A 1,153,433-nucleotide genomic window follows, 5' to 3' on the forward strand; every position below is an offset into this window, starting at 1 on the left:
CTTGGAGCCCAATGCACTTGTCGCAAAGTTGACTACAAGCATATGCATTTGCAAAAGTATGCGGTACACAGGGGTTTGGTTATTGCAGCCCTATAAAGGATTGTGACCTCAAACTTGGTGAGAGAGCAGCTCAAGCCTCGAGAGATGTAAATTACCACCACCTGTGCTGTTGAACCCTTCAAAGTCCGCAGGAGCTTGGGATCAGCAGACCGGTAAGCAGTGTTGAGGTGTCTACAAATGTAGGGGAGTGACTCCTTCACTCCAAGGGAGATTACTTCCGTTGTCTTTGATGCTTCACAGGCCATGGAAGGTTGCTGTATGATGCTCAGGCACATACGATGCAGCAGAGTGGAATGGAGACAAAGTCAGGCCCAAACGAAGTCCAGAGTGTCCACACGTTAGAGGTGGAGTGGATTCAGTTCTAAATCTTATCTCACAACAAATCTAGGGTCCTACACTCAGGTAAGCCCTTGAGTACCCTAGGAAAAGGATTGGGAAGATTCACGGGACCCTCCCAGGTGAGGGTCGGGACTGGGGGATTGATACTTCAATGTCAGGGTTCAGAGCCAACTTTAGTACGGAGACAGCCTTATTGAAAGTCTCAGACACCATTAAAACCACTCTTGATAGAGGTGGAAAAGCGGTAATGATATTACTTGACCTCTCGCCGGCTTTCAATACTGTGCCCCACAATTTACTACAGCACCGACTCCAGGTCTGAGGCATCGGGGGCACAGTCCTTAGATGGTTCTCCTCCTTTTAGGAAAGACGTCAGCAAACAGTATGGTCCCCCCCCCCCCTTTCTCTGCCCCTATCCTCTCAATGAGGGTTGAAGTGCCACAAGTCTCGGTTCTGAGCCCAACTTTGTTCAATTTATATATGGCACCATTGGCACTCCTGGCAGAGCAACATGGGGCAAAAGTTATATCCTATGCCGACAACATGAAGCTGTTGTTTACCTGCGAGAGGAGGTGAAATAAACAATTTCCTGAATTAGGTGTTTACCTGATTCAGGCAAAATCAACTGTTATGTAATACATTTTTTTCAGCCATAGCCCGGGCGAGGAATGGCGCCAATGGTGGCCCCAGGATATGTCCCCCCTGGCTTTCCCAGTCACCACCATAAACTATCTTGGGGTAAAATTGGATGCGGACATGTCCATGAAGTTCCAAGTGCAATCTGTGTCCGGCACCTGTTTTGGCCTACTGAAAATGATGAGGAACTTCCCCCCTCTACTTACAGTCCCGCACAGAAAAACCGTGGTCCAAGCCCGGATAACGTCAAGGCTGGCCTACGCTAATGTTCTGTACTTAGGCCTCCCTGATTACCTATTTGGTCGCCTGCAGGTGGTCTAAACATGGCAGATAGGGCCGTCCTTATGGTTGATCATAGACACACATGACGCCTCTTTTGAGGTCCTTGCACTGACTCCCAGTGCGAAAGAGGGTGAACTTTAATGCCCTGGTGCTGGCCTTTAAGGCCTTCCACAACATAGGGGCTCCCTACATCAGGAGCATAATTCAGTCATATGCTCCATCTAGAACCCTGCAGTCCTCAACTCAGAGGTTTTCGACCGTGCCAAAGTTCGCTTGTTTGCGTATGGGTGGACGTTCATTCCAGGTGGCTGCCTCAAAGCTATGGAACAGCCTGCAGCCTCCTTTGAGACAGATGCAAGATCTCCTTAGCTTTAGGAGAAATGTAAAAACTTGGCTCTTTCAACAATGAACGAGGCACCCAATGTTGCATTCCCACTATTCTGTCAATAGGGTAAAGTCAGCACCGGGACACTCTTGAGAGTAGCCGCTCACTTTACAAATACCCTGTAACATAACATAACATGTCCTTTGTCCAGTTTTGCGCCAGAGTGGGAGCCAACGGCTCCCAGGACTAGTTTGAACTGGACTATGCACAGGGACACCAAATATGGCTCTCATGCAGACTTTCAGGCACTGCAAACGCACCCACCCACTCATAATACACTAAATCCTGTCTGGGAGGTGGTCACACATCCCTGTGACAGGATGCCTATTGTTTTGCCTTCCCCTGCTTGAGCTTAGCTCAGCAGTAGGAGGGAAGAAAGTTGTTTCTGGTCGGCAGCAACCATTTTGTGCTGCTCAGGACTAGAAGGCTGGTACCAGGAACACTGAGAGCCTAACAAAGGACTCTTCCAGTGCTTGGAATCATACCTCCCACACCGTTTACGGTGTGGTGTAGGGGTATGTTTCCAACATATTTGATACCAAACATGATATTTTTAGTTGCAGCTGTTTTCGAGATGGTCTTTGTGCGGTCCCGCAATGACCCTCTATATAGTGTATGGCTGCTTCACTGACAACCTGGGTGAATGGACTCCGTAGGCTGCAGGGGTGTCCTGCTCATGCAGGGGCTCCCTCTCACTTAGAGCCAAGCACCTGCCCTCTGGTTTGTAAAGGCCTGCTATAGGGGTGACTTATAGGTTTTAAGTGCAGTGACCCTTAGATATAGTAAACCTATATCTTTAGTAAGTGGTGCATGCATCAATTTACACAGGCTCAATGGTAGACCTGTAGTTCCATTTTGAATGGTCTCTCATGGGTGGCATAATACATGCTGCAACCCATGAGAGACCTCTGGGGTACCTATGCCCTGGATACATGGGTATCATATACTAGGGACTGACAAGGGAACCCCAGTATCCAATCTGGTGTGTACCTAAGTAAGTAGCACAACAGTTTAGGGAGAAAGCGGATAGACTGGGTACCTGATTAGCAGGCTCCCAGTCAGACAAGTGAAAAACAGCATCACATCAAGCAAAAAGTGGGGGTAACCATAACTAGCAGATCCTACTTGGAGTGGTGTGGCTCACTGGTTAAAGGCGGCAGACCCGGGAGCAGAGGACGGCCTGGGACCAGGGTTCAATTCCCGACGCGGCAGGGTCATGGACCAAGGTCAGCGGACTCGATAATTCTCACCTCGGTGCCTACTCTAACCAGGGATCACACTCGGCAACTCTGGGCATTAGCTTGCCTCATCTCCACAACGGCCCCCCACATACGCCGGGGATGCCTGGTTTCACCTTGGAGATACCCAGTAGGGACCATCTCACAGGGAAAGCCAGGACGGGTTCCCCAGCGGGCTATTGCGCAGAGATACTCCTTCGGGAGTCGATTCTAGCGCGTTAGAAACCTGCAATTAAATTAATTACTTGCCTACAATGTGTTTTCTTGCTCTTTCCCTCGTGTTGTGCTTTAGCCCTCAATACACAGGCCATGCTGCTACCCTCATCCCTCCAAGTTTTTATGTTTCTTCCACAGTTCTCCCCTTCCGCCTTTGTATAATTTTACTTTTAAAGACCCTTAGCTCCTCCTTTGTTCTCCTGTACCCCACTCCCAGTCCCTACGACCACTCAGGTGTTGTTGACTAGCTCACCCTACCTGCTCCGCCTTTCCTCCCCCTCACCCACCCTGCTTTGTCATGTATTTTGAGGAACTTTTTTTAATTGACATGATACGGGCAAATATTTGTATGCAATTAAAGCATTGTGTGGTATTGCATTGTCATTTACAAACAGCACATTTTCATTTTAAATAGCCATTACATTTGCACAGCCATACAGTTTTACTGATAAAACTATAGTGCACACAAGCAATAATCAGTGGAAATTGGATTTCAGTGAATATTGATCATTTGTGCATCATCAAGTAACGTGTTGTAATTCATTTTGATCATATTAAAATCTTAGTTTCCATCACACTACATAATTACAAAAAACTTTGCTTTAATTTTTCTCTCCTAACTGCTTAATGTGTACAGTTAATTTACAAGTGTTTACATTGTGTTGTGTGTTACAAAAATGTAATTCTATAGCCTTTCCTTTCCTGTACCCCAGCAAGATTGCCACATAATTCACTTTACTTATTTTTCTCTGGCTACAAAGTGGGAGGAATTTGTAAACACCAATCCTCATATTAAACAAATAAGCAGGAATTTGTCAGAAGACATAGCATGATATTTGACCTAAGTCTTTGAAGCACAGAAAATTGATTAGATAAATACTGAATTTAAAAGCATCTTTATTTATTGTTTTAACTTTCACGACCCACCAAAAACCGGCTGATGACCCACCAATGGTACCCAGGCCACAGTTTGGAATGCACAGCTTTAGAATCCAACCTCAATAGAAGGTCATTCCTCTCATCACATCCCTCTTTAGATTAACCACAAGATAACATCAGAATTATTTGTGGAAATATATCCAACATCCTGGTGATTAACCAAATCAACTGGATAGTTTTTCAAAGCCTAATTTATAAACAGCCTGAGACGGTACTGACCTTGTTAACTGAATTAAGGCACCAGGTTTTTAGAATTTACAGGAAATGACCATTTAAAAGTAGATAGACCAACACTAAAGATAGACAGATCTGTAAACTAAATTGATCAGGGGGCATTAGTTTGACCAAGGGGACAAACAGTTAATTTATGGGTAGTGTAGTATGCCTACTAAACATCTAATTTTAGCCCAGCTTTAAGGTAACAAGGGACTGTTGGAAAAGACAATACAGTAAACAAGGATTACTATTTGAATGACAGCATAAAACTATTGTTTCAGAATGCAAGTAAGAGGGTGTTCCACTTTTGAAAGCAGAGGAATTCCGATGAAAATACACCTAAGGCCAGTCTCACCTTATATCTAAAGGACTTAAGGGAAAGGAGAGAGGGAGAAAGAAAACACGCCATCTGGTGGTTTCACTACTGGCTTACGTCAAGTGTCTTATGAAGTGCTTTGGGCAAATGATGGATAGAAGCCTGAGCTCTCTAGATCCCACACTGGAGATAAGACATACAGCTCAACAGCTAAGGAAACAGCACCTTTATTGCAAGTAGATACACCTAAACTGACTGGTGTTTCAATGAGTAGGGCTGTAACACCTTGGCACCTTTTGCAGGGTCAGCCCCAAACTTTCTTCCTTCAACCTCCTGTTTTCTGAACCTGTTTTGTGGGCTAAAATGCTTGTGCTCTGTCCTCTAAGCATGGTCAAGTTGACTTGCACCTAAAAAGGACATTTAATTTGCCTTCAATTCCCTAGTAAGAGGGTACTACATGTACCTAGGGCCTGTAAATTAAATGGTACTAGGGAGCCTGCAGCACTAATTATGCCACCCACTTAAGTAGCCCTTTTAATCATGTCTCAGGCCTGCCTTTGCAACCTGAATGGGCAGCTATAAACTGCCATTTCGACTTGGCAAAATAAAGCTTTTGCCAGGACTAAACCTTCCTTTTTAATAGATATGTCACTCCTAATATAGGCCCTAAATATCCCATAGGGCAGGGTGCAGTGTATTTTAAAAGTGTACTTTAAACGTTTATAATGCCTGGTAGGGAAAAACTCTTAAATTAGTTTTTCACTGCAGCAATGCCTGCTTATCCCAGAGGACAACATTGGGTTAACTTATTGCATGTAATAAGTGATAACTATCAATTGGGAGCAGGTACGAATGTCTAGTTTTGTGTCTAAAGAATATTAATTTAAAGCCCTCTTTAATAGTGATTTGGGATTTTAAGTTGCAATTCTGAAAATGCAAATTATTTTAAGTTGCCATTTTCTTGTCCCCGGCATTTGGTGCCTGCAGCCTGTGCCCTGGGCCACATGACTAGGTGTAGCTGGCTGTTGGTCTTTCTGTATTGCTCCCAGACAGTGACACAAAAGGGGATCGGTGTTGGCACGATGAGCCATCTCTGACTTGATGAGGGGGAGGAGCTGTCACCTACCACACTTACACATAACAAAGGCTCTGCCTGAGCACTCTTACAAAGGGTTTAACTCTAGTCTTTTGTGACCCCAGAGAACGGAGGAAATTCCATACACCTCTGGGGGTGGCAGCCGCTAGAAACTTCTCGTACTTCAAAGTGGGTACTTGGTACTATAAATACTGGGCCCTCGAAACCAACTCTTCAGTACACTTCTGGACCTATGGAAGACTCCGAAGGACTGTTGTGATGCTCTACAAAAAGGACAGTCACTCTGCTGCCCTGCGACCTGAGTGGAAAAGACTGGACCTTCATCTGGAACCCAGGACTATCAGAGTGACTCCGCAGGCTAGTTGGCTGATCTCCTGATCAGAGCTTCTGGGACAGAAAAGGCTCTAACCATCTTGAACCCTGAATCCTGGACTCTGCCCGCTGCGAATTCTACTCCCCAAGTGACGTCACCCCAGGCCTGCACCCTGCCCAGCTGTGGCCCTGTGGGCATTATCAACGCAACACAATGCATCTCCTTGCATCTCCGCTTCCAAACCATCGCTGCGTGACCCATCCTCGACACAGAACCCCCACACCACAGCCTCAACCTCCTCGGAACAGCCACAGCGCGATGTATCCTTGGCACAGGCCTTCACATCTCAAGCCCCTCAGCAAGAGCATTCTTGACGATAACAGAGGACTTTGCATGTCAATAATGCTTAATTGTAGCCTGTGATTTCCAGTGTTCTGTACTTAATTTTCAGCACAGGCACTTATAACAGTCTGACACATGGTGGTGCTGTTTGTTTCAGTTTGAGACAAGAACAATAGCAACTATTTGTTAATTAAATATACAATATGAATAACTAATACCTGCTGCCAAAGCCATTCTGCTTGCTTTGGGAGCCTGGAATTGTCAGAATTGTCTCACTTGTAAGAGTGTGATTAGTTGGGTTTTTACTGAAGTCACAGTGAACTGGGATGATTCCAGAGTTAGGGAACTACTGGCATCGAAAGGGCTTTAATTGTAGTAGGTCTCTCAGGATCTTGGACCTGGTAGTAATTAAAAACTGACATTGAAACGGGTCAGTATCGGGCTCTCCGTTTGTCCTTAACTTTTTTGCCTTCAAAATAATTGATTGATTTCTGAACAATGAATGTAAGAAACTTTATGGTAATCCACATCAGCGAATTATTTCCTGCTTATATTTGACATGTTTTACTTTATTTTGTATTCCCTAAAAGTGTTAGCTATTTCCAGGAGGTTTGGTGTCGGTATTCTGTTAGTGCAGCATACTACTCTCAGGTAGTGCATACTTTGAACTGAGTTGACTCCAGGATGTTTATAACCCCTTCCACGCTGTGCTGGGGAAAGGGGCGGCGCATGCAGCGCCGCGGTGCTCATGATGAGCTCGGCTCGTTATGCAGCACGGTGGCGCTGTGCTCATGACGAGCTGAGCTCGTCACGATCACGCCCGTTCCAAAGGAACGCCCAGCACAGCAGCAGGGGAATTATCCCCGCATGGGCGCGGCGCAACGGTCATGATGAGCTCAGCTCGTCATTAGCACAGCGTGACCGTGCCTCATGATGAGCTGAGCTTGTCATGATCACGGAACTCAACCTGAACGCAGTGTGAGGTTCTCACAGTGCCTGTCAGTGGGTGAAAAGGGTGTTGAATACATGGTCAGTCTGTCCTTGGCCTCTCTGCAGAGCGCACAGACAGTGCTAGCTCTAGGGCAGTGCAACTGGTGGGCGCTGACGTCGGGTGGCACCTTTTTTCCAATATATTATGGAGTTAAAAGCTCCTACTGCAGTGTTCCTTGTCTACAGAAATCTTTCAGCAACAATAAAAATGTCAAGATAACTCTGGTGATTTATGGACCTGCTGGAGAAGGATGGAGTTTTGGCTAATGGAAGTTTTGACTCATCATAAAGTAGTGCAGTGGGCTAATGCACCGTCCCCTTTACCATGCAGGTCATAGAAGTGCATATAATGAAAAACCTTCAGTTAGTTATTGCTTTTGTCAGAGAGATCCTTTTGTTACTTGCAGTTTCCAAGTTAAAATCCGAATATAGAACAATGAGCCATCACCTGTCATTGAATAGCTGCTTGCAGAAATGCATGTGGGAGCGTGGTTATGGAGACTCGAGGGACACTGTTAAAGGGTGGTCGTGATGGAATCTGTGGAGAAGGTGGCCACTAGGGGTGCCAACAAACATTGTTGCATCAGCTGCTGCAAGCACTAAAGCCGGCCCTGTCCACAGAACAATGGTCTATTCCAGTTGCAACTGTGATTCGGTGCAAATGTGTGTGAAGGAGGTACACAGTTGCCAAAACTTTCACTAGGCAAAAGTAAAAGCAAATGCAGTGCTTACAGATGAGTAGGTGCATTGGGTGTTCGGAGGGTGGTGAAATGAAGGGTACATTAGAAGAATTTTGTCCATCGCTGTGTTCAAAAATGAAGTAAAAATCTTTTTATATGAGCAAGTTTCTTCCAGAATCTCAGCATTATAGACATTATCACACATCCTTCTTGATCATACATATGCTACCTCTCATTGAACATTAACCTCATTTTTGTCTTGTATATATGATTGTTAAAACTCTAATGTTGCTCTCACATAACAATGTACATTTACTTATGACTGGTTGCATAACTATCTCTTGAAATTTGCTGGACTTTGTGTATAGTTACGAAACCTACATGACATGGGTGTTTGTTCTAAGTTAAAGATATGTAATATAAAGTGCTCTGATACCCTACTACTCAGGGTCATGTTCGCACTATATAAAACACCAAATAAATACTGTAACTGGCAGCACTTACAGTAGCAATGGGCTGTGCACATGGAAGTGGCCTCCTAACTAGGACCCGGCCACTTAATTTATTGATTAAGCACTGCATGGTAGCCCTACATCTTTTTCAGAACTACCAGTGCATCCTCGACGCCGGACTTCACATCACAGGCCCCTGTTTGAAGTGCGTCATATATACCTAACACATTGTTCCCAAGTTAAGCCTGACTGCTTTTGTGCCAGTCTACCAGCGGGTTAACCACAGGTTAATATGGGGTTTGCTTGTGTTTCACCCAGACAGAGATTATGGTGGCTGCTTGAGTAGGGTTTCACCCTCCTCAACCAGTACCCAATTTCCTACACTAGGCACGCCAGGGTACCTGCCCAAGAACTTGAGAAGCAAGTCTTGGTACCGGCCCTGATGTGGCTAGTGCAGTATCACCCAAAAGAGTATTTTTCTCTGTGAAATCTACTTATTCTCCTAGCCTCGACCAGTAACTTCCATTGTCTCATGTGCGATGATTGTTTCTATCTCCTTGGTCTGTGATTTATAAGGACTTTTGAAATGTATGAATGAATGTTCGTTGTCGTGAATTTGAGTCTTGCCTCTTGTTCTTTAATGCAGTTTATAGGTGTCTTGATTCTGGACATGTCATGGTACAAGGGCCTGGAAGCATCAGTAATTTACAGATTCATACAAAGTAATGCAACTTCCAGTCTGAGAGTCTGCACAAAAAACAAGGGGAAACTTGCAGATCACAGTGTAAAGGCAGCATCAGCGAGCCACAGTCCACTAAAATTAACATTGAAAACAAGCATTTTCAGCAGAGCCAGGAATTAAGCACATTATTTCTTAGAGCTGTTTTGGTCATGTATCAGACACACCAATAACATTTTTCAAGAGTTTAAGGATCTACTTAAGCAGTCAACACAAAGATACCACGACTAAGATCAGAACTGGACTTTTCCCCCCATAACTGCCAAAAGGCGCGTTCATGCTGAGCACTTTCCCACCCCTCCCCCGATGGACGAGTCTACTTCAACAGGCTGCTAAGGGTGGACGCAATCAAGAACAATGATACAATGTTTATCGCGGTTTACTTCACTTCGAAGTAGTCTCATATATGTGCACCGTCAAGGATAGTAGATTTAAAGTGATTTAGGGGAAATAACGGCCAGTGTAACATATATTATGTAGGTGCGATGATGTGGCAAAACGGCCAGAGCTGCGGACTTTGGAACAGGGGAACCAAATTTGAGTTTTGGCGCAATATCCTGTGAATGTGGGCAAATGACTTAATCTCCCCATTTTTTTTTTTTTTAAATAATTTTTATTGTAGACATACCTGTACAGGCCAATACACGCATAGCAGTAGCATCATAAGTGTCAGCAGATATATAATACATTTCTTCAATCAGTACACAGCCGTCCGGCCCACAACCCGGGGGTTGGGCGGCGTTGAAGCCTCTGCACATCCATGCCTGACGTTCCATACAGAGGAGTGGTTAGTGTCCGGATTAAGTGTATGTCTACTTTTATAGTCCTACTAAACTACGCGCTAGTCCCCAACTCCCCTTCCCTGCGCTAACCCATAAACTCCCCCCCCCCCATCCCATCCCGCACACCATCACCCGCCTAAGGCCACGCTATTACCATCCCTGGGTTGCTAGCTTCATGCTCCCCATATTCCTGCTGTTCCTGGGGCCTCAACTCGCCTCCTCCGTGCCCTCCACCCCGGGAGTCTCCTCCTCTGCGTCAGCTTCGCTATCCCTGAGTGCCTGCACCATTACTTCCCATGCGGTCGCAGTGTCAGCCGCTGTCTGGTTAGGGGTCCTGCGCGCAAGTTGGTATCTATGTGTGCTGTCAGCCGTGGCCCATTTCAGAAACTCCTGCCGCCACCTCCGTGGAGTAGGCCCCAGCCTCACCTTCCAGTTCTTGGTGATCTCTCTCTTAGCTACCATCAGTCCCATGTCGATGAACTTACTCGTGAGCATATTTTTGGGGGTATGGGGAAACCAGTGCAAAAGACATTCGGCCGGTCCGTACTCTATCGATCGTTCAGTCACCTCATTCAGTACCTCCCCTACTTCCTGCCAAAAGTCCCGAAGGGCCGGGCACGCCCATAGCATGTGTACTAACTCAGCCCCCTCCTCCGGGCACCGGGGGCAGGCTGCTGTGTCATCGCCAAAATACCGCCTGATTCTACCTGGGGTCATGTACGCCCTATGCAATACATAGTAGTGGATCAGCTGGAACCTGGCGTTCCTTGTGCTGTTGCGAGCCCTACGGACAAGTTGTGCCCAGGTCGTGTCCGGTATGTCCCTATTCAGATCCGCCTCCCATTTGGTTTTTAGGGATGTGAGAGGAGGGATATTCTCCCTAACCATTCGATTATACAGGCATGTAACCGCCTTAATCGTGCCCGCCGCCATCATGGTGTACTGGCACGCCGCTGCCGTCTCGGGTTCCCCAAGCCCCGTGCCCCAGTGGGCGTGCATCGCCCTGGTTACCGCTGCGTGCAGCAGAAATCCCCCTCTCGGGATACCGAAGCGTTCTATTAACTCCTGGAACGGGAGCAGTGCTCCACTTTCAAAGAGGTCCCCAACTACCTGTATTCCCGCTTCCTCCCATTCCTGCAGGCTCGACCAGTCGCCGCCATGTGGTAGTGCCGTCAGCATGGCCAGTGGTATCTCAGGCGCGTAAGGGCGCTGGGTACCCGCTCTCTTCTGGGTCCGGTTCCAGCATTGACGGTACGTGCGCTGTTCCAGCGACAAATCCCGACTGTCCAGCCGCTGCTGGAGGGTTATGTACGCCAGGACGTGCCTGGGCGTTCCCCGCGAACTTTCGTCCTCTGGGCCCCGAAATACCCTCGCTACCTCCTGCGTGAAGACCTGTAATTGGGCCGCTAGGTAATAGAGCTCAAAGTCTGGCACCGCCAAACCCCCCTCATCTTTCGGGCGAAAGAGCGTGGCCAGCGCTACTCTGCACCGTCCCGCTCCCCAAATGAACGATGTGATTTGAGATTTAAGGAGCTTAAAGAAGGAGCCAGGTATCCAGATTGGGAGCGTCCGGAAATAGTACAGTAATCTCGGTAGGGCTACCATCTTTAGTAGGGAAATCCGGCCCGCTACTGATAGTGGTAATGTGGACCAGAAGGACATACAGCCCTTCAGTCCACGCACACATCGTCCCAGGTTGCCCTCAAGTAAGTCTTCCGGCTTATGGTAGATGTGGACCCCCAGGTATTTCATGCAGGTAGGGTTCCAAGTCGCCTCCGACTGGCGTTGCGGCTGGGCAGTGCCCTCCAGCAGCGGGAACAAGCTTGTCTTGGGCCAGTTGACCCGCAGGCCTGATATCTCTCCGAAGCTCTCAAGTAGAGCTTCCGCCCTCCGTAGGTCCTCACCACCGTCGCAGAGGAATAGTAATAAGTCATCGGCATACAGCGAGATGAAATGATGTCCGTCACGGGTCCGTACTCCGCGGGTGTGCCGCCCCGTTCGGGCCGCAGCCGCTAGCGGCTCAATAGCCAGTGCAAAAAGGAGCGGTGATAGGGAGCAGCCCTGTCGAGTGCCCCGCTCCACCGGGTATCGGAGGGACACCGCCGGTCCTACCCTTACTCTCGCAATCGCTTCCGCGTAAAGGACCTTAGTCCAGTGGATATAGCCAGCTCCCAGGCCGAAACGCTCCATGACAGCATAGAGGTAGTCCCACTCGAGGCTGTCGAAGGCCTTTTCAATATCAACCGATAGGACCAGCTCCGTCCCTGTCCCCTCGGTCAGCCCGTCCATGATACGGATGAGCCGTCTGATATTAGCCGTGGTGTTGCGTTTCGGTATAAAACCGTTTTGGTCGTCATGTACAAGCCCCGCCATGTGAGGCAGGATGACTTAATCTCCCCATGCCAATGCTCAGGTTAAGCGCCCTCATACCTTCTGGTCGAGTTCCCGCTATATAAAACTGCAAAAAAAAGGTATATTGTAGGGTAGAATTACAGAAGTGGGCAGTATGGCAGAGGAGAGTCCCCGCCTCCAGCAGCGTAATTAGAAAGAAAAAAAAAAAAACACATTTATTATAGTTTTATTTTGTTTACAGGAGTCTTGGGAGAGGGGCCATGGAGATAACAGGCACTCATGTGCATTGGTATGCAGTGTTATCAATGCTCATGATGGTTTGGCCCGCCGTCTCAAGCCGGCCAAACCATCATGTGCATTGATGCTCTCTACAACCCAGCTATATTGCTGGATTGGACACAGCAAAGCATAGGCTCCCCGTCTCCCTGGAGCGCACATCACCGGCACGCTGAAAACGTTCTCAGGGTGAGAGCAGTTTCTGGATTGGCTGCAAGGGAGTCTGGGAGTCTTTGCCTGCAGTAGAGCCACGAGAGGAGCAGAAGACGGCAATGCGGCGGGCGGCAGGCATCAGTTAAATTATTTTTTGTAATCCTACTTTTCACTATTCGTCGTCATCTCTCCTCCCCCCGGCACTCCCCTCTGACATCGGCTGCTACTGGAAGTGGGGAGTTCAATCAGAAATTGACATTTATACAGACATTTGGAGCCAATGCTAAACGAATATTTTAAACACAGACTCAAACTTCACACACCCTTAAGGAGCCAATTAAGCGCATCTGTGTGCTCGGCTTACTGGCAGATGTCCATCTTGCAGAGCGAGTCTGATCAGGTGCTGCCTGTGCTATACAGTGGGAAGGATCCAGTATGTAGGCCTTGGAGTCTCAGAGACCCCTCTGAGAGAGTCCACTGTGTAAAGGGAGCCTCCCGCAACAGAGATATGGAAGTGATACCACTTCCCCTGGGATCACAGCTTACTGGACTTTGGACGTTGCTTTGACGCGTCTACAGGTTTGCGTCCCCGTCGCCCTTCCCCTCCTCTTTCCATGCGGTGTCCTTCACCCTCCCCTCCTCTTTCCCGCCTTCATTACCTGTCTACTTCCTCAGCTCCTTCCCCCTCCCCTGAATCTTTCCCTTTGCTTGCTTTTCCCCTTACGTATTTGTGCTTATTGTTTATCTCGACCTTACAAGGAACTATGTTGCTACTGTGTAACATTTGTAACAATGTAACCTATAACTATGATCTGATGCTCATGTAAAGCGCTCCGATACATCCGGGTCTAGCCAGCGCTATATAAAACCTTTAAAATAAATAAATAAATCATTAGAAGTTTGAAAGATGCAGATCAATTGCTGATGTTTCTAGTAGATCACTGCTGTTTGTCGTGGGAGTTATTTCTCACTGCAGTGGGTGCATTTTCTGATTCCAATTGTTTCTGACTGCAGTGGTTGCAGGTTCTGATTCCAGCCTTTCTGAAAGGTGCACTACAGGACATGTAGTTCTTCTGTGTCGTATAATTGAAAAGGATTTCGCAGGCGCACTGCCAATGACTTCTCAAGTATTGGTAAGCCCCAAATCCCTCTTTTGTACAAGACACTAAAGACGGGTGGCTGCACAAATGTAGGATCCCATTGGCACCAGACTACATTTTCAAGTTTCTTCATATAATGACCAGAAATAATGATGATTTTAAAGCTATTTCGTGAAACCCAGGTCAGTGAGAGTATTCATAGCAAAATGCTTCTTAAATCTACAGTTTCAATTTCAATTAATTTTTATTTATTTGATTTGGTACTCGACTGAGAACCACAAATATTAAATACATCATATTCTATTTTTTACACCATTTTGTTAACATTTTCAAACTAATACAAAGTTAAGAATGATTTTAAAAATTTATAAAAATTGTAAGAAACAAATTCATTTGGCGGAGTTTTACATACAATAATCAATTCCTTTGCTGAGTTAATACTACACTTGGTGTAAACTGTTAGTAAAAACCTCTTTCTTACCATTACCACTTTCACATTTGGGCAAATAAACATCAAGTGATCCAAATCCTGCTCCCCGCCGTTACACAAATTACACATAGAGGTTTCTTTTGAGTGCCATTTGGATGCTACGGTTTTTACAGGTAGAATCCCGAATCGGAGCAGAACAATCGATCTCCTAACTCCATGATTTAGATTAAAAGTGATATATTGCTGAGGTTTCTTAAATGCTAAATTTTCAGTAAAATTCTTATATAAAGACAGTTTAGAGCAATACAGAGAGTCAAGGTTGTAACTGAGTCTTGGGGTGAAATGCTTTAAAAATAGTTTCAACTGGGCTGGTGTCCAAGCTAGTAACAGGTTGATGTTAGTCTCTGATAACTTAAAAGCAGCTAATGGCGTTTTTTGAAAATACATGTTTGGAAGAATCGCAGTCAAATGTTTCTATTTTGAGCAGACATCAAAGTGTTCCTTCTTCCGCGTGAAGGAGATTATACGCCCACCTGATGATATTAGCGATTCCTCGGGAATAGGAACTGGTTAGTGAATACTCAAGGCGAAGAGCTTGTACTGGTACAGCCTGAGGCACCTTAGTTAACTTCCGTAGAATTTTTCCTTCTTTCAAATCCAAGAAACTCCATTGAATCTACAGAATTTCCTCCAACGCAAAAATACTGTCTCTTTAGTTGAGAAAATATTATTCACAGCTCTGCCGCTCAACAATGTGTTGCAAATCTGACCCTTCCTTTGTTAATCTGATCATAGGGTAGTGGTTAGATGAGTATGCCTGCCACTGAGATAGTCACAAAGTTATAGAGAAAGAATTCGGATGACTACACCTCGCTTACGATCTCTTCTTGTGTGAAACGAGCAATATGATAAATTGTTATAACTTTGGTTAGGTCCATAATTTAAATATTTCAACATTTAATTTAACATGAATTTGAATCAGAATAGTCTAGTTGATGGCGCGGGTTTTACCAGCTTGGGTTCTTTCTAAACACCATATTCACCTGGGCCCATAAACACACATACAATAATCTGATATTCACCCATAGCCAATCAGGAATTAATTTTCTTTAAACTTGTTCACCATTTTCTTACCAATACCTTTATTCTTTAGCTCTCTATTTCCTCTGGTCAATAGATCAGGTTGTTAGCATAATAGGCATTAAATGACATTTACTTTAAATTCTTTGAATGACCACAGACGCAGGAGAGTTTTAAAGCTTTTATCTATGCAATCATTTTGTGAGTCAATTACCAATACATGTCAAACACCAACTTTAAGGAGAACAGTATTCAAAGAAAAATTAAAAAAGACTTAGTAAAATCTCATGACGTCGGTACCTGGGAAGGGTGGATAAGGAAATGGTACAAGGACATACCACACAGATTTATATTTACCTAGAATGGTGTGAGGACCAAACTCTGGCTAAGGGCTGGGAGAAGGGTGGCTCCCGAATAGTCAGGAGCAAGCAGTTCAGGACAGTTGCAGGATAGGACAGGTAACCTCTTGCAACACCAGTGTTACACCCCTCTCTGTTGCTACTCTCTTACCCCTTCTAGATAGACAGATTCTTCTCCTTCAGCAATCTCCCGATCCTTCTTTCTTTCGACCAGCCCTTTGATCTCAGTGGCATCTGCCATCTTCTTCCGTAATGTTGGGTCAGTGACCGGTCTGTGACAAATCGGACAATCTAACTGACTGGGCCTACCTTAATAATACTATTCATACTGTTTGTATCCCCCCCAAATGTTCCAATATTCATGTAATCCTTATATTCGATTGGTCAATGGGATGGGGAGAGGTCATCACACCATACTAATATGAAGTCATCTTCTTTGGTTTAATTGTTCTATGTTCCTGCACTTAACTTTACTTTCCCATGCTTTATTCAACCCTGTATTTCATATTAATTCATGACAATGGTCCATTTCTTCTGCCCTTCTCTGGGTCATGAGGTGAAGTTCTCAGGCGCATCGCTGGTAAGATGGGATTTGGCAGTGCTTCAATGTCACCGCTCGGAGTTTGACAGTGCCCAGGCACATGCGTTCACTCATTCAAGATGGAGATTTCAGTCACCCTCCAGGCCCAAATATGAACTAATAATAAAGTCAAAGAAAAACATGTTAGAATATGAAAATAAATGAATGCACGGTATACCACTTATTCCTTCACTTATTCCTTCTCTAATCCCATTATTGTATTTTAACTATTGCATTAGCAGTTTAGCAAGACATGCAAAGTTTAGTTTAAGCATAGCCATATGCATTAGCATGTGAGATTCAAAGCGGCCATCTTTAATACTACTGTGCAGCGGCAAAGAATTCCCACCAAAGCAAAGGTTGTCATACTACGTAGATGCACTAGACGCATGCGCAGAAGAGTACCCACGTTTTCAGCAGCCATTATAAGACACTCTGGTTACATTTCAGTAAAGCACATTTAAAAGCTTCCTCTAGATAAAATAAACGTTGTGTGGTGCACTTATTAGTATTCACAAACATATTGGTTACGTTATTACATATTATTCGAGAGGGTTGAATTCGAGCAAGTTTCTTTACGTACGAAACCTTGCTCCATCATAGTTACCCTGGATTCCACATTACAAGTGGAATATGACAGGCTTGTTGCAAGCAGTAAACTCAGTCGAATAAGCCCCCCTAGTCACCCTTCTCTTTAAAGCAAAGCTAGGCAGAATTGTAGCACTGAAAAAATATTTGCCCTTGAAAGTGATTTGATTAGCTCTAGATTTAGATCAAGACGTTAGAAGTCTTTACAAGGAAACTTCTGAAAAAGTTAGAATGAATAAAAGGAATACTCTTAACTGGTTATAAAGTGGGGCCATGCCAGTGACCATTAGTACTACAGTACATTCCTTGGTTGGACTCCCATCCAAGTGGATCCCGTCAAAAATAAAATATCCTAGTTAGCGGAGACCTTCAATGTATGTTACAAGACAACTTTGCAATACTAATCAACCGCATGCAAAGAGAATTCAGCAAGTGGGAGGGTTTTCAGCACTCCCTCTGGGGGCAAGTCCAGACTGTTCAGATGACAGTCACTTGACGATACGAGCAGTGGCGCAGCTGCAGGGTCTAATGTTACGCCGCGTAACATTAGACCCTGCAGCTCCTGTGATGCAGGTGGGCATCTTAGCTCCAGGGGGCCCCCTCCAACACTGTGCACTGGCGGCGGGCATCTGGCCTGAGAGCTCCTGACTTGGTACTTTGCAGGGGGTCCCCTCGAGTTTTGTTAAGCCACTAGATACAAATATGTGTTTGGCATGCTCCCTTTACCTACTCCTAGTGCAACTTTACTCTCCTTTAATCAACAAATTAGGACCTACATACGGGACGATATGGAACCCAGACTGGCAAGGCCCACATTATATGTTGATACTGCTTCAGGCAGTGGCAACTAGTGAATTTTGAAAGTGATGGGGTGCCTTCATCATCAAATTTATGAAAGAGTCTGCTACTTTAAATAAAAATGGGGGCAAATGGTGCATTTTGAATCATACTCTGTGCATAATGTAATAGACAGTTAAGAAAACCTGATTATCCAAGGTCACTTGGCTATTGTTTTTCAAAACGCACATCACATAGCTTCATTTATGTTTTCTATTCAACTCATTTATAGAAAATGCATGTTATCATCAAACTCACATTACTGTCACATGGACAGTTTCTGTCTTTCATGTACATTTATCATCATCTAATAAGAAGGATGTCTATCATATGGCAAGAATAGCCAGAATTATGTAACAAATAGCCATAATATGTCGAGGATGGACCACTATTATTCAAGGGATAGCCAGAATTTTTCAAGAGCGCCCACTGTAATTCATGGATGGACCACGTGCACGCAGGGATATCAAGCATGTTGCCATGAAGCCTACATATATGTCACTGAACACACACACACACACAGTTGAGTGATCGCAGGATCTCAGAGAGTTCCCTCAAGTAGCTCAGTGGGGTGCCTAAAGATGTCAAGTGGGGTTCCTGAGATTCTCAGTGGTGATTGAAGAGGTCCGCTGAGTGCACCAGAAGCTCAGTTGGTTGACTGCGCCAGTCTTATTACGATTGTGCAAAAGCCCCTTCGAACGTCTACTCGGCAGGTAAGTCACAGCAGGATATTAATTTAGGCACTACAACAGCTCAGGGTTTTCTGGCAAAAATATGTAGGCCCTCCACTTGGGTGATCTCAAATCAGTACCTGCATGAACTCAGTTGGGTCCAGACATGAGCTCCATGGTTTGCCTGCATGAGCTGTGAGGAGCCTGCATCAATTGATTTGGTGGCCTGCATCAACACAGTGATTTGCCTGCATGAGCTCAGTGGAGTAACTGCACGAGCTCAGTAGAGTGCTGCGATGACCTCAAAGGAACAAGCACTTTAATTGTTTTCTTTTTCTTTGTTTTAGCTCAGCTGATGTGTTATATGCTACGGTGAATTAACATATCCCTCAACCCATTTAAGAGTAACAAGCTGCAGAAACCTCTATTGAAAATATAGGAGAAGACATATTTGTCCTTTTTTAGCCTGGGCTCGGTTCTTCTTTGAACGGTGGTTGTGGTTACAGAGCAATGAACCCAGACAGGGGCATCGTGAAAAGAAAGAATAGATAGCAGAAGGCGCCAGTGACGAATGGTCACAAAAAAGAATGTACCCAGTACTAACAAAGTAAACTATAGGTCCAAATAAAGTATACAACACAGCTGCCCTGTTTTAATAGTGACCATTGCATCTTTTAATAGGGGGGCATGTAACAGTTTGGGAATGCTCTTAGCTAGATGTCTTTCACTGTTCCCAGGTGGATCACATTTGCACCGTTAATTGGCGTGATAACAGCTGCTGTTGAAGTGCCTAATTGCATATCAGATAGTGGTATGCAGTATGCAAATAAGCATTGTTATCATTACTCAGCTGCATTCATATACCTGATCACAGCGCGTTCTTCCATTAACACCAAAACAAACTGTGTCAAAAACACATAACAAGCATATTGAAACAGTGCCCATAATAGTGTTTTTGAGAGCTTGCAATTTACATCTGAGGCCACTGGTAAATCAGACTTTTTGCTCAAGATCACTCATTAATAGGTCTCAACGCAAACGTAGCAACTCCCAACAGCTTGTGAAACACTGCACTGTGCTGCTAAAGCGCCATCCAAACCAATTCCCTGCCCACATGCAGTATTAACTTATGGATTTTGTACTCACTTTTACAGAACATTCTATTCAGGCCTCTGATGCCACTTCGATGGTCCCAAACACGCTGTCAGCTAAAATACGGATTGGATTTATTGACATTTAAGGGCACTTCCTTTAAAAATGAGAATGTCTCCCATCAGACTGGTGTGCTCGGATCTAATATCATTAACGTGGAAGGAATGATGCAACGATAAAGCTAGGGTTCGAGTGAAAAACTGCAGTTTTCACTTATCGTGTCTGGTTTCTGGTGGTGAGTCGGTTTATCTGTTCGAGTGCACCTCACTGTTTGGAAACAGCAGGGCACACGCAGCCTTTGGTCTGTCTCCAGATGATACCCTGCGAACCCTCTCTATAGGATGCACTGATGGTCGTGGTCTGAGCGCCAGAAGACATTACACATGTCGAGAGGCACACTATGGGCAGCATTATTCGAACAGAGATGAGGATTCGCACTAAGTTAAAACTATTTGAAGATGCACCAAACTGTAAGAGAGAAAGTTGAGTAGGATTGGTTACTTGCGAGGAAAGAGGAATTGCTGCAGATGTGCTCAGTAACAGGAAACCGAATAGCATATACTTGAAGTTGTATTTGTTAGATAACACCCTGTGTGCATTAAAACAAAACTAGAAAGCTGCCACAGCGTGTACAGTATCCAGTGTCACTAACTTTTACAAGCCATCAGAGGGCACGAGGAGACACTCCAGGGTTCCAATACATCTAGAAAGTAAGAATGAGCGCTATTTCTGGTCAAGGTGAGGAGCCAGATTGTTGGTACCATCTGGTCTATGGACAAAATTATTGTCTTTTACTTGAGGGTCATTGAGGAATGCCTTCAATGAACAGCAAAGTATGACTGGATTTTTGGTGGCCTGGGTTTAATCGTGAGGCAGAGAGGTATATCAGAGGCTATGCAGCTTGTTAGGTGTTGGAGGGATCTTCGGACAGTGAGAGGATGAGCTGTGTGTCATTGGCGTAGGAGATGATGTTGAGTCCATGTGATCTGATGGTGTCGGGCAGTGGAGTCCTCTAGGTGCTGAAGAGGGTTGGGCTGAGGTACGAGCCTTGGGGATTCCACAGATGATTTGCTTGGGTTTTGAGGTGAACAGTGGGAGATGGACCCTTTGGGTTCCACTGGTGAAGTAGAGGTACGAGGTGATCCAGTTGATGTTTCCTTGAATACCAATGTGGTGGAGTCTGTTGATCAGGATGTGGTGGGTAACAGTGTCAAACGAAGTGGACAGGTCCAGGACAGGGCCGGCCTTAGGCATGTGCAAGCTGTGCACCTGCACAGGGCCGCCAAACCCCAGGAGCCGCCACACCAATATATATCCTTAATATAATAATCCTCTGAGGATGGATATATATTTGCGTGGCGGCCCCAGTGGCAGGGATTTGGCAGACTCTGGCTCTGTTCCACTTCCAAACACCCTGACCCCCTTCCTGAGCTCCGGGGGGCTCCGCCCCACCCGGTGCCCCTCTTCCGGGACCCCCTACCTACACTCCCTGCCCAGGGCCGCCATGAGCCTAGAGCCGCCCCTGTCCAGGAGGATGAAGTCTGCAGTTCTCCAGCAGTCGAAGAGGGCTCTGATGACATCAGTGACTGCAAACAGGGCTGTAACGTTGCTGTGGTTAGCTCAGAATCCGGATTTGGAGGGGTTCAAGAGGTTGTGGTCTTCTAGGTGTTGTGTGAGATGCTGGTTGATTACTTTCTCAAGGCCTTTTGCTGGGTGGGGGAGCCGTGAGGAGGGTTGGTGGTTCTTCAAATTGGCAGGGTCAGCAGATGTTTTTTCAGGAGGGGACTCACTTTGACGTATTTCCAGTCCTCAGCGAAGGAGGCCGCGTTGATGGAGGTATTCAGGACCTTCCTGAGCTCATTGCCTATTGTCTTGCTTCTGAGTTTGAAGATGTGGTGGGGGCATGGCTCTGTGGGGCCTCAAAGTGCACAGAGTTCATGATGGAGATGGTGTCTTGCGTGGTGAGGAGTTCCCAGTGGGTGAGGAGGTGTTAGGCATTTTTGTTCGTGGATGTGAGCTGATTGATGCTGTTTACAGCAGAGAGTTGGCGTTCAAAGTATTTGTAGATGGTCAAGTTCTAGTTGTGGAATAAGTCTGCGAAGTTGTCCCACAGTTCTTGGAAGGGAGTGATATCGTACTCTATGGTTATGGGATTGGTAAACTCCTTCAAGTTTGCGGTACTATAGGTGGTGCAGTCTTCTGCATTTTTGCTGATGGGCCACTTCCTTTTGAGTTTACAGCAGTTGCATTTGGTGGAGTGAGGTCCATGGTGAACCAGCTTGGTCTTTTGCTATGTTCTTTAGTATTGGTTGTCTTGGCAGGGGCAATGACGCTGGCACATTATGTAATCCACCGGGTGAAGTTCTTTGCTGCTTCTTCAGGGTCATGTGTGGAGTCCGGGAGGTGGGAGCCGAGTGTTTCATTCCTCTGGTCTTCTGATATCTGTTTCCAATGTCTATGTGTGGATCTGAGGGGCCCAGCGCTAGGATAGTTGGGTCCTGTGATGGAGAAGTGCACTCTCTGGTGGTTGAACTAGGTGAGTGGTGTGGTGTGGGTGTATCTGATTCTGTCGCTGGAGTTGAAGATGGGATTGAGCATGTCTCCTGCGATGTGGGTTGAGTCAGTGACAAACTGCTTGAGTCCGATGTTGCTCATGCATTCCAGGAGGTTGGCGGAGTTGCTGTCGCTGAGGTCATCGATATGGAAGTTAAGTCCCGTAGGAAGATGTATTGCTTGGAGTCTTCCGATGGTGCTTTTACCATCTGCCTGGAGTTGGAAGTTGAGGTGTTACATTACCGGTGTTGGGTTGTCAATGCATGTTGTGCAGTGGATGGTGTCCCTTTAGATGATGCAATTCCGCCTCTCTGCATGTTGGTCTGGTCCCATTGTGTTATCTTGTAACCTTCGGGATGGTGATGGTAATGGCTGGGGTGGACGTGTGGTGGAACCAGGTTTCAATGAGGAAGATGATGGCCGGGGTGAGGGAAGAGATTGTGTCCCAGACCTCTGTGGCGTGTTTCCTGAGAGTACGTGCGTTGAGTAGGATGCACTGAAATGTCGTCCTGGGGTCTCATTTAATGTTGCTAGTCCAGCCGTGTTAGCTGTGTTGCTGGTGATGTTGCTTGCTTTAGTGCTGAAGGTGAGGCAGTAGTGTTGGCATGAGAATGATCCTTTGGTGGTTCGTGGGATGGTGCAGCAGCAGAGGTTGTTGGTGCATCTGGGGGTCCAGGGTATGGGGGTCAGTGGCAGTGTATCTTGTTGGGGTGGAAGAGCCAGGTGTCCTGGGGCTGGGCATGACCTAGGCACGGATGGGCGCAGATAGGCTTGCCTTTGGCGCACCAGTGGTTTTCTCGCTGCGCACGTCTACTGTGCGGCCATGCATCAGCCTCCATAAGTAGTCGTGGGAGGCGTTGGCAGGTAGGGGGGAGGGCACAGAGCAAAAATAAACTGTGGGAGTGGGAAACGGCAGGAATAGGCAATGACTACCAACAATGGAATAGTTGTGAGACCATTACAACCCGCTTGCCGCATGCCCTAATGAACTGGGATCACTGCCTAAAGTATCGAAGGAAGTAAGAAACCTCTGAATGACTATGGACTCCAAGCTGTCGATGAATGCCCAAGTAGATAAACTAGCAAGATCAAGTGGATAAACTAGCAAGATCGAGCTTTGCTACTCAAAAAAACGCTGCAACGAATTTTCCCTCATTTGTGATTTCCACACAATGTCCAAGCTACCATCTGCCTTGTTCTGTCCAAACTCGATTACGCCAATAGCCTCTACCACGGATCACCTTTAACGACCATGAAAGGATTTAGGAAAACAGAGACCCAACGGTGGAACCCTCCTCTAAACAGCACCTAATCAACAATAACCCCACATATATATTGACCCCTAATCATCAGATGGGGAGTCGTGTGCACAGTGATAGGCACCCACCGCAACAATGCCTATTCCCTAAGGAACTCAATGCATAATCACAACAGCAAAGGTGCACCAACACATATAGTATACAATGTATAGGATTCAATGAATCGCAGAAGATGATATTCCTCAATTTGTAATCCTTTATTTCAAGAGCATAAGTGAAGCACTATACAGCCGACGCGTTTCGTCCCAAACAGGGGACTTCTTCAGGGCTGTTAAATACAAACATATAAAAAGGCAAATATAAAAACATGTTTGACAAACACTTACATACATCTATATATACAATACAATTTATATACACTTAAAAAATGCCTTGAAACAACACAAGGCATGTGAATAAGATTGCTTCTGTTTGAGATTATAGAACAGTATGTCTGGTTTGAGTGATTACATACAGAATCAGACATAAGTAGGCAGACAACATAGAGTATAATTAACAGAGGGGTATAATATACATACTGTTTCCATCTAGATAGCACAGTTAACATTTCTAGTAATGTCGCTCGTGTTAACAGAGGATAACTTAAGATTTCATTGACTAAGTCGGAGGGAAAAGTAAAACTCAGAATAGAGTGATTTGGTCTTAGTCAGAGGAAAAGGAGTCTAGATTCACAGCAAGGGTGAGGTTGAGAGTGAGGTGGATGATAAGAAAAAGTAAATGGACAAGGATTAAGATAAAGAGAAAGAGATGAGAAAGAAAGAGAATGTATTAAGGTCTAAAATATATACCTTGTGTTGAAAGTGATAGCTTCAAAGATGATAACTACTCGATGGTCAGCGAAATAGTGGCACCTTATGTGGCGAAAAGTATATTTCCTTTATTCTATGAAAGAGAGGAAAGTTATAGCAGATAATGAGTAACGTATGTCTATACCATAATCTGGCTTGATTATCAGGAAGGTGATAGTTGAGGGAAAATAGGAAGATGAACTTACAACTGATATATGATCCAACTGATTCCGTAAGTGATTCCGCTAAACCTCAAAAATGAAGAGCAATAAATTCCGATGATTCCAAACAATAATGGGTTGGGTTAGCAATGGGTAAGGTGGTCTGTGGGGATAAAGGCTGGATCAATAAAAAGTTCCAGGCTATATATTAGAAAGTATCCCGCATGCGCTAAGGTACTTAAACCACCCCAATCATTCAAAGTGTCTAATCGAGTACAGATGCCAATGACTCGTAATACCTTAGATATCTTGGATATTGATGCGTATGAGTAATAAAGATGCCCACACATCGAGTAAATGCGTAGTGTATTTCTATTATGGGGAGACCTTCATAATCAATAAGGTCAAAATACTCGTAAGTGGAAAATCCCTGTGTGACTAGAGGCATAACTCCTATATGAGTGGTGGAGGCCCAAAGTAGCAAGTATTCATCCAACTCTTGAGTCACGAATCAGGGTCTAGTGCATGACATCAAGACCATCTGTAACTATCCAATAGAGAGGCAACATTCCAGAATAACATCTTCTAATGAGAACGTATGCTTACATATATGTAGTCCAAAAATTGCTTGGACATCCAAATAACCGCAAAATCCGGGATATACAAACATATAAATATGATACCACAGTCTGTGTAAGTAAAAAAAAATATATAAAAATATGTACATGGAAGGTTTGAGAACATGTCTAGTATCCAAGTGAGTATTAAACGCCCAATATGCAATGGGGTATATACACTATACAATAGCATCAATAGAAAAAGGAACCAGTTTTTTCGCGATTGGGGCGGCTATTAATATTACTTATCACGGGGCAGGCATACACCGCTTTGTTAAATTCTTTTTTTATTTTGGGGCGTATATGTATTATGGACGGATGTCATCATTTCTACTTTTAAGGTGTAATTGCTTTGGATGGATGTCACCATTTGGAGGTCTCAGAGGCCACGGTCTCTGATGACTGAAACATGGGGCATGGGCCCATTTCTTAGCGGACCGTAGCTCCTATAATGATTTAAGTTCGACAAACTGGTTCCTTTTTCTATCGATGCTATTGTATAGTGTATAAACCCCATTGCATATTGGGGGTTTAATACTCACTTGGATACTGGACATGTTCTCAAATCTTCCATGTACATATTTTTATATATATTTTTTTTACTTACATAGACTGTGGTATCATATTTATATGTTTGTATATCCCGGATCTTGCGGTTATTTGGATGTCCAAGCAATTTTTGGACTACATATAGGTAAGCATATGTTCTCATTAGAAGATGTTATTGGGGAATGTTGCCTCTCTATTGGATAGTTACAGATGGTCTTGATGTCATGCACTAGACCCTGATTCTTGACTCAAGAGTAGGATGAATACTTGCTACTTTGGGCCTCCACCACTCATATAGGAGTTATGCATCTAGTCACACAGGGATTTTCCACTTACGAGTATTTTGACCTTATTGATTATGAAGGTCTCCCCGTAATAGAAATACACTATGCATTTACTCGATGTGTGGGCATCTTTATTACTCATACGCATCAATATCCAAGATAGCCAATGTATTATGAGTCATTGGCATCTGCACTCGATTAGACACTTTGAATGATTGGGGTGGTTTAAGTACCTTAGCGCATGCGGGATACTTTCTAATATATAGCCTGGAACTTTTTATTGATCCAGCCTTTATCCCCACAGACCACCTTACCCATTGCTAATCCAACCCATTATTGTTTGGAAGCATCGGAATGTACTGCTCTTCATTTTTGAGGTTAAGCGGAATCACTTACGGAATCAGTTGGATCATATATCCGTTGTAAGTTCGTCTTCCTATTTTCCCTCGACTATCACCTTCCTGATAATCGAGCCAGATTAAGGTATAGACATACGTAACTCATTATTTGCTATAAACTTTTCTCTCTTTCATAGAATAAAGGAAATATACTTTTCACCATATAAGGTGCCACTATTTCGCTGACCATCGAGTAGTTATCATCTTTGAAGCTATCACTTTCAACACAAGGTATATATTTTAGACCTTTATACATTCTCTTTCTTTCTCATCTCTCTTTCTCTTTATCTTAATCCTTGTCCATTTACTTTTTCTTATCATCCCCCTCATCTCAACCTCACCCTTACTGTGAATCTAGACTCCTTTCCCTCTGACTAAGACCAAATCACTCTATTCTGAGTTTTACTTTTCCTCCGACTTATAGTCAATGAAATCTTAAGTTATCCTCTGTTAACACGAGCGACATTACTAGAAATGTTAACTGTGCTATCTAGATGGAGCCAGTATGTATATTATACCCCTCTGTTAATTATACTCTACGCTGTCTGTCTACTTATGTCTGATTCTGTATGTAATCACTCGAACCAGACATACTATTCTATAATCTCAAACAGAAGCAATCTTATTCACATGCCTTGTGTTGTTTCAAGGCATTTTTTAAATGTATATAAATTGTATTGTATATATAGATGTATGTAAGTGTTTGTCAAACATGTTTTTATATTTGTCTTTTTATATGTTTGTATTTAACAGCCCTGAAGAAGCCCCCTGTTTGAGACGAAACGCGTCGGCTGTATAGTGCTTCACCCATGCTCTTGAAATAAAGGATTACAAATTGAGGAATATCATCTTCCGCAATTCATTGAATCTTATACATTGTATACTATATGTTGTGGTGCAACTTTGCTGTTGTGATTAGACCATGAAAAGACTACAATGGATTCAGAAGTCGGTTGCCCGACTACTCTTGCATATCAAACCGAGAGACCACATCTCCCCTGCCTTGAAAGCCCTGCATTGGTTACCAGTTGCCAGAAGATCCACGTTCAAGCTGCTTTTTATCACCCACAAAGCAATACACAGAATGGGACCCCTCTTCATCAGGAATAAAATCACCAAACACATTCAACAAAGGAACCTCCACTCTAAAGGAGCATCTCGCCTCAAAATCCCACCATACAAGTAAAAAACCATGGGTGGCACATCCTTCTCTGTTCATCAGCCAAACTATGGAACTCTTTAACCCCCAACATAAGGTCCACCGAAAACCACCTTATCTCCAGAAAACGACTCAAGATTTGGCTCTTCCCCACATAAGCACCATACGCAAACAGAAATTCACAGCATATCCCTCTGTATACAAGAATTTGTTTTCACTATAGATATGTGCCTATCTTTGTGTACTACTTTGTATAAACATGTAAAATAATTATGTTGTTAAGAGAAAAAATAATAATAATAATAAATAAATAAAAATCATCTTTGGTCTACATGTACTTACTTCCATTGTGCATCTTTGTACCTTCCATGTACTTGGATCTGTGGGTCTGTTACTTTTCTCCTGAAAAAGCATATCCAATGCACTACCCTATTTCTCATCCTGTGCCTCTATCAATATCTTTAATCTACATATACTTACCTCCCTAATGTATCTATATACTTTCAATGTAATTATGGATCTATATATTTATCACTTTCTTCGAACTTAGCATTTCCAATGCACTAGCCTATTTCTTAGCCTATGCTTCGCTCAAAATATCTTCTAGCCCAACCTTCTGACTCATCTCAAACTTCTTCTACTACTCCTTCCAAAACCAACCCTATCTCTCATCCTCTACATCCACTCTATCATTTATCCCAAATCCCATACCACTACTATGATTGCCAAAATAACCGTTTCTAGACTCTCTCCTACTCTACCCCTCCTTGCATCATCTGATACCTCTTTTACTATACCGATCCCCCAAAACAACCTTTCTAAACTCTTCCCTCTGAGTCCTCTCCTCCAAAACTCTCTTTTACTCACCCAAAAGCCTCCTCCTACTGCTAAGACCTAAAAAAATAAGAAAAAAAATCCTTCACTCTTTTATCCCTCCACTATCCTTTTCAATCAAAATTAACAGACTAACAGGTTCCCTTCTCAAATTCCATATTAAACTATACTAATATACTACCCAAATAACTGAATAACATATCCACTACTCAAATTACTTCATATTTTTTACTATATTTATTTTCTACAGTAATCCTTTATGGGTTCCGGAGTGGCGTGCTACTCGCCAGAAAAGCGCTTCAACACCCATCAGGGGTAACAAGTGCTATATGAATGCAAATCTTTCTTCCCCTGTTATCTCTCCGCTATCCTTCTGACTCCAAATAACTGACTAATACTCACCACTGAAATTACTTCATATTTCACCATATTAATCCAAGACTAATCCTTTGTAGGCTTCCTGAAATACAAACCTTTGTCCTCCTCTATTCTTCGGCTATCATTCCAAATCCAAATAACTGACTAACCCATCCACCACTTAAAATGTACTTGCATGTTTCACTATACTAGTTCAACACTAATCCTCTACGGGTCCCAGAGTCCGTGCTACTTGCCGAAAAAGTGCTTTGACGCCTCGTCAGGGGTAGTAAGCGCTATATAAATGCAATTACAATACAATACAATACAATATCCAAAGGAACTGATCACAGATAATGGTCCCCAAGTTGTTTCAAAGGAGTTTGGGAAGTTTATGGAGACATGTGGCGTGTGTCATAAGAGAAAAGCTGCATATTATCCACATGAACATGGTCTTGTTGAGGAGAGAATATTCAACCTTCAGTACAGAATGGACTGGATTGGAATGAAAACGTCAAGGAAATGGTGTGGAATTAAAGAACAACTCTACACTCAGTAATTGAAGAGACACCTTTTATGGTATTAAACGGTTGGAAACCATATACAATAGCTGTGTCAGCGTAGATGCATAAAGGGAATGATCAAAAAATGGATGATAGTTATATAAGGAAAATAGTATGTGATAAACAGAACAAATATGGAGTTGGACAAGAAATCAATGTATCCAATGCAATGAATTTGACAGTGGGTAATTTTGCATGGGTGAGAAGGTTCAAAGGGGTTAAAAAGGAGAGCAGAAATGGTCTGAGCCAAATAGGATTCAAGAAATGATAAAATATTATGTTATATTAGAAAATGGTAAGCACTGGAATTTGAGAAATGTAACACGTTGTTGAAGAATGGCCTTATGAAATCAGGAAGAAGAAATAAGAGAGGAAATGATTATTGAACTATTTCCTCTGCACAGAAGTTATCAGCATATGATTACTCATCAATTGTTATTCCGCAGAAGCAATCGGCATATGATTACAGATCAAGTGACACTACGCAGAAGCATTCAGCAGAAGAATCCTCCATTGAAATTCAGAGGCTATGTATAATAGTTTAGAGACGTCCTTATTCTGGTGTTCCTTGACAAATGTACGTAGGTTGTTAATATGTTGTTTGAATGTTCACAAGTATAGCTATATTTATTTATCAATAAGCATTATAAGTAAGTTAATATACAATACATTTTTCTTTTACATTAGATAATGGAGTTACATGTTTAAATAATTTTTTGTTAAGAATTTATTTAGGGTGGGGATGTGTTGCATTTAGTATTAATGTATTCATGAGGGAAGCAGCCAGTAATGGAATATAGAATCTGTTTAGCATGTGGTGAGGGAAATCTAAGTGGCAGTTGCTGTTGTGCTGATTCCGGGTTGATCGTGTTCCTTATTACCTAATAAACTTCATGATTTATTAAGTTCATTTTATCAATTATATTTATAAAGAAAATACATCAAGTTTGGGGTCAGTAACAAAGTAAAATATCAAAATGCCCCTGTAAGATTTCGAATACCAGTCTCTAATTCGGGATATTGAGGGTGAAGTTGACAAGGCTTTGAGTAATTAATAAAGATGATCTAGGTTATTGAGGAGGATTCTTTGTTCAGGCAAAATTGTAAACTAAGGCGGATACATTTAACGGACAAATTGCAAGCCAAGGAGATAGAGAATCATAGTGATGTGGAAAATTGGGGAATAACTTGTCAGATCAAAGTCTAAAACAGTCAGGGACAAGATGCCGTTCAGGTTCATGCCCAAGTTGGAACTAGAAGGGTACTGAGATAGAGAGAAGCTAGTCATGGCCAGGCAGAGCCATATTTCTTATAGTGACACGTCCACATTTCAAAACAATAACAAGCATTTACAATACAAAAGGTCTCACAATTGTTTGATTTTGAGTGATTGACATTGTAAATGGAAATGCCTTTTATAATATTAAAAGGCATTGCCATTTACAATACTGTTCGACTTGTCCCTAAAGTGCCCTAAACTTGTTGCCTTCCCCCTAGACCTTTTTTCTGACATGGTGTTGTCAACTTAGATGCTTTGGGCACTTTGCCACTGATGATCAGTGTCAAAGTATAAGGGCTCCCTGTAAAAAGTGTAATGGTAATTGGCTGTCCATAAAATGGTATATTTGTTTTACTAGTAAAGTGCACTATGTGTGCCAGGGCTGGTAAAACAAATGCTACTAGTGGGCCTGCAGCACTAATTGTACCACCCACACCAGTAGCCTTAAAGAGAGAACTCAGGCCTGCCACTGCAGTGCCTGCGCGCAGTGTGTTAAACTGCCATGTTGGCCTTACCCTTCCCTATTTATGCACATCAGACACCCCTATGGTAGATCCAGGGTACTCCCCTGGGCAGGGTGCAGTGTATGTGAAAGGTAGGACATGTACTGAGGTGTGTACCATGTCTTGACAGTGAAATACTCTCCATTTCGTTTTTCACTGTTGAAAGGCCATCTTGCCCATAGGACAGACTGGGGAGGCTGTGTAATCTGTTTCCAGCCTATCTTCCCATAGGCTTAAGATGGAAAGGTAAAGTTTAGTATTCCTGAACTCACAATTTAATAACACATCTTTCTTGTGAAGGTGATTTGTTTTCTCTTTTTTGTCCTCATTATACCATGGTTACTGCAATCTGGGCCAGTTTGAAAAATTAAGCACCCTCGATCCTTCTATGGTCCAAGCAGTTTCATACAGCACCTTCCATGGCACCCAACTGTCCTTCTTAAAAGAAGGCGGGGGAAGCGGCATAACCTACTTACCCCCCCCAACCCATGGCTTGATGTAATCATTGGACTAGGTTCTAAATTAGATATCCGAATTTGTTATGAATGGTTACCTTTTAATCCAGCAAATTCAGAAAGGGGTCCCACATGTCAGCTGGAGTACTGTTAACCCTTTTTATGCCCAATCTACATGTCCATTTAACCACATTCACCCAAGTTATTACATTGGGAGGTTGATGGTCTAGCCAATATTTACAAATTTCCCTTCTAGCCAGGAGGATAAAATAAAACAATAAACACCTCTGTTTAAATCACTCCTAAGAGTACCAAAGTTTCTGTTAAGGTTATATTTTCTCCTATAATCTCCCTTATATTGTTTTCCACTGAGCTCCAGTAGTCCTTTAATCATGGGCACGTAAAAAAGACATGTAGGTCATTTGCCTTGAGATAGTTACGTCTTTTACATCTTGGAACCGGCTGTTGCACAAATTTTAATAATCTATGTGGCGTCCAATATAACCTATGGATGACTAAGAAGTGATGTCTTTTAAGATTAGATGGAGTGACAATGTTATAAAGGAGTTTAACTGAGTCAGACCATAAAACCTTCATACTTCCCTCCTGCAACACACCTGTCCAGACCTCAAATGGGTCTTGTATTTTCGCCTCCTCCGCCTCCAGGAAGTATCAATACCATAGTGCTACTTCCTTAGCTTTCTGTGAGGGGTACTGTATTAAAGTCTCAAATTCCAGTTGCCACCGACTTCATTTCCTGCAATCATGGCCCATGAAGTAAGCTGTAGGTACTTGTACCTTGAGAGCCTGCAGCCTGTCTTAATGTACAAAACTTCCCATTGGACCACTGCGCCTTCTAATGTTAGGTTGCCGCATTGTTTAACTCCTACCTGCTTCAAGGGTAGGCTCAGGGCATCCTTGAGGCATTCCGGTGTCCCCGGGGAATTCCATACTGGAGTAAACTCTGAGAAATAGCCAATCTTAAGAATTCTTCTCACTGCCAGCCATAGACTTAATTCTGCTTTTAGCACTTTTGTAATTTCCTCTTTTGGGACGCTGAGTGGAATACAGTTGAAAATGTAAGTTAATTTTGGTAGGACTGACATTTTAATCAAATTGTGAAGGTGATTTTTGCATTGTGTGTTTAGAAACCACACTTTTAGAAGTGGCAACTTAGTTGAGTTCTTACATTTCAGTGCGTCTCTGCCTGGTTGTGTATTGACTGTATGGATTTGAAAGTGATAGGATCTGGGGAATGTCTTGACCCAGGGGAGGAGGTGAGAGAGCAACAGGCTGACCTGCATCTGGAGTGTAGGAGGGAGGAGTAGTCCCTGGAGGGGAAGAGGCCTGGGCTGCCGCCATAAAACAATGGCTCCATCCATGGATCCAGACCCCCACTATCAAAGGAAGAAGGTGTCACTGGCAGGGAGGCACTCAGAACTGGTTTAGACAGGGGTCAGTGCCTCCCTGAACAAAAAGACTTTAAGTACATTTAGGGGTATAACTATGAGAGCCGAAACACCTGAACTTTGGAATGGAACTGATCAAGACTGAAAAGGATTGAAACTACTGTGTGGTCAAGAGGAACCTCTGCCACGGAAGAAATAGCTGAAGAGACTGAAGGAAAGGACTGACCCTTGCTGTGTGTTCTGGAGCTGGCCTGCAGTTTGCTGATTTAACCAATGAGAGGCTAAGGGGATTTGCTGTGTGCTGTGTCCCCCTGCTTGAAAGGACTTTGCTGTGTGCTGGGTCCTGAAGTTTCTTGGTCCCAAAGGCCAGAGGAGAGCTGGCTCCTTGTTGTGGAAGCTCAGGAACATAAACGTTTTCAGCGGTGTGTCAGCGACGCTGTGTGCATGTGCTTTTTGAAGTCTGAGACCTTCGTAAGAACTGCCCCATGATCGTGTGCAGCCGGAGTCCAAGTGAGTCTCAGCGATGCTGTGTGCGTGTGCTTCGTGCAGCCAGAGACTTTCGTGAGGGTTGCCCTGTGATCATGGGCGCCTGGAGTCCAAGTGAGTCTCAGTGACGCTGTGTGCGTGTGCTTCATGCAGCCTGAAACCTTTGTGAGGATTGCCCTGTGATTGTGTACACCCGATGCTCAAGTGAATCTCAGCAATGCTGTATGCTTTGTGCAGCCTGAGACCTTCATGAGGATTGCCCTGTGATCGTGGGCACCCAGAGCTAAAGTGAAGTCTCAGCGATGCTTAGTGCATGTGCCCTGTTGCAGCCTGAGACCTTTGTCATTGCCATCGGCCAGGACCGGCATCCCCAGAGGAGCTGTGCCGAGCCTGCCTTTGCCAAGGAGGACCCATATTCCACAACCCAAGATCAACGAAGTCGTATTGGAGGCCAGAGTCGCGAGGAGGGGAGAGGAGAGTGAGATCGCACCCCCTCAGGTAATGCTCAGCGAGCATGCGCGTGTCGCACCTGGGGCAGGGTGCAGGCTACGAGAGAAACGCTCTCTGCCTTTCCTCACTTTGCAGCGCGAGCCTCCGCTGAAGTCCGTATTGCAGCCCGTACTTGCCGAGGAGTGGTAGTACAGGGGCTGGATTGTGGAGCTACACTTTCTTTTACACCATACCCATGCTGGGGGCATATTTTGGCTGTAGCTGACCAGGAGTGGCATAGAGACTGTCCAGAGCACCGTGATTGGTGCCGGAGTACATTATTTTGGCATGACGAACGACCTGATTGTTGCATTACGCATTGCATTATTTTTGCATAACGGACTGCCTGATTGTTGCATTACGCGTTGCATTATTTTGCATAACAAACTACCTGATTGTTGCATTCCGAATTGCATTATTTTGGCATTACAAACTGCCAAATTGTTGCATAACGAACTGCATTCTTTCTACATTATGAAGTGCCTGATTCTTGCAATACCAACTGCATAGCATTGTATTAGGACTGCATTGAATCATCTAGAATTGCTCATTAATACTGCAAGAACCTACAAGGCTGGCAGCCCTAATAACCGTCCAGGTGAAGTATTACAAATATGCATATGTTGGATTTTTATTGTGTGGTCTCATCATATATCTTTTTATATAAACATATTCTTGTTTTTTTATGAAACTTATGTGCAGTCCATTTGCGGTGTCATCATTGGGTTGGTGAGAGCAGGGTTGCAAATACTTTTCACATTTGCCTTGGAGATAAGCCTAGCTGATCGTGCCAAGCTACTGAGGGGGTGTCAGGTTCTCCACAAGTTACCTGCTTTTTGCGGAGAGCTCTCGCAGAGACGACATAAGCTATCGCCCCCACACCCACCTTACCCTACCATAGATATGACAATAACCAGGATGAAGATGGGAGTGAGGATGATAGCTAAAAGGATCAGGAAGATATTAGGAAGGTAGTGGTGGATTTCTCTCTGTTCTGATAGACTGTGGGCACCAGCTGGACAGGAAGACAAGGGAACACTTATTACTATAAATACAACAACCCAGTGACCACTCATAAACATACACTCATGCGGGAACAACGATTATCTTCCTTCTCAGTGGACAACAGAAGGCCTGCTATCAATCACAGTATTTATATAGCGCACTACTCACCCAGAGGGTCTCAAGGCGCTAGGGGGGGGGGGTCCGCTACTGCTCGAACAGCCAGGTCTTGAGTTGCTTCCTGAAGGCGAGGTGGTCCTGGGTCAGGCGGAGGTGGGTCGGGAGGGAGTTCCATGTCTTGGCGGCGAGGTAGGAGAAGGACCGTCCCCCTGTGGTGGCTGTTCGGATGCGGGGGACGGTGGCGAGGGCGTGGCCGGTCGATCGAAGCTGGCGTTTGGGAGCGTAGAAGTTGAGGCGGCTGTTGAGGTATCCTGGTCCTTGGTTGTGTAGGGCTTTGTGTGCGTGGGTGAGGAGTCGGAAGGTGATTCTCTTGGAGACCGGGAGCCAGTGCAGGTCTCTCAGGTGTCCGGAGATGTGGCTGCAGCGGGGGATGTCCAGGATGAGTCGTGCTGAGGCGTTCTGGATCCGCTGAAGTCTTTTCTGGAGTTTGGCGGTGGTGCCGGCGTAGAGGGAGTTGCCGTAGTCCAGAAGGCTGGTGACGAGGGCCTGGGTGACCGTCTTCCTGGTCTCGGTGGGGATCCACTGGAAGATCTTTCGTAGCATGCGCAGGATGTTGAAGCACGACGAGGAGACGGCGTTGACTTGTCTGGTCATAGAGAGGGTGGAGTCCAGGATGAAGCCCAGGTTGCGTGCGTGGTCTGTTGGTTTGGGTGCGCTGCCCAGGGCTGGGGGCCACCAGGAGTCGTCCCAGGCGGAGGGTGAGGATCCTAGGATGAGGACTTCCGTCTTGTCCGAGTTCAGTTTCAGGCGGCTGTTCTTCATCCATTCGGCTACCTCTTTCATCCCTTCGTGGAGGTTGGCTCTGGCGGTGGCGGGGTCGTTGGTGAGGGAGAGAATCATCTGGGTGTCGTCGGCGTAGGAGATGATGTTGAGGTTGTGCTGGTGTGCGATGTCTGCGAGGGGGCTCATGTACACGTTGAAGAGGGTTGGGCTGAGCCAGGAGCCTTGAGGAACGCCGCAGATGACTTCGGTGGCTTCAGATCTGAACGGGGGGAGGCGGACTCTCTGTGTCCTACCGGCGAGGAAGGAGATGATCCACTCCAGAGCCTTCCCCTGGATTCCAAAGTTGCTGAGTCGCTGCACTAGTGTACGGTGGCAGACAGTGTCGAAGGCCGCGGAGAGGTCTAGGAGGATGAGGGCCGCTGTTTCTCCATTGTCAAGCAGAGCTCGGATGTCATCGGTGGCTGCGATCAGGGCGGTCTCGGTGCTGTGGTTGGCCCGGAAGCCAGACTGCGAGATGTCGAGGGATCCGTTCGTCTCGAGGAAGGCGGCCAGCTGCTTGTTGACTGTCTTCTCGATGACTTTTGCAGGAAACGGGAGCAGCGAGATGGGGCGGTAGTTCTTGAGTTCGGTGAGGTCGGCTGATGGCTTCTTTAGTAGAGCGCTGAGTTTGGCGTGCTTCCAGCTCTCCGGGAAGGTAGCGGTGTCGAAAGAGGTATTGATGATGTCCCGCAGGTGGGGTGCGATGACAGCGCCGGCCTTGTTGAAGACGTGGTGAGGGCAGGCGTCGGTCGGAGATCCGGAGTCGATGGAGTTCATTGTGCGGACGGTGTCTTCGGTGCTGATCGGGGTCCAGGCGCGGAGGGTGGTGGTGGGGGGCGGTGGTTCGGTCGTGGCGTGCGTCGGTTGAGTGCTGAAGCTGTTGTGTATGTCCGCGATCTTGTTGTGGAAGTAGGAGGCGAGGGAGTTGCAGAGGTCTTGCGAAGGGGTGATGTCGTTGTTTCCGGCGTTGGGGTTGGAGAGCTCTTTGACGATGTTGAAGAGTTCCTTGCTGTTGTGTGCGTTGTTGTCCAGTCGTTCCTTGAATGCGGTTTTCTTGGTGGCGTGGATGAGTTGGTGGTGTTTTCGGGTGGCGAGCTTGAGGGCAGTCATGTTGTCCGATGTTGGGTCTCTGTGCCAGGTTCTCTCGAGGGCTCGGCAGTTCTTCTTGGAGCTCTTGAGTTCGTCGGTGAACCATGGGGCTTTCTTGCTACCGGGTCTGCTAGGCGGGGTCTTCAGAGGGGCGAGGTCGTCTGCGCAGTCGCTGATCCACTTCGTGAGGTTGGTGGCCGCTTGGATGGGGTTCGTTGCGCTGGTGGGTGGGTTCTTGCTCAGGGCGGTCGCGAGCTGGTCGGCTGTGATCTTGTTCCAGCTTCTGCGTGCAACCTGTTGCTGGTGGTGGTGGATCGTGGTCCTTCTGAAGTTGAAGTGGACGCAGCTGTGGTCCATCCATTGGAGTCCGGTGGCGTGGCTGAAGGCGATGTCCTTGCTGGATGAGAAGACGGGGTTGAGTGTGTGTCCGGCGTAGTGGGTGGGGGTGGTGACCAGCTGCTTGAGTCCGAGGTTGGCGAGGTTGTCCAGCAGGGTGGTGGTGTTGCGGTCGTTGTTGTTCTCCAGGTGGAAGTTGAGGTCCCCGAGGAGGATGTAGTCAGCGGAGGGGAGGGCGTGCGTGCTGATGAAGTCGGCGATGTCTTCGCTGAATTGTGTGCGTGGTCCCGGGGGTCTGTAGATGAGGGTGCCTCTGAGGGTGGTCTTGGGGTTGATGTGGACCTGGAAGTGCAGGTGCTCGGCGGGTGCGAGGGTGTCGTCGGTGTTGGTCGTGATGCGGATGGTGTTCCTGTGGACGATGGCGATGCCTCCTCCGGTGTTGTTGATGCGATCCCTTCGGACGATCTTGTAGCCGTCTGGGATGGCGATGGCGATGTCGGGCGCTGAAGAGGCGTTCATCCAGGTTTCCGTGAGGAAGGCGACGTCTGGTGAAGTTGTGTCGAGCAGGTTCCAGAGCTCGACGGCGTGTCTGTGGACCAGTGGCGTAACGAAACTTCAGGGGGCCCCCCCAGCGGCCCGGACCACCACCTACCACTTTGCCTCACCGACAAAAATAAGCAGTCACCTAAAGCTGAATTTTCAGCACTGTGCATACTTCGAACAGCAAATATAAATAGAAAGTACTTTTATTGTGTTCTAGGGCTGCCTGAATGATGAGATCCATGACTGATAATTAAAGACAACAAAGACAGAAAAGTCACATTACAAATGAATACCTACTTTTTTTTAATTTATAACCCCATTTAGTGCCAAGACAAGGTCTTTCCAGGCTCCTTAAAAACATGGCTGGCATTTTTCTTTTGGCAACCCTACTTTATATTTCTTTTCATGTAATGGAGTCTCACAATACAGCAGTAAATGTAAATTTCAAATGCAAGGAATAGACAGAGTGGGGGCCCAAGGGGTACTGGAACCAGAAAAACCTAAGCCTTGGTAACCAGTTTACAAAGGTATGTTGACTGTGCACCTCAGTTAAAGTGTACAGCTGACTGTGGTGTGCACTGTAGCACCCAACACGTTTCGATAATGTACATCACACGCAGACATGAAATAGTGCACAATGGGTAGAGCTTATATAGCACATAGCTCAGAAATACCATATAGCTGGATGGCACACAGCTCCCAAGAGAATTGCAAGTCCGTCCTGTGCCGCACGGTCCCTCTCAGCCACCTCACACCTTAAGCGCATTTTAAATTGCGCAAAGTGGCATGCGCATGAAAATGACCAGCCCCACCATAGTATGGGCCACCCTAAGGGTGAAGACTGCGGAGACGCGGCGCGCACCAGCCACCCCCAGTGGAAATCGCACATCTAATTATCACTGTTTCCTGAATTATGCGCCGTCAATTTTTACAAAGTGCCCTGCTAAAATACAGTATAATCATAGCTGCCAAGTTTTCAGATTGCTTAAGTGTGACATTTTCATAATTTTAGTGAAATTATGAGTGACATTCAACCACTATAAGTGACACTCTCACGCGAGCAAAATCAGGCAATGAAGACGAGGGAAACATATAAGTATCAGCAATTACACCTATTTGAGCAGCGAGAAACTAAAATCCTAACATTGATGCAAAGTACCAGTGCACAACATAGTTTTCTTGAATTTCATGGTTCTTATTTATACAACAGCACACATTCCTTTCTGAGGCACTGCACAATGTTCAGCCTCTTCATTTCTGATGCGCACAGTCTGTCCTAGCTGCCAAGTTTTGCGATTGCTTAGGTGTAACATTTCAATGGTTTCAATATACTTAGGAGTAACATTCAGCTGCCAAATGTATGACACTTAGAGTGACACTTTCTCTCTATTAAAAGAATGGAAAGATATGCATTGAAAGAGCTAAATATCAGAAATTACAATATTTTGAAGAATGAGAAGCTGTAAAGATATCTTGAAACTAATAGAAAACTCCTGAAATGAAATCTCACTAACCTATAACCTCATTATAAGATGACCATACTGTAAAATAATTGCGGCAAAGTCTTTAATGGCAATGAAGACACATTAGAAGGAAGTTTGCAGGGGGTTGTGAGCCACTAGCTTAGCCTGACAAGACATCAATAGTGGATCAACACTATGTAGCAGGCACCAAGTAGTGCAGTCCGTCTGAAAATATACTGAGATTAAGAAAAGCATGCCTCTGGCTCTCAGTACAATAAGGCTAAAAAATGGAATGGTGGCGTAGTAGGGTAATGTAGGATGAAGAGCTGCAGACAGTCCAGTCCTGAGCTGTCAGAGAGCTCACTTATGTCTGCCAGCCAGACTTGAAAAGAAACACCTCCCACTCCAGGGCGTCACTGCGACAGAAAATTAACCTGGGCAGCAGACTAAAAGTGCCCACCCTTTAACAAACTAGAAAATTAAAATTGGCCCACATTTGCAAATAAAAGCAGTTTTGAACATGCTCTATAGTTTTTGCAATGTATAGAAAAGACTGCATGCAGCTAGGCAAGTAATCTTTGTTACATTATGAGGGAAATCAACAGTATTACATGTTGCACTAGCCACAAACAGCCAAATGAAATTAACCCACACACTGACTGGTCATATGATCTATACTTCGGGGCATGGGAGATGTTGGTGCCTCAAGGAAAAAGAAAGGTGCTGCCCGCTAACTCCACTGTTTTCCAAGATAGAGAGTCCCTCATTTAAGCTGCGGGCAAGGTTTGGTAATTATATGAGGGAGATAACATTACACTGCACAGCAAAGCCAACACTATAAAATCTTCCTTTCAAGAAAACCTCCTCCCCTCTTTTAATTGTGTGCGGCCAACACTTGGCAATGTATGTAATTGTGCCTAACTAACATGACGTTTAACTAAAAATGACATTGTCATGAAGTAAGTGGTAAATGAGACATAATAGCTGCAGCCCTCTGGCACTACGATACAAGCCAGCAAACAGGAGGTGTGCACTGCTTGGCTAATGTGTTCACACTATAGATAAAATACCATTAAATCTAAGATGACTGAAGCTTACCTGACCTTGATGGGCCGAGTCTTCCGGAGACAGACTTTGTTTGTGTGCCAGCTATTCCAAATTAATGTGGCTGGCATCCTTTTCTGAACACACCCCTTTGAAGGGTGGCTGACTGAATGGCAGTGTGGTTGCTGACCTTTGTATTTCACAAGTGCTTTGGCTGTGTATGAGTGTCCTAGAAACCGTCCGTTTAATTTACCTTTGCAGCATAATAGTTTCCCTGCTGCCTCAACGTGTGATCAATGTTGTCCCCTATGCCAGACAGTGCTTGTTCCGTTGCTCCGATTATTTGTTTAGGTTTTGCCTCGCCAAAGATGCGCTCTGCGCATCTTTTCGGCGCAGGCGAAAACCTGATGAGAACTGTAGTGTGGCTTGGTTCGGCCCTCGTCATTGATTGGCTGGCTCCGTAAACGGAGCCTTGCCATTGGACGAGGGGCCTGTCCGTCAATGCCGGACCAGACACGGGGGCGTTCCCGACATTCTTTGGCTTTTGCCGACGTCACGGGACGCCGGGTATGCCCCCGTGTCTGGTCCGGCATTGCCGGCACTCGAACGGGAAGGCGGCAATTAGCGGCTCCGGCGGGCGGCGGTGTTAAAAGTAGCAGCGCCCGAGAGCCGGCCGGCTCCGGGCGGAGGCTGCCAGCGGGAGCGGCAGGTAATTGGAATGATTCCGAGCACGGACTGCCTGCGCAGGAGTGAGGGGAGCCCCGCGCCCCCTCCCACCGACTCTCACAGAGTGCTATTTAAGGAAGCAACATCGGACATCTCGTGTGCCAGGCAGGAGGCTGGCATCCAGCCTTTTGATGCCACAGCGTGGAATGTACCCCGGCCATTGACTCCCGCCATTCCAAGTCATTCATAAACCGAGTCGGTAGTGACTTTCTGTGCTCTCGGGCAAAGTCCAGAATGTAATTCTTTACCTTGACCAACTCGAGCTAAAGGCCAGCGCACCAACCCGCACTACTCGTTCTCATCCTGTCCCAGGATCCCAACGGGATTTGCTGATCCCAGCACTGCCTCCCCCGGAAGCATCGGCGATCCGAAGCCTCTGCTGCGGGCACTGCAGACCCCAGCAGTGCCCCCCACGCCAGGCAATGCAGACAGGTCCAAGCAGTGCTTTCTTAGCAAGCACTGCTAGCATTCCACTGGTGCCTGCACTGCAATCCCAGCACATTCCATTACTTACCTTAACGGTAAGCGCTGCCGTTCCAAACAGTGCCTTTACTAAAAGCAATACAGGTCCCTGCAGCGCATCCACTGCAAACGCTGCAGACAGATCGCAGCGCTGCAGCCAACGTTAACGACACGAGTTGTTCTGTAACAGCAGACATCCTTTGCGAGGGGGCACCGGAAACATTAATACCGAGTCCTGGAGGGCCCCTCTGGGTTCTTGTGTCCAGATTATTTCCGGAAGCAGCGCCAGGGTCCCTATTTCACTATATGATGTCCATTCTCGAAGTTTCACCATAAATGTTGCGCCCCGTTTTTTTTTGGCCTCGTGTAGAGAGTACTGCGCTCATTTCTGGAAACACCTCATTTTAGGTGCGTGTACAACACTGGGGCCACGTCCCCGGAAGCAAAGGGTCCCTAAGCAGAAGTGCCAATATACGACAAGCTCTGCCCCGGAAGTGGTACACAGAGACCCCTACGAGGCTTCCTCATTCAGAGGGGGGAGGCATACCTGAGCTGCACGAATACCGAGGGAGAGGGAAGTACGTACGTCCACAGCAGCTCCATGTTAGAAGGGGGTGATATGACACGCGTAAAGACTGCAACTGCCGCTGTACAGTAGAAGAGAGATCACAGAGGTCTGAGAGGGAGACTGGAGGCGAGAGAGGGATTTAAACCTCCTAGTGGTATCAATACAGTAGAGAAGATCCCACATCCCCACTCAGATCACTGCAAATAAACCCCACATATTCACAAGATCATGCTCCTTTGGGTCCAAAGTGCCAAAAAGACATGCAAGTATCAACATAGAAATTGGTAAATGACCCAAACTGCATTTAGGCTGGGAGTGTACGGGCAGAAAGTAACGGGATTAGTTTAAAAATGCTGGGCAGACTCGGAGCAGTAATGTGAGAAGAGTCTGAAATGAGGCAAAACATTTGGTGGTATACTCCAGTGAGGCTTGGCATATAGGGATTCTTCAACATGTTTTTTTTCTCGGTCTTGCTGGACAGCGCGATTAATATACCTACACAGCAAATGGGCTTATGAGGAGAAATTATCTCTCACCTCGTTCTGTAGGCTGTTGGGTGCATAATTCTATCTCATTAGGAGTGCTTCCATTGTAGTGCACAAGAGACTCTTTTACATGTCAAATATGCAAAAATCATTATATATATATGTATATATATATATATATAGAGAGAGAGAGAGAGCGAGAGAGAGAGAGAGAGAGAGAGAGAGAGAGAGAGAGAGAGAGAGAGAGAGAGAGAGAGAGAGAGAGAGAGAGAGAGAGCGAGAGATTGATTTTAGAACAAGCAAACCTAACCAAAAGGCAGCAGAATGCCTTGCAGAGCCTAAGAAAATGATAAACTCAATAGGTGAATTGAGGGATAGCTATTTTCCTAGGGTCAAAGTGGATAGTACTACATCTTGATGTGTTTTTTAAAGAGGTGGGTCTTCAGCATCTTCCTAAATTGGAGCTGGGTTGGGGCAGGTCTGCTGGGATGTCATTCCAAACCCTGAATGCATGGAGTAAGAAGGCCTGCTCCTTCTTTTTTTCTTTTATGCACTTCTTTTTTTAGAGAAAGAGGACAGCCTTGCTATGGGTGTGCTGTAAGCCACAAACACACACACACGCACACACTGGGCCGCTGTGTAGCTGCGCCGCCATGCCTCGAGTGTGGCCGGGCCCTCGGCGGACGCTCCCTGCGGGTTGCGCACACACTGCTGATGTCACTTCTGCACTAGTCCCTTGTTCTAAACTCGTTCTGTTGTTCCAGATTTCTTCTTTTATTCCCCGTCACTCTCTCATGTTGTGGGCTCCTTCCTGCGGTTTTGCAAGCCTTGTTTCCCGTCGCTCCCCGTCTGCGCCGCTCCAGAGTGTGCAGTCCAACTCTCTTCTGTGCCCTGTAATGTGCACTCTAGTGTGTGCTATACTGGGGCCTCTTTCGTGTGATCTGACTCACTCACTCCCTTCCTCTCTCGGTGGGCCTCTCTCTTTCTATCTCTCTCGGTGGGCCTCTCTCTCTCCCTTTCTCTCTCTTGGTGGGCCTCTCTCTCTCTCAGTGGGCCTCTCTCTCTCTCTCTCTCTCTCTCTCTCTCTCTCGGTGGGTCTCTCTCTCTCTCTCTCTCTGTGGGTCTCTCTCTCTCTCTCTCTCTCTCTCTCTCGGTGGGTCTCTCTCTTTCTCTCTCTCGGTGGGTCTCTCTCTCTCTCTCTCTCTCCCTCTCTCTCTCCCTCTCTCTCTCTCTCTCTCGGTGGGTCTATCTCTCTCTCTCTCTCGGTGGGTCTCTCTCTCTCTCTCTCTCTCTCTCTCTCTCTCTCTCGCTGGGTCTCTCTCTCTCTCCCTCTCTCTCTCTCTCGGTGGGCCTCTCTCTCTCTCTCTGTGGGTCTCTCTCTCTCTCTCTCTCTCTCTCTCTGTGGGTCTCTCTCTCTCTCTCTCTGTGGGTCTCTCTCTCTCTTTCGGTGGGTCTCTCTCTCTCGGTGGCTCTCTCTCTCTCTCTCTCTCTCTCTCTCTCGGTGGGTCTCTCTCTCTCTCTCTCGGTGGGTCTCTCTCTCTCTCTCTCTCTCTCTCTCTCTCTCTCTCTCTGGGTCTCTCTCTCTCTCTCTCTCTCGGTGGGTCTCTCTCTCTCTCTCTCTCGGTGGGTCTCTCTCTCTCTCTCTCTCTCTCTCTCCCTCTCTCTCTTTCTCTCGGTGGGTCTCTCTCTCTCTCTCTCTCTCTCTCTCTCTCTCTCGGTGGGTCTCTCTCTCTCGCTCTCGGTGGACCTCTATCTCTCTCTCTCTGGGCCTCTTTCTTTCTCTCTCTTTCTCAAAGAGTGCAAAATGCAATGAAGGGGCATCGGGGAGGACAGCAAAAATCCCATGGACTTAAAACAAAGTAAGACGTACTAACCGAGCGTCACTTTGTATCACATCTTAATGTCAAACAATACCAGGCGCACACATGGTGCATGCGTAATAACACATTATAATCTTACACATGACGTGTCATTTTGACAAAATTACTCATTTTAAGTACCTTATAATTGGGGGGCTGTGTGTGTGGGGGGCTCTGTGTGGCTGTGTGTGTGGGGGGCTCTGTGTGGCTGTGTGTGTGGGGGGCTCGGTGTGTGTTTGGGGGGGCTCTCTGTGGGTGTTTGTGTGTGTCATTTGCGAGAGATAAAGCAAGTGGCATTGTAAATGGCAATGCCATTTATTTATGTTAAAAAAAAACATAAATAAAAATAATGTCAAGAGCAATGCCAATGGCTCTAACTTTAACAAAGGCAAAACCATTGCATTGTAAATGCTTGTTTTCCTTGTGCCGATGGCCCGGCATTTTTTTGTGCTTACAGATTACCGTGTAAACAGAAGTTTACCCGCAGCCCCTACCAGAGGCACTATTCCACTGAATGTTTTCCTTGTCCCGCACCACTGCTTGTCTTTCCTGTCCGCTGTTTTTCCCCTGCCTGTGTCAGGGCTTGCCTACCAGTCCTGTTTCCTACCTGCCCCCTTGCTTGTATTTCTGCTCCCTGCGCTTGTTTGTCGTTCGGAGAAATTGGTGGAAAGGTGGTTTGAAACTCGCAAATCACGCCAGTGCAGAGAGAGCATCGGATTGTCTGCCAACAGGTCACAGAATAGAGGCCAGGGAAAGGGAGGGGGCGTACATCCAGGATCAGACTCAGAATCAGCACAACGTGGGGCTGGGGTGATTGTCGGGTCAGCGGACCATCAAAGAGGGAATGATTTAATTACACCCATCTTAGAAAATAGCACAGCCCAGGCCATCAGCACAGAAGTGAGAAACAGTCCGTTTAATTTGCCTTTGCAGCATAGCAGCTGCAGCGGCTTCACGGGCAGGTGGACATCGGTATCAGAGTGACTTTAGACCAAAGGCCGCGATGAGGAGCCTCCAAGTAGCCTGGTCCGGTCAGTTACAGCAGGACACCAAGATGAGAGGCACAGGCGGCGGTGCGAGTATTGGCGGCTTCAAAATCGAAACTTTCAAACATAACTTCCGCCCGCTCGCACCGCCCAGGTTATGACTTTATTTTCTGGCTCGGGCGGGAAATGAACATTGTTGCATTGCGCCAGTGAGAGCACAACAGAGGCAGCCTGGCCGGTCGGAGCGCCGGAACCACCTGCTGGCAGATGATGTATATTAAACTGTTCAAACACCAGAGCAGTGCATTAAGTGGTTGCTCACTGTGTTGCTGCGAAGGGGGCCCCGTGCTGGGGGCCCCTCGAGCACGGGGCCCCCCCGCAGTGTGTGGTCTGCGGGGGCCTGTGTTACGCCCCTGCTGTGGACGGAGCGGGTGTTGAGCAGGATGCATTTCAGGTGGCTGCTGCTGTTGCTCGTCTTGGTCTTGGTTGGTGCTGGACTAGTGCAGGTCCGGATGCAGGTGAACTTGCAGGAGTTGCAGCAGAAGGGTCCGTGGGTGCGTCTCGGGGTGGCTCGGTAGCATCCTGGGATTCGGCCGGCGTTGAGTGCGCTGAGGGTGGCGGCGTCGTACGTCCGGCGGGTGGGCTGGGGTCTGCGGGAACCAGGGGTCCTGGCACTGGACGCGGTCCAGGCGCGGACGGGCGCAGACGGGCTTACCTTTGGAGCTCAATCGGTGCTCCCACTGCGCGCGTCCGCTGCGCGGTCGCTCTGGGGACGTCATAGTAAGGGAGCCGGTCGGGAGGGTCTGCGGGGGGGCGGGAGCCAATCGGCTGGCGGGGGGGCGGGGCCTCGGGCTAGGGCGGCGGGAAAATCTGGCGCGGACTCGGCGGCCCTCGGGTGGCTGGGGTGGCGTGAGGCTCGGCGGCCCTCGGGTGGCTTGGGTGTCGGGAGGCTGGTGGGCTCGGCGGCCCTCGGGTGGCTGGGGTGGCGGGAGGCTGGTGTGCTCGGCGGCCCTCGGGTGGCTGGGGCTGAGAGCAGGAAAGGCACAGGAGCGTGGGGGTGACCAGGCCAGGAGGCGCAGTGGTCAATCAAGGAAATGGAACTGAAAATCTTGCCAAGTAGCTAGCGCCCTGCACTAAGTAAAGGAAATCAAGAAGCGCTCCTGCGCTGAATAAGGAAATCAAGAAGCCCTCCTGCGCTGAATAAGGAAATTAAGAAGCGCTCCTGCTCTGAATAAGTAAATCAAGAAGCTCTCCTGCTCTGAATAAGTAATAGTGCTCCTATGCACAGAGGCAAGGTATGGCAGATAACCTAACAAGGTCACAGTACTTCAGGTAAGACAGATAGGAAAATGCTACTTGGCAATAATAAAGTCACCGGCCTCTTCACAGACGCACCAGCGCAGTGAGGCAGGCGAAAGGACTAGCGCTACAGCACAGGCAAACACAGTCACGACAATACCACGCAGCGCAGGAGTACAACCGTAATGCAAGTGCTGCAGCGATACTTAAAGTCACGAACAGGCACCAAGAAGCGCTCCAGCACGGGCGTGCAAGATTATAGCAAGCGCTCCAGCGCGGTAAGCAGAACAAACAGGGCTCAAGCGCTCCACCGAGGAACGCAGTACAAACAGGGTTCAAGCGCTCCAGCACAAAATGCAGTACTAATAGGGCTCGAGCGCTGAACACCGTACAACAGGGCTCAAGTGCTCCACAGCGGAACACAGCACAAACAGAGTTCAAGCGCTCCTGCGCGGCCAACATGAATTACCTTGAGGCAGCAGCTGAGGCCATGGGCAGCAGCTGAGGCCATGACCAGCATCCGACATCGGGGCAGACGTTAATCCGAGGCGCCAAACCGGGGGAGACCGCATCTGATAAGCGCATTACCCCGGAAGTGCTAATGACACCACTGTGGTTCTGGCAGAAGGCCAAACCGCTAACCGGCAGACCCGTAAGTGAGGGGATCGTGTCCCGCATAGGCAGACACAACGTACACAGGCAACCAGGTGACAGGGTATGTGTGGCAACAGACGAACCATGACAGGGGGTGAGCAGGGGCTATCTGAGAAGGTGTGCTTCCTTTCCCTGAATTAGATCTCCCTATTTGGCCTAAGGTACCTACCTCAGCCAACTAGAGACCCCACCAGTTCTAACAAATACCAATTGGTCAAAGTTTGGCAAAAGCATATCCTAGGCAGTGCGGACGTTGCTCTTGGATGGTGGCAACCCCAGGATTGCGTTACGCAAGCAGACAAGAGGAGTGTATGATGGGGGGTTGACCATCCCATACATACAATTGTACTATTGGGCCTCCCAGCTACAGGTGGTCAAAGACTCGGTGTATGCGGCTAGGTCATAACCGGCTTACAGAGTCGACCGGTTGGTAATGCCAGATGGAAACTATGAGCCATTGCTCTATGCCCGTAGGCCAGGGAAGGACTGGTTCAGTGTTTGAGGGAGGCAAACAAATCCCTGGAGTGGATGGGCTCCCTGACGGGCAAAACCCCTCTATGGCACGATGCACAATTAGCAGAAGTGACCCGACTCAATGGCTTCAGGGGTTGGAAACTAATAGGCATCGAGTACTTGGGAGACGTATGGAAAGGGGATGCCCCCCGCTCCTTTGAATATCTGAAAAAGAGTACGATGTTCATGACTCGCAACATTACCATTACATACGTCTCACTCAAGCCCTATGCTCACACATACGGTGCTGCAAGTCTATCCCGGAGTATTCTCCCATGGAGGATAGGCTGCTTCTTGATCCCATCTTAGAGAAACCCACTTCCACTATCTATCGCAAACTCATAAATAACATGCCTGACCCATTGGTGTCATTGCGAGAGAGATGGGTGAGTGACATAGGTGCCCTGGAGGATGTTCAAGTTCAAGTTCAAGTTCGAGCATTTATATAGCGCACTGCGCACCCAGAGGGTCTCAAGGCGCTAGAGGGAGGGGTTAATTATTTGTCGAATAGCCAGGTTTTCAGTTCTTTTCTGAAGGAGATGTGGTTCTGAGTAAGGCGGAGTTGGGTGGGGAGTGAGTTCCAGGTTTTGGCAGCCAGGAAGGAGAAGGATCTGCCAACCATGGTGGATTTTCGGATGCGCGGGACTGCGGCGAGGGCTTGATTGGATGATCTTAGTTGGCGGGTGGGTTTGTAGAAGGACAGTCGAGTGTTGAGGCATTCGGGTCCTAGATTATGAAGGGCCTTGTGTGCGTGGGTGAGAAGACGGAAAGTGATTCTTTTGTTGACGGGAAGCCAGTGGAGGTCTTTTAGGTGTCCGGTGATGTGATCTTGGCGCGGGATGTCTAATATGAGTCTCGCTGACGCGTTTTGGATGCGCTGGAGTTTTTTCTGTAATTTTGTTGTAATTCCGGCGTAAAGTGTGTTGCCATAATCCAGACGACTCGTGATCAGTGCATGGGTGACAGTCTTTCTTGTCTCGAGGGGGATCCAGCGGAAGACCTTTTTGAGAGTGCGAAGGACGTTGAAGCAGGAGGACGAGACGGCGTTGACTTGTCTGGACATTGAGAGAGAGGAGTCTAGAATGAAGCCAAGGTTACGTGCATGGTCTGTGGGTGTGGGTGCTGTGCCTAGAGCGGGAGGCCACCAAGAGTCGTCCCAAGCTGAGGGGGAGGATCCTAGGATGAGCACCTCCGTTTTGTCTGAGTTGAGTTTTAGGCGGCTCTGTTTCATCCATTCGGCTACTTCTTTCATGCCTTCGTGAAGATTGGTTTTGGCGGTGTTGGGGTCTTTGGTGAGGGAAAGGATTAGCTGGGTGTCGTCAGCGTAAGAGATGATGTTGAGGTTGTGTTGACGCGCGATAGAGGCGAGAGGACTCATGTAGACGTTGAAGAGGGTGGGACTGAGTGAGGATCCTTGAGGTACTCCGCAGATGACTTCGGTGGCCTTTGAGTAGAATGGGGGAAGTCGGACTCTCTGAGTTCTTCCAGCTAGGAACGAGATGATCCAGTTCAAGGCTTTTCCTTGTATGCCGATGTTGCTGAGGCGTTGTATAAGGGTGCTGTGGCAGACTGTGTCGAAAGCGGCGGAAAGGTCGAGTAGGATGAGGGCCACTGTTTCTCCGTTGTCCAGGAGTGCTCGGATGTCGCCGGTCGCTGCAATGAGGGCGGTTTTAGTGCTGTGTTTGGCTCTAAATCCGGATTGAGATGGATCAAGGGAATTGTTGGATTCAAGAAAGGCGGCGAGCTGGCTGTTGACGGCTTTCTTGACTTTGGTCGGGAAAGGGAGGAGGGATATGGGTCGGTAGTTTTTCAGTTCTGAGGGGTCTGCTGTGGGTTTTTTCAGAATGGCGCTGAGTTCGGCGTGTTTCCAGATTTCTGGGAAGGTGGCAGAGTTGAAAGAGCAGTTGATGACATCGCGGAGATGGGGTGCGATGATGGAGTCAGCTTTGTTGAAGATGTGGTGGGGGCAGGGGTCAGAAGGCGAGCCAGAGTGGATAGAGTTCATTAGGCGAATGGTGTCTTCGGTGGTTATTGGGTTCCAGGCACTGAGGTTGTTAGTTGGAGGAGTGGAATCTGAAGGGGGTGGGTCGGGTTGATCACTGGGAGTATTCTTGAAGCTGTTGTGGATGTCGGCAATTTTGTTGTAGAAGAAGGAGGATAGTGCGTCGCAGAGGTCTTGGGAGGGAGTGATGTCGTTGGATGCTGCGGTGGGGTTAGTGAATTCTTTGACTATATTGAAGAGTTCCTTGCTGTTATGAGAATTGTTGTCGAGACGGTCTTTGAATGCTGATTTCTTGGCGGATCGAATCAGTTGGTGGTGATTGCGGGTGGCTGTCTTGAGGGAGGCCATGTTGTCTGAGGTTGGGTTTTTTCTCCAATTCTTCTCCATGGCGCGGCATAGCTTCTTGGATTTTTTAAGTTCATCATTGAACCAGGGAGCCTTTTTGCTGGCTGATTTCAGCTGGTGCTTTTTTAGGGGTGCTAATTCGTCCGCACTGTGGGTAATCCATTGCCTGAGGGTGGTGGTTGCTTGGTTAGGGTCCATTGAGGGGGTGGGAGGGTTTTGGTTGAGTGATGTTAGGAGTTGGTCCAGTTTCTCCGGGGAATGGGTTGTGGACGGTTGTGGGTCAGGGTAGTTATATAGCTGAAGTGAACACAGCTCTGATCCGTCCAGTGGAGAGCTGTAGTGCGATCGAAGGAGATGTGCTTGCTGGAGGTGAAGATAGGGTCGAGCGTGTGTCCGGCTGTGTGAGTGGGGGTGTCAACAAGTTGTTTGAGACCGAGATTGGCCATGTTGTCCAGAAGGGTGGTGGTGTTGCTGTCGAGTATGCTTTCAAGGTGGTAGTTGAGATCTCCTAGAAGAATGTAGTTCTCGGAGGCGAGGGCGTGCGGGGTGATGTCGTCGCTGAATTGAGTGCGGGAGCCTGGAGGCCTGTAGATGAGGGTGCCTCTAAGGGTGGTCCTGGGGTCGGTGTGGATCTGGAAGTGGAGGTGTTCGGCGGTTGCAAGGTTGTCGTCGGAGCTGGTTGTGATTTTGATGGTGTTTCTGTGGACGATGGCGATGCCTCCTCCAGTTTGATTGGTGCGGTCTTTTCGAATAATCTTGTAAGTGTCCGGTAAGGCTATGGCGATGTCGGGGGCAGAGGATGCGTTCATCCATGTTTCGGTAAGGAAGGCGATGTCAGGTGACGCGGTGTCGATTAGGTCCCAGAGTTCTGTAGCATGTCTGTGGACCGAGCGGGTGTTCAGTAGGATGCATTTCAGGCGGTTGGTTTCGGAGGTGTGTGTGGAGGAAGTGGGTTTGGTGAGAGTCCTGATGCAGTTGAACTTGCAGGAGAGGCAGGCGAATGGGCCGTGGGTGAGTCCTGGGGTGGCTTCGCAGCATTGTGGTGTGCGTCCGGAGTTGAGGGCGAGGAGAGTTGTGGCATCATATGTGAGTCTAGTGGGTTGGGAGTGGCGGGGACCAGGGGGACAGGCGCTGGGCGCGGTCCAGGCGCGGACGGGCGTAGACGGGCTTACCTTTGGCGCACCTTCGGCGCGCATGGGGCGCAACCGCTGCGCGTGGACGCTGCGCGAGAATGCATCTGTCATATGTGGATGGAGGAGGGGGAGGGGCGAGGGAGGGTCAGCAGGGAGGCGGGGCGGGCTGTGGGGGCCGGGCTCTGAAGCACCAACAACAACAAACTGAAGATGGCGGCAGCATAGGGAAAAACGAAACTGGAGGTAGGCTGGGGCTCAGGTAATTGACTACGCTTGCTGCAGATTCGCGCTAGTGAAATCAGGGTTAAAAATTAAAGCGCCGTAAACACAATGCCCCCAGAGCGTTCCAAAGCACAGATCTCGTAGCGCCGTGTCAACAGAAGCTATTTTAAAAGTCCCAGTTATGTCGCAATGGCACTCGTGCTGCAGCGCTATGCAGAGTAGTTAGGCGGTAGTGAGGCAAATCAGAAACACAATGCAGATAAGGAATATATTGGTAACGATACCGCGAGAGATAGCAATTCGCGCCAGGTTTCGATCAGTGCAGATAAAAATTCTACATCGAGTATATTAACCTCGCACTCACTTGTATACCTGGGGAAGAAGTCAGTCAGCCCTCTGCGCACGGGGATGTTGAGGTGATGGCTCTTTCTATCATATATTATGGAAGTGCTCCGAGATAGTGTCCTTCTGGACTAAGGTCACGGACATGAGGGCAACGGTAGTGAGGGCAACGGTAGTGGGTTCACCGGTTCTGCTAGAGCCCAGGTGGTTATTGCTAATGATCAAGGGGGCCACTGACTGGTCCAGATATAATGAGATCTGACTGGCACTGGCAGCGGGGGTTGCAAAAAGAAATATAGGTAGTGGCTGGGGGGCGCAGGCTCCTCCGCAATGGGACCAGTGGTTGCGTGATCTGGATTGGTGCCAGAGAGCTGAGGAGACTATCTACAAAAGTAGAGGTTGGACTAAGAAATGGAAAAAGATCTGGGGGCTTTGGTGGAAATTCAGGGCGATGGGGGGTGGGGGAGGACCAGGTTGTTTAACAGTTGAAGACCCTGCTTGTGTCTATGCCAGCCTTACATTATACAGTGAAATGTTATTCTATCACATGCTATATGAACAATGTTCTGTATTGTCTGATAATATGAGCACAGTTAATAAAAAGATTTTTTTTTTTAAAGTTTGGCAAACGCGAGATCTATTGTATTGCAGAGCGCGTTGTCTGTGAAGCAGGTGCCACTCTCACCATTAAAGTAACAAATATAAAAATAAAGCATTGAGTGGTGTCCCTAAAGCAGGCGCCGTTTTCAACATTCAAGTTTACAAAATAAAAAAAGCTGAACCTGAAGCGGACGTCGAATTGAGGAAATATAAATTTTATGGTCAAGTTGTGTTCCCTAGCGCGTACCCCACCGTCTCCATGTACCAGCTTAAAGTGCATGAACTTCCCTCCTGTGCCAGCTATGAAGACGCAAATACATTTGCGTCCAACGTTAACATGTCCTCTTTCAGATCCACCCTGAATGGATTGAATAGTCCGTTCCTAAGTATGCTATGCCAACGTCTTTTTGTAGTGTACCTTATACGTTTTTCAGCTCTGGCAAAGTAGGCCCTGAATTTCTGCCATTGAGCCTTTTCTTTTGTTTCTGACTCTGAAAGCCTCAGCCCAGGCTGCCTCTGTACCCGTGAACTCTGACTTACTTCCAGCGCGACCCACCGCGCTCAGCTCAGCCTGCTGCCTGCCAAGACTGACTATAACCTTCGAATTATCTGTTCCGCTCCTCGAAAATACATTCCTGCCTACTAGCTTCAGTAAACATCCCCCTCAGCTGTAGAGCCAAAGGGCCGGCCTGTCTCCGTGCAAGTAATTCATAACCTCTGTTACCATGCTCCCATGGAAGGCCCCTTGCCCCCACGCTTCTCATGCAGACACTTAGACGCTTATACACGCACTCACAGTCAGTATAGAATAGCTTCTGCCCCAGAGACCTTTTCCGTCCAGATAATATGGTTCCCAAACATCAGATATCAGATATGATAGAAGTACAAGTTGATCTGACATGCCAGACTTCTGTCTCTTTCCGTCAGTGTAAATGTCAAGTCCCCTGCACCCTCCAGCCTCACGTCAATCACACGTCATGCAGCTGCGCGCGCATCCAAGCTTCCGGTTTCTGCTGACATTGCAACTTTCTGCTTAGTACCACCCCTTTGTGACACTTATCTGTGACGTTTCTAGCACACACCTCCAGTTCACGCCTAGTCCACGCCTTCTGATTACGTACTAGTAACACGTGGATATTGTTATCTTGTCTTCTCTCAGCTGTTACGCCTACTATATTGCTTTCTATGATGTAAATTAAGTATATAAGCTATGTACTGTCAATAAAATGTAGCGCTCTATCCCTTCTTCCACCCCTGTGGTGGGAAGAACATGATATCCTGGTCTTGACCATTCCTTTTTAAGGAATAAAACCCCTAAGAACTCTAACACCACGGACTCTGATTCTTTCTTTCCGATTTGAGTTATTATTGATTAAGTACTTACCTGCATAGAAATTAAGACGGTAAATTATATATTTACATCATTTTGGCGCCCGAACAGGGACCCCTCCCCCACCTCACGCGCCGGTAGGTGCGTTGCAAGCTCTGTCCCCTGCCATCAGCTAGAAGGAACTTACGCGTACCGGCAGGATTTCCTGCATCTCCCTCTGGCCCACGGAGGTGACGAAGACTGCGATCAGTACCCAGACGAGGCGGTGAGGAGTGCGGAGGATCCCGACCAGAGCCTAGCCGAAAGAAGCAAGGTCCGAGGTGTCAAGAGGCCCACCAGTTTTCCGAAGTTTTCCGAAGTTTTCCGAAGTGTCGGGTCGAGTCCAGTCGAGTTTTCCGAGGCCTTCTGTTTCCGTGCTTCCCGGTGAGTACCATTGCTGGGACGTATCTAGACGGGTTTGGGTACACAAGTCCGGTCTGCACTGTTTTTAGACAGTGTATCTGTACTGTTTAGCAGTACATCCGTTATTTCAAGTTTCTGCACCGTTTTTAACAGTGCATCTGTGCTGTTTAGCAGTACGTCTGTTATAGGGGGTAGTCATATATGTCTTAAACGTCTTTTCATGCGATTAATGTCGTGGTATGAATGTGACCGTTTTTAATGTGCCTTATTGTGTTCTTGTATAAACTTGCTGTATCCAGTATTAAGTAGTTAGGATTGAGCATTCAGTACCAAGTAAACAAGATGCCGTTTTTCAACAAGTTAAAGCAGATAGGAACTAGGAAAGGGATACTAGAGGAAGCAATTCCTATCCCCCCTAGGGACACTCCAGGAAACTTTATGTACCACAAGCATGGCATAGATGCCATATTATATCTAGATTTATGGGCCGAGTATACTAAACATCTAGACGAAAGACACAGATGGCCTGTTACCGGAACATGGGATGCCGAGTGCATCATGAAGGTAGAGGAAGCATTATGGAAAAAGAAAGCCAGACAATCTCAGAAAGACGCCATAGAGTTTTGGCGTAAGGAATCGCATAAGCGTACTGAAAAAGAATTACGTAGAGAAGACAGACTTAGAGAATCCGATAAAGATCAAGAAAACGAATTAGTTACTGAAGGGATTCGAGTAAAAACAGAGCAAGTAGACCACACACGAAACAATCTCGTAAACGGTATGTATTTCGTGGCCGAGGGTTCGCCTGAGGCCATTTCAGAAATACCGAAAAATCTGCCGACACCATTAGTGCCAACTAAAGTAATACATAAGACTACTAAAGACATATTCCTGAATTCCTATCTAGAGGATGTAGCACCCGCTTACACCAATCTGCCTGTCCGCGCCCTGCCTAACGACAGGGACGGGGGTGGTAACCCGCCCCGAGATCATATTCCGCCAGTACCACAACAGACGTCTCCTGTTCCACCACCTCCACCACTTCCCGTACCCAAAGTTGATTTACCGAAACCACGTCTACCTGATCCTACTAAAAGACAAATTCAAGCTCAGATGCCGACTCCACAGAGAGATGATGTTCAAGCTTCCGCCTCAGGGGGTGCGACCGGGGGTCTTCACACCCCGCCCTTAACACGCAGGTTACAGCTTAGGGACTTGCAGAGTCCTTTCGCGTTCAAATCACCCCGCCTTGACATACTCAAAGAAAACCTTTCAGTTTGCAGATATGATCCAGTACCCGGTAAAGACGATAGAATGATGATGGCATCATTACGGTTAAGATCTGCTACTGATTTCTTGCTGTTATTTGTAGGAATGAAGGAGCACCTCGATAGAATATATCAGTTTATTCAGACCGGGAAAGACCCCGACAGTATTAAGGATGTCATGGAGCATCAGAAAGTTGATGTTCAAGCACAGATACTACGTTTTTTCATAAATTGCCTAATAAGAGAACGAGACAGGCCTGAGACAGCTCAGAGTGAATTAGATGCACTGAACAGGTGGGGTCAAAATATATCTGAAGGAAAGCACGACAAGGGGACTTGCATAGCCAGTATGTACAAGAAAATTAGAAAGGCAGTGATAGACGTACACAAAGAAGAAAAAGAAAGGGCTTCCTCCGAGGAGGAAGAAGAACTTGAAGAACAAGAAAAGACTACAGATACTATAGCGTATGTAGGTAAGGGAGCTTACCTTAGGAAAGGTGTTCGTCCGGAAAGCAAGAGAGTTTTCCTCTCTGCCCTAACAAACCCGAATTCTTCTGAACATCAGTTCCAGGAGACTGATAAAAGACTACGAGAAAGAATGGGATACCATGTACTCAATTCGATGGACGAACAAGAACTAGCCCGGTCAGCCATACTATGGGCTGAAAATCCGGATATGTATAATGATGACACCGTAGCGCAGACATTCCTGAACCTTTCCCCAGACGAGCAGAAATTAGCAGGTGTATACATGATTCAGCACCTCCTCACGAAATACAGAAATAAACATTCTGATCCAGGTCCCTTACCTGAAACATTAGAAGAACTACTCATGGATAGATGGAGAGGTTTCAGTACCAAGTTAATACAAATAATTCTAGAACAACGACATAGATATAACACTTTCCTAAACTCTGAATATGTTCCCGCCCCGCCCCCAGAAAGAAAAATGTATCACATGGAACGCCTTAGTGGCATTGAAAGTTAGAACCCCTTACGAGAAGTGCACCCAGTTATGGGTGAGGATCATATCTTGAAACGCGTGTATGTGCACACACCACTGACTAAGTTAGAACTGTTAGAAATGAAGAAACTAGTTCCGTGCCATGATAAAGACCCTGCAGGTTTTCACAGAGAACTTAAAGACATGTTACTGATGGGGGATTACACATATGAAGATATCATGAAAATGTTAAAAGTACTGCTGCCCACGGGCATCTACGAGAAACTGAAGGAAAAGGAATGGGAGGTGGGAGAGAAAAAGATAGTATGGGCAGAAATAGAAGACGAAGAGAACAAACGTATCCCAGGGGTAGGCCTTGGGGACAAAACTAAAGCATTACCAGGTTTGATAGTACAGGTTCTGCCAAGATTATTGACAACTAGAAAAGAAGACTGGGATGCAATCTGAGCTTGTAAACAGAAACCCGACGAAGATACTAGTGATTTCTATTCGAGATTCGAGAAATGTTTTATTATTAATAGTGGTCTTAAACCAAGTAGCGAGTCGTACCCGCATCTTTTTGTATCCAAGTTAGTTGAGGATTCCCTGTTAGCAGTCAAGAATCGAGTATACAAGGTTGAAAGTACATGGCAAGCAAACACGCCATCACAGATGTTACAAATGTTACAATACCATCAGAACAGAATTAGAGAAGAACAAGATCAGGAACAGAAACGTATGAAAGACACGAAAATGAAAATGTTAGTAGCCCAGTCAGTCCACACCGACGGAAATAGAAAGGGTACGACCCAGACAGGTCACGCCGCAGCTCCCGTTAAAGGGACATGCAATTATTGCAAGCAGCCAGGTCACTACGTACATGAATGTCCAGTTCTGAAGCATAACATAGCAACAGGTAAGACTAAAGAGAGACCGCATCCACCAAGACAAGATCAGGTCCAGCAACAGACCTCACAGAATGTACAGCCCATACAGAACACGCAGCCTATGCATGCTTCATCCCATACAGCACAGACAGTAGCGGTATCACAGCCACAGCCTCTTGCCGCAACTCAGCAAGTTTCTCAGCAGATGTACCAATATGCTCAATCCGCTTACCCCGATTACCAACGATACGCATGAAACAGCCTAGAGAGGGAAATGGGTTTGCCTCTTATTGAAATTCCTGTAGATCAAGAAGGTCCTTATGTACACAGTCAAGTATTGGGAAAAGACAGAAAGTTTTTAATTGACACAGGGGCAAGCCGCACTACAATCAGCCATGACGAAGTCCCAGGGGCACCCCTCTCAGGCTCACAAAATGTTTCCCTTGGTTTTTCAGGACAGCCCATTGTAAATGAAGTATCTGAACCAGTACCCTTGGCTGTGGGTCCATTATCACGAGTTACAGACTTGTTACTTACGAAATCATGTCCAGAAAATCTGTTAGGAATTAAAACGTTGAAGGCTCTAGGAGCCATAATTTGCTGTTCCCCGGAGGGAGTTAGACTCTTTCTGCGGGATTTCAAGGGTCATTATGTGTTGCGTGAATTTGATGTCAGATTGAAAAAGGTACCAGATCACTTGTGGGCAAAAGGCCCAACTGATGTAGGTTGTATGCATATCACACCATACCGTGTTACACTCAAGACAGGAGTTGTTTTACCACGAATCAGACAATACAAGTTACCACCCGATGCTGTAGTGGCTTTACTGGAAATCATTGAAGAGCTCATTGCCCAAGGAGTGGTCGTAGAGACCGACTCCAATATCTGTAATTCACCCATCATTCCAATTCTTAAACGTACTGATCCCAATGCACCGCCAGTATATCGGCTGGTGATTGATCTTCGAGAACTGAATAAATGTATTGTACCACAGTACCCTGTGGTCCCTGATATCTCTTCCCTATTGACTGCTATTGATTCAGAAGCAACGTTCTTTACTGTAATTGATCTCAAGAACGCCTTCTTTAGTGTACCTATTGATCCAGAGAGCCAATATCTCTTCGGATTCAGTTTAAATGGACGAAGTTTCAAATTTTCCCGAGCACCTCAAGGATTCACAGAAAGCCCCAGCATCTATAGTCAAGCACTGAAAAGACAACTCGATTGTATTCAAATGCCAGTTAACACCGCTTTACTGCAATACGTCGATGATCTGCTGATCACCGCACGAAGTGAGCCCGAATGTGAACAAGCCTCACTGACAGTTTTACATTTCCTGGCAGACAAGGGGCACAAGGTGTCCCCTTCAAAGCTACAATTCTGTGTTCAGCAAGTTGTGTACTTGGGTCACTTGCTGTCCAAAGTGGGGAGACAGCTCACTCCCGATCGCATTCAGTTAATTGTAAATATGCCGCAACCCCAGACACAAAAGGAAGTGCGGGCCTTTATAGGCCTCACCTCATACTGCAGACAATGGATTCCTCAATATGCATTTCTAGCTAAGCCACTCATCCAGTTAACGACACAGGAGGCAGCGACTTCGACTGTCCTCCCTTGGACTCAAGAACACACACAAGCCTTTGAGGAATTAAAGAAAGCATTATGCCGAGCACCAGTTTTAGCAACACCATGTTACAGCAAACCGTTTACACTTTTTGTTACAGAACGTGATGGCACAGCATTGTCTGTCCTCACTCAAGATCAAGCAGGTTCGCATAAGCCTTGCGCTTATTTTTCAAGTACATTGGATTCAGTAGCCCAGGCACTCCCTGCGTGCTTAAAGTCAGTAGCAGCAACAGCACTAGCAATTAGACAGAGTGATTCAATTGTTTTAGGCCATCAGTTAACAGTACAAGTTCCACATTCTGTAGAGGTTCTTTTAAACAGAACCCAGACTCAGCACTTGACCATAGCACGACTGACAGGTTACGAATTAACGCTATTCCAGCCACACATAGAAATAAGACGCTGCAGCATTTTGAACCCAGCAACACTGTTACCTTCCATTATGACAGATCCAGCCCCGCATGATTGTATAGAAATCATTAATGCAGTAACAAAGCCCCGACGAGACTTAACAGATGTTCCATTGACAAATCCAGACCTGACACTTTATGTGGATGGTTCATGTATGCAAACAAGTACAGGAGAATTAGTGGCCGCATATGCAGTGACCACTGAAACCGAAGTAAAAGAAACACATCGTATTGACACACTGTCTGCTCAAGCGGCAGAGCTTATTGCTCTGACCCGAGCCTGTATACTAGCCAAGAACAGAAATGTCAACATATACACTGATTCCCGTTATGCGTTCGGAGTTGTACACGACTTCGGAATGTTATGGCAAGAACGAGGTTTTCTGACCTCTCATGGTGCCAAGATCCAACACGGTCCCCTCATTCAAGCACTGTTAGAAGCAATACATCTGCCTTCAGGCATATCCGTCATGAAGTGTAAAGCACATACTAAAGTCACAGATTCTGTTTCCCAGGGTAACGACCTGGCAGACCAGACAGAAAAACATACAGCATTGACTCACACTCAGACAACTGACATGACAAAGACAATAGGACCGACAAATTGTATGACAGTTAGGGATCCCACACTAGATGTTATCGATATTCAGACACATGCTACCCCAGAAGAAATAAAGAAATGGATTGAACTAGGAGGGATCCAGACAGATCAAGGTTGGATGACGAAGGGAAAATCTACATGGTTTCTTCCTGACTCTATGGTTCAAGTTATGATCAATACAGCACATAGTCCAGCACACTTAGGAGAAAAAGCGATGTTAGACAGTTTACAAAATCTTTGGAGCAATAAACACTTACGAGCAGCAGCAAAACAGAAAGTGCGTACTTGCATGATCTGTTGTCAGTTCAATCCAGGTAAAAGCGTCCCTGTAGAGCAAGGTGGATTTCATCCTCCCGATCACCCTTTTGAGGTCCTCCAAATGGATTATATCCAGATGGACCGTTGTCGAGGATTCAAATATGTCCTCGTAATTGTTTGTGCACTATCCCGTTGGACCGAAGCATATCCAGTCCCAGATTATACTGCTCCGACCACTGCCAGGCAGTTGGTTCGTGAATTCTTCCCACGATACGGCATGCCTCGTGTCGTGTATTCAGACAACGGCCAGCCATTCTCCTCCGAATTAATGAAGCAGGTTTCCTTACTGCTAGGATATCAATGGAAATTCCATTGTGTCCGACATCCCGAAGCCGCAGGTCTTGTAGAGAGGCATAACCAGACACTAAAGACACGCCTTGCTAAAATATGTCAAGAAAAAGGGGTCGACTGGATAGTCGCCCTGCCAGTGGCACTGTTCTATATGAGAATGGTTGCCCATTCAAGATCAGGACTATCTCCGTACGAAGTGATCTTTGGTAGACCACCGAATATGTGGGGGACGCCCATTCCTAAGAAAATTACTGATGTTGATTGCAATATGCTGACAGATTACCTTGCCTCCTTGATGTCTGCACTCCAATCATGTCGTTCACAGGTTGCCGCAGCCTTCCCTGACAACACTGATGTAAAGCCGCATGATGTCCGTCCAGGCGACCTGATTCTCATAAGGAACTTTGACCGGAAAAGTCCGCTGGAGCCCCGCTGGAAAGCGCCGAAGACCGTTCTACTTACTACAAGGACAGCGGTGAAAGTTGAGGGCAGGAAGGGGTGGATCCACATGAGCCATGTTAAACTGTGTAATGAACTGAAATCCGACCCAGGCTCATCCACCCCTTCCAAAGACTGTATCGAGCCCAGTGACTTTAAAGTTTCCGAACGAGAGAAAACTCCACAAGAACAGTATCGATTAAAGCTCCGATCTAGCAAGTCAGACAGTTTAATTGTTTAAGTCCTCCCCTAGGTGAATCGGTTAAATAGTTTCTGACATGTATCCCCTAGATCGAGATAGAGAGAGAGAGAGACAATTCAAGAAACGTACATACTGCAAGTCACTGCGTAGTCACTGTATAGTGACATTGTTAATAATGTTTTTTCTAAGTCTTCTGATAATAGTTGCAAGTATACTTCTTCCTATCTATTACCCTATTTTCAAGCGTGAACAATCTGCTTACAATGTCTCTGCTGAACACACTTTTAGCGAGTTACCTCCACATGAACGCTCTTACAGACTTGCGCTGCGCAACAACACTTTCATTAGTATGCTTCATCATTCCCATCAGACTAATAATGCTACAAACTGTTGGATATGTGGCCGACTCCCTCCCTACCAGAATTATAAGGGAGCTCTGCCCCTCTTTCCGTACCCGTTCACTCACAATGGTTCCTGTGGTGCATGGTTAAAAATAATTAATTCCTTAGATCCTGATATTGCTGTCTTCGATGGGGGCTGGGTTTGGGGAAACTTGAACTTGGTCCTGCTCGACGTCTGTTACCCTGATAAGGAGGGACTCCCCATTAGAATAGGAACTGATCTAGAAAATGAAGTTTATGGATTAGGTAATTACACAATTAACCTTATGATTCTCACTGTTGAAGCCGAAACTGCACCAGTTCTGCCCGCTATGTCAGTGTTACCCGTCACTGGTGAATTATGTATCAGGAAGAAAGGTTCAGTACACTTAGGTCATAGTAAATGTACTACTGTGGTCGAATTCAGTGATCATGGTAAATCGTCCTTTAAAGCTATCCGTCATTCCTATTTTGTTTGTGGTCATACCGCATACATACGCCTACCTCCCGACTGGGATGGTACCTGTTATATTGCATTCCTTCTGCCCCCTGTTTTTCTAGCCCCTCCTGATTATCACAGAAATACAAATCTAGTAAAGAATAGACTCAGAAGAGATATCCCACTTGTCGACTACACAGAAACGGCATGGGAACAGTACACCGATTTTAATAAAGGATTCTTTTTCTTTTTAGGACCTGTTCAAAATAGTAAACTAATACGCAGATTAACTAGAACACTTGAAGCAGTAGTGAATGAAACTGCCTCCGCCCTAGGTAACTTAACCGAAGAGCAGTCCGCCATGCGGGTTGTTGTCCTTCAGAATCGTCTTGTTATTGACGTCATCTTGGCAGATAGAGGTGGAGCCTGTAAGGTCATCGGGTCAAGTTGCTGTGTTTTCATTCCAGAAAACGCGCCATCTGTATACAAAGCTATTACACGTCTTCATAAAATTGCTAATCTGATACATCAGAATCCAGGCACCTGGACTTGGTCCGGTTGGTTCTGGACAACGTTAACCGCTTGGGGATGGAAGATCCTATCCTTCCTAGGCATTGGCCTAGTTCTAGTATTCAGTTGCTGCCTGTGCCTGCAGTGTGGGCCAGCGATTTGTGGACTGTGTGCCACATCATGCATTGAACATTCCAGTTTTCTGTCAAAACGTAAAAGAAAGAAAGAAGAGCAAATGATGTTACAAGAACAAACTGATCGATTCATGAGGATCGATATATCATGAAGGGTCCGTAGGGAACAAGGAGGGAATGAGGAAATATAAATTTTATGGTCAAGTTGTGTTCCCTAGCGCGTACCCCACCGTCTCCATGTACCAGCTTAAAGTGCATGAACTTCCCTCCTGTGCCAGCTATGAAGACGCAAATACATTTGCGTCCAACGTTAACATGTCCTCTTTCAGATCCACCCTGAATGGATTGAATAGTCCGTTCCTAAGTATGCTATGCCAACGTCTTTTTGTAGTGTACCTTATACGTTTTTCAGCTCTGGCAAAGTAGGCCCTGAATTTCTGCCATTGAGCCTTTTCTTTTGTTTCTGACTCTGAAAGCCTCAGCCCAGGCTGCCTCTGTACCCGTGAACTCTGACTTACTTCCAGCGCGACCCACCGCGCTCAGCTCAGCCTGCTGCCTGCCAAGACTGACTATAACCTTCGAATTATCTGTTCTGCTCCTCGAAAATACATTCCTGCCTACTAGCTTCAGTAAACATCCCCCTCAGCTGTAGAGCCAAAGGGCCGGCCTGTCTCCGTGCAAGTAATTCATAACCTCTGTTACCATGCTCCCATGGAAGGCCCCTTGCCCCCACGCTTCTCATGCAGACACTTAGACGCTTATACACGCACTCACAGTCAGTATAGAATAGCTTCTGCCCCAGAGACCTTTTCCGTCCAGATAATATGGTTCCCAAACATCAGATATCAGATATGATAGAAGTATAAGTTGATCTGACATGCCAGACTTCTGTCTCTTTCCGTCAGTGTAAATGTCAAGTCCCCTGCACCCTCCAGCCTCACGTCAATCACACGTCATGCAGCTGCGCGCGCATCCAAGCTTCCGGTTTCTGCTGACGTTGCAACTTTCTGCTTAGTACCACCCCTTTGTGACACTTATCTGTGACGTTTCTAGCACACACCTCCAGTTCACGCCTAGTCCACGCCTTCTGATTACGTACTAGTAACACGTGGATATTGTTATCTTGTCTTCTCTCAGCTGTTACGCCTACTATATTGCTTTCTATGATGTAAATTAAGTATATAAGCTATGTACTGTCAATAAAATGTAGCGCTCTATCCCTTCTTCCACCCCTGTGGTGGGAAGAACATGATATCCTGGTCTTGACCATTCCTTTTTAAGGAATAAAACCCCTAAGAACTCTAACACCACGGACTCTGATTCTTTCTTTCCGATTTGAGTTATTATTGATTAAGTACTTACCTGCATAGAAATTAAGACGGTAAATTATATATTTACATCAGAATTTATCTTAAAAGTAATAAAACTTTTTTTTAAAGCGTCACCATTGTACTGTGAGTGCTGTGGGGGTAAGGGTGAACCACTTTTAAAGTTAGAGGGGCATAGCGCTCCATATGAAAAGCAGACGCCATTGTCCTGTGTGGGCGCTCTAAATACAAGAAGCAGCTGCCATAATCCCGATTAGTCAAGAAACAATATAGTGCTTACCGACTTATAAGCAGACCATGTAACAAACCAAGTAAAGGGTCAAATCCTTATTGGAGGTAAGAAATGCAGACAAGGCGGTACCAAGGAGAGACTAAAAAGCCTATTTATGAATCAGAAGTTAGCATTTATTGAAGGACAATGACACAAGCCAATGACATATTTGGGCGGAGAGTGGGCGGGGCTTACGGTGCAACCCCCAATACAGCAAGCCTCACAGAGCAGCGCATGTGCGCTGCCTCTAGGCTCGACCTAATAGGTCAGAAACAGGAATGGTCAAAATTCAAGTATCCAAAAGGAGTGGGAGGTAACATCTGGCACTGGCAGGAAGAGAGTTGTGGAGCCTGTAGTTAAGAGCTAACAACCCTGGATTTGTCAGCATAGACCTTTGCTGTTTGTGCTGTCTCTCCTCCAGATTTGTCAAAATGATCCCCAGCTACTGTGAAATGTAGGTTCAAGGTGGCTAAACCCAAATGTCGACACCTGTGTTGATTGTTGCGAGCATCTGGACAGGATCTACATTTAAGTTACACATTAAGACCCGACACCCATAATCATGAACACGTCAGGGCATATCAATGGGAAAAAAATACCATCACAATGGAAAACTAATCCAATCATCTGTGCTAAAACTCTGCTTAACACAGTGCCAGTGGTAAATGATGTGACACTGTATAACACTGCAGCACAATGTTTGGTATTAAGCCCACAGGGTTTGCAAAACTTGCATACATACCACATTACATTACCTGTATTTTGGTGATAAAGCAATTCAACAGTAAAGCCATTGTTTCCATCTGTTACCCCCTACTGGAGACACCGGATAACAACTGCTGCCATTGTTGAGGACCTATTTTCATGGTCAATCAATCATTTAATGGTTTGTAGAGTGCTGCTTATCACCCATGAGGGCATCTGGGGGGTGGGGGTTGCTTCTGCTGGGTGTTGTCAGTTGAACATCCAGGTTTTTAGGCCATCTCTGAACTTATTTAGGGTGGGTGCAGTCCATAGGTGGAGTGGGAGGCCATTTCAGGTCTTGGCAGCCAGGTAAGAAAAGATTTGGCTGCTGCTTTTGTGGAAGCGAGGCATGTGGGCGAGGGAAAGGCAGGCGGAGTGTATTTGTCTGCAGGGTTGATGGAAGTTCAGTCTTTGGTTGAGGTTGGCTGGTCCTTTGTTGTCCAGGGACTTGTATGTGTGGGTCAGCAGTTTGAACTAGCACCTTTTTTGGACGGGGAGCAAATAGAGGCCTCTGAGTTGGAGAGTGATGTTGGCTCTTCCCGGAAATTGAAGGATGAGACTGGCTGCATTGTGTTGGATGGTTTGCAGTCTTCTCAGTAGTTATGAGGTGATGCCCGCAAAGAGGTAGTTTCTATAGTGCAGGCTGCTGGTGATGAAGGCTTGGGTTATGGTGCGTCTGGTGCTGATGGGTAGTCATTTTAATATTTTCCAGAGCATGCCAAGGGTGAGGAAGCAGGCTGAGGAGACAGTGTCTATCTACTTCTTCATAGTGAGCTTCTTGTTGAGTGTGGCCAAGGTTTATGGCATAGTCTGTGGGAGTGGGCGAGGTGCCCAGTTCCGCTGGCCACCAGGAGTCATCCCATGGGGAGGTGTTACTCCCGAAAATAAGTACCTCTGCTTTGGCGGTGTTGAGTTTGAGGCCTTTGTTCTTCATCCAGCTGGCTACTCTGGCCATGCATCTGTGAAAATTGGTTTTGGTGTTAGTGGGGTTTGAGGACAGGGAGTGGATGAGCTGAGTGTTGTCAACGTATGATATGAATTTCATACCATAGTATTTGACCAGCGTGGCCAGGGGGCCATGTATATGTTGAACAGGGATGGACTCAGTGGGAACGCTGCAGATGATGTTTTTTGCGCCTGAGGTGGAAGGCAGGAGGTGGATCCTTTGGGCCTTTCCGGTGAGGACCAAAGCAATCCATTTAAGGGCATTTACTTGGATCCCCATCTGATGGAGTCTGTTTAGGAGGGATTAGTGGGACATGGTGTCGAAGGCTGCAGAGAGGTCGAGGACAATCAGGGCTGCGGACTTTCCCTGGTCTAGGAGAAATCAGATGTCATCCGTGGCTGTGATTAAGGCGGTTTCTATGCTGTGATTAGCACGGAATTCCAATTGGGATGGATCTAGAAGGTTATTGATGTCTAGGTGGTTGGAGAGTTGGCTGTGTATTGCTTTCTCCAGGACTCTAGCCGGGAACGGTAGCAGGGAGAAGGGCCAGTAGTTCTTGAGTTCTTCTAGGTCAGCTGTAGTTTTACTTTAGCAGAGGTTTTGCTTCTGCATGTTTCCATCCTTCTGGGAAGGAGGCAGAGTTGATGGATGAATTGAAGATGATGGTGAGTTGCTTACTGATGGAGTTACTCCCAGGGTTAAGCATGTGGTTGGGGAAGGGGTCTCCGGGTGATCCTGATTGGAAGGAGCTCTTGGTGGCAGCAGTGATTTGTGTGGTTAGTTGATCCCACGTAGTGAATATATTGTTTGATATGGAGTTGCTGCTGTTGTGGAGTTCATTGAATGCTAATCAGTGCAGATGATTGTTGGGCTATTTGAAGTTGTAGTTCCAAAGCTACAAATTTAGAATGGCTCAAAGGGGTAAATCCTATCTGAATGGAGCCATATATCATGAAAATTAATGAATGCCGAAAATGTCTTCATTTACCAAAAAGTGGCAATGTAACAAGCTTCGCTGGCATCTATTACATATTTAATGTGCTGTATTCAATTGAGGTGAATAGGAGTACCAGAACACACAAATATAATTGAGAACACCATAGTTCAAATGCTGAGTCAAAGAGATTGATGCATTATAGCATGAAAACATAAAGTTGCAATTAAATTAATCACATTCATGTAAGAAGTTAGTGCCTACATGCAAAAAGAGAACCACAATTAAACAAAAACGCATTTTGCATATAGTTTGTTAATTCAAAGTGGACAGTGTTGTGGGCAGATACACTGGTTTAGGTTAAAGAACAAGTTATATAAACAATTCTTGGGCAATTATAATCGTTATGAAACAAAATGTGGACAATAGTTTGACAAACTTTAACATAATGTGTATAAAGATATTACATAATGTTGCTGTGGAAACCCACAATTGTTGTTGTGAGGACCTATACGGAATTACAATATGCATGTCAGGGGGTTAGAGGAAAGGAAAGAAAGAACAAGCTGAGCCCAGCCAAATTGTGATAGATTCATCCCCTTCCTAAAAGACCCAGTTATCTGCTTGTCTCCTCCAGTTCGTTGAGACCATGACTGACAGTGTCCAAGGTATATATCCACCTACATTCCTTCAGGTTGAGGGATGATGCGATATCACCTTTTCGAGAATGGCTTGGTCTTGTGGAATGCTGGTATATAAAGAGGCCACGTCCAGAGTAACTAAGAACTGTGTTGATCTATCACAAGGCTGGTTCACCATTATCTGGATAATGTGCATTGTGTCTCGTGCATAAGCCTTCTTGGTTTCTGATGCCCAGGGTTGCAAGAAGCTGTCAATGAATTGGTTCAAAGGTTCTAGGATGGATCCACAGCCTGATATAATTGGTCTTCCTGGTGGATGGGTCAAATTTTTGTAAATTTAGAGAGTACCCCACCGGGAGCACCAGACCCTCATTCTTGTCCTCCAGTTCCTAACTTCCATCCACACTGTGGTGGCTGCTACTGATAAGTGTGGTTCAAGTTAAACAGCATGCTGCGGCTTCTTCCAAGCCTTTCCTGTTAATAAAGAAGGCTTGCAAGTAAATTATTTGGAACATCATTTTCCAGGTTTTTGTGTAGTGCAGAATATGTGGTCCTGTCTGAATACACTTTGCTATCTCCTCTTCTACAAGGTAACATTTTGTGCAGCCTTCGCACCAATCTTTTTTCACACTGCTCCATTTGAACCAGGGCATGCTTTACCTTTCCACATCTGCGGATTAAAAAGTTTGATTTTATTTATTTTCTGTGGAGTTTCGTAGAGCGCTGCACATTGTCTTTCCGTAAAAGCACAAGCAGGTGCAAGGTACAGCCTGGTCGTTGGAAGGGAAAGTTAGTGTCACTTTTGATTAATTCGATGAAAGAGTGGAACACATGGTCTAGGCAAAAGGGAATGTTATTTGGCATCTCTGGTCCATTAACAAGGAGAAAGTCAATTTCAGTATCATGTACGTACATTTGGAAGTTCACTCTCCTCCGAATTTCCCTTGCTTTATGGGAAAATATGGATCTTGACCACTCAAGCATGGACTAAGGAAATAGTACTGCAACGAGTTGGTCGATCTTTTTCCAGAGAAGTCTGATCTGCCTACAGGCAGGGTTTATGTATATTAACATATTACCAGAATCCAATCATTCTTAAAATTATGTAAACAGTAACATGTTAAAAATGTATGCATTTGCTAGCGGATCATCCTACAGGAAAGAAGATTATTTTCCATTGTGTCCAGTATTAATCTTGTGAATCCTGCTAACCTGATTGGATGTTAAAGAGAAATGTTAGTGTTACAAAATGCTGCCCACCTCCCTGAACAAGAGTTTCCGGAATCACTCGACTTTTAAGCAGAGGTACCTGATCAATTATTAATTGTTTTTGTCTCATTGTCATTAAACACAGTTGTTACATTTTTCAGCTGTCTTAGTATACATGTGTTGTTTCTGTAAACTTTCAAAGATGATGAAATGCACCAAATCCAATGTATATAAATGAAATTCATAGATCAATCGTCAGATTGACTTTCAAAGTAGTTTTCTGTCGCCCAAGGCTTCCTCTTTATTTCTTGCAACTGTTTCAATCGCTTACGTATGCTCTTCTTTCGGAAGAAGTAATGCTGCCCCCATCACTGAGCAACCAATAATGACAATTCCTCCCACAGACATTTGATGGCTAATCTCATAAATCAAATATAAATAATAAAGCAAAATCTGACACATGCTCAATTAAATCAAAAAAGAAATAGATAGGGAGTTCTCTCTGGTTCAGAAAATGATCCATAAATACACTTTCTATAAATGATGAGACCCACACTGTTCTTTAAGAATGAGTGTATTCCATGTAATTATTACCCGGAGAGTTTTGGATAGACCAGAACAGTGTAATTATTGGAAATCTGCAAAATCCACATTAGATAAAACAACCACTTAAGAGTATGTTTGGGCACAATATTTAGACCAGGGGTCTAATGCTCCTGGACTACTAATATTATTAGACATATAGTAATAACTACATCAGACAAAATTACATTAGTGGTTACCATATGCAAGATTGCTAGCAGTGATTACCTCTGCGTATATCAGGCACATTCGCAAGCATTTATGGTCAAATTGCTTTGTCAATATGTAATGCCTCTACATGGTTTAAACATAGCAGCCATAGCTGCAGTGACCCATGCACCAAGTTAATATTATAAGTAATAGTCTCTTCAAACACTGTTTGAAATTTATCACTCAAATATCATCTTTAAATATATTTTGGATATTCAACCATTTTTCTTCAAACACCAGCTTGTAAAGTCCCACTGGGCGGTACTTTACTACTATAATTGCACTCAACTTGACGCTGCTGCTCCTCGAGATGCCTGCCCGTGAACAAAGGCGGATGGCCGCCAGAAACGCGTAGGGGATGAAAGGCGAATTAAGTCCTGTACACAGAGCTGTTCTCCATGTCGCCTTGCAAAATAAAGAAATATGCACTTTGAATGTGGGCCTCTACTTGTGGGTTCTTTGCTTTTGGAATATTAGTGGCCAGGCCCGGGTCGCGGAGGGCCCCTACCGCAGAAGAGCGGTTTCAGCGCTGACACAAGTTAAGTACGAAAGGATCTTTGTGCGATTTTGCTTGGGAGAAATACGACATGGCAGCAACTTGGAGTGTAGAAGGGCAACCCACTGTGGTATATGAACTATATAAATGGAGAATTGGCAGTGTCATCTACTACAGTTTTTAATAATCCAAACTGCAAGTAACATCATGCTCGTCTTTACTACTATAATTGCACTCACCTTGAGACTGCTGCTCCTCGAGACGCCTTCCCGTGAAAAAGGGCGGATGGCCGCCAGAAACGCGTAGGGGATGAAAGGCGAATTGAGTCCTGTACACAGAGGTGTTCTCCACGTCGCCTTGCAAAATGAAGAAATATGCACTTTGAATGTGGGCCTCTACATGTGGGTTCTTTGCTTTTGATATTGAGATATATATATATATATATATATATATATATATATATATATATATATATATATATTAAAACACAGGTTGCCCCAATGAGAACATCACACCAGCAGAGGTAACTGCACACAGCCACCGGTAGCAGAATCATCCAGTCAGCCGTCCAAGGTACGTGTGTGACTGCCAAACGCGTTTCGAGCGGGTAACGCTCTTGATCACTGGCTCTCTTCAATTATGCAGGAAAAGCGGTTTAGAGTGGAACACACCTTTTATTTGAATATTAGTCCCACCTCCGTGGGCGTCAGCACAGCAAGGCATCATGGTCTTTGTAGTATTGCCCGTCACTACTTAGACCAGTTCCATAAACAAACCATTTGGGCACCGCAATTCAACTTAAAAAGTTCACTCAAATGTCAACCCCAGTGGGCACGGGCTCTCAGAGGGCTGGTGGTGGTCCCGCCAATGGATATCCGGTGGTTAGGCCCCCTGCTCTCCTCACAGCACTCGATGTCAAATGCCAAGGACCCGCAACACAGCGGTGGGACATCCTCACGGCTAGGCTTGCCGCTATACATAGAAAAACACAGGTTGCCCCAATGAGAACATCACACCAGCAGAGGTAACTGCACACAGCCACCGGTAGCAGAATCATCCAGTCAGCCGTCCAAGGTACGTGTGTCACTGCCAAACGCGTTTCGAGCGAGTATAGCTCTTGATCACTGGCTCTCTTCAATTATGCAAGAAAAGCGGTTTAGAGTGGAACACACCTTTTATTTGAATATTAGTCCCGCCTCCGTGGGCGTCAGCACAGCAAGGCATCATGGTCTTTGTAGTATTGCCCATCACTGCTTAGACCAGTTCCATAAACAACCCGGTTAGGCACCGCAATTCAACTTGAAAAGTTCACTAAAATGTCAACCCCAGTGGGCACGGGCTCTCAGAGGGCTGCTGGTGGTCCCGCCAATGGATATCCGTCGGTTAGGCCCCCTGCTCTCCTCACAGCACTCGGTGTCAAATGCCGGGGCATTGACAAATGAGGGGAGCAGGTTGAATTGCGGTGCCCAACCGGGTTGTTTATGGAACTGGTCTAAGCAGTGATGGGCAATACTACAAAGACCATGATGCCTTGCTGTGCTGACGCCCACGGAGGCGGGACTAATATTCAAATAAAAGGTGTGTTCCACTCTAAACCGCTTTTCTTGCATAATTGAAGAGAGTCAGTGATCAAGAGCGTTACTCGGTCGAAACGCGTTTGGCAGTCACACACGTACCTTGGACGGCTGACTGGATGATTCTGCTACCGGTGGCTGTGTGCAGTTACCTCTGCTGGTGTGATGTTCTCATTGGGGCAACCTGTGTTTTTCTATGTATAGAGGCAAGCCTAGCCGCGAGGATGTCCCACGCTGTGTTGCGGGTCCTTGGCATTTGACATCGAGTGCTGTGAGGAGAGCAGGGGGCTTAACCGCCGGATATCCATTGGCTGGACCACCAGCAGCCCTCTGAGAGCCCTGCCCACTGGGGTTGACATTTTAGTGAACTTTTCAAGTTGAATTGCGGTGCCCAACCGGGTTGTTTATGGAACTGGTCTAAGCAGTGATGGGCAATACTACAAAGACCATGATGCCTTGCTGTGCTGACGCCCACGGAGGCGGGATTAATATTAAAATAAAAGGTGTGTTCCACTCTAAACCGCTTTTCTTGCATAATTGAAGAGAGCCAGTGATCAAGAGGGTTACTCGCTCGAAACGCGTTTGGCAGTCACACACGTAACTTGGACGGCTGACTGGATGATTCTGCTACCGGTGGCTGTGTGCAGTTACCTCTGCTGGTGTGATGTTCTCATTGGGGCATCCTGTGTTTTTCTATGTATAGCGGCAAGCCTAGCCGCGAGGATGTCCCACCGCTGTGTTGCGGGTCCTTGGCATTTGACATTGAGTGCTGTGAGGAGAGCAGGGGGCCTAACGGCCGGATATCCATTGGCGGGACCACCAGCAGCCCTCTGTGTCACGGTCCAACGGCTCCTCGGGATCGAGATGATGCTAAATGGGGTCCACCTCCAGCTTTCTCCGTGCTCTAGGAATTTATACCATCAAGTACGATAGTAAGCAGGCGAGGGAAAAAAGGTCCGGGACGGGAACTGCTGTAGAAGGGATATCTGAAATGACACAAAACAAGGCTATAAGTGGAGAGTCCTACCCTTCATACACTGAACCTGATTCCCCTATGATCTCCCTTCATACCTGATTCATCTCAGACACCTCTCCCTTCTAATTGTAATTCTGAATGAGATAACTTCTCTCACCACCTGGGAGTGTTCCCTGAAAGACAGGTAATGGGTATTAGATACTATAAATTCCCTCCCCTTAAAAGCGACTACTGTCCCCTGTGCCTATTTTCATACATACCATGCACTCTCCGTCCCTTATTTATGAATAAGTTCTACCCATATTTCTTCTGAGTGTTATGTCACTGTGTATTCATAAAATAACCAAAAAGTTAAAAGGCAGTAATAGCAATAGTTCGTACTAATGTTCCTTCTTCCCAGAACTGAGATTCTATCAAAAAGCAACGTCACATTAGAAACGACTGTCCTTACCATTCGTTTATTCGAGCGTATGGATCTAATGGCATACCAGGATTACTTCTCTTTCTCCCAGCACGGGGTTCTTACAGGTTTCGAATCTTCTTCCTTCTAACCCCGTTCTGTCTGTTGAGGGTACAACCCGGCGTTTCTCCGAGCAGGGGTAAGAATACTCAAAATGTTTCCGAACACGAGAGGGGGCAAATCCAGCGTCTCTTGCGTCGGAAAAAACAACAAAACAACCCAACCAGTTGCCGTACTCGAGAGGGTGAAATCCGGCGTCTCTCCGAGCACTGGAAAGAGTACTCAAAATGTTTCCGCACACGAGAGGGGGCAAATCCAGCGTCTCTCGCGTCGGGCAAAAACAACAACCAACCCTACCAGATGCCGTACTCGAGAGGGTGAAATCCGGCGTCTCTCCGAGCAAGGCAAACTACTTCCAATCCTGACTCACCGGCGTAGTCACCCGGTAATGGAGCACTTCTCCACGGACTCGATCGGATTGCCAAATCCCTTGAAAGTAACCCCGCAGCCACGGGTTCCGGAAATCGTACACGATTTTTCTGGAACGCCTTCACTGGATGAGATACCCTCTCCAAACCTACAACTGTCCACGGACAAAATCACGTGCATCGCACTCAAAGTCTCGCGGGATTAAATGTCCTCTTCCCTGGCCTTTAGCACTCAAGGCTTTCTGGGACATGTAGTCGGTAGTCCATTATTGGGTAGGCACAGGTCTAATCCAGACACTCTGAGAGCCCGTGCCCATGGAGGCGGGACTAATATTCAAATAAAAGGTGTGTTCCACTCTAAACCGCTTTTCTTGTATAATTGAAGAGAGCCAGTGATCAAGAGCGTTACTCGCTCGAAACGCGTTTGGCAGTCACACACGTACCTTGGACGACTGACTGGATGATTCTGCTACCGGTGGCTGTGTGCAGTTACCTCTGCTGGTGTGATGTTCTCATTGGGGCAACCTGTGTTTTCTATGTATAGCGACAAGCCTAGCCGCGAGGATGTCCCACCGCTGTGTTGCGGGTCCCTGGCATTTGACATCGAGTGCTGTGAGGAGAGCAGGGGGCCTAACCGCCGGATATCCATTGGCGGGACCACCAGCAGCCCTCTGAGAGCCCGTGCCCACTGGGGTTGACATTTTAGTGAACTTTTCAAGTTGAATTGCTGTGCCCAACTGGGTTGTTTATGGAACTGGTCTAAGCAGTGATGGGCAATACTACAAAGACCATGATGCCTTGCTGTGCTGACGCCCACGGAGGCGGGACTAATATTCCAATAAAAGGTGTGCTCCACTCTAAACCGCTTTTCTTGCATAATTGAAGAGAGCCAGTGGTCAAGAGCGTTACTCGCTCAAAACGCGTTTGGCAGTCACACACGTACCTTGGATGATTCTGCTACCGGTGGCTGTGTGCAGTTACCTCTGCTGGTGAGATGTTCTCATATTATATATATATATATATATATATATATATATATATATATATATATATATACACTCCTCCAAAAGAAAGAGCAGTTACCCAAGGGGGAGGTTGAAGAAGCACTTTAATGAAGTACAGTCCCAGGCAAATGCATTTCGGCGGTTCAGCCTTCTGCAGCGCCCCCCTCTGTGTGCTTCTTCTGCTGCGGCATAGGCAGTCTTGCCTCGCTGTTGATATATACACCTTGCTCCACCCCCTGTTGTCATTGGGCACTCCTGTGCAGTTCCACGTGGAAGGACTGCAAGTCCCAGAATGCCGCTGTGTGGTGCATTCAGGACAGGAGATGCCAGGCGGGGTGACACTTAAGGAGCGGGGATCGAGGACAGGCACAGCATCAGAATCGGTATGGGAGGTGGGGCAGTCCAACAGTCCGGTGCCTCCTCAGTTTCCCCTTATGACCGCCGCAACCCAGCCGCCAGGAATCCAGAGCGGGGGCCGGCACAGGAATCCATGTCGCCCAAATAAGGAGGTTTGAATACCTCCTAACCGCCGTCTCCTCCTGGCGTTGTGGTGGGAACTGGGCGTAATTGCTACTGCAATTCAGAAATGATGCTCGTCAAGAGCGAGCCAGTGCGTCCAGACCTCTTGTGCGACGGGGGTACACTGTAATGCGCTCTGGCAAGGCGCATAAATTTATGACCACGACCTCCTCCAAAAGAAAGAGCAGTGACCCAAGGGGAAGGTTGAAGAAGCACTTTAATGAAGTACAGTCCCAGGCGAATGCATTTCGGCGTGTCAGCCTTCTTCAGCGCCCCTCTCCGTGTGCTTCTTCTGCTGCGGCGTAGGCAGTCTTACCTCGCTGTTGATATATACACCTTGCTCCACCCCCTGTTGTCATTGGGCACTCCTGTACATTTCCACATGAAGGACTGCAAGTCCCAGAATGCCGCTGTGTGGTGCATTCAGGCCTGGAGATGCCAGGCGGGGTGACACTTAAGGAGTAGCGATCGAGGACAGGCACAGCATCAGTATCGGTATGGGAGGTTTCAGGGACTGAAAAAAAACATAGGTTTCAGGGACTTTATAGTCAGTTGGACATGTCACTCATACAAAACAATAGAAATTCCCGTTATAGTTAGTTCAGCTAACTATAAGTCGCACCCCCGCAATGCACTGCTGATGACGTCACATATTACATCATTCAAACCTACGTTTTTTTCAGTGAATTTCTAACGTTTTTTTAAATGCTAATTCCTAAGTATAACATCTATAAAACCTATGTTTTTTCAGTGAATTTCAAAGGTTTTTCGAATGTCAATTTCATATTTTAATATTTTTAAAACCTATAATTTTTCTACTTTTTTTTTACAATATTTTGCAACTCTATTATCCTTTTTTTAACTTTTAAAATTCTGTAATATTTTATATCTTCCAAATAAGATATTTATATCATTTTTTCTTTATTTTGTTGAGAAAACTAAAGTCCCATACAGTCTTCCAAGCTCTATCAGCATGCAAATCCTATCCACCATATTGAAATGATGCGCATTTCGTATCCGATGAGCTTATGGCATTGTGTCCTGCGTAACAACATATACGTATGAGGTTGCACCAGCTGCTATATATAAAGAACTTTAAAGTGTATAAGAGACCAAGCGATTATCTAAAATAGTTGAAACATTTATATATTTCTTACTGTAATGAACTTATTGTAAATATATTGCCTCAAAATCGCGTAGGGTGGGGTCTCCTTGTGCGCCGAGTACACGATTGTCATGTGACCTTAAAAAAAAGCATTTCATTAGTTCATAACATTTCCCATTGTAGCAGTTGTAAAACGCCACCCATTTTAGTCATTCTCTCTACCGCATTTAATGAGACACACCTCTTCTGCTTAGAGAATTTTTTTGAAACTTTTTGCTATGTACACATATCTTACACTACACACAACATGCAACCACCATCTTCATCAATATTCATCGTCTGTAAAGTAGCCTTCCACCTGTGATAGCCATACACCTAAAATTTACATAACAGAAGTTTTCCCCACTACCAGAGGTAACATGGTTGCATACGCTGTCCACGGCACAATGTAATGTAGTACGGCCCAGGGGCTGTATCATGCATAGATAATGATCACACGGACACAGATAGATAGTGGAAGTCGGTCCGGGCATGTGCGCTCGACACCTTTTTATTACCAGGGTCACATATCCAGTGAAGTCTGTGGTGGATGCGTGTGAAGTGAGTGTAAACCAGCCCTCAGGGAATGGTTGCTGCTACCATCAACTACAACAGTAATCATTGGATCACAAACAGACATTCAATAATAAAAGAATCAATACTTTATGCTGCACTAAGTTAGGGACAGTAGATGCGAATAATATAGAAAAATATTCTATTGTGAAAGAACCACAACTTATGGTGTACTGAGACAATCAATAGATCTGAAGTAATACACAAAAAGATTGTATCATAAAGGGTCCATCAGTTCTAGTGCACTCAGCCACATCAAAAGCATTCAGCATGTGCACAGCCAGCGATGATGCGTGCTGCGGGCGGGCCGTACTAGGAGTAATATCTATTGCCATCAACACAGCATCATCTGCAATAGCGACTCGATCTGAATTGTGAACACTGCTGTCTGCAGTGTAGGCCAGAGAGAACAGTCAGCAAAGGCCCACGGCTATGTAAGGTGAACTCTACATAGTTTGCCATAGGAGAAGCAACAAAAAGCGTATGAGGAGCCTGCGATGATGCGTATGCGTGGTGCGGACAGAGCGCACTGCAGCAATGTCTTTTCCTACAGGACTACCTCAGCTACAATACCGACTCGATCTGAATTGTCAACACTGCTGTCTGCAGTGTTAATTGAAGGCAGTACTCACACAGACATCCATGAATACTTTTCTCACTTCCTCTTCACAAAATACACCATAAATTACAGAAAACTCTGCAATAAATAAATCATAACAGGGTGAGGAGCCGCGCCAGCGACCAAGATGGCCACTTGAGCATCGGCTCCGCCGGCCACCACATCCTGACTTGCCATCCGGCACAATATCCTGTGCCCAGTCCCTACCATCTGGTGGGGGACCCACTCCTGAGCCACTGGGCGAAATTCTGAAAGATTTGGACGCTCGGATGACTTGAATCTATCGTCTGGAACTTTTGGGGCCTACTGGGTGCGCCACCAGGACCCAGCGTGTGGCACTGCCCGCTTTGGAGTTCAACAACAACGGCGAGAGAGACCGAAAGTGTGCGGCGCAACTCGTTCTGTGGAAGTCGCATCCCACTTGAGTGGCTCTCGGACCCCCATCTCATGCCAATTGACTCCGCACATCTACGTCACCACGGAACAACCTGTAGCTGTGCCGATTGCCCTTGCGATATAGGGGTTCATTCGGCCGGCGGAGTTGGTAGTCCCACAGAAACTGAAAATGGCGGCGAGGGGGGATCCTGAGAAGCTACCTCCAAAAACGCTGAGGAACACCAAACCGGTCCAGTCCAATAGACTGGAAAAGTACAGTTTCTCCAAGGGGTCCCCGGTGGACGAGAAACGCACGCAAGTGAGCGGCCATGAGGAGACCCCGTCTGGGGCGGACCCAACATTGAAAGACCTGATGGCGGCGATCACCGAGATTCAGTCATTCCTTGGTAAGATGGATACCAAGTTGGACACTGTCCACATCAAGGTGGGCCTAATCCGAGCAGACCTAAATAAAACCTCGGAAAAAGTCAAATCACTTGAGATTAAAACATCGAGTCTCACGGACGATGTGTTGGCCTCCAGCAAGAAGTGAGAGAGTTGAAGGAGTCTCGGACCCAATTTGCTCGCAAGCTGGATGAGTACGAAGGACGGGCGAGGCGCAATAACGTCCGTATCCTGGGCATACCGGAGAGATCAGAGGAGCAGACCGGACCTGTTCGTGGAAGACCTTATACTGAACCATTTAAAACCCAAGGGTCTCAGCAACTTTTTCACCATTGAGGGGGTCACAGAGTACCCGGTGGCCGCCCAAAGATAGAGGCGCCCCCTCGCTGGATGATTGTCTGCATTTTGAACTTATGGGACAGAGACACTATCCTGCAGACTGCGAGATCCTCTGGACCTCTGGCTTATGAAAACGCGTCTCTCCTCTTTTTCCCTGACTTCGCCCAGGCTGTGCAGAAACAAAGGCAGGGTTTCATAAACATCAAAAGACGGCTGCGTGCCTCGGAACTCAAATACTCCATGTTGTTCCCTGCCCGCCTCCGGATAGAACGCGACGGTAAAGCCTGGTTCTTTGATCACCCAGATGCAGCATCGGACTGGTTGGACCGAATCCAGGGGCCTGATACCGAAGGCGACACCCCGATGGACAATGAGGAACAATAATCCCGTGTTGGTTGTTGTAGTTGGACAGGGTGGAGAGGGAGCTGGTTTAATGGGGGAGATCTCTTAATCCCCGCTGACTTTGGTAATATTCTGGGGGTTTTATTAGCACTGATGGGGGTTCATATGCGGGTTGGGTTGGGGTGAGCTGGTGGCCTGTTTTAAGGTCCTCCTCCGTTTTCTACGTTTAGATATTGTAGTTAGTTTTGGGGTGACAGGCACACTGCTGGTTGGGGATGTGCACAAGTTGCATGCAGGGGTGTAGGGTGGGGGGTTGGGGGGTTGGGTTGTGGGGACTTTTGTTCGTTGATTTGTGTTTTGTTTATGACCTATGCTTGCAATGGATGTTGCGTAGCGCTTTAGGATTTTCCGGGGACGAATATGGCGTCAGCTAGGCGGGGTTTGGGTGTGTCGGTCCTCAGCTGGAATGTGAATGGCCTGGGAGATAAGATCAAACGTGCAATGGTGGGACAGCTGATCAGGCGCCGGTTGCCGGATGTGGTCCTACTCCAAGGGACTCATCTCATGGGAAAGAGATGTATAGCGCTACACAGGGGTGGGTATAAATTGGTTGACCACGCCGGTTTCACCTCAGGCTCTAGAGGGGTGGGGATATTGGTCAAGAATTCCTTCCCGCTCACCATACAGGCTACCTGGTCTGATAACCGTGGCCGGTATATCGGGGTCTCGGGGCTGTGGGAGGGCAGAACAATTACGTTCCTTTCAGTTTATGTACCACCCACATTGCAGACAGACACCTTCCGTGACCTGAGTAGGATGTTCTTGTCGCTACCCATTGGCATCATGGTGATTGGGGTTGATTTTAATGCAGTCATGGATGGCGAATTAGATAGATACCCCTCCCGTGTGTTACCTCCCTCTAGTAGGTGGTTGTCCGAGTTTGTTACTGGTACGGGTATGGTGGATGGGTGGAGGCTTCGGCATCCCGTAGACTTGGAATACACACACATCTGCGGCACACCACTCTTTCTCTAGAATTGACTATCTGCTATTGCCTGCTTCTCAGGCGGCGTTCGTCCAGGAAGTGCGCCATCTGGCCAGGGGAGTGTCTGATCACTCTCCGATATGGCTGCAGTTGAAAATCAGACCGGACAATGTTGCCAGGGTTGCACCAATTAAGTGCTTGGCAGTTGAGAGATACCGCCACCAAAAAGGAGCTGGTACGTGTCACCGATAACTAGTTTAGCGAGAACTCGGGGAATGTCGAATCTGACTGCTCTATCTGGGAGGCCTACAAAACAGTTGTCAGGGGGAGGCCCTCTCCCTAATCTCTGGGCAGAAGAAAAAGAGCAGGGTGGAAATTGACAGGGTCGAGGCGGAGCTATTGGCGACGGAAAAGGAGGTCTCCACCACCAGGGACCCGGACGGTGAACATCGCCTCAATCTCCTCCGGGACGAGTTTAAACACCTATCGCGAGAGGGGGCGAGGGAACAACACGCTAACACACAAAGTAGAGTCTATGAACACGGAGACAAGGCAAGGAAACTGATAGCGTGGTTGGAGAGGGGAGATTGGGGGTCTCGACTGGTCCCGGAGCTGCAGATTGCGGGCTCGGGGATCACGGCGGATCTGCAGCACATAGCGGACGTGTTTGCCAGATACTACGAGGAGGTTTATACCTCAACAGGGCTGCACACGGTGGAAGAGAATGCGGAGGTCATCCGGGATATCCGAATGCCCGCTATATCGACCGAGGATCGGGAGTTTATGGATTCCGATATAACAAATGACGAGGTCGCGATGGCCATCCGCGGGGTACGCTCCGGGAAAGCCTCGGGCCCGAATGGTATTCCTGTTGAACTCTATAAACTTCATGCTGACCGTATAGCTTCTTTTATGAAGGCCATGTATCTTGAGAGCAGGGAAAATTGCATGCTTCCCTATGACCAGCGTATTGCCAACATTGTTGTTATATATAAGGATGGTAAGCCTCGTCTGGAATGTTCTTCTTATCGCCCAATCTCTCTCTTAAATGCGGAGCCTAAAATTCTGGCCAAACTACTCGCGAACCGGCTAGTGAAAATTATAACTGAACTGGTACACCCGGATCAGTCCGGTTTTATGCCGCGCCGAAATACCGACCTTAATCTTCGTAGACTCCATGGGGTGGTGGCAGGTTCGGCTCGCATCCAGGAGCCAGCGGCGCTCTTGTCGTTGGACGCTACTATGGCGTTTGACAGAGTGGAATGGCCATATTTATTTGCGGTGCTGGAGAAATTCGGGTTCGGCCCGGAATTCATACGATGGATCCGTCTCCTGTATTCTGCGCCACTGGCCCGGGTAGTGGTAAACAATCACAAGTCCCGCGATTTTCAGCTTGGAAGGGGCACCAGACAAGGATGTCCCCTCTCGCCACTTTTATTTGCTCTGGCACTGGAGCCGCTAGCGGCCTGGGTACGATGGGACAGATTGATCAAAGGGTTACGCTGGACTTCGGAGTGGGAGGACAAAATCTCGCTATACGCGGACGATATCCTGATGTATCTGACCTCCCCCCGACAGTCCATCATTGTCTTCATGGATATCCTGGCGATATACGGTAGTTATTCGGGGTTTGCCATTAATTGGAAGAAATCGGTCTTATTTGTGTTGAGCAGCGACCCCCCCAGAGTGCCAGAAACCTGCCCGGTAAGGGTGGAGCAGGTGGGCTTTGGCTATCTTGGTATTTACATCTTCCGGGACCCTAAACAGCGTTTTGATGCTAACCTGGTTCCCGCCTTGGCCAGACTCCGCCGGGATATCGCAAAATGGAAGGAACTGCCACTCTCCCTACTGGGTCGTGCGGTTCTGTTCAAAATGATGGCGCTACTGCGGTTCTTATACGCTTTACAGAACTTCTTTGATCCCGTGCCTTCCTCTTACTTCAATGAGATAGAATCGCTACAGCGTCAGCTTCTTTGGGCGGGGAGGCCGCGGATTGCATGTTATCCTGGTATGACGGTGGGATTGGACTACCCAGCATTAGGTAATACTACTGGGCCTCCCAACTGGCCCCCATTAATCACGCGATCTATGGCTCCCCGGCTGACCCCGGGTTCGCAATGGATCGAGCTCAGTTGCCGGGGGGTGAGTATACCCGGGTATTGTATGCCAAGCGAGGTAGGTTCCCACTGATGGGTCCTGTGTCGGCATCGGCATGGGTGTGGCATGATGCCACCGTGCCCTCCAATGGGAGGGTAGGATAACTATGGCCAACCCACTATGGAACTCCGAAGCCCTGGGCAGCCTGTTGAAGTCGAAGGGTTTCGATTGTTGGGACCTAATAGGTATCTCCCAGATTAGAGACATATGGGGCAAGAAGGGTATATTGACCTTTGAGGAACTGCAGGCAAAACACCATTTGAATGAGAGTGAGCGATTCCGATATCTGCAAGTCAAACATGCCCTGGCGGCAGCTGTCCCTCGTGATGTGACGCCGCCGGAGGCCTCCCCACTGGAAGATCGACTCCTGGATGGGTTTCTCCCCACCAGAGCGATCTCTCTAGTTTACAAAAAGTTGGTCAACCACACAGAATATCCCCTGGTGAGAGTCCGTGAGCAATGGGTGGCAGATGGTTTGATTTTGGATGATGAGAACTGGGTGGAAGCTGTGTCATCCCCTCGAGAAGTGGCGATCTCCATGAGACTTCGGTTGGTGCAACTTAAGATTCTCCACCGGTCCTACACCACGGGCCCGGGGTTGTGCCGAATGGGGCTCGCAACAAACGCAAACTGTCGACGGGGTTGTGGTATGTTAGGTACCTTCATGCACATTCTGTGGGAGTGCCCTGATATCCAGAAATTCTGGGCCAAGATTCATGAGAAAATGAGTGAGGTGTGGGGGGGTACAGGTTCCATTGGAGGCACACTGCTGTTTGTTGAATGTATGGGAGCATTCCGATCTTTCGACTCATGGCAGGCTCTGGGTAACACTTGCCTGTATGATTGCCAAGCGAAACATTGCACAACTTTGGGGAGCCGGTCGAGCACCCTGGGTTCGTAAATGGATGGATGACCTCGATTGGTGTATGTTTCGAGAGAGAGCTGTGTATGTGGCCATAGGGAGACCCCGCAAATGGGGAAAGAAATGGGATGCCTGGAATGTATACCGAGGAGATATTTGCACACCACCAGAGCCCGATTCAGTAAATGAGGACACTGAGGCACCTTGAACCCAACTGTGATATTCCTACATGATACTGTACAGCTGGAACGCTGATTTGCCGGAACTGTATTGCAGATGTCCGTTGCATGATGGTCTTGTTTGTTGTAATTGTCTATTATTTTCAATAAAAAAACAATTAAAAAAATCATAATTCGAATTGCGATTTCTGCTGTCCACAGTGTAGACTATTCCGTGTTCATTTGCACTAGCAAGATAAATTTGGTCATTGTAGTAAACCTACAAGTCATCTAAAAAAATGTCTTCAAGCAAGTATTCTAAAAGGATAATGTGTATATTTCAAAAGACGTTGTAGTTACTTGACTACTGGATTCTGTAATTAAACAATCACCACTCGATCCCAATTGTGAACACTTTTGTCTTGAGTGTAGGCCAGAGAGAGTGGTCAGCAAGGGACCACAGCTCCGTAAGGTGGACTTGAGCTGCCCAGTTTGTCATACGCGATGCAAAAAAAGTGTGTGCGGAGCCTGTAATGATACGTATGCATGGTGCAGAGAGAGCGCACTGGGGCAATGTCTTTTCCTACAGGAGTGCGTCATCTACAATAGCAACTCGATCTCAATTGTGAACACTGCTGTCTGCAGTGTTAATTGAAGGCAGTACTCGCAGACATCCACGAATACTTTTTCTCAGTTCCTCTTCACAAAATACAACAACATAAATTACAGAGAACTCTGAAATAAATAAATCAAAACAATTCGAATTGCGATTTCTGCTGTCCACTGTATAGACTATTCAGTGTTCCTTTGCACTTGCAAGATAATTTTGGTAATTGTAGTAAACCTATGTCATCTAAAAAAAATTCTTCGACAAGTATACTAAAAGGATATTGTGTATATTTCAATTAAGCATGAGCGAATTTTGCGGATCTCGCGTTCGCGAATTTTGCGGATTTGCGGATTCGCAATCCGCAAAATCCGCGAATTCCCGCGAATTTTTTTTTTTTTTGTGTTCGCCCGTGTTTCTGCCAGTTCGCGAGGGTTTTTACAATTTCGCAATTTGCGAACTTACCTGTCGGGTCGCAAGTTTTGCGAACTTGTTGTTTCTACGTGTCCAGCCTGTTTGGGACACTCTTCTTCATCACTGCCACTCTCTGTCACCACTGCCACTCTCTGACTACTCATGCCACCCTCTGGCCCACCCATGCCACCCTCTGTTTCATCACCACACCCTCTGGTTGTCCAGTGTACATTATTTTCGGCAAAGCAAAGCACACCTTCCCTGCCTCAAGTGACCTGAATTAATTTGGGGCTGATTAATGTGTCACAGAATATTTTTTTAGCTGGCACCTGCTTCCTTAGTGCGCCCTGATTAGTGATCTTTTGCACTTGCTAAGTGCTTTCATTGTTGCAAAATTAGTTACAACACCTGCCCTGCCCCAACTGACAATAATGAATTAGGGGCTGATTAATGGATTTTAACTTCCAGCCTGGCTCCTGCTTGTCTCCCTTAGCTGTAATTCAGGACCCTTGTGGCATATGTGTAACTATTCTGAGGTTCAGAGCAGGGTCACATAATAGTTTCAACTGGCAACTGAACTCTGGAGGGGCCCCTCAGGAAGCACTACAGGAAATGGCTACTAATGATGAGCCTGAACTTTTGAACCTGGTAAGTAGTTACTTTCAGTTTTGCTAAGATCGTATTTCTGCAATTTTGCACTTATTCGCGGGGCGCGAACTCACGCGAACAGTGCGAGCAAAATCCGCTGCTCGCGGATTTGCGGATTTTGCGGGAGATTCGCGAATCTCGCGGATTGCGGATTTCCCGAAAATCCGCAAAATCCGCGAGCGGAACGGATTTTCCGCCCATGCCTAATTTCAATAGACATTCTATTTACTTGACTACAGGATTATGTAATTTAACAAGCACCACTTGATTTGAATTGTAAGTCCTGCTGATCACAGTGTAGGCCAGAGGCACTATTTATTAACGCCTCACAGCCACGTACCATTGGATTCGAAAGCATGGAGTTAGTTGCACCAGATTGGAGGGGGTACACCGAAATAATCACAGACTTTAACTTCTGACATCCTCAATCATAGAATTAAGACCCTTTTTCACTGTTCGGACCTGCTGTACCGCAGTGTACTCCACCGACTGGTATCAACCAAGCACAATAATCATGTGCAACAGTTAGCTATGAAAGCACTGAGTCTGATGCACCTCAATGGAGGAAGTTCTATGAAAACCAAGCAGCAAGTAATATCGGACATCTTCCATTGTGGAATCAAGACACCGTTCCACTGTTGGGACCTAGAGTTGGTTGCACCTGATCGGAGGTGGTACACAGAAATAATCACAGACTTTAACTTCTGACATCCTCAATCATAGAATCAAGACCTCGTTTCATTGTTCGGACCCGCTGTACCGTGGTGTAGTCCAGCGACTACAGACAACCAAGCCCAATAATCATGTGCAGTAGTTAGCTACGGAAGCACAGAGTGTGATGCACCTCAACGGAGGGAATCCTGTGAAAAGCAAGCAACAGGTAATATCGGAGTTTGTCCATTGTTGGATCAAGACACCATTCCACTGTTGGGACCTAGAGTTGGTTGCACCTGATTGGAGGTGGTACACAGAAATTTTCACAGACTAACTTCTGACATCCTCAATCATAGAATCAAGACTCCGTTTCACTGTTCGGACCTGCTGTACCGCGGTGTACAGCAGGTACAGTATCCTACAGCGTCCACAGCACATCACTTTACATCAGTCACCTCACGGCTTAGGCTCACGGTTTCATCCCCGAGTCTTCAGACCGGTACCAGTGAGTAGTTTGCTTCCCACTCCCGCTATACTCTAAACGCATCCTAACACCACCTGCACAGCTATGCTACAGCGCCCAGTATGCCACAGCACCCAGAGCACATCAGTTTACAGCACTCAGCTCACGGTTTAGGCGCATGCTTTCATCCTAGAGTGTACCAGCCCCTCACCTCAGCGCCATCTCAGAGTGGGCAAAACTGCACTTTCACACCGGTAGGGATAGAAACGTTGCTTCCGCCAGTACGCTACAGCGCCCAGAGCACATCAGCTTACAGCACTCATCTCATGGTTTAGACGCATAGACTGTACAAACACCTCACCTCAGCACCATCTCACTGTGGGCAAAACAGCACTTTCACAACTTTAGGGGTAAATACTTCACTTCACACTCCCTGTATAGCACACCCTAAACACCCCACAGTGCTCCTACCCTTCTTGTTCCTACTTTTTGTGCACTTTTTCCCCCTTACTCCCTTCAACGGAAACCCAAAATGGCGGCCAACACTTCCTAGTTGCAACCAAGTGCCCAGAGCACATGATTTTACAGCACTCAACTCACGGTTTACGCCCACGCTTTCATCCCTGAGTGTACCAGAACCTAACCTCAGCACCATCTCACTGTGGGCAAAACAGCACTTTCACACTGGTAGGGGTAAATACTTCACTTTACACTCCCTGTATAGCAAACCCTAAACACCCCACAGACGTTACAGTGCTCCTACTCTCCGCTTTCCTACTCCCCCCCCCTTTTTTCCCCTTACTCGCTTCAACAAAAACGCTAAATGGCGGCCAACACTTCCTAGTTGCAACTGTTTGTAGCCAATAAGCAGCAAGCTCGTGCTCATAACGCCTCAGCGAATCAGATGACAGAATTCCCAAATATCGATAACTGTAAATTTCGATATTTCTCCAAAACGAATCAACGGATTGACACCAAATAAACAAAGAATAGGAAAAATCTCAAAATGGCACTTATTTTCTCAGTGAAATACTTTCATTCTATCAAGGACATCAATGTTGCTCAACAAACGAAAAACAAGTCAATATATTCGGTGCATATTTATTTAGCACATCTTATATTTGTGAACTGCATAAATTTCAACCCAAATGGTAGATGATATTGCAATTAATGCATTGGCAATATAAGCTTAGAATCAACACATTTCTATATATTAAGTGAATTCAAAAACGTGTCAATGCGCTCAAGGTGCATAGAGAAAGGGTATTTAGAGGGGATGGGTAAGTGGGGGTGAAGGTGGGGACCGGGTAAAGGTGGTGTGACTGAGTTAAAATCACAGTGAGAAATGAAAAGCCTTTACAGCCTATGTACAGATCTAAAGGTTCCAAAAGCAATCTCAAACATAGGTTCCGTAGTTATCCATTATTTAGTCCTATGTTTGGAACAGTGAAAAGTAACGATAGTCGACGTTTCGACCCCTGACAGGTACGGGTGATTCAGAACCTCAGGATGGGGTCTTCATCAGGACGTGGGGGTATAACAGGAGCGCTTCGCATGAGGCCCGTTTGGGCCTACAGCCTGGGGACCTTCCAAGGTTCCTTTGTGGTACGAGAGGTTGGGAGCTTTTCATAAAATCGTTCAAATGCGTGGGATTCTGTTGTCCACTGGACCAGCCGGTCCGTGGTGGAACGCCGTATGTCTCTGATTATTCGCAGCGCTAGTCTGTCTCTTTCCTCTCCTCTGGCTGTCAGCAGTCAGAGGAGAGGAAAGAGACAGACTAGCGCTGCGAATAATCAGAGACATACGGCGTTCCACCACGGACCGGCTGGTCCAGTGGACAACAGAATCCCACGCATTTGAACGATTTTATGAAAAGCTCCCAACCTCTCGTACCACAAAGGAACCTTGGAAGGTCCCCAGGCTGTAGGCCCAAACGGGCCTCATGCGAAGCGCTCCTGTTATACCCCCACGTCCTGATGAAGACCCCATCCTGAGGTTCTGAATCACCCGTACCTGTCAGGGGTCGAAACGTCGACTATCGTTACTTTTCACTGTTCCAAACATAGGACTAAATAATGGATAACTACGGAACCTATGTTTGAGATTGCTTTTGGAACCTTTAGATCTGTACATAGGCTGTAAAGGCTTTTCATTTCTCACTGTGATTTTAACTCAGTCACACCACCTTTACCCGGTCCCCACCTTCACCCCCACTTACCCATCCCCTCTAAATACCCTTTCTCTATGCACCTTGAGCGCATTGACACGTTTTTGAATTCACTTAATATATAGAAATGTGTTGATTCTAAGCTTATATTGCCAATGCATTAATTGCAATATCATCTACCATTTGGGTTGAAATTTATGCAGTTCACAAATATAAGATGTGCTAAATAAATATGCACCGAATATATTGACTTGTTTTTCGTTTGTTGAGCAACATTGATGTCCTTGATAGAATGAAAGTATTTCACTGAGAAAATAAGTGCCATTTTGAGATTTTTCCTATTGTTTATATCAGACTCCGACCATTTATACATGTACCTGTTTAATTGACCTAGGTCAAGGAGTTCTCAGGGTCTACCCCGTTGTAACTCACTACCAAATAAACAAAAGCATGCTTTCTAGACCAAGACCCTTCTCCTTGCCAAATTTGGGGTAATTCTGTTCACCCATTAGACCTGTAGCCTTGTCTAAAGAGGCCCATGGAAATTAACATGGAGAAAAAACGATTTGGGACCCCCTTTTACCTCGGCCCTCCTTGACGGATCACCCTCAAACTTTCAACATAGGAGCCGATATGAACAAAGAATTAGTTTGGAAAATTCCATTAAGATTCATCAAACGACGTCAAAGTTATAAGCAAAACAAAGAAATTTCTTCCTATGGAAACTTGGTCCTAACTATAACTACCTACTGGCAACCGCCAGTAGGTAATATAAATTTATATATATATATCTAAAACCTAATGGTGGTCAGCAGTAGGTAGATATAGTTAGAATGTAGTTTCCATAGGAAGAGCGTTTTTTCACTTCCCAATAACTTTGGTGTCGTTTGACTAATCATCGTGAAATATTCAAAACTAGTGTGACGCTCACTCCAGCTACTGTCCTGAAATTTTCGGGGTGATCCGTCAAGCGGAGGCCGAGAACAAATTGGGGTCCAAACATGCATTTTCCCCATGTTAATTTCTATAGGAACTTTAGACAAGGCTACAGCCCAAACTACTGAATGGAATTACACCAAATTTGGCAGAAAGGTAGCGGTTGGTTTAGAAAGCAACCTTTTTGTGAATTGATGTAAAAACGTTCAGTAGTTTCGTAGTTATTTAAAAAAAAATTCAGATATACACTGGGTACGCAAAAGGATCGCGATTTCAATACGAGGCTACGCAAACGCACGCCGCAGGAGAGTGCTGCAATTGGCTTGTCGCAAGCTGAGGAAAATGTTGCTCCATCACTTTAATTATGTGGAGCCAGCCTGGGGATTATCAAAAGGAATAAAAAAAGCAAAAAGGGGTCAGGGTAGGAGTACCTTGACCCCAGGGGTGTATTGTGGGGGCTTGTTATTTGTTCTTTATTAGTTTTACAAATGAGAGTACCTTTTTTTCCCACGCGGTTAGGGTTAGCGACCCAGTCGCGTCACTCAGTGCGGCCTGTGTAATCCAGCCAAAGATTGGGCTGCCATTTTATGAAGCCAGAGCCGGTCTCTGGGAATGTTTGTAAAATGGAAATAGTATAGAAGGGGTCAGGGTAGGGGTACCCTGGCCCCAGTAAATATGTTTCTGGTTTACAAAATGTTGTAAACTGTTCTTGATTTCCCCATGAGCGAGGAGTTGCGGCGCTCAGCGCGCCTCCGTGTGACACCGCGATGCAGTCGCAAACCTCGGTGAAAAAATATCTTCCACACAGTAATGCATGCACTCACAGTCACAGTGAAATTCACAAATCCAGACACAGACCCACTCATAGATATATGCACCCACTCACAGACCCACTCACACACCCACTTACAGAATCACTTAGTCACTCACTGTGAGAAGCTGGCTTGGCATATGATGCACACTTAATAATAATAATAATTCAGACACTTGTAAAATGCGACAGCTACCTCAAACAGAGGTGTCCCGGCACTAATCAATCGACAGTATGCAGATGGAAAACCAAGTAGCAAAGCCACAGACCCATTATTCTGCCCAAAAGAGCCAGGTCTTAACTTTTTTCCTAAAAAGAGGCTCTGCCTCTATGTTGAGTAGGTCACCTGGCAAGGAATTCCACAACTTAGCTGCCCCAACCGTGAAGGATCTACCTCCTAGGCAGGCCTTGTTGAAGCAGGGTGTTGAGAGTAGCCTTTGTGAGTTAGACCTAAAAGATCTTGTCTGCTTATAGCCACGTAGCCTTAGTTTCAAGTAGCTGGGGCAGTTGCCCTGGGTGGCTTGGAATACCAACGTCAGCGCCTTAAACTCAATCCTTTTAGCCATGGGTTAACAGTGGAGTTCTTTTAAATGCAGAGACATGATGTCGGAAAGGGACCCCCCTAGTCAGTCTTGCAGCTGCATTTTGGACCATCTAAAGGTGTCTAATTATTGTACTAAATTTAGGCTATTGGCATAGTCCAGCCTGGATGTCACCATGGCATGGACTGTGATTTTCTGGCAGGCGGTGCAGAAATGTACGCAGATTTCTGAGTTTACTGAAGCAGGTGGCAGTCACCTGCAGTAGCAGAGCCGAGAATGACAGATCAGACTCCCACTTCACACCAAGATTTTTTATATTGTCTGCAGGGGACGGGGACCATTTCCCCAGGCCACCAAAAATCTGGTGCTGGAGGTGACTCTTTCACGAAAAATATCACCTCTATCTTTCCTGCTTTGAGTGTCAATTTGTTGTTATTCATCCACAATACAATATCTTTTAGGCAGCCATTGAAGCTCCTGAAGGAGTCCTCAGACTGCTCTTTAAAAGAAAAGACCAGCTGGGTGTCATCAGCTTATGAAATCGCTTTTAACCCCCAACTGGCTATCAGAGAGAACAGCGGAGGTATAGATTAAACAGGAGAGGGCTCAACGCTTACCCCTGAGGGACTCCACACCATAGCAGTTTCGGCTTCAACACACATGGGAGTGATTGTTTAAGTAGCAGTTCAGCCAGGCCACTACCGCGCCCCCTATGCCCATCTCCTGCAGTCTCTGACACAGCATGGTATGGTCAACAGTATTGAATGCTGCCGATAGATCCAGGAGCGTCAACATAGCGGATGCCCCTGAATCCACCGCCAGGCTCACCGACTCAGCCACCTCCACTTATGTAAGTGGGCACCCTGCATCCAGACAACCCTTATGGTGATGTTAGTGGTGTTAGACAACCTTAGAGAGCTCTCTAAGTGATAGCTGTGTAGAGTAGCCTACAGGCTTAGTCCAAAATTTGTGTAACGCAGCTTGTTTTACCGGAACATAATCTTATTGATATAGATGAAGTGAAAAAGAACCACACAGTGTATTTATAAAAATATGTATTTATTCTCTAACACTCACTAACACATACAGGTAACTCCTAGCCATAGATGCACACAATACTTTAATAGACACTGTTAAGTAGCACAAAATACACAGTGGTCACTAGGGGGGAACCAAACAATATACTAAAATAGTGAAATGCGAACCACGACTCGAGTCAAGACTATACCCAGAAGACGTACAAGTTTTGAGGACCCAAGGAACCACCCATGGTAAGTAACTAGGAGCCCAACGGAGGCCGTGTGCAGAGTGGGAACACGACCGCGTGATCAATGCAAATTAATGGGTAAGTCGCGGTTGCAATTTTAAAGAAGGACCCTTCCCAGTGGACCCTGAAGAAACCCTGTGGAAGACAGAAAGTTGAAGAGCGACCCCACAGGTGGATACCCTAGGAACCAGGATACCTACACCAGGGAAACCGGGTGCATAGGTGTGAATTGGTGCGGGAAACTGCAGTCTAACCCAATGGAGGACTTCAGGAGGATACCACTGCTGGAGAAGGAGAAAGTGTCCGATGGAACCCAAAGGTGAATTCAAGTCGCGAAGTACCTGAAAGCAGAGGGGACATAGTCTATGTCTCTAGGAAATGACCAGGAGGCACGGAAGACGAATGCCCACCAATGCCAGGTGCTGCAGGAGAGCTGCAGCCGTGTGGACCAGGCGACGCTGTGGAAGACATAGCTGTACATGAGCTGTCCCACGTCAGATCGAGAGTTGAGGGGTAAGTGTCTGGCGGGAGCACCAACAAGCCTTGGCAACTGCAACCAATGTGGAAGTGGAGAAAGGTACAATGTCGGGACCAGCAAGGTCCAGGGGACTCACCACAAACAGGGGAGTCAGTGCAGGTCCTGAGCATCCAGGGAGCCCAATGAATACAAAGATGACCCTCAAGGGAACCCACAGGCCAGAGGCACTGGAGTTCCAAGAGGACCTCGAGCAGCTCACCAGGATGTAAGCCCACAATGCAAGACGATGCAGTGAGGATGAAGATCTTGGTCACTGGGCTAATTGGAGCCTGAAGACGTTGGTGGAAGGAAGCCAACAAGCCTTTGCGACTGCAAGTCGACGCAGTGCGCAGGGGTTCAGATCCTGCGGCTCCGACGAGGGATACTGACCTCAAACTTGGTGAGAGGACAGGGCAGGCCTCGAGGGACGTGAAGAACCATGGCCTGAGTTGCTAAGCCTTTCGGAGTCCGTGGGAGCCAAGGATCAGCAGACCGTCAGCTTAGTTGCGGTGCCAGCAGATTCAGGGAGGTGATTCCTTCACTTCAAGGGAGATTCCTGCAGGTGTCTTGGATGCCAACAGGCCTTGGAAGGTTCCTGTATGGTGCACAGGCATGGACGTTGCAGCAGACCAGCAGGTTGATGAGATCAGGAGCAGCAGGAGTTTTCCTAGTTGCAGCCTTGATGCCCAGAGCAAAGGGCACAGTGCCCAGTCGGTTGAAGCAGTAATGTCAGAAATGTATCATGTCCCACGATCAATCTAGGGACCCACCCACAGGTAAACCCTTAAATACCCTAGGGAAAGGGTTGGGACGATACAGGGGTTCCTCCCTAAGGAGGGGCTGTACAAGGGAGAGGATACTCCCCTGTCCTTTGACCAGGTTTGCGCCAGAGCGGGAGCCAACGGCTCCCTGAACTGTTTTGCACTGGAATATGCATGGAGGGCACCAAGTGTGCCATGCACGCAGACTATGTGGCGCTGGAAAGCGCTCCCACCCTGCCCCAATACACTAAATCCTGTGACAGGATACCTATTATTCTAACTTCCTCTGCCCAAGCTTGTCTCAGCAGTAAGAGGGCAGAAACGGGTCTCTGGCCGGCAGCAGCCCTAGCTTGCTGTTCAAGTCTGGAATACTGGTACCGGGAGCAGCGAGGACCTCTCAGAGAAGCTTTACAGTGCATGGAATCATACCTCCCACACCGTTTACAGTGTGGGGGTGTGCTCCCAACATGTTTGATACTAAAAACCATAGGATTTGTTTCAGCCAATTTCAAGATGGTCACAGTGTAATGATGCAATGCCCCTCTATATGTCATATGGCTGCCTCACAACCTGGGAGAATGGACTCCGTAGGTCATAGGGGTGTCCTGGTCAAGCAGGGGCACACTCACACTTAGAACTCAGCACCCTGTGTTCAGGATTGTAAAGACCTGCTGTAGGAGGGACCTTTAAGTGTAGTGACCTTAGATATAGGGAAAACTATATCTTTCACAAGTGGTACCAGTACAGCTTACACAGGCTGCAATGGCAGGCCTGTAGTTACAATTTGAGTGGTCTACCATGGGTGGCATAATATATGCTTCAGCCAATGCTGGCCCCCTGGTGTACGTATGCCCTGGGTACCTTAGTAGCATATGCTAGAGACTGATAAGGCTGCACAAGTGTCCAATCTGGGATGTACCCAAGTACTTACCAAACCAATTTATGGGAGAAAGCTCAGAGACTGGGGTCCTGATTAGAAGGATCCCAGTCAGGCTAGTCAGAAACCGCATTACATCAAGCAAAGAGTGGAGTTAACCATAAACGCAGTTCCTACTTTCCTACACTCACCCACTCAGACTCACTCACAGACGTATCCATCCACTTACAGACCCAGTGAGACACTTAAGCACTCACTCAGAGACTCATGCACCCACTCAGAGACTCATAAACACTAACAGAACCACTCAGTCACTCACCCAGTCAGAGACCCGACAGAGACTCACACACCCACTCACAGACCCAATCAGACACTCATGCACCCACTCACAGATTCACTGAGGCTCACACACCCACCTATGAACCCAGTCAGACAGCCATACACCCACTCAAGACCTATTTAAACACTGACGCATGCACTAATAGACCCTCTCAAAGACTCATTCACACACTCATGGTCTCAGTCAGACACCCATACACCCACTGAAGCCCCATTTAGACACTCATGCCTCCGCTCGCACACCAACCCAGAAAGTCACACACCTATTCATAGACTCACTCAGACAGGCATACACTCACCGAAGACCCATTTAGAGACTTACCCACCCACTCACTCATAGGCCCATTCAGACAGTTATGCACCCACTCACAGTCTCAGACAGTCTTGCACCCACTCAAGACCCATCTAGACACACACACCCATTCAGAGACTACATTCCCACTCACAGTTGCACTTAGACACTTACACAGCCACTCACAGACCTACTCAGACACTAATGCACCCTTTCACAAACCCACGGAGACACTGATGGACTTACGGCCACATGCATCAACCTATTTAGGAAGTGCAAACGGTGCGAATCGGTAAATTCGGCCGTTTGCGATTCCTAAATAGGTTTTTGGGATGCATGAAACAGTTTTGGGAAAATCGCTTTTTTTAGCGAATTCCTAAAATGCAATTGCTTTTAAGGAATCGCAAATTTGCGATTCCTTAAAAGCAATGCATGATTGCTTTTAAAATTGCGAATTCGCAATTAGGGGGTGCAAATTACCACGAGGGTGAACCTCGTGGTAATTTGCGAAAAATTATTAAAATGCTCAAATTAGTATTTTAAACACTGTCATGTTACAGACACACATGTCCTTAGGACATGTGTGTGTGAAACATGCACTATAAAATAGATTTCAGGGGCGCAGGCGGGGGTCCTTTGGACCCCAACCTGCACCCCTGGAATGCATTAACATTTTGCGAATCGCTAATTGCAATTTGCAAAATGTCAATGCCTTCCCATTGATTCCTATGGGCCCTTTGGCCCATAGGAATCAATGGGAATTGCGAAATCGTAAATTAGAACTCGCATAATATTTGCGATTCGGTAAAAATTTCATTTCAATTTAATTCTCTGTTGCCTCCCCTCATTCCAACAGGAATACTTTCCACCCCATGGAACGAGAATCCTTTGTTCTGACACAGAGAAGCGTGCACGCCCACTGGGTGTTTAACATCCATATTTTTATATGCCCGATAGTGCTCTGAAATTCGATCTTTCATACATCTTATAGTGCTACCTACATATATTTTAGAGCATTTGCATACTATTGCATATACTACACATTTTGTCATGCAATCTATATGTTGCTTAATCTGATATTTTCTAGATCCATTATACTTAAATTCTTTAATTTCTTTAAATGCAAATCTGCACATGCTGCAATTATTACACCTAAAAGAACCTGGTATATGTAGCCATGTAGGTTTAGCTAATGGGTCTTTATAGTAGCTAGGGCTAATAATATTACCCAAAGTTTTGCCCTTCCTGTAGGTAACACTTGGATGTTTCTGAATGAATCTTTCAATTTGTCTATCAGTGGTCAACAGGTGCCAATGTTTCTTTAGGATGTTAAACATTTTGTGCGACCAGGGGTAAAATTCGGTTATCATTCTAACTGTTGTTAGTTTGGATGTATCCTTATTTTTATGTTTGAGAGTGTCTAATCTTTTTAGGTTCATGGATCGATGTTTTGCCTTAAAGAGGACTTTCTGATCATATCCTCTACTTATGAATCTACTCTCCATGTTTTGCATTTCCGCTTTAAAATCTTCCTCTTTGGTGCAGTTTCTACGAGCTCTGGAGAATTCGCCGTAAGGAATGGCGTTAATTTGTGCTTTAGGATGAGCACTATCTGCATGTAGCAGTGAATTACACGATGTTTCCTTCCTATACATTCTACTTTTCAAGGTACCTTCTTCTACAAATAATTCTACATCAAGAAAGACCAAGGACTCTGAGCTGTGCTGCATGGTAAATTTCAAGTTATACGAGTTGTGATTCAGGAAGTCGAAAAACTCCCTAAGTCTATCAACCCCTCCTGTCCATATTAGAAGACAATCATCTATGTATCTGCCTAGATACATTATGGAATCATGCCATTCAGCACCTTGGTTACCCCAGATATGAACCGCCTCAAACCTACCCATATAAAGGCAGGCAAAGGACGGTGCAAATCTGGAGCCCATAGCCGAACCACATGTTTGCTGGTACCAATCACTTTTAAACAGGAAGACATTTTGTTCAAGAATAAGTCTTGCCATATCTATCAGCATGTTGGAGTGGTCAAGTAATTCAACTGGTCTTTTGTATAAAAAGTGTCTCAATGCTTCCAACCCTTGTTCATGTGGTATGTTGGTATACAAAGAGACCACATCTATTGTGACCATGATCATTGTGTCGTCCCAGGGTATATCTACTATGATGTTCAGGATATGTTTGGTGTCTTGTATCGTTGAGGGGAGGTTAGCCACATAAGGTTGTAAATATGTATCTACAAATTTAGACATTTTTTCAGTTGGTCCTCCCACTCCTGATACTATTGGCCTTCCTGGTGGTCTAGTGGCGTTCTTATGGATCTTAGGTAAACAATAAATACAAGGGTAGCTGGGCTTATCAACTAGTAGGTATTTATATTCATCCTCATTCAGTAAACCTGAAGAGTACCAGGATTTAACATGATCATTTAGTTTCTTGGTTATCCTAAAGATTGGATTATTAGGTAACTTGGAATAGAAGTCTTCATTACTTAATTGATCTTTGATTTCTCCTTCATAGTATTCTCTGTCCATAATAACTATGTTTGCCCCTTTATCAGCTATTTTAATGAGTTAATTATTAGTATTGGGTACAAGGGGGATTCTGAAGAGAAACCTTGTATTCCCTGTGAGTATGTCTCAGCTACAAATAGGAGCCTTCAGAAATACTGTATCTAGAATCCCTTTTCTAACCTGGTCCACTCTAGCAGAAGGACGTCCTACTATGTTGAAACAGTCGGAGGTACGTTGTCTAACCAGCACTGTTTTAGTGCGATTACTAGATCTGTGACACAACAGGTGGGGAGAAACATAAATGAATATGACATAATAATATGAATTTAAATAGAAGTGTGGCATTGTATAAACTATGAAACTGATCTAATTTTATATTTCCCATACGAGGCAACAATACCTGTGAATGGAGGATGGTGTTCACTACAAAATTGCCGCAATAGTTGTTGCACTGATATGAGTCCTCCTTTTTTGTTTATTGAAACCAATGACTTACACAATGTATAAAAAATTACTGTGGAAACAGTCAGCGTTGTGACCAAGGTGCATGCTTTGCACCGAAATGCGTTGGTGCTTGTGCCACTGCCGCAGCATGGAATAAACTCATTTACAACTGCATCGGAGTGCTGTGGGGTCCATTTATTGCTGCTTGGAGCCTTTCTTCGATCTTCAACAGCGCACGGCGAAGAGCTGTTTTACACAGCACCACCAGCATTCTGGCAGCCGAGAGGGAAACTTGCAGAAACTAGGATGATATATATATATATATATAAATTCAATCAAGCAAAAGCTTCTAATTTAGTTTACTGCGCTACACACAGGGGAGCTACTTACAGGTAGCCGGAGAACTACCAGTAGCTCACGAGCTACTTCTCGGAGAAGCCTGATCTAGACCATTTACAGGACATCTCGCAGGTTCTCCTTAGGTGGCAAACTTGAATATGTTCTAGATTTCCTCTAAATTTCAACTGTATGTTTAGCAATTGATAAATATATATTTTTTTACAGAATCACTTCGTTTCCACAAGGCACTAACACAAGGTCACTAGATTGCTCCACCTTTTGAAACCAGGGAGGATGACCACTATATACAGCCTCTTGCAAGAAAAACAAATCCAAATAGGGGTTCGTAATGGCATGCATTTCTTGTCATTGGTCTCCTCTATGAACTGTGTGTGTATGGGTACCTTTTTATTCTACTTCACAGCAGACAAAGATGTTGTGTTTGGTGAGAGTACGAGTGCTTTTGCTTTGGTTGCAGGGTTCATGACTAAGTTCCATATAAAATATATTTGTACAAGATTAGATCAAAGTGTGGGCAATTGCAGTGCTATCATAGTTGTTGTTAATTTGTTACTGGATGTTACCATGTAGGTGCACCTCTGCCCCTCTTTAATATTAAGTGGAACGATATGCTGCTGAAAAATATACTCAGAGAAGAGTTTTAAGGTGTATCATTTTTAAGGACTTTGCTAGTGGTGTGCATTTCACCTGAATAGCGAATGTGTTGACCAGGCCAAAATGTAAGTTTTTGTTTTGTGAAGGTCTTTTTACTCATGATTTTACATTAGTTTGGATTTTAAACCTTGTTCAATCACCATATTAAACGTCACAGCACTTAAATCATATCTACAAAAATATGTTAACACACTATAACACACAGTAACCCATAGCTTCAGCTCCCAGACGAAACATAAAGATAAGAATTAAAAGGCAACATACAAGTGAGATTGTGTGACTCCATCCCTGCATGAGTCGCAACTGTGATATCTGTAGTCTGGTGTATGTGGAATCCACGCTGTTCATAACACAAGCTTCTGTCCTTATTGGGCCACTGACCACTATCATGCCCACGGTCTTATTCTGTGCCTGCCGGATCCCCTGTACCAACTGTGGTTATTTCTGCATACAGCAGGAGCAATGTCCTCAGCATCCATTAAATTGGTGCTTACAAGTTCCCACAAGCTGCGACTCCTCTTGAAACCAGTGGTATCTGCTACCACAAGCCATGGTATTGTGTTTTTGAGGCACTCAGTGCCTCTCAGCAGCGCTACTTTCTCCCACTAGCTTCTTGGAATTCTATGCCCAATATCCAAGCTGTGAGTTCTTCCACAGCGCCGTCTCAGGAACCCAAGCCAGTGGACAATTGTACTGTTTTTTGTTGGTGACTGTGTTGCTCTTTTCAGCGGTAACTATCTATTTCTTTTGCTGTGCTCCGCCATCTCAAATTTTGATATGAGCTTCTCTACATCGTCTTTTCATTGGATTAATAATCCAGTTCCAGGTATTACTTTGGAAAACAATTCTAATGTGTCACCCTGATTCAGTACTTGTTTTACATTTAACCCAAATATTATGTGTCAAATTTAGGATTTCAGGGTAGCGGAATAAAACAAGTTTATTTGCATAACAACTCAAAAGTCATTATATGACCAGGCTATCATAGATTGGGCACTAGGCATCCAAATTGTCAACAACACTGTGTAGAACTAAGAGTCACAGAAAAAAAGATTTCCAGAATAAAATAGCATTAGAAAAGCCAAAGAGTATCGGGACTGCGGGTGGCTACAGACGGTCTGAAGTATCTGGGGGTGTTCCTCTCGGAATCGGCAAACACTGCCTGGGTACGCAACGTGGTGCCCGTTTGGGAGCGAGTTCAGACAGACGTGAAAACTTGGTCACGGATGCCCCTTTCTATATTCGGCAGATCTGCGATTTTCAAAATGGTTGCGCTCCCGCGCCTCCTATACCAATTACATAATCATCCTTACCCGATCACACCCCAGTGGTTTCGACAGGTCAATTCGGTCTTGGGCCGCTTTCTATGGGCTGGGGGAGCAGCCAGGGTAGCGCTACGTTCGTGCTTCCTATCCACCTACTGCAGTTCCGACACGCACTGACGCCCAGTATTGCCGACCTAGACTCGCTTCCTGAATTTAGTCCGATTGAGGCGAAGGTCTTTATGGGTGACCTGGGGGATAAAAAGGTCTCTCGTATCTACCAGACTATGGTCACTCACTGCTCCTCCACCCTTCTTCCCTTGAAGGCAGCTTGGGAAGCCGATATCGGTCCCCTGGATGAGGATGATTGGAGGGAGGCCCTGGAATCCCCTAGGGGGCAGCCATTGCAATACGGTTTAGACTAATCCAATTCAAAATTCTCCACAGGGACTACTACGCCCGAGAGCGTCTGTGGAAAGCGGGCTTGATTGGGTCCCCGGAATGTTTGCTCTGTGGGATTGCGGTGGGCACATTGCTCCATACGGTATGGTCGTGCCCAAGGCTGGTTGGTTTCTGGAGGGGTGTGTGGGGCTGCCTGTCAGAGGTGCTCGGATGGACCCTTCCTCGCACTCATCGCCTGGGCCTTCTCCACATCCTGGAGGGGGTTGTTGGAAACATATACAAACAACATTTGTTGCTCCTGGGGCTGGTGGTTGCCAAAAGGGACTTGGCCCGAGCTTGGAAGGATGTGAACGCCCCCCCCCTGAGTGCGTGGAGAGCTGGACTGGACTTTTGTATGGGTCTAGAGCGACCGATCTTTGAAGCACGAGGGTGCCCCCGCAAACACTACAAGGTATGGAAGAGATGGGCAGACTATAGGGGTTTGACACTGGACCCCCCGGCGGACCATGAGGAAGATCTTTAGCCCCCTAATGTCCAGCGAGCCAGTAGAATTACGCCTTGACTGCCATGTCACGACCAAGCACCAACACTATTCGTACGCACGTGCACAGGGTTAGGGTGAGTCACAGGGAGGGGTGTGGGGGAGGTGGGTAGTTGGGGTTGGAAGGGATAGGGGCGGGGGTAACTGTTTTCTATTATTGCTGCTTTTTATTGGTTCCTTAATTGGACGCTTGGTCCTGTACTGTACCTGTACCACAAATGCCTGGTGGTGTTCTCCTGACTGTGGGGAGCCACACTTTTTACTTTGCCCGCTTCTATCAATAAAACCTTGTTGTGAAAAAAAAAGAAAAGCCAAAGAGTCTCTCTTTTATAATGGGAGTGCTAAGCTAGAATAGAGCAAACACAAAAAGTAAAGTATCTTGAAACAGAACAAGTAATTCATTATTTTCAATCATTATGAACAGCAGGGTTTATTTGTCAAATTCCATCATGCAGGAAAATGAACACAATTTAAAAAGCCTGTTGCACATGATTCAGCTTAAAACATCACAGAGGATTGTTGCAGATTCTCAAAATAACATACAGCCCTCTGAAGGATTTTCAGAATTTGAAGACTTATGCTTCCTATTTACTTTCCACAGGAGTCAGAACTGGAATAAATTATTTAACCATTTGGTGCTGTACGGTGGCTGCTCTATAGTGGTTGGGGAGAAGATGTATGGGAATGCTGGAGAAGAGACATATTTCCAGTCACTCTAAGTGCACGTTCTGCTTTAAGCACAGGCTAAATGAGTACATCAGCCTTATCCTCCTTCAGCTCCATAAATACTGCCTTTGTGTGTCAAACCTGCGTCTTCATGAAACATGTGGAAATAGGAGACAAAAGAAAAACAACCTGATAAAGTCTGGTCTTTAGTCAAACCTGGAACAAGTATACCACTTGGCTATTCTTTTACACATTAGATGGGAGGGGTGGGAAGCAACACGAGCTTGCACGAGGGAAGGGATTTAGGTAACGAGGGAGAAGCACATGGGGTAAGAGCAAGAAAGCACATGCACAACCAATGAGTGCTTAATGAAAAGGAAAAAAGGTATTTCCCTGATGTGAGCTGTGTAAGCATACAAGTCACAAGAAGAGGAAGGAAAGCTGTTAAATAGGAAGCATATAAAATTGACAAGAAATCCATCAAATGATAAGCAATGAGTTGACCCAAATGCTTCTGTAAGTATTGGTATTGTACACAATAAATCTTCAACAACAGATAACTAAAAGCTGTTCCTAGGCAAGACCTAAAATCTAAAGTTAAGGCAGATACTTCTCGGCACTTTAATGATAAATAATTGGTTAAGATGATGCTGTTGAGAATGGAGCACAAGAATAACACTTTTGTTACTATGGTCCATCCCGCACGCCTGAAAGAAATCAAGATGTTTGATAAATCAAAAAAAAGATGTAATGTAACATATCTAGGTTTCTTTTTTTTTTGCAAAAAGGATGATACAAAAATATACATAGAACAATAGCAGCATTTTAAAGTGCATTACACTGAGTGCTTAATCATGGTCCCAAAAAAACCTTGTAAGTTTACTGGATTGTGTCATCAGTTGGTAGTAAAGTTCTCCTGCAATAATTGATTACCATATTTGTTGTAGTTGCCCCCAATCTGGGGTATCAATCTTGGGGAACAATGGGAGGTTAATATCAGCACAGACAAATGACAGGGCACTCTCAAACCGCAAGTTCCAAAAGTAGATGATTAAATGTATAGCAATCAACTTCGTTGGGTGCGTATAGTAGCATATAGTGAAACATCAGTGGCCTTTACCTGATGCTAATGTTCAATGACAAGTCTTCTCGATTTTAATATTATGGTATACTCAGGTCTGGGATCTAACCAAATGCATAACTCCTCTAACTGGGATTTCTTGTTCTGTGCCCCCAAGCATTCTAAGGCCAAGGCTATGTTATTTATTGTAGTTTCCCTTTGATAAGTGTGTTTCTTTGAGGGATGCTATTGATATGTGGGATAATTCTTCTCTGACTTTGACTAATTTGAAAACCAATCAAAGCCTACTCACATTCCATGTCATAATATTGACGTCCGAGGGGGCGTGGTTTGGACGCCGATCGGGATGGCGGCGTGAGCCTGCAGCTCCGTGCCAGATCCCGCATTTATCCTGTAAACCCTCGCTTTTGAGCCGGCTGAAAAGCGGAAATTCTCCCTACAGCACCAGACTGGCCGTGGGATACTATTGTGGGCTGGCGGGTGGTCGGCGGCTATGATGGGACCCGGCGCTGGAGCCTCGATGAGCCGCGAACGAGGACTAAAGATGGCGGCCGCCCCGAGCGGCGGAGACTAATCGGCAGGACACGGCGATCTGCGGCTGCGGCATAGAGGAGGCTGCTACCTGGCGGACACTGTGGAGCAGGGTCCTAGCTGAACGGAGACGAACAGCGGTGGAAGCGGGACGGAGCGCTGTCTGCCGCGCCAGAGACTTACGATCGGGGAGCCCATCCCCCCACCGCTGGTCTCGGCGGCCATCTGAGAGAGGTGTTGATCCGCGGCTGTTCGTGGAGCTCCCGTGGCGGATGGAACAAAGGCGGAGCCGTGACTCCAGCAGGCGGTGAGGAGGCGGATGTAACCGGGGGAATGGCTCCGCAGATTGGAGGTCCCGGCACCCGAAATCGGGACTGACCTGCCACCCAGCGCGGATCCATGGGGAAGCCCCGTACCCGGAGGGGAGTGGGAGCGGTGGTGAGGAGCGCATCCAGGTGAGCGCTGTCAGCCCGTCGGGGCGGACGGAGATCGGCGGCTGCCGCCAGTGCAGAACTGATACTGCACCGGACGGAGGGCTTAGACACGAGTACCGGGTGGCACCGGCAACCACCGCGCTTGGCTGTTGGGGAGCGGTGCCTCTGCACAGATCGGATGTCAGGTCCGGGCCGGGACCTTCCCGCTTGACGGGGAACGCGCGTTCAGTTCCCCCCCCACGCTCCTCTCTTTGACATTGGGCCTGCATGTGACCTGGGCGTTTCCTGCATTTGGCATGGGGAAGCGGTGAATCTGATCCGGGGGACGACCGGCGCAGGACTACGGGGGGGCCCCCAGGGCCGTGTGGTGGACCACTCCCAGAGGGAACAAACTGTGGTCGGACATTTTGGGCGCAGGAGTGGGGCCCTTGAGAAGCGGACGACTTGAACCCTGGAGGTGGGGGCCACTGCCCGGGAAGAACGCATTGAGTGGTGTGAGGGTACGGGGGATATCCCCGCCTGGCGATTGAAAACTGGGGCCGGGCCGTCCCCCCGGAGGCAGTCTTCAGACGGCGCACGCGGTGACCAAGATGGCCGCTACTGGCGGAGCAGCGAATGCGAAGCAGGGGCATGGCCAGACGACTATGCCGGACACGGATGGCGAGCTCCAAGCGGCCCCGGATACATCGGCACAAGAACGCAGATTGAATGCACGGCTAGATGGCATACTGGAGGCGATTACTGCGACCAAGGAGTCTCTACACCAAGATATAGCGCGGGTGGCTACAGGACTGGGCCTCCTGAGGGCGGATCACGCCAATCTTTCCGATAGAGTGAAGGAAAACGAGCAGCTGCTCCAAGAGTTAAAACCGGCGGTGGTCACCGCAGAGCATAAACTGTCCGATATTCTCACCCGACTGGCGACGTTGGAGAAACGCGCGGAGGATTCCGAAACCACAACCGAAGGAACAAAGTAAGGGTAGTGGGCCTGCCGGAAAAAGTCCAGGGGGACGATGCAGTGGCCTACATGGAAAACTGGTTCAAAACGGTCGTTGCTCCGGAGGGTTTATCTCCATTCTTCTCAATAGAGAGGGCACATAGGGTCCCGGCCCGCCCACCCATGCAGGGCCGACCTCCCAGACCAATGGTGGCCAGACTCCTGCATTTCAAAGACCGTGACTTATTGATACAAAGGGCGCGCTCAACGGGCCCCTTCCAGGTGGACAATAGCTCGGTTACGGTTTTCCCGGACTACACACAAGAAGTCCAGAGGAACAGGGCATCTTTCCTGGCAGTGAAAAAGGAACTGAGAGATGAGGGTATACAATACTCCCTACTCTTTCTGGCTAAATTACGAGTGATCTTAGATGGAACGACCCAATTCTTCCAGACCCCTGACGAGGTGTGGTCGTGGCTTGAGTTATACCGAGCTGGTACGGATCGCCAGAACAAAGGTCGAAAGGAGAAACAAAGGCCAGTCCAGGTCCGAAAGTCCCAACGCACCTGCAAGCGTAACAAACTTAAAAGCTCAATGAGGGCCGACCTGATGGCGGCGGACAGGAAGGGAGCGCTGGCTGCAACGGCGATCATCATGGGGTCACAGCAGGAGAAGTTGTCGGAGGACTCAGACTCGGAAGAGGGGGAGAACTTTCGGAAGCTGATAGCTCGGCGGGGCCGACGGTCACACCACAGACAGCGGATGGACTATTTAACGAATAGTATTTGGAGTAGGAGGCATACTGGCAGCTCCTTGTTGGAGCAGCTTATTCCTGATGCTTGGCGAACTAGCAGGTACTCTGTTGTAACTATCATATGGGATCATGGGCTTGGGGCAAGGGCTTGGCCTGCCCCAGGTCGGCTCTGAGGTACCCCCTCACTGCCCTTAAGGCTATCTGTGGTGACGACTACAGAGTAGTGGACTGTGTGTGATGTTACAGGTTTGGATGGGGGCTGAAGTTGTGTTATTAGGTCCTGTCCTGGGGAGAGGGGTTGGGGTAGTTTATTGGGGTGTTTTGAAGGGGGGAACTGCTGCAATGATGTGGGGGGTCGTCTGACACTGTCGGAATGGTGGGGTGATGGCTGCAATGGGGACGTTACCTGATTTGAAATGCCTCACATGGAATGTCCGTGGACTCAGAACTATGTCAAAGAGATACAAGGTGCACGCCTATTTGGTGAGAAGAGGCGTCCAAATCGCACTGTTGCAAGAAACTCATTTAACCAAGCCAGAGTGTAATGCATTGCAGAAGAGATGGCGTGGCCAAGTGTTTGGCACCTCGTATTCGGCGTTTGCCAGGGGGGTGCTGATATGGGTAAGAGCGGGGGTCCCGTTCCAGGCCACGAATCAATTGGTGGACCCCGAGGGTTGGTTTGTGGCGGTGGAGAGGAGGCTTTATGGCCGTGAGGTGGTCCTGTGTAGTGTATACGCCCCCAATGTTGACCAAGCCCGATATTTTGATAGTCTCACAGGCTCGCTGGCCCACTTCCTGGCGGGCTCCATTATACTGGGTGGGGACTTTAATTCAATCATTGACGTGACGTGGGATAGATCGCACCCGCCATTGGCCGACTCCCCGGTGCGTAGACTAGCAGCACACAGGAAAGATTGGCACGAGAGGTGGGGCCTTGTAGACGTGTGGAGGGAACAGCATCCTGATGTTAGGGACTACTCCTTCTTCTCAGCACTACATGCACTACATGTCAGAATAGATTCCATCCTGTGTAGCGGCCCCCTAGCTGCCATGGTAACGCACACGGAGTACCTTGCCAGAACCATCTCGGACCACAATCCCTTACTGGTGGCAGTGCGATGGCAGAGGGCGAGGTCTGCGGTCCCGACATGGAGGTTACGGCCTGATACACTAGAGGACTTGGTGTTTAGTGACACGGTCCAACAGGGCATAGAGCATTACTTTGGTGAGAACGAGGGGTCAGCCGCCACGAGATCGATTGAATGGTATGCGATGAAGGTGGTGGTGAGAGGTATCTGTATGGGCAGCTTTTCGAATGCAAGGACGACTGTCTTGGCCGATTTGGGGAAGGCGGAATGTGTGCTGAGAGAACTCGAGCAGCGTAGGCCTGAACGACCGGACCTGCAGGGCCAGCTACTGGAGGCGAAAGAATTGGTGGCGAAGGAAACAGAGAGATTGCGATGCTATGATTACAAGCTATACCTCACTAAGGTGCATGTGGAAAGAGACAAGGTGGGCACACTACTTGCGAAACTTGCTAACCCGGAGCCTAGGGGTTGCCCGATTATGAGCATTAGAACGGAATCAGGGGAGGTGGTCTACTCACAAACTGCAGTATTGACACGCTTTCAGACGTATTATACGAGCCTTTATGAGACTCAGTTGGAAGCGGAAACCTCTGCAATAGGCGACTACCTACACACTGTTTGGCTCCCGGCACTAGATGATGAAACGGCGAAGGTCCTGGGCGGCCCCATAACGTTATCGGAGATTCGGGTGGCCATTAAGCAGATGGCTAGAAACAAGACGCCAGGGGTGGATGGCCTACCAATTGAATTTTATGTGAAGTACATTGATGTTTTGGCACCAAAACTATTAGTGGTGTACTCCGAAGCCATGACCCTAGGGCACCTGCCCAGCTCAATGAGGGAAGCGCTAGTGGTGCCGCTGCTGAAACCTGGTAAGGAGGCCTAAAATGTGACGTCGTATAGACCCCTCTCTATGCTGACGGTGGACTACAAGATCTTGAGCCGTATTCTGGCCACTAGACTACTGCCACACATGACCACGCTGGTACACGAAGACCAGGCAGGGTTCATTCCTACTAGGAACACATCCATTAACACCCGTCGGCTGATCCGTATACTACACGGCGCCTTAGGCTCGGACCATACATCAGCAGTACTATCGGTGGATATTGAGAAGGCTTTTGACAGCCTTGCGTGGCATTATCTCGATGGGGTTCTAAAGTTCGGCCTCTCTATTCCTCTGCCACTGGCAGGGTGCGATTGGGGTCTGTTATATCATCTGATTACCCGGGGCGTAGAGGGACGAGGCAGGGATGCTCGCTATCTCCCCTTCTGTTCGCTCTCGCGATGGAACCACTGGCGGCGCAGGCTAGAACGGGAGAACTGTAAAATGGAGTTGGATGTGGTGAGGATACTCATTATATCTCACTGTATGCGGATGATCTGTTGCTGTATTTGGAGGATACGGAAGTGGCTCTTAGGGGGGCCGTAGAGATGCTATCATGCTTTGGTAAATTGTCAGGACTCAAGGTAAACTGGAATAAAACTTGTGTTTTTCCATTGCCGACAGATATGCCGTATCCTCCTCTTACAGTGGACGTGGTCTGGGAAGACAAGTGCGTCACATATCTAGGAGTACGAGTTTACCACAACGCTGCGAGCCTGCTAGAAGATAATATAGGTCGCTGTGTAAGGGGGCTGCGGGGATGTATGTCCTTCTGGGCCTCCCTTCCTCTATCGGTGCAGGGCCGAGTGGCATTGTTAAAAATGGTAGCTCTACCACGGCTGCTATATTATTTCCGAACTTTGCCAATATGGATCCCTTAGCGGATCTTCAAAGACTTGAGGTCGATGATTATTGGTTTCCTTTGGGGACATGGCAGACGCAGAGTGGCGTTGCACACTATGACCAGACCCAAACTCGAGGGAGGGATGGCGTTTCCTGATTTTGAATTGTATTACCTGGCGGCCCAGCTCCAGGTTTTGACACAGAACTTCGCAAGAGAATTTAGAGGCCCAGACCAGGTACGCGGGAAAGGTATACAGAGGCACGTCCTATCCTACGTAGTTATGCAACAGAAATTGGAATTGAGTGAGCTCACCCTTGAAGAGAAAACCCTCCGGTTGTGCTGGCACAGGAGCCTGAAGAGAGCACGGGCCACACAACCATATGCGCCGGAGATCCCTCTCGGGATGTTGACGGCGCAGCCGCACGGAGGCGACTGGTCTCCGTTGTTGGAATAGGAGGAGTTGGGTCTGCAAGTGGTAGGGGATCTGTATGTGGAAGGGTTGTTGGCTCTATTTGGGGTGCTGCAAGACCAATTTGGTCTCCCAGACGGGGGCTACCTCATGCATGCGGCGGTCTCCGCGGCAATACAAAAACACTGGAGGGTAGGACTGGTGGAACCGGACACGACTATGGCATGCCAATATGTGGTGATGGCTGCGGGCACGGTCAAGGCGGTGACTTGTCTCCACTCGAGAATGTTGAATGAGCGGCTAGAACCGCTCACTGCGCTGAAGATAAAGTGGGAGGAAAGTATTGGCAAACGTATTCCAGATACGGTTTGGTGCCACATTTTGAAACGGACGTGGAAGGGTAGTAGGATCGTCCGGTTCCAGCAGGTGCATTTTTTCATACTGCACAGAGCTTATCTGACCCCGGGGAAACTCCGATGGTACTTTCAGGTACAGGATGCGGCGTGCCCGAGGTGCTCAGCACTCGAGGTTGAGCTGGATCATATGTTATGGGGTTGCCCAAGGTTGGGAACATACTGGCCCGAGGTGGGCGAGCTTCGGAACGCAATTACGGATAGAGAGGTGGAGTTCGACATGGCGGCGTGCCTGCTGCTTTGGTTCCCCCACACAGCGAAAACGAAAATTACGAGCAAGTTTATTGATCTGGGACTCATGCTGGCCCAAAGAGAGATTACGTGGCGCTGGAAATCCAAGGAGGGCCCCTCAGTTAGGAGATGGACAAATGAGTTGTTGAAATGGTCTAGATGTGAGAGTGTGATACGAATGCGGCAGACCACCAGAACGGGTAATGAGAAGAGCCTGGAGATGGCTAGGGCTTGGGAGATGATTGTGCAGGCTTTGTGTGACTATTTGGCAGAAGATGAGGAAGAGGGGCATCTAGAGAATGAGGTTCCATGAGGCTTAGAGGAACGAAGGCATAATTTCGATTGATAGCGAGCCATTCTGTCCAAAACCCACAGTCACAACGCACATCAGCAGCAGTTGGGGGGAGGGTGGGGAGCAGGGGCGTTACTGGGTCACCCAATAGGAATAGGAGGGATGCCGGCGACGGGATCTATAGCTGGTAATTACAGGAGAGGGGCGCAGGGCACTACACATGGTCTCCTGTGGTGTAGATGTTGTTAAGCACTAACAGATGGTCGACATAGGAGAGTACTAGCGGAGACCTGATAACATAGATCCTGTAGGGCCTAGCGTTGCCCGCACGGAGGGAATGATTCCACCAGGTGGTGACAGGGAGGGGGGGGGGGGGGAGTTGGTGGGGATAAAAGCAGATACTTAATTGTGTTGTTGACCAGAAACCCAGCACATGGCGACCTTTTGCTGGAACTTGTTGTTGCGCCGCCCGGCCTCCGGGATGTGGGCTGAAGGCCTGTGTACTACTTTGAGAACGCATAGTGCCTCGTAAGGTGGTGGATATGATGGTTGATTTATCCCGATGTTTTGTCAATAATTCTGCAATAAAAACATTTTTAAAAAAAATAATAATATTGACGTCCGCTTTTTCCTCCATCTTTCATTACTTAATGGATCGAAGTCCTTATTAAACTCTTGATTACTTCCATAGGTACACTACAGCTCTATTTTTTCTCTGCACCTCACTCTCCCTTACCCTGTATCCAACCGTCCCAAACACTCCCAAACCCGACTACCCATCCCCTTTGTTGCGCACTCCTCGAGAGCTACTCAAACTCTCTTCAACCCTTCCACCTCCCAACTGGGAAGGTCATGTGGATTTTAAGCATCAGTGGTGGATCAGCACGGTCCCAATTTCTCTATCATGGCTTAGAGAGGAAAAAGATCACTCAACATACAAATATAAGGATATTTATGTTAAATCATGGTCTGAGGTTCTGTTTAGTTTTCACAAGTCTAGAAAGCCTTTGGCTTTCTCTTCTGTATTAGATACCCTGTTTGACTACCCCTGATGATTTCTAATTTAGCTGGTTCTTGTAGGAAAACAAGTGGCCCAGCTGCCTAGAGAGAGGTGATCATTTGTTGCAGTCTGCAGCACCTCTCTACTGTAGCATGACAAACATCTCAGTGAACAAAAAAGAACCCTTTTATCAAGATTAGAGGGGTGTATGTCTTGGAACAATATGTGTTAAAAAATAAAGTTACCCACATTTATGAGGATTGCCCCTCACTCTTAGTGAACTTGGGTTACTGGAATTGGCACCTTCTAGATTTGCCAATCGACGTCCTAATCTTCCAGAGTTGAGAAGGCTCTCTGAAGCAGTTGAACAATGAAAGTCATAGGGTCATCTCTTTCAACCCCTCATTTATACCAAAGACTCTGAGGTTATTGTGTCTCATTCTATTTTCTAGTGCTTTGAGCTGCCAAGCAACATCGCCCATCTTCTGCTCCTGTTCTGTTATTTGCCTCTGCATGGTTGCTGCATTATCTTCCAGGGTGTTAGTACATTCCTTCAATTCTCAAATACGAGCACCTTGAGTTGAGACCACCTTGGGAATTTTTCAAACCTTCACCTAGGTTTTGAGGTTTCCTGGTTTAATCACAGGAACACATTCTGATACTGCTTCCTGTGGGTACACACAGCTCATATACTGAGGGCAGGGAGAGTTGTGGATCCAATCCTGCTATAAATGAATTGCTACCTCTCATATTAGATTTTATTGAAGAGGAGGCATTGGCTACCTAGTGTACGTCTGTCATTTAGTCAAATGGGGTCTGTTTCTCTATTAAATGGGCCTAACTCTATTGACTCTTTCACCTCACTTTAACTCCCAGAATCATTAAAGGGCCTGTTGTGTTGTTTGGTCCATGATCTCCCCCTTCAATGAAGATGGCTAATAAGTTTAACTGAGGGTACCAAATATGGGTGCATGTTAAGGATCAGATACATTTCTGGTCCAGAGTCAGAGCCAAAGTCAAAGACATCAGCTAGAGAAAAATTGCCTATCGCAATTCTTGCCCTTCTAGCCCCACTTACTCAAATAATGCCACCAGAACCCCCTTCATTGTCACTCATTATATCTGGCTCTGTCTAAACGGATTGTAAAGTGTTATTAACAGATTTACCCTCTGGTTTGAGGGTCTTTTTAGGTTTTTGTACCCAGTCTCCAGTATTTTGATTGTCTGTCCTTGGAGATCTTAGGAGGTAAGGAGGAATGGTAAGTACCTGTGTGGTTACGGGTATACAAGCTTCTAGATTACTAGTGCTCCTAATCTTGAGTTAAAGGCGCTGGGCAGGTACCTGGTTATTTCCATGATCATTTGCCTGCCACTCTTGTACTTGATTGTGTTGGCTGTAAAGCCAATATCTATCCAACACCCTGCTCCCTTCTTTTGAGGAGTGAATTTGGGCAACAACGTCCATAATCAGAGGAAAGAAGCCCCTTTTGTTGAGATGCTGGGAAAATATTATGTGAGAATGCGGCCATCAGAGGAGCACCTTTCTGTAGTGCATGCAGGTTTGCTATATTTTTCTTCACCGTAGTCATCTCACATGTATGAATGATGTTGTTTCCTTTAGCTGGGTGGGACTGTGCTCTTGTTGTTACTATCGTCATCTTTGCCTTGATCTGGGCTCCCGCTGCGAAATATTGCCCAGGTCCCTCCACTTCTGGCTGCTGGCATCCCATTTGAACCAGTGAGTGTAAGCACTACACTAGCACCACTAGCAGCACCACAGGGACTAGCACTGTGCGAAGGTAAATGGCCTTTACAACGGGTAGCTGAGCCACGTGTGCCATTTCCCCGCAAGCGTAACCATGCTTGCCTGAAGCACGCATCTGCGTGGTTAAGGCAGATAGCAGTCTAGTGTTCAGATGAGCGGGCAGAAGAAGAGGAAGCGTTGGAACAGGAAGCTCCGAATGTGGACAGGTAAGTGGGGGTTGGAGCTGGGTTGGAGGTGTCAGTTTTAGGGCTCATGGCAGGGGGGTCAGGTACGTTTTTAGGCTCAGGGTGTGGGGAGAAGGTAGGGGTAGTTTTAAGGGCTGAGGCAGTGTTTGGGAGGAGTTTTTTGGGGGTGGAGTAGGTTTTAGGGCAGAGGGCGGGGTAGTTTTAAGGGCGGAGGCTGAGTTTGGGGGAGTTTTAGGGGTGGGGTCAGTTTTAGAGCTCAAGGTGGGAGGAGTCGGGTAGTTTATTTATTGGGGGCAGGGTTTCAGACCTCAGGGCAGTGGAAGGGGTAGGGGTAGTTTTAAGGTCAGGGCGGGGTAGGTTTTAGGGCTCAGGGCTGGGGAAGGGAAGGTAGGAGGATTGTATTTTAGGGCTTAGGCGGGGGGGTGGGGTCAGGGTAGTGGTAATCTTTACCATGCATATCCCTTTACCAATCATGCCTTTATCACGAAATTGCGTGGTAAAGTAATGCGTGATCTAGACGCATTCATGGTTAGGACGGCGTAGTAGAGACATGCATGGTTCAGCCATGAGTGCCTCTGTAATACAACCTTATGACAAACCTGACCTGGGAGCTGATTTGGTGCATGCACCCCAAGTATGCAGTCACCAGTTTATGCTGTCAATATCAGTCTGTCAGAATTATTTTGAGGATCAGTGTGCCTCATACAGGCATCTATAAAGGTCAGGAATAGCTGGGTGGAGAGATGCCATACTGGTTAGTCGAAGTTGAAAATCAACCTTCCTCCACCTTTGTTAGCCCTTCTGTACTGTTCTATAACACACCTATGATTTGAAACCGGGCCTCAACATCCTTTTAATTGTCTCAACTACAGCACTGATTTTAATACTGCACGACACATGACTCTTATTTTCAGCCAGCACTGTCCTATGATGTCTGCTATTTTGTTTGTGTGACAGTTTTCAGCATCAAAGAGTACATGATAGTCAATAGGATATTGCAGTAGTTCTGGAGGGGTGAAGGTGTCTGTCCGTCATTCTGGAATGTGGCAGGCCGGAATCCAGCAACGCTATTACAAACTTTCAACCTTTCAGGCTAAATAAGTACCACTATAATTTACTCTTTAATACGTTTTGGAATTGTAAAACGTTAGTAGAAAGCACTCCAAGAACATATGACATTGTAAACTTACGTTTGATGCCGTTCCTGAATTTTACTGCCAAAAATAAGTAAAATAAAGCGGTCTGATAAATTTACCTTGAAAAAAAGAAGCCACACACCAAACTACAGAACTTTCTTTTGTAATTCAAAACTTCAAATTGGAACCAAGGAATTCCACATGATATTTATACTTTCAAAAGTACAATATTAACACAGGGTTTGTCAGTTAGAAATAATAGCACTTTCATAGGTCCTCATGTTTTTATGGTCGTGTCTTCACAATTTCAGCCCCTTCCCAATTTACAATTGCTGAAAAGTACCAGTGGTCCAGTGTTGAATCTCACACCTGAATATGTGTCTGCTATCAAAATATATAATTCCCAAATCAGTTTAGCGGTATTATATAAACATCCTGAAACATGCCACAATCACTAGTCACAAATCAGTTAAAAATGAAATATACAAAAATCACTTAATACTGTTAAATAACAAGAAACGAACACAGTCCTCTAAACAGAAATTGTAGGACCCTGAATGCTTTACAGTGACTGACAGGGAAAGATTATTAAGGTGTTCCCAGCTATTCATGGCATTCAAGTATAAACTTTACATGACAATCTTAAAATATAGCGATACGGAGTTGCTGTCACTTGAAATGCACAAAACAAATATTTCATACAGGTTGCATACAAAGGTTTACAAAATACTTTTGCCACCACCATGTGGTATTTGCTCACTGGGCTTCAAAACCGTATTAGTGATATGTTTGCTATCTCCATAGAAACAAAAATTTCAATTGCTTTACAAAGTTTTCACACAGTACTCCTGCATGCAGCTCTAGAATTAATTATAACCAATGTTAGCAAATGGTGTACAAATATCCAAATTTGTTCTCAGTTTCCTAAAACAGCAGTCCACATAGAGAAATTATAACAAAATAAAGTAAAAACAATCTGCAGTGATATGTGTCTAAGGAAGCATTTGAAACGTGGATAATATGAGCACCCAACTCTTAAAGAGTTTAAAGCACAGTTCTTCCTAATGATTACTCTTTGCAGGGTGAACCGAACATTAGTACAGAAAACATCCAGAAAACTGGACCTTCTGAGTCCTGTTCCTCCAGACAAATTCTGCAATGGCATGATCCTGCATAATAAATGTGAACTACTTTAATCTGCGATTGTTCACATGCTAATAATTTATCAAAATTTGATAAGGTAATCAAAATCAGGAAAACTAAAAAATGTGGCTTCTGCAGAACAGGCAAAAATATAATTTCCACATTACATACATTTGATATATTTTGAACAATATGGAAAACTTCTATGTTTAACAGTTTGGGGTGAAAGGTGAATCTTATCAAGGTTGATAAAAAAACTCTCCAAGCTACTGGTATGTTTTGTATTTCGCTTGTCATTGAATTACATTTGTGATGGGAGCAACTAGAGAAAGTTTCAAAATATGTGCACTTTCTCAAACATTTTTACAGTAAAACTATAATCTTTTTGAGTTCTGTCTTTTGTCCATTGCAAGTTTTGCAATAGTTCCTTTTCTATACATTTTCTGTAAAACAACTTAAACAGTGTAATTGGAATAAAGCGACTGGCTGATTTGAGAGTCCTTTGAATAGAGCCCTCCATGACATACTCGGATCAGATCAGAGAGATAAGTGGTTTTAGTGTTTTACTGCCAAATGACTATTTAAACAACTCGTTTCTTGTTAATGAATTAGAGCTACAAATGTAATTAAAACAATATTTGTATTAAATTTTTTTATAAACGACCCTATATTGAGTATGTGGAAAGTGTTGAAAGAATTCTGGGACGAGTCCAGCAAGAGATATCTATATCTGGAAAATCAAGTGGATGCTAGGTTGACAGAAAGCCAGTTGGAAGCATTCTCAAATCCCTTTGATGACAATTGTGCTAGCAAAAGGAGCAATAACAAATAGAAATAACAAATAGAAATAACAAAGGATTTGAGGGAAACATCCTGACGGAATCTAGCCAACTGCGGGAAAAAGTATCCTACAGTAACAAAGAAGAAACATCTCTCGATGCTTGAATGTGGCCAGATCTAACAATGTGTCAATACGGAACGGTAATTCATATAAGTTTGAGAAAGCTAATAATGTGATTAAAGGTATCCAAATTGTGCTTGGGAAACTTTATTTAAAATCAAAAACAATTTGGTTGCACTAAATAAGAGAGGACAAACAAAGAAGCCTCTATGATGAGTAACAGGCAAGATAGGCTAAGCACCTTAGAGTCTGTTCAAAAGTGTCTGGTAAGGTCTGATGGGTAGCAACACTGGTCACTGCATTAAAGATCGCAGACCCACCTGTAATACTACTGGGTATTACTTGTTGTAACTACCCCTAACTTTTGCGACATTAAAACAAGCTGTCCTTAAGCTGCTAAAAATATCTGAAAGTAAAATACATCAGTCTTGAACTAGCAGTTTAAGTGTAGGTCTGGTAGAATGTTTCAGTGCAAATGTCCCAGAAACAGTACACAGTAGGTCAGCATCAGTGCAATGTATGTACTGGGGCCACCAAGAAATTCACCAATTCCCCTAGCTGGACACCTACATTCTTACACTGGTCATAAACAAAGGTACTTGGTAACTCTGAAAACGTGTGATCTTTGGCATCTCAGTATGAAGGTCTAAAGCCTAGTCTGATTGTTCAAGGTATTAATACACTGAAGAATGATATCCTTTCTGAGACAAGGGACAAATGACCAAAGCCATCACTGATGCAAACACGCTAGCCATTACTCGAGGAGTTCTTTATCAGTATGACTTGGCAGAAGGGCCTGCAGAAACAGACTCCCACAAGCAGGGGTGCATTTCATATCTAATAGTTTAAAGAACAGGGAATCTCTAGAATGTGAATACTCTTAAAATGATTCACAAAGTATCTCTCTCTGGGTCCATATAAACTTCAGAAAATGAACTTTCCAAACCGATTAGTAGCATCACCAATGAAAAAAACTGTCAAGAAACGAAATCGGAGGGGGGTGAGGGGGTGGCAAAGAGAGTTGTGGTTAGCACTGTTGTTCTGATTAAGGTACGCTGAACAATAAAGAATGGTGACTATTATTGACAAGTTGCCTAATAAGACAATAAGTCTGAATTGTGCTTCAGGGGCAGGGCTGCCCTCTTTGAATGAGACACCTTATTTTTTTAAACTTCTAAGCATGAAAATATATATCTTCTCTGATGGGCAGCCAAAACTAGAATGTTCGATCAAAACACACGACTATGTACAAGTTAGACCTCATATGCATTCCGGAGTGAGCCCCTTTAAATTTTAGAAGTCTAAACCAGTCTTACTGTCATGAGGCTTTATGAAATGGGGTAGGAGAACTCTATTGACAAATTCCAGTGTTCTTTACCTGACCTAAGAAATGCTTACGTTACCTTAGCAAACATGTACATGAATAAAGTCAGAAAGGCAAAAAATCATACTTTTCTGAGCGTGTTGGGAAGGTCTCTAATCTGTTAAAGGAACACCCAGATTACTTCTGTACTTCAGTGCCCCAAGATTACTCAATCTGCATTGTTGCACTCGAGTGGGAAATTAAACTACATATTCATGTTTCTTCCCTGATTTTGCAATTACCCACTTTATCTACACAAACCTCCTGTATTTGAAAATATGGTACAAATTCATGCAGACATTAGCCGTGAAATTGTACCCCCTAAAAACAATTACAGAATGATACAAGTTCCAAAGTCGCTTATACTTGACTGGAAACCTTTGATCTGGTCACTGAATCCCCATTTAAGAAGTCAAACTTATTTCTTTCCAAATTATCTGCGTCCTGCTAGAATGAAGGAACTACTTTGCCCATTTAAATTCAAATGAGTTTTTTTGTAACTGTTTAACAACCCTCACAGCCACGGTACTATCCCTGCAACTTGGAAACACCCGCTTAAGAAATCCTCCTTGACCTCAGAGTAATTTTCATACAAAATTATAATTTTACCTCCTGGACAAATCGCTAGAAATGCTCCGCCTTTCCCAAGAAATTTGCTGAGGAGATGAGGAGAACAAGCTCCTGGACCCATTTAAAGCATGTGTTCTACCTGACTGCAGCACCAAATTAGAGGAGCTCTCTGTCCTAGATGATTAGCAGAGGCTTGGTTAAAGCGCTGGTGTTAGAGCACTGGTCTATTTAGCTGCCTTTTACACACTATCACCACATCACTTTGGATGAGGCAGGGTTTGTAGGCATTAACCTGAACTGTCTCTAACCGTACCTGGAGTAATACAGTCAGATGGTGTCTCTCCCATCCTTTTCTTCAGAAACCAGATAACCAGGCTATAGTGTCCCGCTATGGTCGATTTTATTTCCTTAGCTATTTAATCTGTAGATGCTTTCCCTGATTACACCGGTACACCCGGTAGGCGTCCACTTCCACACGCACAAGGACAGCACCCAGATTGACTTAGGGTTTTCTTACCACAAGCACTCTCTTAAATATCAAGTAGGCCCTTTAGACATGATCACATTCCTGGCAATCACATGAAGGCAATAGCAGAAGTCTTCAAACTTCATGAGGCTAACGGAGCTCCTCCTTACTTATCACAGATAGGTGCAACATCTGAGCACTCAGTCATGGTGTCTGCACCATAAGCAACCAAAACAGTTCAAAATCTGAGCATTCTCAATGATCCCTAGTTGTCATTAGATAGGCGAGAGACCAAGGTTGCTAAAACCTATTTTGTACAGCTGGGGATCCTGAAAGAGTTCCTATTTAGAGACACTAAATATCACATTCCTGCCATTGACTCACTGATCATGCCCAGACCAGACTACCCCAACTTAATCTGTCTGGCGTCACCACAGAAAATTCTAAAATAACTAACTAGTGGAAGATGCTACTTCCTAACTGGTTTTCAGGCTTTCATTGAACATATATCCCCAGTGCTTAGAGCGTTACACTTTTTAAACATCCTCAGGAGTCTGTTTTAAAGCCCTGTCAATTGTCTATCACATGCCATATTTGAATACACCTGAATCAAATAATTACTACATCCCAACTGTATACTACAGCCTCAGAATCAGAGTCTCCTGCTGCAGCCTCTTCTCTAGATAAACCCTATTTTGTTTATAGTCAAAGATGTTTAGAAATGTTGCTGTTGTCCATCGGTATCAGCAACTGGTTAAACATTGGAGAATCTACAATGCGCCAATCAAAGTTTAGCAACCTTGCTGCGCTTCCTATCTCAGGTTAGAAACGTTCAGCTGGGAATCTCTATGATGAGGGCGCCTTTTTACACCTATGAGCAGAATGTTCAGTAGCAAATGAGATCCAGGAATTTGACATATCTTCCAGGACAATGTTGTGTAGATTCTTTCCAATAGTTTTAAAATATCGAAGGTCATTGATCATACATGTAGATTAAGGTTGTCAACAAATTAACGATTTGCAACTAAATGAACCTTTGGAGTAACATGTTAATCTCTACACTCAAAGTCAGACTCACTGGAAACTGCATTGGCTAGGGTGCAGTAGCAGTACAAGAAGACTGATCTCACTGATTTGTTTTTGTCAAGCAAGACATTCTTGAGGAACACTCTTTTTGTAATGACATTTAAACATACATGTTCTCTGGAGCCAATGATCCCTTGTGTAATTACAGAGTCAATGCCAATTTCACTATTCTGTTTCTGTGACTTGGACTGATGCAACTAACCCCTCCCCACCCTCACAACTATTAATTTGTTGCGGTGGTTCTAGTCATAAATGCACCACTCACACATTTCTTAGTTGCATTTTGATCTGAGCAGGCCAATCCGAAAATTTAAGAAATAATGATCACAGGCAAATAATTCCTTTGATCAGAGCTCATGCATAACAACACAATCATCGGATCTGCACATGTCTCTACTCTCCAGTTTAGAGTAGGGGGTAAAAATGAATGTCCTCTTAGCAAAGAATACCCAGAACAACTGCCTCACAGGTATCATTCACGATCATGAGTTAAATATCCGTATGCCCCCCACCCACCACTTCTACAATACAGGCTACAGTAGAGACAATCTGAATATCTGCTAATCTTAGCAATGGTTTCAGCACTATGTCACAAAGTGGGTATGGCACAAAGGATTTGGTCCTCTAAATAAATCTTTAAAAAGATACAATTATGTGGGGCTAAGGCTTTTAGGATTCCAAATCCACTGTATTACTCTAGGGCTAAGTAGACGTTTGTAGCATCCTAGTCAAATACAACATATTTGACGTGTTTAACAACCTAGTGGGGGTGATCACAACACTGGATAGCCACCTATTCTGTCTGAAAACTGGATTGCTCATAAAGCCCTCAGTGTTTTTCTCTTAACATTAGGGTATTATAGAACCATGGAGGGGCATTCGGATGTTCAATAATGATGGCTGGTAATAGTCAATGTGCTGGTAACACGCGAACAGAAAGCATGGAGAACATTTAATCTTGATTACGTTTCATAATGCTGCATAGCAAAGACATATACACATCACTGCAGATGTTTTTTGTTGGTGGGCTGCTGCTTTGAAGGAGACACTTCTCTTCCTTATAAACGACCAATGGCATGCTAACACTAAGGAAAAACAAAACAGAACTACGTTTCTCTAAATGATTTGTTTGGAACATGAACAATACAAAATGTCATTTAACATGTGTCATTTATATTTCAAGAAACAACCACAAATGTATGATACCCACACCAATAGTTTACTGTCAATGTTTTTACAGTAAGTGATCATTTAATTATCACCACCATACTTGATACAAGGGGAGTTCATATCTCGCTTTCGACCGACTTTGACCCATAAGTCTTGCTTCTCTGTTCAAGACTTGTACTCGCAATTCTGTCTCTGACATCTATGACTGCAACCAGGTACCTCTAATTTAACCACCCTCTATCTCTTCTGTTCAGTGGCAACTGTCCAGCTCATGGACTTTTAGTTTATACAACAAAATAATACAAGATAGGATATATTAATGTAGGCCTTATTCACAGAAAAATAATAAACCTTTATGAAATCCAAAATACAAGTTGTAATAATCCGAGACCTACACTAAATGGCAGGAGAGTGCACAGCTGGTTAGTCTACAACAGAATAAACTCAAAACCGAAGGCTACAGTTAAACAAGACTTTCCATACCGCACATGTTTTGGTCAGTCAATTAATGGATCGAATGCATAACGACAGTGCTGTAGCTGAGCTAGTATCATAACACCCCCCAGCGTAGTCCAAGAATTAAGGACTCAACAAGCCACTGCACAAATAAAAATGCAAACACTATATTAGAAGGTGTAGAAGACAAAACAACCACATACACCAGCATGCTCGTATACAGCAGCTTCCAAGTGGACCCAATAAATACAATTCACTAAACCGCGATTTAACATAGCTGACGAAATATTTGACACATTTTCATAACCTGTGTGTTAAAATATGCCACTATTACATGTGCCATGTACCTCCGAGAATTGACTATAAGTTGTTTTAATTTACCCAATTCACAAAGATTCATGTACAATGTATGTTTCACTGACTGCCTTTAAGGGGGAAAATACATGTTTCGAACATACAATGTGCTGTTTCTATATTGATATTTTAACTTTTGAGGCACTTCCCTTTCAAGAGCAGCTTCAATCTACCTCATTTTTAGCTTTTCTGCAAAAAATGTTCTTACTTAGTTTGTCCTTCGTTTTGAATCTCTCTATTTTCAAATTTTGACACAGGAAGTGAGCACAGGAAAGGCAAACTGCAAATCCACTACTTCAAAGGTGTAAAGAAAATTGTAGCATTTTCTTGTTGGTGGAAACTAAAACCAAAATAAACCTTTGACTTTTCAAAGTTGCTACTGCAGCAAGTCAGAAAGCTGAACGGTCTCACTTTTTTTTGCCACGTTCGGTTTGAAAGGTTGATTACTTTTCATAACAATGCATGCAAAAAAGGCAACAATAAGCATAAACTAAATGGAAACAGTTGTAGATTGGTACATCCGACAGAAATTAAAATCGTATTGGACATTTATTTTAAGAATGGATGAATGGCATTTTGAAAACACTTTGTATCCCTTTTAAACACTTCCTGTACAGATGTAGACAGATCCAAAAAGCATGTGGTTAAGAGAAATAGAGAACAGCAGAGGGTAGTTTTTTTTTAGTTAAAGGTTCCGGATGTCTTATCTGACCTCAGTATCCTCTCGTGATGTCACAACCTGTATTATACCAAGGACTTGAAAAGAAACGCAGGTCAAGAACCTCCTCGGAATACGACTTAGGCAAACCAACAGAATCCAGGGAACAGAAACAATGTGTTTTTAACTGCTACCTCTCCCCGAAAACTCCCCAAGATTATACAACGCCTGTAAAACGACATTGGAACTGGTGCGGACTTGCAGCCCTCTTGCTTTCCACTATGCAGGATTCTGCCTAAACCACTAACCGAGCCATCGGTCTTTCTACACCAGATCGTGCAACATGCACACAATTTCCAATTCGAAGATTAACTTTGTATTTTTAACTAACGCAAGGGCTGGGGACAGCGTAAAGCAAGCCTTGGCAGCAGATGTAAGATGTAAAGTGCCGCCTGCGCTGGACAGTCGAAGTTGCAGCGGAGAGCTCCTTGCAGCCCTTCTGACTAATATCATTACAAATGGTCCATCTGCTTGGACTGTTGACACAACAGGGTGGGTTTATGTTCTGGAAAACATTTCAATTTAATTGAGGAAAATAATTACAAAAACAGTTCCTGTGAGAAACAGATGCATTCACATATTACAAAGTCACTGCAACGTCTTCAGGCTTTCAACAGGGTGCTGTGTTAAATATACAAACAGTAGTCATTTAGCAGCAATGATTCCACAATAAATAATGCTCTGTGTTTCTCAGTCAGCCCTGCACAAAATAATGCAGCTACAAAAACATCTGCAGCCCATAACCTAGTGGACCTAGAGACGGGACAGACCGTAAAACCAACTGTACAGAGGGTGTCACACTGTGACAACAAGTAAAAAATCTGCAGGTCTTAGATGCGAAGACTCCGCTTGGAATTAGAGAGTGCAGGCGCACAGGCAGTCCAAGCGCACTATCAGGAGTAGGTGCCTGTAGGTCATAGTTCATGGCTGGAAAATGGATGCTCGCTGTAACGGTATTACAGAGTCCTAAAACAGCATACTCTGTCTTCTGTTCTTCCCATGCCCTGCAATGAAAATAATAGGTTTAAGGAGAAGTGTTGTTGCATTGCTGGCCACTGTAGCTAAGATGATTTACATAGGGTGCTCATACCATCAAGTGACCACTGCTAAGCTCAACGGGTATTTTAGTAGGTAAGGAAAGTCAGATGTGACAATCTAAACAACTTCAACTATCACTGGCAAAGTTAACCAGTGGCGGCTGGTGGCACATATTCAGATAAGACAGCAGTTACTGTAAGAGGGACCTGGTCCTGAAGAAAGCCAGTGACACCTTCTGAGGATTTCGTATTGGCTGAAACATGATGATCTACGGACTCAATTGCTAATTACTAACCTCAGTGTCTTACCTGTTTAAACTTTACCTTATTATTGAGGGTTGGATAAAACAATATTGTGTACCACTGGTTAATTTTATGTCAGTTTTTCTTGTTCAAAATACGCAATATTCTCTCCAAATTGTCTCCACACTCTCACGAGCAGATTATCCATCAACTTGTATTCATTTCTTTCTAAAAAAAACACAGTGTCTCTCTATCTATCTATCTATCTATCTATCTATCTATCTATCTATCTATCTATCTATCTATCTATCTATCTATATATCCATCTATCCATCTATCCATCTATCCATCCCAGCAGCAGTCGCCACTGGGTATTTATAGTTAGGTCAGCTGTTCCATAGGAAAAGTGTTTGTTTTGGTGCTAATATTTTTGGCACCGTGTGACTAATCTTCACAAAACTATCCAAATGGTGCTGCTTCTTGATTCGTTGTGCAGGGAAAGTTTCAGGATAATCGGTCAAGTGTAAACCGAGTAAAAAAGGGGGGCCCCAAAATGTAAATTCCCCATGAAGTTCAATAGACTTCTTTAAACAAGGCTACAGCAAAAACTGCTAAACAGAATTACACTAAATTTGGCTAGAAGTTTGACATTGGTCCACAGATTGTGCTTTTTGTGATTCACATTCAATAAGGGGGGAGGGATGAATGGTCCCACTCCCGGAGTCATAAAAGGCCCGGGGAGCCCACTCCCAGGGCTGAAATTTGCATATAAGGAGAGGGTGGCACGTGCCCCCCACCCAAGCCTTAAGAATCCCCGGGCCCAATCTCCCAGGGCCAATTTCAATAATGAATGGGAGGCGCATCCCCTGCACGAACCATGACAGGCCCCGGGAAGCCCACCCCAGGGCTGAAATTAATGTATATGGGGAGAAAGGCTGTAGCATAATCTACAGGTATACAGCCATATTGAATGGCATTTAGAAACTGCCCAGGAGTTATAATTCCGCAAACCGCACGCATGCACTAGTAAGATAAAAGGGTAAAGTGCCTTCAAGGGAATTCGTTTGAATGATGTTTGTTGATTTTAAATTGATTTAGAGGGATGATATACTAATCCCTATGTGTAATTAATACACCACATACGGTATTTTGAATGACTTTAACAGGGTCTTTAACATATAAACAACATATAAACAACAAGCACAAGGGTGTTTTTTAGAAAAATAGAATTTATCAAGAAAATTTAAGTGGTAAATAATGTCATATACAGATGAAAACAATTCAAATAACAATTAGGCCTGCAGGTACATAGAAAAATAAAATTGGTAAGTGACACAACAGAACCTAAAGAAACAGCTATCCCAGGTCAAAATTAATAAGACAATAAAGGGATAAGATGAATGTCCACGTTTCAGGCTCCTATTTTCGAGACCGAAACGTCGACATTCATCTTATCCCTTTATTGTCTTATTAATTTTGACCTGGGATAGCTGTTTCTTTAGGTTCTGTTGTGTCACTTACCAATTTAATTTTTCTATGTACCTGCAGGCCTAATTGTTATTTGAATTGTTTTCATCTGTATATGACATTATTTACCACTTAAATTTTCTTGATAAATTCTATTTTTCTAAAAAAACACCCTTGTGCTTGTTGTTTATATGTTGTTTATATGTTAAAGACCCTGTTAAAGTCATTCAAAATACCGTATGTGGTGTATTAATTACACATAGGGATTAGTATATCATCCCTCTAAATCAATTTAAAATCAACAAACATCATTCAAACGAATTCCCTTGAAGGCACTTTACCCTTTTATCTAATTACCCAAGCCCTCAAGGGTATTTTGGGTCGCTCACTGTTTCTTGATCATGCACTAGTAAGAGGCAGTCAGGCCACAATGCCACAGTTGGACATATAGGCCCACCAATAATCTAGATATGAGATTAACAAGTGTAGCTAGGTACAAATAAAGAGGTATACGGCCTAATGCCACACTCAAAAAAGCAGCAATGACCTCCGTGGAGTCAAACAAGGAGCACTGGAAGCGTGAGTCTAGGACCCATTGGTGTCATAGCAGTAGGTTTTTGAAGTCCTCCCAGATGTAGGGACAGGAAGACAAAATAGTTAGCAAATGTATCTCACTAGAGGTGGTGCTGGTGCAAACCAAGAAGAATAACATACACTTCAGCAGAGGGTATAGGAGTCCCCTCAAAAGAGGTGGAGGCTAAAGGGGCCCACCAGAAGCATGGACACATCAGCCTACATACCAATTCCATCGTACAGAAAACAAGTACATTATCTGGAACTCCAAATTCAAATTTAATTACTGGGCGTAAAGTTAAATATGTACTTGACATATGTCATCAAGTGCAGTTTAACAATCACACTAGAAAAGTTATTGTGCAATTCTGCTTCAGTGAGGATGTACTTTGTATAAATGCAAGAGTATGATATGGAGCTGGTCACGCTCTAACTGCAATGATTGAGGTTTATAAACAGCATAATGTAATTTAGATAATAACTTTAAAAATGTTCATAAATTTTCATAGACTCAAAGTTTTAAACTTTGATTAAGTATAAGTCGTTAGGCACTCAAATACGCTCTGGAAGTAAGTAAAGGTAGCATACCTGATTCTGGATATGAAGAGTTCCGAAATCCAGGATCTTTTTGTAGTTGGAGCTCTTTCAGACTAAATATTGAGACATCTAGAAAAGCATAAAGTATTTAATAAGAAATATTAACAATTTGGTCTGTAAATGATATTGCTGCTTTGTAGAAAATGCACGGGTGTAATATTCTATGCAGCCTGTAACATCTTGAGTTAAGTATGTTGGAGCTGAATCGAAATCTGTATGCCAGTGACCCAAATTTCAGTCTCAGATCTATGCATTTCAAAACTATGTGCACCCCCTCTTGAGGGTGTCTACCACTTCACACTAACTCCCCAACAACATATATAGGAATTATTATATGTATATCATGCATCATGAAACCCATAATAAAAGAGCCCCGTTTTAACGTTTCAATATTTGTAAGTGCCTCATGAACCAGGTGAGAACTACAGTAAACACTCCATTCCCAATTCTTCTGACAGCAACATTATCATGTAAAGGGTGACAATTCCCCTTTAAAATTAATGGGTCATGATGCTACAGTAAATACACTGCAGTATTTATCTAGCAAAAGATAGAGATGGTATGAAAAACACTACCTTTATTTTGTGTAATGTTTAAATGATATTACAGAACAATGCAACTTCTGTGTTCAGTTCAGTTCAGTAAATCTTTATTTCGAAGAATAAAAATTCCTCATAAAAGCACATTACATAAAATGTCATTAGATTTCATTACATTTCATTCCTGAACTTTTCATGTTAAAAACAACAATAGAGAAGAGAGGATTTGATTCACGGGGCAAATATGATTTTACAACACTAATTCATTTCTTCTATTCCTCAATCTTACGGCTACTTTTAAAAAGCTTAAAATGGCACAGTGGCTTTCTGTAAAAACAACAATGCAGTTCTTGCTTGGCGGAATTTCTGTTTCTTTAAAATGTCTACCAAAAACAATCGTCTGGGGTTACTATAAAATAAACATAAAAGTACAAAATGAAGGGTATCCTGCGGAGAACTATTGTCGCAGCCGCAGGCACCCTTCTGCTCAATTGATACGGTAAAACCAGCAGGGTAAGCTAAAATATTTGGTAACCAATTGAGCCTAAAACGGCATATTAAAAGCCGATCATTTTGGCTATACATAAGAAACAGATAGGATTCCATTCCCCCTCCATTTCTTACAAGGTCATTGGCTGCTAGTGATTTCTTTGCCAGGCCACAACTTCTTCTGTCAGCGACAAATTTTTCTAAAAGCTATTTTTTTACCTTAATTTTACTACTATTTACAATCAAGGAGGGATCATTAAAAAGCTGGCCCTGGTCAATACTTGTTAAAGAGTCTTTCACATATTTCAACCAGGGGATTTGTAGGGCCTTGTCTCTTTGTAAGCAGTCTGTAATTATTTCCCTGGTCAGAGCTGCCTCCGGGTTAGTCCAAGTTCTCATCCATGCCATAATTGGCCTTAGTTTAACAATATCAGAAATATATGGCATCCCCAATTCATCATGGGCAATTTCAGCAGGGATGGCTTGCGGGACTTTTAAGATTCTCCGAAATAATTTATCTTCATGCTGTTGAAGTTGCTTACAGTCCCTAAAGCCCCATATCTCAGCACCATACAGGGCCTTAGCTGTACTGATTGAGGCATATAATGCCATTATCTGTTCTGGGCACCAGCGTCCCAATCTGCGGGCAAAGCTCAAAATAGCCCCATTTGAGGACACAAGCTTGGTGCAATGGGCCTCAAGCAGGTGATTAAATAGCATGTCCCCGTCCTTTAGCAGCCCTAAGTAGGGGAAGGTCTTTACTTTGCCCAGAGTCTGTGACCCAATTTTGAACACGCTCTTGTTAGTAGGTTTTTTACCGGCCACCATGACAAAGGATTTTGTTAGGTTGACAGACAAGTCCAAGTCCCCCATGAACTTAACAAATCCATCCACCAGAAGTTGCAAAGCCCTTGGGGTCCTGGCCAGCAGGACCACGTCATCCGCATACAATAGTACTGGGACGTGACGCGGTCCTACTTTGGGGGAATCAACTTCTAGGGCGATGAGGGCACTCTCTAGGGCCTTAATGTAAAGGGAGAAAAGAAAAGGGGCTAATATGCACCCTTGTCTTACTCCCCCTGAACATAAAAATTGATCAGTTCGCCCCCCCCCTCTGGACTGAAACGAACCTTGGCCGTGGTGTTCCAGTGCAGCTTTTTCAGGATATTGATCAGCCCCTCTTCTATCTCTAGGTTATGCATCATGGTCCATAGTTTAGACCTATTGACATTGTCAAAGGCCGCGGCTAGGTCCATGAATGCCATATAGACTGTGCCCCTGCCTGCTTTCGTGTACTTGGCTGTCAAAAGATACAAATTTAGGCACTGGTCACTTGTCGATCTACCCTCCCTAAACCCGTATTGTATTTCTGCCAAAATATGATGTTCCACCGTCCACTCCATAAGCCTGTTCAAAATCACTCGCCCCATAATTTTAGCAGAAACATCAATGAGCGAGATCGGCCTATAGCACTTAGGGTCATCCCTGGACCCTTTTTTAAATATGGGTACAATCAGTGCCGTGGACCAAGAGCTTGGTAGGCCACATTTGATGGCTGCATTTAGCACCCTTGTTAAAATTGGTGCCCATAGATCTATATTACTTCTATATAGATCCGGTGGGGTACCATCCGGACCAGGGGCCTTGTTTGGGGTCAACCCACTAATTGCATTTGTTATCTCCCCTAGCGAGAAGGTTATTTTATCACTCCGTGTACCCTGCCATTCGCCCTCCTGAATTGCTAGGTGTGATTTGTTGTATAACCCTTGGAAGTGGTTGACCCATTCCTCTGGGAGGATGTTATTACTAATCACCGGGGCAGAATTCTCGTTAAAACAGGGCCGATTTACAATTTTCCAGAATCCTGCAAAATCCCTGTTTTCTCCCGCCTCTCTAAGGTCTGCCCACACTTCTGCTTGAAGCAGCTTCTTCCGCTCTTTTACTTTGGTTCTGTATTTTAATCTACAAGTGGCCACGTCTGTCTTATTCCTTGGTTTAACTTTAAGACAGGCTTTTAGATCCCTTAATGCTTTGGAGCAGCTTTATCGAACCAGCGTGGGTTCTTCTGCTCTTTCCTCAGGCCTTTGACTTCCAGCATTTTATACACTATGCTTGTAAGGGTTATGAAGGATTCCGTTAATTCTGGACCTTCTTTTAAGGGGTCCAGACAGTCTCCTATCTCTTTTCTTCCATTTTGGACCAGAGATTTATAAAACTCTTGAGAGTCTACCCTTGCCCACTTAAGTCGCCTTCCCTGATCTGTTGTTTGGAGGCTAATTTCCCCCCCCCCTTTTGGGTTTGCCCGCCCCACAGGTGTGTCTTATTTCCAGAATGAGAGGGTTATGGTCACTAAAGGGGCTCCATTTAGTTTTAGCCATCACAATTCTATTTTTAGCAAAGGAGGATATTAGTATGTAGTCTATTATGGTAGAACTCCCTCTGCCTTTGAAGGTTGGTACGTATATCCCTCTACCTCTGGGGTTATTAGGTCCATCGTATGTGCTAATGAGTGGGCTTCTATCATTGCATTTAATTGTGTGCCCTCCTGATTATGTTCCCAATGAGGCCCCTCATTAAAGGGGCAAGCGTCCCAATATGGATGGTCCTGAAATAGAACTGGGCAGAGGTGACAATTAAAGTCGCCCAGTACTATTGTCATTGGAACCCCCCCCTTCTTTAGCTCAGCCTCATGTGTAAGTTTTTCGTCTAATTCACTGAGAGCGCCATTTTTTCCATCTATGGGTCCAGGATTATAAAAGTTGAAAAACTGCACCCTCAACTCTCTACTCTGGAATATAGCAGATTGCAGGGTGAATGATGTCCAGGATGGTACAGTCCATTTACCTTCTAATGTTAGATCGACATAGAGCGCCAACCCTCCTCTCTCTACCCGCCTGTCTTTTTGTGCGGGCACAAAAAAGCACTTATAGCCCTCTATTTGGTATGAAGCCGCACTGACTGCCCATGTCTCCTGAAATGCCAGGATATGAAATCCCTGGATCTCATTCCTCCATTCAGGGTTATCAAATTTACCTGCTAAACCCGCTACATTCCATGTCATAATATTCACTTTTCGTGTCTGTGCTTCCCCACTATTCGCAATCCCTATGACATGATTTGGATCAATTATCGTTTCGTTGCCAGCCCTCCCTATTTCTATTGCTTCATTGTTTGGGGTTTCTGCCATGTTTAGGGTGGCTTCATTTTCCTCCACCCCCTCCCCTCTTACCAGTGTTACAATCTTTTCTCCCTTAACCTTCTCTACTTCCCTCAGTCATTCATTTTCATCCATGTATTGTAAGGAGCTGTATCTATTTGTCCATTGGGGACCTCCCTGGTATGCTATATTTTGCATGCCGTACTCCATGGGCCTAGGATCGTATCCCTCTATGAATCTATTTCTCCCCATGAAGTGAAAGTTTGGTTGGCGTGTCATCAATTTCCTCGGGTAAAAATATGCTAAAGGCATGGTCCTTATAGTGCTAGTGGTGTTTCTGTTGTCATTGGTTAGTATATACTCCACAAGATTCGGATCCCTGAAGTTGGCGATGACACAATTCCCCTCTATTTCTTTCTTTCTGGTTCCCACCCACTGTGCTCTCCTTAAGTTTAAAATCTCCCCCCCTCTTCCTCCCTTTAAGGGTCTATGAATATTTAACCAGGTTGAAATCTTTTGTTTTAATTCTGTGAAAGTTTCTCTCTGCCCTCGTCCTAGCCCTGGGACCCCTGTGAAGATAACGACAAAAGGGCTTGCTTCCGGGGGTAGGTTTACACATGGGAGTGGGCCTTGTGCTCTAGTATTTTGCTCGGTAAAATGATGTTGATTTTTTGCCTGATATGAGGTGCCGATGTTGTCTGTCTGCCTTGGCCCTCCCACGCCCTGTCTTTGAAGGTTATTTCTGTCCGAGTTTCCAAGTGTATTAGCACTCCCACCCCGTTCTGCTATTGCCCCATCAGTCGCAGCATGCACCTGAGCAATGGTGCATTGATCATAGCTAACACAGTTATTGGATGGTGCTGGTCGTTGGGCTGGGATGTTATTTGTTGAAGTCCCTTTACCATTTTTATTTGTTGTTGGGGCTTCCCTTGCCTTGCCCTGTCTTTGCAATTCGCTAGCTATTTTGTCTATCTTACTCACTAGTGGTTTGATTAAACTAGTTATAAATGTCTCCAGATGCTTTTGTAGCTCTAGAATTATAGGGTCAAGCCAACTCGGAGGAAGTGGGGCGGCTTTAGATTCTATTATTAGGACTTCCTCCTCTATATCTTTCGACTGGTTGCATTTGTTGTTCTTTTTCTTAGCCCTTGTTTGTCTGATTTTGTGTTGACGTTTTTTGGAGGGTGGTTTAGGTGTTATGCTTGTATCTATATTTATAGGTGCTTGGTCCTCCGCTACTAGTTGTGCACATGGGATAGTGTCTAGTGAGTTTTCACGGGTCCCTTCAGGTGATCTATCACCTTGGATTGCATCCTCAGTTTGAGTTGGTGTCAATGGCAGGGAAGTTAAAGTCATTGATATACGTCTCTCCGCGCGCTCAATATCCCCTGCGACCTTTCGTAGCATTAGGTCAATGATCCGTTGGAGTGGCTTTATGGGTGGGTGCTTCACCAGGCCCTACGTCGGGATTTTTTGGTTTAAGAGGTGTTCCAGCTTTACTCTTCGCCGAGCGAGTTTTGGGTTTAGTCGCCATAGTTTTACAAATAGCTATATTGGTAATTTAAGCCCTCTTGCTATTTTGTGTTGCACAGTTCGAAGCAGGGTAATTAGAACAAATGCAATGTTCTGTCCGTTTTCCCAGAATGCAATTATTACAATTCCATATCCAGTCTGTTACAGTACCTTTCAGCAAAGCCACGGGGGGTGGCCCGTCCCGTCCCTGGACCACAGACGGCCTGCCCTCTGCCCGGGCTCAGCCCGGCGACGCCCGCGCGCGGGTAGTCTCTCGCGCTTTTAGCGCCACCAGGCGTGCAGTGGGCGTGCTACCGTCTGGCTTCCTGGTGCCGGGAATGCTGGGAAACGTAGTCTTTTCCCCTGCTCGGTGGCCGCGCACAGGTCCCAAGTGCAGCGGCGGCGAGGGGAAGATGCTGGCAAAGTGTTCCTGGGTAGAGCGAGGTGAGGACCCCCCAAACACCAAGGCCTCGCTGTGGTAACTGCTGAGAGGCCAAGCCCAGAATGGGAACGGAGGGCTTCACATAAAGTTCCACTTAGAAGCCTTTGCAGCGTCCGCAACACGTGCACATATGTGCCCTATGCACTGGTGGGTGAACATGTCTGGGCCCCACGGGATCTCCCCTCCACCGGACCCGGCATTCCCGAAGCAACAACCTGAAGAGCCGACGTGGATACTCAGCGGGGCAGGCTCTAGAGAGGCTGAGCAGTCCCTTCCCGATTCACTATGCTTGGTTCACCTCCCGCTCACCTCACCTGCGGGCCTACTGTGTGCTTCGGTGGCTGGGTGATGGTCGAGATCGCAAGAGCCTCTGGGCTACTTCCTGCTTGCGGCCTCTCGACTCTGCAGGGGGACTTTCGCTGATCCTTCTGCTCTATGATGTTTTTTGATATCCTTTTGCGGCTCCTTGCCACCGCCGGGCTCCTGCTGCTGCCGGCCTGTTCCCGCGGCTCCTGCCTCCTAGAGGTCTCTTTGCGGTTCCTGTCACTGCCGCTGCCGGCCTATTCCCGCCTATTCCTGCGGCTCCTGCCGCTGCGGGGGGTCTCTTTGCGGCTTTGCGCCGCTGTCGGCAGCTCCCGCGGCTCCTGCCGCTGCGGGGAGTATCGTTGAGGCTTCTGCCGGGATGTTCTGTGGCTGAGTTGCGGTTATGGCGGTAAGACAGCCTGACTTCTGTGTTAATAAAGGCATAATAGATCACAATTTCTACTGGAGACAACTAATATTATGCATCAAATAAATTGGTTGACTAGATTTAGCTAGTTGCTAAATGTGGTTGCAGTCTCTGTATCTAAATTCATGGACACAAAGGACATAAAATGCAATCCAAAGGAGAAAAGAAGAGCAGAACAAGGAGACCAGGGCACCCGGAAAATGGTAAGTTTTAAAAAAAGAGCCATGAAATACTTTGCAAAACAGTCAAAGATACTAGAAACTTGTGCTACCTCTCTGCTAGTTTCTTTAGGAATATAGGCGCTATTAATCATGCTCATTATACACATGACAATCAGTGGAGGGACCTTGCAATGGATTATCTATTTTGTATATGGCAGGATTGAATTGGAACAAAGGGATCTCTTTATTTCAGTTGTCTTGAACATTGGTGTGGTGTGTCCCTGAGATGAATTTTATGAACAGCAAAGATAATCCCATACTTCATGGTGGTGACTGCATTAGCAAGAAACAACATTAATACTGCTTCAATGGCCACAAAATGTCAATGTACTATCGCTTCCTTAATGGTAGTCATACCAGAAAAGACTCAGAAATGATGAACATCATTCAAGGTTAAGAATGTGCACTGACGAATTTACTATGAAGATTTCATGGGGATAGAACATACTAGACTGGAAAGGCCATGCTGGCATTTATTTATTTGAAAGGTTTTATATAGCGCTGACTACACCCGGAGGTATCAGAGCACTTTACATGAACATAAGCAATCAAGAAAATCAGATATTTTAGGGTAAACAAAAACAGGTGAGTACATCTCACAGTAAGTAAAGAGGGGGCAAAAATAAGTTAAAGCAGTTTTTCAGGGTAACAAAACAAGCAGGTACATCTTTAATTAAGCAAAGGGGAAAGAATTCTAGGCGGTTAGTGGGTAACAAACTTATACATAATATAAATGGGTGTAACAGTTTAGGGCTGAGAAGAGAGGATGGTATGTAAGGAGGGAGAGTGAAGACAGGGTCAGGAAAAAGATAACCAATGCAGGGGACAACAGAGAGGCGAGGTCAAAAGATGAGATTAAGGACCCCAATATATGTTAAGAAGGTAATAGTTAAGGTCTTTTTTTAAAGCTGAGGTAGTAGGGGTTACACCACAGGTCTTTTGGGAGGGCATTCCAGATGTTTAGTGAATTACCGGAAAAGGAGCGAGATTCGGTGGATTTCTTTTTTAATAGCAGGGGGGCTAGAAGGAGCGTATTGGAGAGTCTCATAATTCTGGTGCTGCCCGCTATATTGAGTTTGTTAGTTAGGTATGCCGGGGTTTGTTGGTGAAGAGCTTTGTGTGTGATGCATGCAGTTTTATAAAAACATCTTCCTTCAACGGGTAACCATTGGAGGGCTTTAAGGGCAGGGGAGATGTGGTTAAATCATTTACAGTCAGTGATGAGCCTGGCCGCCAAGTTATGCACAGCTCTAAGGGGGCCAGGTGTATTTGGGGGTTCTGGTGAGGATAGCGTTGCGATAGTCAAGTTTAGATAGGACTAGTGATTGGACAGCCCCTTTAAAGTCATCTAAGGGGATGAAGGGTTTGATTTTCTTAAGGTGTCGGAGAGTGAAAAGTGCTTCTTTAGACGAGTTTTTTATGTGGTCCTTATGTGGTTTTTGTCAAGAGTGAAACTTAGGGATTTCACCGAGTTGGATAAGGAGAGGGATCAATTGAGGTCAGTGATCCAGCCTTGGATGGGGAGTCAATTGTTTTTTGGAGAAAAGAGAATAATTTCAGTTTTTTTAGGGTTCAGTTTAAGGTGGTTGGAGTAAAACCAGGATTGTATCTTACTCAGGTATTGTTTAAGTGAAGCATATCTGAGTGGGATTTAATCTTATAGTAGAGTTGGGTGTCATCAGCATAAAGGTGATAGTTGATTCCAGCTTGCCATGGCTATGCATCATAAAATCATCCCAAACCTTTTTGCTATGCAATCATAAATGATTCAAGAAAAGACAAGCATGGATTAGAATTCTCACAGTGAAATACACCATGGTGACCAATGTTGGGAAATTTGCTTGGACACTGAAAAGACGTGTATGTTTAACTAGAAACAGACAAAATATGATATTAAAATATCTATAAACAATGAATGACTTACTTTCAGGCAGAGCATGTATTCTTGTTCCCAGGCTTCTGAAGTATGCATGCTTCATGGCATCTTCTGCAGAAATTCTTTTCTTAGAGTCATACTGTTAAATCAAAATATTTGAACTGTTATTCATATTTGGATTTTCAGAGTATATTCTCTGTGATAAATAGTTTTTTCTTAGTGCTTCCACTTTTACTTACCAATCACATAAAATAATGCTCACACCTATTACAAAACCACACCTACAAGATTCAATGTATAACAATCAAGCTAAAATGTAGATTTATCTTCAATTAATTAATGAGAGGATAAGGCCACCATCAGATGAGAATTGTTTCTGTCAGATGCTCTTTTCTTCTTCCAGATCAAATACCCTCATGGCTCAGACTAGGACATAAAAAACATTAGGTACTCAAGACTGGGTACCAGTAGTACGACAGATAGTGGTTCTTGTTAAGGCACAATTAGCTACTTTGTTGTCTTTTTCGTATAGTTTTTTACATTTACTTCATAGCACAGAGTCTAGCAACGTCTTCAGAGATCACCAAGAATAACTATTATTATTAATATTGTTGTTGTTGTAGTGAGATGACAATGAACAGCTATGATAATAACAATATTCATAATACTATTAACAATGCAGTGCTTAATATCACAAGCTTACAAAACTGTCAATAACAAACTGGAACATTAACAGCAACTGCACTGAGTCCCATAGAAGCGAACATCTTTGCAGTGAAATCAAGATAGTCAATTAATTGATGGGCTCCTCATGGCATGACTGTATTGCGAGATGAGAGGCCTGAAAAGGCACTTTCTTGGCATGTGCAGAGGATCATATAGAGTGAGGTGAAGCAGTGATGACAGATGCTATGGTTACCCATGATCATATGGGCATTTTTGCTGCTTTGAGGACTTTCTATATTGCATTTTATAGTCCGACGGGAGCAACTGATCCTGAGGCTGTTCTGTGCTGGATAGATCGGGATGACGGGCAACCAATTACAAATGAATAAAGGACCCAGAAGCCCCTATCTAAGCACCTGAGCTGATGTATGGTATTAAAGACCAGCAGAGTTAAATAGCTCATGCACCAGCTTGCCTTGAGATGGAACTCTAAAAAGAATATGGCACGATAGTGGTCTTGTCATGTTAAAGACCTGCAACGATGCTTGGGAACTGTGTAAGCTACTAATGTGCTGAAGGAAAACAACCATATTTGCAACCCATGAGATAAGTAAGGCTCACACTAGGTGCGAACAAACACCTCTTTCACATAGAACTGTATAACAAAATACACCCAAAATATTTGGTGGTACACTAAATGGTATCCTGAAGTTTTAATACATTCCAATGAATGCTGCTTTTTGCCTGGAAGACCTATAACACAAGACTTCCAACGGTTCTCTTTGTACTTGACAAGGCTGTATTAGATGCTGCAGCATTGGTGGGATCTCTTGGTGTGGAAAAGACCTTGACGGTCTGTCATGTCACTTTTAAGCAGAGATATCCTATTAGGGCTAGATTATACCATATTTCAGTAAAGTGGATACTCCTATACACTGTACCTGGGGAAAGGGCACTTGTACTGACATAGGGCTTGATTTAGATCTTGGAGGACGGGTTAGTCGGTTACAACGGTGATGGGTCCCATCACCGAAATATACATCCCATGGGATATAATGAGATTTAGATTTCAGCAGAAGGAATATCTGTCACCGTTGTGATGGAGTAACCCGTCCATCAAGATCTAAATCAGGCCCAAATTTATCAAAGTCTGTAAAAATATGCAGGGTATTCTCAATTGTATTTCTCCCCCCCCCCCCCCCCCTCCCCTACCCCTTCCAAATGTATGTCCTGCCAGTGGGAGCCTTTTGCAAATCTAGTGAGAACAACATAGGCACATCATGCTATCTAGGATTGGGAGGGGATTTCAATAATACACGTCTTTATTGTGGATGATGCCCTTATATTTTTAAGAAAATCAGGGTTAATATCTGGCCCATATTGGATGATCGAATTGTTAGCAACCTACTTTCAAATTAAATAAATTTGGTCAAATCAGAAGGCCCGTCAGTCTATGACAACTGCAAAGCAAAAGCAGATTACAATACATGAGAAAAGCTCTAAATATATCTAGAGTGGACTATAATTTTCACAGTAACATGGAAAGGCAAAATCACTTTGCTGAAAATTATATATATGACTACAGGTTGCCACTATTATCAGAACCATCAAATCGTTATTGCTAATGAATACAACAGCCAGATGCAGGGGTTATTTTCAGAGTACTATCGTATTACAGAGGGAACTGCAGACGCTTGCATGGTCCTTTCTGAAATATGGATCACACCAGAGCTAAATGTGCATCAGTGTAACCTAAAATGGCATGTCCTTATTTGTAAGGGTATGTAGCCCCACGCAAAGGAAAAAATCCTTTGCGCACTTTTAAAGAAGTGGGCAAAGAGGGCATCAGGAGGGACACTGATTGTGCCCCACAGAGACGGTGCACCTGTTGTGAGGGGGTAAGGAATTCCAAGGAACCTTCCAGCTACCCCAGGCATCAAGTGTAGTCACTTACTGAACCTGTCTACGTGGGATCCCTGCCACACTTTGAATCAAAGGTCTTAATCGCCACCGCCAGTAAAAGGCTCACTGGCAGCTTGAAACAGCTTCGCTGCCTTTCACTAATGCACTGTTCCAAGTGTAGGTGCAGTTCATGCCTGCACTGAGTACAGCTCACTGCCAGTGATATTGCACATGACCCGTGCTTCACCCAGTGTATACACTTAAGGGTGTCCCACAGCGCAAAGTGGGTCAGCACCTTGGACCTGTATAGCACCCCATATGTTGGGTTACTGAAGATACAGAAGATAGGAAGAAGGGTTTAACAGTAATTTTTTTGATAAGCAACTTTGTTTTGACAATAAACAACACCAGCAAATCAGCATAGGACATTAAATACGGCAGCTCACAATCAACGGCACAAACTTTCATGATTTCGGAACCCTCGAGGCACAAATAGATATGCATAGAAACATCATCTGCTTGACTATCACAAAGACCCCAAGCACTTACCCCATGCCCTGCGATACTTTTTGGGACAATCTCGTGCTTCGTACATGGTTTTCTCTTGCGTAGCACACCAATCCACCCCCCTCCGCCATCTCCCCGAGCAAGGTGGATCAGGACACTTCCAGGATGCAGCTATGTCCCACTTAGCCACCACCATTGCTGTAATGAAAAATTGTTTTTCATTTCTAGACCCATCCAACCCATCAGTAATGCCAGGGAGAGAGTGCCGTGGGTTGCCAGGGACCTCCCACTCCAATATTTCTGTAAGCTGCTCCTCAATGTTGCCCCAGAACTGTGCCAGACGGGGGCAAGTCCATAACACGTGGCCACATCTGGCGCAGGAAGCACTGAGGTAAAAGCCTGCCCAGTGGAGGCGTATTGAGGTCAAGTAGTACAGTTGGACCAGAGGGAGTCTGTCTGACGCGGTAACCGTCTTCGGTGCCATGAGAGCGTCGCTCCAGTCCTCCTCCTCCAGAGTACCCACCCATTCCTCCCATTGGCTTCAAAGCCAGTCTAGCGAGGCGGGGTGTTGTTAACCAGTGTCAGGTAGATGCAGGAGATACCCCCCTTCCCCAGATCCCCCAGCATGGTCTCTGCCTCTGGAGGGCTGTATTCAGGGATCCTTGTTTCTCCTGAGATTTGTACGTGGAGGGCGTGCCATAGCTACAAATATTTGTAGAATTGTGTCGGGTGCAGGGAATACCGGGTGAGGAGGTCTTGGAAGGAGCCCACATTGAAGCTTGCCCACACATCTCCCAATTGCAAAATTTCGATAAGGTCCCACGATCTAAAGCCCTGCAACCCACTAACCTCTCGGAGCCAAGTGCCATGCCAGAGAGGCGTGCACTGAGTCAGCTTGTGCGACCAATGAGTATGGCGTAGTGCTGCCCGCCAAACCAACAGCGCCGAGCGCGTCACTTCTGGTAAGCAAGATGGAATGGACTCCCCGTACAGCAGAGATTGGATTTTGGACAATCCTAACTCGCTCAATTCAAGCCTGTAGGCCGGGTCTACAGGCTTGAATTGGGCGAGTTAGGCTTGTCCAAAATCCATCTCTGCTGTACGGGGAGTACAGCCCCCATTAAATCAGTTGTGTACAGAGAATAAGCACGTAGCCAAATAGTATAGATATAAGTGAGTCATTCCCATGCCCCCATCGAATGCAGGGAACCGATATTTCATGGCCAGACGAACTATCCCCTTCACCCAGAGGAACTTGGGAGGCCATACGGTCCAATTACTGGAACCAGGCCCTCAGAAAACAAAAGGGGGTGTTCTGAAGGACATAAAGGAACCTGGGGAGAATCATCATTTCAAACAGGGCGACTCTGCCCAGGGGATTCAGAGGTAACGTTTGCCACTTCTGAAGGTCAGCCTTGGCCTTCTTCACCAGTGGGGTAACATTATGGGACCAGCCCAGCTCAGGGAGAAGCGTCACCCATATCCCCAAGTATTTGAAGGACTGGCATCGGAGCGGTATGTTAGATTGCCAGTCGTAGCAATCTCTAGACAGGTGGAGAGGGACCTGGACTGACTTGTCGTGATTCAGCCTGAGGCCGAATGCCAGCTCAAAGGAGTGCAGAATCCGGAGGCACTGAGGGCCGGATTGGGTGGGGTCTGCCAGATAAATTAGGACATCGTCCGCATAAAAGGTGATCTTTTCAACCTCTGCGTTGGGCCACTCCCATCCTCGCATGCGTCCCTCAGACCGTATCAGGGCCGCCAGGGGTTCCATCGCCAGGGTGAAGAGCAGGGGCGAAAGGCGACAGCCCAGTCTCGTTCCCCAATGAATAGAGAAGGGTTCCAACAACACCACATTGATTAGAACTCGTGCCCGTGGATGGGCATACAGGAAGCGTACCAGATCTCGAAAATGGGAACCAAAACCCATCTCCGCGAGGACATCGACCAGATACCTACAGTTCACCGAGTCGAAGGCCTTCTTGAAGTCTACGAGGAGGATCGCAAAGTAGGGGGTGAGCAAATGACGGTGGGCCAGGGCCAGATGCAGCCTCCGGAGACAATGCCGGGTACCGCGCGTGGCATGAACCCGCATTGGTCTGGGTGAACCAACATGGATAAGTAGGGTTTCAGCAGCAGGGCGAGAATCGTGGCATACATTTTAACCTCTGTGTTGATAAGGTAAATGGGACGGTATTTTACACAACGCGGAGAGGGCTTTTGCGATTTGGGGAGAACAACGATGCTGGCCATGTCTGTCTCGGGTGGGAAGGAACCCTTTTCAATGGCCTCATCGAAAAGGTCAGCGAGGTGCGGGACGAGGATCTCACGATATAGAGCGTAATATTCCGGAGGGAGGCTATCAGGAGCCCGGGCGTTGCCCAAAGAGGTAAGGGTTATCGCCTCGACAATTAACAGTACTTTTAATTCAAAATTCAATGCATTCTCCCGGGATAGACATTGACAAACATGAATGACACATAAAAATGGAATGCATAGGTACACCCTCCTGTGCCATAAGAACAACAATAATGACTGCTCAGCTGGGAGTTAACATGAGATATTATTCAGTAGTTGCATGCAGTATAATTGGTATGGAACACATGAAATGAAGGATATACTGAAACTAAATAATGAGACATAAGGAATATGCTACTTACCAGTATGCATCTGTTCTTGGCATAGAGGGCTGCAGAGTGGTACATTATGAATAGATCGCCATCTGGTGTTGGGCTCGGATGATTGCACTTTGTTTTTCTCTTGGAGAGTCTTTTGTAGCTTGGTGACTCCTCCTTTGGTCGGTAGTGCGCATGGGCATCGGCTCCATCCTTAGATTGTTTTGCCATAGTAGGGTTAGATGGAGTAGTATGATAGAATACAGATAGGAATGCCCATGTAAGTGTATCTAAATAAGATAATGTTGGAACAGACACAGGTTTCCGGGGAGGCTGGGAGGGCATGTACCACTCTGCAGCCCTCTATGCCAAGAACAGATGCATACTGGTAAGTAGCATATTCCGTTCGAGGCATATGGGCTGCAGATGGTACATTATGAATAGACTATACAGCAGTTCTCTCCCTAGCGGTGGTCACCCGTGTCTGTTGCAACTGTCTGAAATAAAGTCTTTAATACAGCTTGTCCCACTCTAGCTTGTTGTGTTGTGTGCACATCTACACAATAGTGCTTTGTGAAGGTGTGCGGTGTAACCCAGGTAGCTGCTTTGCATATGTCATCTAGTGGAATGTTTCCCAAGAATGCCATAGATGCTCCTAGTTTACGTGTAGAGTGAGCTCTAGGAGGAACAGTTAATGTTCTCTTTGCTTTTAAGTAGCATATTTGAATACATTTTACAATCCATCTGGCAATGCCCGCTTTAGAGATGGGATTGCCCTTATGTGTAGGAGAAAACACAATAAATAGCTGTTTTGTCTTTCTGAAAGTTTGTGTTCTTTCTATATAATACAATATTGCCCTTCTGACATCCAATGTATGTAGGGCCCTTTCCGCTACCGTCTGTGGTTTTGGAAAGAAGACCGGTAATTCCACTGACTGATTGATGTGGAATGCAGAAATTACTTTTGGTAAGAATTTTGGGTTTGTTCTAAGAACCACTTTGTTTTGGTGTAACTGCATGAATGGTTCTTGAATCGTAAAAGCTTGTAACTCACTTACTCTTCTAAGTGACGTGATAGCTATGAGGAAGGCCACCTTCCATGTGAGGAATTGTATTTCACACCTATGCATAGGTTCAAATGGTGGTCCCATTAGTCTGGTAAGTACTATGTTGAGATTCCAGACTGGGGAAGGTGGTCGTCTTGGTGGAATGACTCTTTTGAGTCCCTCCATGAAAGCTTTAATTGCTGGTACTTTAAACAGGGAAAGATGTTGCCTGTTTTGTAGGTACGCCGCTATAGCTGCGAGATGAACCCTGATAGAGGTATATGCTAAGTTACATTGCTGCAAGTGTAGTAAATAGCAAATGATTTGTTTAGTGGATGCGTCCAGAGGGTTGATGTGCTTACTGTTACAGTGTATAGCAAACCTCTTCCATGTTGCTGCATAGCATGCTCTGGTGGTAGGACGTCTTGCTTGTTTAATGATTTCCATACATTCTGGTGGTAAATCTAAATATCCAAACTCTATGACCTCAGGAGCCAGATCGCTAGGTTCAATTGTTTGGGATCTGGGTGCATTATTTCTCCATGGTTCTGTGTAAGGTGCATGGGTAATAATCTTAGCTTTTGATGTGGCACCTGTGAGAGTTGTAGTAGCGTGGTGAACCACGGCTGTCTTGCCCACGTGGGTGCCACTAGTATCATTGTCATTGAGTGCTGCTGCAGTCCGAACCACTAACGGGATTAGTGGGAGAGGGGGAAAAGCGTAAGCAAATCTGTTGGACCAATTTATCCATAGTGAATTGCCCTGGGACCGGTGGTGTGGGTACCTGGATGCGATGTTTTGGCATTTTGCGTTCTGATGATTGGCAAACAGATCTATCTCTGGTTGCCCCCATCTTTGGAAGAATGGCTGCAGTATTTGGTCGTGCAGCTCCCATTCGTGTACTTATTCTGACTCTCTGCTTAGGATGTCTGCGATCTGATTTTGAACTCCTGGTAGGTGTTCTGCTAACAGATAGATCTTTTGAGGAATGGCCCATCTCCAAATGTCCTGTGCTAGTTTGGATAGTTGGAGAGAGTGTGTCCCCCCCTGTTTTTGAATATAATACATTGCAGTCATGTTGTCTGTTCTGATCAGGACTGCCTTGTTCGTTATTTGCATTTGGAAAGCTTTTAGTGCTAGAAATACTGCTAATAGTTCCAAGTAGTTGATGTGCAGTTTCTTTTGCTGCACACTCCACTTCCCCTGCACTGTGTATTTGTCCATATGCGCTCCCCATCCGGAGAGCGATGCGTCCGCTGTTAGTATCACTTGTGGAATCGGTTCTAGGAACGACCGTCCCTTGGAAATGTTTGTTGTGTTCCACCACTTCAGAGGGTGATGCGTGCGGTCGTCTACCAACACCAGATCTGTAATCTGACCTTGAGCCTGATTCCACTGTGTCGCTAGACACTCCTGTAGTGGACGCATTTGTAGTCTGGCATGTGGTATTCGCAGTATGCAGGAGGACATCATGCCTAACAGCTGCATGAACACTCGTGCTGGTAGTGAGTGTTGTGGTTGAAATCTTTGTATTAACCTGACCATTGTCTGTATCCTGATTGGATTGGGGTATGCTATGGCTCTTTCTGTGTCTATAGTAGCCCCCAGGTATTGCTGAATTTTGTTTGGTTGCAGGTGTGATTTTTTGTAGTTCACCGTAAACCCTAGGTGGTGCAGCAATTGAATCGTCTTCTGTGTGTTGTGAAGACATTCTTCTTGTGACTTGGCCTTTATTAACCAATCGTCCAAGTAGGGGAAGACATGTATTTGTTGTCTTCTTAGGTGTGCTGCCACCACAGCTAGGCATTTTGTGAACACTCTTGGTGCCGTTGTGACCCCGAACGGAAGGACTTTGAATTGATAATGTTGTCCTTCCACTACAAACCTTAGGTATTTCCTGTGGGCTTTGTGAATTGGGATATGAAAGTAAGGGTCTTTTAGATCCAGTGTAGAAAGAAAGTCCCCTTTCTTCAGTAAAGGAAGTACCTGTTGGAGCGTGACCATGTGGAAATGTTCCGAATTTATGTATGCATTGAGAGGTCTGAGGTCTAAGATTGGTCTTAGAGACCCATCTTTTTTGGGGATTAGGAAGTATAGAGAGTATACTCCTGTCCCTTGTTGATCTTTTGGAACCTTCTCTATGGCATGCTTTTGAAGCAGTGATAGTACTTCTTCTTTTAACAATGTCAGATGATCTTGACTCATTGGACGCTGTTTGGGGGGGATGTTTGGTGGGGTAGCTGTGAGTTCTAGGCAATAACCATGTTGGATAATTTGTCTCACCCACTTGTCTGATGTGATGTTTTCCCAGACAGGTAGGAACTGTGATAGATGTCCCCCGACCGGTGTTATGTGGTCTGGGGGAAGTTGTATTAAGTCACTGTTTTGGGGTTGGGGAGTTGCGGTTGTTATTATTTCCGCGGCCTCAACCCTTGTTGTTGTTACCTCTGTAACTACCTCTTGAATTACCTTTGGGTGACGTAGGTGTGAAAGAGGTGGATTGCTGATTTGTTCCTGTATTTTTTGAGCCTCCTCTATAGGTGGATCTACGAAAGGAACCCTTTTGTGTTGGCTGTTGCAATGCTCCCATTGACTTAGTCGTTTCTGTATCTTTCTTCATCTTTTCTAAGGTCTCATCTGTGCTTGAGCCAAAAAGTGTTTTCTGATCAAAGAGTTGGTTCAATAAGGATGTTTGTACTTCTTGTTTGAACCCTGAGACTCTAAGCCATGCATGTCTCCTTAACATGACACTGGTGTTGATGGATCTTGCTGCAGTGTCTGCTGCGTCTAGGGCGCACTTAATGGAAGTGTTAGTTATTATCTTTCCTTCCTGTATTAGCTGATCTGCCCTCTTCTGATGTTCTTTGGGGAGATGTGTGATGAGTTTTTCTAATTCATCCTAATGTGCCCTGTCATAACGTGCAAGTAGCGCCTGTGTATTGGCTATACGCCAGCTATTTGCCGCTTGTGATGCTACTCTCTTGCCTGATGCATCTATTAATTTTGACTCTTTATCAGGTGGAGGGGCCTCTCCTGTAGATAATGAGTTCGCTCTTTTGCGAGCGTTTGAAACTACAAGCGAGTCCAGAGGTACCTGCCCTTTGATAAATATTGGATCCTTTGGAGCCGCCTTATATTTTTTATCAATTCTGGGGTTTAACACCCTAGCCCTCACTGGGTCTTTGAATATTTCTCCTGTGTGAATGAGAAGACCCTTCAGCATAGGTAGAGTACCTGATGTTCTTTGTGCAGTAGGTAGTGTCTCTAATAGGAAGTCCTCTATTTGAGGTTCTGTATGTAGATCTACCTTATGATATTTTGCTGCCCTATTAATGAGCTGTACAAACCCTGTGTTATCATCAGGTGGTGACGGCTTTGAGGGATATAACTCTGGGTCGTTGTCATCATCTGACCCTACGTTATAATTTTCCCATGGGTCATCCTCATCTGGGATAGTGTCATCATCCCCTTGAGGTTCTCCCTCCCCTGTATCACTGTCTACATCAGACTGAGGTGTAGATGATCTTGGTGTAGAAGGTGCAGGAATATTTGGCATAGTGTGAGGAATAGGAGAAGAGGGTGTGACTTTAGGTCGAGGAGAAGTAGGAGGAGTTGTATTTGTCCCCAGTGTTCTCTTTTTTGAAGGAAGAAGTTTGTCTTCTGTCTGTTCATTCTTCCTCTTCTTCGTCACTACTTTGCCAGTTTGTGGATCGATAAACAAAATCTTTTGTTTGGGATCTGTCTGCTGCTCCTGTGTCGGTACCGAAGCCTTCGGTTCCGAAAGGTGCCTTTGTTTTCGATCGTCAATGTTCGGTGTTTTCGGCACCGAGTGTTTGCTCGATTCCGATTTTTTCGGTGTCGAGTGAGTCTTCGACGTCGAATAATGTTTCTGTTTCGACATGGAATGTTTCGATGCCGAGCTTTCCCTTGCATGGAGCTTCGGCGTCGAAGTCGATGTCGACCTCTTCTCAGATCCGACATGGTGGGAGACCGAGAGTTTCGGTTTCAGTTTCGGTTTTGTTGCCGGGCCCGAAGGCGGGTCGTCGGAAACTTTTTTATGCGGTTTGACCGGGCTCGAAGGCGGGGTCGTTACCACACGGGGTCTGTTTTTTGGTAAGGGGACGTCGTCACTCACGTTTGTTGCACGTTGAGTTCTTCGACATCCGACTCTTCCCCTTCCGACCCCGACTGATCCTCATGATCCTCTTCTTCATCGAGGTGCTGGTCTTCGAACAGCTCCGGGATCGCCTCCGACTGCATTCTGGAAACCTCGTGTCTTCGAGCTCGACGATTTCTAATCGTCGACTTGGAGGAGAATGCTGCGCAGGCTTCGCAGTCCCTGGATTCGTGTTCAGGCGATAGGCAGAGGTTGCACACCTCGTGTAGGTCCTTGTGTGGGAACTTAGCACCACACGTTGGACATTTCTTGAATGGAGTCCTTTCCATGGACTCCGGGCTTGACTACGTCGAGAAAGGCCTCCTGTTCGTCGACGTAGATCAAAGTTTTTTCTTCGATGTTGGATTCGAAACGCGCCGGAATGGAAATGAAATTGCGTTCGATAACAATACCGTCGAATTGGAAAGGGAATACGCGCCGATAAGTCACTTCTTTTCGAAGTCGATCTGGAGCGTCTCAATCCTCATCCGAACCCGATGGCGGAAAAAAACAATCTAAGGATGGAGCCGATGCCCATGCGCACTACCGACCAAAGGAGGAGTCACCAAGCTACAAAAGACTCTCCGAGAGAAAAACAAAGTGCAATCATCCGAGCCCAACACCAGATGGCGATCTATTCATAATGTACCATCTGCAGCCCACTAATTACCTCTGCATGCTTGGATGCGTAGGACTCCACTAAAGAGAACAGCAGACTTTGTTTCAATGGTGTTGTGATTAACCAAATGGTCTGCAATACTCCCCACAACAGATTTATCGACAAACAATTTTGCAATTAAATAAATGCCATTGTTGGGGATCTGCCATCCTCTGCTCTGACCACTGTCTATATTTGGCAATGGGGTTACTCCAGTGATTATTGTTATTAGTATTGTATTCACAACAACAACATTTCATTCATTTACTCCATGTTCTTTGTGGTAGATTACATTAATATGAGGTAAGTATAATCGTTAGTGTGAGTTCATGCACACAGTTGGTGGGATAAACAGATAGTATAGAGCAGTGCTTAATTTGTGCCTGTAGTTTCTGGTGCTTAGCACCAGCACTTATTTATCAGGGCTGCGTCTAGAGAAATGAGTGCCAACTAATTTCAACCACGACTACACAATGTATGTCTGTGTCACACAATAATATGTGTTCACAATCACAGTCACTCACTCTGTCTCCGTCTCTCCGAGTGCCCGCTGAGAGGCAATAATAAATCTGTGCCACTTCAGTCAGTGTTGCCTGTGGGCAGGCCACTGATTGGACTGGATTTGGTACTCTGGAGCAGCTGCAGCCATGGCAGTGTGTGTGCTGTAACCATTTTAAAACTCCATGCGGAAGGCCTGACTTTACCGTCATGAGGTACACGCGTACGAAGCACAGGCACTGGCAGTCGCATCAGACCGGCACTATTATTTGAATCAGCATATCGTGCAGTGTGTGCCGTTTACAGCAGCAGGCCTCTTATAATAAAGGCAGCAACCTTAATGTTACGTGATGTGACCCAGTAAGTAACACTGCTTTTTCTTAATCGTGGTGGTGGTTAGTACTGGATATGTTACTGTTACGTGTGTAACTGGGTTTTGTATCGCGCCAACTCACCGACAGGTCTCAAAGCGCTACTGACCAAGTACAGCAACAAAGATGGAATAAGGATATAGAGGTGTCTGATCTAGTAACCGACTATTGAGATGGGAATGCGTCTTTAAAGAGTAAGGTTTTCAAGGACTTCCTAAAGTGGAGAAGATTGGGTTCTCTGCGAAGCGCCTCCGGTAGCTTATTCCAGATGGTAGGAGCCTGAACTGAAAAAGATCTGCCTCCTTTTGTTGTTAGCTTGAAACGTGGACAGGATAGCAGAAAAGATCCGGACGATCGCAGGGCGCGCTTAGGTTCGTATATTTCGAGCCTTTCTTTTATGTAGGCTGGCGCCTGTCCGTGGATTGCTTTGTGGCAGATACACATACTCTTAAATTCGTGTGTGATGACTGACTCAGAGCCATATTGCTACCCGGGCACCATGTGCAATCCCCCAGGCCGGGAGGATGGAAGGGTGGGTGCTGGGCCAGTTTTGAAACGGGGACTGGCCTGGTTTTGTAAGATCTTTCTTACCCAGTGATGCAGAAAATCCAGATCACTGTCACTTGAAGTCTGGGTCTCTGAATAAATACCTATGGTCAAAATGAGGTTCACAGAGCGCCATTCTGTGGTAGTCACTGATCGCCTCTTGGGCACCAAAAGTGAGACATTTAAATTCTCAGAGGGAAGGGTTTGGAGCTGCTTTCCCTTCTGCATTTTTACCACTATAAATTTCCCTGGATGGTTTCCTAGACTGAGCCACCCGCTTTCCATGTCTGCCTGGCTAGGCCAGCCTCAACCTTGTGGCAAATCCTAGCTTGCCGCACGCTGGCAGCTTAGCATCAACCAAGCCCTCCCTTGCTTTCCTGTGCACATCTTGCTGCTCTGTGCTTAGTTGTCGAGTTGCTTCAATTATGCTCTTAACTGCCCCTTCTCAAATTGGGTTTCCTACAGTAGTTGTGACCCCCTCAAAAATATTCTTCCCCATACTGCACTCCCGCCAAAATAAATGCAGCAAGTGAACCCCTCTCTGAACTCTAAGCCAGTTTCATCAAGTCAACAGAATGTGACAGAAGCTGTCAGCACACTAATGAATAGCTGTCTCAGAGCAAGGTGGCCCATTGTTTCTTTCCACAGCCCTTGAGAACGTGTGCCGATAGCTGTCCATCGTATTTATTGCTCTACCATGTGCCTTGTTTTCACAAGTGTAATGTTTAAAGCTCATTGTAATTTTTAAGTTAACACATGCCGCTATATACCGACATGTCGTGTAAGCAATATTTTCATTTGTGAGCGTCATTGGTGCTTAATCATCAACACTGGCACTTTTCCTTAAGGACACATTCATTATGGTAGGCAGAAGGAGATTAAGTGATTTGCCGAGAATAATAGGATGTTGGGACGCCAAGACTTGAACCTGGTTCACAAGCTCCGAAGTAGTCAGCTCCTTGCCATTAGCTACACCCTCTCCCCTAACCATTAGTAGTTGGTTCTGTTTTAGGCAGCACTAACTGGAGAAATTGGCTGGTGCAGGACTGACTCCTGAGGAGAGCACGGCACGTTTTTTTTTTTTTTACAAATCAACCAGTGGGGTAGAGGAGATTAGTTATTGTTAGGTTGCAGGAATATCATTTCAAAGAAGGAGAGGTTGTGGTCTATGAAATGAGGTATGGTTTATTTGCAGACAGGCATGCAACACGGATTGGGCTACACTGCTAGAGAGGAGGCATGCAGAATACAAAAGTATATGAGAAGTTCTTTCTAAGATACCAAGCCATCTAAGCATGTAACAATACTGATTTTTGGTCCGTCACATGCCTTATTATGCTTTGCATGTTATCTAGCAGACAAAAAAAAATGTCAGCATATAATAAAACCAAAACGTTATCTTACACAAAATTACTCCACTTCCAAAATTAATGGTCTTCCCCTTATATGGTTCCTCTGAGAAACTATAATATAATTTAAGTGGCAAAGCAGGAAGTAAATAGTGCAAATACTTGAAACATTAAAGTATAAATCAGGGCTGGTTACGTAAAAGACATTTTATTCCAAGCTCAGCTTTTAGGCCATGACTGAAAAACAATAAAATGTAATAAAACTAAACAAACAAAAAATACGTAGACATTTTTGATACAGCTGTGTAGCACTCAAGGGCCAATATATGAACTGAAAGGTCACATAAATAGTGGTCGCAAATTGTGCAGCAACTTTTTTGAAATCTGCCTTTAATTTAGCAATGCAACCTATGCACTAATAGGCCACGTCACAACACCTTGATTCCCAAGGTCACAGAATGACCTGTGTATTGAGCATTAAAGGAGCCACTGCTACTTAAAAAATATGTTTCCTATTTCTGAACACATCATGGAGGCTGCCCAATTTCCAAGGGGTTAGACATCCTGCATGGATAGCTTCCCCTTTGTGAATGTTATCACCTCCTTTGAGTCAATAGGTGATCAATGATTTTCGACTACAACTACGGTCACAAACCATTCAAACATATTATTGAAATTAGTCTCTTCATAACGGCGATTCAGAATCTGTTTGTAAATTTATTTTGTGATTTGGAAAGGGCGTTACAAATTGTAAAAAGGGTTTAGTACTTAGTAAAATGTCATTTTGTGGTCTCACACTGCGGTTTTGCTAATCACAGGATTTGCAACCTCTAAAAACATGTCCTTAGTTTTAACTTGCAGTGATAATATGCTTTCCTCTGATTTCTATTCAAAAAGGGGGTGGTGATGAACAGAGTGTCTGAATTAAGCAGACCACTCTTACCCAGTCAAGAGATCAGGGCTTGATCCATCACCGTTATTTAGCTCACTGCATCACCCCAGTTCAGAACCTGGCTACATGCAAATTAGTCTGACCCAGTGCCTCATGGGAACAGGGCAGACCAAACTACCAAGCCAATTATTCACCGGAAAGGAGACAAGCTTCCGGGGACCAGTTTCTGGCATTTCAGCCGTCGTCGGCCCGGGTTGCTTGAATCCTGGTGGTGCAGTGAGCAAGGGACTCATGTCTGAGTATACCCTGCCACACTTGTGGTGGCCAAAAACGATTCAAAAAGGGGGTGGTGATGAACAGAGTGTCTGAATTAAGCAGACCACTCTTACCCAGTCAAGAGATCAGGGCTTGATCCATCACCGTTTTTTAGCTCACTGCATCACCCCAGTTCAGAACCTGGCTACATGCAAATTAGTCTGACCCAGTGCCTCATGGGAACAGGGCAGACCAAACTACCAAGCCAATTCTTCACCGGAAAGGAGACAAGCTTCCGGGGACCAGTTTCTGGCATTTCAGCCGTCGTCGGCCCGGCTTGCTTGAATCCTGGTGGTGCAGTGAGCAAGGGACTCATGTCTGAGTATACCCTGCCACACTTGTGGTGGCCAAAAACGATTCAAAAAGGAGGTGGTGATGAACAGAGTGTCTGAATTAAGCAGACCACTCTTACCCAGTCAAGAGATCAGGGCTTGATCCATCACTGTTATTTAGCTCACTGCATCACCACAGTTCAGAACCTGGCTACATGCAAATTAGTCTGACCCAGTGCCTCATGGGAACAGGGCAGACCAACCTACCAAGCCAATTCTTCACCGGAAAGGAGACAAGCTTCCGGGGACCAGTTTCTGGCATTTCAGCCGTCGTCGGCCCGGCTTGCTTGAATCCTGGTGGTGCAGTGAGCAAGGGACTCATGTCTGAGTATACCCTGCCACACTTGTGGTGGCCAAAAACGATTCAAAAAGGGGGTGGTGATGAACAGAGTGTCTGAATTAAGCAGACCACTCTTACCCAGTCAAGAGATCAGGGCTTGATCCATCACCGTTATTTAGCTCACTGCATCACCCCAGTTCAGAACCTGGCTACATGCAAATTAGTCTGACCCAGTGCCTCATGGGAACAGGGCAGACCAAACTACCAAGCCAATTCTTAACCGGAAAGGAGACAAGCTTCCGGGGACCAGTTTCTGGCATTTCAGCCGTCGTCGGCCCGGCTTGCTTGAATCCTGGTGGTGCAGTGAGCAAGGAACTCATGTCTGAGTATACCCTGCCACACTTGTGGTGGCCAAAAACGATTCAAAAAGGGGGGGGATACTCAGATGTGAGTCCCTTGCTCATTGCACCATCAGGATTCAAGCAAGCCAGGCCGAAGACGGTTGAAATGCCAGAAACCGGTCCCCGGAAGCATGTTTCCTTCCCAGTATAAGAATTGGCTTGGTAGTTTGGTCTGCCCTGTTCCCATGATGCACTGGGCCAGGGTCAGACTGATTTGCATATAGCCAAGTTCTGAGCTGGGATGGTGCAGTGAGCTAAAAAACGGTGATGGATCAAGCCCTGATCCTTGGACTGGGTAAGAGTGGTCTGCCTAATTCAGACACTCTGTTCATCACCACCCCCTTTTCTGAATCATTCCTCTGATTTCTGGCATCAAACTTTATTACAGAAATTTTCATTTAATAATTATGATTTATGATTCAGAATTAGAAGCAAATCATACAAACATATTCCTTTTTGTGATCATCAGTGACCAAACATTAGATAATGTATTATGGCAGACATTTATACACAAGGTTATGCAGATTCCCCAGCATGACATGAAATTAATACATATTAAGTCATAGCAAATGATGAAAATATTTCTGAGGCTATTAAAACCATTCTGCATTACTGCCCTCAGTTTTATTTTGGGAGATTTTAGAAGTCACAATGAAGAACATTTAGCAGTAATAATAGGAAGGGAAGACTCACTTGAAGAAACCTAGTCAGCAATTCAATTCCTTCGGAGTCCAACCTATAAAACAAAGGATGAATATTTAGCGACAATTAAACATTATGGGAATACAGGTGAATATTCAACATTATCGATCTTGCTCTCTTTGTCAACACCAATAGTCTTGATCATTAGCATGTTGGATGAAATGAGGTAACATTGCCTTGCAGTACCATTTGTAAAATGGCTTCCTGGGGCAATTAGTCTTCCAAGGTGGTGGCTATTATTATCTGATTGATATTCTTTTTTATCCAATTCCATAAGAACTGTGACTTAACATTAACAGTATTTTGTTTTATTTCAGGGTTTTTTTCCCCCAGCTGTATGCTTGGGATTTGTCATCAGTTAGCACCATGGTCCTTATCTTTGACATGTGGTAGGATGGAATCCTGGAAGGATTTGTTTTCAGTGACGACAAATTGTACTGGCTATTTGACAGTTGTATATCACCTCTTTGCCACTTGTCTGGCTCATGGAACTCACCCTTCTTTTCTATGTTTCAAACTCGAGAACATACATAAGGTTGAAAAACGGTAATGTTTGTGTGTATCCAAGGTGCCCTATGAGAAAGGAGAAAGTTGATGTCATGTATGAGGTTTTGAGTGTTGCTCCCGATCGTGAATATTGAAACTATGCTTGAGCATGTGTTGGGAGGAGTAATTTGAGAAGAGTCTCATTATAGGCCCCTGCATGGTCCCAATCAGTGTGCCCCAAGGCTTGTCTTTCCATAAACTATACTGTAAGACATTGTGTTGACCAGTTCAGGTACCTACATTGGTGTCTCAGCTGGGTTCCATGGACGACTAGTCTCGGGACTAAGTAAAGGTAGCAAAGAACAAAGCAGAGCACAACGGAAAACTGAAGTATCTTATGTTGAAGATAACCAGTCCAACGGTAACAAGCAGAGTATTGAGGAAAAAGTTGACACGGAAAACGCTCCAGCAGGTCTGTAACTTGAGGGTGCTCTGGACCTGTGCAGCTGGAGCAGTAGCTTCACACAGTTTTAGGCAGGAATAGTTTAACGTGTGTCAGCAGTTCGAGAGTTTGCTGTTAATTCCAACTGTTGTGTCTGCACACTTCAGGGTGAAATGAGCAGCCTGGTGTAAACAATTTACGGTCTGTAGATGCTAAGACAAGGTGTAGGGTTGTAGTTGGTCAGTAACGCTAGGGAGGATGCTTAGGCCCAAAGACGCAGTGGCACTCGCGCAGTCTTACGGAGGAATGCTTTAAACATATGATAAGTGACTTGAGAGAAAGTTGTAGATTCAGCCGATTGTGGAGTAGTGGACACATGATATCTGGTGAATTTCAGCTCTGGATGGGTACGCACGAGTCTGTAGTCACAGGTACACTGAAACCTACATCAGGATCCATAGTTGATGTTCTGGATGATTAAGAAAGTAAATGAAAAATCAATCCCAAGACTGGTATGGAGATCGAAGATAGGAAACAACAAATGTTTAGTCGCTGGAATGTTTGCGGTGTCTGAACTTCAGTTTTTGCTTAGTTCTGAATTAGGATAAGAATCTATCTGCCATATAGGCCATTATATTTCAACTCTCCCCTTCTGAGAAAACATTGAGTGATCAGGTAAACAAAACGAGAGTTATGGAGCTTTGTGGAAAATCTGAATTCTGAGTACGCCCTGACTTGTGTTCACTAGCCGCAAAATCAAAACATTTTATAAGCCCATGAGCTCCTGAATGCTGACCGTTAAGAGAAACATGAAGAGGCATGTCATGTCCCCACAACACCTAATACATTGGCAGCTGTACTCCACTGCATAGAGAAAACGTCTGGAGATGCCAAGTGCTGTGGTGTGATTAGACAGATGAAGCATGTTGGTGCCCTACTTGAAGGGACACTACTGTTAGCAGGAATTCCTAAGACAACAGCATAACATCTGTGACTAGTGGGCACTAGGAGTTATGAGTGATTAACCTGCTTCGCCACTCTTTAGAACATGCATATATAAAGATAGTAGGTTGGCTTGCATTTCGAGTCCTGATTAAAACACTGTTTGGTGCAGTGAAAAACAAGACATAAAAGAATGTTTCCTTCATACAATGCAACCATGAGAGAAAGATTTCAAAGTGCTATGATTCATTAAACTTTTGAGATCTAAAATAGTCCTTCATGCACTGAAATGCCAACAATCCAAAGGAGGAGAGGTAATACACCAAAAAGCCAATAGCATGAGATGAGAAATAACTGTCTGAGCAGAGCCACTTTGTATATTCGTCAAGCTGGACCTAAAAAGGCAGCACAATGTAGCTTTAGCAGTAAACATTAGGTAAATCATGGAATTTACTCTACTCTGACCCAATTGTTGGTCAACCTCTCTCCTACTCAGTGTAATGTGCACAGAGGACATACTGTTCATCCAAAAGCAGGGACACAAAGAAGCAAAGAAGACTGATTTAAAGCTGATGCATAAGGTAGTTTTTCCCAGCTAAGTCTAGGTATTGTTTTGATTTCCCTGCCCAGGACCACCACCATGCCTCCAATTATGTTTCCAGGCAGGGAAATGTAGTGATGGGCACACTAACACAAAATAGGCGGGGCTGCCATCACTAGGACCCTGTGGCAGAGGGGCTGTGTGGTCAGAAGTTTCTGACAATAATTAAAGTTGTTTTTTCAATTAAGGTAACTGTGATAGAAGCAGCAGAGATTTCACACTCACCTTGACATTAGCAAGCACCATGAAATCACGTTAAGGAGATGAGGTGTTAATGGAGTCTTGAAACAGAGCATGCCGAAGTATGCAATGGTGCTTCTCAGTGTGCAAACACCTACATATAGTTGAGGTAAGTGGATTTCTGAAACAACTCATATGCAGAGTTTTGGAAATATGTCAAGCATTATAGCATCTTGCTTCACTGTGTTTTCAGTTGTTTATTTTGCAGCATTGATTATAAAATTGTGAACTCTCCTTATGAAATACCGACAGTGGTATGAAATGCCTTGAGACCGACATTTCAACAATTCTAAATATATAATAGTTTTTATGCAATCAACATTCAAATAGCACAGGAGACTATTCATTTGACGGATAAACTCATACTGAACGACTGTATTAAAGAACACTGAAGTACGCAATTGATGATAACAAAAATCCGTGAGGCGGTTTTGCTGAGCCGTTTTTCTCGGTTTTGCTGTGAGGTTTTTCTCACCAGCAATGATTAACTTGAACGGCCAGAAGGAGGAAACTTCTTGTCTGTAACATATATACTATGAACCTAGTGCCGAACCCCACTAAGTGCCATACTTAGAGGCATCGTGCCGATAAGAATATGTTTGCCTTTTCAGAACTAATACTCGCAGTGTGACCTACTCCAGCAGCTCCTGTAAATAAGAGTCTAGGTTCGATTTTGAAATCATTATTTCATCTTTCCTTCTGTTCTTACGTTGTTTAACTTAACAGCCTTCATTTACACTATATAGGGCCATATGTAGGTGGGCTAATACCGGTCAGTAACGTCCGAAAATCGGTAAATTTCCTGTTACCGACCGGTATTTAGCCCATTACGATGTAGGAGGCTGGATCTAAGGATTCGGTAATTTACCAATTCATTATTTTAAGGAATCGGTAAAAATACTGATTCCTTAAAATTACCGAATCCTTAAATCCTATGTAGGGAGCACTCAAGTGAGTGCATTTTTGGTTTAAGGATTCGTTATTTACCACCAACTACAAGTTGGTGGTAAATACCGAATACCTTTAAAAAAGCAATTTTGCGCTTTTTTATAAGTGCCATGTGCCAGACATACATGCCCTTATGACATATATGTGCGCCACATGTGCATACATGCACGATTCAGGGGTGCAACAGGGTGTCAATGTGACACCCTGCCACCCTTGAATATGCTCCCCCTATTACTGATTCGGTATTTACTGAATCGGTAATAGTGACTGGCTTCCCATTCATAGGAATGAATGGGAAGGTATTCCTTATTACCGACTCGGTAAATACCGAATTGGTAATAACTAACATTACCGAATCGGTAAAATTTACCTATTTTTTACCTATATTATATTTACCGATTCTCAAATACCGAATCGGTAAAATTCAGTATTTAAGAATCAGTAAATAGATATTACCTACATCTGGCCCATAGTCTCTATTTTCCCTTCTTTTAATGTAAAGAACCGACACAGCGTAGGGTGCATGAGCACTATATAAATCTCTTAAATAAATTAACTGTCAGAAGCCTCAACAATGTCATCCAGAGGATGTGCATATCACCTTTTTCAAGTAAGATTATTGTCTGACAGGGGAAACGGCCACTACAACGTGGCACTTTCCATGAATAACCTTAACCACGCATGCATTACAACACATGCATGGTTAACACGAATAGCCTGTACCTCGCATACCTTTACTACGAGATACGTAGTAAAGGCATGTGTGGTAAAGGTTACAATTAAAAAAGGGGGCTTAGGGGGACTACCCCCCCCCCCAAAAAAATGGGTGCGAAACGATAAGGGGGTTTGGGGGGTCTCCCCCCCAAAAAAACACCTGATAAAGTCGAGATGTGGAGGCAATCAGGAGGCAATCGGCATTGTTAGAGGAAACTGCACTTCAGTGTCCTCTTTAGGACGGGCAACGTGAACTCCGGAGATCATAGAGAATAGACGATAGACAAGACGACGTGGAGAGGTGAGGAGAATTTTAGAATAAAAAAAAAAAAAAGAAGAGGGGTGCAATTTTATGGTTAAGGGGAGGGGTATTTGTAAGAAGGGTTTAGGGGTGGGTGGAATAACCTTTACCAAGAATATGCCCTTACAATGCATAAATTTACAACACAAATTGTTGTAAAAGTATGCGTGGTAAAGGAATATTCGTGGTAAAGGTTATGTGTGGGAATGGCATTCGCGTTGTAACACATGCGTGGTAAAGGCATGCGTTGCAACGGAATGCGGTGTAAAATCATACAACCGTCTGACAGATAGAGAGTTGCTACTTAAACTATACTTGGAATACAAGTTATGTAATAAGATGATCCCATATATTTACAAAGAGAGTCCTCAGAACTGTCAGCTTTTTTCTGCTCAGTGATACAATGACTGATAAAGGGAGGTCTGGGTCAATGTGCAAGGGGCTATTGCAATATTTGTGGAGAAGTCAAATTCCTCGAGCACGAACACATTTGGATTAAGTAACAAATTTATATGTATATTGCACAAAGGTCCAATTTTGACTGGCAGGCACCAATGGAACAGCGCATCACCTTTCCTTGGGTCCAGGGATATATATATATATATATATATATATATATATATATATATATATATATACACACACACAAGTTACTTACCTTTGGTAACGATATATCTGGAAGAAACAGTAGTTAGTGTTAGATTCCGTACCTTAGAATATCCCCAGGCGTCAGACTGGGTCCGGAAAAATTTTCGTAGCAGTACCCCTGCGCGTCGGTAGGCGTCGACTGGGGCTCCGCGTCCTTCGTCGGCGCCAGGATGACATCGTCGGAGTACTTAGACGCCGCCCTTACGCGCTGACGTCAGTTCTTATACATAGCTTTTCCACGCCAGAAACGCAGAGCCATGATAAAAAACAACACTGGTGCCATGAAACTAGGGCCCTGAAAGGGGATGACCTTAACCCTAGATATCGGTTTGCAGAACGGGGAGGATGGGTGGGGCGGTAAGGAATCTAATATTAACTACTGTTTCTTACAGATATATCGTTACCGAAGGTAAGTAATTTGTACATCTGAAAGAAACAGGTTAGTATTAGATTCCTTACCTTAGAATAGATAACCCAGCAATACCAACCCCATTGGTGGGTCTGCGAACCAATGATTACACCAGAAAGTCCTGGAGAACGGAACGGCCGAAAAAGCCATCGTTCCGGACTTGGCTGTCCAGGCAGTAGTGTCTTGCAAACGTGTGCAGTGAGGCCCACGTAGCTGCCTGTCAGATGTCCCGCAAGGGGACACCCCGACTCAGGGCAGTAGTAGCCGCCGTGGCCCGAGTGGAATGGGCCCTCAGCCCAACAGGAGGCCAAGGAGTAGCATACCTTGATGCACAACACGACCCACCGAGAGATGGTCCGCTTGTGCACCGCCCGACCTTTCTTAGCGCCCACGTAACCAACAAAGAGTTGGTCATCCACCCGGAACTGGCGTGTACGATCCAAATAGAATGAGAGCGCACGTTTTGGGTCCAGACGGTGGAGCCTCTCTTTCTCTTTCAAGGGATGCGGAGGCGGAAAGAAGGTGGGCAAGGTAATGGACTGCCCGATGTGGAAGGCTGAGACTACCTTGGGCAGGAAAGAGGGTCGCGTCCGCAACACAACTTTGTCAGGATGGACAGAAAGTAAAGGAGGTTTAGAGGAAAGAGCCTGGAGCTCACTCACCCTCCTGGCAGAGGTGATGGCAACCAGGAATGCAGTCTTGAGAGTAAGGAGACGGAGAGGACAGTTATGAAGTGGCTCGAAAGTCAGAACAAGGTTCAAGTCCCACTTAGGCATCACGAAAGGAACAGGAGGAAACATATGAGTGATGCCCTTCAAAAACCTATTTACAACTGGGGACTTGAACAAAGAGGGCTGATCAGGGAGCTTTAAGAAGGCTGAAATAGCAGAGAGGTAGCCCTTGATAGTGCCCAGAGCAGAGCCCTGATGGGCAAGAGAGAGAAGAAAGAGGAGAACCTCTGAAAGAGGGGCAGAAAGAGGATCCACAGCCTTTGTTCCACCTGCAGGCATATGCAGATTTTGTGGAGGGACGCCTGGCTGCCAGAATCACATTACAGACTTCAGGAGGCAAGTCAAATGGCCTCAACTGCCGCTGCTCAATCTCCACGCATGTAAGTGGAGACTGGACAGGTTCGGGTTGAGGACCGTCCCCTGTTGCTGCGACAGAAGGTCCTCCTGAAGAGGCAGACGAATCGGGGTTCGACAGACATGCTGAGTAGCTCGGGATACCAGTATCTTCGTGCCCAGTCCGGAGCCACCAGGATAACTTGGGACCAGTCGCGTCTGATCTTCTTCAGCACTCTGGGCAGAAGTGGTATAGGTGGAAAGGCGTACAACAGACCGCAGCTCCACTCGCGACTAAAAACGTCTCAGAGCGAGTGCCGCCTTGGAAATTCCAACGCGCAGAACTGATGACATTGCGCGTTCTCTTCTGTGGCGAATAAATCTAACCAAGGCTCTCCCCACTGCTGAAAGAGGCCTTGCGCCACGTCCGAGTTCAGACGCCATTCGTGATCCATCATGCACCGACGGCTGAGTTTGTCCGCCCTGGCGTTCAGGGAACCTGCCAGGTGTTGAACCACCAGGGTCACGCCCTGATGTTCCAGCCACTGCCAGAGGCACAGAGCCTCGTGGCACAGGGTCCACGACCCTACCCCGCTCTGTTTGTTGCAGTACCACATGGCGGTGGTGTTGTCCGTGAACACCTGCGCTACGCTCCCCCGGACAGAGGGGAGGAATGCCTTCAGTGCAAGCCGGATCGCCCGCAGCTCCAGAAGGTTGATGTGGAGCCGGGACTCCGCCGGAGTCCAGAGGCCTCTGATCTCCGCCTCCCCCATGTGGCCCCCCCTACAGCCCTGGAGGGACGCGTCCATCACAACTACGTGCTCCGGTTGGGGTAGTGAGAGGGATCTGCCGCTGACCCAATCGCGGTCCGTGAGCCACCACTGCAACTGTCTTTCAGTGCCCTCCGAGATCAAGACATGGTCGGACAAGTTGCCCCGATGCTGGGCCCACTGAAACTTCAGGTCCTACTGCAGAGCCCGCATCCCCCAACTGGCGTGATGCACCAGAAGGATGCAGGAGGCCATCAGCCATAGGAGCCGCAGCGTCAACCTGACCGAGAGTCGGTATAACAGCTGAAAGATCGGATTCAGAGCCTAAATATCCCGAACCCGCTGTTCGGGAGGATACACCAGAAACTGCGCCGAGTTTAGAACCGCTCCGATGAAGAGGAGCTTCTGAGAGGGACACAGGTGCGACTTCAGCACATTGATGGAGAACCTCAGCAGGTGCAGGAGCTCGGCCGTAGTCTGGAAGTGGCTGACGACTGTCTGCGGTGAGAACGCCTTCAACAACCAGTCGTTGAGGTAGGGGAAGACTGAAACCCCTAACCTGTGCAGATGAGCTGCGACCACCGCCATCACTTTCGTGAACACCCGTGGGACGCTGGTAAGGCCGAAGGGGAGCACGGTAAACTGAAAGTGCTCGTGGCCTACTGTGAACCGCAGGTAACGCCGGTGTGCCGGCATGACGGGGATGTGAAAATAAGCGTCCTGCAAGTCCAATGCTACCATCATGTCTCCCGGGTCCAGGGCAGCTAAGACCTGAGCCAAAGTCAGCATCTTGAACTTCTCCTTCCGGAGGAAGCCGTTGACGTTCAGCAGTTCAAAGATAGGGCGCACGCCCCCTTTGCCCTTCTTGGGAACCAGAAAATAGTGGGAGTAACAACCACACCCTACTTCTGGCCCAGGAACGCGCTTGATGGCCCCCTTGGCCAAGAGGGCGGTAACTTCCTCTCGCAGAACATTCAAGTGATACCCCGACACGCAGTGGTACTGCGGTGGAATGGCTGGAGGGGTCGCCTCGAAGGGGAGGGAGTAGCCCCTTCGGACGATTTGCAGCACTCACCTGTCCGAAGAGATGTTGCGCCAGTGAAGGAGGTGATGGTGAATCCTGCCCCCAACTGGCGTCATGTGGGCCTGAAAGCTAGGACTAGGAAGACTTTGAGGCGGATGCTGCGGGCGTGGATGAGGACTGGCCTCTCCGTTGTCCCCAGGCACCGCCACGGAGGTTACCACGTCCGCCACCGTGCTGAATGTTAGTCTGCGGCATGTGGCTAGCAGGACATGTGGGGGTACCCCTTCCTTGGCCACGAAAGGAGCGAAAGGCAGCAGGTTGCTGGCGCGGGGTCGACAGGCCCAAAGACTTGGCCATAGCCCTGGAGTCCTTAAAGCGCTCAAGTGCACTGTCTGCCATGTCGCCAAAGAGGCGACGGCCATCAAACGGCATGTCCATAAGGGTGTTTTGGACATCAGCCGAAAAGCTGGCAGACCTCAGCCAGGCGTGGCGCCGAATCGCCACCGTCGTTGCCATTGCTCTACCTAGCGAGTCCGTTGTATCCAGTCCACGCCGGATAGAATACCGTGCCGCATCTCGACCCTCCGCTAGGGCTTGCGCCAGTTTAGTCCGGGCCTCCTCCGGACATTGTGGCAGCACGGCTGTGACCATGTCCCACAGAGAGTGGGTATAACGCCCAAGAGGCACGCGGTGTTAACAAACCGCAACCCCAAACTCAGTGAGGAGAACATTTTCTTGCCATACTGTTCGTACCTTTCGGATTCCCGATAGGGGGAGCCGTCGGGAATGCGGTCTGGGAGTTAGAGGCCTGGATGACCAGGCTCTCGGGGGTGGGGTGGGTGGACAGGAAGCAAGGGTTGCCCGGAGCCGGGTGGTGGCGTCTGGCCACGTTCCTATCTACAGGCGGACCTGTAGCGGGCCTGGACCAGGTGCCCAGAAGAACGTCAGATAAGGCCTCATTAAACGGCAGCAGAGGCTCCGAGGAGCTTGCCTGCGGTTTAAGGACCTCAGTGAGGAGGTTAGTCCTCACAGACGCGACGGGGTGTTTGAGGGATAAGGCCTTGGCCGCCCGCGTCAACACCACACTATAGGCAGCCCCCTCCTCCGTAGCCACGGTAGTGGGGGAGACAAAACCAGTGTCTAGCGAAGTGTCCAGACCACTGGCATCCCCAAGCTCACCTGCCCAGTCTTGGTAAGGCTGGCACTCATGTGCCAGAGGGTCCTCAGACCCCTCCCAATCCTCCTCGCCACCCATCTCCTGATACTCCGGGTCAAAGGATGGGGCCGGGTCATAGAAGTAAAAATCTCCTAGCGGCGTTGAATACGGCGCCGAACGTCGCAGCTCCGGCGCCGGACCCGAATCGAGGTAAGGACCGGGGACGGTGTCGTCCTGGGACGGCGCCGGGGGCGATACCCTGGGGGCCGACGCCGGCGAGGTCATAAGGTCGACCGGCAATGACCCGGATGCGGAGCCGGATCCGGCGGGGCCCTGCGGCGCCGGGGCCGAAGCACCCGACTGCGCCGGGGCCGAAGCACCCGGCCCGCTTGGGGACCCAGTCGGGCCGCTGGGCCCGAAGGCGCCGTGGAACCCGACGGAGGAGCGAGCGACATCATGGCCATGAGGAAGGCCTCGATCTCCTCCGGCGTCGTGCTCTGCCGAGGGACCGGCGGGTATGGAGCAGGCCGCGACGCCTGCGGCTCTGGCGGAGCCACGTGGGTGGTGTCATCTGAACCCCCGGTCGCGCGAGCGTCGGGGGGAGTCAGAAGAGCGATGTCGCCTCTTCGACTTCTTGTGCCTCTCACCTGAGGACTTGGAGCCCGAGGAATGATGTCGACTCCCGGAGCTATGACGACTATGGCCCTGCGACCGGTCCCTCGACCTCCTTCAGAACCGGGACCTCGAACGGCGCGGGCCGACTGCCGGAGCTCGAGGCGCTTGCAGGACCGCTCCTGCCTAGCCTTGAACGTCAAGGCCCGGCAGTCGGGGCACAACTTGTAGTTGTGGTCGGGCCCCAGGCAATGAAGGCACCGGCGATGGGGGTCGGTAACCGACATCAGTCGGCTGCAGTCGACGCAGGGTTTGAACCCAGGCATCCCTACCGGCACCGTCTGAGTCGGTCGACTCGAAAAACAGATCAAAAAGATCCAGAAGGTTTAGTCAAAAATTGACTTAAGGGTTCCACTTTCTCCGGACCTGCGCTTGCTGGCGCGGAAAAAAGAAGAACTGACGTCAGCGCGCGAGGGCGGCATCTAAGTACTCGGACGACGTCATCCCGGCGCCAACGAAGCAGACGATGGACGCGGAGCCGCAGACGACGCCTACCGACGAGCAGGGGTACTGCTACGTAAAATTTTCCAGATCCAGTCTGACGCCTGGGGATATTCTAAGGTAAGGAATCTAATACTAACCTGTTTCTTTCAGATATATAAATATATATACACACACGCACACATACATATATATGTATAGACACACACACATATATATATATATATATATATATACACAGACACATACATATATACACAGACACACATACATATATACACAGACACAAATACATATACACACACTATATATATACACACACACACATACAAATACACACACACACATACAAATACACACACACACATTTCGACAGCAGCCTTACTAAGGAAACCCATTACACCCAAGAGTAATAGGTCTGTCTATACAATTCACAAAAAGTGTAAAATGTTGGTGGGCTGTGAGGAAGGTTTTCAAGGGAATGGTAAATCTTTAACGTGTTTTTTCCCAATGCTACAGATTCACTTTTCAAATTCTGACGGAGTGATCTGTTAGATGATATCTACAAGAGGCTGGGTGTGACATTGAAGCCTCCTCACCGAGTGAATGGACTAATGTCTTATAGGTAGTGGAATTACTATATATTTGTGCAAAGCATGTATTTTGATTGGAAGGAGTTTACATATTTGTATTGTTTGTGATTAATTATAAAATCTGATTGGTATAAACCAGAGTAATATAAAATTATACTACAGCTACTGAAAAATGTATTGTACTGAAGGAAATCCTCTCACCTTTACAATATATATTTGCTACTAATAAACACTTAAAGTGGAACACGAAGACATGCATAAAGGCACACACAAACAATGAAACTACAATAGCCAATACATATTTGTATAGTTATTAACATTACCTTGGTGCATGATTGACAAGTGGCTGTGGTTTATATTTCGGAAAATTGTAGTTTTTAAATTCATCATTTGAAGTAATTCCCGTCCAGGTTTCTTCAGATGGAGTTCCTGAAAGAAATAAACAAACATAAATTTAAAAAATCTGAAGTTGGAAAAACTGCACAAAAACACAGCATATTCAACGAACGCGTGGAAAAGTGAAAAACTGATTACATAAACTACTCCTGACTAAAAAAATATTACTATAATTGTTGTTCATCTTATCACTTTGTGACTAATCTTATTTGGATATATCATTGATTCCTTATTAATCATTTAATATTATCATCACTAGAACTACACTCTTATCTTAAAAATGTAACAGTTTCACTTTGCAAGTTAAAAGTGACATTTCATTGTATAAGTCCGCAGTCTGTGAAATCTCTTTCTTGTTTCAGCATTAGTGTCAGTGTGGTGGATTACTTTAACAGTATGCTGAATCATCTCCAAAAACCTGGGTATTTTGTTTCAATATATATATTTTTTTTGCGGAGTAACAACAAACACGCTATACAGCCCTACCTACTGTATGTTGGAGCTGAAGCAACTCAGAGGCGGTATGTTGCCCCTCTGTTGCTTCATTATGTGGGAGGCTCCACCTCTACGATTTGTAGAGCTCTCAGGGTCCTTGGGCATCTAAGTTCTCAAAAAGTCTAATGAGAGATGATCCATGACTGTGCAACATATGGACGAGAAGGCCGTCTAAGCTCCCCAAAATGACTATGAACGCTTTAACTTAACACAGATGCACCACACCCTACCATACAAGTCTTGCATGTTGGAATCAAGGCATAGTCAACACAGCCTGTTTGGTCTCATAATAGAGATGTCAAGGAAGTACTGAGCTTCCTATGTTCCCATATTACTTCTGGCATCCACATGGAATTAATACTCTGGGCAGTCCTTCGAATATTAGTTTTAACAACAGCTTCAAAGTCCTGGGCTATCCCCTCCAAGTACTTACCGCAGGTGAGGGCAGACTCACTGTATATGAATCAGCATGCTCAAGAGTCCACCAACTAACCAGCTCCGGTCTGTTCTTTTGGGATCTTTCGGCATTGACTGCCATCTGAGTTGCTGTCTCCAAGTCATCAGTGTGGAGATTTTCCTGTACGTATTGCACTGAATTGCCTCCCACTGCCTGTCAGCGAATGAGTGCCCTAGTTTGCCTTACATTTACATTGGTGGTACCCTCATGTCTGGTTCACACTTTTGAAGCAATATACAACCGAGTCACCTCCCACCGTAGCATATCCACCAAGGTCTCGTCCAAAAAGCAATGATGGCTCTCAATCTTACCCTTGAACCATTCCAGCAGGTAGCAGAGGTCGGGTGCTTTGTAATTAAGTCCCTCCTTGCAGACATTCAAGATCTCCTAGACCCCCTCAATGAAGTTGTAACAGGTATTTTGAATTTTACCCAAATGTTTGTGCTTAATTGTCAGGGGAATAACATTAAATAAAAACACTTTTCTAACACTTTTGGCTCAAAGACTGCAGGAGATGGGCATTCGGGGCATGGCCCTGGCCTGGCTGAAGTCTTTCCTCAATAATCGTTCACAGAAGAGAGTTTTGCAACCCTATCAGTCTGAACCTAAACATCTTTGGTGCGGAGTCCCTCAGGGTTCAGCATTGAGTCCACTTCTATTCAATCTTTATCTGGCTCCGCTGTTCTCGTTGCTAGCTAACTAGGGGGGTGTGAAGGCGGTTTCATATGCCAACAACTCCCAGCTGTTTTTTTTCTTTAAAAGGGCAGACTGACGATATCTTCAAGATCTTCAAGGGCTGTTTGAAAGACATTGCGTTGTGGATGAACAATAATAAACTCAAACTCAACGCTGGAAAAACGGAGGTGATGTTTTTCGGGAAGGAGCCGCCTCCAGCCCCAGATATCTGGTGGCTGTCGGAAATGGGACCACCCCCTGTCCCAGCAGCTACTATAAAAAATCCAGGCGTGAAGTAGGAGGTAGATCTCTCATTATCGGCTTAAATACGGCAGGTGACAGCCACCTGTTTCAGCAAATTGAGAAAGTTGAGGACATTTCTGCACCTGCTACCAGAAGATACAGCAAAATCATAGTCCACGCCACAGCGACATCTAGGCTTGACTATGAAAATGGCCTCTATATGGGTTTGCCAAAGTACCTAATTAGACGACTGTACATGGTCCAAAATGCGGCTGCGAGACTGATTAGACGTGTTCCATTCAGTTATCATGTCTCTCCGCATAAAAAAGAGCTCAATTGGCTACCGGTGGCAAAAATAATTGAATTCACGGCTCTGACTATAGCATTCGAGCTATGCATGGTACCTGCCCCAGCTACCTAAAACAAAGGTTACGCTGCTATAAGCAAACTCGCTCACTTAGGTCCAATTCACAAAAGCTGCTCTGTACCCTGTGCTTTACGAAGGCTCGCCTAAGAGGCAGGTCCTTTACGGTCGGGGCAGCCAAATTGTGGAACTACCTGCCAAGCAACCTCTTTCATTTGGATTCAGAGCCTCTCTTTAAGAAATAAGTTAAGACCTGGCTCTTTAGGGCAGAAAAGTGGTTTAGGGTTTTTGCTCTGAGCTTTTTGTCGGCTAACTGCCTACTGCTAGAGTGCCGGGACACCTCTGATTGAGGTACCGGTTTGTTCTTTATAAATTTCGGTATTTTAAATATCATTATCTTAATTGTGGCTAACTGTCCAAAGTAAGAAAGGCCAACATATGAGGTCTGGTTCTTGTATGAGTGGGTGAAATCTGTCCTGCTACAAGTCTGGTTACAAGGATGCTAACTGGACTCCCATGTATGCAATAGAGAATAAGTCGATCTAAAAAGGAAGGGTTGACAGGAGCCAAGCCAATATGTTGAGACCAAGTGCTTGTTCAATTTGAATCCCTAAACCACACAAAAACAGTGAAGCTTGTTTAGTGTGGGTTGCAGGGAGATAACTGGGCCCAACAGTGAGATCATAATGTTATCCACAAAGAGGGAGAGTATAAACACATCAATTCCTAACTTTACTACTGTGATCCCTCTCTTTGAGAGGATGTTTTGTGCCAAGGCCTCCAAGTATAGAACAAACCTTAGGAAGAGGTGGAGGAGAAGCTGGGGAGGGTCAACAGCATTCCTGTGGAATTCCCTTTGTTCTAAGCCCTTAGGGAGTATCTCCCACTTATACAGATGTGGGGCATCAGGTGACAAATATCTCACCAGTGCCAGGTCAATGAAACATGGCTCAGAGCCTCTCAAGGTCACTTTGGGAAAGTTCTAGTCCACCCTGAAAAAGGCCTTCAATGCATCTAGAGTTAGTAGTATCTCACTTCTAACCTGCTTGTTGCACAGGTCAATTAGGTGTGCTCCCTTCTTGATATTTTCTTTCATCTGTCCCTTTTGTATAAAGCCTGACTGACTGGGATGCACTCATTTGATCATTAAGTCACTCAAGCTAGTGGCCGGTATTTGCATTCATCAGGATCTTCACATTGATGTTTAGAAGATTAATAGGACAATATGAGCCACAGTTCTATGGGTCTCACTTGAGTGTGAGTATAAATGAAGTCCACCATGGGTGAGTGATGATTCCACGCTCATAACTGTAAAGTTCTGTCAAGATACTGAGCTGGCCAGACCAAAGGGTTTTGCACAAAGCTGGGAGGTCCCACCCGGCACATGACCTTTATGTGGATGAAAGCTTTAATAACTTTGTTTTGCATATTGGGGAAATCTAGAGTTTCCCTATCTGCAGATGAGGCCTGTATAGGTCTGCTTTGGCTACTTAGTCTGCCATGTCAGTTTGGTCCAATACCCTTTTCTAATATAACGTCTAGTAATATTGATGCAAATCCCTGCCTAAATTGGCCCCCCACACTCACATAAAAGTGTGCCTGCCTGCCCCTTTACTCTGCTGATGGAAGTAGCCCCCCTTTGATACATCCTGTCTTGTACTTCTGCTTATTTTTTGCCAGGGAATATTCTGCTTTATTAAGTTTTATGAGTTGGACTTGACCCCTAATTGCCAACAATTTAAAAAAAAATATTTATTAGGTTGCACAGTAAGAAAAAACATGTCATGCATTACAAGTAAACAATAAATACCAACCCTTTCAATGTGTATGTCTCTAAGCATCCACGTGCAACTGTTCACTTGAAGTAAATATGGCAAAATCTTTTTTTTTGCTTTTTATAACAAACAGTGGTCACAGCAGATTATACAATGCGAGCTTCAGACACAATTCTGATCTCCTCTAAGACAATTAATTTGCCAGGCTAGTCAGTGAGAACCAACACTGATATCCGCGCAACCTTTAATTAGATTACCTAACATTACCCTGAGTCCTCCACATCAGCAGGAAGCGGACTTGCATTCAGAAGAGCCTGCCCAGCTAGGTACGTTTGGTACAGACCCCAGAAGTTCTTAAGTTGGCTAAGAGGGGGAAGCAGTTCACTATACAGTTCCGAGTGCGTGTTACAATACAGCATGTCACGCGACCACTCTTACATTGTAGGAGTAGGACCTTGCGCCCAGAACATGGCTAATCTACGCTTAGCAATAAGCATACCCATTTCAACTAATCGCCTAAGTCCCTTCTTAATTCTCTTAGAGTACCCCAGCAGAGCTATAATCGGGTCAGGGTGCAGCGGCGCCTCTATAATTTCGCAAACCGTCTGAAACACCTTTTCCCAGAACTTAGCAATTAACGGACAAGTCCAAGCCACAAGCCAAAGTCCGCCGGACACGCCCTGCATCTTTCACATCAGCTGACTCGCGCAGCTCATATTTAAATAGCCGCTCTGGGGTGTAGTAGACTCTCTGCAAGTTTTTCAAATGAATTAGGCGGTGCTGACCATTTAGGGACACATGAGGTGTTGCCTCGCAGCAGTACTTCCAAGTGTTGTCGTCAATATTTATACCCAGGTCCTTTTGCCACTCCAGTCTAGACTTTGTGTAGAAGTGTTTACGATAAACCTGTGCTATTCCATAGAATCTAGACACTAACTTGACAGGTGTTTCTGCCTGAAGTATAAGTGTAAGCGGGGTAACCTCAGGGGGTCCCTTCGATGTCTTCGCCAATAATCCTGCACAGGGCGTGTCTCACCCGGTGATACTGAAACTGTACTAATGGAGTGGGAGAAGCACCCTCCGGTATTGCCTCATTCCACGCTCTCCCATCCAAAAAGAGGTTGCATACCACTTCGATATTCAAAGCCTGCAATGCCCTTGTCACTGCTCGGTCTCCACTCACCTGGAGCCAGGAGCACCATTCCAATGGAGTAAGTGGGGAGAACAGAAGGTTACAGTCCTGTATTTTAACCAAGGCCCGCCATACGTGGATCATAGAACTTATGGAATCAAAAATTCCCGTTCGGCGATCTGGGGGATGAAACAAACTAGTAGGTAGGTCAGAAGGAGTGACTGCCACCCTCTCAATGTGTAAATTTGGTGGGTCTTGTGTCTGGTGTATCCAGTGGAGCGCATGTGTGCTCTGTGCAACCCGGTTATACAAGTCGAAATCCGGGACTCCCAGCCCTCCCAAATAGTAAGGAAGAGTAAAGACCTTCCACTGCACCCTTGGTTGTTTGCCCGCCCAAGCCAGTTTAGTTAGAATAGTAGTGATAGTTTTAAAAAAGTGAGCTGGGAGAACCATCAGAATGTTTAAAAATAAGAATAGAAACCTCGGAGGTATCACCATCTTCATTAACTGGAGCAGTAATCATATCCCCGTGTGGATTCTATCAGTGGGCGGATCATAGAGAACGGCGATCAACTTTAAAAAGACCCCGCCCACCCCCATCCTTTCCAATACAGTTTGCATAAGTGACCATTCGAATGCTTTTTCAGCGTCTAAAAATACCGTCATGGCCCTAACTTCAGGGTTAACATGTTGGAGTGCCCCCCAAAAAATACGCAAGTTGTACGTTAGGTTGCAGCCCGGGACAAACTCTGCCTGCCCTGTACTAGCCAAATGTGGAACCAAAGGAGCTAAATGATTAGCCAGTATTTTCGATTAAAATTTTGATATTGACGTTGAGCAGGGACAAAGAACGGTAAGAGGAACATTCCTCAAGGGGTTTACCAGGCTTGGGTATGGTGACTATCATGGCTTCGCACATTGTAGGGGAAAATCGCCCTGTTTTGTAAAGTTCTTCAAAGAGTGTGACTAAGTGTGGGGTCAGGAGGTCCTTGAACTCTTTATAGAAGGTTACTGTTAAGCCATCTTGCCCCGGAGCGCTGCCGGAACGCATATGGCGCAATGTATTTCCTAGGCTTCTAGCGATCGTATCAGGTATTTCTGTTGATCATTTGTAAGCCAGGGTAACTTAATATGTTCTCAATAATTATGAATATCGCTATTGTTTGCCTGAGAGCAGTAGCGATATAGGTTTTCATAGTACTGCCTAAACCGTTTGGCAATGTCTACAGGCTCCATTAGTAGCTCACCCTCCTCTGACTATAGCGGCAATCATAGATGCCTCCCTCTTCCTCCTCAACAAATATGCAAGCGTGGTTCCTGGCTGTTCTCCCTCCCAGACACTTGTAGCTGTAGCATATTTCCCAATGTTCTGGACCTCGCTGTCAGCTGCTTCCTGATAGTCAGCAAGTGTTTTCTGCAGTTCTTCATTCCCTGCTATGGCCCCATCCCAACACAATGTTGTCTCTAGTTCAATCAAGCGTTTTTCTAAATATTCAAGTCTACTCCTAATGGCTCGAAGCACCCCAGAATGTTTGGATATGGTAATACCTCTAATATATACCTTGAATGCTTCCCAGAATGTAGAAAAATGTGCAATCGATTCTATATTATGTGCGAAAAATTCTTCAATGGCCTCAGCCATCTCAGCTTCGAAAGCGGAAACTACCAACCAGTATGGGGGGAAACTTCTAAGTAAACGGAGCAGGTTGTTTCTGTGGGCTCCACAGATCTAAGAGTATAGGAGCATGATCGAACAGGGTACCTTACAATCTCTAACATCAGCATACATTGCCCGAGACAGTAACCAATAATCAGTTTGCGTGTGTAAAGCATGTGAAGCTGAATAGTATGTGTAACCACCCACCCCTGGGAACCTTGTCCTACACACATCCACCACATTGAGTCTTACTGTTGTGTCCCTAATGAGTTTGGCAGTGGCAGAAAGTCGGCCCTCAGGTCCCCCCGACTGGTCCAAAGCTGGGTCTAGGAAACAGTTGAAATCGCCCCCAACTAACAACTAAATAGCTGTGTCAACACCTGGGACTGTAAATAGGGAACGGTGGAACAGTGGATTATTGTAATTGGGACCATTTATATTGATAACCAGTAAATCTAGTCTCTTCCCCCTACACTTGGAAATAGTGTATCTCTCCTCAACATTCGTCGTAACCGGATCAAGTTTAAATCCTGATCTAGGGTTTACCCACGTGAGCACCCCTCTAGCATGGGAAGTAAACCTGATGCGTGAAACAGACCTTGAAACACTTTCTGCGACAACATTGGGCTATCGTGGGCAGATGACTTTCTTGCAGCAGGGTTATATCAACTGAGTGTCGTTTAAGATTGGCAATGACCTTTCGTACCTTGCGGTGATTGTTTAAGCCTAGGACATTCTGTAGGAGAGTAGGGTCTGCAATCCTATGATCACCCAGATTTTTTGCTTTTGTTTCACTGGTTTACGACTTTCTCTGGCTGTGGGCCTGCTAATCAGACCCACAGCCTGGCTGTTCTCTTTCTAAATTACGACATGTACCCTAGGTGCATTTACCAATTGGTACTGGGCCACCTTATCAGACACTGTAACTCAGGGCATAGGTGTACCCAGGGCCGCCAGGGGCTGCAGCATGTATTATGCCACCCCTGGCTGGCCTCCTAAATTTGACACAACTGGCTGCATGACAGCTGGGGCGAAGTCGTGTAATCACACTTTGCTTTAGATATAGTAGCCCTATATCTAACCATACAATGGACACCCGAGTTCCTATCAGTCACTCCTATGGCAGGCCTTGACAATCCTGAAGGCAGAGTGCATGGGCTCGTGTGAACTAGGCTCTGGCCCGAGCCGAGCCCGGTTGCAGCTTGCGGAACCAAGACCCAATGGCTGTTCCATGGTAACGCGTACCACATCGGTAACTTCGGTGTCGCGTTATCAAAACATGTCGAGTAAGGTGTCATACGAATCGGGATGCTGCCCTCTCACCAACTCTGGCGACGAGGTTAGCATTCCGCCCTTCTAGAGGGACACGACATGTACGTAACTGTGAACCCCGGTTAAAGTTAACTAAAGCCTCAGCTCCACAAAATGGATGCTGCCACCACAGACACGAGTCTGACCTCCTGCTGCTGGGAGTCCTTCCAGCGAGGAGCACTTGGACAAAGGGTTTCCTGTCGAGGGCGGTGTTCGCACCGTCCCAGACAGGGTTTGTGTATTCTGGGTAGGTAGGGCTTTTGCGAGAAGGTGACTGCGGAGTGGCACCCCGGTGCTCACTACGCATCTGCCGGTCAGAACAAGTTCCAGGGGCGCCAGCCCTGGCCTGGGGAAAGTCCGGCAGGGGAGAGGGGTGTAACTACCCCCCTTCCTGGTCCCACCCTTAGGGCAGGACCTAGTCATGTACCCACCCCTTTCTTTAGAATAAAGGCCGGAGCGGGGACCCTTCCAAATTAGATCATCTTTGAATCAAGAACTACTTTCTACGAAAGGACACTCAAGACTCTTCTCAAGATTTCTCCCTTGTGTCTAAGGAGTAGTCACCCTGCATCAGCGGGCACCATCTAAGAACTCTGCGGTTTGCTGCAAGTCCTTCCTCAAGGATCCGACGGCCCAGCTCGACGAGAACCGGCTTCCCTGGCACCTCTGACCTCTACCCACGTCATCAGCTCAGCTGTGATCTGTGGGTGCGACGAGACCTCGAGGGACCGGCCATCATCAGAACCTGCACGCTCTTAACCAGCACGACCATCGAAGCAATTCTCTGGTGAGTGCTCTGGGGTCCGAGAAGCCCCGACCCTGAGCCGCTCCAGCACCGAAGTGCAGTCTCCCAGCATCTCCACGATCTGCGTGGGGCCCTTCTGCTCGCTGCTCAGCACGTTGTCTGGTCACTAGCCGCTGGCTTGTGCCCTTCTGTGACGACATCCGACAATCAACACTGCTGGTCTGGTTGCTCCAGACTGGCCCTTGCTTCAATCTTTGCGAGAAGCACCCCGGGCCCTCCTGGTCCACTCAAGACGCCATCTTAGGCCCACCACGTGGCCCTGAGATCTGCCAAGGCTTGTTGCCCCATCCTGGGCCCAGCGACGCCGACAGCATCATCCTTCGTGGGACAGCTCGCACCTCCACCGTGGTCGCCGACAACGCCTCCTGGTCCGTGAGACTGCAGAGCCTAGCGTCGCCCACTCGCCTGGTCGAGGTGACGGCCAACCGGTGCCCTCCTGGTACCCTCTGACTACTGGCTAGTAGTACGAACTTGGTCCCCTCTGCTTTCAGGTATCAACGATCTCTGATCCAGGCTTGGATCTCTACGAACTATTCATCACTGGTCGCCGGCCAGCAACTCTTTTTCTTCCGGCTCCTGGCTCGTCAGCGAAGACCCCGACGCCTGTAAGACTTGTGCAGCCGCAGCCCTCGTGGCTAGGTAACTCGGCATTTCGGTGCCTGCATAGCCTCTTTACTCTAGGGTCCTGAGTCCCTCGCTTCCGACTTGCCTTATCGGGTCCGCCCGAGACCTTAAACTTACCGTGTCCCCGGACACTTGTTTTAATTGTGCACTTGAAGTATTTTCCTAAGAGATTTGGTTTGTGCTTAGTACCCTGTCCTCATAAAGAGCACAGGGCTGTTGTGATTCTTAATAAATATCCTGTTTATTTTCATAACACTTGTGTGGTGTCCTTTCACTTGGTGTTCAAGGGGTACATGTGTGGTAAACAGCTGGCTTAACACGCCCTCTCGAGTCTTTAGCCTTAGACTGCTCGTATCCACGCTACTAGGATAGCTGGTCTTTAGGTTGACTTACAACCAATCATCATAAGGGTCGTTTGGAACGATACATAGCGGTCGCTAGAATAGCGAAAGCTGCATATCGGGCCAACTTCTCACACATTCCATGTTAAGAATCTACTAATCTGACCTAGCTGCTGTGTCACCCCAGGGAAAAATAAGAAGCGATTTGGAGCAAAATAGAATTTACACGTTCCTCCCTAGCAAACTGGTTAAAGTAATTGAAGCGCACCTCATATACCTTTCTTCCACTGTGACTTAACGAAAAATACCCAACAAGCCCCCTCCACCCCTACCCATGTTGTGCCAACCCCCACTTGACGCAATCGGTTGTCCCCCTCCCACACAACTCAAACAAAAATGGCATAACGCCATCTGGTGGAACACACACAGGGGCAGATGTTGCCTCTCCACTAGCGTACTCCCGGTCGCGGCCAAGAGTACAAAACCGCATTGTGGAAACTATTATGGCAGTTTGTTGTAGCACCCTAATTAAGCACACCCTCCCAGGTCACATGGGAATAAGAAGCTAAAGGGCCTCCTTGCACGGCTCTACGTCTGTATTTTGGCCTTAAGGCCACTGAGCATCATCAACATCCAACTAATGCTTTGCGAAGCTCTCTCAGATCACAAGGTGTTAAGCTGTACTTCAAGGTCTGAAGCGCTACCCTCTGCTTCTAGGCCGAAGTTCTACAATGATCTCGTTGCCAGAATATACCCTCCTTCGGCCCAGCTAGTGTTCGCCCTAAGGGGGTACTCAGACATCGTGCACCTAACCATACCTTTTGACAGAATAATGTAGACTAATAGAGAGAGTCTGGCTTTTGAGCAATAACAAAGGACAGTGCACTAGAACACCTAAATTGAGTTATACTCTACAGTTAGAGCTGCAACATTCACATATAAAAAAACCCTAATCCTAATCGCACAGCTCTTGCATTTACATGTGGTGTTACTGAAAGCCAGGCCTGTGGCGTACATTTAGTCGTTTTCATCTAGAGTCCCTCCCTCTGCCCCCTGCAAACTATTCGGAGCAGCCCCAAATTGCTGTTCATTGGTATAGTCCTTGAGCGCTTTCCGCAGAGACTTAGGGTCCTGATAGATCTTGCATACACCATTCACAGTAACTTGCAGACGTGCCGGATAAAGCATAGCATAGTCTAGGTCTCGGGCCCGTGGCACCCGCTTCAGTGGTGCAAACTGTCTAGGAGCCTCCTGAAACTTAGCAGTACAATCAGGGAACAGTGAAAAGTGGAACCCTCAAATTGTAATGTCCCTAGTTCCCTGGCTTTCCTCAGTGCTGCATCCCTGTCCCTGTAATTCAAAAATTTAGCAATGATCAGGCACGGAGGAGCCCCCAGAGGTGGCCTCGGACCCAACGAGCAATGCGCCCGCTCTATAACAAACATTGCAGAAAAAGTGTCACGGCCCAGCAATGAGACCAATAAGGTTTCAGTGAATGTTTCCATATTTCCAGTTGATGTCGACTCCGGCACGCCCGTAAGGTGTATGTTACTCCTTCGTGATGATAATGTGGATGCTCTGCTGACTCTGCTTTACCTGCCGGGACCCTGCCTGTGATTCCTGTTTTTCTACCAGCGCCTCGCGGTACCCGCTCCGCGGGTCCCGCTTCGTGGGGTGTGCTTGAGCGGAACGTGGTCTGAGGAAGTGTTGGCCCTTGAACCGGGTGTCTCAGTTGTGGGTGCGCGAGTTGGCGGCAGGGCTGCGAGCAGCGGGACCGGGACTACATATCCCAGGAGTCCCCGCCAGTCCGAATCACCATCACCTGGGCCGCTCTCCCTGCCTGCCCCGCCCCACCAACAAACTTTAAAAACCCCAGCTTGTGGAGATCATTTGGGACGCTCTGCTGACTCTGCTTTACCTGCCGGGACCCTGCCTGTGATTCCTGTTTTTCTACCAGCGCCTCGCGGTACCTACTCCGCGGGTCCCGCTTCGTGGGGTGTGCTTGAGCGGGACGTGGTCTGAGGAAGTGTTGGCCCTTGGACCGAGTGTCTCAGTTGTGGGTGCGTGAGTTGGCGGCAGGGCTGCGAGCAGCGGGACCGGGACTACATATCCCAGGAGTCCCCGCCAGCCCGAATTACCATCACCTGGGCCGCTCTCCCTGCCTGCCCCGCCCCACCAACGAACTTTAAAAACCCCAGCTTGTGGAGATCATTTGGGACGCTCTGCTGACTCTGCTTTACCTTCCGGGACCCTGCCTGTGATTCCTGTTTTTCTACCAGCGCCTCGCGGTACCCGCTCCGCGGGTCCCGCTTCTTGGGGTGTGCTTGAGCGGGACGTGGTCTGAAAAAGTGTTGGCCCTTGGACCGAGTGTCTCAGTTGTGGGTGCGCGAGTTGGCAGCAGGGCTGCGAGCAGCGGGACCAGGACTACATATCCCAGGAGTCCCCGCCAGCCCGAATCACCATCACCTGGGCCGCTCTCCCTGCCTGCCCCGCCCCACTAACTCCAGGCCCTATAGAAACAATCGGACAATCCCGCTGCGCGGGAGAAGCCCGGGACAAGGGCGGGCCGTCTGTGGCCGTCAGGGGCTGCAGGAGGCTGGGCTGGGCCCACTCTCTGACTCCCTGTGTGTTATATATTGGCTCCATTAGTGTTGATGTGTTGATGTAGCGAGCTATCATTCTCTTTGTGAAGTGATTTTGTTGTGCCTTTCTAATGCCCTGCCCAATCCTTGTGTTGTTAATACCGTTAAACATGTCCTCATCCCCTACTACCCCCATAGTGAATCCCCTTCCACCTACGGTAGGGGTTGCTATTCTGGGTCCTTTAAATAAATACTTCACTAGGGCTACACGTGATATTGATAGAGAGATCGCCCTAGCTGAGCGTAGGCAATCTATTGAACTTCTCAAACTTCCCATAGAGAAGCGAGCAACCTTGGGTTCCTTGGTACCGGTCCCTCCTTCTCCGCTTATAACGGAGTTAAGACTCCTCTGTTGGCTTACCCTTGGTAAAGCCCCTTGAAATATCCCTGTCGCCTAGCCCAGTTTTGGCGGGAAGTGTGTTGGGCCTAGACTTGCAGACCAGAAACGAGTTACCGGCCTCAGTCTCTACAAACACACTTCCACCTACGCCTATTGATAATACCACTTCTGTTAACGAGGGCCCCATTGTTTTACTAGGTATGCCACCCCCCGGTAGCTTCTAAGATTCCTCATAATAAAAGGAAAAGGACTACTAGTCCTCGAAAAAGTTGTCACTCTAAACCCAATAAGAAAACTAGGAAACTAGGAAACGGTACAGGAGCGGGAGCTTCTCATAAGGTTAAAGGGACCGGTTTGGGAGGGGTTGAGTCTGATAAGGGCGGGGTGTCCTCTGAAAAATCACTAGGTATCCCAAATGATACTTCGACGACAGCATCTGCTGAGATCATCTCCCCAGACATTCCTTTACTTATGCAGATTGAGAAATTGATGAAATCTCTATTGACCCCCATAGTAGAACGAGTGAAAAGGTTAGGGGAACGCCTGGATAGCTTTGAACAAGCAACCCTAGACAATTTCTTTTCAACCAAATCTCTTATTAAATTACATTCTAGGACTCGGGATAGTGATAATGGGGGGATTCAAGTGGTTAGGATGAGTTCTACCATTCCACAAGACTCCTCTAATATAAGTGGAACGGCTAGTGGGGTAGCCAGTCCAGAATCCTCCTGTTGTTACCACTAAAGGGGGGCCTCATCCGTCAGTCCAAAATCAAAAGAATAATCCCCACCCATCAGACCAATCGAGGGCGAATAAATCCCAACCTAAGAAGAAATTGCCATCCGAGGTAATGGGCACTATTAATACTTCTAAATCAAGGCACCCCGGAACCACCAATTGCCATGACCCAGCCCAAATTACAATGACTTGTTCTGCTCCGCTTGCAATCAGACAGCCTGATGTTTCCCCTACTAAAGTTGCCCGTAGAATACCTCCTATGAATCTGCCCCCAGAATGTCATCCCTTTGTTGCCATTCTTACCAACGTTCCACCATTGTTGGCCGGGCAGCAAGAATCCTTCCAGACGCTAAAAAATAAAACTATGCACTGGTTAAGGATAAATAGACCACTGCCAAGGGAACTTGATGGGCTGATTCTGGGTAGAAGGGTAGGTTGGGTAGGTAGGGGTCATAAGAGTTTTGAGGGGGACTGCATAGTAGTTAACTTCAAGGATCCTAGGGTAGCCTTGCAAATTTCTAATCAGAACTTGGGTGCTAGCAACCCAGGTGGCGGTCCAAATCTATTCCCTAACCCTGGAATTTGATCTTCGGGCAACGAATGGTAGGACGCCTCTGGATTCTTCTGGAGCGCATACCTACAACAGGGTGGATCACACGTCTAGAATAGATTACATCCTTCTTGACGCCAAATTCTGGGCTTATTTGTTGGACATGGAGGTACTCCCCTCAGTAGAGAGCAACCACAACTTGCTCTCACTTGCTCTTCGCCCCTTTTGGTCGGAGAACTTGGTACCCTATGTGTCCTCCATAACTCCTGCTCACCTGGAGCTTTACCCCTCCAACTGTGGCAGGCGCCTAAAATGGAGTAATTTAATTATGGACAAAAATAAAGTCCTATCCATTTAAAAACTTTTGGTCTCTGCCCAGTCTAGGCTAGATGATTCCACGTTAAGTCCTGAGGAAGTATCATCACTTTTTTGTGCCACTACTAAGGCTCTGATCGAACTTTTTTATCTTCCCAACACGACCTCTAGAGTGTCAAAGTCCAAACCTAGGCAGAACCCTTATGAATGGTACACTAAAAAATGTAGGGAGATGAAAAGCTCCTTGATTAATGCTGTGAAGAGCAAGTCACTGCCAGATATACGCTTGGCAAGGAAAAATTATTCTTTGACGGTGATTGCAGCCAAGATGGAATGAGAGGATCGTTTCTGGGTGGACTTGCGGAAAGCTAGTCTGGACAGGGATGCTAGAGGTTTCTGGGCCCTCATACGATCCAGGGACAGACCAGACAGTTAACTGTTGACGTGTAACATCACCCCCCAGAGTTGGTTCAATCACTTCTCATCCCTCTATGTAGCAAATGACCTACTCATCAGCAATACCCCCTGCTAGGACTTTCTATAACTGGATTAGAGCATGCCCCTTTCACTGTGAGAGAGGTGTTGGACGCAATCAAAATCTTGGTACCACTGAAAGCAGCAGGGCCCGACGGGTTACCCGGTGACCTAATACGGGCAAGCCCGGGGGAGTGGGGGATTCTTGTATCTTCACTGTTAAACGCCATTATTGAGGGTGCGCCCATTCCGGAACCCTGGAAGGGGGCAGAGGTTGTCCCGATATTCAAGAAGGGGTGTCGGGACAGCCCTGCCAACTACAGGCCAATAAGCCTAATTGACTCTACACAAAAATTAGCAGGGAAGGTGATCCTGCGAAGGATGTTAGAATGGATGGACGACAATAACATTCTGTCGGACCTCCAAGCCGTGTTCCGCACTGGTACTGGGACCATTGAGCAGGCCTTTAGATTAACTCTTCTCCATTGGAAGGTGGTGGTACTGGGAGGGGGCAGTGTTTATCTAGCTTTTATAGATCTGAAGACTGCCTTCGACCTGGTTCCCAGAGAGAAGTTATGGAAGGTACTGCTAGATCTTGGATTGCCCCCGTATATTCTTTCTTTATTGTTAAAATTTCATGATGGTAACTTTACTCAAGTGCGATGGGGCACGAAGGGCGAAAAAACAGAAAGAATTCCTGTGGGAAGGGGCGTCTGCCAGGGATGTGTCTTAGCGCCCACTCTGTTTTCGCTTTATGTAAACGGAGTGGTTGACTATCTACTTGGAACTCCTTCGGACGCTCCTTCACTGGCGGGCAAACGGATTCCCACACTGCTCTTTGCAGACGACACTCTCCTTATTTCTAAGTCCCCATGGGTCTGCAGAGCCTCTTAAATAGTTTTCAGGAGTTTTGTTTGTCGAGAGGCTTGGTAATAAACACAGACAAAACTAAGTTCCTGGTCATGAACCCCCTTAGGAAATTTGGCAGGCTTCCAACCTTGAACTCCGAGCCACTAGAGAGAGTTTCCGAATTTGACTATCTGGGTATCTGCCTCAATGACTCCCTTTCCTGGAATCCACATATTTACAAAATGCTACTGGGACATAAAAGGGTAGGAGGAGCACTACTTAAGAAACATCGCTCCTCATCCAGTAAACCTCTTGCCCCAGTAGTGGAAATATATAAAGCGAGAGGTGTCAGTGCCACCCTATATGGGGCGGAGTTGTGGGGCACATGCAACCTAGACCCAATAGTCAAATTGGAGACCAAGTTTTTGAAAGAACTGATGGCCTTGCCACGGAGTACTCCAAATGTGCCAGTATTACTGGATCTAGGTTGTAGACCCATCGGGGACCAAGCGCAGCTTCGCCCTGTGCTTCTTTGGGCGAGGTTGTGGCGAGTGCCCGAATTGGTCTCCTACGCTGAAGCTCTGTCTGAGGTCATGGATATGGCAGGGTGGTCCAGGATCAAGTGGCTGAGGGATGTCAAAAGACTGTTAATGGAAATAGGGTTACCCGATGCTTGGGCTACGAAATCTGCCCCACCAAAGGCTACAGTTAAAAAGCTGTACTGGAACTGGGTCTCTGCAAAATTACATTTAGACTCACGCCATTGTAACGCAACAGTAGCTTTTGTGAGAATTAAGGATGTGGTGGCTTACGAAACCTATTTAGACATTATTTCTATCCCTTTTGACCGCACCCTGTATTTTAAGTTTCGTGTGGGAACCCTACCTGTAGGGGAGGTAGTTGCGTGCTGGAAGCACCCTCACCAACTTTCCCCTTTTTGTGCATCCTGTCCTACCCGCATAGAGTCAGTGGCCCACATCTTCTTTGAATGCCCGGACTATTGTGCCCCGCGGTCTAGTTGGCTTAAACCACTCTGTAGACTTTTGGGTATTCGCCAGTGTTCAGCGATGATGCGTATTTTAATGACTGACACATCCTCTGTGATTGTATGCGCCATCGCTAAATTTTTGAAATGCACTTGGTTGATTCGTAACAGAAGGCTTTCACTATCCATTTAATCCTTTTAAACCTTTTAAATCAATTCTTGTATCCATTTTTAACAATTATGTGTAACAGAGTGTATATGATATCATTATGAATTGTGCTTTTGTATTGCTTTTATGGTACTTGCATACCGAAATAAAGCCTATCAATCAATCAATCAATCGATAATGTCTGCGCAGGGTGGCTTCCCTCACAGCAATGCAGACTCAGCAGGGATGTCCCCAATCGTTAAGGTCCGGAAGCAGGACAGCCAAGAATGCCAATGTATCCTGCGCCACCATGTCAGCAAACTCTCCACTTACAGTAAAGCTGCCTCACGCGACCCCACAAGACCCAGCCGCTCCACCAGCTCTATTCTCAGGGGGAAGAATTGGGAGATCAACAGCGTGCAATGTAAGCAGCCTCCGCCACACACCACACATGCAGCGAAGCATGCAGGCACCACCAGGCACAGTTTGAGGAGATCACCAGCGGAAGTAGGTCAATGCTCTGTTCAAGAACCAAACAAAATCTTTCGTAGTTGGTGCGAGTAGGAAGGGGCTCCGATCAAGCAAAAATGTCTTGTGCAGGTACAGTGCAGTCCTCTGGCACTGGCGCGGCCACCTGTACCTCGGTAGATAGGCCCAGCGGCACCACCAGAGCCGTGAGCGGGGAATAGGAAGGAGACCCGCAGCCTGCTGTGTGTGCCGTCCTTGCTACTCACTGTGCATACATCGGGGCTAACGGGCACCATGAGGCAAAGTCCGGAGCAATCGCCAGTTGGGGTGAGGCAGTGCGTCGACGGAGGCCAAGGCCCAGGCGTTAGTGCCACAGCAATCTTTAGGCGAACGGGCGCCTCAAGAGCAACAGAGTTCCATCCCAGGCTCCATCCTCACAGCTCCGCAGCCCATGGCAAGGCGCCGGGGGTGCGTAGTGTCGCTAAGCTATTTCGTTGCGGCTGATCGTCGCAGCTGCCCCAAACCAGCGATGATCACTGCCGGAGGGGTTCCAACACCCCCGGCGCCCAGGTGCATGCAGTTTAATCAGCTGATACTGCCAGGATATTGAAGGATCAAGTTATGGCACAGCGGAGCTCAACTAGCAAGTGGCCATCTTGTTGAGCCAGCATGCCCCCCCGCCCAATTATCAAGAAATGTCACCAGGTTTTTTATAAGCGGGTCCATTTGTGCTCAAGATCCAGCTTATCCAATCGGTCCTGGAGGTCCATCTCTGCAATTGCTCTGGTGCTGTGCAGTCTAGGTGATTCTGCTATATATACTCTTCCATTCACTGCTTTCAGTGCTTAGGTTACAGTCCTCATTATTGTTAAAAAGGAGGCATTCTTTAATTGCAGAAGAGATGGCTACATTAGTGACAGTTTCTCTCAAGAGACACCAGTACTGACAGATAGTCAGAAATTACCATGACCCTGTGTTCCACGCTATCAAAATATGTGAACAGTGTATGGCATACAGAAAACATATCCATATGTTTGTGTACTAAGGAATTGTCTGTTTAATCAAGCTTCTGGTTTATACTATGGTATGTAGCATAGGTTTATACACCAGAGATATTGTACACCATTCCTGTGCTTGTGGAGACTGGAGTTTCTGCCAATAATACAATCCTTCACCAGAAGTCACTGGACAAGAATATTTTAAGGTTGGGTCCAAGTACAAGTTGGAAAACATACCTCACAGGAACAATTAGTGGGTTTGGATTAGTAGAATTCTTCTTAGGGAATTGTTTGTGATTGGCTTGATGTTAAGGTGACACATTTGAGTGTGCCCCCCCACCCCCGACACTCTTATAGTAAACCTCACAATATTCCAGTTAAAACAGTTCGTAAACACAGGAGAACATCGAACATCAGTAACGCCAAGGAAGGAAACAATTCATGGGCCAATACCTGGGCTCAAACTCTACCAGCAGCACCACACAGAAGTGCACTGGGAATTTCGTGGTGCTGCTACACCTACTTTAGGCGCGCTTTGGGCTCCTAGTTTCAAATCTATACATTTCCAGGATCGTCCAGGGCTACTGTTTTTGCAATTATCCAGAATGTTACCTATCTCTATTTGTATAACTTTACACTATATTGTAAAAACATGTAGTTTGCACTATTTTCCCACGGCACATTGCTAATTGCTAGTCGATTACAGCCTTGAGGACACACGTTTCTCATGCTGTGGGGAAAAACGCAATTAATGTCGATATTAATGACGATTCTAGAGAATATGTATTATTAATGATATTTACCTATAAGTCTGAAAATCAAGTGAAGTTCATCTTCTACCGTTGAACCGGGAAACAGAGGTCTTCCAGACGCCATTTCAAAAAATATACAACCCACACCCCTTGATAAACGAAGGGGAAAGAGAGAAAACAATCATTAAAACATTTTCACAACTCTTCGTGCAAATTAGCAGCATTTAAATGTATTTATTTGGCTGCAAAATAGCTTTAGAAAATACCAAAAAAGAAATCGAAAACATTATTTTAAAAATAGAAGAGAAAAACATATCAGAAAAAGCGCATAAATAGTGGAATCATCTCTAAATCAGACTTATTTGAGCTCACATTCAGAACGAGCTTTAATAGTGATCTCTGCGGCATTAACGTGTTAATGCAAGTCGCAGCTGTTTAAGGAAACTTACTTGAGCATAATTAGCGTCAGTCAACAAATAACTAAAGAAACTAACATTTCTTTGCCTAATTCATCTTTCTTTAACAAGTGGTAATAAATTAAAAAATACTGATATATAAAGAATCCAACTAAATAAACGTGCGCCTACAAAATAATGCAAGCATTTTTTTTTCGTTTTGCTTGCCGATTCGAGCTGGATAAGTCAATTTATCAAGCTAAGTGTTTTAAACAATGATAATGTTAACCATAAGTAATTAAATGTTCACATATAAGTATAGGAAAGGTCCCTAGATTAAATGGTTCGAAACTGATAGTGCACAGGAGAGCAAGAGGAAGAGTTAATCTATATCAAACTGTAAACGCACTCAGAGGCGCGAAGGAAAAAAGTATTGAAAGCTCAACTTTTTTAATGGTATGAAAGGAAATGTGCACGAGAAGTGGGAAAACACACAGAACAGGGGAACACATCTCATGGACTGATTTGAGAAAAAGAAAGACACATTTTCCGAAAAGCAGACGCTGTGGAAGAATAAAAGAAGCCATTTGGAGAGATGGTAAACAGGCTAGCTCCACAGGAGGAAGAAAGACTAGATGGACAGGCTAAAACAAATAAAATCACTCAATAGAAAACAAGTGTGACAAAACAAATAGCCAATGGAAAGTATTGGCGGAGTTGCTTTCTAAGTCAGCTATTAGCATGTCCCCCATAAGTCTTTCACAACCAGTTGTGTTGTCTGTCAGACTTCGATCTAAAAAGAAGTACCTTGCAGAGGCAGTTAGCAAACAAAGGCATAGACTGACTATAAATGAAAACACATCATCAAATGAAGCATGAAACACACTACTACTCATTCCATAAAAAAATATAGTCATTGAAAAATAAAATACTAGGAAGGCAGATTTACATAGTGAAGGAAACAGTGCAAAGATAACTAACCTTTGGAATGAATAACAGGGAAACAGGTGCAGAACACTTTGAGGTTTCCCTCTGAAAATATGTTGCTAACATTTTGTCTACACTGTTTACATTTTAACTTTGAAAACTTTCGCCATTACCCTTTTTATTGTATTTATGCCCTAATATTGCTACGTATTTCTCATATTATTTTTCTTTATTCAAAGTTTAGAGATTGTTGAAAGCCACAATGACATTTACAAACTTTTCTCCAATCTCTTACAGCGCTTAATTTGTAAATGATTAAGTGCTAGGGCCCAAAGTCCCGTTGGAGCACGGACTGTCGAATGCCAAGGCTTTGTAGCCTTGATTGCAACCCATGCCTCTTTCATATCCCATTAGACACTGTGTGTCCCTTTCGCTCACTCTTGCAGATTCCTTCTTATCTCTGCTTTCATTGTCTGTTATTGTTTTTCCATCTGTCTCTTTCTCCTTGTTCTCCTCGGTTTTGTTTTTCTCTCTCTTGTACAAAGTCTGATGGGGAAAAATAAGTGCCAGTCCCCAAAACAGATGTGGTCCCCAATTGTAATATCAGGCTCATATTAAGCACTGCTTTTATGAAGGGAACTGCCACAGTGTGGGGCAGAGGGCGGAGTTACTTATGTTGACACCACAAAAGTGCTTTCCCTCTCGAGGAAAGATTTAATGATGTTCGCTCACCAGCAAACAACAAATAATCTCAGTATAGACCCATAGCTCTGTGGCATACCGGTTGTTAAAGGTTCTGAATCCTAGTTATAGGCTCAAAACAGTCACAAGGGCCTAAAATGAAGGTAATGGCCTTTAATCAATAGAGCCCACGGAAGAAAGGATACAGTTTTTTCAGAACACCCAGCCACTAAGGATAGAATGTTCTACTTTAAACAGAGAGGAACAGAAAGACAAACATTTGAATGTTGAAAGGCATATACAAGTCATTATTGGTTCTGAGCTACTCCAGTGTCTTTAGTGCAGCTCTCAACATTCTAGTGCTGCAATTCTTCTTTGTGAATTTTGTTTTTAAAATTGGGGGTATGGTACTTTGCTGGATACTCTGCTCTAATGTCAGACCATTGGAAAGAATATATCGCAAATGAGCTTCAAGCCTCTGTAAAACATGAACAGAGATGTTCTCATTGCTGCTTAAACCCACTTACCACATGTCGATTTGTGTGGAATACTCTGAAGATCCAAGTAGGACATCTGGCGGCCTGTACCATAACGTGACAACTTCATTTGAGTAGGTTTTTGTGGGAACCGACTTCGCTCTAGCCAAACCTTCATTGGAGAAAACACATTGATAATCAGTTTCAAAAGTAGAAGTGATGGTTCTTGCTGATATCTGCATTTTTGTCTTAATTCCTAAGCATGTTAGGATGAACAGTGCAGATCTCCTTGATGATTAGCCATAACCTATCACAGTTATACACAGTTTAAAGTAACAAATGATTTTACTTACTCAGGCGTCACAATACAGCTTCTGTTATTGACAAGACAATATAGATTGAAAATGGTGGCTTGAAGTTCAATTAGGAAAAATAACAAAACGAAGGCGTTGTTCACAAAATTCTCAATTTGCAGCATTGTTTTTAATTTGCATACATATAGACAACGTGTAATACAAATTTTAATAAAATGGGGTAAAGCAGAACACTAGATTGCACAGATTTGTTGTGAGATGCTCCGTTTCAGCTGTAGGACCCTGCCAACTGTGATTCCTGCCCTGCCATAACGTGCTAATCCAGTCCTGTGCCTTGAAAGTGCGTTCTGCAGACGTTTTTCTACAAAACTCGATGCAGTGATGACTTTGTACCAATTGGAACTGACGCAGTGCCACTTCGAGGACATCCCTGTGTGGCTCGACAACGACAAGCGATGGGTACGCAGCATCTCCATTGTAAGGGGTTTGAAGACGATGCATCACCTCCATAGTAAGGAATCCAACGTCAACGCATCTACCAGACTGCATGGATCGGAATAGACGCATCGAGTCTTCATCGCCGATGCTTGCTCTATTGAAAGATACTTTTTCAGCTGGACCTGCATGGGTCCTCTAGCTGGCCTGCCCTCCATTGTGGCCATATTCTTTAAGAATTATTATCTCAAGTTCTACTTATTGGATTTTTGTCATTTTGGTCTCGTTTTACTCATAAAAATATTCTTTATTTTTTCAAAACTGGTGTGGAATCTTTTCACTGTGTTACTGTAATTAAGGTGTGGCACAAATACATTACAAATTGCCTCTTGAGTTAAGCCTGACTGCTATGTGCCAAGCTACCAGAGGGTGAGCACTGGTTAATTTAGGTTGTGTATTTGTCTTTCCCTGGCTAGGATTGTGTTCCCTACTTGGACAGGGTGCAAATCTCCATTAACTAGAGAGTCAATTTTTCACCACTTGGAGTTTTTCCACTGGCCTGTTTTATGTGTGTGCTTGGTAATGTTATACGCTCAATCAAATATATTTAAAGCATCTTTGCTTCTAGCCAAGTACCTGATGTGAACAGATATCTACAATTCGGTGGTCCCCAAATAATTTGCCTTTTCATCACTAAACGCAATCAGGACTGCTCAATAATTTAAGCAAGGCCACAAAATGTTCTATGTCATTCTCACTTCTCTCGGAAAACAAAAGGTTGATGTAAGAGATCTTTTCTGACATAGGCTACTACGAGGGTTGACTTTGTTGTCAAATGTCAGGAAAGCTGCCTTTAGGGACCTACTTTCCTTACATCTGAAAAATAATATCTTGAGTGACATTAAGTATGACTTTTGTCCTTGTGATGGTGCTGAAATATCCCTTCTGATTATTACAGAAGCAGAATTGACTTTTCTGGATCAAGGTCAGGCTTGAGCACTACTACTAATGGACCTATCTTGAGCATTCAATGCCACAGACCATAATATGCTACTGCCTTGGTAATGGCTTCCGGAATCAATGAAACAACTCACTCATAATTCATGTCTTTCGAGAAAAGGAGTACACCCCATGTTAAAATCCACAACTATCCACAACTACCACTACTTGTTGAGTTACACAGGAATACCAATTATTTTTATCTTCTTTCACAGCTACATGTTCAAAGTGGTCTACCTACAAAAATGGTTACCATGATTCCCAGGTTCACCTAACACTATATTAGAGATCTGGTGATACGCATTAGGTAGCGTAGCAGTCTGCTTATCATATGCTCAGAAACAGTGTTATAATTCCCCATTAGGGCCTTCTGTGGTTCTCCCTTATTTCAACATCACTACATGTTGGAGTCCACGTTTGCTTTGCACAGCTACATGTAACATTTATTTTTGTGCCACAATATTATTTTGGAAATAGGCTGCACGTGTTCTTGTTTTTCTGTGCTCGGTTAAGCAACATCTCCTACCACTTAAGACACAACAAAAAGAGCAGCTACTGTTTTCCAACACAGCACTTATCATATAAACCGAAAAGTGCTCTTTGCAAAACTGAGAGGATTCTAGCATAGGGGAAAGATCTTGGAATGGGTGCACTTTCCCTACACAACCTGAGATGCAAATCACCTAACTATGAATGCCAGGAATGGGCTCCGATTCTAATCCCAGAGATCACTGATATAGCACTGTGCTCACGTAGAAGCTATATCATTTACCATGGTAGGGCTCTTCTTTGTTTACAGCTTGCTCGTAAAGCGGATTACTCTGCTCAGTTATATATGTTTTCTAATCGCAGCACACTTGCTTCATAATAGAGCACACAGTTTCAATAAATATTATCTTTTGTTAAGAAAACATGAGTGAGAAAACAAAAGGTGACGATGTGTTTCCATGGTACTCCTCGGGACTAGAGAGTTGTGTTTTAGGATGCCAGTTTACCTGGTAATCTGGAAAGGTTAGGAGGGAAGGTAAGGCACAGTGAGCTAGTCCGGTTTTTGTCCAGAGGTACTGATATGGTATAGTGACTTAGTCCATACATTCTGACATCCTGTGGTCCCAGGCACAGTTCTGTTTCCAAACAGAATTTGTTCAACAACAGATTAATTAAAATGGACTATGCTTCAATGCTGTCATCAATGGGGATATTAATCTTGGGCCTCGTGAGCCCCTCTTCTCTTCCATTCAAACAGCCCACATCACTGGATGTGGGTACCAGAATATCGTAGTCAGAATATGGTCTAACATAAATGTATTTTTAATATGGTTTACAAAAATATCCCTCCTTAACGTTAATGATGGAAAATCTACATCGGATATACTACGGGATTACATTTTTGTATATATTATTTAGATCATAATATTTAAAACTGCCAAAATCTCTAAAAAGACAATCTGGCATACAACCACATCAATGGAATCTCCTCATGTGCCTTCTCAGACTGTGTGCAGCAAGTGAGCACACTTTGATATTGTCCTCTCCTCTTTGCTGCTCAAAACAATGTATTTCATCTCCTATGCCTCATATGCCTGCTGTAGGCAATTCATGAACTAATGATCCAACATCAGATATGCCATATTCTAAGCAGTGGTAATGTCTCTGTAGCGAAAAGGCCAGAGGAAGCAGGCACTCCAACAGGGCCTGCTGCACCCGAACCAGAAGACAGGGAGTTGTGTGTTCAAGTCTGGGGGGATGACGTCATCAGGGAAGTGGCTCAAATGGTGGCCGGGAGAGAACGAATGGAGAAAGGAGAGGAGGCAAGCGTGGAGACAATGAACAGTGTAGAGAAGCCAATGGAACCAGCCAAAGAAGCACCCAGGGAGCGGGACAAGCAGACTAGATTAGGGCTACACACTCTATGCAGAAGTCACAAAAAAAGTTCTGAACTGGCTACAGACCATCCAAAACACTTTGGTAAGACTCTTTCTCAACCTACCTCATCACACCCAGAGCACCTCCCAACTAAGAGAACTGCACCGGCTCCCAATCCACAAACGCACATAGTTCAAACTGCTCACACAGACATTCAAAGCATTGAACAACACCAGCTCAGAGTACCTCAACAGCTGCATACACTTCTACACATCCCCCCAGGCAACTCCACTCAGCTGGACACTCCCTGTGAGGCTTACCCCATATACGTAAAACCACAGTCAGAGGCCGCACCTTTCCATACCCTCCCCCTAAAGCATGGAACGACTCCCCCCACCATATGAGAGCCTCATTATCACTTCTCAAGTTCTGCAAAAAGCTGAAGATCTAACTCTTTGTCGAATCCTACTATAGGAGCCAGGATACCCTCATGGGTGATTAGTGTGCTATAGAAATACTCATAACTTAACATGGTAAACTCAGGAAACTGAAAATGTCTGAAGGCCGCGGGGAATTCTGTAGACTTGATTACATCCATAAAGGGATTGCATGCCAGGTGTCTCAGGCAACCACACTTAAAGAAATTATAGTGAGTCTGCTGTGAGGATGCCAAACGTGATTCAACTGGATCTCATGTGGTCGAATATCTTAGTACACAATGTGAGAGGAGGAGGGAGCTATTTTGGGGCCTGTTTAAATTTAGTTTTTGGGGAGGGTGACAGGCCAAGATATAAATTCTCCGTTCATAGTGTTGTTCATTTGTCATCATAAAGACACTGTGGCAGGTAAGTCTTGCTGTCTTACAGTGTGCAACATCCGCACGTAACTAAAAGTTACTTAGTGGCACAGAGTAGACTTACACTGACTGTAACCTGATAAGGCGTGTGCAGGTGAAGAGTAAGTGACTGCTTTATTCACTTTATACTCGATTTAATATTTAAAGCAAGGTAATAACTTATGGTGTTAAAGTCTGTAGAATTATTTTGATTACAATATTACCAACTTTCGTTTTATTGTTTTAACACACGCGTATACATATCTAAGACTCGAAATGAAAAATATGCACACAAGCTATATCCTACAATGGTGCGTTACTTGTACCCCTACCGATGATGTCTGGAATTTAGTTTCTTTAACAATTTTCAAACACATGTAAACAACGCATAACCACGTACCAAAATCTGCTAATTTTAATTCTCCTTTCTCATTGATGAGCAGGTTTTGTGGCTTAAGGTCTCGATGAAGCACTTTCCTTTTATGACAATAGGCCAAGCCTCGTAAAATCTGATACAAGAAGATCTGTGAAAGGAAATAGAGTAAACAGACTAAATATTCAACTATAAACTAAAACGAAGCAAAACATATAAGGTGCATAAATTATATTACACCAAAGGCATCAACAAATTTAAGATGCCAACCCAAAAAATAACCCACATTCACACATTTACTACTACAGCACAAATGTAAAATACCTCTATATTTATATGGTACAGTAAAACTTCCAGACTGTATGGTATAATGAATTTGCAAGGGGAACAGCTCTTGAGGCCTCTTTAATGTGTTTTACATCAGTGAACAAATGTAAACCCTTGTATCCCTAGTGTTGGCCAAACAATTTGTAAAACTGATACATATGAAAGAAAGTCATGGCATTAACCATATATGCAAATAGATTACAATTGCTGAGGCAGGAGTAGTATGACTCCCCTTAAGGCTTCACAACTATTAGAGCCGTGCCTCCCTTACGACAGCCTGCACATCTGTCTTTATACTAATATGAAAACAAAGGTTAAAGTGACGCTATAGTTAGGTGAATAAGTCAGTGACAACATTAATGTTTTGAACTAAAAAACGCACAGAAATTCACTAATTATAGTTAGCAGAGCTAACTAACCTCAACTTGTGTCCCCGCCATGCACTGCTTATCACCTCACATATTACGTCCCTCATGACATGTTCTATGACATCACTCATGGCATCATCCACTGAGTGCGTTTGTTTGTTTTATAGTTCACATAGTGGTGGGTAACCTCCATATTACTTTTCAACCTCACTTTGTACAGCCTGTGTCCAGCTAATGGGTGTAAGTGTTTACAAAATGCATGTGCTCCTAATGCATCATAGGTGTATAGAGGTATGGAACAAGTTATAAATCTTTGAATTGAAGAGTAACCCTGTGTCCAGGTGACAGCTGCCAACTTGTGAATGACTGACTGAAGTATTTATTAAGCGCACTTATGCCGTGGCGTCTTGGTGCTGCGAGGAAGGTAAGGCTACTACTGGGTGACTAGGCAGGTCTTTAATGCCTTTCTGAAACAGCTCTTATTCGTTTCTAGGCGAAGCTTGATGGGCGTGGTGTTCCATAGCTTAGCTGCCTGGTATGAGAAAGACTTGCCTCCCCAGCATGCTTTCTTTATTCTCGTGGTGGTGATCAGGCCAAGGCCGCCAGATCTTAGTGTTCGGCTTGGGACATAGCGCGGAAAGAGAGCTTTCATGTCCTCGGCTCCTCCTTCAACTAAGGTTTTGTGAACTAGACAGTGGGCCATGAACTGAACTCTTTGACGGACTGGAAGCCAATGGAGTTGGCTGTGGCTTTAGATGTTGGGTGGCGTTTGGGAGGGTCCAGCAGTACTCTTGCCGCAGCATTTTGCAGTGACTGTAGTTTGGAGAGCTGCCTTTCACCGATTCCCAGGTACATAGCATTACAGTAGTCGATGCGGGAGAGAACTAGAGCACCGACCACCGTTTTCCTTAATGTGGGTGGGATCAGGGGCAGTATTTTATTTTAGAGTTTTGGTGGTAAAGAAGCATGCTGATGTCACTTGATTGACTTGTGAGGTGAGAGTAAGATCTTTATCTATCCAGGTACCTGCCTCTAGAGGCCACCAGAGTTGGCTCCAGATGAGGTCTTATGTCCAAACTCAATCATCTCTGTTTTTTCGGTGTTTAGTTTTAAGAAGTTTTTGTTCATCCAACTCTTTATGCTTAGGAGGCAGTTTCTGAACTGTTCCCCAGTGATTTCTATTGTTTGCGTGAGTGATACCATCAGTTGTGTGTCGTCAGAGTAAGACACCAATTGCAGGCCAAGTGCTTTTATTAGTGAGGCTAATGGGGTCACGTAAAGGTTAAAAAGGGTAGGGGAGAGTGCCGAGCCCTGTGGGACCCCACACGTAAGAGAGAATTCTTCTGACTGCAGGCCATCCCAATAGATTTGTTGGATTCTAGTATCCAGGAATGATTTGAGTAGGGTCAGGGCAGTGTCTCTGACTCCTACTGATTCTAGCCTATCAATCAGGACCCCATGGTTGACGGTATCAAACGCTGCCGTAAGATCCAGCACTATTAGCACAGCTCTGCCTCCCTTGTCCATGGTCCTACGGGCTTCCTCTGTGGCTATTATTAGAGCTGTCTCGGTGGAGTGACAGGACCTAAAGCCATGTTGGGTATTGTCGAGGATATTGTTGAGACTGACAAACTCCATTAGTTCCTGGTTTAAGGCTTTTTCTAATATTTTGGTTGGTAGAGGGAGACAGGATATAGGACGATAGCTTTTTGTCTCCAGTGATTCAAGGGAGTCCTTCTTCAGGATAGGTCTCATGCTGGCCTTTTTCCACCTTTGAGGGAAGACACCGGATTTAATAATCTCGTTGAGGAGCAGGGTTAGGGTCTTGCTAATTGTTTCAGGGGCCAAATGAAATATGTAGGGGGGCAGGGATCTAGAGGTGATCCCGATTTGGCTTGTGTTAACATCTTAGAGATCTGGTCTGCTTCAAGGTATGAAAATAGGGATAAACAGTTTTGGGGGGCTTCTGTTGGTTCCCTGTTGACGTTTCTCCCTGAGTCAGATACCTCATGAAGTTCATTGTAGACAGCATGGACTTTTCGTTGTAAAAACTAGGCCATCTTGAATACAAAGTGTTGATCTGGGGCAAATATTATGTCCCTCGGACATTTAAGTAAACTTGACACCGTTTTAAATAGTTCATTGGAGGAGTTTGCGGCCTCATGAATTTTATGAGTAAAGTAGGTCGATTTGGCTTGTTGTATCATTATTTTATACTCATTTAGGGCTTTCGTGTACTCCTTTCTATGGAGTAGACCGTAATCAGATCTCCAGATCCGTTCTTTGTGCCGGTAATTAATTTTTAGTCGCTTGACCTCTGGAGTGTACCAAAGTAAGGTGGCCGATTGTCTCATAGGTTTCTTACTCTCTTCAGGGGCTAGTTCATTTACTGCCTTATTTATCCATAAGTCGAGTTTGTTTGCCCCGTCATTACTATCATTGAATGAGGGGGGATTGCTCAACAGGGTTTTGGTTAGTTCTTCCCCCTGAATGCGTTTCCAAGGCCTGGTTGTGGCTAGTATGGGGCGTTCTCAACGGCCGCAGGTTTGTGTTGTGTATTTAATTATAAAATGAATGACCACATGGTCTGACCATGGAACTGGTAGGACCTAAGTCACTTTAATATTGTCATTATTCGTAAAAATGCCGTCCAGGGTATGGCCGGCTTGATGGGTGGATTTGGCGATTATCTGTTTCATCCCAAAACTATGGAAGTTGTCAGCCAGAGAAGAGGTGTCTGAGTCCCTGCTGTATTCCAAATGGAAGTTAAAGTCACCTAGGACTGTGTATGTGGGGGTGTCTAGGCACGATTCCAGGAAAGTTTGAATTGCTCTGGTGAAAGGACCTTTCGTTCCAGGTGGCCTGTATATTAATAAGCCTGTGATGAGGGCTTGGTTATTGCTTTTGATGTTAGAAGGACATTGCCTCTGCCTCCAGTGCTGATTCTGATGAACAGTACATTAGTGCAATCCCCCCTACCACTGCTCCTATCCTATCTACCTGTGCCACTGAGTATCCTGTGGGAACAGCCGTGTTCCAATCTGGCCCAGAGGTGGTAGAGGTCCAAGTTTCTGTGAGGAATACTAGGTCTAAGTTGTTATCCGATATTAGGGATTCTAATTTGTATTTGTACATGGGCATGGATCTTGTGTTTAACAAGACACATTTCATTACGTTGCCACTCTTGTTTGTCTCCCCTGCCTGGGTGGTTCTCATGATCAGGGTTGTTTGTAGTTCTCTGGCCATCGGGATGGAGGCCGTTTTGGTGGCTGTTTGCTTAATGTGCCGGTAGAAAGGAAATACTCAGATCACAAGATGTACATACGTTAGAGTTAGTGGTGTTATGGTCTAGTAGTGTGGTAGGAGTAAGGCATTCCCGCGTGTTTAGGGCCTGAAGTTTAACACGGGCTAACCAGATTTTGTGAGATCGGGCAAGGGTTCTGGCGCTGGGCGAGTCATAGGCGCGAACGGGCGCAGACGGGCTTGCCTTTGGCGCGTGTGTAGTATGTTCCTTGCAGGCTTTTTGCTTTGGTAGAAAAAGTTTCCAGCAGGACAAAGATTCTATGTACTACATACTAAGTACTGTAAGTAGCCTTCAGTTATTAGACAGAATCAGTACAGCATGACAATTTCTACATAATATAGAAAACTGTGTGCACCCGGTACTAACCTATGTACATGTGCTTGAATTGCTTCGAAAGATAGCTATATGAAAGGTTTTCATCACAGTATAAAGGCAGTATGATTTTAGCACCTGCAGACCTTGGTCATTTTAAGTGAATAGTCTCTATTTGGACAAGGTTTGCATTGAGTGTACACTGTTTTTAGTAGCTCATTATTTTCATAACACTTTTTATTAGATTTTGTTTTTACATTACATGATGGCCAACATGGAGTCTATCAAGCAAAGGCTGCCTTGCATCTCGCCCCATAGGCAAAGGAAACTCTCAGTAAAGATGGCCCCCAGTGGAGGGAGAGCATAGACACTCAACAGTGTGATCTGTTCCCCATAAAGGTCGCCTGTCCCTGCAACATAGCGACCATAAGTCTCCATCCACACCCTTTTGGTGGTAAAAGGGACCCCACGATGGATTAGAACGGCTGTGCCCCTGGAGCCCTGTGTGAATCCGGAATGAAAGACCTGGGTATAGCCAAGACGGGCCAGGCAGGTGTTTTTTGACCCCATAAGATGAGTCTCTTGTAGGAAGAGAACGTCTGCCCCTGAATGTTTGTCCTGCCGGATGACTGCCTCTCGTTTCATTTTATCCAGTTCCCCCTCACGTTCCATGTTACTATGCGGAATTGACTGCGACTGTTAAATAACCAGAACAACATAAATGAACAAACCCCCCATACTTCACAGTACAGGAAGCATCTGTCGCGGTATGTGCCCCTACCGAACCCCAACTGAGAGAAAGGGATGGGACACCACCAAAGAATCCCATGGACCCAACACCCAAAAAACATGACCTCTAGAAAGGATTCCTAGGAACGTCTCTCTGGGGTGGGAGTTTTGAAGCAGATATGCCACTTGGCTCAGCCCATGGCTAGTAATCATGTCAAGCTCCCTCCACATGTTTATCCCACCCAATGTACACTGCATGCACATGCAATATTTATATACAAAGAAGGAGTTTGTAATCCCAGTACGAGATTGGAAATGGGGAAAAGAGAGTTAAAAAGGGATACAGTAAACATTTTATCAGTCTCACAGGGGACGACAGTCCCTCTGTAGCTTCAATGATCGTCATCTGTGCGCAAACTCCTCCAAGATGATTGAGATCTGTTGCAGCGCTTGGAAGTGGACTTCTTGGTATGGTTGCACTAGTCACTTTGTGATGAATTGGAGTCCAGTCCGGGTAGGGTATCTGGTTTGATCACCACTGATTCATCTATCCACTGGAAGGCAGCCTCTTGTGTATCAAAAAAAGTCTAAGAATTTTACACTAACTCCACCGTGCTGGGTATAACAACATATACTGTATCTTAAGATTTCTTAGGTTTAGTTTGGCCGCAGCAGTGTCTCTGCTGCTGTACCATTCTTGTAAAGTTGGGGAAGATCATGATGTGGGCTGAGTCAAACAATTTTTTCTTGACTCCTGGTGTATCGCTGAATTGCATCCCAATCTAAATATTTTAGGAGTTTCGCTATGATTGGTCGGGGTCACGCACCAGGTGAGGGCTTCTTCACCGGGGCCAGGTGAGCTTGTTCCACCACAAAACATGATGACAGAGTCTCTGGTAGAACCACGGATTACAGCCACTGCATCAAGAACTGTTCCCCCGAGGAGACTTCGCATCTCTCCAGGAAGCACACAAATCATACGTTATTGTATCGCATGTGACCCTCTGCGGCTTCCACACTTATGGCCAGCTCCTTGGTCATTGCAGTTAGAGTTGTGACCTTCTACTGTAGGGTTGCTAATGAATCCTTGGCCTCTGAGACTCTTGTCTCTGCTTCAGTAATGCAGATGACCGCTTTTCTCAGGTCTTGGCTCAATAAATTCACATCCCTTGGCCTCAGCCTCGGTCTCCAGACCTTCCCACGATTGGGTAATGGCAGCAAGTAGCGCGGCGTTGTCGGGATAGCCAGAGAGAGATTTTGCTCGGTCCAGTTGGTCTCAGCCACGCCAGTGCAGGTAAGAGCGGTGGAGCGGTTTGGGAGGTCTGGGGGATTCGAAATCCCCACTTACCCAGTCCCACCACTCTTACCTGCAAGGGCCGCAGCTGCTACACCCGCGTAAACTGGTTTATCGCGCTCTGCTTTGCCGAGGTCAGTGGTGGTTTGTCTTCAGACATCTTGATGGCCTGTGTGTTATTCTGGTCTAGTGGTAGATGTCTGATCTCTTTCCACGCTCAGGACTGACTAACCGTAAATGCAGCAGGTCTTTAGGTTAAAGGTTTACTCGGGCCAGCTCAGTCACAAACTGCACCATAACCTGACCTTGCCCATTATGCAGCTACGGGCTACCCGCGATGCTGTAACACCTAATGCAGCGCAGCACCGTCTCAACAGTATGGGTGAGTATTTTGACCCGCTATCCCACGGAGATGGCCGAGGGTGGAGGACGAAGATCTCAGCAACCCACGTGTCGTGGCCATCTTCCGCAGGCGACCACCGGCTTCCCACAGCATCATTCATGCCTAAGCCGTCTCAGCTTGCTGTTTTATCTCATAGAGGAGAGAGAGCAGGGACTGTATTGAGGCTGCTGAGACCCACGCCGCCCTTAACATTATTCCGGAATTGTTGGGGAATTCCTCATCCAGGGCTCACCAATTATACCCAAAAAAGTGGGGCCATGGGAGAATGCCAGCTGGCCACATCAACCAGCGCAGCCGAGCAGGCTGGAGCACTGCGGCCGCAATCTCACTCTGCTGCTACCTTCTCCTCCAACAGGGGCTGCAGCTCGCTTGCGCCTGTTAATTTAGGCCCGGCTAGCGCATCTGTTCACAGCCGGCCCAGGTCAAAAGTTCTACATTTGCCACATCCCCTCACCGGGTGTTCGCTCCGTCTCACAGGACACGAGGAGTCAAGACCAGCCCAATCAGGCGACCCTCACAGTGGCCTTTATGGCATCTCTCGGGCTGCAACCCAGCTCCAGGCCCCACTCACTGCGCCTCCCATTCTGTAGTGCAGAGGAATGTGCTTGACGGCAGCCGCAGGTCAGGCCGGACCCAAACGCTGCTGTGGTATCGTTTGACAAGTGGGCCCGGGGAGCCGAAACAGGCCGCTTCACCCCATGCCGTGCCCCCGTAGAGCTGCATCCCCCCTCCAACTTTCAAGGGACTTTCGTCACCAGGTTAGAGGAGTCGCAATAGGGAGGACTGTCGTCCCGATGAGCCAGGCAGGTAGGATTACTGTTAGATATTGATAAGTCTGCCGGGAGCTCACCCAGTGCACATCTGCCATCTTGCGCACCTGGCCACGACCCCCCTGCCCCCCCACCCCTTAGTAGATACTTTTTAATACTCTGTGGTGTATTTCTCATGAGAGTTTCACTGTCTGCAAACAGTGTGGTAGAATTAAACTCTCCATACAGAAAACACTGTTTACAGTATCCACTATTTTACTCATAATAACTTAATTTCACAATGACGGTTTGGTGACTATTAGGGGTTTGATACAGGCTGTCCGTAGTAGGTCTTTAGTTATGTAACAGAAGTTGAGTAACTGGAGGAACTTGGTTTTGTCTGATTGAACACCATGTGCAGTAGCAGTTCTGTGGATGATAATCAACATGAACTCGGTTACCAACGAAGTGTATGGTTTAGGGTCTATGTTGTACATTACACAAGCTTGGTTCATCTAAGGAAGCTGTTTCTTTGATGGCATTAATGATGCTTCATACTATTATGATGTATTTTGTACTTATTTTCAGACCTCTTAAGCCATACTCGATTACAAAGCAATATGTGCAAAAGAAGCTTGGTCATGGGTGATAACAGTTGAGATGTCATGAGTGATGTCATATGTGAAGTCATAAGCATTAACTCCCCACCCTGAGCCCTAATAGTCCCCGAGGTTCGCATCTCCCGCCTTCCCTGGCCCTTATAGGCCTGAGGACCTCATCCATAGGTAAAATATAATTTAAAAAAGGGGAGGGGGCCACATGGCTTCCCACCCAAAGTCTACTTTGGCCACAGCGACCCCCACCCAGGGAACCTACCAAGCACATGTTGGGGGCTGCAAGGGGAGCAGGCATTAATCCCATTCGGAGGAAGCTGTTGTTGTTTGCATGCTCCCTCCAGGCGGGAGCAATATGTGCTCTGTTTCCCTACCCGCACTTACAGAACACAAGTTTGTTCCCAGTCAGTAGGAGCATTTTTAGGTCGAGCATTCGAGACCTCTTGCATATATGTTAATATATACTTATATGTGTACGTACTTTGTGGGCTCTGGAGATCAGCCCTAGGACTTGTCTGCTTCCGCTTAGGGACTTTTTTTCTTCTTCAACTGCCTCTATTTAACTGCCTTGATAGAAAATGACCAGTAGAGGTCAGTAAAATACCAGAAATGCTTTCTGCTTGTTCAACTGCCTCTTTTTAACTGTCTTGATAGAAAACGACCAGTAGAGCTCAGTAAAATACCAGAATTACTTTTTACTGAGGGACTTTCTTTTTTTTTAATTTTTTGACAACTTCCTCTATTTAACTTTCTTGATAGAAAATGACCAGCAGAGGTTAGCAAAATACCAGAATCACTTTAGCATTCTCTAGATTCCAGTCCATAAAAATTGTCTTCCACGAACATCACTAGACCATAATATTTATTTTGAATCTTGTATTTTTATTGATATCACCACTGAAGGCCCTGATTTTATATTAAAAACAGAGCTTCGGACTATATCATTTGCTGCTGAAAGGTGATCTTTCTCTCCATGTGTTCCCATATCTGGCGTGTCACGCAGTTTGGTGCTTTCTTGCCTCCATGTTAAAAAACAGTAGATGTTTCAGCACCCAGGCTAATGTGCTGCATAGCTAAATACATATAAGCTCCCAAAGGCGAGACCGATTGCACGACAAATGCTTGTTAAATTTCCTGCCGGCTGGGGGCAGGCCTAGTGTTTGCTCCTGTTTGGTGGGAGATTTAAAAATGCTCCAGCCAGATGGGAGTAAACACATGTTTCGCTAACCGCGCTTATTTTTAAATACGGCCTCGGTGGATGTGGCCCCCGAGGCCTCCTAAAGGCTAGGGATGGAGTGTGCGCAGCTCCTCTCCTCTTTCACTTTGACTCTGACCCCAGGGGATTGGATAGGGATGGTTAGGTTGGATTGGATAGTTATAGTTAGGTCAGCGTTTCTGTAGAAATGCCTTTTTTGCTTTGCTTATAACTTTGGTACCGTTTGACAAATCTCCATGAAACCTTCTAAAGAAGCGCTTTTTCCTACCTAGTTTGGCACTGAACAGTTTTGGGGTGATCCATCAAGTATGGGCTGAGAAAAAAGGGTCCCCATGCATTTTCCATAGGCTAGTTAGAAGGGTTTTCCCAAAAACTGCTGAACGGAATCACACCAAATTTGGCATAAACCTGGATCTTGGTTTGCAGATTGTGTTTTGGTATAAATCTGTTCACTAATTTTTGATAAATTAAGGTTTCAAAATATTTGTTTAGATGGTTGGTTGGGTCTGAAGGACTCCCATGAGAGCTTTGCGGAAACACCAGTACACAAATAGAGCATTGTGATTGGCCCAGGAAGCTTTTCTTTTTTTACCTTAGGTCATCTCGGTCCTACGTTAGTCAGACTCCAGCGGGAGCGAGCACTCTGACTGACTGCCCGCAACTGGAGAAAAAAAAACGCTGCTAGCAGCCATTACAGGCCACAGGACTTAGTGCAGCCCCACCATCCCTGAGCCGATGGTGGCCCCAGGGTAGATTTTGTTAAAAGGGGGAAGGGACAGCGTGGTCCCCTCCCCAAACCTGTGATGGCCCTTGGGACCCCATCCTCTGGGGCCGATTTTTTAAGGGAGGGGCCCATGCAGTCCCCCTCACTGAACCTTTAATGGCCACGAGGACCCCATCACCAGGGGCCGGCTCACTTATTGTGTCATGGTGAGTCCAACCCCACGACAAAGTAGTTTTGTTGCCGGAATAGTGTGGGCAGGAAAACATGTGTTTGCTCCTGCCTGGTGGGAGCATTTTTAAATCCTCTGTCAAACGGGAGCAAACACTAAGCCTGCTCCCAGCCAGTGGGAGATTTAAAAATGCTCCTGCCAGCTGGGAGCAGAATGGTGATTTGTTTTGTTTCTCTGCCCGCACTGAAGCAGAAAGGGAAATAGAACAGGTATTGCCCCCGTTGAGAAGGAGCATGCAAAAAGCAGCTGCACCCTCCGTGAGGGAGTAGTGCTGGCTCTCGCACCATATGTGGTGAAGCTGGGGCTGCGGGTTCCCTGGGGCTCTCCCCGCAGCCCACATGTTGTATGTGGTGGCCCAAGGTGGGCACTGGGGCACCAAACTGCATTGCAGGAAGGCTCTGAGGGATGGGGTCCTCAGGGCAATAATAGGCTCAGGGAGGAGTGAGGTTCCGTGACAATCGTAAGTGGTGTTTTCGACTCGCACGAATATGGTCGAGTCTGGTATCTATGAACCGCAAATGACGAGTTTAGTGGGTGTACGCGTTTTCGCTGTACTAGCCTGAACCGTTCGTTTGTTCCGTGGGTTTCTTCATCTGAACTCACGGGTTCCATCTTAAATACGGCATCCATTTTGTTTCTTGCCCTCAAGTAGCCAGCGAACGGACGCTGTCCGCTTCGCGACCCTGGGATTCCCAAACTCTTGTGGAAGACACATGTTCCTTTGAGGATGTCTTTATGACGAGGGGGATGATACTGTAAGGCAGATGGCCCCGCTCGAGGCTCATCTTGCCGTGCCGGTCTATTGTCTTAGTTGTGCATTTCATTAGGCACGTCCTTTTGATCCCTGTAATCGTGTTTCCTGATACCACCCCCCTTTTTTCACTTTCTTCGATCTGTTCGCTATCCTCGTCTTCCTCTGCACCTGTTTCTGACTCTTCCTTGATTCGTTTACAGCCGAACGGAATGCACTAATGGTGGGAAGATGTACTTTTACAGTTGGGAACTGCCAAATGCTACTGTAATCATGTTCCGGGCCCTGTATACATAAAAGCGACCCCCTATGATATTTACTGTGGGAACCGGGTTGTCAACCTTTGTCTGTTATGTTATCCTATGATAGGGAACTGTATAAGAGGAGCGATCCACAGATACAATTTGAAGCAGTCTCCGTGAACTTACATGCTATGTACTTCTCGTGACTTCTGTGTTCCCTGCAATAAATAAACCTTGAATCTTTGACGCCGAAGGAAGTGTCCCGTGTCTCTGTCATTTGTACGCCGGAACAGGTAACCCACGAAGGTTTCAGGTGTTATCCCTGGCACCGCTGGGTCTTAGAATAACCCAGTCCTTCAGGAGGGCTGTGCGGCCCCTCTCCCCTCTTAAATGAGGCACAGCCCAGGGATTACGTCCCCAGTGCGTATGAAGGCTCAAGGAGGGGGTTGGCTACCTGCTGGGGGTCGGTCTAACACCCATATGCAAATTCACATGGCTAGGGGCAAAGCAGGTGTCCAGCGCTGTACCTCTAATTTGTTGATACAATTCATTATTAAACTAGAAGTTGTTCTCTAAATCCCTTCGAATCAGGCATAATAGCATTTTTGTATACTTTCTTAAGTTTATTGGTCTTGAACTCAGAAAGTGTTCTACTGCCCTTAGTCCATCTTCATGTTGTATGATTGTATACAAGGTTACAATATCAATGGTCATTAATGTTTAGTCATTGTCTCATGGGATATAAAAATATTTTTTTCAAAAAGTCTCCTGTTTCCTGTAATAAGAAGGGAGGTTTCTTATGAATTCTCTTAAGTAGTAATCCAGATATTTTGAAGTATTTTCAAAAGTACTTCCTAATGCTGATATTAGAAGGCATTATTGTTGATTACATTTATTTTTGTGGATTCTAGGAATAAGACATATGTATTCCTCTTGGTTCAAAAGCCCCTGGTTACACCATTCTAAGAGTTCCTCATTATATGAAGTTTTTATCGCAGAAAGCGTAATAATTGAAATTTTAAGATAACATGATTCATTGTTCAACATCTTACATGCTTCTTGAATATACATCTCCATAGGCCATGCCTTTGTAGGACTTTCTAATCACATAGTCTGTTTTATTGGATAATTGTGTCATCAGATTGTGATAGTCCCTTTGATGGGTATTAACTTTCTTTTGTTGTTTGCCCTCCCTAATGAATTTTAGAAGAGCTGGATCCATGAAGGTTGTCCTAGTAAAATGCAGCACTAAAAATGTAGCTAAAGGGAATTGGCTAGGAGAAAGTTAAGGCTTGAAGAAATGCAAAAAATGTAAAGCCTGCCAGTATGGAATAAACACAAGTAAATATAGGCCATCATTTCAGAATACTCCAAATAAAATAAAAGGAAAATGTCATTGTAAAAGCGAGTATGTTGTGTACAGTTTGAAGTGCCCCTGCAATATAATGTATGCAGGGAGCACAATTCTATAAGTGCATAAAAGAGTCTTGCCGCATGTATTGACAAAAAGAAATAAGGATAGGAACTGCCCAATAGCCCGCAATCTTGAAGAGAGACACAATAGTGATGTGAAATCATTGATATACTTGGTAATTGATAGTGTACAGAGGTGCAACAGAGGAGGTGATCGGGAGCAAAGTCTGAGAAGACTTGAGTAGTGATACAATATTGAATGTAATACTAAGTCCCATATGGGATTAAACATGGAGGAAGATCTATTCACACACCTATAGGCGGTCTCCTAATTTCTTTCAATTTAGAGGAGCAGTGTCTATCTACCAATTGAGCAATAAAGTGATTTTATCTGTAATTAGTTAGGTAGACCTTTTTGTTAATTGAAATAAGATGCAATTAGTATGTGAAAATCAGGGAGTAGGCATGCCATATCAAAAACTAAACAATGTAGATATTTACTGTGATGATGCTTTAATATCTAGCAACAATGTTGGCACTTTGATTTTACACTTAGTCACTTTATGTACTGACCCCTTGCAGATATGTAAATATAAATGGTTGGATACAATGTTACAGCATGTTGAGAAAGATAGTAATGTTGTAGAGGACGAATTGAGGTAGGAAGGTATGTACACAAGGGAATGTTACATTAGCATGCATGCAGTATGTACCATGGTACTTTGTTTCATTATTTAATATATAAAGAATATAGAGCATCTGAGGTGGCACCTCTGTGTAAAGAAATTTAGTTACAGTGTGCCATGAGGCATCCAGAAAACATAGAAATTGGTTTGCTAACAGAGCACACTAGGGCGCGAGAGGCCATTTGAGTAAATGTGTATGTGAACAGACTGGAAATAGTATTATTATATAGTGTTGCCCAGTTTTATGAATTTAGTGTACATAATTAGGTAGCGTATGTATTAGTATTAGTACTAGGACTTTATAAGTATTTTGTATTTGTGCACGAGTGTCTTTTAAATCACACTTCCAAAATGGCGCTCCTGGTTTTGATCAAGGCTGGAGGGCAGCCAAAAGGCAATAATGAAGAGATTTCAGACTCCGTGTCGGCATCCTTTGCGGAACGAATGGAGTGGGAAGGACTTGGTGAAATTGCTGTAGAGATTGCCGACTCCACTCACATGTCAACATGCCCTTCGATTTTGAGCATGATGGTGTCCAGCAGCCCAATGGAACGTATGTTGCCAGTAGGTAGTTATAGATAGGACCATGTTTCCATAGGGAAAGCATTTAACTTGCCTATATCTATGGCGCTGTTTGACAAATCTTCACAAACTTTTCCCACAAAAGTGTGCTGCTGATCTTAGTTGTGCTTGGAAAGTTTTAGGGGTGATCTGTTAAGTGGGGTGTGAGAAAAAGGGGATAAAAAAGTGTGTTTCCAGTGCTAATTCTCATGGGAGTTTTGAACACAACCACATCTCAAACTGCTGAACGCAATTACACCAAATTTGGTAGAAAGCTAGCTTTTGGTACGCAGATTGTGCTTTTTGTTCTTCATTGTAAATCAGTTTAGTAGTTTTCAAAAAATGTAAAGAAACCCACATTTGTATATCTATGATCGCGGCTAATTCATGAATACTTACGAGCTTGTGCAAGGAAATGCTGAGTTCTTACTGGCTGCCAACACTTCAACCAGGAAAGGTTGGCAGAGATTTTGGGATTCAGCTTCAGCCGAGTCGCACAAAAAAAGTGAAAAAAAAGATAAGGTGGCAGGGTAGGAACACCCTAACCCCCAAACCTTGGTCTTGTGGCATGGCAAAAAAGCCTTTTTTGTGGCATAGCAAAAAAGCCTTTTTTTAAAAACAAATTGCTGGGAATTCCTAAAATATGCAGCAAAAAAAAAGTGTGGGTTCCCGCACTTGTTTTGTAAAGGGCCTCTCGGTGGGCCAGGTCCTGGCGCAGTTCATAAAAAAAGGAGGGGGAGCTGGAAAAATAAAATGGTAATTAAAGGATTTTATTACCATTTTTTTTGGCTTTCTGTCAAATGGAGAGGGCAGGGCGGGGCCATTGTATCATTGCTGCTGACTGGCAGCAATGATTCCCCTACAGCATGAATTGCACATGTCAGTTTGGCCAGACACCTTGCTACGTCCAAACCAACATGTCCAATTCAACCTCTCCAACTCAACTATCTTAGACAGCTGCGTTGGAAAGCAGGCAAAGGCCTTTAGTGCTCTTCAGAGCGTTAAGGCAGCCTGCACTAGGGAATCCAGATGCTTCACTCATGCAGCGTGAGAGCAGTGTCTGGAATGGATAAGGACCTGTGGAAGCTGTGGGACTTTGTGCTTAGAGGAGTCTTGAGCAGGGGACTGGAGAACACCAAGGGCATGCTGCAGGCTAAGGTAAGTGATAATTTTTGAAATGTTTAAATGTTTATTTGTATATTTTTTAATTGAATTTATATCAACCCGCCATTTGTTTGGGTCACCAGCCACCACTATGAGCAGAAAGAGGTCAAATAAAGGTGAGAATTTAGCAGAAAGTGGTAAAATAAACATCAGCAACGAGCAGAAAGAGGCAAAACAGAGGCCATACAGCAGCAGCAAGAGGAAAAATAAAGGTAAGAAACTAGCAGAAAGAGGCAGAATAAATGTCAGAAGGGATCAGAAAGAGGCGAAATAAAGGTCAGAAAAAAACAGAAAGAGGCAAAATATAAGTGAGAAATGAGCAGAAAAGCAAAATGAAGGTGAGGAACGAGCAGAAAGAGGCAAAATAATGGTTGGAAATAAGCAGCAAGAGGCAGAAGAAAGTTCTGAAGGGAGCAGAAAGAGGCAGAATAAAGTTTAGAAACTAGCAGAAAGAGGCTAACTAGAGGTCAGAAACCGGCAGCAAGAAGCAATATTAAGATAAGACACAAGCAGAAAGAGGTAAAATACAGCTCAGAAATCAACAGTAAAAAAGCAGGCTCCTGCACTTGTTTTGCAAAGGGCCACTGGATGAGCCAAGGCCAGGGGCAGTTTCTAAAAAAAAGTAGGGGGGCACATGGGGGCCCCCCTCCTGAGACTTTTTGAGCTCTGACCACCACCTCCCCTGGCCTTTTTAGTAATATAGGAGAGGCCACACGGACCACCCCTTCCATGGGCTCAAATAAGGACCACTACCATCTCCGCTTTACTTAAAAAAAAATGTGCAGGGCGTGTGGACCACCCTGGGCCCCGGCGACCACCACTTTCCCGTGGTTTCTGTTAATGTGGTGTAGGGGCGCGCAGACCCACTCAGAGGCCCACGCACTCACCTACTGACCCACTCAGATAATAACTCACACAACCACTCACAGACCTACACTCTCACACCCACTCAGACTCGCCTATCCACTCACAGACCTTCAAAGACACTCATGCACCACTTTGACCAAGCTCAAGTTGAGATTGGATTGGCTTCCACCACATCAACAACAATGTGGCGGTAGCCATCTTAGGACTTGGGACTCAGTCCTGAGTTCTGAAAAAAGGTACAACATAACAAAAGATACAATGGGGAAGGGTAGGGTGGACTTTTTAACTCTAATAAGTTAACATATGAGTTATGAGTCCACCATGTGTCAAATCTCTGGCCCTAAGTTTTGGGAATACCATTGTAGCAAGCACAGACAGCGCATTCATTACCTGCAGGAAACTAAATTATAAACAAGATTCGGTCACTAAAAAGAAACGGGGATTAAATTACACAGATGAAGGCAAAGTGTGCCTTAGAAACAAGAAACTGTGCATTTCTGGTTCTTGAGAAATGTTGGCTCTTTTCTGTTGCGACATGTTCCGGTAGAACACCTACAAAAGGTGCCATGTTTTAAAAGTGATGCATGCATCAATGTTTAAAAAAAAACTAGAGTTGCATATTTTTTTTTGTCAGAAATAAACAAGTTCATTCTGGAAATAATCCAGCATTTATAATGATGCCGTTAAATTAAGAAACGCCTGCTCTGTTCCCCTCTAGGAATGCAACAGTAGCACTGTTGTGGCTATACCCCTGCGTTTGCATGCCTAACGATCAATAAAAAAAAAAACGATGACTTCGAAAGTTTTTCTTGGATATCCACTTTTCTACTTGATTGCCATTGCTGCCATCTTGTGGTTACTAATTATTGTACTAGAAAGCACTCGTCTATGTATATAGGTAAAAAGAAATCAAAACAACCGAAGCAAGGTATGTATTACTTCCTTCAGATGGAGTGTGCTTCAACCGAATGAAGTAATCAGTTGAATGAATAGAGCTTAATGGGAGGAGGCGTTGAACAATGATGTGATAAACGAAACTGGAGTGTGCTCATCTGTGTAAAGAACACCTGCCCTGCGTGCTCCCTCGGTGCGCTACCTTCAAACGTCATCCGCTGATGTGGAAATCGTAGATCATGGGCGGGCCCAGAAAAGAACTGCAGACACGGAGGGGATGGAGACTGAAATAGTCGAGCATTCAGGAATATCCCTTAAAATCTCCTAGACGAACTATTGGTACGTTCCACGTAGGCCTGGACCCTTTGAAAATGTGATCCTTATCCTCAAATAACGCTGTCCGAGTGATCCCCGAGCCAGCCCAAGCCTTCTAGTTCTTTTACAAGATGGCAAGTGCTTTCTGAAGTTCAACTGTTTGCCCACAACCAACAGTCGACCTTTCAGCAGAATGGTAACTAAACTTACTCAGTTCCGAATTATCAACGTTACAGTGAATTTATTTTGCCAAAAAGTAAAAAATTATGTTAACAGGTTTACTATGAATGGGCTCCCAAAAATGCCCAAATACGCTGTCTCCGAAAACATAGACCTCGATCTGCCTCTTTAGCATGGTTTAAGCGGCTAAAATCTCCCTGGACGGTTTCACTAGGTACAGTTAGGGATCCTGCGCCAGGCTTATTTTACTAGAACTAGGCTATAAAAGATCGGAAGGAGGGACAACGACAGATGCCTGTGAGGGTGTGCTCAGCAAGGACCATTAACACACACTTTGTGGAAGCTTTCACAGTTACAACAGTTTTGGAAGAAGGGATAAGTTATATTTCAAGGGTCTCAGAAATTAAGTTTTGACATATCACCACAATTAGGCTTCTAGGAGTTCCGAAAAGATCAAACAATACCCATATACACTGTAGTTCTGTAACATGGCACTAATGGCAGCAAACCTGGATACTGGCAAATTGGGAGGTAGTAAAGAGCCTCCAACAGTTGATCAGTCGGTAAAAAACATGGATTGGTGGTATATGCTGGCCGAGGACTTTGTCTACCAGGAGAGGGAATACCCAAAAAAGTTTATCCAGTTGTAGGGTCCCTGGCAAGAATCCAAAGAGGTGGAAGAGAAAGCCTACATCATACAATGAGAAAAAGCATAACAGAAAAAACTAAAGCCAGGTCACAGTCGTTCAGAATAATTTTGAAGAAAAGATAAATATTCAGATCTAGGGATGTGTAATGGAGGGCAAGAGACAGGGTTGAATATCTGATACCCCAATTTACTACGTATATACTATATTTGAAATACTGTGTTCTAGTGGTCACATATCTTGAGAATGTCATGAAAGTTGGATTGGTTTGGTATGTTATCAAAAACATTTTCAATACGCTTTTTCAAAAAAAGTCTTTTCTTACGGCAAGTACCTATAAATACATGTGCAACAACACCGAAAGAACTAATCAAAACGGAATAAAAACACTTAAAGTGTCCAGCAGTTAGGAAATCAACACAGCTGAATTGTGGGTAAAAGGTGGCAGCTTGTTCCAGTCAAACATTTGCTTTTAGCGTTAGAAACTTTTCTGCTTGTTTGAAAAATTTAATCGGGCAAGGCTGGAGCCTGCAGCTGAGATGGGCTCTACAGGGGAGAATACCTATTTTGAGCAATCAAAGTGTGGCCTTGAATTTCTCCCAGAAATGAATAAGGTGGGAAAAGGGGCTAAGATGAAATTGCCACGGTGGAGACTTTTTTGGGATACTACAGGCACACTGTCCCAGTCCTCCACAGACTACATTTTTTCAAGCGTTCCAACTCTATAAAACAAACTTTAACTTATTTTTCTATACTTCAGAACTATCCATACCTTCTGCAAATGTTCCTCAGACATCAAGTTCAAGTTTTAGGAGGGCTCCTCATGTATTTGTAAAAAGTATGTTCACCCTTGAAGCATGCTGCCCTTGAATAACAAATCTTTATTTTACCAAACTGAATTTTCCTTATTTTAAGTACCTCCGGAGGTAGAAAGGCTGAATAAATCTGCTTGGATTCAAACAAGTGCCCATGAGATCTGATAGAGACTTTTAGACGCATATACCTTACCTTAGATGTATCCCTAGGAGTTCGACTGGATCTGGGAATTTTTCATGAACAGTACTCCTACACACCAGTAGGTGGCGCCGTTCAACTCGAGTGGTATTGTCCGAACTGGAAGTGACATTTGCGCCTGCCCGAGGCCACGCAGTGGCCATCAGGAGGGCGGGCTCCTAGTCACGGAGGGCTGTCCCGCCCCCGCATGACGCAGTAGTTCCTCTCCTGAGGCAGTCTCCCCTGGTTGGTGGAGACTGGTAGTGATGCACGTCCGGGGCGGTTGGGAGGAGCCGTCTGGAGTACATCAGACCTCTGCCCTGCTGGGGAGCCCTCTTTGCCGCCCCGGACGTCGCAGTTCCATGTTGGGACACTCTTTTCCCGCCCTTCCTCGAACCCAGAGTGTCGGCTTGAGGGGGCTCCGGGGGGAGCTTGTAATATGTTTCTTTTTTCGTTGCAGGCGGAGTTACTGGGCGATCCGGAAGAAGAGAGGTGCAAACGCTGGACGTCAGCGGGCACATAGGGGTGCCAGAGCATAACCTCAGAGCCTAACCTGTAACCTCATGGGAGGTGCAGGAATCCGTGTCGGCGCCCCAGTAGTCCTTCGGGCGGTTGTGGGCCTGCGCAACCGGGGGTTTGCCTAGTCACGCCCCGCAATGGGCGTGTCATTATAATTATGGTAATTGTACAACAGTTGGGTGGTTCGCCACTGTGTTGTTTGGCTCAACAGGCGGGCAGGTGGCGAGAATGCGGCCTGCCCTAGGATCGCCCGTAAGCTAACCCACCGTCATTACATATGTTGTATGTAATAAACCTGCAGCAATTTTTACCCAAACCTAACACTTGTGTCTTTGTGTTATTTGCGGGTTTGGGCATGTGGGGCGGGGGTTCATGTGGCCCTGATGTGACTATGTGGTGTCTATATAGGTGCCACCAGGCGTATTGGCGCCAATTTATTTCTTTCTGCGCCAGTTAACGCAGACCCAGGAAGAGCTACCCCTTAGTCATTTTTTGACTACGTTTTTTCCTGACATTTTGTCATCTCCTTTTGAGGTTATCCTCCTGGTGTGGCAGGGTGGTCATTGAGGAAGGCCAACTTAAAGCCATGCGGCGTTGCATCTTGTTTGCCTTTGGTTCCTCAAGTGGGACCATGACATAAAGGTGTGTCCCGACTGCCGCACCATGCACCTGAAGGCCTTTTGGCAGCGATTCCTCGAGCTCCTAGTGGATCGTTTTAGGAATGATCAAGGTCCCAGACGAGCGGAAGTCCCAAGAGCGGAGCTCCATGGTCATCACCACAGTCCAAGTCGCCAAGCCACTTGGGTAAGTCCAAACACAAGATGAAGAAGTGTAAGCATGCTCTGACTTCTCATGCGCTGGCCGAATAAATGACGGAGTGTCATTACTCGAGGCCTGGCTCCATGGGTGAGCCAGAGCCTGGGTCGGCTTCGTACCTCCCCGAGTTTCCAGGAGGCAGAGCGACACGCGCCCAGCTCTGAGAATTGTATTTCGCTATGCACCTCATATTTGGGTGGCCTGTTCCCATCATCGCACCTTCGGGACCTGCAGGTCCGAAAAGGGCCCCATCTGAATCCATGCAAGCAGCTCTGGCCTCAGCGCCAGTCGGGCCCCAAGGATGCCCATATGGATCTGGACTGGTGCCAGTCGTACCATCCCAACCTTCCCTGATGCCAGTCTGAGGCCAATGCTCCCGGCAGCACTGGCACCGCTATTGCCATTCTCATACCCGACTCCGACACAGAGCTGGAGGGGCATCATCAGGCGTAGACTCCAGTGTAGATTGGTGCCATGTTGGCCAGGCCGGAGGTTGAGCACAATTCTTAAGGGCTGCGACTCAGGGAGGAATGGGAGGGGTCGCTGGACCCGGAAGCATACCAGCCTTATGAAGACTCTATGCACTGGTGTGAGGAACTGGGTGAAGCCAGCGGACTGGACACATGTCCAGATGCTGGTATGCTTTCACCCCCTACCTTGGCTACAGAGGAGAGAGCTTCATTTACAATGTGTGTTATCCTGCTCTCATTTATGTCTAGTCCTTTCTCTGTGTTCTGTACTCTGCTGCTCAGCCAGTGTAGGTGATGTCTTATAATGTAACCTGTGTGTATGTTTGAGTGGAATTGTCAGTTGCTGTATGGGGAGGGTTGCTGCTCCTGGTGGGGCTGATTTTCCTGATACTACTTTCAATACTACTACAACCATCTTATCCTAAAAATGTTCCTGTCCTGACTGAACTAAAGAATAAATCTACCATTTGGATACAACTACATCTCAGTCTACCTCATTTCTTGAACTTCACACAATAGTGTTTCAGAGGGCTGCAGAGTTCCTAGACCTTAGTTTGCCCTTGGTAGCAGGCTTGACATAAGTGCTTCAGCCAGGACTATCCCAGTCAGAACTGCTCCTTTCTTCCAAAGAGGCACTTACTGATGTCCTGCTTGGGGCTTGGCTCAAGCCCAGAACAGGGGCTCCTGTGAACAGGACTATTGCCCGCCCCACTGCTCTACTCAAAGGAACCCAAACTTCTTAACCCAACACCTCATTCCGAAGAGCTTGGTTGTCAAAGCCTCTACCTCACAAGTAAATCCTGGCGCATTCCCTATGGCCTCGCCGGACCAGGAATACAAACAGCTGGACATTTTCGGCAGGAAGATGTTTTCTTCTGCCAGCTTGGTATTTAGATTGTTGAACAGAGCAGGTCTTTTAGGCAGCTACTCCCATGCTCTTTGGGACATGGTTGTGCAGATGCTGCCACCACTTCCAAAGGAGGCACTGGCTGTCCTCTCCCATCAGCAGACGCAGCTATGTTCACCATCCACTGTGGACCACACACCTCTGCCTCACTAGGCAGAGTGGTTTTGACGACAGTGGCTCCGAGATGCCACGCCTGATTGAGGACTAAGGGCTTTTCAGGGGATGTTCAGTCATCACTCATGAACATGCTTTTTGATGACTCCCATCTCTTCGGCGACAAGGCGGATTCAGTGCTGAAGCACTCCAAGGACAGCAGGGTGCTTCAGCCAGATCCTTGGGCCTTTCCATGGCCCCTCCATCCACCTTTTGCGGCCAAGGAAGGGTGGTACAGCGCGTCCTTACCCGTCCAGCCACAGCGAAACGCAAGCTTACCAGTCTCTTCATGGCCTAATGCGCAGCTCCTACCGGCCCAGAGGGCTGGGTGGCCTGGATCAGGTTAGTCCACCAACTCCCTTTCAGCCGCTGCCTCTGCAGATTGTCCGAAGGGGTTACTCCCTCTCATTCAAGACTGTCCACCCCCCTCCATGCCTCCTACTTACAACAGGCTGATGGACGACCAACTATCTCTTCTCTGCTAAGAAATGCTGGCTAATTTGGCAAAAGGAGCCATAGAGTGGGTGCAGAGGCCAGAAGTGGGATTTGGTTACTATTCTCGCTACTGATACCCGAGAAGGACGGTGGCCTTCGTCCTACCTTAGACATGCACTCTCTCAACTTTTTTCTCAATAAGGAGAAGTTCAAATTGCTCAGTCCTGTTCAGGTCTTGTCATCCCTCGACCCAGGAGACTGGATGGTAGCATTGGACTGGCAGGGCACATATTTCCACATTCCTGTCCTGCCTACCCACAGACATTATCTGCCGTTCATGGTGAGCCATGAGTACTTTCAGTGTCTGTGCTCCCCTATGGCTTCACCAGTACCCCTTGGGTGTTCACCAAGGTGATGGCAGTAGTTCAAGCTCATCAGTGGAGATCAGGGGTGACAATCTTTCCCTATCTTGATGACAGGCTGTCGAACCTAGGCTCGCCCCAGGCTGGTGTCTCCCAACTCTAGACTACAGCAGGCCTCCTGCATTCGGCGGGGTTCACTATCAACGTGAGGAAGTCACACCTGACTCCCTATCAGACACTCACTTTCATTGGAGCTGTTCTGTACACAGTGCAGTTTCGGGCCTATCCTCCCGAACAGCGAGTACAGGCTATTCAGGCTATGATACTAATGTTTCAGCCTCTGTTCTGGATTTTGGTGAGACTGACTCAGAGGTTGCTGGGCCTCATGGCCTCCTGTATCCTGCTGGTGACACATTCCTGTTGGTATGTGCAGGCCCTGCAGTGGGACCTGAAGTTCCAGTCGGTGCACGGCCAGAGGAATATCTCCGACATGGTCCAGTTCTCAGATGGAACTGTGAAGGATCTGCAAGGTCAGAGGCAGACCCCTCTCCCTTCCCTAACCAGATCTCACAGTAGTGACAGATGCTTCACTTCTGGGATGGGGGGCCATCTGGAACAGTTGGAGAACAGAGGACTAAGGTCTCTGGTGGAACCCAGACTCTACATCAACCTGTTGGTGCTCTGAGTGATCAGATTGGCATTAAAAGCCTTTCTACCCTCCATCCAGGGAAGGCCAGTGCAGGAGTTCAAACACAATATCACCGCCATGTGGTACTGCAATAAACAAATCAGTTTGGAGTCGTGGACCCCTTGTAAAGAGGCCCTGCATATCTGGACATGGCTGGAACAGCAGGGCATATGCCTGGTGGTCCAAAAACTGGTGGGTTCTCCGAACGCCAGAGCGGATGAAACTCAGCGGAAGATGCCTAGCAGATCACAAATCATGTCTCCATTTGTGCAAGGCCTCTTTCAGCAGTGCGGACAGCCTTGGCTAGATCTGTTCGCCACGGACGAGAATGTGCAATGTCAGCAGATCTGCACACTGGAGTTTCCAGGGTGGCTCTCACTCAGACGCTTTTCACCTCGAGTGGGGTCCAGCCCTCTTGTACATCTTTCCGCCCATACCACTCCTGCCCAGAATTCTCAAGACAATCAGGAAAGACCAGCCCCAAGTCATCCTTGGAACGCCAGATTTGGCACAGAGTCATGGCCATCGGTTCTCCGATCAGGCAGCTCCTTTGGGGGAATCCTGTGTCACAGCAGCAGGGGAGAGTTCTCCAACCCAACCCGTCAACCCTCTGCCTTCTTGTGTGGAGATGGAGAAGCAACAGATGACAGCTTTCGACGTTCTGCCCAAAGTCTACAATGCTCTTCTGGCAGCCAGGTGTCCCTCCATCAAGACGGTGAACACCTGCCGTTGAGGGAAATTTGTGACACGATGTGCAGCGAAATCAGTTGACCCTCTTTCTGCTCCCCTATCTAAGAGTCTTACATTTGTTTTTTCCCTTGCCAAGCAGAGCTCTGCTCTGGGCATTGTTAAGGGATATCTTTCTGCAATATCTGCTTTTCAGCTGTTGCCTGACCAAACATCCCTTTTCCAATCCCCTACTGTACATAGGTTTTTGAAAGGTTTGCAATATAGGTTTCCTCCTTCTCCGTGTAATGCCTCAGTGGAAGCTGGTCCTCATATTCCTGATGTCCGCTCCGCTTGAGCCCTTACAAAATTGTCCTTTCAGGCTTTTTACCATCAAGATAGCCCTAATGGTTGCAATGACATCTGCCTGAAAGGTCAGTGAGCCTCAGGCCTGGTCATACAAGCCTCCTTACCTGAATATCTACCCATACAAACTGGTGCTTCGTACGAGAGCTTCCTTTTTTCCCAAGTGGTCACTCCATTTTACGTAGGCCAAACCACCTACTTTTTATGCTTTGCCTCATCCCTCCAAGAAAGAGGAGTGACTTCACCCTCTGAACCCAAAAAGAGTATTGTCACTCTACCCTGACTGCACATGAGAGTTACGGGTGAATGACCAATTTTTCATGGGGTATGTCCAAGGGAAGAAAGGTTGGGCTATGCAGAAGCGGACCATCTCCCTGATGGAGCAAAGATTCAGATATTCCGAAACATGCTTGTATTCAGCCCTCTCTAAATAACTTATAAAATATTAATTAACATGTTTTGTTTACTAATATTTACATTTCATGACATTTCAAGTATCTAGGGGAAGCTTTTCAATGTGCTTTTACTAACAGTAACTCTAGTGCATTAAAAAGGCTGCCGAAAACGCGGGAAACCTTCTGCGCATGCGTCTGCCACACTCGTGTGGTGTGACATACCTCTCTGCTTGGGGGGAAAACTTTGCTTCTGTGCACTAATGCCAGAAATGGCTGCTTAAGATTTCACATGCTAATGCTTATGCTGCAGCTTGTGCTAAACTTGCTCATTCTGCTTAATCATTAATGCTCAAGTTAAAATAAAGTAATGGGAATAGAGTAGAGATAAGTGGTACGCAGTGCATTAATTTATTTCTGTATTCTAATATGTTTCTTTTTGACTTTGCTACTAGCTCGTACTTTGGGCCTGACTACTGTCACATCTTCCATCTTGAACAATACCGAGCATGTACACACAGACTCTGAAATTGCTGAAGCATTGGCAGTGAATTGTTGCCAACACCCTTCTTAACCACGATGCCAATATTGTTGGGCGGAATAAAGTCATGGGAAAGTAAAATTGTGGGCGGGGATTCAATCAATATGAATCAAATTGAAATTACATCATCTTAGTATGGTGTGATGACCTCTCCTCGTCTTTCGAACCAATCACTGAAGGGGAACTCATAGATTTGCAACATTTAGGGGTGGTACATTGCCCACGAAATGGTATAACTAAGGTAGGCTTAGATAGAGAAATTGTCCGACTTGTCCGAATAGCGGACCTGCCACTGACCCAACGCACTCAATAGGCTATCGAGAGCAGAGGTGCTGGCGGAGAAATCTGACAGAAGAATCGATTACCCAATTGGGGTATTAATTGGCTTTCCTAGAGAGAGTGGAGTGACGCTGGCGTAGCACTTAGCTGAGTTCACCTGTCCGGATCTGCATCCCGTCTTTTCGCGTGGGCACCTGATTAGTCGGGAACCTGGTCCTGGTCCGTATTTTGCCCCAGCCCGTGGCCAGGATTGGTCATTACACCATTCTAGGTAAATATAATCAATGTGAGATGTCCTTGTGCTATTTCCCTTTCTCACCATTCCCAGGTACCAATGTCTAAAGGTGTTACTGTGATTTCATACAAACTTTGTCCTGCTGGTTATATTTTTGCTTGTAAAATGTATGGTCATGAGATTGTGGCCCTTTTCATTTGACTCAGAAAATCTATCATCGATCGAGGTTTTAAAACTTTTCCAGAGACTTTGGTTATTATAAGAAAATTAAATGTGTTTAAAATACTATCTGTTTATGCTAACTCTCTGATCCACAGGACTTATAGTAAAGTGACAAGGATTGGTAAGTCATGGTCTACAGGTATAAGTCCTAAATCGGACCTCTGGGAAACCTGATAGAGTGATTAAATTAGTAAATTAGTTAGGCAGGAGTACTAGTTCAATGTTTGAATGTTGTATGGGCCTAAGGTGAGTATGATAAAACTGAGCTAGTTGGTCCCTGCACGCTCTATCATCCCCATGGATCGTGCTCTGTATAAAGATCGGCTACACATGGCTAAGAAACAACCCTCAGAGGGTTTACGTGCTCATTCCACTACTGCGTTAGGACACAGAGTTCCAGTCCTGGACATCTGTCAGGCAGCAACGTGGGCTTCCTTGCCCACATTTACTAAACACTATTGCCTGGACAGTCAGGTCTGTAAGGATGGGAATTTTGCCTGTTCTGTCCTGCAGGACATCCTTGTGTGAAATTGGTCCGCAGACCCACCTCCGGGGAGGTATTGCTTGGGTATTTATTATAACATAAGGAATCTGCGGCTAGAAGTCTCTATCAGATTAACAAGTTTGTCTCTATCAGATTAACAAGTTACTTACCTTCGGTAAGGTCTTGTGTGGTAGAGACTATCTAGCCGCAGATTCCTTACTGACCCACCCATCATTCCCGCTCTGCGAATGGATTTCTAGGGACAGGTCTTTCCCCTTTCAGGGCCCTAGTTTTCCACACCAGTGGTCAGTGTATGTCATGGCGACACACTTCTCTCAGGGAAAGTCTCGAAAATTAATCTGACACCTATGCACCTAGGTGCCGCTTATGTACGTAAGACAAGCCTCACTTCAGGTGCGGACAACGCCAACGATGCCACATGGACCTGAGCTGCTCCACCTACCGGCAAGCAGGGATACTACTTTTCATGGGAAATTTCCAGATCAAGTCTGACACCTGGGGATAATTCTAAGGTATGGAATCTGCAGCTAGATAGAGTCTCTAAGGCGTTACAGAAGGCAATTATTTTGTCAAACACAGACCTACAAAGTGGGCATATTAGTCCACTGAGCCACCACCAGACCGGTTTTAGAAGATTTCTCAGCAGCAGCAGATTCTTTTGTTTACAGGACCTTCCGCACTCCTCTGGCATGGAGAAAACATTTCAAAGGAGTACAAAGGAGAAATGTCCAATTGTAACTGGTCCACTAATTGTCTTTCAGGCAGGCCATAGATTATTTCTGTTAAAAGTCTTTCTTCACATTCCTGTCACAGAAGAAACTTTCTATAGAGACAAGCAGGCTTGGTACCTTGAAGCCTAAGTACTCGTAGCGAGGAAGCCAAAAGTCATCATAACTAGCTCATGGACCAGCCTTCTGGTCTCACAGATTCAAGTAAGAGCTGGTGATAAATCTCTCTAAATGTGCTGGAAAGTGAAATCCTTCAACTGGACTGCACTCACTTCTGTTCCAGTCAGCATTCTGCTGGTAGTGTGAGGTGAGAAAGACCGGCCAATTAAAAAAAATAAAACAAGCAAATTATTGCTGATGAGTGCATATCACAGCAGGAGCTCCTATTCCATGGATATGATTCTTGGAAAAAAGCTACTATAAAGTCACATTCAAGACAGAAATACAAAATTGTTCCCATGCTTCTTTCCCTATACCACTTGCCAGACATGTTTGGGCACTCCCAACTAAGGATCAACGAAAATCTCCACCTCCAAGTCCCCATCTGAGCTTGCTAACCTGCTGATTTTGGCTCCTAAAATCTGAGGGTGGTCCTGCAGAGCAAATGAAACGTTTACAGCAAGTTATATAAGAAGGCAGATGTGACTTGGAAGCTTTTGGGACTATTTACCCTACCTCCATGAGACTTTTTTGCAGGCTTCCTTTCTTTTGTTGAGCCTCCTGGTGACTGCGGAGATTGTCTGTAAATGCAAGTAGGCCAGACAGGAAAACAACAGTCGAGCTTCAAGCACACTGAATTAACAATGAGTATTATTATTAATACACTACCTTGTTTTTATACAGTACTTGAAAATGCAGTTTGACACTGCCATTAACCGCAACTCGAATTTTATTAAGCTGAGATTGACAATCCAATGACTTTGAATAACATGAACTGTGGTAACAAGGGGGCTCAGGTGTACTTTCACAGGAATTAGATTTTGAGCTATGTATCAAAGTAGAGAATGCATACATTAGATATGGAAAGTCAGAAGTGTAATCCCATGAAAGGTTTACCACAATGAATATAAATAGATGCCGGGTTGGGGGGAAAACATTATCATTTTACTTAAAGTAAACACATTTTCACCGACCATGTGTGAATTTTTATTTTTTATAAAATGCGTAATTGTGACCTACTTTTTATAAACATCTATATAAAGAGCTTACTCAAACAGCAAGCAAGCAGAAGCGCTTTCTTGCATGCTAAGTTCCACTGTAGATTTAAAGCTAATGTTCCTCTTACACCAGCAACAGGAACATTGGGACCTCTTGTCTGTTGCTGGAAACCTGGAACACTGTTGTTTTGGTGCCAGACACCAATAGGCCTTGGATAAGGAGAGCCTGTAGTGCTCTGCCCTTCTGGTTCAGTAATGAGGGTCTTTTTGGAAGTCTAGAACCTCTGCCTCAAAGCACAAAGGCAGACCCATAAAGTACCTGGATGTTATTACTAAGAGCACTGGCCATAAGATAAGTACTGGGCAGAAAGCGGTCATCTGGCAAAATGCAAACAATCTGGGTGCAAGATATGTCAACTGATCTGATTGGCAAAGCCCTCAGAGTCGATATGAGAAAATCTCCTCAGACTACGACAGTGTACGTCCAGACGATTTTTATATCTGCAAAGACATCACAAACGTCCCCCAATAAGGTATGAAGCTGTGGACCCATCTTTAGACTTTGAAAATGACTGGCATCACTTAGATACACTGGCATTTTGAGAATAATACATGTGATGAAATAACTCACAAGAATAAATGGAGTTATATGTAAGCAACATATCTAGCTTGTACCTCCAGAGGCACTCCTGGAATACATTTGTTAGCTCTATCTTCTTCCCTGAAGGCTTTTATCAAGGTTTAAAAAAGGGCATATTTTATAACTATTTAAGTAACAACATAATTTGGAAGGTTAAATTATACAGAAAATCAAACTGAGATAAAATTATAAATAGGAAATCATGTCTAAAAGACATGCACGGCTAGATTAGCTTTCAGTTCTAAATTTAAACAGCTCTATTTGCTACAGAATGTGCACAAGCACAGATCTCAACCCAAGGTCAATGAGGAAGGACATTTTTTCATAAGTGATAAAGCAACGTCACTGCAAGCGATGCAGGGCATTTCACTTTATTTTAAGAAGAAACATTAGACGGCGGAGTTACAGAATACTCTTCAAAGACTGCTTCAGTCCAGAGAAGCTACGAATAAATATAAATGTTATTTAAAAACAAGATTTAAGATGACGTACCTTCACATTGTGTATACTCATGATGTTTCCGCAGTCGTCCATGTATTGCTTTAGGTCTTTGTCCTGTCAGAACAAAATGCAACTATTTTGTGAAATGCTGAATAACTTTAGGCATGAGTTCAACCACAGAGCTCCCGAGAACGCCACCACACAAACAGTAGGCACAGTTGCAAGCGTAAAATGTTTTATTAATTTATTTTATACGTTATCACTACATGCTGCCGAATGTTGCAATTCAGCACACATCACCTGCTGCTGTAAAACGTGAATGTCATACTAGCAAATTAAAACCTGATTAAAATAGAGGCAGACTGCACAGCCTGGATTTACATACAGGCGCGAACATCTATCACCTATATCTATCACCTATAACTATTTTTTGTAGATGTGAAAAACATAGTATTAGATAAAAGTTAAAGTTTGTAGATTTATATAGCGCTGCTTATTACCCATAAGGGTATCCAGGCACTGTTGATGGGCACATGGAGATTTGGTGATTTGTCATGTCACCTTTGGGTAGGTGTTAGAGCACATGGACAATGAATGGTGGGCGGGCGAGCGCACAGCCAAATGAGGGTGGGATGGCAGTTGTACACATGGGCAATGAAGGGTGGACGGGGAGCACATGGACAACACAAGGTGGACGGGCAGGCCGGCGAGGAGGAACAGGGATAACAGAGTGGGTGGAGAAGCACAGATAATGCGGGGCGGGAAGGCGGTCGGCTAAGCACAGTGACATTGGAGGGCAGATGGGCGTCGAAGCAGAGGGACAATGGGGGGTAGGTGGGCTATGAGGGACCACAAAGATAATGTAGGGTGGGCCTTGCAAGGATGGGGAAGCACATGTAAAGGTGAGCAGGCAGGGATGGGGAAATACATTGACAATGGAGGGTGGTTAGGCAGGGATGGCAAAGCAAACGGAGAGGTGAGGAGGCAGGGATAGGGTTGGGTTGGGGGAAGCAAGAATGACTGCAGAAGGTGGGTGGGCATGTAGGAAACAAGATGGCAACAGAGTGGAAGGGCGAGGGGAGAAACATGCAGGTGAGAAAGAGGAACACAAAGCACAAAAGGGACACAGCCAGAAAACACATACATTCTTGTAGACTGCTTAAGCTAAAAGAAAAAACAAGTAATGAGTTTATGCTCTAGGGGAGGGCCAAACACCAGAAGAGAAAGGGAAGGCCATGGAAGCTGACAAATAAGATGCAAACAAATAAGAGGGACAATAAAGCCAGCCAATGGTTAGCAATGGGTGGGTCCACTACAAGCTAACAATATATATATATATCACATTATACTGTGCATGGACGCCATGTCTTTGGGGAGACTTAAAAGACTGTGTCAGTTCCTATTTGTGCTGAAAATGTGAGGTGCCGTTTTGTTTGTGAGTGTTGCTATAGTATTGTATTAATTTGATGTTGTGTTATGACCTAGACATGTGAAAATCAGTCAGTAGAAACAGTTCAGCCTAACTGCAAGCTAGGTCATCTCTGAACCGGACACAAGCAACACAAGACAGGTTCTAGCCTAATTAGGCCTCGACAATCGGGTTCAGGTTGGTTCCAGTGGCTGGGGACCCCATCCTAAGCAACTGATACAATCTGAACCCGAAAACAATACACCTAAATACAGAAACAGCTATACCTTATAAAGAAACCAATTATGAAATATTTTATTTTGCAAAGACAAAATATACACAAATCGAAATATTAAGGGGAATTGTGAAGCTCTTCAAATTTTGGTTGTATTAAAAAAAGTTGAGCAATATGTTAGACTGTAGCACATCACTTTGTCTTTTTCGTCGCTTGTGCATGCATCTTTTGTCAGTGCATACCAATGCTTTAATACAGCCTACTAGGGGTACATACTAAATTCTGTTTGCTGGTTCCACAAAAGGATAAGAACCTAATGTTTAGCCCTGGTTCAAATTGCTTTACATTTCCAATGCATTTTTTTAATTTTTGATTTTACATCTTGCTGTTTTTGTATGTGTGTGTGTGTATATATATATATAACGTTTTTTTCTGCTAACATCATTGAATTTTCTCAACTGTCTTCGTCTTTTCGAAAACCCACCATATCACGTTATGCTTTTATTCCAGGCTATATTTAACTCCAGAAACTCCTTAAAAGCTACCTGTAATTATCTTAACTTGCCACTTTGTAGTGTAGTGGATTAAGGAATTCAATATAGTGCACTAGAAAGCTAATACTGGCAAGATGTAGAACAGTTGCATGATTGTGGGTGGGATTGCTACTGTCCGTGTTCCAGCAGAGAAAAACTATTTTATCCCCACCTAACTGGAAGGTCTTAGATTTCTATAACTTGTTGGTGCACAAAAACAGCTGCACAGTTGGTGGTGTCATAGGCAACAAAATTATGTAGAAAGGTAAGGGACCTGCAAATTCCTCTATTAATCTCCAGTAAAAGGTTGTTTACTATTTTTAGTAGCATCCCTTTTTTACCACGTGAGAAGCAAATCTTGCTAGACCCAGGTCCAAATTGTCTTTTGCCTTTCTTATAGTTTTCATTGCTCAACCATGTGTTATTCAATACGTTTTGATCAATTAGCGAATGTTTTTTTAAAAAATACTTTAATTTCAAGAATTTCACATATATAAACAAAATATACTTAATGGTACACCGTAATGTGTCACATCGCAATATGAATAACAAAATTGAGCAGAGTCAGCACGTGTTAGCAATTAACGTCAGGAATATGCAAGCATCAGCATTGCACAAATTGAAAGAAACGTTACCCCTCTTCAGCCTCAATAGATTAAGCAATTACAATATCTTTGAGGTTCATCGTCTGGGCCGGCAAGATTTCGTATATGTTCCAGCAAACTTAGGGTGTAGTGTTGTCTAGGGATTGATGACTAGTGTGAAGCATTAACATGACAGAAGATTATACCCCCATCAACCCACTCCCTACGGGACAATGCGGTTTTCCACTTGCAAATCTGAAGCCTGTCTCAGTGTTGTCACATAATCCTTGTACGGTCCTCATATGTCTTTAGGAAGTGAAGAGCTGGGCCTAATGCTGCTATAAATTTCACTATTCACGTTGCAATATGCCAGGCTACGTAACCACCTCTACAGCGTGGGGCATGCTTACTTCCCAACAGTAAGGCTTTCTCCCTTTTGGCCAGCAATTACCCAAGGGATGCAAATCTTCTCATGTTAAGGGGGAAATTGACCGTATAGCCTAGTAGGGCCACTGTTAAACCAATCATGTTACCTAGTGTTGTGTGTATCTGCACCCAATGTGGTTGTAATTTAGGGCAAGTCCATGTAAGGTGATCAAAGTCAGCATATGGAGCGGAGCATTTCGGAGAGGCGTGGGGTCTGTTAGGGTCTATTCTATCAGTCATTGCAGGGGTGTAATAAATAAGGCGTAGAAATTTAAAATGTAACAGCTTGGGTCTACTATTAAAGGACACAACCCTAGTAACCGTGCAGCATTTTGCCCATTGTTCGTCTGTTATTGTGTGGCCCAGATCGTGTTCCCACGCGATCCAAACCTTGTCATCTTTGACCTGTCGAGCTCTGGCACAGAGTTTATATAGTTTAGAAATGAGATGTGTGCCGGTCTAATTTTCGATGGTCAACATTAGTGGGGCGAAGGAGCCTGGCTCTACTGGGTAAGTGGGCAGCGCGGCTCACCCCAACACAAAGGAATCCATAAATGTGCGTGGGTGAAATTGAATATCTTCAGTGATCGAAAAAATGTGTCCTGTTGGGTGGAGATCTCCTACTTTCGTAATGTTGAATTTGTCACATGGGTACTACACCAGTTTTTCCAGTGTGATTGGAAACCAAGTGGGGTTGGAGAGGGGTAATGCAGAAGAATACAATGTGGTAGCGCCCACTAGACTCTGTAATTTATGCCATGCCCAGCTTGTTGCAGAGACCGTCTGTATGTTGTGCGGGCCTCTAGGCACGCCTTTGGGCAGTACGGTGGCCAGTTTTTCAGGCAATACAAAATCTGCCTCAGGCCGCAGAAATGGTATTCTTGCGTCGGGGTGGAACTATGCAAATGCATAGCAACATTGGGCCACTAAATAGTATAACTGGGGGTCTGGAACCCCATATCCCCCTCTTTGGTATGGCGGACACATGCTCTCTTGTCCCCCCCCATACCAGTCTTATGAGTAGTGTGCGTAATGTCAAAAAGAAACTGTTGGTGAGGGGTACGGGGATATTATTAAAAAGGTATACAAATTTAGGTAGAATCACCATTTTAAGAATTGCGACCCTGCCGGCTATCGATAACGGCAGACGGAGCCAGTGCTCTAAACTGGCTTCTAAAGCGTCCATAGTTCAGGCTAAGGATTTGTGCAGTGTCTAGGTGGATATGAACGCCCAAATATTTTACAGAGTCCATGCACCATTCCGGAGGAAAGCCACAGTCCCAGTGTGCCGTGCTCGTCGTTAATGGAATAATCACAGATTTATGCCAATTAATACCCAATCCGAAAAAGCAACTAAATCTGAGTATTTCTTGGATGAGTGGCACTAGATTGGTCTGGGGGTCTCGGACATAGAGGATAGTGCCATCCGCATATAGTGAGACTAGTAAGGGGCCTGTGTTAAATTGTAAGTCTCTGTGTAAATGGCGTTCTTGAAAATGGCGAATTAACGGGTCCATGGCAAAAATAAACAAAAGAGGGGAAAGGGGACAGCCCTGCCGGGTGCCTCAAGACAGTGAAAAGAGCTGGGAAAGCATGCCATTTAATCGAAGTCTGGCCAATGATCGTTGGTATAATCCGTGCTGTAGTGGCTATGAAGCCCATAGGCAGGTCCATGTGGTGCATGATCGAAATAGAGAACTGCATTCTAGGAAATCGAAGACCTTTTCCGCATCCAAGAGGATAGCGGCAGCCGGGACGCTTGGGTCAATTCTATGTATTACAGCGAATAATGTTCTGAGGTTCAAAGAGGTAGAGCGATGAGGGACGAAGCCTCAATGCTCCAGGGATATAATGAATTCCATTAATTGGGAGAAACGATTAACGATAATCTTAGCCAGTATTTTGTAATCTAAGTTGAACAGTGAAAGGGGCAGATACGAGCTACAAAGGGATGTGTCTTTGACCGGTTTGGGGATAAGAATAATGACCGCCTCTCGTAAAGTGGGGGGGCAACACCTACCTCTCAAGTGCTTCAGCGTATACCTCGATCAACTGTGGTGCTAGTAAGTCTTTATAAGCCTTATAAAAGTCCCCTGTAAAACCGTCTAGGCTGGGGGCTGATGTACTCATCAATTAGCTAATTCAGTGGTAGGTATTAGTTCTGCACCTTGGAATTGAACATAATGTAGTAATACTATGTGTTTCACCCTGTTCTGTGGTGCAAAACTCATTTGATTTGCTTGCATGAATTCCACACATCTTGGAGTCCTGATTCGGGTGCAAACTACTCTTTGCGTCTGAATTCAGATTCCCACAGGGCTTTGAATGATCCATTTAGATGGAAAATCAAGAGTGTGTGAAACCTGGCAACTTTCAAATGGAAGGGTATGAATACATTCATAAAACACATTCAACAATCTATAAAGCACATCTCTTGGCCTACTTTTACATTAATAATGGATTGGACAAGAAATGTTAACTTTGTTTCACGAGTCACAAACTTGAAAGCATGAGACTTTCCTTGATAAATACTCCATTGATGTGCAGAGCGATTACAAAGGCAGTGCAATTATTGCTATTACAGTAATTGATCAGTGACTGAAAGACTATATAAATGCACCCAGAGCACCACAAAGTCTTTTGAAGGTCTGCTAAGGTAAGCAGGTCTGTTTTTATTGGTGAGAGTTCAATGATCCAGCATTGCCTGCATTTTGTACATTAGAAGACAGCCAACACATGTTTCGTCTTAGGCGACTTTTCAAGGCTGAATAAAGTAAGACTAGCTGAATAGTTTTTTCTTGTGGAAGAGTCAAAAGAGACCTCATGGCCCAGTAAAGTAAACCGAAACCCGAATGCCAAGATAAGTTACCACACTTAAAAGTATTAGTTAAAATACCATGATAAGCCCATATTGTCTCCACTACGGAGTAGAGTAGCAACCAAACGTATGTGTCCTGAAGCAGGGACCCACAGACATTAACTATGTGTTTACATAGAAGAATAGGTTCATACTTGAAGTTCTTCCTGTCTCAACCCGCTGTTATAACCATGCTATTTCAAGGTCATTGCAAGTGGCCCAGAACCACTAATTTAACATCTCTGTTCCTAAAATATTTTGTAGTATTGATTTGAACTGTGGTAAACGTACTCATTCCTGTCAAAAGAGCTTAATAAACATCAGTGAGAGCATTAAGCACCTGGATATCACTTTTGCATATGGGGGCGTCATTATGCAGAGGGTCAGAGAATATGTAATTGGTTCTTGGCAGGGCTCAAGAAACAATTATTTGACCTGTGACATCTGCTTAGTTGTTTGGCCATTTTGATGTTATTTATGTTTTTTATAAAGCGGTCAAATATTGACACTTCATGGCTTAAACAAATTCATCACGCATATTTTTCCTTTTGCGTCAATGTTTTAACACTTTCCAGAAGTCCAGAAATGAAGGAAGAAGTGCAATCTGACAGAGCGAAATCCAAACTTCTCAAAGAAAAGGTTGTACCTCAGATTCTCACATACTTTCACAAAGTTATAGAAAGAAACCTCAAATGTGATGATCTAAGTGAATATGTGGGATTGTATCCCTAACAGTTGGATGCCTAGAAGGGACATGCATGAGCGAAGAAAGCATATTAACTAGGGGTGTGTGAAATTTGCATATTTTCCTCTGTGTCATCACATGAGATTTCAGTAAGATTAAGCAAAATTACATAAAATGTATAGCTGGCATTTAATGCTAGAACTCAGCGTGAAATTAGTCTTTTTGTCCATTCTAAACAAGAGGACACATTTCACATTTAAAAAGCGAAAAAATACAAGTGCTATGATCAGCAGCTGCTCGTGTTCTGTTGATTTGTGTACCTGTGCTCCTGCAGTAGATTTTTTCAACAAACAGACTTTAAAATAGGCAATGTGGTGTAATTTTGGTAATTTCGTGCATAAGTGTAATGCAAAAATCCAGAAGTTACACTGGTGTAATAAAAAGGTCACATTTTCCTAGTATTACCACAATGGATTTGAACAGAATTCCCTTAAATATGGAAAACCATTATAAGGCATTCAAACTAGATAATACACAATCAAATGTATGCAAGTCTTCTAACAACGGGGCTGTCATGAAGAACAAGATAGATGCTGTTTCCATGGTCTAGTCAAGAGAGGGCTACGGCATTTACTAAGCTAACATGGATATGTGGAGTTAAAAAAAGATAAAACAATAAGGTAGCATTTTAAGAAGGAAACACAGTAACAATCTATTTTTGAAGATACAATTTTCCATTAAACAACCAAATTTCCTACCTCTTTCCCGGAGGTAGTACACAGGCCCGTAAACACCATTTAGAGGGTCTAGTTCCATAATTGTGACTGTATTTTTCAAGAGCTGCTCAGATTTTTTGAGATTCACTTTTAATAAGTGGGTCGATACCTACAACCTGATGATATTAAGGCAAAGAGCTAACTTTCTCAACTCTGACCCTCCTGCCGGATCGTGATGAGTTCTGAACATTTTGAAGATCAGCCATGTTTCATTTCGTACATACTGAATTTGATTACACTTTCATGTACACCTCAGCTGATCTTTGCAAATCGAAGCGGTGTGGGTGGACAGAGAAAAATATAAGGGCCAGTAAGGAAGGACTAAAACTATTTGACTAGCTTTTCTGAAACCCCAAACTGGGACAGCCTATGCAGGACGAGGTGTACTTAATTGTATCTAAGGCAACTGAAAGATCCAACAGGACAAGTACTCCACTGCCACAGCCTCCACCTCCTGTGTAACGTCATCAAGCACTGAGAGTTCCACTCCATGCTTAAGACCACCGAAAAGCTATCTTGGAAACATTCACTAACCGATTGCCTTATTAGGGATATTGAACTATGAATGGGAGTATGACAAAGGGCCATAACACCACGAATTAGGATCTAAACAACTTAAAGTAAAATTGAGAAGAAAAGTAACGAAATTAAAGTGGACAGCAAAAATTAGTTTAAATTTAAAAGATTCAACCCGTGTATAAATGCAATGGAGGAAATGTCAAGGTTCCAACCTCTATTTAATCGTTCAAAAATTCTTTATTCGATCAAATAATGACCATTAAAGCGCACACAAAATATACGTACATCATACAAAAATTAATCATCAATACACAATTAAAAGTGAAAGCTTAAAAAGTCAATACAAAACGTAAGTCACCCAAAAATCCCACAAATAACAGAGAAACACAGTAACGTTATCCAAAAACCTCTATTGTAGCACATCTATTTGTATATGTTTAAAAAGGAAATTTAATTATTGTACTAAAACTTATTTGTATAAAAAGTAAGACTCCGTCATGGTAAATTAGCGTAAATCTTCCTTAATTTTAAACCAGAAACAATAAAATTTAAAACCGCAAGGCATGAAACAGGGGAGTCTAGGAGCTGAATATATTGCAGCCCTTCCTTATGAGATCTAAAATTCCTTGCACATAAAAAGCTAGTGAAAAATGGGCTCTAAAAGTGTGAAACAGTGTGCAAAAAAGCATAAAGTTGAGGCAGATTGAGTCGAAATGCCATCACATAGGCAACACAGGAGTGAATTTAACCAATACCCTGTTTGAGGAAGATCCACTAGGTAATGAATTGTACATAATCTTAAAAGGTAAGGTAAAATCTTAACTCCGGGTTCTCTATCCAGATAAGATAGGGCTCACTATCCAAGGTTGTAGAGAGTGAGACATATCGAGAGATGGTGACTATAATTAAAGATACATATAATTCTCTCTCTCTCCCCATATGCAAAAAAAACATCTTCTTAATCTTACTTTATCACATATGTTCGTGTTTAATGGGGCATCAAAACATTTTCTTAACCAAAGACCTTTAAGAGAGTTCTTCACGTATGCCAACAATGGAATAGATGCTGAATTGCTCAAGTTAAGGCAATCCTTCACTATTTTGCGGGATAACCTTGGTTCAGGGTTAATGAATAATTTATGCCATGAGAGAATATGTGCCAAGCTTGCCTTGTCTCATATGAAGCGTAGGCCAAATTCATTGTGAGAAATGAGGCTGGGGTAGATTTGGAGTTTTATAACAATCTGTATCAGAATGTATTTTCTACAATTTTAAGGAGGCTTAATTTTGCATTACACCACACACAACAACTATTAAATACAATAACCAATTGCCTAGTTATCATAAAGTATTGGAAAAAAAGAAATCATGGGACTTGATCAACTGTTACCAAGCATTTTACCATTCCATGACTGGACTCACAGAACCAGTAGCCACATATGAAATACTGGAGTTAAATTTCGACAATCATGTAAATCCATACACTAAATAAAACAAGTTAATCAGCAGAGTCCCAGATCATTTTTACTTTGTAAACACCATAAAAGTCTCTTATTTGGACCATTTTACATCCGGAAACAACAGCCTAATTAACTATAACGTCTGTACTAATCTCCAGGATCATTTTAAAGTCCCATCGTTTGCAAAATAATTCTGCTCACACCCAATGCTCAGGTGCATCAAATTGAGGATTTTCTGATGGAAACGCGGGTGCATAATGGATTGGGAACTATTCAACTCCCACATCAAGCAATCCCTTTCAACCCCAGAAGATATTTACAAATACAACATGCTGTTATATTATATACTGTTGAGTATTTAAATTAAGAGCAATTTGGGTGTGATATTTTCTTTAACCAAGTTGCTTCTCTTTGGAATATTTGGGCACAATCAAAACACAATTTTTAATCACATAACATTTTAAAATTCTTTAAAACTGATACCCTTAAACTGATTAAAGATACAACCATATTCAACTGTTAACCCTTCTTCCTTGGTTAGGACCTTAATCTACTGCCTACATTGCTCCATTGAACACACTCACCAACGGAAACCTCACAATAACATACGTAACCTGCGAATCTTGTAACTGCTGTACAAAGCTATACAATATGGCAGGATATCGACTGGTCAATTGCTGCTGCATTCCATAAGAATGAGTATCACAAGTTTGCTTGTAATTATAAATGGAGCATAGGAGATTTTTAAACCAGGTGGAGGTTAAAGACTTCATTGAAATTACATAATAATTGCTTTATTTGATTCATCACATGCTTAGAAACCGTAACTTGGCATAAATGCAATTAAATGAATATATAAATTAAGTACTTACCAAATATTCAAATACCAGAGTCAACGATTTCTCTGTGTGAATAATGTCATGCAATGTAACAATATTTGCATGTTTCAGATCCTTTAGCAACGACACTGCAAAGCAGAAAAGTAACTTTAAACAGATAGTTTGAAATTAAAATGGCACATCACAAATTTAGGAAACATTCAAAACGCAGATTTATCATTCTCATGGGGATGTACAAGGTATGATTTAACCTTAATTAAAGCAGTGTTGATATATGGTACCCTTTAACACAGTAAGGTTTTATTATGAGCTTCCTGGATTGTGCTAAGGGAACTCGGTGTCCCAGAGTTGCCACTATGGTGGGTGCCAGTAATCCTGGGGGGGGAAACAGAATTATAGGAGGACCCCTGAGATTCTCCTGAGAAATGAGGGACTACTGGAAGAATTGGTAAATACTGGTCATATTCACTGGGTTAGTTTTCATTCTCCCAAAGAGTTCACCGTGTGATTTGGATTGCTTTTAGCAGCCAGATGCTTCTGGTGAAACTTACTGGCCCTGAGGTAAACAAGCAGACTTCGTCATTCCACTGGAGCTGATAACGGGACATACTGGCCCAACAGGAATCACTGTAAAATGAGTGATGGGGCCTTAAGCCATTTCTTACAGTTTTTTTGCAATTACAGCTACATGCATTCATAGGAAATTCCTACTTTCTAAAGCGGGCCTATGAGCTCTGTGGGCTAATGTGACCAAATAATTACCACACAGTACTGCCCAATTTGTACATACATTAAGAACCTTCCATTTACAGCCTCAAACATCGTACCCCTCGGCCCCCAAGACGAACTATTCAGCTCCAGACCATAGAGTACATACGGCAAATGAATTCAGTGCCTAAAATGTGTGCAGCATCAATAGAAACGAGATAAGTGCTATAGCAGAAATACGGAACAAAAGAGCAACCGCACGGTATGGTGATGGTATGACGGGGATGCAAACTGAAACTGAAAGCCTCTAATAAAACGGTGCCACTCATAATGGACATAACACTGTAAGGGGACCTCCCCCATCGTCCAACCTCGCACACAAGCCATGGACAGAACACTCAAGCCTTGCGCACGAACATACACTACCTACTGTTTTTTTAGCATTGGTATGCAAACAAAGCGATTTTGTCTTTGTTGCATACATACGCACAGGTATGAAACTGTCAAAAGAATTAGCCAAACAAAGAGAGAGCACCTTAGCAAGCCAGCAACACATGGCGTCATCTTGGGTGCAAAGAGGCATCACATAGACAACTTGCATGCAGCATAACAGTCTACCTTCCTCTGCAGGATACATATTCTAGCCACACTTGCCACCAAATTATCAAAAATCTCTTAAGCAGTTAGAAGAATGTGCTTACGACTGGACAATAAACCAGCACTTTGTCTCCTTGCGGGGCTAGTAATAATTTGGATAAAACTTGGATGCTTATGAAACAGTGAGCAGGTATGGTTCTATTAAATTTTTTTAAATGTTTTAAAGTGGGTTCATGTTTTGGACCTTAACACGCAAAAAAGCTTTTGGACATTAGCAGTGTCCGAAAGTTATCCTGGGTGAGGCCTTGCGGGGATGCAAGATGGCCACACTGCTTTGGAGTTATGTAAGGAATTTGACATTTCATCTCAAACATCAGATCTTTGAACCTCGATGGGAATCTTGTTCCAGAAGTCGATTGATATACAGAACCCAGGTACCACTAGAGCCTGGATCCTAGAAACAACGATTGGAGGGCAGCAGGAGGGGCGGTTAACAGTGACAGAAGCTGCTTATTCCTCTGCTGGGCCAATGTCGGAAGAGGGCCAGTAGGCAGCAGGTGCACAAAGAACTGACAGCCACATGTTGTGCTTGAGGGCATAGTAACCACTGGAGCCGCACAGCGCAGGGAAGGCCGCCAAGTTTGAGTCATTCAGTAGAACAGCTATAAATCAAGTAGTAGATAGAGTGAAACGTTAATGAATCTGTTCACGAGAGGACACACCGGTTTGCTTTGGAAGAGGGAGATACACGTAGCTGCTTAGTGATGTGAAGAGTGGAGAAGGGGTAAGAGAAGCTGCCTGTCTGTACTGTTAAGAGCGACTTTAAAAATGAGCTTGCAGAAATATGCACCTCCTCGAAGTTTTACTCTGTCACTCAAAGATGTCTCGAGGCTTTAAGAAAACAATGGTGATGGGCAGATGGGGGATTTCATAAAGAAACCTCTAAGAATTGCAGCAAAGGGAGACTTTTTTTCAGCTCCGCCATCAGAAAGCATCTTTATATTAAATCCTAAAACCAATCATGTAGTGGTAACCAGGGCTATGCCAAATTCCCAGCAAACCAGAGGTCATTTGAAGAAATGCAGTGTTTTCCAAAAGGTATGGAACACCCCCAGGTATGTAGTCAACAAGGTTAAATGATATGCGCTCAGATAGCCAACTTAAGGGTTCTAAAAGCCTACTCATTGCATAAAGCTCTGATAGACTAAAGAGGATCCCGTGTAGAAGAGCCCATCACTTGGAATCAACTCATTTTCAGAAGCGGACAATATCACACTACATTTAGACATAATAGTCTAGAAACCCCCATCTTCTCAAACACCCAACATCCTTTCAGAAATCTGGCGTTTTAAGAAAAAGGTGGCTAATGTTATAGTAACACACTGTATGAAACCCTTCACTCATTCTCTTTAATCAAACAAATGTACTTGGTCATGATGTAAATGTAAATGTAAATGTACAGGAATTTATATAGCTCAAATCACCAACCGGTCTCTAAGCGCTTGCTTAGGGAACCCGTCCTGGTATTCCCCTATGAGATAACCCAGGCAGGGTATCCGCAAGGTGAAAGCCAGGCATCCCGCCGCGAGGGGCCTTTGTGGAGATTAAGCAAGCTATTGCCCAGAGTCGCAGAGTGTGAACCCGTGAATCGAGTAGGCACCGGAGGGGGAATTGTCGAGTCCATGGACATTTTAGGACTCAAGACCCCGCCGAGCCGGGAATTGAACCCTGGTCCCGGGCTGACCTCTGCTTCCAGGTCTGCCTCCTCTAACCAGTGAGCCACACTTCTCCACTTGATCTGATACGTGACTCTTACAGACTCCTCCATTCAAACTTCTGGCCTGCTAATAAAGACCTGCCACATGTTTCGCTCATACCCTCTTGGTTCCTCTTTGTCACTCCACGTTGTTCATCCTACCCTAGTGCTTTGACGTTCCATACCCGCAAAATGGTGCTTTTAGATGATTTGGAAATTGGGTCAGCATATCAATCTTCATATTGATATGCTAACAATTTCTTAAACGCGATTCGGAGATAAGTAAAATGTTTTTATTTAGTATTTATGAATTTATATTCATTGTATTACTTCGTAGTGCTGAAAACAAATGTAAATAAGGAGGAGGAGTTTGATTCCCATCTGATAGATTAGTAACAATATTTTTCACTTGGGACTGCCGATCCTGCATGGAATTCATGTGAAAGCCATGTATAAATGTGTACGTTTTGTGAACCTACTAGGTTAAGATCGCGGGTTACGGCTGTGATACAGTACCTCCAATTAGGCCCTTGAAAGCTCAGGGACAGGATGCCATGTGCCAGTCTCTTGGTTGATCAGGTGGGCAGTTCTGTTTGCTAAGGTTCTTGGCAGATATGTAGTACGGTGACAGTTTCAGGAGGTATTGGGGACCTTTGCTTGAGTATGCTTTGTGGGTAGGGAAAAGGAACTTGCATTTTAACCTGATTTCAACTGTGAGCCTATGAAGGGGTTCTGGTTGATGCGGTTCCATTGTGAAAGCTTAAGCATGTTATGAGGGCCAACTAGTGTTTTTTGGAATGCCATGAAATGGAGGAAGCACGATTCTGCTGAACTCTCAATTTCCTCATTCAATTTCCATTTGAAGGTGGGAGAATGCAGGGTTTCTGACAGTAAAGTTTTAGATGGAATCGCCATCAGAAACATTTGACCTGATGAACCCTCTGCCATTGGCCGCCAGGTCAATGGGATTTTAACACCATACTATTCACAGTGGTTGACAAAATTATTTTGCTCAATTCTCATGCTGTGCAAAGGATCAGTGCCTTCGGGAGAGCGGCTTCAGTGGTGGTTGTACTTACAGCTTTAGAAGATCCCTGGTAGACAGTTGGGGTCTCTAAATTTGTCAGGCTGTTCTCCACCAGAGGAACATAGGGTGTGGTCTCTGCTGACCTGTTGGGCCACTAGCCAGGATCTAAATAAAGTATGTCTGTCTAATTCTGCCGTCTTTAGGCTGGCACCAACTTTCTTTTGAATAACAGTATGACATGACGGAGGCTCCGGTCAGCTTCGCTATGTGATTGGTTGGAAGATTTCATGGAATTTTCTGCATTAAGAGCAGGCAGAGATTAACATCCTTAAATACACCACTGACCTAAGAGAAAATAAATGGAAATTCACAATCAAAGAAATCCACAAGTTTCTTTCATGGATGCTGGAGGATGGTTTCCAAAGCATGTTCAAGAGTGTCAGACTTGGTGTCTCCCCTGACAAGAATCTCAATTTTGACTCTTTTATGTAGAGAACCCTCTCTTTCATTCAGTAGAGTACATTGCAATCGGAGAGGTAATATTAGTTAAATTGCATGTTTGTTATATAGCTAGAGGTGGTTCTGCTTGTCATCTGGTTATATTGGAAGGTTCATGTGGTACTGATCTAGTACTTGGGCTAAGGGTTGTATGTAGATATTGAACTGAAGACACGAGAGGGATTATCCTTGCAACATGTCCGAGTACACAAGGCATGTGGATGGGTTTGATAACAATGTTTTTTGGCTGCGCTTGATCAGAAACAAATGGATAGAAGAGAGAGCATGCCCAGCTGTGCCAGCCCATTCATCCAGTCTTTCCAGAAGGATTTTGGAATTGGAATAACCAAAAGCTGTTGACAGACCAAGGAGTTTTAAGGCTCTTTTTTCCTCTGCCAAGGAATGAAGAGCTCCTACATGGTACAGGCTAGAGCTTAATCAATCTTCCGCACCGTTTGACGCCAGACAGATGTTCATGCAGTAGACAACTGAGCTCAGCTCTGAGTATTGTTGCCATTGTCTCAACATCTCTTTTTCATGGTCTTATTGTGGATGGGCAGTATGGAGATAGGCTGGCGACTTGCTAAAATCTTCATATTTGCAGATTTTCTTTTAAGCAGCGGTGTGATGATGGTGTGTTTCCGTGCACCAGGACCCAATGACCAAAGGGAGAAGTTTATCACATTTACTGCATCCAACAAGATGGCGCGAATAAGTTGTTTGAAGGATTTGCCTAAGCAATGCTTTGTTGGTCTACTGGATGCATTTACCTTGTTGGCCAAGTTCATCCACTCATCAGGCTCCAAAGGAGCAACTGAGGTGAAAGCAGACTGCAGCATTAGTGACTGAAAGGAATGCAGGGAGAGAGATCCTGTCAACTGAAGACAAATCAAAGATTTTGGCAACTTTTGATTAAAAGAAATTGAAATTTTTACAGAGTTGTGGAGTTCCACCTGCGCTGCAGGTGGATTCAACTGTTCGTAACAGATGTCAAAGATTTCCTTAATATGATTGGATATTTGGAGGATATGTTCGGCATAAGAGGCCTTTTTAGTTAGTTTTGTTGTATTCTTTCCTGTGTAGGTTGCAGTTTTTATTTTGCCGTCTGCAGCTTGTAACGTATATAATTTCCTTTCCATTCTGCAGTTCATAAATGTTTTGCTCTGCTTATTCTCAACTGAACCACATTTTGGTTAGATAAATACCCACCTTGGGGACTTTGGATTGGGCTGGAGCTAAGATAGAGATCAAAATATTCTAGCTCATGGTTCTCTGCACACAAGTTTCTGATGTGCCTAATAAGCACTTGGGTGTCATTGCTGTTATGAGAAGTGGGTCTGTGTATTAGATTGGTCTGGGTAATGGAGATGAAAGTGGTTTGAAAGTATTTGCGATTAATTGTTTTGAGGTTGTGGGTGAAAGAAAGACCAACAGCGATCAGACCTATGTGTTGGGTCACACACCCCTTGTTGGAAGCTGAATGCCTGTGTGTTCCTAAGGAGGTCATCATGCGTATTGAATCGAGCCTATTAACCCACAAATTACATTCTTCCATGATCAGGGATGTTATTTGCTTTGAATGCATATAGAACATCAGTTTAAATGATTACTCCACAAAGATTGGGCAGTAGCGTCTCCTCAAGGGAGTGCTGCGGGAGGTGGGGCGGGGCAGTGTAGGTGGTAGTAAACTCCGGCATACGGCCGAACCGAGTTAAGTTTAAGTTGAAATGAGTTTGAGTCTTGGCAATGACGCTGAACATCCTTACGTGGGCAAATCACGTAATCTCCCCGTGCCTAACAAAAATGAATGTGTTCTTATGTAATGCAACAACTGATGCTATGTAAAGCGATCTGATACCCGATTCGGGTCATGTTTGCACTATATAAAACTCTCTTAAAAAAGTACATAAATAAATAAATAAAACAAATTACATTCCGCGCGCTGCAACGCAATCGGTGGTGCAGCGTGCGCAATGTAATTTGTTTTATTTATTTATTTATGTACTTAACTCTGTTCGGCCGTATGCAGGAGTTTACTAACCGTACCATGCCCCTCCCCGCCCCTCCCCGCCCCACCCCACAGCACTCCCTTGAGGAGCCGCGACTGAGATTGGGTTGTGACCTTTAGTAAACAACAGTGGAATGATGGAGCAGTTTGGGCTAACCTCTCTGTCCTCAAGCTTATTTTAAGGCAAGGCAGAAGTAGGTCATCAAGACAGAGAGGATGGAGTTATCCCTAAACCATACCTCCATACACTCAACTATGTGGAATTTAAAACAAGACAGATAAGAGAGAATGTTGTGAAGGCCTAAGCTGTAGCAAAGAACACTATTGATAAGGTCAATATTAGCAAAAGTGTTACGAGGTGTAACACTGGCTGGTATCAAAGAAGGTAGGTTGTGGGTGTCGAGGTGTGATGTGGCCAGAAGAAAATAATGCATCTGGGACGGAATTGGGAGGAATTTAAAACAGGATAATGGAATGAAACTTTGGGTGGCTGGGAAGGTATTGAAGGGGATAACTGACAGGCTTGTGGTTGAGATTTGGTATTCAGTGATGTTGTGGACAGAAAGCAACAGGTGACGTTCTTAGGTGATGGGAGTGTTTTTCAGTGCTTACGATTTGAGTATGTTTATTGGTTTTAAGAATATGCAGTTTTGCCTTTTTAAGGTGATGGAATGTTTCCTCAAAAGCCATGGAGATACTTGTTGGTCAGAACCATGATGCTGTCACTGATTTACACGCTGTTTGTAAGTTCTTCTGAGAAGCCTGCATCATCAAGACAGTGGCCACCTTGACTTTCAAAAACCTTTTTTAAGATGGATTTTGACTGCAATGAAAGCTGACAAGCTTCTGCACTGTTAGTGTCTTGGTGCAATTTGTCTTTGGTCTACTTTAAAGTCTGTTATGAGGGTTTCCGGATCTAGGCTCATGGTGGTGTTTTTCAGTCACTTTCTTGCTTGATTTGGATACAATGGCACTTGGTTAAATAATGGCAACACTCTCTGGACCTGCATATTGCAGCTGAGTACTTGGACGTACGTGGTTAATAGTATTCATTGCAATCTTTATCCCATTCTAAGGACAGTGAGCATTTTCGGTGGGCACAGGATGATGTATGTTGGTGTGAGGGGTATGTTTTGTAGGTGAGGCGTTGGGGGTGCTGTAGTCCCATTTTTGCTGTCTTGACCTGCTGTGAGACAGTAAAATGAAATTAATACTCAAAGCATGGATGGAGTGTTAGCGCATGATGGCTGGGTGTGGCTACTTTGAGATCTCACAATTGACTAGTGCATAGTAGGTGGTTTTCAATGTGGTGTGAGCCTTTGACTCATTTTACACTTATTGTGACTCACTGAGCAAGATATCAGGACATGCAGAGTGAGTAAATAATGTAGGTGTTGCCACCCGGGGAAACAACGTTTCTTTCAGAACCTTCACAATTCTCCCCACTTTATCATACAGCGGCTGTTGGGGTTAGAATTGTGTTATAAAATGTAATGTTTCTGGCTGCTTCAACATTTTGTTTCTTAATATTGAGAGCATCTTTAGATTTTGCTTTCTAACACAAAGGAATCAAATACTCTTTCATTTCAAATTAAAAATTGTGTAACAACTATTTATTTTTATATTAATAGAGTGAAGTAGCAAAGAAACAGCTTTAGTCCACTCACCTTCCCTAATGGCTGTGCAAGGTGCCCCTTCTTCATGTTCCAATCGTATTTCTTTCAAAGCTACTAAATTCTCTGTCAGTTTACTTCTTCCTTTAAATACTGTTGCATATGTTCCCTGTAAAAAAAGATCAGTGTTTCAAAATAGTTCATTCTGTAAGCGCTCCTATAACAATTCCTGGAAGAGAAACATGTATATAAGAGGTAGGCACTTACTGAACTAGTGCTGAATATTTCTGTACAGTAAGACTCCTTGAAACAGGACTACTTCACCATGCTGTAACAGCACACACCTGCTCAATTAACCTCGCTACCGCTCCTATCACTTGTTGAAGGCATGTTTGCCTTTGAACTCCACTGTCTTTTGGCTAGGTTTGTGCTATACAAAAGCCACACACACAAATATACAAGACCTCTGAAATACAAAGACATCAGAGATATCTACTAGAACCAACTATCAACAATGCTGATACATTTAGAGGGTTTCCCATTGGTTATGCACCCAGGTAACAAACGTATGGGTCTTCTATCGGTTACCTTATTTATCTTAGCCAATGCTGCAAGGTTATAAGACAACTCTTAGCCCCGGTGTCAAGCTACCGGACTTAAGAGAAATAGCTGCAAGATTTTTACATCAATGGGACGTCATGATGGTTTGCTTTTTGACTAATGTTCTAATTGTGCAAGAGGAGCCCACTGGCATATACTTCCCTACATGTAGCTGCCGCTTTAGGGCAACATTACATGATGGCCATCAGAATAAGTGACAAAAGTTGACCATTATTCCAGGTAACGTTTTCCCTTACATTTTATGCACCACTCGCAACCATATTAAATGACAAACTAATTGTAAGCTACCCCCATAAATGGAAATGGAAATGGAAAAATAGTAAACGGCACTAACACAATCTCCCTATACATCATGATCCTGACATTGCTGAGTATATATGTGCTAGCTTCTGTCACTTGAGCAGCAAATACAATTGTGATTGGACCAGACTGATAGCAAATTAAATGTAGATAATCCAATGGTGTAGCAGGGGTGCCAGGATCCCTAATGCAAGCAAAGAAACAAAAAGAAATCCTGAGGATCCCGGTTGGCCAGTAAGATAAAGCTTTAATAGGAGTGCAATGGACCACCTGCTCTTCCTGCACTAATGATAGCCATGCCGCAAATATATTCGATATAATATTTACTCACCTCGCCAAGCTTTTCCAACTTTACATACGTTTCCATTTTTCCAAACCCAATTTCTGACTGTGAAAGCAAGGTAATGGAAATCGAAAGAATAAATATGTTAGCATTCAAGTGATAACATCTAATTTCAACAATGCATTTTCAGAACTTGATCATGAATTGCATTATGGCACAAATAGCAACAGCCCTTAAAGAAGACTTCCATTTGTGATAATGGTCCTTAAAGGCGTTCCTCTTAAAATGAAAGGCTGCATATTACTTGGATTCTCTCTCGAATTACCTTTTCACACTTCACATTACTCATCTGACTGACTATAATGGACAATATGCTCAGACCGCAGCAGGAGGATTTGAGTAACAAGCACTGGTAAGGCAACTGTTCTCACTTCCATTTTGAGTCTTAATCAAACATTAAAGCCCTGCTTCAGTCTTAGGGAGCTTTTCTCAACCCAAAGCTCAGACGGAAGGCACTAGATTTTTATATGTGGCCCTTGCATTAGCTAGTCGTGGACAGGACCGGTGGTGGAAGCATGGGCAAGAGACGTCAACACATGGGCTAGGGATGGAGAAAGTATACTCTGCCGGGAGGATGTCTAGGGGAATCTGGAGACGTCCTACAGCAGGACTGGGGAGCTGGTAACAACCAGACGGGGACACGGGTACTGACCAGAATGAATCAGAGGACGATGAAGTAGAGAGAGGAGGGCGGGGTGCGAGGTCAGGCAGAGTCAGGGAAGGTACCCCACATGACCAGGACTAATTATCAATGAGGCTAACTCACTTAACCTCATGTACGGGTATGTTACCTGCACAATGGTCCCCTGACAGACCAGAGATTATTGTATTGGATGCATCATCACTCAAAACCCTTAGACCTGAAACATGGACACCTGAGCTTGCCCGGCATGCTACAGATGCAGAGGTTTGCCGGCTCCTTTCTCTCTTCGTCCCTAGGTACTAAGCCATCTGAGGTCTAGCTCCCAGAGTCTTTTTGATCGGTATATATGTTTACGATAATTTATTAGTCATTGATCATTTCTCCCTGAAATGCTCCTATCCTTGGCGCTAACCCAGAGTCTCCTACAGTTGGGAAACTTGTATCTGGTTGAGAAACCACATAGCCAAAAATCTGCGTCCAAACTGACTTAGCCCAAAATGGTACACTCACTCATATTTGCGCCCAGTCTACCCCAGTAAGATGGCTGCTAGAGGTTCGGGTATATGAGTTGACTAGAGAGTAGGCAGCAACTAAAAAGGAACTACGTGTGAATGATTCCCAAATACTGTTGATTTTCGCATGGGTGTATATGTTCTGATATTGGGACAATCAATACTGTGAAAAAATGTTGAAATGTTTAAATACTAATAAAGATGAACAAAACAAAAATAACTTTGCTTTAGTGAATGAAACAAGTTAAACAAGTACGGGCAACGCCAATAGGTCTGGACTTAAAGAAATGTATGGAAAAGTGAAGAATTACAAGTAATTTGCATGGGAATAGATATGTATTTGTGTGGAAGGAAAGAACATTTGACTAAAATTGATATAGGTTAGAAGGTCAGGTGACAGTTGCACTATCAAGCCAGACCTAAAACTCCATGTAGGTTATTGACTGCCCTCCTCCAAAATCTGTGCTGCAGCCAGTGAAAAACTACATACTTTATCTAGTTATTTAAGACACATAAATAATACTCCAGTGTCGTGTGTGTGCTTCTGAAAGTTCAAGATGAGCAGCTGGAAAAATAAACAAAATGATTACAGCTCTGTCAGGCACACACTTTTTTTGTGAAAGTACACACAACTTTTGCCCAATAAAAACATGTACTCCTGGCTCCCAACATGTTGGGCAGAGCCAAAGCCCCTCTCTAGTGGTGATCACATAATTGTCTGGGGACAGCTGCACTATCAAACCAGCCCATAAAAACAAATGTGTTCTGTAAACAATGTATCTATGAGATAAAGAATATGAGGTGTTTTCAGATGTAAAACAGCCCCCATGCATCAAAATGCAAGCACTCCATAGGAGGCTGAATGATACACCAAACAGCCAATATCTTGAGTTCAGAAAAACATACTTCTCTAGAAAGGGCTAAAGCCTACTCTATCTACATTTTAAGGAATTGGTAACAATAGGTCATGCAGACAGCAGTGCTATCAAACAAGGCTTAACAATGTACATTAAGTTCACAGCAAGGCAATACTTCAAGACAATTTGTGACCTTAATTTTTGACAGTCTGTCTGTCCCCTGGAGAGTCAATATGACACGAGGGCAGAGAGGCAGACTATGTTATATAATGAGTCACCATGTTGTAGATTTGAAGTGTTTAAGTATCTCTCTCACATTCAAATACGCATGGCTTTCACCTCACTCTATCGCACTCAAGTAATTTTAAATGTGTTTCCAATTTTGAATACACAACTCTGTTGTTTGCTTTATGGGTACTTGTAACTTACCAAGTTCCACCAAAACACAGACTCAAGATGCACGGGGAATTAATACATACAAATACTAATGGCAGCATTTTACTTTGTAGGTTGAATAAATTAAAACAAGAGAAGATTTTTAAAACCAGCTGAAGGAAGACCATGTACCAAGTGCAAAATAATTAGAATATTAACTGTTCAACCATCGCTTCAAAACACAGATATGCTTTTGATCCTATGGAATTTGAGTGTACATATTGGCTTTTTTCCCGGGCAGAATCGTACAATCAATCAGAAAAAAGAAACAATCCGAAGCAAAGGGAACAGAGCACAGGCACTGCAAATCAAAAGTAAATAAATACAATAAAGAACAATTCCAGCAATTTGAATGGTTGAATGGTTCTGCTAAAAAGTCTGATTTACCAAGTAATTTGGAAACGTCAGAAATATATAAATGTAAGGATAAAGACACTTTTTAACACGGCTCCATGCTTATCAAAAACAAAATCAAGCAACTCTTGCGATACAAAACGACCTGGTACTTACAGCTATTATTCCAGCAGTCAATTTGATTAGAAATGGGCAAGATAGTTTCAACAAAATACAAGGGCAAATGATGAGATAAAAGGGGAAAATAAAGGGCTCAGCGGTTAATTGTGTGCTTATATTTTTTGTAACTTCCTTTTATTCAAATTATGAACGATTTGGGCCTAAAATCCGCTCCACCCAACAATTTACATCGTGGTAGGCATTCTGACTTACCCATGTGGATTTCTGCAACAATTCTAGATGCGAGCCTACTGAAAAGTATTCCTATTCAGTCAATGCTTTGTTACTGTGGAGCCGCCTACTACCAATATATTAATTTCCCTTCTTTAGCTAGATCTTGATTTGTGCAACCAGGGATTAGTAGAGCTAGTCAGCAACAGACACCAGAAAGCATTAGATGCCATGGTTGCCACAGTAATGACATGACAAGCACAGACGTCCAGTGTACATCTGCTGGAAAGAGGGAAATTCAAACAGCAATGCATCCTACACTGCAAGCTAAACATGTTTGCACACTATAAAGTTCGATTAATTTCCACAAGTTTGTACATCTTACTGACAAAAGAATTGTATTCAGGAAAGGTACCTGGCTTACAGTTGGGAGGGTTTTCTTTAAGGAAGGATGTGCCGTCACACATCACCATACCTCCAAGTGCTGGCAGGTCCTAGCGTGTCCTGAAGTTTATACCAAGAGTTCGACACAGTCAACTGTATTGCCTTTGCTTTGAAGGTATTTAACAAACGGTTGGTAGTAGCTGCTGTTGAACTCATCAGATATATATGTCTTGTATAACCTTACACAGAGAATTAGTCCAATCATGATTACTTAAACAGAAAAATGTTCAGAGTGATTCACTAATCTAATCAACTCCTGCACATGAGAGGGTTTTCTAGCAGAAAAATGAAATCTAGAGCCTTGCGATTACTACTTTGAGTCACAACTGCGAGGATTCCTCATTTGAAACATTTCATACCCTCTCATGGATGATGCCATTTGGTGTTCTTCTAGTACAAACCTTGGCTGGGGCTCAAGCAGAAATAATTAAAAAATCTTAGACATCAGGATGATGACAAGAGCTTCTGGGCTCACTAGGGTGAAACTGTGGGCTACCTGTGGCAAGTTGTTCACCGTTTCTTTAATCCTTAGAATGTTTTTATGGAATTCCCATTATGTCATTCTATGTTCCACCCTGGCTGGCTCTGGCAGTTGCTTCTTGGTCCCTGGCCGTGCAGTTGCTCTGCCGTGGGCTCCTATCTTTACCGCTACTTGCTTTATTCCAATAAAGCCTACTTGGATTAAAAGTGACACTTCTGTGAGTTTCATGCCTCCAACCCAACTACATTTTGGGACCAGGAGTGGCGTTGGCCTCACTATTTGTATCCCGTGCCACTTGGCAAATTTACAGGAGCCCACCGGCCTTCCCCCTGCATCTATATTCATTGAGCGGCCTGCCATGGAAATTTGGAGCCGTTTATACGAGGTGGGTCATTTTCTTCCCATTTGCTGCTGCTTTGGACCCCCTCCTGCAGTTGGTCACCCGCGTGCGCCATTTTCAAATAACCACACGCTGCCTGCTTGTGCGCTTGCCCTCACCTTCGTCATCTTCAATTCATGTGTCTTTAGAATTTTGAGTCTTTCATGCGCATTCTTCTGCTTCTTTGAACGTACCCACGAAGGAAGTCTCACACATTTATTGCATATTTCATTGCAACACGTACAAGTGTGTATTACCTTCATACTTCGTTGATTCACACACCATTTATTTCATATTTTATTTTGAAGGAATTTACCTGCATATTCTCTGGTTTTCATGTCAATAGTGCATACTATTCAAGACCTTTTCTCAGCATTACTGTTTTAAGGGCGATTTGTTTTTGGTTTATATACATTTTATTATGGCCAGCAGTCAAGGTGTCATTCAGCCTGCACCTTTCTTACTGAAACCAGGCAAACCTGATATGACGTGGTCAGAGTGGCTAACAGATTTTGAAAACTATCACACCGCCATTGATGCTGATGTTTACTCTGCCTCAAGAAAATTAGCTTTGCTTATTAATCATCTAGGAGCAGCGGCCACAGAGTTTTCGATAATCTTCCACGTTATCCTGATCCTACATCTGAAGATGCTTTATGGAACTGTTATTTTGAAGCTAAACTACGCATGGGAAAGCAATATTCCGATTCTTCAAGTGTTCTTTTAGAGAGATTTAATTTCGCCATGTGTAAACAGTCCTCTGAAGAGTCAGTTGAAGATTATGTGGCAACTTTAGGAGTTTCAGCTGAAAAATTTGAATTTGGTCATAATGTCGATACTTATATTAGAGACCGATTTGTTTTCTATTGTTACTCTAAAAAGATTCAAATGCGTCTTCTTACTTCTTGCAATCCCACTTTAGCTGAAACGATTGACATTGCCAAAAGCATCGAAAGATCAATTGTTACTTCTAATGTTTTGTCCAATCACTCCAACCAAGCCATGATTATTCCTGCTCAAGCCACGATTCATCCGGCACTACTTCCTACTGTGAATGTCATTTCTGATGAGAATGTTGTATGTGACATTAACTTGAAGCAAACTTCTGAAAAAAGTATTCTAGGTATCAATCCTTTATGAATCAGTTAATTTGCTTTAGTTGTGGTTCCAGGAACCATAATGAAAACAACTCTAACTGTCCAGCTTTAGGTAAGAAATGTGTTAAGTGTCACAAATTCGACCTTTTTGGTGGCCTCTCACATGTGCAAGCATTTCAAGACGATATCTGGATCCACACAGAAATCAAGGAGGAACACTTGCAGATTCTAGAGAAGGTTTTAAAAATCAAAATAAAGGAATGGCTGTCAAAGCTAACAAATGCAAGCTACTGGTTAGTGAGGTGGAGTATCTTGGACATCTAATTTCAAGTGAAGGTATTAAACCTAAATTTTGCAATGTAGAAACAATTCGCAATGCCGCCCCTCTAGTTGACAAAGATGCTTTACACTCATTCCTTGGACTCTGTGAATACTATGCTAGGTTTGTTCCTGGCTATGCACATTTAGTTCAACCTCTGAGGTGTCTTAAAATAGGAACAACATTTTTATGGACTGGTACACTACGTAATATCTTTGAGAAGGTGACACTTTTGGTTATAAACGAACCTGCATTACATCCATTTGTTTCCAACGGCAGTTCCTTTATTACTGTGGATGCCAGTCAAAAAGGTCTTGGTGCAGTTTTTGCACAGTGGGTGGATGGTAAGGAGAACACTATTGCTTTTGCATCTCATGCCATAACACCTATTATTATATGAAATTTGTAACGCGCTCAGCTTACCCGGGGGCATCCCGGCGCAAACAGACCAGAAGGAGAGACTCAACTAATCACTACTGTGGAAACAGATATGTCTTAAGAAGTTTCCTAAATAGTAGGATCTTGGGCTCTGAGCGAATCTTGAGTGGCAAAGAGTTCCAAAGAGTCGCCACCTGCACAGAGAAACGCCTGCCCCCAGAACGAGCTTTCCTTACTCTCGCTGACTGCAGAAGATGTTTTTGGTCCGAGCGCAAAAGGCGTGGGGGCTTATAAGGACGGGCCATGTTAGAAAGGATGGGGGGGCCTTTGCCATGCAGGATTTTGTGGGAGGTGCATAGCGCTTTAAATTTCACCCGCTCCTTCACGGGGAGCCAGTGAAGCGTTTTGAGGGCCGGGGCGGCAGACTGCCTTCTGGGAACATCCATAAGGACTCTCGCAGCTGCGTTTTGCACCTGTTGGAGGGTTTTAAAGGTCGCTTCGGGAGCACCGAGAAACAGCGCATTCCCATAGTCGAGCCTCGATAGGATTAACCACGTATCAAAAGCTTCTTTGCTGGATCAGGAAGCAGTGGTAACACCTTTCGGGCTGACCTCAGCAGACCAAAGCAAACCCCCGCGGTCTTCCTGGCGTGGGTCCTGAAGGACAGATCTTCCTCCAACCATACTCCCAAGTACTTGATCTCCTTCTTGGGAGATGGTGGATCACCAAGAGACCGGGGCCAACAGCTAGCAATAATGGAGGGACTGGAATTACCCAGGAGCATCAGCTCGGTTTTTCCTCCATTAAGCTTTAGGGCAGAGTTAGACATCCAACGATAGACATTGGCAAGGCAGTCGTGTAACACCTCAGGTTGTTCCGCCAACTGAGTGAGGCCCACCACCAGCTGAGTATCATCAGCGTAGCTGATGATCTTCACCCCTGAAGGGGCGACCACTCTTTCAAGTGGAGTCATGTATATATTAAATAAGGTAGGGCTCAGCGATGAGCCCTGCGGGACTCCACATTGAAGAGGGAATAGGGCAGACTGCTCTGCTCCTTCCCAGACTTGGTAGAAACGGTTGGAGAGAAAAGATCCCAACCATTTCAGGGCCGTCCCTGAGACACCTACCTCTGACAGACGTTGGAGGAGCACCTGATGACTCACGGTGTCAAAGGCAGCACTCAAGTCCAGGAGGATCACTGCCACTGACCCTCCTGTATCTAGAGTGCTCCTTGCTTCCTCCACTACTGCCAGCAAGGCTGTGTCCGTTCCCTGGCCGGGGCGGAAACCAGTCTGGGAGTCTCCCAACAGGTGGTTGGACTCTAGATGGTAAGAGAGCTGACGGTTAACCAGCTTCTCTGCAACTTTTGAGAACCCAGGCAGAAGTGAAATTGGCCTGAAGTTGGTCAAGTTGGATGGATCCAATCCTGTTTTTTTCAATAAGGCTTTTACCACTGCCTTTTTCCATCTCTGGGGCACTGTGCCATGAGAGAGTGAAAGATTCATGAGGTCGGTCAGCGGGGTTGACAAAGTGTTAGCCACAAACTTAAGGTATTTTATGGGCACTGGGTCACTCGGAGATCCACTCTTCATCTCTAACAGGACTTTTATAACCTCGTCTTCCGAGAAGGGGCCAAAGGAGGCTAGCTCAATCGGGCATCTTATTGGACTAGCAGCCGGCTCAGGGATTTGAGGGATAGCGGGCAAGGAGGATAATATTTTCTCTATTTTAGAATGGAAGAAACTAGCCAGTTCCTCACATTTTTCTTTAGGATTATCATGCACGACTGGCGGGACCGGGGCTTTCAGAAGTTCCTTAAAAATTTTGAACGATTCTCCTGAAGAATTACTTGCCCTCTCAATCCTATCGCTAAAGAAGTTCTTTTTAGCATCCTTCAGTGCACTTTTATATTTCCTCATCTCTCTTTTATAGTTGGCCCGGCTTTCTTCCGTCTGCTCTCTCCTCCAAGCACGTTCAAGCCTTTTACAAGAGATTCTGAAACTCCTAAGTTCGGGGTATACCAGGGGGCAGAGCCAATTCTTCTCTCCCTGACAAGCCTCCTTTTATTAGGAATCAGTAAGTCCAGAGAGTTAGTTAGCCATTCGCCCAAATGCTGATCAGCGATATTGGTGTCATCTACAGGGTAAGGACAAGTTCTGAATGTAATTGGAGCACAATTGAACGGGAGGCCCTTGCCATTGTTTGGGCAGTTCAGATGTTTAAAACAAACATTTGGGGTTCTCGTTGTGACGTCTTCACCGATCACAAACCTTTGGTGTTTTTGTTGTTCGGGAATGGATTAGGGAAATAGTCTGCAAGGCTTGTGAGATTACTTTCCAAGTTACAATATATAATCTTGCTATGAAATATATCCAAGGAGGTAAAAACGTCTAAGCAGATTGTCTTTATCGTATTCCCCTTCCTTACTTTAGCGAAGGCGAAGATGATTTTCTCAAGGATTGTGCTGTTGGTTTGGTAGATGCAATTTCTATGTGCAATGGTAGTATCTCACAAGATGAATGGTCATCTGCCATGGCACGGGATGAGACTTTAAAAGAAGTAGAGCTGTTCATCAGGAGCAAATGGCCTATTAGCAAGACTCTTAGTCATGATTTAAGAAGTTTTGCACACATCAGTGAAGAGTTATTCTTTGAAAATGGAGTTTGTGTGAGGAATGGTCTTTTTGTTCCTCCTGTTTCCTTGAGAGAAAAGATTACCAAAAATTGCTCATGAAGGTGATTTAGGGTTTCTGTTGCTTGCACAAAATTAAAAGAAATGTACTTGTGGCCAGGCATGGACAAACAGGTATCGCTTTGTTTTGATATTTGTCCAAGTTGTGTTGTGAAACCTTTGTTCCCAGTTCCGTTTCCAGATTCTCCCTGGGATAAGAATGCTTTGGATTTTTCAGGCCTTACACATTGTTGCCTTCAGAAAGGAAATATTGCTTGGTTGCTATCGATTACCACTCTAAATGGATTTCTTATTCTTTTGTGCAAGCCGCCAATTCCTCTACTGTTATTTCTTTTCTTCAAATTCTTTTCAGGATTGAGGGTGCTCCGAATTGTGTTGTCACAGATAATGGTCAACCTTTTCTTGCTCATCAAGTTACTAACTTTCTAGAAACTTTTGAGGTCAAACACTGTCAAGTTGCTTTGTATAGTCCAGCCTCCAATGGACTTGTGGAGAGAGCTAATCATTTTCTCAAGGAAGGGGTTCACTGCCATTGCAGGTAATGTTGATTTTTTTTTAAACAAATATTATTATCATTCCATAAAAGTATCACAATATGACATAACAATTAGTAGTAAGGGCATACAGAATCTCTTGTTATATTTCAATAATGCTATTACAAAGCATCACATCGACCTGTTATTGTCATGTCCTACATCAAACATTAAATACCTCTATTTTGCCCCCTATGTCGCCTTATTAGAAATCCTGTGAGACACTTACATCTTAGTGTTGGACCAGCTATTGTTTGCAGTACAAGTTCCGACAATATATCGATTCATTGTGAAGATAATAAGATAAACAATAATACCAAAAAACTTTGAAATAACAGTCCCTCCCTAACCCACCCACCATCTCAGCTATGCAATATTATTCACACGTATGTTTAGATCAGAAGCACTCCCACACAATTTCATGTGTTTCCTGCTCCAGCAAAAAAAATGTAATGTAAATGTACCAATAGTGAGAAAAAAAACAACCATTGTCTCCCTTCACATCAACAGAACGCCTACTAACATCTAGGAATGCAACTAGTGTTCAGCTCCATAGCGGCAAACTCTTTCATCAGTACATTCCAGTCTAGGGTTATCAGCCTTTTACGCAGCTCCTTTTGTTCTTCCCGTTTGATCTCCGTACCCTCTGCCCTACCCCATCTCATAATTTCTTTGTGCCAGTCTGTAATATTAGGTGGCTTTGCCGCTTTCCATGGCCTTGTAATAGTATTTTTTGGCAATATAAGCGCAAGGTTCATGAATTTGTGTACTGGGCCTGGCTTCTTGCCTGTAGGACCTAACCCCAATATACAGTACTCTGGCGAGTCGTCATTTCATATCGGTGCAATTGCGTGTAATATTTTGTGCACTTCAGACAAATAATGTACTATTCTAGGGCAGCTCCACAGTGAATGGAATAATTTCGCTTGTGGAGCATGGCATCTTGGGCAGCAGTCCGATACTGCGCGGTACATTACATGTAATCTATCCGATTACACATAATGTATATTCTCTATCTACAATATGCTCTATCTACAATCATCAATTGTATGAACTTGAATTTCTCTATATAACTATCTTGTGATATGACTGCAATTTCCCATTAGATATGCAGCTAATGTTGATGTGAGTGATTTTTTGCAAAAAAAGGTATGGGCATTCTGACAGCACCTCATTCCAACACTGGTGTTACACCCTTTAAGGAAGCTAAATCCAAGATGATGCCGAAGTGGTTTAGTGACTTAGCAGTGGGTTCTGATTTGTCTCAAAGAAGAAATTATTTGGAAGATCTTCAATTAGTTAAGAACAGGGTCGCTGCCAAGCAGTTATTGCAGAAGAAAACTTTTGATAGTGTTTCTAAACCAAATGTGTTGATGTAACAATGAATGATTGGGTTCTTATCTAGAAGCTCTACAAAGTTTGCAAAGGCCAGTCTAAGTACACTCTTCCAGTCCACGTTGTCAAAGTCACCAAAAAACGTACCTGTACACTATGGTTCTCCAGTATTATCTTTCATAGATTCACATGCTTGTATCTTCCCAGTCGTCATGGTGGGAGTCTCACGGTAACAGAATGACTATAGAAGTATCATAGAGTAAAACGCTGCATAGAAAGTCCCATAGGGGACCATAATATTTGGTTGCCAAAACCTCCTCATTATTTGAACCAAAACTCAGCCAATCAGCTACCAGCCGTGACATCCCACTCCCCAGCAGAGCCATCATACCTCAGATTTCCAGACCCGTGTGAGAGCCAAGGATATATCCAGAGATAAGAGGTCTACCTGAGTAACGGGGAGGTGGGAGGGCCACATGTGAATCTATGAACGATAATACTGGAGAACCATAGTGTACAGGTAAGTAACTAGTTTTTTTCTCCAGTATTGAATCTTTCATAGATTCACCTGCTTGTATCAGAATAGCGAGCAGTACTTATTACAAGGAGCGTTGCTCAGGATAGAACCTCACAGCCTTTGTGGGCTCTGCTCCTATTTTCATATATTCACAATCAAAAATATATAATATTTTCAAAATGTTACACAAAGCATGTCCATTGACCAGACAGAATGTAAATATATATATATCCAACAACGAGCACCCCACGGAGAGAGGCCACTACACAAACAAAAGTAGTTCAATATATATATATCCAACAACGAGCACCCCACGGAGAGAGGCCACTACACAAACAAAAGTAGTTCAAATATCTTTAATTGCAGCTTGCCAGCAGGGATTTTCAAACAGGCACACAGCAAAATAAATCAGGCCAGACGCGTTTCAGGACATAGGTGTCCTTTCTTCAGTGGCAAGTGTAGAAAACAACAGATTATTATTTGTGGTATGGGGAAACAACTAGGTGCGGACTCACTAGAGGAATAATGTCACTTCAAGATCCAGGAGGCCATGTGGTTGGCCACGCCCACCGGGGCAGGACTGTGAATATTTAAGTGCCGACTTTTGCCGCTTCTGTTGTTTTCTACACTTGCCACTGAAGAAAGGACACCTATGTCCTGAAACGCATCTGGCCTGATTCACAGCGAGATGTTGTAGAGTAGCAACCACCTCCAAATTTCTTGCGCTTGTTTTGAGAGAAGTTCCGACCTTGTACCCCCTTGTTTTAGTAGTTAAAACATGGTAGTCGTACTGTCGGTCCTGACCAGAATCGTGGAACCTCTGATCCTGGGTAGAAACGCCTGTAATCCCAAGAACACTGCCATTAACTCTAGTAGGTTGATATGAAGATGAGTTTCTTCTTCTGACCAATGACCTTGTATTTCTAATTCTTGGAGATGTGCCACCAACCTTGCAGAGATGCGTCTGTCATCATTACATAATTGTAACGCTGAGGTTTGAATAGCAGGCCTTTTGTTAAGTGTTTTCTGAATGTCCACCATGACAAGGCTTTTTTTTATCTGAGGAGAGATAGACACTCGGTCTTCGAAGGATCCTTGAGATTGAATCCACTGTTTGTCCAGAAGCTCTTGAAGAGGCCTCATGTGCAGCCTGCAATTGGGAAGCAAGGGGATACAAGAAGACATCATCCCCAATAGTGACTTGTAGATTCTCGCCGAAGTAAACTTTCTTGTTTGAAGATGAGAAGCCAGATTTATTATTTTTTGCACGCGTTCCTCTGATGGATAAGCTTTCGCTTCTCTTGTGCGGAGCATGGCTCCCAGAAACTGAAGAGATTGCGACGGGATACGACATGACTTTTCCAGATTGACTCTTAGACCCAGACGACTGAAGAGATCCATGCAACACTGCAGAGAGAGCTGTTTTTCCTGAAGCGAAGCACCTGTTATGAGCCAGTCGTCTAGGTACGGGAAGACTTGGAGACCTTGAAGCCTTAAGTGAGCTGCCACTGGCGCCATACACTTTGTAAAAACCCTTGGGGCCGATTTCAGACCGAATGGCAAGACATTTTCTGTGTTTTATGTGGATCGGAATGTGAAAATAAGCATCTAAAAGGTCCAGGGATGCCAAGTAGTCCCCTCTGCAAAGAAGTCGTATTATTTCTTGAAGGGATAACATTCGAAAAATAAATCTTTTTGATGAATTTGTTCAAACTTCTCAGGTCCATTACCGGTCTCCATTTTCCTGTAAGCTTCTTCTTTATTAGAAAGAAATGCAAATAAAAGCCTTTCCCTCGTTGAAGACGTGGCACTTCCTCTATTGCCTCCTTTTGTAAGAGCGATAAAATTTCCGTTTTAAGAGCGGACAGGTGCTGTTGTTTTCTGAGAATAGGAGGCTGATTTGGAGGCTTCTGTATAAATTCCAGGGTATGCCCTGATGAATAATGTCCAAAACCCATTTGTTCGTTGTAATTGACCTCCATGCTTGGTAAAACAGAGTCAGATAATGGTTGTTAGAGCTTGAACCAGTGGCGGGCGCTGTGAGGAAGCCACTGTCTTCTATTATGTTACCAAGGGGGGTTTTACCCAAAGAGTCACTGGGACCTGGGTGCTAGGCAATACATATATAGAGGGGTCCCAGGAGGAAAACGTAACACAGAAGTACGCAAATTACTTTATCAAATCAATGCAAAAAAATAGTAGTAGAATTCATCATATTTAATGAAGCCAACATTGTCATTGCATCACAATGTGCTGTCTGTTCAATTCAATTTTTGCAGTATAAAAACATTAAAGCCCCAAACACAGGGAAGAGGGAAAAGAAGTGTGAAGTGTGAGATGAAAAGGGTAAAGTGAATTGAAAAAGAAGAAACCAAATTATATATTCAAATACAAAACATTCATTGTGAATTATAAAAGGCTGTAACTTATTCAGGCCAATATAATGAAACAAATAAACAAATCATTCTGCGGTCACAGTCATGAGTAATCTAATCTTGGATAGTGCCGGATGATAGGGTAGGTAGAGCCGTCGACGTTTCGACCCCTACATGGAAGGTTGATTTGAACCCTTACAACGGGGTCTTCATCACGACGAGAGGGATGGTGGGGCAAGATAATTCATGGATATTCAGGCCCACCGGCGTCTAATATAAAGAATCTGAAGGAACAACTTTCGTGTAGTCAGCAGTTAATTGGAGCCGAATATTTCCTTTCTTTGTTTAAGGTTAATGCCAGTCCTTCCTAATTGGTGGACTTGTAGGGCGAAGTAAGCACCCTCAGTTATCGATCAGTCAGGCGGTTGGTGTAGGTATCGTGGCCTTTCGCGGTGAGAGTTCGTCCGCGTTAATGTCGAAACCCTGCAAGATGAATCAGGCCGTCAACGTGACATAATTCAAAAGCCCTTTGCGGAGAGAATTCATCCGCGTTGGTTCACTGCAAATTGTAAGCGTAGCCGCAACCGCGGTCTCTCGCTCCAACGCTTAGCGTTCTTAGCGCCTGATTCAACGCTTAGCGTTGGAGCGAGAGACCGCGGTTGCGGAGGTATGATGGCTCTGCTGGGGAGCATGATGTCAGGGCTGGCAGCTGATTGGCTGAGTTTTGGTCCAAATAATGAGGCGGTTGGCAACCAAATATTATGGTCCCCTATGGGACTTTCTATGCAGTGTTTTACTCTATGATACCGCTATAGTCATTCTGTTCCCGTGAGACTCCCACCATGACGACGGGGAAGATACAAGCATGTGAATCTATGAAAGTTTCAATACTGGAGAAAGTTACTGACACACAAGTTGAGATTTAAAAAAAAGTTTATGCCAATAGGTCTGATGATGATTCCGATTTTAATTTTGGTCCTGGTTTTGATACTATAAATTTCAAGAATGAACCTAGTGAGAATTCTGGGGAAGCTATGCTTTCTTTATCTCTAAACTGTTCAAGCTCCGTTTCACCTCTTCATTCTTCATTTGAGAGTGGAGAGGGTTTGTAGGTTACCTATCAAATTGCATGACTATGTTTTGTATTAATCGTCCTGTTTTTATTGTTTTTTTATGTTTATGGGGTATGTGATAAGTTGTTCACTGTTTCTTTAATCCTGTTTTCATGGAATTCCCATTAAGTCATGCTGTGTTCCACCCTGGCTCTGGCAGTTGCTTCTTGGTGCCTCGCCATGCAGCTGCCTCTGCCATTGGCTCCTATCTGTACCGCTACTTGCTTTATTCCAATAAAGCCTACTTGGATAAAAAAAAAAGTGACGCTTCTGTGAGTTTCCTGCCTCCAACCCCACTACACTACCTTCAAAGAAGGAGCTCCGAAAAAAATAGGACCGATAGACTCTTCCAGGTTGGTCAGAAAAATATTCAAAACATCTATGTACACATAGTCATTTGTCTAGTATAGAGCTCCTAAACTGTTTTAACAGAGTGAGATGTGCCCTGAAATACTCTTATGTAGTGTTCATAAACAAGATATGATTGGTCCATATCAATGTGTCCTTCATTCTGAAGCAAAGGGGGGTAGGGGGAATCCTAGGACATTCCACGCCCCTGACAATTTTCAACCAGATGATTTGCAACAAATCTTCAAAGCTCTACAAAAATTTACCAGTACAATAAAACTAACACTTTTCTAACTCTTTGCGTAACGCAAATATTGAAATATGATGAATGTAGATAAGTTCCTTCTCAGATAAACTCCTTTCAATGCAAAGATAATTGAAAAACGCTGAAAACATTTGAAGAAGGATGTGGACAAGTGTCAGCCAAGCTAGGCAGATACAGAAGTCAGAGACAGCCAGAAAGAAAACACACACTGATCAACAACTCTACATGGGATAAGGATATTCGCCTTCTTCAGCGAATACACCCCAGCTATGGCTTGGCTGGTATTGATGAGAGAGCTTGAAGGGAGGGCTTGAGACCTTCATCTCCCCAAGTCCTCAAGTGGTGAGAATTACTTCTTGTGTTTAGAATAGGCAACTCCAAGCCTGATCCCTGACAACTGTGCTACAATGTCAGGTGGAAGCAACAATAACCTGTCTAACTGATTTCAAGTGAAGAGCAATATCCGAGCCAATTTCCGGGAATATAAGGGGTGGGTAGGTGTGTGTGTTCCCCATCTCTATGTTGTGAAGAAGCTGCCCTCTGATTGTCCTTGTGAGTAAAAGTGAAAGCAAGGCAGTGTGGCAGAGATGGCTATCTCTGCTCCCTTTAGGAAAAACATAATATGGCACAGCCCAGCTCTACCACTCACACTACAGAACCGGTAACTGGGTAGGTTATTAGGAATGCAGCCTCTCTCTAGACTACATTTTTACTCAAGGAGACTCAACGGCATCTGGAGAGGAGGGCAACACCGAACATAAACTGGGCCTTGATGGTTTCAACAAGTTGTATTTCAAGCGTTCTTCCTGCCAGGAGTTACTCTGACAATTTCAAAGGGAACTGCAAAAATATAGCTTTAGGGAGTTTTCTTGTTTCTTCCATAATCAGCACCAGAGGACAAAAGGGTCTAAAGATGTGGCAAAAACTGGATGTTTCCAGCTCAAGTTATTGAAAGTCTTGCCTAGTAGGGATCAGCAAGCTGTAACCTTTTTTTCTGGCTTACTACAGATCATGGATTCAAAAAAATAAATTTTAAGCCAATGTAAAGTGCATTTCAACGGTCATCAAACCGAAACACAGTGGAAACAACATTAACAACTATTGTACAAGTTTACAGCCTTCATCAGTCCCTCACATTCACCACTGACTCGAACTAAGGTATGTTGAAGGAGCAAAAGCAATGATGTTACTAATCGTTGGCGGATTGGTCCTTATCCCAGCAATGTAAACGGTTAGCGAGAGAAAAATATAACTTACTAAGGATGCTCTTCGAGACCGCCGACTCAGTGGCTGATCAAATGGTGGGCTGTTTATCTGCAGCTTTTCTAGGTACCCGTCAGGTATCCGGATATCAGCAGGTAACGACAAGCGTTTATTCAAATCCTAAAAAAAAGAAAAACAAATGACGGTGTCAAAACTTTGTCGCTGAATAGAAAGTGTCTTAATTCTCATGGACTCAAAACAAGTGGGCTTGGAAAAGGTCAGACGTCGTGCATGTTCACCTGTGCAGGAATCTCATTTATAGTATCAGAAGTACAAAATAACATACAACAAGAATTGTTGCACATATTTTATGGCAAGTTATACTGAAACCACCACATTTTCTTAGGAACATTTTAATTGTGTTTGAATACCAAAGTATCATTTGAAGTAGACTAATGAAATGTTAAATGCCTTAACAATGCCTTAACAACACTCCCTCCAGGCAAGGATCAGATATGTCTGAAGTATTTACACGTTCTAGAAGCTGTACCGAATTTGCTTCTTTATTTTGCCTTTCTGTCAAATTGGCATTACTTAATTGAACACTTATTCTTCGGGTTTGTGCGTGTGTGTGAGAGAACATGTATCTGGTCAGTGTAACAGCTCTCCTCCCGTGCAGCTCCACCACTAAGTGCTACCCTCTGAGTCCCTCAATTCACCGTTTGCTGGGTGTTTGAGGCCCTCCTCCACCTGCAGGCTCCTGCCTGCGCCTTATCCCTGAAGGTCCAGTGGGAGAGCACTCAGCTCTTCTGCTCTTCAACCTCTCTTGGCTTTTTTTCTCTGTTCCATCTTTTCTCTCTCTGCTCTCTTCTTTTTCTATCTCACACTTTTTCTCCACCACTCCTGCGGCCCGTCCCCACTCCAGTGTGTCCTTCCAGCTGACCGCCATCCCCGACCCCTACTTAATGGCAGCCACTCTGCGGCCGCGCCGCTAGCCACCAAAGGCAAGCCCGTCCACACGCATTTGCAACCCGACCGCGACCAGCGCCAGGTACACTGGTCCTCCAACCCGTCTCCGCTACGATTCCAGCACTCTCCATGCTCTCAACCCCGGATGCAGCAACAGCTGCTAGCTTGCGACGCCAAGCAACACCCAAGGCCCGCTCATCTGTCAACACTGCTACTGCACCTTCACACACCTCCAGACCCAAGCACCAGCCCCCAGACTACCGAAAATCACCGCCCACAGCAGAACACACACTCGACCGTCTTCGCATAAGCAAACAGCGTCGCCTACAGCCACACCATGGAACTCCTCTGGACAAACCACCACTGCATCCACTTCTCCTTCAGAAAACCAACCATACACAAGCATGCCCACCGCCTCCCTCTTGGAGGGTGGAACAAAGTCATCAAAGCTTAAACTCACCTCCGCCCTAATCAGCACCCCATCACTATCGATACCAGATGCTAACACCTGGCCTTGCAACCTACACAGCTGGATCACGAACTGCGTCGACACACCGGCCCCGCTCAAGAAAGACACAGGACAACACATCAAGAAAGCATGCAAGCCCTGCAATCCAAGAATCCAAGCCCTCATGCCAATGGCTCGAAAAGAAATGGAGGAACAAAAGAACCCCAGAAACATGCACCGCCTACAGAGGAGCCACCATAGCACACCACCAACTCATCAAATCCACAAAGAAGAACTTCCTCCAAGAAAGAATCCTCACCACCGCCCGCAACACCAAAGAACTCTTCTCCATCATAAAGGACTTTGCCAAACCCAACAGCGAAATGTCCCACCCTCCCAAGACCTCTGCAACAGACTCAACACCTTTTTTTACCTCAAGATTAAGATGATCTACAACATCTTCGACAATCAAGACCTCAGCACCTCTCCAGCTACCACCCCCAGCAATGCCACACAATAGACCCTGCTCACATGGACCCCGCTCATGACAGAAGACACCCTAAAGACCATGAAGAACATCCACTCCGGAGCACAATCAGACCCCTGCCCACCCCACATCTTCCAGAAGCCACCACGCCCATCACACCCGAACAAAGCCAGACAATAAACTGCTCCCTCGAAACCGCCACATTCTCTGACGACTGGAAACACGCCGAAGTCAACCCCCTTCTGAAGAAACCCTCCGCAGACACGACAGACCCTCAGAATTTCTTGTCCATCTCCCTACTTCGATTCGCAGCCAAGGTCATCGAAAAAGGCCGTCAACACCCAGCTAGCAAACTTCTCTGAAGCCAACAACGTCCTGGACACCTCCCAATACGGATTCAGAAACAACCACAGGATTGAGACTGCTCTACTCGCCGCCACAGACAACATACGCAGCCCTAATCCTCCTGGACCTCTCAGTTGCCTTAGACACTATCTGCCACCAGACTCCATGATGCCAGCATCCGCGGAAAGGACCTTGACTGGATATGCTCATTTCTCACAGGCAGAACCCAGAGAGTCAGACTGCCGCCCTACCTTTCAGAACCAACAGAGACCAGATGTGGAGTGCCCCAGGGATCCTCCCTCAGCCCCACCCTCATCAACATCTACATGGCCCCCCTCAATCAATCAATCAGGGTAATTAGAAGCGCGCTACTCACACTTGAGGGCCTCAAGGCGTGGGGGTGGTTGGTGGGGGAGCAACTCCGGTCAGTCTAAGAGCCAGGTCTTGAGGGGCTTACTGAAAATGTGTAGGGTCATCTGATGTTGGTTGGCAGCCCGTTCCAGGTCTTGGCTGCAATGTAGGAGAAGATTCTTCCACCTTTTCTTGCTCTGCAGATGCGTGGGGTTTCGTCGAGAGAGAGGTGAGCGGATCGGAGGTTTCTCTTGGGTACATAGAAGGAGATTCTGTTGTTGAGGTATTAGGGTCCGGTGTTGTTGAGGCATTTGTAGGTGTGGGTGAATATCTTGTAAGTTACTCTTTTCTCGACGGGGAGCTAGTGGAGGTGAGGCAGGTGCTGGGTGATGTGCTCCCGTCGAGGAATGTAGAGGATGAGTCTGGCTGCGGTGTTCTGCATGGTTTGGAGTTTGCGGAGCAGAGACCTGTTGAGCCCGGCGTGGAGGGCATTTCCGTACTCCTGTCTGCTGGTTATGAGTGCATGGGTGATGGTCTTCCTTGATTGAGGGGGATCCATTTGAAGGTCTTTCGGCAGAGGGTGTTGAAGCAGGTGGAGGTGATGGTGTTGACCTATCGGGTCATGGAGAGGGAGGAGTCGAGTACAATGACGAGGTTTCGGGCGTGGTCTGTAGAAGTGGAGGGGCTGCCGAGGGCGGTGGGCCACCAAGAATTGTCCCATGCAGAGGGGGAGGGTCCGAGGACGAGGACTTCTGTCTTTTCCGAGTTGAGCTTCAGGCATCTGCTGCTCATCCAGGATGTGACGTCTTTCATTCCTTCCTGGAAGTTGAGTCTGGTGGTGATGGGGTCCTTGTTGAGGGAGAGGATGAGCTGTGTGTTGTCGGTGTAGGATACTATGCTGAGTCCGTGTTGTCTGACGATAGCGGCGAGAGGGGCCATGTAGATGTTGAAGAGCGTGGGGTTGAGCAACGATCCTTTAGGTAATCCGCAGTTGATTTCCGTGGGTTCGGAGAGGAAGGGTGGAAGTCTGATTATTTGGGTTCTGCAGGTGAGAAAGGAGCAGAGCAGTCGATAGTGGATCCCTGTATGCCGGCTTCATGGAGTCTGGCGGTGAGAGTGTGGTGGGAGACAGTGTCGAAGGCTGCAGAGAGACTGAGTAGGATCAGGGTTCCAGTGTATCCTTGGTCGAGGAGGGTGCAGATGTCTTCTGTGGCGGTGAGTAGAGCAGTCTCAGTGCTGTGGTTGCTGCGGAATCAGGATTGGGAGGGGTGGAGGATGGAGTTTTCTCCAATGAATTTCATTAGTTGGACATTGACAATCGTCTCTGTGACTTTAGCCGCAGAGGGAGGAGGAGGGAGATGGGTCGGTAGTTCTTGAAGTCCGTGGTATCTGCTGAGGGCTTCTTGAGTAGGGGTCTGACTTAAGCGTGTCGTCGGGAAAGATGCTAGTTTCGAAGGTGGCGTTGATGGTGCATCGTAGTCTGGAGCGATGGTGGCGGCGGCTATGTGGAAGATGTGCAGGGGTCAGTGGGGGCTCCTGAGTGGATACCTTTCTTGGTCGATGTGATGTCTTCGGTGTTGACTGGGGCCTAGGAGGAGATGGTGGGCTGGCTGGAGTTGCTGGAGAATGGAGTGGTTTCGGTGTCAGGTGTCTGGTCATTGAAGTTATCGTAGAGGCCCTTGATCTTCAGATGGAAGTAGGAGCTGAGCTTGTTGCAGAGGTCCTGGGACCTCACAACCATTGCCAAAAACCACTGGCTCACATCGCCTCCTTCACCGACAACCAGCTCATCCTCTCCCTCACCAAAGAACCCAACATCACCTGACACAACTTCCAAGATGGGATGAAATTCGTCACCACCTGGATGAAGAAGAGCTGCCTGAAACTCAATGCCAAGAAAACAGAAGTCCTCATCCTTGGCTCCACCCACTCCGGGTGGGACAACAACTGGCGACCCCTTGCCCTCGGAAACCACCCACCCAGACGGGCCACGTACGAAACCTCATTGTTGTAAAAATTACAGAGCCATCCAATTATCCCTCGAGGACTCCGTACGAAACCTCAGCATCATACTTGACTCATCACTCATGATGAACCCCCAGATCAACGCCTTAACCTCGGCCTACTTCAACACGCCACGTATACTCTGAAAAACGTTCAGATGGATCCCATTTGAATCCAGAAAAACAGTCATGCACGCTTTCATCACTAGCAAACTGGACTACAGCAACACCCTCTACGTCGGAATCAACAAGAAACTACTTCACAAACTCTAGATCGTCCAGAACGCCACAGCCGGATTGATCCTAGACATCCCCCGTCACCAACACATCACCCAACACCTCCCGACCTCCACTGGCTCGCCATCAAAAGAATAACTTTTAATCACCTACTCATGCATTCAAGGCCCTCCACAATATCGGACCTGTATACCTAAACACTTCCCACTCCTTTCACAAACCCAAAATACACCTCCGAACATCTGACCTCTCTCTAGCTCCCATCCCACGCCATCTACAAGACCAGAAGGGGAGGAAAGTCATTCTACCTCGCAGCCAAGGCCAAAAACGACCTCCTCCTCAACCTAGTCCCAACATTGCTCCAGTTCAGGAAGGACCTCAAGACCTGGCTCTTCGGATGACCCCACCCCCCCATACCCTCTAGTGCCATGAGACTCTCGCGGGTGAGTAGCTGCAATTTACCAACCCTGACTGATTGATTGATGTACAGAATTATGGTTCACGCTATTATACAAGTGAAAGCATTGCTAACAACAATAAAAGCAACTCGCTGAATGTTTAAAGAATGTTCAATATTGATCGCCCAGCTTAATAAATAATCTATATTGGTAGAGCAAACAGCCTGATTGTCGAAAATATACCTATGAGATATTTGTTAACGATTTTGCATCTCCACTGGAACGTTTTCCGGACACTTTTTTTAAAATTATGTTTGTGCTGTGGATTTCAATTCAACCTGCTGGCTTTGAAACCGTATTTCTATTTGTTATTTTTAATCAGGCCACTAGGTGGCACAAACATACTTAATATTACAAATACCTGGGCCTCGAACACAGGCGAAAGTGAATGTTGGGGAAATTACGGCTTTCAGGCCCATGAAGAAACAAGCACTGGCAATCCCAATAGGCCTCACCTTCGTGACTTCCCGTCTTTGCCAATGTTTAGGCACGCTGCAAAGCATCCTCGCTGCAGTGCAGGATGGCTAAAGTAAAACAACAACACAACTTTTATTCGGCCACCTATGTCATTTTGTAGGCGCAAGTACCACGCATGGGTGCATCTACAAAATGATAAAGCCGCTTTCTATCGTTTTTATTAGTTACTGTTGTGAGTGGGATAGGTAACTAAAAACAAAGCAAAATGCAAAAAAGAAGACGGCATCACTCACAGGTTAGGATTTAGGGAAGCTTGTTTATTAACCTATGATCTCAAGGAGTGGCGCCAGCGTGTAGCATAACATGTTCTGCCACCAACCGAGCTCTCTAGAACCCTGGTCCTATAGTTCCATGTTCTTCTACTTTCTCCCTATGCCAACATTCTACTTCTACATGTATTACCTACCTATTTCTAATCCACATAAAATGTGCAAAAGTGTTTTTTCATTTTTTTTAAACAGGGATCAGGGGAGTGGAAGCAAGGGGGCGAAGCAACACAGGGGACGATAGGTAAAATGAAGCAACAAGAGAAGGCCAGGGGTAACGGAAGCAATAAGGGGAGGGTGGAGGACACATAGTCTTGTCTTAAGGATTTTAGGGCACCAGGAAAGACATATTTTAGGGCCCTCTCTTTGTAATTTTCCTGAAGATTTTCTGCTACTTGCAGCCCACATACTGCCAAACCAACTTTCAAAAATAAGGTTCACACAAAAATAACAGAAATATGTGTTTCCAGGGCCACCAAATGTCCTTGAGATGATAATGGGAAAAGAGACTCAGATGGACATAGGCATAGAGGCTGAAATATGGAATTAGAGAGAGGCAAAATGGATAAAATGAAAGTTGACTTTTCCAGGGGCCCCCTGGAAGGTAGGGGTCCTGGGCAATTTTCCACTTTGGCCATGCCTTAACACGGAAGCAACGCAGGGAAGGGCAGAGGATAAAAGGAGCAATACCAAGAAGGGCCGGGGATGGAAGCAACATGGGGGAGAGCAGAGAGGCAGATGCAACACAGAGAAGTACAGAGGGGAGTGTAACAGGGAGGGGGTAGGAGGAACACTATGGGACTAGGAGGCATGAGAGGAGAAATAAGGATATGACGGAGACAGCTCGAAAACACATGCAATCTCTATGACTTCTTAAATAAAAAATAAAAAAGTAGTTCCTTAACATTGAGCACAGATGCCAGGCAATCGCATTCATGGTAAAGAGGAAGTGCTCTATGTGAGGGACAAACAAAAGGTTGAGAAGCTGGGGCACGAATAAGAAGCAGGAAATGAGAGTGACAAGGAATGCCAACAAATGGGAAGCAAAGGGCCGGTTCCAAGCCTCTCTAAGTTCATGGTAAGCCACAATATGCCCCGTAACAGACAGTGGATGCGCAGTCTAGTAGGCTGAAACTAAAAATGAGCAAAAATATTAAAGTTCAAGATTAGCATAGGAGGGCATGCTAAACACAGGGCTGTCACTGAGGTTGAACTAGCAAAGGGGAATTACTTACTTCATGGCTTTTGCCATAAAAGGAATTCGGTACCAAGGTACATTTAAAACACTTCTATGACATTGGTCAAATGAGATATGAAGGCAAGCTGTTTTACGTCTCTAACAATATTATTTTGAAAACAAAAACACACAGAACTTATTGCCTAATGGAATGGTTGTGATTTAGCAGACTTTTAAGTTTATTTGAATGTTTAATTTAGAAAAGGGGGTGGTGATGAACAGAGTGTCTGAGTTAAACAGACCACTCTTACCCAGTCCAAAGATCAGGGCTTGATCCATCACCGTTATTTATCTCACTGCCCCATCCCAGCTCAGAACCTGGCTATATGCAAATCAGTCTGTCCCTGGCCCAGTGCATCATGGGAACAGGGCAGACTAAACTACCAAGCCAATTCTTCACCAGAAAGGAGACAAGCTACCGGGGACCGGTTTCTGCCATTTCAGCCTTCTTCGGCCCGGCTTGCTTGAATCCTGATGGAGCAGTGAGAAAGGGACTCATGTCTGAGTATACCCTGCCACACCTATAGTGGCCAAAATCGATTTAGAAAAGGGGGTGGTGACGAACAGAGTGTCTGAGTTAAACAGACCACTCTTACCCAGTCCAAAGATCAGGACTTGATCCATCACCGTTATTTATCTCACTGCCCCATCCCAGCTCAGAACCTGGCTATATGCAAATCAGTCTGTCCCTGGCCCAGTGCATCATGGGAACAGGGCAGACTAAACTACCAAGCCAATTCTTCACCAGAAAGGAGACAAGCTACCGGGGACCGGTTTCTGGCATTTCAGCCTTCTTCGGCCCGGCTTGCTTGAATCCTGATGGAGCAGTGAGAAAGGGACTCATGTCTGAGTATACCCTGCCACACCTATAGTGGCCAAAATCGATTTAGAAAAGGGGGTGGTGACGAACAGAGTGTCTGAGTTAAACAGACCACTGTTACCCAGTCCAAAGATCAGGACTTGATCCATCACCGTTATTTATCTCACTGCCCCATCCCAGCTCAGAACCTGGCTATATGCAAATCAGTCTGTCCCTGGCCCAGTGCATCATGGGAACAGGGCAGACTAAACTACCAAGCCAATTCTTCACCAGAAAGGAGACAAGCTACCGGGGACCGGTTTCTGGCATTTCAGCCTTCTTCGGCCCGGCTTGCTTGAATCCTGATGGAGCAGTGAGAAAGGGACTCATGTCTGAGTATACCCTGCCACACCTATAGTGGCCAAAATCGATTTAGAAAAGGGGGTGGTGATGAACAGAGTGTCTGAGTTAAACAGACCACTCTTACCCAGTCCAAAGATCAGGGCTTGATCCATCACCGTTATTTATCTCACTGCCCCATCCCAGCTCAGAACCTGGCTATATGCAAATCAGTCTGTCCCTGGCCCAGTGCATCATGGGAACAGGGCAGACTAAACTACCAAGCCAATTCTTCACCAGAAAGGAGACAAGCTACCGGGGACCGGTTTCTGGCATTTCAGCCTTCTTCGGCCCGGCTTGCTTGAATCCTGATGGAGCAGTGAGAAAGGGACTCATGTCTGAGTATACCCTGCCACACCTATAGTGGCCAAAATCGATTTAGAAAAGGGGGTGGTGATGAACAGAGTGTCTGAGTTAAACAAAAATTCAGAGACTCTGTCCCTCACCACCCCTTGTTGTAAATATTTTTGTCCACCCTAAGCGTGGAAGGGTATTCTCAGATGTGAGACCCTTGCTCATTGCACCATCAGGATTCAAGCAAACCGGGCCGAAGACGGCTGTAATGCCAGAAACCGGTCCCCGGGAGCTTGTTTCCTTCCCAGTGTAAGAATTGGCTTTTGTAGTTTGGTTTGCCCTGTTCCCATCATGCACTGGGACAGGAACAGACTAATTTGCATACAGCCAGGTTCTGAAACTGGGATGGTGCAGTGAGCTAAAAAACGGTGTTGGATCTAGCCCTGATCTCTTGACTGGGTGAGAGCTTTCTGCTTAATTCAGAGACTCTGTCCCTCACCACCCCTTGTTGTAAATATTTTTGTCCACCCTAAGCGTGGAAGGGTATTCTCAGATGTGAGACCCTTGCTCATTGCACCATCAGGATTCAAGCAAACCGGGCCGAAGACGGCTGTAATGCCAGAAACCGGTCCCCGGGAGCTTGTTTCCTTCCCAGTGTAAGAATTGGCTTTTGTAGTTTGGTTTGCCCTGTTCCCATCATGCACTGGGACAGGAACAGACTAATTTGCATCCAGCCAGGTTCTGAAACTGGGATGGTGCAGTGAGCTAAAAAACGGTGTTGGATCTAGCCCTGATCTCTTGACTGGGTGAGAGCTTTCTGCTTAATTCAGAGACTCTGTCCCTCACCACCCCTTGTTGTAAATATTTTTGTCCACCCTAAGCGTGGAAGGGTATTCTCAGATGTGAGACCCTTGCTCATTGCACCATCAGGATTCAAGCAAACCGGGCCGAAGACGGCTGTAATGCCAGAAACCGGTCCCCGGGAGCTTGTTTCCTTCCCAGTGTAAGAATTGGCTTTTGTAGTTTGGTTTGCCCTGTTCCCATCATGCACTGGGACAGGAACAGACTAATTTGCATACAGCCAGGTTCTGAAACTGGGATGGTGCAGTGAGCTAAAAAACGGTGTTGGATCTAGCCCTGATCTCTTGACTGGGTGAGAGCTTTCTGCTTAATTCAGAGACTCTGTCCCTTACCACCCCTTGTTGTAAATATTTTTGTCCACCCTAAGCGTGGAAGGGTATTCTCAGATGTGAGACCCTTGCTCATTGCACCATCAGGATTCAAGCAAACCGGGCCGAAGACGGCTGTAATGCCAGAAACCGGTCCCCGGGAGCTTGTTTCCTTCCCAGTGTAAGAATTGGCTTTTGTAGTTTGGTTTGCCCTGTTCCCATCATGCACTGGGACAGGAACAGACTAATTTGCATACAGCCAGGTTCTGAAACTGGGATGGTGCAGTGAGCTAAAAAACGGTGTTGGATCTAGCCCTGATCTCTTGACTGGGTGAGAGCTTTCTGCTTAATTCAGAGACTCTGTCCCTCACCACCCCTTGTTGTAAATATTTGAATGTTTAGACATAAAATGTGTGAGCGATTATAAACAAATGCACCTAAATAATCACTTAAAAAACAATCTGGAATTCACACTAATTTGTGAAAACTGATTTTCTTTTAATGTGTACTCAGGTGGCCTATGTGCAAGTACTCATTCACAAACAACACCTACATGGCGGGAGAGGATTAGGTTGGCAGCTCAAGTACTATGAAGCCAGACAAGCCTTCCTTCAATGAGCACTGGCAAAGCCAATAGGTCTGGCTTTAATGAGCTACACCAGTAAACTGCATTTGTTAATATTGGTTGGTTCTTGTGTTAGCACATTAAAAACAGACCTGTGGTGGCAATGGTGGTAGTTGTAATGGTAACTCACATTCAAGTCCTGACAAAAGCATTTAAAGAAAGCTGAATGCAGTAAAAACAAAAAGCAGAAAGCATTCAAAAATGATTATTATCTGAATAGATTGCATTTGTGAGATAAGTGAATTTGGGAGGGTTGAGTGTATTTTTCAGATGTACAATAGTGTTTCAGGCACTGCAACCATAGCACACCGTATGAAAGGAATATGATACACCAACGGTCATGAGACAGGTGAGAGTGCAACAATCCTTTGCGCAAAGCAAAACCCACTCTATGTATATTTTAAAGTACTGGTAATAACATGTCTTACAACCAACTATGCTGTGAAGCCAGACCTAAAAAAAAAAGCAGCAGGAGCAAATACTGCTCGAGTTCACATTTGGTGCCAAGGGTCCCGTTCCTGAAGGTACTGAGGCCTACTGATGTCACTGACACTGGAACTCCACCTATGTGGATCTGGGAGTGAATTTTACTGGCTTGAACCATTAGACCATCCAGTAAGTATGTGACCATTTTGCTTATATCCCAGCATTAAGAGTGCAGATTAGTTGATATTAACATATTCTCATACGCTTTGTAAATTTAGGTATGGGGAAGCACACAGCAATGAGGGGGAAATGACTGACCCCTGTCTTCCTATGCGCTAGTCCAGCATTTCGCCTAGATTCACTCAGGTGAAGGAAAAGTGCAGGAGTGTGCAGTGCTAAGCCCATACTACTGTTAATCTGGGATGCAGCTGGCTCTGTGCCTGGCGGGTCTGTGATCTACCTTGGTTGGACACATGCCCAAGTTTACTTTGTTAATGCGCATGTGCACAAAACTCATTGGAAAATACCACATATTTTTTATGTGGCTTACTGATTTGCCCAGAATGAATCAAACTGAATCAATTTGAAGCATTACTAATAGCTCCCAATCTGGGAGAAGAGATTCATCCAATATTACAGCACTATATCATCGAAACCTGAAACCAGTGACGCTGTAAATAGCTAACCAAGATCATTAATGTTCTGTACCTTTGACCTCAGTTGATATTATTAATACCATTACCATGATTTCATGTCATTAGAACACCAAGTCTAAGTGTTTCTATTACAAATCATTGTTATCCTGTGTAGATGGATTGTAGCTAAACGAAGGCAACCCATAACTGCAACACACAGAACTTACTAAGATGTCAGCTCAAACATGGGTGACCTGGTAACATAAAATACCCATTACAGATACAAATACTGATTACAGATTGTTAAGACATTTAACCACAAGGAGCTCGTTTTGAAAGTTGTATTCTTCTAGAAAGCAATTCATATAAGTAGGGGCCAACATGTCCACTCCTATTGGTAGGCAATCTTCAACTGCCTTATTGTTAACATTCTAAATGACTCTACTAGTGACGCTATCAATGCATTCTACACTTCGTCGTGAGGAGATTACGTTAAGTAGACACAACACATCTCCTTCCTTAAATCATTAATATCTAGACTTTAACAAAATAACATTAATAAAGATGAACTATTGCCAAGTTATACATGGTAAACTCTAACTTTAAATATAAATTCCTAAACATAAAATATAATGACAACAATATCTATTCAAGCAGCATAATCCTGCAAATATGCAGGGAGTTTGATTCCTACTCCAGGCCTACTCTTAGACTGTGGTCCTACGTTTGTTTGATCTAACCATCTTCCTCAATTAGGCACACACGAACTATATACACCGTCACCCTAACATCCGAAGTACTACCCCTCATTAGTCACATTGTTGTTTCTCCACTTTTCCTCATTCACACTATCAAAATGATGTGCATTTAACCAATTGTAATCGCTCTCTTTAGCCTCGATCATTTTCCTCTTATTATTTTTACACCTCACAAATCGACTTCTGCCACACACACCATCACTCAGACCTGCAGAATTAGTACATATCTTTAACACCTCCAATGGATCAGAATATTTACTCTCTCCTTTTTTCACTTTAAATGGTAATTTAACACGCACCACCACTCCTGAAAATCTTTTTCACCACTTTTTTTATTCTTATATTCTCTGTACCTCTCCTGTGCCTTCCGAATGTTCATTTTCACCACTTTAGGTGACCACTGCTGTAATCTAGAATTTACCATCCAACTCAGATTAACCTTCGTGAAAGGCACCCTCCCTCTCATTTTGGTAAAAAGCCTAAACCCTGATACTGTAGGAGTAGTGCGATACATCCACACCATTTTCTTCATGCTCACCATCCAATTTAAATTCCTGCACTAAGTCAATTACATAGATTCCTTCACCACACAGTTGAATCTTTCCACTTCACCATTCCCAGAGGGAAGATAAATTGAAGTCAGTTTATGTTCTATGCTGTTACGTTTGAGAAAGTTTTCATGTTCCCCACTCTTAAACTGCACTCCACTGTCAATGATGATTCTTTTAAGTAATTATTCTCTCTGACAGATTTCATCCAAAAACAATACTACTTGGCACTATACACAAATTTCAACTCTGACCATTTTGAAAAATAATCTAGGGCAACCAGTACATACCACACCTCACCTTTGTTCTCACTTATAGGCCCCATAATATCAACCCCTATGGATTCCCATGCCATCACAGAATACGGTATTGGACACAGACGTGGTTTTAGTAAAATGTGGGATATGTCTGCACCCTCAAACAGTTCACACTGTTTAATACGTCTCTCCACTTCAACATCTTGACCTGGCCAACACTAATTCGCTTTGATCTTCTTTTTGCTTTTGACGATACCTAGAAGTCCTTTATGACTCAATTGAATAGTGGTCTCTCTCAAACCCTTAGGTGGTATAATTCTAGATCCTCTAAAATATTCTAACCTATCACAGATAATTCATTGCTTATCTCCCAGAAATATTTGAACTCCTGTGCCAGAGTTTTCTTTCTGGCCATCCTTCTAAAATGAAATTCTTAGGTTTCTCCTCCATTTCATCCTTTATACTGGCATCCTTCCATTCTTTGTCAGTAATAGGACTCATCATTTCTCCCCAGTCCATGCTACACTCAACTCTTCCCAATTTTCATCAGGATCATCTTCCAAAAGGAATGGCAATCTATTTAAACAATCCACTACCTTATTTCTGACCCCAGGAAGATAAATCAATTTATACCAGTAGTCTAACAGTCTTAAGGTTTTGCAATCATAGGAGTTGCCTTGAGTAGCTCTTCTGTATGTAATACTTTTAAAAGTGGTCTATGGTCACACCTTATCTCCATTTGAAAACCCCACACAAAATATCTAAAGTATTCTAATTCCCACACTACAGTAAACGTTTTCTTTTCCATTATAGAATAACATTCTTCTGCTGGTGTCAATACCCAAGTTGCAAATGCAATGGAGAACTCGTCACCTTTAATATCTCTTTGACTTAACATGGACCCAATTCCTTTATTGTTTGCTAGCATCGGTTTTCAATGGATATACAAGTTTGTGATCAAAATCATGTAGCTCCTATTATGTGCAAATACTTTCTTTTATATTCTCAAAATCAGTCTGCAATGTGGCATTTCATACACAGTTACGTTTATTTTTTTTATAGTTGGTGTAAGTTGATTGTTTTCTCTGAAAAATTCAGGACAAATTGTGCATAAAACTCCACCAACCCTAAAAATGACCTCAGCTAATTAGGCCAATCCACAAGAAAGGGAGCAAAGAGGCGCCACAAAACTATCGGCTTATTAATCTCCTAGATATAGGTGAGAAAGTGTTTTCTAAAATAGTACTGAAGCAATTGAATGCATGGGTAGACGAGTTTCAAATAATACCCACAGAACAGGGTGGTTTTAGAGCAGGCCACTCTACAATAGACCACGGATTTGCTCTATGGGCGATGGCGATGAAGTCGACGGAACAGAACGGCAAGTTATGCTGCTGTTTTGTCGACTTCAGAGCAGCCTTTGACTCTGTGGATAGGGCCTGCCTATGGGATTTATTAGAGAGGTTGAATATTCCTAAAGATCTCCTTACAATAATAAAAGAACTCCACAGGGAAAACTGGGGGCAAGTTATTAAGGATAAGGTGGGGTCTTTGACCCCAAAAATACCCATTGCCAATGGATTAAGACAGGGCTGTGTGCTGGCCCCACAGCTTTTTTCGATCTTCCTGTCAGATCTCCCGGCACATTTAGAGGTGGAGGGCAGTGCCAGTCCTAAAATGGATGGCAATAAAATACCCTGCTTACTGTACGCAGACGATCTGGTAATAGTAGACCAGACCGAGAGGGGCCTCCAAAGGAAGCTTAACGCCTTCAATACATACTGTGCCAGTAAACTCCTAACAATCAATTTGGATAAAACTAAAACCCTATGCTTCGGGAAAAAGATAAGCAAATTCACTTGGTATATAGGTGAGCTTAAACTGGAGACAGTTAATGAATATCGATAGCTGGGTTTATGGTTCGATAGGGCTTTAAATTGGAACTCCCACCTGGAAACTCAAAAAGCAAAGGCACTCTCTTCCATATGTGGTCTAAAAAGGTTTAATGGAGACTATGGAGAGATGTCACACCGACCCATGCTGAGAGCTTTTGAAGCAATGATACCTTCACAAGTTTTATATGGCGTTGAGATCCTTTATTTGAGCGGTAAGGGATCCTGGGACGTGATAGAGGGGAATTGCTTAAAAAGGCTCCTATCTCTTCCTCAATCTTCGATGATACAAGCCATCAGGACAGAAATAGGCACAAAATCCTGGAAAATACAAACCCAGATGGCTGTGATTAGATTCTGGAAGAGACAGGAAGACCCCGAAAGCCAAAAAGTAGCACACTGGTGTCGCAATGAAATACTGAGAAGCGAGCTAAAATGGGCAAAGGTCAGTATGGATAAACTGAAAGGAATCTGTAACTCATTAGAGATCGACTGGGTCCAGGAAACATTTCAAGTCCTTAGTACCAAAGGGGAGCTAAAGCAAAGGGGGAAAGAAGTCTCTAAATCGACCGATATAGGCTATCTAGCAAAGAAAAAATCAGTGGCGCATATGCTAAATGCTTGGTCCAACAAAAATTGGTTCCCCTACCTTGATAGATTACCTAACCGCGGGTTCAGGCAAGAGATCCTGAGGTACCGAATTGGGATTAACCCGTGGATAGTAAACAAAGATCTCAAAACTAAAATGCTAGATCAAGAAGGCCGGTGCAGGTGTAAGTTGGGAACTAAGGGAGACTTGCAGCATATCCTGTTGGACTGTCTGTCACTCCTAGAGCAGAGAAAACTGTGGCTGCGCCCGGTGTTCCTAAAATATGGAATAAAAACAAGGTTGCAGGCAGCCAGACTTCTAATATAAATACCCTTCATTGATATTGTAATTGCTCTCTGGAAATTTTTAAAGGTGGCCCTGAGTGCACTGAGAACCAAGGAATAATATGTAGTATTGTATGAATTTTAACTGACTGAAATTGTTACGGTGGTAAGAAAGTGAATAGGTTTTAACTTTTATACATATGTTTTAAGGTATTTGTAATTTTTATTGGTAGTTTGTATTCTGTGGTTTGGACTTGTACTTTTGAAAATGAAATGTAGGATTGCTTTTTAACGGACAAAATTTAAAAAAAATAAGTATATGAATTTAATGTATACACTCCATATTGCATTATGCTCACTGCTTGTTTGTTTAAAGACTACGGTCATAATAAACATACATTTTGACTTGACTTGACTTGACCTCAGCTCATCTTTATTTCTGGGAGCTGGAGCTTCCCTCACAGCCATCATTAACTCTTTTATAGATTTGATGCCATCAGCTGTAATTTCATGTCCTAGGTAACCTAAAGATTGCACCCTAAATATACATTTAAAAATTCAGCTGTTAAACCACTTTCTCTCAACTTTTTCAACACCTCTTCCACTCTGATGATACTCTCCCCATGATCAGTATGTCACCTTGAAAGAAAACAGTGCCAGGCGTATGAGCGAACAACTTGTGCATCAATTTTTGGAAGGCTACTGCCGCAAAGGTGAGTCCAAACGGCATGCATACATATTGATAACATCCCCTAGGAGTAATGATGGTGGTTAAATTTTTTGCTATTAATGTGTAATTTCACCAAGTGGTTTACAAACCATAAGATTACAGATTTACAACACTCAATCCCTTCAGTCACCGACAACATTTCATTCATTTTAGTTAATGGGAATTTCTCTACAACTATATTCTTATTGAGTTCCCTCAAATCTACACATAGCCAAATATTTCCATTAGCTCGCCTAGCAACTAACAATAGTGCAATCAATTCTGCAGCATTCACTTCCTCAATAATGTGTCCCTTGAGTAAATGATCAAGTTCTTAATGACCTCTACTCTCAAAACCCAAGGAATAGCTCTTGATTTGTGTATCTTAGGAATAGCATCTCATTTTAAAATGCTTTTATGGGAATAACCATCCATAAAACCAATGTTCTCTGAAAACACCTCAGGGAACAAATCTTTAAATCTCACACCATGACGTTTGCTTTTACTCATTACCAACACTTGTTCAGTACTAGCTGGGTCCAATATAATGTCCAGTAGTTCTCTTTGATTGATCCAGCCTAAGACAGATGGGCCCTCTTATGCCACATATTTTCCCCATGGCTTTCCATCCTCTAAACTCAAACGTAACATTCATGTATCCTACCATCGGTATCGGCACTCCTGTAAAACTTTCAGGGGCCACATGAGAGGGTTTCAAATATGTCCCCAGTACCACAACACATTTTTCGACCCACACTTTATCAACTATAATGAAGGGGGGCAGAATCAGCCACTATGAGCATCTCTACAACTCCTAGTCTAATGTTGCAATCAGGTTTGTTTCTAGATAGTCTAGAGAGATGATTCACACCATCACCATTAGTTTAATAAGTATTATTAGGTTCATTAATTACCAAGACAAAATCAGTATCTTTGGATGTACCCTCTCCAACAGGCACTTCGGCGATAGAATCTGTACTGGACTCATCTTGTATCACCGCTACTTTTTTGTTGCCTTTGCCCTTCCTACAAGCCTTAGAGAAGTGTCCTTGGACCCCACACTTTTGATTACGTACAAGACATTTTTTGCTATACGTCAAATGATCCATGCTTCCGCATCTTTAACATTTTCTTTCAGAGGGCTTTACACTACTTTTCTTTATTGTTCTTCCTTTTCTTTTTTCTATCTCTCTTTCACCCTACCAACAACATCCTTCTGAATATCTTTCACTTTAATCTCTACAGCTTTGGCACGCTTATTAGAAATCTCCGCTTTCTTAACCACTGCTATTACATCACCCAGTGGTGACTCGCCATACACCCATAATCTTTCTTGTATATGCTCATTGTTAACATGCATTATGATTTAGTCCCTAATAAGTTCATTTAACACATCAAATCTACACGCTAATGCACGTTTCTTAACTTTAGACACAAACTCCTCAATTGGGTCCATCTTACTTTGTTTTCTCCTCAAAAAATGATGGTTTTCAATAGCTATGCAAACTGAAGTAGAATAGTATCTATCTGAATCTTCTAAAGGATTTTGAAACACCTCTGAACCTTCTGCTGTACAAGGTTTCTTTTCCATAGAGTTTTAGACTTTGAGGCCTTGTAGCCCCATTGAGTCTAACAGGATTTTCTTTTTCCTGTGTTGAGACAATTCTTCATCCTCAATGGTGTCAATATAATTAAGAAAATATTCCTTCCACTCTTGCTACTTGATGGGTGGTCACCCCTTGTTTGAGGGTGCATGAGGTCGACTCACTAAGACACCAATGTAGCATTTGTTGCGCTGTTGTTTAAACTCTTATATTGATTCGTATCTCTTGTATATTCTTTGTTGCAGTGCTCCTTGAGAAAGGACTTTCAGTCCGAAATGCATTGGAGCTTTCTCAGTCTTTTGATGTTGCTAAAATCGATTGTCTGACGACTCATATGAAGTAAATATGAAACACATCCTAATGGAAAATATCAAATAAACCTTGAAACTTTGATACTTCAAACTTTTGGAACTTTATTTAAACTTTATTTGGAATCTACTGTGTTGTTTTCCACACACAGAACCACACAAGTGTGCCCACCACAGGGATGCGCCTACACCTCTGTAGCGCACTCAACCCCTCTGGTCACCAGACATTGTCATATAAAGATTATGGAGGAGTGAGGGAGAATGTTTGCGAAGCACACATATCGTTGTACCAGGAAACAGTCAACAAGGGTTATTGCATTATATAAAAACCCAACAAAGAATGTAATAAATACTATTCAACTCGTGAAATATAGCTAGAAAATACTTTTCCACATGTGGATGGGACCAGCAACAAATTCAGGAGCTATTTTCATTAAAATAATACTTTTGGTTGTCCATAATTGCTTCAGAGAGCTTTGTTAGCAGCCCTCATACAGGGAGTGCACATGGCTGTAAAGAGCTGAAAGACAATCAGATTCCTTTTCCAAAATGGCTCTGCATCGCGATGCAAGGACAAGGCCACAGCATGCTGGTTGGCCAACAGGAAATCTCCCTATCCAAAATGCCTCCGTTCTGATGCGCTGACATGTATTTATTTCCTTTTGCTTCCTCAGCCTGCTAAGGAAATGGTTCGGGCACTTATATTGTCCCGTTTAGACTATGCAAATGCTCTTTTCATTGGCATTCCGGGATATTTAATGAACAAACTCCAACTGATCCAAAATGCGGTGGCCAGACTCTTATTTAACATCTCGAAAAGAACCAGCATAAGGGCATACGTCCGAGACCTTCACTGACTGCCGGTGTCTTAGAGAGTGCAGTTCAAGGCCCTCACATTAGCACATAGAGCCCTGCATGACTCTGGTCCCTCTTATATTAAGGAACTTTTATACTCCTCAACGCTCTTTGCGCTCTGCCTCTCAATGTCTGATGGCCACCCCCCGCTTTCGACGCTCTAGATTGGGGGGTCAGTCACTCTCGGTCACAACAGCTTTGCTCTGGAAAAGCCTTCCAGTCGCCTTACGTCACACGCAGGATCTCGGTGCCTTTAAGAGACTTCTCAAAACACACCTTTTTAATCAAGCTTTCTTTTAATCTTCTCTTTCCACACGCCTGAGTCCGTATCGCGCCAGGATACTCCAGAGTAGTTGTGCGCGTTATAAGTCTCTTATAACATAACATAACATGTAAGGTCCTTTGCGAACGTTCCTCCAGTGCGCATTCCTGTGTGATTGCTCGTGAAGGCTCTGCCTGTGGGCACGAGTTCAACCAACAGTAATCGCAGTGCAAAGTGCTTGGGCGAACTAAAAGTATGTTGCTGCACAAAACCCGTGTTGACCCCCTTAAGTTTGCAGTACTTCCAGTACCTAGCACTGTCTAGGAAGACACTGCGCTACCTTTCAGTTCTCCGTAACACAACTGTGTCTCCTCACAAATCTTTCATGGTGCCTTGCGTCTTCTTGTGGAATATGGGTCGAAATAATGTTCAAGCCAGCTCATCGCCAATATTGCTACCATTCTAAATGACTGGAACAATTCTACTAGTGACGCTTTGTCATGAGGAGATTAAATCAAGTAAATACAACAGAGATATTCAGTGTTACTCAACACGGAATGATGATGCTAGGATTCGAAACTGTGATCATGAGTTCAAACACTGATTACTAAACTGAGCCATCCGACCCACCATGATGGCATAAAGGGATGGGGCAGTCCTAGCAGGGCCATAGATCCTACACATGATGGGCACAGAGACAATCTAATTGATGTCAAATCTAGTGCTGACATTTGTGTTTTTGAGACTGGAGCACCCCATGACTTTCTGAAACTTCAGGTTACATGAATTGCATCGTAGTCCAGTTTCCAACTCACATGTCCGACTTCACAGCTCAACTGCAATGTACAATACATTTTTTTACGCTCATGTTTTCTGACACAATAAGAGGATTCGGCGAAAGTTCTATGACTAGACATCCCTCTGAAAATTCTATCTTTAAAGCAAATGTAAAATAGTTTTTTTAAATGATAAAGGAAGAGCATGGAAACCAGTACTGTCTAGAGAAAGACATCATCTCTTAGAAAGAAGGAAAAAACGAACTATGACGAACCCCTTTAATGAAACAAACATTTTACCATTTTAGCAGGTGCACTCCATTAATAAATGAAGGGAAACTGGTTATACGTTTATTTCAACCTTTCATGCTGAAGGTGTTAACGCTAACAGGGTAAAGTAATATTAACGTTGATGTAATACTTAACGTAATTTTGGCAAAGTTCGAGGGGGGCGTTGAGGGTCATTCTCTAGGATAACCACAGCATCATTGCCTTTGAGACCTCTTTTCCCTTGCTTCCTGCAATGGGTTACCCGTATCTAGTAGCAAAATACAGACGCTTGGCAACAAGGCATCATAACCATGTTAGTAAACCACACGAGAGACCTAATTACCTCCATTGAGATGCGTCTGTGTATCCGGTTTCTCAAACAAACTCCGGTTGGAGATTGGACTTCATCAGATGATGTCCCGGAAGCTTGGTCACTTTCACCATCTGATCCCATTTTGAGGTTTTCATGTACAATGTCTGCAACATAACAATTGTGCTAATGTCAGCCAAAGTTCATCCACAGTAGAATACAACAAGCACAAAGGCACTAAAAACAAAGGTGAACATTAATTCTATTGTTCTACATGTGAATATATAGAGAAAAACGTTTAAAAACCATCAAAGGGGAAACATGTAGGTGTGTCCTGATGAGTATCGCCAAGTTAATCATGCTACGGCCCTCACACACATGCTAAGAAAGCATACATCAGCTTGCCTAAGAAGGATTACATCACAACAGCTGTTCTGTGACATGTTCTAGAAAGGTGCTGTCATAACGCAGTACTTGTTCAAAGGTTTAAAACACTTTTGCAGTAGATATGAGAAACAAAACAACAAGCATTTGCAATGCAATAGATCTCGCATTTAGCAGAGTTAGAGCTATTGGCAATGTAAATATGACAATGTCTTTTAACTATGTGTTTTGGTTTGGAGTGTAGTGGATTTATGAACAAAGACACAGCTGCAGCACTACTTAGAGGACTCAGAATGAGGAATTACCACTGGGACCAGAGAAGCAGCTGCAGCACTGTCTATAGGACTTAGAATGAGGAATTACAGATGAGACCAGAGAAGCAGGTAGCGACACAGTGAAGAGCACTTCGAATGAGGAATTACTGATGGGACGAGAGAAGCAGCCAGCAGCACTCTCTGGAGAACTTATAATGAGGAATTACTGACAGGACCAAAGATGCAGCTGTAGTAGAACTTTATCTATGTAATTTATCTGTCATTATGTAAGGGATTCTAGAATGCGGAGAGCTCAGGACACTTCTTGCCTAGTTCCTACTTGAAGCTGTCGTGGGTCCTATTAATCGAAAAAACAACTAGTTTATTGGATATAATACTAATTGTCTTCAATTCTTTCACCACATATGCTAGCAGCACTGTCTAGAGGACTTACAATGAGGAATTACTGACAGGACCAAAGATGCAGCTGCAGCACTGACTAGAGGACTTAGAATGAGGAATTACCAATGAGGCCAGAGCAGCTGGTAGCAGCACTGTCTAGAGGACTTAGAATGAGGAATTGCTTACAGGACCAAAGGTGCAGCTGCAGCACCGACTAGAGGACTTGGAAGGAGGAATTATTTACAGAACCAAAGATGCAGCTGCAGCACTGACTAGAGGACTTAAAATGAGGAATTACCGATAAGGCCACGCAACTGCTAGCAGCACTGTCTAGAGGACTTAGAATGAGGAATTACCGATGGGGCCAGAGAAGCAGCTAGCAGCACTGCCTAGAGGACTAAGAATTAGAAATTACCACTGGGAACAGAGGCACAGCTACAGCACCGCACTTAAGACTTAAAATGTGAGAGTTACCATCAGACCAGAGAAGCAGCTGCAGCACGGTGTACAGGACTTAGAAGGAGGAATTACAGATGAGAGCAGAGAAGCAGCTAGCAACACCATTTAGAGGACTTTGAATTAGGAATTACCAACGGGACCAGAGTAGCAGCTAGCAGCACTGTCTTGAAGACTTAGAACGAGGAATTAACAACAGGACCAGCATAGTAGCTAGCAGCCCTGTCTAAAAGGCTTAGAATGAGGAATTACCACTGGGACCAGAGAAGCAGCTGCAGCACTGTCTAGACAACTAAGAATGACTTATTACCACTAGGATCAGAGAAGCAGATAGCAGCATTGTATAGAGGACTAAGAATGAGGAATTACCACTGGGACCAGAGAAGCAGATGCAGCACTATCTAGAAGACTAAGAATGAGAACTTACCACTGGGACCAGAGAAGCAGCTGCAGCACTATCTAGAGGACTAAGAATGAGAAATTATCACTGGGAGCAGCAGGCAGCACTGCCTAGAGGACTTAGAATGAGGAATTAATGATGGGACCAGAGTAGCAGCTAGTCCTTCCTAGAGGACTTAACATGAGGAATTACCAACAGGACCAGAGAAGCAGCTAGCAGCACTGCCTAGAGAATTAAGAATGAGGAATTACCACTGGGACCAGAGAAGCAGCTGTAGCACTACCTATAAGATTTAGACTACAGATTTTCCACTGGGACCGGAGAAGATGCGAACAGCACTGGCTAGAGGACTAAGAATGAGCAATTACCTCTCTGAACAGAGGCAGCTGTAGCACTGATTAGAGGACTGAGGATGAGGAATTGCCCTGGGACCAGAGAAGCATCTGCAGCACTGTCTAGACGACTAAGAATGACTAACTACCACTAGGATCAGAAAAGCACCTAGCAGCACTGGCTAGAGGACTAAGAATATGGAATAACCATTGTGGCCAGAGACACAGCTGCAGCACTGCCTAGAGGAATTAGAATGGGGAATTGCCGAGGGGATCAGAGAAGCAGCTAGTAGCACTGTATAGAGGACTAAGAATGAGGAATGTACCGCTGGGACCAGAGAAGCAGCAGAAGGACTGTCTAGAGGACTTAGAATGATAAATTACCACTGGGAAGCAGCTGTAGCACTATCTGGAGGACTAAGCAAGAGGAATTACCACTAAGACCATAGAAGCAGAATGAGGAATTACTACAGGAACCAGAAAAGCAGCTGCAGCACTGCCTGGACAACTAATAATGACTGATTACCACTGGGACCACAGGAGCAGCTAGCAGCACTGGTTAGAGGACTAAGAAAGGGAAATTACCACAAGGGACAGAGACGCAGCTGCAGCACTGCCTAGAGGACTAAAAAGGGGAATTACCACTGGGAACAGAGACGCAGCTGCCACATCTGTGATCAGGTAAAGAACAAGATTTACAGCCGTTTACAGAAACAGAGCGAGTGAAAAATGATTAATGCTAAAAACGAAAGATTGGGTGAAAGGGAGCTAGCGACTAAAGACAAATTTCTAACATTCTAACTGTGTGAGTGCTCAACTCCATCTTCAGTGACCCTGACTCTGTAGATCATAAGTGAAAGCTAAGGTGCGAAGTGGAGAACACACTGAGAAAAGGAGGGTGGAGGGGAAAGCAGTAACACTAGTCAGCTACTCACATTGGCAACACTTTCAGAACATGAGGCACGCAATCGGAGAAAATAGTGTGCAAAATGAACTGAAATGGACAGAAGCAAAATGAGCCCTGAAACAGGGCCAGTTGCTATGGGAGGGAACAACAGACCAAAGGGAGAGACAAATGGGCACGATTTACTATTCAATAGTGAAGAATTTAGAAAGGTACCCGGAACAACCAATGACAAGCAATGGGTCAGCTTTAACATATGTACTGAATACACCATGCCTTGCAGAGCAATGTGTGTGCGCTGCTAGGCCCTACCTAAAAAGTTAAGGTAATTTAATATCCTAAGTCAATGGGTTTGCACACAGTTGTATTGAAATTACCTTCAGCCTGAAGTTGCGATCGAAACTTAACCACTTTGCTGGTTCCTGAGTTGGTTAGCAGGTCTAGCCCTTCTAAATGACCTATGACCTGCACGCTGCACGTTTTTAGGCTCACTAAATTCCAGTTACTAAAACTCAAGACTGCCAAAATCAACAGCTCCGGAAGTGAGCTGGGAAGCAAAAGAGGAAGTAGGTCATTTGAAACATTTTGAAAATTAAAGACTCTTGCAAACACTGTGTTTATATCTGGCTTATGTTATGCTGCCTTTTTAGCTCTCGTACAGAAGAACACGTGGCTCTAGGGGGAGCTTTACCTAATGTGGAACATTGGAAGTGGATGCATAGAAACACTACACACACACACACCTTTCCCTACAAGAACCATGAGTAAAATATTACAATGATAGCTAAAGCAAACTTTTTTTTTTATTTCAAAAACCTTTATTGTCAAATTATGCACAGTTTTACAATGCAGTGAGATAATAAGGCACATTACGAATACAGTCTTTATTGCTGGTATTAGTACAAAATCTCTCTGAATCAAAGAACCCAAACAAGCTTATCCTTACACCAACTTTCTAAGAAGCACAGTTCAACTTATAAAGAGCGGACATTACTAGTTTACGAGATCATTACACATGGTCATAATTAAAGGCTGAAGTATACATTATAGCTTGCAGAAAAAAAACTTAGCCATCTCAGAAACCAGTGCGCCATGCATAGTTACCCGACACCATCCCGTCGTCTTCCCATCCCCCCGCGAAAGACACTCATGAGGTTCTTGCCATTACTAGCAACGAAGCCAACCACCATAGTGACCAGTTATACAAAGTGATATCCTCTATGCTCACTCTAATGTTCTAAAACTCTAATGTGCCTTCCCCTTCGTCCTGATTCGCTTCCTGTGCCAGGAGGTATGAGGTGAATGAACCCCAAATGTCTTTAGGGCGAGATTTAATGGGAAGCATGTCTGCATATTGATGCATGTTGTCCTGCCATTTTGTCATGGTCTGGATCCAATCCTTGAACTTGGGAGCACGACCCCTTCCCCATCCAACATGCCACCTGACGTTTCGCCAAAAATAACCCCATCGCTAGAAATTTAGTGTATACCGTGCGGGCCCTGGAAGCAGGCCCAAGAGGGCCACGAGCGGGAGAGGGGCTAACTGGACACCTACCATAGCCGATAGCTCTTGAAATGTCTGTGCCAAGTGTGTCATCACCTGGGGGCACTCCCATGCAAGATGGAGGAATCTCGCTCCCTCCCGCCGGCAAGGCGCACATCCATCGCTATCGCGTAGGTGGATCCTGTACAGCTTGGCCGGGGTATGGTATAGGCGATGAAGAAACTTAAAATGGATAAGGCGCAGCCTATTATTACCAGTCACTGCTTCTATTTGCCCACTGTTCGTCAGTTAAAGTAATGTGTAGGTTTGTGTCCCACTTCCGTCTAGTATGTAGCGGGCCAGGGGAGGGCGTGTTACGCGCCTGCTGATAAAGGAGGGATATGAGGTGGCGAGGGCTGTCTGTTTGTAAGTAGGCATGCAGTGGGGCTAATGTGACAGGGTCCAACGGAAAGTCAGGAGCCAGGGCTCTCACACTCTGCCTAAGATGGGTATAGATAAACGTGTCCATTATTGTCGGTTCGCAGGTGTCAAAAAACTGTTCCTTAGATCGAAATTATCCCTCCACATAGAGGTCTCTCCAAGTGCTGTATTTCAATTTCTCCATCATCTTCCGGCAAACCCTAGCAAGAGTGACTGGCAGCAGCGGGTTCCGCAAAAGTGGCACCTTAGGGGAGTACAGCAGGAGTGTCTCTAGCCGTCGTGCTATATGCTGCCATGCCCTTATAGTGCAGTCTACAATGGATGGATCTCGTTCTCATTCCTTCACTGCAGTGAAGAGGTAGCACGCCAGGGGTGTTGGGGCCATATATCCATCTTCCACCGCTAGGTGGGGCATGAAAGGAGGTGGGTGAAGCCAATACATAGCAAAGTGAGCCTGTGCACAGTAATAATACAACTCGAATTTGGGACTTCATAACCTCCTTGACGATACGGTAGCATCAATACAGTCAGTGTAAGCCTCGCTTGCTTCCCGCCCCATATGAGCCTTGTAAGCTGTGAGTTAAGTGTCTTAAAGAGAAAAAGGCCCCGGGTGGTATGGTATGTTGATGAAAAGGTACAGTAATTTGGGCAATAAGACCATTTTGATTAAAGATATCCTTCCCGCCATGGAAAGTGGGAGACGTAGCCACTTAGTAGTGATGGTGTCCGTGATTTTGTCTACTGCTGTGCCATAATTGAGCCACATGAGTGCGTCAAGATCTCTAGTAACAGGAATACCTAAATATTTCACATCCTCCTGTTCCCAGACCAAGGGATAGTCCAGTTGGTGCTGAGGGGTATTATCAGTGAGAGGGAAAACTGCCGATTTGGACTCGTTAATTTGCACACCCGATATTGCCCCAAATATAGTAATTTCACGAAGGACAGGATTAAGGTTATCCTGGGGTTTCTGTATATACAGCGTCATGTCGTCCGCATATAATGAGAAAAGTAGCTGCCTAGCTGGATAGATTAATGCTCTGTGATTATGGTGTTAACGAAGCTTAGCAGCTAAGGGCTCGATGGCCAGGGCGAAGAGGATGGGGGACAGCCCTGCCGGGTGCCCCTGGATATGGTGAAGGGAGAGGACTTGGCCCCATTCAGAAGCACAGAGGCCACCGGGCGGGTATACAGTAGCTGAATCCACTGGAGAAAAGTGACAGGCATTCCCATGTACTCCAGCGTACCACGCAAGTAGTCCCATTCTCGGGCACCACAGCCAGGGTGCGGAGATTATGCGATGTGGCTCTGTTCAGGATAAAGCCCGCCTGGTGGGGGAGTGGCTAAGGCGCTGATGTAGGTGGAAGCGGGACTCCGGAGCTCCTCCGTGCCCGCCTCGCACCACCACATATCCTGCGCCCCGACTCACATCCCGACCCCTCAAAAGTGCCCAGGAGGGCATCGGGGCACGCAGGGTGATTCTGGAGGACTGGGGGCCCCTGTAACTACCCCCGCTGGACTCTGAGAGACGAGCGCGGCACCCGGAGGAGAGAGTGCCCAAAATGGCGGCCGCCGTCCTGCTCTGACGCGCCTGGCGGTGGAGCTTGGAAGGCGAAGAGGAACCCCCTAACGTTGTGGCGGCTGACCGCTGGCCGGCGGGGACCCCCGGAGAGCGGGCAGAGGTGAGGGGAACTGGCTGGCACCCTCGCAGGCGGATCCGGAGGACGGGAGACGACCGCCCTGCCTGACCCTAAAATGGCGCCGGCGGGGACCCAGTGACCGCCTTGGCGGCCGATTGCGGAGCTGCTAGAGCCACGTGGAGCGCTGGATCTGCGTGAGGCACCCGACCCGCCCTTCTAGTGGTGACATTGCTGGGGAGCCTGCACCACAGGTGGTTGGGGGGCGCTCGAGTGCAGAGGGCGGCGGGGAGAGCGGGGGATGTGGGGCTGGCTACCCTCCCCCACGAAGCACTGACGTTGCAGGCGGGAAGAGGCGCCTACCTGGCCTCGGCGACCGTCCACGGAGCCGCAGGGACCGCGTGAAGAACTGGGTCTGCGGGGAGCACCTGTCCCGCCCTCCTGGCGGTGGAATTGCCAGGGAGCCTGCGCCACTGGTGGTTGGCGGCGCACGGGCAAAGAGGACGACGAGGGGTGCAGGGGATGTGGTGCTGGCTCCCCACCCCACGAGGCACTGAATTTCCGGGCGGGAAGAGGCGCCTACCTGGCCGGGGACGCCCGAGTACAGCGGGCCACATCGAGACTGGTGCTCATAGGTGCACACCCTGCCTGAGCCTTCTAAGCGCCCGGACCCGGGGCACTGGTGCCCCACGGCCCTGGTGAAGAGAGACCTGGCCCTTGGACAGCTCCACGAACTGGACCCCACGAGGCGCGGGCCCAGAGGTCGGAGGGAACGACAGGCCTGAGGCGGACCAAGGGCGGAGAGCGGGAGCATCGGCGACCACCGCAGGGGCACTTGTCGGTCGCTGCCCGACAGGATGGTACGTGGCAGCAGGAAGAAAGGCTTCGAGGCCCTGAGGCTGGACGACCCGGGGCACCTCGTCGACGACGTCCCGCCGGGGGAGGGGGCCGGGAGCTCGTCCCGCCCGCGGGATCCCTCCCTGGGGGACATAATGCAGGCGATTGTGGCGTCGCAGGAGGCTCTTGAGAAGCGCATAGACACCATTGGATCGGACCTGACCCTGCTGAAGGACGACCACAGGAAGCTGAAGGAGCGGGTGGCGACCTCCGAGGTTACCCTGAAAAGTTTGCCAGGGGACGTGGCGGAGCTAAAAACGACACTGGCGGAAATGGCGCAGAAGGTACGGGTGCTAGAGCTCCGAGCTGAGGACAGTGAAGGGCGCTCTCGGCGCAATAACCTCCGCCTCGTGGGGGTCCCTGAAAACACGGAGGGGCGAGACGCGGTCACCTACCTGGAGGGCTGGCTACGATCTGAGGTGGCCCCGGAGGGACTCTCGCCGTTCTTTGCCATTGAACGCGCACACAGGGTCCCTGCGCGTCCCCCCAAGCCGGGGGCGCCTCCGCGCCCGATTGTACTGCGGCTCCTGCACTTCAGGGACAGAGACCATATACTGTGGAGGGTGAGGGACATCCCGGACCTGAGAATCGACAACAGCAGGGTCATGGTCTTTCCGGACTTCACCAGAGATGTGCAAAAGCAACGGGCCTCCTTCCTGGCGGTCAAGCGGAAATTGAGATCGCTGCAACTGCCCTACGCTATGCTGTTCCCGGCGCGGCTGCGAGTGGTCGATGGGGAGCGCACCCACTTTTTCCTGACGCCGCAGGAAGCTTGGAGCTGGTTGGACACGAGGGGGGAGCCGGGCACAGGCCCCACGCCACGGACCCCTCCCAGGAGGCACTCCACGGAAGCGACGCCGACGCGACGATCTGGTTCCCCATCGGGCTGGCAGCAGGAGCGAGCCAAGGCGGTGCAAGCAGTGGCGGCCATCAGCCAGGGGGACGCCAGCCCCTCCAGCAGCTCGTCGGAGCAGTCGAAGGCCAGTACTCCCAGCCCTGGCTCCAGCAGTGGGCACGAACTTTCAGAGACGGACCTGCCAGTGGAGACTCCCCAGACGGCGGATGGTATCCTTGGCTGAGACGGTTCGTGAGACATTGGCCGCACGAATAAGGTACTGGGGTACGCAGGCGGGGGGGCGCTTCTGGACGCTATGCAGTGGGGTGCGGATGCCCCCCGGGACTTCTTACTGAAACTTTGGGGACGGGGAGAGTCGGGGGACCTCTCCTGATTGTTGTTAGAGGAGGTGGGGCGGGGGCGGGGGGCGGGGGGCGGGGGGCTTCGGGCCTGTCTGGGGCCGGCATCGCTGCCACTCCAGCCCTATTTTGTAGTGATACGCTTTTTGATACTTGAGTTTGGATGGGGTTTCCGCGTTGGTTGTCTGTCCGGGGGTGTGGGAGTTGGGGTAGTTTGATTATGCAAGTTGGGGGGGGGGGGGCCGGGGGGGGGCCTAGGCGTGCTGGGAGGGTTGCCGAGAGAGTGGATGGGGCTTGGCGGACTCTACCATGGGATCCGACTTAGGCTACAAATGTCTCACATGGAACGTAAGGGGGATGCACTCGATGCATAGGCGTCATAAGATCCACTCCTATCTGGTCAGGCGGGGCATACACATTGCCTTCCTTCAGGAGACTCATCTGCTGGATAAAGAAGGGAGGGCACTGCAGCGGCGCTGGAGGGGGCTGGTCTTTCACACTGGTTACTCTGCTTATGCTAGGGGGGTGGCCATCTGGATACGGGCGGGGGTACCCTACCAGTGCACACAACAGGTAATTGACCCAGAGGGGAGATACATAATGGTGCGTGGCAAGCTGGACGGGAGGGACCTTAACCTGGGTTGCTTGTACGCCCCAAATGTGGACCAACCTGCATTCCTCTCACTACTGTCCAAAAAACTAGCTCAGTTCCTGGTGGAGCCCTTGCTCCTGGGCCGCAACTTTAACAGCGTGGCCGACGTTGCTCTGGATAGATCCCACCCCCCCCTTCCGAACGCACCAGCTGGTAGACTTGCACTCGCGCGCTCGGCCTGGTAACGCCAGTGGGGACTGGTCGACTCCTGGAGGGCTAACCACCCGTCGGACAGGGACTACTCATTCTTCTCCGCTCTCCACGAATTACATGTCCGTATTGACGCCTTCCTGTGCTCGCAAGACGTGCACGCGGAAGTGTGCCACAGTGAGTATCTCACGCGCTCGATCTCGGACCACAACCCGCTTCTCGTGCGGCTGCGCTGGTCGCAGATCCGCCCGAGGATTCCGGCTTGGAAACTCCGCCACGATCAGCTCTTCCGTACCACGATTGCCTCGGGCATCGAGGCATATTTCCAGGTGAACGCGGGCACGGCGGGTTCGGCCGCAACGGAATGGGACGCCTTTAAATCGGTACTACGGGGCCAGTGTATTGCGACGTCATCGGGAGTGCGGAGAACGCTACTGGAAGAAATTGAGAAAGAGGACGAGACCCTACGGAGGCTGGAGAGGGCGAGGCCTGAGCGGCCGGACACTCACGAGGCCCTGCTGGGGGCGCGGGAGGCGGTGGTGGCGACGGTGGAGCGTCTCCGATGCTTTGATTACAAGGCCTACCTCACGCGAGCGCACTCGGAACGCGACAAATCGGGGGCTCTCCTGGCCTGGCTGGCCAACCCGACCCGCCGGAGCTCGGTCATCCTTGAGCTCAGAGACCATGCGGGGGCGGCGAGATTTGATCAACAGGGGATTAACGCGTTGTTTTACGACTACTACACAGAGCTCTACCGCAGCAGGGTTCTCCCTTCGGTGGAGGAGTTCCGGGCCTTTCTGGAGGGTCTTGACCTGCCGGAACTGGAAGAGGAGGTCGCGAAACGACTCGGGGACAAGATCGAGGAGAGAGAGGTGCGGGTCGCCATCAAGAGCATGGCGAGGAATAAGACGCCGGGCACCGATGGATTCCCTACGGAATTCTATCTCACCTACGCGGATCTCCTAGCGCCCCGGCTGACATGGCTGTACAACGAGTCGAAGCGGCTGGGCTGTCTCCCTGCGACCACGAGAGAGGCGCTGATTGTCCCCCTACTGAAGCCGGGTAAGCAGCCCTGGGACAGATCGGCGTACCGCCCACTGTCCATGCTCAACCTGGACTACAAGATTCTGAGCAAGATCTTGGCGACGCGTTTGCTCCCTCACATGCCCATGCTGGTACATGCGGACCAATCGGGTTTCATTCCGGCCCGCAATACGGCGCTTAATGTGCGGCGACTCCTGCATATACTAGAGGCCGACACCTATGACGCCGACGAGGCAGTGGTGTTTGCTGTCGACATGGAGAAGGCCTTGGACAGCCTGGAATGGCCTTATCTCTTCCATGTTCTACGAGCGCTGGGCCTTGGCGAAGGCTTCGTAGATTGGACAAGGCTGCTCTATACGAACGCGACGGCGAGGGTTAGGACAGGGAGGGTTATCTCTGAGATGTGCGGGGTGGGCAGGGGCACCCGTCAGGGGTGCCCTCTTTCCCCCTTGCTGTTTGCCTTGGCCGTCGAGCCCCTAGCGGCGCGGGCCCGGCTGGGCCGGGCGTATCGGGGCCTGGACGTCTATGGCCAAGTACACCACATCGCACTATACGCAGATGATCTGCTGATGTTCCTGGCGGACTCGGCGGACTCCCTGCGTGGAGCTAAGACTCTCCTGCAATCGCTGAGTAGAATCTCGGGCCTCCGAGTGAACTGGGCGAAGTCCCACCTGTTCCCGGCCCGCCCACGGAGAGCATGCCCGCAAACTACGGAGGGCGTGACTTGGGAAGAGAGGAGCCTACGATACCTTGGCACCTCGATCTTCCATGACAGAGCCGCTATCCTTGAGGGGAATATCGGCACGGCGATCAGGCACACTAAAGGGAACTTCGACTTTTGGGGCACGCTCCCATTGTCACTCATGGGAAGGGTGGCGCTACTCAAGATGGTAACCCTGCCGCGGCTGCTTTACTTCTTCGGGACCCTCCCGATCTGGATCCCGGCGAGCTACTTTCGACGGCTGCGATCGATGGTCATCGGCTTCCTGTGGGGGGCGGGCAGGCGCAGGGTGGCCCATGCCACACTTCTCCTCCCAAGGGCGGACGGAGGTCTAGCAGTGCCGGACTATGAGCTCTACTACTTGGCGGCGCAGCTGCAGTGGCTGACACAGTGGGTAGCGCGGGCCAGGAGAGGGGCGGACGGATCGGGAGAGCCGGCGGGTCCGGTCCAGGTGTTGTCCCGGATTGTCCTGGGACTTCCGATGGGGGATTTCCACCTCACGCAGGAGTTTGCGACGGCCCGGAAATGCTGGAACAGATATCGCCGGAGATGCGGTATTACGGTTCCGTACGCACCTAAGATCCCACTTAGACTCTGCGGGGCGCTTCCGCACGGGGGCTCGTGGCACGGGCTGGACGGTTGGGATCAGCAGGGGCTGTCATCCATGGGTGATCTGTACGAAAACGGGGTGATGTTGCCCTTCGACCTCCTGCAGGACTGTTTTGAGCTGGCGGGTGGGGACTTCCTCCTTCATGCGGCTTTAACGGCGGCGATCCGCAAACACTGGGGAGCGGGCATGTCGGAGCCGCCATTGTCCCTGGGCTGTCAGTACGTCGTGATGATGGCGGGGACGGTCAAGGCTGTCACGTGCCTGTCTCGACGCATGGTCTCGGAATCCACCGCTCCCCTGCTGGCCTTGAAGGCGAAATGGGAAGCCGATTTGGCGACTGAGATCCCTGAGGAGGCCTGGAATGGCATACTGGAGGGGGCCCGGAATGGCACGCGCAACACAAGGTTCCAGCTGGTGCACTTTTATGTCCTACATAGGGCATACCTGACCCCTGATAAATTACATAAGTACTTCCCGGCACACCCGGCGTCCTGTCCGCGTTGCCCGGCGGATCCCGCCGACTTCCAACACATGTTCTGGTCCTGTCCTGAGCTGGGGCCCTTTTGGAAGGAAGTAGTGGAGGTTCCGAGGGAGGTGACTGAGAGGGACCTGCAACTCACCATGGCACATTGCATACTACACTGGTTCCCACACACATCAAAGAATAAAGTCACTAGCAAGTTTCTGGACTTGGGGCTCCTCCTGGCGAAGCGGGCCATCACGTCCCAATGGAAGGCGTCCCGGGGCCCCGGGGTAGAGCGCTGGAAGGCTGAGCTGCTTAAATGGGCCAGATGTGAGGGTGAGCTTCGCATGCAGGCCGCGCTCAGGATCGACAATGACATGGCACTGGAGAGAGCCAGGGCGTGGGAGGGGCTGGTCCTGGATCTCACGCTCCTGGACGTGGAAGAGGAGGACTCCCCGGTGCATAGTCCGGCTCCGGCGGGGCGCCCGCCTGACGGGGGGACGGATTGGGCCCACTTTGCTGCTTCACTACCTTTGCGTTCCAATGTGACGATTTACGAATGGTTGCTGATAAATCCTGGTACCATGCTTCGGATCTGATCTTGGTGGAGGGGTTGAGAGCTCGGTTAGGTGATACTCTGGCACGCCTGGGGGGGTGGGGGGTCTGGGCAGGGGCAGGGGGTGGTCAGGGGGGATCCTAGACGAGGGTGGCGGGGTTGGTGGGGATGAGGGTGTTACGGGGGAAGAGGGGGGGGGTTTGTTCAAGGAGGGTGTACAGTGACTCTTGGTTCATTCTGGACTTGGGACATGGGAGAGGGAGTGTTAGGACCCAAAAGCAGCTCTGCCATTTCCCACCCACCTGGTGGCTACAGCCGTATACAGAACGTTTCTTTGTACCTGTGACTTTGCCGCTCGACCTCCGGGGTGTGAGCTGAATGGCTGTGTGATACAGGCGTAAGGGAGCGGCGCTTTCACTGAGCACCAAGGGGAATGGATTATATACTGTATGCATTTCTGATTTTGCTGCAATAAAAAGATATTTACAAAAAAAAAAAAAAAAAGCCCGCCTGGTCAGGAAGTGCCAAGCTCTGCATCAATAGGTTAAGCTGGGTCGCCAAAACCTTAGCCAGGATTTTAGTATCGCAGTTCAAAAGGGAGAGGGGGCGGTATGAGTCACAGCCATGGGAGGGCTTTCCCGGTTTTAACAAGGAAGTAATAAACGCTTCCGTCATTGTCAGAGGAAAGCTACCTTCCTCCAGCACTACGTAGAATACTTCCTTCAGGATAGGGGCTAGAATGGAAGCGTATGTTTTATAAAAATCAATAGGCAATCTGTCGGACCCAGGGGCCCGACCAGATTGCATCTGCATAATGGCTTCAGTGATCTCATCCAGTTCCAGATCTAGGTTGAGAAATTTCAGTTGAATGTCCCCACACCAGGCTAGGGCAGTGTCCTCGAAGTAGGACGGCAAGTCAAGGGGGGTGCCTCTGTAAGAGGAATATAGTGTGCTCTAATAATCTCTAAGCGTGCGCAGTTGGTCTGGGAGGTTTCTGTGCATTTCTCCTTGAGCATCTAGCAGTTCCGTCACATAGTTGGAGAACCGAGGTGACCTGACCGCAGCAGCAAGGGCCTTCCCTGGGCGATCCCCCTTACCATATATCCTTGCTACGTGATGTTTCCCCCTAAACTTGCACCCCCTTCCAGCTAGATCCTCATATTCCGAAAGCTTACTACGCATAGTGGCTCTGAGATCGTTCCCTGCAGCATCAGAGGTTAGCTCCCCTTCCAGATGCTTGAGTTCCCTCTCTAATGTGGATAGGCCATTATGCAGTGACTTAAGGATGCCCCCGCCCTTACATATACACCAACCCCGTTACCTTGAACGCCTCCCAAACCGTTGTGATACTGGGAACTGAGTCAAGGTTGCGATCAAAAGTCTTTTATGTCCTGCTCCAGCTCAGTCCGGAACGCTGCATCTTGTAAGTGTAGCGGATTACGGCGCCAATTGTTATATGGGGAGTGATTGAGGGGTGCGTGTAATTCGATGACGACTGGAGAGTGATCTGAATAAGTCCGAGCCAAGTGCATTGCTCGTCCTAACCAGTGAGCCATCCCAGTGGAAATAAATAAATAATCCAATCTGGCCCAGGATGAGTGGAATGCTGAGAAGTGTGTACCCTCCCGTTGTGTAGGATGTTTATGTCTCTAGGAATCCAGCAAGTAATTCTCGTCAATAATATCTTTAAGTGTCCGCTGTGTGGTTGTGTAATGTGCAGGGGAGTCACAGGAGCGATCCATGTGGGGATGCAGAACAGTATTAAAATCCCCACCCCAAATAATGTAGGTGATTCCTATCTCTAGTCTTCTGCCCCAAAGGCGAAGAAGGCTCTGTGTTTGGCCCATAGTAGTTGACAAAGATTACATCGTGGGAGTAGAACCTGCCCCAGAGCAGGCAATACCTGCCTTCTACATCAGTTTCCGATCCACCAGGGACAAAAGCTACTCCTGTCTTCACTAAGATAGCCACTCCCCGAGAGTATGTAGAATACGATGCAAAGCTGCGATGCGAGGCCCATCGCGAGGCAAAGTGGGGGGTGGGGCCGGGACCCAGGTGCGTCTCCTGTAACATAGCTACTGTGATGCGATGCCGGTCAAGATAACCCTGGATCTGTCGCTTCTTTTTAGGGTCGTTAAGACCTCGGACATTCCATGAAGCTACAATAATACAATTAATGTCCTGTGCGCCTTCAGCCATTTAACCGTATGTAACAATTATAACAAGACCATGCAATGATGCCTCCAAAAAACTGAACAAGTCACTGTGCAATCAAACTCAATAAACCCCCCACCGCCCACACCAGCTTCCCCAACCTGCCGGGTACAAAATCCTCTCCCTTCGGAGAAACTAACATAGTATAATTATCTATACTCCCTTTAAAAAAAAGGGGGAAAAAAGAAAGAAAAAAATATATAGCTTCAGGGGTTTTGCCCACTCGGGGACACGCTAGGGGCTCACGACCCGCCCACTTCCCTCCATACTCTCACCCACCCACCACTCCGCCAGCCGGCGGGTACTTACAGTGGGACGGAGGCAAGTAGCTAAACCAAACATCTACCAAATTACAAATCCTCATATACATCACCAGTGTGATTCCTGACATCGGGAGCAGTTCAGTAGTAATAAAGACCCTCTGCAGTCAATGTGAAGCATACATGTCAGTTAGGACCCGGCTTGGGCGATGAGGATCTGGACTGGTCGCAAGCCTCAGATTCCGCAGTGGCCGAACACCGGTGGCGAGGAAGATAGTCCTCAGCCTGCTGCGGGTCAAGAAAAAAATGTTGTGATCCATGATGCGTTATTTTCAACTTCACCGGATACAGCATTGCATAGGGAATCTGCTGCGCCTGTAACTTCTTTTTGACTGTGGAAAATTTCCTTCTAGCATCCTGCACCGTTTGTGTAAAGTCTGGGAAAAAGGACAACGTCGTATTCTCATAGCGAACTTGCTGCTTTTCGCGAGCCAGGCGTAGGAGCGTGTCCCTATCTCGGTAATTTAAAAACCGGGCATTTACTGGTTGTGGTGGCGTACCTGGTGGCGGGCGTGTCGCCAAAGTTCTATGTGCTCTCTCCACTGTGAGGTGCGCCTAAAAGGTGTCTTTACCAAATAGATCTATGACCAGACGCTCTATAAAATCTTCCATATGCCCCGTCTGCGTGGATTCCGCCAGGCCTAGGATTCGGACGTTATTCCTCTGGGAACGCACCTTCAAATCCTCGTTTTTATTGGCTATCACCTTCAGCAATTTTTTCATTTGTGACATGTGAGCCTTGTTCGCTGTGGCTCCGTCCTCCAGGTCAGATATTCTGGTCTCGGCTTCCTTCAGACGGTGTTCATGTTGGCTAAGTTTGGTAACCACAGAGTCCATGCGCATATTCATTGTGTCTATTTTAGCGTCTATAGAGGTGAGGCTCTGTTTCATGCCCAGTAGAATGGCCTTTCAGTCTTCTTCAGGCGCACCGTTGCGTCGGAGTCTTCGTGCTCCTCAGCGCGCGATTTGGGCGGTTTGCACGCCTCAAATGGGGGTTTGGTCTGCTTAGCATCGGTGCACCCCATGGTACGAGGATACAAACAGGATGGGAGGAGGGGCGATGAAATGGGCTGCAGTCCTTGCCCTAAGAGAAGGTAGTCCGGCAATACCGTGCCACAGGTCACTGGGATTGAAGGGCAGGCAGCGCTCCTTGTAGTGGATACTGCGTCTAGGCGGAGTAGCCCGCAGTGTCGCGTTGCTCAGGCCCATCAGGGGGCGGACGTCCTCTAGGCTTAGATAGCGCGCCAAAGGAGGGGGGAGCGCAGTGTCAGGGCGTCGATGGTCCTGGCACCCCAAGCAATGTCAACAGTAAATCACGAAGACGGCCGGGGGGAGGGTCTCTCACGTCCCGCTCCGGCAACCTCCACGTGTCTCCACCTTAGTGCCTTCTCAGTCAGTGTTATGCCCAGTTGTCAAGAGGTCTGGTGTGGTGTGGGCAAGGCAGCACAAGCGATGCGAATGCGTGCAGTGCCTATGAACCCGGGGGGGGAGCACTGGATAGCAGATTATCGCAGGAGAGCCCGGGGGGCCGCGTTCGTTAGTCCACCCAGGTTGTGCGAAGCACACCTCACCTCAGCAGGTCCGACAGTGAATCCACGGTAGCAGCTACAAAATGGCGGCCAGTCCGGCGGTGACTAGAGCTGAGCAGCTGGGAGCCGCAAGAACAATCCGCTGAGCGCTCCAGGCCCGGTAGCGTTTCGGAGCCGGGAGGGTGTCAGGTGGGTGCGTGCAGCGCGGACCTTCAGGCAGCCTCAGGCGTTAGATTGACGCACCGATCAGGCTGAATGGGTTTCGGTGCCTCCGTGCGCCAGCAGCATTCACGCACCACAGGTCAATGGGGTCTGCTGCAGTGTGCAAGCGATACACGGCGTGCAGTGTCGACCCCTCCCGCACTCCAATATGATGCGCTCCTCCCCCCGTGTGCCAGGCCTCAGGCCCACCAATCCACGGCGTTTCCTGCCCAGGCGGGCCGCAATGCAGGTCCAGACGCAGTTCTGTGCCCTCCGTTCCCTACCGAATCATGAAGTTCTCCTCTGTACTGCAGGGTAGAGTCATAAAAGCGATGTCTTTTGATTCAGCACGAATTCCAGAATCACGTAGTGTAGATTAGAAAGCTGGATGTCATTACAGGTTAGGCAGGATGAATGTTGTTTGGTTAGGCACGGCTGGAGCCTCACAGGCGTGCGGCCATCTTGGTTGTGCGCCACCTGGCGCCCCAACTAAAGCAAACTTCAAATATACAATTTGTAGATGATGAAGCACGTGTGCACAATATAAAGAATACTAAGGAGAAATGTACACACTGTACCTACAAGAATACAAAATCACCTCAATTAACCACATACAGCCTGATCATACAGCCTGATTTAGGCCCGCCGTCCACCACGGAAATAGAGGCAATATCCTCCACTGCCAAATACTAACTTCGGCCTGCTTTGTGAAGATCTTTCGCTATGCCTTCAGAGGAGCTGCCACCATGGCATTTAAAGTTTGCTGAGCAAACTCAATGTTTCATGCGGTCACTCCACAAACGTATTTTGTTTTTCATGAGTTTGTTTTTATAAAACAAAAAAAAGTGCCTTGAAGCGTGGGATTTTTCTTCCAGCTCATGGGAGCCATTTTTTTTTTTGTTTTTCTCTTTGGGCTGCCTGTCTTTTCTCGGCAGTCCGCAAGAGAAAAAAGAAGTACATCAGACCATTTGCTTTAAATAGGGCAGGAGATCTGATATACTAAGATTGATGGATCCAAGTCCATCAGGTGGAGAACCCTGTAAATCAAACTGACGGTCCACCTGCTCTATTTAGAAACAGGTGGGCCATCATATCTCACCAAACACTGTCCACCAAAAACTCCAAATAAGGCCTGTGGTCTTCTTAAATGTAATGATGGTTTGTCCATATCTTTCTTTAAGGGATCTCAGTCATTGTTCATTATTGGGTTTCCTCCTATTCCACACAAGTCCCAGACTCTCAACAAATGGAAGGGAAATCTAGTTGCCCACCAAATACTCCAGCGTCCGGGTGCCCCAATGGTACATCACTCACCACATTATCAGGGGCTTGTGACAAAATATGTTGTGTATCTTCAATATCATGTTACTCTTAAAAATGCACATCCTACTCCTCTTGCCATGCACATTGCATTCCTTGCCTGTGCTCTTCCTCTAACCAACACAATGTACTACTCTTTTTAAATTCTCTGATGACCTTGGTACTAATTCCCTCTTTACATTTTGCTAACCGGTTCATGTGCCATACCTTCCTATTGCTGAGTTCAGTAGCATCTACCAAAACCCTAATAACTTTTGAAGATATAAAAAGACACACTGACCCTTGCTCACTTTTGTACCTCTTATGTCGCGCAATTATTCTCCTTCCTTCAAATTAGCATTCCTAATACCATGTTGACAGTAACAATAATCCTTAAATATTGATTTTACTGTCTTAATGTTTTCTCTAACCATCTCAGGTGACCTCGCTGTAAGTCTAGCCCTTGACAGTCAACCTAAAATGTCTTTAGTAAATGGTGTTCTATTACTCATGTTGACAAACAGGCTGTATTTGGTCTCACTTTATGACCATACCATCTTGTTCACCTCACTCTCCCATCAGTTTTTGCTACTTTTAACCAAATGGATAACCCCCTTTATTTGTCTATTAAATCTCACTATGGCTCTATTACTACTAGGGCAGTGGTATATAATTGGTGCTTTGGATTACACCCTTAGCCCAGAGAAAATTCTCAATGCAGGCTCACTTAAACTGCACCCCATTATCGTTTACTATCATCTCAGGTAACCCCTATCTTGGGAATGCCTCACCAAAAACCCTCAACACGGTCCCTGTTTTTTCCATAACTTTCAACTCCAGTAGTTTAGAAAAGTAGTATAACTCACAATAATATATATCAACATGCCTTAGGCTTCTGGGATAGGTCCCATTAGGTCCCCCCTCTAATGTATCCCACAGCATACTTCGGCAACTAATTTGGGAAAAAAGGTGGTTTACTTGTGACCTGTGAATTATCAGATCTTTCACACTTCATACAACCTCTCACACATCGTTCAATTTCTGTATCCATATCAGGCCACTAGTCTGTGTCTTTCATCCTATTTTTCCTTTTGTCAGTGCTGATGTGCTATTCCCAACATAATTGCAACATCATGTTCTTAAATGCCCCCGATAGCATCACCTTGCCATTTCTCAAAGTTATCATCTTCTTCGGTCAACTAGTTTCTAACATCCCAGTAAACTGACTTCCTGCCATTTATTACTCTTTTGACGGACCATCCTTCTCATAAATGTTTTATTGCATTCTGAAGCTTCGTCCTTCAATGTCCCATTTTTTGTTTTGCTTATAGCTTCTATCTCCTTGTTTCCAAATCATACGTCTTGGATATTTTACCCATCTCAAAGGTAACTGTTCTATGTCCTAGCATAGAAATACGTTCACCAGTCATGCTATCACAGTAAATATCTGGTAGTTGCAAAGTTTCACTGACACAAATGCATTCCTCAGAGCCTCTTTAGCTACAATTGTGTGTGCCGATCCAGAGTATTCCACAATAAGCACATTCACCCCAACTATACTTATTCCACATACAGACTTCTTCCCCAAACCTTAAGTCAGACTACACATGCCTCCTTTACCTTCGATCCTGAGTGCACAATCTTTACTATCAGTATCAGCAGTGTCAGCTACATACTTCACCATGGAACCATTATTTGTTTTCTTGCATACCCACACAAAATGCCAACACCGCAACCTGAACATTGGGAATGTTTTTGCTATATGCCAAGTGCTCAGTACTTCCATTCCTGTAGCAGCTGGTGCAACTGTATGTACTCTTCCACTGTTCCTTGCTGTGGCCCTTCTGTGACCAACTTTCCAAACCACCTTTTAGTTACCTATGTTCAGTGTGGTTGTATTTTTCTGGTCTACCGTTTACCTGTTGTGGGTAATTCGCCCAACAACATCCTTACACCAGGACTGCCGTTACCTACTACTGCCGTAGGGCATTGTAGTAACGACGTATTCGAATGTTAGGTTCAAAGTAGTTCATTTCATGTATCTATGTACAAGGATGTACACAGCTTTCTCGGCTACGCTCCAACCTCATACTACCACTATCATTTACCAAAATTGACGCAAACTGGTTCTAGAAAATAGTTTGAGCGAGACAATATTTTCAGAGAAAACCTACTTCATGATAATAAACCTATTTGGGAAATGTAATGCTTAATCACAAAGATGATCAAGACAGCAACTCCCAGCCCATCAGAGAGTGATGCTTCTGGAACGCATGAGGAGCAGTCTGCGGGGCTGGTACACAGCCCTGTGTTTATATATGTCTTAATTCAGCTGCCACAAAACAAGAAATGACTTGCCAAGGGAAAATGTCATTAAAGATTACAACAAATCAGTAAGATGTATTAATTATTTTTACTAAGTGCTGGAACTATTGAGAAACCCTAAATTATCAGATAAGCAGGCCTCAAGCTCAACCTCCCTCAAGTCTAAGGGCATTAAGAGTGTATTAAAGTAACTAAATTTACATCACAATGTTTAGAAAGTCTCGCTTTTATTTTATTAAATCTCACTATTGGGAGTGGATTGCTACAAATACCGTTGGATAATAAGTATACATCAATGACAAGATATGTTTCTAACTTTAACTCTATCATTCACCAAAGTTTAACATGCTTGAAGACCAGTGCCACGGATTATGCTCGGAGTAATGCTAATGTAGACATGGTGACTTTTCCTTTGGCTGTAGGACAAAAGGTGGTTTAAGAGAAGTGTGGATAAAAGTAGGACGTGTACAATGACCTTTCTTTGGAGACAGGAAATCCTTTTAGCGTCATTTGGCCATTGTAGGAGTAAATTAGCAAACAATGGCTACACCACTTCTTCATGCTATAAGATGTACTGTAAAACTTCTGCTGTCATACTGACATTTTCAACTAATGTTTACAAGCACAGAAGACAACTGCATCTGGCGCATACTAGAAATACTAAAGAATTCAGAGTAGAGCTGGAATTTAGAAAAATTACCCTATGCAGTAAAGTTACTCAGAAGGTGTCACACCATCTGGAGACTAAGCCTACTTGCTGCACACTTTACAACTATCAGCTGTACTTATGTTTCCCCTGCAATGAAACAGCAGCGATATTTACGCCTACATTGAATACAGCTTCTGCAAAATGTTGCTTATGCCTTCTTACGTAAATAATGACAGTAAGTAAGTAAAGTTTTTATTTGTACAATTAATTAAAATCATTGCAATATATACACTCAAGGATGACCGTTAAAGAAAAAATGATATTTAAGTCTGTTAAAAAAAGTATTTATTCATTTTTTTTTAAAAAAGAGACATAAAGGGCAAGGAAAAGTCACTAAGAGGGAATGGAGCTCAGACTTGGTCCGATGATAGGTTCAGGGAATTGATTTCCGTAAATAATGACACATAAGAATGGTGAACAGCGTTTAACAGCACTTGAGGTACTATTTATGAATTATAGAGTTAGTGATGATTATGCTATACTCATGGTTAAATCCAGACTTCCATATTAAAATTTTCAGATTAGCTAATAATAGCTTTGTGACAAATTTGGCGCCTATCAGTCAAGAGGGCAAAAAGTTAACAAAGCTATGTGGGGTTTCCTATTTTAAATCCCATTTTTTTTTCTCTCTGCTACAGGAAAAATTGTTTAAATGAACTGCACCAAACGTATTTTTACAGAGGCAAATTTGTGGCTGCTAGTAAATCTGTTCAGTAGTTTGAGATATTTGCATTAGAAAAAGGTACTGGCAGGCTTTGAAAGGCAGTTAAGGGTTCATTTGTTGTTTATTTGGCCCATGTCGCTGCAAATTAGAAACTCATTTTTAGGAAGGTTTTTAAGAAAACAGGTAGAGGAGCATGCGGTGTAGGCAAGCCATATCATACATTCTGAGTGCTGCCTTCGTCACTCTGCCACGCGTCCAGACAAAAAAAAGATGTGGTTCAAAAAAAGTAACATGGGTGTATGTGTATGAAACAAAACCTACACACGGAAAGAGGGATTATGGTAGAATTGGGGAGGTGAGCAGATTTTTTAAAAAGGAAAAAAAACAACTTTGAATGCATCACTGGTTGGGGTCGGTGATGTTCCCACGCTCAATTCATTCAGAACTTTATTACTTCAGTGATGGAGCAAGGATTCGCACGTAACGGGACTTGCTTGTATTCAGTACTCTCGACATAACGTTAATATACTAATCACCATGTTTTGTCCTATTAATATTGCATTACATGACATCTAAGTGAAGCTTGCATATGTGCTTTTACTAACGATAATCTGCGTGCATTAATACGGCTGCTGCTACGCGGGATTTCTTACTGTGCATGCATCTGTCGCACGCACGTGACATGACGTACTTTCTGCTTTGGAGGGAATCTTTTGCTTCTGCGCACTAGAATTAAGATGGCTGCTTTATGTCCTCAAATGCAAGCAGCTTGTTCCACTGCTTTTGCCAAGCTGTTCGTTCTGCTTAACTCTAACGCAATAGTTAAATATAAAGTAATGGGAATAGAGTAGAGATAATTGGTATACAATGCATTCATTTGGTCTTGTTCTAAAAAGGTTTCTTTTCTATTCTTTAATGTAATCATGCTTCTGCGCCTGAAATGTACCCGATACTCCATATTGAAACCTTTGAGCCTGCGCACCAGAGTCTGAAAACCATCGAGTCATGGCATTGAATGAGTGCCAGGGACAGTCTTGACCAAGATGCGCCTGGGAACTTCAACTCCTGACCCATGTGAAGGAAGCTGATCTAAAATATGAACTAAAATGTAACCAATATAGGAACATTCATTGCTGGGTGGACTAAAACATACATGGGAAAATAAATTGATGGGCAGGAACGCAAACATTAATATTCACTCTAAAAGTTTCATTTTGGTATGGTGTGATGACCTCTCCTCATCCTTTTGTCCAATCGAAATTGGGGATCCTTACACTTGCAAAATTGGGGGGTGGTACACTGACCTGGAAAATAGTATAACTAGGGTAGGCGTAGCTAGTTAATTTGTCCGACTTGTCCGAATAGCTGACTTGTCACTGACCCAACGCACTCAATAGGTGATCGGGAGCAGAGGTGCTGGCGGAGCCCTCGGTCAGAAGGTTCGAAACCCAGATTGGGGTTTGAGAGCTTCACTTTGTCGGAGAAATCGATAACTCTTACCGGGTTCTGGCTGTTAGCTGCAGAGAGGGAGTAACGCAGGCGTTGCAACTTTGTGTTGTGGTTATTATATGAGTGCAAATGTTATTATTCTACCTAATATTCTAAATCCTTTGATCCCTTAGGACTTTAGGTACCGATGACTAGGATTGGTAAGTCAATGGTATAGGTCCTAAATTAAATTCATAAATCACTGATTAGTGCACAGGTTACCTGATTAAATCTCATCATATGTTGTTTATGGGCCCAGGTGAGTATGGTAAACTGAGTCGGGTGACCTGCGCGCTCTATCATCAGCGGCGCCCAGAATGGTCAGCAGTGCCTCAATTTCACTGCTGGATCTTTGCCTGATTACAGCTCCAACTCCTCAAAGTGCCCAATGCTTTTAGACAATCAATCGATTGGGACCAGTTTGAATCCCAAAGACTTGATTTTGCTGTTAGCCCTTTGTCTTCCTGCATGCGGACTCTCGACATGTTGAATTGCCTGGAAACTGCCTGCATATTAGCTGTTTTCAACAACCAATACTACATGAGGACTGTCTTCCTTGGTCACTTTCAAGAGAGAGTCGACCTAGAGTCATCTAGGGTGGGTCCACTGAAAACAGGGGAAAGACTTTTTCTTAAAGGAACTCTCACTCACCGAATGCGATCCACTGACATGCTTCATCATCAAGTTCTTTCTTACCTTCTGAGGTTAAGGGCATGCTGGGACCTCTTTCCTTACAAGGGAGCGCTTTCTAAGGAAAAGGGTGTGGGTTCTATATGAGGTGATCTTTAAAATTGCCTAGGAGTCGCCCGAATCAGTATTTATTCAAGGTTAAAAACAGAGGAAAACAGGCTAGTTGAAGTTACTATCACTCCTTGGTCCTTCAGATTGATCAACTAGTTTCTGCCACGTACCCCAACAATTGGAAAACAGTAGCAACTCAGAGAGTATCCTCTTTGAAAGAGAACAATGTTGGGTGTATAGACCAGACACATAAAATGGGTCTCAATGATGAGATCCTATGGAGTTCCTTTAGTTAGTGGGACCAATTATTTATTTTGCCTCCCCAGATTATAAACATTTGCACATCAATGTTTTAATTCATTTTAAAATGTTTCACTTCATTTTCAGCCTTTACTTAACAAAACTCATCTGTTGTGGGTAAAAGGAGGGTTTTTCCCATATATTCAGTGGGCCCACCCTAGATGACTCGAGGTGGACTCTCTCTTGATTGTGACACTGTATATGAGGAGGGTGAGCCTCGACCTCTGTTTCCCTCTTCCCGTTTCCTTCTTTATCTTTGCATTTTAGACTATCGTCCTTTGGCACACTGACACAGAATGACCGATGCCAGTTTTCAAAATTCTTCCATCCTCTTGAAAGAAACGCACAAAGCAGTTGCATGTGGAAGTGCATGCACTTAATGACTCTTGCTGAGCTCTCAACTCTGTGATGGTAACATTGCAACAGTAGTTCTGTTGTTGAATCTTTGAACACAAGAACTAGGGATATTAATGTTTCTGCTGAGCAACTATGTACAGATAACCTTAAAAATAAAACAACTTACCAAGTCTGCTACCATTTCTTGGCATTGCCATGAAAGAGCCGAGGCTGCCACCAATAACACTGTGTGGTCTCCGCAGAGGGGGCTTCTTGAATGATCCAGCATATTGATGGAGGAACGAGTGCATACTGTGGGAAGTTGGAGGCCTTCCATTCTTGACAATCGGTTCTGCAGCATGGTCATACCCACGAAGGAGTCAAGAGGGAGCATAGAAAACAAAGAGAAAGCAAACAGTTGCATTTAGATTTATTTTGTCACCTATATTTCACATGCAAACATAAATGGGATCATACAATACTAACCTAAATTCTTGAATGAAAATTAAATACAAGTCTTGTGAATATGTGTAATGAGTTGAGACCTGCAAGGCATGTTCTACCTTGTACCAGTTTAAAATAGTCATAGCAATAAATCCGGTTTTGAGACGGTGCTATCCTGATGTGCAAGTAATCTATAGGACATTAACAGTTAAAAAGTACTTTGAGGCAAGCAAAAGCCGATCAGCAAACATCAATAATCAAATAGTACTTTTTAGCTACTTTCTGTTTGGGTCAGCAAGAGCATTAAGTACATATTAATGGAGTCTACTTTATTTTAGGAACTAACCATGTACATTTATTATTTTAGGTCGATACAAGCATGTACAAGGCTGCCCAACATAGGGCGGGGAGGACTATAGCCATGTCACATTTTCAGGATAACCATGCAAGTACATTCTATTTGATTCAGTATATAATATATATATATATATATATATATATATATATATATATATATATATATATATATATATATATATATATATATATATAATTATTTTCTGTTTATATCCTGAAAATCGTGCATTATGCCCTTCAGGACTACATAGGACAACTCTAACAACTCAGAAAATAATGTTGGGGTTGTCCTGGTGACTTGACCTCCAAGGGAAAAATAGTTGTTACACCATAGTATACACACTGTACATTCCAGGACTGAAACGCTACTGTAGAAGACAACTGTTAATAGCTATACATATTTAATATAATGGTTGAAATGATGAATTCTTGTGGCAAACCAGAGGCTGGCACGCTGTATAAAGCTGGACAGGAAAAACGCAGCCAATCAAGGGATTTCTTCTAATCTTATGGAGAGTCCAATTGCCAATAATAACAGATATACACGAAAAGGCTACTAAAAGCATTTCAGACTGAGGCAAACTACATGGAAATTGTTGAAAAAGTTCGAATCCACAGTTTGCTTGCCATGTCTTTAATACAAACAAGTGTGTACAGACCATTATCTTTACTGCTGTTTTCTTCGATAGTCATTTGTTCGGCCAGTTCTGACAATGACTCGTCGATGGTCTGGCTTCCTCGCAAAGTCAGGGAAAGTCTTCTTTTAAACTTTTTCATTTTCTTTCTAGTTAGGGCTCGTGGATGAGACAGGCCTACAAAGAAAAGTTAACATTTGTTATCCAATATGTACTTCAGTTAACTTGTACAGTTATAACAAATCTTCATTGAAAAGCAAACATTTGTTTTATTTCTGTTCGAAATTCCACAAGATTTTTCTAAAGGTACATCAGTCCAAATATAATTTACTAAGACATGTCATGAAGTAAAGCCTATCAGGCCGATGTGGAGCTGTTTCCAACCACAAAACGATATCACAAACACAATAAGGTCTGACTTTTTCCTCAAATGTCCACATTGTCTTACTCATCTTTAAGTTCATTATCTTTTCAGACCTCATTCACATTGACGAAGAAGGTTTTTGCGAATAATACAGAGACAAAAAGTTCTTGAAATTATGCCTTTTACCACCTTCAGCAGCGGCAGTGCAACTCCGTGGCTATTTTCCCACGGAAAGCACAATTCATCAAAAAGCTGTGGAATAGCCCTAAAAGCTGTGGGATAACCCTATGCTGCAGATATCTACAACAGTGCAAGTGATTTACAAAGTTTAGGTTACAGAACTGCAATTTGTTTGCAGTTGAAGTGTTCTTAAATCTACAAAACATAGTTTCTTGAGCTTGGTCAAAGTTTCTTCCGACATTTTCAGATGCTACTGTCTTTGGGTTGAAGCGACTATTGCAAATTTAAATTAATGCTTGCGTGATAAGATCTTAGGTAGCAGTAAAAAAATGTTTTAAGAGAAAGGTGATAATTCTCCACATACCAAAGTTTGTGAAAGTGGTGTCACATTCTCTTTGACCCCGCCCCTGTGATGTCATAAGGGTGACCTCTTGTTCCACTCTCAAAAGCCTCCTGTTTGCAGCTGCTAGATGGAACAAGCATTTGCAATGCAATAGGTCTCACTTTGCTGAAAGTTAGAGCTATTAGTGTGGTTCAGATATTTAGGCACTTTATAACCTTAGCACGAAAAAAAGTAAAGCACAATTGCTTAATCTATGTGGAAGAAAACTAAAATGTTATAGCAAATTTAGTGTAGTTGCGCTGACAGCCCCGAGATAGCTGTGGTGTTTACGTGATTATCAACAACAGACTAGAACACTTGAAGTCTTCGTCTTCAACTGTGCTGTTGTTACAGAAAAGAGAAAGCCTTTGTTAGCATGTCAGCAGCAGTATCTGGGAAGTAACAACTTTTTTTGTTTCAAACTAGCTTAAAACATATCTATATTTTCTCTGAAGGCATCCCTTTATTTAACTTTAATTAGTTAGAGTTTACTGATAAGTGTACACTTGCTTTCTTGAAAATAAGGTAGCGTAAATTAACCATTGTGTAAATATTAAAAAGATGATTTAGTCTATTGGTGGGGTTCTCGTCTCAGCTCCTGACGATTTCAAGTGAATGGAGAAGTAGTTCTGTTATGCCAACATTCAGGGAAGGGCTTTAAGTTTAGTTCCTACAAACTAGCATGAAACAAGCAGTGTTGTGAGGGTGCAGTACCACAGGCTGTCACTAGGTGGGTGTCCTGTGGGATCTCTTTTGGCCACATATGGTACTGGACCCAGCAACAATGCCATGGAAAGGATATAGCGCAGCGGTGAGAGCTGCCGACTGGGGAGCTGGGGATGTCAGTTCGAGGCTGGTGTTAGGCTGCTTGTTTAATCCCCCCCCCCCCCAACGTATTTATAGTTGCGCTATATAAATAAAAGCTAGAAATGTGAAATGCAAAATAACACAACAATTCAATGGGGGCCGGCAAGCAGTGTTGTGAGGGGCTGGAGCAGTGATATGGGAGGTAGGGTGGGGGAGCATAGTGAGATCAAGGGACTAATCAAATGAACGGATGGGACAGCAAATAAAGCAATAGAACTTTCATTGCACAAGTAAATAGAACACTTAACGAGCAAAAATGCAGCCCAACCAAAAAAAGAGTTCTCTCCGAGTATAAATAACATGAACAGTAAGAACACATGTAAGAGGGCCAGTCCTCATTGGAGAACATGTTGGTGCTCTTGCAACGAGCAAAGCAAATGCTGGCTCAAACATTGTTTCCGTCAGATTGAAGGCAGAAAAAATAGTGATTTTTATGTTTCAAATGGCAACAAATTCTGGATTACCAATGGGCTTGGATTAACAATGAGCCGGAAGCTTATGTTCTGACTGTTTATGGAGGCCCCGACCGTGGAGACCTAGCTTTTTGGCAGATGCCTGGTGGAGCTACTTGATAGCTAAAGAGGAGCTGGGCTGTGGACTACCCCTTCAGCCGTCACCTACCCAGCCGGACTTTGGGCAGACCTCACTTTGTCTCTCCGTCGTATTCTTCCTCCTACTCCTTTACTCCACCCACTTTCTCCCTTACGATTCATTTATCCCTCCTCTTTGCTCTTTGATTGTTTTCCTGTCGAGACCTTGCAATTTGGCTGATGCCCGGTGGAGCTACCTGATAGCTATAGAGGAGATGGGCTGTGGACTTCCTCCCTCAGCCATCACCTACCCAGCCGGACTTTGGGCAGACTCTCCTTCGTCTCTCCATCCTATCTCCCTCCTACCCCTCTACCCCACTCACCTTACCCTTCTAAGCTCCATTTTTTTCGTCTTCTAAGCTCTTTAAATATTTTACTAGTAACTGTTGTAACTTGTTAACTGATGTAATTTTGTAGAATCTTATGTAAAGCGCTCGGATACCTTAGGGTCTAGCCAGCGCTATATAAAACTCAAATAAATAAATAAAATAAACATTTCAAACGAAGTTTATTCACCAATGAAAAGCTAGCATTCCTAAAGAACAACAACAGGAACCAATGAAAAAGATGGGAGTTTTTTCAAGCCCATATCCTAGATACAGCAGGTTTTTAAGAGAGTAAGGCACCTACATAACGTAAACAAAATACTCCAAGGTCTGGTGCCGTTGACTTAATGCCCCTGAGAACAAGGGTAGCAACATGCCACTTACTGTCATCCATACAGAGCAGGAAAAATGCTATTTCAGACTCCGCTTTGTTTTTGAGACTTAATCTGAGCTGTCGTCTTTTCTCACAATTTTCATCTAGCTTTATAGACAGTAATGGTATGTGAACAGGTTTTAGGTATCTGACTATGTCGAAATATTCACGTCTCCAGGTTTGTTTTGGCTATTACATTGTTAAGTTCACTTTTGCTGTTACGTAAGACATACAGTGTCAGTGCCAGAACAGGAGTTTGCACTGCTTGGTACACAAAACGGATTTAAATCTGACCACCCCTTTTCCCCAACCCCCAGCATCACAATGCACAGAGCACTGGCATGCGGGGGATCTTGCAGCCCACGGAGCCGTCACCTTGTGCCATGAGGGAAGCTGAAACACCAGCACTTGCACTGTTAGGGTGGTGTATATAAAAGTGAGGCAATCATTTCAGATGACAGGGTCGAAGGGACAGGCCTGCAAGAGGTGCTGCGCCACAGTGAAACCTGCTGAGAAAGGCACTGCTGTCAGGGGCGAGCGGTGAATACGTAACGTGCAGATTTTCCACTTGCTGTAGGCTTCTGCCAAAGTATGCACATTTCTGAATCTATCCTATTCTTAAATAGCTAAGCAATCCCGATATAGGTTTGTAATATACGGATAGAGTATGCGTGATTTTCGGAGCTCTGAGAGTGACGAAAAGGGTAATAATAGTAGATGAAGATTACATTAACAAAATAGGAGCACAAAGGCCAACATGAATTTAACGTGGGTGAATGACCCAACACAATAGGCGGTTTGGCCAGCCTGACAACTCTGCATTTTGAGGTTGGGTGATGAATATATATGTTCTTAACTCCAGGTCTACTTACCTAGACTTACTGTGCAATGTAGCGCTTAAGGCAATGTTATGATTGTGAAACTAATAGTGACCCTGTACAGCAAATCTCACCAATTTCTAATTTAATTTTTCCAACATCCTCCATTTGGGGGCCACAGGCAGGCCCAGGTTTGCCCGTTCTTTTCATCTACCATTTTCCCGGTGGGCTAGAGCCTTAGGAGGCTGGTTTTTAGGAAGGGGGTGCCTTTGTTACCTTCTCCAGCTTCCCCAGTTAATTACAGAAGCCACAGGGCTTTAGGACAGAGAAGGAGAAAAGAGAGAGAAGGTAGAGATGAGTGAGTGAGGAGGAAGGGAGCAGGGCTGATTTGAACAATTTTTGCAAGGGTTACATTTGGTTCTCTGTCTGGCCTTGGCCACAAGGTAGACAGGGGTTACTGGTCCCAAACTGTGGTGGTTGAAGATGTTTACCACTGGTGTGCGCTGGGTTCAACCTCCTACAGTTCTGCTGCAAGCTGAGCCACGTACACACTTTTGTCAATTGACTATCAGGATAGCTTTGGTAAGCAGTGGAAGGAATTTCAGGGACACAGTGTAGGGAACAAGAGATCAGTACCCAACAGGCACAATAATGTATTGTGCATACCAGTATTTATCTATTGATTTAGAAGAAAGCACTATAATCACACAGCATTATATAATAGCGCATCGCACAATTAGGGGAATCAGCCACAGGGCTGTTACCCTGCATGTCTTCTTCCTTGAGGCACTTATACCCTTCAGAAGTATTCTCAAATCAGCCCCAAGGTGTAGATGCCCCCAACAGTTCAGTTCAAGTTCACTTTGTAGTTACTCAAAGTCTTAGGCTAGCTTGACAGGCATTAGTCTGCGGCTTAGTTGGTCACCGTTTCCCAATTCTCGAGCCCAGTGTTTAACAGTGTGCTTTAGTCCACAGATATGCAGGACAGACATGTGCAGTGGTCCTGCACCTGTGGCAGCTCTTTAAGGTTTGCTACCGTGACTGCAGCCTCACTTAGAACTTGACATTCTCAGGCCTGAGCTTCTGCTGCTGTTCTGGTCTTGGCAGTTGTGGCCTCCCTAGAATAGATACAGAAGGGATGCTGGTACGATAGGTTTGCCCTGATCTGTATCTAGTGGAGTTACACTGCAGTTGCAGCCTCATGGCCGATCAGCGCTCCATCTCGGCACTGACTGAGCACTTGGTCTCAGACATTGGCAGCAGCACCAGTGTCTCAATCATGACTTGAACTCTGCAGAAGTCTTGATGTGATTCACAACAAGTAAAGGTTTAAGGAGCCTGATGCAGCTCTTTCACATTTGTGTTGCTCCTGGCTCTGTTTGGCTTATTCCCCTCATTGAGAATACTTTGTGCTTCCTCTTCTGGACAGTCTCTCCTTTTGTAGGGCCAGATATATGCATTCTCCCTCAGCAGGCAGACTTTTAAGGTCTAGGCAGGACCTCAGCTCCTCCAACAGAAAGTGCAGACTACAGGTGATGTTCCCTCAGCTCCGCGAGACAGGCTGTCAAGTAGACACAGAACTTGTCACAAAGCAGTCCTTCAATATTCTAAGAAACACTCTTTTCATTAGTTATGAAAATCTTGGAACTGTAACAAAGCAGAAAGGCCTGGATCCCACTTTTAAATAGGTTTTCCAGACAGGGGATGTGAATCCACTGTCCAATGTTTCAGAACCAGTTTGGGTTGGTACCCTTTCAAATGTTATTTTCTGCCTACTCTTCACATTCAGCCTTTGCACAAGGGGATGGCTCTCACAGCAGATAGCAATAATGCTGGCGCTACAAAGTAGCAGTTAAAATAAGAGCATCATGAAGTTTGAGCTCTCTCCACCTGGCTAATATCAGCCTTCCTGAAGCAGTAATCAGCAACAGACAAAAAGGGAGTCCTACCTGGAAAATTCCTCAACAGAAACTGCATCCCTACCCCTTACCCCAACCACCTACCAAATGGTTGTGGTCAGGAAGAATTAATCAGCATCACTTTGCTAACATTGTGAACACTGAATTTCTAAGAGGAGCCCAATCTCAATCTACCCTAATTTCAGTAAGAAAGGTGGCCACTGGAATGCAGTCAATACACTTTCACTTTTTAAAGAAGTTATATCCACCCTCCAATAGGTGTCATGCTAAATTATGAGGCATCCAAATTGGATCCCATTGGTCTCCTTACTAAGACGATCTCCTCAGACAGGGTCCTACTACCATACATGTGCTACAGACGCGCAACACCTTTTGGACTGAAAGGGCTTTAGACCTCCCTGCCTCTGGCGTGTGCCTTAGCCAGGGCTGCAGCAGCTGATCTGTACTGGACTACGTTGAAGATGGGGCCCTCATGACTGCCTCATACAAAGTATTTCATAGGTCATCCAGCAGTTGAGGTGCATAAAGAATATGTGAAATCTGATCCTGAGTGCAATGTAGGGGACATGGCAAAAAAAAAGAAAGAACAGTGTGCATGCAACGCAGTGCAGCAGCCAAAGGTGCTGAACTGTGTTGCGTGAAAGTGAGAGAGCAGAGCAGTGCCGTATCTACTAAGAAATGGTGCGGTATTCTCTTCTCCCTGCACTTGCCCACTTTATGCTGTTATGTGCCATTGCGTGCTCCCGCACACACACACGCACACACACACACGCATCAAAGTGCAAACATGTGCATGTGTTGTCAAGCATAGGTTTTGTACTGGATGGTTATTCTTGCAGTAAAACTGACCCATGCTTAGAAACAGTTTAATCCAAAAAGTTGTGCTTCCCACTGACAAAGTGGAAGCATCCCCTGGCGCACAGCCGTTAAATCCTACTGGGAATCACCCAGAGTTCCTCAAAAGTTCAAAACAAATTTTTGAATGTTTGTATGTTTCTTTATTTTTCAAGAAATGTCATATTTGATTGAATTCATCAATTTTTTACTTATGGATGCATTTTAGTAGTACTTAAGTCCAATGCATTTCGGTCATTTAGACCTTCATCTGGGACCACATGAGCTGAAACAAGGTATAACAAAAGACGTGTCACAAAAATAACACTACATAAAAAATAACATGATACATATTCATTAATCATAGTGACTAATTGTGAGATACACCCCAGTGCATGAACCAGCTTCTGTGTTATGGTGACAATTTATCACAAAAAACGCCCGTGTGGGCACTCACATCTGTAGTATTAGCCAGCGTCTCGTATCTTATGCTTGTGGTCGCATGGATAAAACTGTTAAGGAGAATATGTGGATAACTTCAATACAAAGCCTACGTTCGTAATTCTAAATGCTCGAAAACCGAATTTAAACTCGTGTGTAATTGGCAAGTTATTCACTTACTTTCTCGACGCAAAAATCAGCGTCTCCTCTCTCCTAGTCTCGATTAAACAGCACGGTCAATCTTCCGGCATCCATTAGACGCCGGACCAATCGGTATCCATATAGCTCTCACTGCGCTAATAGTAATTCACACAGTTGCTGTGATTGGACGATTCCCGGTCATGTGATCGGGATAACGTCCAATCCTAATCTGTTTTTAGTTCAAAGGCGTGTTGATAAAACATTTCAAAACGTAAATACAAACCTAGACAATATGTGAATTCATCGAACAGTGAACGCTTTGATAGTATATGAACAATGTTAAATAAACAGTGGAAATGACAGTAAAATGAATCATTTAGAATATTAAACAAAAATCAGAAATGGATGGCTATTGCATCCTCCAGTATGGGTAAGGCAAAGCACAGAATGTGCTTGATTCTACATATTATCAAGTTCATAGATAGCACATGAATTCTACCCGATCATTGAGTCCACAGGGCTTATGGGTATTCAACAGGTACATCCAGCTATTCTCCCTCTGAAGGAGAAATCTGTTATTATCACGACCTTCTCTTTTTTCAATTACTTCCAGGATCGTAAATTGGAGTTGGGAGACATTATGTTTGGCTTCATTGAAATGTACTGCTATTGTAGACTTGACATTGGCCGTTCTTATATTTGATTTATGTTCGTTTAGTCGTGTTTTGATTTTTCTAGTTGTTTTTCCCACATATGCCTTTCCGCATGGGCATTTAAGCATGTAGATAGCGTTGCTCGTGTCACAGGTGGCATTGACATGTAACTTTATATTGTGTCCCTTCATAGGATGTGTGATCGTGTTTCCTCTTATAATGTTATTACAGTGGCCACACTGTAAACATGGTCTTGTTCCTCGGTACATCTCGTCTTTAGAAGTCTTCTGTTTCAATAGTTCTCCTAGATTTTTGCTGCGGGTAAAGGCAAAGATTGGCTGTTGTTCGAAACTGGGTTTAAAGTCAATTTCCGCTCTAAGGATACTCCAATGTGTTCTTATAATTTTTTTGAATCTATGACTCATGGTTGAGTATTTCGATACCACTGTCATTCTTTCCTGTTTGTTCTTAGTTTGTGTTTTCAATAGTTCTGTCCTCGGTATCTTCTTCACTTTCTCAATGGATTGTTCAATAAGAGTATTAGGATATCCTCTTTTTCGAAATCTGTCACCCATCGTTTTCAAGGTAAGGTCAACTTTGCTCTCCTCCGAAGTGATTCTTTTGGCTCTCATCATTTGAGATATTGGTAGATTCTTTTTTAGTGATTCTTGATGAAAGCTTTGAAAGTGAACTGTGTTATTTCTATCGGTTGATTTTCTGTGCATTTCCGTTTTGATTTTTCTTTCTTTTAGATTAACTCGCACATCCAGAAATGTTATTGTGGATTTGGAAGTTTCCCATGTCAATTGAATTCTGTCGTTTTTCTGGTTTAATTCCGTTAAGGCATGTTGTAATGTGTCTTCTGTATTCTTCCATATTAAAAATATGTCATCTATGTATCGGACAAATATTATCAAATTGTTTGTCCATGTTGGGTTGTTTAGTATGTGCTCTTCTTCATAAGCCTTCATGTATAGATTCGCATATACAGGGGCCGCACAATTGCCCATCGATGTTCCGACTAGTTGTTGGTACCAATCATCATTAACCTTAAAGTAACTGTGGTATAACGTAAAGATTATCAGTTCTAGAAGAAAGATTTGCATGGATTTATCATGATCAGTTGCCAGGATAGCTTGTTCCATTGCTTCGATGCCACTTCCGTGGGGTATCGAAGTATATAAAGACTTCACATCCGCTGTACAAAGAATCAGTTCCTCATCATCTTTAAGTTCCAACTGGTTTAGCTTGGTCAAGAAGTCGGTGGAATCTCTGATGTATGTCGTCATGTTTTGAACTGAAGGTTGCATGTATTTATCTATGAATTTCCCTGTGGCTTCATGTATGCTGTTTTTTGTAGATACAATGGGACGCAGTGGAGGGTCCAATAGGTTTTTATGCACCTTAGGCATCATGTAGAACGTCGGGCTGTTAGGATTTTCTTTCAACAGAAATTTCTTCGTTTTGTCATTTATAGTACCATTCTCCCTTGCTTTGTTGATTATTTCAGTCAGTTTTTTGGTATATTCTTTTGTAGGATTTGAGTTCAATTTAGAATAGGTATTAGAATCAGCTAAATGTTCTTCGACTTTTTGTTGGTACATAGTAGCTTGCATTATAACAAGGGCTCCGCCTTTATCAGCCTTGGTGCATATTATCTCTTTGTTCTCAGCAAGTTTTTTCAAAGTGTCCAAATCTTTATTGGTCAGGTTTCTGCGGGGTCTTCTTTCAAACTTTATCTTGTTCAAGTCTTGCTTCACCATGGTTTCAAATAAGTCAAGGGTTTTATGACTTGATGGTGCCATAAAAGTGCTTCTGGTTCGTAATCCTTTTAGTTGATCCTGTTCAGTTGCCAAGGGTTTATCCACTACATGGTCAAAAAAGTATCGTAACCTTAGTTTCCGCATTAGTCGATGGGCAATTGTGCGGCCCCTGTATATGCGAATCTATACATGAAGGCTTATGAAGAAGAGCACATACTAAACAACCCAACATGGACAAACAATTTGATAATATTTGTCCGATACATAGATGACATATTTTTAATATGGAAGAATACAGAAGACACATTACAACATGCCTTAACGGAATTAAACCAGAAAAACGACAGAATTCAATTGACATGGGAAACTTCCAAATCCACAATAACATTTCTGGATGTGCGAGTTAATCTAAAAGAAAGAAAAATCGAAAAGGAAATGCACAGAAAATCAACCGATAGAAATAACACAGTTCACTTTCAAAGCTTTCATCAAGAATCACTAAAAAAGAATCTACCAATATCTCAAATGATGAGAGCCAAAAGAATCACTTCGGAGGAGAGCAAAGTTGACCTTACCTTGAAAACGATGGGTGACAGATTTCGAAAAAGAGGATATCCTAATACTCTTATTGAACAATCCATTGAGAAAGTGAAGAAGATACCGAGGACAGAACTATTGAAAACACAAACTAAGAACAAACAGGAAAGAATGACAGTCGTATCGAAATACTCAACCATGAGTCATAGATTCAAAAAAATTATAAGAACACATTGGAGTATCCTTAGAGCGGAAATTGACTTTAAACCCAGTTTCGAACAACAGCCAATCTTTGCCTTTACCCGCAGCAAAAATCTAGGAGAACTATTGAAACAGAAGACTTCTAAAGACGAGATGTACCGAGGAACAAGACCATGTTTACAGTGTGGCCACTGTAATAACATTATAAGAGGAAACACGATCACACATCCTATGAAGGGACACAATATAAAGTTACATGTCAATGCCACCTGTGACACGAGCAACGCTATCTACATGCTTAAATGCCCATGCGGAAAGGCATATGTGGGAAAAACAACTAGAAAAATCAAAACACGACTAAATGAACATAAATCAAATATAAGAACGGCCAATGTCAAGTCTACAATAGCAGTACATTTCAATGAAGCCAAACATAATGTCTCCCAACTCCAATTTACGATCCTGGAAGTAATTGAAAAAAGAGAAGGTCGTGATAATAACAGATTTCTCCTTCAGAGGGAGAATAGCTGGATGTACCTGTTGAATACCCATAAGCCCTGTGGACTCAATGATCGGGTAGAATTCATGTGCTATCTATGAACTTGATAATATGTAGAATCAAGCACATTCTGTGCTTTGCCTTACCCATACTGGAGGATGCAATAGCCATCCATTTCTGATTTTTGTTTAATATTCTAAATGATTCATTTTACTGTCATTTCCACTGTTTATTTAACATTGTTCATATACTATCAAAGCGTTCACTGTTCGATGAATTCACATATTGTCTAGGTTTGTATTTACGTTTTGAAATGTTTTATCAACACGCCTTTGAACTAAAAACAGATTAGGATTGGACGTTATCCCGATCACATGACCGGGAATCGTCCAATCACAGCAACTGTGTGAATTACTATTAGCGCAGTGAGAGCTATATGGATACCGATTGGTCCGGCGTCTAATGGATGCCGGAAGATTGACCGTGCTGTTTAATCGAGACTAGGAGAGAGGAGACGCTGATTTTTGCGTCGAGAAAGTAAGTGAATAACTTGCCAATTACACACCGAGTTTAAATTCGGTTTTCGAGCATTTAGAATTACGAACGTAGGCTTTGTATTGAAGTTATCCACATATTCTCCTTAACAGTTTTATCCATGCGACCACAAGCATAAGATACGAGACGCTGGCTAATACTACAGATGTGAGTGCCCACACGGGCGTTTTTTGTGATAAATTGTCACCATAACACAGAAGCTGGTTCATGCACTGGGGTGTATCTCACAATTAGTCACTATGATTAATGAATATGTATCATGTTATTTTTTATGTAGTGTTATTTTTGTGACACGTCTTTTGTTATACCTTGTTTCAGCTCATGTGGTCCCAGATGAAGGTCTAAATGACCGAAATGCATTGGACTTAAGTACTACTAAAATGCATCCATAAGTAAAAAATTGATGAATTCAATCAAATATGACATTTCTTGAAAAATAAAGAAACATACAAACATTCAAAAATTTGTTTTGAACTTTTGAGGAACTCTGGGTGATTCCCAGTAGGATTTAACGGCTGTGCGCCAGGGGATGCTTCCACTTTGTCAGTGGGAAGCACAACTTTTTGGATTATTCAGTGGGTGTCCGAAGGCAAGAGACGCCGCCCTGACTGCACGCAAAAATTGATAAAAGCTACAAACCACAAGGTAGAATACAACACACCAATAAAGGAGCAGTGCGCTCAAAAACCTCATTTTTCTTTCAGTTTAGACACAGTTTAACACATTACCCACTTTGTAAGTGTGCTGTACAGCAGAGTTTATGAAACTGTGGTCCGCGGACCTCCAGGGGTCCGTGAGACATTCCCAGGGGGTCCGCATGACTCGAGTGCCTGTCGTCGTAGTAAAAAATGAAACACCCTTGCGTCCTCACAGCACACAAGAGCTGTGAATGTTGGTACAGGGGCGGCGAGACCACAACAATACAATGGGGAGGCAGGCAGTGAATGGGCAGTGGGCAGTCAGGGGGGCTGGGCCGCAGGGGGCACAGCGGCTGGGGAAACTAGTGGAACAGAAGGCAAAAGGGGCACAAAAACAAGGGGGAAAAACTGAGTGACACAGAAGGCAGAAGGGCACAAAAAACGAGGGAAAAACGAGTGGAACAGAGGGCAGAAAGGCACAAAAAACGAGAGGAACAGAGGGCAGAAAGGCACAAAAAACGAGTGGAACAGAAAGGCACAAAAAACGAGTGGAACAGATGGCAGAAGGGCACTAAAAACGAGGGGAAAACGAGTGTAACAGAAGGCAAAAGGGGCACAAAAACTAGGAAAAACAAGTGGCACAGAGGGCAGACGGGCACAAAAAATGAGTGGCACAGAGGCAAAATACAGAATAAAGAAATATAGGGGCAGCTAAGAACAGAAGGCAGAATGGGCAGAGAGGCACGGGGGCAGCGAGGGGAACAGAAGGGAAAACCGGGCAGAAACACGGGGCAGCGAGGGGTACAGAAGGAAAGCATAGGGAGTAAGGGGACAGCGAGGGGAACAGAGGGAAGAAAAAGGGGCACGGACCACGTAGAGACAGCGGGGGAAGACAGACAACAGCAGTCAAAGACACAACAATGAAAATACAGGCAATACAATAAAAGCAATAAAGCGTTGAATGGCACATGTGTATAGGTTACCGTTACTTGCCAGGCAGGTAAAAATAGATGCAGCCAGGATCAGCAGTAGGATTTTCGTGCTGCCTCTGATTGCTCACTTTCCACAAGCCCTGGGGTGAATTATGTGTGCTGTCAGGCTTTCATATTCAGACATATCAAGCTCTTATTCTGTGTAGCCTTTGCAGTTTGTTGTTGGCAAGGGACGGGGCAGTGGGTATCCTAACAGGAGAGGGTCATGTCCGTTGCCACCCAAGGCCTCTCTGAAATATGCCTTAACTGCACTGCTTACCCCTTGGTGGTAAAATGGTGTTCTGCTGTCTGTGACTAAAGATTATGTCTTACAGGGGTTTATGGTAATTGGCAGAGCATTGTTCCATGATCTTGCTGAAACAATATGCCTCCTGTGCAGATACCTTCCTGCCATTTCTTACACTTCCATGGTGAACTCCTAATATAGACCTAGAATTTGCTCTGTACACTGGACTCATCGTTTTGTGCACTATCATGTTAGAATTTTCACAATATAATATTTTAGACCTTCTTAAACTGTGAATAGGTAAAAATGCTAATAATTCACAATCATTCAACCTGTTGCTGTAAGGAAGGGTCACCACTCCAAGGCTCTGGAATGAGAATGTAGAGGTGCTGCTATGGCTGAGAGCAGGAGACTTGTACCACTAAATAATACACTGCTGTATGCATACATGTCCATGCCAATAGACCCAATTCAGGCTGTCTCTCTCCTGAAATTGTCTTCTTCAAAAGGCGTTTTTAAAAAGATATTTAAATTGTACAAATTGCTTGGGGGTCCCCGGCTTCCAGTAGTGATTCAGTGGGGGTCCTCAAGAGTCAAAAGTTTGGGAACCACTGCTGTACAGTGCAGCACACACATAAAAGTTGAAAGTTTTGGACAAATATTAATAGTTCTCAAAATTCTTGGCAGCCAATCAACAATTTGCACAGGTCTGTTCGTAAATCTGCCTCTACATTTGTTAAAGATATATTTTTATGTATACGCAATGAGACTGTTCTGAGTGCAAACCTTTTTTAACAAGTTTCCACTTGTAAGGACTCAGAAGAGAGCTCATAACACCTTTACAATACTTCTCCAAAAGAATAAATCCTTGTCACCTTGCTGGCTCTAATGACTTACTCAATTAAAGACATATACTAATTCTCGGCAGCCTTTAGATTTGCTGATTAACCAACTGCACACATATACATTACTTTAAGGTAGCAAGCACCCTGGCAAGAAAGATTGCTTCTTCTTTTGCTGTCTGCCTCCCCCTTGGCTTAACAAAACAGGAGACCTCTTCGCTGCCTTTTAGCCTGAGCAACCTGAAGGTTTTCATCAGTCATTCTGGAGTGTTATGGAAACTGTTACTGTAAAAAATTAAAAAATAATTGGATGTCGTTCGCAATAGTGTCTACCATCTTCAGCCGCTGAGGTCATCCAAAACCCATTTACTGGCAGAGGAGGTTTCGTTTATTTTTTAATTGCTTTCTCTGCCTACTCAACCCACCTGCAAGGTACCCATAAAAAGGCATGAGCCTCGAATTCCCACTAGGAATTTCATTCTACACAATTATAGGAGGTCCAGTGTTCCTGCACCCAGAGTTACTGAGTGCATGAACAATGAAACCGATTTTACCAACCAGCCAATCCATCTGGTAAAATAACTATGTGAAAGGGCTACATTGTAGCTCAGACCCCTTCCATGACCCCTACCTAAACATCAGACAAGGCCCGGTGGATTCTATGTTCCCCACCCTGCCCGCCAACATTCTCCACTCCTTCATTTGCCCTCCCCAACAACCCTCTGTACACTTGTACCACAGACCCCTGCATACTTTTACCACCTGTTTAAAGCAGGTGATAAATGTGCATGTTGAATGCCACAGAAAAGTGGAATACCACCAGGTAAATCTGAGTCTCCACAGTACATCCCCATTCCATGGGGTTTAACTTGCAATTAATACGGGCGGATTGTTACCTCACAGTAATGGAAATAACTGATGCAGAGGTTGCCCCCCGCCAGTACTGGGCAATTTGTAAAGGTGGCCCTGGAGGCCTGGGAAGAGGTCAACAGAGACGAAAGACCTAGTGATCACATCCCACCACATCTACAAATACACAGGAGTGCACTGCATCACACTTTAATTTCAATAAAAAACAGAAAATGCAAGATTCAATCAGAATGGATCTTAAAGAAAAACCTTATTTGTACTTCGTGTCACTGAAAGTTGTGTTATCATCATCATCATCTCTAGATTCAACTATGCCAATGCTGGATATGCTGGTCCTCCTGAGGTAGCTATGTCAGAGCTTTAAGGGGTTTAGAATATATTAGCATGACTTGTCATGAGTTTTCATACAGTGTGACAGGATTTCCAAGACTCACCATAAGTTGCACTGGCTGCCAGTTTCAAGAATGATCCATAATACAGTGTTCTTCTTTGTCCACAGAACCCATTATGAAACTGAAGCATACTACTTATGTGGTTGCTTCTAAGTTTAAGCGATCCCTTCATTTCAGCTCCTTCTTCCTACTATCAGTCCCCCAACTTAATGGGTGGGCAAAGGGGGATGTTTCTTCTCGTTTGTTCCTTCCTTTATTTGGAATATATTCAGCCTTAGTCTGCACAGAATAGAGGACCCTTCTATGTTACTTTTCAGATGGCTCTCAAAAGCAATTTCTTTCATTGATTATCTTCATATCTTTTCTGATGTTCTTATTTCAGCACCAAGATGTTTTAGGGCATTTGATGCATTTTAAAAGCAATAATTCAGCTCAGTTCCTATCTTGCAAGTATAGGTTTTCACTATATTTAGTGGATGTCCTGAGGTTTTAAAAGCAGGGCTGATAGCACATTTTAGAGGACATAGAGCAGAAATGAGGGGTTCTGATTCTTGTCCTCTGGAGAAGGAGCATTGTAAATTGACAGATAGCTAAGGTGTCTGTTGTCTCATCTATGGGAAGTCTAAGAGACATCTCAGCTATGTGAAGCCTGAACATATATTTTATGTCTAACCACAGGCATACCTCTCCTACCGAAATATACACTTATATGATCAGTTGCTCACAGTGCACTGTAAGGTAGATGTAGATTTTGGTTGAACGTATGCCTTCTATTTTTTTACGGAATGTTGTCTACGCAGAAGCAATATATCAGCACTACCCTGGTGTAGGCATTTCGTTGCTGTGTACTGCCTCTCCAAAGTAGCGTAGTTAGGCAGACAAATGGTTATGAAATATTATTCTGTTGTGAAGCTAAGCATGGCCTGTCAAAAACAGCATAACTCTGGTTACCAATGCGAAACCACTGCACAATAAAAACACTACTTGGAGAACTACTTATTCCAGTGCTACAATGACAAACTGGTCACCGTGGTCTGTGTTGTTTCTCTCGTGTCCGTTCAAGGTTTTCCATTGCAACACCCTGACCCTGCCAGTTGCTATAATTAGTATTGACATTTAGGTTAGGAACAACCAGTATAGAGAATATGGTAATTCTTGTCAAGGGAATTCTGGAGAAATTCGTAACAAATGTTGTATTGTATAATACAATTGCAACTGTAGAATTTAAAAACAACATTGATATTTTAGTGTCTTTCAAACAATATGAGTTGGGACTTCAGAACAACATTGAAAGCATGGCTGTTGCTATAATAACTTATTCTATTAATTGGACCTATTTCTGCTTCTGTCAAAGTGAATTGTTTGACAACAGTGCACATCAGCCACACACTCAATGTGCTCTGGCGCTTGAAGGAATATGTATATCCTCTGCATGCTAAAATTCCATTTGTTGCAAAGTTATTTCAATGCAACTACCTTTTTGACATTTCTTTAGGCATGGTGGCTACTCCATGGATGTAGCTTGGTCATCTCATATGAGAACTGCTCAATGTCATGTGCGTGCAAGGACAATTTTAGTTTTTTTTTGTCAAAGTTATTTTTATTGATTTAAAGACAGAGAGAAAACCAATCAAACATAGCGACAAAAATCAACGGGTCCCACAGGGGGGACTCCGGGAATGCCCACCCGCCAAAGCACTGAAATGCAAGGAGGATAATCCACATAGTCACTTCCAAGTCAGTATCCAATCGTAATAGTGGCTCTTATCAGACCTCCATCAGTTGCAATGAGCGATAAGCCCCGCCTCCATCTAAGTACATCTCAGTGCCGGAGTCCTCTATAGTTCGGCACCAATTGCCGGCAGTCGCTTAAACAAAAGAATCAACAGTCCCCAACCCAAACCCACCCCCCCACCCCCCCTCACCCGTGGTGGCAGCTCATCACTCATTCATACTCAGACACATACGTTCCCAAATCAAATCTGAAACAGGTGGAGTGCTCGCAGTGCTGATGGGCAAACTGCTGATGGAAGGCCCCGGGATAGAAACCTGACCAAGGGGCCCCATGTAAACATAAAGTTCTTAAACTTGCCCAGAAAGATATCGAACACTCTTTCCAAACTCAGTAGTCGCCACAACCGCGCATGCCATAGTGAGGTCGCCGGCGGCTTCTTCCATGCCGCCGCCAGTGTCAATTTAGCCGCACCTAGGCACAACCATATAATCCTTTTGTCAGCTCTAGTCTGGTGCGTCAGCATCGGGTCACGGAGCCCCAATAGGACATAGTCCATGGATTCCGGGATCGGATATCCGACCACTTCTTTAATGTGAGCCAGTATCTCCGACCAGAAAGGCTTGATGGTTGGGCAATCCCACCATATGTGGCGGAAATCTCCCAGCAAACCGCACCCCCTCCAGCACTTGTCGGAGGTCGACGGGAAAATGCGGTGCAGCTTGGACGGGTAAAGGTACCAGTCATACATAAGTTTCAAATGAGCCTCCCTAAGGCCAAGCAAATGGTTGTGGGCCTTGATGTCTCTCCATAGCCCCTCCCACTCGGCTGTCGAAATGTCCCGCTCAAGACAGTTCTCCCAGTGTTCCATATATCGAGGCCTCGGGAACATCACCGTGTCCAAGAGCAGTTTATATATGAAGGAAATCGTACCCTTCATACAGGAAGTGTGGATGATAAACGTCTCGAAGGACGTCAGCTGTCTCGTAGCAGCATCTCTCACTGCGGGTGAAGTAGCCCAATGTAGGAGTTGGGTGTGATGGAATCTTTCAGTGGGCGGCACCCCATAGTCCCTCATGCAGTTGTGGAAGGTAAGGGGTTCCGTCCCATGGAACAGGTGGGTAAGCGCTCTGCAGCACCCCTCACTCCACTGTGTAAACGGACCATCGCGTTCTGCCGGCGGGAAGGACGGATTCCTATGGATAGGGGTAAACGGTGACGGAAAGGTGGTCCATCGGTCATCTCCAGTGACCGTGTCCCACACTTTCAGGACAGTACCAGTAGGAGTGCATATATAGGCATTCTTGGGCCGGTCCACCTTGGGTTTCCAGGCCAAATCCCATATGGATCTCCCAGCCACACTACGCTCCATATGTAGCCAATGCTTCTCCGAAAGGGGTTGCGACCATTCCACCAGCACTCGTAATTGCGCCGCTTTATAGTATAAATGCAAGTCGGGAAACCCCACCCCTCCCTCTCCCCGTGGCCGACGAAGTACTGCATACGGAAGCCGAGCCCGGCCCCCCTGCCACACAAATTTCAACATCAGGGTTTTCAAGCGCCGGAAGAAGTTCAAGTCCATAGGTATGGGGAGGGCCTGGAAAAGGTACAAGAATTTAGGCAGTAGCACCATCTTAATCGCATGAATGCGACCAAGCCACGAAATGAACTTTGGCTTCCACTTCTCCAGTTCCCCACGGGTCGCCGCTAATGCTGGGGGAAAGTTGGCGGCAAACAACCCACCCAAGGTGGGGGTCAAGTTAATACCCAGATAGAGCAAGGAGGAGGATGACCACGAAAGAGGCGTAAGTGTCCGCACCTGTTCTACTACGTCAGGGGGCAGTGTCAAATTCAAGATGTACGATTTACCCATGTTAACTTTAAAACCCGCCACCTTCTCAAACTCAGACAGGACCTCATGTACCTGAGGCAGCGAGCGAACAGGGTCTCCTAACGATAAGAGAACATCATCCGCGAACAGGGAAATCTTATGCTGTTCACCAGTGAAGGGGATGCCTGTAATCTGTTCCCTTTCCCTGATCGCAAGCGCCAGTGGCTCTATACTGAGCGCGAAGAGGAGCGGGGAGAGCGGGCATCCCTGCCGCGTACCGCGGGAATGGGGAAAGCAGGCAGACCGATGTCCATTAACCAACACCCTAGATACAGGCCGATCATAATTAGCTCGAATCATTCGCACAAAGTGGGGGGAGAACCCAAAGGCTTCCAGTGTTAAATTTAAAAATCCCCAGTCAACATGGTCAAACGCTTTTTCCGCGTCTAGACCCACCAGCACGGCAGGTAAGCGAAATCTGTCAGCTTTTTCGATCAAATGCGCCACTCGCCGCAAATTGTCATGGGTTTGTCGCCCTTTGATAAATCCAGATTGATCTGGATGGATAATGGCCGGCATCAGATCTTGAAGCCGCTTCGCAAGAATCCAGGAGTATAGTTTGGCGTCCAGGTTAAGAAGCGCTATCGGACGGTAGGAGGCGCATTGGGTGGGGTCTTTCCCAGGCTTGGGGATAATGGTGACTAAGGCCTCCGCCATTGACCTTGAGGTCCGCCCCTCTGTAGCCATGGAGTTGAAGAGGGCAACCAAAATCTCACATATTTCACCCGCGAACGTCTTATAAAACGAGGCCGTGTACCCGTCAGGCCCAGGAGCCTTGTGGAGTTTAAGAGCTTTTATAGCGTCCATCACTTCTTCCCTCAAGATAGGGGCCGATAGGAGCTCATTCCATTCCCTGGAAACTTGGGGTATGGGGAGGCTGGCCAGGAAGGCGGACTGAGCTGTCCGATCTAGGTCCTCCCCTCTGTATAGAGTCGCGTAGAAACGGCTAAAAATAGCAGCCTTGTCCCCATCCCTGTGTTGGTCCCTGCCAGTCTCATCTTTAATCCCTCCAATATATTCCCGCTCCCGTTTGTCTCGAAGCTGCCTCGCTAGGTGCCTACCCACCTTGTTCCCCATCGAATAGGAGGTCCGTCGCAGCCGCAGGAGTGTGAATTCCGCTCTGTTATTATAGTGAGCCCGGAGCTTCCCCCGAACCGCAGTCAAAGGCCGCAGGGTCACCCGGGATGGGTTGGCTTTATGTGCTTGTTCCAGAGCCACTAATTCGGATTCAAGAGCCTCTCGCTCCTTCCTCCTTTGCCTATTAAGAGTAGCATTGAGGCTAAGGCAGGTGCCCCTTATAGAGGCCTTGCATGCATCCCAAGTAGTATACACTGAGGTATCTGAAGGCGGGTTAAGCTCCAGGAAATCTCGAATGGCTCCCCTCAGCTCCTTACATGCAACGTCATCTCGAGTCAATGCCTCAGGGAAATACCATTTCCTCCAACCATCCCCTCCCATTGACCACTGCAACCCGAGCACAACTAAGCTGTGGTCCGACACTGAGAGTGGGAAGATGCTGGACATCTGGACATCCCCCCTTAATGCTTGGCTTATGAAAATGTGGTCAATTCGAGAATAGGACAAATGTACATGTGAAAAATAGGTGTAGTCCCTAGATTGGGGGTAAAGGAAGCGCCAACTATCAACCAGCCCCAGGTCACCAACCCGCCTCTGCGTCTCAGTGGTAAAGACTCCCGCCCCTGACCTCTGTGTGCATGAGCTATCCAGGGCCCTATCCCACACCATGTTGAAGTCCCCCATGAAGAACAACTGGCCCTCCACGAATTCCCCCACTTTATCCAGCAAGGACTGCAAAAAGCCATTCTGCGAGGCATTAGGCCCATACATCACCACAAATGTGCACATACGTCCATACAGCAACCCCTTCACCATCAGCCACCTTCCCTCCTTGTCCCCGCTCACCCCCCCCGGTAGGAAATGGAGGGACGCTCGAAACATTAGGGCAACCCCCCTGTGTTTAGTGGATGCAGATGCCCTGTATATAAGTGGGAAGTGCCAATGGCGGAGCCTAAGCTCATCTTTCCTGGCTAAGTGAGTTTCTTGAAGGCCAACCACATCCAGGTGGTGGTCTGTCAGGTACTTCCACACCTTCTGCCGCTTCTGCGGGGAGTTGAGTCCCTTCACGTTCCAAGTGCCTATACTAATAGTCATAATGAGTCAAGGGACGCACCTGCGCCATGTCACAAATAGACGAGGAAAACCATGACACCCTTCCCCATACCTCTACCAACTCCTCGTCCGTCTCCAACCACCCCGCGCACCCGTCTCCCCTCCCCCAGCCCGCCCCCCACTGTGAAATGCAAAGCAAGGTTGACACCCAAAATTTGAAGAACAGACAGGAATTGCAAAACACACATCCATCCCCATACACATCTCCCCTCTTACACAGCCACCAGCCGCCACCACCGGCCCCCCAAACCCCCTTCAAGCCCCTGCCCCCCCAACTGAACTCCCAACCCCCCCCAAGAACAAAGAGCAACAAAATGCAACTCAAGGCACTGAACCTGAACTTCGTAGTCTTCAGTTCCAGCAGGTCATGGATCGAAAGATCCCCACTGGACTGGGATCGGGGTAGGGGTGTCAACTCGGTGACCCCCAGGTCCAAGGTCCGGGGCGTCTTCTCCAAAAGTACCATTACACCCCGGGGACCTCAGGCCAAGAGCCCCTCCGACGCCATTCCATGATGCCGGGGTCACGCTGCTCCAGAACTCGTCTGGGAATCCGCCATGGTGGCGGAGGCCACCGAAGCCACCGCGGCCCCTCTCTCCTGTACAGTAGTCGCAGGGTCCGGTCGTCGCCGCTCCGGGGATGAGCCCACCCTGTGCCAGGAGGAAGAGCGACGCCGCCTCCGGAATGGCGAGCCACGAGCCGCCTGAGATGGTTCCGTGTCCTCAATGCCTAGTAGATCCTTCGCCTCGCGCAGGGAGTTGATCTGCCTCAGCCTGTTCTCCCATCGAAAGATAATCCGGAAAGGATGGCCCCAGGAGTAGGAAACCCCGCGTTCCCGGAGGAAGGCGGTCACAGGTCGAAAGTCCCTCCGCTTCTGCAAGGTTGTCGCCGCCAGGTCCTGGTAAAGCTGGGGGCGATGGCCCCTAAATTGCAACGACGTGATGGTCCTAGCTTTCCTCAATATCTGTTCCTTTACCTGAAAGTCATGCACACATACGAGGATATCCGGCGGCGGGCCCCTGCCCCTCCTGGGCAGCCCCACTCTATGCACTCTGTCCATCTGGATGTCACGCACCTCTTCATCCCCTAGGATCTGGAGAAACAAGGCTTGAACGTATCCACGCAGGTCCCCCGCTTCACCGTCCCATGGCACCGCCTTGATACGAATGTTATTTCTCCTGGAGCGGTTCTCCAAGTCCTCTGCGTGGGTCTGCAAGTCCAGATTCTGCTCCGTGAGGCGTATGATGTCCTGTTGGAGCTGGTGCACATCATTCGCCATGCTAAGGTCATGGTCCTCCAGTACCGCCACCCTCTCGCCAATCCCATCCACGTCCCTCCGCACCTCCCTGAGGTCCGAGGCTAACTGCGTACGGAGTTCGGAGATGTCCTCCTTAATGGTGGCGAAGAGCTCCTTCATGAACGCTTTAGTCGCTGGCGCCTCGTCGTCTGATTGTTTTAAGGACCCGCTGGCTCCCGGCGACGCCGGTTGCTGCGACGACTTGAAGGCCCCCTCCTTCACCGTTTTCCCCCCCCTGCGCTGCGAGTTGGACATGGCTGTGAGTGGTCGCTGCACTCCTACCACCAGGCTCCAGTGATCCGCAGCTGGGAGGACAAGTCTCAGATCGGCGACCTTCCTTTCCGGGACGTCCCTTCAGCAGTGCTGCCTCACCGCCCACAGAATGACCGCAAATCTGCCAGTGCCGCCAGCACCCGGAGACCCCTCCACTCCAGGAGGTAGATAGCTGGTGGCGCGATCCACACCCCGGGGTTGGCTCTCAGACACAAATCGGGCGTGATCCCTCCGCAGCCAGCGCCCCCGCCAGGTCCAGGGACAATTAGGGTTGGGTCTCCAATGGCCGCATCGTAAGGCCCCTTCAGGACGGCATCTCGTGCGTCGTAGCCAGAGGAGTTCGCCACTCGTGCAGGTGATTGCCCCCAATCCGGTCCCCTTGCTCTCCAGTTGCAGTCCCTCCACCACTTCGGGACGGGAGGACCACCACTACGGTCTCAATGCTCAGCTTACTGATGCTATGCTAAGGCTGTGCTTGGTGCCCCCCAGGCAGCAATCAGTTCCAGAGTAAGCGTCCGTTCGAACCCCCCAGCGCCCTCCACGGATTCTTCAAAATGGCGCCGCTGTTTTCACCGCCGAAACGGCCCCTCCGTGGCCAGGTGGCAAGTGCCCTGATCGCCTGGGCCGTTCTATGCGCTCCCCCGCTGAAGTTCCAGCGCCATTCACGGGGAACCAACCCCGGTCGCAGAACGCGAAGAGGCCGAGAGAGCTCCCCGGCGACGCTCCTCCACAAATTCAGTGTCCAGCTCGCAGGATGTGCTCGAGGGCCTCAGGCCAGGGCCCCCCCCAGCAGCTTACTCCGGGAATAAGTAGGGCCGGACCGCAGAGCTCCACGAAGAAGTCTCCCCCAAAATGGCGCCACAGACGTAACTGGCGGTCGTGCCTCTCTCTCCGGCAGCGGCCGCATCCAGCCCAGGTATGCCGGCCTCTGTATCTCCCTTGTGCCAATCCGCCTCCACACAGATGCCAATGTCCGGGTCCAGAGAGGCAGGGCAGCTCACAAAGTCCCCCGGGAGGCGCAGGCCAGCTCTGCATCAAACTCTAGGGCAGGTCCGCCCCTAGGACAGGCCAGCACAGGCAGCGGCCCACATTACCGCCACTGCAGGGTTCACTCTCTCCCCCACTGTTCTGGCACCCTCTGCATCTGGTAGCTCGGGAACTGTGCCCCCACGGGCTCCCAGGCACTGTGGCCCTGCCAGGTCCGGACCGCGTGCGCTCCGGTACCCCCAGCAGACTCAGCCGGGCACCTGCCTCTGGTCCGCTCCGCTGTCTGCTCTCCGCAGGCCAGATGCTCCAGTCGTCACCCCTCGTTGGCCGGTCGTCCTGTAATCCGGACCCGGCTCCGAACAATCAGGGTTCCCGCCACCAAGGCCCTGCCCAGCTCTGCTCTGAACGATTCTGGGGGTTCCCAATTTCCCCTGACCTGCGCTGCCGATGTCTCCTCCTGGGCGCTCCGATGAGGCCCGCCCCCTGCTGTCGCCGGGCGCAGTGCACGGACCCAGGCTCTATCGGTAGCCACCGGGACCGGAGGCCGCCCCGTCTCGGACGGGCTCCGCAGGTACGCAACTCCGCGGCTGCACAGGCCGCGACTCGGCTCCTCTGTACCGGCCTCCACAGACTTCGGAGCTCTCCGCTAACGGCACCGGAGCATTCCGCCTGACATCTGCGGTCTCCGCCGTCGATGAAACTCCGGGCAGCACCCCCGGGACCCCGCTATCCGTTGCTTTGTTGGTCAGGCGTCGGAGAGGCTCGAAGAAGCGTCCTACTCCGACGCCATCTTGGCCACGCCCCCGACAATTTTAGTTTTAATTAAAATAGTGCAGATTCCTGGAAGAGTAATTAACAGGTGGTAATGTTATCAACGGAGTAGCATTCACTTATTCAATCTCAGGTGGAAAGAAAACCAATACATACCAGTCAAACATCCCAAAATTAGGTGTGTTAGCTCACTAAGCTCTATATTAGGAGACCTGTAACAACTGTGCGGCCTCAATCAATCAAGGGTTTGTAAAGCGCTCTACTCACCCGTGAGGGTCTCAAGGCGCTTGGGGGGTGGAGGAGGGGAGTGGGGAGGGGGAGGCTCTGGACCAGTCGAACAGCCAGGTCTTGAGGTCCTTCCTTAACAAGTGCAGGGTCGGGGAGCGTCTGATGTTCACAGGTTTTGGCTGCGATGTAGGAGAAGGTTCTCCCGCCTGTTCTGTGTCTGCGGATGCAGGGGACCTCTGCCAGGGCGAGGTCGGTGGAGAGGAGGTTCCTCTTGGGTACATGAAAGTATACTCTTACGTTGAGGTATTTGGGTCCGATGTTGTGAACGGATTTGTAGGCCTGAGTAAGGAGTTTGAAGGTGACCCTCTTCTGGATGGTGAGCCAGTGGAGGCCTCGTAGGTGTTGGGTCATGTGCTTATGGCGCGGTGTCTCGAGGACGGGTCTGGCTGCAGTTTTCTGGATGGGCTGAAGTCTATGCTGGAGAGTTTTGTTGATTCCGGCGTAGAGGGCATCTCCATAGTCTAGTCTACTGGTGATGAGTGCGTGGGTGACAGTCTTTCTGCAGTTGGAGGGGATCCACTTGAAGGTCTTACGGAGAATGTAGAGGCAGTTGAAACTAGTAGAGGCGACGACGTTGATCTGGTGGTTCATGGAGAGGGAGGAGTTGAGGATGATGCCAAGATTCTGAGCGTGGTCTGTAGGGGTGGGTGGGCTCCCAAGGACTGAGGGCCACCAGGTGCTGTCCCAGGCGGAGTTGCAGGGTGCGAGGATGAGGACCTCAGTCTTCTCGGAGTTTAGCTTCAGGCAGCTGTCCTTCATCCAGGCTGCCACGTTCTTCATACCTTCCTGGAAAAGGAGTCTGGTGTCTTCGGGATTCTTTGTGAGCAAGAGGATGAGCTGTGTGTCATCGGCGTAGGATACAACGCTGAGCCGGTACTGTCTGACGATGGCCGCGAGGGGGGCCATGTAGATGTTGAAAAGAGTGGGGCTGAATGAGGATCGCTGGGGCACTCCACTGTTGATCTCCGAGGGTTCGGAGAGGAAGGTCGGGAGTCGGATGCTCTGGGTTCTGCCGGAGAGGAAAGGCGGCTCCTTGGATTCTTGCGTCCTGCAGTCTGGCTGCAAGGGTGCGGTTTGAAATGGTGTTGAAGGTGTGGAGAGGTCTTGAAGGATGAGGGCCGCGGTGTGTCCCTGGTCGAGTAGCATTCGGATGTCGTGAGTGGTGGCAAAGAGGGCGGTCTCGGTGCTGTGGTTGCTGCGGAATCCCGACTGGGAGGCGTCCACGATGGAGTTCTCTTCTATGAAGGTGGTCAGCTGGGTGTTTACGAGTCTTTCGGTGACTTTGGCCGCAAAGGTGAGGAGAGATATAGGCCGGTCGTTTTTCAGGTCCGTTGGGTCGGCTGAGGGTTTCTTGAGGAGGGGTTTTACTTCCGCTTGTTTCCAGTCGTCTGGGCAGATGCCGGATCTGAGGGAGGCATTGATGATGCGCCCTAGTTCGGCTGCGATGACGGTTGCGGCTCTGTGGAAGATGTGCAGTGGGCAGGGGTCAATAGGGGCTCCAGATTGGGTTTTCTTCATGGTCACTGTGATGTGTTCGACAGTCATGGGGTCCCAGGACGTGATGGTCGGCTTATCTGAGGCGGTGGGTAGGGGAGTGTTGCTCGTCGTTGGTTTGCTGAAGTTGTTCTAGAGGGCCTTTATCTTCAGATGGAATTAGGTGCTGAGCTTGTCGCAGAGTTCCTGGGAAGGTGTGGCGTCCGTGGTTTCGCAGGTGGGTTTTGCTAGCTGCTGTATGAAGTTTAACAGTTCCTTGGCGTTGGTCGGGTTGGTCTGTTCCTTGTCTCTTATGAAGGTCCGTTTGGGGTCTCTTATGAGCTGGTGGTATTCCTTCAGGGCGCTCTTGTGGTCATTCCGAGCTTCCGTAGTTTTCAGGTTTAGCCTGGTTTTCCCTAGGGGCCTGAAGTAGCATCTGGCTTCTTGAAGTTCTGAGTTGAACCAGGCACCTTTAGGCGGGCGTTGTTTGGCGGGGTGGCGCAGGAGTTCGAGCTTGTGGGTGCTGCAAGCGATCCAGCTGTGGAATTCCTTGGCTCTGGAGTTGGTCTCAGTGGTTGCGACGGGGGGGGGGGGGGTCTTGGAGGAGGGTGGTGTTTAGGAGTTCTTCTGTGACCTTGCTCCAGTTTTGTGGTGGGTGTAGGGCGGGTTTGGGTGCGGTGGTGGTGTTGAAGGTGAAATAGACGCGTTGGTCGTCGGTCGGGTGGGGTGGTGAGGCAGAAGCGGATGTTAGTTCCTCCCGCGAAGATGGGGTCGAGGGGGTGGCCTCACACTACCATATGTTGCAATGTCCTGATAGGAAGACTGAAAATACACCATTGGTCAACAATCAGGCAGCAACGTCTTTGTCCCCCCTACTTGCAAAGCCAGACATTATAGGCAGACTGAAAATACACCATTGGTCAACAATCAGGCAGCAGCGTCTTTGTCCCCCCTACTTGCAAAGCCAGACATTATAGGCAGACTGAAAATACACCATTGGTCAACAATCAGGCAGCAGCGTCTTTGTCTCCCCTACTTGCAAAGTCAGACATTATTTATGTCAGGTTCTTTAAAACTAAATGGAATTTCTGTTTGTTAAAAGAAAGATTGCTGTACAATAATCCCTGCACCATGACTAGGTGTCTTGTAGCTATGGAATAAGCATTCACTCTAAGTCAGTTCTAACACTTTTGTCTGGTTTCTTGAGCCTCTAAAATTACCACTGACGGGGTTTGGTGTTTTTTAATTGTTTTCTCGATCACAAATACATTAACACTTAAGGTTTTATTAAATCGCTTGAAATGTATGGCGGAAATGCATACAAAGTTAAACTAACTGACTTGCATGTTCAACCTATTACCAGATTTGAGTATCTTGAAAGTCATTCACAAAGGGGCTGGAAAGTAGTTCTACAGAACAACACTTTGAAGTGCTGTTACATTATTTTGTGAATCTCCCCCAAAGTGTCCAGCTCTCTATTAGCAAAAGTGCTAAGAGGGCAAGTTTTTACTATTTGTAACAAATGTATGTAAATATTTCCTGAACATTCCCTTTTTAGATGTTAAGGGCTAATTCACAAAGGCAAATGAGAGTAGGTAAGTGTACTAAAGGATTACTACATTACATCAAAAAGCGTTTGTGCATATCCCCCTAAGAGCTGAGCATTTAACCATATATCTGGGTGTGACACCTCGGCATAACACTGTGTGAAGCAAAAAGCTATATACTTGCTTAGTAGGTAGGTTAATATTGCAGAAAACGGTGCAAGATTTAATAACAGTTGTGATTCGCCATTCAGGAATCATTCCTTCAAGAGCAAAGATGGATGTAACACATAGCACTCGACTCAGTTAGACTAAAATCCTCTATTTTGCTCTAATTCCATAGCATATAAAGTGCATAAAATATGTACTACAATATGTTTGAACTAAAAAAACTGAATTAACACTTTATAAAAGAAATAAAAATAATAAATGATTAATAAAACATTAAATGCTCTCCAGCATTATATAAAAAGTTTAAGGCGCATAATGTCATGTCAATAGAATTCATAACCACAATACATCATTGAGACGGATCTTTATTATAATGATCTATTTGGGATTTCCTGATCTTCAAAAAAGACCCAAGGAATGACACTAGATAATAGCATACAAGAGGATCAGCAAGCTTTTGAAATATAAAGCTGGTCGACATGGTCTAATGCTATATTTATGCAAGAGCAGGAAGATATATATTTTTCTTTGAGCATTATAAAGACTACAGAAAAATAGTATATGTAAATCTGTTTGAGGTGACATCCCTTCGCAGGGGAAAACAGTGAGGTCTCCTGCAGACTGAGCATTACTGGGATAACCTAATATTAGTAGGATATCATTTAAACGGAACCTCACTAGCAAAAAACGATGTTGGAGATTCGGCACATAGGTTGAATAAAAATATAAATCCTATGTGATTGGGGGGGGGGGGGAGCATATGGTATCTCACCATAGATTTAGTGCAATTTATCTCCATTCGCTCTCTCACAGCATTTACTAAGAAAATGTCCTTAATTTTCAGCTTGGAAATTAGCGCACAGCTGTATGGGGTCTCGTATAACTCCTGTAATCCGAGAGACCTCTATAAGCACTTTACATATTGCAACCACAATCTTATGTGAGAGGTCCAAGTTTAAATAATCCCCCAGAATGCTCAGATTCGAGTTAACAGTCTCCCTTCTTCATATCGAATGCGACAATCAAATAGGCGCTGGGTGAACAATATCCGAGAGTTATGGAGCGTCAAGTTCAGTGTGAGAGTTATAATTTGAACAGCTTCTAGGGAGGGCTAACATCCTTTTATAAAAACCATTCTCTATACGCTACAGGGAGTCTCTTTTCACCATTCCCCAGCCCCATAGGTAACAATGGAAAATCGCTTTAGCCCCAAACACCTTTTTTTATTACCTCGATGGGTTTGGATCCAAGCTTCTTAATGAAATTAAAGATGGCCTTGATATTTTTTCCAATAAATGAGCTCTGTTAACTACCATATTGTTCCATGTGTGCTTTCTGTGAAGAGAACCCCTGAATAAGAAAATCTATCCACCACCTCTCCCCTACGTGTATCTGTATGGAATATTGGTATGAGGATGAACCCCTGCCACGAGTACAAAAGTTTTTGCTTCATTATAGGAAGATCCAGACTTTTCAGAAACGTGGTATATACCCCTATGAGTTTCTACTGCGCCTTCCCAGTTCTTGCTATTAGCATAGCAACATCTCCATATCGGGGTATTGGGAGGTGGACTGAATTAAAAAACGGCACTTCTTTAGTGAATCCAGTCAGGGAAGCCTCTATTCTATTGATATAAATTGAAAATAAAAAGGGGGCAAAGACACATCACTGTGTGACGTCCTGCTGAATCTGAAAAGGCCTAGTACACTCCCCATCTCTTCCATAGGGAACACAGTGAGTGTGAGTACATCTGGCGTATAAAAGCTGCTATAGTCTCTTCTATAACCATACCTTTCATGATTGACCATAGCTTGGAATGGGGAACACAATCTAAGGCAGCCGACAGGTCCATAAAAGCCATATATATTTGGTCATTCTTGGCCGCCATATATTTGGCAATTATCAAACTCAGGTTGAGACATTGATCTAGGTCCCTGAGTCAAATTAAGAAATCTGCATGCAAATTTACAAACATACTATATTATGTTGTATGATTGCTTGTTATGTCTTCAAAAAAGATGTTAGTTAATTGACAAGGAGAATGGTTCAGTGGGTTTCAAGATGGCTGCTAACAAATGCGGCGATCTGAAGGACACCAGTTTGAATCCTGGCTAAGCCTAGTCAGTCTTTCATCCTTTTGACGGTCGGTAAATCAATTACCAAATGCAGGGTAATAATAACATTCCAGTCTTTGGAAACTGCCAAAATGTAGCATGTAGCACTACATGAAATACAAGATTTCAATATTATTGGACATAGTTTGTGCTATAATACCTTGTACTGCTAAGAAGAGAAACTGATTATCAGTCTAAGTAGAATCATTTTCCTGTGCATGCATCCTAAGCTTCATTTATTGCCTGTATTTTGCACCTTGTCATTGCGTTTATTAATTATGACTTCAAGGATGGATTGAGAGATTCCCAAGACAATGCTAAACTGAGATGCATGAACTGACTGTTTTGATTTTGAAACAAGACTTGACACCCCACTGGTGTCAATTATCAGGAACCACACGAATATGGGTGTATGCAGAAGTTAATTTGTTAAAATAAATAAGGGTATCTGCAAAGTTTTTACTAAAAGCCCTCTGCTGGTGCTTCTTACTGCCAGGTTCTCGAGTGCCAAAGTTGCTTACTTCTGATTCCATCTTATGCCTTTTTCTTTCACCATCCTACACTTTGTCTTTTTATCCCACTTGTCAGGGCTCCTTTTTCATCCTGGACTTCTCCTTTTGCCCCTGTTTTCCAATCTTTCTCTTTCTCCCTTTTTTGCCCTTTCTCTGGGTTAAAGACTGATCATGAAAAATAAGTCCTGATCCATACAAATTAGTACTGGTGCCCACTACCAGCACTTTTAGGCCTTTTACTATATGTAGACCCAATGGTTTCATCATCTTGGCTAGATATTAGTAGATACAGACTTCATTTTGAACCAACACGGATTACTGTTCAAGGTAAAGATTAGCCTGAATGCTAGTACGTGGGTGTACACACAAAGTAATTTAGGTAGATCCAAGTGTGGGTTTATAACGTAACAGAATCATTGACAAGTGTTTTACAGTGTATTTATGGGGATGGTTTCCATTGGCTGGATATTCCTGATAAAGTGCATTCAAAGTTCTTCATATCATTCACAAATCTCTTTCCAGCTCTGCTTAATTCTCCCTAAAACACCACCTCATGTGCTTCGTTCCCAGAATTTCAACATGTTTGTGTTCTGTTTCTGAGGCTTGAGATTTGTGGGAAGCACTTTCTCTGTATGACACTCTACTTATCTTAAATGTATTCAAGAAATACTTTCTTTCTATACGGCCATACAACATGGCTATTCTCTAAATTCTAGGATCAATGTGTCGCTCTCCTCAGCTGTTTTCCACACCCATTTACATTACTAAATCTGTGCTTGTGCTTTAGAAGACTTAAATTAGTCTCTCAATAATATGGAGTCTGGCATTATGTGCGTTTGCTTCTAAAACTGAATTGAAATTGCATGTCGTTGGAATAAAAGCAGAAAGATGGTTTTAAGGGCTGCAATGGCCAATGAGCTTTAGCAGGACATACAAGAAGGTCTCAAAGAAAGGACAGAAAAACAAACTTACAGGAACACAATTGATAGCATGCTTCAAAGTATGAGCCTCTGGCGAAGACTGGCTCAAAAAGAGACAACCCGAATTAAAAAGCAATCCCAGCTACCGGAAATGCAGCACTACAAAGGCCAGACTGAGGTCACTTGCCAGTATAACACACATCCACTACTACATAATCTTGTATTCACATCAGCCCATGTATCTATGGCATTGAAGATCATTTGTTACTTTTCTGGTTTTCTCTAAAAAGCTCGATAGGTAAGTTGTTTTATTTCAAAGATTGCCTATCAAAAAATACCCCAGCCCAACCCAGAATACAACACAATCTGGCATCTTCTTCAATATTCAGCCCCACCGCAAATCAACACAACTCAATCCAGATAGTTATAAAATAAAAATGGAAATAGGTGTCAAAGCAAAGATTATATTTTAGACATCTACGTTTTGATCTGAAGGTTTTACTCTGCAGAGTTTTGTTTAAAAGGTCTTAAAAATTATATTGCTAAACCACCTTTATCCAGTTTTTGGTCAAACCCCATTAGCTATAGACTATTAAGCTATGGGGAGTCGGGGGTGGCCCCCCAAAAACTGTCTACAACACAGCGAGTGGAACATAGCAAATTTTAAAGCATATTTGACATTACAGTCTTTGAAAACAGAATTCCCACACCGTTCCATAAAGTACCCATCAATGAAAGGGTGCCCAACACAAATCTAATCAGGGCTGATCCAAGCCAGACTCAGGATAATGCATTTTAGTGCATTTCAATACCCCGCCATGCATGGACATTATTACGCATATCACTTTATCTAATATCTAGTAGTACTGAACTTCATGAAATACCTCCCAGTATATAAATTCTTGAATAATCTTCAATGAACAAATGTATCAAAATGTACACAAAATGCATTAAATCATTTTCTGCACTCTACACATAATCGAATGAACGAGTCCTCAGTATATGAAATATATTACAGAACAAACACTCGTCGGTAAAATTATCAAATACTTCTTGTGAATCCTCTTACTCATTGCACTCTTAATATACCTTGATAATTGAAAGTCACCTCATTATAACAGATATGCTTTAGAGGACTTGACATCAACCAGGGCATCAAATTGCCTCATTGAATCCAATGGTGCTTATCGAATTACCCCAAAGTGCAGCACATTGCACTTTGGACATTATTTTCTCTCCGATTCATTTCTGTTCTTTCCTACTTCTTGCTTCTACTTTATTTCCTTTCCAAATAAAGTGTTGTATTTATAAATCTGTGTTTTCTTCTCTCCTCTTGTCATCTTTCTAGTATCTGTACTCTCCTCAAGTCCTCCCTCATTCACATCTCATCCTTCAATTATTTTCTTTGACTGTTGCACAATAACTCACCTCTATCTCCATTTTTAGGTCTCACCTGAGACAGCACATGCTCTATCGCTTGTGAGCAAATGGGTTTACTTATGGGGAGCTTAGTGCCCACCCATTGCTTACCATTAGTTAGCTTCATCGTCACTCTGCTCCTTCTTGGTCAGGACATGCCAGCTTCACTTCCCCTGTTTATGTTTGCCCCTCCCCTGGAGCATGGCCCAAGTACTGCTTCCATGGCCAGTGTCCCTCCACTGGGTCTAACTGGAATGGTGTGGTGTGTAGTAAAACGATAGATTTAATCCAGATCTGTGACAGAGGGTGAATGTTTGATTAATTAAGAATACCGTCTATCATCTGTTCTTTTTGCATTTATCACCCTAAGTGGGAAGGGTATGCCCAGACATGGGTTCCGTGCTCCTAAGCCACAAGAGTCAAGCGAGCCTGGCTGATGAGGAGAGCTGGGTCTAAACTGGAATGGTGTGGCGTGCAAAAAACGATGGATTTAACCCAGATCTGTCACTGGCGGTGAATGCTTGATTAATTCAGCATTCCGTCCATCATCTATTCTTTTCGCAGTGTCCCTCCACAGCTCACGCTTTCACAGGTATTTGTTTTCTTTTACTTGCACCCCCTTCTTCCAGTCCCCCGCCTGCATCCTTTGCCCTGTCCCTCCCACATTGTTGCTTGCCCTGTTGCCTCCACATTATTTGTCCTGGCCCCCCCGGGGCTTCTTGCACCGTCCCCAAAGCCCCTGTACCATTGATGTTTTTCTTATTCAACCCTCCCTCCTTCATTGTTGCATTCATCATCCCATCCAAAATAAAACCCTGCTGGCTGAGTCACAGAGCTCCTTTTTAGGTCTCAGCTAGAAACGCGCAAAGCGCGTACTCGCCAGAGAACTATAGCGATCGTTTCAGGCGACAAAATCCGACAAAACGAGACAAGAGCTGTGCACGCGCGCAGCATTGTGAATGGGAGAGGGAGCGACAGGAGCTGGCCACGCGCAGATTTGGTCGGGCGCACGCTCACTGCGCCAGCGTCTCCGCCGCACGCCGATATCTGCTCTCTTCCTGGCCGGCTTCACGGAAGGCAGCATGGCGTGCGGTGCCACTCTGAAGTGTATGCGCCATGGGTGTTTCAAACAATGGAAATTATATACTTTTTGTTATGTATGCATGCATGCATGCATAGGTAGCTCGCCGGAAGGCTCATGCAGTTGTGAACTTGCCCTCAGCAACATTTTTTGCCCGTGATGTCAGACGGGGGCAGTGCCCTCAGGCCGCCTCTCCACGTCATATAATCATAAACAGATACCTCCATATGCCCAGTCGGGGTTGTAGCCCCTTCAGAAATTCAAAGCAGCAGGATACAAAATCAATCAGAAGAGAGCCCACTCCCATACCCCCCCTCCCTCGCCCTGCCCCCAACCCTCCCCTTCAAAGGCAGATTCCCTGCTTGATAAGTCGGCATAACAGAGCAGCATTGTCCGCGGCCCCCGCTGCCGGCTGTGGTGGTTATGGGGCTGAAGACAGCCGGGCCACATACCGGCCGCCAATGTGCCCCCCCGTGCTGGGGAGCAGATGAACAAAGGGCGGGCAAAATCACTCTTTAATGAACCCCTCGGCCTGGGCAGTATATCACCGTCTTCAATGACTTTCAGCTCTGCAGTCTGTACTCCCACTGCTGTCTGCTCCGTCCCTTGTGCCTGACCAGGCGGGGCCTTTCATTATGCAGCTCTGTGGAGTCCAAGCCTCAGTCAAAATATGCATCACTCATAACTCCAAAAATGGAAGAATAAAAAGAACACTCATATTAAGCTATTGCCTTCAGAATGAATGCACGCTGACAGAAAACAACAGAGAAGATTGCACGAAGAAAGCCAAGGGGGAACATGTATTTTATTTGTCAATCATAAATTAAGATCTGGAAATACCACCATACTCTCTGACACTGACCGCTCCTGAGGCGGAAGCCGGGAGACACGAGCAAAAGAAATCTAAGCACTGTAACTTTTTAAAAACTGCTTTTACCTGTGTGATTCACCTTTGCCCAGAGCACTCCCCCTCCTCGAAAAACGTCGAAATAGCACCGCGCAGCCGACTTGAACGCTGCCGCGACGCGCTGAAAAGTATCTGCCGCCATTACAGAGGGAACTGAGGCCACGCCCACATTCCTGAGGCCACGCCCCCTCTTAAAATGTGCTTCAACCGGACGCACGGTGGACGCGCTCAGCGGGCGCGCCGTCAGCATGCCGAAGGCGCGCCAAAGGTAAGCCCGTCTGTGCCCGTCCGGGCCCAGCCGGCCCCAGGCTTAGAACCCATGCCCGATTCAACATGGGATCGCTATAGCTATACTCAAAGGGACCTTCTGTCCCTCAAACCCACGAAAAATGCTAACTGCCACTATATACATAAAGGGGAAAAGACCTACATCAACTGCGACTTATGCAGCCCACGCCACACCACTATCGGACACCACACCCTTCAACTAGGTCTCCTTAACTGTAGATCCCTCCAGAAACACTCCCTAGAGACTAACCTCCTAATCCAGGACCATAAGATAGATATGCTGTTCCTTACAGAAACGTGGTTGACACTCAATTCGGAAGCGGACATCTTAAGTGCCCTCCCCCAAGGATTCCTAATCCATTTCCAAAACAGACCCCTCGGTAGAGGAGGTAGCCTTGCCATAATATACAGAGAAAAATTTGTATGTAGAGCAAAAGATAGTGGCATTGAAGACTGTGAGAGCTGCCACTTCGCTATACAGATTTCCCCCACAGTCTCCCTCTCCGGCCTACTCATATACCGTCCACCGGGATGCCCAAATCGGTTCTCCAGCGCCCTAATAGAAGCCGCTACTACACTTGCAGCCTCCACCCCCAACTTCACGATCCTGGGAGATCTCAATCTCCACTTTAATGACCCCCTGGACTCGGTGGCGTCTGATCTCCTCCTCGACCTTACGTCCTATGAATTGAAACTAGTCAACTCTGAGGCGACGCACAATAAAGGTCATTTGCTGGACCCCATCTTCACCAACATTCACGCGCTGAAATCAACCCCTCCCCACCCTCTCCCATGGACGGACCACTTTTTGGTCCCCCTAGCCTGGCAAATTAGTGTACTGCCACCTCTACCCCTCAAAACACGCTTCATGGACAGAACCTGGTCCAAACTATCGGTTGGAGACTGGACCTCCTTACTAGAACAATCCTACCCCCCCGGCACTCGACCCAGTGATTGCAGATACGAAATTTGAAAAATGGCTTACCCAATCACTGGATTCTATTCTTCCCAAAAAAAGCATCCAGAAAAAGGAGAAGAGAGCTAACCCCACCCCATGGTACACACCAGAGCTAAAAATATTACGGAAATAATGCAAAAAACTGGAACGTTCCTGGAGGAAAGACGGGACAAAATCCAGAAAAGATGAATATCGCACCGCCATGAGAACATACAAAATGGCCCTGCGTAATACTAAGAGGCAGTTCTACGACGAAAGAATCAAAAAGTCCTCCAACTCCGCCAGAGAAACCTTCCTTATAATGAAGGAACTGCTCAAAGTACCGGACCCTCCTGCAGCTCAAGACACCTCGGAGGACAAATGTAACAAATTAGCCAACTATTTTGACGAAAAAATTCAAAATATTCTAACTACCCTGCCCCAAATCAACCACAGAACAGACCTCATCCATCAACCAGCCATCCACCTGAATATTTTTGGTCCGGTGTCAGTGGACGAAGTGCTCAAAACCTTGGCCATCATTAAAAGTGGCTCCCCTAGCGACCCGGTACCCATGCGTATCCTAAAAATTATCGCACCCACCATCGCCGCACCGGTCACCGACCTTATTAACACCTTGCTGCTTCAGGGAGTGGTTCCCCCTGGATGGAAGAGAGTCATTGTCAAAGCCCTTCTCAAAAAGCCACTCCTAGACCCAGCGGACTTGGCCAACTACAGGCCAAAATCCCTACTTCCCGGTATCAGCAAGGTCACGGAAAGGCTAGTTAATATAAAACTCTCCCACTTCCTGGAAAGCAACGGCCTGCTCCGGAATTCACAGACTGGTTTTCGCCCTGGACAGGGTACGGACACCGCCCTCTTGGCAGTAGTGGAGGAGGCCAGATGCATTCTGGATTCAGGAGGATCAGTGGCAGTGATCCTCCTGGACCTCAGTGCGGCCTTCAACACTGTCAACCACCAGGTCCTCATTCAGCGACTGACTGATAGGGGTAGTATGAACGGCCCTGTCCTGGCTCACATAATTTTTGAGCAATCGCACATTCCAGGTCTGGGAGAATAACACCCGATCAGCAGCAATTCCCCTCCAGTGTGGGGTACCACAGGGCTCCTCCCTTAGCCCCACATTATTCAATGTGTATATGTCCCCACTGGAGCAGGTGGTCGCCTAATTCGGAGTCAAAATCGTGAGCTACGCCGAAGACACCCAACTCGTCGTTTCCCTATCCCAATCTGACCACGAGCCGGGCTCTCTCCATCCCTGCCTATCTAGGATATTCACTTGGATGGCCGAATCCTCCCTAAAACTAAATGGGTCTAAGACCGAGATCATGTTCCTAGGGCACAAAGTAACCACCCTCCCTCCGAACATCTGGCCTACCTGTCTGGGGGAGCTACCATCTCCAAAAAAGGAGATTAAAAGTCTGGGGGTCTGGATGGAAAAGGACCTATCCTTTAAGACCCAAGCCAAAAAAATAGCAGGAGCCTGCTTCGGCCTCCTCCGATCGGCTCGGAAAGTCTTGCCCCTCCTCCCGCAGACCTCCCGCAAGCTGCTCATCCAAGGACTGATACTGTCCAGACTGGATCATAGCAACGCCATCTTCCTTGGAGCGCCGGAATCCACTCTCAACATGCTCCAACGGATCCAGAACGCTGCAGCACGGCTTCTCACGGATACCCCAGCCCGAATGTCAGCCAAACCAGCACTCAAACTGCTGCACTGGCTCCCAATATGAGAAAGGATAAAGTTTAAATCCCTCTGTCTGGCACACAAACTACTACAGGACAAGGCCCCCCCCCCATCCTAAAAAACCTAGTCGTGCCCTACAAAGCCAACAGACCTCTGCGCTCAGATCACGAACGCCTAGTCGCTGTGCCCAGAGTTAAAAAAAAACGCACAGGAGGACGGCGATTCTCGGTCACCACAGCCAAACTGTGGAATTCCCTTCCTTTTAAACTCAGGAGCGAACCTTGCCATCTCCGATTTAGGAAACTCCTGAAAACCCACCTTTTTCCTTGACCCCTTCGTAATCCTTGTCCTTTGGCACTATACCTCTACTTGATGGAGACACTACTACGCTACTTTCTTACAATATATGATACACGTTGGGTCACTGATTCACCCTCCCGGTTGCCCCCACTCAGTGCTCTCTCTATACTAAAACACTGGTATAAGCCTTCCACACACCCAAAGTGTACCTGAACACCTCTGTAGTGGGATCAATGACTTGTGCCGTCTTATACTACCTGTTTACCTGACTGTATATTGATATGTTTTATGTATGTTATTATTATCCTTTCATGTTAGTGACTACTACATTGCTCCCATTACCCCTGTTCATTCCTACTGCCCCTACCATGTCATTGTGAAGCGCTCTGATATCTGTAAGGATCTTGTTCGCGCTATATAAAACTTCGAATAAATAAATAAATAAATAAATAAATCTCCCCGTCCCCCCCCCCCCCCCTCTGAATTCGCTGTCTTGGTTTTTAGCGCTGGGATGCTTCCGGGTTACTATGCGCGCTACAAAACCCACATTCAATTCAATTCAATTCTTGTGGCAGATCATATAGCTAGGGCTAGGCCATGGATCTGTGCAATAACGAGTTTAGGGACAGATGTTCTAACCCCTTTTGTAGTTGCAACTACACAATGTCGCAAAATGGGAGCATTTGAGAATGCACAATAAGTTTTTCTAATGAAGGAATCACCTAAAAAGCTTGCGAATGGACATTGATTTGCAATTTGCAAGGGTTTTGTTGTAGGCGTCCCTACCAAACTGCAAATCGGTGTCCTAAACACAGCTCTGATGATGCACCTCGGGCACGGGGCTGACGCAGTTATTCACACAGCTCTGATGATGCACCTCAGGCACAGGGCTGACGCAGTTATTCACACAGATCTGATGATGCACCTCGGGCACGGGCTGATGCAGTTATTCACACAGCTCTGATGATGCACCTCGGGCACGGGGCTGACGCAGTTATTCACACAGCTCTGATGATGCACCTCGGGCACAGGGCTGACTCAGTTATTCACACAGCTCTGATGATGCACCTCAGGCACAGGGCTGACGCAGTTATTCACACAGCTCTGATGATGCACCTTGGGCACGGGGCTGACAGTTATTCACACAGCTCTGATGATGCACCTCGGGCACGGGGGTGACGCAGTTATTCACACAGCTCTGATGATGCACCTCGGGCACAGGACTGACGTAGTTAGTCACACAGCTCTGATGATGCACCTCAGGCACGGGGCTGACGCAGTTATTCACACAGCTCTGATGATGCACCTTGGGCACAGGGCTGACTTAGTTATTCACACAGCTCTGATGATGCACCTCGGGCACAGGGCTGATGTAGTTATTCACACAGCTCTGATGATGCACCTCGGGCATGGGGCTGACGCAGTTATTCACACAGCTCTGATGATGCACCTCGGGCACAGGGCTGACGCAGTTATTCACACAGCTCTGATGATGCACCTCGGGCACGGGCTCACAGCTGTTAATATTCACACAGCTCTGATGATGCACCTCTGGCACGGGCTCACAGCTGTTATTATTCACACAGCTCTGATGATGCACCTCAGGCACGGGCTCACAGCTGTTATTATTCACATAGCTCAGATGATGCACCTCAGGCACGGGGCTCACAGCTGTTATTATTCACATAGCTCTGTTGCGCTCTCTAATACTCTTTACTAATAACTCTCTCCTACTCACTATCGACTTCTCACTCTACTACTTACTGTGTGTGTGTGGGTGCTAATGCAATAGGTCTTGCATATGCACGTGATGAAGCTATTGACAATGTAAATGACAATGCATTTATTTATGATTTTTAAAAAAAATGAGCAATGCCAATAGCTCTACATTTAATGCTGCCGAGACCATTTCATTGTAAATGCTTGTTCTAATATGTAGCTGAGCTGCTGTACAACATGGCTAAAAGACATTGACAAAGCCAATAACTTTCTCATTTAGAAGACCTACTGGCTTTGACAATGCTTGTTTAATTCGCTGTCTCTTAACAATTCCCAAGGGTCATTCATACTCTCCTCTATCCCTCTTACTTTCCTCTGCCACTTTTTCCTCCATGACCCTCTTTCTCCAAAGACTCTTTCAGTACTAACTTTTTGTTGTCCTTCCATTACCTTCATCTGCCTTTCCCTACCATGCCCCATTCATCTGTATGCTCAACCTGACATTCTTTTTCTCCTTAGTCCCTTTCTTTGTGCCTTCTTTTCAGTCTTGTGTATTACTTTCTCTCTATTAATGATCCTCCTTAATTCTCATCGTGCCTGTTTTGCCTTATTTCACAGTCTCTTCTTGAATTGCTATATTTACCCTCCTTTTTATTAAAACATCCTTAAGATGCTTTGGAAATCACCGCGGTCTCATTTTCCTCTCTTGTGTTTTTTTATCAATAGCCTTGTATGGGGGTTCAGATGCTCCCCTACTTCTACAACTCTTTGCCTGACACACGTTTAGATCGGCTAATACTTTTGTGTCGGAATTATGAACTTGAAGTAGGAACCATATCTTATGCATCTCATAGTAGTTGGGTCACCCATACAGCGCACGGCGGAATTCCAGTATCTGGCGTCTCAAACAGTGACTGTTTCTGCGATTTATCATTTTCAGCCAGGCAGAGCCCTCCCCTACCGACAAGCTTGGTGCATTGCTACTCGTCTGAGCTTGTTTTTGTCGCGCAAAAAAATGTAAGCATCAATTAGGAAGCCCAAGGGTTCTCAAGGAAAATGAGTAATTATATAGATTTCCTCCTGAAACGGGTTCCTGCTGCGTATTCTCTAAAGGAATGCAGCGGCAGATGTTCAAAGGGATTTTTTCTTGTTTTTGTTTAATGGCCACCAAGCACGATGGCATACTTGTACGTGTGAACTCCCAAACGTCAAACTTGAACCATGACAATGCAAATTACAAATGGCTTACACCATAGCTGCCAAGGTTTCAGATTGCTTATGTATGACATTTTCACAATTTCAGTGTAATTATGAGTGACATTCGACAACTATGAGGGACACTTTCTCACAAGGAAAAATCAAGCAATGAAGACTCAGGAAACATATAAATATCAGAAATTACATCCATTTGAGCAACAATCTCCTCACATCCTATATCATTTTACACCTCTTTTGACCACTGCAGCTGACGTGACTCATTAGGTCTAAGCACCCGATAAAGGATAAGGCTGGAGTTCAGTGGATAATCAGGCTGGCAGGCAGCTCGGTTCCAACCATTGCAAGCTACCCATGGATCGTTGGCAAGATAACACGTTACTTGTGCCTAAGTTTAAATACAATTATGCCAATGTTTCTCCAACAACAAGGTGCTGTCCCAGTTCGTGTTCTTGTGCTTCTTTATATGGGTTTGTGTATATATATCTGACTGGGAATACAAGTGTGGCCCAGGCTACGAGGTGGCAGACCAGGAGTCTCCACTGGCAGATGTCTGCATTTGATACCTTGAAATGTGTTAATCTAACTCATGATGAGTGGTACATGGCGGGGCTGCAAAGTCCACAAAGCAGCAACAGGCACATTTAAGTAGTAACAGACGGGTAAAACAGCAGATTATAAGTCACAAAGCCCACAAGGCAACAGGTAATTTTAAGCAGTCGCATGCAGAGGAAAAGCGCTTTTAAAGATACAGGAATAACAAGCATTTACAATGCAATGGTTTCGCCTTTGGAAAAGTTCGAGTTATTGGCATTGCTCATGACATTTCTTTTTTTTTTTTTACTTATAAATAAATGGCATTGTTATTTACATTGCCAACAGCTCTCACAGCCCACACAGCTCTCCGCCCACACAGCCCACACAGCTCTCTCAGCCCACACAGCCCACACAGCTCTCACAGCCCGCACAGCCCACACAGCTCTCACAGCCCACACAGCTCTCACAGCCCACACAGCTCTCACAGCTCTCACAGGCCTCACAGCTCTCACAGGCCTCACAGCCCTCACACCCCACACAGCCCACACAGCTCTCACAGCCCACACAGCCATCCGCCCACACAGCTCTCACAGCCCACACAGCCCTCCCAGCCCACACAGCCCTCACAGCTCTCACAGCCCACACAGCTCTCACAGCCCACACAGCTCTCACAGCCATCCGCCCACACAGCTCTCACAGCACAGCAGTTGCTCTCAGTGCAAGTGTGCACTGAAGCAGGTACTGTAGTAGAATTGGCCTATACCATGTACTGCACTGTGACATTTACACAGCGCTTCATCCCCGGGCTGTGGAGCGCTCTGGTTTGCACGGAGACCCTAGGTGCAAAGGTTTAAGATGGCGTGGGTTCGAGCGTGACCAGTGCCTGTGATGCTGGGTGACGCGTGTGAGGTCTGGAGATGGGGACTCTGCGCAAGCGCAGATCGGCCCTCTTACGTGGCTGGTTATAATATACTACTTTGGCTGCACAGCCAAGTTTTAATGTGCTCCAGTTTTTTTTGCTGTTTGCAAAGTCCTCTTATTCCTGCTGGCACGGAGTGGCGCATCTTCGGCGTTTCACCCTGTGCGAGATTTGTTGAAGGAAGGAACAGAACCTAAAAAGGGGATTATTTAAAAGAGAAGCAATTACGTGTCTTGGAAACTGTAATACTGTATATGGCTTGCAGAAGCGCCTCATAGTCGCAGGCTCTGCTCTGCTTCTAAGCACTGTACTGCAGCCGAATACTCGGGTACATGTTGAACAGAGCCTGTGCACACAACGGTCCTGGGCGCTGTCCTGCAGAGCTACTGTACTGCAGCCGAATACTCGGGTACATGTTGAACAGAGCCTGTGCACACAACGGTCCTGGGCGCTGTCCTGCAGAGCTGCGGGTTTCTTCGTTGTCCACACTCATCTTCGCCGACCATCTTGTCTCCTAAGTGGTGCACAGTGGCACGGATGACAAATTACACTATGGACTGAGCCGTCCCACACGGTGACTCAGGTCGCTATTTCTGCAAAGTTGCAGGCTTTATTCAGAACTGAGCTGTGCGGACCGCTGTTGTCCTGGTTTGCTTCTAAGCGCTGTACAGTTTATGACAGGTGTACCTAAGCGCACTGTGCACAGGTGCCCGCGGGAGTGATTGATGTAGCTGTTTGAGCAGTTCTCCTCCTCACAGCGCACCCGGAACTCAAAATATTTAGTGAAAGGGGGAGGGGATTCACTTACCCCTTCTAAAGAAGGAAGAGAGGAGAAGGGGTAAGACCAGCACGGGGACGTCTGATAAAACCCCGGCCCCCTCCTCCACCTCCCAGCTGAACCGCCGGTCAATGCTAGCTCCCTGGCAGGGGGCCTTGGCCATGGAAAAGGTCCGGCCTGGAAGGACCCCACCCGCAGCCACTCGAGGTGCGAACATCTGCATATGAAGGGCTCGAGGAAATGGCCCCTGAGCGCGGGGTGTCAGAGTCCTGGGGGTGGAGGGACTGGGAAAGGATAACAATAACAGAACCCCTGCACCGGGCCTTTGAGAGTGGAGCTCAACGCCATGGGCTTTAATTACAGACCATAGCACAGGAAGAGGACCCTGGGATTGATGGGGGGCATCTACAGGGGGGCCCAAGGCCGTACGTTTCTCGCATCCCTGGGCGGGGCTTTGCTGGGCGGATTACAAGGGCCTGCATTAAGGTCATGAGCATTTAGAAGTGTCTACCACAAAAGGCTGTTTGTGTGCAGTGGAAAAACAACAATAAACACAAGCGCTTAAGCTCAGTTTTGCCGTTAAAGCGCTGCAAACTGGTGGAACTACTACCACCGGTTTATCGACTCTGACGGCGTAAGTGCGGAGTTACCCTTCGTGAGATTCAAACGTCTGTCACGTTGGTCACAGCTTGTCAACCTCGCGCTCATTCCTTGCCGAAAAATCTGGTCGTAACAAAGAAAGTTCTAATACCGATAAAACACCACCTGCAAGCAGCCAGTAAACATGACTAGACATCATAACCGCTCAAGATGCGAAGGGGTCTTCCGGAAATTACCTCATTTCCGAAGAGCAATTTTCTGTCCACAGCATCCAGCGAAGGCCATTTCTAACTGGTGAAGGGGATGAGCCTCATAATATGGAGAAAATACAACGTGCATCCAGTATCTGCGCTGTACAGATATACTTTGAATCATATATGGAGTCGGATGCTGCCCAAGGAGGGATTATTGATTAGGAAAAAAAAAACTGTGGCTGTCTTTTTTCTTGAACACGTACAGTGTTTGAGTTGCCAGATTGGAATTATCAGGGGGAGACTGGTATCGTCAATAGGCACGGTTTATTTCGTTTCTAGTTTCTGTCATCCTGCATTTATAGGTAGAAAACACGTCTGCGGGGTTCCAGATGGTGCAACGAGGAAATAAAACAACAGGGCTGCGCGAGCTTCTCACGCCTGGCGTAGAACCGGCCCTTTTGTCCGGCACTCGGCGGTACAAGGAGATCGTGTCTCATATGTCTCATAACATAGGTATATATTTCCGGTGAAGATTAGTGCCCTCCACAGAGTGCCTTCATATTCTCTCAGTGGTGCATGTCCGAAGGGCGAGTGACCCTGTCCGGGTGGCACCGGCCTGACCTCCGTAGCCGGAAGTTGTCGGGTGCAGGACACTGCAACAACCGAGACACCTAGATTGGTGACAGTTGCGTGATTTCGTGATGCTTTAAAACCGGCACTAGAACTCCGCTCTCTCGCACCAAGAGCAAATTTGTCCCTCTCAAAATTATTCCACAGGCTGGCACCCAATATTACACCAATTAGAGTAATTTCGCTGCGCTTATTTTAAATAACATTTCTGTGGGTTATTAAAATAACAATAGCTTTTACTTCACAAGGTTTGTGGGCGAACGCATCACACACTCCATCATTTCAACTTTTATTTTCTCTCATACACACGACAGTGCTTTGTCCGAGATGCGCATGCGCTACAGTCTGTAAATATGACATTCCCGGGTCGTAGACGCAGAGGCAGTTTGAGACAACGGCTCTGTATGTCGCCTTTCACCTCCTTATTCGAACGGGTTAAACATTCCCTAAATGGGTTGTGCACTATGTGCGCCACTGTATGAAACTGAGTTGGTCTTGCTTACAGTTTCACCTAGCTAGATAGTTTTCACTGCACCCGTTTCACGTGTCTGCGTTATGGGAAACGCGGAATCAACGTGCAGCTGAGTTTTCAAGGGGAATACTACTGGTGAAATGACATTTCAAAATTTCGTTGTTAGTCACAAATGCCAAATCCAAAATATTACATGAATCAATTGTAATTTTCGCCATAGTAAATTATTAGATGTCCCCAATGTTCTATGCAGACAGTTACTTACATCGACACCAATGGGGAACCCTCTACTCTGACCCTCGACTTCGTGCCACTCCACTCTGCTCCACAACAGTCTATGCTCCTCTACTCAACTCCACTCTACGCCCCTCCACGCCAATCTATGTACCTCTACTCTACGCCTCTCCATTCTACACGCCCTCACTCTACATTACTCCCCTCTACACCATTCCACTGTAATCCACGACACTCTGCTATAATCCACAACACTCCACTCTACGATACTTCAGGCCCCTCCGCAACACTACATTCCATGCCATGTACATCAGTGCACTCGCCACTCTCCTCTCCACCACTAACTTTTAGCCATGCTGAACAGCAGCCACGCTGCTGGACAACATGGCTGAAGTACATTGCCAAAGACAATAGCTCTTCCGCTGGCAAGACCTATTGGCTTTTGCCAATGATTGTTGTTTACTAGATCTTACTCAGAACCCCATGGTAAAAAAACATGTATTCACTGTTATCCATATATAATTCTGTATCTTATCGTTGCTAGACCCATTTGGAGTTCAATTCCCTATGATGGCAGTCTGGGATGGGGTTTAATAAATAAAGAGGCACTGGCACCTGTCAGAGCTTGGTGTGCTGCTGGGTCTGTTTACCTTCATCCCGTTTCACTGACGTCCTTAGACACAGCAGCCTGCAGTTGTGCAGGGTCTCAGCGGGGCAGGCTGAGGTCAGAGGCCCATTATCCTCGCGCTGACACACTAATGCCGAGAGACGCGCATTGTCTGCTGGGTCAGAATGTGCTGAATGCAGGGTTTTCCCAGAGAGTGATGCCAGGCCCGGGGCTGATAATGCGGGGGAACGATATTGTGCCAATATTTTATATTAATAGAAGCGCCGATGAAGGCCGCGTCGCCCTGCAGAATCAGGACGGAGCGCAGCTGTTGCGCTGTAAAGCATCAGGATTCAAGCAAGCCGGGCCGAAGAGGCTGAAATGCCAGAAACCGGTCCCCGGTAGCTTGTTTCCTTCCCAGTGTAAGAATTGGCTTTGTAGTTTGGTTTGCCCTGTTCCCATCATGCACTGGGACAGGAACAGACTAATTTGCATACAGCCAGGTTCTGAAACTGGGATGGTGCAGTGAGCTAAAAAACGGTGTTGGATCTAGCCCTGATCTCTTGACTGGGTGAGAGTATTCTGTTTAATTCAGAGACTCTGTCCCTCACCACCCCTTGTTGTAAATATGTAAAGCATTAGGACGGCGGCAGGAATTAGAATATATCGCCGCGCGCTGCTGCCGGCTGGTGAATTATTCACCGAGGGGCCGGTCCTCGCGCGCTTTAGCTGGTCTATTTCAGGTGGCCTCGCGCTTCCTTCCCGTGGCTAAATATGGTCGATCGATCGCCTTTATGGATCCCATCAATACAGCTGTCTGTTAATTTAGGAGGCTTATGCTTCCAGTCTGGAAACAGAGTACTCGGATATTGTCTCGTCTTCCAATCCTCGTGAGCTCCAGGTTGTTTACTTTTTACAGCAGGATCTCTTAAGGCCGCGGCCGCCGTCTTCCTTCTTCCCCTGGGCGGCGGGGGGGCGGGCACTTCCGGCCGGCCGCGCTAGGATTGGCCGGTCGGCCGGCTGAAGAAAAAACCTCGGAGAGGACGAGGGGGGCGGGCGGGAGAGGACGAGGGGGGCGGGAGAGGACGAGGGGGGCGGGAAAGGACACGGACGTCGGGAGGGAGGAGGGAAACGTGGGGACGGCGGGAGGAGGGACACAAGGCAGGACAGCAGCAAACACGGCCCGGCCGGACCAGACACGGGGGCGTTCCCGGCGTCGCGTGACGTCGGCAAAAGCCAAAGAATCTCGGGAACGCCCCCGTGTCTGGTCCGGCATTGACGGACGCCTCTCTGTTCCAATGGCTAGCCTCCATTTATGGAGCTAGCCAATGAAGCAGAGAGGCGGGTTAAAGTCACCCATACTAGAAACTACAGATTTCTCTGGAGGAGGAGCCTAACGGCTCCGCCCCCCAGCGAAACCTAAAAAGCACAAAGTCTGTCTTCTTACCACCTCCTTGTCTTTGTTCACTGGGATGTTGGGTACAAGGAAGCTGTGGCTCACAAAATGGAGGATTTATACAAGTACACCAGTTTACTGTATTAAAAGGAGGAGCACAAGCACTTTACCACTGGCTAGCAGGGCTAAAGTGCACATAGTTCTATACCCTTCAAAAACAAGGTTCGGCAAAAAGGGCAAAAATGTGGGGTGGCTCTGCATAAAGGGCAAATTTCCAACACATACCTGTCCCAGGGGTAGGGGGCAGTGATAGGTGTCTGTATGGGTGAGCCTTACAGGTGTCTCTAGGATTCAGCCTTATCTATGTCTCTTTCTATACTTACTCCTTGGTCAGGAGACATTGATACAGTGACAGTGGCAGGTGACAGGTAGGTTTACCAGTTGGTGAGTGTTGGGAATCCGTTTATTTAAGTAAGACTTCTTATTTGAATAGGACTTTTTATTACAGTGGCGCACACATTAAGATTTGTTCTCAGAGTTTATAGTGCTAAGAACATTATTATTTTAGACCCTTGGATACTTGTGGTATATAAGTGTTGTGGATTGAGGCAAGGTATCCAGGCAGGTCTCAAAAGATTGCCTCAGACCCTATCTAAAAGTGTATATTTTTTTAAAGGTAGGTTTAACCTTACCTGTGTCTCTATGTACTTTAAGAGTGTTTGAGCCTTATCTGTCTCTCTTTCTATACTTACTCCTGGGTCAGGAGACAGTAATAGGTCTCCCTAAGTTTTAGCCTTACCTGGGTCTCTTTCCATATGTACTCCAAGGGTGTTTGAGTTATAGCTGTGCCTACAGAAGGCAGTGGTAGGTTTGCCGAGAGTGAAGCCATTACCTGTGTCACAATGGAAGGTATGCCTAGGTTGGAATCCCTACCTGTGTCACTCTCATGGCCACCTCAAGGGTGTGCACACAATGGTTCAGGTGATCAAAGTGCATGGCACACAGGACGCAGAGGGCCCTCTGGTCCTCCATGCATAAGAGGCTCAGCTGCTCATGATGGGTCGGGCACCTGCCTTGGGCAGCCCGCTTCTCGCAGTTCCTGTGCAGCTGCCGGACCAGTTCAACAATTCTCTGGAGCCAGAGGTTAGGCCGCATAGGAGTGTTCTGGCTCAACGCCCGAAACTGTGGGTAGAGGCCCATGGTCAGGCCTCCCCATGTCCGAGAGATACACGCCCGACAGAAGTTGTGTCCACAATCAGTCAATACTGAGTCGCTAAGTACTCCAAGCAGATGACTGCATGATGCCCTCTGCTGCAGTCTTCTCCCAGACACTGACTCTTCCCCCACCTGGGCGCACCACTTTGTGCCCGCGATCATCACCACTACTATGCAGTTGATGCCTCAGATGCGCGGCGGCCATGTCGAGTGTTCTGTCGGTGATCGACAGAAATGAATCAGTCACTGGTCTCGATCTGGCCGCCCTCCCCGCCAGCGGTCCGGCAACGCCGGGGGTCTTTTATGTGCAGACAGTCAGCAGCGCTGCACCGAGGACTAGACTCTCAGATTCCCCGCCGCTTCTGAGCTTACCTCACTTCCTCTTCTTCCAGGACGTGACAAGGCACTATGGTCACATCCGTATTATAATCCCGGGCCCCCCATGATGTGCCACGGCCAGTAGCAACCACTGGACAGGCCCCAGCCCCTGGTCTTGTTAATTGGCAATGACTAGTCAGGTGGCGCAGCAAGAAAATATGCAGCCAGGCACGACAGGCTGCCGGGAAGGTTAGTAACATTGTAGCACCCTGCATAGCCAGTCAGTTTCAGAGTGGCATAAATGCGTGACAATGCATGCGGAACACCACACTGAAGTGCGTAAGCGTCACACCTGATGCGTGATACTTGGCAGGACTGTTAGACGCTTACAATACCTACGATCCCTTCTACAGCAAGCAAGCAAAAGTATCAACGTCAAAAGTCACAGAGGAGCAATGAGAGCACTTCACTATTCGCAGAGAGGAATTTGTCCAAATGAGACAACTTCCACTGTGCAAGGGACTATTGGGGGCATCTTTCACACTGACCCATTTATTTTAGAGTTTGCAACCCTGTTAGACCTGGCACCTTGGCGTGAGTCTCCCTTCCACTTTTTGCTGATGTGCCTCATGTGTTTTGCTGGTGATTTACTGGTGTTAGCTGCTCAGGGCAATGTGCCACTGCCAATCAGTGCCACAGTGCAAGTGCTCCCTATGAAAAGTGTATCCATTGATTGGTGTCCATGAATGGCTTATTTGGTTTACTGTCAGTCCCCAGTAAAGGGCACCAGGAGTGCCAGGGCTTGTAAATACAAATGCTGCTGGTTGGCTTGCAGCACTGGTTGTGCCTCCCACGGAAGCGGCCTAGTAAAATGTGTCTACGGTCTTCCATTGCAGAACCGGCGTGCAGTCTGGTACTGTCATGCTGGCTGGGCAAGTGCACCCACTTGCCCGCCCCTAAACCTTCCCTTTTCTTCATATCAGTCACCCCTATGGTAGGCCCAAGGGCAGGGTGCATTGTAAGCATAAGGTAGGACAAGCCCTGATGTGTATGGCATGTCCTAATAGTGAATTACAGCCATTTTCGTTTTTCACTATTGTAAGGCTACCTGTTCTCATAGGCCAGAATGGGCTGCTGGAATTATTACACTATAATCCCAGCAGGCTCAGGGAACATGGTAGAAAGTCAAGTTTAGTATGCCTGAACTCAGAATAATAAAATACTTCTTTTAGTAAAGTTTATTTTAATATCCTGTGTTTGCAAATGCTACTTTTAGAAAGTTTGGTTGCCTAACTATTTCAGCCCGTCTCTGCTAGGATGTATATCTGCTGTCTGGTTTCAGTGAGTGACAGGGCTGGGGGATTCCAGGAGACAGTCTGGGCTGCCAGGTGGTGAATAGAGAGATTACACCAGGATGGGTGGGAGGAGTGTCCCTTGACTCTGAATAGGGCTGTGCTCTGCCACCAGAATGCTGGCTCCACCTCCTGCGGAGCGTCTGATATCTCTGCCCTGCTCACTTAGAAGAAGTCAGAGTCACCACAAGAAAGTGCTCCAAAACCGGGTTGAACTAGGCACAGGCCCCCCTGGCCTGCAAAGACAAAATAAATGGTGTATAAAACTAGGAGCCCTGCTCCCAAGAAATCAGATCCTGTTTACGCCAAGAAGAAACTCTTGCCGAAGAGAAGGACCTGGGAAAGCTGCATGTAGGACTACTGTCTCTAGCCTGAGAGACTGGCCTGTGGTGGGTGCCTTGCTGCAAGAAGGAGAGAAGAAAAAGACTGAGAAAGACTTTTATTTCAACTTGTGCAATCTCTGACAAAGATCTCCAAGGGCTTGCGTGTGAGCCTGCCCCATGAACTGTGCCCCAGGAACATTGGGCGCTACCCCCTGAAGGAAAAGCTGCTACGGGTGCTGCCTGTCCCTGCAGCGCTGACCAAGGAAAGCTGAGTGTGCTCTGCACCGTCATTGCACACTCTGAAGAGGCTGGGCACCCCTGTCCCGCCGAGCAACGCGACTCCTGCCTGATCGTGCCGCAGTTTGCAAAGTAATGACCAGCCCCGCGTGGCCCAAGCACCGTGACTGTTGCCCCTCCGAGCCGTAGCTCGCAACGTGAGAAAGGACCTGTCTGGTCAGAGCATTGCGACCCTGTGGCCCCCGAGCCGTAGCTCGCAAAGTAAAGTCTCACTTTTTGCCCTTGCTCGCTTCCCCCGTGTGGCGTCCTGCTGAACGCGCCCCGCTGCTGTGACTGAGCAGCTGCGGCGCGTAGTGCGGTTGGTGTCCGTCCCGTACATGGGATCGCACTGCCCCCTTTCATCACCGTCCGCCCCTTCCCCCCTTCAGGATCGGAGCAGACTCTGCATCCACGAGCCGGCGCCCCACAACACATCGCTGCCCAACGTACCGGAGCTACTGCCGAGCAGTTGCGCCACAACAAGGAAGGCACCGTGACGTAGGACGCCTGGCCCCGGCATCGTCCGCCCTGAACTCTCCCCAAGAATCCAAGGTACTGTGAAAAGCTCTGCATCGTGTGGCAGACCAGGAGTCTCCACTGGCAGATGTCTGCATTTGATACCTTGAAATGTGTTAATCTAACTCATGATGAGTGGTACATGGCGGGGCTGCAAAGTCCACAAAGCAGCAACAGGCACATTTAAGTAGTAACAGACGGGTAAAACAGCAGATTATAAGTCACAAAGCCCACAAGGCAACAGGTAATTTTAAGCAGTCGCATGCAGAGGAAAAGCGCTTTTAAAGATACAGGAATAACAAGCATTTACAATGCAATGGTTTCGCCTTTGGAAAAGTTCGAGTTATTGGCATTGCTCATGACATTTCTTTTTTTTTTTTTACTTATAAATAAATGGCATTGTTATTTACATTGCCAACAGCTCTCACAGCCCACACAGCTCTCCGCCCGCCCATTGCTCATTTCCGAAGAGCAATTTTCTGTCCACAGCATCCAGCGAAGGCCATTTCTAACTGGTGAAGGGGATGAGCCTCATAATATGGAGAAAATACAACGTGCATCCAGTATCTGCGCTGTACAGATATACTTTGAATCATATATGGAGTCGGATGCTGCCCAAGGAGGGATTATTGATTAGGAAAAAAAAAACTGTGGCTGTCTTTTTTCTTGAACACGTACAGTGTTTGAGTTGCCAGATTGGAATTATCAGGGGGAGACTGGTATCGTCAATAGGCACGGTTTATTTCGTTTCTAGTTTCTGTCATCCTGCATTTATAGGTAGAAAACACGTCTGCGGGGTTCCAGATGGTGCAACGAGGAAATAAAACAACAGGGCTGCGCGAGCTTCTCACGCCTGGCGTAGAACCGGCCCTTTTGTCCGGCACTCGGCGGTACAAGGAGATCGTGTCTCATATGTCTCATAACATAGGTATATATTTCCGGTGAAGATTAGTGCCCTCCACAGAGTGCCTTCATATTCTCTCAGTGGTGCATGTCCGAAGGGCGAGTGACCCTGTCCGGGTGGCACCGGCCTGACCTCCGTAGCCGGAAGTTGTCGGGTGCAGGACACTGCAACAACCGAGACACCTAGATTGGTGACAGTTGCGTGATTTCGTGATGCTTTAAAACCGGCACTAGAACTCCGCTCTCTCGCACCAAGAGCAAATTTGTCCCTCTCAAAATTATTCCACAGGCTGGCACCCAATATTACACCAATTAGAGTAATTTCGCTGCGCTTATTTTAAATAACATTTCTGTGGGTTATTAAAATAACAATAGCTTTTACTTCACAAGGTTTGTGGGCGAACGCATCACACACTCCATCATTTCAACTTTTATTTTCTCTCATACACACGACAGTGCTTTGTCCGAGATGCGCATGCGCTACAGTCTGTAAATATGACATTCCCGGGTCGTAGACGCAGAGGCAGTTTGAGACAACGGCTCTGTATGTCGCCTTTCACCTCCTTATTCGAACGGGTTAAACATTCCCTAAATGGGTTGTGCACTATGTGCGCCACTGTATGAAACTGAGTTGGTCTTGCTTACAGTTTCACCTAGCTAGATAGTTTTCACTGCACCCGTTTCACGTGTCTGCGTTATGGGAAACGCGGAATCAACGTGCAGCTGAGTTTTCAAGGGGAATACTACTGGTGAAATGACATTTCAAAATTTCGTTGTTAGTCACAAATGCCAAATCCAAAATATTACATGAATCAATTGTAATTTTCGCCATAGTAAATTATTAGATGTCCCCAATGTTCTATGCAGACAGTTACTTACATCGACACCAATGGGGAACCCTCTACTCTGACCCTCGACTTCGTGCCACTCCACTCTGCTCCACAACAGTCTATGCTCCTCTACTCAACTCCACTCTACGCCCCTCCACGCCAATCTATGTACCTCTACTCTACGCCTCTCCATTCTACACGCCCTCACTCTACATTACTCCCCTCTACACCATTCCACTGTAATCCACGACACTCTGCTATAATCCACAACACTCCACTCTACGATACTTCAGGCCCCTCCGCAACACTACATTCCATGCCATGTACATCAGTGCACTCGCCACTCTCCTCTCCACCACTAACTTTTAGCCATGCTGAACAGCAGCCACGCTGCTGGACAACATGGCTGAAGTACATTGCCAAAGACAATAGCTCTTCCGCTGGCAAGACCTATTGGCTTTTGCCAATGATTGTTGTTTACTAGATCTTACTCAGAACCCCATGGTAAAAAAACATGTATTCACTGTTATCCATATATAATTCTGTATCTTATCGTTGCTAGACCCATTTGGAGTTCAATTCCCTATGATGGCAGTCTGGGATGGGGTTTAATAAATAAAGAGGCACTGGCACCTGTCAGAGCTTGGTGTGCTGCTGGGTCTGTTTACCTTCATCCCGTTTCACTGACGTCCTTAGACACAGCAGCCTGCAGTTGTGCAGGGTCTCAGCGGGGCAGGCTGAGGTCAGAGGCCCATTATCCTCGCGCTGACACACTAATGCCGAGAGACGCGCATTGTCTGCTGGGTCAGAATGTGCTGAATGCAGGGTTTTCCCAGAGAGTGATGCCAGGCCCGGGGCTGATAATGCGGGGGAACGATATTGTGCCAATATTTTATATTAATAGAAGCGCCGATGAAGGCCGCGTCGCCCTGCAGAATCAGGACGGAGCGCAGCTGTTGCGCTGTAAAGCATCAGGATTCAAGCAAGCCGGGCCGAAGAGGCTGAAATGCCAGAAACCGGTCCCCGGTAGCTTGTTTCCTTCCCAGTGTAAGAATTGGCTTTGTAGTTTGGTTTGCCCTGTTCCCATCATGCACTGGGACAGGAACAGACTAATTTGCATACAGCCAGGTTCTGAAACTGGGATGGTGCAGTGAGCTAAAAAACGGTGTTGGATCTAGCCCTGATCTCTTGACTGGGTGAGAGTATTCTGTTTAATTCAGAGACTCTGTCCCTCACCACCCCTTGTTGTAAATATGTAAAGCATTAGGACGGCGGCAGGAATTAGAATATATCGCCGCGCGCTGCTGCCGGCTGGTGAATTATTCACCGAGGGGCCGGTCCTCGCGCGCTTTAGCTGGTCTATTTCAGGTGGCCTCGCGCTTCCTTCCCGTGGCTAAATATGGTCGATCGATCGCCTTTATGGATCCCATCAATACAGCTGTCTGTTAATTTAGGAGGCTTATGCTTCCAGTCTGGAAACAGAGTACTCGGATATTGTCTCGTCTTCCAATCCTCGTGAGCTCCAGGTTGTTTACTTTTTACAGCAGGATCTCTTAAGGCCGCGGCCGCCGTCTTCCTTCTTCCCCTGGGCGGCGGGGGGGCGGGCACTTCCGGCCGGCCGCGCTAGGATTGGCCGGTCGGCCGGCTGAAGAAAAAACCTCGGAGAGGACGAGGGGGGCGGGCGGGAGAGGACGAGGGGGGCGGGAGAGGACGAGGGGGGCGGGAAAGGACACGGACGTCGGGAGGGAGGAGGGAAACGTGGGGACGGCGGGAGGAGGGACACAAGGCAGGACAGCAGCAAACACGGCCCGGCCGGACCAGACACGGGGGCGTTCCCGGCGTCGCGTGACGTCGGCAAAAGCCAAAGAATCTCGGGAACGCCCCCGTGTCTGGTCCGGCATTGACGGACGCCTCTCTGTTCCAATGGCTAGCCTCCATTTATGGAGCTAGCCAATGAAGCAGAGAGGCGGGTTAAAGTCACCCATACTAGAAACTACAGATTTCTCTGGAGGAGGAGCCTAACGGCTCCGCCCCCCAGCGAAACCTAAAAAGCACAAAGTCTGTCTTCTTACCACCTCCTTGTCTTTGTTCACTGGGATGTTGGGTACAAGGAAGCTGTGGCTCACAAAATGGAGGATTTATACAAGTACACCAGTTTACTGTATTAAAAGGAGGAGCACAAGCACTTTACCACTGGCTAGCAGGGCTAAAGTGCACATAGTTCTATACCCTTCAAAAACAAGGTTCGGCAAAAAGGGCAAAAATGTGGGGTGGCTCTGCATAAAGGGCAAATTTCCAACACATACCTGTCCCAGGGGTAGGGGGCAGTGATAGGTGTCTGTATGGGTGAGCCTTACAGGTGTCTCTAGGATTCAGCCTTATCTATGTCTCTTTCTATACTTACTCCTTGGTCAGGAGACATTGATACAGTGACAGTGGCAGGTGACAGGTAGGTTTACCAGTTGGTGAGTGTTGGGAATCCGTTTATTTAAGTAAGACTTCTTATTTGAATAGGACTTTTTATTACAGTGGCGCACACATTAAGATTTGTTCTCAGAGTTTATAGTGCTAAGAACATTATTATTTTAGACCCTTGGATACTTGTGGTATATAAGTGTTGTGGATTGAGGCAAGGTATCCAGGCAGGTCTCAAAAGATTGCCTCAGACCCTATCTAAAAGTGTATATTTTTTTAAAGGTAGGTTTAACCTTACCTGTGTCTCTATGTACTTTAAGAGTGTTTGAGCCTTATCTGTCTCTCTTTCTATACTTACTCCTGGGTCAGGAGACAGTAATAGGTCTCCCTAAGTTTTAGCCTTACCTGGGTCTCTTTCCATATGTACTCCAAGGGTGTTTGAGTTATAGCTGTGCCTACAGAAGGCAGTGGTAGGTTTGCCGAGAGTGAAGCCATTACCTGTGTCACAATGGAAGGTATGCCTAGGTTGGAATCCCTACCTGTGTCACTCTCATGGCCACCTCAAGGGTGTGCACACAATGGTTCAGGTGATCAAAGTGCATGGCACACAGGACGCAGAGGGCCCTCTGGTCCTCCATGCATAAGAGGCTCAGCTGCTCATGATGGGTCGGGCACCTGCCTTGGGCAGCCCGCTTCTCGCAGTTCCTGTGCAGCTGCCGGACCAGTTCAACAATTCTCTGGAGCCAGAGGTTAGGCCGCATAGGAGTGTTCTGGCTCAACGCCCGAAACTGTGGGTAGAGGCCCATGGTCAGGCCTCCCCATGTCCGAGAGATACACGCCCGACAGAAGTTGTGTCCACAATCAGTCAATACTGAGTCGCTAAGTACTCCAAGCAGATGACTGCATGATGCCCTCTGCTGCAGTCTTCTCCCAGACACTGACTCTTCCCCCACCTGGGCGCACCACTTTGTGCCCGCGATCATCACCACTACTATGCAGTTGATGCCTCAGATGCGCGGCGGCCATGTCGAGTGTTCTGTCGGTGATCGACAGAAATGAATCAGTCACTGGTCTCGATCTGGCCGCCCTCCCCGCCGGCGGTCCGGCAACGCCGGGGGTCTTTTATGTGCAGACAGTCAGCAGCGCTGCACCGAGGACTAGACTCTCAGATTCCCCGCCGCTTCTGAGCTTACCTCACTTCCTCTTCTTCCAGGACGTGACAAGGCACTATGGTCACATCCGTATTATAATCCCGGGCCCCCCATGATGTGCCACGGCCAGTAGCAACCACTGGACAGGCCCCAGCCCCTGGTCTTGTTAATTGGCAATGACTAGTCAGGTGGCGCAGCAAGAAAATATGCAGCCAGGCACGACAGGCTGCCGGGAAGGTTAGTAACATTGTAGCACCCTGCATAGCCAGTCAGTTTCAGAGTGGCATAAATGCGTGACAATGCATGCGGAACACCACACTGAAGTGCGTAAGCGTCACACCTGATGCGTGATACTTGGCAGGACTGTTAGACGCTTACAATACCTACGATCCCTTCTACAGCAAGCAAGCAAAAGTATCAACGTCAAAAGTCACAGAGGAGCAATGAGAGCACTTCACTATTCGCAGAGAGGAATTTGTCCAAATGAGACAACTTCCACTGTGCAAGGGACTATTGGGGGCATCTTTCACACTGACCCATTTATTTTAGAGTTTGCAACCCTGTTAGACCTGGCACCTTGGCGTGAGTCTCCCTTCCACTTTTTGCTGATGTGCCTCATGTGTTTTGCTGGTGATTTACTGGTGTTAGCTGCTCAGGGCAATGTGCCACTGCCAATCAGTGCCACAGTGCAAGTGCTCCCTATGAAAAGTGTATCCATTGATTGGTGTCCATGAATGGCTTATTTGGTTTACTGTCAGTCCCCAGTAAAGGGCACCAGGAGTGCCAGGGCTTGTAAATACAAATGCTGCTGGTTGGCTTGCAGCACTGGTTGTGCCTCCCACGGAAGCGGCCTAGTAAAATGTGTCTACGGTCTTCCATTGCAGAACCGGCGTGCAGTCTGGTACTGTCATGCTGGCTGGGCAAGTGCACCCACTTGCCCGCCCCTAAACCTTCCCTTTTCTTCATATCAGTCACCCCTATGGTAGGCCCAAGGGCAGGGTGCATTGTAAGCATAAGGTAGGACAAGCCCTGATGTGTATGGCATGTCCTAATAGTGAATTACAGCCATTTTCGTTTTTCACTATTGTAAGGCTACCTGTTCTCATAGGCCAGAATGGGCTGCTGGAATTATTACACTATAATCCCAGCAGGCTCAGGGAACATGGTAGAAAGTCAAGTTTAGTATGCCTGAACTCAGAATAATAAAATACTTCTTTTAGTAAAGTTTATTTTAATATCCTGTGTTTGCAAATGCTACTTTTAGAAAGTTTGGTTGCCTAACTATTTCAGCCCGTCTCTGCTAGGATGTATATCTGCTGTCTGGTTTCAGTGAGTGACAGGGCTGGGGGATTCCAGGAGACAGTCTGGGCTGCCAGGTGGTGAATAGAGAGATTACACCAGGATGGGTGGGAGGAGTGTCCCTTGACTCTGAATAGGGCTGTGCTCTGCCACCAGAATGCTGGCTCCACCTCCTGCGGAGCGTCTGATATCTCTGCCCTGCTCACTTAGAAGAAGTCAGAGTCACCACAAGAAAGTGCTCCAAAACCGGGTTGAACTAGGCACAGGCCCCCCTGGCCTGCAAAGACAAAATAAATGGTGTATAAAACTAGGAGCCCTGCTCCCAAGAAATCAGATCCTGTTTACGCCAAGAAGAAACTCTTGCCGAAGAGAAGGACCTGGGAAAGCTGCATGTAGGACTACTGTCTCTAGCCTGAGAGACTGGCCTGTGGTGGGTGCCTTGCTGCAAGAAGGAGAGAAGAAAAAGACTGAGAAAGACTTTTATTTCAACTTGTGCAATCTCTGACAAAGATCTCCAAGGGCTTGCGTGTGAGCCTGCCCCATGAACTGTGCCCCAGGAACATTGGGCGCTACCCCCTGAAGGAAAAGCTGCTACGGGTGCTGCCTGTCCCTGCAGCGCTGACCAAGGAAAGCTGAGTGTGCTCTGCACCGTCATTGCACACTCTGAAGAGGCTGGGCACCCCTGTCCCGCCGAGCAACGCGACTCCTGCCTGATCGTGCCGCAGTTTGCAAAGTAATGACCAGCCCCGCGTGGCCCAAGCACCGTGACTGTTGCCCCTCCGAGCCGTAGCTCGCAACGTGAGAAAGGACCTGTCTGGTCAGAGCATTGCGACCCTGTGGCCCCCGAGCCGTAGCTCGCAAAGTAAAGTCTCACTTTTTGCCCTTGCTCGCTTCCCCCGTGTGGCGTCCTGCTGAACGCGCCCCGCTGCTGTGACTGAGCAGCTGCGGCGCGTAGTGCGGTTGGTGTCCGTCCCGTACATGGGATCGCACTGCCCCCTTTCATCACCGTCCGCCCCTTCCCCCCTTCAGGATCGGAGCAGACTCTGCATCCACGAGCCGGCGCCCCACAACACATCGCTGCCCAACGTACCGGAGCTACTGCCGAGCAGTTGCGCCACAACAAGGAAGGCACCGTGACGTAGGACGCCTGGCCCCGGCATCGTCCGCCCTGAACTCTCCCCAAGAATCCAAGGTACTGTGAAAAGCTCTGCATCGTGTGCCGCGCCCCATACTGAAGTGTCCGCGAGGTGCGTACTATTTGGGAAGCCGCGTGTGTTTTGTCCTCGAAACGAAGCGCACAGGAGGGTTACAACCCGCACAACCTTGCTAAAAGACATTTATAAAGAACTGAACTTTGCACCTAAGTATTGTAGCATAATTTTTTTAAGTTACTGGAACCGTTTGAAGTCATTAAGTCTGTAATCTAAAGCCTACTTGAACGTCTAAATATAAAGAGTATATTTTTAATAACAGCCTTGTATCTCTGTGTGGTGGGTTGATAAATTACTAAGTGTGTTATTACAAATGCTTAACCATATATGCTCTGGGGATTAGCCTTGTCTGCTCGCGCCACGCCGCCTAGAGGGTGAGCAGGGGTTATTTCTAGGAGTAGTCCTTTGCCCTGACTAGAGGAGTGGGTCCCTGCTTGTCACAAGTGCATACCTGTGCCAACCAAAGACCCCCAATTCTAACAAACCCTTTACCTTTAAAGGACACATACTGCAATGTCCACAGAATACAAGCTGCTGGAACAATGGCCAGAGTGGGAGGGCTTCCATCAATGTTTTTTTAAATATTTACTTATTGGAATTTCAAAATTGCATCAACATATGCAACATATAACTCAATGCATGGAGGAAGTTACGGGGTGGAAAATAGAACCCGGTCCGGGGACCTAAATAGCAAAGAGAGAATAAGGGTGACGTTGGGAATGTGTATAGTAAAACGTAACATCGCCAGACTGTGGGGGGCGCAGGAGGCACTAACAATCACTGCATGGAAGAGGGACATGGACTGGTGCAAGCTAATGGAACAGTCAATATACAAATCACGGGGCTGTCCCAGAAAGTGGTCACAAATATGGGGAAAATTGAATGATTATAGAGGGGGTATTTGTGAGCCTCCTAGGGGGGGAACAACACCATATCACTTCACAACAAGAGTAAACTGGGCTGGTATTGTATTAACAACATAAAATGTCAGATCTGAATAGGATGCTGCATGTCTCATGTAATAACACGCAATGTACTGACTTGCAATATGTTTGTAAAGTGCTGAATTTGTCATCAATAAAAATAATTTATTTTAAAAACCCTATGCGAGTCCGTCGGGCAGGGAGGGGGTGGGGGGGTGCATTCAGTTTCCTTGGTTTTGTACGTTTCTAGTTGTAGTTCACAGCAGCGGTTTCAGGTTTGCAACATGCCCACATATTGACCGATGTGCACAGTATACAAGTATGTTGGTGTCTGTCCCCCAGAGTTTTCCAAGACATGACGTCACAAGTCCTAGCTGATCACGGTTCGGAGTCACTCCCAGGACTCAGGTAACCCCTCTGACACTACTCACGTGGAATGTGCACAGACTGGGGGATAAGATAAAGAGAGCCCTGGTTCTGCAAAGTCTGAAGCGTTGCGCCCCGATGCTAGCTCTGCTGCAGGAAACGCACCTCACTGGCACTGCATGTAAGGCAATGGATAGGATGGCGGTACACTCGGAGTTCTCCTCTGGCTCCAGAGGGGTTGGTATTCTGGTGAAGGAGAAATCCCCTTTCAGTATAAATAAGACAAAATAAGATGATCAGGGTCGATTTGCAGCCCTTATCGGTCAATGGGAGGGTAGATCGGTCAATGTAGTATCAGTTTATATTCCTCGTGCTCTACACGCGATAGCGCTCCCTGCCCTCAGCAAATTTTTGCTTAAACTACCGGAAGGGGAAACTTCTGATAGGAGGGGACTTCAATGCCACCATAGATGGGACCCTAGTCAGATACCTGGTGAAGACACTAGTACCTGGTGTGTCTCGCCTGCAGAGTTTTATGGAAGCCCTTGGACTTACTGATGTGTGGAGACAGCACCACCCCACGACACAACACTATACCTTTCATTCAGGAGTACATAATAGTTTATCTAGAATAGACTGTTTCTTGGCCTCAATGACCAGTCTTAAAAGCGTGGAGGATGTGGTGATAAAACCTAATGGCATATCGGATCACTCCCCGATACTATTAACTTTTTCATATAATCACGAGACTCGCAAGGGGGTCTATCCCATCTACCCTGGCTACTTGCAAGTACCTAAAGTCAGGAAAGAGGTTGTTAAAGCGACAAGACACTACTTTGCTGAAAATGCTTCCTCAGTCAGCTCACAGACTATCCTATGGGAGGCTTATAAGGCAGTGGTCAGGGGGCAGGCCATAGTATCTATTGTAGGACACAAGCGGGAGAAACAGAGTGAATTGCAGGACCTTGAACTAAACTTGCACGAGGCTGAAATGCAACATTCAAATTACCCCACGCCAGATACCTCCCAGACGCTACACATCAGGCAGCAACAATATAGAGAACATCTTAGGGAGGAAGCCAGATCGAGGCTCGCAGCCACTAGGCATAAAATATATGAACTAGGAGATAAAGCTGGAAGGCTTCTGGCGTGGTTGGATAAGAAGCAGCGGGGAAACGTAGGGATAGTAAAGATACGGACGAAGGAAGGGCAGACAACGGCGGATCCACGATTGATAGTCCACACACTGGTACGACACTTCCAGGAGGTATACACCTCATCCTCTACGTTGACAATGGAGGAGGCATTGGCCTTCATTAAAGACGTAGTAATACCCAGGCTCACCTCTGACAAGGCCCTAGAGTTAGAGGAGGACCTTACGGTGAAAGAACTACAAACTGCGATCCTGTCATTACAGTCTGGTAAAGCGGTACGATCGAATGGGGTGCCTATTGATCTATACAAGAAGATGGCGGGAACGATTGCCCCACACCTTCTAAACATGTACATTGATAGTCTGGAAAAGGGTGAATTATCGATAGACCAACGATTGGCTACAATAGTGGCCATTCCTAAGCCAGGGAAGCCTACAATAGAATGTACCTCATATCGCCCGATATCATTGATAAACGCAGAAGCCAAAATCCTCGCGAAGGTATTGGCGACTAGACTAACTTACGAACATCATACATCCGGATCAGTCCTGGTTCATGCCGGGTAGATTACTGCGCTGATATCTTAGGCGCCTACATGGGTACTGGCTAGAGCTTCGTGCCTACTAGAACCAGCTGTAGTGATAGCTTTTGATATGGTGGAGTGGACATACCTGTTCGCAGTGCGTCACCACCTGGGCTTTGGCCCTAAATTTTGTGCGTGGGTTCGCCTCTTGTACACTAAACCTCTGGCGCACGTTACAGCCAACGGACACATTTCTGACGACTTTCCGCTTGGGAGGGGGACACGCCAGGGTTGTCCCCTGTCGCCGCTGCTTTTCGCTCTGGCACTGGAGCCATTGGCAGCATGGACCAAATGGGAGCCAATGATCAGGGGCCTCAAATGGACGGAAGGGTGGGAGGACCGCATCTCCTTGTATGCGGACGATATACTAGTGTACTTGGCCGCCCCCAGACGCTCAATATTGGTTCTCCTTAATGTCTGCGAGAATTTTGGGAAGGTATCGGGATATACCATCAACTGGTCCAAGTCTGTTATGTATATATATTACACGGCCTCTCACCGCAACTCCCACCTGGGTGCCCGCTTCAGATTGCGAGCGACTCGTTTAAATATTTAGGCATACATGCTACAGCTAACCCAGATTAATTCTTTCCTAGAAATTTGGCACCCGCACTTGAGTGTCTGAAGAGAGATGTTGTGCACTGGGAGTCGTTACCACTGACATTGTTGGGAAAAGCGGCATTGTTTAAAATTATGGCACTGCCCCGGTTTCTGTATGCACTAGAGAACACACCATTCCTCGTACCTCTGGGATATTTTAAGACAATTGCTGCCCAGGTGTCTACACTGTTATGGGGCTACAAGCCGGCGCGTATAGCACAGAATAAGCTGACCCGAGGGTGGTACGATGGAGGGATAGTACTTCCTAACATACAGTTGTATTATTGGGCAGCGCACTTAAAGGTCATTAACCAATGGATTCACACTCCACAGATATACCCTGCATACAGGGCGGACAGGTTCCTCTTGGGGCCAGGAAATATGCTTTCTGCACTCTATAATAAGGGACGGATCTGAGCACTAATAGGGCCCACAAAACACACAGTTACAATATGGCATGCAGCACAGACACGTCTGGGTTGGCAGGGGGTCCTTACCCAACTTACTCCGCTCTGGAATGTTAAAAGGCTAGGGCGACTTAGAAACAGTAAGGGATTTGAGCAATGGGACACCATAGGCATCTCCACGATAGGTGACATGTGGGCCAAAGGGAATGTGACCACGTTTGAGCAGCCCCAGCAACACTATAAGCTTGCACCGACAAAAGTCTTTCACTACACACAGATTAGGCACGTACTGCTCGCGGCTATACCACGTGGTACGGAGGTGCTTGAGGCCTCCCCCATGGAGGACAGGCTGCTAACGGACTACATGCAAAAGCGAGCTACGTCCTTCACCTATCGTAAATTATTTAATGTAAATGTAATTTGTACTTGTAAAGCGCACTTATACCCCAACTGGGGTGTCCTGGCGCTGTAACGCATACCGCTGTGGAACCCTTCCTGGCTTTTCCCTGTGAAATGTCCACTCCTGGGCACCCCCAAGGTGCAGCTAGGCATCCCAGCGCTGTTGTGGCCGTTGTGGAGATTAAGCAAGCTATTGCCCAGAGTTGCAGAGTGGGACCCATGATTAAAAAAGGCACCAAGGCGAGAATTATCAGGTCCGAGGAAATTGAGCCCAAGACCTGCCGGACCCCACAGCGCCTCTTAGGGATAAATGGACCCGGGACGTAGGCGACCTGGACGATACGGAATGGCAGGAGGCGTTGGCCTCGCCGAGGGAGGTGGGTATACCCTCACGACTCAGGCTAATACAGCTTAAAATCTTGCACCGCACCTACCACACTAGATACACTCTATGCAAGATGGGCAGAACACTGCATACATATTGCCTTCGAGGTTGCGGGGAGGATGGGACCCTCTGTCATACAATATGGCATTGCCCCAAGTTAGCGGATTATTTGAAAAAAATACTTAGAACGATCTCGCAGACTGTGGGAGTATCATTGGTTCCGAAGCCGCAGAGGTGTCTGCTAAATATATGGAAAACGAATGATCTTACTCACCAGGCGCAAACGTGGGCCACACTGGGGTTAATGATGGCCAAGCGAAATATAGCGCAAAAATAGGGGGCGCGGGAAGTTCCGTCATTAGCAGCCTGGTGTGCAGATATGGACATGGCGATGGTGGCGGAAAGGACAGTATTTATCAATCGGGACAACCCCCAGAAATGGAACAAGATATGGGGCGCATGGAATGGGTTCAGAGGAGACATATGCGAGCCACCACTGAATAGCAGTGGAGACAGTTCAGAGGGGGAGCAGCAGGGAGAGAGACAGGCGACGCCTAGAGAGGCTGCCTGGGGAACCGCATGAGATAAAAATATGCAGATTGTAATGATGTGTTGCTGAAATGGGAATGTACATTGACAGTAAAATGTGATTGTGTTCAATCTGAATTTGTACCAAAGCTAACTCGAAAAACAATAAGAATTAAAAAAAACCATATGCAATATAGAGACCAAGTCGTTCCAAGTCATATAAAATACAGGTATTATATTCCCCCATAAAATTCCTCCCGGCCATCACAACACAATTTTACAAAGCATATCATAGAATCAAATTAAATCTGTATGTGCACATGAACACAAATATGATGTAAAAGTACTCCATATATTTCTAGGTCTAGAGGATTGTGGCAATTCTTATGCATAGCTAGCTAGCTGTTCTTTACAATATATCATGTCCTTCTTCCACATTTGACCTTCGATGGCATCTACCGCCCAAATGAATGGGAACCCGACTCTTTACCAAGAGCAATGCTACCGCCACAAGCCTGCGGTTGGCAGGACGTAGGTTTTTAACCATGCCCAACAGGCACATCTGTAGGGTGCGGTCTAACCTTTCCAGTACTACTTCAGATAGTGGCTGTGTAATATGCATCCAGTAACGATAAACACATCTGCATTTCCAAGCAAAGTGCATAAGTCTGCGTTGGGGTTTTGGCATCCATCACATTTTGCGTCTGCCCGCAATCCATATTGTTTTACTCAAGCTGGAGAATAATACATCTGTTGTAGCAGTGCTTAATTTGAGCTGGTGGTTTCCGGTGCTCAGCCCCAGCACTTAATCAATACCGCTTTTCAGGAGCACCAATTAAGGACACATTCATTTATGTAAGTGATTTGCCCAGAATCAAACCTGGTTCCCTAGCTGCAAGTCAGCAGTTGAGGCCATGACGCAACATTCTCTCACCACTTTCATAGTTAGTAGTTGATTTTGTTTTAGAAGACGCTAACAGGAGAAATGGGCTGGTGCAAGCTACCTCCTGACAAGAGTCCCAGCACTTACTTTAAAAAAATAAATAAATGTATACAAATGAACCGGTGGTTGTAGGTACTTAAAATGAATGAACCTCAGATCGCAGTTTGATGTATGTTTATCCAGCGACGCACAGCAAGACTCCCATTCAGCCAGGGTTAGAGGTTGTACCAAGATAGCATTCCATCTATTCAATGCAGGCTGAGTAGTTTCGGGATTTTCGAGCTGGGAGCCATTATTATACAGTTGAATAGCATGTTTCTTTCACCCTGTGTCAGTGAAAAGTGCCTGCAGTGATTGTAATGTCTGTGGCTCCTGCGGAAAGGAGGGAGATAGGGTTCCAATAGCTGCTTCGAATCGGTCGTATGTGAACATGAAGATCAGGGTATATGTCACCCATTGTCTGCTAACCCACTTTGCACTATATAGATGCTGCCTTGGGCTCTTGGATGACCCATATATCTGTGTAATAGGATATCATAGTGGCAGCGCTGGGGCATATGGAGGAGTCTTGCATGCTCTTATACTGAGCATCCGCCAGGCATTTGTTGTGCTATGGATGGCGTATATTCCTGTGATTATTAGGTTATGAAGCGTATGTGGCAGGATTGCTCGTGGGGGGGTTGGGGTGGTGCATCATCACTTTCAGTGGGGGGGTTGGGGTGGTGCATCATCACTTTCAACTGCTATGTGCAGGAGGGTAATACCTATAATTTTCTAAATGCTCTTGTGCGCATAAATAATATAGATATAGATCTGGGGCACCGAATCACCCCTTAGCGTATGATATAGTAAGCTTTTGCCAGCTCGTTCTAGGCTTCTGCCCAGCCCATGACAATGTGATCATGCAGGAATGTAGTGTTTTAAAGTAGACCTGGGTCAGAAGAATAGAGATATTAATTATCCGACAGAGAAATCTGGGGAGTATGACCATTTTCCTAAGTGCTAGTCTATCTGTCAGCGATAAGGGAAGCATTATCCACCTAGATACCTGATCTTTAAATTTTGAGAAAGCAGTACCATAGTTCTGCCGGATTTCTATTTTGGGGTCTTGATGCACCCAGATACCCAGATATTTTACCGGTTCTACACACCAATCTAAGAGGTATTCCAAAGTGAGGGTATGTGTGTCCGGGGTCAAGGGAAAGATAGTCAATTTGGACCAGTTGATACTTAGTCCCGAGTATCTGTTATTTTTATGTATTCTAGGATAGCTGGCGCTAAATATGTGGCAGGCTCTCGAATATATACCACCATGTCATCTGGGTATAGCAAGATGGATAGCAGACATTGTCGGAACCAAAGAGCAGCTATAACATGCTTTTGTCTAATTATGCAGGCTAGAGGCTCTAGGGCCATGGCAAATAGGGTCAGTGATAATAGGAAACCTTGCTGCATGCCCCTGTGAATATAGAATATCTCTAAAGTAACGTCTTTGACTCGAATACGAGAAACTGTCAATATATAATAAGCAAATCCATCCTAGAAAGGTTTGTAGCATACCGATGTGAGATACAATATTGAACACCCATTGGTTCATTGAATAGAATCGAATGCTTTGGCAGCATAGAGTAACACTGCCTCTGCCTGTATTGATGGATTTAACTGGTGGAGAACAGCAAACATTGTGCACAAGTTGTGCGTGGTGGATCTAGTAGGGACAAAGCCCGACTGGTCTGGTAATAGTGGCTGGAGGCGTGTTGCTATTATCTTTGCTAGAATTTTGACATCTTTTGAGTCGCACCTCTCAGGCGGTTTACCTGGTTTCAAAAGTGTCTCTATTAACACATCTCATAGCGTAGGCGGTAAAGTCTGTATTTCATAAGCTTCCTGGTATAACTCCCAGAGGCGAGGAAGTAGATATATATATATACTTTATAACATTCACTAGGGAGTCAATGGTTCCCAGATGCTTTCCCATTTGGGAGTATTCTAATTGCATCCCTAATTTCGTCTTCACTGATGGGCTGTACAATAAATTCCCTCTGCCCCCGAGATAGCCAAGCGAGCACAACATCATCTAGGTATGATGTGATCTCCTGTTCCGTGGCAGATTCCTGAGTGCCGTAGAGGCCAAAGTAGAATTATGTGAATCTGGCCAAAATAGAGTGAGTGTCATAATAAGTGTTCCCATCTTGTGAAACTATGCTCATCACATGCGCAGCATCCCAGGGTGTTCGTATTTTAGCAGCTAAACTGTGCCCCACCCACCCCATAGGCTCTTGCCACCCATCATCTGGACATGTGTGTTATTTCCTGATCAGCTATATCATGATACTCAGTCATTCGCTCTCTATTCTACTAGCTTCGATAGTTCGGTGTCAAGTGTCTGAAGGCGAAATCTGATGGACCTCAACACACCAACCTGGAGTCCAATAAAGACCCCCTTATCATTGCTTTGAATGCCTCCCAGAGTGTACCTACTTTTGGCACAGAGCCCTCGCTATCTATGAAACTTTGTAGAATTGGCGCACATATTCCATCTCGGAACACTATATCTAGGAAAGAGGAGGCTTGAAGCCACCATTGAAACGGTCTTGGTGTGTGAGTGGGGAGCATCAGCGATAGTTTTACTGGGGAGTGGTCAGAAAGTGTATTTGATAAGTGGCATAAATCAGTGGCCCAAGTACAGAGTTCCTGCGATATCAGCCAATAATCTAGACAAGACCACATATTGTGTACAGATGAGATAAAAATGTCCTCTTGGTTGCATCAATTTTACTTCACTGAAGTTACAGGGATTGTGAAAAATCGAGGCATCAGACAAAGAACAAGTGTAGTAAATGAGCTATTCAGCAAGAGAGTGGTATGGGTGTAGTATGTAGTTGGTGTTACATTTCGGAGCATACTGTCGCAAACATACTACTAAAGGATGGTGTGGTAGCACACTGCCGTTTGCAGATTTCACATTTTCTGTTGAAATAACCTTTAAATTTGCACATGGAGTTGTACGGATAGATATATATATAACACACAAAAAATACTGTGTGGAAATTGGGTTTCAGTGAAAATTTATCATTTGGGCATCACTGTGTAAAGTGACTATATTTGTTTTGATCGTGTTAAAATCGTCGTTTCCATCACACTTCAGAATTACAAAAGAAGTGCTTCATTTGTGCTTTCCTTACTGATGATATATTTTGAACTATTTGCTGAGTTCATTTACAGATATCAAACTTTTGTTGTGTTTAAAAGAATTGTCATTTTACAGCTTTCCCTTAACACTCCCTGTGCCCCAGTAAGATTGTCTCATACTTAAGCTTACATAAGCCTCTCAATTTGCAATTCAGAGAAAGATAATTAAACACCAATTTACATGCAAAAAACATAAACAGCAATTTGTCAGAATACATAGCTCGACATTTGACCTCTATCTTTCAACGCACAGGAAATGAGACAAGATAAACAAATGCATCTTTATTGCTCACTCATCTTCTAAACCTCAGCAAGTTTCTTCTGGGGGTGCCGTGCTACCCACCTCCTCTTCACTTCCACTTCCAATGCCTTATGGCGAAATACAACAAAACAAAAAAAAGCAAATGTGACGGGCCTCCTGCTCCACATAGGTCTCTATCTATGCATTCACGGCTTTTGGCAATAAGATGCAGATGAAAATCCCACCTCATAAACATTATTGAGGCACGACTTATAATTCCAAACAGCTCTGATGCACGTTCCAATCCTGTTATGCAGGACTGAGACATCCAGGGCAGTGCAGAGCTATGTCCCAGCAGACCGGTATAAACCGACGTAATTTATAGAGGCTTCTCTTGGTGCAGGATTCTCAGAATCAAATTCCAGAACTCGGCATGATCTGTGGCATATTTACAAAGTTTCATAGATACATGGAACTCATTCAAGGGTGTGAGGGTTGATTGAAGGAGGGACATGTCACCCATATGTTAAGGGTAGGTTGTAGGTACATTTTTTATAATGTTCTCTGTTAGGTTTCTCCTCTTTATTTGGTGTATCGTGTCGTCTTGTCTGAGCGCTTGGATCATAGGAATGCCACGTGGAATGCACTGCTGTGTTCTGGTTTCTAACTGTGCCACTTTTGGCGTTTTCCAATCTTAAGACATACCCAAGTGTAGCAGACTCATGCTAAAATATAGAAAGGGGAGAACTAGGTACATAGGTCCAGGTGTTCTTTTCTGTCATGGTAATGTAAGAATGTAACAAATATAACAACTAGTGTTAATAACCTGAGGATGGCTCTTTGTTTGAGAAACAGACTCGATTTAGAGATGTATCAATGTTCTTGAAGCCATTATATTCTATAGCTAAGAATGTCTCTGGAGCAGATAATCTGTTTAACCGCCCACAGCAACTCTCCTGATTTTCACCATGGAAAACTGTTCCCATGAGGCACAGGGTCAGACTGATTTGCATATGGCCATGTCTGAACTGGGGTGGCGGAGTGAGCTAAAGAACGGTGATTGATTAAACCCAGATCAGTTGACTGGGGGTGAGTGTTTGTATTGTCAACGCTCCGTCCATCATCACCTTTGGTTTTTCTTTGTTCGCCCTAAGTTCGCAGGGTATGCTCAGACGTGAGTCCCTTGCTCACTTTGCCGCTGGAGTCAAGCAAGCCTGGCTAAAGATGGCTATAATGCCTGAAACCGGTCCTGGGAAGCTAGATTCCGGTGCAGGGGAAGACATGGCTTGGCAATTCGGGCTGGACTGTTTCCATAAGGTTCAGGGTCAGACTGATTTGCATATGGCCATGTCTGAACCATAAGGCACAGGGTCAGACTGATTTGCATATGGCCATGTCTGAACTGGGGTGGCGGAGTGAGCTAAAGAACAATGATGGATTAAACCCAGATCAGTTGACTGGGGGTGAGTGCTTGTATTGTCAACGCTCCATCCATCATCACCTTTGGTTTTTCCCCGAGTTTCACCATGACCAGCGCTTCCTTAAGTCGTCCTATAGGGTTTTGTAAGAAAGCAGCAATAAGTCGCCACCTACTGGCAGTGCAAAATTACTACAAGCAAGAAAGAAAGAAAATTTCCCTGTGTGGGGTGCCCCTTGGGGCAACCTACTACTGTGACTCGAGTGCTTAAAATTCGTACTTTTCCTAACTGCCAGATTCCCCAAGTCTTTCCTTTCACCTCATTCCAAGGATTCATGTGGAAAGCAGGATACCATCCTGTGTTCAATATTAAAGCATGAAGGCAATGGATGCACAGAGGTATAATGCTGAATTGCCATCAAGAGTAGCTGTGATCACCAGTGCGCTGCGGGAGCTCACGACCGGGCTTACTGTATGGTCCTTGAGCTAAAATACTTAATAATCATCTCATCGCACCAACGGTGAACACTCTTCTTTATCAGTCACAAACAAGGAACATAAATGCAGTGTACAGCAATTTAATTTCTACTTTTTCAGTCATGCTGACATTTTAAATTGCAAGTCGAATATTTTTAGCAATGGCGACAACACATTATAATTATGTTGCAGCAGTCAGATTTGCCACTGCATTGCAACCTTTCTAGAAATAGACTTCACAACATGGAAACATATGCTTCTGTTACCATGGAAAATGTTTTTTTTCCTTTTACCTTTATTTCAAAATGTTCCTGAATGAAAAAAACACACATGCTGTTATGTCCAACTTTTGGAAAGGGTTTCAACTTGGATATGGATGCTGCAAGAAGGGGTGGACATGAGACTGTGGTTTCAAGGGACAGATGCTGAATTGTCTTTTTATTCTGGGATAGTGAATTCAGAATAACCCAACAGTTCGATAATGAAATAGGCACTCCTTAGAGCCTTGCTTGAAAGAGGATCGCCAGTCGGAGACATCTGGTCTGGTTACCCTCGAAGCATGAAACAAAGATATAGATTAGGATTCAACCTGTTTAAGAGTAAGTGGTGATGTCATCCATGTGGTAGTCAAAGTGCTAATAATACAGCTGGTTGTGCTTCCCAGCCCCCACTTCTAGGCGCTCAAGGTGACATCTGAAACGTACAGCTTTTCTCGGCCCTGCTTCCAATTTGTTGCTGGACTTCCCTTCTAGGCTTTGACTCTATCTCTGTGCCACTTGCCTGATACTGTGTTCCAGGCTCAGGGTCGCGGCATGAGGGGACACAGAGCCTGGCTTTCCCTGGCAAATAGTCTTGGAGCGCAGTTTCCTGGTGAGACTCCTGAGTTGATGTCTTCTTTCAGGTTTGGGGAGCTCTGAGACTAGGGCTTAGTGGAGTCCCTGGTGGAGTCCGTGTTGGTAATGCCTTCATCTATGTCCTTTCATTCTCTTCTGTGTCCTGGACTGCTTCTCTCTCTCACTCCTTTTGAAAGGGGTCACAAGTTGATTCCATGCATGTGACGTTTACAAAGTCGTCAAAATCGCCACGGACAAATGTTCTAAGAATACCAATCTTCGATGCGGGAGAGAAATGACTGATGATTTGCCAATTCGAAAGAAGGGAAACGGGACAGAATGGAAAAGAGGTACAGCAGGTTCCATTGGGTGCTAATGATGGCTCTGGTAACTAGACAACTAATCTCCCTTGAAACATATAAGATTATTGTTCTCAGACACTGAAGTGGCTCCAATTTAAAGGAGCCACTGAACCTCTGTCACCTATGTCAGGTGCCGATGCAGACAGGTCACAATCTTTTGCTTCATTGCTGCAGCGGTTATCCGGATATTTACATATCCTTAGGCCCTACATACAGTATTAGCACTACATTTGTGTCCCTTGTCTGACTACAAACATTCAAGTCTAAAACACCTACCCTAGTGACAAGTTCACCTTTTATAACAAGAGTGTGCAACCATGGCTGATCCAGGCTAGATTTTTAGGAGAATCGCTGACTACGTAGATGATTTCCATTCAGATCTATAGCACGCAAAATTATACCATCTGGAAAATATGGCACAGAACCTCAAGAACTAAGATGAGACACCCTTGCATTGCATAATAGTGGAGAAGAATCTCAACGACTGCAGAAGGCCTGTGGAGGTCAGCGCATTAATCAATTTGCACCAATAAAAAATAAGGTTTCCATTAGCTCTTAAAACATGGTTGTTCTTAAAAGAATAAGAACCCCTGTGGCCTTTTTCTGCTCAGAGAGGAGAAGGAAGCCCTATCGGTTGCAGAACTGCAGCTAAGAAAACTCTGACGACAGACACAACATCTTGGGCAAAAGCAGTCCTTAAGACGCATGCTTCTAGGCTTGAATGAACACTGAGCACTCTAAGGCAGTCAGCCGAGAGAGTAGGAATAATAGCTTGTGGGCCTTTATTTGTCTTGTAAACTTGAGAAATGCACCCACTAAAAACACAGCAGTTCCCCTGACAGTGAGAGTTTATTTTGCACCGACATTTTCCAAAAGTAGAGATTCACAAGTAAGGGCTTCTAACTATTCAAATCTGTCTTTCAGCATAGCTGTCAGATTGTTTACATTCCAATATCAGCAGCTGAATTTCAACAATTATCTCTCCATGGCATCACAAGACGGGCTGTCACTTGCTCAGAATTTTACGAACACAGGTTGAATTGTTAAATGGTCAAATGCAACTTCTACCACTTGTGTAAAAGTAACCTGAAATGTTATAGCTTCCTAGATTCTCCAAAACATACGTCACAAAAGTCACCAAAATGTAAGTAGGATTGTTTTACCTGGTCCAAGCAATGGAACTTGGACCATTTGGTAACACAGAAAGAAACCATCAATATATTTCTCTCAAAAGGTTACAATGCCAACCAACGCCAAAATGTAATTGACGGTGGCATTGGAATGGGGAGGAAGACAGTTTGACAGCACAAACTGGGCCCTTGTTTACTGCCAAAGGAACTACTGCCCTTATCCTGGGCAGTACTCTGGAACGCTAGAGTGTGCTGTTCAAATAATGCGTGGCACATGAGTCAGACAAATTAAGGTGCAATCAGATATTACGTCCATACCTGCAATAAAGTAACTATGATTGGGGATTCCGTTCATAAAGGACACCAACTGATGTGGAGCTACATAATGTTTTTTACCTACAACTTACATTTGAGGAAATTACCTGCACAGTTAATGACATTGCTCTTACTTGCTATTAATGGCAAGAGAAGGTGACTGCCGGTAACACCAGATTCTCGTCCTGGGTATCTTATTAAATTAATTTTGGGTAACGTTATGAAATCCATTAACAGCAGAATATCACTGCATGTGAGCAGGATTTTCATTTGCCTCCTCTTGGGGCACTTCAATCACTACCTCTAACTCTCTTCACAGAAACTAACCCAACTCCCTCACACACACATTCACAGGGAGCCCAGTGATAAGGGTTATCCTGTGCTGTGAACTGAGCTTCGGGACGCTTTACAGCGATACGGCAGCAACCTTTGGACGGCGTTTTCTACAGAAAAGTAAAACCAGCAAATCCAGCCCACCTCTTGCGGAACCCGCTCCGCGGGTCCCGCTGCGTTAGGGGTGCTCTGAGGAAGATTTCCAGCTGTGTCCCTGTAGGCGAGTGACAGGCGGGGCTGCGAGCGAGTGCAAGCGCCTGACCGGGACTACTGTTCCCAGGAGCGCTTGCCAGCCCCAAGCAAGAACACCTGGGCCGCTCTCCCTGTCTACTCCTCCCCTTCCCTTGTGCAGTTAAAACTCCTGTGCTGTGAACTGAGCTTCGGGACGCTTTACAGCGATACGGCAGCAACCTTTGGACGGCGTTTTCTACAGAAAAGTAAAACCAGCAAATCCAGCCCACCTCTTGCGGAACCCGCTCCGCGGGTCCCGCTGCGTTAGGGGTGCTCTGAGGAAGATTTCCAGCTGTGTCCCTGAAGGCGAGTGACAGGCGGGGCTGCGAGCGAGTGCAAGCGCCTGACCGGGACTACTGTTCCCAGGAGCGCTTGCCAGCCCCAAGCAAGAACACCTGGGCCGCTCTCCCTGTCTACTCCTCCCCTTCCCTTGTGCAGTTAAAACTCCTGTGCTGTGAACTGAGCTTCGGGACGCTTTACCGCGATACGGCAGCAACCTTTGCACGGCGTTTTCTACAGAAAAGTAAAACCAGCAAATCCAGCCCACCTCTTGCGGAACCCGCTCCGCGGGTCCCGCTGCGTTAGGGGTGCTCTGAGGAAGATTTCCAGCTGTGTCCCTGAAGGCGAGTGACAGGCGGGGCTGCGAGCGAGTGCAAGCGCCTGACCGGGACTACTGTTCCCAGGAGCGCTTGCCAGCCCCAAGCAAGAACACCTGGGCCGCTCTCCCTGTCTACTCCTCCCCTTCCCTTGTGCAGTTAAAACTCCTGTGCTGTGAACTGAGCTTCGGGACGCTTTACCGCGATACGGCAGCAACCTTTGGACGGCGTTTTCTACAGAAAAGTAAAACCAGCAAATCCAGCCCACCTCTTGCGGAACCCGCTCCGCGGGTCCCGCTGCGTTAGGGGTGCTCTGAGGAAGATTTCCAGCTGTGTCCCTGAAGGCGAGTGACAGGCGGGGCTGCGAGCGAGTGCAAGCGCCTGACCGGGACTACTGTTCCCAGGAGCGCTTGCCAGCCCCAAGCAAGAACACCTGGGCCGCTCTCCCTGTCTACTCCTCCCCTTCCCTTGTGCAGTTAAAACTCCTGTGCTGTGAACTGAGCTTCGGGACGCTTTACCGCGATACGGCAGCAACCTTTGGACGGCGTTTTCTACAGAAAAGTAAAACCAGCAAATCCAGCCCACCTCTTGCGGAACCCGCTCCGCGGGTCCCGCTGCGTTAGGGGTGCTCTGAGGAAGATTTCCAGCTGTGTCCCTGAAGGCGAGTGACAGGCGGGGCTGCGAGCGAGTGCAAGCACCTGACCGGGACTACTGTTCCCAGGAGCGCTTGCCAGCCCCAAGCAAGAACACCTGGGCCGCTCTCCCTGTCTACTCCTCCCCTTCCCTTGTGCAGTTAAAACTCCTGTGCTGTGAACTGAGCTTCGGGACGCTTTACCGCGATACGGCAGCAACCTTTGGACGGCGTTTTCTACAGAAAAGTAAAACCAGCAAATCCAGCCCACCTCTTGCGGAACCGGCTCCGCGGGTCCCGCTGCGTTAGGGGTGCTCTGAGGAAGATTTCCAGCTGTGTCCCTGAAGGCGAGTGACAGGCGGGGCTGCGAGCGAGTGCAAGCACCTGACCGGGACTACTGTTCCCAGGAGCGCTTGCCAGCCCCAAGCAAGAACACCTGGGCCGCTCTCCCTGTCTACTCCTCCCCTTCCCTTGTGCAGTTAAAACTCCTGTGCTGTGAACTGAGCTTCGGGACGCTTTACCGCGATACGGCAGCAACCTTTGGACGGCGTTTTCTACAGAAAAGTAAAACCAGCAAATCCAGCCCACCTCTTGCGGAACCGGCTCCGCGGGTCCCGCTGCGTTAGGGGTGCTCTGAGGAAGATTTCCAGCTGTGTCCCTGAAGGCGAGTGACAGGCGGGGCTGCGAGCGAGTGCAAGCGCCTGACCGGGACTACTGTTCCCAGGAGCGCTTGCCAGCCCCAAGCAAGAACACCTGGGCCGCTCTCCCTGTCTACTCCTCCCCTTCCCTTGTGCAGTTAAAACTCCTGTGCTGTGAACTGAGCTTCGGGACGCTTTACCGCGATACGGCAGCAACCTTTGCACGGCGTTTTCTACAGAAAAGTAAAACCAGCAAATCCAGCCCACCTCTTGCGGAACCCGCTCCGCGGGTCCCGCTGCGTTAGGGGTGCTCTGAGGAAGATTTCCAGCTGTGTCCCTGAAGGCGAGTGACAGGCGGGGCTGCGAGCGAGTGCAAGCGCCTGACCGGGACTACTGTTCCCAGGAGCGCTTGCCAGCCCCAAGCAAGAACACCTGGGCCGCTCTCCCTGTCTACTCCTACCCTCCCCTTCCCTTGTCAACGTATTAATTGACACTGTCAGCACCGCGGGACAAGGGCGGGGCCGTCTGTGGCCGTCCGGGGCCGAAGGAGGTCGGGCTGGGCCCACTCCCTAACACCCTACATCACGGATTTGCCATGGTACTGTTATTAATGAGATAAAAGTCGTGGACTTCTGATATTGTTTGCCCCTGATCACTGTCGCCCGGCCCATTATCTGTAGTGTACCTCCACTCTTCTCCTTGTTGCCAGACGGGGGTCAGCAGGGTTTTTGAGCCCTTACTGAATCGCCCAGGTACTAGGTCTAGTAGGGGGGGTTAAACGCTACAGAATAGGACTAGATTTAGAATATATGGTCTTTACTAGATGTTTTAGTTGATTGATCTTGCCTCACAGGTGGCTCATTGAGACCGTTTGGGATTGATTTTTAGGAAGCACATCACACATTTGAACCCTAGCATTTTTTGTAATCGACCCAGGATCTGAGTTTTTTTAATTTATAAACTGTATATGTTGTATGATACTGTCTTATCTTTTGCCTTGCTAGAACTGTAGCCTGTTGCTATCACCCTATATCATTTACCTGTGTAGTTTGTGACCTCTTAACCTATTCTCGCTCACTTGTAATTATGTCTAAAAAATCGGCCTCTGTCACCCCAGCACCACTTAAAACCCTCGACTCTTTCCTAGTACAAGTGGTTAAAAAAATAAATAATGACAGAAGGGAATCCCTAGGTTTGAGTCAATCGCCAATTTTGCTCTCACTGAGCCCTGACCCCAGTACACAAACTCCTGATACCCCAATGCCCGACCCCTCAATCCTCACAACTGATGCTAACTTAATCAATTTGGAGGCAGATGACGGAAACTCTGATTTGTTAGCTGATCAGTCAACAAACGTCGCGTCTGACTCTGAGCAGCAGCAAAATACTGTTGCGGAGATTCCCTCATCCTCTTCCCCTGTTACGCGTCCTGTGAGAAATTGTAGAAAAGCTCAAGCCAAAAGGGGGGGTAAACAGTCAGGAAAGAAAAAGATTAACTCACCTCCCAGACATAAAGGAAACAACGTGGAGCGTGAAGACGTTGATGAGCTCAAACAAATCATCGATGATTATCTATTTAACAGGATTTCAGATATGATAGACATCAAAATTAAAACCATCATCAAGCCCCTTATTGGGAAGATTGATAAATTAACATCCGAAATAAAAAAGATGGGAGGGTTGCAAAGTAAGTTGGTGAATGACTTAGAGAACCTAGCCAGCGAAGTTAGCAAATCTGTAGTTGTCGTGGAGGAAGACCAGGGTGTTGTCCCAGGTCCTACAGATATTCAACAACAGGCCATTCCGGAAGGCGACTTACTACCACCTGCACCCACCCATGATGTACCTAGTGAGCCCCCTACGCCACATCCTATGGCACCAACCCCATTGCACTTAGGGGAAGATTCCTCGCAATTTATTTTGGAAGCCTCACCATTAGTTCTGGTATTGGCAAATGTCCCTGTTTTATCTCAGGAGCAAAAGGAATCCGCCCAAGGTCTCAAGGACAAAGCTTTATATTGGCTTACCAATAATATGCGCATGGCAGACCAGGGTGCCGACCAGCTAGCTGGGGAAATTGTCATGGCAAGGAGGGTACCATGGATTGGGAACAAGACCAAGAAATTCAATGGGGACTGTGTTATATTAAATTTTGCTAGCGCAGAAGTACTCCCTAACATTCTTGCTAACATCCTCCCACCGCAACGCAAAACTGGATCCATAATTCCCCTTACCCTGAAATTCTTTTACACTGAGACCCAGATGGCGAGTTTTTCCAATATCCCCAGACCTAGAAGGAACGCTAGAATTGCTCACTGGGGTGGGGAAACTAGGCCTAGATTTAATAACAACCATTCTCGCCCCATGATCTGGTTGCTCCAGACTGGCCCTTTGCGAGAAGCACCCCGGACCCTCCTGGTCCACTCACGACGCCATCTTAGGCCCACCACGTGGTCCTGAGATCTGCCAAGGCTTGTTGCCCCATCCTGGGCCCAGCGACGCCGACAGCATCATCCTTCGTGGGACAGCTCGCACCTCCACCGTGGTCGCCGACAACGCCTCCTGGTCCGTGAGACTGCAGAGCCTAGCGTCGCCCACTCACCTGGCCGAGGTGACGGCCAACCGGTGCCTTCCTGGTACCCTCTGACTACTGGCTAGTAGTACGAACTTGGTCCCCTCTGCTTTCAGGTATCATCAATCTCTGATCCAGGCTTGGATCTCTACGAACTATTCATCACTGGTCGCCGGCCAGCAACTCCTTTTCTTCCGGCTCCTGGCTCGTCAGCGAAGACCCCGACGCCTGTAAGACTTGTGCAGCCGCAGCCCTCGTGGCTAGGTAACTCGGCATTTCGGTGCCTGCATAGCCTCTTTACTCTAGGGTCCCGAGTCCCTCGCTTCCGACTTGCCTTATCGGGTCCGCCCGAGACCTTAAACTTTCCGTGTCCTCGGACACTTGTTTTAATTGTGCACTTGAAGTATTTTCCTAAGAGATTTGGTTTGTGCTTAGTACCCTGTCCTCATAAAGAGTACAGGGCTGTTGTGATTCTTAATAAATATACTGTTTATTTTCATAACACTTGTGTGGTGTCCTTTCACTTGGTGTTCAAGGGGTACATGTGTGGTAAACAGCTGGCTTAACGCGCCCTCTCGAGTCTTTAGCCTTAGACTGCTCGTATCCACGCTACTAGGATAGCTGGTCTATAGGTTGACTTACAACCAATCACCATAAGGGTCGTTTGGAACGATACATAGCGGTCGCTAGAATAGCGAACGCTGCATATCGGGCCAACTTCTCACATTGGTGGCAGCGGTGGGATTTGAGCTTGCTGTTGTTTTACCACACGTATCCTAAGAATATCTTGTTGAAAGATCACATAAGTACTGTTAGTACATATAACTAAAGCTTAGAATACTCTGAGTTCTACTGAACCAGCTGTTGCAGCTCCTCAAGGCTTAGCACACCTTGGCTGCAACTCTTAGCAAGGGAACAGTAGGTAAACACATAGTGTAGGTAGGTGCATCACTTACACCACACTAGAAACAGTATGTCGGACAAAGGAGGAAACTCTGAGTCTCCCCTTGTGTCAGTTGACCCTCCACAGGTCATCCCTTCGAGATATACTGTGCTGAGCTTCAAGGAGTTAAGACAAGTGTGTCACTCCAGGAAGATCAAGCAGGGGTCTAACCCCACAACGTCCTTTCTGATTGGTCTCTTGGAGACTTATGATGCCAGAAAAGCTGAGATCCTTCCCAGCTCTTCTAATCCAGAAGGAGACATGCCTCCCCTCCAGAGACGATCCTGACCTCATCCACCTCGCAACTGAGAACGAAGATGTGGAGGATGATGAGGATGAGGATCCCTCTGGGGATGAGGCAGATGAGGGACAGGTAGAAGTCGTCAGACTAACCCGGTCCAACTTAAGCAAACATGATAGTGGTACTGGGGGACCCCCAGCGCTACTGTCAGGTCAGCTTAACATTGGGAATGGACGAGCCCGATCTCTGTCGAGAGACTCTGGCAGATCCCTTCAAACCAATGGCTCTCACAACTCTTCTCAAAGAGGGATGACGTCCCCTCAGAGGAGAGTGTACGAAGCTAAGGAAAGGGCAGCTAATCTGAGGATTGAAAGGGAAGAACTTGCCCTGGCCAAAGAAAGGCTTGCCTTTGCTAGAGAGCAACAGTTAAGTGGGGTAGTCCCCACTGGTGGCAGCATTGTACCTAGTAATAGGGAAAGGAGTTTTGATACAAAACACCTTGGTAAGATAGTGCCCCCCTTTAAACAAGGGGACGACATCCACAAATGGATTACTGCTTTGGAGAGGGCCTGCACTGTGCAAGGTGTTCCCCAGAGTCAGTGGGCAGCTATCTTGTGGCTCTCCTTTGAAGGTAAAGGAAGAGACAAACTCCTCACCACAAGGGTAGAGGATGCTAATAATTACCACGTCTTGAAGAATACACTCGTTGAAGGGTTCGGCCTAACCACGAGCAGTACAGGGTGCTGTTCAGGGATACCCAGAAAACGCAGTCTCAAGATTGGTCTGACTTTGTCGATTGTGCCACTAAGGCTTTTGAAGGCTGGCTACTGGGTAGTAAGGTTACTGATTTTAAAGGATTGTATAATCTAATTATGAGGGAGCAAATCTTAAATAATTGTCAGAACCAGTTATTACATCAGCACCTGGTAGACTCTGATCTGACCTCTCCACAGGAATTGGGTAAGAGGGCAGACAAATGGGTCAGAACCAGGGTTAGGCCTAAAAACCAGGGTGGTGACCAGAAAAAGGAATCAACCAAGCCTCAAGAGAAGGGTGGGGATAAATCCACAGAGAAGACTTCCCAAGGGCCCCAAAACTCCAACAAGGGTGGTGGGTCCCAGAACACTCCTTCAGAACAGAAGAAACCTTATTGCCATACCTGTAAACAGGTGGGCCATTACAAAAGTGATGCCAAGTGCCCTAAAAATAGCAATAAGGAAAACATACCCCCAAGTAACACTCCCAGACCTCCTGTTACCACTAGTGGTAATCCCCCAGGTGGTGGGAGTGCCCCCAAGAATGTGGTGGGCATTACTTTGGGCAATCAGGAGGACTATGGCCTAGCCAGGTTCCCTGACCACACTCTTGTCTGTGAGACTGGCATGGGGTTTGCCAACTTCACTACTGGACCCCACATTTTGGGAAAGTATAGACAAGAAGTTTTATTGAATGGTCAGAAAGTTGAGGCATTCAGAGACACAGGAGCCAGCCTCACCATGGTGAGTGACCATCTGGTCCCCTCTGCTCAACTGACCCCTGGTTTTACTTATCAGGTGACAGACATTCATGGAGTGAAGAGAAGGCATCCCATGGCAGTAGTCAAGCTCAGTTGGGGTAATGTCACAGGGCCCATGAGAGTGGCAGTGACAGATAACCTACCTGTAGATTGCTTACTGGGGAATGACCTGGAACTCTCAGCATGGGCTGAGGTGGAGCAAGAAACTCATTCCAGAATGATAGGCCTATCCAGACAGGTTAGTGGGGCAGTAATAGCTACAGCCCCAGTCCAAGCACCATTCCTCCCTGAAAAGGTTGGAAGGGCAGTGGTAGCCACTGCCCAGGCTCAGACAGACTTTCCAGAGCAGGATAGGAGGGCTGTGACAGTCACAGCCCAAACACAGACTGAGTGCCCTCCTGAAAAGGTTGGCAAGGTTGAAATGGTCTCAGCCTCTACTCAAACAGATAGTGAGGTTGTGAAGCCTGAAACAATGGATCACTCCACTCAAACAGAGAGCATTGAGGAGGAAGAAGAGTCTTCCCCCTCCCAGACACTAGGTGAGAGCCAGCCTCCTCAGGGAACTGACTCTACCCCTGTTGAAGGAACCGCCCCAGAGGTAGTCAGGCCTAGCCTGGCAGAGCCCCTGATGGCAGTGGACCCTTCCCAGGTGGGACCCAGTCTGGAGCAGGTAACCTGCACCTCTCTACCCTGCCTCAGTCAGCCCAGGGCTGAAGAGACCAGGGAGGCCAGTGGTGGACCCAAAAGGGCCCCCTGTCCAAAAGAACCCCTTAATCAGCAGATTAGGATCACTGAAGCTGGTAAACCTAGCCAAGTGAAAATAGAACAGACTCCTGAGGGATCCCCCTTAAAAGTAGTTAGGGAACTCCCACAGCTGGACACTGTTGGGCACAGCCAAACATGGGGCCTAAAAACCCCAGACCTGACCTGTCCCTCCAGTAAGCCAAACAGAGGGACTCAGCCTCCAGCTTTAGGTAGCCAGAGGCTGACCCTGAGAGCTCAGTGCATCTCAGCTAAAGAAAGAAAGGCACACATGATGGATGGTGATTGGAGGAAGTTGAGCCCAAAGGTAGAGGAGCCTCACTTCAGTACTCCATCCCAGCATCAGCCTTCTTCTTTCCCAAGACACACCAGAGACAGAGATTCCCTATGGCGGAGACCCTCCGATACCCTTAGGGTGAGGGGTTGCCTAGTGGACCATGACACAGGGGGAAACCAAGCCAGAGCTGGTCCTTCCTTATATGGCCACTTAGGTAATAGAGGCTTACCTGGACAAGGATAGCCTTATCTCCTTTCGTTTGGGGGGGGGGGGGTTGTGTAGGAAGGTACCTCCTGACTATGGTTGCCCCCAACTTTTTGCCCTGTGTTTTAGCTGGTTTTGGACATAGTCGACCTGGGATCCTGCCAATCAGGACCCCAGGCCTACTGCTCTCTCTGTAAAATGGATTCCATGTACCCTAGGTACATTTCCAATTGGTACTGGGCCACCCTATCAGACCCCGTAACGCAGGGCATAGGTGTACCCAGGGCCGCCAGGGGCTGCAGCATGTATTATGCCACCCCTGGCTGGCCTCCTAAATTTGACACAACTGGCTGCATGACAGCTGGGGCAAAGTCGTGTAATCACCCTTTGCTTTAGGTATAGTAGCCCTGTATCTAACCGTACAATGGACGCCCGAGTTCCTATCAGTCACTCCTATGGCAGGCCTTGACAATCCTGAAGGCAGAGTGCGTGGGCTCGTGTGAACTAGGTTCTGGCCCGAGCCGAGCCCGGTTGCAGCTTGCGGAATCAAGACCCAATGGCTGTTCCATGATAACGCGTACCACATCGGTAACTTCGGTGTCGCGTTATCAAGACATGTCGAGTAAGGTGTCATACGAATCGGGATGCTGCCCTCTCACCAACTCTGGCGACGAGGTTAGCATTCCGCCCTTCTAGAGGGACACGACATGTACGTAACTGTGAACCCCGGTTAAAGTTAACTAAAGCCTCAGCTCCACAAAATGGATGCTGCCACCACAGACACGAGTCTGACCTCCTGCTGCTGGGAGTCCTTCCAGCGAGGAGAGCTTGGACAAAGGGTTTCCTGTCGAGGGCGGTGTTCGCACCGTCCCAGACAGGGTTTGTGTATTCTGGGTAGGTAGGGCTTTTGCGAGAAGGTGACTGCGGAGTGGCACCCCGGTGCTCACTACGCATCTGCCGGTTAGAACCAGTTCCAGGGGCACCAGCCCTGGCCTGGGGAAAGTCCGGCAGGGGAGAGGGGTGTAACTACCCCCCTTCCTGGTCCCACCCTTAGGGCAGGACCTAGTCATGTACCCACCCCTTTCTTTAGAATAAAGGCCGGAGCGGGGACCCTTCCAAATTAGATCATCTTTGAATCAAGAATACTTTCTACGAAAGGACTTCGAGACTCTTCTCAAGATTTCTCCCTTGTGACTAAGGAGTAGTCACCCTGCATCAGCGGGCACCATCTAAGAACTCTGCGGTTTGCTGCAAGTCCTTCCTCAAGGAATCCGACGGCCCAGCTCGACGAGAACCGGCTTCCCTGGCACCTCTGACCTCTACCCACGTCATCAGCTCAGCTGTGATCTGTGGGTGCGACGAGACCTCGAGGGACCGGCCATCATCAAAACCTGCACGCTTTCTTAACCAGCACGACCATCGAAGTAATTCTCTGGTGAGTGCTCTGGGGTCCGAGAAGCCCCGACCCTGAGCCGCTCCAGCACCGAAGTGCAGTCTCCCAGCATCTCCACGATCTGCGTGGGGCCCTTCTGCTCGCTGCTCAGCACGTTGTCTGGTCACTAGCCGCTGGCTTGTGCCCTTCTGTGACGACATCCGACAATCAACACTGCTGGTCTGGTTGCTCCAGACTGGCCCTTGCTTCCATCTTTGCGAGAAGCACCCCGGACCCTCCTGGTCCACTCACGACGCCATCTTAGGCCCACCACGTGGTCCTGAGATCTGCCAAGGCTTGTTGCCCCATCCTGGGCCCAGCGACGCCGACAGCATCATCCTTCGTGGGACAGCTCGCACCTCCACCGTGGTCGCCGACAACGCCTCCTGGTCCGTGAGACTGCAGAGCCTAGCGTCCCCCACTCACCTGGCCGAGGTGACGGCCAACCGGTGCCTTCCTGGTACCCTCTGACTACTGGCTAGTAGTACGAACTTGGTCCCCTCTGCTTTCAGGTATCATCAATCTCTGATCCAGGCTTGGATCTCTACGAACTATTCATCACTGGTCGCCGGCCAGCAACTCCTTTTCTTCCGGCTCCTGGCTCGTCAGCGAAGACCCCGACGCCTGTAAGACTTGTGCAGCCGCAGCCCTCGTGGCTAGGTAACTCGGCATTTCGGTGCCTGCATAGCCTCTTTACTCTAGGGTCCCGAGTCCCTCGCTTCCGACTTGCCTTATCGGGTCCGCCCGAGACCTTAAACTTTCCGTGTCCTCGGACACTTGTTTTAATTGTGCACTTGAAGTATTTTCCTAAGAGATTTGGTTTGTGCTTAGTACCCTGTCCTCATAAAGAGTACAGGGCTGTTGTGATTCTTAATAAATATACTGTTTATTTTCATAACACTTGTGTGGTGTCCTTTCACTTGGTGTTCAAGGGGTACATGTGTGGTAAACAGCTGGCTTAACGCGCCCTCTCGAGTCTTTAGCCTTAGACTGCTCGTATCCACGCTACTAGGATAGCTGGTCTATAGGTTGACTTACAACCAATCACCATAAGGGTCGTTTGGAACGATACATAGCGGTCGCTAGAATAGCGAACGCTGCATATCGGGCCAACTTCTCACATTGGTGGCAGCGGTGGGATTTGAGCTTGCTGTTGTTTTACCACACCTATCCTAAGAATATCTTGTTGAAAGATCACATAAGTACTGTTAGTACATATAACTAAAGCTTAGAATACTCTGAGTTCTACTGAACCAGCTGTTGCAGCTCCTCAAGGCTTAGCACACCTTGGCTGCAACTCTTAGCAAGGGAACAGTAGGTAAACACATAGTGTAGGTAGGTGCATCACTTACACCACACTAGAAACAGTATGTCGGACAAAGGAGGAAACTCTGAGTCTCCCCTTGTGTCAGTTGACCCTCCACAGGTCATCCCTTCGAGATATACTGTGCTGAGCTTCAAGGAGTTAAGACAAGTGTGTCACTCCAGGAAGATCAAGCAGGGGTCTAACCCCACAACGTCCTTTCTGATTGGTCTCTTGGAGACTTATGATGCCAGAAAAGCTGAGATCCTTCCCAGCTCTTCTAATCCAGAAGGAGACATGCCTCCCCTCGAGGGAACCAGAGACGATCCTGACCTCATCCACCTCGCAACTGAGAACGAAGATGTGGAGGATGATGAGGATGAGGATCCCTCTGGGGATGAGGCAGATGAGGGACAGGTAGAAGTCGTCAGACTAACCCGGTCCAACTTAAGCAAACATGATAGTGGTACTGGGGGACCCCCAGCGCTACTGTCAGGTCAGCTTAACATTGGGAATGGACGAGCCCGATCTCTGTTGAGAGACTCTGGCAGATCCCTTCAAACCAATGGCTCTCACAACTCTTCTCAAAGAGGGATGACGTCCCCTCAGAGGAGAGTGTACGAAGCTAAGGAAAGGGCAGCTAATCTGAGGATTGAAAGGGAAGAACTTGCCCTGGCCAAAGAAAGGCTTGCCTTTGCTAGAGAGCAACAGTTAAGTGGGGTAGTCCCCACTGGTGGCAGCATTGTACCTAGTAATAGGGAAAGGAGTTTTGATACAAAACACCTTGGTAAGATAGTGCCCCCCTTTAAACAAGGGGACGACATCCACAAATGGATTACTGCTTTGGAGAGGGCCTGCACTGTGCAAGGTGTTCCCCAGAGTCAGTGGGCAGCTATCTTGTGGCTCTCCTTTGAAGGTAAAGGAAGAGACAAACTCCTCACCACAAGGGTAGAGGATGCTAATAATTACCACGTCTTGAAGAATACACTCGTTGAAGGGTTCGGCCTAACCACTGAGCAGTACAGGGTGCTGTTCAGGGATACCCAGAAAACGCAGTCTCAAGATTGGTCTGACTTTGTCGATTGTGCCACTAAGGCTTTTGAAGGCTGGCTACTGGGTAGTAAGGTTACTGATTTTAAAGGATTGTATAATCTAATTATGAGGGAGCAAATCTTAAATAATTGTCAGAACCAGTTATTACATCAGCACCTGGTAGACTCTGATCTGACCTCTCCACAGGAATTGGGTAAGAGGGCAGACAAATGGGTCAGAACCAGGGTTAGGCCTAAAAACCAGGGTGGTGACCAGAAAAAGGAATCAACCAAGCCTCAAGAGAAGGGTGGGGATAAATCCACAGAGAAGACTTCCCAAGGGCCCCAAAACTCCAACAAGGGTGGTGGGTCCCAGAACACTCCTTCAGAACAGAAGAAACCTTATTGCCATACCTGTAAACAGGTGGGCCATTACAAAAGTGATGCCAAGTGCCCTAAAAATAGCAATAAGGAAAACATACCCCCAAGTAACACTCCCAGACCTCCTGTTACCACTAGTGGTAATCCCCCAGGTGGTGGGAGTGCCCCCAAGAATGTGGTGGGCATTACTTTGGGCAATCGGGAGGACTATGGCCTAGCCAGGTTCCCTGACCACACTCTTGTCTGTGAGACTGGCATGGGGTTTGCCAACTTCACTACTGGACCCCACATTTTGGGAAAGTATAGACAAGAAGTTTTATTGAATGGTCAGAAAGTTGAGGCATTCAGAGACACAGGAGCCAGCCTCACCATGGTGAGTGACCATCTGGTCCCCTCTGCTCAACTGACCCCTGGTTTTACTTATCAGGTGACAGACATTCATGGAGTGAAGAGAAGGCATCCCATGGCAGTAGTCAAGCTCAGTTGGGGTAATGTCACAGGGCCCATGAGAGTGGCAGTGACAGATAACCTACCTGTAGATTGCTTACTGGGGAATGACCTGGAACTCTCAGCATGGGCTGAGGTGGAGCAAGAAACTCATTCCAGAATGATAGGCCTATCCAGACAGGTTAGTGGGGCAGTAATAGCTACAGCCCCAGTCCAAGCACCATTCCTCCCTGAAAAGGTTGGAAGGGCAGTGGTAGTCACTGCCCAGGCTCAGACAGACTTTCCAGAGCAGGATAGGAGGGCTGTGACAGTCACAGCCCAAACACAGACCGAGTGCCCTCCTGAAAAGGTTGGCAAGGTTGAAATGGTCTCAGCCTCTACTCAAACAGATAGTGAGGTTGTGAAGCCTGAAACAATGGATCACTCCACTCAAACAGAGAGCATTGAGGAGGAAGAAGAGTCTTCCCCCTCCCAGACACTAGGTGAGAGCCAGCCTCCTCAGGGAACTGACTCTACCCCTGTTGAAGGAACCGCCCCAGAGGTAGTCAGGCCTAGCCTGGCAGAGCCCCTGATGGCAGTGGACCCTTCCCAGGTGGGACCCAGTCTGGAGCAGGTAACCTGCACCTCTCTACCCTGCCCCAGGGCTGAAGAGACCAGGGAGGCCAGTGGTGGACCCAAAAGGGCCCCCTGTCCAAAAGAACCCCTTAATCAGCAGATTAGGATCACTGAAGCTGGTAAGCCTAGCCAAGTGAAAATAGAACAGACTCCTGAGGGATCCCCCTTAAAAGTAGTTAGGGAACTCCCACAGCTGGACACTGTTGGGCACAGCCAAACATGGGGCCTAAAAACCCCAGACCTGACCTGTCCCTCCAGTAAGCCAAACAGAGGGACTCAGCCTCCAGCTTTAGGTAGCCAGAGGCTGACCCTGAGAGCTCAGTGCATCTCAGCTCAGGATGGTGATTGGAGGAAGTTGAGCCCAAAGGTAGAGGAGCCTCACTTCAGTACTCCATCCCAGCATCAGCCTTCTTCTTTCCCAAGACACACCAGAGACAGAGATTCCCTATGGCGGAGACCCTCCGATACCCTTAGGGTGAGGGGTTGCCTAGTGGACCATGACACAGGGGGAAACCAAGCCAGAGCTGGTCCTTCCTTATATGGCCACTTAGGTAATAGAGGCTTACCTGGACAAGGATAGCCTTATCTCCTTTCGTTTGGGGGGGGGGGGGTTGTGTAGGAAGGTACCTCCTGACTATGGTTGCCCCCAACTTTTTGCCCTGTGTTTTAGCTGGTTTTGGACATAGTCGACCTGGGATCCTGCCAATCAGGACCCCAGGCCTACTGCTCTCTCTGTAAAATGGATTCCATGTACCCTAGGTACATTTCCAATTGGTACTGGGCCACCCTATCAGACCCCGTAACGCAGGGCATAGGTGTACCCAGGGCCGCCAGGGGCTGCAGCATGTATTATGCCACCCCTGGCTGGCCTCCTAAATTTGACACAACTGGCTGCATGACAGCTGGGGCAAAGTCGTGTAATCACCCTTTGCTTTAGGTATAGTAGCCCTGTATCTAACCGTACAATGGACGCCCGAGTTCCTATCAGTCACTCCTATGGCAGGCCTTGACAATCCTGAAGGCAGAGTGCGTGGGCTCGTGTGAACTAGGTTCTGGCCCGAGCCGAGCCCGGTTGCAGCTTGCGGAATCAAGACCCAATGGCTGTTCCATGATAACGCGTACCACATCGGTAACTTCGGTGTCGCGTTATCAAGACATGTCGAGTAAGGTGTCATACGAATCGGGATGCTGCCCTCTCACCAACTCTGGCGACGAGGTTAGCATTCCGCCCTTCTAGAGGGACACGACATGTACGTAACTGTGAACCCCGGTTAAAGTTAACTAAAGCCTCAGCTCCACAAAATGGATGCTGCCACCACAGACACGAGTCTGACCTCCTGCTGCTGGGAGTCCTTCCAGCGAGGAGAGCTTGGACAAAGGGTTTCCTGTCGAGGGCGGTGTTCGCACCGTCCCAGACAGGGTTTGTGTATTCTGGGTAGGTAGGGCTTTTGCGAGAAGGTGACTGCGGAGTGGCACCCCGGTGCTCACTACGCATCTGCCGGTTAGAACCAGTTCCAGGGGCACCAGCCCTGGCCTGGGGAAAGTCCGGCAGGGGAGAGGGGTGTAACTACCCCCCTTCCTGGTCCCACCCTTAGGGCAGGACCTAGTCATGTACCCACCCCTTTCTTTAGAATAAAGGCCGGAGCGGGGACCCTTCCAAATTAGATCATCTTTGAATCAAGATTACTTTCTACGAAAGGACTTCGAGACTCTTCTCAAGATTTCTCCCTTGTGACTAAGGAGTAGTCACCCTGCATCAGCGGGCACCATCTAAGAACTCTGCGGTTTGCTGCAAGTCCTTCCTCAAGGAATCCGACGGCCCAGCTCGACGAGAACCGGCTTCCCTGGCACCTCTGACCTCTACCCACGTCATCAGCTCAGCTGTGATCTGTGGGTGCGACGAGACCTCGAGGGACCGGCCATCATCAAAACCTGCACGCTTTCTTAACCAGCACGACCATCGAAGTAATTCTCTGGTGAGTGCTCTGGGGTCCGAGAAGCCCCGACCCTGAGCCGCTCCAGCACCGAAGTGCAGTCTCCCAGCAGCTCCACGATCTGCGTGGGGCCCTTCTGCTCGCTGCTCAGCACGTTGTCTGGTCACTAGCCGCTGGCTTGTGCCCTTCTGTGACGACATCCGACAATCAACACTGCTGGTCTGGTTGCTCCAGACTGGCCCTTGCTTCCATCTTTGCGAGAAGCACCCCGGACCCTCCTGGTCCACTCACGACGCCATCTTAGGCCCACCACGTGGTCCTGAGATCTGCCAAGGCTTGTTGCCCCATCCTGGGCCCAGCGACGCCGACAGCATCATCCTTCATGGGACAGCTCGCACCTCCACCGTGGTCGCCGACAACGCCTCCTGGTCCGTGAGACTGCAGAGCCTAGCGTCGCCCACTCACCTGGCCGAGGTGACGGCCAACCGGTGCCTTCCTGGTACCCTCTGACTACTGGCTAGTAGTACGAACTTGGTCCCCTCTGCTTTCAGGTATCATCAATCTCTGATCCAGGCTTGGATCTCTACGAACTATTCATCACTGGTCGCCGGCCAGCAACTCCTTTTCTTCCGGCTCCTGGCTCGTCAGCGAAGACCCCGACGCCTGTAAGACTTGTGCAGCCGCAGCCCTCGTGGCTAGGTAACTCGGCATTTCGGTGCCTGCATAGCCTCTTTACTCTAGGGTCCCGAGTCCCTCGCTTCCGACTTGCCTTATCGGGTCCGCCCGAGACCTTAAACTTTCCGTGTCCTCGGACACTTGTTTTAATTGTGCACTTGAAGTATTTTCCTAAGAGATTTGGTTTGTGCTTAGTACCCTGTCCTCATAAAGAGTACAGGGCTGTTGTGATTCTTAATAAATATACTGTTTATTTTCATAACACTTGTGTGGTGTCCTTTCACTTGGTGTTCAAGGGGTACATGTGTGGTAAACAGCTGGCTTAACGCGCCCTCTCGAGTCTTTAGCCTTAGACTGCTCGTATCCACGCTACTAGGATAGCTGGTCTATAGGTTGACTTACAACTAATCACCATAAGGGTCGTTTGGAACGATACATAGCGGTCGCTAGAATAGCGAACGCTGCATATCGGGCCAACTTCTCACAGGGAACAAGACCAAGAAATTCAATGGGGACTGTGTTATATTAAATTTTGCTAGCGCAGAAGTACTCCCTAACATTCTTGCTAACATCCTCCCACCGCAACGCAGAACTGGATCCATAATTCCCCTTACCCTGAAATTCTTTTACACTGAGACCCAGATGGCGAGTTTTTCCAATATCCCCAGACCTAGAAGGAACGCTAGAATTGCTCACTGGGGTGGGGAAACTAGGCCTAGATTTAATAACAACCATTCTCGCCCCATGAGTAGTCGTGGTTTTGGGCAACACAACTTCCCGTATGGGCCAATGGCAAGAACACCAGGGCCACTTTGGCCCAATACAAATAGGTGGGGACCAAATACTCCAGGCTATGATAACAGAGGCCAGGGGAATGGGTTTATGTTTAGGCAAGGGAATGAACATTTTTTAATGCAACCTAACACTCCCCAGCCTATGTGGAATCCATCAGCAAACGGATGGGGTCAGGTGCCTACTCCATTTGATTGGGGACTGGGTATGGGAAATAGATACGGGGTTCTGTCGGGCCTAAACGACTGTGACTGACATATAGAGGACACGAACCAGGGGTTAGACGTCACAGCCCAACAACTGGATCAGACTTACCCCCAGTCAGTGCACGAAGGTCATTACACGATTTTGAACGATTACCCAATACCCATGTTTCATCTGCCCGACCACAGTCCGACCCTGGGTTGGGGTAGTGTGAACCTGCATAGTTCTTTTGACGTAGGATTTAATGAACCAAACCGAACACCCCGAGAGCCTGGAGTGGCATCAGCTCCGCGCCTAGCACCTGGGACATCCATGGATTCCTGTAGGCTAATGAGCTGGAATATAGCGGGGCTAAATGGTAAACGTCAGGATAAATCCTGGTTAAGCTTTGTCCTAGGCCACCACATTATAGCGCTTCAGGAAACGTGGGACACTTCTGACAATTTGTGGTGGGACGGTTTTATCACCTTTACCAAAGCTGCTGTCCATAGTCGCACGGGGAGGGCCAAGGGAGGCCTTTTATTTCTGTTTTCTTTAGATTTAAAGGGTAGCTGCAGGCAGATCGACACTGACTCTCCCAATATCATGTTGGTCGAAAGAGTGATCACAAACACTAGTAGGACTATTTTCATAAATTTTTATAATTCAGGGAACAGTGATTACAGAGGCCGTAATATCAGTGATTTGGATACTATTTTAAACACGGTCAGTCAGAATAATACGTTTGATACAGACTATATTTTATTAGGCGATTTTAACATTCATCCGTGCAACCTAAATTGCAGGAGTAGTAGTCTCGATGGGGATGATGGGCCTGAGGGACCCCACTTTGAACATTCTATTGAGGGAGAGGAGTTGGAGGATTTTCTAGCCAATTTCGACCTCTACGAACCAGATGGAGGCATTAGACAGCCAACCTTCACTGGTATCCCTCATGGTACTATTATTGACTATATATTTGTATCCCTAAGCACTCTTACTCGGGTCAACGCCTACCGCACCACACAATCACACTTTAGTGACCATAACCCTGTAGAGTTAATAGTGGCTTGGGGAGGCAATATAGGACCATCCCCATTGAAAGTAACCACCCACCCCTTAAGGACAACTGGCCAAGGAAGACGCCTGAAATGGGCAAAGGTGGTTCCAGAAAAATGTTATGCTGAAATTTTTTTAAAGATTAAGGGGCAGGTGGAGGTCTGTAAAAACCCTGGCGCACAGGGTCAAGAAGTTGTAGAGGCCTTTGAAGCCATATATGTCCAGGTGTCACAGGACCTCTTGGTTAAGACTAAAAACGTAATTCCAGGAAATAAGCGTTGGTTCGATTCAGAATGTTCTAAAGCGCATAGATCATTACTGGTAGCTTTAAAAAGTATCCCAAGGGCAAACGATGAGATCACCAGACTCAGGAAAATTTACAAATTAGCACTAAAAAAACGAAAGGATACCATTAAACAAGAAGCATGGGAGGACCTCCTTTCGGCGGCAGTCCTGAAGAATAGTAAAAAATTCTGGGAAATTATTAAACAGCCCTTCTTCTCAGATGATGATAATGACATCATGGACTGCGTTATCCCTGATGAAAAATGGTTATCTCACTTTAAAAACGTTTACGGGGATACTGCTGACGCAACTACAGACGCCGTGCTGACAAGATCAGCCACGTGCTCCATTATCCTTAACCAAGATGAGGTGGAGAAAGCCATTATGTCCACCACAAAGCATAAGGCACCTGGCCCTGACGGCGTGCCTGCCGACTTTTTTATATATTCCCCAAAACTGTGGGCTGAGGTTTTGGCAAATGTGTTTAATGCAGTGAATGACAATTTTGTACCTGCATCATGGAACACCTCTACCATTGTCCCCATTTTTAAAAAAGGCCAGCGGGACGATCCAGGCTGTTATAGGCCTATATCCCTCCTGGATTCCTCGGTAAAAATTTTAGGCAGAGTCCTCCTATCTAGGCTGAGGGAGAACGTTGAGGGCTGTGGTGGATTGTCCGAAATCCAATATGGATTTAGGGAAAAAAAGGGTACTATCGAACAGTGCATTAATTTACATCTGCTCATTTCCAAATACACTATAGCCAAGGAGGGGTCTTTGTATCTTGCATTCATGGACCTCTCCTCGGCTTTTGACTTAGTCAATAGAACTAAGTTGTGGTCCATCTTGTTGGATATAGGCATAGATGAGGCATTGGTCACCTTTATGTCCTCCCTGCACCAAGAACTCTTCTCGAGTGTACGCGTGACCAATGAGGGCAGGTGTACCGCTCTCTTTAGATCCTTAAGGGGCATGCGGCAGGGCTGCTTTTTGGCCCCCTTACTCTTTACCATTTACATCAATGGCCTGGGTGCGCACCTAGAGGGGCAGGAAGCCGACGTCCCGCGTGTAGGAGCAACAAAGATCCCGGCACTCCTATACGCGGATGACGCCGTGCTGATCGCCCGCACGGGAGTTGGCCTCCAGTGCCTATTGAATGCTTTTGGCACGTTTATGGACCAACTAGATCTTAAAATAAACGTAGCCAAGTCACACACTATGGTGGTGGGCCTAGAGAGTCGTAGGAAGAGAACTAAAACATTCACTTGTAGGGGGGACTTGGTCTCTAGGGTATCCACATTTCCCTACCTAGGCATACTGTTCGATCAGAAAGGGACTTGGGGACCACAGGTTAGAGCTAAGAGATTGGCCGTCACACGATCATCCTCAGCAATCCTGAGCTTTGCTGGTAGGTTAGGAGCCAGGCCTATGGAAGCCATCTTAAAAATTTACAACAGCAAATCTGTGGCCATCGCACTATATGGCTCCGCACTGTGGGGATACGCAAATGTGGAACCAATACAGAAAGCAGAGAATGGATTCATCAGAGCCCTGCTCTCTGTACCTCAGTCCACCCCAACGTATTCCATACATAAAGAAGTTGGCCTCCAGTTCCTCTCAGATAAGTTGAGCATGGCCCCTCTGATTCTTTGGTTAAAAATATGGATGAACGAAGAACTCCCATTAAACCACAAGATCCTGACCGATGTCTTGTCCCTTGACAAATCTAACAGAATCCCCTGGCTGGCCTATCTGGCAAAGGCTTTTTCTGATCTAGGTCGCCCGGAGCTTTTTACTTCTCCGGAGTCCATTAGGATCCAAGACCTTGACTCAGTTAAAAAGTCTTTTATGGGGAGGAGGGAGATGTGCCGCGAAGAGAGTGAACTAGCAAAGCCGGCAGTGAGGGATCATTGCCTGCTGCTTACTTCACCTTCACTTGCACCATACCTGGGGTATGTTACACCCCCTTTCCACAGGTTTCTTTTAACCAAATTTAGATTTAATTTGCTGCATTATTATTTAGGTTCCTTTAATAACTGGCAGAAACCAGAATCAGCCCCGCCCTGCAGCTGTGACCAGTTCTCAGTGCAAGACACAATGCATTTTGTTATGTTTTGTGGTTTATATTTAGAGCCTAGGAAAAAATTCCTGTTGCCAACTCTCAAGAAGGCCGGCTTCACACAGGTGAGACCGGCTTTGCTCTACTTACAACTACTACCTAACCCTCACATTACTTTTTGCGTTGCTAAATTTCTGGTTGCCGCCTCAAGGGCGAAAGCTGCCTGCCAAGATTAGATTAGTTATTAATGTTTAACATGTTTTTCTTAAACTGTTTATCATTAATCTTAAAACTGTTGCTAAATTTCTGTATCATGTGTATTATGATAAATCTTGTATGAAATGTATTTTATTGTTCATCTCTTTGTATGGTTTTTTTATAAGCCGAATAAAGATATTTTGACTGACTGACTGACTGGCTATTCTCCATAAAATGTGCAAAAGATATACGGGTATGTTGAAAATCGAAAAAAATTATTTTGTTGAGTGAAAAATTAAAATATATTGTTCAGTCCAGTAAAAAATTGTGAAAATCCTTTGCTTATTTGCGTCATCACCAAATAATAGGATTTCTACAAAATAAGGAGGGGAAACTCAGGCAGAGCAGAACAATCATGTTCCATTCCGGTTTACTGGAATGGGTAAAAAGAAATTGAAACCAGGAAATGAATCAGATAGGATGTAGATTGGTGGTAGAATGTCAAATGTTTAACACTGGCAGCTTGTTTTCACAAAATGGCTGTTAGCAAGTCAGTGAAACAATAGGCTGGTTATCAAAACTACCTCATATTCAAAGTTTAAATGCTGGACGCTGGAGGTCAGAGGAGAATAAATGCAAACCAGACACGGATCATAAAGCCATTTTGTAAGCTATGCATGGTGGAATTTTACAAAGGAGTCAGAATTGAAGATTCTCCATCTTATTATAGAAAATTACATTATTTTTTCTAACTTTTAGGTGGTGTGGCAAAAAAACATACAACTCAAGTGCCGATAATTGGGAAAATGCCATGATCCAGAAAAATGAATTCCATGAGTTGTGTTTGTAAGACAACTTATTCACCAAAACTAAAAGACTTCAAATTCAATTAGTATCTACTATTCTTACAGTGCGTCAGATACAGAATCTAAAAACGTCAGATTTCTGTAGCAAACAGAATTCTAAAAACATGTTTTTCACTTTGCATTGTGCAGAAATGAGTTCCCATGGCACCGACTTTCCTCTCCTTATAAAGGCTGCATAGCGCATTCACCCACACAAGACGTAGGACGTCCTTTTACCTATAATCTGTGGGAGTTAATCATGAGGTGTCAACCGGAATTCAATCATGGCACTGCAGATGCGCACATAAAAATGCGCAATGTGGATTACTCAATTCCACTGTGATTCCCACCTCCGTTAAACGCAAAATTGTTCACAAAAATTAGGTTCGTTATCAAACAATACATACAATTAGAATTTAATGGCACGTAAGCACAGCAGCTTACTTCAACGTTGCCATTGGCCTTTTTTACTTGAACTAAGACTTTCTCAGCTAACACACCATTGCCAGCAGCCCCCAAAAAAGAAGGGGCTCGTAGTATTCACTCACAAGGGACCGGAAAACATCATAGGAGTAGACTTCCATCTGCTTCAAGTCAACTTCCTCCTGGCACATCAGCTGAGCAAGGAAGTAAGGGGGCATACCTCCTTTGTTTCCCCCATGACAACTGCAGGAGAGTTGTAAAGGGAGGGAATATCCCAATAAAGATCATTACTAGCTAGCAGCATTTCACAATACTATATTCGGTCAATGAACCAGTTTACAATGCGTTTCATCACGCCATCTGGCTTCAGATCCCACTGGAGCACGAAGACCGTACACGTCATAGGAAGCACCCTCTTGGCCACCAATGACGAGGACCCCCACCTCCTGATATTGCCTAACTTTTAAGTTGCCTTCAAGACAGTCGACCATCTCACCTTCATCCACACCCTGTAGTCTCGAATGGGAATCACTTGAAATGTCCTTCACTGGTTTCCCTGCTCCCTTTTCAACTAACACCAGTTTGTTTACACGGGCACCTCCAGGTACCAAAAGATCTGTCACCTGAGGAGGTTTTCATACTGTCCCGTTCCTTAAACCTTTTCATGGGTCCATGTGGAGCCCTATTGGTACATAACTGCATCAAGATTCACCATTATGCCATTGATGGACAGCTCTACTGGAAAGTCTCCTCTGCTTCAAACATCCAATCCCTCAAACACTGCCTGTACCTCATCCAGATATGGCTGACCTGCGACTACCTAAAACTCAACTCTTCCGAGATAGAATTCCTGCAATTTGCAGGGAACAACAACCAAGGAATAGTAAAAACCTGACTAGATAACATGCAACTTAATGGGTTTGAACTCCTACTTTCACTGTATGCCAACTCACTTGGATTTGCCTTCTTCCAAAAAGCTACTTCAGAATTGCAGTTCAAGCCCTCGAACTTTGGCATCGGAATGGTGGTAAAACTACTCCATGGCCTCCAAAGCTTCACGTTCGCTCTCTATAAGAGCATCCTTGATATGCTGCTGCAAGTCTCATCCTGGACTTGAAGAAATATGATCAAGTAAACCCCCATACTGATGGAACTCCATTGCAGACGCCAAGCTCAACATTAAAGTTTTTTTTAAAAATTGAAACTGAGCATGGTGTCCCTAAAGCGGGCACCGCGCTCAGCATGCAAGTTTATTAAACGGGTATGCCCAGCCCTAGTTCCTGTGCTCACTGTGCCACTGGATTCAAGCTATGGCTGGCTGATGAACCCATATTAAGGAAGAAACCAGTCCTGGGTTGCTTGTATTCCAGTTCAGGAAGGACCTGGCCTGGCAGGTCGGACTGGACTGTTCCCATGAGGAGCAGGGTCAAGGCTGATTTGCAAATGGCTGGGCCTAAACTGAGCTGGCATGGTGGGCGAAAAACAATGGATTGGGATGCGGCCTGGAGTGATCGCCCTTGTCTAAGAATAATTCAAGTATTCATCCATCACTTTGTTTTTTGATGTGCTAGGTGTGACAGGTATGCCCAGACCTGGGTCATGTGCTCACTGCCACTAGAATCAAGCTATATCTGACTGGTGAGCCCATAATAAGGGCAACTGCATTACTGGTATTCCGGTTCAGGAAGGACCTAGTCTGGCAGTTTGGGCTGGACTGTTCCCATGAGGAGCAGGGTCAAGGCTGACTAGCACATGGCTGAGTCCAAAGTGAGGTGGCATGGTGGGCAAAAAACGATGGACTGGGATGCGGCACAGAGCGATCACCAGTAGCTGACATTAATTCCGTCCATCATCTTGTGTGTTTTGCTGTTCACCCTATGTGGGAAGGGTATGCCCAGACGTGGGTCCCTTGCTCACTACGCCACTGGAGTCCAGCTATCCTGGCTGAAGACGGCTGATAGACAGAAACCGGTCCTAGGATTCTTGATTCCGATCCAGGGAAGACATGGCTTGGCAGTTCGGGCTGGACTGTTCCCATGAGGCACAGGGACAAGACTGATTTGCATATGGCCATGTCTGAACTGGGGTAGCTTGGTGAGCAAAATAACGATGGATTAAACCCAGATCTGTGACTGGGGGTGAATGTTTTGCCATTGTGCAATATTCCGTCCATCATCCTGTGTGTTTTGCTGTTCACCCTATGTGGGAAGGGTATTCCCAGACGTGGGTCCCTTGCTCACTACGCCACTTGAGTCAAGCTATCCTGGCTGAAGACGGCTGATAGCCCGAAACCGGTCCTAGGATGCTTGATTCCGGTCCATGGAAGACATGGCTTGGCAGTTCGGGCTGAACTGTTTCCATGAGGCACAGGGTCAAGACTGATTTGCATATGGCCATGTCTGAACTGGGGTGGCTTGGTGAGCAAAATAACGATGGATTAAACCCAGATCAGTGACTGGGGGTGAATGTTTTGCCATTGTGCAACATTCCGTCCATCATCTTGTGTCTTTTACTGCTCTCCATTGTAAGTGGCCAACAGTCTTCCCTCAGTATTTGTAATGACTGCAGCCATCCAATTTGACCCATGTAGAGGCCCAAGCAATGGAAGCTGACACGTTGAAATTGAGCAATGCGCACAGTAAACAGGAAGATCGAAGAGGACAAGAATAAGCACAACAGCTTTGCTGCTCTCATCTGAAGGGTGCAGACAAATCCTAAGCATATTTGATGGTTAAGGAGAAAGGTGCAGTCTAAAATGCTCCCAGTGATTTTCACATTGACTTCTGCAATGCTATGAATTCCCTTTTAATTTTGATTGTTAATATTTTGATTGCTTCAGTTTTTCAAGCATTAAGCACAATGTTTAACTGCACTATCCAGTTTCTGGCTATAGAAATGTATTCACTCAAAATGTTGAAGTAGGCTATTTGGATGAGTGAGACACCTAGCCAGATCTTTGTGTGGAGATCAAGGCACCTCTATTAGCATAGAATATTCTGTTTAACAGCTGGGTGCCAAATCTGTTTGCTGTGTTTTGTAGGATCAAGGTTTCTGCAGACTTGCAAAACCACAATTTTGACATTAGTCTTCTATTAACGAAGTACTATGTTATGTTATGTTATGTTATGCATTTTTATTTGGCGCACAGATGCTCCAGCTAAGGAGCGTCCTGGCGCCCGACAAGGCAGCAGCACAACACAACGAAACAATAATCAAACAGTGTACAAACTAAGGAAATAAGAAAGTTTTCACCGCACGGCGAAAGGAGAGCAGGTCCCTCTCAGCACGAATCGCCGGGGGCAGGGAGTTCCACAGAACCGCAGCGCGAACTTGAAACGAACGCCCTCCTGCCCTACTTCGTTTAAAGCGTGGCACAACAGCCAGTTCCAAGTCCGCAGATCTTAAGGCTCGGGTTGGGGTGTAATGGGCTAGAAGAGCCATAAGAATCGTTGCTGTGGACCCCTTCAGAATCTTGTAAGCGACACAGAGGACCTTAAACTGGATCCGCTGGGCCACCGGGAGCCAGTGCAGTGAACGCAAAGTGCTAGAGGTAGGGCAGAATCTTGGTAAGCCTACCACCGATCTTGCTGCGGCGTTCTGGATCCGTTGTAAACGCCCAATCTCTGCCTGATTCAGTCCAACCAGTAGGGAACTCGCATAATCCAGCCTAGAGATGACAGTGGCTTGGATCATGAGCTGCCTCGTGGGGGCATCGAAAAACTTAAGCACTGGACGAAGCCCGCGCAGGATACCAAAGCAACAGGCCGCCGTACGTTTGGTATGACACACAAACGTAAGGGTAGGGTCCAGCCAGACCCCGAGGTTCTTAAGCTCGGCGACTGGGATGGGAGCAGGACCCAGGTCCCCTGGCCACCATCTCTCTCCTCAAAGTTCCGGTTGTTTGCCAAAGACCATGACCTCGGTCTTACTAGCGTTCAGCTAGAGACAGTTGGACGTCATCCAGCTGGCGACCGCCCGCAGTCCTTGTTGAAACCTGGGGGCATCGACTTCGGCATCCCCGCTGATCGTAACCGCTAGCTGGGTGTCATCGGCGTATGACACCATCGTCATACCCCATTGCCTGACAACCTCAGCCAGCGGCCTTACGTAAAGATTGAACAACGTAGGACTCAGCGAGGAGCCTTGGGGGACCCCAGGTTCAACGGATGGAATTTGGACTGGTAAGGTGGGACGGTCACGCTAAAGGCCCGATTGGCTAAAAACGACCGGAACCACTGGAGAGCAATGCCGGTGACACCAGCCTCCTCTAAGCGCCGCAGAAGGATCGGGTGCGAGACGGTGTCAAAAGCAGCGCTCAGGTCTAATAGCACCAGCGCTGCCGTTTGTCCCGCGTCAAGCACGGAGCGAAGATGCTCCACCATATAAAGCAGAGCCGTCTCCGTGCTATGACCGGCCCTAAACCCATTCTGCGTAGCATCGAGGATATCTGCATGGCGGAGATGTTCCGAGAGGACTGCGTTGACATGCGCCTCAGTCACCTTGGCCGGCCACGGCAGGAGTGAAATTGGCCGATAGCTCTCAGGCTTGCTACCGTCCAAGCTAGGTTTCTTGAGGATAGGACGAACCATGGCTCGCTTCCACTTCAGTGGGACCTCGCCTGATGTGAGTGACGAGTTGATCAGAGAGCATAGCGGCGAGATATCATGTACCGCTAGGTCTTTGAACACAGCTGGGCAAAGCGGGTCCTCTGGGGACCCAGACTTCACCTGACGAGCCAAAACGTCGAGACTATCAGGTGTTAGGATAGGAAAGGAATGCAACCCCTCAGATGATAACGGCTTAAGAGGTGGATTAGCCGAGGGGGTGGCCACCGGAAAGGCTCGATAAATGGCATTAACCTTTTCCAGAAAGAACTCTGCAAATTTTTCGCAGTGCTCCACCGAGCTCTGGTGCGTCGAAGTTACCTTTTTGGCCGTGAGGTCTTTCAGCACCTTGAAAATAGCCTTAGACGGGTTCGAACTTGTCCTAAATTGTGCAGCATAGAAGGCGGCACGGGTTCTACACACTGCCCGGTGATACAGTTTCACCGTAGACAGGTAGAGAACCTTCTTCATGCTGTTATAAGACTTGCGCCAAGCCCGCTCTGCACGCCTACAAGAAACCTTCAGTGCCCGTAGCGAGTCATCGTACCAAGGGCTGGCTTTGCTGGTTCCAGTTTTACAGCATACCATGGGAATGAGTGTGTCTAAAGCCCTAGATACCCAATTACAAAACCTGTCATAGACCTGATCAGCCGACCCCGTGATGTCAAATGAGTCGGCTGATAGGAGGTGGAAAAACTCGTCCAGCTTGAGTTTATTCCAACGACGTCTTGGAATAGAACACACCACTGGCTTAGTTTGTATAGCCGGTGTAGGGCAATGGATCTGTATCAAATAATGATCAGTCCATGCTAGAGGTGTGTAGCTGGAAATGCAGGCTTCCGTAAGATTGGTAAAAAACGGATCGAGGGTATGACCCCCTGAATGGGTGGGCTGTGCCACCAGCTGAATCAGCTGGAGCGCCTCAAGATCGGCCACAAAACTGGACACCGTGGGGCTAGCTATGTTATCAAAGTGCAGATTTAAATCTCCAATGATGGAGAAATTGGAGCACCCCGCAGCCAGTTCACTAATGGCGTCAGGTAGCGCCGCTCTAAAAGCCACTTCACTCCCTGGGGGCCGATATATCAGTAGCCCCGACAGGGTGAAATTAGGTGTAATAGCTACCTTAAACATTGCACTTTCGCAACCCGGGATTTTTTGACCATGCCACGTACATGAATAGCAGGACTTAACCGCAAGGGCTATTCCTCTGCCTCTAGAAGCTCGGTTCAAAGTGAATACCGAGTATTCCGGCGGGAAGGCCAGATTGACAACGGCCGAATCGGCATCCTGCAGCCAGGTCTCCGTCAGGCAAAATAAGTCAGGAGAATCCTTATCTAGCAGGTCGAAAATATCTAGATGGTGCCTGACAAGCGACCTAGCGTTTAAGTTCCAGATGCTGATGCAAGACTGTGGGCTGATGGCCACAGCGATATCATCCCTACAGTCCCTACTTACGGGGGCAGAAAGTGTGAAACATCCGCATCCACACGTAAAAGGGCCGCATAAGGTATCCACACGAGGCGCAGTACAAGTCACCCAGGACCGGTTGATGGCAGCCAGACTGTCTCTGGTGTAACACAGCATGATAAACAGGAGAACGGCCAGGAGAGGGGTCAGAGTCCAGCCACGTCCAGCGCGTCCTGTCGCGGACGGGCGCAGACGGGCAGGACTCTGGCACGACTCCGGCCACGCGAGGACGCGCCCGCTCCGCGATCCCGCTACGCTGGGGGGGAGCATTAAGTAGGCGTCCCCTCTCTGGCTCATGCGCAGTCAAGCGCTGGCGGAAGGAAGCTGCTCTGCCCCTCTCTAAGATGGCGCCCACCCCAGGAACCAAGCCCGCCAAGCGGCGGTGAGGGACACAATTTACGGTGCAGGTGAGGGGGAATTTTAAAAAGCCCAGCAGTCTGCTAAGCGCTAACGCGCAACACAAATCACACACAAAAAATGCAAATTTTAAAACGCGGTAAACACGCCACGCGCTCCTGCAGCAAAGCGCTCCGCTAACTTGTCTGATGGAAAGAGCCGGGACTCGCCTTAAGTAGGCGTCCCCTCTCTGGCTCATGCGCAGTCAAGCGCTGGCGGAAGGAAGCTGCTCTGCCCCTCTCTAAGATGGCGCCCACCCCAGGAACCAAGCCCGCCAAGCGGCGGTGAGGGACACAATTTACGGTGCAGGTGAGGGGGAATTTTAAAAAGCCCAGCAGTCTGCTAAGCGCTAACGCGCAACACAAATCACACACAAAAAATGCAACTTTTAAAACGCGGTAAACACGCCACGCGCTCCTGCAGCAAAGCGCTCCGCTACCTTCTGGTCAACATTGGACATTATTATGCTTGAAGCCTCTCAGGCAAGGTCTATGGTCCAGGGGCCGTATAATCGAAAGTGCCCCAGAGGCGCAATGGCCATGTGCGCCCGCTTTGCATAACTCGGGGGACTCTGGTGTAACAGAAAGGGGCTCAGAGGCTTGAGCAGCCCCTTCTGTAATACAGAGCGCAGGCACACATTTAGCACCAGTGCTATCACTAGAGTGTGTTCCCTCATTTGCATGGGAGCGTGGCCCAATGCAAATGAGGGAATCCCTTTGCCTCTGCGCCTCCGCCGTAGTATAGACGTGGGCGCAGAGGCAAAGAAGTGGTCACCTAAAAGGTGGTGCACTGTCAATGCGCCCCCTGACTGCAGCCCTCTGGAAGGGGGGGAAAAGGGGTCCTATGGACCCCCCAGACATCCCCTTCCAGGCAAGTGCAGTCACTCACTGTACCTGCCTGCAAGAGTTGCCGCCTGCACAGAGAAACAGAGCGGCTGCTTGAAAACCGCTTCATTTAAAAAATATGCCCTACCCCCAGGGCAGCATGACTTTACAGCTGGCTGCCCTAGGGGCAGCTCATTCAATGTATTAGGGTGCAATTTTCCTGTTTGTGCCTGGTGCACCTGTTTTAAGTTGTGCCGTGGCACAAACAGGGAAAGTGCGCCTTATGTGTAATAGATATATGCAAAAGACAATATCCCAACTGGTATTATTTATGGACATTAGATAGGATATCTATACAGTATTATCCAACGAGAAAACAAGGAGACTCAAAGTGATTATCATATGTGCTCAAGGCATCATTTATATCAGCATATCAAAACATTTTGAAGTGGACAAACACAATTACAGTTAGTATCAGTACTGCAATTAATTGATAACAGGTAGCAGCCCAAATTGGTACTAGGTGCACGAGTGCAAAGGTGAGTGGCACTACGGCGACACAAGTGACAGTGAAGACAGCGTGGACGGCGCAAAGTGTAATGTGAAGAATTATATACAGTGCATAAAAACAGTTCAATTTTCCAATGTTCTATTGTTTGACAGCCAATGGATAAAGGGCGCCTAAATTATCGCCTGGGGTGTCGACGGCGTTTCGATCCATAGTAATCAGGATCATCATCAGGACTGTGGGGCTGGAGGCAGTGCGACTGGAAGCAGGAAAAAAAAACGTAAAACCTGGCTGCTTTCTACCTAGGCCTCTCTGCGCGCTCCCCACCTCTCTTGATGCAGAATACCGGTCTACTGTGGTTAGCACTGGGAAGCCCCGCCGCTAGGGCAGCCATGCGCTTTACAAATCATATTGGTTTTATAGTCGTTCACACAGCTGTTTCTAAGAAGGCAAAGGAGTATGACTGATAGGGATAGTCAAGGCTTCATATGCCATTACGTGTGGAATTGTAATTTGTGCACCATGCAATTCATGAATTTGTTAAACAGCAAAATAATGCAGACTTGTCTCAGGGGCATAACACACTCCCCTGTGGCACGGGGGGGGGGCAATTCTTTAGGGACCGCTGAAAGGCTAGGGCCCCTTATTCAGCCCAAGGCTATTGAATAACTAAGAGATTGGATGCACTTCGTCCCTTCCTCAAATTATGCAGGGAGGGCCCATCATTTTGTAATGCGCCACTGACTTGTCTCTATTTTGCAGCCGTGATAATTTCCATGAAAAAAAAGTTATTACTATTAGAGCGCACTTCAAACACTGTACCACAACACTGCAACTCTATTGTGTGGCTCTGTTCAACTTCATCCTAGTGCCACAGCCACAAATGTGCAAGCCTCTTTCCAAAGGAGCCCCTCTCAGAAGCCTGCGCTTTTGAGAGGGGAGAGAGATCCCCTTGCAGGCAGGTGAATTGAGTGACTGTATTCGCCTGCAGGGGGTCCCATAGGACCCTCTTTCTCCCCCCTAAGAGGGCTGCCTTTGGGAGGCGCAATAAAAGTGCACCACCTTTTTGTGGCGCACTTTCAGTGCACCACTTAAAGGCATGTTTGCCTCTGTGCCCGTGTCGGTAATACGGCGCAGAGGCTAGGTGATTCCCTCATTTGCATGGGGCATGCAGTGAAGGCTCCTCCGATAAGGCGGAGGCAGTGGAAAAAATTTAAAAATAAAATGATAATAACTTGTGTTATTATCATTTTACTTGTTCCTGCTACGGCGTCTCGGTGGGGAGGATCTGTTCTGCTCTCAGAGCAGGGGGAGGAGTGGTGGGCACTATGTAAGTGCACATTAATGTTTGACCAACCTTCTTGGACCGGCCACACATTCATTCACATTTTGCAAGAGAACACGCCCAGGCCGGGCCCCCATTCACTGGCTGAGCGCCGAACCATGGCGCTCATACCAATCACAACGCTGCTTTGAAACGTTGTGATTGGCTTTTGGGATTCTGGGAGCCCGGGTGCTTCCTGTTTCCACAGAAGAAGCAAGGAAGAGGACAGATGAGATGCGGAGGTGGCCGGGCAGGTGGCAGGGCAGCTGGCCGGCTAACAGGTAAGTGATTTTTTTTTAACCGTCCTCCCACTCTTCCCTTCTTCCCGCCCTACTGCTGCTTCCCGGGAGCAACCGCCACTGGGGGCATGCCCCATGCAAATGAGGGAACATCCTCTCATGACCGTGCAGGCGTTACTTGTGCGCCAGCCCTATCAGCATTACAGAAAGGGAGGCACAAGCATCTGCGGCCCCTTCTGTATACCATTGTGCCCCAGCTGCGCACACGCAAGTTGCTACTCCGGGGCAAAATGTATACTAGGGGGCAGATTTATGTTAACTGGCGCATCCCGAGGGATGCGCCAGTTAACATGCGCCACAGTGCGCCACAGCTACGCCACCCATGGTGCGCCGCATTTATGATGCGGCGCACCATGGGGCAAAAACGGCACAGATGCGTCACGCATCTGTGCCGTAAAAGTGACGCATTGCTGGAGTTGCGGCGCAAGCGTGACGCAGCTCCAGCAATGCTCTGGGGGGGCCTATTCTTTCAATGCTGCCTCAAGCCTTACGCCTGCTTCAAGCAGGCGCAGGGTTTTGACGCAGCATTGCCCTGAAAGTGACTGAGTGAAATCTCATAGATTTCACTCAGCCACTTTCAGGAGGCGTTCCTGCGCAGGAATCCCCCCCCCTGCGCAGGAACGCCTCCTCATGGCGCAGTGCTGTACAACGTGACGCATCTCCTAGATGCGTCACGTTGTAAATAGGGTGCAGGGATGCGCCACGTTTCCGCGCCGTTGCGTCACGCAACGGCGGCGTAAACGTGGCGCAAGCCCTTCATAAATCTGCCCCATAATACGGCCACTCGATGGAAATAAGGTCTCTGATAGTTGCAGTCAGAAATTACTTGCGTCTGCTCCCTTGAATCTGCAATAGTCTCTCAGGGGCGGTATCAGGTTTCAATTTTTGACAAGTGTTCCATTTCTACCTGGTACAGCAAAAATTAGTTCTTCGAAATTAAGTCATGTTAAAAGTTTAAGATAGTGACAGGCAGGCGCGCAACAACCATTGGAATCAGACAGATCCCGGGCACACACACAGCCGCACCTGATCGTTTAACAGGTCTTTAAAAGACCATTTGAATGCTAATTAGGCCTGGCTGTTGTTTCACCCCTTGTTGGAGGCCCTGCAGCTCCACTCTGCCTACTGATTAATGGTTCAGCCACCCCCCCCCCCCCCGAAATTTTTCCTTAGCGCCCCGCTCCCCCCCCCCCCCCCCCCCCCTCGAAATTCGGCTCTAGTCGCGCCTCTGGTGACAGCCGACATAGGTTAGATTCTAAGCGCCTTTACTTTAGTCTACAGTCGCATGGGCCTCCAGCTGCAATGAATGCACTAACCGAACAGCATTCTTCTCTGGCAGCCGCACGTGTGCGCCCGCACTGCCCTCACAGCTGCAGTGACAACGCATTTATCACAGTTCCAGAATAAATTAAGGCCTCACTGGTTTGGTTTGAATATTGTACTGTGGAACCACTGCCTTTCTATTCTGTTTGCTTTACCACAGTGTTTTATTGTGTTGAATGCACTCGATTTTCTATATAAAATACTGAGAGAAGTATTGTGCATAGTAAAGTTTTTAATACGTGGACTGAAAAAAATGGGAGGCCTCGTTAGAGGAGTCGAGCCGCTGCGGCAAGAGCACTCTGCAAGGCTCTCATGTTGCAAAGCCGATGAGGCATGACTTGTACCCAGATTATAAAATGCCATTTAATCAACCACACTCACATTACAAACAGTAGTCTTCCAATTTTAAACATGGAATCTTGAATTCAATTACTGTGTATCGTTCTGCACAAAAATACCTCTCGGCTACTCATACAAGACAAGGGAATTCTCAGAGTCGTGACCTTTATGCAATCAAACGTTGCTGTGACAGAGAGCCTTGTTGGTGCAAGAGCCAGCGGGCCAGATAAAGATGTTGGTAAACATCCATGTATCTACCGCAGACTGAGATCAAAAGCAGGGAACCACACTTGGTGAAAGCACCTAGACCTCGCTAGACACAATAGGAAAATAAACAACTGGAACAAAACACGCATATTTTTTATGTAGAAGTCAAACTCGTTCAGAGTTTTACAGGCAGGGGCTCTACTGACATCAATCCGTGGGCTGGGATTGCTATTTGGTGTGACAGAATTATGACAAGTTCTGGTAAATTCTTCTGCTTTAAATGAGATATGTATTTTAGTTGTAGTTGTTTCGAAACATTGGTTTTGAACATGGGTGAGCGTAGTGGTGCTAGGAGGCCAACAACCCCCAAAACTCAATTTGGAATTCTGCAGAAAATTTGGAATGAAAGTTAAAAATAAGAGTTGAGCAGATACACGCCATCACACAAATCTTGTAATTTTCCTTTAAAAAAACACATCTTTCACAAGAATGATTTGCAACAACTGTACAAGATGCGCTTCACATTATTTATGCGTTGACAGATATGATGATTGTTGTAAGGCTTCACAATCTCACCCCAACAGAATTATTAAGCTGCTCATAAGAATATCTATTGTCGAGTTTGGTACTATCAGTATGTTGTAAATATGGTGGGACTTACCAGGGTGGATGTCTTGTCTTCTTTTAAGTTTCAAAGTTTCTCTAATTTTTCTTAAAGTTCTTTTAACACACAGGCTCTTGTACTTTAATTAGTTCCTTAGTTCCACGCTGTAAATCCGCTCCAAATTGTTCCAAAGTCGCCAAAAATGTTGTAAATAGGGGCCTGGAGCCTGGTATCATTTATGTTGCTTTATTCAAGTTAGTTAAGTCTTCAAGATGTTAATAATAAGATGCAGAGAAGACCCACCAGGAGTGACCAGCTTGCCACTCAACTCAACTGCCAGTTGTCACCAGGCTACGCCCCAAACACTCCATGATGTCACCAAAGGTTCTAGTGGTGACATCATGTGAATGACAGTGAAATCCACAGGCAGAAAAGAGACAGGCTAAATACAACACAGTAGAAGACCCTTGTGTAAGTTTAAGTGGAATTAAACTTGAACTCCTGCAAGCACTCAAGGTAACACAGTGTTTGCCATTGCTGAAGGACGATTATCCCTGGTGTTCGAGGCAATAGTGGAGTGGTAAAGCAGAAAGAAGAGCAACACCATAGCGAATCCAGCTCTGGTTCAAGAGCAGGTGTGGCCAAATTGGAATGGAAGGTAGGTTATTTCACTGAAATGTACAATATTCGCTCTGTACCGCTTAGAATAAACCAAACACGTACATCAAACTAGTCAGAAAGGCACCCCTACCCAATGATACCTTGATGACCATTACCTGCTCCTTCCATAAACACTGAAAAAGGAAGACAGCATGCAAGGTTACCAGTTACCAAACTGAAGCCTTTTTATTTTTCCAGCTATATCCAGGAGCCTGGCAACAAGAAGCTGTCTGGAACCGGTACGGTTCAGGGAATGTATTACAGAGCTTTTAGGGTTATGAGAATTGGACTGACAGCAGAAGTGTGACCGAGGGAAGCATGGAGGGAAGAAAGGTAAGCACAGTTGTTGAAGTTAACAGGGATCATGTACGCAATGGCAGAATACGCTCCAGTACAAACTATATTTCAAAATTAACCACAAGAGCCCAGAGGTAGCAGAATGTCCAGTACATGTCCAGTCCAGTACATGTGCAAGACGAGGAGGGAATGTCCTAAAACGAATCTGGAAAGAAGCACCAAGGATTTCTGAAATAAACGGTATAACTTAGACTATGTGGGGTATAAACTACCCACCAGAGAATCACTAAAATAGAAACATACCAACATTATATATATGCAAAGAATGCATGTAAACAAAACCATTATTTAGATACTGGTGATGCCCATCCTTTGCCCCCAATTAACATCAAATAACTAAGTACTCTGCCTACCAATACCCAATGTGTTATTAAGCCTTCTTACTACATGAAGATACGATTGGTAGATTTATAATTAAGTAGTGAGATCTGATATACATAAAAAGAAACTTTGTTGTGCAAATATCCACAGTTTCATAGCTCATGGAAACAAAAGCATGGCTATTATAATTACACAAGGACGACAATATTGTTGCAGAGTATATTTTAACCACATCATTCATCATGGGCAGTTCCAAAATGACACATGAGATTGATTAGAAGTCTATTGTGTTCCACTCCTAGGTAAATACCGTAGTCTTCTCTAAAACCCTAGCATCAAGGCTGGCAAGAATTATAGATAAAATCGTTAGCAGCTGTCAACACGGTTTCATACCAGGCGGAGGAACCACCCACCATATACGGAAAGCAATAACTCTATTTGACGTTTCGGCAGTCACAGGGGACCCGATAGCAGTGATGTTACTAGATGCAGAAAAGGCATTCGATCGGGTCTCCTGGACTTACCTTTGGTATGCACTAGCTAGAACAGGAATCAAACAAGGTTTTATTAAAGCCATACAAACTCTTTACTTAGAACCAGTAGCGACACTAAGAGTGAACAGTGGAAACACAGGAAAATTTCATATAAAAAGAGGTACCAGACAAGGGTGCCCCTGCTCACCCTTATTGTTCGCTATATATCTGGACCCGCTTATACGTAAAATAGAGGCATCAGCGATGATAACACCAGTTATAACGCTTATGGGGCAATGTAAAATCTTAGCCTACGCAGATGACATCGCTGTTATCTCTCCAAACCCATCTGAAGCTATACAACACCTTGAGCTTGAGGCGATGAAATTTGGCAGAATCTCGGGATACAAATTAAATACAACAAAAACACAGATAATTAAGAACTCGTATACTACATGCTCAGACAACCGAGTAATCCAAGAAGGTACATATCTAGGGGTTACCATAATGGCAGACCTGGATAACTTGGTGGAAAGGAACATTTCCCCCTTAATTAAGAAGGTGGAGAAAGACCTGGATAGATGGGATAACTTACACCTCTCAATAGTGGGAAGATCTAATATAGTAAAAATGATTATCCTTCCAAAATTTCTATATCTATTTAGGGCAATACCGCTTTTCTTCGATAATAAAATATTAAAAAAATTAGAGATTATGTTAAATAGATTTCTTTGGGCGAAAGGGAAAACGAGAAGGGCTCTTAGATACATGACACTGCCAAGAGAAAGGGGAGGTTGGGGAGTCCCAGATTTAAAATCCTATTACTGGGCGGCGGCTTTACAGAATATGGTTGGTTTAATGGGAGGCGAACAGGGTAGTGTAGGAGAGGAGTGGAGTAAATACGGATCATTAGCAATATATGGCCTAACTTTGGGAACGGAAGCAAAGGATGTTCTCCTGAAATTCACAGAGGCTAGTTATTACAAGAGGACAAAGTTCAAGATAATAATAGCTGCATTCGAAATTTGGAAAAGTTTTGCTAAAAAAATTGGCTTGGGAAAATTTAATTCTTATACGAGCTTATTACATAATCCAACTCTCCCACAAGATATTTTTTCGGGACCTATAATGGCAGAGTGGGAAAGAAGGGGAATCAGAAACATTGGAGATATTAGGGGGGAACATTGTTTTCTACAATTTAAAGATCTGCAAGATAGATACAACCTAGAAGCAAGGCAATTTTTTAAATTTCTGCAGATTAGGAGTTTCCTCCTGCCAAAGAAAGGTGGTGCACTGGGATTCAGGCGTAATGCTATAATGGAAATTATTCAGAAAGGAGTGAATTGCACAATTAAAAGATTGTATGCTGAATTGATGAAAGTAAAGCAAGATGACCATCAAAAGTGGAGTGAAAAATGGAGGGATAATCTTACAATTAGTTCTGAAAGCTTTGGTATCTCTCTAGAAATGGGGAAATCATTACTATGTGCTGCATCACTACAGGCTCAACACTATAAAACACTTTACCACCTGTATTATACACCGGCTAAAATAGCTCAATGGGGAGGGTTAGTGGGTATTACATGCTATAGGTGTGGAAGCTCGGATGCCGACTTGGAACATGTATTTGCTTTATGCCCCCGTTTAGATCTACTGAAAAAGGAAATCGAATGTTTTATAAGTAAAATTATAGAAAGCGAAATTGTTTTAACCCCAGGAACCATCCTACTAGGAGTAAATGCTGAGGATACACGTTCTTTTCGTGGGAGGGAATTTTTGTTTGTTGCTATGTCTATCATGAGATTATGTATAGCCTCTGCATGGATAGATCCTGTACCACCTACTTTCCATAAATGGCTGGCTAAATTACTAATAATATATAAAATGGAGAAAGTGATATACGCAAGGAAGGGAAAAAAGGGCAGGAAGTTGGGGGATACAATATGGGATCCTATAACTCGATGGAAGGAGGAAGAATAATGAGAAATGCTGGACTGCCTACAGACAAGAAATATTAACTTGGTGCAAATACAATATTGATGTTGTTCAATATGAAAATTTATGTTGCATTTGTTAATGGTATTTGTTAATGGTATTTTTTATGACCTAATTTGTGTTCTATTGTATCTTTGGAAACTTCACCCTCACCTGCTGATGATCTAGTCATTGTTTCTTATTCTGATATATGAATTATTGGTATATACTCTTCCTCCTCTAATTTTTGGTTTGTATCAATGATGCCGTGCTTTGTATATTAATGCAAAAGACGTCAATAAAAATATTTAAAAAAAAAAAAAAGGTAAATACCGTACACAAAAGAATAGATCCACTATTTACAAGAAAGGAAATGGCTAAAATCAATGCCACAGGGAACTGATGAAGAGGACTATCCTTAAATCTTCACCCAAAGCATGAGCATCAGTGAAAATTGACTAGTAATTGACTGCCACAGTAAAATTGAAATTAAAGTCATTGACATTGTTCACTCAGGCATTTATTGACTATGAGAAAAATCAAATGGTTCAAGAGTTTAAAAATAGTTTGGGATTGGCTAGGTTATTTCCCCGAAATGGCAAACTGAAATAGATAAATGAGGCCGATACTTGCATAGTTAACTAGATGTGTTTATTCAAGATCAGAGCTGCAGCAAACCCGACCAGCACAGCCAGGGAAACCTTCTCTCACTAACGACTATCAAGGCGGGACTGGGAACCACAACCGGCCCAGGCAAATTGCTCGGCCGGCCCCCTCCCCACTCGGGAGGGGTTTGGAGGGGCAGCCAAGCACTTTGCCGGGGCCGGTTTTTGGTCGATTTTGGTACAGGGTCGATTTTGCAGCTATGCTGCAAAACCAGCCGTGTACCAAAAACGGCCCCCAGGGGCCCAAAGCCGGCCCCCACCCATGCGGCGCACCGGGGGATTGCCCGGTGCCCGCTATGGCCAGTCCGGCCCTAACGACTATGCCCGAATCGCTGGGATCAGGAACAAGGAGCACAGCCCGTCCACGAGCCCAGACAGCCCCGCGAGCCCCAATGGAGAGAGCGAAGACACGTAAGTATAACACAAACCTATTCAATTTAGAAGCGGCCATCTCCATTAGGATGCCCGGCTGCCTGGCAAGTGGGTATTATGGCCGATATGATAGGCAGCATGAGGCAAAGAAAGCCATTTTAAGTCATACTCTAGGGGGTAGAAGCACATTGGGAACTCGGATAATATTTAACAGTAATCACACTCAAAAAGCTCAAAGTCCAATCGGACATATTATTTTTAAAAGAAACTGTCATTAGTTGCAGGAAAGTGAATTAAGGATGTTCAAATTAAGCGTAAGACATAGGTCAGAAAAGAGGACATGATTTCATTCCCAAAGTTATTTTATAGCTCTAACCCATTAACGTGAACTAATCAGATTAACATGGTGGTCTATATATTATGTTCTTGTGTGGCCAATTTCCCCAATAACTAAACGTGGACAATAGAACGTTACACTATTCTAAAATATCTTTGTCCTTTGCTCTAGTTTTTCCAGTGACTCTGGGTTCAGGCAAGGTCAGCGCAGGCAGCCATGACCCTTCAATCAATCTGAAAATGCTGACCCTTCCCCCACACTCAAAAGGAGTTCAGGAATGATTACAAACTCATAAAAAGAACCAGAGTCTGAAGGCAATTGACAGTGTACCTTAAACATGGGTCACCGAGGACCAGGTGGGATGTGATGCAGTTCAGTGGGGAGACCAGTTTCAATAACAAGTGGTCTCCAAGTTCAAATTTCCATTACCTAAACTACTAATTGTGGGAACACAGATAGCTGCAGTCAATCTTTTTCGGTCATGGAAGCATCAATGGGCCTGAACAATCTCCACGCAGCTCCACACTGGGATGAAGGGTATAGGTTCCATCACACCTTAAAACTGTGATATTTCCAGAACTACATGTTACAGACAGAATTGTTGTACAGCATTTAATGATTAACCAGTTTGTGTGGCACATCCCAAGTACCCGTATGTATAGAACACTCCCTGTGTCCCTTTTGGAAACAGAGTATTTCAAGATTCCACAAGATAAGGTATCATCAAGGGACAGTGCAGCTTCATCACCAGGTGCTGTCTTTCGATGGCCCGAGCACAACTGCGAGCCTGAGATGATGTAGGTCCTCACAAATGCTTTTTGGGCTGTTGACAAGTTCGCTCGGCTGGAAACAGTGGCTCTAGAGCCTCCTCTTGAATTGAGTGATCCTCCATACAGGCTTCGGTCAGCAGGGTCTTGCTCTTTCTCTCACAGACAGACAGCACATTGCTTTACAGGGTAATACATCTCTGATTATACCAGAAAGAAACAACAGCAACGCTTCTTATTATCTCATTTTTGGTCCTTGTCTTTGGAGGAGGAAGAGAAGCACCAGCGTGTATGTTCTGATCAGATGGTGGTCTGGGCTGGAGCTGCAGAACATCCTCAGAAATGTCTATGGATAGTTCTAATTTAAGGCAGAGAGCACAGATTGGAAACCAGGCGCAAAGTGGAGGGGGGTGGGGCAGGGCTCGAGAAATGTACTCGCCCGCTCGCAAATGCGAGTCAGTTTCTTTCAGGGCGACACACTTTTCAGGCCTACTTGACCGGCCTGGCGAGTGAGCTTTGTCGCTGTGCTAAAGCGCAGTACCGGTAGAAGGCTCTAGAGGGCAGCTGGGTGAAATGTTCAGGAACTGCCGTGATAAAATGCGGGAAAAGCAAAGGTGTTAATTGGCTGATTGCAACGCGGGTTCGGTCTGCTGAGGCCTAGTTGCAATCAGCCAATCAGATGGTAGCTAATCATCTGCAAAGTAAAGTTTACATGCTTCTCATTGGCTGATTACAATGAGCCACAGCAGGATATACTGTCTGAAAAGCGTGTAAACTGCCTTTGGCAGCCCCAAAGGCAGACCCTGAACGAGACTGGTGCCCTAGCGAAGCAGAATTTCTCCTGCACCTTGGTGTTTAACCATGATCCTGGGAGCCCTGCGAGTGGAGCTCTGGCTGTGATGTAAGCCTGCGCCTGCCGAGGACGGCTCGATCTCTCTGCGGGGGACCCTACGGTAAGTGAGCTTAAATGGGAACACCAGGGGTTCTTGCTCCGATTGTTGGGGAGAGTGGCTTTGAAGGGGATTGACGCACAGCCGGGGCTATTGTCATGCTTGTTATTGTTTGAGTCTTCTATCCTGGAAAAGCACAAATTTACCGGCAACGTAAATAAACCTAGTTGACTAGAAATTAGGCATTAGACATCATTATAATTAACGTGTGCGATCACATTAGCACTGCGAACTGCCTGTGATCAGAGGGTTGATATGAAATAGCGAGCGACACAGGCAGCCAGAGGGCACTCACTGCTTGTGCCTTGTCAAATGGTAGCTCGTGAAGTGCCAACAAGCTGCCTGCAGTGCCCATCAAGGCGCCAGATATCAGCGCAGGACATTTTGTGTTTTGAATTACCCAGCTCTATAAAGGGGGTGCAGTTGAGGGTGCACAGTCTGGATGCAGAGGGTAAACAGCGCCCCAAGATTCCCTTTGTTATTTTAAGTACAAAAATATTTAGCTGTATAATACGAACTATAGTAAGGAAGGAGTGAATGGGTGGGTTGGCAAAGATAAAAGTGGTATAAATATAAGGAGGCTGGAGGAAAGTGGACAAGAACAAAAATATATGTCCACTCCAAATTGTACAACCAATCACGTTAAACAAAACACATATCTTTTTATTTCCCGGGGTGATTTGCAATTAACTGTATATGAAGCACGGCCGTTCACAAGGAGGACCTGGCTGGCGCCGACTTCTTTAAGTTGAAAGGCCAAGCCGTGGAGCCCACCAGGAAGGGAAACAGGTGTATGGGCAGGTTATAATCCCAATCTATGGTGTGAAATTGCACTGAAAGGCTTCACCGTCGCTTGACAGACAGGTCCCCACGTCAGCAACCTGGAAAGTAGAGTGATGGAAAATGACGATATCATGTCACGAGCAAGCAGGGCAGTAATGTTTATGTGGCCTACTTGTGCTTACACAGCATGCCTGGTCTGCTAGCTGGGACATAAAATACAAATGCAAGTAAATAAATTCCAGTCATACAGTTACTTCTGTCCCAAGCCATGGTGCGAGCTGCCCTTTCCTAGGCTCTGCTCTAGTATGTTTAAGGTACAGCAGTGTACCGAGTACTGGGAAGAGTGTTTATCCGGGGCCGTACTCTAAAATGTTTAAGTTACACCGGTGTACCCGAGTACTGCTAAAAGTTTTTTGTTGTTGCAGATTTATATAGCGCTTACCCGACCTGAAGGTATTGCAGTGCTTTACATGAGCACCAGTTAGGTTACACACGGACACACTAATTTTTGTTAGGCACAAGGAGATTAAGTGATTTTCCCAGAATCACTGGATGCTGAGCCACCGGAGCCGTACTCTAGTATGTTTAAGGTACAGCTGTGAACCTGAGTTCTGCTAAGAGTATTCATCCAGGGCCACACTCTAGTATGTGCAAGGTTTAGTGGTGTACCTTATTACTGCTGAGAGTGTTTATCCAAGGCAGTGCTCATAACTTTCAAAACATTGCAGTGAGAATAGTAATGAGGCTAAAAATTTCGATCATGTCTTACTGGTCATAGATCAACTGCGCTGCATATGTTTTGAAGTAAATTTGTATTCAACCAATTTGAGGGTCGAGTGCCTTGACGTTAGGTCGAGCAGAAAATTCTAGTCACTAGACCTGCAGGTCAAGTACGATTTTTAAGATTTGTCGAGCCCTGTGGGGGGGGGGCGCTAGGAGTGGAGATAGGTAGAAGCGGCAGTAATCAAATGCTCAACAAGAGTGAAATTCCAGGAAGGAAAGCCCAGACTTACTGAGCAGAGTTCCTCTAAGTTTAAGACCGGTCCCAGACCTGGACATATTAAGAGGCAATTTGCATGCAATTTTGGCAAGGCAGACTTCTCTGTCGAGTCCTTTGTTCTCTCGTAGTGCTATAGCCGTACATGATATAAATATTAATTATCCCAACCCTCCCACATAGGTTACAAGACACTGCAAGAAATAGCAATAGAGGGAAACTTGCATCTTGTGCTGCAGTTAAAGTGCACTTGTGGAGTACACCCTCCACAAAGCATGAGAACATCAAGCATGTAACACTTTAATTCAACATGCATCACATCATACATTAATTCAACAAGAATCACATAAGTGCTGCATATATCTGTCCTTCACATTCGAGTGAAGGAGCACCGATGTGGTGGCTAAACAGATTTTCTATGAGGTATCATTAGTCAAAGAGTACAGGTAATAAGACCTGTGCCCATGCACTGCAAAATAAGACACTATCACTTCCGCAGGAGTCTGGCAAAGATGCAGAAGCCACTCTACATTATGCATGTGGGTGCACTTTAGGCACATGATGGACCACTAGAGCTCTGTGCATCGCTGTATATATGAATTGGAGCACATCTGGTAGTTTAAAAGCGGGTCTATCCACAGAAAGAACAACATAACGTCAATCAGGTAAAAAGAACAAAACGACTTAGATGCCTCCACAGTGGGGAAGTTTAATCTATACAAATAATTTATGAGGGTTACAGTTGTAAACATGTTAATTATACTCTAGATCACCAGTCCCTAAACGTTTAACTGCTGTGGATCCTCAATGAATAACTAGAAAGCATGGGACCACTGACCAAACACATTTCTACAATATGAACCTCAAAACAATACACAAAAATACAGAAACAAGTATGAATGCCACAAATACACACATTCTGAAACATTTTATTAAATTCAAAAACTTAAAAAACACAAATACCTTAATTTTAAAGTTAATGGGAACATTTTAATTTTAATGGGGGTTCTGCAAAATGTGTTTTCTGTTCACGAGTGTGCTTTTGTAGTGGTTTGAGGTGAATATGACGTTTCTATGCACAGCGAGCACACAAGTTCATTATGAGCTACTGAAGATGCTGCCTTGTGTGTCATCCCATCAGTTACTTTGAGCTCTGCTAGGATCTTACAATAGAGGATCCACAAAATGCAAGTAAAACACACCTATTCTTAAAGGATGAAGAATGATGTTAAACATGGGAACAAAATGATCTTCTTAGTAGACCACTAATGATATGTTAACAATGCCATGCCAAAGGATAATTTATCCTGTGGTTTGGAGTTGACTGCATAATTTCAGCCCTATATAGAAAGGGAAGGAGAGCTAGCAGTAGATGCTTGGTTGTACATTTCCGAACTATAATTTACCATCCAACAATCCTAACATTTTCTGAGGAGCATTCACTTATTACGAGTCAAAGGTGCATGTAGCGGGCGGGAGGAATGTTTTACTCACAACAGGTTGAATCTTGTGAGGGATGATGAGAGTTCAGCGAATTAAAGTCATCCAAGGTAATTCATTGACTGTGCAAAAGGTATAAATCTGAAATAATGTCCCCTGGAGTAAAGGACTGAAACAAATCTCTCCAACAAAAATGTTTTTGAAAAGAAGAATGCAATCATCTCCTCTACACCTTAAAAATAAATATACAAATGCCAATTTAGAAATAAAAGTCATTCTGTGGATTGCTTTCAATAAAATGGTAAATGCTATTCACCCTGAAAATTGCCATTAAACAGTTTAGATGAAATGGCTTCTCAGTAATGTAGTCCAATGAATCGTTTTTCTGTGAAATCACGTACAAACCATTTTTTGTCTATTCAGTGTGAATTTCATATGTGCCTCTGTTTTGTGAGGTTTTGGCAACGTTTATGTTGAATATTTTCATTATTGTACTCGAGTCATCTCTTGTGGTGGCTTCAGTGACAAAGGTCATGTGGCACGTAGTTCTGTGATGTCATCAATGTGTCATTGCGTTCCCACTCTCCTTGGATTTTGCAAACTGGACATTACCCGAATATGGGACACGTATAGCTCTGAGCCATTGCAGTTCAGGAAAGTAGAGGGTTGATGAAACGGAAGGAAACTGGCAGTTTGCAGATTGGTTCTTCCTGTAGGGACTGCTCCTTAGGTCCCTTGAGGCCCGCTGCACTGTTGCTAAGCGCACCGGTCAATTAGATCAACCAGACTGTACACAAAGCGCTTCTACTTACGGCCTCGTGCGCCCAATTCCAATCCGCAAACCGGATATATTTTCAAAACGGACTGATCATTTTGCATTCCATCATTTTCAATCTCAGCAAGAGAACAGTAATTTTAATATATTTGCACCTATCAAACACACACTTTTGATGTGAGGTGCAAAAACCAGCAACTTTCCGTCTTGCACTCCCATCCAGACAGAACAAGCATTAGAAATGCAATCGGGCTCGGATTTATTTGAGTTTGAGCTAATGGCATTCTAAATGCCAATGTATTGTTGCTATGTGTTATGGAGTGTGTTCATGTGGTGTGTACTGCCAGTGATCTCCTTGTGAGTGTGAGAATATTGCACCGTTACTGCCTGTGATGTCCTTCTTGTGAGTGTGAGGAGCTTGCACCTCTGCTGCCTGTGGTCTCCTTGTGAGTGCAAGAAGATTGCACTGCTGCTGCCTGTGATGTCGTTCTTGTGAGTGTGAGAAGCTTGCACCACTGCTGCTTGTGATGTCCTTGTGAGTGGGAGAAGCTTGCACCTCAGCTGCCTGAGTCTCCTTTTGAGTGTAAGAAGCTTGCACTGCTGCTGCCTGTGATGTCCTTCTTGTGAGTGTAAGAAGCTTGCACTGCTGCTGCCTGTGATGTCCTTCGTGCGAGTGTGAGAAGCTTGCACCGCTGCTGCCTGTGAGTATGAGAAGATTGCATTGAGCATCTCTGTGCTGTGCCTGTTCTTTGTAAGGGACTCTTGCTCTGTTGCTGCTGCTGCCTTGGCACAGTACCTGCTGTGAGTGTGTAAGGGAAGCTTGCACCACTGCTGCTTGTGATGTCGTTCTTGCGAGTGTGAGAAGCTTGCACCTCTGCTGCCTGTGGTCTCCTTGTGAGTGTAAGAAGCTTGCACTGCTGCTGCCTGTGATGTTGTTCTTGTGAGTGTGAGAAGCTTGCACCGCTGCTGCTTGTGATGTCCTTCTTGTGAGTGGGAGAAGCTTGCACCTCAGCTGCCTGTGGTCTCCTTGTGAGTGTAAGAAGCTTGCACAGCTGCTGCCTGTGATGTCCTTCTTGTGAGTGTGAGAAACTTGCACCGCTTGCACTGCTGCTGCCTGTGATGTCGTTCTTGTGAGTGTGAGAAGCTTGCACCGCTGCTGCTTGTGATGTCCTTCTTGTGAGTGGGAGAAGCTTGCACCTCAGCTGCCTGTGGTCTCCTTGTGAGTGTAAGAAGCTTGCACAGCTGCTGCCTGTGATGTCCTTCTTGTGAGTGTGAGAAACTTGCACCGCTGCTGCCTGTGAGTATGAGAAGATTGCATTGTGCATCTCTGTGCTGTTCCTGTTCTTTGTAAGGGACTCTTGCTCTGTTGCTGCTGCTGCCTTGGCACAGTACCTGCTGTCAGTGTGTAAGGGAAGCTTGCACCACTGCTGCTTGTGATGTATTTCTTGCGAGTGTGAGAAGCTTGTACCTCTGCTGCTTGTGGTCTCCTTGTGAGTGTAAGAAGCTTGCACTGCTGCTGCCTGTGATGTTGTTCTTGTGAGTGTGAGAAGCTTGCACCGCTGCTGCTTGTGATGTCCTTCTTGTGAGTGGGAGAAGCTTGCACCTCAGCTGCCTGTGGTCTCCTTGTGAGTGTAAGATGCTTGCACAGCTGCTGCCTGTGATGTACTACTCACTACTCTACTCTACTCACTACTCTGCACTCACTACTCACTACTCTGCACTCACTACTCACTACTCTACTCACTACTCTAGTCACTACTCTGCACTCACTACTCTACTCACTACTCTACTCACTACTCTACTCACTACTCTACTGACTACTCTACTCACTAGTCTACTCACTACTCACTACTCTGCACTCACTACTCACTACTCTCCACTCACTACTCTACTCACTACTCTACTCACTACTTTCTACTCACTACTCTACTCACTACTCATTACTCTGCACTCACTACTTTACTCACTACTCTACTCTACTCACCTCACTACTCTACTCACTACTCTACTCACTACTAACTACTCAACTCACTACTCTACTCACTACTCTGCACTCACTACTCACTACTCACCTCACTACACTACTCACTACTCTCTTCTCACTACTCACTACTCTGCACTCACTACTTTACTCACTACTCTACTCTACTCACCTCACTACTCTACTCACTACTCACTACTCTGCACTCACTACTCACTACTCACCTCACTACTCTATTCACTACTCACTACTCTACTCACTACTCTACTCACTACTCACTACTCTACTCACTACTCTGCACTCACAACGCACTACTCTAGTCACTACTCTGCACTCACTACTCTACTCACTTCTCACTACCCTACTCACTACTCTGCACTCACTACTCACTACTCTACTCACTACTCACTACTCTACTCTCTACTCACTACTCTACTACTCTACTCACTACTCTACTCTCTACTCTACTCACTACTCTACTCACTACTCTACTCACTACTCTACTCACTACTCTACTCACTACTCTACTCACTACTCACTACTCTACACACTACTCTGCACTCACATCTCTGCACTCACATCTCTGCACTCACTACTCACTACTCTACTCACTACTCTACTCACTACTCTACTCACTACTCTGCACTCACTACTCTGCACTAACTACTTTGAACTCACTACTCTGCACTCACTACTCACTACTCTGCACTCACTACTCACTACTCTGCACTCACTACTAGCTACTCTACTCACTACTCACTACTCTACTACTCTACTCACTACTCTACTCACTACTCTACTCACTACTCTACTCACTACTCACTACTCTGCACTCACATCTCTGCACTCACTAATTAAAACTTAAACGGGCAGAGCTTCAGCGAATGACTTCTCCTCGTGGAGAACTAGGACACCCCTGTCTTTGTGAATGTGCTCTGGATTTGTGCACCGTTTTCCACGTTTCCTGCACGTTAAGTGTGACTTAGGCAAATACACTTGTGTGTGAAACAGGGCTAGACGACATGAAATTGGGGGGGAGGGGGGAGGGGGGGGGGGGGGGGATAGGTGTAGCCACCCACTTCAACATTCCTGAGAAGAGAACGCTATTCATCATAAGACAAGAGTGCTCCAGGCAGGACGCGTGATTGACTGCCGAGTCAATGACATCATTTAAAATGTTACAGTGCTGGCCAACTGTACCATATTTCTTTTCTCACCTGTCTTACGAGTCCCTTCTAACAAGGAGGCTGGCGCGTGACTAGTCCTCTGACATGAAGTGTGGGGATAATTTATTCCATTATTACTGCTCTCAGCTGAAAGCAATTAATTATCTCCAACAGGATTCGGGAGTGAAAATTCAGCCACAGAAAGTGATGAAAACCGCACACCCTGCTTTAAAATAATAGGTGCTTAATGGCTTTTTGTTTGCCGGCTCATCTGTGGCGGCTAATAAACAACTCAAGGGTAGTTATGAGCTTTGAATTGTGAGTTTGTGTCTCCCTCTGCTTTGATCATTCAAGCATCCATTATCTGCTGGAAAGGGATGTAAAAGATTTGTATGTTCAGCCTCTCCTGCACTGCATCACAAAACCGGATAATACAACGTTTGCATAATCGCGCAGCCGATTACCAAGTACACGTCCGTCACTTGAGGACTCCGCGCTCTTTTTATTCTGACTGATAGCACCCCTGATCCACGGGGAAGGGATGGCGTTATGCCTTCTGCAGGAAAAACACGGGGCCCTGGAGCACTAAGGTCGTTGCACAAAATCCCCCGACCCATTCCTCCACAGATTCTTCAGCTTCCGTTGAAAAAGCAAGGACACGTGTGCCCGATGTCTAAATCAGGCGGGGAGACGGGGGGGTGAGCCAGAGAGCGGCAGAGCAGCTCCCCGGGCCGGCAGGAAGGAGCCGCACACGGCGTCTATGCCTGTGTGCACGTGAGGAGGACGCGCGCCAGACAAACACACTGCTAGATGGTGAACGCGCGCACATCTGGAATGCATTACACGGCCACCCTGACAGCTCCTAATTATAATTAATGTACTTCTTTGCGCGAGCACGAACGAAAAATGCCCAAGATGGCGGAACAAAACTACATTTACCCTATCACTTCAAGCCTATTAAAACGACAACACAACGAAGACGAATCACTGGCCAGATGACACAACACGCTAAGGAATGTGTGGAATTTGTCTCGCCAAAGCCCTAGGAGATACTTCTTTTTTCTCTTCTTTAACATTAGGATCTCGAAACTCCTCCCACTTTCAGTGGGGAGGAGTCCGAGCCCTAAAAAGTGACAAAAACTATGAAAACGTTATTCCCTAATTTTATGGCAAGTACCGAGGCTTAGTATTTAGATTCTAATTTTTGTTCCTTGTTTTCCAATTATATTGTTCCCATGGATGCAAAAGGTACGAGCAAGCAACGATACGTAATTGAAGTGCATAGGAAACTCAAAGTAATTAATAGCAAAAAAATATAAGCCAGTTCTTCATTTTAATTTGCAAACCACTTTTAATTGTATTTTTCCAAACTCCAAATTATTTACATGACATAAAATTAGAGGAGTAAAAGAGTACGTGTTCAAAAAGGCAGAGAGTAACGCTTCTCTTTGGGAAGGTGCCATATCTAGTGCTTTATAAAATCGTATACTGTGCTATGAGGTTAGAGGGAATTTCAGTTCAGTCTCAACTTCTTGGGAATCAAACTGAATATTTGAGCTACTTCCCCAGAGAGCCTCTGAAGATCCTCCCATTTTAATGGCTCTTGAAAGAAAAGAAAATGCAGTCAATGACGCAATCGACATACAATAACACAAAGAATATCTACACCCTTGTGGAGTACTGAAGCGGTAGTGGAGAGGCTGGGCCCTTCACCGGTTTGGAGTACGTCTCAGCAGACCTCCTACGTAGTAAGTCTAGGTAAGCAGCTTTGTGGGTCAAATGCTGGTAGTGCGGTACTTCTCCATCGTGGTGGAATCTCTGATTGTTTGGGAGCTACATCGTTTTTATTAACCCTGCAGGCCTGAATGACAATATTCCCTGGGGTCAGTTAACGTAGATGTTCTCCTGCTGTATTACCTCTCCCACGAGGTGTATGTAATAAATCAATCTAGATGAAATGAGCATCCCATGTAGATTCCCTACTTTCCCCACATGGAACATCTACCTGACAACAAAGACATGCCCCAGGATTTGGTTCTCCACTCAACCACTTCCTCCTCTTGCAAAGTAAAAATGATCCGCGGAATAAATAAACGTACACGCTATTAAAAATGCAATACGAAGGTCAAAATGTGCAAGTATTCCATAAAAAACGCCATCCACAGTGCCTTTGTATGTAAAATGATAAGCAATTACATTGCCATAAATAACCATCATGAGGAATAATGTACGGACAGGAGAGCGCATGCGTTTGACAAAAAACAGAGACGCCTAAAACAGCGCTTGCGCTAAAGAAGGACCGACGCGCAAATTGGCGCATGCGCGAAGAGAAGACGCTCCTACACAGCGATCACGAGCTGAAACTAAAACAGCACATGCGCAACATGAAGGACCAACGCACACATAGACGTATGCGCGGAGAGAAGACGCTGAGCTAAAACCGACAAAGACCTTATATGGCCATAAGGAAACCTCAATTACTCAATCAAGTAATTAACTTTACCCGGGAAAAGGTATAAAACCCCGACTTCGAGAAACCTTCTGGCATTACCATCGGAGCCACGAAGGGATCGATCGGGAGGTATTTCCTTGCAGAAATCGTGAGTAGTAAGGTCTGATGACCGCGAGCAGTGTCACCACTACGTTACTGTAAGTAAAACTAGGACCTGAATATGCCTTTCTTTCCTAAACAGGTGCTAGTTAGCACAGCAGATCCTGACGTTTGGCTCATGAGGCTTTTTCTTCAACTCCAAAACAGTATGTTGTGAATATGTAATGGCATGATATTTTTCCTCTTCGCTTTACAGGGACATAACACAACTTTGTCTTTTCATGTTTACCAACAATGGTGTAACGGCCAGAAAATGATTTTAAAACACCTGAACTAAATTTTCTTTATTAAGTGTGTGTTCTATGTTGTGTGTCAGTATGTCTAGTGTGTTTTTTTGTAAAACTTTTATCCCACTATAAACACTGAAATACAGCTATAGTATATCACCTGTAACCACTGGACATTTTACCTATGGATATGGAGAGGTAGACTACCAGAAACATTTTTTTGTCTTCTTTCCTTTACAGGTTGATCAACAGCCAACGTCTTTTTTGCTAGGCACATTGTTCTACCTGCACTGTAATTTTTTCCTCACTTTTATTAGAAAATTCTAGTATTAGTTAGAGAAACGTGAGTAAGGTGGGGATTTGTGCACCGCGTCCTGAAGAAGGTGTTTTTTGCACCGAAACATGTCGACGCACACCAAAAGGAGGTAACGCACATTACCAGCGTAACAACCTCCCACCCGTATTTTAGCAGTACCAGCCCGGGGGCGTATTAAATATTTTTTAGTCACCCCACGAACCAGGTCCCTTTTAAACTTTCACTATTTCCCAAACCCCACAATACACTCACATATAAAAAAAACCCTCGCTAACACCACACATAGTCTATCAAGTGCTCCCGCGTATCCGTAGGTCGCAGCACGCCATACCCCGTAGAGGGGTACGATGACCCCGATGATGAAGCATGACACCAAGGGGCTTGTTGGTGTGTGAGGGGACCTAAAAACAAGAAAGGTGTTCCCCACTGCGGTGGACACACCCAAAATCTAAAAGATTGGATTCTATTTGTTTATGTATCTATGCCCAGGGAGAATGAATCCATTCCGATTTCCTTTTCTCTCTCTCCCCCTTCTGTTTGTTAATTATACTTGATAGGGATCTCCTGGCTGGGGGATCTCTGGAAAGAGGGAAAGGTCGTCACCTTTGCCTACCTAAAGGGAACACTACGAAATGGTTCCTGGTGAAAAGTTTCGATATATGCAGATTAAACATGCACTAGACGCAGCTATTCCAGTAGCGAAGGTACTCCCTGAATCGTTCCCCTTAGAGGACCGACTATTAACAGACTACTTAGACAAGAAAGCAATTTCTCTTACCCACTGGAAAATTGTCAATAATCAAACGGACCCCCTGGTACGACTCCGGGCAGTCTGGCAGGCAGAAGTTGGGGACTTAGATGACACCGACTGGCAGGACGCGATTGCATCGCCTAGAGAGGTAGCGTTCTCCTCTAGACTGCGTTGAGACAGCTAAAAATACTGCATAGAACCTATTACATACGGGTAACAATGCATAAGATAGGTAGAGCCACTGACCCGCGCTGTATGCACCAATGTGACGAATTAGGCATATTTTATCACACTTTGTGGGAGTGTCCGCTGATTACACTATACATGGCTTGGTAGTTCGGACTGGACTGTTCCCATGACACACAGGGTCAGAGCTGATTTGCATATAGCCAGTGTCTAACCCAGGGTGGTGTGGAGTGCAAAAAAACGATGGATTTAGGCCCAGATCCTTGTACTGGGGTGAATGTATGACATTGTTCTACATTCTGTCCATCAACTGTGTTTTTGCACTATATTGGACTGCAGTGATGGATACTATCAGAGAGGTTAGCGAGAACACAGTCACCCTTGATCCCAGGTGTTGCATATTGAACATATGGGAGCCAACGGACCTCAACCACGCAGATCGACAGAGGGCAACAAAGGGGTTGATGATCGCTAAGCAGAATATAGCTCAGAAATGGTGGGCGGCGCAAGCCCCAACCCTGACAGAGTGGTGCAGGGATATGGATATGGTCATGGTGGCTGAGAACTCTACGTATATTCACAGAAGGTGCCTAAAGAAATGGGGGAGAGTATGAGGCAAATGGAATGCCTATTGAGGCCGTATATGTAACCCTCTTGTTGTAGATCTAGACTCGGATGACGAGGTATAATGATTGTAACTGTAGAACTAATGTATCACTATGTACGATGTTGACTGGTGTGACTTTGTCAAAGTATTATCTCCTTCACAAGAAATGTAATTGCAGATCGTGTTTGCTATATAATAAAACGTTTAAAAAAAACATGTACTCCAAAATACACATGGAAGCATCTCAGCAGCACCAAGGTGGGCTACTAGAAGAAGAAGCCTGGTGGCACACAGAGTACAAATTCTGAGTAATCAGACCTAAAATGCTAGATTAGAATCAATACGGTCGGAATACTTTAGGGAGGAAATTTCAGACAAGGAGTGGAGGATGGTTTTGTGATAAAATACAGTCTCACACCAAGCCACAGAGGGTGGATTCCATTGTAGATTCAAGTCCGAGCCAGGCCTCTTTATTGAAAAGCTAGAGTAAAATAGGACCACTTCAGGAGGATTCAATCTATCTGAATCTAACGATTCATCTCAATAAACAGACTCCTCTGATCTCCTTACAAAAGTACCCATACCTACCAATTGTATAGGATGGTGGCAAACCAGGCCATAGATTACAGGGTGCAAATATCCTGTGCAAATACTGATAATGCAGCCTCTAGAGCACTGTCTGTGCAGTGGCACCTGTTGCTCCTCGTTAGAACTAGGCCACTTGTTGGGAGGGCAGTGTCTGTTTGCACGGCCAATGGAAGAGGATCCCTGATAATCCCTGGGACAGTGTTTGCCCACTTTCAAAGGGCTCTCTATGGAAATATACATTATGCACCACCTACTAGGTGCTCTAAAAATGTCATGTCACTTTAAGGCATTTTGCCTTTGTGTCTGCTTCTGTAATATGTTGCAGGTGCTTATGTAAATTAATCTACTGATATTCATGGGACCAAACCCTCAGGCGAAGGAGAAACATCAACATTTCACTGCATGAATGCTAACTGTGAGTCTGCAAAACATGTATAACAAAGGGTCCTGCACAAAACACAGCAGCCAAGCTTAGCCAGGAAGGTTGTAGGTGGCTGGTTTAGTATATGGTGCACATTTATTTAAGTGAAGCACCTTGCACTAATCAAGACAACCCTTATGGTGACTGTGGGGCGCAGCCTTCAGGCTTAGTCCAGAAGGAGTGTTAAGAAGCGTGTTTTACCATCTCTAATCATGTAGTGTAGGTAAAACGAAAAAGAACCACACAGTGTATTTATAAACATAGGTCTATTTATTACACACTCACTAACACATTAGTCGTTCTCCTACCCGGAGATATCAACACAAATACACACAATACTTCAATTGTAAACAGGGAAGTAAGTATAATACACAATTGGAAGAGTCTAACAAAGAGTTAGAATCTTTAGCCACTTATCTCAACAAAAGTAAAAATGATAAATTGATGAAGGACAAAAGATACTACTCATTGGAGAACACTTATCCCTATTTAGGAGAGCACTTTTATCAACAAAATCACTATATGGATGAAAATAGATCCAAACAACATAGGGTAAATACTTTCTCTGATACCTCGGATTCGGAAGGAGAAGGAGGATCTACATACTATGAGCCTGAACACAATTTTATTTCATTCCAAAAAAAAAAGTAATGTGCAACAGCCTTTTTTAGCCAACCGAGGGACACGCAGGGGACGTCCAAGAGTCAGATTTTAGGCCCAGAACAGAGGGAATTTCCAAACTCAGTACCAGCATCAACATCAACAGCTGGATCCCCAATATGTGTTGGAAACGCGCAACAAACAATTCTGGAAACAGGGGACATAATTCCCATTTTTAACCTATCTTCCTGCAATTTAGACAGTCATACCATTCATTTGTTATCTAAAGGTCTATCTTATGTCTCTCATGCATATCCTAATAAGTTTGAAATTTACCAGTAACATTATCTCTTTCTTCCGTAAGGTTAGATTGAAAAAACATTTTGAAGAAGATATAGATCAGGCTGCCCAATCTTTAGTTACCAAACAACTAGCTCTTCCATCCACTTTCTGCCCCTCTTTGGATCAATTGGGACCTGAAGTGGCTGCCTCTGAATTGGTAGTTCTACAAAGGTTATAAAAAACCTTCCTCTTCTGACCCAAACCTCTGTATAATTTAGACAGAGATGAATTTACAGCCTTCCATTCGTTAGCTGAAAACAAACATTTGATAATAAAAGGAAGTGATACAGGAGGAGGCATAGTGCTTATAAACACTGAAGATTACGAGCAGAAAATGACCATCAAGCTCAGTGACACCACGTTTTAGTCCAAAATACAATCTAACCCTTCTGCTAAAATATCTAAAAAGATCCATGTTTTGACTCACCAAGCATTAGTTGCAGGAAATATCACCAGTAAAGAATATGACTTTTTAAATAACAACTCAGGAAAAACAGCCTGTATTTATGGTATGCCTAAAATTCATAAGAACACTCAAGACCCACCTTACAGTCCAATAGCGTCCACCATTGGTACCATTACTGAACCGTTTTTTAAGTTCATTGATCACTGTTTACGTCCTCATATTCCTAAGATCACTTCTTACATTTAAGATACTTGGAGATTATAAAAAAAGTTGAAAACATGAACTTTAACCCCAATCAGAACAGAACATCTTAGTGACCCTAGACATAGAGTCCTTATACAGTAACATACCGTTGGAGGGAGCTATGTTAGGTACTGACTGGTTCATTGTTACATATAACATACCTTGTTCCAAACCATTCATTTTGACATGCCTCAACATAGTATTAACTTAAAACATCTTGAATTTAATTAGACCTTGTTTCATCAAATTGTCAAATCAAAGGCGTAAGTATGGGTGCATCCGTTGCACCCTCCATAGCAAATATCTACATGGCGGCCTTTGAAACGATCAGCCTGATTCATGAAAACCGGAATCTGCGATTCTCAAATTGCGATTAACTACGAATCGCAATTTAGAAATCGCGGATCGGTATTCATGAATTATTGCGAGAAAAAAATGCGATTCGCACGCGGCCGCAAAAAGCGTTTGCGATTATCGAAAATCGCAGCTATTTTCGGCAACATCCAAGTAGGATTTGCGATATCGTAAATAGCGATATCGCTAATTGCGAGATCGCAAAATGCGAGATCGCAAAATCGCGAGATCGGGAAAACGGGAAGTTGCATTTCGAGCACAGTGATGACATCACAACCAGGAAGCAGCCAGTTCCCACCCCCATTCACCACAGTGAGGCAGACCTCGAAGCAGCTACAGAGTCAGCTCCTGCAAGGACACCTGCAAACTTTGAATACCACTTCCAATTCCACTGCAGCAATGGCTGAGGAGGCAGTACCTGGGCCCAGCAACACCGGGTGCAAGAGAAAACTGAAGTTCTCCGAACAGGAGTTGGAGCACCTCATCGAAGGTGTGGTGGAGAACCACTCCAAACTGTTTGGGAGAGAGTCAAGGAGGGTGCCCGAGCAGGAGAAGCGCAGGATCTGGGTCGGTATAGCGGCCACATTGAACTCCGTGGGCGTGGCCGATAGATCACTGGAAGAACTAAAGAAGAGGTGGTACGACCTCCGAGGTCGTGCCAAGGAGAAGGTTGCCAAGAGGCTGGGAGAGTCCCTGGCCACTGGAGGGGGAGGACCTACAGTCCCTCCAAACACCCCCATGGAGGATCGCGTCGAAGACACGTTGGAGGCCGAGGCGTGCATTGGAGTCACCAGATTGGACTCATCCAGCCCCACCCAAGAGAGCCAAGGTAAGTGGCATGCGACTGCGACCCTGTCCCCTATGAATGGCCATGACCCTATAGCCTCCCATAATGTTCCAAAGTCATGCCATCGGTGCACATTAGGTAATGCCCTAAAGCATTGTGGGACATGTAGTGTGGCCACAATGTACAAGTACCCCAATGCAGCCAGACAGGTTCCAAAGTACGCAATGCCACAGCCAGTCAGGGAATGTCATCCAGCATGCATGTAGCAACTGCACGTGTGACAGATACATGCAACTAATGAACGTCCACTTCCCCTCACAGGTGGCGCAGACAGCAGCGACAGTGACAGGCTGCTCATCGATGAGCAAGCACTGGATGATGAGGAGGTGCCGTTACCAACACAGCCTGCACCAACAGGCGCAGCACCAACCCCTGCAGCCAGGCCCACGACATCTGTGCCTCCACCGTCTGGCGCAGCACCAACCCCTGCAGCCAGGCCCACGACATCTGTGCCTCCACCGTCTGGTGCAGCACCAACCCCTGCAGCCAGGACCACGACATCTGTGCCTCCACCGTCTGGCGCAGCACCAACCCCTGCAGCCAGGCCCACGACATCTGTGCCTCCACCGTCTGGCGCACCATCTACGCCTAGCTCAACTCCACCAGCAGCTGGAGCATCCACATCTCGTCCAGCGACAGCGGTGACACAGCGGCCACCCACTGTGGCCAGCCAGCAGAGCAGGCGTGGCAAGGCTCGCCTGCAGAACAATGTGCGCTTGCCGAGAATGAGTATAGAGCGTAGAATGCTACGCATTCACCAGCTGCAGGCACGCCTGCAAGGGGCCATACAGATGCAGCTGTATACTATTGGCCGCAATGTGGCAGGTGTGGGGGAGAGGATGGACCGCATGACGGCAGCCATGGAGGCCAACACAGCTGCTCTGATATCCCAGCGCAACACGGCCCGCCGTCGCCACCGGCAGCTACTGACGCGGCTGTCGGCTTACACTCGATCGAACTACGTGATCAGGAATGCCACGTCGCAGCTATCGCAACGGTCCCTGGCGCAGCAGCAGCAGCTAATTCAATGCTGCGAGGATGTGGCCAGGGTATTAGAGCACCTCACCACTGCCTTTATGGCACTTCATCCTGCTCTACCTGCCAATGTTGGGGTGGGACGATGGCAGCGAGGGCACCTCAAGTGTGAGCAGCCACTCTGCCTCACAGGTAGGGGTGTTGAGAAGTAGCACCAGGCCCACTGCAGGGTCACGTGCGGTGGCTGAGGAGGAGCCGGAGAGGCGCTTGGGTGCTTTGCGCCGGAGGCGCACCTGACTGACATGTACTTTTACAGGCACAGGCTGAAGACAATAAGCCTGCCCTGTGTATTGGACGCAGCAGTATGGGGCAATACTGTTTGCATAGGAAGGATGGCAACTTGCACTATTATTGTGAATCAAACAATAATATTTATTATAGCATCACACATTGGCGTTCTGTCATTATTTCATTTTGCATGCATTTGTGATTTGTTGGGTGAGGGGAGAGGGTGCACTAGAAACTGTTCATTGTGATGTGGTTGAGGCGTCTGTGGCCTTCAGCTGGGTTCTCCCCGCGTGCATGGCGCACATGTGCAGGTGGCCGGTCGTCCCCTTCCGATTCACTGCCAGAGATGTCTACAGGTATCCGGCGCTTGGTAGCAATGTTGTGTAGTATTGCACACACAGCCACAATGCGGCAGCACACATCAGGACTGTAGTACATGGCCCCACCTGTCTTGTATGCGGAATCTGCTCTTCAGTAGGCCAAAAGTCCTCTCAATGCAATTCCTTGTGCGTATGTGTGATACGTTGTAACGCCGTTGCTGTGGTGTAGCAGGGTTGAGGTATGGGGTGAGGAGGTATTCACGCAGGGTGTAGCCACTGTCACCTGAATGAGAGGAGCAGAGGGTGAGTGCCTGTGCAGCGCAGCTACTTCATCGCAGTGTGACATTGTGGGTAAAGTGTACTTACCAAGTAGGTGTCCTTCCCCGAAGTCTCCCCTGGCCAGTCGTGTGTGGAGGCCGCTGTGCCGGAATATGAATGAGTCATGTGTACTCCCCGGGTACTGTGCCACTATGTCTGTGATGTATGTCTTAGCACTGCAGACCATCTGGATGTTGAGGGAGTGGTAGGGCTTGCGATTGCGGTACATGTACTCCGTTGCAGCTGGTGGGCAGATGTGGGTACAGTCAATGCATCCTATCACGTGTGGGAAATGCGCGACATTGTAGAATTGAAGCTTGGTCTCATCCAATTCCTGTTGGCTTGTTGGAAATTTGATGTGGTGGTGTAGCTGTGTCAGCATTGCGTCAAGGAAACTCCCTAGGCAGCGGGACATGGTGGGCTGGGATATCCCCCCAGCAGCCGCAACTATCCCCTGGAAGCTCCCGGAGGCCAGGAGGTGCAGGCTACACAATACCTGGACATGTGTTGGCACGGCATTGGTCCGCCTTGTTGGGTGCTGCATCAGGGGGTCAAGGTCCTGAATTAGCTTGATGATCATTGCCCCATTCAGGCGGTACTTTGCGTATATTTGCTCTCTGGTTTGGCCCAGCAGGGTGACCCGCTGGCGGAATATCCTGGCCTGTATTCTGCGTCTCCTCCGTGCTGCTCGCTGTAGCCTTTGCCGCCTGACCACCATGTACATTCCTGGCATTGTGACACTCCTTATGCTGATGCTGATTCTCCTTAAGTGTGTTTGGTCAGGCCAGCACCAGTTGCTGATTGGCCAACGGTTTTTCAAAATATTTTTTAATATGGGTTTGATGGTTACCACCTGCTTTGGGTTGTCCTTAAATTGCGCCTCGCAAAATGCGATTTTGGTGTTTTTCGCTAATTGCGATTTTTCATGAATCTCGATTGCGAGGAAATTGCGATTTCGCTATTTTTTTTAGCACAATCCGTGATTACTCGCTATTTCCGATTCGCAACTGGTCTACTGCCGGGATTCTGCAAATCTTTTTGCGATTTCGCAATTCTGTGTTAGCGAATTCGCTATTTTCGTGGTGAATACCGATTAGGGAAATTGCGCCCACGACAGCATTTTCGCAGCTATTGCGAGCGCAATTTAGCTTCATGAATCAGGCTGTAAATTCATATATAATGAAATTGCACCATTTTTCGAATCTATCTCCCATTGGTCCAGATATATAGATGATATATTTTTTGTCTGGACTGGTGGGAGAGATTCTCTTATAGAATTTTTGGAATGGCTGAATGTTACAGATTAAAATTTAAAGTTCACAGCGCACATAGATACTGAGAAAGTAGAAATTCTTGATATCATAATTAGGCACTTCTTAGGTAAGTTAGAAGTAGATCTTTTTGTGAAGCCAACAGCAAGGAACACACTGTTGCATTTCAACAGTTATCATCCTCGCAACCAGAAGCAGAGTATTCCGTTTTCCCAATTTCTAAGGGTGCGAAGAAACTGTACCAACCTGAAAGATTTCGACAAACAAGCTATCACAATGAGGAAGACATTTTTAGATAGAGGATACCCTCACCGGCTGGTGAGGGATTCCTATAAACGTGCTAGGTTTGACGATCGGGATCATATACTGAAATCCAAAATTGACAATGGAAATATTTAATTGGTATGTGTCACTAGACACTTCACGTTAGACACCAAAGTAAAACAAATTATCAACAGTAATTGGCACATCCTTAATAGTAACCTAGATAGTCGCAAATTGACCAAACCTTTATTCGCTCATCGGCGAAATAAGAACATCAAAGTTTTCATTGTTCGTTCACGGTTTACCAATAAGATCAATAGACCAATGTTCATTCAGAAATCCATTAATGGCAATTTGCCCATTAAGGGTACTATCAAATGCTCTTCTTGCAAATCTTGCGAGTCGATCATTGAAGGAGAAAGTTTTGTCCATAATGGGGTGTCCATTGAAGCCACTGATATGTGGAACTGTAAATCACAAAATACTGTATATTTCAATCGGTATCCCTGCAATCTTGGCTATTTAGGTGAGACCTCCAGAGCCATTCAAACCCGCATCACTGAACATCGTTCTGCTGTGAGAACAGCCAAACTTACAGCACCTTTAGTAAACACTTTATTGAAATGAAACACAAACCTAAAGACATCCATTGGAGAATCATGAAGAAAATTAGGACCCCCGATAATAAAGGGGGCCTTAAAATACAAAAACAACAAGAGGTTTTCTGGATCTTTTCTCTTAATACACTCAGGAACGGTCTCAACAGTCAAATACCTTGGGAGAACGCTATAATTTGATTTTATGGCTCATTTCCTACTAAGTTATTATTCATAGCTGGACCCATGGTAGATCATTTAGGCACTTTACACTTTTATCCAATATGTGTACCACACAGAGATATCAACAGAGTCACACACTTTGATATCTTAAATTAGAGCCTGACACTAGATAGAATAGCTGATGTTTATCCCATTTGGTCCTTTTACCATGGATAGTTTATTTGTTATTACCATTTAAGTTTTCTACAATCCGAAGATTATACATCAGCTACAATTTATTTTGGTATCTGTTAGTTACTACAACATAGGACCATTATTGTACTTGTTATCTTTATGATAAACCATCTTTAAATGTCATGGAAAACTTGTTGTTCATAGCAATAAAGTTTTCGGTGATTTGGAGAACAGTCCGTTTTCTTTGTCAATCATTAGACTTTCCCGCGACAACAGTCTATCAATGATTGTGTGTATCTACGAAAGAGAAGTATGCTATTCTCCACTCTCTTATCATTTGTTTTTTTAATATAATTTACCGTTTTTGTACCATAATGGCAGGTACGCTCCAGTAATAGTAAGTTTTGATTCAAATACAATATAGCACACAATCGAGAGTGAAATACAGAGGGGCAACAGAGAGCCGTTTAGACGCAATCCACAGAGAACTAAGCCCAGAAAGATCTTAGTAAATTTCCTCCCTTATAAAATCAAGGAGGAAATACTAAGTAGCGCTTTAAAAACTGGCCCATATGTGATCAATTGTTTTTCTTTTCTGGCTAGGTCTGATGTGTGCAAGGTTACAGCGCAAAATCAGTGGGAGCTAGGTGGAAAGATAGAGGAGCTCCGAAGATTAGGAGCGAGAGTGCAGTTGAAATTCCCCGCTATGCTCCGTATTATGTGGAACAATAAAATGTATAACTACCGCTCAGTGGAGGATGTCGAGGCACTTATAAGTAGAATGAGTAATGAGAGTCAGTCAAAGTAAAAAAGAGCTCTCCAGCACTTTTGTAATGTATAAATAAGCTGTGTGTAAGTAAACTGCCCCCACGGACTACACGCCTTTTTGCATTATTATGCCTAACAACGTAGGGAGGGTTCCTCAGGGGGGGCACTGTAGTGGAGGGGAGGATGGTGGGGGAGCAGTGGGGAAAAAAATCAAAAAAAGTCCTTAACACTGTTATTGAAGGAAGACCTTCCCAGTGCAGAATCATCATCAAAAGAGAATTTATTAAAGATGACTTTGACTAACATTCCAAGTATGAAAATTTTGACTTGGAATGTGAATGGTATGAGGTCTAAACTCAGACAGAGGAGAATACTTGAGTACTTAAAAAAGAGTCAGGCACAGGTAATGCTATTACAGGAGACGCACCTTATGGCAAGTGAGAGCAAAGAGTTGTTTAGGAGATATGGTTGGGTGCAAAATTTTATTGTGTCAGATCAACCATTGTGCTGGAAGGGAGTGGAGATTCTGATCCGGAGCGGCTGTGGTCTAGAAATGAAAGAGTCAAGTACATATAACTCAGGCAGGTGGGCGGTAGCTCGGGTAAGGTGGGCTGACATGGATTTCCTATGTATCGGATATTACGGCCCCAATGAGGATAACCCTCAATATGTTATAGATTTAGAATTGAGGATGGCAGCATTATCAGTCCCTGTAATCATAGGTGGCGATTTTAATGTTTTGTTAGACCCTGTGTTAGATCGATCTCCAAAAAGAGAGTATACCTATGTCCCAAGGATGAGGAAGGCTTTGAAAAGTATGATACGTGATTTTTAATTTAGTGGAGGTATGGAGACATCTGAAGGGTAAGATAAGGGGATACACATATCATAGCAAAAACATCATTATTTTTTAAGACTTGACTATTTCTTGGTTGAAAAATCCTTTTTGACAAATATTAAGAAGATTTAGCATCTCCCTGCCCATATTTCAGACCACTCACCTGTAGTGATAACCATACAAGCTTTGATGACACAACCACCCAGGAGATGGACTTTAAGGCGTGCATTGCTCTTAGAAGAGGGGGTGGATATGGCCTTTAAGGAAGCAACAACTGAATACTTTGATATTAACCAAGGTACCGCCTCCATGGGTTTTGTTTGGGACGCCTTTAAGGCATATATTCGAGGAATCCTAAAAAGTTTAAACTCATTAGAAAATCGGAAAGTACGTATAGAACTAGAGAATAGTGAAAAAGAGATTGGGATCCTAGAGGAGGCCTTACATACTGTGAGTACAGGAGAAGAAAAAGTGAGGTTGGAAGAGAGGTTACATGAGGCAAAACTAGAATTTAAAATGAAAATAGACCAAAAGTGTTAAGCCAGATGGCAAGCGGCGAATATAAAGGAATTTGAATACGGCGAAAAAGCTTGTGCTTTGCTTGCCTAGAAAACGAGAGTGGAAAGATCAAGAAATTACATAAAAGAGTTAAAATGGGAAACAGGAGAAAAGCTGGATAGCTGGGATTCTATGCAGGAGCATATAGTTACAATATTCTCACAGCTCCATACGGAAAATATTACTGCTGACATTATAAAGACTAGATGTTGGCTTGGTACACTCGATCTTCCGGCATTAAGTGAAGAAGAAAAAGATGTTTTAGAAGCCCCAATCACAACAGAAGAAATAAAAGGAGCAATCAAAAAATCTAAAAAAATGGGAAGGCGGCAGGGCTCGATGCCCTCCCGTCAGAAGTATATAAACATATGGCAGATGAAATACTACCTATCTGGGAGACGCTGTTTAACTTGATATATATAGAGGGGAAGTGCAGACCCCAGAATCATGGCATGAAGCTTCCTTGTAGCGAAGGACCCAGCTAAAGTAGAATCATACAGGCCAACCTCCCTGCTAAATGCGGACTATAAGATCTTTGTCAGCATTTTGGCAGGGAGATTATCCAGAATAATACCTCAATTGATACATGAGGATCAAAAGGGGTTTATTCCCGGAAGGCAAATGTGTGAGTTAACCCAACAACTAATAGGGTGTATTGATATAGCAACAGAAAGATCTGTCCCCTTGGCGGTGGTCACTTTGGACGCCGCTAAGGCATTTGATCAAGTTTGTTGGGAGTACTTATGGGTAGTTCTAGAACATATGGGGTTTGGGCCTTATTTTATAACCACACTAAAAACATTATATAATAGTTCTACAGCTAGGATCCTTTTAAATGGAGCCCTCACTAAAAGTTTCATGATCACGAGAGGGACACGACAGGGATGTCCAATCTCACCCCTGTTATTCAATCTATACATCGAGCCATTTGCACAAGCGCTCCGCCAAGGCAATCAGGTGAAGGCTCTTAGTATAGGAATGCTCGAAAAAAGAATCTCACTCTATGCAGATGACCTAATCATTTTAACAACAGACCCGTCTATTACGATCCCAAGGGTCAAGCAATTGGCGGATGATTATGGGGCTCTGTCAGAATACTTGATTAATAGAGAAAAAAACTGGATTATGTGCTGGAATATCCCGGATTGGAGGTGGAAGTCGCAGAGAAAGATTAGATATCTAGGGATCAACATTCTCAATGCTATACAGGATGTCCCAAAGTATAATTTGCAGAGAGTCATAAAGGAAATTGAGAAAACCCTAGATAGGTGGACGAATCTCCCATTGACGATATACATAAGGGTTAACCTGATCAAATTAGTTATTCTGCCGAAACTCACATTACTTTTTAATTGCATACCTTTACAGTTTCCAAGTAGGCTAATAGATAAATTACAGGGTAAATTGGGTAGTTTTGTTTGGGCAGATAGGGGAGCAGGTATGTCTTGGAAGAAACTTAGGCGAAGATTGGCAGAAGGAGGGCTTGCTCTACCAGATATGAGATTGTATTGCATGTAATTCCAGTTCAAAAATTGTAGGATGTTATTTCATACAACAGGGCCTGAGGTGTGGGGAGAATTGTGTGAGGAGATGATAAAAGAGTGGCGAGGGAGAGGTTTTTTGTTTAAGTTTGGCGGCAAGAAATTTAAAAAAAAGTAAAATTAAAGATATTGAAGGCAGCTTTGATTCTGTGGGTAAAGATTAGGAACATATTAGGAATTGGATATTATTCAGGAGAGGCCCCAATATGGGATTCACCTGGCACCCCCGAATGCCTGCAGGACCAATTGAGCGTTTCACTCAGGAGGGCTGGTATAGTGGTCTGGGGGGACTTGATAGTGATGGATGAAGTGGTCCCATGAGAAGTATTATGGAGCAAGACAGGGCTATCTCTGTCTCGATTTAAATTTCTCCAGTTAAAATCTTGGAGGAAAGCAAATAGATGTGAGATAAAGAGTCTCAGGAGTTTGAAAAAAGTTAAAGAACGAAACAATGGTAAAGAAGGAAAGAAGTGGTTGGTATCATACACTATTTACTTCTGAGGAGGAAAAATTTAAAGCACCCTATGAAATATGGGAAGAGGTGATGCAGATTTCTGACCCACCAAACGTATGGCAGCTTTCGTTTAAGTTATCGCGTGCGCCTGGTCTTGCTGCGGACAACTTCAGAGCATGTTTGCAGGAGCTTGCCTCTTGGATGTTGACCAACTGCCTGAGGCTGAATTGCAGCAAGACAGAGGTGCTCGTGGTGGTGGGGGGGGGGGGGGCGTCTGTATGGTCATCGGCATGGTGGCCCTCCTGTCTGGGTCCGGTTCCCACACCGTGTCAGCAAGCAAAAAATCTGGGTGTATGGCTCGATGCGGAATTAACATTTGTGCCCCAGATTAGTCGGGTGGTGGGGATGTGTTTTGGGGTCCTGAAAGGCCTACGGAAGGTGTTGGAACTCCTCCCAATGGAGGCTAGACGGACACTGGTGCATGCCCTGGTTACCGCCCGACTGGATTATGGCAATCTCCTATATCTGGGTGCTACGGTGAGGAGCCTTGACCGCCTTCAGGTGATACAAAATGCTGCGGCCCGGCTGGTCCTGAGGCTGCCTAGAAGATCTGCCTCAAAGGCCGCGCTGCAGACACTTCACTGGCTCCCGGTGAGGAGCAGAATTGAGGTCAAGGCTCTATGTACGTGCCACCGTATTATTGGCAAAAACCACAGTTGATGGACAGAATGCAGATCAATGTCATACACTCACCCCAGTACAGAGATCTGGGCCTAAATCCATTGTTTTTTTGCACTCCACACCACCCCAGTATTATTGGCGGCAAGGCGACTGAGCCGTTACAGAGCCTTATCACTCTTTATAAGCCGGCTCGAGCCCTCAGGTCCTCTGGCTCTGGTCTACTGGTGATTCCCAAGGTTAAAAAGGCACGTATGGAGGGCAGATCCTTCCGGCTTCTTGCAGCCAGGAGCTGGAATAAGCTCCCGCTGGACTACGACTGGAACAGTCAGAGGCAAGGTTTAGCGGAAAACTTAAAACCCATTTATTTGTGCAGTAGACTGGCTCTGTGAGCTTTGCTGAGGGCTTGCTGTTTCCACTTACTACAGCGCGGGGACACGCCGGTGCGCGTAACCAGGCGCTTTATAAGCTTCCGTATTATTATTATTAAAGTACAAAGTAGAAGTATAAAGTAGTCAAACCATCGAATTTGAAGAGAAACCATTTTTTCACAGCGAATAGATAATATTGGACTCCACAAAAACTGGCAACATTCACAACAGGTGTCCAACCCAAATGCCACAGGTGTGGTGAAGTCGGTGCTAATGATAAGCATATGTTTTTGGTATGCCCTCAATTGGAGAAGTATTGGTCTGAGGTTGAAAAGATAATTAATGAAATTCTTGAGACAAATATCAAAGTTAGCCTTTTACCATAGTGCTTGGGGTAGCAGATCAGTTATCCAACAACATTACTGGGGATAAACCGGGCTTGCTATTTTATTTAATCCTACTCGCTAGGCGGGAGATTTGTAAAAAATGGACTGAACCTTCTCCACCACAAGTGATGGACTGGCTACGAGCAGTAAGAAGAACAGCAAAAATAGATATTGAACTGGAATCCAATATACAATCTAAGATATGGGTGGCCTTCAAAAATTGGGATAGGACATGAGTGTACAACCCCTTTATGTCCAATGATTACACCTGTGTGGTCAGTGCAGCCAGGATACTGGAAGGGCACAAGCGCAGGAACTATGGAAGTATCGCAAAAGCCTGGGGAGGTACAGATCGGCTGACAGGCTACTATTTGCTTATAATGGTGGTATGAGGACAAAAAAAAAAGATATAGCACACAATCGCATCTTGTGCTATACAATAGGGGGTTTGTACCACAACTATATGAGTAGCGAAGTGATCGATTGCCCCTTTGAACCACGTGATCATCATGTGATGGGCCATAGTGTATTTAATCAGAGGACCTCTACCACAACACTGATACACTTTTTTATTGAAGACGACGCTGGTAGCCATTTCCAGCCCGGTCACATTAAAAGCCTTGTTTTATCAGGTAAACGTTAGAGTTAGGAATAGAGACCTTGTCACATACTTAACCACTTGTTCTTTCTGTACAGATTCTTAAAACAGTATTTTATTTTATTTTACTTTTTTAGAAAGTTCGTTAATGTGTAAGCCCATCGAGCTATACTTTTGGGACATCATCGTATGTCGATCGTATTCTCCCCAATCTCCTTTTTACATCAGGTAACTATGGGGCTATGATTCTTTGCGATACAGTATATCAACTAACGCATCCCTTTTTGTAAGGTTTCTACACTGATAATCATTTACTAATTGTTTTTCAGAGGTCCTACTGTTTTGTGAGGCCATTGATTTTAGCATTAGCGGGACATTTTTGCTTGTCCAACATATCTATATGAGGCATCATTCATCTCAGGTACTTGTTACAATGTAGATTTTATTATGTTCGTTATACTTTTTATGAATGAAAACAGACTGACGTAAGGGATTCCTAAATAGAATTTGTATCATTCTTCTCCGTAGAAATCCTATCACTTTATGAAACCTTTGATTTTAAAGTTATTGAGACATCGTCGTGCATTTAATGCTCCGGATTTATATCAGGTAATTCTTTTCTTCATTGAGGCATTCCTTGTGAGACGTTTTTCGTACCACATGAGGTACATAATAATTAGCGATGGATCTCAGGTATACACGTTAACATCAATAAGATATCACAGTGCCATTCTTTCACATATATTGTTCTATGCCGTGGAGAATTGGAATTATACACATAAAACTAATATTCAACAGGGTTTTATTTGTCCTTACTTTGAGGATATTTTAATCGATTCATATAAATTGAAGTACTGGCCTAAGCAAGATCCACTTTAACACAAAATAATTTTTTAGAACGCTCCCTCATTGAAGAAATAAGATTAATACATGGGTTTAAATAGATAGAAGCCATCATAAATACTAAGTATGACCACATCTCAACACACAGTTCAGCAATAATGGTGATAATTTTGTTTCAGCTAACTATGAGAATCAAGACTGATCAACTATGGAGTTGCAGTTTTTTATCTTTAGGCTATAACCGCATTCGAGTAGCACCTGTGAGTTATTGGTCAATTATTTTTTATTTCTATTCCTTTTTTCTATATCCTTGAATGTGTCGCTATTTTCCTTTCCTTGTTATATATTGATAAGAACTAAATGTCGCTATGAGCACTCAGATATAGCACCATAGAGAATTATGAACTGTAATGTTTTTCACATAGGAAGATCTCTGGATTACGAATAGGTGCTGTTGTTACGAATAGATATTGTTATTTGCTATATATTGAAAACAGAAGTCAATGGTTTTATATATAAATTCAACAAGGGGGAGAGGGGAGGGGCGATTTCCACTTGTTAAGAGCGGGAGGTCCAGCACCAGCGTGAGCCCCCAGAGTCAAGACAAAAAGGTTGCTGTGCTGTTCCTCTGAAGGAGAAATGTATGAGTCAAAAAGGTGTAGTGGTGCCACTGGTTTCACTGAGGTCACAGTTGGGCATCCCTTTTGTTGGATGTAATGCCCTCACACACCTTTGCAGGTGTCATTTATTTATTTGTAAGTTTTGTATAGCGCGAACATGACCCAAGTGGGTATCAGAGCGCTTTACATAAGGGTGACGAAGAAATAATAACATAGTTCAATAAACATCAAGAACAAAAGGGACATTATGGCAGGCAAAGAATAGGTTGAGACAGATGGCATGTTATAGGTAGGATATCCAAAAAGTCTTGAGGTAAGAGGAGCAAAGTTTCTAGATCAGCGCATTGATCATTAGTAGTGCTTTCACTTCCCTTTTGAACGCAAAGGTGGATGGAATAAGCATGGTCTCCACTGGTAGGGCGTTCCAGATTCTCGAGGCAATGCCTGAGAATGTACAGTTGTAAGTTTTAAGCTTATTTAATTTCTTTGGCTTGAGCAGTAAGGTGCTGGTGCTCCTTGTGGGCCGGGAGCCCCCAGAAAGTTCTGGCTTAGTTGCCAGGTAGAGTGGGCTATTGAAGTGAAGAGCTCTGTGGGTCATACAAGCAATCTTTAATTGGATCCTTGCCTCAAAGGGAAGCCAGTTGAGTGATTTCAGGTCCGGCGAGATGTGGTAGGTTTTCTTAGAACCCGTGATGAGTCTCGTAGCCGCATTTAGCGAAGCTCTGACAGGAGCTAAACTGAGTTTCGGCAGTCCGCATAAAGTAGCACTGCCATATTCTAGTCTGGAGATGACCAGTAATAGCACTGCCGATTTGAGGTCCTTACGGGGCAGGTATGGTTTGAGTTTTCTTAGGATGCACAGCTGAAAATTTGCTCCTTTGGTACATGCTCTGATGTGCTCTTGCATGTTTAGGTTTTTATCAAGCAGAATTCCAAGAGATTTTGTGGAGTCAATAAGGTGAGGTGTGCAGTTGAGCGCGGTGAGATTGGAGAGATATTTCACAACAGTGGGGTTTGCCTAGCCCGTGCAATGAGGAGGAATTCAGTCTTGAGGGTGTTTAGTTTGAGGTGGTTTGAGGCAAGCCAGTTTAGGGTTTTGAGCAGGCTTCTGTTGAGAGCAATGATGTCTTCGGGTGAGGAATTTTTCATGTATAGTTGGGTGCCATCGGCGTACATGTGATGATATTGGATGTTGGAGGCTTTAAGATTTACTGTCAGTGGTTCCAGGAAGAGGTTAAAGAGTGTGGGGGAGAGTGAGGACCCTTGGGAAACACCCAGCATGCAGGGACTGGGGTTGGATAGAGACTGATTGGATTTGATTCTTTGAGTTTTATTGTTGAGGAAAGAGGCAAACCATTTCAGGACCGTGCCAGATAGCCCCATTCTGGATATATGATGTTACAACGCGGACTATTACAACGCATACCGTTACAACGCGGATTTTACAACGCGGATACTGTAACAACGCATGTATTTACAACGCATTTTTTTACAACGCAGGTACCTTTACAACGCAGACCATTACAACGTAAGTATTGGTAAGTATATATTAATATTAATATTATAATAGTAACTTAATTTTTAAAAATATAATTTAATGTAATTTTAAATAATTTAATATCCGTTAATAAATTTAAATTTAAATTAATATTACTTTATTTTTACCCTGTACCCCTGTACCCCAGAAACTCAAAACTGACCCTAAACCCCAAAAATAAATTAAAGTAATTTTATTAAATATAATTTAAATAAATTATTGTAAATTAAAAAAATTATAACTTTATTTTTACCCTGTACCCCTGTACCCCAAAAACTCAAAACTGACCCTCCACCCCAAAAATAATGCAATGTAATATAATTTAATTTATTTTCTATTAAATAATATAATTTAAAAATAATATTATTTTATTTTTACTCTGTACCCCAAAAACTGAAAACTGACCCTGAACCCTAAAAATACCCCTTTACCCAAAAACTAAAAACTGACCCTGAACCCTAAAAATACCCCTTTACCCAAAAACTGAAAACTGACCCTGAACCCTAAAAATACCCCTTTACCCAAAAACTAAAAACTGACCCTGAACCCTAAAAATACCCCTTTACCCAAAAACTGAAAACTGACCCTGAACCCTAAAAATACCCCTTTACCCAAAAACTAAAAACTGACCCTGAACCCTAAAAATACCCCTTTACCCAAAAACTAAAAACTGACCCTGAACCCTAAAAATACCCCTTTACCCAAAAACTGAAAACTGACCCTGAACCCTAAAAATACCCCTTTACCCAAAAACTAAAAACTGACCCTGAACCCTAAAAATACCCCTTAACCCAAAAACTGAAAACTGACCCTGAACCCTAAAAATACCCCTTTACCCAAAAACTGAAAACTGACCCTGAACCCTAAAAATACCCCTTTACCCAAAAACTGAAAACTGACCCTGAACCCTAAAAATACCCCTTTACCCAAAAACTGAAAACTGACCCTGAACCCTAAAAATACCCCTTTACCCAAAAACTGAAAACTGACCCTGAACCCTATAAATACCCCTTTACCCTAAAACCCAAAACTGACCCTGAACCCTAAAAATACCCCTTTACCCCAAACATATAACATTTAAAATATAACTATATACTTACCAATACTTGCGTTGTAATGGTATGCGTTGTAAAGGTACCTGCGTTGTAAAAAAATGCGTAAAATGCGTTGTAAAAACATGAGTTGTAACAGTATCTGCGTTGTAATAGATGCGTTGTAACAGTAGTGCGTTGTAAAAAATGCGTTGTAACAGGTGCACACCCCCCATTCTGCATTCAAGGAGGTGGAGAAGATTGTCATGCTTGACAGTGTCGAATGCAGACGAGAGATCGAGAGGAATTAGTAGGCAGGCTTGATTCTGGTCCAGTAAAGTGAGAGCGTCATCGACTATATGAGTGATGGCTGTTTCGGTGCTGTGGCCAGATCGGAAACCCGATTGGAATTGGTGGAGGAGCTGGAATTGTTCAATGTGTCTACTCAGTTACTCATTAACACATTTCTCCAGTAGTTTAGCCAGGGTAGGAATGTTTGTGTGGGGCCAGGGTTGTGTATACAAAAAAAGTGTGAAGTTAAAATAAGGCTGGGAGTACCTATGAGAAACTTTTATTCTAAGGGTCTCCTGTCTTAGTTAAAAAGTATAATGACAAGCACTAGGTGAAATGTAATGTCCCTTTTCCAGTGCCTGTCAGTGTGTGTTTGTACTGGTCAACATGTTTCTCGCGTCTATGTTTGATTAAACACGCGATTCTTCAGGACCTTGAGTATTAATGTATCTACACTAGAGGACCTAGTCAGTATCCAATAGGTTACTCTTAATATCACAAGAAGGAGGAACTTCCTATGTCCACGTAATTGTGAACCTCTGGATCTACCTGTATTGATGAGAAAAAGGGGTATAAAAAGCAGATGTTGGTTTCCAGGCTGTTTAAAGTAGTGACATGATACATTTCTCCCGAACACGCTACATGTGTGCTGCTAGCGCATTCAGTGATAAAAAGGTGGTTTAAAAACATTTAAGAAAACATATCACCAGTGAGCAAGTGGTGTACAGCATGCACCTGTGGATAAAGAAGCAGAGGAAAAAAATATGTTAAATGTTAGAATATATGTTGATTTATGGATAACAAGATTTGGAAAACTTTATTATTTTCAGATACTTGTGTGGCTTTTCCTGAAGAAGGCGTTGTATACGCCGAAACGTGTGTCGAGTTAACAAAGATATTGCCACTTTTTAACCCTTTTTTATATATATTGATTAAATGTGATATGTTATATGATGTCTTTTTAATGTGTTTTTATGAACATAATTTGTGTAGAAAATATGATAAGGAATTATTAAAATAGTAACAACTTTGAACATATTTGCCCAGTTTTCCTTTGGTGGTTCTTATGTTACACATATTATGTATATTGCTTGCCTTATCTACATTGCCTAGGAGTTATAGTCACTACTAATACACAGTGGTCTTCAGGGGGAGACCAAACCCTATAATAAGAAAGTGGAACGCGAACTGCGACCAAAGTTGGGACTTAGATCAGGAGACTCAGAAGTCCTGGGTACCCAGGAACCCCACGGAGGCTGTGTGCAGAGTGGAAACACAGCTGCGTACTCAACAGAAGTCAATGGGGAAGTCACAGTTGCAGTTTTGAAGAAGGACCCTTCCCAGTGGACCCTGTGGACCCTGAAGAAACCCAGTGTTACACAGAAGGTTGGATAGCCACCCCACCATGGATACCCCAGGAACCAGGATGCCTACACCAGGGAAGCAGGGTGCCTAGGTGCAAAGTGATGTCGGAAACCGCAATAGACCACAAAGGAGGACTTCACAAAAGATGCTGCTGGCGAAGGCTGTGCAAGAGTCTGGTGGTATCCAAGGGTGGATTCTTGAAAAAAAGAACCTGTAAGCAGAGGGGAGAGTCGATGCCACTCAGAGGTGACCAGGAGGCACGGAACAGCAATGACCGCTGATGACGGAAGATGCAGGAGTGAGGACGGTGGCCTTGTCGCTGCAGCTATGAGGACCAGGTGATGCTGTGGAAGACCAGGAGCCTGTGGAAGTCGAGAACCAGGGAGTTGGTGTCCGGCAGGAGCACCAACAAACCTTGGCAGCAGCAACAGACATGGAAAACAAAGGAGCAACGTTGAGATCAGCACGGTCCAAAAAACTCAATAAGTGCAGGAGCATCAGAGCAAGCCCCAGCAAGCAGGAGAGCCCACTGAAGCAAATTAAACACTTGAGAGGACACACAGATCGAAGGCATAGGAGTCGCAAGAGGACCTCAAGCAGATCACCATAGATGAAAGCCCACAGTGCAGAGGATGCGGTAAGGAGGAAGATCTTGGCAGGAGAGATCCTGGAGGCAGGAGCTTCTTGTAGCGCGAAGATCTCTGGAGTGCAGAGCCAACAAGCCTTAGCAACTGCAAGTCGACACGGTGCACAGGGGTTCGGTCCCAGCGGTTCCAACGAAGAATATTGGCCTCAAAATTGCAGGGAGGACAGGTCAGGCCTGAGGCAGTTGGAGAACCATCACCTGTGTTGCTGAGCCTTTCGAAGTCTGTGGGACATTAGGAGCAACAGACTGGTCAGCTTCAATGTGGTGCCTGCAGATGCAGGGGAGGGACTCCTTCACTCCAAGGAAGATTACTTTGGGTGTCCCTGATGCCCACAAGTCTGTTGAAGATCCTGGATGAAGCACAGACAACGAAGAAAACTTGCAGAACAGCAAGACCATGAGCAGCAGAAGTCTTCCTTGATGCAGTCTCGGTTCCAGTTGTCCAGACGGTCGAAGAGTGACGTCGTTTCAGTCTTGAGTCTTGTCCCACGACAAATCTGAGGACCCACCACACATAAGCCCTTTTATTCCCTAGGAAAGGGGTTAGGACGACTCAGGTGTCCCTCCCAGAGGAGGGCTAGACAAAGGGGAGGATACTTCCTTGTCCGTTTGTCCAGTTTCGCACCAGAGCGGGAGCCAAGGGTTCCCAAAACTGGTTCTAACTAGAGTATGCAAGGAGGGCACCAAATGTGCCCTTCAAAGCACTCTAGTGGTGCTGGCAAGTGCCCCCGCCCCAGCTCAATACATTGAGTCCTGCCTGGGAGTGGACACACCTCAATGTGACAGGAAACCTATTGTTCTACCTTCCCTTGCTAGAGCTCAGTTCAGCAGCAGGAGGGTAGAATCATGTCTGGGGTCTGCAGCAGGCACTAGCATGCTGGCAGACCCTGGAAGGCTGTTACCGGGAGTACTGGAACTTCCTGGAGGAGCACCCTAGTACATGGAATCATACCTCCAACACTGGTAACGGTGTTGGGGTATGATACCAAATATGCCCAGTTTTGGCACAGTCAATATATAGCTAGCCCTCGTGTAGTGATGCATGGTATCTATATGTATGAAAATAGCTGACCGCACTTACAAAGCCTGGAGAATCTACTCCGGGGTTTGTAGGGGTGTCCTGCTCAAGCAGGGCACCCTCACACTTATAACCTAGCACACTGTCTTCAGGATTGAAAGGTCTGCCTTAGGGGTGACTTATAGGTTTTAAGCGCTGTGACTTCAGATAGAAGGAAACTTATATCTGTCGTAAGAGGTGCTAGCATCAGCTTACACAGGCTACCAAGGCAGGCCTATAGTCAAAGTTTGAGTGTTCTCTCATCGGTGGCATAATACCTGCTGTAGCCCATGGGAGACGCCTGGTGTACCTATGCCCTGGGTACCTTAGTCCCATATACTATGGACTTACAAGGGGACACCAGTAGCCAATTGTGGTGGTACCCAACTACTTACAATGTCAAATTTAGGGAGGAAGCACAGTGGCTGGGGTACGGATTAGCAGGATCCCAGCCAGACTAGTCAAATAACATACTGACACAAGCAAAAAAATGGGAGTAACCATGAAAGCAGATCCTACTTCCCTACAAGACTATAAACAGAAACACCAATTACACTCCTGGGACAATCATGTAATGTGGTGGATGCTAAATATTTGCAAGTTTGTCAGATCTTTCTCAAGTGGACCCGATTTAAGTTATCAAACTGTTGAGCCTGGATAACTTAATAATGTTCAGGTTAAAGACAATATGTTTGTTTTGACAGTGAATTTTAATGACTGCCCATCTTAGAATGCTATGCTCCTGTGTTTCATTGTATCTGAATAGTGTAGATGCAGAATGTTGTTGATGTGAAAAGACAGCCTCAACCTGTTCTGCCTAATATTTGAATGTTAATAGTCACAAGAAAGAGAATGGTATACTGTAAACTACAGAATAATGGCCTTTTTAGCCTAACAATAATACTTTGCCCTACTCAAAGCCAAGGACCATTCTCTCAATGAAATTCATATGGCTGAGAGAAAACCTTGACACCAAAATACAGGTAATAAATATATCAAGCTATACAAGTAAGCCAATATAATTGCACAACTAGCCTGACCCTAAGTGAATGAGAAAGGACACCCTGCTTACTTAGGTTTGCACAACAGTCTATTGTTGCCCTGCTCCTTTTACCTCCCGCCATCAGATATCTAGAATAGAATGCACTGGTTGCTGAAGTAAACTCCTGCTATTAATGGCAGTATTGTGGCGGTTTCAGGTAATATGTTCACTTCCTTCTCATGGCTAACAAAAGGGTGAATTCCATTTGAATTAAAAATGTTGAGCAATGCTTCCAATATTATGTAACCCTTGAAGTGAAACAAAATGTTAACAAAAATAAAATTAGCTGTAGATTTATCTTCAATTGGGACTGTGCTTTAAGGTTGTAACAACAATGTTAACCGCACACCTCTCGTAAGCTATTTCGGAACTTTCTAGTCTCAAGAACAGAAATAACTTGAGTCGCGGAGACTGTCACACTGGGCAGGGGCTCTCAGCCTTACTGATGTATGGCAACAAGATCATAACAGCACTCAGCATTACACATTCTATTCTCTCTCCTGGTACCTATTCCCGCCTTGACTATGGTTTCTACTCAGCCATAGACACTGGGGCCATCTCCCAGATACGAATGACTCCCAGAGGAATTTTAGGCCACTTCCCCATACGGTGACGGTAAGGAAACTGGCTGGTAGCACAGAGAGGTCTGCCCCAATTAAATGTTGGTTGGCTCATTCACCCTTACTGAATACTTTGATCGCAATAACGGTACAGTCCCTTCCCCAACTATGTTATAGGAAGCCTGTAAGGCCACTGTCCAGGGAGAGGCCCTAGCAAATATTGGAGGAAGGAAAAGGGCATAAGAGGAGACATTGCTGACTGTCGAACAGGACATCACTCAAGCTCATTGTTGCAGCCCACTCTGACCCCTCAGCCAGAGATGAGCTGAGCCAGGCCAGATGGGCCTTCGGAAAGGCACTCATGGACTCAGCCGTTTGGGGTGGTTTTATTCTCTGGGAAGGGGTATATGAAATGGGGGGCAAGGCCAGGAAGCTACTCCACTGGCTGGTGAGGTGCTCCGTGTGGCGATATCTATTGCTGCAGCAGTCACCTCTCATTTTGGCACCCATTATGCTACCCTGAGTACCCACCCAGCCCCACCCACTGAGAGGAACCACCTCATTGTGATGGACATGTCAGTGAGAACCCTCTCTGGAGAGGAGAGGGACGACTGGACCTTCCTAAAAAGGTGAAAGAGGAGCATCAGGCCATTGTCTCAATGCAATGGGGCAAGACATCAGGCCATAATGACTTCTCCCCGGGTTTTTTTTTAAAGAAGTACTCCGCCATGCTTGCCCCACATCTGTAGGCCTTATTCGAAAATGCTATGGTAAGGCATAGGGGGTCTCCAACCTTTTCTGTGGTGAGAGCTACTTCTGAACCAGGAAAATCATTGTGAGCTACTGAAGGCTAAGCAAATTGTGCATGGTTACCAGACATCCCCATGCCCCGTTTCATTAACTTAAAGTCTAATGTCCACAGAGCCAGATACTATGGTTTGAAACAAATACTTTGACTAGCGGCACAATGACATGGCTGCCCTATGTGTCAGTGAGAGCGAATCCTTTGGGAATGTATGAACATGTGTACATCTGACTGGGATATATTTGTATGGGCTACTGAGAGCCTGTGTCGTATGTACTTGCAGCACAGGACATATGTGACACCATACATGTATACACAAACATTTAATCATTTTTTTATGCGAGAAATTTAAAGTGCAGATAAATGTTCTGCAAAATTGTTCATAATTTGGAATTTTTCTCTGCACTTTAAATGTTTCTAATTTAAAAACAGTGGCTGTATTTTTCAGTTGTACTTGAGACAAAGTGTCTACTGGCCACTGGGAGAAAGAGGCCTGCTGTTTGTTAATGCTACACTTTGAAATGGGAGAAAAATTAAAATAAAGAGTTAATTTAATCATTAAGTTAACTTTTCATTTTCTCCCATTTAAAAGCATTCAGAAATATCATTTAATTCAGAACTCTAATACTGAGTTGACAAGAGATTTTATTTAAGAGTTAAATACCTCAGTTATTCACCTCTGTGCCCCAGCCCGGACCATAACCTGACTGAGCAGTGCTAATTATCAGGACCTGCAATCAGCAGCCTGATGATAACCATGCAAATTAAACACAGACTACCCATACCTTTGTAAGTGTCTGGGAGCTACTGGGAGCTCGTGATCGACTGGTTGGAGACATTACTCACCCCAGATCTCAGGGGAGCCACCATAATGGTCACCTCCAAGCTCTGAGAACCTCCAAAATACTATGCCTTGTTTTGCCCTATATTCCAAATAAATGTTGAAGTGCAAATACTTACCAAAATATTTGCAACAAGACTTGCGACTGTGATCCGCTTGTGGGTTCACCTGCACCAGAACAGCTTTATGCTTTGCTGGAGCACCATTTCTCTGCACTTTAAAATGTCTTTGCCACCTTCACCTGAGTTTGGCATGAAAAGTTTGACTACAGGCTAGTGCTTTGCTGCTGATTGATGTGGAGTGTGCATTTGACTTGGTTCATTGGCCCTTCTTGCTAGTGGTCCTTCGTAGAATGCAACTGAGCTCCCGATTCAAGGGTTGGGTGGAAACCCTTTATAAGACTTATGGGTGTAATTCAGAGTCAAAGGAAAACTCTACCCCTCCCAATCAATCAGCATTTGTATAGCGCAGCACTGTCACCCCTAGGGGTGTCTGGGCGCTGTGGATGCTACATCACCATTGAAGAGCCGGCCTTGAGTTTCTTCCAGAAGCTCGTCAGGGAGGGTTCTGTTTGAAGATGGAGGGGTAGGTCATTCCAGGTCTAGGTGGCGATGTACAAGAACGAGAGAACCGTACTACGGCTGCGACGGATGCGGGGGTGTGCACAGGGTCTTAAGCAGGAGTGTAGGAGTCTTGTGGGTAGGTGGAAGTTCAGGGGATGGTTGATGTAGGCCAGTCCTTGACTGTGTAGAGCTTTGTAGCCATGTGCGAGGATCTTGAACTAGCATCTCTTCGGAATGGGGAGCCAGTGGAGGTTTCTGAGTTGGATGGGTGATGTGGGTCCATTTGGGGAGGTCCAGGATGAGTCTGACTGCATCATTCTGCGTGGTCAGGAGTCTTTTGAGAAGCTGGGTAGAGATGCCAGTGTAGAGATGATTGCCGTTATGAGAGTGGTGGTAACTAGCGCCTGAGAGATGGTCTTTCTGGTATTGACTGGGATCTATCTGAAGATTCTGTGGAGCTTGCATAGGGTGTGAAAGCAGGAGGAGGTGACTGGGGTTGACGTGTTGCTTTATGGTCCGTTTGCTCTCGAGGATGATGTCTAGGTTGCATGTATGGTCTGTAGGGGTGGGTGTTTGCCAGAGTTCTGCTGGCCCCCAGTTGTGGCCCCTATACTGAATTATTCTTCCCCAAGATCAGTACTTCTGCATTGTCAGAGTTGAGCTTAAGGCAGATGTTTCTCATCCAGTTGGCTACATTGGTCATGTCATTGCAGAAGTTGGTTCTGGTGATGGAGGGGTCTTCGGGGAGTGAGAGGATGAGTTGAGTGTAATCTGCATAGGAAACTATGTTGAGGTCATGAATATGACTATGACAGTGAGGGGGGTCATGTAGGTGATGTACAACGAGGGGCTGAGGGATGATCCTTGGGGTACGCTGCATAAGATGTGCTTGGGTTCGGAGGTGGAGGGAGGCAGTCGGATGCTCTTTGTGTGTCCTGTAAAGAAGGAATCGGTCCACTTGAGGATGTTTGCTGAATGCCAATGTTATAAAGTCTGTTTATGAGGGTGTGGTGGGAAACAGTGTTGGAAGCAGCAGAGAGATCAAGGAGGTTCAAAGTCACAGTCTCTTTGCGGTTGGGAAGGGTTCTGATGTCTTCGGCAATGATCAAAGTGGTCTCAGTTCTGTAGTTGGCAAGGAATCCTGACTGGGAGGTGTCAAGTAGGTGGTTTTGTTCCAGGTATTCAGTAAGCAGTTTTTTGATGGCCTTCTCAAGTACTTTAGTCGGGTAACGGAGCAGGGAGATCAGTCGATAATGTTTCCGTTCACTGGGGTAGGCGGAGGGTTTCTTTAGGATGGGTCTGGCCTCTGCGTGTTTCCATCTATCCAGGAAGGCTGCAGTGGTGATGGAGGTGATGATGATGCTGATCAGTTCTGTGCTGATGGGGCCAGTTCCAAGGTTGAAAAGACAGTGAGATCAAGGGTCTGTGTTGCCCCGGAGTGAATGAACGACATGATGTCCGAGGTGGTCTAGGTTGGGCGTGGAGGCCAAATGGTGATCATTCAGCTGGCGTGTACTGGTTGGTTGTGGCTGTTGAGAGCTGTGAGTTGGGGGTCAACGTTGTTGTAGATGGTGGCAATCTGCTGTAGAAGTTGTCTGAGAGGGTGTCGCAGAGTTCTTGAGAGGGGTGGATTTTGTTCTCTGTATTTGCTGAGTTGTAGAATTCCTAGATTATTTTGAAGAGTTTTTTTTGTGTGGGTTGCCGCTGTATCGAGGCGAGCTATGATGGCTGCTCTCTTGGCTTCCTTGATACGCCGGTGGTAGTTGCGGAGGGGAGCTTTGTGAGCGACTTTGTAGGAGGAGTTCCTTGTGGCTCGCCAATGTTTCTCAAGTCAGTAACGGTGGTGCTTGGTGGTTCTGAGCTGTGAGGTGTACCAGCTGGCTTGTTTTGAGGTTTTGTTGGTTTTTGCTTGGGGATAGTGTGCTGAGCGTCGGAGATGGTGAAGTGAACAACAGCCTGGTCGGTCCAGGTGAGAATTGTGACGTGGCTGAAATTGATTTTGGCGCTGGAGGTAAAAATGGAGTCTGGCTTTGTGCGTAGGTTTGGTAACCAGTTGGGTTAAGCCAATGTTGTTCAGATTCTCCAGGAGATAGGTGGGTTTGACATCATTGATGTGGAAACTTAGGTCACGGTGTAGGACATAGTGGTAGGGGTCGATAGCAAGGGGAGCAATGAGGCTGGAATTGGTGTCGCAGAAAGCCGGTCGAAGTCCTGTGGGTTTGTAATGAGGATGCCTCTTATCGTGGTCTTAGCATCGGTCTGTAATTTTGGAAGTTGAGATATTCCATGAGAGGCGTAGGGCCGTCATTGGTGGTGGTGATGCATCAGATGGTATCCTTGAAGATGAGGGGGATGCGGATGCACCTACAGTGTATAGTCTTGGTATATCATTTTGCATCCTTCGGGTGTTGCGGTGGTTATGTCGGGGTTCGAGGATGGGTTGAGCCATGTTTCGGTGATGAAGGCGACATCAGGTGAAAGGGTGGTGACAGTGTCCCAAATTTCTGTGGCATGCTTGCAGAGGGAACTAGCGAGATGCATTGGCGCCTTTCGTTTGGCTTCTGGGCGGAATTGGGCGAGAGATCCAGTGCAGGCTGGCAGGCCAGTGTTGCAGGAGAAGCTGCAGTGGTGGCAGGTGAAAGGTCCTTGATTAATTATGGGGAGTAAGTGCAGCACATGGGGTTTTGGTGTCCAGGGTCCAGAGCTAGGAGCTCTTTGAGAATGTAAGAGTCGGTGGCAAGTGGGCCAGGGGTCCTTGCACTGGGTGCAGTGCAGGCGTGATCAGGCACAGAGAGGCTTGCCTTTGGTGCACCTTTAGTGCACCGGCGCAGCACCCATTACGTAAGTCCTGGGGAAAGGGCGGGGCGCTGGGTGGTGGAAAGGTAGAAATGGCGGGAAGAAATGAGCAGAGAAGCAAAATAAAGGTAAAAAAGAGGCAAAATAAAGGTCAGAAAAGAGTGGAAAGAGGCAAAATAGAGGATTTCCAATAGAGTATTGCACTCAACAGGGGTGCTTTCTCCATTACTCTTTGCCCTCGTAGTGGAGCCCCTGGTGGAGCTAATCAGGGTAGATGCAGGGATTCTAATGGCGAGGTGGATTGGAGGACAGGGCCTCCCTCTACGCAGATTATATGCTCGTATATGTTCAGCACAGTGAAACCACAGACCTGCACCTGATGGTAATCCTTCAGCTCTACAGTGATGCATCAGACCTTAGTGTGAATTAGGCGAAGTGAGCGTTGATGCTAAGGGGTGGTGGACCAATACTGACCTCCAGTTGAAGGGGGACGACTTCGGCTATCTGGGTATTATAGTGGCCTTCACTCAACAGAGATATTGCGATTCAAATGAGACACCTCTGCCTCGTAAGATTAAGCTCGACTTCAACACATGAGCACCGGTGCTGCTGACAATGGCGGGCCGGGGAGCGCTATTTAAAATGATTACCCTCCCACGATTCATTTAAATCCTTCAACATTATCCATAAACTTTCCCCATCCTTTTTCTCGCACCTCCATCAGAAATCAGGGCCTTCCTATGAGACAGCAAAACTCCATGAGTCATTTGATAAGTGTCAAATGTCCCTGTATGAGGCGGGGCTGGGGTGGGTGGATGATGAACTGTAATATTGGGCATCCCACCTGGCGCCAGTGGAAGACTAGCACCGGGGAGAAAGGAGCGACGAGGCTTGTCGACTACAACACAAACCCCTCGATTCCTACGGAATCCTTAACTTATTCTATGGAAAGTCACCGCTCCCATTCCCTTCCTCCTGTTATTCACCTCGCCCTCCTCTGTTGGCAGGCAGAACTAAAACATGCACTGACATGGAAAGTTGAGTGGTGACCACACTGTGGCAGGGCACTTGGTTGTACAAAACAGTGACCACACTGTAGCAGGGCACTTGGTTGTACAAAACAGCGGGACTTAATAGGACTCTCCATACTGGGGATGTGTGGAAGGGCATTGCAATCAGGTTGTTCCGAGACCTTGCAATGGACTTCCACCTCCATAGGTCGCAATTGTATTATTACTTACACCTTCAACACATTCTCAAAGTATATTGTAATAAACTTGCATCCCTATCAGGTTAATACCTTAGAATGTTCCCTCATGCTCGATACACTTGGGAAAGGGGGCATCTTCAGACTATATAAATCACTCATCAATAATTCCCCTGACCACTTTTTCCCACTCGGGGAACAATCGGAGGCAGAGTTGGGAGCTCTTGAAGCCAAGGAGTGAGTTGACGCCAAGATGGCACCCTGTCAGCTAGAGAAAGACACACTTTTGTCTATCACAATTTAAGAATTTTCATAAATTCTACTAATCCCTGCACAGACTATGGCAAACTGGAAAAACACTTGTCCTGGGTGCTCCTCCTCCCCTGGGACCTTCTTCAACACTGTTTGGGAGAGTCCAAGTGGTTGTACAGGACTGGAAAGCAGTTAATGAAGTGTTGAAAGACGTGCTAAAAAGACCCTTAGGCTTACACCTGAAGATAGCCCTCTGGGGGCGATTGGGGACCCAGGGACAAACGCACATTGATGGCCATGGGATGCTTGGTGGCCAAAAGAGACATAGCCCACCATTGTTGGGAGGCTGGTGCCTCCTCAATCTCGGAATTGACCAACAGAATTGAATGAATCATTGTACAGCCCCTTGAGGAACAGTTCCATAAAGCCCAGGCGTACACAATAAATACTACAGAATATGGTCTCCCTGGACTCGGGTGGAGATGGGTTTGGGACAGGCTGCAAGCTCTCAACTTAGTGATTATTTTGAACTATGGAAGACCGTCTTGGGTGAGTCACGAGGCTAGATATGTACATTGTACTGCTTGGTTTAGTGGAGACGAGTGTATGTGTAAATGTACATGTTCTTATACGCAGAAAATCAATAGAAAGTTATATACAAAAAAAAGAACGGAAGAACTTTGTGCACATAAAAATCATGCAATCTTAATCCTAAAGAAAATTCCCAAAAGGAGAGGTAATGCCAAAATTCCAATTATCTTTCGGCTAATTGATTTCTTTAGACCGATGGAAGTAAGGCCTGTCCTCAATGAGGGTTTTAGGGTCTTGGATTCTAAACTAGACTGCAATGGAAAATCTTTCACACGGTGTACTAGTGCCCCTCACAGTTAAAATCTCTTATTTATCACTGTAGTCTTTCTTAAAGGCCAGATCAGTCTGCATGAGTTAATAATTATCCCTTGTGATTTGGTATTCTCCTTCATCTCTGTATTTTTCAAGACTCTCTTCCAAGAGATATGTTCAATGTCATCAGGTTAAATACAAAAACAAGACCTTTATTGCATCTTGAAGATCTATCTTAAGAACAAAGCTAATGAAAAAAAAATTGCATTGATTCGCTGTATTATGCTACATAACAGGAAATCACACAGAGCAAATCTGAAAACTGGGTGAGTTAACAATGCAAACATTTGTTTTTGGCAAAATATGGATCGTGGACAGCAGAGCTCCCGCATACTTCTATTTTTAAAGACTTTGCCGATCAGTGAAATCAGGTGCATAGTCCCTAAGAGTAAGGAAATAAATGCAAACATCTGTCAAGCAAACAAGATAATCCACATTGCTAAAATCGACGAACATTTTATTATAATTTTTGTTGGGCTAGGCGGAGTAGGTTTGGGACTATTATTCCACACTTTTACAATAAAATATATGATAAACTAGGCATAGGTATGACCAACTTTAGTAGGGAACGTAGGAAACATTACATTAGTCTGTAAGAAACATTAAGTGGCTCTTGTATGGCTGGTATGACTGAAAAAAGACTCGATGTAGCAGCTTAGTTATTTCTTTTAACACGGACCAACTACAGTTTCAGTATTATTCTTAAAATATGCAAATAATAGAACCCAAATAGCAAATCGCATGTTACAACAGTTCACATTTCCTCCTGGAAAAGATATGTTTTCCGATCTAAGATATTCTTTCCGCATAATTTATTTTGTATTGAAAAAGCCAAACCATGCGCGCGGAGCCTCCGGTGCAGAAGATCTTAATTGGGAGACAGTGCTGACGTCAGCAGTTGTGCCTTTGGGGGATTGGCTTTAGCTCTTGAGCGCTGCCAGATGAATCGAAGTAATGGGCTGTGAAAATGCGGAGGAAATACTGTAGGATTCACAAAGGCCCAGGCCACATTTTGCTCAGGATGGGCATGACCTACATACCCAAAGCAACACAACTTCACAATTCATGAGAGCTTCTCTCCTGCACACTACTTGTGCTTTCGGAAAAGTATAAGGACATGCATTTGTGATCCACATTAGTTGCTACAAGACTTATTTTTATCCGGTACTAGCATGAACAATTACTTCCCCGCATTTAAAGCCTGAATTTTATCCAAACAGTAAACACAAAATATTTTGGACCTCAGTGGCTTCGTTAACGAGGCTACAAATTAGGCACACTGGGAATATGGTGATAGAAGATGTAGCCCAGTAGGGGCATATTATTTGGGCTATACGTATTTCATGTGGAATAACTGTTCCCTCACAAAAGCAATGCAAGATAAAAGGGATAGAGTGAAAAGGCCTGGTAGAGTCATGTCTAAGAGAACATAAGAGCCAGAATCTAGGTATAAATTGCATGAATACCACTGAATTTGGAAATAAGCGGATGGCGCAAATCTCCCAAACGTTATGCTCAATCGTGTTATCTATAGCACAAGTAGAAAGTTCCCACATTAGCCGACCAGTTTACTCTCAGTGCGTGGTATTTTTCCTGCGCTGAAGTGAGTGCTTGCCTTAATTTGAGCACAGTGCTCCCGTTTTTAGGGAGGGGTGCTGCGTTGACCATCATGTTTCCCTGTCTGTCAGTGTCTATAAATGTCCTATGTCATTAAAAAAAAATCACGAACTTGCCATGCTGCATTTGGTCTGTGAAAATATTGCGGGGCAAGCCTTTTTCTTGTGGCTTGCAAGCAGTGACTCACTAGCCATACCTCTAGGCTACTGCTGGATTCCTACAAGAGGAGGGTAACGTGAGATGCAATGCCTAACCAAGGGTTGCCCAGCCGTCCACCTTGTGGCCTACTTACTTCTCCCTCCTGCCAGGCTCTACAAGTAGACATCGCAGGTGGGGACAGTTAAAACACCATTTATTCTAATTGAAAGGCAGACCATCTGTGGGAGGTGGACTTCCAGATTCCGACTGTGGTTGCTACTATTAAATCAAAAAGAACACGTCTGTCTCTCTTTTCATGTGGGAGGCCTGCAGTTCTTCGACCTGCCCTCCCTCCACTGTAACTTGCAAACCACAGTTTCCACAGCTGAGCGTGCACGGGGCGCCCACGCCTTCAAAATAAAGCCTGAATCAAAGCCACAAATAACAATGGCGATAGGTGGCAATTGAACGAACCAGAGTTACACAGACAGCTCACAGACAGCTCACAGTCAACAACTAAAATATAAACATCTACAACTCTTCCCAAATAGACTTTTATATCAAAAGCAGTACGTTAGAACAATAAAAATAATATCTCTCTCTCACGATAAACCACTTAATATGGTGATGAAAATTCTGCATCTTAGGGGTGGTGCTGAGATATTTTTTATGAGTGCAACTGCTGAAATGATGGGTTTCAACTTTGAAATATAAACCTGTGTTCTATCTATCAATTACTAAGCATATGCAACCCAGCTCCTAACCACCCCCCAGGAATACACTGCTGTTTGGAAAGAAAGAGCACATACTGCTAAGGAGGAGTCTAAAATACAAAAATAATTAAAAACTGTTTTCCGGATGGAGATGCAACTGGAAAGTAAGGCAGGGTTCCTGTCGCTGGGTCCACAACATACATTTAGGTTCTTCAATTAGTTGCACGCGTGCCAGCATTCTGTTTTTTATCAGTTTGTTACAAGTGCTCAATCGGAAAAAATTGGCAACTTAGTCTAAACTCTCAAACGGATGTAGTGTCAAAGACAGTCTTCATCCAACTGTGGGATTTCATAATCATTTTATACAGCCCAAAATCTTCAGTTAGTGTAAAGCTGGTTCCCGGATACACAGGATGTGTGACCTTTCTCTCTCCCCTAAAATCCATGCAACCATCCAATCCTCCTCCTTCCGGGCATAGCTCCCACCCCATGGCCTGTACAACCCCTCCCGGTCTCTGAATATGTAGTCCCAATCCCAAACCCTTGTTGCCCCTTCCGCCCATGCTGTAATCCCCTCTCCTATGATGACAACCTATTCATTATACTTTTAATTATCTCTGAGCCCCCGTTTTGTACTGAGCTTGATTGCTTGATATGCATTACAAGGTCGATCACCCCACGTTCATACAACACAGGTCAGGTCGGGCGATTACCATGCTCCATCACCCTTAACCAAATTATGCCACAAATCATCCAATCATTACAAAATATATAGACCTCATACAGGGACCCAGCATATTCCCATAAGTAGCTACCATCTACCATCCAATAGCATTTTACATCCAATAACTATATGACGTTTTAAATTATAATTTATAATTTCATTTACCAAACAAAACACACAACACAAAGCCACATACATTCATGTACACAGCACTGCAATTTTGTTGGTAAAAAGCTGCCAACTCAACAGAACGTTTTCCTGAACAACAAAATACATCTTAGAAATATCCAGATAAAGTTAACTCAAAAATATCACTTGCCCATGCGTATAACACTGCATTATAACTACATACCAGCTTTGTAGAAGGCAATCTGTACAGACTGGGCAACAGACAATTGGCCACTCGGTTCAGGTTTAACTAAAGAAATGTTAAGTTCTCCGGCGCTCCCATCCAAACACACAACACACAACAAAATTGTTTATCTGGAACAAACGTATTTCATATAAACCATGATGAAGTATTAATAAACTAGACATTTAGCACATGTGCACAATCACACAACGATTGATGAAAATACCAAAACCAGTTGAAAAGGGCACCCAGATCAGGAGAGTGCTACAATATCATACTAATGGTACAGAATGCTATACAGATGCTGAGAACATAAAGCCTAGATGCACGTGTCTATCTATAACTGGGTCTCTGTTCAATTCCAGACTAAGCAACGCCAATAAGCTATGATCCTCAGAGGCAAAACTACTGTAGGCACCCAAGACAACGGCTACAAGTCCCCATGGGAGCGACGCTCTCCCTAAAACTCCTTGTTGGATGAACAAGCTGTGGAAGCAATAGACTGAAGGGACTAGGCAAACATAACTAAGCAAAATCAAAATATAGAATACCCGCAAATAAACACAGTCATCCTTTTCAGAAGCAAAATGTGGGAAGCAAGGTCGTCAGGAGCCGGATTCGGTGGTTCCCAAATGCCCTCAAAGCAGCCAAACTGGGAAAGAACGTTTTATGGGAAAGAAGGGGCATTCAAAAACACTCAAGGTAACCAAGTATGAAGTACTTGAAGTAAGTACAGTTTCCATTGGAAACTGTACATACTTGAAGAATACATTTTTGGATTTGTGAACTAAAGGCTGCAGTGGAAACTGTACATATTTGAAGAATAAATGGTAGGATTTGTGAACAAAAAATGAATCTATGGCTGCATTGGAAACTACATATTTGAAGAATTAATTTGTGGATTTGTGAACATAATAAGAATCTACGGCTGTACAGACAGAGGAACATTTGGATTTTTTTCAAGATTAAGGAATATATTACTGAATGTTGAACTTTGTATTTGCAAAATCCTTAATAATAGGAGATATAGCTGATGCTTTGTGCTCAGGGAGGAATTGAATTTTGTAGAAAGAAAGGGCATACTTGTAAAAGACATAACCAGCAGAAAAGTAGTCCGTTTAACATGTAATGCAGTACTGAGGCTGTCTCAATGATGAGAACTTATCTAGCACATTGTAAACAGTTTTGAATTTCATTATCCCTAGAAGGATAAAGAAACGGTCAATTCAATTTTTTTTGTATGGAATAAAATACACTGAGGAGACTTCATCAGGTTATTCAAGCACAGGGTTTACAGCGCTGATAGAACAAGGGGTCCCCCCAAAAACCACAGAGGTTCATCCTCAGTTAACACCTTGATGCACGAAACAAACACCATCAGGATAGAAAGACACTGGTGAAGAAAAAACCTAGTTACCCCATGTGATAAATGCTAGTGTAAGTGAACAACGAACTAGAGAGAAACATCTAGAAACATTCAGCCAGGAATCTATTTATTTTCTATGTATTTATTTTTGGATTGCTTAGAGCAGACGTAACACATGTGGTTGTTAGGCAACCTGTTACAATTTGCAGTAACCAAGATGCCACAGGTCGTGCAACCCTCTGCAGAACAATTTACAATTTTACCTATGCATGTTAGCATCAACCTTCATACACTTACGTCCAGTTTCCAATGTAGTTCACCATAAAAATTTACTATTTCAGTTTGTTTCCTTTTACTTACAATATCATCACGTTTATTATATCCCAACACAGTTAGGGTAATAACAGCTCTAGGCTAAATAAGAGGTCAATTGCGGATCGAGTGTTCAGATATTTGCTGGAAAATATTTCGTGGCAGGCTCCAAGGCCACCCCCACCTGAAGCTGGGGTGTCAGTCATAGAGACAGATCCGTACCAGATGCTCAGGCTATCCACCTAAGGTACATTTAGATATAATGAATCTCCATGGAAATAATTCATATAGTCAGTCGCTATTCTGAAAATCTGGCATGGATATGGCCCACATTGGACAATCACGATATAGAGGGGTCTCGAAGTGTCAAAACAATCTGAATGTCAAGGGAGGAAAGCGACAATATACCTCTCTGCCTAGGGCATCAGAACTCTAGGTTAGGTTTCTTTAGGAAATGCAAATCTAGAGTGTTTCTGTCAAGTAGCCGCGGTACTGGCATGTATGATCTCTAAGAAGTTTCTACCTACCGCTTGGCCTTAACACGGCTGGCATCCCAGGTATTGGGTACAAAGAAAGCCTTATATGCATGTGAAAAGTAAATGTTGCTGTCAGTGCTCGCACGTGCAGCTCGTGCACTTGTTCAAGGCAGGCCACATCACAATTGTGATGCAAACATTACAACTAACCCAACGGACTAAAGACACCGGCACCCACAACTAGATAAACATTAGGGAAGTCATTCCACCCGTCACAAAGCACAAATACTGTTATGACCGCTCATCAGAAGGATGCAGGAGATGCAGGGGGATATGCCTGCTGGCAGACCACTAAGCCCGATCTGCCAGAACCGATTGGGTAAAAATGTTTGATAAAAGAAAGCAAATACACCGATGTGAGGCTTCACTTAAACCCACAGCAAATCATTATCCAGTTATTGCAGAACCCCAGGAGATACTGTTGGATATTCCTAACTTGTATTCAAATTGCATATAGGGCACCGAAGAGGATCTCACTGATCTGTTGTCCCTTAAATAGAGATCAAAAGGCGCAGGCTTAATGGAGGAGTATCTAGGTGCCATCTTGAAACTTTCAAGGTTGCCCTGAACAAAGAGAAAAATGGACACCTATATAATATTTGGACACCACTGCAGAACCCTCATACAGGACAACATTTATTATACTATTCAACTAACACGCATAGGTGTTTAGCATTGACTGAGGAACATCCAAAAAATCAAGTATACGAGTCAGGACCTATTTGTTGTTCTGATTGTTTTTACTTGGAAGAATTATTTTCGAAATATTTATGTATATATGTTTTGTATCTATGTCTTTGATTAATCCATAAGGCTGTTGTTTTGTTGACTGTTGAATGTTTATAATCATTCCTACCTGACGACTTGCAAAGATAAATTCAAGCATCACTTTGTGATTATTTTTTTTCATAAAGTCCGCATGTTGAGCACACACTAAACAAGCATTTGCAATGCAATAGGTCTCGCATTTACGCTTGTTTAAGCTATTGGCATTGTAATGACAATGCCTTTTATTTATACTTTAAAAACGAAAACAAAAATAAAAGGCTTTGTAATTTGCAATGTCAATAACAAACTCGCGTAAATGCGAGACCTATTGCATTGCAAATGTTTGTTATTTATTGCTAACAACTTGTATTTGTAAGTGGCGATTTACAAACACTGCCATTTCTGAGCATTGCAAATTATAGGTTAATAATCATTTTGACAGAACTGAGTTTACTAGTTACAGGAGGATATTAAGCGGCGTTAGTTGTTTTGGGATTCGAAGTCTAAGACCAGAGGTCGCAGTAGTGAGAGGAGGGAGTCTAATTCTTTCCCTATCCAAACTCTTCTAAACACAAAAAATGAAAACCACAATCCTTAAACAATACACCAGTAACACACAAGAAAAAACAACACAAAAAATATACTAATCACTAATCTTGAGTTCTGGAGTAGCGGCCTACTCGCCGCAAAACAAGCGCTTCCATTCCTCGCAAGAGGTTGTAAGCGCTATGTGAACACGAATACAACCTTAAGACAACGGTATGTAGGTGGAAAGCTCGGGACTTGGAACAGCGACCCTAAAGACCTAGGGGGAGGCGGGGGGCATGAGACCCTGAAAGTATTAAACTTCACATTCTCAAGTAAGGCAGATCCCAGCCACTCACCCTTCCTCTGCGATGTGTGCTTCCCGGGCACCCCGTTGTTGTAAGGCATCCATATTTTCTTCAGCGGGTTCTGAGTGAGCTCCCGTGGTGACATCGCCATCCTCGCCTATGCAGTGAAGCTCCTACGACACTCCTGGCTGCCACGCTCCCTTCTGTGCAGCTGCAGAGACTGTTTACTACTAGCTCCTAGGCCAGCCCACTTCAGCGGCGCGGAGGCAGGCGGTCGAGGCGGAGAGAGGGCTGGCTGAGCAAAGCAGCGTCAGTGGCGTAGACCCTCCTGGCTGAGATGAAATAAGCGGCACTGCTTAAGGAGTCGTCTTCAAATGAGAATTTCTCTCATCGTTTTGACGTATACGTACTAGATCTAGATCTGAATTTATTTTATAGTATACAGTTTTGTTTTCAAAATAATAAATGGAGAAAAAAACATGGTATTATTTTTACTAGGTTATCCAAAGAAGGACATTGATCACTAATTTTGCTATTCCTACATTTGTGTCAACAAAACTTCTCACTGAACACAACAAACGACTTTTAGACATGGCCGCGCCTTCGTAGACCTGAAACGTTCTGGTCCCATAAGGGGCGTTACCAACCGTCGTCCCTTTTCTGTGTCTTTACCCGAACAGCGAGCGAGATATGAAGCGCTGCGAGAGCCGTTGCAGTTATTGCTTAACAGGCAAATACATTGTGCTTTTAGAACATTACTCGCTGGAGTTTCGCGGACAGTTTGACAGTCATAGCGTCTTTTTTTCCCCAACCTTAACAAGGATATAGCCACTGAAAGAACCAGAAGGAGGCGTGCTCGCGACAGGCTGGGGAGCACGCGCACACGTTCCAGGCAGCGAGGGAGGCGTGGCGCGCACCGCCTCCCTGTGCCGTGTCGCGCGCCATGGATCTCGTCCCCTTTTGCTATTCCCAGTGTGCGCACCGCGGGGGCCTGTTTCTTACGCTGGGGGCCTGCAACCGCCGCTCTCTGCGATGTTGGTGGAGATGCGCCCCCGGTCTGGGGAAGATGCCGGTTTTGCAGCCACTCTCGGTCCTTCCCCTGAAGGTATGGCAGCTCTCCCAATGCATGGGGCGGGGGGGGGTGTGTCTGTGCAGGGGTGGGGGGGTAGGGAGCAGCGGCGTGTGTATGCGTGCGTGTCTGTATGTGTGTGTGTGTGTGTGTGGTGGGGGGCTGCAACGTGTGCCTGTGTAATCCGGGGGCTGGCTGTGTGCGCACGGAAATAACGTGTGCGCCCACGAGGTCAAATCTCTGCCTGAAAAAGCGCGTGGCACTCTGCTGTCCACATTCCCCCAAAAGTAACAACATTAGTTGTCTCGCCCTAGACAGCAAAGCTTCGCTTTGCTTTCGTCTAGGCTCGACCTAAAAAGCGTAATCAATTTATAGTTAGTGAGGGTTCTGCATATTAGGACAGACCCTTCACCAGGGCGGGAAGATCAGTGCCAGCATATTGTTCTTCCCTCGCTTCTCTTCAGACACATCAATGCTCTGTTTAGTAACACCTTTTTACCATGCCTATTTTCCAATGAGTGTTAATGTTAGCCTAAGGATGTGCTCCTATTTGCATCTAAAATGCTAGTGTTGCTCTCAAAGCCACTGAGCTGTTTAATCAGAGATTGCCTACAAGATAGAAAGGCATACCATCAGGAGCTAAAGTGTGAGTCTGCCAAGTGTCACTATGGCATGCACTATCAACCAATCCTGGCTTTTTAGCAAACAACATGCTGCATTGTGGCGTTTGTAGTATTACTTTTTAACATGTTGATTTTGTCCTTAAATTCCCAGCATCCAAAGTGCTATTGGCTAAAATGCCAGAACTGGCAAGTGCGTTACATGACATGGATCCACTTTTCAGCTATTCAGCTATGTTTACAAAGTCATCTAGTTAAGCCCTTCCATGCGGCCGCGATTCCCCCGGTGTGCTGTAAACAGAACGAACAGGGGCGGGCCGTGACAAACCCTAGGCGTCATCAGCACACGAGCACCGTAGTGCATGACGGCTGGGGTTCGTCATCAGCATGGAAGGGGTTAAAGTAAAAAAATGCTTGTTTCAATGTAAAACCAAATGTAACTTATGCGCACATATTCTGTGCATGTTCATTCAAATCATGCATTAAAAGAAGCACTGGAAATGAAAATGGTTTGGTCTTTTTTGTAGAGGAAAGATTTACAAAAGAAAAGTATAATGTACAGCAGCAGCACAAAGAACAAGTGAAAGGTGGCAGAAGGAACATCACACGACTTTCACACATACAGTACACGGATAGCACAGGTAGCTAACACACAAAAGAGGGAGTAAGCGGCGCTAAAAGACTGTTTTATGATTACTGTAAACAGACAAACATACAAGAAGTAAAAGCTGCTGGAAGTAAAAGCCAAACCTCTGGTGAAAATATACATTCATTTACGTACATAAGATGATGAACCCTCACCTACCTAGTGTACAGTGTGGAATGTTTCATCAGAGGGTTACACATCTAGCACTGGGAAGTAACCAAGTGACTGCATAATCTTAGTTTTGAGGTCCCTATTTTGAGTGAGTCCCTTAAATCGATATTCTCCCTTGTTAAACAGTCGGATCATTTGTCAGTGAGTTAAACATGGTTTTTACTGATAAAAAACAATCAAAAAGTTAAGTAAACCCTGCTTCCCTTTTATGTCAATATGTTTCCGTGCTCCAATAGTGAGGTGGGATAAGGCATCTTACTCAGGACTAAAAGTATATCACATAAAATATTATGAAACTGCATCTAAAGGGGGACAGGTGAAGCATCATTCTCTATGCCCCACTCCTTGAAGAGCCCTCGTGGTGTGCTATTGGTGCAGCATGCTTCACAGGGCGGGACACTGTAATCATTGTGTGTGCCATGAAACAGGCCATACCCGGGCGACGCCTGCCTCTTTTAATAGCTGAGATACGAAAATTATTTTGGATGTATTCACTTAAGCCCATTAGATTATATCACTACACTGAGTGGCCTTTATTAGAATTAACAAACCACACCTTTTCTGCCCTGACAGGTTTGTGAATGACATAAGAGGCAAGTCAGCTGTTTTCTTTCTTCTAAGCAAGCCTGTGGAGCACCATTACAGTATATTAGGACATATGGAAGAAGGATTTGTGACTGTGTGCATCAAGGTACTCTCATATCTGATGATCACAGAAAGGTAAGGCAAAGTGAAGAAAATGAATTGCCTAGTGCCACACAGCTCGGTCTACCTTAGTAGCGGGGCCTGAAACCAATTTTCCTTATCAGACATTGTAAAATTCAGATCCTGGATGAGTATCATATTCTTGCCCCCTTCAGCCCTGATGATAATTTTATTAGTGACCAAAGCGTCACGTTGGTTGTCTTGTGCCTTTCAAACAAGACCTTTATTGCTACTGGAGTGGAGATATAATATGTTCCATTAAACCATATATAAGAGAGGTTTGTGTACAGTGTGCATCCAGATTGGGCAGCAGCAGTGCAAGCTTTATTGTCTCAAAGAATAGATGACGCTTGGTGGTAACTTCCCTGTCGTGTAGAAAGCACCAAGTCTATCTCTATCTATCTCCCTCACTCTAGCTGTCGCCCTCAATCTATCTGTCTTTCGCCCTCACTCTATCCTACCTTTGCCTCAAATTGTAAAGCGCTCTGATATCCTCCGGGATCAAGTTTGCGCTATATAAAACTGTATAAATAAATTTAAAAAATAAGTGCAACCTTCCATTCCCTTCAGACCAAATTCAGCAGGTCCGACTAGTACAAGCTTTCATCACACACAGACCTATATTGAAAGCAAAATGACATATAGGTTACAGTCATATCTCTGGAGAGGGTGTTTAACTCACTGAGGCGAATGTAGAGATGGATAAGTGAGTGAATATGCAAGTTCTGACATATTTCTCATGTATGTGATATTCCACATCAGAATTCTGATGCTGTCCCTCCGACTACTATATGTGTGAATTCTTTGGTTTTTTCACATATTGAGTAGTAGACTTAACCTAGTATGCTACTATTATTTGCCACATTCAAACCACAACCTAAGTAACTGCACTACAGAGGCACACAGGTATTAGAGCACAGGTTCAAAGGTCTTGAATGCGCACATCAAAGGCTGTCGCAATCTCTGCCCTGGTGCAGCACCTGTTCAAAATGTTGAGGGCAGCCAGTGATAAGTACTGAAATATATTAGGTAATGCCTTCCATTTCGAAATCTCTGCTAACAAGCCTGAAATCAAACCCTAGTCTGAATAAATAGTGCTTGGTTGAGGAGCAGTGTGCTGCTAGCAGACCTCTGCTGAATGCCCGTCTGTTAGAGGCTCAAGCACTGGCGGCCTTTTTTTATCTGCACGTTTTGGGCCTGTACAAGCCGAGCTGCAGACAGTCTCCGATTCTTGGGGTTAATCCCCTGAGAAACCTACGCCACAGAAATATTGATTCAGCCGAACAAATGAAGAATAAAAGCTGTGTGTGCAGAGGAGTTTCAGAAAATGCAACACAGGCCCAACACTAGACCCATTGTATAGGCATTCCTTGTTTGATTCAGGGCATTTTCAGCAGTTTTTGTAGCTGAGGTCTTGCTGATGACAACACATGCATGATTCCCACACTGCTGAGCTAGCGTCCTGTTCAAATTGTCAATTCAGATGTTTGTTTCTGTCAATGGAGTTGCTTAGATACAATTTAGTCTCAATGCACATAAGCCTTTCTTGAAGGGGGGTTAAAAAAAAAGCCAGGCTCCAGCGGAGACTGGCTTGGAAAAACTGCCCTTAAACAGTATGCAAAATAAGTGAGCGAAAACAAACTGTTATGTTTCTGTGTGGAGTATACAGGCAGAGGGATTATGGATTAGCAGAATATTCAACAAAACAAAAGGGAGCAATAACAGCTCCTAAAACATGGACGTTTCAGCAGTCACTCAAGTATGCTACTGCATTAGAAATAGAAATGAAAAGCTGAAATTTCAGTTTAAGTAAAAAATAAAACAATTGCAGGGAAAATAAGAAAGACACCCCTCCCCCTGCCCCCCATCGACGTCTGTGAGACGTGCATGAAATTGTACTAACGAGCTATGAAACGGGGACCGACCCTTTACTAACGAGGGACTAATGTTCCAACAGTAAATGTAAACAGTAGAGCGGGGCTGGGGCTAAATAAAACTGGCCACCACAGCCATTCCCACTCCTCTTGTTTTCGCTATCAAAATCGTTTGGCAGCTTCAAGTGCATTGCACTTTGAACCGGTCATCTTTGCTACAGTGATAACACCAAGGCTCCAGAGGCAATGGTGGCAATGGTGTAGCATTTCACTCTCCACAGATGCCTTAAAACGTTGTGATTCAGTCCCAACAATCCGCTGTGCCCAAGCGCCCCTCAGAACCGAGACTGCCTTTCATACACAAGACACCATGTTTAGTTATCCTGTGTGTACCCGCCTTCTTGTGCTGCTAACGGCTCCAAAGCTCCAACATTTGGAAGAGTAAACTCAATAAAATAAAGGCAGACCTAACGAATAAAGTGCTGCTCTCAAACGTAGTTGATTTACTATTGCGTTACTTTTTTGTGGCGCATAGGACAGGGGTTGGTTAATCACATGATTTTTATTTTTTTTACTTCTGAGAGCCATGTGTGTTTACGTCTGTGCCAGGCAATAACATTTCCTAAGGAATGTTGCATATTGTAATATTAATCTATGCAATGAGGTTTGTTATTTGGTTACGCAGAATGACTGTATTATCACCCAATACCTGGAATACTGGATCTCAGTACCTATAAATCGACGGCATCACCAAGTTAAGTGCATAAACTCAGTGGCCGCTAAAACACGCCTTGGAAAAGTGTCTTAGAAATCAGGGTAGAACATGAGTAGCTGACATGGAGGGGTGTCTTAAAACTGATAAGTGTATTCAAAATATATTAACTGCTATTTCTAAGATAATGGCAGTTACTGGTCTGACCGTATAGGAGGGCAGATTCGTCTTCAATTTGAACATTTACAGCTCCTTGTTACCCAGACCCTGCCACTTAAGTTCTTTGGCAATACTCAGATGATGAGGTTGCATGTATAATCAACACAAGTCTCTTTGCTTCTCAGCAGTAGCGAATTGTGGTAGTTCTTTAAGTGGGCTTGGGGCAGAAGAAATGACCACATATCAAATATATGGATATGTTTGATTATAAAATGGAGAAAGAGATATACAGCATTCCATGGACCTCATTCCTCAAAAACAGTCAAGCAAATACTCTTGTTCCTCAGGAAATCAATCTCTAGAAATTCCCATTATTAGGTTTTGTACCATCCTATGAAAACATGTTTATGATGTTACTGGAAGGCAAGGTATTTCCTTCAAAGAGAATAGAGAACATTCATTACATTTAAGATTTATGTTTGGTGTCATGGCATCTTTATGTATTTGTCAAGTGAAAAAGCAACAGAAAATGGTGAACGTTCCTTTGTCGGGGAGTGCTCTGTTCATTTAGCATGCTGCCATGATGCACATTAGTAAACTAAAGACTGACACCCTAAATGATGGTGGTACTGTGAAACAGAAGGAATAATCTAGATCTCAGGAGGATACTATTGTCAAGAATGAACTGATCAGACCTACTGGAAACAAGCACTGCAGCATTAGCAATACTAGAAACCTCAGTTCAATTGGATGAGTATATTCAGGGAAACATGAGGCCAACAACGATGAGCATGGGCAGAGGAGGCCCCTACGACAAGACTTCCTAATTCTATCCTTAAAGTTACCCAATCAGGTATTTGGAAGCATTGTAGATTACCCGGTAGTGTGGTAATAAATGACCAAAGAAAAATGTATATTCTCTGATGCAAGAAGTGACTACAGTCTAAGCGTCATAACTCCACTTTTCAGAGTAATCCCTCCTCCCCAAGAACTCCAAGCGACGTCATTTCAGTAAACTGATGCACTGGTTCACAAGAACAAAGGCAACTACATAAGGTACATCATGATATGCACAAAGAGCCAGGATACAATAACACGAGACAAATGTGGACCTAAGAATAGCAATCATGTGTATTTAAAAAACAAACATTCAGAATGCTGATACATCACCAGATTTACGATAAATCCCAACACATACTGGAAATGTGGTACAGACCTGTAAGTTACGTACTTCCCAGTTACCAAAAGACATAACATTTCTAAAGATCACAGTGAATCAACAGTGCTCACAATTAAACGTCATACACTTTGGCCTAAATGTCTGTCCAGTATCCTCTCCAATTCCATAGCAGTAGTTTTAGTTGTGTCCTACCTCTGATGGAAAGGAATGTTTATCTACCCTTGTGGCAATGATTGGTTGCTTAAAATCAGTCAATGCAACACAGTCTTACAGGACCTCAACAACAAGAACCACAAAAAGCCTCAGATTACATATTCATTTTAACAAGTGAAGTCCTATTTGATGCGGAGAATTCACTACATTTGAGCCTTAATACATACAAACCAAGCAAAAGTGTATCCTTTGGAAGAGGGGTGGATTTCCATTCAGAGGAAGTGTCAATCCCTACGAGTAACACCTCTGATCTTGTCTCCTCGGCTCAACTTCCTTATGAATAGTCATAGTAGAGAAGTCAAGCCTTCATATGAGAAGAATCTGTAGGACGTGTAACTGCCCAGTGAGTCGCTGCTTCAGGAAGTGTGACAACCGATTGAAATCCTGCAGGAAATTCGTGGATATTGCATTGCTGTTGGCGAGGCGTCGAGTGGCGTGTCGTTGGGGCAGGGGCAGAGCACCAAAATTCAAGGACTGGGTGGCGGAAATGATTTATTGTCAGGAACAACACATCACCTTTACTGAAATGGTACCGATCCCTAGCCGACCTAAAGATATCTGGGGCCCGCTGGTCGACTATTTACTTGCTCGAACAGACGATGATAACGCTCCGGAGGGAGGTCCTGCTAGCGGTTGACTGAGTTAAGTAAACTTGGCGCCGCAGACAGATTCCTGTCGCTGCCCACACCACCACCCTGACACATTGCTCCGCATATTGCCCTATTACTCACAAATCTGCACAGCACTCTCCCGTATATTATTCACGAACCCTACATAGGCAGACGCGGCCTTTAGACCCTTGCCCGTCCTGCGATCCCCGCTGCCCTGCTGCTTCCATACATCCACATTGTTGGACTAGGCACTGTCCTGTGGTACTGCACGGAGCCCGCACCCTCCAGTTTCCTATGTACAATCGAGACTGTTGATATATTGAAGCGTAGTAATCAAAGACTATGGACACATAATGCTATCCTGGTGTCCCTGAACCCCATTCCCCAGTGTGTTTGTGAGATTTCACAGTTTTGTTAATTGTTGGAAACTAAACGAAACAACAGAAAAAACATGGTTCTACTGCACTGCATCCTCAGGTTTATTTTATTTTTTGCACTAGATACCGGACTCGCATGATATGCTTCTACTTAACGCTGCCGAGCCTCCGGGATGTCGGTTCTAAGGCTGTGTTATACTCAGTGCATCTTCCTCGTGGCTGTCCACGTAGTGCTGCTGGCCTCCGGGTTGTAGGCGTACAAAGCAGTGTAATATCTCTGACATTCAATAAAGCAGTTTGAACGCCAAAAAAAAAAAGTGTGACAATAGATTGAAACGAAAGAACACAAACATGATGAGAAGTTAATTTGCCTTAACCACTACTGCTCTCTCAAACAACTGTGATGGATGCTTTTTTTACTAGGGTAAGGATCCCACACCGGTGTGCAGGTAAATGAACAGCATGTTCTCAACATAGTTTGTTGTATTATAGAAACATGCTGCAATAAAGGGAAGTTCATCTTGCTTTAAAGTACTTTTTTGCCAACATTAAACGAGAAAGTGTTAATCCAAAAGCAAACCATTAACATATGAGCACAAAAATACTGAGCCTGGAGACCTTTTAGAAGGAAGCTCATTCCATGGGAGACAGGCACGACTGCCAGAAACCTCTTCATCACAGCAGACCATCTGCTGGGTAAACTAAATGAATAAGCAGAAACTCTAAGAATAATCAAGCCAGAAAGTCAAATTAGTCATCTGTAATGAAGGTGCTTGGTTAGAAATTCCCTCACTCTGGAAAACCTTAGATAGACCATTATGCAATAGGCAATACGGCAAAAATTCTTTACAGGGCGGCACCAGAAGGTCAGATCTAAAAGAACTGCACCTTTGATAAACTGGTTTGAGAAATGTCTGTATGCTTTTCTTCTGGACAGAAAAAGCGATCACCAAGTTGAAGAATGCCACTACAAGAAGGACCTTAACTGGTGGCTCTAAAATTGCCTTCGGCTGTGACAGTAAACAAATATTAGACTACTTATAGACCAGACATTCTATCTTGAGCAAAATGCAGAATCCTTCATCACAACTTACAGTCAGTGAACTGGACTGACTGCCTCTTGTATTCTGTTAAAACTGACATTTGAACCAGCCACCAAACTGTATGAACATTTTACTTTTCATGGATTTTTGTTACATTTTCACTCTTACCGCTGTAAGATGGACATTACTAACGGGCTAATTAAGGAAGATAGAGTGAAAGTGAACGTTGAGGCACAAACGTTGAAAGTGAAAAAGAAACTTGTAACAGCAACAAGTCCCTTCTTCATTCAACCCTCAAACTGTCCACCCAACCTGATTCGCACATCCTAGATCAGGAAGATCATGGTCTCTGAACTGAAGCCCAATATGTCAGGGTGAGGTGCTGCTGTTGCTGCTACTTATGGCAACCAGCTAATTCCTAATCCATAATAAAATTACTTACATTACAAAAATGATATCTTGAATTCAGCCACTTTATAATATCATCAAACTACACGATTCATGAAGATATACAGATATGAAATATCAAAAATATAGCTATTTCTTAAACAACTATTTTCTACCCAGTTACCATTAAGGGAATGTGGTCACCGTTTTCTAAGCATCCTTTGATATCTTTAAGTTTCCTGGAATTTCAGTTATATTAGTCACAAATTCTCAGTTACATTACGCCACACAGCATTTTAGTTCATTAAGAATACAGAGCAAAACTGTAGCTTGGAGATGCAGTGATGATCTTAGCAGAGAATGGCTAACTTCAGTGCTAGAGCTTTGTTTAGATACATAGATCGCAGGCAGAAGAGACAATAAATAGGGAGGATTTTGACTTTGTGCTGTTTACAAATGGCACTGGAGGGAGAGGGGAATCGCTCACATATAAGCAGGTCTCCTCGATTGTGCTCAGATTTAAAGGAATATATTTCGTTGTAGTAATTTTGTTTAAAGGTTTAGAGAAAAGTCACACCTCGATGTTAGACCCTTTCTAATTTATCTGCTGCAAACTATATATATGTTTTATTATCTGATGGCAAACATTTCACAGTTTCTACACAAAAACAAATATAACAATGCAAATAAAGAGCACTTGAAGTTTCAAACTTGAAAAGTTTTATATATTTGTTTGAGTCGGTTATGAAATGCAACCATTCACGTTTCTACACCCACAAGCTAAACATCATGGCAGTTCTCTAGATCATACCTTTGCTGCCCTTTTATAGATCACAAATTGGAAATATAATATCTATCTGACAACTGAAATACAATAGTGAGTTAATTATATTCGGCTCGGTTCACCCGGTATTCGAATTTACTCTCATGTAACCAAATCACCTCTTCACACATGCTGAAAACTCCACAATGCATTGAGATGACTGAAAGGCAACGCAATAGTGTTTATATAAAACTAACAAAAAGAGAAATCAATTAGTGTATAATAAAAGGATTCACTTTAAATCATGAAACTAAAATATTTCTTCAGAGGATGAGCCAGAGTACAAGAAGATCTGTAGCGCTTTACCTGTTTCTTGGAAAAGGTAATTTTTATAATAGCAGTTTTTTTTAACCAAATCATGTTTATTGAAATGTAGTGGGTCAGTAATAGCACACATTCAATGGTATATCAGCTAATGTGTATTGTCATGATCAGCACAATGCACTTAAAAAATGTTCTTAATATTTCTCCTTCAACAAGGCTCGCCCCACAGCCCACCTGGTAAGGTATCAACACTGTAGCATCGTGCTACAAATAAACACAGACACTTCTTGATGCTTTCTATGGAGCTTTATTATCTGCTTCCAATACCTTCCCTGTCCCTACTCTAACTGCCTCTTCCTCTGTCCGTCCCCTCCTCTTCCTGTCCTCCCCTGGGCTCCACCCACAACCACTAGCCTGCTAACTTCATAACATCTCCCCCCTTTGTAACAAAACAGACAAACATACTGACTTCTCAGTCCATATCTTCAATAAGTCGTTTGGGTGGACGTGTGTCTCGATGAGGTCGTGGCGACCTGGCTCTTGGAATAGTATTGCTCAGTGTCTCATTGACCGGACCAGTGTTCTCGTGACTAACTGAATGTGGTTCTTCCGAACTGGGAGTGTCCATTTCACTCGTCATGGCTCTGGTGGTATCTCGTGACAATTTCTTAAAGTGCAAGATATTTCTCGTGACTCGCCGCTGCTCTGATTCCGCTGTCAGCATAGTTCCTTTCCTCTTCGTGATCAGCAATGGTTCATCCTTGAACAGACAGTCGGTCTTTCTCTGCTGCTCTTGCTTGACGAGAACATGGTCCCCTTCATGTAATGACAGTGACCTCGCTCTTCTCCGGTGATCTGCATATGACTTCATTTTAGCTTTATTGCGCTTGTCGGTTGCCATCATTTCTTGATGATCTCGTGCGGATGATGATGCTCGCAAGTCCCCATCCCATGTTGGAATGCGATTCCTCATGGGACGTCCCAGCATGAGTGTCGCCGGGCACTGTCCAGTCGTTGCGTGAGGAGTTGTACGGTAAGCTCGGAGGACCTCATTGAGTGCCACTTGCAAATCTCTTCCTTCCACGGTAGCATGTTGAAAGGTCTTTTTGAGCGTGGCCATGAATCTTTCGATTGTCCCATTTGCCTGTGGCCAGAGGGGTGTAATCCTACGATGATGAAAATCTAGGTGTTTCGCAAACGCTGCAAAGTCTTGCCTATTGAAAGGGGGCCCATTGTCTGTTTTCACCGTTGTGGGAACTCCCCACGTTGCAAAGACTTCATCAAGTACTTTGAGAGTACTAGAGGCATTTGTAGACGGTACGAAGTATGCAATGGGATATCGAGAATGCTCATCAATGATGGCCAGCACATATTTGCCCGATGACAGGGGTCCATAGAAGTCAATGGCGATCTCTTGCCACACTCCAAGTGGCAGGGTGGTCATGTGCAATGGTGCTGGAGGATCACTTTTGCTGGTGAGCTGACAGAGGTGACAATCTTTCAAGGTGGCTTCCACCAGTTGATCGAGATACGGAAACCATACTCGTTCCCTTAGCGCACGTTTAGTTGACACAATCCCCCGATGCCCTTCATGTGCAAGAGCAACCACTCCTTGTCTCAGTTGAGTGGGGATCACGATCCTCTGGTCTCGCAGTAGTATGCCATCAGTGGTGGCTGACAGTTCACCACATACATGCCGGAAGGCTTGCATTTCTCGTTTAACAATGGGATCAGTATCTTCATCCTGAGGATCATGTCTCCACCGATTGTTTCGAACCCTGCGAAGGACTTTCTGCAGGATGACGTCTTGGGCCGTACTCTCTCGAATGGTATCCATGGGGATAGCTGGAGGTAAGGCTTGGTCGGTCACAAAATGTATGTACTCTTCCGCAATGGATGAATTAGAGACTGACGATGAGAGTGGGTGCCGGGACATGTAGTCAGCCGGGTTTTCAGACTTCCCAGGTTTGTGGATAATGGTGAATGTATATTCCTGTAGCCTTAGGCCCCACCTTTCAATCCTCGGGGGCATCTTGGATCGTGGGTTTCCATAAATGGTGACGAGAGCTTGATGGTCTGTGATTAAAGTGAAGTGTTTACCGTATATGAAAACATGAAAATGTTCACATGCCCACACTACGGCAAGGCTCTCTTTCTCGGGCTGCGAGTAGGCCCGTTCCGGGTCAGTCAGGCTACGACTCGCATATGCAATGATACGGCGTTGATCTGAGTCATTCTCATACTGTGCTAGGATGGCTCCAAGCCCAATGGGGCTGGCATCCACCGTTATCTCAGTCTTTCGTTTTGGGTTAAAATATGACAGGTGATCCGCAGATTCTACCGCTCTCTTGATCTCCTTGAATGATTGCTCGAATTGGGGAGTCCATTCAAATGGTTGACCTTGTTTGGTCAAGATGCGGAGGGGATGACTGATTGTCGCGGAGTCCCTGATATAGCGAGCGCAGTAACTGGCCATTCCGAGGAACGACCTGAGCTCACTGACATCCTGGGGACTCTTGGTGTTGTTTAGAGTCACAATTTTGTCAGGATCAGGCTTCATGCCAGCGCCAGAGAAAATATGGCCAAAGAACTTCAGTGTGGCCTGGTGGAATTCGCACTTCTCTTTGTTTAGAGTCAGGTTCGCCTCCAATAAGGCATGGCAGACACGATTGAGTGCGATATCGTGTTCTCGTAGATCGGAACCATATATAAGGATGTCATCGCTATAGTTGAGCGTGTTGGAAATGTTTTGAATGACTTGCCGAATTGCTTCCTGAAATATTTCGGCCGCTGAGGAAACTCCAAAGCTCAGTCTCTTATATCTGAACAACCCAAGATGAGTTGCAAAGGTGGTGATATATCTTGACCCTACATCCAGTTCCAGCTGGTGGTATCCTTTATTTAAATCCAACTTGGAAAACACTGTTGCCCCATTGAGAGCTGAGAGCATATCGCTTAGATGTGGTCCCGGATGTCGTTCTCTTTCGATTGCAGTGTTGGGCAGGGGCATGTCCACACAGAGTCTGACTTTGTTGGCCGTGCCCTTCTTCGGGACAATAACTACTGGTGATACCCACGGTGTTGGGCCATCGGTGCGCTCGATGATATCTGCAGCTAGCAGATCCTGGAGCTCCTCCTCACAGCTGTCTGGAGATGGAACGGTACCCGTCGAGGATGTTGAGCGACGGGTCTGACTTGTTCATTAATATGCAATCGCACTTGACAGTCTTTCAATTTGCCTAATCCTTGAAATAGTCTGGGAAACTGACGGGTCACATCTTGGTTGTCGCCGACCTTGAAAAGGATTTCCACTAGGTGAAGACGTTCAGCTGTCGGTAAGCTCAGTAGGCAATCTGCTTCTGGGCACTTGATAACATGGATGACTGCTGATATGGTTGTGTTGTCATGTTTAAGGGTCGTCGAGAACTTCCCAAGGCAGGGAAGTGGCTTCTTAGCCATCCACGTGAAGACTCTAACGGGTGCAAATGTCAGAGAAGGCCGCGGACTCATTCTTTCATATTCAGCGACCGGAATATAGTTCAGGGATGCACCGGAGTCTAATACGAACTTTGTGTCATGATTGCCAACTTTGATATCCAGCCAAGGATATTTCTTAAGCTGGTCCGGATCTGCCGCTAGGTTCAAGTATTCAATGGTGTATGCTGAGTCTCTGGATGACGGTCTGGATTCCTTGGATGGTGACCTCCGTTCCCACCTGGACCGACGTGACTCTCGGCTAGAGTGTGACGACCCAGAGGACTGCTCAGTCTGGTCTTGGACAGCTCGCGCATGATGTCTTCGGGTGTCGGACCGGGACATTCTTGGGGCACTGCTTCGTGTGGCAGGCTGGGATGTCCTTGTGGCACCACTTCGTTTCTCCTTGTTGTAATCCCCACACATCACTTCGAAGTGATTAGTTCGACCGCACTTCCGACATCTCTGACCCATGGCAGGGCAGCTGTCCACATGGGGGTAATCATACCCACATCGGTAAAATTTCCTCACTCTCTCAGGTTTTCTCTCTTTCTTCCACGGCTCTCGCCGCTGATATTTTGATTGTTCTTGACGAGAGGACGTGCGTGACCTCCATTGTCTGTCTCTCGAACTCCTTCGACTGTCACTTTTAGCGTGCACACGTCGCACTTGTTCATGACTTCCTTTGTGTCCTGTTTCAAAATCAGCTGCATACTCCTCCGCTTGATCATAGACTCGTGTTATCTCCTCTATGTCATCTAGTTCATGTACTTTTCTCAATAGTCGCCTCCTAAGTTGGTAGGAGTAACATCCATCTATTATTTGTGACTTTATTGCAGCATCGGTTGAGAAATTATCAAATTCACAATGTTTGGCTAGTCTCCGCAGGCACATCATGAAGGCACTCATGGGTTCATCCTTCCCTTGACGAGCCGAGTGGAACGTATGGCGTTCGTAGTCTACATTCTTTTTGTGAAGAAATCTTTTATTCAATGCGTCATGCACTTTGTCATAAGTATCCGCCTCAGCAGCAGGAAGGTCCTTGATTATTTTAACTATCCCTCGCCCCGCCAGGTTGCGCAGGGCAATCAACTTCTTTTTGTCCACAATCACTTCCGATCCTTGGATGTAATCTTCAAACTCTTCCAGCCATTCTTGCCATCTGGGACCCATGCTTCCCCCAGTGGTCCCTTTGAGAGGCTAGGGTGCTCGCAGGTGCGACCCACCTGTAGCCTTGGGACTGGCGTCATTCAGTTGAGGCGGATTACCTTCGTCGTCGGACACCATCTTGCAGTAGGTGTCACCCGCCTCCTATTTGCTTCTACGTAATGCTTGCTTAGACATTGAGGCCAGTGCTTGTTTGTGTCTTTATCAATCTCACTTGGTCTCACAAATGCGTGTTTCTTTTGCCAATGCTTGTTTGTTTGCCAATGCTGTTTGCTTGCCAATGCTGGTTTGGTCTTCGCCAATGCTTGTTTGGTCTTCACCAATGCTTGTTTCTATTATGTTCGCCAATGCTTGTTGCTAAACTCAGCTCGCCTGACCTCAAAATGGCCGCCTACGGTTTGCACAGGGAAATTGTCCCAGAAGTTGCCTGACTCAAAGATGGCCGCCGTGGTTATCTGCAGGCACTACTTTCTCTCTCTTCATTCAACCCCGTTTATTCCCACAGGACTCACCGGCAGCTGTTTACAGGAGCAGCACCCTCCAGATTCAGCTCCTTCTGGTTGCTGCTACAGTCAGGTGAGGTTGGGGTGGGCTCCTGCCTTACTTTGCAGGTTCCCGCTCTTCAGCGCCGACAACGTGCCAAAGCTCACGCATCGGGCGTGAGGTTTTCCGACGGCACACAGGCTGCGGTTCCAGGGCGCTCAGCCGCGCTTGACAGCAGGCTCTCGGGGACAGCGTCCTCTTTACCAGGACACCTTTTCTTCACTTTGGGGTGCTGGACAGGGTCGGAGTGGGCTCCCGACTCCTGTTTCTTCAAGGATGCTGGGCGACACGCATCCGGCGGGACTCGCGCTTTCGGCGCAAAATGGGTTTCGTTGCTGAGCGTTTCAGTGCTCGCTATCGTGGCTCTCTCGGGGTTCCCCAGCGTCTCTGAGGATCGGGGTCACTCACTGCTGACCTTTTTCGCCCGCCATCAGCTTCACTCGGCAACGGAGCTCTTCTCTCGACGTTGCAGGGGACAGGGTGCCTTCACACGATCTTGTGGGCTGCATTCATGCTCATCCCACCCTCGTCGCCAGTTGTAGCTTCGTGCTACAAATAAACACAGACACTTCTTGATGCTTTCTATGGAGCTTTATTATCTGCTTCCAATACCTTCCCTGTCCCTACTCTAACTGCCTCTTCCTCTGTCCGTCCCCTCCTCTTCCTGTCCTCCCCTGGGCTCCACCCACAACCACTAGCCTGCTAACTTCATAACAAACACCAGATTCGTAGTCTTCTGGGACACAGCAAAACTGTCAGAATGCTCCCAGTGTGTTGGCCTATTCGACAACCAGGGAAGAATTACCTCACATTTTCAGGGTCCATCTAAGAGACAACATCATCCCAGTTCTCCAATGTGTCCCATATCAATATCCCTCATAAATAATGAGAGATTCAAGTTCCTGAGCCATGTTAGGCAGCTGATTCTCGGGGATACTATGAGACAGAAAATAAAGCAATGGACCCCGAATCACTTCTAAGTCTTTGAGCAACACCATTAAGGAAAGCACAATCTTTCCATTGACAACAGGTTTTATAGGCAAAGGTACCACACAAAACAATTAGTGGAGTTTTATTAGCTGCTCCCAGACAGCAGCACATTATCATTTTAGCGGCTTTAGTTTGATATTGAAGCCTCTGAAAATTAATGTCTAAAATTACAGTGGAAATGCTAGCTGGTATGGGAATTTACCAACATCGACTTTATTGCAGCAAGTATCTCAGTCCATAATGGCTGAAGCAACAGGCAGTACCATCTAACAGCTTCACTTGAACAGATTTCATCTGGTTCATAGCACAGCTATGGCAGACCTAAATTAACGCTACTGGTGAGGTCTAGATGAGAAGATACACAAGCATTTAGACTGATATGCTGTGTGGAAAAGGAAGAAAACATGAACATTGTCTGAACTGCCCAACTAAAACCCCCCACAAATTATCTACTGCGCCCATCTAAGGACAAAGAAAAAGCTCAACATCCACGAGATACCTAGAGGTCTGCGCCTTTCATAGGAATGGGACAGTATCAACAATTAAGAGTCCACTTTCATCAGTAAGTTTCTGGCTTGGCAGGATTATGTTTGAAACAATTCCTAAACATCCATCAACTGATGGCTGAGAGTACAGACATCAAGGTATTTGTTTTATTTAAATAGTTTATTTTGCATTTGTTAATAAACATTGATAATCATAGACAATTAAGACGATATGAACAATCCATTAAAACGATATAAAAAAAGGAACCTTTAAAGTGATGCGTTTGTTTCAGAAAACTAGTAAAAATACACTCAAAATGTACACATACATGTTTGTCATCAGTGCTCAGTATTACTTCATAAACCATAAACGAGTCCTTACTTCAGGCTAGAAGAGTCAAACAAGAATTGAAAGTAACCTTAAATAATAAGTGTAGAAAAACAAAATATGTTTCTGAGACACAAGGTCAACAAGTAAGTCACAAAAAGCTTATTCTTTGGTCTTCAGAACTACCAAGCAAAGCACTCATCCTTTCATGGATTGTAAACAACCATTAGTGGATCCTCATAAAATTAAATCTTATATTAAGTCGAAGTCAGTTACAAATAAGCATGGAAAATACTAGTACAGGCTAATTTATAGTACTGAATGTACCCACGTTTAGAACCAACTCACTCAAAACCAGTTTCTTTTCACGGGGCAACAAATCTACATTTAACCTATGGCTATTTATATCCTGATCACTGAAATGTGCATCACAGTCGAAAAATGTCAACCAGCTTTTATAAATAAAGATACAAAACACATTGGTATTTGCTTATTATATCTCTGTATCCTTAAGAGGAAAGACCAGTTGAATGGTAGCCACATAATTAAAACTCTTCACCCCATGAAAATCGAGCAGTTTAGTCATAGGTTGTTGATGCAAATAAAAGAATAACTAAAGTTGGCCCTGAATACCCCAACACAGTTGTCAGGAGTCACCTCAAAGTTAAAAGTGTCATTGACTAATATCTGGCAGACGTAAAAGATGCAATCCAACGAAGGACACCGTCTTTGGTACCAACCTCAGAGAAACACTGCAGCAGTTGACTTGCCATATGTCACAGAAATATCCAGTCACCCACTTCCTTTCTAAAGTCAGTCAACACAGACAACTGCATCAACTAAGAGTTCTGACTAGGAGGCCACCATTACAGAGTGGTTCAGGGAGATCACTTAGTGCATTACAGTTCTACAATTCAGTAGATGCTTTCATCTCCAACAATTTGGACATGTATGAAAGAAACAAAACCGGGCTGAAATTAAGCCTTTTTTGTTTTGAAGCACCGTAACTACTACAATTGCAAAGTCTGCAGGGGACTTCTACTGATGTGACAGGAACAGACAAAGTGATTTGAAACAAGTCTAGTGACCTACTCCAGGTTCTTTCACCCTCTGGCTAAGCAGGGATGTCTAAGGGAAGGAAGAAGAGGTTTTCTGGCTATGAAAGGTTTAGTCAAAGCAGCCTTCGCCATTAAAACCCAATTAACAGCGGCAAGTCCAACTATTTGATGAATGAGAAGTGTTGAATTCCAATGTTGACAGATTTTTCCCACCTTTTGTGGAGAAAGCAGATAGATCACTGCACAAACAAAGAGTGACTAGCGATTTTTATCTCAGGAAGAAAGGGCACCTTTCTGAAAATCCTAAATAGCTCTCATTGCACGTTTGGAACAGAAGAAATCTTTTAGGCGAAATAATGCATTGGTTATAGGACCATTGCAGCTTCTAAGTTGCTGTTTAAGACTCCTATTGGATATATTTTAAGTACGTCTTCATTGACGCTCATCTTGACAGAACTTGGCCATATTAAGTCACGGTTCTACTAAAACAACTCGCAAGAAAGTTGCAGTTCTTTAGATTTCTTGGTGTTGATTAGGGCAACTGCATTAACAGCTTGAATAATGGAGGCAGCCGAATAGCAGATCGGCCAATGAAACAGCTGCTTGCTTGCAGGGTCCAGTGTTCTCTCCTAGGGCTAGATTTGCTAAAACATGCTTTTATACAGGTGTTAGGAATATTTAAATCTCCATACTACAAATATTGAATATGGTTTCCCAAATCATAGGTTTCTCAGTATTATTAAACACAAGTATAGTTTAATCTCAACACTTCTTGTATACTATTACAGCTCCCCAGCTTCAACCGAGCAGCCACCATCACTTCCTGCATCTGCTTCCCAGCTATTCAAGAATAGATTACATTTGTTTTCCAAATTTTATAGAAAGTTAAAACTTTGTATATCTCCAATTTAGTAAAATGAAGGAGTAAATTGATAATGGTGCGAGTGAAATTCGCTATTTTTAGAACTATAAGCACAGTGAGAACCACCACCTTCTAGCAATGCTGTGTGGGCATCAGAAAAAATGCAATGCATGGTAATTCCAAATGTGCACAAAAAGGGGGAATGCAGGTAAACGACACAAACTTTTGCCTGCTACTTATCTGACATTCATTCTAATTACTCTGTAGAATAAATGACAATTGTGGATATCTGATTCTCCGGCTACTGGATCTGCAATAGAATGGAAGTGGATCAAAATCTATTATCCTGTCACTAAATGCAAATTTCTAGAAGAATGAAAATCTTATACAAAGTAGATTTTAGTCGATAAAGCGAACTATTTCATGGAGAAAATACTAAAAGACAGGAACACTATTAAAAGAGGTTTTTGGGATAGTTAGATTTTTTGCTACACCTGACTGCACAGCTCAGATTTTATAGCACTCACAGTCTTTCTGCGATAATTTGTCAAAATATTTTAAAGAAAAGTATCTCTTAAAATTGTTGCTTTGCTGAACACAGCTGTTGGGGCTACTCTTGATGCTAAGACAGTGGAGCATGGCTCTGACTTTTCTAAGCTGATAACATTTACTCCAGTGGCATTTGAGGAATTTGTAAACATCACTAATCATTCAAACTGATCTTATATAGCGTGGCATTTTACCCATAAGGGTATCCAGGCCCTGAGCTGTGGGTCTCAGTCGTAAAGTCAGGTCTTGAGAGTCTATTCCTGAAGTCTACCAATGAGGGTGCTGTTTGGAGGTGGAAGGGCGTTCCAGGATTTGGCCGCGAGGTGGGAGAAGGATCGTCCTCCAGCGTGGCATTGGCAGATGCGCATTGTCTGGGTGAGGTGAGACGAGCATAGGTTTCTGGGTGTCCGTTGGAACTTTAGGAAGTGGTTAATGTATGGTGGTCCTTGATTATGGACGGCTTTGTAGGCATGGGTCAGGAGCTTGAAATGGCATCTCTTTTAGATGTGGACTCAATTGAGGTCTCTCAGGTGCTGGGAGATGTGAGTCCTTTTGTGCAGGTTGAGGATAAGTTTGGCTGCAGCGTTCTGGATTGTATGGTGTCTTCTCATGAGTTCGCCGGTGGTGCCTGTATATAGTGCATTGCCGTAGTGCAGACGTATGGTGGTGAGGGCCTGCGTCACTGTTTTGCGAGTGGGTAGTCATTTGAAAATTCTGCGTAACATGCAGAGTGTGTGGAAGCAGGCTGAGTAGACGGCGTTGACCTGCTGTTTCATGGAGAGTTTGCTGTCCAGTATGATGCTGAGGTTGCGGGCGGGATCTTACGGAGTGGGGAGACAGAGTTCCGATGAACACCAGGAGTCATTCCAGAGGGAGGTGTGGCTGCCGAAAATCAGTACTTCGGTGTTGTTCGTGTTGAGTTTCAGGCAGTTGTCCTTCATCAAGGCTGAGACGTTCTTCAAGCAATTGTGAAAGATGGTTTTCGTAATAGTGGGGTCTGCTGAGTGAGAGAGTGAGCTAGGTGTCGTCAGTGTAGGAGACAATATTGATGCTGTGGGCTCTGACGATGTCTGCTAGCAGCGTGATGTAGATGTTGAAGAGAGTGGGAATGATGGACAAGCCTCGCAGGGCAGATGATGTGTTTGGGCTGTGAGGTGAAGGGAGGGAGGGAGGGAAATTAATATTCTCTGCACACCCTGAGAGGAAAGATGCCATCCATTTGAGGGCAGTGTCTTTGAATCCGATCTGGTGCATTCGGTTGATGCATGTGTGGTGGGAGACGGTGTAAAAGGCCGGGGAGAGGTTGAGAAGGATCAGGGTGTCTAATTCTCCTCTGTTGAGTAGGTTCTCCCCTTGAGGCAATCACTCGAAACATTTCTCATCAGCATTACTCAGTAGTTGCATGCACTTTACATTGGATCCGCACTGTATCTCTAGCCCAAGCAGTTGTTCTTCAGGCTTGGAAAAAAGACATGGTAGTTCCACTAACAAAAAAATGCTACAGAAGATTCGACTATACTGAGTAATTATTAATCAATTTAATTTCCTCCCATATCCTGTGTAAGACCTTGGAGAAATGGGTGAACATGCAATTGCCACAGTATGTGGAGAACAATATTATTCTGGATGAATCACAATCTGGCTTCAGACCAGGTCACAGTACGGAGACAGTGTTGGTCTCTTTGCCAGATGACCTGAGCACTTTAGCTAACCATGGTAATTCCTCTCCTTCAGTTATTTGATTAGTCTGTGGTATTTGATACTATCTCCTATGAGGAACTGTTTCTCAGGCTGAGAGAGATTGGACTACAAGGTAGGGCACTGGAGTGGATTAACTCTTATCTGTCTCAATGTCAGCAAGCAGACTCTCTAAAGTCATTTGTATCCCAGTATAATGTTTTAAAACAGGGAGTTCCACGGGCTCTTCTTTAAGCCTCATGCTTTTTACCCTATATGTCCGACCCAATGGACCCATTTATTTAATCATTTGGTCTTAGTCATATGAGCTATGTAGACAATAAACAGTTGCTCCTTTTGTTGAAACAGTCAAAGTCTTTCCCTTATGCCCCTCTGAGAATTTCCCAAATTGCATTGAGGCGGTGGTGAGCTGGCTTGCAAACAACTGCTTAAAATGTAATCTAGGTAACACAGAGATTCTTCTCATCTCCAGTAAGCCTACAGTTACTTACTCCATTTCCAGCTTTTGGCTTGAGGAACTTGGCACACCACCGGTTCTGCTCCAGCAGTTTGTAACCTAGGTAATTTTCAAGATTATAAAATGACACACACTAGTTATGTGAACCTTCTGTTTTCCTCTTAGTTTTTACTAATGAAGCTATTACGTAAGGTTTTGCCAGTTTTACCAGCACACACTTGGCCTTTAATAGTTCAATCAGTTATTTTAAGTAGACCCGGCCATTGTAATTCACTATTTCTGGGCTTGTCTGCCTTTGTACTCGTCAGATTACAAATAATTCAGAATAAGGTAGCAAATTAACTCATCAAAAGGAGGGAAACAGAGGTGTTCCCTGTGAATCCGTCTCACCTTTCACAGACAATTAGTGTAAACTACAACAAAGGAGAGCGAATCCCACCTCCCAGTATGCATTTATGGTCCTTATTTCCACCTTCACATTAAATGATGATACCCTTTTGTTTAAAAGGACTCAAAAAGGAACAGACTTGGGATTTACAGACTATTTGTCAATGTTAGGGGCCCAAATGATTAAATATCTTGGACAACTATTGACAGTTGGAATTGAGACCCCGCCTATCACACACTATGGGAACCCTATATCTGAATGTGACAAATTTGCAACACCAAACTGATTGACTAGAACATCGTTTGAAAACCAATTCATGAGAATGTATTTATGAGTTAGATCAATGGGAGAAAAACAGCAAATCCCACAATACCTTGGGTTGGAGGGATATACTCAATCCTGCATATGCTTCCCTTCCCACGGCACATCAGACATAATGCCTACAAGTGATGTCATAGATAATATGCATGAACAAATGGGGAATATCAGGGATGGCTGGTATGTCAGCATACTATACACAAATAACCTAAAACAATCCTTCAGTTAAAGTTTTAAAAAGACTTCAACTCATTGCCTCCCAATTGAGAGGTCAGCACTAGTTCACAATGAATATCAAGATACGCATCACGATTATGTGCCTGACATAGTGTTCAGAAGACCAGCACCCACATACTGACAAGCCCCAAAGCCTACCCACTCTGCACTTCCCAAACACTCTGGAGGTTTAAACAACTAAATGGAAGAACAGAAAAGAGAGCTACCCCAAGTAGAAAAGACAGGCACTTCTCTGCCACCACCTCCTGCCTGTGGAATAGTGTGAGCATTAACACCGTCAGTGTCCTACTCATTAGAACAAAACTGATCTCCTTATTCACTAGACCCATACCTCTGAACAAGTGGGGCTATGCAATCTACCACCAAGTGATTTGTGACAGCTATGAAACATACCAATGTATCTCAATCTACGGCTTAACCTGCCCACAACTGAAGCCTACGACTCAGCAATGTATTATGTTACATTAGTCACAGTACAATATAGCCCATGTAAAGTAGATTGCCTGTGTTCAAAATGCCATCTTCGACAAGGCGACAAAAAGAGCTTAATGTTACCTCACCATCCTTTTCTCAAGAGTGCCTAGTACCCATTAAGTTATGAAGTGTATACTATATTAACAAATAAATGTAAACTTAAGACCATGGCTAGCGTACTTTTCCAAACCTCTGTTGAATCAGAAAAAGCCTAAGGACTACACATGGAAATTGTATTTATTTATGTACAATGAACATACCACTATTCAAACTGTATCTTAGAGCCATAATGATCAAGGTGTTCAGGCTAGAATCAACGAAACAATGTTTTTTGTCTTTGCTTTCCCGGAAGACAGCATTGCCTGTGCCTATGGAATATGAACTGGTAGGAGTGTACGCATTCCCTATTCTTGTTTGCACTTTGTACAAGAAACCACCAGTCAAAATTAATCTACTGAACATATGAACCAACTAGGTTAATACCACAACAATTTATCTGCCAGGTGATGTAGTCCCATATCTTAAAAGCAAAGGCATAGAATGTTACGGTCAACGTGACATTAATTGGAGGCAGTGACTAGAATGACTAAGGTTTGACACATTCCTGTTTTTTTAAATTTAAAGTCTAAGAATGACGCTGTATTCAGTGCAACCAATGCTACTCCACCTCAAAAGAGACCCAGGTTAAAGAGATGGCAGTAGTCCAGTACGCAACTGATCACTTCCCCTTGTAAACATCCAAGGGCAGACAAAGAAGAACTCTATGAAATTGTTGTACGATGAAACAGAAGTCTCAGATAAATTTGTGGATCTCTGGTTTTGGATTCAGGTCAGCATTCCAGACAAAAGCTAAATGCTTGAACCCATCATTGATGTTTGAGAACTTCAAAAGGGCAGGAAGTTCAGTGTAAAGCGAGGGAGTCAAGAACATATGTGACCTTGTAACATCAACTTGATTGTAGTAGCTTTGACCCTCAAACCACTTTGGTACTTAATTCAAGTGCAAAATGACTCACTAAAGTCATCACTTGGTCCACTGACAAGCAGATAAATCTATGTGCCACTTGTCTTAGAATATAAAATTTAGGCCCTGCCATCTTTGAATTTCCAGGAGAGGCATGTGGCTTTGTATTTTCTTCCTCCTCAACAATTACTCTTGCAAATTTTCCACAGGGCAAGTCCATCGGAGTAAACTTTGAGAAAATGTGCATAACACCAAACATGATTTTCAATTTTCTCCACCAGGAAAATATGTATGTTGTTGGAGAAATGGTTGAGAAACTCTGCTCTACCCTCACAGAAGATCTAGGTGCATGGTCTGAAATAGACAGAGAGCTAGAGATACTGCCAGAATGACATGCAAGGAAGACACTATTGCAGTAAGAGTGGGTGGAGAACAGTAATGGTCATGGTGAGGCACTAATAAGCCAGCAGCAGACAGCTGCTCGTGTATATTTAAAGAGGCGAGAGGATAGGGTGATCTACAGAAGAAGATTGCCTTTGTTCTAACCTAACACAATAGTGGTGGCCAGCCTCTACCCAGCAACATTTTCCAGATTAGATGATCAATAAAGACCCCAAAGGAAAAACACGAATATAAATTCAAAATGAAGGAAACCCTCAGACCAGCCTTTGCTAGAGCCTCAGAGTTCTACCCACCTTATCCCATTCCTACAGATGTTGGGATCGAAAACATCCAAGGGGTACCAGCAATGGTCAATCCATCACATAAGCTGCACAAAACACTTTCCTACCGAACCAGCAAATAAGTCACAAGGAGCACAATTGTTAGTAAAAAATAAAACTAGTCTATGGTTGGGGGAATGGGTCTAGGCAGGATGAAATGGTTACCTTAAGGCTTTCAATGAGAGATGTTGATTTCTTAAAGTGACAGTTTTCAGAATGGAAATCCTGAGTAATCCTGTTCATCTTTTTAATTCCTCTCATGAAATATAGCCGGAATAGAGAGCACATTCTGAATAAGAAAGAAAATCCAACTACAGTTGTAGGTGCGAGCAATGGTGTGATAATCCGCTGAACTAGGACTTCATTACATGGGGGTCAAGTTAATAGTTTCTGGTTACAACCAAATGTGCGGCTAGGTCCGGCTAGGTCTTGTGGAGAGGGTTTTCAACATTAATGTAAAGTTTTAATTATACAAACACATTTGGGAATGTTCTTCATACACAAGAAAGTATGTGTGTTTAAGAGTGACAACTTCTCATAAGGAGATTGAAACAAAAAAACATAACTGGTTTCTTACCCGACAATGCTAGTTCTCCCCATGAGTTGTTCTCTCCATGGATCCACTCTGGCTGAATGGTCTGACCTCAGGTAGTGATTACTGGAACCCTAAGGAAGGTAAAAAAGTAAACATATTAGTTGTACTTTCCCAACCACTCCAAGCACACCACATTGATTGAACCTTTGCACCAATACCTTAGTTCAGAAAGACACACACATAACAATAACTCTACATTTTTGTATACTGCAAAAAAAACCAAAAAAACTCCTGAACCCATTCCCCTATCAACTGCTGTGCGCAATATAGGTCAATATTCGTTCACCCGCAATGATCTGAGAGCTGAATCGCAGCTTTATTAATAATAGAGTTTTTTATTGACTCTGGAAAGCATATATTCAGCCATCAGTGAGGTGGATATACATTCTATGTTAAATATGCCTTTGATACTCTTAATTGTGAAAATCATATTTTGACCCAAAACCAATATAATTATAATTGTTATAATCTGATTTACTATGAGTAAGTGGACAGTTAGAATTAAGGAGCATACCAGATGTGCTTTAACTTTCGTCACAATAAAAAACACTGGTACAGAAAAAGAGAAAATATTAAAAAGGGGAAACATTAAGCGAGAAATCTCAATCCTTGTTCCAATATGATCAAATAAAAGAATCCTATTTTTAAATGTCGTGAGGCAGTGTGCTCCTTTGTGTACTGTTTGACGTACGTGATGCATTGGTGTGAGCTTGTATGCACCTGAGGGGTCTCCAAGCAATGAATAATTTATAGTTCTGCCTGTCAGGCTGCAGTGTGATGTTATGTACTTAGCATTGTAGCTGGTAATCTGTGGTCTCCATGAGTTTTAATCAGCCGTAGAGCTCATAAGAAGGATAGCCTGTCACAAAGGATCAAACTGTTGGAGATAGTCATAACATAATATTACTTAAGCCGATGTAATACTGGTATCGAAAACCTGTACATCAGATCCTTACTGCATAACAATTCTGCTATAATACTTCATAAGTAAATGGACTTGCAATAACCTCTTTTCAAATCACATTTCATTGTGTCACAATCCATTGCCAAATCCAATCCCAGCTCAGAAGAAACCCTCCCACCACGCTCGGTGTTTACGAATAATTTTAACTGGACAGGTTAAACATCAAGAATGTTCAAAAGTGTAGGGTTTGTATGCAATCGGTGAAGCAGAATAAAGTACCAACAATCTTCAACATGAAACTACAGACAAACAGTCATTGTAGATTGGGGATAAAACTGTTTGGGTACCTTGCTATGTGCTGATTATGGGTGCTTGAGTCCATGTTTACTGATGTTAAAAATTGGATTTATTGCAGAGGGTAACTACACAGCCATTGTAGTCAACTAAATTAACCTGAGCTCAAACCCATGGCTGCTGTGGCACAGGGCAGACAGGCTTACCTTGGGGCAATGTGTAAAGTACTATGCAGTACCAAAATAGTAATAAAGTAAAAACACCAAATATTAAAAGTCCCACACCAAGTTAGAATAACAAAGTAAAATCTAATAAAGGAAATGACACCAAAATGACAAAAATTCATTACAGGGGTACCGGAGATGTGAATTTTTAAATGTCTGAAGGGGAAATAGCACCAAGAAGCATGGAGTACCAATAATAGGCAATGGTCGTATTAGATAGAGACCTAAGCACAATTTGAGGTTGACTATGATGAAGTGTTGGTTGGATACACTAAACAGGTTCATACTTGCTAAAGATTTTACCTTCTGACTTATTCCTTTAAATCCCAATCCACCACAGAAGTAAACCTCTAAAGCCCCCAGGACCTCAGAGGAGGCACATAGAGACTCACAGGGTTTTAGACCAACAGCAAGGTCCAGTCCAGAGCCGGTTGCCACTGGTCATCTGGTCAGTTGCGGGAAAAGCCTCTAGTAACATGTTGCATCTTCAACAGGAGGTGAGCCCTATAACACTTGGAGTCGACTTCTTAGTCCCTGCCACGAGAAAGGGCAGGTCCAGTCGTTCAGGGATGCTCGTAGGTTACAGACAGCAGGTCCAATCCTCTTCTAATCTTCCTCAGGTGCAGGAGTGTTCTGAAGTAGGTGCAGGAATGTTCTGAAGTAGGTGCAGGAGTATTCTGAAGTGGGTGCCTTGCGACACCACATTTATGCCTGGCACGAGCTACTGAGTGTGAATGACTCCTGGGCACACACTAGTTAATAGGGGTAAATGTTCCCGGAGCAACCCTTGAGCATCTTCAAGATTGTGAAAGTGTTTGGACACAGTGAACTTGGACTCCAAGTCCTCAGGACGAGTATGGGGAGTGCTCTATGGTAATCCTAATGTTCCCCTAAATCTAACACTAGAGTCCAGTTTGGGCTAGCTACTGTACCCACAATAAATTCAGAGACAGAAGTCTGGTAGAGCAAAAGTAGGGTTTTCCAGCATCCAGAAAGTGGATACACAATATTTGTTTTGGCATCCTGTTTCCTTTTCTTTCAAATATGTCCTCAATGTTAAATGTAAACTCTGGAGACAGAAGCCTGGTAGGAGAAGGCAGAGTGCACATATAGCCAGACAGTAGATACACAAGAACTGTCTTGCCATACCGTTCACTGCCTTTCAAGTGCACCCTAAAGTGTTGCATGTAAACCAAGCAGACCTGTTCAGCAAGATTTGGCACTTAAAAATTCTGTTCTTATCTCAAATTCACCCCCAGTCGTTTCAAAGGTATGTTCATTCACTCTATGATGTTGTGCATTTTAACATAAGGGGTAGCTGAAATTTCTGACCTACTGAACATGGTGATCTTCAGTACTTTTTCCTAAACGTTTGAGGGTTTTTAGGTGATAGATCATCCCAGTCCTGAATTCTGACATGTGCTACATATATAGACATTTAGAGCAAGAACAGGTGTATGCTGGTTTTTGACTGCAACTCCACTATGTCACACAACTAGTTTGTAAGGTGTTTCTGAATGACGATGGTGGGAGGTACTAATGAGCCCTGCTGTCAGAACACATAAAGCCTGCCTTTGGAGTTAGACCATACTCTTCCTCACAATAGGAGTGAAATGGATAAAAAGCACTGGGAGACAGTTGGAATGTGTGCTGCAGATGTAGCAGCATCTGATGAAAAAATTAAAGTGCATGGTGTAAAATGGTCTGACTGACAAGTGTTTGGTTGTAACCTGAAGAGGCTAAAGACTGAATACCAGTCTCCCCTACTAAATCAAAAGATGTAACTTCCTCACGTTCCTAATGCCTATTTGGGGGCTGTAGATCTCTTATGCACCACACTTTCCAAGGAGTGTGCTGGGCCTAAAGGGCGTATCCAAGAGAGGGAGGATGGAATCAGGTGCGGCATAAACTCTGATGGTCATTCCATTAGGCTTTACCCGGCCTATACTATTCTCCGAGATTACTGAAAAATGCACCACTGTATAGTGAAGAGACAGAGCTAACCCAAATTGGTGGAACACTAAGTGGTCACTGTCTGCAGACCAATGAAGGTTCATGGACTGATAAAAGAAAATCACACTGCAGCAAAGACACAGCTACCTTACAAATTAAAGAGAAAGCCCTCCTGACCACAGATAAAGATGATTCCTTTCCTCCTGATACCTCATCAAGGGCCTGAAAAAATATGACCACAAAATCCTCTCTGTGATGGAACTTAACTGTCAGCCCTTGCTAACCTGCAACATCTTCAAAATCACCTGCAAAGCCATTGTCACTTTAATCCCTGCCCATCTCGCTGACAAGTTCGCCATCTCTTGGACCAACTGCAGCTAGGACACCATCAGCCAGAGAACAAATAGTGCAAAACAGCAAAACAAGCATTAGCAACCCCAATAAATATCACCTCTGGGATGTACTATGTGAGAAATTGGGGTGTTGGTTGACGGGAATGTCTTTAAATTAACCTGTGCTTATCCATCTGGTAGCTTGGCACAAAAGCATTTGGGCTTAACCTGGAGAAGCAATGTATAAAGTATTTATGAGCAGTTAAGCAGTAATAAAGTGAAAACACAACATAAGAAAAATCTCACACCAATTTAGAAAAACGGTCAATTTTAATATATTATTCAACACCAAAATGACAAAAACTCAATTAGTAGAACGGTAGTTATGAATTTTCGAAGGGAACAATACAGCCTAAGAGATCAAAGATAATATTTCAAAGTGTCAACCTTGGACATTTAGTTGCGTGAGATAGCAGCAAAGTTGAAAGTTATGGCCGACCGTGATGGATCTCGGTATGGTTACATGCACAGGTTTGGGGCCGGTCATTGCTTACCTTTGGACATAGAAGTTTTGTGAAAAGGATGTCTCAGATGGTAAAGGTCAGCGAGGCAAGGCAGCAGGCAGTGTCAATGTAGGCATCGTCGTCAGTGATCCGCTGAATGAAGTGGCAGTCAATATTTCCAAGTTCAGACTTTTACAGAAGTCGAAAATCTCCAGCAGGATGAAGCTGCAGGATGTAGCTGAAAAGGGTTCCTTGTGAGCAGATAGCCATTCTGTGGGGAGCAGCTGAGCACAATTTGCAGTTGTAGAGATCAATGTAGTGGGAGCTACCGCAAAGTCAGGCCAACCAGCGATGTTCCCTTGGCAGATCGGCGAGCAGGTAGGACCTGGTCTCCTCTCGATTCTCAGGGCACTTTTTGGCTGAAAAGTTTTTTAAGTCCATAGTTTTGGATTTGGGTTATCTGGGTACCTGTACCACCAATTTCAAAGGTTCAAGACTGGAGGGGCACCACTTGAAAGGTCAGGACTCACTTGGCCTGATTCCATGTGTCAGTTCAAGATGGTGGAACCTTTTCTGTCCTTGAGACTCCGATTAGGACGCAAGACAACTAGCCTTTGGAGTTACCCTGCAAGTGTTGGGTCCAAGCAGAGAAGCAGGTTTCAAGCAGTAGGGCAGTCCTCTGAGAGGCCTTCCGCAGGTCCAGAAGTGAACTGAAGAGTGGGTCTGAGGGTCCTAATTTTGTGCCTGGTGCCATCTTTAAATTGGAAGAAACTTTTGGACCTTCCCTCACAGAGGTATCTGGAATTTCCTGCCCTGATGCCAGTCTGCCTGCCGTCACACACGGTTAGTGTGAAGGTTTGTGTGTCTGAGCTGAGGTAGTGTCTTTGAAGTGCAAGTGGGGCTGTGCATGCCTCAGAAATATCATCCTGCCAAGACGGCCCATTCTGCCAACACCCAGTGTGTGGCTGTCAGGGAGAAATACACAAAGGCCAACTGCACCTAGTCATGTGACCCAAGAAACTGGCTGCAAGCACCATATGGTTAGGACAAGAAAATAAATATTTTCTAAAAGGACACTTTCAGAATTGTGGTTTAAAATTTGACTACCATTACTAGGATTTTAAATTACAATTCCTTAGACACCAAGTTTGACATTTCTACCCGCTACCAAAAAAATAGTGTAGGAAAGTGCCCCTTTTTAACATAAGTCACAACCAATTTTTGCTGGTATTTGATGTGAATTTGACTGGAAGTGCACTGGGTTCCTGCTAACCAGGTTCCCATTCCCAGATCTCTTCCCAAAACTGTACCATTGTTTCCGCAATTGGATATACCTTTAGCAATCCCTGTAAGTCTCTAGGGCAAGGATGCTAAAGAGGTTCCTTAAGGGCTGCTGCACAAATTGTGCCACCCTAAGGGACCCCCTCACCAAATACATAAGACTGCCACTGCAGTGAAAACCCAACATGGCACGCATCCCTGTATGCCACGCTCTCAGACCCTTCATGCAGTACAGGTAAGTCACCCCTAAAGAAGGCCTTGCAGCCCTAAGGCAGGGTGCACTATACTACATGCCTAGATATATCTGCATGAGAAGATATGCCCCAATGCTGGTCAGTTCCATTACTGACAGTACAAGTGACCAGGGAAGCCATTTTTAGATCATGTCCTGGATACTGTTGAAAACGAGTTCCCCGGATACATGATGGCTCACTGAAACCGGAGATGTTTGGCATCAAACAACTCATATTAATAAGCCCACACTGATTCCAGTGTTGGATTTATTAACACATTTACCCACAGGGCACCTTAGAGGAGCCCCTGGAAACCTACTAACTATTGGTGTGCTCACGGACTGGTCTGAGCCAGCCTGCCACCCGAGATGAGTTTCTGACCCCCAAGGGTGTGGGCCTTTGCTTTCAAGAGGTAAGGAACGAAGCCTGCTCAGGAAGATGGTGTTTACACCCTCTCCCACTTGATGACCTGCAAATTAGCATTCCAAGGCAGGGGGCAACAAAGAGCGCAACACCTTTGGAATGTTAATCTGGCTTCCCTCACAGGAGAGGATGCCAACCAACCTTCACCAGTGCCATTTGGTGCCTGGACAAGGTGGGATAATTACTAGTCTGACAGGGGTGTTCACCTTCAGGCAAGTTCCACCCCTTAAGTGGGCTACGTGAAGTGAAGATGAAAATTCAGAGTCTGACATTTTGGTGATGGCAAACTTAGGAACTCTGGGACAGGGTTATGCCCACTTCCCACAAGCAGAGGTCATTTAGGGGGCGTAGTGACCACAGGGGTAAGTAGCCCATTGGCTACTACCCTAAACTCCCCTAACACCCTTAAATCTAGCATTTAGGGGAGTCCCTGGTACCAGGAAATCAGATCCTGCTGCCCAAAAGAAGAAGGATGACTGAAGAGCTGCGAAAAGCAGGAACTGAATATGATAACATTGCAGCTTTTGAAAATTTCACTAAGTGTAGAATTTAAAAAACGCAAAGAATTTTTCTATTGAAACATACTCATCAGATCATATTGAGTCTGGTGCCTAAGTACATATTAAGATAAGTGTTATTTTTTATAAATTATTGTGAATCGCCTTATTGAATCATGTGTCGCATTGTAATTGACTGTGGGAGTATTTGCAAATGTTTGACCCTCCTCTTTGAGAGGTCTAAAGGTGCTCGACCACACTCGTAACGGAATACCTGGACTCTTTGCACATATACCTCTTTTTGGTATATCATATAAAGAGCCAGCTTCCTACATACATTATCACTTATTAAATGTAATAAGGCAACCAATATTTCCTATGGGAGGGGTAGGCCGTATCATAGCGAAAAATAATTTTCCATAAATATACATATCCAACTTTTTAAATCTGATGCACCCTGCCCTATGGTCTATATAGGGGCTACCCTAGGGGTTACATATGGGCGGGACCTCAGCCGGTGGGCCCTGGGGAGCAGAATCAAGACAGGGTTGTGGGGGGGAGGGGACGTAACTGGGCCATGGTACCCTGATTTCCACTCACATGTCGTGCTCTCTGAACAAGACACAAAGGTGTGGCAAGCAAGACTGGGACCCAGACCATCTCCGTAGCGAGAGTGGAAGTGGCAAGGAAGTCGGCAGCAGCAGGGGAGGGGGGAGGGGTGGTACTGTTAGACTGTTAATAGTGTTGAGAATCCAATGTGGCAACCATCGCCAAATGTGATGGTCAGTCGAAGGATAAGTGGAAGCTGGGAAGGGCAGCACCTGAACACATTGCGACTAATCCTGCAGGGGAATTGTGGATGTTTACTGCCCGAGAGGATAATGTAATTGTATTGTGCTGAATGATAAATGCCAATAAAATCTGTTTAAAAAAAAACAAAAAAAACAAGGGGAAATGGCAAAACATTTGGGGAAGACCACCCGAAGGTTGACAGATCTAAAATACTGGCTTTCCCAATGTTTGTTTTGTGGTGCTGTACAGCATTGAGGGCCAGGGGTAAAAGTAAAATGCTTCACTCCTCCCTCGACGCTGTGCAACATTGTTAAAAAATAATAGTTAATCACAATGCATAGGAGCGCCAGCAGGGGGAGGGGCAAGTAGGAGTGGAGGAGAAAAGGAGTATGTAAGAGAAATAACAAAACAGGGGAGTAAAGAGCAACACACAAGGGGGAAGAAGTATTTCAGAGTGAAATATGGAGTACACTAGAGAGAGGGAGAGAACTGACAAACACTTGCATTCTCATGGAGGATGACACAAGTTGAATAAGTCAAGAGGACGGTAAAGAGGCTATGTTCCAGGTAAGGATTAAACACAGGACGGAACAAGTTGGACAAGGCAAGCTATAGAATAAAAGGCAAAGAAAATGAGTGACAATAAACCAATAGTAAGCAATGGGCAGGACTTAATCTAAGTTCATGGGAACTCCACAATAAGTCTTTTTAGGCTGAACCTAAAAAACAAGACAACATGTCTTATCCATCTACGCACCCAAGTTCTAGAATATCCTAGCATTCATCAGGATTGCATCACCACTGATACCTCTAGACCCTTTTCAATTACTAGGGGGACCAGACAGGGCTGCCCCAGCTCCCCGCTTTTATTTGCTCTTTACTTAGAACCCTATTTGGACAGACTAATTATGGAACCTGATATTCCACCAGTTCAACTCCACGAGGTAGATCATAAAGTTCTCGCGTACGCAGATGATGTGGCCATTGTAACTTCTGATGCTACCACTGCGCTACCTAAAATAATTGAAGTAGCTCGAGAATATGGCAAATTTTCCGGTTACAAACTTAATATTTCAAAAACCCAGATTATACATTCTGAGACTGGTACACCTACTGATATCCCATTAAACTCTACTGGCACATATCTTGGCGTAACTATTTCTCCTAAAATTGATGACATTGTTGGATTAAATCTGGATCCTTTGCTTATATCAACTAATAGAACTTTAGAAAGGGTAAATAATTTACACTTATCTTTACACGGACGTACGAATGTCATCAAGATGATGATTTTCCCAAAATTTCTTTATTTTTTCCGATCTATTCCCTTATTTTTTTCGATGTCTCTTTTTAACAAGATTGACAGGATGCTGTCCAGATTCTTGTGGGGGTACCGCCGCTCAAGAAGATCTTTAAAGTGGTGTACTCTTCCGCAAGAACGTGCTGGGTTGGGATTTCCGAACTTCAGACTGTATTATTGGGCTATTACTCTTAAAGCAATCAGGGTGCTATTATTCCATGACCATGTTACCGAAACGTCTATGGCACCCTCTATCTTTGAAATGCTAATGGGCGCTGAAGTGCGTCAATGTCTACTGAAGTTCACGGAACCAAGCTACTATAAGAACAAAATTCAAGGTGTTTTTGTCTGCTTTTTTAGTCTGGGGACAAATCAATAAAACCCTGCAGATAATCTCAAAGTTCAATTTTTATACACCTATTTCTAGTAATACGTCATTATCGGGGGTTTTTCAAGATACGGTAATATATCGGTGGCAAATGAGACAGATCCATCTACTGGGGCAACTATCAAAATGGGATTTTTGTGTCATTTTCTGAACTCCAAGAAACATTTGGCCTTTCTAGGAATGAATTCTTTAAATATTTACAGATCCGTAGCTTTTTGGAGAAAAAAAAATCTGTTATATAATGATGCTATGGAGACTATTGATATTCTAGAGAGTTGCAGGAAGAACAGCCGTATTGGTACGATTTATCAACTAATGGTTAATAGGTTGCATGATGATCTAGATCAGCAGGCCCAGAAATGGCAAAGAAAATTGAGCATAGAAAGAATAGACTTGGCAAGGGCCTTTGAGATGAGTAATAAAATACTAATTAATAGTTCTCTTAAAAGTCAACACTATATGTCTACCCTGGACCTCTACTACACACCCGCGAAACTAGATAAATGGAAGGCCACGAAGGGTATTAATTGTAGCCCTTGTGGAATCCTAGCAGCGGACTCATGCCATATGTTTTACAGTTGTCTCAAATTGGCGTTATATATAGATAAGATTGAAACATTTTTGACTAACTTGCTCAATGTCAATATTAAGCTATGCCCTTCTTTGATAATTTTTGGTATTTATTTTCCTTCTGAAAACCTATCTGCTGATCAGGAATATTTTCTGTTTATTGGAAGGGCTGTATATCGTTTCTGCATTACTTCTAGATGGCTGGATATAGATCCGCCTACATTTGAACAATGGCTGGGAAAGTTGCTAAATATCTATAGAATGGACAAAGCAGTTTATAAACTGAAAGGACAGAAAAAGAAGATCTTCGCTTGGAATTTATGGTCCCCTATTGAAAATTGGATTTAAACCTAATAATTACTGTTTATTGCAATGATATTTCTTTATGCCTATAATGTACTAGAAATTATGTGAATGATGGTTGCTGATCAGATGCTGCTTTGTTCTTGTATGTTTTATGCCTCTGCCACAAAATAAAAAAAATTAAAAAAACATCAGGATTGCATCACCTTTGCTCCAATTTAGGACAGAGTATTTAACTATATGATGCTCTTAAAACTCAAATGTTCGCCTAATCAAAGTTTGACTGTGACTTTGAACCTGTACAGTGCTCCCTGTCTTGTGGAAAGGTTCAAGCTAAATACCACATATACAAAGAGAAAGGTAGGTCTCCTAGTACCAGAGCACAAGGTGTGACAAGGTGTGCCAAGGAGCATACCCTTGTAGTCCAACAGACTACCCACCACATGGAATGTACCATAGCTTTCCCAGCCAGAAATAAGGAAGATGTTGTCTTGTCTAAGGAGATACACACATTTATTCACATCTCCATGCCTTTATCTCAACAGGACGTGCAGTGGTCAGGTTTGAGAGCCACTAGGGAGAGCTAACACATGATTGACAGAAACCACTACAGCAGATTGGTATGGGTAAGGGATCTTGGTAATACAGACACAAGTATGTAAAGCTGAGAGTTCTTCAGTCCCTTGTGGTATGTGTCAACTGTCTTCTGGAGGAGTGGGGCAATGTTTATTGCAGAAATGTACTCACCTAATAGCGTAAAGTAGTGAGTAACTTCGATGTTGTTAGCAATTAAATATACTAGTATTCCATGCTTAGAGCCAGGGGTATTGTAACGTAAAATAGTGTTTTATCTTAGCTTGAAAACTAGGTGGAGGCACCAAAATATGCGTTTAACTGGTCTAACAAGTCTAACTTTGGACGGACTGGAAAATGGATAGGGATCAAGCAGTATGGTACTCAAACACTGAGCCCATAGCAGGAACAAGAACAAGCATTTGCAATGCAATAGGTCTCACATTTGCGAGAGTTTAACCTATTGGCATTGTAAATGACAATGCCTTTTATTTATCTGTTTTGATAATTAACACATAAGTAAAAGTCTTTGTCATTTACAATGCCAATAGCTCAAACTCTTCAAAATGTGAGACCTGTTTCATTTCAAATAAGTTGACCCGGGCTGTTCGGAAAGTGAAAGCATGCGTGGCGCGCTGAATGTTGCAGGAAAGCATGTTGTGCCTGCAGTAGGAGAAACTCATTAAAAAAAATAGGCTTTACAGACTAACAAACCTATTAACGAATCAGAAGCCAGCCTTTACAAAGGACAGTGACGAAAGCCAATGAAAAATATGGGCGGAGAGTGAGCGCAGCTTCAAGTCCATACTTGAATATAGCATGCCACGCAGAGCAGCACAGGAGCTGCCCATTTTTGACCTAAACATGGGCTTTCCATGCTATGAAGTTTGCATTCTTCATGCAACTTGACAAGCAAATGCACAGCTTATGGGATGAACACCTCCAACAAGATAACTAGTATCCCCACTTCCTAGGACAGGTAGATTGTAAAACAAATTCAGAAAAACACAGCAGTTCCTCAGGCTGCACTCAATATCAGAACAAAAGTAATAGTAGTATCATATAAAAATTCATTGGCGATTCACAGAGGAAACACTGTGTTCCATGATTGCTAAGGGCTTCTTTTAACAGACTTGTTGGTAGACATTGGTACCCTCTGAGATACAATGACTGTTTTCAGAATCACTAAAGATTTTGCAGTCAATCACCTGCACCTGCATAGTATCCCAAACAAACACAGCTTCAGAATGAAGAAAAGCTGATAAGGGAACACTAATAATAATTTGCTAGTCTACTCTGCACGTTTATAAATAGAGAACCCCGTGGACAAAGTATGGACAGAGTAGATATGAGACAATTCTCTCTGCCCGTGCTAAATACGGGGTTGGTTTTATCCTTGCAGAGCGGGGTCTCACATATCCTGAGCCAGGTCCAGGAAGAGGTGAGGTCCATTCCCCGGACACTCTGGGTGAGTAATTAATTTAGAAATTGATGCAAGAGAAGCGTTAAACCTATAGACCATGGTAGCTGAATGTGGGCTCACCTTTGTGTTTGTCTTTAACAGATACTAGCAAGATACCAGGTGTCAAAGAGGATTTGAGACAGTTGAAGGAACATTATATCCTTTATTGGTATTGTGTCATGAGTGTGTTTTTTTGAATTATTTTTTCACACATTAAGTCACTCATAGGCAGTAGCATTTTGTAGAACAGCGGCCCTGAAGAAAGCCTTGGTCATTTTCCGTTATAGGCTGAAACATGTTGGCCATCTCGCAGCTATTTGTTTACACTGCGATCAGTGAGTTGCACTGTTCTTGGTTTTAAACAGGAAGGGGCTTACGCCCAATAAATAACTGTTGTTAAGTTCCCTATCCCTTTTTAATCACCACTTATGTTTTTTTGCACTGCACTTCCCCATCATGTCAACACCATGTGGTAATACTGAGTGATTGTGGGTGATTACCCCATGCCAACCAGTAGGGTATGCTATCAGTCTCAGTGATCAAGAGACACAATACCCTGGTAGGATTACCAGATGAGAACATTGATCAACACAAGATTTTGATGGGAATCCACATGGAGGTTTACTGACAATCACGGGTGTTGCACATTTTGGTGATTTGGTCTTTTGGTATAATTTGTTCATTCCGATGTACTCTAAGAGACATTAGGATAATTCCAAGAAATCACTAAAGGATTTCTTTCCTAGACCCCTAAGTTTTTCTGTTGTAAACACTAATAAAGACACAACATAAGTAACATACCACATAAGACCAACTTCGCTTTCAGGTACATGAAATGAGACTGCACTTGAATTATTATGGCGAAGAGCTGGCCCATCTTCAGTTTCTAATTACAGCTGCCATTCCCGGCAAGGATTTCTGCTGGTTCCAGAGCAGGACATGATTATGATGCAGTTTCCCACACATACCCTAACTGCATGAGGAAACAGCAGGAGATCATGATAGTAGGGGAAGACCAAAGAGGGACCTGAACAAACATATGAATGTAAGGAGTTGAGTTGAGCCCAGTGTCCTATAAAAAGATGAGCAATGCTAAGAAATACACAATAGGCAGGAAGAACCAGCTGATGCACAAGGTAACCAATAACTACATCTCAAAGCTTAAAGGACACAGAAATGGGAGGCGTACACATGGAAAATTAAGACAATTGGGCTGGCATATGTGGCTCTCTTGCACTGGACAGGACTCTTGTGCACCAGAAACCAAAAATAAATGGGGTTCCCAGACTGATGCCATCCAAACACGGCCAGCTGAGATTATACTTAAATGCTATCCCACAGATACTTGAAAACAAACATGCGCCATTATGTTGTCGTTTCATGTAAAAGTGCTATAGAAATGCTTAAAGTCCTGGCCAAATTAAATATAAGCATAACTGCATAAATGAGATGCATACTGGCTTTCACCCAGAATGCAGTTTTAGACGGTTGGTGTCTGCATTTTAGTTCCACCTAAGGTTTGATTTGGAAATCAGACAAATTAGTGCATTGATTCTACTTGATATGTCTGCAGTTTTTGACAATCAACCATAACATCCATTTAGACCGTATCAAGGAGGCTGTTCTGAGAAGGAGGAAAGAACTTTGATGTATGTAACTTCCTATTTACAATACCCATAGTGGGTTCAGATAACTTATCAGGTATATCTGTTTCAATACAGTCACAGCCTCTGCTGATTCCTTCACGCACCTTGAGTTCCTTATCTCCTGCTGAAATCTCCCTAACTGTATTGAGCCGTTCCTTGTGAGAACTAACGGTGTAGCCCACAACTAGCAAAGTTGTTATGTTTCTTTTCTCCTATCTAACACTCTTTTTCTCTGGCACTGTGGAATACAGTAACGCTGTGCTATTCAGGTCAAATACTGAAGTGTTGCTCCTAAATATAACTTGTGCCAGAGAAAACATGCACAAATAACCTTTTGTCTGGAAGGGTCTCTCAGATCACTCAGCAAATATACTAGTACTCCTCCGTTGCCATGGAAATCTACAAACAAGCCGTGGGCACTCGAAGAGTTCATCTGTATCGAGGAGGTGCCTTAGATCTTCAGTCGGGAATTTTGACAAGACGCCTGTCCTCCTTACAACAGTTCTAAGATTCATGTAAAGTTATAGAAACTATTTAAGGAAATAAATACATTGTGAAATAAAAGTGCTCTATTACAAACGTAAATGGTGACGCAAAAATTGCTTCAGTTCAGCATAAAAAAAAACAAGCTGTCGCCGTTGCGCAAAGGCAGCCGCTTGTTTATATTTGCATTGCACTTTCACTTTAACAATAGCTGCAGCCCCACATAGCACTCGCGGGGTTGGCCAGCAGCAATTGTTAAAGTGAAAGTACCATGCAAAAGCCGCCATTGCCAAAGTCGAATGAAAAAAATAGTGCTTACCGACTAATGAAGGAGACCGTGTAACGCCACAAGTAAAAGATCCAGTCCTCATGGGAGGTACCAAATGGAGACAGGACGGTAACAAGGAGGGACTAACAAGCCTCATTATCAATCGGAAGCCAGCATTTACCATGGACAATGACACCAGCCAACGAAAAATATGGGTAGAAAGAAGGCGAGGCTTACACACCATACTCTACTACTGCATGCCTCGCAGAGTAAGCAGCGCATGTGCGCGGCAACGCTAGGCTCGACCTAAAAATTAATTCTTACAGCTACACAGCAGCATGTAAAAATGACTGCAGTGATGGTATACAAAAAAATATGATGACTGAGAGTGTTTAGCAGGTGGATACTTTGTTACAAGCGAGCTATCCCGTCTGCCTTAGTACAAGTGCCATAGGAAATAATCGACTAGTAATAGGGTGGATATCTGTTGAGTTTGTGATGGAATAGGAAGTCTTCCAAACTCTAAATCAGGCTCCGTGTCTTGGGGGATGGGGGATGGGGAAACCCATTGGGAGAGAGGAGGTATATTGAACTTAAAGGTGTTACATTTGACTGATACCAGAACTCCTATCTTACTGAGTTAAGGGAATTAGATGAATGGTCACCTGAGTACAGATACAAAATAAAAGACAGAAGCAAGCAAAAGGTCTCTTCCATGGTGTTAAAAAGAAGGGCATTACAGAGAGACAGAAAAAAGAGAGAGAGAAACAGAGAAGTTTGAGTGGGAGGGAAGGTGGAAAAGTCCAAGAGAGGGAAAGCAAGAGATGCAGAGAGTGATTCAGAGACTGGGATTGAAAGGCCGATTGGGAGAGGGGGATGTGAGAGAGGATGTATCTTAAATTTGAAGGATGACAATGCAAACAAAGATGGAGAGATTGGTGGCTGGAGAGAGCGAGAGAGAGAGAGAGAGAGAGAGAGAGAGAGAGAGAGAGAGAGAGAGAGAGAGCGCGCAAGCTAGGGAGAGAGAACGTCGCAATGGAAAATGTGGGATCAAGGGGCTTGGGTCTGAGTCTGCAGTTTGCCTTCCTCTCAAGAGGGGGGAAAGAGCTCAGAAAACACTGTGAACTCATTAAAAAAAAAAAAAAACAGAAATCTGCGGCTGCCCCATAGTCATAAGTTTGGCTCAGGCACCTCTGGTGAAACGAAGCATGCACGATTGACTGAGCTTCACTTGTGCCTGAATTCTGCCGGAAATTCTGCCGCTAGAGGGAGCCAGAGAGCCGTTGGTCGCCAGAACGCCGAGCAGGGAGCAAGGAGCAAGGAGCTGCATATACGGCCTGCCACTGACCGCCGTAAACGCCGTAAACCCGTGTCTGACCTGCTTGGGCCCCCGCTTGGACCCCCGCTGCAATTGCCGGGCAGTACACGATACAGGACAGGCTGCATTTGAGGCGCGCTGTGCCGCGCTGGAGGGGAGTGAACTCCCGTGCAGGACACAGGAAATACTGTCCCAGGCACGGTTCCAGGCAGCCTGAGCAGCCCGTGCTTTCAAGGCTCCCGGCATCCAGAGGCAGACCACACCGCAACTCCGCCCCGCTCCGCAATATACAGCATCACATAACAGGGAGTGAGAGAGAGGAGAGGCGGCAAGAAGCTGTGAGTCGGGTGACGGGTGCTGGGAGCGGGTGCGGGTCGGGCGGGGGGGCGGGCTGCCAGCTCTAGCCCGAGCCCCTGAGGCCCCAAAGCCATACCCCGCCAGCACCTTAGTCTCGAGGGTCTTTGGCCAAAAGGGCGAGTCGAAGGCAGCAGCAGAAGTAGCAGCGAGCAGCACCCTTGCAGGAAACCAAACACAGCAGAGTTACTGGGGGACCAAATGCACTACTTCAATTCTAAGCTCCAAATTAAACATTTTTAAACTACAAGCGACTATACAAGCACCAGCACTCAGCAGGCAACAGCAAAACCACGGCGGACTGCCTGATAAAAACTGTTAAACAGCTACAATAATATAGCTTGAGAACTTGTGTCCTGAGGCCCCAACAGAGGAATCCAAGTAGGCACCTTATATTTTGACGGGACTGATTGTAAGTGACTAAGACACGTCAGAGAAAGCCATCACATTGCCAGATATTACCAGACACTACAACGCAGTCCCTCCCAGACGGCAGCTGTGCCCCAAGCCACCCCTCAGTACCTTACGCCACACCCAGCGTAAGGGTCGGCAGCCGAGAAGGTAACACGGTGGGGGAGTTGTCACGTAGCAGGACGCAGAAGGAGCTGACAGGCTCGGGAGGAGGCGCCGGAAGTTGTGAGTGAGGCGAGAGTCTGGAGGAGAGGCGTGGTGAAGCGAAGCAGTGCCCCCAGCATCCCTGACTGGAGAGATAAGAACACCCTGGCAGCGGGGGGGACAGCCGCAATAGTGGAAGCCACAAAGAACAGCACCGGGGTCAGAACAAGTCACCGGGATCAGTCTTATCACCAATCGGAGTAGAGAATTGGGGATATGCGGTCAGGAAAAGTTCACCAAGCCCCCATTTATAAAAACAAGAAAAGAGCGATAAAACGGGAACAAAAGCGGCTAATAAATCTGGAAACAAGAGCAAGCTAAAAGAGGATTCCAACCCACAAGAGAAGAGTGTGATCCTTACTAGCTACAGAGCCATTTAAGTTCGGTGGGAAAAACCTAAAGCACAAATTCCAATTTCTAAAAGACCCGATGACGGCAATATATGCAAACACAGAAGAGGCTCAAAGCCTACAAACTCCCATAAAACCGATACAAGCGACAACACCAAAAACAGCCGGAGACAAATGCCTAGAAGCAACGTCGAGACAACCAGAAGAGTGTCAACAAAAAGAAGGGAGAGCACCAGAAGAAAAGAATGAAAGACAGGTTCGAGAGAAATCTGCTTTAAAAAAATGGCTTCTAAAGAAGACAGCACAAATACATGTCCCGGCACCCAAACATACATCTCCACCAACATCCCAACATACAGCCATTCATGAAAGAAGCAAGGAAGAAATAAACGCACAAAGGTATATGTTAAGGGAACAAAGTGAAGGTGGAGATCAAGTTATACAACAAGGAAATATCCAAAAGACAAACTGATCAAGATCTTTTTCAATAACAGAGGAAGAAGACCTCATAAAGATGCTGGAATTTAAGACTCAAAATGAGGGGGAATTAGGGACAACTAACCAGGGAAAACGTAGAGACACAAACCAGCAAGAAAAAAAGGAAATGGGAGCTGAAATGGGAACAGTATCAACTCCCGTCAAATTCACCCCTAGCCCCATTCTCTGGAAAGAAGAAAACACGGGGCGAAGTGGTTCGCCACTAGGAGGCAAAAAAACACAGTCACCAATCACCGTTTCATCGGTAAGCGGGTTCGATTCCATATCAGGGATCTTAATACAACCAACTAACAAAGAAACAACCACTTGGAGTGATTCGTTACTAAAAAGCCTACAGCAAGCAATCACGGTATTAAATTTTCAATCGGACAAATTGGATGTCCAGGTAGATTTAATGAACCTGATAGCAACCCACATTGCAGGAATCAATAACAAGCTGGATAAAATCGCAGATCAAATAACTAATGGAACAAACAAAGACAGACAAAACAAAAACAACGTTTTGGACCAAAGCTGCGGGTGCGGCAAAATAATAGATAAACTGGCATGTCTACCAGATATTTTGACAGAGATCCTACGTGCAGCACAAGCAAGTAAACAAACAGAAGAAACATCGTGTTTAGAAAATAAAGGTAAAATTATAATGATCGAAAAACAAAGAAATAGGAGGCAAAGCACGGAATCTGCAGAACACTCCATGGAAGGTGAGGTAAATATAACAAATGAGAAGGGCAATAGGCACGGCGAAAACAATACATCTGTCGCTCCAAGTGTACTGGAAAATCAAACCAAAAGACAACGCAAAAGAGCACGGAAAGCCAGGAAGAACGCCAACTCAAAAACCAAGTAGGGAAAAAAACAAAATTATGCCATTTTCGCACAAAACGCTAACAACAGTGCACAAGAGCAAGCAGTCGATGGACAAACAACACAGCAAAACACCGAAGAAACAAATACACCAGTCAATTTGAGGGAGGGCAAAACATTCATGCAAAGCAACCAGTGTGTATCAGACCCTGCTGACAGCAAAGTAATAAAAGGGTGGAAAGCAATCGAAAAAACAAAAACAAACACTAACACAGAGGTGGTGACGGAAAACGTGATAAGAAGGGATAAAAACAAACAAACAACAAGTCTACAAGAAATAGAAGACATGTCTAAGAAAGCAGCACCTGAAGCAAAAAGCGATGATGGCTCAAAAACCAAGCATCAGGAGGCAATAACCAAATGGATAACCAATGAAGATAAAACAAATTGGTCAAAAAGGGAAAAAAGTCCAGGACTGTACATAGAAAGAGCCACAAGTACAGATTTCCATCTATCAATTACCCTGGACAAAAAAGGCAGGACATGTAAAACATTATCGGAGGAAAAACAAATGGAAAAGACTAGGACAGTAAAAACACTCAGCATAAAGGAGGACAATAGAAGTCAAAATGAAGAAGAAGCCACAACACCGAAAACAAGCTCAAAAGGACTGCCCACCATCGAGCCCACGATCTATGCTAAGGCGGGGTAAAGGACAAGGGAAAAAAGGGAACAAAATGGAAATCAGGTTCCCCAACAAAACCCAGCAGAAACAGGCCGTAAACTAATCTTTAAGCCCGAATATCAAACGAAGGGAAAAAACGACATACTAAATAGGGGTAACATAATGAGATTATTCAGAGAAATCCCAAAATTAAGGCAAATTCCATCGTCCGATCTCTTGGCACTAGAATTTGTCCAAACAAACATGGAGATGGATTCGGAAGAAAGTAGAACAACATGGGCATCGATTGAGACAACGGAACTGATCTTCTCCACCAGGGAGACCTTTGCAACCTGGGGCATAATAATATCATATCCACCGTTAATCAAATACCCATACCCGCTAATAAATGACGAGGCATTCGGGTTTCCGAAAATAAAGGGAAATTCCCCTACGGTACTAAAAGGAGCCAGAAGTACGTCACCCAATCAAGAGACTTGCAGGGGAGCCGGCGTGCAAAGTATTACGGATAGGAAATCAGCCACCCAGTCGGAAGGAAATTAAGACTGGTCCTGGTTAGCCCTCACCTTGAATTCACATCGATCCTGAAGAACACAGCACAGCAAGGGGGGAACAAAACAATAAGGCTGTAATTCAAAATGAGAAAAAAACCATGATCTGCTCCTGGAACGTTCACGGTTTTAACGAAATGCAACAAGACCAAGAAACCCTCACCTATTTAAGTAACTTTAAAGTAATATTGCTACAAGAAACTTGGAACACTTCTCCAAAGCATTTGGAAGGCTACGAAGAATTCCACATAATGGCGGAAAAAACCTCCAAGTATGGGGATCCAAGAGGGGGGTTGTCCACATATATTGCAATAGAAAATGACTGGAAAACTGAGAAAATGTATTCCGGAGAAAACTGGATCCAAATAGTAAAAGTGGAAGAAAATCTCCCCGCACAAGGAGAAGGCGGGGGAGATAAGCTAATAATTCTCAACATATATATTCATCCGGCAAAGAACAAAAAAGAGGAAAAAACGGTCATCCTTAATAGACTTAATAAAAACATTACAAGTCATACATCAATATCACAATATGATTATATCATGGGATTTCAACTATAATCTGACAGGAGGAAAGACGATTAAGAATAAGAATAAAAGACAAAATATACTAAACGAGCTGAAAAAACTAGGCCTAGTCATCCTAAATGGAAACATGAAGGGAGATCAACCGGCCGGTATTACCTTTTCCTGTGGAAAAAAACAATCAATTATTGATTATACGATAATTAGTAAAGAGTTAACGCCCCGGGTAGACAATTTCTACATCTCAACACGACCTTAGAGCGAACATTTCCCCTAGGAGACAGTATTATACTTAAACATTAAGCAAAAGGAGTATGTAGCATCATTAGCTGTATGGCCTGACATATATAATTTATGGAAGCTTAAATGGAGAGGAAACATCATGGAAGACATAATGAACATGGTGAACGAACACATAGAGAATGCTGAGGAGTCAGCAGGACAATTATTAGATAACTGGGAAAATCTATGTGAAGCACTCCTGGACAAATTTCCGGCAAAACCAATAAGCAAAGGTAATCACGGGGCTATTAAAGTGCCATGGTACACAACACAGCTGAGAAACAAAAAAAGAAATATTGCCAAAGAGGTAAGACAAAAAGCGCAAGCAATTAAAATGGGGGAAAAAACAGACAGCTGAATGATTCAAAAAATGAGAAAAGACAATAAGGTTGAATGCAGAGTGGAAAAAAGGAAATACAGAGAAAAGTTATGGGAAGATCTGCTGTGGGAAAGTAAATTACCAAACAGTAAAGAATTTTGGGGCATAATCAATAAATTAATGAAAGGATTCGGAAAGCAAAACAACATCGGAATAAGTGAAAACACTTGGTTAGAATACATTGAAAATTTGTACAACCCCGAACTAGGAACAGAAAAGGCAGATGCAGCAAGGTCACTGAATGTAAAGGAAAAAGAAACGCACCCCGAGACAACCAGTACTACTATCGAAAGTGGAAAAACCCAGTTTAGCTGGGAAGCAGATGATCAAACTGACAACCGTTAAACGCATAAAAACATTGATAAAAAATATGAAAGCGGAAGGAGCAGCAGGCCCAAACGGGCTACCTAATGCCCTGTTCAAACGAGACCCGGACGTTTGGGCAAAATATCTAATACCTCTTTTTAACCAGGTTTTCAGAGATAACAATTTCCCACAGTCCTGGAGCGGTAACCTGTTCCACCCAATTTATAGGAGCGGCACCAGAACAGAACCCGGGAATTACAGGTTGATTGCCCTGATCGACGTAGAGACCAAACTCTATGCCTCATGTATCCTGGAACATCTACAAGAGTGGACAGAGGAAAATAACATCATCCCAAAATTCCAAACAGGCTTCAGACGGGGTATGGGCACCATTACTAACTTAACAGCCTTGACAATTCTTACGGAAAAAGCTGAAAGGAAAAAGGGAGTATTAGTGGCTTGCTACATTGACCTAAAAGCGGCATTCGATAGAGTGCCGCGGGACCGTTTGTGGAAGAAACTTAAAGCATGGGGATTGCCACAGCCACTGATAAATGCAATACAATCACTATACAGTGAAACATGGGCCACTGTTAAACTTGGGGACGGACAAAGAGTCTCTTCAAAAATAAACATAACAAACGGACTAAAACAGGGCTGCGTCTTTTCACCATGCTTATTTAATTTACACTTAGCAGACTTGAACAGTCATTTAGAACAAATAAATGGACACCCTCCAATTTTGGCAAAGGAGCCGGTTCAATACTTACAGTATGCAGATGATATTGTCCTGGTAAGTCAAACTCCGATAGGGCTGCAAAAGTCAATAAACAAACTTATAGACTACCTGGATGCTCAAGGTTTAGAATTGAATAAATCTAAAACCATGGTGGTAAGATTAGCGGGCCCAAGACAAGGAAACTATAAATGGTACGCAAAGAACTGTCAAATAGAGGAAACAAGAGTTTATAAATACTTGGGCATCAAAATGACAAGAAATCTGTCAACGGTGGAGCAGAAAAAGGAGATCACAGCAAAAGCCCAATCCTTAATATTTGCCTACAAACAATTATCCAAGAAACTGGAAAGCCTTTCACACGAGCATCTTTTAAAAATCATGGCAGCCCAATTGCTACCAACCTTGTCCTACGGTCTGGAAACCTGGCATGGCCAAGAATGTAAAATCTTAAACAAATTACAAACCAAGGTTTATAAAACGGTATTCAACCTCTTTAAAGGTTCATCGCCAGCACAAATTAGTTTGGAATTCGGATTACAGAACCAGGAATTCCAAAGGAAGGCAACCATGGTAAATCTATGCTGGAAACTCAGAGCAGCAGAGTTGGGAACTTTAAACAACTTATGCTGGTTGGAAATAAAACAACAAATGGAGCAAAGAACCCCAAATACGTGGGGGGCCCAACTGCGGATAGCACTGGATGAATTAGAGATCAATGGGCTTTGGAACAGCAAGATGGAAAAGTCCACATTTAAAAAAGCTTGCAATAACAAAGCAAAAGCATTATCCTTCGTGGAGGATAAAAAGGGATTACTAAGACGCCGCCACGCATGGGTCATAATAAATTCATACACACGGCTATGACCACAACCCTATCTAGCAGCTCATTTCCGATTGTCTTTAAAAAGGAGATTCATGGCATACAGATTTGGAGATCTTTTTTCATTAGACTTGGCGCCCACCTGGAAAAACAAGCATCAAACAAAGGCATGTCGCGTATGTGGCTATCACACTGAAACTCTGAGCCACTTGCTGTATGTCTGTGAAACTGTGAAATCAGAAAGAAGGAAACTGCTGAGAACAGTTTTTAATGATTTAAATATCCGCACCTGCAGAAAGGCGGCGACAAGTTGGCTGGGTGCCGCATCAAACATTTTAATATGCAGGGGGATCAAATTTATGATAGCGGTAGAAAGCTTACTTATAAATGTGGGCAAAGACTGAAGGTTTGGTGCCACAAAGGAACTAAGTGGAATTTTAAGAACTGAAAGTTTTTTTTAATGAAATGTATTTTATATGCTTTATGGTTTGTGAAAACCAAATAAAGTTATTTTTGACTGACTGACTGACATTAAAAAAAAATCAGAATGAGAGCTGATCTAATACAAACACTATAAGGACTAAGGTATGGCATAACATTTGGGACAAAAAAGAAAAACAATGGAGGCCGAATGGGTTGTGAAGGTTCTAACTGTTGTTCTCCCATTGGCAATAATGATAGTTTTCATGGTCTTTAATCCTCTTCATTTTCTAACCATTGGATCCTGGGTGAATTTTAACAAGAATGTTCCTTTTTTTTCATTTTGTACACCTTTAAGATAGGGCAAGGTTGACGAGATGACAGTTATATGGGGAGGCACCATTTCTTCGATTAATGTTCTGTACCAGAACCCTTAGAGCGTTTATTCAGTAATTTGTGGACCCATGGTTCCACACCTTTCCATTCACCACAAAGCTCTAAAGTAAACAGTGATAAACGCACATTTGAGCTAGGATTCATGAAAGGAAAGCAAAGGCAGCCCAGCAAACACAATCCATAGACAACATGGGCCATCCAGTACACAAAAGCAGGGAGAAGAAGAAAACTGCAAGAACAGGGCCGCCTAGTGCACAAAAGTAGGCCTGACCTTGGCATAGCAGGGTTAGGAGGGGAAGAAGAGCCAAAGAACCTTCCTAGTCAAGGCCCTACCTCACTGCGTACTCCACTTTAACCAAGCAGGGTTCATTCACTAGTTCTGGACTACCACTTGGCTGCACACCATACATAAGTTCAGTGTGCTTTTTCTTTTCTGGGTATTTCCCTATTTGCTTACACAGGATAATCATTTAAAAGTGAAAGCGTGTGACTGATCTGCAATGCTGGTTTGTTTAATGTCCCTTTTTCTTTGCATAATGTTAATCAAACCTGCTCGAATATATTCACAGTATTTAATCTGAGCTTGCTATTTCACTCTAAATTATTATTATTAACTCGTAAATTAAGTTCACTGAATGTTGATAACTAGGTTTCTCCTTTTGATTATTCAAAGAACACAGTCTCACAGAATGAAAATAAGTTAAAGGATACCAGGTAATTTTCCGTTGTTTTTCTTGAAAGGTTGAATAATTATCAAATAATCCTATATAAACTCGGCACAGAGTATGAAGGGTTCCAAAGCGGACAGAGTAGAAGGTGCCACAAACTGGACAGGCCCAATTGAATCACAACACCCACCCTTTCTGAAGAGTACATTGAGGCATTCCGTCTTCATTTGCTGAGCTATCAGTCAGCTTGACTGCTGAATAGAATAGTAGATGTTGCTATTTAACTGAATTTAAAGACTTATTGTTCAAATAGTATTGGGGTGTGAACCATCTGAGAATCATATTAGGCCTTGCTTTAGTGCTACAATTGTTATGTTATGTTATGTTTAGGTCTCTTTTATAGCGCACGGCTACCCCTGGGGGTGTCCCAGCGCTTTGGCAAAGAGAACTGTAGAGGAGAGAACACAACACAGCAGCTCACAGAGGGCCAACAAAAAGATCATACTGAATAGAGCCAACTTTTCAGCTCCTTTCTGAAAGCAAGAAGACTATTTGACTTTCTTAAGGAGACAGGTAGCTCATTCCAGCAGCGCGAGGCCCAGTATCGGAAGGAACGCCCTCCGATCCGGGCAAGTTTAACCGGGGGAACAATGGCTTTGGCCAACAAGGCCGATCGGAGCGTCCTCCTCGGGACATAGAAAGCCAAGCGCTTCTCCATATACTTTGGGTCAATTGAGTGGAGGGCCTTAGAAGCCAAGGTCAACACCTTAAAGGTGATTCTTTTAGCAATAGGCAGCCAATGCAATCTCTTTAGTAGTTCCGAGGCTTTTGCCCTGCGTGGGAGACCAAAAATGGCTCTTGCAGCCGAGTTCTGCACAATCTGCAACCGGGCCAACAGATATTTAGGCAGCCCGATATACAGGGCATTCGCGTAATCCAGACGCGAGCCAATTAGAGACTGCACTATGATTTTTTTGTGCTGCAGACACAGCAAAGGAAGACTTGTCCGAAGCATTTTCAGAATGCCAAAGCATTTCCCAGACAGACCGATGATCTGGGGTCTGAAAGAGAGGCTGTCATCACATTGCACACCAAGGTTTTTGGCCTTCACAGAGGCCACATCAGGCGGAAACATGTCCTGGGGCCACCAGGTCTTCCAATTGGGATCCGGCGGACAACCGAAAAAAAAGCAGCTCCAACTTATCGGAGTTGCACTTCAGACTGTGCCGCCGAAACCAGTCGAAGACTGCCCCCAGGCATTCCTTGATCAGACCACCATCAAAAGCCTCTCCCTTTTTAAATGTAAAAAGGAGCTGGGTGTCATCAGCATAGGATATGATCCGGGCACCAAAGGACTCCGCTACCGCCGCCAGAGGGGCCATATAGATATTAAAAAGGGTGGGGCTCAGGATGGAACCCTGAGGGACCCCCACCTCTAGCGGCGGCATTTCCGCGGAGAACGGCGGTGCCCAGACCACTTGTCGACGGCCGGTCAGAAAGGATTTAAACCAGTTCCACACCGTCCCACGAAAACCGATCTCCCAGAGTCTAGAAAGGAGACCGGCATGGGGGACGGTGTCAAACGCCGCCGACAAGTCCAGCATAACCAGAATAGCCTTCCCCCCCAGATCAAGCACCTCTCTGATGGCATCGGTGATCTCGAGCAAAGCTGTCTCCGTGCTGTAGTTAGCAAGGAAGCCCGATTGGGAATCATGTAAGATGTTATTGCTCTCTATATAGTTGGAGATAAAGAGCTATACATGTTTCTCGATCACTTTTGCCAGAGCAGGGAGGGAGAGGAGGGAGATCGGCCTGTAGTTAGCGTGGACAAGAGGATCCAGAGTGGGCTTTTTGAGTAGTGGCATGTTTCCAGGCCGAGGGGACTTTGCCCGTGGTCAAGGAGAGATTGAGCAGCGGATTAAGCAAGCTGTTAATTGCAGGCGCTATTTTTCCTAGACATTTCGCTGGGCAAGGATCCAACGGCGAGCCAGATTGCAGCCGGGAGAGAAGGTCAAGGGAGGAGGTTACAGATAGGGAAGGAAACGCCGAAAGGACTGTACTCCTCTCATCCGATGGCGAGGGGAGGATAGCCTGTTGACTAGCAGATGAACCAATGCCGGCGCCTGGGAAAGTGTCCTGAATGGACTTAATTTTATTTATGAAAAAGTCCCCCAGCTGACTAATCCAGAGCTCGGAATGAGAATGGGAGGGCGAACTCGAGGGAGGGGAAGTGAACTCGTTTACAATCCTAAGGGAGTTCTTTACTCCTATTTTCCGCCTCGTCAATTCTGCGCTCCAGGTAAACTTTTTTACCCTCGGAGATATGTTTATGATAGCTCCTAATTACTTCCCGATATTTAAATTTATCTTCCGGGTCATACTTGCGTCGCCATAATCTCTCTGCTTACTTACAGTCCTGACGCATTTTTCGCAAAGAGGGAGTAAACCACGGGGCCGAGAGATGTCTGGCCACCGATTTAGCTGGTTTCCCCAGGGCAAGCTCATCAAATCTAGCGGCCAGCCACTTCTGGACAAGATCTAGATTTTCCTCCAGATTGCCGAGAGTCGACACGGATGGCAGCGCAAAGCATCGGACAGCATTTCCACAGTGACTTGATGGAAGGGCCTCCCCTTCTGAGTCACCTCTTTCAACACTCTGGGACCAGTCGTGGCGGAAGAGAGAATCCAAAAATCTATTAAGAAATGGTCAGTCCAAGGCACAGGACGCGGCAAGGACACTTCAATCATCTTGGTCGAGAAAATCTGGTCGATAGTATGGCCTTTGATATGCGTGGGGCTAGTAATATAAGAAATCAGCCCCAACGGAGTCACAGTATCCTGCAATTTAATGGTATCAGGATCCGCTACATTATCCATATGGAAATTCATATCCCCCAGCAGGATGCAGTGCTCCGATCTAAGGCAAGGCACCGATAGTGCCGCCTGCAGATCATCAAAGAACGAACCCAGAGGCCCAGGAGCTCTGTAGACAAGGATCCCAGGGCACGTTTGACAGGGAGAGCCCTAGGGTAAAACCTAAGGCTTCACACCCAAAGATATTCTCAACGGCAAATATCGGGGACGCTGATAGCAGGCTATTAAAAGCTCGCCTCCTAGCGCGCATCGGTGACGCGCAGCGGAAGCGCTTTCTCTGCGCCTGAGTCGCGCCAGAGTCCTTAGTAAGTAAAGAAATGAGGGTGGGATTGTTAAAGACTACACTGCCAGAATGATAGAATATTTATTGCTGTTGGTACTTTTAGTAAACGTTGTAGTTACTATTCTGTTTATTTTACTGTAGTAACAATTCATATCGACTGCACTACAATAGGATTTTGATTTTAAAAATAAACTTTAAAATTTATTCATGGTTTCCTAGTGTTTTTGAGCGCTCTTCCTTAATAAAAGAGGGTCTGGGATTCCACAAATCTATTCCTGTGATTTCTCATAGGATTACTATTACCTGAAACACATCTCACTCACATTTTTCTCAGTGGGTTGTGGGGTGGTTGTAGTGTAGTCAAACTGGTTTTCTCTCACAGGCTAGCACACTGACTAGGTCCTTAGTGCCAGAGGGTCTGGACAACCAAATCCTGGTCCATATTCTAGACGTAAAGATCTAGAAAGCATATCATACTAATCCCTCAATTGTATTACCTTGTTTGAGTTTTACTTTGTAATTTCAACCTCAAAAGTACTTTTACCTCATTTGCCATTATATTGGGTATCATTATGTCATACAAGGGTGTAGGTTAATGGGGACACCTAATGGGTGAAGACAGGGTGCTGCCCTTGGTTCTGCTGAAGGTTGTGGGTCATATAAGCGCATGTACGGTTTTGGACCAACTCGGTCTTCGGAAAATTCTGTAGCAACAAAGTATTTATATCTGTTGAGTCATCTCAAGAGGCCATGTGTGTAAGGTTTGAGACCAGCATATTCTGGGGTGTATTTCAGAACCAATCTGTGAAGGCTGGTATCGTGGAAATTAAATAATATTTCCTTTCTCTTAAGAACGAGTCCCGCTGAAAAACCCACTTTAAGCAGTGTCCAACTTAGGTCCAGGAGGGCAAGATCCAAGGCAGATTTTAATATTATCCATTATTACAGTGGTTCAGTCTTTATAACCGTGCTATATGTTCATATTTTGAAAACATTGCATTGGCTTGCTGTATTATCCTGTATTGGATACCCCGGCTTCTGAAGGCCAGTAAGGAGGATCAACGACAGTCACACCTAAGGCTGGTGTTTCTTAAAGGCCAGTAAGATTGATGCGAGGTTTGACAGGTTAGGCTGCTGCCCTGAAACATAATTTGTGCTGACGCAGAGTCTGTCACTTGTTAGGCCGATGCTCTGGCAGCGCAGGGCAAAAATAAATAGCCCATGTGTGTTTGGTTCCTCTGAGAGTCTGACAGACAGGTGCCAAAGCTAGTGTCTTTGAATGGCCACACGGGTTGGAGAGAGTCACTAGTAAGACAGATTTGTCAGAACAAATACGCCTTAGTTACCAATTAGTCTTGTGACACATGATGGAGAGTGAGTCATGTGTAAGCTTACTAGATGTCATTATATGTTGTCCCTCCTTGTTTTCAATGGTACACTTTCACAGGGGGTTTATTAATTCTCCGGTTGCCGCTGTACATCAGATGCAGTCCTCCTTAAGATAGCGCTTTCTTCTGCTGATCAGGGCAGTGGCACATTTAATTGCCAAATCTCACCTTCCCTTTGAAGGGTACCTTTGTAAATGTTATCTTTTCGCAAGCCGTTGCAACCTCCCTCTGTAAAGGATGCATTTTCTTAGTTGATTTCTTTTTGGTGCTCTTGAGTACGTAAAACTGGTTTGGGGTTGATTCCCTTTTTAAGCACCTCTCTAGGATGTTCTGCAGCCTTTGTGAAGAGAGATGCACCTCTGAGCAGGATAATCTACACACTGTAGCACCAACAACAGAGGTACAAAGAGGTAAGGCTATCTGCTCCCAGCTATGAACAGCTAGGAAAGTAATCAGTAAAGAGGCAAAAGGCTGTTCTTACTTAAAGGATCCTCATACTCTGAACAACAGAGGCTGCAGCCTTCATATATCTACCAATTGGCAGCGCCAGAAGAAGATTATTGAGGCACTCTTCTGAGCAAAATGACCTAATTTAGCACAGCAACAGGCCAGGGGCTTTCAAGTGGAACCCACAGGGCTCCGTTCCTCTGCTTCCCCAATTCATACAATGCTTATACTACACTGGCCACCACAAACACACATGTACAACATACACTTGGGATGGTGGCTGTAAGTTCCTTTTATATCAGCAGTTACTCTCATGTGCCGTAGAAACAACCTAGAATGGGAGTAGGTAACAAAACAAGTGTAATGTCTGTTTGCTCACTGACGAGAGGGTCTCAGCCAATGTCAAATAATACATCTTAATGAGTGAGTACAAAAATAAAACCTTTAATACAGAATAGTGAGGGAAAAATCATTAAATGAGTACTTTCCTTTTTTTCTGCACCAACTCCTCTTGTGAAGCATACAGACCCTGCACCAAGGGTCGCATACGCCAGACTATGTTTACAAAAACTATCCTAGGGTTGTCACACAGCAGGCTAGAATCTTAATGTTTAAGTGACGTCTATACTCTAACTCAAATGTTTTAAGCTGTCTGCCCCGGATACGGAACACTATGTGTAATGTTTTTTTTACAGTTTACATCCTCAGATTGCTTTCTGCAGCTTATATCCTTACACTGCTTGCTATCTTTGAAAGCCGTCTCCCACTATATTCCTAAAACTCTGCATGAAATCTGAACTTGACTTACTTCTGCTTGATTCCTTTTAGCTTGATTCCCCTCCGTTCTTTCTTCAATTCCTCTTCTTACCTTCCATCCGCTGCATGCTTTCTATTTTTTAGTATAGCCTCCTCTCAGTCACATGCATGTCTGCCTTAATCTCTCTTATTGTAAATCTGCCAAAGGCTGACACCTCATTTCATAGATGACAACCTCTCCTGCTTTAAGACTATCTCTGCAACCTAACATTAACTAATCTCCACTAGCCTATCTTGCTCACCAACCATTTACCTGAAACAATGGAGCCCCCATTAATGACACGGCTAATTGGTATTAATATAATTGATCATAAAGTAACTGGAAACGATCTTAGTTGACCCAGAGAAAGCAGAAGGCCGGCTGCGGGACGCGGAGAAAGACGGACCTAGAAATCCAGGGGCGCAGGCAGAGGTCTCAAAAGCTAGAGAGGCAGTAGCTGTTCAGGTGGAGAGACTGCACTCCTTTGATTTGAAGAGTTACAAAGCAGGGATGCACGCTGAGGGGGACAAATTGAGTGCTCTGCTGGCGTGGTTGGCTAACCCGATCGCCAGGGGAGTACCGATATTGGGCCTAATAGCTCCCACAGGGGAGACGGTGAACAAGCAATCAGGGATAAATAGCTTGTTTCTGGAGTATTATACCGGGCTCTACAGTAGCCAACTGGCTCAGGGTGCCGAGGGTAAAAGGGAGTATTTAGAGGAGGTGGCTATACCGAGCTGCAGGGAGAACTGCTGGGAGGTGAGATCACGATGTGAGATATCAGGAGTGCGATTAAGCATATGGCCCATATCAAGACGCCTGGGGTGGAAGTCCTCCCTATAGAATTTTACACCAAATATGCGGATTACTTAGCTCCTCGCTTGCAAGTGATATATCAGGAGGCGCATAAAGCAGGGAGGCTGCCTGACACCACTAGGGAGGATATTATCATCCCCCTTCTGAAACCTGAAAGGGAAGCCACAGATATGAAGGCATATCGCCTGCTCTCAATGTTGACAACAGACTACAAAATCCTAAGCAGGATACTGGCATCCTGCCTACTCCCATACATGTCGCAATTAGTACATCGGGATCAGTCGGGCTTTATACCTAAGCGTAACACATCCATCAATGTGAGACAGCTACTCCGAAATCTAGAGAGCTGCCAAAACCTGACGTCGACTGCCTTGATTCTCTCAGTGGACATAGAGAAGGCATTTGGCTGCCTGGAATGGTCATTTCTCTTCCAGGTTATGCGCAAGCTGGGATTGGGGGAGGCGTTCAGGAGATGGACTCAAATACTGTATGAATCACCGACGGCTCAGGTAAGAACGAGGGGCCGTGTCGCCACCAGGGCCGGACTGAGAATTAAAACCGGCCCTGGCAAAGTGCTCGGCCGGCCCCCTGGGGGTGCTACTGAGCTCTTTGGCGGGGCTGGTTTTTGGCCGATTTTGTTACAGGGCCGCAAAACGGCCCTGTAACAAAAACGGCCCCCTGGACCCAAAAACGGCCCGCACCCTTGCGGCGCACCGGGGCATTGCCCGGTGCCCACAACGGCCAGTCCGGGCCAGGTCGCCACCCTGCTCAGTGAGACGAGGGACTTGACAGGGCTGTTCGCTTTCTCCGCTGCTGTTCGCATTGGCGATTGAGCCACTGGCGGTACGAGCTAGATCTGGGAGACACTATGCTTAGATGGAGATGCGTGGAGACGTGCATTTTATATTGCTTTACGCAGATGATCTGCTGATGTTTTTAGCTGCCCCCGGCGAGGTTTTAACGGGGGCGACGGCGCTGCTGCGGGGGTTGGGATGGTATCGGGCTGCGTGTGAACTGGGAGAAGACTAGCCTGTTCCCGGTGCATTGGGGACCCCTGTCAGACTGGATGGATTACGGTGGGAGCCCTGCTGTCTGCCATATTTGGGAACTAACATTTATCATGAGCAGGCGGATCTTCTAAAGAGCAATGTGAACAGAGCAGTGCAAGAAATCAAAGGGAGCATGGCGTTTTGGAGTACTTTGCCAATCTCAGTGGCAGGAAGAGTAGCGCTTCTGAAAACGGTAGCCATGCCTACACTGTTATTTCAGGACGCTGCCGTTTTGGATCCCAGCGGTAAACCCTGGTGGCAATTCTGAAGTTGCCAGAACCGGACTAGGACACCGACTCTCTAGAGTCTCCTCAGGAAATTGTCGGAACACATAGACTACAGATAGGCTTGATTTGGCTGAGGGGGAAAGGAAGCGGGGTCGGAATTGGCAGGAACCGGAAAGCAACTCAAACACAATAGGAGACCTGCACACCCTAGCAGGATGATGATTGAAAATTCTGGTTTAGCTTACTTGGAGCGCACCGGTGAAAGGGGTTAGGGGGGGATGACGGAGGGAGTGGCAAGTAACTGCAGAGGCACTAAGCTAAGATCCTATAAATATGTTGTGGGGCATATTGAATACATGTAATGATGTTGATATTGATAGAAGGAGAGGATGTTGGGAAGCTTATTGTGATACTGATTAAGATATGAATAGTGCTCAACTGAGGAAAGAGACTTCATGCAATGTATCAAGTAAAGTGCCCTATCGACAATGTGCCTATATAGGGGGGTTTTGTGTGTAGAAAATCAATAAAATACTTTTTTTTTTTAAATCATAAAGTAACTCGAGTAAATGCATGCAATGTTTTTTTCTTAAAAGCATGTGACTAATCGCAATAACCATATTTTAACCACTGGACTAACTACTAACCTTAGGTTCCGGAGAAGCGTGCTACATGCCGTAAAGCGTTTTAATGCCTCTTCAGGGATAGTAAAGGCTATATGAATACAATTATAATATAAGGGATAATTTAATTTAAACTAATAAAAGTGATTAAATAACTAACAATGGTTAGCATTAGAACTGGGTTAACAGTTCTTTACTTTTCCAATTAACAATCAAATATTTAACATTGTTTGGGATTAGGGTCAGCATTTGGAGTTAATGATGGGTTCATTATTTAATTTCGTAAAATGTAATTAACATAATTAAATACTTAACATTCTGTAAGGTTATTTTTACATTATTGTTCATGTGTGGCATGTCTAGTACATTAAATTATCTTTAATTAATATACATAAATATTTAATGTTGGTTAACGTTAGGATTTGGGAATGGGTAATCCTTAATTTAATACAATAAAATACTTTACTACATTGGATGGAGTTAGATATAGAATATGGATTTAATTATGTGTTTGCTTACAACTGAATTAAAATAATGTTAATAAGAATATATTTAACCTGAGTTAGGTAGAGGGCGAGGGTATGGTTAACGGTATTTTGAGATAAAGGTTATATGGATGTGTTGGTGACAAGTAATGGCATTTTACTGTTTTCTGTACACTGACTTGATAACGGTAAAAGAAAGAGATATAAGTGACAAGGATGTATGTTAAAATAGTGTCAGTAGAGGCACTGATAGGTGTACCAATTTTTGATTAACAATTCGAGGTTCAAAAGCCAGCTTTTCTTGCAGTCAACTTATTTATTAGTCCTATGGAAAATAATTGTTAAAATGCTTTAATCACAAATTATTCTTGAATCCCGCCTAACGCCAATATGCGTGAATTTGCCACAATAACCAGTTTCAGGAGAAAATGTCTTGTGGTTCAAGGAGAATGTGTCTCATTAAAGACGTTTTCTTCTCCAACCAGTCTGCTGCCGGTACCTCATGACTTCTTGTGCAAGGTATGCATTTATTGAGACCAATAACAAGAGACACAGGCAAAATGTATTCCATGTAAGACACATAATTTAGTGAAAATTACAAGGATTGGGGGGAAAAAAATAGTACATTTTGCACACGCTAACATTTTGCTTGGCCATTTCTGCAGACTACTGCAGGGGCGTAACAGATCCCTGTGTTGCTGGGAGGCCCCCACTCACCTGGTGGCCCACATTCACCCTAGGGACTATGCACTTTTGTGAGGTCATATGTGCCCCTCTTGATGGACACTACAAAAGGATATTTCTTTCTGTTTTGCAAGGATGGCAGTGAATAGAGGTGTAGCAAGGTCCACATGATTAAGAAGGACTGGGTTGCAAGCAGAGGGTTGTAGACGTGGGATGTCAGTCTATCAATCCTTTCATCTTCCCAATTCACAGAATTTCACTGATGGCTGCTGCTTTTCACACGCCGTTGACTGTGACTCACAAAAAGCAGACCTACACCCAGCTTCCTTGTTTGCTGGAGTGATCTAGGAATTTTGTGAAATGCAGCCACCAATCTCCCGCCCCAAGTTGCCACACTTGGCTCCATGAAGCTAGTTGTCTCTCTTTTCACACTATGAGGCTATAACACATGCACACTGACATGTCAGGTTTTTTAGGTCTCGCCTGTCGATGCGCATCGAGCTTGCCAGACTATGGGGGCTTAACCACTCTTTAACTATCTTGCAAGGAATCGTGGCGATTCCTTGCAGTGCCCGTGACTTTTAAGCTCAATGCGCATGCACATTGAGCTTAAAAGCGCGTGCACATCAGTTCCCTCAGCCGCACTCCAGGCCCCTGCTGCTTTCACACCCTCTCCCCGCTCCGCCCCCTCCCCTGCCCGCCGTGTCACATTTCTCCTCCCCCTCCCCTTATCTGCCTTCCCTCCGTCTTGTTTGTGTCGCATTTCTCCTCCCCCCTCCCCTTATCTGCCTTCCCTCCGTCTTATTTTTTTTACCCGCTCCGCCCCATCCCCTGCCCGCCGTGTCGCATTTCTTTTCTCCTCTTTGCTCCTCCAGCAGTTCTGTCACCTTTCTTTCTCTCCTCCCTTGTTTTTTTACTTGTTTCTCAAGCCGCCCGGCATCCCGCGCTTCAGCAGTGGCGGCCGCACACACCATTTGCGGGACACTGCTTGAGCAATTGTACCACTTCTTGTTTAACATTTCAGGTGAGCATTTCTCTCTTAGCACCCATCTCACGGCCACCGCACTGTCAGTAACTTTTAAAAACATTTTGCTTTCAGCAAGGCACTCATCTAACGACCGTCGCACTGTTCAGTAACTTCTAAGGATGGCGCCATGTGGAGCCACATCAGCAGTCATGCTTTAAAAGAAAATAAAGTGTGTGTACGTTTAACATACATACCAATATAAATTGTGCGTGTTTAAAATACATAACGCAACTAAGTAGTGCAACTGATCTCTGATGCTGCTGACTACACTCCTGTCTGTAGACGCTGCAGAAGGTCTTACTCTGGTGTGGTTCTTCTAAAGTGAATGTTATGAACATCCCTTTTCACGCAATTTCCCGTAAACAGCCTGCAAGCTCCTCTGCTGCTGGCATTTCCCCCTCCCTTCTCGCCCAGTCCTTTGCGCGCAGACACCATCTGCCTTAAACAGCCTGCAGGCTCCTCTGCTGCTGGCATTTCCCCCTCCCTTCTCGCAGAGTCCTTCACCTCGGCGTGCACTCGCACCTCCTTTATCCCCTTTTGGCCGCTTAGATGTTCTCAATTAGCCATGCGCTCTCAGCCTCCTCTATGCCTTTTAACTCCATATTTCTACCAGTGCTTTTGTGCAATAAGAAGCATTTCGCCTGCTGGACATGCTCACCTTTTATTGTCACAGAGGTAGTTACTAGATCGCTAATATAAACGTGAAGGTCCACTATCGGGAATTAATGTCCTCTGTGCACCTTAGGTATGTCCTTCCCTCTCACAGTCAGGGAGAGTCGCTTGCTCTCTATTTGGCACTGGATTTCCTTGGCAGTCGTGCCGCTGGGCACTGTCATCTCGATGAACACCTCCTCCATGGTCTGGTACCAAAACCCACATGGGGTGTAGCAAGGAACCACACCACTGCGCTCATCGAAATCCACTGACATAGCTGAAGCAGACAGTGACTCTCTACTGCTCCTGACAGGCAACAGAAGCGGCTGCATCTTTTAATTGACATAGAGAGAGGACACTTAGGAGGCGCTAAATCCACCCGCCCCTTAGTGAAAGGCGCACGTTATTGCTATGGTACAAATCGCAAAGTACAAGAGTGAGTCCGTTTTGATTATAATATACATTTTCAAAACATTTGCCAAATTAAAGAACTCTGGGTCATAATTGCCATGTTTCATAAACAAACTCTGAACAGTCGCCACACATTATATTACGGTCATTGGTTGTATTTTGAGTAGTTACAAATAAAACATTATATCGTCAAGATGGCCGCCATAATTCCTTCTACGGACGACGAGGGGCTAGCACCGAGCATTGCAGTGCCTCATTAAAACAGTAAATCTTCCATGTTAGAACGTAAGTGTTCACTTTTCACTCAACATTATTTTTGATTCTGGCTATTCCCAAACGTAGATTTTTGAAGGCGTGCATAAACGGTCAATTTGATATGTGGTCTTTCTTTCCTGTTCAAGCTGTCTCCAATTCCAAGTCCCGTAAATACAAAACATGTTGCATTACAAATGCTATAGGTGTCACATTCGCAAAAGTTATAACTATTGCCATTGTAAATGACAAAGCTATCAATTTAGCTATTTTAAAAACCAACACATAAATAACATATTTGTCATTTACAAGACCAATAGCTCCAACTTTTCTAATGCGAGACCTATTGCATTTCCAATGCTTGTTTTCTTTGACTTGATGCATGTATGTGGTATATCTATAGTGTGAAAAATCTGCAGTTCATTTGTGTTCTCTCTCCTGCTGAGCTGAGAACCATAAGAGATTGTGAGCTTCACTGCAAGATGAACGCGGGGGGCTTGGTGTTATGGCTTTGTAAATGATGAAGCTGGTTTTAAAACACAGGGTGGTCCGGCAAGGGGAGACAGAGGGGTTCTAACAGGATGGGGCCATATCAGGATGGGGTAATGTGATCAAATTTCCTAGTCCTGTATGAGAAATGCTATTGCATGCAGGATGCCCTTAAGGTGTGCCAGTGTGGAGTTTTACTCTCCCCTTTACTCTGGACGTATGGCAAGGCTTACAACACTGTCCCCATAGAGTTTAAATGGCAAATCATCCTCAACACAAAAATTCAGGAGGATTTCTATGCCTCTCTCCGAGTTTCAGAGGAAGCTTAGAAATGCAGACAATACTGGGAGGCGTGGACAGAAAGGGGTGCTTGGATGGTTATAACACCGGCTGAGATGCCATATCATGGTGTAATTGTAGCTCTTACATGTATGCTGACCAAAAGGGGTGTGGGAAGTGTCACTAGTTGTACTCTTTTTTTGGGAATATCTTTGTGACAAGTTCTATGGCTACAACTTGCTCCAGAACAACCTGAGGGTATCACACTATACATGTTCACATGCTACTCTTGACGAGTTCAGGTCACTTTCATTTAAAACAAGCATTAGCATGGCCAATACGTTTGAGAGATTGTTTTGCAAATATATGCATTAAGTATTACAGTGTTAAATGTAAACAAAAGTCAAAATTGTGCCATCTAAAATGCTTTTACCATGTTTGAAAAAAACAATATGTAAAAATTACCCTTTACAAAAGTAAATGTAACAAATATGAAATGAGAAGAAACCCAGGCAGAAATAAGTCTACAGATGCCGACACTGAAGTGGACGTCATTTTAAGTGGATGTGCGCATATGGAGAAGAAAAATGCCATCACTCCTAGTTAACAGCGCCGGTGGCTGGGGTGGGCTGACCATTAGCCCAATGATGTATGGTGTGGTGGAAGATTGCAAAATATAATGGCACATGAGCAGAAAAATTTAAGAGGAGTGTTGACCGAATGCCCCTCACTACATATGCGTCAAAAATATACTTGTACATATGTATATATTATGAATTTTAATTATGAAAACAGGAGGCTGGTATACAACTAATGATGTCCGTAGGCCAGACCATAAAATTAACCTTTTGCAGTGATCTATAACAGATTGTGATCTTCTATGACAGAAACACCCTATAATCACTACAGTGAGGCATACAACCAGGGGCAAAATTAATATAAAGGGTTACATACCACATCACAACCTAGCAACTCCGCCCCTCTAAAAGGAACTTTAGAACATTTGAACCGTTCACATTCCAACATAAACATCCTTAAAGCTGCCACCAGAAAGGAATCTCCTTATGCAAACATTGATAACATTTTACTAGTGGTGCTTACAAAGAAAAGCTATCCATGGGTCTTGCTCCCTTGGTGTCATGTTATTCAATTCATATTTGACCAACAAGCACAATCGTGATGCAAAAATGATTCAGCAGACAGAGGCGTGAAGAAACAAACGCCCAGGGATTTTTCATGTCCAGCAAGCCTGTAACTGAGTTTTAAAAATTCTATTTTTTTGGTGATGAAGATAACTTATTTGACGCTGAAGCATGTGGGGATCTTAAATCCTCAGTAGGAACCCGCACTCCTCACAGTTCTATGCACTTAGTGCGTGCGCCTGTGATAGAGGGTAGGCGATAGTTCGAGAGATAGGTTTCATGTCACAAAAGGTTAGGTTGCAGCTTAAGTCAGCGGCTGTGTCTGCTCGAGTCATTTTCAGTAGTGAAACCTAATCAGGAAATGCCAGACCGGGTACGTTGCATGGTCTGATAGGAGCAGAAGGCCCCTGCTGCCGGTAAAGTTCATCCATCTGCCTGGCAGTTTCCCAATCTGGCCAAAATATGCCCTGGAGGGATGATGGTGACAGTATGACAAAGAGAAGAAAAGGCAAGATGAGAGCACCGAGGCAACGAAGGAGAGAAAAGCTTGGTTGATGGGAAATCGGGAATTGCAGAAGAGGCGGCTCAAAAGCTATCTTCCGTTTGAGATGATGAAGAGCAGTGCACGCACCATCATAGCGAGAATCCCAATCAGAGGTGCCCTTTTCGATTATACTCACAGTTGATAGAAAATGTTGGTGTCAAAATTACATTATTTGAACAGATTGCAAGGTTGCAAATTTGAACTGGCCATAGGACTGAGTAAACAGAGCAAAATTCGAACGACCAGTGTATAATAGCCAACACAAACGCTGATCTAAAATTGGTAGAAATTCCAGTTGATTGTATGACAATCCATCGCAAACACTCGCATCGCATGCCCTTACATCGCAATTAGAACACCGCATGTGCCCTTACATCGTGATTAATCACATCGCATACCATTACCTCGCATTGGTATAGACATGTATGTGAAAGAACGTTAACATCGCATACAGACACCCCGCATGGTATTACATAGCAATTTATGCGCATTTCCCTTACCCGACCCTAAACCTTGTACCCTACAATATGGCACGCTAACCCTTCCCTAACCCCTAAGCCCTAAACAATAATACAAGCCTACACTCCGACCTCAACCCTTAAGCCTAAATCAGCCCCTATACTTAAAGTAGCCCTAAGCCCTAATGCAACCCCAAAAACAGCACCCATTCTTTAAGTAGCCCTAGTAGCCGTAACGCCACCCCAAATCAGCACCCATTTTTAAAGTAGCCCTAATGCCACCCCAAAACAGCACCCATTTCCTAAGTAGCCCTAGCAGCCCTAACGCCACCCCAAAACAGCACCCATTTCCTAAGTAGCCTTAGTAGCCCTATCGCCACCCCAAAACAGCACCCATTTCCTAAGTAGCCCCAGTAGCCCTAACGCAACCCCAAAACAGCACCTCCTTACTCGTTTCGTTGTTGTTCCCGCGTTGTCTCCCTGTCGTCTGTGTTCCCCGGAGGCCGCCATTACATCCCATCCCATGCGTTGTGAATGCATGCGTTCTAAATGCGAATGCGACCTAATGGCGTGCGTAGACAACGCACGCGATGTACCGTCGCGTGCGTTGTAGGTGCATGCGATGTAAACGCATGCGCTGTAATGCATGCGCTGAGCTGGTTGTTTCCCACAAGGGTGCACAGAGGACTGCAGTAGAGTAGTAATCTTGTATGCAATTCAATGCAAGCACTGGAGTGGCGGGGGAAAGACACATCCAAACAGTCAATAACATTAGGTGAGAGATGAATACTCCACTGGGCTGAGCAAGTTGTGATTGACAAACCTTCAAGCCAATGGCTAAAAGAGGCAGGTCGAAGAAAGCTTCTTTGAAAGTAGGCAAAGCCCTCTCTATGTAGAGTAAGCAAATGTCAACAGTCAATACACAGGTCTTAATGCAAAGGATAAACTAATACAATTAATGACGGAGGCTTGGGTGTGTTTTGCAATGTTGAAATCATTTTCGTTACTTTTAAATGGATTCTAGAATTGCAGATTGTAATAGAATGTTATTGAATTGATATGTAGTTATTACTAAACTATGTTTCTATAAGAGTCTGTATTCCGAACCTGTATTCTTTGAATGTCTCAGAGTGTTCCTGGCTCGAGGTTTGCTCAGTGACTGCAGTTACTGAGTGAACTCCGGCCTGTGAAGACACGCTGATCGTGGGTGAATTACTTGGAATACACTTCTCTTCTTTAACTTCAAGAAGTCTCCAGACTTTCCTGTATTATACACAGATACTCACTATAGCAGAGTAACTGGTTGTTCTAGAAAAGTGCCAGAATGCTCTCTATAAAGGTAGTGTACCTCTGCTAAGAAGTACTGGCACCTCCCTTTCGAAATTAAGAATGGCAGGTACTCAGTAACTGAAAGTATCTCCCTGGTTATATATAACCCCGGTTGCCAGGAGTTTGCACCTAGGTATGGGAAGATACAAAGGATAAAAGGTTGAATTATTCATGTTGATCACTGGGTTCATCCTAATATCCCCACCACTAAAGGGGGAAGTACAGAGTTATGAAACACAGTTAAAACAGGTTGACACCAATGGGGAGTGACACATATATAGATTATGCATCCATTACAAGGGTACTCTATTCCCCTTCGCATGTCTCCATCTAATCCACCCCACTTCTTGCTCTCCATAAACTACTCAGAAATGGATGATAATCACCATCACCACTTATTCCTAAAGAGTAATAAACAACATGCATACCTAAGCAATACTGTTCAGAAAAGGTACTTAAAGGTACTGTGATAAGAGTAAATCTCCAGGGTGCCGGCTGGACCTAGACAACACCGGCAGAGAATAGACATGGAACCTGAGAGTTGAGCCCATTTGGAAGAAAATGGGCCGCCCAGGTAAGTATTGAAGCTAACTTTACAAAACCCACTAATTCCAAGTATAGCCTAATGTATTGCAGAGGTAAACACGTCTCCTCTTTAACTATTCTATAGCATAGGAGTGAAGGTTACACTGGGGTATGAAATAGAACAGACACTAAAGCAACAGTGGTTTGGGAGTAGGTCACGTCCCTGCTTACATTTACAATGTAGGTACAAGAAACAATGGGATGCGTGTCTGGATTTTTTCCCCCTCAATAGGGATCCGGGGAAACCTCTGTCACATCTGCAATGATAAATCAGGCTACACATTGCCATCAGTTTACAGATGTTCAGTTCTTATGAATTAAATGCTCTCTGCGGTGACAGATACAATGACTCCGAAAATACTAAAGGAGAGCGACAAAGCAAAATGATGGTGCCCCCCCCCCCTTCAGAATTTAAGGAGAGGCCTCCGATTTTCCCATATCTCATTGTTTTCATTGACCTTGTGCTGAATGGGGCCCCGTTAAAGGGTTGGCTCCCCTTCCCTTGCTAAAGGACCCTTGATTTACATAAAGCTGACCCTTTGAAAACACTCCTTGTCAAACATTTCATCATACTCTAGCCTCGTCATTCTTTATTACGTGGTAATTATCTTTGCTAAACTGACATTCAAACATTTATCATTACTGCTGTTCACTGTAACTAAAAGCCCGCCTCAATGAGTCTATGGCTGCATTATGCATCCACCTCTTTACAAAGTGACAAGCAAGGGTACCTTAATTTCCCACCCGCCCACTATTATTATAAGTGTTTATAGTAAGGCATAGTTAAGTTCTGTAACTTTGTTTAACGTGTCATGTGTGCCTCCCTTCCTCTTAAATGTCCAGTGACATCCAATACTCTGGTACTTGTATGCTTGGAGTTACTTTACCGCACATACTGGTGGCCTCTGTGAGAGGTACTTGGAGTGTCTCTTGCTGCTCGTTGATACCACACATTCAGAACAGTATAAAGGAAATGCCTGGAACGAGTATTTACAAGGCAATTGGTGTTATGTAAATGTGGACCATCTGCTGGACTACTATAGAAAGAAGCCTGCATCCAGGGTAGGACTGGGACAGAAAATAGTCCTGGGAACCAAAATAAAAGTAACTGCCCCTATCAGCAAATAAGATAGCTAAAAAAAGGCCCCATGTTTGCGAATTGTGACATTTTGAACTTGTAAAAACCCAATGTATAAGCGTTTAGCTAGTTATGGACGACTCCAAGGATTTCAGCTTGCTGCAGGCAATGTTTATTTTAATATCAGGGAAATCAACAGTAAATACTGGCACAGCAGACTATAAAACAGACCCACAAAAGGCAGAAAAACTAGGCCCACACACTGACCTGTCAGATCAGCCCATTGGACACTACCTGGTTGCCCTATATGCCATTCTGACTCTGCCTGCACGTGGTTGCCTTACCTAATGAAAACAAATTCAGTACGCTCACAAAATTGTGGAATGCTGGTCCCCTTTCTTGCTCTACAGTTTACGTCGTAAACGTTGGCCACAAGATTCTTCGGGTGGGAACCATTAACTAATTTAGGGATTCTGAGAATTCCTACATTATTTGCTCATGAGGTGCAGTCAAGTATCTCACAATTTTTTTAATGCCTGGTGGAGCATGGAACAGTTGTCTTGTGTTTAGATCCAGGACTTACAAAGGCTCTGAAACAGCCACATGTATGTGGTGTTTAATCACAGTTCCCGTCGGGTCAACCCAGGTCCCAACAGCCTTTCTTTCTTACTAGCAACAAATGCTTGAATTCTGCCCCTGCTTTCTAGGTCTGTCTTTTTTTTTACAGCAATGATGTAAAAATACCTTTTGCTAATAACATACAAAGAGAGAGCTTTGAGTCCACTACTTTCAAAATCTGGCTTTAGCCACTAGAGTGAGCGTTTGCCGATTATGAGTCGGCTGAATGCATTGGAATATTCGCCTCTCACCTAATGCTATTGGCTTTAGCATCCAGTTAAGTTAAGTTGTATAAAGGAGTGGATTACAAGTACAGCCCTTTAAGGTCATTTCTGCTGGCCCAGGTGGCTAGCACATTAATCTTAAATCTATTGGCTTTTCCAATACGTGTTGCTATCTTTGAGAGATTTCCTTAAGAGCCTACTTCAAGTTTTATGTAATATGGGATGATTAGGGAAGGATGGTTCTATGCAGGTTTATTTTCCTTTTAAGTTACCTATCACAGGATTTGTATTTCCATCGGTATTTATTGAACAAGCATTTGCAATGCAATAGGTCTCGCATTAGGAAAGTTTGAGCTATTGGTATTGTAAATGGCAAAGTTTTTATTTATGTTTTTTTTTTTAAATACCTAAATTAATAGCTTTGTCATTTACAATGCCAATAGTTATAACTTTCGCAAATGTGATACCTATAGCATTTGTAATGCAATATGTTTTGTATTTACATGACTTAGATGTATTGATATTACAAATAACAATGGCATCCACGTCAGCTTTTCACATCATCATCATTATATAAATCTCGACACAACGATTGTAAATGGATCTCTTTTTACCTGGCCAAAGGTTACTCGAAAATTCTAACGCTTACAGCAGATCAGTAAAGCAGCAAGTTCTTGGGGATCGTTCTAATGAAAGTCAAGAAGAATCATGGAGTGATGGGAAAGTGATGGTGAGGGGTTAAAGGGGAGGGTTGAAGCATCGGCAGGGATTATGAAAAGTAAATTAGATTTTGTGAATCCTTAGTAATGAGTGGTTTTGTCCTGGGCCCATGGGATTACATTTTAGGTCTTTGGAGCTCCTAAGCAGGCCACAACGAGACATTTCCTCCCTCAGCAGAAATCAGCAGGCTCTGGAAATAATTAATTCCACTGACAGCTTTCAACAAACCTTAAAGTGTTGAGTCTATGCAATATTCCCAATAGTACATCACCTGCATCTTATCTAGGAAGAGATCGAAAAAAATGCAGATTAGACCAAGCAGTCGAGAGAGTACTGAGAAAATAAACAAGGGCTGGGGTCTAACGCGCCGTTAGGGGGTTTAGTTCAGATTTGAATATTGAACAATATAAGTAAACCGACCTCCACTAGGCGCTATTATAACATATTTTTGTCCCTTTTAAAAACAAGGCTGGGACTTACATACGGGGCAGAGGTCCAAGCTGCAGTTCTGGTTTGAAATTAAATTGTATATATTGAATAGCATTAGAAAACCAACCTCCTTCGGGCGCTGTAGGAAAATGTTTCCTGTGAGACTCGGACATACATACGGGGCTGCGGGGGATGTTGGGGGGGGGGGGGGGGGCGACGCTCCGGTTCTGGGATTTAACTATAAAACATATTCAATAATATAAGCACAGCAGCGTCTGTAAGGCGCTATACCAATATTTTGGGCTTTAGTAAACACAATCTTCGGACATACACACGGGGCGACGGGTCTAGCGCTGAAAGGCTGGAATATAATTACAATTAAAATATTCTGTAACACGTGCAGGCTAGCCTCGACCAGGCGCTATTAAATACAGTTTTTGTGCCTAATAAACGCGGAGCTGGGGTCTCACGCTGCAATTCTGCTATGACATTATTATGTATATATTTTCAGTAATATAACTACACCAATCGCCGAACAGTACTAGGAAAAAAAACGTAAACAGAAGGTTAGAACGCAAACACAAAAGGCCGGGATCTAACCTTTCCGTTTTGGAAAGTAATTATAACTTAAATATTCAATAATGTAAGAACACCGACCTTCAGAAGGCGCTAAAATATTACACGTTTTGGGGCTCTTGATAACTCAAGGCGCACAGAGACATACACACAGGGCTGTGGGTCAACGCACTAGTTCTGATATTAAACAACAAATGAATAATCTAAGCACATCTGCCGCCTTAAGGCGCTATTAAAAACATGTTTTTGGACTCTTGTATATATCAGTTTCAAACATACACACCGGGAGGGGGCCCAGCGCTTCGGTTCGGAAATGAATGATAACTTAAATATGTAGTAATAGAAGCGCTCCAACACCCCTCGGGTGCTACAAAAACACAGCCCACAGACACAAATACAGTAATATAAGCACACACACAAGGCGCTATGAAAAACATTCATATTTCTGGCTTCTTGTGCACATGGGTGTTACATATAGATACAGAGCTGGGGTGAATTTAGTAAACATTCAGTAATATAAGCACACCACTTTCATAAAGCGCTATAAAACATGTTTCTTCGCTCTGGTAACACAAGCATCGGAAGGATACAAACGGGCCCAGGGGTCCAGATTTTCGATTCTTAGATGAAGTTACAATTTAAATATTCAGTAATAATGCACACCGATCTCCCTACAGCGCTATAAAACCATGTTTTCTGGGCTCTGGTAACCCAAGAATCGGACGGATACGCGGGCCCAGGGTCCAACGCTCCGGTTCTGGGATGAAATCCGAGGCCGGGAGGGTGCGGGGACGGAAGGATGCTCGGCTGGAGGAAGACGGACAGGCGGACGAGTGAAAAAGCAGAAAAAACAGAAAGCCAGAAGCGGTGAGAGAGTGAGCGTCATTGCTGAACAAAAGCTCACAGAACCAGTCGCACAACTAACATGGCAACCAACCCCAGATTCAAACGAGCGCAGGCGGGCCCTTGTACCTTGTACTTCCATGGCCCTGGTCTGCCCGCTGTCCTCGGGCTCGGTCGGGCGCAGGCGCAGCTGATATTAGACCCGGGTCTCTCTTTCCGCGGCGGGCGGGCACGCGCGCGCTCACTCAGTGCGTAGGAGCTTTCGCAGCTGTATAGGAGGCCGAGAGGGGGCACGCGCCGGCAGTCAGTCAGACAGACTGACGGACCGAGCGCCATGGAGCCGCCGCTGCTGCTCACCGCCTGCCTCCTGCTGCTCGGCGGGGCCCGCGCCGACCTCTCCGGTGAGTGTGAGGAAAGAGGGGGGGGGGGACATCTCACCCCTGGGCGGGTGGGGGTGGCGGCAGGCAGGCGGGCGGTATGTGTGCGTGTGTGTGTGTGTGTCTGCATGCATGTGCGCTCGTGTGTCTCTCTGTGTGTGTGCTCGTGTGTGTGTGTGCGTGCTTGTGCGAAAAGCTGTGGCTGTGTGTGTGTATGCGAGAAGTGCATGAGGCACAAACTGTAGAGGGTCGCGTGTAAAACTGAAACTGTCACAGTTGACGCGCGCGACCTAATCCCAGTCAAGGAGCTGCGCGTTCACATTGCTTGTCCGCTGTCTGTTCCCCTTGAACCCTTGAAAGATGAAATGATCACAATAAGTCTCGCAGCGACGGATCGCTTTCGCGATCCGGTTCGCAGTGCGAGACCTAAAAACATAGCATTTCGACGAGAATTATAGTACATCTTAAATAGTATATACAGAATGCAATTATCAGGTGGGTTATTTTGTAAATGAGTATGTTCTAAGGTAATGAGGCTAATGTTCTGCGAGTCAAGGATGGGCCAGTACATACATGAATATGATCACTATATTAAATATGACACTTTAAACCATTAGAAGTGTTCGGATTTTGGCAGAATATGCGGAGAGGACAGCCTCAATAAGGGCTGGACCAGTTTAACCAGCCCAAACCCATCGGTCTCCCAAATGACCTGATTGTTCGCTTCTGTGGACAGCTCTTCCCTTGATTCTATTGCTAGTAGGAAGTGGTGTGCCTACTTCTGAAGACAATTCGGAATGGTTTCAGGCAAAGAGCAGCCACGAACAGAGCAACAGGCGTCAGCACAATCTCGTATCCCTGTGAAAGTGCACAGCTGTTCCAATCAATAGTTTTGTTTGCAAAGTTTATTTCGGCCACAGATTCAAACATAACCAATACAACTTCTAAAATATAATTAGAGTCCAAATATAAGTGAAAAACACAAGAGCCACACAGACCGTAGCCCACTAATTTCAGTCAAACAAAAAGTAATTAGCCAGACCATGTTTGGAAACAAAAGTAGGATCAGATCAAATACTTTCTTTTCCTGCATTCTAAAAAGACAAAAAGTAGGTATCTTGCTACTCTAAATATGGTTATTATGATTCTCAAATATCATTTGTGAACCTTCACCGCGTTGAACTACCACAATAGATAACACAAATGTTTATAACATTTTTGCCCATAAGAAATAACCAGATGAATTTCTCATCTGAAGGCAATACTGGAACTTTCATTTTCCCGGACTTCTATTGGGTTGGTAATTTCACAGATAATGCCAAACTAGACTGTTATGGCCCTCAGCATGTTGATATCTTGCCTCCACAAATGGAATTTCATTGCCTCATTTCTCCCTGCAAGGGTATTAAGTAGACCACAGAGTGCCTAGAACTGCTCGCATTCACATCCGTTAAGAATCAGATGATATATACCCCAACCTCTTAAGTCCTAAAGGTGTTTGCCAGTGTGAAACAATTAAGTTCAAGGCACTTTGCACAGCCTAAAATTAATTTCTTGAATGCAGTCTTAGGTAAATCACTGAAATCTTTACACTCTACCAGCTGGCCAGACGACTACAGTCCATGGCTTTTCACTGTACAATCCTTCCTTCCACACAAGAAGAAGAAGATATCTTACATTTCCACAGCGAACTGAAAACCCTTTAGCTTGTATTTGCATACAACCACATCTCCAAAGTCCTACCAGAACATGACCCAACTGGAGAACCAAGTAACTATAACCGTAAGCTTTCCCAACTTAATTCCAAACACTAAAACACTCCAAAAGAACTAAAAAGAGAGGTGAGTGGTGTACAAAATGCTAAAATACAACCAAAATAAAGACTCTTAAATAAAGCATGCAATATCTACTTACTGCCATATCAAACTAAAGTGGTCTACTATTGTCATATCAAGCATGACTTACGGACATCACCGATGCAAACTAATCCTGCTCCACGAGTTAGCCAATTTGAATGATCAATACATTACAGCATTGGCACCAAGCAGACCCAATCAGGAAACTTAACATTTAAAAAACAATCTCCAGTCTGAGGTTCCTTATTCCATCTTTAAAGGATATAGGCTTTACCTCTTCCGCCTAAAGAATTTATATAAAGAAAGAAGTAGTAAAAACTGAGGTAATCTTTCTTTTATATCCTTCAAGAAAGTGCATCTGAGGGAAGCAGCCTTAAATCTGCTGTAAATGTAAGATCCATTCTAAATTATGCATATTGCTGTATGTCAGAATATTAAGGACAAATATATCAACCTGTCAAAATATCATGGCCAAAATATCGACTATCAGTATATTGTGAAGCTAAATATATACATGTAAGTATAGATTTCCTACTCTTAACTCCCCAGCAATGTACTTTGAATATATATATATATATATATATATATATATATATATATATATATATATATAGTTGTCAAATTCACACCCTGCTTTAGCCCAAGTACAGCCCTTCGCTCAATGTCCACCAATCAGGTCATCCAGCAAGTACTCAAGAAAACGCGTCATGTAGGGCGATCACAGGGTTGTAACAGGACATTGACTCTGGAAGGCCCTTAGCTTGAACTAAATGGCCACTCCTAACTACATGTTCTGCAAGAAAAAATTGAAGACCAACTTTTTCAAAATTGGCATTAACTAAACTCGACAGAGAAGATGGGTTGGGATCGAAGAAATTCTAAAAAAAGCTATCTATTGGTTTGTCTGGACTGTAACACATTTCCATAATCCTGCTCACCTCCACACATTTGTCAAGTGTGGTGAATAAACCAAATGGACACACATTATTTTACAAACCGTCCTAATAAAGAAATACAAATCAATCAATCATACAACCCTGTATTTGCTAGACACTTAAATGTTGACCATTTCATCATGTCAACATTATGCAAAATAAGGGTGATAAGGTTTATTTTACGGCTTCTAAACATGCTTTTGGGGAAGTGCAATATGTTCTACATCTTCCATCGTTAAATTAGGCACAGATGTGCAAGTATTACTAGATGTAACCTCTCCAAAGGGAGGGGGTGAATCCTGGTCTCGCTCGATGAAAAGATTTCCCATATCTCGTTTCCTCGTCTGCGTCCAGCGTCACAAGTGGTAATGATTCAAACGGTTTTCTGAAACTTTAGTTATTATATTGGATGGGTTTCGTGCTCCCACAATGGCCCAAATTAACAGTGGTCTTAGGTTTCCAATGTCCTGATTTGCATTTTTGAGAGATAGCAATGTACTTGACCTACTAGTCAATAATACAGAAAGGCACCCCCCGACCCCCCCCCCCCCCAACAAAAAAAAACTACAGCGAAACTGTGAAATCAGATAGCAGAACAGGGTTTCATGTACCTCAGCATATATATCACCCCTCGAGTCGAGCACTTCACGGAGGAAAATCTCATGAAGCACCTGGCCCGCTTCCGCCGAGATGTGAAACACTGGCGTTCTCTACCACTTACGCTACTGGGCAGAGCAGCCCTCTTCAAAATGATGGCACTACTCAGATTTTTGTATGTCCTACAAAATACCCCCTTTCATAATCCCCCCTCCTTTTATACATTGATAAAAACTGAAGTAACCAAACTCCTCTGGGATGGTGGGACAGCTCGTATCGCCATGAAAAAACTGGTTAAGGGGTGGTACGATGGAGGAATTGCCCTCCCACATATATAGACATATTACTGGGCATCACAACTTACTCTAATAAACCAGTGGCTTCACGTATCGCAAGAAGAACCTGCATTCCACATGGACCGCCATCTCCTTGACAGTGAAGGGATAATGGGAGTGTTATATAATAACACTAACAAACTGCAATACACGGGCCCCATGGCCCATACACTACAAATCTGGCATGAGGCACAAAGGGCGATGGGGTGAGAGGGGACTTTTACACAGGCAACGGCTTTGTGAGAAACCCAAAACTGGGGAGACTGAGAAACACTAAGGGATTCCGACAATGTGACCTAATAGGGATCTCCAAACTGGGGGGCCTGTGGAAGAAAGGAGGGGTTGTGCCGTTTACTCAACTCCAAGACACATACAAGCTAGCGCAAACCGAAACTTATAGGTTTGCCCAGATCAGACATGCTTTACTAGCAGCGATTCCTACATACACACAGTTAACCAAATCCTCCCCATTAGAGGACAGATGACTCACAGACCACCTCCAAACAAAAGCCATCTCCCTAACTTACAGAAAAATAATAAACAATCAACAAGATCCAACAGCAGCCCTGAAAAGGAAATGGGAGGCAGAGGTGGGTGAAGTAGATGAGGATGACTGGCAAACAGCCCTGATGTCCCAGATGGAAGTGGCAATACCCTCCACCCTTAGGTTGCTTCAATTAAAAATCCTACACCGTATTTACTACACGAGAACTCTGCTACACAAGATAGGTAAGGCGGACCCTCCATTCTGCCTCCGGCAACGTGGTGCCGAGGGCACTTTCTGGCACCCACTCTGGGACTGTCCACAAATCACTCCTTCCTGGAACGCTGTTCTACGCACAATGTCCCAAGTTACTAAAGTGGTGATCCCATTTGCTCCAAAACCCTGCTTACTTAACATCTGGGAGCCCATGGATTTGAATCACGCCGACCAATACTGGGTAACACTAGGGATGACTTTAGCCAAACTCAACATAGCACAGCGCTGGGGTTCTGAACTGCTCCCGCGCATCAGCAATGGTGTCAAAACTTGGACCATGCGATGGTGACAGAGAAGTTTGTCTATACACACACACACACACAGGGCTTCCCCAAAAAATGGACGCGGGTGTGGGGAAAATGGAATCACTTTCGGGGCGATATTTGTGAACCTCCCCGACAAGAGCAGGTATCGGATGACGGTGACTAATTTAGACAGAATGACGAGGCAGGGCCTGCCACAATATACGTCATCCGAGAGCCGGAGGCGTTGATGAAGTTTGTCTTCTTGTATGGTATGCTGTGCCACGCTTGAAGGAATCAGGATTGTTGTCAATGCATGCCAACAAATATTCTTGGCTGTACTACAGAACTGTGGATGCAAATCAAATTGGCAATAATTTTTTTTTTTTTTTTTAAATCCAGAAAGGGGTAGGATTCAGGACTGGTCTCTCCTTTTCGCTGCAGCAGTACTGAGCAGCATTTCCTTCATTCAGGTCACTGCTCTTGCATGCAAGTATGCCACTGTCTGCTTCTATGGACACCTTCCCCAGTCTCTCATGCTCGTCTCCCCTTTGCAACAAACTAAAACCTTCACAATTGAGGGCTGGCGCTCTGTTGCTATACTATATGAGGGTCAATAAAGAAGATTTTTACTGCTAGCCAGACCGGATTGCTTTTCTCAGGGCATTGTTCCTGATCTTTAATGCATGCAGGATGCCATTGGTCCTGTACTCTATTGGCCAAAAATGGTGAATGAGCGTCCCAAGGCCTCCATAACCCAAAGCTCACCCCGAGTCTGTCAGACAGATACAGAGACGACTGCATAATATCCCATCCAACACCTGCATAGAAAGGAATCAGTCTCAGCATCACTCTTCCAAACAGAAAAAAAGATGGCCTTAATTGGTCACCATCTGGACCACTCAGAATGCCTTATGAATAAATAAAAATAGAAGTTTCCTACATAGCAAAGGCATTTCTCCCTTTCTTTCATCACTGCAGTGAATTTAAACTGCAGCCCAACCAAAGCACAGTGGTATTCCTGACAGAGACAGAGTTTTTCTGTATAAGTACATTGTATAAATACAAACTGGCACCCACATACTGCATTTTACTCTCCATGCCGTAGGTGCACTCAAACCACCACTTACAACAGACATATAGGGGAGTTCAATAGGCCAAATAAGGAGTTTCTATGTCCAGCACGTGTTAGGGTGGAGGGACACGTTACTACTGTTTAGCCGGAGAAAGGGGCCCAGAGATCTACAACCAGCAAACCCAGTCCTTCTCTTAATACAATATAGGAAACAGCAAATGCCATGAGCTAATATTAGCTATATCCATACAAACTTCACTCGCAATCATTAAATAAACTAACTGTATTGTATGGTTAGCTACTGTGTGATGAACATTACGCAGCAGTCGTATACAACAATGGATATGTAATGAGCCTTTAAAAATCGGATATAGGGTGTGATGGTCATCGAACAGTTTCAAGGTTCAGGTACTGAGGGTCACAAAAATTATAACTTTCAGAACCGCAGAGGGCATCAAAGTAATAACTGAATTAGAAACCGACCTTTACTAGAAGGTCATTATTTAAACATGAGCGGTAATTTGATAGCAGAAGGCTGCTGACCTGGTATCTATTACAACAGGGAGCTTGTGTTTATGTACATGGTGGCTGAGCTACCCATCAATTTCATGCCTCGTTGTACAAATCCGTTGGAGCGCCTGGCCAGAGCCTCGGTGTTTAAGCTCAACCTATAGAACTGTAGAATAGTTCAGCAGCAGCATAAATAATATATTGCTTACTTCTCCTCAGTCAAGTGCTGTTGTCTAATCATGTAAGAACTGAGAAGGCTAATTCTGTTGTGGTAACCTCACCTTCACAGTCAGTATACTATATCCGACGCGCTCCTGGTGTCAAAAGGGGCAGGGATGTCTTAAAGCAGATTTCATCCCTTAGTTAGCCTGCTGAGATTCCTGCTGATTGTCCTTTGTGGCCGTTCTTGTGGCAATATGGAAAAATGCCAAACAGAGCCAGCATCGCTTCGAAAAGCACCTCTACAGCTGACTTCTGGACCAGTTTTTAGCCCTTGAACATCCTGTAGAACCCACATCTTACAACTTCGATATGTTGCTTGCCAGACGATGTTGTGACATGCGACCTTGGTTATGGACATCTATAGAAATGTAGACCTGTTAAGTGTTAAAATGTATTTCTTTCTGTTGAGGGGGCTAACTGGTTTTAATTGGCCACCTAGCAATCAATCCCCCACTGTGGAGAAAGGAGTAATCACGTGTCAAAGATCAATTATTCACTTTTACTGCTTGCCCACATGTGTGCGACAAGGCTTTTGTCACCCTTTAAGCCCAACCTCAAATGTCAATATGCAGAAAACATGGCCACTGACAGATTCTGCATCACATCTACTATTCAGTCTTTCAGTGAATCTGCAGATATGTAAAAGTATATAATGCCAGCATTCTAGGACATCTGGCTGGCTGAGCCAGTCTCAGCAGTCCTTCTAAGATGCTGCCTGTGTGCTTCCATATTCAGAGTGACCTAATGTACTTTTATTATTAAATGTCTTAAGAACCTCATACAGACGTTTCTTAAAGATTCATGGAAAGAGGCAGTAAATAATGGAGCTAAACTGAAATGATCCAAAAATGGAATCCTTTAAGACTTGGCCAGAGCACGCCATCATATCTGTTTCAGATCCAAGCATATTACTGCCCAAACAGCGTGCTTCACAATTGGGAAAAGGAAAGGTATGGCTATGGAATCCCATTATGTTGAAGAATTAAGGAGTCTTCACTGTTCTTTCCTTCCAAGAACCAATGCATTCTCTTTCAGGTTCCTCTAATTTAACCATTCCAAATTCCTCCCAGGTAGTCTACATGTACAGGTTAATCAACCGTTATATTACAACCTGTTACTGCATCTCATTTAACTGTGATGGCATTGTTAGCAACACGCAACGACTAGGTCAGAGGCCTCTCACGATATAATGGCAGTTACACAGGCAGTAGAACCATTGCATAATTGTATACAGTATTACTCATATATGGAGACAGTATAATTTATTTGGTAACTTCTTACATATTGAAACCGCCGGTTAGCCATTCTGCCATTTGGAGGGGTCAGGTTTATTCCAAAAGCTATCAGGTGTTACACCAAAGCACACAAAGAGTTAAAGCAGTAAGTCAGCCCCCAACAATTTTTTTTATTTCAGTCATCGAAATTCCTTTATTTATATTTTAATGTGAGACCATAAGTATTCGGTATAGCATAACAACGCCCCCTCACTTCCAACATTCTTTTATTTCCTCAGCGTAAAATGAAAAATGGAATTCAATGAACATGTAAGCAACCCTTACATTTTAACAAATTGGTATTGTTTCAATGTTCGAATCTACCCCATAAATTACAGCAGACATTCTTAGCACAATATTTATCATTCTAATTACTTATAAATGCCTAAAGCAATATATGATCAACATATTTTCACCGTACTTAGCAACAGCTACTGGCAGAAACATTAGCACATAAAATGCATGTCAATTTACAAAGAAAACATTGTGAGTTCATAAAATAAGTTATTGTCTGGAATCCACATTAATTGTTGATGCATTCATTATAAGCTCTTAGCATGTGAGATTTCAGTATACTTGTAATATCAATAACGCCTTGCAGGCTTCTTCCAAGCATACATCTGCTCCCTCACCACCAAATACTTCCTAACAATACTCCCCAACAATCACCTCCCAATCTGTTCAATTTACCCTAAGGAATTACCTGTGTAACTACTTGTAGATAATAAGGAGGAACAGTGGAACATTTCGAACAGTTCAACCGTGCTACATATTCCCTACTAACATGATCAAGTTGTTGGAGATGTCCAACTAATCTTCATCTCCACCACAAGACTGCTTTGCCTAGAGCATAGCTCAGCAAGGTCAGGATCACGTGCCTCTGCCATTGCAATTGATTAAGGCTATATGATTTGGTGGACGCAAGAAATAGAACTTGAGACAGACATTTCAGTTCACTTTAAGTGGCAGCAAGATTCTAGATGATTCCCAATCTATAATCTCAATTTTGGTTTTTAGTTGTACAATGGAGAACATACAATCCCTTTTACACTCCTATAATCCACCAAATTTTCCCAATGTTAATACAAGGGTCAAATCACTAACCGTTCAAATAGTCAGCATTTTTCGTTTTCTAAAAGCAGTACCCATAACTGAGTGGGACAGAATCCAGTCAGTATAATTCCACTTGGAAAACCTCAGGGACCGACCCTCCTTGTGGTCACTTTCTCTGCAACATCCAATCATGTACACTACACTGTGGTCAAAATAACAAAATTTGCTGTAGGCCGCTGTAGTCTCCAATTAGACAGGGAATTAGAGTAGACAGAAACTGACCCTCCTGCAATTTACGTATGTCATATTTTTCCTCACAACTAAAATACGAAGGAGTTTTAGCCAGTAACTTACATTAAAAGTCTGGTATTGCTTTCGGAATATCAATCCAGAAAAGAAGAATAAGTAAAGTAATACCAGATAAAGACCACATTTCTTCCCCCGAGAATGGTTAAGTGTGTGCCAGCTCTTAATAAACTTAAATTGGTATCACAAAAAAGATCTCAGCATGATTTATTCATTCAATTTATTCCAGGTAAGCCCATAGTAAGAGATGATTGTAAAAGGCCAACTTGCGCCAGAAACCTAGGGATAAAAACGTTCAAATCTGAAAGTCGGTATGTTATGTTGTTTGCGTAATTTAAGGAATGGTATCTATGCCTACAGTCTGTACTACATTTACAGGGATAGCACTCTCAACTGTAATTGCCAAGCACTCCAAGGCTAGAACAAATAATATGGGTGCAAGTGGACAAACTGGCAACTATTAATTCCCTACCAAACAGAAAATATTTTTAATGTGATAACCACATCAGAGGGTGAGGAGTAGGTGCTGCCCCTCCCCGGAAAACCGGCACAGATATAAAACAAGAGAACTGGAATTTAAACAACGGTTTGGAAGAGGAACGCAGAAGGATGAACAGAATACAGGTGGCTAAGTTAAGTACTTCGTCTAAGAGGAGGAATAAATTGAAAAGGAGATGGAATAGGATGGTGTATCAGTAGTCCAATTTGTTCGGGAAGGGAGAACTGATCAAGAGAGGGCAGGTCATGAGAAACGAGGACAAATCCTGCACATGTTGTGAAGCTGGTGAAAAAAATACATGGCCATGGCGGTGATATATCGGACTAGTCTAAGATACTACAATGGTGGTATTACTGAAAAACATTTCTAGGTACAGTTGTGTCTTTACTTAAACTACGTTTACTTCCCTCCTACCATTACATCTCAATTTTTACTTCATTCAACATTTACTTTGGCCACTTATCAATGACATCTAAATGACTTGTACTTTTTCCAATGGTCACTTTGCCCAATATCTATAATGCTAAACTTTACCATAACTGTAAGTTTCCTTAATTTTACTTTTAATTTATTGCATTCAATTTCACACTTAATTCATCAAAATAAATGACATTTTTTAACAATAAACCTGCCTAAATTAAATTATGTCAATGATGGAGCAGGGTTTCGCAAAAATGAAACCTGCTCGGATGAATACCCCCATAATGCGTACTAACAGTAAGTAGATGTAGAAAAACGAATGCATACCAACATAAACATAAGGGAATTGCTTAGCGCATGCCTAAAACTAACACGTAAATGAATAACATTGTAATAACTCTTGTGCTTTGAAAGAAAACGAAGTTGCATGAATAGGCCGCATGTGCATCACTATTTTGCATGTTGCATCCTGCTTTAAAAGTAATCATTAAAGCCGCTTTTGCACTAAACTTATGCTAGGAAAAAATTATGGAGAATAGTGCAAGGGGGGTGGGAAACAGTGAATGTTTCATTGTCATAAAATTAATGAATGTTCGTTTTTATCTACTTTAGTGTGCCAGATGGAGCCTCCATCTTCTTAAATTGTCCAGTGTGGGAGGGGGAGAAGCTTCCATGAGTAATTCCATTCTGACATGAGGCAAGCAAGACGCGCTATGCACCGCAGATGACATGAAAGAGTGAAGGCCAGAGTGTCAGACGACTGCACACTACTGTACTGTACCCAGGCGTGGGACCGGAGATGCACTCTGCGAAAATGTTAATATATGAAAGCAGAAAGTTATAAAATTGTATCTTGTATGGGGAATGTGTGAACAAACAGAGGTTCGGACTATGGGAATTCATTTTCACAATGAAGTTGTTGAATAGAAGGGGCAATCATGGTGGTGTGACAACGCCACCCCCCAAGCCCACCAATCCCTGCACGAGTTTGATGTTAGTTTGCAACATTACTGGGATGGACATGTCAATCTTAGGGTATAATTGGAGTGCTTTTAGGGGTGTGGTTGAGAGCTTAGGCTGACAGGAAAGAAGAGGGAAGATGTGTCGCTGTCCGTCGGTTTGCAGAGAGGCCTAGCTGTTCCTGTCCTTAGATCCTTTGTTCCCTGATTCTGTTTCAGGGAACCCCCACCATTTCCTAGGCCAAGGGGGTGGTTTTCCTACAGACCATTAGGTTTGTATTTAACCTAAATCATTCTAGGAATCTGAATATGAATGTATTTTGTCTCTGAAACTTTTGTCTCTTTACCTATCCACTCCATCAATAATATTTCGATATGTATTATTTTAGATGAATATACTGTCTCTTCATCTTTCCCTCGGTTAGGTATAATATGTTTGGCATAAATATTTGCTGAAACTTTTGTCTCTTACTCTATCCACTCCTTCATTGCATAAAGTCAAGGTTTAATTATGGATGAGTTTGAATAATATATATAAATGAGTTCTTTGTGAGGTTCAGTGTTTGTAATCTGTGATCAACTGCAAATGATCATTAACCCTTGATCATTTGAGATAAAAATTAATTGTTAACTTTAACGAGAGTCTGTGATCATTTTATTGACTAAATGGTTGGTAAGTTTGTAGTCATCATTGCCATCAACTATTAACCCCTTCGCTGCTGGGGTCATAGCGCCCCGGTGCTCATGACGAGCTCAGCTCGTCATGAGCCATGATTCTCGTGTACTCATGACGAGCTGAGCTCGTCACGGCCATGCCCGTTTCAATAGAACGCTCGGCACAGCAGGGGAATTATCCCTGCATGTGAGCGTTCTAAGGGCCGTGACGAGCTCAGCTCGTCAAGAGCACACGAGAACCGTGGCTCATGAACAGCTGAGCTCCTCATGAGCGTGGGAGGGGTTAAACTAATTGGTCCATCGACCAAGTAAAAGGAAAGTTGCTTTTAAAGATTAGTTATTAATAGGTGTCTCATTCGAAACAATAAAGGTAAGAATTGTTGGAACGTATAAATTGACCCCAGCATCAGGGATTCTGGGTGAATGTTTATGGGCCATTGTAGTGTGATTTTGAGTATTGATCCCTGATCAATTATTGGTATTGGTGCTGGATCATCATTAATCATAAATAGGGCTCCCAGTTTTCAGTTTTTACAGATTTTTACATATAAATACAGACGGAAATGTATATTTCCTTTGTCTGTATTTATATTTAAAAACGGCAAAATACTAGCAAATTTTGCCGCGTTGCCATCGGGTATTTTGCTACCGACGTTAACTTAACAATTAAATAAACAATGCTGCTGTCCCGTGTAACAGGTGTCCTATTTTTGTAAAGGCAAAGCCATCCCTTAAACTTCGTTTGTCAAATGAAATCAAAGCATATTTGGAGAGTGCGAGAGGCCCCACCGGAGGACATCCAATCTCGTTCACAGAAATAGCCATCAAGAAAAGTAGACCCCGGTGTTTCTGCTGACCTTAAAAAGCTGTGAGCCTACATGGTTGTAGTTACTTAAACAGAGAGATAAACAGACAGGCTTCGGCAGTAAAGATAGCTCAGGGGTTGTCTACGGTGCTGAAACACCACGACAAAGTAACACAAGTCCACGAGATAACATTGGGCATGAGAGAATAATTAATTTTGTATACAAACTTATATAAACAAATAGGCTAAAAAAGGCTATTAGTTTATTTATGTGATATATTTCAGGTGCCTTTATACCATATTACAATATTTGAAAGCTAAAAAATGTCTCCTTTTGGAACCCCGTCTTTTTTTATTGTATATTCCCAATTCCCATACTTTATAGTACTGTGTCAGATGTCTTCTGTAAGACTGTGAGTATTTCCTAGAGCGTAAAGACCGCTGAGTGGCTTTACTCAATCACATCAATATGATTAACATGGCAGATTTAGACTATGGGGGCTTGCCATGCCTCTTGTGGTGATTTTTGCTTGTGGAAAAACTGCTGCCGAAGGCATATTCAAGATGTGGACAAGGAGGAGAGGGTACTAGGTGTGCCACTGTAGGTGTGAGAATTTGTGAGCGAAGAAAGCATGTTTAGGATATGACTCGGTTGTCTGTCTGTGGGACTGTTTAGGTGTGAGGAAGGTTAGAGGGGGAAGAGTTACTAGGGATATAGATGTTTTTTTTCTTTTTACATTTTTATCTTGCGCGAACTTTACTCGAAGGTACTGGAGCGCTTTAAATGAGTACCAGTTACATTACACAAGGACACATAGGTGGCATGGAATAGGATTGGGGAGGTTAAGGATAACGCTGCAGAAGAGAAAGATGAACCCGAAAGGAAAGTCTTGGAGCGAGGACTGGAGAGAGGAGGCATGCCCAGGGAGGCAGCCTCCCAGATCAGCAGAGGTGATCCTTCTGCATACACCTCCGCAGTCCTGCAGGCAGTAGACAGAGAGAGCAGGCGCTTTGAATAAGGATAAGGTAATCGCACACGAGGCACTTTGGCAGCCTAGAGAACAGGCACAGTGTCAGGGTGCCCCAGGAGAGCTGACCCAGATTTCACGTGGCATAGTCAGTGGTGCTCGGATGCTCAAGGGCACTGAACACCGCCAGGCACACCTACACTACATTTCTTGGCCCACTACAGATCCCACTTCATCCTTAGCACTGCCATTACTCCTTTATCACTCAACCCTGCCTGTCCCAGCCCTTCTGGTTTATGTTACTGGTTCTGAATGCACCACAAACTGCAAGATTGAAAACGGGGGAATGTCATCCAGCAGCAGATCAGCGAGTCACGTGATTAATTGGGTGATAACGACCTGAAGGCCTATCTGTCCCCAACCTTAACACTCAGTGCGCCACTTATTCGGTCCCCGATTTACCCAACTATTGTGTGTTCGAGCACCTGCCTGATGAACAGGTCCAACTCTCACTGGCTGTCCAATACACCTTCCATCGAAGGCCACGTGCGCCATCTCACGGCAGACTGGGCGCGCAAGCTGCCAGTCACATGATAAGGTCTAGTCGTGCCTGCCCACGACCCATTGCAAAGCCCTAGGGATGGATGGTGAGTTCCGGATACACTGGGCTGTGTTTAAAGAGCACACAGTGTTCATTGCATCACTTCCGGCTCAGACTTGACTCATTCTGGGGGACCTGGTAGGGAGAGATCGGACTCGTAAGAGGGTTCCACCGCACAGGAAGGGCTGCAGAAAAGACGCGCAAGGCATGTGCTTTTACAAGTGGGTAATATAATTACGGAGAGAAAGAGAAACATATCCTTTATTTTAAAATATGAAAATAGGACTATAGCCTCCAATTTTAGATTTTTTTTTGGGACGATTCGGGTGACATGGCCATGGCAGCTATGGGTTAGTCCACTCCGCTTCCAGTAAAAACAATTGGGCTCACTTAAGCCACGTTAGAGCTAACGTTTAGCATGGGGCTCACTCTGTCACAACCAGTATGCATGTCCTACAGCCTCCTTCCTGTGTCAATTTAAATAAATGTGGAAAAATACTAGCTGTTGCGTCGTCTTTTGCTTGTCGCAAAAATAAATGTGGATAAATAAAGATAAAATGCCCAAAAAATAAATATGAATAAATACAGAAGGAAATGGCAAAAAAATAAATACCACAAAACCGGGAGCCCTAATCATAAAATACTAACTATAACCCTATTTTGTATTGCATTCAATTAAAATATTAATATCCTTACTGTAATCCTTTTTTTTTTATTAAATATTTTTATTATAATCTTTTCACAGCAATTTTACCCCCCCAAATTATTACAGTCATCAACTTTACAACACAAAGTGCATATATTATATATCCCATTATAGTATAAAGTAAATACAATACAAATACATTCTTGCAACAGTACTCTGCAAAATTTTATGAGAAGAGAAAGAAAAAAAAAAGAAAAAAAAGAAAGAAAGGAAAGAAAATAAAGCAAAACACAAGGATTAGCCTTTCCTACCTACGGCTGTTTACCCAACCCCTATCCTGTTTTGCTTAAGTTTCCACCTCGTAATAGGTTGCCATATCTCCTCTCCCAATTTTTTTGCCCTTCTGCCCTTCCTCTCATATATAGCTTTCTCCAGATTATATGAGGCTAGCAATCTTGCTATCCAAGTTTGGAATGTTGGGGGTGTCTTGTCTAACCATGCCCGTGCGATACTGATTCGGAATACAGCTGCCACCATAAACAAAAACTCTGTGGGGCCATTTTCATACTCAGTCTTCACCCCCAACAATAGCAGTTCATTATTTAATATAATCTTAATATCCAGTGAGTTCTCCAGAAAATCTTCTATGGCCCTTTTCAGGGTATACAATTGTGGGCATTGTGCGAACATATGTACTATGTCAGCTTCTGTTGAATTGCATCTAGGGCAAGTTATACCTTCCGTCCCACCCCACTGCGCTATTTTTGCCGGCGTATGGTAAAGGCAATATAATGTTTTGTAATGCTGTGACTGCAGCGTTGCCGAGCATAGGGCTGATCTTCCTAAGTCTAGAGACTTCTGAAATCCTTTCGAGGAGGTCCCCACTTTTTCTATCCATTTTTTTGAAAATTTCTCTCTGTCATCTATTTTGTATGCATACAGTTCTGCATGTAACTGCCGTATCTTACACTGTTTACTCTGTTCTATATAGTCCAATAGCCTACAGTGTTTAAATCCTAGCAATCCACCCTTTTTGTCCCTCAGGTAACTCCTCACCTGTAGATACTTAAAAAAAGTATTAGTGGGTATTTCAAATCTTCTTTGTAATTCTTCAAATTGTATTATCCCCCCTTCTATATCCAGGAGGTCTCCTATTTTCCTAATGCCCCTATCGTTCCATATCCTCATCGTTCCATCCCTGAATATATCCCCCGGGAGGGTTTCATTAGCTATCAATCTAGTGTATCTACTAAATCTACCGATTCCCAGTTTTTTTCCTACCCCTTTCAAAATCATATATGCAGCTTTTAGGGTTTTAAACCTAGTGTTCTTAAAAAGTCCATGATCTATTGTATTCAGAAGCCCATCAACCGCGCCCTCCCCCAGTACAGTTCTATACACATTTGTAAATTCATATCCTCCACCTATTGATCCTTGGAAATATTGCAAAGCTGCGGCCCAGTAATACAATTTAAAATCCGGTGCACCCCACCCCCCTTTTTCACGTGTAAGTGTCATATGTCTGTAAGCCCTTCTAGTTTTCCCTTGTGCCCACACTAGCCTATTAAGAATTGTTTCTAACTTAGTAAACCAAAGTTGTTCGAAGAAAAGAGGTATAGCCCTAAACAGGTAAAGAAATTTCGGTAATGTAACCATTTTAATTACGTTTATGCGTCCCATTAGCGTCAAGTGTAGGTTGTGAATTCTTTCTGTATTGCTTTTTACCTTAGCTAGTAGCGGTTCCATATTTAGTTTTACTAACTCCGCCAAGTCTGCTGACACCCTAACTCCTAGATACACTGCCTCCTTTACCACTCTGGGATCTGAATAAAATGTATAGTCATTCATAATGATCTGAGTTTCCCCCTTATTAATTGAATATCCTGATAAGACCCCAAAAACTGCTGCCTCCTGCTCTGTTTCCCTTAAAGCCCTTCCTGGTTCCGTAGTTATCAATGCCACGTCGTCTGCGTAGGTGAATACTTTGTACTCTACCTCCTGTATCACAACTGGCGAGATGTTGATATTACCTATTAGTCTCCTAAGTAGCGGATCTAAATATAAGGCAAAAAGTAAGGGTGATGCCGGGCAGCCCTGTCTGGTTCCGCGTGTAATCCTTACCGTTTTAGTGTAAGACTTATTTATTTTCACCCTGACCTTTGGCTGCACATACAATACCTGTATAGCACTAATAAATCCTTTGCCTATGTCAAACCAGTCCATGACATTCCACAAAAACTGCCAGGAGACCCTGTCAAATGCTTTTTCAGCATCAAGGAATATGGCTGCGACAGGGTCTCCTGCTACTTCAGCAGCATCTAGTATAGTAATTAACTGTCTGGTATGCTGAGTGGTCCCTTCCCCGGGAATAAAACCATGTTGTGTCTTGCTTACTAATTTCTCAATAACTCTGCTCAGTCTTTGTGCTAGTGCTTTGGCATACATTTTAGCATCCGCGTTCAGGAGAGTAATAGGTCTGTATGACCCTGGATCTAATGGGGGTTTATCTTTTTTCAGTATCACAATAATATTTGCATCGTCCCAGGACTGTGGCGCTAATTTTTGTATCTGTGCCTGTCTAAAAGTCTCCAGCATATCTTTCCCAAGCCTGTCCCAGAATGTTTTATAAAATTCAGCTGGTATTTGATCTGGCCCTGTAGCCTTGCCCCCTGGTAAATTATTCACTGCCATTTTAAGTTCCTGCAATGTTAACAGTAAACCTAGTTTATCTCTTTCTTCACTATCCAGTTTCTCATGTGGTATCCCTGTCAAATAGTCCCTGCACCCTTCTCCTATATCCTCTGCATTCTGATCATACAATTTCTCATAAAATTCCCTAAATACCTCCTGAACCTCTTCTAGTTTGTTTACAACTTCCCCAGCGCTATTTCTAATTTCTTTAATTTCCCCTGCAGCCAGATTTTGTCTGATTCTAATAGCCAATAAGTGTCCTACCCTCTCGCTATACTCGTAGCACTTTTCCTTCTTGGCAAGGTAATTCCCAGCCGCCTTTTCCGTCAGTGCTTCTCCCGTCTCTGCTTTCTTGACTTCTATTTCAAGTAAAAGGTCCTCTATATCTGTTGTGTTTTGTCTCGACACTGCCCTATTTAATTGCTCTTCTAATCTGTTCATTTCTTTTATCCACCTATCCATCCTTGTTCTCTCCGTCTTACTCCTCTTTAAAGTATAACTCAGGGTTTCCCCCCTTATCCCGGCCTTGAATGTATCCCAGACTATCTTAGCTGGAGCCGATCCTCTATTGATTTCCCAGAACTGTGTGATCCATTCAGTCATCCTATTAATATAACCTTCCTCTTTCAACAGTCTTCTTTCAAATGTCCAAATGTAGGGTTTGGGGCTCCCTCGATCTATCCTTGGCATGGTTATTACCAATATATTATGATCCGAAATCATTCTAGGCATCCGCACTATCTGGGCCCCATTTACTTTATCATTAGACACTAAGATATAATCTAATCTTGCAATCGTTTTATGAGGTGCTGAGTAAAAGGTACCCCCTGACCCAAGTGGATTGTGTTTAGACCATAAATCTGACAAAACATTGTTCTGCATCAAATTATTTACGGCGTTACATATTTTCTTTTTCCGGCCTACATATCTCTCCCCTCCTAATTTCCCCAGCCCATGCAGACCATTAATATTGAAATCGCTGCAAGAAATGACCGGCTCTATCCAAAGTGCGAGTTCCTGATCTAACCATTCGAACATTTCAGGATTATCATCATTTGGGCCGTATACAGATACAATTGTTAAGTTTCCAGCAATAGTTTCCACTTCGACTATGACCCATCTCCCCTCAGAGTCTTCTTTTTTCTTCTGAGTTTAATAACCCCTTTCCTTGCTAGTATAGCCACCCCCTTTGTTCTTGTGTCCTGACTTGTGTTAGCCAATAACTCGTATCCCATCTGTTCCAGTCTAAATTTTTCTTTTCCCAAAATGTGCGTCTCCTGTAAGCAGATCACATCTAGTTTTAGCAGTCTGAACATCGATGCCGCCTTCTGTCTTTTCCCACCATCATTTAAGCCACATATATTCACTGTCGCAACCCTTAACGCCATATTTCATTATAGACTTTTCCCATAAACTTTACCCCCTTATTCCGTTCTGTTGCAAGTTTTATCTCATTCCAATCTGCCCTTTTGTGTTGTTTTTCTGACTTTGTTAAGTCCTTTCCCACCCCCCTACCCCCACCCCATCCCTCCCACAACTACCCCTCCCCCCCTTATACAGGCAAATAGGTCAATCCTGACCTATGTGTTGACTGCTTGCATTGTAGCGTCGCCCTCCCTCTCCCTCCCAGTTGTTCCGGATACATAGTCCGTAGACCATAGTTCATATGCCATAGTCCGTTTCCATATTGATCTTCCTCATTTCCCCTTGCGTTGCTCCGTTAACTCTTCGAGGTACTCCCCTGCTTTTATCTCAGAAAAAAACATCCTTGTGCGGCCGCCAATGATGACCTTAAGTTTCGCCGGGAACATCAAATATGCTTCTGCTCCTTGTTGCTGAAAAGGGGTTATTAACTGTCTTAGTCGCCATCGCCTCTCAACAGTGACGTGGCAGAAGTCAGGCCTCGCGAAAAATGTAGCCCCCTCAGCAGTTCTTTTAGAGTCTGGTCTAGCTTTTTCCATCACCTCCTGCCTTGCCAAGAAGTTACCAAAAAATACCAACATTGCCCTAGGCATGTTGTCTTGGTCCACTCCTTGCCTTTTTAGGTCTCGCCTGTCGATGCGCATGCGCATCGAGCTTGCGAGACTATGGGGGCTTATCCACTCTTGAACCAACTTGCAAGAAATCGTGGCGATTCCTTGCAGTGCCCGTGACTTTTAAGCTCAATGCGCATGCGCATTGAGCTTAAAAGCGCGTGCACATCAGTTCCCTCCCTCCCCTTATCTCGCTTCACTCCGTCTTGTTTTACCCGCTCCGCCCCCTCCCCTGCCCGCCGTGTCGCATTTCTCCTCCCCCCTCCCCTTATCTGCCTTCCCTCCGTCTGTTCCCTCTCCCCGCTCCGCCCCTCCCCTGCCCGCCGTGTCGCATTTCATGCGGCCCACAAACACATTCTATGGGATTCTGGTCTCTGTGCTGCATTGTCTCATGCTGGGGGTCAATCCTGGTTACAGAGCACCTCTCAGCTGAAATGGATTTCAACTACAGGGAGGGTCACATGCAGCCTTTTACACCCCGAGCACTCGAAATCAATACGAAGCAAGCAAACCTCTAATGCTGCCACATTGGGTTTAATATCTGGGCCTAAGCAGCCGATCGAAGGGCTCGTCTTCGGAAGCCTCCTGCGAACAATAGATTTTTACACACCAACAGACATGATCTATATATATGGTGCGAAGAAACCTCTCCCCAGGCTATGAAACACATTTTCTTTTAGAACTAACATTTCCCTGCCCCACTGTCGCAGGCTCCCCATGCCACGCTGACCTCTTTTTGTAACAAAAATGAAAACACCATCTATCACCTCCCGCAGCTCAGTGACTTCCCTGGGAGGAGCTTGGTTTCACCCGCTCCGCCCCCTCCCCTGCCCGCCGTGTCGCATTTCTCCTCCCCCCTCCCCTTATCTGCCTTCCCTCCGTCTGTTCCCTCTCCCCGCTCCGCCCCCTCCCCTGCCCGCCGTGTCGCATTTCATGCGGCCCAGAAACACATTCTATGGGATTCTGGTCTCTGTGCTGCATTGTCTCATGCTGGGGTCAATCCTGGTAACAGAGCACCTCTCAGCTGAAATGGATTTCAACTACAGGGAGTGTCACATGCAGCCGTTTACACCCCGAGCACTCAAAATCAATACGAAGCAAGCAAACCTCTAATGCTGCCACATTGGGTTTAATATCTGGGCCTAAGCAGCCGATCGAAGGGCTCGTCTTCGGAAGCCTCCTGCGAACAATACATTTTTACACACCAACAGACACGATCTATATATATGGTGCGAAGAAACCTCTCCCCAGGCTATAAAACACATTTTCTTTTAGAACTAACATTTCCCTGCCCCACTGTCGCAGGCTCCCCATGCCACGCTGACCTCTTTTTGTAACAAAAATGAAAACACCATCTATCACCTCCCGCAGCTCAGTGACTTCCCTGGGTTTGTGACCTGACCAACTCTGACCTCTGCCTCTCTCACCCCACCCCATCCCCCAGCTCACAGGCCAGGGGGCATATTTACTGCACAGGCCCGAGCTGCAGGAGCGTGCTGGCTCCACTGGGTGGCGCCTACCAGCAGCCCCAAGGACAGCTACACGTGCCACCTCTGCTCGCTCGAGATATGAAGAGGAGACATGTTCACTCCACTGGCCCTCACCCTCACTCACCCCTCACCCACCCTCAACCCCTCATCCCCACTCACCCTCACCCTCACCCTCAACCCCTCACCCTCACTCACCCTCAACCCCTCACCCTCACTCACCCTCAACCCCTCACCCTCACTCACCCTCACCCTCACTCAACCTCAACCCCTCACCCTCAATCCCTCACCCCCTTACCCTCACCCTCACTCACCCTCACCCTCACTCTCACTCACCCTCAACCCCTCACCCTCACTCACCCTCACCCACCCTCACCCTCACCCTCACTCACCCTCACCCTCACCCTCACTCACCCTCACTCACCCTCAACCCCTCACCCTCACTCACCCTCAACCCCTCACCCTCACTCACCCTCAACCCCTCACCCTCACTCACCCTCAACCCCTCACTCACCCTCAACCCCTCACCCTCAACCCCTCACTCACCCTCACTCTCACTCACCCTCACTCACCCTCAACCCCTCAGCCTCACCCTCACTCTCACTCACCCTCAAACACCCTCAACCCTTCAGCCTCACCCTCACTCACCCTCACCCTCACTCACCCTCACCCTCACTCACCCTCAACCCTCACTCACCCTCACTCACCCTCAACCCCTCACCCTCACTCACCCTCAACCCCTCACCCTCACTCACCCTCAACCCCTCACCCTCACTCACCCTCAACCCCTCACCCTCGACCCCTCCCCCTCAACCCCTCCCCCTCACTCACCCTCACTCACCCTCAACCCCTCACCCTCACTCACCCTCACTCACCCTCAACCCCTCACCCTCACCCTCACTCACCCTCACAACACATATTGTGTTACAATAGGTGTCACATTTGCGAAAGATAACAATATTGGCATTGTAAATAACAAAGCTATTAATTCGCTATTTTCAAAACAAGCACATAAATAAAAAATGTGTCCTTTACAATACCAATAGCTCAAACTTTCATAATGCGAGACCTATTGCATTGCTGTGCTTCTCTCCCCTGCTGCACTCTCCTGCTCTCTAGAGATGTGGCCTAACGACCAGAGCTGCCATCTAAGTCACGTAAATACAAAACATGTTGCATTCCAAATGCTATAGGTGTCACATTCGCAAAAGTTATAACTATTGGCATTGTAAATGACAAAGCCATCAATTTAGCAATTTTAAAAAGCAACAAATTAATAAAATATGTCATTTACAAGACCAATAACTCCAACTCTTCTAATGCGAGACCTATTGCATTTCCAATGCTTGTTTTAATTGTCAGTGGAAACCTGTGGGCTCTTTGTACCTCATCTTCCCATCGCCACCTAGCCTCAGGGAAGGCTCCTTTTAATAACCTAATCACGTACCCCCTTGCGTCTTGCCCTTCCACTCCTTCCTCCAGTCCCAAAAGCCTTACATTGTTCCATCTCTGACGGTTTTCAAAGTCCTCCACTTTCCATTGCAGGTCTTCCACTATCTTTGTCTGTTCCCTCTTAAATTTATGCCAGTCAGTTGCTTCGTCCTCCAATCTTCCCGTCCTTTCCTCTACCAACTCCACTCTCCCCTCCACTTCCTCATACTTCTTATTCATCTTCCTTATGGAGGCTTGTATTTTTTTGGTATCATGTCTTGCTCTGCGGCTATCTGCCCTGGCCTCTCCCTGGATTTGCTTCAGCATATTAACTAGTAAGTTCAAGGTAGCATGATCTCTCGGCCCATCCTCCTCACTTGCAACGTCCTTTTCTTGTGTCCCTTGTGACCCTTGCAATCCCTCTTGAAAAAGGCCTGCTGTGGCGGAATAATCCCACAAAAGTTTTTTATTTGCTTTTGCATTCGAACTACGTTTTGTGGCTGACTTTCTTTTTCTGTGCGTTTAATATATCAGATTCGGTGCTTTCTTCCTCTTCTGATGATAGTTCGGTTGTCCCTGACTCTTCTCCCGCACTTGATGAGGTTGAGCCCTCGTTAACTGAAAAAAATGTATCCCCTTCACGTTCTTTCTGTAAGTCTAGGCTCACCATACTTCCCCAATTTGCGTCCATTTTCGGCCTCAAATTATTACTAAGCTCAGCCTCTACTTGCAGCAGCGCGTCCATCATTGAGGCATTATTCATTCCTTCAATCTCCTTTAACGTTAGCCCTCCGTTACCTTTTGCATCTTGGAGTTTCCTCTCCCCCGTGCAGAATGCTGTTCCAGGAGCCGCTGCAGCCGCCACCACCTCCGCTGCATGATCTGACTCCCCCGGCGTTCTGTTCTCCTCTATTCTGGGCGTGCTCTCTCCTGCACGTTCCTCTGGTTGCTCGGCAACCCTAATGCCGCCTTCCGTGAGGAGATCTTGCTTCGCGCTGCTCCCGGCTGGGCAAACGCCATTGCTCCCCGGCTGACCCCCAGCCCGTGCCGCCGTCTGCTCCACGATCCTCACAAGGCTCTCACCTCCGCCTCCGATATCATCACCGCCCGCCCTCTCTGCTGTCTGCTTCGCCGTGATGGATGCGGGTCCCGCTCCTGCGTCTCCCCCAGGACCACCGGGCAGAGCCGCCATGGGCTTCCTGACGAACGTCTCTGACAAGGTAGACTGCCTCAGTGCTGCCTCCTTTTCCTTATCTTTGTTCGCAACGCTGAAACTTTTAATGTTCTGTTTATTTTCTGTGCGCTCCTTATCAGCTGCTGCATTTATTATTTCTCATTGCAGCGACACACTCCTTGTTGCACCAGCCTGTGCTTTTAGCTCTGCTTTTTTTTTCCCTCTCGATCTTCCGCTGCTGTGCTTTCTGCGTAGCACTTAATGCAGGAGTGGGTTTCCTGCCTGGTAGCGGGACTTTCGGGATGGCCCCCGGTCCACTGCCTTCCTTGGATCGTGACGACATTCTTGTCTTCTCCCAGTTGAGGACTCCTGTCCAACGTTTCTTCAGCGCCTCTCTCCAGAGTCTCAGTACTGTCCAGTACATAATCCACATAATCGCGTTATTTCACCGCATCATTCCTGCTCTTTAGGTCCTACTCTACACCCGGTTCAGGAGAGGGAGTGTAATGCGACTACTCCCTACAATGCACTAGCGGCCAACTTGCCCCTCCTGTCGTCAGGAACCGTTTTGATCTAATGTCATTCTCCTTACTGTAATCCTATAGCTAACCATAACTCTACAATGAATTCATTTGAAATACTAACTTTTATGAAATGAAATTATACTGCATTACATTCTTACTCAATTGTTCTAAAAGTAATATTAACCTTATTGAATACTCAGAAAGCTGCTACCATATTATATAAAATAATACTGCAAGAAAGCAAAAATGATCGGGAATGTCTTCAGGATAACGGCATGCAATATTAATATATGCCCCCAAAGTATCAAAAAATGCATGATTTAAATACTTACAATTTAAAATTCTGCACAGAACGTACCTCACCATCAAGAGGTTGTGGACATTTACCCCGGTGCAGTTAACGATTGCCTAAAGTGTGTAAAAGGGAGGCAGGCTTATGGCATATGTTGTGAGAATGCCCTTCCCTATCATCACGTTGGCCTTATCCCTAGATAGAAGAAGCTGAGGATTACTTAAAAATGTATGGCTCTGACATTAGTAGCGGCTAGAAGAAATAATGTGAAACACAGGAAGGCTACCAATGACCTAACAGTGAAAGTATGGAAGAATAAACTAGAGTATATGGTTGAACTCCGAGCATCAGGTCTTCGCTGCTGATGACGAGCTCAGCTCGTCATCAGCTACGGCGCTCGTATGCTGACGACGAGCTGAGCTCGTCATGTAACACAGGATTTTAAAAAATGCCGCACACAGCGGGAAAAGCCGCCGCAGCGATGAGGTTAAGTGTATAAAGTAAGAAAGGGGATACGAACAGGGAAGTGGTTCAGGATTGGGAAGACATGATCCATGTGCTGGTGGACTGAAACAATGAGGATAAACCACTTGAAAATCTAAACAGATGCGGCAATGTGCTTTAATGTTATACCAGATAGCTGTACAACTCAACAAGCAGGCAAGAGTATAATAATAGTGACGTAGTTCTCGTGGGAATGATTGATGAGTTGTCAGACTTTTGGTTGAGGAACCCATACCAGGACAGTCGTGCAAAAACGACAGGCAACTCGATATCAGAAGAGGGGAAACCAGAAGTTGGGGGGCGGTGGGGTCTGGACTAGATAACCACACAATACATTTTATATGGACGCCTCCAAAAATATTTAACAGACATGGTGCATACTAAAACTACAGAATCGTAAGGCTTTATTTAGCCTCAGGACTTCCAAAGGGTATAATGCTCAATTGTTCAGATGGTTGAAGAGGATTGGTATCTCTAGGCATATTTTGTCACCATAACATGCTTTAACTCCATCAAGATAAATTACGCTTAGCACAATCTCTTGCCGTTATTTCTTTGAATTAATTTGGGCAGTTTTGAAATGAAAAAGGTATGTCAACTGACCCCGGATGTGAATTAAACAAAACTATAAATTATCCTTGCTCAGACGAAAGAACTAATGTACGACAAATATTAAACTATGTTTAAAAAAAGTAGTAAAAATGTAACTATGAACCTAACCTCTTTTTTTATTATAAACTGTAATGCAGTAATAATCTAATATCCAGCTACCTCTCATATCACTTGTCTGAATGCTTGCTTTTGACCATCTACTGTGCTCCGCTGTGTTTTTTTGGCTATGCAAATTCAACATACCTACCTGCATTCATTTAAAATGTAGGTTTAATTTATTGTTATTTTCATAGTTTAATATAGCGCAAACAAGACCCTTATGGGTGACAGAGCACTTTACAAATATTAAAGGTAGTTATTATACAAACGAAAAATAATATACATAAAAAATAAATATTTACTAATTGGTATAGATACATAAGCAAGTAAAAGAGAGAGGAACCCTTAACCATTCACATATACTGGTATGGCGGAGCCCTATAGTGGTTGGGAAAATGTATATAGGTTGGGAGAGGAGAAACAGCTCGGAACTCAATGATGTGGACGCAAGTGTAGAAAAATAAAACGTCACACAGCCAGGTAGGCACCCAAATGAGGGTGTGAAAGAAAATCTATTGGCTAGGAGCAGTTTCACTTCTTTCCTAAAGATGGAAGTGGAATATTGGCACCTGGTCTCTAGAAGGAGGGAGTTCCAAATACTAGGTGCAATTCCAGAAAAGGATCGATTATAGGTTTTCTTTTTGTTGAATTTAGGTGGCTTAAGTAGAAGAGAGCTAGTACTTCTAGGTGGTCTGTTTCTGGCAGATAGGGGCAATTTCTTAGGCACGTATTGCTTTGTGTTTCATGCAGACAATTTTGAGATGGATAGTAACCTCAAAGGGCAGCCATTTCAATGACTAAAGGTCAGGGGTGATGTGATCTGTTTTTGGAGGCAGTGATGAGCCTTGCTGCCGCTTTCAAGTTAGCTTTCACCGGTGCAAGTTTACTTTTAGGAAGGCCCACAAGGGTAGCACTACCATTGTCTAGTTTAGACAGAACAAGAGCCTGGTCTCCGTTTTAAGATCTGCAATGGGAAGAAATGGTTTAACGTTTCCTTTGAACTTGGGAGTTGATCCTTAGCTCCTCTGGTGGCGGCACTGATGTGCTTTTGCATGGAGAGGTCATTGTCCAAGAGTATTCCTAGTGATTTAGGTGAGTCGATGTGTGGGGTAACACTCAGGGCAGTAAGGAGTGCGAGCCAGTCTTTGATCTTGAGGGTGATACTGGGCAGAGATCAGAAGGAATTCTGTTTTAAGGATGTTGTGAGCGTGCCTGTTTAATTTTTTAGTCAAGGTGTTGTTGAGGATTTGTATGTCATCGTGAGAGGTGATTTTCATGTAGAGTTGAGTATTGCCTGTATACATATGGTACGATATGAGAGAAAGTTTAAGGATTTCGGTGAAAGGCTCCCATTGATAGGTTGAAAAGTGTTGGGGAGAGAGTGAAGCCTTGGGGGATGCCAATCGTAACTGGTCACTGATCAGAAAGAGTGTGGTTAATGAGAACCCATTGGGATCTGTTATGAATGAATGAGGAGAACTATTTCAACACAGTGCTGCGGAGACCCATTCTAAGTTATTATAGGTTCAGAAGTGTATCATGATTGACAGAGCCAACACCGCTGACAGGTCCAGTAGTATTAATAAGAAAGATGTATTCTGATCAAGAGAGCATCATCAACAATGTGTACCAGGGTGGTTTCTGGGCCGTAGCGCAGTCTGAAACTAGATTGACACTGGTCGAGGAGTTGGACTTGCTCAATGTGATTGTGAAATTGTAGGTACACACATTTTTCAAATAGTTTAGCCAAAGTTAGGATGTTGGAGATGGGGCAGTAGTTGTTAGGACTGATCAGAATTGGGGTTTTTAAAGATAGGAGAGACCTGATCACTTTTTAGGAAGTCAGGTACGGAGCCTTTGGTAAGTGAGCCATTGATAATCCATGTCAATAAATGTAATAGAAGGTGAATAGACTCACAGAGAAATCTGTAGGGAAGGGGATCAATTTGGATAGATCAGAGAAGTTAGAGGTTTTGAGAAGTCGTTTGTCGTGATGTCAACAGTGGCACTAGACGCATGGGTGTGGGGGGATGCTGCTGCACCCCCAGATAGGCTTGATGGAGAATTAACAATAAACAGGCCTTTGGGGCATCTACTGTGGTTTCAAGAACCAACTATCACATAACAAATTGTTGCTAATTAATTGAACATGAGAGTAGGTTTACAATTCCTTTCTCGGACTACAAGTTTGGGATTTTTAAAATGTTAATTAGCGACACTTTTGATGAGCTGAAGGCGAAAGTATGCCATAGGGTTTCTAACACAAATGCAAACTAAAACACATGCTTGCTTTACAGAGTAAAAGCAAGCATCATGGAATGGTGTTCCTATTACGTCATTGCCTGGAGGCTAAACAGGAAAAGGGGCAGCATTTAACAAAAAACACTTGGAACCCGGGGCAAACCTACACATTCTTACAGCCCTAAAGGAAGCAAGGAAAATGGGCCCCATTTGCCAGGGTTGATAATGAAAAACTGCCATAAGGTGCAGTGGATCCTAATGCCTTGGCCATGGTCCCGCTGCACGTGCCTCACTATTGATAACTACACCCCCCACCCCCGCATGGAAACTACAAGGGGACTTAAGTTAGGTGTGACCTCCAATTCTGAAAAATGAGCCGATTTGACTGGATAGTGTACGACCCCTAGATACTAAGTCTATCCTAAACCAGAAAAATTAAGTGTGCTTGTACAACCCTCTTTATCTGTCTCTGGGAAGACAGGAGTGGTGGTAGCAATATTCAGAACCAGCAATAGAAGTTTGGATCGTCCTCACTCCTTAGGTCACGCCCTCCTTTCATGAGCTATGGGTGAAAAAGGCAAAAGTGCTCATCTCAGCGAAGCTACAAAATGAATCTCTTGGTTTCTCAGCAGATGTGTGTCCCCCGCACATGAAGCTCGCGTTCTCCATTAAATTCACCAGGCTAGAACTCTTTTACAGAATGGTCACCATGTATTTTTTTTATTTTGCTAAAAGGGTACAATAACTCAAATTAATGAACACTTATCTCACTAGAAATGGCTAACACATTTGTTTAATGATTCATTATTTTAATGTTAATTTTGCCGTCAATCACTTCACACATATGGCACATGCAAGATTTTCCCAAGCATCACCCACCCACAACCTGCAGCATATGACAGCAGTAGTTCTGTTTTTAGATATTCTTTAGCAATAACAAGCCAAAAAATAATTTTAGCTGATTTTCACTGCTAATCATCTCCTAAATCTGCTTTTTAGGTTAAATAAATGCTGCATCAATCCAAGAACAAAGATCAGAATCATCAAGCTCATGGCTGTTACTCATAGAGCGAAAGCGATTTTATGTGCTGTATTTTTCCTTGTTAAAAAAAGAATCAAAAACAGTTTGTCATCTTTTCATGGATGAGTCATGCTTCTTACAAAGAGAGCTAGAGTTTGCAATTATTTTCCGTAGTCTCACACAAAAGAAATACTCACGATGCTAGCTCCGTATTCATTGTTAGTGAACATTTATTAATTTATTAGGGATGTCGGAAGAATTAAACATTTCTTGGAAATATCAACAGTTTCCAATCAATGTCAATGCACACCTGCCAGTGACCCAACCTGTAACACTGTGTTTAAACTAAAATAGCATTGACTACTGGATTTGGACGCATTTGTGTTAGTATGTCCGTTCAGTAACTCATAGGTAGCCCTGGGACGGGAATGTCCCCTGCACGATTTGTGGGCACAACCTCCTGCCCTGACTTAACTCGCATGAGAGTTTCTGTACAGCGTTGTATTTTTACGTCGAACCTAGGCAGCGCATGCATCTTCTCTTCGAGGCATGCTGTATTCAATAAAGGACTTTGATCCTGCCTACTACTTACCACAGGTTGACTCCAATGTTGCTCTTCTTTGCTGCCACTTAATTGGTTTGCGCAGCCAATACGTCACTTCCGTTCCTAGCTGAGGAGCACCGACCACGCACAAATTAAGTCAACTTGATTTGCGCACGTCTGCTGCAATGTAGATATTATTTATTCTACCACCTCCCATTCCACCAGCCCTCTTTGCCAAGGCATGCATTTTTTGCTTTCACGCTACAGCAATTTATTTTCCTATCATTTTTGATGATTTGTAGGTGCTGCACACTGGCTTTGACAGTGCTTGTTTGGGCATGTGAGAGATTTGCTGATTTTATGCCAAGAAGCCATCTTTGACCACATGAAGAGACTCTTAAGTCCTAAATCTGGGAGGGAGTGGTGGTAGTGGGGGTGGTGGGCGAGCAGACCACAACCAGATTTTGGGTGTAAAAGGCCGCTTTATTGGAACAGGTGCACATACGAATTATACTCCTCGGCCAATGCCTTACAAAACTAAACCTCACTAAATAAAAACACTTACCTAACCCCGTCCCCCCTCCCCCGCCCCTAACATTTTCTCAAACCCGCCCCCACCCGTACATTACAACATTACAAAATTACAAACACTATAATTCAATGCATAAACATATAAATCTAAACCATCTGTTACACAAACTCCCCTTCCTGCCCCTTCACCACTTACGATCACCCAACCTCTGTAACTACCCCAACAATCAACCTGTCTAAACAATCCCTGTAGATGACCCAACTTTAAAATAAACAACAAAAACTCTGCCAACCTTGGCAAACTTCCAATAATCCCACACAGCACCTGCTCCAAGCGACAATACAGAAACATACCCTGCACACCAGAACCAACGTAGCCGCCAACTAGAAAAAAGGAGGAGGGCCTAAATAAAACCCCTTAAAAAAGAAAAAACAACAAAAAACTAAAGGGTGGTAGGGAGGTGAAAACATTTTCTGACTAAAGCTCCAGGCCACCAGGTCACCAAACCCAAAATGGTGGCTGGGAGCCAAAGCCCAAGGAATTTATACATTGGGCTACAAAACAAGCCCATATACAAAATGCCCGCCTGTTAGCTGCAAACACCCATCCCCCCAGCCCCTCCCAAACGGCCGGGGGGGGGACCTCCCTGCGATTGGCTAACCCCCCCCCCCCCCCCCCCCCCCCGGCCCCCCTTGGGAGGGAGGGATGGAGGGGGGAAGCAGACCACAACCAGATTTTGTGTGTAAAAGACCGCTTTATTGGAACAGGTTCACATAACAATTATACTCCTTGGCCACTGCCAATGCAATAGTATTGCATTTAGAAACTTTGGCCTAATGGTATTGTAAATGATAATGCCTTCTATTATTGTAGGTTTTTTAAACACATAAATAAAAGTCATTGTCATTTAGAATGCCATTAGCTCAATATCTTGCCATTGCAAGACCTATTGCATTGCAAATGCTTGTTGTGAAATGGGAATAGATTTTGAATGATCACAAAAGGAATATAAATGCACAACGAATTTGAAGAGATCCGTGGTTCAGCATTCTGTAGGGAACACAAAACAGTAAAACTCAAAATGCTAAACTTTTACTTTTTAATACAGATAAACATATTGGTTTGAAAAGAACACTTTTTTACAGTTTGCTTGATAGCTTTGCCAGATACTGTGGCCAATCAACTCTCCGAGAAAGCAGAGACTTTTCAGATTAAAACCTTACAGTTGTTTTTTGCTTCTTTAATCTTTGAAATAAGGCAGTAATGATTTTCTTAATGGAGATGTAAGCCTGCTGAGGGCAATGACCCATAGGATAGCGATATTAATTGCACGGGGAAAGAGTTAATAGTTTAATGTTTAGAGGATGGCATTTAATTGGTTACTGGGTAGTGGGGGCTCCCTAATGTGTAGCGTTGAATGTAACACCTGAAGGCCAGCTTTGATTCCCACCCATAGTCATTCAAGAAATGAACTAGCTCTGTGGGCGGCAATGACATGGCTGCATATGAACTGTTACCATTGTAACATTGACATTACTAGCCAACATGACAAGATTATATACTACTGATTATGACACCAACAAGAATATTGAGGACTGAATATCAATGGACAAATATTGAAATGTAAGCGCGTTTAGGGAAGTATAGATTTACTATTCCTAACCCAGTATTTACGTCCCTTGAAGATATATGTACAGAGAAGGTACATATATATGTAGTTAGCTATAGAAAATCTAGACTTACCTGCCAATATATTTTTTCTATATTTTGTCCTCTACATTCTGTTTTAACGATATTTTGGGTTAGATATTGATGGTGCACACTCATGCCAGCATACTTGTGGGAGAAGGAACAAGGAATAATTTTACGTCTACAGCCACCCACAATGTAAAAAAGGGGCAGCGATAAGGGGCACTAGAGTAATACACCCCTTTCATCCTGATAATTACAGCTGGCAGTAAGAATACAGCTGGAGGGAGGAGTCAAGCTGGCGACCGCGATGGCCGCTTAGGCTCTCAGCTCCGCCGTCTTTCCTGATTTGCGTACACATCCTGAAACTAATCCTGACCCCGAGCCGCATTTTCGTGGAGGGGAAGTGTTGCAGCTTTCGGTGACGTGCTCCCGAGACTTCCACCAGCGGTAGAACTGGAGAAATGTTCCCGCTCTACATCTGGCCCTCAACAGCCATGAAACCGGGGCTTTGTGTGCGAGGGATGGCCAGCCCCTGATGCAACAACAATGGCCGCCTGCAACAGGGAGGAGTCGGCCAATCGGAGTGATTCACCCGCACTGCTTAACCTTTGATGCACTTTTCCAGTCCAGCCCACCAAGCGGGTCGAGTGCCAGCGGAACATCAAAGAACCGGGGGATTACACTTTATTTGGGTTTTTCCGCCCGTGCACCGCTCGGATATTCCTTCCATCCCTCCCGACGTAAGTGTGGGCGCCATTTTGTGCAACTCGGGATCTGTGCTTGGGCTCTGAGGGCTCTAGCGTGCGGTATAGATCCTGTCGCCTGCTGAGGCCGCTTCTGTAACATTTCCTGAGACGCCATGGAGTTCGCCACCCCTGCAACCATGACTCAATTGTGTTTCGATGGGGGGCGAGAAGGCGCCCGATCGGATGCATGGGACAGCGACATCCTGACTAATGTGGCGAGGCCTGCTGAGGAGCCTTTGGTGAGGACGAGTGCCGTGGATTGTGCTCATGGGACGACGCCGGGGATCGGGGATGTTTTGGCTGCTCTCGGTGCCCTTCGCGTCGCCCTGGACTGCGGTGCCCGCAACCTGGGGAGAAAACTAGATGCCATTATTCTCGCTGTGGGATACGCTCTACGGGACTGTTCGTGCGTCCAGGACACTGTGCCACACCCTACACTTGAGCGATGTATCATGATTCTCCCAGTGGGTATGGTGATGTTGGAGGGCCAGGATCCTATAACGACTATGGGACTGCTTGCTGCCGATGGGGATTGGGGCTTATTGCTGCGCATGGAACTCTCTCACGGTGCCTTTGACTGCAAACTGTTGTTTATGGCTGGCTTTGGTGGGCAGCCCACCGAATTCTCCTGGTCACCTTTGTCGCCCACGTCGATTAACATGGCGGCTGGCCGGCTGTACTCCGTTGGTGCACTCGATCGCACGGGACAGGGCTGAGATTGCTTCCTTGATTACTGGTGTTTGATAACCTGGTGACTATGTGGGGCACGCACTGTACTGACTGAAACTGATTTCGCTTCTGTGTTGATTTGATGGTCCGGGGCTCGGGGGGTGGGTGGCTGGGAGCTGGTATATTGATTTCTCTCCTCCTCCGCTTTCTCTCTCTCTTGCCTTACTACATTTCGGGTCTCTTATTTAGGGCGACAGGCACACTGCTGGGGGGGAGTAGGCCGTGGCCTTCTGCAGGGGTAAGGGGTGGGGGGATTTTTCTTTCTAGTTCCTTGCTTCCTCCTTGGTTCTATGGCCCTCTTTTCTTTTTCTTTTTCCGCATTACCGTTTCCTATGGTTCCTGTAGTATTTTCGGTTTTTGAGGGGTGGGGCGTTGGTTTATTATGAAACGTGACTGTGCTGGGGACTATCCTGATTTGTATGCGTAGCCTTTCTCCCCTACTGCAATTGTGTTGCTTGTTGACCTTCCACTTTATGCTGGCTAACTGCAGGACCTGGAACGATTGTTTGGCATTGATCCTGTGATTTTTAGATTGAAAAATGAACCTTCCTTAATCCTGACTGCCTATATACATACTTGAATATACGTTATGTCCTGACCTTGCTGGAACACCTGACCATGTGCTGCTATGTTTTCTTAACATTGATTTGCTATCGTCATGACTTGCTTAGTGGCCGGCCAGGGTTGTTGTAGGCCTTTGCTTGTAATTGCTTGTACGAATAATAAAGGTTCTCCAAAAATGTAAAAAAAAAAAAGAATACAGCTGGACTGTAATGCGCTCCCTTTTCGTGTTTTGGTGTATCCATGTGTAGGTTCACTTTACAACAATGGGCTGGCATTCACAACACATTGCAACTTCATGTGGGAAACCATGCACAGGAGCGAATTTTTGGGTAGTAGAGATGTGCAGTAGCAGCTGCATCTTAAGTGCCTGTGGGTTTCTTCTGTCCATTTGCACCTGTTTTGGCCCACGGGTAGCTTTGATGCGCGAACACCACACAGTCTCACCTGGCTGCCCATCTCAAGGTGCCAATTATGCCCGCCGTGGACGAATAAAAGGTGAAGTCAGCATCGCAATCTAGTCTTTTATCACAGTCTGCAGAATCAGACATAGTAATCCACAGAGCTGTCCCGGGGCTTTGATCCTACAGAGAGAAGCCTTTGGAGTTCATTCTCGCCGGTCCTCCCCCCACCAGGAAGGGGTGAAGGACTCGCACTGAAGGGGAGTCCTTGCAGGACTCTCACCGCCCTTAACACCCAGAGATGCCCATCCACAGTCCGGAAGAAGTGGTGTGTCCCTCAGTGGCACATCCAAGGGATCCTTTATTTCACGAGCTGGGGTGAAGAAAGCCCCTCTGTTACTGGTGTGACTGCATTTATCAAAGAATAAAATCAGGATCTTGCCAGCAATCCTCTGACTTCACGGCTCGAGAGTTAGATTGGGGAAGAAGACGCCGACAAAGAACCTACCACCAACTGTATAACCTTACGTTGCCTACATACCACAGATGCTACGGCATTGGGGTCAGTATCCTGTCCGCCTCCTTGGCCAGCCCATGGAATCTCTCCCACTGCGAACAAGACAAAGCATCCCCAATGTCATTGTCCACACAAGGGATGTGAAGTGCCCTGAACGCAATATCATGTCTAAGGCAGCCAAGAACAAACACCCGCAGCAACTTCAGAATCTGCTTATCTCTTGCCGACTGCCTGTTGATGATTTCCACCACTGCCATATTGTCAATCCGGAACAAAACTTTATGTGCCAGTTCCTCTCCCCACAGCGTCAAAGCCACTAGCACCGTAAAAAGCTCCAAAAAGGCAATGCTTCTCCCACCATCCTTCCACTGCTCAGGTCACTTCTCAGCACACCACTTGCCCTGCCTTTATATGCCAAAACCATCACTGCCTGCTGCATCCGAAGAAATCTAAATATCCCACTGAAAGTCATCCTCCCTGGCCAATGGTATTCCGTTAAAGGAGTGTAGAAATACGCAAATCCTCCTTCACCCCAGCCGAGGTAAATGATGTCCTGCCAATGCTCGTCCCAGTCTCCTACAGAAAGTTCTCCCCGCCTTGACTAAACTGCAGGCGAAATTGAGATGGCCTAACAAAACCTGGATGTCCTTCACCGTCACTTTGTGTTTTGCTAGCATTTCTTACAACAGGTCCAACATCTTTGCTTTCTTATCCACTGGTAACAGTGCCTGCATTCCCACCAAATCAATTTCAATTCCCAGAAATGTCATACATGGTCCGATTGTTTTCTCTGGCGCCAAAGGCACTCCCAACTCCCCCATGAGCTCATGGAACGTGTCCAGCGCTACCTGGCACACCGTGGAGCCCGGGGAACCAATAAAAAGAAGTCATTTAAGTAGTGTGTTACCAACTCGTGACCAGTGTGCTGTGTGAAATACCACTGTAAAAAAAGTGCTGAAACACTCAATCAAATCACAAGACATTGAACAACATTGAATTACAAAGGTAATGCCTTGTCCATGTACCATTTACCTTCAAAATGGATTCCCAGAAGATTCCAATCATCCGGATGGACGGAAAGCAACCGAAATGCAGATTTTATGTTGCATTATGCCATCTCTGCAGTTGCGCCCGCGATCATGACTAGTGACATAGTAAAGTCAACTGAGGAATACGACACTGAGGCCGCCTCCTCATCAATAAAATCATTGACCGAAAACCCCTAATGCAACGATAGTTGTTGTATCAATCTGTACTGCCCTACTTCTTTTTTGGGGACCACCCCGATTGGCGAAACAATCAAGTCTTCAACTGGCCAGTGATCAAAAGTACCCGCCATCCTTCTTTCTCGCACTTCATTATCCAATTTGTCTTGCACCACTGGCCTATGTTCCGTTGCTGCTTTCAAATTTTGTGCCCACCGCCTCTGCCGTGGCCCCTTGTAACCCAAATGAAACCCCTCTTCAAAGCCTTCCAACAGTACCCGCCTTGCCTCCAAATCCCCATATTCCCTCAAACCTGTCGCCAATGCCACCAGTCTAACTGGCGTAGGAGCTCTTGGGCCCAGACCCCTGAAATCCGTTACCTTCCCTACCACTTTGGGATTGCCGCGAGGGCCCAGACATGCCAGCACCTGTCTGCTGGCTTCCCTGCGGCTTGACTCCCTAACATTTGACCAAGGGGTGTTTCTTTCCACACTGCGAACCGTGTCTGAACCTACAGTACTCCCTTGTGCACATGCCTTTATTAAAATCCCATTGAAAACAATGGGGTGAACCCAAGAAATCAATAGGACCTGGGTAACTGTATATATATAAAGAAAGTGGTCCTAGACACCGATTTAAAAACACGGCTAGTGATGTGAATCTTACTTTTTCACAGTACACACAACTAAATAGTCAGACTGAATCTGAACATGCAAACAATGGAGATGTATTATTAGCTTAATTCAGCTCAAATTGCAACAAAAGCAAAAAATGTAGAAAACCCAACACAACATTATTATAACAAATTCTACTGCAGTTTATTTACAAATTCATAAAAATTTGGAGAAAAAAAAAGGAGAGGGGAAAGAAAAGGATGGTGCTCGAGTAGGGAAAGGTGTAAGTATAGATTTACAGTGATTTAGTGCAAAAGGGAATTATTTGTACATTGCACATATGAAGCCTACCCAATCACAGTATATATACAATATTATACAGGGGGACAGGGAGGGGCAGGTGTAGGCTTAAAAAACAACGGGGGGATCGTCGACGTTTCGACCCTGGCGCAATAAGGGAAAGTCACGACCTCTGCTGCGGGTCTTCTTCAGGACGGAGGTGGGGACGGGGGCGGGGACGCACCAATTGAGAATGATAAGGTGTCGCAATTCCAGATCAGTTGGGCGATGCACCTCTGGCTGAGAAATTTGGTACAATTAAGGGTTCAGTCGAGTACCAATAAGTACACAGTGGGCAGTCGATTCAATCGTGCCTAGTCCGGTGGCACAGTGGACATTGTACCGGCAGTTGAGGGAACTAAGTTGAATTCAATTTATTCCTTAATAACACGGAGATATCCCCAATAATACCAGGACATGGGGCGGCCAGACCGCAGTTCATAAATCAACTTGAAGTGTAGCTTCCGTCTTGCGCGAATGGTGCCATTCGCGCAAGACGGAAGCTACACTTCAAGTTGATTTATGAACTGCGGTCTGGCCGCCCCATGTCCTGGTATTATTGGGGATATCTCCGTGTTATTAAGGAATAAATTGAATTCAACTTAGTTCCCTCAACTGCCGGTACAATGTCCACTGTGCCACCGGACTAGGCACGATTGAATCGACTGCCCACTGTGTACTTATTGGTACTCGACTGAACCCTTAATTGTACCAAATTTCTCAGCCAGAGGTGCATCGCCCAACTGATCTGGAATTGCGACACCTTATCATTCTCAATTGGTGCGTCCCCGCCCCCGTCCCCACCTCCGTCCTGAAGAAGACCCGCAGCAGAGGTCGTGACTTTCCCTTATTGCGCCAGGGTCGAAACGTCGACGATCCCCCCGTTGTTTTTTAAGCCTACACCTGCCCCTCCCTGTCCCCCTGTATAATATTGTATATATACTGTGATTGGGTAGGCTTCATATGTGCAATGTACAAATAATTCCCTTTTGCACTAAATCACTGTAAATCTATACTTACACCTTTCCCTACTCGAGCACCATCCTTTTCTTTCCCCTCTCCTTTTTTTTCTCCAAATTTTTATGAATGTGTAAATAAACTGCAGTAGAATTTGTTATAATAATGTTGTGTTGGGTTTTCTACATTTTTTGCTTTTGTTGCAATTTGAGCTGAATTAAGCTAATAATACATCTCCATTGTTTGCATGTTCAGATTCAGTCTGACTATTTAGTTGTGTGTACTGTGAAAAAGTAAGATTCACATCACTAGCCGTGTTTTTAAATCGGTGTCTAGGACCACTTTCTTTATATATTTATTAAAATCCCAGCACGCCCGACCCAGATTGTGTAGCTGTTGTACTCCCCACCCCTCCCAGGTGGGTTTCCCCTGAAAGGGCCGGTACACCAATGGCAAGCCACTCGCTGTAAATATGGTCTTGCCCCCCGCTGGTGCCCCATTGTGTGTTGCCATAGATCAGTGTCCAATTGCCCTAAACTCTTCATCAAATTGCGCCCATGCATACCCACTACCCGTTATCTGAGCCTTCCGAATGACATCCATATATTTATAAATGGCCACGCAGCGCTCTGGGAACTTTTCGCAATACACGCTGGCACATATCAAAAATGCCGCCGTCCAGTTTTTAATTGTCAATGGCACCTTAGGCCGCTTAGCCAACTCATACTCCTCCTCTCTAGATCCTTCTTTTGACCTCACTTCCCTGTGAAGCAACTTCAACAATTCAAAATATTCCCCTTTCCAAAAGCGCGCTTTAGTCGCCAACATCAAATAAGCACCCAGTGGCTTCGTCACGCCCATGTAGGGCAGCTTTTTAAACTTTAACTCCTTACTCTGTAAAGGATCCTTACCTGGCACCTCTGGTTCAGTATTCATCCCACTCTCCACTTTAGCGCCCGGTGCACCCACATCGCCAGTCCCTACCTCTTGATCCTTAACATATTTCCCTTTATGTAGTTTCCCTTACAGCTCTCCCCTTACCTCTTCACCTCCTGTCCCCACAAACACCATTTTTGGTTTGGCTCGTGGTACAACATTCTCACCTGGCTCTAACAAGGCTGTCCGGCTGGACGCCGACCTTCATGCCACTGGCTCCACGTGGTCCACCGTCCAAGGAGCCCTCACCAAGGAGTTGTGCTCTCTTCTGGGTTTGCAACAACACTGCCCTCCTGGGCTGCACCGCCTCTGGTGCCTGTTAAACACTAGGAGACACATGAGAAGGCCACCTCCCATCCTCATTGTTCCTCCATTCCCCTTCTTCGGGGCTGTCCTCATCATAATCCAGTAAAATCGTCTCCTCTATCTGTAGAGGATCCGTAGCAAAATCGACACCACAGGCCTTATCAGACCCAGCATTGCTTACACCAGCCCTAGAAGCCCCTGTATTCACTCCTGGCGGGGGAGCCGACTGTACTCGCCGATACTCCCCCCTGCGTTGACCTTTCTGAGAATTCCTGTCCAATGGCCATGCCGACCACCGTGTCCTGCTTGACGTTGGGGCCAGTGAGGTCGCGCCGGACCTTCGTATGCTGGCTCCGCCGGGATCCCCTGCTAGTACGGAATGTTCTGCGCAACGCTCCACCCTCCCTTCTCCTTGGCGCAGCTGGGTCGCACCTCGCCCTAACGAGTCCGCTGTCCTGAGGCGCTCCCTACCCTGTAAAGAAAAAGTTTGGACTGGTGTGCTGGGCCCTCCAAATAGGCTAACTGACCTGCTTTCCTGCCTGTCCAAAAACCTACCCCCCACCAACCTTTGCTAACCCTGCCCTGCGTACCTTGATCTCACCCTACTTACCCGGGAGGTGGCGGGGGGAGGGTTCCCCTCCCTCCTCAACCCCACTCCGCTCTAACATTGCCTATATCACTGTCGCAGAAGGACCCAAAACCTGGCAACCCCTCCCCTCGCCCCCCCTCGCAATACCTCCAAGGGGTCCAACCCTCGCCCTCTCTTCTCCCCTTGTTTTACCTGCACCCCCCCATACCGCAACTGCTCCCAGGGGGCTAATAACCTCACTGCGACCTCCTGCCCCAAGGCCCCGCACTCCCTCCGCCCAAGACGGAAAAACATCCAATCTCTCCCATGCCTTAGCCCCTCCAGCCGGATCCAGGTCCATATCTGAAAGCCCATAGGCCCGCACACTGCTTCCCCCGACCCCAGTGCCTTGCCTCTGTCCCACCTCAGGAAGGTGTAGCCCCCACACCCTCCAACCTGTGCCCATTCCCCCTCCCCAGCTGAGCTGCCACCTATTGAAAGAACCTCACCTCTTGAGGAATAAGGAGGAGAAAAGAGAAGAGGGCTAACCATATCCCTCCCCCCACAGCCTCGAGACCCTACCCAGCTCCCTCGTCCCTGCCACCGCGCTCAGAAAAGGTGGACCATACCACCGAAGGAGCCTTCACCTGCGTGGCCCACTCCCCTCCCCCTCTCATAACACCAACAGTCTCTATTTGATCGACCATAACAGGAGAGAGTGCGATATGCCCTTGCTGCTCCCCCTCCCTTGCCCGGCTAAACCTGGGAGACGTGCTGGTTTCCTGACACAAACCCCCTCCCGCCTACCCACCGCCGTTGCAGTCATCTCCTGAACGGCCGATAACGAGGCCGAGTGCCTCTTGCTGTCCCGCCCTCCCCCGCGCTTTCCTCTCCGTGCGGGGGCAGATAAAGCCCGCTGTCCAGATACTAGAGTGGAAAAAGGCTCCCCCACATCAACGCGGCAGCGCTCCCCCCGCCGCACCCCTCTCGCCTTCCCGCAATACCTCCATTTCTATGCCCTCTCCGCCGGATTGCAAACGAAGTACTGGGGCCGCCTTCTTTGAACGCGGGCGGCCCCGCACAATCACAGGTGTCATCCTGGGACACTTGGGCGAAGTGCAGAAAGCCACTGCAGTTGCCACGCCCTCTGAGGCCTGTTTCGCCGGGGGCGGCGGCCCAGCCACGTCCCCAATAACCAAGTCCATGCGCCCTGCTTCGCTCAGGAGCCTGAGGGCTTCGAACACCCCGACATCCTCTGCTGCCATAACTAAAACGCTGCAACCTCGCTACTAAGTAAACAAACCGCGTTAAAATAGCCCCAGAATTTTTTTTCTGACTAAAGCTCCCAGCCATCAGGTCACCAAACCCAAAATGGTGGCTGGGAGCCGAAGCCCAAGGGATTTATACATTGGGCTACAATTGGGCTACAAAGTACAAGCCCAAATACAAAATGTCCGCCTGTGAGCTGCAAACCCCCCCCGCCCCTCCCAAACTGCCCGGGGGCGACCTCCATGCGGTCGGCTACTTCCCGCAAGCCCCCCTTCCCCCCGCTTCCGCCTCTGTCACGTTTCAACCCTTGATCTCAGTTCACCACAAAACGCCTTCTCTTCCAGATAACCTTCACATTGGTTTGTCGCTCTGTCCCTATGAGCAGATTCGGGATGGAAAGCTGCCACCCCCCACCTAAAATTACCCAACGGTTGCTCTCACCACTGATTTCCCACCTTCATAGATTTCATCACCTATGTATGAACAATTTAAGTCTCCGTTTTTTAATAAAGGCTGCCAAACGCATGTTTGTTCTTTCTCTCTACTACGGTTTGTTGAGAGCGACGGGGAATATGAATTGCCCTATAAGTATGTCCAAGTTTGTTTGGAGACAATTAGTATGTGCTTTGAACAGGGTGTTTACCGAACGTTGCTCGTTTGCTTAAGTAAATCTGTCTAAAATATTGTGGTCATACGGATATTAAAGTAATAGCTTGCAGGTGTGTGTTTTACGTCTGTGGGCGCACTCTGCTCGAATTGACAGCCCTGCGATTTAGCATGCCAATATGTTTCAACTTTTAGACATGTGGGTCATTTTATGGCTTCTGCAGAAAATGGGGCGTTGCTTGGTAGAAGCATTGTGTTACTTGTAGGGACCTTTTTTATTCCTCTGTAGTTTTTGCAAATAAAAAACGAACATCGATAAGAGAAAGAAGGTTATATGTAGAAATTACGGATAAAAACTAATTTCCATCTACCGATCTTTGAACCTAGTCTGGATAATTGATATGAAATTCTGGTAAATGAAGTTAGTTATGAACAGAATAACCCCTGTTTTCCGTAGGATGCATAAAAGCCTGTCACATGTAGGCCATATGGCATAAATAACCTAGCAATTATTAGAAAATTAAATAGGGAATACATTTTGAAAAACGTTTGAATATACCGAATTACAGTTACCGCTATAGACACCAATCTAATGCTACATAGTAATATGTTACGCCGATCTCTAGATAATAGCATTTAATGTGTGTTTTACCGTTCAAATTGTCTTTTAAATGTTTTAGAAATATCATGAACTATCGACTATATGAGATATAAATGTTTTCCAACCTCTTTTTCTAACAGTTCGCTCAAAAATACAAGTCTGGCTATGAAGATTTTTATCAAACAAATGATATTTTGTTCAGAAACATTTGATGTATATAATTAACAGAGATGCAATGCACTGTCATTTTGATGTCAACTAAAACATTGTTTTATCTTGTTTAGAAAAGTGGCTGAATATTCATTTGTCCTGATGAAGACAAAAGATATTGTCGAAACGCGTTGACAGACACAGCCCATTCCTCCATAATCAGGGATAATTTTTATTGCTAAACTGTGATGAATTCTTATGATGTGTTAAAGAAGGATTACACTAAGAATCATTAGCTTTTATTGTGTATATCATTTATACAGATCTATATGTATTTATTTTTTTAATATCGGAATTAAAAACTATTTTTTGATATCATTACAGTCCATTGCGCTAATTTCTCGATTTATGTTTATATAATGTGTTTTTAAAAGCCAGTTCTTGTGTTGTGAGTCTGTCTGGGCATATACCTTTGCACAAAAATTGTTTTCCCTGACCCAGGAGCCATATCCTAACCAGGGGGTCCTTGATACCTACATAGGGCTTTGAACACCCTGACATCCTCTGCTGCCATAACTAAAACGCTGCAACCTCGCTACTAAGTAAACAAACCGTGTTAAAATAGCCCCAGAATTTTTTTTCTGACTAAAGCTCCCAGCCATCAGGTCACCAAACCCAAAATGGTGGCTGGGAGCCGAAGCCCAAGGGATTTATACATTGGGCTACAATTGGGCTACAAAGTACAAGCCCAAATACAAAATGTCCGCCTGTGAGCTGCAAACCCCCCCGCCCCTCCCAAACTGCCCGGGGCGACCTCCATGCGGTCGGCTACTTCCCGCAAGCCCCCCTTCCCCCCGCTTCCGCCTCTTGTCACGTTTCAACCCTTGATCTCAGTTCACCACAAAACGCCTTCTCTTCCAGATAACCTTCACATTGGTTTGTCGTTCTGTCCCTATGAGCAGATTCGGGATGGAAAGCTGCCACCCCCCACCTAAAATTACCCAACGGTTGCTCTCACCACTGATTTCCCACCTTCATAGATTTCATCACCTATGTATGAACAATTTAAATCTCCGTTTTTTAATAAAGGCTGCCAAACGCATGTTTGTTCTTTCTCTCTACTACGGTTTGTTGAGAGCGACGGGGAATATGTCCAAGTTTGTTTGGAGACAATTAGTATGTGCTTTGAAAAGGGTGTTTACCGAACGTTGCTCGTTTGCTTAAGTAAATCTGTCTAAAATATTGTGGTCATACGCGATATTAAAGTAATAGCTTGCAGGTGTGTGTTTTACGTCTGTGGGCGCACTCTGCTCGAATTGACAGCCCTGAGATTTAGCATGCCAATATGTTTCAACTTTTAGACATGTGGGTCATTTTATGGCTTCTGCAGAAAATGGGGCGTTGCTTGGTAGAAGCATTGTGTTACTTGTAGGGACCTTTTTTATTCCTCTGTAGTTTTTGCGTAGCACAATGTATCAAAGCATTGGTGTATTTTTTTGTTAAGAGGCGGCTGCTTTGGCTAGTAAGAAGCATACCTTGTCAAGTCACCAGCATTTTAGCTTGTCACTCTTCTCTCTTCTATTCAAGTGCCTGCCGAAATGCCTTCGTAGACTTCAGAGAGAATAACGGCTAATCAAACATTAATTTAAAATAAGTTAATCTACTATTTGCCTTACTCGAATAACTTTCTTTATCGCCTGAGTTTAACCCTCATTTGTTTGTCAAAAGCATGACTGGTATGAAGAGGGGCTGCACCAAAGAGTGGAAAAGAGAGTTAAAAATAATTTATTGCAATAATTATCTCTAAGGTTAGAACCAAAGGACCCAAGCAGCTTAATGCCGCGTGGAATTTAAAATACATCCTCATTGAGTATTGCTCTTTGCCCCAATTCCCTATTTTCAAAGCTTTGGTCCGTTACTCAATGGTTTACACGTTTACACATATAGTAGAAGGCCATCGATTGTCTTCATAAAAATGTGGCATTTGAGCTCCAAAGCAGATCCTGCACCCAGTATCTACTGACATACCGCTCAGTGATCTGTAGTCTACCTTTTTTTTGTTTGTTATATAATATGATTGCTTCAGTTGATTTTCAGTTACGCAGGTGATGATGGCTGTGCCTGGTGTGTGGACGCAAGGGGCAAAGCTATTAAGTCTTTAGTATCATTCATTTTAATATTGTGTCACTCAAGGCGTTCCAGTGTGATGAGCATCCATTTCTTGACATGTCTTGGTTATCCAGTACCATGGTGTGTAATGTTCAGAGGCAGAGAAATTTCCAGTGCTATGTCTTCGGTGCCAGTTGCTCCCATTGGCTGGTTCTATCCTCAATCGCTGGGACACCTTTTATGCCTTTTGCCGTGTACACAGAGTCTTAGAGGATGAAGATGCTAATTATATAAATTGAAACTGTCAATCTTTGTGCTCCATGTGCGGTAATATTTCTTGTGCTTTCAACCTTTTCCTGACTAAATCCTATTGTGATTGATTGCTGTCTTTTTCAGCTGATGAATGAGATGAACAATCAAAACAACGGTGTAAACACCACGGATAGCATTTTTAGATGGGAACAGTGAGTAACAAAATAGGCAAATACAGTCTTAATTGACAACCTGTTTACACCAAAGCTTTGAAATGGTCAATGATAAAATTATTTAAATTCTGATGAAACTATAAAATTGTAAACAGATCTGAAACTATCTGGTGTAAACATTAAGAATTATCCAAATTGTGTCACAATTAAACAAAGATAGCATTTCCTTGCAATTACCCCAATTCCCTCATTCTCCCTGCTCTGCATCAGTTTGTATTTTTACCATCAAGTAAACCACAAAATTCTGGGCCACCTGAATCTCTAGTTGCAGACTTTAAGATTACTTTGCTGCTGCTGTGCCTTGGCTGATACCTTACACTTAATAGCCAGGTTAAATGGGATGTAGTTTCCTATTGCAATAACTTTTTCTATGAAATGGTTGTGGAATTAGACTGAACCAGTCCAATTATCTTCACAAAATTATATAACCTGAAAAATCGTATGACACTTAAGAGTACACTTGGCTTTATCACGCCCTCTAGGTAGGTCTTAACTGTTAAAAGCTCTTTTCTAGTCTTATAAAGTCTTTAAGGTAAATCTTCTAGACTAAACATGTATGTCACCATTTGGGGTGCATCTGCGGTTAAGATCTACTGTGACACCTCACCTATTGATCATTTTGATATTAACTATGATGGTTGTAAAATGATCATGCAGCACTTTAAATACTCTTGAAATATCACCAGTCCCGAAAATCAGCATAAGTGACAAGTCAAATAGGCACAATTTATAATAAAGCCTTTTTGGCTGGTGCTACCATCTTACCACACCTAGTTTCCAGTCCTTTTTACTTTCCTATCTGTTAAGTATTACATCCCATAATGTTTGTGTAAGTTACCAGATCTTTAGCTGCTGCGGAACACTTAACTGTAGTATGGTCCCCCAGAACAATGTCAAGATAATTGGAATATTGAATGGCAGTTAGTAAAGTGCATGTACAATGGCTGCCTGCCTCTGAACTTCAACTCTGAATTGCTTTTTCTCTGTTGAGTGATTTGATGCTGTGTAGTTGTCAACATTAAATGTGAAGGTTTATCCTGAGCTTACTGTTTAAGTATTTGTTTTTACCCGACAATTGTTAAAACAATAAAAACTTGATGTGTCTCATTGAGTTTGATGTCTTCTTTGTGTGTAATGAAAGCTGTAAGATCAATTGAGACTCGTACTAGCTAAATATCAGCATTAGCGTGCTACAAATCTGTTCGTTCACACCCCCAGATGTAATCTTTGCAGAGCCAGGAATGTGTGCTGTCTGAACCCACCCACCTCTGATTTGGAGTGCTGCCTTTCTCTATCCAGGGTGTGGCGTTACAGTCAAAGCTGCTAACTGGGGAACGAGGTTTGAGTTTCTGTGTTGGCTCAACATTCTGTGATTCTGGGCAAATCACTTTTTCTCCCCATCCCTATAAGCAATTGTGTGTGACCTTGTGTAATGGAACTGGTGCTCATGTAAAGTGCTCCAAACACCTTTCAGTAGAATGTGAGCTATATTTTGAAAAGTGCACTAAGATAAAGAACAAACCTTGGCGTAAGGAAAGACACATTGATACCATTTATTGGCTGATTTGTACAAAGTGAAACCAGAAAACCTGAATATATAGTGTCTTCCTCACTCAAATTGTGTTATCAGACATACTATTTATTTCCCTAAAGCTCCATTTTCTTCAGTATCGTGTATAAAAAGCACTTCCAGATATGTGAGTTCAGACTACCAGTTCTACTAAAATGACATTTTAAATTAATACTTCTCAATGCAGTGCTATAAAATGTCTATTAGTGTCAAATCTTCCATGTTAAAGAATAGTAGATGTTGTAGCACCCAGGAAAATGTGCAGAATGACTAAATACTTATAAAGTTCCGAAGGCACGACCTATTGGCTATGCCAATGCTTGTTTCTGATAGCTGCTTCAGCGAGGTTCTGTAAATTGTTGTGACCCTGAAGTGGGCTCTGTGGTCTGAAGGGTCTACTGTTTCCTCACTGGATGGCAAGGTAGTAACTAACAGTGGTGGCACAGTGGCATGTTAGCAGTTGGATAGGCCGTATTCCAGATATCCAGAGTGACAAGCGTAAATAGTTTGGTTCAGTGTAACTGGGCCCTACAACACATCCCTAATTCTGTGTACATCTGTGAATAATGTTTATGTATGTCACAAGTGTGGAAGCAGTATGTGTGCTATGTTAGCCAATGGACACAGGGGAATCCACTGTGTGTTGTTTGTGTTTATGATGCACTCTCAAGATTAAATGAGGAATGTTACTTGTGAAGTGCAAGCTCCTACCCCAAAAAGGGGAACCATGGAACATGTAAAACGGAGAGGAGACATGTCAATTAGGAGCATTTAAACAGCTGTAAGGGCTCTTCAAGAAGAGACATATGTAGGAGAGAGCCGGAGAGATCAAGGTATAGAATGTAACCTTTTTGCAGCCAATAGGATAAAGATCAGTCTCCAATTTGGCTTATCTTCACTGCAGGAAACTGCAAGAGATTAGGGAAAGATATATGAAAAGCTTGAGCAGGTCAATATAAGCAAACCGTTTTCATATCCTTGTAGACAAAACATAGGGCCTTAAAGATGCATCTATATGGAGAGGAAGCCAATGGTGGAAGGGGAGAAGAGGTCGGACTGGCTCCTTACGAAAAAACTTCAAGATCATTGTGAAGCTGCATTCTGCACAATTTGAAGTCTAGTCATAAGAAAAGAAGGGAACCCAAGATCCAGAAAGTTTCCACAGTCCAAACGAGACTAAATCAGTTTTCCAAGATAACACTGGAAGAACGAGGAAGACTTTGCGACTAGATTTTAAAAGACTAAAGCACAGACAACACAACCGAAATCTGTGGGACAAAGGATAGACAGCTATCAAACATCAGGGCAAACGTTTTCGCACATGGATTCAGTCTGGTGGGATAGAATCTAACTCACAGGGCCATCAATTCTGTGACCAACCAGATTATTATGTGGCAAGCAGCAGAATCTCAGTCTAATCTGAGTTAAATTCCAAGAAACTGCATCTCATTCATGCTCGGACTGTCGACCTGCGGAGGTTGTAGCGATGAAAATCTGAGTGTTGTCAGTATAGTAGATGCTGTACTCTAATCAGAGCTTCCTAAAGAGTTATATAAATTTGCTAAATAGGGTGGGGCCGAGAGAAAAACCCTGTGGGATGCGGCAGGGATAGGAGAAATAAAAACTGCTTGAGCAAAAAGGTGGTAAAATAACAGTTAGATCTCACCTCAAGAAATGATTTATGCAAACCCAAGCCGCAAACTGTGATGTTAAGAAGACGTGAAGTGGAGGACTGTGGCAAATGCTGCAGAGAGATCAAGTAGGACCAGGGAGGCAGATCCGCTTTGGGCTAAGAGGGTTCTGAGATCATCAAGTAGGGAAAGGAGCACACACAGTCTCTGTACTGTGGAGTACTTTAAAACAAGACTGCATCTCATCTAGCAGCTGACTGCCTTCAATATTTGCCGACAATTGAAAATGAACAGATTTTTTAATTAACTTGGCTTCAAGTGGAAGAAGAGGGAAGAGTCAAAAATTGGATAAAACATTAAGATCTGCTGAAGGCTTTTGGGGGAGAGGGACTATAAACACATGCTTCCAGCAAGCAGGAACCTCTGCCTTAGTAAGGCCATATTGCAGATGTCCACTAAATGAGGGGATAAGAGGTCTGTGGCCAAAGAAAGGATTTGGAGAAGGCAAGGGTCAGACATCGAGCGAGATTTATTCACAAATAGCAAGTGCTCATACTTGCTATTGTATTAGGAACAAACTCTGATAAACGGGGCCTGAATGTATCAAATTAGCGTCTTTTACAGTAGTCCCAACACCTGTATGCACAAAAGGTTAAAAGCTAAGCCAATTCAATACATTTTATCATGTATGAACAGTACCGGGTTATGGCTCAGGTCAAGTGAATGACTGCCACTATTACAAAATGCTTTTCAGCATACACAAGAGCTTGTTATTGCCACTATTAGTGCCTTCAGTCTAGGAAACATAAAAAAATAGCACATGAAGTGAGAATAAAATGTTGATCTTAACACTTAACAGATAAAACTCTTTGGCTGTCAGGCAGTAATCTCTTAGTCATGGTAGTTCAAGCTTCTTACAGTGGCCTTTAGGTTCTTTCAAATCATCTAATGTGGTCCCTTCTCTCTAAAGGAAGCAATGTTATATAAAGAACTCGAAATCAAACTGTTAAAAGAGAAAGCGTCTTGCTCGATCAAGTGAGATAAACTACAAGGAATGGTACCTAAAGCGTCTACTAAGTTCTCTTACATCACTGTATACCAAGGTCTAGCTGGGTTTTGATGCAGATTTAACTGAGAAGAGGGTGCCAATCTATTATATTGTTATAGAGATAGGTACCACAGAGTGGTCAAACCAAGCAAGGGGCACAGTTGTTTTAATCATTAACTAGTCTAAGGAATGAAAATAAGATCAAGAATAACAGTAGCAGCTGAAGCTTTTGAAGCCAGACCTGAAACGGTGAAGTGGCTATCGGCAACTTCCAACCCTGCACTCAGGTAAGACTAACACTGATGTCATTATGCTCACAGAAACCTGGTTCAGTGCATCCTTCATACTACGTGACCTCTATTGCACAGAAGCACCTGGTAGTGAAGGGGATGGTAGTAGCTCCTATAGGCAAACTGATCAACTCGATACACATACCCAAATCACAGATACGGAACATCTTATACTGGCTAACGGGCATCACAAAGAGTTTTATTAATGCTTTTATTGATTATTGCACTACCTACTGCTCTTGTGATCAGATGTTCCACAGGAAAGTCAATCTCCACTGGGAAAAAGATGAAGCCACCTACTCATCCCTAATCAAAACCTTCCTACCAGACAACTGTCTATTGCAACACTGCCCCTGCTCTACTCACAATAAGGTCTCCACTTCTAAGCTGTTTTTAATAAAGAAACACGTACAAATGTCTAACCCTCTCAAACACCACTCCTGCATGCTTTTCAGCATTATGACGGTAACAACCCCTTTCCCCCAAGTGATAATAAGGACATGCAATGCTAAAATCAAGAGTCCATAGACATACCCACAACAAGCATAGGTAAAGACCAATGCAACTGAATTTAAAGTGCTAATGCATGTAAACACAGACCATGGAGAAACGTGAACATACTATTTGTATTGTGTTGTATTCCCAAAGCCATAAGAAGTGCCACCTGGGGGATTCTGCCATGCACTAGTAGTGTTCCATATAGCTTGTTAGATCTTCAGCTTTAGACTGTTAACCACATGCGTGCAGGGGTTATTTTTGCGCTACGCGGCTTTTTTGCAAAAGCCGCGTTACATGACGAGCTCAGCTCGTCATCAGCACACGACCACCGTGGCTGATGACGAGCTGAGCTCGTCATCAGCATCGAAGGGGTTAAACAGTCAAACAATCTTGAAAATTCTTGAGCAGGCAGGCAAAAGTGGACTGAATAACAATTCCAAAACCATATCAATGTAGCAACGCAAATATATGCAAATGCACACTTAAGATTAGGAAATATTGCACAATAGTGTATTTTATTTTAGTATCTCCAGATACTGTAAACGGCAAGGTCTGTGGGTGGAGACGGAAATGAACATGTGTGCTTGAATACAATAATCCCTCTGCTCAGACACAATTTGCACATGAATGGTGTAGCAGAAGTCATCAACGCCGAGTCATTCAAGCACCGACACAAACTAGCCACAAAGTGTCCAGATTTATGTTTAAAGTATTTTATTCGGCACAACACGTAAGGACAAACAACCAGCTCAAAAAAATGTAGCAGGGCGGAAAAGCACGTGTCCAAGAGTGCTGTTAATAAATGTCCATCCGCCGTCCCCGCCTGCCCTGAAACAGAAGGCTTCGGCCGCCACAACATGTTATGACATTTCCCAAGAAACCCCCCCACCCAACATTCCCCCCCAACACCCAAACTCCCACCCTCCCTTCCCAATCCCACCCCACGTCCAGTGCACAGTCCCTAAGCTCAACACACCTCAGAGCCACAATACTAAGGAGAGAAACTCACAGGGAGATCAAGGGGCAGACTCCACTGGGGCTGGAAGCCTCAAGAGACGGAGATATTTGGGACAGGTAAGTTCCTTAAATTCAGTAAGCAAGAGGGAGTGAAATGGTTGCCAGAGCTCCCTAAACTGGTCCACATCCCCCGCCACTGTGAGGGACAGCTTTTCCATACCCAACACATGCCACAACCTGTGGAGCCAGCCAGTGATAGAAGGGACCGTAGCAGTGTGCCAATGAATCAGGATGTTCTGAACCGCGGAGCCCAGTGTTATTGCTATCTGTCTCCCTCTACGAGAATGAAGGGGATACATTAAATCATTCGGAAGTCCCAGCAAGGTGTAGGCAGGGAAGCGCGGCAGTTCAATTTCAAAAGCGGCATCTATTTCATCCAACACTTCCTTCCAGTAAAGAGCTAGGAGCGGGCAGTCCCACAGTATATGTGTAAGTGTACCCTTATGTCCACATCCCCGCCAACATGCATCCACTTTACTACGGTCAAACTCATGCACTCGTTCTGGTGTATAGTACCAATAGGTAGAGATTTTAGTCAGTGTATCAGTGAGTCCCATGTGGTAGGCCGAGTGCCGCGCTCTATAGGCTATGTGTTCCCATTCCTTAGGGCTCAGTGTCCTCCCCAGCTCCCTCTCCCAACGCTCCCTCCCAGGGTGATAAAGGTGTGTTGCCGGGGGTTGCAATAGCCTGTACAAATCAGTAATCAATTTGGAGTCCGAGGTGCGTGTCATGAGCCAGTGCTCATAAGGGAGAAAAGGCCGATCGGCCGACTCTCTCACTTGCGGGTGGAGGGCCCAATGGCGGGCCTGCATATAATGAAGTCGCTCCGTCTCCGGGAGTGAAAACTCCTGGCAAAGTTGTGGAAAAGGAACCACCCCATCTGGCCCGTAAAGGTGACATAAGGCTCTACACCCCGCCTGTTGCCATCTCGCAAACGCTCCCTTCTCCATCCCTGGGGTGAAGTCTGGATTATCTACCAGCGGAGTAAGCGGTGACGGGAACGTGGAGAGGCCACGTAGAACGCTGGTAGCATCCCACACCCGCAGTGGTACCCTCGTAACAAAGGAGGCATAGAGATTTTTGGGCCGATGAGGGCAGCGCAGGAAGGGGATTTCCTGCAGTGGTCTCCCTGCCACCGCCTGATCCTGGAAGAGCCAGTGCTTATCAGACTCCCACCTACTCCATTCCACCAGGTAACGCAGCTGCGCTGCCTGAAAGTATTTGCGAAAGTCTGGGATACCTAGTCCACCTGCCTCCGGGGCCAGTAGCGAGAGGGCCCTACGCAATCTAGGCTTCTTCCCCTGCCAGACAAACCGAGAAACGTCTGCCTGCAATTGCGAGATCCACCCCACCGGCGGTTGGAGCGGCAGGGCCCGAAAAAGGTACAACACCTGAGGTAAAATCGTCATTTTGACAGCAGCAATCCTGCCAAGCCAGGAAAAGGTGCCCCGACTCCATCGGCCCAGCTCCTCCTTGATCTTGGCACCCAGGGCCCGATAATTTGCCGACACCATCGCCGTCAAGGTAGGTGCAATCTGGATCCCCAGATAGGGCACTGCTCTCGAAGACCATAGCATGGGGAACCGCTGTTGCAAACAGGCCCTAGTGACCGGGTCAAGGGAGATATCCAGCGCTATCGACTTCCCCATGTTCATCCGAAACCCGGATACCGCGCCAAAAGAGGACAGTTCTTCCATGCATGCTGGCAGAGCTACGGCGGGTTTGTCAATGGACAAAATAACATCATCCGCGTAAAGGCTGATAGCGTGCTTGAATGCCCCCATCTGGATGCCGGTCACTAGAGGGTTATCGCGCATCCGCTGGGCAAAGGGCTCCATGTAGAGCGCAAAAAGCAGTGGTGAAAGCGGGCACCCCTGCCTGGTGCCCCGTTCAATGTCGAAAGAGTTAGAAGCGTGCCCATTGACACGGACCACCGCCGACGGACGAATGTAACAGTTAAGGATCATGGAGCGGAACTTTTCTCCTATCCCTGCCTTCATAAGCACCCGCTCCAGATAAGGCCAGTGGACACGGTCAAACGCCTTCTCTGCGTCCACCGCCAGCATCATTCGTTCCCCCAGAATCCGGGAAGCCTTTTCTAGTAAATGAACAATTCGTTTCGTGTTGTCCACCGTCTGCCTTCCCGGGACAAAACCCGCCTGATCAGGATCGATGAGGCCGGGCAAATGGAGAGCCAATCTAGCAGCAAGGATCCCCGTATATAATTTTAAATCAATATTCAGAAGGGAGATCGGCCGATATGACCCACATTGCTTGGGATCCTTACCGGGTTTAGGGATAACCGAGATCGAGGCTCTGAGCAGATCAGGCGGAATGGCCCCGGGCTCCGCAAAGGAGTTGAAAAGGCGCGTCAGGATGGGCGCCAGCGTCGTGCAAAATGTCTTATAATACAACGCAATGTAGCCATCCGGGCCCGGCGCCTTGCCGTGTTTGAGTCGGGCAATGGCGGAAACTACTTCCTCAATCCTAATATCCCTGTCTAGATAATCCGCCTGTATAGGTTCCAGAGAGGGAAGTGTAATCGAGGTCAGATAAGCGTCCATCGCTTCCTCATCCGGGGGTTCCCCAGCATAGAGGTCTTTGTAAAAACCTCGGAAGACGGCCGCTATCCGCTCGTCTTCAGTGACCGGCAGTCCCGTCGGGTCAGAGATCTCCTTAACCTGCTGGTTCTGTCGCATCACTCGGAGCCTAGTTGCCAACAACCTGCCACAGCGGTCCCCTCCGGTATAAAAGGCGTGTCGCAACCGCAAAGCGGCGTACTCCGCCCGGTCAAGGTCCAGGGCCGCCAAGAGCTTCCGTGCTTCCTTGAGCTGTCGCCAAATTCGGGGGGCCCCGGTTCTGCGATGGATCTGTTCTAGTTCCCGAACACGATCTGTAAGTTCATCTCTCTTGGCCTGCCGCTCCCTATTATCCGCCGAGGAAATCGCTATAAATTCCCCTCTGATGACCGCCTTCAACGCCGCCCACTGCGTGGCCCGACTAGTGTCCGCATTATCATTATGAGATTGAAAGTCCTGAATCGACTTTTCAATGCGGGCCACCACCTCTGCCCTATGTAGCAGCGTATCACGGAGGCGCCACGTCCGTGGGCGGGGCGCTGTCGGGGGCATAGTTAACAGGGCCTCGACCGGGGCATGGTCCGAGAGGGAGATCACACCTATTTCTGATCCAGAGGCCAACGCCTTCACCGGAGAGGTCACCAAAAGGTGATCTAGCCGCGCGTACGTTTTGTGCGCATGAGAATAGTACGAATATTCCCTATCTGTCGGGTGCAGATGTCGCCACAGATCAAGGAGGTCCACCTCCTCCAACTGAGCCTTACGGTCCGCCGAGAGTTCACCGACCTGAGGGGAACGCTGCGCCAACCTATCTAGTGCAGAGTCGAAAACAATATTGAAGTCACCCCCGAGGATGATATGTCTATCTTGGGAAGAGGTGACCTCCTCGACCGCCGCCTGTAGAAAGCGGTCCTGTCGTTCATTAGGACTATAGAGGGACCCTATTGTAAAGAAAAGACCCCCGATCCGAAAACGATAAGCCAGTAACCTACCCTTTTGTTCAGCAAATTTGTGGAGAACCTCCCCTTGGAAGCGCCGCGCTACCAGAATCGCCACCCCAGCTGTTTTAGTGGTGCACGAGGAAAAGAATTGTGAGGGGAACTTGTGTGAACGGAGTCTGTGTGTGTCCTGTGACAGTAAGTGCGTCTCCTGGAGGAGACAGATATCCGCCTGTGTGTTCTCTAAAAGTGAAAGGATGGCCCGCCTCTTCACAGGATTGTTCAAACCCCTGACATTCAGGGTCACTACTTTACAAGTGGTCGGGGACATGAGCGTTGGTGTAGTAGAAAGCAACAAGGACCCACCGCCAGAACGGGAGAACAAGAGTGTCGCTTAGCCCGTGGTGCAGCAGAGCACTACGCTGAGAGCTTTGACACAAAAAGCAAGCAGGTCCGAGCAGACCACAAAGCAGACCACCCATCCAGCAGCTCACCGCCCTCCAAAAGCACCCAACGATCCCCCCTACCTCTCCCCGATGCCCATGCCAAGCAAAGAGGCAATCCGCCTCGCAGAAGCCATAGCCAAATAACAGCAGAACAAAAAGCACATACAATGTCAACACGACTAGGAACCCCTGTGTGCACTGGACGACCCTCCCTTCCCCCCCCAAACCCCCAAACCCCGTCTCCCATTCCGCTCCCCAACTCCCCTGAACCCCCCCAACTGACCCCCGGTCTCCCCACCCACCCTCCTGCATCCAGCACCCTCCCACAACTGGGACCAGATCAACAACTTCAAACATCCCTCCCTCTACCCCCCCAAAAAACTGTAGACCCATTGTCCCAGTCTGGTCCTTATCGGACAAGCCTGCGGAAAGTCAGGAAAAGTGGACGTCCAGCCACCTCGCACCCCTCCGCTCCCCCCACCCCCCCCAGAACCCTCAAACCTGCAGCTCCACCACATCGATGTCGATCTCCCCCCGGAGTTCACTTAAGCTGTGAGCGCCACCTCCGTTGCAATAGCAGCTCCAGTTCCATCCTGCACCGCTGGGTCCGACTCTGCCTGGGCCGCAGGAGAGCCCGGCCGTGTCGAGGAAACAGACGATCGTCGGCCGGGGATTGTCTGCCATCCGTCTCTGGTGATACGGCTCCTGTGTGGCGTGTGAGCTCCGTCCTCAGTGGCAGTAATCCCCAGCACACCACACGTATCCTGAAGAGAACGCAACTGGTGCAAGGTTCCATTCCACCTAAAAATGAGCCGGAAGGGATGTCCCCAGGAGTACTGAGTGCCATGCTCCCTGAGAAAGTCGGTCGCAATTTTAAAAGCTTTGCGTTTTTGCAGAGTGGATGCCGCCAGGTCCTGATAGAGAGCTACCCGGTGGCCTCTGAACTCCAGGGAGGGTCTCCTCCGAGCCTCCCTCAGGATCCGTTCCTTCAAGGGATAGTCTGGCAGGAAAGCCAAGATGTCGGGAGGAGGCGCTGAATTTCGGCGTTGCAGGCCCACCCTGTGAGCCCTGTCAATCCGAATAGCGAAATCAGCCGGTTCCCCCAGCACCTCTCTGAACAGCTCACCAAGGTAGGCCGCCACATCCTCCCCCTCTTCTCGGGACGGAATGCCCCGGACGCGGATGTTGTTTCTCCTGGAGCGATTTTCAAGGTCCTCCGTGTGCGTTTGCAGGTCAAGGTGCTGTTCCCGGAGTCGGATGACCTCCTGCTGCAATTGCGCGATCTCTTCGTCCCTGGCATGGCCCGCGTCTTCCACCGTGGACACTCTGTCACCTAGACCGTCCACTTCCCTCCGTATCTCTCGGACCTCACCTGCGACCTCCTGTTTGAGCGTCTGAAAGTCGTCCCTCAATGAGCTGAAGAGGGACTCCAGGAAGGACCTTGTGACCGGGGGTTCTCCTCCATTCGCCTCCTGGGCAGTACTCGGGTGGGGTGGGGATGGCTGACCCCGGTCCTGTCTCGCAGTGCTCCGGTGCAGCATCTCCGGCAATGTGCGATCTCCCTTCCGGGTCCCTTTGTTATTCGACATACTGGCCACCGACGTGTTCCTCCTGGAAGCTCAGTAGTCCAATCCCTGGAGCAACTTAGAAGCCGAGCTGGCGGACTCCCACTCCGTCCACCAATGACCTATGGGGCCGGCCTGCCCTACTGACCAGCGGTCCGCTCCCTCAATGACTGGCCGCCGTCCAGGCCCTTAGCACCACTCAGCCCGGCGGCGCTCCCTCCTCTCGCTCCACAAGCCCCGCGCATTCAGAGCAGGGTCAGGGTCCAGGGACGGCGGAGCTCACGTTGAGTGCGACCACTCAGCCCTCCATCTTGGCCACGCCCCCAAGTGTCCAGATTTAGAGGATATCTGAACTACCACTGTGTCTGGCTGACAGACTCAAGACCAAATCCCTGCAGGTCGGTTGACTTACGGCTGCTTTGCTGGTCATCCCAAAGCCAAGGCTTCCAAAAGACCTCTCAAATAATACATGTCTTTTTGAAACCATAAAGCTCAACACACAAGATGAGGACAGGGCAAAAAGTCCTGCACCAGTCAAGGTACCTTATCTAGGCTATATTTCCTATCTTGAGATTGGTGCAAAGGGCCTGTGGCAAGGCCTCCATGTGCCTCAAAGAAATGACATACAAGTCACTTGAACAAATTAAACAAAGGTTGGCCCAGCACTCAAATAAGTGAAATATGAGTGACTATTGATAATAAACCTTATTCACAATGCAGTCCGTCAAGATCTTCCCAATCAAAGAAAGGCACTAGTAGATTTTCATTGTAGATACAAAAATTATTTTTTTCTTTATTGATATACAGGTTCATAAAATCCATGATGAACCTGTATATCAATAAAGAATAAAATAATGTTTGTATCTACGGTCAAAATACACCAGTGCCTTTCTTTGATTGGGAAAATCTTGACAGACTGCGTTTTGCTGCATTGTGAATAAGGTTTATTATCAATCGTCACTCATATTTGAGTGCTGGGCCAACCTTTGTTTCTTTATGAAACCAGTTCAGAATCCTTCCGGTTTTAATAGGCTGGGCGCAAGGCAGTTGGAAAAGTTAAATAAATGACCAATCTACACTTACTTACCAAACCACCAAAGTTGTTATTCAAACATTAACAAACTAGTGTTTTTCACTTCTGTATAATGAAGTATTCTCTTGGTGTTCAATTAAATTCACAGCAGCCGTCCAAGCCTCGCTCGCACACAGAACTGGCACAACACAAAGTAGTTATAAACCCTTCCATCATTCGCGCATACAACTGGTCAATCGAGGCAGCAGAAGCTTCTAGCACGCCGATCAGGTAAACCACAGAAGGAGCAGTGCAAGCTTCTGACCCATACCTCATACAGAATAAAGTATACCTCATACAGAATAAAGTATAGCTTGTGTGGCTGGTGTGCAAGATTCCCAGGCATGCACAGCTAACAAGTTAAGAAAGGACAGTAGCCTTACAAGCTTCCTTAAGCACAATGAATGGGTACAGTATGGGCAGGAGTAGTACAAGCTTCCTTAGAGACAATGAATGGGCAGCAGCAGTACAAGCTTCCTTAAGCACAATGAATGGATAAAGTGTGGGCAGGAACAGTACAAGCTTCCTTAAACACAATGAATGGGTACAGTATGGGCCGCAGCAGTACAAGCGTCCTTCGACACAATGAATCGGTACAGTATGGGCAGGAGTAGTACAAGCTTCCTTAGAGACAATGAATGGGCAGCAGCAGTACAAGATTCCTTAAACACAATAAATGGATAAAGTGTGGGCAGGAGCAGTACAAGCTTCCTTCGACACAATGAATGGGCACAGAAAGGGCAGCAGCAGTACAAGCTTCCTTCGACACAATGAATGGGTACAGTATGGACAGCAGCAGTACAAGCTTCCTTTCACACAATGAATGGGTGCAGTATGGGCAGGAGCAGTGCCAGCATCCCCCACAAATGTAAAGCAAAAGCAACAACACAGAAAGAACAGATTCAGCATGGGGAGCAGCTGTCCAATGCATCTCCACTAGCACACAGGTGAAGTACGCTACTAGCACACAGGCAGAGTACAATAGCAGCAGAGCAAGTTTCGCACACATCCCCCAAGAACATTTACCACTTGTGCAGATGGTGTGCAAGCCTCACTAATACTTACAAGTAACAAAGTGCAGGTAGCATATGTGTAAGCCGTACTTTGATCGTTACTTGAAAGACTCAGCAGCAATATTTACACATACACACACCAAACACAACCACACATACACACAGGTATAGAATAGGCAGAAACAGTGCAAGAGTACATAACACACAAAAAATACATCCTAGAAAAAGTCCTGGCTTCCTTAACCCACCTATGTGGCACAACATGTATGGAAGCATGTCCAACTTCCCTCCCAAGCAGTTTAAGTTCAGTATGGGCTCCAGAAGTGCAAATTAGTTTTGTTTTTTTGATTTTGCCAATTGTGTGGTTACTAAAGATAAAAAAACGTTCTTGCTGACCTACAACAAAATTACTTAAGTTATTGTTGTACACAGAGTAGTCCTAAAGATTAAGGCCCCTTTGAAACAACTCATCATTCAAAAACCTCCTAATCTTTTCTGTACATTTTTGTGCATTATCATATCCAAATTGTAATAAAAATGAAGGCTGTTCATCAACCGCTAACCCACAGTGCTATCTACTACGTTTTGTCAAGACTTTATGCACAATTATATCAAACGTCACCTATCAGGCACTTTCTACTATGAAGAACACCAATTTCACTTTAACAAAACTCTGTAGTGACGCACAGTTACATATCAAGGATGCCAGGGACCAAGCATTCACTTCTACCAATGACCTGACGCCACAGGAAACCAATTATTTTAGCCCCTCCTTTACTGTCTCACCACAACCATTTGTTTTAAGTCTCTTCTATATCCTTTCCACGCAGTCCTGTCTTCCTTCTCCCACAAAACATCCTCCTTTAAGAATTCCACACCCTGGTTTAGGTTTCAGGAGACTATGTCCACAGCCCAGGAAGGGGTGAAAAGGTTACCATTTCAGATTTCTCAATCCATAAATCTTGCTGAATTTTATCATTACCAGGGACCGCTTGTCTCAGAATAGCACTACTACAGAACCCCCAATACTACAAAATACTGGAACGAAAAAGAAGGTTTTCCACACACCTCAAATCTGGCATGCAAGTACACGCAGTACTCAACATCTGTTCAAACTGTAAGACTTCCAAGGCCCCTAACTTCTGGCCAGAAGACTCCCCTGCTCTTTCAGTATCCATAGCCACATACAGCAGCGCTGATGTTCTTCGATTCAGACCTGCAGTACATCATCAGTTCCAGTACATGCACCTGGACTGAACTTTGTCACTGCATCTCAAGGCCCGAATGAGTGGATGAAGTATTTAGTGAGTCACTTATCATCCCAGTGAATAAAAAAAACTATTTGAATATTTTCGTGAATTCACTGGTAAACCATTGTATGAAAAGGGTCCTGAATGACATATGTGAGCTGAATGTAACAAAAGTTTAGGACAGCGACCACAAATCCTTCTCTTCAGCTAGAAAAACCAACGTCCTCCACTGAGATATATCTCCAATGAACATCAGAGAATTAATACTACTAAAAAATGTGTCTGCAATACCTCGACCTCCTCACCCCACCAGGCTTCTCAATCATTCTCTGTGACTGCAAGGAGCGCAGGGGTGGTGGAGTAGCCATCATACACAAAAGTGACCTTTGCCTAACTCCCTTCCGCACTAATAAATACCCGACTTTTGAACATTTCAACTCTCCTCTAAAGGCCTCAACCCCACCAAACTTCACCTCAACTGTCACCCATCCGGTAACAACCCACAATTCCTTGAAGACTCAACTGACCTAATACTGCAAAGCTCACAAAAAGGTAGCACAGACATTATACTAGGAAACCTAAACCTGCACCTAAATAATGCTGAAGATTCTATAGAGCAAACCCTATCAACCCTTCTGGAAGAAAAAGAAAAATATGCAATCACTCCCATCCATCACTGCATTGAACAAAATCATAATATAGGCTCGACCTTTGATGCAAACACAACACCCTATTCCTCCACTCTATCCTACCATCCGACTGGACTGATATCCATCTAATCCTCTACGAGCTAAAACAACCCTTCTCTTTTTCCAAACACTCGATTATTTACTCTACTAAGTGCTGCGAAGAATTTGCAACATTTTTTCTGAAAAAAAGAACCAACATTAAACTCTCTCTTAAACCACCCACCTCCCAACCCTGCACCAATGATGCTCCTCTATGTGAAAGGGGTCCTCCCAAAACCATACCTCCGAATGATGATGGCCCGTCGCAACACAGTCCACCAACCTCAACCCCTTGCAATTGAAAAACAGTGCTTCCTGTACGGCATTGAACCGGATCCCAGAAGTAGTAGTCCTCATATTACTCACAAGCATGAAGTAGACATTGCACATCTCTGACCCGCTCCGTGTGGCACTTGTAAATAATCACAGCCCCATCATCTCTCCTGTATCAACCCAAATCATTAACTCCTTCCTATCTAGCAGCTCCAGGCTGGCTCCCCTCAAACTCGGCCAAATGACCTCCCTCATCAAAAAGCCAGAGGCCGACCAGAACGGATGCAACAATTATAGACCTATCACTAACCTCCTGCTCCTCATCAAAATTATTAAAAAATGTGTCCTTGCACAACTCAACAACCACACAGAAAAATACAACTAATACGACAACTTTAAATCAGGGTTCGGGAAAGGCTGCAGTACAGAGACTGCAATGCTACACAGATCTTTGGGTGGTGGTCAAGCCTGCCCCCCAGTCCTCCTGGACATTATGGTTGCCTTTGATACGGTCTCTTGCAACGTGCAGGCATCAATAGAACTGTTCATCAGTGGTTTGCGTCTTTCCTAACACAACACTCACAGATAAAAACAACTCAAGGTCTAAAACAACACCAATCTAACAAGGAGTCCCACAAAGGTCAATCCTGTCTCCTGCCCTATTCAACCTATATATAGAAACCCTTGCAATAATCCTTAAACAAGCCGGAATTGCCTACAACCTCAAAGCAGATGACACCCAACTCTACATGGAAATTTCATCAGTCAAAGACATCCAGCACTTAAAAAGCACTCTCGCAACAATTCAATCCATGCTGACCAGCAACATCCTGAAGCTCAACCCAAACAAAACTATACTCCTTTGCATCTAAGCCAAAGAAAAATCCTTTCCTGTAGATATCCGGCTCGATAACCTCACTGCTTTAAACTGCTAACTATCCATCTCCAACTCAGTTAAATTACTGGGGATTACACTGGACACCTGAGCATTAAAGAGCATGTTACTGGCTCTGCCAAAAGTGGCTTCAACACGCTGAAACATCTTTAAAAAGTCAAACATGCAACCCCTCTGAAGACCTAAAGACTGTTGTGCATTCCCTAGTCCTGCCCAAACTAGACTGCAGTAACACGATTATGAGCACCCCAAAAACACATCTAGCCCCCTTGAAGGCCATACTCCACGCAGCAGCTAGATTACCATCAGGGGAGAGTCGCTACGATCACATCACTCCCACTCTCAAGAAACTCAACTGCTACCAAAGCTAGAGCTATACTCAAAACGGCTTGCATAACCCACAAAGCTCTAAACAAGGAAACACCAGTCTGTCTCACAAATAAATGATAAAAAGTTGGTCAAGAGAGACCTCTGCGAAGATCTCCCAGCCTACTCTTGATTCCAGCAAAATTTAAGAAAGAGAAATCTCGCACCCGCTCATTCTCCGGAAATGCTCCCAGAATCTGGAACTCACTGCCTCAAGATTTACGGAACAATGAATCATTCTCACACAAAGAAGAAACTGAAACGTCTTCTCTACAACAAATATCTAAACGCTCCTCCTTAAACCATCCAGCTGGTCTGTTAATGTTCACCCCATAAATAAATCTGAGCATCAATAACTAAGCAAAAACGGTGCCTCTTCTCTCCCACTCCCTGCACAACACCCTACTTTAGCTGCCTCCGAATGTGTATCATCCACCTGTTTCACGGTCTGTTGAAAATGCCCTTTCCTTATTGTGTTATGTATGTTATATAAACCACTTGTAGCTTGGGGTCAGTGGCGCAAGTAAATCTTGTTCCATATGGATGGATTTTTAATTCTATGTTTGAATACTATGGCAGCAGTTGTGCTTGTAAACTATTCTTAAATGATGAAGCACAAAAATAATACTTTAATCTTGCTCAAAATCTTTATTTGCTATTATGAAACAGTCCTCCCTAAGGTGAGCCATTATTAGGATGCTCTTTTGATCAAACGTTAAAATGTCATACTGTCCCTACTAGAGAACAAAGCCTAGGCAAAGTCAATAGTTGCTGCCTTTATAACGTGAGTGCAAAGCTACAGACTTTGCCAATCCTTGTTTGTAAAGCATTGTTTAAAAAAAGTAAAAGAAAAGACATTTCAGAACACAGGAGGAAAAGTAAATGCATACCTTAAGGTATTTGAAAAGTGTACATTGAATTCAATATTCTCCATTTTTAGGTTTCGCCTCGCCGAAGATGCGCTCTGCGCATCTTTTCGGCGCAGGCGAAATCCTGTTGAGAACCGTAGGGTGGCTTGGTTCGGCCCTCGTCCTTGATTGGCTGGCTCCGTAAACGGAGCCTTGCCATTGGACGAGGGGCCTGTCCGTCAATGCCGGACCAGACACGGGGGCGTTCCCGACATTCTTTGGCTTTTGCCGACGTCACGGGACGCCGGGAACGCCCCCGTGTCTGGTCCGGCATTGCCGGCACTTCTACGTCTCTCCTGCCCCGTGTCGCATCTGTCCCCGGAGAAAAGCCGCCACCGAGACTATCATCGGGCTCGGGGCCCGCAACGTTTGTTTCCCCCCTTGGTTTTGGGGTTGCCAGCCTGCCTGCAAGTGCCAAGGTATTGTTGATATCCCCCGCGGTGCGAGCCGCCCCTTCCCGCTGACTCGCACCGCTCTGTGTCTCTCTGCCTGCCTGCAGCTCCGCGCTGCGAGAGCGCTCCAGCCCCTCCCGCTGGAATCCTTTAGCGGTCGGGTCCAGCAGGCTGCAAACGAAGCCCCCGCCCGCGTGACTGAGGCGGCGCTGGGTCCTTGGGCCTTCCCTCCCCCTGGATAGCCCTGAGGTCGGTGGTTCCCCCCCGAGTGGGTCCTGTAGCCCAGGGGGGCCATCCGCTCTACAAGACCCGACCGGGCCGATCGCGTCTCACGCGGGAAGCGTGAGACTTGGCAGGGAGTCGGGATTTCACCCGTCCAAGGCACCGTATTACTATCGTTTATGGCGGCATGTTGTATAGCCTTGGTTGTGCCCCAATGTGCTAGTGCGAGGTTCATGTGCCCCATTAAAAGCAAAATTGCTATCTCTAACATGTCCAGTTTAGTATATATGTTGGAAACGGGCACACCACATAACTCTGCCATCCCTGGATAGGTGTGACCACACCTACACTTATGGGAGCCTTCAGGGTCAACATGTGGAGCCAGTGTGTAGGGTGCGCCTATCCAGATACTAACAGCCAAATTCCTATTACTTTGACGTCACCCCACTCTTTATTAGGGGGGAAATTAAATCCTTTATCAGGAAGGCTTCGAGCAAAGGGGTGCACAAAGAATGCATCCCTGGGCATTTTCGCCTCTGTTTATACTACAGTAAGGGTAGCTGCACCCCCTCATCTTAGTATTCTCAGAGTGCCGTGGAGAGGCAGAAATCGGTGCATAGGGCTGGTGCTATCTTTGGACACTATTAATGATTTCACTTTTTACTTGCCTTACTTATGATGAAAAACAAGACAAAATAAAGCCAAAACTTGTGAATTGTAGTACTACACAAAGTGACTTAAAGAGAACTAATGAAAGCATTCAATGGCATTTCATTTTTTTAAAGATAATGTTGTTCTTCTAATGGCATTATTGTAAGCAACCAGTGTTGCCTCATTCAGGCTTAGTACTGCATAGTGGTGGGTAGAATGGATATTGGAAAACTGGTATTAAGTCAGTTAGTCATGGAATAATTATGCTGTAAATCACAAAATAATCACTCCACAGGGAGGGTTTGATTAATATTGGGAGATGGGTGGTGGGGGAGGGGGGGGGGGGGGGGTTCTGTATTGAAACAAGAGATTTTGACCCAAAATATGGAACTATTAGGAAAGTTGCTTTTAATTTTTTTTATTGAAAAGGTAAGGGCAGAAAAGATCATCGTAGAACCTAGAAATGTGAAACTAAAATATTTTCGTCTCCGTTCACGAGACTTCTTGTGCATCTGAATTTCACTTCACAGGCACACCGAATGTGCCATATGCAGGCACAGATCCACAAAGATGTGCAGAAGTAGCAATGTATTGAAATCGACAATTTCTCTATATGTCTATGCATATAAGATGAGGATTTTTCTGAATCCATAAATATGCACTGGATTTTGCATTTTGGAGCGCTAAGTCTGCGATGTGTACATTACGTTTTTTTGTGAGTCGGCCCCTGTTGCCTGCTTGTGCGTCCGTGTGCCCCTGTTGCCTGCTTGTGCCTCAGTGTGCCCCTGTTGCCTGCTTGTGCCATGTGGGTGTGTGTGGAGGGCTCTGTGTGGCTGTGTGTGTGGGGAGGTTTGTGTGGCTGTGTGTGTGGGGAGCTTTGTGTGGCTGTGTGTGTGGGGAGCTTTGTGTGGCTGTGTGTGTGGGGAGCTTTGTGCGGCTGTGTGTGTGGGGAGCTTTGTGCGGCTGTGTGTGTGGGGAGCTTTGTGTGGCTGTGTGTGTGGGGGGGGCTCTGTGTGTGTCATTTGCGAGAGATAAAGCTAGTGGCATTGTAAATGACAATGCCATTTATTTATGTTAAAAAATACATAAATAAAAATAATGTCAAGAGCAATGCCAATAGCTCTAACTTTAACAAAGGCGAAACCATTGCATTGTAAATGCTTGTTTTAAATGGTTTTCTTTAATTTTCAGATACAGATCACTTAGGAAACTCTGAACAACATTAAAAAAAGTAAAAGGAAGCCTGCAACACAGATAGGCGGAATACAAACTACTCATTAGATGTGATCACACACCCAAAAAACTCAGGGACATGTATCTGGCCACATCAGACAGCTGCTGGTGCTGTGGAACAGACAAAGGCACATTTCTTCACATATGGTGAACCTGCCTGATTATCCAGATTTTTCGGAAAGAAATCCATAGCCACATGCACTCCTTACTGGGGGTCCCAGTAAAAAAAAAATTGAGAGTATCTGGGACCCCTACAGCAGCACCTCACGTCTCTGTCAATATGTCCTTAGAAAATCACTGAGAAGCTGAATTTTGGTAACTAAAGGATACAACTAAGTGACTCTGATTACTGAGGTTGGGCGTAGGCAGGGAGGGAGGGAGAACTAAACAGTCTGTAATATCCACTTTTGTTCCTAATGGCTTTGGAACCACTGTGTTTATTCCCACATGCTCAAGCATTAACCATTTCCTCGCCAGAGAAATATTAATTTCCTGAGAATCATATGTCGTTAGGGTAAGCTGAAATAATCAGACATGTATTTTTATCTCAGTAGAACTTCTTGGAGTGGTCAGTTCCGTAGGCCGGGTCTGAGTGAAGGCAGCCAGCAAAACTGAACTTCTTGAGAACTATCAAAAAAGAAAGTAGACAGCAAATTTCGAAATGTGCCAACTAGGTTCTTTTGCTTTGAGCCTGTTGACTCACTCCAGCAAGGGGCAGAAACGGAGATGAAATGGGAAACTTTTCATGCCCCTCGGCTCGGCTTGCCTTTTATTTTGGAGTTTATTATTTCCAATGTATCCCTTCTTCTGGTTAACTGGTCGGTTCCTTCTCCTTTGGATTTTGTGAACCATGGAGCTTGTCAATACCAGACTCGACAATGACGGCAATTTACTACATGTGCTGTATGAAACTGCTCCTGCTCCAACACCAGTTAATACGAACCCAACGACAGATTAATAACATTTTAAGATACTGCACCTGGAAAACGTTTGAAAAACGATATCTGACATCTGGTTAAAATGGGCGACAAAGAAGCATGAGACCTTTATAACATAATGAGCTGTAAATGTATGACCATGATTTATCTGCAAAATGAATAGGCCATAATCCGATTTTATTAGTTCTCAGTTGGTGCACTGAAAGCTGAATAAAGACTTCAAGCCCGCTTCTTTCAGAGATTGACATTATCAGACTTTTATCAATATCATCCAAAGAATCCGAGAGATTAAATTAATACGCATACATCAAACTACTTCTATTTTATTACTAGCAACAAAGAAAACGAAGTGACAAAATTGAAATACATTCTTAATAAAATATTATAGCAATACTTCTAAAGGTTTTGACTCGGTGCTGCAATAATCTATGTTTTTTTTTACAATGGAACAAATAAAAAGAATCACAAGTAGGATTCTATCGAATCATAATTTTAACATCTACAGCCTTCTCTTAAAGAATCAGCAATCTACGGAATGAGTGTCATATTTCCAAATGAGCTAGATGTACATGTTAAATACTGAATCGTTAAATAGTGTGTCTAGCCTTTTGTTTTCTAGATTTTACCTACAGAAGATCACTTTAATTTAAGGGCCGAGTTAGTGCTGCACAGTAGAACAAGCATTTGCAATGCAATAGGTCTTGCATTTGCGAGAGTTTATGCTATTGCCATTGTGAATGACAATTCCTTTTATTTATCTGTTTTGCTAATTAACACATAAATAAAAGGCATTGTCATTTACAATGCCAATAGTGCAAACTTGTAAATGCGAGACCTATTCAAAGAAGCGGGCGGCCGCCATTGCCCCGGACTACTTGGAAAGTGAAAGCACGCATGGCACACTGAATGTTGCAGGAAGGCATGTCGTGCTTGCAACAGGAGAAACTCATTAAAGAAAATAGTGCTTACAGATTAAAAAGACGTACCATGTAACAACCGACGTAAAAGGGCTAGTGCTCATGGAAAGTTACAAATGAAGGGGGGGCGCTAGAGGGCGCACTAGCCGAATGGCCGCACCTTCGTGAGGCTCCGGCAGCCTGGCGTGATGATCCTGCATTGATCCTACTTCCACTGCACCCACCCGCCCGAAAATCCCCACGGAGGGGCAGCAAGTCCTGCTGCACACTCGGTGCAACTTTGAAGGCGCTACCCCCTTGGACTCCGCAGATACAGACACCGGAGCTCCCCCGGCTGAGGTGAAGCCTCCAGTGCCGGTCCCTGCACTCGGCTCCTGTGACAACGTGAGCCCGGGGCTCGCCACGAGGACTACAGGCCAGGCGGGCTGGACGGGAGGCGCGGCCGGCGCTGGTGGCAGGAGCGGCGGTGGCGCCCCATCGTGTTCTCCACTGCGGAATACCACGAGGCAAGTGCGGCATAGACCGGGAGGCTTGAGGCGCTGCGGAGCTACCGCTGGTTCGCCCTGAGGCCCGAACCCCTGCTGTTGCGGTGAGTGCTCTCTCTCAACGCCATATTGGACTGCCGGAGCTCGCCAGCTGTGGGCCCGGGGCTGCTAGGGGCTCGATCCTTGCCCTAATGTGCACAAACTGAGGACTCTCCTTTTGCCGACGTGCCGGACGGACTGCAGGCGCCGCCGGCTTGGTGATCTTGGCTGCAATCTCGAGGCGCTGCATTTTGGCTGTTGCTCCTGTGCCCTGCCCCCGAGGTGCCGCCACGCGCTCGCCTGGCACTTCATCTCCTGGGAAGTCGCCTTGGTGGCTCCTGCCGCGCTTCTGCCTGGCACCACGTTTGGGGTAGAGGCGCCACTGTATACAGCCACCGTTAAGGTATAGCGCTCCCCCTAAGCTCACTTCACCCCGGCTGACGCGGAAACAGCGCCGTGCTGCGGTGCTTCTTTATTTCCCATTGCCGCCATGGGGAAGCCGGACAGTCGCCAACCCAGGCTGCAGTTTGAACCCGCGTCGCAGAAAAAGGCGACGAGACACACGGGGGACGCTACGCAGCCCCAGAGCCCAGCCACAGAGGCCGCGACGTCTACCCCTCCAGCCCCGGATATGGCCGCCATGATGCAGGAGATGCGCCAGGGCTTTGCAACGGTGGTTGACAAAGTGGACAGACTTTCCTCTAGAATGGACGGTATAGTCCAGAAGATGGAGGTGCACGAAGAGCGTATTAATGAGGTGGAGCGCCGGATATCTGAAAACGATGACGCCACAGCGGCGCATGACTCCCGCCTTGCTCGGATGGACAATGTGCTGAGGGTGATCGCCGCCAAAAATGAGGAGTTGGAAGCGAGGAGCCGGCGGAACAACATTCGCGTCACGGGCGTTCCGGAGTCAACCAACACGGGGAGAATGGAGTTGTACATTGAGAGACTGCTTACCGCGGCGGTGGGGACGGAGGCCCTTTCGAATCAATTTATTGTGGAGCGCGCTCATCGCTCCCTGGGACCTCAGCCCAAACCTGGAGCCCAGCCGCGACCCATAATTGCACGCTTGCTAAACTATCGTGACCGCGATGCAGCGCTACGAGCAGCCCGGACGAACCACAATCTCACATATGATGGCGTGTCCTTCTCCATCTACCCTGACTTTACCCCGATGGTTCAAGAGCAGCGGCGGAAGTTTCTTGTGGTCAAACGGAAACTCAGAGACCTGCACATTGACTATGCCCTTTTGTATCCGGCCAAATTACGAGTCACTCATCAGGGCACACAACACTTTTTTCTCAACCCCCAACAGGTTGATGACTACATTAAAACTTTGCCTAAACGAAATAGACGACCTGCGGACGCTGAGGACCAGCATGCATCGGATCCCGAGTAATCGACGAATGGCTTTGTATTCTTCTTGACTCCGCGCCTACTTGGATTGTTCTCACACCCTCACTACACGGGGGGTACTATCCTTCTCATCAGTGGCTGCGGCTGCCCCTGGGGTGCCATGGACGGGTGCTGGACTGCAAGTGGTAATGTATGCCAGGCCCCCACCCCCCTTACTCCCTCTCTACTCCGGGAGAAGACACTGAGGGTAGCCTTGTGCGGAGTGGGAGGACTGGGGGTGGTAGAATGTGCACCTCAGCTGACCCCTACTGGGTGTTCCCCAATGACATTGACTCTTGTTTATTTTTAATTTTTGTTGGTTGTTCTTTGGTTTGCTTGATGTATGGGTGGGGGGTGGCGAGTTGGGGACGCTTCAGTGGGTGGGGGGTGGTGGGATGGTGTCCCGATGGGTTGGAATGCGATAGGCCGGGTGTTGCTCCCTTTAGCGGAGCTGACACGGTTCGTCCTACATGGTTGGTTACTGGTAACTGCTTTTCTTTCTGCGGGTCCTGTCCGTTTGTTGGGACGCTCTGGGGGGAGGCGGGTGGAGGATCAAGTTTGGGGAGTTGTTGGGGTTCGATTTCAAACATGTGCATTTGGTGTTCTGAACGAGCTACTCTGCTTTTGTGGGGGGCAATTGGGTGGTGGCCGGGGGTTGGGTGTGCAGGGTATGCGTGGTGTGCACTGTCCACAGCTGGGACATGGCGCGTGTGATGGAAATGTTCCTTCAGGGTTTAGCTTCTTGTCCCCTCTTGGTGTCACCGAGCAGGTACAATTTCGTGATAACCTATTCATCGCTGGTGATGTCAGCGCAAGTCTGCGCACAATTGTCCTGGTTACATGCACACAGGATTATACATGGGGGACACACGATTAAATGTCATTACTTGGAATGTGAGGGGGCTGGGGGATCATAGGAAAAGGAGGCATGTGCTGAGTTACCTTGATCGCCACAAAATTCACATTGCTTTCCTACAGGAAACGCATATTGCGCCCCATAGACCTGGCGCCTTTGGACGTAGATGGGCTTCACACTCAATCTTTGCTAATTACTCCTCATATGCGCGAGGCACGGCGATTCTGATTAAGAGAACTACGCCTTTTCGGCCGGCCGGCTCCAGGGCTGACCCTCAGGGGAGATATTGCTTTCTATGGGGAAGGCTGGGACGCCTGTCAGTGACGCTTGCGTGCTGCTATGGGCCTAACATTGATGACCCACAGTACTTCACTGACTTATGGGCTGCGATAGTAGAGACAGGGCCGCAACACCTCATATGGGGAGGAGATTTCAATACTACCTTGCACCCCCCCCCTGGATAGGTCACACCCCGCCCCCCACCATTACACAAACGGACGTGAGGTCCTTAGGGCAACTATAGACAGCAATAACCTTATAGACGCCTGGCGTTCCCACTGCGGGCCAAGGGAGGAGGGTACACACTTCACGGCGCAGGCTAAGTCATGGGCACGGCTTGATTATTTCCTCCTTACCTCGCAACTTTATGCAACACTAGTTCACGCTTCACACCTCCCCAGGACATACTCGGACCACTCCCCTGTCATTATTGCGCTACGAGGCTCTGAACTGGGCCCCCCAGCTGCGGCGTGGCGTATGCAACCCTCTATGTTGTTGGACTCGGAGTTCCAGGAGGACCTCCGGGTGGAATGTTTGGACTTCTTCAAGCGAAACAAGGATTCTGTCCAGGACGTCGAGACTATTTGGGACGCCTTTAAGGCCACGCTCCGGGGTCTCTGTATCTCGAAGGGCTCGGGGGTACTTAAGAGCATACTGAATAGGTTGCGCACTCTGGAGTCTGACCTACGGAGTGCTGAAGAAAGCCTCAGGGCGAACCCGGATAGCTCGACCCTCGCTCTCATAAGGGAGAGGCTGTCGGAGTATTCCGAGGAGGCAGCTCGGGAAGTTAAATTTAGAAACAAGTATTGGGTGGCTAGAAGATATGGGGAGGGTGAGAGACCTGGGAAGGCTCTAGCAACAACGGTCAGACTCATGCGCTCGCCAACCGTCATACTGGAACTTGAAACCGCTGAAGGGCTGGTACTCAGGGACACCACGCAAATCCTAAATGAGTTTGTGCGACACTATGGCACGTTGTACTCCTCTACCAGAACCAGTGAACTTACTCTGGACGACTATCTAGCGGATGTGTCCTTGGGGTGGCTGAGCGACGCACAGAGAGCCTTTTTAGGCGCCCCGTTTGAACTGGATGAAGTCAGGGAGGCCATCATGCATATGAAATCGGGTAAGGCCACCGGGTTGGATGGCATCCCTATTGAGTTTTATAAGACATTTATTGACTTCATGGCGCCAGTACTAAGGGAAGTATATGAGGACGCGTTGGAGGTGGGCCACCTCCCTGCCTCCATGAGAACTGCCCTTATTACGTCCCTGCTCAAGCCCGGTAAACCCGCTAACAGCTGCGACTCCTATAGACCTTTATCCTTATTGAACTGCGACGTGAAAATCCTTGCCAAATTAATTGCAACGCGCATCAGCCTTCTGTTGCCTGATCTGATATTGCCTGATCAGGCCGGATTTGTCCCTGGAAGGGCGACGTCGCACAACCTCCGTACCTTTTTTTCGGTCTACGATTCAGTCCACGAGGACCTCCCGATGGCAGCCATTTTTTTAGACGCCACCAAGGCGTTTGACTCGCTTGAGTGGGACTATGTGTTCAGGGTGCTTGAGCGCATGGGCTTTCCACCTATATTTCTCTCCTGGATTCGATTATTGTACACGCATCCAACGGCCAGGGTCCTCATTAATGGGAAACTGTCTCCGGAGTTCCCGATTTCTCGGGGGACTAGGCAGGGCTGCCCCCTCTCCCCGCTCCTGTTCGCTATCGCCACGGAGCCCCTGGCTGCCAAACTGCGTCAGCATCATCGTGATAGTGCATTGCGCTGTTTTCAGCGACAGATTCTCGTCTCTATGTATGCTGACGATATCACTCTGTACGTTCGACACCCAGGCGACAACCTACATCCAATCCTCAGGGAGTTTATACGATTTGGCGCCCTTTCGGGAGTCCAAATTAACTGGAACAAGTCATGTATCTTCCCCCTAACTGCCTCGACACGTCAATTCCCGCTGGAATTTCCTCTTGCTTGGTGTGAGGGTGATTTTAAATACCTGGGCATTCATGTGGAGAAAGATAGAGAGGCACTGATGCGTGCCAATTACGGCACTGTGATGGATAAGATAGGCGACAATATCTCCAGGTGGATCACACTCCCTCTCTCCATGGCCGGAAGAGCCTCACTAGTTAAAATGGTAATCCTCCCTCAGCTGTTATATCTATTCCTGAACATACCGTTTCATCCCGGACCCTATTTTTTTCGGCTGCTGCGCTCGGAGATGCTCCGGCTGGTGTGGGGTGGAAAGGCGCCCAGGCTCAAATGGGACATACTGGTTCGACCGTACTCACAAGGTGGCTTCGGTATTCCGGATTTCGAACTTTATTACCGGACTGCTCAGGCCCATTATGCGTACTTCTGGGTGCGTCAGCAGAGATACATGCCTCAACTGGCGGCTGAGCACTGGTTGGCCCATCCGATCCCCATTGAAGGTGCGTTTTTCTCCCGGATTGAGGGCAGAGATAAAACACCTAACACGGTGGCTAGTACTGTGACGGCGTGGAACTCCATCACTTTGAGGCTCGATCTACAATTCCTCTATGCTCCGTTACTGCCACTGACATACCACCCACAGCTCCCACTCCTACAAGAGGCTGGCTTTCAAAAATTGCTGAAGAAAATTCATGTAACCACTTGGGGGAACCTGTACCGTAATGGAACATTTCGGTCCAAGGACCAGCTTTATGAGGGTATACAACCGACGCCCCTGGAGCTATTCTACTATATCAGGCTCCGGCACGGACTGCAGGCCATTACACCTGACTTCCCACACGAGCCCCCAGCGCTTCTTCCCCTACAGACCCTACTGCTCCACGACAATCCCATTAAACTGGTGTCCACACTTTATAGATCTGTTCGTGCCACCATGACTTACACTACTCTTCCGGCCAGGGGCAAATGGGATCAAGATCTAGCCATGACTCTTACGGACAAACAATGGGAGTTCTGCTTGCAGCAGACTGAGCGCATTTCATCTAACAGCCGTTATAGGATAATACACTATAAATTCCTCCACAGACTATACCACACACCGGTGCGCCTACACAGATTTCAGCTTAGACCTACAGACTCATGTGACAGGTGTAAGGCTCCCGGGGCTGACTTTCTTCACCTTGCATGGGGGTGTGAGGAGGTAAACCGCTATTGGAATCAGGTGTTTCAGGCACTGTCCAAAATGATACACATGACGGTGGACCCGTCCCCTTTGGTGGCTCTACTGGGGTATATTGAGCCTCTCCAGGCAGCTCATCGCAAATATGTGGCACTAGCTATGCTCCTGGCTAAGCGCAGGGTGGCCTGTAAATGGGGGAGAGGAAGGGCACCCAAGTTTAAGGATTGGGTGAGTGACATGGTGTACTGCCAAGAACAATTACACACTTATTCTGAGCTGCTGCCACCCACTTCTAGGCCTACTGACATTTGGGCCCCTTTGCAATGTTATTTAATAACTGACCCCCCAGAGGATGGTGATGATTGAGGTTACGATAATAAGACGTTACAGTGTGGGTCCCTGGTTTCTGAGTTGAGGGCCGGAGGTTGAGGGCCTGAGCTCACCTTCTGCGGTCTGGAGAGAGGCCTGTTCTTGTATTCCCCCCCCCCCCCCCCCATTGGTTTACACTGTCTGTAGATTGCTCATGCTCCCGGGATGCTGCCCTGACGGCTCCCGACTTACTACTTTGGATATTCAGACACACTGTCACTGCAGCTGTGGACTCAGAACAATGCCTACTGCGCACCTAGCGCGGACTAGTGTGTTTGCTCCAGCATGAGGCCTGCATGCCCCCCCCTTCTCCCCCCCTCCTGAGATCACCATGTTACTGCACATGTTACTGTTGCCTAAAAATATCAAAAAATGCGGAACACTTTGATTTAGCTATGTGGATGCTACACTTGTCACTTGGATGTGGTTGGTTTGCGGGCATGTATTCGCATTGTTAAAACTATGCTACCAATTGTCTTCTTTATATGAATGGATAGCGGCCAGCCTCCGGGTTGTGGGCGAGACGCTGTGTAATCCTGACAAGTACTTAATAAATGTTTTGCACCAAAAAAAAAAAAAAAGTTACAAATGAAGACAAGGCGGTACTAAGGAGGGACTAATAAGCCTAATAACGAATCAGAAGCCAGCATTTACGCAGGGCAATGACACAAGCTAATGACAAATATCGACAGAGAGTGGGCGGGGCTTCTATTCCATAATCCAATGCCGCAGAGCCGCACATGCACTGCCCAGGAGCGACCTAAAAAAGGCAAATAAACGAAACGTTGCAGACCATTAGTGAATGCATCAATCTAGTCAGTTACGTAAGGCCATAGACTGCAACACAAAATCTAATTGGGTAATCGAGGGATTGTGTATGTGGTAGAATGAAAAACTGTAGCGCAGAGGGTGCACATTTGTCCTCTCTGCACTCTGAAGACAGATCCTACAATTCTGCTGCCTTCGGTGTATCCCCACATTCCCTTCCTCTACCTCGTTCTCCCTTCTCTACGTCAGAGTGGGACAAAAGTGCAACAGTAGCTACTGGATATGCAAAGGGAGGAGCTTTTAGGAGTAAATGACTGCATAAAAGAACACGTGGCGTGGGCGTAGAATCCTCTCCGCTAAAGAGAGGTAAGGTAAGAGAGGTAAGTATAAAGTTTGATGTGTAGGGGGAAAGCGGAGGGACTAGTATAACAGAAAGGTGCAAGAGCAGCACAGGGCGAGAGGGGAAAGGGCTTTTATGTAAATAATTCCGAAAAAAGGACAAAAGGCCCAGGAAGAACCCAGTCCTTACAATTGGACATGTCACCCATAAAACCTGCTTGCAGCACATCTTCACTGACCAGGCGTCATATCAGGGTATTTGCAGTCATGCTCAGGCCAAAATTCTCTCTCAGCTGCATATCACTAGCCTCAGGTAGCTCGCTTACATATAAAAGATGAACCTTTGGACCTTGGCCCTTTCAGGAGGTCATCGGGAAGGATACAAGGGCCACCAGAGGCACACTCACCAACCTGTACTTACCCTCCAATACACAATGCGGACTGTGACTATTTGGATAGTGCTTTTTTAGGCATTCTGCATGCTTAGATTATTTCATGCTGACGAATGGTCATGAAGTGGAAATATGACACCATATAAAACACCAAACAAGGAACTGAAGGGGGAGGCAAAGAGTGATAGGTAACAGAAAACGATGTGATGAAGAAAGATAAAAGACAAGAGATTGAGAGGGAGAGAGTCAGAGAGAGACATAGGCCAAAGAAAGAGAGGAACATGTAGAGATTTAACATGCAGAGAAGGGTGAGGCATGTTGAGAGCCTGGGCACGTGGGCAGAGGAACTGAGAACAACAGAAATCAGGAACTGCTGAGATATGCTGCACTCAGCAAAATGGGGCATTGAAGATAAGGCACAGGAAGAGACAACACATGCAGAGACACAGTAACTCCTTTATCAAATAACACAATAATTTCAAGTGCACATTCGGTGCATGTTCTCAACCCTTCTTGCAAAACTACACACACAATACATGTACTAGCTCAACACATAGGTTCTTTCACAGCTACAAAAAAAAAGCCAGGCCCAAATGCTGCATTCTTAAAGTATCTGATTTAAAAAAATCTTTCTACTGATGTTATAATTACCATTTCAGTTAGAGTTTTTTGTTTAAATAATTACACAATATTCAGAGTGGGTCGCACCTTTCTTTCCCTCGTTTCCCATGACATGTTTTTAGCAGGTTTTATTTATCAGCGACTCAAGTCATGAATGTGGTCTACTCTGCAAATACGACGGTAGTGTGCTTGTGATCACAGATTATTAATACTTAACAATGAACGTGCCAGGGCAGAGTCAGTTCCGCGGTGTAAATGAACAGTTGTCTCGGACGTAATTTTACATGAGGTTCTAGAACGGAGTGCTTTAAGGAACAAGCGTGACCCTTCTCAGCTAAGGGAGGGAGGACAGACGCCATTGGCATTACCAGTTATAGCTCAGAACATATTCAAAGGGGGCTTACCGTAACGCGCCAATAATCGCCCCTCATGCCTCGAGTCATGTTCCGGCTGTGTAACTGGTGCGGAAGGGTATCGCCATGATTTGCAGCCTTATTTTCAATCTGAATTGTGCCCCGTCCCCGGGATAATATGCGTTTAAGGAGCCCTGTGGCTCGCTCGCTTTAAACCCCCAATTCTCAGCTACGCCCAGAGGTAGCGCTTTTCTCCTCTTTCTTCAAGTATAAGAATATGCAAAACAAGCTGCCAGCTCCGGATAAAACAGCTAATTACCCAGTAACTATTAGTCGTCGCCTGTGCAGCTGTCGCCAGGGATTCCTATCATCAGAATTAAATGTCTAAACGTGAGGACTTGAACTGCTTTACAAAAATTAAACACTGGTTGACAACACCAGTAGGTCTGGCTTTTATGTACTTATAGAAGTAGCCCAAAGGTAGTATGCTAATGTTAGTCAGGGGTTAAATGATTCATCTGTGATGGATAGAAGGCAACGGACCTGTTGGGGCCTTCTAAAGTTTAAAACAGTGCAATCCCCATCTATACATTTATTTGTTGGTCCGACCCAACCTACTCTCCTGGCCATGATTATTTCCTCCATCCTATGCAGATCAAAATTTTTGTGTTTATGAAGCCAGTCTACGGACTTGTTTTGGAGATCAGACCAGGACTATCTCTGTCCCTCTCTAAGCGCGGGGACGCCGGTTAGGACAAGCACATATGGGGCGGAGGCTGGTGGAAGATGTAGGACCCCCTATTCCCACATGCTTCGCAAAAGGCAGCTTGGGGGGGGGGGGCATTGGATCAACTGCGCTTCGGGATTGCAAAGCACCATTACAATTAGTTTGACCATTTGTTTGACCATTCGATACTGGGTGCAGAGCAATTTCCCCGCCCCGACCCCACCCCTATGTGTGTTTGCTGCCACAGTATTTATCTTAGACATTTTGTCCCATAACACATCAAGTTTCTTAACAAAAATCTCCATTAGGTCATCCAGTCTGGATTCAAATCCTTCCATCAAAGTGTCTAAAATGTCAATACCCATATCGGTTGTATTAGGGCCATTAACCAAAAGATCTTCAGGCTGGGTGGAGATACAGTTAGACATACGGCCTTCCACTGTTCCATTACCACTGCTACCAACACTACTGCACAAGACGTCTGTATTGGAGTCTGTCCTTTTTTGCCTGGACTTTGCCTGGTTTAATTTTGCTGCCTTTTTCTTTCCCCCAAGTGCTGTAGCGGCCAGTGTCCGCCCTCTGGCTTTCTTGATCAAGGTCCCTTGTGTGTTACTAGCAGGGGCACTTAGATCTTGGTTAGCAGAAGGGGATGAAGACAGTATATGTGTAACTACTATATCAGGACTTAAAGGCACAGGGGAAGATCATAGAATGTCAGAAGAGATTAGGTCCAAAGTACCCCCAAGTGACAGACGCGGTTGGAGCGGGGCAAGGTCTAAAGATAATAGTCTCTCGGTTGCCTGTATCTCGTGTATAAGCACCGATTCGGCCCTTATAATAAAATCATCTAAAGTTCCAACTACCCCCTTCCGTTTACTCATTTCAACAGTGGGGTCAGTTAGTTGTTTGATGACGCTCAATAGTTTTCTTATTATTATTGTGGTCTTTGGGGCTCCCAAGTAAAGGGAACTGCCGTAGTCCAGACGGCAAAGAATAATAGCTTGGACCACCAGCCTCTCGGAAGTGGTAGAATTTTTCAGAGCATTCTCAGTAGACTAAAATATAAGGCAGGCAGCTTTACTACTTGGGTGTTTTTGGTGTGGGAGAGGGGCCTAAACAGCTTTCCCTGCTCAGATTACACGAGGAGGTCAATTTATTGCCCAGCATCATCGGCTCAGTTTTTCCTCAATTTAGTCTAAGGCAGGAACTGCTCTTCCAGCCTGCAAATTTCTCTAGGTTGGGTCCTAGTGCGGAAGCAGGGAGTTCTGGTTTTGAGTGAGAGAAAATACCAATTGAGTGTCGTCTGCGAAATATACTATTGATATCCCGAAGAAATGGACAAGATCTGCAAGTGGTCTCATATAAACATTAAATAGACTAGGGTTTAGAGATGAGCACTGAGGTACTCCACAGTCTAAGGGGAAAATATCTGACGTACAACCTCTGTCAAAAACATGGAATGACCTACTTTCTAGGAAGGACTTCAGCCAAGAAAGAGTTAGTCCTGAGATTTCAGCAAGGATATCATGGTTCACCATATCACATGCTGAGCTGAGATCTAGGAGGATTATGGCTGCTGAGCCTACCTGACCTAGCAGTTTTTTAGCTCCTTCTACCACCGCTAGAAGAGCAGTCTCTGTGCCGTGGTAGGGTCGAAATCCAGTCTGTGTGGGGTGAAAAAAATCATATTTTTCAAAAAATTCAGAGAGAGTGATATTGACATGTTTTTCTAGAGTTTTACTTATCCCAGGTAGCAGGGAGATCGGTCAGTAATTTCCTAAGTTGAGGAGGTCCAAATTTGGTTTCTTTAATAAGGCTTTGACCATGGCATGTTTCCAGGCAGCCTGGCTTCGTCCAGCAGTCAAGAGTAAGTTGGCCATTTCAAGCGAGGTAGGAGGTATATGTTCACTTATTTTGGCTAAAATCCGTGGACAGGCTAGATCTTTGGGGGAGCCGAATTTCACTTTACTCAATATATCTATTAAAGTGTCTAACTCCAGAGGGGGGTTGCACTGGGCGTTGGCTGGTTTGTGCATAGCTTCCTTACAACTCATATTGCTGGTGTTGATGGATGGGTGGAAATCGCTGTGTACTTTGTGGATTTCATTCTGAAAAAAATCATGTGAGGTCATTCAACAGCGATAGGGAAGGTTCAGGGGAGGGCCAGCGAAGGAGGGTTCGTAGAGTTTAGCTATGCGAAAGAGTTCATGTGAGGAGTTTCCGGCACAATTGATTTTTCCCTCAAAGTATGAGGCTTGAGCTTTTTGTTATTTCTGCATGGTAAACTCTGATAGTTTCTCTGTATTTTCGTTTGCTTGACTCCCCATAATCTGGGGGTATTCCAGAGAGTCAATTTCTATTTTGCTCTTCTAGTAAAAGCTTTTTGTGAGATGACTTGATCAAGAGTGGATGTAATCCAATGTGAAATTTTATCATTCGCTAAGATAGGTTCTAGACCTAGAGTAGGTCTTGAGTCGATGAGAGCGTCTTTCAGGCTTCAATAGGCAGTTTGGACCAGGGGCGGTCTTTCCAGGAAGCTGGTTTACAATTTGAGGGCAGGCGAGGAGTGTCAAGGGTAAGTTGAACCATAAAAAGATCTGACCAAATTATCGGTAGAGGGTCTTGAACTTTTACCCATTTATCATTGGAGAATACTGTGTCAAGTAGATGGTCTTTCTCAAGTGTAGGTCCGGAAAACCTTTGAGAAAATTGTATCGCCAAAAGATCCTGTAATAAGCCAGCGGCTTCAGTATCAGCCGGTTCCTTCAGATGAAGGTTAAAATCTACCATATGGAAAAAATGTGCTCTGGTGTTTGTCAGGTTAGCAATCACTACAGGAAAGGAGAGGAAAAACTTACTATTCAGGCCAGGAGGCCTATACAGCAAAACTCCTGAAAAGGTAATTGTGGGGGAGAGCGAGATAGAGAACACCAGGCTTTCACAATCTGGGATTTCTATGGATTCAGTAAAGCAGCTGAACTCATCTTTGAGGATGATCGCAATCCCTCCACCTTTTTGCTTTTCTGAACTAAACAATGGATATAATAACCAGGAGGCGGGGCTTGAACAAAGTCTGGCTGGATTCAGCATGGAGCCAGGTTTCAGTCAGAAATGCTGGGCCTGGTTTATTGTCCTCTAAGACGGTGAAGAGTTCTAGCTTATGGCAAGGCAGCGCTCTGCAGTTATTTATGTATATATGCCACTTAGATTTCTCTCTAGTGCAGGGCTTGGCATCAATCACCCCTGGGAGGGGTAAGGAACAATGTTTACAGATCGTTTCAACTTCATTGACTGTTCAAAAATGTACAGAACATGGTCTTTGTGTCATTGCCAACTCATCGCCAAACGAAGTCCTCAACATCACCAGTCACTATGGTGGCTGCATTTATAACACATCATGATGTCAAAACTTCCAATAATATGACATGACTTAGTCTAATATTTAGCTGGGATGCAGTGCTTGCTAATTTCGGAAGATTTGTTTTTCAACATTTTAATGGAAAGACTTTTCCTGCAGTTTTTAACAAACACCACCAGACGCTTGGGCAGCTGACGTCTCAAACGGTCGCAAAACATTTAGGTTAGGTCAAATGTGCAGGAGTCTGTATAATATATGTACTGGCCACTGTCTTGGGAGAGGTCATTTAATGGTAGTGGTGGTACTGATGGGAAGATAAACATGGTTTGTGAGAGAAGCAAAACATTATGAACCATAAACAGCTTGTGTCTGGTTCTCTGGCAAAACTCGATTGCTGCATTTAGGCTTGCAAGTTGTGGTTAAATTGTATGATCCAAATAAATAAAAAAAACTATTTGAAAAGTTCCCTTTCATAAGTATCCTGAAGACAATTTGCTTGGCTGCACTTTCAAGAATAAGTTGAAACGTTCCAGAGAATCTACCCCCATGCCTTTGTCAGATGAATTTCTGCTGACAGATACACTACCTGCTAGAGGGAGGTCGCATATTATTTTTATTATTATTAGTGAGCTTGTAAAGCGCAATGGTTACTCCAACCGGAGTGTTCCAGCGCTAGAACAAACAGAGCCCTAACAGCCACCCCAGCTGCCCCACACGCGGGCATCCAACTAGGTGGAACCTGACCACTACATTCCTCCATAGGAGGAGCGGAAGAGCAAAGTCTTCAATTTTTTGCAAAACAAGGACTAAGATCCACAGGAAGCTGATTCCAGGCCTTGGCTGCCAGAAAGCCAAATGATCTTCTGCCCAGTCATGCCTTGCGCACCCTGGGCACCCTCACTCTTACACTCCCCAATGATCTTAGATAATGAGCAGGCTGGTGAGCTTTCAGGAGAGGCCATAAAAAGCGAGGATCCCTCTCCCCAAGAATCCTGTGACTAAGAAAGAGAGCCTTAAAGGTAACTCTAGCCTGAATAGGAAGCCAATGCAGTACCTTTAGGGCTTCTCCCACCGATGCCCTCCTAGGTATATTCAGGATGAGCCGGGCAGCAGCATTCTGGACTTTCTGCAAGATGTTCACTTTTTTAGCCATTACCCCCATATACAGAACATTGCAATAGTCCAAAGAGAACAGCAAAACTAGCAACTACATAACTTCTAGATCTTAAAGTCTGACTTAGAAAAAAAAGCTAAAAGCTAACTAGAAAGGCTCTCTCATTACTTCTCAAGTGGGCGATATCCTACTACTCAATGTGTTCCAAATGCTTCAGGATTGTTCCCAGTACAACACGTTTCATATCTTCCCCAATGTCTCATCTTGGAAGGTCTGCCACTCTACGTCAACTTGAAGGTCTATGAACAACATTAGACTAAGCCCTTGTTTGCTTGTTAACTTTTGATAAACATTACAAGATGATTTACTAGGAGAATTTCACTGACCATGGCACCAGTCTGAATTTGTATCAACTGATCTTCCAAATAGAGAATAAAAGGATGTGGATGCTGTCTTCAAGTAAAACAGATTAGACACAAAGAAATTATTCCTAAAGCGATAATATGAAGGTCTATTAAATATGGCAGTCTACTTAGCTGGACCTAGGCATGACCAAGTGTTGTAAAACTGGCATTTGTCTTGGCCACTAAATGTTGGATATGTAATTCACCATATTTATGTATTTTTGCTTTAATAAAGTTTCATGGGGATTGGCCAGCATTTGCATACATAGTAGATTGGTCAAATGTGCTCAAAGTTACAAATTCTCACCAACTTTTGACACTTTTCATGATCTTTCACCAAGGACTTTAAAATCCATTCATTGTTTAAGGCAAAAGAGAATGACAAAAAGTTTGGCAAAACTGGACCCAAATGCTTGCTAAGCCTTTCATGAAGTAACTGTCAGAGACTTTGTGTACATGCACCCTCCACACATGGGAATTGTCACAAAATAATTGTAGTGGCTTGCAAAAAAAAAAAAAAAAAAAATCAGGCAGTAAAGATGCAATGTTTTTAATGCACACTACGCGCACGCCTTCACGCCGCAGGGATCCGAGACAAGGCTCTGGATTGGACCACCTCCTTCCTCCTTCCTCTCCTCTCCTTCCTCTCCGGCAGAACCCAGAGCGTCCGCCTCCCCCCATTCCGTTCCAACGCCTCCGAGTTCATCTGCGGCGTAGCCCAGGGATCCTCCCTCAGCCCGATGCTGTTCAACATTTACATGGCCCCGCTCGCACACGTAGCCCGACATAATATCCTACGCCGACGACACTCAGCTGATCCAAGGACCCCATCACCGCCAAAGCCAACCTCCACGAAGCAATGAAGGCCGTCGCCGACTGGATAAAGACCAGCCGTCTGAAGCTGAACTCGGACAAGATGGAGGTCCTCCTCCTCGGCTCAAACCTTTCAGCCTGGGATGACTCCTGGTGGCCAACGGCACTGGGGGCAGCCCCGACACCCACCGACCACGCACGCAACCTGGGAATCATCCTCGACTCAACGCTCTCAATGACCAAGCAAGTCAACGCCTTCTCCTCCTCCTGCTGCAACACCCTCCGCATGCTTCGCAAGATCTACAGATGGATCCCGACAGATACAAGAAAGACAGTCACCCAGGCCCTCGTCAGCAGCAGACTCGACTATGGAAACGCCCTCTATGCGGGAGCCCCGACCAAGCTTATCAAACGACTACAACGCATATAAAACGCCTCAGCACAACTGATCCCCGACGTACCAGGCCACATCACCCCCCACCTGAGAAACCTGCACTGGCTCCCCGTCAACAAGAGGATATCCTTCAAGCTCCTCACCCACGCACACAAGGCACTCCACAAGACCGGCCCAGCCTACCTCAACAGACGGCACTCCTTCTACATCCCCAACTGCCAGCTATGCTCCGACGACCTCTCACTCGCCACAGTCCCCCGCATCCGAAGAACAACCACCGGTAGGAGAACCTTCTCCCTCCTCGCCGCCAAGACATGGAACACCCTCCCACTGAGCCTACGACAGACTTAAGATCTGCTGACCTTCAGGAGGATACTCAAGAACTGGCTGTTCAATCAGTAGCGCCCCCCTCCCCCCAGCGCCTTGAGACCCTCGCAGGTATGTAGTGCGCTTTACAAACATGCATATAGCATTTGATGTGCCCTTGGTTTGGTTTTCTATGAAAAGGGCTACTTTTCTGTCCTTATCTTGTAATTTGGTAGCAAAAAGGTAGCCACTTTACTATGCTTTATTGAAAAATCAACACCACACTGTGGATGCTGAAGTCTATACTAGTGATAATTTGCCCTTCCATAATTGAAAACACCATTCTTTAGCTAAATGTATGCAAGCAGCTACAGATTATTCAAGACATTGTTGTTTCTGGAGGACCAGTCATAACGTGTTGTTTTCTGCATCATCTTCATTCTCTTAAACAGTACGAATGTGCATCAAAACCATCCTACCTCCTGCTCATATAAGGTTGGATTCTTAATCCCATTGTCATGATACTTAAAGTTTAAACCCGAAAGGTCCAACATTGGTCAAGAAGAATAAGATAAAACCCATATTTTTAACAGCCCCACCCAAGATAAACCTACATACAATGCAACTGAAAGAAAATCCTTTCCAGAATTGGTGTGAACATATAACATTTATCCAGACCTATATTTAACAAGGTTCACCTCCCTTCTAAACCATGCACCTTCTATTCCGGGAAACTCAGTACTAATACTGGCGATTCATTCTCTTTTCTCAACATGCCCTCCATTACTGGACACAGTAGTCCAGATGAGGCTTTAGCAATGGAATAGATTCCCCACTTCATTTTATTTGACTTGAATGGCGCTTGAGACATTCATTAAAATTACACGGAACACTGTTGTTTTCCATACTTCAATGGGTTTTGAGTCAGCCTCCCTTAGCCGTTGGCTTCTCTAACTCCACCACCTTTGGTGACACCATCAATCACATCTTGGCTCAACCTCACTTGCTGTTTTTCTAATGGTTGTTTGGCTGTGTCCTGTCTCCAATGTAATGCATGAGGGGCTATTTTACAGATAGCGAGTGTTCCAGTAGCATTAGGAAGCAAACACTGACAAAAACATCTGGAAAAATGGATGCTATTGAAAAAAGCTTTCCCTTATTTATGTCCCATCCACTTTTTAGATGCTTTTGTCTGTACTCGATCCCCAGTACACAAACAAGTTTTGGCAAAGCCAGTACTAAGTCGCATTAATGTCAAACTGTTTGGATTAGCCAGAGCTTGTATTTTCCTGAAAGTTAAGTCTCCCAAATAACCTCAGCATTTTTCATGCTTTCTCCATGATCACAGCAGTTGTAAACCGGTGAACTGAATGTCAAATCAGTATCTCAAAAAAATCAACTAATCATCAAATTAGGTGCAAATAGAAATTTAATATTCTAATGGATTTAGGGCAAAAAAGTAAATGGATTTTCCCAACTGATGTGCATGTGGTGCTATTAGCTTTTCAGTTTTTTAAGATGAATGCAAACCCCTCATATGGCTTAAATTAATGAATCTACTATTAGCGCAACTTAATCCATGGATCTGGTTGTAACAGTGCCCAATTTTGCCAGGACATCACCTTTCCAATCAGGGTATCTCAATTAATAACTTGATGCATTATGGGAGTTGTAGCCCTGGTTTACTTCCAATGAACTAATTGGACCAGTAACAATTAGCTTCAATAGGAAATCCCAAGATCGGAAACAATGACCCAGATTCGCAAAGGAAAGCATACATTTGGGCTTGCAGGTCTACAACCTCACATGGGTGCAAATTAACCACTTAGTGCAATTCACAAGACTTTTCCAGATTATCCCCAGAAAGCTATGCCACTAGCAACAATCCAGACACATGTCAGGATAAGTTACAATCTTTACTATGCCTGTGCATGAGCATGTTTACTGATGTACAACTACTCCTGATGAAATTCTAGCACAATTATGCAGTAGCACCATATTTTTCTTTTTCATTCTTACAGGAAAATATTATTTCCTGAGCAGAAACCCGTTCCCAACATCTCTATTAAGTCTGCTCATTTCCAAAATGGGAAGCGGTCAAAAAGGTAGAGATAAACTCCACAACGTGAGAAATCACCATTTACACATTTGTAGTACACGTTAATGAGATATAGTTCCTTGTCCATTAGAAAATCACAATCTATATCATTTATAAGAGTAATATCATCTAAACTACACTTTTTCTGCATGCTTTTACGATGCAGTAACTAAAATGTTGTTCTGTCATGTTTTTTAAAACCGTGTAGTAGGTGCACGTTTATTAATTTCTCTCAGAACGTGTGATTCTGTTTTCTCAATGTCACTAAAGTTTAAATGTGATTTCCTCTCCATCAAACAACATTTTTCATTTTCATTATTTCAGAAAAATATCCTTTTTTTGAGCAGAAACCCTTCCCCTACATCTCCATTTAAGTCTACTCATTTGCAGGATGGGAAAGGGTCAAAAAGGTTCTGCGAATACCCACAATCGCATGTACTTTTCGGGCAGTCACAAACTTTGAAGGCAAATCATGACTCTCTACCCCTTGTGTAGGTTTCTCTCCTGTGTGACATTAGATGCCTTTGGGGTAATTTTGCGCATTATTAAAATTGCTAGACTGCAAGCTCACCTTTTGTGAATTTCTTGCAGTCATTTGGGCGTATAAATCAAACCTGAGTTTACAAATTGCTTTGTGAATTGGGACCAGTGTGTCCTGGCAATGTTGAGCCTGGTGACCACGAGTAAGCGACAGGAAATAAGTGATTAACTAGAAGACCAATGGCATGACGTGGTTACTGAAATGCTGGCGCACCAGATCAAATCCTAATGCACAGATTTTTTTCTAACCTTGTTTTAAACAAGCGATTATTATTTAAATCATAAATTGAGTTTCCGCAATTTATGAAGCCACATGCCGGTCAATCGATACCTTGCCAAATTCAAATCCTTTTCATATTAGTGCTGGCCTGCTTTCTTACTGCACATTACAGTATAAACAGGACTAAAAATAGTTTCCATTATTCGTTTAACAGTGAAACCTAAAAATGTCAACTGCTGCCATGACAATGAAAGTCTAATCTGAAAATCCCTTCTACTGCTTTCCATTGCTGCAGCTTTTTGCCACGCCATTAAAGGGGAACGCCTGCTTCTCTTCCTTTGAAAAGATGAAGTTCCACACTGGGCGCCCACACAGCAGAGGGATTTATGAATCTTTTAAGACTTGCTGAGGTTTGCAATTAACCTTAAAAATTTCAAGGACACAGGCGCTCTGCCCACCACCACGTCGTTTCCTTCCGGGATGATTTAACATGGCACACATGCCAGACATCACCAGGGCCTCACATTTGATAGTGTGAGGAAGGGGTAAGGCCTGGCCGAGGGACACTACACCGTACACACTGCCATGAGAGGAGCATCGTATCCTCTGAAGGTTTTCAAGGTTAACGTCAAATATGAAGGAGGGGGCTCATGGAGGTTGGGTTCAACAATATGACTGTCCCAGCAGCTGTCACACGGTTACAGTGTGTAACCAACCCTGAATATTCTTTCATAAATAGCAACATTGTAGGGGTTAGCATTGTGTAAAACGAAAATGTATACATCAGATTTTTCGAACTTTTTTTTTGTTTTAAATTTTCCAACGGAAATGTAAAAGCTAAAAAAAATTACTCGTTATACAAAACAATAGACATTATATAGAAATGCATACATTTCCCCTCCAGGCCTTCTAAACTCATATTTTCCTCAATGTCCATCATATACAACAGAATAAAAATGTGCGTAGGATCTGCAAAATTATTGAGTACTAACAGCTGCGTGAGGGTACCAACATAAACCACAGGTCAATCATAATCAATTTTAATTATTTATGGATTTTCTACACATAACCTGGAAGCTCTGCTGTAAGTTCACCATTGGAAGGAACTGCAGATAGTGACTGTGCTAGACTTCGACATCCGGCCACATGAGACCTCCAGTCAACGTAAGAGCCCACCCCCAGTAAAAAGGCTGATTTCCAACAGGGTGAGGAGCCGGCCCTATGATGAATAACAGCACTAAGTTTGGGGAGGTCCCAGCTTCCTAAATAAGCATCTTTAGGAGGTGTTCCCGCACACTTTTGCTGTTGGCTTGTAAGTATACGTTCTAGCGCTGTTGGTTTGTTCTTATCTGGTCATTGTAAGATATCGGACTTGGGACAGTGAAATGCAAACCATAAACTGTCCTTTTCGCTACTCCTTTGTATATTTGTAGGCGCTACTCTGCCTGTGTAGCGAAGTGCAGACACACTTCCCCTGAGCGGTACTGGGACGAGGCAGGATGAATAGGAGTAATGAGATCCCACATAGGTATATGCTAAATTTTTGTCCGTTAAGTAGTTGCAATTTATTCAACATCAATTTCCTTTAGTCTCAGTGAACAACGCCTATTGTGAATACATTTCACACAATATGACAGTTTGTTTATGTTGCTTGGAGTGGAGAACAAAAGGTCAGTCTGCCTGACAATTAAACCCCAAATCATAATAATTTTCATAGTTCTATACTTTCTGTAACACGCGTTGCACAAATTCAGGAATTTCTCATTTTTGAACTTTCTTCACACAGTTGTCCTCAGACTACAGTGAGCGATTTTAAAGACACTGATCAGAGAGGAAACGTGTTGATTCTCCCAGTTTCATTTCATGGCGTTGCTTTGCAAGTACCTTCAACAATTAAGAGCCCAGCCCAGAGAAACTCCAAACCTTTCCGTCACTTCCTTCTAGTTAATCAAGCTGTCATGTCTGTGATATACTCCCACGACAAGCAGCGTTAGAGCTCTCTCCCAGGCATGAGCTGCACTCCAACCACAACCGTCAATCACCCTAAGAGGATGAGCGAATGACACGCAATCCTTCTTAATGTATAAACCAATTTGCGTGTCTCCTTGGTTCAGGCACAGTGGAAATGGTTAATCATACACGAGTGCTGAGCTTTCATTACCAAGTGACTGCAACAGCCATTATATCCACAAAAAGAACGCACCACAAAAGCTGGTTGTCCTTATTTGGTCGCTAAACCTGATGTAGATGCACATCTCACAAGGACTCACCCGCTTTCAAATTCTGAAAAGGCGGGTATTCTTTACCAAATCTATACTTTCAAAACAAAGCAAAACACGCACCAGCAGAGCTAGAATTCGTAAAGTAGTTTATGGAATACAAGTATAAACCTACATAAAATTAAAAGTTAATTGCATTATTATTTCATTACTTAAACAGATTTAACAAATCCGTATGTTTATGTACTGCGATGTGAAGTGGTCTACTTACTGGATGTATTGGCGCCCTACAAAACTAAACAGTGAAACCGTTTTCTATAAAGAAATGGCAAGGAATTTTGAGATGTTTGTGATCGTCACATACAATTACCAGCCCCTTTACAAGCTCTGGACACTGAGGGCTCATCCAAGGGCAACCAAAACACTTGGCAGAAATTTTTTAATATTAGGAATTTCGCTTTGTTTGGCAGGGAAAGTACTGGTAGCTGCCTGTTTTAAAACCATGCCCCAGAAAATACAGGTAGAGAGAGAAACGAAAACTAAACCGTTTCAAGGGGTAAGAGATAGAGATGAGATTAAAAAAAAAGTTTGAAATCCAGAAGGCGGCGGACATTAAAGCAAATTACATTGGAATATACATTTCACTTTTTTTTTTATCTCTCAGCATTCTCAATATTAGCATCATTTAGATTTGTTGGAATGTTTTTGGAATGTTGAAACCCAGCAAAGAAATTTATAACCCAACTGCCCATTATTTTCTCAGACACAAATATCCATGAAGGCGAATTAGAGTCTGTCTTGTCAGAGAGACCTATCATAAGTGGATCTAACTTTCTGTGACGGTCACCACAGGGCTCCACAAAGCTTTTTCCTAACACCATAAAAGGAATCATGATCCTCAACCTCTTTGGGCTCCCTCATTCATCATTTTCTCTAGTCTTTTCTGTCAAACCTGCTACCAGTATTCAGTCAGCATAAGGTATGTGATTCTATTAAGGCTGCATATTTAGATCCTGGTGAGTCATCATTGATGCAATAATCATCAGGTTCACTTCATACCACAGTGCATTCTCTACAGGTCCTGAGCCGGAAGAACTTCGATACCTGGGATGTATGCCATAGATTCTTCAGGAACCCAGGCAGAACCTCAGACCGTCTCTTACGCAGTCTTTAAATGCCTCTCCTCCAAAACCAGTCAGACCCTGCCTCAGCATTCCTTAGTGACTTCACAGTTATTGGCCTCCATGACTGAATTTGCAAGGCCACTGAATTTGCAAGGCCACTGAATCTACAAGTCCATAATTTTAGTTGCTGCATCAATTGGCACATTCCAGAAAGAGTCCCATGAAAACCTCTAAATTAAATACATAGTTCCTAAATAAAATCAAAATAGTGAAATGTATTCAAAAATCTTTTCCAAGACACACATGAAAATTGTTTACTTAGTCCAACCCATAGATCACTGGACTGCTTCTAATGACAAAAACTACATGTATCTACTTATAGGGCTACAAGTACACTATCGAGTTAATTCTAAAAAATTAAAAGAAGCCATATCGGTGTCCCCACAAATCACTGTGAGGTGTTTTCATTTGCCAATTAACTGCTGCATAATGCACGGGAATCATCTCTAGATACATTAACGCATTAGTGAACTCCACCACAATTTAAAATCGCAACTTATGACATGTGCAGTTGAGCTAACAAGATAGGAATTAAAAATAAAAATGTACATTTCAAAAGGATATTGTATGTTTGGAATGGCAAATTATAATTAGATGTGTGAACCAATGGGAAAAGCACATTGTATTTGCTAGTAACGTTTGCGCAATTTGAGGAACGCACAAAACATGTAAGAAAAAAACCAATCCGTTTTGGTTCGATCCCTGAAAGTCATGAGCCGAAGAAACAAGGGATAAGCATCAAAAATGGGATGTACTTTTTGGAAGGTTGTATTTCGCTGCACTACTTACATTTTTTTGAGACAGTAGAATGCAAACATTTCTTAGCGGAATACCATGTAATTTACTAATATATGTAACGGGCAACTTTAATATCATCCAAAAATGTTATCACGAGGTTCTCTTTGCATCACGAGGTACTCTTTGCATAACTGTACCAAAGGGCAGAGTGTGACTGGTTTGTAAATACTACCAGAAGCCTTAGGGGGCTTTGTCTGACCTGGAAACGTTTCCAATTGTGAATTTTTATATTACACCTTTTCAGAATAACGAAGGTTTACTGAAAATAGCGCTTAAATACAAGCGAATATAGTTAAAATACTTCAAAAGGCTACAAAATAGCTGGATTTACAGAATACGGTTATTTGATATAGTAAGCTAACAATGGGCCCCTGGTTGAAATTAGAATTGTCAGGTTTCATTTACTTTTCCTGGAGGTGATGAATATTAAACGAAGAGCAATATAGAAAGTGAGCAGCATGTGTTGACGAGTTCCTTATTAAATGCATTATCATGTTCAGCAACTAATTAACTGACAAGAAAGCAATCAAACTAGACCTTTCGCTGGATGAAATCCAAACTTTATGCCACGGATTTCATTTCCCGCACCTCTGAAAAAGAATTCATTGGTGAGACATCATCCCTGTGAATTACGGATATTGAAACAACTGCTTTGTGTGCAATAAATGCGCAGCTAAACATGTGAGTTACTGGGAACCAAGCCGCAGATGCAGGTCTAATATCCTTCCTAACAAGGAAAGGAAGTACACGCCACACTAGATAGCAATTTTACTCTTTAATCAGAGTTAGTTCCTAATAAAATAACCACAGGGTATGCATGTAAAAAAGTACACTAGTATGTGTATAATCACACAATCATTATATAAAAATCAGTTTAAAGTGTAGTCAGTTGCCGGACCAAAGTTTGTGTTTCACTAGAACACTTTGTGAAGGCATACAAGTGCATTGTTTTACATCAACTCATAAACCATAGTTAAGCGGGGAGTAATGCATAGTAAGAAAGCATTTCCAAAGCCAATAGGTCTGACATTGTGCCTGCCAATGCAGATCAAATGGCTTTGACAAAGTTTTATGGAGATGCTGTTCAGCATGAGCAAAAAGAGGGAAAAAAATAAACACGTCAAGATACCTATGTGTTATTACCGTGCTGCACATGCACGCGTCATCACACAACTCTCCACGTTCCAAGATTGAAGGCACACATCTTGGAGCGGTATATTTAAAAATACATAAACAGTGGAAAGGAGCAGCAAGTTGTGGATATAAATCCCTACAAAAAAAGTAAAATAAGAATAAAAAAAGAAGATCAAGATGGGGGCACGGTCTGAGGATGATGTAAGTGCCAAGGTGTGGCAAGGATAGCGGAGGAAGGGAGTGCAAAGAAGGAGGTGGGAGGGATGTAAAATAAAATGAAAAATGACAAAACGAAGCGGGAATGGGCAGGGGGGAAATGGACAAGCTGTGGGGCATGGGAAAACAACACAAATAACAGGGGTGTACGAAATTGGGCTGTTGGTTGACTAAGGGGTGAGTCGTGGTCAAGCAGCAACCACAGTTCTGGTGAGGATAATGAACAAACAACCCCAAAATTAACCTGTGCTCAAATCTATGGTATTTTAGCACAGAGCAGTCATGCTTATTATCGAGACAATGTATTTTTTGCAGTACTTCAAACTGTATGCAAAACAGTGAAAACACACCACAAAAGGAGCCCACAACAGTTTTAGAATAATAGAGTGGTTGTAATAAATAAAACAAGATAAAAATGACAAAAATCCAATGAGTAGAACCAGGAATATAAAATTTTTAAGGTTTCAGTGGAAATATCGCCAAAAAGCACCGCCTGTGGATATCTGTTCGCTCCAGACACAAACAAAGTCACAAGTTCACGTTGTCCACAATTAAGCGCAGACCGGCTACAGGGACCAAGTTAAGCCGGCTGAGCACCTTAAACCCTGGTTGCGGAGCGCTGCGAGGATCTGTGTCGATGATGCACCGTGCAGTCAAAGCAATGTGTCGGTTCCAAGATGCAGCAAGACTGTGGGGCGAGGTCCTGTTGCGTTGAGGATCCTGTCCAGGGGGCTTGCAATGTGAAGTCCACCATCGAGGATGAGGGGCGCAGTCACGGCGATGTGTCGTTCCGAAGAGCTGAAAGGGAGTCCGGAGTCATCATCGAAGCTGCCTTCAAAGAGAAATGGGAGATCCTGTGTCAGGAATGTGCCGCCTAGCGGCGGTTCTGTAGGCAATGCGGGTTGCAGTGGCGATACAAGTCTTTGCAAGGGGTCCAAACACCGCAGCAAAGAGACAAAGGTTCCACTGGATCCACAGAGGCTGGTAAAGCACTTTAAAACCATCTAAGGGTCCAGTGTGTGGTGGCGCCGCTTTGCAGTGTAGATTCACAGATGCCAGAGTCCAGGAGCAGATGCAAGGTTATTGAAAGCCTGTGATGTCCCTGAGGCTTCAGATCAGGAAGCCAGCCTACTAGCCCCTGGAGTCACTCTGTGTTCAAGAGATGCATCATTCAGGAATTCACCAAACCCCCAGCGAATCCATGGAAGTCACACCCTCCCAGGACTTTTGCAACGAACTCGACTCCTACTTGAATCGGAAAATCAAGTCCCTCTATGACAACTTCAACGAATAGACACCAAAACCACTCCTTCCTCCAGCAACGACAGCCAGCATGCCATCTCCGCCTGGACCCCAGTTACCAACAAAGACACCACCACGACCATGAAAAGCATTCACTCAGGAGCTGCCACGGACCCCTGCCCCTCCCACATTTTCCACAGAGCTGCCGCCGCAATAGCACCCGAGCTACGAGGCACCATCAACGCCATCTTTGAATGCGGCACATTAACCGATGCCTGGAAACGCGCAGAAGTCAAGACCCTCCTCAACAAGCCCTCTGCAGACCAGACGGACCTAAAAAACTACCGACCTATCTCTCTCCTCCCCTTCACGGCCAAAGTTACTGAGAAGATCATCAACGTCCAGCTAACGAACTTCATCGAAGGCAACTCCATCCTCGACGCTTCCCAATCCGGATTCCCCAGCAACCACAGCACCGAGACCGACCTCTTTGCCGCCACAGACAACCTCCACACTCTTCTCGACCAGGACCACACAACAACCCTCATCTTTCTATATTTCTCTGCCGCCTTCGACACAGTTTCCCATCGAACTCTCCCCACCAGACTCCAGGACGCCGCATACAGGGAACCGCCCTCGACTGGATACGCTCCATCCTCACCGGCAGAACCCAAAGAATCAGACTACCGCCCTTTCTTTCCGAACCCACAGAGATCAAATGCAGAGTGCCCCAAGGATCATTGCTCAGCCCCATGATCTTCAACATCTACATTGCCCCCCTTGCCACCATCGTCAGACAACATGGACTCAGCATAGTTATCTACGCAGACGATATCCAGCTCATCCTCTCTCTCACAAAGTATCCCCACACCACCAGACTCCGCTTCCAGGAAGGAATGAAAGACGTTGCTTCCTGGATGAGCAACAGATGCCTGAAGCTCAACTTGGAGAAGACAGAAGTCCTCGTCCTTGGACCCACTCCCTCAGCATGAGACAACACCTGGTGGCCCACCACCCTTGGCAACCTCCCCACTCCCATGCACCACGCCCGAAACCTTGCATCATACTCGACTCCTCCATCACCATAACCAGACAGATCAACGTAGTCGCCTCCACCTGCTTCAACACCCTTCGCATCATTCGTAAGACCTGCAAATGGATCCCCTCCGAATCTAGAAAGTCCGTCACCCACGCACTCATAACAAGCAGATTGGATTACGGAAACACCCTCTACGCCGGAATCAACAAATCCCTGCTCCACAGACTCCAGACCATCCAGAACACTGCAGCCAGACTCGTCCTCGGCATCCCACGACAGAAACACATCACCCGACACCTGCAAGACCTCCACTGGCTCCCCGTTGAAAAGCGAGTAACTTTCAAGCTACTCACTCACGCCAACAAATCCCCCCACAACACCAGACCCCAATACCTGAACGAAAGAGTCTCCTTCCACGTACCCAAGAGAAATATCTGCTCCGCCGACCTCACCCTGGCCGAAACCCCGTGCATCCATAGAGCCAGAGCGGGTGGAAGAGCCTTCTCCTACTGCACAGCAAAGACCTGGAATGAGCTCCCGATTAACATCAGATGCTCCCCCACTCTGCACACCTTCAGCTCTTTGGCTGACTCAGAGCTGCATCCTCCCCCCACCCCCCTCCAGCAGCTTGAGACCCTCAAGGATGAGTAGGGGGCTTCACAATTCCCTTATTGATTGAAAGATGCAGGTCCATTTCTTCTCACCCAGGAAAGAGGGCAGCAGGTCAGCACAGCAAAGCAGGAGTCCAGCAGACCTTCAGCAGCACAGCTGTACTCCTTCAAGGCACAATATCCACCCGTCCTGAAGTATACTGGTGTGATGGTATCTGAGGTCCACTATTTACACCCAGAAGTGCCTCTGAAGTGGAGGAGATGCTTCTAGAGATTTTGCTTTGATGTCCCCCAGCATCCTGCCTTCCCTGCCCTGGCTCCAGACTAACTACAGGGAGTATGCAGCCCTTTGTGTGGAGACAGGACACAGCCTACCCAGGTGTAAGTGAGCCAAGGCCTACCTCTTCCCTCCTATCTTGCAAGTGATGGCCATCCGATCACACCTAAGTTCGCTAAGGTCTGTAAAACGAGATTAAAAAAAAAAGGGAGAAGGTAAAATGTTGGGGAAAAGACCACCCTAAGGCAAACAGGTATAATAAGCGGTGCAGGCCTTTGAGTGGGAAAGGAGCATATGAGGAAAAGAGCTTGAAAACACATGCACGTTAATGAAATGCTCAATGAAAAATAAAGTTTTTCCCTGAATGTAAGCAGTAGAACGATACAAGTCATTAAATCAAAAGCACGACAAAGAAGTTATTCTCCAGGCGAGGGACATACACAAGAGTAGGAAGGAAAGCCATTGCATAAGAAGTAAGCAAATGAGATAGACAGAAATCCAAAGTCGACTGTAAGCACAATACAGTTCCTCGATAACAGAAAGCTAAAGGCTGTTTATAGGAGAGACCTAAAAAAGTGTTAGACTTATAGTATCGCAACCTGAGACACGCTCAGTCTTCTATGAATTCTCAAGAGCTGAGAGAGAGGCAAATCTTTCAAAGTCCTCATTTATAAAACAAACATATTTAAAGATTGCCTTGACTCCTCTGTCATGAATAGTGCATAATTCTTTAACAATCCACTTAATCTCTAGGAACCCAGTGTACCCCTCCAACCACTTGCAGACTGCATCCACTTCAATCAGTATATCTACTTCAATAACTTGTACTGTGCTTTTCAGTTAGGTTCTAGATATTCAAAAAGCCACATGCATTCATAAACAAACGTGTGGATTTCTGTTTAAAAGGCACGTTGATTTATTTATTACAAACCTTCAACTCCAGCCTACTCCCAAAATTGCCTTCAATTAGCCATGTACCAATGTTTGAAGTTCGTCTCCATCTCCCAAGACAATAGAGCCACATCTTGATTATTATTCCGACTTCCAAAAATCTAGAGGATAGATACAAATCATTTTTGCAGAACTCAATCTGAAAGATTGTATCGAGGAAAAGTTTGTGTTCAATATTCAAATAGGTTTGGAGCATGAATATCCTTTGAAGTCTTTCCCTGGTTTTGGAACTAGCTTTATAAATTATTCTTTCATCACAAGAGGAAGACATCACATTCTTATTGCTTTCTTAATTATGTACAAAAATAGACATGTTAATGCATCCTTGCTGTGTGCAAATTATTAAACTCTTACCAAACCACCATGTATCAACACTATTTCTGCTGTGATCTGATATAGAATGTCTTAATTAATGCTCTTTGTTTTTCTAATGTGACACATCTTGTACCGCTCACCCAGAAACACCCCAATCTCTCTAATATTCTTCTCTTTTCCCTGTACAGTTCACCAAACATTTAAATATATATATCTTCCCATCAATGTCTTACTTTTCCAACTGTCTTTAAGATATTATTGACCATAAATTCCCACCTTTATTGCCTTTGTAATTTGAGCTCTTTCCTGCGAAAAGCTACAAGCTTTTTTTTAACCATATTCTGTATTTTACTGTTTTATTGTTTCAGGTTAATTTGCTACCCCCTTTACTCTGAAGTAAATTCTAGTCAAAATACTTCAGTTCTGCACCTGTTTATTTAAAGCAGATACGCCATTTAAAGAAATGTAAAAGGTGTAATCATTTTTTAACAAATAGTATCACAGTACTGTTACTAAGAACATAACACTTGTGTTGCTACTCATCCTACCACTAATTCTATTAATACTACAAGTATAACAACAATTACTACTGATGTTAGTGGTGCTGAGGTCAAAGCTGTAAAATGTTTTCCCTAGAATTATAGGCGGCATCAACATTATAACTACAATATTGTGGAGAAGTGTGGCTCAGGGGTTAGAGGCGGCAGACCCGGAAGCTGAGATCGGCCCTGGACCAGGGTTCAATTCCCCGCCTCGGCGGGTCTTGTGCTCAAAATTCCACGGACTCGATAATTCTCGCTCCGGTGCCTTCTCAACTCATGGGTTCACACTCTGCGACTCTGGGCAATAGCTTGCTTAATCTCCACAACGGCCCCTCGCGGCGGGATGCCTGGCTTTCACCTTGTGGATACCCTGCCGGGGTTATCTCACAAGGGAATACCAGGACGGGTTCCCTAAGCAAGCGCCGGGAAACCCTTTGTGGCTGTGCGCTATATAAGCTCAAATACAAATACAAAAAAAAAAATATTAAAACATGCATAATTAACTCAATCATTCTAAGTTGTAAATTCTTGAAGGAATGGTCAGTTTTCTTTTGTAGGCATTTGAAATGTGTAAAATCAATTAAATAAAAAAATTACATGAATACGAATGTTGTTATTGTTTGACACAAATTGCAATGATCTTCTATCATTGTGAAAACCAAGTACTAACCTTAACTAATTCCATACACTACGTCTTCCACAACAATAATTAGGTGACCAGTGTAGGGAAATAGTAGCATGATAATGAAGGTTCATTTAGGGCTAGAGGAAACATTTATGCCAGTGCAATTACAAATAAATAAAAAAAAATTAAAAACAAGGAATGTTGTGCCAGTCACTTCACTTATTATTTTTTTTAAAGTAGTGCCTTGTCTATGGCCTGTCACCACAGCAGGCACAGGGCTTGAGCCAAATATTTGGCCAAGCCTGAGCCAATCAGGGGGCAAGAAATACAGAACAGTTGAAATCTGACATTGTCAAGTCTGTTTCTTTGTCTCTTTAATAGAACGAGTGGTTGGCAACGAACACTGGCCAGAGAATATGTCTACACTGGAGCAGCTCAAAATAAGGGCAGAACAGACCCCGTTTCACTAAATTCTTTTTTTCTTCTGGTACCAGACATCAGAATGCGACATTGGGAGATACATATCCCGTTTACCAGTAAAATATTCTCTTGATTGTATTGAACTTGATACTAAGTACCTGTGTGCCGTATTCCAAACATAGAGGTTTACCATTAAAGATATCGTTTTGCCACAGAAAGCCTGACAAGAAGCATCTGTGTGTCATATTCTAAACATGTTAAACATGTTAAAGCCTTGAAGAAGTCCCTTGTGGGACGAAACGTGTTGCGTCAGCTATCTATTCGGTGCTGTTTTATTGAAAGAAAACTTGATTAAAAGACAAACACTTTCACCAGTACCTTGACTGGCAACGTGATTTATTTGGGAGACGCAATGTTCATGTCATTTGTATTAAATTGTCGACATCTACGATCACATATTGCCGAAAAAATAACTTTTCTTCAGCTTAGAATTCTGGACATAAATCTCCATTAATAAGTAGTTTATTACAGCATTTGAGTTCAGAGCCATTTTTTTTCTTTTACTCTGCTGCCCTCAATATTGGACCCTAATCCGACTTCTGCATTTAAAGAGAGTAATATTGAACGAGGGACTAAATGTAAATGGGCAAGAATGTACACACTATACTGTGCATTACTGTGCCTCAAAGGACTGTAAACTGCTAAAATATTTGTCGGAGGTGGAGAAAGTTACATGCATTCGCCAAACCTCGGTTCTTGTCTACCTAATTCGATGAAAGAGTATGAGCCTGAGTCTACTCTGTCCTTGCAACACAAAAAGATGATGGACAGAATGCTGAACACTGTAACACTGGGTTAAGTCCTTTGCTGTCTGTTCACCACGCAATCTCAGTTTGAACACATCCATATACTAATTAGTCTTGACCCTGTTGTCCTTGGGAACAGTCCAGCCCGATCTGCCAGGATAGGTCCTCCCTGGACCAAAAAACATGTATCATGGGATGGGTTTCCCGGTATCACCCCCTCATCAGCCAGGCTAGCTTGATTCCAGTGGCATAGCAAGCACAAGACCCATGTCTGGGCATACCCGTCCCACTTTGGGCGACTATAGTAACACAAAAAGATGATGGATGAAATGCTGAACATCGTCAAACATTCACCCCAGTCACAGATCTGGGTTAAATCCACCATTGTGTTGATCATCATGCCAGCAACGTTTGGAACCAGCCTTATGCAAATCAGTCTTGACCTTGCACCCCATGGCAGGGTCCAAATTGGAATGGCATGGAGAGCAAAACAAAAAATCTATGAATTTAGGCCCAGATCTCTGTACTGGGGTTGAATGTTTGCTATGTTCAGCATTCCATCCATCATCTTTTGATTTGTTTAGTATGTCCTTGCAACTTTGTCTGGAAATCTATTGCACACACTCATAGGGACACAGAAGAGAACATTTCTTTTAGGATATAGATAATATATATATTGAATTTTCTGTAATGTAACCCAGTCATTTTGAAATCTTTAACTTCTGTACACTCATTTGTTTTCATTCAACCATTTCTTGCTTTTGAAGACAAGAGACCACTTTGCTGTGTTTGTACAGAAACTCTAAATAATTTCTCTACATGACTTTTATAGAGAGGAGCCTACTGACCATTTTCAGCAGTATTGCTAAAACAAGTTATCATTGCTAACCCCAATTATTAACCGTTTTTAGGTTGAGCCTAGCATTGCAGCTCATGTGCTGCTCACTTTGCGACGCATGCAGTATTCAGCATTGGCTTGGGTCTCAAATGCTGCCTTCCGATTGGTTGTAGGCTGGTTAGTCCCTCCTTATGACGGCTATGTCGTCATTTGTGTCCTTCATTGGCTACTGGCCCCTTTACTGCACAGACTACTTTCTTCCTGTGCCCCAACTCCCGCAGTCCAATGCCTTCTCGCTCGCCCGCCGCCCCCCCCTCAGCTGCTTCGTGCCTTGCAGCCTGTCCGCACACTCCTTTACAATGCAATAGGCCTTGCGTAAATGCGAGTCCTGTTGCATTGCAAATGCTTGTTTTAGCTCCTGCCAGGAGTCCAAGATGTTTATATTACTGCCTCCTTTAATGGTACTGCCTCATGTCTTATAGCATGCATCCTCGCAGCAAAATTTAGACCTATATTCCAACATCTTCCTTCAGCCTATATTCACATCTAGAATATCCATCAGATCAGGCAGTTCAGCTGTGAACCACCCTAAAGCTCCATCACCTCGTCCGATACTTCACCTAGGTCTTAGAAACAGTTCAGGAGACTGCAAAAGAAGCAATGCATGATCAAACATAAATCTTTCAATTAGATCTCTTGGTTTTTATACAAATTATTTTCCAATTGAAAAATGATCATAAAGAAGTCTCCTTAGCATAGACTTTGACTGCTTGAATATGGCAACCATGCTTCAGCATTGTTAAGATAGAAGATGTGGTCGACTTGCAAATCTTCAAGTTGCGTCATGCCACATTCATATCTTCAAAAGCACAATTAGGAAGCATAACATATGTTTTGTAACATTGTGTAGTGATTAACATTTTGTGATATGTGTAGACATGATCAATAGAGGATACATAATGTGTATTGTGGTCTATAATACCACAGAAGGTTTTCTGTGGCATGATAAATAAGTATTGGCAAAGCCAATAGGTCTGGTTGTAATGGGCTGTTAGGAGCTGCTAAACTTGAAAGGTTTGTTGTTCAGTAAGCGAACTGAAATACACATAGGCTGTGCTACATTTTTCCTGTTTCGAATCTCTTTTACTGGAATTGGATTTCATGTGTTTTTGTGTACTTTGCCTTTTTCCTCACCGGTTCGCCCGCATTTCTTTAAAGCGCCGTAGCGCCTTGCCGGACAGCAAGCCCCCCCACCTCCATACTCCCGCCCGCTTCTTCCCGGAGCCCACCCACCTCCCCTTTATCACGGGGACTGCTGCGTGATGCGCGCAGCGGACGCACCGCTGGCGCGCCGAAGGTGCGCCTAGGCAAGCCTGTCTACCCCCGTCCGCGCCTGGACCACGCCCAGCGGCAGGACCCCTGGTCCTCCAGACACCCGCCGCCCTCCTCGCTCTCAAACCCAGCTGCAAAGAGCCTTGAGTACAAGCTGCACCTCACTACACCAAAAGAGCTTTCTCATGCGCTCGTTGCCACTCCACTTTCTCCGTTACCACCGCTACCACAGCCTCGAACTCCACTCCTCAGGCTGCCCCCCCACCCCCCGAAAACCCCATCCACTGCATCCTCCTCAACATCAAATCCCTACACAGGCACGCCATTGAGATATGGGACCTACTCAACACGCTCACACCCGATGTCGTCTTTCTCACCGAAACCTGGAGTAAGGCAAGCTCCGGCCCGGACATCGCAACAGCAATACCGGAAGGCTACAAACTCAAGAGATTGGACCGCTCGAACCACCCTGGAGGCGGCATTGCCATCGCTCACAAAACCTCCTCAAACTCTCCACACCTAACACCAACGTCTCTATTCCCAACGTGGAACACCTTCATTTCCAAATCCACACCAACCCCAGGACCACGCTCTGAGGCACACTCATCTACAGACCTCCGGGGCACGCGCGCAGCCCACTGCCGCCATCACGGAATTAGCCTCTGCCCACGCCATCGCCTCAACGGATTACATTCTGCTAGGAGATCTTAATTTTCACCTCGAGAACACCCAGGACCCCGACTCCATCAAGCTTCTGGAAAACCTCTCCATCCTGGGACTCAAGCAACTGATAGACGCCCCCACCTACAAGGCTGGGCACACTCTGGACCCCATCTTCACCGCCGGGTCCAACATCCGGGTCACCCAAACCTCGGAGCTCCTCTGGACGGACCACCGCTGCATCCATTTCACTTTTACGTCCAGTGCCGCTCCCAAACAAGCCACTCGCCCCCACGACGCAACTGGAACAAGATCACCGTGGACCTTCTTAACTCCACCCTCCTTCAAGACCCCCGCAGCCGCCAGCAACACAGAACACGCCGTCATGGAACTCCACAGCTGGATTACAAGATGCACAGACAAACTTGCCCCTCTAGGGCACGCCACAACCAGACACCCACCTAAAGCAGCCTGGTTCACTACCGAGCTCCTTGAAGCCAGACGCACCTGCGGACGACTCGAGAAGGTCGGGAGAAACCAGAAGACCCCATCATCACTCTACGACCACAGATTGGCCATGAGAGTCTACCACCAATTGATAAAGGACACCAAAAGAACTTTCATCAACGAAAAGATAAACGCCAACGTCGCCAACAGCAGTGAGCTTTGCAACATCATTAAACGTCTCACCAAACCACCCTGCGAAGAAACGGACATAACACTCTGCCTAGACCTCTTCAACAAGCTGAGCATGTTCTTCCACCAGAAGATCATGACCCTCTACTACAATTTCAACGAACCAACGAACCACCTCTCTCTCCTCGCCACTATCTCCACCATCCCGACCATCACCACTTGGTCCGCCGCCTCCGTCGACCTCATCACCGCCACCATAAAGAAGACTCACTCCGGGGCCCCCACGGACCCCTGCCCTCCTCACATCTTCCACAGAGCCTCCGATGCATCGATCCAGAACTAACCCGCACCATCAACTCCTCCCTGCCCTCGGGCACCTGCGCCCTGGAATGGAAACACGCAGAAGTAAAACCCCTCCTGAAAAAGCCTTCAGCCGATCCAACGGATTTAAATAACTACCGACCCATCTCCCTCCTGCCCTTCGCCGCCAAAGTCTCAGGAAGAATCGCAAACTCCCAGCTGACCACGTTCATTGAAGAAAACTGAATCCTGGACCAGTCCTAATCTGGCTTCTGGAGCAACCACAGCACCGAGTCAGCCCTGATCGCCACCACTGACGACATCCGCATGCTACTAGATCAGAGACGCACCGCAACCCTCCTCCTCCTGGACCTTTCCGTAGCTTTTGACACCGTTTCACACCACACACTAACCACCAGACTCCACACCGCCGAGATCCAGGGAAACGCCCTCAAATGGATCCGCTCCTTCCTCTCCGGAAGAACTCAGAAAATCAGACTCCCCCCCCCCCTATCTCTCCGAACCGACAGACATCATCTGCGGAGTTCCCCAGGGTTCCTCGCTGAGCCACACCCTCTTGAACATCTACATGGCACCCCCTCGCCAACACAGTCAGGAAACACGGACTTAACATCATATCCTACGCCGACGACACTCAACTCATCCTCTCCCTCACCAGGAACTCAGCAGACACCAGACTCAGTTTCCAGGAGGGAATGAAGGACGTCGCATCGTGGATGAAGGACAGCTGCCTCAAACTCAACTCTCAACATGTGGGGAGTGCGCAGATACACACTCCACTCCAAGGTGCACAGCGTTGTACGGATTTCAAATCCATCTTAATTTTAAACCGTTTAATCTTTGTCTGTAAGTTTCTTCAATCGTTGTCAAGTCATTTGTCATTGTTCTTCCTTATGCATCAAGTACACACGTTTTCCATACTGTATTTAGGTAACTTCTCATATTTTTATGTGTCCATCCGGACTTCTTTAAAAATAAGATCCCAATACACCAAGTTGTTCAGAGCAGCATTCATTTATTTCAAGCCCAATGCATTTCGGGCTGCCGTCCAGCCCTTCGTCAGGGGTAACTGTGAAAGGACAATTATGGATGATACATTACTTATCTGTATAGACTATATCACATTTAACATTTCTTTTCAGAATTTCCTTTGTTTACAAATTTACAAAAATTAATATTAGACGTTGCGCATCAGTGAATAAGCCTCCAAAAGTGCATCACATTTCACAAACAAAAGTCCGTGTAGTCTAAGTTCAAATTAATCCTAGAACTTCCCTTAAAGTTATCTTGCATGCCACTTCTTAAGAATTATGTTAGTCAAAAAAACGCTACTGAAAACACATCACGGGCTCATTTAATCTTCTTGTTTTGCAATGATTAGCGTCTTACAAACATAAATCTGCACTGCATCTACTGAACCCTGCCAAGGTTATCTATCTATTTCCTAGTGTCTTACGATACTCACAACCTTCCATCGGTCGATTGTCGGCTTAAAATCATTAGTACAAACGTGTCTCAATGATCAACATACCTGCTCGCGTTTTACATTTCTATCAGCTCACGCCGCGCGCTGCGCGCTGCACATAATTCAATCTCCCGCGCTTATGCACCGTGTTTAAACAGTTTGTGCTCCACCCCCTACCTCTCCATCGGACACATTAGTAACTGACATGCCGAAACTTCCTCCCCCATAATGCACCAAACAGTCCGCTTTTACATTGCGTACTTGTCCTAAAAATTCGTACTCAAATCTAAAACGATAAATGTTCTAAATCTTTCTGTCGTTTTTAACAAAAGAGTCCATGTTTAACCCATTCTTTTTCATAAAAATCTTTACAGTCTTTCTTGATATTTGTAGGTATCAGCATCTCCGATTGTTGCTCCGAACTCGATGTTCCTCCATGTGTGCCATCATCAGTTCATGCATTTCATCTCCATTCTTTTTCATGGGTGCAATAACCAACGGTGTCTTACGATACTCACAACCTTCCATCGGTCGATCGACGGCTTAAAATCATTAGTACAACCGTGTTTCAATGATCAACATACCTGCTTGCGTTTTACATTTCTATCAGCTCACGCCGCGCGCTGCACATAATTCAATCTCCCGCGCTTATGCGCCATGTTTAAACAGTTTGTGCTCCACCCCCTACCTCTCCACCTGACACATTAGTAACTGGCATGCCGAAACTTCCTCCCCCATAATGCACCAAACAGTCCGCTTTTACATTGCGTACTTGTCCTAAAAATTCGTACTCAAATCTAAAACGATAAATGTTCTAAATCTTTCTGTCGTTTTTCACAAAAGAGTCCATGTTTAATCCATTCTTTTTCATAAAAATCTTTACAGTCCTTCCTGATATTTGAAGGTATCAGCGTCTCCGATTGTTGCTCCGAACTCGATGTTCCTCCATGTGTGCCATCATCAGTTCATGCATTTTATCTCCATTCTTTTTCATGGGTGCAATAACCAACGGGGGGCTAGTATTTACTAAATATGAATGAAGGTGGTCTGCACTCCTTATTCTCCATTTGTATTCCTTTACTTTTTTAGGTCTCGGCTAGCCGCACGGAAGCGCGTCTCCGCCGAGATCTTTTGTCAGCGAGTGTGCTTCCCAGGAGACACTCCTGGCCGCGCGCAGGCGTTTCTACACTGGCACGTGCATAAGTACGAGCGCTGCGCGAAGCTCCCACACAACACACGCATGCGCATACATAGAAACACACACAGAAGCGCACACGCACGCACATACATACAGAACCCCCCCACTCATATACACACACACACGCGTGCACCGGCTCCCCCCCTCCCCCTTGCCCCCTCCCCCCCTCCCCTTAAACTTACTGTGGCAATCTGGGGGACTCCGCTCTCCGCACGGGCAGGGATAGTTGACGCTGCGGCTCTTGGTAGCTCCTTTACCGGGACTCCCTCTTGGTCAAGGGAGCCCCGCAACACGTGTGCAACGTCCTGTTGTCGGCCCCGGGGCTCTCCACGCTCGCAGGAGCCCCGGGCCGCTCGACGCATTTCCTTCGCCTGCCTCCTCTTCCGGTCCGGACGCGGCTTCGCCCCCATCACGGGCGACCTTGCCTGACTTCCGGTGCGGCCGCGGCGGAATTCCGGGGGCAGTGGGAGTTACTCCACCTGGCTGTGGAGCGGGCGCCTTGTTGGATCATTAATAATTACAACAACAATAAAACTAATAGAAACAGAGAGAAGAGGCTGATGGGACTCGGAGTTGCAGGCGGACTTTTGCCTGTTGCTTCTCTCCAGGACTCTGTTAGACTTTGAAACTGATGCTCTGTGTCATCCTCTGCCAGCCCGCTCTGTGCCAAGGAGCAGCCCGGGCAGCTAGCCACGATGATTCTTTGCTAGCCCAATAGAAGATACCCCCCAATTGGTGGCTTTTGACTCTCGAGAGGATTTGTGGCCCCCGGACGCCAAAGATGCTGAATTCCAAGAAGGTCCCGACCCCGGTGGCGCTGGTCATGTCACCGCGGATCTCTCCGCGGACCTCCCTGCTCAGCTCCCCCCGCCACTCTCCCCTCAACTCCCCCCGCCACTCGCCCCGCAACTCGCCGCTGAACTCGCCCCGCAACTCGCCTCTGCTGTTTCGGAAGCTGCTGTTGAATCGGAGCAGCCGGGTGCAGCGGCGGTTCACCCTGGCACACCCCCTGAGGTAAGGGCAGCGCGGCCGCCGTGGCGCGCGCAGGTCACGCGGAGGGGGTGCCCGCCCGGGGACAGTGCCCCGGGAGAGTGTGTTTGGGTAGCTGCACCTGTCCTCCCAGTGTGGTTAGCACTGCACGTGCTGTGTGTGCGTTGTTAGCAACACGTCTGTGCTTTCTATGTAGTTAGCCCTAGACATGCGGCATGGATGTGGTTAGTCTTGGGACTGGGGTATGCATTTGGCACTGTTTGCAGTGTAGCTGTGGTAACGGTGTGCCCCGCACTGCATCTGTGGCATGTGTGTGAGTAGCAGTGCACCTGTGGCGTGTATGTGATTAGCAGTGCACCTGTGGAATGTGTGTGTGGTTTGCAGTGCACCTGTGGTTTTTGTGATAACAGTGTGGTAAGAACAGTGTATGTGGCACGTGTGTGTCTTGGCGCTCTTGTCATGCCGGGGTGGTGAACAGGTCACCGGTGCCGTGCAGCTGGCAGGGCCCTCGTGGTGGCGGGGTGATTAGCAGTGCACCCTTCGTGTAGTTTGTATTTCACCTGTGAAAGGTGCGCAGTTAGCACCACTATTTAGAATCATGTGTGTAGTTTGTGCTGAACCTGTGATAGGTGTTTGTTTAGTAGTGCCCCCCCGCGTGTGTCCTGTTAGAAGTGCACCTGGGTATCTGTGTGAGCAGCAGTGCTCCTGTGGTATAAGTAAGGTTAGCAACACGCCTGTAGCATGTGGGTGCTAAGCAGCGTATGCGCAATACTGTTTTATGTGTTGTTAGGAACAGCCATGTGGTATGTTTGTAGGCAGAAATGCCTATTTTTTGTGCTTGTTGCGGCACTGCACTTGTGGTACGTGTATGTGTGTGGCTAGCACAACATCTGTGACGTGTGTGGTTGTCACTGCACCTGCTGTGTGTGAGCTCAGCAAGGCATCTGTGACGTGTGTGATTGGCTCTGTATTTGTGACGTGTGTGGTTGTCACTGCACCTGCTGTGTGTGAGGCCAGCAAGGCATCTGTGACGTGTGTGGTTGGCACTACATCTGTGACGTGTGTGGTTGACACCGCACCTGCTGTGAGTGAGTCCAGCAAGGCACCTGTGACGTGTGTGGTTGGCACTGCACCTGCGGTGTGTGTGCGCCAAGTAAGGCAACGATCCTGTGTGCGGTTGGCACTGCATCTGCTCTGAGTGAGTCCAGCAAGGCACCTGTGACGTGTATGATTGGCTGTGCATTTGTGACGTGTGTGGTTGGCACTGCACCTGTGACGTTTGTGGTTGGCACTGCATCTGTGACGTGTGTGGTTGGCACTGCACCTGTGACGTGTGTGGTTGGCACTGCATCTGTGACGTGTGTGGTTGGCACTGCACCTGTGACGTGTGTGGTTGGCACTGCAACTGTGACGTGAGAGGCCAGCAAGGCACCTGTGACGTGTGTAATTGGCTCCCCATTTGTGACGTGTGTGGTTGGCACTGCACCTGTGACGTGTGCGGTTGGCACTGCACCTGCGGTGTGTGTGCGCCAAGTAAGGCAACGATCCTGTGTGCGGTTGGCACTGCACCTGGAGTTTGTGTGGCTAGTAATTTAACTGCGTCTCTGCCGAGATATTTTGTCAGCGAGTGTGCTTCCCAGGAGACACTCCTGGCCGCGCGCAGGGGTTTCTACACTGGCACGCGCATAAGTACGAGCGCTGCGCGAAGCTCCCACACAACACACGCATGCGCATACATAGAAACACACACAGAAGCGCACACGCACGCACATACATACAGAACCCCCCCACTCATATACACACACACGCGCACACACACACACACACACGTGCACCGCCCCCCCTCTCCCCTCTCTGCCTTTAACTTACTGTGGCAATCTGGGGGACTCCGCTCTCCGCACGGGCAGGGATAGTTGACGCTGCGGCTTTTGTAAACACTGCTGTTTTCCAAGAAATTGCAGGACAGAATAATTCTCTCCTAAAACGTAAACTTACAGTGCAGAGTAGTGAGTGCAGAGTGTGCAAAGTGCAGAATAGTGAGTGCAGAGTGCAGAGTAGTGAGTGCAGAGTAGTGAGTGCAGAGTAGTGAGTGCAGAGTAGTGGGTGCAGAGTAGTGAGTGCAGAGTAGTGAGTGCAGAGTAGTGAGTGCAGAGTAGTGAGTGCAGAGTAGTGAGTGCAGAGTAGTGAGTAGTGAGTGCAGAGTAGTGAGTAGTGAGTGCAGAGTAGTGAGTGCAGAGTAGTGAGTGCAGAGTAGTGAGTGCAGAGTAGTGAGTAGTGAGTGCAGAGTAGTGAGTGCAGAGTGAATGTGCAAAGTGCAGAGTAGTGAGTTCAGAGTGCAGAGTAGTGAGTTCAGAGTGCAGAGTAGTGAGTTCAGAGTGCAGAGTAGTGAGTGCAGAGTGAGTGTGCAAAGTGCAGAGTAGTGAGTGCAGAGTAGTGAGTGCAGAGTAGTGAGTGCAGAGTAGTGAGTGCAGAGTAGTGAGTGCAGAGTAGTGAGTACAAAGTGCAGAGTAGTGAGTGCAGAGTAGTGAGTGCAGAGTGAGTGTGCAGAATGCAGAGTAGTGAGTGCAGAGTAGTGAGTGCAGAGTAGTGAGTGCAGAGTGAGTGTGCAGAATGCAGAATAGTGAGTGCAGAATAGTGAGTGCAGAGTAGTGAGTGCAGAGTAGTGAGTGCACAGTAGTGAGTGCAGAGAGAGTGTGCAGAGCAGTGAGTGCAGGTGCAGAGTGGTGTGTATTGGCAATGTAAATGACAATGCCATTTATTTATGATTTAAAGAAAAAAAAAGAAATGTCATGAGCAATGCCAATAGCTCTACCTTTAATGATGCCGAGACCATTGCATTGCAAATGCTTGTTATTCCATAAATTTAAACCTGTTGCGTGCTACCCGATTGAGGTTCAGAAAGGTGTATTGGGCTTTCACAATCCGGGTAGCACACAACAGGTTTAAATTTGTGGAATAAAAAAGTAAAGGAATACAAATGGAGAATAAGGAGAGCAGACCACCTTCATTCATATTTAGTAAATACTAGCCCCCCGTTGGTTATTGCACCCATGAAAAAGAATGGAGATAAAATGCATGAACTGATGATGGCACACGTGGAGGAACATCGAGTTCGGAGCAACAATCAGAGACGCTGATACCTACAAATATCAGGAAGGACTGTAAAGATTTTTATGAAAAAGAATGGATTAAACATGGACTCTTTTGTTAAAAGCGACAGAAACATTTAGAACATTTATCGTTTTAGATTTGAGTACGAATTTTTAGGACAAGTACGCAATGTAAAAGCTGACTGTTTGGTGCATTATGGGGGAGGAAGTTTCGGCATGCCAGTTACTAATGTGTCAGGTGGAGAGGTAGGGGGTGGAGCACAAACTGTTTAAACACGGCGCATAAGCGCGGGAGATTGAATTATGTGCAGCGCGCAGCGCGCGGCGTGAGCTGATAGAAATGTAAAACGCAAGCAGGTATGTTGATCATTGAAACACGGTTGTACTAATGATTTTAAGCCGACAATCGACCGATGGAAGGTTGAGTATCGTAAGACACTAGGAAATAGATATAGATAACCTCGGCAGGGTTCAGTAGATGCAGTGCAGATTTATGTTTGTAAGACGTTAATCATTGCAAAACAAGAAGATTAAATGAGCCCGTGATGTGTTTTCAGTAGCGTTTTTTTGACTAACATAATTCTTAAGAAGTGGCATGCAAGATAACTTTAAGGGAAGTTCTAGAATTAATTTGAACTTAGACTACACGGACTTTTGTTTGTGAAATGTGATGCACTTTTGGAGGCTTATTCACTGATGCGCAACGTCTAATATTAATTTTTGTAAATTTGTAAACAAAGGAAATTCTGAAAAGAAATGTTAAATGTGATATAGTCTATGCAGATAAGTAATGTATCATCCATAATTGTCCTTTCACAGTTACCCCTGACGAAGGGCTGGACGGCAGCCCGAAATGCATTGGGCTTGAAATAAATGAATGCTGCTCTGAACAACTTGGTGTATTGGGATCTTATTTTTAAAGAAGTCCGGATGGACACATAAAAATATGAGAAGTTACCTAAATACAGTATGGAAAACGTGTGTACTTGATGCATAAGGAAGAACAATGACAAATGACTTGACAAAGATTGAAGAAACTTACAGACAAAGATTAAACGGTTTAAAATTAAGATGGATTTGAAATCCGCACAACGCTGTGCACCTTGGAGTGGAGTGTGTATCAGCGCACTCCCCACATGTTGAGGTTCAGAAAGGTGTATTGGGCTTACACAATCCGGGTAGCACGCAACAGGTTTAAATTTATGGAATAAAAAAGTGAAGGAATACAAATGGAGAATAAGGAGTGCAGACCACCTTCATTCATATTTAGTTCAAACTCAACTCTGACAAAACCGAATTCCTCATCTTCAGCACCCGCCCCTCTGCCTGAAGCAACGCATGGTGGCCATCAGCCCTCGGTCCGTCCCCCACCCCTACGGACCACGCAAGAAACCTTGGCATAATCCTGGACTCCCCCTCTCCATGAAACGCCAAATCAACGCCGGCTCCTCCGCCAGTTTCAATTGCCTCCGGATCCTGCGTAAGACTTTCAAATGGATCCCCCCCCGCCCCAACTGCAGAAAGATGGTGACCCACGCCCTCATCGCTAGCAGGCTCAACTACGGAAACTCCCTCTATGCACAAATCAACAAATCCCAGCTATGCAGACTCCCAACCATCCAGAACGCTGCCGCAAGGCTCATCCTAGGAACACCACGCCACGAGCACCTGACCCCGCACCTGCGCAGACTCCACTGGCTCCCTGTCGAGAAGAGAGTCACTTACAAACTACTCACACACGCCTACAAATCCCTCAACAACATCGGGCACAAGTACCTCAACGACAGATTGAGTTTCCACTCACCATTGAGAAACCTCCGCTCGGCCGACCTCGCCCTGGCAGAAGAACCCTGCATCTGCCGTAGCAGATCCGGAGGCAGGGCCTTCTCCTACACCGCGGCCACGGCCTGGAACTCTCTCCCGTTTGAAATACGACGTACACCAACCCTGCCGGCATTCAGGAGTGCACTCAAGACTTGGCTTTTCAACTGACCTGAGCTGCCCTACCCCACCCCTCAGTGCCTTGGGACCCTCACGGGTGAGTAGTGCGCTTTACCAACCCCTGATTGATTGATACCAGCACCACCACTCAAATCTGCAAATATGCTAAACTATATTCCTATACCACAGCCCCTGCATTTCTCTATCATTAAGCCAGTAGCAAAACCTACATTTGCCTAGTCCCTTGCTCTTATTAGATCTCCAAAAGGATTTAAAATGTTAATGCTAGAAGCCTCAATCATAAAGCCAGATCTAAAAATATGTAATAAGTAATGTATCGTATTTCAGTAATGCCAGCTCAAAGTATTAGTGACACTAGCAAACTAAATCAACCTTTTTTGGGGGGGTCTTAAATAACATAGAATTATTTTCCATCACGTGCTTGTCTGGTACAAACTACCTTCATTTGCACCATAAAGATGAAAACAGTCACCTCAAAGTTGTATGGCACAGCAAGGAGCTATACACCCAGCCGTTTTCCTGGGCACCTTGATACAGATAGATATATTTCCGTTACCAGTAAAGATGACATGGCGTGAGTTTTTACGCTTTTATAAGCACTGCATTCACCTCTGACAAGCTAAGTGCATACTCTTTTATTACACAATCTGTGCTTTCACCAATTCCGTCTGCTACCTCATTGTTATTTTACATCTGTCAGCTCTGGAATTTTATCAAATAAATCTGCTGGGATCCTGCCGTGGATAAAGGCCGGATGGAGGCAATCGGGCCACAGATCACCAATCTGGTGCGTGGTTTAACCCACCTGTCCATCGAGGAGCTAAAGAATCCAAACATGTGCGCACTGGCGCAAGGGGAGATAGGGGCAAACTGGAAGTTTCTGCATTCCGAATTAATACAAAGAAGGTACACGTAATTTATCTATTTAAAAAGTTTTGCATAGTGCGAACAAGACCCCCAAGGGTATCAGAGCTCTTCACAATAATGGAAGGGAAGAACAGGGTAAAGGGGAACCTTGTAGAGGGAGTAAGAGAGGATAACATAATGAACTAATAAAAATGTACAAAGATGTGCACAGACATTACTTAGTACAGTAAGGTAGACAACCCTGGGTAGTACAGTTGTTAGGTCAATAAAAAAAATGAAAAGGAATGAGCAAGCTTCTGCGTCAGACTAGCCTCCAAAATAACGAAACAATTGTAATTGTAGTTATATAGTGCGTACTACTCCTGAAAAGGCGTCTAAGCGCTTTTCGGCGAGTATAATGCTACTCTGGAACCCAAACAGGATTAGTGGGGAATTAGTTTAGGGAAATATCAAATTAATTTGAGCGGTGGACATGTGAGTCTGTTTTTGGATTGAAAAGGATTGTGGAGGAATAGAAGAGAGAAGGGTCTAGAAAGTGTTTTTGGGAGATTACAGCAATAGGAGGAGGTTTGGGACGAGTAAAAGGGAGGAAGGGGAAAGAGTCAGAGGGAAGAGTTTAGAAAGGCTTTTTGGGAGATCTGGATAGTAAAAGATTTTAGATGATGGAAGGAGGGGTAGAGGAGAGAAGAGTCTAGAAAAGGGTATTTTGGGATCATAGTAGTAGAATGGGGTTGGGGATGAGTCAGAGAGTGTAGGTAGTGGATATAATGAGAGAGCATAAAGTAAGGAATAGGATAGCGCATTGGAGAGAGTAGTAGATTGAAGTTTGGGATGAGTAAATGGGAGGTGGAGGGGGAGGAGTCAGAGGGAAGGGTTTAGAAAGGCTTATTTGGGAGACCTGAATAGTAAAAGAGGTTTGAGATGACGCAAAGAGGGGTAGAGGAGGGAAGAATCAAGAAAGTGTTATTTTGGAGATCATAGTAGTAGAATAGGGTTAGGGATGAGTCAAAGTGAAGAGGTAGAGGATATATTGAGAGAGGTATAGGGTGACGCATTGGAGATGCTGAGTTAGAAGCAAAGTAGTAAATATAAAGATACACACGTACATGGAAGGTATATATGTATAAGGAACGTAATATATGTAGATTTAACTTGTATTTAATAAACTCAGTTTCAAGAGTTGCTGTACTTTAAGCTAATGTACTTGTGTTTAGAATTTATTTTGCAAATTCAATAGTGAAGCAATTGTAGATAAAAGTTATGATGAGGATTCACTTATTTATGCAGTGACCTATATACATGTTAAACATAGAATAATACAACCATAAGTAATACGTACATTTGTTAAGCAGAGCTAACGAATATCTATATATTAATAAACATAATTACTGTACACATTTATACAAAGGGATACACATATGTAGGTATACATATATATTCCAAATAAATGCTAATATACTCAAGGATATGCTGTATATTTATGTTTGAGTATTTGAGTATGGTGGTAATGTGGGGAAGAGACAACCCTTGAGTAGTCTTCTGAAGATAAGGTAGTTGTCCGTGGATCTTATGTTTGGGGGTAAAGAGTTCCATAGTTGTGCTGCTTGAACAGAGAAGGTTGTGCCACCTATGTTTTTAGGGCTCGCGAAGCGAAGAGCCCTTTTATAGGGGTTTAAAAATGGACCTTGAAATTCCACACAGCACGTGCGTGTGCATTTACTAGGTCCATTTTTGTTGGGCTTTGCGTGCGTGCTGTTTTTTAACAGAACACGCAATAGGCATTAGGCGGTCACGTAGCTCCGCCTATGGCCTATTGGTGTCTGTTACGCGCACCAAAGCCCATATGTCTTCAATTATCCTGCCCAGACACAGGGTCGATAATTGAAGATATATGCTCGCAGTAGCGTACCACTCGCGAGCTTTTTTGGGGGGGGGGGGGGGGTCCATTTCACAGTCAGCTGCAGCATTTTCGTTTTTTATACCCCCTCCGGATCCTTTCCTCCACACAACCAGTCGACCTAACCCGTCATTAGTTAATCCGCATCCGACCGCCAAGAAAGTTATAAAGTGCCAGCAGGTCAGACCAGGATTCCCAGCAGTAATATTTTGCAAAAGGCATCCGGGGTGTGTAGGAGGCAGGGGCTGTTAGGAGAGTGGAGATGCTGCACATAGAACCTGGCCAGGCACGAACATCCTGAAGGCAATCACCTGGTGGCGCTGTTGCAGGCTGTGTACGTCTATGATTTTCCTCCCGAGCACGTGTTCTCTATCCCTTAGTGCCGATCAACAGTTATAATGTAATAATGTAGGAGGCTGCTAAGCATATTATGTGATTTGCTCAGGATTTCACACTATGGTCCAGTGGCAAAGCTGAGCATGGAATGTACACCATCTAGCCTCATTGAGCTGGCATCCTTTACTCCGAACAACATTTCAGAGAGGTGGGGAGAATGTCTTTCCCAGTGCAGAAGACGTAGCTTTACACTTACCAGCATCTGGCTCACACTGTTAAAACTTGCATAAGGGGATAATAAATAAATAGAACACCACTTCACGTCATTTATAAAGTTGTATTGGCATAGCCTAACAAGAATATCTTTTAATTACTAAAAGGGAATTATCTCTAGACACTATTGAGATCTCTGTCCTTTTTATTATTCACAATGCCGCTCTTAATGTTTCCTCCTTGAAGGGATGAAAGGGTAAGTCAGCACTGCTGGATTTAAACCTTTAACATGTAAGCCTTTGGTGAGACACTTAGCACAATGCTTGCTAGCGAATGTTGAGCCACTAGGACCAAAAGTGAATCCAGCATACCAGCAGCATAATTGTTTTACACTTTTTTTCCTGGAGTCTTACTTAAAAATAGGTTTACTTTGTTTCACCTCTTTCTTACCGAATTAGAATGCAGAAGCTATAATAAATAGTTGTGTGCACCCAACAGCAGCAGCTTCTGGAAGCCCTTTGTTAGAACATGAAAGTGGGGACATTTCAGTGGTTGTCATCGAGATATGTTAGTGAGTGGACACTAGTGCATTTCACTGTTTGAGAATCCTTAAATCAACTTGATAGAGTTGGCAAATTTGTAGTAAAGATATGCGAGGTGTGGCAGACACCAAAGAGCCATCATGATATATCATGTAAATAAAAAGGCAAGAAGGTGTACTGTAGTGTAGTGTACCTTAACTTACAGTAAAAGGAAACGCTGCCTTCGTAAACATCTTCGTTATAACGGTAGCTGGCAATCACCATCGATGCAAGCACCGCCTTTCGCCTTTCCAACACTAAGTTTTTTTATTCATTAGTTTTCTATAAATATAAGCCGGATTTCTGACACTGCCAATAGGTGTACCTCTCAAAACACTTCTGCACAGATTGCTTCCAATTGTAGATTTGACATTAGGGTAATGGTTTTCTGGGCTTGTGCTGGCATATTTCCAGTGGGTTCCCCAAAACTGTTATTGACAGGGTGGGAGACACTGTACAGACAGTATGTTGTCAGTGGTCTGGAATGGGTTGGTGGGGTGGCAGGGTGAGTGCTTTTCCAGGCTGTGAACCTTAGACTAGAAGTGGTTATTTTCATACTGTTCTGTCTGACGTACATTGTAATTTTTCTATGATGCCTTTGCTGCTGCATATCTGCCTGCAGAAACTTTTATCCATCACAGCATAATCTGCACTGCTAAGGAATAACTGTATTTGTGGTTTTGAAGCCATTGCCAAAATGACATAGATGCGCCGTGTGAGAAACATCTGAACAAAATGGCAAACACAATTGATGCATTTTTAACATCCGTGTGCAGTTGCATCATACTTGCTATGGCGGACGCCTGCGAAGGTATATGCTGTTCATCACGGTCGCTTATGAGCCATTTGTTATTGCATCTTGATGCCGTGTTAGATACTTTTGCTGTCCAGCTATGGAGCAGCACGTGCACCTCAGGGGCGTAGCTTCAATTGATGCAGCTGGTGCAGTGGCACCGGGGTCCAGAAGCCTTAGAGGTAGTTAAAACAGCAACCATAGTTCCCATTCCTCTGTTTCACTCGCTGGTTATGCTACTAGTACACTAGCGCTATTCTAGTGAATTCATGCTCAAAGTCAATAATTCGATTCAGAGCTCCTCCGTGTCGCACATTGTGTGGGATAGAGCACGTATCTGCTTCTCTCGCCATCTTAAACTATATGTTCTTAGAGAAGGGACTTTGGATTCTATATAAACACAGACATGCATTACATTACGAACTCCTAAAAATCCATTTGGTGTGTAGTTATAACCAATAAAACTATTCCATAACTACTCAGACGATCATCATGTTAGCAAGATTGTGCCAGAAACCTAGAAAGAGTGACTCTGCAATTCCAGAATAGATTTATTGGTTGAAGGGAGAGGCAGATAGTTTAAAACATTATCTACTTCAATCCAGTTACTCATGTGTAGTACAGGTAAAAACTGAAGGAACTTTCTGAGTAATTTCATGATGGCCAGATATTTAGGCTAACCACCTACTGTGTATTGGAGTTCTTTTTATTAACCTTATTTTATCTGCATAGCCTGATAATGTGTCATGGATCTGCCCCTACTGGGCCTAAATTAGACTCCCAAGATTTAGTGTTAGATGCCTGGCATCATGGTCCCTGCCTTCCTATGGCAGCTGCCGCCCTCTGTCTCATAGCTCAACAATAAGTAAGATGGCCACCAAGTAGGAGCTCTCTCCAAGAGCTCCTGGGTTCGGGATAACCAAAGTGGTTAAATCCCTGAAAAAAAAACGCAATAAGTAAGATGGCCACCAAGTAGAAGCTCTCGCCAAGAGCTCCTGGGTTTGGGCTATCCAAAGTGGTTAAATCCCTGAAAAAAACCTCCCAACGTCCCACACACCCGGACTACCGAAGATCTAAACAGACTGGGAAGAAGAAAAATCAGAAAATTGTACTTACCCAGCACTATGTCACCTCGCCAGCACCGATCCAACTGGCACATCTGAGGACACGGGCCAGAGAGCTCATGAGGAGGGTCACCCGGTCAGGGAATTCGAAGGACAAGAGAGGACAGACTGTGCCGTGGAATTGTCCAAGAACAGGAGCTACCGGGAGGCTGATCGATGCCCCTGAGACGACGCTGCCTTGGCCGATGCGCTAGCTGCGTCTCGAGGATCGACGGACTGGTTCCTCTCACTGACCCCCCACAGGGTGATATGGCAGCGGCGGACAGAGGTAGGGATCCAGATCCTCGGCCCGTGGCGATCCCAGGCGATCGATGCCCCAACAAATTACGCCCTGCTGATGTCTCGCCTCCATAGACAATGAGAGGGGTGCGAGGCAGCTGGTGAGTCCCGGCGCGTGTCTGAGCTGCCTGCCACTGGCGGCGATACCAGGTGATCAATGCCCCTAAGAAACTGCGCCCTGCCAATGTCTCACCTCCTTAATCAGTGAGGGGAATGCGAGCGAGCTGGTGAAACCCTGACGCGTGTCTGGGCAGCCTGCTATCGGCTGCGGGTGAAACAAGGAGGGCGGGGGGAGCCTTAATACATGAGAGAGGCACATTCGGACCGCCGCAGGAACGGATCGGGACAAATGGACGCTGAGTCAGACTGAGGCGCCGACAGGACAGCGGCGCAGAGATTTATGGGTATGTAGAGCCCGATCGCCAGTAATCCCAGAACCATCCCAGCGCGGACCACAGCGGACCCCCTACGGCGGAAAGTGCATATCTCAAGGTCGCCAGAAAATATAATAAAAGGAAGGAAGGACAATAGACACTGAAAAGGGAAGAAAAAGCAGAGGAGTCAGGGCCCGGCGTACCTCACCTAAAAATGGCGGCCGCCGAGGACATTCAGTTATGTGGACAGTTACATCAGTCCCCTCCTCACTGATGTTATGGCAGTCTTAATCTGCACACACTGTAGGACATTGTCTACTGCTGTGGATCCGGCCATCTTGAGTGCAGGAGGATAAAATGTAGATTATCTTTTTGTGGTTTATCTTTCCAAAATGGGAGCAACAAGTAAGAGCAAGGGAAAGGACTACGAAAGACTACTAAATAGCATCATGTAAAGGCAAGGGAAAGAGGACTACTCAACAATAGAGAGAGAAAGGCAGTCAGATCACAGAGAAGGCTGACAAAATTGGCAGCCATCTTGAAATATTCTTTAAATCAAGGAAAGATAAAAGAAAGATCACCGAACATTGGACTGGCTACACAGAATAAGCAGAAGGTAAACAAAAAGACAACAAAAATCTAGCTAGACAAGGAGATTACTTTAACATTCAACACTTTTAGTAATCGCAACTCTCCCTACCAATCAACAATTATGGCGGACAACTACTTGGAGCCAGTAAGCATGAACACCCACATCATAAAGTATCCTACCAAACTATCCAAGAATGCCGCTAAAAAAATCAAGCAAAACCTAATGAGGAAAAACCCAGACACGCTGATCTCTGATCCTACGTATAAAATAGTTAAAGGCATTATCGTGAATGACATGATATTCTTTACAAGAAGAACGGTTAAATGGCGCAATGCCATTACTAATATGCTCAACATAAAAACTATAACCAATATACCACATGGCACAACAATTATGACCAAGATGCAGAGCAGACCTCTGCATAACTATGTACAAGAACGGAATAGTTTTGATACAAGCTACTAACTTCGAATTAGAAAACTTTGACAACGTATTCTCAACTTTAAAAAGGTATATAGAGAACACCAGATCTGAACAACACCTGAGTCAACAAGAAGTCACTCCAGACTTTGGGGACACTACCACCACAGACAGCATACTAACTAGAGAACCTCAGGAACCACAACAGTCTACGCAATTAACCGACACAATCGGAATAGGAAGCACATCGCTCAAATATGATACAGATAGAACATAAATATCTACACGATATACGAAAAATGACATAGAAAGTCAGAGGGAAGAATCAACACCCCGCCTCAATCACAGAGCACCTCCGACGATTAGGCTACTCTCTGAAAAACGGGAAATACCAGATATTGAAGACTCCACCCCAGCTATACCCCACTCTACTCCAGCTCAAAGGAAATATAGAACTGTGAGAAATTTATCTCACCCAAACATGGTATTAAGTGCACAAAGTTTGGATAGCGCATCCAACAATGCAAATAAAGGTGGAACAGACAACCGAACTAATTTCAGAAAGAAAAGGATACAGATGAAGAGAACAGAGCAAAAAAACTGGAAAGCAAAATGTGAATCCCGAAATAAGCGGGGGAACACTCCCAATACATCACCCCAGAAATCAAAGAGCTTCTAACAAAAATGGACATGTCGCAAGACATACTAAGCTCTCTGCAAGCGATGGAAAAGTTACGTGAAACTACAGAAAGCACCCACACCAAAGTCGAGCATATCAAAGAACTAATATATAACTCTCAAAGAAAGAGTAATGAGATAGCGATGCCATTATCAAATAGGCGTAATCGACCAGACAGGAAACACAAAGACTTAACAGAAGAAGAAACTCTAACCTTACTCCGGGAGTATGAGACGACGGACCGCAGGAGAGGGGAGGAAATCAGACCAGTCCAGATCGATGCTAATAGAACATCCAGACAGAATGAAAGGAAACCCAACCTTAATGACTTACACGTCCAGATAATCACCGAACCGCAAAATCTGGACCCAAACAACGCTGGGAAACCGCTGAAATGGCTTCTGATCAACTGTTGGTCCACAGCTAAACATGCTTCAGACATAGCTGGCCTCATCATTAGCCAGGAAATTGACATGACAATCCTCACGGAAACATGGCTATCGGAAAATCATCATCTCTGGTCATGGATCTACTAGTGCCCCCTCAGTATAGCATTGTGAGACTGGATAGACTAAAAAAGACAGGGGGTGGCATAGCCTGCATCCACCGTGCGGATATAGAAGTAGGCCAAATACAATCAGAACCACTCAAATCCTGCGAATACCTAGGTCTCAATATAAGATCGGCTAACAACCGAAGATGCATTATGCATGCACTTTATCACCCACCAAGCAACAATATGTCTTTCATAGAACAACTAATGGAGATTATCACGGCAAACTAACACCGACGCAAATAATATATTCCTAGGGGATTTTAATCTACACTGGAACAAGAGCAATGACAAACAGGTCAACGCTTTCAAAGACTTTTTAGCTGAGCTAAACCTCTCCCAAGCATGCACACAGCCAACTCACTCGAAAGGAGCTACGTTGGACTGGATAATTTAAAAAAACGAGAACACTTCAGTCCCATCAATGGAGCCGTGCGACTGGTCAGATCACCATGCCATAACTTTCCTGATTCCAACATGGAAAAAGAACAAGAACTCACAACCTAATAAACTCAAAAAGTGGATGCGGGACACTAAAGACTCGAACATTGAACTTCTATTAGAAAGCTGTGAGAAGGACCTATATCCACCTAACAACTTGCAGAGTGTGAAGGATCTAACGGACCACTACACTACATCAATAACGGATATAGTTAACACCACAATGCCTCTATAGCTGAAAAGAGTTACAGAGAAGGTTAAAAATCCATGGTTTAATGGGGCACTGAATGAGGAAAGACGGAAACTGAGACTGCCAGAAAGAAAATGGAGACAACACCCATCATCCCCGAACTGAAATCCCACAGAAAAAAATACAACAAAAAGATCCTCAACTCCAAAAAGGAAACATTAGATCAGAACTGGATTTTGCCAAAAACAGACCACGGAAACTATTCGAAATATTAAAACAACAACCCAACAAGTTGGCCAAATCGGCACAAGAAATCACAAAAACACAACTAAGTTGTGAAGAATTTGCAACATTCTTCACCGACAAAGCCAACATGTTGGAAAGTGAGCTCAGGAGTGCAGCGGATAATCTAGACAACCAAAAAACCCCAACGAGCTATACCAACTCTATAATTAAGGAGGATAGGGCAAAAAACAAGGCACATTGGGATAATCTCAAGTTGTTGGACCAGAATAATATCGCCAAAACGCTATTAGATATCAAACCGAATGACCACTATAAAGACCCACTCCCATCAAATTGCATGAAAGAAATCAGCCATATCGGGATTCCTACTATATGGACAAACATTATTAACCCCTCTCTTTCACAAGGGATACTTCCAGAATGCCTAAAAACAGGTCAAGTTGTCCCCATTATCAAAAAACCTACAGCAGACCCGGCAGATCCGAATAACTTTCGCCCGGTAACCAACATTCCGTACTAGACAAACTAATAGAGAAATGTGTACAAAAACAACTTATCCAACACATAGACAATTTCTCTCTACTGGATGACTGCCAGTCGGGTTTCAGTACAGGACACAGCATGGACACAGCGATTCTACATATAGTCGATTATGCTCTGCAGGCCCTAGACCACAATAGAACATGTCTACTCATCCTCCTAGACCCGTCATCTGCATTTGACACGGTAAATCATGTAAAATTACTGAACAGGCTCCATGACAGGATGGGAATATTAGGTAATGTGCTGAAATGGTTTGAGTCCTTCCTCCAGAATAGAACGCAAAGATTCTTGGTCAACCAATCTCTTTCACCTTCATGCCCTAACACGATTGGAGTCCCTCAAGGATCTACACTATCTCCATCACTGTTTAACCTGTATGTCGAACCACTTACAGAAATTCTCAAAAATTGCAAAATATCCTTTCATATGTACGTGGATGACACGCAGATATACATCAAGATCGCGTCTATGGAAGACATCAGATTAATGAATGAGGCCTTAAAAATTACATTACAATGGTTAACAATCAATCATCTGAAGCTAAACACGCAAAAACAGAATTCCTACTAATCTTACCACCAAAGAACCACACAGAGGTTAAGGAATGGTCCAAAATGGTCACGGCGCTTAACTGCACCGCTACCTTAGTTGACTCGGCTAAATCACTAGGAATTACACTCGACGAGAACCTTGATATGAAACCCACATCAAATCAATGGCAAAAAGTGCCCGTTTTCATTTGAACTACATTAGAAAAGTTAAACCTTTCATCTCTAAGGTGGATCTCAAACTAGCAGTCCAATCATTGGTCATCTCGAGGATTGAATATGATTGCACTACTTTAGCAGGTCTACCCAAATATTTCCACAGCACAACTAAAAGCATGCCTCAATGCAGCTGCAAGAATTATCACTAGCTCGAAGAAGTTCGACCATATCTCTCCACACCTGAAAGCATTAAACTGGCTACCGTACGAAGCCAGAATTCAGCTAAAAATGGCATGTGTCACCCACAAAGCACTTCACTACAATACACCAAGATAGCATGCCCAGAAAATTGAAGTATCTGGAGGAAATAGACCAGCTAGGAGTGCCAAAGAGCTGGTTCTGAGACAACCATTTTCCGGAAGAAGAAAACTTGATAGAGCTTTCTCAGGAGCAGCCCCCAGAATCTGGAACTTTCTTTCGCCAAACATTGGAAAAATAACAAACACAGCAACATTTAAGAGGGAAACGTAAATATTTCTAATGAGCAAGTTCCTCCCATAGACAAGACGGCTCATCTTTTGCACCATTACATAGTTCTGACCAAGACATATACTCAAAGGAAGTGAAAAGAAATTTGCCAGCTGAGCTGGGGATACTCGAGGGCGGTACTACACGAATCCTGACCCAGGGTTGGAGAAGGTGGAATATACAGGATAAGTCAACTAAAATATTTTTCCCAAATCTACCCGTTACTTAAAGTCCTACAACTATATGGGGGATAGCCTCGACCGGTACTATACTAATCCTGGACCCAGAATTGTAGAATATAGAATGCACAGGAAAAGACACTTAAAAACCTTTTGCAATCAGGAAGTCGGAATTTTCACCATATAGATAGTTATATCCCAAATCTAACTCATGTCACTGTATATACTGTGTTAATCGTTTATTTTGTTTTTATCTTTATGGATGTATACTTAACTACGTCATATCAATGTGTATAGCTTTACTATACAAGATTTGTCTCTATTCTTCCTCATGCAATGTAAAGCGCTCTGATACCCAAGGGTCTTGTTCGCGCTATACAAAACTCTTTAAATACATTTTTTTTAAAACAAGTATTTGCAATGCAATTGATCTTCCATTTGCAAGAGTTTGAGCTATTGGCATTGTAAATTACAATGCCTTTTATTTATGTATTTAGAAAACCAGCAAGCGCTGCGTGAACACACACTTTGTACTTGTAGTCCTTGCTTACGACTGGCAAGGCTGGCAGTAACTGCGCCTCTTTTACTGCCAGCCTTGTTTCTCGTAAGCAAGGACTATAAGTACAAAGTGTGTGTTTAGTCAACTCTTGTAGATTTTCAAAACACAAACAAAAAAGGCATTGTAATTTACAATACCAATAGCTCAAACTCTCGCAAAAGCGAGACCTATTGCATTGCAAATGCTTGTTTTACTTGTATGGTGGGATTTTGAGGCGAGATGCCAATCTAGAGAAGAGGTTATTTTGTTGAATGTTTTTGTTCACTTTATTCCTGAAGAAGAATGGTACTGTTCTATGTATTATTTTGTGGGTGATACAAAGCAGCTTGAAAGTGAATCTTCAGCCAACCGATAACCACATGTAGGGCCTTCAAGACAGAGATGTGGGCTTGTGGCTTTATATGTAAGAGTAGTCTGGTAGCAGAGTTCTGAATGCATTGTAGTCTTTTCGTAGCTGCTAAATATGATCCATGGTAGAGGCTATTGGCATCGAGTTTAGGCAGAACAAGAGAGATAGAAGCCTGGACCTTGTGTGGAAATCCCAGGTGTGGGAAGTTGCGTCGCAGAGTTTTTATACTAATGAAGCTAGATCTTGCAAGGGTGTCCACATGGGCATTCAGTGTTAGATTGCAGTCCATGGTAATTCTGAGGTTTCTTAGTTCCTTAGAAACTTTAGGCGGTGTTCCCAGATTGTCAGGCTAGGTTGCGAGTGGGTCATAAATATTCTAGTAGCCACATGTGAGTATTTCCATTTTGGAAGCATTCAATTTAAGATGGTGCCATGTCATCAACTGATCAATGGCTCTGAGGCAACTGAAAATGTGTGAGTTTCCAATGTCGTTGGGGCTTTCCAGTTCAAGGAGTATTTGTGTGTCATATCCATAGGTATAGCATGTGAGGTGAAATTCATTGATCAGTGCAGGTAATGACTTCATGTAGATGTTGAAAAGCATGGGTGAGATGATACAGCCTTGAGGGACCCCTCCTTTTGTGAAGTACCGTTTGGATGAGAAAGATGGGGTATGAATGACATTTGTTCTGTTTTGAAGGTAGGATGTGATTCTTTCGGTGGCTGTCCCCTCTATGCCAGCTTCTTAGAGTCTTTGTATTAGAGTGTCATGGTCCAAGAGAAGTAGTGGAGCATTCGTGTTCCGGAAAACCGTGTTCTTAAGGTCATCCCAGATGGCAATGAGGGCAAATTTTGTGCCTCTTCCTAGATGGAATCCTGTTTTCGAAGTCTATAAGTATGGAATTATCTTCAATGAATTGTGACATATGGGCGAAGGCTGTTCTTCGTATCAGTTTGCCCAGGATAGGACCATTTGTAATTGGTCTGTAGTTGTCGGGATTAAACGGGTCCAGTTTTGTCTTTTTTAGTTACGGGAGTATTTATGACTTTTTTTAGATCTTCTTGAAATATTCCTGTAGTTAAGGCATTGTTGATGATTCTTCTTACTGGTGAAGCACCAGAAGTAGTTAGAAGAATTTTCTTGAAGATTTGTGGCAGACATGGGCTAGAAGGGCTGCCGGAAGGCCTACTTGCTTAGACCAGGTCCATAAAGTCATTGTGTGATATTTGTTGGACGGAATGGAGAATCTGGGTTAGCCTACTCTTTGGGGGGGGGGGGGGGGGGGGGGGGGGATGGCGTTCTGAAAAGGGTAGGTGCTGGTGTTTTTTCTTTGTTTTAAATAGGAGCCCAATGTGTCTGCTTGGGGCATGTAATGATTTGCCAGCTTGTCTGTGAATTCTTGATTAATGGGAAGAACTACTTCTAGGTAATTTGGTTCATGAAATTCAGAGATAATTTTATAGAAGTCTGTATTTGCACATTTAGCATTTCTGAATTCGGTCTAAATAGTATTTGTTCTTTTTTTTTTGATTGCTGACTTGTATAACCTGCTAAGTTTCTGTAGGTGAAGTTTGTCTTGATGTTTTGAGCTAGGTGCGTTGTAGCTTTCTAATTTGCTGCTTTATTTCTTTTACCTCTATTTTTCCCCTAGGTGCCAGTTTTCTTTTGTCCTCTCATGTTGTTCTTAGTGGTATTAGGATATAAAAGGCTTCCAGTAGCCACTCATATAGTTTTTTAACGTAATTTATTGTGTCTAGATCTGTACTGGATGCTAGTTGTGTTTTTAAGTGTTTAAAATTGAGTTTGTACCAGTGTTGCTTTGTGTTGTTTATGTTGGAAAGCAAGCAAATGGTGGTCTGATTATGTGATTGGAGTAATTCTTTGAATGGTAACTAGTTCTGTATTTGCAAAAATGACATCTAGGATGTGTCCAGTGATGTGTGTGGGTTTGGGGACAATCTGATATAAGTTGAGTGTGCTTAGGCCAGTGATTATTGTTTTTAAATGGGGCATATTGGGTTTGTCAAACCAAATGTTTAGGTCACCAAGAATGCATAGGTTGGAGTGTAGTGTTGTAAGGTGTGAAATTGTGTCTATAAGTATGTCCGGGAATGTTGCATTGCTAGGTGGAGGTCTGTAAAGGAGTCGTATGTTACAGAACGAAGATGGTGTAGGGTTGCATCTGGTGAAGAGGGACTCACAACCTTGTATGGAGACGTCGTCAGCTTTAGTGCTATTTAATGTTTGTTTGAACACAACAGCTATGCTACCTCCTCTTTTGCCTATATGATTTGGTGTGATAGTTTGATAGCCCAGAGGAACGATTTCATGCAACACTGGAACAATGTCATCTCCCAACCATGATTCAGTTACGAAGAGTACGTCAAGTTGTGTCAGTGAGGTCGTAGATGTAATGCTTGTGTTTTTGAAAGTGATCAAGCATTTATTAGTAGGCATTTTAGACCATGTGTTTGAGTGAATGTGTGACTTTGTTTAGTAGAAGAGTGAGCAGTGTTTTGTGGATTTGTAGCAGATGAGTCCACAGTGCTGGTATTAGAGGTACGTGGATAGTAATAGTGTAGCTGTTCTGCATCATATTCCTTGTCCAGCAGGCTAAGAAGTCATTTTGATGGGTCTGTGTGTGTGGGTGCTGGAGATGGTGGTTTACAGTGAGTTGGTGAGCGGTTTTGTTTTTGTAGAGTAGCCTTGTTGTACAGTAGATATGGAAATGCAAAGTTGTGAAGGATGGCCTGTTGCTTTTTTGTTTGCCTCTGTTTAGGGTGGAATGTGTATGAGTTATGGGAGGTGGTGCAGCATGTAGGTCAGGTAAGATTCTAATGTCAAAAGGATGAGAGACGGTTAAAAGAGAGTTGATGTGTTGCTGTATATGCGTTAGGTGTGGGTAAATAGAGAAAGCTTGGCAGTAGAATTGGTTTAGGGTATAGGAAGGGATAGGCTAAAAATGTATAAATCACACTGATACCTGTGGGTGTCAAGACGCTAGGCAGAGGGCGGGAAGAAGAAAGGCATAGACTGGCCAACTATGTGGAAAAAAAAGCCATGTCTTCAGCAGATTTCTAAATACTGGAAAAGACTCTGCATTGGAGATGGGGGGCAGGGTGTTCCAGAGTTTAACAGCCGCCACAGAGAAGGAGCGTCCGCCCCATCTGACCCTGCGGAATTTAGGAGAGATCCGTTTTTTCTGAGAGGAGGATCTCAGGGTCCTCCCGGAGTGTACCATTGGAACATGGTTTTCAGCTGTGGCGCGCCTTTACTGTACAAGGCCTTATAGATCGTAATAAGGACCTTGAAGGAGATGCGCTTCCTAAGTGGGAGCCAATGCAGAGCACAGATCCCCTTCCTGGCTGATTGATGCTTAGAAATATTAAGGATCAGCCTAGCTGCCGCATTCTAAATGACCTGAAGCTTGTTCTGGGACGTCACATTGATGTTGAGGTACAACGCATTGCAGTAATCAAGCTGGGAAGTGACTAGTGCAATGATGGTGGGCAGATGCAGTTTAGGTGAAATATACAGAACCACCTTTCTAAGGGTTTTCAAGATATAGAAACGGGTGCTAACAGTGCGGCGTATGTATTCGTGTAGTCAGGAGAGTGGGAAAGGGTGTACGTTTCTAACTTGTGACGGAAAGAATTATGAGGTAGGTAGGTGTGTGAGAGATTTTGTTTTGCAGGTGTGTGTGTTATGGTTTGTTTTTGAGGAGTAGAGAGAGGAAATGATGATTTATTTGTTTTTTAAGAAGTATTTGTAAACTATTGTTGGCGACTGGAAGCTGCAAGGTAAACACTTTCTTATTTCAGAAAATACACCTTTTTTCAAGCAATATGCCCTAAAATGAACTTGTAGCATACATGTAATATAATAAAATATTACATGTAATGTAATATAACAAAATATTATATGTAATGTAATAAAATATTACACAATTGTTACCCGTTATGTTCTGGCCCTCATTGACTAGTGCAATTCCCTCTAGCTGGGACTCCTGAAGAAATTATATGACTTGACTCTTTGACTAGATAGCTCTGTTTGTAACATTTTAGCACCAGGATGCTATGGTTGGCCAGCTATTTATGCTTTGTAAGTATATCATCATGACCTTGCAGTTTACAATATTGTGTAACCAGTTGAAGTCCATTTCACCTCCAACAGAAACACTTAACTAATGCCTGCTGATGACAATCTCTTTCACCCTCAATGAGAAGACGGTATTTCCCAGAAATCACAAAGATGGTTTTGAATAGTCCGTGAATGGGGTCAATGGAGTGTTCACAATCCTTCCAGATTAATACTGCAGCCTTAACTGCCCAACTTGAGCAAAGCTATATAGAAGGCCCAAGTGCCAGTGGAATTGTGCACCACTTGACAAGTGTAAAACTAACATTGGCAACAAGCGCTTCAAGCTAAAGCCAGATGTTGCACAGGTGAGGCCAAATGTCAGTGCAAGTGCCAATGAAAGACTGCAGAAGCAGCGTTTAAAGTTATGTAATCCAGAAATGTTGGTGCAAATTTACAACAGTGGAACCCATGTAATCTAGTTCAGAATGAAGCCTCAGGATCTTGGTTAACACCTTGGCTGCTGTGGTTATTTTTCCCCTGTGCTGAAAAATTCAGGATGCCATATATTCATGACGAGCTCAGCTCGTCATCAGCACACGACCACCGTGGCTGATGACGAGCTGAGCTCGTCATCAGCATCGAAGGGGTTAAAAAAACAGTGTATTGACCCTGATTTCAATTTACTAAGGGTGCATGGTCACAGTCTTATCAACGCTCTTCAGATCTCATCGCTAATCTAAAGGAATTAATAGAGCAGGGGAGACTGCACCCTTGAACTACCGATGGATGCTGCTGTGTAGGTTAGTGAATGGGTCCTGGGGTCACTCCAATGTTGGATTGTTACCATGCATTGTTTCTCCAGTTGCTTACATCTTCCTGTGACTGAAGGTGCTGTAATGTTTACCATTTGCCTGTTGTGTGATGTGTTCTATAAACTGCATACTTATCGTGATCTCAATATATAAAAGCCTGGGTCCCAAAGCAATTTGTGCACATAAATACATCTCAAGGGTGCATATATCAGTATTTAAGAGGCCAAACCACTGTGCCTGATTTATAGATTCATTAACAGCTCGATTTCGCCATTGTAACTAGATTACTCTATGTTGGAAAATGCAAAGTCTTTACTCAAGGAATCTACAAATTATAGATGGCGGCAGAAGGAGGTTGGAGTCATGACGGGCTTTGTCATGAACGGCAGCGCCATGAGGAGCTGAATGAATGGCAATCAGACTGAGCATCGTTTGTTGCAAGCTCCTCCCCAACGAAACTGTCAACAAAGAGATTGTGATTGTAAAGCTGTTATGCTTTGTTTAATTAGTCACAAATGCATTGCATTTTAAATGTTTTTGGAGGTAGGGCAGCTGCTGCAGAGATCTATGTGAATCATGGTTTTAGGCTAGTCTACTGTAAAGATCATGATGGTTAATAAACACTTACTATTAAATGCTAAAAATTCAGTTTGAATCCTGTGCGATATAAATCATCAATAATAGTGTAATAAGAAACATAGAAAGAGATGATTAGCATTTCTGCAAAGCGTGTAGAGACCCAAACATCTCATACTGACCTACAGCAAGGCAAACTAGCTTCGAATATCCGTTTATCTCCTTGAAACGACGAGTTGAACCAACCCAGAATCCAGTTCTGCCCCAAGAACAGTTGCTTTAACACAAGAATCCAGTCGATCCCACTATGTTCAAGTCTAGATGTACTCATGCTTAAAATTTGGTCAGGATGGCATCATTGTTTAATGCTATTAAATCAGTTCGTGGGTGGGGACGATTGCAACAGGTGGTAAACGCTCATATCGCACCTTTTGCAGGTTGTTAAACAGCAAAAGACACACTTCCTTGAAGCGAAGGGATACATTTGTTTTCAGGGTAGTGACCAAGTGGAAGTACCCTTGAACTGGAGGGGATGAAAGAGGAGGAGGGATTTTCCCGTGCAAGAACAAACAACAGATAAGTTAAATAATGCAAAATGCATTTTTAGCTACATTTTTGTATGCATAAAATACTGTACACCTAGGTACTACTGAAATTCTGTGACTGACAGGATTACTCCTGGATGTGTTTGAAAATCCAAATGCAGTTAGAACATTGATTCAAGTAACCCACATTTTTATTTAAGTTATACAATCCATCAAACACCATCATGAAAAATGTAATAATTGGCAAAATACGAAAAACAAATAAATATATTGCTTCATTTACGGATAATACTTTCAAAGTGAAATTCATTTAGCCTAACAGAAATGTTATTTTAAGCCTCCGTTAATACACTAAGTGCATTGTTCCCTGTAACTAGCCTGTTGTGAATTTCCATTAGATTATTAAAATCATTTAGCTTCCAACTCAGAGCTACACCGTCTGCTCAATCGATCTGATCTTTTGACACCCATCCAGAAACCCACGACCATACATGGCCAAATCTCAATCAATGAATTTAACATCCTTCACCGAATAGTAGAGATTGAAGAGATTCTAACATTGCATGTCTAGTTTCACATTATACAGCGCTCAACAAATACACATAGCATCCCACAGACTCCCTTTGTCGAACAGCATAATCTATTAAAGCATCATTTAAATGCAACCTTACATAACCACCAATACATTCTTTGAAAATTCCATCGGATTCTAGCCCCACCATATGGAACCACTGTTGGCCTCTCAATATCTAGGACGTTATTGGGTGCCACGTTAAATCAGAAGCAGTTTGCGGATTCAGAATGCCTTTGCCTAGCACGAAATGACATTGTGCTTTATATAGATTGTTGTCATTAGAACAGCTCAACCTATGTTTAAGCATTGAAGACTACAAGCCAGCTTCAATTACTTTAATTTTAGGACAGGTTCCAGTCGCACACATAACAACCCCATACACAAATCCTGCCGTGAATCGAGAGTGGTAGGACAAACATAACGAAGTGACAGACTTACTACCCCCTGTAGTGACGTTAAAGTCACAAAAAATCCATGCATATGTTGCCATTGGCATTTTATTTGTAATTAATAAAACGTGAACCAGATTAAACAATGGCAAAATATAATTAGTGAGAAACAGAGTCAGGCAAATTTACTTTTAGTTTGATTTGGTTAACTAAACCATACAAACTATAAAGCAAAACATATACAAAATGTGAAAAACAATACATGTAAGAAACATCTTGCTGCACAATTGTTGGATTAATTGGTCCTTAATTTAAATAAACTTCATTCAAATTTGCAGCCTCTCAATATAATCAACTGCAGCAGACCAAGGTCAAACACAGCATGGCAATATAAGCTCATTTTAAACAGGGAATATAGAAGGTGGCAGACCTCCTCCTGAAACAATTCAAGCTTCTCACCAAGTTCTTGGCCCTGGCTTTCATGTCCTCAAAGGGAGACTTCCATTATAAACCAACATCAAGTGTGAAAGAGTACAGTGACTGAAAGACCTTCAGTAATAAAATTATCAAATTTCTATGTTTGTCAGTTTGTCCTAGGATAACTCCATCTCAATTAACTCAAAAGTAGGTTTAGAGTCCACAAAACTGTAGTACAATGGAATTATATTCATTCAACAGATGCCCTGGCCAAATATCCCATTATTTTGGTATTTTGGTAGACAATGGTTCTCCCATCATCTGTCCAGTTAACCAAGTTAATAGCCATAAAAATCTATTTTTATTATCCCCGTATATATTTTGATTTCATGCGTCCTACAACTTTTGTTCAGAATATAAAGCGCATTTCAGAAATCTACAGCTGTTGTGATCAAGAACAGTGTAATCCGCATAAAGTAACAGAGGGATATGGTATACACTTAACTCCAAAAAATTATAGCACCCTTGCTTCTCCGGGTTCTGCTGAGTGGCCTCTCCCTCTATTGAACACATGCATCCCTTAGACTCTTGCCCTCCTGTGTCTTCTTAGTATTTCCATTATTCAACAACCATTTGTTGAGGGCAGATGGGGCTATTTATCTAAATAACCTAGGCATAAATTGTATACATTATATGGAAGATTGGCTACCGCCTTCGACATCCTAGGGCCCTGGACACCACAGACCGCAGAATCCTTCAAGGCTCTATTGTCATTTAGGCACTGGATTACAACAGCAGACAAGGCTTTGATCTCTTCCTTACCCATGCCTTTTTCATCAACCTAAGCACTCTAATTCTACTGCAAGCGGGCTTATAGCAGTTTACAAAAACTCATAATAAAATATAATAAACCAAGTAGTCCAATTCTTTTTAAACACATTTTTATTAACATTACTTAGGCAGTGATAGCACCAGAGTAGTTAGTTATAAGTCAGAGTTTCCAGTTCAGTAATTTCTTGTTTTCTTAGTAAATGTGACACAGTTCAATAAGTCTATACAAAAGCGTTCCAAAACAGTAATCTACTTTGGCTTCTTCATGGAAAGTTTGGTGCTGGTCCGTAAAGCAGGGGGCTTAGAAAAAGGAGGGACCCAAAAAAACAATTTTCCACTTTAATTCTAATATGAAAGTTTGCTCTCTGATACAGAAAAACATACCTGAGGGGAAATACATCAAATTTGGCACAGAGCTATAACTTTACTCAGAAAGCATGCTCTACATTATTTGATGTTAATCCATTCAGTAGTTTTAAAAAGTTGTGTTTAAAGAGGTGCTTGATGGGCATAAAGGGATTAACCTTCAGAAAAGGTTAGCGATATATGGACCACTGGTGTCTAGCGATGATAGTTTGAAGGAGATTGGTCTGCATTGGCTGGCTGGGTACTGCGGTGGGGTATGATGACTGATTGATTCGGATGTATTATGGTCGTGATTACCCCTCTCCACCTAGTCGCCAGCACCTTGACTAGCACTTTAGCCTCCACATTGAGGAGGGAGATTGGCCTGTAAGAGCCACACTTGAAGGGGGTTTGCCCACTTTGTGAATAACCACTATTGTGGTGAAACGCTCGTCTCTAAGCAGAAGAACCTCCTCTCAAGCTCTTTGAAACTTGGCCAGCATTGGTTTGGCCACCCCAGTGGCGCAGATCTTGAATAGTTCAACTGGCAAGCCTTGGGACCAGTCGTTTTCCCAAACTTCAACCCCCTAATGGCCCCCATCACTTCTTCCTCTGTTAGGTCCTCCTCTAAACCCTCTATGTCCTCCTGGGCCAAGGCCTTTATGTCAAGGGTCTGCAAAGTGCAGCATTGTCTAGTTAAGACTCCAAATTTGGGGGGGCATATATTTTCTCACAATAAGTGGCGATGTCTCTGCTATCTCTATATTGGCCCTCCGCATTGTCCCGGTAGCGTCCTAAACCTACAGCACCCAGACTCTGTCTCGGTCCCAGCGCTGCATACACTGAGATTTTGTGCAGATCCATAAATGGAGAGAGAGAAAAAAATTCCTTTTCAATGGAAAGTTCAGCTGAACCATAACAACAGCAGTGACTGCTGCTGTGTAATGCCCAGAGGAAAGAGAGAGAGAGAGAGTGACTGTTCGGCTAAGGCAAGAAAAAATAAGATTTTAATGACGGATTCACGTAGTGAATTATAATTGGAAACAAAAAAGTCAGCTAATTAACTCCTGCATCACGTACACGAAGGGGCTTAAAGAAAAGTCCTTGTAGATTCATGCCATGTCACTCACAGGAACACTTCCTGCGTCAAAAGGAGCAGCATTTTGGTCTCACAGGACATTGTGGAGGACATTAGAGTATCCTGGCCACCACCCATTTAGCCAAAGAGGAGCCTAAAATGACAAATTACAGAGAAAGAGTCAGAGAAGGAAGAAGATTACCTAAAGAATAGTAACTGTCTATTCTTGCATAATTAGGCTTTTCTTCCTTAAGCTCCACACCACTGAACATGTTTTTCCTATTTATACTCAAATGCCAGTTAGAAATGCACTCACTCCAGACAAAACAGACAAAAAAGACAAAAACAAGAACTGTTTGAGGGAGCATCTTTATTGTTGGTTATGTTGTGGTTTCCTATCATCAGTCAGTGAACTATTTACTTGCTTGTTCATCTGAAGTTTTTCTCTTTTATCTTCTTCCTAGTACCTCCTGCCTAAGTGCTCGAAGACTATCCACAGCCCACAGAAGAAGCTTGACGAACCCTAACACTGGGGGAGATACAATCTGCTCTGCAGCACCTACCACAAACCAAATCCCCAGGTAGTGACGGGTTCCCTCCTGAGTTTTATCAAGCATTCATTCACAGGTACACTTCCCCGCCTCCTGTTGCAGGTCTACCTCGAGGCATTTGAACGCGGAGTTCTCCCACCAAGCATGACACAGGGGGAAATATGTAGGATTCTGAAACTGGGAGGGGATGCTCATGAGCTCTCATCATATCGACAGATTTCTATGATTAAAACAGATGTGAAAAAATGTATGTAAGCTTTTAGCTACTCGATTGGTCCTCATGGACCAAGTGAGGCATGTATGGCGCCAATGTGGTTTCATACCAGGACGAAACACAGCTATGAATCTGCACCGGCTTAACCAAGTCATGCATGAGGTACGCAATCGGGAGGAACAGGTGGTTTTGGTATCCATTGATCTCGCCATGGTGTTTGAACCAGTGGATTGGGGATACCTTCTCGAGGTCTTACGTGCTGTGGGGTTGGGTCCTAAATTCTGTCGCTGGATTTGCATTTTGTACAAGGCACCCCGCACAAGGGTAAAACTTGGGGGCAGGCGATCAGAAGACTAGCAATTGCGTAGGGGCACTCGCCAGGGGTGTCCCCCTTTCGCCTTTACTGTTCGCCCTGACCATAGAGCCATTTGCAGGCTAGGTCAGGGCGGAAATGGAACGATGGGGAATTAGAGTGGGTGACACGAGTCACATTATCTCCCTATATGCCGACGATGCCCTGTTTTATTTGTCCGCTCCCCGGGACGCACTACCGGTATTGCTGCGCCAATTAGATAGGTTTGGAGAGGTCTCTGGATTGCGACTCAACCGTGGTAAGTCCCTGATCTTTCAGTTGGCGGACTGTCATTGATGGGCAAGCTGGCCATCTCCAAGATAGTGATGCTTCCTAGGACACTCTATGTCCTCCAGAACTCACTATGCCTGTTACCGGCGCGAGTCTTCAAAACCCTGAACATACTACTCACGTCCTTGCTCTGCGCTGGCCAGCGTAGTAGGGTAGCTCTCAACACTATTATACGCAGCTATGAAGCGAGCGGACTGCAAGCTCCACGCTTCGATTTATATTATTACGCGGCTCAATTACAGTCTGCGGCACGTTGGCTGACAGATGTGGACAACTGGGAGAAACGCCTTCTCTCCGGCAGGGTGGACACCCAGACACTGCAGGATGCACTGATACAGGGCAGGGGGGTCCGAGACAACTATTCCCTACATAGTGCGACATACTGCCGGTATATGGCAGCGGTTTGTCGGGTAAGTCTTACGGAAAGCGCCCTTTCACATGGAGCTTTTGGTCTACATATTGGCCCCCTTTCTAGATACATGTCCTTTCAACCCTGGAGGGAGGGTGGATGCGAAGTTCTTGCCGACCTTTTTCCCAACAAGACCTTGATCACTTACGAACAGGCGGAAGAGTACTTTGGCCTCAGGCAGGGCCAATTCCTACACCGTCGGGGAATACAGGATGTGGTGAAGATCACCTGGCCACAGTACCTGGACATTCCACCTCCGACACAAACTCTAGATATCCTACTCATGTGTGGTACAGGTCACAAATTAATTTCTCTCCTCTACAAAGCTATGAAACAGGATTCCATCCCCCAGTGCCACCATCCATGGCTGCCTGGCAGAGAGATCTCGCTGTCCAGCTGGATGAGAAACAATGGGCACACATAGGCTCCCTCACACTCACTATCTCCTGTAATGTCAGATTTAAACTAACGCACTTTAACTTCTTGCATCGCACCTACCTAACCCCGGTATCCCTGAAACGCATTTCATGTGACAGGGGGGATAGATGCCCAAGATGTAACACAGAAAAAGCAGGCTTTTTACACTTGGCCTGGGATTGTTCGATGGTCAGGCAGTTTTGGGAGGAGGTGGTGGGCAGAATTGTTGCGGCCACGGGCCTTCAGGTGAAGCTGGAACACTTGAGTTGTTTACTTGCATCTGTCTTGAAGCCCAAGAAAAAAACTCCCATATAAGCTCATACAATTAATGCTAGTGCTCGCTAGGCGCAGGGTAGCTATAACTTGGAAGGGGATGAGGGGCCCGGAAGTGCCCATCTGGCTTAATGATGTTCAAGAGTGGTCCCTAGCCAAAGAAGACCATATGAAACTCACCCGTAGGGGCTAGAAGCTACAAGCGGACCTAACGGCTTGGGGTGAAATGTGTACTTCTGGTTTGGCAGAGGGGGAGCCCTCCTCTCAGGATATAAATTACAGCAAAAGTGGGTTAGATGTAGACGATGGGCCTAACCTTGATGGGGAGCAAGAGGATCGATCCCGGTAACATATACTCTGAGAGTCAGTGGCCCCTTGTGCCTTTCTTCCCCCGATGCTACCACCTGTACTACATACCATTAATAATATTAATGGTGTGCCTCTATATGCTGTATCGATGTCAATTTGCTTTTTTATTTGTAAAATGAAAAATAAAGTTTTTAAAAAAACGATCCACAGCCGTTTGCAGTGTTTGTTTTACTAGATTTGCTGTGCTGACAACTTTGCCACTTCATCCTTGCTACAGGGAGTCCTCTGACTTCTCCCTTTTCAGTTCAGTGCATTGGAATACTTGGCCCGCTGTCCTAGGATCTCGTCTTTGCCGGAGGAGTGAACCATTGTGCACTGCAACCGCTGGGGACCACAAGTCCCACAACCCCTTCTGGGACCTACACCTGGATCTAATTAGTGCTAAAAAAGCGCCTTGCTGTCCCACTGCGCTGGCTGTGCTAGGGTGAAGCGTGGGCCAAAGTAATTGCCAGGAAGTGCCAGGGCAGAGTCAACCCCTCCTTGGTTGTACAGGCCATCGAATGGTAAGACTGACTTATACCCACTACAAGCCATTACACTTAATGATATACCTGGTCACCTCCCTTGCCACTATTGTGGTGCATCGTTTGTTAATGAAGAGTTTGCCGAGCTGTGTTTGTTTAGCCTGACTGGTCTGGGTCTCAGGCCACCGTTTGAGAAAATAAAACAAGAGGCACCTTTATCATCTTTCTGTTAGGGATGCTTTGGTACGGGACTGACTCGTATACCAATTGACTTTGCCAAAGTGACTGCCCCCTCCCCCAGCCACGCCACTCTGCTGCTGCACATGAGCCCAAACAGTGCTTCTGTGAATCTGGCTCATGACACAAATATCATTCAGATAATTGATCCCCTCATTGTGTTTTATATGTATTGTATTATAACTCCTTTGTTGTGGCTCCAAAGGAATGCTAGGTATGGGCAACTGCAAAGGAGCAGAGACGGTAGTGGGGAAGAAAAACAAAAGTAGCAAGCACTTGTCAGCTATGGACCCGGCTAAAGCATGTCCGCCCTTAAATTTCAACGACATATTTTAAGACGATGAGTCACTATTGGGGGACAAACACTACCTAAAGCGTGTGACAAAATTGCCCCCATAATCACCAGAAGGAAGAAGGAAAACTCCCTGGCTATTAGCACCACCAAACAGGGTCTGGTTGCTAAAGTTCACTGCCTTCCTACATTACCTCCACTGGCAGAGCCTATTGTTGCTACTACCCGTGCTCTAATACATTTGCTGCGCTTGCTACCCTATCTCCTTTGCAAAGTCAGCATTAGCCTCAGCGGGTGCTCCTGTCAGCCCTAAGTCACGTAATACCTTTGACTTGGCCAACAACGAGCCAGCTGTGGGCTCTCCCTTGGTCGTTCCTCCCTCATCAGCCATGATGGGGTCTATCCTAGGGAGTCCCTGCACGAATGCTGCAGGAATGTTCACACTACTTAAGCAGTGCCAAGAAGAGATTACTACTCTAAGGGCCTAGCTAACCTCTCTAACAGAAGAAGTAGGGCATTTGAAATTGTTGACATCCCCACCTGCACCCACTCAGTCCCCAAATCTAGAGGGGAAGGTCTCACCGCGGGTGACAGGAGTTTGGCATCCTGAATTTATACCCTGGAGGACCATGGCACGAATTAAAAGCCTATTAATATTCTATCTTTGAATGGGGCGGATCCAAGTTGGATGATCCTGAGTGGGGAGCATTTATTGATCCTGTTGACGTATGCCTCCTTCAAGTAACAAGGTGTATTGAGCCTGTGTACAGACCTGGGGTTGTTACCATTTTCAAGCAAGCTTACCATAGTGGGAGAGTTTGCCCATTTGGGAGAGGCAAAGGGGGGAGTGGAGGCTTCCGATTTTGGTTTGTGAAACTCTGCCAATTGGATATCGAATCCTATGACATACTAGGCATCATGGTTTCAGGGGCTGACTTCCTCCCACCTGTATTATATTTACAACATATTCAGCAGAGGGACCAGAGGAATGGCGACTCCCCCACTTAACACCAGCTTGCAGCCCATATGAATTTATCTTTGGCATTGGAAAGCTTTATTATTGCAAGGAACTTCAATACAACATTCAATCCCCTGGATAATTGTAGTTTGACCATTTTTGATGATGAGGACAAAACATGGGGTATTCCACCTATGGACTTTGCCTAGGTGAAGTGTGGGACAGACGTAGCCTATCAGATCCTATTGCTTACAGCTATGCGTTGGTTTAGGGCCTGCAATAGGTGTACCCCATCTGACCGTGAAGCACTCCACACCTTTAATCGCCCTGGTGCCTTAAGCTGGATTGATTACATAATATTAGCTTTCCAATATGGCATGATCTAGTGGACATCAGGGGCCTCCCTTGAGTTGATAGTAATTATAATGTCCTGCACTGCTATCTGAATATTTACCTCAGCCAGCCAGAGACGATCCTCCCTTCATGCGCCTTTGACCCGATACATTCCAATGATGGGAGGAGAACCAAATGGGCCGAAGTGGCCCTTCACTCAGACGTTAAGGACAAAATGATGAGGGCGCTTCTTAAAGCCACTGCTGAATTAGAAAATGTGCACTATACAGAAACAGAAAGTAGACTCCAAGTAATGTCAACAATACATCATTCACTATTTTGTGCACTGGGGAAATACTTTACATCTAATTGCACAGCAATAGGTAGTGCTCCGAAACCAACGTGCACTTGGTTCAATAATGACTGCAGTAGGGCGAAACTTGAATTGCGGAAGGCCCTTGTGAAAGGGGAAGTCCTTGTCATTAGAACCTGCAGGAAACGATACAAGCACATCTTATATAAAGCTCAGAATGACTGGGATGTCCTGATCTGGGATGAGTTGTACGATGCCTCAGTTAAAAGAGATACCAAGAAGTTTTGGCGTCTGGTAGCCAACTAAGGGCACATTTATACAACCCGTCTGGCTTACTCCATCCAACCGGAGAAGTGGCAAAATACTTCATAGATCTCTATGGCCCCACCCCAGTCAAGAGCTCCGATGTCAAAAGCCAACGGAATGCTGTACTAGTACAGTCATCCTGCTCAATCCCTATAGGCCTAAGTGAGACAAAGAGTGCATTCAAGTACACAGCCACAGGAACAATTGCAGGGCTGGATGGGGTACTGGGGGACTTGTTTCTATCTGACATTGAGTGCTGGGACAAATCAAATCAAAATCATCTTTATTCGGGTTTTAATTTTAGAAAACCATAAAAGTACACTTCATTTTATACACCTTAAAACGTACCACAAAATGTGTAAACATTAAAATGAATTAGGTAAGAATTTCGTGACGCATTCACCAAATCATTATATACAACAATGGATGTCACTTTGGACTATAAACATGTATCTCAATGTTCATGATTCTCGAGACAGAAGAAGCAAAAAACAGTTCATATAGCTAACTTAGGTTTGTCCTATGTCTGACAGAGAATTTCAAGAATCTAGCAATATTTTCTGCCATATATGTTGTCTCCAACAATTGTAAGGCGATGTAAGCTGGACAGCATCTTCTTAAGCCCAAGTGTTTTGGTAATGGGAGCAACCAGTGTTTCCTAGACTCCTTATAAAATTTACAAAAGAGAACAACGTGTATGGTAGACTGATTTGAAATATCGTCACATGGGCCAGTAATTGAGTGTGTAGCCCACCTGTTCACCTCTGGGAATGACACCAGATGGTGGAATATATTCCACCTAAAACGAGTCAAAAGAAATCTGTCGTAGGCATTATGTTTGAACGTTAAATAGCTAGGGTAGATTGTATCAGTAATGCATGTTGAACGGTGGGTTTGCTGATCTCATTGGCCAACCTGAGTTGTTCTAAGTGGCTCAAGCACATTGTTCAAATTCTTTCCTAGATAGTTCTATTATTGTCAGAGGGAAAGAGTAATATTTGCCCAATCCTAAATCATGGAAGAATGTTTTAATATACGTGAGCCACTTAATTTTGCCCCCATTTTCTAATAGGAGGCAATCTTCTAACAATCCTCGAGTAAGGGCGGTTTTTTCAGAAGACCAAATGCGGTACCACAAAAGCATTGGTGGAAGCCTGATTATGTCAGTTAGGTATGTAAGGCCAAGCTCTAGGTGACAATTGTATATTTAGGAGCTTCGGGGGACGACAAGTAAGAATCTTAGAAAACAGAGTGCTGTGTCAAATATATAACCATCCTAACTGCCCTCATATAATTCCGTAATGGAAATCCCTCCAAGCTGGAAAGCAGCGGAAAATGTCCTGGCGCGTAAGAAATTCCCAAGGGATTCCCCTGCAAATTATAGGCCTATCAGTTTAACTGATGTAACCCAAAACGCTTTCAGCAGGCAGATATTACACCATCTGAGGCAGTGGATCAAGGAACAAGGGCCCTATCTCACCTTCAAGTGGGCTTTAGAAGCCAGATGAGTACCATTGACCAGGTCTTCAGGTTCACGTCCATATACTGGAAGACAGTTCTACTTGAAAAATCACATTTATATCTGGTCTTTGTGGATTACAACACTGTTTTTAACCTGGTTCCCCACCTAAAACTTTGGGAAGTTCGAAATGGCAGAGGGATACCACCAGACCTCCTGGATATTATTAGGTGCTTACACCAGGACACACATGCACATGTCCTCTGGGGGACCAGAAGTGAGCTAACAGACCAGAGGAGATTCCACAAGTGCATCAGTCAGGGGTGAGTTCTAGCTCCCACGATGTTCTTATATTTAAAAGGTGTGGTTGTCTATTTGGAAGATCGTACAAGTGATGCACCGAGGTTGATGGGTAGGAAGATCCACCTGCTCTTATTTGCCGACGACACGCTCCTAATCTCCAAGACCATGAGATGCCTTCAAACACTGGTGAATAGATTTGGGGCATTTTGTCAGTAAAGAGGACTGGTGATCAACCATGCCAAAACTAAGTTTATAGCCATCAGTCTCCACAGGTCTTTCACTGGCTCTACCACCCTTGGTGGTGTTCCATTAGAAAAAGTTATGAACTTTAACTATCTAGGTGTCACGCTATCTAAAGATATGACCTGGTCTACTCAGGTCAGTTAAAGTTCCCTAAATCTAACACAATGCTGCAGCCACCCTTAGACCTTTTAAGCTTCTTAAAGCAATGTGTATTTCACCAGTTTTAAAGGTCTATAGGCCAAGGCAGAGGCCAGCCCATTTAAGGGAGAGGAGGTATGGGGATGAACAAATATAACAGAACTAAGCATAGCTGAAAACAACTTTCTGTTCACCCTTGTTAATCTTCCCAAGAGCACCCCACTAGTACCTCTACTACATGACTGGAGTATTGAGCCGCTGACCTTGAACGCTAAGCTATGGCCTCTCCTTTTCTGGCATAGACCCTACACTAACTGATTATTTTCATGTCCTTAATGACATTGTGGCCTTAGACAAATCTTGTACTGTCAAATGGTTGGCCTTTGTGAAAGATTCTCGGATTGAACTTGGTCTGGGTGAATTGGATGATGACTCCCCTTCTCTTCCAAGGGAAGCACTAAAGCTCTCTGTTTGGAAGTGGAGGTGGGAGAAAGACAACGAAAGGGTAAACTGTGGCTCCTTTACAAATGCTTGTCAGCAAGTCAAACCCAATACCAAATTTGAGCGTTTCTTTATTTATGTAGTTGACCCAGCAGCCAGAAGTTTATTTCTAAAATTGGGGTATGGCACCTAGCCCCTTTTATCTTTTACCTCAAAACACCAGTCCCAACATCACAAGCCCTGTAAGCCTACAGGCAGAAGAGTCTCCGTCACATTTTTTGTTCTGACCAGGTTACATTTGCCCCAGAAAAAAATGTATCATCCCTATCTGGAGGCAGCTGGCTTGCAGGCAGTACCGTCCAAGGCTTAGCCAGCTCTGCACCGAAACTAGGGCACCTACTGTATGAGCTGTGACCAAATTTTGAAATGGAGCTTTGCCATCTGGGCCAAAGCTATTAAATAGTGCCTGCTGGTCCATGTTTTTACTTTCCAAATTCTTATTTTGACCTTTCTCATTGTGCCGGTCAATTTAGCACGATAAGTGTGCGCATTGATGTTATGTTTCCATTGGTCTTGCTGAATCCCATAAAAGTGCAATATCACTTTAGTATCTTATAATGGCACCGATTAAATAACATTTTACCCATGCAGTGTCTATTTTGTTATTATATTGTATTGTAATTGCATTTACATAGCGCTTACTACCCTTGACAATGCGTGGAAGCGCTTTTTCAGCAAGTAGCATGCTACTCAAGACCCCATAAAGGATTAGTGGTGAATTAGTATAGTGAAATATGAAGTAATTTGCGTGGTGGATATGTTAGTCAGTTATTTGGATTGAGAACGATAACGGAGAACAGGGGGAAAAGGTTTGCATTTATATAGTGCTTGCTACCCCTGATGAGGTGTTGATGCGCTTTTTTAGCGAGTAGCACGTTACTCCTGAACCCATAAAGGATTAGTGGTGAATTAGTATTGTGAAATATGAAATTATTTTGAGAAGTGGACATGTTAGTCTGTTATTTGGATTGAAAGGATAGTGGAGGGATAGAAGAGGGAGGATTTTGACTTTTTTTTTTCTTTTTGGAAGAGGCTTGGGAAGAGTAATAGGGATGTGGAGGGGGAAGAGTTAGAGGGAATGGTTATGAATGCACATGTTGCTCACATTGAGCCCTAAATGTTTTATGTACTGTGTCATATCCTGTATTTTTGTTTTATCTTTCTAGATGTAATATCGTTATGGCAATGTATTTTATAGACTATGGAACTATATGTGTACTTTTATGATTTTATTCGAAACCAAAGGTTTTTTTTTTTTAAATTATGAAATCTCTTGAACAAATAAATAATAAAAGATATGTAGTTCCTTTACCCCACAGATATGTGCTGATGCTAGAAGATTGCCATCTGTTTATTATGCATAGAAAAGTAGTCAGACACCTCTAGCATTTGGTAAACAATGATTTTTTTAGTAAGTTTTTTCTAATGTTAGGGAAAAGATTGGTAGACTGGTGGTCTTAAACTGATAAAAAAGAGAACACATAGATGTACCGAAGACTGATCACCATTTTCTGCCCACTTGGTTTTTCATAGCGAATAACCAAAGAATTCAACAAAACACACTTTTCCTTATTAACCCTCTTCCGTGCGCCGGACGGCCCCTGGCCGTCACGGTGGGCGTGTGTGTGTCAGACGGCAGGGGGCCGTCCGATTTGCGCACGCACAGAAATCACCTGCACAGCGGGGAAATGTGCTCCCCATGGAAGCGGATACTAGCAGAAACTTGCAAATTGAAAGTCCAAACAAATCTCCCGGTATTGTGTATTGTATCTGCTGACTATTTAAATCTACTTTCTTAAAGTGTCACCAAAGGTGATTTTAAGATTTAATATTTAGGCAAACGTTTTTTGTAATCCTAGGAAGTACAATCTCCTCGGGGAAAGCATAGGACTCTTCCGGTATGGATGATGTGTAAGACACAGGAATATGAGTCCAGATTCCTTTTGTTGCTTTTGTTGTATCTCTGCCACCACAGAACCTCTGAGCAAATCAGAAGAGAAGAACATCAGTAATATTTCTGAGCACCACAGACAGGAGTGTTTAGGAAATGAACATTAACCCCTTGGGCGAAGCCGCGATTCTGCGCCTGTGCGGCACATTCCGATCGCGGGTGCGGTCATGACAGCCGGGAGCCGTCATCAGCACACAAGCACTGTGTGCCATGACGGCTACCGGCCGTCATCAGCATGGAAGGGTTAAAAATTGAAAAGGTTGTTTATCCTTTAAAGACTTTGTTTGTTTGCTGGGGTTTCCTACAGCACTAACATGCCTCTGTATGACCGCTTCCTTCAGAGATAGTGCAAGCATGCAGAAATACCCAAGGTGGCATCCATACAGACACAGTGCATAATGAGCACCATGCATGAAAGAATATTCACTGGCAGTCCTACTTATACCAGTGACTTCTGGGACATTCTAGGGGACATCTGAAAAGCATGGGGACATCTGAAAAGCATTGATAGGTAAGTCAATATGTACGGAAACTACATAGGAATAGTGACATATGCAGTTGCAAATGAGGGTGTGCTTCAGTCTGACTTGGAGACTGGTAAGATAACATGTGCTGCAAAGAGAATCTGGGGATAAATTTAGGGCTCTTATAGTGGTTACTTGCTCAAGCCAGTCTTCACACCTACAAGTGCTACAGCCTCTCTTTTAAAAGAGTTTCTTTTGAGATTAAATAAATCTTTTTCCGTTGTCTTTTTCAATATTGTAGGAGGCACATAGTAAGTTATGATGAAATATTATGTTTTTTCATGCAGTGCATAACTGGCCCCTATGGCTTCTGCGAGCTGTGCCCTATGACTGACGTTTTAATGGAGCGGATTTACTGAGTAAAAAAATATAACCCCCAGTTTTAACACAACTGCAAGTGTGAATCGATGCTTCTGGTAGCAACGGGAAGAGAATCATTACAACAGCAACTTGAATCAAAAAACACAGACAAAGCTAAAAGGACAGGCTTTTTGGGTCTTGACTAAAATATTAAAGAAAAGCTTGCAGCAGAGAAAAAACAAAGGGAATAGATTGCTCTCTTAACAAAATGCAACTATAATCTAAAAGATATAATGTGTTATGATTCAGTGTACTTTTGAGAAATAAAATAGTCCCCCTCATGCATTACAATGCAAGCTCTTTTTAGGGGGTGGAATGGTGCACAGAAAAGCTAGAACCATCAAGTGAAAGAGGAGTACACCTTTGGGTGAAGCTAAAGGCCACTCTACTTTCATTGTAAAGAATTCATAACAGTTGGCCCTGCAGAGGAATGCACTGCCAAGCCTGACCTAAAATGCAGATGCTTATTCTTAACTGGCTGCCAGGGTCAGTGGGATCTTTTTTGTCCGCTTCCATTCCAAAAGCAGACCTGAAGTATCATTCAGCAGTGCTGTGTTACAGTTGAGCAACATCACAAAATAAAATGATGGATGGAGTGTTGAAACTTTTCAAACATTCACCCACAGCCAGTGTGTCTTTTGCTTTCTCGCCCTAATTGTGCCAGGTATGCCCAGACATGGGTCCTCTGCTCAATGTGCCACTGGATTCATGCTAGCCTGGCTGATGAGGGATATTACCCTAAAAAACCCATCCCGTGAAGGCTTGTTTGTCGTCCAGGGATGACTTGGCTTGGTAGTTTGGGCTGGACTGTTCCCATGAGGAGCAGGGTCAAGACTGATTTGCATATGGCTGGGTCTAAATTGGGGTGACACGATGAGCAACAGAACAATAGATTTAACCCAGTTCTCTTGACTGGGGAAAAATGTTTATTTGTTCCGCCTTCTGTCCATCATTTGTGTGTCTTGTGTTATAGTTGAGGACACTACATCCCTGCCAAAGGGATTTATCCGTGTTAGAGCAGGAACCCCAAGTTTTCAGCTGTTCCTTATGATATTCAACCAGAATGTAAATTATCATCCAACAAATATAACATAGCCAAAATATCGGCTACCCCAACATCAGGTAGATATGCAATAATGGGAGAGTATAGTTTAATATTTTTAACTCCACATATATGTATCTTCATGATATATACATACATATCTTCAAGGATGTTCAGACAGTAATCCTATAATCACCTATATCTATTTGCCTTCGAGATATTGTGGTAGTCAATATTCTGGCTATATTATGTTTATAGGAATATATTTTTGAAGAAGAAATTCAACATACAGTCATTTCTTAAAGTCAAAGTCGGTTAATAGTGGTCTCTTTAAAAATGGGAATGTGGTTCCACAGTGTGACTACAAAAGGTGCGCTGCAATTTGTCGTCTACAAAATCGGTGCAAATGAGACAGGTCTCTTGGAGGAAGATCAGCAAGTCCCACAGTTTCAAGATGGTGTGACCACAGAGGTAAGAAGGATCTATCAACATGATGAAATGCTTTGTGGCTCTTATTGATTATCTGTATTCAGTACACTTCCATCTTGAGAACCAAGAACATGGAGATGCAACACTAGAATACTGCATTTGGTTCCGACTGTAGCAATACAGAATAGCATTTATATTCTGAAGGAAAAACTGGGTTTACCAGCTTGTTTGGGATTAGTTGGCTATCTACAGAAGGACAAAGGCAGAGGACATATATTCATGCTTTCTGGTCACAGCTTAAGTACCAGAAAATCCCGAATCCACTAATCTACCTCTATTTTTCAGCAAGTTTACAAAATTCAACTTGATAATTGCACTTTTGTTATCATCCTGTCCAGTACATGGACTATGTTAATCCTAGACAAGGATTCTGTTAATCCTAGACATAGGCGCCCACAGTGATGTTACTAGGCCCATGTATTCTTTTATCAAACATTTGTGGGAACTTTCAAGCACAGGTCTGACTTGGAGGCTGGGTATGACACTGAATGGTAAGAGAGCAGCTTACCTACATCCTTGTGCCATGATGCACCACCAAGAAACAAACAGCAGCTGTTTGTGGTATGGTTCAACCAGTGCCAATCACACAGTGGAAAATAAGGTAAACACTAGACAAAACTTTAACACATGATTTTAAAAAACAGAAATTAGGACTACAAAACAGAGAAAGGATTGGGAAGGATACAAAATAATTAGAAAACTTAAGGCACAACCAAAAAAACTAGCATTAGAAGTGCTGTGAAGCACGGGTCACAATGATTGCACTCTTATCATGCTTTTGTCACAATCCCAATGACCAAGCCTTAACCAGGAAGAAGAGGAACACCATCTTGGAGTAAGAATACTGAGGAGACTGCCCAAAACATATAAGGTTTCTGCTACCTTAAAAGGAACCTACTCTCCCTTTCAATCTAAACCAAAGCAGAACATGCATCTTGGCATACATTGGCAGCCGCCATAATCTCAACCATTGAACTCTAGGTAGGGACCCAAACAAGCAATACAATGCCACTTATGGCATGTGCAAACATCACTCATGCCAAGACCTTCTCTACCATCAACCACTGTGGCACTCAAGGCCTCCACGTAGCATCCCAAATATTTGTAAACTGAGCACCTTTGAACCCCAAATCCCTATGAGTAGAACACAGACAAAAATGTAATTTGGCATCGCCAATTTCAGAGCTAGAAACTGCATCTTAAGATGTTCAAATGGACATCAGTGCAAAGCCGGTACTGTGCGTGCATACTTTCTCAGTGGGCTGCCAAGCAACCTCTTGTGTGCAAACTGCATATCCTCCTAAATTCGTATGAACAGCTGAACAACATTTACGACCATTGCCAATGCATGAGGATGGTTGTTGGTAATAGGAGAGAGCCCTCGGGGGTACCTTACAAGTAGCTTATTCTACTCCTTTGTCCAACTCTCTCCTTTTCCTAACTTGTGGGATCACATTTCCAAGGGAAATGCAAACAAAAAAAAGCATACATTTAGTGCAGAGGTGTCAGTTTTCATATAACAACACTTCAAGCAACACGTTTCCAAGATCCTATTGTCCAAACTAAAGCACCGTCTCTAAAGTTTAATTTCCATATTGATTCATTTCCTCATATTTTATAAAGTGTTTAATACTGCACTTCTGGCCATTACGAGCACAATGAATTACAAGTGCCATCACACACTTTAATAATACTCAATTTACAGACCTCGAACTGGTAGAATGCAGATTCAGACTTTATTCGTGTGACCTACTGACCACAGCAGATATCATATTCAAGAGTTTTGATTCACTGAGCCCTCTGCTTGATATGGTTGCTAAAATGTATCTAAAAAAACACATGTTGAATAAATTGCTATTTGAGCTGAGTAATATGATGGTAAACAAGGCTCACGTGCATGTTACAAGGCTGCTGCGCATTAATTTTCGTGAAATTCAGATGACATTTTACAATAAACAAGTCAAGAGTATACATAAAAACTCTATGAAACAGAGAGGCTAAATACGTTTCCAAGTTAGTCATAAAGGCAGCATATTTGTTTCCTTTCTAAACAGTACTACTATATTAGAATCCCCCACCAAATATATTTCCCATCAGTCTATCGTTCGAGTTAGTCCATATCTGCAAAAGATTTTGACTTTAAATAGGTTACCTGTTCTGCTGCAGCAACACTCAGGGATATGGCTGAAAACCCCAGTGTACAAGATTGAAGGACATCTTGGCCCTTTGAAAGGTTTTAATCTGGGCTCCCTCCCTCCCTCACCCCCCCTCCCATAGTGGAGCATTTGTATTGCATTGTCTGGTAGATGCATTTATATAATGTCTTGCATCCCAGATGAGGCGACAAAGAACTTTTAATGCATGGGTTGCACTACTCTACCCTACCCTAATCTGCCTGCCCCACTCCAATCTGCCCCACTCCAATCTACTTCACTCTTCTCAACTCAATCTACCTGACTCTTCTCCACTACAATCTACCTACTCCAGTTTACCCCACTCTACCCCAATATACCCCATTACAATCTACCCAGATTGCAGCCACACTAGCGTAAAACATGACTAAAACATATTGTCAAAGCCAATAGCTCTTGCATAGGGAAGAAATATTGGCATTGCCAATGCTTGTTATGTAATGAACTGAGTAATTTCAGACTCATTTTTACTTTTATATGCATTAAAATTAGGATAAATACATCAAGGTTGGATTCTTCTTAAGGTTTTAGAAAATGTATTTATGTTTTCACCTTTTTAGAGTTAAAACAATGTTAATGTCACTTCTCACTGAATAGAAATAAAGCAATAATAGATAAATGTATCTGTTTAAAGGCAGAGCCTTTCCCCGCCCAGTGGCAAATTGTTCTGAAGCAAGTCACTGAGTGGAAACCCTCTGATGTAACTAACGGAATAATGCTTCTTTTTCAAGCAGATACGTTTACTTTTTCCATTTGATATTTACAGCAAAGAACTTCCAAATGCCTTCATTAAATGTGGAGGAGCTTGCATTTGGCAGTGGTGTGAACTGCTACTCAGTAACATCAAATTGAAACAGGAGCAGTATTATATACTTCTATAAAGCGTGATGTTAACCACCAAGGTAATTTCTTGTCTCTACGCCAAGGAGTGAGACAGAAGCAGCAAGTGGTGGGAAATGTTACAGCTTTAAATGCCATTCTGCTAAGGCTTCCTAGAAGGCCATGTTCTTAAGGCTCGTGAAGAGGATATGTTGCTAAGGTTGTCCAGTAGGCCATGTTGATAAGGTTCTCCAGTAGGCCTTGTTGCTAAGGCTCTCCAGTAGACCATCTTGCTAAGGCTCTCCAGTAGGCCATCTTGCTAAGGCTCTCCAGTAGGCCATCTAGCTAAGGCTCTCCAGTAGGCCATCTAGCTAAGGCTCTCCAGTAGGCCATCTAGCTAAGGCTCTCCAGTAGTTCTTGTTGCTCAGGCTTCCAGTAGGCCATTTTGCTAATGCTCTCCAGTAGGCCATGGTGGCAGGGCTCTCCAGTAGGCCATGCTGATAAGACTCTCCAGTAGGCCATGCTGATTAGGCTCTCCAGTAGGCCACGTTGGTAAGGCCTGATAGTAGGCCATGGGGATTGCAAAAGTTACAGATTTGTGGAAGCAGAAAATTCTAAAGATTGGATGCATGAACAAAAGTCTCATGTGCCAGAATGTGAAATTCAGAACAGAGAGATAGGGAGGAGGAGGTTGTTGAAGAGCAATGTTCTCACATGAGTGTAGAGTTGGAGTCTGGCTGTGACGAACAGCTACCTTTGTTGAAGATATGGTGGGAATACGAACTTGCTTGAATTTAATATTTTAGGATATTGGCAGTCAATAAAAGGAAGATATAGTTGAAATTATTGCTGAGCTTGATATTGTGCATACGTTTTGCCACTGTGATTTACTGTGGGGGTTTTGAGTGAATTGCAAAGAAGAAATATTGTGGGAGGGCATTCCTGGACCAGGTGTCTGCCATTCGCCTGCCCACCATCTCCCTTAGGCGAAGGTGCACATCTCCAAATACAGACAAAACAGGACTAAAAGAAGACAACTGTGACCAGCGTGCACATTTAAGCCCTTTGAGAAACAAGAATTTCTTTAAAGACTAAAATCAGAGCTAAATGAATGACATGCTGGGGAGAGGAAGTAAGTTGCGTATGGATGGAAACAGTTAGGCTCAGGGTCTCTCCCCTAAACCAAGATAGCAATTGAAGAGTAATATTGTAAAAGAGTATTGATTTTGGTGCTTTTCTTTGTATTTTATCATTAACTAGCTCTACTACACCTGCTTGAGGTACCCAGAAATGTCATTCTGGTTCATTCGGTGTAACCGAAATGGACACACTGCCTCACTGTATAAGTAGAAGCCCGTTTTCCCACTAAATGAAACAGCAGGGGGAAGTGTTATTTAATAAAAAACAATTTATATTTAAGGTTACTCAAAGGGTAGGCGAATGCCTCAACAGTTCAAATGTGAAGGCGCTCAAAACATCTAGACCATAATTAAGAAGGAATGGAAGTGGCAACTATCTAGCTGTGCAATATTAAAGCCGCTCAGCTCTATAGTCAGATTCCGAATATATATATATATATATATATATATATATATATATTATATATAGTATAGTATATCAGTAACGCTGGCTGAGGTAACTAGAATAAGGCTTGAAAGAAAAACTTGCAACATTATGGATGAATTATAGCATTTTAGCCTGACAAGAAGAGCCCCCAAGGCAGAAAAAAATCCAGTCTGTCAACAAATTAAGAAGCGCCAGAATAACCACTAATTTCTCGTCACACACTTTTAAGGGTCAATTTGGTGGATGAATCCTATGCTGAACATTACAGTGTGAGATTTAAATGTGAGCACAGAATATTTTATCATATGGGATATACAGGAACTAATATTTACCTAAGAGGAATTAGGCTAAATCATACAACTTAACCTTACATATTGTAATGCTAACAATATTAGTTTCATTTGAGAGAGCATGGTTCATTTGGAGTGAATAGGGTTAGGGGTTATAACGAACATACTTTCTAGGTGCTATTTTTAGTTCTGAAACTTGTGAGTTGTAATGCAAACTGTGTCATGTAACATTTTGTTTCTGCTCTTCTAGAAAGGCAACACATTAAACAGCTCTTTTAACATCATTTAGAAGATTATGAACCAGCTAGTTTTAGTATTTTTAGGTCTCGACTAGCGTTGTAGCGCGAAAGCACTGCCATCGCTTTGCGAGGCATGCAGTATATACTGTAGTGTGGAAGCTCTGCCCACTCTCTGCACATTGGCTTTTGTGTTAAATGCTGCCTTCTGATTGGTTCGAAGCTTGTTAGTCCCTCGTCATTTGTATCATTCCACGGCTACCAGACCCTTTACTTCCAACAGTATTTGTCTTCCCCTGCCTCTCCCCCTCCCCTCCCGCATTCCATGACTTCTCAGATCACATCAGCCCCCCTCCCTACTCCCGTTCTTGCCTTCTTCCCACCCGCACTTTGGATTCTTATGCAATAGGTCTCGCGTAAATGCGAGACCTATTGCATTTTCAATGCTTGTTTTTTTATCAGAGAGATAGTAGCCTCTAATAAAGCAGTTGCCAAAGAAGAGAGCCACTCAGATTGTGGGGAAAGATAACTGGTCAGAAGCTTTCATCTTTGAAGGAATGCTCCTTTCACACTAATTCATTTTTGGAGACCGAGCCCTTCTAGTATAGTGATTTAAGGTTGCATGTTACTGAGCCTCCGTGACATGAATTAAAAGGCTGAATTTTGATAAGCTGGGGTAAAGAACAGTCCCAATTTTACATATGACAATGAGATAAAGTAAATGCTGCACATGTTCCCCCATATTTGGTTCCAGTGTAGGCCTCTTGTAGATGATCAGCAGAAGGAAGCGAGCCGAGAAGTCAATAGGCAAAAGTCAAATGATGAGCTGAATATCCCTATTTCAGATTTGTAAGGAATAGCTTTTATGGAAGATTAGAGCAAAATAGAGAACTTCGTGATTATCAAAAATTATGACACAAAAAAGTAAGGAGATGATGTACTGAGAATTCTGGCATGATGCTATGCTGGTAGGGGATGCAGTTTGAGGTTTGTGATATTCAACAAATATTAGTGTTCGCTGGCAATACGGACTGAGTAACAGCGAGACAGTGTGTTATCTTCCCTCCTTCAGGCCTACCTTGAAAGATACATCATTCGACCTGATTTTCAGATAATCAGAGTTTGACCTTTAATACAATCATAACAAATTATTATTTTTTCTAAATAGCTTCCTGGCCTCGTAACAAATCAGTGGGATTCTTAAAACAGGCCTATGCTTGTTTTTGTTAGACATAACAAACATGCTTTAGTCATAACCCCAGTCCGTTCCACTACCAAAAACGAATACTGAAGATAGTTGTCAAAGGGGCAGGAATTAGTGAAGGCCAGTAAATGGATAATTAGGGGGGTGCAGTAGTTTAACAGGAAAAGGGTGTAGACAAAAACCTTCAATTGCACCTTGGCATTTACAAACATGCTTTCTATTTATTGTATGGCAAGCTACAACCCACCACTTATTGACTCTTAAATAAGGAAGCACTAAACCTCAACCACAAGCAATGCTTTTCAAATCATAATAAAGAACATCTCATTAAACTAAATGAGATGAAGTCCCAGGAAGCTTTGGTTTCTTACTGTTAAAACCCTAACCACAAAAGAGAAATAATCACGCATAAACACCCCCAAGCAACCCTTAAATATTTGTCTGTACATATAGCAATATTTCAAGACAACTTTCAAAAATAAACCAGTTTGACATTTTGAAACTGATACTGTTTTGACTACACGATTACCTAATAGTATGACTTCCACTATGGATACTTTCAATAATATTTGTTGGTATTTTTTTATTGCCATATCAGTATTATACATCTCAAAGTTATGCACAGTGTTATTGTCCGTTTTGATGGTATGCAGTGGCATAACCCTCCACAGTGCAGCCAATGACGCGGAGTCCTCGGAGCATCTGCCCCAACAGAGCGCAATACCAAATGATATGAAGTCCATTTGAAACCACATGAAAAATACCAATGAACAAATTGACTTTAATTACCCCCTCCTGTGCTCGTTAAATATTTTCCATTATAATTTCCAAGCTTTATTTCAATCTTTGTAGACCATAAAAGAATAAAAAGAAAATACATACATCACTGGATTTGGGCAATAAAAACATCAGTAAACATTACAGGATGTATCCATGTACAGTAAGTTGGACAAATTTCATGGCAGTTAAAAAATATTAAGGTGTAAAAAGCGAATTAAACAAGGATTCCATATATAAGTAAGATCGAAACGGTAGGAAATGGCGAAGGAACATTATAATGTGCTAGAGGAGATTAAAAACTTGCGGCGCCTATGCCACATAGAGTTAAAGAAACGGGACACAGCAAAAACAATTGGGGATGAGTGTCAGTTTGCAAAACTCTAAAGGCCTCCCGCGACTGTCTATACCCCAGGTTCCTCCATATTGGTAAGAGCCAATACCTCCTAGGTACGTTGTATCCTGGACTAAAGAAGAAAACATGAATAAGTGTCTCTTCTTGGGTATTGCAGGCAGGACATCCAACAGAGGGAGCTTTTGACCATGTGTTTGTATATGCATGGACCAGCAAGCAACCCAGTCTAAACTGGGCATAGAGTTTCCTTGCCATGAACGGATGATTCAAAATAATTACAAGTTAGCCCTAACAGTCCTTCCATGCCTCTCGGGTTAATATCCATCCCCTCAATTGTTTGCAATAATAATTACCTCTGTCTGCAGAGCTATGCTAGCCACAGATTTTAAGCAGAAATCGCTTTCAATTTCTGATCTGAAATCACATCGGAATGTTAGAGACACCTAAAGAATGCATTCCTCACACTTACATTCTAAGACCAAAGCCCTTCCCAATTAAGGGGACTCTAAATGTAAAACATGGAATTAAACAGCATCGAGCGAGTGAGAGAGAAAGAGTGAGATGGGGGGGGGAGCGAGTCAGTGGCATTTCACCAACTGAAGGGAGTTCAACAGTTCAGGGTTGGCAAATATTTAGACACCCTGTGCTACTGTATTCGGTCACAAGTCAGAGTAAACACTGAAAACAAATCTACTGGAAATCAAACAAGAGCGACAACGCGCTGCCTCGGTAAATAAACAGTGTGAAACCAAGCCCGGGCCGAAATGAAACACCTGAGTGTTACTTTCTGCTTGTGACGGTCTGCTGCTGTGTTTTAATTGGGCAGATTCCATTCGGTATTTTGCACAGCTACGTGAGGTTTTATTCTTTCATTATTTACTAAGTCCTTTCTGCACCTGCAGGAGAGCTCTGCGTGCAATCTCTGCAAGGATGAAAATGTGTCTTCATGTCATGCTCTGGTGTTGTTCAGTCAGTTGAATTGCACTCGTTAAGTCGTGTTAATTCGCCTAATAAACCAATATGTGCAAACAAAGTCCCTTCGGCTGACCTTATCAGGAGGAAAGAGGTGAATATCCGAGCCAAGGTGTTGCCTGGTGACAGTGTCACTCCGCAAGCCCTTGGCACAGTTACAAAGGGTTAGCTTCATAAAGAGTTATTTTTTTTAAATTTGAGGCGCTGGGTGTCGTGTCCACTGTAAACGTCTGATTACAACAAACAGCAGCACCTGACAACATTGGATTTTCACAACTAGAAATATGAAAAGGGCTGCGGTCGGAGAATGAATCCGAGGTATCTGTGCCAGGGCTGCAGCTGCCTGTCAGAGACGCGCGGCATGCCACTGTGAAAGAGACGTTTTCAGGATGGTTGGCACACGCCAGCAGCCGGATTCCAGGCAGATCTCTTTCCATAGCGCTGCGTTTCCTGAGGGCAGTTTCTGGGATGGAGAGATAGGAAATCCCCCGCCTCCCCCCACACACACCCCTCCTACGGCGAAGGATTCTGCTTCCCAACACGGGAGACACCACCACGGAGCAATGGGCACTGGCAGAGATATTCGAGGAAAACCAAAACAAACTTACCTCTCCCTCTCAGAGTCCACGAGCTCCGGCTCGGGCGTCCCCGTCCCCGGGGCCGGATGCGGTCCCGGCTGCACCAGGATATTATTGTTTCAAAACCGCAGCGACCCCCCCTTCAGAATGTTTCCCCTCCGCCTCGGCCGCTTCCTTTCCTGTTTACTTTCGGCTTAATTTCTCCTTTGTTGTCAGTCCTTCACGCCTGGGTCGAGTGTCATGTTTTAATTCCGTAAAAGGCTGCTTCAGAACATGGCTCCCAGCTAAGTAAAAAAAAAACACATACCAGGGCGAAAGGAATACTCAAGACATGGTTCTTTTTCTCTTCCTATGTTTCCAGGGAGGCGAAACAATCAAAAAGATTCCGGGGCCGGGCTGACTGAAAGGCCGCTCGGTGAATAATGCAGGGCCGGCTGCCTGACTGTGTCTACAGATTCACGCCTCCGCCTGCCTGCACACAGCACACTTTTTTTTTTTTTTAACAAACCCTCAACCAGCGGTGACAGAAAGGCAGAAGGGGGCTGGAGCGAGGCTAGCGCGCGGGGAGCGCAGCTGCGACACCTGCTGTCCTGACGGTGTAAGTTACAGCCGCCAACCCCGCTGCCAGCAGTTGGCACAGGTCTGACAGCCGGGTGAACAGAAAGAACCTTGCTTTGGCTAATGCTTTCCGTCGCACAACTAAAACATTTTTCCACATACCGTATGCAACATTTTGAGTCTACTGTATATCGAAGCAAGGTTAGCATACAAAGCTGCTGAGCAAAAAGGCCTGCTGAAAATAGAGAGGTCCATTTTAAATATGTGTATGGTGCCACTTTCTACGCAAATACCAATCAGGGGCGCAGCAATCAACACTCGATGCAGGTGCAATGGCACGGGCACCCAAGGATGTTACAGGTCCGTCGTACGTACCCGTATTATATTACCCTTGTTTTACACTGCCTAACAAAAGTTCTGATCGGTCCATGTCGCTGTCTTACATCACAGCCAATTTCACGTTTTTCAGCCACTGATACCAATACACAGTATATCATTAAACCCAATACCTACCAGCGAGGGAGACGGTAAACAAACCCTTAATAACAAGCACAGCGTGAACAACTGGAATGGAAGACAACACAAGCTCTGACTACAGTGAGCTCAACATGCATATCATGGCTGAAGCTTTAGGCCCTCATCTTCCTGACAGGAAAGTCTGCGTTTGGGAGCTGAATGACTTTTAGGCCCACATGCATTAAGCGAATTTGCGACCGGAAACATTGCGGATAAAGATTTAGTGATTCTAAAATAGCGAGAAATAAGGAATCGCTATTACAGATTCGTTAAACCGAATGCATAACATAAATCAGTAAATATTTGCGATTCCTTAAAAATCTCTAACATTTTTACCGATTACTTATTTACCAAATCTGTATTTGCGAATTCGCAATGACCGAATCGGTAATTGCGAAAGCGTCAATCGTCTCATGGAGATTATATCACAAGCAGGAAGTAATTCTCAGATTCCACACACCTGTACACAGGTAGAGACTGAAGAGTAGGAAGACTGTTGGTGCTCAGCTTGGAAAATACTTTTTCCTGCAGAAGTTGAGACAAACACCACAGACACAGTAAAAAAAACAGCAAAAAGGAGAAGGCAGGAAGAGGAAGAATACATTCAGTGAGAGGGAACTTGAAATACTCAGTGAGGAAGTTGTTCAAAAACATGACCATCTGTTTGTGAAACTATCTCGATATGTTGCAGAGTCAGTGAAGAGGAAGATCTGGCTTGGGATACAAGCCAGGGTCAATTCTGTGGGGGTAACACACTGTGACATCAACAACCTACAGAAGAGATGGTATGACCTTCGCAGCCGGGCAAAAGAGAGAGTGGCTCAAAGGCTGGCCTCTGCAAGAAAAACAGGAGGGGGAACATCCACTCAGTCTGCAAACACCACACTGGACGACCTGGTGGAATCCACTCTGCAGCCAGAGGCAGTTGTCGGGATCACGCAGATTGACACCTCAGGACATGCAGGGATCTCCCAGGGTAAGAGCACAACCAAACATATTTCTATAGACGTGCAACCCAAACTGCCAAAAATGCATACCCTGCGTAGTGTAGCAGACATGAGTCCAGTCCACCTCTAATTTGCAACCCCCTAATGCATTGTGGGAGTTGTATGCATACAAATGAAACGGCAAAGCATGGAGGGAGTAGCACAGCTCAACTGCAGCAGAGTACAGCAAGGAAGTGACAACAGTAGACTTTCTACATCACAGAAGTCAATTTATTAGACCTTTGTAAGCGCAATGTCACAAATATGTGCAAAAAATATATTTCATTTTTCTCAAAAATTATCTTGCACTGTTTTCATCACAGATGCATCAGAGGAGAGTGACTTGGCAGACGTCCACGATTCTGAGGGACATACAGAACAGCCAGATGAAGAACAAGAGATGCCGGCAACCTCGCCCCTACCTGTTCCCACTCATCGCAGGAGAGGAGTCCAACCAATGCCTGATTTGGATAGTGAGGAGGACACCCAAACAGGAGCACACCCACAGGGCACTGCCCATACGCCCCAAACTTCCACCACCAGAGGGAACAATCCTGCAACGTCACAGTCCGTTCCGCAGGCGAAGGCCAAGTGCGTTTCTGAGGTCTGCTGAGGACGCTGGTGAAGCTGCTGCAGTGTGCTGGAGTCCAAGATGCTGAGGGTCCAGCGCCTACAACAAAAGAACATGGGTATTATGCAGGAGCAACTGGGAACAATGGTCACACACATGGGTAGTATACATGACTGCATGAAGGACAGACAACTGCAGTCATTGAGGGGCTCAGGGCAAACAGTGAGGCACTTGACCGTGTAGCAACATCCATTGAACAGATGTGCAGGGTCATCCAGGCTGAGCATGTCTCTAATGCCAGGAGGCAACACCATTCTATGGGGCGCATGTGTGGATACACCAGGGCCATCAACAGGCTGAGTACTACAACAGCTCAGCTTTACAGGCGTGCAGTCGGCATGCAGGCTGAGATAACCCACTGCTGTAGGGATGTGGCCAGGGGCCTAATCCAGGTCACCACTGCTGTGGAAGGGCTACAGACAGCTGCAGCCAGTGGGAACCTCATGCATGGAGGGGGGGACAGTGAGGAGGCCTCCAGCCTTAGCAGCCTACTGGAGACTGTGGCACATGGCAGGAGGCGCAGTAGCAGGAGTCAGGCAGGCACAGACACCACCATGTCAAATGTAGCTGGGCCTACTACAAGGGTCACAGGAGGGCGTCACAGGAAGAGTTAGACATTTGGACATTTGAACAATCTGGTGAGGTAACCAGATATGTGTTACTTATACACACTGTAGTTGCAGTCCCAAGGCAATAGAAAGCAATTGTATGTACATGGTATGTGGGCATGAACACAACCACACAACTGTCACATTAAACCTTTAACCAAATACTGTGTTGTCATGTGTTTACTCACCTTAGAAGTAATGTTGTGTGATTTCTGTTCTTCTTTGTCTGCACTCTGCTGCATTTGGTCTGCCTGCTGCATGGAGTGGTTGTGTCAGCTGTATGTCCTGTTCTGGCTCGCTGTCCACCAAGGGTATGCCTATATTAGTGGCTATGTTGTGCAACATACCACACATTGCCACAATCTTACAGCATTTCTTCAGATTATACTGTAATGCTCCACCGGTCTTGTGTAGGGTGTGGAATCGTGATTTTAGTACCCCAAATGTCCTTTCTATCACATTACGCGTCGCAATGTGCACACGATTATCCAAAGTCCCTGTGTTAATGTGTATGTGTTTTCATTATGAATTTTTCAGAAAACAGAAGGCTGACGAGACAGCTAAAACAGCCCATAGGGCACACTTAAAAATTGCTTGTTTGCACTGATATATGTTAAAAAAAAGGTTCAACAGAGGGGTGCTTCTCTTCCAGGATTTTTCTTTAATCGGAAATGGCAATACTATATGTTGGGTGCGATATATAAACAAGCATTGGCATAGCCAATAGGTCTCGCTTTTGGGATCGTATAAGTACTTAGTTATGCAGCACAATATCATTGGTGCAACAACATCAACTGTTGCATGGCTAAACACTTATAAGGTCCCAAAGGCGAGACCTATTGGCTATGCCAATGCTTGTTTAGGCAGCGGCTGGGGCAGAGGAAGAAGAGGAGGGAACAAACAAGTTCACTGGCAACAACAAGGATCTCAAATACAAAGCAGGAGCCAGACAGACAAAAACACCTAGTGATCAACCTCTCAGACTGGATTCTGACAGAAGATGATGTACTATTCAAAGGTTTAGGGTTCGTACCTACCCCACAAGAAGACACATTCCGATTAACGAGTGAACTCCATCAATTATTTAATAAAATCAGCCTTCGAGCATTTATTCAGGATTAAACCACCCCTTACCGTGAGGATTCAGGACTACGCAATCCGTCTAGATTTACACCTGCAACTGCAATGACACCAAGTGAAGTTCTCACTTTTCCTTTTTTTTTTATATTTCTTTTTATTAAAACAAGGCATCAAAAAATACATTGCTACACTTTGCAGAGGAGGGTCAGTAACAGCTTCAACATATGGTACAAAAATAATAGTCAGGGGGGCATAGAGCACAAATATCAGGCAAATTAACATGTAGAGGTCATGGGGAAGGAGGAGTATCAAAAACAATTGTTACAGGTGGTAAACATATATTTCCTCTGTATTGGTTCCAGGGTCCCCAAATGTTATTCCACTTTCTAGGGCGACCCCATGCCAGATAAACAGTTTTTTCACGGAACATACACCAATCCATACTTTCTATCCATCCTTCCAGCGTAGGTGGCCTAGCCGCTCCCCACTGCTGTGCTATGTTCCGCTTAGCAATCATGGCCCCTAGAGTGACCCATCGAGTTTGTGCAATGTTCAGGTCGGTAGGCTCCCAAATGTTCAATATACATCTCCTAGCTTCCGGAAAGAGAGCCACACCTGTCACCTCCTGCATGAGATTATGGACACTGTTCCAGTAGTCTATCATATATCGACATTCCCACAGGATATGAAGACACGTCCCCAACTGGCCGCAACCACGTTTACACAAACCATCTCCCGTTAAACCCATTTTAACCAGACGCAGATCAGTGACATAGACCCTGTGCAGTATTTTCAATTGAACAAGCCTCAGTCTTGTCGGGATCGCCAATTCCTTAGGGGAAGAAATTGCTGATTGACAATTCTCGTCATCAATTTCGATACCCTCCTGCGTCCACTTATCCCTTAAGTCTACTAAGAGATCTGCTCTATGATTTATTAACTTTTTATAAATAAGAGAAATGGTGCTATCTGGTAGATGTCCATCCAGTATTCGATCCTCGAATGGGGACGCTTCCGGTATCTCCTCCCCATCAGGGAACACCGATCTCAATGCATGTCGCACCTGCACATAGCGAAAGTACTCTGTCCCACTCAGTTCATATTCAGTTTGCAATTCAGTAAATGATTTAACTCTTCCCTTCACCCAAACATTCCCCAGAGTGGTGATCCCTATCAAATCCCATCGATCAAAACCCTTCGAATTCCACAAACTGCCCAACTTATCCAAACCAATAACGGGGTAGCCAAAGTAAGACGGTCTTTCCATCCCAGTGAACAAAGATCGTCATGCCATTTGCAAACAGCAACTCTGGTGGGTCCAGTCAGACCTTTCTCTACAGTTTTGGTGTACAGCGCTCTACTGTAATCACCGTCAGGGAGCAGCCATTTATCCATTGCATAGCCCGGATCCATATTGGATCCGTAGGTACCATGGTTTATAGCTCCAAACTGTGACGCCCAATAGTATCTCTTAATATCTGGGAGGGCAATACCTCCGTCGTACCATGGGAGCGTCAACTTGGCCAACGCTATACACGGTCTGCCATCCCAAAGTAGGCTACGCTGCAGTCCCTCAACTCCTCGAAAATAGCTAGATGGCACCACATCCAAGGTATTCTGGAGGGCATAAAGAAATTGGGGTAGGGACATAATTTTAAAAAGGGCAGGTCGTCCTAATAGGGACAATGGAAGTTTCTTCCAACCAGCTACATCACTTTTCAGCCGAGCCAATGGAGGAAGGAGATTCATGTCATATCGGAGTGTGGGATCCATTGAAACATAGATCCCGAGATATTTAAACCCATTCTGAGCGATCTGAATAGGACAATTACGAGGGAGGACAGGGGCATCACCGCATAACACATAAAGATAGGATTTTGCCCAATTTATTACCAATCCTGAATTCCTACCATACGAGGCCAAGATGTCACAAACAACATTAAGGGATTTCCTGGGAGAAGTCAAATAAAGCAATATATTATCAGCGTATAATGAAATATGATCTTCGAACTGAGGGGACCAACGAATACCCTTTATCGAAGGCTCCCAACGGATCCAAGCTTCTAGGGGCTCAAGAGCCAAGGAAAACAAAAGAGGGGAAAGTGGGCAACCCTGTCTAGTGCCCCGCCCAAGACAAAATGGCGCTGAGACACGATTGTTAACAACAACCTGCGCAAGAGGCTCAGTGTACAACAAGCGCACCCAGTTAATAAACTCAGGACCAAAACCGAACTTAGCCAATGCAGCCCAGAGATATGGCCATTCCACCGTATCAAAGGCCATCGTCGCGTCCAACGACGCTAATATGGCCGGTTCTCGCAATGTATGCGCCCTGGCCAAAACTCCATGCAAGCGCCTTAGATTCAATGCCGTATTCCTATGCGGGATAAATCCAGATTGATCAGGATGTACTAAACCACTAATGACCTTGACCAACCAATTCGACAACACTTTAGCCAATATCTTTGGTTCCGAGCTCAGTAATGAGATCGGTCTATAAGAAGCGCACTTGGTTCTCGGCTTTCCCTCCTTAGGTATCACTACTATCGAGGCCACTCTCTGATCTCGGGGCAACACTCCACAGTCTCGAGCTTCCAAAAGCATATCCTTCAAATAGGGGGCAATCTTATCTGGTCTAAGTTTATACAACTCGATCAGGACACCATTAGAACCCATTGCTTTCCCTGAATTTAAAGAGCGCACTGCCAAGGCAATCTGATCAGCGGTAAGTGTACCATCCATGAGGTCGCGATCCTCCTCCAACAAACAAGGAAGCTGAATATCCCTCAACAGTAGATGCGAATCCTCTTCCGGTCTATCTGAGACGGAAGTGTCAACTGAACGAAAATGATCTGCAAAACCATCTATTATCCCCTGTGGGTCTGTAACATTAGTACCCTCCTTCGTTTCAATCTCAGGAACCACTCGACCCGCTCTGTCCTTCCTATCCAACCGAGCAATCAATTTACCAGCCTTATCCCCAACATCGTAAAGACGCCCTTGCTGTTCGCGGCTCAAGGCTTTAGCACTGTCTGTGACCAGCGTCCTGTACTCAAGCTGCTTAAGTTTCAAAACATGTAACCTAGACCCGGTTACTTCCTGTTCTATTTAATTTTCAATATTTGCTATCTCTGATTTAACCCTAATCACCTCTTTCTCTTTCTGTCTGTTGACTCCCGCGATCAGGCACAAGGCTTGACCCCTAATCAGCGTCTTAAAGGCCTCCCACAGCGAAATCGAGGAGGAGACCGATCCCTCATTCTCCTGAAAATAGTGCTCTAACGTTTGCAACAATTCCTTGCGAATCTTAGGATTACGCAAGTGCAATGGGTTAATGGGGGCGATCCTACCACCGGAACCCAGGGTCATCTCAAACTTGAACCAGAGCGGCGAGTGATCAGAAATGCCCCTAGCTAGATGTTTCACTTCAGTAATATACGACGCCTGGGCCGCCGGCACTAGGGCATAATCGATTCGAGAGAAGCTACCATGGGCACCAGAGAGGACGGTATATTGTCGCTGAGTAGGATGAAACAATCTCCAGCTATCCACCAAACCCAGAGTCTCTAAAAATTCAGGTAGCCATTTCTGCGTCCGTCCCACATCCCGGGGCGGAAACCTGTCAATGGCGCAGGAAACACAGCATTGAAATCCCCACCCAGTATCAACAAGCCACTAGGGAGGTCTAGAACAATCTTACCAAGGTCTACAAAGGTGGTGGCCTGCAGGCCCGGGGGGACATAAATCGAGACCAAGGAGAGTGTATCCCTCCCAACGTCCCGACTCTGTTATATATCGACCCCTCTCATCTGCAATTACGGAGTCAACTACAAATGGGAGAGAGTTTCTAAGAGGTATACCGACTCCTCAGGACCCCGAAGTAAATCCGGCATGCGCAACCATACGGTAGCCTTTCCTGTGCTTCGCCCTACATGCATTACCCACCAAATGCATTTCCTGGGTAGGACAACATCAGGAGAATGTCTTTTAAGGAATTGTAAGACAACAGTGCGCTTCATTTTATCCCCCAACCCATTCACATTCCAACTCAAAACTCGCAACCCTCTACCCCCCATCACTAAACATGAAGAAGGTCCAACCCCCCTCCAATCCTTGCAACATCAATAAACAATCTTGGATTACGATGCCTTGGGAAAAAACAAAGAACATAAGAACAAAACAAAAAATTAACACCCCACCCCCCCTCCCACCAAAACTCCTGTTGCACTACCCCCCTCCCTGCACCCCTGCGTACGACTCTCTAGTCTCTCTAACTTGCAGTGTGCCTGTCGTCCCCACATCTAAACTAATCTACCCAAAAAAGATAAATCTGAGGAGGGAAGAGACCCACCGATAGCCCGTTGAACCCCCATATTTCACTGTGTCAAAAACATTTTCTTCGGAAAGAACACTGAAGTAGTCCATCCCCAATTGCTCCCCAGTTCCCAAATCAAGAGTACTTATTCTTGTTCGTGCGAGCCCCCTCCTTCGTCTCCACTCGGTCTCTGGGGTTCATGCTGAGCAGTTAAAGTGTCCAACCAGTCCGCTGCAACCTCTGGCGTATCAAAGAAATAAGCCTTCTCATTATATTCAATTCTCAGCTTGGCCGGGTATAGCTTGGCGTACTTGAGTCCCTGGTCACAAAGCTTCTGCTTAATTCCCATAAAGCTCATTCTCTGCTTCTGGACCGCTTGTGTGAAGTCCGGAAAAAAACTGATGGATGAGTTTTCATATTTCAAGGGGCCCAGAGATCTGGAGGCCTGGAGGACCGCATCTCTGTCCCTAAAATGAAAGATTCGAGCAATCAAATGTCGAGGCGGGACACCAACACGCGGTCAACCTCCGGGAACTCTGTGCGCTCTCTCAACGGTAAAGAATTTGCTCAGACCTTTGGGCTTCAGATGATTAAGTACCAGCTCATCGACGAAGAGATCAGTCGCTTGCCCCTCCGCTTTTTCCGGTACTCCTATAAGACGTACGTTGTTCCTACGGGCCCGTCCTTCAAAATCTTCCAGCCTACGGATAGCCAGATCATTTGAGGCCCGCAAATTCCGAACCTCCGATTGCAGTTCAGATACATCGTCAGTAAGACTAGCAGTCTTGATGTCAAGTGATTTAACTTTTTCACTTGTCTTCGCAAGGTCTGCCCGAATCAGATTTACCTCAATTGATACAGCATCTACTTTATGGGCCAGGGTTTCCATCTGTTGTCCGAGTGAGGACTTGATACCGTCAATGGCGATCATCACATCTTGTAGAGTCGGCTCCGCTTCCAGCATAGAAGGTTCTTTGCTCCTTCTTGCGACTTCCCCACTCCACCAGGCGACCCTTTAGTCTGTGCATACCGGTCAATGTTATTATTTTGGGTATAACTTCCACCTCTGGTGGACTTCAGCTGTCGCTTATCACCCTCTGGCTTAGCCGCCATTGTGGGACAACGTTCGTCACTCGATTCCCGGCAGAAGCGAGAGATAGGCTCTGTATTCAGGCCGATATCTTACTGACGATTCTTTAGGAGTATCAGGCAGCCATCTGCTAGTTTGTGCTATCGGCAAAGATCTTAGGCCTCAGCACAGCGACTGGTGTGACACGCAGCAAAAACCTTCAATCTCGATTCCACAATTCTGCACTCCGTGAAAGTACCCTCATTCTAGGATCCTTTTTCGTCTATCAGGGTGTCAACTATCACGGAGTGGGTCTCAATGAGGTATCAGGGAGTTCCAAGCGAGATCGAAAGTGAAACCAAAGTAGGAGTCGTGAGGCTGGGCCAGTCACTTCCGGTCTTCAGAGTCGTTGTTGTCGCATTACAGCTCGGGCACATCGCCAACTCAAATACCAGGACTCCAAGAGATACAGACCTCAAACTGTCCAGATCTCTAACTCTGGTCCCCGGGGCGCGTTCGGGACACGGTTTTCAGCAATCGACACTCCGTCGGTTCCGCTGCAATAAGCACTGCACCGTAGACCGGGTAAACCACAGGATATATTCCAGGGGCTACAAGGGTCTCGGGAGCCCTAAGCTCACGCGGCCATCTTGGATGCACGCGAAGCTCCTCCTCCGAAGTTCTCACTTTTGACAAAGCTGTATAGAAGGAGGTAGCGCAGATTCAGTCCCCAAACCTTTTGCCACAATGTCATCCAGACAACATAAAGCAATGAGTACCCTCATGGAAGATCCTACTATAACGTTAACACTAGCAGATAAAGGTGACGCCATAGTTGTGATGAACACAGTAGACTATGACCGGGAATGCCTGCGCCAATTGGTGTATGGAAGATACTACTTCCCTCTAGAATCAGACACCACCTAAGACCTGATGAAATGTATTCAATCCCTGATAACGGCTGCAGAGGCACAACACTGAATCACCAAACATGAAGCAGGCTTCACCTAGGGTCCTCTACTTATATGTATTTGCCAAAATACACAAAGGGGCCCCTCCATCCCCTGGAAGACCGACTGCCTCCCATATAGGTTCCTTATAGGAACCATTGAGTAAGTTGTGTTAGCACTATCTACAACCATTAGTCTCAAAGACGCTTCCTATCTGAAAGAAAATAGGGATATGTTTAATCTGATTGCAAAAACCAACTATCAACAGGGCATCAACCTCCTACTCACTCTTGATGTGGAGGCCTTATATACCAACATCCCCCAGGACGCAGACATTGAAGTTGTAGAGTGCAGACCTGGACAGCAGCAACTCCCAGTGACTTCATTTTGGAATGCATCACCATTGCACTCAAAAACAACATTTTCAAATTCAAAACGCAGATCTACCAACAGTAAAAAATGGATATCTGTGTGGAGCCTGCCTAGCCTAGCCTGTTTGTATATGGCTAGCTTTGAAGAACAACACATCTTCACTGAAGTTAACTCCTTTAAAGAAACCATCCTGTTGTGGCGATGGTACATAGATGACATCCTCATCTTCTGGAAAGGCAACACCACAGAGTGCCGGGAGTTCTACCTCTGGATTGATTTTCTGAACCCATTCTTCAAATTCACCCAGTCCATCCTGAGAAGAGGATACCATTTATGGTATTACATATCTCCATCAATGAAGGAATCTTGTCTACTAAGACCTACCAGAAAAACATACTGCAACAGTCTGCTTCTGTTGGACAGACCTCCACAATAGGAAACTTCTTACAGAATCCAACAGGCCTCACTGCCACACCTTGGTTTGAATCAAATGAATCAATTTTTTATGTGTTAATTTTATCCTTTGTTTCACCGTTTATTATTAATTTTACTCTTTTTACTCTTGTTTTCTGTTCAATTCATTTTAGTCAAACTTTTAAACGTGGATATCTCACAAAGGCTCAGGAATCAAAGGCGGGTTCCACAAACCATGGCTTTATTAAAATACCCCAATGCATTTCGGGAACTCAATTCCCTTCGTCAGGGGCATCTACAATGTACAAGAAATAAAATGTTTTTAGCTGACATCATTATCTTCATACCTACCTTCATTTTAAACTTACTCCATAGCTTAATCAAATGCAGCCACAATTTCGAACCATTTATAAATAACGTGCCTCCTATTCTGAGCGTAGTGATATGTTAATTACATTTGTTTGCCCTTACATCTACAACTTGTTAAACATCCAATTCACCCCCAGTGCGCTACACCATGCACCGCATATAACCAAATATACATCCCTCAATGCTTACCCTGGTTTTTAAATCACTCCATTTAGCATAAAATAAATCATTCCTTCCTTCCCTTTCAGCGTGCGCAAGCGCTTCTGACACGAGCCAAACATTGTTACAACAAAAGCATTCTCTTTTATGTTCCCACAAGTAATCAACGTCGCTCGATAATTAATTGCAGGTGTGCGCATCAAAACCTTTCACAGACGTTTAACCACAGATACTACAACTCCCAGAATACTGTTTTTCGGGTCCTTTAGTTGGGGTAATGCTTACATAATTATGCATGTGTTCACTTTGTTTTCGAATGATCCATAAAACTTTTAAAATAATTTTTACCAACATTACTCCATAGTCAAAATGAAGTATTAAACTTGTACTAAGTAGTCCAATATGGAAGAGAATCCCACTTATGTCCTTTGCCGTCCACAGCATTCTGGTAATCCTGTTTATTTCCTTTAAATTCCTAATATCTTCTTGTACTCTCGATGTATTCTTAGGTGCAATCTCGTTGAGACGAATTAAATCATACTGATGAGTCTAGAGAAAAGGAGATGCACTCCTCTTCATCCTCATTTTTTAATCCTTTCTATGACCGTTGGACAGACACCATACCAGAACCCTACGGGAAAATCTACAGCACGAACAGTTCCTCTGCCTTCAGAGGAACTGCAGCCCCTTGTAAGGCTATGGTTTTCAGGCCAAAACACTGAGCACGAATCTTTCATCCCGTAATTATCCTTCTAGAATCATCAACCAGGCCCAAAAGAGAGCGCGGAACAACCATTGGGAGGCCCTCCTTGAGATCAACTCCTGACCCACTAAAGATGTCCTGCATGACCACCTTCACTTGGAACTCAAATCTGACCCAACGCATCATTATGAATCACTGGGACATCCTTATTCAGGGTCCTTGGAGATTCCACGACCACGCATCACTTTCAAACAAACCTCAAGACACTTCTGGTACACTCCAGACCCTGCATCAAGCAGGAACTCAAACAGAATACGCTTTGGACCCAACCATCTGTCACAGGTTATTATCTCTGTAGGTCCTGTGGGGTGTGCCATCCAACCAAACACACCAAAGAGATCCCACTTGGTCCAGAGGGGAGTTGGACACAAACAAAGCAAACTAATTGCAACACAAAAAACTGTGTCTACCTCATAACCTGACCCTGTGACTTTCATTACGCTGGTATGACCCCGAACCTTGAAAAAACAAGGATAATGGAACACCAGAGAAATATTTGTTGCAGACGCAGCACCATCAAAAGTTGTAACCACTTCTGTGATTCCAATCACTCCCCAGCCAATCTGAGGTGGACCATTTTGGAGGCCAACAACTTGTTGAGCGGCATGACGCTCTTTAGAAAAGAGCAACAATGGATCTTCCGTCTCTCCACCAACATGAAACGTCTGAACAATGAAATTCCATAGTGGGAGGTGTGACCATCCACTTACATCTCAACTCTGCCAATTTAACTACACTTTCTGCTGAGAATAGATGGCCCCTTGTGCTATTACCACTGGATATTTTGTTTATCCTACCCATCCTTAAGGTCACACTTTTGAGGCCATGCTTTAGTCTGTTTTTGACCAGATCACCCCCTTTTAAACATGTGTTCATATCCATTCCATTGATTTCATGACTTCATGACATTCGGATATAAACATATACATATAAGAACAAATTCATTACAATATTAAAAAAATGCAAAATTGTGATATGTTAAAAAGGAAGCACATAAAAGTTCAATACAATGCAGAGACATTAAAATATAGGCAAACAGTATTCATTGACTTACAAGCTCGAACAGCAGTTTTCAGAAAGGCCCCCATATGAATCATTGACTTGTCCTCTCCCAATTTGAGAAGGGTCCTATATGCTTCTCTATGATCTACAGAGAAAAACCTCTTAAAAAAGGAAGTTGGAACAATTTTGTATATTTCAAATAGTACTTACAAAAAACCAAGAAGTATAATAGAGTTTGGCCTGAGCACCCATCGCATGGACATGGAGCAAGATCAAGGTTAGCTCGAAAGCCCAGGGGGAAGCATAATAAGTACTTAACAGTACCTACCCTTAAGCGAAAGAGGAGACAATGCTCCCAGTGGCCCATAGGTTTAGTCAGGTAGCCAGCCAGTAGATGGTCATTCTCAATGTTGAAAAACATGGCCACACTCGGTTTTCTGGTCTCTTTGGCCTGTCTATCCTCGCGATAGCACTTGTACAGTTCTGCCCAAATCTCCTTTATACCTACAGTTTCAAGATCATTAGTTTTATCAAAAACGTGTCCATGACTAATCCTGCATAAGCTGGATCTCACCCTTGATAACCTTGGGATATCTTTTAGGATTTAAGGCAATCTTCTATAATATCTCTGGTAAGGGCCGCCGCCTTAGATTTCCATATAGCTAGCCGAAATAAAGCAGGGCAGGCTCTAATATAATCTTCAATGTAATGTAATTTTAGTTCATTGTGACACACATATTGGGGTGAAGAGATTGGGGCACCAAGGACCTTGTGGCAGAACCTGCTGTCTTCAGTCTGGATATTCCAAAAATTGGAAATTCCCCAAACCTCTGCCCCGTAGATTGCTGTGGGTGTACACTGAGCTTTACATTTTTTAAAAATAGGTAAGATGTCCCTGCTCCTCAGTTGGGGTAAAATAAGTACTGCATTATTTGACTTAGAGAACTTATTCCTGCAATAAACAGTATGGTCTGACCACAGAACGTTAGCAGCAAAAACCAGTTCCAGATAAGGGAAAATGCTCATGCTTTAAAAAATTTGTTTGCTACAGAGAGGACATTTACGTATGCTTTCTCGGTCCACAGGCCATGATAAAAGATTTAGTAAAATGAGTGCGTAAATCTAAAGAGGCCATAAAATCCACTAAGCCCTGTACTAAAAGGTGCAAGGCTTTTCGAGTGCGGCCCATTAAGTCTGCATAATATGCATATAATAGGTATGGGAGGATAAAGCCGTTAATTCTTGGAACGTCTTTAGTAAGGGTTGTTAAAAACACATGTAAATTATTAATATACAGAATAAAAAGTAATGGGCCTAAAACAAACCCTTGTCTCACCCCTCTAAAAACACCAATATTATGAGAGACTTCCCAATGTGTGTTAATTCTAATCCTGGCGTTCATGTCTCTGTGTAAATAGGCTAAAAAAAGCACTAGTGTCTCATCCATACCACTCTCTAAAAGGATAGACCACAGCTGTGACCGATTGACATAGTCAAACGCTGAAGTCAAATCCATGATTTCCAAATAGATCTGAGAGCGATGGGCAATAGTATATTTCCCAATTATTAAGTTTAGATTGAGACACTGTTCTAGTGTGCCCACATGATGACAGAGGGGCAGAATGGAATTCTCCTCAGGCCAGTATTTAGTCTTGTGGTACAGGACCCTACCCAATATCTTTAGTGTGGTGTCTATCAAAGAAATTGGCCTGTAGCAACCAGAGTGGGATTGGTCATCCTTTTTAAAAAGGGGTACAGTGACAGAGGTTGACCATGAGCATGGCAACGGGGGGGCAAACTAGGCTATTAAAAACATTAAGCAAGAGCGGGCCGAAATATCTGGTTTATGTTTAATGAGATCTATTGGCACTCCATCAGGTCCCGGAGCCTTATTGCCCAGACTCTGATTTATGGCTAACTCCACTTCAGCCAAAGACATCATTACTCCCTTAGGGATGGGCAGCTGGGATATCTCATTATCATCAGACAAAGCTGCGTACATATCTGAAAAAAGTGCCTCCCATGCTTCACTAGTTTTATTGCAACTAATTGGTGATAACATCTGGCCCATCGCTTGCATATCTTTTATGGCTGCCCCAAAAGTTTATTGTTATTTTGGCTTGCCATATTGGCAAGCAAATTCAATCATTGAACCAAAACCTCTTTCTTCCTCAATGAGGTAACCAGCTTATATTTTTTCCGTAATGAGGTCACTACTTGCAGGCTCCTGTGCTTTGCCACAAGGGTCTGTCGCAACTGTTGGTTCACTAATGAGCATTCGTGAATAAACCATCTAGAGCTGTATAGATTGATCGGGCAGGTTTAATTAATTCCATCTTAATATTCAGACAGACGTCAGAGAATGTGGAGATGGCGTCAGGATTGGGCTTGTGCACTGTCAAAGAAATCTCGAACAGTGCGAGGTTCTCCCTGACCACTTTGTGAAAAAATAGGGCAGGGTCAACTCCTCGCAACACCAATTGTAAATTATCCGTGGAGGGTTCCAAGTTCTTTGTACCACATTTAGTTTTGTACTGTAGCGTTGTGGACAATTTGAGTGCCACTACAATTGGTTTGTGATCCCCATGGTGTGTTACAATAACTTTACAATACAATAAAAATTACTCTAAATGCAAAGAGATAAAAATATAATTGATTATGGTAGCGCAATCGCTACACTAAAAAAAAGTGGCTTAAGAAGCTAGCTTAGCATTAAAATGACCTCCCAGGCATATTCCAACTGGGTTAGTATTTGCGTCCTTCGAATTTCTAAGGGCAGTAATGTAATCAAGAAGACCAATTAATTTAGTGTTTGGTTTTGTATAAAAATCGTTATTATAAAAATGAATCAGGTATAGGGTACTACTCCTTTTGTATCTTAGAACCTGAAAGTTATGTTTATGAGTTGGTATGGCCTTGAAACAGCCCCCGCTGCAATATTCACTCATATGGCTAGACCACCAGAGGGCCCTCCCGTTTTGGTGGTGGTGCAAGAATATTATAACACTGATACACATCAAGGTATATATCTCTGGTGGCCCAGGTTTCCCGAAGCATTAAAATATATTGCCTGATTAACTGCAGCCAGTCAGTTATTACTATCTTTGATTGTAGACCGGCCATGTTCCAACTAAGTATTTTCAGGACCTGGTTATCACAAGCCAGAACCGCCCCTGTGTCCGAATGAGCATCCATCAAAGATGCCTGCAATCAATGTGGAGATGGTGGATCAGCCCTCCCGCTATTATTTGCGTCAGTCAGTCCTATGCTTCGAGGTCGGTCAGCACCACAAATTTGTTCTGATCAGCAAAAGGAAAATGGACCTGGTGAATACCTCCAGTGGGTGGTTTGTAAAAATAGCGTAGGGGCAATGGACCGAGTTTAGTATGTCTAAGGGCAGGGGTCTCTTGCCTTAGAAAGGCCCATACCAAAGAAGGTCCACAAAAGTTTATTACAATGCAATCCCCTTCGATGTTTTTAGCTGACCCACCAACTCACCCCACTCTCCATACCATAATTATCTCGTTCATATTCATGACGTTAAACTGTTTGTTCTTGTATAGCCAGTCAGCACATTGTTACGCAGCTCTCCCCAGGATTCGTTATAATGTGGCGTAAGTGTTCCTGCACATGACTTGGGATCGCGGGATCACACAATCCTTCTCTAAAATGAATAACACCCTGGGGCGTACACTTGAGCATGCTGCAGAAGTCTGTATATTAGGGCTCTTCCCCAGACCACCTAAACGTAAAAAGGTGGGAAACAGATTCTTAGACCTGGCACTTGCTAAAAGGCGCATAACGATAACGTGGAAACCACCGGGGGCCACATCTGAGTGTTTGGGAGAAAGAGCTGCTACTCTGGGCGGGAGCTGAGGAAAGGGCGCTGCGTAGATAAGAGGTGATAGGGCTGCGACAACACCCAATAACGGACCAATGGAAGGACACACTACATACCTGGGAGTGCCCGAGCTATTCTAGCCGTATGATTAACGAAAGCGAACACTCCCCAGATTAGAACGGGAAGGAAAAGAACTTCCCCCCGTACATAATTTAAATTAGTGAGACCCATAGACGCAGTCAATACCGCACTCTTTTAAGCCAAGTAGTTAAAAGTTTGGTCTGTTTATTACATCTTTGTTTAGTAATTTTATACTATACCAGATCCTTGGACAGCAGCAACGCCACCTGCCCAGCATCAGGCATCTTGTGCTGTAGGAAAAATATACTAGAGTAGGGAATGGACAAATATGGGAATATGTATTTGATTTCTTGTTTGTGAAATAGATAGAATGAATAATGCTAGTAATGACATGCTAAATATACTGTACCCACTCTGTATGCACTCATTTGAGGTACAGGGTGCTAACCACTAATACTAAACTCTGTAATACTTTAATGTAAGAATGCTGTACTTGATGTCTGAGCACTAATATATGATGAAGAATATACAACTAAATGCCAATAAAGATATGTTTAAAAAAAAAATAATGTACCTTAATTGGAGGCACTCCTACCAGCACAAGGACATAAGGTAAGGCAGCTGGAGGCAAATTCAGCACATCCCTGTTGATTTTAAAACTAGTCTCATTTGGGGAGTGATGGGTAATGTCAAGGATCCCCCTCGGTAGAGGAGGCTGTTCATCCACAGGAGCAAAGATGAATGTCCCACACACTTCCAGACAACAACGACCCAAGCGAGAAGAGATAACTTCGCTCAAAGTCAGCTGCTACCAAAAAGTGTGGGCGGAATTTTCCCAGGGAGTATACCACTCTCCCCCAGCAAGGTGACGTAGCTGCAGTCTTGATGGCAGGAGATGACTGGAAAATAAATGTACAACAATACTAACCTCACCAGTAATTTATAGGGCTGATACATAAGTGTTCAACGTAGCATTCCACTTACCTCACCAGGTGAGCGTCAGGGCTTTATGCTAGTAGTCAAGGCGAGAACCAGGAGGTACAGAGGGAACCTGGGTGACAACTAGCAAGGATACCTCCAAGGCAGAATGCACACAAATCCAGTCCTGCTCATAAACTGAAGACAGAGCAGGACTGGGGCCACAAGCGCAGCTGATGACAAACTGGTATCACTTATAAAGCTAAAGACAAAGTGATACAGAAATTCCCACTTCCAGCACATAAGCTTAAGACAGCGCGGAGTGAGAAACAGACATATAACACAGACAATCCCCACTTCCTGCTCCTAAGCTTAAGACAGAGCGGAGTGAGGGAACAAACAACGTAGAACACTGACAATAAACACACCCCGTCTGACTCGTAAACTTAGAACAGAGCAGAGCGGGCGTACATGTAACAAGATAGACAAGCAGCGCTCCACTTGTAAACTAAAGACGGAGTGGAGCGCATAAACACACATAAACAGAACCCCTTTGATCACAGAAATGACCGCTGAGAATAACGGAGCTGAATCACCAGCAAGAAACTGACAAAAACGAGGAGTGAAGGGCAGACGGGGAATCAAGGCGGAAGGGAGAGCTAGGCACAGGGGAAGGGCGTGCCGCGAAGGAGAAAGTTAGCGGAGCAGAGCGGGAGGTACAAACAACGGGTAGGACACAGATCAGGAACAGAAATACCGTGACACAAGGGCGATAACCACAGGAACAGGAAAAGAGCACAAACGGGATCGCTAAGGCAAAGCAGGATCTCAGAACGCTACGGGAACCTCACGGAGCAGAACGCTGAGTAGAGGGGGCATGGTCACTAACCAAACAGTAAGCCAAGCAAGGATTCACGGGTGAGCTTCCCTTTTCTGCTAACTAAGGAGCGTCTCAAAATATCGTAGCTTCAGTCTGTAAGAGTTTTAGGGAAAGTCATAAAAGGATCTCATGGGGCACAATAAGGTTTGCAGAAACGAGCATTCTACACAGCCCTGAGGAATCTACCTTGAACACTCGTGAATGGGGTCAAATCCGACCACCCCTAACAGGTAACAACAGTGCTCTTACCAGGATGTTCTGGGAAATAGGGAGTTCTGGGAAGTAGGGTCTTAGGTTTCGTTTTTGGCTTGGGGTGGGCAGAGGGACAATTCTAAACTAAAGTGTGCAGACGTTCACTGCTTGTCTAGTTATATGTTACCATGGCGTTCAGGGGCTGTTGATCAATCAATTGTGTACGTCTGTTAGAAGGAAATCCAGTTGAAGGACTGTCCAGCAGACAATAATCCCTATTGGCCAAACTCCTTGGGGTGAAAACGATTGTCAGGTGATTACCCCCACCCGCCATGGCGGTTATTAGCAGCCATTACCCAATTACAAAACCTGTCCATTAGAGTCTCTAGGTGATCCAGGCAATCCAACAGAGGATTTAGTTTCTTATCTATTAAATCACCAACCCAGGAGCATAATACGTTCATTAGGGACTGCTCTTTGTCAAATATCTTAGGTGCAGCTTCAGTCTGGGTGTAAAAGGAACGGGTAGCGTCGTAGTTCAATGGTTTGGCTGTTGATTGTGGGCTAGGTAATGGCTGTATCCAGGAAGTTAAGTCACTTCGTGTTGCACCAGTGCATGGGGTCTGCCTCCTTTTAGTACAAGTGGGCATTTCTGATGGTCTTTTGTATTTCGCAGCCACAGTTGCAATTGGGGTGTCGTGATATGTTAATTCATGAGGGGACCAACCCCAAAACCATCATTGTCACCAGTAGGGAGCTCAGTATCAGCCATGGTATGCAAGGAGTCACCACCATCTAGGACAGAAACAGATGAAACGCCACTACCAGGCACAGTCTCTGTCACCTCACATCCCAAAGTCAATCTGCACTCCCTTAGTTCGATTTCACCAGTTACAATATTAACCACCCTCTCCAGCATGCTGTCAATAGTGGGACATGCGACTGTAGGTCCTGCTCATTTCTCCATAGTTAATAGATTTGAAAGGCAAAAGTTCTAACGTTATGTTATCACTATCTCAGCTGAAAGAGGGGGGCCCAGCCCAGACGATGGCCCCGCTCTTGGCCCGGTCTCTCCCATGGAAGTTTTAAAGAAGCGCCTCCAGGCTCCAGGCTCCCTGCTGCAAGTGGTGCTGGGGCTTAGAGCCTGCACATTCCTCAGTGCTGGTCTGCTGTTCATATTATTTGATGCTCTGATATGGTGCCTGAGGTTACCCCCTTGAGGTAACACAATAGACTATTACTGACCAGGTCCCCATAGTATTTCCTCTTATCAACCTCAGTGTATTGCACTCCACACATGCACATTTGACCTCTACAACTTTAGGCTACTTTTAACAGCCATGCTGGGTCTGCTAATCATATATGTATTTACCATCACATGCCAGAAAATTATACCATCTACACTTGGCTCTACAGGACCTATTGAAACTCATTTTATTATACAGGTTCATGCCAACCTTATGCTAAAATCACAATTTCTTATGAAGTAGCACTTCACATAGGGCACCGGGACGCCCCCATTTCCATTAAAAGATGGCGGCTACGGTTACTCTGCCAGCCACCCACGCATGCACGTTTGTTTTCCATAACCTTTGGTTCCCATGATGTCCTTGCTGAGGTTACGACTCTCCCCATTGGTTGCCACCTACCATGGCCATGACCCTGCTCTGCAAACATCGGGAAGTTGCAGCCTCAGCGAATTACTTGGCTGTTCTTACACCAATCAATGGCACTTGAAATACCACTCGCTTCCCTCAGCTCACTTCCGATCGAGGTTTACTAAAGCCCTCATTGTCATTTTTTAACAGTTTTAGCAGCAGTGTGCTACCCTTTGCTTCGAAACTAAGGGGAGTTACTGATTCAACTCAGTGGTGAACTGGCATGTGGTATACCTTCCAATAGTCTGGATCAATGGTAGGCCAGTTAGTTAAGTTAAATCGTCCCACCATGTTTTCCTTGCTATTTGGTAGGGAGAAACATGGAAATGGGTGTTCCCTAAATACAAAAAGAACCAAATTCTAATCAGACATTCAGTTAACCCACACAACCACAAAGAAGATTTGTTTATTCAAAAAAGCTTTTTAATTTTAGTTTTTTTTAAATATATATATACACATTGCTTTCATAGAAAAATAGTTTCATTAAGACAGTGAAATAGTAACGAGAAAACCTTTTATAATCATATACAAAAAATCAGAATTATAATATAAAAACTAGGACACGCAATAATAATTCAAACAAGCATTTACAATGCAATGGTTTCGCCTTTGGAAAAGTTAGAGCTATTGGCATTGTAAATGACAACTTTTGTATTTATGTTTTGGTTTTGAAAACAGATAAATAAATGGCATTGTCATTTACATTGCCATTAGGTTAATCTCTCGCAAATGTGAGACCTATTGTACCCTACGGATGAGCTCAGCAGACAGCAATTACTACCACACACACACACCCAGAGCCACACACACACCCAGAGCAACACACACACCTTAACCGGTATTATTTCATGGTGCTCTCAAATGGGAGGACAATGATAAAGGAGAAACCGTGAAGAAAACTAATTGCTCACAGTGACACCGTTTGGAAAAGCTGGGAAGCCAGGAGTGAACCCAAGGTTTTTGGGTCAGAGAACCGCTGCTACGTTTTGCCTCCGGTTCTACAAAAGAAAGTTTCTGACTGATCATTTTACGCAAGTGCACTCACAACATAATTTGCTTTTTCATAAATTGGGGCAGCAACAGTGGGAACATTCCAGTATAGAGCAGGTACACCTTGGACAGAAAGAGTACAGCCTTTTGCAATTACAGAACAGGTCAAATTCGGGCAGCAGCAAAGCAAGCTTTACTTCCTCACAGAACAGGCATGTCAGCAGGAAAGCAAGCTTTCTTTACTCATAAAAGGACGCAAGTCCAATATTTCATTCCCTACTGAACATATCCAGAAGCGTAAACAAAAACAAAAACAAACTTTCAGCGCTCACAGAATATGTACAGTTAAGGAATGACTGACAAGTAGATTACAGACATATCTGGAATGTGCTCAAGTCTCAGAGTACTGTATAGGTGGATAAACAAATGAATACTTGAGTTCTGACACAAATTCTCACTTAGACGATACTCCATGTCAGCATCCTGAAAGCCCTGCTGCTAGGACAGGGAGACTTGCCTACTGTTTGTGTTGATTCTTGGGGTTTCCATGGATTTAGAAGTAGCAATACCCATAATATCACTGTATTTTGGATCAGCACAGCTCAATATGCTCAGGACAGGTACACATGCACCATTCTCTTCTAAAATATTCTGAATGCGTGTGCGCAGGGCTGGATTAAGCAAAATAAGCATGTGCTTAGGGCATCAAGGGAAAAGGGACACCACAGACATTTTCAATTGCCGGATTTACCATGAACCATATAATGCAAACTTGCAAATGGTGCAGCTGAACCTATAAAGTGGAAGTATACAAAAACAAACTTTATCCATCTTACTCGAAGTTTTATTTCATTGTGAAATAATAAAATGTTACTTTACAAGTTAATGATTATTTTTGGAATTAGAAATATATGGGGCACCAAAATCTTACGTGTTTAGAGCCTCTAAAGGTCCCTACGTAATCCCAGTCTCGGAGCGACACTCGTTCAGTGTTAAGAGCCATAACAGATATTTGAAACAAAGATCAGTGGGGAAAAAGGGGGGGGGGAGGCAAATGAGGGTCATGAAGACCCAGTAAGGACAGCAAGGGGGCGGGACGGCAGTGAGACCTCTACAAGCTAATTAGATGCAGCGAGTGATCCACAAACCAGGTAAGTCTTTTTTTATGAAAACCCCTGCTGTGCACTCCACCCGCTGTACACTCCCCCGCACCTCCTCCGCCACTCTTTACTTGTGTCAGCCGCCACTTAGGGTTAGTGCAGGTTCCCATTCAGTGCAGGGTGAGAGCATTGGAGCAGAGGATGCAGGCTGAGTGTGCGGCAGCAGAGGGTGCAGGGTTAGTGTGCGGCAGCAGAGGGTGCAGGGTGACTGTCAGAAGCAGATGTTGTGGCGTGAGTGCACGGGAGCAGATGATGCAGGATGACTGTCAGAAGCAGATGTTGTGGGGTGAGTGCACGGGAGCAGATGAAGCAGGATGATTGTCAGAAGCAGATGTTGTGGGGTGAGTGCATGGGCGGGAGACGATGATGCAGGATGACTGTCAGAAGCAGATGTTTCAGAGTGAGTGTCAGAAGCAGACGATTCAGGATGAGTGCATGGGAGCAGACAATTCAGGATGAGTGCATGGGAAGAGACAATTCAGGATGAGTGCATGGGAGCAGACAATTCAGAACGAGTGAGTGGGATCCAACAATGAAGAGTGAGTGTCAGGATCAGACTATGCAGGGTGAGTGGGTGGGATCAGACAATGAAAAGTGAAGTGTCAGGAGCAGACTATGCAGGGTGAGTGGGTGGGATCAGACAATGAAAAGTGAGTGTCAGGAGCAGACTATGCAGGGTGAGTGGGTGGGATTAGACGATGAAGGGTGAGTGTCAGGAGCAGACTATGCAGGGTGAGTGGGTGGGATTCGACAACGAAAAGTGAGTGTCAGGAGCAGACTATGCAGGATGAGTGGGTGGGATTAGACCAGGGGTCTCCAACCGGTCGATCGCGAGCTACCGGTAGCTCGCCGAGACCCTGTAAGTAGCTCGTGACACTTGCTGCTGAATTTAGTAGCCCTTTGGTGTTGTTTGGGCTTTTTAGGCTTTTTTTCAGCCTGCGTTGCCCGCCCTCACCCAAACCAGCAGCTCTGATTGGCTTTGAGTTAGCTGGGGTGGGTTGGGCTGAAGAGGATGACGTTCCTCTTCTACGTGGAGATCAGCGTCTCGACTATGAGCACTCTGCCTTTTCCTCACTAGCACCGCGCTGTTCATTGTTTGAATCACGAGCGCTAAAGGTGCTAGTGTGGAGCGGAAGCAGGCATGGCAGGGCAGACCAGCTGGTTTCCAGGTCACGGAAGCAGTACAAAACTGCCACGCCATCTGCTGATTACAGCAGTACAGCCTGCCACCTTATCTTTTATTAGAGCTGCAGGCCAGCCGTGAGAGCACACCGTGGGGCCTGGACCCTCAACACTTATGCCGGTAAGAGTACACTTTACATACAACACTAGATACATGATTTTACCCAGACGTGGAATACTTCCGGCTTCTTTCCATGTGGTTGCCTAATAAACACGTCAGTCATGCCCTGGTTTTGAAGTTAACCTCTGGCAGTGCTCCTGTACCGCACGCAGGAAAATGCTTCTCGAGCTCCCACGCCATTTTAATCCACCTCAGATGCTGCAATTATCACAGCGCGATAACAATTAGCTTCACATCATTAATGCGATCTCCCATCCAGGTGGAGCCCTCTTCTGTGCCTGCCAGGTCTAAGGAGGCAGGTCTACAGTTGGTGATCTGTGAAAGGAGGCAGAGGCCCCGGGGTGACCGGGGACAGACGGAACAGTTGTTCTTCCAGCTGAAAGAGGCCTGCTGTACATGCACTAGGTAAGGGCAAAATAAAAGTGCAGAATCTGAAACGATGAACAAATTCCTGCTCAACACAGTAATATTCTAAAGTTAAACTCGTCTAGTCCATTTTGAAAAGGGAGAAAAATGTAACGTGATTTCGCATATGTTGGTATTCTCGTTTTCCACTTCAAATGTAGTTTGCGGTCTAGTGGCATTCTGGTTTTTTGGCAAGACAATACAAATTAATGGTTTCATTCAACTCGCAGCACATATACAAATGTATTAAAAATATTTGGAAAATATTGTATTACAGATGTCCTACCGAATTGGCTTTAGTCTTACTGATAACTGGTTATTTTCTTTATTTTCACCTTCAGTTGTGTGTCTTCCAGCTTTAGTTTTCCTCTCCAGTTTTGTAGTTTGGGCACCCAGTGTTAGCCATGACTTTGCCCATCTTTCTTTTGGCTATATTTGGTTTTTATTTGGGCCCTCGATTTTGATTGATTTGTGTCGTGATAGGCCAATTCTGCCCTGCTCCTGTGTCACACTTTGTCTTGCAGATGACCTTTTCCATTGCAAAGTCAGTGTTCGTTTTTGCTTCTGTTGCATGAGACTGTTAGAGACGTACCAGACGCACATCAAATGTTCTTGCACTGCTCCCTACAGTGGGTCGCTGCCTGACCTCCAGCTTAGTCAGCCTACCAGATATTTTTAGCGGTAGAGTGATTCCCCACAAGAAATGCAGCTCTTACCTACTCTTTTCTATGACGGTACTCATGCAGATGCTTGTAACACCAATAGATGTTGCTTCTGAGGTGATAGTAACCCGCGCACACAGCCACTATGGGCCACCACCATTCATTTTGCAAGGTGCTCTCATGAGTGGCCAGAACACAGAGGAAAGAAACACCCTTGCAGGTAAAGGACGCAATCACAATGAAACTGCAGCCCAGAGCTGGCATCTAGCCAAGTGAAGGCAGGAACACTAGCAACAGCAGATCAGCGGACATGAGCAGAGGGCAGGAGAGGGCTCAATTTGCGCAGTTACACACAACTCGCATATAAACACACAAACGGAGCTGCCAATTGGTCAGTCTTATTGTTTTGCATGCTGTGGTTTTTTCATGCTAGTTAGTACTTAAAATGGTAAAAGGTACACCTCAGGTTCTGTTGGCTGAAATACAGAAGGGAAATATCACACAGAATATGGCCTCTTGCCAACCGTGCCTATGCATACATTTCTGCATTAACATTTGTTTTAGGTTTGTGATGTTGACAGTTTCACTTTTTTGTTATAGCTGCTTAAAAGTGATTTTTGTAGAAAAGTAGATGAAAAACCATGCCTACAATTTTTCCAATTCTTTTACTGTGCAGTGCTACCAAATGGTTTAACTTTAATGTGTGATTGTTTACATTTGTCAACGGGCAGGGTGTCCCATGCAATAAATCTTGGAAATGGGATATAAAGTAAATTAGTCAGGCATCCAGTGCGACGGGGTTAAAATGCACACATGCTATCAAAGCAAGGTCTGCCTCAAAAACTGTCTACTCTACGAATAGGCAATTTATTTCTAAAGTAAAATTTATTTTTGTTGTGTTTTATAGCATTTTACTTTCTCACCACTAGCTGTTTGTGGGCCGATCTTTTTGGCTGGTGAGCTGTGCCAATGCTTGACTGTGTTTTTTTGGCTATTTGTGGGCTGATTTAATTGGCTGGTTTTTATTGTTAATTTGTCTGATATTGCCAAACATTGCGTGTTGCAAGCACAAATAGGCTAGTCTTCATACCTTGAAAAACACCTCCTACTATTCAAAATGTCTTTGCATTACAGTTTAAAACCAAATTTTCAAATATTACCCACTTTTTAGCTATTAGATTTGGCGTGGGGGGTCTCCCGGACAAATGCGCGAGTTGCTTGGGGTATAGTAGCTCACGACAACTTTCATGGACCAGAAGTAGCTCTCACTACACAAAAGGTTGGAGACCCCTGGATTAGACGATGAAGGGTGAGTGTCAGGAGCCGACTATGCCGGGTGAGTGGGTGGGATCAGACAATGAAAAGTGAGTGTCCGGAGCAGACTATGCAGGGTGAGTGGGTGGGATTAGACGATGAAGGGTGAGTGTCAGGAGCAGACTATGCCGGGCGAGTGGGTGGGATCAGACAATGAAAAGTGAGTGTCAGGAGCAGACTATGCAGGATGAGTGGGTGGGATTAGACGATGAAGGGTGAGTGTCAGGAGCAGACTATGCAGGGTGAGTGCATGGGATCGGACGATGAAGGGTGAGTGCCAGGAGCAAACGAGGCAGGGTGAGTGCGCAGGAGCAGATGGTGCAAAGTGAGTGCATGAAAACGAATGGTGCACATTGTTTGCAGGGGAGCATAGACTGCAGGATGAGTGGGCGCATATAGTGCAGGGTGAGTGCACAAGAACAGACAGTGCCAGGTCAGTGCACAGGAGCAGATGGTGCAGAGTGAGTGTGTGAAAGCATATGGTGCACATTAATTGCAGGAGAGCATACACTGCAGGCTGAGTACGTATGAGTAGACGGTGCAGAGTGGGTGTGTGGGAGCAGACAAGGAGGGTCAGTGTGCTGGAGCATACGGTGCAGGGTGAATGCACGGGAGGTTATGTTACAGTGTGAGTGTGAGTGTGTGGGGGCAGAAGTTGCCGGTTGAATGCCTGGATCATAAAACATGGGCCCACCATCACATAAATAATATATGGGCCTCTGAGTCACGGTGACTTGACGTAGGGCTTCTGGACAAATGCATCATAGGAACCAGTGATTAATAATACAGCGACGCATGTCTTTCAATAACAGGGTACCTCAGTGAGGTGGTCATTTAAGGGGCCTGGCATTGTTCCTGCTCTGCGGCTTCTGCTACAATGCACTAACCTAAGCAGAGGCCACAACTGCGGCACTTCCAGAGTGCAGTGATGACGCCGTGGCAGGGGGGCGTATCAGTCTGTGACTGCAGACAGAGAGTGTGACACCAACACCACGAGGCTCCTACATTGCCCTTCACTGCACACAGGGACAGTGACACCAACACCACGAGGCTCCTACATTGCCCTTCACTGCACACAGGGACAGTGACACCAACACCACGAGGCACCTACAATGCCCTTCACTGCGCATAGGGACGGTGACACCAACAACACGAGGCTGCTACAAGGCCCTTCACTGCGCATAGGGACGGTGACACCAACAACACGAGGCTGCTACAAGGCCCTTCACTGCGCATAGGGACGGTGACACCAACAACACGAGGCTGCTACAAGGCCCTTCACTGCACTCTCAGCAGCAGCCGCACACCAGACGCCACTGGAGGGACGCCACCCGCAGCAGCGGTACTCACCCCGCACCGCGGTTCTCGCACCCACCGCCACTCCACTCCTTCCAATGAAAGGCCCTTCACTGCACTCTCAGCAGCAGCCGCACACCAGACGCCACTGGAGGGACGCCACCCGCAGCAGCGGTACTCACCCCGCACCGCGGTTCTCGCACCCACCGCCACTCCACTCCTTCCAATGAAAGGCCCTTCACTGCACTCTCAGCAGCAGCCGCACACCAGACGCCACTGGAGGGACGCCACCCGCAGCAGCGGTACTCACCCCGCACCGCGGTTCTCGCACCCACCGCCACTCCACTCCTTCCAATGAAAGGCCCTTCACTGCACTCTCAGCAGCAGCCGCACACCAGACGCCACTGGAGGGACGCCACCCGCAGCAGCGGTACTCACCCCGCACCGCGGTTCTCGCACCCACCGCCGCTCCACTCCTTCCAATGCTGTTCAACTACCTCGGACACAGCTCATTCAACAGCGGGACCAGGACACAGCAAGGGGCTGGCCTCCGAAGGGGGCGGAGCTGGGTGTAAACAGCAAGCCATGTTCCGTGCAGCAGGCGGGAGAGGAACGGACGGCGGGAGGGGGCGGGAGGGGGGCGGGAAAGGACACTAGAGGAACGGACGGCGGGAGGGGGCGGGGGCGCGCGCGGCTGCACCAAGTACCTCACAACTAGGGAACAAGAGCGAGTGGTCTTAGGTTACGAATGTTGACGGGCCCATGTGGAACAGCAGGGCTGAAAGAGGCACGCCAAGCGCGTGAGCTTACCCCATGGTCCTGCCTTCGGAAGCAGCCGGACCAGCTTGCAGCTCTGCCCAACTTTCTTTTCCTGAAGTCTCGAAGAGCCGCTGCGAGCGAAGTGAAAGCGAGTCACTTCCTGAAACAGCACGTGTTTAATTTCCCACACCAGGAAACAAGCGGGAGGGGGAGCAAGGGAGGTGCCGGCAATGCCGGACCAGACACGGGGGCGTTCCCGGCGTCCCGTGACGTCGGCAAAAGCCAAAGAATGTCGGGAACGCCCCCGTGTCTGGTCCGGCATTGACGGACAGGCCCCTCGTCCAATGGCAAGGCTCCGTTTACGGAGCCAGCCAATCAACGACGAGGGCCGAACCAAAGCACCCTATGGTTCTCAACAGGATTTCGCCTGCGCGGAAAAGCTGCGCAGAGCGCAGCTTCCGCTAGGCGAAACCTAAAAAGGGCACAAAGTACATGCACTCATACAATCAAACACACCTTTTGTACAATCAAATACATGCACAGACATTCACATACACATAACCACACACAAAAGCGCCGACGCGCGTTTCGGACAAGTGCCAATACAGGCTTCCTTCATCAGGGCGCACTTGGAGTAGAAAACAGGCAGACACAATAAATGACGTCTGGCACAAGGTCCTGAGGAGCGGTCCTAGTGGCAGCAAGGGCTGAGGGTGGGTATTCTAGGGGCCCTCAAGAATGGGGCCACTGAGATGTTTCAAGGAATAGCAGGTAGTTGGCAACAACAAGAATAAACGGAATCCAGTAGGTGCATGCGCTCGCTGGATAGTCAAGATTCGGAGCAGCACAATTTCAGGGGCCTGTAGAAAATCCAGGCGAGATTCAGGGAGGGAGCAGAGGTACCACTGCGGGTCAGGGGGGCACAATAGACCAGCCAATTATCTTTTACACGGGTTCCAGAAGAGCCTGGTAGAAACTCCCCAGATAGAAAATGATAAAATTATAATAAGGGCCAGGCATCAATATTCGGTGGACCTCAGTAAGACGATCGGCTCATATCCTTTGAAGCGGGAAGGTAGCATCGATGGACACAAACTTCAGGCGGAATTAAGACAACAAAGCAGAGAGCCTGAGACGACCCGAAAGTCCGCAGTAAATAAAGGACCACAATGGAGGCAGCGGTAGAACTCCTTCTCCCTGCGGCGGTAGGATTCACCGATGCGGTCCTTTCCTTGCTATTTGGACCAAATATTGTCTGATATTCTTTCTTGCAGTCTGGAAGAGTAAAGCTAGCTAGAATTTTCCATTTGGAGCTAATGATTTTCTTTTTTTAAAATATCAATCAATTAATCAATCACGGCATTTGTAAAGCGCGCTACTCACCCAGGAGGGTCTCAAGGCGCTGGGGGAGAGGGGTATGTTACTGCAAATAGGGTTATATGTTAACACAATATACAGGGATGGGTGACAATAATGTTAGGAGGGCTTTCTATCTGTGTTCCTCCGAATGGTGCTTTATTAGTAAACCAAATGGAGAATAGGGAGTTATGTCTTCAAAAGTTTCTTGAGGCCCCGCTACGCATAGTACAGTAATGCTTTTTCCCTTCTTCTCTTCTGTAAGTACTTCTTATAGACCCACCGACATTCCTCGGAAAAAGGGAGTTTCGCCCAGTTAAGTATATATGCTTAAACTTATTGGACTCCTATTCTTTCCCTTTATTGTCACTTTTGCTGGTTTTTCTTTTTCTCTCTTTTCTATGACTTTTCTGGTAGTGATAGTGCCACAACTAATGATGGGTGAGGGGTGGTCTATCCTATACCAGAAGGTCATGCATCTTAAACCGGAAGGCCTTTAAAGAACACCACTCATTGCGTGAAGAGCGAAAGACATAATATATATATTTTTTTAACAGCACTGCGGTTGATATATTTAGCATTTCTTCTCAGCTAACTCTCCAAGACCACTCGTCTGTGGTTTCCTGCTCTTACAATCCGTAGAACTGTGCTCTCTCCCCTTTACTTACTAGTACTTGTTAGCCTGGTCTCACACTTTATCAGTGCATACTTTCTTTGTGAGTGCTTGGAGCCCATAGGTATATGAATTTCACAACCAAATTGAAGTGTTGTGCAAATAAAGAATGATGGGACTGTTTTGGTTCCTGATGGAGTATGTATACCTGTGATGTAAGCGTTGGAGGGTAATGAAGTGAATGCAAGTTTAGAACGTTGAGTTCTTGCTTACATGCTGAAGAGTAAAGAGGAGCATAACTACTCTCTGTGTGTAGCGTAGTCATTGACAAATGCCCCGGGCTGGGCAGGACTCTACAACTGACAATGAGTAGGGTATAAGTCACCCATAAATCAACAGTGTTCTCCCAGAGAGTTTGCCGTGGTCCAGAAAACTACTCAGTGCTGCCACTTATACTGCAGTCGAAGTGCAGAATCAATGCTGGCACCTGTGGAGTCACAGCACAATGCTAAACTCAGTGCAGCGTTCGACTGCGTGATTCACTCCAGGCTGTGGTCCATTCTAGACGAACTGGGTGTTGATCCTGCACTTATCAAGTTTCTACGTGAGCTCTATTCCGATGCCACAGCTTGTGTAAGATATGGGATTGGTGGCGAACTTTCGCCCTCCTTCTCAGTTACAAGAGGAGTTAGGCAGGGCTGTGTCCTGGCTCCTTTTTTGTTTAATCTATATACTAACGGGCTGGAAACAGCCATGTTAGCAAGGAACCAGGACCTACCTTCTATCAACCATCGCCCCATTCCTGCATTACTCTATGCAGACGACTCCGTCATATTAGCAAGAACGCTAGTCCACCTACAAAAACAATTGGACAAATATTGCCAGTTTATGCTTTCTCTGGGGTTAAAAGTGAACAAAAGCAAAACCTTTGTTATGTACACAGGGCCCAAGGTAAAGAACCCCAAACCTCTCTATATCGAGCAAGTCAGATTGGAACGAGCCAGGGAATATCCATACTTATGTATTTTAATTGATGACCAATTATCTTGGAAACGAGCTATGGCAAGCAAGAAGATGCTCTATCAGAGAGCAACTTCGGCTCTTGTTTCCTTTTCAAAGAAATTGGGCAAACCTCCCCCATCTGAGTTACTTAAAATTTACCATACTAAATGCCACAGCATAGCAACCTATGGCACAGGCGTCTGGGGCTATGCACCTGCAGACGAGTTACAAAAAGTCCAAAATGGTTTTTTTAAATACTTACTGGCAATTCCACAAAGTGCGCCAATTTACGGTTGCCATATCGAGCTAGGCATTGATTATTTAACTGATAACATCAAATGTCAGCCAATTCTCCTATGGCACCGTATTTGGAACAAACCACAATGCCACTTAACTCGCTCTCTGATTTCCGATTGTTTATCTATGGTGTGCTGGAAAAAAATCCCATGGTTAACGTACGTTTCCAACTTTTTAAAGGACCTGAACCGCACGTCATACTTCACTGAGCCTTCCTAATTAGCTGATATTAGCAGAGGTGCTTTGAAAAATCTTTGTCTAAACCACCTAAGGGAATTGCGCCTCTCTTGTGAAGTATCTAAGCAAACCAATGTGCAAGTATTAATGGTCCAAGTTTCCCCTGGTATCCAGCCCTATCTTACCTTCTACCTCTCCAACCATGAAAAATATGTACTAACTAGGTTTCGTTTTAATTTATTTTTCCGTCTTGTTACTTTCCCCACTGAGTCAAATGCCCGTGCGACGGAGTTTCTCCCCAATCGACCATCCACCTTACTTTGTTCTGCCGATATTATGAGCAAGCACGTAAGCGTTGGATTATTCCTCTTCTTCGTCAAATGGGGTTGAGGACCTGTCGGCCAGCACTCCTGGCACTTCAGCTGTTAGATTCACAATTTGTAGCTAAAAACGTAGCTCTTTTTCTAAAATCATGTTTGAAGGCACGTAGTAAAATTGGGCTACCGTCTCTCTGATTCCATGTTTATCTGAATTAACTTGTAAAGTGGTTCTATGTAAAGTCTTTTAAATGACAATTCGTAATGTAATAATGTGTTTTTATGTAAATTGTATTTAAATTGTATGATGTACTTTTTATGATTATCCAAATGTTAATCGAATAAAAGTTTTGAAACAAACGAATGAAAATTCACTTGCTAGCTCCCCCCAGGCTAAGTACATAGAAAGTACAGACTCTGCAGATTTTTACTCCCTTTCAGAGCACTCTGTGTCATCCACTGAAGATCTTGCACAACAGTATGCTATGCAGATGAGTATGGCTGAAGGAAGCCTTAATAGCAGTTATGAGGCTAAAGAGCAGGAATTTGAGCACACGGATGGCCATACAGTACGCAGACTGCAGCTGACACAGGAGGGAGATAAGGATCGTAGAGGTGCTGCATCTTTGCCCGGAGAAGAGCAAAATGAAGAAATCTCACTTGACCGTATATACAAGACCATGATGTTGCATAGAGAGGAACATAGACAGGACAGTTTAAGAGTACAGAACTCATGTAAAAAACTTCAAAACGCAGTCAGACGCCTGGCCAAATCGCATTCAGAGTTCTTGGATAGAGTAACTGAAGCGGAAGGGCTTATATCTACATTGGAGGATGAGGTAACCCAACAGAAGAGGGTAATTGCTGAACAGCTGGCCAACAAAGATGAGATCAATTGGAAAGTTATTGATTTAGAGAATCGCTCTCGCAGAAACAACTTGCGGTTCTTACAAATTCCAGAAGGAAAGGAGGGGTCAGATCCTCGAGGGTTCATCATTGAGCTTCTGAAAAAGTCATTTCCAGATTCCACAAGATGGGATTGGGATCGGGAAGTGGAAAGAGCACACCGTTTTCCCTTTAAAATGAGATCAAACTATTCGGAACAACGTGACCAAAAACCAAGAGCTATATTAGTGGCATTCAATAGTTTTTTAGCTCGAGAGGAAATATTCATGAAGGCAAGACCTGATAAGAAAATCAAAGCTCTTGATTGTGATTACTTTGTTCACCCTGATCTCAGCAAACAAACTGTAGATTTGAGATGGCAACTGCGACAGCTTATACCTGTTTTTCAATCTAAGGGAGCTCAAGCCTATCTAATGTTTCCCGCAAAAATGAAAGTTGTTTACCGAGAACGCACTCGCTATTTCATATTGTCACTTTCAGCCAAGACCTTTTTGGACACAATGTAACCTGATTAATTGATATGAGTATATAATAATTCTGATGCTCTGTGATTTATTTATGAGCTTTGTATTGTTGGGTATCGCATGGGCCTCCCTTCAGAAGGTCGACGTTTAAGACTATTTTTTTTTTTTTTTAATTTAATTAAAATTAGTAATATGTTCGCGGGCGAAGGCAGGTAGAATTTGGGGCAAGCTCGCATCAACAGGACCATAAGTCCTAAAGCCTCAGTAAAGGGTTGGGAGGGGGGGAGAGGGATACTTGGGTGGGGGGGGGGGGGGGTGCACGGGTCGTACACTGGGGGGTTGCAGGGAAAAAAAGGGGGGAAAAAAGTTCTTGAGTACAGTGAACTGCATATTGAGAATGTCATTTATGATTTTGTTTTAGCATGGAAAATTCCGAACTTTATTGTGTTTGATTGGTATGAATTACCTTGGTTAATGAATTTAAGTCGAAATTTACGACTAAAGGGTATGAATATTTTCATGGGTAACCTTGGTAGAACCGGTATAATTGATAATGGCAACTAAACGATTAAAAATTTGCTCTTTAAATGTATCAGGCTTGAATAATGTGATAAAAAGACAGAAATTTGCTGCTGAATTAAGATATATAGCACCACATATAATATGTTTACAGGAGACGCACATACCCTGGTCAAATAGAGGGGTCTTAAGAGAACTTGGATTTACACTCGTGATTGCAACAGGACAATCTAGCTTGATACGAGGTGTGGCCATTATGTGCAAAGGTAGTAATGTAGTGCCAGGCAGAACATTGGCCGATAAAAAGGGAAGATGGGCAATAGCGGAACTCAAGGTGGAAGGTAAAAAACTGACGCTATGTAACATTTATGGCGCGAACCTAGACGATCCAGACGCCTTAATTGAGATAAATACGGAATTAACTACTTGGCCCCAGCCTATATTGATCTGTGGGGACATGAACATTAATTTGACTAATACTGCTATGAAGGATGGGTTCGTCAAGTATAAGGGCTGTAAACCAAAAGTATATAAGGAATTATCTAGCTTAGTACAAGATCACGGGTTGGTGGATGTGTGGGGGTATTTAAGATCTCAAGATAGTGGATATACGTTTTATTCTTACCCTCACAAAAATTGGTCAGACTGGATTACTTTTTTGCCGCTGTATCAGTAATTCATGGTGCGACAATATCTGTATACCCTAGAATATCATCAGACCACTCCCCAATATTGCTAGAAATTGGTTTGGCGTTAATTAAATCTAGACAATCTAGCTTTACATTTGATAGAAAACTAATATTCAATGCTGATTTTAGAGATCATATCAGGAAATGCTCAAGCTCTTTTTTGAAGAGAATAAGGGATCTAGCTCACAGGCAATAATATGGGACACTTTTAAAGCTGGATTTCGGGGAGAGTGTATTAGTTTTACTTGTAAGAGTAAAAAAAAAGCTAGACAAGAGTTAGATAGATTATATGTGCAATTAACTCAATCTGAATTATTAATAATGCAGGGGATAGTCAATAAGGGGGGTGATTTAAACATACTGGAGGATAATGTGGCTAGGGATAGAGTGAAAGTATTAGGTATCTGGGCTGAAGAAAATGAAAGGAGATGTCTTACGTCTAAGATGGATAAACATGAATATGGAGAGGCAATTGGGAGAAAATTGGCGACTCAACTACGTATAAAAGAATCAGCCAGAAATATTGACCAAATGTTAGATTCTGCTGGGGTGGTACAATCGGAACCACAAGAAATACTTAAGGTCTTTCAACAATTCTATTCTGAGCTATATGAAGGACCCGCTGATGCGGGATCAAATTGGAGTGTAACACTAGCAGAAGGCTTAAAAAGGGTTGACTCTATTGAATCACAATGGCTAGAGGATACAATCACAGAGGAAGAGTTAGAAAGAGCTGTTAAAAGCCTAGCCAAAGGAAAAGCCGCAGGCCCTGACAGATTACCTAGTGAAATATATGTACAATTTTTCCAAGATATTAAAGAAGAACTATTAAAAATTATGCGAGATGCTCAGCGGGGATATCCACCAAAAACGTGGGCAGAAGCCACTATTGCAGTCTTTTGTAAAAAGGGTAAATTACCGGAATTAGTAGGGTCATATCGACCGATTTCATTGTTAAATGCAGATAACAAAATATATTCTAAAATATTAGCCAATCGGTTGACTGATTGTATTACCCCCTTAGTTTCATATCATCAACACGGGTTCATCCCCAGAAGGGGGACGGTAGAACATGTTAACAAACTAATTTCTTTATTCGATATCGCCACGGTGAAAAAGAATGATTTAGCGCTGATTCTGCTAGACGCGGAAAAAGCGTTTGACCGCGTGCAGTGGGGATATCTTTGGGAATTAATGAAAAAAATGGGATTTGGGCCAAAATTTATTAGAGCAATTCAATCTTTATATTTACATTCTGTGGCAAAGATATCAGTGATGGTTTTACTCTCTGAAACAGTTATAATATCACGTGGTACACGACAAGGGTGCCCCTGCTCCCCCCTCTTATTTGCCCTTTATATAAATCCCTTAATAGAGTTATTGAGTCGGAATACCTTGGTTCTCCCCTACAAAGTTCAGGATTATTATTTTTCTGTTTTTGCTTATGCTGACGACATAGCAGTGGCTACAACTAATCCTAAAACTGCAATAAAAGAAATAGAACGGTTAGCAAAGGTATTTGGCACCATAACTGGATATAAATTGAATGAGTCCAAAACTCAAATTCTTTGTTCTGATACGATTAAATGGTAAGATAGTAGGGTGGTTAAAGAAGTAATGTATTTAGGTATTTTAATTAGGGTAAATATGACGGAATTGGTACAAGCAAACTGGAATATGTTAATGGCAAAAATTCAACCGTTTCAACCCACTGCTCGCCTGCCTGACTTTAAAATGGCGGCCACCATGTAAAATCGGCGCCCCCGTCCGTTCACTTGGACTCGAGGCCCCATGCCTAACTCTTACCAGGTGCTGCTCTAAGAGGGGATAATAAATTGCTGCTCTGTCTTAATCCTAGTGCGGGTTCGCCGAAGCGCCATGATCGTCTTTACCACCATCTATGCGACCCATGTGTAAGCCCCCTAGCCATAAAATGGCGCCCATTCCGCTTCATCACGGATAACCTATGCATGTCCCGGACACCAGCAACACCCCGCACGCAAAGAACCACGCCTGCCTGCACAATGGGAAAATCAAAAATCATGCAGAACCTGACTGTACCTGAGACAGCACCGGAGAATCAGTCGAATACCAGCACATTGGCTAAGCTGGCAACTATAGCCCACCAGATCCATGGGAACTTTTTACCGGACTACCCTCCCCCTACCCCTCCTCGCTCTACTCCTCTCAGCTTTCTGCTACTGACCTCTGCCTTCACCTGTCCTGGCCATAGTCCCCACCATGCTGATCTCCTCGCTCTACTCCTCTCCACTTTCCTGCTAACGACCTCTGCCTTCACCTGTCCTGGCCCTTAGCCCCCACCTTGTTTACCTGAGAATTTTCCCTCGCCATCTGAGATCTAGCTATTCTGTCTGAAGTCTGATGGAGCTAACTGGTTTAGCTATAGGGGGAGACAGGTCGGGGATCCCCTCCTTGGACATCACCTACCCAGTCGGTCTTTGGCCAGACTTCTTTTCGTCTCTCCTGTCGCCCCTTCCCGCACCCTCCCCCTATTTTTGTCTGTCCTTCTCTCCTCTCTCAATGTACTGAGACAGAACTATTTTGTCGAATGCCCGATGGAGCTACCTGGTTTAGCTATAGGGGAGATGGGCCATGGAATCCCTCCTTGGTCGTCACCTACCCAGCCGGCCCTTAGACAGACTTAATTTCGTCTCTCCTTGTTGTCTCTTCCCCTACCCCCCTTTCTCTACTTCCATGCCCCCTCCCCTCTACCCTCCATCTATTTTGCCCTCCACGTTTCTTTTAATATTTTTCCCACTGAGACCGAGCTATTTGGCCAATGCCCGGTGGAGCTACCTGATAGCTATAGAGGAGATGGGTTTTGGGACTTCCCCTCGACTGTCACCTACCCAGCTGGACCTTGGACAGACTTTCCTTTCGTCTCTCTGCCGCTTCTCCCTCCCACCCCTTTTACTCATACCCCTTCCCCTCTACACCTCAATTACCTCGTCTCCTATGCTCTTGTTATTGTTTGTCTAGCAACTGATGTAAATTGGAACTGATTTAATTTTGTAATGTAATTTTTGTGGAACCTCATGTAAAGCGCTCTGATACCTCCGGGTCTAGCCAGCACTATATAAAACTCTTGAATAAATGAATAATAAATAATACATCATCTTTGGATAGATGGGAGAGGCTGTATTTAACTATTATTGGACGATCAAATGTCATAAAAATGAATATACTACCAAAGGTTTAGTATCTATGTAGATCTATTCCTTTAGAAATCACTAAAGATAAAATACAGGTGTTACAATCTAAATGCGGGAAATTCATATGGAGCCCCGGGAGACCTAGAAGGGCAATGAATTATATGACGTTTCCGTATTTAAGGGGAGGGATGGGGGTTCCAGATTTCTTTCTTTATTATATAACTTGTTTCTTATTAAAAATGAAGGTCTTGATAACTGGAGAGCAAGAAACTGATGTTGCTAACATTCCGAACATTTTTGACATACAGTTAGGGCCATATGCAAAGTACATCCTAGTCAAAGAAATTGATGGGAGCTACTATAAACGAACAAGGTTTAAGGTAACCCTGGGGGCATTTAAGGTCTGGAAATGGTTTACAAAAACTATGGATTTAGCAAGAGTCTCATATTATACCCCGCTCAATGCATAAAGGATCTTACCTGGAATTTTTTCAGATGTAATGACTAATAAATGGCAGCAGAAGGGTATTAAGATCTTAGGACACATGGTAAATGAGAACGGGATTTGTAAATCTTTTGAAGAGATCAAGGATAAATATTCACTGCCCAGATGGTATTTTTTTAAATATCTACAAATTTGTGATTATCTAAATCGAAGAGGTACGATCTTAACTCAACATCAAGTCATTGAAGGAATTAGTAGATCGGGTAAAATTGGAGTGATATATCAATCCTTGGTCTCAGCCAAGAAAGATGATATTGAGAAGGTCAAGTTGAAATGGAGAGAATCTCTAGGAGATTTAGAGATTGAAGTTGTGGACCTTCTAACTTTGTCAAAAGAGGCGCTCATGTCTGCAAATCTGAAAGCTCAGTTTTTTAAAATGTTATACGATCTATATTATACGCCTAAGCGGATGGCAAAATAGGGAGCTGGAAATGAGGGCAAATGCTTCCGGTGTGGGGATAATGATGCTGGGGCGATACATATTTTTTATAGTTGTGTTAAGTTGCGGGGGTTTATTGAACATTTGGAAAAATATATTTCTTTGGTGATTAAAACAACGGTTATTATTTCCCCAGCAATGATGGTGTTAGGTAAAATACAAAAAGACAATACCTCGGAAGCACTTTTTCAACATCGACTGTTGCACGCCTATGCATAGCCATGGAGTGGCTACAGGAAAAACTACCGGATTTTCATCAATGGCGTGCAAAAATGTTGAATCTATATAATTTAGAGTGGAGTTTATTTTCAATTAAAGGATCAAGGAAAAAGAGACTGGGTATAAAAATTTGGAGCATGTTTCGGGACTATTACGAATCATGAGTCTTTCTTTCCAGAAAGCAAAAAAAAAAAGTGTATATTTCTTTGTATATGATCATGTGATATATAATGCTATTTGTGTCCCTGTTTGCAGTTTTCTGTACAAGAACAATAAAATAAAATAAAAAAAAATAAAAAGAAATCCCCGTCTCACCTACAAAGGGTTGAACAACTTTTCTTTAATTCTAGGGAGTGGTGAAGCGGGAAACTTGTGACCTCACAATGAAAAATACCATTCACAAACAATGTTTATATACCAATTTCAAATAAAAAATAAAGAAATTTATGCAAAGCATTGTCATTTACAATGCCAGTAACTCAAACTTTAATGCTGCGAGACCTATTGCATTGTAAATGCTTGTTTTTCTTATCTACATATCGAAAGCAGTTTGGTGGTTGAATTGTTGCAATTCGTGGGTTGTAAGCTGACGATTGTGCTTGAGGGTGCGACTGTTTTCTGGGCTCTATTACTGGGATGTGGGTGTTGCAGCTATCTAAGAAATAGCCATGTTTTCAACAACATTCTTCAGAACTGTATATGTCCCAGGTTGCTTCTAATTCTGGCTGGTAGTGAATTCCAGAGCTTGGCAGCTTGTACTGAGAAAGCAGTGTCTCCTTCTTAAGGTACGGTGGTATGATGATAAATTGTGCATGTCCGGAGTGCAGTGTTTAGTTTGGTTTGTACTGTTTGCATGTGCTGGGATTAGTCTGGCAGTTAGTGGCTGTTGAGGTGAAGTAATCAGGGTTCCCTAGGCCTACATGCTCCGTAGATAACCCACTTACACTCAAGATCTGTGGGCACGGAAGCTGTAAAAGTCAAAGAACAAGTTTATTAAGACCCCATGGGGTGGTGGTACACTCATACAGCACCCTTCGGTAATGCAAGAGGTATCACACCGAACATCGGTGTGACTTGGTCTTTTATACAGTTTACAGGTAATAAAAAGATAGGCGGCTCAAAGTTACAAAGCGTTATGTACATATAAGGTCATCTTTTGGAACACAGCCAGCTCATTGGAGGGTTTCAACCCCGCTGGTCAGTTTGCGGCACATTCCTGAGGGACGACTGGTCAGTGGGGACTGCGCATGTACGGGATGACCGATACTAAAAATAGCCTGTTGCTGGGCAAACCTGAGTGGTCAGTAGTGCGGACAACGGACTAAAGGGCACGCTGGCCACGAGGCCGCTTATGGTCTGAGATGGCCGCCGTAATATACAAAATGGCGGTTTCATGTATAGTCAATTTAAGCGGGAAAACGTGTAGCACAGCTAAGCGCTAACTCGGCCATTGTCAAATTACGACAGACGACCCTTTTAGCGTTTAGCTGAAGCTACCTCATAGTGAACATAATCAGGGTGTTCGTCTTCAATATCTATGAGCATTATTTGAGTTACTTCTTTATAAAGCATCATTTTGTCATGGGCAAGAGCTCGTCTTGATGGTACACAAGCTGATAAGCACATAGAACAAAAAACTGGGCCACATTGAATACATAGGCATACAAAGAACAATATTCCAACAATAACGCATAGAATCGTTAGCAGCTTCCAACCCCAAGTAGTGAGCATTGACCAGAACCATCCTGACAGTGTCCAAGTGCCATTATCCGGGTGTATTTCAGCAGCTATTTTATGTAGCTTGGAAATAGCATCATAAACAGATGGAGAATTGTCAGGCACGTATACACAGCAACTGCTTCCGATAATTCTACATGCCCCCCAACGATCAGCTAGGACAACATCTAACACCATCCTATTTTGGAGCGTAACAATCCTAGAGATCTGGAGTTCTTCAGTAATATTCCCAAGTGCAATGGCAGTATCATTTGCTACAGCCTCAACAACACGTGTCAATCGTCTTATTTTCCGACTGTTCAATGCGGCCCCCACGAAGGAAAACAGTCCCAAATTGAAGTCCACATACTGCTGCAAGGCAGTATCAGTCTGGTCGATGTCATCCAGAACAACAGTCCGCTTAACTCTATTCAGAACAAAATCGTGATACAGGACATAATCATTGTGATACATCGGCGGGGCAATGAATACAGGGGGTAGTACAAACGATACATAACACGTGCCTAACCATCCCAATGGAAGCTGATGATAACCTTTCGTTCCACAAATAAAATACGTATTTCGAGATGCTACAAACGAGATGCCATTCGGACTATCAAAAGTAAGTGTGGTATTGCATTCACTTTTCCCTACCGGAATCGAACCTTTATTTCTTATACACAAATCGGCTTTAGTAGCAATGACATTGATAACATGTGAGCTAGATACATTGATATTTAGTTGATTGCTGTACACACGCGGGGCAGATATGTTATCGGGTCGGTACTCCTCCCATTCAAATCGAGTACCTTCAGCCCGTGGAAACCCATCCTTGTCATGGAAACATATTTTATTCAAACGAAAAAGCACCCCCCCTTTAGTTGGCCATCTCAGAGTAAATAGGAGGGTGTACCAGGCATTGCAAGATCCATTATGTGAGAATGGGAGTGGAATGAGTGGGGTGCCCCCTTTCTTCTGGTGCCCTGGCAACATCCCACACACCCAGCAATTGGAAGTATTAGTCATATTATGCGTGTGGTGGAGAATCTGGATAAAACTATTGTTCAGATACGTTTGCCGATGCCGTTCTTCATGGTAGGGTAAGGTAAAGTGAAAATGTTCAGACGGAGCCGGGGTAGTCGGCAGCAAATGTTCACGTGCAGGTACCACAAGTTCAACTACCCAAGCTATTACAGCTATCACCACAATGGTCAAGACAAAGAGAATGGCACCTAGTATTCGTTTATCTCGTGAGGCAGATGACGCCATAGTTCAGAAAAGTTCTTACAAAGTCTCGAATAGTTCAAATTGTTCACAAAGTCTCAAATACACATATGTGTATACCTAAAAAAGAAAAATACGGTGCTGAGCTCCGAGGTAGCCGTTGTTTTCTTCTCCGGGCCAAGACGGGTGTCGCTACACTAGGCAGAACTGATCCCCCCCCCCTTGGAATTCCCGATCTCCGTTTCACAAACCTGGAGCGGTAACCAACCAGTCATGAAAAAAAAACCAAAAATCTTCTTATCGTGGCCGCAAATTGTAGCGCTCTCGTCCAGCAACAGCGTGGTCCGGGAAGGCTCCCTCAACTTCGGCCGACGTCACAGCTGGGCTCTTTTCTTTCTCCAGAATCTCTTTGTAGTCAGTTAACACAGCAGGATTCACCAGATTAGGAGAGACACGACGGCAGTGTGTCGAGTGCACCCACCGCTTTCTCCCACATTCGCACACAATCAAACATATTTTGTCTAGACCTGCGTTGAAACAAACATTGTTCCACGAACTGTACTTTACGTAAATCGAACGACCCATGTAGAGGCCATTGCAATTCAGGATCAGATTTGGTGTACTTATGCCATAATTTGCTGTACATTATAGGGGGAAGGCCAAATTTGATGTACATATCCCTGTTCGGTGTGCCTTCTGGGGGAGCCGGCTGTGCTTCTGCTAACCTAATTGTGGTACCATTTCCAAGACAGCACATCCCTCAGAGTGTGCTTAAAACAGGCATGTTCAAAAAGTATCACGAAAGCGTGACACCGTATTAAATGGCACTTACAGTACTTCACACAAATGTGCCGCTCAGAGAGAAAAAAACAAAGTTAGAGAAACATCTCTACATGCCTGCCTATGTGAAGTGCACTACACATATAGATTCAAAGTTCACAAATTCACAAACGTTAGCTAACTCAAATCAAAATCATAGGTCAGAAGACTCCGGCAAGCGTCCGAAGACTACCTTACCGTTCACAAATCATAGGACTTCAGTAAGCGTCCGAAGACTACCTTACCGAACACAAATCATAGAACTTCAGTAAGCGTCCGAAGACTACCTTACCGAACACAAATCTTACCCAAAATCTCAAACGTCCAGATTCCAACTGCCAAGGTCTTGTGATCAAATCAGCCAAACGGCACTTTCCCAGCAACGCAGACAATCGAAAACTCAGTCGGAGATCGGCGCCACCTGGAAGGTCAGATCAGAAGGAAAGGAAGAAACACCGTGGGTGCCAAGACTCGGGTCACTCAGTGGCAGCGCGCGTCCATGGCGAGTTTCCAAGCCTTCGTCACGACCTCTCCTTCGGGCATCCGAGTCGCCGATGAGTCCCTTCGTGGTCGCCAATTTGAAGTAATCAGGGTTCCCTAGGCCTACATGCGCCGTAGATAACCCACTTACACTCAAGAACTGTTGGCACAGAAGCTGTAAAAGTCAAAGAACAAGTTTATTAAGACCCCATGGGGTGGTGGTACACTCATACAGCACCCTTCGGTAATGCAAGAGGTATCACACCGAACATCGGTGTGACTTGGTCTTTTATACAGTTTACAGGTAATAAAAAGATAGGCGGCTCAAAGTTACAAAGCGTTATGTACATATAAGGTCATCTTTTGGAACACAGCCAGCTCATTGGAGGGTTTCAACCCCGCTGGTCAGTTTGCGGCACATTCCTGAGGGACGACTGGTCAGTGGGGACTGCGCATGTACGGGATGACCGATACTAAAAATAGCCTGTTGCTGGGCAAACTTGAGTGGTCAGTAGTGCGGACAACGGACTAAAGGGCACGCTGGCCACGAGGCCGCTTATGGTCTGAGATGGCCGCCGGAATATACAAAATGGCGGTTTCATGTATAGTCAATTTAAGCGGGAAAACGTGTAGCTCAGCTAAGCGCTAACTCGGCCATTGTCAAATTACGACAGAGGGAGGAGCAACACCCCGACTAGGGATATCCACTTTATGCGGGAGCTAAGGGTCTAACATATTTTAAAGACATTCCTTACCTGTGTGCTTTTTCATGCACTTGTGAAGAGCCACCTGCAAGAATTAACAAACTGGTGATGAGTTGGCAAAGAATACCGCCACACCTACCTGTATTAATTTAAATTGTAATTATAAACCTGCAGGGTTTAGCCCTTTCAACTAAGCTGATGAATCATCCTATGGGTATCAAACACGGGTTAGAGCTGGAAGGTGGATGCCTCTAGAGGGGCCCACCTGTGTTTTGAGCCATGCACAGTAGAAATATTAATGCTTAATGTCTGGTGGTCTATTGAGAAAGTGGATTACCATGAGACCAGAATGTTGGTAAGTTTACAGCATTATGTGGAAGTCCATAAATATTGTTGGTGAGTCCAATCAAGGTGGTTAAAAGCAAGTCATTGTCACATGCTTGTAAGTTCAACCATTAGCAAGTAATGTGAGTAGGTGCATCTCCTGGTCCCAAATTATCACATCTGCTTATCACAGTGACTCTTGTGGCCTGAACCAGCACCCACATTAAGATTGTCCTTCAAAGTTGGTACTGAAGATGGGAAGATTTATGATCAGCAACACAATCACGTATGTATGTGCCACTTTCCAAGTGAATCTTAAATGGTCTCCTCCATGTTTAGGGTATGTGTATGCATTGCATTGCTATATAGTCAAATGTTTTCTCCCTCCAGTGTCCTACTTCATATCTGGGAGACGAAACAGAAAACATATATGCCAAAATGATACTCCTATTCAAAAACAGTACCACAGAGATTGGAGGTTATAACCCCGCCCACTGAATCATTCATATTTCTGGAAAACTTTAATGTGCAGCATAGGGCAGCAGATTTGTGACTAAAGGATATTGAGCAATGGAGATTGACTAGAGTAAGGCATTCATATGGCCTTGTGCAATCAGAGAACCTTATGTCTGAGAATTAATAAAAAGATGACATTCATAACAAATAGAAAATTATCTTCATATTATTATATCTTAAAAGTGTATTAGTTTGTGTTATTTGAAAAGAAAGATACCAGAGGATATCTGGTGTGAAGGATTGGAGTTTAAGGGGTATGGGAGCAATCTCCATATTGTACCCACTTATTTCCGTTGTCGGTCCACATTCCAGTAACCTATGACGAAAATCCTTGGATGTCCTACAGTAAAAGCTCAATCTGCAGATTTACCCAATAGCTCAATTAGTTCCAAAGCTACAGATAAATTTAGTATGTGTAGTTTTCTGTGCTTTTTTTGTCATGTGCTGGGAGCCAAAATCCCTTAACTATGCTGCACTAAGGTGAGTTAACAATATTGTATAATCTCCAGGCACTGACCGAGTAGGGAGAGCTAGACGAGGCATCCCAGAATGATCCCCAGAGAAGTTGGCAGGTTCCCTTAAATGGACTTCCCAATAATAGCCAAGCCACAGCAACATCGGTGGATCAGAAGGAATCTTTTTACTCCTGAAGAGCTCCACGTCAATGCACGCTCCACTGCAGGGATACTCAGAGGGGAGTGCCAGTGGTTCCTTATTATTTATACCAGTTGTAAAGCGCATCAGTCACCAGCTGGCATCTTGGCGCTAAGGTTAGTGGGTAGGTACCGCTGTTGGCATTAAATCACCTGGGGGAAATACATATTTAGTACTTATTTTAAAAAAAACATGTCTTTAAACCTTTCCTAAACTGCAACAAGACTGTTGCAGATCTAACAGATGGTGGCAGCTTATTTAAAATTTGGGCTCCTTTAACGGAGAAAGCCCAGCCTCCCTGTCTTGTCTTTCCAGGTGTTCTCTTCAGTGTCAGACAATGTCTTGCCTGCCATAAGGAGCATCTTTGCATTAGATCCAGTCAACCTTTGTGGGGCCATTGATCCGCTGGGGCTTTTTATGCAAGGACCTCCTCACTCTCTAGTAACTAAGTTCAAAGGATTGTCAAAATAGTTATTTCTGTCTTGGATAAGCCATTCTTTTAAAAAGCAGCATCAACGCTCTAATTAACCACTTAAGAGGGTTGGTGTACAAGAACAGGAGTGCCTGACTCTTTTTAAGTCTTTGTAAGATTTAGTCCAAGACTAACAAACAAGCCTGCAGGTTAAAACCACATGGGTTTATTCATAAATGTGATTGTTACGGAAAGCACAAATTAGTTAGTCAATTAGGAATAAGAAGCATATTTAGAATAATCCAAGCATAATTCTGCAAGAGTACTAACATAAGGACTGCCTCTGTAGAACGCGCAAGGAAGGACTAAATAAAAATCAGTAACAGACTGACATAGAGTATGCCGTCAAATAAATAAGCCAAAAGACTAGCTCATCTCCAAATTAACACACCTTTTATAATTTTTTGGGATACATAAGCCCCACCATTTCATAGCATCATATGAAATAACAGGGTTGGACTAGCAATGTTGCAAACACATAAACCAATCAATATTTTAGTAAACATGATACTTCTAGAGACTCCTATTACCTAATGCGTTTCATTAGTAAAGCTATGCATAACTAATTAATGAAACACGTTGACACTGTAAGTAAAACTGCAATACAATGGTATGTTCAGCTAATGAATGGCATACACAGAACATCAGCAGGCAACTGCCACTATCTAACCTATATTCACTATGCAGAGATGGTTCAGGATAGTCCGGCTGAGCGTCTCTCCTCTAATCAGACAATTTCTGTCTCACCTTGTGAGAAGAGAAAAGGCTAGAATGCTGACCTTAGCTCTGCCTTCTCCACTTCCAGGTTTCAGCAGTAAGCAGCATCTGGATTCAACTCATGTGGGCTGTCCTGATTCTGGAGCACACGGAGGAAGAAGCGGTAAGAATGTTGAACTTTGTTGAATTGCTGGTTGTGAACGTTTTTGTTGTTCTGCTTTGGGCGAGATCAATGTGTGCTAACATAGAGAGAGTGGGGAGCACTCTGAAATAAAGCTGCTCTCTGTCTTCTGAGTCTTCCACTCTAGATTTCCAGGAAGGAAGATGTAAATGTAAGTATTCCAAAAGGCGGCACAGGGATTATTTGTATTCCGAGGGTCATGATGCTCAACCCAAAGGTACCAGCGGCGCTTCTCCTTTCCAGCCACAAATACTGCGGGGATTTATTCGGCAGCAATGACTATAGACCAGTTAACGGATCTGATTGAGTTTGCAGTCCATTCTGTGTTGGAGTCCAGATTGCCATTGCCTTGACCCCTTCTCCTCCTCATTCTCCTCCCCATCCTCCTCTTTTTTGACCTGGGATGTTGCAAATGGAAGGATATGGGCCAGAATAATTTGAAAAACTCTCAGATAATCATCCACGGAAGAAATCTGTGCACATTAGTGATAATTTTAGTCTTCAGAAAATATTTATATTTTCATCTTCAACAGCTCCTTCTGCTACGCCACTGGGAGATCATGCTAGTGGATAGTGGGCAGTACCTGACCCTGAATTTCCTTTGCTGTGTAATAAGATGAGTTTGCAATGATTTGCGGACATTTCACTGCAGGAAAAACACCGACACACTCTGATTGCCAGTGTTTGCACCGAGGCCATTGCATTATTTTCTTTCATTTTTAAAGTAGGTGCACTTCCCCATGCCGTCGAAGCCATTCCCACTGTGCCCACAGGCATATCGACACCTAACTGCAGCGCTGTTTAATTAAGTGCTGCAGTGCAGGTGGTTAAATGACTGTCAGCATAATTAGCACTGGTCAAGTCGGCATACTGTTTGCAGTGCCAAAGTATTGGCAGAAAGGGCACCCTTTGCTGGGATTTTTTTTTAAGTTTCCTTAAACAATGAAGCTGTGCTTAATTTGAGCCGGTGGTTTCCCATGCTCAGCTCCTACACTAAATCGTCTACACCAGTGCTTTTGAAATTCTGCCACAAGGTGGTGCTGCCTGGCTAATTTAGAGATGACCACAACAACAGTTAATTATTAACTAAATATATATTAAAAATTACTATTACCGGCCACCGAAAATTTGTATAGCTTTGAAGGCCTGAAATAGTCCAAACTGTCACACTTGTGGGCATCTGATAATTGGTAATTGTGTTGTTTCTATCATTGCAGAATGGCTGGGGCAATGTGTGGTGCAAGCTTCAGTAGCCTCCTGGCGAGAGCACTGGCACTTGTGTTTTTACAAATTAAGCACTGCACTGAATGTTGACTCTCTTCTCCGTAGTGTAACTGGCCATACAAACATTACCATTGAAGGTGCAATATCATCAGGTACTGTGGATAAAAAGGTAGGGATAGCTTTAAAAAGGGTGCCCTCTTGAGCAATTTTTGCTCTAAGATCAGAGGTCTGTTGTCAGCGCTCACTCATAATCGCGCTTTAAAGTTCACATTTCAGACTCCAAGGGGTTGCTGGTACATCGTAAAATCAGTGGTACATTCTGACCCAGAAGGGTGACATGATGTCTATCGCTACAGTGGAGATCAAAGGCCTGATTTATATTTTGGTGGACGGATTACTCCGTCACATTGGTGACGGAATATTCCGTCAGCCGAAATATAAATTCTATTATATGCTATGGGATTTATATTTTGGTATCAGGCCCCAGGAATTGTGAATCGTGCTTAGAAGTATTGGCATCTTAACTGCTCGAAGTTCGCTTTGTAGGAAAAAAAGTTCATGCCAGTGCAAGAGGGCGATCAAGTTCCTCTGCCAGATCACAGTAGGCAGAGTAGTATATAAGGGCTCAATTTTTAAATGGACTTCACTTAGCAACTGTGTTTTGTTCCTCTTTCCAGTCAGCTTCCATTCTGTCTACAAATTTCTTGTTTTCTTGCGTTCATACAGATAATTCCTTAAGGCACAATAGTTTCTGGCTGTTGCTATTTACCTCTCGCTCTTCCTCATTGAGCTCCTTTTCATACTAAAATGTCTGGATTCACCATGTTGGGGAAGCTATCCCATAGCCCACAGGTGGTGAGTGGATAGAAATGCTTGCATGTAATTTATCTTCAGTGTTCCTACTTGTAAAATACATTAGGTGATGATATGGTTCTCTGTACATCTCCAATGTTTCTCACCCCTTGTTCATTTCTCCCATGCTTCCCCAGAACCCAATTCTAAGGTTCCTATGATTACAGTATAAATACAAAGAGTCATTGGCTTCAGGGAAGCTTAGGTCGATCTACTTGGATTCAAGTGCTGCCTAGGGTCATGATAGGTCAAAAGATGGATCTACCAGGTAGTATGAGGATGCCCTGATACTGGTAATAGAGAATAAACAAGCAGAACTCAGAACAGCTAAGGCTGAAAGGGCCATTCTATTGGACCATTTGAATTAATTGCAAAGTAGGACTTCTCCTGTTCCTTCAGCCACAGTTAGTAAACCATTTGGTGCAATAGTTCCACATATCTCACAGGATAGTGATACCGCATCTTCCAATAGACCATCCTAGGTATCAAATACCCCTTAGTTGCACCTTATCACCCCATGAACAAAATGCGAGAGGTCCGAAACAATTTTCATCCTTTGTTGTGAAATGCCAACTGCATTCTTTTGCAGTTTACTACGGGTATGTCAACGTGCTTGAAGGTGGCAGGGGCATTGCAAACTAAGGCATAACTAAGTATTCATTATGGCCACTCTTATTCTTAAATACTATCTTCGATTCATCTCCTCTTCCCTATTCGGATCAGAGTCTATGAATCTCAAAGGTCCAACTTTGTTGAGTACTTTGCAGAATGGAGTTGATTGAATAACACAGAGATCAGAGGTAATAGATGTCTACTTTGGATAGTCATAGAGTTCAATTCTCTGTAGTCTGCACAGGAGTGTATTTCACCATAAGGTTTTGGTACAAAACCATGAGGAACCTCGGCACCTGGAACTAAGCCTATAGCACAGTTGAAGGTCTTATTTGGTGGTGATGCAAGTCTGAGTCTTTTACTGTAATAATGTTAGCACTGGCCATGGATGCCATATTGGGGAAACAATGGTGTTGACATATAGGTGAGAAGAACTTCAGTGTCACTTTTAGCCATTCCATAGTAGGAATATGTCATTGAACGCAGGTTGTGCCTAAACTGATATTAAATGAAAGTGCTAACTAAGATGTCATCAAAGGGAAAAGATTCTAGATGTCCAGCAGGAGAAACAATGACAATCATGGTAGTTTTGTAAGTAACTTCTCCTGACTTAAACAGTGTTCCATTAACTGCTCAGATTAGTTCAGTGTGTGGCTTCCTTAGTAATCTAATACCATGTCATTGTTCAAACAATAATCCATAAAATTACCAGTTTTCCCAGAGTCAATGAGAGCAGATCCAGAGAGTTGCCCTTGGGGCAAGGAAAGAATTTCCGCTTCTTGCTTTGCCACCCTCAGATCTCTTAGAAGGATGCTCCTCTTCATTCCAGTGGACTCCCAAAAACTGTTTTCCACGCTCTGGTTAGAGCTAAACTGGACTATGCTAATTGTTTATACTTAAACCTTCTATTTTCCTTACCCAACGGCTGGAAATGATCCAGAATTTTGCTGTGTGTCTCCTCTTGAAGCTCACCCCACGTTCACCAGTTTCTCCTTACTTGCGGCATCTTCACTGGCTTCCTATCATTAAGAGAATCCAGTTTAAGGCACTTACTCTAGTCTTCTGAGCCTTCACTCATAAATGCCCTCTCTATGTTAGGAGAAGTCAAGCCCTACTTCCAGTCCAGTGCTCTGAAGCCCAACATCCTCAAGTTAATGTATGTTCCCCGCATTCATAAGCCAAACGAGGTGAACGCTCCTTCACGTATCTGGCCTCCAAAATGTAGAATACGCTGCTGCTCTGTCTGCGCTGCAGTCCTTTGGAATCTGTCTTCAGACTTAATCTAAAACCCTTTTGTTTGATTCCTCTCTTGTGGCTATGTAATCATAAGTTTCTCCCTTACTCTCGTGAGCTTTCCACTAGTGCTCTGAGGCAGCAGTGCGCTCTATAAATGTCATGATTTAAATTGAATGATCTCCATGTAAAAATGATCTGATCATTTAGCAGTTCTTCTTATTAATCATGCAGTGATAGCTAGTGTTTAAAGCAGGTCACAATGCAGCTGGTGCTCTATTCATCAACAATGACTAGAGGCATGCTAGCAATCTGGGGCAGAGATTCTTGGAAAGCGTGGTTTACTTCCTTTTGCCACCTGTTACTCCCATCTCATATAACACAGACCTTACATCTGCACTTACTCCCCAACAAGTCAAGGTATGGTAGGCTCTCTCTTTGCAAGTCAACAGACCATTCAAAGATCTTAGACCAAAATATTACCTGCTAGAATCTGAAACTTTTGTTTATTCTCAACTTCAACATTGGGTATTACACCCTACAATGAAGATTGGAGGGTCCAGACCACTTATGGTACTGTAGAGATGGTTCAAGGATGGCCTATGTGACAAAGCCCTGACCTCCACTCTCTACAAATTCCTCACAAAATGCGCCATTGATCTAAAAGAACAGGGCTAAACGAATGGAAACGAGAAGTGGGGCAGGAAATCGATCCAAAAGTGTTGTGTAATCTCTTTAATAAGGCATAAGCATTTGCTACTGATGTTAACCAACGTCAAATGCAATATTACATTTTGACATATTGGTATCGTACTCCTGACAAGATTACTAAGTGGATTGCATCTGCGAGAGATAATTGTTGGAAGGAGGTGCAGCTCCTCGGATGTTCTCCTCCACTTACTTTGGTATTGTCCCAAATTGGGCCGATATTGGGAGGAAATCATTAATGAACTGAAAAGAGCATCCGAAACACAGACCCTGAAGGACTCAATTGTTATTTTACTAGGCCTTCCCTATGACAAACAAAGATCTCTGAAGTCACCCAACAGTAAGCAACTAGCCATGGTCATATTAAATGGATACAATGCTTCCTAGCACTCTGGGGCAAGGCAACTACCCCTCTCTGTGTGGATAACCCTGATGTGAAATGTCCTGGCAATGGAAAGACTAGCATTAGGTTTGGAAAACAAATTAAAGGTCTACGAAATATATTGGAAAACTTATATACAAAACCTGGCTCATGAATTTAGGGAGCTTACATGTCCATGCTATCTTAGAGCAGTAAGCCTTATTCCAGTAGAGGTTTCTCAACTTTTACCCAGGTGAAACTGAAGGAATTGTGACTCCGAACGAACCCTCATAATATTACAAAAGAACTTTTAGATTTGAAAGTGATCACCTCAACACGGTTCAGTAGACCACTTGTGGGGGAGAGGGCAGGTAGTGTGGCCACAGGTCTTTTGATATGTAATTTGTCTTTATTTACTTTGCATTCCTCGCCGGCCAGATGGTTGTAGGGGATAGTATGTGTTTGTTAACCAAAATAAAAATACAGTTAAAACGTAACCAGAGTGCTGATGTTTTCGGTTCGTTGAGGGCAGCGACTTGACAAAATTCCCTGATTGTCCAAAATAGAGGTAAAGTTGATTCTTTCATTAATGTTCATTTAGCTGAAAAGTAAATCTTCTTCTAACAGTATGGATTTGCATTGCCTCTTGTGCTGAACCTTCAGTAACTGAAGGATAAGAACAAGAAGACGTCGAAGAACAAAAGAGTATGAAATTATATTGAAGCATTAACTCTCTTGTGTACTTTCTTTCCTATGTTTAGCTACTTTTGGGCAATCTACAGAACCAAATCAATAAGAGCAGCCATAGAAGTAGGACTAGGAACTACTGTATCCTTGAGACCCTGTCTCAGTCCATGATACAAAAACATGCAGCAGCTGCTTCATTTGTCCATGAAGCCTCTAATAAATTCTGTTTGAACAGAGTAATATATGATATTAACTATTCGAAATCTTGTCATAATGATAACTCTTGATTTGTTTAGTCTGTCGTCTCTCAAACAACCTCCTCACTGTGCTTGAGTAAGAATTCTCATAGTTTAATAAGCATGGGCCATTTCTTAATATCAATAGTGTGGCCCAATTTAAGGCATTTTTGAAGAAATAAGATACCATGCAGACTACAGAGAATTGAACTCTATAACCATCCAAAGTAAACATCCACTACCTCTCATCTCTGTGTTATTCAATTAACTTGTTTCTGCAAAGTACTTCACAAAGTTGGACCTCTGAGTTACCTAGAATCTGATCCGAATACACAAAGCAGATGAATGGAAGAGAGTTTTTACCAATAAGTATTGCAGTTATGTCTACTTAGTTATGCCTTTGTCCTTGCACTGCCCTGCCACCTTCACCCACTTTATCAATGACATACTTCGTGACATTTTCCCAACCAGACCACAGACAACGTATAAAGGCAACTCTGCAAAGACTCAAGCATCCGAAATGTGTTTTTGGAGCACCCTTAATGACTTCTTTGGGTTATACTTCCTCGCCTGAGGGCATAGGCATGGATGAGGAGAAATTGAAGACAGTTACAGAATGGACTACACCCCAGAATATTAAGTGCAACATTTTGTGTGGTTTGCTAACGTATATAGACCATTCTTTCAATCTTTTCCCACCAGTAATTCCTCCAAACCAAGTCTAACTCAAAAGGAGGTTTTTTTTTCAGAGGTGTGGAACAAGAGGAAGCATTCTTAAAAAGCCTTCACTTTAGCTCCAGCCTTACATCATCCGAACGTGTCCCTGCCTTTTACTGTAGAAACCAGTGCTTCCACCACAGGCATTGGAGCCAAAAGACACAGAAACCTTACATTCAGTGTTTTTTTAAAGCCAAACCTTAACAGAAACTGAATAGTATTATACTACATACAACCCCAAATTATTAGCCATCACAGAATTTTGGCCATTGGAGGCATTATTTTGAAGGATCCAAACATGAGGTAGAGGTTTGGACATATCACAGAAATCTTGGTTTCCCTAATTCCATGAGGTGTGGAAATCACAGACATGCACGTTGGATCCTGTTCCTTTATCATTACGGTGCCTCAGTCTTGCCCAACACAGACTTTGAAGGCAGGCACAGGTGGGGATTTCTATAGTCAAATGATCAGGTCATCACAGAGGGTACACAAAAAAAGAGCAGAGAGAGCAGAGGTCGAAGCGAGCTAACGGTGAGGTTGTACAAGAAGACTGAGACACTGCGACAGATCTAGGGCAGGGTCAGTTTGTGCTTCACGAGTGATGCGCTGACCCCACTTGACTTTCAGAGGCAGTTGCGTGTACCACAGTGTACCTATGTATGCGCAAGCTACTTTTCACCTGGCAGTGCATACAAAGTATTCCACTTCGGCACACACACTTGTTCCATTGCCAAACCTCCTCAGCGTCCTTCAAATAATCAGGGTTTAGTGGGTCCTCAGGCTTCTGTACCCTGGTGCCACTGCACCTGCCACACTAAATCAAGCTACACCCCTGGTGCTGCTGTGATAGGGGTATGCAGTTTGCGGCATCATTGTTCATGCAAGAAACACGACCCAGCTAAGCTACATCACTCACACCTGCACAGTAAGCACTCGGAGTATGCTCCGCACACTCCCACCTCCTCCCCTTCCGTCTTCTTCACCTCCTCCCCACCACCACCCTCATTACTTCTGCTCCAAAACTTTCAGTACTCACTTTGGCTCAGGGAAGGTGGAGAGAGGCAGCTGGTAGACCTGGAGGCAGAGGGATGTTTGCCACTGAGGCGAAGAGCAGAGGCTGGCACCTAGCTCTGGCAGGGCACTCCTCCCCCTGCGCTGGGACGCACAGTGGTTTGCTCCAGGGATTCACAACCCTCCTCTCCCTGCAGCGCTCCCACCCTGGGAAAATGACAAGCAACCGATGGGGCAATCCCCCCCTACATGCCAGTGAGGACCCCTGCCGGGCCCAGGAGGAGGGGGCCATCCGCGACGTCTCGAGGACGGTATTCCACCTGAGTATCCCTCACCATTCCTCGCAATTCAAGGGTTTAGAGGTGAGGGGGCCTCTGATTTGCTTCCTGCAGATGACATGGGCAGAGCCCCCTGCAACATCCTACATTACATGCCTGTTCGGACCCTGCCAGTTGTGCCCAGTCTCCCAACCACTGCCAACAGGAGGCGCCGGGGCACTTGTGTGAGGAGAAGCAGGTGTCTGGGTCAAGAGCGGCTGCATATGGGATGGAGAGGTCCTGTCCGTTAGTGCGCGTGCAGCAGCCAGGCCGGAGCTCGCGCAGATAACTGACTGGCAGCACCAGAGCTCGCAGCAAAGTTGGCACTGAGCCGGTGGCCGCAGCAAGGAGCACACGCCGGCCTCGGGTGCACGTGCAGGGCTCCGCGGACCAGGACAACGGACCCCAGCATGGAGCAGAGGGGCTGCCGCGCGCGCTGGGCCGTCCTTTGCACAGAGTGTGTCCGTGGCGCTGTGGGCTACTACCCCCGGTTCTCACCCTTCTTCTTCCTCTGCACCCACCATGGGGAGCTGCAGGGCGACGGGGAGCAGGGAGAGGTGCTCATCTCCCTGCAGATCGTGGGGAACCCCGCCTACTACGTACCTGGACAAGAATACCATGGTAGGTAAAGCATGGGGCGCACAGCACTCCGAACCCACAATAACGTTTTGCAGAAGGGAACCTGGGGCCGGCGCGAGGCGCTCGGGGAGGGCTGGTTTGAAAGTGAAAGCGCATGTTGTGCAGAATGCGCGAGCCATACGTGTGCCCGCTGTCTGGGCAAGTGCACATCTGAACGTGAGCGTGCTCGTGCACATCTGCTCCCGCGTCGTGCTGCGTTGGAGGAGCTGGAGTACCGCGCCGGGGCACCGGGTAATTTTGCACGTTTCCTGAGGGGGGGGGCTGGCTTGGGCGGCGGGTGGAGGCTGGCTTGGGCGGCGGCCGGGGGGGGGGGGGGGGGGGATGGCTTCGGTGGCGGGCGGGGGGGCTGGCTTGGTCGGAGACAGTTTTAGTGGCGCGAGGAAAATGCCATTGTGCAGGCTTGCAAGGGAGACCGGCACATCGCGTGCCTGTAGTGGGGGGGGGGGGGGGGGGGGGGGGGGAGGGGATGTGTGCGCGTGTGTCTGTGTGTGCCTGTCTGTGTGTGTGTGTGTGTGTGCCCGCACGCGTGCCTGTCTGTCTGTGTGTGTGTGGGTGCAGCATGCCGGAATCGGAGCGCGCAACCTCATTCGATTCCGGCAGTCTGCGTGCGCGTGCCAGTCTCTTGTCCTCACCTCTTTAGTCCTTGAAAGCAGAAACGATCACAATAAGCCTTGCTTTGTGACAGCAGGGCTTCGCCCTGCAATCGCAGGCGTGAGACCTAAAAAGGGCTGGCCTATGGATCGCTGTGGCGTTGTATAGTTATGTATTTCCATATATGACAGTTATGGAACACAATAATACTAAAACCATAATATGGTCAGTAACACACTGTAACTTATACCTTATGCCAAAAAACAGCCATCACCAAACGAACAGGCATGAAATAACTGAAGAGATCTTCCACACATTGCTGGACAATTTGGAGGACTTTAATATAGTTCAACACTGGAGGTCCCAAATATCTAGATAATCTGACTGCTTCCTTACATCTCACAACGTTTCTTAGATATGAGATGATGATAATAAAAATGCCCATCCCTACAGATCTCTCCCTCCAACCATGTCAGCTGAGGACCACAACTATGCACAAAATCTCAGAGTGGACAACCCAGTGCAGTAACCAGTTAAGCAGACTATATCATAAGAAATACCATAAAAGGACCTCCAGAGCTGTTCAAAGCTACCAGCATACTGAAAACCATACAACTGTGCATCTCTCTCTCACACTTCATCATCAAACACACTGCTATGTGCTGCGTCCCATAACATGATAATCGCACCTCAGTGGTCATCACGCACAACATAGAAACACTTCCCAAATGGAATCAAAACAAGACAACATTCTTCCAACTACACACTCTACACTGTAGCATGCTATTAATGTAGACAAACAGTAGCGTGCTACTCATGTTACCAGAAATTGAAGTAAGCGCCATATAAATGTTGCGATACAATAAAATCAACATTCCTTTAAATCATCCACTCTCATCAACCCAGAAACCAGCTTACTCATGCATGAAATGGGAATAAAATGGATACTATATCCACATATCCTCTGTCATTCCACATGATAGAGTTAACTGGTATTGCTGGATGAGCCCCATTCAATTGTTTGAACGCCCTGTCACAGTCATAGGCAGGCCAACTATAACTGTTAATAAGGTAGATTTTTTAAACTGAAAATGTTCTTGTATACATTTTCTAGCTTTTAAAAACATTTTCATCTTACAATATTCCTTACCACGATGCAGGTCATTAGACAAATATAATTTTCCACTTTGGTTACTTGTCAGAATATCACTGTCAGAAATATCTGCTGACAAACATTGTGTCCTAATTTTTGGTACAAAAATTTCTCTCCATTGGAAACAGATTTTCTAGTATGAACTCCAACTGGGTGATATTTGTAAACAATATTATTATTTCAGAAGATAGATATTCTGACAGCTACATTTTGGTACCATACCCTGCGCCTATCTGACAAGAAATTCCTCACTCCTTTGTTCCCAAATAGTTTGCAAATACGAGCAGTGCTACCAAGAGGCCTCTGACACTTCAAACAATTTTATATTTTTAACAAGCAGTATTTTGCCTTTTGGTGCTTGTAGTTTTACCTTCCCTGTGTCCAAGCTTACAAAAAGTGCTGCTGTCTAAAAATTCAGATACAAAAAGCATTCAAGCTAGCCTGGCTGATGAAGGGTAATACCCAGAAACCGGTCCCAGGATGCTTGTTTCCGGTCCAGGGAGTACCTGGCTCGGCAGTTTGGTCTGGACTGTTTCCATGAGGCACAGGGTCAAGACTGATTTGCATATGGCTGGGTCTAAACTGGGTGGCATGGTGAACAAAAGAACAATGTGTTTAACCCAGATCTCTTGACTGGGGGTGAATGTATGATTTATTCAGCATTCCGTCCATCATTTGTTTGCATAGCACTGTTCACCCTAAGTGGGATGGGTATGCCCAGACGTGAGTCCCTTGCTCACTGGATTCAGACTAGCCTGGCTGATGAAGGGTAATATCCAGAAACCGTCCCAGGATGCTTGTTTCCGGTTCAGGAGGACCTGGCCGAGCAGTTCGGTCTGGACTGTTCCCATGAGGCACAGGGTCAAGACTGATTTGCATATGGTTGGGTCTAAACTGGGTGGCATGGTGAACAAAAGAACAATGGGTTTAACCCAGATCTCTTGACTGGGGGTGAACGTATGATTTATTCAGCATTCCGTCCATCATTTGTTTGCATAGCCCTTTTCACCCTAAGTGAGATGGGTATGCCCAGACGTGGGTCCCTTGCTCACTGTGCCACTGGATTCAAACTAGCCTGACTGATGAAGGGTAATACCCAGAAACCGGTCCTAGGATGCTTGTTTCCGGTCCAGGAAGGACCTGGCCTGGCAGTTCGGTCTGGACTATTCTCATGAGGCACAGGGTCAAGACTGATTTGCATATGGTTGGGTCTAAACTGGGTTGGCATGGTGAGCAAAAGAACAGATTGATTTAACCCAGATCCCTTGACTGGGGGTGAATGTATGATTTATTCAGCATTCTATCAATCAGGTAGCACGTCTAAAAATATAGGACTCCTGACATAAAGGGACTTGACAACAATGCATGTGCTCCACTGCAGATGGAGATTTTAGATAATGGAACGAAGCTACTCAGTTTCCACATAACGTTTCCAGTCCTCTGCTTTCCTTTGAAATGTTGTTTTCGGAAGAGTTCTGTCGAGCTGCATGAACCACATGAAGACTACAACTCCCAAAACGCGCTGGTTTGTTAAATGAAAGCCCACAACAGGCAACCTGGTGTCACGGTAGGAAGGAATAATTGGTAACCAAAGAAACAAGGGAAATAACTAGGATTGTATTTGCACATTACTTTCCATTGGCAAGAAGGTGTTTGAAGCCCGAGTATATCATACATAACGCGTAATCATTAGAAAAGCTATCAGTAAAGTTGACACATTTGTAAATATGCATAGGTATTTTACCTCAAAAAATGTGTCAATCAACGCGAACATTTCCAACGCATGATCGAAGCACGCCCACGAGCTCTAGCTGCAAAGGAAATCCTAATATGAAACCTATAAAAGTATTGGCAATACAAAGTGTAGTCTGTTTTCTATGTTCATCTAGCGTCAAGTTGCGTCGTTACCATGGGGACAGTCTCCTAGAGACAACAGGTACATAAGCTACGAGGCAGCATGGCTGGAGAGCTAGGTAGATCTCGTGCCACTATAGGAGGTGCGCGTCCAATTATGGAGCCCCTTCCAGCCTCTTTCTACGGCGCCATCGACAAGAAAAACCCGGTCGTGGCCTCTTTCGAAGCAGAGGTCAGAGAGGTGCTGGGGTTCCTGAGGAAAAGCCGGCAGAGGCGGCCGCTCTCCGGAGACCAGCAGCAGCATCACGAAGAGCACCGGCGTGGGTAGGCGGCAGCTTTATGCAGAATTAAAGCCGTAAAATGAAGTGAACGCTCCATGTAGCATTCATGTGCAACGGGTTATAAGTAATCTGAGAACATAAACTCACAACATGGCAATGACAGGCTCTCGAAAGGGAGGGTGATGTACTAGAGATAGGCGAGCCACTGAAAGCTCGAGCCAGATGGCTGGATCTGGCTTAGCTTAATGTCCCTTCGGTACCTCAAGCTCAAAACGAACCGAGCTTTTGCTGGAGGTGGTGAACCCAGGTGGTTACAGCTGCCGCACACCACAAATAAAAGGCTGGGCCACTACCATGCCACATACCTGCCAACTTAAAAAATAACTTCATTGTGTGAGGAGAGAGGGGGACCTTGGAGGGGCGGGGCACGGTGCCATAGCTATCTAAGAGGCACTCTGCCCCTCACCAAGCCCCCACACCTTCCCAAAACCCCCAAGAAAAAAGGGTCATCAAGGCTGTTGCCAATGTCCTGGGATGTTTTCACACCTATTAAGGGACAGTGACAGGGCACAAGTCCTAAATAAAGAAGTGGGGGGACGCTCAAATACAGGAAGTGATGTCACGAAAGGTAAAAACATAGAAGTGGGGGGATGCTCAAAGGCGTGACGTCACGGCCGGAAGTGACGTCACGAAAGATAAAAATTAGAGCACTCCTTTCACACATATCTGCACTTCCAAAACACATCTATGTAAATTAGTCCTATAGTGCAGTACATATATGTTGAAGAAAGAGCCTTTATTTGAAAATGTATTTTGAAAAAGAATAAAAAACAAAAGATGGTTCTGTAATTTCACAGGCAGCCTAGCACTGTGGACCCAAGGGTTTTTTGCAGGGTGTAGAATCAACTCTTGCAATGTTATTTGAGCAGTCCTATATACATCTGTTAACATGGCATTACATACTTCACCTACGCCCGTCACATTAGTGAGTTAGATAAAAACGTAAAAAGCCGTACCTGTAGGCTGTTCAAAGAGCCCTTCCCAGGCGGAGGGTGGGGAGGGGATGTAGCATTTTTTTGTGAATAGCTTCCCATGTGCTTACTATGCTTGTAACTACAGCTTCTATCGGGAACAGTCAGTGGTGGGACCGCGGGGCGTTCCCTCTCCGTCTTTATATTTGTTGTGTTTTTGCATGCAGTTAATGGCAAGAATACACAATTCCTTAGCAAGGGCATCTTTGCAGGGGGGACGGCGTCCACCTGGTAAAATAAATTAAAATAAGTGGGGGGACGCCGTCCACCTGCGTGGTACCCTGACTCGATCCCCTGGACAGTGACTACTTACGGCTTCGGAAAATGAGCTGGAAATCCGCTGTTTACAGTGGTTTTCAGCTCGTTTTCACTGCCACTGTGTGATTTTGACTCCTCACCAGGTGACCGTGTGAAGCGAGCCGAAAATCGTGTGACACACAGTGGCTCCGTGAGAGTTGACAGGTCTGGTGCCAACTCAAGAAGAGCACACTCTGGGAATTGAAAAGCCCTCACCCACATAAAATGTGGCATACTTAATCATTCTGCTACCCACACTTTTTACCCAATTGAGACCCAGGTCTGTTGTGGGTCCGGTCAACACTGGGTAGCTGTGGCTTCCGAGCAGCATGATTTAAACACAGGAAATCGCGTAAAGCATTTAGAAGGACCAAACAACAAATTAAGAAAGTCACAACACAAAAGAAACCAGGCGTGCAACACCCATTGGCCTCAAAGGGCTTCATCCCCCCGTCATGTGTGGCAGCCTGGGATGAGACACTTCCCGGGCCTGCTCACAGCCGCACCCGAGCACTTCACAGGTCTTTAAAAGACCTTGTGCATGTTAATGGGGCTTCTTTGTTGTTTTACCCCTTCTAAGAGCCCCTGCAGCTCGACTCTGCCGATTGCCTAAAGATTCAGCCACCCCGAAATGTTTTCTTGGCAGGTCTGGTGCCAACTCAAGAAGAGCACACTCTGGGAATTGATAAGCCCTCACCCACATAAAATGTGGCACATGTAATCATTATGCTACCCACACCTTGTGCCCAATTGAGACCCAGGTCTGTTTTGGGTCCGGTCAATACTTGGTAGCTGTGGCTTCCGAGCAGCATGATTTAAACAGGAAGCATTCTGCTACCCACACTTTGTACCCAATTGAGACCCAGATCTGTTTTGGGTCCGGTCAACACTGGGTAGCTGTGGCTTCCGAGCAGCATGATTTAAACACAGGAAATTGTGTAAAGCATTTAGAAGGACCAAACAACAAATTAAGAAAGTCACACAACACAAAAGAAACCAGGTGCGCAACACCCATTGGCCTCAAAGGGCTTCAGCCCCCCCGTCATGTGTGGCAGCCCGGGATACTTTATCATTATGCTACCCACACCTTGTACCCAATTGAGACCCAGGCCTGTTTTGGGTCCGGTCAACACTGGGTAGCTGTGGCTTCCGAGCAGCATGATTTAAACATAGGAAATCGTGTAAAGCATTTAGAAGGACCAAACAACAAATTAAGGAAGTCACACAATACAAAAGAAACCCAACAGCAATTTATAAAAATAGATTATATTTTCTTGAATTTTTTTACACCAAGATGAGCAAAATCAACTGGAGAGTTCCAGAAATCTAGATTTCAAAGTAAAATGTAAATCTCAGTGTTTTAGTGCAAAGTGCAAATACATGTCGTAGCTGTAAAGTTTTAAACTTTTGGAAAGTTTGAAAGAATTGTGTTTGACTACTCAAGCTTAAGTGAGGTTATAAAATCCATCAAGGAAAAGGTTGGGGGGGGCACTAAGGAGTATTTGGACCTTGTCACCAAAGCAGACTCCAGTCCAGTTTCACCCTTTACATCAGAACCGCCATAGACTATAATGAAGTGTGCCTGATGCTGGTGATGCAGGATTCTGGAGATGAGTTTGGTGCTGTGCGGTCGACGGAGGTGTCCTTGTGGTTATACCTCGGTCCACGTATGAGGTGGGGCGACTTTAGCTGCAGAGGTCGAAGTCCTATTTAATCCAGTAGAAGTTCAGCTGCTGCTGGGCTACGAGTCTTTATACACAGTGGGTCCTACGGTATCCTTTAGTGGAGGCTGGTGTCCCTTGGTGGTGACCATCCGGGACTCTCACAACACTCCAGGTCCAGTGGACACAGGTGCAACTTTTGGCCATTTTGGATCAGTCTCTTGGGGTGCCCAGTGCTGGTAGGTGATGATTCCAGTTGGCCGTGGTGCTGTTTCCAGGGGGTCAGCCTTGGAGTCTCTTCTTTGTTCTGGGGCTCAGGAGTAACGTTCCCTCGAGCCAGGAGCCACAGTCCTCTCTTTGCTAGCCGAAGGTGCTTCAGGTGCAGTCCAGCAGATGATGCAGCTTCCCTTGCCAGGTCCAGTGGTTAGCAGGGCAGTCCTTTTTTTGGCCCTTTCTCCAGTCCTCGTGTGATCTGAGGTTCAGGGTGCCAGGGCCACCATCTTCATGCCCAGAAAGGGCCCGGGGGGATCATGCATTCACTAGCCAATGAGCAACCAGGATACCTCCCACCTTGTGACATCATCCCGGCTATGTGTGGTATCTAGCAATCCCAGAGTGCTATATTCTGCTCACTCCCAAGATACTTGAACACTTCCTTGGATTTTAGGAGCTTGGTTGCCCACCCTAGAGATGTGGCTATGTGTAGGCGACACGACCATGGGAAAACTCATTTGGACAATGGTCTCCCCTCTATGTTCCTCCACCAGTCTGTCTACCTGAACAAAGGAGCAACCCTTCAGGAGTGTGATCGCCATTTGTTCAACAAAGGTGGCCTCACCTTTGAAACTCTCCTTTTCAGGACCGTTCTAGGTGTTTTGCCACCCTAGGTGATACCTGAAAAATGCTCCCTCTCCCTTTTACTACCATCACTCTCTCCCCCCCTGTCATCCAGGCTAGAAGAATTAATGCATTAGATATAAAAGAACTTGTATTCAAGCGCTTTTTAAGGTTGCACCATCTCAGCATTTAGGCTTTCATCTCAAGGGATAAATGTTCATAATTTAGGATTGTTTGCACAATTTGTATGAACTTTGTTTCACTCTTATGTATGTATTCATAAAGGCTCGGATGTCCGTTCCTTAAACATGTTTAATTACTTACGTGATGTAAAAGGTACCCTTGCTATTTTTATTTGTTCAATATAAATTTGCCAAATTTCTTTTCAGAAAAAATGTGCGCTCTGCTTTCCAACAAATCACTTTAAATACTTTCTTGCAATATATATATATATATATATATATATATATATATATATATATATATATATACAGGTTTTAAACAGTTAAGTTAGCTTTGTAGTAAACATTTTCTCCAGGCTGACACTCCCATTCACATTGTAAACATTTCTTGCAATAATAGTGTCTAAAGGTGCTGGTGTTGTCACGTACTTGATGGTCTCAACATGAAAAGCAGTAATTGTAGTGCACTATGGGCACCATTGTTTACTGCTGAAACGCTAGCCTAGTTTTCTGCCTTTTTAAAAATAATTAATACAACAATAAATAAAATGTCAGCATTAGGTCACTTTTTAAATATATTCATTTTTATTTTTAAACGCATTTTTAATAAAATAAATGGTACAGAACCTCTGCACTCCACCTAGTGACTATCTGAGTTGCTACACTTGTATATCTATTACTACTCTTCAGAATTTTTATGACAAGCCCTACTTAGTAGAACTAAATTTTGTCGAAGTCCCCCAAATGCAATTAGCAGCTAACAGGTTTAATAGTGGACACAGAATACTGCTGGCCTAGCATGTAACAAGTTAGGGGAAATTTGTAGGTAAAATCAAACTGCATAAAAATGCTGCATGTGGTGTCGGATCATACACGTTATTAATATCGCAATAGATTTCCAAAACTCATCAATATATGAAATTTATGGTGTGAGCTCCCTGAAAACCACTGAAGTAACCGAGAAAGCACCCATCAAAGTGACATTTTAACCTAATGGCCTAATGGCACAGTAGGAAAATGGAAAACCTGGATGCAATACCAGCTCACAGCTTGACCACATTGTGTGATCATAGTAAAATATTTTATTTCTACGTTTTTTTGTTGTTGCAACATATGAGAGCACCTTGAGGTCTGTGAGTTCAGGATGTGCGTTCTAGAAAAACCTCTTGTGTTTTGTTGCCCCATTTATGTTGAGAATCTAGACAACATATATGGAACACATAACAACAACTGACTTGCCTCTTAGTTGTGTGGGAGGGTATACTCAGACGTGAGTCCCTTGCTCATTGCACCATCAGGATTCAAGCAAACCGGGACGACGACGGCTAAAATGCCAGAAACCGGTCCCCGGAAGCTCGTTTCCTTCCCAGTATAAGAATTGGCTTGGTAGTTTGGTTTGCCCTGTTCCCATCATGCACTGGGACAGGAACAGGCTAATTTGCATGTAGCCAGGTTCTGAACTGGGATGGTGCAGTGAACTAAAAAACGGTGATGGATCAAGCACTGATCTCTTGACTGGGTAAGAGTATAATGCATCATTCAGAAACTCTGTCCATCACCACCCCCTTTTCCAAAATCGATTTTGTCCACACTATGTGTGGGAGGGTATACTCAGACGTGAGTCCCTTGCTCATTGCACCATCAGGATTCAAGCAAGCCGGGCCGACGACGGCTGAAATGCCAGAAACCGGTCCCCGGAAGCTCGTTTCCTTCCCAGTATAAGAATTGGCTTGGTAGTTTGGTTTGCCCTGTTCCCATCATGCACTGGGACAGGAACAGACTAATTTGCATGTAGCCAGGTTCTGAGCTGGGATGGTGCAGTGAGCTAAAAAATGGTGATGGGTCAAGCCCTGATCTCTTGACTGGGTAAGAGTATTCTGCATCATTCAGAAACTCTGTCCATCACCACCCCCTTTTCCAAAATCGTAACCGAGAAAGCACCCATCAAAGTGACATTTTAACCTAATGGCCTAATTGCACAATAGGAAAATGGAAAACCTGGATGCAATACCAGATCACAGCTTGACCACATTGTGTGATCATAGTAAAATATTTTATTTCTACGTTTTTTCGTTGTTGCAACATATGAGAGCACCTTGAGGTCTGTGAGTTCAGGATGTGCGTTCTAGAAAAACCTCTTGTGTTTTGTTGCCCCATTTATGTTGAGAATCTAGACAACATATATGGAACACATAACAACAACTGACTTGCCTCTTAGTTACTTAAGGCATTGTTGACTCAGCAAAGGTATCGGCTCGGTCCTTTAACGCTGGAGCGAGCCTTTAATGGCCGGTAGAGCTCGCTCTGGTGGGCACTGAGGCTATAATATTGACCTCTCAATGGCAGCAAAACAATATAATGTACTAAGGTGAAGCACATGCGCATGTTAAAGAAATACACTTATTTTGTTTTACCTTTTGAGGAAACTTTATCATAATTTTTACATGCTGTTTGGTGCATCTTTTAATTTCTAAATATTTTAATAACTCAGCTTTAGGCCAAGTCAGACCCATAGCTCAGCTCTGGCTCAGTTCTTTCTTTTAATTTGTTGACTCACCCATCTCTAAAGGTACGCAGGAAGAACCGGTTATTCGATTGGACCTTCTTTTCCGAGGAAAAGGTCTTTTTGGTCCTTCTAATTAACATCTACATTCCTCCTCTGTCCGCGGTTCTTTTTCTTTACTTCATTTATTTTCCTGTTGCTCTTTTATCACTTTGTTCCTTTCTCTTTGTTTCTATTTTGTTGCCCTTTGCCAGTTTATCCTCCCGATCTGTCTTTTTTCTATCCTTCACTGTCCATCTCAGATTTTCTCCTCTATACTCTTCACTTATAATTTGTGGTCCTCCTTTTCCTTTGTCATTCTCATTCATGCTTTCTCTTTTGACCCATTTTATATTCCTTTCTCATCTTCTCCCTGTCCAGCTCTCATTCACTGATTCATTTACCAACTTCCGATATACTCTGTCCACATTATCAACCTCTTTGTCCTCAAATCCTCACTTCCCTGTTCTCTCGTATCCTTTATTCACTTGTATTTACCACTATCTCCTCTTACCCTAGTTTTTCAGCCCATCTCTGTTCGATGCCCGACTTTCTTCTCTTACCCACCCATTTCAAATTAACATTTTTATTGAGTGCCTTCTCGTTGTGCTACTTTTTGACTTCTGTATCACTCAAATTATTTTGCTTCACTCTGTCCTGTCTGCTGTACCTTGTTCCCAACTCCTATTTATTACGTTTTTTGTCTTTAACTTTTTTTCAGATTTAATAATTCTATGTAGTCTGTGCCTCTCAGCTTCTCGCTTTCTTTTTATTCCCCACAGCCCTTTTAAGATCTGGCCTAGGCAGTACATGCACTGTCTGTTGAGACATGCTGAATCTTCTGTATGGGCTTTTAGCCCGTCCATCCGTTTTCATTTGTTCCTTCATGCTCCTTTAGAAATTCCTTTGTTTTTGTTGATGAATAGTTTACATTTGTTTCTCCCTTTGCTGTTTTGGTCACACCCTGTAGACTGGCCCTGTTACATGGATCATTTCACTATCGCCCATAAATGTTAGTTTCGGCGCATTACTTTTTCTTTTAACTCAGCTTGTTTGTCTTTCCACACACGCTCAGCTGAGGGCTGCAAATCATATACTTATATTTCCACTGTCTTTGGTTTCACAATTGCATTTTCAACCAGAGACTATTTTGTTTTTCATGCTATAACATTTTTGGTTTCATTAGCTCAAAGGTCCAAACCTTAAATAATATACTTCATTGGTTACCCCAGGATTTAGTGATATGCAAAAAAATGTAGTGAAATCGGCACTTATGTAAAAATACAGCAATGTTTACAAAAGTGCCCTCAAAATATGTTTTTAAACAACTTTGGCATTCACTCTCATTTACTAGCTCTGTGATCTAGCTTAGCCAGTAAAGGGAGGGTGAGCAACAGGCCAGCAGGCAGCAGAGGTGTTAAATTCCTCTGGCCCCTGCCTTTAAAATGCACAAAGCCCCCTTCTGTGCAATTAGCCTGCAGCCCACTTCACAAATGTGTGCCCCTGCAAACTCTGCAGGGCCTTGAAAGGCTCTTCTGTCCCCCACCCCACTGCACTCCTCTTCTTCGACATGTTATTGTTTCCTGTTAACCCCTAATCTGCCCCATGTCTCCTCATTTTTTATATATACTCTTCACCTTCTCTGCCGCCCCCCCATGCCCCTGCCTCTGCTGCCCTGTGTGCACAGGTTGTCTGATGCCAAAAAGAGATGGTGTCTTATTGTATTCTTCTCTCTTTGACATCAGACACCTGCCGGTTCTAAGCTGTGCTGCTGGAGACTATGCAACTTTAAAGACTGTGACATAGCACAGTTTCCAGCAGTGACAGAGCACAGGCCTTCAGTATTTTTGTGTGAAGGCACTTTTTTTGCCCACTGCAAACAGAAAATGACTTATTTTGAGGTTTTGGGCCTCAAATTTGGCTTTTTTGGCTGCAATATTTTGACCCAAAGCTAAAAAATCCTGGGGGAGTTGGCTTACTTAATGGAAGTGTAGTTTAAGAAGATATCCGACGGTAGGATCAACTGATTTATATTTAGCTTTTGACAGTGTGATTATTTGGATATGATTATAGAAGTAAACATGCTGTTATTGCTCAGTTTTATGAAAATGGAAGCAGGTTTAAGTTGTGCTCTTTCAATTTTTGATGCTTTCTTGTAGGTTTCAATCATTGATGAAATAAAACCAATATCTTTTTAAAAAATATATTTTATTTGGAAATCAGACATATTTACAATTATAATATACAAGAAAAACTAAAGAGAAAAAAACATAAATATACAATTCATCATAGTCATTCTTATGTCTTGATATTTCATTATACTTGATCAATTTCTTTTTTTTTTCTTCCCTTTTTTAGGTCTCGCTGAGCGAACGCGCATGTGTTCTCAGCGAGACTTAAGTAAGGGCTCTCAAAAATTCACCCAAAGGCGGATTGTCTACAGTGCATGTGTGCAGGCGCGTACACATCGCACACCATTTGCCTCTCTCCTCACTCATGCTGGTTTGCTTGCAGGCGGCAGCAGACTTCAAAGGAAACCGCTCCGCCGCCCCCACCGTTTCTGGCTTTGCTCGTTGAAGGCTGTCATGCCCAAGATCACACCCGATTAAACAGCAGAGGTAATGCGCCCATAAATGCTTCTTGCTATTTTGGCGTCACCTCCCCTTTCATCATTGGATCCCAGTCTTTTTCTATCTAGATGTTGTAAAATAGACATGAAAGGTTTAGTTATGTCCTGATTAGGGTCACTTTCGGAAAGTCTTACAGAAACTACACTGTACGCATTCCTACCCGTTCTGGTCTCGTTTCTTAGAGTTTTATGATGCTGTTCATTCACACTTTCCAGAGAAGCCGAAATAACTCTTTTGAACTTCTTATTTAATTATGTGCTAAGAAATGTTTTATTGTGTACTATACAGTGAAGCCAAATTCTGTGTGTAGTCCATGCATTGCAACAAACACCTAGAGGCGCTGCTGAATTTTGCACAGCCTGCTGCAGACTCCTGCAGGATTACCACCACCACGTCCACCACCACGCCCACCATGTCCACAATCACCACCTCCACCACCACCACATCCACCACTTCCACGTCCACCTTCACCACCACGTCCAACACCACCACGTCCACCACACCAACCACCACCATGTCCACCACAACATCCACAACAACATCCACCACCATGTCCACTGCCACCATGTCCACTGCCACCATGTCCACAATCACCACCTCCACCACCACTACGTCCACCACAACATCCACCACCACCATTTCCACCACCAGTATGTCCGCTACCACCATGTCCAAAACCACCACGTCCCACCACACCCATCACAACCACCACACCCACCACCATGTCCACCACCACTATGTCCACCACTACCACCACATCCACCACCACCACCTCATCCTCCACCACCACTACCACCATGTCCACCACCACCATGTCCTCTGCCACCACCACATCCATCACCACCATGTCCACATCCACCTCCACCACGCCATCACGACATCCACCACTATGACCTCCACCACCACCACATTTACCACAACCACCACGTCCACCACCACCACGTTCACCACCACCACCATGTCCACAACCACCACCACCACCATGTCCACCACCACGTCCACAACCACCACAACCACCACCATGTCCACCACTACCATGTCCACCACGTCCACAACCGCACCCACCTCCACCACCACCACGTCCACCACCACGTACACCACATCCTCCACCACCATCATCACCACCACGGCCACCACCACATCCACCACGAGGCCACTACCACGTCCACCACCTCATCCACTAACACCAATATGTCCACCACCACATCCACTACCACCGCGTCCACTACCACCGCGTCCACCACGACCACATCCACCACCACCACTATGTCCAACACCACGTCCACCACCACCACGTCCACCACCACCACCACGTCCACCACCACCACCACATCCACCACCACCACACCCACCTCACCACCGCCACATCCACCACCACCATGTCCAATACCACCACATCCACTACCACCAACACGTCCACCACCACATCCACCACCACCACACCCACCTCCACCACCACCATCACTACCACCACCACATCCACCACCACCATGTCCACCACCACCACCACGTCCAAAATCACCACCACCACCACCACATCAACCACCACATCCACCACCCGTACGTCCACCACCACTACGTCCACCAACACCATGTCCACCTCCTCCACCACCACTACGTCCACAATCACCACATCCACCACCAGTACGTCCATCACCACTATGTCCACCACCACCACACCCACCACCACCACCATGTCCACCACCACCACCACGTCCACCACCACTACATCCACCACCACTACATCCACCACCACCATGTCCAGCAGCACCACCACCACCACTACCACCACGTCCACCACCACTACCACCACGTCTACCACCACTATCACCATGTCCACCACCATGTCCACCACCACATCAACTACCACCATGTCCACCACCACCACCACGTCCACCACCACCACCATGTCCAACACCACCACCATGTCCACAATCACCACATCCACCACCACCACGCCCACCACCACCACGCCCACCACCACCACGTCCACCACCACCACGTCCACCACCACCACGTCCACCACCACCACGTCCACCACCACTACGTCCACCAACACCATGTCCACCACCACACCACGTCCACCACCACGTTCACCACCACAATGTCCACCACCACCATGTCCACCTTCACGTTCACCACCACCACGTCCATCACCACCACCACGTCTACCACCACCACCACGTCTACCACCACGTCCACCACCACCACGTCCACCACGTCCACCACAACCGTGTCCACCACCACCGCGTCCACCACCATGTCCACCACCACCACCACCGCGTCCACCACCACCACTTCCACCGCATCCACCACGTCCCCCACCAACACCGCGTCCACCACCACCATGTCCATCACCACATCCAACACCACACCCACCACCACTCCACCACCACATCCACAAGCACCACCACTCCAAATACGACTCAGTGCCACATATTATATGCTACATAATTACATTGCGCTCAACGAAACATACACTCCAAATACCACTCAGTGCCACATAATTACACACCACATAATTACACTCTACTGATTAAAACACACACTCCACACAATACCACTCAGTGCCACATAATTAAATGCTACATAATTACAATGCAACATACACTCCAAACAATACCACTCAGTGCCACATAATTATATGCTACATAATTACACTGCGGTCAACGCAACATACACTCCAAATACCACTCCGTGCCACATAATTACACTGCACTCAATGCAACATACACTCCAAATACCACTCAGTGCCACATAATTACACGCCACATAATTACACTATCTATCTATCTATCTCCCTCACTCGATCTATCACCCTCACTCTATCTATCTATCTATCTATCTATCTATCTATCTATCTCTATCACCCTCACTCTATTGTTCTATTCATCTATCTATCTCCCTCACTCTATCGTTCTATTCATCTATCTATCTCCCTCACTCTATCTATCTATCTGTCTATCTGTCACCCTCACTCTATCTATCGCCCTCATTCTTTCTATCTATCGCCCTCATTCTTTCTATCTATCGCCCTCACTCTATCCATCTATCTATCGCCCTCACTCTATCCATCTATCTATCGCCCTCACTCTATCCATCTATCTATCGCCCTCACTCTATCCATCTATCTATCGCCCTCACTCTATCCATCTATCTATCGCCCTCACTCTATCTATCGCCCTCACTCTATCTATCGCATCACCATAACATCACTCAGCACCACCACAGCATCACTCAGGGGCACCACAACATCACTAGGCGCTACCACAGCATCACTCAGGGGCACCACGACATCACTAGGCGCTACCACGGCATCACTGAATGCCACAGCATCACTCGTCTTCACCACAATATCACTCAGCCCCACCACAGCATTCATCTGTGCAACCATTCAACAACAACTGGTTCAAATATGTTCTCTCAATGTTTCAAGCTTTATTACATATGTCACAAAAAGATGTTAATATTTCACTTCTGTTCTTGGATTTTCGTCACAATAAAATACACTAAACATAATCTTCACAACAGTTATTTACAAAAGTTTAAGCTATTGCCATTATAAATTACAATAACTTTTATTTAAGTATTAATTATTAAAAATAAAAGCCATTGTTATTTGTAATATCAATACATCTAAGTCACATAAATACAACACATATTGCATTACAAATGCTATAGGTGTCACATTTGCGAAAGTTATAACTATTGGCATTGTAAATGACAAAGCTATTAATTTCGCTATTTTCAAAACCAACACATACATTAAAAAATTGTCATTTACAATACCAATAGTTCAAACTTTCCTAATGCAAGACCTATTGCATTTCAAATGCTTGTTCTCAAAGGTTATCACCAGATTTTAACTGTTAATATGATACATCTCATTTACAACTAATTACAATCACTTCCATTAACCAATACCTTGTCTGTTTTGGTCCTCAATCCAGACAATTAAAGGCTCCCAAATGTTCATGCCTTTTTTCATAGCTTTTAACCCTTTGCATTTTTAAAGGGAAATTTCCTGACACCCAATATATATTAGCCTATAAAGCCACCAGTGAAATGTAGGGGGTTCCTTCCATGCTGTGGCAATAGAAGAGGCATGCAATTGCTACTATTACAAACACAAAATCCCACTGTACCAAGTCTAGCCGCAGCCTACAGTCATATCCAAATAGCATCAATATAGAGGAGATTCTTATGTTTTTCCCCAGCGTCTGAAGCATAAAGGACTCAATCCCTTCTTTTAATTTAACCAACTTTCCACATGAGTAAAACATATGTACAATATCTGCGGGACCAGTTTGACCATTCGTCAGATTGTCTCTTTCCCCACTTAAAAAGTTTAGATGGTGTATAGTAAAGATTATATACTGTTTTGTATTGTTGAGTTTATAAATTGGCCGACATCAAAACTTTATTCCCAATCTCCAGCACCATAACTATATCTACCTCCCCATCGCTTATTTTATTCATCCAGCTTAATTCTGTCTTTTCAGTATCGTCCGATATGCTCCTTAGCAGCTCTTGATAGTAGTCTTTGATTCTATTCTTTGAATTACCCATAATCTGCAGAATTGGTATTGGCCCCAAATTGATACAATCCTTAGTATTTCCTCTTATACGGTTACATATTTGTAAATATTTAAAACACGAGTCACACTGTAGGCCAAACCTTTGGACTAGCTCAATAAACTCCATCAGTTCCTGATTGGAATATAACTCTGCTATTGGAACGATCCCCGCTTGTTCTAATTTTTTAGCCATACCATCATATAAAATCGGGCATAGAAAATCAGATTGCCTGAGAGATGTATACTCAGTATATCTCCTTATTTTACATATTTTCTCTATTCTTTTTCAGATTTTCAAGGCACTCTCTATACATTTATAGCCTTTCTTTTGACAGTTTTTCAAATCATCTTGAAGGTGAAATATTCCTACTGCAGCTTCCCCTATAGCCAGTTGATAAATAGTTGGTACTAATGGCATATCACTTCGTTCATTTTCAAAATAATAGAGATTGCCTAATTGTTGCAGAGCGGTAGCCCAATAGTATAACTGAATATTGGGGGCATTCCAGCCCCCCCCATTCAACTGGCAAGGTCAGATATTTATATGTGCGGCAGCATTTTTGATAACTCCAGATAAAATTAGAGAACATCCCCTCAATTTTGTGCATTTTTCTTGTTGCTAGCTCCAAAGGGATAGCCAGAAATAGGTAGAGAATCTTAGGAAATATTTTCATTTTAATTACATTGATCCTTCCTATTATTGTAAGATGTAAACGATCTATATTTCTCAGCTCCCTATTAATTGAAACCATTATTGGATCTTTATTTATCGCCCACAGATTAGTTATTTTGGATGTTAAAATAACCCCTAAATATGTTGCTGTCTCAGTTACCCAAGGATCTTATAGCGAGCAATGGGAGGTGCAGATCATTTGTGTCTTAGCTTTGTTCAAAAGATATCCAGACTTCCTCCCAAATATTTCTGCCATCTTTTCTATTTCTGGAATTGCCGCCTGTGGAGCTGATGTTGTTGTGGCAATGTCGTCTGCATATGCCAGAATTTTTGTCTCATACTTATGAGTAGCTACCGGTTCAATTAATTGATTATTAAAAATTTGGAAAATAAATGGATCTAAGTAAATGCAAATAAAATTGTGGAACAATGACAACCTTGACGAGTACCCCTTTCTATCGCCACCCTCCTAGACTTGTGACCCATTATTTGTATCCTTGCATGGGGTTTATAATAAATGGCTTGTTCTGCCCTCAGAAATCCTCCGCCAAAACCTCTCTCAATCAATTTGGCCCCCAAATATTGCCAGGCCACCCAATCAAAGGCTTTCTCTGCGTCCAGGAGGACCACAGCCACCTCTCTTTTCTCAACCTCCGCGATGTCCAATATTGAGATTACACGCCTTATGTAGTCTGTGGTCCCCGGCTGGGAACAAAGCTGTGTTAAACAAATGGTCTCTGTTACCAGATTCCTAAGAGCCTTGCTAGTTTTTATTGACCACAATCAACACACAATGGTATCGGTCGTGAAGAAATCCTATTATGTAAGAAGAAAGGAGAAATTGCTCCTTTTTTTATGTGTCCCCTCACTCACCAGGGTTGCCCCATGGTGACATGCTTCATCATTGGGGCCATCCCAGTCCTCTACGGGCTGGGGCGTGCTACGACTTGCGAGTTACGTAGGAGCACTTTTCAAAAAGACTATGTGTGGTGCATGTGTATTTGGGGAGTGGACTATGTGATGTATCTAAAAATACCTGCCCAGTAGGTTTAACAATAAACTTTATTTTTGCCTCTAGGTGGTAATATTAACAAGCACTGGCGTTGCCAATAGGTCTCGCATTAGGAAAGTTGGAGCTATTGGTTTTGTAAATGACAAAGCCCTTTATGTTTTAAAAATGATAAAAAAATATAAGGCATTGTTATTTGCAATAGTAATGGCTCCAACTTTCCTACTGCGATACCTATTGGGAACGTGAGTGGTGTAGCGTGTGTGAGTGGCGTTGCGTGTGTAATTGGCGTTGCGTGTGTAATTGGCGTTGCGTGTGTGATTGGCCTTGCGTGTGTGATTGGCGTTGCCTGTGTGTGTGGCGTTGCCTGTGTGAATGGCGTTGCGTGTGTGAGTGGCGTAGCATTTGTTATTGTTGTTGCATGTGTGAGTTCCGTGTCATGTGTGAGTGGCGTTGCATGTGTGTGTTGCGTGCGTGTGCGAGTGGCGTTGCATGTGTGAGTGGCGTTGCATGTGTGAGTGGCGTTGCATGTGTGAGTGGCGTTGCATGTGTGAGTGGCGTTGCGTGGGTGAGTGGCGTTGCGTGGGTGAGTGGCGTTGCGTAGTTGAGTGGCGTTTCGTGGTTGAGTGGCGTTGCGTGGTTGAGTGGCGTTGCGTTGTTGAGTGTCGTTGCATGTGTGAGTGGCTTTGCATGTGTGAGTGGCGTTGCATGTGTGAGTGGCGTTGCATGTGTGAGTGGCGTTGCATGTGTGAGTGTTGTTGCATGTGTGAGTGGCGTTGCGTGGTTGAGTGGCGTTGCATGTGTGATTTGCGTTGCGTGGTTGAGTGGCGTTGCGTGTTAGAGTGGCGTTGCGTGTTAGAGTGGCGTTGCGTGTTAGAGTGGCGTTGCGTGTTAGAGTGTTGTTGCGTGTTAGAGTGGCGTTGCGTGTTAGAGTGGCGTTGCGTGTTAGAGTGGCGTTGCGTGTTAGAGTGGCGTTGCGTGTTAGAGTGGCGTTGCGTGTTAGAGTGGCGTTGCGTGTTAGAGTGGCGTTGCGTGTTAGAGTGGCGTTGCGTGTTAGAGTGGCGTTGCGTGTTAGAGTGGCGTTGCGTGTTAGAGTGGCGTTGCGTGTTAGAGTGGCGTTGCGTGTTAGAGTGGCGTTGCGTGTTAGAGTGGCGTTGCGTGGTAGAGTGGCGTTGCGTGGTTGAGTGGCGTTGCGTGGTTGAGTGGCGTTGCGTGGTTGAGTGGCGTTGCGTGGTTGAGTGGCGTTGCATGTGCGAGTGGCGTTGCATGTGCGAGTGGCGTTGCATGTGTGTGTGGCGTTGCGTTGTTGAGTGGCGTTGCGTTGTTGAGTGGCGTTGCGTTGTTGAGTGGCGTTGCGTGGTTGAGTCGCGTTGCGTGGTTGAGTGGCGTTGCGTGGTTGAGTGGCGTTGCGTGGTTGAGTGGCGTTGGGTTGTTGAGTGGCGTTGGGTTGTTGAGTGGCGTTGCATGGTTGAGTGGCGTTGCATGGTTGAGTGGCGTTGCATGGTTGAGTGGCGTTGCATGGTTGAGTGGCGTTGCATGGTTGAGTGGCGTTGCATGGTTGAGTGGCGTTGCATGGTTGAGTGGCGTTGCATGTGTGAGTGGCGTTGCATGTGTGAGTGGCGTATAATAAAAAAAAACGGAGGGAGAAATGAAGGGAAAAAAATAAAAAAGGCTAATGGAAATTAAGGATATACATTAAAAAGCGTGGTATCCATTTGAAATCAGATGAAAGGTTTAGTGTCTGATAAATATTAGTCTTCAGGCGCATAGAGAAAGACCACACGAATGTTAATATTAATACCACACAAATGAAATCTGTAAAGATGAACAAACTGGTTGTCTGCAGCATTGAGCGTGCCCGACAGCGCTTTAAGACCCTTTAAAAGATATCCAGGCACAGTGCAGTGATTTTTTAATCTGCTCGACCCCGGCACGTGGTGAATCTGGCTGTCGGGATTTGCCGGGATGCCAGTCCAGTTTATGAAGTGTTTCCAGGAACCACGAGAGAGGAGGGAGATTCTGGAAGCTGAGGGCAAGCAGCAGAGAGCAGTCACCAGGAAGAGGCGTGAGGTGGGCCGAGGTGAGCATGGAGTGGAGGGGGTGAGAATACTGGGTAAGTTGAGGGCGAGAGAGGAGAGGAGTGAATGCGGGAGTCTGCTTGATAGAGGGCAGAAGGGGACTGAAGAGGATGAGGGGAAAAAAGGAAATAGGTTTGGCAGGACAGAGGAGAGTAAGACATTAAAAAACAAGGCAGAGAAGGGGAGGGGGGAGGAGAAATCCGACACGGCGGGCATGGGAGGGGGCCAACGGCAATGAGAGTGTGAAGCAGCAGGGGCCTGGGGGAAGCTGGCTGGGGAGGGGAGGAGAAGTGAACAGATGTCCGTGAGGTGTGGGAGGAGTGCCTGATGCCGTATGGGGGTGGGAGAGCCTGGGAATGCGAGTGGCTGGGCTTGCATGCGATGCCTGGGGGAAGACGTCAATAATTCAATCGCAAAATTGAATGTTGTAACAAAAACAGACCAGGGTAGGATTATAGAAGGGATTAACACCCCCTCTGAAAATGGTAGGTGAGAAGGGGATGCTGCTTAATGAACATGACTGTACGATCTTGCATTAAGGTCAGAGCTTGGTGGAACTGACTGTAAAGTGAGCACACACACCAGAAATCACTACGGATGCAGATATGAAACAGATCAAGCTTAACAGGAAACGGCCAACACTGTGGAGGAATAATGAAAGAGTGCTTTTGTTGCACTGGCTCAAGGCGGTGCTGACATTCTGTAACACATGCAACAGAATCAAAACACGCTTCTGAGATAAAAAAATAATACAGGGAGATACAATCCGCATACGAAACCAGTGACAAGCAGCATAAGTAATGGTGTCAACGAGGAAGGGCATGGCTTTAGCAAGTGCCGGGTGTGTCAGCTGTAATGAATGTTGCTGCCTCGAGATCAGTTCTAGGTGTTCTAAATAAGATAGCATTTCCTCCAACACGCATTTACAGATTTGAGTCATGGCAAGGGAGGCGACCATAGCATGGAGAGAGAGGGGAGGTGCTGGTGTCGGAGGGGGGAGGTGCTGGTGTGGGAGGGGGAGGCTGTGATTGCGTGGAGAGAGAGGGGAGGTGCTGGTGTGGGAAGGGGGAGGTGCTGGTGTGGGAGGGGGAGGCTGTGATTGCGTGGAGAGAGAGGGGAGGTGCTGGTGTGGGAGGGGGAGGTGCTGGTGTGGGAGGGGGAGGCTGTGATTGCGTGGAGAGAGAGGGGAGGTGCTGGTGTGGGAGGGGGGAGTTGCTGGTGTGGGAGGAGTGCTGCTAGGGGAGAAGAAGCCTGATGCCGGATGGGGGCGGGAGAGGCTGGGCTTGCATGCGATGCGCGTGCATGTTCACGTGAACTTCATGAAAACCGCGGGGCTGAAAGCCCTTTGGTTTGAAGATGTTTTCGCCACATGAATTCTCGCTCCGATCGATGCGCTTGCGCACATCGATAGGTCGCGAGACCTAAAAACGGGGTGGATAGATAGGGCGCCCTAAACCTAATGTGTCAAGGTGTACCTATCAACTCCTATCGTCGACATGTTTTGTGCATACCCCAAGCACTTCTTCGGGACTACACAGGGACCAGCCCTGTGTTCGCCACTCCTTAACTCTCCAATGAGTATTTTGGATTTAATAATAAAATAAGGTGATGCAGCAAACTATAATAAGTGCATGCAGATAATACCTACGTATTTAATCCAAACACATGGTTCATGTCATGAGACCTAACTGGGCCCCATGGATTCGGAGGGGTTCAGTATCCCAGACGATTTGTATAGTGGATACCTCCCTCTTATAGGCACCTACTTGTGTCCCTCCGGTCCGAATGTAACATTCGGACCGGAGGGACATGTAACATTTTAAGAGTAGAAAGTGCTCTATATACTTTAGGCTTCCTTCCTACAAAAGAGCTTAAAGCTCTTTCTCCATCTAAATGTAAATTAAAGTCACCACATATAATCAGCGAACGCGGCCAGTGGGCTAGCTCAATTTCCATTTCTTCCCAGATGCATGAGTCATCCAGATTTGACCCATACACACTTTCGACCTTTAAGCCCAGGGACAGCTCTGCTATTACCCATCTATCAGATAACGTTCGGAGAGCTGTCCTGCTACGTTGCTTGATATAGATGGCCACCCCTCTCGTCGTAGACATTTGAGAAGAGCATACAACTAGGTTATACCCTCGAAACTTCAGAAGAGATTTATTGCCACAGGCAATATGCGTTTCTTGTAAGCATAACCACTCCGGATTCAACATTGCAATTATCTCAACGACCCTTGCCCGCTTTACTTTATTATTTAGGCCACCAACATTCGATGAACAAATCGTATATTTAACCATATTTTGAGAGTGTGAATACCTTAGATAGCCATTGCCGACATTTCTGATATCCCTTCATAATACTGCACTTTTCATTATATATACATATGCATACATCTGATTTCTGTTTCTTGTTTTTGCTCACCCCCTCCCCCTACCCCAACGCCCCCTATTACCCTCCCTCACTTTCCCCTCCCCCTCCCGTGACCCCAACACGCACCACCCCCTCCACCCCCAGTGACCTTCCCCCTTCTCTCCCACCCACCCTATGCCCATTCCTCTGGGAAAAGGGCTTATGGACCGTGCGATGGGGAGACTTACGCCCCAGTATCCTCCCTGTTCGTTTTCATATTTTCATAATATACTATTTCTTTAGTTGTCTTCATATTAATGTTAAAAAGTCTAAGTATGCATATTGATTTAGATATACTGGCATCTACACAAAGCCCTGGTCATAGATTTATTTTAATCTCAGACTTTTAACTTTGGTATTTCACCCTGAATTTCATGTAGTTCCATATATACTGTAGATATTTCATAAGGTGTTCAAATATTCTTTGGCTTGTATTTCAGATACAAAGAAACGTGTTTGACCCTTATTCAATGCTTTCAGCGTTGCTGGGTTCAACAGAAAAGCCTGTGCACCTTTATTCTGAAAGGGGCTTATTAGTTGTCTCAAGTGCCACCTTCTCTCCACTGTGTGTTGGTGTAGCCAGGAGGAGAAGCCGACCCCCCAAAATAGCAGAGGTAAAGAATGGTGGACTGTACCTGTCCCTTCGTCACCCTCTGTTCCTTCCCCACAGAGAGAATGGAATGACGAGAACTGCCCGTTATGGATGGCACCAGAAGAGGAAGAAACTGAAGGTTACTTTAACTGGGCATATACACATGAGGAGGATCCACCCCCATCTGACGTGTACACAACTGCACTGGCTAAAATCGAGGAAACACTGCGTTCAGGGTGTGACGTCACCAAAGACCATCGAGAGGCGAGCGGAGGAGTGCAAGACGCGACAGGAGTGGTGCCCGAGGAGCGAAGAATGGAAGACCGACCTGAGGGACGACCCGCGGTCACAGAAGGTGTTGCCGAGCCAGGAGGCCAACGTGACCACATACCGCCGAGCCATGCTCCCGGAGAAGCGTGGCTAAGCCAGGATGTTCACCAGAAGGAAGTTTGGTGGAGCCCTAACTCATTGCACCATCAGGATTCAAGCAAGCCGGGCCGACGACGGCTGAAATGCCAGAAACCGGTCCCCGGTAGCTTGTCTCCTTCCCAGTATAAGAATTGGCTTGGTAGTTTGGTTTGCCCTGTTCCCATCATGCACTGGGACAGGAACAGACTAATTTGCATATAGCCAGGTTCTGAAGCTGGGATGGTGCAGTGAGTTAAAAAACGGTGATGGATCAAGCCCTGATCTCTTGACTGGGTAGGAGTATTCTGCATCATTCAGAAACTCTGTCCATCACCTTTTCCAAATTTGAATTTATCCACACTATGTGTGGGAGGGTATACTCAGACGTGAGTCCCTAACTCATTGCACCATCAGGATTCAAGCAAGCCGGGCCGACGACGGCTGAAATGCCAGAAACCGGTCCCCGGTAGCTTGTCTCCTTCCCAGTATAAGAATTGGCTTGGTAGTTTGGTTTGCCCTGTTCCCATCATGCACTGGGACAGGAACAGACTAATTTGCATATAGCCAGGTTCTGAAGCTGGGATGGTGCAGTGAGTTAAAAAACGGTGATGGATCAAGCCCTGATCTCTTGACTGGGTAGGAGTATTCTGCATCATTCAGAAACTCTGTCCATCACCTTTTCCAAATTTAAAATTTAAGCCAGAATGTTCACCAGAAGGAAGTTTGGTGGAGCCAACGCAGCAGGAAAAGACCAAACCAGGAGATTCCTGCAAAGCAGACTCACCTCAATTGACACGAGACGGATTTCTTTTTTTTTTAATTCTCACTCAACCAGAGACATTAAAGAAAGTTAAATAAAAAAAACCTTCTATAATCATTTGGTCAACGGTCCCTTTCATACACCGCGCCACAGTTGGCAATAGTCTGGTCCCACAAAAAATTTGGATTCCTTTGCCTTGTCGTTTCGTATCAGGCCGTGCTAAGTCATGCAAACAATCAATCAATGCGCGTACTTGTAAAGCGCGCTACTTACCCGTAAGGGTCCCAAGGCGCAGAGGGGAGGGGCAGGGGATGCTGCCACTGCTCGAAGAGCCAGGTCTTGAGGAGCCTTCTGAAGGCGAGAAGGTCTTGGGTCTGCCATATGTGGGTAGGGAGGGTGTTCCAGGTCTTGACGGCGAGGTAGGAGAAGGATCTGCCGCTGGAGGTCGTTCGTTGGATGTGGGGGACAGCTGCGAGGGCGAGGCTGGTGGAGCGGAGCTGGTGGGTGGGGGTGTGGAAGCTGAGTCTGCTGTTCAGGTAGGCTAGTCCGGCATTGTGGAGTGCTTTGTGTGCGTGGGTGAGGAGCTTGAAGGTGATCCTTGAAGGTGATGCAGTGCTTGACGAGCCAAAAAATAGTTCAGATTGATCAGGATTGCTCTTGGGTGGTTTTCTGTTTGACTGTTTTTTGTAACGGGCTGTTTAAACGGAAATCTCTGGGCTCTCTGTATCTCATTAGCCCACTTCCACGTTGTTAAATCCGGGAAAGCCTCAGTAAATAGTTCCTGCACAAACTTACGGACATCAGTCCCTTCTGATCCTTGTGCTATACCCAATACCCTGAGGTTATTTCGTCGTAGCCTGTTTTCTAAGTCTACTGTTTTAAGTTGCATATCCTCACGATGGGATGTTATCATGTTCATATCAGCTCTTTGTACCACCACTTCATCTTCTAGAGCGGATATCCGCCCTTCCCCCTGTATTAATTCTTTCAGTAAATTCACTACACGTCTTTGCAATTCTCCTAACCGTATTTTGAAGTTTGCGGCAGGCAGTGTGTGTCTTCTGATTTTCCAAACGGGTCTCTGCTCTATGTTCTACTATTGACTGGTGAATTGAAATCAGTGATACCTCAGCAATATTAGGGGGTGGCACTGTATTTCCCAGAAGATGTTCCTCAACACCTTGTAATTCAGGTGTGGGTTGCGGGGAGAGAGATATTTCCCACATCAAACTCCTGCTTGACCCAACTTAAGTTGTGTCTACCTTTGTTATCTTTTGCACCACAGGTTTGTTCCACACCATAGTAGCATCTAAATTTTTCTCTTCCAGTATTGAGTCCATTGTTGAGTCATTATGCTCACTTCCTAAGCTCGTTATAGACCCCTCTAGAGACACCCCTTTCAGTCCTTCATCTTGCTCCTAATCTGATATGTCTGATGAGTCTGATAGTGAATTAAAAATTCACTTGAGTCGCTCTCACCACTGAGATTGATTGCTTTCACTATATTCACTCCTGATTCTGAATCCTGGCTTATACAGGAATCAGTGGCCAAGTGGCCTGAGTCTTCTATAGCTTTCTCCAGATTTTGTACTATTGGCACCGTCGATTGTACCAAATTCTCAGATTGCTCACCAGGCAAATCTTCCCCTGCTGGTTGTGAGATGTTTAATTGGCTTGCTAGTTTACCATGGAGTTTTTGTTGGAGCACAGTATCATGTACTACTTTAGTTTTTTCTTTCCTAGCAAATATTTTAGGTATTTTCTTGTTTTTGCCCTCACTCATGTGTTCATCAGTGTAATTAGGGCAGCTCAGCTCTCCTACCGCCCCCTCCAGAGCCTTTTTGATTGAGATGGCTTTCAAGGGAGATCGCTTGGGGCACGCGCCGATTTGGGACTGTGGACGCGCTTTGCTTACGCCTGGTTTGCGCGCCGTAATGGCACGAGCGCGCACACACACACACAGCAGCCCCCCCTGCACACACACAGACACAAGCACGCGCACACACACACACACACACAGCCAGCCCCCCCTGCACACACACACACGCACACACACACCCTCCCTTCCCACTCCACTCACCGAGCACGGCTGTGGTCTGTAGGCCTTCAATCCCTCTGTGCTAGACGGACGCTGTTAGCCCCGCACTCACCAATAGCTCAAAGAGTGGCAGCTGGGTCAAGAGCCGCCTCCACTCCTGTTGTCTTCTGCCTGATCTCCTCTGTCCGTGCCACTGCTTCAGTCTCTCTGGGTCTGTTGCTTCAACTCGGCACTCAGTAAGTCTCCCACGTCAGCTACATCTCTCGGCAGAAGCTAGGCCATGCTCATCAGAATTCACATTGGCGGCTCTACAGGCCCCGCCCCTCATTTCCTTTGGTCTCAGCGCTGGCCAATGGGGTGTCTTCCTCCGCTCATTCTCCACTCAGCACCAGTAGGGAGTCACGTCTACACGGCAATCTTGGTTGGCCACGCCCTCTTCTCCTAATACATCTTTACATCTTTCTGAGTTTCCGCTCGTGTTCTATTTTCCTGATGGTAACACTGATAGAAGTATGAGCTCTGTCCCTTTAAGGCGAGGGAAAGGTTATCGTTGCATGGCCTTTGTGTGTATGTGCTGATGCGGGTGCAGGCAGCCAGACAGGTCACGCGCGCAGAGAGACCCGGGAAGCGGCCGTCGATCGATATGAGTGGTGTGAAGTGAATTAATGTGAGGCAGGCAGTCTGTCTGTCAGGAGCAGCGCTTGCAGCGCTTGCAGCGTGGGGCCGGTCGGCCCAGTCACCGCGGTGGTCCGGCTCCTCGAGACACAGCACTGTCTACAAGAAGAAAAGGCTAAATGTGCTCTTTGCTTCCGGGCCGCCGCTATCCCTTTCATGCTGGGAAATATTTCACGGAGACGCGCCCCTGACTCCTGGTTAAATTGGGTAAGGAAAGGGGTGGGGGACTTGTAGGGGGCAAAAGATCAGTGACATTTCCCAATCCCTCCCATTACTGGAGACGACTGGTACCTGACATGAACATGCAGGTGGAAGAAATTGCATTATGGTTCCAAAAGACACTGCTTTGGGAACAAAAAATAATGTTTAACTATATGTCTATTTGTAAACCCAGAAACGCAATGTAATGGAATAAAACATGTTTCAATTATAGTAGTATTGACGTCTAAAGCTTACGTTTAGTATATTTTACATAACGTCAAAATAATTTTTTGTTTGTTTTAAAAGTATTCTTTCTTGCATGGATCGTTATGTAAAGGGTTAACCGAAGCAATTTTAATCTACTGCTGTGTGGGGGCACACAGCCTTGAATTTGGCATATTCAGCTTGGCTTTAACACATCCTTTTTTTTCAAGTAGTCGCAGAATGTCTTCTGTCTTTATACTAATGCTGTACAGTATCGGCCGCAAAGAATGCGAAGGTGGCCTATGGCCTGTGGCTTGGACATCGGAGCGCGCCACGGTTTGTATTCATCGGATTTACAATGAACGCAAAACAAATAGGACTACTTTTGCATTCCTACCAGTCACTCCGCCGCCCAGGCCCATTTCATCATTTTCCCTGCAGTTCCAGGCGGGATCTTTATAATCGAACGACACACCACGGTCTATTAATTACAAATGGATAGGTAAAGCGAAGGCAATTCAAACACAAAATACCTTTGAGGCTGAGGCAGGTACCAGTACATGCGAGGAAATGGAGTTAAGTCATCCTAAACACTTGGCTCGTGTCAAGAAAACTACTGACACGGTCTGCACATATGATAAGTGATGCTTTGGGTACACGTTCATCAGAGGTGCAACTAGAGCCAAATTTCGGGGGGGGGGGGGGGCTAAGAAATGTTTGGGGGGAGGCTGAATCTTTAAGGAATAGGCAGAGTGGAGCTGCAGGGGCTCTTAGAAGGGGTGAAACAACAGCGAGCCCTCATTAACATGCAAATGGTCTTTTAAAGACCTGTGAAATTCTCGGGTGCGGCAGTGTGTGTACCCGGGAAGCTGTCTCATCCCGGGCTGACACACACCACGGTGGGGTTGGTACCATGCCTTAGAATGGGGAATAATACCATAATATCACCTGTTTCTCCCAGTCTATGCAGCAGAGTGTCATACATCATCACAGTATTTCAGGGCACACATTTTGCCATGCTTTTAGCTGGAAGAAGATTGTACAGGGACAATAAGTGGTATTTTTGCAATCCAAGTACATACATTCCTATTTGTGCCCAAAACTTGATTACCACTATAAATGGAATGAAGACCCTAAGGGTTATCAGAGATGGTATATGTTAATGCCCTTAGCACTAGAGGCTTTTATTTAAGAAAGTGTGAGCTGCTCCTACAAGCACATATAAGTCAAAATTCCCAACATGATGCTGTTGTTGCTAATCATATCTTTAAATTATTTTTTTTATCAACCGTATATGGATGAAATATTATTCGGCCTTGCAAGCGATAATATGCTAATAAAAGGGTAAATAGCATGATACTAACATAAATCAATACTTCCAAAGTGATCTTCAGATTTTTAAAATAAATACACACAGGTTTTGAGGCATTCAGTTGAGAAGACAAATGTATCTAGTAGCCGTAATAAACCAGTCACCAATATTGAAATACAATCAAAACATAATAGACTTTCTTCTGTCTTCCTTTGACGTGGATTCAGAGCTTCCTTCTCTCCGAGTTTCCTCACAAATTCTTCAAAAACTGCAGTACCATGTCTCATCCCCAAAAAACAGTGCTCAAACCCTGCAGTGATTGTGAGGGACACATGCCCATTATTGACACTCAGGCAATCTGTGGTGCTTAAGTTCCAAACATGACTCTTAAGGCCTGTTCGTCTTGCTTCAGCATGCACCTTAAGGCCACTAAAGAGCGAGAGGCCAGGCTCTTCACAGCTAGGACTAAGAAAGGCCATCCATGCCATAAATGGGCAGGCACTGATCTTGGTCTTCTGCAGGCCCAGTACAGAAGAGGAATCACAGAAAGAAGAAACACTCCAGAGGTAAGTCCCCTCTTCGCTCTCTGTCTCCCACAGAATCTCGTCCTCGGAACCCGGGCTTGTTCACTTAACTCCATCGCAGCCACCTCTGTACAGCCCTGCTCATCCTTTGGACTTGGCTCCGGACAGATCTCTGTCCTTCCCAGAGACCTCTGCTGGCACTTTCTCTGCATGATGCTCTGGCTTCGGTGCTGACTTTCCACAAATGGCCGACTCCGGAATCCGATCCAGCAGCGTTCCTTAACGCCATGTACTTCATCTTCACAAAGGTTTGACGCAATCCGGCGCCCCTTTAGGTCCTGCAGTTCCAACAACACCGCTTCCGATGTGTCTGCCATTCCCACCCTTCAGCGCCGCTCAGCCGGACCCAGTGCCGTCACCACACTAAGCTCTTGGATACATGACCCTGCAACTAATCCCATGCACAGCGCAGCTTCCACCTTCACCATGTCCACCTCCTCCCCCTCTGGCTCAAGATATGGTGTTTCTGGTGCCACAGCCCAAAGTCTTGACTTTGGGACCTATCTGCTTTGCCAATGTCTTTTTTTTCCTCTGCAGTCCTCAATTTCCGCCCTGCTTTCTTATTAGCAACATACATGTGTGTTGAATAACATTTTTAAGTTTTTAATAAAGTACCCTTTCTGTCAACCTTTCACAGATTGAGATGGACGCTGCTTTCTTTTGGTGCACAATACACATATTTTGAGGACAGGCACACCCTCGCTCACACCACAAATAACCACCTGTTCAGACAGGACTTCTAATTGTTAATAGTAGCCTGGAAGGGGCAGGGCTCTGCACCCAGCATGATGTAGAGGTCCCCACCCTACAAACAATTTAATTACTTTGGAAGCCCCCTTGAATATAATGTAATGCAAGATCCAGTCACTGCTGTGAGGGGTCTCGGTACTCCCAGACCTTTGGGGCTAATTACAGGCTAATTCGAGGGCACGCCATGCAGTGGACCCCCTCTGCACCAAGACAGGGGGGTCCTCGCCCATCTGCCTGTCCCTCCGTCTTCTAACAGGCAGTCAGGCCCCTCTAAGGCTGGGCGGCATAGCTGTGTTTCTATAGCACCAGCCTAGCTGGGTAGCAACTGTAATTGTAACCCTTTGTGGGTAGCTCTGCGCCTTACAAATGCTATAAAATATAAATAAATAATGTGCCTGAGCAGAGAAGGCACATTAATGTGTTCATCAAGCATATTTTACATATTTTAATTTCAGTGCAGTTCACACAAGTAATATTTTAGGCACAAATAAATGAAGTGATTTTTTTTTTCTTTCCTTATAAAATCACTAAATGTTTATTCAAGTGCTGGCACTAAACCCCTGGTAGTCTGATAGCCAGGGCCACCAGAATTACACAGCAGAGAGAAACCAAAGTATGCAGCATGGTTGACTAAATTATGCATCAGGAAAAGAAGTCAAATTATGCTGTTAAAGTTGTGATAGTATTACTTCATTATCTGTCATTTTTATACTTAACACTGTCGGGTCAAAAGTTCCACCTTCCAAGATATAACACCCAAATATAGCAATCAGAAAGCAGACCAGTCAACCTTTGCAAAATGCTTTCGATGGGTCAAAAGTTACTAAAAAATGTAGCGACAAATGTTGCTGTGGTGTCACCAGATTTTTAGTAACTTTTGATCCATCTGGGCTAGAAACATTTTCTTAAGCTGCAAATAATCTGACAAAAGCAGCAGATCCAGGATTCTGCGGAAAATGTCTCAAAAGTCTGACAATTCAAATGGCCCTGCTGATACCTAAGCCATCAGCTCACTTGCGAACCCACCCTGCTGTTTTGTTGGGATTCTTGCACACGAGCTGGAAGTCGTGGGCAATGCTGGGCAGCAATGTCAATAACCTCCTATTATGTACACTAATCTTTGCAGTAAGTCCATTAACCACCTGTGCTACCATACTTCTACTGAGAGTTGTTGGATGTGCAATTGATCTGTGTAAAAAGAAGATGACTAACTCCTTTGAGCTATCTTCACCAGTTGACACATTTTAGAAACAAAAAATAACATGCAAGGCAACTCTGTTGGTAAAAGCCCTGCTGCGGTGATCCATGGCCAGCTTAGTGGTCACAAGTTTGAATCTTGTTGCTGGCCAACTCAGCTTTACTTTATTTGAGGTAATTTAAATATGTATGAAATAGTTGGGTAATGAGGAAATCTCTAGTATTGACATAAAACTACAGAGGATACTCTATCTATCTATCCCCCTCACTCTATCAATCTATCTATCCCCCTCACTCTATCAATCTATCTATCGTCCTCACTCTATCTATCTATCGCCCTCACTCTATCTGTCGCCATCACTTTATCTCCCTCACTCTATCAATCTATCTATCCCCCTCACTCTATCAATCTATCTATCCCCCTCATTCTATCTATCTGTCGCCCTTACTCTATCGCCCTCACTCTATCAATCTATCTGTCGCCCTCACTCTATCAATCTATCTGTCGCCCTCACTCTATCAATCTATCTGTCGCCCTCACTCTATCAATCTATCTGTCGCCCTCACTCATCTATCTATCTGTCGCCCTCACTCTATCTGTCACCCACACTCTATCTATCGCCCTCACTCTATCTATCTGTCGCCCTCACTCTATCTATCTGTCGCCCTTACTCTATCTATCTGTTGCCCTCACTCTATCTGTCGCCCTTACTCTATATATTGCCCTCACTCTATCTATTGCCCTCACTCTATCTATTGCCCTCACTCTATCTATTGCCCTCACTCTATCTATCGCCCTCACTCTATCTATCGCCCTCACTCTATCTATCGCCCTCACTCTATCTATCGCCCTCACTCTATCTATCGCCCTCACTCTATCTATCGCCGTCACTCTATCTGTCTATCGCCGTCACTCTATCTGTCTATCGCCGTCACTCTATCTGTCTATCGCCCTCACTCTATCTGTCTATCGCCCTCACTCTATCTGTCTATCGCCCTCACTCTATCTGTCTATCTATCTATCTATCTATCAATCAATCCAACTATCTATCGCCCTCACTCTATTTATCTAGCTACCGCCCTCACACTATCTATCTATTGCACTCACTCTATCTGTTGCCCTCACTTTATCTATCGCCCTCACTCTATCAATCTATCTATCGTGCTCACTCTATCTATCTATCGCCCTCACTCTATCTGTTGCCCTCACTTTATCCATCGCCCTCACTCTATCAATCTATCTATCGTCCTCACTCTATCTATCGCCCTCACTCTATCTGTCGCCCTCGCTCTATCTGTCGCCCTCGCTCTATCTGTCGCCCTCGCTCTATCTGTCGCCCTCACTCTATCTGTCGCCCTCACTCTATCTGTCGCCCTCACTCTATCTGTCGCCCTCACTCTATCTGTCGCCCTCACTCTATCTGTCGCCCTCACTCTATCTGTCGCCCTCACTCTATCTGTCGCCCTCACTCTATCTGTCGCCCTCACTCTATCTGTCGCCCTCACTCTATCTGTCGCCCTCACTCTATCTGTCGCCCTCACTCTATCTGTCGCCCTCACTCTATCTATCTGTCGCCCTCACTCTATCTATCTGTCGCCCTCACTCTATCTATCTGTCGCCCTCACTCTATCAATCTATCTGTCGCCCTCACTCTATCAATCTATCTGTCGCCCTCACTCTATCAATCTATCTGTCGCCCTCACTCTATCAATCTATCTGTCGCCCTCACTCTATCAATCTATCTGTCGCCCTCACTCTATCAATCTATCTGTCGCCCTCACTCCATCTATCTATCTGTCGCCCTCACTCCATCTATCTATCTATCGCCCTCACTCTATCTATCTGTCGCCCTCACTCTATCTATCTGTCGCCCTCACTCTATCTATCTGTCGCCCTCACTCTATCTATCTGTCGCCCTCACTCTATCTATCTGTTGCCCTCACTCTATCTATCTGTCGCCCTCACTCTATCTGTCACCCACACTCTATCTATCGCCCTCACTCTATCTATCTGTCGCCCTCACTCTATCTATCTGTCGCCCTCACTCTATCTATCTGTTGCCCTCACTCTATATATTGCCCTCACTCTATATATTGCCCTCACTCTATCTATTGCCCTCACTCTATCTATCGCCCTCACTCTATCTATCTGTCGCCCTCACTCTATCTATCTGTTGCCCTCACTCTATCTATCTGTCGCCCTCACTCTATCTATCGCCCTCACTCTATCTATCTGTCGCCCTCACTCTATCTATCTGTCGCCCTCACTCTATCTATCTGTCGCCCTCACTCTATATATTGCCCTCACTCTATCTATTGCCCTCACTCTATCTGTCGCCCTCACTCTATCTGTCGCCCTCACTCTATCTATCGCCCTCACTCTATCTATCGCCCTCACTCTATCTGTCTATCGCCCTCACTCTATCTGTCTATCGCCGTCACTCTATCTGTCTATCGCCCTCACTCTATCTGTCTATCGCCCTCACTCTATCTGTCTATCGCCCTCACTCTATCTGTCTATCGCCCTCACTCTATTTATCTAGCTACCGCCCTCACACTATCTATCTATTGCACTCACTCTATCTGTTGCCCTCACTTTATCTATCGCCCTCACTCTATCAATCTATCTATCGTGCTCACTCTATCTATCTATCGCCCTCACTCTATCTGTTGCCCTCACTTTATCCATCGCCCTCACTCTATCAATCTATCTATCGTCCTCACTCTATCTATCGCCCTCACTCTATCTGTCTGTCGCCCTCACTCTATCTGTCTGTCGCCCTCACTCTATCTATCTGTCGCCCTCACTCTATCTATCTGTTGCCCTCACTCTATATATTGCCCTCACTCTATCTATTGCCCTCACTCTATCTGTCGCCCTCACTCTATCTATCGCCCTCACTCTATCTATCTGTCGCCCTCACTCTATCTATCTGTTGCCCTCACTCTATCTATCTGTCGCCCTCACTCTATCTGTCACCCACACTCTATCTATCGCCCTCACTCTATCTATCTGTCGCCCTCACTCTATCTATCTGTCGCCCTCACTCTATCTATCTGTCGCCCTCACTCTATCTATTGCCCTCACTCTATATATTGCCCTCACTCTATCTATTGCCCTCACTCTATCTGTCGCCCTCACTCTATCTGTCGCCCTCACTCTATCTATCGCCCTCACTCTATCTATCGCCCTCACTCTATCTGTCTATCGCCCTCACTCTATCTGTCTATCGCCGTCACTCTATCTGTCTATCGCCCTCACTCTATCTGTCTATCGCCCTCACTCTATCTGTCTATCGCCCTCACTCTATCTGTCTATCGCCCTCACTCTATTTATCTAGCTACCGCCCTCACACTATCTATCTATTGCACTCACTCTATCTGTTGCCCTCACTTTATCTATCGCCCTCACTCTATCAATCTATCTATCGTGCTCACTCTATCTATCTATCGCCCTCACTCTATCTGTTGCCCTCACTTTATCCATCGCCCTCACTCTATCAATCTATCTATCGTCCTCACTCTATCGCCCTCACTCTATCTGTCGCCCTCGCTCTATCTGTCGCCCTCGCTCTATCTGTCGCCCTCGCTCTATCTGTCGCCCTCACTCTATCTGTCGCCCTCACTCTATCTGTCGCCCTCACTCTATCTGTCGCCCTCACTCTATCTGTCGCCCTCACTCTATCTGTCGCCCTCACTCTATCTGTCGCCCTCACTCTATCTGTCGCCCTCACTCTATCTGTCGCCCTCACTCTATCTGTCGCCCTCACTCTATCTGTCGCCCTCACTCTATCTGTCGCCCTCACTCTATCTGTCGCCCTCACTCTATCTGTCGCCCTCACTCTATCTGTCGCCCTCACTCTATCTGTCGCCCTCACTCTATCTATCTGTTGCCCTCACTCTATATATTGCCCTCACTCTATCTATTGCCCTCACTCTATCTGTCGCCCTCACTCTATATATTGCCCTCACTCTATCTATTGCCCTCACTCTATCTGTCGCCCTCACTCTATCTGTCGCCCTCACTCTATCTGTCGCCCTCACTCTATCTGTCGCCCTCACTCTATCTGTCGCCCTCACTCTATCTGTCGCCCTCACTCTATCTGTCGCCCTCACTCTATCTATCTGTCGCCCTCACTCTATCTATCTGTCGCCCTCACTCTATCTATCTGTCGCCCTCACTCTATCTATCTGTCGCCCTCACTCTATCTATCTGTCGCCCTCACTCTATCTATCTGTCGCCCTCACTCTATCTATCTGTCGCCCTCACTCTATCTATCTGTCGCCCTCACTCTATCTATCTGTCGCCCTCACTCTATCTATCTGTCGCCCTCACTCTATCTGTCGCCCTCACTCTATCAATCTATCTGTCGCCCTCACTCTATCAATCTATCTGTCGCCCTCACTCTATCTATCTGTCGCCCTCACTCTATCTATCTGTCGCCCTCACTCTATCTGTCTATCGCCGTCACTCTATCTGTCTATCGCCCTCACTCTATCTGTCTATCGCCCTCACTCTATCTGTCTATCGCCCTCACTCTATCTGTCTATCGCCCTCACTCTATTTATCTAGCTACCGCCCTCACACTATCTATCTATTGCACTCACTCTATCTGTTGCCCTCACTTTATCTATCGCCCTCACTCTATCAATCTATCTATCGTGCTCACTCTATCTATCTATCGCCCTCACTCTATCTGTTGCCCTCACTTTATCCATCGCCCTCACTCTATCAATCTATCTATCGTCCTCACTCTATCTGTCTATCGCCCTCACTCTATCTATCTGTCGCCCTCACTCTATCTATCTGTCGCCCTCACTCTATCTATCTGTTGCCCTCACTCTATCTATCTGTCGCCCTCACTCTATCTGTCACCCACACTCTATCTATCGCCCTCACTCTATCTATCTGTCGCCCTCACTCTATCTATCTGTCGCCCTCACTCTATCTGTCGCCCTCACTCTATCTATCTGTTGCCCTCACTCTATCTATCTGTCGCCCTCACTCTATCTATCTGTCGCCCTCACTCTATATATTGCCCTCACTCTATCTATTGCCCTCACTCTATCTATTGCCCTCACTCTATCTATTGCCCTCACTCTATCTGTCGCCCTCACTCTATCTGTCGCCCTCACTCTATCTATCGCCCTCACTCTATCTATCGCCCTCACTCTATCTATCGCCCTCACTCTATCTATCGCCCTCACTCTATCTATCGCCCTCACTCTATCTGTCTATCGCCCTCACTCTATCTGTCTATCGCCGTCACTCTATCTGTCTATCGCCGTCACTCTATCTGTCTATCGCCGTCACTCTATCTGTCTATCGCCGTCACTCTATCTGTCTATCGCCGTCACTCTATCTGTCTATCGCCCTCACTCTATCTGTCTATCGCCCTCACTCGATCTGTCTATCGCCCTCACTCTATCTGTCTATCGCCCTCACTCTATCTGTCTATCGCCCTCACTCTGTCTATCGCCCTCACTCTATCTGTCTATCGCCCTCACTCTGTCTATCGCCCTCACTCTATCTGTCTATCTATCTATCTATCTATCAATCAATCCAACTATCTATCGCCCTCACTCTATTTATCTAGCTACCGCCCTCACACTATCTATCTATTGCACTCACTCTATCTGTTGCCCTCACTTTATCCATCGCCCTCACTCTATCAATCTATCTATCGTCCTCACTCTATCTATCGCCCTCACTCTATCTGTCGCCCTCGCTCTATCTGTCGCCCTCGCTCTATCTGTCGCCCTCGCTCTATCTGTCGCCCTCGCTCTATCTGTCGCCCTCGCTCTATCTGTCGCCCTCACTCTATCTGTCGCCCTCACTCTATCTGTCGCCCTCACTCTATCTGTCGCCCTCACTCTATCTGTCGCCCTCACTCTATCTGTCGCCCTCACTCTATCTGTCGCCCTCACTCTATCTGTCTGTCGCCCTCACTCTATCTATCTGTCGCCCTCACTCTATCTATCTGTCGCCCTCACTCTATCTATCTGTCGCCCTCACTCTATCTATCTGTCGCCCTCACTCTATCTATCTGTCGCCCTCACTCTATCTATCTGTCGCCCTCACTCTATCTATCTGTCGCCCTCACTCTATCTATCTGTCGCCCTCACTCTATCTATCTGTCGCCCTCACTCTATCTATCTGTCGCCCTCACTCTATCAATCTATCTGTCGCCCTCACTCTATCAATCTATCTGTCGCCCTCACTCCATCTATCTATCTGTCGCCCTCACTCTATCTATTAATCCAAATATCTATCACCCTCTTTCTATCTAGCTATCGCCCTCTATCTATCGCCCTCTATCTATCTGTTTATCACCCTCACACTATCTGTCTATCTATCACTCTCACTCTATCTATCTATCGCACCTCCACAGCATCACTCAAGGGGACCACAACATCACTATAAGCTACCACAGCATCAGTATTGTATTGTATTGTAAGGGGAACTTGTAAAGCGCACTGACACCGTGGGTTTCCTGGCGCTGGTTGGATGCAGAAGGATCAGAGGGATTTAGCTGGATTGAGGGAAAAGCCATGTTTTTAGGGATTTACGGAAAAGAATGAGAGAGTTAGAGGTTTTGAGAGAGAGGGGAAAGGAGTTCCAAAGTTTAGGGGCCAGGAATGCAAATCTCCGGCCTCCAGATCTGCAGAGTTTGATAGGGGGGATGGACAGGAAGTGAAGGTGGGCTGATCTTAGGTTCCGTGAAGGGCAGTAGGGCCTGATGAGGGATTTCAGAAAGACGGGACAGGAGCCAGATAAAGATTTAAAGGTGAGGCAGCCGATCTTAAAGGTTGCCCTCGAGATGACAGGGAGCCAATGCAGTTTAGAGAGATGGGGTTTGGTGGATTGCCATTTCGGAATCCCAAGGGCCAGTCTCGCCGCTTGATTTTGAACAGATTGTAGTCTGGAGAGAGATGTTTTAGGCTGACCGTGGTAAATAGAGTTCGAAAAATCTAAGCGGGAGAGGACGAGGGCCATGGCAACTTGCAGAAGGGCTTCAGGAGTGAGGAGATAGGCCATCTTCCTGATCCTGCGCAGCTGGAACATGCAGGAGGAGACCACCGTCCCCACTTGGGGCCCGAGAGAAAGGCCGGAGTCAATAGTGACCCCGAGACTCTTTACCGAGGCCACGGGGGTGGGGGGGAGGCCAAGTTCTGCCGGCCAAAAATGCGGACCCCAGTGGGTAGAGCTCCTGCCAGGAAGAAGGAGCTCCGTCTTTCCGGGGTTCAATTTGAGCTGGTTTTGACACATCCACTGGAGGATGTGGGACATAGCTGCCTGGAAATTAGGAATAGCAGAGGGGGAATTGAGAGGAAAGATGAGTTGCAGGTCGTCCGCGTAGTTAAAAACGGTGACGTCCCACTGCCTCAGAGAAAAAAGGAGGGGTCGAAGATAGAGGTTAAAGAGAAGAGGGGATAAGGAGGAGCCCTGGGGGACCCCGCAGGGCGAGTGCTCCCTAGGAGCTCTGAAAGTGCCCAGGCTGAGGGTCTGAGACCTCCCGGTCAGGAAGGATTTGACCCATGCCAGCGCCAGGCCCTGGATGCCAGCCTGCTCGACACGGTGGAGGAGGATGTTGTGGTCCACCGTGTCGAAAGCGGCTGACAGATCTAATAATACCAAGGCCTGGGGGGTACCCTTCTCAGCGCCGTCTCTCTAGGCATCCAGCACGGCCAAGATCACAGTCTCCGTGGAGTGGCCGGGTCTGAAGCCGGCCTGGTTGGCCTCGAGAAAGTTGGAGCTCTCGATGAACTCTGAGAGACAGGCAGTGGTGTGGGCTTCCAGGATTTTGGAGAAGAAGGGTAAGAGGGAGATGGGGCGGTAGTTCGCCGGAACGGCGGGATCAGCACCCGGCTTCTTCAGTAGAGGCACCAAAACGGCCTCCTTGAAGGAGCTGGGCACCGTACCGGACGAGAGAGAGGAGTTCAGCAGGGGAAGGATGCAGTCGGGTAGAGAATGGCAGATGTCTCGTAGTATGGTGGGGGGACAGCAGTCGTCTGGAGATCCAGACTTAGTACGGGTAGCCAATGTGGCCAAGGAAGTTGGGTCTAAGGGAGGAAACTGAGTGAAAGAGAGGGCATTGTGGGGGGGAGAGACGGAACCAGCGCCAGGGGGAGTAGCCGGGATGGTGTCTTTAATCAAAGCAATTTTCTGAATGAAGAAAGTACTTAGCGCGTTACAAGATTCCTGTGTGGGGGCCTGAGTCGGAAGTGTCCTGGGATCGGAAGTGAATTCGTTAAGAACTTTAAAAATCTCTTTGGACTTGCAAGGGGCGGATAAGATTTTTTTTCTGAGGCGTAAGCTTTTTTGGCTGCGGAGATGGCTGTTTTGTACTTAATGCGCGCGGCCACATATACGCCTCTGCTAGACGAGCAATAGTCTCTCCTCCACCTGCGCTCTGATCGGCGAAGTTCCAATTGCAGGGTCTTGAGATGGGGGGTGAACCATTTGTGGGAGTTGCAGTGTCGGGATCGAGGGAACTTAGAGGGGCAAAAATATCGCTGGCTGTCGTAAGCCAGTCAGAAATATGCCCGTGAAGCTCGTTGGTGCTTAAATCATTGGGAAGCAGGGGACGGGTTAGGGAGAGGTGAGATAGAAATTTAGAGGAATCGGCAGCTCTCCACTTGCGGGCGGTGCCGCCCTCCTGCAGTGGGATCCTAATCTGGCCAACAGCCGAGAAAGTGGTGTCAATCAAAAAGTGATCAGACCACACACAAGGTGTTATAAGCGGACAGGAGGACTTGACCCCGTGGACCCAAATGTGGTCAAGGATGTGACCGCCACTGTGAGTGGCGGACCTGACTAATTGAGTAAAGTTCAGGCTCGAGAGGGCCTCGAACAGTTCGAAGGCATGGGGGCCAGCGTCCTCGTGCTGGAACCAGTAGTTGAAGTCACCAACAATGACAGTGCTGGGGAGGAGGTGGCAAGATTAGTCAACTGTTCAATAAAAGATGAGGGGAAGGAAGGCATGGGGTGAGGGGGGCGGTATAGTACCATTAGGGTAACTGCACCTACCTCGGTCCCAAGACGGAGGACCAGGTTATCCACTTCAGGGAGGGTCATGGAGGCGGAGGCGATAATCTTAAGATTCTTGCGTATTGCCGCTGCCACCCCTCCTCCGGAGCGGCCCCCAGGACGGTTGGTGTTCAACAGGAAATAATCAGTGAAGGCCACAGCATAATTTGTCGGCACCACAGCATCAACCTGTGCAACCATTCAACAATAACTGGTTCAAATATGTTCTCTCAATGTTTCAAGCTTTATTACAAATGTTACAAAAAATGTTAATATTTCACTTCTGTTCTTGGATTTTCGTCACAATAAAATACACTGAACATAATCTTCACAAAAGTTATTTAACAAAACTCGAACAATCTAGGAATAATATATCATGCATTCAGATATCAGAACAAGCACAAGAAACCTCCGAAGACGATATAATAAGAAAGGAGTTCTCTAAATTTTACTCTGGCATATATGAAGAAGACACAAATCCAACTAATGAGCAAATTGGTAAATACTTGGAAGCTGTTCACCTTCCAAAACTAATATACGAAGAAAAGACAGAGATAAATCAAAGGATTAAACCGGAGGAAGTTAGAGAAGTGATAAACAACTTAAAAAGAGGAAAAGCCGCTGGTCCAGATGCACTTCCGAACGAATTCTATATAACATTAAAAGAGCACCTAATCAATAAACTAACAGACCTAATGAACGATATACTTATGGATCATGGGAAAATTCCAGATACCTGGAATGATGCGATAATTAGTGTTATTCTAAAACCCGGAAAAAATCCCAAAACATGTGAGTCATATAGACCAATATCGCTACTTAACTGTGACTATAAAATCTTCACACAAGTTATAGCAAAACGACTTGCAAAAGTTATGCCTGGCTTGATTAATATAAATCAGAAAGGGTTTATAAAAGGAAGGCAAATTCACGAAATTACTCATGAGTTATTCGCAGCAATTGATATTGCCTCTTCTAAAAATCTTCCCCTTACTATAATCACCTATGACGCTGCCAAAGCATTTGATAGGGTAAGCTGGGATTTTCTAAACGAAGCCATAAGAAATTACGAATTGGGGGAAAGTGTCGCCCATGTGGTAAAAGAAATATATAGGAATCCAAGAGCTAGAATACTAATCAACGGCAACCTGAGTGACAACATCAAAATACAACGTGGCACAAGGCAAGGTTGCCCGTTGTCACCGTTACTTTTTAATCTTTATATAGAGCCACTGGCTACGTTAATTAGGAATCATACTCAGATCTCTGCATTTGAATATCAAAATTGGTCAAAGAAAGTAGCATTATATGCTGATGACTTAATGGTATTTACAACAAGCTATGAAAGCTCCTATCAAGCATTGGATGAGTTGATGAGTGATTTTGGTAAAGTCTCAGGCTATCTGACGAATAAAGAAAAAACTGAAGCAATGAGCTGGAACTGTAATCCTCTCACACAGTATAGCAGAGATAAACTAAAATATTTAGGAATTACTTTGGTAAAGGAAATCGAGAAAGTCCCGCAACTAAATTTAACGATAATAGCTAAAGAAATGAGAAGACTTCTTAAAACATGGTCAAGCATACCATTAACTTTCTTGGGGAGATCTAACATAATAAAAATGTCTATTATTCCAAAATATACATACCTCTTCAATACAATACCATTGGATTTTAAAAAAGAATCCTTGAAGAAGATTCAGGGTGAAATCGCAAGTTTTATTTGGGCTTCAAAAAGCACGAGAATAGCCTGGAGTAAACTCAAGAGGAAGAAAGATCAAGGTGGGATAGCAAGTCCGGACTTATTTGAGTACTATAGGTCCTTTCAATTCAAGAATTTTAGGCCATTATTGAGGAAGTATCAAGATTACCCAAGTTTCCTGCAAAACATGACTGAAAAAACAGATCATTTCTTGTTTAAATTTGGACATCCAAAATTTTTCAAAAAAATAAAATTGAAGATTTTATATAACGCCGCGAAATTGTGGTTTCAAATAAGAACTTCGGTAAATATACCTTATTACAGTGGAAAAGCACCTATATGGGACTCACCAGGGTCACCAGAATGCTTAAAAGATTCTTTAGCAGTACCACTTAAAACATCAGGAATTATGCTATGGGGACAAATCCTAAAAGGAAATGAGATAATCCCATGGAACTCGTTACATGAATTAACAGATGGTAAGATATCAAAATTCAAATATTACCAGCTATCAAACTGGGCGAAGTCATTACAAGAGAAAAATACCGGAAACGAAACACTTGAAAACGAAATGACAGGAACCACGAAAATAAGAAAAGAAATATCAAAGTGGTATTGGGTACTCATTGAATCAGGAGAGGAAGAGTTTACAATCCCGGAAAAAGTTTGGAGAAAAGACATACCGGATCAAGAGATAGACTTACAATTGATATGGCAAGAATCAATGGGGAAATGCTGGTCCTGTATAAAGTCAGCACCATTAAGGAGGAACCACCTGTTTACAGTTCATCGAGCATACTGGACTCCAAAGAAACTGTCCAAATTTAAAGGATCCAATGTTAAGTTATGCCCCAAATGCGGAGAAGCAAGTGCGGACGATATACATATGTTTCAAAAGTGCCCTGTAATAAATAATTACTGGGAGGAGATTGGTAAGACAGTGAATACGATACTAGAAACCAACATAACTGTAAGTACTTCTTTAATATTTTTCGGGATATACAGAAACACAGGTGATGGCAGAAATAAGTTAAGTAAAAAACAGGAAAGTTTACTTTTTGTATTAATGCTGTTAGCCCGAAGGGAGATTTGTATTAACTGGATTAAACCGGTCGCTCCAAGTTACACAAACTGGTTAAATTACACCATTAAAATCAATAATATTGACAGAAACAGGGGATACACAAAGAGAACAAACTTTTGGGAAATTTGGGAGCAGTATTTCCAAAGTAATTAATATCACTCACCGGGTCATGAACAATAAATCCAATGATTATACGCGATAAACCATAATACCAGGTAGAAATGATATCTGCCGAGTAGTCAAATTGGCTAGCTCCCCCCCGATCGTCCAATGGTATTATTGGAAAAGATAAAGGGTAAGTGGAGGAAAACTGATGGATCAAACAATGAAAGGGATACACCCCGAAAGGCAATCTCGGAAAGTGATGGGGCTGTGAAGGCAAAGTTTTTCATCAGACTCCAGAAACCTTCTTATTTATACAATCGCAAAATGAGGATTAAAAAAAAAAAAAAAAAAAAAAGTTATTTACAAAAGTTTAAGCTATTGCCATTATAAATAATAACTTTTATTTAAGTATTAATTATTTAAAAAAATTAAAAAGCCATTGTTATTTTTAATATCAATACATCTAAGTCACGTAAATACAAAACATGTTGCATTACAAATGCTATAGGTGTCACATTTGCAAAAGATAAAAGTATTGGCATTGTAAATGACAAAGCTATTAATGTTGCTATTTTCAAAACCAACACATAAATAAAAAATTTGTCATTGACAAGACCAATAGCTCAAACGTGCCTAATGCGAGACCTATTTCATTGCAAATGCTTGTTCTTAATGCTGCCTCCTGTCTGTAAGTCCTGTAGTCTATTGCCTCCCGGGGTATCGGACATCCCTCTGCTTTTCCCGCCATGTGCAGTTTTTGGTGGCATCTTAAGGTATTTACCCGCACTGTTATCCTCCTTATATAGTGCCGCTAGCAGGTTAAAGCTTTAAAGTTTATTATGTGCGCCGCTTTATATTTAAAGCAGTGTTTTTACTTAATAGCGGCGCCAGTCTCAACTTGCAAAGAGTGAAGACGGCACAACCCCCTGTGGACGCACCCTTCTTTTCTCCACACATCCGTTTAGCTTCTCAATTCAGTGCTCCTTGCTTGTAAAAGTGGCGAACCACGCTTCACTCCTTCTCAGCTCAAGGGGCGAAGGGGAGGCCGTTTCTCCGCTATTATTGGGTTAAACCACAAAGCTGCTTCCGTGCACCAAAATCATCGGGGTAGCAAGTGAGCTCACGTGGCATTGGCATGAGATTATTGCGATAGGCAATTTTACATTTTTTAAACGGAAGCACGCGTGATTTTAACGTTTCGCCGGTGTCTCGTTCAACTACATAGGGGTAGATATTTCCACACCTGCTACTTAATAATGCTTTCCCAGTACCAGTGTCCTACTGTCTTTGCCAATGTTGGCGGGGTGTGTGTCTGACTGACAGCAGCCCCAGGGAGTTTAGCCTTAAGACAACAGCAATTAGTAACACCTGACGAGCACGAATGCCTGCCCTCGGCTGCCAACCTGCTCATAAGGGGAAGTTAAAGGTATTTTCTGTGTGTACATAGTTATTGCAATCCCGAACATGATGCCCTGATTCCTTTATTGCGCTAATCAATAAAGATTAGAGAAAGCTTCCTACACGATTTGATAAATTGGTTTACGGGAGGGAGATTAAGGAACAATAACTGACAGTTTGAAAAGTATAATTTTCAGATGTTTGAAGAAATAAAGTTGCTTAAATAAAGGCTGTATTATGGGGCCTGACCTGCTTCTTTTGCCAGGCATAGGATCACATACATTAGATGAAAGCTGGGTTCTCCTGTTTGTTTTGTAATTTGGCTATGCCCTCTCATAATCCTAAAATGTTTGGAAAATATTTGACATATTTTCTGTACTTTTATTAAATACGCATTTAATCAGATACATTGCAATTGGTACACGAACCCTCCTTTGACTTTTCCATAGTCTTTTTTTAATGTACTTCAAAATAGCTTGTAACGTTTGACAACTCTTCCTTGTAAAGCCAGTCACGAGAAAGAGAACACAGGCTTACCTTACTATCCTGCGAAAGTGAGTCCATTCAACTCGAGGGTCACTCGCTTTGAAAGTCTGAAAACACAAGCTGCCCCCATTGATGTGACAATGTATATACTCCAATCTGAGTCATCACTAGGTAGGCCCTTGGAAGGCAACTCTGGGAAAAGATGAAAGAGATCCGGGAGTTGGGGTTTGGGGGGGTGGGATTGGGAAAGCGGAATCTGTTTGACAGGGAGAGAATCTCTGTTGGAGACAAACAGCCTGATTCATCATGCAGAATGGCACACGCAAAGGGCCAGATTCGCAGAATCTGGCCCTTTGCGAGTGCGATTTTTGCATTTGGGATTCATCATCCCAAATGCAAAAATCGGTAATAGCGATTTCGCTATTTTGCGATGAATGACCTTTAAGGAATCTCTATTTGAGATTCCTTAAATGCAATTCATCATCCATTTTAAAATTGCGAATTCGCAATTTCGGCCCGCTATTTACCGCGAGGTGAAACCTCGTGGTAAATAGCGAAAACTTAGAAAAATGCTTTTAAAAGCATTTTTCTAAGTTGCATGTTGCACACACACATGTCCTTTGGACATGTGTGAGCGCAACACCTGTTTAAATTTGCATTTAAGGGGTGCTACAGGGTGTCCTTTGGACACCCCTGGCACCCTTTAAATCGCTATCTTATTTGCGATTAGCAAATTGCTAATCGCAAATAAGGAATACTCCCTATTCATTCCTATGGGCCTTTTGGCCCATAGGAATGAATGGGGAGTTATTCCTTAATTGCGATTAGCAATTTGCTAATCGCAAATAAGGAATATGTAGGAATCGCATTTTATTTTGCCATTCCTACATGAATCCCGTTTTGCGAGCCTGTAATACCGATTCCTTATGATACGCTATTAAAGACTCGCAAAACGGGTCTTTCATGAATCAGGCTGAAAATCCCTTCCATTTTGTTTGCCACCCTTACTTCCCATTTTGATTTGGTGAGTTATTAACTTAGCAGAAAGTAGTTTTATATTTGATTGAGGTATAACGTTTGAGCGAGGCAATCTTTCTAAGGTCTGGCATGACAGCTCAGCAGTCGCCAAACAATTATGTGTTCATCACTTGAAAGAGACTTTGGCTCCGCCTACATGTTGGGACCCAGGATTACATCATATTTTAATTGAGCAGGAGTAGTGTGCTAACAAAAATAGTGTTTAGCCTCCACGCAGATGTGATCGTATTGTTTATTTATCCAGGTGCCTAAGCTTGAACATTCAGTGACACACACAAGACACTGCTGTGCTATTAAAGTGTTTATAAAAACTGGATAATTTGTGTTGCTTTTACTCTTGCAGCAGCACAGATGGGATGGGGCAGTCATTAACCTACATGGATTTTTAGGTATGGATTGACAGTATAGCTCTCACCTCACCTTTTAACCTACACCAATATTATTCTAAGGCTCTTTACTTCCATACAAATACATATCTATCCCTTGCTCTAAACTTGAATTGCTTCACATTACTATACAACATTTCTTTAAAGCCAGGCTTATTGGCATTGCCTATGCTTGTTTTTGTTTAAAAGTATGCCGGGATCAAGGAGTGGTCAATTTTATTTATCTACCTAACTTATCTTTAAGTGGAAAAGTAGTTTTAAAAGTAGAAGACTTGTATAGCTGTCAGCTCCTGGCTCCTGTTTCTGATCCACCGAGTTCCACAAAACAACCACTTTGCTGTTTAACTGTAAACCATATGCGAAAATGTTGCATTGTAAAATTAGTCCTGCAAAAATATGTTTGTTTTAAATTATGTTACACACAATGCTGAACATGTTATTAACTCTTGCCCTTTGGAATATGTTTTTTCCGTTGTATCAGAGCCAGCACTTTGTTCAATATTTGGAACAAATATAAAACACGCCTGCCAGCTTTTTACTACTATGAAAAACTTCTGAAAGTTGGAGAGGAGCTAATGCAAATTAAGGTAAGTCAATCAAAGAAGAATATGGTTTTGTTATTTGCCTCTTCAATACTTTTACGCATTTGGACCTTTTCCTGGGTTTGGCTTCCTTGATCAATGACCACTGCTATACAAAGAGCCCATGATTCATATTTCCTGTATGGCCAAGCTCAACAAGCGGAGGCTTCAACCCAGAGGGGACTGCTTGGTCCCAGGGATGAGCAAAAGTATCTTAAATTTGTTAGGTTACACAACTGGACACTGCTTCAAAGCACTAGAATTGAATCATTTTTGTGCAAACATTTTCTTTAATTTCCCATTGTATTTGTTGTGGAACGATCTCTTTTTTCAGATGCCAACAAAGGAACCTCTTGGATGTATACAGAGGAAACTTCATACACATAGATACCTTCTACTCATAATTGGGAGGGTTGTATACATTGGAACCAACCCTCCGCATAATCTCAACTTCCTTGAGATTGTTTGTATTGATTTAATTTGTCCCCATAATCCTTGCCTGTGGAAGACCAAGTCACCTGTCAGGTTATGTTTGATATCAGTGTTTGCTGGTAGCTAATCTGGTGTATCTTTAACATTTTTAGACTTTTTCCTTTGCCTTACTAATTAAGTGTTGTGTGTCGTGTTCCTGTGTTGTGTGCCATTGGTAAAGGAAGGAGATCTCTGTAAGTCATTGTCGGGCTCATTATGCGTTCTGTGTACCCTGCTGGTGCTGTGTTGTGACTTGTAGTGTTACTTTGAATCCTTTCCCTTAGTTACCTGCTCCCTGCTGCTCAGCCAGTATGAATGTGATGTGTGTGGAATGTTGGAATGCTTGATTGATGTCGTGGAATGCTGGACTGCCTGGTGTGGTTGACAGAGAGACAGTTGGAGCATGTGGGTTGAGCAGCAAGGATGCTGCTTATGGAGGGGTTATCAACATGCTATCTGTTAATTACTTACCATCCTAATAACCTGTAACTAAGCTTAATAAACCTTGTATATATAAAATACAATATGGCTACCCCTGGACTTCCTTTGGATTGCAACATGCTGGTCCATGAATCTACACGCTTTCAGGATGGTTGGAGCCTGGCGTCCAGCTGTAACATTCTTTTTCTGCATGTGCTAAGGTGTAAACTAGGTAGTGAGCTATGGACTGTGTGTGGAGAGGTCCCTTCAGGTATATATGCAGTGCATAAAGAATGGAAGTCTGCATTGGAACCAGGAAATACAATTCTACTTCAGTTTCCTGAAAGCTGAAGGATCCTGCTAATGCCTCAAAGAGGGAAGAACAATTGTGTTCATGTCACTATGTCCCTCTCAAACAGATAATCCTCTATCTTATCACCAGTTGCCCACAATTCATTTGTGAGCGTCGTATTTTATTCCTTCTTGGGGTGGCCCCAGTGAGCACTTAGTCTGCACTTTTCCAAATATTTTTCATGAAAGTGACCCTGTAAAAGTTAGATTCAATCAGCTGTCGTTAATTTGCAAGCTCTGCATTTCATTATTTGTTAATATTCCCCTTCCTTTTGACTTCTTAGTAGTAACACATATTGTGTAACACCAAGTGCTCTAACTAAAACCCTGTGCAGCAGCCCTCTTGAAGTTACGGTCATGGGATGGTCCAAAGGTTTGCAGGGTCTTTGTTTGCGAATGCCACCCATAACAGGAGCATGCTTGGGAATTTCATTTGCATAGATTGTAAATAAGGGAGGTGAGGCAAGAGGGTGGACTTTTGTTGAACTCTGGGGAAATGGGTTAGCCAAAGTCGGGTAAAAGCCTTTTGCAGGAGAAAGTTGCACAACTCACTTCAAATAACTTGTTGCTTTCTTGTTAATTACAAAATATAAATCCTGTGGTGAAATTTCACCAGTTAGTCCTTTAATGAAAATGTGAGATTCCTATAGCAACCCATTTTTCCAGTTGGAATTCATTATGTAACAGTGGAAACTCCCAGTAATTTTTGAGTGGGAGCAGTGGGTTTTTGGAAGGCGAAAGGATGATGTTAGTGAATTGGAACTAATGTAGGTACAAGGATTAACATGGAAAGCAGATAGAACGTCATGGGAATGCTTATTGTTAATAACAAAAAAGTGGAGAAAAAATTCTACACACCTACGTAAAGTTCTTCACTTCTGCTTTAAAAAAAAACATTTTTCCTCAACAGTAGGGTATTTAAGCATAACATGTCCAATTCACAAAGGTAAACTTAGATGTTTGGTCTAAACTTAGACCACACGTCTACGTTTACAACTTTGGGAATTCACCAAGAGCATTTACAAGTACTATGGCCATTGTGAATTGTGAAAGTCGTAAACTTAGATGTTTGGTCTTAGTTTAGACCAATCGTCTTAGTTTACCTTTGAAATCTGGCCCAAAGAGTAGAATTATTAATGAGAAGAACATATTTAAAATATGAATGCGTATCAGAGCTTAATTTGAAAAATAATAAGTATCTAGGCCCAACCTTTTCCTCAGACGCCCTAGCCAACAATTGCAATATTGGAATTGCTGAATACCAAGACTTCTTAGTCTTGATTCCACCTCCTTCGTTCACCACCCTGCGGTCCCTTCCCATTTATCTCACTCGTGAAGGTTCTTTTTTATCCCTGCTCCCTTTGTTGTTGTCTTTCCGTCATTCTCTTCTTCACCCCCACCAGTGAAAACATAATGTTGTATTCCTATTGCGTCAACATCAGTGTTCCCTTCTACCTGCATACCCCAACTTCCAATGATATATTGTATAATCAAATGTGAGTGTCATTTTTTGCATTAACCTGGAGTGCCCTTTAGCCTTAGGATGCTTGCTTACCTTATTGTCTATTAGGTCTAGGGGCCATTTTATTTGCATATTTTGTGCATCTTAGTAAAGCGCAAACTTGCTTTCGATTATTGGCAACCAGAAGTGGGATTTTAGCAAATTAATGATGTCAGCAGTGTGTTCATATATTCATAATTTCAAGGACATCTTACAATTGCTCAATGGGAAGATGCTGCCACCTACTTTGTAAATACTTCAGCGTTACATCAATCAATCAATTCACATTTGTATAGCGCATCGTTGTCACCCCCTAGGGGTAAATGGGAGCTGAGAGTGCTGAGTTTCCATCGAAAAGCCAGGCCCTGAGCTTCTTTCTCAAGTCCCCCAAGGAGGCTGCTGTCCGGAGGTGGAGGGCCAGGTCCTTCTAGGTCTTGGCAGAGATGTAGGAGAAGGAGCGACCCCTGCTGTGACCGATACGAGGTGTTTGTGTGAGGGTTAGTGATGCGGAGCGCAGGTGTCTTGTGGACCTTGGTCCTGTAGAACTTTCTAGGCATGTGTGATGATCTTGAACTGGCATCTCTTCTGGATGGGGATGCCAGTGGATGTTCAGATAGTTACATGCTAAATTGGCTGCTTTGAGCGAGAGCTCTGGTTGGTTGAAATGACAATTGTATCTTGTTTATTTGCTGTGCTGCTTGATGTTTTGGCATGCCAGATTTTTTCTCTTTCCAACATGCTTTCTTTTAACCCTTCCCTTTTTGCCTTTCCCTCTCTTGTTCTGGGTCATAGTCTAATGAAAAATAAGTTGCGGTCCCCCAAAAAAGAGTGGCAATGGACTCAACCTGAATGCACCAGTTAAAATAAGCACAGAATCTTTCTCCTGAGAGGGACTAGTTTGGGGCCCTTGGAGAGCTCACCTCTTTTTACCCTTGTCCCCCCCTCGCCCCCCCCCCCCCACCCCTTCTTCTTTTGGGACTCTGCCCACCCATGGCTGAGTCTCCCACATACAACTTCTTTTGGACCCTAGTGCTGAGCTAGCGGCCCGCCTCCTTGGCAAGCTTACTGGGTTCAGTAATCTTGCTGTCAATCAAGTGCTGGCACAGCTCTGTAAAACAACAACGAGACAAATGCTCCCAAGCAATCAAATTGTACCCTCACTCTACTCAAGGTAATGGAGTCACACAGCTAAGATAACCCCTGCTCACCCCTTTGGTAGCTTGGCATGTGTAGTCAGGCAATGTGTAAAGCATTTGTACGTAGACATGCAGTAACACAGTGAAACCACTAGAAAAAGAGTCCACACTAGTTTAGAAAAATAGCCATTATTTATTTGAACAAAACAAGACCAAAACAACAAAACTCTAACATACAAAAGCAAAGATGTCATTTTCAAAGTTTAAGTAAGTTCAGTTAATAAAAATCTAGGGATGCGTTTCTTTCAGCAGAAAGTGCCTTGGATGCTCAAAGACGAAACAGGCGCAGGGGAGGTGGGGCATCAGAAAAGCAAAGCGGTGCATCTGTTCCTTACTCCAAGGGGAGATAATGTTGTGGTGCCTTACTGCCATTGTGGTGGGGCAATGCGTCGGTTCCTTACAATTATGCAGGGGAGTTGATGCACCGGTTCCTTACTGCCAGTGGAGGTGATTCTTCGGTTCCTTACCGGAAGGAGAGGTAATGCATTTATCTTCGGACGTGCTGCATCGATGCAGCAGGGGCGAAGCATGTGCTGCGTCAATTTCACAGCTGCGAAGCAAGTAATGCATCGACTCCCACACAGCCCCTTCTTCAGCAGCGATGAAGGGGCTGTGTGGGAGTCTGAGTGGGTGCCACGAACATCGGTGACAGTAATTCTTTAACTGCACTATGGTGCTGCATAGAGAACATGGGGGCTGAGAGTCGATGCGTGGATTTTCTAACCAGGATACACTTCCAAGGGCTCAGGAACTGGATTTGGCACCACTTTGCAAGTTGGGGCTCTCTAAGGAGGGCCCAGGCACTGGTAGGTGAAGTCTTTGATGGCCCTGAGACTTTGTTACCGGTGCCAAGCACGCACACACCCTTGGAAAACCTTGGAAGCCAGATATAGATAGCAAAGTCCAATCCTTTCACTCCTAGGACAGAAGCAGAAACCAGCAGGCTAGTACAACAAGGAAACATGCTGAGTCAGTCCCTCCTACAGCATCCTGCTTTTCTTCCTGGCAGAATGTCCTTAGTCCAGAAGTGGTCTGATTTGGGGAGTCAGAGGTCAAATATTTATACTTTTTTCTGCCTTTGAAGTAGGCAAACTTCAAAGGAAAGTCTTTGTAGTGCACAGGACCCTCCTTTCCCTGACTCCCATCACTCTAGCTCAGGAAGGCCCATCAGCCTGGTGATGGGCCATCAGGATATGCAAGGCACACTGTGTGGGACTGTCTAGAGAGAATGCACAAGAGCCCAACTGTCAGCCAACCCAAAAGTGGATTCTACGGACAGGCAGAGGCATAGAATGGCTAAGCAAGATAATACCAATTTCTAAAAGTGACATTTTCAATCACTCAATTTAAAAACCAACTTTTCAAAAACATACATTTTGAAATTGTAAGTTCAGAGACCCCAAACTTCAAATCCCTACCTGCTCCCAATAGGAAATTATACTTCAAGATATTTCAAGGCACTTCCAATGTTACCCTTTGGGAGAGATAGTCTTGCAATAGTGAAAAACAAAATTAGCAGTATTTCACTATTAGGACATGTAAACGACACAAGTACATGTGCTACCTTTTAAATTCACTGCACCCTGCCCATGGGGCTGCCTAGGGCCTACCTTAAGTCTGCCTTACATGCAGTAAAAGGGAAGATTTGGGCCTGGCAAGTGGTTGCACTTGCCAGGTTGAAATGGTTGTTTAAAACTGCACACAGAAATACTGCAGTGGCAGGTCTGAAACATGTTTGCCAGGCTACTCATGTGGGTTCGCACAATCAGTGCTGCAGGCCCACTGGTAGCATTTGATTTACAGGCCCTTGCCACACCTGGTGCAATTGACTAGGGACTTACTAGTAAATCAGATAAGCAGAGTCCTAAAACCAGCAAAAATGAATGTAGCATACAGTCAACAAACAGGAGGTCAGAACAAAAAGACTGGGGAAATGACGCCAAAGACGCCAGGTCTAACAGTTGGCAACAACAGTTTCCCTCTGCTCCTATTCAGGCATAGTCTCTCAGGTATAGTCTCTCAGGTTGTGCAGATTCAGTACTGCATTGCTTTCTTAGTGACACTGGTGAGTCCCAGGCGTGCACTTCTGCAATCACTATCTTCACACTCATGAGCTTTCATGCCAGGGCTGGAGGCCACAGACTGAGTCCTAGTATGCTTTCGGATTGCAGACCCTAAGCAGTGTGCTCTGTAGGCTTGTCAGCTGCTGAAACCTTTGGGCCAACAAAGGTGGGTGTTCATCTTTAGGGGTGGCAGCTTTTGGGAAAAATGCAAGCAGATGCTCACCTTCGGCAATTGCAGCCCTGGAGACTGATACAGCAGGTGCTGGTCTTCATCAGTTGTCACCCTGGAGACTTATGTAGTCGGATGCTCGCCTTTAACAGTTCAGCTCTGGAGGCCAGTGGAGTAAATGCTCATCTTTAGCAGTTGTGGGGCAGAAGGCTGATGCAGAAGCTTCTAATGGGTGGGCACTTCTGGTGGCAGCTGCAGAACAAGGCCTTGTGAATACATGATGGTAACACTCGGCTGCACATTGACACCTTGGGTTACTTCTTTACTCAGCCCACAGTGGGAGCTGTAATGGAAAACTGGGGGAGCCTGCACCCTTTAGGATATGAACAGTTACGTGCCCTTTCAGCAGTCAACTACTTCTGGGTGTCCCACGCACTAGGAACATGCTGGGCTTCTCTTCCTGGATGGATGTATGACATTATAACGCATGCTTTTACAACGCATGCTGTTACAACGCAGGTTTTACTATGCATACCTTTACAACGCATTACACTTTGGGGTGCTGGATAGTGAATAGTTTAATTTACTATTCCAACTCCAGTCCCCGTGGACACTAGGGAAGGTGTTGGATAGTAAATTAAACTTACTCCCTATCCTAGAGCGCCCCCCAGTGTAATGCGTTGTAAAGGTATTCGTAGTAAAACCTGTGTTGTAAAAGCTTTGCGTCGTAAAAGTTTTGTTGTAAAGGATGTTTCCCTTCCTGGATAATCTTCCCTTCTGCAGAGCTAGGCACTCTCTTTTCCTCTCTAAGCAAACTGGCAGACCTTTAGGAACTTAGGCAAAAACATGACCTTCTCTAGCAAGATGGAGATTGTATTGTCCGCTCATCCCTGAGACACTGCCTGCAATGCAGCCACCCGCCCTAGGTGCACAGCAGTCCTCGAATAACTATGGGTTGTACTTCATTTCTGGGGCTTGAAGGACTTTGATTTGAGACAGAGTGGGGAGAGGGTTTGGATCCTACTTTCACATACATTTCATGGACACAGGATGCAGATGCACTGTCTCAGGTTTCAGAACTGGTCTGGTTCTCTTTGAAATGACATTAACAGGCTGCTCTATAGACATAGCCTTTGTGCTCTTTCTCAATCCTCCTCACTTCAGTGTCCAGGTCTTCACCCTCCTGCCAGAGAAATGTAGGCTTACACTGGAAGCTGTCCTCATACTCCATCTTGTGCCATGTTAAACCAGGGGTATCGAAATGGAACACAAACACACACACACTTTCTCCTTCTCTCCCCCTTAACAGTAGATCTTTACACAAGAGGGGGCAGTAGAATGTGCTCTCACTGACACAGAGAAAATGGCCCTGTCATTCTATAGATTACTTAAAACATGGTATGCTGCCATCACCTCTTTTTGCACTCTGCACATTACCTGGACAGGCTTAGGCTTCTGCATACATGCTCCGTTAGCATGATTCCAGTGTAAAAGTAAGTCAGGATACCAGTTTTACATGTAGTTGGGCACTTAGAACAAGGATACACACCCTGTGCACTGGCAGTGCTCTCGTCCTGCTTATCTCCTCGGGTATAAGCAGGTGGTAATTGTATGTGAGGCTATAGCCAGCTTTAGCACTGGTGGCACCTGCTTGTGCACTTGTTTTTGAGGCCCCCTCAGTGACCTCCTTCTCGACGGATTCCCTTGTTGTCACCCTCCAACAGTGCCCCACATTCTTCATAAGCTTTTTAGCACGACCCATATCAGTGTAAGGTGCCAGAGCACTTTACATTGCACACATTATACAGAGATAATGATTCATACAAGTGTAAATCACTTTATCAGAAATGTTACATAAGTAATGTAGGAACGTAGGAATCCTGTCATCCATTCTAGTAGGTAGTATATTTTAAGAGTGTTTGGTATAGAGGATCCCAAATGCATGATTTAAAACGGACTAATGTGGTTGGGTTTGCCTTTATAAATAAGGATGGTATTTTGAACCAAACTAACCCTTGTTAACAACGTTAGATTAATGAAAGACTAGGAAAAAACTTAACATTCTAACCTATACCATGCTGTTTGCATGCACCTCTTTGATGACTGCTCAATGCTCACTATCCTATATTAGGATTATAATGTCTAAACTGCAAGTAACAAAAGGATCTCTGTTGCAAAAGCAGTACCATACTGAGCTATCCACATAAAATGCAGTAAACTCTCTCTCTTCAGCAGGAACATAAATCATGAGCGTTATCTTGACACTTTTATGCTGCCTGAATATTGTTGGACACACAAGGAACTCTGCAGCTGTTTCTTTTAAACACAGAAGTTATTTCTAAATACAGCACCCCCTGAGCTCAGCACCAGTAGGGTCAGCACCAGTCACAATGCCCTATAGCCTGCCTTTTGTGGGGACCTGAGGAGGCAGGAGGGTGGGTAGAGTAGGGAATTGAAGGGAATTATTTTCACCTCAGGGGGACACAGTGCCCCTTTACTATCACCCCCGAGTCATAAAAAATAGGAATGCCAAAGGCTCATGCAGTTTTCTACCTGATAGAGACATCTAGCCGCAGATTTCTTGCCTTTGAATTTCCACAGGCGTCAGACAGGATCTGGAAGATTGTTTATGAGCAGTACCCCTGTGCTCCGCATGACGTATGCGTCGCCTATATAGGCACCTATATAGACATCACCTCGGCATGCTTATGTCAGATCTTTTCTTTCCATGCCAGCCAGTGCTTTGATGGAGCGGTCCCTGAAGCTGCTAGCAGCCTGGCAGGCGACTTCGCAGAAGTCACAGTCCTGCTTGAGAGTAAGGCCTAAGGACATTCGAGGTGTTCGAAGGCCTCATCATCCCACTCCAAATTGTTGGGGCACTCAGGTGAGAAGCATAAAAACCACAAGAAGTTGAAGCGCTCTTCAACTTCTCCTCACTTGTAGTCCCACGCTACATAGGAGCATTGGCATTCTAGGCCTGATTCTTTGCACCTGCGCCTGGGCCAGATCCAGGCCTCCACCAGTTTTCTGGGAAATGGAGTGACCCCCTTTTAAATAAAATATTTTCTTATGAGGCCTCAATTTTGAGCAGCCTGACTCATCCGACACACGTTCGGGCCCTGCAGGGTCAAAGGGGGCCCTCTGGTTCTGTGCTGCCAGCTCTGGCCAGTCTCCGATGAGCACCCATGGATCCGGACCACTGGCAGTCATGCCACTGCAATCTTCCTCCAACGCCGATGCCCCTTGCACTGCCGGCACCCACTGGCAGTGCCTGCCCCTTTCTTATAACTGACTACATGGAGCCAGAGCCGTGTCAACCGACATCGACTCTGGCGCTGATAGGCCTCATGCATCCTAAATCAGTTCCTGAGCCATATTCTGAAGGGCTAGGCCTGGGGAGGAGAGAGAGGGGTCACTGGACCGTTTAGCATACCAGTATGAGTAGGATATGGACTGTTATGATGTCCGCAGGCTGGACACATCTCCAGATACTGGCATGCTTTCTCCCCCGGGAACTACATTTGCAATTATGATGCGGAGGGTGGCTAAGTTCCTCGTCCTTCCTTTGCCCTCGGTGACAGTCAAAACTAACATCTTGATGGAGGTGCTGCAAACAGGAGACTCCTCCTCTAAACTCCCGCTCCCGTTCAACAAAGCCCTCACCGACGTCCTTCTGGGGACCTGGTCCAAACCCAGCAAAGGGGCTCATGTAAGTTGGACGATTACCTGCTGCCGCATCCCCGCTCCAGTTGACCCAAACTTCCTCACCCAACACCCTGCCCTGGAGAGCTTGGTGGTCCAAGCATCCATTTTCCATGGTTCGTTCCCTGCCGCTCCCCCAGATGGGGTATCCAAGAGGCTGGATAGTGTGGGTAAGAAAATGTTTCCTTCCGCCAGCCTTGTGGTCAGTGTACACTGCATGCTTATTGGGCCGCTATTCCCACATGCTGTGGGAAACGGTTGCCAAGGGGGTGCCACAGGTTCCGGAGGAGGCCTGGGCCATTCTCTCTCAAGCAGTGCTAAAGGGGAGAGAAGCAGCAAAGTTCACTATATGCTGTGGCTTGGACACGACTGAACCGCTGGTTGATGATGGCACTCAGATGCCACGTCTGGCTGAGAACATCTGACTTTTTGAGGGATGTTCAGTCTTCCCTCATGGACATGCCCATTAAAGGTGCCCGTCTGTTTGGAGATAAGGTGGACTCCGCGCTGGAGCACCTTTAGGCCAAATCCTTGAGCCTCTCGGCTACCCCACGTCCCCAGTTTGCCTTTCGCTCCTTTCATGGCCAAGGAAAGGGCTTTCAGCCGCACCAACCATATCCCAGCCACTGAGCTGCACAAGCTTCCCAGATTCTGCATGGATGATGGTGCAGTTCCTACAGACATTGTGGATCAGGTAGCCAGATCTCTGGTCCAACCACCGCCCCCTGGCAGCCTCCAAGTTCTCCTAGTCTCACCCATTTAGTTCATGGGTGTCCAGTTAGTGACATGATTCACCATCACCTCTACCGCTAGCAGTCCATAGCATCGGGCAGGTGGGTTCTACAGATTGTCCGAAGGGGTTACTCCCTCCCCTTCCACACTACCTCTCCCTCCATACCCCCATCTTGCCACTGGCTGATAGAGGATCATCTCACTGCTCCGGGAGGAAGTCATAGCTCTCTTGGTCAAGGGAGCCATAGACAGGGTTCCGGTGCCTGAAGTAGGCTGTGGTTGCTATTCTTGCAACCTTCTGGTCCTAAAAAAGGACCAGAGCCTTCATCCTATCCTAGATCTCCGAGTCCCCAACTGTTTCCTCAAAAAGGAGATATTCAAGATGCTCTGATTGGCTCAGGTCTAGTCTGCCCTGGACCTAGGGGACTGGATGAGGCAATGGACTTGCACATCCCTGTCCTGCCTGCCCATTGGCGTAACGTGTGGTTTATGGTTGGCCACGAGCATATTCAGTTCACTGTGCTCCCTTTTGAACTTATCAGCACCCCTCGGTGTTCACCAAGGTGATGGCAGTGGTTGCAGCTCTTCTGTGCAGATCAGGGGAGCCAATATTTCCCTATCTCGATGACCGGCTGCTGAAGGCCCAGGCTGTCGTTTCCCACCACCAGACTACGGTAGATCTCCTGCATTCACTGGGGTTCATGATCAACGTGCCAATGTCACGCCTGACTCCCTCTCAGATACTCCCGTTCATGAGAGCTTATTCTTTCGAGTGGCGAGTCCAGGATATTCAGGCTATGGTACCGATTGTAGAAGGGTGGTGCAGTATATAGTGTCCACTTCTGGTGAGGCACTGTGTATTGAGTCCAGGCAACACTTAGTGACAGTGTTTAGGTTCCTGATAACCAAAGCTCTTAAGGGGTAGCTGTGGAGAGAAGCTAAGGCTTATCCAGGAGGGTGTAAAGCAGGTACATATACCACAATAGTCAGTCAGTAAGCCTTCACACATGAAAGAACCACACAAGTATTTATAAAAATACAATAGTATTTATTAACACAACACTCTGTACATCCCCTACCTGGAAAAATCAAATACACATACGAAATACTTCAGAAACAGTTAAGTAGTATAGAAAAGCACATGGGTCCCTGTGGGGGGGGGGGAGGGGATCAAGCCATATACTAATAAAGTGGTATGCGAGGTGTAGGAAGATAGGATCCTTCTAACATGAATACCCCCACTTTTTGCCTGGTGTCAGTGTGTTTTTGACCTAGTCTGCTGGTATCCTACTAATCAGGATTCCAACATCTGTGCTCTCTCCCCTAAATTGGCTCTGTTAAGTACTTTGGTACCTCTACAATGGCTACTGTTGTACCCTTATTATTCCCTAGTATATGGTTAGAAGGTACCCAGGGCATGGGCACATCAGGGGTCTCCCATAGGCTGCAGCATGTATTGTACCACCCATGGGAGTCCACTTAAACTTTGACAACAGGCCTGCCATTGTAGCCTTTGTGAGTTGGTGCTCGCACCCCTCACAACAGTTATAAGTGTCCTTATATCTGAGGGCAATGCTCTTAAGACCTATAAGTCACCCCCATGGTAAGCTCTTTAGTCCTGAGGGTAGCGTGCTTGGTTAGAAGTCTGATTGTGCCCCTGCAGGAGCAGAACACTCCTACAAACCCCTGAGTCGATTCTCCAGGCTTTGTAAGTGCGGTCAGACATTTTTAGACATATATTGGACATCAGTCATTACGAGATGTCGAACTATATAACGGCTGCACCGAACCCCGTCATGTTTGAAATCATACCCCAACACCGATTCTAGTGTTGGAAGTATGTTCCCATGTACTGGGGGGGACCTTACGTGACCCCCCTCTACACACAGTTACAACTTTTCAGGGTTTGCCAGCAAGCTAGTGCTGCTGCCGACCATAGGTATGATTCTGCCTCCAGCTGCTGTGCTGAGCTGAGCTCGAGCAGGCAAAGGTAGAACACTAGGTTTACTGTCACAGGGAGGTGTGATAACTCCTGACAGGACTTATTGTATTGGACCGGGGTGGAGGCGCTTGGCAGCGCCACCAAACTGCTTTGAAGGACGCAGTTGATGCCCTCCTTGCATACTCCAGTTTGAGCCAGTTCAGAAACTCTTGGTTTCTGCTCTGGTGCGAAACAGGACAAAGTGTTCCCTGTGTTCTTGTGTCTACCACCAGGGGGCTGAACTGTGGGACTCTCCAGTGTTATAATAAGCTCTGGACCCTCCCCTTCATGCATATACTGACTTCCATCCATTTGGACACTATTTGGAAATTGACATCCATTCCCAATCCATGGCGGGTTTTGTGTAAGCCAGCCTGCTCATGCCTGAAACTCCATTACCTAGAATTCCTTGCTAACTGCTTTGTCTCCACCCCTGCAGACCAAGGATGGGAGGACAGCTCACCTGTGGCTGACTGCTGCTAGCCTCCTCACACCAGATGCATGTGATCACTGTGAGCTCTTTTAAGCCCCAGCTCCCTTCACTCCAGTGTTGGTCACTGTAGCTGTGTTCCTGTGAGACCGATCCTTTTTTCCTGAGCTTTTGATATTCCTTGATTCCTGAGCTATGGTTAATCATTGTTCCTTGATTCCTGAGCTATAGCTATTCCTTGTGCCTGAATTAACACTGTCTGCAGTGCTATCTTGTTTCCTGAGTTCCTGAGTAATAGTTATTCTTTGTTCCTGAGCTTCAGCTATTTCATGTTCCTGAGTTGCACTGCCTGCAGTGCTTTCTTGACTAATTGTCCCCTAAGCTGTTGCCATTTCATGTTTCCTTGAAGTAGCACTGCTTGCAGTGCTACCTCGTCTCCTGAGCTATAGTAACTTCCTGTTCCTGAACTTACACTGTCTGCAGTGCTACATTGGTTCTTGAGCTTTTGCTCAATTCTTGTTTCTGCTCCAGCACAGCCTTTAGAGATACTGAGTTTTCTTGTCTTCTGATTCAATACTATTCTAGTATACCCTTGTAGCCTCCCCTTCTGTATATCCTTTTCCAGTACCTGCTTTTCTTCCCATTTCCTTGGTTCCAGTTCCTAGTTTACTGTCTTCTATTCCTGCAGTCTTGCTGCTTTTACCTTGTATGTTTGTTACTTGCTTTCTGCCCAGTTTGCCCTGTGAGTTACTTCCTTTCCTGTTAAGCACTCCTCCTTGCTAGCTCCTTGTCTATTGTGCTTGCGTTTAGTTCTACCCCTTGCTGTTACTGCCTTGCGTGTTCCTGTTTGATCACCATGGGCACAGCTGACTACCTAGGTGGTGTTTCTTTTTCACTGTGAGTATTGACTTTGGGTTACATTTATAACATCACCATTGGTATCAGCTCTACAGACCATGCCTTTGCATGCATATCCTATATGTGGGTATTTGCAGTCAGTATCTCTAACAGCAATTGTGGTTGACAAACTTACAGGGCTTCAGTCTTACTGCGTGCAACTCGAGGTGCTTTACCCCACATTCCCTTTATTGTTAATGTTGTTTTATATATTAGTATCTTGCACGTCCCTCCTGGGTATAGTAATTCTGAATGCTAAACTTTGAGTCTTTGCCATCTTGTTTGCTTGTACAGGCTTCCCCTTTGGATCCTTTTTCTCCCCTGACTTCCTGTGTGATCCTGGGCAGCGCTGTACTCTTTCTGTGTACGTTTTATACCCAGTTCTTGCCCAAGTCCCTGACTGTGTTCCAGACATAGTCCTAGACAGTCCCAGACACAAAAGACCGGGAAGTATCCTCCCCTCTGTCCAGCCCCTCCTCTGGGAGGGACCCTCGAGTTGGTCCAACCCTTCCATTAGGGTACTTACGGGGCTCCCCTGTGGTTAGGTCCTCATATTTGATGTGGGACCAGACTCAACCCTGAAACTACGTCACTCTTCAATCATCTGGACACTTGGACTTTGTTGAACTTTGACTGGAACCAAGACCTCACCTAGGAAGACTCCTGCTCCATCTGATCTCACTGTACTTCAAGTTTTCTGCGTCATCTGTGCTTCATCCATGTTCTCCAGAAGTCCTGTGGGCATCAAGGAGACCCAAAGAAATCTCCCTTGGAGTGAAGTAGTCACTACCCTGCATCTGCAGGCACCGCAACAAAGCTGACCGGTCTGCTGCTTCTGTTGTCCTCCAGACATCCCAAGGCTCTGCAATACAGGTTGTGGTTCTGTGTCTCTCTAGAGGCCTGACTTGTCTTTCCTGCAATTTAGAGGAAAGTATCCCTCGTCTGGGCTGTGACTGAACCCCTGTGCACTGTGTCGACTTGCTGTTGGCAAAGCTTGTTGTCTCTGCCCTCCAGAGATCTTCGGTCTACAAGAAGCTGCAGCCTCCAACACCTCAATTCTTGAAGAACAGAGTCCTCCCTGTGTTTGCTGCATCTTGGGCCTCCGACTTTGGTGAGCTGTTTGAGGTCTTCTTGCGACTCCTGTGCCTCTGGCCTGTCGGTCCTCTCAAAATTCTTTCTTTGCTTCAGTGGTTCCTCTGCTTGCTTGGGCGTGCTCTGATTCTTCTGCTCGTGGTTAGTCGCTTGGACCTTGCTGGTCCCTATGTTTGCTCATTTTCGTTCTCCACACCAGTTGCGGCTACCAATGCTTGTTGGTGCTCCCGCCTGACCCCTACCACTTAGACATGTGACAGCTCTCACACGGCTCCTGGTCTTCCTCCGCATTGCCTATTCCTCACAGCTGCAATGACAAGGTCTATGTCGTCTCTTCTGAACCTCCTGACATCGGTGGGCATTGTGTTTCTGGGCCTCTTAGACCATAGACCCTGTCCCCTCTGCTTGCAGGTTCTTCTCTTCAGGAATCCAGTCTTGGATTCCAACTGACTCCTTCACAGTCTTCTCCAGAGGCATCTTCTTTGAAGTCTCCCATTGTCGTCTATGGCAGGTTCTGGCGTCACTTCACCCCTATGTACCCGCTTCCCTGGTGTAGGTTACCTGGTTCCTGGTGCATCTCAAAACTTTTTGTCTTCCAAAGGGTTTCTTCAGGGTCCTCTGTTAAGGGTCCTTCTTTAAAACTGCAAACACAACTTCTCCACTGACTTACATTGGGCACACTGCTGTGTTTGCATTCTTTACACAAACCCCATGGGTTACTGGGTACTTACCTTGGGTGGTTCCTTGTTTCCATCAATGGTCTAGAACCCAAGTGTTCAGGCCATCAAAACGAGATTAAACAAACCTGTTGTGTTAGTATCAAAACTCTCCAGTTAAACTAACATTAACATATGCGGCAAAATATTGAGAAGTAAAAACATCGTGTCACACCACATAAGGCACTAATACGGTGGACCCTGTCACATTTATTGGTATCCATGGCTTAGAAACCAAGTGTTCAGGCAGTCGAAAAAAGATAAATCAAACCCGTTGTGTTAGTACCGAAATTCTCCAGTTAAACTAACATTAACATATGTGGCAAAGATGGTTTGTCTGAGCTTACCGGGCAACTTGTAATGATATTCGTTGTATTCAAAGGCTACTCGTACATCGGCTGCAGGAAGTCAGCTTACCGACGGAGCCGGAACAAGGAAGTTTAAAGTGACATTGCGTGCGGGCGTCATAGTGCGAGCACGCAATTACGTCACTGTTGTAAGGCGGTTTCTAGAGCAACCAGGGCGTCACTTGTAGATGTTGTTAGCGTTCTCTCCCAGCGCCTTACTGGTACGGCTTAGTATGTATTAGTAGAACCGATGTGAACTACGAACCTTCAAATCTGCCAAACCACAGCTGTGGTTTGGCAGTTATAGAATTTAAACACAAAAGGAAACTCGTGTATAGTCCTAACATTAAAACAATGTTATAAAAATTTCGCATGATATAGAATCTTTGTCAAAACCTGAAATTACACAACTATTACTCCAAAGATAAATTAACAGGACATAAATTCCACACTTGAAATATCCTCGGTCTGAGTCAGATTTTTTCATATTCAACCTTGATTTAGCATCTATATCAAAGTCTAAAAGTGCATATCTATACAATTAGGAATTTGAATGTTTATGAATGCCAAACAATTTTACTGGATGGATTAGATGACATAAATTCCACACTTGAAATATCCTCGGTCTGAGTCAGATTTTTTCATAATCAACAGTGATTTAGCATCTATATCAAAGTCTAAAACTGCATATCTATACAATTAGGAATTTGAATGTTTATGAATGCCAAACAATGTTACTTGATGGATTAGATGACATAAATTCCACACTTGAAATATCCTCGGTCTGAGTCAGATTTTTTCATAATCAACAGTGATTTAGCATCTATATCAAAGTCTAAAACTGCATATCTATACAATTACGAATTTGAATGTTTATAAATGCCAAACCATGTCATTGGATGGATTAGATGACATACAAATGTACAATTAATTTGTCCTCGGTCTACATCAATTGTTTACCCGATTTACATATTCACAACTAAATAGGCGTGTATGACAGGGCCTAATAATGCTCACTAGGTCTCCATATTCAAACCATGTGTATTCAAACCTGAAGTTACATACATATTATTTGAATACCCCTTTGATGGACTCTGTATCAATATTATATTTGGACAGTGATCCTTATGGGACTGTGACCACAGTCATGTAGGCAAATTTACAATTCTATCATTAAAAATAAGCATCAATGTATTCTGATCATACAATATGGAGCTTTTGGTCTAAAGCCCTTTGAAGGGACTGATGATGGCACGTTTTGAATAGTGAACTGGTTAGTAAGGGATTACAGTAGGCCTATTTGTTTGGCCCACTGTAATCCCTTACTAACCTGTACACTATTCAAAACGTACCATCATCCGTCTCTTCGAAGAGGTTTAGACCAAAAGGTCCATGCCCAGACGGTAGAAGAAGTGGTGTCTGATCTGAATCTTGTCCCATGATGAATCTAGGGACCACAGATAAGCCCTTAAGTAACCTTAGGAAAGGGATGGGACGATTCAGGGGATCCTCCCAGAGGAGGGTCTGGACAGGGGGGAGGTTACTCCCATGTCCTTTGTCCAGTTTCATGCCAGAGCGGGAGCCAACGGCTTCCAGGACTGGTTTGAACTGGACTATGCATGGGGACACCAAATGTGCCCCTCATGCAGACTGAGTGGTGCTGGCAAGCACACCCACTGTGCCCCAATACTCGAAATCCTGTCTGGGAGGTGGTCACACCTCCCAGTGACAGAATGCCTATTGTTCTGCCTTCCCCTGCTTGAGCATGGCTCAGCAACAGGATGGCAGAATCGTGTCTCTAGTCTGCAGCAACTATTTTGTGCCTGTCCGGGTCTGGAAGACTGGTACCGGGGACATGGAAAGCCTAATGGAGGGCTCTTCCAGCGCATGGAATCACACCTCCCACACCGTTTGCGATGTGGGAGGTATGATTCCAACATGTTTGATACCAAACATGATAGGATTCGTTGCAGCTGGTTTCGAGATGGTCATCGCGTAATTAGGCGTTGCCCCTCTATATGGTATACGGCTGCTTCACTTGCAACCCGGGAGAATGGACTCTGTAGGCTGTAGGGGTGTCCTGCTCATGCAGGGCACCCTCACATTTATAACCAAGCACCCTGCCTTCAGGATTGCAAAGGTTTGCTATAGGGATGACTTATAGGTTTTAAGTGCAGTGACTCTAGATATAGGAAACCTATATCGTTAGTAAGTGGTGCTAATACCAGCTTACACAGGCTGCAATGGCAGGCCTGTAGTTACAGTTTGAACAGCCTCCCATGGGTGGCATATTACATGCTTCAGCTCATGGGGGAGCTCTGGGGTACTTTTGCCCTGGGTACCTTAGTACCATATACTGGGAGCTTATAAGAGTACCTCAGTATCAAATCTGGAAGGTACCTAAGAACTGAACATAACAATTTAAGGGAGACAGACTGGGGTTCTGATTAGCAGGATCCTAATCTAGTCAAAAGCAGCTTGGTACCAGGCAAAAAGTGGGGATAACCATAAAAGCAGATTCTACTTTACTACAGGCCTCTTTTCTGCCAAAATTGTTAACACCTTTTGATGTGGGCCAATCTGTTACCTTGACCACTTTATACGCTTCTCCACATCCCACTAAAGAAGAGAAGTGACTCCACCGTCTGGAGCCAAAAAGAGTGTTGTCATTCTACCTTGACCATAGATGAGAGTTCCAGGTGGACGATCAACTCTTCGTGGGGTATGTTGGAGCAACGATGAGTCGGGCGGTGCAAAAACTGACAATCTCTCTGAGTCATTCTCTGCATCAAGATCTGCTATGTACTGGCAAAGAAGCTGTCTAATCGTTGAGGGAGGAACGCACGCAGGAGCACTTACAAGTTGAAGAAGCTCAACCCTAATTATTAAAGGGAGCATAAGTGGGACACTTGTCCTTGAGCCTTTGAAGCTTATTGGAAATAAGCACGAGAACCAGTCCTCTACTATCATCATCCTTTCCAAAGGGAGGACTATTCTGCCAAATTGCTCCGTAGCGCAAGCATCTTTTTTAAACGTCTGACACTTTGGAGATACGATCATTTTAATCAAGACCCTCGCCAAATACAAGATAAAGTAAAACTGCGGGGAAATTTCAACAGACCTGGGTGGGATTTAGTCCATATTCGAGTGACACATGATTGAGTATCTGCAAAAGGGATTCTACCTTGCACAAAGAGGTGGCCCTACAATTTAGTTAACAAACACAGAGAGTTAATACAAGTGTCTTGATAAAGATGGATTTATAAATTGAACCATAGAAACGCGTTGACACCCAATTTTAAGTACACAATCTGCCAACTCAGGCATGGCTCAAGAATATCAATTCTAAACTACTGATCTCCATGCTTGTGACATCGTCATATGTCGGATGTGTATGCTGTAAAGACATAATTGATATTTTTGTGCCATGCCTGAGTTGGCAGATTGTGTACTTAAAATTGGGTGTCGACGCGTTTCTATGGTTCAATTTATAAATCCATCTTTATCAAGACACGTGTATTAACTCTCTGTGTTTGTTGTTAACCAAATTGTAGGGCCACCTCTTTGTGCAAGGTAAAATCCCTTTTGCGGACGCAAGGACTGGCATTTTGTCTGTTCGGTCCTGCAGGACTTCTTAGTCTAAATTTGTCTGCAGAGCCATTTCCGGGGATGATAATGGCGGGGTATCTATTCAAAAGTAAGGAATCTGTGGCTGGATGTCGCTATCAGATGGACAAGTTACTGACCTTCGGTAATGCCTTATCTGGTACAGATTGTATCTAGCTTCCGATTCCTTACCAAACCACACATCCTCCCTGCTTTGAAAACAGCTTTCTAGGGCCAGGGCTCATCCCTTTCTGGGCCCTAGTTTGGACACACCAGTGTCTGAACTTCAGGGCTCCGTGCTTCTGGCATGGGCAGTCGTGAAAAGTAACTGACGTCTGCTTGCCGAGGTGGCGCCTCTTAGTGATGCGGACGATGACGCGCGGAGCTGGCCGACTCCACCTACTGGTGCATAGGGGTACTGCTCGTTAAAATCTTTCAAATCAAGTCTGATGCCTGGGGAAAATCAAAGGGAAGGAATCTGTGTCTAGATATTGTCTCTATTAGATAAGACGTTACCAAAGGTAAATAACTTATCCTTCTCTGTCCAGGATTACTGGCTGGAAAAAACTAGTGTTCTCCCACCCATAAAAACAGGCGTTGAACACCCTACCCACTTTGAGTCAGGATGAGCAAAATTCCATCCGGTAATTTTTCTCCACCTGACTCGGAATTGGTGCCTTAGTATTTGGAAGACCTGGCAGCACTTCTAAGCCAACGTTTAGGCTTGAGCTCTCTGACGTATGATGTAGGTAATTTGAGGCCATGATATTAGATGTTTTAAAGTGCTCACTACAGAGTACGTAGTAGAAGTTTCCTAACTTCAATGTTATCCATAATTCTTTTACAAAAACAAGGCCTGAGGTCTGAACTGGCCGTACTGGGCATGGGACATTTCCCTTTGAGGCTGGAAGAGTGGGGGCTGGTTTTCTAGCAGTGGGGACCGGTTTTGTAACTGATGGTAGGTCGCTCCCCCTCCTCACAGTACTGCCTGTGTCTCCCTGCCCCAGCTGCCGCTGCTGAGGAAGTTCGAGGCCTTCCACCACCCGCAGGCTACCACCTGCGCCTCATCCCTGGTGGCCAGTGGTAAGCCGTAGGTAGGTTTGTTCATCCTCCGCTTTATTGCTTTTATTGTATTGCCTGTATTTTCATTGTTGTGTCTGTGACTGCTGTTGTCTGTCTTCCCCCTCTGCCTGTAAATGGTCCGGGCCCCTTTTTTTTCCCCTCACTGGCCCCGTGCTTTCTCTGCCCGGTCTTTCCTTCTGTTCCCCTCGCTGCCCCTGTGCCTCTCTGCCCGTTCTGCTCTCTGTTCCACTTGTTTTTCTCACGTTTTTTGTGCCTTTCTGCCCTCTTTTCCACTCATTTTTCCCTCATTTTTTGTGCCTTTCTGCCATCTGTTCCACTTGTTTTTCCCTAGTTTGTTGTGCCTTTCTGCCCTCTGTTCCACTCGTTTTTTGTGCCTTTCTGCCCTCTGTTCCACTCATTTTCCCCTCGTTTTTTGTGCCCTTCTGCTCTCTGTGCCACTCGTTTTTCCCTCGGTTTTTGTGCCTTTCTGCCCTCTGTTCCACTCATTTTTCTCTCGTTTTTGTGGCTTTCTGCCCTCTGTTCCACTCGTTTTTCCCTCATTTTTTGTGCCCTTCTGCCCTCTGTGCTACTTGTTTTTTCCTCGTTTCTGTGCCCCTTTTGCCTTCTGATCTACTTGTTTTTGTGCCCTTTTGCCTTCTGTGCCACTCGTTTTACCCTCGATTTTTGTGCCCCTTTTCCTTCTGTTACCTTTGTTGTCCCTCACCGCCCTCGCCGCTGCGTCCCCTGCGGCCCCGCCCCCTAACTGCCCACTGCTCCCATTCGCTACCCGCCTCCCAGCTGCTCCTCCCTCCCACTTCCCCATGTATGGCAGCTGCTGCACGGCAGCGCAGATGGCGCACTTGAGGCAACCCCGTATGTGCCCGTCCTCGCCTGGACCGCGCCAGCGACAAAACCCCTGACCCCCGCACCCGCCACTACGACGCCAGCACTCTGCACGCTCTCAACTCCGGACGGAGCCACACCTGCTTCAAGGCCGTCCCGAAACGCACACATGGCCCTTTCACCTGCTGGAACTGCAGCTACACCAGCCTCTGAGCCTACGAACCACCCACCAAGAAAGACCGCAACCACCGCCGATGCATACTACTGAACACCCGCTCCGCATGCAAGCATGCCGTCGAGCTCTGGGACCTGCTCGACACAACATCCCCGGACGTCGCCTTCCTGACCGAGACCTGGTTTAATGACTCCTCCGCACCCGACATCACCATAGCCATCCCAGACGGCTACAAGATCACCTGCAGAGACCGCACCAACGGAGTCGGAGGAGGTATCACCATCGTCCACAAGAACAGCATCAGGGTCACGACTAGCACATACGACTCGCTCAGCACCGCTGAACACGTGCATTTCCAGATCCACACAGACCCTAATTCCACCTTTTAGAGGCACCCTCATCTACTGACCCCCCGGAACATGCCCCCAGTTCAGCGACTCCATCGGGGACCTGAACTTTCACCTTGAGAACACCAATGACAACACCACAACCCTGATCGATAACCTTGCCAACCTCGGACTGAAGCAACTTGTCACAACGCCCACCCACTCCGCCGGCCACACGCTCGACCCAGTCTTCTCCTCAAGCCCGTACATCTCCATCAGCCACACCACCCAACTCCTCTGGACCGACCACCGCTGCATCCACTCCGCCTTCCAGAAACTCACCACACACCACCGTACCCAACAGATCCACGCAGCTGCTGGAGCAAAATCACCAAAGACCAACTACACGCAAACCTCACTCTCAGTCCACCCACGGAACCCTCCAACACTGACGATGCTGCCCACAGCCTCAGATGCTGGATCGAGGACTGTGCCAACACCCTCGCCCCGCTGAAGAAACCCCCCCCACAGAGACCCCAGCAAGAGGGCCAGCTGGTTCACCCCAGAACTCCTAGCCTCCAAGCAAGCCTGCCGGAAACTAGAGAAGAAATGGCACTGTGAACAAACTCCGGACAGCCACGCAGCACACAAGGACGCCATCTGCAACCACCACCACCTCATCAGCGCAGCCAAGAGGACCTGATTCAAAGACCGCCTCGACAACAACGCATACAATAGCAAGGAGCTCTTCAACATCGTGTAGGAACTCTCCAACCCCAGCTCCAACACCAACGACAACCCGCCATCTCAAGCCATGTGCGACTCACTCGCCACCTTCTTCCACTGCAAGATAACAGACAACCACGACAGCTTCAACACCCAGACAGCCCCAACAGACAGCAAAACAGACCCTCTGTACACCATTGACCACGACCCCCTGCTAGCCTGGGCCAGCGTGAGCATCGATGACACCATCAAGACTCTGCGCTCAATCCACTCCGGCTCTCCGTCGGACCCATTCCCGAACCACGTCTTCAACAGAGCAAGCAGCACCATCGCACTCCACCTGCGCAACGTCCTCAATCTCTCCCTCGAAACCGCAACCTTCCCAGAGATCTGTAAACACGCTGAGATAAACGCCCATATCCAAAAACCTAAGGGAGACCTAAGAGACCTCAAGAACTTCCGGTCCAACTCTCTGTTCCCCTTCCCGGACAAGGTCATCGAGAAAATCGTCAACAGACAGCTAACCCGATACCTCGAAGAAAACAGAATCCGGGACCCTTCCCAGTCAGGGTTCCGCAGCCACCACAGCACCGAAACTGCACTCATCGCCGCCACTGACGACATCAGGACCCTGCTGGACAATGGCGAGACCGCAGCACTCATCCTCCTGGACCTCTCTTCCGCCTTGGACACCGTCTGCCACTGCACACTACGCGCACGCCTCCACGCCGCAGGGATGCGAGACAAGGCTCTGGATTGGACCACCTCCTTCCTCTCCAGCAGAACCCAGAGCATCTGCCTCCCCCTATTTTGTTCCAAAGCCTCTGAGATCATCTGCGGCGTACCCCAGGTATCCTCCCTCAGCCCGATGCTGTTCAACATTTACATGGCCCCGCTTGCACATGCAGCCCGACAGCACGACCTCAACATAATCTCCTACGCCGATGCCACTCAGCTGATCCTCTCCCTCACCAAGGACCCCATCACAGCCAAATCCAACCTCCACGAAGGAATGAAGGCCGTCGCCGACTTGATGAAGACCAGCCGCCTGAAGCTGAACTCTCACCAGACAGAGGTCCTCATCCTTGGCTCCAACCCTTCAGCCTGGAATGACTCCTGTTGGCCGACGGCACTGAGGGCAGCCCCGACACCAATTGACCACGCACGCAACCTGGGAATCATCCTCGGCTCAACGCTCTCAATAACCAAGCTATTCAACACCGTCTCCTCCTCCTGCTTCAACACCCTCCGCATGCTCCGCAAGATCTACAGATGGATCCAGAGTCCGATACAAGAAAGACAGTCACTCAGGCCCTCGTCAGCAGCAGACTCGACTACAGAAACGACCTCTACCCCGGAGCCCCGACCAAGCTCATCAAGCGACTACAACACATCCAAAACGCCTCAGCACGACTGATCCTCGACGTACCATGCCACGGCCACATCACCCCCACCTGAGAAACCTGCACTGGTTCCCCGTCAACTAGAGGATATCCTTCAAGCTCCCTACCCACGCACACAAAGCACTCCACAAGACTGGCCCAGCCTACCTTAACAGACAGCTCTCCTTCTACATGCCCAACCGCCAGCTATGCTCCGCCGACCTCTTACTCGCCACCGTCCCGTGCATCCGAAGAACAACCACCGGTGGGAGATCCTTCTCCCACCTCGCCGCCAAGACATGGAACACCCTCCCACTAAGCCTACGACAGACCCAAGACCACCTGACCTTCAGGAGGATGCTCAAGCCCTTACTGTTCGATCAGTAGCGGCCCCCAGCGCCATGAGACCCTCGCAGGTATGTAGTGCGCTTTGCAAATGATTGATTGATTGATTGTCGGTTTTGCAGCAGTGCTGCAATACAAGTCACCAGTAACAAAAGCAGTAAGCAAGCGTGTCCAGCCTTCCAGGGCCAGGCAGTGCTTCTCCAGGGGCTGGTCCGAGAAAATCGCCAGGGCTGCTTTTGGTTCCCAATCCAGCCCTGCAAGGCCTTGCTTCTCTTTCAAAATAGTTGATTACATTGATACCTAGACCATATTTCACAACACCGACATTTGTACTGGGTGGCTAGTGTAAAAACGACACCAAGCAAATACCATTCTTGTACTTACTCGTGGTCAGAATATTTTTGTAGAATTACCTTTCATCAATAAAGTATGCAAATTAGCACTTTATGTTCCTTAAGACGGACTGGTACCTCCTGCTAATTTTAAATGCTCCCTTCATTGTTGGTATTAGTTTATTGCTGAATCCTTTGCACTTCTTTGTAACAAACAGTAGTGCCCCCTGATTTGTACATTCATGTCTTCTAAGATTTAGTGCTGATGAAGCAGCCTCATTATAAAGGAGGGCATTATGCTTTGTTGACGACTAGTTAACTGATATATCTACATCGGGATGACAAACTTCCTAGGGGGAAATTTCATGTACAAATTATTGGTTTCTAAATCCGTGTGACATTTGTTTTTGGACTATTCGTCCAGAAGAACAAATGCAGATTCTACTGCTTCAATACAAATTAACAATTTGTAAGACTCCACTACAATTAGCTAGACTTGTTTGTATGGTAATGCCGAATACTTTCAAAACCCATATGGCAGCTGCTGGACTCAGTGGAAACGGTTTATCTTGTCAGACATAATTTCTAAAAGGATATGCATCCAAGATCAGTGTGGTACACCTCACACATTTCCCAGCAAAGACCTAATGGCTTATAGCACAATGATCTGGCCATTTATTTATTTGCTTTGTGAAGCATTGACTTGTGGCAGAAAAACACTTCTTAGCAATGATAAACTGTAAAGAGACAGTTTTTGTAGTTGTCCACAACCCCTTTCCTGGTGGCTGACGTATTGTGTAGTAACGCGGAGGCAGTCTCGACTGTTGATGTGGCATTCCCCATTAGACCGGTGTAACACCTTGGAGACCACTGATTGAAGCATGATGACCACAGCAATTACAAATGTCCTCTTAAGAACTCGTTTGTTTGGGTAACACAGGTTGCAAATTGAACAACTCCAACATGAATAGTATTTACCACCCCCACCTCCTTCCCCCTTTCTCCCTCATTAGTAATTGACAATGGCCGTTTGTCGTTAGCATTGACAAAGGCCTCCGGGGCGATCTTGTGTTGCGCAGAAACTGATTTGTAACATATTTACCATTGCTTCTCCTTCTGTTTATTAAGATGCAGGTTAACTTCCTGTTGAGTTAAGTCTTCCTCTTCCATCCTAACGTCCTTTTCTGTGCAGCTACTGCTTGTTTACTAAAGTTGTATTTTACAGCACATTTCTCTGTCTCTGCGTTTCATTTCTTGAAGCATTTTGTATTGCTGAGCAGCGTTTAATCACAAAGCCTTTGTCCTCAGGAATACAAGTTGGCCCTTTTGCAGTGCTACAGTCGCTACCTGCAGCAGTTCACGTCGGCAAACATTGAAGAGCTCACAGACGTCAGCCAGTTTAAGTCGACCTTTTTTCCAAATGGACTGGAGGACACAAAAGCTATACCAACGGTAAGGATCACGTCTTCAGTGACTTGTCAGAATGTAAATGTTTGCAAAAAGGTACAGGTAACATCATAGTGTGAGGGTAATGCAGATGAAATTGAATGAACCGTCTAGGTACGGTATATTGTTTAAAGGGGCATTTGAGTATAGTTAAGCAGCATAGAGGAACTTTGTGAACCTCAGATGTGCATGTTTTGTCATCCTTGTCACAACTGCATATTTTGTCATTGAATTGTTTTATGTTACAGATTGCAATTATTTTTATTAACATTTTCCAATTGCTAAGAAATTTCGAGCTGCTATTTTGTGTTGCATATTGTTTTCAGAAAGACATCTCCTTCCTTATCAGGTCTAACCCAACCCTTTTCCAACTTATGACACAACTGAAGACGCGCCTCTTTAAAGAACACTGGACATGAAGAAGTACCAGTACACTCCCACTCTCAGACGTTAGCTGCCCATTCAATCAGCCATTGACTAGATCTTTGTTTTCGACCCTATGCGGCGCTCTGTTGCCTTTCAGCAATGTTTGTTGTAAAGATATCACATTTACACATACATACCTACATACATACATACATACATACCTACTTGGAATTGAATGTTCTTTTGAAAACCAGGTTTCCTTAACACACGGAGTATATCATACACGTAAATTGATAAAGGAAAACATACTATTTGTAGAAAATAGTTTTTATTGCTCAAATGTTCAAATAGTTCATTCGATTTTATAAAAGTAAAACTAAAGAAGCAATACTATGCCTGCTCTTAGAGAAATGCCCAGTCTTGATTAGAGCAATGTGCTGAGTTCTCCTAAAGTAAATAAAGCCGAGGTGGTTTTAAGTACATTGATTTCTGCAACACATCCCAAGGTTATCCATAGGCTTCCTCAGAGAAAACTGCACGTGGTTCTTGAACAGCAACAACGAAACAGCATTACAACCTATAAAACTAACCAGACCCAATTTTCACATTGTCTTTGTTGAAATAAACACATTTTATTTCTTAAAATAACACCGAAATTACGAATAAGGTTGGTTTGCAAATCAAAGTCAGTCTTTGGAATTCAAAACTGTAAAAATAAAACACAAGCAAGCTGTGGCTGTAATTTTCCAAAACAACCTCTCGGGAACTGCAATGCATTCTGTTTGCCATTGAAACAAATAATTCCTCCCAATGGAATAATTTTAAAAGAGAATAGTGTGAGAAAAAAATGTCATCCTTTACTACACAGTTTCACTTGTAGCAAATGTCTTTGTTTCAGACGAGGTTGATGATTTAACTATCGAGATCTTTAGATTCGTTTTTCAAACCACACTCACAATTTCAGGTTGCATCTTAAGTACCATAGCAGAATGTTTAGCTTCAACTAGTCCCTGTGACTCCTCTGCCACAGAATGAAATTCGTCATATGTTGTTGAAGGGAGCCATATAATAAATACCAACAATCCATAGTAGCAAAGGCTTTTATTCCAAGTACGTCCTCTTCAAAAATGAGCCTGTGGAATACATGACAATCATGGGCATATGTCTGTTCAATAGGGTTCCCAAGACGTCCGTGAGCCACAAAACAGTATCTTGCCTCGATCTGCCTTAAAGGTGAATACTTTCATATAACCATGCAGCCAAAGAAATACAGTACAGGTTAGTATAGATTTCTTCCAACGTAACTTTTGGCCCTCTTCGACCAAAAATAAAGACCCCTGACATAGTGTATAGCACAGTGGCGGCTCCACCATGGGGGCGTTGGGGCGTCTCACTACTGCTTTCTCGCAGTGCAAGAAGCAGAAACATAAAATGGTAAAACTACCATTTTATGTTTCTGCTTCTCGCACTGTGAGAAAGCAGAAGTGCTTGGGGCTGGCGGGTGGGCGGTCCTGCTCGAGGGCAGAGGGGAGTGTCTCACCTACTGTTGTGGGTATTGACTGAGTTGGTCGGCCCCAGGGTCAACCTACTCAGTCATGCGCACTCACCCTTTTTTAGGTCGAGCCTATAGCAGCGCGTATGCGCTGCAATAGGAAAACGACCTCTTGGAACTCACCACAACTTTTCACACGCTCGTGCGTGTGTTTTTTTTGGGCTGACAGCCTATTGGCCTTTGTGTGCGTCTTTCTAAGAAAAACAGCGCACAATTGGGTAAAGGCGGGCGCATGTCCCGCCTTTCCCAACAAATGTGACCGCTCATGGCTTATTGCTTGCGGTTACGCGCAGCAGCGGCATCTGTTTCTCATTATGACCATTCCTGCCACACTCGCTCGCCCCCGCTCCTCTCTCGCGGGCTTGATTTTGAGTGTCACAGCTCAACATTGCCTGGTGATGGACTTATTTTCCATGGTTAATGTCCCCGAGCCCATGCTGTGTGAGCCTCGGAGCTCAATATTTCCACATTGTCTGATGGATTTCCTTTCCAATGTTAATGTCTCCGAGCCGGGATGCTAAAGCACTTCTAAAAAATATATATATATATTCTGGTTTTCGGTGCTCTGTCATTTTGGTACGTTTGAGCCCCTCTCCTTGTTTTCGAGGTATATGCCTGCCATATATAGTATTTAGTTTATGCACATGACATTCATTTGTTAAGGGGTATATGGCTGATTTACAGTGTTCTGAATTTCTATCACACAACACTTTGTTGATTAAATCTTAGGGCCGCCTGATTTAGATCTCGTGGACAGGTTACTCCATCACAACGGTGATGGATAACCCATCTGCCGAAATATAAATCCCATAGGAGAATTTGGGATTTATATTTTGGTGGTGTAACCTGCCTGCCAAGATCTATATCAGGCACTTAGTCTGCTCTGGCTTATTCCTATTGACAGTCATGTGCTAAAGGAGTGTACTTGGTATTTAATTTGTAGTCCAATGCTATGGTTAGCTCTGAACATCAGTGGTAAACATCTCTAGCTATCCCAATTGGAGACCATAACTACTGATTGTCATGGGGTTGGCTGAGGCAGGTTTCATAAGGTCACTGGAAATATATTGGCTGGTCTAAGGATTACATTAAAGTGGTCAGCAGTTATTTTTTTTACAAGAGTATGCAAAATCCATTTGAATGTGTCTTTAATATTTACCTCGGAAAATAGAGCTTTTGGTGGTAAATGATCATTGTGAAAAAACCTTAACTAGATACCATTTAAAAAATCTTTACTTTCACACTTACTATCTATATTCTTTCTTTCTCCATGTGTGCCGAATGGTCCTGCTGAATTCCAACATGCTGCTGTTTATTTGACCGTTTTGGTTACTGATAGCATACTTGAGAAGACTAAAGCCAGTCAGAGACTGAGGGTCTGGTTCACCAAAAAAAGTGTTTAGATGTATACGAAATGTACATATGCACTCAAACATACATTTCGACTTTTTTGTAATTCACAAATCTTTGCTGGAGTATGCAATTGCAAATTTTCAGCCATTCTCTAGGCATGTGACTTTTTTCTGGGGTTAGCATTTTTCCCTAGTTGCAATTGTAAGTAGAGTGCTGCATTGGGAAATGCAAGTGCTGATTTACAATTGCACATTATGGGGGGCCACTTCTGGGCAGACTGCATCATATGACAAAGAACAGATGGAATTGAATCTCTCACCAGACTAGCTTTGAAATCCCAGCAAACATACAATCTTTGAGGGAACCTGAGTTCTTGCAGATGATGGATCTTCAATGGTCACACAAAGCGATGAATTCCATGGCCGAGTCTTGGGTAACAAGAATTCTGTAAGGAAGTGATTTTGTTTCTTTTATAAGGTAACACTCCTCTCAACGTGGGCTCTTCCCCTCCCTCACTATCATCATACTGCAGGCATGGCTTTGGTGTAGGCTGACACGGCCGGGCTTACTGGTGGATTGTCCTGTTTCTCTAGATTTTCACTAGAATGGGTGTACCCAGAGACAGATCCACAAGCAAGCTACCAGAGGAGATAAAAATCTAGCAGTGATCTATTTTTATGACAAACCTAGACATTGCATCTCCCCCGCTTGTCACTTCAATATCCGGGATGTCTGACCTGTTGCTGCTTCAGAGTTTTTACAGTGAGTCTATTAGGCCCTTCTGGTTGTGGCCTTCCAGCAGTTCGTTACTTTCTATCTCAAGTATTGTACATGTTTTTGGGCCAGGGTAAACTTGGCAAGATAGGCCATTAGTCCATTTTTCTGTTGAATGGATTCCTGCAAACTTAAAGCCTCAAATGTTTGGTGCCTAGTCCCAATCTACCTAGTAAGCTTTTCGGCATATGAGGTGATGCTCGCCACACATACTGCTTGATAGGTGGTAAGGATTGTGCTAGAAAGACAGCGTGCAATCCACAGAGTGGACTACTACTCTGACAAGTCTTATTTTCTGGCAATTAATTCAACTGATGTACACAAACACCCTCTGTATTATCCCTGTCTTGATAGCACTGTAAAGGCTCCCCAGGTGCAAAATGTTTAACTGGGGCTTCTGTGAAGGTCTGTACGATTTTCTTTTGGGTCTCTGCTTGCTGAGTTTGACAGGCTGTGTAGGATTATCCTGTTTCCCTTTCTTCTCACCTGGGTGGATGGAGCTTCAGGAAGGCCAACAATGGAGACCTTTGTCGAGCAGCATTCTTCTTTTATGGAAAACAATGGCACTGCATCGACCCTGCTTGCCACCTTCATGCCTAGAGGTCTGTCCTGCCATGGCTTCTTATCTGAGGCATCCAAGGCTCTACAGTCTTACTGTATAGGTCTGCCATGTCCATCCCACCACAGGCTCGCCCCAGTAGTCCCTGGGTCCCTTAAGGACAGTCGTGAGATTTCTTTTCTCTGACAGATAAGGACTCTGCAGGGTAGCCCTGAGGATGCCTGGGTAGGATGTCCGGCGCTTAGGGAAGGGGAAAACGACAGAACCTGCTGTCACACACCCTTCTCATATTTTTCTACAATTAGAACCCCTTTCTCCTACTATCTCACTAAGTATGGTGGTGGTCTGTTTCCTTTCCCACCCTTGAAGGAGGATTACTCTAGACCTTTTCTGTGGTGGAAGGGGTCATAAAGCAAATTGTGAATACTCTCACACTGATGTTTGCGTGGGCATTCACAAACTCAAGAGTCAAACCACGCCCTGTTATGGTCTCTTCCTTCACGCCTGTATAATTGTACACAGTCGTGGATTAAAGGTGCTATAAATGATTTACACCCTAGAGGAATATTTGACAGGTGTAAGTCCAGATATTTTCACATGTAAACACATTATAGACAATAATAACATTGCGAATTGGACCCTGGCGGTTTAACTGGGAAACCCCACATCATAGAGCTTATTGAAAGTCTATCTGACACAGCAATTTTGTTCAGAAAATATTGGGGCTTGTGTTGCACTCCCTGGCTCTCAGTTTACTGTCCTATATCTTTCATTTGCTTTACAAAACAGTCCTTCTTTTTCTATTGTCCATTACCCTCAATGCCCCCATGACACTATTGCTGTGCCTCCAACTTGCCTCAGGAGGTAATAAAATGTGGATTGAAAATGTGTAATGCCGCAACTCAATTTAAATCTTACGTTGGCATGTTTTACCTTTTGCGATTTTACAAATTCTTTTACTTTTAATGGTCATTCTACTAGAGCATCTTACAATCTCCACCGACAGCCACAAATCTTCAGTCTTTCAATGTGTGCCATCCCATGCCTTCCTATTTCATACACGGATACTTTGTCACCAATTAAAATAACTGGATATCCCGTGCCAGCAGGTATGTAACAGATTCCTAAACTTTTGGATTTCTGCTTTATCGACATGAATTCTCCTTGTTTAATTACAGTGTCCCACTCCTTTTGGAATCCTCGTGGTTTGTAGCTGGTTGGCCAGATCATTCCTGTGTTTCTGTCGCTCTGCTATTGGATGAAGACTTCTGTGTTAGCTGTCTGCCCATAACTGACTGACTGACTGAATGAGCCTGACTGACTGACTGACCTCCTGGCTAAGATGGTCACAATATAATTATGGATATGGAAATGTATTATTTGAAAACATGAATTTGTATTCCCAGAAAACATTTGCATACACCCGGATTCACAGAAAAATGCACCTGCATTTTTCCTTGTTAGTTCGGAGTACTTATGTGTAAGTGCGTACTACATGGAAAGCAATATTACCTATTTTTGGAGGTTAGGAGGAGGCCGCGGGCGGTTTCCACACGGGTTGAAGCTCTGCTTATATACATCTGCACAATTTATTTGTATAGCTTCAAACAGTGTACAAATATTTGTAGTGCCTTTATGAATGTGCCAATTAAATCTGCCCTTTGTATTCTAACCTTCATGAAGGGAGAACAAAGGTCTGCTGACTTCATTCTGCCAACATACCCCATCTATGATCTAATTGAAATGTAAAACCATGAGTGTGCCTTCTATGTTTAGGGGAAGCAGATCTTGAGATCATGTTTTATATTAATTGCATGACCCCATCTTCTCTTTTATGTTTTAGTTCCTCGCATTACAAGGAAGAAGTGTTTGCATATATGAGATCGTGAAGGCCAATGATCCAAATCTTCTCAATCAAGACTCTATACAGAAGTGCTTGAGCGTTTTGTCATTTTTGCGGCTAAACATGCAAGTGGTTCTACCATTTGAACAGCTCTGCTGGCTTATTTACAATGGTATGAATGATGATGTATTTGGTTTCCCATTGTTGTTTTCTTGCTTTATCTAAATAGCTAATTTCATTTGTTTGGGATTGAAAAATAACCATACATACATTTTTATGTCTGAAAGGTTTGTATTATAGTCATCTCAATCGTAAAAGGAACGTATTTGGTACATGAATATCAGACCTTCTTCTGTGGCAACTCAGACACTGAGAATTTAGCGTGACAAAATGTGAAGGAGTTTGGCTCACCACAAATGAGCTTTTTTTTACTCCTATATGTGTATTCACTTCAAATCCTTTGAAGAAACAATGCCACCAGCAAACTACAATGTCTATTACCCTTGACCTCCAATCACTACTTGTTGTAGGCTGGCCTAGTATTTGGTGCACTCTTATTTAAATGATTCACTTTATACTAAGCCAGCCTCCTACATTAATGGCATTGGTGGGATCCAGGGGTAGATTGTGGAAGTGAAGAACCTGCAAGCGGAAGGGATGCCACTCAGGATTAACCAGGAGACACGAAGACAAAATGCCCACCGATGTCGGGAGGTTCAGAAGAGTCAACAGTACCCTTTTTGCTGCGACTGTGAGGACCAGGCATTGCTAAGGAAGACCAGGAGCTGTGCGTAAGCTGTCCCACGTAGGATATCGGTGACTAGGTGGTCGGTGTCCGGCGGAAGCACCAACAAGCCTTGGTAGCTACAACTGGCTTGGAGAATAAAAAAGGGGCAACATTGTGACCAGCAAGGTCCAAAGGACTCCCCAACATCAGGAGAGTCAGAACAGGCCTGAGCAAGCAGGGGAGCCCACTGAAGCAGTAGAACACCCTCCGGAGGACCCACACGCCAAAGGCACAGGAGTCGCAAGTGGACTGTGACCAGCTGACCAAGACCAAGCCCCACGGTGCAGAGGATACAGTGAGGATGCTGAGCTTGGAGGTAGGAGATCCTGAAAGCTGAAGCTTTTTGTAGTCTGAATTCTCAGGAGTGCAGACTCAACAAGCCTTGGCAACGGCAAATTGATACGGTGCACAGGGGTTCGGTCCCTGCGGTTCCGACAAGGGATACTGGCCTCAGATTTGCAGAGAGGACAGGTCAGGCTTTGAGGGAGTTGCAGAAACACCACTTGTGTTGGTGAGCCTCAAGAAGTCCGTAGGACAACTGGAGCAGCGGACTGGTCAAGTTCATTGCAGTTCCTGTAAGAGCAGGGGAGTGACTCCTTCACTACAAGGGATATTACTTCAGGTGTCCTTGATGCCCTCGGGTCCATAGAAGAACTTGGAAGAAGCACAGACACAGATTATCAAGATTGCTTGCATAACAGTGAGACCAGAAGCAGCAGGAGTCTTCCATGTTCCAAAGTTTCGGTTCCAAGCAAAGTCCAGGTGTCCAGATAGTCTGAGAGTGATGTGGTTTCAGTCTTGTGCCTTGTCTCACGGTTAATCTATGGACCCTCCCACAGGTAAGCCCTTAAGTACCCTAAGGAAAGGGTTGGAACAACTCATGGGCCCCTCCCAGAGGAGGAGCTGGACAGAGGGGACGATACTCCCATGTCCTTTGTTCAGTTTCACGCCAGAGCAAGAGCCAAGGGCTCCCTGAACAGGCTCAAACTGGAGTATGCAACTTATTCTTCTACCTTCCCCAGCTCAAGCTTAATTCATCAGCAGGAGGGCAGATATGTGTCTGTGGTCGACAGCAGCACTAGTTTGTTGTCAGACCCTGAAAGGCTGTTACTGGGAGGACAGGGGGTAGCCCAAACTTGCCCTCTAGCACATGGGATCATACTTCCAACACTGGAATCAGTGTTGGATTATGATTCCGACATGTTTGGTACCAACGGTGCAGCCAGTTATAGTTAGACATTACGTAATGACTGATTTCCACTATATGTATTAAAATAGCCGTCTGCACTTACATAGCCCGGAGAATCAACTCTGGGGTTTTTAGGGGTGTCCTGCTCATGCAGGGGCACCCTCATACTTATAACCAAGCACCCTGCCATCAGGACGGATGAGGGTGCCATAGGGGTGACTTCTAGGTTTTAAGTGCAGTGACCCCAGATATAAGTAAACGTATGTCTTTCGTGAGAGATACAAGCCCCTACTCAAACAGGCTGCAATGGCAGTCCTGTAGTCACATTTTAAGTGGACTCCCATGGGTGGCACACTACATGCTGCAGCCCATGGGGACCCCTGGTGTACCTCTGCCCTGGGTGGTTTAGCACCAAATACTAGGGACTTACAAGAGTACTCCAGTAGCCAATTGTGGATGTACGGAAGTACTTTCCATGGTAAATGTAGGGAGAAAACACAGTGACTCCGGATCCCAGGCAGACTAGGTCAAAACCATACTGACACCAAGCAAATAGTGGGGGTAACCATGAAAGCAGATCCTGCACTCCTCGACCTACAATCTAAAATATTGACATCTGAAGACTGCCTGATCCTGTTATCCTCTTCTCTCTGGAATGGAACTAGATAATAGTCTTCACTTGCCACCTTCTTGGGTTAGGTGCTCTGCAGGATACGGTCATTGTACCCTATCTCTATGTTGGTGCAGTTTTTACATGACGTTATGATCATTATAGAGCCAATTTCCTCATGCCTTCTGACGCATTAGATTTGCTTGGGAGGGTATTGTTTGCATGCACCGGTGCACCTTTCCAGTTGTTGCTGACATCAGTCTGTTCTTGAGAATCATGCTGAGCCACAACTTGACAACATTTCCTAGATCCATTGCTACATTATCATTTTCCATTTGCTCTTTGTTGCTTCACATCTATGCTTGGACCAATTAGGATGAAGGTTTGTTCCATCCTGATTGATGTTTCCTTCGTTTTCTTGTGTTGTTCCTGACTGACCCAGTAACCTACAACCTTTTCTACTTAATGCATATCCTTAACTAGTTCCAGGGCTTTCTCTGTGCCTTATCATGTTCCTTCAGTGTAAGTCTCCATCAATAGGCACCTCTACAATGACTCTTCCAGGTATCCATTTTCCTTTTTTTGCTACAATGTATGGGCACATTTCACTTTGATAAGCGCTTTCACCATCATCTTATTGTATCATCTGCTACCCCTAAGCCATTGTAACAAGCACAAGCCTGGCCATTTTCAAACCTTTTGGGAAACCTTCGCTTTAGCATGTTGTGAGAGAGATTTGTTTCATAAACAATCTGTATCTTTGAAATCTGAAAGTGTATACTTAGCCTAGCAGATTTGTCTTTGTGCAATGATTTTGCCCTTTCCCTACATCACCTGGACTCAATTTCATTACTGCTTTTCTGCCTTGATTCTTCAACTGTAATTGTATTTTGTTTTTATTTAAGGGTTTTTATGACTTGCATGCAGTCCTCAAAGAATTTTAGGCATCCTAGTTTATTAACACGCCTGATATGAAATAAAACATCAATAAATGTACAGTTGTACACATTAATATGCATGGCAGCGAACACAACCATTAAAAAGCCATCTTTGTGTACTTACTACCAATACACCATAACATGAGGTATACTGTAAAAATATTAAGTGAATTGTAAAAAAAATGGTATTAAGAGTATTTAAGGTTACCCTGGGTGCTGATTATTAACAAAAATATTTAAGACCCATTCAGCTTCAAATATACTAAAATGCCTTGGTTAAAGTGTTAATGCAAAGTCAGATAACCTTACACATCTTGAAACAGTGTTGTTAAGGTGCCAGCATAGTACTATGAAATTGCAAGTGGGCAACTTGAAAGCAATAAAAACAAATCCACATAAACAAATTCAACAACACTCCACCCTCGGTCTATGTTGTGATATCTAATACTGTTATTTTACATATTATTAATGGTGAATTCATGTACTTCTGTGTTTACATGGCTGTTATGTAGCTTTACACTCAGTTTATCCATTTCTTAAATATGCTTGAATTAATTGGGAGGGAAAGAATGATAATGTTTTTACCATCTTGGTTTGCTTGTCGTCCACAGTAACCATGCATGGCATAAAATTATGTGCATCTTGGATAGATGTATTGGTGAGCATTAGGATGGTGGGCTCTGGTGTGTTGGGAAAAGCATACATATCATGAGGCCTTTTTAGGTCGAGCAATCGAGACCTCTTGCATATACTTTAGTATATACTTTATATACTTGTATGTGCATGTACTTTGTGGGCTCTGGCGATCAGCCCTAGGACTTGTCTTCTTCCGCTTAAGGGCTTTTTTTCCTGTACAACTGCCTCTATTTAACTGTCTGAATAGAAAACGACCAGCAGAGGTCAGTGAAATCCCAGAATTGCTTTCTACTTAGGGACTTTATTTTTCTTGTATTTATGGCAACTGCCTCTATTTAACTTTCTTGATAGAAAACGAGCAGCAGAGGTCAGTAAAATACCAGAATCACTTTAGCCTTCTCTAGATTCCAGTCCATAGAAATTGTCTTCCACGAGCACCCGTAGACAATATTTTTATCAAAACTTGTATTTTCAGGGATATGACCACCGAAGACCCTTATTTTATATTGAAAACAGAGCTTTGGACTATGCTGTTTCCCGCTGAAAGGCAATATTTATCTCCATGTGTTCCCATACCTGGTGTCACGTAGTTTGGTGCTTATTTTCCCTCCATGTTAAAGAACAGTAAATGTTTCAGCACCCAGGCTAATGTGCGGCATAGCTAAATACATAGAAGGTCCAAAGGCAAGCCCAATTGCATTGCAAATGCGTATTTTAAAATCTATCGATCCTTTTTATGAATAGCCTCTGATTGGCCCTGCTGCTCTTGTTTACCAATAATTTGGGAAGAATGGAAAGCAAGGGCTAAGAATCTCATTTAAAATATGGAGAGCAGGTCGTCAAGCAGCAGGTCCATCGGCAAACCTCTCCTGTCATTTTTCTCAGTTTCTCCGCTAATACAGCAGGACCACGTTGCTGGCCCCGCATGGATTTCTATTCATTTTTATAAGACTAACCCCCCCCCAAAGGGTCTTTACTTTCGAAAAACTGAGAAGTAATGTCCATGAAATGGCGTACGCTGATGTTTTTTTCCTGCCTGTGCCTGCCATGCTCAACATGGTGGTCACAGTCCAGAAAAACACATGGCTATAAACAGGGTGTGCCTTGTCAAGAAAACCGTCACAGTTGGAGTTTCCTCACCGCGAAATGAAGCAGACGATAGAACGCTGGGTTGCTTAGTTCAGGCTATAAGGTTTCTTGAATGTTTAGAAGGATACATTTTTGTCTTACCACCTTCAAAGCTGATTTAAGTTCTGTATTTACGTTTTATACAGTCAAATGTTTTCTTTTTGTGCAGGAGCAGTTAATATCTACAATATATGCAGGTTTCTGATGAGTGCTGGTCATTCTGCTAAGGTATGATCTAGACCATTTTTGTTTTTTCTGTTTATAAATATCTGTGCTCTTCAATAAACTGTGCTGCAATTTCGCTGCTTGCATACTTACTACTTTCTGTATTCAAACATAATTGCTTTCGTTTGTCCAAATATTGTTCTAAACAATGACCCTATAACCATGTGGATGTAAATGTTTTTTGCTTGGAATGGCTTTATTTCTAAGCCATAACCCAAAAAGATTGTTAGAAATAGGGAGATTGGATGAAATCATGTAATCTAAATGGTGAATAAAAATGGGAAATTGTCCACTGCTTGAACCTCTTGCATTCTTCATAATGATAATAAAATAGTAATAAGGAGGTGCAATAGAGACAGACGGAGGAGACTGAAACCAGCTAGATCAGATAATCTCACTTTTAGAACTAGTTGGTGTCCCAAGTTTCTGTTGTTGTCCTGCCTCATATGGCTGCAGGCAGTATCCAGTAGTCTTAAACATTTGGGTCAAGGACTGGGGTGTGTGGAATTTTCATCAAGCGCAGTCATTTCCATAGGGCTTATGCCAGGCGAACAGAAAAGGTTGACCTTCAGCTATTATCTCTCTTGTAGTCTTCCATGCGTGGAACACACCATGCCCGCTCACCTTTCTGTCCCTGTGGTAGCTTTTCTGCTCTCCTTGATAAATCCGTGGAGGCATCAGAATCGGGGTACAAGCAGCAGGACTGTAGTAAACAAAGCTTTATTCAGGAAGTTGAGGTGCTAATGCTGTGGTCACTCACAGTGGGGCCTCGAGTGGTTGAAGAGCTATTCCTAGTTTACACATGTGCAAGGCCGACCCGGCCTCTTTAAAGGTTGAAAACAGTGAAATGCCTGGTGCGGAGGACACAATAAGGGATAAGAAGCATTGTTAAATGCTTTCAGTTTCGCCTTTGTGATTAATATTATTTTTGTTGTTGTTGTTTTGAGATTTAGCTTTGTGAGTGTTAGACCCGGGATCCCTGGTTGGCTGAGGTAGGTACCTTAGGCCAAGTAGTGACCCGCGTTCCAACGTCGGGGAAAGGAAGGTCACCCTCTGAGATGGCCCCTCTCACCCCCTTGGTAGCTTGGCACGAGCAGCCAGTCTTATCTTCAAGGCAAATGTGTAAAGTATTTGCAACCACGCTCACAACAACCCAATGATGATAACACAAATAGACTCCACACGAGTTTTATAAAAACGAGTATAACTTTTATATAAAGAGATATACGAAAAGAGCACACAATATAAATCCAACATATGAGTTTGTGTACTATTTCTCCTCGTCGGTTGTTAGGCCAGCCCACCCTTGAAAATTCTGGTGGTATTATTGAGCACTTCTAAACATTCTTCTGTAATCCTAATCTCATGTTTATTCAGTTTGTAATGCTAGAATCAGGCGCTTTTGCAATGTAAAAATACTGTAAGGCGTTACACAGCAATTAGACACTGTGTAATGTAAAAATAATGCAATGTGTAAGGCAACAATCAGGCACTTTTCAAGGTAAATACAATGCAATGCGTGATACAACCACCCGGTACGTCATTATGCAGAAATAAGGCAATGCGTAATACACTAATCGGGTAATTAGTTATGCAGGAATAATGCAAGGCGCAATACGCTAATCAGGTAGTTCGTTATGCAGCAACAATGCAATGCATCATACAACAATCGGGTAGTTTGTTATGTAGAAATAATGCCATGCGTCATACACTAATCAGGTAGTTTGTAATGCAGGAATAATGCATTGCGTAATCCTCTAATCGGGTAATCCGTTATGAAGAAATTATGCAATGTGTATTACGACAGTCAGGTACTCCGTTATGCAGAAATGGAACAATGCGTAATACACTCAGGCACCTATCACTGTGCCTTAGGTGGTCTCTCCGCCTCTCCTTCTGACTTGCAGTCAGCCTCTCAACAGTTGCCCCAACACGGGTATGATATTGTCAAAAAGTGCCGCTCTGCACTCCGGCCCCTGTATTGCCACTCGCTTTGCAATACTGGCCGCAATACAAGCCGAAACAGAGGCTCGCGCTGCTGGAACGAGAGAGAGGCAGAAAGCGTCTTCCTCTGAGCCCGCACCCCGCCCCAGGAGTCGACACACGTTACCTGGGGGCGCGAACTCACTCTCCTCTCCTCGTCTAGCAGCTGGGCCTCCAGTGCAATCTTTGTGAATTGGCAACGGCGGACTTGGGCCGGCGGCTCAGCTCCTCCAGGGCTGCCAGCCCGGCCGCTATAGTTACGAAGATCTCAGGCTGCCACAGGGCACACGCACACCGCGTCGCTGAGACTTCGGTGAACTTCGGGTGCACGATCGCTGGGCCCTCCACACAAAGATCTCAGGCTGCATGAAGATCACAAGCACAGCATTGCTGAGACTCACTTTAACTCCAGCGCACACGATAACAAGGCAAATCCTCACGATGGTCTCACGGTGCACAACGCACATGCCATGCAGCTTCTATGAGACTCACTTGGATTCCGGTGCACACGATTACTGGACAATCCTCACAAAGGGGTTCAGGCTGCACAAAGCACACGCACACTGCGTCGCTGATCCTTGCTTGGACTCCAGGTGCCCACAATCACAGGGCACACCTTACGAGGGTCTCAGGCTGCAACAAGCATGCACAAACAGTGCAGCTGAGATTCTCATGGAAACGTTTGTGTTCCTATGTTTCCGTAACAGCGAGCCAGCTCCCCTCAGGCCCTTGGGGATACTTTACTTCAGGACACAGCACACAGCAAAGTCCTTTCCAGCAGGGGGACACAGAACAGAGCAAAGTCCCTTTAGCCTTTCCTTGGTTAAAACAGCAAACTACAGGCCATCCCCAGAACAAACAGCAAGGGCCAGTCCTATCCTTCAGTCTCTTCAGTTATTTCTTCCTTGGAAAAGGTTCTCTTGACCACGAAGTAGCTCCAGTCTTGTTCACATTGATCAAGCCATTATCCAAAGTTCAGGGGCTTCAGCTCTCACAGTTATACCCCTCAATGGCTTGGAAGTCTTTGTGTTCAGGGGCACTGATCCCTGTTCAAAGCAGTTCTGGGTGCCTCCCTGCCAGTGACACATTTCTTCCTTTGATTAGTGGGGGTCTGGATCGTTAATCACTAAGCAGGAGATGGGACAATTGTTTTATAGCAGCAACCCAAGCCTCTTCACCTCTAGGGGCTTCTCCTCCCTCTAACTCTAGATGCAGGCCAGCCTGTTGCTGTCTCACCTCCTCCCCTGAGTCAAGACATTTCCCAGATCCTATCTCTTACAAATCCAGACAGTCAATCCACAGCCAGGAAGAGACACATAGAAAAGTTAGAGCACAAATACTCTGCCACCTCTAGAAGAGTGGCTTCTAAACACACGATGCAATAACCACCTTCATAAAAAGATGTGATATTACACTGTGAGTTCAGGCATATTAAACTTCACCTTTCCATCTTAAGCCTTTAGGAAGATAGGCTGGAAAACATATTACACAGCCTTCCCATTCTATCCTAAGGGCAAGATGGCCTTTCCACAGTGAAAAACGAAATGGAGATTATTTCACTGTCAGGACATGGCACACACCGCCTACCTACCTTTCACATGAACTGCACCCTACCCAAGGGGTACACTAGACCTACCATAGGGGTGTCTTCTGTGCATAGAAAGGGAAGGGTAAGGTCTGGCAAGTGAGTGCACTTGTCAGAACTGTTGGACCCAGGGTCCCTGGTCCACCTAGGGTAGCCTGGCACCAAGTGGAAAGGACTAACTCCAGGACTTCTGTGTTGTACTTGCGTCACACTCAACTCAGTAACTCAGCGCACCACCACTCCAAAAATGACACCACATCGTCTTTTAGAAAAGTAGAAAGGCTTTATCTTTCCTTTAAATTCGTTTCTCTGATGTGTCAGCAATAACAAGACATCATTTTGTATGCTTTACCATAAAGATTCCTGTTTCTGTAAACATGAATATCACAAACAATCCTTATTCAGCCATAGGACTAATCAGCAGATTAAGATGCAGAAGCCCAATTCAGTCAAGAACTCATTTAGCTATAAAAAGGCTTAGCAAAAGGTTTTGTGGCTGTTCAAAGGAAATCACATTTACACATTTTTAAGCGATAAAATACATTCAGTACAAGCCAAGTAATGCCTAGGAAGGAAGAAGCAAGTAATATCGTAACTCACATAAGCAGTCTCTTAGTAAAAATGAGCACACACTATATTCATAGTTAATTAAAACTCATGTGCTTTCCCAGGCAGGGAACACCTTATTCCTGGTGAATAATATGTCATCAACTGATGATTCTCAAAAGACCTAGCTCCCGGACAGTCATAGAAGGAGCAGCAGCTGACTTTTCTTTGGCTGGTCGTTTTATTAATAGGGTTCTTCTTATTTCTGTGTCCCAGGCCCAGGACTCGCTCTTCTTTCAGAGACCGGGACTTTGATTGCTCTCTTAACCCCTCTGAGACCTCTGCGGGACACGCCTCCCACCAGCCCAAGCCCCTGCTTACTTCATCTCACTGACCCAGTAACTGCCGGTAACTGAAGTCATAAAGGCCCGAACTGCCCTGGGCGATGAAGGTAGTCTCGCTGAATTACGATCCTTCCCGGAGACAGGCTGGCTCCCGGCGTGGCTTCCTTGACTGTCTCCGCGTTCCTCCCCCTCACGCACACACGAGGGAAAACTCCTCCCTCAGCCGCTCCCAACTCCACCTCACTCCCCGGGACTCCTCTGATTAAGGCGGGTCTTCCACCAAGCTTCCGCTGCCTGGCAACCAGCTCCCTGAGGCAACGCGCTTTCCTCTCAGACCAGCCCACAGGTTCTCCCAGCGGGGAACCAGACGTCCTATAAGGCCTGCGATGCGCTCCCGCCTTCAGTCTTCTCAACTCGGAACTGGGCACAAAGGTGCTGCCAGCTCCAACGTGCGAGAGCAGCACCCCTCCCACACAAAGGGTCTCTGAAGGCCAACGGCTGTAATTCAGTGAGTACTCCGCTACCGTGGGCAGGATTTGGAGGGACACCACAGGGCTACAGGGAGTCAATTGAGGACGGGCGCAGGGTGGCAACTGGTGTAGGGAACTGTAATGTCAGAGTTCCGCCCCACTCACCCTCACCGGACTGGTCAAATCTCCTCAGTCCCCGACTCGGTCCTCCACTGGGGGGGTTTGGTGATTTCGTAATCTTCCTTGGCAGAGACCTGGTGGTGTCAGATCAATGGCTCGGGGGGTAGTATCACAAAGGGGAGTAGCAGCCTCTGAAGACAGTCAACCCCCACACAGTGTGTCAACCTCCTCACTCCACAGCCTGGACTCCAGCTGACCTCTACCTTCACCTATGATCTCCTCACAGCACAAAATGGCCGCACAACATTCCACCTTTTAAAACCTGGGCCCAGAGTGTCTAGAGTGGACCAGAAGGTTCTGGAACCCCTCATGACAACCCTATGGTCCCAGGCTGTGAGGTAATCTGGACAGGCCACCATTTTGTGAGGATCTCCTACTCTTCCTCCATTTTAGAGGAGCACCTGCGCATCATTGTTAATTAGTGACAATGGAGCGCCCAGAGACCTAAGGTCAACACCAAAAATGTAGTGGACATAAAAAAAATGGAAGGCAAAAAGGGGGAAAAAATAAGGAGGGACCACCCAAAGGACTGTCAGGTCTAACAAGAACAACATGGCAGTTCAACAAACTGTGCTCAGGCACTGCAATGGCAGGCCTGAGTTCCCTGTTTAAGGCTACTTGTGTGGGTGGCACAATGAGTGCTGCAGGCCCACTAGTAGCATTTGCATTACCAGCCCTGGCACACATTGTGCACTTTACTAGGGACTTTACTAGTAAGGCAAACATAACAATCATGGACAACCAATTACTGTTATACTTTATACAGGGAGCATTTGCACTGTGACACTGTTTAGCAGGGGCAAAGTGTCTAAAGCATCTAAGTTGGCAACATCATGTCAGAAAAAAAGGTCAAGGTCTAGGGGGAAAGCAAAAAGTTTGGGGAATTAGCCAAAAAGGGCCAAGTCATACAGTGAGCATTTGTGCAAGATAAGTTCCTAAAACTCCATAAAAGTTTTATCACTTGCTTATTTAGAAAGCCAATATATTGTCCAGTAATTGGTGGTAAAATAATGTGGGGAGATTAGGTAAACAGCGCAAGACAAAGGATATAAAACATGTAGCAGCTAAGCACATTTAATATGCATGCCATACTTAAGCAAGCTCATGAACAAAACTTGCAAAGAGCTGTGAAATGCTCCCTGTTAGACTTGGTACCATTGGTGTGGGTCTCCCTTCCATTATTTTGCTGTTGCCTCATGTATTTTTGCTGGTGTTAGATGCTTTAGACACTGTGCCACTGCTATCCAGTGCCACAGTGCAAGTGCTCCCTATTGTAAATTGATGTATCAATCAGTGGTTCCATGTTTGGCTTTTTGGTTTACTTGTCAGACCCTAGTCTAGTGCACTGAGTGTGCCCAGGACGTGTAAATCCAAATGCTGCTGGTGGGCCTGCAGCACTGGTTGTGCCACCCACAGAAGCAGCCTTGTAAAATGTGTCTAAGGTCAGCCATTGCAGAGCCAGCGTGCAGTCTGGTACTGTCATGCTGACTGGGCAAGTACACCCACTTGCCGGTCCCTAAACCTTCCCTTTTCTACATATCAGTCACCCCTATGGTAGGCCCAAGGGCAGGGTGCATTGTAAGTATAAGGTAGGACAAGCTCTGATGTGTGTGGCATGTCCTAATAGTGAATTACAGCCATTTTCGTTTTCACTATTGCAAGGCTACCTGTTCTGCATAGGCCAGAACGGGCTGTTAGAGTTATTACATTTTATAATCCTAACTGTCTCAGAGAACATGGTAGAAATTCGAGTTTAGTATGCCTGAACTCAGATTAATAAGATACATCTTTTAGTGAAGTTGGTTTTAATATTCTGTGTTTGCAAATACCACTTTTAGAAAGTAGGAATTTGCTTGTCTAGCCATTCAAACCTGCCTCTGCTAGGTTGTGTATTCCTATGTCTGGTTTTGTGAGTGACAGGGCTGGGGAATTCCAGGAGACAGGCTGAGTCACCTGGTGGTGAATAGAGAGATCTGCATCTAGATGGGAGGGAGGAGTTGCACCTGAACCTTGAATAGGGCTGTGCCTGCCTTCCACAATGCTGGCTCCACCACCTGGGGAGCGGCTGATGTCTCTGCCCTGCACACTGAAAGAAGAGAAGGAGTCCTGTAAACAAAGTGCTCCAGGACTGTACTTGCCTTCCACAATGCTGGCTTCACCTCCTGTGGGGCGTCTGATGTGTTTGCCCTGCACTGTGAAGGGAAAGTAGAAGTCTGGTAAACAGAGTGCTTCAGAACTGGTTTGGACTGGATTTTGGGGTATAAATATTGGCACACTGATTCCATGAAATTAGATCACTTTGGACTACAAGAAGAAACCTTTACTGAGGAGAGAGGAGAGGAACCTGAAGAAACTGAGGAGAGACTATTCCCAAGCTGAATGCATGGAGAAAACGGCCTCCACATAGACGCATGTGAGGTCAGCGTCCCAGCCAATCACAATGCTGCCATTTTTAATGTATTTAAAATTACCCTCCCTCCCCACATGACCCCTGCCCTCCAACCCGCAAATCATGCCAGCTGCGACTGATGCATTTCAAGGCCATGAGAGTTATTTTAACATGCAGCTTATCTGTGTGGAAAGCAGCAAAAGCTTGACTGCTTTGTTCTCCGGTCACTACCGATTGATGTACTCAGTGCAGCATAAATTGCTAGCAGTAAAGTTAAACATCCCAGAGGCTACCTTACTAATGTGCAAGTGTGCAGAGTGTGGATTTTGGGGGTCTTTTGGGGGACCACCCAAAAGGTGCAGGGAACACCCTATAGTCCACGGATCCAGAATATAAACTGAGACCAACTCTGGAGCATGGAGAGAAAGGATATTTATTACAATCTCATGAGATGGAGAGAGCATTGGCAACAGACTCCCATAGCTGTCTGAGGAGGAGTCTGCAGAGTGTTCTTACTTTACATCTTATATACCCTCTATCCTGCCCCAGGCATGTAAGGGAGTTGTACCAATAATACTTTGTTACATTCATTAACAATGGTCAAGCTGGTGGATCAGCAGGTGAGTAGCCTTTGGGGGTTTTCGCAGGACATGGGCAAAACATTATAATTATATAGTACACAGAGGTCAATCTGATAAGTCTGTAGTTGGTAACTGTTGGCCCCTGCACGGCGTAGCATGATTATATGTCAAACAAAGTTTAATCTGATAATCACAGGTGGTAGAGGTGAGGCCCCTGCATGGTGTAGGGGAAAAGCATGTTTATACAAATAAGTCCACAAATAGTAGTTGTTTGGACCACTGCAGGGCACAGGCGAAAGGTATGATTACACAGCAAGCGGAGATAAGTCTGATAGGCCTGTTGAAGGACGCCTGCAGGACGTAGTGTGCAGGGTGAGGACGATAAACATCTTGGAAACTCCCTGTCCGACTGGTTGAGCATGGGCTGGTCAGTTTGTGGCAGGCCAAATTACGAACAGGGTGTGAGTGTCCGTGCAGGAATGTGGTAGGTCAAAAGTGGAGCTCAGGAGTGTTCGTGATACAGAGAGAAGGTCAGTCATGAAGGGTGTAGCACAAAATGGTGGAGTGAATGGCAAGATAACAGACCTACTTTTCCACAAGAGAAGGGGGGGCGGAGCTAGCCGGCAACCGAGATGGTTGCTTGAGCCCAGAGCTCCCCGTCTAATCAACGATCCTGCAAATATCCTGCGTAGTTACCCCTACAATTGAACCCCAAGTGGTGACCCCGTAGCGCTGCCTACATCCCGCTCCTGCTGAGAGGGTGCTTGGCCCCAACGACCTCCCTGTCGATGTGTAGCGCCCCTCGGGCCTTAGAGCAGGCCGCACGAGCGCGAGCAGCGGACTGAAGTGAGAAGGCGGGCCGCCGTTGACAACACGGCTGCGGGGGCGGCTGCTGCTGCGAGTGTCCCTGAAGCGCCTAGTGGGGCCGAAGCCCTGCGCTTGCTGGTGGAGACTCCCAGCAACGGCCTCAACACATACTCTGTCCTCCGGACACCCGGACTGCGGAGTGCCAGGGGGTGCCGCGCGGCTGGGACCTGCGTCGGCGCTGGATCGGCGAAGACTAACGCACACTTGGGGGGATCTCGCGGCTGCGGCGGCCGTTGTGATCTGCAAGGCGGAGGCAGCAGACAGCTGCCCCAGCCCGACGTCGCTCGTGTGCCCGGTGCGGGCGGAAAACCCGGGCCTGGAGCACAGCCTAGAGCGGACTACAGGGCTGCGGACCCGGCGGCCCTGGGTGAGAAGCGAGTGACTGTGTGACGGCTGGAGCGTCCCCCCTGGGGTCTGCCAGACCCATGGCCCGCTCTGCGGAGGCTGTGCCACGTCAGAGGTGCCGTGTGGAGGTGAGACCTCGGCCCGGGGTACACGTGGCGTGGAGAGGCCCCGGCTGGGTGCCTTGCGTGAGGCTGGGGACCTGTGGAGTCGGGCCTTAACGTTTTGCAGGCGGCCGGCCCTTGCGAGCTTGAGAATGATGCAGGGGCGCTGCGGGGTGTGGTCTACTGTGATCTGGAGCCCCCGGGAGCACGGACTACCATCCCCCTATACCTCCTGCTTACCCGTGAATTTCATTACACCATTTTTAACTGGCATGGAGATCGGAGAGGCCCAATAGGGAGACTTGTGTTGCCTCACTGCTGCTATCTGGGGGCCTGAGACTGGAGGGCGCTGCGAGAGGTCTGGTTTGGATTGTGACCTTGTGGAACTGGAGAGGGGACCGCGCCTGACGTCTGACGGCCCTGGTGCTGCTGGGCCAACTTGGTCACTCCACAGGGGAGCGTGTCAGCGCCAGAAGACGATCCAGTACTGGGTCTGGTGAGAATGGGACGCTCGGACAGGACTCAGACAAAACTGTCATTTGATGCTAAAGGCACTAAAACGCCCCCCCCCCGCAGGACATCCGCAGCGGCTATTGGCAATGGAAAAGGGCATCCAAGGAGGTATAGCTTCCCTGGCACCAAGATTGATGCGCTCACATACCGCATGGATCGTATGGCGGAGAGGCTAGATAAGCATGCGGAGCGCCTGGATATGTCTGAACGCAGGCTTACTGAGGTGGAGGAGGCCCAGACCACTTTGGATACTGATGGTAAGCAGCTGGCCAGGGCGATGCAATTGCTCCAAGACAAGACGGAGGACTTGGAGGCCCGTTTCCGGAGATGCAACCTTCGCATCACGGGTCTGCCGGAGACCACGCAGACTGGGAATATGGAAATCTTCATTGAAAATCTCCGGAAGTCCCTCTTGGGCGACTCGGCCTTCTCCGCCATGTTTGTGGTCGAGCGTGCTCATCGTTTTCTTGGCCCGAGGCCGAAGCAAGGAGCTCCCCTTCGGCCTATCATTGCCAAACTGCTCAACTACAAGGACCGCGATGTGACGTTGCGACTAGCAAGGAAGAAACAGCTGCTACATTACGAGGCCTCGACCATCTCACTGTTCCCGGACTTCACTGCCAAGGTACAAGAGGCACAGCGTCAGTTCCAACCGATGAAAAGACAGCTACGAGAGATGGGCGCGGACTACGCGATGCTTTATCAGCCGAAATTATGAATCAACAGACAGGGGAAATCCATGGTTTTCACGGACCCTAAGGCGCTGCAGAGGGCCCTAAAGGACTGGCGGAAGGAGAGCCGTTCCTCCCAGGATGGACCCCGTGATGCCAGGGGAAGTTCCTTGAATGACCAGGACTAACTGGGACGTTTGCAGATCAGGAACGTACGTGTGGCCATATGCAAATCCGTCTGACCCTGTGTCTGCTGCTAAGAACATGTGCCATGCAGATCACAAAGTGCACATAATGTGAACAGGTCAGTGGGTTACTGCTTTTGTCAGAGAGACCCTATTGTTACTTGCAGTTAATAAGTTAAAATCCTAACATAGAACAGTGAGCTATTAACTGTCATGTCAGAGCTGCATGCAAACTTCAAGGTATAAATTAGAGCGTTATGTTTTTTTCCCCAGTCTTCGATTATCCTAATGTTGCAAAAAGGGTTAATTTGGGTCGAAATCAATTCTGATTATTAAAGAGAACCCCCAACCATGGTATTATGTTTTTAATTTTAAGTTTGTGTTTCTGCAGACCAATCACTATTAAACTATGCTGCCTACTAGTATGGTTGTCATGTGACTCCTACACCTTGTAGACCTTTGTCTTATGTAACATTTCCTACACAGTGATTTACACACATATGAAGGATTTGCTCTGTGTAATATGTGAGATGTAAAGTGCTCTGACACCCTACACTGGTATTAGTGGTGCTGTACATTTTCTGATACTTTATTATTTTGACATTTGTACACATGCTAACACTCTCTGCGAAGATTTTTCCTTATTAGTACTAGTGGAACATACAACTGCAGCAATGAGAATGGTGACCAGTCTACCTTTGCAAGAGCCCTCCACTTCACAGCACCAGAAGTCACATTTTTAGTAACTTTTGATGTGCTTGAGCTATAAACAATTTATTACTTAAAATTGTCAGATTATGCAGCAGATGATGTATTATGTGGCAAATATGGCACCAAATACACCCGAATCAGCCTTTAACACATGGGCTGACAGCCTATTGACACTGTCCTGCAGAGGTGCCAGAGCTTGAGCTATCGCAGAAGAGAGAAGCCTGTCCACCTCTTCAGGAGGGAGCGAAAGGGGCAGTTGTGGCTGATCATTTGAATTCGCCACCTCAACATTGGAAGGACCGGACTGCATTTTAGCAGAAAAACTGGTACCCATACAACAAACACCCCAACTATATACCAGGGAAAGCCCCTCACACAGGTACCACAACAGGCTAAAACGTTACACAAAGCCTGGAAGCTTACATGAAATGACTGAAAATAAAGAATATTTTATTTAAAATTTCAGTCAGAAAAAATATCGTGCCGTCAAAACCACAGCGTCAGTGTGAGGGACGAGGCAGAAATTAGCAGAAGCGCAAAGCCTCAGCGCGTTTCTACACAAGCGCGAAGAGCGCTGAGGAGAACAGCCGGTCGGCGTCAGAAGCCGACACCAAGACCGCGCACGCGCGTAGAAGAAACGCTCGGGCTAAAAGCCTACCGCGTTAAATATACATCAAGAAAACAGCCTACCACAAAGGCAAAGTCAAAGACTAATCACAAAATACTGAAACAAAGCTGTCTACAATCAATTTCAAAACTGCCACGACAAAGATCAAGCTGGAGTAAAAACGGTGACTTATCTTGCCGAGGCAAAAAATGGAGAAAGAGGAAGGACTACCGGCTGGGAATCCCTATATGCTGCTTGATGGACTCTTATTGGTTGATGTGCTACCATGACTACCGCTGCCATGTTGGTTAGGGTAGTCCATGGTTTTAAAGTTTTTTCTTACTTTTAACTTGCTGTCCAATAAAATGGAGTAAGGACTAGCAAAATCCTCGCCTCCGCTTCCTGACATAGAATTGGGACATTCTGTGATTGGAAACTTATCCCACTTTGTGAATGTACTTTAATGTCACTAACACATATTTAACCTTAAATAAACATGTGTATCTGTTGGTTAAATTAAATAATGTAATAAGCTGTAACTGGTTAGTGAAATTAGAAACCAATACAAAAAATTGGGATATTTTGCTCTTTCTGCCACACCTCTTACTCTGCCCACGAACCCAATCCATGGTCATTCTCATCCCACAGTTCCCCTACTTCTTTACCCCTCTTCGACCTCTGCCTGGCACTAACATGCATTAGAGACAGTGGGCTTTAACCACTGGGTCTCTTGTAAATTGATACTTGTATAGCGCACTACTCACCCGCAAGGGTCTCAAGGCGCTTGTAGGAATACCGCTGTGGAACCCATCCTGGCTTTCCCTGTGAGGTGTCCACTCCTGGGCACCCCCAAGGTGGAGGCCAGGCATCCTTAGCGTTGTGGGGGCCGTTGTGGAGATTAAGCAAGCTATTGCCCAGAGTTGCAGAGTGGGACTCCATGATTGGAATAGGCACTGAGGCGAGAATTATCATGTCCGTGGAATTTTTGAGCCCAAGACCCGCCGAGGCGGGGAATTGAACCCTGGTCCCAGGCTAGAACTCTGCATCAGGGTCTGCCGCTCTAACCATTGAGCTCCAATTCTTGGAGAATGACACCTCATGTTTATACACGGGGACTAAAAACAGCACGTTTCTGGGTTCTCCGCACAACGTGTTTGCTATTTGACGCCAGACTTTTGCAGCTTGTGTTAAGGAAATTAAATATCCCCTTGTGCTTGTATAAAACACAGCTGCCAAGTGGCATTGGCACCATGTCGTGTCCATTCATAGCTTTTATCCAAGAACACTTTGCATGCTGGAATGTTTAACCCCTTACTTAGATGGTCACAGGACAACTCCCAGAATGCAAGGTGCTGTTGGCTTAAAGTCCAAGCCTGGTGTTACACGTGACGATAGAGCCATTTAGAGGCAATGGTGAATCTGTAATTTAGCAGGCGTGTCTATACTCTTAGTAAATTGTAAACACTGCCAGTGTTGACACACTGAGGTGTGAGCCCTCTGTTATGAAGTAAGGCCCAGTCTGGTGGTTCACGAAAGTCCTTTTGAGGGAAGCTGCTGATCTTGTTTTTACCATGCACTTTGAAAGTATTTCCACCTTGATGCAAGAAGAAAGTTGGATTGTTTTATAAAACATGCTTGATTTTTGTTTATTGCTGGACTGGTGATTGCTTTATTTTGCACTTTGAAAGTATTTGCACTTTTTCTTTTGCTTTACCAACTACAGTTTGTATAGATTGTCATTAGGTACTTGCTGATATGGTTTGTTTTTTATTCTACATGCAAGTGTTGTGTACCTTAAATCTTGTTTTAAGCATTGTTTACACTACAGAAATGATAAATTAAAACAGACATACATCTGCATCAATGTTCTGAAGCATCCAGTTTTCTTCCTCAGCCTTGTTTGCCTGCCTGTTTTGCAGTGCTTACTAATAAAGACTTTATGATTGAAATTGCTTCTTCAGTTCACGTTATTATCATGCACAACTCCTGACAGTCGCTAGTGTGTGGCATGCAGATAATTCACCAGTCTATATCTCTCAACTTTCGCAGGATACTGACTTATAGGTTGTGTACTTCTCATGTATATTGTCAGTCGAGTTTTTATGGAATTGCAGGTTTAGGTTGGTCTTACAAAGTTTCAAATTCTTGTCAATTCTATTTCAGACCCTTCATAGTTGTTCTTTGTTCTTCAGCCATAGACAGTTCCTGAAACAATAGGATCACACCTTGGCCTTGCTCAGATTGCTGCATCAGTTAAATAATCTGATTTTGACAGTATTGTTACAAATTGCTTAGCTTGTATGTTAAGAGTGTTTCCCACTTCCTCATTAGAACTTAAGAAAGACAATATAAAGGCATTTCATTTAAATGTTGGAGGTTTCAGATCAAAATATGCTAGATTTCTGGATGGTAGGGCAAAGTGGTAGATGGTGGGACGAGCCGCTGGGAGGGGACAAGGGGGGGTGGGGCTCCATGTGCTTTGCAGGGGGGCCCCCCTCAAGTTTGGTTACTCCACTGGGTGGTGTATGTGTAAATAACTAAAGTTTCCATGTTGCTCAAAGTGCATGCGTATGCCTATGGAACATCATTGTGGTGGCTGCAGGTGACATTACTCTGTTACTATTCAGAGCTGTACATGCTTACACATGAAACATCAGCGGTCAGCTTAGTGATGTGTGTCCCACTAATATGGGGGAGGTAGTAGCCAGTGTACTTGTTTATATCACTTGCTTATAGTGGCATGTTCCTATAGTTCTGGTCTATAGTCATTGTTTTGCACATGTTTACATCTGGAACATCACATTTATTACTTATTGAAGGGTCCTTAATCTGCTATATTACAGGGATTGCTGTGTTGTACGTTTACATATGAAACGTTTGTGGCGTGTTTTTTTCTGCACAAAACTCCAGTCTGTTCAAGGATCGTGGTGCACACACGTATCAGAATTCATAGTGTGTTCAGCCTTCTGCAGAGTTCTACTGGGTTAATATACAGGGAATATAGTTGGATCTGACATTTAATCCAGTCATCTCTCTGCAGTCCTAGTCTCTTATTGCAATGGTGAACATAACAGTGCTGCTCTTATGCAGGCATTGCGGCATTCCCTATTTTGACATCTGTAATACAAGCGAAGTCATCTTTTTGCTCATAGTGCACATTATTGTTCTAAGATTGCGGTGCTGCACATATTTACATCTGGGATGTTAGTGTCATGTTCCTGCAGAAAGTTTAATTCGATTGTGGCTTTGTACCTTACATCTCATTACTGGTCTGGGTACCTCCTCCTTAGAGCTTGGCTCAGTTACTATGCGTTTATTGTGGTATTGTACTTGCTTTCATCTGATATACTGGTGTGGTCATCTTTCTCCAACCAGCCCTTCGTTGCTGGACAGGGATTATGATGTTGCACATGTTTACATTAGAAAGAGCAGGGTGTCTGCACTCTGTACTCCGTTACTATGCACAAGCTATGGTGTTGCATATGCTTGCATCTAAAATAATGTTGTAGGTCATCTTTCTGCTGCCAGCTGTTCTAGGTTACTATAAAGGGAGTGTGGTGTTGCATGTTTTTAAATCACTATACCATCTTTCTGAAAAGCTGTTACTCTGCATGAGCTGTGGTGTTGCACATGTTTACATCTGAAATACTAGTGTGGTCATCTTTCTGCTGCCAGCTTCTCTAGGTTGCTATACAGGGAGTGTGGTGTTGCATGTGTTTACATTTGAAATATCAAGGTGTCCTCTTTCTGCGGTGAGCTGTATACTATACACGGGCTGTGGTGTTACACATATTTACATCTCAAACACTGGTGGGGTCATATTTCTGCAGCCAACTCTTATGTTACTAAATATTTACATCTCAAACACTGGTGGGGTCATATTTCTGCAGCCAACTCTTATGTTACTAAAAACAGAGCTTTGGACTATCCCATTTCCTGCTGAAAGGCAATATTTCTCTCCTTGTGTTCCCATACCTGGCTTGTCACGCAGTTTGGTGCTTACTTTCCCTCTATATTAAAGAACAGTAGATGTTTCAGCACCCAGGCTAATGTGCTGCATAGCTAAATACATATAAGGTCCCAAAGGCAAGACCGATTGCATTGCAAATGCTTGTTTGGTTAGTGCGTGCTCTAGTGGTCGCCGCAGCTTATGTTTAAAAGCGGACATGCTGCGTGGACGCGCCGCTGGCCTTCTAAAGGCAGGCCCATCTGCGCCCGTCAGTGTCCCGGAAGCGTCCAGCTCCAGCCAGATGCTCAGGAGTAGTCTAATGGTAAGATGTACACCAGATATTGTAGAGACTCACTTATGAACCTTGCTATGGCTACCAAATGTCAAATGAAGCCACGGTTCCCTCGTCTAGGCTGAATGTTAGCAGCATAGATTGTAACTTCCACCTCACACTTTTGAATGGAAAGCAAACCAATTTCCCGGGCAGTCCAACTAGGAAAGGTGCTACTCCAGTTCATGTTGCATTGATTAACGCACATTTGATGCAAAAACACGCTAACAATATTTATGATCTCAGAGAGTAACGTAGTCTCGTTTTTTTTTTTTTTTTTTAATGTTAACGGAGACCTGGCTATCTGATGAGTCTAATCCTTCTATTGCTAATGCCATTCCCGAGGGCTTTAAAATTTACAAAAAAGAACACTAAGTGGGGAGGGGTGTCGGACTGGCAATTATCCTCAGTGGGGATTGATACTGCCATTACTTACAGGTGAAAGATCTGTTGGGTGCAGAACCCATGGGCGTCTGCATTTCTCTATTGCACCAGCATCCAGTAGCTGGAGTTTTAACTTGTAGGTCACTGGGACTGGCTGGCTCATTTCTGAAATAAGGCTATTACCCACTTAGACCTAGGATACTCACATTTCATGCTTTTAGGTGATTTTAATTTCATCAAGGGGGTCATACGCTGGATCGAGCCTGCTCCAATGTCCAATGTTGTGATACAAATCGAGGATCCACAACCCCTAGTTTGATCGGATCACTATCTTCTCAGATTTTCCTGGCAGCTTCCAGTAAAATTAGATCCAGCATTGGGCGGGCTGACGCGCAGCGGAAAGACTTTTAATAAGATAGATCCATTTTTTAATTTTTTATATATTTCTATTAGTTTCAAAACTAAGTTATTCTGGCATATTCCGGATACAAATTCTAACAGGTGCCCATCTGTCAAAAACATCCTCTGATCACTCCCACATACAAGTTATATATCCGTGGTCAACAATTTTTGTGTACCGGTCTACAAATTCAGAGCACCATACTGGCCCCTGGATTGCTGAGAAATTAACACAATAGTAACGGGCAGTAAGCAACGAGAGCCATAAGAGTGGCACCTGAGCTGTGTGCTATAGGAAAACAAAACGGAAATAACCCCCTACCCTCTTACCCCTCCCCCTCCTCGTGTCACATAGAGCAGAATGCTGTAATAGCAGGATGTAGCACATCAATCCACAATACATACATCATACAGCTCATACCAGGAAGCTCTGCAGCGATAAAGGTAATTGCAGTTGGGGATACAATAGGTTTAGTTCAATAGGTACGGAACATACAGTCATCAGGGCAAAACAGCCGGATCGCAAGCCGAAGAGTCCACCTCTGAGTCATCCTGCAGAGCTTTCAATAAAACCACCAACGCCTCCTAAACCCTCACAGCTTCCAAAGATTTTTCGCTGCACGCGCGGCTAGCAATCTGTAACCTGGCGACGCAGAACACGGACCTGAGGAGCTTACCTACCCTCTGGAGTCCCCTACCTCGTAGAAAGCAAGACCTGTTGGACACCGCTCTCCCCTGGAACAGTCCATCTCCCTCCCGCCGCCGCAGCTGACATCTCCCGCGGCCGCCGAGTGGAGGGAGACATTGGACTACATTTCCCGGCATTCCCCGTGGCGGCCAGACGTCACCATCATCGCGCCTGGCGGCGCACACATCAGCCGGAGCCCCTGCCTCGCGGGACGGCGGGCGAAGCCCGGGCAAAGGGCGGGCCCTCTTAGGCCCTCAGAGGCCAGAGGAGGCTGGGCTAGCCCCCCCCCCCACCCCTTTTCACCAACGTACCTACACCGAGGATGTCTCTCACTAAGGACAAACCTGTATTTGCAGGAGGTGACAAACGAGGTACGCTTGACAACTTTCTTATCCGGCCCACATCAGTAACTGACAGGGAAATCGCACTCGCAGAGCGGCGAGCTGAGAGACGCCGCTCCGTTAAACTAATTAAAAATAAGTGATCATCCTTGGGACCTATACAGCACGCCGCCTCATCCCCTCCCGTTACGATTCATGAGAGCGAGGGATACGAGGCGCCCCTTAATTATAGCATTCCACTGCTTTTCCAAGATATAACCTCCCCATTGGCTGAAATCAATGACCCAACTACAAATGTCTTAATGCCCTCTGGTATTCCTAACCCAGATGTAGAGATACTCCTGGACATTTCACCTCCGCAAGCAGAATCTGTCCAAAATTCAATATTAGATGCACTTCTAGACATATCACTATTACAAGTTGAGTCTGCCCAAAAATCAAAGACACCTTTAAACGCATCCCGAATCCAAGGCCAGCCACCGAAAAAACAGAGGAAAAAGGGGAGTTGTATACAGAATAACAAGATTAAGAATACCCACCTTAATTTTGGGAAGAAAAAAAGCCCTGTGTCTAACGTACCCACAACTCCTGAAATAGCTATTCCATCAACCTTTCCAACAAAAGATCTACTCAATGCTGATATAATGAGCACCTTGGAGCAATTAATTAAATCACTAATACTCCCGGTAGTAGAGAGACTTAAGAGAATAGCGAAGCAATTGGGAACTATAGAACAGACAATAGCGGAGAATAAACTTGTACCTAAAGACCCACCAAATCCCACCTCAATGCCCGTACCACCCCCAACCGCCACTGCCCAAAAAGCAGTAAAATCTATCACTCAGCATAACCACAACCTCCCAAACCCTCCACTTCCCAAATCAATAGGGGAACATGCAAAATTAACAGCTAAAGAGGCCCAGGGCGGTGGTAAACAAAAAGCTTGCGGGAGTGTAAGTGATAGAAGGGTTGCACCTAATACCTAACCATCTGCCAATAGCTCCATTCCCCCTCCCTCGGCGACAAGATATACTTCAGATAGACGTAGGCAAATTAATCTTCCCCCTGAGGCCGAACCTTACGTCATCGTGTTAACAGGGGTTCCTGAAATATCTGATGGTAGGTTCGAAAGCCATAAAATTCTAAAGAACAAGACTATGCATTGGTTGGGAACACACAGGCCACTACCTGCTAATCTAAATGGAGAAATTCTACATGTCCGACGAGCAGGATGGTTGGGAAAGAGACCTAAAACAACCCCTGCCGACATAGTCATTATAAACTTTAAAGACCATAGGGTAGTCACCTTTATTAAAGACTGGTGCCCAGGTGGGTTTGAGGGTAGTATAAGGGTTAGAGAACTTAACTATTTCTATCCGAAAGCCTTGGTGGGGGGAACAGCCCAGAATTTCAAAACTGCATAATAGATCAGGGATGCCCTCAGTCTTTAACATACCAATCACAAACCAGTTTGCCCCACTTATGGGTTTGGAGGGGGTCGACTGACTCACACATACTAAAGAGGCTGACCCTTCAGGGGTGGTTAATACCTCTATGCCACCATTAGAAGATAGTCGAAGGAATAACGAGGAACATCAGGTACAAATACGCGGGGAGGGTGGAGAATCCAACAAAGAAGGAGATGTAGGGAAGGTACAGGGCTCTGTACAGGTCAGGGAAGATGCTTCGAAAGGTGCAGAGGCCACATCAATGGACACACAAGTAAAGGGTACCAGTAAGGCCCAAGAGGTAAAGATAATAAGAGAAGAGTCAACAGTTGAGGATAATCCCGATGGCGATATGAACACCCAAGTTAGCCAATTTGTATTATCATGGAACCTTGCAGGACTGAAAACCAAAGTGAATAACCCTGGATGGCTAAAAGTCATTCACAAATATAGTATCCTGTGTATACAGGAAACATGGCTGACTAACGAAATTCATTTATTGGGATACCAAACATTTAACACCCCTGGGAAGCCAAGCACCCGAGGTAGAAATAGAGGTGGATTATGCACCTATATTTCTAATACCGCTGGTATCAAAGTCATTAGAGATGTTTCAGATGACTTCTTTCAAGTCCTACTGGTTAGCTGGCCAGGAGTGAACAAACTCGCCATAATCAATTTTTATAACAATGCCCACTGTAGTGTATGGGATAATATCTTCTCCATGTTAAGGAAGTGCATAGGGGTACTAGAAAAGGTAGGGACTGGAGATATGGCACTCCTTTGGATAGGGGATTTTAATTGCACCATCTGTACTAGTAATGACCAGGGCATTTGCCCTCTGAAGGGAAATGCCATTGGTGACTCGACCCATTTCACTCACTGCAGTATAGGGAATAAACTCAATGAAGTGATCTATGAGCTAGACCTGGGCTTTATGAACGAAATCTGTGCAACAAGGAAAGTCTTTGAGCCAACTTTTACAGGAAGGGGTGTAAACTCGGTAATCGACTTTTCACTTTTATCGCACCGATATCGAGGGTTAGCCTTATCCTGGGAAACATTAAAACTCGCTTTTGAGGATCATTATCCAATTTCTATGGAGTTGCAAGTAAAGGGAGCGGCCACAAGCAAAAAACAAGAGTACCCGATACCCACAACTCTGGGGAAAAAATTGGGTATTCCCTTAAGTGGGAAAAGGTGGACCCCGAAAAATTCCTGATAAATTTATTGTCCAGAGCCTCGGACCATGTGTCAATCTGCCTGAGGGACTTTGAACGACCACAAGTAATCGTAGACTCCTTTATTGAAATTACTAAGGAGATAAAAAACCTTTTACTGAAACCATTTAAAAAACACCTCAGTAAAAAAAAAGAGTTGGTTCAATAAGGAATGTTCTACAGCGCACACACACTTAATAGCAGCTTTGCATGAAGCTCCAAGATCTGTGGTCCATGTCAGAGAGGCACGTAAGCTTTATAGAATTACACTAGACACTAGGAGGAAGGAATGAAAGCGGGATTTATGGGAAAATTTACACCTAGCTTGCCAGAAAAATGATAACATCGCCTTCTGGAAGGCAGTTAATGCACCCTTTTTCCAAAACCGAGATAAAGACGTAATAGAAATCGTAGTGTCAGGGGAGGTGTGGGTCGAGCATTTTTCACATCTGTATAATAACTCTAATCAAAGAGGAAGTGTAAGTTCAACATCAACCAAAGAGCCCCTCGCTCAGTTTCCGTTGGGAATCACTTTTGATTATAAGGAAGTTCTAAAGGCCATTAACGATAGTGCATCGGGCAAAGCACCTGGACCCGATGGGGTCCCCATCGATATATATAAAAGTGAGTTAAAACTTTGGGCTCCCCTCCTAACCATCGTTTTGAATAGCATTAACACCGTAGGTTTTATATCTACATGGCCCGAGGCAATTGTGGTGCCAATTTTTAAAAAGGGCAATAGAAATGATCCTGCCTGCTACCGTCCAATTTCACTTCTGGACGCATTGATGAAGGTAGCAGGCAGGATCATCCTAAATAGGCTCCAAGATTGGTCGGAAGAACACAACATTATAACCCCTCTTCAGTATGGCTTCCGCCAAGGGAAGGGCACAATAGAGCAGAGTTTAAACCTGGCTCTGTTAGTCGCCAAATATACAGAGGCAAAGCATGAAAGTCTACTCATAACATTTGTAGACTTGACCTCTGCCTTCGACTGCGTGGACCACATAAAGCTTTGGGACACGCTGAAGAGTTTAGGCATATATAATAAGATCATTGTATTTATCAAGGAGCTATACAGAAACGCAGGGGCAAGAGTCAGGTATGGCAGTGACGGCCAATGCTCAGGAAGGATTCACATCAATAGAGGTGTGAGGCAAGGGTGCATCCTTGCACCCTTCCTTTTTATGTCATATATAAACACAGTGGTGGAGCATATGAGGAAGTTTCAGTTTGACTATCCATTAGTGGGAGGGACTACCATACCAATTCTCTTATATGCGGATGATGCCGCTATACTATCGCGGACTCCCATCGGAGTGGAATTTTCCAATTACATGAACACTCGTGGGTTAACAATCAATGTAACGAAGACTTACTCCATGAGATGTGGCCCTTCTAGAAAATCCCCCAAATCAATCTTTTTAAATCAGAAAAAGATACATAACACTGCCACTTTCTGTTACTTGGGAGTAAATTTTGACAATAAGGGAAATTGGGCTAAGGCAGTCCATGCTAGAAACCTGGCATACAGTAGAGCCACCGGAGCACTAATACACTGTTCAAGGAAACTCGGTGGCCATCCGGTCAAAGAACTTACACAAATTTACAAGGCTAGATCTGTCTCCACTGGTACATACGGCGCCGGAATCTGGGGTTTTACAAATACCAAGCAGATACAATTGGCTGAAAATAATTTTATACGGTATCTGCTTGCCACACCAAAATCATTATCTATTTTTTTTAGCCATAGAGAATTGGGGATTTCCTATGTAGAGGACACAATTAAAGCCAGTCCCCTTCTTTTGTGGCATAAAATTTGGACTACCCCGGAAACATCACTGAACAGGGAAATTGTTTTGGACTGCCTAAACCTAGAGGGGGTGCGAAGTATCAAATGGTTGAACTACGTGAGATACATGTCTATAAACATTGGCCACGAAGAATATTTTAAGGACCCGCTGTGCCTGGAAACCATCTCTAAGCGCACCCTGAAAAAGACTATAATGGAACATCTGGCCAACAAAAGGTGGTTGAGCGAGAAAGGAAAAAACACCAACAAATTAAACGGCGTACTCATTCAACAGGAAGGAATGAAACTCTACTTAACTATGGAGAGCAGTCCTTATTCCAGAATGCTATTGACCAGGTTTCGGGCTGATACATTCTTCCGTTTGATAACATTCCCTAAATGTAATGACTGGGCTAAACAGTTGGAAAAGTGTCCCTGTGATGGGTCTTCGAATCAATCAAACATTCATTCTATCCTTTTTTGTCATTTTTATTTGGCCCCTAGGAAACAGTTTTTAAAACCTATATTTACTAAATGGGGTATTAGAGGATGTTGCGATGCGTACTGCAAACTGAAGCTACTAGAGACTGTTTTTGAGATAAAGGCAGTGGCATCTTATTTGAAGACCATTATAGCCCTCAGAAAGTCCATGTAACGTTCAATGAACTTTTGTATTCATGTTTTTACTTTCAAATGAATTTGAGAAAGGACATATTTGCCATTTTAACCATTGTAATAATGAAATCCTCTCAAAGGTTTTATCTACTTGTTTTTTTTTTAATAATGTTTTAATTGGAATGTAATTTTGTGCTTTTATTGATTCTGTATGCAAAATCGAATAAAGCTACTTTGAATTTGAACCTAATAGTGCCCACACATTCCGACCATTTAAGAGAAACAGTTCTCCACCTCCAAACGCTTGGACCCCGCTTGGATTTCCAATGTGCCGTAATGTTTCTCTTGGCCAATAGGAGGCCCAAATTCAAAAACTTGCTAGTGATCTTCTTCTTGAAGGTGTGGGGGAACCAGTGCAGCAAGCAAGGGCCTATAGCGGGCTCAATTTCTCTCTCGGTAATGTCACACAACAGCGCCACCACCTCCTCCCAATACATCCCACTCTGGGGGCAGTCCCATATCACGTGACGGAAATCCACACCCTCCGTGTAGCATTGCGGGCATAGCGCTGTGGTCGTACCGAAGTATTTGTTAATCTTCCCCGGGGTGAGATACGCCCTATGCAATATACAAAATATACCAGCTGATAACGGGCATTCCATAGTGCTTTTCAACGCCCGTTCAACCAGCTTGGCCCACATCTTCTCGGGTATCTCCACGCCTAAATCCTCCTCCCACTTCTGCTTCAGCACCAGCAATGGAGTCAGCGCCTCGAGCGTCATTCGCCTATATAGACAGGTAACTGCCTTAAAGGTTCCTGCCGCTAATACTACGTACTGGAAAGCCTTCTCTCCAGTGCTTTTGGATGGCCGATACGAGGGCTGAATGGAGCAGATAGTCCCCACGAGGCAGGTTGTGCCTATCCCGCAATGCATCAAACGGCAAGAGGGCATTATACTCATATAGGTCCCCTATTGTAGTCAGACCCCTCTCCCCCCAGTCAGTCATCGCCACCCAGTTGCCCCCGTGTGGTAGAGCTGTGCACATGGCCAAAGGGATCTCAGGCGCATAGGGACGTGCAATCTGCGCTCTCCGTTTGCTCCTGTTCCAACAAAGCCGAAACGTCTGTAGCTCATTAGTGAGTGCCTTGAGCCACAACGGCAGCTGTAATATAATGTGAGACAATATCTGCCCAGTTATCCGCCCACCCTCCCGCTCATCTGGTCTCCGAAATTCTGCGCCACTGCTTGTGTAAGCCACTGTAACTGGGCTGCCAAATAGTATGTCTCAAAGTCAGGAACTGCTAGAACCCCATCAGCCCTTGTGCGCATGAGAGTCTTCAGGGCCACCCGTCGCCAGTATCCCAAAGAAACCCCGTGGACATCGTTTGAAGCCATTTAAAAATCGAAGCAGGGATCCATATTGGGAATGTTCGAAAATAATACAGGAGCTTAGGGAGGGCTACCATTTTAAGAAGGGCCACCCGGCCGGCCACCAATAGCGTCAAGGTCTACCAAAATTCCAGGCTGCCTTTAAGGCCCTGGATGGCTCTTCCAACATTACCCTCTAACAGGTCAGCCTGCGTATGATGAATACGGGTCCCAGGTACGTCAAGCAATGGTACTCCCACTGCACGCCATCAGTAATTAAAGGGCCTCCCTCCGAGGGGGTAGTGGGGAACAGACATAACTTTGTCCAATTCACCTTGAGTCCCGCAACAACCTTGAGATCCCAGAGTAAGCTCTTTGCTCCAACAAGGGCATCATGTGTATTTGCTAAGAACATGAGGAGGTCATCAGCACAGAGCGCGATGTAGTGAGTGAGGCCACTCACACAAAGACCCGAGTACTGCTGTCCCGCCCAGGCTTGGGCCGCTGGAGGTTCCATGGCCAGGACAAATAATAGAGGGGAGAGCCGGCATCCCTGCCGTGTCCAGCGACTCACCGCACAGGCATTTGAGATCAGTCCACCCGTTTTTAACCGAGCGGTGGAATACCTGTAGAACAATGCCGTCCAAGCCATAAAAGTATCGGCCAAGCCAAAATTGTGCATGACCTGAAACAAGTAGGTCCATTCTAGGCTGTTGAAAGCTTTTTTGATATGGACCGAAAAAATGGCAGCGGATGCCTTCGGATATGGATCCGCTTCCATTATACGAAGCAGGCGCCGCACATTGATGGCAGTGTTTCGCGTCTGGATGCATCCCGCTTGAACCCTGTGTACCAAGTGGACCATATGTGGTAGCAATCGGGTCGCCAGGATCTGACTTAAAATCTAATAGTCAGTAGTAAGTATGGACAGTCAGTAGTAAGTATGGACAGCGGGCGATAGGCGGTCCTATCAGAGGGCGATTTCCTTGGCTTCAGCAATGGAATAATAATAGCTTTGGAGTAGTGGCTGGCAGTTGACCCACACTCCTTGCCTCATTATAAAGAGTCACTAGGTTTGGAGCTAAAAGGTCAATGTAGGTCAGATAAAACTCGATCGACAGGCCATCTACCCCAGGGGTCTTTTTCCGCGCCATATGTTTAATTGCCCCCCTAACTTCCCCTACTGTGATATCTTGGCCTAGTAACTCTGCCTGTGTCAAGCTTTGGAAGGTCAGCTGAAGCAGGAACTGCCCAAGAACATCCCCATTCAATGTCACCTTGCTCTGATAAAGATCTGTGTAATAGGCGTGTAATTGATGATTAATCTCCTGCTGCATATAGCAAATTTCCCCTGTTGGGCTACACAATTTTAAGACGACCGTCCCCCGCCTGGTGGAGTTGGCTAACCAAGCCAGCAACGCACCAAATTTATCACGCTCGGCATGAGTGCTCGCTATATATTTTTTATAATCAAGACAGCGCAGTCTCCCAATCCACACGGCGACCTCTTCCCTCACCTCTAGCAAGTCCCGCTGTCTACGAGGCTGCTCAGGCCGGTCTCGTTCCAGCTCTCGTAAGCGCTGAGCCGCAGTCTCTATATCTTGCAGTAGTGTCTTACGCCCCCCAGCATGTTGGTAACACAGTGACTCCTCACCATTACCTTAAAAGTATCCCAAACCACAGAGGACGAGGACGCCGTGCCCATGTTCTCAAGAAAATATTTGGTAATGCTAGCCCCCACCACCTCCCGAAAAGACCTAATCTTCTAAGAGCTCTGGGTTTAGTCGCCAAGTTGGGATTGCGCGGCGCACCTGGGACCATTGTATTCTAAAGAGCAGTGGGTTATTGCCTGAAAGCGTCCTGGTGAGGTATTTGCTGTGTTTGACTGCAGCATGTAAGTCTGGGGAGCTTATAAGATAGATCCATTTGAATTTGTGAATGAACAACATAACCCAGCCCTGTCTGGTGTTCTTGAGGATGATTTCACAAAATGTGATAATTGGATTAGAAATGCTACAGTGGCGCTATCACCGGTTCTCCAAAGTAGAGTAAATAGAAGGTTGCCTTCCAGCCCATGGTTCTCAGTCGCCCTTAAACTGAAAAAAATGCTGTAAGATGCTAAAATGTAAATGGAGAAAGGAATACTATTTAGCTGATAAAGAGATGTATAAACTAGCACAAAAGACTACAATGCCTCAGTAACTAAAGTTAAACAAGCCTACTATGAGGAGCAAATTGAAAAGGCAAGGAATAGATTGGGAGCGATTTTCTCCATAGTTAAAGAGTTTGATGGTCAGTCTCGGCTGAAAGGTGGGAAAAGCTTGCCAGCTTTTTTAATGCTAAGATTTTAAGCATTCAAGCTAGTTTGTCATTTGGTCAAAAACCTGTTGTAGATTCCTGAATAAAACAGCAAACTAGCATGAAGATCCCCTTTTAAGATAAAGTCGGGCACCTTTGAGACTATTTTGCTGAGTTGCTCCCTGTGGGCCCTGAAGGCCAATAAATCTGGCTCTCCTACAGATCCGTTCCCCCCTAAATTATTGGAATTAAGGGCAGGCATTATCAATCCAGTGGCTAATTGAATTTTAAATTCATCAATAAGGACAGCTACAGTACCTTGCCCATGGAAGCAGGCAATGATTCTTCCACTTATAAAAAAGCCAGCAGCAGATCCTGTCATTCTGCCTAAATATAGGCCTATTTCCCTGTTACCAGCCCTATCTAACATTTTAGAGAAATAGGTAAATATACGGCTATTGAGATTTTTGGACGCAAACAACTTGCTTCACCCTACTTAGTCATGCTTTAGAGCCCAATGTAGTACAGAAACAGCACTAGTGGAGGCATCAGACTTTATTAGAGGAACCCTGGATGCAGGGGAGTGGCCGAATTGATTATGCAGGAGCATTCGATACGGCCCCCCACACAATGCTGTTGGATCGTCTTCAGGCCATTGAAGTGTCGGGGCATGCTCTGGACTGGCTAATGTAATTCTTAGCAAATCGGAGCCAACAAGTTTGGATTCCCCCATGCTCCGCCAGTCCACGTGAGGTGTATATAGTTGTCCCTCAGGGCTCTGCTCTAAGCCCTATACTTTTTAATTTATATCTCATCCATCTGGCTCAACTAGCAGAAGAAATGGTAGTGAAAGTGATCTCCTATGTGGATGAGTCACAACTGCTTTTCTCCTGGGACAAGGGAGTTGAGCTGAAGGGCACACATGTTAAAACGTGGCTGACTGCAGTTTTTCATTGGTTAGCAACAGCTCAACTCAAATACAATGAGAAAACAGAAATTCTCTTCTTAGGTAAGACTCTGGCAAACTTTTTGGCCACATGATGCCTCTTCCCCAGGACCCCAGAAAGATTCAGTAAAAAGTCTGGGTATTAAATTTGATAACAGGCTGTCTTTTAGTTCTCAAGTAAAAAATGTTGGTAGGCACTTGCTTTGGGATTATGAGGTCTCTAAAGACATTTCTGCCCCTTCTATCCTTCTCAGCAAAGAAAACAGTTATCCAGGTGCTGATAACATCCAAATTGATTATGGTAATGCATTATACTTTGGCTTACCCGAGCACCTAATGGACAGACTCCAAGTGAACCAGAATGCTACGGCCCGGCTCTTGTTAAATGTACCGATGCAAACAGGTATTATGTCACGTCTACATGCACTCCATTGGCTGCCCATTAGGGAAAGAGTCACATTTAATACACGTAAAGTGATACATGTAGGAAGCTGACTCTGTATATACTATACCAAAGTAAGGTATAGTGTGCACAGAGTCCAGGGAGTCCCCAGAGGTATAGCAGAGGCTAAATTAGGTAAGTACCAACAGCTCTCTTTGTGGTAGTATGGGCAAGCAGATAGCCTTTTCCAGGGGGTGTATTTTTTTTAAAAATTCTGTTTATAGAAAAAACAAGCAATATAACATCACACACAACAACCAAATACAAAACAAACCATACTTAAAATACACAAAACAGAGGGAGTGTTAAGCATTTTTTGTATTCACTCACTCAAGACTGATAGCACACACTCCGAGACTGAATTCAGACTTTTTAGAACCAAGCAGGACTTGGCACAGGTAAGTAAAAAAATACTCTCAAATGCAAGACTTTACTAGGAAGTGCAGTTGTGGTTGATTTGCAAAGTTACAGGTTTGTATTGGTTTAAAAACAGTTTAAATTACTCAGTAATTATTTTTGGAATACTTTAGATTAATTTTGGATTACATCGACTACTCAGGGCGGTATGCCTAGAGACCACACAGGGGATCTCGCAATACAAGGTAAGTAAGACTTTTTAAAGTTTGCAGTTTTAGTTATGTTTTCTTTCATACTAAGTTCAGCAACAAAGCATCACAACATTGGTTTCTATGGGGAAACAAGTGTTAGCGGTTTGTCAGGTAAGTAAACAACTTATGAGTGGGAGTTTTGGGGATTAGGACCAAGGTCCCAGAAGGTCTAGGTAAGCACTCAAACCAGTGGCACTGGGGCAGCCAGATGCAGAGTGCAGGGGCCCAATTTTATCCAATAGGGTTAAGGGGGCCTTCGGTCAGGGACTCCGTACGAGTGAGCCACATGGGTGTGGGAGCAAAGCTCTTGGTGTTGAGGTCAGCGCTACAGGGGCCAACAATCAGCACAGGAGCTGCAACACCAGCAGCACAGGGTTGGCCAGGTGCAATGTGCCAAGGCGTCAGGTACCCTGTAGATTCCAATGGAGACCTCTGGTTCGGCAAAGAGGCTGCAGGCTCACACAGGGAGACTTCCTGAAGGCGACCACTGGCTGGAGCAGTAAGTTGGGCTCTTGGGGATGCCTGGACCCCATCGGCTAGGACTCCCAAGGACGTGGGTTGTCTGGTGTGGGGGTGTCTTCTGGTGTCTGGTCTTCTTACCAGCTCCGGTCGCGTTCAGGGGGACCTTCAGGTTGAGGTTTCACCAGATCCCAGTTCAGAATCACTAGAGAGACCTCCTGATGGTATTGGGTAATTTGAACTTGGGCTGTGTGCGTCGGGTGTAGAGTGGTGAACGATCGCAGAGCCGCATAGATCTGAATTCTGTGGGTGAGTCTTTGCTTGAGCAATCCGGTGCTCATGGGAGACAGAGTCTGTAAGATGGTTGCAGGGCAAATCCTCCAGGCTCTGGGGACTGCTAGACATGCTGGTTTATTCGCTGTAGGCAGGTTGGTGGCGGAGCAGTCCTGTAGGGCTAGTGCTTAAGCAGTAGATGTCCTTTTCTTCCTGGGTCAACACGGCTCTTCTTTCCTTCTTTCTTTCTCGAATCTGAGGAGGCAAGGTTCAGAGTCACTCCAAAATATTAAATTTAGGGGCATTAACCGGATGTGAAGGTCAAGACCATTGGGTCACTTCATTAGGGTGGGTACACCCCCTATTATGCTACCCTCCAATGGGAGGGGTTATGAGCCGCTTCCTAATTGATTGGGTCCCCTCATCTCCAAGATGGAGGGGGCTAAGCTCTGTGCGTCACCTTGCCTCCCCCACCTGAGTGGTGGGGTTGGCAAAGGTAGGCACACTTCTCTTCCTAGCTCTGTTTTCCCGCCCATTCTCCCTCCCGAAGTGGGGGTCAGAACCTGTGGGAGACAGTTGCTGCGGGCAGGAAATGGCAGTGTCAGCTTACAAAGGTGAAAGACCTTTGAAGCTTTCCCTCTCGTGGACCCAGCCCATCCTGGGGGAGGGGATATGTCACCTCTGCCCAGGATTTGCTATGTTTCTGGACCCAGAGAGCAGAGGCCCTCTACCCAGTAGTCCAGAAACCTGTCTGGTCGTGGCAAAAGGCATGCAACCATTCAGGAACCTCACCAAGGTTGTTAGTTTTTCAGGGGGCATCTCTAAGATGCCTTTTGTGTGCATTTTCCCTAAATCCCACCCTAGCATCAATGTGGGTTTAATGTGCTGAGAAGTTTGCTACCACACTTTCCAGCTTTTAGTAAAGCCATTATGGAGTAATGTAGTTTGTAATGACCAACTCCCAGATCATATACTCTTTATGGCTTTACCACACTTACAATGCCTAAGAATGGACTTAAACACTATAGGGGTACAGGGCTCATGCCACTGTACCCTCACCTGGGAGTTAGAGCACCTTGCTAGAGGGGTGACTTGCCTAGTCCACAGGCAATGGATGGCAGGCATGGCACACAGGGATGTGTGCCATGTCGACTCTTCACTTTTCCCTGCACCAAAACACGCAGTCGGCACTGGCAGTGTGTGAGTGTTAAGTTGCAGGGCCTCAAGAACGGCAAAATAGGTGCTACAGCCCTTAGAGGCCTCACCTGGCCACAGTGCCCTTGACTCCCATGGCACCTTTTACAAGGGGCTTACTTGTGGCCAGAGATGCCAATTGGGGGTACAAAGGTACAGTTTTGAGAAAGAACACAGGCCCTGGGAACCTGGTTGGCCGGGACCCAGGGCACACTATGTCAAAGTGCATTATGTGTCAGGCAAAAAGTGGGAGGTAACCATGCAAAAAGGGTCACTTTCCTACAATACATAATGATCTATATCAAACAGGGCCTTCCTACCTCAGAACCAGATTCAGCTTTCATAACCCTACACGACAGCGGAGATCCGCCAACTAATTTCTGACAGAAATCCCTAGGATTCTGCCGCCAAGAGCAGGAGGAAGATCTTTAGCATTCCTGGGTTCCAAAGCATAGAATCCGCTTCCACAGGAGCTGCAGACTATGAGAGACTCAGGGCTGTTTAAGAAGAAACTTAAAACCTGTTTTTTTGTGCAGGCTGAATATACATTTAGGCCCTGTATACAAATGAGCCGACTTTAGTTAGAATGATTCGAGGTTGTATCCCCACACGTACATCCAGGAATTCCACCCTGAATGAATACCATGCAGACTCCGCTTTACCTGGCAAAATACCCTAATGTGCCTCCCCATTCAGGCTAGAATAAAGGACCACTTTGCCTCCCATTTATCGATTGCTTTAAGCATGTAGTAATTAGGAGTGAGGCATTGCTGTACGTCGGGGCTGTCTGCAGGACGTCGTTTGGGGCAGGGCTGTGCGAGTACCTACAACCCCTGTCGATCCTCCTGCAGCTGGTAAAATTGACCCTAGTGTTTCCCTCAGCTGCAACATTCTGGTGTGAGAACACTGGACCAGTAGTAATCGGGTGGAATGGTATTCGCCTTGAAGATATCACTCCATCTGACTCATCATCAGGGCCATGGTAAGATGCTGCCATAATATATCAGGGACATAGCACAGTCATCACAGAGCTACCATTTTCTCTAGAAAAGCGATAAATAAAAGGCTTAGCTCTAATTCCCTAATTTTCCTTCAGATGCCCAGGAACATATCCCTGCACTCTGTGCCCATACACCTCTTCAGGTACAGTGCTGCAGCATGTCTTCGGATGCCTGCTTACAGCTCGCACGCACTTCATAATTTCACTACATATTGACTCAAATGCCCAATTCCTACCTCAACCAGCCAATCACAGCTTCTATCCCCACACACGACCACAAATCCAGAAATACAACCGCAGATTTCGGGGCACAGTTTCATTACCCGGGACAGTCACCTTCTACTCGAGCGCTAATGAATCAAACATGCGGGTATGGCCTGATATATTAAGTGCAGCTCCTATGCACGGGTATCTCCTCATATGTAGCCGCAGCCGTACAGAGAGAGTAGTCTTGGATGTGTGGGTATATTATTTCCTTATTTTCACCAGTGTAGCTGGAAAGGAACTGGTGTGGCATAGTTTGTCCGGTGCTTCCAGTATGTACTGTTCTAACCTGCTATGTGCAGTCTTCCATTCATATGTCCTCTGGAAGCCCAGGTACACCCGGACAGCATTATGCTTGATTGTAGTGTCACATCCTCATCTGCCACCTCCTTCTCCTAGTTTCTGCCATTTTATTGGACACCTCTCTTTGCTTATAAGGTACATCTGGGCAACGTGACCTGCATGTTGTCATGTTATGTTCCATAGGGGAAAGAGCAGGGCTGTTCCTTATCCCATCTTCTTGTCAGTGACGCTCCTCCCACTCCCATTTGGAGATAGTCAATGTCTGGAATCCTCCACTGTGACTTTCGCATCAGAGCAGAAGTTTGGAAAATGGGTACACAGAAAAGGGAAAGGAATTTACAGCCCCCCCCCCCCATCACGCCCCCCACACCGTGTGCAGTTGCACCCATGAGCATGTGTGTCATCACCTGCCTAGTCGAAGCACTGGCCTGTCCTCCACCCTGTGTGCTGTATAGTGTCCCTCCACCAAACAGGCTCCTTGGCTACTAGTCAGGCCTTTACCTTATATTTTCCCCCAATCTGCCACAGTTTGTGGTAAAGGGAGGAAATGTGACCCTCCCTAAAGCCCTCTACAACATATAGTTGAGGTGAGGGGTTAGAGGGAGGTTACCTAACGTCGTTTCTTGGTATCCACACTGAACAGAACATGTCTAGAGAGCAAGTGTTGAATACTTTTATCCTGGCCTGACCAGCTTTTTTTTATTTCATTGCCAGTTTATTTAGACGGGGAGACATGTAAGGTATTCTTACATCCACATAAAACATCTGTAATTTCATAGCTGTCCCCACAATTAAGCCTGCCGTAGTGCTCCGTCAAAGTCTTATTTCTGGTGCAGTGCTGCCATCAAGTGGCCATTTCGTATTATTTTAACTATTATCTGCTGCGAGGCACACTATAGTTTTATGCTAGTTTCGAATGACCATCTTGTGTGTTGATCTATATTTTTTTTGAGGCGTGATGTGTAGACATTTAGATGAGGATCACGTTTGTTGACAACTTTATTTAAGCCTAAATAAACCTCGGCGGTGTATTACATTCCGATTGTTGCCCTTTTCGCCCTGTTACTGGCAAAACTAGCTTTCTGATGCATTCCTCGAAGAAACTGTTCCCATCTCTTGAACAACCAGACCATACCGTGCTTTTCTTTGCAGCTTCAGAACTGGAATGTTAGTGGCAGTTGCTTAGGAACACTGTCCTATATGGCCAAAGGGCTGCGACAGTTGCTAAATGCTGCAGAGGCGTCATGAATGCATCGAGGACAGCCCCGCTATTGCCAGTGATTACCCTAAATTTTACTCCTTGCCTTCCCTACCAAACTCAAATCAGATGCTCTTTTTATAGCCTGTTAAAGTGTTTGAGGGAAAAAAAACAATTTCATACTTTCAAATTGGTCGTGCTTTTAAACGACCACAGACTCTGACTCTCAGTTTTGTGAATTTATTAAAAGGCCGAAAATAATTGAATATAAAAGCACCTCAATATCAGAGTATACAGATGTATGAAAATCAAAGCAGAGCCGAATCTACGAATATAATTTATTCGGCACAAGAGGCATAATATGATGAGCTCCAAACGGAACGCAACGAAGAAAAGAAGCTATGTCCAATTCTCTTTTCATTGGAAGAGAAAAAAAGATACCAGAAGTATGTTTGCCTACTCTACTCTAGATGAGTCCTACCTAATTTCCAATCATCAAATCACAAAGGTGTCCGCGCGTGTTGACTTCCCAAGAAGGACTCATGTCAAATGGGTCCCTGCGCATCATACAAAAAGACAATGTTCAACCCACAATACGTCACATGATAAACTTTTCCTATTAACACTATCTTCCAGTATATTTCCACAGAAGCTTTAATTAAGCCAACTTTTCATCCAGTGGCCTTGGTTCCCAGATAGGCCAGACACGAAAGGCGTTCTCCCTTCTCACCTTTCAGACTTCTTCAAAGATATTCTGGGTATCTCCTTAAATCTTAGAATAACAAGGTCGAATTCCTGCACCTGCTGTAGGATGAGAACACACTATCTTGAATCACAAAAAGGATTCATTTAATTATAATTCTTGAGCAATCAAGGGAAAACTAAACTCAAAACCACTTGCAGTTTAGGCCTATAATGCAGGCAACTTAAATTAAGCACAAATTACATTGCACGAGTAATATTTTATCCTGCACATTACACATACAGGAATGATAAGTTCTTCAATACATACAGAGTCCTACTTAAATGTGAACACTACATTTCAATGCTGATATATCTTTGAATAACATGGATAATAATCATGAAACACTGCAAATGATAAAAATACACGTGAGTGCCTTTAAACCATGAGTATAGTGCACCTATACTATTTAGAGTGCTGTAAGCGCTCTATCACCAGTCTTCTGGGATGTGCAGAGGCTCCCTTTGGGAAAGTGCATCATTTTTAAGATGGCATGCTTCCCACATCAATAATGAACACATGGTGGATTCCCTTTCTTGATGATGAAAATTCAGACATACACCCCATTCTGATTGCTCAGAGTGACATTTTTCATACCCTGCCCCTCAACTATTGAATACCTTACCTCGTGATCGATTTCTGGATTCTGATCTGTTTTCCTTATGCAGGAACTGGTTATGTGATACTATGTCGAGGTTGTTAATACCAACCTTAAATAATATCACACCCTTTACATCGGCCAACCAGTAAATCATAAGGCAAGTTTATGTGTATTATTCAAAACTCTGCCCGCATACTTATTTTGGAAGGTGAATATAAGTGGAATGAAGAATAATAATGATATACTTACTTTTCTATGTAGTAGTAGGGCGATGTACCTGATGCAAAATTATTGGCAAGTGATAAATTGCATACAGTATAGCCATCCACCACTGCAGGAAGCACAAGAGACTGCTATTTTCTGCCCCTATTTTAAATAGGTTCAGTTTCTAGTCTGCTTGCCAGGACAAGATACATCTTCCTTCTTTCCCTCACTTGTGCTGCACCATCAGTCTAGGAAAATGTACACCAAGGACCGTAGGATGTTCTAGCACTAAATAAAGCCATAAGAGCTGTTCACTTTATAAACCATAAGTAGTAATATATAAAGGGAATCTATTGATTTTGTAAGCATAAGAAAGAGCAGGAGAAGAAGAAGAAGAGAGTGAAATTCGTGAACAGGAGAGCATGGAGAAGTAGATGCTGCTTAATTAAGCAGGTTAATAAAGTGCAACTTTAACGTATCTGATGGAGGAGCAGAGGTAAATCATGAGTCAATGTTGAAAAGTGAGTTCCTCCAGGGGATGGCAAATGTTGATTGAGCAGAATTGTTAAATCTTAAAGGCCTGATTGCGAGTGCCTCTTTTTTGATAAGATAATGATCACACCCAAAAAATCCCAACACCGAGGTGAATTGATTGGGCGAGGTAATTATCACCTATTATAACTTTTTTTTTGGGGGGGATACATTCAGATTTTCATGCGTACTGCACCAAACTCTGCCCGTCACTGTAATTATTAGATTTTTCCCCCCACGTAAAATGTTGTAGCCCAAAGCATTGTTATTAATTTCTACTACAACATATCAATTCAACATACTCTACTTTGCGAAGTTCAAACAGTGCAAGCCCTTCCTATGTATGTTCAAACGTGCATTAATCAGATTGATAAATTGAAGGCATATGATTTTTTTTCTTGTAGGCACTGGAATTCCTTTTGTGGGCCAGCGTGTGTATGGAATCATCTATCCCGCTTTTAGCCATTCATTACTTGACCTGGCGAGCCACCCTTTACACTGCTGTCTGCCAGTGCTATTTTGACTGCAAGGCTAGTGTCCATGGAGAGGTAATGTTGCCTGGAAGTTAAATATGTAACTGCTACTGGTTAACTTGAAAACGAACTGCCTTTTAATAATCAAGAAAAACATATAATCCAATGGATACTCTGTAGATCTTTCATCTTGGAAAATATCCCAGCTCTCAGGCTGGATTCCCGCAATCTTCATTCATTTTGGCTTGGCATAGTGTTGTGTTCTCTCAAATGTATTAGGGTCACACCTTGTAGATCCCGTAACCCCCAAAAGGGAAATATAGCCTTGAACTTGAAGGTCTCTCTCTCTCTCTCTCTCTCTCTCTCTCTCTCTCTCTCTCTCTCTCTCTCTCTCTCTCTCTCTCTCTCTCTCTTTCACACTCTCTCTCTCTCTCTCACTCCTACTCCTGCTACTACTAGTACTCCTACTCCTACTACTACTAGTACTAGTACTACTGTGTCAGGCTTGAGTGAAAGGGAGTGTGAAGAGTCAGTCAAATGTATCACAGGATATCACATCCGCAGTTTGTATATTTAGAGTCCCACCCTGTACCTCCCAAATTCAGTGCACACATTGGTATTTGTCCCAGTAGCAGCAACCTTATGCACGGGATGGGATGCAAGGGAAGCGATGCTTAGTTCAGCCTCCACTACTGATTTATAGATATAGATATAGATATAGATTGTTGGCTGTGTCGGAGGAGGCTTCATGAAATAAAAAAGCCTTAGACCAAATTGCCCTTGTGTGCGTGCTCTTTCCCAAGTGGAGTAGAGGTTTAGTTGGATATATATATATATATATATCATCAGTGATGTCATTTGAGATTTCATCAGTGATGCCACGTTTGTTTTTTTAAGTGAATTTTTAAGGTTTTTGAATTCCATTTCCTAACATTTAGTTCCTTCAGTGTGTGTGTGTGTGTGTATATATATGTATATATGTATATATATATATAAACTCAAAAGAATTTTCAAAAATCAAAAAAAAAAAAAACATTGTTCAGAAAATTAATAAAAAAAATAAAAAAGAAGAAAAAGAATAAAAAAACAGTTCTTTTCAGAACTACCTCCCATTTATAACAAAATTACTAAACTTTTTACACCCTGTCTTTCTTTTTTTCTCTTTGTTCCGCTACCCGGAGCGCTGCCCGGTTCGCGTACCGGGCGCTTAACCCGCGAAAATCTTTTTTTTCTTTTTTTTACGCTTTATATGGGCCTTTTCAGCCACCCACTTCAAATCTAGGGGGTCAGGGGGTGTCTACCCTGCCCCCTTTTATTTATTTCCCTTTTCGGTATTGCCACCTCTTGTCTCTCAATCTTACTGAGAGACAAGATGGCGGCCGCTCCGGACTGTTTCGAATGTTTACAGACACCCAAGAACCAATCAGCTTTCTGCGCGCAAGTCGTGTGGCGCGCCCGGAGCGCTCCCCGGAGCGCGTACCGGGGCGCTGCCATAGATATATATATTTTTTTGAACCTAAATTACTCAAAATCCACTGAAGCACATATCTTGAGACATAGCAAAGGCACATCGGGCTACCAGTCCCTACAATTTTGCCAAGTTTGGTGAAAATCCATTCAGCCGTTCGGGCTAAAAGTGAGGTCGACCGCCCTATGGAAATTAACATGGGGAAAACAAGTTTTGGGACCTCCTTTTTATCTCGGCCCCCGCTTGACGCATCCCCCCCCAAACTTTCAGGGAAGGACCGGAGCTCGACGAGGCCATTTTGATTGCTAAAGTTATTCCAAATAGAATGTTGCGGATTTTCTATGAAAACTAGGTCCTAACTATAACTACCTACTGGCAACCGCCAGTAGGTAATATATATATATATATATATGTATATATATATATATATATATATACATATATATATATATATATATATAATCTCCTAGTTATAGTTAGGACCTAGTTTCCATAGGAAAACCACAACATTCTATTTAGAATAACTTTGGCGCTGGTGGACGAATCTTCGCGAAATTCTCCAAGAAAATGGCCTGCTCCGCTCCGCTCCTTCCCTGAAAGTTTGGGGGTGATTCGTCAAGTGGGGGCCGAGAAAAAAGGGGGGTCCCAAAACATGTATTCCCCATGCAATTTTCCATAGGACCTTTAGCCAGGGCTACAGCCCGAACGGCTGAACGGAATGACTCCAAATTTAGCAAAGAGGTAGAGTTTGTTCGCAGATTGTGCTTTTTGTTAAATGGTGTAAATCCATTCAGTAGTTCCTGAGAAAATCTAAAGTAAAATCATAGTGATATCTAGAGACGAAATACCGTCCTCTGTACTGTACTCCGAAGTGTTGGCAGCCATCTTGTGCCTCGGTAGAACCGAGGCACAAGAAAGCAGTGAAACAACGTGCAAAACACACAAAGGGGGCAGGGTAGAAACACCCGGATCCCCTAGGCCTGCTCAGGGGGTCCCACAAGGACCCACAAGGCCAAAAAAAAAAGATATATATATTTTTTTTAAATCGCAGTGTACCAAGTACCGTACTCTGTACTGTACTCTGTACCTTCCAAAGCGCATACTGGAGGTTCCTGGTGGGCTAGTTGGCCCCCAGGGACCTCCAGTATGCACGGGGAATTAGTTTCCCCCTCTGCAAACGCGCCAGGGGGCTGCGTTACAGATAGGTGTAGTGAGGCCATGCCACTTTTTACACCTCTCTGCAACGCAGCCCCCTGGCGCATACTGGAGGGTCCTGGTGGGCTAGTTGGCCCCAAGGGACCCCCAGTATGCAAGGGGACTTAATCCCCCAACTTAGAACATGCTACAGGGCCCGTTTGCACGGGGCTTGAGGTGATGTGAGTGCAAACATGCCCTGTGGCGCGTTTTAAGTTGGGGAATTAATTCCTCTTCAATCCAGAGGTCCCCTAGGGGGCAACTAGTCCAACAGGTATCTCCAGTAAGCGCCACAGAGGTGTGTTGCAGAGTGTGGTAAAAAGGGGCCTCCTAGTTGGCTTACAGGGGACCTCAGGATTGAAGAGGAATTAATTCCCCAATCTAAAACGCGGCACAGGGCGAGTTTGCACACATGTTACCTCAGGTCCCTCCCCCTTCTTTCACTATTGAGCAAAATATTCCTGTAAAATCAGCCGAACTACGAATTCTGATTTACTCGCCTGTTATCAGGAGATACCTCAGTGCTGCATCTTTCTGCCCACTACTGATCCCGAAAAGTAATTCTAATTGTAGTTACGGTAACTTGAATTTCTTTCCATAGGCTAACATTGACTGGTTTCACTTGGACATTTTTCTAAGTGTGGAGTTTTGGAACTTGAAAAAATCCCTCAAAAATCAGTCGAACTACAAATTCCAATTTACTCACCTGTTATCAGGAGATACCTCAGTGCTGTATCTTTCAGCTCACTACTATTCCTGAAAAGTAAATTTAACTGTACTTACCAGTAACTTGAATTTCCTTCCATAGGATATCATTGCCTGCTATATAAAATATGTATACATTAAAAAAATATTAAATACAAAAAAATATTACAATTTCAATATTTTTTAAAACATTTTTTTTTCAATTTATATTAAAAATATGTAATGTAATTTAAAAAATAAAATATCTAAAAATAAATACTTTAAAACAATGTAGTAAATTAGTATAAAAAAATAACAATTAATACATTTAAAAATGATCATTTACAAAACATTTGAAATTCACTGAAAAAAACATAGGTTTCAGCCACGTTATAGTCGAGAATTAGCATTTAAAAAACGTTGGAAATTCACTGAACAAAACCATAGGTTTCACACATGTTATAGTTAGATGGACATTTCACTCATACAAAACCATTGAAATTCCGCCGTTATAGTTAGTTCAGCGAACTATAACTTGCGCGCCCGCAATGCACTGCTGATGACGTCACATATTACATCACTCATGACATGGTCAGTGACATCATTCATGACATCACTGATGACATCTCAAATGACATCAATGATGACATCACTGATGACATCATCCTTGTGAAAGAGTGGCAGACATCCTCTCACCCTAATATAACCTTTGATACACACATTCAAAAATAGAACCTAAAATTTTAAAAAAGTGGAGATACCAATACCAGTTAGAACAACCTATTCAGTAATTCCAAAATCTACATACACATCCACTCATTCACCAATAGTTCTATATAGTCACTCATACATGTACTCACTCATCATATGTACTCATGCACCTATACATGCTGTTACACACCTACACTTATACATAGTTATTCACACATATACTCACACATGCAAATAAACTATCAAACATCCATTTACTTGCATATACAGCTCTACAGACACCACTACACTTATTTCTACAGAAACGTACACATACTTACTCTCTTAAACAATCAGTTATAGAAACACATACTTATTTATGCAGGAACTCTTCCAATCTGTCACTGTTATATATCCTTACTTATATACATCAATACTCACATATACTAGTTTAAAACATATGTACTTACTCATAAAGACACTATTGAGGCAGTCATTCACTCACTAACACACCCCTTCACCCACCCATACAGTCCTGCACACATGCTGTCTTCAAAACACATACAAACAGTGAGTCAGTCATTCATGCATCTGTGCGCTAAGTAATACCCCCCACCAAACCATACAGACCCTCATTCTGATACTCAAAAAAACAACTAATAACCCATATAGACACTCATGTAGCTACTCACTAACCCATGCAGCCACTTATACACAAAGTGAGACACTGATACAGATATTTACATATTTAAACATTAGTCGCCAATGCATGTATTCACTAAGATATACTTAATAAGACAGTTATACAATCAATTTTACAAAAAAAAACATTTAGACACTTATTTACCCATTTATTCTTCCATCATCCTTTAGATATACATATATAAAAAATATTTATTTTTCAGAAAGTCACACATTCACTGGATGATGTCATCAGTGATGTAATTTGAGATGTCATCAGTGATGTCACTGACCATGTCATGAGTGATGTAATATGTGACGTCATCAGCAGTGCATTGCGGGCGCGCGAGTTATAGTTAGCTGAACTAACTATAACAGGGGAATTTTAATGGTTTTGTATGCGTGAAATGTCCAGCTAACTATAACATGTGTAAAACCTATGGTTTTTACAGTGAATTTGCAAGTTTTTTTTAAATGCTAATTCCTAACTATAACGTGGCTGAAACCTATGTTTTTTTCAGTGAATTTCAAAGGTTTTTTTCAATGCTAATTCCTAACTATAACGTGGCTGAAACCTATGTTTTTTTCAGTGGAAAAAAAAAAAAAAAAAAAAAAATATATATATATATATATATATATATATATATATATATATATCCTGCTGACGGTCCCCAGTAGGTAATTATAGTTAGTACCTTGTTTCTATTCAAAAAGCATTTTTTCTTTTCCCAATAACTTTGGCGCGGGTTGGAGGCGTGGCCTGGCCTGCTAAAATGGCGTCCGTGCCTCTCTAGAGCTCCGTCCGTACGCCTGCGCTATCTGTGATCATTGATGCCAGAATCCTCCCTAATCCCACTGGCCCAGATGCCCACATTGACAGTACCCCCAGCCCCCTCCACTGATATCGAAATGAGACTGAGCTGCACTCTGTACCGTTTGTGCGGCCATCCCAACGGCCCTGCGGTAAGGCCAAGATGGCGGCACCCGCCGAGTGTCGGACGTCCTGAGGCGGGGAAGAGCCGGCACCGGCGGCCCACTGCGAGCACACTGGACAACTCCTGATGCCCTCTGGCCCAGCAACGGGGGGAAGAATTGTGGGCACCCGCATGGACACTCCCGCGACTGCTGAGCCCCAAAGGTGGCCTGGGCACTGCAAGCAACCCCCTTGCCCGAGGTCTGAAGCCGACCCTCTTGCAGTGCGACATCCACCTCGCCAGCGGCCGTCACCAGAACGCGGCGATTGGGCCCCTCCAATTGCCGCCTAGACACAAGCGGTCAGCCGAGATCGGGGCTCCGAGTATTGGCTATCCCGCCCCACATCTGCGACGCATCCAGCACACATCCCCCAGCCAGCAGCCCACGCAAGGAATCGCTGAAATCGCCACCCACTGAAGCCGCGACGCTGCGGTCTTCCCCTCACCGGCCATCCCAGCGATCTTGCTGTAAGGTCAAGATGGCAGCGCCCGCCGAGTGTCGGACTCCCTGAGGCGGGGAAGAGCAGACATTGACGGCCCACTACAAGGACACTGGACACTTCCTAATGCCCCCTGGCCCATTGATGGGGGTTAGAGTTGTGGGCGCCTTCATGGACACTTCCTTGCCTGCATGGACACTTCCTTGACTGCATGGACACTTCCTTGACTGTTGCACCCCAAAGGTGACAACGCGGCTCTGCGGTGCAGGGGCCCCCGGACCTTGCCCGGGGCCTGAACCCAACCCTCCTGCGGTGCATCATCCACCTCACCTGCAGCCATCACCATAACCCGGCGAGTGGAGCCCCCCGCAATTGGCGCTTAGTCACAAGCGGGTTGCTGGAATCGGGTCTCCGAGCACCGGCTATGCCGCCCAACATCTGCGGCACATCCAGCACACATCCCCCAGCCGGAAACAAGCGATCCCTGCAAAGAGCCGCTGAACTCGCCGCCCACTGAAGCTGTGACATTGAGGTCTCCCTCTCACCCGGCGCCGGGAATCGAAGGGCGAGGAGGGAGGCTCGACTGTGGGAGCAATGATGTGGAATCCCCCGCACACCGGCTTCACACCGGAGGACATGCATTTGTCACTGGCCTAGGGCGAGGGACCCGACAACCGGTGCCTCCCGCTGCATGAAACTGCGCCTCTCCGCGACATCCCCATCACAGCGGCCTTTCCCCGTCCGGCACTGGCGCTCTAAGTGCGCGGTGGGAGTCCCAGAATTGCTATGCTCCCAAGGCGGCACTATTTAGCAACACGGCCACAACACTCACCGCTGGAGGCCACCTAAGGCCTTGAACACCAGCCAACTACCACAGCAGGCAGCATTTCGCCAGTTCATGGATCACTGCCCGTGAATAAAATGCACCACATAGCGGTTCACTCCCCTACTCTCCCTCTCATTCGGCACCAGGTCTCGAGGCGCATGTTGGAGGGCCCCCAGACCACCAGGGATTGCAGCAAAATGACCCCTGGCACCAGAATATCTTGTGTACGAAGGAGGGACTGACAATAATAGGGCTGCAGTGGTGCTCTATGGTTTGGGGTCGTGGCCGACGGCAGTGAACTTCAAATCAGCGGGGAAACACCCCCCCAGGGGCATCCAAGGGACAGAGACCCACATTGCAACCTCGCGCCTACGGTAGGACGCCTCACGGTGGTGCCCAGCTACCCCAACGAGGATTGAAGTGGCGGACGCCAAGCCTCGAGGCACGCAGCAGTCGTGGTCTAGCCGCCATTCACAGCCCAGCACGTCAAGAGTACCCAGAGAGTTGGAGATCATCCCGACCCCTGTGCTCATGGCACTAGGACTTGAGGCGCGAGCCAGGGGACACAGGCGGCTCACACAAGACATTTTCTAGCAATGTGGGGCGACAACGCACCACGGGACCACCACAAGTGCCGAGTCGGAGACAGAACTCCCCAGATCACACAAGCGCCCTCGCAGAAGGGGACCCCACCAACGCAGAATCCATGTCTAACAAATTAGAAAAAGTCCTTGCGGCAATTGAACACTACAGGGTTATCATGGAAAACAAATTTGGAGAATTGGCCACTGACCTAAATATCGTCAGGGAAACTAGCGGACAAAGTTAAACAGGGCGAGAAGACACTTCTAACGGTGGAGCCCAAAATACAGATGCATCAAGACGCCATAAAAGATCTACAACTAAGGGTACAGTCCCTGGAGAGCAAAACGGACGATTTGGAAGGCCGTTCTCGAAGGAGTAATACCTGTATCTTAAATCTGCCTGAAGGATCGGAAGGAACCAACCCTATCCGTCACATGGAAACGTGGATCAAGACATTTACCCGAACAGCGGATCTGACTCCATACTTTTCCATAGAAAGGGCCCATCTAGTACCTGCCCAAAAGCCACCACCGGGCTCACCACCGTGACCATTTCTTCTGAAACTGCTTCACTATCAGGACAGAGACACTATTCTCAGAGCAGCCATACAAAGGGGGCCGCTCCAAGTGGAGGATAAGCAAGTAATGCTGTTACCAGACTACTTCCGTGCTGTGCTGCAACAAAGAGCCACCTTCCTAGCAGTCAAGCGAGCACTGCGACAAAAGAACGTACAGTATGCTTTCCTTTTTCCAGCCCGTTTGAAAATCCTACATGACGGAGTTGCACATTTCTTTATGGACCCACTGGAAGCAAACAATTGGGTGGAGCAAAGGCTTTCAGGACCAGACGCTCGCAGTAAACCGCAAGGTCACCGACCCAAGGGCCGCAAAGGACAGCCCAAGAAAATCATCCTTACACAGATGAACTCGCGCCCAGAGTCTCTCACGCAACGCTCCCCGGACCTCGAACAAATCATAGCAGAACAAAGGAGAGCACTGCAAGCGGCGGCTGCAAGGAGATTGACGGAGGAAAACCTGGATGTAGAGGTAGCCCCACCCCTGTTCACATCAGAAGTAAGCGATACCCGCTAATCTGGATCAGGCCCGGGATCCCCTTAAAGAACAGACACGAGTCATAGATAAGGAAGACCACTATGCCCTGTTGAGGGAATACTGGAGGGCCAGTCCATCCTACTAAGCAGCATATATGCCCCCAACATAGACCAAGATCAATATTGGAAGCGCCTTACAGGTGTACTTACTCAGCACACCACAGTCCCATGGCTCCTAGGGGGTGACTTCAATTGCGTCCTAGACGTTCGTCTGGATATGACCCATCCCCCACCGACACACTCACCGGTATCCAAGCAGTCAGCCCAATATCAAACCTGGGTAAAACACTGGAAATTGGCAGACCCATGGCGAGAACGTAACCCTGACTCTAGAATATACTCCTCAGACTCCATCCCACACAACCTACCGGTACGCCTAAATATATTCCTTTGTTCCACAACCATTCTCCCGGGAGTGCAACATTCTGATTATCTTGGTAGGGTGCTCTCAGACCATGAAGCACACACACACACTGACAATTAGGTGGAAGCCCCCACACCCCCCAGGGCCCACCAGGAAATTGCCACAGGACTGTCTTACAGATCAGGTGTTCCGTCAGGAGCATAGAGACTATCTGCAGGAACACTTTGCTCTTAAATCAGGCAAGACCGACTCCAGGCTTATAGAATGGGGCGCGTTTAAAGTCGCAGCTAGGGGGTACTGCATACAACAAATAGTGGAAGCGCATAGGATACTTGAAAGAACGCTAAAAGATTCAGAGGCGGCACTAGCAGCCCTAACAAAACAACGCGACGTTGCCGAAGCCAACCCCGACCACATAGCAGCGGCCAAAACCTCCCTTGTGGAAGCATTGAAAGAGCTGCCCAAAAACAACTTTAGGGCCTACGCCGCTAGAGTACACAAAGAAGGCAATAGGGCGGCCACACTGTTAGCGTGGTTCGCCAAACAAGACGTAGATGTCAAACCGATCACAGAACTTCGTGACCACACAGGGACCCCTAGACACTCGCAAATAGAGATCCTACACATTTTCCTTTAATATTACTCTAATATATACCGAGCCTCGGCACAAACTTATCCATATGATATCACTCGGTTCCTGAGCCCGCTACGAATTCCCCACTTACCGCGTGCCGACAAAAAACGGTTAGAGACGAAGATCAAAGCCCACGAGGTCACCCAAGCCATCAAGGAACTAGCACGCAAGAAAGCACCAGGAATGGACGGCTTCCCGCTCGAATATTACAGTACATTCTCTGTCCACCTTGTCCCCAGAGCAGTCACAATGTGCAAGGATGCGCTAAACAGAAGGGAGCTCCCTGGCTCCCTTTGAGAGTCCATCCTAGAGACATTCCCCAAACCCAGTCTCGTACATACCAATAACGCTGCTAAATGCAGACTGTAAAATACTAGGAAAAGTCTTCGCGGCTGCCTCGGGCCTCAAGGTCAATTGGGATAAATCCACAATATTTCCATTGAGCCCACACCTGGCCCCACATGACATATTGGTGGGAACCTACACGCTCACCTGGAGTGCCGTCGTACCCAGGTACCTAGGAGTACAATTGTTCCACTCCCCCACGGATCTGTATGATGGAAATCACTGCAAGGTCTTGGCGAGCTTGCGTGCGTCGGTACAATTTTGGAAGACATTACCTCTAGCTCCAATCGGGCGAGTAGCTCTTGCAAATATGATAATGGTCCCTAGGCTCCTTTAGTACTTCATTAACGTTCGGTGATACCACTGTGTTCATTTTTTCGAGAATTAGACACACTCCTGACCATCTCGATCTGGGGAGGAGGAAGACCTAAAGTAGCCCTGACCACATTTTACTTGCCAACAACCCAAGGAGGACTGGGAGCCCTGTCATTTGAAGCATACTTCTTGGCGGCGCAACTCCAGTGGTTGTCGTAATGGACTGCAAAACGATACACAGGAGAAACAATCACGGAAAGGGGACATATGCCCACCCTGACCATTTGGAGATTACTTCTACCAGGTACCAAACCCCTCCGTACACACCCCCTACAGGTGACCATAGCGCACAAGTGTATGCTGAAAATACATTGCATGTCCAGGGTGAAACCCTTGTACTCGCCCCTACTCCCATTGGCAGGACTCCCTCGCAGTGACCAATATTACACCACCCGCGCTCTTCAGGTTTGAACCGATCGTGATATCACGTAGATAGAATTTTTTTTCAAAGACCGACAATTACGAACAAATGCCCAACTGACAGATCGATATGAACTCTCCCCAGGGCAGTTCCTATTACATCGGCAGATACTGGATAGTAGCCATCCATTCTGGGATCTAAGCACGGGGGAATCCCCAACACATCCGGTAATACACACCATACTACATATGGGGTAGGCAGACACTTAGTGACATGGTTGTACAAGGATGTTCGAGAATTAATTCTCCACCCACTGAACTCCTTAGGACAAGCTTGGGAAGAGGAAGTAGGATGAGTGTTCAATGACACAGAATGGGAAAAAGCCCTCGAATACCCCAACAAAGTTTCCAGAAATGCACGTTTTAGGACCTTCCAATTCAACATACTCCATAGGGCATACCTCACCCCACATCTCCACCGACTTTTTCCTGACACACACTTTGCCTACCCAAGGTGCTAAACTCTCGAAGCAGACTTTAACCATATGTTCTGGGACTGCCCGATTATCCACCAATATTGGGACCGGATACATCAAACACTTCAGGAGACGACCAATATTCTGGCCTTATCCTCGTGGGAAGTCAGCTTCCTCTGCATTTTTTTTCCGCAAGTGGAAAAATGAGAAGGTACTATGCCGCTTCGCTTCCTTAGCCATTCACTTAGCAAAAAGAGGGATGGCCATGCATTGGCGTGCCTCGGGAGGACCCCCCGAGGCAGCCTGTATAGGGGCCATGAAGAAATGGGGTGCGGCAGAAGAGGAGGTACTGCGGGAGGAGGAGGTGGGGGAATGCGAAAACACCATATCTCCCTAGAATGGGCACAACTGATGCACCGATTCACTCATGAAACTACACAAACATCCTCACTGACGTCCACCCAATCACAGACTCCACCTGTATCCCCCCAGAGACATGTGGAAGACAACGTACGATTGGACGCCAATATCTAAATCACCGCAGCGAAACAGCTCCAGATCCCGACGAAACGCATAGGACCGCATCCTCCTGCTTCTCTCCCACATATTTGATATATCATCGTAGACTGTAACCACAATCAAACATATCACACCAACAACTCTGCAGCAGTTTTTCCCCAGTTTACCCCCACGGTTAAAAGTTATCCCCTACACATCGAAGGTTCCGTTTCCAATGATATTACACTGGGAACACACGAGTAGCACAATAAGCGAGGGTACACTACAGAGGAAGAAAAATGAAGCACAGAAGGATCTCCGACGAAACTTGACACGCCCGCCCGAGAGTTAATACATATCCTAGGACCAAAGCAGACACTGGGCATGAAAGAACCCTCTGGATGATTTATATGCCTTGTTGATGCAGCTGAAACATGTCTTGTGATAACTTCTGTTTTCTTCTATCCCCCCGAAAGTGATTTCTCGAATGATAATTGATAAACACAATTGTAATTTTAGAATGTAATGATTCTTGGTGTTGAACTGATCAGTGTCATGAAAGATAAAATCCCAATAAAAAAAACTTATGGCCTGCTCCGGTCAGCTCCTATCTTGAAAGTTTCGGGGTGATTTGGCAAGCAGGGGCCGAGAAAAAAGGGGGATCCCAAAACGTTTTCTCCATGTTAATTCCCATGGGACACGGCTACAGCCCGAACTGCTGAATGGAAGTACACCAAATTTGGCAAAAAGGTAGCCCTTGTTTCAGAAAGAACTCTTTTTGTTAAATGGTGTAAATCCGTTCAGTAGTTCCTGAAAAATAAAATAAATAAAAACATTTCCCGTAGGAAACTTTAGACACGGCTACAGCTGGAACTGCTGTACGGAATTACACCAAGTTTGGCACAAAGGTAGTGCTTGCTTTTTTTTTTTAATGGTGTAAATCCGTTCAGTATTTGCTGAGAAAATAAAAAAAATAAAAGTTTCGATATTTAGAGGCACGGAGGATCTGCGCACCCTCCTGACACAAGCTTTATTCTAATTGGCTGTCAACACTCCAAACCAGGAAGTGTTGGCAGCCATCTTGTGCCTCGGTAACGGAGGCACAAGAAAATAGAAAAACCAAAACGAAAAACAAGAAAAGGGGGGCAGGCTAGAAACACCCTGACCCCCTAGGCCTGCTCAGGTGGTCCCACAAGGACCCCAGGGGCCAAACAGTATTTTCTTTTTTTAAAAATCGGCCGAATTCGTGCTGGGTGCGCGAATACGGCCAAAATTTGAAAAACAATGAAGCGCAGGCTCGCGCGCTTCATTTAATTGAGGCCCCCTGAGTGAGCCAGGTCCCGGGGGCATTTGGTAATAATAAATGTGGGGGCTAGCAACCCCGGGGCTTCTCTTAAAATATGTGGGGGGCAAGCCCCGGGGACCGCCACCCCCCAGGGCTTGTTTTATTAATGTGTGGCGGGCCTCCAAGGCCCTCCAAACCCTGGGGACTGCAACCCCTGGGGCTTTTCTTAAATATTTGCGGGGGCATACGGCCCCACGCAGCCCCGGGGACCGCCACCCCCGGGGCTTAATATTTGTAAAAAAAATAAACCTGTGTGGAGGAATCGTGCCCCCCCACATGCCCCGGGGAACGCCATCTCCCAGGAGCACTAAATTGTAAAATGTAAAATGTAAATTTGGGGGTCCGTTATGGACCCCCCGATCCCCGGGACCACCACCTCCCCGAGGCTGTGCTTTGGATGGAAGGGCGGCTGCTTGGCCCCCCTCCTGGAGCCCTTCATGGCCCTGGGGACCGCCACCTCCCAGGCCGGCTCCTGCAGTGTCCTGGGGTGCCCACTCCTGGGACACTGCAGTTTGCTATGGCGGGGCGGAAGCCGCGCGGCTCCCGCCCTGCCATAGCAAACTGTGGTTTGGATTTTGGAAGAGAGAGCAGGAAACCTGCTTTCTCTTCCAAAATCCACACCAGATTGCTTTTCCACACGGAGAGCTGTATGTTAGCAGCTCCCCGTGTGGAAAAGCAATACCAGCTCTCTCAGGAGGCGGGGAGCCGGGTGAGACAGGGGGGGGGGGCATTGGGGCTCCCCCCCCCATGGTCCCCAACGAAAGGCCAGGCCCCGGGGATGGGGTCCCCGGGGCAAAGAGTGGCCCGGGAGGAGGCCACGCAGCCCCCCCCATAAAAAAAAGTTAAAAAAAATAATAATATAAATATGCAAAGGCACGCACAGGGGGATGGGATCCTCTGTGGCTCGGCGGCGATGGGTAGGTGAATCCGCGAGGACACGGGAAGTATGAGCCATGCTTGAAGGTTCAACCCCGATGTACCAACCCGCCGAACGTTCATGTGGCATTTAAACCCTGACCATTAGGCATAGGATAAAGCCACAGAGGTAAAATACACCCACACCACACACATGACACTAGCATGTTGTTGATTGTATGTAGTTTTTATCATTTATAGGTCCTGATGAATCGCGGGCCAATTGCCACACGCGAGAAACATGTCGACCAAATCCTTCTCTAATCTCATCTAGGGCCACTATACCTAACTGTTTGGCACCTAGCGAGTTAGATTCACGTTTTTAATTGCAGTGGGGGACCCCAGGAATAAAGTAGTTTCCGGTACCCCCCACTACATTTTAAATCACTCCCTTAGGCAACTTGCTACTCCACCCACACACCCGCACTTCACCATAAGGCAGTTGGATACAAAAGATCTCCGCCAAAGAGCCCCTCTCAGAGGTGAGCCCGTCGGGGATTGCACCGCCTCCCCGACGAGGAGCAACGCCTATGATGAAGCATGACACCCATATGGGTGTGTGAGGTAAATACATCCAACAAAATGGATGCCCAAAGGTGTTTCATCTACACCTCCGGTCACGCCAGATACACTTAATTCCCCTTTTCCCAAGGAACAGTTCAGCAACCCACTTGGTGTACCTATTGATATCTGTGCCAGCTTTGCTCTTTGGACAGCCTTTTTTATGTTTCCCATGAAGCTTTCTACCATGCCATTTGCTTGTGGCCACAGAGGTGACCTTTTTCTGTGATGAATGCCTAGGTGGTCCATAAACTTTTGAAATTCCTTCCCTGAGAATGGCGGACCATTATTTGTTTTTAGTATGTGTGGGGAGTCCCAGGCGGCGAATATGTCATCCAGTATTGGCAATGTTGCACTTGCTGATGTTGACGAGACTTGTTGCATGATAGGAAATCTTGAGTATTCATCAATGATCACAAGCAAGTAGTTGCCTGTTTCTAGAGATTCATAGAAGTCTGCTGCCAGTTCCGTCCACAGTGCCTGTAGGAGTTCTGACATTTGTAGCCGTTCTGGTTTTTCTGGCTGCCCTGTCGTTTGGCAGATGTGGCAATTTGTGATAGTATTCTCCACCATATTGTCCAAACTAGGGCACCACACTTTTTCCTCTTTTTACACCTCTCTGTAACACAACTCTGTGGCGCTTACTGGAGGTACCTGGTGGGCTAGTTGGACCCCCGGGACCCTCAGGATTCAAGGAGACTTAATTCCCAAACTTAAAACGCACCACAGGGGCGTTTGCTCAGTGGTGAAGGGAGGGGGCGGGGATTGAGGTGACATGTGTGCATCCTGAGGGTCCCTGGGGTCTAACTAGCCCACCAGGTACCTCTAGTAAGCGCCACAGGGCTGCATTGCAGAGAGGTGGTCCAGGCCATGCCCCTTTTTACACCTCTCTGCAATGCTACTCTGTGGCGCTTACTGGAGCTACCTCTGGAGCTTACTGGTGCTAGTTGGACCCCAGGACCCCAGGAACTCCTAGGATTCAGGAGGTCTTAATCCCCCAAAGTACAACGCGCCAGGGAGCGCGTTTGCAGAGTGATGGAGGAAGGGGGCATGGCCTTTGTCTAGTGTTTGTATTGTCAACGCTCCGTTCATCATCCCCTTTAGTTTTTCTTTGTTCGCACTAGGTTGGCAGGGTATGCTCAGACGTGAGTCCCTTGCTCACTTCGCCACTGGATTCAAGCAAGCCCGGCTGAAGATGGCTGCAATGCCAGAAACCGGTCCTGGGAAGCTTGTTTCCGGTCCAGGGAAGACATGGCTTGGCAGTTCGGGCTGGACTGTTCCCATGAGGCACAGGGTCAGACTGATTTGCATATGGCCATGTCTGAACTGGGGTGGCGGAATGAGCTAAAGAACGGTGATGGATTAAACCCAGACTAGTTGACTGGGGGTGAGTGTTTGTATTGTCAACGCTCCGTCCATCATCCCCTTTGGTTTTTCTTTGTTCGCCCTAAGTTGGCAGGGTATGGTCAGACGTGAGTCCCTTGCTCACTTTGCCACTGGATTCAAGCAAGCCCGGCTGAAGACGGCTGCAATGCCAGAAACCGGTCCTGGGAAGCTTGCTTCCGGTCCAGGGAAGACATGGCTTGGCAGTTCGGGCTGGACTGTTCCCATGAGGTGTGTGTAAAAATTCCTAGGCAATCTTCATAGTAGACAACAAATAATATGGGTAAAGTGATGAAGGGAACAGGCAGACTAATAGAGAGGAACAGGCAAATTCATAAGTTAAAAATAAACATGTTTTTAATATAGTAAATAAAAATCATATAAAGAACTGGAAGGTTCAAGTTATATGACAGTACAGTAAAAAATACAAGTTAATACATTCAATAACATAATAAACAATCTGTATGCATAAAATGACACCATATAATAGTAAGTGGTGCCAACAAGGAGTTTGAAGAAACAATACTCGACGCGCGTTTCGGCGAAAACGCCTTCTTCAGGAGCCACCAAATAATTATCTGCAATTACATATAAAAAATAATTATACAAAACAGACAATAAGTTGGCCTTTCATCGTGAACATGGTTTACATATATTCACATTACAGCTTATAACAACAATACAGTGTTATTAAACAAGTATTAAAATCAAATGCTGCCTATAGCCAACAATCACAGGACCCAAAATTCATATTTTGTGTCTACTCGTTGAGTGATCAACACATACAAATTGTAGAGTAATCCAGAGTTCTGGTTGGAGAAATACTAGCTTGAAAAATGTATCTCTATACAAATTAGACATTTTCTGATAACAGATACATAAGTTTACTGATAACACATACATATGAGACAATTTCTGATAACAAATACATAAGCTTATTGATAACATATGCATTGATCAAGTGTAAAAAAATATACAATAATTTTGCTAGTAGATAATATACACTTACTAATAAGAAGCAACCTACTGATATCTTCAGATGGATAGCGAAAACAAAATGGACCTATAAGACGAATGGATTGTGATTAAAATGCAGTAACTGATAAAAAGTCTAATTAGTCTAAACCAGATAATGGCCTGTATGGAATGTTCATAATGGCCTGTATGAAATGCTCATATACAACGATGGTAAGCAGAGACATAACTGATGTATCAACACAAAGACATGTGGAAAACTATTTCTATGTCAGAGACAACAGGCACATATATATGTTATGAGAGTCTATCTAAATATAAAACATGGTTTCCAATACAGTTTTATTGGGAGGTGTAGTAACATGGAAAATGAAAACAGAGCATAATGGAGTATACAAGGCAAAAGGTGCTATATTACAGGAAGAGAAACCTAGATACCTGTTAGGCTAGGTGCATAATGTCTTGATGGAAGAATTGCTGGGTCAAGATCTAAATACGTCACGATTCTATAAGCAGTGTGCTAGTAGATTTCTGCAAGAATATATATTTATATTTGTAATCAATAGTAAGTAATAAATCCTGTACACCGATTCATGGCTAAGTGAGAAACTAATTACCTTATATGTGAATTCACGATGTTGAATTCTTATTAAGTATGCTGTACAATTAATCTGGCATGCGTAGACATTCTACTGAATCTGAAAATAAATGAGAATAAAGAGACGGAAGTCAAAAATCTTCTTTAGCTATTTTTTAAAACTTTTTTTACAGCCTTTGGGTCTGTGATATAGCCCAAAAAAAAATACAACAGAAAAAGCTACCTGATTGGAATGGTTCCCATGAGGCACAGGGTCAGACTGATTTGCATATGGCCATGTCTGAACTGAGGTTGCGGAGTGAGCTAAAGAACGGTGATGGATTAAACCCAGATCAGTTGACTGGGGGGGAGTGCTTGTATTGTCAACGCTCCGTCCATCATCCCCTTTGGTTTTTATTTGTTCGCCATAAGTTGGCAGGGTATGCTCTGACGTGAGTCCTTTGCTCACTTTGCGACTGGATTCAAGCAAGCCCGGCTGAAGACGGCTGCAATGCCAGAAACCGGTCCAGGGAAGACATGGCTTGGCAGTTCGGGCTGGACTATTCCCATGAAAATATTTACAACAAGGGGTGGTGAGGGACAGAGTCTCTGAATTAAACAGAATACTCTCACCCAGTCAAGAGATCAGGGCTAGATCCAACACCGTTTTTTAGCTCACTGCACCATCCCAGTTTCAGAACCTGGCTGTATGCAAATTAGTCTGTTCCTGTCCCAGTGCATGATGGGAACAGGGCAAACCAAACTACAAAAGCCAATTCTTACACTGGGAAGGAAACAAGCTACCGGGGACCGGTTTCTGGCATTTCAGCCTCTTCGGCCCGGCTTGCTTGAATCCTGATGGTGCAATGAGCAAGGGACTCACATCTGAGTATACCCTTCCACGCTTAGGGTGGACAAAAAAATTTACAACAAGGGGTGGTGAGGGACAGAGTCTCTGAATTAAACAGAATACTCTCACCCAGTCAAGAGATCAGGGCTAGATCCAACACCGTTTTTTAGCTCACTGCACCATCCCAGTTTCAGAACCTGGCTGTATGCAAATTAGTCTGTTCCTGTCCCAGTGCATGATGGGAACAGGGCAAACCAAACTACAAAAGCCAATTCTTACACTGGGAAGGAAACAAGCTACCGGGGACCGGTTTCTGGCATTTCAGCCTCTTCGGCCCGGCTTGCTTGAATCCTGATGGTGCAATGAGCAAGGGACTCACATCTGAGTATACCCTTCCACGCTTAGGGTGGACAAAAATATTTACAACAAGGGGTGGTGAGGGACAGAGTCTCTGAATTAAACAGAATACTCTCACCCAGTCAAGAGATCAGGGCTAGATCCAACACCGTTTTTTAGCTCACTGCACTATTCCCATGAGGCACAGGGTCAGACTGATTTGCATATGGCCATGTCTGAACTGGGGTGGCAAAGTGAGCTAAAGAACGGTGATGGATTAAACCCAGATCAGTTGACTGGGGGTGAGTGTTTGTATTGTCAACGCTCTGTCAATTATCCCCTTTGGTTTTTCTTTGTCTACCTCTCACCAATCCCACTGCATGGGGCTTACTGGAGGTAAAATGTAGGCTAGTTGGCCTCTAAAGGACCCACAGTAGTGAAGGGGACTTCAATCCCCATCCACGAGTGTGTCGGGGAGCGCGTTTGTAGAGTAGTGGGCAAAGTGGGCCTGGCCTGCTACGAGTAGTTACCAATGCGGCTGTGTGGGACTGACTGGAGGTAATAGTTTGGGAAGTTGGCCCCAAAGGATGTCCTCTGGGGCCAACTACCCCTCTTGTACCTCTAGTCCAACACAGTGGGATTGCTAAAACGTCTTCGGAAGCCATGGCCCCCTTTCTATACCACTCTGCAAACGTGCCTTGTGGCAGATTAGGGGATGGGGGATGAAGTCCAATTTAGTCCTAAGGGAGTTTGGGGGCCAAGAAACCCTCCTGGTACCTCCTGTAAGTCCTAAGCTGCAGAATTTGTGAGTGATGGTTGGACGCCCTGCACTTTTTCTGCACCACTCTGCAAAAACAACTACTAGTTAAAGTCGCATATTTCTGCACCTCTGACTTAGAGGTAGTTTTAATCCCCCTGCCATATTATGTACTAGGGCCTTACAGAGGAGGTCATGCTAATCACAGGGGTACCCCAACGCATAGTGTTCCCTAGTGCATGAAGGTGTTTTCACAAGTGTCTTTTAGCAAAGCATTGGCTCTAGGCCTGGTTAGTCAGAGTCTGTTACCACCAGTACCCGTCTGAAAAAGTTGTGGGCACAGGATGATTTTTCAACTAGACCTCTTTCTGCTCCTCTCTTGGTTCTTTCTGCATGTCTTGCATTTCCTGCACTTTTCTTCGTCTTTGTGGACTTCTGTTGCTTCTTTCGGCATTTCTTTTGCTTCTTTCTGTGCGTTTTTTCTCCTTTCTTCACACGTCCTACCTCTGTAGGCATAGTTAGAAACTAGCATTTAAAAAATCTTAAATCAGTGATGTCACTTACCATGTCATGAGTGATGTAATATGTGACGTCATCAGCAGTACATTGTGGGGGCGCGAGTTATAGTTAGCTGAACTAACTATAATGGGGGAATTTCACTGGTTCTGTATGAGTGAAATGTCCAACTAACTATAACGCCCCTGAAACTTATGTTTTTTCAGTGAATATATATTTAATATATATGTAACCAAAAACTCCCAGAAGCTTGAGGCTGCACAGCACTGCAGGTGAGTAACAACTTTATTTAAACCAAGCAGGCAGCTTAACATCCCTTTGAAGTCCATGGCCTGACGCGTTTCGATGCCGCTGTTTGCATCTCCTCAGAGGCCATGTCAGCGGCTACCGCATCTCCCCTGCGTGTTTCCGTAATAGCCCCTATGGGTAATGGATCTCTTCCTGATGAAATATTGAAATCAGTGAGTGGAAAGTATATTTTTATACTTCCGCTTATTTATGGTGATTTTCTGATGGATCGACCTATAATATTGAATATATTTTGCTGTCCTGAAGCTTCTTGCACTTTAAATTTCAATGTATTTTGCACAAGGTTAATAGTCACCTTACTTGCAACCAGGAACTTTTGAGTGTTTTTAAATCTACTAATTTATTACCTGGATAAATATTGCACTGATCTGGTTAAGCACTTTGATAGGTTTCACTGTTTAACATAGTTACAAACTCAAATAATTCAGGAATTTATGCTGCTATTTTTCATGAAATATTGAAATTTATATTATCATTCCTTTTATATATTTTCTAAAGGGATTCTGGATGATTTCTGGTCATATTCATACATTATGTATTATATTGATGACCTTTGTAACAGAGTATATTTGAAGTGTTTCTTCTATGTGTATGTAATTGCTGCACTGCACTAGCACTTGCAATAGCGATGAAAATTGCCAAGGAGTTGCAATGTTATCAAGGGTGGGATCGCCCGAAACGCGTAATGGCGGCATTGGCTAAATAAAAATACTTGCACAAAATTGCTGGGTCCACTCTCGTCTGTTCATGTGGCAGAGGGAAGTAAAGGCGAGTTTGGAGTGATATATATATATATATATATATATATATATATTACCGACTGGCGGTCGCCAGTAGGTAGTTATAGTTAGGATTTTTTTCAATACGAAATCTCAAAATTCTATTTGGAATAACTTTGGGGCCGGTTGACGAATCTGCCTGAAAATTTCCTCAAATTTGCCTCGCGGAGCTCCGGTCCTTCCTTGAAAGTTTGGAGGGGGTTCGTCAATCGGGGGCCGAGATAAAAGGGGGGTCCCAAACATGTTTTCCCCATGATAATTTCCATAGGGCGGTCGACCTCACTTTTTGCCCGAACAGCTGAATGGATTTCCACCAAACTTGGGAAAATTGTAGGGACTGGTAGCCCGATGTGCCTTTGCTATGTCTCAAGATATGTGCTCCAGTGGTTTTTGAGTAATTTAGGTTAAAATAAATATATATATCTATGGCAGCGCCCCGGTACGCGCACCGGGGAGCGCACCGGGCGCGCCACGCGACTTGCGCACGGAAAACTGATTGGGTCTCGGGTGTCTGTAAACATTCCAAACAGTCCGGAGTGGCCGCCATCTTTTGTCTCTGGAAAATCGAGACACAAGAGGTGGCAAAAACAAAGGGGGAAATGACCATAAGGGGGCAGAGAAGACCCCCCCCCCCCTGACCCCTTAGGTTTGATGTGGGGGCTATAAAAGGGCCCCGTGGGGCAAAAAATACATTATTATTTTTTTCGATTTTCGCGGGGGGAGCGCCCGGTACGCGCACCGGGGAGCGTACCATGGGAAAAAAAGAATGACAGACTTTAAAAAAAATGAAGCCTTTTTTTATAAATTGGAGGTAGTTCTAAAAAGAACTGTTTTTTTAATTCTTTTTGTTGTTTTATATTTTTTTGTTGTTTTTTTTAACATTTTTTATTTTTTTGGCTTTTATGAACAGTTTTATATATTTTTTGTATTTTTTATAGGGAAAAACAAAAAACAGGGATTTGGAAACGGCTCAACTGGAGCAACAAAAAAAACAGGAAAAAATTAAGGCTTCTTTGTGCATTTGTGGTTATCACCAGCAAGCATGATGAGTGTAATGCTCTGCTCACCATAAGTGATTAATTTCCCACAATTTACACAAACAATTTTGTATCCCCCAAACTTTGGTTGGATACTTGAAATCAACTGACTTGCTTCTGGACCCGATGGAGTGGGTTCTTTGGTTGTTGAGGTTGTGCCAGATGATTGGGGTAGGTTTTTGCAGAGTTCTCTCATCTCTGCTGCTGAAAAGTTAATAGGGTGCAAATGCTGCATATGCCGAATCATTGTATGATTCCCAAAGGAATATTTTTTTGTAGGGTTCCCCCTGGATAGCACAGCAACACAGATGAGACAGGTCACCTTTGCAGCGTTTACTTTTTTTAAACCAGTTGGGATTTTAAAAAACTCCCATATGAAGTGCTCCTTAGGTTTGTATGGTGGAGTGTTTTCTTGCAGGAACTGCCTTGTCCCTTCCTCCTCTTCCTCCTCCTCCTCCTCTTCTTCTTGACCACCAATGAGATGTTCTGGTGGTCCTTGTGGTGGTGGTGGGGGTGGGGCAGATGATCCAGCTGCTGCTGCTACTGTAGCCATTTCTGAGTAGAAATAGGTAGTAATAGCTCTAGAAACAGGTCTTCCTCACTCAAAGTACAAAGTGAGAATGAGGAAAAAAGGTGGGGGCTTTCATCATTTGGAAAAAAACAACTGTTCTGAACCAATGAAAAGTGTTATTTTCAGGTCACAAGACCAGGGGTTTCATTATTATGAAACCAAAACTGTTGTGAACCAATAAAAAGTGTTATTTTCAGGTCACATGACCCGACACGCTTACGCTACGCGCCCCGGGGCGCCCCCTGGAGCGCACCCCGGGGCGCTTACGTAGCGCGTTCGTATGTGCGTGGGTGCTTCCAGGCGCGCTTACGCCGTGCGTATCACGTGGACGCGGCTACGCGATACGTCATGTTATATATGTTTTCGTTCACGCCAATAGCGCTAACGGGACGCTCAACGGTACGCGCCCCGTGAGCGCACCAGGGCAAAAAAATAAATAAATAAATAATAAAATAGTATTATATAAATATACAATATAGGATTAATTATAAAACATATTACATTTCATAGGTTTGAGGTCCTATATATAGCTAGGAATTAGCATTTAAAAAACCTATGAAATTCACTGAAAAAACCATAGGTTTCACACCAGTTGTAGTTAGGAATTAGCATTTAAAAAACCTATTAAATTCACTGAAAAAAACCATAGGTGTCACACCAGTTATAGTTAGCTGGAAATTTTACTGACATAAAACCATTGAAATTCCCACGTTATAGTTAGTTGGACTCACTATAACTTGCGCGCCTGCAATGCACTGCTGATGATGTCACATATTACATCACTCATGACATGGTCAGTGACATCACTCATGACATCACTGATGACACCATCCTTGTGACCTCCTTGTGACAGAGTGACAGACCTCCTTTCAGTGTAATGTAACCCTTGAAACACATATTCAAAAATAGAAACTAACATTTTCAAAAAAATAGAGATACCCATACCAGTTACAACAACCAATTCAGTAATACCACCATCTATATACACATCCACTCATTCACCAACAGTTCTATATAGTCACTCATACATATACTCACTCATCATATGTAGTGATACACCTATACATCCTGTTACACACCGACAGTCATCCAAAAGTTACTCACACACATACTCACACATGCAAATAAACTATTGAACATCCATTTATTTGCATATACAGCTATACACACAGTAGCACATTACTTCTAAGGAAACTTACACATACTTACTCTCTTAAACAATCACTTATAGAAACACATACTTATTTAAACAGGAACTCTTTCAATCTCTCACTCTCACATATACTCACTTATGTACATCAATACTCACATATACTAGATTAAAACATATGTAGTTACTCATAAAGACACTAGTGAGGCAGGCATTCACTCACTAACACACACATATACACACTCATCCACCCACACAGTCCTGCACATATGCTGTCTTCAAAACACATACAAACAGTGAGTCAGTCACCAACCCATGCAGCCACTTATACACAAAGTGAAACACTGATACATATATTTAAATATTTAAAAATTACTCGCTAATATATGTATTCACTAAGATACACTTTATAAGCCAGTTAACCAATCAATATTTTATTTTAAAAACATCCATTTACACACTTATTTAAACATTTATTCGTCCATCGACCTTTACAAATACATATATAAAACATATTTATTTTTCCGAAAGATACACATTCACTGGATGGTGTCATCAGTGATGTCATGAGTGATGTCACTGACCATGTCATGAGTGATGTAATATGTGACGTCTTCAGCAGTGCATTGCAGGCGCGCAAGTTATAGTGAGTCCAACTAACTATAACGTGGGAATTTCAATGGTTTTATGTCAGTAAAATTTCCAACTATAACTGGTGTGAAACCTATGGTTTTTTCAGTGAAGAGATATATATATATATATATATATATATATATATATATATATATATATATATATATATATCCCAGTACTCTATCCTTGCAGAATCCAGTCACCAAACCACGGACTCAGATAGACAACGTGGACCCATTTTTTTCGTGCGTTTCGGTCTGACCTGGACCTTGATCACATGACGCGTTACTCATGGACCAGTGCCAAATTTAAAGTGCAAGGTAACACAAAATTGTAAACAGCTGTGACATTACAGAAATAGAACTGAAAAACAGACTATGTAACGCACAAAGTATATACACAACAGACTGCAAAAGGATTACATGGAGATTCCAGTGGAATGTACAAGTTAAAATCACACATATATACAGATAATTTCATAAATGTACACCTTCATATATGTAAAAAAATATATATACATCTCAGTAAAAAAATATATATATCTTTCAATAAATAAAGACATTTTTAGTGCATGGCTCCTTAATTGATTTACGGAACTCAAACCACATAATAATAATATGCATCAAAGCCACTGGTCACACACCTTACGTGCGTCCATCTGCAGTCTGAAATCTGCTGTTTACATTAATAATGTAAATATATATATATATATATTTCACAGAACAAACCAAAGGTTTAAGGGGTGTTCTTGTTAGCTGGACAGTTCACTTGTACAAAACCATAGAAATTCCTCCGTTATAGTCAGTTCTGCTAACTATAACTCGCGCACCCGCAATGCACTGCTGAAGATGTCACACATTACATCATTCATGACATGGTCAGTGGCATCACTGATGACATCTCAAATATCATCACTGATGACATCACTGATGACATCATCCAGTGAATGTAGTTTAGCAATTTGTAATGAAGATTGAGTGGATATATAACTGTCTGGATGGAGGATTTAGTAGCTGTCTGACTGTCTGTTTAAGTGAATAATTAAAAGTGTCTAACTTAATACATGGATTAGTATCTAAACTATGTGAATGTGTGCATCACTGTCTCAGTTGTTGTATAAAATGCTGCATCAATTGGTCACTAACTACATGAGTGTGTGGAAAGGGGCGACCACTCGGTCCCCCCGAACGTATGGTAGGGTGCCCTGACCCCCCCGGGAAACCATTTTGGGCGGGGGGCGTGTCCTGGCTGGTATGCCCGAAGCGGCGTAGCCGGGGCGCGCCTTTTCCCGCCCAGGAGGGGTTGTCCTAGACACCTGAACCGTTGACCACGCCCCGTAGGCGGATCGGAGGAGGGTACACGCCCTCCCGAGGAAGAATAAAAGAGCAACAATCTAAGGAAGCATCCTCTTGTTCCAGTGCTTGGAAGCTGCACCTCCTCGTTGCACGTGAGCCCGAGACGGAACAAGGAGCCAATTTTGACCCACCCACCAGCCCCTGATGGCAACGATTAGTACTGCAATAAAGTTGTTTAACGGTGATATTATCTCTTTACAGGTTGTTTTTAATAAAGTCTGGATTGTCTTTTTTGATGATAATAAAATGGTTGCTATTTAGCATGTTCTTAGTTGAATGATGTGTTACTTGTGTAAATAAAGGTTATTGTGTGATATCCATTCTAACCGTTTATACCGTCCTCATTAGGTTAAAAATGTCGTATTTATTTTGGTCGGGCGGTAAGGTCATGATCGGTGAGCAGTAATTGGAAGATCCCTAGAGGTGGGGCGCCACCCATTATGGATGGGTGCGCCCGGGGGGAGGCGGCCATTGGCCCCTCACACGGGGAGGCGGTACCCCTCTAAGGATGGGGCCGCCGAAAGGGAAGGCGGTCATAGGCCCCTCCCTGGGGAGGAGGGGCTACGGGTCCCTCCTGGGAATTTCCCGGGGCCAGGACATCCGCGACGGCGGATGTGGTAAGCAGTGTGGGGTGGGAGGGGGGTCTACGCTACCTTCTAGTCACCTCACACGAGTCCTCGGACGACCACTAAGATGGCGTCGAGTAAATATGGGGCCCCCGTTAAGACAAGGGAAATTGGAAGTTGGCACAGAGGTACAGTCCTCTGTGCGCCCGCCCCTTACAAGTAAGGGGGGAGTTCTGGTATTAGGGATCTGACACCGGTTACGACCTTGCCGTTGGCTCGTAATGTTAGGATGTACAATTTAATTTTGAGTATATGCATTTGCAGGATGTTTAGAATCGGCTAGGAGAACCTTTGTATTAGAGCTGTGTTAAGGTTAGCCAATAAACATCGTAATGTGAAAATGAAATTGTACATGATATGAAACTGTTATTTTAATGTTTTGATTTTGTTTCATATTTTAATAAATACGGCCGGGAGGGTAACTCCCTCCCGCCTTCCAAAAGTCAAGAACTGTGTCCGTCTTCCCATCCTTGGGGATTGTGTTGGGAGGGGGTGACGGGTATCCCGGCCATATATATTAGTTATTGATTAGTTGGGTGGGTCTGTATGGGACACTGAGTTTGTGTGTGGTTGGTTGGGGTGTCTGTAACTCTATGCATAGATGTGTGAATGGTTGATTGACTAGGTGTATAGATTTAAGAGTGCATGTGGAAACAGTTGTCTGGGTGACTGAGTGTATTTATTTGTTTGTTCATGAGTGAATATATGTTTTAGTTGTACATCTTCAACAAAGTAAAAAAATAAAAGGCATTGTATGTGAGAGTTGGTGTATATAAAAAGGTATATGTAAGAGTCAGTGATTTTGAGAGTAACTATGTGAATGAGTGTACAATTATAATGGTGAATTTTTAACATAATAACTATGAGTTACTATGTGTTTGAATAAATGAGTTGTTGTGTGTATAATTGTGTAAGTGAGTAAATGTAAGTGTGATTAATTTTTTTCATGAGTGAGTAGGATGATTGCATTACCGAATAAGATGACTGCTGATGTCTCAATGTCTATATATGTGTATAAGTGCATTTGATAGTGTTCTATTAATTAGTGACTGCATGTATAAGTGATTCTGATGTTGAATGGGTCGTTGTGTGTGTAGACTTAGGAATCAGTGAGTGGGTATATAATAACTGATATTGGGGTGTTAATGGTTTCAAATATTTTACTCTGTATTTTACAGTGAGTGATGAAAGGTTATACTAGTGCATGATGAGGTGTATCAAATTGTCATGTGGATGATGTCATCAGTGATGTCATCAGTGATGTCATTTGAGATGTCATCAGTGATGTCACAGACCATGTCATGAATGATGTAATATGTGACATCATTACAAGTGCATTGCGAGTGAGTTATAGTTAGCAATACTAACTATAACAGAGGAACTTCTATGGTTTTGTATGTGTGAAATGTCCAGCTAACTATAACACCCCTGAAACCTATGGTTTTTTTCTGTGGATTTCAAAGCTTTTTTAAATGCTAATGTCTACCTATAACGTCTCTGAAACCTATGTTTTTTTCCGCGAATATATATATGTATGTATATATATATATATATATATATATATGACTCCAAAATGCCTTTACTTTACTTTACTTTACAATATAAATACACATATATATATTGTCCCGTTGCCCTGCACGAAATAAATTGATAAAGGCAAGTTTGTGTGCGACTCGTACATCTCTCGAGGGGGATGTTTGTTTGAATATATATATATATATATATATATATATATATATATATACACATATTTTGCGTTTTTCCAATCTTCTCCTGCAGTTTACCCCCGCAAAGACAGGAGCACGGACACCGATTCAGTGCAAATTACTTATTTATTGTTTTTGTTAGCAGCTATCGGCTATAACGTGTCAGCCCCGGATGGCCTTGATCACATGTCGCTCCCACAGCTGTGATACCACTTTTTTATGTTGTTTTTCTTAAAGTGACCAGTGCGAATACATACAGTCATAGACATGAATAACAGACTGTATTCTTGTTACCCTACACACATCATGCAGTTTTGGATATTTTACAATGAATAAAAGGAAGAACATTGAAACCTCTCTTCACAATACAATTACTAATATTGTGAATTATAAACATCCATGTATAAATACATAAAATCAGATAAAAACATTGTTGTAAAATTGCTCTATTAAACTAATGCATGGTTAAGGGGATCCTATCTTTGGATTGATTAACCCTTTCATTTTTTCGATAACCCTTGCATTTATAGAAACATCTTTTGTTTTAACAGTGGGATTTCAAACATTGTGATTTTAATTTTTTTAAATTATACTGTGCAAAACCGCGAATTTGGCCTGTAAACAATATTCATGTAAACATTCTGACTGCGTAAAAGAGTGCCAAGTGCTTAGTGCAAACCTTCTCTAAGTGCTGGTGCCTAGTCCTACTGTCTAACATTGTGTTAAAAGGTGACTGATGAAAGCTAAAAGCTGTGCTTTAGTAAAAAAGGGGAGGGGGGTTGGCTGGTTACTAAGTTCCTAAATGGTTTGTATGTGTTGGTATGAATACCTCACATATAAAACCATTTAGTGGCACCATTGATTCTAATTTAACCTGTTCTGTATGATGTTTATACAGTAGACAAATCTTCAGTGGTGTTTAGACCTCCTGGGTGTTTGGAATCCATGTCAAGGATGTACCATGTTTCCAGTTTGCGTAACATCCTTTCCCTGTTTCCCCCTCTCTTGCTGGGTAGTATGGAGTCAATCAAGTAATGCTTTAAATCCTTGGGATCTGAATCGTGATGTTCACTGAAGTGGAGTGCCACAGGATATGCACTGTCTTTGTTTTTGATTGTCCTGAGGTGCTGGACTATCCATTTGTGGCCTTGAAGTATAGTACTTCCTACATAAAGTAGGCCACATGGACACTCCAGCACATATATGACATGATCGGTCTTGCATGTGAGTGACTTGGGATCACTTTCTCTTTGTCACCAAAGGGAGTCCTATATGTTGCTTTTTTTATGCCATATTGGCATGCCTTGCATAGTTTGCAACAACAGAAACCTTTCTGTTGTGCAGGCCAAGATGTCCCAGTTTCAGTCTCCAAATTATTTTTGACCAAACTGGCCTTCATGGCATGCGCCCTACTGTATGTGACTGACAGGTGCCTCGGTAGTAGGTGACCTATTGTAGGCTCATTAAGGACAATGTGCCAATTCCTTGTAATGATTTGCCTAATGGCCCTCTCCTGTTTACTGTATTGTAGGATTAATCTAAAATCATTCCAATATCACTGTTGCTTTCTTCACTCATGTTTGTCTTGTGTTCCAGTGTTTGAGACAACGTGAGTATGTCATATCTATTTACTGCATTTATTTTGTTGATTGCCCTGTTAATACATTGGTTGGAATAGCCCCTTTGTAGGAACCTCATTTTGCTTGCCTGTTGCGCTATTTTCAAGTCATCACTGTTGCTACATATTTATTTTAACCGCAACATTTCACCATACAGTATACTCTGTATAAGGTGACAGGGATGGTAACTTGATGATGGTAAAACTGCGTTTCCAGCAGTTTCCTTTCTATAAGCCTTAGTTTCCAATTTGTTGTTTTTAACATAAACTTTAACATCTTAAATGCTCACTACTTCAGTGCTGATGTTTGCGGTGAAATTCAGGTTAATCTCATTTATATTGATCTTTTCTATGAACTCTTGTGCACTGGCCCGGGCTCCCTGCCAGATCACGAAAAGATCATCTATGAAGTGTAGCCCAAGTTTGACATTCTCATTGCAGTATTTTGCATGCTGATTTCTTAGTACCAGCTCCTCCCACCAGCCCATGTGTAGACAGGCATAGCTTGGTGAGAAGCTGGCACCCATCACTACATCACATAGTTGTTGATAAAGCGTGTTTTGAGACATAAATATATTGTTATGGAGACAAAATTCCACCATACTTATTAGAATTTTGCTATGGGTACTCAAGTCGGGTGGTCTAGTGTTCAAATAATGTTGGAGTGCCCGTAGACCATCTTAATGGTTAATGCTAGTGTACAATATATATCTATATATATATATATATATTCACTGAAAAAACATAGGTTATAGACCATACATAGTTAGGAATTAGCATTTACAAAACCTTGAAAATTCACTGAAAAAACCATAGGTTATAGACCATATATAGTTAGGGATTAGCATTTACAAAACCTTATTTTACTCACACAAAACCATTGAAATTCGCATCTATAGTTAGTTGCACTAACTATATATCGCGCACCCGCAATCCACTGCTGATGTCACATATTACATCATTCATGACATGGTCAGTGACATCACTGATGACATCTCAAATGACATCACTGATGACATCACTGATGACAACATCCAGTGACTGTATGTTTCTGTAAAGTTAAAATATGTCTTACATATTGAAGAATGAGTGAATGTATAAGTGTCTGGATGAAGGATTTAGTAGGTGCATGACTGACTGTATGAGTGAGTGATTAAATGTGTCTCACTGTGTGCATGGGTTAGTGACTAAACTGTCTTAATTTGTGCATCTTTATATCTGTTGTTCTGTAAACTGCTGCATGTGTTGATCCGTAGCTATATGAGTAACTAAATGGTTTATTGATTGGTTGCCCAAGTATTTGTATGGGAGACTGAGTGTGTGTGTGGGTGGCTTGGAGGTGTATGACTCTGTGCATAGATGTGTGAGCAGTTGATTCACTAGATGTATGGGTTCAAAAGTGCATGTGGAAACAGCTGTATGGGCGGTTGACTGTGTGCATGAGTGTATTGGTGATTGAATGGATATCTCAGTGCTACATGTCAAAGTAAGTACATATGTAAAACACAGTACATGTGAGGGTTGGCATATATAAATAACTGTGCATAAGAGCCAGTAAATGTGTGAGTGGCTGTATGGATCATTGTGAACTTGTATCAGGGATTGTATAAGAGAGTAAATATGGGTTAGTATATGTTTGAATAAGTAAGGTGTGTATAACTGTATAGTTGAGGAAATGGAGGTGTGATTGATTCTTTGCATGACTGACTAGGTGTGTGAGTAACTCCATGGATGAGTGACAGTCTGTGAGTGTCTGTTTACACTGATTGTATCTAAGGTTATATTAGAGTCTGAAGAGGTTCATTGTATTATCACATAAATGATGTCATCAGTGATGTGATCAGTAAGGCAAATGAAATGTCATCAGTGATGTCATCAGTGATGTCATCAGTGATGTCATTTGAGATGTCATCAGTGATGTCATTTGAGATGTCATCAGTGATGTCACTGACCATGTCATGAATGATGTAATATGTGACATCATCAGCAGTGGATTGCGGGTGCGCGATATATAGTTAGTGCAACTAACTATATATGCGAATTTCAATGGTTTTGTGTGAGTAAAATAAGGTTTTGTAAATGCTAATTCCTAACTATATATGGTCTATAACCTATGGTTTTTTCAGTGAATTTCAATGGTTTTTTAATAGCAAATATCAAAAGCTGTAAAATGTATTCTTCTTTTAAATGAAAAATATATTTTATATGTTTTTATTATAAATGTTTTATGCATCTGCCAAACCCTGACCTCTTAATAGTGCACTGTGGTGGAAATGATTTTGTGACTATGACTGGGGTTGGTCTGGAAATGCTTTTAAAGGACACCTTTCATCAATTGATGACACTTTTTCCCCAAACTGCCTTGGTATATTCCAATATATGCCAAAGACAGAAATGGAACTGGTCCAACCAATTTTGTCCACAATTTGAGAAAGCACGGAAACATGTGAATAAATCTTTTTGCTTACATGAGAGACTTTAGAATGGGTTCAATATACAACAATAACTTGCGTTACAACATGCAAGACATCTACAGAGGAGATGGTGTGCACTTCTCAGATGAGGGGAATAGAATATTCCTCCTGAATTTAAAACTGTGCATTGGAACCTACTTGTAGGTACCTAGATCAGCCACAGAACCCAATAGCTCTTTTCAGAGCTACCCTACCTCTGATCATTCTAAACGTTTATCTTTTTCTAACTTTTTTCACTATTTTTCACCAAAGTAGGCTCCCCGGTTCACTTACCGGGCGCTCCCCCGCGAAATTTTTCAATTTTTATTTTTTTATTTTTGCATATATCAGCGTCCTAAGCCCCCCTCAGAAAACCGAGAGGGTCACAAAGTGTCTACCGTGCCCCCTTCTACCCATTCCGAACATTGTTTCCCCTCCATCTTGTGTCTCAATTCTACCGATACACAAAATGGTTGGCCTCAGGGAAGGGCACCACCGCACACGACTGTCAGCAGAGGTTCGCCAGGATATGCGCATATGGCTGGCATTTCTGGCGGATTTCAACGGTCGCGTCGTGTGGAACAAACCGCCAGCCTCCTCCGAGGAGCTGGGGTTGTGGACCGACTCGGCAGGAAGTGTGGGCTTTGGCGCCATCTTTGGTAATCAATGGTCGGCACAAACATGGCCGGCGTGGTGGCACGATGGTGGGCTCACAGGTAACATTGGGTTTCTTGAGCTGTTCCCCATTCTGGTGGCCTTGAAAACATGGCCAGAGGGGTTTCGTGATCGCACTGTGGTGTTCTGGTCTGATAATATGACCGTTGTTGAATGTATCAATAATCAGGCAGCACGCTGCAAATGGATCTTGAGATTGCTGAAAGAAATTGTCTTGCTATGTATGAGACTAAACGTCCACTTTAGGGCAAGACACGTGCCTGGGGTACTGAACCAGGCGGCTGATGCGCTCTCTCGTTCCCACATGCAGGCCTTCCGGGGTTTTCTGCCCTCAGCGGACTTGGTGGCGGCACCATTTCCCGAAGCTCTCTGGTCTCTCGGTGCCCCGGATTACAAAACCTCGTGGGAGAGAGTCTAGCACCCAGGACAAGGAAGGCATATGAAGGGGCGTTCCGTTCCTATTGGGAATTTTTGGGTTCAGCTAGGGGGGAGCATTGGGGGCAGGAGGAGTATGTCCTGAAATTTCTGGTATCACTACATCAGGCAGGCCGATCACTGGCAACAGCCAATCGGCACAGGGCCGCCATTGCCTTCATGGCTCAGGCGCATGGCATCCAGGACCCCACATCGTCCTTTCTCGTAAAGAAGGCTTTGCGTGGGTGGCAACGCCTTGAGGGCCGTAGGGTGGATGAGAGGCACCCGATAGGTCTAGAAAGGTTGTCCCTGTTAATGTCCGTACTCCCTGCGACATGTTCATCTCAATCAGAGACAGTGCTGTTCCGGGCCGCTTTTGCATTAGCATTCCATGGGGCTTTGCGGGTAAGCGAACTGGTGGCGAGGAATAAGCAGGATACGGGGGGGGTCTGTGTCGAGAACACATTCAAATTAAGGGGGAGACGATGATAGTCTCGATAGCCAGGTCCAAGACCGATCAGGGAGCGATCGGGGACTGTGTGGTAGTCCAGCGGATTCCAGGATCTCCCATGTGCCCAGTAAAATGCGTGGAGGAATATTTAGCGCAGAGGGCGGCATCATGGGGGGGAAGCTTGCTGAGGCACACCAATGCCACCCCACTGACTAGGTTTCAGTTCCAGCGGGTGTTAACAATGGCAATCGCAGCAGCGGGCTTGAACCCGAGCGATTTTGGGACCCATTCCTTCCGGATAGGGGCTGCTACAGAGGCTACAGCCAGGGGTCTGAGTGTTGAGAAGGTGAAACAGTTGGGGCGTTGGTCCTCGAATTGTTATAAAAGGTATGTGCGGTTGCACATGTTGTGAAGCTAATGTCATGCACTCACGCTTCTTGTTTTCTGTTTGGTTTACAGTTTCGCGAGCAGGCTTTGCGGGGCGGACTGTGCAGTTGACCCGACACCTGGGGACCAGCGGTCAAAGATCACCGGCTGAGGGAAGAGTGGTGTGGGTCGTTGGCCACTCATACGTGAGGCGAGCCGCGGACGTATTCAAAGCAGGTGACATGATTCACGTGGCTGGGGAACACGGGTGCAGGGTGACCTTCCACGGAAGGAGCGGACTCTGTATTGACCAGTTTCAAACTTTTATGGAGGGACTGCTAGGGCGGACGAGGTCACCGCCGTCTGTAATCATAGTACATCTTGGGGGCAATGATTTGGTAACCATTGGTCGACGAGTACTTCTCGAGTTAATTTTATCCACAGTGAGTTGGTTGGCAAGAAGGGTTCCGGGGTGCACGATTGCATGGTCACACATGATTCCTAGAAGGGTGTGGCGGGGGGCCCTCTCTGTGCCAGCGTTGAATCAGTCGGCAAAGAAAGTTAATAACAAACTTAGTAGGTTGTTTCGTTCAGGCCAGTTGCATTGTATTCCACATGGATGTATTCGGGGGGACCATATGTATCTTGAAGATGGGGTCCATTTGTCCCAGTAGGGGAATGTCTTACTCATAGGAGACTTCATAGCTTGGTTAAAGAGTTTGTGTAGCCATGACCTTTAATAGGAGTTTGTGGGGGGTCCGGATAGCCGGTCAACTATCCGGCCTGTGGCGGTAAGGTCATGATCGGTGAGCAGTAATTGGAAGATCCCTAGAGGTGGGGCACCACCCATTATGGATGGGAGCGCCCGGGGGGAGGCGGCCATTGGCCCCTCACACGGGGAGGCGGTACCCCTCTAAGGATGGGGCCGCCGAAAGGGAAGGCGGTCATAGGCCCCTCCCTGGGGAGGAGGGGCTACGGGCCCCTCCTGGGAATTTCCCGGGGCCAGGACATCCGCGACGGCGGATGTGGTAAGCAGTGTGGGGTGGGAGGGGGGTCTACGCTACCTTCTAGACACCTCACACGAGTCCTCGGACGACCACTAAGATGGCGTCGAGTAAATATGGGGCCCCCGTTAAGACAAGGGAAATTGGAAGTTGGCACAGAGGTACAGTCCTCTGTGCGCCCGCCCCTTACAAGTAAGGGGGGAGTTCTGGTATTAGGGATCTGACACCGGTTACGACCTTGCCGTTGGCCCGTAATGTTAGGATGTACAATTTAATTTAGAGTATATGCATTTGCAGGATGTTTAGAATCGGCTAGGAGAACCTTTGTATTAGAGCTGTGTTAAGGTTAGCCAATAAACATCGTAATGTGAAAATGAAATTGTACATGATATGAAACTGTTATTTTAATGTTTTGATTTTGTTTCATATTTTAATAAATACGGCCGGGAGGGTAACTCCCTCCCGCCTTCCAAAAGTCAAGAACTGTGTCCGTCTTCCCATCCTTGGGGATTGTGTTGGGAGGGGGTGACGGGTATCCCGGCCATATGGAAAGGGGCGACCACTCGGTCCCCCCGAACGTATGGTAGGGTGCCCTGACCCCCCCGGGAAACCATTTTGGGCGGGGGGCGTGTCCCGGCTGGTATGCCCGAAGCGGCGTAGCCGGGGCGCGCCTTTTCCCGCCCAGGAGGGGTTGTCCTAGACACCTGCACCGTTGACCACGCCCCGTAGGCGGATCGGAGGAGGGTACACGCCCTCCCGAGGAAGAATAAAAGAGCAACAATCTAAGGAAGCATCCTCTTGTTCCTGTGCTTGGAAGCTGCACCTCCTCGTTGCATGTGAGCCCGAGACGGAACAAGGAGCCAATTTTGACCCACCCACCAGCCCCTTATGGCAACGATTAGTACTGCAATAAAGTCGTTTAACGGTGATATTATCTCTTTTACAGGTTGTTTTTAATAAAGTCTGGATTGTCTTTTTTGAGGATAATAAAATGGTTGCTATTTAGCATGTTCTTAGGCGAAGTATCACAGCCTAGTTGAATGATGTGTTACTTGTGTAAATAAAGGTTATTTTGTGATATCCATTCTAACCGTTTATACCGTCCTCATTAGGTTCAAAATGTCGTATTTATTTTGGTCGGGCGGTAAGGTCATGATCGGTGAGCAGTAATTGGAAGATCCCTAGAGGTGGGGCGCCACCCATTATGGATGGGAGCGCCCGGGGGGAGGCGGCCATTGGCCCCTCACACGGGGAGGCGGTACCCCTCTAAGGATGGGGCCGCCGAAAGGGAAGGCGGTCATAGGCCCCTCCCTGGGGAGGAGGGGCTACGGGCCCCTCCTGGGAATTTCCCGGGGCCAGGACATCCGCGACGGCGGATGTGGTAAGCAGTGTGGGGTGGGAGGGGGGTCTACGCTACCTTCTAGACACCTCACACGAGTCCTCGGACGACCACTAAGATGGCGTCGAGTAAATATGGGGCCCCCGTTAAGACAAGGGAAATTGGAAGTTGGCACAGAGGTACAGTCCTATGTGCGCCCGCCCCTTACAAGTAAGGGGGAAGTTCTGGTATTAGGGATCTGACACCGGTTACGACCTTGTCGTTGGCCCGTAATGTTAGGATGTACAATTTAATTTTGAGTATATGCATTTGCAGGATGTTTAGAATCGGCTAGGAGAACCTTTGTATTAGAGCTGTGTTAAGGTTAGCCAATAAACATCGTAATGTGAAAATGAAATTTGTACATGATATGAAACTGTTATTTTAATGTTTTGATTTTGTTTCATATTTTAATAAATACGGCCGGGAGGGTAACTCCCTCCCGCCTTCCAAAAGTCAAGAACTGTGTCCGTCTTCCCATCCTTGGGGATTGTGTTGGGAGGGGGTGACGGGTATCCCGGCCATATGATTGGTTATGTACCTGAATATATATAAAGAAAGAGAGAGAAACACAGCCATTTTGACTACTACTTCCTGAAGTACATTTCAAGAGCATTTTGACTGTCAACTTTAACTTCTTTTTCAAAGGTAAGATATAATTTAAAAAATTTGAAAGGAGAACTATGTTATGCACTTTAAATTAAATAAGGGAAACGTTTTCAGATAGTTACATACTGTCCCTCTATAAGAGTTAGTCATTGAGAAAGACTTAATTATTTAAATTATTGATTGACTTAGGCTTCTGTGGTATAATTATGAATTTACTTAGGCTTCATCACAGGCACTTTTTAATAGTTTTACTTCCTGCCTGAAACCAAGCACTGCCCAAAGATTACTTCACTGTTAAAAACTCACAAGCACCTGTCTGAACTTAAACCCAACAGTGCCCTATCTCCACTGATATATTTTTTTAATGCAATTTACAGCAAGAAAACGGAAGCCCAGCCAAAAGAAAATGCAATTTCATTTGAAATTAAGATTGAAAGCAATCCAAACCAAGAAAAAGAAGAACTAGACTTTATGGATGAATCAGTAGACCACGAATTATTAAAATGTGCTGAAGAATGTGAATGTGATTCTTGGAATGAAAAGGAGGACATTCCTGATGATTTAATGTTACAAATTCTCTTAGATTTTGAAAAATCAGAACAGTAAATTTAAATTTTAAAAGTTAAAATTGTTTGAGACATTATTCTTTTTAATATGAAAATTATGAAATAGTACCCAAAAAGATAAAATATAAACTGAGGCTTAAAATATACTGTGCAACTTTTTTTGTGTTACAAAGTAAGTTTGCTCATAGTTACTTCCTTTCTCCCACTATATTATCTCCAATGTGTATTTAACATCTCTTTATCATCTCCTGCCTCCATGTTCTTTCTGCTTTCCTCACAGACTATGCTATGAATTCCATATACCACAATAACTTCTGAAACAACATGCAAGATATCTACAAAGAAAACGGTGTATATTTATTTTTAGACTCTGCATTGGTACCTACATGTTGGTACTTAAATAAATTTTTTTTACAAAAATACAACAAAAAGAACAATCAATAAACATACAATATTTGAACATTCTTTCATTCTTTTTTCCATATATTACGCTCCCCGGACCCCTTCCCGGTGCGCGTACCGGGCACTCCCCCCGCAAAAAAACAATAATAAAATTTTTTTTTTTTTGCCCCGCGGGGCCCTTTTAAAGCCCCCTCATCAAACCTAGGGGGTCAGGGAGGATGTACTCTGCCCCCTTATGCTCATTTCCCCCTTTCTTTTAGCCACCTCTTGTGTCTCGATCCTACCGAGACACAAGATGGCGGCCGCTCCGGACTGTTTAGAATGTTCACTGTCACCGGGGAGCCAATCCGCTTCTCCTCGCGAAGTTCCGTTACGCGTCAGGTACGCGAACCAGGGCGCTAACCGGGACGCTGTCACAGATATATCTGTTTTTTAAAATGTTAATTTCTCAAAATCCACTGGAGCACATATATTGAGACATAGCAAAGGCACGTCGGGCAAACCATATCTACAATTTCGTATAAATCCATTCAGCCGTTCGAGCTAAAAGTGATTCCAACCGCCCTATGGAAAAATGAATGGGAAAACCGCGTTTTGGGACCCCGCTTTTTTCTCGGCCCCCCCTTGACGAAACCCCCCCAAATTTTCAGGGGCTGCTCAGAAACAAAATGTGCCATTTTCCTGAAAATTTCAGCCAATTCCGTCCACAAACGCCAAATTTATTCGACATAGAATTTTCAGAAATCCCATAGGAAAAAAATCCTAACTATATATACCTACTGGCGACCGCCAGTAGGTAGTTATAGTTACAATGTATTTTCCATAGGAAAATCGTTTTTTGATTTGCCAATAATTTTGGCGCCGGTTGATGAATCTTCGCGAAAGTTTAAAACTAATGGTCTGCTCTGGTTAGCCGCTGTCTTGAAAGTTTCGGGGTGATTCGTCAAGCGGGGGCCGAGAAAAAAGGGGGGTCCCAAAATGCGTTTTCTCCATGTTAATTTCCATAGGAATTTTGAAAGACGTTACAGCCCGAACTGCTGAACGGAATTACACCAAATTTAGCAAAAAGGTAGGGCTTGGTCCAGAAAGCGACCTTTTTTTAAAATGGTGTATATCCGTTCAGTTGTTGCTGAGAAATTAAAAAAAGAAATATATCAATATCTGAGCACCGAGGGGGAGTCGAGACTCCTCTCGGGCACAAGCTTCACTCTGATTGGCTGCCAACACTCCAAACCAGGAAATGTTGGCAGCCATCTTGTGACTCGGTAACCAAGTGACAAAAAAGGGTGAAAAAACATTAAAAACAAGTAAAAGGGGCAGGGTAGAAAAACCTGACCCCCTAGTCCTGCTTAGGGGGTCCCACAGGGACCCCCAGGCCCCCCAAAATATTTTTTTTAAAATAATTTCGGCCAAATTCATGCTGGGTTTGCGAATCCGGCCGAAATTATGAAAAAAACAATGCTTCATGATGTGTTGTCTGCTGTGAGTGCAAGTCAGGTTTTGAATGTGTGTTTTGTATCAATGGGGATACCCGAAAGGCTACTAGACCCGGGTCAGTATTGTGGTACAATAGAGAAATGGTCACAGTAGCAACAACAATTTAAGAAAGCAAAATTAAAACTAAAGCAGCATTCACAATACCCTGTTGAAGATTTGCAAGAAATGCAATTTATTACAAATATGAATATGCAATTCAAATGTGGCTACACAGTTGCTCTTTCATCACCAAATGATTCTAATAATTACAAAAAATGGTGCTCGGGTGCGGCAAAAAGGGAAATGGAGTTTTGTTGGTCAAAGTGAAACCGTGAGGAGGGTGGACAAGGAAAAGGTAGTGTGACATATATCCATCACATTTTCATAAAGACACTGATCCGGCCTAACAAAGGACAGTTATGTTTTCATGATATGTCTTTCCCATTCAGTTTCCACTGAGCTAATGCGTCAAATTCAGAGGAATTCTCCGTACTGTATGTTCTGAATTACTGATGGTTTGTGAAAACTTCCTACAGGTAGTGTGGCATTTGTTGATGTTTGTTTGCGATGTAGTGTTGTTTGAATTTTGTTATTCACTACATATATTTCAGTGTCCAGGAATTCGACTCTAAAGATAGATTTGCTCAGAGAAACTGAATTGGAAAAACAAGGCATGAAAACATCATTGAGATTCAAACAAAGAGGGTACATGGAAAGTAATGTAAGAAAGTGCTGGTTGAGATCAAATAAAAAGACGAGGGCAGGAACCTTAAAAGTAAAACCAGTGGCAACTCAAAAGACTATGGAACCAGAAAGACTAATTATGGATTACTCAAGTCAATCTAAAAAAATTACGGAAATACTGAGTAAAAACTGGAAAATATTCTAACTGGACCACACAGCAGGGGAAATCATGGGAACACATCCCAACATAACGTTCCGCAGGGCAAAAAATCTGAAGGATAAATTAATCCTCAGTCACTTCCAACAGAAAAAGAACATCAACAGAACTCAATGGTTAAAAACAAAAGGATTTATAAAATGCCACAATTGTAAAGTCTATGAAATAAGCCTAACACCAATCTAGTGGCTGTAAGGACTTCAGCACGCAACAACTTTGAGAGATGTAGTCATTCTAGAATATTTAATGCATATTCATCATGATTTTTTTTTTTTTAATTTTAAAACCTTTATTTTCAAATAGTGCACACAGCTATTCAGCCTTACATCCCGGAGGCTAGGCAGCGATACGAAAAGCAGTGAAATAGAGTGCAAAAAACAGAATATCAGGACGAATGAAGGTTAATTTTTTTTTTATAGTTATATGTATCAAAAGGAAAGGGGGAGGAGAAGTAGAGAAGGAGGCGCCGAAACGGGCGCTAAGTAAGAAGGCAATGAAACCAATATGCAGTGAGGCCTATTCAAGGAGCCGTTCAGGCACAATGACCACAGTTATAATCGGAACAATAGAGATACTCAGGACGATGGGAGAAGGAAACACAGGATAGCGGAGATATCTAACCGTCAGTTGGAAGCATGGGCTATGGGGACAAGTGTTCATCCCATGGAGCGGGTTCTGGAGGTATGCAAATGTCACCCCTATATTCATTCCAAGCCCCCCACAATTTCTGCCATTTTTTAGGTTTACCCCTGGCAACATATACAGTCTGTTCCCGGAACATAAACCAATCCATATTGGCCTTCCACTGTACCACCTTCGGGGCCGTTGTTGCTCTCCACATCTGTGCAATGTCCCGCTTCGCAACCATATTCCCAAGGGTCACCCATTGGGTCTGGGCAGTGTTGTAATCTGTCGGGCCCCAGATATTTAAGAGGCATCTTCGGGCCTCGGCGTGTACTTCCACCCCGGTCACCTCGCTCATGATCGTGTGCACTCGTCGTCAATAGGAATCTATCACGTTGCATTCCCAAATGATGTGCATGAAGGTGGCGAGGGCACCACAACCACGCCTACAGAGACCATCGGCAGAGTGTCCCATATGTATAAGCCTGGGACCAGTGACATAAACTCTATGCAAGATCTTTAGCTGCACCAGTCGAAGACGGGAGGGGATAGCGACCTCCTTGGGAGATGCCACGGCACATTGCCAATCCTCGGCGTCGATCTCTATCCTGTCCCGCACCCACTGATCTCGCACCCCCAGGAGAAGATCTGTGCGAACGTTGATCAGTTTCTTGTATGTTAAGGAGATCGCACTGTCAGGCATGTGGCCATCCAATACTCGATCCTCCAAGGGAGAACTGTCGGGAATCACCTCACCCTCCGGCATGGCGGACAATAGTGCCTGTCTCAGCTGAGCGTATCGAAAATATTCCGTCCCACCCAGCTGAAACTCCGACTGCAGTTGGGCAAAATACTTCACCTCCCCTCGCAATAGCATGTCCTCCACCCTGGAGATACCGATCAAATCCCACCTATCAAAGCCTTTAGTGTGCCATAGTTTGCCCAGTATATCAGAATCATAGAGTTGGGTCATCTTAGTAAGCCTGTCTTTCCACCCCTGCGCCTTAGTGACCGCTCTCCAGATGTGTACAGCAGTTTTCGTTGGCCCAGCCATCCGCCTATCAAGGGACCTCGTATATAGCGCCCTATGATATTTCCCGCCGTCCAGGAGCCACCGATCCATGGCGTACCCCGGATTATCCACAGGGCCCTATAGGCCATGATTAATGGCTGCCAACTGGGAGGCCCAGTAGTATCTACGAACGTCAGGCAGCGCTATTCCCCCATCGTACCACGGGAGCGTGAGCTTCGTGATAGCAATGTGGGGCCTACCATCCCAAAGGAGGGCACGTTGCAAGCTCTCAATCTCACCGAAATATCGGGCCGGGACCGGGTCCTGAGTGTTTTGCAGGGCGTAAAGGAATCTGGGCAAGGACATCATCTTGAATAGCGCCGCGCGTCCAAGCAAGGAAAGAGGAAGTTTACGCCACCCCTCCACATCCCGCCGGAGGCGAAGAAGAGGGGGAAGCAGATTGTGCTCGTAGCGCGCTTTAGGGTCCGTGGAGATGTAAATCCCCAAGTATTTGAAACCCTGTCTCGCCACCTGTATGCCGCAGCCTCAGGACGTACAAATGCGACTTCGACCAGTTAATAACCAAGCCGGAGTACTGACCAAAGAATCGAAGCACGTCGCAGGCCACGATGAGAGACTTGCAAGGGGAAGTGAGATACAGAAGGATGTCATCTGCTTATAATGACACTCGGTCCTCGAAGTCAGGAGACCATCGAATGCCATGAATGTCTGGGTGGTTGCGCAGCAATGCCGCCAAAGGTTCGAGTGCAAGTGCAAACAAGAGGGGCGACAGAGGACTGCCCTGCCTGGTGCCCCTCTGAAGAACAAAGGGTGCCGAAACTCGACCATTGACCGCAACATTAGCTAACGGGCTAGCGTATAGAAGTTTGACCCACCCTACGAACTCCGGACCAAAGCCGAGCTTCGCCAACACTGCCCACAGGTAACTCCATTCAAGGGAGTCAAAAGCCATTGTGGCATCCAACGACGCCAGAACAGCTGGCTCCTCAAGCATGTGGGCCCTAGCCAGGGCTCCGTGAAGTCTCCGAAGGTTAAGAGCAGTGTTGCGGTGTGGAATAAAGCCCGACTGGTCCGGGTGCACTAAGTCGCCAATTGCGCCAATCAGTCGGTTGGCGAGCAATTTGGCTAGAATCTTAGGCTCCGCGTTTAATAGAGAGATGGGGCGATATGATCAGCACAAATCTCTTGGCTTCCCTTCCTTATGGATAACCACAATGGTGGCCAACCTCTGATCGTGGGGAAGCATGCCTACCTCCCGCGCCTCCAGGAACATGTTCCGTAAGTGCGGGGAAACTACATCCGGCTTGATTTTGTAAAGCTCCACAGGGATACCATTAGGGCCAGGCGCTTTGCCAGACCTTAGGGAGCGAATGGCGAGGGCAATCTCGTCCGCAGTAATGTCCCTGTCCAGGTCGTCACGGTCTGTCTCCGACAGGCACGGGAGATCGATATCTGCCAGGAAAGCACACGAGTCGGCCTCAGACCGGTCCGAGACCGAAGTGTAAATGCCCCGAAAGTAGTCCGAGAACGACCCAACGATTGCACTCGGGTCAGTGACCAGTAAGCCGTCGTCTCCCAACACCTCCGGAACAACGCGACTGGCTCTCTCCTTCCTGTCAAGCCAAGCCAGGAGTTTGCCCGCCTTGTCACCGACGTCGTAAATCCTACCCTGTTGTTCTCTACCCATGACAACAGCAGCGTCGGAGGCCAGATCACGGTATTCCAGTTGCTTAAGAGAGAGGGTATGGAGCAGCTCAGGCGTAGGGCCCGCCTCCAATTGAGAGTCCAGCTCCATGATCTCCGCCTCAATGCGCACCATGTTGGCGTCTCTGTTCCTACGGACGTCCGCTATGAGGGCAAAGGCCTCACCTCGCAGGACCGTCTTAAATGCCTCCCATAGGGTGGCGGCTGATGTAACCGACCCATTATTCTCATTGAAATATAACTCAATGGCCTTGGCCAGAAGTCCGCGTGTCTTTGGATTCCGAAAGTACCATGGATTGACCACCACGGGCCGCTCGGCAACCGCAATGTCGAAATCGAAGGACACCCACACCGGGGAATGGTCCGAGATGCCCCTCGCCAAAAGACGGGCCTCCGAGATCGCCGGCGCATGGGCCGCCAAGGTTAGGACATAGTCTATTCTCGAGAGGCTACCATGTGCTCCAGAATGAAACGAGTATTGGTTTAGGGTGGGATGCATGAGTCTCCAGCAGTTGACCAATCCCATAGTATCAAGGAAGTTGGGCAGCCATAATTGCGAACTACGAAGGTCTCTAGGCGGATGTCTGTCCAAGGTCCCAGAGCAGACCGAGTTGAAGTCACCACCCACAATAAGTAACCCCGCAGGCAGGTTTAAAATGGCGCTTCCAAGGTCCTAAAAAGTGTTGTTTTGCAGCCCCGGGGGAACATAAACCGAAACTAGGATCAAAGCACGCCCCTCCCACCGCCCCGTGATGGCAGCATACCGCCCCCTCTCGTCCACAATAGTGGAGTCAATCTCAAAAGGGAGAGACGTGCGCACCATAATACCCGCCCCCCGGGACCCCGAAGAGAACCCTAAGTGTGCCACCATTTTGAAACCCTTCCTGTTGAGCGCACGGCACGTATTCCCCACCAAGTGTGTCTCCTGTAACAGAACAACATCAGGCATATTTCTTTTGAACAATTGCAAGACCACCCCTCTCTTAATGCGATCACCCAAGCCATTAACATTCCAACACAGAACTTTTAATTTCCTACCCCCCATCGTCGAACCTCAGGGCTCCGCCGACCCCAGTGGATCCCACCGATGCATTAGACGAATCAAAGCATACAATGCATTGCCTAGAAAAAGGAAGAAAGAAACGAAGAAAGCACACAAAACCAACCCTCACACCACCCCCCACCCTGCACCCCTGCATTAGACTAAAAAGCCCTTCCAACCAGCAGTGTGCCTGTCGCCCCATAAACTAAGCTACAAAAAGACCCTAGAGGAGAAAGGAGATCACGTAGTCCCCCCCCCCCGCCACCCTCCATGTAAGGAAAGGATAGTCTCAATAAAGTGCAACAGCTTGGCATTATAGGTCATAGTCAACAGGTACACCAACCGACAGAGTTAGCGTGATAAATACTACTCCTGATGATCGGGGCCTCCAGAGGCACCTTCGGAATGTTCCTCCTGCTCCACGCGTCGGTGCGGCAAAGTGTCCAGCCAGTCACTCGCAGCCTCAGGCATGTCGAAGAACATAGCGCGGCCATCGCGTTCAATACGCAATTTAGCTGGGAATATCATGGAATATTTCAGCCCCATGTCCCTGAGGCGCCGTTTCACTCCCGCAAAACTTTGACGCTGTCTCTGAACAGCCCTAGTAAAGTCCGGGTAGAAGTTAACATCCGCGTTCTGGAACTTGAGGGGTCCATGTTGCCTCAAAGCCTGAAGGATCGCATCTCGATCTCTAAAGTTGAATAAGAGGGCGATGATGGGTCTCGGTGCGACACCCGTCTTCGGAGGACCACCCGGTATTCTGTGGGCCCGCTTGACTGAGAAGAAGTGGCTGAGGCCCGCCGGGGCCAGATGAGTCTTAATCAGTTCCTCGACAAAGAGGTCGGTGGCCGAGTCCTCTGCACCCTCCGGTACTCCAATAATGCGCACATTTTGCCGCCTGGCACGTCCCTCAAAGTCCTCCAGCCGCCTAGAGAACAGGTCATTGATCTACCTCAAATTCCGGACCTCCGTCTGCAGGTCCGAGACATCGGTCGTGAGGCTAGCAGTCTTGATATCAAGCGATTTCACTCTGTCGTTTGTTTTACCAAGGTCAGCCCTAATCAGGTTGAGGTCGATCGCCAGGGTATCCACTTTGTGCGCCAGGACCTCGTGCTGCTTATGCATCTCCGTCCTGATGCCAGCGATAGCCCCCATGATGTCCCGGAGCGTGGGCTCCGACCCCTCTGGCGAGCCCGCACGTAGAGAGTCTTTGGATTGAGCGGCAGCAGTTGGCGAGGTTCTTCGCTGGGCGTACCGGTCGATCTTGTTGGTCTGAGGTTGGACCGTCTTCCTGCTGGCCTGATTCGCCGTTCTATCAAGATCGGCCCTGCCAGCCATGTTGGATCTAGACAGAACAAAGGGTAGCACTATGAGATCACTCCAGGCACTCAAACAAACGCGGAGCGTAGCTACCACAAATGCCCAGTCAGCGAGAGGCCACTCCGCAGCTCAGTTCGCTCCGCCAGCTGGAACAGGAGGCGCTCACTCCGCATATTGATCATGCACAGCATTATCGCCGCCGTCGCCCATCCCCCGAGACAATGGTGTACCCCTGGCACCGAATTTCGACACGGCGTAACTTCGTCAAGGAGTGTCGGATTTTGGATCGGAAAGTAGATCCCGTGTCTACGACCATTCGCCAACTAGAATCCACCACCGTGGATCAGGATTTCGACCAGGATTTATGCGGAGGGTCGGAGGGTCTCCGGAGCTCCGAGCTTACGCGGCCATCTTGCTTGCCCGCGAAGCTCCTCCTCCCTCATCATGATTTTTAACATTTTTCAAAATTAACGATTTCAAACAAGTGCATCATGGTATACATTTCACACTTCATGACTTTTACAATAAGATTGTAAAAAATATTTCAAAAAATATAGAAACCACAAATTTTTGTGCCCAATGCATTTCGGGACGCAAGGTCCCTTCGTCAGGGGTCCCTAAGTTCCAAATAATTGAAATAGTCCCCAAAAAAACTAGAATGGATAATTCCAAGATTCTCCTCCAGCGTGAGGTCTTCTGGATTAAGAAACTTCAATCTTTACCGCCATTTGGACTCAATGATAAAATAGAAATGAATTGCTTTCTATAAAGTCTAAAACTACAATAAGACATCTTGCCTTTCCCCCACTGAAGGTCCCCTACACACAGTAGTACCCACTGATATAAATTGCACTTAGACACACCTTACTTATTATAATGTTTTTAAAACTATGTGTATAGTTGATTTCATTGTGATTATACAATCTGTTTATTTTATTTTATTTTTGCTCACTATTCGAAGGATTGTTTATGATGTTGATCAGACAAAATGCTGTTTAAATGAAAATCATGCCACTGTATGAATAATGAGCCTCATGTTTTAATTAGACAGTTGTGATACATATACTTCTATTTCATGTACGTTCATCAATGAGCTTTTTTGTAACTTGCGGCAGTTGGCATTTATGTAATACTTGATGCTGGTGAAAAGTAAACGAACGCTGGCTATTCGTGTTAGTTTCTCTCGTCATACGTTGTTATTGCTAATAAAGTTTGGTGTTGAGAAGGGAAGTAAATAAACATCATGCCCTCCCGTCCGTCATTGCTGTTGCTTCTCGCGTACGTTAGTTTAATAGGCACGCAGTACTATGCGGAAGTGAATACGCCATTTTGAAGTTGAACGGAGATCGTTTGATAAGTTTAGGGCGTGTGGCCACGGTAAGCGTTTTTTACATGCGAGAACTTACTATCGCAGTTACTCGTGCTTTCGAGCGGTAATTAATGAGCCTGCAGGCTTGGTGTCCGATTTTTTACACAGTTTTATATATTTTCTGTTTAGGTCGTTGTTCGAGCACGCATTTTTTCTATCGACTCAGGCGACCCCTAAACATCAGGTGAGCTATATAGCACACTGTTGTATTTCGTTATATCACAGTGAGTCATGCAGACTAATAGAACTTATGCACCGTCTTGTCCCTATTTTCCAACAGGTTATGTACCTGGCATTTGTCTAATAGGTAAGCTAAGCTGATGAGTACTGCTTTAAGAAAGCTGAATGATTAGATATCTACAACTTTTTGAAACATCTGTTTATATTTAGATTGCAGGTTACGGTGTAAATAGAAACCACTACAGTATTTCTGTCTGTTCTGTAAGGTGAGCGTTATGGTTATGGTTGTTTTTGGTTATCGTTCGGTGTGTTAAAGTCTTGAATATCAGCGTAGTATTGATATAGATTGGAAGCGGTTTATGATACCTGAGTTCTTACATGTATGATATTAGAGAAGCATGGTGTTATTGTACTGCAATCAGCCGACAGTGGCATTGGATAAAATGTTTCCTTTTTCTTTTAGGGACCCCTGACGAAGGGACCTTGCGTCCCGAAATGCACTGGGCACAAACATTTGTGGTTTCTATATTTTTTGAAATATTTTTTACAATGTTATTGTAAAAGTCATGAAGTGTGAAATGTATACCATGATGTACTTGTTTGAAATCGTTAATTTTGAAAAATGTTAAAAATCATGATGAATATGCATTAAATATTCTAGAATGACTACATCTCTCAAAGTTGTTGCGTGCTGAAGTCCTTACAGCCACTAGATTGGTGTTAGGCTTATTTCATGTTCATTTAACTATTCAGCAGGCAGTAATTCAGCAAAGCACACATATCAAACTAACTTGATAAATTGTTGAACTGAGTGCGACCTCCACCTACATTCATTATTAACAATTGTAAAGTCTGCCAAATAGCTAGGAACATCACAGAGGTAAAAATGGCAAACAACAAAATGTGGTAAATAAAGGAACTAATAACTTGCAAGAGTAAATATGTTGTCTACCTTATAGAATGTCCATGCTCCCTGAAATACATAGGGAGCACGATATGTGAGCTTAAAAAGAGAATCCTTGAGCATGTCCGTGCAACGATTAATAAGGATCGGAGGATGAAGTCCACTTTTGTCCTGAGGTCCACAGGACACAAGAGGACCTCATCGCCCCACCAGCAGTACGCCCAAATTGAGGGATTAATTCCCCTTGAGTCCTGAGGGTCCCTGGGGGACAACTAGCCCACCAAGTACCTCCAGTAAGGGCTGCGTTGCAGAAAGGTGGTCCAAGACCATGCCCCTTTTTACACCTCTCTGTAACACAAGTCTGTGGCGCTTACTGGAGTTGCCTTGAGAGACCCCCAGGATTCAAAGGGACTTACAGCCTGATTCATGAAAGGTAATTGCGCTCGCAAAGGGCCAGATTCTGAGAATCTGGCCCTTTGCGAGTGCAATTTTTGCATTTGGGATTCATCATCCCAAATGCAAAATTCGCTATTTCAGAACTCGCATATTTGCGAGGAATAGCATTTAAGGAATCTCTATTAGAGATTCCTTAAATGCTATTCTTGAAACATTTAAAAAGTGCGATTTCACAATTTTGGGCCGCTATTTACCGCGAGGTCAAACCTCGTGGTAAATAGCGAAAACTTAGAAAAATGCTTTTAAAAGCATTTTTCTAAGTTGCATGTTACACACACACATGTCTTTTGGACATGTGTGTGTGTAACATCTGTGTAATTTGACATTTCAGGGGTGTTACAGGGTGTCCTTTGGACACCCCTGCACCCTTGAAATCGCAATCTCATTTGCGATTAGCTAATTGCTAATCGTAAATAAGGAATGACTCCCCATGTGTTCCTATGGGCCTTTAGGCCCATAGGAATGAATGGGGAGTGATTCCTTATTTGCGATTAGCAATTAGCTAATCGCAAATAAGGAATCTGTAGGAATCGCAAAAAATATTGCGATTCCTACATGAATCCCGTTTTGCGAGTCTGGAATAGCGATTCCTTATGAATTGCTATTTCAGACTCGCAAAACTTCCCAATGATGAATCAGGCTGTTAATCCCCTGTATGTAGGTGACTATATGAGAGAGTGAGAGATTGGAAGAGTACCTGTATAAATGAGTATGTGTTTCTATAAGTGATTGTTTAAGAGAGTAGGTATATGTTAGTTTCTGTAGAAGTAAGTGCGGTGGTGTGTGTATAACTGTATAAGCAAGTAAATGGATATTTGATACTTTCTTTGCATGTGTGACTGTGTGTGAGTAACTCTATGGATGAGTGGCAGTGTGTAAGTGTATGTATAGGTGTATGAGTACATATGATGAGTCAGTGCATGTCTGAGTGACTGTATAGGACTTTTGGTGAATGAGTGTATGTGTGTGTAGATCTTTGAATTAGTGAATGGGTATGTTGTAACTGGTATTGGTTTGTCCATTGTTTTGAAAATGGTATTTTGTATTTTAAAGTGTGTGTATCAAAGGTTATATTAGGGCTAAAGGTGGCCTGCCGAATCAGTGATGTCATTTGAGATGTCATGAGTGATGTCATATGTGACGTCATCAGCAGTGCATTGCGGGGCGTGAGTTGTAGTTAGCTGAACTGACTATAACGGGGGAATTTCTATGGTTTTGTACGAGTAAAATGTCCAACTAAGTATAATGCCCATGAAACCTATGTTTTTTTTCAGTGAATTTCTAATGTTTTCTAAATGCTAATTTCTAACTAGAACGTGTCTGAAACCTATGGTTTCTTCAGTGAATTTCAAAGGTTTTTTAAACGCTAGTTTATAACTATACCTACAGAGGTAGGACTTGTGGAGAAAGAAGAAAAAACGCACAGAAAGAAGCAACAGAAGTCCACAAAGTTGAAGAAAAGTGCAGGAAGAAGCAAGACATGTGCAGAAAGAACCAACAGAGGAGCAGAAGGAGGCCTTGTTGCAAAATCATCCTGTGCCCACAACTTTTTCTGATGGGTACTGGTGGTAACTGACTCTGCCTAACCAGGCCTAAAGCCAGTGCTATGCTAAAAAACATTTAGAACACAGTGAAAAAACCTACATACACTAGGGAACACTATGCGTTGGGGTACCCCTGTGATTAGCATGACGTCCTCTGTAAGCCCCCAGCACATAATAGGGCAGGGGGATTAAAATTACCTCTAAGTCAGAGTAGCAGAAATATGCTACTTTAACTAGTAGTTGCTTTTGCAGAGTGGTGAGAAAGGGTGCTAGGCGTCCAACCAACGCTCAGGAATTCTGCTGCGTAGGACTTACAGGAGGTACCAGGAGAGATTCTTGGCTTCCCTCAGGACTAAATTGAACTTCATTCCCCATCTCGTAGTCTGCCACGAGGCACGTTTGCAGAGTGGTAGAGAAACGGGGCCATGGCCTCCGAAGACGTCTTAAGTAAGTCCCACTGTGTGGGACTTACTGTAGGTAACAAGAGGGGTAGTTGGCCCTCAAGGACATCCTTGGGGGCCAACTTCCCAAACTATTACCTCCATTCAGTCCCACACAGCAGCATTGTTAAGTACTCGTACCAGGCCATGCCCACTTTGCCCACCACTCTACGAATGCACTCCCTGTCACACTCATGGATGGGGATTGAAGTCCCCTTCACTGCTGGGGTCCTTTATGGGCCACCTGGCCTACCTTTTACCTCCAGTAAGCCCCACGCAGTGGGATTGGTGAGAGGTAGACAAAGGCCATGCCCCTTTCTCCACCACTCTGCAAACACGCCCCCTGGTGCGTTGTAAATTGGGGGATTAATCCCCTTGAATCCTGAGGGTCCCTGGGGTACAACTAGTCCTCCAAGAACCTCCAGTAAGCGCCACAGAGCTGCTTTGCAGAGAGGTGTAAAGAGGGCCACCTCTCTGCAATGCAGGTCTGTGCGCTTACTGGAGATACCTGGTGAGCTAGTTGGCCCTTAGGACTAAAGGGGAATTAATTCCCCAACTTAAAACGCACCACTGGGTGTGTTTGCACACATGTCACCTCAGGCCCCATCCCCTCCCTTTACCACTGTGCAAACGTGCCCTGTGGCGCGTTTTAAGTTGTGGGATTACGTCCCCTTGAATCTTCAGGGTCCCTGGGTTCCAACTAGCCCACCAGGTACCTCCAGTAAGTGACACAGAGCTGCACTGCAGAAGGTGGAAAAAGGGGTATGGCCTTGGCGCTTACACGAGGTACCTGGTAGGCTAGTTGGCCCCCAGGGACCCTCTGGATTGAAGAGGAATTAATTCCCCAACTTAAAACGCACCACAGGGCGTGTTTGCGCACGTCACCTCAGGCCACGTCCCTCCCTTTACCACTGTGCAAACGCGCCGCATGGCGTGTTTTAAGTTGGGGGATTAAGTCCCCATGAATCCTGAAGGTCCCTGGGGTCCAACTAGCCCACCAGGTACCTCCAGTATGCGCCAGGGAGCTGCAATGCAGAGAGGTGTTCAGAGACCATGCCCCTTTTTACTCCTCTCTGCAACATAGCTCTGTGGCGCTTACTGGAGGTACCTGGTGGGCTCGTTGGACCCAGGGACCCTCAGGGTTCAAAGGGACTTAGTCCCCCAACTTAAAACGTGCCACAGGGCGTTTTTGCACACATGTCACCTCAGACCCCGCACCCTCCTTTCACCACTGTGCAAACGCGCCTGTGGCGCTTTTTAAGTTGGGGGATAAAGTCCCCTTTAATCCTGAGGGTCCCTGGGTACCAACTAGCCCACCAGGTACCTCCAGTAGGCGCCACAGAGCTGCGTAGCAGAGAGGTGTAACAAGGGGCGGGGCGTGGCCTGTCATAATGTTAAAGCCCTGGGGGTGGCGGTCCCCGGGGCTATGGGGCCCCTCGTGGTCCCCCATTATTATATAAAAAAGAAGCCCCAGGGGTGGCGGTCCCCGGGGCTGCGGGGGGCCGTGAGCTCCCCGCATACGTAATGTTAAAGCCCCGATGGGTGGTGGTTCCCGGGCTGGGGGGGCACCTCTGGGCCCCCCATTATAATGAACTACATTGCCCCCGGGAATAAAGTAGGCTTCTGGTTTTTTTTTTCCCACGGGTACACGTATCCTACGCGCATCCCGCAATTTAAAAAAAATTATAATTTTTTTTGGGCCTTGGGGGCCCTTTGCGTCTTTTGCACACTTGTTTTTCAGTTTTCTTGTGCCTCCATTCTACCGAGACACAAGATGGCTTCCAACACTTCCTGGTTTGGAGTGATGACAAACAGTTGACAGCCAATAAGCATGCAGCTTATGATCATAAGGCTACGCGCATGATCCTCGGATATACGCGTACCCTACTCCGTCCATAGATATATCTATGATTTTACTTTTGATTTTCTCAGGAACTACTGCACGGATTTACACCATTTAACAAAAAGCGTGATCTGTGAACCAAACTCTACCTTTTTGCCAAATTGGTGTAATTCCGTTCAACAGTTCGGGCTGTAGCCACGGCTAAAGGTCCCTATGGAAAATTGCATAGGGAAAACATGTTTTGGGACCCCCCTTTTTTCTCGGGCTCCGCTTCACGAATCACCCTATAACTTTCAGGATAGGAGCAGAGAGGAGCGCCCAATCTTCTTGGAGAATTTCGCGAAGATTAGTCAACTATTGCTAAAGTTATTCCAAATAGAATGTTGTGGATTTTCTATGAAAACTAGGTCCTAACTATAACTACCTACTGGCGACCGCCAGTAGGTAACATATATATATATAATGAAATATATAATGATATATATATATATATATATATATATATATATATATATATATAATGGTATATATACGCATAAGCCTTCTCCAGACTCCAGTCCTGGAGGAAAGCATCCGTGGCCTCCGCAAGAGGATCCGGCCTCCAGCTGAAAAACCTTGGGAGCTGCCGATCCAACCGCGATGCAAAGAGGTCCACCGAGAACAGGCCCCAAAGGCCGTTCAGCCACTGGAAGACCTGAGAGTCCAGTTTCCACTGCCTGGAGTCCCGTAGATGTCGGAAGTACCAATCTGCAACCTGGTTGGCTTGACCTGGCAAGAATTCCGCTGTCACCGACACGTGGTGAGCCAGACAATAGTCCCAAAAATCCTTCGCCAAGTCCGCTAGGGCCTTGGAGCGGGGACCGCCTAGGTGATTGACATACCGGACTGCCGATACATTGTCCATTCGTAGAAGGACACAGGACCGAACCGAGTCCCTGGTCCAGCAGCGCACTGCAAAGGACCCCGCCAACAGTTCCAGGCAGTTTATGTGCAATCCTTGCTCTTCGGACGACCAGGCGCCGCCTGTGGAAAAATCCCCACAGCGGGCTCCCCAACCGGTCCTGCTGGCGTCGGACTCTATCACTAGATCCGGAACCCGGCAGAAAATCACCCTGCCATTCCAAGCCTCCAAATGGGCAAGCCACCAGGCCATTTCTTTCTTCACGTCGTCCGAAAGGGGAACCAATTGATCGTACGACAGGCCTCGTCTGAGATGATATGCCTTGAGTCGTTGCAGGGCTCGATAATGGAGGGGGCCTGGGAAGATTGCCTGGATGGAGGAGGACAAGAGTCCCACCACCCGGGTAATCTGTCTGAGCGATGTGTGAGATCTCGAGATCGTTTGACGCAACATGTGGCGAATCTTTCCCACTTTCTTGGCCGGTAGACTTAAGGTGGAACGGACCGAGTCCACAGCAAACCCCAAGAACACTATGGTCTGGGAAGGGGAGAGGACGGACTTGTCCCTGTTGATGACAAACCCCAATCCCTGTAGTAGAGATACCGTCTGCTGGAGCAGAAGGTTCAGTGTCCTGGGGCATTGAGCCATCAACAGGATGTCGTCTAAGTAGACTATCATCCGGATGCCTTGCCCTCTCAAGAACTCTACTGCCTGTCGGAGCAGTTTGGTGAAGCACCAGGGTGCCGATGAAAGCCCGAATGGAAGGGCGGTAACCTCGAACACCTGGTCCCTCCACACGAATTGGAGGAAGCGCTGATGCAGGGGGTGGATTGGAACTACCAAATACGCATCTTTCAGGTCCAAATGGACCATCCAGTCGTTCGGAAGCAGCACGTCCCTCAGAAGATGGATACCTTCCATCTTGAAATGATGGTAAACCAACCAGCCGTTGAACTCCTTGAGGTTGATCACTGGACGCTTCCCGCCATCCGTCTTCTCCAATAGGAAGACATTGCTCAGAAAACCAGCGGGGTGGCTAACTGATCGGCAAATTGCCCCTTTGCGAAGCAAGTCTGAGACCTCTTTGTCGACCAGTTGCGCGTCTGCCAGGGAAAAAATGATAGGACGTGGAGGAGCCCCTTGGCGGGATGATCGTAGAACTCTATGCGGAAACCGCAGACTGTTTGCAAGACCCATGCGTCTGTTGTTATGGCAGCCCAAGCCTCTGGGAACAAGATGAGCCGCCCCCCAATATGGACGTGGTCCGCTGAAATGACACTCACCGTTTGAATTGGTGTTTCCACGGGTGTTCTTGAATCCCCCTCGACCTCGGAAGTGCTGGCCTCCGGTAGGATAGAAGTTGTTGTAATTCGTGGAGGTGTTGTATTGACCTCTGCCGGAGCCTTGCCCTCTGTTAGCGTACTGCTGACCGCCGCGGCCGGTCATGCGGCCCCCACCACGACCGGCCCCACGGGAGAAACGTTGTTGGAACACTTTCTTAATGCTCGACTGGGCCCTGTCTAAGGACGTAAAGGTTGAGACAAACTTTCCTAAATCTTTTATAAAAAGGTCTCCTAAAAGGTCTCTAAAAAGGCCCCCTTGGGCCACTGCTCCTGCCTCCGAGGAGGCCAGATCTCCCAACTTCGGATCTAGTTTGATCAGGAGGGACCGCCGGCGCTCGGTCGATAGAGCGCAATTGGCGTTCCCTAGAAAGACCACCACCCTTTGCGCCCAATTCGACAGGACGTCGGGGGAAATGGTGGCTCCTGTCACCTTAGCCTCCTCCGCAATATCTAGAATCTTCGTTATTGGCCCTATAGCATCCAGCAACTTATCCTGACAGGAGCGACCGGAACGGTCAATGCCCTTGCGAGGGTCTTTAAAGAATTTCGCAAGGAAAGTGGCCATCTTTGGGTCCAGTTCCGGAGTGAGTGCCACCTTTCCCTCTAAAGTAGGTCTAGGGCACTCCCCACGTAGACAGCTCAGTGCTTCTTTCTCTAGGGGCTTGCGCAGGCGACTCGCCACGAACTTTGCCACCTTGTCCCCCGGGGTCCAAGCAGCCGACCGCGGATGCATTATCTCATCCGGGTCCAGCATGCCAGAACTATCCTGGGGTAAATCTGCGGCCGAGCTCGACGGGCGCCAAGAACGCACAGACCCATCCTCATCGTCTGTGTCTACTGGGGACGTGCCGCCAGGGGACGAGGGTGCTGTGCCCATCGATCCCGAAGGGCCCGGGGTCGGCGGAGGCGCAGGGATGGGCGCAGTCGCCTTGGCCAAAAAAGCGTCCCTAGGCGCTCAAAGGCGTCTCTGTCCACACCCTGCGCCGCACCAGACTCCCCTTCCTTACGAGCCTTTTTGGGAGCTGGAGTGGTATCCCCCTCTGGGGCAGGTAGAGGCCTGGAATTCCCTAAGTGGGCCTGCGCCACCCTCTCGCACTCCTGTATAATGCGGGCCGATAAGCGCTCTTCCATAGGTCCTACCACCTCAGTAACACAGCGGTATATAGAGCTGTTAACCGCATTGAAGAACTCATCATCGTTTAGGTAACTATGAGTCGTCCTCCTCAGAAGAAGAATGTTGAAGAATGCCCGTTAATGCGCTTGTGCAGTGCAGAAACACCCTCAGGCGGCAAACGCGGTTGAGATCGCAATACAGACCCCCCCTCGGGGCGTTCAAATTGAATGGGGACACAGTACTGATCCTGGAGGCCTGGGCGTCAAGGTGAGGTGGCGGGGGCAGGCTCCGGCGGTCGTTCACCTCAGCGCGGCTCTCCGTGCTCTGAAACCAACGAGACGCTTTGGCTCCCCCTAGCGGCCGGAACTGCGCCGCAATCAGGGAGATCGCGTGAGGAACAAAAAACGTTCCCGCGATCGAAAAAGGGCTCTGCAATGCAAGAACATATTCACAATAATAAGAGAAACAGCTTCTGAAGAGCCCGGATAAATCCACACAGGCAAATGCTCATAATGTTCACAAAATAAGCAGCGAAGAAAGAGGAAGTGGTCACAGGAGGGACGTCCTATCTATCTGTCGTGGACATGGGAGAAGGACTACTCTGTGGACTGACTTGATGGGATTTGTAGTTCTGGTGCAAATCTGAGTCCTTTTGATGTTTTTCTTTTAAGCCTTATCCTTGTTCTGGGATTTAGGGCTTATGTTGGTGCTTTTCTGGCTGCTGTGTTTTTCTGTAATAATTAAAAGCGAAGAAGGAAAAGCATAATCTGAAGCCTCCGGTCCTGACATAGAATGAAACATTTGTTGTATATTGTATTGGGTTTGCAATGTGACATGAAGTGTCTTTCGTCTGTGTGGACCGAGTCTATGATCACCTTGTGAAAGATGATTAGCAAGGACTTTTGCGAGAATTTTAATCAATGGAATGGGCCTTTAGGAATCACATTTGTCTGGTCACTTTTCTATACAACAACTATTTGTACTTTCCTATATCTGAAAAAAATTATCCTTCCTCCATCATTGTTTTAGCGAGGTCGCACCATGGCTTTGTTAACTGAGTGGGAAAGCATTAAAAAAATGTCCCTGGAAATCACTTGCGCCCCCTGTTTTGCCAGAGGAGAGTTTCTGGACAGTTTCTGCAATGTGTTTAGTTGTGAGAGTGTGATCCAGTGTGGGCTTGTCAGTACCATAAATAAAGTTGTTGCTCTGAACATGGTTTTGAGGACCTGTAGTATGTTGAGAATTATTTGGGGATTTGTTAGACCTGGCTTTCCCAGCAGGTTTAACCACAGGCTTTTTGCTTTTTGGCCTCCTGTTTTGGACCCTGTTTTTGTTGAATTTATAGCTCTGGGCTGATCAGTGCCAAATTGCATATGCTCTCCCTGTAATTTGTGTTTATGGATTGGTGATTCCATGATTGGCATATATGATTTACTGGTAAGTCCCTAGTACAATGCACTGTGTGTGCCCAGGGCCTTTAAATCAAATGCTGCTAGTGGGCATGTAGCACGGATTGCCCCACCCACATGAGCGGCCTGTAAATGTAACTCGGACCTGCGACTGCAGTGTTTGTGTGCAGTTTGGTACTGCCATGTCGACCTGGTATGTGCATCCACTTGCCATGCCCTAATCTTCACTTTTCTTACATGTAAGACAGCCCTAAGGTAGGCCCAAGGTAGCCCAATGGGCAGGGTGCAGGTGGAGTTTAGTATGCCTGAACTCAGAATATAAAAATGCATCTTTTAGTAAAGATGATTTTTATATTGTGCGTTTGAAAATACTACTTTTAGAAAGCGGGTATTTTTTTGCTTAGCCATTCTGTGTGCTTCTGCTGATTTGTGAATTGATTCACTTTTGAGTGATAGGGGCTGGAGATGTGCCTTCTCTCAGACGGCCACTGGGGGGGGGGTGATGTATGTCCTGCCTTTCCTGAATGAGTCAGGGAGATCTGGGCTGCATTTAGAGAAGGGGGAGAATAGGCTTGGTCTGCCTTACACAATGCTGTGTCCACCTCCTGCCGGGAAGCTGCGCCAGAGAGGACAGAACTGGTTTTGGCTGGACAAAGAGCTTCTCTGTCACCAGAGAACAAAGGAATTTGTGCAATAAAAAGTGGGGCCCAGAGCCCTGAAATTTAGATTACTTCTGGGATTCAAGAGGAACCTTTGCCAAGGAGAAGAGCTAGAAAACCTGAAGCAGATTGTCTGGGGTTGACTTGTAGTGGCTGTTTCTGCAAAGGAAAGGACAAGTACTTTACTGTGTCCCCTGCTTGAGGAAGATCTCCAAGGGATTGAAGTATAGCTTACCTCCTGTTCTGAAGTCTCAGGGTCACAAAGACTTTACCCCCAGTACGCCCTGAACGTCTTTGCTGGGAGTTCTGACCTGCAAATATGTGCCTGCCAGTGTTCTAGGCCCCTGGAGGTTGTTTCTGGGGCTGGGAACTGCAAAAGACTAAAGAACTATGAAAATCAACACATCGCCTGGTTCTGACGCATCTGACGCATCGCCGCAGCCAAAGACTCGATCAGCACCTGCTCACGGCTGAAGTATCTGCCTTGCGACAAGTCCTGTGCGCCAATCTCTGACATCCGAGATCACCGCTCCGACTCAGACACAGGCCCTGCTGTGTAAGAACCAACGCATCGAGGGGACGCGGCTGGATCTTCATGCATTGCATCGTCCTGGATCGTCATGCATCGCTTTGAGGCGCCAGGTTTGTCGCATCGCTGGGGGACACAGTAAGAATCCAACGCTTCACCCCCCCACGCAGTAAAAAAACAGACGCATCACCTCCTCTCCAGTAATGAACTGAAGCTTCACCTCTCCTGCGCAGCAGTATGGAACCGACTCATCACCCCCCCCCCGGAGCAGGTAACCAACGCATCACCTTGCCTTTTTGTAAGGAACTGACGCATCACCTTCCCTGTCACCCTTTTTGTTAGGTCTCGTAGAGAGACCTATAGTGGTGAAACCACAAAGTTAAACCATCCGGATTGCAATGCAGTTTTTTAACAGTTCATGTGAAATCACATGACCACAAGCACGAGCATTTCCCCACCTCAAAGCCATCAGCCTCCCTCAGCTCCCTTCTCCTCCCCCCAATTGCTTTTTTTTCACGGCCGACCGTGAGCTGCTTCAAAGCGATCCGCTCCACTCCCTGCTGCACCCAGCGCTGGCCTCACTTCTCCCCCCTAATTGCTTATCAGCCATGTCACACACCACCATTTGCTGTGCCTCGCATCGGAGCATCAGACCTTCTCTTTCCCCTCATTAACAGAAAAGACGTAGGCGCGGACACCAACGTTCATCATTGGAATGACGCTATTAATGAAGAGTAAACATGCTTAGAGGCTACTGACGGCGAGCAGCCCAATCTTCTTTTACCAAGAAACGAGGGGAAATTATATAGCGCTCTGAAGTTATTTATACAGCACTTACAGAACAAATATTGGGACAGGCATGTAAGATACTTAAATTGCAGATATTGCCCACGTTTCGCAGGCACGCTCAACATCCTGTAATTCGGGGAAAATCACTTCATCTCCCTGTGCCTAACAGATAACGAAGCACCTCGCACAGTGAGTAGAAATCAATCTTGTGACCACAGACGAGAAACACCAACTTTTACCATTAATAGTACGCTGATGCAATTTTTATACAAATATGACTTTTCAGGGGGAGGGAAGCCCTCAAGCAAATAATTTAGTAGCGCTTGTGTAAATACTAGAATAGGCAATTTTTGAGTGCCTAGAAACAGATTGGGGCGGAGTGTTGAGGACTCCAGGACAACATTGTGTTCCCTGCCCCCGTATCCACTTACACTGGTCAATGCGCAGCCCTGTGAGTTTCCACGCTGTGTGATCGGCTTGTCAGCCAGGGCATAAAGCTGCAGGTCGTGTTTTGGGCAGGGTGTGCAATGCGGGCCGCACCTCAGGTAGTGGGGGAGGGCGGTTTCCAAACGGGACTGTCAGTGTTTGCTGCGTGCGCTGTTCAGAGAGAAGAGCTGTTGTTAGGCAGGGTCACTTCCTGAGGTTATGTATGATAAGTTCCAGAATATAGCGTTAGGCTGCAGGATTCGGTGGAGTGCCCTCGGCTTAACCCTAAGGCGTTGGAGTGCTTCTAGGCTTTATGAATGATTTCACCCTAACTCCGTGTCTTTGACCTAAAGAATGCAGCATATGGAGCAGAGACAGTGGGTGTCAGATGTAGAATTCGCAGGCTTTTGTGTGACAACACGTGGAGGGCGCAACTGTAAACTCGAACACTCAATTCGAGGTTAAAGTCGAATATGAAGTGCCGGCGCGCTGTGAAATCACTTCGCCCAAGGCTTCTCGGCGGTGCACTGATGCTGACCTCGTCATGGGTATATTTTACGTGCCTCAGACATATTCGGAGCTAGATGGGGGCATCATACACGTGAAGCACATGTCATACCCGGATACCGAATGCGCTTCAATGCCTCTCCCGTGGTTTCCAAACTTTGCGCCCGGTCGCCGTGGGTTCACTTATGGATGCGGTGGCAAAGTTAAAGCTGGGCTCGCGCTTCCCTTAAGCTTTTTTTTTTTTTTAATCTGTTTATGATCACAGCTTCCCAAAGACTAATGAAACGATATTTACATTTCACTTTTACAAACGCTCTTCATAAAAAGTTAAAAATAATTCCTATAGCAACAAAAAAAACAGCACAATTTACCATAAAGCGAAGGAACATAATACTTCATTTTGTATTTGCCCGATTCGTCTTCTCATCTGCCCCTGCTGGCCTCGTGCGTGGCTTAAGATGGCCTTGTTTGCCATCCTAGTCGTGTATGACTTAATATAGCCTCGTAATGCCATATTTACTTATTTATTGTACATTCATTCGCGATACTTCCATCGGTCACGTTAGCCCTCTCCCTAGGTAGGAGTGGTTCACGCGTTCGGCGTTCCCTACCTACAAGCCTATTAATTATTACATGGCTTATAATTATGCTCGCGTCTTCCACCTCTGGCCCTATTGGGTGTGACGTAATATGGCCTTGTCATACCATATTTACACATTTACGTGGAACATGCATTCGTGACAGCTCCAGCCGCCATGTTCGCCTCCTCCATTGGTAGGAGGGGTTCACTACTTACATGCGTATTTTTAGTTGCAATCCTATTGATTATGCTTTCTGCTGCCCCCTTTCAGCAACTCTTACATTGGGTGGTGTGCATATAAACTTCTAATTATTGCATTCTGCGCACTGTCCTTTCCCTTGCTCCCGTCGTTCACTCCCCTCCAGGGATATGGGTATATACTGTGGAAATACCACGCGGATATATCGTGAACGTATTTACATTTCCTTGCACCTTCCCCTCTCTCAGATTGCTTCATACTTTTGCCATAGGGTTATGTATATGTGGTCAATAGCTTCATGCGACCCAGACTTTTTTGCAATAGCGCGACAGGCACAAAAACACAGAGCGCCTTACATGAGCACCAAACTACATTACACCAGGTCAGGTTATTTTTTTAGGTTTTCTACTATCCCAGTGTATGTATTGTTTAATATTGTTTGCTAAACATTTAGTTAGCATGCAACGTTTTTCCATGAAACAAAGCTTAGCATAGCATAACAAAACATAGTATAGCATAACAAAACATAGCATAACATAACAAAACATAGCATAACAAAATACAACAACACATAGCATAACAAACCACAACAAAACAGCATAGCTTAACAAAACCCAACAAAACATAGCATGGCTTAACCCCTTAAGTGCTGCCTCGGTGCATTGGCCAACGGCAGCACTACCTCCCCAGTGCTGCGCACGACCATTGGACGTCCATTCAGCACTAGTTCCAATGGACAGCGCAGCACTGGGGAGGAATGTTTAACCTCATAGATGCTAGTAAACATCCCTCCCCAGTGCTGCGCTGTCCATTGGAACCAGTGCTGAATGGACGTCCAATGGTCGTGCGCAGCACTGGGGAGGTAGTGCTGCCGTCGGCCAACGCACCGACGCAGCACTTAAGGGGTTATTAGCATCTATGAGGTTAACAAAACATAACAAAACATAGCATGGCTTAACAAAACATAACAAACATATAATAGCATAGCAAAACACAGCATAGCATACCAAACACAGCAAAACATAGCATAGCATAACAAAACATAGCATAGCAAAACAAAGCATAGCATAATAAAACACAACAAAGCATAGCATAAAAAAATAGCATAACAAAGCATAGCATAACAAAACATAGCATAGCATAACAAAGCATAGCCTAGCAAAACACAACAAAACATAGCATAGCATAACAAAACACAACAAAACATAGCATACCAAAACAAAGCATAGGATAGCAAAACAAAGCATGGCATAGCATAACAAAACAAAGCATAGGATAACAAAACATAGCATAGCATAACAAAACGTAGCATAACATAACAAAACATAGCATAACAAAACACAACAAAACAGCATAGCTTAACAAAACAAAACATAGCATGGCTGAACAAAACATAACAAAACATAATAGCGTAGCAAAACACAGCATAGTATACCAACACAACAAAACATAGCATAGCATAGCATAACATAGCATAGCATAACACAGCATAGCATAACAAAACATAGCATAGCGTAGCAAAACAGCATAGCATAACAAAACAGCATAGCATAGCAAAACAAAACATAGGATAGCAAAACTAAACATAGCATAGCATACAGCATCACTCAGCACCACCACAGCATCACTCTGTGGCATAACAACATCACTGAACTCCACCACAGCATCAATCTGTGCAACCATTCAACAACAACTGGTTCAAATATGTTCTCTCAATGTTTCAAGCTTTATTACAAATGTAACAAAAAGATGTGAATATTTGACATATGTTCTTGGATTTTCATCACAATAAAATACACTGAACATAATCTTCACAAATGTTATTTACATAAGTTTAAGCTATTGCCATTATAAATTACAATAACTTTTATTTAAGTATTAAATATTAAAAAAAAACATTGTTATTTGTAATATCAATACATGTAAGTCACGTAAATACAACACATATTGCATTACAAATGCTATAGGGGTCACATTGGCGAGAGTTATAACTATTGGCATTGTAAATGACAAAGCTATTAATTTCGCGGTTTTCAAAAACAAAACCTAAATAAACAAGCACTGGCGTTGCCAATAGGTCACGCAGTAGGAAAGTTGGAGCTATTGGTTTTGTAAATGACAAAGCCCTTTATGTTTTTAAAATGAAAACAAAAATAAAAGGCATTGTTATTTGCAATTGTAATAGCTCCAACTTTCCTACTGCGAGGCCTATTGGCAACGCCAGTGCTTGTTGCTTGTGTTTTTGACGCATCCAAGTTACTTTGTGTTGAAAGTATCACAACCACCATTTTCTATTAACAGAACTATTTCTACCTTTTAAATGTCATATTTTGAGTACTGTATTGTGGTCTTGTTTGGTTTAGATAAAGATAACTAATTTTTCGGAACTGGTGTGGTGTCTATTTGTAGTGTTTTCACTGCTTTACTGTATGTGTGCACAAATGCTTTACACACTGCCTCTGAGATAAGCCTGTCTGCTTGTGCCACCCTACCAAGGGGGGTGAGCAGGGGATATTTTGGAAGTGTATTCCCCTTACCCTGACCAGGAAGAAGGGTCCCTACTTGGTCAAAGGAATCTCTGCCAACTAAAGACCTCCATTTCTGACAGGATAGTTCTTGGTTGGGTGAGGAACCTATTGCAGCTTTCACATATTTGACAACTATGTTGGGCCTCGATCTGCCTTTGTTTCAACCAATGAATTATTTGGCTGTCTTATCTCCCTGTTCATAGAGTTTACTATGAGATGCTTGCCATGCTTTGTGTGCTTCATGTATTGTGTCCTAGTTGTGCTGTAGTTTCTCCCGTGTTCATTTTGACATGTTGTACTCCTTTTTATTGATTGTATTACCACTTTTTCGAAATCATATATAGTATCTGCCTGTTTCCCTTTCTGGTCCTGTGACTTTGCTTACGCCATTCCCAATCCATCTCAATACTGCATTAAAAGCCTCCTCTGGAATCACTGGGGATTCCACTGAGCCGGTGTTTCTTTCACAATAATGTACTGCATCCTCTTATAGGGAATCCCTAGCATCAAGCTTTAATACACACCAGAGACTAAGGCCCCACATCACATACGGGTTCACCCATGGACTGTATTTCAATAGGTGAGAGGCCAGGCTGTCACCGAGTGTATAGACATAATCTGGTGATACAGGACGCATCTAGTTTTGGTACCAGAAAGTGACGAATGTGTAAAAATGACTTGTTTACCCCTAAAAAATGTGTAGCCCCTGTATCCGGGAGTTTGTCTTCCCATGTATCGCTCAAACCTATAGTGAGGGAGAACTCCACTCATGGGGAGGGGGATGCTTTGGGCGTCACTGTTACAAGTGGGCAAAATCAAGCCCAAGACTAATCCATGAGCCCATTGACCTCAACCCGAATTATTGTGAGCCCAGTAGGTTTTAATCCCCACCAATAGGACGGAGACACCTAGGTTAATAAAGCTTTTAGACAATACAGCAGAGCATACACTGTCAGTGGTGTTATTTATTCATTATATAATTGCCTGTCAACATATCTATCTCCCTTGCCTATGCAACCGTGTGCAATCAATCTACCTGCATGAGAAGGCGCCGGTGTTTCAGGGTGGCCACATTTCAGGAGCATCTATCAAACCAAGCATTTTGTTATCACCTCACATATCCATTCTCGCTGGATTTATTAGCATATATCACATGCATGCTGCTTTCATTTTCTTCTTCACCTCCTCGAAACATTTCTGCTGACATTGGACTTTGTTAATAAAGTCTGGTAATATTGAGATCCAGACTGCTTCATATTCCAGGGTTCCTTTTCCTATGTTTAAGATATTGTTTCTGTCCTCATAATTAACGAACAGGTGATAATGGGTCTTGTTGTGGCCGATTAATGGAGGCTTCTAATTCGGGACAACAGGGTTTTTGACAACTGAAATTAAAGCCAGTCTCTCTCACAGGTAGCAAAATGTACGTTTTATTGATACGTTTTTATTTTTTTTAAACTCGGTTGTAAAAATATTTTTTCTTGTGTAGGTTTTTTGTTTACATGGACATGGTTTGTGTAAATAAACTACATTTAAAGACATGTCTAAGTAAACAAAATGTAAAGTAATTGAATATACATGATTGAACAGTCCTAAAGGAATGGATGTGTGGGGATACTGTACTTGGCACATCTAAATATTCCAACTGCCTATTTATATGTAGCGAGAAGAAATATATTTTCATTTTAAACCTTTTTTTTAGGTGTTTGCTCGTCGTGCCTTGTGCAAGATTGATGAACTGAACCAGCTTGAAAGCATGGCTGGTTCTCCACATTATGACGGGGCAAAAAAGGCGTTCACGGAAGCCACCACCAAGGTAATGAGACTATGATATTTCCATCAAGCTGCAACACAGCTTTCAAAAAGAATCAATGTGAGTAAAGTGGTGGAATTCAATTTTTATTACTTGTTTTGCTTTATTGAATGCAATGTTCACTACACATTGCAATACTTTTAATAGGTCTTTTTAATTTGTGATGGGTATTTAAAATAATTCACCTATATCATTAAAGGTTTTTTTAGAGTTTGGTGAGGGGGAGTCCCTACTGTAAATTGGTTGGGGTCTCCGCCCAACCAAACCTATGGTACCCCGCCTAACATAAAGGTGGGAAAATCGCCAGGTATTTGACCTTAGAACTTCTGCTGGCTCTGCCCTTTGGAGCCTTTTGACCAGCATCCTACCCACCACAGGGCAACCAGTTTGTGTACATTAGAGGCCCTATCCTAGCTCGCTTAATCTTTCCGACGGCCCCCAGCGCCTTGACATCCTTAGGGGTAATTGTTCGTGATTTACAAATACTGGTATTTAATTTCCTTTCAATCCTGTTTATGGTACGATTTCTGGCATGCATTTTTCTTTCCTGGGACTGCCATGCCTGGCTGGAAAGAAACATCAGCTGTGGCCGCCACATGCAAGGAGAACATTTCCTGTGTATCAGGAGAATTGACTTTATTATTTCAGGCCATGATATTTTGGAGAAATTGCGCCCGCGCTTTCCTTGGGAGCTCTTTCAACAAAAAAAGTGCACCCAAAGTCTGTGCGTCTTTGAAAAAAAGTGGGTCATCGGCTGTGGTGCAAGCAGAGGCTGTAAGTACTACTGCTCCTGTCGATGACGGACATTTCCCGCTTAGGTCTAAACGATCACTAAAGATTTCTGGGAGGGTTCTTTTCTTTTTTTAAATTGTGGTCTAAATGCTGTGTTATGGGCTCCATTGCAAGATGAATATAATGATTCTATTGCGAATATATCCAAATCTATACAAAGTGTGTTTGATATGAAGGCCGCAATATATTGTGAGACTTTCAAAAGGTACATGAGACAATTTTGCAACCAATGAAATCTCCTCTATGTTTAAGTTTTGGAGGAGTACTTTTTCAGTAGAGGTTTTATATTTTTCTTAGCTGATTGCTATATTTTTGTGACCAGGGCCCTGGCAGAGTGCCTGACCGCCCCCCCCCCCCCCCCCCCCCCCACCGGTTGTGGGTGCCACAGAGCTCTTTGTCAGGACCGACTGCAAAGACGGCCTTGTAACAAAACCCCAGGGGGCACAAACCGGCCCCCCACCCGTGCGGCACACAAGGGGATTGCCCGGTGCCCGCTACAGCCAGTCCGCCCCTGTTTGTGACTGCTGGTGACTCATTTTCCTGAGTTGGGCAGCAGCGGCCCAATGGTAAGGCTGACGCCCCTCCACATGTTTCCGACGCATGAACAGTTTATGGCAGGCTGATCTAAGCGCAGTTGAAAAACTCTTTTCATTTTGGGGTCAGGCATCCAAGCGCCGCACATGTGGTAAATGTGCAGGGGCCTGGCTCTCTGAAAATACATTGCCAGGCTGAAGAATTCACAGCCTGGTAAGTGTGACCTCCTCAGCTCGGAAATGTCTTCTATGAGCCTCACCCTTATGACGAGTTGGAGCATCATTGATAGGTTTGGACCTGGGATCTTCAGCTTTATGCCCTGAAGTATTCATTTGTGACTCTCCTCACAGAGTGGGCCAGGTTGATCAACTCTCCCATCTACTCAATGAGGAGGTAAGGAAGGTCCTCTTCTGATTGGCTGACCTTTGGCAAGGTCAGCCATTGAGAGGAGGTGATGAGATTTTTTTAAAGTCCGTTCTTTCAGAAAAGGACAGCAGCTTCCCTCCTGCCACCAGGGTTGCGACCTGGTAATTTAATTTTGGTAATATTGGGCGTGTGTGTGTGTGTATGTATGAATGTATGTGTGTTTCTGCATGCATGCATGCTGTGAATCGGTGTGTGTGTCTGCGCATGTGCTGAGTGTGAGTATGTATGTGTGAAAGAGAATGTGCATGTAGGTCTGAGAGTTCTGTGTTCTCACACCGAGGATCCTCTGCTTTTTCTCTGTTAATGTTGTACAAATCTCCAAATTGTCTACCTTCTTGTTTGTTTATGGGCTTGCAGCTTTTAAAGCTATATTTGTGCTGTTTAAGTATCAAAAATAAAACAAATGAAAATGAAATGCAGATTGAGTTATTGTACTGGTCACACATCTCCTTCCTCCAAAAACACGTACAAGGCTAAATAGGCCTCCCATTTTTGCATATGATTTATTTCTTACATTGGACGTTTGTAAGCCTCCAAAATGCTTATCCATTCGCACTTTCACAAAAGAATTGATGTTTTCTAATTCAGCGCTCATGCCATACATTTCAATAATTTCCTTAGGAGCATTAATCTTTCCCTGTGGAAAATAAGATGAATTCCTTCGTCTTTGAGTTTTGTGGTATGTACAGTGTACTTCTGCCCATTTTCCGGTTTTTTTCTACTGTCCAAATTCTCATGTGCGAAGAATTGAAGAATCAAAGAGAATTTGAAACTGCGAAACAGGTGGAACACTTAAACAAACGGTGTTAAAATCTGTGGGTAATTATATATTTATAATAATTCACATAATGATTCACTTAAACCATAACCAGATTTAACTAGGTGCTCCAAAACGATCCATTATTAAGTGTACACTAATTTACCCCAGCCTTGCCATGACTGTCCAATGTTACCATCCCTAAAGCAGAATGAATACAACCAAACATGATTTTAACAAACCACTTTGACTCTGGTTATATTATATATATATATTATATTTCCAGTAGCACTACAAAAAATATTGCTAGTAGTCTACCATCACTTGGGTTTCTAACTATCATGGCACGGAATGTCGCAGGGGTAAAAACCAAGTTAAATGATGGGGAATGGCTAAAAGCGACATAGGACTGTGTGTTAATTTTGATACAAGAAACCTGGCAGACAGAACCCTTTTTTTATATTAATGGATTCCAAACGATCTCTACACAAGCAATCCCTTAAAAGGCGGGGAGAGCTAAAGGAGACCAAGGGCCATATGTAGGTAATGTTTGTTTTGCGATTCTCAAATTGCGATTTCTTGGGAATCGCAATTAGAGAATCGCAAAACAAAATGTAGGTAGGATTAGCATTTTTTTTGCGAATCCCAATTATTCCTTATTTGCGAATCGCAAATTGCGAATCGCAAATAAGGAATACCTTCTCATTCATTCCTATGGCTAGAAGGCCCATAAGAATGAGTGGGAAGACATTCTCAATTTGCGATTCTCTATTAGAGAATCGCAATTGAGAATGCAATTTCAGGGTTGTAAGGGTGTCAATAGGACACCCTTTTGCACCCCTGAAATTGACATGTGTGCACATGTGGCCCACATACATGCCCTAAGGGCATGTATGTGACCCACATGGTACTTGAAAAATGCCAAAAGGTGCATTTTTCAAAGAAATCTCAAAATACCACCAACCTGAAGTTGGTGGTATTGTACGATTCCTTAAACCAAAAGTCGCAGAACTTGGGTGCTTCCTACATTGCATTTAAGGAATCGCAATTTGCGATTCCTGAAATGCAATAGCAAAATAAGGAATCGCAAATTTTGTGATTCCTTATTATGCATGTGGATTTTTGTGTGCTACATAGCACACTGCCTTAATTCGCACATTCTGAAATTCTGCTATTTTCAGCATTTGCGAGCGCAATTAGGTTTCCTTCATATGGCCCCAAGTGGCCTTAATCTCAGTAACCTCACCACTAACCTTAGGGGAAAATCCATACCACATCACAGTTTTTTCAGTTTTTATGTTTTCGTTCCAAGGGGAAACAGTGTATAATAGTAATAAACTTCTATAACAATGTCTTTGATAGCACAAGACTCAGGGTAATTGTGACATTAGAAGAAGAGTTAGATGACTTTTTACAGAGGGCGATTATTTGGGCCGGTGATTTTAATTGTGAAAAGTGTAAAAGTTTAACCGGAGAACAATGTGGTCACAGTGATCAATATGGTGACCCAGTCGTTCATTTTCCACATAACCCATATGGTGAAGCAATTAATTCTGTAATATATAAATATAATCTAGAAATCATGGAGCCGGGTGAACATGATGGAGAGACTATTACTCAAACATATGAAGGAGCGAGATCCTCTTTGAATATTGATCACGCCATAGTATTGTGGAACTGTAAGGGTTTAGTGGAATTTATTTTTATTCAGGCAAGCTCTTTCAGCGACCACCACCCATTATTCCTGATCGCGAATCTAAGTCTGCCCCAACAAGATAGGGAGCGAGTAGCTGACGTAGACATTAAAATATAAGGAGCAAACTGAATTTCTATTAAATGGTCGGGTGTTATGGAAATGATCGAGTGTTTATGGAAAATTTAATAGGGAAAAATCAAAAAGACATTAACACTTGCCTGGATAGATCGTCCCTAAACACAGATATTGTAAGGGCCTTTCATAACATCACGGCCAAAATCTCTGGTGATCTAAAAATGAAAAACAATAAAAATAGTGACCATAATCACAGATGGTTCGATCAGAGATAAATAAGGAACTAAATGCAGCCCTACAAGTTAGACCTAGGGATAGTGAAAGGATTCTTATAGTACAGACAAAAATACAAACATACTCTAAATACAAGAAAAATAGAAATTCAAGAGAGGGCACAGGAAAAATTGATCCGATCTGCTGAGGCACGTGACTCCATATTATTTTGGAAAACTGTACACCATCCCTTTTTCAAGAACACATCACTGAAGAAGATAGAAACCCTGGTAACACCTGATGAATGGATGATGTACTTTGAGTGTATTTTTAATCCAGATGATGAGATCTCTACGAGAGATGGTAATAGTAATTTTATTTTAGTGGACACGGTTAAGATAGCATCTATTACCATGGATGAAATTAAACATGCGTTAAACAAAAGTGTAAGACAACAAAACTTTTTGGACTGCGCACAAAGGTTGATTTAAATTGAATATAGTGTAGTGTGCCACGGAGGTATCACCTCGTCGTCCTTGAGGTGTTAAGTATAAACAATCACCACTGCGTCCCTTAGAATTCAGGGACGGCCCTCTGGGCGCAACTTTTACATAAGATACTTATGAGAAGAGTTTCAAAGATCATTGAAATTAATTGTTCTTGCTCCTGTTATATATGATGTTTAAGTGTGGATCCTCACCATATATATTAATTTACAGATTCCCCTGATGAAGTGCCAGATGGCACGAAATGCATTGGGACCTTGTGAAAATTGAATTTATGGATATAAATTAAATGTGATGTACAACATATTAATTTGAAATTTAAGAAGATGGAATAAATTAATCATATGCAACAGATACCGGATGTTGTAATTTTATGGAATACAAAGACTGGATTTAAAAGTTTAACCTTTCTAAAGTATCGCAGCGGCGATCTTATGTAAAAGTTGCGCCCAGAGGGCCGTCTCTGAATTCTAAGGGACGCAGTGGTGATTGTTTAAACAAAAGTACAAATGGCAAAGCAGCAAGACCAGATGGGGTACCTATTGATGTTTTTAAATCTAATATACACTTTTGGTCATCGATTTTACTAAGTGTTTTTAACGCTACTATAGGTGGAGTGTTACCTGCAACGTGGGTAGAAAGCATAATAGTACCTATCTTTAAAAAGACAGAGGTGTGGAAAATTAATACGGTTTGGTAAACATTATCTGCGCCATCTTGCCTTTTCCCCCGATGCCACACTTTTTTTCATGCACACCCGCCATTTTAGGTACCTTGGTCAGAACCACCCTCTGCACGCCACTGACCCCCAGCACGGCTCTTCGTCCTCAAAAGCACCCCCCACGCACTGGTCACCCCCGCTCTCTCATGCATGGGCCATAAACCCTCCCCATCTGCGCAGCTCTGCCTCGGAATCCCATCCTGTTCCCAGCGCGACACCTCCCTTCATCCCTTTCATGGTCCCAGGTACTTTGATACAAACCCCCTTTTCCTGTGTGCCCGTTTGTCTTCCTCGTTCCCAGGTCGCCACCTGGCCCTGCGGATACTGTTTATTGCCCCCCCTCCCCGTACAGTAGGAAGCTTCCCCCATTAAAGGACCCTCGAATTGATCAAAGCCCCCACCCTATGAGATCCGATCAACCCCACACATTCCGTGAATCGGCGGAATGTCCAGCTGCGCGATAATCATCACCTGTTGTGACCGGGTTGGGGACTTCAACTGTAAATGTGTGTGGGAACGGGCCTGAAGGGGAGATTCCGAGGATGTCCTTTCATACTTCAAAGCGTTGCAAGAATGTGTTACATGCAATAAAGATCATAAACTTGTGTATAAAAGGCCAGGCCTCAGAGATGCGGTTAGAGCACCTCGTGACGATACTTGCTGTCCGAACTGATGTGTTTCTCCTCCGGAGAGAATAAACCCTTGTTTCCTGCCTTCCAGTCTCCAGCGCCTGCCTCTTCATTGATCAATATTTTGTGGGTTAAAGAGGCGACACCGCCGGGCAATACTTAAGGATCTTTGTTTATTGGTTGCTTCCCACCTTTTACAATTGGCGTCCCAAACGTGGGGCCCATCAGCGACACGTGGATCCAGTGGGAGAGGTCCTGACGACAGAGTGAACGACTGCAACGATCGGGAGAGCTCCTGCCCAATAGACCCTCGTCTGGCAGCCGATCATCCGAACTTCACTGGTTCCGAACAGACGTCTCTCGAGTGATCTACGGTCCTGACTGGGAACCATCAGGAGTGCCGCGAGGAATACGAAGAAAAGAGGACGATCGGGCGCTGGATTCGGAAGACAAGAAACTGTCCATGCGGTCCGGGTAAGGTCGTGTAAACACGACGAATTGCGAAATGATTGTTTGATTGTTTGGAAAATACTAGTATTACTCTTTGTTGATTTGTTTGGAGATTCGCTGTCTGCAAACGGAGAAACAACAGGCTCTCTCTTTGCAAGCAGTGAAGGATAGGTAACGCAGCCGTCGTGCCTATCTTTCTCCCCCACTGATTGATTGTTTGAACCCGAACTACGGTTCGTGGATTGTTTTCGGGAGATTTCCCTCTCCCACACTGATTAATTGATTGAACCCGAACTACTGTTCGCGGATTGTTTTCTGGAGATTCTCTGTCTGCAAACAGGAAAGAACAGATTCCCTCTTTGCAGATAGTGAAAGGGTAGGTGACGCAGACCTTTGCGGGCCTACTTATTCTCCCCACTGATTGTTTGATTGACCGAACATTGACTGTTTGATATTGGTTCATGAGGTATTCACTGCCTGCAAACAACGTAGAATAGAAATATTCTGTCTAGTCTTTGCACGCAGTGATAAGATAGGTAGTGCTGACTTTTGTCCCCATTGTGATCCGTCATGTCTATCTTCTCCTCACTGATTGGTAGCTGGTTCAACCCGGACCGTTTATTAGAGGTGGACCATCTAGCTCCGCTGGAAGGCACCCCTAATAAAGACATGTTCACAAAGTATGGATTAGTTACCATAGCTTATAGTAAGCTATGGCACAAGTATACCAAAGAAAATCAAGAGAAACAGTGGCCCCTGATAGGATCCTTCGACCTTGATAAAATAGAAACGTTAGAAATAGCCCTTTGTAGTAGTAAGACAACGCCTATTATGCTCGACAGTCTCGGTATGTGGCGCAAAGAAGCAATGCAACGAAAAGAAAGAGACGAAGTCAGAGTAGGTAAAGAAACGCGACAGACAACCTTCCAAGCATCTGGTAGGCCAAAGGAAGGGATAGCGGCGACACGGTTCAAAGGAGTAAACACAGGAAGGGAACGGTGTAAAGGGATATACCGACAGGACAACCCCAAAATACAACGACGCGAACGTAATCCCCCGACACTACGCGCAGGACGAACAGACTTAGGGCAAAATCAATGTGCTTTTTGTAAATACTCCGGGCACTGGAAAGCCCAATGCCCGACTCTACTGAACACGGGTAAGAGCAGAGGGCCGACAGAAATAACAGGCCGGCAGAAAGGGAAAAGGCGTGAGACAAAGATGAATCAGACTGACACTGACAGGGCGGATAGAACCACCACGTTTGATTACGCCCGATGGCACAGATTTCGCCAGACAGATTTCAGCGACATGTTTGAGTTCTCATAGGTCGAACAACGCTAAGGCGGGAAACCCAGGCAAGCTCTAGGTTACCCGGTGACGTACCCCGTACTACCGCTACTGTTCCCGAACACAAAAACCACCCATTCGGATAACATACAGGAACAACACACAGAGTAGTTTCGGACAGATTAGTATACATTCCATTAATGAACTCAAACTTCGAGTGCAATGGGACTGATTACTCTCTGTTGCCCCCCCCCCACTCTGTGGACAAAAGCAATTACAGGCCTGCATAGACAACCCCCCCGTTCAGGAAAACTGTTCTTGTGGACACCCCCCATTACCCAGGCATGCCTGTCCCGCCTCCTACCACGCCCAATGAACAAAAAAAAAAAATATATACCTACCCCCACTCCGGAAGTTCCCGAAATGCAGCAGGTCACCGGTCACGCCCATCCGGAAGGTGAAACCCACAGCACGTGTGGGGCGGGGTCCTGCTGACAGCCGTCGAGCGAAGAGGTCGCCGGTGGGATGTCCAGGAGGCACCACGGGCCCGGCATGAAATGGTCCTCCCATCCTCTTCTTCCTGGGGCGGCGCCCCCCGGGCCACGAGTAGGGAGGGGGCGGATGCAGATGACCCCCCTCCCTCGTATCTCCTGGTCCGGCCATCACAAATACCTCCGCTAAAAAAAATTGGTGCAGGGTGGGCTGGGAGAGGGAGGCGGCGCGAACGAGCCTCCCTCACCTCCCCAGGTGGAGGTTTCCCAGCCCCGGCCCGGCGCCGAAATCCTCCAGCCGGGCGACGGACATACTTGCGCAGCACAGGACATAGAATGGCCAGCGACGGACATACTTGCGCAGCACCGGACATAGAATGGCCGGCAACCATACTTACGGAGCACGAGACATATGATGGCCCTCAAGTGTACTTGTGGAGCACGGGATGTGGGGTGGCCATCATGTATACCCGCGCAAAGGGACGGCGTGGGGTGCACTGGGAGAGGGAGGCGGCGCGAACGAGCCTCCCTCGCCTCCCCAGGTGGAGGCACCACAGCTGCACCCTAGCGCCCCGAGCCGAATGTCCTGCTCCTACGGCACGGTGTTCCATTTTTTTGCCCCAAGAAGTCTCATCCACTCTTGCAGACACGACGAAGGGCGGCTGCTGCGGAGTCTCAAAATGGCGTCTGGGCCCCCTGGAAGTCGGGTCTAGGCCGCTAGAGTAACTTTGACCAGTAATGTAACTCGGACGGTTGCCCACCTGGGCACGAGCCCCCACCTCCGACAGCATCCCCGCAGCCTTGAAGATTCTACAAAAGTCCCAGGAGCCCTCGGCCCCTACAGGCTTCCGGTGGGGAACAACTGCCTCGATCGCTAACGAAATGACCACGACGTAGCCACAAGATGGTGGTGCTCACGTGTCAGCGCCAGCTTCAGTCTGAACCATCCAGAAACATTGTGGGCTAACAAATTCGAGCAAGTTCCGGCTGAACCTCAACGTGATCCGGTAGGGGAGATTTTGCCTCCCTCCCCTTTTGATTGACGGTCCACATTACCTGCCCCTTCTGTTAGCACAAGTCTTGTTGAACTGCCGAAAGGGACTCTGGTCCAACCGCCGGTTGTTAGAAACATTTTGTCCCTGATGCTACTTCCGGACTAACCTGGCCTCGCCCAAAATGGCGCCGGTATCAATAGGAACTCACGAACACCTCGTGGTGTTTTTAGCTAATAAGACTTGATGTTCTGAGATATGTATATGATCCTTTGTACACTTGACGAAAAAGGGGGAGGGTTCACTTGACGAACATGTAAAAGGATCCCGTTAAAATGTTGGTTTCAATGTACGATTTATTATGATATTATTGTAACTGATACATAACGTCGCTTATGGCACACGCCCACGGTATGCATCTAGGAAATTTGATTGCAACTAGTCTGACTATACTTCCAATTATGAAATGAATGCCCTCTGATCCCTCAACTATTGATAGACGTTTTTAGTTTCCTGCAAATAACTAAATAAACCCTTTTAAAATGTTTTTAATGCTGCAAAATAGCCCCCTACTGTACGTGCTTCAGCCAACGCCGTGTCCGGCCAAATACGATTGCACTCTCATATTTACATGCTGATCAAATTGTGCAAATAAAGGTTTTTCAAACTATGAACAGGTATCGCATACGTTTGTAAATATGGGATCAGCGGGAGGGTTTTTCTGTACGCCCTGTTTTGTTCTCTTTTTAAGGTTATTAGAAAATGGTTGCTCAGCCCCGTATTGATGATCGAATCTAAGGCACGATATGCTGCCTCCAAATGTGCGACTGGCTCAGGAACAAACGCATGGAGAAGGACCTCGACTTCTGAGAACGGGTAAAGTGAAGCGGTGTAAATGATAAAATGTTATAAAGATATGGTACTCAAAGGTACTAGGGAACAGGGTTGGCCAAAGAGCTGATATGCCTTGGGACATCACAGCATTGGGAATGATTTAAGGATCCCGATAGCTAGATCCATCTACAAACTAGATACCTCGCACTAAGCGCCTCCGAATTTTTAACGTTTCCCTACACACGACCTATAATGCCACACTCGGACCGTCTCCCTCATGAACAACCTATCGCTTGCCATCCTTACCACACTGCCCGCCCCCTGGCTTCAGAAACCAAGACCCCAGGGATTATATCCCGAGGAGATAAGACGAGTATGTGGTAAGTAAAGGACTTTCGTGCCCGTACATTTGATATGCTCGAATGTTGTCCCCCTCCCTTCCCCTCTTTTCCTCCCTCTACAGGTTACATTGGAATCACGACTGGGGTATAGTGAAGATCTGAAGCCACGCCATGTCTGATACATGAAGCGGACTAACGCTGCAAGGTGGCACCTAAAGACACCCACAAACTGCTCTTGTAACGAAAGAGCCAATAGTTGTATGATATGATGAGACGCGATCACCCCTAACCCGTTTTGCGTGAATGAGCACATGTCACGTATGTCTGAAACTATGAGAAAAAGTTTTCTGTGCGACTGAAGCATTGACTTAACTAGGCAAAGGACCGAGAGTGCGAGAAGTGCGACACAATGGTGCTTTTTACTCAATGCATGTCCCTCTGTACCCGGCCTAATGCTCGTCCGTCCCAAACTGCATGCTTTCTAAATTCTAACACAGACCTGTAATGTCTCATGTTGTGTAATGCGCTGAATAGCCTATCTTAGTACACGGCCACTCTCCATGTCGCACGTGTACTGTTTAGCCTATTGTTGCACATCTCTCTCTCTCTCTCTCTCTCTCTCTCTCTCTCTCTCTCTCTCTCTCTCTCTCTCTCTCTCTCTCTCTCTCTCTCTCTCTCCTACACTCCCACCTCTTCCTAACGACTGGCAGCTAATTGGCGAACCACCATCCCTGGTGCACCACCCAATTGGCTCCAAATACCGCAAGTATTTGAACAAATTTGTCTTAAATAAAATCACATTGATACCATGTTACTACCTCTCCTTTCTGCTAAATATTGATGAAACCTAAATTGGCCAAAAAGGAAAGGACAGGTAAGACGACTGAGGTTCCCTAATCTGACCCGTAATAAGGGAACTACATGTCAGTGGCTTCTATGATAAAATACCTCAGGTAACGCGACCTTCCCCGTCCCGAATTGTCTCAATGCCCAAACAGTAAAAGTGATCGAAGCATCCCCGTCTTCCCAGAACGCCCCCAGTTTTGTATCAGCTGCCCCGGACGAGAGTTTGAAAAATGTGGCTCACCCCTGGTTGTAAGAGATGGGTCGACTTACGGCTGACACAGGCCAGCCGTTGTTCCTAGAAATGATTTGTTGATGAACAAGCTACAAAGTTTAGAATTTGAGAAATGTCCCTGAACGCTTAACAACTGAACTGTAGCCTTCTGCTAGATAACGCCCTTGCGACACAAAGCAAGACGATAGTCCCTCACCCCAGTTTGCTATGTTCCTAGTTGTTTTCCATAAGACCCCGGTCACCCCAAGGATGAGTCGAATAGTTATCGTAAGCCCCCCCCCGTTTTTAATGAAGTAGCCAGGTTGTAAGAGACTATGTAGAAATTAGAATGATGTTTGCGAAGTTAAGATTAGATCGAAATGAAGAAATTGTTGCAGTAAACCCTGTTGAAAGTAAAATGTTTAGCTGAAAGATAGGATGCATTGATATAATGGAAAATTGTTTAGCCTATGTTCATTCATCAGAAAGATACCTATCAGACCATGGTGATAGCACGTTGCACTTTTTCGTAAAATACAAAGCCCTGGAGGACGGTATAGCTTTGTAAGACTCGTACTAGAAAAGTAGGTCTCTGCCAGAAGAACTGACGTGACTGTAATAAACAAATGCAATGAATAGGTATCAGACCTCGTACCACGACAATGAATGTAATACCAACAAACGCCAAAGAAATAGGTACGAAGGAAAGTTGTAGGGAATCCAGCAAATCTATCATCAATTATCTATACGTTGGTTGTAATCCCCAATGTAACAGATGTTTCCCCAGTTGCTTGGAGTTGGGAGAGAAATAGACTTATGTGATTACCTTCCTCTGCCAATTCTCTAAAGACTGTCTTTTCAAACTCATTTAAGGGTACCACTGTCGGAGGAGAGAGAGACCGGATGTGGGAGCACGCGGCCTGACTGCAGATCGTGGATCATCTGCGACTTTGGCCAAGGCGGGACCGCAACAGTAAGGAGTCGCAGGACGAGGCACTGTTTCCGACAAAATGAAAGGAAAGGGCTGAACTGATGCCCCTGCTCGATGATCAACATGTGCCGAAAGGTCCCCGCCCTCTGAGCCCGGTCATGGGCCCGTCTACCTGAAATTTTCCGTCCCCCTGGTCTGTTCCCGATCTGGCCCTGCTCCATCCCCTCTTCCTCCGACCTACCGTAAGGACTACTCACACACCCCCTTCTTCCACCTGAACTCCTTGACAATCGACTCGAAAAAGAAAAAAACTGCAGTCAGATAGAATAGGGTTTTGTTGCAGCCTAAAATGAAACTTGGGTGCCCTGTCTAAGGTACCCATGAAAGAATAGTTAGGACACAGGGCGAAAAAGGACCTTTTTGACCAGAAAAACGAGGAAAAGGTCATGCCCTGCAACGCAGGACCTGGAATAGAGCTGGATGCATAGCTCCACCGCCGGTGCTCAACAGTGCCAACAGAAGACGACAAAGAATGCTGAGAACTCACTAATAATGGTCCACGACAATAAGACACTGGAAAAAGCAACACCCCTCCTCTTCGAACAATGACACCCCTGATTATCGTTTTTACTACGTCTCATTTCTCTCCCAGCCACCATTGTATTGATTACGCTCCAACCGAGTACGAAATGAACATACACATGTAATAACCTATCAGTTCATATTCCGAATGACTATAAGCATCTATGAAATGTACCCAACGCTCTCACTACAGAATCATTTTTGTCCGATATTGCATTACTATGACTTTCCTGCAACGAGCTCAACGATGGGCCCGCCTCCTAAGATGAAAGATTTTAAATGTAATGTTTATGCACAGCTCCTTCACCTGGGTTCCTACTTCTTTACTTATGACTGCCACAGTAGACATGGATAGGAAATAGGCCAGCAAGATGTCTTAGGAATGTTAAAGGGAGGACTGTGGAAAATTAATACGGTTTGGTAAACATTATCTGCGCCATCTTGCCTTTTCCCCCGATGCCACACTTTTTTTCGTGCATACCCGCCATTTTAGGTACCTTGGTCAGAACCACCCTCTGCACGCCACTGACCCCCAGCACGGCTCTTCGCCCTCACAAGCACCCCCCACGCACTGGTCACCCCCGCTCTCTCATGCATGGGCCATAAACCCTCCCCATCTGCGCAGCTCTGCCTCGGAATCCCATCCTGTTCCCAGCGCAACACCTCCCTTCATCCCTTTCATGGTCCCAGGTCCTTTGATACAAACCCCCTTTTCCTGTGTGCCCGTTTGTCTTCCTCGTTCCCAGGTCGCCACCTGGCCCTGCGGATACTGTTTATTGCCCCCCCCCGTACAGTAGGAAGCTTCCCCCATTAAAGGACCCTCGAATTGATCAAAGCCCCCACCCTATGAGATCCGATCAACCCCACACATTCCGTGAATCGGCGGAATGTCCAGCTGCGCGATAATCATCACCTGTTGTGACCGGGGTGGGGACTTCAACTGTAAATGTGTGTGGGAACGGGCCTGAAGGGGAGATTCCGAGGATGTCCTTTCATACTTCAAAGCGTTGCAAGAATGTGTTACATGCAATAAAGATCATAAACTTGTGTATAAAAGGCCAGGCCTCAGAGATGCGGTTAGAGCACCTCGTGACGATACTTGCTGTCCGAACTGATGTGTTTCTCCTCCGGAGAGAATAAACCCTTGTTTCCTGCCTTCCAGTCTCCAGCGCCTGCCTCTTCATTGATCAATATTTTGTGGGTTAAAGAGGCGACACCGCCGGGCAATACTTAAGGATCTTTGTTTATTGGTTGCTTCCCACCTTTTAGAGAGGGAACGCAAAGTGATACCGCCCCCTATCCCTCCTAGATTCCACATGTAAACTGATGGGCAGAATTATGCTCGGAAGACTGGAAAGTTGGATAAACGAGAATAATATCCTAACTGAGGCCCAATATGGCTTTGGAAGGGGAATTGGGAAAAAGTTCGAGCTGCTATTAGGGAACTATACCCTAGCTAAGGAAGATCAGTTACACCTTTGTTTTGTCGATCTTACCAGTGCTTTCGACCTGGTCAACCACGCTAAATTATGGCAAACATCGAAAGGGCTGGGCGCTCCAAATGACATTATTTTTTATGTATTACAAATATAAATCTTTTTAACTTCAAGAGTGCGGTTTGGCACAAAATGTGAATGAACGCCCAATTTTAGAGTCACCCAGGGGATACGACAAGGATGTGTTTTAGCGCCCCTTTTATTCTCCCTATATATTAATAATTTTGACCTGTTCTTACAAAACCGAAGTGCTGATGCCACTAGAGTTGGTATACGCGTAACCCCAGTACTCCTATATGCAGATGACGGAGTCCTATTGTCAAGGACTGCGAATGGCTCACAAGTCCTAATAGAAAGATCCACGCAATTCATGACTGAAAAAGATTTACAGTTGAACCTTAGTAAAACTTTTGTTTTGACTTGCGGGAAAAGTAGATTGAAGAACAGGCAACATCACGCGGGAGGTGTCCGAATTGAAAGAATAATATCTTTTACCTACCTGGGTATTGTTTTCAATAGGAATGGTACTTGGGGCGCACATATTAATCTATGCAAGCTGAAATTTCTTCAAAAATATGTAATAAACCGGTACGGGAAATCCTTACACTGTATAGGAGTAAGTCTATTACAGGCTCATGCTATTGAGCAGCCATATGGGGGAGTGCTAATATATCCCTTTTACAAACCCAGGAAAATAAATCTTTAAAAAGGGTCTTAGCCGTTCCAAATTCTACTGCGTCATATATAGTTCACAGAGAGCTGTGCGTACCTTATATTAGCAATTTTATTAGCATGGCATCCCTTACATTCTGGCATGGAATTTGGACTAAAGATGAGACCAAGTTCACTAAGGATATAATAAGGAATTGCCTTGCCCTCGACCATAGAAAAAAAATCCCGTTTAGAGTATAAACAGAGTGTTAAATCTTACTGTGAAGGCCCACTTTTGATGTGCATCCAACTGTACCTCATCTCAGTAAGAAATATCCATCATAGATTCTATTTGGCAAGGTTAAGGATGGGCTCCTTACACTACCAAATAGCCTTCCCCAGAATGGGAAAGTGTGTCTGTAATGGCTGCCCTTTTCTGGCTCCTTTAAGAGGGAGAATGATGGAGAGTGACTCCAGCCTATCACCCCCATAGCATAGGGATTAGGACTATAGACAGGATCCCTGCCTTTCATATAGTAGAGCATTTTCGTGTCCCTTTCCTTAGTGTAGGGCTTATGAATTTAAGTTAGGGGATAGATACATAAGTACTAATCATGATTTGCCCATTTGCTAACGTGTTAGGATATTTTCCATGGAGTTACGCATATTGCGGGCCCTGTAGGCCTTAAACGAGACAGACTCCATCTTGCTCTATGCCTGGTAGCTCGAGAGGCCTTCTAGGTTAAGTGTAATGTTTTAGTTTCAAGCTGTTGTTCGCTTGGAGAGAACCGGCTCAGGCTGGCCCTTATCGAAGGAATGTATTTTTCTCCACTCCGAGGACACAACTTCAGGCCGGCCGGCTGGGAACGTGTCCTTGGTACGGGGAGGTACAAGAATTTGGTGGGCGGCAGGTTGCTGGCCGTAACTTTCCATGAAGGATCGGGCTTTGATATTAGCGAAGGTGTTAGTCAGTTGTCAGTTAGTTCGTAGGCGGCGTCTAGCCGTTAGCATCTCTGCCATTAATTATTTCATGGCGGACAGTCGCCATCTTTGAAGTCCGAGAAAGATTTAAGACCGAAACTCTCTGGGAAAGACTGAAGGAGAATTAGCGCGGAGCGCACTGACACAGAGAGAGAGAGAGACGGTAGCTAATAACCAGCAAGGTTCCGGTGGCCTGGAGGGAAGCAGACGAGGTTGAGCCTAGCGGTGCAGACGTGTACTTGTGACGGCTGGGGTGTGACTGCGAGGCGAGCCAGGACACAGAGACGAGAAGGGAACCTAGATGACTGCCGAGTCCCGACTTCATGTTAACAAGGTGATCTCCGCCCTTTCTTTAATGAGCGCGCATCCTAACCTTTACCTTTTCTTTACAGAAATTATGTTGCATAGTATTGTGATGTATGTTTATTGTCAATAAATACCCTAGTTCTTAGAGAACTGATATGTGCCTTGTATTCTTGTTCAATCTTGGTAAATGGATTTCCTAGTTGAGCGTTGTTTGCATGAACGGATGTGAAATCCCGATCAGGTAAATAGTGATCAAATAAAGAGGGAGCAAGTGGACCTTTGATGCCAGGAATAGGAGGTACATCATATCATTTGGAACCGTATTAAAATTCATTATCATAGTTCTATCCCAAGTAGATAAATGAGACATTGTCCCGATAATTGCTCATAGGAATGTGGTCGTCGTTGATATGCGGCGTTAGTGAGAACTTTGGGGAGGATTACCAGCGTGGATACCCACAGGATTGTGGCTTGCGTAAGTGAGAGCGTCAGGGGGGATACTGGCGTGTATGTTTACCGGATTGTGAACCGTTTGGAAAGGAGAGCATTGGGTTCTGCAGGCCCATGTGTAGACGCACCGGATTGTGTGTCATATCTGCCCTAGGGTAGATCAGTCTGGGTCGGAGTGGCCGCGAGACTAACTGATGTGAATAAGATATTGTAGAAAATCTATGCATGTGTATTGCTATTTCCCCATCCTTTGGTACGATCTGTATATACATATATCTATCCATATTCATTGTGAATACGTTCTAAGGAGGGAGGTGAGTACGTTTTGGCTGGGTTATAGGGGCCCCTAGGGGCTGATCCCATCTAAGCGGAAAATTCGGCCATTACATCTGGCGTCACGAACTGTTTACGAAGCCTGTGTGCGCTGTATTGTTTTGATCTTGTTGGTTTGCGCTCGGCTCGTACGTATAATATTTTGTTTATAATTGTGTATATAACTTTTTTGTGTCAATATGTTTGCGAAAAAATCACCGTCGGTTTTCAAGTTACCGATTCAGATTCCCGGCTGGGAGTGTACGCCTTACGAGGCTTTGGCCCGTGAGTGGGCTGATTCTACTGGTTTGAGTGAAAATTGGTCTTCTTGTTTGGAGCAGGCGGAGCCTGCCGATGTGGTATCGTGCTTACAGAAAGCGCCAGTAGTGAAGGGTGATGAGCTTCCTATTTTAGGACGCAGAGGTTGGATTGTTCTTAATGCATATAGGATACTTCATGAGAGGTTTGTTCAGCTACAGAAGCAGTTTAAGGACATGGAAGGACAGTGTGTTGAGTTGCAAAATGCGCATACTCTTTTGCGTTGTCAAAATAAATTGCTTGCCGACAAACTTGAAACATATCAGACCATAGCCGAAAGAGCTGCGGTCCGCATTGCACGATATAAGTATAAACATCGTCGTGGTCGTGTATCTACTCGTAAAGTGCGTCTGGTTGTAGCAAAAGCCGGAATGGATTGGAACCCTGATGAGTGGGATGGTAATATCTGGGATTCAAATGCTTCAGACTCCTCGGCGGAGGAGGGTGACAAGCGCGAATCTTCTCGCTCCGGACGTGATTGTAAATCTGCTTCATATACTGATACGGTTCCTCACAGCGACCGTGCTCGTTCTTCCCATTCGGATGATGTATCTTGCCCCGAATGTTCTTCTAAATCTAAGTTGCGGGCTTCCTCGGAAGCTCTTCCTGAGGTTTCTGCTCACCCTGTGTTTCGGCGCAAATTACAACAAGCCCCTGGTAATCCAGCTGGTATTGCTTTGGATTGTATTGAAGATTTTACTCAGCAGGAGGTTAGTGACATTTTACAACGATTTCGCCAACGGCCTGGTGAGGCCTTGCTTACCTGGATGGTGCGCCTTTATGAACTTGGCGCTGCCGGTATTATGCTTGATGCTGTTGATTGCTTACGGTTTTGCTCTTTGAGTTCTGATTCTACTATTCAAGATCATTTTCGGAACTATAATGGTGCTGGTCAAATTACTTTGCTCCAGCTTGCGTCTGACGGCTGTAATCACAAATATCCTACTGAATCTGATTGGCCTATTGATGACAAGCCATGGTACACTTTGCGCGATGCGTCGCAACGTTTAAAGGAAGAAGTCATGAAAACCGCTATCTTTCTTAGTACTGCTGACAGACTGCTGGATGGTCTTTTAACATCTTCTGTGCGCAATCGAATTATCCGTTCTTCGCCTGTTGCTTATAAGCAGGTCATGATGACTTTGTTGATTAATCAAACTGGCAATCCTTTGTCTGCTGTGCTTGACTCTGTTCGTCAGCTTGGTGAGCTGGGTGAGTGGTTTAAACCTGAAAGACAATCTCGACCTGAGGGTCGTACTGGTGGGGACTATAAGTTCTCTAGACGTGACATGTTTCTTGCTCTTATTGCTGATGGTGTCAAAAGGGAGGACATTGACGGTGAGCCTAATAATCGCCTATGGGACATGTTTCGTAAGCGTGGTTTGGATCGGAAGGAGGGTGCCCGTCGAGTGCGAAAGAATGAGTATGACCGTGGTTCGGATGACAGTGGTGATGAGAGACGACGTGTGAATTCTGATCGCCGTGATGATCGGCGTTGTGAACGTGATGCATCCCCTCATCGTATTGGCGGGAGAGGGAGAGAGGATGACCGTGAAAGGGGGAGAGATGATCGTGTTTCCAACCGACAAAGAGAGGAGAGGAGTTATTCCCCCGAGATGAGAAAAAGGGATGATCGTAACAGACTTTCTGACCGCAATTCACAATTTTTTGAACATGACAATAATCCGTTTCGTACTGGAGACGGATATGAACAAGATATTTTGATACCAAAGAAAACTGAGAGCATTTACCCTGATTTGTCTTGGTTGACAGAACGCAGGAAAAATGACTAGGAAATAGGTCAAGCTCCGGTACACAAGTGGGCTCACAGAGACAACAGACCCTATGTAGATATTGAGATTTTTTGGAAACATCGTAATATCCAGAGGGCCCGAGCATTAGTTGATACTGGGGCGGAGGCCACTTTGATTTATGGTAAATCAAAGAAATTTAAAGGACAGTTTTTCACAATTACTGGTTTAGGTGGTAAAGAAACACCCGCAGTTCAAACTGCACTTGAAATTAAAATTGGTAGGATTCCTCGTAGAGAATACTCTGTGTTGGTTGTACCACTTTTGGAATATATAATTGGAATTGATATTTTAAAAGGAATGACTTTGCATTTGGATGATGGTTGTTATCAATTTGGAACTAGACAGTACATTTCGACCAGACCCGTACGGGTTGGCCGTTTGCGAATGCCACCTATTAAAATTCCTTTAGCCACGAAGGTAATTTCTCAAAAGCAATATCGTATCCCAGGTGGTCATGAAGAAATTACTGCTACAATTCAGGATTTGGTTGACGCGGGAGTTATAACTCCGGTCACATCTGCTTGGAATATTCCCGTCTGGCCCGTGCGCAAAAGTGATAATTCTTGGCGCATGACTGTTGATTATCGAGAATTGAATAAACACACACCTAAATTGACTGTTGCAGTGCCTGACATTGTCACTTTGATTCAGAGGATTCAAAAGCATCCAGGTACATGGTATGCTTCTATTGATATTGCTAATGCTTTCTTTTCAATTCCGATTGCCCCCGAATGTCAGGAACAGTTCAGTTTTACGTGGAATGGACGTCAAATGACGTTCCGGAGTCTTCCTCAAGGCTATGTACACAGTCCTACGATCTGTCACCGGCTGGTGGCAGAGCATTTGTCTGAAGTGCCCACGAATCCACAAGTTCAGGTGTGTCAGTATATTGACGACATTTTGATTCAAGGTGAAACGCAAGACCAGGTACAGTCCCATTTAGATCAGATCCTTGACTGTTTGCCAGCAAAAGGTTGGGAAATTAATCCTGACAAATTACAAAGTCCATCCCAAAATGTAAAATTTTTAGGAATCAATTGGCATGAAGGTCACAGAGAAGTGATCCCACAGGTGAAGCGAAAAATACTTGATTTTGCAGTCCCTAGAAACAGGAAAGAGGCTCAATGTTTCATTGGTTTGTTTGGCTTTTGGCGTCAGCATATTCCCCATCTGAGTCAGATTCTGGCTCCATTATATCGAGTCACTCGTAAAAAGAATGCGTTTGAATGGGGTGAGTCTCAACAGAATGCTTTTACTTTGGCTAATGAAGCTATTCAGTATGCTTTGGATTTATGGCCGGTGGGTGAAGGTGATGTGGACTTGAACGTGTCCGTGGAAGGTCTGTATGCCAATTGGAGCCTGTGGCAAAAGCAGGGCAGACAAAAAGTGCCATTAGGTTTTTGGACTAAAAAGTTACCTGAGGCTGGTGAGCGTTACTCACCCTTTGAGAAACAATTACTTGCTTGTTATTGGGCTCTGGTGGATACCGAGAAACTGACCCTAGGCCATGCTGTGATTTTGAGGCCTGAAATTCCCATCATGCAGTGGGTTTTGAGTTCACCGAAGTCCCATCCAATTGGACATGCTCAAGAGGCGAGTGTGATTAAATGGAAATGGTACATTCAGGACAGGGCACGTGTGGGTCCGAAAGGTGTGGCGGTTTTACACGAGCGAGTGGCGCAGGCGCCCTCCAATGAAACTGGAAGCGATTTGTTCCGTACCCGTAGTGCAGGAGTCTCCCGTTAAGTGGGGTAAATCATTTGATGATCTGTCCGCGGAGGATAGAAAACATGTGTGGTTTACGGATGGTTCAGCGAAGTTCATTGGTGAGAAAAGACACTGGAAAGCTGTTTCTTATAACCCAATCACGCAGAAATTATTGAGTACAACTGGTGATGGTAAGAGTAGTCAGTATGCTGAACTCTATGCAGTTTACCAGGTTTTGAAACAGGAATTGCCTGGCACATGTCATATTTTTACTGATTCCTGGTCCACTGCGAATGGACTGGCGGTATGGTTACCAACATGGCATTCTCATAATTGGGAATTGCATTCAAAAGAATTGTGGGGTAAAGAATTATGGCAAGAAATTTGGGAGTTGCTCCCGCAGAGTACTGTAACAATCTTTCACGTGGATGCTCACACTCCAATTGACTCCCTTGATAAATTCTTTCATAACATTGCAGATGAAAAATCTAAAATTGCTGAGGCAGTGGTGGACATGCAAGATTCTGATTTGGTGGGATTGGCGAAGTGGGCCCACCAGAAAGCAGGACACTTTGGAGAAAAGGCCACTAGCAGGTGGGCTGCCGATAGAGGAATTCATATTCCTTTTTCTTTAATTAAAGATGTCATTCTACATTGTCCCATTTGTCAGCATTCTAGAAAAAAGGAGGTGCCTCAAATTGTTCGAGGCCACTTACATCGAGGTAAATTGCCCGCTCAAATTTGGCAGATTGACTATATTGGTCCGCTCCCTATGAGCAGGAATTGTCAGTATATTTGTACAGTTGTTGACACTTATAGTGGCCTTCTGGTCGCTTTCCCTTGCAAGAACGCTACCCAAGTGAATAACATTAAAACCCTGGAGCTGCTTACTCTGTACTATGGTGTCCCATTCCAAATTCAATCAGACAACGCATCCCACTTTCGTGGAAGATTGGTACAGGAATTCTGTGTGGAAAATAACATTGATTGGGTGTTTCACATTCCATATTATCCACAAGCTTCAGGACTGATTGAGAGAATGAATGGTTTGTTGAAAGAACAATTGCGTAAATTGACTGATGACCGATATAAGAATTGGAAGGATGTTTTGTTTCAAGCTTTATTGATTTTAAATAATCGCCCTTTGTTACATGCTGAATCCCCTTTGATGCGTTTGTTTCCTCCGAATGTTGATGTAAAGCCTAATTCTCTGTCCTACACTGTCATGTATTGGGAAATTACCCCCGGTGCTTTGGCTCCATGTAGAGCGACCCCAGGTTCCGCAGGCCTAGACCTGCATGCTTTAAATAATGCAAATTTACCAGGAAAAGACCGAATCATTGTTGAAACTGGCATTGGTGTCTGCATACCTGCCGGTAGTTTTGGATTAATTGCCCCCAGATCAGGTCTGGCCCTGAAAGGTATTCAAGTGCTCGGAGGAGTAATTGACAGTGACTATCAGGGAGAGATTAAGGTTCTCTTGCTTAATAGCAGTGAGACTGATTTATTGATCAAAAAGTCTGACCGCGTTGCTCAGTTACTGATTATGCCTGTCTTCAGTGGTGAGATCAAGAAAGGCTCTGCCCCAACGTTGCTAACTGTGCGAGGACAAAAAGGCTTCGGATCATCTGATCTTCCTGGAGCTAAAATATGGGTGCAATCGCCTAAAAATCCTCCTGAACAGGCTGATATTATTGCGACCGGTCATGACAACACCGTTTTGGTGATGAAGCCAGGGAAAGATGGCTGGGAAGCTGTCCCAGCTGATAAATGTTATTTACGAGAATGATTAAGGCCTGTATTTGTATTCTTTCAGATCATTCTCTGGACTGCTGCTGCAGGATGTGTCGGCGTTGGACTCCTTTTGGCCTGCTACGCCGGGAGAGGAGAGGATCCACCGACGTCGGTTGATTGGAGAATCCGAGTTCCACGTTCTGCGTGGACTACGTCCTCTAATTTCTGGATAACCCTTGCAAAGAGAGTGACGAACTCTCCACATTTCTGTCTTACGCCAATGAGGTCTGTCACTGACATTTTGGCGACCTGCCTGGTTGCCGTCCCAGCATCTACCGAGACTTTGCGACATATTTTTAATATCTCGAATGCCCGACCAAATGTTATTCTGGGCGATTTTGCGGCCCACAAATTTTGTCCCTTATGTACTGCTCTTCCAGACCTCGATATCCCTATTCATTCCCGGATTACTACTTTTAACGTTACCCCTGGAGACCTATGTTTTATAATGACATGTGATCCTAAAGCTATCACCGAATGTATTAAACTGAAGATACAAGCTGCAACTTCTTTTTCAGCTCATCAACGATTGCTGTGTTTGAAGAGACTTCCGAATTCATGTCTTTCTGTTAAAAATAATATGACATGTCAACGTTTGTTAGTTGCCCCTAGTTATTATCGTTCCATGTTATTGCCATCTGGCTGGCTCTTTTCTTGCGGGAATTCATCCTGGCCTTATATTCCTGCAAATATTTCTGGTGGCCCATGTGCCATCACTAGATTGAGTTTATTAATGTTTTCCTCACATCCTAATTCACATTCCCGTATTGTACGTAATTCAATGTCATTGCATGAGGACTGTGATTCCTCTGTCCATCTTTATTCTAAATCGGAATATCTTGGTTTAGCTTTTTCTATTATTGGAGTGCCTGCATTGGCCGTTTATATGCCAAAACGATCGGCAAGATGGCCTGCTGGATGGTTAAGTCCATCAATCAAACCTCTACTGTTTTATCTGATCTTTTATTAGATGCGAAAGGCGAACGTAGGGCTATTTTACAGAATCGCGCTGCTATTGATTATCTTTTGTTAAAACATGGACATGAATGTTCCGATTTTGAGGGCCTATGCTGTTTTAATTTGTCCGACCATTCTAAATCAATCCAAGCCCATATTGACAAACTCCACGACTTGACTGCAGAAATTAGACAACACATAGATCAGGGTTTCTTTGACTGGCTCTTTAATTGGTTGCCTGACTTGCATTCTTTACGACAGATTTTAGGGGGAGTTATCGTTACCATTTGTGTTTTAATAGCTGTTTGTTGCTTTATTCAGTGCATTCCTTCCCTGCTCCAATTTTGTAGACTTAGCAAGAGACATAGGTCAGTTAATTTTGTTTCCTATTATTCTTCTACTGATGTGAGTTCTATTTAGTTTGTGGTTAATAGACTGGAGTCAAGGGGTGTAATGTAATGGCTGCCCTTTTCTGGCTCCTTTAAGAGGGAGAATGATGGAGAGTGACTCCAGCCTATCACCCCCATAGCATAGGGATTAGGACTATAGACAGGATCCCTGCCTTTCATATAGTAGAGCATTTTCGTGTCCCTTTCCTTAGTGTAGGGCTTATGAATTTAAGTTAGGGGATAGATACATAAGTACTAATCATGATTTGCCCATTTGCTAACGTGTTAGGATATTTTCCATGGAGTTACGGATATTGCGGGCCCTGTAGGCCTTAACCGAGACAGACTCCATCTTGCTCTATGCCTGGTAGCTCGAGAGGCCTTCTAGGTTAAGTGTAATGTTTTAGTTTCAAGCTGTTGTTCGCTTGGAGAGAACCGGCTCAGGCTGGCCCTTATCGAAGGAATGTATTTTTCTCCACTCCGAGGACACAACTTCAGGCCGGCCGGCTGGGAACGTGTCCTTGGTACGGGGAGGTACAAGAATTTGGTGGGCGGCAGGTTGCTGGCCGTAACTTTCCATGAAGGAACGGGCTTTGATATTAGCGAAGGTGTTAGTCAGTTGTCAGTTAGTTCGTAGGCGGCGTCTAGCCGTTAGCATCTCTGCCATTAATTATTTCATGGCGGACAGTCGCCATCTTTGAAGTCCGAGAAAGATTTAAGACCGAAACTCTCTGGGAAAGACTGAAGGAGAATTAGCGCGGAGCGCACTGACACAGAGAGAGAGAGAGACGGGAGCTAATAACCAGCAAGGTTCCGGTGGCCTGGAGGGAAGCAGACGAGGTTGAGCCTAGCGGTGCAGACGTGTACTTGTGACGGCTGGGGTGTGACTGCGAGGCGAGCCAGGACACAGAGACGAGAAGGGAACCTAGATGACTGCCGAGTCCCGACTTCATGTTAACAAGGTGATCTCCGCCCTTTCTTTAATGAGCGCGCATCCTAACCTTTACCTTTTCTTTACAGAAATTATGTTGCATAGTATTGTGATGTATGTTTATTGTCAATAAATACCCTAGTTCTTAGAGAACTGATATGTGCCTTGTATTCTTGTTCAATCCTGGTAAATGGATTTCCTAGTTGAGCGTTGTTTGCATGAACGGATGTGAAATCCCGATCAGGTAAATAGTGATCAAATAAAGAGGGAGCAAGTGGACCTTTGATGCCAGGAATAGGAGGTACATCATATCAATTTCAATTTATAAACTTTATTCGGTTCTTAAAAAGACACCATAAAAGCACAAATACAATATACATACACAGGTTAAAAAGCGATATTAATAATATTCAGTTGAAGAAGTTTAAAAAAGTTTTATACTTAATAGAAGGGCCAAGGTAGTTTTTAAGAAATTTAAATATCCAATTCCATTAAGGGACAATGTCTCTGGTAGACCTCAGTCTAGTTGCGATCCGAATGAAGTTTGTCGTGCAAAATAGAGTGTAAGCGTCCTCGGCTTCCTGTAAAAATCTCAACGCCAATTTCGCGTGCTTGAATTTTAGCTCTTTTAGGATACCCACCAGGAACTTGCGTCTTGGTGTCGCGTACAATGGACATAGTAAGACAAAATGAAGGGTATCCTGCGGAGATCTGTGATCGCAGCCGCAGGTACCCTTCTCCTCCACTGTGTGGGTAAATCCAGATGGCACTGCAAGGATGTGGTGTAACATGTTGATTCTAAATCGGGTTATGAGATAGCGATCCTGCGCATTGTACATGACCCTTAGGTAAGGTTCCATGCCTTGCTTCGGTGTGAGATTATTATAAGAGAGATTGGTGGGTTTAAGCCTCTCCTTTTCTGCCCTTGTTGACTTCAGCTGTGTGAGGAAGAGTTTTTTGACCAAGGTTTTACACTCCGGAGTTAAAGAGTCGGGGGCTAAAAAGTATTTAGAGCAGCCAATCTCTGTTAACGACTCTTTAACAAATTTCAGCCAGGGGATTACATGGCCTTTGTCTCTTTTGAGGCAATCCTCAATTTGTCTGGTTAGGGCCGCCTCAGGGTTGGTCCATACCTTCACCCAAGCCAGAAGAGGTTTAATTTTGATTTTGTCCTCCAGGAAGGGTTCTCCCAGCTCTTCATGTATGATATGGGCCGAAACACTCTGTGGGACTTTTAGGATTCTTCGTAAGAATTTATTTTCTTCCATCTGGAGTGGCTGAGCTTTTTTACCCAGAAAGCCCCACACTTCCGCTCCATAACTTACTTTCGCGCAACAGATGGATCTGTATAGGGTCAGGATTTGTTCCGGGGACCATTTCCCTAGTCTCCGCCCATACCCCATGATGGCTCCTACTGTGGCCGCCAATTTGGTCGAATGTTTTTCAATCAGGGGTTTGAACGATAGATCATGATCGAATAACACCCCCAGATATGTAAAGGACTTGACCTGTTCTATTTTATGTGACCCGATGTTATAGGTAAAAGATCCTTTTGTGGGTTTCCCAGATGTCATAATGAAGGACTTTTCAAGGTTAGTTGCCAGGTCCAATTTGTCCATAAATTTGACAAACCCGTCAATTAATTTTTGCAAGCCCAGAGGTGTTCTTGAGAGCAAAACCGCATCATCGGCGTAAAGTAGGACGGGTACTGCTCGATGACCGATTTGGGGTGAGTCAACTTTAAGTTTAAGAAGGTCCTGTTCCAGTGCGTTAATGTAAATGGAAAAAAGGAATGGGGCGAGGATACATCCCTGCCTTACTCCACTATTGCAGGTAAAGGGATCGGTCTTTTTTCCTTCCTGGCTGTATCTCACACTTGCTGAGGTGTTGCGATGTAGGTTTTGTAAGGTGTCAACTAGTGAGTGATCCACACCTAGATCCATTAGCATTGCCCAGAGCTTTCTCCTGTTTACGCGGTCGAAGGCCGCTGAGAGGTCCATAAACCCCATGTGTATTGACCCCCTCCCGGCGATGGTGTATTTTGCAATCAGGAGGTATAAATTTAGGCATTGGTCGGTGGTAGATCTGCCTTTCCTGAAGCCGTATTGAATTTCGGAGAGAATTTGTTGCTCCTCTGCCCAGTCTTGTAATCTTGATAGGATGACTCGACCCAGGACCTTAGCTGTCACGTCGATGAGTGAGATGGGTCGATAACATTGGGGGTCGTCCCGATTGCCTTTTTTATAGATAGGGACTATGGTCGCCGTTGACCAGGACTGGGGGAGGCCTACCTCCACTGCCTCGTTTAGCACCCTCGTGAGTAACGGAGCCCATAGATCTGGTTTGCTTAAGAATAAATCTGGTGGTATTCCGTCCGGGCCCGGCGCCTTATTTCTACTCAGTCCGGTTATTCCTAGTTCAACCTCCTTTAAGGTGAAATTTGGTTTAGCGGGCTGATGGGCCTTCGATGACTTCTCTTGGGGTGCTTGATTTAAGTGATGGTTATATAAACTCTGGAAATGTTTCTGCCATTGCTCCGGCAAGATGGTATTCATGATTTTTGGGGCCCCTTGGTCCTGGAAGCAGGGGGCATTGATCACTTTCCAGAAGGCAGTAGAGTCCTTTCTTTCTGCGGCATCCCTTAGATCTTCCCAAGCCTGGTTTTGTAGACTCTGCTTTCGTGCCTTCACGGCTTTTTTGTATTCGACTCTGTTTTTTGCCACCTTTATTTTGTCCCTTGGTTGGGCGTGTAGACTGACCTTCAGGTTTTTCAGCGCTTTAGTGCATTTAGGATCGAACCAGCGGGGGTTTGTAGAAATATTGTTGTTCCCACCTTTAGTTTGGAGGGAATTATTTACAACCTGCGCGATTTCTTCAAATGCCTTTACCACCGCACCTCCAGTTACACAGGGGTCGAGACATTTATCGATCGCTGCTGAGGCTTCACTTAAGAGTTTTTTATAAAAACAGTTCCCATCAATTTTAGCCCATTTAATTCTTCTACCCTGGTCCACTGCTCTTTCCAATATAACCGGTCTCTTTTCCGCTGAAAAGACAAAACCTTCCATTTCGATGATCACCGGATTGTGATCACTGAAGCTTCTGGCCTCTATGAGGATTGTACTGATAAGTCTTTTTAAATTAGGAGAAACTAATGCAAAGTCAATATAAGAGTGACAGCCTCTGCCTTTGAATGTTGGAGTTAGTTCTCCTCTCTCATTTAAGATGGCAAGGTCCAGGGTTTGGGTAAGGTTGTGCCTTTTCATTAGTCTTTCTAGGTCCCAACCTAGTTGAGCGTTGTTTGCATGAACGGATGTGAAATCCCGATCAGGTAAATAGTGATCAAATAAAGAGGGAGCAAGTGGACCTTTGATGCCAGGAATAGGAGGTACATCATATCATTTGGAACCGTATTAAAATTCATTATCATAGTTCTATCCCAAGTAGATAAATGAGAGATTGTCCCGATAATTGCTCATAGGAATGTGGTCGTCGTTGATATGCGGCGTTAGTGAGAACGTTGGGGAGGATTACCAGCGTGGATACCCACAGGATTGTGGCTTGCGTAAGTGAGAGCGTCAGGGGGGATACTGGCGTGTAGGTTTACCGGATTGTGAACCGTTTGGAAAGGAGAGCATTGGGTTCTGCAGGCCCATGTGTAGACGCACCGGATTGTGTGTCATATCTGCCCTAGGGTAGATCAGTCTGGGTCGGAGTGGCCGCGAGACTAACTGATGTGAATAAGATATTGTAGAAAATCTATGCATGTGTATTGCTATTTCCCCATCCTTTGGTACGATCTGTATATACATATATCTATCCATATTCATTGTGAATACGTTCTAAGGAGGGAGGTGAGTACGTTTTGGCTGGGTTATAGGGGCCCCTAGGGGCTGATCCCATCTAAGCGGAAAATCCGGCCATTACAGTGTCATACCCTCCCAAAGTGCCCCGGTGACTGAAAGTCCCCACAGACTACTCTGAACTTGATCTAATTTTTGCAGTTTTTATCGGGACATTAGGAAATCTGTTTTAAAACCTTTATTTTTTAGCCAATAAACTGTATTCTTACAAATGTGCTTTTAACTATATTTGTAGTTTAGGAAATGATAACATTTGCAATACAGTCATTGTTTTCATACAAATGGCAATCAGGAGAAGAAAGTATACCTCATATTTGGAAGCCTTAACATATGAAAAACTAGTAGACCTCTGAAATACTTTAAGGCTTTAAAAATTTCAGACTGAAATTAGCCATCGTCCCACACATGTGCACTTTATCACTTTAGCACTTTTGTTTACCTAAGCCTCGTGAACATGAATCTAGATAAATGAATTAATATACACTGTTCCCTGATAATATTGTGAGTCAAGGGTTTTATAAATGCTGCTTTTTAGTGTAATGATGTGCTCATTCCGGGTATTAGTATGCTAATGTCTATATATTAATTCTGATTAACATTGGAGCAGCAATATGTTTTGTTTTTTAATAAATGCACTTTATTATTACCTGTTAACTGTGATTGATATTGGAGTAGTAATCTGTATAGAAAATTAAAAATTGAATGTCAATGTGTAATGAACAGTTTTAGAACAATTTTAGCGACTAATTGTGATGTTATTTTTTAGAATGCTTTTATGGTTGTACATTATCTACCGAATAAGGCTTAATTGAATTGAATTTACTCTGGTCAACAATCAATCAACTCTATTTGTGTATCACCAAAACCACTTGGGAGTCAACCAGAGCTGTAAAGGATGCCCTGAGTTTCTGAAAGCTCTTTTGGACTTTAGACATAATGGAAAATCACCATACAAATCCACTTAACATAATCTATTCACTATGGACCCCACCCCCAATTAGCAATAAGATTGACTATTTAACTGTGTACACCCATGAGCTCACAGAGCCACCTCATTCCCAGTGAAAATGCATTGAGATATGACAGCATAAACTCTTATATATGAATTTATTTATACTTTCATAGTTTAAATTTCGTGAACTAGACACAAAAACGTTAAGTGGCTTTACACAGGTTGACATTCAGATGATACAAAGCAAAAGAATATTGTATGGTAATTATCATAAAAGAACAGAATAAAAACTGCCAATCTTATATATGCTTATGAGGAAAATCGAAAAAACGAGTCACAGAGATATCAGCAGAAATGCACATACTTGCAGTCAAACAGTAGCTCTGAATCATTGTGATACACGAGATCTCCATTGTAGGTTGTCCAACATTGGAGTAAATGAAGTTGATTAATAGTTTGTTTAGCTCTTTCTTAAAGTTCTTGTTGGCATGTCCTTGTTGTGAGATGGAGTTCCAGACATTAGGCACACTTACAGAGATTGCCAGAATTTAAAAGGTGTTTCTGAAAATAAATTTTCAGCCAATTTATTCTTTACCTATGATATCCTTTATGCTTCAGGTGGCCCTCATGATCTTCAAGAGAGCAGTGTTTGAATCCAGAAGAAAGCCAAAAGGAGTTTTGAGGCCCAAACTAAAAGCCAATCTGAAAGATACAGAAAAGGTACATTTTAAAGTTTTTGTACTTATTGTTAAAGTATGCTTAGACTATGTTATATGGTAGAAATGAGGGTCTCTTATTGGCAGAGGTAGGGCCCTTGGTCCAAATAGGGACCCTTGCTTCTAGTCAGGGTAATGGGGATACTCACTTTGGATAACCGCTGCACACCCCCTGGGTAGCTTGGCACAAGCAGACAGACTTATCCCAAATGCAATGTGTAAAGTTTTTTTACTCAAAATATACAGTAATACAGTGATACAGCGATAACACCACAAATGGACACCACATCAGTTTAGAACAATAAAGGATCTTTATCTAAACTCAACAAGATTAAAATAACAAAAATCCAATATACAGGTAATAAGATATGACTTTAGAACAGTTATTGCAAAAAATAAAGGTTGTAGAAAATAAATTGCTCCACCTGGGGCTATTGCGACGATGTGACAGCAATATATCCAAAGTATGGTGCTGACCGCGAACAAACAGTACCTTGGAAACGAAGTCTGTGACCATGCAGGCATCGTGGAAGTGAGGCGTCGGTGCTGAGGTCGAGGCCGGCTCCCTGACTGCCACGGGTGAGGCGAGGTGTCGCGTCCCCGAGGAGGCGAGGTGTCGTGCCCAGGACCGGGTAAGATGATTACGTTGGTGGTGAGGCTTCTAATCCGGTGACGATGCAAAGTAGGAGAGTTTGCAGAGTCACCCTCAGCGGTTATCCGCTCCGGCGTCGGGCACTGCCAATAACTGCCAGCAACCTCGGGCGTTGAAGAGCATTGGAGCTGCGGTGCATCATTCACTTCACGAGCGGGGCCCCTGCCCTCAGTGGAGGATCTCGGCATCAGAGCGGCGTCGCTGACCGTTTTTCTTACTTCTTTGAAGTTGCTTCCAGCTCCCAACAGCAGGAAGAACTTCCAGATGCCCAAAACTGGAATAAGCACCTCCTGGCAGGTCAGAACTCTCGGCAATAGAGTTCAGGGGAGCTGGGGTGAAGTCTTTGTGGCCCTGAGACTTCAGAACAGAAGGCCAGCACACACAGGCCCATGGAGATCTTCTTCAAGCAGGTTCAAGGCAAAGTTCCTGTCTTTGTCCTATCCTTGGCAGAAACAACAACTGTCGGCCAACTCTACGCAGCAAAGAGGCAGTACTCCTCCTCACAGCTCTTCAGCTTTACTCCTTGGCAGATGTTCCTCTTGAGTCCAGAAGTAATCTAAAGATCTGGGGTTTTAGGGCTAATATTTTAACCCCCAAATGTCTTTGTTCTCTTTGTGCAATGGTATCCGAGCCCAGTCCTAACCAGTTCTGTACTCACTGGTGCTGTATTACCACAGGGGGTGGAGATAGCATTGTGCAAGGGAGACAGGCCCTATTCAGGTACAAGGCAATCTCCTCCCACCACTTTAAATTCGGCCAGGGTCTATTCAGCCCAGCTCCGAGTCATCTAGGAAGGGCCAGGCAAACCTCCCCCCCCCCCCCCCCCCAGTGGCTGTCTACAGTGAATGCACATCCCCACCCCTGTCACTCCAAAACCAGACAGACAATACACAAACAGGCAGAGGCACACAGGCTGCTTAGACAAACTGCCTACTTTCTAAAAGTGGCATTTTCAAATACACAATTTAAAAACCATCTTTACTAAAAGATGTGTTATTAAATTCTGAGTTCAGAGAGCCGAAACTTTTTCTTTATATTGTCCCAATGGGAAGTTCTACTTGTAAGATGTTACAAAGCATTTCCCATTCTATCCTATGGGGCAAGATAGCCTTTCAACAGTGAAAAACGAAATTGGCAGTAGTTCACTACCAGGACATGGCACACACCGCAGTACATGTCATACCTTTCACATATACTGCACCCTGCCCAGGGGGTTACCTTGGGCCTATCATATGGGTGCCTTACATGTAATAAAAGAGAAGGTTAGGGCCTCGGAAGTGGGTGCACTTGCCAAGTCGACATGGCCGTTAGCAACTGCGCACAAACACTGCAGTGGCAGGTCTGAGATACCTTTTCAGGCTCACTCATGTGGGTGGCACAATCATTGCTGCAGGCCCACTAATAGGATTTGATTTACAGGCCCTGGCACACTTCAGTGCACTTTACCAGGGACTTACCAGAAAATCAAATATGCCAATCTGGGAGAACCAATTGTCACCACAATTCACACAGGGAGCACTTGCTCTTTGATACTGATCAGCAGTGGCAAAGTACCCAAAGCATCTAGGCCAGCAAAAACTAAATCCAGCGCAGCATCAAAAATACAGGAAGTAGAAGCAAAAAGTCAGGGGAAACCACGACAAAGATGCAGAGTCTTACATTCTATATATTTAGATTTTGTGCAACTTTACTGTTTTTAAATAGTAGCTTAAAGAAAAATGGCCTGCTTCCCAAATGTAAACCTAGATGTTTGGTCTAAACTTATACCAAACGCTTAAGTTTACTACTTTTGGATTTCACAAAGGACATTTAGTAGTGCTATCTTTATGTCCGCACTTGGGGAATAGATCCAGCATGAGTGCAGACATAAAGATAGTAATTGTAAATGCCCTTGGTAAATTCCCAAAGTCGTAAACGTAGATGTTTGGTCCATCATTTATTTTATTGTTATAACCATAATTTATTTATTTTTCTGTCTGCCCAGTGCTTTATTATTAAGTGTTTCACACAGAATGAGAAATATATACGCGGATAAATAGTTTGTATCAAATCAGATAGGATGCTTACTTATTTCAAAATTGGAGAGGCTTATTTGCGGAGCAGTGACTGTTTAAGTGGTCAGGGATAGGTGCTCCAGTTGCCTTGTTGAGAGAATGGAGCAACACAGAATGGCATGGGATACAAATGTACAGTAAGACCCTGGGTAATGACAATAAAATAGAGATGGCCCTCGGTGCAGTTATGGATTGATGGGCTGTGTGTACATGACATGCTGTGTGTGATGCATGTTCCTGCCACATTGAAGGCAGCTGCATGGAGATCTAAGGGTGACTAGTTAGGGTTTGAGGAGTTGAACCAATGCCAGACTTGCATTTGAGAGGCATTGCAGTAGAAGGGCTCTGTATATGTGTAGGGGCCATGCAGCGAGGACAGTAGGTAATCCCTTTACATAATAAAGGGATAACCAAAGGTATAATTTGCCTACCTGAGGGTTTGTCACAGTTGTTGACATGAAGCCACCTGTTGTTTATAATGATGATGAAATGATGACGTGACTGTGTGATGAGATGCAGAGGAGGCAGAAACTAGAAGCAAGGATACCCACGGATGGTATTTAGGGGCAATGGGGGTGAGGAAAGAGGTTGTTCACTGAATGCAAATAGATGCAGAAACATACAAGTAAATGTGTGCTGAGGACAGGCTGATAACCATTCATAAATCCGTGTACAGGGTGCACTCGCTTATAGAATGAGGCAATTCCCTAGTTACATGTAGGTGCTGGAAACAGACACATAGCAATTGAGCTAGCTGTACCCAGTTTCAGATGAAAGCAGATCACAGGGGCTGTTAGGTAGGAGGACTGAAAACCGACCAATATACAGGCTCTACCGTTGTGTGGAGTGCCAGATCACTAGGGTGCATATGACACAGGAGATTCTCACAGATCTTTGGGGAGGGTCTGGTGTCAGAAAAGCTGGCAATGCACAGGCTGTTGTGCAAAGAGGTCCTTGAGGATGTATAAATTAAAGCTTAGGGGGCGTGGCTAAGGTGGTGGCAGAGTAGCACGGTTTTGTCGGGAAACCGCTCGCTGAGTCCGACAAAAGGCATCTATTTGCAGCTTGGAGACCTGAGAGGCAGCCAAAATTGGTCTTGGGGTCTTCCGATTGTCTGAGGACAGTTCAGACCTGAGGGAGACTATTGGATCTTGTGGTACCCGCCAGCAGCGAGCTGAGTGCTGCAATCGACAGCGGAGTCGGAGAGCACGCGGAGGCTGCCCGAGTAGCCCGCCGGAGATAGAGTGACTTGAGAGCTGTGCTTCATGCTGACGGAGGGGCCGACTATCCTCAGAGAGCCCGGTAGGTGAGAAGGTTGAGTGGTGATGCACCTGCCCTGGTGGAGGTGTGGCCCTTTGCGAAGCGGCCTTCTCGAAACGGCCTTCTCGAAACCCGGGACCCCGAGGCGGCCTCCCTGATGGAGGCCCGGTGACACACAGAGTAGCTGTGGCGCATCCCCCCCCGTGGCCCGACGGGGGCTAACGCAGGGCACAGCGTTTGCACTACAGGCCATCATCGGGACCTTGGCAACCAAGAGTGGTGAGTGGTGAGGAGGCGCGGCGGAGGGGCCCTGACCTGACTGAAGAGCGGCGTTCCCGGGGGAGACAACATCAGAGGCCTAGACCTCGAGGTGGAGACCGGGGGGTGGTGGCCCGGAGTCGAAGTCGTACAGGGACAGTGCGGCGCCAAGGCCCGACCCCAGTCGACCCAGGCAGAGACATTTCCCCGGACCCACACTAATGGGGACTGCTCCGAGTAGAGGCCGGCGACACTCCATGTGTTGCTGTAGGCATGAGGAGGTGTAGTGCGATACTACAGCACCAACCCTAGTGCCAGTCCTGCCAGATCTGCCGACCAGATCGCTGACACGAGGGATACTGCCCCGAGGATCACAGTACCACAGGAGACCCCCCGGCCAGAGTCAGACAAGGCAGGTGCGGCGACGCGGAGGGCCACCGAGGCAGAGCAAGGGCCGGGGTGAGTGGTGCGTAAAGCGAGGCCTGGCGGGCCTCTGTTGACATCAGCCTCAGATTACACCTAGAAGCCTAAAGGACACAGAAGTGGCTTCCTGATCCCACAATCTGCTGCGCCTGTAGGGGGTGGAGTGAAACGACTCTCACAGGGCACGACAATAGTCTGGGCATACTAATCTTCTCTATACCACGCTAATCCGGGTGCCACGGCTGGGACCCAGTCAGTGGGTGAGCTGACTGGATGGGCCACCACAGACACACATCCATAACTTAGCCTGGAATGCCCACTACTGCGTTACGCCATGTCTCGGGACCAGCGGTGCGTCCACCAGGGGCGGTGAAAGGGAGCCTGGAGCACAGCCGGGAGGGACCTCACCCCTGCTTGGCACCACGTCCTTCATGACTACTGTGCCTTGGCCCACCCTGAACGGTCCAGTGGCAACAACCCAGAGGGGATGACTCGGAGGGTATTGCAGAGTTACGGTGGTGGGCGCCATACATCCGGACTTGTAGGAGCGCTAATCCCCATTTGAAATAACGTGGGGAAGGGAGTTTGTTGGCCCGCGTCACACCGGCAAACGGCAATGACCACTCAATGGTCCAGGAAGGTCGCATCAATTAAAGACTTGCTCCAGAAACCAAGTGTGAAGAAACCAGGGGTGCCCGGATCCGATCCACAGGGATCACAGCCAAGCATGATAGAGATGGACCCCAGATACCGGGCGAGCAAAAGACCAGATCACAAAGGGGTTTCTGGAGAACCTGTTCAGCTGGCTCCGGGATGACTTTGCAGGACTGTGGCAAGTTATGGCCTCTGATATTAAACAGCTATGAATGGAACTCCAGGAGGTGGGAGACAGGGTGGATTCCCTGAAATGCAACTGGGATCGCAGACCGGAAGAAATCACTGAATAAGCTCCGGAACTGGTCGATCTGCATGAATGCAATGAGGAGCTTTATCTCAAGCTGGAAGATTTGGAGAACCGGTGAAGACGTTCCAATATCAGACTCAAAGGCGTGCCACTTCAAGTGGACCAAGGCAAGCTGGAGGAGTGGGTACTTTGCTTCTTTAAGCACGTAGCACCGGAGCTGAGGGACAAGGAAATCGCGTTGGGAGTGCACCCACTGCATGACGGGGAAGTTTGAGGGGCTTCAGGTAGGGGTTTTCCAGGACCTCTCCCCCTCACCCTTCAGAGGCATAAAGAGCTGCAACCTGTTACAGCCTTCCTTCGGGAGCAAGGAATTTGTTACAGGTGGGGCCATCCGTTTCGCTTGACCTTCGGCGGGCACAAGGAGACACAAGGGGTGCGGAACCGATAGGAGGCGAAGGAAGCCCTTGGCAATGCCTTTGTCAGCGGTGGGCAGCTCTGAGGCGCTAGAGGGATGCCCATCCTCTGGGAGGCCACCTAAATTGAACCAGAGAAGAGGCCATCAGAGGAAGAAAGTCTGAAGGAAAGGAAAACCCTTCTGAGTCAAATCCAAGACTGGGAGGGTACCAGTGACCAGGCCAATGACTGACCTTAGGAGTTACCGACCTGAGACCCAGATGTGGTGAAGAGGGTCCAAGTCAAGTACCCAAAGATGTCAGTCTTGGTGAGGGGAATCCCACCTTTGGAGGGGTGATGACTGTTCATTGGATACATGGACCCTTGCACGAATGTGCGACTCATTGCTGTCGGAGGACGACTTGAAAAGTTGTTTTGTTCCTTCTCACTCTACTCTATTTCTTTCTTCCTCTTTCTTCTTCTTCCTACCCATACCAGATCTGAGGCCCTTACTCAGACAGGTAGGATGACCTTTCGCTACCATGACTTGGGGCTGGCAGACAGAGACTGGGGAGGCTGGATGTCACTCATACAGAGGGCGGGAATACTGTGGACCTTAATACTGCACCGTCTGTAGTCCCTGGCAGTAATCTCCCTGGAGGAGAGCACGGAGATTCCGCCTTTAGGCGGGAGTCACGAGGTCCTTCGGAAGGGGGATAGAGATTGAGGGGCCTTCTGATGGGCTAGTGTGAGCGGAGGGGAACAGGAGACCATGCGCAGTTAGGATGGCGTGCCAATGCACAGCTGCTGCTCAGGTGTACACTCAATCCATACACCCATGATAGGCTTTAAAGTGGTTATTATGAACTTCAATATTTGGGGCTTTAAATCACTAGTTGAGAGACGAGCGCTTCTTGCCTTGTTGAGAGATGCCAAATGTGATATCTGTCTCTTACAAGAGACCCATCTCCTGCGTGCTGACTGGCAGAGACTCCGGTCATAATGGTTTGACAGACAATATTTTTCATCGGGAATGGGGAAGAGGGGCAGGTGTGGCAATCCTCATACCATGCAATTCCAAGGGACCGTCGTGGGGTTCAGGTGGAGATAGTGGGTAGACTATTGGCGTTGAGGATATCGATGGGAATGCGCATACACACAATAGCCTCTGTTTATAGCCCCAACGAGCAGCAGGATGACTTTCTCCGAGATACGATACATACGATCATGATTTCAATCTGGTCCCGGATGCCCATCTGGAAAGATCGTTGCTCAGGGTGGGACACACTGGCTCCATCTCTGACACATTACTACAGAGGTTGGATGAGGTTGGGCTCAAGGATGCGTGGCATCATCGCTACCCGAACGCTCGGGAATACACTTTCTTTTCTGCAGCGCACCAAACGCATGCCCGTTTAGATCTATTTTGGACCTCACCCAGGGTCACGGCAGCCACAGAGGAGGTGTCCATCAGGGTGGCGGCATTCTCGGGCCACTCCCCGACTGTAGTAACACTGATCCTTCCTGGTGGTTCCCCTCGACAGAGGTTGTGACCTTTGAACCACAAACTGCTCACATACGACGCCCATATTGCTGAGATACGGGGAGCTATTAAAGCATATTTGAAGTTAAATGACGTGGGCTCTGTTGCTATAGAAATACTCTGGGATGCCCTTAAGGCGGTCCTCCGAGCATGCTGTACAGCTATTGCGGCAGGCCTGACTAAAGACAGTAGAGCCAAAAAGGAGGAACTCGAAGCCCAAGTTAGGGAGCTGGAGGGGGTCCACCATCGCACTTGGATAGTTCAAACATGGCAGTTACTTAACCCCTTCCATGCTGATGACGGCCGGGAGCCGTCAAGGCACCCAGTGCTCGTGTGCAGATGACGGCTCCCGGCCGTCATGACCGCACCCGCAAACGGATTGTGTAGCACAGGCGCAGAATCGCGGCCGTGCCCAAGGGGTTAATAGGGCGAGGAAAACACTTGAGGACCCTTGATCTCGCCTGGGCCGAGTATGCTCTGCTTCGCACTAGGCAGCTCTACTATGAGGGGGGAACAAGGCTGGGTAGCTTCTGGCTCACGTGGTCCGGGCCGAGACGGCGTCACAACGTGTCGCAGAGATCAAAAACGCCAGTGGAGAGATCCTGAGTTTGGATGGGGACATTGCGGCCGAGTTCGAGGCCTTCTTCACCGGCCTCTACGTGGGGGACTGCCTCGACCCCGTGGTGGCAGAGGAGTACACTTGCGGCGTGCCGGTGACCCCTCTATGGGCCTCAGAGGAGCACATAGAGGGAGGCGTATGGAGGCGTATATCAGACCAGAATAGGTCCTGCGAGCCATTCAGGGACTCTCCGCCGGGAGAGCTCTGGACGAGGACGGTTTACCAGCCGACTTCTATAAAATCTTTGTATCGGACCTTGCCCCCCTTCTGACTGGCTTGTTTAACACCTTTAGTATGACCAGGAGTCTAGCCCCATCGATGTCCATGGCCAAGATAGTAGTTATTCCCAAGCCGGGGAAGGACCCCCAGGAATGTACTTCATACCACCCTATATCTCAGCTCAATGTTGAGCTGAAGATATTCACAAGTATTTTAGCGGCGAGGCTTGCCCCCATATGCAAGGCATGGTCGACCCTGATCAGTCTGGCTTTATCACGGAGCGTAATTGCTGCGACGGGACCCGTAGACTATGTCATCTCTTGGATAAGGTGCAACGCACCCAGACCCCAGTGATCCTTTTGGCATTTGACTGGGTCTACTGGCCATACCTACGACAAGTTCTCTGTAGGTTTCGAATAGGGGAGAGATTCACAAAGTGGGTGAATTGTGTCCACCAGAGCCCGCAGGCCCGCATCAGAGTGAACATGGTGGCTTCCCGCCCCTTTCGGATTGGGCGAGGTACAAGACAGGGGTTCCCACTCTCCCCTCTCCTATTCACGCTCTAAATGGAGCCTTTCGCCCAATGAGTTTGACAACTACCCACTGTCACTGGTATCCCGATGGGAGATAGAGAACACAAGATTTTGCTCTATGTGGATGATGTGGTGCTCTTTTTGACTCGTACGTTGCTTTCTCTCCCCCCGATGGAAGAAATCGGTACATTTAGCTCAGCGTCGGGTTTTAGAATCAACCTGAGAAAGACGCAGGCTTAACAGTGCCTACCACAGATCAAAACCAGATAGCAGCGCAATTCCCGTTTGCATGGGCCTCTAGCGGCATCACTTATCTGGGGATCCGGGTCTTTCCGACAACCGCGAAGATTGCCCAGGTGAATTACTCAGAAATATTGACTAAGGTTCGACAAGAGCTGCACAGTTAGTGGCTTGGCAAAGTGGCTGCCATCAAGATGACGGTTCAGCCCCGTCTTCTTTACATAATGCAGACACTCCTACTATGTCCGCCACCTAAGATATTGGCCCAACTACAGGAACTCATCAATGGCTTCATATGGGGTGGGAAGAAAGCACGTATTGCTCGCCACCTCATCTGACGCAGGAGGATGGGGGACACTGTGTCCCGTACTTGGGGCATTTTTACGAGGCGGCACAATTACGCTGTATGGTAGAGTGGTATCAACTAGAATCTGAAAAACACTGGTGTTTCATAGACAGGGGGTAGCTGGTATCCATATTTGGAAGGTCCCCTGGCTTTCCAAAAGACATCGACCGCTAGGTGCCTACATCTCCCCTTTTTTGAGATCCACTATGAAGGTATGGGACAAGGTGTAGGAAAGGTGTGGGCTCTCGACTGTCGTGTCACCCCTGACTCCCTATTTGAAATGGCAGGAAGCTAACTGTAAGCGTGTAGGCCACCTTTTTGATACTAAGGGAGTTATGGATTACCCCCAGTTGGTGATAGCCTAAGGGATTCCCAAGGAGGCATACTGGCAATATCTGGTGCTACGCCACAGATACGCCCTCATGCAGGTCGCCTACTTAGCAAATTCAAGCTTTGGTTTATCACACACCCCTCAAACAAATGTCTTGTCAGATATCTATAATTTTCTCTAAGGCCAAGAACCCCGCTAAATCCCCAGCACAGCGCAGGTGGGAATCGGAATTGGAATGGGAATTCTCTCTGAAGGAGTGGGCAGACATCATCCACAGAGCTCAGGCTTCCTCATGCAGTACCTCGGGCAAGGAAATGCCACTAAAAATAGTGCATTATTGGAACTATACCCCGGCACGTATCGCCCGATGGAGACCCTTCAGCACTGATCTCTGCTGGCGCAGGTGTGGCCAGGTGGGAGCACTGACTCACATATTATGGCAATGCCCGATACAAGCCTTCTGGGACACTATCCTACCCATTGTTGACCATATACATCAGACGGAGCTTCCCAGATTCCCTAGCTATATCTGGTTAGGACTTCCCAACCCTCTGATGTACCTCTTTAAAACCTGTAGGGGGAGAGCAATTACTCTGGCTCTTGGGACAGCTAAACAGGTTCTATTAGCAAAGTGGGGCACGGAAGACATCCCAACAAAACTAGATTGGCTCCACAGAGTCTGGGAGGTGGTGGGGATGGAAAGGATCACAGCTAGGATTAGCCACACATTGCCCACATTTGACAAGACATGGGGATCCACAGTGAATTATCTGTCCCCTGAGTTCGTTGAGCTCACCTGCCCACGTTACTTGAGGGTTCTGAGGTTTCCCACTACTCCCCTCGCTGACTAGCCATCCTCCCGAAACAAGGCAACACCACACGAGGGCTAGAACCCTAGTACGTTGTGCACTGGGCAGTGAGTGGGTCCCTGTTTCTCTTCTCCCTCTTTTTCCTTCGGTCTTCCTCCTTCTATCTTTTTCTTTCTCTCGTCTATTCCTCTTTTAAAAATGTGCATATAAGTCATGCTATAGCACACCGGCAAATGGTTGTAGGTGGGTATGGTGTTCACTGTTTATGACAAAAATTCAAAAAAACGATTTAAACCATAAATTAATGCTTAGCAGTTGGACTGCCAACAGCATTTGCTTTACCTTTGGTGAGTAGGTGGGCCTGGCATCCTTGCCTATGATTCTCCTGACCTAAACATAGCAAAAAAGGTGAAACACTACAGGAAGTTTCGCTCTGATGCTTTTGGATTTCACTCTGGCACTTGTGAAGGAGGAAAAAGTAAAACTGGCAGGCCTCTACGTTTAGGTACATAGCTTGGGATGTTATTCACTATGTTGTGTACTGCAGAGCTCAAAGACAGCAAGAAGTTGACATTGCACAAATAATAATCTAATTATTGGCTGTTAGGAGTTCAATCATTGTTCCGCAAAATAAATTGATCTTATGACTGAATTTTGGCATTTATTTAGCAGCCTTAGAGCAAGTATGTTCATTTTGTCTTTTAGTCGCCCTGGCCTCGCACTGCTACAGAAAGGCTGTTGATTGAAATGTTTGTGGGGAGTGCTGCCCACTTCCTGGCAATCCTGGAGGCTCTGTCCCGCAGCAACATTCGAGGGTTTCTGCCCATCGCACCTGTTCCTGATGAACCTGAGATCCAAGATGTGAATGCAGAGCTACTTTTTGCTGGAAGTGATATCCTCTTGGGTAATGAATTTCATAAAAGGAAAAATATGATTGCTGTGTCCTCATCACAATGACCGCTCTGCTTTTGTATACATTTGTGAAAGAACACCTGGTGGTACTGGTCTAAATCTCCTTTATAGGTCAGTGTTTTGACAGTTCAGTTATCATGATGAACTGTTTCTAACAACACACATATAATTTGGCTTTTAGCCCCCCCCCCCCCCTTCTCTACCATCGTCTTACTTCGACCCGCTTCTTTTGCCCATTGTCTTGCCACTTTGTCAATCACATCTTGGCTCAGCTTAGTGGAGTATTCGTCTCTCACCTAAAGCTATTAGCTGTTTGAATGCTTGCTTGCATTGAACTACATGAGCTACTTTACATTTGTAGTCCTCTCTGTGCACTCCTGCTGGTTCTTCCATGCATCTCACTCTGTTGCCCCCACATGTCCATCCTTCCCCTTTGCACTGCTCATCACCCCCCTCCTGGCCTATTCTCTCTTGTGTTTTCCCATTGACTTCTTCCCTCTTTCCCCATTTGCTTCTTATTGTAGCCAACCCTTCTTTACAAGTGTGCTCAATTTGACCCCTTTCTTCCGCCTGTGTGATCCTCCTCTCCACGCCACTCTCTTGATTCCTCCTTCCCCAACCCCTCTTTTATCATGTGCTTCTCGTCAATCCATGCAAGCCAGAAATCAGCCACCCTCTTGTGTGTCTCCTACTCCCTTTACCTAAAACGTCCTTTCCTCATTTAGGCTCTTCATTAGAACCGCTGGAGCTGTGATCTTTTTTTACTCTTCTGCTTTCTAGAAACAAAAGGCAACCTAAATCCAATTAGAGAAACTGGAGATTTTTTTTTTTTTTTTTGGTGTCCAAATCTGCTTTATTGATAAGAGTACAGTAGGATACACAGCTTGTGGCGCCCGCATCCCGGGGGCCCGGCGGCACAACACAGAAATAGATAGTTTCACATCAGCGTCCGGTGGAGCAGGCCAAGGAAGGATGTGTTGCAGTCGAACAGGTTTTGTGTGAGCGAGAAGAGAATCCCACTCTTATTATTTGTAACAAGTAGAACAGGAACCAAGAAATAAGAAAGAAAAAAAAAAAAAAAGAAACCCCCAACTTCTCAACGAGGTTACGTGTAAGCGGTGGTGCATTACCGTGCTACAATAATGTATGGTAGTGGTGTAGTGTGGTGGCTCTGCCAGGTGTCAGTGCGCGGGGCGGTGAATGTCCCGGGCTCAAATTTCTAGGTTGGTGGCAGTTCGTGGGGCGATAGTGCAAAGCTTCTAGTGGTATGTAGGACAGCACTCTCCGGGTGGAGGGGGGGCCCTCTTCAACGCGTCTGGGGGGGAATATAGGCATAGGAAGGGGGGCGAGGGGGGCAGTGCCGTGGAGGCTAGGGCCACACATTCTACGAGGAGACAGCAGGGGCACAGGGGTCTCTCAAGTGGAGGAAAACAGCATGTGTTTTCCATAGCCAGGCATCAAAAAGGTAGTCAAAAGTGTTATTGTGATTGGGAAACAGTGGGCTCATCGCCCGATATTGTATCATCGTCCGAACGTTTGAGCAGGTAGTGTACCAGCGGGTCCCAAATGTTCCTAGGTCTACTCGTGAGAGGCAATAATTCAGAAAAGGTGGTGTGTTGATCCTGGCAATATGTTAGGTCAGTTAGCCAATCTTTGAACTTGGGCGCTCTGCCTCTGCTCCAGCGGCAAGCGACACGTCGCTTGGCCAGGAGGAATGCTATGTCGGCGAATTTTCTGCATCCCTTAGATATGTGCTTCGTGTATCCAAGGATGGCGACCAGAGGGTCCGCAGGAATCTCCTCATCCACCATCTGCGCAACAGCCTCAATGACCTGTCGCCAGTAGTCAGCAACCCGGGGGCAGGACCATGCCAAGTGGAGAAAGTCAGCATGTTCCGCTCGACACCGTTCACAGCGGTCACTATCGGCCAGCCCGAATCTGTATTTCCGGACCAGTGTGTAGTAGACCCTCTGCAGGTATTTATAATGTATTATTTTCAACCTGCAGCTGGCAGAGATGCGGGAAGTCAATGTACAGCAGTATTTCCATTGGTCATCCGAGACCTCGGTGTCAAGTTCCGCTGACCAGTGCAGTCGGGCAGCAGAGACCGGTAGGGGAGCAGCTCCGCGATATTGGCGGTAGAGCCCAGAGACCAAATGGGCCCCATCTTGTGATTCCAGGAGGTAGTGTAGCGGTGGTAAGGTCGCAGGTTCAGCAGGGTAATCTGGAAGGATGTCCCGCATCCCCGCGCGCAGACGGATATAGTAAAAAAGTTCAAGGGGCGTGTGAGCGTGCGTTCTGAAAAAAAGGTCCGCTGTTTTGAAAAGTCCGTTGTGGAACAGATCACCCCAATAGGCGATATGGAGTTTGTCACAGAGCTGTCGAAACCCCAGTTCCGATAGCAAGGCAAGTTTTGGGTGATAGGCCAGAGGAAGTTTAGGGGAGTAGGGCAGCACACAGAGGAGCCGCCGGGTGATGCGTCGCCACGCGTCTAGGGTGCAGGAGACCGAGGTATTCGCTGTAGAGATGGAAGTCTCGGGACAGTGTATCAGGCTGTTTAATGGGAGTGGGTGTGCTATCCAATCCTCCACTGCTATGTGAGGCATGAAGGGGGTAGGAGCCATCCAGTGGTAGGCAAAATGCGCTTGTGCGCACAGGTAGTACGCTTCGAAATCAGGGATGTCGAAGCCGCCTTGGTCATAGGGAAGGGTCAGCGTGGACCACTTTAGTCGGGGAGATTTGCCACCCCAAAAGAGTCTGCGCAGTTCGGCGCAGAGCGTCCTGAAGAAAAAAGCGCCAGGGTAGTAGGGGATATTCAGGAATAAGTACAAAAAGCGGGGCAATATCACCATCTTTATGAGGGAGGCCCTGCCAGCCATGGAGAGTGGCAGCGTGATCCACCTGTCGACGGAGGTGGCCAATTTGGTTATGGCCACTCCATAGTTGGCACGAAGTGTTTCATCTTTATCTCGCGCCACACGGATCCCCAAGTAGCGAAGATCATCTCGGCACCACACCAACGGGTAGTCTAGTGGGAAATCACTTACCGCATCCATCAGGGGAAAAAATTGTGATTTGGACCAGTTAATATGAACCCCCGACAGCCCTCCGAAAAGGACGAACTCACGGAGTAGGGGGTTAAGGTGTAGCTCCGGGAACTTGACATATAGTGTGATGTCATCCGCATAGAGGGACACATCGATTTGCCGCTGCAAGCATTGAATCGCTCCCTCTCGGTGTAATTGGTGCAAGCGGCATGCTAGTGGTTCGACCGCAATAGCAAACAATAGGGGTGAGAGCGGGCATCCCTGGCGGGTGCCTCTCGTGAGGCTGATGGGTGACGATAGCTTCCCATTTATCAGTACTCTCGCCGTGGGGTCCGTGTAGAGGAGGCGTACCCAGGCTAAGAACAGTTTAGGGAACCCCATGCGTCCCAGGACCGAGAAGAGGTAGGGCCATTCGATAGAGTCGAATGCCTTGGTGGCGTCGAGGAAAACAGCCGCCACTGGGACATCAGGATGGACCGAGCGAAGCAGAGAAAAAAGGGTGCGGAGATTGTGGGAAGTGGATCTACCTGCCACGAAGCCAGATTGGTCGGGTAGGACGATTCTAGTCATGAGCAGAGAGAGTCTCGTGGCGAGAACTTTGGCAAGAATCTTCACATCACAATTTAGAAGGGAGAGTGGCCGGTAAGAGTCACAGGAAGTAGGGTCCTTGCCAGGCTTCAGAAGAGAGGTGATAACCACTTCGCGCATAGATCGGGGTAACACCCCATCAGCTAATGATTCAGTGAAGACTTCGCTAAGCACGGGTGCCATAATATCAATATAAGCTTTGTAGAATTCGGCTGGGATGCCATCAAGCCCTGGGGCCTTCCCATTCTGGAGGGAGATAATGGCCTCGCGGATCTCCTCGAGCTCGAAAGGCGCCGCAAGGAACTCCCTATCGCCATCACTGAGCCAGCACAGTGCTACGTCGTTCATATAGTCAGCGTATGGAGCATCCGCCTCTGCCTTGGAAGTATATAGTGTTGAATAGTGCGTCGTGAATGCAGTCAGTATCTCATCCGATTCCCTAGTGAGAGTGCCATTCTCATCAGTAAGCTCTAATATGGTGTTGGATTCTCGTGGCGTGCGCGTGAGTGTGGCCAGTACCTTACCAGGTCTATCTCCCTCACAGTACTTCCGGGCTACCCAGTGTTTACCCCGGTATTTCGCCTCCCTAGCAGCCTCCTCCTCATACTTGGATAGTGTGTCCCTAAAGGTTATCTGTAGGTGTGGGTCATCCCCCGCCACCATTTGGAGCTCTAGTGTCCGCAGCTCTCTTTCCAATGTGTTAATGGTACGTAGAATATCCCGCAGGACCCCATGGCTCTTAGAAATGCAGAAGCCCCTTATAGTGACCTTGAAAGCCTCCCATATGTGTTCCACTGATTCCACTGAGCCCTTGTTTCTAGGGAAGAAGTCCCTGATCTCCTCACCCAACTCCGTGCGAAAAAGCTCATCAAGAAGCGTATCTGGGCTCAGCCTCCACTGCGGTCTTGGAGTGTCCCACCCAGGAGTACGGAACTGCAGTCTAACAGGGCTGTGATCTGAATAGGTTCTGGGTAAATGGTCGACTTCTAACAGTTCCCTAGTGATGTCCCTGGTTACCAAAAAGTAATCTAAGCGCGCCCAGGTCCCGGTGTGATGTGTAAAATGCGTGCCTTCCCGTCTGTGGGGATGTAGCTGTCGCCAGGCGTCAAACAGCCCACCCTCTTCCACCACTCCCTCCAAAACCTCTCTAGCTCGGGGCTTGTAGGAGTTAACACCATCCGCCCTATCTAGTGAGGGCACCAGAGCCAGATTAAAATCACCACCCCAGATGACATGTCTTGCCCCGATTGAAACAATTTTGCCCCATAGTGTGGAAAAAAAAACAGGTGAGTCAATATTCGGTGCATACATTGAGACAAATAGATAGGTGTCATGTCCCACCCTCCCCCACAACAAAACATATCTCCCCTCTCTGTCCGCTTCCTCCCCTATGAGGTGGAAAGGTACACCACGGGCGACAAGAATCGCCACCCCTCTGGCATAAGACGAATAGGAGGAAAATGCGCGGGTCGCTGCCCATTTCAGTCCAAACGGGGCGTTCCTGCGCACGGGCATGTGTGTCTCTTGCAGCATAGCTACTTGTATATGATGTCTATTCAAGTAGGCAATAACATTCCTGCATTTCCGAGCATCGTTCAATCCCCGAACATTCCACGAAAGACATGTCAATCGCGCAGTCGAGTTCACAGCAGCCATGAGCACAGCGACAGTAAATAAAAGGGCGCCCAAGCGGGCCAAAGCATGAATCCACACCCGCATCCGAAGCGCCACATCCCACACCAGACCAGTATATATATACACAGCTTATGCAATGGTAACCTCATGAAGTCCAATCTCCCCCCACCCACCCCAGCATCCCAAACATGCCAGCAGCCATGAAACCCCCCAAAACTGCCCCCCCTCATCCCCCTCCCCCCCCAACTTCAGAGTGGCAAATAGCCAAACAGACATTAGGTCAGCGGGGAATACCCAACAGGGGACCATCTGTAGGTGCGCGCTGCCACTATCCGGCCCGTAGCTCCAGTCTGTACCGCCCTCGGTGGAGGCTAGGGCCGAGAGAGCGGTCCTTGGTATACGTTACCACGGGGGGTGTGATGTCCAGTAAGTCCGATTCTCATGTGTCGTCCCATCTCCCAGATGGTGAAACAGCGCCGACCAGCAGATAAGTACATTGTTGTCTTAGGTCGAAGTTCCTGAAGGCAATTAGTCCTCTTGGCGTTCTGGTGGCAATTCATCATTCTCTAGATCGTTCTCAGGCGCTTGGTCGTCCCTGCGTGCTCTCCGGATGGACTTAAGGTAATCCTCGGCCTTCTGCGGGTTGGTGAAGAAGCGTTGCTTGCCCTGGTGAGTAACCCTCAGCTTTGCCGGATACAAAAGTGCATAGTCTATCTGGGCTTCCCGCAGTTTCTTTTTTATTGGAAGGAATTTGCGCCGCTCATCCTGAACCATCGGCGTAAAATCAGGATAGATGGAAAATGTGATGCCCTCATACCTCAGCGATCTCTGTGTCCGGGCTGCTCGAAGGGCCGTATCGCGGTCACGGTAATTCAGAAGCCGAGCGATTATAGGTCTCGTGGCAGGCCAGGTTGGGGCATAGGCGCCAGCGATCGATGGGCCCTCTCCACTATGAACTGGGATGAGAAGGCTTCCTCCCCGATTGAGCCCTTGAGCAATTTCTCCACATAGAGCTCCATTCTGCCTGTGGCGGTGGATTCCGGTACATTAGTAATGCGAATGTTGTTCCGGCGGCTTCGTGCTTCCAAGTCCTCGTTCTTTGCCGCAATTATGCGGAGGAGGTTATCCATTCTCGCCAACTGCGTCGTGTGGGACGCAGCGGCGTCAGTGTTGTCGGAGATCCTTTGTTCCGCAGTTGTAAGGCGTTCCTCATGGCGGTCCACTTTATGGACCAAGGCGTCTAGTCGGGCCGTGACACCGTCCACCTTCTCCACCACGGTAGCGAATCCTTGTCGCATTTCCTGTAGTAGGTTCGTAATGTCCGCAGCAGGGGCAACAGGTGGGGCAGGTTGCGGGGGCGGCTCGCTGGGACCCGGGTGCAACTGTGCCGATGTGTTGCCCTTGCGAGAGTTATCAAAGCTCAGTTTAGGCTGACGAGTGTCAGGTCGCCCCATGGCAGTGCCCCTAAGCAGGTGAGGGTTTAGTTAGCGTAGCAAAGGGAGTAGGAGCCAAGCGGGCGATGAGCAGCCAGCTGCACGGCAGGAAAGCCTCAGGGCCGGAGCTCAGCAGTGTCACGCTGTATGTGCAGTGCTACCAGTAGCGCCACGTGTCCAACAAGTGTATAATGGCAACAGCCGCCCGTTTTGCCCCCAGCAGCAGCCCCAGGTACCTGTCAGGCAACGTGTGTGTCGAAGCACCGGTTCTCGTGTCGAGTCTCTGGGTCAGTTCCAGGGAGCACGCCCCACCAGCCGTTGTTAGGCGCAGTGCAGCTCGTCGGGTAGCACCGTGGAGGAATGGCAGTCAGGCCCCCCGACTGCAGTCATCGGCGCTGTCAGTTTTCGAAGGTCTCATGGCGCCTTGTGGGCAAGCAGTGCTGTTAGCGGCAAGGGGACCCTGCGCAGGTGTGGCCGCCCCGTCTCCTGGCCGCTGAAGCCGGCGGCCGAGGCCGGCGGGCAGGGTCGCGCATCTCCGGGCCCGCGGCGACACTGGGGGTAGGCACGGCGGGCCGGCAGGGCCGTGGCAGCAGGCGTCTCAGTGTGAGCAGTTCGCACGCTGGGCCGGTGAGACTGCGCCTGGGAGGAGACCAACCGCAGGATTGTAGGTTCCGCTTACTCGCCCAGCTCCCACAGTGTTCCGGCTCAGAGGGGTGAGGCAGGCAAGATCTCTGTGCGGCCTGGGCGCCTCGTGGCAGGCCCCGGGGTCGCGTAGCTGCAGTAGCCGGGCTCCCTCCTCAGTGAGCTCCAGGGCAGGTGTCGGGCAGTGTTCGGGAGCCCGTATCTCCGGCTCTGAGGCTCGCAGCCTCTCCAAACTTCGGACGAGTGCAGGGAGCACCCTCTTGATGCAGGATCCGGACTTCTGGGGGTAACACGGCACCCCGTGGCGGAGGATCAATGTAGGATCAGTGTCCAAGGAGCGGGAGCTGCAGGTCTAGGCAGCCATTCCGCAAGCGCGCCCTCTAGCGCCCCAGAGAAACTGGAGATTTGATTTGTTTGAAGGTTTAGGACAAAATAGTGCAAAGAAGCACAAAGTACCAATGATGGTCATTGATCATGGTAGATCAGGACCGAGGTCCAATTTAATGCTGTCCATCGGTTGGATACAACAAGTAGATTGGTCCCTATAGGGCCTGGACGTGGGTAAGTTCCAATATGCAATGGGACTTTATATTTTTTTGAAGAAACATTCTTCTCTGCGTGGGACAAACCTGCAATTCAGTATGATGCCATGGAACTGACATTGGTCCCCTTGAAGCGCTAGAGCAAAAGGTTTGAACAAGTTCCCAATTTTCTTTTGGTTCTCAATTAAACACTGGAGTAAACTTCCATGGCATCTCATGACCTCAGGGAGAGCACTTGGAGACTCTCAAGGTGTCAGTCAGAGTGCAACAGCAAAGTCCATTTGCCACTGGTCAGCTGGCATTCTTCACAGAAATGTCCTCCTTTCACCTTATCTATGTTTCTGGAGCCACCCAGAGGTTCGGCCTTTTGATCCTTGGATATTATTCTGTTCTTGGATTTCAATTGGAAGAAGTACCAACCTTCTTAGCTCCTTCTCACAGGTCATAGCTACCAAGTGCAGCAGTTCCAGTCTGCCTGTCATTCTTTTCACAAGCCCATCAGTGTTCTGATGTGCTGCCACATTTATTTCCTGGCTCTAGGTAGTGGGTGGGGATGACTCTCTAACCAGTGTCTAACGAGTGGAGTAAAAGTTCCTTGGGCCAACCTTACCCATATTTTAAGTAGGTCCTGTTTGTCTTACTGCAAACAGATCCAAACTGCCATATGCCAGGGCACTTTCAGAGGGGCACATGCCGTCAGCCTCTCTAGAAATGGGCTCTGAGGTCTGAGGTTGTGTTTGTGAGTGGGATAGGGATATCACCCATATCCTCCCATAACTAACACTAAGATCCAGTCTGAAGCAAGCTTTATACCCACCGACCAAAGTCTGGTAGGGCAAACTCAATGTCTTTAATACAACAATTATCTTGGCATTGTGTCGCCTCCCTTTAAAGTGTGCCCCAAGTTTTAGAAGTGGCTCATCAGATCTGACAAACAGGATTGGACACTGTGTTATCACAAGATGCACACTGCCCCCACTCTGCATATTCTTTAGAGTTCAGAGAAGTAATCTCTGCCCATTCACCTCAATCGAATGTTTGCTCCTGAGATGCATTTCACACCTCTTCCCAGGTAAGAACAGGCTGAAAGTAGCTGGAGAATCAATGCAAGTTAGCCTCTTGGAAGGGTAAAAGGTACTGTTATAAAAGTTACCTTCCCTTAATATTTATTAAAAGTCTGACTTCCCCATTGAGGTATTACTTTTTAATAGCTATTTATAATGTTTTTTTTCTATCCAGTACCATTTCTGAAATACAGTATCAGTATTTTAATCTGTACTCTGAGATTCTGCACAGGACAGCTAGGCCTGCCACTGTGAAAATAGCGTTTAGGGCATTGTTATTGTAGGGACATGGTAACATTAATTCTGTATGTTCCACTTTTAAATACCACACTCTCTTCCTTGAGGGCTACTAGGCTTGCGTGGGGTGACTTACTAACATTTAAAAGGGAGTTTTTTACCTGTTTAAAAGAGTTATTTTAATAGGTCGCACTGCAGGTTAAGCACTGCAGCAGTCAGGCTACAATGGTAGGCTTGAAGCTACGTTTCCCTTTACCACACTAGAGGATGGCACAATAAGTGCTGCAGTTCACAGGTGACATTTAACTTTTCATGCCATGGGTGTATTTCTGAACCATATACTGTGGATTTATAGTAAAAGTAAATAAAACATTCAAGGATTAGCCAATTTCTATATGTTTTAGTGGTCAAAGTACATATACTGGGCACTAGACAGCAGTGCAACAGTGTGCAGAGTCTAAAAACCAGCAATTAGATTTAGCAAAAATGGGCGTGACCATGCAAAAAGGGGTCATTTTATCAAACTTGGTAGTATAAAACCTTTTTAGGGTACCTCTGATGGGTATCCGAGGTAATTACAGAATTCGCCTTACTCTAGCAATACCTTCCAGCACTGGCATTCCATTTATTATTTGCCCAGTTTCCCTTATTTAAATCTATTTTACTGCCATTTGTTTGTGCCAGTGAAACTGATATTCCACCTGCTTACATTTCACTTTTCTTCCAGGCCACTCACATCTACATATGCTCCTTTAAGTCCTTAATCTTTCTAGAAGTATATTTGAAATGGGCATCCTAATACTTAGTACCATGATTAGCACCAACACCATGGAGGCATTCAGAGAAAGCTCATATGTTATTAATTTCTCATTTACTACCTCTCTCCAGTCAGTTATGTCGCATCAGTCTGCATCCTCTGTTTAAGTGTCTGTGAATGATAGAGCAATGGAGATATCTTAATAATACTATTGTAAAAAAATTATATAAAATTCAATTTCACTAGAGGTAGGATACATCCATTGTCAGCTAAGTTAGTACCGCTCTCTTTAAATCATCACACCCATATTTAAACTTACTTTCTTATTGGCAACTGTAGTAAAGAATGCATCCCCCACTATTTAAACAGAGGTCATTAGTATCATTATTTTTACGCTTTAATTCCACCAAAAACATTCTACCTACTATCCTACTTCCTACATTTTGGACACCAGTTGTCTTCTTTAAGGTATTGTCTGGTACAAGATATATCTAGGTAGTCTCAATGATCTAATGCTAGTAAGTCGTCCTCTATCACTTGGGTGTTACTAAACTTTTTTACAGGCTATCATTAGTTATAATGGTATTTTCTTTTATCATTCTCTTCTCTCCCGCCTTTCTTAATTGGTCAATTAGTTATTCTGGTGGGCACAAACTAATTTTAAAAGACCGGAACTCTTTTGGTCTCTCCCACCGATCGTGTTCCATAGGCCTGCTGGAAAATGTCCTGGCCTGGCTGCCTTTCCTTTCAGGCACAGGCATGCATTAATGGCGCACAGGTTGCACCTCAGGTGACAATGGGTCATTTAGGGGTCGCCACTTGTTGCATCTATGACCCCTAGCTTACCCCTTACGACCCTTGGCCTCAGAGGTGGCAAAGGCTATGACAAGAACAGAAGGTTAACCGCAGCAGTGCAATGCGGATATTACTGTGACATGTTAAAATGAACTATGATTTAAACATGCCAAGTTTCATTGCGGTAAACATTTTTGCGAATATGTGAATAAAAATCGTCACCTCTGTACTTTGCATGGTGCATAGGTGGATAATAAAAAAACTGTGAGCGATTTAAATAATGTGGGTTTCCAGGTTTGGCTCTTTGAACAAACTAATATGGTTTCATGCAGTAAAAAAGAGAAACGTGTAATATTCTCATAACATTAGCACCCTATTTTAAATAGGTGGTATATTAAATAGACACTGATGTGTATTATTAGTTGTTGTGTTATTGTATAATTGTGTGCATTAGGGACTATTAACTTCAAGAGTATAAATGACTTATGACAAACTCTTGCTGGTAGTATTAAGTGTCAAAAACATATGATGTCACTTTCTATGATGGTAATGGGACAAAGGGTAAGTGATGTCACTTCTGCTACGCCTGTCATTTTGATGAATTGAAGGCCATGCAGGTGACACACAGTTCCATTATTGAAAGAGAAAAACGAAAAAAATATTAATAAAAGAAACTAAAAGAAATATATAGATGATTGAAAACATTCTTCTAAGATACAATTAGGACAAAGATGCAGATTAATATATTTGGATAGTAAACAATATACAGGGGACAGTGTATATAGTAAATTACAAGGATTAAGGATTGATAAAATGTATACACCAAGATGATTAACAGGACAAGCAATGCTGATTGAAGCAAGGGAACAGCATTGAGTAGTTGAGTAAACAAAGATTATAGAGTGTACATTAAGGAAAGAGCTAAGTTGACATAAAGGAAAATAATTTGATTCATCTTTAATAGCCGACATGTGTTTATTCAAGTAAACAGTGGTGGCCTCTCGCATCATTTTAGGTGTCACCCGGGGCCGAATGGTGAATCTGATGACCTGCCAGACCTGCTCTGGTGCAAGCTATGCACCCGCCATAGGGCTTTGTCAATACAGAACTTCAGGTGATGTACAGTACACTGTCTAGGCAGGCTGTATCTAGTCACTGTAACCCAGCTGTCTAGAATGTCTTGCTGTGCAGTGCCTGCCTTCTGGTGTCTGTTCAGTTGCCTCTCTCTCAGGAATTGTAGGCAGACTGACATACCAGCCCCAGACATGCCACTGGACCACTCAAGGAGGTGATGTGAGTTGTAGACTCAGCAATTAGTCAAATAATGTCTGGCTAGTGCGTTTACATATTGACATCATCATCAGATGACAGTTCAATTGGTACACCAATATTTCAACTGATTACTGTGCCATAGTAGACACCTTCGGCTGCTCCTGTAGGGGAGGGTGTCAAGTGGTAGTTCAGTGCTATGCAGATCTTAGCTATCTTGGAGGAATTCTATGGATAATATTCATGGGGAACTCTGCAGACCTGCTTGACCCCTTCTGAAGAGGTGAGTACTTAGTCCACAAAGCAATAGGTCTCCCCCCTCTCAATGTCACACATGTTCCTGAACATTCTGCCCATTTCGTTGTTGTGGGGCAGACAATGATTGCAAGTGCAGGTGGGCGATAGCGGTAGCGCTGCTCAGGCGGTGTGTAATGTCCCACCGAGTAGAAATTCTCTTTGATCTGGCCAGGCCCAGCAGATGCTACCATGGTGTGTATTTAGTGGATGTGCACTCGCCCTGTCAGGTGAGCATCAGCAGCACCAGTACTGGTTATGAAGAGGTTGCACTCTGATAGTGCTGTTCACTGTCTAGGGGTTATGTCTTCATTGGATTTTTCTTGGGTTCAGCCCACCACCTAAACAGCGTGAAGAGTCCACCCCGGGTCGCAAAGGTGAATAAAAGGCGTTGATTAGTGTCTTCTCCAATAGTTGGTATTGCCCTTCTTGGCACATTAACACCAGAAACAATGATTCCTGTGGAATAGTACAACAATCTATACTAGTATGGGTGCGCACAATCGCAGTGAAAAGGGTTAGGTTTTTTAATAGTAATAAAGGTTTAAGCAAATGTTTTGGTAAATATGTGCTTAAACCTTTATTATTTAAAAACGATTGTTAAAAATAAGAAACATAGGTGTATGCGGTCTCTTCTCCTTTTGACATCAACCTAACCTTTTTCACTGCGATTGTGCACACCCATACCAGTATAGATGGTTGTACTATTCCATAGGAATCATTGTTTCTGTTGTTAATTTGACTTCCCTGGTTCCTTGTGAGGAGGCCCACAGGCTGTGGGCACTGTTCTTTAGTGCCCCATGCTCCTAGGTTCTTAGGTGCTTTGGTGAAAACGCTTGGGAAGAAGCACGCAGTCTGTTTCGATGAGCGATGAGGATGCCCACCAGCTTTTGCTCAATATGTGGGGATACCAGGACTCACCCTCTGATTGAACAAGCCTTGAATTGCAGCAGGCAGCTTTATTTTTTCTGCTTCATTTATTTTCCAATCCCTCTCTCCTTGGCAGCATCTTTCTCTTGCAAGCGCACCATCAATGTTGTTCCTAAGCAGTTGCACAGCTCCTTCCTTTAGTAGGCCCAGGATAGCTTCTCCTGGAAGGCATGTAAAACCCCCCAAGTTTAGGACCCAAACCTGTCAAATGGTAGTTGGCAGTCAGTGCCCAAACCCTGGTGTGGGACCCTGATTCTGGTAGAGAAATCATGGTACACTGTCAGTCCTATTTTCATTGTAAGGTTGCATGCAGGGTTTTTGTATTCTAAAACCTTTGGGACCAGCCACGGGCATTTTCGCCTTTTGCTTTTTCCCTCCTCATTAGTCAATCTAGTCTTTGCCAGCTCTACTCTACTTTCTTGCTGACATGTGAAGACAGTCTCCTGTTAGGGGAATCACAAACCAAAGACCCACTTAACTATCTGTTAACCTGTAACAGGAGACCTTCTAGCGAGTAATGAAGCAGGGAAAGACTAGGGAATTCCCATCTACTTCAAAAGGACCCCATTGTTTCCCCCACACCCTAGAGCCCAGTCAACTGCAAAGGGCCTTTCAAGTGTTCTTTAGGAGTCCAGCATTCTCAGTGCTGCCTCACTTTCTCTTGAGGTTGTTGTGATACTGAATACTAAATGAATTACACAAATTGGGCCCCATTCAGTATCCTCAAAACCTGTGCTTATCTCCAGCATTGGAATTGCCTGCATGGGTATTTGGGAAAATGGTCCAAAAGAAGGCTCTGCTGAGCCATTAAACGTAAAGATTGACAATACTCCTGCTTTCTGCTGATCCCGCTACCAGTGGCAAGCATAACTTCCCCCGTGAATGAAGGAGAGGGACTACTTTTTTACTTGCCACTGCTAGAAACTGTAAATGGAAAATGTAAACATCTTCAAAATGCCTTGGACGGGTTTTAAAATATGATGCAGCATCCAAAGGTGCTTTTACAATAAGTCAGTGCCTTTAGGGGGCTGTCGCAAAGTATCTCTCTGTAGGTAATGTGTTATGCTGATGTGAGGTCTGCCAGACAGCAAAATCCATCTGTACCCGACCTAAATGTAGAGGGCTACATCAATAATGAACACCTCATAGCTTTTTTCACGTAGGATTATCTTTAAAGACCTATGCCTACGCAATAAAAAAATATATATATTTACAAGGTCAATAGCAGACATCTTCAATGTTCACCTTTCGAAATATTTCGAAAGTAAAAGATGGCTTTAACATCAGGGGGAATACACCAGTGCCTATGGTTTTCCGTGCTGATAGGCTTTCCCAAAAACCTCAGTGCCTGGTTTAAAAAAATACTAGTTAATGTTGGTGAAGGCTGTGCTTCTCGACATACCTACAAATTTTATGACATCAAAAAGGAACCTGTGTAAAAAAATATGCATAAACTAAATTTCAGTAGGTGTTACTTGCATAAATGTGTTAGTCTTTGTAAAGACTACCTGGACTTTGCTATATGGGTGCGAAGGCTAGCCTTAATGTTTCCCAACTCCTGATCCCTGTAAACTCACTAGGTATGCTTTTCTGGATCAAATAACGTTTTACTGGCTGACTGTATGCTTCTCCAATGCTCGCTGCAGTAGCTGTTCCTTGAATCTGAAGTACTTGGTCTTTCATACAGGGCCGTTTTGCCAGGCATGGTTGAACATGAAGCTAGAGGGCCCCCTTTTAAAGATACCACCAATGTGGAGGGAAAAGCTCAGGTCAAAACAAAAGTCCAACAGGGAGATGCAGATTGACCGTAGCACCCTTGCAACCAAAGAGAGCCGGCCCACCCTAAGGCTTGAACTTCAAACACCCAGGTTAGAGGCAGGTTAACAAGGAATTAGGCAATGAGTAACACATTTCAAAGGTAACTTAAAGGAAAATAGGAAAGCTAAGGAAAAAACTAGCAAAGGGGCAAAGATCTCAACAGTAAAAAAAATTACCCAGAAGAGTTGCGACGTGACTAGAAGGCAAATTTGCCTCCTTAAATTCCGCCCACACTATGCCACCCTACCCTTCCAGAAGGCTGTGGCATGCAGCTTCCCCACCACTGCCTGCAGAACCTCTTTCTGTCTCCATCCCACAAGCCGCGGAAAGCAGATCAGTTTCACAGTTCCCCAATGAAGTCGATAATTTTTCAGAACATGAAAGTATTTAGACAGTCTGAAATAACTTTCAAATATATGGAATCAAGAAGTACACTACTCAGAGTAAATCTTATGATACATACTAAAATATTATAGCTGTCTAAAAAATATTGCTTTACATTTTTTACCGCATCATCTAAAAAAATAACATATTTGTTCTCTTACTAAGGTGGCGGTAGCAGCACCAGTGGGCACGGTAATACGCGTAATGATCCTTCCAAAGTGATCAGTCCATCAATCTCGCTCTTGCAGTTGGCAGTGGAAGGTAAACTTCAATTATTATAAATATTTATTGTCATTGTATTGATTGCCATTCATAAAACCAAGGTGAAAGGTAATATGGGGAGGTGTGTGACTGAGCCCCGGTTTTGTGTCTTTTTCCAGCCTTATCATGATTTCAGTAAGGTTATAAGCAAAATAGTGAAACATTTAACGGAATGTAAAGCTTTGGGACCAAGATGCAGGTCCATGGTAAACTAGTCTTTAGGACTTTGACTAACACAATTCCAGAAGTGACATAAAATGTGAGAGAAAGACTCATAGATATATACAGGTAAGTATTTAGTTGTTCTTAGCTAAAGTGTCCTGCCTACGGCCCAACAAAATTCTTGCGATGAGATTGGATGGAGACAGAGACGGAGACAGAGGTAGAGGAAGGCGGAGAGAGAGAGAGAGCGGCTGAGATACAGAAATAGACAGAGGTGATATTGTGAGACAAAGGATCAACTTCCGGTGTTGGGGCCCTCGACAGTTGCTCCCTTTTCCCATGCCTTAAAACGTCCCGGCAAACGAGCCCTTGAAAAAGCTTCTTTATGTTTTGCCATTAAAGGAACCCAGAGCAGAGCTAAAGTTACACAGTGGAAACCCACCCTCTCTCTCTCCTTTTGTCAGAACTTAAGTACAAAAGGGTGACTGTTGCAGACTCAGATTTATATTTGCCTGGTAAGATTTACAGGTAGTATCTCACAATAGGGGGTCTTGAAAGAGTAATTATTACCATCAAAGGTACCGCTCCATACAATCAATCTCACAAAAAGGTACATGGATGCTATATTGCGAAGAACCAAACAGAAGTCGGCAGGGAAGGGGAAAGAAGCACTACTGTGTTAAGATGAGAACCCTCACTCACCCTAGGGTGACATGCTTCATCATTGGGTCCCCTCTTCGCACTGGGACCGCAAGGTAACCAGTGCGGGTTACAACTCCCCCGTAGGAGAGGAACGCAATGTGTTTTATGTCATTCAATCTAGGGTTTGAGTGAGGGTCAGAGTGCAAAACAAAAATTAATAAATGTGTGTGAATTAAAACTATCTCCTGGTGGGTGGAATAATCTTCCTTAGTACCCCCAATGGATAGATTAAAGTCAAGCTAAGTGAAATAGGATTATGGATGTTCCACTATTAACGCCTTAACTGCGGCGGCAATTCCGACACGGTGCAGGTGTTCTAAAGAGTGGGCGGGGCTGCGACGTCCGTTGGCCATTCGCAGCACCAGGGAGGGAGTGCTCCCGTTGGCCGACGGGAGCATGGAACAGGCTAAGATCGTAATTGGGGAACATCCATAACCCTAGGGTGAGTGAGGGCTCTCGTCTTAACACAGTACTGCTTCTTTGCCCTTCCCACCCTCCTTCTGTTGAGTTCTTCGCAATATACCATCCGTATACCTTTTGGTGAGATTGGAGGTTTACCGGTACCAGTAAAAAAAGTTATTGGAGTGCAAGAGCAGAAATAACAGCTTCAATTTTGGGACCAGATTTGCACAGGTAATAATAGTCACTAACTAATCACAACTATATATCAGAACGCACCAATGAGTCCCTGACAAATGCTTAACATATATGCTAACGTTTCGTTTTTAGAAAAGCATTTTTGACAAAGCTTTCTGTGTGCAGCTTCCCACTCCTTTATAAAGCACTGCAGTAACGAGAAACCAAATCTAAGTTTTGTGAGCTTGAGCACCTGTTTCAGCGACCTCAGGAGACTAAAATGCTCCCAGACATACAGTTGTTCATATAAGGCTATCGACCTCCATTCCTTCTATGTCTTCTCTACTTACAGGTAAACAAGCATTTATATGCTGTCCCTCACTCCATTTAATAATGAAACCCAGTAGTTCAATGTAGACTTATTTTAATATTATATATTTCTAAAAAACCGGAATGCATAATCCATCAAAGTATCAATTTCTAGATACATATAAGACGTAACTAACATAATGAGTATTCAAAACATTTATTTTTACATAATATTGTAGTCCATATTTAAAATGCTCTAAATAGTGATAAGACGGTGCAAAATAGGGAGTGGGTGACAGGTGTCTGCACATAAAGACACATGACTCTGGACTCTTGAAGATTTATTTTCCATAGAGGATCATTGGAGTCAATGTATCTGATAGAGACCTATAGCAGCAGGTTTCTTACCTTAGAATTATCCCCAAGCATCAGACTGGATCCGGAAATTTTTCATGTGCTGCTCCCATGTGCGCCGGTAGATGGTGCCGTTTGGCTCTACATGGTGTTGTTCATCATCGTCTGCACTGCAAGTGACATGCGCTGTGCTTCTATAGACACCACCCCAGCAAGCTGTCATCAGTTCTCTTCTTTCAGCACCAGTTAACACAGATCCAGCAACAGCTGCCTCTCTGTCAATTTTTTACTAACTTTTCTTGACATTTTGTCGTTTTTTTCCTTCTGGTGTGGTAAGAATGTCATCGAAGAAGGCTGGTTTTAAACCCTGTGGTGCCTGTCTCTGCTCGATGTCGGTGACGGACCAGCACCTTGTTTGCCTTTGGTGCCTGAAGCACAACCATAACCCGAGGCCAGCTTTGATTGCCGCTCCATGCACACGAAGGCCTTGAGGGAGCAATCCCTCAAGTTCCAGGCAGCTCAATGTGTGGCACTGCAACGATCCAGGTTTAGGTCGAGCGGAAGATCCCGGGAGTGGTTGCAGAGTCCGAGCTCCTCGTCACACTGGGTGTCTTTGCTCCATTCAGGCAAGTCCTGAAAAGAAGAAGTTGTCGAAATGTGTTTCAGCTTCACCTTGTGCGTCAGCCGATCAAAGGAGGAAGCAAAGACACTTGAAGCCTGGTTATGCAGTTGAGCCAACACATGGGCTGTCTCCGCACCTTCCCGAGTTTCCCGGAGCAGAGAGACCCCTGCACAATTGCAAGAAATTTATGAACCTATACACCACATATTTGGGCGACCCATTCTCTCTGGCGCGTCTTTTGTCCCTACAGGTGAGGGGCCCCTACTGGATCTAGACTGTTGGCTACTGCGCCAGTCAGACCCTAGTGTTCCACAGATGGATCCTGATTGGCACTGGTTGTGGCATCTTGACCTTCCCTGATGTTGGTCCTGAGGCCGGCCCTGCCAGCGCCCACTGGTGCCGCCATCCCCATTTATATCCCCAATTCCCACACGGAGCTAAAGGGGTGTCGCCCGACGCTGGCTAGAGCCATGCCTTTCAGGCCAGAGCCTGAGCCCTATTCTTATAGGCTAGGAGTTGGGGAGGAATGGGAGGGGTTGCTGGACCCTGAAGAATAACAGCCATATGATACCAACATGGACTGGTGTGAGAATTTGGAGGACGCTAGCAGACTGGAAACTACTCTAGATAACCTGCATGCTTTCTCCCCTCTACCATGGTTAGTGAGGAGGGAGCTGCATTTGCAATGATGGTGAGGAGGGCGGCCGAGGCCTTGGACCTTAGCCTGCCCTCAGTGGCAGTCAAGATTAATGTCTTGATGGAAGTGATTAAGCTGGGAGTGTCTCCCTCAGAATTGCTTCTCCCTTTTAACAAAACACTTACTGATGTCCTGCTTGGGACTTGGTCCAAGCCCAGGACAGCAGCTCCTGTGAACAGACAGTAGCCTACAGCCTCTACCCTGCTCCAGGGGACCTCAAGTTTCTCAGAAAACACCCTAACCAGGAGAGCTTGGTGTCCAAGCCTCCATTTCCCATGTAAATCGTGGAGCATTCCCTACCTCACCACTGGATCGGGAATTCAAGAGACTGGACAACTTAGGTAAGAAAATGTTTTATTCCATCAGCTTGGCATTGCTGTCCTTGAACACGGCATGCCTTTTGGGTTGCTATTCCCACACTCTGTGGAATTTGGTTGCTCAGGTGCTGCCAGTGGTTATGGGGGAGGCCCGAGCCCTGCTTTCCCGGGCTGTTGCCAACTGGATTCATAATTATATGTGGACGGGACACCACTGACTTACTAGGCAGAGCGGTTTAGTCAATGGTGGCCCTCAGGCACCACGCCTGGTTGAGGACTACTAGCTTTTCTGGAGTTGTCTAAACATCATTTCTGAACATGCCCTTTGATGGCTCCCATCACTTCGGAAAGGTAATAAAATGAGAGGAGCTCTTTGGTACAAAGGGACAGGGATCCCTATCAGACTGTAAAGTCACAAACGTTTCCCTTTGGAATCATAAATCGTCACAAGGACTCCTTTATTCTTATTCCATCTCACATAGATCTCAGTCTTATCCACAGCTCATGCACACAGCCCCAAACCTAAGTAAAGTGCCACAACAGTGCTGACCGTAAATTACTACAGATACCAATATACATATAAAATCACCTAATCCTTTATGTGCATATTAGGCCGATTCAGTGCTGGATCACTTTATGTTTAAAGTATTTTATTGAAAGGGTACACAGAACAAAATGAATAACATTCAAGCAATGGCATTGTGCTGCAGTCCCGGGAGCCCATCTTCAAGTAAATGCTACATGTCCCGCAAGAGCAGTAGAGGCTGTGTGGGCTCCTCGTCCATCAACATTACATTCAATAACACCCTGAGATAGAAGAAAGTGTCCGTGCCCTCCCCTTTTAAAAGAAACAGTTCCCCCCCCAACTCCCCCCGCCCCCCACTGGGCACTCCCACAGGACGTGTGTCAATGTGCCCGGGTGCCCACATCCTCGCCAGCATGTACTATCTATATGCCTGTCCATCTCGTTTAACTGCTCCGGGGTGTAGTACCAATACGTAGACACTTTAGTGAAAGTTTCAGTAAGTTCTACATGATATGCAGAGTGCCGTGCTCGATATGAGATCTGGTCCCACCATTTATGGCTCAACGTTCTACCCAGCTCTCTGTTCCAGCGTTCCCTACCTGGATTATGAAAGTGTAAGGGGGGGGCTGCAGTAATTTATATAGATCTGTGATGAGCTTTGCATCCGAAGCACGCGTCACTAGCCACCTCTCGTACGGCAATAGTTTCCTATCTGCCAGCTCACGAACTTGCGGCTGCAAAGCCCAGTGTCGCACCTGCCAGTAACGCATCCTGTCTGTCTCAGCCAAACCGTACTCCTCCTTAAGCGCTTGGAAAGGGAGAACTCCGTCCTACCCGTACACGTGGAAAAGTGACCTACATCCAGCAGTCCGCCAGTGCGCGAAAGCCCCCCTGAGCAACCCCTGGCGTAAAGTCCGGATTGTCCGCAATAGGAGTAAATGGGGAGGGGAATGTGGTAAGCTCGTACACCGTGCTAGTAGCGTCCCACACCCTCAGCGGGACCCTTGTTACAAAAGACGCATAAAGATTCGGAGGGCGATGAGCCCTGCGCAAAAAAGGCACCTCCTGTAAAGGACGACCCGCTACAGCCTGATCTTGAAATAACTAATGCTTGTCCGACTCCCATCGGCTCCATTCAACCAGATATCGAAGCTGCGCCGCTTGAAAATACTTGCGTAGGTCTGGGATTCCCAGCCCCCCAGACTCCGGTGCCAGCATGGAGAGAGCTATCCTCATCCGTGGTTTGCGGCCTTGCCAAATAAAACGGGATAGGATCGATTGTGTCTGCTGGAACCAGCCCTTAGGTGGGTGTAGCGGCAGGGCCCGGAATAGGTACAGTATCTGAGGGAGGACAGTCATTTTAACCGCTGCCACTCTCCCTAGCCACGATATCAACCCTTTGCCCCATCTCCCCAATTCCTCTTTAATCTTCCTAGCCAAAGCCGTATAATTGGCTGTCACCATGGCCTGCAATGCGGGTGTCAACAGTATGACCGAATACTGGACCTGGTGAGCTGACCAATGCATGGGGAAAAGGTGCTGCAACTCTCGCCGTGTTGCGGGAGTCAAGGAGATATCCAGTGCTGTCGATTTGCCCATGTTCATTTTGAAGCCAGCCACCCGCGAAAAAGCCTCCAATTCACCGATACATGCGGGCAGTGCGCGTCTCGGTTCCTCCAAGGTCAAGATCACATCGTCCGCGTAGAGGCTGACTGTGTGGACATATCCCCCCATCTTCACTCCGGTAGCGTCAGTATTCTGTCGGAGCCTCTGAGCAAGTGGCTCCATATATAAAGCGAAAAGGAGCGGGGACAGGGGGCAGCCCTGTCTAGTACCACGCTCTATGCCAAACCTCCGAGAGCCATAGCCATTCACCCGCACCACCGCCGACGGGAACCTGTACCAATTAAAGACCAGGGTCCGAAATTTCTCACCTATCCCCATCCTCGTCATAACCCGTTCTAGATAAGGCCAGTGCACGCGATCAAACGCCTTTTCGGCATCCACCGAAAGGAGCATCCTTTCTCCCGGAATCCTGGAGGCCTTCTCCAGAACGTGCACCACTCTCTTGGTGTTGTCCACCGTCTGCCTTTCGGGGACAAAGCCTGCCTGGTCCGGTTCCACCAGGCCCGGCAGTGAGGTGCTAAGCGTGCCGCCAGAATACCCGTGTACAGTTTCAAGTCCACGTTCAAGAGGGAGATCGGGCGGTACGAGCCGCATTGGGTCCGATCTTTCCCTGGTTTAGGGATACCCGAGATCGAGGCCTGTAGGAGGTCCGGAGGGATTGCTCCCGGCTCAGAGAATGAATTAAACAATTTGGTTAGTACTGGGGCCAACTTGTCACTGAACGTCCTGTAGAAGAGCGCCGTATAGCCGTCCGGGCCTGGGGCCTTCCCATGTTTAAGCCTGGAGATGGCAGCGACCACTTCCTCGACCCGTATCTCCCTTTCGAGATATTCCGTTTGTGATGGTTCTAGGGACGGGAGTGTGACCGAGTCCAGGTAGTCCTCCGACTCCTGATCCCGCAGATCCTCCCCGGCGTACAAGTCCGCATAGAATCGGCGGAAGGCATCGGCGATCTGTTCATCCCCCGTAACTAGTCCGCCATTCTCAGTCGCAATTTCCTTTACCCGATGACGTTCATTGGCCACCCTGAGCTTATTCGCCAGTAGGCGACCACACCTGTCCCCCCCCGTGCAATACGCGTGTTTCAGTCGAAGTGCAGCGTATTCAGCCCTGTCCATGTCTAATGACGACAGGAGCTTTCTCGCTGCCTTCAGCTGTTTCCAAATCCTAGGGGCCCCCGTACGGCGGTGCACGTCCTCCAATTCCCTTACTTTTTGGCTGAGCTCGTCCCGCTTCTGCCTCCGGTCCCTGTTTTCCGCCGAGGAGATCGCAATAAATTCCCCTCTAACCACTGCCTTAAGAGCGGCCCATTGCGTCGCCGCCGAGGTATCTGCGTTATCATTATGCGTCTGGAAGTCCCTGATCACATCCGTAACCTTCTCCACCACAGACTTCCTGTGTAACAGAGAATCTCGGAGGCGCCAGACCCCCCGGGGGCCCGGTCGACCGGCAGAGAGACGCTCCCTGAGACCAGTGCGTGATCCGATAGAAATAAGACCCCCCACCTCCGATGCTGTAGCTAAATCACGTACCGGGCCGGTAACTATGAGGTGATCCAGCCTCGCGTAGGTTTTGTGGACGTGAGAGTAAAAGGAGTAATCTCGGTCTGTGGGGTGCAGGTGGCGCCAAAGGTCATGAAGATCTAGGTCCACAAGTTGGGATTTAACTGCTTGTGACATTTCCCCTGTCTGTGGAGAGCGCTGTGCCGACCTATCTATAGTGGAGTCTGCCACCATATTTAAATCCCCACCCAAAATGATGTGCCTGTCTGGAGATGCTGTTATGTCCACCAAAGCCGATTGAAAAAAGCTATCCTGACGCTCATTCGGGCAGTAAATCGAACCAATGGTAAATGTCAAAGCCCCCAATTTGAATCTGTGTGCTAATAGTCTCCCTTTATGTTCCGCAAACTTGTGGAGGACCTCCCCTCTAAAGGAGCTCGACACTAAGATTGCCACCCCCGCCGTCTTAGTGCTAGACGAAGAAAAAAGATGTGTGGGAAATTTGCGGGATTTTAACCTATGGCAATCTCGTGCAAGCAAATGAGTCTCCTGTAAAAGACAAATGTCCGCCTGTGTGTTCTCCAGCAGGGACAGAATCGCCCTCCTTTTAACAGGGTTATTAAGGCCCTTAACATTAAGGGTTACCACTTTAAGAGTCGCCATCCAGAATCAAGAAAGAATGTGACATGCAGTGGGTCCCGTGTGTCGGGGGGGGCCATGAGCCTCAACTACCCGTGTCTCCCTGTTAGGCCATCGTGAAAGGATCAAGAACACTGAACGGACTGCACTCCCCCCTCCCCTTCCCAACTCCCGACCCGCTCTTCCCTCAACTCCCCAACTCCCCTTCCTCCCGTCCCCTGTTCGGTCCCCCAACTCCCTCCCCTCTCCTCCCTCCCCCAACCCCCAAAAGTCCCAAACTTCTTCAAACAAATTGTCCCAGCCATGTCCTATCCGGACAAGTCCGTGGTAACTTATCGTAGTGGACGTCCAGCCACACCCTTCCCCCCCTCTGCCCTCCCCCCAGCCCATCATGGCCCTAAGCCGGCAAAAACAGAAATGCAAAGTCGTTCTCCCCCGGAGCAGTCTTACGCTGTTAGTGCGACTCCGTCGTGCACCATTGTGTCTCTGGAAGCTTCTTGAATGGCACTCGCCATTTCAGCCCTGATGGTAGGCGAACCCGGACGTTGGGATGCCGCTGATGTTCTGCGTCTCGAGACTCTGTGCCAGCCGTCCCCTGAGGTGCGTCGCCTGCGAGGTGTGGCGGAGGCCTCCTCTTCCGCAGTGATCCCCAACACCTCGCACGTGTCCTGTAGGGACCTCAATTGATGTAGCACACCGTTCCAACGGAAAATAAGCCTGAAAGGGTGACCCCAGGAGTACGGCGTTTCATGTTGTTTCAAGAAGTCCGTTGCGATTTTAAACGCCTTCCTTTTCTGGAGGGTGATAACGGACATATCTTGATACAAGGCCACAGGGTGTCCTCTAAACGTCAGCGAGGGTTTTTTCCTGGCCCCTGCCATGATTCTTTCTTTCAGGGGAAAGTCAGGGAGAAACGCAAGGATATCCGGTGGTGGGCCCGAGGCACGTCTACGAGGCCCCACTCGATGAGCTCTGTCAATTCGCACCGGAAAATCCGCTGCTTCGCCCAAGATGTCCCTGAAGAGCTCCCTCGGATATTCCGCGACATCTGTCCCCTCTTCCGTGGATGGTACACCCCGGACCCTGATGTTGTTCAGCCTAGCGTGGTTCTCCAAGTCTTCGTTGTGGCCCTGGAGGTCCATCTGTTGGTCCCTCAAACGCAGCACCTCCTGTTGTAGTTGCGTGATCTCCTCGTCCTGCCTCTGAGCGGAACTTTCCACCGTGGCCACTCTCTCGCCAAGGCCGTCGATTTCTCTCCGGATCTCGCGGACTTCCCCGGCCACCTCTTGCTTCAGCGCCTGGAAGTCGTCTCTCAGCGTCCCAAAAAGCGACTCCAGAAAGGACCGAGTGACTGGGGGTTCACTGCCGCCTGTAGCATTGGAGCCACTCGCTGCGTTCGGGGACGGTTGGCTTCGGTCACCCCTGGTTTGAGACCTTCCAAGCATCTCGGGGAGCGTGCGATCGCTCCGTTTATTGCCCTTCTGACTCGTCATCTTGTCTTCCAGGCCACCCGGCCAAGAACTGGCACCTCGTCAGCTGGGCACCGGGGCACCGGGGCAGCGACTCCACTCGCCTCGTCCTGCTAGAAGGGCTCCGCCTCGTGTCGCAGACTGCTTCTCCGGGACCCTCCGTGTCCAGGGGGCGACTACAACGGCTGGGCACTGTCGCCTCCGGCCTCGCCACAACCAGGGGCAAAGGGTCGACACGAGCCGCGCAAACCGGATCTGTCTCGTTCCTCGGTTACTGCCCAGTGAGCTGCGGTGAACCGATTATCCCCGACGTAGGTCTCAAAGGCTCAACACTTCGCCGTCCGATTCTTCACCATCACCGAGAGCCAAAATGGCGCCCCCGAGTGTTCCTGTAGGCCATTGTCCCCCCTCCAGCGAGGGTACCAGCTATGGGCGTCTCCCGGCCCGGCTCAAAGTCAGTCACTAGCCGGCCAGACGCGGACTCCTCCACAGCCGCAAGAGGGTCCCGGTTCCCGTCTCATCGCTGCAACACCGTCGCTGCTTATGCGTCCAGTGACCCCGCCCTTCCGGCTCGCGGGCCTCCGATCAGCTAGGCCTCAGCCGCGGCCTCAATTTCGATAGGGATCAGCAGCTAGGGGCGCGTCGTCTCCGCGAGCAGCTCGTCCTCTTTCCAGGTCGCAGGTCTCGTCACGGCACCCAGTGTGGCGCCCGCCGCCCTCCGCCGTACCACCACCGCCGGCTTCTGCGTGCTTCGGGGAAGAAGCTCAGGACAGCCGCAGCCAGGACGCCATTTCTCTTCGCGTCTGGCCTCTGCGTTGCTCAGTGTTCCGGGCCGGATCCCAGTCACTCCAAGGCTAGAGCACGGCTCTGGTACAGCCCGAACCGTTCCCGCACCTTTCCCCACCCGGTTTCACACCGATGGGGGGAGAACAAGCTATACAAAAGTCTGAGGGCCCGGGCTGGGTCGGGAGCTCTGGGAGAAAGCGCCTCCTCACTCCGCCATCTTGGCCACGCCACCGTGCTGGATCACTTTAAAGAACGCTAAGGCCAGGTCGTTGGGCCTTTCCATGACTGCCTCGCCACCCCCAAGCCACCTTTCACTCCTTTCGTAGCCACACAAGGGGCTTTAAGCTGTGTCTATACTGCCCAGCCACCAGTGTGTGCAAGCTTCACCGCCTCTGAATGTCCAAGGATGTAATACCTACTGGCTCCCTGGGTCAGGCAGTCAGCGTACAGGTGAATCCACCACCCACCCCAGCAGCCACAGTCTCCAAACCTCCCTAATCTGCCCTCTTACAATCATGGGCACCCAGTGGGTGATAGGATTTGCCATCACCTGCCCCACTGGCAGGTGATGGCAAACATCGGAGAGGTGGATTTTGCAGATCATCCAAATGGGTAACTCCCTCACCTTCAATACTACAACCCCACCATGCCACCAACTTGGATCAGGTTGAAAGAGAATCACCTATCTGTTCTCCACCAGGGAGTGACAGCTCTTTTGGTCAAGGAGCCATAGAAAGGGGCCAATACCAGAAATAGGTTGTGGTTGTTATTCCCACTACTTCCTGGTGCCGAAAAAGGACTAAGCCCTTCGTCCTAGCCTACACCTGTGCCCTCTCAATTTCTTCATCTAGAAGGAGACGTTCAAAATGCTTGCGCTAGCTCAGCTTCTGTCTGCCTTTCACCCGGGTGACTAGATGGTAGCTTTGGATTTGCTGGATGCATATTTTCTTATCCCAGTCTTGGCTGCCCACAAGCGTTACCTGCAGTTCATGGTGGGCCACAGACATTTTCGACTCCCTTTGCTTCCCTTTGGCCTAAGCAGCCCACCTTGGGTGTTCACCAAGGTGATGGCACTGGTTGAAGCTCATCTGTGGAGATCAGGGGTAGCATTCTTCCCCTACATCGACGACTGGTTGTTGAAGGCGGGCTCACTCCAGTCTGTTGTTTCCTTTCCCTAGACTATGGCAGACCTCCTGCACTCACTGGGGTTCACTATCTTATCCAACACAGTGCAATTTCAAGCCTATCTTCCTGAATGGTGAGTCTGGGATATTCACGGTATGATCCTGATGTTTCGGCATCTATCCTGGATTTTGGTGAGACTGACACTTTGGCTGCTGGGCCCCAGTGGGACCTGAAGTTCCAGTGGGTGCAGCATCAGGGGTAATCTCTCTGACACGCTCCAGATCTTGGTTGGAACTGCACAAGATCTGCCGTGGGGGTTAACAAACCACGATTGGGTCAGCGGAAGATGCCTCTCCCTTCCCCAACCAGATCTGACGGTAGTGACAGATGCGTCTCTCCCAGAATGGGGCAGGTGTCTGGACTCCACATCAACCTGTTGGAGCTCTGGGCGGTCTGGCTGGCATTCAAAGCCTTTCTGTTCACAATCAAGGGAAGGCTAGTTCAGGTGTCCATGGACAACACCACCACCATGTGTTACTGCAACAAACAAGGCGGTGAGGTTGTGGACCCTTTATTAAAAGGCTAAGCGACTCACAAATTGCATCTCCATCTGAAGGTGGTGCACTGTTTCTTTCAGCAGAGGAGAGAGCCATGGTTAGATCAGTTTGCCACTGCTGAGAACGTGCAATGTCAGCAGTTCTACACTCAGGTGTTTCGAAGGCGGATCTTCTCTCAGATTTGCGTTTCATCTCGAGTTGAGCTTGGGCCTCCTCGATGCCTCCCAGCCCATACCACTTCTGCCGGAGTTCTAAAGAAGATCTGGAACGACTGGGCCCAAGTAATTTTTTTTAATTCTTTTTATTAATTATAGATAAACAGTGGTGGTTGTCACGTACATTCAATACAGTGGATTACAAATATTCCTGGTAAACCCTTCATTACATTACTTGGGTGGTTAAAAGCAACTGTTTCACTCATTCAATGAGCATGAGGTCTTACGGTTAGGTCATCAGCGGGGCAACATGTGGGGGTTCGCAGATATGACCCCTGTACTCGTTCCAGTTGGCCCATACACCAATCCATTTCCTGGGACAGCCTCTGGCTACGTATACTGTCTTTTCCTGGAGCATACACCAGTCCATATCAGTTTGCCATGAGTCCAATTTTGGATGTGTACCTGCCCCCCATAGCCTGGCTTTGTTCCGTTTAGCGATTGCAAATCCTAGTGTGGCCCACAACCTCCCATGCGTAGATAAGTCATTAGGCTCCCAGATATTTAAAAGACACCTTTTTGCCTCTACTCTCAATGCCACCTCCCACACCTCTTGCATGCATTGGTGAATGCGGCGCCAGTAGGTTTGGACCAGTGGACATTCCCACATTATGGGGAAGAACGACCCTTCCACCCCACACCCTCTTCTACAGAGCCCGTCCTCACTGCGGCCCATCAACCTCAGCCTAGTACCAGATATGTAGACTCTATGAAGAATCTTAAGCTGAATCAGCCGTAGTCTGGCCGATATGGCCACTTCTTTTGGGGACGCCAGGGCACACCCCACTCCTCCTCATCGATTTCCAACCCGTCCGCCTCCCACCTCCCTTTAAGTGGCTGGAATAGATCTGGGGAGTTATTGATAATCTTCTTGTACGTAAGCGATATGGCATGTTCAGGCAGGTGGCCATCAAGGAGTCTGTCCTCAGGGGGGAAGCAGCAGGGGGCAGAGTTCCATGGGGAATGTTAGATTGCAATGAGTGTCTGACTTGCAGGTATCTAAAGTGTTCTGTGCGTGTAAGCTCATACGTGCGCTGGAGTGAGTCAAAGGAGACGACCCCCCCGGGACCCCACAGGTCACGGACATGGGAAATCCTGATGAGGTCCCAATTGTGAAATCTCTTCGTACGACCAAGGGTACCCAACTTTTCGGACACCCACAACGGGGTAGCCATCGTCAAGGTGTCAGCCCATCCCAGCTTTCGCTGGACCGTATGCCATAGTTTGACCGAGTGATCGGTGGGCCCCGTAAGGGGCTGGGCCCAAACATTTTTGTGACTCTGGACTGGGCACAGAGTCCAGTATCCTGAGCTGTTGAGCATGGACATCAGTACTCTGCTCAGGTTGCCCCTTCGGGAGGATCTTTTGTTGCATCAGCTGAGGAGGGTTCTCCATCCAAACCTGTCGATGCTCTGTCTACTTGCGTGGAGATTGACCAGCAACAGTTGACAGCTTTCAACCTTGCACCCAAAGTCTGTGACATTATCTTGGCAGCCAGGCGTTCCTCCACCAAGGTGGTATACACCTGCCATTGGTGGAAATGTTTGGCATGGTGTACAGAAACACACAAAATTTGATTGAAGGCTGTTTTCAATACGTCTAACCACTGGCAAAAGTTCGGAAGTAGCACTCCAATCCTTGGTTCTTTTGCTCACCATGCCACCTCAGTTTGAACCCAGCTATATGCCAAACAGTCTTGATGTTGCACAAAAGGTGATGGGAGCCTGCTTACAATGAATCTATCCACTGGCAATAGCTTTGGGTAGCACTCCATCCTACCATTCTTTTGCTCACCATGCCACCTCTGTTTGCTCCCAGCTTTATGCAAATCAGTCTTAACCCTTCTCCATTGGGAATAGTGCAGTCCGAACTGCCAAGCCAGGTCCTCCCTGAACCGGAACACAAACAACCCAGGACGGGTTTCGTCCTATATTATGGGCTCTTCTGTTGTGCACAGCTTAGTTCCAGTGACACAGTGCGCATGGGCATACCAATGCTACTTAGGGCGGTAATGTAACCCGCAAAAGGTGATGGGAGGCTGCTTGCAATAAGTCTAACCACTGGAAATAGATTGGGGTATCTGTAGGAGGCTGGCTTAGTATATAATGTCCACCTATGGTGAGACACTGCACTGAGTCCAAGCAAAGCTTAGTGATAGTGTTTAGGTCCTTGAAAACCAGAGCTCTCAACGGGTAGATGAGTAAAGCAGCTAAGGCATATTCAGGAGGCATGTAAAACAAGTGCATTCCCCTCTATAGTCCGTCACTAAGCTTTTCACACAAGAAAGAACCACACCGGGTTAGTATAAAAAACACTTTGTATTTATTAGTGCACACTAGACACTAACTTGGTATATCCCCTGTCCAGAGATATCAACTACACATAAGAAAATACTTTAGAAAGTGGTAAGTAGCCTAGAAAAACGCACAGGGCCCAACTGGTCGTCCAAAACATATATTAAAATAGTGGAATGGGAGGTAAGTGCCAAAACGGAACTAGTACCCAAGGATGGAAAACCCCAGGAGAAACACTGAAACACTCATGGTGAGTAGCCAGGGACACTCAGGTGCCGGGGTGATGAGTGGTTACACCTGGTCAGACGTCCATAGGATAACCCAGGGTAAGTCTCATTTGGAATTTTACAATTCTAGGACCCTTCCGAAAGGACCCCAAAGGAACTACTTGGATCAAGGATGGTTGGAGAGCCCCACATCCCGTGGATACCCCAGGAACTAGGATACAGACACCAGGGAGCCCATAGTTGTGAAGCATAGTTGTAAAGTGGTGTCCGAGATGCCCTTAGACGCCAATGGAGGTTCATGGAAGATCAGCAGCTACAGTGTTTCGTGGACCAGGCCAGTGATACCAGGACGAGGAATCCAGATGAGATGAACCCGAAAGCAGGGGGGGGGATAGAGTCAAAACCACCTCGAGGTGACCAAGGAGGCACAGGGGCAGAATACTAGCTCTGGTTGGGGGTTCTTGCTGTAGAACGGAGAGGATAAAGCAGAAGCTGTGAACCCCAGGCGACGATACACTAGTTGTCCTCACCGGCCAACGAGTGCAGGAAGGTCAGTGGTTAGTAGGACCACCAACAAGCCTTGGCAATTGCAAACAAGGTTTGCAGGAAAAGATGCTGTGTTGCTGACCAGCAAGATCAGAACCGGCCCTCAGCACGCAGAAGAGCCAGCAGAAATAGATGGAGCCACCTTGAGGACACTCGGGCTGCAGGTAAAGGGAGACTCAAGGAAACCTCAACAGCACACAGGAGATGAATGCCCACGATGCAGAGAATGCAGGCAGGACATTGTTCTTGGACCTGTGCAGTGCTGGAGGATGTGGCTTCTTGGAGTTTGAAGATCTTTCGTGAGGAGAGCCAACAAGACTTGGTAACAACAAACAGACACAGTGCACAGGGAGTCAGTTCATGATGACTGAAGAGGGATTACAGTCATCCAAGTTGCATGGAAGACTGCTTAGGCCTTTGGAGAAAAAAAAAACGAAAACTGGTGTTGCAGAGCCGACAGACGTCCATGGGACAAAAGGATCAGCAAATTGGTCGAAATTTTTAAAAGGTGCCTGGGGATGCAGGGAAGTGACACCTTCACTCCTAGGGAGATTCCTTCTGGATGGGATACAGGCTGAGTCCTTGGTGACTCGGAGGATGGATGGCCACGGAGTTGCAGAACTTGGAAATGTACAGGGAGAGCAGAAGAGTCTTGGAACAGTCTTCCGACAACAGGCAGTCAGATGTAGAAGTTGTTGTTGCGAAGAATCTAAGAACCCACCCTCAGGGGAGCCCTTAAGTAACCCTAAAAAGGGCAAGGGCCTCTTCTCTGGTTACCCACCTAGCAGAGGGGGTCAGTGATGCTACTCAACTTCCCTAGCTAGTCAGATGCTCCCAGGGGCCAACATTCAACTGTGCAGAAGCAAGTGGCCACCTGGAGGAGCTCTAGGCACCTCCCTAGGCAAGAGCTGGATAGGGGGGTGGACACTCCGCTATCCTTTGTGTGGTTTCACACCAGAGAGGGAGTCAGGAGCTCCTGAACTGAGCAAAACTGGTTTATGCATAGAGGGCAGTATACGTGCCCTTAAATGCAGTCTGGTTTTACTCTGAAGCGCCCCCACACTACCTAATTCTAAAGGATAGGTGATCACACCTCTCCTTTGAAGGAAATCATTTGTTCAGCTTTCTCTGCCCAAGTTAAGCTCATCAGCGGGGGGAAATACTGTATAGGGTTAGTAGCAGCGCGGGCTTGCAGTCAGACCCTGTAAGGCTACACAGGTAAGTATTGAAGGGTACTCTTAAGGAGCACCCCAGGTACATAGTATTATGCAACTAACACTGGAATCAGTATAGTTGCATGATTCAACATGTTTGATACCAAATATGACAACGCTCGGGCAGCCATTATGTAGTTGGACCTCTCGACATGCCAGAGTTGACAACATACCTTATAATGGCCATCCTGCACTTACAAAGCCCAGACAGTGAAGTCGAGGGTTTGTAGGGGTATCTCTGCTTGTGCAGGGGTACCCACACACTTAGAACCAGGCACCCTGCCCTTGGAATGAAGGGCCTATTTTAGGGGTGACTTATAAGTTAAACGTGCAGTGACTGGGATATAAGGGAAACCTTCTATCCAAAGTGCAAGGTTAAAGCACCTTTTCATGCAGACTGCAATGGCAGCTCTGCAGACACAGCTTGCATGGGCTCCTATGGGTGGCACAATACATGCTGCATCCCATAGGAGACACCTGGTGTACCAATGCCCTGGGTATCTCAGTACCATATACTAGTGACTTATAATGGTACCCCAGTATGCCAATTGTGAGGTGTACAAAGAACTTACCAGAGAATTTAAAGGAGAGAGCACTGCCACTGGGGTCCTGATTAGCAGGATCCCACTGAACTACAGTAAAAAGACACAAACACCAGGCAAAAAGTGGGGTGCCAGAAAGATTCTACTTTCCTACAGGAGCAATAGTATAATTTTAGTTTAGACGTCTACATACATTCTGCACAGAATATTGTAGGTATATTTGTCTTAGTAGCTAGGCCGTTCCATAACTACATGACTAGTAAGTGGAATGATTACAGTGCTATAAACAGGGTGTCTGGTGAGTTTGTAAGTGGATAGATATTGTCAAAGTGATAGCATAAGTACATAGTGCTGGATGGGTGATTAGAGAAGTACATGGGACTGACAAGAGAATTCCTAGGCAGCATGGGTAATACCTAAGTATTTACTAGACTGTACCAATAGTATTTATGTGGTTAGAATGTTGTATATATACTTCTCTTAGTACCTAGGACATTCCATAAGTACATCTCTAGTAATTGGAAAGATTACAGTGCTGCAAACAGACTGCAAGGTGATTTTATAAGTACTTAGGTATTTGTGGAGTTATTACTCCACCAATATCTAAGCAGTTAGTGCTGGATGGGTGATGCCTAAGCCCTTAGTGCTGGATGGGTGATTGGAAAAGTACATGAGACAGACAGGAGGATTACTAGGCTACATGGCTAGTAACTTAATAAGTAGCTGGTTAGAGGTTTATATAGATACTGCACAGCTGAATGTAGGAGTACATGGATAGTGTTTGGATTACGTAATCTTACCTTTACAGTAGGGTAGTGTAGTTCCTATATTCCCAATAGGCTCTGCACATTGGAGTAATATATCCTATAGATGTGACATAGGACCTATGTCTACTAGGTCGCTATCAAATATATTAGACTTAATTGTGAGTGCCAGCTAGCTCAGAGGTCGGTAGTAACTTTCTCGAATTCACAAGAAGGGATTTAGTTTCTGACAGCCGCATAAACATGACAACTTTGTTTCCCCAAGATAAAACTGATCTTCAGAGTCGTGGAAACAATAGATAGATATTTAACCCAGTCATTCGTGCATGCCTCGTTTCACCAGAGGTGGAGAGAAATAGAGAGATGGGCGTTTTCAATAAAAGTATTTATTGAACAGTCTTCTTTCTCATGCAGAAGAAATGAACTGCTACAATCGTAAGACTTGTTGCAAAGTATAATGCATACAGTATGAAGAGTAGGATAAAAAAATACTGTAAAAGCATTGTATGGTTCCTAGACCATAGATAAATACATACATAAATAACAAAGGCTAAAAAGTACTCAACTGGTACTTCTAAAATACCCCTACCCCGATGTACCTAACCTGAGTCTAGTACTAGGGAAGAAGTAAGTGAGGTGTAGCATAAATGTAGTATTCTTTTTGCCAAGAATCTATCCAAGTTTTCTCTTAGGGTCTAATCAGCTCCGTACCTTGGTTTTAGAATGAAGGAGGTCAGTCTCAGGACCCGATTTCCCAACAACCCACAAGGGTAGCTTGGAAACACTGGAGCTGGATTTCTCGGCCAGAGAAAAGACCGCGTCTCTCTGAGTGCGTCTGCTGGAGGGTCGGCTTTCTTCGGCAGTTCCTGTAGCAGTAGATAGTCGAACTGCTCCAAACCACTGTGTCTTTGCTAAGGCAAGTGTGGGCATATTTATATCTTGAAGGTGCCGAGATTGACGTAAAGGTGGACACAATAACGTCATCAAAGAGTCTCAGTTCTTTAAAAACTCCATGAGTTCTTGGATAGATCAATATTCAAGCAAGGGGAAGTCCCTAGCTGCTGAACCCGAGTTTTCCAAGAAATCGTTGTGGATTTTCGGAACTAGTGGAAGTAGCCATGTCGTATTTGGACTGCATGAGCTATGTCTAAATATGGTTATGATTTCTATGCCTTCATATGGACATGGTGATTTATACCTATTTAAGGGCATGAATCGGGAAAATTACATTAGGTTCCTCAAATGCTCTACAACACCCACTCCGCTTTATTATGTTCGACATTACTAAATCCAAGCATTAAAACATATGTAAAGCATGTGTTGACAATCCCACCCAAAAATACATAAAAATGCATTTTAAATGGTTGCACACGAAAATGAGCATTAATACTGAACCCATTTGAAAAGCAATGATTTAATTTCAATCATGTAGCATGTTTTTAGTATTGCTAAATTAATGAATCATAAAAATTACATATATGAAATGGCTCTGAATACAGAAAAAAGGTCAAGACTATCCCATAGCAGAATATATAAACTGTTTTTGTTTCTTGATAAGGTCAATATTGTTTCTAGGAAGTGTTCAAAGATTTCTTGTTCTCTAAGAATAGTTCTACTTTAAGCAGAATGCTTTGTGCCAAAGTTCATTTTTGGAAAAAGTCAAAACAAATCATAGAAAAATAGAGTTCCAAAGTTAGAAGTTTTGTTTTGAAAAAGTGAAGGTCGAACTTCAGAGTTGAAAGAATGCTGTGTGCTAACTTCAAAAGTTATTCTCGGTTTCAGGAGAAAACATTAAATTGTCTAGGCTGGCAAAGAAATAGTCTACCACTGTAGATGAAAGTTGAACCACTTCATTAAGTAGATCAATCGTACACAGATGAGAAGCATCGCTGTCAGCGTCAGTCGCATTAGCAATGTTTGCAGTAGATGTTACCTGTGTGCCTGCCGGTGAGACCTCAATAAATGCCGTCATCAGGATTAGTAGCCGTTGGGGGAAACACAATGCATGAGCCATTACAGGACCCATTAATGCGTCAACATCCGTTGGCATAGCTGATGGAAGTGTTAGAGAGATATCCAACACGCATTCCTCTCCACAAAGCATGCATCGTAGAACAGGTAAGATGCAATCTTGCCAGATTGGTCTGAATGATAGGAACCACGTGGTATTCAGATCTCTCAAACGAGCCAAGCCAAGAATCTGTGCTATGCGTTCACGATACTGCATTGCCAGAAGAGCGTTCTTCATGGTATTCTGGGTATCTCTGGTGACTGGACTTGCTATAACGGAGCAGGAGGAATAAAAATAGTATCCCTGCTACGAGTCCCAAGACGAGAGGCGGGCCGCCGAACACAGAGTGCACAAAGTTAGGAAAGATGCCCAGGACTGCTTCAAATAGTGCTAACAGTCCTGAAAAAATTGTCTTAAATACATGTACAATACCACTGGTATCAGACATGTTTAAGATACGACCTAACATTTCTGCAAAATGTATGGGGCAGTTTGTTGATAACAAGTCCTGTACCTCCTCAGAGGACCTTGCAACTTGCAGATCATACGTCTCTCTGGACGAGGTCAGTTGCACAGTTTTTTGTAAAAGAACGGCTTTCATTCTGCTTAAAGTATCAATTCGTATAAAAGAGATGTTCAGTGATGGCCATAGTGGCGACTCCCCGTCTGTCTTAGTTTTCGGAAACAATACTTGCATACAACAAGTGACCCTGGCTGACAGACTAACGAGAGAGGCTATCCCTGGCATCGTTCCACAACAGCTGTGATCATTCAGCATTATGTAGCTTCCATTGGAAAGCTGCCTAAAAATTGGATCTATCACTGCTGCCGGGGAACCCTGCAGGTGGCATGATAAGTTGTTTGAAGAACCGTCACAGGCTCCATGTAAATTAATGCCTTGACAAAGAAGCGTACCGCTAAATGTTGTTTTACAGTTTTTACCACTAAGAAATACCTCCTTTTCCCTACTCCAACAATTATGTGTGTATGGTAAATCCCAGGTCGACTTTATGTACTCTTTACCCAACCTTTCATACAGGCCTGCTGGTATGTGTTTTAAGCAATACTGAAACTGGAATATCGTCGCTGGTATCGTGATGGTGCCATGTATTATCCATTCAATGGCTGGTTTCTCAGAGATTTGTTTATCTGTAAGGTTAAATATAGTAAACAATGACGTGGTGTTGATTAGACGCCAAGGCACATAGCCTGAGGGAAGGTTTTGTAACGTCCAGCCTAGCAGCATTATAGAACCCAATTGAGACTGGTCATGTTTTAACATCAGCAAGTCCTGTTCCATTATGTCTATGGCAGAGGATACAATGCTGTCCAAAGAATAAATTCTGGACGACAGAGTTGTTAACCCATTGTCAACTACCGAGAGAGCTTTCTCTAATTTAATACGATCAATTTCCCATATTCGTTCTGCATTTTCTATTTGTGTGACTTGCCATGCTTCATTATAAGCAGCATATATACCGGCGTATATGAAACGTTTATGACGTCGTTTGCGAGGTCCAAATAAGAATTCTCACAAATGAATGCCATCTTTAGGTAAAGTTAAGTGTTGTTTTATTTCTGGGAGTGCGGATTTATGTAGCCACTCAAGGCACAGTTTTCCTACACTGTAAGTTGTTATCATCCCTGGATGTTGTTTCTGGACATATCTCGGATCTGGCCTAGTTACTTTAAATCCTTGTGTCTTGTTCAGGAATCTATCTTGACAGTTATTAGTGCCCATTTTTTCCATTCAGGATTATTTCTATTTTATTGTAAAATATAATTTACGTCTACCTCCTCATCTGTAGTTATATTACTATCCGGTGTGGGTTTTGGTATGGACGGTTTGTTTAATTCTTTTATCTTAGCCAGGCCAAGACAAGATGTTTGTTGAACAGTTTCATTTAAGAACATTATTTGTTCTGGGATGATGCAGGCTCTGAATAAAGCTTCTAAACCTTGTACCTGCGAGTCTTCTGTGCCCCAGACAGTTTTTGTCTCAATGTTGTCTTTCCAAAAGTTAGTCTAATGTGGACAATTGAGCAGAAAAGGCCGCAGAATAAATTTGCTTAGTATTAGTCAACATACCTTTAATGCCTGTCTTAACATTTTTAAAATAAAGGTTTCCGGATTTGTGACATTAAAACCCGTAAAGTATGGACATTTTTCATAAAATGTTTTCGAGCTACCTTTTGGTGGCGTTGGACAATGCTCCCATTGATTATAAGTTAAAACATTTCTTGGGTTTGCAGATTTGTTCAAATAATGATGACCAAAATGATTAAAACAATACATTTCTTCATAATTTAATGAACCATCTAAGTAATCATGTTTTGCAAATTTTTCTGAAATTTCTAAGTCTGCCATCATGTTATTAACAATTTCAAAGTCCCAATCATCAGAGCATGTACTGGGTAAAACAAAATCACTCAAGGAAACCTTAATTTGGTGTGGAATCTTCAGCAGCTCGACAGGGCCATAAATGTCATAATCAGTTCTATCCCAAGCTATACCACCTGGTAGAGGGACGGCTGTGATGTTTACTGATGACAGGTCTCTTTGCTCACAATGAGATGATTTGTGTGGCTTCAGGAGCAGGTTGAAGTTCTTACTTGCTGGGTCCTTTTTACCATATTTTCCATCTATTAGCTGTCCCAAACTTAAAACAAGAATAAGCCATGGTAGGAGAAAAAGTATACCCAACACAATCCAAAGTTCAACCCATGGTGAAACAAGATATGTATTTGCAAGCTGGTAAAAAAGTTTTTTTTACTTGTTCCTTGAAAGTTTTGTTTGTTGGCGTTGTTTCAGGCTCACTGGGATCCACAGATAAGGTATCGAAGTTCGATGAAATAGCCAGAACCAGTTCTGTCAATTGTTGGTATTGCATCCGGATTATTTGAAATCGCTGGAGCTGCTTGTTTCCTTGACATGGTAGTATAGTTAGATGCTCCCTCATGGTAGATGGCAGTTTCTTGACAAACTGTTATTTGGGCTCAAGAGGCACAAGTTCGATGGCTTTGTTGCATAGTCCTTCTTTTTTCACTTCAGATTCTTCAAAGGTGAGTAGTCTTTCAGTTTGAACCTCTTTGATGGTAGCAAGATTTGGTCGTCTGCTACATCTTTGGAGTCCACTGGGCCTACTACTTATTATCGGCCACATGATGTGGTTTTACCAGGTCAATTGATACGGACCGGTTCTCCTTTCTTCCAGCAAGGGGCGGCAGTAACACTGTTCTTGATCCGTGGACTGCTAGTACAGGTACTGGTTTTCTGTCAGAAGGCCCAAATTCCTTCTTATCCGCTATTTTCTCTCTGACCAGATCCCCAATCTTTGGAATCCAGAAAGGTCTTGCTGGGACAGGGGTTTTTTCTTCAGTGGTCGTTGGCTTTTGTATTGTGTTGCTTAGACTTCTTCTTCTTTCATTTAAGTCCTGTAAAACAGCCTAAGGGTCTTTGATATCAAATGGTTTTGGTTCTACCACTGAAGTATGACGATCGAGGTCTTCAACCATCATTCTAGTACCAAAAATAATTTCATATGGAGTGATTCCACCCAGAGAATTTCTTGGCAGGTTATTAAGACTAAGTTGGACACTTATTAGATGTTTGATCCACCCTTCACCCGAACCTAATACTCTTGCTGTTATAGATTGCTTTATGTCACAGTTTTTTTCTTTCCATAACCGAATTTCCCTCAGGATGGAATGGACTTGAGTACCACAATGCAACGCCCAAGCTGGCCATGGCCTCCTTATAAGCCCGAGAGGTAAAAGCAGGACCCTGGTCAGAACGTAGCGTGCAGATTGCGTATGTGCCGATAAAGACTCGCAAATCTTTTATAACAGTTTGAGCGTCAGCCGAGCGCGGAGGCCACATCCAAATGAATCTTATCTTAATACTTGTGGGACCGCTTTTGTCCATAGGGACGTCTGAGAGTGGATAGTCTAATGCTATCTAGCAATGGTGTCTGTACTGGGCTGGCTACACTGTAGTCAGGAATCTGGTGGTGCTCCAAGCTGTGATCTCTGTAACAGGAATTGCGATTAATTCCAAATTCGTAAATGTGGGCGCTCATCCCTGGCCACCAGTACATCTCTTGTAATTCCAGTAGAGATTTAGAGATCCCTTGATGTGTCAGACCCTCTCCCATATGTGCTTCTTGAATCAAAGCACCTCTCGGATTCCTGTTTGGAATTACTCTATCCCCCACTCCAGAAATTTGAGCAAAAGGAACCGAGTTGGCATAATTTATGTATGAATATTCGAGTGGATAGTTTAGAGGTAACGCTTCTCCAATGCCTTTGCTTGTGGCATTGACAGCTAGCATTGTTTCGCCATCTATTTTCTTTTTTGAACGAGTGGTTGCAGCTACGAAAGCCATTTGCACAGCTGCCTTCGCGGCTTCTTCAGCCAATGAATTCCCTTCAACGTGAACGCCATCACACTGATGACTCAGAATATGGATCATGTGAGTCTTTTGTAATTCTTTCTGTAAAAGAACTACTTGTTCCCAAAGCATTTTATGCTCGATTGCGCCACCTTTTGCGTCTTTGAAACCAAGTTCTGCGAATATTCATTGTAAGACTGGACGCAGTAATACGAATCGCACACTAGGAGTGTAGGGAATTCGCGATCTGTATTTTTTTTTTTAATTCTTTTTATTGTTGCATCAGAGAGCATAATCAATGAAGACAATCAGCCGGCGGCAGGGCGTCAACATTCCGCCTCTGTCCGCCGGTTTCGCAACTTTTGTTCCATACTTAGCAGTGTAACACATAAGTGTACGACATGAACATATAAGAAATAACCCCCAGACCTGCAGCATACACCTCCCTTCCCCCCTCCACCCCCCCAGGCCCGCCCCACCTCCCCCTTGCAAACATCCTCCATCCTCTCACTTAGTCTGATCAGTCAGTAGTCATGAGGCCATTGTGGTCACTTCTGATATGTCCACTGCGTTGTAAGCCCTCACATCTCTCCTCACTTTCCCATTATCGGCCCCCCTCCAAGCCATGGTACTGTCTCCATTTAGCCCACACTCTTCGGAACTTCTTTGGGCATCCTCTGGATTTATATGTTATTTTTTCGGCGGCCATATACAAGTCCAGGCCCCTCCTCCATTCCTCTATATCTGGCGTTTCTGGTGCCCCCCCAATATTTTGCAATGTCACTTTTCGCCACCACAAACGCAAGTACCAGAAAGATAAACAGGGCGCGTGCCAGATCTACATCAGCGGTCATGCCCAGCAAAGCCAATTTGGGATCACGCGTTAGAGCCACTCCCACTACCTCACTGAGCTCCGTGAAAATGTGTCCCCAGTATGTTTGTATGGCGTCGCACGCCCAGATCGTGTGGAAAAAATCACCACTCTTGTGGTGGCACCTAAGGCACGCCGAATCTGCTTCCCTTCCCATTTTAAGAAGGCGCACCCTGTCAAAATATGTTCTGTAGAGCACATTCAGTTGAATAAGGCGTAGCCTCGATTTAATTGCTACCTCACAGGGGTGCATGAGGACAATCTCCCAATCCAAATCTTCCATCTCTCCCACATCTGCCTCCCACACTCTCCGTAGCCCTGTCAAATCGCCTAACATATTGTTCGTCAGTGTTTTATATGTGAGGGATACCGCCTGACCCAAGACCCGCTCCTGAAGCAACCTACCCTCCAACGGTGCATACTCTGGAATATCTGTGAGCTGGATGTTTTGTGCCCTCCATGCGTGTCAACTGTGTATATTTGTAGAACTGGAAGGATTTCAGTTCCCCCCTTGCAATCACATCTCCAATTGTTGAGATTCCTATATCGTCCCACCTCCCGAAGCCTCGCAGTTTACTAAGTTCCCCCAACCATTTGCAGTGCCATAGCGGCATCTGTCGGGTAGGCTTCTTGTCCCACCCCATGCATCTAGTGGCTTTTTTCCATGCTGTCAGTGTGATCATCGTTTTGGTGGACAATTTAAACCTCTCTAACGCATAAGTAGGGTGATCTGCTGCTACGTGGAGCCAATCATTGATTGGAGCTAGATGCTCCGCCCAATAATACGCCTCCAAGTTGGGGAGGGAAATCCCTCCACTGTATTGGTGGCGCTGTAGCCTTGACAGGGCCACCCTCGGTTGTTTCCCGAGCCACAGGAAGGCCTGAAGATCTGCATGGATTTTATTCAACGTTTTTTCCGGCAGCTGGTAGTACTCGTTTTGGAGCGCATATAAAAACTTTGGAAGGAGAATCATTTTGTAGATCGCCGCTCGGCCTAGTAGGGTGAGCGGGAGCTGCCGCCACCTGTTCATCTCTGTTGCTGCCCCATCTACAATTCGGGTTATATTTTTGCTAAATGAGAGTCCCCTGTCTAGAGTAATGAATATTCCCAGGTATTGAAAGCCCTCCTTGGTGTGTATGAGCTGTTCCGGTAGGCATTTCCCCCGCTCCAGCCCCTGCGGGTCATAGAGGACTGACTTGTGCCAATCAATGGTGTGGCCTGCCCTAGCACCAAAGCCATCAGGGTCCCCGAACAGTTCCCTAATTGTTGTGTCCGACTCAGTTACAAACAATAGTACGTCGTCGGCGTATAGGGATATTTTTTCCTGTGTAGAGTCGGAATCTCCCCAAGAGAAGCCCCGAATCTTATGGTATTGTCTGATCTTGATCGCTAGAATTTCAATAGTGAGTGTGAATAGAAGGGGGGATAGCGGGCAGCCCTGACGCGTGCCCCTGCCGATTTGAAATTCGCGGGACAACCTCCCGTTAACCCGCACTCCTGCCCTTGGAGCTGAGTATAAGAGCCGGACCCATCTCTGGAATTTAGGACCAAATCCGAACCTCTTCAGAGACGCCATTAGGAAAGGCCAGTGTACCGCGTCGAAGGCCTTCTCCGCGTCCAGGGAGAGGAACCAATGGGGCGCACTTCTCCCCTTAACCTCCTGCAGCCAATTACGGGTGTGGCGGAGGTTCAGCTTGGTTGCCCTGTCTGGCAGGAACCCTGACTGATCCATGTGTATTAGCTCCGTTATAACCGACCGCAAGCGTTTAGCTTAGGATAGTGGCCCAGATCTTTATCTCCATATTGAGGAGGGAAATGGGGCGGTATGAGGCACACTCGTCTCTTGGCTTGCCCTCCTTATGTATCGGGACGATAGTGGCCAAGGCGAGGTCCGGAGGCAGGCTCTCCACCTGGTATGCCTCCAAGAAGAGGGTTTTTAAATGACGTTGCAATAGATCAGTGGCCCTTTTAAAGAACTCTGCCGGGAAGCCATTTGGCCCGGGGGTTTTCCCCGGCTTCAGGGAGGCTATGGCCTCCGATATATCCTCAAGGGTCACCTCCGCTTCTAAAGCCGGGCTGGCCTCTGGGGACAGCATCGGTATCTCCGTGTCTCCTATGTATTGCTGCGCTTCCTCGCCCGTACCCAGGTTCCTGGCCCCATAGAAGCTCTCATAATAGGACGTAAAAGCGTCTGCTATGGCCTCGTCCGTGTGTACCTGTCTGCCTGCCGCTAATGTGATCCGATCTACCCACTTCGCCGCCCTTTCTTTCCTTCCAAGCCAGGCCAATAGCTTGCCGGACTTGTCCCCCACGTCATACAAGCGGTGGAGGTTCGCCAGCGACTGAGTACGTGCCTCATCAGTGGCCACCTGCCTGTAATTTCTTTGAGCATCTAACAATTGTCTAAGTATAACGTCCTCCTTCCGTTGCTGGTATTCCGTCTCTATGGCCAAAATAGACATCTCAATAGTAGCTACCTCAGCCTGCTGTGTTCGCCGCATCTCACCCAACCTGCTCTGTATTCGATCCCTCAGGACCGGCTTCACCGCCTCCCAGAAGGTGATCCCCGAGTCCACCGTACCCTCATTCTCGGCCACATAAACCCTGATGTCAGCTCTGATACCCCGCAGTATTTCCGGAGTTTGGAGGTCCCAAGCTGCCAGGAGCCATTCTGCCCCCCCTCCCCCTCTCCCGCCCCAACTGTGCATAGAGCGGAGAGTGGTCAGATAGTCCCCTCGCTTTATATTCCGCAGCGTCGCTCGAGGTAAGGGTCTGCCTGGATGTGAATATATAGTCTAGTCTTGAAAAGACCCTGTGTGCCCCTGAATAGAAGGAGTATGCCACTTGTGTAGGGTGGAGCCACCTCCAGACATCCGTGAGTCCAATGACATTCATCTGTTGTGCCAATGCCGAACTAGTCCCCATTTTACGTACTGTCCCTGACCGATCCTGCGCTTCGCACATAACATCGTTAAAATCTCCACCCACTATTTGTATAGTATCTGCTGTGTCGATGAGTATAGAGGTGATCTCTTTGAGAGTGCGCGCCTGTAGCTTTGGGGGCGCGTATACCGAAAGGATAGTGTACCTACGCCTCAGATCCCTTGCATCCCTGCGTAGGTCCCCTGTGGGGCCAACCAGGTACGAGTGACGCTGAATGGTGCAGTTTTTTTAATGAGGATTGCCACCACCTGGAATCTGTTGTGTACCCCGCATGCGCTAGTACTACATGGCGGCCTCTCGCTATAAACGCGCACTTATTGCCTTTGAGGTGAGTCTCCTGCAAAAGGATGATATCAGGTGCCACTCTCTTGAGGTAAGCATTAACCAGGCCCCTCTTGATCCTTGATCCTAAGCCATTCACGTTCCATGTTAGAACGGTGACCCCTTTGTCACCCAATTGCGAGGTGTCTAGTGTACTTGCCATTGTGTGGTATGATATTTGTCCCAGGTGAGTCCCTGTGGTGGAAGTGTTACAAGGCATGGCAAGGTGTGTTGCTGCTGCTTCTCAACTGTCCCTCCCCTCCCCCCATTGACCCTTTTTGACCCCAACTCGAGGGAGTTTGAAAACCTTCCTCCCCTCCCACCCCCCTCCCCACCTCCCTCCCCTTCCAGTCGCATCCCAACGTGGGACCAAACTATCCACGGGAGAAGGCCTGTCGCCCTCCCACACTTCCCACCCATCACAAACCAAAGAACAATATAAGAAACTCAAACAACATTGAAGGGCGTGTCAACGCGATCTGTATTTTCAAGCGCCATCTTGAAAGCCTGTAGTTCACCTCGCTGAGCTGTACAGCCTCCGAGAGATTGAGTTTTTTTTACCATAGGTCTGAATTTACCTTAGCTCCAGCGACCTTTAACAATCGCGCATGCAGCACTATAAGCTTATTTTCCCCCAATCGCAGGTTGTGCTGATCCGTCTGTATAAATTATACATCCGTAATGTTTTAGAGGCAGCATTTCAGTTGGCAGAGGACATTCTTGTTTGTGTTGGAGCAATTCTTGTGTCTTCAAGTACGGGTAAAAAACGTATTCAACGTCTGTCGCAGCAAGATAAATAACCCATTGTATCCATCTCGGATGTAGAGCTTTCGCATTCGGAATGCTTGCCTTTGTCACTGCCTCGAAGGCAGGTACAGGAGTAACGACTTTTATTCGTTTACCCTGTGCGAGGGCTCTCTCTCTTGCTACTGCAGTTTGAACCGCTGTTTAAATTTTTTCTGTTGAAGTGAATTTCATTTCAGCATGTGTGTACAAGTGTGATTTGTAAGCTATTGGTACCTTTTCACCTTCATTAAAGGTTAGGTACGTGAATCCGCATCTCCCTGGGATGATTTGGATTACAAGGTTGCGTTCATTTATGCGGGTCTGTAAATGTGTTTTTGCTAACATGTCTGTTTGCACTGAACGCAAAATCTTTGTGTATTTTTGAGTCCAATCAGTAGGTTTGAAATCAGGTTTGATTAATTCGTAGAGAGATTTAACCCTTTCTGTGTAGTTTAAAATGTAAGCTCTTCCGAAATTCAGGAATCCTAGAACTGACTGCAAGTTTTTGAGCGTTTTTGGAGGTTGGGGCAGCGCACATTTTCTAAAAAGTTCGCTGCCAGGCTTTTGCCTTCACTTGAAAGTTTGTATGCCAAGAATAGGACGTTGAGGTGGGCAATTCTTGATTTTTTAAAGTTAAATTTGTACCCTTCAGGGGCGAATCCAAGTATTATGGTGTTCACCCTGTTCAAGTGCCTGTCCAAATCATCATCTGTAAGATAGATGTCATCAACATAGGATAATGCCTCATCATCATAAGTTTGTAGTAACTCTGTTATTCTGGCTGAAAATAACCCAGAAATTTTAGAAATTGTGATTTTAACTATAATTTGTTTAATTAATTTTTGTGCTTTTATGGATTGAAATATATCCGAAATAAAGTCTTATTGAATTGAGTATTAACCCAGGACTGTTCTTGAATCCCTGTGGGAGATGACAGAAGTGACGCTGTGTCCCAATAATTGAGAAAGCGGTCAAGTACCTTCTTTCAGGTGCGATATTTTGACAGAAGAAACAGTTTGAAATATCTAATGTGGTTTTATATTTTTTGCGCACAGTGTAATTCATCAGTGCTGCACTGTGTGCATTTTGTACTGCAAAGGTTTTGCAACAAGAGTTTAAATGTCTGTAGTCCAAAACTAAATGATTTGTATTGTCTGGTTTGGAAACAGGAAACAAAGGATTGTTTATGGGCGAGGTGCATGTTTCAATCACCCCTTGGTAGTCAAGTTGATCTTGGATCTCCCTGACCTGCTTTTTTAGATACTTGTTTAACCGGATACTGCTTCTGAGCAGTTGGTTGATTTTTTAACTGGATCTTATGGTGAGGAGAATCCTCATCCCATCCCACATGATTTCTGTTTAATGCTGGTGCCTGGGCCACAGCCCATTTTCTGGCATAGGTGTATTCTTTATGAATTGGAATATGATTTGTCTTCGTCATGTGGGCACTCCTTGACAAATTCAGGTGGCCAGTCTTTTTCAGCCAGAAGGATGTCACAACCCTTAGATAGTTTTCCCCAAAAGAGTGCTTTTATTTTCCTAGTTGTGTCATCCTCTATTCGGAGTGTAACTTCATATAATTTATGTGGTACACTAACCCTGGTATCTGCAGCTTCAACCTGAATGCATTCATTCAGGTCCACTGTCTCCAGATGATCCTTCAGGATCTTGCGAGCTATGGTAACCCCTGCTGCGCTGTCCAGCATTGTCTGGGCCCATACCCCGTTCTTGAGTTGTGTCCTCAAGATCCTCGGCATGTCTGATTTGAAGACTTGCTACCTTCTTTTGGGTAAATTGAGTTTCCTGATTTATCGGAATGTGTTGATAGTCTTTGGTCTTCACGCGTTCTTCCTTGTGTTCTGATCGTCCTCTTATTTCGGATTTCTGCAAGGAAGTCTGAAAGGTACGAGAGGAACGCGTATCAGTATCTTGATATCTATCAGGTTTTCTCAAATTTCCCTGTTTCTGAGGTTATAACTCTTTTCAGAGAACTCCTTTTGAGGAGACCTTCCTCTTGATTGAGAACGCTTCTCTTTAGGAAGTGTCTGTCTAGTATTTTCCGATTCTTCTTTTTAGGCGTGGTGAGTGTGTTTTTGATAAAACATTTTTCAGGATTTCCTGTTAGTTTGGGCTTTACTGGTTTCCCTCCCAAACTATCTCTTCCTAGATCTTCATACAATGTTTCTATTATTCTGGCCAGTTCATATGGTTGCTCAGTTACATCAAGTTCTTTTAGTTTTTGGCGGATTGCCACGGGTGCTGCTTCACCTTTAATATTTGCTAATATTATAGCTGAGACCTGCTTGAAATCTTTCAGTAACTTTATATGAATATTTAAAGCAGGTTCTGCCCCGTATTCATTTTGAATCGTTTTCAGGACGTCTGGTATCACCACCATGGACGGAACACCATTTGTTTTTGTGTAGATTGCAGCAAAGACTGTACCCCAAGTGCCACAGTCCTCCAGGTGTGGTGCGATCCCCATTGGTAAACAGATTATAAGAATCCTGTGTTTCTCATGAGGTGTACTATCGGGAAATACAGCCTCGATCTGAGTAATTTTTTTAACTAACCAGATTGGAATGTGTTCCCTTTTAGTGGGTAATTTACCAAAGACTGATTGTATGGTCTGTGGTGTAATTTTGTTTGTGTTCCCTTGATGAAAGGTTTGTTGTGGAATTCTGATAGCAGGTTGGACTGTTAGTGTCCGTATGACATATTGTACCAATTGTCTATGTATTTTGATTAATTGTTTGAACTGAGCTAACAGTTCTGGACCTATCATTTGTTCTATGGCAGGATGTGGTGTATAGCTAGCTGGTACCGGCCATGTTGCTCCTGGTCTACCTAGTGGACCGAGCCTGGTAATGTGATTTTGATGTTATAGGGCGCCTTTAAACCAGAGCTGATGCTCTTGGTAAGTTAGTGGAATTTCAATGTCCTCGAATGGAACGTATTCCGCTGGATGTTCCTCTGTCTTATAGCAGTGGAACACATGTGTTGTTGGATTTGCTTGTGGAAAGATAATCCATGAATAGAATACCTCTGTCTGCCGATATTCATGTGCCTCTATGGCAAATATAACACTACCACCTCTCGTGATAGGCCATTATTTATGAGCTTTATAGCTATTGTTTTCCTTACGTTTTCCGGGATGATTATAGCATCCGCGTCATTTTGTTGTAAACCTGTAACGCCAAGACCTCGTTGGTTTGCATTTACTTCAGTTCCACTGGCCCCGGGATTATCATCGTCAGCCATTTTGTTGACTGAAAGTTTGCAGAGCAAGTTTTAAAGAAACAATGATATGGTGCACAATATTTTGGAACACTGTATCCTTCAACGTTGAACAAACCAAAAACGAATACATAGGATTTTTGTCCTACTTAGTTATGGCGGATTTTTTATCCTTTAACTCACTCCAGATGTCTATTGGAGTATTTTACGGGGAAAAAGGGATCTCTGTGAAATGCACAACTGAGTTACTCTAGTATCTAGCTATAAATTAGTGCCTTACCAAACATTGGGCGCCATGTAGTGTAGTTCCGATATTCCCAATAGGCTCTGCGCATTGGAATAATATATCCTATAGATGTGACGTAGGACTTATGTCTACTAGGTCGCTATCAAATATATTAGACTTAATTGTGAGTGCCAGCTAGCTCAGAGGTCACTAGAAACTTACTCGAATTAACAAGAAGGGATTTAGTTTCTGACAACCGCATAAACATGGCAACTTTGTTTCCCCAAGATAAAACTGATCTTCAGAGTCGTGGAAACAATATATAGATATTTAACTCAGTCATTCGTGCATGCCTAGTTTCACCAATGGTGGAGAGAAATAGAGAGACGGGCGTTTTCAATAAAAGTATTTATTGAACAGTCTTCTTTCTCATGCAGAAGAAATGAACTGCTACAATCGTAAGACTTGTTGCAAAGTATAATGCGTACAGTATGAAGAGTAGGATAAAATAATACTGTAAAAGCAATGTATGATTCCTCGACCATAGATAAATACATACATAAATAGCAAAGGCTAAAAAGTACTCAACTGGTGCTTCTAAAATACACCTACCCCGATGTACCTAACCTGAGTCTAGTACTAGGGAAGAAGTAAGTGAGGTGTAGCATACATTTAGTATTCTTTTTTCCAAGAATCTATCCAAGATTTCACTTAGGGTCTAATCAGCTCCGTACCTTGGTTGTAGAATGAAGGAGGTCAATCTCAGGACCCGATTTCCCAACAACCCGCAAGGGTAGCTTGGAAACACTGGAGCTGGATTTCTCGGCCAGAAAAAAAGACAGCGTCTCTCACTGCGTCTGCTGGAGGGTCGGCTTGCTTCGGCAGTTCATGTAGCAGGATGCGTCGGGCAAGTAGATAGTCGAACTGCTCCAAACCACTGTGTCTTTGCTAAGGCAAGTGTGGGCATATGTATACCTTGAAGGTGCCGAGATTGACTTAAAGGTGGACATAATAACATCATCAAAGAGTCTCAGTTCTTCGAAAACTCCCATGAGTTCTTGGATAAATCAATATTCAAGCAAGGGGAAGTCCCTAGCAGCTGAAGCTGAGTTTTCCAAGAAATCGCTGTGGATTTTCAGAACTAGTGGAAGTAGCCATGCCGTATTTTGACTGCATGAGCTATGTCTAAATATGGTTATGATGTCTATGCCTATATATGGACATGGTGATTTATACCCATATAAGGGCATTAATCGAGAAAATTACACCAGGGTCCTAAAATGCTCTACAACAGTAGTGGATATCAAAATATTCTAAACATTTGTTGCAGTTGTTTTTTATAATTTACATTTTAAAAAATATTTAACTTCAGAATTATGATCTGTAAAATAGATGAAAAATGACAGTTATAATGTATAATATTCTAATTTTATAAACACAACATAATTTTAGCATAATATATTTAGTTTGCCTTTTTTGCTGTTCTCAGAATATATTGAATTTCACTATAAATAGTGATTTCATTGTTACTCATCACATAACAGCAGGTAAAAAAACCAACAATCAATAAGATTGTTTAAAAAAAACAAATCTGTGTCAAAAATATTTTCAATATAGTCAACTATCTCTGCATATTCCATAAAAACAACATCCTCAATAACATACCATATAATACAAATCACACATATATAAAATGCTTCTTTCTAAGATAATTTTGTTACTACAATATGAAAGAACCGAAACAATAATTAAATTCTTTATAATTTCCATATACTCTAAATGATGTTCTTTAAAATATATGCTGTCAGAATATTCAAGAAAAAGTGCTTAATTGATATAAATATCTTTCCTCTAGGCCAAATGATATTCCTAAAATCCTTTATACTGAAATTGTCCAATAGTAATCATATTAATACATTTCAACATGTTCCCAATAGGCCAAATTATGTTCTTAGAACTTTGTCTTTAAAAATATTAGGTAGGAATCCGGTAATTTGTTAGGCAAACGATGTCTAAATTAATTGCTACTGCTACAAAAGTTCTTCCTGATATTGATAGTTGACTTGCTACAAAATGTTACATTAATGTTTCCAATTTTCTTCCATCAGCTGTATAACGTATCATTAAAGTGATATATTGTCCAAATCTTTGTATAAATAATGTCAATAACATTTCTGATTGCGTTGGCTACACTCCATGTTTTGATTTGCTGCTTTAACTAGTTTGTTGAAAGACACTGTTTTACAGTCTGGCATTGTCAAATATATGAATCTTTCAGTGTCTATGTTAGTGGTAGAAGAAAACGTACAATTTTCACATTAATGTTTCCATTTTTAACGAAGTCCAAAAAGATTTTCAATTTCTATTCCTTCATTTTCCAATACTGCAAGCATATACATTAGAAATTCCTGAGCATCTTGTTGGACATTCTGTGTAAATTGTGTAGAACCAGAACATATATCCAGACGATTCCAAATATCAGAAACACTTTACATTTTACTTTTATCGGTTCTCAATTTTTCATAAATACAATGCAACAAGGAACAAAACCTTTTTTCTCGATTCTCCATAATTTGCTGTTGCAGACTTTCTAAAAAAAATACAACATTTACCTCTACTTTAGCAAATCAGTTGATACCTGAACTATTTTCTAACTGATATCCATCAATCTCTTCAATAGTGTCCTTTTTCTTTTAGCTTGGAATCTCAACATTATCTTGTTTTTTTCTCTTCTCTTTAACTTCACTACAGATATTGTCATATCTTCTTTTTTTACCTACTACACGCTTTTCATATACAGGATATTCACCTAAATTGGGAACATACAATCTTCTTAATCGATTATACTCTCTTTCTCAATTTGCATCTGCACTAATCTTTCTTTCATCAAAATAAATCAAATGCAATCCAGATAAATTTCTGACTCTGGACAAAGCAACATATGCCATACCCTCTTTAAATACTGTACTTCCTATGTTTACCAAAGCACTGTCTTCACTTAAACCTTGAGATTTATGAATAGTCATCGCATGTTTTCTACGAACATACAAATCTTTAACAAACAAAAAACAAACAGAACAACAACCAATTTGTTTTACTTCTTCAATTTGATCAAATTTGATTTTCAAAAATTCTTTCTATCTCTATTTTGATAATTAACAAAATCAACAACTTTACCCATTGCTCCATTTACTAAAACCTTTTTCCACATCCAAATGACGCCGTAAAATAACCCAACAGTTTACACATAGATATAAATTATTTTCTAAACTAGCAGTTTTAGATATAGATTTTTCTAAAGAATCCAATTTTGTTTTTAATTTTTCTGTCAAAATAATAGTGATTCCTTCATGCTCTATTTTATCAATGGCTTCCATATTTATTATTTGTTCATTTTCCAGCTTTAAAATGTCTTCATTGAATGTAGAACACTTGCGCAGTGTTGGCATTAAGCAGATTTTAGATTCATTTTCTGCTATGTTTTTGTATATTTTTTCAGGAACTATATTTTCATTTGGAAACAAGTTTGTAAGTAGTCGACTTTGCAAAGCTTGTTTGCCATGTTCTGTCAATACTCCAATTCTGATATCTTGAAGAATAGTTCCATAATCAACATAAATTTCCTGTCGCATATTTTTAATGAGTTCTTTGTATTCAAAATATGACCAAATGTTAACGTTTCCAATTCTTCCCAAAGACTTTCTGGTGTCTTCATGCATAAGTGTTTTAAATACTAGTTGCCCTTTTACGGGAGTGAGTTGCAGTAGATCACCAAAACTATCGCACGTTTTCCTCCAAATAAGACATCGTATTCTGGTTTTAGAATTTGCTGCATTCTTCAATGCACAAAGGCAAGCATTAAGTTTGATACCATTCTCACCTCATCAATAATCAGAAGTTTCATTTTCTTTAGCACTCTTGAAACTTCATAACAAGCTTCTCCAGATAGCTTGAGATATTCTAATTTGTTTTCATGCTCAACAGGTAGCATTAGCAAACAATGTAATGTAATTCCTTTAATGTTGTGTGCTGCCAATCCAGTTGGAGCAGGTACAACACAAGAAAAACGTGAGTCAGTTGTTTTCTGTAGATAACTGGTCAAAACTTTAATTAAGAAACTTTTTCCTGTACCAGCTTGACCACTGACATACATTCGGTTAGGTTGAAATGATGTGAATGTGCATTCTTTCTTTTCATGAAGAAAACCATGGTCAATCTGTTGTCTCACTTGCTCATATACTTCTTTTTGTTCAACATTTAGTTGTTCTTCCAAGTTTCCGAAGTCCATATTATCTTCTTGAGCTTGAGCTTGAGGAGATTTCAACTTCCATTTGGAGAAGCATACTTCCCCCTGACACCTCCCTTTTATTAGACGCCCTATCCTCCTATAACTTTCCTCTGCTAAAGACTGGACCTACCCATTTAGCCGGCCACACCTTGGATGGAATTTTTAGCAATGACTCTCGTCTCTCTATTGGTATCCCTTTCCCTCTGTCATGGTCAGACCACTTTGTTGTCCCTTTTCGTTTTTCCCCTCCTCCCTCCAGTTGCTCCCAGTCTGTTCATACCAAGTGGGTCTCAAGAAGGAATTTTGGGGAGATTACTAACGACTCCCTTGCTCCGTATCTGGCTTCACTTAAGCCCTCTTCCACTGGTGATGTTCACACGGCGGCTCTTGACTTCTCCAACTCCCTGACGGAGGCTGTCAATTCACTCGCCCCTGCCAGGCTCCACTACTCGGCTAGGAAACGGCCCTCAGCCCCCTGGTACTCTGAATCTCTCAGGATTCTTAGACAAGGATGCAGAAGGCAGGAAAGGCTTTGGAGGACACATCTTGATCCTATAGAAAGGGAAAAACACAGAACCCTTCTCAAAGAGTACAAATCGGCCGTACTCAGAGACAAACAGGCCCACTTCTCCAAACTCACATCCTCCCTCAAATCATCCAGTGATCTATTCAAGATAGTGGATAATCTCTCCCTCATTCAGATGCCTGATCCCATAACAGCTTCACAGGACCTGTGTGATCAGATCTCCACTTTCTTCCATGAGAAGATCATGGATATCTATACAGACTTGGAAACTCAGAATTCCAGTCCCCTCCTTGCCTCTTCCTTAATCCCCCCTGATATCCCTGTCCCTACCCCCGGCCACGCTCTCTCCCAGTTCCCCGCCATCACTTCTGCTCATCTTAACTCTCTGCTTGACAAACTTAAGTCTGGATCACCTCTGGATCCATGCCCCCTTAAGGTCCTCAAAGACTGCAGACAGACTATCCTTCCCCCTTTGATGGAAGTGATGAACCTGGCCATTTCAGAGGGGATTTATCCCCTCTCTTGGAAATTGGCCACTGTCAAGCCCCTACTTAAAAAACCTACCCTGGACCCTGGGACATTAAAGAACTTTCGTCCCATCTCCCTTCTTCCTGCCCCTGCTAAACTTTTGGAGACTCATCTCAACCTCCACCTGAGCTCTTTCCTTGACAGTACCAACTCTCTTGATCCCTCACAGCATGGTTTTCGGAGGACCCATAGCACTGAGTCGGCACTTACAGTGGTAGTCGATAGCATTCGCTCTAAGGTCGACACCGGTCAGACAACCTTACTGGTGTTACTTGACCTCACGGCGGCCTTCGACACCCTGTCTCCAAATATTCTTGTTAACCGACTCAGTGAGCTGGGAGTCAAGGATTCTGCACTCAATCTTCTTGCCTCCTTTCTTGACCAACGGAAGCAAAGGGTCAAACTTGGCGAGTATATGTCATCTGTCAAGGCAGTGAAGTGTGGGGTCCCCCAGGGCTCTTCACTGAGCCCGACGCTTTTTAACATTTACGTCGCCCCTCTCGCCAGGCTTATAAGATCTTTTGGCCTGGAAGTTCTCTCCTATGCCGACGACACGCAGATTATGGCTTCCATCTCCCAATCTGTGAGCCAAACCGCGCACAATTTTAAAAACTGTATGGAGGCGGTCGCCGGATGGATGCTTAAGAACTTCCTTAAGTTAAATGGCGAGAAAACGGAGGTCCTTGTTTTTGGAGGCAAAAGTGAGATCTGGTCTATGGATTGGTGGCCGTCTGTCCTCGGGGCCTGTCCTACGCCCACTTTCTCTGCCCGTAACCTTGGGATCATATTGGACACCTCTCTTTCCTTGGACAAACAGGTCAGTAGGACAGTGTCCACTTGCTGTAATGCCCTGAGGGTTTTAAGGAAGATCTCTCACTACCTTTCCCCTGAGGCACGCAAACAGGTAGCAATAGCGGTCATTGCCTCAAGACTGGACTATTGCAATGCCCTATACTTTGGCATCAGCAGTGGTCTCATTCAGCGCCTCCAGACCGTACAGAATGCGGCTGCCCGGTTTGTTGTAGGTGCTCCTAAACGTTCCTCGGGCACTACCATCAGAAAAGACCTGCATTGGCTCCCCATGCAGGCAAGGATCAACTTTAAGGCTCTATGCCTTACTCATCGTGCCCTTAATGAATCTGGACCGGAGGCTATTCGTACTCTGGTGGCCCACTATGTCCCTGGGAGAGCACTTCGCTCTTCCAATAAAAACCCGCTTGTGGTTCCTCGTATATCCAAGGTCCGGTGGGGAGGAAGGTCTTTTCGCTTCCTTGCGCCTAGACTCTGGAATACGCTCCCTAGTGATCTCAAACTGATCTCCTCTCACCTTCAGTTCCGCAGGGCACTTAAGACTTGGCTATTTCTAGCAGCTTATCTCTAAGTTTCCCCCCTGGTTGATATCTGAGCTCTCTGGTTACCATCTTCAGCGCCTTGATGCCTATGGGTTTAGTTGCGCTCTTATATACAAATTGCCTTTAATAATAATAATAATAATAATAATAATAATAATAATAATAATGCATTGCTGTTTCCACTTCATTCATGGCGATTGCTGCTGCATTTTCAAGAATTGGTTGTCCTAATGGTTCTTGACTCAATGGAGCAGAACTTTGACTGTCTTGAGATCTGTCTCTAGCAATCTCAGCTGCAATAGTAGCTTCTTAATCAATTTCTTCATTCAACATTTTGAGATAATTTGCAAAAACTGTGCATTCAACGCTATCTTTACAAGCATTGAAAGAATCTTCATAGCACTGAAAATCTCCACGTAATTCCAATTCTGTACGCCAAGGCTTGAAGAGTTTCAAAAGTGCTCAATAGTAAAATTCTCTACTATCAGCACAGCAGTATCACAAGTCAATTTTCTATGATTAATCAGATTTCCTGTACTTTGTTTCACCAAACATCCATCTGAACCAATCTCTGCATATTTTCCTTCATGTATATTTTCTGTAGTATTTCTTTTAAAACTGTAATATTGCAGCACTTCATAGAGACATATCTTTTCAAGATGACAACTTCTATTTGGATAGTATGTATCCAACATGTTTGTTTTGACACGATCTGTACTTTCCGGTTCATTTACAGCAAAATATTTGATTTCTTGTATATTTAAGTACTCGAGTTCGCGTTGCAGCAAGACCTACACTCACCTAAATGATTCCTCTAGACTCGGAGTATAAACTTGCAGATGACGAGCGATCTGAGCATTCGTACGCTCCAATCTCTCGATGGGATAACATCTTCAAATTTAAACTGGAAAATTTCTTACTAAGACTCTTCTTGTGGGAAATTTCTTCCCACATTCCTTTCAACAATGTCTTTTTTGATTTTGTTATGTATCGAGCAACAGCAATGGAATTATCCGCAACATATTGGATATCCATATTAGCATTCCACATTGAGAGAATAACTAGATTATAATCATTGATATACTTTGATTCTTCACTTCTTCTCAAATTGTATGCATTTTTGGGAGCTTTTCTAGTGATGGTATGTCTCACAGCTGACAAAAAACTGTTTACTTTTCTTTTGGATATTACTGGACGTGGAAATCCAAAACGACATTTGGTATAAAACTTTTCCTTGGACTTGTATTTCCCTCAACATTATTTGCCACATCGATGACTTTGGAATTGTAACACTTGTTGCCTTAAGGTGTTTTCTTCTGTTCCTTTTGGTATAGCACATCTTACATAATCTTCAATAAAAGATGAAACAGTTTCATCCGAATCAGTTCCAAATTTGGGTGCATCCTTGATCCATAACAGCATATGTATATGAGGAGTTCTTCTAGCTTGATACTCCTTTTGCCAAAAGAAATCAATAACTTCTCCTAAAGGAGGATTCTTTTTTATTGCAGATATAAGACATCATAGCTTCAAATCTCTGATTGAAATATCTGCATACATTTACAGGATCCAAAGAGCGCAATTCTCCAGGTGTCTTGTATTCAATATTTTTTATATTTGAATTTGTTGTTCGAAGAAATTCAAGTAAATCAGCCCAAGCGTATTCAGCACAGATTAGGGTAACAAACCATGTAGGAGTTCCTAAGTTCCTTAGCATGCATTTAAGTTCTCCATGACGATGATACCAATACTCATTAGTACCACGCTGACATGCCATCAAATTAATCAGTTGAGATTCTAAATGATGTACTGATGTACTTTATCCATAAATGCCTTTGCAGAAACATTTTGAAGATGTACTCCAGTTTTTAATATGTGGTTGACTGCATATGAAAGTGCAGAAAAGTCACTTTCAAACAAAAGATGAAATATATATGGGATACATTGTCGAAATCTTGGATCTTCTGCATACAATCTTGTTGCCCGATATTCTGATGCAGGAATCTGCACTGATTGTTCGTCATATCGACCACCTTTTCCAGTTGGGAACAGCTGTGGAAAACACTGAGCTTCCAAACTTTTTTCCCATACACTCATGGGAGTCCCCTTTGCTTTCTTCATTTAGAATAATCCAATAGTATTCCCCATCACTTCTTTCGAATGAAGTGGATGTACACTATAATGTTCATAAATGTCTTCAGTTTTGGACATGTCCACTTTTTCAATATGACAACTTGACGTTTCACTATCATCTCCTACAAGTATTTCTTCTTCTTCCAAAAACACAGTTTTGTAGTAATCATTGTTTTTTATAAGATCTAATGTTGCCTTTTGCACTTTCCTGCCATCCACTAATTCCTGCCAGATTTTCTTACTCTTAGTAGGAACACCATTAACTAGAATAACTAGTGGTTCACTTTCTACATTCTCTACTCCGATAGTTTCAATATTTTTCTTTAAATCTAGAGGTAAATATACAACTCTTTGTTTTAATCCTCTCTGTAAATCTGTAGGAGGCAATTTACCTATTTTAGGCTCCATAAGAACAATAGCTTGAAAAGAGTGCACACACTGAATCAAAATAGACTCATATGTGTTTAAATCTATCAGTTCTGGAGGAATAGTTACCAACTCTAGATTATTATGGACAGCTTTAGCAGGCATTTTATTATTGTCTAATTTGTTATAACAATATTTACAAATACGCTGAACAGAACCCAAATCAAAGCAATCCTCTACCAACAAATAAGTTGAAAATTCCTTCCACTTATCATTATTTTCTCTTTCACTTTTTAAATATAGATCAACAGTCCTAGTCTGATTTTTATAGTGAGTTCGTCTGCACCAAATACAAGAATAATTTGGCCTTTCACTTGAAATCACCTTAAACTTTGTAATTTGTTCTTCAAACTTTTCTGTAGTAGTATGTTCCACATTTTCTTGAACATCTACTTATATTAATGTCTCATTTTCTGCACTCTTTTTCAGGACCAAAGAAACAAAACTCTATTTCATCACAAACCTTTTTTACATCTGATATTGACCCAAGCAAAAGATGACTGTTCAACTCATTTAAAAATTATTGCTGGACTTTCTGGCGTAATACAATCTTTTGACTAACTTCAGCATTTGAGAATGATGTACTGCTAATATTCTAAAATGATGAAAAACACTTTGACATACTTTCCTAGAAGACAAGCCAGAAAATGACCTTGAAAAACCAGTATTTTTTATTACTCTGCAAGGATCTAGCCCTTGCAACATCTTAATCTTTTGTTCAACACTTTTTTTTACTATACTGTCGTAAAGAATTGCGTAAAATATCAATAGATTCCGGTCTTTTTTTGGTTGAAAATCTTTTTATTTAGAACATAGGCTCTCGTGACAGTGACATATTACAATGCATTCCATGACGGGTGGACACACATATGACAAAAAGGTACATACAAATCAGTGCGAACATCATTACTCTGCATAATCAAACCACAGTCCGTACATAATCTTATGATTGCATAGAGACACTTTGCGTGTCCCACACTTCCCCTCTATAACTCCTCCACTCCCCCAATATCTTTTCCCATTTCCTAGGGCACCCCCTACTCTTGTAAATCACTCTTTCAGCCCTTGGGCACCAATTGGGATCGTGTTCCCACTCCTCCACAGTCGGTAGGATGTCACTGCCCCACAAACGAGCGATATTTCGCTTGGCGACCATGCTCGCCAATGCCAGCCAGATCTTATCCTATTTGGGCCAAGGGGTGTCATTGCTACACCCAGGATATGCCATCTGGCCTCCAGCGGGACCTCTGCCCCAATCACCTCAGACATTATGGCAGCCAAATTAGACCAGTACGCCCGTATCCTGACACAGTCCCACAAAATGTGAAAAAAGGAGCCTTCCTCCCCAAATCCTCGCAGGCAGAACCTTGAGTCAGCGTACCCAATACGATATTGTGTTGTGCGGGGAGTGTAGGAGTGGTATAGGACGCGGAGCTGGACCAACCTAAACCGCGCACGGATTGCCACTTCCCTGGGGCTCTGCAGTGCCTCCCACCTATCATCCTCCTCTAACAGCCCAACATCAGACTCCCATTTTTCTCGGAGCGACCCCAGGGAATCGGGGAGGTTATTGACAAGCTTTTTGTACGTGAGGGAGATGGCCTTGTCAATCATTGGATCTAACAGCAGTCTATCGTCTAACAGGGCATAGTCCAGTAGTTGATCTCCCTTCTGGAGATGTCGGAGGACAGCGTTGCGAACTTGCCGATAGTGTAGGAACTCCCCCCCCTCTCATCTGAAATTCCTGTTGCAGGGCAGAGAACTCTAAAACGTCTCCTCTCTTCCATTGATCCCCTGATACGTCAATTTCTATCAGGCTCCACTTGCCCAAGCCCTTCAGCTTCGTTATCTATGGAAGGTAGTCCCCAGCCCACAATGAAGTTTCAGCCATGAGTTTCGCCTCCCATGCCAGCGCTTTTCTCCAAACTCCCAGAACCGTAGCCGTCTGGGGCAGCGGAGGCAGTCTGCGCCTACCCTTGCGATAGAGCGTATCCAGGTAAGTACCACTTCCCAAGACCATACAGTCTACTCTATAGGCTGGTTCATCCATCGGGGCGAACACCCACCCAGCTATTAGTTTTTCTACATTTCTAGGAACTATCTTCTCTTTCACAATTGGAGAACAATTTCTAACCTCATAAGCTTGACCACTAGTATCAACTGCAAGCAATAATGTATTGGTTTGAAAATAACTCTCTTCATTAAACAAAGGCTCTGAACTTGAACTGTGTTTCCATTCACCCAAAAACATTTCACAAAAGTTAGTTCTGTTAATTACTCTTTTCTTCTTATTTTTGGCCTTCAAAAAATGTATTGGCTTATCGAGTGATCGAATTTTGTTTAAAACTAAAATGAATAAATTCCTTTTTGATTCAATAGCCTTCTCAACAATAGTTTCAATGTCTTTCTTCTTTTTATAAAATACTGCTCTTCCTTTGTATTTCTTCACATCTTTCAACAAATTGAAGACAACTCTATTGTAAAACAACTTCTTTCTAATTTCTTCATACTAACTTTTCCTCCTTTTACCATACATTGTGACTTATGAATGTGATTTCTCATTATTTATGTTTCTTTTCTTCTTATTTGTTTTGTTGTTGAAGCAGTCTTTGTACTTTCCACAATGTGCACACTGTTTCTAGGCTTTGATTTTTTTTTAATTAAATTTTTTTGTTCTATTACCGCAAGACTTTCTTCTTTTTTCTCACATGTTGTTAATTTAATTCTTGCTGTTGAGTTTTCTTCAAATAATAATCCTTTTTCTGTTGTTTCCTCTTTTCTGTTTTTCTAGCCATGATAAGTTTATTTTAATGACGATGAACAATATCTGTAAAACATAAATATATATAATATTTTAATAAATCTCTAAAATATACTATTCTATTCCTAAAGAAACACATTCTACATGAAAACCATTTAAACACTTCCTTTTGAAATCACTGAAGTACACAGGTACTAATTGAATAACTATTGGAGTGAATAAGTGTTATACAAATGCATAGACAGGAAATGAGTACCTAGAGTGCTAATAGTTCACAGCAAGGTGACTTCATAAGTACTTATGTTTCAGCAGAGTGATTAGATAAGGACATGCTTCTGTCAAGATGATTGTAGGAGTGGACACAGTCTCACAGTGTGATTGCAGACAAGCATGACCATTACCTAGATTTTGGGGGACTGATTCAGTAGTCTGCAAGGGGTCTGCAAGAGGACCGCATACATTGTGCACATTTGACTGTACCACTGCTTGTCTCAATGCCTGAGTCATTATGCAAGTGCATAGACAGTAACTAGGGGCATAGAGTGCTAGAAGTTGACAGCAAGGTACATTTATAAGTACTTATGTTTTAACAGAGTGATTAGATAAGGACATACTTCTGTCAGGATGATTGTAAGAGTGGACACAGACTCACAGTGTGATTCCAGGCAAGCATGAGTATTACCTGGAGTTTTGCAGGTTCAGTAGTCTACAGGGGGTTAGGGAACTGCATACATTGTGCACATTTGACTGTATCACTGCTTGTCTCAATGCCTGAGTCATTATGCAAGTGCATAGACAATGACTAGGTACCTAGAGTGCTAGTAGTTGACAGCAAGGTAAGTTTCTAAGTACTTGTGTTTTAGCAGACTGATTAGATAGACATGCTTCTGTCAAGATGATTGTAGGAGTGCACACAAACTCACAGTGTGATTGCAGACAACCATCACTATTACCTGGATTTTTGCAGGACTGACTCAGTAGTCTGCAGGGAGTTAGGGAACGGCATACATTGTGCACATTTCACTGTACGACTGCTTGTCTCAATGCCTGAGTCATTGTGCAAGTGCACAATATTTATTTATAATCATCTAGGCTCTTACAGTGCTAGTACTTGGCAGCAAGGTGAATTTAAAAGTACTTATGTTTTAGCAGAGTGATTACATAAGGTCATGCTTCTGTCAGAATGATTGCAGGACTGGACACAGACTCAGTGTGATTCTAGACAAGCATGCATATTACCTGGATTTTTGCAGGACTGACTCAGTAATTTGCAAAGGGATAAGGGACCGCATACATTGTGCACATTTGACTGTACCACTGCTTGTCTCAATGCCTGAGTCATTCTGCAAGTGCTTAAACAGTAAGTACTGGGTACTTAGAGTGCTAATAGTTTACAGCAGGATAAGTTTATACACGCTTATGTTTCAGTAGAGTGATTAGATAAGGACATGCTTCTGTCAGAATAATTGTAGGCGGGGTCACAGACTCACTGTGTGATTCCAGACAAGCATGACTATTACCTGGATTTTGGAGGCCTGATTCAGTAGTCTGCAAGGGGTTAGAGGACCGCATACATTGTGCACATTTAATTGTACCACTGCTTGTCTCAATGCCTGAGTCATTATGAAAGTGCATAGACAGTGACTAGGTACCTAGAGTGCTAGTAGTTGACAGCAAGGTGAGTTTATAAGTACTTCTGTTTTACCAGAGTGATTAGATAAGGACATGCTCCTGTCACGATGATTGCAGGAGTGGGCATTTTTGCACAACTGACTCACTACTCTGTAGGGGGGTAGGGGACCACATACATTGTGTACCACTGCTTGTCTTAATGCCTGAGTCAACTTGCAAGTGCATAGACAGTGACTAGGTACCTGGAGTGCTAGTAGTTGACAGCAAGGTGAGTTTATAAGTACTTATGTTTTAGCAGAGTGATTAAATAAGGACATGCTTCTGTCAGGATGATTGTAGCACTGGACACAGAGTCATGGTGTGATTCCAGACAAGCATGACTATTACCTGGATTTTCTAGGACTGACTCAGTAGTCTGCAGGGCGTTAGGACACTGCATACATTGTTCACATTTAATTGTACCACTGCTTGTCTCAATGTCAGAGTCATTATGAAAGTGCATAGACAGTGACTGGGTTACTAGAGTGCTAGTGGTTGGCAGCAAGGTGACTGTATAAGTACTTATGTTTTAGCAGAGTGATTAGATAAGGACGTGCTTCTGTCACGATGATTGCAGGAGTGGGCACAGACTCACAGTGTGATTCCAAACAAGCATGAGTATTACCTGGATTTTTTGCAGGAGTTACTCAGTAGTCTGCAAGGAGTTAGGGGACCGCATACATTGTGCACATTTGACTATACCAAACACAGTGCATAGAGAATTTATATGTACTTAGGTATTATTACACTAAATGAATAAGTGTACGGTGCTCGATGGGTGATTGGAGGGGTGTCTCAGTGCTAACAAGGAATACCAGCTCTGCAAGCAAACTCTTTATAGAATAAAACTACTGCATAAATCTCTACTGCTACATCACCTTTCTACAACCACTTTTAATATATATATATATATTTTTTGAAGCCTTTATTAGATGTTAAAGCAGTATACACTACACACGGCCTTCGCCTACAATGTGAGATTTCAGGCCGGCAGCCTCGTAAAGATAGGGGGAGGGAGGGCGAAGGGAGGCAAATACTGAACACAACATGGCAGGATGGTTAGACACAGCATGTCGCCTACAACCCTTTAGGGCCGGCCGCATGAGAAATGACGCACAGTCCGGTAGAGCACAAAACATAGCAGTAGGAGAAGGCAGACCGTATACCAGGAGAGTGCAAATGAGGCTTCTTTTGTCATTTTTTCCCTGTCATTTTTTCCCCCCCAAAAACATAGAACTGGGAACAATCCCACCCGTTATGTACCACAATACCTTGTATGTGGATCAGAGGATGTAGGAGTGTGGCACCACAGAATACAGAAAAAAGAATACAGAGGCGAACTCCGCCAGAATAAGTGTGGTCCTCACCCTGGGAATGCTATTGGCTAACACGGGATAGGGGGGGAAGAGAGGAGGAGGAGGAGGGAGGGGAGGGAGGGAGGGGGAGGTGGGGGGGGACATCACATCTATAAGTCTACGAGTTCAGTAGAGTGCCGAGGTCATGTGTGTAACGCTACATGTAACATAGTGGTGTCGCGAGTAACAGGGCGCCGCACTGGTGGAGGTCAGGCTGGGGAGCTGGGTATGGAGTATAGGAGGGCTATCTATGAAGAGGAGGTGTAGGAGTACTGTGGGACAGGGAGGAGGGGGGAAGCGGGACAGGGCGCAGGGTACAGGCAGGCTCGGACTCCGGAGCGCACTCCCGGGAGAAAGGAAAGAAGGGGAGAGGCGGTGCAGTAGAAGCACGGCAGGGGCAAGGAGCAGGCCAGGGACAGGGGGAAGGGGAAGAGCACTTCAAGTATCAGGTTGGTCTCCGCTCTGGTGGCGGAGCAGATAGGCAGTGAGGGGCCCCCATACATCCTTGGGGCGTGATGGTTCAGAATAGTTGTGCAGGTGATCCTGCCAGGTAGACATCGTATGGAGCCAGACCTTGAATTTGGGGGCTCGTCCCCTGCCCCATTTACAGGCAACCTGGCGTTTGGCCAACAGAAGGCCTAGTGCAAAAAAAAATTTGTGTGCCTTCAGTGCCGGGACCGCGCGCCCCAACAAGGCAGTTTTGGGACAGGGCTCCATACCGATTCCAACCATATCAGATAAAGCTCCGAAAATGGCACGCCAATATTCAGCCACTGCAGGGCAGGTCCACGCCAGGTGGAAGAAGTCAGCCCTTTCCGCTCCGTAACGGAGGCAGCGGTCGTTATTTCGGAGGCCAAGACGGGACAGTTTGGAAGGAGTGAAATAAGTACGGTGCAAGAATTTATAGTGGATTAAGCGCAAACGAGTATTACCGGTTACTGCGGTGGTGTGCGTGCAGCTTTCCTCCCATTGGTCGTCAGAGAGTGGCGCATCAAGGTCCCCGTCCCACTCGCTGCGGGCCTTGAGCGGGGGAGGCGATGGAGCAGGCTGAGCATGTTTATAAAGCATGGATACCACGTGCTTAGGGGTTTCGGTTTGTAAAAGCGAATGTAAGGGGGGGAGGGTTTCCGGCTCTTCAGGAAAGTTCGGAAGGACTGCTTTGACATTCTGCCTTAAATGGACATAAAAGAATGTGTCCATGACAGTGGGGAGGTTTTCCCCCAAAAACTGTGCCGAGGAGCGGAACTGCCCCTGGAGGAAAAGATCCCCCCAGGTATGAATCGCTAGCCTCTTGAGGAACTTGCGCCCTATCTCCTCCCCGGCTATGCTCAGTCTAGGGTCGTGAGCTAGGGGCATGCATGGTGAGTATAGAAAGGTAACCTCCATATGAGCCGCAATACGACGCCAGGCCTGGACAGTGCAGTCAACAGTAGTAGGGTCCCGGTCAGTCGCACTCGAGTCGGTATAAAGGTATCCTGATGGTTGAATGGGACGCATATAACCATCCTCCACCGCTAGATGAGCCATGAAGGGAGGGGGATGAAGCCAGTATGCCACAAAGTGTGCCTGGGCACAGTCATAGTACCTCCGAAAGTCAGGAACATCAAACCCGCCTTGGTGATAGGGTAACTTCAGCGTCTTTAAACTGATCCTAGCCTGTTTGCCACCCCAGATCAGTCTCGACAGTTGGGAATCGAGGGCCCGAAAGAAGTGGGAGCCTGGGCTATAAGGTATATTGATGAATAGGTAGAGCAACTTAGGAAGGACAACCATTTTAACTAGGGAAATGCGTCCTGCCATCGAGAGTGGGAGATGTATCCATTTAGTAATGTTGTCAGTGATTTTGTCCAGGGCAGTGCCATAGTTAGCCCTAATGAGGGCCTCGCGATTATGGGAGACCACTACACCGAGGTACTTTAGTTCCTCGGATTCCCATATCAGAGGAAAGTCCAGAGGGAATCGTGTGGTTTTATCAGTTAAGGGGAAGAGGGCAGACTTCGACCAGTTAATCTGAACTCCCGAGATGGCACCAAACTTAGTTATTTCCCGTAGCAGAGGGTTAAGGTTGTCCCGTGGCTTGTCGATATAGAGGGTGATGTCATCTGCATATAATGCGACTAGGAGCTGTCGTTCCGGGTATATCAGGGAGCGGTGGTTATGATGCTGTCGGAGTTTGGCCGCGAGCGGCTCAATGGCTATCGCGAATAGGACGGGGGAGAGGGGGCAACCTTGTCTGGTACCTCTACGGATGGGAAAGGAGGCAGATCGTGCTCCATTGAGGAGGACGGAAGCACGCGCCTCACCGTAAAGCAACTTAATCCAGTCGAGGAAGCTGTAAGGGATCCCCATACGTTCAAGGAGGGCAAATAGGTAGTCCCACTCAAGGGAGTCAAACGCCTTGGTGGCGTCGAGAAATACCGCCGTAGCTTCGCATCTGGGGTTAATGTCTTGTAGGACGGCCTGAAGGGTGCGTAAATTGTGGGAGGTCGCCCTATTGGGAACAAAACCCGCCTGGCCAGGAAGGACCAGGCGCTCCATTAGCAGGTTGAGGTGGGATGATAGTACCTTCGCTAGGATTTTGACATCCGTATTAAGGAGCGAGAGGGGCCTATAGGAGTCGCAGTGTTCAGGATGCTTGCCTGGCTTCAATAGGGAAGTGATGAGTGCTTCACGCATGGACGAGGGCAAAAGGCCACCCTCAAGAGAGGCGTAATAAACCTGCTGGAGTATAGGGGCAAGGATATGAATATATGCTTTGTAGAAGTCGACCGGTAGGCCATCCGAACCCGGCGATTTGCCCGACTTCATGGACATGATGGCGTCCTTAATTTCATCCACTTCGAGTATGTGGTGTAGGAATTTTTGTTGGGAAGGACCAAGCCATGCTATAGCAGTATCATCTAGGTAGGGACTCAGGTCAATAGGAGCCGACCTATGAGAGGTGTAAAGAGAGGAATAATGTTTGGTAAGAATGCAGAGTTGCTCAGGCAGGTCTCGTTGCGGAGTTTGGTGCTCATCCAACAGGGTGGTGATATAGCCATTATACCTAGGGGGGCGTACAGCAGAGGCGAGAGCCCTACCGGGCCTATCTCCCTCCCCGAAGACCCACGCTGTATGTTGCTTGCCGAGGAATTTGCACTCCCTATCCGCCGCCTCTGTATATTCGTTCAGTTATTCACGCAGGAGGGCATTAGAAGAATGGCCCCGGGACTCGCTCGCACTAGTGCGCTCTAGCTCCCGCAATTCGGATTCAAGTTTGCGAAGTTCCCCCCGTATGGATTTGAGTACACCACCCCCTTTAGAGATACACAACCCACGGACAGTGACCTTGAAGGCCTCCCACACCAACGTGAGATCAGATACCGACCCTACATTCCGGTCGAAGAAATCTTGAATGTCTCGTTCAAGGTCAGCACTAAAAGCGGAATCAGTAAGGTGTGAGGGGTTAAGGCGCCAGCTGAGATACGGGGAGGTCGCAAGGGGGATGCGCAATGAAATGAGGACCGGGTAGTGGTCGGAGAATGTCCTTGGGAGGTGTATGGCCTTGGCCAGCCAGGGGGAAAGGCCCGACGACAGGAACACATAGTCTAAACGTGCCCTTGTGGAGTGTATTGCCGACTGGTGAGTGCCCTGCTTAAGGGAAGGGTGTAGGTGTCGCCAAGAATCAATGAGGGAGTGATCGGTAAGCAAGGAAGAGAGGACGCGTTGAGTAGGAGAGTAGTGCGCCGTTTGTGGGTGAGAGCGGTCCATGCACGGCCTGACGACTGCATTAAAGTCACCACCTAGTATCACATGACCTATACCTAGGGTCTGAATTTTACCCCATAATGTGAGCAGCGATGAGGTGTCATCGACGTTAGGGCCATAGTAGCAGGCAAAAAGGACCGAATGGGAGTGTAGAGCCCCCCAGACCATGCAGTATCTCGCCCCGGGGTCCGCCTCCGTCCCCGCAGGAACAAACCTCAAACCCCGCCTGACCAAGATCGTAACACCCCTGGCGTAGTTAGAGTAGGAGGAAAAAACCCTGCAGGAAGCCCAACGAGATGCAAAGTGAGAGGTGTTATGAGATAACAAATGCGTTTCTTGGAGCATAGCAATTGAGACCCCCTGCCTGTCCAGATATCCCAAGATTTGTCTCTTCTTTCTGGGGTTATTCAGTCCCCTGACATTCCATGACACCAGCTGGAATTAAAGCGCCGGCGGCTCAGGTTCTACGTCACCCATTCATACAGATGCAGCATCATGTAGCATAAAATCACACAGTTTAGGACCAAGGCATTTTCAATGACGAACATAGCATACACTTCCCGCAGCCAACCTCCCCTCGGACCTCCCAGGGACAACAAATCCAAAATGACAAGGTCATCAGTAGTGGAACAAACCCCATTCCCACCCACACCGGCAACCCCAACTGGCCGGGAATTCAACCCCCACCCGGTTCCCCAAAACGCATACCAAGTACTCCTTAAACAGAGTAGAACACAACTACCACCTCCCAGGAGGGAGGAGGGACTCAGGGGTTCGCCCATATGGGGGGCCGGAACAAGGGGTCCGTCCAAGTATGCAACATGTAGGAACATTTCCCCACCCACACCGGCAACCCCAATCCTCCGGGTATTCAGAACCCACCCACCCAAAGTCATCCCTTCCCTCTCCCCAACTTAGAAACAGAAGTAAAGACAAAGTCTCCCCTATTCTGCTAGCAGAAGGGGTATTTAGGGGTTCACCCATTGGGGGTCAGTTCTAGGGGCCGCCCAACCTGTCATCCACCTCCCTACTTGCACCCACTCGGAGCCAGGTATGTCCCTGTACTCACTACGTGGGACGGAGGTGGGTGATCGAGCACCAGAAGTTATTGAAACCGGGTCATACAATTACTTGAAAATGTACCTCACCGGGTTACTGAAGTCGTGCTCGTTCATACTAATCTTGGACATGACAGACGCCACGGCTACAGTTCAGTCTTGGTGGTCCATAGGCGATGTGGATCTGGAGCGTTGTCTTTCAGCACTTCCCCTATCCTTGTTTTTCTTGTGCTGCTTGAGGAAATCTTCCACCTCTTGAGAAGAGTTGTTTGCCTTGGTAGGTGATTTTTAGTTTCGCCGGGTATAGCATGGCGTATGGTATCTCTTGCTCCTGAAGTTTTTTCTTCACTCCTGCGAATTTCTTTCTAGCCTCCTGAACCGCCGGGGTGAAGTCAGGGAAGAAGGAGAGCGTAGTATTGCAGTATCTTACAGTGCCGATCTCTCTTGCCTGTCTAAGCACCGCGTCCCAGTCCTTATAGTTTAGGAATCTCGCGATGATGGGGCGCGGAGGGGCCCCTGGCTTAGGGCGCACGGCTAGGGACCTGTGGGCTCGCTCAACTATTAGGTGCGGGGAGAAAGATTCCCTACCAAAGAGTTCGGTGACCAGATTTTCGATAAATACCTCCATTCTCCCTGTGTTTGTGGTCTCCGCCAGGCCCATGACGCGAATGTTGTTACGGCGGGACCTCGCTTCCAAATCCTCGTTCTTTTCGGCTATGACTCTTAGGAGCCTGTCCATTTGGGACACATGTCTGCTGTTCGAGGTAGCCCCATCTTACAGTACAGAGATCCTGTCCTCCGCATCTTTGATTCTGGAGTCGTGGCTTTCCAGCTTTGTGACCACGCTATCCATGCGAGTGTTGATGTTGTCAATCTTGGAGTCAATATTTGATAGACTTTGTTGCATGCTAATCAGCAAGGTTTTCCAGTCCTCGTCTGGGGGGCCACAGGCGTTGGGACTGCCCTCCGGGTCTTGTGTACTCTTGGGGTTTCTTTTAGTCTCAAATGGTATCTTAGATTGTTTGGCATCGCTGCGCCCCATGTCGCGTCTTGGCGTTCGCGAGGCCGAAATGGCGGCCGAGGCCAGGGTGTAGTGGGGAAGGTGTTGGTCCAGCGACCTGAGAACTGTTGGGGCAGGTTGGTATTGCGAGAGTGGGCGCTGGCCTCACCTGCACATGGAGCTTAGGGCGTAGCGCGAGTCTGGAGCGCCCCTTTTGGCGCTGTTAGTGGCAGCAATCGTAGATATGCAGGCGGACACCACAGGTCAGTCCGGTCGTCCCCTCTGGCCGTAAACCGGGCCGTGATCCCAAATGTGGCGTGTGATGACACTCTTCGCTGTGAGCTAAGGCAGGGTGCAGTCAGTATCCCCCAGATCTAGGAGGCAGCCAATGGTCACGGAGGGGAAGGCAATGTCACATCTGGCATGAGGCGATGCTTACATGGGGGGGAACTGATTCTGCTGTTAGTTGCAGCCACAGGCAATCCGTGGCTTCAGCGTCTCTCAGTTAAGCCCTCAGGCGATCAGGGGCGGCTTATGCACCAGCTGTCCGTGGCCTGCGGGCACCTTTTTTACAACACTTGTCCAGGCAGAAGGACAGAAGGCAGACCGGGCACTGGGTTTACCCTTTCGGAGGACGCGCGCTGCTGTGTGGCGTTGGGAGGGGAAGCAGTGTCACGGCCCACCAGGCAGGCCCCAGAGGTGAGGAGGTAAGCCGTGCCAGAGGTGCGCAGCAATCGGTTTGCAAATGGGGCCGTGGTGCTATCCGGTCAGCTCAGCACCCGGAATGATATGGCATGGAGCAGGCTCGTCACCTCGAGTCAGTGGGGGGGCAGTTCCCAAAGTCCGCCAGGCTGCACTCGCACCCTCCGCCAGCCGGATCGGACGCCCCGGTTGCAGGTGCAGTCTCCTCCCGACGGGTCAAGCCTTAGGCCCCCAGGTCACAAGATGAGCTGGTGAGTGTACGCCAGCAGTTGTTGGGAGGCGGGAAGGCCGCAGCTGAAGGGCGGGTAGGCCCCGACGTCCGTTTCGGCAGGGTGTTGTACAAGCCCCTTCTCGTGACTGGGGAGCTGCGGGGAGGTCGCGGCTAAGAAGCGGACGGGCCAGGCAGCCGGGCGCAGTCAGCTAGGGTGCACGGGATCAATAAGGCAGGCAATGTCCTTGACTGTGTGGCAGGGCGCCGGCCAGTTTATATTCCCGGTGTTGGGTCGGGTAGGCTTCGCAGCAGTTCCCGCCAAGAGGTTTGAAGGTCGCGCTATAAGTTTATCGCCTCTTCCCAGGCAGGGCTCACCTTGCATACACAGGGGTTTTCTCGCCGCGATGTAGCCTCCTCAGGGAGTCCACCAGTGCCAGCAGTGTCCGCGAGGAGCTGGGAGCGCAGTTTCGACTAGGCCCCAGAGCCACGGAGTTTCCTGGCGCGCTGAGCCGACCGGTCGGCAGATCGCGGTCCAGCACTGCAGTCCGCCCCCAGGAAACAGGCCGATATCTCCACTTCGGCTCTGGCGATTTGCACGATTTTACCACCGCTGAGATCAGGGGGCTGTCACGATCCCAGTTCCGAGGTGTCTGGGCAGTTTTTCCCGGTCAGGATGGTCTGGAGGATGAGTCAAAGGCTCGATCTGACAAGAGCCTCACTACAGTGCGGCCATCTTGGTTTGGCGCCACCTAGCGCCCCTCAACCACTTTTAATATTACACATAGCCAAATAAATAGCAGAAACCTTTCACAATTCTCTATTATAAGTCTCACCATTTCACTGAAAAACATAAATGAGTATCTCTCTACAAAACACTATCTACACCACATAAATTCACAATACAAGCTTGAAATTGAAACCAAACATCAAAAATGATGTCGCATATTTTAACTATATCTCTTTACACTTATAAAAACTTCTCTCATCACTAATACCTTAATTCAACATATACATTTCCAATTTGAAATCAACACCTAAAATTATGCACTATACAACTAATGTACATATCCACACATTAAAACAATTAGTCGTAATCAGCAATCCCTATACCAAAACATGCATAATACTATGCAAAGTAAATATTAAACAACATTTAAACACATTACAAAAAATGCAATTAATATTTCTACATTACAAAATATACGAGTAACTTCACATTTTATGAATAATATTTCATGTTTAAAAACAAAGGCAGGACATAGCATACCTCCCACATTAATAACTCACCTTTCAAATTGATTTATACACTATGAAGTATCTGAATCACCCACCAGATTTTCTTACGCACACAATGAATATGGTGCACTGCTCTTAGCAAAACCAAAAAATTGCAAAGTTTCCCCGTCATTCTGCCAAAATATTGCTTCCCAGGTTAATTCAAATTCTAAGACACATTTCTATTGATTACACATATCAACCCTTGCCAACTGACCTCTAACTGAACCAAAATTGCTTCTGGAATTTTCTGGAGTTGCCCCTGGTCCGTGCACCATAAGCGATGGAACCGCGGATCCAGACGAGACTTCAAAAGTATATTACAAATAATGTTACCATTTTTTTTTCATAACACACTGCTTCTAACCATACAAGTGACTTGGGAAATCTCACTACAATTACACATTACTGTAATATTTATAAGAAATACACATTTTAATGACACACATAACATCCAACCCTACCCCCATTCTGCTTAATGCCTGTTTCCATAGTAACAGTTCATGGAACACTCAACAGAACACACAGGTCACAAGTTCAACAAACAAACAGTTTTTACTAACCAATAAGAAACATGCTTTTTAAACACAGAAACATGCTTCCTATTTTTCTATAATTGGCTGTTCGTTCTCAAACAGCCAATCTTTTCTCTTCTTTTTTTTAAACTGCATCTTGTCAACCATTTTAGAGACCTCTTATTTTACCAACTGCCTACTTCACCTACAGACTTCTTTTGAGTGCATCCAGACTTCCCTTCAAGATGCCTAGAGTGTGCATTGTGGGACACAGCTATAGTTTCTGATGCAAAAGGCATGCTGAAAGCAGAGGTATTGACAAAGACCTAGCTTTGCAAAATGTAGACATTAAATGGATTGGACAGAGAGGATTAAAGTGGCACCAATTGATGCCTTTGGTTAAAACCGTTTTACATCTCCAACCATCTGACCTCATGATTGTGCACTGTGGTGACAATGACCTAGGCACATTGAATAGAGTAGGTCTGGAAATGCTAATGAAGGACACCTTTGCAGAATTGATGTTACTTTCCCCCAAACTGCCTTTGTCTACTCTAACATATGCCAAAGACAGAAATGGAACTGGTCCAATCAATTTTGTCCACAGATTGTGAAAGCTAGGAAAAATGTCAATAAAGCTGTTTATGCTTATCTCAGAGATTATAGTATGGGGTCCATATACAACAACAATCTGCGTTTTACTATGGATGGCATCTACAGGAGAGATGGTGTACATTTCACAGATGAGGGAAACAGAGTTTTTCTCAACAACTTTCGACTCTGCATAGGCACTTACGTTTAGGTACCAAAATCTCCCAATACACCAAGGGCTTTTTTCAAAGCCACCCAAGATCCAAACATATAGCTTAGATTTATAATTAAAAAACTTGGGAGTGGAAAAGCAATTCTGCTTTGGATTTTGGAAGAGAGAGCAGGTTTCCCTATTCTTTCTTAAAAAATCCAAACCAGAGTTTGCTACGGTACGGCGGGAGACGTGCTCCCGCCCTACCGCAGCAAACAGCAGTGTCCCGGGGGTGAGTACCCTAGGTCACATCAGGAGTTGGCCCTGGGGGGTGGCGGTCCCCAGAACCATCAAATCCTATAGGAGGGGGGCCCGCAGCCCCCCTCCCAACAATTGCAAAGCCCCGGGGAGGTGGTGGTCCCTGGTGTGTGTTATGGGGTTTGAGCACCCCCACACAGGTGTAATTTTAAAAATCCCTCGCATTGCTTTTAAAAAAATGCTGTTAGGATTTGTGCACCCAGCGCGCATTCCACTGTTTTTTTATATAAAAAACTTTTTTGGGCCCTGGGGGTCCTTGTGGGGCCCCCTGAGCAGGCCAAGGGGGGCATGTTGTTTCTACCCTGTCCCCTTTTCTTGTTGTATGCCTTTTTTTTCACCTTCCCGGTTTGCAGTGTTGACAGCCAATTAGAATGCAGCTCATGATCGGCAGGATGCGCGGATCCATCGCGCCTCTACATATCAAATCTTTTATTTTTTTATTTTATCCCTAACTACTGAATGGATTTACATCATTTAAGAAAAATAGTTCTTTCTGAGGCAAGGGCTATCTACATGCCAAATTTGGTGCAATTCCGTTGATCAGTTTGCGCTGTAGCCGTATCTAAAGTTTGCTATGGAAAATGCATTTTTTGACCTCTTTCTTTTGAATTTCTCAGGAACTACTGAACAGATTTACACCATTTACCAAAAAAAGTTCTTTCTGAACCAAGGGCTACCTTTTTGCCAAATTTGGTGTAATTCCGTTCAGTAGTTCAGGCTGTAGCCGTGTACAAAGTTTCCAATGGGAATTTACATGGAGAAAACATGTTTTGGGCCCCCCTTTTTTCTTGGCCCCCCCACTTGCCGAATCACCATGAAACTTTAAAGATAGGAGCTGACCAGAGCAGGCCATAAGTTTTAAAAATTTCGCGAAGATTTGCCGAACGGCACCAAAGTTATTGGGAAAACGAAAAAGACAATAGGAATCATCGCACATTTTAAATCTACACACTCACACCCCACATGGCTTGAACCAGAAAGAAGAACTGTACATACATTTATGAGTCTTTTGACTTCTCTCACAAGAATGAACTGGCTGTTTTGATGTCTCACTTTGCACATGTCTCGATAAGGAATGCCTTATATATACTGATAGAAGTATGCCATGTATATACTGATAGAAGCAATCTTTGCGAATTACCCAATAATTGGGCATGAAGAGACATATGTAGGAATTGCGCTTGCAATTGCTGAAATTTTCAGAATTTTAGCATTTGCGATCGCAATTAGGGCAGTGTGCTATGTAGCACACAAAAAGCCACATGCAAAATAAGGAATCGAAAAATTTACGATTCCTTATTTTGCGATTGTATTTAAGGAATAGCAAATTGCGATTCCTTAAATGCAATGTAGGAAGCACCCAAGTTGTGCGAATTGTGGCTTAAGGAATCGCAAAATACCACCAACTTCAGGTTGGTGGTAAATTGCGATTTCTTCGAAAAATTTACTTTTCGGCATTTTTCAAAGTGCAATGTGGGTCACATACATGCCCTTCGGGCATGTATGTGGGCCACATGTGCACACATGTTAATTTCAGAGGTGCAACATGGTGCCGGCGGTACACAAAATACCCCCTTACTTATTCTGTTTAGTGCCCCGGCATGAGGTGGCTCCCCAGCAGCTATATTATTTGTGCCCTGGGGTGGTAGCTGCCCCGAGTGCTGCTGGGGAAGCCCTTTTTTAAAATAATATATGTGCCCTGGTGAGGTGGCAGTCCCCGGGAGATCATGTGGCTTACCCACATATTAATACCGCCCTGGGGAAGTGGTGGCCCCCATGGCTGTGTGGGAGACCATAGGGCCTCCCCTGCATTCCCTTAAAAACATCTGTGTGCCCCAGGGAGGTAGCGGTCCCTAGGACTCCCCCACCTGTAACTTGCAGTGAGTGCCCCAGGGAGATGGCGGGCTGCGGGTCCACCTGCAAAGTTTGCAGCAAAATTAAATTAAAAGAATACTTTTCAGCCCCAGCGGGGTCCCTGTGGGGCTTCCCCCACCGTACCTGGGGGGATCAGGGTTTTCCTACCCTGCCACCTTTTCATTATTCATAACTTTTTTTGTGAGGCTCTGCCTCAAGCTGAGTCCCAATATGGCTGCCTACTCTTCCTGATTGAAGTGTTGACAGTAAGTCTAATTTTAGTAGGATCCGCGAGTCCACTGCAAAAACACGCATCCCCAGATATCTAGAATTTTTAAACTGTAATATCTCTCAAACTACCCACCAAATCACAAAAAGCACACTTTCTGGAGTGACATCTAGCTTTCTGCCAAATTTGGTGTAATTACGTTCAGTGGTTTGGGTTGTAGTCGTGTTCAAAAAATGAAAAATCCAGATATATATAACTTTATAACTTGAGGAAAATGAGTTTTGGAACGCCTTTTTTTTCTTTGCCCCTGCTTGACGGATCGCCCCGAATCTTTCGATACAGCAGCTGAACCGAAAAGGGGACGTTTTTCTGAAAATTCCGGAAAAGTTTCGTCAAGCGGTGCTAAAGTTATTGGCAAAACAAAAAACTCTCTTCCTATGGAAACTTTGGTCCTAACTATAACTACCTACTGGCGACCACCAGTAGGTAATACAAATATATTGTTTGAAATCGTGATGATAACAATGTGATGAATACAATCGTTATTAACAATGAGCACATTAGTCCTTCCTCATTTTTGTGCAATTCAAGTGTATTTAAACTTACAAACAACTGATCCTCATTTAGCTGTTGGATCACGGGGTGTAAGGAAACATGGGACACATAGAAAGGTGGATTTGAAGGCTTTTATTTTGCTTTTCTAGGTCCTTTGTTTCAGAATTTCCAGGCTACAGAGAGCCAACAATAAATGTAATAGACAAAACAAAGAGGTCCTCCACTGTTCTTCCCGGTTCCTTCCTTTGTGCCTCGGGGTCTTGTCACAGCAGGGTCTGTGGAGCGTCTCTCTCCCTCTCTCTTAGGCCCAGAGTGCAGGAAAAGAAGCAGAAACAACAAGCTAGGGTTACTACTGGGTTTGTTTGGCCTACCGCTATATGTGCACCTACCACCGGATGTTGTGAAGTGAGGGGATTCCGCAGTGCATAAAACAAAACAATACATGCATGATCTATTTCCAGTGTTACCGCACCACCACCACCAAAACGATCTCCTCTACGGTACTTGCCTTAGGCCACAAACCATGTCCAGGGCCGTGGCGCTGGGACCCGGGGCGTTCTCTCCGCAGTGTATACAACGTTCTCTTGTGCTTCGGGTCTTCTGATTCCTTTCTCCTAGTTCTCGTTCACCACTCATCTCCACACTCCTCTCCTTTGTATTCTCGCGCGCCTCCCTCTCCTGCTCGATGCCTTTTCTTCCATCTTCCGCCAATGATGTCAGTTGCTCCTCCTCAGTTCCTTGCACTGCCACTAGACCACTCAGGTCTTACCGCTTATGAAGCGCATCCCAACCGCCCGCCGGCCACTTTCGGTCTGCCTCGCTGCTCTACTCCTCACAGTTGCATATGATTAAGACCGAAGTACAGTTGAAACGCGTAATGCTTTTGTGTTGATACCTGCGAAAATAAAGAACTTTGTTTTACTTCATTCCCGACTGGAGGGCCTGTTTTCTCACAGTATGAAGACTGTGTGGGATTTCATTCGACATATATATGTGTATATGTGTGTATATATATATTACCTACTGGTGATAGCCAGTAGGTATATATAGTTAGGACCTAGCTACCATAGGAAATCCGCAACATTCTATTGGGAATAACTTTGGCGCCGGTTGAGGAATTTGCGTGTAATTTTCCAAAATTTAGACCAGCTCCGCTCCGCTCCTTCCCAGGAAGTTTTGGGGGGATTCGTCATGCGGGGCCGAGAAAAAAAGGGGGGGTCCCAAAACGTGTTTTCCCCATGTTAATTTCCATAGGACGATTAGACACGGCTACAGCCCGAACGGCTGAACGGAATTACACCAAACTTGGCAAAATTGTACGGACTGGTACGCAGAAGTGCCTTTTCTATATTTGGTGAAAATTGCTCTGTGGTTTTTACGAAAATTGACTTCAAAAACACATATATATCTATATGCGCGCTTCGAACGCTTACAGGTAGGCGTACCGGGGAGCGCAACCCGGCGACACGGAAGTGCGCGAGCGGAAAGCTGATCTCGGCTCTCGGGTGTCTGTCAACATTCCAAATGGTCCGGCAGAGACCGCCATCATGTGTCTCGGTAGAATCGAGACACAAGAGGTGAAAAACAAAAGGGGAAAACTATAAAAGGGGGCAGGGTAGAGACCCCCTGGCCCCCTAGGTTTTATCAGGGGGGTCTAGGAGGACCCCAAAGGTCAAAAAAACAAATTTTTGTTTTTTAAAATTTCGCAGAGTACGCGCTGGGTGCGATGCCATGTACGCGTACCCTGAGCGTACCACGGGGAAAACCAACACAATTTTTTTATTTGTGAGCCTGGGGGGTCCTTGTGGGACCCCAGGAGCAGGCCTAGGGGGTCAGGGTGCTTCTACCCTGCCCCCTTTGCGTGTTTTGCACCTTTGTTTCACTGCTTTCTTGTGCTTTGCTTCTACCGAGGCACAAGATGGCTGCCAACACTTCCTGGTTTGGAGTGTTGACAGACAGTGGCAGCCAATCAGCATGCCTTTCACAGGAAAGCAGCATGCTCATTGGCTGTCAACACTTCTAACCAGGAAGTGTTGGCATTCATCTTGTGCTAGGTAGACCGAGGCACAAAAGAAGCAGAAAAACAAACGTGTAGAATGCAAAAAGGGGGCAGGGTAGAAACAACCTGACCCCCTAGGGGTGCTCAGGTGGTCCCACAAGTATATTAACATATTTAAACATTATCCGCTAATAGAATTAGCATTTAAAAAACCTAGCGAATTCACTGAAAAAACCATAGGTTTCAGGCCTTATATAGTTAGGAATTAGCATTAAAAAAAACTTGCAAATTTACTTAAAAAGCCATAGGTTTCAGGCCTTATATAGTTAGGAATTAGCATTTAAAACACCTTGCAAATTCACTGAAAAAACTATAGGTTTCAAGGCTTATATAGTTAGGAATTAGCTTTTAAAAAACCTTTGAAATTCACTCAAAAAACTATAAGTTTTAGTGGTCTTATAGTTAGCTGGACATTTCACTCATACAAAACCATTGAAATTGCTCCTATATAGTTAGTTGCACTAACTATATTTCGCGCACCAGCAATCCACTGCTGATGATGTCACATATTACATCATTCATGACATGGTCAGTGACATCACTGATGACATCTCAAATGACATCAATGATATATATGAGTTTATCAGTGAAAATTAATTAATGTAAGGAATTGATATCTAAACAATATAAACATTGTGAAATTGTAAAGGTAAACATTTTTCTACTGTCCTTATTAAGAAATCTATGTGCCTTGTTCATATACTCGTACCTAATCTCGCAAATGTATGATTTGTTGGAATCTTTTTAGGAAAGGATGGTGTTTCTGCAAAAGCTGCTGTGAAGTTTACAAAACTGGCTTTCAGCCATGAGCATTGGGATGCGTTTGATGCAGTTATTCCATCTGTGTTTTTGTTTGTCCAGGTAAATATAAATAAATGATGGAACTATTGGTGTGGACCTGTTTGCATGATATATGGGATAAAATACACCCTGAGTTACAATATAATGATAGTTCAAGTTACCAAGGAGCTCCGTGACCATATAGAGAAATGAAGCTGAAGGCTGAGTTCCTTTAAAATGTCATGGAGCTCCGATGTACTTTGGTCCTGAAAATACATGGTCACACCATCAACCTTCTCACAAACCACTTAAATACTTGCGGCCACATGCATCAACCTATTTAGGAAGTGCAAACGGTGTGAATCGGTAAATTCGGCCGTTTGCGATTCCTAAATAAGTTTTTGGGATGCATCATAAATTTTTGTGAAATTCGCTATTTTTAGCGATTTCCAAAAATGCGATTGCTTTTAAGGAATCGCAAATTTGTGATTCCTTAAAAGCAATGCATGATTGTTTTTCAAATTGCGAATTAGCAATTAGGGGGTGCAAATTACCACGAGGTAATTTGCGAAAAGTTATGAAAATGCTCAAAAATGCAATTTTTAAACTTTCATGTTACAGACACACATGTCCTTAGGACATGTGTGTGTGAAACATGCACTTTAAAATACATTTCAGGGTTGCAAGGGGGGGTCCTTTGGACCCCCCTCTGCACCCTTGGAATGCATTAACAAATTGTGAATCGCATTTTCAAATTCGCAATTTGTAAATGACTTCCCATTGACTCCTATGGGCCTTTTGGCCCATAGGAATCAATGGGATTTGCGAAATCGCAATCAGGAATTCGCATAATATTTGCGATTCGCAAAAAATTGTGATTTTTACTGAATCGCAAATATTATGGGAATAAAATCATGTATCCCATTTTGCGATTCCTTATTTGCGATTCCCTAAAAATCGCAAATAAGGAATCGCAAAACCTTACAATGATGCATGTGGCCGTACATCTGTTGCTTTTTACATGAAAAAGATAGGATGTATGCAGACATGATGAATAAAATATTTTTTGCAAAAAATATTTTAGAATCTGTTGAATGCAAGTCAAATTTACAGAAACAAAACTCTCTTAACTTAGAATGTGTAGAAGCATGGAGGCACATTCTACCTTGCTTACATTTTGTTCAGGTATGTAAAACTAAAAGTTATCATTAATATCTCATTTCTACTTAACACTCTTCATCTAAAAAAACAGAGAAGAAGATGAAAATGCCAGTTTTCCTTTTTTGCTGTTTAATCTAGGTATGCTCTGTCTCCTGGCTTTCTGGCAGTAGCTCTTAACATGTCAAATATAATAAGTTATTACAGCTGAGCAGCTAGATCAAGTCATTATTACAGGTGACAACAGACCTCAATAATTGCCTCTCATGAGCAAATTAGATTTAGGCTTTTATATAGGGATTGCAGGGTCCCATGTATTATAAATTGTTGATTAAGGCCATCACACATTCTTATTGCAATGAATTGTTTGTGTTTTTCTTAGAGTCAGGATGACCCAACTTGGAGAAAGGAAGAAATGGATCTGAAGATACTTCTGGCTATGCAGCCATTGCTCTCAGGACGAAAGCCCAAGCATGGCATAGCTGTACAGCAAAGTCATATTAATGAAGAAAACATCTGTGGTGAAAGCATCATATTTGAAGGTCTGTTCTTACGCAAAAGAATAAACCTTATATTAAAAGTCAGTGTGTTTATGTGTTTCCTATGGCCAATAAAACATTGCTACAAGGTGGAGCCTTTATATCTCAAAGGTTACTTTGTGTCCAGTGTAAGGCATGATCATCTGTTATTTATCTTCTATTGATGTGTCTCATTTGAGCAGTCCACATGCACCCAAATGGGGTACTTGATGCTCACTGCCAGAGGAGGAAGAGAGTAAAAAGACACAGAAAGGCCTAAACAGGTAGCAGGGAAAAATGCCATGCCTTTATTATCCTCCTAAGATTCAGGTAGTTTGATGTGGCCCATAATTAGAATGGGCTAGAAATCATAAGGCCAGTGCACCTCTGTCCTTCATTTTTTCATAGTGCACAGAAAATGTGTAATCTATACAATACAGGCTTCTCAAAATGTAGGCACTTTTCCAAAGATAGTCCTAATGAGCAGTGTACATGTCTTTGAGTGTTATTCATGCTGCAATAGTGAGGTGAGTGGTGTAGGGATGGCAGATCTGCAGAGTGGGGCAAAAGATGGACTGCAGAATGTTAGGATATTAGGGACGAGAACTGCAAACCTTTGATAAGCTCCAAGTATAATAATTTGCCATATTGCAGTACAGATCCTCCTTTGATAAATGCAGTGAAATGGCCCTGAGGGTTAAAAAGAAAGTACAATTGGATAAAGCATGTAATATATTAAGCTATGTTTTATACTTAACATTTACCCACAACCTCCTATAGAAATATGGTATATTTAATTGATTTTTTTCTTTGCTCGTCATACATCAGCTTAATGGCAAGGGAAGTCCTAGATTATTTAGTCAATGCCCAGCACTACAAAAATGTAGTCATTCATAGAGCTGTATGGTGATTGATTACTTGTTTTGAGTTGTCCTTGCCAAACATTGAACAAAGAAAATGGACAAGTCCTTCTTGAGGTTTTCAGATCAGCGGTCCTGGCCAAAACCTTCAAAGAGAGGAGCACAAACAACTGAAAGTAGTTTTAGGAAACCCCTCACCCACCTACCTAGTAGGTGGCATGCTTCATCTTCGGGGCCCAGCTGGATCTCCTAGTGCAATCCAGCTGTGCTTCAACGCCTGAGTTACAGCGGAGCAAGTTGTTTGTGTAAGGAAAGTGAAATGCTATGTGAAGTGCAGTTATGGGTTAAAATGCCTCTAGGAATAACCCTTGTAAAAGTTTTAATAAAAGGGCCCTAGGACATAGGAAAAAACGTTATTGGGATCTGCATGAGGTTTTTAAATGTACTTCTGCATCCCAGCAGAAATGTAGGTCTAATAGTTTCAGCCTTTATGTTGGTTCATGAGGCTTTCGTCAGGAACAAAATGGAGTGTGTGACCAAAAAAGGGTAGGGATGGTCACAGTAGCGATAATATCAGCACACACCCTAAAGTATACTGTGAGTGTAGTGGATTTGTGTTACTTACAAATCCTCTGTATGGAGTACCTGAAAAGGAAAGAATCAATAAATGCAGGTACAACGCGATTAGTTGTTTGGCATGCATATTTATAATTTATGCACGCTCCTGTATGCGTAGATGATGGCATCTTGCATGTTACTGAGTGAAGGAATGAATGATGGTTATCTACAGAATAACCATGTGTGGCTACAATGTGCCCCGGTGGTGCTAAATATTATAGGGGTCCAAGAGGTAAATGGATCATTATGATTGTCACATTTTTTAACAGTGTGCTTGACAAATATCGCATTCTGGCACTTTGTGTGTAAACATTAAAGTTAAGTATCTAGTGATTGCGCGTGAATTTTCCTAGGCGAGAACACATGTAACATATATTTGCACAAATTTATGACTGACAACACAAAAGACCGACAATGGCGGCCTCACTTAAACTCTGAGTGTGCTATGCCTCATGGATCCGATCGATCTTTGCTGCTCCCCCTGCTGACCCTGGGGAGGGGATACAGAAGGGCATGGGCAATACGTGCGGATATAATGGGGAAAAAAATTCAAAAATAAAGCAAAAAGTACAGCTTAGTTTGGCGGCACCCGCAATTAGCTTGCGGGTGCCGGTACTCACGTTTGTCAGGGGAATATAAATCGATATGACCTACGCAGATGATCGGGTCCCGCTGGTATGCCCTGATCGGTCGTTCTACGTGCCTCTATTAGGACGCGGGCGGAAGTGCTCCCGAGGTCATGTGGGTGTGACCGAGCACCTTGCTTGCCTTATCTTCTGGTGCGCTAACCTAAATGCGCATGCGTGTTTAGCGCGGATGTCTGTCCTCAACGAGCAATTAAAGTTTTTAGCTTAAAGATGTGGTAAAAAAACGCGGGTGCTCTTGCGGTCAAGTGGGTTTGACAGAGCAACTTGCTTGCCATAGTATCTGATGCATTACCCAAGAGACAAATGTGAATGCGTGTTAGCCCGTGTGAGCGCATAGGCTAACCATGGAGACTTTTTTTGGTCTGCAGTGTGTAAAAACAGCGGGGAGAGTGCAGTGGGCGAACGACCACTCAATATTTATTGGCGTTGTCTAGGGCTGGATGTATTTGCAGTTCACCATTTTTATACATATATACAATTATTTGCAGCGTCAAGCAATGATGTTACATTTTGACTTATTTAGAAATGAGTCTGCGTAGTGATGTTATCACACATTTCTTGTTGGGCATAGTACCTGGTTCATTTTTATCTGCATTTCGGCAATTTATATTCCTGTGGCTCATAAGATCATAATTAGCTGATCTTTTTTGTACTGTAGTTCCTATATTCCCAATAGGCTCTGCGCATTGGAAAAACATATACTATAGATTTGACGTAGGACAGAGGTCTACTAGGTCTCTATCGAATATATTAGACTTAATTGTGAGTGCCAGCTAGCTCAGAGGTCACTAGAAACTTTCTCAAATTCACAAGAAGGGATTAGTTTCTGACAACCACATAAACATGACAACTTTGTTTCCCAAGAATAAGAAACTTATCTCTAGAGTAGTGGAAACAATAGATAGTTATTTCACTCAGTCAATCGTGCATGCTTCGTTTCACCAGAGGTGCAGAGAAATAGAGAGACGTGCATTTTCAATAAAAAGTATTCATTGAACAGTCTTCTGTCTCATGCAGGAGAAATAAACTGCTACAATCGTACTACTGGTTGCAAAGTACAATGCGTACAGTACAACGAGTATTATAAAATAATACTGTAAAAGCATGATATGGTTTCTAAGCCATTAAATATAACATATAATACATACATTAATAAATAATGACTAAAAGTACTCAACTGGTGCTTCTAAAATACGCCTAGCCCTGTGCACCTTACTTAGATCTAGTACGAGGGAAGAAGTAAGTGAGGTGTCGCTTAAGTTTAGTATTCTTTGCCAAGAATCTCTCCAAGAATTCTCTAAGGGTCCAATCAGCTTCGTACCTTGGTTTTAGAATGAAGGAGGTCTTGTATCTCTCTCTCAGAACTCAATTTCCCAGCAACCTGCAAGGGCAGCCTGGAAACACTGGAGCTGGATGTCGCAATCGCTCTCACCACCACGACGAGAAAAAGAAAATGTAGAATAGCGCAATCTCTCCAAACAGACTACATGTCCCAGAAGGCAAACCGGCTATGGAAGGCAGGAAAAAAGACTGAGCCTATATAAGCTCCTCCTCTGCAGCGTTTAGTTGCTTGACAATTGTTTATTGTGGTTTTGGTATTGGCGGAAGGTGTTCTCCCCGCCGGATGTATACCCTAGAAACCCAGCGCAGACGAAGAGCCTGCGAGGTCAGAGGATTCAAGCCAACGCCGACGAAGAGCCTGCGAGGTCAACGGATTCAAGTCTACGCAGACGAAAAGCCTGCGTGGTCAGAGAACTCAAGCCAACGCCGATGAAAAGCCTGCGAGGTCAGAGGATTCGAGAAGTTTTCCTGCTGCAGTCGCAAGTATCCCAAAAGAAGAACGGGCTCGTTCTTCTTTCCAATTCTTGTTTTACTTTCCTGATATTACCCCGGTGTTCCATGTGTCCCTCCTCCGGCCCTGTCCGTTGAGTATGCGGTTGCCAGAGCGTCCCCCAGCTTTGGAGGTGGAAGGCCAAGAGGAGTATGAGGTGCAACGAGTTCTGGATTCCCGTATGGTGCATGGCAGGGTCCAGTATCTGGTCGATTGGAAAGGGTACGGGCCCGAGGATAGGACATGGGAACCTGTGGACCATTTGCATTGCCCGGATCTGGTCGCTTATTTCCACGAGCGATTCCCTGGTAAACCGGGTCGACCGCCGGGACGGCTGTCCTCGAGAGGGGGTTCTGTCGTGATCGCTCTCGCCACCACGACGAGAAGAAGAAAATGTAGAATAGTGCGATCTCTCCAAACGGACTACATGTCCCAGAAGGCAAAGCGGCTATGGAAGGCAGAAAAAAAGACTGAGCCTATATAAGCTCCTCCTCTGCAGCAGGTAGTTGCTTGACAATTGTTTATTGTGGTTTTGGTATTGGCGGAAGGTGTTGTCCCCGCCGGATGTATACCCTAGAAACCCAGCGCAGACGAAGAGCCTGCGAGGTCAGAGGATTCAAGCCAACGCCGACGAAGAGCCTGCGAGGTCAACGGATTCAAGTCTACGCAGACGAAAAGCCTGCGTGGTCAGAGAACTCAAGCCAACGCCGATAAAAAGCCTGCGAGGTCAGAGGATTCGAGAAGTTTTCCTGCTGCAGTCGCAAGTATCCCAAAAGAAGAACGGGCTTGTTCTTCTTTCCAATTCTTGTTTTACTTTCCTGATATTATCCCGTGTGTTACGCGTTCTGTGTTCCTTTATCCCATCAGAAGTTCCCTATTTAGCAGGAAAGAGTTCTTACTTGGTTTACTTGTCTTTGAATCATTAGACAACACTTTTGTTCCCAAGAATTATTGAGAGCAAAGCGCCCGCAAAGAAAAAGCACTTTTCCGTATCAGAGGGTTGAAGAGCCTCACTGGAAAAGACGCCATTGAAGAAAGTGAAGATAACTTTCTCATCGCATATCCGTTATCTCGGATTTAGGAACTGCACGATTACGCTTTACGACGATATAGCGTTACCTCTGGTAAGTGTAATAACTCGGGGCCAGGGGGGGATTGACATTTATAAGACAAGGTTCTCATTCTTGCCCTTTGTCTTTCCACGCTGCAGTACGTTCCGTAACCGAAATCTCGTGGATCATTCAGACCAGACCCAGAAGGCAGTACCACTAACCCCGGCTCTTCTACACCTTATCACCTCACGGCTTCTCGCAATACTCACTCAGAAGGTGATTAATACATCACCACTGGGTGTTGTGTTTAGACAAGTCGAGGGGACTTTTCATCCCATCGTTCCTGCTGGCCAGATCCATAAGGTTAGTGGCGCGCGGCTGTTCTTGCGCTGCTTACAATCCCGACAGATTGTCAAGCCCAAGAATACTAACCAGCCCGGACGATGGATACCGATGCTACCCTCGCTACCTTGTTGGAAAGTTTCTCGGAACTGCGACAGGAGGTCCTTACCTCTCGTGCAGAGAACCAAACTTTATATCACGAGGTTTCCCAGATGCGCAAGGAGTTGTCTGACTTGGCACTCAAGGAACCAGGGGTGAGACCTATACTCAAACCGGCCACGTTACCCCCACCTGCTTCATCCCGGTCAGGGGGTTATTTTTTGCCTTTGTCTAATCCCTCTACACCCACGGATGCCTTACCCGCTGTTCAGATAATCCAGAACACTGGGATACCTCTTGCTCCACCGGAGAGGTTTTACGGGGATCCTCGAAAATTCGAGACTTTTCTAAATCCGTGCCGTCTTCATTTCTTGTGTAAGCCCGCATTCTTTCAGGATGAAGCGGCTAAAACGGCATTTATGATGTCCTACATGGGAGGGAATGCGTCAAGTTGGACCATACCCTTGTTGGAACGTAACGACCCTGTGTTACATAACTTTCCCGATTTCTGTCTCGAGTTGAGAAAATTATTCGACAGAAAATCTCACATGTTAACCCTTGACCGTGAAATAATGACACTGAGACAGGGTTCGCAAGATCTTTTGTCATATATTACCACCTTCAATCGCCTCTTAGTGGAAACAGACTGGCCAGTGGAAAAGCGGATTTTCCTCTTCTATCAGGGTTTAAGAGGCGAATTGAAGGACGTGTTAGCCCAAGTGGTACAATTATCGACAACGGTATCAGAACTTATTGGTCTAACCGTCCAGTTGGATCACCGTCTGCTAGAACGAAAAGGAGAAAGACCCAGAGGAGACAATCGATTCTACTATCCTCTTACCCGACCAAGAACAGGAGGAGATGAAAAAACTAAGGTATCAGAAGAGTCGGAACCTATGCAGATAGGAGGGATCAGAGGCCCCCATACCCCCGAAGAAAAGGATAAACGGAGACGTCTTAAGCTTTGTCTTTATTGTGGGAAAGGAGGACATTTCATCAAGGAATGCCGAGCCCGGAACCATGTTCCAGGGCGCGTTACCCTTCCTCGAGTCCAAGCTACTATGAAGAACGCAGAACAGTCGGAAAACTGAAGATCTCAAATCAGACGGAGGTCTCTGACTTGAGATGCCAGCATTCCATGATCTCCCCCATTCTTGCTAACACCCTTCATCCCGCAGTGGCCCACATGAACGTGAGTGTGTCTCACTGGATTTCCTTTCGAGACAAACTACAGATCGATGCCCTCCTTGACTCTGGGGCCACCGGTAATTACATCGACCAAGACTTTGCGTTACAGATGGGCATCCCGTGCGAAAAGAAGCTTCGACCGAAACAGTAAAGGCAGTGGACGGCACAGTCCTTTCATCAGGCCCGGTGGTATATAACACCCTTTCACTGTTGATGGAGTTCGGGGTGGACCATCAAGAACAGATACAATTCGACCTGATTGACGCCCCGCAATTTCGTCTCATCCTGGGTATGCCGTGGCTTACCCTACACGATCCTTTTGTGAGTTGGTCATCCCGTACAGTCAATATGACCTCTCTCTATTGTAAGGAACATTGTACGAATCACGAACTCCTTCCTTCGCTCACTGAGCCCTCACCTGCCACCTATTTGGCGAATGCATGCACCTTTGAGAAGTTTTGTTGTGCTACAGCGCTTCCCGTTGAATACCAGGAGTATAAGGCCTTGTTTGACAAACAAAAGGCAGCCCATTTACCACCCCATAGGGTCTATGACTGCCGTGTTGACCTGGTACCGGGGGCGGATATCCCCTGCAGCAGGGTATATGCTCTTACGGAAAAGGAAACGCAATATTTGAAAACATATATTGAGGACAACTTGGCAACCGGGTTTATCAGACACTCAACCTCCCCAGCGTCCTCGCCGATGTTTTTCATTGCCAAGAAGGACTGTGATGAGCTAAGACCCTGCATAGATTACCGCGCCATTAACAAGGTAACGATAAAGAACTGTTATCCCCTTCCCCTGATTCCAGTCTTGATGGATCAATTGAAGGGAGCACGATATTTCACAAAGCTTGATCTTCGGGGAGCATACCACCTTGTTCGAGTGCAAAAAGGAGACGAGTGGAAGACGGGTTCAGGACCAAATTCGGTCTATTCGAATATCGTGTAATGCCCTTTGGTCTCTGCAACGCCCCCGCCGCTTTCCAATTCTTCATGGACGAGGATGTTTGGAGTCCTACTGCGTGGTCTACATCGACGATATTTTTATTTATTCGACAACTATGTCCGAGCATATCGTCCATGTAAAGACTGTCTTGCGGAAGCTACAACAAAATTCGTTGTACGCTAAGCTGGAAAAATGCCTTTTTCATGTTCAGGAGTCGCCTTCTTAAGGGTACATAATAGACGCCCAAGGGTTCAGGATGGATATGAGCAAGGTTGAGGCGATCCTTAACTGGAAGACTCCGCAGAATGTTAAGGCTGTGCAAAGTTTTCTTGGCTTCGCCAACTATTATCGGCGATTTATTCGGGACTTTTCTAAAACCATCCACCCCATCACAGCCCTCTTACGAAAGAACGTACCGTTTGTATGGGGAACAGAAGCAGAAGTATCCTTTCAACTTCTCAAGGACAGGTTTACCCAGGCCCCGATTCTCAGACATCCGGATCCTCAACTGCCATATATCCTAGAGACTGATGCCTCCCAATACGCCCTTGGAGGGATCTTATCCCAAAGACATCCCACCACAGGGCAGTTGCACCCAGTGGCATACTATTCTAGGAAACTTACACCCTGTTAGATAAACTACACCATCACAGATAAAGAACTCCTTGCCATTAAAAGAGCATGTGAAGAGTGGCGACACTATCTCCTAGGTGCATTGCACACTGTTGAAATCATCACGGATCATCGGAACCTGTTGTTCCTCAAAACGGCTAAAGCATTGACCCCGCGACAGCTGAGATGAACCTTGTTTTTCTCCAACTTTGATTTCGTAATCAAATACAGGCCTGGGTCACGCAATGGGAAAGCGGACGCCTTATCCCGTCTAGGAGAAGAAGAGACGGTGGAACCTGAGGAACCCCCCTATATCCTTCAAGAAGCTGAAGGTTCCACAACATCGATTGCCCTGGTCACGTCTGAGGACTTTTTGGAAGATGTAAAAGTGGCCCTCACCGATATTGATATTGCCTCTTGGATACAAGAGGAGCCAGAACACCGACATACGGAAAACGACCTAGCATACCATTTTCATGCGTTGTATATACCCCAGATTGCGTTGCAACAACAGGTGTTGAAGTGGGCGCATGATTCTGTATTGAGCGGATACATGGGCATATACAAGACCACAGCCAACGTGGAACGTTCCTTTTGGTGGAAGGATGTACGAGCTGATTTAAAGGAATATGTAAGGACCTGTGCGATTCGTGCCCAGGGCAAATCTGTCCATACTAAACCATCAGGCTTACTCCATCCTTTGCCCATTCCTCCTAAACCCTGGCATACATTATCCATGGATTTTATTGTAGAGATGCCTCCCTGCGTCAATCAGACGGTAATCTTGGTGGTAGTAGACCATCTCACGAAGATGGGTCACTTCATTTCTTTACCGGGTCTACCTACGTCTGTGGAGTTAGCTAAGGTATTCCTCCAACACATAGTGCGGGCGCATGGATTGCCGAGTGTGCTGATAACTGATCGCGGCACGCAATTCACTTCACATTTTTGGAAGGCTCTCTGTGCCATCTTGCAAATTGACGCAAGATTATCATCTAGCTATCATCCCCAGACAGATGGTAAAACCGAACGTCTGAATCAGACACTGGAGCAGTACCTCCGCTGTTTTACCATGCAGAATGCCACGGATTGGACAACACTTTTGTGGTTGGCGGAGTTCGCATATAACAATGCTGTTCATACCACTTTAGGGTGTTCTCCCTTCTTCTGCCTTTACGGTTTCCATCCGAACATGCTTCCATTCGACTGGCCTGCGGAATCCTTGGTTCCCACCATACATGAACATCATGCTCATTTGAGGGCCATCCTAATCGATGCTCGGAACTGTTTGGAGACTGCACAAGCGGCATATAAAACTTTTTTCTGACCGGAAGAGGTCCGAGGAGCCGGCTTATAAGGTGGGGGACCAGGTGTGGCTTTCCACACGTAACATACATCTGAAAGGGGTAAATAAACTTAAGCCTAAGTTTGTTGGTCCTTATGGGATCTATGAGGTAGTGAATCCTGTGGCCATGAAACTGTCCCTGCCTGTTTCTTGGTCTATCCATCCGGTGTTCCATGTGTCCCTCCTCCGGCCCTGTCCGTTGAGTATGCGGTTGCCAGAGCGTCCCCCAGCTTTGGAGGTGGAAGGCCAAGAGGAATATGAGGTGCAACGAGTTCTGGATTCTCGTATGGTGCATGGCAGGGTCCAGTATCTGGTCGATTGGAAAGGGTACGGGCCCGAGGATAGGACATGGGAGCCTGTGGACCATTTGCATTGCCCGGATCTGGTCGCTTATTTCCACGAGCGATTCCCTGGTAAACCGGGTCGACCGCCGGGACGGCTGTCCTCGAGAGGGGGTTCTGTCGCGATCGCTCTCGCCGCCACGACGAGAAGAAGAAAATGTAGAATAGTGCGATCTCTCCAAACGGACTACATGTCCCAGAAGGCAAAGCGGCTATGGAAGGCAGAAAAAAAGACTGAGCCTATATAAGCTCCTCCTCTGCAGCAGGTAGTTGCTTGACAATTGTTTATTGTGGTTTTGGTATTGGCGGAAGGTGTTGTCCCCGCCGGATGTATACCCTAGAAACCCAGCGCAGACGAAGAGCCTGCGAGGTCAGAGGATTCAAGCCAACGCCGACGAAGAGCCTGCGAGGTCAACGGATTCAAGTCTACGCAGACGAAAAGCCTGCGTGGTCAGAGAACTCAAGCCAACGCCGATAAAAAGCCTGCGAGGTCAGAGGATTCGAGAAGTTTTCCTGCTGCAGTCGCAAGTATCCCAAAAGAAGAACGGGCTTGTTCTTCTTTCCAATTCTTGTTTTACTTTCCTGATATTATCCCGTGTGTTACGCGTTCTGTGTTCCTTTATCCCATCAGAAGTTCCCTATTTAGCAGGAAAGAGTTCTTACTTGATTTACTTGTCTTTGAATCATTAGACAACACTTTTGTTCCCAAGAATTATTGAGAGCAAAGCCCCCGCAAAGAAAAAACACTTTTCCGTATCAGAGGGTAGAAGAGCCTCACTGGAAAAGACGCCATTGAAGAAAGTGAAGATAACTTTCTTATCGCATATCCGTTATCTCGGATTTAGGAACTGCACGATTACGCTTTACGACGATATAGCGTTACCTCTGGTAAGTGTAATAACTCGGGCCAGGGGGGGATTGACATTTATGAGACAAGGTACTCATTCCTGCCCTTTGTCTTTCCACGCTGCAGTACGTTCCGTAACCGAGATCTCGTGGATCATTCAGACCAGACCCAGAAGGCAGAACCACTAACCCCGGCTCTTCTACACCTTATCACCTCACGGCTTCTCGCAGTACTCACTCAGAAGGTGATTAATATATCACCACTGGGTGTTGTGTTTAGACAAGTCGAGGGGACTTTTCATCCCATCGTTCCTGCTGGCCAGATCCATAAGGTTAGTGGCGCGCGGCTGTTCTTGCGATGCGCACAATCCCGACACTGGATTTCTCGACAGGAGAAAAGACAGCGTCTCTCAGTGCATCTGCTGGAGGGGTCGGGTTCCTTTAGCACTTGCTGCGGTGAGCTGTGTCGTGTAGGTAGATAGTCAAACTGCTCCAAACCACTGTGTGTTTGACTGAGCAAGTGTGGGCATATTTATACCTTGGAGGTGCCTAGTTTGAGGTCAGATTGGGCATAAGAACATTATCAAAGACTCAGTTCTTTGAAAACTCCATGATTTCTTGGATAAATTAATATTCAAGCAAGGGGAAGTCCCTGACTGCTGAAGGCAGGTTTTTCTAAGAAATTGTTGTGGATTTTCAGGACTAGTGGAAGTAGCCATGCCATATTTGGACTGCATAGGCTAAGTCTAAATATGGTTATGATTTCTATCCCTATATAAGGATAGGGTGATTTATACCTATATATGGGCATGAATCGGGAAAATTACACTAGGGTTCTAAATTCATATACAACATTTTCACAAATTGATATGTTAAATTCAAGGATATAGTATCCCTGATAGTCTACTAATCTAATAGCAGAGTTTGAATTCAATTTTGTTCTTTACAAAAAGCCAGCATAGCACGTTTTATCTATCATTGTGGGTATATTACCCAGTTTGTATAAAACAGGATCACAATGTCACAGTTGGGAAGTCCTTAAATTTCAGTTTAGACCTTAATTAATGACATTGAATGATTTTCTTACTCCAGATGTATATAGAGTTCCTCGTCATTATTCATACCTCTTGGGGATTATGTTTTAAGCCTGATGATAAAGCAAGATTCAGTCTGTCTTAGTTTCTTTTGTCTGTTGCCGCCTTGTTCTTCCAGTTTCACCATATGAATTCCGTAGTACGGCACTGCCTTCCAATCGCTTTTCTGGCAAGCTGCCATATGTTTGGCTGTGGAGTAGGACATATCTTTATTTTTCACTGCCCTAATGTGTTATAATATTCTTTTTTTCAACATGCATGTTGTTGTGCTGCCGATGTATTGCATTCTGCACTTACATTCAACGATGTAAACTACATGTGTAGAGGTGCAGGTTATTTTCTCTTTGATTGGTATTGATTTGCCATTAGGTTCTTAGCAAGTGTTTTTGTTTTGTCCAGTTTTGCAGGCTTTACAGACATTACATTTCCTGAAACCTTTTTGTTGACTAGTAAGCCAGTTCCCTTTTTCCTGTTGTGTTCCTTTGAAGTGGCTTTTTACAAGTTGGTCTCGTAATGACTTGGTTTTCCTGTAACTAATCATAGCTCCTTCTCCCCACAAATTGCCAATATCTGGATCCCCTGATATCAGGTGCCAGTATATCTTGATTTTGGTTGCTATAATGCCACTCTCTTTGCTGTATGTTGTTATGAATCGTGGTGGACCTTGTTTCTCCTGCTGTTTTGCTATCTTTGGAGTTAGTGTTTCTGCTCTTGATTCCATTGCAACACGTTTTTTGCTTTTTTACAGTGTCCTCTCGTTGTATCCTCTTGTTCTCAATCTGGTAATTGTGTCCTGTATTTACTCATCTGCGTCAGATTCCTTTGAACAATTAGGCTTCATGCAAAAAAACTCGCCATACTTTATGCTCAACAGTAATGGTTGAGGATGGAAGCTGGTCCCATGTAGTATGCTGTATGTCAATGTTTTCTTTCGAAATAGTTGAGCGTATTTGTTTATTTTCAATGTACACTTTCAGATCTAATAAATCTATTACTTTTTTGCTGGTTGCACATGTGAATTCCAGACCAACTTCATTGCGGCAGAGTTTAGAATAGTAAAGGTTAAAATCATGCAGTGTTCCATTCCAGATTAAAAAAAACAAATCATCTTTGTAACGGACCCATAGAATGATTTTATCCATGCCCTTCTGATTTGCTGGGTCCCTCACAATGGTTTTCTCCCACGATCCCATCGTTATGTTCGCGTAGTTCGTCGAAAAAGAGATGCCCATGGCAGTACCACATTCCTGCTTATACAGCTGATGATTGAACAAAAAGACATTGTTGGTGAGACATAGTTTGATCATATCAAGGAGCATACGAGTGTGTTGAAGCTCACTGATGTTACGTTGTTTTAAAAAGTAGTTGCACGCATGCAGACCGATTTCATGTCTGATTGATGTGTATAAGGATACGTTGATTGTCACTAGTTGTTATTGTTCATTCCATGTGATTCCATTTAAAATTCGTAAAAAATCACCAGTATCTTTGATGTATGAGCTCATGTTCGTTGCAATAGGCACCAAAAATACATCCGCATATTGCGAAACGTTTTCATAAAGGCTGTCACACGACGAGACCATCAGTCTATCCGGGGGGATTGATAAGTGTCTCCGAATTTTGGGTTTAATAGGGTAGGGGGGCTCTGAGGCCCCCCAGCCCCAGGGACCGCCACTCCACGGGGCTTCTTTTTCTTTAATATTAATGGGGGGCCCAGAGGGGCCCCCCAGCCCTGGGGACCGCCACCCCCAGGGCTTTAATATTATGTATGCGGGGGAGCTCATGGCCACCCGGCAGCCCTGGGGATTGCCACCTGCCGGGGCATCTTTTTTGAAAATACATTTTTAAAAAACCTGTGTGGGGGGGCTCAAGCCCCCCAACACGCCCCAGGGACCGCCACCTCCCCGGGTCACTAATATTTAAAATAGGGGGGTCCGTGACCCCCAGCCCCGGGGACCACCACCCGGGGCTTTTAACTGGAGAGAGGGGGCTGCGCGCCCCCCCCCCCCTCCTGGAGCCCTTGATGGCCCTGGGGACCACCAACCCCCAGGGCCGGCTCCTGCAGTGTCCCGGGGTGCCTTCCCCCAGGACACAGCTGTTTGCTATGGTAGGGCAGGAGCTTCGCGGCTCCAGCCTACCATAGCAAACTGCTTTGGTTTTTTGGACGAGAGGGCAGGAAACCTGCTCTCTCTTTCAAAAATCAAAGCAGATTGCTTTTCTGCATGGGGAGCAGCATGTTAGCTGCTCCCCAGGCAGAAAAGCAATGCCGGCTCCCGCAGGATGCGGGGAACTGGCAGGGACTGTGGGGGTTTGGGGACCCCCCCATGGTCCCCAACGGAGGGGGCAGGACCCGGGGGATGGGGTCCCAAGACCATAAGTTGCCCAGGATGAGGGCCACACGGCCCTCCTCCACCATTAAAGAATTAAAAAAAAATAAAAAGATTGACAGGCCCCGGGGAATGGAGTCCCCGGGGCCTTAAGTGGGCATAGGAGGGGGGCTATGCAACCCCCCTTCACGAAAATAAATCAAAAGTTGGCCATGTCCCTGGGGATGTGGTCCCCAGGGCCGGAATTGGCCACGGGAGGGGGGCCACGCGGCCCACTTCCCGTAAAAAAAAATTGTTTAATTAAGAATTGGGGTGAGGCCCTTGGGGATGGGGGTCCTCAGGGCGAAAAGAAAAAGGGGGGCTACACAGCCCCCCTTCCCCTTCTTAGAAGTATTTGTTTTTTTATAAACAGGATCGGGAGGAGGCCACGCTCCCTCCCTGCACCTCTCTGCAAACGCGCCCCCTGGCGCGTTTGAAGGGGGGAAACTAATTGCCCTTGCATACTGGGGGTCCCTGGGGGCCAACAAGCCCCCAGGGACCCCCAGTATGCAAGGGGAAGTGATGTAATTTGAGATGTCATCAGTGATGTGATGAGTGATGTCACTGATCATTTAATGAGTGATGTAATATGTGACGTCATCAGCAGTGCATTGCGGGCGCGCAAGTTATAGTTAGCTGAACTAACTATAACGGGGGAATTTTTATGGTTTTGTATGAGTGAAATGTCCAGCTAACTATAACATGTGTGAAACCTATGGTTTTTTCAGTGAATTTCTAAGGTTTTTTTAAATGCTAATTCCTAACTATAATGTGTCTGAAACCTATGGTTTTTTCAGTGAGTGTGTGTGTGTGTGTATATATATATATATATATATATATATATATACTCCTGCAACCGGTTATGGTGCAAGCAAAACGTCCAATGCACGTTACCCAGTACGCAGACACCAAATCAAAAGTCCAAAGCCAGTCTTCGAGTTGTTCTTATTTTATTTTTTCGAGCATAAAGTGCAGAGGTGCAAAAAAGAACGTCGAACAGACGCGTTATATATATATATATATATATATAATTCGAACCACCTTTACCGTGCCGTATATATATATATATATATATATATATATATATATATATATATATATGAATCTCACAATCCTGTAGCGCAACGAACACCAGCGCGAACACAGGTCCAGACCACAACGAAGGATAAAGGTTTTAAATTCAGTGCTTTATTCCAAAATGGGCAGCAGCATAACGCTTTTAGTCCGGGGAACCCGGACTTGATCACACAACATACCCAGAGACACAGGTGTTTTAAATACAATATGCATCACGAGAGGCTCCGCCTTCCAATCACCATAGATATAAAAAAAACATCTTCGTAGCTCATAATGACCACAGTCTGTTTTCCTAAAAATGTCTTAAACATGAGTTTGTATGAGACACTATAAATACAACATACAATATTGTTTAAATAATAAATTAACAATATTTATCATTGTTGAAGTTATATAGGGCAAGTGCCCTTAGACAGCGTGCAAGAGTTACATACATATAAGATGGATTTGAGGTGGTAGGCAGAAGCTTTATGCAGTATTAAAAACAAAGCACACAAAGTGCAAAAGTGCTAATCAATAAAGTGTTTGTGCATACTTATAAAAGTGTTATAGAGCAATATTACAAAGAATGTATTTGGTAATAGCAGCAGAATCGTGAAATATGTAAAGTGATGAGTGCTTAAAAAGTGCAATAGTGACATACAACAGGCTGGTTATTATAGATCCAGGGCATAGCTATTAATGCCAATTACTGTGAAAACAGATAAAATCAAAAACAAGACACATCAGGCAACAATAATAATAATTCCAGAGACCTTTAAAACTTATCATTTCATCCAAATCTCTTCATGATTCAATTGAAAAAGTTGAAAAGGTTGAAAAAATCCCCATAGCATTCCAAAATTTCAGTAAAACCATAAAAACAGTACAACCAGAATTTCATAGAATATGCTAAGATTTACTAAAATGTTTAAAAGCTAAGATCTAAAAGCTAATAAATGAGATGTGCAAATCAGAGGAGATTTATAATCTCTAGACCCCCACACTTAAAATTGAATCATCACAGGAAATTATGAAGGTCCTCACCCATATTGAAACCATTCGGGATTTTGCTATTAAGAAGTACTATGTAATGGCTCTCCAACTGTCGCAATCTTTTTTCCCTATCCCCTCCTCTCTTAGAGATAGGCACTGCGTCAATTACAAAGTATTTTAAATCGTTCAAGTTATTATTGTGCACCAATTTGCAATGACGCGCGACAGGGTAGCTGGCATCGGAGTTGACTATAGCTCGTAAATGTTGTAATATACGATTAAATACCTGTAAGTTGGTGCTTCCAATGTACTGTAGATTACATGTGCATTGTAAGACATAGACAGCATGATCGGTTTTACAAGTATACAGGTTATTATGCTAGTAGTCTCTGAAAAAGCTTCTTTGTACTCTTTAGTGTTAACTCCGAATTTGCATGCTCTGCAAGAGCTGCATTTAAAAAAGCCAGATCTGTTCGATAACCAATTAGATTTGTTGGTGACTTCAGGACTAGATTTAACCAGCACATCCCTCATGGAAGGGGCTCTACGAAAAGTTATAGCTGGATACTCCTCCAGCAAAGGTGCTAAAGTAATATCCGTCATGAGGATAGGCCAGTTAGATTGGACTATCTGTCTAATTTTACGTTCTTTACAATTATAGGTGGTGATGAGTCTAATTTTAGACTTGTCATTGCCCATTGTTGCGGTTTCTATCGGTGTAGTAGTGGAAACCTCAGAATCCTCAGGGGCAGTTGAATTTTTAGTCATCACCAGTTTCAAAGATTTAGTGAGTTCATTTATATCATACCCTCTAACTACAAACCTTTGAAAGGATTCCTCAAGACAAGAAATTAAATCCACCTCATTATTGCAAATCCTTTGAATTCTTAAAAACTCTCCATAGGGAATGCTTTTAATTAGGTTTCGGGGATGGTTGCTCTGGGCGTGTAAAATAGAATTACCTGCCGTAATCTATCTGTGCATCTTAGTCATGATTGAATTATTAACAATATATATTTCAACATCAAGGAAATTAACTCTAGAATCACTAATGGTTGCTGTGAATTCTAAGTTCAAGGCATTATTATTAATTCTTTTAACAAAATCCTCTGCCGAACTAGCACAGCCCTGCCAAATAATAAAAATATCATCTATGAAACGCCACATGTACATGATGCCAGTCTCTGTTTCACTCAAACAACCAAGGGGCTGACCTAGGACATGCTTCTCCCACCAGCCCACGTGTAAACACGCGTAACTAGGGGAGAAGCATGCCCCCATGGCCACCCCACGTAGCTGCTGATATATTTCATTATTAAAAAGAAAATAATTGTTCTTGAGACAAAGATCAATCATTTTGACTAGCATCTTACTATGTTCATAGAATTGGATGTCCCTTTTGCCCAAAAAGTGTTCAATTGCTCTAAGGCCATCACTGTGATTTATAGAAGTATAAAGAGAAGAGATGTCCATAACCAGAAACCGATATTCAGTTTCCATACTACCTCATTCAATTTATTCAAAAAGTCACCAGTGTCTCTTAAATAGCTCGGAAGAGCCTCCATAATACCATGCAGAAAATAGTCCACATATTTTGATATTTGATATTGTCTCCAGTAATCCATTCTGGGCTGAGATAATTGGCCGCCCAGGTATTGGGAAAGAGCTTTTGTGGATCTTAGGTAATAAATAAAGGGTGGGGGTGATAGGGTGATCCACTTTAAAAAATGCCAATTCCTTTTTAGTAATTAGGCCATCTCTCTTCCATTGGGACAAATTAGTGTGGATTAACTGTTTAGTTTTGTTAAGTTCATCAAGGAGGCCTTCCTATAGCAATAAGGATCGTTAAGTTATCTCTCAGCCTCAGCAATATAAACTTCTTGTGGCCAAAGAACAACATTTCCACCTTTATCGGCTTTGTTGACTATAATATCAGCATGGTTGTTGATTTTTCTCATGAGATTAGAGTATTGTTTATCCTTGTAACTTCTACGTCTCTGGCTTTTAGCTACAACAAGATTCAATTTCTTTAATTCCTCTATCATACGATCACTAAAAATGTCAATGGCGTCCCTGGGCATTACAGGGACAAATGATGAACGAGCACAAACAGGACTATTCGCTGCGTTGCCACTAGAAATGCCCATAGATTTAAGCACAGTTTGAGTGTTATCAACCGTTTCCTCCTCTAAAGTTAGAAGAGAATGTGCGGTTTTGAGTGACACAGTATCAGAGACAGTGAATGCCCTACTAGGTTGAGAATCTTCCAAAATTTTGTGTGCCTGATCACTTTTTTTGTTCAAGGTATGGTACTTCAAAAGTTTGTTTCATATATATATATAAAGGTGAAACTCTGGTCTAGGTATATTGACGACCTGTTTTTTGTTTGGGATGGGACTGAGATTGAGGTGAGAGATTTTGTAGAACTGAACAATAATAATCTCAATATCCAATTTATCAGCAATATAAGCAATCAGTCAATTGTTTTCCTAGATGTTGAAATCTTTGTCCAGGAAGGCAATCTCCAAACCAAGTTGTACCGTAAGCCCACGGCAGGGAACACCCTACTACATGCTGGCAGTCATCACCCAGCACACCTGATACGGAGCATTCCCTATGGGGAGATGCTTCGTGTCAGGAGAATATGCAGTAGTGAAGAGGAATGCCGAGTGGCGCAATCCCAGTGTAGGGCTCGGTTCCTTCAGAGAGGCTACAAACCAGCCACAATAGATAATGCTATTGTCAGGGCAAACAGAATAGAGAGGTTGGAACTCTTAGGCCTAGGAGGTACATGCCAACCAGCTCTTCCCGCCAATAGATCAGGTGAGGAAACCAAATTGATTATTGGGTACAGTAATCAGCACAGGATCATCCACAAAATAATCAAAGACAATTGGTCCTTGATATCCAATGATCCTATAATTGGCCCTGCAATGCCCAAATACCCTAGCATTACGTACCGTAAGGCACGTTCTATGAAAGACAGTCTGGTATCTAGTAGCCCAGAGGTAATTACAGGCTCATGGCTAGATGATAGCAAGGGATTTTTGCGATGCTCCACTTGCAAAGCCTGCAAACATGGAGTAAGTAAGTCGGAGGTACACACACCATTGTCTCCTTCCCCCATCAAAATCAAACAAAAATTAAACTGTAAAACAGAGTTTGCAGTTTACGTGTTGGAATGCCCATGTGGGCTCAGATATGTGGACAGCACCAGGCCACAAGTCCATAAGCGGATCTTGCAGCACCTGCGTGCTATCACCCATGCTGATACTGCATATCCTGTGGCCAGGCATTTCGAGCAAACACATGGGAAGGATGCCTCCGTTCTGAAGTATTTTGTGATAGACTGTGTTCCCCCCCAGAGAAGAGGAGGTGATAGAGAGTCCCTACTTAGAAAGTTGGAGACTCGTTACATCTTATCACTCGACACTAAGGCACCTCAGGGGCTCAACATGGGGGAGGAATGCCACACCTATCTATAGTACCTGGATTACCTTGCTATTTTGCACATTGCACTTTTATCCTCAATGAATTGTTTCTGTCCTGTAAACAACAACTTAAAACTAGCAATGTTAAGAGTTTAAAAGTATAGCATGAACCCTGGACCCTCTCTTTGACCTGTTTTTATACATGAAGATATAATGATTTAACATTTCTTTTGCACTATTTCACTTTGTGGTAGAACTTTATAGCCATCTAACATGTTTTGCACTTGATATTGCATATTTGCACAGTTATACCAGTAATGGTTACCTCAGTGATGGATAGCCCACTTGGGCAGTATAACCTTCCATTCTAGTATTGTCAGAATCCATGACAACAGGGCTCTTAAATTATTTTCTAGTGCTCTATAATTAACCTGTGTTTGATTTATCTAAACGCTTGAGTACCCTTTGAAATGAATTTTAATGGCAATATGATTATTTATAATTATTTATTGGCTTTTAACTTTTGTACATAATGAAGTTATTTTAGCCGTTGCCATGAATTTGTAGAGTGTAAATCACATTACTGAGGTTTCTAGATGAAACATTTCCAAAAAAAAAAAAAAAAGTCATTTAACTGTAATTGTGAACAGAATGACAATACGATGGTATATTATATTTTGTTTGTCTGTGCAATAATCGCATTTATGCTGCAATACTACAAATGTAGTTTTTTGGAAAGTTAAGTATTTTCTTGCTTTCTATACCATGTGATGGCACTACTTGCACTTTAAAAGGGTGGTCATCCCTCGTGACGTTGTCATGTGATCAAGGCTATCTCTAGCCGAAACGCGTCATGGCGGACTGGTGCTGGGCAAAAAACTAAATAAAAAGAATAATTTGCACCATCTTGGGTCTCGCCGGTTCCTGTTTGTTGGTGTGGCTGAATGCGCTGTGCTACCTACGTTAGGAACTGGACATACCTCATATATATATATATATATATATATATATATATATATATATATATATATATATATATATATATATATATATATATACCATACACAAGGTGCCTGCTGTGGAAGGACACGCCAAACAGGTATGAAATTATGCTGAAATTTATTTTGCCGAGGGAAGCTGGGCAGTCAGGAAAAGCTGAGGCAAACACTCAAAGTAACAGTCTTGTTCCCCGACGCGTTTCGTGCTGGCGCACTTAATCATGGGCTAAGGCTGAGTTCAAGAGACACGGCATCACGTGTTAATGAGGCATTTAAATAAACTGAAGTCCCGCCTTATTGGGCGTTGCCACCGACCGTGGCATTCTGGTCTTCGAAGTTCCTCTCCTTCCCAGGTGGGTAGTGTGCCAAGTCCCAAAATCGATGCAAAGTTTTTGCCCAAGTGGGTTGTGCTGCATCGCATTCCTTACTGCTCCGGCGTCTCACTCCCTCGGAAACAGCTGCCTGCTCCCATCACCACAACGCCAGGTGACGCTGCGGCTGGCCTGCAACACAGTGGGGTCCTTCCGCGGTCCAGGCTGAACCGCTAAAACATACCATACACAAGGTGCCTGCTGTGGAAAGACACGCCAAACAGGTATGAAACTATGCTGAAATTTATTTTGCCGAGGGAAGCTGGGCAGTCAGGAAAAGCTGAGGCAAACACTCAAAGTAACAGTCTTGTTCCCCGACGCGTTTCGTGCTGGCGCACTTAATCATGGGCTAAGGCTGAGTTCAAGAGACACGGCATCACGTGTTAATGAGGCATTTAAATAAACTGAAGTCCCGCCTTAATGGGCGTTGCCACCGACCGTGGCATTCTGGTCTTCGAAGTTCCTCTCCTTCCCAGGTGGGTAGTGTGCCAAGTCCCAAAATCGATGCAAAGTTTTTGCCCAAGTGGGTTGTGCTGCATCGCATTCCTTACTGCTCCGGCGTCTCACTCCCTCGGAAACAGCTGCCTGCTCCCATCACCACAACGCCAGGTGACGCTGCGGCGGGCCTGCAACACAGTGGGGTCCTTCCGCGGTCCAGGCTGAACCGCTAAAACATACCATACACAAGGTGCCTGCTGTGGAAGGACACGCCAAACAGGTATGAAATTATGCTGAAATTTATTTTGCCGAGGGAAGCTGGGCAGTCAGGAAAAGCTGAGGCAAACACTCAAAGTAACAGTCTTGTTCCCCGACGCGTTTCGTGCTGGCGCACTTAATCATGGGCTAAGGCTGAGTTCAAGAGACACGGCATCACGTGTTAATGAGGCATTTAAATAAACTGAAGTCCCGCCTTAATGGGCGTTGCCACCGACCGTGGCATTCTGGTCTTCGAAGTTCCTCTCCTTCCCAGGTGGGTAGTGTGCCAAGTCCCAAAATCGATGCAAAGTTTTTGCCCAAGTGGGTTGTGCTGGAACAGGCAGCTGTTTCCGAGGGAGTGAGACGCCGGAGCAGTAAGGAATGCGATGCAGCACAACCCACTTGGGCAAAAACTTTGCATCGATTTTGGGACTTGGCACACTACCCACCTGGGAAGGAGAGGAACTTCGAAGACCAGAATGCCACGGTCGGTGGCAACGCCCATTAAGGCGGGACTTCAGTTTATTTAAATGCCTCATTAACACGTGATGCCGTGTCTCTTGAACTCAGCCTTAGCCCATGATTAAGTGCGCCAGCACGAAACGCGTCGGGGAACAAGACTGTTACTTTGAGTGTTTGCCTCAGCTTTTCCTGACTGCCCAGCTTCCCTCGGCAAAATAAATTTCAGCATAATTTCATACCTGTTTGGCGTGTCCTTCCACAGCAGGCACCTTGTGTATGGTATGTTTTAGCGGTTCAGCCTGGACCGCGGAAGGACCCCACTGTGTTGCAGGCCAGCCGCAGCGTCACCTGGCGTTGTGGTGATGGGAGCAGGCAGCTGTTTCCGAGGGAGTGAGACGCCGGAGCAGTAAGGAATGCGATGCAGCACAACCCACTTGGGCAAAAACTTTGCATCGATTTTGGGACTTGGCACACTACCCACCTGGGAAGGAGAGGAACTTCGAAGACCAGAATGCCACGGTCGGTGGCAACGCCCATTAAGGCGGGACTTCAGTTTATTTAAATGCCTCATTAACACGTGATGCCGTGTCTCTTGAACTCAGCCTTAGCCCATGATTAAGTGCGCCAGCACGAAACGCGTCGGGGAACAAGACTGTTACTTTGAGTGTTTGCCTCAGCTTTTCCTGACTGCCCAGCTTCCCTCGGCAAAATAAATTTCAGCATAATTTCATACCTGTTTGGCGTGTCCTTCCACAGCAGGCACCTTGTGTATGGTATATATATATATATATATATACATATTACCTACTGGCGGTCGCAAGTAGGTAGTTATAGTTAGGATTTTTTTCAATGTTAAATCTCAAAATTCGATTTGGAATAACTTTGGCGCCGGTTGATGAATCTGACTGAAAATTTCCCCAAAATGGCCTTGCGGTGTTCCGGTCCTTCTCTGAAAGTTTGGGGGGGATTCGTCAAGCGGGGGGCCGAGATAAAAGGGGGGTCCCAAAACACGTTTTCCCCATGTTAATTTCCATAGGGCGGTCGATTTCACTTTTAGCCCGAACGGCTGAATGGATTTCCACCAAATTTGGCAAAATTGTAGGGACTGGTAGCCCGATGTGCCTTTGCTATGTCTCGAGATATGTGCTCCAGTGGATTTTGAGTAATTTAGGTTCAAAAAAATATATATATCTATGGCAGCGCCCCGGGGAGCGCTCCGGGCGCGCCACGCGAGGTGCGTACGGAAAGCTGATTGGCTCTCGGGTGTCTGTAAACATTCGAAACAGTCCGGAGCGGCCGCCATCTTATGTCTCGGTAAAATCGAGACACAAGAGGTGGCTAAAACAAAGGGGGAAATGACCATAAGGCGTCGGGGATAGACCTCCTCTGACCCCCTAGGTTTGATGTGGGGGCTATAAAAGGGCCCCGCGGGGCATTTACATTTTTTTTTTTTTTTCGTTTTGCGCGGGGGGAGCGCACGGTAGGCGCACCGGGGAGCGGACGGGGGAGAGTACTATGAGGAAAAAAGAATGACAGAGTTTTTAAAAAATGAAGCCTTTTTTTAGAAATTGGAGGTAGTTCTAAAAAGAACTTTTTTTTTCTTCTTTTTGTTTTATATTTTTTTTGTGTTTTTTGAACATTTTGTACTTTTTTTGGCTTTTCAAAACAGTTTTATATTTTTTTGTATTTTTTTAGGGGGAGAAACAAAAAAAAGGGAATTGAAACTGGCTCAACTGGAGCAAAAAAACAAAAAACCCCAAAAATGACTTCTTTTTGGGGCACTTGTGATTGTCACCTGCAAGGACGATGAGCTTTACGCTCTTTTCACCATAGGCGATAAGCTTGCCACATGCAGAACAAGTGATTTTAAAATCAGCAAATCGTGGCTGAATACAAGGCATCATCTCTGATGTTTCTGGTCCCGATGAAGTGGGTTCGTTTCTTTGGGAGGTGGTCCTTGAAGACTGGGGGAGGTTACTGGCCAGTTCCCTGAGCTCTGCACGAGAATAGTTGTTAGGGTGCTTACGGGTCATATGTCGAATCATGGTATTGTTACCAAAGGAATATATTTTGTTTGGGTTGCCCCTTGAGAGTTCTTCATTACAGATTAGGCAAGTTACCTTGGCCGCATTCACTTTTTTCTTGCCCTCTGGGAGTGAAAAAAACTCCCATACAATGTGTGGCTTGGGCTTGTAAGGGGTATTTTGTTCAGGCAGCCATCTTCTCCTCCCCTCCTCCTCTTCCTCTTCCTCCTCCTCCTCTTGTTGACCACCAATGTAATCTTGAGCTGGTCCTCTTGGTTGTTGTGGTGGTGGTGGTGGGGCAGATGCACCAGCTGCTGCTGCTACTGAAGCCATTATAAAGATCAAAAAGGTACAGAGAGGTACAAACAGGTCTTCCTCAGTCAAAGGACAAAATCAGAATAAGGAAAAAAGGAGGGGTCTTTCATCATTTGGAAAAAAAAATGTCCTGAACCAATGAGAAGTGTTATTTTCAGGTCACAAGACCAGGGGCTTTATCATTATGAACCCAAAACTGTTATGAACCAATGAAAAGTGTTATTTTCAGGTCACATGACCCGACGCGCTTACGCTACGCGCCCCCGGGCGCGCCCGGGGTCGCGTAAGCCGTCGGATGTTTACGTTGCGCGATCGTATTCGCCCGAGTACTTCCGGGTGCGCTTACGCCGTGCGTATCACGCGGACGCGGCTACGCGATACGTCACGATCATGTTTTCGTTCGCGATATTGGCGCTCACGGGACGCTCCCCGGAGCGCGCCCCTGGGCGCTTTATAGAAGTACGCTTTTCGGGGCGTTCCCCGGGGCGCGCACCGGGAGTGCTCCAAAAATAAAAAATAAAAATAAAATTAAAAAAATGGGAAAATTGTAGGGACAGGTAGCCCTATTCTTAAGTGGTTTTTACGAAAATTAACTTTGGAAAAATATGTATTGTGCTACATTGGGCTTTATATATGTTAGAGCCAAAATGTAGCCCAAATGTAGCCCAATGTAGCCCAAAGATGGCCACCAGAGACAAAAAAAAATATAGCTCAAATATAGCCCAACTGTAGCCCAATGACAGAATGTATCAGAGTGTTCTAAACAACTAGAGCGCTAACAGTCTTACTTATAAAGTGAGACTGTAGCGTGGTGGGGGAGCCCCAGGCCCAGGGATACGATGAGGGACTCGTAACTTGTGACCCCCCCCTCTTTTCTCACCAGGAGACGGACGCACCTACGTGGCACAGAGTGGAAGAGCCCTTCGGTGGAGACGAAGCGGAATGGGAACAAAGTCCCTTTAACTGGCCAGGTATGACTGATGAAGAGGAGGAGCCTAGGGCGGACTTAAAAGGCTCACAGCCCCAGGACCAGGTGTGTCTATACACCGGAGGAGCGGTCAGAGTGGATTGGAGAGGCGGAGAGGCGTGGAGCAGCGGTGGAAGAAGGAGCGGTAAAGCGGAGGCAACGACAGAGCGAGAGGAAGCAGGAGTAGGTGGAGAAGAGGAGCGGAGATCGACGGAGTCGACAGTCCCAGGACGAGGACCCGCGTCAGCCAAGGACAGAGAAGGAGAGCACTCGAGCGGAGTGCACGAAAAGCAAACAGCGTCCGGACCAGAGGATTCCTCAGCACGGAGCGCCATCCGGAGAGAGCCGACAACGGACGGATCGAGACGCCGGTGGTTCCCCGGACAACCAGCAAGATCATCAGAGCCAGGAGGCCAACGACAACACGCTTCGCCCAGCCACTCCCCCGGAGGGGCGTGGCTATCAGAGGTGCGTAACAAAGTTGCGGGGTGGGTGTGGAGTAAACCCTGATAAAGCCCCGATACCCTTGATAAGTTCCCTTGAGCACTACCCTCACCGTCACATTTATTAAAGTGCACAGAGTGTTCCTCCACCCCCCTTCCCTGATAACGAGTGACGTCAAAACACCTGTTCTGATACTTTCCTCTGTCTTTGCTTCTCTCCTTCGGTGGAGTCTGGGACACAACGGAGACCGACAGAAGAGAACGAAGAGGGACCCAGCTTAGGCGGGAAGAAGGAGCGAAGGGAAAGAGCCGGCGTGAAAGAAGTCGATCACCTCGACGTACCTCCACCCGTCTTACGTGCACAGACCGACTGTATCAGTCAATAAAACCATCTTTGAAGCCTACACGGACTCATCTCCTTCCTATTCCCGTCCAGCCGCTTACAGAGACTTATAGTTAGGAATTAGCATTAAAAAAACCTATGAAATTCACTGAAAAAACCATAGGTTTCAGACCAGTTATAGTTAGGAATTAGCATTTAAAAAAACAATGAAATTCACTGAAAAAACCATAGGTTTCACACCAGTTATAGTTAGGAATTAGCATTTAAAAAACCTATTAAATTCACTAAAAAAACCATAGGTTTCACATCAGTTATAGTTAGCTGGAAATTTTACTGACATAAAACCATTGAAATTCCACGTTATAGTTAGTTGGACTCACTATAACTTGCGCGTGTAATGCACTGCTGATGACGTCACATATTACATCACTCATGACATGGTCAGTGACATCACTCATGACATCACTCATGACATCATCCTTGTGACAGAGTGACAGACCTCCTTTCACTGTAATGTAACCCACTAACACCTTACTTCTAAGGAAACTTACACAAACGTACTCTCTTAAACAATCACTTATAGAAACACATAATTATTTAAACAAGAACTCTTTCAATCTCTCACTCTCACATATACTCACTCATATACATCAATACTCACATATACTAGATTAAAACATATGTAGTTACTGATAAAGACACTAATGAGACAGTCATTTACTCACTAACACACGCATATACACACTCATCCACCCATACAGTCCTGCACATATGCCGTCTTCAAAAAACATACAAACAGTAAGTCAGTCATTGATGCATCTATGTGCTAAGTAACACTCCCACCAAACCATACAGACACTCATACTGATACTAAAAAACATCTAATAATCTATATACACACACATGTAGCTACTCACCAACCCATGCAGCCATTTATACACAAAGTGAAACACTGATACATATATTTAAATATTTAAACATTACTTGTTAATATATGTATTCACTAAGATACTATTAATAAGCCAGTTAACCAATCATTTTTTTTTTTAAAACATCCATTTACACACTTATTTAAACATTTATTCTTCCATCGACCTTTACATATACATATATAAAATATATTTATTTTTCAGAAAGGCACACATTCACTGGATGGTGTCATCAGTGATGTCATGAGTGATGTCACTGACCATGTCATGATGTAATATGTGATGTCATCAGCAGTGCATTACACGCACAAGTTATAGTGAGTCCAACTAACTATAACGTGGAATTTCAATGGTTTTATGTCAGTAAAATTTCCAGCTAACTATAACTGATGTGAAACCTATGGTTTTTTTAGTGAATTTAATAGGTTTTTTAAATGCTAATTCCTAACTATAACCTATGGTTTTTTCAGTGAATATATATATATATATATATATATATATATATATATATATATAGTTATATATATATATATATAGTTATATATATAGTTATATATATATATATATAGTTATATATATAGTTATATATATAGTTATATATTACACAGTGGCAGCTGCTGGTGTGTAGTTATAGTTAGGACTGATTTTCCATAGCAAGGGTGCTTATTTTTTCACTAATAACTTTGGCACCATTTGATGAATCTTCACCAAAGTATCCAAAAAAAGATATTCATTCACCTCAGCTGCTTCCTGGGAAATTTTGTGGTGATCTGTCAACTGGAGCCAAGTAAAGGAGGGAGTCCCCAAACATGTTTTCACCATGCAATTTCCTATAGGAAATTTTAACTGTACTAAAGCAAAAACTGGTAAAAAGAATTACAACAAATTTTGCAGAAAGCTAGATCTTTACCCAGAATTTGTGCTTTTAAGATTTGGTGTAAATATGTTTTGTAGTTTTTGGGAAATTAATGTTAACAATAGATACCTAGCAGCGCTGTACTACTGCAAGACCGGCAGATCAAAAGATAATGATTGCCTGCCATCAACATCGACAAAGATGTTTGGCAGCCATTTTAGGACTTGCAAATTCAATCACTTTGTCATAGACTGAAAAAAAGAATAACCATACAGGGGAGAAGGGAAGGGAAACCCTGATTTCCTAGACCTCATGGGGTGGTCCCAGAGGGATGCCCCATGGGGACAAAAACAAAACTTTTTGTGGAAGTGTGATAGTACCACAATACACCAGTAAAAATAAAAATACAATAAAAAGGGAATTGCTCTACTATTTTCAGTTATAATCCACTTGAAGTGGGCCGGAGGGGGTTGTCTGATTTTTAATAATTTGTATTTATGATTGATGAGGGGCATGCGTAGGGCTCGCTTAAGGATGTTGAAAAAGGTTACGGTGCCTCCATCTCCCTGGTGGTGGCCCAGTATATAAAAGGTCCTGCCACCCTATCCCTGGGACATCAGGGTAAAGTGTAGGGTTAGGAGCCATTAAACAAGCCCCACATGGTAGTACTTGCCCTAGGGTGCACACCGGTGCACCCTGCCCACATGAAGCAGGTGCAAAAAAGAAAGGATTTAGTTCCTGCTCAAACAATGAGTGTGCTAGTAGGCGGGTAACCGCCTCATCAGAGTGGGAAAGGGCTGCCCAGGCATCCACAAAAATGAGAAAAGAATTAAAAAACTATGGGTCTAGCGGGTGGGACCGCAGCACCCAAACACAAAAATCATATTCTGGCATTAGGCTGCAAAATTGTCTGCGGCCACAGTGGGCTCATTGTGCTGCCGTTTGGATTTTTTTTTTTTTTAAAAGCTGTGAGACGGAGGCACTCACAATATTTTAATAATAAAATAAAATAGCCATGGCCTTGCTGCTATATCCTAGGAAGCGAAGAGTAGCTCATTGGACATTCACTGCACTCCTGTTGGAGCGCCCCATAATGCCCTGTATGTTTTTATTTTTTATTATTTAAGTTCTTGTGGCATCTAAGGAGCAGCAGGGGCACTACCATTCATTTATATATGTGTTGTGGGTGGCTGAAAGGGGTGCAGCAGCTCCCTGTAATGTTAAAAAAAACACTGTTTCCTGGCTCATTGAATGCATGACCCAGGGGAGCCTGCCATCATTTTTAAAGCACTCTGAGCTGGAGGGGTTTGCTCTTCAGGCACAGTGCGAGGACCCCTTGTGGGTGGTCCTATTGCTGCATTTTGTGGCCTGAAGAGTGTTAAAGAAAGACTTCAATGCATGTTTATGGTTGTTTTAAATAAAAATGCTTTATTTTAAATATGTTTTGGCAGTTATATTTGAGCATTGCTGTGTACATTAATAAGCCATACAATGGATTATGGTAATTGATAAATTAACGTGGTGATTTATTATCACAAAGTAAATAGGTCTGCTTTATGTATGTGTTTTACTGACCCCCTGATAAAGACTATAAGTTTATCTTTTATATAATGGTGTTCTGACCCTTTTACAAGGTCAGAACCCTGTAGGTCTGCCTTACTTAAAATGACACCCCCTTTATATTGTAAATTTACGTTAAATCTCAGACATTCACTGGAAACCAAAGGGTGAAGTGACATTATAGTAAAAGTATCAGTTAAAATGTTAACTTTTTAAACTAAAAGAAAATCACTTATATTCCACCAGTTAATGTTAACTGAAGTAATTGTAACTCACTCCCACACCATTCACAGTGTCGTCATCAATGTTGTAATTTCAGATGTGATAAGTTATGTTCACAATAAGGTAATTGAACTTGTCTCTACTGATTTAATATGTGCGATCATAAGCAGAACATGGCATGTGCAAGAGAAATAGTTACTTCTGTTAATTATAATGTTAAACTTCAATGGCTTTTAGTCCACCGTCTGTAGAATTTAGAAATGACAGTGAAAAGTGCAGGATGAAGATACTTATATTCCACTGAAGTTGGGTACATGGAAAATCACTATGAAATGCTATGGGGCTTATGTCTCTATTTGAGACTAGTGATAGTCTGTAACTTAGAGTAGAAAAAAAGGCGAGTAGTGAATTTTTAAGTAAGTAAGGTGATGTCTTGAGAGGATATAATCATTGAATTACTCCTCTGCTAATTTCCCATTTAAGGGAGCCACAGATACAAATTACCCTAAACAATGTAGGTGCTTCAGCTATTGTTTGTGGAAAGTAAACAATTGGAAAGTTATATAAATTAATTTGGGATGAGTGTTACAATATATTTAAAGATACATACTTTGCTATATAAATTGGTCAACATTCATTAGATGTGTTCCTATATAGTGAATAGCTGATTATGAAAGAGGAAGAAAAATAGTTGGAAACACAAGATTATTGTTATAAATGAGATGGGAGAGACACCCCAGATGATGTCAGGTGAGCAAGTGATTAGTAACATGGGATTGATGCAAGGCAAATAGGAGAAAAATAAAGCCATGTGCAGCATTAATTCCTACAGTAGATTCATTAAATAATTTGATGGAGCTGATTAATTTGAGTACATTGACAGCTTGAAGGATTATGTTTGAATTTTAAAGAGAACAATTATATGTTTGATGAAATAATTATTAATGAACAAATTAAATGTACAATATACAAATGAAATTATGGTACAGTATGAAATGTTCTTGAATGGTAAGTTATCCATGTTGAGTTGTGGATCAGGTTAATGGTGTATTACAAATTGATATTTGTAATTACAGGAGGAAAAACGGTAAATGGGTTCATGTTGTATATGAAATCATGAATGTTTAGGACCCTAAATCAGAATAGTATTGATAAATAGAGAAATGAACTCTTTTGATATACATATTTTGCATTTTACAGATACATCCACATATGTGATGGGAATTAATGAAAACAACAAGGAGTAACGACTGGTTGTTGTCCTATTTGGTCACTATTTTATTGTCATAGTGTACAGTTTTAGTTATTCTTAATTTTAATTTCAAATGTATTTTTATTGGTTTTTTCAGCAGGCATAAACAGAGACATCTCAGCATATTGTAAGGGCAAGAGGCATATACAGCGGACGGGACAGACAAGCATGTCTTCCCTAAAATGGAGTAGTAAACTTAGACAAATATGCCAAAGAGGTAATATGACATCTTGAAAGCAAATGACCTGCGGTGCAATAAAATAACGTAAGAAGGACAACAACAACCAATAACTCCCAGCCCACCCCCCTCCGAGCCCCCCTCCCCCGCCCCGACCAGTGTGCCCTGTAGTGCCAGAAGGTCTGACAACGGGCCAGAGAGGCCTAAAGCCCCTGTTTGGGAAGTCACCGAGAGTCACAGTTGACATCAGTGAGACGCAAAATCTTAAGGTATTTGGGACACGTGACTTCATTAAATTCCTTGGACAGGAGGGTCAGTAGCGGAAGCCACGTTTTCCGAAATGCGTCGGTGGAGCCAGTGAGTGTGGCCTGTATGCGCTCCATTCCCAGTGTAAACCAAAGTTTGTGGAGCCACCCCGTGTGTGTAGGGCTAGTTGTGGAACCCCACAGTGATAATATATGTTGCGTGGCTGCTTGCATGGCGATTCCCATTTGCCGACCTCTCAATGATTTCATAGGGAAGGTTAGTGCATTGGGAAGGCCTAGTAAAGCGTATGCAGGGAATCTCGGGATTTCAGTCTTAAAGGTGGAATCAATATCGTCCAGGACCAGCTTCCAGTAATCTCCAAGTATCGGACAATCCCATAAGAGGTGGGTTAGAGTGCCCTTCTCCCCACATCCCCTCCAGCAAAGCTCGCTACGTGCCGGGTTCCCCTTGTGTAGGCGGGCTGGGGTGAGGTGCCAGTACAGCCAATTTCACTGCTGCCTCCCTCGCCGTTGTATTGCGTGTGGTGTGTGTAGCCCTATAGTAGACGTAACCCCATTCTTTAGATGACAAGGCCCTACCCAGTTCAGCCTCCCAGCGCTTCTGACTTGGTGTTTTATCCGAAGTGTGTGATGGTGTGAGCATTTTGTAGAGTTCTGATATAAGGTGTTTGTCCGAGTTCTTAGTAAGTAACCATTTTTCAAAGGTCGACATGGAGCGACTCACCTGTGCAGCGATGTCCGGGTCAGTGAGCCAATGTATTAGTTGAAGATATTGAAAAAGGTGAGGGTTTTTTATGCCGTACCCCTTGTTTGATATCGGTGAAAGAAAGAAATCCCCGCGGATCAAAAAGGTCGCCCGCGGCACGACATGCCGTGCCCCGCCATTGGAGGATAGTGCCTGCGCCATTGCCTGGAGGGAAATACGGATTATCCAATATGGGAGTGAAGGGGGAGGGAAAGGTTGTTAAGCCGTGTTTGAGTGCCACCCTGTCCCATATCTGTATGGTCGTGCGTGTGATAGGAGACCTCAACATGTATCGTGGTCTGTGTTGCCGGGCGAGGAATGGAATCCTCCAAAGCGGCATCTGTGCCATAGCCCTGTCCTGGAAGAGCCATCGTTTCTCCGACTCCGGTCTGTACCATTCTACTAGGTAACGCAGTTGAGATGCCTGAAAATAGCATACCAGGTTGGGGACGCCAAGGCCGCCCTCGTCCATGCTCTTGTAAGCCAGCTGTTTGTGGAAGCGTGCTCGTTTCCCCTCCCAAACAAAATTAAGCAGGGTGTCCTGTAGGTCCTTCAAAGTGCCAGCGGGGAGCATAACTGGGATGGTCTGGAAGAGATATAGGATACGAGGCAGTATAGACATTTTTACTGCTGCTACCCTCCCCAGCAGGGAAAGGGGCTGTTTGGACCATTGCGCCAGATCTGTTCGGATCTGCGTGGTAAGAGCCTTATAATTGGTCGATACTGTTAAGTCCGTGGAGGAGGTTAGGGTGATGCCCAAGTACGGTACCTGGGTAGCTAGCTGAAGACCGCTCCCATGACCAATGGCATGGGCTCGTGGGCATGCATTTTTACCCAGCGGCAGTATCAAGGATTTATCTATGTTAATTCGGAACCCTGAAACGGAGCCGAATGAGGCAAGCTCCTCCATAAAGGCGGGTATAGAGCTATTAGGCTGGTCCAGGGTCACTATGACGTCATCCGCATACAAACTGATGGTATGGGGTTCGTGCCCGAAGCTAACACCCTGAAATCTTGGGTTATGATGAGGGACTCGTAACTTGTGACCCCCCCCTCTTTTCTCACCAGGAGACGGACGCACCTACGTGGCACAGAGTGGAAGAGCCCTTCGGTGGAGACGAAGCGGAATGGGAACAAAGTCCCTTTAACTGGCCAGGTATGACTGATGAAGAGGAGGAGCCTAGGGCGGACTTAAAAGGCTCACAGCCCCAGGACCAGGTGTGTCTATACACCGGAGGAGCGGTCAGAGTGGATTGGAGAGGCGGAGAGGCGTGGAGCAGCGGTGGAAGAAGGAGCGGTAAAGCGGAGGCAACGACAGAGCGAGAGGAAGCAGGAGTAGGTGGAGAAGAGGAGCGGAGATCGACGGAGTCGACAGTCCCAGGACGAGGACCCGCGTCAGCCAAGGACAGAGAAGGAGAGCACTCGAGCGGAGTGCACGAAAAGCAAACAGCGTCCGGACCAGAGGATTCCTCAGCACGGAGCGCCATCCGGAGAGAGCCGACAACGGACGGATCGAGACGCCGGTGGTTCCCCGGACAACCAGCAAGATCATCAGAGCCAGGAGGCCAACGACAACACGCTTCGCCCAGCCACTCCCCCGGAGGGGCGTGGCTATCAGAGGTGCGTAACAAAGTTGCGGGGTGGGTGTGGAGTAAACCCTGATAAAGCCCCGATACCCTTGATAAGTTCCCTTGAGCACTACCCTCACCGTCACATTTATTAAAGTGCACAGAGTGTTCCTCCACCCCCCTTCCCTGATAACGAGTGACGTCAAAACACCTGTTCTGATACTTTCCTCTGTCTTTGCTTCTCTCCTTCGGTGGAGTCTGGGACACAACGGAGACCGACAGAAGAGAACGAAGAGGGACCCAGCTTAGGCGGGAAGAAGGAGCGAAGGGAAAGAGCCGGCGTGAAAGAAGTCGATCACCTCGACGTACCTCCACCCGTCTTACGTGCACAGACCGACTGTATCAGTCAATAAAACCATCTTTGAAGCCTACACGGACTCATCTCCTTCCTATTCCTGTCCAGCCGCTTACAGAGACTTATAGTTAGGAATTAGCATTAAAAAAACCTATGAAATTCACTGAAAAAACCATAGGTTTCAGACCAGTTATAGTTAGGAATTAGCATTTAAAAAAACAATGAAATTCACTGAAAAAACCATAGGTTTCACACCAGTTATAGTTAGGAATTAGCATTTAAAAAACCTATTAAATTCACTAAAAAAACCATAGGTTTCACATCAGTTATAGTTAGCTGGAAATTTTACTGACATAAAACCATTGAAATTCCACGTTATAGTTAGTTGGACTCACTATAACTTGCGCGTGTAATGCACTGCTGATGACGTCACATATTACATCACTCATGACATGGTCAGTGACATCACTCATGACATCACTCATGACATCATCCTTGTGACAGAGTGACAGACCTCCTTTCACTGTAATGTAACCCACTAACACCTTACTTCTAAGGAAACTTACACAAACGTACTCTCTTAAACAATCACTTATAGAAACACATAATTATTTAAACAAGAACTCTTTCAATCTCTCACTCTCACATATACTCACTCATATACATCAATACTCACATATACTAGATTAAAACATATGTAGTTACTGATAAAGACACTAATGAGACAGTCATTTACTCACTAACACACGCATATACACACTCATCCACCCATACAGTCCTGCACATATGCCGTCTTCAAAAAACATACAAACAGTAAGTCAGTCATTGATGCATCTATGTGCTAAGTAACACTCCCACCAAACCATACAGACACTCATACTGATACTAAAAAACATCTAATAATCTATATACACACACATGTAGCTACTCACCAACCCATGCAGCCATTTATACACAAAGTGAAACACTGATACATATATTTAAATATTTAAACATTACTTGTTAATATATGTATTCACTAAGATACTATTAATAAGCCAGTTAACCAATCATTTTTTTTTTTAAAACATCCATTTACACACTTATTTAAACATTTATTCTTCCATCGACCTTTACATATACATATATAAAATATATTTATTTTTCAGAAAGGCACACATTCACTGGATGGTGTCATCAGTGATGTCATGAGTGATGTCACTGACCATGTCATGATGTAATATGTGACGTCATCAGCAGTGCATTACACGCACAAGTTATAGTGAGTCCAACTAACTATAACGTGGAATTTCAATGGTTTTATGTCAGTAAAATTTCCAGCTAACTATAACTGATGTGAAACCTATGGTTTTTTTAGTGAATTTAATAGGTTTTTTAAATGCTAATTCCTAACTATAACCTATGGTTTTTTCAGTGAATATATATATATATATATATATATATATATATATATATATATATATAGTTATATATATATATATATAGTTATATATATAGTTATATATATATATATATAGTTATATATATAGTTATATATATAGTTATATATTACACAGTGGCAGCTGCTGGTGTGTAGTTATAGTTAGGACTGATTTTCCATAGCAAGGGTGCTTATTTTTTCACTAATAACTTTGGCACCATTTGATGAATCTTCACCAAAGTATCCAAAAAAAGATATTCATTCACCTCAGCTGCTTCCTGGGAAATTTTGTGGTGATCTGTCAACTGGAGCCAAGTAAAGGAGGGAGTCCCCAAACATGTTTTCACCATGCAATTTCCTATAGGAAATTTTAACTGTACTAAAGCAAAAACTGGTAAAAAGAATTACAACAAATTTTGCAGAAAGCTAGATCTTTACCCAGAATTTGTGCTTTTAAGATTTGGTGTAAATATGTTTTGTAGTTTTTGGGAAATTAATGTTAACAATAGATACCTAGCAGCGCTGTACTACTGCAAGACCGGCAGATCAAAAGATAATGATTGCCTGCCATCAACATCGACAAAGATGTTTGGCAGCCATTTTAGGACTTGCAAATTCAATCACTTTGTCATAGACTGAAAAAAAGAATAACCATACAGGGGAGAAGGGAAGGGAAACCCTGATTTCCTAGACCTCATGGGGTGGTCCCAGAGGGATGCCCCATGGGGACAAAAACAAAACTTTTTGTGGAAGTGTGATAGTACCACAATACACCAGTAAAAATAAAAATACAATAAAAAGGGAATTGCTCTACTATTTTCAGTTATAATCCACTTGAAGTGGGCCGGAGGGGGTTGTCTGATTTTTAATAATTTGTATTTATGATTGATGAGGGGCATGCGTAGGGCTCGCTTAAGGATGTTGAAAAAGGTTACGGTGCCTCCATCTCCCTGGTGGTGGCCCAGTATATAAAAGGTCCTGCCACCCTATCCCTGGGACATCAGGGTAAAGTGTAGGGTTAGGAGCCATTAAACAAGCCCCACATGGTAGTACTTGCCCTAGGGTGCACACCGGTGCACCCTGCCCACATGAAGCAGGTGCAAAAAAGAAAGGATTTAGTTCCTGCTCAAACAATGAGTGTGCTAGTAGGCGGGTAACCGCCTCATCAGAGTGGGAAAGGGCTGCCCAGGCATCCACAAAAATGAGAAAAGAATTAAAAAACTATGGGTCTAGCGGGTGGGACCGCAGCACCCAAACACAAAAATCATATTCTGGCATTAGGCTGCAAAATTGTCTGCGGCCACAGTGGGCTCATTGTGCTGCCGTTTGGATTTTTTTTTTTTTAAAAAGCTGTGAGACGGAGGCACTCACAATATTTTAATAATAAAATAAAATAGCCATGGCCTTGCTGCTATATCCTAGGAAGCGAAGAGTAGCTCATTGGACATTCACTGCACTCCTGTTGGAGCGCCCCATAATGCCCTGTATGTTTTTATTTTTTATTATTTAAGTTCTTGTGGCATCTAAGGAGCAGCAGGGGCACTACCATTCATTTATATATGTGTTGTGGGTGGCTGAAAGGGGTGCAGCAGCTCCCTGTAATGTTAAAAAAAACACTGTTTCCTGGCTCATTGAATGCATGACCCAGGGGAGCCTGCCATCATTTTTAAAGCACTCTGAGCTGGAGGGGTTTGCTCTTCAGGCACAGTGCGAGGACCCCTTGTGGGTGGTCCTATTGCTGCATTTTGTGGCCTGAAGAGTGTTAAAGAAAGACTTCAATGCATGTTTATGGTTGTTTTAAATAAAAATGCTTTATTTTAAATATGTTTTGGCAGTTATATTTGAGCATTGCTGTGTACATTAATAAGCCATACAATGGATTATGGTAATTGATAAATTAACGTGGTGATTTATTATCACAAAGTAAATAGGTCTGCTTTATGTATGTGTTTTACTGACCCCCTGATAAAGACTATAAGTTTATCTTTTATATAATGGTGTTCTGACCCTTTTACAAGGTCAGAACCCTGTAGGTCTGCCTTACTTAAAATGACACCCCCTTTATATTGTAAATTTACGTTAAATCTCAGACATTCACTGGAAACCAAAGGGTGAAGTGACATTATAGTAAAAGTATCAGTTAAAATGTTAACTTTTTAAACTAAAAGAAAATCACTTATATTCCACCAGTTAATGTTAACTGAAGTAATTGTAACTCACTCCCACACCATTCACAGTGTCGTCATCAATGTTGTAATTTCAGATGTGATAAGTTATGTTCACAATAAGGTAATTGAACTTGTCTCTACTGATTTAATATGTGCGATCATAAGCAGAACATGGCATGTGCAAGAGAAATAGTTACTTCTGTTAATTATAATGTTAAACTTCAATGGCTTTTAGTCCACCGTCTGTAGAATTTAGAAATGACAGTGAAAAGTGCAGGATGAAGATACTTATATTCCACTGAAGTTGGGTACATGGAAAATCACTATGAAATGCTATGGGGCTTATGTCTCTATTTGAGACTAGTGATAGTCTGTAACTTAGAGTAGAAAAAAAGGCGAGTAGTGAATTTTTAAGTAAGTAAGGTGATGTCTTGAGAGGATATAATCATTGAATTACTCCTCTGCTAATTTCCCATTTAAGGGAGCCACAGATACAAATTACCCTAAACAATGTAGGTGCTTCAGCTATTGTTTGTGGAAAGTAAACAATTGGAAAGTTATATAAATTAATTTGGGATGAGTGTTACAATATATTTAAAGATACATACTTTGCTATATAAATTGGTCAACATTCATTAGATGTGTTCCTATATAGTGAATAGCTGATTATGAAAGAGGAAGAAAAATAGTTGGAAACACAAGATTATTGTTATAAATGAGATGGGAGAGACACCCCAGATGATGTCAGGTGAGCAAGTGATTAGTAACATGGGATTGATGCAAGGCAAATAGGAGAAAAATAAAGCCATGTGCAGCATTAATTCCTACAGTAGATTCATTAAATAATTTGATGGAGCTGATTAATTTGAGTACATTGACAGCTTGAAGGATTATGTTTGAATTTTAAAGAGAACAATTATATGTTTGATGAAATAATTATTAATGAACAAATTAAATGTACAATATACAAATGAAATTATGGTACAGTATGAAATGTTCTTGAATGGTAAGTTATCCATGTTGAGTTGTGGATCAGGTTAATGGTGTATTACAAATTGATATTTGTAATTACAGGAGGAAAAACGGTAAATGGGTTCATGTTGTATATGAAATCATGAATGTTTAGGACCCTAAATCAGAATAGTATTGATAAATAGAGAAATGAACTCTTTTGATATACATATTTTGCATTTTACAGATACATCCACATATGTGATGGGAATTAATGAAAACAACAAGGAGTAACGACTGGTTGTTGTCCTATTTGGTCACTATTTTATTGTCATAGTGTACAGTTTTAGTTATTCTTCATTTTAATTTCAAATGTATTTTTATTGGTTTTTTCAGCAGGCATAAACAGAGACATCTCAGCATATTGTAAGGGCAAGAGGCATATACAGCGGACGGGACAGACAAGCATGTCTTCCCTAAAATGGAGTAGTAAACTTAGACAAATATGCCAAAGAGGTAATATGACATCTTGAAAGCAAATGACCTGCGGTGCAATAAAATAACGTAAGAAGGACAACAACAACCAATAACTCCCAGCCCACCCCCCTCCGAGCCCCCCTCCCCCGCCCCGACCAGTGTGCCCTGTAGTGCCAGAAGGTCTGACAACGGGCCAGAGAGGCCTAAAGCCCCTGTTTGGGAAGTCACCGAGAGTCACAGTTGACATCAGTGAGACGCAAAATCTTAAGGTATTTGGGACACGTGACTTCATTAAATTCCTTGGACAGGAGGGTCAGTAGCGGAAGCCACGTTTTCCGAAATGCGTCGGTGGAGCCAGTGAGTGTGGCCTGTATGCGCTCCATTCCCAGTGTAAACCAAAGTTTGTGGAGCCACCCCGTGTGTGTAGGGCTAGTTGTGGAACCCCACAGTGATAATATATGTTGCGTGGCTGCTTGCATGGCGATTCCCATTTGCCGACCTCTCAATGATTTCATAGGGAAGGTTAGTGCATTGGGAAGGCCTAGTAAAGCGTATGCAGGGAATCTCGGGATTTCAGTCTTAAAGGTGGAATCAATATCGTCCAGGACCAGCTTCCAGTAATCTCCAAGTATCGGACAATCCCATAAGAGGTGGGTTAGAGTGCCCTTCTCCCCACATCCCCTCCAGCAAAGCTCGCTACGTGCCGGGTTCCCCTTGTGTAGGCGGGCTGGGGTGAGGTGCCAGTACAGCCAATTTCACTGCTGCCTCCCTCGCCGTTGTATTGCGTGTGGTGTGTGTAGCCCTATAGTAGACGTAACCCCATTCTTTAGATGACAAGGCCCTACCCAGTTCAGCCTCCCAGCGCTTCTGACTTGGTGTTTTATCCGAAGTGTGTGATGGTGTGAGCATTTTGTAGAGTTCTGATATAAGGTGTTTGTCCGAGTTCTTAGTAAGTAACCATTTTTCAAAGGTCGACATGGAGCGACTCACCTGTGCAGCGATGTCCGGGTCAGTGAGCCAATGTATTAGTTGAAGATATTGAAAAAGGTGAGGGTTTTTTATGCCGTACCCCTTGTTTGATATCGGTGAAAGAAAGAAATCCCCGCGGATCAAAAAGGTCGCCCGCGGCACGACATGCCGTGCCCCGCCATTGGAGGATAGTGCCTGCGCCATTGCCTGGAGGGAAATACGGATTATCCAATATGGGAGTGAAGGGGGAGGGAAAGGTTGTTAAGCCGTGTTTGAGTGCCACCCTGTCCCATATCTGTATGGTCGTGCGTGTGATAGGAGACCTCAACATGTATCGTGGTCTGTGTTGCCGGGCGAGGAATGGAATCCTCCAAAGCGGCATCTGTGCCATAGCCCTGTCCTGGAAGAGCCATCGTTTCTCCGACTCCGGTCTGTACCATTCTACTAGGTAACGCAGTTGAGATGCCTGAAAATAGCATACCAGGTTGGGGACGCCAAGGCCGCCCTCGTCCATGCTCTTGTAAGCCAGCTGTTTGTGGAAGCGTGCTCGTTTCCCCTCCCAAACAAAATTAAGCAGGGTGTCCTGTAGGTCCTTCAAAGTGCCAGCGGGGAGCATAACTGGGATGGTCTGGAAGAGATATAGGATACGAGGCAGTATAGACATTTTTACTGCTGCTACCCTCCCCAGCAGGGAAAGGGGCTGTTTGGACCATTGCGCCAGATCTGTTCGGATCTGCGTGGTAAGAGCCTTATAATTGGTCGATACTGTTAAGTCCGTGGAGGAGGTTAGGGTGATGCCCAAGTACGGTACCTGGGTAGCTAGCTGAAGACCGCTCCCATGACCAATGGCATGGGCTCGTGGGCATGCATTTTTACCCAGCGGCAGTATCAAGGATTTATCTATGTTAATTCGGAACCCTGAAACGGAGCCGAATGAGGCAAGCTCCTCCATAAAGGCGGGTATAGAGCTATTAGGCTGGTCCAGGGTCACTATGACGTCATCCGCATACAAACTGATGGTATGGGGTTCGTGCCCGAAGCTAACACCCTGAAATCTTGGGTTATCTCGGACCTTCTGCGCTAAGGGCTCTATATACATGGCAAAAAGAAGGGGGGAAAGGGGACACCCCTGTCTGGTGCCGCGTTGAATTTCCAATGGATCCGATCGCAAGCCTCCCAGGCAGACCCTAGCCTGCGGATGATGGTAACAGCTTGCTATTCGAGAGCAGAAGCGGTCGCCTAGGCCAAAGCGACGCAGGACTTGCTGTAAGTAAGTCCAATTAACGCGATCGAACGCTTTCTCCGCGTCGATAGCAAGCAACGCGGAGTCCGAGGCTTGAAAATGCGACTTATCGATGAGATGGAGTACCCTTTTGGTGTTGTTGCTACACTGCCGGTTGGGCACAAAGCCTGATTGGTTGGGTTCCAAAAGTCCAGGAAGGCAAGGGCCAAGGCGCGGGGCAAGAATGCCTGTAAAAAGCTTTAGGTCAAGATTTAATAATGAGATAGGGGCAGTGTGTGGGTTTCTTACCGGGTTTTGGCAGCACCACCACCTCTGCGGCCAGCAGGTCCGGAGGGATGGCGCCCAGTCCCTCGAAAGAATTAAAAAGGCGGGTGAGCACTGGAGCCACCTGTCGGCTAAAGATTTTATAAAAACCCGCCGAGAAGCCATCAGGCCCCGGTGACTTGAGTGGACGCAGACGGGATATAGCCGCCAGAACTTCATCCTGGCGGATAGGGGCATCTAGGGCTTCCGCGTCAGCCTTAGAGATTTCGGTGAGAGTTGTTGTGGCCAAGTAGGCCCCAATGTCCTCAGAGGAAGTGTCCTCTTCACCATACAGCGAAGCATAGTAGGAACGGAACGCTTCTGCCACCTGGGTGTCATCAGCGAGTACCACCCCATTGTCGCCCACGAGACCATTGATCTTAGCACGCTGGGTCTTGGCCTTCAGAGCACTGGCGAGTAAGCGGCCTGTTCTATTGCCTCAGACATAATAAGTATGTCGAAGACGGAGAGACGCGAATTCCGCCCTATCTGTATCAAGGCTAGCTAGCTGTGCCCGTGCTGCTTTTAGCTGTCTCCAAACGTGTGGAGGGCAAGTGAGGCTATGGACCCGTTCCAACTCCGCTACGTGTGCCGTGAGGTCGTCCCTTTTACTCTTGCGGTCTTTGGCCTCAGCTGCAGCTATGGCAATGAGTTCACCTCGAGTGACCGATTTCAGGGCGCCCCAGAGAGCTGTCATGGATATTCCTGGTGTGTCGTTGGTAGCTAAGTAGTCAGAGATGCACTCACTGATTCGTCTAGTGACGTCTGGCCGTTGCAGTAGAGTTTCGCGTAGGCGCCACGGGCCCTGGGGCCGGTGGGCTGCGCGAAGTGTGAGTGACCGTTCCACTGCATCATGGTCAGAGATGGCTGCCGGCACTATGGTAACCTCCTCAAGATTGTTAAGTAATTCAGAAGAACCTACAAAGTGATCAAGTCTAGCATATGTGTGGTGCACGTGTGAATAAAATGTGAACTGCAATGTGTTCGGGTGATTAGCCCTCCAGAGGTCCACCAAATCCCTATCTTTCAGCCATTCATGACCATTGGGCGAGAGAGCACCCGTCCCTCCGTAACGGTGTCCCGATCTGTCAGCGTGCGCATCCATGACAATGTTGAAATCCCCGCCCAAGAGTAGGGGTGCGTGTGGAGTCTGAAGCGCCTCCGAAATCGCACCTTTTAGGAAGGCTTCTTGTCCTGTATTTGGGGCATAGAGGGAGCCAATCGTAAGGTGTGTGTCACCTAGCTGAAACGTATGCACCAAGAGGCGACCCTTGATCTCCCCCACCCTAGTTCCCACCTGTCCCTGGAAACTTCTAGATATCAAAATCGCAACCCCAGCAGCTTTCGTTGGGAGAGAGGAGAAGAACTGCTGTGGGAAGGTGCGGGAGCGCATTCTATGCCAGTCTTTCTGTAAGAGGTGAGTCTCCTGTAGTAAGCAGATATCTGCCCCAGAGTGTTCCAAGTAGGAAATAATAGCCCGTCGCTTAATGGGGTTATTTAGCCCTTTCACGTTGAGGGTCAGTACCTTAAGGGTCACGTCAGGCATAGTGCAGTGGGTTTATGGCACATCTCAAATTAGGCGTCCCGTATGTTACAGAACAGCAGCGTAGCAAATCTCAAGCTTTGACCCTCCCGGCAACCCTGCAGACCTATCATCAGACCTTGTACACAAGTTAAAGACAAACCACTGAATCGGCACAACAGTGACGAATCGTCCCCACCAATGATAGGACCGAACTGGCACACTGGTCCCCACCCTGGAACCCCCCACTGCCCAACAAGTCCCCCCAAAACAACCCAAAACCACCCTTTACTGCATCGTTGCTTATGTAAGCAAAAATCATTGTGAGCGTGGGAGAGCATGGAAGTGTCTGAGCTCAGCAGCTTAGGTCATAAGTGCATACAGTAAGCATTAGTGAACACCCGAAATCTGTAGATATCCCTTGGCATACTGGTCCCCGCCCTCGGTCCCCTCTCTGTCCTATCTACAACACCGTTCCCCCCCCCATCCCCCTGTCCCAACCGTTCCCAATGAACCTCCCCAGTCCCAACAGAGCCCCCCTCCACCCCCTTGTCACCCCCCCCCCAACCTCCCCATAACAAACCCCAAAATTAGAACGACTCATAGTCTCGGGCCTATTCGTGTATAACACAGGTCCGTAGAAAGTCAGTGTAGAGGGTACCGTGGTAACGGCCTAGGCGGCGGCTCCCCGAACCTTTGCCCCAGGCAGTTACACTGTGATAGAAAAACCCCCTGGATAATATTGCCTTACGATCGGTCGCAGTGTTGTCCGCCACTTCCTGCACAGCTGCCACTCGTTCTTGAGCGACTGTGGCCGGGTCCGGTTTCGGGATGGATCTCGGGGATCGCCTCCGTCGCACCGTCTGCCAGCCGTCCCCTGTTTGCCATCCTGTGATCTGTTTGGGGACGTTTCTCTAGATCCAGGCCCTTCCGGCATTTCGATGTTTAGTAGAGCACAGGTGTCGCGGAGGGACTTGAGTTGATGTAGCGAGCCTTTCCATTTAAAGATCAGGCGGAACGGGTGACCCCAGGAGTATGGAATGCCATTGTCTCTCAAAAAGCTCGTTGCTATCCGGAAGGACTTACGTTTCTGTAAAGTGATGGCAGAAAGGTCTTGGAAAAGAGCTACGGGTTCGTCCTGGAACTAGATAGGCTGTTTCCTACGGGCCTCTCGTAAGATGCGTTCCTTTAGGGGAAAGTCCGGGAGGAAGGCCAGAATGTCTGGGGGTGGGGCTGGTGTTCTTCGCGCCAGGCCAACTCTATGTGCTCTGTCGATTCGTATCACAAATTCCTCGGACTCACCTAGGATCTCCCGGAATAGATCTTGCAGATACTCAACCAGATTGTTCTTCTCAGATTTCAACGGGACTCCACGGACCCGTATGTTGTCCTGCCAGGAACGATTCTCAAGGTCCTCTGAGTGCGATTGTAAGTTCACTTGTTGGTCATGGAGACGAAGAATTTCCTGCCGCAGCCTCTCCACCTCCATGCTGCGGGATTGGTCTGCCTCCTCCACCGATGCTACTCGTTCGCCCAAGCCGTCCAGGTCTCGATGCAGTTCCCGCTGTTCCCCCGCCAACTCCTGCTTCAGGGTTTGAAAGTCATCCCTCAGAGTGTTGAAGAGGGAGGCTAGGAAGTCCTTGGTGATGGGGGCGTTCTCATCCTCTTGTCCCCGGGGGCTCGCCGAAGGCTTCGGGGACACCATCGTCTGGGCCTTCTCCCCTTTTGGTGCATTTTTGTGTAGAAGATCTACGATATTCCGAGTCCCTTTGCGGCTGGAGTGTGCCATGTCGTCAAAGCAGGGGCCCCCATAGACCCGATCCGAGAGATCAAAAGAGGGGCAGTTGGCGCCCCGGCGATGTGGGGTGTAATGCCCGGTGGGGCCGGCGGGTCCTCCAATGCCATCGTGTGGAATGCGCTGGGGGTGGAGTGCGGCCCTCCGCTGTCGGGATGCCTAGAAGTCGGCAGGTTGTAGGCCGAGGCCCTGTGCGACGTCCAAGGGGGAGGACTTGCTGGGCACCCGGGTTTGGTGTTCCGGAGGGGACGTGCAGGCCTCCTCGGGTGTCAGGACCGGGCCCCCGCCGCCAACACAGCCGGACCAGATCAAGCAGCGCCAGCCCTCGGATGATGGGGCACATATGTCTGCCCAGAGGCGGGGAGCACCATCAGTGGGGTGCCCAGCGCATTGCAGCACACCCGGGCGCCAGGGCGCCAGTCTCCTCAGCTGTTTCTAAGCAGGCCCAAAGCCGGGGACTCTGGTGCTAAGCTGGCTGCTCTCCGTGCTCCGCCACCAGGGTCGCAGCCGGGCCCTCCAAGCCCCAGGGGTAGGCGCCTTTACCTTGTGTGTCGCAGTCTGGCAGGCAGCACCGGGTCGTTCGTGGTGCTTCCTCGCTGGTAGGAGCTGGGGGGTACTAGATGGTGGAGCAGGACCTCGCCGGACTCGAACCCCAGCAGCGGACACACATGGGCCCGAGTTCGAAGCAGGCTGAGGGGTGTGGGCTTTCAAGTTGGCGTGGTACCTCCCAGGCACAAACGCCGTCCAGGCAGGCCCGCCAGTGTATCCAGGAGTCGCCTGGGGCCGCTCGATCCTCTGTGGCCTACCACTGCAGAGCCGGGCCCTCGGCTATGGCGCCGACCCGCAGGCAGAGCCGGCAGCTGCGGACGATCTCCCAGCCCAGGATCAGACCCCTCCTCTGGTGCACGGCCACAGGTTGAGGGACCGGAGCAGTTCGCAGGTTGTGGGCGCACGGGAGATGTGGCGTGAGAGCTCCGCCGAAACACGCCTCCACAGGGCGAGGGCCCATCTAGGCCCAGTCCAGGCCCGACGCCGGGGCCTGAATTAGCGGGGACCCGCTGGAGCCACGCGCGGTCCCCGGGTTCGCAGATCGCTCAGTGCCGGCCGCACCACCACTGCAGAGGTCCGGTCGCTTCTCTCCGTCTCCGGCAGGTCAGCGCCTCCAGTCCGCGGTCTGCCCCACCACCGCAGGCCCCGCCGGGAGGGTCAGCTCGGCGCTGCCATTGCGCTGATCTCGTGGTCCTTGGTCGTGGCGGGGTACAGGTATCCGCCGCTGCAGCCGAAACGCGACCAGGAGCGTGTCGCTGTGGAGCACAACCCAGCAGTGCAAATTCAAGCAGTTTTTGGGGGTGTTGCAGCTAATTACGATGTGCTATGGGGTTCAGGGCCGGGGAGCCATGCGAGACACATCCGTTCAGGCCGCCATCCTAGCCACGCCCCCGTTTTAGTTATTCTTGAATTGTTACGTTTACAAAGGGTTTTCTTCTTGTCTCTTCCCTTTTGGATCAGGTCTCTCCTTCTCTCGTTTTAGGTCTGTAAACTCCTGGAATGCCTCAAAGAGAAGAGAGACCGGGATAATAGTTCTATACTTTGTCCTCTGTTATGATATGGGGAAGGGATGTGAAGGGATGACTACACCTTACAAAGACAACCTTCACCAATGTTCACAAGCGGATGCGCAGGCGATTAGTCTCCCTTATTACAACCCTCAGTTTGTTCGAATCTATTTAGCCGCCTTCCTCCCAGTCTGGCACCTCAAATAGCTTCGTACCTGACTGAGCCACACTCCTCCTGGAACATGGCTAAACTGCACATTGGATCTTTGACTTTCTCTGTCACTTATTCCTACTCACGTGGTGAACAGCTGTGTCCCCGATGCGCTTGGTTCGGGAAGTAGCAGTGCCGGGTTTCTTCCTCTTCGGTATTGGAACCGTCTTCTCTGGTTCCGCCGTAGAGTTCCTCACTGGCACGGTCCTCGGAGTTGGAGTCCTTCGGTCTCGCTTCCGTCCCGTCTCGAGAACGCCACACTTCTGTGGTTCCGGCGTTTAAACTTGATGACCCTTGATCCTGCTCTCTGATTGGGTCAATATCGGTGGTACACGCAGTTTGGGTGGAAGGAGTTGTTTTCCAGGAAGTCTCAGTTCATAAGGGAAGTCGTTTGCAACTTGTAAGCCGCGGTTTGAGGGGGGAATGGGTCCTCTTCCTTGTCATTTGGGTCAATATGTTGAGGGCGGATGGAGACCTCTCGACAATAAGATAAAGCGATCTGTATACAACCGACATATTTACCATTCTGATGAATGCTATAAGTGACATGGCCAAAATTAGGGATTCATGTTCGATGAGAAAGAAGAAAATAATGGCTAAAAGAGGAGAGTGTAAAGAAATTAATGTTGACAATGTGCAATGGATATTGGAATGAAAGAAATACCACATGGTTTTCTAACTCTCTTTTACAAGTTTTTAATGTAGAAAATGAATTACTGGATTGCTTGGTTAGATTTTTGTAATTTTTTTCTTCCAATAATCTTTATTCAATTGTTTCCCAGATGATTATAAAAGACGTACATGATTTAAAAAACACACAGACTAATATAAAAACAATCAAATATATATATATTTTTAAATGCCTCACTTAAAATAGAATGCATACCAGGCACAACAGCCACAAAAAAAGACACATAAATTGCCCCTCAAAAAATGGCCAACCAAATAATAGGTATCTTGGTCATTTAGCTGCTGTAAGAAGAGTAAAGCAGCTTTGCATCTTAGTAAATTTGTGCCTGCGTAACAGAGGCAATACAAATGTCCTGGTACAAGGAAGATAAAAATTACAAAAGAAAACAAAGTGCAATAAAGTCTGGTTTGATTGCTCATCACACTGGCAAATACAGATATGGTTTGGCGGGTATTGCCTTAGGGGGAAACATAACATACAGTGTATAGTTCCTAACTGAAAATGAGTCAGTAAGTTGCACTCGTACACATTCTGCGCAAATAATAGATATGGGGCAATCCCGGCTGTCATCTGAACAAAACAATATTCTCCTACAGACAGCTTCACCACTTCCCCAGCTCCCCTAGAGGCCTCTTTGAGTGTAGAAAAGCATTCCAGGGTCCAACTTTTGTCTTTCTTGGTGATACTTTCCGGGTTCTCAAACAAATGTGCACAACCCAGAGCCGAAGTGGTATCTCTTATATACTTTAGCCACGGAATGTTCAATCCATGGTCGCAAGTGAGACAATTTCTAACAACTGCACTGTTGATCTCGGCTTTCTTATTTGACCAAATGGAACACCAAAGGGCTACAGGGTCGGCACCAAAATGGTCTTGCACATACACAAGGTCTAATTCTTGGTATAGGGGAAAGTGGGGTTTCGAGGGAGAAACCTCCAACAGGCAACAGCAAAATCTAATTTCCTCGACTTGAATGGTAGCAACATACCCATAACACCATATCTCCATGCCATACATCAAGGTTGGAAGGCAATTCTTGCCATGAATTTCTATTAATTGGTTTTCTACCAGTGCAAGCAGCAAGAGAGAAAATGGTGCAGACCGCACAAGAAAATTGGGCTAATCTACTTCTAAGAGACACAGACCATGTGCAAGTATCATCAAAATCCAATCCAAGCCAAGATAAGGAAAAGAGTATACCCTGTCTAATTTTTTCACTTTCAAATGATTGGGTACTAGTTTTGGTTTTCCTGGGACCGCACACCTTAACAAACGTTTTGGAATAATTTGTTTCCAAGTCAAGACCCTTCATGAATTTCACAAAGTTACTGAGTAATATCTTCATACCATTCGCCGTTCTACTAAGAAGCACTGCGTCATTCTCATATAATGAGGCAGGCACAGCTTTATTTTTAACAAGCAGTACATCTGCCCCAACATCTAGTGTCCTCTCTAAATCATTAATATATCATAAAAAGAGGATGGGGGCGAGTGCGCACCCTTGGTGTACTCCTCAATTGACTTTAAATGGAGAAGTTCACTTTCCGGCCTCGCCAAATGATACCGAGGCTATGAGATCCCGGTGTAAAAGTCTAAGATAAGAAACCAGCTCTGACTCAAGATCTATAATTTTAAGGATTGCCCACAATTTTGACCTATTTACGCAATCAAAGGCGCTTGATAGGCTCATAAATACAAGATGGATTGGGATGGCCCTTGCATATTTATATTTGGCCACTATGAGATGTAAGTTTAAATACAGCTCAATGATGCCTAGGCTCTTCCGGAAACCGTATTGCACCCGCAATATGATGTTATTCTCCCTTGTCCACAATAAAAGTCGATCTAAAACCACTCTACCAATTATTTTAGTAGTGGAGTCCAGCAGGGATATTGGTTGTTAGTACCTACGGTTGTTGGCATTGCTCTTTTTAAAGGTAGGTACAACGATTGAAAGACTCCAAGAGTGTAATATCCCCTTGCTGCAAACCATATTAAAGATAGAAGTGAGTACCAGTGACCAAAATCCTGGGTCCTTATTAAATAAGTACATGGGCACCCCATCCGGTCCCCATGCTTTTTTGCTCAGGCTGTCATAGATAGCTTTAAGGAATTCCTCCTTCATATTTTGTGTGTATGGGTGTGTGGTGTATCCAAAATGTACTGAATTGTTGGAGAAAAATAGATAATTAAATGCTTTATATAAATCTTTGGGGCTCAATTTCAATACTTTAATAACTCTAATAGATAAAGCAATATGTTGTGACAGTCATTACAGGACTTGGGGACAAGGGCCTGAATATTAATTAAAAAAATATGAGGGGGCAAAGTGAGCATACCCTAACCCGAAAGGGATCTAGAGGAGTTCCAATGCCACCCCCCTTGATTGTCTGGCCACAACATGGGCAACATGCTGTGGCAGCCATTTTAGGATTTAAGACAAAATCCCCAAATGAAATGCATGTAGTGAAAGCAGATTTAAGAGGGTGGGCAAAAGGAGCACATATCATGGGTGAAAACATATTTTATTCACAGTATAAATCATTTGTTGGTGGTAACATACTCATTTTAAGAATTGTGGTGTGTTCTAACGTGATTTTACCCTGTGAAAAATGCTGATCCTCTGCTGGGATTTGATAATCCATGTTTGATCGAAAACTGTTTTCTCTCATGATTTTCCTATAGAGGTTATGAAAGCTGCTCCAGAAGCTAAAATGAGAGCACATTTTGTATAGGTTCACACTATCTTCCTCAGCCATGTAAGAATAAAGTATGATATTCTGAGTAAAAAATGTGCTTCCAACATATCCTGCAGCCTGACAATTGTTTCTGCTCTACTGCAGCTTCCCACAGTGTTCTAAACAACAACTGGAGTGATAACATTCTGTATTAATGACAAAAGTGTAGCACACCTGAGATCATCGTGATAGATTAAAAGCTAGAAACCTACATTATTTCCTTTGGAAATTAACAATATGAGGGAGTTGTTTTGTTACAGAATTACAGCACTAGAAATCTGAAATGAGGACACATTCTAAGAGTTCTCAAATATCATCCTCCTACATTCCAGGAAAACATTATGACATGCAGACTGAAACATATACTTCCAACACCAGCACCAATCTGTCATTTAACTTCCGAGTGATCAACTACACGTTACCACAGAGTGCTAAACAACTCAAGCCCTACCATTTTGAATGCGAGACAAAAATGAGGTACTCTTGCACGCCATTTTTTTGGATTAGGAATTGTTGAATTGAAAAAAACTTTCTGAAGTGTAGGTTGAAGTAAATGAGCATTGAGACATTAATGCAGGCATGATACCAAAGGGTTATAAGGATGTGGGAAGACATGGGTCTTTAGTAATATGAGGTAAAATGTTTTTTAAAGGGAATAAAAATAGTTAAAGAGGGAGGCATTTGCATAAATGCAGCATCTTGTTTTCACATCGGTTTACTTAGACTAGCCATCATCTCAGCTGCTAAACAGCTCCCTAAGTTAGCTCAAGTAACTGTAACTCATGCCCTAAAGAATCCATAATTTGTGCGCTCCCCATGCAGTACTAATTACCTCACATATTACATCACATGTTCTATGACATCATTTATAACATCACTGCAGTATCTTAAATTACATAATTGAAAACATCATTGACAAAAACACTGGTCATGGCAGGAATGCGAGCAATAGTTGCGTGTTACTTTAAGGCACAAGTTATAGTTACTTGAGATAACTAGAACTGGTGAATTTCAGTGGTTTTGTTAGTTTAAAAGTCATGTTTTAACTGACAATTTCACCTAAATATAGCATCCCCTTAACCTATTGAGTCTGACGCCAAAAAAACACCCAGCCATTTGGCTCCGGGTTTGTGCAATGGGCGTCGCAGCTTTTAATATTCCAAACAAACACATGAGCCAAAAGCACCGCACTGTGAAGCAAGCCCACCATCCGATCCTCTTTTCATCATGTGTTTATTCACAGCAAGGATTCCAGTATAACTTGATTCAACTTCTTCAGGTCTTAATCATATGCCAAATACCAGGTAAATAGTTACTTGTGCTTTTAAAATGTATCTTCCATCAACAGAAAAGGAAGAGTTTGAACATGACAACATTAGCTCCTGCAAGTCACTCTTTGTGCAGCATGCCTTTTGTTGCAGCAAAAGGTGATTGGGGCATTTGAAAAAGGCACTACCCGCCGAAATGCGTCATGCCATATTTGTTAATAAATGGACTTTCTGATGTCCCCGCTGTGGCAAGGTGCTGCTGCCGATTGCAGTCCGTGATTACACGGAGAGGCACAATCACTGAATCAGCGTCTCACTGCTATGCTGATTCTTGAAATGTGGTACAAAAGGGGGTGGTGATGGACGGAGCATCTGAATCAATCAAACACTCACCCCCAGTCAAAAGATCTGGGTTTAATCCATCACCGTTCTTTAGCCCACTCTGCCACCCCAGTTCAGACATGGCTATATGCAAATCAGTCTGACCCTGTGCCTCATGGGAACAGTCCAGCCCGAACTGCCAAGCCATGTATTCCCTGGACCGGAAACAAGCTTCCGAGGACCGGTTTCTGGCATTCCAGCCGTCTTCAGCCCGGCTTGCCTGACTCCAGTGGCAAAGTGAGCAAGAGACTCGCGTCTGAGCATACCCTGCCACACTTATGGCGGCCAAAAGCGGTACAAAAGGGGGTGGTGATGGACAGAAGCTTGCCATATTTGTTATTAAATGAAATTTCTGTTGTCCCCGCTGTGTCCTCCAGTTACTTGAAAAAGAAGTGATCTCTCCAGTGATTTATTGCGTGCTTGCCAGTAGCACACTTGGAGGACCCGCCCTACAAGTGTTCGAGGCTTTACTGGCGATTGAAAAGTTGTTGCTCCAAGGGATTGGAATGCCCTGTGACCGCCATAACCATGGACGGTAAGGTGCTGCTGCCGATTGCAGTCCGTGATAACACGGAGAGGCGCAATCACTGAATCAGCGTCTCACGGCTATGCTGACTCTTGAAATGTGGCAGGGCATTTGGGGACTCAGGAAAGTTCCAGGACAGTAATAATACCGGGACTTTAAACCATACACTACCACTTTGTAACAGGAATACCAGCATTCAAGATAAGACCAAGTAGGGCCTGCGAGCGATATCAATCCAGTTGTGATGCCTTCTGGGAACTGCAGTCCCCTATTCAGTGCTGCAGTGATGCTCAAACTACAAAAGTAGTGATCTCTCCATATATATATATATATATATATATATCTCCTACTGGCGGTTGCCAGTAGATAGATATAGTTAGTACCTATCATCCATAGGAAATCCGCAACATTCTATTTGGAATAACTTTGGCGCCGATTGATGAATCTTCGCGAAATTTTCAAACCTTTTGGCCAGGTCTGGTCCACTCCTATCCTGTGATTCGTCAAGCGGGGGCCAAGAAAAGAGGGGGGTCCCCATGCAATTTCCCATAGGACCGTTAGCCGCAGCTACAGCCCGAACTGCTGAACGGAATTACACCAAATTTGGCAAAGAGGTAGTTCTTAGTGGAGACTTGGGCCTTTTGCTTATATGGTCCTCCAGTAGTTCCTGAGTTCCTGAGTTGCCGTTCAGTAGTACCTGAGAATATGATAGTCATTTATATATCTATGGGCGCGAGGGATCTGCAAACCCTAAGTGAAGCCTACCCGTACCATGCTGTGCATGAGCTGTATTTGAATTGGCTTTTAACACTCCAAACCAGGAAGTGTTGGCAGCCATCTTGTGCCTTGATAGAACCGAGGCACAAGAAACCCAAAAGACAGTCACAAAACGCAAAAAGGGGGCAGGGTAGAAACACCCTGACCCCCTAGGCCTGCAGAGGGGTCCCACAAGGACCCCCAAGGCCCCCCATTATTTTTTTAATGGGAGGATGCGCACAGGATACACGCATCCTGCCGATAAAAAAAAAAAAAGAAACGAGGTCTCCCTCGCTAAATATGGCAATTTGCCCCCGGGGGGCCAAATCCCGGTGGCATCATCAAAACAATAGTGTGGGGGTCCCAATTCCCCCCCACACTGCCCGGCAACTACCACCCCCGGGGCTCTAACCTAATATATGCAGGGGCTCACAGGGCCCCCCGCAGCCCTGGGGGCCGCCACCACCCGGGTCTTATTTAAAATGGGTGGGGGGCTCTCAGGCCCCCCCAGCCCCGGGGAAGGCCAGCCCCCGGGGTGTCAAAACATTAACTGGGGGGGGGGGGCTCCGAGGCCGCCCCAGCCCCAGGGACCGCCACCCCGGGGCTCTAACTTAATATATGCGGGGGCTCACGGGCCCGCCCTGCAGCCTCAGTGACCGCCACCCCCCAGGGCTTCAAATCATTAACTGAGGGGGGCTCTGAGGCCCCCAGCCCCGGGGACCACTACCCCCGGGGCTTCTTCAAAATTTGAGAGGGGGGCCACCCTGTCATTGCAAACTGCTTTCCTATTTGGAAGAGGGAGCAGGAAACCTGTTCTCGCTTCCAAATAGGAAAGCAGATTGCTTTTCCACAGGGGGAGCAGCATGTTAGCCGCTCCCCGTGTGGGTTAGCAATGCCGACTCCCGCAGGACATGGGGAGCAGACTGGGACTGTGGGGGGATTGGGGACTCCCCCACAGCCTCCAATGAAGAGGGCCAGCCCAGGGGGATGGGGTACCCGGGGCTATTAGTGGCCCGGGAAGGGGGCCATGTAGCCCCCCCCCAAAAACATTTTAAAAAAGAAACGGCCCGGGGGATGGGCCAGAAGTGGTCACAGGAGGGGGGGCAAGGCAGCCCCCTCCAGAATAATATTTAAAAAAGGACCATTACCCGGGGGATGGGGTACCCGGGGCAAATTATGGGCCTTCCCGATTGTTTTTTTTTTTAATTAAAAATTGGGGGTAGTCCCTGGGGGATAGGGTCCCCAGGGCCAATAAATTAGAAAAAGAATGTGGGCTACACAGCCCCCTTCTTAAAAAAAAAAAAAAAAAAAAACGGGATCGGGCCGGAGGCCACGTTCCCTCCTTGCACCATTCTGCAAACGCACCCCCCTGGTGCATTTGCAGAGGTGGAACAAATTCCTCTTGAATACTGGGGGTCCCTGGGGGCCAACTAGCCCACCAGGAACGCCCAGTATGCTCCAGGAGGCTGCGTTGCAGAGAGGTGTTCTGAGGTCACGCCCCTTTTTACACCTCTCTGCAACGCAGCTCTGTGGTGCTTAGTGAAGGTACCTGGTGGACTAGTTGGCTAGTTAACTTCCTCTTGGAGCGACTTCAAATGATCCTCCGCCAGCCATGCCTGACTTCACATAAACTTGTTGGAGCTCCGAGCTATTCGGTTGGCATCAAAATCATTTCTTACCTCTGTCAAGGGGAAGCTGGTGCAGGTGTTTACGGACAACACCACCACCATGTGGTACTGCAACAAGTAGGGTGGGGTGGGGTCGTGGACCCTTTGTCGAGAGGCCCTGCTTCTGGGGACATGGCTGGAACAGCAGGGCATAACCCTGGTGGTTCTACACCTGGCAGGTTCTCAGAACTCCAGGGCAGACGATCTCAGCTGTGGATGCCTTTAGTATCACGAATAGCATCTCCAGTTGGAGGTGGCGCAAGGTCTCTTTCAGCTGTGGGGAGAACGTATGCCTCTGAAGAGAAAGGGCAATGTCAGCAGTACTGCGCACTGGAGTTTCCAAGGCAGCTATCGCACAGCGATGCATTTTGTCGCATGTGGAGCTCAGGCCTGTTATACTCCTTTTTGACCATACCACTCCTGCCCAGGGCTCTGATGAAGATTAAGAGTGACCAGCCCAAGTTATTCTTGTGGCACTGCACTGAGCAAGGAGAGTCTGGTACCCAGAGTTTCTGAGAATGAGCATCGATCCTCCGATCAAGCTGCCCTTCGGGAGGATCTTCTGTCCAGAAGCAGGGGAGGGTCATCAACTTGAACCTGTCAACTCTGCGCTGCAATGCATGGAGATTGATCGCTGACAGTTGATAGCTTTTGACCTTCCTCCCCAAGTCTGTAATGCTATTCTGGCTGTCTGGCTGTCCTCCACTAAGACGGTATACGCCTGCCGTTGGCAGAAATTTGTTTTATACTCTTTCTTCTTCTCTTTCTACTGTCCTTTTATTCATTCTAACCCTTGCCCTTTTGGGTTCTCCCTTGGAAACTCTCAAGGGGTACCTTTCTGCTCTGTCTGCTTTTTTGCTGCTGCCAGACCAGCCCTCTCTCTTCAAGTCTCCTACTGTAAATAGATTTCTAAAAGGGCTGACTCACTTGTTTCCACCTACGCCCTATGTTATGCCACAGTGGGACCTTAACTCGGTCCTCATTTACCTGATGTATGCTCTTTTTGAGCCTTTGCACAATTGTCCCCTCCGGCTATTGACCACAAAACAGCCTTCTTGGTGGCGATTACATCGGCCCAGAAGGTGAGTGAATTGCAGGCGTTATCCAGCTCGCCTCCTTATCTTATGTCCTTTCCGGACGAGGTGGTACTTCGTACCAGGGCATCTTTTTTGCCAAAGGTTGTGACCCCTTTCCATCTGGGTCAGTCTATCACTTTGCCCACCTTCTTCGCTCCCCCCACATTCCTCTAAGGAAGAGGAGCATCCTGATGGGACCCAAAAAGAGCGTTGTCATTCTACCTTGACTGCACAAAAGAGTTCCGGGTGGATGACCAACTCTTTGTGGGGTATGTGGGAGCAAAGAAGGGAAGGGCAGTGCAGAAAAGGACCATCTCTCGCTGGGTCATTCTCTGCATTAAAATCTGTTACGCCTTGGCGAAGAAGCAGCCCCCTAAGGGATTTCGGGCCCACTCTACAAGGGACAAGCCTGCGACTATGGCCTTGGCTCGGAGTGTCCCAGTCCAAGTCATCTGTCAGGCGCCAACATGGGCATCATTTCACACGTTCGCAAAACATTATTGTTGATGGTCAAGTGCGCAGGGATGGGCACTTTGCCCGTTCAGTCCTGCAAGACTTCTTAGTCGAGATCATGAGTTTGCAACCCACCGCTGGGATGGTATGACTTGGGTATCTGATTCAAAGGTACGGAATATCCAGCTAGAAGTTTCTATCAGATGAATAAGTTACTTACCTTCGGTAACACATTATCTGGTAGAGACTCTATCTAGCTGCAGATTCCTAACAGCCCCACCAATGCCTTCTTGCCTTGCGGACTAATGTTGTAGGACAAAGGTTACTCCCCCTTTTCAGGGCCCTACTTTTTGCACATGACTACGTCAGTTACTTCATGGCTCTGCTCTTCTGGCATGGAAAATACGAAAAGTACTGACTTTCGCGTGCCTGATTGACGTAATGTCATAACTGACACTACTGATGCTAACATTGTCACGCAGAGCCAATTGGAGCCACCCGACGTACACTCAAGTGGTATTGCCCAGCAAACGTTTCCGGATCCAGCCTGATGCCTAGGCAATTCAAAGTTAAGGAATCTGCAGTGAGATAGAGTCTCTACCAGATAATGTGTCATATGGATACTTCGTTACATATATTGCGTTAAGTTAGCATGAGTGTATTACATGTCTAAACAGCCATTTTTCCTTCGACTTCAGTTTTGCACACGACACCTACTTGTTGTTGTCGCTTTCACCCTAGAAGCGGTGATGTGATTTATTTGAGAATAATATGTTATTACTATGCTATCAGTTTTGCTTGGTACACTTGGTACAACTGTCTGCACACTGAGAGCTGCACACTCTAAGAATAACCTAACACAAGGTTGCTGGGAGGCCTGATCCTCGCACCACATTAGACATAACACAAACAATGTTGATGCCAACATTTTGGGCTCTACGCGGGTTTAAGATAGAGTTACAGGAAATGAACGTAGACACTTGGTGCTGCGCATGAAGAGAGCTGGTAGCTGTTGATGTGATCTACTCCTACTGAGATTTAGAGGTATGGGTCCGCCCTGCTAAAACCCGAATGAGACCTTCTTAGATATAAAATAATATACTAAATAGGGTGCGCGAAATATAGGTGATATAGATTTCTATAGATTTTGCATTGTAACATGCTATCACCTTTTGCTTACTATGGATTAGTGACTATGCTGCTAACTCTGATTTTTATAATATGCATTTTGGTATTATACAAGATACTGCGTTTGAGAACCTTGCATTGAATAATAAATATTTCAAACTTGCACGTGTGTTCTTTGACTCTCAGTTTTGGTTTGAAATGATTATATAACGAAAGAGTGTTCATGTGTTCCACGATTCCTGAGGTATTCTAAAGATCATGTTCTGGTTTGTCTAAGACATGGATCATTTCATAATGATCCATGAGACACTGTAGCTAGCTAGGTAAGGGGATTTCTTATACTGAGATGAGTTTTGGATCATCCTAACTCACTGAGGTTCTAGATCTCTATGCACAGTTCTGTGGGAGAACGGAAACCCTGCTACATGGCGCCCGTACGTTGTTGGCCTTATATCATGACACTCGAGTAGTATATCATTCAAACCTTGACACCTTCATTCCCGTTTCCGGTAAACGGTGGTGTCGGAAAAACCTACCTATTTTTAAAATAGGTCTTTTCAAGCTTGAATTCTTCTAAAAACGGTTTCTTTGAATTACTACCCAGTTGTGCTACAAAGTGTTCTTTGTCTTTTTTCTCTTCCTGTGCTACCATGGCCGTGGACATACCGCAGCATAGCCGCATCGCGGTTCGTGACCACTTGCGGGCATATAATGTCCCGGTGGATGGCTTAGCTGTGGTTCTAGTGGTGAGTGCGGAACATGCGTACCCGTACGAATTGTTTTATTCATGGGTGACATTTCCGGCAGTGGACGCTAATTCTGGTGTGTTCCATTCATACACTGCCTCGGCTGTACCGGTGGCTTATGCTCCGTATAGGGCACTGGAAGTACCTATAGATGTTTGGCAGCACGGAGTTTGGTTTGGTGGCGCCCTACCCCATTCTTTAACAGCTCCGAGGTTAGGTCCTTTGTCCATTCCGGGCACAAATTGGCCCGCTTTGGGTGGATTTACTCCTCACCCTAATCGCGCCACTTGTAATGTGGCTGACCTGCGGCGTCTTCATGAAGTCGCGGTTGGAGTGATTAGGGCGCTTGTTCATTACATTGGTCGTAATGTTCATGGCGCAGCCCCCGCAGGTGCGCAGCTTCGAGCGGAACAGTCTGGTTTGAAAATCAGTCCTGTCATGGTGAATTCTGTTATGGGCAAGAAGCCCCAGGATAAGGATGATTTTCCTTTCTGGCTTGCCGAGAAATTCGACCAGCTGGAGGCTGTGTTTCCTAATACGTCTCCTGGTGAGAAACACCGGATTCTTACGCTCAGTTTACCGAAAGATTTAGCCCCTGAACTTGTTGACTGTGAGACATGGGGTAAGACTTTTGCAGCGGTTTATTCGAGGTGCTATGGCACCCCGACTGTGTCCAACCTGTCTGCGGTCCTTAAACGTGTTCAAGATGATCACGGACCGGAGTCGGCGGTTGAATTGGGTATGCGTCTGAGTGGCTCCTTTGATGTGGTTTGCGAACTCATCCTTGCGAATGTCAAGGGGGATGCAGTGAACTTTCAGGTGGCCAATGCTCTGGCGTTAGTTCCCGATGCCGATAAACCCCGTCAGTTAGCAAGGATTATTGTGGCAGCTTATAAAATGGTTGGCCGCACTTCTAAGGGTGTAAAGGCTTTTTCTGAAAAGGAGAAGAAACAGCCCCAGGGACAGTCTTCGGAAACGGGTGGACAACCCAAGTCCAAAAAACAAAATTGGCCGAAAAAGCAGAATCAGGGTAAGCAGCAACAACAACAACAGCAGACACAGGTTTCTAGTCCTGCGCCTTCGCTGCCTGCGCAGGCGGATAGAGTTTATGATTTGCGCGATCGCGCGACGATTAAATCGCCTGAAAGATTTCAGGCTTCTGACCAACGCCCTCCTCGTTCCTTTCAGGACTCATCGGCTCCGTCAACCGGTGGTGGAGGGGGCGGCAGGGGCAGGGGTGGCCAGCAAGGACGTGGTCAGCCCCGCCCGCGAAGTGAAGGGGATCAGCGGGACGACTCTACGCCCAAGAGACCGCAGTTTGCCAAGAAGAAGGTCGCAGCCTTAACGATGCATCGATATGCCCCAGATATTGAGAACGCGGCTTCGGAATCTGACGTGGGCTCTGACCTTGCTGGACAGCGCGGCGGAGATTACCATAGTGAGAGAGGCCCTCCGTCCACTGTTGAAGGTGACAGCGACTGACACTTATGTTGTGATTGAAACGGCTGATACACATGTTGCTCCCCCTGAACGACTTTTTGAAATTGTCCTGTTAATAGAAGGTGACATGCAGCGAACTGTAAAAGGGGTATTTTGGGAAAATCTTTCGTCTACGTATGACATTTTACTTTCGGAGGCTGACTGGCCCCCACCTTTTGTTCTCGCAGCTCCGCGAGGGGAGGAGGTAATCCTCCCCAGTTTCGCGCACACTGTATCGAGAGTGGAAGCGCTGCATTTTGCAGAAGAGTGGGCTCAGGCGCTTGCGCCGGCTGTGTACCGCAATCAGTGTGGCTGGGATAAATTATCTCCTAGCCATGAGATTCCTTTACGGTCACAGCCGCAGCCACAGCCTCAGTATCCCATACGGCGTGATGCTAAAGCTTCTGTCGCGGCTATCCTTGAACAATTGGAATATCAAGGTGTAATTGAAACGTGTGTGTCACCTATGAATAATCCCCTTTTTACTGTGAACAAGCCGGACGGCTCATATCGTCTGGTTTTGGATTACCGGCATTTGAACTCGCATTGCCGTAACTGTGCAGTACAGAATACTCACGGCTCTGCCCTAGTGAATAGTATTGAGCGTAAACGGTTCAAAACCACGCTTGACATTTCCAATGGTTTTTATGCACACAGATTAGATGGTCTAAGTTCCCAATGGACCAGTTTTACGTGCGGCGGTGTACAAAAAATGTTTAAACGACTCCCAATGGGCTATAAGAATAGTCCTGGAGTGTTTTCCGCCCGCATTGTCTCTCTTTTGGAGAGCTTCGATCCAGTTGCTTGTTCTTATGTGGATGACATTTATCTCACAGACGACGAACTTTGGGAGCATCTGTGTCGAGTAAACAGCATAATTTGTAACTTTGCAGACATGGGTTACAAGTTTAACTTTGCGAAATCACACATTGCGGAGCACACAGTGTTGTTTCTGGGTTATGAACTTAACCACGAAGGAAAGGGGTTGGCTCCTCACTTCCTGGAGAAGTGCGCGCAGTTGCGCTCTCCGACAACGCTGAAAAAATTACAGTCTTTGCTGGGTTTTTTAAATTTCGGGAGGACATACATTCCGGAATATGCCCAGCGTATCAAGCCTTTGTATGCCTTGATACAACCCTCTTTTTCCAAATCATGCTGGCTGCCTGAGCATTCAGCCATTCTGCAGTCTTTGCAGGCTGATTTGCTCGCTTCTGACTACTTACAGACTCGTGATAACCAAACCAACCTGGTGATAAGAATTATCCCTGGGGCGGTGGGTTTCACGTACCTGACTTTTAATGAAGGAGATACTGTACCTATTGCTTACAAGTCACACTTGTACACTTCGGCTGAACTGCGTTTTTCCACTGTGGAGAAAGTTTTAACGGCTGTGCAGATGGCAATTCTTAAGGAACGTGCCCTGTCGCAGGGAAAGCGCATGTTGGTTGTTACCCCGTGCCCTGCCTTGGAGGCAGTCACGAAAGCCAGTGTACCAAATTCTAAAGCTTTGCACCCTCGGTGGATTCAGTGGGCTACATCCTTGACATCCCAGGATGTCACGTTTATTTTTGACGCCGCTTTACGGTCGCAGGAGTATTTACAGTATGAATTTGTTCATCCGGCTCCTTTAGCGATGCAGCCGTTGGAAGATTTCCATTGTATCATTTACACTGATGGTTCGGCGCAGGTTGCGCATGGCTCTAAACATGCCTACGTTTCCGCTTGCCCCATTGTGGTCGGTGCCATGGTGAACGATGAGTTCAAGTCCAGTGTCGTGCACACGCAAACACTAGGGGACTGCACCGCACAATTAGCAGAGCTTCGTGCTCTAATGCTCGCATTGAAGTACGCTGATCCAAGTGTGACGACTTTAATCGTAAGTGACTCTTACTACTAAGTCCAGTCTTACAATGAGAACTTGTTCTTTTGGATTCAGAATGATTTTCGTGATTCCAAGGGTAGCACAATAAAACATAAAATGATCTGGGTCCGAGTGGCGGAACTTAAAGAGAAAATGCCGCTCGAGTTTGTGATTCATACTCTCGGCCATCAGCGCGTGGGGGTCCACGCTGTTGGAAATTCGCTTGCTGATGAGGCAGCGAAGTCTGCGGTATCAAAATACTTAGTTGCAGCAGTCACGAGGTCCAAAAGCAAAATAGATGATGACATCTTGGCGGCTGTTGCTGCCACGGAGAAGGGAGGTAAATATCCTGCGGGGTTCCCTTCGAAGTACATATACCACTTAAGTCCCGATAAGGTTCCTTATGTGAAAATTCCTGAAGTTGGCGAACGTCTGGTTCCCAACTCGGATCGCAGGGCTTCTCTGATTACAGCGGCTCATGAAGGTGTGGCGTCTGCGCATGCGGGCGTCTCAGCCACTGTAACTCAGCTACAACAAAGGTTCTGGTGGCGGGGACTGTACAAACAGACGCGCGATTATGTTCTTATGTGTGACATTTGCCAGCAGATTAAGCCTTCTACTGCTGCGCGTCCGCCTCAGACACAGTTGTACATCTCTAATAAACCGCTTGGTTGCGTTTATTTGGATCACTGCGGTCCTTTTTCTTCTGATACTGCGTTTAAATACATCTTAGTAGCAGTTGACTCATGCACACGCTTTGTGTGGGTATGGCCACATCGAAGCGCTGATTCGCGGACTGTCATTAAGGATTTGCGTGTCTTTGTGGGAATTTTTGCCTGTGGTACTTTCCATTCGGACCAGGGTCCGGCTTTCGCCTCTAAGGCGTATAAGGATGCTATGGTTTCGTTGGGAGTCCAAGTCAAGTTTTCAAGTCCCTACAGGCCCGAGGGCAATAGTGTAGTAGAACGAATGAACCGCGACTTAAAGCAATCTTTGACAGCCCGAGTTATAGGCACTGGTAGAAACTGGCTGGCCCACCTCAATGACGTGCAGCGTGCGCTTAATAATCTCCCTAGAAGGTCTCTGGGTGGGCGGACCCCATACGAAATGCTCTTTGGTATCAAGATGTACGTCCCTGACCTCGATGGTTTAGACTGCCAGGCCCAGGCCGCGGCCTTTGACGTAGATGAACATTGCAATGTTTTACAGGATCTACAAAAGACCAGAGACAGTCTTGCTAAGGAACACTTGCCCTCCACATCGGATGATGCGTTGCAGATCCCGGTAGTTGGCTGGCTTCCCCAAGTTGGAGAACTGGTTCGAGAGAAGATCGATAACAAGAAAGAGTTTGGTCCCTCATATCGAGCACCGGTTCGAGTTCCTGGAGTGAAGGGCACGAGAACAGTCATTTTACCACCACTTCCAAGTCGTAAAGAAAACAGATTTATTTCTATTGACAATGTCAAGGCACACAGGGTGGCCGATTCTTCATAGCATGACACCGGCTGTATCCTGTCCTTCCATGGTGAGGCACTCTGTGCTGGCTATTACTTCTGCTGCAGAACAGGAGGTGTCCCTCGAGATGCCTGCTATATCCAGTCCTTTATTAAATACTATTCCTGTTACTAACATTGATGAGCTGACCTATGCAGATCCTGCTGATTTATCTATGTCCGATTTACAAGCTCGTTTGGCTAACCAGTCCAGATTCTCTTTTGACTCTGATTCGGAACTTTCAAAGAAACCATCGACTATTGCAAAATATACTACGTTATTTAAAAAACATTTTCTAATTCCACCTTGGACATACGTTTGGCTGATACTATTTTCATTTTATCTTTTTATGTCAATTGGTTTTGTGTTTTATTTTTTCCGCCTGATCGATGGCCATTATGTGAAAGAAAGAACAGGAATTCGGTACCTTAATGGAACATTGGCCCCTCTTTCCTCCTCACATTCAGCACACAGACTAAAAAGAGACTTAAATACAGTAGAGATTACTGCTTGGCCTGTCCTTGATGGGATTGTGTGGGATGCGGTTAGGTTTCAAATACATGGCCCCACAGAAGTTATTAATGTTCCTAATGTGCTTAGAGTAAACATGGGAGATGTGATTAAACAAAATATTCGTTCTGATGATTGGGATCTTCAGGCCGTGGAAGCATTGTTCTCTGATTTAAAATATTATGCGGCCTATGATGCTGAGGATTTGTACTTAGATTCTGTCAATTATGGTGATTTGTTTTGTTTTCAACATTATGGGAATCATTTCTTACATAAAACAAATTCCAGGAGGTTTCCTGTGAATTACACACAGTGGGAACATTGCCCTGCTCCTGTACAAGGGAGCTCTAGTACATTTCTGGGTAAATACTCTTATTTTACAGACTTTAATCAATCACATCCTGAGTCATTTTATTTTAAAGTGACACAGAAATTCAGGTCCAAAGTTAGACTTACCGATACAAAATTATTGTATTCGAAGTCCTTTCTAGACAGGTTAGCTATAGATGGCTATGAGTTATGGAAGGAGGCTATTGACCTTAAATCGGTTTGGGGTACCAAAGATTGGCAGGTACAAGGCACTGAGGCTTTGCATCGTGCATGTCTCATCCCGAATCACATGTTGTTTTTAAATTCTACCATTTCCCAAACAACATGCTTTGGATTGGCTACATCTAAAAAATTGAATACACCTACTATCCCTGATTTGGAAGAATATTCAGGTTGGAGTAATTTCAATACATTGTCCATCAGTGGGATACAAGCACTTTTGCACAATTCCTCCTTTAATATTTCCAGTTTTGATCCGGAGGGGTGGCTTTTGTGGCAAAGAAGCTCTGATTCTTGCCAACGTCGTTTTTTGGGTTTGTCTGAAGGTTTTACACACATCAGGCCAGATCCCCGTTTTGAAACAGATCACACTGTTACTACTTATTCAGTGGGCAAATTGTGTCAGAACTGGTTACAACATTCCACTTTGGCTGCAGTTAAACTACATCTGTCCCAGTTGAATGAGAATATAGAGCTGAATGATTTTATAAAAGGCCCGGCTAAGGGTAGGTCTAAACACTGGCTTTATGCTGTTTACAATGAAATTTGGAAATTTTCACAGATTGAGGCAGCTAAACGCCTGAGAGCTATTGATCAAGCAAATTTGGAAAAAGTGCTTGCAGTGGTCGATAACAGTATTAACATGCTTTCTTCCAGAATTTACACGTTGGATAATATAGTTTCTTCTGTTGTTGATATTGTGCATGATGAAGTGTCCACGTTATACCATGGTCAAAATCAATTACGCTCTGTAATGCAGTTTGCATGGACCCTACAGACGCTTAAGTCTGGTCGAGTTCCCTGGAACTCATTGAACATTTCGTCCCTTTTTGCCCCTTTTAACCTGACTGAAAAGCAACGCATGCTTTCAATGCGTGATGCATCATTTTCTATGTTACATATTGAAAAGCTAGAATCCTTACCTTTCTCTGTTGCTGAAACCACTACTGCCACGTGGCTTATTCATGGATTAATTACATTACCATTTCCCTTATACAAATTTACTAATTGTATGCGGTATATTGCTATAGGACGATATGAACCACTAGGCAATGCATTCCTCCATGAGGCATGGTCGTTACCATACACATACAGATGTCTGAAGGATGGAAAAGAGGTAAATCTTAATGGTGAGGAATGCACACAGTCACCTGACCATTCATTAATATGCAGACACATTCAGTTACACGGTTCTTGTAACCAGGACCGGCCGAATTTAGCATGCGTTTTAAAAGGCACGCCAGTTCCAGCTGTGGTTCCCACATTTACATTATTGACTAATGGTAGTTATTTGCTTTTGAACAACGAAGTATGTTGTGGGCTATTAATTGGTGTGGCTTATGTGGTAACTGTATCAGAGCGTGTGGTGTGTTGCAAAAACGTTCTATACCCACCCACGCATGGGTCTTCAGATGTCTCCATCTGGCCACGGATACCAACCTTGAAGGCGAAGTTCAATGGTTTAAGCAGAATAAGGGCCCTTTTGTCTCAAAAACAAGTGACCCTGAGTTCGGCCCGGGAAAATTATGTCCTTCACATAGCTAACACACGCACAGAGGTGCAGGCGCTTTTAAATACTGACTTGCCGTTTCATTTCTGTGAGCTGGTGCACCAGATCTTTAATGCATCTTCCACGACTGGGCTCGCACATTTTTTTTAATTGGTTAGCAGTGGCCTTGTGACTACATTTGAGAAAATCTTTGGTATCATTCCCACGTTTTTCCATTCTATTTTTTCAAGTTTGTTTGGTGGACTACCTGTTTTACTGGCTGTGGCTGCGGGCTTTTTGTTATTGTTTTTCTTTATAAAACATGGATGCCCATCCTGCACAAGAAGCCGTTCAACGCCTCCTGACACTGTGCCGTAATCGGATGCTCAATTACTATGGAACATTGCTGCTTGCAGCATTAAGCACAGCTTATAGATTGTCATTTCGGTTCACTGACTTCACGTGTGTCCAACCTGTGTTTCACTGCCTGAGCTGCGAGTTCGATTGGGCCATTGATTTGTGTCTATGCTTGAGGACTGCTCCTGACGTCTATTTTGATCAGCTAATGCGTCCCGTAGTGGCTCATGAGCTGATTTGTTCTGGCGAAAGAGTTATGGCCTTGGCAGCGATAAATGGAGTACTGGGTCAATGGGAGATCTCTGCAGCGGCGCATGCCTTTCTGACACACAGCGTTCTGGTGAACCCACCGAGTTGTCCTCTGACGTTACAGGAGGATCCGATGCTGGAGGAGCACGTATGTTCTTTCCCATTGCTGAATTGGATTGCTGAACTATTTTCGGATGATGGCAGTGATTTCATACTGGAGGCTGTTGCAACTTACTTTGCATATACTGTCCAATCGTGAGATGCCTGGGAAGATTGCTTTGTTATGGAATATGACTTTCCCCTTGCTGAATTGGAGGGATGACCTGTGTTCAGATGATGGAGAGTTCAATCATGTGATGTCGCTGAGAACAATGTTAAGGTGGCACATGACTTTGGATATCGGATAAGTGCCTTGTTTTTTTTTCTTACAGACGTTTGAATTAATGCGAACTGGTCCTACATTTCATATTTTGGAAACCTGGTGGATAACTTTTGATTCGAAAGTTTTGTTTTTCTTTTTTAGATTTGAGGCCACTGTAGGCATTCATACATATTCATTCATACATATTTTTTTAGCTTATTTTAGCTCAAGATTATTGAACTTTGCTTTCATTTTATGTATCTGATTTAGTATTGCCTTTCCCTTATGTTTGACGGTGCTCGGATCATTGGGGGGGTGTCATATGGATACTTCGTTACATATATTGCGTTAAGTTAGCATGAGTGTATTACATGTCTAAACAGCCATTTTTCCTTCGGCTTCAGTTTTCCACACGACACCTACTTGTTGTTGTCGCTTTCACCCTAGAAGCGGTGATGTGATTTATTTGAGAATAATATGTTATTACTATGCTATCAGTTTTGCTTGGTACACTTGGTACAACTGTCTGCACACTGAGAGCTGCACACTCTAAGAATAACCTAACACAAGGTTGCTGGGAGGCCTGATCCTCGCACCACATTAGACATAACACAAACAATGTTGATGCCAACGTTTTGGGCTCTACGCGGGTTTAAGATAGAGTTACAGGAAATGAACGTAGACACTTGGTGCTGCGCATGAAGAGAGCTGGTAGCTGTTGATGTGATCTACTCCTACTGACATTTAGAGGTATGGGTCCGCCCTGCTAAAACCCGAATGAGACCTTCTTAGATATAAAATAATATGCTAAATAGGGTGCGCGAAATATAGGTGATATAGATTTCTATAGATTTTGCATTGTAACATGCTATCACCTTTTGCTTACTATGGATTAGTGACTATGCTGCTAACTCTGATTTTTATAATATGCATTTTGGTATTATACAAGATACTGCGTTTGAGAACCTTGCATTGAATAATAAATATTTCAAACTTGCACGTGTGTTCTTTGACTCTCAGTTTTGGTTTGAAATGATTATATAACGAAAGAGTGTTCATGTGTTCCACGATTCCTGAGGTATTCTAAAGATCATGTTCTGGTTTGTCTAAGACATGGATCATTTCATAATGATCCATGAGACACTGTAGCTAGCTAGGTAAGGGGATTTCTTATACTGAGATGAGTTTTGGATCATCCTAATTCACTGAGGTTCTAGATCTCTATGCACAGTTCTGTGGGAGAACGGAAACCCTGCTACAAATGTATTACCGAAGGTAAGTAACTTGTTCTTCTAGACCTCTCTTGCCTGTTTCTGCACCTCTGTTGCTTCTTTCTGCACTTTTCTTGCTTCTTTTTGCACCTCTCATGCTTCTTTCTGCACCTCTCTTTCCTCTTTGTGTACCCCTCTTCCCTCTTTCTGCACCTCCCTTCCCTCTTTCTGCACCTCTCTTGCCTCTTTCTGCAGTTCTCTTGCCTCCTTCTGCACCTCTCTTGCTTCTTTCTGCACTTTTCTTGCTTCTTTCTGCACTTTTCTTACCTCTTTCTGCACTTTTCCTACCTCTTTCTGCACCCCTCTTGCCTCTTTCTGCACCCCTCTTGCCTCTTTCTGCATTCCTGTTACTTCTTTCTACACTTCTCTTGTTTCTTTCTGTACCCCTCTTGCCTCTTTCTGTACTCCTCTTCTTTCTTGCTGCACCTCTCTTGCCTCTTTCTGCACCTCACTCTCTTCTTTCTGCATGATTCTTGTTTCTTTCTGCTCCCATGTTGCCTCTTTTTACACTCGTCTTCCCTCTGTCTGCCCCTCTCTTGACTCTTTGTGCACCTCTCATCTCTTTGTGCACCTCTCATGTCTCTTTGTGGACCTCTCTTGTCTCTTTGTGTATCTCTCTTGACTCTTTGTGCACCTCTCTTGCCTCGTTCTGTACTTCTGGTGCCTCTTTTTGCACCTCTGTTCCTTCTGTCTGCACTTCTCTTACCTTTTCTGCATTTCTATTCCTACTTTCTGCACGTCTCTTTCCTCTTTCTGCACCTCTGTTGCTTCTTTCATCACTTCTCTTGCTTCTTTCTCCGCCCCTCTTTCCGCACTTCTTTTTTCTCTTTATACACTTCTCCTGCCTGTTTCTGCACCTCTGTTGCTTCTTTCTGCTCTTCTCTTGCATCTTTCTGCGCAGCGGCCAGGGTGCCTGACTCCGGACAACAGGATTCACGGTTCGATCCCTGGCTCTGGCGGTAGGTTAGCCCAGCACCATGTGACTCTGGGCAATAGTTTGCTTAATCTTCCCGACGGCCCCCAGCTCGGGACACCGCCGTCAGAGGTAGATGTGTGCTTTCCAAATGCTGGCATTTACATTTACCTCTTTTGCTTCTTTCTGTACTTCTCTTGCCTCTTTCTGTATTTCTGTTCCTTCTGTCTGCACTTTTCTTGCCTCTTTCTGCATCTGTCTTGCTTCTTTTAGCCCTTCTCTTGCCTCTTTATGCACCCCTCTTGTGTCTTTCTGCACCATCTGTCTTGCTTCTTTCTCCACTTCTCTTGCCTTTTTCTTTACTTCTTTTGCCTCTTTCTGTACTCAAATGGGAAGTGCAAGCTGTCAAGTTTAGAGGCCTGTGTGGTCTCGTGACTGAGGTATATGTCTACTTGTACATGTATTCTCACATGTGTTAAGCATCTGAAGAGGGTAGCTTAAAAGTAGGTCGTTTCTCCTTTAGGTGGTCAAATCTTCTCAGTTCTGCTCTGTCATTTGGTTGCACGGGAAGACATGTCTTATGTATATAGGTGTTATAGAGCTCCTCAAATATGAAATTGAATACCCATGTGACCTGTATTATTAGCATAAACAAATACATACACCTTTTTGTATACAAATTTACAAAGTATGCTGTTTGAATCACATATATTCAAGTATGTGTATGTTTATTTTTATGTAACATGTCACTAGGTAAAAGCACAGACACATACATGCATACCTACACAAACTTGGTGAGACTTACAATAGTGATACAGTTAGGATTGCTTTTTTACATTTGGTTGGCCTAACATACTGAGCAGTCGATGAATAGTGAACCTTCAAGAGAAGAGGCAGGTTGAAGACATCTTGGGAGAAGGATTAGTGAGTAGGCTACTGTGTATGACTCTGTGGAAAGGAACAGTTGAAGTAGGCCTTTTTTCTGGACCTCTGTTGGTTCTTTCTGCACTTCTCTTGCTTCTGTCTGCACCTTTCTTCCTCTTTCTGGACTTCTGCTGCTTCTTTCTGCATTTCTCTTGCTTCTTCCTGCACCTTTATTTCCTCTTTCTGCACCTCTCTTGTCTCTTTCTGCACTTCTCTTGCTTCTTTCTGTTCCTTTATTCCTCTTTCTGCACATACTACCTATGTAGGCATAGTTAGAAATTAGCATTTAAAAAACCTTAGAAATTCACTGAAAAAAACCACAGGTTTCAGATATGTTATAGTTAGGAATTAGCATTTTAAAAAACTTAGAAATTCACTGAAAAAACCACAGGTTTCAGGGACGTTATAGTTAGGCTGACATTTAACTTGTACAAAACCAGAGAAATCCAGCCGTTATAGTTAGCTGAGCTAACTATAACTTGTGTCCCGCAATGCACTGCTGCTGATGTCACATGTTACATCACTCATGACATGGGCAGTGACATCACTGATGACATCTCAAATGACATCACTGATGACATCTTCCACTTAATATCTGATGCACCTCCTCACACCCTAATATAACCTTTCATACACCCACTCGCATTCTTGAAACCATGGACACACCAATACCAGTTAGTACATACCCACTCACTAATTCAGAGGTCTACACACACATCCACTCACTAACCCATACAGTCACTCATACACTTAGTCACTAACAATACAGCCACTGATATATGCATGCATACTCCCATACAGACACTCGCACACTGACACTCACCCATAGAGTTACTCACACACCTAGTCAGTCGCCCAAAGAGTCAATAACACTGCCACTTACTCACCAATACAGTTATACACACACCACCTCACTTATTCATACAGATACTAACACATACTTACTCTCCTCTATAATCACTGACACAAGCACACATTCATCCATACAGCCACTGTCACAATCACTCACTCTCACATTTAGTCACTTATATACTCCAACACTCACATATATTTCCTTTCACATATATAGTAATTCACACATATACCACTTCCATTCACTCACCAACACAACCATACGCACACTCACTCATCCATTCCGACTCTTGCAGATGCACTCATGAACCCATACACCCAGGGATTCACCCACTCATACATCCATACAGGGAGTCACACAGCCCCTCACACACCAACACAGACACTCAGTCACTCATACAAGTACTCAGACAACTAATCAATAACTCATATAGACACTCATGTACCTACTCACAACCCATGCAGCTACTTACACACCAACTGACAGACTGATACAGACATTACACAGATTAGTCATTCACCCATACATTCACTGACACGTTTAATCACTCACTTATATAGTCAGTCATGCACCCACTAAATCATTCATTCAGACACTCATACACCCACTCATTCTTCAATACACCTTGGCTTGTATATATAACATTCTTAAACTTTTTAGAAACACTCTACACTGGATGATGTCATGAGTGATGTCATTTGAGATGTCATCAGTGATGTCATCAGTGATGTCACCGACCATGTCATGAGTGATGTAATATGTGACAGGTGTAGTAGCAGAACGACGGGAGCATCACCACATGAAAAGGAAGAGAACGGAGGAATCGTGACTTAACGAGGAAGCAAAGGTAAAGAAACCGCCTGACAAGGCTCACAGCCACCTGAATCTGGCATGATAGCTAGACTTCTATGTAAGGACTAGTCCACAATATAAGGCCCCAACCTATTTACCAACAAGAACATTTGCCCTGAAGAAGACCTTCCCCCTAATAACAGCCCAGGTCCACGCCATTGTAACACGTTGATGTAACCAACATTGAGGCCAAGAGCTAGTAATTTTAGCTATAGCCTTTGTACAAGTGGCACTGCATCACGGAAATCGTAATTTGTGATGACACTCCGGCCTAACGCCAAATGCTCTGACCTCTATAGGGTTATTGTTATTCATTTGATGCTTTGTTACACAAAGGATACGTGTAGTAGCAATCCCCAGGCTGTGGAATTCTCTCCCTTTGTCCATCAAAACTAGTCCCACTCTTATCGTCTTCTGTAAACTCCTGAAGACCTGGTTATTTAATCAATGATTCATCTGGCAGCTCCCGTCCCAGGTAGTCCGATATGCGCCGAGACACCCTCGGGTATTTGTGCGCAATGAAAATCCCCAAAACATAAACATAAACAGGATTCATCCTCAAAGAATTTGAGGTGTGAGGAGTTTGTAAATATGTGTGGATATAAATAATGTAGAACTGTACTGTCAGTCGTTTTTATGTTTCTGTATATGTAACATTTGTGTAATTGAAAGTTTCGTATATTGTCTAAAATAATGTCAAATACCAACTGTCTTGTATTGTCATGGTGTAATGTGTAAATACTCTATGTAAAAATGTGTATATAATTTGAATAAGAACAAATATAAACACACAATTTGGCAAATAATCGGCAAAAATTCTTCTTTCGAACTAAAATTAAGTACGGGTAGTATTTTTTAATCTAGAAAAAAAACAACCAAAGATAAAAACTCAGTTTTTTTACTTAAATAAGAAGACTCATGTTGATTCTTATTTAAAAAAAAGTATGTAAATGTATGGTCTCGGAGGCACACTTTTGTTGACAGTAATATGTGACGTCAGCAGCAGTGCATTGTGGGGGCGCAAGTTATAGTTATCTCAGTGTGGTCACCTAGTGATGCAGTATGCTTAGACAGGATTGGGAGGCGTTAAAGACTTTAATGGTCAAATGAACAAAAGTGCGTCCAAAAGGAATAAAAGGGTAGGACAGGATAGAGGGTATGGCAAACAAACAAAAGGCGGGAGGCTTCCTTTGGATACAGTTCAGTCACTGTGTCTAGAAGGTCCTTGTCAGTTGCTGGGATCTGGGATTATGGTGCAGTCGATTCCTTGGCCCTCTGAGGAAAGGAACAAACAAAAGTCAGTACTCCGGCTCTGGGGCAGATTTACTGTCACCTACTCCCTGGGAAGTGCTAGTGCAGCGTTATTGTAGTGGCTAGGAGTGAAGGGTCTCAGTACACAGTCCACATGCGGTGTAGTTACAGTCCCAGTCTCCACCACCCTGCAGCAAGATAGGAAATGAAAGGCACTTGCCTGGAGCCACGGCCTTCCTGGGTCGTGGCAGGGGAAGTCTCACCACCCTCCTTTTCTCCTGGTCAGATGGACTCTAGCGCGTTGCGTTCTGGTGGTCGCGCTGGATCTTCTTCTCCTCTGCAGGCTTCTTCTCGTTCTCCTGGGGTCTGCAGCAGTCCTCCTTGCTCCTGTTTCTTTCCCGGGACGACAGCGAGTCCTCTCCCTCCTCTGTGTTCTTTTCTGCCTAGCCTTGCTCCTCCTCACGACTGCACGTTGCGTTGGGGGTGGTGTCTAGACCACTCACCTCGCCCTCCTGTCGGTTTAACATGGGTGCCATGTTGGAATCCCCGCTTGGGAACAGCGCAGGATTCCACTGCCTTCCCTGCCAGTATAGACGATCGAGCCATACAGTGGTAGGATACTGCAACAAGAAATCCACATTTCTTCAGTATTCAATCTCTCATAGATTCACATGCTTGTATCTTTCCCGTCGTCATGGTGAGAGTCTCCCGGTAAAAGAATAACCATAGCAGTAGAAGAAAAAACTGCCTGGAAACCATAGAGTAGTGAAACAATAGGTAACCTCTCCTCCTCATTATGTGGCCCAAATTACAGCCAATCAGCTGCCAGCACCAGCCTACACCATTCCCAGCAGAGCCACCATACCCCAGACTTCCAACCGCCTTTGTGTGAGAAGGAGTCTCCCTGAGCTCAGCTCAGTTTTTTCTCTCTCTACTGAACTTTTGACCAGTTGGAAGTAAGGTACTGATTTTGTCAAGATTATTTCATTGAAAATGTCTGAAGGCTCCACGAAGAGACTTTTCAGAGCTTGCAAGTCCTGTGGCAAGGCCAGATTATTTTCTTAGGACCCACATCAGGAATGCTTGTACTGCTTGTACCCCAAGCATGTTCTTAAGGACTGCAAATATTGCCGGACCTTCTCTGCCAAAACCCTTAAGGATAGAGAAGCTCGTCTCTTGTTATGGCTTCAAAAGAAAAAATCAACAGACTCAGAGTCTGAGGGGGAAGCCAAATGACACACCTCTAGAAAACATAAGAGGGAGTCCTCTGAGGAGAAAAGAGATTTGAAAAGACAGAAAGCTGGAAAAATCAAGGAGGGTGAACCTTCTTCTCCTCCTCCAACTCCTCTCAAGCCTACTTCAGAAAAGAAGGCTCCGTCATCGTTACCGTCGACGAAATCTGCTGAAATTCTAGTCAGATCGTCGACGAAGCCGACGACAATCTCGACGACGACCGCTTCGTCGACGATGATGACGACGACGACTCCATCGACGGTGAGTGCCAGACCCTCATCGACGGCGAGTGCCAGACCCTCATCAACGGCAAGATCGTCGACGACACAGTTAGTGGTCCCGTCGACCGCATCGTCGATGACCCTGTCGACGACGAGAAAATCGTCGACGGTGCCAGCAGTTGGATCTCCAACGATGATGACTTCAACCTACATTTCCATTAAAAGGATTGCTCCGTCGACGGGCTCGTAGGCGAGCAAATAAGGGGAGTTTTCCACTCCAAAGATTTCCCCTCTGCTTCCATCTAACATACTGGATTGCCAGGAATCCGAGGAGGAGGGTCCCTATGGAGTTGCCTATAGTCCCTCGCAACTTCATATTAAGAGTCCTGTAAGAGGCCCGAAGCGGTATGAGTCCTTCCAACAAGCTTATCACCACGAGGATGAAGAGGAAGTGAATCCACCTGTTCAGGAAGAGGCTCTGTCAGTGCCCGTCTATTTGATATCAGACTTGAGGCACATGATTGACAGTTATTACCGTTGCTTTCCGGAAGATAATGCTCCAGCCTCTACTACTGCCTCTGCATGTGTCTCTCAGCCTGTGAGAGAAACACCTCTAGTTCAGTCACCTCCTCCATTTCAACGTACGGACGTTCCGAAAGTTATTACATTTTGAGATGATTTAACTGATTCAGATCATGACGATCAAGCTGAGGAAGGGGAAGTCCCTCAAGATGATGTGGTTGGGGACGAATGGGACCAATATATTGTTCCAACTTCCCCGGTGTCACCTTTACCACAAGCAAGTTCTCCGCCAGAGGATATAGCCAGCTTTCATGATCTGATTGAAAAGGCTGGTAAGAGATTTCAACTTACTGTGCCGGTTAAGGAAAGTGACTGTTTTCTTTATGACTTCAATGAGTCGGCTAGGAGGTCAGTAAGAGTTATCCCAATTATTCAGCATATCTGGGATGAAGGAATCAAGCTAATGAAAAATCCGGCTTCAGTTCCAGCTTCAATACCTAAGCTGGATAAGAAATACCGCGCTCCAGAAACGGCTCCGGCATGTCTTATCGGTCATCCTTGTCCGGAGTCGGTTGTGACCCAAGCAGCGCAAAAGCGCTCCAAAAATCTGATGCAAACATGCATGGCACCGCCTGATAAGGAGGGAAAGAGAATGGATGGTATAGGCAAACAATTTTCAGTCATGGCAGAAGCATCAATCAAAGGGGCCAACGCAGTGGCACTTCTGAGCCGGTTTAATAGACCGATGTGGTCTGACATCGCGCCAATTCTATTGCATCTCCCGGAGGATAAGAAAGAGGAAGCCAATACGATCTTGCAGGATGCAGCCAGGGCAGCGTCGGAGTCCATAGACGTAGCAATGGACATAGCGTCTATAGCTTTCCGTGAGATGGCTGGAGCGGTAGCTCTACGGAGACAGGGGTGGCTTAAGTCAACCTCCTTTAGACCCGAAGTCCAGTCTAAAATCTTGGACCTGCCATTTGATGAAAAAAAGCCTCTTTGGTAAACATATTGATGAGGCACTTCAGGGAATAAAAGCAGATACCGATACTGCTAGATCTTTTGGATCGTTGCAGCAAGGCCGTTACCAGTCATTTCGCTGCAGAGGATTCAAAGGACATTTTCAGCAACGCTCCTCTTATCAGTCTAATAGGTACCAACCTTACAATCAGCAGAGGGTACCGTCAGCACTCCTCCAACCAGCAGTATCGATCCTCGAATACCTCTTTTCAACAACAAGGAAGGAGAAAATCTGCTGCCAGAGGAAAGCAAGACTCAGGTCGTAGACAGTGATATTCTTCAGGTGCCTCCGACACTGTTTCAGATCGATCAGTTCCATTACCTTTCTCAATTTCTACCACATTGGCAGTCCATAACATCGGACAGATGGGTATTAGACATCATTACACAGGGTCACATCCTGGAGTTCTCACAAAAACCTCCAAATCGCCCACCTCTTTGCCGAGCTCAACAACATCTTGCAGCACTCAAAGCAAAGGTTTTATCTGTCATATTGAAAGGGGCAATAGAAGAAGTCCCATCATGCCAGCAAGGGACATGCTTCTATTCGCACTTCTTCCTAATAAAGAAGAGACAATCTTCCAAATGGAGGCAGGTCCTGGACCTCCGAGATCTGAACAAATACATAAAGAAAATCTCATTCCGCATGCTGTCCCTACAGGAAATTCTTCTCTTGCTTCGCAAAGGAGACCACATGGTCTCTCTAGACCTGTTGGATGCATATTTCCATATTCCGATCCACAAAAAGTACAAAAAGTATCTGCCATTCATGGTGGCGGGGCGCCATTACCAGTACAGGGTGTTGTCTTTCGGCCTGAAGTCTGCCCCAAGAGTTTTCACAAAATGCATGGCTCCGATAGCAGCACATCTAAGGCAGCAAGGTCTCCAAATCTTTCCCTAATTGGACGACTGGTTAATAATAGGACCATCGTACCAAGCAACGCAGGAGTCTTTACAGATTTGTATGGACCTCTTTCAAAGATTAGGCCTTCGGATAAACAAAGAAAAACCATTTCTTCTCCTGACACTTTCACTACAATTCCTCGGAGCAATATTAAAAACTCAGGAGGTAAAAGCGTTCCCATCGGAGGAACGCGTAATGAAAATCCTACATCTGACAGCATATCTGGCATCAAAAAAGTCCACTTCCATCAGGATCTTCAAATCATTACTGGGGATGATGTCCTCTTGTATCCCATTGATTCCCAACTGCCGTTTACATATGAGACTGCTGCAAGAGGCCCTAGACAAACAATGGGTTCAAGCTCTAGGTTCATTCGACGACAAGCTGGTCATAACCTGTCAAATCAAACGAGCAATGTCATGGTGGGGTATCAGGAGCAACCTGACAAAGGGCCTGTTATTCGAACCTCAGTCTCCAAGTTACATCATGACATCAGACGCTTCATTGCGAGGTTGGGGAGCACACCTGCAAGACCTAGAGATCCAAGGCCTTTGGTTTCCTCAAGAGGCAAAACTTCACATCAACCTCTTGGAAATGAAAGCAGTTTATCTGGGCCTTCAGGCCTTTCTTCCCAGAATTCAAGGATCATCGGTCTTAGTAAGGACAGACAGCACTACTACAATGTTCTACCTTCGAAAGCAGGGTGGCACAAGATCAAAGCCCCTATCGGCACAGGCTCAAAAAATTTGGACTTGGCTTCTTCGCCACAACATAGCTCTGCAAGTGGAGCATGTTCCGGGCATAAACAATACAAGAGCGGGTCTTTTAAGCAGATCTTCCGACATTTGCCACAAATGGGAGTTAAATCAAGACCAACTGAATCGGATCTTCCAATTGTGGGGCAAGCCAAGTTTGGACTTGTTTGCAACTCGGAGCAACAAAAAATGCAAGCATTATGCCAGCAGGTTCCCTCAGAAGGGTTCGAGAGGGAATGCTGTTCATCTCCGATGGACAGAGATGTTTGCTTATGCCTTTCCTCCCTTTCCTCTAATTCCGAGAATATTGAGAAAGATGAGATCGGAACCTGGCCAAATAATTCTAATAGTCTCAGCCTGGCCGAGACAATTTTGGTATACAGAACTTCTCCAATTGTCAGTAGAGCCAAGGAAACAGTTCCAATAACCAAAACTTTGATTTCCATGAACAGAGGCCAAGTACTTCACCCACAATTGACCTCTCTAAAATTGTCGGCTTGGAACCTTTTGAGCATGAATTCCAGTCACTAGATACCCCTCAGGAATGTCGCGAAATATTGAAAAGTTCTGCAGCACTGTCTACTAACAAGACATACACTGCAAAATGGAAACGATTCTGTAATTGGTACCTCGCTCATAAGGTGCATCCCTTTTCTTCTCCACCTGAGCAAATCCTTCCTTATCTGCTGCAATTAGCCAGTTCAGGACTTTCGCATTCATCAATTAAAGTCCATTTAGCAGCAATATCCAGATATCGAAGATCTCCAGGATGTCCATCTCTTTGGTCCCAAAGAATAATTAAATAATTTTTAAAGGGGTTTTTCCGAATGTTTCCTACAATAAAATGTCCTCCACCTCCTTGGCAGCTCAACACGGTCTTGTCGCAACTCATGAATGCACCTTTTGAGCCAATCCACAAATCAGAGTTGCAATTCCTGTCATGGAAAGTAGCATTACTCCTGGCACTCGCATCAGCCAGGAGAGTCCGCGAAATTCAAGCCTTTTCAACACAAGATCCCTTCATACAATTCAGATCGGATAAGGTGCTGTTAAGAACTAATCCAAAATTTGTTCCTAAAATACCTTCTTCCTTTCATCTAAATGAACCGGTAATTCTGCCTACATATTTCAAGAATCCTTCTTCAGCGGCAGAAAAGGCTCTCCATACTTTGGACATAGGCAGATGTCTAAAATTCTACATTGAAAAGACAAAACCCTTTCGCAAATCAAACCAATTGTTTGTTGCTTACTCAGTGCCTAGGAAAGGTTTGGGTCTTTCAAGATCCTCTATTTCTAGATGGATTGCATCCGCCATTGTCTTCTGTCAAGAGAAAGCAGGAAGACCTCTCGACACAAAAGTCCGTGCTCATGATACACGGAAAATGGCAACGTCATCTGCATTGCTCGCATGTGTATCCCTTCCAGACATATGCAGAGCAGCAACTTGGTCTAATATTCATACATTCACCAAACATTACTTTCTGGACACAGCATGGAAATCAGATGCAGTAGTGGGACAAGCCGTTCTGCAACATCTTTTTAAAAAATACATGTTTATGAATTTATAGTTGTTTTCTGTAATGTTGTTTATGCACAAACGTTTTAATGACTTATGGTGTTTCATGCCTTTTGATTCTTAATAAGTCTTTAAAAAAAAAAAAAAAAAAAAGAAAGCGTATGGCACACAGCCCTGAGAAAAAGGGGGGTCTAGCCTAAAAACGCTCTTGCGAAAAACGACTGCTATCTATTCTGATACAAGCATGTGAATCTATGAAAGATTGAATACTGGAGAAAAAACTAGTTACTTACCTGTACACTATGGTTCTCCAGTATTATCTTTCATAGATTCACATGCGCCCGCCCACCTCCCCGTTTCTGCTAGGTAGACCACCTTTTATCTCTGGTTTCTTACAAAGCTCACTCTTGGGCGGTAGGAAATCTGAGGTATGGTGGCTCTGCTGGGAAAGGTGTAGGCTGGTGCTGGCAGCTGATTGGCTGTAATTTGGGCCACATAATGAGGAGGAGAGATTACCCATTGTTTCACTACTCTATGGTTTCCAGGCAGTTTTTCTTATACTGCTATGGTTATTCTTTTACCGGGAGACTCCCACCATGACGACGGGGAAGATACAAGCATGTGAATCTATGAAAGATAATACTGGAGAGCCATAGTGTACAGGTAAGTAACTAGTTTTTTACTTGGGTTCGGACTGGTGCATTGAGGGCCTGGAAAGAAAAAGGTTGTGAGGACAAAAACCAACGGAGAACCTTGGGGTTCTTGTCTTTATGAGTAGCTGACCATGTGAGGGGAACATGGTCCATAGTTAGAAAAAAGGTTCTCCCTAGTAAGTAGTACTGTAATGCCTCCATGGCCCACTTAATGGATAAGCAGTCCTTCTCCACGGTGGCGTAATGTCACGAGGAAAGAGTTTTCCGCTGAGCTACAATATGGGTCTAAGGTCCCCATATTGATCGGGTTGTGATAAAAAGGCCCCCAAGCCTCGATCGCAGGACGAACGATTTGTTACAGTTAGGACACATCAGCACAGGCACTTGACATAGCTGTTTTTTAGGGTTTTGAAGCTCTCTTCCTGACTGGTGGCCCATTCTATGGGTTTGTTATGGCATCTAAGCAATAATAGGTTAGTGAGCGGACAAGCTATGGTGGTAAAGTGGTAAAGTTGAGAATAAATCGCCTGTAATATCCTACCAGCCCAAGGAAAGCACATACCTCTTTCTTTGTGGTGGGTCTTGGGATCCCTTGTAATGCTTCTAGCTTGTTGTGTTGGTTCTGTAGTGTTCCTACTTGTATGGTATATCCCAGATACTCTGTGTTCAATTCCTAGGGTGGTCTTTTTGGGGTTTAGTGTGAATCCCGATTGGTGTAGATAGTGGAAAACGTTTTCCAAGTGCTTTAGGTGTGCTTCCCAATAAGGACTGTACACCACAATATCGTCAAGCTATGCCACCGCATATTCTTGATGGTCCTGTAAGATTACATCCATCAACCTTTGAAAGGTAGCAGTGGCCCCATGTAGGCCGTCTGACTGAGGGGTGCCTGCCAGTATCCTTTTGTTAGGTCGATGGTGGACATTACCCGCCCCCGTCTTTTTACCAGTTTGTCAACCCTGGGCATAGGATAGCTGTCAAACTTGGAATGGGCATTCAACTGACGGAAGTCTGTGCAGAACCTCAAACAGCCATCTGGCTTTGGGATTAGCACCATCGGCGAACACCAATTGCTGTGAGAGGGTTCTATAATGTAGCCTATAGACTCCCTGTTCTACGGCTTGTCTCCTGACCTCGGGAATGCAGTAAGGCTGTAGATTTACCACTTTTCCTGCCTCTGTTTGGATGTTATGTTGTACCAAGGAAGTCTGTCTTGGATTGCTAGAACATAGCCCGAGAAGCCATCCAACAAACTGTACAGCTGTTTTTTCTGTGTCAGGTTAAGTGCTTTCCCTGTATTGGGTCTTTCTATGTGATTCCTACAGGACGGTTGGGGGGGGGTATCTCTATGTGATTGGGGTGGGTAATGTAGTGAATAGAAACCATGGTGTTCCCAGTGTACCGGGGTGTGGATTCCCACTTCTTCAGGAGATTTATATGGTACAACTGTCCGTGGGGTTCGGTGTGGGGGACAGCTACTGTATAAGTAGCAAGGGTTACTTGTTCTACCACTGTGTACGGTCCTTGCCAGGTCACTAGGAGTTTCTTGTCAGAGGAGGGTAGGAGTATCAGTACTTTATCCCTACTGTTAGTATTCTAAGTTGGGTGTTTTTGTCATAATTCATTTTTTATCTCTGTTGTGCCCTTTCCAGTTTCTGATGTACCTCTTCCCACAAAGTAGCCAGCGTTGACTTCAACGTTGCTGAATACTCAACAAAGGCCTTTCCCCATCCTCCTCCTCAGTCCATTGTTCGGCCGCCATTTCTAAAAGAGTGCGAGAGCGTCGCCTGAACAAAATCTCAAACTGGCTAAATCCTGTGGACTTCTGCTCATGGGTTCTAACTGCTAACAATACCAGGGGGATTTTGCGGTCCCAATCTTTCCTAATGTCGGTAATGCATTTCCTTAACAGGGTTTTTATAGTTTGGTTATATCTTTCTACCAAACCGTCTGTCTGGGGGTGATATACCGCCGTTCTTATCTGAGGAACCCCAAGAAGAGAGCAGATCGCTTTCATCAATCGTGACATGAAGCGAGTATCCTGGTCGGTTAGGATTTCTGAGGGAAACCCAACCCTTGAAAAGAAAGAGACTATAGCGTGGGCAACCGAATGGGTAGAAATGCTTGTTAGTGGTATCGCCTTGGGATAACGGGTGGCATAGTCCACCAGAACAAGTATGGACTGGTGGCCCCTAGCTGAAGGCATAGAGGGTCCCACAAGATCCATCCCCACCCGCCGGAACGGAATATCGATGATGGGTAAAGGGCGTAAGGGTGCTTTTTTATCTGTAGGGGGGTTGACCAACTGACACCTGCTGCAAGAAGTACAAAACCAGGCTACTTCCTTGTATATTCCTGGCCAATAGAATTTCTCTAATATGTACCGTAGGTTGTGTTCCTGTCTAAAGTGGTCCCCCCCCCCCAGTCTGACTATGGCTCAAATGTAAAGCTTGTTGATGAAACGCCAGGGGTACAAGGAGTTGTATCTTTTTAAGATCGGGATCCCCACTAGTTCTATAGGAGACCATTTTTCATACAAAAATATGGGCCTACCTTGTGGGGATCCTCTTCTTGTGCCTGGTGCCACGCATATCTCAGGGTGCTGTCATCCCGTTGTGCTGTTCTAAAGCTCTGGGATGCCAGCTGCTCTCTTCTGGGGAAGAAAGAAGACAAGTGACAGGGGAGGACAAGGCTGACATGTATTCTGCTCGTTATTTCCTCTTTTCTGATCTTGTCTTTGGGATTTTTGTCTCAGTTGGTATTTTTTCATTGTTGGAGTAGGGGGCTTGCTGTAACCACTTGGTTTCTTGGCCTTTCTTAGCTATACTTGCCGAGTATTCATCAAACCGTGGTAAATCTGTTCCAAGGAACACTTTTTCTGTAAGGATTGGTACCACCCCGACCCTGCGTACTTGGGGGTTCCCCTCGATTTCTATCAGGACGTCCGCTACAGGATATGGACGTATGTCCCCATGAACACAGGACACCTGTAGTTGTGTCTCAGCTTATTTGGTTAATAGGAACTGGCTCTTGAGACACCACAGTGTGATGACACCCTGTATCTAACAATGCACCAACAGGGCGTCCATTGAGGGGAATGCTCTTTCTGTACTGTGTTGGCTCATCCCCAGTGACCAACACCCTTCCTCAGGTGTCTCCGACCTCCATGGATTCTACCAGTCACTTTTTATTGGGCACTGGGGTCCTGTTGGGGTAGGAAAGGGGTTCATAGGTGGCCTTGTCGTTCCTTTAATATGCCCCAGAAGTCGACTGTCATTCTGTCTGGGAATCGTTTTGAGGGGGTTAGTGGGACAAGTATAGTGTGGGCCTAAAATTCCGGTGACCTATGATAGGCACATGCCAATTCGACTGCTGTTGTAACCACCTCTCCCCTGAGTCTGTGATCCGATAATACAATGCCCGGGGATTGTCCCCGGCGACCCACCTTTGCTTACGGAATTTGGCCCTATAATACTTGGTGTCAAGTCCTAACCTTTCTAAGATAGTTATCTTGATTTCTGGGTACGGTGTGAGACCAGAGGGATTGGACGCCTGATAGGCCGCCTGTAGTTCTCCAGAGAGGAGCGAGGATATATATTGACCCCATTGTTCAGGGGGCAAAATGGCTGTAGTTGCTACCCTCTCAAAGTTGACAAAGAAAAAGTCGAGATCATCCCCTTCCTGGTGTTTTTTGTAACACTGAGCTGGGAACGTTTGGGGATATGGCGTCAGTAAGGCGAAGAATAGCTGAGTCTTGTATCTGCTGATTAGTAGTTAAGAGCGTGGCTTGTTCTTTTAAAGCGTTTTGGAATGCCTTGCTTTCATTTTTTTGCTTTTTGGTTTTGGCGTTCTATGACCAGCTGCAAGTGGAGAAGTGTGGCTCACTGGTTAGAGCAGGCAGACCCTGAAGCAGAGGTCAGACCCGGGACAAGGGTTCAATTCCCGACGCGGCAGGGTATTGATCTCAAATGTCCACGGGCTCGATAATTCTCGCTTCGGTGCCTGACCTAATCATGGGTTCACACTCTGCAACTCTGGGCATTAAGCTTGCTTAATCTCCACAACGGCCCCCGCGGCGGAATGCCTGGCTTTCACCTTGGGGATGCCCGTTAGGCGCTATCTCACAGGGAAAAGCCAGGATGGGTTCCCAAGGCAAGTGCCGAGATGCCTCCGGGTAGTCGAGCGCTATATAAGAACATACAAAAAAAAAAAAATTGTCTCTGTCCTTCTGCTAACTGGGCGACCATGGCCTCCATGGTGATGGGTTGTGTCATGACTGTCTTTTTAAAAAAAATCTTTTTATTGAAATTTCATAAGATATACATCACAGTTGTATTAAAACAACAAAACGGACCATCAGACTACTGCATTTATCATCCAGGTGATAATACATTACAATAACAGTTGCTTCATGTGGACACATGTTACAGCAAATGGGAGGGATAGGGGGACAACATTAATCAATTTCATTAGGTAGTAAGATTTTTACTTAAATCGTCTGTTAAATACTTCCAATAATCCTTCGGTCTAGAGCGAGCAGGTAGTTCTTCCTCGTATGTTCGTAATGTATCTTGACAGTGAGACATATCACAGAGCCATTGTTTGGCAGTTGGCGCATTCTTACTTTCCCAGCACATGGAGATTCTACGTTTGGCTAACAATATTGCCACCATACAGTACTTCCGTTTCAACGCCTGGACATCGTTTAAGAGCCCCAGAAGACATACACGCATGTTGCAGTCAACATCGCTTCCCACCATCTCTGTCAATATTGATGTGACCTCCTCCCAATATGTACGTATTCTCAAACAATGCCATGCCAAGTGGATAAAATCTGCCTGATCTAAACCACATTGTGTACATCTCGCCTCCATACTTATGAAGTTTCAGAAATGTATAATATGCTTGATGCAAATATTTAAAGTGTATAACTCTTAAAGTGCCATTAGGTGTTAGCATTTGGATCAGGGTGCAAGTGGTTTTCCAGTCCGTCTTTGTAAGGGGGACGTCCAATACAGCATTCCATCTCTCCATGGCCCTGGAGGTGTGGCAGTTTAATTCAGTCTGCGCTACCATGTACAAACTGGAGACTAAGTGCGTGGTGTTCGGAGAAATCAATATGAGCTGTAGAGTGTCTAATTGTGATGGCTCATTCGGATAGTTTGGATATAACTGTTTGACCGCTCTTTGTAGTCTGTGGTAGGTGAAATGGAACAACAATGTCTGATTCTGTATATACGATAAGTCCTGTGTTGTTTTGAATATCCCGTTATTGTATAGGTCTCCTACTGTTTCCATTCCCACCCGACGCAGCAGACCCATACCCACCTCTTCATTGGTAACAGATATTTCAGGATGGTGATGCAGTGGCAGGGCTGGAGCATAGAGAGGTAGCTTATGCGCTAGTTGGCCTAGTCTACGCCACGCTTCATTGGTAGCATCAATGGTGTTAATGTCTTTGTCGTGTAGGGGTGGTCGGCGATGTGTGATAATTGCAGTCAATGGTATTGGCAGAGCGTCCTCCTCTTCTATAGCCGTGTGCGTCAGATAGGGAATGTTATGATACCAGTATGTGGCATACTGTGCTTGAGCGCACAAGTAGTATAGTAGAAAGTCAGGTACACACAGGCCACCCTTGGAGTATGGTAAGGTCAGAGCACACAATTCAACCCGTGCCTGTTTGCCTGCCCATATCAACTTTATCACTACCAACGTTATCCGTTTGAAAATTTCTCTGAGTGGGGAGATCGGGATGTTATTGAAGATGTAGAGTAGTTTGGGTAGCAGTACCATCTTTACAATCGTTATACGATCAGCGAGCGATAGTGGGAGTTGTATCCATTGATTGACTTTATCCTCTAGTGAATCTATCGCCCTGCCGTAATTAGTTCTGATGACAAGGTCCGGGTCCCTGTGGTACCATACCCCAAGGTATCTGATGGGATCAATCTGCCACCCCAACGGGAATTCTGTAGCGTGTGGTGTGGTGGTGTCAGTTAATGGAATAATGGATGATTTTTCCCAATTTATTTGGAGTCCAGAATGTCCCCCAAATTTAATGTATGTTCGTAACAATGGACCTAGATGTTGTTCAGGATCACGAACATACAGCAACATGTCGTCTGCGAAAGTGAAATATGTAGGGGTCTGCTTGGAAACTGTAGTGCCGAGGGGTGATGATGTTGTGTGACCTTACAAGCAAGCGGCTCAAGGGCAAGGGCGAACAATAATGAGGATAGCGGACATCCCTGCCTCGTCCCCCGCTCTATATTGATTGCCTCTGAAATATACCCATTTACTCGAACTCTAGCTACTGGTTGTGTGTATAGAAGTTTTACCCATTGTATAAACATCGGGGGGAACCCCATCCTGTTGAGCACTGTAATTAGGTAGGACCATTCAATGGAGTCAAAAGCCTTGGCGGCATCTAGCATGACTGCCACTGCTTTTATGTTTGGGATCAGGTAGTGAGATATGGCGAACAGTGTTCTATTGTTATGTGTGGTGGCTCTAGATGGTATAAAACCACACTGGTCTGGGAGGACCAAATTCGTCATAAGGGGTTGTAATCTTGTGGCAAGTATCTTGGCTAAGATCTTAGAGTCCACATTAATTAAAGATAAGGTACGAGTCACACAGCTCAGGATCTTTTGCAGGCTTTAAAAGTGCTATCACCACCGCTTCTCGCAATGTGGGCGGGAGTATATTTTCCTCAAAAGCTGCACCAAACATCGCGACAAGTCGATGCGCCAGCATATCAGTGTAGGTTTTGTAAAATTCGCATGTGAACCCGTCTGGGCCTGGGGCTTTGCCGCTGGGCAGTGATTAATTTACCTCTGAGACCTCTTCTACAGTGATTGGTAGCGATAAGTAGGCTCTCTGTGTATCTGAAAGCCACGCAATGGCTACGTCTTCTAGATAATTGAGTATTTCAGTTGGTGACGCAGTTGGCTGTGATTTATATAGTTTTCCATAGGTGTTTACAAATCCCTGCAAAATGGCCATTGGGTCCGTGCATATGAAACCCTTATCATCCCGTATCTGCAACACTGCTTGGGATTTGCGTCCTTCAAAAATTCTAGACGCTAGTACCCTACTAGGCCTCCCTCCTTTTCCAAATGCTCTAGCTGTGGGACGTTTGTGAATGTATTTAACCTCATCCCTCAAAGGATTGGTGCTCCGTGAGTGTCTGTCTTATTTCCCTTAGCCCCAAAGGGTCATGTGTTCTTTCATATTGATGCTCTAGCAATTTTGTCTTCGCCTCACATCTTACCAGCTGCGCTCTGATATCTCACAGTTTCCCCATTGTGGTACTCATACAGACCCCGCGCAGTGTGGCTTTGAAAGCCTCCCAAAGAAGGCATGCATTATCTGTGGAGTGTTCATTCAAGTGGAAATATTCTTTAATAGCCTTGGCTATTGTATCTTCGTATACTAAGTCTGTGAGGGCAGTGGCATTGAATCTCCAACTGTATGGGGGTGGTGTGTGATTTGGTATCTGAAGGGACAGTGTGATGGGGTTGTGTTCCGAAAGAGTTTTCGGCATGTGTTTAATTCCCTTGGTCCATAGCAGCACGTCTTTGGAGCCTAGCCAGTAGTCAATGCGGGACCAGCTGCCATGTGCTGCCGATGTGTGTCGCTTCGCTAATTCCCGGATTGCGTGCCCTCCAAATATCATGTAGTTGCAACTCAGCCATGATGTCAAGTACTTTCGCCCGTGCTTTTCTATGAGGTTCAGTAATCATGCCCGACCTATCTAGGTGATCGTTTAACCCCTTCGCTGCTCATGATGAGCTCAGCTCATCATGAGGCACACTGGAGCTGTGCTTATGACGAGCTGAGCTAGTCATGAACAATGGTAAATAAGGGGATGCAGCACAGGAGGGGAAAAGTCATAGCAGCCAAGGTGTTAAAGCTTGATTCAGATCTCCACCCCAAAGCAAAATCCTGTCTGGATCCCATGTAAATGTTGCCATACCTTGTGATAGAATTCAGGCGCATCAGTGTTTGGTCCGTATGTGTTGATAAGTGTCAAGCGCTGTCCGCACAATGTTCCCTTAAGTATAAGATAATGTCCCTGTCTATCCATTATTCTGTTCTCGACTTTAAAATGTGTACCTTTTTTCACTAATATTGAGACCCCCTGGAGTAAGAAGAGTACGTGGAGTTGTGAGTGGATTCAGCCCAGCAACGGCCAACGTGAGTGTGCGTGTGGGAGGCAATGTGAGTTTCTTGCAATATCACAATGTTGATATGCCATCTGTCCAGACATGCAAACAGTTGTCTTATTTTCTTTGGGTTTGTAAAGCCCCGTATGTTCCATGTAAGTAGATTTAAAGACAATCTACCTGGTACGTTGTTAGCCATATTTAACGAAGGTGTAGATAATGAAGTCTATCCTCAATGTTCTTGTAGTGTTCCCCCAAGAAGCATATTCTACTTTGTGTACATGCAAAAACTTCAACATGGGCATGATCATCTCAGATCTCAGCAATGCATCTCAAGTGTTGTGGTCCATTGAACAAAACATTACCCCATTCCCTCCTCCCCCCTCCCACATCAGCAGCCCAATCCTGCCAAAGCCATACCCCATTCTTAACACCCCAATAGTACATAACCTATGTGGGGAGGACCCATGTGGGGGTCCGCCTAGGGTACACATCACCATCCAAGTAAATGGATGTGGACGGATCATGCTTAGATATATACAACCACTACGTGAATCTTAGTGAAATATCATTGACATAACTATGAAACGCACTGCACATCTCAACCTAGCTTCGTGTAGAGCATAATTCCACATGATGAGGTACATTGTTTATACTGTGGATCCTCCCTATATCAGCCAAACACTTCACATTTACACACATCTGGGTTATAGAGAAAGCAATGTCATTACACGTATGAAGGGTAACAGACTCAAGCCCTTAGAGCTCTAGACATTATTCAGCCATATTGAGAACCAGTAGTCCGTTCCTTCTAGGCCTTAAATCATGAAACTTCCCCTTGGACAGTGTCTCTTAAATATCTGCAAGTCGCCAATGCCTTCCAACAATGTACCTCCAGTATACTCTTAAAATGTATGCAACAGGACTACATGTTTTTTAACGCCAGAGTAATTGTCTTTGAGCATTTTACTGACAAGGCCTAGATCGCAGTTACTTTTCTAGCAAGTGTGGAGTAACCTTCATTATTCATAATCGTAGTCTTACATACTTGGAAACACCCAGCTCCCAAGTAACAGTCTCTTAGTTCAGTGGCCCATGAGTTCGCCACCCATGCTTTTCGCGCCTAGGTAGTCTCCCTTCAGCGCTGCATACTACATCGTTATGTCCCAAAGTGCATATTTTACGTAAATGGTAGACTTACCGCTTAAGGAGTAGAGTATATTTAACGATTGCAGGGATTCAGGCATAGGCATATCGATAAAGTGTTTTACAACAATCATACTTGCAGATATAGTTGGCGTCGGCGGTCTTGTTCCGCTGGGCTCTTAATCTGCTTCATGCGGCTGATCGGTCTGTCTTCGCTCCTTCCGTTGAATATTAATTTTCTTGATGAATTTGTGGGCTGCCTTCGGTGTGGATAGAATTGTCGGCTTACCATCCCAAGTGAACCTTCAGGGGGGCTGGATACAGCATAGCATACTCCACCTGCATACTTCATAGTTTCTTTACAGGTCTGTTGCACTGCCATGGTGTAGTCAGGATTAAATTCCAGTTGGTTACCTTGATAGATAATTTGCTTCCTCTCCCTTGCCATCCCCAATATTCCATCTCGGTCTCGATAATTTAGAATGCGGGCAACTACGGGCCTAGGCGGGGCGCCCGGTGGTGGACGAGGCGCCAACGACCTGTGGGCCCGCTCGACTATAAATATCGGTGACAGTTGACCCTCTCCAAATATTGCTCGGCAAAGTTCTTCCACATACGTCTCCATGCGACCCGTGTTGGTGGACTCCGGGATACCTGCAATTTGAACGTTGTTGCGGCGCGATCTGGCCTCTAAGTCTTCTGCCTTGTTTATGATTATGTCCAGAACTTTTTCAATTCCAGTACACTTAGCTGTGCTAGTATGCGCTTCGTCCTCCACTGCTGACAGGCGATTTTCCGCTTCGTCCAATCGTTCACCTTGCCAATCCATTTTTGTCGCCATAGTATCCATACAGCAGGTGAGGTGATCCAACTTGCCGTTAATGTCCTGGAGGCTTGTTTGGATTGCTTTCAAAGTGGACTCCATGCCATTTTCTGGAGCACCATCCGTCTCTGCTTCTGTATCTGAGTGTGATGTGGGGCCTCGTGTCGATCTGCGCGGTTCAAACGTTAGTTTCTGTTGTTGCTTGTCAGGTTTTCCCATCTTGTGTGGGTGGATCGTCGCTGTGGCGCTTTCGTAATTAAGATCGTTTGCTGCTTACGCGGTGTTTCGTGATTCAAAATGGCTGTAGCAAGTCCTGTGGGTTGGGGAGTGAGCTATCTAGTTTTACACCAACGCCCAGAAGATGGCCAGTCGGTGATAAAATAGATTGCAGGAGGGCAATATCCAAAGGGTCACCTGTTCAAGACTCCAGATGCGACAGTCTGGTGCGCTCGAACTCGAGAGGGTCAACAGCAGAAGTCTACGACTTGCGCATTCAGGAGCCCGAGGGTGTGATAATTGTTACAGCGATTGTGTCCCAATCTCGGGATGATAGTGCTGTTGTCCGCTTTGCATTGGCCTCAGAAATGCACTTATCCCAGATCATTCCACGGCACTATGAAAGTAAAATGGGCAGATATGACCCCAGTATGTTAGTATACAGTGGGTGCTTTTACAAAATGGCCGCTCGCCGCTTCCATTGCGTCTCCTCCAGCCAGCGCAGGATCCCGGAGAGTGGAGTGTGAACTCGCTGTGTGTCACTAGGAGCATAGCTGACAAGCGTTATAGGCACAGGCGGTGTAGCGTGGATGTTATGACTGCAAGCATCAGAACTGCCTCATAGTCCGTTAATATAACATCGGAGAGGGTTGCTCTGGTGATATCTCTATGGCCCATGTAATAGCATGACAGTTGAGCACCAGGTCTGCCCAGGTCTTGCACGCATCACTAGGCGACTCCCGCCCCCAGCCTCTGATAGTCGGTCTCCCTACCGTTTTAGTGCCAATGGGTAGTTGCTGGAAGGGGAGCATCCATCCTCCTCTTAGCAGGGCCAGAAGTGCGGTATTAATGTGGGCGCCGCCATTTTAGTTCTCCTCTCGCAGCGTATCAATCGGGACAGCGTGTGTGTGCCTTTGGATCTCATGGGCAGCCGAATTACACGCTGTCACTGCCGGCAGTTGTGCTTTCCGCCTCGATCGCTCACGAACCTCTTCTTTTGTCGAGATGTCCGCCAGCGCCGAGATTAGTGCACCAACAGTCCTGCGGGTGCCGTCTTGCCAGGCCCTGGTCGCGCGCTTGCCTAACCACAAAATATGTTTTATTCCGCACTGCGTACCCATAGTGTGGCTCAGATGCACCTCATGTGCTCACGGCGCATTCCGCCCGCCGATTTTATCAATTAGGTGTAAATAGGGTTGCCTGCTGCATGTATAAACACGTAAATTGTTGGTCCGTCCGGCGAAGCTGCCTTCTCAGCCAGCCATCCCGCAGTGCGCCCTCTAGCGCCCCCTCGTCATGACTGTCTTTAATGACTAAATCCCACTTCTGACAACACTGTGGTCACCTAGTGATGCAGAACACTTATACAGGAGTTGGAGGCGATA

At 45.3% G+C, this 1,153,433-nt stretch overlaps 2 protein-coding genes, 1 long non-coding RNA gene and 1 other non-coding gene across 5 annotated transcripts in view; 2 read left to right on the plus strand and 2 right to left on the minus strand.

Moving 5' to 3' along the window:
• Positions 1-121,198: 121,198 nt before the first annotated feature.
• Positions 121,199-695,454, minus strand: CDK17 (cyclin dependent kinase 17). Of its 2 annotated transcripts, none has more exons than XM_086918156.1 (18): positions 695,000-695,454; positions 494,181-494,241; positions 303,168-303,320; positions 301,895-302,059; positions 276,635-276,768; positions 255,609-255,734; positions 238,933-238,989; positions 237,735-237,849; positions 229,507-229,601; positions 219,203-219,265; positions 189,675-189,798; positions 184,877-184,997; positions 182,398-182,495; positions 163,136-163,241; positions 151,353-151,395; positions 134,174-134,264; positions 125,151-125,228; positions 121,199-122,246 (listed from the first exon to the last, which is right to left on the minus strand). In XM_086918156.1, the coding sequence occupies exons 3-18, from the start codon at positions 303,283-303,285 to the stop codon at positions 122,209-122,211; spliced, it is 1,572 nt and encodes a 523-aa protein (XP_086774282.1). In that variant the 5' UTR covers positions 303,286-303,320; positions 494,181-494,241; positions 695,000-695,454; the 3' UTR covers positions 121,199-122,208. The 2 variants fall into 2 exon arrangements, with proteins under 2 accessions (XP_086774282.1, XP_086774277.1); XM_086918151.1 differs by having other exon boundaries at positions 494,181-494,269; positions 695,000-695,445.
• LOC147750848 (small nucleolar RNA SNORA57) lies at positions 584,378-584,512 on the plus strand. The gene has a single exon (XR_015300512.1). It is a non-coding gene; the product is annotated as a small nucleolar RNA SNORA57 (small nucleolar RNA).
• A 59,550-nt stretch (positions 695,455-755,004) lies between the features above and the next one.
• CFAP54 (cilia and flagella associated protein 54) overlaps positions 755,005-1,153,433 on the plus strand; it is a 2,285,874-nt gene continuing 1,887,445 nt past the window's right edge. Inside the window, exons 1-12 of the mRNA XM_086918163.1 lie at positions 755,005-755,225; positions 799,548-799,653; positions 825,821-825,964; positions 832,406-832,577; positions 837,863-837,921; positions 874,001-874,144; positions 939,614-939,727; positions 970,581-970,682; positions 981,968-982,166; positions 997,775-997,870; positions 1,060,481-1,060,593; positions 1,062,053-1,062,212. Coding sequence (XP_086774289.1) covers positions 755,005-755,225; positions 799,548-799,653; positions 825,821-825,964; positions 832,406-832,577; positions 837,863-837,921; positions 874,001-874,144; positions 939,614-939,727; positions 970,581-970,682; positions 981,968-982,166; positions 997,775-997,870; positions 1,060,481-1,060,593; positions 1,062,053-1,062,212 — 1,630 coding nt within the window. The remainder of the gene's footprint in view (positions 755,226-799,547; positions 799,654-825,820; positions 825,965-832,405; positions 832,578-837,862; positions 837,922-874,000; positions 874,145-939,613; positions 939,728-970,580; positions 970,683-981,967; positions 982,167-997,774; positions 997,871-1,060,480; positions 1,060,594-1,062,052; positions 1,062,213-1,153,433) is intronic.
• Positions 890,320-891,655, minus strand: LOC147750850 (uncharacterized). The gene is made up of 3 exons (XR_015299879.1): positions 891,571-891,655; positions 890,988-891,041; positions 890,320-890,556 (listed from the first exon to the last, which is right to left on the minus strand). It is a non-coding gene; the product is annotated as an uncharacterized LOC147750850 (long non-coding RNA).

This window comes from Lissotriton vulgaris, chromosome 1_1, assembly GCF_964263255.1.
Source record: "Lissotriton vulgaris chromosome 1_1, aLisVul1.2, whole genome shotgun sequence".
Lineage (NCBI taxonomy): Eukaryota > Metazoa > Chordata > Amphibia > Caudata > Salamandridae > Lissotriton > Lissotriton vulgaris.

Excerpts from the sequence above, each read along its gene's own strand:
- CDK17 (XM_086918156.1), bottom strand. The coding sequence starts at position 303,285 with ATGAAAAAGTTTAAAAGAAGACTTTCCCTGACTTTGCGAGGAAGCCAG. Across the intron at positions 237,850-238,932 it reads AGTTGGAAAAGCTTGGCGAG|GGAACATATGCAACAGTATT; the intron begins GTGAGTAAATAT and ends CTTTTTTTACAG. Across the intron at positions 229,602-237,734 it reads TTGCACAGCCATTAGGGAAG|TGTCGTTGCTAAAGGATCTG; the intron begins GTGAGTGGACTA and ends TCTGCTTTGCAG.